This window comes from Leopardus geoffroyi, chromosome C2 (genome assembly GCF_018350155.1).
Source record: "Leopardus geoffroyi isolate Oge1 chromosome C2, O.geoffroyi_Oge1_pat1.0, whole genome shotgun sequence".
Lineage (NCBI taxonomy): Eukaryota > Metazoa > Chordata > Mammalia > Carnivora > Felidae > Leopardus > Leopardus geoffroyi.
The window spans coordinates 105121177-106274609 of NC_059333.1; the positions used below are offsets into that span (position 1 = coordinate 105121177).

Here is a 1153433-nt window from a genome sequence, read left to right on the forward strand (position 1 = left end):
CCCTTAGAAAATCAAACTGCACGAAAATATGTTTAAGAATTTATAAGAATGCTCCTGACATGGACTCTAAAACAATAAGTGAGTTTAATTGGAAACTAGTTTTATACATTTACAGGGTACATTTCTTTGGCTATTAGCCCAATAAAAAGTGAGATTTTTATTCTGAAATTGCCTTGGGCATCCAGTAAAAGTGTCTTTAATTATCACTGACTTGGATGGCTTTTGTTGCTATGCACTACACAGTAGGCCTTGATGGGCTACCTTTCATGCTGGTCATCCTCTGAATATAGCTCCTATTGTCATCCTCTGAATGTCATCCTCTGACATTGTCATCCTCTGAATATAGCTATTGTCATCCTCTGAATATAGCTCCTCATTAAGAGCAAATTCAGCTTGTCCTTTTCTATTTTAAACTATTTTTTAAGCTTATTTATTTATTTTGAGAGAGAGAGAGAGAGAGAGAGAGAGCCCACGCCAAAGCAGGCTCTTTGCTGTCAGCTCAGAGCCCGATGTGGGACTCGATCCTACAAACCGTAAGATCATGACCTGAGCTGAGATTAAGAGTCAGACACTTAACCAACTGAGTGCCCCAGGCACCCCTCAGCTTGTCCTCTGATGCCTAAACTAATACCTATCTGCCGTAAGGCCCTTTTCTGTCTGAGGGTCAATGTGTGAATCCACCATGCATATTGTCATTGTATACTAATGGCCTGGGTGTTGTTAGGACACATGTTTTATGCTCAGGAACACTGAGTCCCCCATACTGGGGTGAGATACATGGTTGTCACGCCTAGATGTAGTTTAGTCTAAGTCTGCCATCAGGACCACCATAGCCTTCGTCATCTTGCTGTGAGGCTGTTCCCGAGGGGAACTCAGCTCTAGCACGTGATGCCCACTGCTTTATTCCCCAGAAAGCCATCGTCTTTTCCTATTCTGTTTAATACCTTGCCACCCACAAAAACAAGGATAGTATGTATTTGTGCACAGTATACTGTGGCATATTGGGTATGCCACTGCTGTATTTTGACCCTTATAACTGGAGACCTTCATAAGCATTTGATCATCAAGGTTTACACAGTAATCACTTGGCCAGAAGCTGTACACTACACAATTCAGTGGCCCAGTAGAAAGTATTTCTTGGAAATTCCTAACTTAATCACATTCTTTGATAGTAGATGCAACCTGAAAAATAAGAGCCGAAAGGTGTGGGAACATTACTAGAGTCCTATCTGGTTCTTAATACTTGGTTCAGTTCATTATATATCAGGTGACTAAAATGTCACTCAGAGCAATACCACTCTGATCTGCAGATTCCACTTGTCCTTATCAGATTCCAAAAGCAGAGATGGTCTTTGGCAAATGTAAGGCTTTACCCTTTCAGTCTCCTGATATAACTATGCTAGAAGACAATATCCTTCTGTTGCTCTGAGCATCACTAGGGCATCAGTGCAATGTTGGATTTCTTCTGTTGCATAACACATTTATTCATTCCTTTACCCCTAGCTACTATTTCTCCTTCTCTCCATGTGTCAGTGATTTGTTGCCCAAACTTGCCCACCATGTGAAGGGATGTTAGGTTCAACTACTGTGCTGGTCCAGAGTGCTTCCCCCTCAATCCACTCCTGTTCTACACAGTGGGGTTACACAGGGACAGAACTACTGGATTTTGTAGAACATTGAGGAGCACAGCCGCATGCATGGTCAGTATGAATTTTGTCAGATAGACTGAAGGCACGATGCAACCCATAGGCCCTTAGTAATTGTGGCATACAGATTTAATGGTATAGTTAGAGTTTCTTAGCAAGGATCATCCGTACTTCCTCCTGCTTTTGGTACCCACGGGTGCAGTCCTGGTCCCTGAATAACCACCATCAGTTAGGAAAAAAGAAAAGTTGAGGTGATGTGGGAATAATTGTATAGTCATACTAGCATCCTCCCCATCCCTTGTCCCCCAAGTCCTCCAGAGAAGCAGAAGAATCTAATGAGTGGAGACCCCTCCTTGACTCCTCACACACTGATTGTGAGCACACACTCATGAAGGTGTGTGAATCAGCCTTTCATGCCTTTATCTCCCCAGTTTTGGACAGTACATGATCAATTGCCCCAGCTGACTCTATGAAACCACTACTCTGAGGATGATAATCAACACGACGTGTCCATTTGTGTGAAATCAGTTTGCCTACGCTTAGACGCTATGGGCTGTAAGGGGCATTCTTTGGTCTGAAGAAATGTAACTCAGAGGTCCAAATTGGTATAGTTCTTCTGATCTGACCCTTTTATGGTTTTGAGCATTTGTGTTACCATGGGTATGCAAAGCGCAGTCCAAATTATGTGTCTATTCCATCAGGACCAATTATAGCCTCCCGGCACTACTGGCAGTGACCCAGTGTAGTCTACTGGCTAGCTGTGCACGGGAGTCTTCTCCCTGGGAATATGCCCCACAGCCACCTGTAGTTTCTGTCTTCCTACCTGGCAGACAGGACAGTTCTGGTTGGCATTTTGTACCTCTGAGGGTGCCAGAGGAATATGTTGATGATCAGCCCATCTCTGTGTTGCTGCAGGTTCCCACCTTGGAACCACGTGAATGCATCAAGATAACCACTTGCTGATTCCAATCACCTTCGAATCTGAGAAAGAGATTCTTCTAATGGGCATTGACATGTCCTATTTAATGCACCCCTTAAATTTCCATAGGGCCGTGTCCCATATGGATATCCACTTAATAATCTAATTTTTCATTGTCCATGTTAATCTGCCTGACCTTATGGCCGAGCCATTGGCCACTGCCCATGAGCCAGACACACTCTGACTTTAGGGTTCTCGTTGTTGTTCAATTCTTCCAATACTGCAAGGAAAATAGATGTAATCGAGCCCACTGCACAGACTGGCTCTCACCTCCTTCAATTATAGTTTTTCATCAGCTGGTTATGGTGCACAGTCTTCCAAACAGGATGTTGCTTGTACTTTAGAACTGCCAACCTTGAACCACGCAGTTTTTCTAGGTCAGTCAAGAGACGCTCGTATGACATCACCAATGTGTCAATAGGATCTGGCAGCTCTTCAGACAATTCCAAAGCTGGCCCTCTAGAAACAGGGCTACCCATCCCTGAGGACAATGAGAACCTCCTTTCATTCCTTCTGGAGCACGTTCTTGAATTAACCATTTCCATTTTATTATGGAGCTCTTCTTGATACTGATTTCCTTATTGGAAAGTTTTCTGACATTGCCCGAGATAATATGCATGTTTCAGGTTTCAAGGTTATTTTATGTCCCTCAGTCACAGAGTCAGTTTCAATTAACGCTCGGTCATAGCAGACCAGTAATTGTCTTTCGTGTGGCATGTACTGTGCTGCTGCACCTGGAAATTTTCTGGCCCCCAATTCCAGCAGTCACCCCTGGGTGGTATTTGTGGTCTATCGCCATAAGCTCTAGTCTGTGTTAAGTGTGAGTTTGCAGATACTTCCAAAATCATATCTGAGTGTGAATCATAAGGGCCCCATATTGATCAGCCCATCACTTTTGGCTACTGTTAAGTCTCCCGTTCAAATACAGCCTTCTTTCAGGTAGTTTCACGATAGGAGCAAGCAGGGCTCCCAAACGTGGAATCTGTGCCCTCCAAACCCAAGCACTGCAACAGGCACTGTGCTCCTCACTTAGTCCCAGGGGTAGGCCATGACACTGGTGGTTTTTAGTTGTCTGTGGAATGTCAGATGTGGCTCCTTCCCACGTTACTCCTAACAATGTCACGGTTTTGGGTGGGCTCTGGGATCTCTGCTGGATTTGTCAACCAGCATCTGTTAGTGATGTATGCCACTATTGCACTTACGTGGTCTTGGCTTGTTCCTCTGTTTCTAACACTATCGTATCATCAATGTAGTGTATTATCAAACCAAATTATGGCAGTAAGCTAGTGAATTCAAATAATCCTGTGACAATGCATATGGAATCCTTCTCATATGAAAGCAAAACTGTGGTTGGCTCTTTTCTGAGATCGTGATCAAGAAAAAAGCATTTGCAAGAATAATCAAGGAGTACCAATATCTTCGGCTTGTATTTTTTGCAGTGTTGAAATCATACCGGGGATTGCTAATGCTATAGGTGATACTACTTTATTCAAGCCTTGATAATCTACTCTTTGTCTCTATGAGCATATCTCTTTCTCATGGGGCACACAGTGCTAGCATAGAAGTGTCATTAATTAAAGTGGAAATCTCTTCCGTCCACTAGGTATCCAATACTGTGTCAAATTAACAACTATTTGGGCACCAGCAAATCTATAGGCTCTCATTTAGCATGTCTAATTAATAATAGCTAAAGGGCACACTGACATGCCTTCAGTTTTACAATACAAGATATCGGAAGTGTTCCCCAGTCAGACATAATACCCATCTCAGTAATACATTCAGGTAGAGGAGTCACAGCTATCTCACACAAAATCTGTTCAATCTAATTTTCATCCAAAATTTCACCTTACTCCCATCACTGTTGCATCTCCATATGATCCCAAGCTAATTGTGGCCTCCTTCAGGACCTCACCAGTAGGTTTTGAAATTATGCATTGGGATCCTGCATCAAGGAGTCCCAGAAAAAGTTTTGTTCACCCCCTGGTCATTTTAGCCACACATGTGCACATGGCGTTGGGTCCTCAGCTAGGGATCAGGCCAAGACACCCTGGTGCTTTTATCGGTCTTCATCCTGATTAATTTCCACGAGTGATATGATGTCATGTTTTTCATTGTCATCTTTGCCTTCCAGCTTTTAAATTTCTCCCAAACTAAGGTAAATAGAGTGGATTTGTTTAGAGCCCTTTAATGTTGGGGACAGCGGGAGTTGCTATCAATCCACTCAGCCTCCCATCGTGGTGGATTGAGATCTGTGTTTCAACCTCATCAGTGTCCTCCATGTTAATTTTATTTCCTAATAACTATTTAAAGACTCTACCCTGCTGGGACTACTCCCTTGACTACCCTCTTTTTCCCCATTCCTTTGTGAATGGATCTAATTTTCTTAGACTACAGGAAAACTGAGAAAACAATTCTGATATGGTTTATTAGACTGTTGCTTGACTTTGCAACAATATGTTTATATGGGGTGTCTATGCAAAAGGGGCTCCCTTAAATCACAGCATTTGCTATGACCTGGGTAAGGGGCCTATTAAGCGGATGAACATCCTGATCATCATAAAGCTAATTTAACATGAATTGCATATGCAGCCTATGAGCTGCCTCATTTGGGCAGCTCCATCAGGCATTTAGGGATGGGAACTACCAACTTACCTTCTCAGGGTAAACAAACTTTACAGTAGCTTTTGGCCCATCTACCAGGCTAGCTGTCCCTTTTTGTCCCTGTGTGTTTGGATCACGTACCGCCATGTTTGATTATTCAATGGTTAAGTTGTGGGTGCTGCATCAACCAAACATGCTCTTGTACTCTGCCGTATTCAAAATCAAGACACTGTTCCTCAGTTAGTCATTCTTACAATCTACTGCAGTAAAAGTTCTTCAGGAAGCTGATGATATCAATCTACAAAATGAGACCACTCCTCACACTATGTCCTCTGGTTTAGTAGTTTCTTGGTTTTGCACACCCTTAACACCCCCTTCCCTCCACCATTTGGACTGCTTTCTCCATAGCTTTGACCAGCCAGATTTGAGTATGGCACAGCACTAGGATTTGCCACAATGTTCCTTTTTACTTTTACTTTAGTTATTCCAGATAAAAATAGCCAAGGGATAGTATATTAAACTTCTTTCTTGTCACTTTGCCTTTTTTTTTTTTTTTTCTGTACCCAGAGAGCCACCTCTTTGGGAATTTGGTCTATCATTTCTAAATTCCATTGGTAACTTTTACCTCCAGTAACTGACAGCAGTGTAGCTTCTATCTCATTTCCATTCTGAGGATGAGACAAAGGTCAGAGAGGTTAGGTTGCTTGCCTAAGGTCACACAGCAAAAGAATAACAGCCAGTATCTGAAACCAGCCAGTATTGAAACTTCATGGCCGTGCCCTTAACCTTTAGCAGAACTTCCTCCTGTGAAGAGATTCTAAACCTTAAAAGCTAGAAGCTTATATTCCATGGGGCATGTCTTACATTCTTCCAGAGGGATTCCCTCTTTCCAACCAATCTCTTTTTCTCCTCTTTTTGCAGTGGGCGGTCCACTCAATCTTGCGCAACTTCAGATGTGTGTTGGGGAACAGGAACATCGTCTGGGCTATCTTTGGGCCTCTTCTGTTTCCACCCCAGGGTCTCTGCTGGGCAGGAAGTGGCAGTTTAAATAGACCAGTGGTTTTTAAACTTAGCTGCAGGTTGGATTTATTTGGGGGAAATTTAAAAAATGCTAATGCCCAGTCCCACCCTGAAGAGTCTGATTCAATTGGTTGATTTCTGTCGTCGTTTATTCAGGCTGCTAAATAGAATGCCATAGACTGGGTGGCTATCTTCTGTTCTTTCTAAAGAACAGAAATCTATTTTTTACTGTTCTGAAGCCTGGGAAGTCCAAGATCAAGACACCAGAAGATTTGGTGTGTGGTGAGAGCCTGCTTCCTGATTTATAGACAGCTGTGTTTTTGCTGTGTCCTCACATGGTGGAAAGGGTACAGTAGCTCTCTGGGACCTCTTTCATTAAGGGCACTAATCCCGTTTATGAGGGCTCCAACCTTATGACTTAATCATCTCCCCAAGACCCCATTCCCATACCATCACACTGGGGACAAGGCTTCAGCATAGGAATTTGGGGGTCATACATTCATCCTCTAGCAGTTTTTTGTGGGTTGAATGATTGCTCCCAAAAGGATATGTTTACTTCCCAGAAACTGTGAATGTAACCTCATTTGGAAACGGGTCTTTGCAGATGTAACTAAGTTAAGGATATTGAGCTGAGATCATCCTAGATTATCCCAGTTGGCCCTAAATCCAATGATAAATGCCCTTACAAGAGACACCAGGGGAGAGACACATGGAGAAGAGGAGAAGGCCGTGGGAGGATGGAGTAGAGATTGCATCCATGTGCCACAAGCCAGGGAACACCTTGAGGCACCAGAAGCTGGAAAAGACAAGGAAGAATTCTCCCCTAGAGCCTTCAGAGGAAGCACAGCCCTGCTGATACTTCGATTTCAAACCTCTAGCCTCCAGCAATGTGAGAGAAGAAATTTCTGTTGTGTGAGCCACCGCGCTTGTGGTAATTTGTTTGTCGGTCACAGGAAACTAACACAGGTGGGGTGTGGCCTGGGCATTGTGTATATTTTTAAGAGTTCCCTGGGTGATTCTGATGTGCAGCCAGGGCTGGGAACCACTGGAATAGGGCGTTTCGAAAGTGTCTCTCCTGGCAGTTTTCCTCAGCTTAGGGCTTAAATGCTTTCTGCAATATAGGATGTCTTCTTAATTACATTTTATTATCTTTTAGCGAAGTATATATTTGATGCACTGTGGGAGCAACCAGGGTATATGGAATTTATAGTAAGGAAATAAAAAGATTTATGTACACATATTTTGGTATCTCTTTCTCTCTCTCTCTTTTTTTTTTTTTTTTTAAACGTATCTATTTATCTTGAGGGAGAGAGAGAGAGAGTGAGCAGGATGAGGACAGAAAGAGAGAGAATCCCAAGCAGGCTCTGCACTGTCAGTGCAGAGCCCAATGCAGGGCTTGGAGACCACCCAGGTACTCCTGTATCTTCTTTTTTTTTTTTTACAGTTTATTTATTTTGAGCGAGAGAGCGGGTGGGCACAAGTGGGTGAGGGGCAGAGAGAGAGGGGAAAGAAAGAATCCCAAGCAGGCTCTGTGCTGACAGCACAGAGCCCCACTCGGGGCTCCATCTCATGAATCGTGAGATCATGACCTGAGCTGAGATCAAGAGTTGGATGCTTAACTGACTGAGCCACCCAGGTGTCCCTTGTATTTGCATCTGAAGTACACACCCCTGTGCCCAGAATTTTTTTCCTCCGAGGCCGTTTGGGCTGTATCTGCAGTGTTTGTTGCTTCTTTGTTGTTTTCATGAGTTATCCTGCCCCTTTATTCTCCTGCCTTCCTGACCTCCTCCTGCTGCCTGTCTCTGGGCAGTTTATTCTAGGGCTCCTCAGCACCTCTGGCCTGAGGAAGAAGAAAGGACTATGCCAGGTGCGTACCTGCAGCTTCTCTGCAGGGCTGAGGAAATGTATGGGCCAGGAGGAAATGGCCACTGGGAGGTTTCTGGTGTTTTGTCCTGTCTCCATATCGCTGCACAGGGAAATACTGTTTCTGATGTAAATTCACCTTTTGATATAAACCTTGAGAAAGAAGGTCTTGGGGAATGATAGGGGTACTTGTATTCAGGTACAGAGACTTGGTTACTCTTTTAAGGACTTGGGAATAATTGAACTGACAGTTTGAGAGCTTCCAGGAGGTTGGGGTTCAATACAAGTTTAATAGTCTCCAAAGCCTATGATTTCTCCACCATACCCTGTCTCTTCAACAATATATATGTATGTGTAAAAATATATATACTGATACTGATGTACTTATATATGTACTCACGTATATATATGTATTTATAGAGATATGTATTTATATGTATATACATTCCACAATGTGGATGACCCTTAAAAACATTATGTAAATTGAAAGAAGCCAGACATAAAAGAATACATAATGTATGATTCTATTTATATAAAATGTCCAGAAAAGGCAAATTTGTAAAGACAGAAAGTAGACTGGTGGTTGCCTGGAATTGGAGGTGAGACTGGGTATTAACTGTGATTAGACAAGAGGGATCTTCTTGGAGTGTTAGAAATGTTCTAATGGATGAAAATGTGATGGTTGCACAACCTGTAAGTTTACTAAAAATCATGGAATTGTACACTTAAATCACTTTACAATATGTAAATTATAGCTCCATAAACGTGTGTGTGTGTGTATACACTTTAACCCTGTTACTATCTGAGTGCATGTTAAATTGTGTAATCCCTAGTATAACATGCTTGTGGCAAAGCCTCATTTTCTCTGAAGGGCACCTGTCTAATCCTGTGAGGTCAAGAGGGCAACACCTACTAGAGTAATCCCCGGCCCAGTGAGTTTTTCTCACTAGGTCTTCAGGTTAGTCCAGGGCCTTTCTCCTGCCAGATAGTTTGGAAAAGTGACACTGGTTTTCTCTCCTTTCAGCAACCATGCTAGGATATATACAACAGTTTTATTATAGTCATCCACAAGAAAATCATTAAAGCCATGTTACTCTATAGACTCTATGTAAGGTCTTGGTTTTACCTCCCATATCAGTCAGGATGAACTGGGTTATGCTGCAGTAACAAAAGACATCCAAATCACAATGGCTTAAAAGAACAATAGTTTTTTAAAAAATATTATTATTTTTAAATATTTATTTTTTTGGAGAGACTGACAGAGCACAAGTTGGAGAGGGGAAGAGAGAGAGGGAGACACAGAATCTGAAGCAGACTCCAGGCTCTGAGCTCTTAGCACAGGGCCCCATGCGGGGCTCGAACCCATGAATCGTGAGATCATAACCTGAGCCAAAGTCATACACAACTGACTGAGCCACCCAAGTGCCCCAAGAGCAATAGTTTATCACACACAGTACATGACTTTGAGGGTTGGTGGGGGGCTTTGCTCCATGTCATTCTTAGGGATTCAGGTTGACAAAGTTTCTACCATGTAAGACATTGCCAGTGAGGAAGAAAAGATGGAGAATTACACATACTGGTTCTTAAATGCTTTTACCCAGAAGTCACAAGCATCTTTTCCAAAGTCACATGACATCACCTCACTTCAAAAGAGCAGAGAAGCATAAACCTCCCTCCTATTGGGAAATAGAGGGGAACAGGAAGAGGGTGCTCAATAATGCCTGTCACACCCACTTTCACCAGAAGAGGCATCACACTGGTAAGCACTCACAAGCTGCCCTCTGCTGGATGAGGGTGACCATCTGTCCTGTTTTGCCTGAGGGGTTTCTTCAGAATGAGGCACATTTAGTGCTAAAACTGGGAGAGTTTCAGGCCAGTTGAGATAGTTGGTCAGCCTAGTTTGTTTTTGCCTTGGGTTGCACATCATGGGCATGGAGAATGGGGGGATCTCTTTGCCCATGAATACTCCTTTCAGAAAATTTGAAAGTGCTAGTCCAGGTCCTGGAGTAACCCGGCAAACCCTTTTGAGCCTTTTAATTAAAAATTGAGGTTACTATAGAGACTGCTTTAAAAGTTCTCACTGGTGCCTAGCTCTGAGAGAGAATCTGAGTACTTGTCTCCTCTGGCAGGTTCTGGGAATTTCCCTTGCTCACTCCAAAGCCATCACTGAGTTAGTCTATCCCATCCTGAGGGGGTTACCTACAGCTGATGAAGCTTGAGACTTAGAGCCTTTCACTTACATGAGGCCCTTTGCATGGTCAATGTGGTTTTGTAAAATTTCTGAAGTAAGATATGTTTGTATTCTTTCTCTAAAAAAGGGCTTCCCAAATTATATACCCTTCAGCCCTCACAAAACCTGAATTGATTCCAGATTGCACCAGAACATGTCCACTGTGCTCCTCATGACTCAGATTGCAAAAGGGCATGACTTTCCTCAGGGAAACCTTCCCCATCTTCCCGTGTTGCTTTTTCTCCCTATTGTGCATTTTCAGAGCACCATGTACCTCCTATTCATAATCCTGGAGTTGCAATTTTAACATTGACTTGTGCAATTATGTGATTAAAGTCTATCTCTGCTAAGTGATTGCCCACTCCAGGAAGGCAGGGCCCACTTGTCACTGTATCTCCACTGTATCTCCAGCACCTACCAGGATGTTTGGTACATAGTCAATAAATGTTTCATAAAAATAGTGTCAGAACACTGTGCATACTGCACGTATAAAATTTATCTTAGTTAAGTTTGTTTTGAAGAATTTGTTGTACGCTTACAAATAATTGGAGACAAATGCAAGTTTTATAAAACAGAGGCTGAATGTCATTGTTCTAGGCTACTATCTAGATATTGTGTCTAGATATATCTAGATAATGCAGGTTAGCACACATACAGCTCTAGTGTGGTCATCATTTCTATTGGGGGAAATTAAACCCCAGTTGTCCAAGAATCTGAAACTATCTCATTTTAATATTCCATACAGTTCCCAGCATTCCTTGAAATATAGGTAGGAAAAAGCTCAGCAACAATACAAAACCTAGCAAAATAATCCTTGTTATATGTTGACACTATAATTCAAGTTTTTCAGTCACTATACAATTCTCCTCTTTGTGGCTCCACTCTAGTATTTCAATTATATAATCCTTTTGAGTATTAGTAGTAGTTAACATTTATTGAGCACTTAATTTGTCCTGGGCCCTGAGCTAGTTACTTTACATGCACTAGCTAAATCCTAACAATATGCTTATGATACTACTATCCTAATTTTACAAAGAACAAAACTGAGGCTCAGAGAGGATAAGTAACTTGTCCAAGGTCACAGAGTGCTTAAGCTCAAGGAGGAAGAGACTACTGGTTATCCTAATAGTCCTTCATTCTTCCTTCCTTTCTTTCTTTGTCCTTCTTTCTTTCTTTATTAGTGAAATCTCTAAATTTTAGTTGAGTGCATGGCAGCCCAGTATAAAGTCTGAATTCCCCAGTTCCCTTGGATCCAGCCATAAGACTAAGTTCCGACCAATGGCACAGGGCAGAATTCATTCATGAAAGGAAGGGGCCTATGCTTTTGTTCTTTCTTCCTTCCCCACTGGATGGAAAGTAGACTTGGTGGTAGAAGTGGGAAAAACTATCTTGATGGTTATTGGCAATCTGATTCACTGGATTTGAAGCCAAGTCTGTTTGATGCTAGAGCCTGTGCTAAGTTGGGCTTTCCAATGTCTTTCAAAGGCAACTGTGTATATGAGAATTTCACAGAACTCATAGGTAACCTGCTCTTAGGAAGAAGAAAGGCTTTGGCAATGAACCTATATGGGCATGGTTATAGACTGCAATGCTTAATTATCTGTAGAATGGGAATGATGATAGTAGCTACCTCACAGGGCAGATGCAAGGTCTAAGCAAGACAATACATGTGAAAGAGCCTAACTCAAACACAATTGCCTGTAAAAAGGTAGTAAAAATTAGTGATGATGATGATGATGATGATGATTATCCAACCCTATAATCAACTGTATAATGTTGATAACATTGTTGATAGTACCAAAGGTGATTTGAGATAATATATTAAAAATGTTTAGCATAGTTATGGGACACCTGGTTGGCTTAGTGGGTAGAACATGTAACTCTTGGTCTTGGGGTTGTGAGTTTGAGCCTTACATTGGGGGTAGAGATTACTTAATAAATAAAAGTTTTGGGGGCACCTGCGTGGCTCATTCGGTTAAGCGTCTGACTTTGGCTCAGGTCATGATCTCCCGGTTCATAGGTTCGAGCCCCATGTCGGGCTCTGTGCTGAGAGCTCAGAGCCTGGAGCCTGCTTCAGATTCTGTGTCTCCCTCTCTCTCTGCCCTTCTCTTGCTTGTGCTCTGCCTCCCTCGCTCGCTCTCTCTCAAAAATAAACATTAAAAATATTTTTTTAATTTAAAAAGTTTTTTTTTTTTAATTTTTTTTTTTTAACGTTTTTATTTATTTTTGGTACAGAGAGAGACAGAGCATGAACGGGGGAGGGGCAGAGAGAGAGGGAGACACAGAATCGGAAACAGGCTCCAGGCTCTGAGCCATCAGCCCAGAGCCCGACGCGGGGCTCGAACTCCCGGACCGCGAGATCGTGACCTGGCTGAAGTCGGCCGCTCAACCGACTGCGCCACCCAGGCGCCCCTAATTTAAAAAGTTTTAAAAAAATTATTTAAAGAACGTTTAGCCCAATCTTCTGCATATAGTAGGCACACCAGAATGGCAATTATTATTGGCATATATAATTATTATATATGTATAAATACATATATATTCAGAATAGTAAAGAACCCTTCTCTCCCCAAAAAAGGCAAATAAATGAATGTGAATAAAATTATTTCAGTTTAGGTGGGATAATGATAGCATTGATTATCATATATTTGCACAGCAGGGACTTCATAATAGTTAAAAAAAAAAATAATAATAATAATCTTTTCTCCACTGCTGTAGCCAAAAACTTATTTCCTTGGGCAGGCTTTGTCAAACACATTTGACCTTGAGGCCTCACCCAATTAACAACCCTGTTGAAAAGTCTTTCCCTTGGTGTAACATCAATGACAAAGAAAGAACTGGAGTTAGTGGAATTCATAACAGACAATGAAGGAGCCATAGGGTGTGGCCTACTGTTAAAAAAGAGATAAAAGTAAACTATTGTGTCTTTCTAGAGAAAAAATAGAAAAGGCTCATTATTTGAGACACTCAAAATAAACATTGATTTTGAGAACAGAACACCTGAAATCTGGTCTAATCATTGTCCTGGTCCTTTAGCTAGCTGCCTTTGTACCTTCTAGAATTGGACACAAGACCTTGTAGAAGAACTTACAAAGTATGAGGACAAGGAACTAATAATTGAATTGGTGGTCATGTTAGTTCTTCAAAAATAGTTCAAAAGAAACATTTAACATTTTCTCAGTTACTTTTCTGCAGATGACTCTAAACGATGAAACAATTTTAGCTTAGTCTGTTCTTCTATCTGGGCTCCTATGGTATTTTTTATGGCTCATTAATATTCACACCACCACTGATGTGAATTATTAACTTTTCCTGGTAATAGTTTTAGCATACTACAGGGAGAGAAAGGGGACTGCTGATTCTGGGACCAGCAAAATCATGGTGGGTGATTCAATTCACCTAGAAGTATATTTGTGGAGTGGTACTGGAGAGATAAGGAACACCTTTAACTGGAATAACACATTGAACTTTCAATTTACTTTCACATGCATGAATTCATTTGACTGTGGTTACAGGTTACAGTACTCAAAGCTTGAAGGTTTGTGGGTCACTTTGTGTCTCTCTTTTCCAAGCTATTAAATGGAGATAACACTATTTTCCTTACCTATGACACAGAGCTGTTTTGTGGCTCAAATGAAAACATATGTGTAGGAATGCTTTGCAAACTGTAGAGCTCTGTGTAAATAGAAACCATCATACTAAAATAATATGAAAGATGAGGGAACAGAGGCTGTGAGATGTTCCTGGACTTGCTAAAGGTGACCGTGCACGTAATGGCAGAGCTGGGCTCCACCATTCCTCAAAAAAAAATATGTAGGGAGTGGAGGTCTGCCGTTCTTTGTGGCCACCTGGCAACCGAACCTCCTTGCTTATGTTTTGAAGACTCCCTCCCCTTCAGGGACACAGCCCTCCGGTCATTACTTAAACTGCAAATGCTGCTCCTTTTCCTGGCCTCCCCTAAGCTGGGGGGTAGGCTGTCACCTGGGCCCCAGCAAGCTTCTCCATCTGCCTCATGCCTGGGCTTGGAAGCTAGAAGAAAAAGGGTCTGGGCCCACATGGGCTCCAAAGGTGAATGAAGCCTGCTGCCAGTGGTAGCTTTCCAGGCTGCTGCCCTCAATGAGCCCTTTTGGGGAGTGATTTGGGTGTTGTTCCAGACAGCAATATTCCAAACATGGTTCTCTGGCCCTCCTGAAGAGTCTGTGAACTATCCAGTATCTTGAAAGCAGTGCTTCTCAAAACTGCGCATGTTTACAATCCCAAGAAGGATGTATGAAAATGTAGATTGGAACTCAGTAGGTCTGGGTGGGCCTGGGATTCTGCATTTCTAACAAGTTTCCAGGTGATGCTGATGCTGCTGGCCTCTGGATCCCACGTTGTGTGGCAAGGCTGTACTAAATTTGTTTTCAGCTCAAACTGACACCCTGACCTACACGTACAGATTCTGTAAAAAATAAAATGGGGAGGAAGGATTTATACATAAAATGATACTGAAACACACTAAAAGGAAGATTTCCAGTTTTTCTGGAATTACAATTATCCTATTGTCTTCTAAAAAAAACCCCAAGTGATATCTAATTTTAGAAATTAAGGTGAGTTATAAACTCAAAATGGATGAAAGACCTAAATGTAAGACAGGAAGCCATCAAAATCCTCAGGGAGAAAGCAGGCAAAAAGCTCTTTGACCTCAGCTGCAGCAACTTCTTACTCAACACATCTCTGGAGGCAAGAGAAACGAAAGCAAAAATGAACTATTGGGACCTCATCAAGATAAAAATCTTCTGCACAGCGAAGGAAACAATCAGCAAAACTAAAAGGCAACTGACAGAATGGGAGAAGATATTTGCAAATGACATATCAGATAAAGGGTTAGTATCCAAAATCTACAAAGAATGTATCAAACTCAACACATAAAAACCCAATGAAGAAATGGGCAGAAGACATGAATAGACACTTTTCCAAAGAAGACATCCAGATGGCTACAGACACATGAAAAAATGCTCAACATCACTCATCATCAGGGAAATACAAATCGAAACCACAATGAGATACCACCTCACACCAGTCAGAATGGCTAATATTAACTACTCAGGTGATAACAGATGTTGGCGAGGATGTGGAAAAAGAGGAACTCTTTTGCACTGCTGGTAGGAATGCAAACTGGTGCAGCCACTCTGGAAAACAGTGTGGAGATTCCTCAAAAAATTAAAAATATAACTGACTTACAACCCAGCAATTGCACTACTAGGTATTTATCCAAAGTATACAGGTGTGCTGTTTTGAAGGGGCACATGCATCCCAATGTTTATAGCAGCGCTATCGATAATAGCCAAATCATGGAAAGAGCCCAAATGTCCATCGACAGATGAATGGATAAAGAAGATGTGGTATCTATATCTATATCTATATCTATATCTATATCTATATCTATATCTGTATCTGTATCTGTATCTATGTCTATATCTATATCTACATCTATATCTATGTCTACATCTATGTGTATATACATATATATATGTATATATATATATCTGAGTATTACTCAGCAATCAAAAAGAATTAAATCTTGCCATTTGCAACAACATGGATGGAACTAGAGTGTATTATACTAAGAGAAATTAACCAGGCAGAAAAAGATAAATATTGTATGATTTCACTCATAGATGGAATTTAAGATACAAAACAGATGAACATATGGGAAGGGAAGCAAAAATAATATAAAAACAGGGCGGGGGACAAAACATAAGAGACCCTTAAATACAGAGAACAAACTGAGGGGTGCTGGAGGGTTGTGGGTGGGGGATGGGCTAAATGGGCAAGAGGCATTAAGGAGGACACTTGTTGGGATGAGCACTGGGAGTTATATGTAAGGGATGAATCACTGGAATCTACTCCTGAAATCATTACTCTACTATATGCTACCTAACTTGGATGTAAATTAAAAAAAAAAAAAAAAGAAGAAGCTCAAAGTCAATGAGAGAGGGACAAGAGCTTGTCTGTACCTCTTAAAGATATCCACAAGTACACAGTGGACCAAGTGTGCAATCTCCCTGGGCGTATCAGAGGGGTCATATTTTCCTTACTTTGAAATCCGAACTGGTTATTCTAAAAGGGAAAATCATTGCTGAGTGAGGAAGAAGCTAATACAGAGTTGTGAAGGTGTAAAAAAAAAAAAAAAGACATTAAGGTGAGTTAAAATAGTGTTGAGCAATGTTTTACTGTTCTGTAACAGCCCTAGAATTAATTGGAGACACAGTGATGTATCTGTCATAAAACTAGATCTGGAAATCACACTTTGAGTAGTTACTTCTTCAGGTGCATGATTAGAATGGGGGTGTAAGTGGTTGTAGGAGGGAAGAATGGTAACTTCCTAGCTGAAGTTAACTTTCCTTAAATCCCTTCTCACACACTTTCTGTCTCTAAGTAAATGAAACAAAGAGATAAAGGCTAACTGGATAAAGGCAGAAACAGATTAGTGCTCACCAAAATATAAGAACATTTGTTGACAATAGAAGCCTAAAGACTCGTGTCTGAGTCAGCTTGGGCGGCCATAAGAAAATACCACAGCCTGGGTGGCTTAAACAGCAGACATTTATTTCTCACAGTTCTGGAGGCTGGGAAAGTCCAAGGTAACAGCAGATTGGGTGAGAGTTCTCTTCCTAGCTTGCAGATAGTCATTTTTGCTATTTCCTCACAAGATGTAAAGGGAACTCTGGTGTCTTCCTCTTCTTATGAGGACACTTCTCTCATTCTGGGGGGGCCTCATGTAAATCTAATTACCTCCTAAAAACCCTACGTTTATTACCACCACATCAGGGGGTAGGATTTCTACATCTGAATTTTGTGTGTGGATGGGGGACACAAACATGAAGTCCATTACAACTAAATAAAGATTCTTCTAGATAAATGATTTAACTTGAATGCTGGAAGTCTGTCAGTTTTGGGGAAAGGTCCCTGTTGCGGTATGTTTCACTGGAATGAACATGTACCATGGTGAGTTCTGACTGACAGCAGAGCAGTGGCCAACACCCTTCTCCGTGGGAACCTAGAGGACTGCATGTTTTGTCATTTGGAGGAAAGATTCAAAGCAAGCCCTAAGAGGCCATGAAAGGTACCTTCAGCAAAAAATTTGATGCCCTCACTTTAGAAAACAAACATTGCGAACCCCAAGGTATCGATGGCCTTCAGAAAAAAAACCAAGAGTTGTTTGAATATATAATTAAAGATTTCCACTGGCTAATGTCAGCAGCCAAAGAACTTCTTAGTGTTGATATCTTGGCCACATCTGCTTTTCCAGGCCTGATACAGAAGACAAGAGCCTATGACACAGAGAAACCAGATATGGAGAGAAAACTGAGTAGTCTTTGCCATATTTAAATCAGGAAATGGCTGGTCTTCTCCTATTCACAGCTTCAATAAGTGATTCTCACCCCGATATTACAATATTTAAGGAATTCTCCAAGATGTCTTCAGGAAATTCTCGCTCTTCAAATCTCTCTCCACTAATACTCTATACTCCAAAAATTAAGATAAATAAACTTACTGTCTAATCTAAAAGCCTGCATGACTCACATACAAGTTTCATGTAGTATCTTTAGTATCCAAATGAGATAAACAAAATTATATAAATCAAACAAATAGAAATATAAATATATTAAAAAAATAAATATATAAATAGCAGAATTTGTTCTTCAGATGGACAGACCTTTGAGATATACTGTAGAGTAAAAACAAACTGAAAAACAGCGCACATATCACCCAATTTTTGAGACAAATGCATAAAAATGGTATTTTCTATAACATATACAAAGATTTGGGGAAAATGGTCTGGAATGAACACTGCCAACTGGGATGAGTACTTACTTGAGGAAAGGGTTAAACAACCTCCACAAAATACAGAGAATCCAAGCATGTGCTTTAACAACAGGGGTTCCCAAGGACAACTTCCATTTGGACCTCAGAGAAGACACACCTGTGTTGGGGAAAATAATAAACAAATACATTTAAATAAAAGGGGATGGAAAAGTAATCACTTCATCCCATTGCTGTCCTCTCCCATTCAAATGATGCCTTGGCCTCCACTTCCTATGGCAAAGAGAAACCAAAACTAGAGCAAATTGAAGTGAATGCAAGCGATTTAGTTCTTGGCCAGGGCTTCCTAATCATTTGCAGGACTCAGGGCTGCAGTACTAATGAATATCAATATGTAATATGTCCAAATATTTAGAAGGTATAAAGCAAGTTAGCACACTGTTAAATGTTCTGTCTTCCTGGGGTGCCTGGGTGGCTCAGTTGGTTAAGCATCCGACTTTGGCTCAGGTCATGATCTCGCGGTCCTTGAGTTCGAGCTCCGCGTTGGGCTCTGTGCTGACAGCTCGGAGCCTGGAGCCTGCTTCACATTCTGTGTCTCCCTCTCTCTCTGCCCCTCCCCCATTCATGCTCTGTCTCCCTCTCAAAAATGAATAAACATTAAAAAATTTTAAAAAGAAATATATTCTGTCTTCCTGACTTGACAGATATTCCTGTAAAATGACATTGAAGGTCAGGTAAAGTTAGCCTTCTCGGAGTCCAACACCAGTATAAGACAGCATTAGGTGAGCTGGCTCAGAGTCCATAGGCCACCCTCTTGTTTTTCCACTGCTTGCTTTGTCCACATGGTGAGGGGCTTTGTACACATAAGTGGACCACTTAGCTCCCATGTGGACCACCCAAGCTCCATCCATATCCCTTTAAGCAGCTGTCTTTGGTGTCCCCTTGCCCTGGCATGTGCATTCTGGTGGTATATTCCACCCATAGAAAGTTGGACTTGGGGAAAAGGCCTATGTAGGGCCTAGAAGTGGGCTTAATGCCGTTTGGACAGGGAACTCAGGGTCTCTCGTCCCTTGAGTTTGGTCTACAAGTTGGGGTGGGGGAGGAACAGTCTCCAGAAGGACACATCCCTTGGGCCTCACTGACTGCTCCTCCTGTGGAAGGTGCAAATAGGGGAGGGCCATGGTAGGGCCCTCTGAAGCAAGTTCCCAGGGCTGGCATTGGCCTAAGGTCAGTATTATTCTTTGCTTAGGGAACTCTTGGGTTCAGGTCCTGAGGAGTTAAGGGATTTCAGGGGTCATTTTGACTACATTATACATCCAAGTCAGTGAATTAGCCTCATTTTTCCCACTTTGTACAAAACATGGATAGTTAAAAATATGAACAACACATCAAAGACTTTCTCCTCTATAGTCAGTCAGAGAAAGACAGGTATCATATGTTTTCACTCATATGTGGAACTTGAGAAACTTAACATAAGACCATGGGGGAAGGGAAGGGGAAAAAATAGTTTTCAACAGAGAGGGAGGCAAACCATAAGAGACTCTTAAATACAGAGAACAAACTGAGGGTTGATGGGGGGAGGGGGGCAGGGGAGTGGGGAAAATGGGTGATGGGCATTGAGGAGGGCACTTGTTGGGATGAGCACTGGGTGTTGTATGTAAGCAATGAATCATGGGAATCTACCCCCAAAACCAAGAGCACAATGTATATACTGTATGTTAGGCAACTTGACAATAAATTATATTATATTAAAAAAAAAAAAAAAAGGCTTTCTCTGTGAGAGATGCCCAGGACTGGAACAGAGACTGATTGATGAAACCAGACTCACCTCTTTCATTTCGTCATCTTATTTCACTGGCATAGCAGGCAGAATTGGTCTCTGTCCCTCTTTTGCAGACCAAGGAAGGATGAACTTACCCAAGTTGAAGTGCAGATGAGTGACTCTACTGCACTAACCATAGGATCTTGTTTCCTGTTTGTATTAGTTATTGCTGGATAATAAATTCCCCCCAAATTTATCAGCTTAAAACAACAAACACTTATTATTTCATAGTTTGTGTGGGTCAGGAATTTGGAAGTGGCTTAGCAGTCATGAAAAGATTCAACTGGGGTGAAGGATCCACTTCCAAGCTCACTCACATGGTTGTTTTCAGTCTCCAGTGCCTTACAGGCTTGGATCAAGAGTTTCAGTTCTTGGGGCGCCTGGATGGCTCGGTTGGTTAAGTGTCTGACCTCGGCTCAGGTCATGATCTCACGGTTCGTGGGTTAGAGCCCTACATCCACATTTCTGCTGACAGTGCAGAGCCTGCTTTGGATCCTCTGTCTCCCTCTCTCTTTGCCCTTCCCTGGCTCTCTCTCTCAAAAACAAATAAACATTAAAAGAAGAAAAAAAGGGTTTCCGTTCTCTGGGCCTCAGTTGCTTATCATACCATGTAGGCCTCCTGGAAACCAAAGAGGGAGAATTTCAGGAAGGGGAAAATAGTCAAGTGAGTCAATGGCATATGGAAAAGGGTACCTCAGATCTAGCATCTGTAAGGTAACTGGTGACCTTAGCAAGAGTAGGGAGTGGGTCAAAAACGATGTTACAATTGGTTGAGAAGTGAACGGGAAGAAGGGAAAAGGAGATAGGGCCAGGAGATCCCAAACTAGGGTCTGGTGTTGGGTTGAGCCACCTGGGGAGCCTATAAAAAATATGCGCATTTCTTGTAGTTAATTATAATGTATTATATATTTGATTCAAATATTATATATTTGAAAACTGCTAAGAGAGTAGATCTTAAAGTGTCTTATCACAAGAAAAAAATTTGTAACTATGTGTGGTGATGGATGTTAACTAGGCTTATCGTGGTGATCATTTCACAATATATACAAATATCAAATCATTACATTGTATGCCTGAAATCAATACAATTTTATATAACAATTATATCTTAAAAAATACCAGTTCCTAGATACCGCCCCCCCCCCCCCTGCTTTTTGGGAGGTAGGCAAGGAAGCTGAGGTTGAGAAAAGTTAAATAACTTGCTCAAATTCCCATAGCTAGAAGAGGGCAGAGCTGGGGTTAGAGCTCAGGCATATCTGGAAGCCAAAGTTTGTGTGGGTAAGCAACATACTAGCCTGGTTCCCCACAAGCCCGTGTGAACATGAACAAGCTCTCCACTAACAGCTGGTAGCCCTGTGTGAGTTCCAGTTATATGATCTATAAGAAGGTAGCTTATATGTAAAGAGAGTATAATATTTACCTTGTGCTGTTACTGCAATGATTAAATAAGATAATTTGTTTTTAACATCCTTTTGCCAGAGACTACTTGGAATCTACCTATAGTTATACAAGCTGGATTACTCACTGCAGTGAGGGAAATGCACACCATGGGAAACCTTGGAGGTGTCTCAGTGAGAGGGTGTGAGAAAATATTATTAAAGGATTTGGGCTTTTATTAACTGACTAGGGGGCAGGCTTAAGAAAGCAGGGGTAGTTCTATGAATATGTATCTTCATAAATGTTATCCATAGAGAGGGCAGACTAGAGTGAGGCTAAGGCTGTGACTGGCCAAGAAGCAGCAGTCATTTTTATTAGCCAGGATAGCTACGTTTGGTATTTTGTGGCTTGGACAATGTTCACATTTTGTCTGTGTTCAGACAAGATTACATAGTGGTCTTGTTCTTGTCTTGATCCATCATGGTCACAGAGAGGCCAGACCTGATGTTGATGTTCTGTGAAATTGTTTATGTTCAACAAAGAGAACACCAAGGCCCAATAACAGTGCCCCAGGTCAGTTCTTTCTTAGAATATATAACTACCTACTATGGTGTTGGATTCATGGGTGCTCCACCTGTAGGGGCTAGGACTTTCATTGTACTCACCCACACTGCCAGCACAGGACCTTTGAGTCACAGTGAGGCAGGTGGGGGGCTGAGACTTTTGGAGGAATCTAAAAGACAGAGGTCTCTTCAAGCTGCAATGAGCCATTTCCCCCAGCTTCAGGCATTGCATGAGGCCATTTCCATGAGGTCAGGGGTATTTCAGTCTGTGGAGAATTCCAGAAACAACAAAGAGAAGGCTGCAAGTTACACGGCCCATCCTGGATTCTGCCTTTGCCGCCTTCCTGAATAACCCTGTAGTGAGCACTACTGAGAGCCAGACCTGGGCTAGAGGCTGTGACACCCACCACTTTATGTAAGACAGATGAGCAACCATGCTGAAAAATGGAATGAAAGAGAACAGTGTGGTGAGGGTCACCAACAGTCTAAGCAGTGGTTCCCACACTTTCCTGAGCTTTGGAATCACGTGGGAAATTTAAAACTATTGATGCCTGAGTCCCACTTCACCGAATTAATTGGTGCGGGATACTACTTGGGGCATTGCGATTTAAAACAAAACAAAACAAAACAACAACAACAAAAAAAAACTCCCTTGGTGATTTAATGCATTGCAAAGTTTGGGAACCGCTGATTTAATCCATACACCTTCACGGTTGGGGCGGGGGACGGGTCACGCAGCTGTTAATCGGATGAAAGCTGTGGCACCTCACTCCAGGCACCTGTACTTTGGATACAAAACTTGACCTAGAATTTCAGGGGGTTATAGATCTTAAGAAGCAAATCGGGGAACACCTTGGGCGGGTATCTCGTGGTCCCCAGTGAAAATTCCCAGATACAGGAGCAGCTAACCCTAATCATGGTGCCATGAATTCTCTTATCCCTCCAGAAAGAATGGCCCTTGTCTTTCTCCTTCACAGAAGCCTCAGCTTAGTCTCATCAAGCCGAGTTCCCTTAGGGCAAGGGCGCCGACAAGCAGCAAAGGCTAGGAGGATTTGCGCACGTGTGCGAGTGTGCACGCTGGTGTGCACGCTGGTGTGCACGCGCGGGCCGCTGGCAAGCGTGCGTTTCCGTTACCGGAGCCCCGGCAGCCTCAGACTGCGGCTGCAGCTGCGGATGCGCGCCCGGCACCCCCTCCCAGTCAGTCCCCTCCCCCGGTGGCTCTCGCTCGCCCTCTTCCCTCCCCCCGCAGCGTCGGCAGCCTCGGAGTGTGCCGGGCAGCGCTCAGCACGCGAGCCCCTCCTGCAGCCGCCCCGGCTTGCACTGAGCGCGGAGCCTGGAGCGCGCGTGGCGCCCCCTCCCAGCGGCAGAGCGACGATGAGCCGCGGCGTGGGGGTCGTGGAGAGCAGGTGAGCGCATCTGCGGAGGTCGGGGGATTCGGAAGGAGAAAGGGCAGAGCGGAATGGGGGCCGGCTGGGCCCAACAACGACGCGTTGCAACAGAAGCTCTGCCCCCTAGAGCACCCCCACCCCTCCCGGGCCGCTGTCCTTGCCCTTGCGGGGGAGGGGGCGAGGGCTCCACTCCCGTCCAGGCACCCCCGCTCCGGCCACACAAACAAAGCGCACTTCGGTGGCGCCGCCTGCCCCGCGCGGGCACAGAGCATGGGGGGAGCGTTGGCTCCCCCCATGCTCTACCCCAACCCTCTATTCCTGGCCGGGGGTCTGGGTGCACTGCACCGCACCTGCGTAAGGCAGACGGCGACGGGGTCGCGCGCAGGTGCCCGCGCGAGAGGCGGCGGCGCGCAGCTCCGGAGGCCCCGCGCTCCAGGCCCGGAGGCGGGGCCTACAGGCGGCGCTGCAGCTCCCTGCTGCCGCGTTTTCCCCGGCACCTAGCTACTCGGCGCTGCGGCGGTGTCAGGTGGGCCCGATTTATTCACATCCTCTTGGTGGAGGCAGCTGCGGGAGGCCTGCGGGTGCGGAGGAGGGCAGGTGGCGCTGCAGCGCCCCCTTGCTCCCCGCGGGCGGATTCGCGCTCTTCCCGCCTCCGCGGGTGACTCTCCGCCCCCCGAGGTTGGGTTTCTGCTGTCCTCATCTGCCCCTAGCTTCTGGGCTTCCGCTCTCGGGAGCCCCTGCACCCTCTGCACCTGGAGGAGGACTTGGGCGGTCGCTCCGGGCGCATGTCCGAGGTTTTGCTGAGCAGTCTGCGGTTGGGCTCCCTAGCTTTAAAATGGCTTGAATCGAGGGCAGGATTAGTTCCCTTAACGCCCCCCTTTGCCCTTGTATGGAAGCTCTACCCCCCGGCAGGCAGTCCATCATGCCCAATGTGGCACTAAAACAATGCCTCACGCACAGAAGGCTCAAATCAGTATAAGCCTGAAGGATTTCTATTATTGTAAAGGTAGCCAGTGCCTCTGTTTGTCACCAGCGTTCCACAGACCTTTAAAAGCAGCTGCTTTTTACATGGGAATGTTTATTAAGAGCTAGTTTTGGGACGCTCTAACGGTATTGTGGTCGTGTTCTCCAGAGTTACTGTCATCTGCAAAAGGAGGCTTTTAGCATTGGATGTAGTGTTTCAGTAAGGCATGTGATGGGCGGTTTGTGAAATATATACTTTAGGTAATCCTCTCAATTGCAGTTAAGTGCTTGCAGGAAGTGACCCCAAGTAGGCAGAAACGCTCAGCAAAGATTCAGCCTGCAGAAAATTTTCTTTTAGGACAGTCACTGCTGCACAACAAAGTTTCTGCACGAAGAGCTAGAGCAAGGAGAGACTGCCAAGGTTTAAAGTGTCCACGACTTCACTTTTTTTGTGAATCATTAAACATTAGGCCCAGTTTCTCACAGGGTGGAGAGAGGTTTGTTTTTCTGCCACTGTCCTTTCTTTAAAACACTGTTGCAATCAGCAAGGCAGCCCGGAAAAGTCTGTGTGCAGATAGGTTTTACTATTTGATTTCTTGACGTAAGGTTCATGAATAAAACCACAGTGGGACACAGACTGAGTCCACATTGAACATCAAAAACGCTTCTTTAGAGGGCTTCACCCAACAGTAAGTCTTGGGAATAATTGTTAAAGAGAACTTTTGAATTAAATTATGGCTAAAAATAAAGTCCCCCCCCCCCAAAAAAAAAAACAATAAAGAGAGGAAGTGAAATGAAATATAGTATGTGAAATTAACACAGTTATTTACACAAACAGAGCTAACTGAACTTTTCTGCTGGCCACCCAGAAATACTAGCCCTTCCTGGTATTTCTGTGAGATATGGACCCGCCCCACCTCTTTCCATGAAAACCTGTTAGTTCACCATCTCTGATCTTTCTGGCCTCTCAAAGAGATTGTTGCTAACGTGTCATTTTCATGTTTCAGTATGGCAACAAAGTCGGTATAATTCTGTATCAGACAAGGGTGAGGTGCAAATTGTCTCTGTAAACTTATGTAAAGCACCCTACAGATGATGGCTATTGTTGCTTGTAATTTTTAGTAGCTGCACAGGATTCCATTCTCACATTTTTGGCATTGTAAGCTGTTTGTTATAGATTGTTAAATACTGAGGAATAGAGAATCTCTATGTCTACCATATTCTTTCATTTCTTTGTCAGTGAACTTTTTTTTTTTCAGTGCAAATTATATGCCAAACCATGTGTTGGATGCTGGGGATGTGGAATCCTTGGCTATACACATCCCCAAACTCACACTTTTTGTTTCTTGTCAGTTCCCAGACTTGTAAATAAATTACAGCAGAGCAGTGCAATAACCCCATTAATCCAGGTGTATATCAGATGTTGTTGGCTCAGGGAGGGGAACAGAGAAGTGATTCCTTCTCCAGGGCTGACTCATGGGAATTCCCCTACCGCATACATCGTCAGCTCAGGCAAGCTGTCCTTCTTGTCCACCCCGGGCACTTACGATTTCTTTCTCTTTTCTCTTCCGCCTACCCTCCTTGTCTTCTCACTGTTAGAAATGTTCTAGCTTGGTTCCAGTCCTTTTCTCTGCTGGCCCCACTTCCCTTTGGAGTATATTATGCAAAGTTCTCATTGATAGTTATAAGAAGGAAGAAGGGAATAAACCTCAAAACTGTTCCCCCCAATTCCTGTCACCCCATAGCTGCCTTTTAGGCCATATCCCCAATGCAGTTTAGCATTGCTTTACCTTGCTCTCCCACCAGCCGGGGTCATCCTCCATTCACAACTGTGGCCTGTAAAGCTGAAGTTCTAAATACTTTACTTTTCCTTTCCGAAGATGATGAATCCTTTGTGTGTGTGTGGGTGCGTGGGTGGGTGGGTGCGTGTACACAATCATGTAGAAAACACAAGCTTCTTAAGTGACATATCACAAAGTGAACACGTCTATGTAAACACAACCCAGGTCAAGAACTAAAACATGGCACCCCAAAGCCCCTCTCACTCTCCAGTCTCTCATAGTCGTATTTCTCCTCCCTAAAGGAAAGAGAGATTAATTTTGCTTGTTTGTAAACTTTATAAACATAGAATCATACGGCATATAATCTTCATGCCTGGCTTATTTTGTGTGACACTACATTTGTGGGAGTGATCCACATTGTTGTGTGTAAGTAGTTCCTTCCTTTTCATTGTTTACAGTATTCCATTTTACGATTGTATCGTGTTTTTTGATCCATTCTACTCTTGATGAGCATGGTAGTTTCCGGTTGTTGCCTACTACAGAAAATGTGCAATCAATCCTTCAGCCTTTCGATACCCAAAGGCCTACCAGTTTCACCATTATTTTTTCCTTTTGGAGTAACCTAAAAAGGGATAGGGGTAGGTGAAGGAGCCGGCTGGGTGAGCCAGCCCTGTGGATTTTTCATCTTTGCTAGCACTAAGTACCTTTGGAGGGACTGAAGACTGTGTTCTCATTCAGTGACCTAAACATAGAAGAAAAAAAAACCCGTGGGATGGCTTCTTTCGTGAGTGAGCTGATTGGAAGTGGTGATCTTTGGAAAAAAAAGAAGAAAAGAAACTAGGTCATGATGGGAAACCAGCTTGGTTTGGGAAGTAACCCCAAAGGGATGGACAGCTGGTGGCCCAGGGTACCCACATCTCTCCTGCCCTCCTCTCTCTACCTTCCCTCTGTTGAGTCTCTCATTTACCCCAGGGCTAGTCGTGGAGGGCTTGCCTCAGAGGAGGTCTTTCTGTCCTGGCTTGTATGGAGGGGGACTGTTGGCTTCTAGAGCACAGTTCTGAATGAAGGCAGTTTCCCTGGAGTGTGCTTTAAGAATAAGTAACCCCCCTGGAAGGTTTTTGTCACCTAGTACTACAAGGCCTTGGGCTTGGCTGGCTCTTGTGGTCTGGGGGACTGAGGTTTTCTTTAGAGAGAGTCTTAGGCTTCTGGGCTCAATACAAGCAGTGTGTGAACCTGCAAGTTGTCAGGGGGTCGGTTCTGACAAGTTGAGGCAAGTCCCCATGTGAGATGCTGAGGACAGTGGGTTCGGGGACCTGTACTATTGACTTCTTCCTCTGCTTTCAAGTTTTAAATCTTCCCAGGGTGGAAATGCAGAGACTACTCAGCAGACTGAATAATTGCCATTTTGCATCCTGGCAGTTGCTATCAGTTTGGTTATAGAGTTAGGATTTGTCCACCTCCCTGACCTTCCTCATCTCCTGCTTCTCTCCCTCTGACCACACTTGCTCTCCCCCTGTTCCTGGACCTTGATCAACTCCTTCCTGTCTCAGACAGGAGCTGCCCCCACTACTCCCATTTCTTCCCTCTTGTCCATTTCTGCTTGTCCTTTGTGGCCCAGCTTATATGTCACTTCCCCAGGGAGCCCTCCCCAATTCCTCAATCTTAGAGGAGCTCTCTTGTCATTCTCTCAAAGCACTTCTTGTCTCAGATACAGGAAGTCAGGCTTCCCCATCAGGCTGATGGGTTTTGTCGCTTTGTTTACTCGTATCTGGCACATACTCCACATGTGTTAGTTGAATGAGTGAATTGATGAGAAAACCAAGACCTGAGACAAGTTGGGAGATTGTCTCTGCTTATAACTTGTTGTGTGATTTTGGTTATTTATCCACGTACCCTCTCCTAGGTTCCCATCTCCTCTTGTAAAATGATGCATTGGATTGGAAGGTCTTGTGGGTTCCTTTCATTTGCAGCTTTTTCTGAGCCTAACAACTAGAGGATTCTGTTTGTGGGGAGGCAGCACTCTTTGAAAATGCAAGATGGCCTTAGCATCACGGTTTAATTGGCTGTTTTGTTAGTCACATGCTTGTGATCTTAGCATCAGAGCTCAGTTCTTCCTGTTCTCATAGCCTGCTCTGGGCTAACCTATAGCTTATGTTTGTTTTTATTTTGCTCTTCTGGCATCATATACATATGTATTTGTTTTCTGATTAGTCTTTCTTCTCCATTAGGGTGCTCCATGGGGACAAAGTTCATGTGTCTTGTGTTACTTTTATATCCCCTCTGCCTAACACAGCACCTGTCGTACGGTAAATAGTTAGATGTTTGTTAATTTGAGTTGATGAAAAAGAGATCTGTATTACAGAGAATATTGATTACATTGGGGTTATTCCCTGGGAAATATAGTTATTTCATGATTAACTCTAGTTTGTGGCTAACATAAACTCTTTTCCACTTTCCTTAACCCATTTGCTTATAGGTTTTACTTTGCTTTTTATGGTCCGTTTTCTAGAAGGTTAATAGGGGCTGAAAGGGGTAAGATACTGGTTGGTTTCATTCTGGTGAAAAGTTAGTTAGAGGAGGATTTGGGGCTTATTATGGATTTAATTATACCAAAAAAGTCTTTCCTATATTTGAAAATTACCTTCACAGGCAGTAGGAACCTTAGTAGGAAGAGAGACTGGTGCTGTCATCTGCTTGGCAGAATTTTTTGCTTTTGGTTGTAAAAAGGTATTGATAAAAGCTTGGGCTCTGCAATCAGATGGACCCAGATTCTTGGGTAAGTTACTCAAGATCTCTGAGTGTTATTTCCTCACCTGTGAAATGGAGATAATGCTAGTCCAGTGACCGGCACTTGAAAGATTGTCGTGATGATTAAATAAGCTCTGATCGACGCATGCCAAGTCTTTGGCTGAATTTCCAGTACACGGTAAACATCTAATAAATACAGGCCATTGTCATATTAAGGTTTTATTTTTACCTTAAGGATTGTTAAAAGAAATTAAGTGGAGAATTATTACTTCTTGAGCCAGATTTGGGTGAAATCATTCCGATGCCTGATATCAACCTGTCCAGGCGGCACAGAGTCAAGCCGGGTGCTGAGGCTGGAGAACGGCCTTCCTCAGAGGTTAGGATTCTTGAATTCTAGTTGCATCTCACCCTTCACCAGCCGGTGCCGGCTCAGCCAAGTGACTCAATACCTCCCGAGCGGCAGTGTCCTCATCCGCAGGTGGGGATGGCAGTACTGGCCCTGCTTCCTGCTTCCTGGCAGAGCTGGTATGAGGAGCTGGTGCTCTCATGAGTTTGAAAGCGCTTTGGAACTTTTAAGGTAACTGCACCCATGTGAGAATTTGGTGTTGCTCTCAGGTTTCATTTCGTTGCAGCTGTGACTTAATTCCAACAATAATTGGTTTTATCCATTTGCACATATTTTACTATTTTATTTTATCTTTAAAGATTTATTTATTTTTGAGAGAGGATGAGCTGGGGAGGGGCAGAGAGTGAGGGGGACAGAAGATGCGAAGCGGGCTCTGTGCCAACAGCAGCAAGCCCAATGTGGGGCTCGAACTTAAACTCATGAAACATGAAACATGACCTGAGCCGGAGCTGGACGCTTAACTGACTGAGCCACGTGGGTGGCCACACATATTTTAATATTATCCACATTTCCCAACTAATATCATTGAATATCAGCCCTTTGAGGTTTCAAGCCTGTTCTTTCAGTCCTGTAGCAGCTCGGGGATTTTACTGTGCCAAGATGCAGGGTGTTTTTGTTTGTTTCCCACCCTCCTGTAAGGGAAAGGGGCTGTACTAATCCTGGGAAGCTCATAGGTATGAGGCAGCATTTATATTTGATGTTGATGTTGGAACTGCAATAAAATTTTACCTAATAATAATGATTAAGTCCAGATCAAAATTTAAGGAGCTTTAAATGCTAAGTAAATGTCTATGCTCCTTTCCAACTTATCTTCAGTCCCTGAATTATACTGAGAATATATGGAATGGGTGCTATCTCTCGATGGTTGCTGTGGTTTTACGTTAGAGCAATGCACATGGCAAAAGAGAGTGTGGGGGCCTAACATTCATGTAGTGGTAAGGAGCCCTGTGGGTCCACTAGGGTCTGCCTCCTCCACGTGGCTGGACTGGGCAGGTGCGCTGCCTTGTGGGCGGGTTCCTCCTCGTCGGGTCTAAGCCCTTCCCCCTGAGCTGCTCCCCCTGAGTGTCTGGCCACTAATCTCATCTCAGACACCACTCACTCTCATCCACTTCATGGAGAAAATAAAGGATTTTATACAGAGGCTTTCTGGGTTTTAGCAAAAGTTCTAATATCTAAGTAGATGTATATATGTCTGGAAACAGAGATAAGCAGCTGTAGAAAGGGGAAAATGAAAGCGCCAGTGAAGAGGAAAGCATGGTTTTGTTGAGGACACAGAAGTGGGTTTTAACCAGGCATATTTTGTGCAATATGAATGGCTAACTTTCAATCCATGTTCTCATAATTATTTTCAAATTAAAAAGCATAGCGACTGCATTATAAGAGGCATGAGTCTAGAGGAAAAAAGATGTAACTGTTGACTTGTTCTTTTATGCGTCTCACTAAAGACCATATTTTAGCCATTCTTAGTTTCTTGAAGCATTTCCCAATTACAGGATCACCACCACCGCCCGACCTTTTGAGCAGGAGTTGAGGATTAAAAAATGAGAGGATTTAAGTCTGAAAATGAGAATGTGTGTATCTCCTAGAGTCGTGGAATTTGGGAAATAGCAAATACTTGGGGAAGCTTACCAGTGTAAAATCTTGAGTCGAGGAGGTTTACAACGTCTGGGATCCCAAATAACTTGGGGGTGAAGAGGAGGGAAGGGAAAGCGGTTGGTCTGCTACTGCTTTAGCCGTTGTCACCCTCAGTTTACCACCAGGGTTGAGGGTTGGGGGTGGAGTGGTGGGCAGTGACGGAAGGCCTGGTAGCAGGCAAGTACATGGGCTTAGAAGTTCTAATGGCCTAGAGTCAAGTGCTGCTTTTCTAGCTGTTAGCTCTGTGGCCCTGAGGGAGTTAAGTAACCTGTCTGAGCCTCACTCTCTGCATTTGTAAAATGGCCTTCACAGGCTTATTGGGGTGATTAAATGAGAAAATAAAGATTTTAAACACTCTAAGTGCAAATAGCATCATTGTTTTCTTCAGAATCATCAAAGATTCTGATTCAGTGGGCCCAGAAAAACTGTTTTTGGAAGTCACCTCCCATAGTTCTAATGTTCCTCAGACCATACTTCGAGAAGTGCTCTTCTTAAAGGATGAGTAGGAGTTTTGACATCAAGGGGAGAGCAGGGTGTCATTTACATGCACTCACAACTCCAGGGGGTGACCTAACATCATAGCACATGTCCATGGAGCACCCAGAGTTGGGGTACATGACTTGGAAGGCCAGAGGCAGTGACCCTGTGTGGGGGGATAATGATAGAGTGAGATGTGTGTGTGCGTGTGTGTGTGTGTGTGTGTATGTGTGTGTGTGTTAGCCAGGGTGTGCTTGGGACACTGAAGATCTTTCACTCTGGGGGACCACTTAGGGTGGGAGACCAGGGAGCAGGGTGGAGGTCCTTGTGTGCTCTGCTAAGGAACTTAGGCTTTAGCCACAAAGCAGTGAGAAGCACAGAAGGGTGTAAACAAGGACATGATTAGACCTCACTGATGGTCACATGATGGGTAAGCCAAGAGAGTGAGACTGTAGTTATATATAATATTTATGAGGAAATTACAATCAGCTAACCAGGTGGTGAGAATCAATGAGAGAGAGAGAGAGAGAGAGTGCCCCAGTGAGTGAGTACACATGAACTGAGATAGAGACAGTGTGTGTTGAGGAGGGGGCAGATTGGAGAGATATATAGAGGGAGGCTCAGGAGGACAAGGACTAGCTGTCCGATGAGGAAAAGGGGGCAGGAGCTGGTGCTGGCTGGTTCCAGGTGGGTGATCCAGGGATGGAATTCTCTGCAAAGGCAGATCAGGAGGAGCAGGTTTTCATGAAGAGGGAAAGCAACGATTAGTTAAGTGCTGACCGTATTTAATTTAAAGTGCTGAAGTGACCACCAGGTCCCAGGCACCTAAAACTCCAAGGAGAGGCCTGGGAAGGAGGTGCAGAATTAGGATCTGAAATGTTGGCATGAAGGTGAGCCCCGAGGCAGTGTGAGGAGTGGGAAGAGGAGGGTGCACAGATGTGCTTCCGGGTTACGTCGATGCTCCAGAGGCTGGAGCAGATGGGGCCAGAGGATGAAGCACACAGAGAAGAGAGGTCACTGCAACAGGGGAGGTGGGAAGTGGTGGCAGACCAGGTAAGAAGGTACGTGGAAGCTGTGGAGAAGCCTGTCACCTTGGTCTAATGAGACAGTGGTCACTAAGGACTGAGGAGGCCCACTGGGTCTTTTGGGCAGGAGTCACTGGTAATGTGGGAGAGCAGCAGCCAGGTGGCTTTGAGTCTAGGAGAAAATAGGGAGGAGAGTGGAGATCATGTGTTTTCTTGTGAGACTGCTGCATGTAGGGCACAGAGAGTTCAGCAGTGGTGAGGACAAAGGAGAGACCTACTTACGGGGGAGCTCTGTGCACCCTCAGTACTCAGAGTGCCATATCTGAGGGAGGAGTCCAGAGAAGCAGAGCGAGATGACCTGGGAGAAGGAGGGTGACTCACCGAACTGGATGGAGGGTCTAGAGGCCAGTGCAGGATTGGAGTTAGGATTGTGTTCCTGGAGAGGTGACAGAGGAAGGCCAGATGGCTGGGCGTGGATGGGCAATACTGTGAATCTTAAAGGTGCTGTGATGTCTCCCCAGGGTGTGACAGGACAAGAAGTCCATCAGGTGCATACCTGATAAGCTCCATTGAGTGTTTGGCATGGAGTCAGGCCATAGGTGGAGAGTGAGAGGGCCAGGAAATCTATTGGGGAAGGAGAGAGTTCTTTAATTTGCAACATTTCTGGAGAAGCATAGTATAATGATCATTTTGAAGATTTTCATAATTATTTTATGTAAAATTAGTATCCTGTTTTTAAGTTTATTCATTTATTTTGAGAAAGAGAGGGCTCAAGTGCACGAGCAGGGGAGGGGCAGGAAAGAGGGAGAGAGAGAATCCCAAACAAGCTGCATGCTCAGTACAGAGCCTGACGTGGGGCTCAACCTCACAAACCATGGGATCATGACTTGAGCTGAAATCAAGAGTCAGGTGCTTAACAAACTGAGCCACCCAGGCGCTTCTAGTATCTGTTTTTAAAAGTCTTTTTCTTTTCTTGCCCTAGTGATGATCATCACAATGCCTCTTCAGAAGAAAAAGGTATGGTACTCTAAGTCATTGTTGAGTTATTAAAAAACTTAATCTATACTGTATAAAACATTTAAAGTTTTGGAAAATGATTATTTATTGACCGCAGCCACTTTGTTCCATTCAGGCGTTCACTGGCTGTTGGCCTGCAAGCCAGCCTCCTTCCGTGGGGGTCAAGAAGAAACCGAAGAAGGAGCCAAACCACTCAAGATTGGTAGGTGGCAGTTTTAATAAGCAAGAGAACTGACTTATAAGGCTTGTCTCCGTCTGCTTGGTACTTTTAAGCTGGGCATATGTGCATTCATGCATTGAGCGTCTGTGTCAGGATGGGTACTGGTGAATCAAGGTGATAAGACACAGCCGTGGTCCTCCAGGGACCTTGGAGGACCTCCAGACCTCGGTTTGCCAGTCGGATAAATGTGATAGGGTAGATCACAGAGGAGGCATGGCTAACTTGGCAGGGTGAGGGAGACTTTCAGCAGAAGTGACTTGGGGCTAGGTCTTAATGGATCCCTGGGAAAGAGACTTCCATGCAATGGGGAGGTATCTGTGAAGGCTTGGAGGAGTGGCAATCATCCTATTTGGGGAACATTCAAATTTGGGGAGCAGGGGAGTAATTAAAATAGATTGATTCTAGCCCAGTGATTCTCAACCCTGGCTACACGTTGCAGTCGTCTGGGGACTTTAAAGATCAATACTGCTGTTCAGGCCCCACGTCAGACCAGCTAAATCAGAGGGTCTAGGGAGTGTCTGAGTCCTGGGCTTGGATGTGTTGGGAACGCTCTCCAGGTGATTCCATGGTGCAGCCAAGGTTGAAAATCACTGTTCTATGCTTCCAGCCCTGGAGGACCAAGGCCATGTCCCATCACTTGATTTCCTAGCACCTGTTCCTACACAGTCAGTGCCTCACCCTCCACTCAGGCATCCTCTCATGCAGGAACCTGCCTCCTACTCCCCCTCTACACCCACATCCAGTTAGTCACCAGCTCCTGGGGGTTGATCTGCTGAAGTAATAATGAGCATGTTTGTAAGTCTAACAACATGGTTGAAAGTGCAGGTTCCCACCAGACTGCCCAAGTTGAAATCTTAACTCCAGACTTCCTGGCCTGGAGTTGGGGGGGGGTGGGTGGGTGGGTGAAGGGGAGGATAGTATGGAGGTGGTGGTCTTGCTTAAGTGAATTAACTGGCCTCAGCTTACATCACTGGACAGTTGTGAACATTAATGTGTAAATATACGTAAAGCATTTTATGTAAGTATATGTAAAGTATATATACACAAAATGAGTAAATACATGTAAATACGTGAATATATATATTGATGTGCCTGGCACATGGAACACTCAAAGCCGCTCTTAGCTACTATCATTATTGTTCTCATCATTATTCTCAAATCTTTTCTTTCCTCCATGTAACTACTGCCAATCCTTTGTTCTGGATGGAGGGAGGGAGGATTTGAGAGTGATGCTAATAACTTTCTGTGTATGTGCTTTCTGAATCCTGATCCTGCATGGGGGCTGGGGCAGTGTCTGCAAACTGGGAGGAGGAGAGAATGCGGATTGGTAGTGGGGGCTGAATCTGGCCAACAGATTAGGCCTCGGGCACTTCTGGGGTCTGCTGGGAGAGTCAGGGTGCCCCTGGAGGTGGAGGTTGGAATCCAGTTGGGAAGCAGGTGCAGTGCCCTCTGAGGCCTCTTAAGGTGGAAAGGAGGCTGGGAATGGGGAGTGGAGGCTGGGGCGTTAGTAATTGGGGGTGTGTGGCAGAGAGGAGCTGCAGGGTGGGCGGAGGGCACGCAGAGAGGTAGGAGAGCCAGGACCAACCTCACGGGAGCGCCATGCGAGAGGGGGTGGTAGGTGTCTACCTGTGGGAGTCATTTTCTGGGGGTTCATGGTCCTTTAGGGACATCATGGAGAGGATTCCTAACTAGTGGTGGGAACAGAAGCCTGATTGCAATGGGCTGAGACACTGAGTTGGGGGTGAGGAAGTGGAAGGAGACCAAGGACACAAGGTCCCCATTCTTGGGGACCACTCTTTCCAGAAGTAGTTGCATAGTGTGGACTGAGTTTGTACTGTGCTTCAGTCAGTGGCATTTACTCTCCAGAATTCTGCACTGTTGTGTCATTGAACTTGTGCATGTGAGCTGTCCAGAGGTGCAAGTACAGGAGGAAGACAGGAGCAGTAAGGGCAAGTCAAGGCTGGGTAGGACTTGAGTGACAACCAAATAAAATGATTACTGCAGGCAAAGTGTGATTTGAGCTCCCACTTAAACAATCAAAGTATATTTTATCCATTTCCAAAGGAAAATCAGCCCCCTTTTATATGAACTGTAGTTTTGGACTCAGTAAGAATTTATTAAATTAAGAAGAAATTAGTTGAGTTCGAATCTGTTTTATAATATATATAATTACGGGGCACCAGGGTGGCTCAGTCAGTTGAGTGTACAACTCTTGATTTCAGCTCTGGTCATGATCCCTGGGTCGTGGGATCAAGCCCCTTGTCGGGCTCCATGCTGAGCATGGAGCCTGCTTGAGGTTCTCTCTCTCTCTCTTTTTCTCTCTCTCTCTCTCAAATTAAAAAAAACAATATGTAGAAATTATTTTACAGAACCAGACTTTAAAAAAATAGTTCCTATTTTTTGTTCACTGTGTACTTCCCCCGGCATATGCCTCTATTCAGGAGAGGACAGCAGTTCTGAGGACAGCAGTTCTGAGGACAGCTCTGAAAGTGAATCTGGTGAGTCACATATGTCTTTTTTAAGTTCTAGAATTCTAGTTAAACATATGAACCTTTATTTGTATTTTAAACTAATGCATACATCCCTTATATGGTGTGAGGACACATTACTAGTGTGGTTTTGTGAAGTCCTGAAAAAAAATACTTACATGGTAAATACTTTCTAGCTGGCAAGCAAAGCGGCCGAACAGGATGAGCTGAAGAAAAAGACAGGAAGTGGTTGCTATTGGCGAAAGGCAAACATTTTACCTATTCTCCCATTAGCCCGGGTTTCCTCTTGGTTGTCAAGAGAATTTGATTTAGACTTTTTTTTTTTTTTTTTTGTAGATAATGAACCAGAACCAGAAAAAACAAGTAAGTATATCCTTCCTCTGACTTTTATTTTTTGTTGTTGAAAGGAAGAAAAGGAAGGATCGCCTTTGTTACCAACTGCTTGTTCTTTATCTTTTAATATGCAAAATTAAGTTAAACATTGGGAAATTTCTGTAAGCGTTTTGCAAATTTGAGCTCCCTGCACTAACAGTATGTGGCATATGTTCTTGATCTGCGTTGACCGCAATCTACAGTGCTGCCACAAGCGGGCCTGGCTTCCTTCTGTGGTGGTCGCTGCTCACAGATTACAGCAGAGTGAACTCTTTGCTGCTGCAAATGTACCATTTGTGGTTTAGAGTCTCCTGGCATGCCATTCTAGTTATTTGTGAGCAACTTGAGTATGAAACCACTTTAGGGGCATGGATTCTAAATATAAAATACGGTTTTGGTCAAAAGTTTTGTAAGTGACTAAGCTTTTATTTTAAGTGATTTTATTTTACTGTAGGATTTTTTTCCCAGTTCTTAGACTGGGATCTGCCCATGAACACTGTAGCAAGGCAGTCAGAGGGCTCCTTTGTAATACTATTAAATAAATGAAATCACTTCACTCGGAAGTCCTGTGTAGAACCTGATTCTCTCTGCAGCTTCCCAGTGGGGAACCTGTGATAGTAACTGTAAGTTTCTTGCAATCGTGTTATGCATTGATAAGAACCTGTAATAATCTGTGTATCACCCTTGCAGAGACGTCATATGCTGATACCTATAAAGAAAAAATGTGTGCCTCAGGTCTCTATACATTATGGATGATTTTCATCCTTTAAAAATGGCAGTCAAAAGTCTAGCCTCTATAGAATGGTTTAAGATAGAAATGAAATTAGAGAGCTGTGCATTGGGATCAGGTCTCTGATGTTATCCCTGGTAATAACTGGGTAAAGGGCCATAGGGATACGGAGTCTGGAGGCAGGACGCTCAGGCTGCAGAAGCTAGGCCTGGCCCAGGGCCTCACCAGGGCAGGCAACCTAGGAGGAAGGCATTTAGAGTCGGTGAGGCTCAAGATGGGCTCAAAATTGGGTGGGAGGGTGCGGTCGTTCTCAGCAGGGTGTGTGTGGAGCAAGACACAAGCCCTGGCCCTTGGCTGGATTAGACTTCTTGCTATTCTTTGGCAGTGAAAGTGGCCTCGCATCTTCTGTGGGCTGGCTGAGGATGCTTGTCCTAGGAGTGAGCCCCAGGTCATGTGAGGGGTCCTGCCTCCCCGCAAAAGTATTCTCTTTGTTAAAAGAGAGTTTTTATCCTTCCCGTTAGAGGAGAGATCAGAGAGGTACCCACCCATTCACCTCCATTCTCAGGTCAGGTGGAAAGACTAGGTAGGCCACCTTGGAGTATTTGCTCCTCTGTGGGCTAGCAGGCAGCGCAGGCCCACTCACCCTCCTCATGAGTGGATATGCTTTCTACTCATGGGCATGAACTCTGGGGCCACCCTCGTCATATGGATTGAAGGGAAGCTGCGATTTACAAGTTGGGGAGAATTACATCACTTTTCTCTGCTTTGGCTGGGAAGACCTGGTCAGAGACTCTGTATTTGCGGGCTGGTTAGGATTCTCGAATCTCTTTCCCTTTCTCTGCTCCCAAGGCAGAAAAACATGGGGTGTGGATGAGATACAATGTAGATATACAGCCCATAAATAATTTATAATTTTATGATCCTTCATAAGATAGTAGCTGAGGAAATATGATTGGAGGATTGTGTGGTGTAGGGTTTGGGTATTTCATATCTGTAGTATTCTGAGTCCAGGACTCTGAATACTTATAGTCTCTGTTTGCCACTTTGTCTTAATGCTGTTTTTTTTTTTTAATTTTTTTTTGTGTTTTTATTTATTTTCGAGAGAGAGAGAGCGCAAACGGGTAAGGGCAGAGAGAGAGAGGGAGAGAGAGAATCTCAAGCAGGCTCTGCACTGTCAGCACAAAGCCTAATGTGGGGCTTGAACTCACAAACTGTGAGATCATGACCTGAGCTAAAGTCAGACACTCAGCTGACTGAGCTACCCAGGGGCCCCTTAATGCTTTCTTTTAAAGCTGCTTCTGTCTTATAAACCCTGGTCCCTGGATACTGCCCCAGTAGGCCAGGAATCAGGCAACTTGTGTGTCTTGGGCTGGAGTGCTCTTCTGGGGAGTGTCTGTACCTTCTGGGCATTGGTGATGGCATAGGACCTTGCATATGTGTTGAGGATCACCTTACCCATGGGGTGACCCTCCCAAAGGTTGTTCAGACCTTTAAAATATGTGACAATGTTGTTGTCTAGAATTCTTGAATTTTTTAATGAGTCCCGCTTATCACCAGAGCAAAATAATAGTTGATAATAGTTATCTAACACTTACGGAGCACTTAGGGAATGGTAATTTGTGTTCCTAAGTTTTGGGGGGTGATATTATTCTAATCCCCATTTGACAGATGTGGAAGGCAAAGCATGGGGAGACTTAGTAATATAACCACAGAGTCCAAGCTCATGCAACTAGTGGCCAGTGTAAATAATAGAAGAACTTATTGCTCTTTCTTTCTTTCTTTCTTTCTCTCCTTCTTTCTCTCTCTCTCTCTTTTCTTTCTCTGTTCCCTTTCTTAATATTATTTTTGTATTATGGAATTCTAATCATTCAGAAAAAAGTCACTGAGCACTTACCAGGCCCTAGAGATACAGTCCTCATGAAGCTCACATTCCAGCAGGGAGAGAGACAGGAAGCAGGAAACACTAAACTGTACAGTGTACCTGGTTGGGGAGATGCCCTCAAGGAAAACAAAGGGCGAAGAGTGAGTATGTCAGGCAGGCCCTCTTGCAGGGGAGTGTGTGTGTGTGTGTGTGTGTGTGTGTGTGTGTGTGTGTGTTTATGTGTTTGTCAGGAAAGCCTTTCAGATACAAGGATGTTTGAGCAGAGATCACAAGGAAGTGAGGGGAGGAGTAGCATGAACCTTTGTAAGAGGAGACATATGGGCAAAGGCCCTGAGTTAGGAGTGTGCTTTGGGGATGGAGAAATGGCAAGCAGTGACGGGAGGGCAGTAGGTGTGGGGAGGCAGGCAGGAAGTGAGGTAATGGGGAGCCAGATCATATAGGGCCTTGAGCCGTATGGAAGGAGTCTGCATGCTATATCAGAGAGTCTTACAATAGTTCCAGTTTAAATATGCTTAAAATAGGATGTTGATTCCTTTCTCCCAAGCTAATCTCTAACTCTAACAGCTTGAGGGCTGACGCCAGCCAAGCATTTATCATGGGCCACGAAGGAGTCTTCAGTGGGGCTGCAGCCCTCCAGGAGAGACACCGGCCTAGGTGAGGAGTAACTAATGAAGAGATTGCTCATGCCCCTCTTGTCTCCACAGATGGGGAGCCAGGAGAGTCTTCCACTGAGGAAGCTTCTGCTCAGGGTAAGAACCAGGCAATATGCTTACCCTGCCAGTTTCCTCTGTTTCTCTCCCATGACATGTGGGTCAGGTTTGCAGGATGGGGACAGAGCCTTCACTGCTGCATAAAAAGATCACATAAAGATTTATGTGCCAAGATGGGGTGCACTGAAGTCACATTCAAGCTAATTTTCACACCTTAGACCTGCAGTGGGATTGACAAACATGATGTGTCATGTGTCATTGGATTAACTCCTGCAAGTGTTTAAATACATGTTTAAACTCCTGTCAGTTGGGAAGCTGAAGGTGGGTACTTAAGTAGTACATGACTTACCCTGTGGATGACTTGTGCCAATACACGTGTGATGATCTCTTTCACAGTGCAAGAGTGGGAGGATAAAGACTTGCCCAAGGATCATTTACATTCAGGTATAAACTTACATCTTCCAAAATATTCTTTTAGATCTTGTTATCGCTGAGGGGCATGTACTTTTGAATTTTGTGATCTGGTCATATCACATATATTTATTAAAAAATTTATCTTTGAGGGGCACCTGGGTGGTTCAGTTAGTTGAGCATCCAACTCTTGACTTCAGCTCAGGTCATGATCTCAGGGTTGTGGGATTGAGCCCTGCGTTGGGCTCTGAACTGAGCATGGAGCCTGCTTAAGATTCTCCCTCTGCCCCTCACCCCTGCTCTCTCTAAAATAACAAAAAAATTAAATAAAATTTTATTTGAAAATGCCAATCACATTCATATAAGTAAAACCTTTTTTCTATTATTTAGAACTTAATAAAATCCAACCTTCCTGTGAACACTGTAATGCTGAAAATGTAAGCATCTTTTAATTATAAAATATGATTTCCTAGTTTGCTTTAAGAAAACAACATTTACTTATATATTACTCGCTTATGTGCATATGTGTGTATACTTTTTCTTCAGAAACAGAATGAGCAAGTGACCCCCAGGCTCCTTTCCCGGGAACAGTTTTTGTAAGTAGTTGTGAATACAGAAGACTTAATATCGTTAGTAATTTAACTTTGTACATAAAAATGACCCCAAATAGGGGAAACACGAAGCAATATCACCAATTTCACACATTTTATGTAACTACTTGGATTGTTTTCTTTGATAGTGATGCTTCTTCAAAATGTGGTAGAATTTCATTAGTGCTTTTGAATGAAATTAAAAACCTAAATAATTTTAAAAAGTCCTTTGCTGACCAAATGTTAGGCCTAAACAGGCGTTCTTATCTGTCCAATGCAGGCTAAAGTTGGACGCGGAGGGAACTTACCAGTGCACAGAAACTGGCCTGATATTTGAGGTTAACAGAAAAGTTGACATCAAGTATTGCGTTTTGTCCTGGAGCAAATACGCAGACCTGGTTGTTAAGCCCTGGATTGTTGGTGGACCCTTGTTTGATGTTAAATGTGACCCAAACTGTCTTACTTCCATTCAGTTTCCACATTCCCTCTGCTTGGGTCGTAAGTACTCGTTTTCTAAAAGTCTCATTAGTGTGTGCATGTGCGTATATAAGAGTATGTGTGCCATCCGTATACTGCCTGGAACACTAATTTACCTTCATGCTTTAACAGACCATGATGCCAATATGACGTTCAAAGTCTTACATGTTAAAAGTTCTGGGGCCTCGTTAGAATCCACTGTGGATCATTCTGCAACCCATGTCAAGTGGCATGTGAGCTCTCTTTCTCCGGTGGGACCTGTTATTCAAAGTGAAGAAACAGTATACCACCATGGGGCCGTGATTCTCTACAAAGCCATTGACCATAATCCATCCTTGTCTTTTCGAGTGTACATAGCAACCAATAATGAGTCCTTCATCAAGGTAAAGTTAATGAAAATGAAAAATAAATGTTGAATACTCTGTGTTCAAACTCTATGCCATGTTTATGTGGGTCCTGTCCCTGTTCATTTAAATGTCCCCCTACTGTGGGTCTAATTTGGCATAAGGTTCTAAGGTCAGTGCCTCGGTGTGTGCCAAGTCCTCAGGTTTATGGGGTATGGTTGTCTGTACGTGTAAATAGTGTCAAGAAGATGACAGATGGGGAAGTAGCTCTCCATAGATGAGGATGGCCCAGACAAGTAGGCCTGGCTTTGGAGAGGGTTGGCTGATGTACAGTCTAGGCCATTTATTTTCTATAGCCATGCTACTCAAAATGTGATCTGGGACCTAGGGGGCCAGGAGTGTTGACATCAGCAGGGAGCTTGGTAAAATGCAAAAGCTCTAGCCCACTCCAAACCTCTAGAATCAGAGCCTGAACTGGGCAGGATTCCCAGGTGATTTTTGTGCACATTAAGAGTTTGAGGAGCACCTGTTCTGGAACACACGGGGGAGCCATCTGAGGCCTTTGGGTCAAATGTAGGATGACTTGAGGTTTCTCTTTGCCTAAAGTTCCTCACATAAGATCCACCTCCCAGGTTAACTCATTGCAGAGGAAATTTTTGGATAAAAATTGGCCTGTGGTTCACATTCTGAGTTTTGTAGAGCAGATATTCATGAACCACTTAACTGTGTTTAAGGCAGCGAGGCCTGAGGGGAGGGGGTTTGGGTGTTCATAATGGAACCAGTTTTCCAGAATCAGGATGTGATGATTATCCCGCTTTCTGAATGCTTACATAGTTAGAGCTATGGCAGTTAGATCTCCTGTTATACCTTTAGCCATTTTCTGTACAAATCGTAATGGTTTAGAGGTGGATGGAGAACTGAAATAAATAAAGTAGACAGAAAAAACCATGACTCAAAATTGTCCTTTCAGATTTGAAATGAGAGTTTGACAGAAGTTAAGAAAATAAACATAAGATCTGTGATAAAGTGTACAAAATGATGAGTTGTAGTTTGAGTTACAGAATTTACATTGACAAGGAAGAAGAATTTCCTCTGCCCTATAAGATCCTTCTGGCTGCCCTTCAAGAGTCAGGTTGACATGAGACAGATTAACAGGAGAAAATCTAATTTAATTTTGTATGTATGGGGAATCCACACAGATGTGGAAATTCCAAAGACACTCTGGCAAAATGAGGTATATATGTCATTGTGAACTAAGGAGAAGGGGGCAGCATTCTGGGACTTCAAAGGGAAGGAATACACTTTGGAAGAAAATGAAAAAGAGTAAATGCTTAGTAAACAAGTGCTTGCTGGGCCACTCAGAAGCAATGGAACATAGAGGACTTTGATGAAACAGGCCTTGCAGGGTTCCTCTCTGTCACCATACCTGGTTCATGTCATGTAATGTAGTTTTCTCTGGTGATAGTTCTCTTCCTGGAGGAGGTCCTCTACCCAACTTCTTCTAGGCAATTGTAGGGGAGGTAAAGAGTGTTTCCTGAATCTGCTGGGTTTTGATTGCTTTTTCAAAAAATTTGTTTAAATTAATTTTTTTAAAAATTCAAGTATAATTAATATACGGTATTATATTAGTTTCAGGTGTACAATACGATTCAACAATTTTGTACATTACCCAGGGCTCTTCATGATAAGTGTACTCTTTAATCCCCTTCACCTATTTCACCTACCTACCCACCCTTGATTGCTTTTTAAATCAAAATAGCCTTCATGCCAAAGTAGTCCATCTTGGGGTAGCCTTCCCTTGGCCCCCTACAACGTGAAACTACCTATTTCCAGTGTTTTTAGGTTGTAGTGTTTGCACAGCTTTAGAAACGTAAGTTATATTGATTATAATTGGCATATATATTAAAATTTTAAAATTCTATTAAGTAATAGGTTTTTAGTTTCTTCCTAAGGTAAAATAGTCTTCCTTTAATCTTACTAAAGTTAATACTTTCAGTTGGGAAGCTAGTCTTCAAAATTGTATAAAAATAACCCCATCTAAAGTAGAATTACCATGGATTTGGAATAAATAAATAAATATATATATATATATATATATATATATATATTTTTTTTTTTTTTTTTGAGAACAAGAGAGAGCCGGTGGGGGTGGGGGGTGAGGGGGTGAGGGGGACAGAGAGAGAGGAGGAGAGAATCCTAAACAGACTTCCCACTGACTTGGGACTCGAACCCATGAACCATGAGATCATGGCCTGAGCCGAAACCAAGAGTCGAGCTCTTAACCAACTGAGCTACCCAGGCACCCCGGAATAAAGTACTACTATTTAATGAAGTTCATATTTCAGGAAAGTAAATACAAGTAATTAAAAGGGTATTATCTGTACTTCCTGGGAAGCTGGGGTGAGGGGCTGATTGTATCAACAAATGTAGAAGAAGACACCACTAGAACAATAGGGAGCATAGCATGGTTAAAAGGCAGGATGTGCTTCCTGTTGATGTTTGATTTTTACACCTTCCTGGGTTGTTTTTTTCCCTACATAGGAAGAACTCCTTGAACTTTGCCCCCAGGAAACCTAAATTTCATGTTCAGCTACTCAGCTGTTTTACAAGTGAGCCTGGGCCAAAGTTTCCTTTAACCTCTTTGGGGCATTCAAGCTATACATATAAAATCAGGGACCCCTCTGGGAGAGATGTGAAAATAAGGATGGGAACATGTCAGGTGCTGGGTAGAAACAAACTTCGAGTAAAGCAGAACTGTTGACAATAAAGTAGCTGCTCTCTGTTCACATCATCGGCATATAATCAATACGAATGTGTAACACTAGCCCTAATTTAATTTTCTCAAATCCTTCAGAAGCAAATTTTAGGTGCCATGCAGGGTGGGTGCTTTGGCTGTAGTGCTTTGGCAGAAAGATGTTTGGGGACCTAGAAGCCTGAAGTGCAGATCAAAGGTGCCTTATTCGCCTCTATGGCATTTCTTTTCAGAGCATCGTGAAAGTTTCTCCCTTGCTGTCGTTTTGTACAGGGAAATGAAGATAATGCAGGGTGGCACATGCACTGCTCGGATGCTTAGAGTCCTTACAGTTGTTGCTGATGCATTTCAAAACCAAAACCTATTTCTACCTTCAGGATATTTCCAAGTCTGTAAAGCACTCCTCCAAGAAATTCATGAAAATTGACAAGCCTCCTGTTTGCCAGAAGTTATTGCAGAATGGGAAGAAATACAGACTGATCAGCGAACCAGAAGCCGAAATTACCCCAGAGGTATATATATTTTGAAAACCACTTGGAGTAGCAGCAGGGTGTATATTTTGTAGATATGTATTCTGATGGTTTTAAAATAATGTGTTTTGTTCTCATTTTTTATTTAAAAGAAAGCAATTGTTTTGCTAAACTTGAAGCTTATTCCAGAGATGCTGTTGAATTTCAGAATTAATCTGAAAAATCGACTTATCTAATCTCTTTCCCTTTAAAAAGGTTTTAAATTTTCTCGAGTTTTTTTTTTAATTAAATTCAATGTTAGCTTCAAAGGAATAAAAACCTTAAGCTTGATTTTAAGTCACAGAGCACTGAAGGTTAATGGAAAAGAGTTGCTAACAAGGATACTGGCTTTTCTTACTGGAAGACATTTGAAAAATAGTTATGAGAACAAATTGTCACTAGGTTTCAACTATTCACTGTACACATGACATTTGTAACTGATTTTGGTTTCCTGTAAATGACTAAGTTATTTTTAAAACTTATTTTCATTATGTGCTCTGATTGTGTGCCGTACCTTATCTAACTAGACATCTGTGTGGAAATTCTTTTTGTACACCTTTTTATGTTTGTTTTATAGTTTATGAAAAGTTGAGAACAACGTTTTGATTCCATTACATTAAAATATGAAGCAAGAGAGAGCTGATCGCAGTGGCCCATGTTGCATTATTTTATTGTATTATCAGGGGCCTGGTGCCCTGGAGAATATGACCTTCCTTTCCAGTTTCAAAGGGTCTCTTTCCACCTGGTGTGTTTTGAGCCTTACAGTAGCATGGCTGAAGAAACTAATGTGCAAGGTGGGCCAGTGAGCCACTGAGTCCCACGGCCAGTCCCACGGCCCATGGCCCTGAGACCCGTCTGCCCTTGGGTCCTAATTCCACAGTCTTTCCACTGGGATCTGAGAGGTTCTCAGCCCTTGCAAGCTGATCAAGCCCTGGCAGATGCTACCTCAAGATGATCACAAGAAGCCAACTGCAGTCTTGCCTGGGAGGTGAAATTAAATGTGAAGGGCTTGCTTAGAACAGTGTGATTCTTGGCCTTTGCTGCAAAATGGAATTCCCAGGGGAGCTTTAAAAAAGTCTGTGGCCTGGGTTCCATCTCCAGAGATACTGACATAATTGGTTTGGGAGTGGCTTCGGCATCGGGCTTGTTAAAGCTCCCAGGGTGACTATAATGTGCTGCCAGGATTAAGAGCTACTAGGAGAGGGAATAGTACACATTCAGTGGGTAAATCTGTCTAGGAAAGGCCTGAGATGGTCCCCAGAGCTCTCGTTTACACAAGATGATGGTGGGAGGCCTTTAAATAGTCTAATTCTGCCACCAGTTGTGTGCTCTCTCTCAACCAAGTTTCTGGGCTATAAAATGGGGGATAATCTCCTAGTATTGCCCAAAGGATCATAGAAAGGTAATGGTTTTGGGGTTCTCTGAGAGTTGTGAAACTCTGTAAATCTAAGGTATTCTTGCTGATTTTATACCATTAATGATGTGTTTAACTGTCATTTATCGAAATTGCCTATTAAAAGTCAGTCTGGGATAAGAGCTAAGAGTGTCATGATCTTTTCCTTCAAAAGATGCCAGTATAGAAAGAGACAGACTATATTCATGTGGTATTAGCATAGAGATGGGTGTGGTGAATTTCAGGAAGGGTTCCCATGTGGTGACATTTGTTCTGGGTTTGAAGGGAGAGAGATTCACCGGGGAGGCAGCTCTCCCGGAAGAGGAAACCATAAGTGCCTAAGTGAGGTGATGGGGATGTGCAGCTGGGCTCAGGGCACCAGAATAGTTCCAGGAAATGGGAATGCAGAGGGCTTTGGGAAAAGTGGGGCCACAGGAGAGAGAGAGAGAGAGAGATCTTCGCTTTGTAGGCCTTGGTGACCTATTAAAGGTTGTGAGGATAATGCTAGTGATTTGTAATGGGAAGGGAGAGGGCAGGTTAAGATCCCTGGTTTTTAAAGGTGGTGCCTAGTACATTCCAGTGATTTTTTTTTTTTTTTTTTTTTTAAGTAGACTTCTCCCTCTAGGCTTGTGAGTCAGTCTGCAGAGGAGCAGAGGAGGTCCAGGACAGGAATCAGTCTCTGTAGTAGTTAAGAGGAGTCAGAAGGTGGGGCACCTGGGTGGCTCAGTTGGTTAAGCATCTGACTCTTGGATTTTGGCCCAGGTCACGATCTCATAGTTTGTGAGTTTGAGCCTCTCATTGGGCTCTGTGCTGATGGCGCAGAACCTGCTTGGAATTTTCTCTCTCCTTCTCTGCCCCTCCCCCACTCGTGCTCGCTCTCTCTCTCTCTCTCTCAAAATAAATAAATAAACTTAAAAAAAAAAAGAGGAGTCAGAAGGTGTGGATTCAAATTCAGTTCTACCATTTCCTAGATGTGGATTTAGGCAAGTTTATTAGCTTCTCTGAGATTCTTTATCCATAAAATAGCAAAGAAAGGGTTTGTTGGGGGAAAGGTGGTATTCAGTGACAGAGTGTGGCTAAAACACTCAGTGTAGTTCTGTCAATGTTTTAAATCAATTCCAGGCTGTGGAATGATCGAAGCAAAAGATGGTGAGGAACTTTAAAAGCACCTACAAAAGGGTGATTAGTTTGGGAACGTGAAACACTGAAACCAAGAAAAGGCTGAAAAGTTACATCTTAAGAAAAATAGGGCCAACATACTGGAAGCCTCAATGAAATAGAAAAGCAGGTTGGAGTAATGAGGGTCTAGAAGCAAGAGAATAAGAGGGTCTGTGATTAAGGAGTGGCATTTCGAGCACCAGAGTTTCAGTAAGCATTCAGGTCAGCACTAACCCTTCTAGTATTCCTTATTTGACATTTGTTATTGTCAACTAATGCAACTTTTATTTTTAAAAATCCCCCCCCCCCTTTTTTTCAAGGAAATCGAATTTGTTGACGGTTCACTTTTAAAATTGAAAAGTTACATTGAAGTGTATTTGGAGCAACCAGTGGAGTTTAAATTACTTTTGGTTGAAATGGATTCTGAGGAAATTGTATGGAAAGCAAAGCTGAGAGAATGTAAGTGTTTTTGTGTCTTGAATGAAAACTCTGGTTTGTGGGTTGGTTGGGGTGGGAAGACAAATAGAGTAATTGTCTGTTTCATTACCATAACATTTAAAAATGTGATTAAGAGACACAAAAACCCCAGCTAGGCTCTGATTCTCAGGCACCAATGTCCAGACCCCTCGGTCAGTGGGTATAGTTCAGTGAGTATGTGGAAACTTCAGGCAGTGGGTGGGCATAGCCAATAGAGTGTTGTTTTTTTTCCCCCTTACCATTCTGAGGTTTGGGTCTCAGAGAGAGAGAGAGAGATTTTTTTTTTTTTTTTTTTTTTTTTTTTTTTTGAGAGAGAGAGAGAAAGAGGTGGGGAGGGGCAGAGAGTGAGGGAGACACAGAATCTGAAGCGGGCCCCAGGCTCTGAACTGTCAGCATGGAGTCCGAAGCGGGGCTCAAACTCATGAACCACAGGATCATGACCTGAGCTGAAGTCAGATGCTTAACCGACTGAGCCCCCCGGCGCCCCATGGGTCTCAGATATTTTAATGTGAATTAGGGGTACCCTGACAAAGTCTCTCTCGTGACCTGGAGGTACATCGATATTTTGTCCGACCGCCTGTCTCGTTTGCCTCACGAGCTGGCGGCTCCTGCTGGGTGTGATCACAGCTGTGCTGTGGGAATGCATTTCCCTCTTCTGATATTTTGGTGCCGGGAAGTCCTCTGACAACCACCTTTTCAACATGCTCTCCTGCTCTGGGAGGAGTTGAAGAGGACTGCTGCTGATGTGGACCACCTCTGGGAGAGGGGAGACTCCGGGGGATACCCCAGATCTGCCTCTGGCCTCCTCCTCAGGCAGGTCTGAGCTTTAACTCCAATTCTATTGAAGGGAGTTATTAAAACAGCAGAAATGTGTATAGTGAGCACATTTTGGACCCAGAAGGGAGGCAAAACAGTGGGTTGGGAGTGAGGTCCTAGGGGTTCTAGTTCCAGCCCTAGAATTGACCAGCTGTACGTGGGAGTGTGGGCAAGTCTCCCAACCCCCTTGTGGCTGTTGTATCCTCATCTGCAAATGGCACTGAGGTCCCTCCTGCCACCGCCATGTGTTTGTAGTAGAAATTATTTTTGCATCATTTGCATTTTGGATTATGATACCTTAATTCTGTCCTGGTATATGTAATACAGTGTCATTTCAAAAAAGCAGCACAAGTTGGTAAGTGCCACTAGCTGGATTTTAACCCACTCTCCTATTAATTTCATTCTCCACAATTTTAATTTTGTTGTACAAATGTAATAACAATGAGGATCTGTTAAGAATTCTGTAAATCTCTTTATCATCTGAACAACATTTGAATCAATTTTCACCTACTTTCTTTTGTATCCACTGGGTTATGTGTAGACAAAGGAATTTGGTAACTGCTAATGGTAACAGAATGAGTGCTGCGTGTGGGTCATATATTCATGTCTTTCCAAAATACAGATTTCTGTCTGTTAGAGTCTGTATTTCTTGTCATGTTTTATACTCCAGAAATGAAACCTGATTTAAGCATTTTGGAATTCTCAGTCCTAGTTTAAGCATGAACCTTTTTGGTAGATGGGATTGATTCTTACTCTCAATATTATACTCTTTGTTTGTTTGTTTCTTTTTTTATTTATATTCAAGTTAGTTACCATACAGTGTAGTCTTAGCTTTAGGAATAGAATTCAGTGATTCATCTCTTACATAGTGACACCCAGTGCTTATCCTGAAAAGTGCCCTCCTTAATGCCTGTCACCCATTTAACCCCTCCTTCCACCCACTCCCCCCTCCAGCAACCCTCAGTTTGTTCTCTGTACTTAAGAGTCTCTATGGTTTGCCTCCTTCTCTGTTTTTATCTTATTTTTCCTTCCCTTCCCCTATGTTCATCTGTTGTGTTTCTTAAATTCCACATATGAAATCATATGATATCTGTCTTACTCTGACTTATTTCACTTAGCATAATACCTTCTAGTTCCATCCATGTCATTGCAAATTGCAAGATTTCATTCTTTTTCGTTGCCAAGTAGTATTCCATTGTATATAAACACCACATCTTCTTAATTCGTTTATCAGTTGATGGACATTTAGGTTCTTTCATAATTTGGCTATTATTGATAGTGCTGCTATAAACATTGGGGTGCATGTGCCCCGTTCAAATGAGCATTTTTGTATCCTTTGGATCAATTCCTAGTAGTGCAATTGCTGGGTTGTAGGGTAGTTCTATTTTTAATTTTTTTTTTTGCTTTTTTTTTAAAATTTTATTTTTTTAAATTTACATCCAAATTAGTTAGCATATAGTGCAACAATGATTTCAGGAGTAGATTCCTTAATGCCCCTTACCCATTTAGCCCATCCCCCCTCCCACAACCCTCCAGCAACCCTCAGTTTGTTCTCCAGATTTATGAGTCTCTTCTGTTTTGTCCCCCTCCCTATTTTTATATTATTTTTGTTTCCCTTCCCTTAGGTTCATCTGTTTTGTCTCTTAAAGTCCTCATATGAGTGAAGTCATATGAGTGAAGTCATGATTTTTGTCTTTCTCTGACTGACTAATTTCACTTAGTATAACACCCTCCATTTCCATCCACGTAGGTGCAAATGGCAAGATTTCATTCTTTTTGATTGGCGAGTAATACTCCATTGTATATATATACCACATCTTCTTTATCCATTCATCCATCGATGGGCATTTGGGCTCTTTCCATACTTTGGCTATTGTTGATAGTGCTGCTATAAACATGGGGGTGCATGTGTCCCTTTGAAACAGCACACCTGTATCCCGTGGATAAATACCTAGTAGTGCAATTGCTGGGTCGTAGGGTAGTTCTATTTTTAGTTTTTTGAGAAACCTCCATACTGTTTTCCAGAGTGGCTACAGCAGCTTGATTCCCACCAACAATGCAAAAGAGATCCTCTTTCTCCGCATCCTCGCCAACATCTATTGTTGCCTGAGTTGTTATGTTAGCCGTTCCGACAGGTGTAAGGTGGTATCTCATTGTGGCTTTGATTTGTATTTCCCTGATGATGAGTGACGTGTAGCATTTTTTCATGTGTCGGTTGAAAATCTGGATGTCTTCCTTGGAGAAGTGTCTATTCATGTCTTTTGCCCATTTCTTCACTGGATTATTTGTTTTTTGGGTGTTGAGTTTGATAATTTCTTTATAGATTTTGGATACTAACCCTTTATCTGATAGATCATTTGGAAATATCTTCTCCCATTCTGTAGGTTGCCTTTTAGTTTTGCTTATTGTTTCCTTAGCTGTGCAGAAGCTTTTTATTTTGATGAGGTCCCAGTAGTTCATTTTTGCTTTTGTTTCCCTTGCCTCTGGAGACGTGTTGAGTAAGAAGTTGCTGTGGCCAAGATCAAAGAGGTTTTTACCTGCTTTCTCCTCAGGATTTTGATGGCTTCCTGTCTTACATTTAAGTCTTTCATCGATTTTGAGTTTATTTTTGTGTCTGGTGTAAGAAAGTGGTCCAGGTTCATTTTTCTGCATGTTGCTGTCCAGTTTTCCCAGCCCCACTTGCTGAAGAGACTGTCTTTATTCCATTGGATATTCTTTCCTGCTTTGTCAAAGATTAGTTGGCCATATGTTTGTGGGTCCATTTCTGGGTTCTCTATTCTGTTCCATTGATCTGAGTGTCTGTTTTTGTGCCAGTACCATACTGTCTTGATCATTACAGCTTTGTAGTATAGCTTGAAGTCCAGGATTGTGATGCCTCCTGCTTTGGTTTTCTTTTTCAAGATTGTTTTGGCTATTGGGGTCTTTCCTGGTTCCATACAAATTTTAGGATTATTTTTTTTAGCTCTGTGAAGAATGCTGGTATTACTTTGATAGGGATTGCATTGGATATGTAGATTGCTTTGGGTAGTATCGACATTTTAACAATATTTGTTCTTCCTATCCAGGAGCATGGAATCTTTTTCTATCTTTTTGTGTCTTCTTCAATTTCTTTCATAAGCTTTCTATAGTTTTCAGTGTATAGATTTTTTACCTCTTTGGTTAGGTTTATTCCTAGGTATTTTATGGTTTTTTGTGCAACTGTAAATAGGATTGATTCCTTGATTTCTCTTTCTGTTGCTTCATTGTTGGTGTATAGGAATGCAACCAATTTCTGTGCATTGATTTTATATCCTGCAACTTTGCTGAATTCATGAATCCATTCTAGAAGTTTTTTGGTGAATCTTTTGGGTTTTCCATACAGAGTATCATGTCATCTGCGAAGAGTGAAAGTTTGACCTCCTCCTGGCCAATTTGGATGTATTTTATTTCTTTGTGTTGTGTGATTGCAGAGGCTAAGACTTCCAGTACTATGTTGAATAACAGTGGCGAGAGTGGACTTCCCTGTCTTTTTCCAGACCTTAGGGGGAAAGCTCTCAGTTTTTCCCCATTGAGGATGATATTAGCATTGGGTCGTTCAATATGGCTTTTATGATCTCGAGGTGTGATCCTTCTATCCCTACTTTCTTGAGGGTTTTTTTCAAGAAAAGATGCTGTATTTTGTCAAATGCTTTCTCTGCATCTGTTGAGAGGATCATATGGTTCTTGTCCTTTCTTTTATTAATGTGATGAATCACGTTAATTGTTTTGTGGACATTGAACCAGCCCTGCATCCCAGGTATAAATCCCGCTTGGTTGTGGTGAATAGTTTTTTTAATATATTGTTGGATCTGGTTGGCTAATATCTTGTTGAGGATTTTTGCATCCATGTTCATCAGGGAAATTGGTCTATAGTTCTCCTTTTTAGTGGAGTCTCTGTCTGGTTTTGGACAAGGTAATGCTGGCTTCATACAAAGAGTTTGGAAGTTTTCCTTCCATTTCTATTTTTTGGAACAGTTTCGAGAGAATAGGTGTGAACTCTTCCTTAAATGTTTGGTAGAATTCCCCTGGAAAGCCATCTGGTCCTGGACTCTTGTTTTTTGGCAGATTTTTTATTACTAATTCGATTTCCTTACTGGTTATGGGTCTGTTCAAATTTTCTATTTCTTCCTGTTTCAGTTTTGGTAGTGTATATGTTTCTAGGAAGTTGTCCATTTCTTCCTGATTACCCATTTTATTGGCATATAATTGCTCATAATAATTTCTTATTATTTTTATTTCTGTTGTGTTGGTTGTGATCTCTCCTCTTTCATTCTTGATTTTATTTATTTGGGTCTTTTCCTTTTTCTTCTTGATCAAACTGGCTAGTGGTTTATCAATTTTGTTCATTCTTTCAAAGAGCCAGCTTCTGGTTTCATTGATCTGTTCTACTGTTTTTTTTTTTTTTGGTTTTGATAGCATTGATTTCTGCTCTAATCTTTATTATTTCCTGTCTTCTGCTGGTTTTGGGTTTTATTTGCTGTTCTTTTTCCAGCTCCTTAAGGCATAAGGTTAGGTGGTGTATCTGAGATCTTTCTTCCTTCTTTAGGAAGACCTGGATTGCTATATACTCTCCTCTTATGACTGCCTTTGCTGCATGTCAGAAGTTTTGGGTTGTGGTGTTATCATTTTCATTGACTTCCATATACTTTTTAGTTTCCTCTTGAACTGCTTGGTTAGCCTATTCATTCTTTAGTAGGATGTTCTTTAGTCTCCAAGTATTTGTTACCTTTCCAAATTTTTTCTTGTGGTTGATTTCGAGTTTCATAGTGTTGTGGTCTGAAAATATGCACGGTATGATCTCCATCTTTTTGTACTTACTTAGGATCTATTTTTAATTTTTTGAGGAACCTCCATATTGTTTTCCAGAGTGGCCACACCAATTTGCATTCAACAGTGCAAAAGGGTTCCCCTTTCTCTGCATCCTCAGCAACATCTGTTGTTTCCTGAGTTGTTAATTTTAGCCATTCTGACAGATGTGAGGTGGTATCTCATTGTGGTTTGATTTATATTTCCCTGATGATGAGTGATGTTGAGCATTTTTCATGTGTATGTTAGCCATCTGGATGTTGTCTTTGGAAAAATGTCTGTTCATGTCTTTTCCCATTTCTTCACTGGATTATTTCTTTTTTGGGTGTTGAGTTTGGTAAGTTATTTATAGATTTTAGATAATAACTGTTTATCTGATATGTCATTTGCAAATATCTTCTCCCATTCTTTCCGTTGTCTTTTAGTTTTGTTGAGTGTTTCCTTTGCTGTGTAAAGCTTTTTATCTTAATGGGGTCCCAATAGTTCATTTTTTTTAAGTTTATTTATTTCGAGAGAGACAGAGACAGCATTGAGTGGGGGGGGGGGAGCAGGGAGGGAGAGAGAGAATCCCAAGCAGGCTATACATTGCCAGTACAGAGCGTGATGTGGGGCTTGAACTCATGAAACTGTGAGATCATGACCTGAGCCAAAACCAAGAGTCAGACGCTTAACTGACTGAGCTACCCAGGCACCCTGCCCCCCTCCAATAGTTCATTTTTGTTTTTATCTCCCTTGTCTCCAGAGACATATCAAGTAAGAAGTTGCTGTGGCTGAGGTCAGAGAGGCTGCTGCCTGTTTTCTCCTGTGGGATTTTGATTCATTCTTGTCTTACATTTAGGTGTTTCATCCATTTTGAATTTATTTTTGTGTATGTTGTAAGAAAGTGGTCCAGTTTCATTTTTCTGCATATTATTGTCCAGTTCTCCCAGCACCATTTGCTAAAGAGATTGTCTTTATTCCATTGGATAGTCTTTCCTGCTTTGTCAAAGATTAGTTGCCCGTATATTTGTGGGTCCGTTCCTGGGCTCTCTATTCTATTCCATTGTTCTACATGTCTGTTTTTGTGCCAGTGCCACACTGTCTTGATGATTACAGCTTTGTAATACAGGTTAAAGTTCGGATTATGATGCTTCCAGCTTTGGTTTTCTTTTTTCAACATTGATTTGGCTATTTGGGGTCTTTTGTGTTTCCATAAAATTTTAGGATTGTTTGTTCTATCTCTGTGAAGAATGCTGGTGTTATTTTGATAGGGATTGCATTGAATGTGTAGATTGCTTTGGATAGTATCGACATTTTAACATTTGTTCTTCCAATCCATGAGCATGGAATGTTTTTCCATTTCTTTGCGTCTCCTTCAATTTCTTTTATAAGCTTTCTATAGTTTTCAGCATACAGATCTTTTATCTCTTTGGTTAGGTTTATTCCTAGATAACTTATCATTTTTGGTGCAATTGTAAATGGCATTGATTCCTTGATATCTCTTTCTGTTGCTGCATTATTGGTGTATAGAAATAACTGATTTCTGTACATTGATTTTATATCCTGGCACTTTGCCGAATTCATGTATCAGCTCTAGCAGTTTTTTGGTGGAGTCTTCATGTTTTCCATGTAGAGTATCAAATCATCTGTGAAGAGTGAAAGTTTTGACTTTTTCTTTGACAGTTTGGATGCCTTTTATTTCTTTGTGTTGTCTGATTGCTGAGGACTTCCAACACTATGTTGAGCAACAGTGGTGAGAGTGGACATCCCTCTAGCATTCCTGATCTTAGGGGGCAAGTTCTCAGTTTTTCCCCATTGAAGATGATATTAGCTGTGGGCCTTTCATATATGGCTCTTATGATGTTAAGGTATATTCCTTCTATCCTGATACTCTTGAGGGTTTTTATCAAGAAACGATTTGCTGTATTTTGTCAAATGCTTTTTCTCCATATATTGACAGGATCATATGGTTCTTATCCTTTCTTCTATTAATGTCTTGTATCACATCGATTGATTTTTGTATATTGAACCAGCCCTGCAGCCCAGGAATGAATCTCACTTGATCACGATGAATAATTCTTTTCAATTAATTTTTTTAATGTTTTTATTTTTGAGAGAGAGAGAGAGAGAGAATGAGCAGGGGAGGGGCACAGAGAGAGAGGGACAGAGGATCTAAGTAGACTCTACTGACAGCAGCAAGCCCCATGTAGGCCGTGAACTTACAGATTGTGAGATCATGACCTGAGCTGAAATCAGCCACTCAACCAACTGAGCCACCCAGGTGCCCCATGAATAATTCTTTTAATGTACTGTTGAATTCAATTTGCTAGTATCTTGTTGAGAATTTGTTTTATTAAGTTTTTATTTATTTGTTTTGAGAGAGGGAGAGAGAGCACAATTTGAGGAGGAACAGAGAGGGAGGGGGAGAGAGAGAATCCCAAGCAGCCTCCACATGTCAGTGCAGAGCCTGATGAGGGGCTCAGATTCACGAATCTTGAGATCATGACCTAAGCCGAAATCAAGAGTCAGATGCTTAACCAACTGAGCTACCCAGGCGCCCCTTGTTGAGAGTTTTTGCATCCAGCTTCATCAGGCATATTGATCTGTAATTCTCCTTTTCAGTGGGGTCTTTGTCTGTTTTGGAATCAAGGTAATGCTGGGTTCATAGGATGACTTTGGAAGCTTTCCTTCCATTTGACTTTTTGGAGCAGTTTGAAAAGAGGATGTATTAACTCTGCTTTAAATGTCTGATAGAATTCACCTGGAAGCCATATGGCCTAGGACTCTTATTTGTTGGGAGATTTCTGATAACTGTTTCAATTTCTTTTTTTTCTTCTTTTAAATTTTTTTTAATGTTTATTTATTTTTGAGAGAGAGAGAGCATGAGCAGGGGAGGGGCAGAGAGGGTGGGAGACACAGAATCTGAAGCAGGCTCCAGGCTCTGAGCTGTCAGCACAGAGCCCAACGTGGGGCTCGAACCCACCAACTGTGAGATCATGACCTGAGCCAAAGTCAGACGCTTAACCAACTAAACCACCCAGGCACCTCCTGATTCAATTTCTTTGCTGGTTATGGGTCTGTTCAAAGTTTCTATTTATTCCCGTTTGAATTTTGGTAGTGAGTGAATGTCTAGGAATTTGTCCATTTCTTCCAGATTGTCCAGTTTGTTGGCATATAATTTTTCGTATTATTCTCTTACAATTGTATTTCTGTGGTGTTAGTTGTGATCTCTTTCATTCATGATTTTATCTGTTTAGGTCCTCTTTTCTTTGTGAGGAGTCTGGCTGGGAGTTTATCAATTTTGTTTATTCTTTCAGAAATCCAGCTCTTAGTTTCATTGATCTGTTCTGGGTTTTATTTTTAGATTCTTTATTGTTTATTTCTGTTCTAATCTTTATTATTTCCCTTCTGTTAGCTTTGGACTTTATTTGGTGCTTCTTTTCTAGCTTCTTTAGGTGTAAGGCTAGGTTGTGTATTTGGGACCTTTCTTGCTTCTTGAAATAGGCCTGAGTTGAAATGTATTTTCTTCTTAGGACTGCCTTTGAGTCATCCCAAAGGGCTTGGACTGTCATGTTTTCATTTTTACTTGCTTCCATGTATTTTTTAAATTTCTTCTTTAATTTCCTGGTTAACCATTCATTCTTTAGTAGGATGTTCTTTAACCTCCATGTATTTGGGGGCTTTCCAAATTTTTTCTTGTGGTTGATTTTAAGTTTCGTAGCATTGTGATCTGAAAATATGCATGGTGTGAAATCAACCTTTTTGTACCTGTTGAGGGCTCTTTTGTGACCCAGTATGTGATCTGTTTTGGAGAATGTTCCATGTACACTCAAGAAGAATGTGTATTCTGCTGCTTTCGGATGAAATGTTCTGAATATCTGTGTTAAGTCCCTCTCATCCAGTGTGTCATTCAGAGCTGTTGTTTGCTTGTTGATTTTCTGTTTAGATGATCTGTCCTTTGCTATAAGTGGAGTGTTGAAGTCTCCTACGATCATGGTGTTGTTATCAATGAGTTTGTTTATGTTTGTGATTAATTGATTTATATGTTTGGGTGCTTTCACATTGGGGACATAAATATTTACAACTGTTAGTTCTTCTTGATGGATAGACCCCTTAGTTATGATATAGTGCCCTTTATTTCTTGTTACAATCTTTGTTTTAAAATCTAGTTTGTCTAATATAAGTATGGATACTCCAGCTTTCTTTTGATGTCCATTAGCATGATAGATTGTTCTCCATCCCCTCACTTTCAATCTGCAGGTATCTCTTTTAGGCAACATATAGATGGATCTTGGTGGTTTTTTTTTTTTTTTTTTTTATTTTATTTTTATCCATTATGATACCATTTGCCTTTTGATTGGGGCATTTAGTCCATTTACATTCAGAGTGATTATTGAAAGATACGAATTTAGCGCCATTGTGTTATCCATGGATTTCATGTTTGTTGTGATGTTCTCTGGTCCTTTGTAATCTCTGCTGCTTCCCACTCACAGAGTCCTTAGGATCTCTTGCAGGGCTGGTTTAGCGGTCATGAGCTCCTTTAGTTTTTGTTTGTCTGGGAAAGTCTTTATCTCCCCTTCTATTCTGAATGACAGCCTTACTGGATAAAGGATTCTTGCCTGCATATTTTTCCTATTCAGCACATTGAATATTTCCTGTCACTCCCTTCTGGCCTGCCAAGTTTCAGTGGACAGGTCTGCTACTACTGTTATATGTCTACCCTTTTTTGTCCCTAGCTGCTTTCAGAATTCTCTGTCTTTGTATTTTTCCAGTTTCACTATGATATGTCATGGTGTTGACCTGTTTTTGTTGACGTTGAAGGGAGTTCGCTCTGCCTCTTGGACGTAGATGCTTGTTTCCTTCCCCAGATTAGGGAAATTCTCAGCTTTAATTTGTTCAAATAAACCTTTTGCCCCTTTCTCTCACTCTTCTTCTTCTGGGACTCCTGTGGTCCGGATATTGTTTTGTTTTATGGAATCACTTAGTTCTCTAATTCTCCCTTCGTGATCTAGTAATTTCCTCTCCCTCTTTTTTTCAGCTTCATTATTTTCCATGATTTTATCTTTTATTTCACATATTCTCTCCTCTGCTTCTTCCGTCCTCACTGTCACTGTATCTAGTTTATTTTGCATCTCAGGTACAGCATTTTTAAATTCATCCTAACTAGTTAGTCTTTGATCTCTGCAGCAAGAGTTTCCCTGGTGTCCTCTATGCTTTTTTTAAGCCAAGCTATTAGTCTTATGACTGTTATTCTAAATTCTTGTTCAGGCATATTGTTTATATCTGTTTTGAGCAATCCTCTGTGATTTCTTCTTGACCTTTCTTTTGGAGAGAATTCCTCCATTTTGTCATTTTGGCTAAGCTTCTGTCTTTTGCGTGTTTTAAAGCTTGTTATGTGTCCTGCACTTGTGAGTACTACTATATTAAAGAGGGGTCAAACACTGCCCACGTCCTGGCACTTCAGGAAGTGTTTGTAGAGTGGGTTGAGCACACTCTGTTATTGCGTATTTGGCTGCTCTATCTCGCTGGTCAGTCCTCTGCAGAGCTCCTCCTTGCTTGAGGTGGTGGAGTGTTTGAACCTTCAAACACATGTGCTTTGATTTGTTTGTTGAGGTAGCCCTTGATCCTGCCAAACTGTCTCCCTCTGCTGTGGAGATCCTTCTGTTACTCTGCAGACTGATTTCCTGGGTGTTCCAAGTGATCTGACCTCCGTACAGCTGTGTTTGAGGGATGAGGAAAATCCCGGTCCCCCTACTTGTTTGCCATCTTAACTCCCTCCTCAATATTATACTCTTAAGTTAGTAGTTGAAACAGGCCCTTTTATCTGAGCAAAAACTATTTACCTGTAAATAGTCTTAGTTGGGACTGTGGGCAGGGGGGATTGTGTTGTTTTTCTTGGTATTCATTATTTGTTCAGATAAATGAACCTGAAAAATGTTACTTTTTAGTCATCGCTAATGCCACTGTAAGAGAGGTATTTAACATGTAGCAATCTGAATACCATATTCTCTGGACTAAGAATAGATTTCTTGGTAGTTTTAAAGACCACTTTAGGGGCGCCTGGGTGGCGCAGTCGGTTAAGCGTCCGACTTCGGCCAGGTCACTATCTCGCGTCCGTGAGTTCGAGCCCCGCGTCGGGCTCTGAGCTGATGGCTCAGAGCCTGGAGCCTGTTTCCGATTCTGTGTTTCCCTCTCTCTCTGCCCCTCCCCCATTCATGCTCTGTCTCTCTCTGTCCCAAAGGTAGATAAATGTTGGAAAAAAAAAAAAAAATTAAAGACCACTTTATAAGACCTCTCATGTTGGTTTTTAAAAACATATTTAATAGTGCTCTGCATTATGGGGTGTCTGGGTGACTTGGTTGAGCATCTGACCTTGGCTTAGGTCATGATCTCACGGTTTGTGGGTTCAAGCCCTGCATCAGGCTCTGCTCTGACAGCTCAGAGCCTGGAGCCTGCTTCACAGTCTGTGTGTGTGTCTCTCTCTCTGCCCCTCCCCTACTCGTGCTCTCTCTCTCTCTCTGTCAAAAATAAACATTTTTTAAAAAACCTTATAAGATACTCTTGTTGTAAGATGTTTCTGGTCTCCACTGTATTTGGGGGGGAGGAATGGCTAAACTAATGGTTAATTGAGATTGCTCGTCACTCTTAAGGCATCTTCACTAAAGGGACCCAAAGAAGGCCTGCATGAGGCATAGACTCTTCATGGAGCAGGGATTGCATTTCAAACAGGGAAGGTGGCATAAAGTCACAATGATATGTTCAGAAGGACCTCCCCATGTATGGTGTTCCCAAAGTGCAGAATGATAATATATGAGATTGTTTTCGGTGGAGTACATATAAATACATTTAAAATAAGAAATATTTATCTTTATGTCTTCATTATCCATACCACAAGTGATACCAGTGCGGTTAGAGATGTAAAGAAATACTGAGTAAGTAACATTTCACCTGGCATATGGGTTTAGCAAAAATCGGGACAGTTGCAGTGGATGACTGGAGGGTAGGAAACATTTGCCCTGTAGGACCTGTTGAAAAGAGTACTCGTTATTTATCTCAAAAAATTGACTTAAGTCAAATTTTGTACTATTTCCAGCTGATGCGTATTATACTTTAACAGGTGACTGGGTTCAGCATGATCAGAATCAGAACATTTCGAAAAGCAGCACAAGTGGTAAGTACTAGTTAACTGGACATTAAACGAGTTTTAATCTATTCCTTTATTCCTTCTACCTACTAGAATTTTTATTTTGCTGTGCAAATGTGGCTTCATTATCTGCTGGGGCTGGGGGCTCAGTCAGTTAAGTGTCCGACTCTTAATCTTGGCTCTGGTCATGATCTCACGGTTTGGTTCGTGAGTTCGAGCCCCACATCGGGTTCTTCACTGACGGTTTGGAGCCTGCTTGGGATTCTCTCTTTCTCTACCTCTCTCTCTGCCCCTCCCCTGCTTTCTCTCTCTCAAAAATAAACTATAAAAAATTTTTTTAAAAAAAGATCTAAGTGTTCTGTAATTCTCTTAATCATCTGAACAAACTTTGAATTCATTCTCGATTTGTTCGTACCTGGATGATGATTTTTTTAAAAATCCAGATTAAGGGTGGGTAGAAAATAATATAAGGAAAGCAAATTTGTTGATTTTTTTTTTTTTTAAGGTAACAGGAGGCGAAAAATGAATAGCAGCTTATCTGATGAGGAAGTCTATGACAAAAGAATGAAGCAGGTTGATACTTCAGGTTTGTAAAAATGTCATCAGTGGCTGTAAATTATTTTCCCTGCTTCCCCCCGTTAATATTTATCCAAGCCCGTGCTGTTGGGCCAGTCTTCTGGAGCCACGTTAGTTGAGCCTGCCCTCCCAGATATCTTCCCTCTGTGTCCCAACTCCTCCTCGGGCCCGGATAAGGGTCCTCCTGGGTCTGCCCCACGCTGTTTCCAGCTTGAGTCCCCACTCCACCCCTTCACTCACTCTAAATAGAAGGGGGCACCAGGGGGAGCTCCCTTGCAGTCTATAAGGATAGGGGCCGTGAACTGTCCATCTTTACATTTTCTGTAGCAGTGACCATGGAGCCTTCTATGTAGAAGATCATGGATGCTGATTGAATGAATAAAATTGTGAATGTCCGTGTATGCCTTCATTGGTGTCATGGTCACTAGCTACATCTGGGGAAAAGAGCCTCCAGCTCAATTATTGGAGGCGAGTCTCAATTTCTTCCAAATAAATGGCATAGACCAAGGTTTGATCATTGTGAAAATACAGTAGATACTGAAAATGTTTAACAACAGTACTCCAAGGCACCAGAAGATGGAGTATGTAGCTCAAAATTCAAGCCCAGGCAGAATTTACAAACCTAAGTTTAAAAACAGACTCAAATTATATGAGACTCAAGGTCTCAAGGCTTCAAGGGCCTCATATAACTCCCTAAATTAGCTGTTTCTTCAGAATACCTTTTCTTTTACTATTGTGGTAAGATATGAATCTCTGAAAGCAGATAAGCCCTCTATAAAGTGATGTAAGATTCTCTCTACTTTCTAGAGCAGGAGACTGTGAGGACGACATGTGGATGCCTTTACTGTATATCACTACAGAAACGCATATTGTTTTTGCTAAGTAAACAGCAAAATAAATGAGGTTCTAGAATTACTTTTAAAACATAACTGGAATATAATTTTTTCTAGTTTTATTGAGATATAATTGACAAATAAAATTGTTTATATAATGTGATGACTTGATCTACTTACACATTGTAAAATATTTACCAATAAAGTCAAGTGACACATCCATCCCCCCCCCCTTTTTTTTTTTTTTTTTTTTGGTGGTGATGGTACGTAAGATCTACTGTCAGCAAATTCCAAGTATACAACATAGTATTATTAACTCTAGTCACCATGCGGTACATTAGATCCTCAGACCGTATTCATCTTATAACGGGGCCACACTTTTATATTAAATTGATATATAGGAAAAGTTTCTCTTGTTACATGCAGTTACTTTTGGCTATTTAAAATGAGCTCCGGGGGCGCCTGGGTGGCGCGGTCGGTTAAGCGTCTGACTTCAGCCAGGTCATGATCTCGCGGTCCATGAGTTCGAGCCCCGCGTCGGGCTCTGGGCTGATGGCTCAGAGCCTGGAGCCTGTTTCCGATTCTGTGTCTCCCTCTCTCTCTGCTCCTCCCCCGTTCATGCTCTGTCTCTCTCTGTCCCAAAAATAAATAAACGTTGAAAAAAAAAATTAAAAAAAAAAATTAAAAAATAAAATAAAATAAAATAAAATGAGCTCCGATAGCAAGCAGCTAGAAATAGAAATAAAATTATTAAATGCCACCTAGAAAGATTAAGGATTTCCAACCTTTTTGGAATTGACACTGTGGTATCTAAATAAGTTAATAAAGGGGCACCTGGGTGGCTCATTCAGTTAAGCGTCCGACTTCGGCTCAGGTCATGATCTCGGGGTCCCTGAGTTTGAGCCCCGCGTCAGGCTCTTTGCTGACAGCTCAGAACCTGGAGCCTGTTTCAGATTCTTCTTCTCTCTCTGACCCTCCCCCGTTCATGCTGTCTGTCTCTGTCTCAAAAATAAATAAACATTAAAAATTTTTTTTAAATAAAAAAAAAAAAAGTTAATAAAGATTTACTTCTGTTAAGGTATTTTCACAACATTCTTTGAGATACTGAGTCACTGTCCTGGTAGTTTTAGACTCAGCGTATCAGTGTGATGCTTTTTAAATATAGCCAGTACTCAGTCTTAATAGAATCACCTTGTGGTCTTGTTAGAATTTAGGTTCGGGATTGGAAGCAATAAGTTTTATGATGGTCCTGACAACTGGCAGTTTTCATAGGCTGCCTGTGCAGCTTTCGTTGCTGCCGCTGTTGAGAGCTGGGAGCAGGGTACCGCATCTCAAGAAACCACTAGAGAGCGCGGGCCATTGTTTAGACCTTTTCTTCAATCTGGAAGGGATCTGTGAAGTGGGGAAGGGTTAGTACAGAGATTAGATTCATATTAGTAAATTGTTGGCTGTAGAGTTCTGTGATCCTGAAGAAGGGGCAGAAAGTATTCTGCCTGTCACTCCCTTCTAATTTTGCCTCCAGTATTTCGTAATGCCTTTATGATCCTTGACGGAATCTAGGCAACCAGTGAGCTTTGCAACACTATTGTGCAACTAACTACAAAACATAAAAGTAGCAAATCTAGATTAGTGATAGGGCTAATATTTTTCATGGGGCCAGTAGTTTACGTTGGCAAACACATGTCCCTCCAAGATTATGATTCTGTTTCATAGAGATTAATAGACATTACAGACCATCTCATGACTTTTCTGTAAGTTGTGCTTTTTTCCGTAATGCCAGGAGATGGCGTAATAGAAATTGGGATTCAGATGTCTTGCTGTGTCTTTAGTGACCACTAAGATAGCGTTTATATGTGGCACTAACATTCAGGTAAAGGCACGAGCTGGGCGAGGGCAAAACTATGTATTTTTCTTTTTGAGCCATATAAATTATTTTTGGTGTCCGATCTTTTTATTCCAACCCAATCTGTGCTGCTTTGTAAAACAGCTTCATTCCCTGAATTACTGAATTAACATTGTGAACGTTGTACCCTGGTTTAATGTTATTGTATGAAATAGTTCCCTTTAGTCCATATAATAGTTTGGAAAGGAGAGAGTTTTGACACTTAAATATATTTTGAAGTTACAAATCAAAGATATAAGGAGAATGCATTTTCATTATAAATTGCTATAAATGATGTGTTGAGAGCAACTGCAGACTTCCTTGTCTGCTTTTAGACGGAGCGAAGACCAGAAACCTGCTAACAGACACACAGCTGATTATCCTTGCTGCGAAGTTGGGGAAGGAGTGGATGAAAATGGCCATTGCCAACTTGGAGTTGGAGAGGAGCGATATTGAAGATATCCAGGAGAAGAAAGAAGATGTTACGATCTATAACTTTAGGGTGCTGAAGAAGTGGCAAGAAAAGGAGCAGAGTAATGCCACAGCCCAGAATTTATACAACTGCTTGAAAAGCATCTCCGTTGAAGTCCAAGATGTGCTGAAAGGTGAGCAAGAAATTCTCTTAGTCGTTTTACTTCGAATCAAGCTCTGTCTTTCAAAGAGCCAGTTTCTATGATAGAATGTGTTGCTTGCTTATTTGTGAGCTTGGATTCAGAGAATTATGTTAATGTAGGGTAAGCACGCGGGCTGCCACAATCTAAGTAAAGGTGAATGGTTTGTGTGTGGGATCAGAGGAACGGTTGAGATCCCATCTCAAGTGCTGGCTGGCTTTGTGACGGAGCAAATGCTCAACCTAACTTTAAGCCTCTCTGTTCCGCTTTGGCAGATGGATGCAAAAACCCCTGTGTCCTAAGTTTATTGTAAGAATGAAAAAAGATAATGCGTGGAAAGCTCCAGGCAGGTAGTAAGGCTCTCTAAGGGGTAGTTAAAAATGTCATTATGGTACTTGGGACATTCAGCTTTCTAGGCCTCCCGTGGCACTGAAGCAGTGCCGGGGGAGGCCACTGGGTGGCACCAGTGAACCTCAAGTGGCAAAAGTGGAGCCCAGAGGAGGGCTCAAGTTTCTAGTCTCAATCCAGAAAACTGCAGGTTCCTTCCTTTGTGTGTAAGGTCGTCTTTTTTTGTGTGTATGGTTTGATCTAGCACATCAGTGAAACCAACTCTAAACTTTATTATACATTCTTACCATAGTTAACAAATGTAGTGTTACTTCTCAAAAGCCTCGGTAAGTCAGAGAGAGGTTTTTATTTGGAATTCTAGTTGGACTTTTTATTCCAAAAAGAATGTAAAAATTTGTATATGCCCCACAAGTTTGTATGAAAAGTAAAATCACTCTGTGATCACTCAGAATGCTTTTGAGATCTTGTGGGCATATCTCCCCTGTAGATTTTGGGTGCAGAAGCCTCAAGTAAATAGAATATCTAGTTTTAGTGCCAAATTTTTCATTCATATTCCTGGAAATGTTGAAATTTTGTAAATTACTAAGGCTCACATGTGGAAATCTGCTTATTTGCATATAGACGCTTCTGCCTATTGACAACAATGGCCTCTGTGCTGTGATAACCAAATAATCACAGCCTCTTCCATCAAAACAACCTTGAAAAAAATGTCTCTCACAAACTCTATAGAATGGGTTATTTTGTTTTCTGTTTGTGTCTGCTCCTGATCTCACTAGACACTTGACTTGTTGGTATGTTAGAACCATAAAGGGGTTTGTGAAATTTTTTTTTTTAGCCTTGAAAAAAATCATGAAAGCTAGCTTATTAGTCCAATTCCCTCATGAAATAGGAAAACAAAATTCTTCTGTGAGTTAAAAAAAAAACAAGCAAAAAAAGCAAAATTTACCAATATTTTGTGCCGTTTGTGGCCAGAAATTGGTGGAATTTTGTATTTTTATCAGGATGTTTTAGCATCTTGCAACTAGTCTTTAAATTACAGTGGCTTATCTTCAGCTCAGGAAAACCCAGCCACTTGGAGAAGTTCCTTTTTGAAATGGGTGGGTGATTTTTCTCTAAAAGCATGCCTCTGTCTTCCCCTAACAGTGAATCCCTGAATTTGTTTGTATTCTCTCTTTTGTTAGGTTTCTTACAGGAAAGGTGAAGTTTGGAAGATGGACTGAAAAAGGAAGCCTCAGGAACTTTTACCTGTAAAGACCAACTTCAACTGGTAATTGGGTATGGACTTGATGAGATCTTGAACTTCACAGTCTGTGGAGGCAGCTCCTTTCACTGGGGGCCATTCTGCAGCTCGCATTATTCAGGGGTAGAGAAAATGTAAAATATTTGGAAAACTTAAAAAACCTCTAGATTTAAAAAAAAATTTTGCACCTCCTACTCACACCATCCTGCCCTGCTTCCCCACCCAACATCTGTCCTTAACAAAGGTGCTTAAAAGGACTCAGTCAGGTGAGAAATGTGGTAATTTTCCTTTTGGAGTCTGTGAACTATGAAATTCATATCAAGTATTTGAAACCTTTTTAGCAACTCAGTGGTAGTGTGCTTAAACTTGCACCAATGTAGTTGAGCTTTTCTCATACTGACATTAATAATGAGAGATACCTTCCTGTTCTTTTAGCCCCCACTCAGGCATACATGCCCCTGGGTACAATGTATCTTTTTATGTGGGATGATTTCCATAGATCACATTACCAACCTGTCTGGCTAGTGGTCTGTTAAACCGTTAAACCAATCATGTTACCTTGTCCTTGAGTGATGAGAAAGGAATATAATCCAGTCCCCATCCCGTGTTGAGGTGCACGCTCAGAGGTGATCTCATCTCAGTAGGGAAGTTCAACTGGATGGATGGTCAGAGAGTCCCTTCAAATTTCATTAACCTTCCAAAATCACAAGGCCAAGCACTACATTTCTTGACTCTCAGCCTGGAATCGTTTACTTTCTGGTGGGGGGAGAGATGCTACTCAGAAATAGCCAGAGCAGGACCAAGGGAAAAATGTCATGTCTTCTTGAAGAAGACTTGCCCCAGGGAATAATGGGCCACATTGGCTCTTGTTAATTGGTGAAATGGTTTTTTGGGTATGTATAGATATTGTCACTCTCCTAGAATCATGCATGTGGCGATTAACATTTCGGATATGTTTTGTTAACTTATTTGAACTAACTATAAATTACCATTGGTCTTCTGTAGGAATTAGCTGGAGAATAAAATAAATCTCAATGAATTAATCAGAGAAATACACTTTAACTATTGTTTTGCCTGTGAAGAACAAATTCACTTTATAGGGATGAACATATTTTTAATTGTCAGGGATCCTGTGGAATTCAAGTCAGTGTCACTTTATGAGTTTTTTTTTAAATTGTACTATACACTAGGAAACACATGGAGTTTTAACATTCAGGAATGTAAAATACTTAAAGGACTTGAATTTTTAAATGTTCATTATTTTTTATAAGTTTTCCGAAGAAACACATAATTCCAGAGGTGCTTTGTATGTAAGCCGGTTTCCTAACAATTTTTCATAGTATGAATGAAAGGAAGAAAAATAAATCTGCATTTGTACAGTACTAATATGTGTCCTTTGTATTGTTATTTACTTATCATTTATTTTTCAAAGCATCTTATTTCTTGATTTCTGTTACCTTGGCCATTTGGGCATTAGTTGGTTTTGTTCCCAGCTCTCCACGTCATGGACGGGGGCTGAGTGTAAAGCAGGGCAGGCTGGTTCACCCAGGAGTTGGCGGAAATTTGGAAGAACCTACCCATCCCCTTGTTCCCTTAACTGTCCTCACTCCAGGAATGACTGAGTGTATGACTACATCCCTCCGTATCTTGTTATTGGAAGGTGCATTTTTATTTAAAACTAGGTGGGTTCCTCTTAGTTCTTCACGTGTGCATCTCTCTAAAGGGGTTTTCCTGCACATTTGAGGCTTATTTTTTAATGTTATTGAATTGCTTTAGGGGCAAATTTTCCTCCCCTGCATTGTCATGTGGAAACACATTTTCACTCCATTTCCTGAAGAGGACATCATATTTGCTGATAAGATGTCCTCAGTGAGGCCGTTGGCCCAGCCCTTTACCTGTTACTGGAGGTCCTTCTTGGGGTAAAGCAGCGTACTGCTTGCTGGAGGGTGTGATCCCAACTGGGTGACCAGGGATTTACTGCCGAGATTGTGTCTTTTCCAGCCCACATCCCGAGGTTTGAGTGTTTACGATAAGGGCTCTGTAAGCTGCTGATATTTACACAGGGGCCCTGGGGTTTATTTCTGAGCATGGGGTTCTGAGGTTTTTCCTCAGGTCCTGGGGACCTCCAGCTCTGCCCTGAAGCCTGCTGGAGGATTTAGATCCAGTCTGTTCAGGTCGTGATGTAGATTCCTGGTTAGACAAGACAGCCTGGAGTTAGTCAGACATCTTTATCCTGTGGCCGTCCATTCTTGCTGTCTGCTGGAACCTCTAGCTTGCGTTCATTTTTAGATTAGGGTATGCTCTGTGCATTTATAGGACGGTTTATGTTCAAGCAAGTTGGAAAGTCTAAGAGATGGTTTTGTTACTTAATAAAAACTTAACTGCAGGCAGGACTTGGACTAGTTTGGTGAGTTTTTAACTTTCCCTGATCTATAGAGGTCATTTGTGAGATCTTATCTGTAACCTGCATCAATAAAGCATTCAGAAGTGGAGTTTCTCCAGGAGGGGTTTACCAAGGGATTTGGAGGGGGTGTTGAGGAGCCTGGCTGGACCTGTGGCTCACTCCTGTCAGGGGCAGTGTGAGAACCAGCCGATGAGATGATTGCCTGGGCCTCTTGAAACTACCATTGAGGGGTTTGTGTGGAAGTCACGTGCAAGGGGAAGTAGACCACTCTTTGGTTCACCAGTGTGAAGTGTTGGCATATGGCTTCTAATGGATAGTGACCACATCATGCCAAACCATAGATACGTGAATTGCATAAATCAACAGGCTTATGAATTTTGGATTTTTCCCCAGTCTAAGCACGTACGATTGTTTTGAACCAAGCAAACATATGCATTTTATAATTAAAAGAGAAAAAATTTTTTTTGGTAATTGGGAATGCTATGATTTTTAAAGACAGAAGACTTTCTCTTTATTCCTAGATTAGAAAAAGAAATGAGAAACATATGGGAACCCATGAAGATTGGCCATTCTCTCGCTTTCTACCACTTTTAAGTGCCTGGGCCTGAGAACACATAGACATGAGTAACATGACATTTTTCATACTTGAGGTTCGCATGGTATAGTGAGGGGAAGCGAAGATACATAAATAACCCTGGTGATGTTTGTATGGTTATGACAACAATGTCCCTTGACTCACTGGGCCCTTAATATAACCAAAGGCAAAGGGTACAACGGTTGCACAGGCTGGAACCAGGCCTCCTGGAGTTAAATCACAACGCCTGCCACTTACTCATCATGCGGGATTATATGGTTTCTTACCTTAGTTTCCTCGTCTATAAAAAGGGGAAGGTAGGGGGCGCCTGGATGGCCCAGTCGGTTAAGTGTCCGACTTCGGCTCAGGTCATGATATCGCAGTCCGTGAGTTCGAGCCCCGCGTCGGGCTCTGTGCTGACAGCTCACAGCCTGGAGCTTGTTTCAGATTCTGTGTCTCCCTCTCTCTCTGACCCTCCCCTGTTCATGCTTTGTCTCTCTCTGTCTCAAAAATAAATAAACATTAAAAAAATTTAAAAAATAAAAATAAAAAAGATAAAAAGGGGAAGGTAGGGATGCCTGGGTGTCTCAGTTAAGTGTCTGACTTCAGCTTGGGTCATGATCTCATGGTTTGTGAGTTCGAGCCTTGAGTTGGGGTCTGTGCGGGCAGCACGAAGCCTGCTAGGGATTCTCTCTCTTTTCCTCTCTCTCTCTCTCTCTCTCTGCCCCTTCCCTGCTTGCTGTCCCTCTCTCAAAATAAATAAATAAACTTAAAAAAAAAGGGTTGGGGGGGCAGATAGTAGTTTCTCCTTGTAGGATTATTGGGGGAATTTTATACATTTTGTGGTAAACACTTAGAAACACACCTGGCATTTAGTTAGCACCCAGAAAGCATTAATATTGCTTCTTAAAAAGATTACATGAATATATTGGCTCTGATGTTATACTGATGTCCTAATTCACATTCATATATTTAAGTAAGCTCTGTGCCCAAAATGGGGCTTGAACTTATGACCCTGAGATCAAGAGTTGCATGCTCTACTGACTGAACCAACCATATGCTTCTCCACATTTGTATTTTTAATACCATATTGAAAGATAACATAAATACAACTAGAGTTTTTGACTTGTTCTCACCAAATACATTTCAACCAAAAAAATGGATACAAATCAATTTTTGAAAATGTGGTTGGTTTTTGTTTTTTTTTTATTTAAAATAGATTTCTCGGTCAGCTCAGACTGTTACACCAAAATACCACAGACTGGGTGGCTTCAACAGCAGACATTCATTTCTTACAGTTCTGGAGGCTGGGAAGTTTGAGATCAGGATGCCGGCAGATTTGGTATCTGGCGAGGGCTCTCATCCTGCTTTGTACACAGCCACCCGTCACTGTGTCCTCATGTGGGGGTCAGAGGGTCTCTCCCAGTCTCTTTTTTTTCTTTAAAATTTATTATTTTTTTTATTGATTGATTCTGAGAGAGAGAGAGAGCACATGTGCATGCAAGTGGGGAAAGGGATGGGGAGAGGGAGAGACTCACAAGAAAGCTCCCTGCTGTCAGCACAGAGCCTCACACGAGGCTTGATCCCACTAACTACGAGACCATTATTACCTCTGCCAAAAGCAAGAGTCAGATGCTTAACCAACTGAGCCACCCAGGCGCTCCTCTTCCAGTCTCTTCTTACAAAGGCACTAATCCCATCATCAGGGCTCCATGCTCCTGACCTAATTCACCTCCTAATGCCTCATCTCTAAATATCATTGCATTGGGGAGCAGGGCTTCAACATAGGATTTTTAAGGGGACACAAACATTCAGTCTGTGGCGATATTGTAACGTATTTTGTCTTAAACTAGGAAGCCACATTATGCTAGCTAGAACCGTATGTTTAGTCTTCAAACAAGGACAGCACCTGAATGGTTTGTTCAGGGTGTTATGGCAGAGGACTCACCGTTTCTGTCAGTGCTGGGCCCCAGACAAAGCTGTTCTTTCTTCCCTTTCTGTTCCTATGTTTTCTTTCCTCATTAGGGTATCTAAGGTCCTTTTGCATCACTTGAGCTGTCCAAGACAACCCTTGGACGTCTGGCCAGACTGCTCCCCAGAACTGTTCCCTTTCCCTAAAGCTCTGGGCCCTCAGTGGGACAGCTGTCAGCTGTTTTAAGTGTTCATTCTCTGATTAAGTCATTCTCAGGTGTGAGAAATACTTTCACTGTTTATTTTCTTTTAAAAATAATTTGTTAATCAAATGAATCTCTAACAGACTAGGACTGGGAAATATTTTTAGTGGGGGAACCTCGGTCTTTTTCTTTTTTTCTTTTTTTTTTTAATGTTTATTTTTGAGGGGAGGGAGGGGCACAGAGAGAGGGAGACACAGAATCTGAAGCAGGCTCCAGGCTCTGAGCTGTCAGCACAGAGCCCGACACGGGGCTCGAACCCATGAACTGTGAGATCATGACCTGAGCTGAAGTTGGATGCTTAACCGACTGAGCCACCCAGTCGCCCCTTTTTAAAATTTTTTTTAATGTTTATTTATTTTTGAGAGAGGAACCTCAGTCTTATTAAGTTACTTTGCTCCCCATCCTTTGTTGTGTGAAGGCAGGGACTTGCCCCAGACACCTGGCACACGCCTGTGATAATGCTGCGCGGGGACAGGGCATCGCTGAAATCTTTAAACAACCTTCACACTTCGAAAAAATTGACAGTGAGCATTGACTAGACGCCAGCACTGTCCTGTGCCATTTAATCCTCACAACAGCACTAAAATAGGGGCTACGGTTTTCTGACTTTCACAGATAAGAAAACAGTAGCAAAAGAGAGTTTAACTGATTTGGCCCCGTCACCAAGCCCAAAGACTAATAATTTTCAAAAATGGCTCATATTTATGGTCAGGTGCAGTGCCAGTGCTTTGCATGAGCTGTTCCATTTAACCTTCACTTTGATCCTCTGAGGTAGGTCGTACCATCACCTTCACTTCATAGAAGAGGAAACAGGAGAGGTTAAAACAACTTGGTCATGTTATACAACTTGTAAATTGTAGGCCCAGGCTTAAAAGAAAAGAGGAAAACTAACCATGTAATAAAGAAAGGAATTAGTTGTGAAGGGGTTTCTTGGGTCAGTCTTGTTTTGTTTTTTTAATGTTTATTTATTTTTGAGAGAGAAAGAGCACAAGTGGGGGAGGAACAGAGAGAGGGAGGCAGACACAGAGTTCGAAGCAGGCTCCAGGCTACAAGCTGTCAGCACAGAGCCCAACACGGGGCTCGAATCACAAAATGTGAGATCATGACCTGAGCCAAAGTCGGATGCTCAACTGACCAAGCTACCCAGGTGCCCCAAGGGCCAGTCATGTTTTTGAAGCATATGTCATGGTAATTTCTAGAACCAAAGTAGGGCTCAGTTGGTTGAGCGTCTGACTTTTGATTTCAGCTCAGGTCATGATCCCACAGTCGTGGGATACAGCCCCGAGTTGGGCTCCATTAGGAGACGGCTTAAGATTTTTTTTTTCTTTCTTCCCCTCTACCTCTGCCCCTCTCCTCCATTCACACTCTCTCTCTAAAATAAATAAAATTTTAAAAAAGAACCAAAGTAACACCTGTATTCCTCTGTACTCATCCTGTCCACAGATGGACGATCTGCTTGCCTCTCCTTGTTTCTGGGCACAGACAACCGGCCAGACAACAGACAAGTCGCCATTCCAAGTAAGGGATGGCAGCAAGTCTATGGCTCCAGCCCCATCAAGCCCTCGAGCTCTTCTAACCGTAATCAAAGCTGCTGAAACCCCAAACCCAACACTTAAAGGCAAGAAATTCCTGTTTGTGAATCCCTTGAAGGTCATTCAAATTTGTGGAGGAATCCCCAAAGAAAAGAGGAGATGTATCGGGATCTAGTTTCTGATGGTTTCTATTTGTGTATCAAGGGGGGTGAGAGTCTGAACAAATGAGTCAGTTTGCCACACAAATGAGGACCTGGGGTGGCCAATACACATCCCCTCTTGGTCCACAGGGATACCAGCTAGGATGTGAACAGGAGTCACGTGAGGAAGGGGGCGGGGCACACCAAATCTTCCCTTTCCTATGGCCTTTTTATATTAAGGAGGAAGACGATTATCGGAGTACTAAAATTACATGGTATTCTGCCAGGTGAATCTTTTAAAATTCACATGGTTTAGAGAATTAAAAAGATGGAATTTAATATTTGGATCATTAAGAGCACATCTCTTAAGCCAAAGAGAGGCAATTATCCATGTGGTTCAGGCAGAAGTTCTATATAATTTAAAGCAAATGGAGAGTTTTTCTCATTGTAATTTAGAAACAGCTTCCCCTGAGGGCCCAAAGTGTCACAAAAATTAGAATAATTTAACTAGAAGGACTCTTAATGATGTTTTTCCCAGTTGGAGGATATTATTATGTATTTGTCTAATGCACAGCATGTTATGGTTAACAGGGAAAAAACATTTTTATGTATTTTACTTTCAGATGTAGATGCTGAACAAAATATACTCTCAAAAACCGTAACTCATTCGATGGCCTTAGTATTAGAGCATATCTAGTCTAATAAGTCTCCCTTTAAGAAATTGGGGGAAGAGGTGCCTGGGTGGCTTAGTCAGTTAAGTGGCTGACTCTTGGTTTTGGCTCAGGTCATGATCTCACAGTTCATGGGATCGAGACCCGCTGTTAGTGCAGAGCCTGCTTGGGATTCTCTGTCCCTCTCTCTCTCTCGAAATAAATAAACTTAGGAAAAATAAAATAAAATAAGAGATTAGAGAAACTAGGACATGGGTAAGAATATTGTGGCATTCTTTCTAAGGGAATTTTGTTCACATTTCATTGGAGTTTTCAGTTTTCCCACAACATGTATTTTAACACTTAAAATATTCCAATTACATTAGAAAAATATGAGAATTACTTTATTCAATCATTTTATTTTTAGAAAATAAGGTATTTCTCAAATCCATTGGATAATAAATATTTTAATAAATATAACATAAATAAATATAAGTTAGCCCACATGCTTTCATGAACACAAAATTATATAAATAAGTATTTTAAAATAAATTATGCTTGGGTGTTTGTGTCTACAAACACTTAGGTACAGAAATAGCTTATAAATTCTTGCTTTTCTATTAAAGGGAAAAGAAAAACATGTTCAAGGAAGGACATTTTCCCTCTTTAGCAATTTGCTCATGAAAACTTAAAAACAACTTATCCCTCCCTAGTAAATGTGAAATAGACTTGGTCAAAGGCATCATGTGGACATAACAGTCATATCTTTCAAATTTTGGGTGGCAACTAATGTAAACAAGCATGAGAATTATTGTACTAGCTTAAGAAGGACCAGGTCAAGCCACCCACTCCCTGGTTCTTAACCCACATCCTGTGAAATATATATATATATATATATATATATATATATATATATATACACACACACACACATATATATATATATATATGTTTTTTGGTTTTTTTTTTGGTTCACATTTCTGTAAAAGTGGCTTTAAGGTTGGGAGAGACTTCAGCTTTTTAGGAAGAATTCAGATAGCTCATCATTCTATTGATGGTCACTGCACGAATTCTGAAAGCATGAAGAAGTATGCAGAGCTTGATTTTAGTTTTATAAAAATCCGGTTCTTCCAGGGAGGAGTTCTGTGGCACAGTCACACTGTTGACATTCAGGGCCTAGGAGAATAAATATTAAGGATGACATATATGGTATCCCAAAATTAAAACGTTCATCCGTAAAAATGGGTGAAGCCAATACATGTCTCAGAGCCTGCAACCCACTCACTCATTACATCTCCTAAACCCGACCCAAATCTACTCCCATCCAGATGGCCAGGCAGAACCTGAGAGAAGAAATACTCATTATCCAAGCACATGGATCTTCAGTGAGCTCTGAAAAGACCCTTAAAGCTATTTAGAAAATCATCAGTGGGAGTTGCATTTTAGAAGGGAACAATTCTGTTAAGATGACATCTGCTGCAATATCTAATTAATTTTTATACGTTCTACTAAGAAGCTAAGTCCTTTTTAGAACAGAGAGGTGACGGATTGCTATTGATCAGAACTCCCTGAGTAACAGACTTGTTTGGTGCACTCATTTGTGACAGATAAATAAACCTGGCAATGGATCTCTCAGTTTTAGCCTGTTAATTTGCTAACACAATGCAAGATCTTATATTGGTACAATGATCAATGCTTTCACTTATTCCCTGCAAAAAGCCTAAGAGAAAGGCGGGGTGGGTAAAGTCATCCCATTTTACAAGGAAAAATACTGAGCCCCCAAGTTGTGAATGGTTTGTGCATGGCTGGCTGATTCCCGGGAGAATGGATTCCAGTGCCCAAATCACCTGACTCCGAGACCTGAAAATGAAATATCATCTACAACTCTCTAGATGGTAACATTCTTTGATACCTGCATGAAGTTCACTGCCTTTCCAACAGTAATTTGGCACAAAGAAGGAAAGAAAGGAGAATACTTTTTCAGACAATGATTTCTGACATCATACTTCTTTTTATCCCATGCCCTGGTCACCAAGATAGTCACACGGCTTTTGCTTAGGTGAATATTTCTATGTTTTGTATTAGCATCACATGCTATGATGATTCAGAAAATTACAAAGCAAGCTCTTGTCTCTGAGTAACATTGTGGATATTAGGGGATAGGTCATTCTTTTTATTTAATGCACATTTTAGTTCAAAATGGGTCATACCCAGGCATCAGCCTCAGTTGTTTTCTCTGACAATTATATGCAGTTACGCATGTTGGCCTCTCAATGCACATCATGGAGCTTTTTAAAAAAAAAATTTTTTTTAATGTTTATTTTTTGAGAGAGAGGGAGAGACAGAGTGTGAGCAGGAAAGGGGCAAAGAGAGAGGGAGACATAGAATTCAAAGCAGGCTCCAGGCTCTGAGCTGTCAGCACAGAGCCCAATATGGGGCTCGAACCCAAGAACCATGAGATCATGACCTGAGCTGAAGTTGGAACGCTCAATTGACTAAGTCACCCACGTGCCCTCATCATGGAGCCTTTTGAGTGACAGGATAAGTGTAGTGGAATCCCTTTGATGGGGGTTTAAATCCTGGCTCTGCCACTTATAAGCCATGTGGACAAGTGGCTAACTCTAAGCTTTGGTTTCCTCCTTTGTACATACCCTCTGTGGTGGTTGTGGAGACAACATAAGAAAATATATGAAAACATCTGCAAAGAGCCTGGTATATACCATGTCATCAACAAGTGGGAGTTTGCTTTTCTTACGGCGACCCGCTCACCACTGGCCTTTGTCAAGAGGCTCTGCGTGGTATATGGAAGGGCAATTTCAGGCCACTCCCAATCCAAGAAGGGGAGATTTTACACTTCATCAGGGACCGTGACTAGCTGTCTCAGCATGAAGAAGGTGCTCTTACTGGTAGTATGAAGGTCTTACCTGTAACAGCTCATCAATAGCTGTCAGCATGTTTTGATCCAGAAAGATTTGCCTTTTAGGATCCATTAACAGCTTTGCATTCATGGCCTTGAACTCCACCTGGTACATCTTCAAGTCCTCATAGATACTGCTAAGGCACAGGGTCTAAGTGATATGACAAAACGGGAAGGAACCATTGAGATGAGCTAAAAATGTCTCCCTCCCCGCCACCATTGCATTTGAGGAAGGGAAGAGTTTTGTATCTTACCGTCATAAAAGAGGTCTTTCTGGAGGCCAGGCAACTCCCATTCTAGAAGAAAAGATAATGAGACATCAATGATATGAATTCATCATATGAGCTAAAACCTTTGATTTTCTGACTTACAGTTATCAGAGAGATCTCTCTGGAAGCCAGGCAACTCTCATTCTAGAGGAAAAAAAACATATCAAAGATATTAATTCTCAATATACATTTTCCTTACTTTTCTTCTCAAACATATCTTTTTATTGTGGTAAAAAACATATAACATAAAATTTGCCCCCTTAACTATTCTTAAGTGTAAAGTTTAATAGTGTTAAATATATTCACATTGTTGTAGAAAACGTATTTGTTTTGTATATACATTTTTCAAGTCCAACTTCTGAAGTGGGACCTGTTAAAGTCTCACGATGATGGGGGCGCCTGGGTGGCGCAGTCGGTTAAAGCGTCCGACTTCAGCCAGGTCACGATCTCGCGGTCCGTGAGTTCGAGCCCCGCGTCGGGCTCTGGGCTGATGGCTCGGAGCCTGGAGCCTGTTTCCGATTCTGTGTCTCCCTCTCTCTCTGCCCCTCCCCCGTTCATGCTCTGTCTCTCTCTGTCCCAAAAATAAATAAACGTTGAAAAAAAAATTAAAAAAAAAAAAAAAGTCTCACGATGATGGAGACCTGAAACATGCACATTTTTAGAAGAAGATGAGGTTTGATGCACAGCTCTTCACTGTATTACATACTTGGAGAAGAAAATCAACAATACCATGGTTAATTCCAGTGGTAAGCAGGCCTCCACTGTGCTGGTTTTATCTTTTGTGATATCTTCATGATCAATCTCTTCGGAAGTGCAGGAGTAAAATTCTAGAGTTTGTGTGGCCTGTAAAAAACAAAGAGTAACCCGGTTTATAATATTAATAAGGCACCTGGATTCCTGTGAGGCTGGCACCCCACGGTGCCAGCAAGGGGAGAGCTGGCTGTCCTTGCCATCCATCTCTTTGACCTGCAGGAAATTTGGGATCTTCTTAAGACAAAAGGAAACCAGATATTTACATTCTCCCTCCCTCCCTCCTCTCTCCCTTCGCTTAGGACATGTTTCTCTGGATGCTGTGTTTTTCCATTATGTAAACACTATAAATCATTTCAACAGGCTGTGCTAATCAGCATCCACACCACGCTGTGACACTTGCTTCTGGTGAAAACAGTTTTTGGTTTTTTCCTTTTGCCAAAGGACCTGTGTTTTATGAACGTCCTTTTCAAGTAAAACTTGTAAAGGCGGAACTGGTGAGGTCACAACTTGAGGGATATAACGAACATGTAACCCTAAAGACAAGCGGAGATTTAATTTGCGGTACATACACACACACAAACGCACAGATGTCACCCTACAAGCATGTTGGAAAGCACTGTTGAATGTAACTATGAAACTTATCTAAGAAGTCAGTAAATCTGATTGAAGACTGACATCATTTTTCCATTCATCAAGCCTCACGTGTGCAAGTGGAGTCCTTCCTCTTATCGGTGCCTTTGCTTCCTTGGTTTCCGTTACCTGCCTGCCAGCAACCATGGTCCGGAAGTAGACAATCTTCCAATACACGGTCAAAAGGTTAATAGTAGCCTAACACTGTGTCACAGTGCCCGTCATTCACTTCGCTTCATCTCATCACATGGGCATTTTATCATCTCACCTCATCATAAGAAGGGTGAGTACAGTACAGTAACAGATTTAGAGAGAGACCACATTCACGTAACTTATTATAATACATTGTAATTGTTCTATTTTATTATTAGCTATTATTGTTAATCTCTTATCATAGTTATGTGTGTAGAGGAAAAAACATAGTATAGGGTTCGGTATGCTCTGCAGTTTCAGACATCCACTGGGGGGTCTTGGAACATATCCCCCTTGGATAAGGGGATACTTACTGTACTAAGGAACATGACAAAGAAGAGGACTGTGTTATGTTATGCCCCCTTAGGATCCCAAGTTCAGCTGCAGAGACAGCAAAGTGCCCAATGATTAGGAGTCATGTCAGCAGGTGAGAAGTGCTGAGAAGGGTATGAAGGCTTCACCAGTGATGGGACATCTGCATTAAGTGGATTAGAAGACTGACAGGCAAAGGAGAGAGAATTTCAGGCAGAGGGACTGCATGAACCATCATCAAGGCTTGAGATACAGAACATGTTGCCCCATCCCCCCAGGTCCCTATCCATTTCCCAACCCCTGGAACCTGAGAATATGTTACACGGTCAAGGGGAATTAAGGTTGGTGATGAAATGAAGGTTGCTAATCAGCTGACCTTAAATAGGGAGGTTATCTTGGATTATCTGGGTGAGTCTAATGGAATTGCTGCGTTGTTATAAATGGAAGGAAACAGGAGAGTCAACATCAGAGTAATGGAGCACGAGGACAACTCAACTGGCCATTACTGGTTTTGAAGATGGAAGGAAGCCATACACCAAGGAATGTGGGCTGCCTTTAGAAGCTGGAAAAGGCAAGAGAATGGAATGGACTATCTCCTGGAGTCTCCAGAAAGGGACACACACAGCTCTGCTCACACCTGGATTTTAGCCCATTTCAGAATTCTGAACTCCAGAGCCGTAAGATAATTAATGTGTGTTACCACTTAGTCTGTGGTAATCTGTTATAGCAGCAACAGGCGACTATACACTGTTCCTGGAGGTATTCACACGGACGTGGGCAGCCACTCTCCCGAGCAGGCTGTAAAGCATTAGATTTGGAAATACAGGCCCTCTGTTGTAGTTCTTCAGAGATTTTCAAGAGAAGCTGGAAATTTGGATTCTTATATGGAAGGTGCACTTTTTCAATGGCATCAAACTCAAAATCAAAACCAAATACAAAAGCTACAGGCCAAACTCTACAAATCCATGGGCTGTGAATCGCATGCACTTGCCACCTCTTTCCTCTGCGGTAGCCAGCTCGTGTGTTCTATCAAACTGGACAAAGGAACGATATTAAAAAATATCAGATTGAGTTCTGCAATCTTTTGACCTTTGGCGCTGTCCTGGGGAGTAGAAGAGTTAGCTTTTTCACGTAAAGCATCTACTGAAATTGCAGCTTCTAAATTTTATCCACAGTGAAACTTTCTTCAGGAATTAAAGCACTTTTCTCTGCTGTTTTCATCTGCTGAGTTGCCTTTTTAATTAAGATCGACTGAACTGTGAGGAGCAACTGGCAGCACATTGTGAAAGATTAGAAGAGGAAAAGAATTCTTGAAGGCCTTGTGGCATTGACCTCGTTTTAAGATATTCATAAAACAACAAGAAATTCAGGCAAGATTTACTAGAGAACAGGAAGGCAAAAGGACCGCTTTTAAAACATCAGTCTTGGGTTGCTTCAGCAAAAGCTGTAGGTATTGAAGCACTTTCGAAAGGAAGATCATTTTTTTTTGCATTAAAATATGAAACCTAAGAAATGAATGAAGCTGTCAATAATATTAGATAAGTTTCTCCCTCGAAAATGAAGGCAGGGGTGCCTGAGTGGCTCAGTTGGTTAAGTGTCCCACTTTGGATCTGGTCATGATCTCTCCGTTCCCAAGTTCAAGCCCTGCTCTGGGCTCTGGGCTGACAGCTCCGAGCCTGAAGCCTGCTTCAGATTCTGTGTCTTCCTCTCTCTCTCTGCCCCTCCCTCGCTCACACTCTGTCTCCCTCTCACTCAAGAATAAATAAACATAAAAAAATTTTTTTTTTAAAAGCCAGAAAATTGAAGGCTGGACGTGCACTGTCACAGGCCCCCTGAAAAGTTGCTCAGACAACAAACTGGGTCACTACACTGGAAGCTGGCGAGCAGTGTGAGGGGCAAGCCTAATTCATCTTTGTAGCCCCTAGAGCACAGAGGCTGCACCTAATAATGGTTTCCTGGATTGATAAGTGTGTCAGAGAAACAGTGTGGGCTTGACACAATTCCATCTCTGTTGGCAGGCTACAGGGAACACTGTAAATATCCACTTTCCTCTGCGTAGACACAGCCAAAATGAATGCCATTATAATTTATTACCACTCTTGCTTTCTCTGGAGACACAATTTCATTGAGACTCTTTAGCTAATAGTTGGGGCCTTTATAAAGTTCCCTCTCCCCTTCTTGACAGCTCCTGATTAAAGCCCACAATTTCTTTGCAGTTCTTTCGGGTGACCAGAGGTTCAGAGAAGCCCCCGTCCCTAGAGAGGCTGCAAAGTGGGAACAAGAACACTGGAAAACTCACCTTCTGAAGCGTGTTGCTGATGGCTCGCAGCAGGGTTTGGGAGTGGTTGAGGCACTGGAACATTCCTGGGCTTGGTGTGGGCGTGGGGAGGTTCCTGGCCAAACTGAGGTGGTCCAGGTGGTTTAACAGGACCAGGATGGTTACAAGGAGGAGGCCTGGAAACCAAGCGAGGAGCAGGCTGGGCTGGTCAGCTTGGTTTGGCCTCCTCTACCTTCCACCCATCTCCACCTATCCACATCTTACCAGCATCCACCTCCCTCCCCCATCTCCAATCTTCCTTCATCACCTGAGAGAGGAATCAAGTTCTTGGAAAGTAGTGCTCTATTCCGGGGCTAGAAGCCAACTCCCTGTGAAGGCCCCCTGTTGAGCTCGGGCAAAGGTGTTGGATTCATAGCTCACACAGAAAAGGCCTCTATTTCACTAGTAGGGAAACTGAGGCCAGGCAGTGAAGTGACTGGCCCAGACTCCTAGCCTAGTGTTTGGAAACAGTGGGGTGACAAAGCCTCACTTTGAAGCTGGCTGGGATCTGCCCTTTTCTAACTGTAGCTGAGGGACCCTGAGGGAGAAACGCAGCGCATGGAGCCTCAGTTTCAAATCTGTGAAGTGGGCAGATAAGGAGACAATATCCTATTTAGTGCATGGTAAGCACGCAGTCACGCTTTTTTTTCACCTTTGCATGAGGCTGCGGACAGCCTGCCAGTCTCCCCCACAGCGGGTCCCAAGTTTCTGCCTCCTCTTCCCTGGCTGCCGCCCTCCCCACCCCAGCGATGAGTCTTCAGTCGGGCTGGTTACTCACCACGCGGCGGGCACATGCTGAGCGGGCACTGGGCGGACACTGGGCTGGAGCTGGATCCGGACGGTGGACGCAGCAGGTGAGGGCGATGGTGGGAAGCCGACCCAGGGGATCACATTTTTATAATTGTCCCGAGGCGCGGCAGGACTTTCCCGGGACTCTGGTCTCTTGCTTGCTTTCTCTCTCTGTCTCTCTCTACATCAGCTTCTCGGTGACACGCGGAGTTCGGCCCGCGGGGTTTGCGGCGCTTTCGGATTAACTCCACGGGTGCCCGGCCGCAGGCGTTCAGGGGACGGCCCCGCCGCCTCCGGCTGGCCCAAAGCGAAAGCGAAATTCATGCAGAGTCGTGGCGCAGGGTCCCCGGGCAAGCCCGATCACTTGCGGGTCTCGGACGCCCCCGCCCCCAACCCTCCAGCTCTCGTCCCGCCGCCCTGCAGCGCCCCCTCCCGACCGAGCGCCTGTTGGTGCCACTCAGTTTCCATCTATACCCAGGATGTTCCCTGATCATGACATCCCACCTAGTCCTGAAAGGGCTTGAGCAAATCATTCATTCATCATTCGTCACTCAACATTTATTCATTCAGATGGTCCACAGCGTGCCAGGTTGACGTTGTGCTAGGCGTGGGACACCCACTGCTGAACAGGTCCTATACTAAAATCTGACTCAGTGTATTTTATTCATGGGTACTATCTTAAATTTTTTTTAATGCTTATTTATTTTTGAGACATGGCGAGAGACAGATTGCGAGTGGCAGAGGGGCAGAGAGAGAGAGAGAGGGCGACACAGAATCCAACTCAAGCTCCAGGCGGGGAACGGTCAGCACAGAGCCCGACCAGGGCTGGAACTCATGCACTGCAAGATCATGACCTGAGCTGAAGTCGGACACTTAAGGACTGAGCCATCCAGGCACCCCAGGGGTACTATTGTAAATATGGAAAGGGATGAAACAAGACTGGCTATGCAGTAACTACTGCCATAGAGAATCCAGTCTCTTACAGTGTCCAGGAAAGAACCGTTACAGTTTAGTGGGGCGGATGCACAGGGTCTTGGAAGAAGCCCAGAGGGAGGGCACCTCAGCAGGACAAGGAGTGTGAGGAGGGAGCAAAGGTTCCCAGGAGCAGGGGTCCCCAACATGCTCCTAGAGACATTAGACAGTTCCCAGTGGAAGGGGATGCAGGTTCTATGTAGGGGGAACAGTGATCAGAAGCACAGTCAGGGAGGGTACAGAGATGGGGATCTGGGGATCCTGCGGTCAGAGTGTGAGGTTGGAGAGGGCAAAGAGCCTGTGCTATGAGGGTAGTAGATGCCATGCTAAGGAGCATCTGCTCCGAGAGTGGTGGAGAGCCTTCAGAGGTTTTAGGCAGGAGACATGGTTACATGTGAAGGCATGATGTGAAGATTCCCTCTGGCAGTAGTATGAAGGGTGGATCCCAGGAGTCAGGGGTAATCTCGCAGAGTAGCTGGGAGGGTGTGGCCAAGGCCTCAATCGTAATGGGAAGGAGCGGGTGGTCAGGAGATATTCTCAGGGTGCTGAGTGACTCCTCAGGTGTGATGGACAGCAAGGTGCTGGGGATGGTGGAATGGAGGTTGTTCTAGGTCCTGGGCAGGGGTTATGGTGAGAAGGGAGTGCGTTTGGAGGAGACAGTGAGAAGTTCCATTTTGGATGTACTGGGTTTGAGGTTCCTGTGGGGCTTTTCAGTTCACTCATTTCTACCACAAGTATTAGTCACCCTGGGTATGTATAAAAGGGCGGGGTTGTGTTTGGTTACCTACTCAGAGCTTCTGATGTGTCTGACTGTACTCAAGCCCCAGGACTACATAACAGAGCTACCAGTGCCCACTTTTGTGCAGGTGCACCAATCTTGCATAGGGAAAAGCCTTTGGGGATACAAGAAAGAAGAGTAGGTGCTTCCTCTTTCTCTCCTCTGGGTCCCCATTGAAGTCAGGATGGATGAGGTCACTGCAAGTCTTGAGATGTTGCCGTAAACATCTGACAACCTCTACTGAAGATGGAGTGTTGAAGCCAATTAGGAGAAAGCTGTGTTAGCCCCTGGTCTGATTCAAACTCTGTCAGTTGTTAGCATCAGTCCCCCAAAAGTGGATCATCTATCTGCTCAAGGGTAATGAGGCACCCACTATAGGGACTTTTAGATGTGTGTAAAATGAGAGCAATAATTGATCTCTAAGACTCCTTCCAATGTTGCTGTCTGTGAATTCCCCCATGGGGATGGAGACCAACGTGTTGTCAAAAACAATTGCATCTAGCAGATTGTATGAAGCAAGTGACAGGTGCAGAGCTGTGTTGTTGCTATAGGGCTTTAGGATGGAATTAAATTCACTTAGAGTCAGCATGAAGTCAAGTTTGTTACAACTGAGCTATGTCTCCCCTGGAAGGGCTGTCTCCTATGGAAAAGTGATTTCTGTGGCACAGATAAGCACAGGGCCTATCTGCTTAGAATAGGTTCTCGACCACCAGGCACAATTTCTAACCTATACTTTTGTGAAACAGTTCTCTGATGTGCTACATATACTATCGCCAAGATAAAATGAAAACTTTCTTCTGGATAACATTGCTTTTTTTTAAGACACTGTCTTTGCCCATGATCATTACTACAGAAAGTCTACCATTTACTGGAAGTCTTTGGCCAATGTTATAAGGCAAGAAAAAGAAATGAGGGACTTGAAAATTGGAAAGGAAAAGACAAAATTGTCATTATTGACAGTTGATATTTTAAAAAAGCAACAGAAACAATATACCATTATAACTAATTAGAGAAGTCAGCAACTTCACTGGATGCAAATATAAACTTTTAAAAATCAACTACATTTCTGGAATTAAAATTAAAAACAAAAGAGCACTGGGTGATGTATGGAATTGTTGAATCACTATATTGTACACCTGAAATGAATATAACACTGTATGTTAACTATACTGGGATTAAAATTTTAAAAAACCAACTACATTTCTCTACATCTGCAACAATAAATTAGAACATATAATAAAAACAATATACCAGATAATAAATAAATAATACTACAAAGAAGATATCTTTCACAGTAGCAGCCAAACTAAAGTAACTGCCTGTAAACTGAGAGGCAGCACAGTGGTTAAGAGTATGAACTATAAACTCTTTGAATGTAGACTCTGTTACTTACTTGCTGTGAGTTCTTGAGCAATCACTTATTTCTTTGGGCTCAGTTTCCTCATTTGGAAAATGATGATAATAAAAGATTACAGGGCTGTTTTGATTATTACATGAGTTAGTGTAAGTATAGAGTAGTCTTTGGGAAAAAAATTAGGAATCTGATCAAGAACATAGAGTTATTTAATTTAAATGGAAACACATTCCATACCCTTGGGTGGAAGATTGTAATATATGAAGAGTCTCGTCAAATTAATTCACATATTCAATGCAATCCCAATGGAAATTACAAATAATTTTCTGATGAACTTAATAATAAGCCTATTCTAAAATGTATATATAAGAATAAAAATCCATGAAGCTTTTTACAAAGCTAAACTTGTAAAGGAGTAATAAAGAATGGGAGTAGCCCTAGATGTAAGGACATTGTCAAAACGTTAGTAATAAAATACGTGTTTGTCAAAAGAACAGCCAAATAGACCATTGAAACAAAATAGATAAATTAGAGACACAAATATTTGTATGTATTAGTATTTAGGATAAGATTTAGATGGCACCCAGGTCAGTGAGTAAAGCATAGATTGTTTAGTAGAAAATGTTCACTATATGGTGAAATATAAAACTGGACTCCAACCTAAAACAGCATACACGGGTAAATCCATGTGAAAGTGGATTAAAGACTAAACATGAAAAATAAAATTATTATAGTACTAGATGAAAACGTAAGAGGTTATCTTTGTCGCTCAAGAACGGCAAGGACTTCTTAAAAATATCAAAGCCCCAAGCCATAAGGCAAAATACTGATGAATTTGATTACATAAAAATTAAGAATTTCTGTAGTATGAATTCCTGTTAACCATGGATGGTTAACAGTTGACTTATTGGGAGAAGATATTTTGCAATGTCCAATAAGAGAGTATATCAGGAATTCCTGCAAGTCAACAAGAAAAAGACAGCAACCCCAGTGGAAATTGGCAAAGCTTATGAACAGATGATTTACAGAGAAGAAACTCCTAAGGCTAACCGTCATAATGCGATACTCAGATATATTATGATCAGAAAAATACAAATTAAAAAAAGAATGAGATATCACTTCATACCTATTAGATTGGTAAAAATTAGAACGTTGGATACTGACAAATGGTAGGGGGAAATGTAGGATTCCAGAATATGTTATGTAATGCAAGAATACTGCATTACAGTACATAGCTATATGTGTCATCTGGCTTGGTCAGATTAAATCTATGCACACCTGATGGTTCAGTGTTCTACCTTGGGTGTATATCCCAAAAAGATTTTTATGCAGGTCCATAAAGGAACGTGTATGAGGATGTTCGGCAAGTCATTCTTTGTAGTGGTGGAGAGCTGGAAGTAATCTGGGTGGGATCAGGTTCTGGATAATTCTAAATTAGAATTTTTCCCTAATACATCTCAGGAGAAATTACCCATCTTTTCTGGCCAAAACAGTTAGACAGGAAGACATCTAAGCCCAACTGTTTGTTACCATACACCTCTGTTTATTTGGTGACCTACCACATAGGAAATTTATAGGGTCTGATAACACTGATCTCAGAGTAAGGAGAAGGAAACTGGGACAGGAAAACACTGGGCGTATTTGTACTTCGGAAAGGGAAGGATTGAATCAGTTTTCTGTTCCCAAATGCCACCTTTTGGCAGTAGACCAAAGTTTTTTATTTAGATTTCCAAAGAAACCACAGGTGAAAACAGTAGCCCAGACCATTTCTGATATCCTACAATTTCATTTCCTCTGTTGTTTCTACAGCATGAAATGTCCCAGTGTTTCTCTCCTAAATAATGACACAAAGTTACCCAATGTCAAGGAACTGCAAAGAATCTAGAACACATTCTGTGTGTTTATCTCACTGGTAGTGATAAATACCCTCTTACACAACGAATACAGAACAGTTTTGAGTTGTTTCTCTCTAGAGCTGAATACTAGTGTTCTCACATCCAATAAATATCTATATAAAAAATTAAGCAAGGGCGCGCCTGCGTGGCTCAGTTGCTTAAGCATCCAGCTCTTGATTTTGGCTCAGGTTGTCACCTCACGGTTTGTGACTTCAAGCCCCGCATCTGGCTCTGTGCTGACAGCGTGGAGCCTGCTTGGGATTCTGTCTCCCTCTCTCTCTGCCCCTCCCTGCTTGCTCTCTACCTCTCTCAAAAGAAATAAAAATTAAAAAAAAATAAGCGAATGTATTCTCATAAAACAATTGAAAATGATCTATTTCGTATTTAAAGTTGAACCTATTTCATGCAACATATTAGGGCCTCCATCTGATAAACAGCTTTCCACAAGTGATTTCATTTTTCTTGGGATCATCTCAACCAAAAGTTCAGGGGACCGCCAAACAACAAACTCACTGAATTCTACACAAAGTTCCAGCAGACTCTTCAAATTAATTGGAATTCAAATCTTAGTTAAGTTGCTCAGGGACATTTTTTTAAAAACAGTGATTTCTTTTTGAAAGGCCACGCCCAAAATGTGGTAGATTGATATTTGTGAGCCCTGTATACGAATTATGCAGCTATTCATGTTGGTCTTCTCTCTTTCTGGAAAAAAAAAAATATTTTTCAAATTGAAGCCATTGCCCTTTACATAAATATGTTTCCCTTGAAATAATAAGAAAAAACACCATTGTGAAAATAATGCATAAGGGGCAGAAAACACCTTTCGGAAAGATCCTCTTTGCTTCCAGGTGGCAGCTAAGTAGGCACTGCTGTTTTCAGAATATTGAGGCTTTGGTGTGGATGCAATAATCGTGTGGCTCCAGCTATTAAAACAGTTTTATTAAACAGGGAAGCTTGGTACTTTTTCCAACTGTGTTAGGGGATTTTGTACCCAAATATTACTCTGGCTAGGAGTGATTTGGGAAGGGTGAGTTTACTGGTTACTGGTTACTGGTAGGCAATTTTATGTTATCATTTCGTTTAATCTTTATTTATTTATTTTTAAATTTTATTTTTTAATGTTTATTTATTTTTGAGAGCGGGGAGGGGCGCAGAGAGAAGGGGACAGAGGATCTGAAGCAGGCTCCATGCTGACAGCAGAGAGCCCGATGCAGGGCTTGAACTCGTGAACTGTGAGATCATGACCTGATCCAAATTCAGATGCTTGACTGACTGAGCCAACCAGGTGGCCCTCATTTCATTTAATTTTTATAACTATCCTATGAGCTTGATACCATTACTATCACCCCTGTACGGATGAGGAAAGTGGGCTTTTGTGAAGTTAAATAACTTTCCTAACATAGTGGGGCTGGGATTTGAACCCAGGATATATTTGCTAGTCTTTTAGAATATAATGGGGTGATAGGGATGGCTGAGGGCAGTAGGAAGGGAATGTCAATTAATACGACCTTTTTGGAAAGTACTTTTGGAGTACTTAACAAAAGACTTTATAAATATCATATATTTTGACCAAACAGTTACATTTCTGAGGCTGTAGTTCAGGACATTGATAAGAGATTTGGACAACAATCATGTATGAGAGTGTTCACTGCAACAGTACTTATAGGAGTTGATAATAGAGGTTGAAAACATATATTATGTGTCCATAATAGGCACATAATATAAATTATGACAAAGACATAGTTGGAACATTATGTATCTGTTACTAATAATATTAAAAACATGCTGGGAAAAGATTCAGAATTTGTTGTCAGGTGAAAAAGATATAAGACTATGCATGTATAATATGATAATTATGTTTAAAATGGAAGGAAACCCAACAAAATTTCAACAGTGACTATCACTGGAGAATGGCTTATTGAGTAATTTTTATTTTCTACCTTATTGCTTTTCAATATTGAAACATGTTTCTGCAATGAGTACAAATTACTTTTATAACCAGAAGAAAATGTTACTATTAACTTCGTTTAAACTAAAGAACAGTAAATTAATTAACATCGCAATTTCCATTGTCAGCAAATCACCTTTCCTCCTGAAGTTAATTTTCTAATGTTTATTTATTTACTTTGAGAGAGAGAGAGCACTCACACAAGTGGAGGAGGGGCAGAGAGAGGGAAAGAGAGAATCCCAAGCAGCCTCCGTGCTGTCAGTGAAGAGCCCAATGTGGGGCTCGATCTCACAAACCGAGAGATCATGACCTGAGCCAAGATCAAGAGTCAGATACTTAACCGACTGAGTCAACCAGCCACCCCTCCTGAAGCTAATGTTTTAAAAGATTTCTTTTGTTCTTACTTCATCTTATTTGTTTTCTGTGTGATTTCTAAAATATCACTGTAGAAGAAATCATCATCTCAGGCAGACATCTTAGGGCAGAGTAAAGCCCTGGGTTTACTCAAACCTGTATCCTAAATACTGTCTGTCAGTGCTCTCCTTTGTTAAATTCCCTGGGCATCCCCAGCAGATGAGAAGACATCCAAAGGCAAGACTCAGGGAACTGTCGTCAAAGAGCTTCAGAATTAGAGATCAGGGCAGAATGTATCCCCCGAAACTGTGGCTAGTCAAAATAATAGAACACCTACAAAGCAAAGGTACTTTTAGAGAAAATTTGTCTTTTGTTTATCCAGCAAGTATTTGTAGACCACCTTCCGTGTTAAAGATTCTGTGTTAGATGGCTTGGGGAAAATTAGTATAAATCAGCTGTGATGAGCCCATGTTGCTGCCTGAGTTTTTATTAAGATGACAGAGGGAACAGAATTTCTCAGTTTAGTTAGGAAGCTGACAAAAGGAGTTTTCACATCTGTTTACAGTTAGGAGGTAACTGTAACTAAACTGTAACTAAACTGTTTAACTGTAACTAAAATGAACCTAAGGGAAGTTTAAGTATCTCCCAGGTAGTATTACCTGTGATCCATCCCTTGCCAGACCCCAGGTGTAAGGGGAAAGGGTGGAGAGAAATATAGACATCCATTAAACCGTGTCTAATGAATAGAAGACCGAGAAGGGGTAAAACACAAAGGTAGATTGCTTCTATCTTTCTCCTTTCTCTTTTAATATTCTCACACTAGAATATCAGATCCCTTTGGCCAATATCCCAATGAATCCAAACACCTCTAGGAATGGCTGTGAAGCCCCTCCTGGACACACTTTCTCCCAGTGCTCTCTGGTCTGATCTGGCTACCTATCCACATGCATTTCTCACAACTCTCCAGAGACACTGCCTTTCTGGCCTTGAAACATGCCGGGCATGTTTCCGCATCAGATTTTTTGCACTTCCTGTTCCTTCTTTCTGTGCCACTGTTAACACTTGGTTGTCTTTACAGGTCCCATCGCATGCCTCGTCCTCACAGTTGCTTCCTCACCACTTTGTGTCAAATGCCTTATTCCCTCCACCCACTCTGTGACTCTCCAGCCCTCTGCTTTTTATTTTGCTTTCCTAGTAGTTACCACTCCTTGACAATATATGATACGTTTAGTTGTTTGTTTATTGTTTGTTGTTCTGAATTAGAATGTACGGTCCATGATGGCAGGGACGTTGTCCATTTTTTTCACTGTTGTATTCTCAGCACATAGAATAGTGCTTGGTACATAGTAGGTGCTCAAGAAATATTATTGAGTAAATAAATGAATGGATGTACTTTTCTGAAGGGCAGTTTGGAAATATGTATCAAAACACAATACATATTTTTGACCTAGCCAATTCAACTTCTTAGATTTTTATTAAAGAGATAATTATACAGATGGTAAATGATGTGCATAATAAGGTTAATCACAGGGTTGTTTATGGTAACACAAGGAGAGGGAGAGAGAGAGAGAGAGGGAATCTTAGTATCCATTAATAGAACATTATGATATAGGCAAATTAATTTACATTATGATATGTAGGTCAATATTTATTAACATGGAAAAATGTTTACAACATATTAGGGAATGAGAAAAATTGATTCTGGAACAGCACATATGGAACAATTGTGTTTTAATAAAATTCTATCATACTTTGTACATATCTATGCATACAAGAATGTGTGGAAAGGTATCCACCAAAATAATAACAGTAATCTTGGTGAATGGGAGTAGGATTTGGGGTAATTTTTACTTGTTTCTGAAAACTCTTGTGTATTTTTAAAAAGAAATGAACTTGAATATTTCTGAAAAAGATTTTAGGCAAAGCTAATAGAACTGTATAGAAAAAAGTGTTTTCTACCTTAGAATTTATTCTAATGCACCTTATGTCAGAGCAGCTCACAATTAACTGACTTGATTCCTGTGATTCCAGCGAAAAGCGTTGCAGGTTTATCTCACAGATCCCACAGGGGTGGTTCACCGTGCTTCCTGATGCAATTCCTTTCTGCATCACCTCTGCCACTGCCCTAATTTAGACTCTTACCTGGACATGCGGACGTGAGAGCAGTTGCCTCCCAACTGGTCTTCCTGCCCTCTCCTGGCTCTCTCCTCCACTGGAGCAAACCACGATGGCCTCTGTGACCCAAAGGAAAATCAGAGCTCCCAGCTGGCTGGCTCAGGTCTTCCACACAAAGCCCCTGCTTCTTTTTCCAACCTCATCCTCAACCACAATCTTGCTCTGCCATAATATCTGCCCAGTGTGTTCGGCTCTACCTTACGTAGTAATGCCTATCTTTCTCTTTGGAATTCCTTCCTCTTTTCTTCCCCTTCTCTTAACGCTCATCTCACCTTCAACTTTTTTGTCTAAGCCTTAGAGAACTAAATTCCAGAAAAGCTACAGTACTTACAATCAGTACTAATCCTTCGCTTCTTAGAAAATTGGGTTCTTTTTACTTATGTATTGTACATGTATGACTGGTAAACTCACTAAGGGCAGGAAATATTTCTTATGCTTCCTTGAATTGTCCATAGAATCTATTTATTTATTTATTCATTGAACAAATATTTGTTGAGCACCTCCAGTGTACCTGACCCTGTGCTAGGTTTGAATAGAGCAATGAGGGGCGCCTGGGTGGCGCAGTCGGTTAAGCGTCCGACTTCAGCCAGGTCACGATCTCGCGGTCCGTGAGTTCGAGCCCCGCGTCGGGCTCTGGGCTGATGGCTCAGAGCCTGGAGCCTGTTTCCGATTCTGTGTCTCCCTCTCTCTCTGCCCCTCCCCCATTCATGCTCTGTCTCTCTCTGTCCCAAAAAAACAAATAAATGTTGAATAGAGCAATGAATACACTTTCTAATCCAGGAAGCCATTGTAAAGGGCCTCACTCATTTGAGATCTCATGATTGATAGTCTTTCTTCCAAACTGCATATCTACTAGCAATATTTTGTCTGTTCCTTTAGCAAGAGAATTATTTGTAAAGAAAAGAGATCAGTAACTAAAAGTTGCTTCTCTCTATTATTAAGGACTAACAAAAAGGTTTTGAAAGGAAATGATCTCTTCTTTTGGTCTTTCAGGCACTGTAAACTCTAGTATCTACAGAAGGAAACCCCTCCCTCAAACCCCCCACCCCTACCCCGACCTAGATTTGTGATGAGCAAGGTCTGTTGAACCAGGCAAGCTTCCTGCTGAAGAGAGAGGATACTCATAAATCCGAATGTGAGACCTTGACATTCCCAGACCATTGTGAACCTGTCGAATGGATCATTCTAGGATATGGTTTCCTCTATGAAATGTAGCAAAGTGTAAGATTGTGTCATACTATACACATTCCAAGTTTTTTGTGGATAGAAACCATGAGGTTAAATCTAAGAATGCTGAGTCTACTGTTTCTTTTACATAAAAAATATGAAGTTATCACTTAAGTTTGAAAAGTTGCATAAATATCAGTAAGCAATCAAAGTTCTCAGCAACTAAATTAATGAAATGCATACTGTCTCAGTATTCACCCTAAGTGTTTTAGGGGGATTCCTAGCCAATAATTTCCCTTGCTTTGCTAGGCCACAAATTAAGTATTTAGTTCTTTTTGTGTTGGGGGAAGTAAATGAAAGATTCAGAACCCTGAGAGACAAACATAATTCAAAAGACTTTTTCAATAGTACCCTTTTTGCTATCCACTCAAGGTAACATTAAGTAGTAATCAGTAATGTTATGGCTGGATTTTTTTCTTTGGCCCCGAAAGTCCAAGGGGACAGACTCCTAACTCTTTACTTATAACCAAAATGATTCTCCGTAGATATTCAATTACAACTTTTCCTTTCTTATTTAGATACTGAAAGGTCAACTTTATTTTTTAATACAAATATCACAAGGTAGCAAGCATCCATAAGTTTTCAAGACATAGAGCAAGTTATAAAAATTTTGCAAAATGTCTTTTCTTAAAGCTATCAACATTTTAATTTATTTTTTTACTGAAGTATAGTTGACACACAATGTTACATTAGTTCCATGTGTATAATACAATGATTCAACAAGTCTCTACATTATGCTATGCTCACCACAAGTGTAGCTACTGTCTGTCACCGTACAACTCTATTTCAGTACCACTGACTATATTCCCTATGCTGCACCTTTCATTTCTGTGACTTATTCGTTCCATAACTGCAGGCCTGTACTCTCCACTCCCCTTTATCCATTTTGCCTATCCCCCAACCCTCCTCCCCTCTGGCAACCATCAGTTCGTTCTCTGTATTTATGGGTCTGTTTCTGCTTTTTGTTTGTTTGTTTGTTCCTCTTGCTTTTTAGATTCCACATACAAGTGAAATCATGTGGTGTTTGTCTTTGTCTGACTTATTTCACCTAGCATAATACCCTCTGGGTCCATCCATGTTGTCACAAGTGGCAAGGTATCATTCTTTTTTTATGGTTGAATAATCCATTGTGTGTGCGTGTGTTTAGCACTAGATCTTTATCCATTCATCTACTGATGGACATGTTGCTTCTTGCGAGGTGTCTTATGCTTGCATTAATTCCCTGTGGTAATATACATTTCTTTAAAGAATGAGATATCTTATATCTACAGCTTGTGCCATTCTCTTCCTGAGATAAGCTCCAGATGGAAGAAGTATTGTCACATGGTAAATAGCCAAGAACTTTGGTCTATGGGTGTAGGATTTTTCAGAAAGTAACTTCATCCTTTTTTTTTTTTTTTTATGTTGGGAAAAATGGCCATAAAAATGGCCATGCATTGTATTTTTTTTTCTCATGGACTTTATTTTATTATTTTTTTTTGTAATTTTCTAAAAATTTAAATCCAAGTTAGTTAACATATAGTGTATTAATGATTTCAGGAATAGAATTTAATGATTCCTCACTTGCATATAACACCCAGTGGTCACCCCAACAAGTGCCCTCTTTAATGCTCATCACCTGTTTAGTCCATCCTCCCACCCAACACCCCACCAGCAACCCTCAGTTTGTTCTCTGTATTTAAATGTCTTTTATGGTTTGTCTCCTCTCTGTATCTTATTTTTTCTTCCCTTCCCGTATGCTCATCTATTTTGTTTCTTAAATTCCACATATAAGTGAAATCATATGATATTTGTGTCTCTTTGACTGACTTATTTTGTTCAGCATAATACACTCTAGTTCCATCTGCATTGTTGCAAGTGACAAGATTATATTCTTTTTGATCACCGAGTAATATTCCATTGTATATATACACCACATCTTCTTCATCCATTCATCAGTCGATGGACATTTGGGCTCTTTACATACATTGGCTATTGTCAGTAGTGCTGCTATAACATTGGAGCGCATGTGCCTGCCCCTTCAAATCAGCATTATTGTATCCTTTGGATAAATACCTAGTGGTGCAATTGCTGATTATAGGGTAGTTCTATTTTTAATTTTTTGAGGAACTTCCATACTGTTTTCCAGAGTGGCTGCACCCGTCCATGCATTGTATTATTAAAGATGTAAATATTGATGTCATTTGAGAGACAAAGGTAGCAACAGCTTAAATAAAATAGGCATTTCTCTAGCTCGCTTTCTTAACAATATGGGTGGAAATAGCCAAAGTGGGTTTGGTGGTTACATGGGATTAGGGATCCAGGCTACTTTCATCTTCTTGTTCTACCCTAACATGCAGCTTCCACCTTGTGGGCCGACAGGACTACTCTAGCTCCGGCCATCACGCCTGCATTTCAACTGTTGGGAAGGGGATAAGTGGAAAGGGAGAGCATACTTCCTTCCCTCAAGGTATGACCGCAAAGTTGCATACATCATTCTATTTACATGCCACTGACCAGAACTCAGTCACATGACTACACCAAGGGGGTTAAGAAGTGCCAGCTTTACCTATGCAGCCATATGACAAGCTAAAAACTCTGTTCACATGTCAGAAGATGAGACTGAAACGAAACAATTGTCAGCCCATCCCCATGTATGAACAAAGCAGAAAAAGAAAGAATGAAAGGCTGGGGAAGTTAAGAAAGAAGGTAAAAGAGAATGGAGAGAGGAAAAGTCCAAGATTGTGTTGATTAAGGCAGACCATATTTTAAGGTGTTTTATCAGTCTCTGTTGTTCAGTTGCATCTAGACTTCTGAGTTTGTTTCTTATCAACGAAATTTGCAATGCTATATAATGGACTTAAACCTCTGTGTGGCTCTTCTCAATAGATCTTAATTATTGAACTCCATTCAAGGAATAAATATTTGTGAGTGCTTTCAGAAAACCTGAAATTGGTGTCAGACATACAGTGGAGAAAAACAACAATCAGTATCTGCCTTCAAAGAATGATATCAAAGTAAGAGGTGGGGGAATAGATACTGACCAAATAATTGAACAGTGATTAATGATATAAAATGAGAAGTATAGGGAACTATACAGTAGCAGAGAGGTGATTACTCAGACTATGCTGGGGAGAGAATAATTTCTCTTATTAAATTCCTTTCTGAGTGAGATACCCAGGGAAGCCCATTAGAAGGAGAATTATTTTTCTGGATTGCATTGACCCCAAGTATGTTACAATAGAGGCTAAAGAGTCAAGCTCATTTAATTGAATCTAATGAAACAATAATGTCTTGAGTATCTACTGTGTCTGAGGTATTGGGCCAGACACTGTGGGGGCTATAAAAGAGAATAAGAGAGGGTCTTGTATCTTGAGTAGCTGATGCCCTGGTGAAGGAAACAACAGTGGAACTCAGGGCACACATGATCAAGAGCTACAGTAGAGATGTCCACAAAACTTAAGGGGAAAGGGAGACAACTTCTACTTTGCTAAGGTCTCTGAGCCTTCGGGGAGAACATGGCATGTTAACTGAGCCTTGGCTAATGTGATTGGGTTAAAGGGCCTTTTAGGAAGACACAATTGGAACAAAAGGCAGAAAATGAAAGGTATGTTTAAGGACTGATTGTTAGTCAAATGTAGCAGATGAGGTGAAGGGGGTCAGAGAGATATCATGTGATCCTGGGGGGCATGCATAATAGACACTTCTGGAAAGGCAGAGGGTAGATGGGGGGAGGCTTGATCATAATGCTAAGGAAGCTAACTGAGGAACCTGAGGGCAAGGAGACTAGAGAGGCTTTAAAATTGGCTAGACAGAGAATATCAAAGAGAAGAAGCATTGGTGAAGCTTTGGTGAAGAAGCATCTTTAGGCTGAGCACCTGACTGGATGTTCACAGGGGTGTGGGTGGGGAGGAGAGGCACAGGAGTGAAGAAAACACGAAAGTTTTAAAAGCCTGAGTGATTAGGAGGGTGTTGGTGACATTTAGTGGTTTAAGGAAGAAAAGGAGGAAAGAAGCTGTTGTCTACTCAACAGCCATTTCCCTGTTCTTCATAGCACTTTGATTTTGTCAGATATCCAGCCCATCCTCAGCCCCTGAGGAGTGGCCTAACTGGTGCAAGCTCATCAGCTCAAGGCATCCCCCTGCTGACTGTTACTGGTCTGGGGGTAGGGAGGAGACATGGCACGAAAATTGGCCTTATCATATTGAGTGCAAGTTTCATGTTTGGGAACGCATGCACTGTGTTGTGGGAAGTACACAGTGGAGCGGGAACTAAACACCCAGACTGAAAAGGGAAGCTTCGGGAATTAAAAAGTATCAAGAAGATCGTCAAGACAGAAAAGCTGAGGAAAGCCACCCCATCAAGTTGTTTATGAACCCCTGGGCTGACCTTTGACCTGCATATGTGTGATCCTAAACAGATTATCGGACTATGAGAACTGATCTGTGGACTGACACCATGCTGGTCCCTCACTGGTCACTGGACGGCACTCACAGGGCACAGATCTGAATAGCCCTGCAAAGACACTGGCAACTGAACTCTTGTTAGAACTGTGACCCACAGAAACTGGTTGGAACTTGTGGCCTGAACCCAACCAGGTTAATTGCCTGCTAAAACTAAAATATCAAAATTTCCCTTAGGATGTAAGCATGACCCCCAAGTCTCATTGCATGCATGTAGAATGTCAAAAGTACAGTCTAAAAGTGTTAATCATACAAAGAACCAAGAAAATGTCAACTCACAGAAGAAAAGATAAGTAACAGATAATACTGCTGAGATGACACAGATTTTGGAATTATAACTTTAAAATAGGGAGTATAGAGATGCTCCAAGAAGTAAAGGCAAGCAGTCTGAAATGAATGGAAAGATAGAAAGACTCAGCAAAGAAATAGAAGATATAAAAAGAACCAATGGAAATTTTAGAACTGAAAAAGACAATAACCAAAATAGAAAGCTCTCCAGATGGACTGAATAGCAGGCCTCAGATAACAGAAGAAAGAGTCAGTACATTTGAAGACAAATCAGTAGAAATTATCCAATCTGAACAACAGAGAAAAAACATTTGGAGGGGGGTAGAAAGAGCAGAGTCCTTTTCTTCTGTGGGAGAATACCGAAAGGTCTAACGTTTGTGTCATCAGAGTCCTAGAAAGAGGATGGAAAGAGGAAACTTCAGAAAAAATATTTGAAAGAATCATGACTGAAAATTTCCCCAATTTTAAAAACAAACAACAGAGATACAGGATGAGAAGAAAGAACAAGGCTAACAAAATGTCATAAAGGACAACCGAGGATTGAAAAGGTTTTGAACATGTGAATGCCCAATACTGCCCCTTACTTACCTTGTGTGGGGAATTTTGCTTATCTTTCTAAGTCTCAGTTTCCCCATCTGTAAGATGAGTAGAAAAAGACCTACCTAAAATAAGCCTATCATGAGGACTGAACACAATAATCTAAATAAAACACTTAGCACAATTCCTGACTCACAAGAGGCACTTAATAAATAATAGCTTTTTATTTTTTGTTTTATTAAAAAACTGTTTATTTAGAGAGAGAGCAAGAGAATGCAAGCCCACAGGTGCCGTGGGGGAGGGGCAGAGAGAGAGAGAGAGAGAGTCCCAAACAAGATCCATGCTGTCAGCACAGAGCCTGACTCAGGGCTCAATTCCACAAACTGTGAGATCATGACCTGAGCTGACATCAAGAGTCAGACGCTTAACTGACAGAGCCACCCAGAAGCCCCAATAATAACTTTTTATTTTTATTTAAAAAATGCTTATTTATTTACTTATTTTTGAGAGAGAAAGACGGGGGGGGGGTTGGGAGGGGAGGGGAGGGGCAGAGATAGAGAATCTCAAACAGGCTCCACGCTGCCAGCACAGAGCCTGATGCAGGGCTCAAACCCACCAGCCATGAGATCGTGACCTGAGATGATGACCTGAACTGCAGCAAAGAACCAGGTGTTCAACCAACTGAGCCACCCAGGCCCCCCACCTCCACCCCCACCACCAATAATAGCTTTTCAGATAGGAAGAGAGTGGTCAGCAAAGATGTCAAGGATGGTGAGGACTGAAGAGAGAACAAGGAAAGATCTCCTTGCAAGAAGGAGATCTGAGAGGATTTGGGGAGTATGGTCCAGGGGAATATTGACATTGTTAATAAAAGAGTGAAAAGAATGACTTGATATATGAAAGATATGCACACACATATAAAGATAAGTATCTGAAAATTACTAGATTTTCTATATACTAACCATAACCAGTGAGGGAACATGATGGGAAAAATGCTGCATTCCCAATAGCAACAAAAGAGATGAAATATCCAGGAATAACTTAACAAGAAATATGAAAGATTTATATGAATAAATGACAAGATTTTACTACAAGATATAAAAGAAGGCTTCAATAAATAGAACCATGCCATGTTCTTGGATGGCAGGACTGAATAATATAAAGATGTCAATTCCTACCAAATTAATTTTCTGGTTATAACTCCAATCAAAATCCCAATAGGGTTATTTTTGGAATATGACAAAATCATTCTAAAGTGCATCTAGAGGACAACAGACGCTATAACTAATACGTTTTGAGGAAAAAAATAAAAAGAAGAAGAGGGGTGGTGAGGAGGGGTCAGCTTTCCCAGAAAGTAAAAGACAACAGAAAAGAACAATAATATTATCAATTTGTTTCTACTGTTAGTTTAGTGAAACAGGACAGGCCGGAAGTAGCCCACAGACACACAGAATAATGACAAAGATGGCATCACAAAACAGGACGGCAGTGAAGGGTTCTCCAATGAGTGGTGCTAGATGTTGGTTGGGGGGTGGGAGTGGGGTTGGAGGAGGAAATAGAGAGAAGCTGTTTTCCTGAGTGTGTGTTTCTATGTACAGGGTCATCAATTAGGGTCACATTGCCTGCTCTCCTCCCAAGCCCTCACTTTCTCCTTTCTAGGGGAGGAGGAGGGAAATACCTGACTGATGAGTTTAGAACCAGAAACAAGAGCGCTTGCAGCTCAAGCCCCTCCTCCCTCATTTAGCTCAGCTGGCTGGCCCACAGAGAACGATGCAGGTCTGCCCTCTGTCCTGGCATCTCTTAGTGAGGAAGTTCCTTCTCCGGCACTTCTGGCATTGGCTGGTGGTCTATCAGGACTTGGTCGGGAGGCAGCTTACTCCAGAGAGGAGGTGTATTAGCAGACTATTTGGGTGTTTATCTAAAATTACATGTTCTTATCAGCTTTAAAGAAATAAGACAACATCTGCCCACGTTGTATCTTCATCTCTCTCTTTTTTCTTTCTATAATTCATTTTTTTTTTAATAATTTACATCCAAGTTAGCACATGGTGCAACAATGATTTCAGGAGTAGATTTCTTTAGTCCTTTACCCATTTACCCCATCCCCCCCTCCCAAACCCCTCCAGCAACCCTCTGTTTGTTCTCCATATGTAAGAATTGTATCTTCATCTATTAAGTGGTTTGTAATTCACAAGGGGGAAATGGTGTTATTTGTTGGTCCAGCTCAGACTCCAAAACTAGAACATCAGTGGTTGGTTAGTTGGGGGAAACATGTATATGAGAACATGTGCCAATATGTAAAGAATAACTTTTATTAAATCTTAAACTGTTAAAAACAAACACCAGAAGACAGTATCAAATTTCTGGATCAGAGAAAACTCTTTAAGGTTAAAAGCAAATGCAAAGATCCCAAAGGCAAAGATACATAGCTCTAACAAGATTTAAAAACAGCATGTACATATGTAAAAGGCAAAAATGAATGAAAAGGCAATCATCAGACTGGAAAATTACTTCTGCTAGATGTTACACATAATTCCTACACTAAATTTATCAAGTGCACACACAAAATGATTAAGAACATGAATACCTCCAATAGATGAATGAGAAAAAAAAAAAACATTCATAGGCAATTTGTAAAAAGTAAAATATAGTTAACAAATATGTGAAAAAATGTTAAATATGATATGAATGACCAAAGAGATAGTTAAAATAAAATACCATTTTTTTTTGTCTATCCAGTTGGGAAATAATGATAAAATGAGAACACCTATTATTGGCGAGAGTATACTGAAATAATCACTGTGCCTAGGAACATATATCAGTACAGCTTTTCTGAAAACAAATCTGGCAAAATTTATCATACATCTCAAAATATTTATACAGTTTGACCCCAATAAATCTAGTTATCTACCATAAGGCATTTGAAGAAATGTAAAATAAAGATTTATGTCTCTAGGTTTTTATGATAACAAAATAAATGAAAAATACATCTATGTTGAACATCAGTATAGGTTAAGTACATTATCATATAATGGAATACAATGCAGCCATTAACATTCAGCTGCAAAGAGCTTTTAAAAATCACAGAGGAACATAAAAAAAAAAAGCTTACAACCGTCTGTTAAAACAAAATGATTTAAAGCAGCTTGTGAGTGGATTGAAAATTCAACAAGATTGCCTAAGTTAGAAGTAGGTGAGGGAATGAGGCCAACAAGAGTAGGTACAAAATAAGAGCTGGAAAAAAAAAAAAAACTATTGCAGAAATGGAAACAATTGCTCAAGTTTGAACATTGGCTACAGGTGGACCACAAATCTGGCTTTATACAAATTCGGAAGGAAAAGGTGCTCTCGAACATCACAGTGTGGAATTTGCTAGGGAGATAAATAGAAAGATGGCTAAGTATGATTAAAGGCACATATGAGCTTCAGCAGTATGATTCTATGGTGGATCCACTGGGCAGACTCTCAGCAGCCTGAAAATAGCAGAAGCCACAGCATCAGAAGCTGAAAAAAATGAGTGTTGGCTAAATTCCAGTTTGGAAATTGACACAGTGAATGTGGGAGAAAGCCAGGATGGTAAAGGCGGGTGGAGTGCTTGTTTGAGCAATCATTTTTTCATCCAACAAAATTAATAAGTTATTGATTGATACATGCTGTGTGCCTGGCATTATTCTAGTCATTTTGGGGGTACATTAGTGAACATAACAAAGAACTCTAACTTCAGGAGTGGGGTGGATAGAGAATACAGAGTAAATAATAAAAACAATAAGTTTGTGCCGTTAAGAACAAAAACTATGGAACAGAGTATAAGGAATTGGGAGTATGGCGTGAGGTGGGTGGGAGTGTGTGTGACCAGGCAGCGAAGGCTGGAAGGAGGTGCGGGAGTGAGTCGTGACAATCTCTGAGGCAATAAGGTCCAGGGGTGAGGCCACCCAGGCCACCAGGATCTAGAATGGGCAGTGAGGAAAGAAAGATGGCATGAGGACCTGAGTGCTTAGAAGGAGAGAATAGAGAGGGTCTAGGTACAGTTCTGAGAGAAAGAGAGAAATCGGAAGGATCTGCCAAGAGCGGGGAATTCCTGAGCTTGGAATCTTAAGAGATTCACAATCCTTATCTTAAACTCACTCACTTTCATCACAGAATTATTTTTTTAACGTTTTTATTTATTTTGAGAGAGAGAGCACGCATGAGCAGGGGAGGAACAGAGAGACAGAGGAAGAGAGAGAATCCCAAGCGGGCTCTGCATGTTTGCACAGAGCCCGACATGGGACTCGAACTCACAAACCAGAGATCATGATCTAAGCCGAAATCAAGAGTTGGATGCTCAACCAACTGGGCCACCCAGACCCTGTCACAGAACTATTTTTAAATTTTCCAATTACACATGTTTCCAGAGGTACAGCCCTTTCCCTGCTTTGATTTCAGAGCACGTGGGCATAGTGAAAATTAGGATTTTATAGGAGAGAACTCTTTGATAAAAAGTTTAAAAAAAGAATTGAGTGACTCACACATTTCAAAGTGTCTTCTTTAGAGGTTTAAAAATAAAAGTAGGATTGCAGAGCACAGAATTGTACAAACAGAATGATCACAACATGAGGCACCTGGGTGGCTCAGATGGCTAAGCACCTGACTTCAGCCCTGGTCACAATCTCACAGTTCGGTTGGTGAATTCAAGCCCCGCATGGGGCTCTCTGCTGTCGGTGCAGAGCTCACTTCAGATCCTCTGTTCCTCTCTCTGTCTGCCCCTCCCTCACTGACATGTGAGCATTTGAGTGCTCTCTCAAATAAAATAAACATTAAAAAAAAGAAAAAAGAATGATCACAACTTTGTCAGAAAACATCGTCCACAATCATATGCTTAGAACAAAAAGGAAAGGAAGATGGAAGAAAACACCAAATTATCTACAGTGGCTGTGCTATTTTTGGGTGGTGGGACCATACCAATTCTCTTTCTGTGTTCTTTCTTGTTCTTTATACTTTTATAATGGCTGAAGAATCATTTACCTATAAGTAGATAAAGTCCTGCTGGAAAGAAAGGGAGTGCAATAAACAAAGGGCACAAAAAGATAATTAACGTAGGAAATAAAAATAGTAGGCATAGTATGAAAATATACTCAACATCACTAGTAACCAAAGAAGTGAAAGTTGAACATTTAAAAATTTATCTTTTTTGCTCATGGCATTAGCAATTAAAAATAGTTTTATAATGTGGAACTGAAAAAAAATCAACAAAGAAATGGTTCAACCAAATTTTCTAGAACTAAAGGAAAGAGAGCCCACCGAGTGGCTGTCAACATAGATGAAAACAGACTCACATCAAGGCATAGTCTCATTAAATTTCATAACACAGGGGTCATAGATATGATCCTACAAGTTTCGAAAGAGAAAAGAAAACAGATTATGTAAAAAAGGATGATGAATCCGAACAGCTCTGGATTTTTCAACAGCAAAACTGGAAGGTAAAAGAAAGTGGAGAGATGTCCTCAAAATATCAGAAGCAAAATGTTTTGCAATCAGTAATTTTATACCCACAGAGCTATCAATCAAATGAAGATAAGAAAAAGACATTTTCAGGATCTCATAAAATTACCTCTGATTCATTCCTTTTTTTTTTTTTTAAGGGAGATTACCACAAAAACTAACTAGTACACCAAAAAAAGAGAATTGGAGAAACAAGAGATGGAAAAAGAACATCTTAGGATGATGTTAAACAAGGATCCCCAAATGGCAGCTAGCTCTGATTAGAACAGGTCAGAAGTCTCCAAGAGAAAATTCTTTAGGAATATGATTTGATGCATTTCTTATGTTTCTAAACATCTTGAGAGGAATTTAGATGATTAATGGAGACTTTTTGGTTGAATCAGTAGTTAAGTATGTTCAAAATAAGTAAACAGGGGCACCTGGGTGGCTCAGTCGGTTAAGCATCCGGCTTCAGCTCAGGTCATGATCCTATGGTTCATGGGTTCGAGCCCTGTATTGGGCTCTGTGCTGACAGCTCAGAGCCTGGAGCCTGCTTCTCATTCTGTGTCTGCCTCTCTCTCTGCCCCTCTCCTGCTCACACTCTGTCTCTCTCTGTCTCTCAAAAATAAATAAATGTAAAAAAAATAAGTAAATAGAAGTAGGTAGTTGTTAACTCTAGGGAAGACACAAAGTTGTACAAGAAAGAAACTATAACTCATAAGATAACATCTGACTCAGTCTGAATAATGTGTAAATAGTCACGAGAATGTAAACACTGAATATATCTCTGACAAAATTGTGATGTAACTACTGGGAGAATGGAGGGCTAGGAAAGGGCATGTATATGGTGGGAAAAGAAAGCAACATCCTTTTCTTCCCATAGAGGGAAGTTAGAACATAATGAGTAAGCCAGACCTCTCTTCTTCCTTTGAGCACCCTTATGTCTGGATGGGAAGTTACCAGAAAGGCAAACAGCTTGAGGATCAATGTGACCCAGTGGAGATATATAGCAGAGTAGAAATATAGAATCTTGGTCCTTGGTGATCCAGCACTGAATTAACCAATCTTGGAATCTTCTGCAATCTACTTGGTGTATAGGGACCTCAGTGAGGACACTGTGAACGTCTGTGGCTTCCACATTCAAGCCCTTTGCACAACTATCCCCAAAAGTTGGCACATCTTCTATACAAGATTTTCTATAAAACTCTAAAAACAAAGAAAGAGTCTATGTTAATGATTAGGATACATCATTATTAAACACCAACAGCGTGCCATGTCCTTAGGGCTACCTGAAGATTGACAGCCCTTTTGGACCATGAATTTTACTGCCTTAGTTTTAAATCCTTACATACATAGAGTTATTGAAAGAAAAAAAAAGACTTATTTAAAATAGCCCCTAATAATTGTATAGGAGTTTATACTTTTAAATAATAATTTCAACATGTGACAAATTATTGTTCTAAAGAAATACTATGTGCTATCTGCTTCAGAAATGCAGATCTAAAGAAAAGAATACGACCATTTAAATTCATTTAAATTTCTACAGGGGCTTTCAAATATATAAAATTACCAAAAAACCTTATCCTTTACATCACAGGACAAAAAGTAAATAAGTAAAGATGAAGACAGGTGGAATTAAAAAAATCATAATCACAAGTATTGGAACTGATCTTATCAATATATTTGCTGATATTGGTAGAGATGTAAGGAAACCGACTCCATCTCTAATCACTGATCTCAAGTATCTCAAGTAACCAAAAAGGAACTCACCTATAACCAGTGACAATAGATTATCATGACTGAGTTCCCTGGATGTGGTAGGTGCTATATTCAGTACTTTATGTACATCTTTTCATTAATTTTTTTGCAATTATCTTAGGAAGGGGATCTTATTATTATTCCCATTTGGCTAGAGAAAAGTAGAGTTCATGAAAGCAAGAGTTGAACTCAGATATGCTTGATTACAGAACCAGAGTCCTTAATTACTGTGTTACATATTCTTTCATTAAATGTGAAGAAACTTGATATTAAATATGAGAATGCTGCTTCAACCATTTTGAATATATTTCTATACTAAATATTCAGTGTGGGGGCATGTTGTTGTAGGTAACTGTTCTCTGATTGTGGGTACACACATCTGGTATTTCTCTCAGCTCCTGATCTCTTTTTATGCTCAGATGTACTTGACCTTAGACTGGATATACCATGTAAACACTGCTTCTACATTTGTTTGGGATTTTAGTATTCTGTTTGTAATCTTCCATTTACTCACCAAGTCGTGATGTCTGGGTTTGATCCTATGCTCCCATAGACCAAGGTGTGTGTCTGTCTCACCTGCTTGTGAGTTCCATCAGAGTCCTGAATTTTGCCAATCATTCATGTAATCTGCAAGTAAGAAAAATGAGTGAGCAGGAGGGCCTCAGTAAGGGGTGGGGTGATGATCAGACTTCACTCAGGCACAGCGCCTGGAAGCTGTCTGAACCAAGGGCTTAGGGGAGCATAGGCCCTTTGGACACCAAACACAGAATCACAGACTGAATTCTCCTGTTATGGCCACCGTTAGCTCGCTACCCTCCAAAGATTTTTCATTTGCTTGCCAAGGAATCAGTATAAAATGGTTTGTGAACAATGTCCCAGAATGCTCCTGACAGACCCCGAAATGGAACTGGAAAGCATTAAACAGGATTGTATTGTCAATAAATGATATGTAAGAACATCAACATAAAAAGCTTTTATGTCGGTCTCAATTATTTAATCTCTGCTGGTTCAGATGCACATCTTCCCTGCCCTGGTGTTAATAAACACTGACATCTGAAGTGGAGCGAGCTGTTTCCATATCCTTTGAAAATGGAAATGGAGGTGCCGAGGGAGTGCAGAAAATAGAAATGGGGAAATTTTGTTCATCAGAATAGCCGCTGATTAAAAATGCATGGTAATACCGCCAGGGCCATGGATTTGTACAGCGGGTCTTCTGGATGATAACAGTTTGTCAGGTTGGGCCTTTTGCTCTTATGAGCTGCGGAGGCTGACGCTGTAGATGCTTTCTGAGGTTGGATGTCCCCTCAAGTTTCACTTTTAGGGAAGTCTTAGGAAAATGGAGACCTTAGAAAGCATCAAGTGCAAAGCTCTTGTTCTACAGAAAAGGGACTATAACCCAGAGAGAGGGGCAGCTTGCTAAGGTCAAAGTGATGGCTCACATGTGTCCAGAACAGAACTCCATTAACTGTTGACAGTCAACTAACTGACAAGAGACATTCCCACACAATGCAGACAAGCACATGGTTTAGTTGAGAGGACAGATCCATCCTGTGAGAGACAGGTCGCCTTTCTCTTAGGCACCCAAACACCTAGGGGCAGACATGCACAGCCGTGCTCTGTTATTTCTGGAGGGTGGGATCATGAGTGATATTAATTTTCTTTTTGTCTCTTTCTTTAAAAAAAAGTTAATAGCATTTACATTGCTTATTTTATAGTGAGTTTGTATTGCTTTTATGCTTTAAAAATAAGATAAAATATTTAAAAAAGCATTTCCAGGTCCAGGATATGACCATGGGATGGGGTTGTTAAGATCAGAGCAATGAGTGTTGCAAGTGGGGATGGGGGTGGCATCCACAATTGAAGGGCATGTTGTGAGTTGAATTGGCTACGTAGATGTTGAAGTCACTCATGACAGCGGTGTGAGAAGGTCAGAGGGAAAGCTGGGAGTCAGGGCCAATTTCTTCAATTATTGCACCAAGGTGGGGATGTGTGTGTGCAGAAATCAAGAAGGATAGTGGGCGGCTGATCTACATGGCACGGATTTTAGTGAAAAATAATAGAGTTATGCTCTGGAAGCAGCAACAAAGGCTCTAACAGGGGAAGAGAGATGTGGATGAGAGGGCCAGATTTCTACCAAGACAAGGAGATGGGGTGACTGTTTTGTGAAGAGGTGGAAAGTATGGGAGAGTTTCTTTCTTTTCCTTATGAAACATAACACACATAAAAAATACATCAAAACCTAAATGTATGGTATAATACATGATTGTAAGGCATATGTCCATGTAACCAACCAACCTGTTGCAGAAACAGATCATCAGCAGTACTCTAGAAATACTCTATTCGGTGTTCCCTCCTCATCACGTCCCTTTCCCTCAAACCCTGGAATTAACTACTGTAGTGACTTTTGGAGTCATTTCTTCCTTTATTTCCTTTGCAGTTATTAAGTATTACTTTTTTCATTCCACTTTTCCTTTCTACTTGTTTGGATGTTAGAGATTACTTGAGATATGACAATTCATATCCGTAATGTATCAAAGTCTAACGTAACCCTCTCAGAGGACAATAAAAACAATTAGGATTCTAATCACATTTTTATAATTCTAATTCCATTTACTGCTTTCCTAACCAATTAGCTACCATTTTGAAATATTTTAAAACTATATTTAAAAAAATTTTTTTTAATGTTTATTTATTTTTTGAGAGAGAGGGAGACAGAGTGTGAGCAGGGGAGGGGAAGAGAGAGGGAGACACAGAATCCGAAGCAGGATCCAGGCTCTGAGCTGTCAGCACAGAGCCTGACATGGGGCTCAAACCCACAAACCAAGAGATCATGATCTCAGCTGAATTTGGATGCTTAACCTACTGAGCCACCCAGGTGCCCATAATTCTCTATATTTTATTTTATTTTTATTTTATTTTTTTTTTCAACGTTTATTTATTTTTGGGACAGAGAGAGACATGAACGGGGGAGGGGCAGAGAGAGAGGGAGACACAGAATCGGAAACAGGCTCCAGGCTCTGAGCCATCAGCCCAGAGCCTGACGCGGGGCTCGAACTCACAGACCGCGAGATCGTGACCTGGCTGAAGTCGGACGCTTAACCGACTGCGCCACCCAGGCGCCCCAATATATTTTAAAATATTAAGACATTGCTATTATTTTATGCTATCAGTGTTCATTTAGCTTTATATATGCACTTTACTACTTTCTTTACTTTTCTCTCTCTTGTAGCTCAGACTTTTTATTTGCAGTCGTTGTCCTCCTGTGCAAAGCATATCCTTTAGAATTTCCTCTCACGTGAATGTGATGGCAGTGGCATCTCTTGGTTTTTGTTAATCTGGAATGTTTTTATTTCATCTTCTTTCTTTTATGATATGTTTTTGGGTTGTAAAATTCAAGTGGCAAGTAATCTTTCAGCTCTTTGGAGATAGGACTACATTGTTTTCTGGTTTCCATTATTGCTGTTGAGAAATTGACAGTTTAATTGATGCTCCTCTGAAGTTAATACCTTTTTTCCTCTGGATGTTTTTAAGGTTTTATTTATCTTTGTCTCTAGTTTTCTGGACTCTCACTATAATGTGTCTACCATTTTTAGCTATATTGCTAAATATTGTGATTCTTGAATTTTTGGATTGGCATCTTTCACCGATTCTGGAACATTTTCAGCCATTATCTTTTCAGATATTATCTTGGCTCCATAATATCTAGCTTCTTCTGACACCAACTAAATACATGTTAGACCTTCTCATTATGTCCTCTATATTCCTTACCTTTTCTTCTGTGATTTCCATTGATGTGTGTGTGTGTGTGTGTGTGTGTGTTTCTATGCTGCACTGTGGATAATTTTCCTGGCCCATATTTCGACTCACTAAATGTTTAAAAACCATCCACTGAATTTTTATTTGTTACTGCCTTTTTCTTTCACAGAAATTCTACTTGGTTCTTTTCCAGATATGTTATATTACTTTTATGATTTTATTTCATCTTCAAGCATGTCTTTCATAATTTTAAACACAAACATAATTACGTTATCGTCTTTATCTGATACTTTCTATGTCTGAAGTTGTACATGTGAGTTTTTATTTATTGCTGTGCGGTTGTTAGTTATGATTGTGTGCATGTAACTGTAGTTGAAAAAAATTGTAATAACAACTCAAAGCCTACGATGGATTCTACAAAAAGAATGTTCTTTGCTTCTGCTTGGGGTCTTGGACCACTAATAATCTAGGACCATCTTATCGGATTTAAGGATTGAGGTTCCCAGGGTAAACCAGTTTAGCCTCACTCTGAGGCTGTGGTCCTTGGAAGTCTTAGCTTATATAGAACCTGCTCATGTGTCTCCTGTTAGACCCTCTGACTTGCCCAGGTTCAGGGATTGGTAAATGTTCCCTTTACCACCAGGCCATTGAAATCAAGGTTTAAACTTTTCAGAATGGACACAGGCTCTCCGTAACTTTTCTGCTTATTGAACTCACTGGGTTATCCTTTTCTCTTTAGTTTCATAATTCCTTGATGCCTTCTTAGCTCTTTGATTTTTTTCAGGAAGACTTCACTTCAGTAAATTCAGCTCTTTTTTTAGTTGTTTATAGCAGGAAGTTCTTCCAAATAACCTATGATATTATTAAAAATAAGGGGTTTGGAGATTTCTTTACATGGAACGAGGATTCCAGGGAGAATGGTAGGAAGTTTTCTTAGAAAAAAAAAAAAATCACGGTGGAAGAAGATGAGAAGGAAGCTCTAAAGGAAACGAAATTAAGAAAATGTGATATATAAGAAACCTGGAGAGGTTTGCCTTTTGTACTATGGTTTAAGGGTATGAGGAATTATGGTATCGACTGGGCTCTAGTTTCCAGAGGGGAAAGGCAAAGACCCCAATGATATCAGCCCAATAACTGGTCAGACTTGGAGACTGGGGCTGTGGGCACCAGCTTTGCTAGGAAAACAGCAAAACCCTGAAAATCCATTGTTCTGGTGATCCTGGAGTACTCTTCCTAGAAGGTTAAGAAGGGAACTCTTAGTTCTAAGAATGATCACCTCTTGAAAACATTAGCAGTGGTATTCAGTGGCTTGGAGCCTCTGTGACTTCATTGCAATCTGGGATATTGGCAGGAATTATGAGCATTATTCATTTCAAAAGACTAATTTCATTTTTTTATTAAAAACCTTTTTAAAAATTATTTAATTTTGAGAGAGAGAGAGAGCAAGCACACAAATGGGAGAGGGGGCAGAGAGAGAGGAAGGCACAGAATCCAAAGCAGGCCCCAGGCTCTGAGCTGTCAGCACAGAGCCTGACACGGAGCTCGGACTCATGAACCATGAGATCATGACCTGAGCTGAAGTTGCAGGCTTAACCGACAGCCACCCAAGTGCCCCTTAAAAGACGAATTTTAAATGGTTATAGAAGTTTGTAGTTGTAGCTCTGTTTTATAGCACATCATTTGTGGCCTCTGGGGTGAAATGTGGAAATCCAGATCAGAGGCATAGCTTTTCCGATGGGGAAATAGACCATGTTTTTAATGTTGTAAACTACAGCTGTGTTCACATATATACAGAAGAAAAAATTCCTCAAAAACACATCAAATACTGACAGGGAATTTTTAATTCTTTCTTCAGACTTTTCTTTGTTTTCTAACATTTATGCAATAAACATAAATTATTTGTATAATCAAAAAATAACAGAGGTGGGGCGCCTGGGTGGCGCAGTCGGTTAAGCGTCCGACTTCAGCCAGGTCACGATCTCGCGGTCCGTGAGTTCGAGCCCCGCGTCAGGCTCTGGGCTGATGGCTCAGAGCCTGGAGCCTGTTTCCGATTCTGTGTCTCCCTCTCTCTCTGCCCCTCCCCCGTTCATGCTCTGTCTCTCTCTGTCCCAAAAAAAATAAATAAACGTTGAAAAAAAAAAATAACAGAGGTTATTTTAGAACAGTAACAAAGTGCTGTCTACATCACAGCTGAATCAGAACAATCCACAAATTCTTTGTAATGTGGGATTAGAATGTAATTACACCATAATATTAAAATAGAATATACTGAAAAGCAAATAGTTGGGATACAGGATAAGGTAACTTTAGTTCTCAGGTGTAGGAAATAAAGGAAATAAAGCCAAGCAGCTCACAGAGAAATGTGGCTGCTGCCTTGTCACAGAGATTCTGTGACTCTAGGACCGTTTATAGAATCCAGAAAGACCTTTGATGGCTTCCCTCACTCTCTCTGGAAGATTCTCCTGGACAGGAGCCCTGACCTTATCTCAACCAGTGTGAAAGCCTGAGAGAGAGAGGTGGTGGGGGTGTGGTGGGGGGAGCAAGAGGGAGGGAGAGAGAAAGACTAACTTGCTTCTTGATTCAACCTTGCTTTCCAGCTGTGCTTGATGGAAACATCTGTTCTTCAGGTAAAAGGTAAACCTTTTAACTATTCATGTGTCAGATCCCATTACTGCTTTTGTAACCAGTTTTTGGAAATGAAAATTTTCAAAGTCTCAGTTGGCAAGTTAGAGGATCCCACTTTGTGTCCCTCTGGCAATTCAGCGAGCGGCAGCTATGTCAGGAGCTTTGTTGTGGGAATACTTGGCTGGATCTTTGCTTTGACTTGGTTCTCTATCACCCCAACGACTCTGGGAAAATCACCTCTCTTGGTCGCTGCTTCTGACATCTGGTAGCCCAGCTTCCAGCTGACTCCCAATGATTGCTGCCTTCTCCTATTCATACCCTTGTTGAGTCCCCTCCCACCCTGTACCAAGTAAATAAATAGGGACAAGTATTTTTATCTATACTGCATATGTGAGAAACAGAGTTGTTAAAATAAGTGACTTGGTTAGCTTAATGGGCTAAAGGGACAAGAATCTGGTGTCACCTAATACCAAATCCACCTTCTCGTGATGCCATTCCTTGGAGGGAGAGGAAATGAAATGAATGAAATCAGCAGTTTTGCATTCATTCCAATGGTTGCTCACAGGGTCAAGCAGTGCCCTCACACCCAGAGGAAATGCATAAACACATATTTACCCTTCAAAATTATTTTCAGTTAAAGACATCAATAAATGATGAGGAACATCAAGAGGGATGTGTACCCCTCTTTCCTCCTCTATCTTTTTAATTAATCATTCTACCCCCTTTGCTGTTGGTTCAGAGACAGATTTGCATAATATCTTGGTTGCCATGGCTGATAACATCCTTTGTTAGTTAACTCTTAATGGAGGAGTCATGAAAAAGCCTGTAAATGACCACATGAATTATGCATAAGGAACTCAACTCAAGTCATGCATATAAAATGGGCATTAAGAACTCAACTTCGACTCTCTTATTCTTTAAAAAGAGCCCCACACAGGGCTTGCTAGCCTAATCTGTAGCCTTCTTATAGCACGAAATGGAGTTTGATTTATTGGTTTGAGCTAATTTACAAAATGGAGATCACTAACCAAGAAAATCAAGTTATATAAACACAGTTGGCATCTGGTAAATGATAATACGCCTTTTACACTTTCTCTGTACCTTGTAGAACATTATGTAATATTCTGTGCACATGGTGACTCATGAAATCTCTTTCTTCTCCCACCCAGCCAAGAAGAACCAGTTTTAGACTGGTGTGTGATTTGCTGAAGAGCTTGGAAGGTACCAGAGGAGATTCATGTCGAAATCCCATCTCCTGTTCTCCAACCTTACTTTCTATGAAGACAAAACTTTGCAGACAAACTGAGCTTCCACAGGAATAATCACACAGAAGGACAGACCACTGCTAATTTAGGTAGCTGGCGATGCAGGGGTGTTGCCTCCTCTCCAGCATGTCAGCCCAACTTCCTTTCAGTCTCTGCTGTCCAAGACCCAGTCTAGCTAGTTCAAACTCATCTTCTCACCAAATTCCAAGGCTATTAAAGATTCAAGGACAGGGCTCAGTTGGTTAAGCATCCAACTCTTGATTTCAGCTCAGGTCATGATCTCACCGTTCGTGAATTCAAGCCCCATGCTGGGCTCTGCACTGACAGTGCGGAGCCTGCTTGGGATTCTCTCTCCTACCCTCTCTCTGCACCCCCATATGTTTCTCTCTAAATAAATAAATAAATAAATAAATAAAGATTTTTTTAAAAAGGGGTGTGGGGCAGCTGGGAGGCTGAGTCAGTTATTCATCCAGCCCTTGGTTTTGGCTCAGGTCATGATCTCACGGTTTGTGGGTTTGAGCCCCACATCAGGCTCCATGCTGGCAATGCGGAGCCTGCTTGGGATTGTCTTTCTATCCTTCTCTCTCTGTCCCTTCCCTGCTCACTCCCTCTCTCTCTCTCTCAAAATAAATAAATAAACTTAAAAAAAAAAGAAAGAAAGCCCATCGTCTTAAAAAAAAAAGAGGGGGGGCGGGGGTGTTTGGTCTATTCTTTTGTCTGAAACTAACTAAACTCTCACATGACCTGTTGGAAAAGAGCATTCCTACATGGTTTGATTGAATCTTATTCGGAGAATTCAGTTTTGTTTTTCAATCACATGTAACTTAAGAACAGCTTGCTGATGCTTTCCCATGAAGGCAATGGAAAAATTTGAGATTTGGGTCAGCTGGCATGCATGCCTAGCCCAAGCCATCTCCATCTCTTACCACGCTACTGCCATGGCCCCTGATGTGGTCTCCTTGCCTCCCCCTCTCACTCTGTACAGCCCATTTTCCATACAGCAGCTGAAACCACCTATGGCTTCTCATCACACTTAGACCAAAGTCCAAGCCCCTTACCCTGGCCTTCCATGATATGGACCTCCCAGCTTTCCTCACTAATTTTGTACCACCTTCCTCCTGCCCACCACTTTACAGTCCTTGTTCTCTTTTGGTTTGTTGAACACATTAAATGCTTCTACCTAGGTCCTTCACCCTTATTTTTTTTTGCCTGGAATGATCCCATGACCCTGTCTTTGCCTTTCCAGATCCTTCTCATCATTTCCATTTCTTATCAAGTGTCACTTCCCCCAGAGAATCCTTCTCTAATCACCCAATCTGAATTAGTAGTTCTAGCAAATTACTTTTTGTAATTTTATTTTCATCTTATAATTTCCTGATATTTCCTTGTTTATTCAATCTGTTTTATTGTTTGTCTTTCCTCTACCAAACAGTAAGCTCCAAAGGCAAGGACCTTTTATGTCTTATTCTCCTAGAATGTTGGCTGGCACAGCCAGCCTTCAGTGTTTGTTGAAGGAATGAATGAATGAATGAATGTCTTCATTTTAATTTTTATTGGTCATATTAAAAAAATGTGGTTGGTTTATTTCCATTTGAGTTGATTTGGTCACTCTATAAGGTCAAATCTTTTCAGTTTAAGTCAATTCATAGTTTAATAAAAATTACTACATGAGCTAGCTCAAGCTTCAGTAAGTTAGTGCACTCATGTGTACAATTCAAATTCCTGACTCAGATACCTGAAAATGTCATTTGAGTTACAGTTGTTGGTTCTGAGATTGCTTTACTTTACTTTGCTCTGGGCTCCAGGGGCCCAACACAGTCCCATGTCCTCTGTAAGTTTTCTTTGGCCCCGATGCCCCTGACTCACAGAATTGCTTTCCTTCTTGGCTCGTTCCTTTTTTATAGCACTTAGTGTTTCAGTCACTCATCAGGCCTTGGGCAGAGGTGGCTGTTAGATAGTCTGTGCTCTATGGGGTGAATCTGTAAGTAGGTCATTAACTCTCTGTGTCTCTTTATTTCTCCTGGGCTTCTCTCTTGGACTCCTTCATACTGTGTTTGTCCTATGTATAGTCTGTTGATCTGCAGATCCAATTCTTTTTCTCCAGTTTTGTTTATTTTTAAGCAAGTGTCTGCTTCTAGCAGGGGTAGTCTCCCAGGTCAGTATGGCTCGAATTTTGGCCATGGTCAGTGGCAGTGGGCAGGGCAGAGCTCAAAGCGGGGGGGGGGGGGGGGGGGGGGGGGGGGGGGGGGGCTCTTTCCAGGATGCTCAAAATGTGTAGGGTGTTTCCCCTGTTCCTTAATGTTGAGGTCATCCAGTGAAGTCATTCTTAGCCTGAAATGGCTTGTCAAAAGATAACTATATCCCTTTTCATCCCAAATGGCTTTCCGCAAAAGAAGGAGACCCTTCTAGCTGAGATAAAGCCTAATTTTAGCTGACGCTGCAGGGCAGAGCCATGGCAAGCCCACCTCTGTGGCCAGGAACCCATCAGTATCTCTTACCAGATAAATGATGATGCATTAGCAACAGACTTCTGACGTCTTCTTCCCCTGAAAAAGGGTTTGACTCTTGGGAGAAAATGTGTCCTTAGTATAAAGATATGGATTTCTTAATAGCAGGCAACCCTTCCCCTTTCCGTACAGAAACTTATTAGTATAGATGATTCTTTTGATAAAACACTTAGCATGAAGGTGGGGCATTTGAATTACATTCTTGGGTTCTGGGGCTGCCGTCTAAGGAAGGTGGAATCAGAAAATTCATCCCCCCAATCTCATCAGTAAGGAGTGTCTGCCATGAGATTAATTCCTATTTTGTCTTGAAAGCCTTTCTGTCTTTCAGTACTTTTATTAAAACATAACTCTCCCTGACAGAGGTAACTGACAGGGGTAAACTCTAAGACATTCATCAGGGGGTGGGTTATGGGTATAGATTCTCATATATACTCTGTGAAGTCTTAAAATAATATAACTATCCCACTGTATAGAATTTACTACATTGCTTTTATTTTTTTTTTTTGGTGGTTGTGACCCCACCAGGTGGACAGAGACCCCAGAGCACAGACCATTTGTCTTCTCTTTATTTTCACCCTCAGGGCCTAGTACAATGCCTGGCACATGGTAAGTCTTTCATAATATTTCTGAATGAGTGACCAACACTCAGATGCTTTCAAGTCTAGAAGCCAGCTGAGCCAGAGTAAAACACAGATGCTAGCACAAGAGTTGTGGGGAGAGGGTCTTTATGAAGAAAAGAGAGAGGTTCCCAACACTTATGAATCTTTCACCTTCAGCCACATAAAATAGGGATGGTGAGAAGGCGAGCAGCTTTGGTAAGGCGAAAGAGAAAGTTCTCAGGAGACGCCATCAGTTGTTTTTTTTTTTTAATGTTAACTTTCTCAGGGTACCTAGGTAGCTCAGTCAGTTAAGCAAGCTTCTGACTTCAGCTCAGGTCCTGAACTTGCAGTTTACCAATTCCAGCCCCGAGTCGTCAGGCTCTGTGCTGATAGCTGGGAGCCTGGAGCCTGCTTCAGATCGTGTCTCCCTCTCTCTCTGCCCCTCCCCCGCTCTCGCTTCCTCTCTCTCTCAAAAATAAACACACATTAAAAAAAATAAATAAATGCTAACTTTCTCTGTCCTGCTGGCACACCAATGCCCCTCTTTCTGTGACCACGACAGCTGTGCTAACCCGTTTCATCCCCTTACCGATCAGTAAAATTCTCTCCTTGCTAAAGCATTTGAAGTGTGAATTCTAAAGATAACCCTGGGAACCGCTCCTTCAATAAACAGAGGAAGTGAATACAGGCTTCAGGGGCAGCTGTGCCTGAGGTAATGGCAGCTTGATTTTCTCGGGTCACATCTCCTCACATCTCCCCACGCAAGAAGGCCCCGTTTCCTTGTTCACCACATGTGAGGGGGTTAAGGCTTGTGGTGGCTGCATGGCCCCAGGATGGTCCCCACAGCCTGTGCTCTGAGGGAACAGCCCCCTCATGGCTTTCCGAACAGATAGTGAGGCAGGACAGCCCCTGGCAGGAGCCTGGGGGCTTGGCCAGAATGCACCACCCTTAAAGGAAAAGGCAATCAGCTTGGCAGAATGCATTCTGAAAGAGTTTCTAGCACGCTGTCAGGAAGCATATTTGTCACTGAGTGTTGTGTGGGGTCCTCTGGCAACTTTGTTTCCAGGAGCTGTTGCTGCTTCTGACCAGGTTTAGTAACAAGAGGTGCAGCTAATCCTTACTAAGCACTTACTGTGTGCTCAGCCTAGCTCTGAGTAACTGTGCGTGTTTGAATTCACCCATTCCTCATACGGACTCTTTGAGGCAGCTCTACTGTCATCCCCATTCTGCAGGTAGGACCTGTATAAAGAAGAAGTACAGTTTAAGGGCTGTACCTTAGCAGTCCTCTTCCCATTTAAGAGTGATGTATTAGAAAAAGGTCTCAGCTTTCGAGTTTCCCATCTCAGAGGGTCTCTATTTCTTGCTGGATTTGCAAGATGGATTTGCCTTCCCCTTAGTAGCCCCCTCCCCCTTCATTTGCATTGTTTGTCTGGCCACGGATTCTGACTTCTAAGTGCCCTGGGCCCTGTACTCACAGTCCACAAACCAGCCCTGCCTCACCAGCACCCAGCTGGCCCCTGACACTCCTCACTGGGGTCAGATGGGTGGTTCCACAGGCTGCCCAGATCTGAGAGTAGAGGACCTGGTGTGTGGAAACCTTCCACACACCAGGTCCTCTTGAGAAAACAGATACTTAGCACTAGGCTGGTCTCTATATATAGGCATAGGAGCACATTTAGGTTCCATTTCATCATTGGGAGCTCCCTCCATTTTCTGAGCTTTTGGAGAATAAGATCAAGTTCATACATAGTAGAGTTAGTTCTTTGAAAATCCACGTGCAATACCCTTTCAAAACATCACTCGGAGTTCAAGTTCTCTAAGATACCTTCACTTGAATCCCCACCAAGATAGCAACTCCTCCCTCCCAATTCGGCACCTTTTATCTTTTATCTACTCTTCAGCATTCTGCATCGTCTAGCCACTCCTTCAGCCACTTAGTTCTCACAGCCCTGTCTTACTAGTCAGTCCACACCTGACTTCACCACACGTCAGCAGTCCTTATCATCCTAGGTTTTACTACTAGCTGCTCTTGCTTCTTCTTCTTCTTCTTCTTGTGTGTTGTGTTGTTTCCTTCAGTGGAGTGTAGATCTGAGAAGTCACCTATGACTTCTGTACCACCAGTGTGGAGCCCAAGGCTGGGCAGAAAACAAATAGCTCTGAAGTAGACTTTGCTGCTGATGACATGCCATCTTGACTCCTCACTGCACGGGCATCAAGGATTCTGGTGTTGGAAGTAGGCCCTCCTTCGATCTGTGGTCTCCTCCTTTGCTGTCTGCCTCTCTTCTTTTTTTTTTTAATTTTTTTTTTCAATGTTTATTTATTTTTGGGACAGAAAGAGACAGAGCATGAACGGGGGAGGGGCAGAGAGAGAGGGAGACACAGAATCAGAAACAGGCTCCAGGCTCTGAGCCATCAGCCCAGAGCCTGACGCGGGGCTCGAACTCACGGACCGCGAGATCGTGACCTGGCTGAAGTCGGACGCTTAACCGACTGCGCCACCCAGGCGCCCCTGTCTGCCTCTCTTCTATACAACCTATGGATCTAGACTAATATCCTACTTTTAAAATTTTTATTTTTTAGGTTTTTATAGACTTCTTAAAACAGTAGTTTTAGAATCATAGAAAAATTGAGTAGAAAGTATAGTGACCCCTTGTCCCCACATGTCTTTTTTCTTCCACTGTCAACATCCCACACCAGAATGGTACATTTGTTAACATCAGTGAACCTACACTGACACATTGTTATCACCCAGAGTCCATAGTTTACATTAGGATTCACTCTTGGTGTTGAACATTCAGTGGGTTTGGACAAATGCATAATGACATCTATTCATCATTACAGTGTAATACCCAGTAGTTTCACTACCCTAAACATCCGCTGTGCTCTGCCTGTTCATCTCTCCCTTGCCCCTAACCCCTGGAAACCATGGATCTTTTTATTGTCTCCAGAGCCTTGCCCTTTCCAGAATGTCACAGAGTTGGAACCATACAGTATGTACCCTTTTCTGATTTAACCTTCTACTTTTAATTTTTCAATTACTTCCTTTGTTGGACCTTTTTCAAATCCAGGATTTGGGTCACTGGAATATCTTGGTTAGTCACATAGTGAGCATAGCCTGTAGAGTGTCCACACAGAGAGAAAGACCAAGAAACACTATGAGTGTAGTTCTAGGGATCTCCAGGGGCCAGAAACCCACACCCCAACACTCTATGTTGCAGCTGTCCTTTAGCTTAAGATATTGAAGTTTACTTTTTGAATGAGCACTGGGTGTCATATGTAAGAGATGAATCACTGGGTTCTACTCCGAAGCCAAGACTACACTGTACGTTAACTAACTTGAAAATAAAAAATAAATAAAATAAAATAAAATAAAATAAAATAAAATAAAATAAAAATGAGCTAGTGACACATGCAGAAAAAAGATATTGACGTTCCCTGTTAAAATACAAACATGATATCTGGGATGATAATACATTATTAAATATTAACATGTTGACTCAAATTAGATGAGCAGAATAGCTAAAGGATATCATGAATCTGGGGAAATTTTCCTAAAAGGTGGGGCTTCTGGGAGCCAAGGAACAGCATGAGGAGTCCCCTGGGTTATTTATACTTGCACAGTCTGGACTCTGTGAAAAGTAGAGAAAGAAAATAACTCCCCCCGCCACCACCGCCAAAAGAAAAAACCACTAAATGAGAATGCAAGCTGGTGCAGCCACTCTGGAAAACAGCATGGAGTTTCCTCAAAAAACTAAAAATAGAACTACCCTACGACCCAGCAATGGCACTACCAAGCATTTATCCGCAGGATACAAGTGTGCTGTTTCGAAGAGACACATGCACCCTCATGTTTAGAGCAGCACTATCAACAATAGCCAAAGTATGGAAAGAGCCCAAATGTTCATCGATGGATGAATGGATAAAGAAGATGTGGTATATATATACAATGGAGTATTACTTGCCAATCAAAAAGAATGAAATCTTGCCATTTGCAACTACGTGGATGGAACTGGAGGGTATTATGCTAAGTGAAATTAGTCAGAGAAAGACAAAAATCATATGACTTCACTCATATGAGGACTTTAAGAGAAAAAACAGATGAACTTAAGGGAAGGGAAACAAAAATAATATAAAAACAGGGAGGGAGACAAAACAGAAGAGACTCATAATTATGGAGAACAAACTGAGGGTTACTGGAGGGGTTGTGGGAGGGGAGATGGGCTAAATGGGTAAGGGGCAGTAAGGAATCTACTCCTGAAATCATTGTTCCACTATATGCTAACTAATCTGGATGTAAATTTAAAAAAATAAAAAATAAAACAAGTTAAAAAAAAAAGCTGGCCTCACACTGCAAACAAAATGTAGATTCTTTTTTTTTTTTTTTTTAATTTTTTTTTTCAACGTTTATTTATTTTTGGGACAGAGAGAGACAGAGCATGAACGGGGGAGGGGCAGAGAGAGAGGGGGACACAGAATCGGAAACAGGCTCCAGGCTCTGAGCCATCAGCCCAGAGCCCAACGCGGGACCTCACGGACCGCGAGATCGTGACCTGGCTGAAGTCGGACGCCCAACCGACTGTGCCACCCAGGCGCCCCAAAATGTAGATTCTATAAATGAAAAGATCAATACCTCTTGCCATATAAACATTAAAAAAATATATAGTAAAATATCTTACTCAGGTCCCAACACAATGTAAAATTTAAGAAATACAATATAAATTAAAGACTAATTTCTCCAACATATCAAAAATTCCATACATCAATAAGAGTAGCAATAAGAGTAGCAATTGTTAAAAATTAAATAAAATCTCAGAAATTGACAGAAAAATAGATACATGCATAGAGAATGTGCATGACGAATCAGCTTTCTTTATTCCACAAACTCCCTTCCCTTACTTTAGCTGCTTCCTTAAGTGCAAAACCTCCTGTAGGTTCCAGCACTCAGCTGGATATACTGATACCAATTCTCACCAAAACTGGAAGGAGCCTGGGGAGGCTGAGCTTCAGTCCAGTGAGAAAGGATAATCATGAGACATAAGAATTTACATCCCATGTTTTATCAACAAGTGCTAATGGACCACCAGTTTTTGTAATAATGGCATTAGTTTAATTATATCCTTCAAAGCGCGTGTCATTTTTTTTCTCACTGATGACATAACTTAAAACTGTATAAAGGGATCAGTGGATGCTTGGGGTTAAGTGAGAGGGAGGAATGAATAGGCAGAGCACCGAGGAGTTTTAGGGCAGTAAAACTACCCTGTATGAAATCATAGTGGTGGATACATGTCATTATACGTGTGTCCAAACCCATAGACTACAACACTGAGAGCGAATCCTAACGTAAACTATGGTGATAATGATGCGTCAATGTAGGTTCATTGATTGTAACAAATGTATCACTTAGGTGGGAGATGTTGATAGTGGGGGAGACTGTGCATGTGGAAGGGCAGGGGGTCAATGGGAACTCTGTATTTTATGCTCCATTTTGCTCTGAATCTAAAATAGCCCTAAAAACTAAAATCCATGAAAGAAATGTTTACCCCTGGTACACACTAATCCCTCAATAAATGGTAGTGATTAAAAAAACAACAACAAAAAACCACTACATGGTATAGTGAAAAGAATATACTTTTGGGAGACAAGGAACAGAATGAAGAGTTCTCTAGTATATTACTTACCTATTTCTGTGCACCAAATTAACCCCCAAACTTAGTCCTTTGAAACAATGAATACTTGTTATCTCACAGTTTCTATGTGTCAGGAATTTGAGAGTGGGTTTTGGGTAGTCCTGGCTCAGACTCTCTCGTGAGGTTGCAGTCACTATGGGGCTAGACCCCCTTCCGACAGCTGGCTGTTGAAAGGGGGCCTTAGTTCTCTCCATAGAGCTGCTTGAGTGCCCTCACAGCTTGTCTGTTGACTTCCCCCAGATAAGTGAACCAGCAGACAGCAGGGAGAAGGCCGCAGTGACTTCTGTGAGCTGGTCTCTACATGGTCATTTCTCCATATTCTGTTTGTTAGAAGAGAGTCACTAAGTCCAGTGCATGTTAAAGGGAAGAAGAATTACTAGGCTCTACTTATTAAATTTTTTTTGAATTTTTTATTTTTGAGAGAGAGACAGAGAGAGAGAGAGAAAGTATGAGCAGGAGAGAAGGGCAGAGAGAGGGAGAGGGAATCTTAAGCAGGATCCATGCTCAGCATGGAGCCCAACACGGGGCTCAATCCCACAACCCTGGGATCGTGACCTGAGCTGAAATCAAGAGTTGGATGCTCAACTGACTGAGCCACCCAGACCCCACTACTTTCTTTTTAAGGAGGAGTTTTGAAGAATTTGTGGACCTATTTTAAAAACCTGTGCTGTGTGTTTTTACGCAGCAGACACCTAAAACGTGGAGAGAGGGAAAAATGTGAAGTAGCAGAAAGAATAATCTCCTTGGCACACAAGACCTGGCTGAAGTGCCAGCTGTTCCACTCACCAGTTGATGAAGCCTAGAAACTCACTAGTACTCTGAACCTTGGTTTCCACGATCAGAATTGTATGATTGGTATGTTTTCCCTACAAGTGGCAAAGAGCCTCATAGAGGTCTAAGGATGAAACTTATTTGCCTATCACGAAATGCTGTGCAGACTTATGCTACTTTTCTGTTCTGGCTGGCTTTCTGTGTCGTTGAAGGAAGCATCCATAGCAAACCTTCTCCTCACCAACACTTTTCCTCTTCCCCTGTGGGCAGAGCCCAAACTCTTGTACCTTTCTCAGCAGAAAGTACAGGTCACAGGGCACCTGGGTGTCTCAGCTCAGCTCCACAGTCAGTGTGGAGCCTGCTTGAGATTTTCTCTCTCTCTCTCTCTCTCTCTCTCTGCTTCTGCCACTCTCCCTCTTTCCTGCATGTGAGCTCTCTCTCTCTAAAATATAATAAAAGGAAAGGGAAGGGAAGAAAAGGAAGGGGGAAGGGAGATCACAGAGTTCCTACCCAGTTTTAATTCAGGATCGGGATTTTAGATTCCAGGGAAGAATTCTTGGAATTCTTGGAAACTCTTGGAAGGTTTAGGCCTTCGTGTTACACACACTTTCGCAAGCTCCCCTGGAAACCCTAGGTGGAACATTCCATACAAACTACAGTGTCATTTCTTGTAGAAACAAGTTGAAGATATCTCTAATTAAGATCAGATAGTCTCCAATTCAGAAAGCAGGTTTTGCATTTTTGTGCCAACAGAACATTTTATATACAGTCCTTTCTCCCTATTGCTAAGCCATTCTTGACTTTCTGTTTTATTCACTTCAAGGGTGGCAAATTTTCATCAAAATGATGTGAAGACAGATTTGTTTATTGGGAACTATAATTTGCCTTCCTTTAAACTTGCTTCCATTGGCGATTGCATTTTAGGTCCCTTCCTTAAAGAATTCTTTGTGATTGAATCATCAAGCACTGAAAAACGTATACCTCAGGCTTGTAATGAGAAGTTCAAGTAATGTGTTTGTTCCAAGAGACAGCTTTCCACCTCCACCCACCTAAATGGTTTCCATTTTGGGAAGAATCTTGGAAATGGGAAAGAGAGTAGACATGCCCATTTTAGGGAGAAATAAGTGATATCAGTTTCAGCATTGTAGTCATCTGAGAAAGTGTCATCCGAAATATTCTTTAGATATACATTTAAAAGAGGGGAGGGAAATACACTTGGAAAACTAGAAATGGGATCCTGCAAATTTCATTGTAACCTTTGTTTCTCAACTAGGCCAGAACAATAACTAATCCTGTGTGGCTTTCTGTGTTGTGATGCCTGAACATGACCCTATTTTTATTTATTTTTATTTATTTATTTTTTTAGTTTCTTGGTCCATTCAGCAATTCTATTCCTTTGGAGGATGATGCACCACAGTAGATTGAACCCAGATTATTTTTAGGGTAGATTTACCCTTGCAACACAGCCAAGGGATTCATGTTGTCTCAAGGCATTCAAAACTTTTACAGCAAAATCAGTTTAAATCCTTTAGAAAATATTTAATAATAGATTATAAATAATTTTTGAAGAAACAAAACATTGGAAAAAAATAGAGGAAGTGAGGGATTAGCATGGCTCCAAATTGGAAATCATTAATTTCCTACCTGATCCCCTTTCTTTTCTATGGCAAACATTCCCAGGTGTCCTGATATAAGATCTCTTCTTTTACACTCTAGAATCTACATAAATATGCTTCTAGTTTTTAGCTGGACACTAGGTCACCCAACATCACTTGCAGCTAGGTACGCCATGTGACAAAGCTCTGGACAGTGGTACGTTAAGCAGAAATAGTGTCTGCGCTTTCCAGAAAGTTTTCTTGGAAGGAGGGGTACATGTTTTTCTCTTCTTTCTGTCCTCCTAATGACTGGATTGCAGATGTGATGGCTGGAACTGGAGCACCTATCTTGGATCAGGAGATTATATTGGAAATGGAAACGACACACAACAGAGCCCCAGGATAAAAAGTGTGTGGGTTAACACCATGGAGAGTGACGGCACCCTGGCAGATCCATCCACTTTGCACATCCAACTGAAAGGTGGCCCAACTGGCATCTTCATGCTACCATGTTGCCTCTTGGTCTTGTGGCCACAGGAGCAGTGTCACCTCGTGGTTAAGAATGCTGGCTTTCAAAGTCAGGTGATTTGTGGTTGAAATCTTGGCTTCACCACTTACTAGGTGTATGACCTTGGACAAGTTGTTTAACCTCTCTATGATTATGCATTGCCATGTAACAAATTACCCACCCACCCCCATTTTGCATACTCATAAATTTTAGGGCCAGAAATTTAGATCAGGTGCCTCAGGGAAGTTTGCCTCTGTTCTCTGGTATCTTAAGCCTTACCTGTAAGATTCAAAGGCTGAGGGGTAATTTGGCAGCTGGGGGCTGCAGTCATTTGGAGGCTCATTCACTCACATGTCCAGCTGTTGATGTTGGCAGTCAGCTGGGACATCAACTGAACTTGTTGGTCAGACCACCTACCTATACATGGCCTCTTCATGTGGTTTGAGCTTTTTCTACATGGTGGTTGTATTTCGACAGTGAGTGTCCCGAGAGAGAGCCAAGTGAAAAGTGAATTGCCTTTGCTAACCTAGCCCCAGAAGTCACACAGCATCACTTCTGCCACATTCTGTTCGTTGAGAGAGCTACACAGGCCCACCTAGTTTCTAGGGGAGGAGAAACAGAGCCCATCTCTCGATGGGGAAGTGACAAGTTTCTTGAAGAGCATGCATGACTGGAAATATTGTTGTAGCCAACTTTGGAAGAGCGTCTGCCATACTCTCTAAAGCTTCCAGTTGTTCACCTGCAAATGAGGATAATCCTATCTACCTCCTCAGTCAGGGGTAACATGAGAAATATTTAACCACAAGTACAGCATGGACACTCACCAATCACGACAGTCTCTGGCGTCGATGCTTTAGTCCTGGAACAGTCCTGGACGTCCCCAGGGAAGAGGAAAGGGCAGATAGGGTGTTGTGTGCATGGAGAGAGAGGGTGTTGTCAGTGGTCTTGGGGCAGTGGACATACACTAACCAGTAAAGAATCATCTCAGTAACTTCACTGGCTGAATGTCTGCTCTTCTCATAGGATTGTTTGGAGGATTAAATAAGATACTGCATAGACAGCACATGGAAAATATGGAATAAACGACAACTATTATTGTTGTTATGGCTCTTTTGCTACTTTTCCATTCTAACATGCAGCATAGAAATTCACATCTTAAAAGCATCAGACCCCCCTAATGCTTTCTCTTTCTTTACACATGAGGACACACACTACTTTCCCAAAAGCTTATGAACCATGTGACCATTGGGGGTCTTTGCAAAACAAGTGGATGACCTTTCAATGGATAGATTATTCCTAAGAAACAAGGAGTCTGTTTTTTCCCTCTTATTGGAAACCATGAGTCAGTGAGAGTATTGCTCTGTATAAGTCTCTTCAACAGTTGTACAGAGCTTGAAAGTTTCCTAGATGTTTTGGTACATGTTGTCAGTGAATTGATGTGATAACGGAATAGAAACAAAAAAGTATTACCCAGCTGTAATTTCAGAAGGGATTTCTGTGGCTTTATAGAGAAGTGTGCTTTGCACCATGGAACCCCACATCCTAAAATTAGAATAGGCCGAGAGAGACAGAGTCCAGATCTACAGTTCCTCATAGGATAGGATCTTCTTTAATAATGAAATTATGCTCACAGGGCCTGAGTCACTAGCACATTTCCTGAATATGAATGAGCCCCTCGGGGTTGGGCCGGCGGATATGTGAATTCTCTGGAAAAATGTGATTGATGCTGAAGGATTTTCCACAATGCTGTGTAGCCCTATTTTCTGCCAAGCCACATCAGTGAGAAAGGTCAAACGAAGGGTTGGCTAATAATGGTGACAGGAATGAAAGCTAACTTTAGTGTGGAGCAGCTACCCAACCATCTGGACCAGAACACCCTCAGGGTTCTCCCCTCGGTCTTTGAGGAACTTTCTTATTCTCCGTGGTCCCTTTTAGAGCATTTCTGCAGCAGGTATAGGCTCTCTGAACAGGAGCTGTTGCAGCTGGGTTTCCTCCACTTCAGGGATCAACCCAAGGCCATCTATGCGATGCCGGTACTGTTGGGAGTTTCACCCTTGTGGACTGAGCTGAGCCACAGTCACCCTGTCCCTCAGCTACACCTCCCGAATTAGCACAGAAAGGTGCCTTGTGGCCTGATTTCTGATAGCCCTCTCACTCCAGGACTGGCACTAAATTCCCTAGGGTAAAGTTGGGGGACAGCTGGGAGATGTGTGGGTGGCCCCCAGAAATGTCTCTCCTCCCCTCTTCACTTGTTTGCCACTGTGGGACCCCAGCATCTCCTCCAGCTTCTGCGTGAGCTCCTGATGGACCCAGGGTTCTCTCTGAGGGGCCAAGCCTGCCCTCGCCCCTCCCTCCTTGTCCAGCAGTCTCCACCCAAAACATAGAATCCTTTGTCCTCTGTCAGGCATTCTTCACCTGCTCAGACAGATAACTGGCCTCCTGGCAACTCTCACTGGGCCCACCACTTACGAGATGGGAACACGTGTCTCCTAGATCTTTTCTGCAATTTGGAGACCTTCACTTAGCCCTGGTAATCAGAGGAAGATGAATTTTAATTGGGTTCAAAGCCAGACATTTATTACACTAGCAAAGCTCATTAGCCCTTGGTTAATGAAAGGCCCTATCAAAGTTAAATGTGGTCCTTCACCTAGCTGATCTTAAGTGATAGCAGAGTCACTGTGTTTTTTTGATTCACCAAATATTTATACAAAGTGCTTACTGAAAAGAAGACATTGCGCTGTGAAGGCACAGTGATAGTAAATAGTTCCAAGCACAAGGGGCTCATAATCTGGTGAGAAATGAGTGAGATGGCATCACGTTTGTGTGGTCAGGCCGAGATGGGAGCAGGGTGGGGCCAAAACTCAGGGTCCAACCCAAGAAAGGATCAGATGTTTAAGACAGTGTAAGCCTTCTGGTAAGTGTGGTTAGGGACAAGGGTAAGGGAAATTGTCACTCGTTTGTTTTCTGTGCCTCCCAGGATCTAGGATAGGGAGGGAATCTTGCCAACGGAGTAAGCAAAACTGAAAGGTTCTTGAACTTCTCCAGTGGGCTCAGTGAGGTTGGTAAGGACAACTTTGGAAATGTTTCCATTTACCTCAATAATTGTGGAGACTCAACAGTCTGTATTTTGAAGAAACTTTACTTCAAGAATCAAGGCCAGGGGTGCCTGCATGGCTCAGTCGGTTGAGCCTCTGACTTCAGCTCAGGTCACGATCTCACGGTTCCTAAGTTTGGGCTGGCCTTGGGCTCTGTGCTAACAGCTGGGAGCCTGGAGCCTGCTTCAGATTCTATGTCTGTGTCTCTGTCTCTCTCTATCAAAAATAAATAAACACTAAAAAAAAAAAAAAAATCAAGGCCAATGCTTTTCAAGTGTTTTTAGGCTATGATTTTTTCATCATGTTCCAGTAAACATATATATTTAAAAAATGACTTCCAACTGAAAACTGTTTCACAAAACAATATTGCTCATACTGTGTGGGACACACTTTATTTTCTCTCTTTTGCTTCTCCCTCTCTCATTTCCTTTCTTTTGTGCTCATTACTACCCACTAAATTGATTTAACATTGTAACAAATGTGTTTTTAAAGCACAGCTCTAGAACACCCAACCAAAAGCTTTGAATTGCCAGCCGTCCCCTCAGAGCCAGGGAGCGACTCATAATTAAATGTTATCTTTGTATCTTCAGCCTTGCCCATCATGTCCACAATAAAGGCAATTAGAGCCCAGAGGTCATGGTGGGATTACTGGCTAGGTCAAGAGGGCTCATCTGGAGCACTGTTCTGCTCTGCACAGTTGGGTGAATTTATTTTTCTTCCTGTGGTTGTTGAAGCTTGCAAGGTTAACCAGAGCAGGCAGTTGGTCTCGCTGCATCATGTAACAACTTTCTTCTGTGATCCTTAGAGCTGTCTTGACACAATAAGCCTAAACACTTGGAAATTACTTCAAATTGCGTTTGGAGCCATTTTAGAAAAATCAACTTCAGAATCAGTTCATGCTCATAAAGAATACCGGGCCCATGTTTAACACAATTTCATTTCTTGGGCTTGAGCCTCAGTAGTTGTTAGAAAAACCCACTCACTGTGGTGTAGTAGTTGTGTTTATTCTTGGAAGTCAGGCATGCTATTAAACAGTCTGAGCCTCAGTTTGCTCATCTGTTAACTAGTGGGGCAGGGGCACTTAGGTGGTTCAGTCGGTTAAACGTCTGACTTTGGCTCAAGTCATGATCTCACAGCTCATGAGTTTGAGCCCCGCATTGGGCTCTTTGCTGTCAGCATGGAGCCCGCTTTGGATCTTCTGTCCCCCTCTCTCTCTGCTCTTCCCCTGCTCTCTCTCTAAAAAATAAGCCAACATTTTTTTTTTTTTAATGGGGGTAATATTAGTCTTGCTTTCACGGGAGTGTGGTGAGGATTGAATGATAGGGTGACCGAAACTTACTTTGCAGAGTGCCTGGCTTAGGGCAGATGTGCGCTGGCAGCTGAGGCTCATTGGTGTTACCATCCTGCACCACTCCAAACTCGGTGCCGTAACCCACCTTCTCAGGTCGGCAGTCCCTGCCCATGGCTCCTGGACACAGTTTTGCTGACTCTAGATACTTGACATATCGAAACTTCCTTGTTTAGATCCTACTTGTTTCCTCCCTAGGTGACCTCCTTCACTTGTTGAAAGACAGAAGAGAACTTTTATAATAACAAGGAAGTGGAACTTTCCTGCTCTTCAGGAGGATACATAAGCAAGGTTGCCAGGCTCAAACTTCCCGTAATATCTTTATTTGAATTTTCATGGGGATGTCCTCCATGCAGGAAACTTGCCCCTAAGTGAGAGTGAGAGAAGACTTGTAAATCTGCCTGAATTTGGATTAAAGAGTGACAATACTGATCTGTGATTTGGGGAGGAGAATGGGGAAAGATGGGGTCCCATGAATAACTGAAATCTGGAGAGTGTTTAATACAAACCATTTATTGTGCATCTACTGCTCACATTACCCTATACCAAAACACACATATTTCGTCTTCCAGAAACTTGCCATCTAATTGAGGGTTAAAATATATGGTATATGTTCACATCCAAAAATAACCCAAGATGGGGCACCTGGGTGGCTCAGTCGGTTAAGCACCTGACTTTGGCTCAGGTTATGATCTCACGGTTCGTGAGTACAAATCCCACATTGGGCTCTGTGCTGACAGCTCAGAGCCTGGAGCCTACTTCAGATTCTGTGTCTCCTCTCTCTGTCCCTCCCCTGCTCACATTCTGTCTCTCTCTCTCTCAAAAAATGAATTTAAAAAAATAAAATAAAATAAAATAATAAAAATAACCCAAGAGGACTCATGGACTGCCTTGAGGGTACTCAAAACCTGGTAAAGGAGGCAGGTATGTGAGTAGGTAAGCTATAGTATGATAAAGTCAATGAGCAATTATTCACAAATAAAGTAGCCCCAAGGAGGTGATATGTGGGCTGGGTCTGTAGGAGAGGAGGAGACAAAGGATTTATGTGTTTAAAAAAAAATTTGTTTTAGGCAAATCTGGCTAAAACAGGAGGAGATTGATATATATTTGTTGAATGAACAAAGAAGTGATTAAAGAACGTGTTCCCAGGCATAGAGTATACACACTTGGGGGGTGGGCAGACATATAGTCTATCCCTCCCTGCAGCTTTAAGAACTCGAGGGGCCGGGCCTTGTAGGGCTTTCTGGGAGTTTTTACCCCTGATCTCATGACCACATTTACCATGGTGCCTAGCTGGAATCCCTACTCCACTGGTAGTAATATGGCTTGTATTTTTATAGCTCTTCTCGAAGCACTAGCATGCATATTATCTCATTTGAAACTGACAGTAGCCCTTGTTTTGTGCCTTATTTTTATAGATGAGTGAAATGCAGCCCAGATCTCCAGACTATAAAAGGCCTCTGCGCTGAACCAGCCTGTTTGACTTGGCCAGGAAGCCAGTGTTCCTCTCCCCAGAGGGAGATGCATATGCCTATGTGCATAGAAATTGACTACTTTTTTTTTTTATAAAGAAATGGGCTTCATTTTTTCTTAGTGCCATAGAAACTAAAATGCTTGGGCATGTTTTTATATGCAAAAATACCCCCACAGCAGAAAGAAAGAAAGTTAATTAAAGAAAGAAGCAAATATGTCCTCTATAGGTATATGGAACAAAGGTGGCCACATAACCCCAATTTTAAAGGGCAAGTTCAAACTTCTAATGTTTAAAAATTGTATAGATAATAGTATATACTATATTTAATATAATATACTATATTTAAATATTTATGGCAAAATGTATTGCTTTATATGGATTTGGCTTCAATAATGATAATTTGTTAAATGTGCCCATCTAAATGTGATACACAAGTCAGAAAATTATTTGTCCTCAGACTTTAGGTCCTAATTTTTGATGTTGCAAAGTGGGATTATTATACTTAAAGGAAAGAATATCAGCTTTCTTTTTTTTTTTTTTTAACGTTTATTTATTTTTGAGACAGAGAGACAGAGCATGAACGGGGGAGGGGTAGAGAGAGAGGGAGACACAGAATCGGAAGCAGGCTCCAGGCTCTGAGCCATCAGCCCAGAGCCTGACGCGGGGCTCGAACTCACGGACCGCGAGATCGTGACCTGAGCTGAAGTCGGATGCTTAACCGACTGAGCCACCCAGGTGCCCCAAGAATATCAGCTTTCAAATGAGAGTGTCCTCTGGGTAGACTGGCCCAAATTAGACTTCACAGGGGACCACGTTATGGTCTTTAGAACACAGCAGAACTCAGTGATGGACAACTGAGGTACAACTGTCAGAACAGAACTGTAAAACCAGCGTGATGCTGAGCCACTGAGGAACTGGCCCTGTCCTTCCCAAGGGGGATTGTTTCTGCAGTTGAGAGACCAGCCAGCCTTACAGGTGTAAAGACAAAGAGCCCACAGCTATTAAAGCAAACGGGGTGGATCCCAGACAGGATCAGATCATTGCAGCATGGCCCTTTCCCCGTCATGCCCAGCAGGCTGCTGTTTAAAAAAAAATTCTTAGAATTTTAAACTTGTTCTTACACTGTTAAACAAGTCCTTACACTTGTTAGAATTATGTATGCGATAATTTGGCTCTGAGTGAAAGTGTGAGGGTCACTGCAATGAGGAAGGTGTGTGCACTTCAGGGCATAAGCCATGAAATAAATGTCTCTTTTGGCTACTCTGAGACCATTTTAACGTTACATTTCTTATCTGCTTCTGATAGTGATTTCTGGACAGATATATACTATTGTATTGAATTGTGAATTCATATAAGGCATAGATGCATGAAAAGTTGTAGATTCTTTTACATCTTTTGGCTCAGGACTTTTCTTGGCATCCACAGAAGGCAAGAGAAGGCAGATGCCTCTAGTGAAACACTGGAAACTGAGACACAGCTCTGTTAAATGCTAATTGGTACTCAAACTTCTAGGATACACACCCCTCAAAGTAAAGCTACGGCATAAAAACGATACTGATATTAAAAACTGTGACCTGGGGCACCTGGGTGGCTCAGTCGGTTAAGCATCCAACTTCAGCTCAGGTCACGATCTCACAGTTCATGGGTTCGAGCCCCATGTCGGGCTCTGGGCTGATGGCTCGGAGCCTGGAGCCTGCTTCCGATTCTGTGTCTCCCTCTCTCTCTGCCCCTCCCCCGTTCATGCTCTGTCTCTCTCTGTCTCAAAAATAAATAAACGTTAAAAAAAAATTAATAAACACACACACACACAAACACAAAAAACTGTGGCTTCAGGGCACCTGGGTGGCTCAGTTGGTTAAGAATCCGACTTGGGCTCAGGTCATGATCTCATAGTTCATGGGTTTGAGCCCCACATCAGACTCTCTGCTGTCAGCAAAAAAGCCTGCTTCGGATCCCCTGTCCAACCCCCCCCTCCCCCCACTGCCTTCCCCCATTCACACTTTCTCTCTCTCTCTCAAAAAATAAATAAACATTTTTTAAAAAGCTGTGGGTGCCTAATTTTATTTGAATCAGGTATTTTTGGCTAGAAAATAAATTAGCAAATAGCCTCTACTATTTGGGACCCAGCTAATCAGGCAAGTTCTTTAATGCATATAGAACCTCTAAAAGGCCAATAATTCTCTCCTGTGGTGCTTTTGGGGGGATTACATGAAAAACTGATGGCACAGGTAGGAAACTCTTATGGTTTGAAGAAACATATGTGTTATAAAGAGTTATTTATTTTCAGATAGTTTCGATTCAAAGATATGACTGGCCCAAACATAGTAGATAAATCACATTGGAGGAAAAAAAGGAATTAGGTCAATATTTCCCAAACTTGGTATAATAGTGCTCCATGAAATGTTAATTGGTGTTCAGCGAAAAATAAGAGAGGGATCCCTTGAGCAAGTTTTGAGCAAAATTGTCATCCCCTTGGAGGTTTATAATGCACACCAGAACTGTAAAGTTTTTGAGAAGTCCTGCAGATACGTATTTAATTCATGTATTCCATTAACAGTGCTTACTGTATTGTTGTTGTGTGTCACCGGGTAGAGTCAGAAACCCAACATGTCCCCCTCTTATCTGATCATGGAATCCTGGTGTTAGTGTAATCCACTACCATGACTTGTTCCAAAGAGCACCATTTGTCCAGTGTTGGCTAGGTCTTCCTGAGCTTATGTTAGCATTCCTGCCAGCTGTACTTGGAGGCTTCTTCTCCCAGAGAATAGAAGCCTTCTTCAGGGAGCTGAATATTGGTATTGGAGCCGATTGGTAATGTTGGATGGGATTTGCCAATAGGCTGCAAGATGTGAAACCGAGGATGAGACAGCAAATGAACTGGGGCTGAAAAAAGAGAAACAAACCCAAGGTTTCAGGACAGCTGAGTCATCCATCCAGAGGCTCTGCGGAGAGTCCAGGTTTGGGGCAAAAGAATGGCATCTTAGGGAACCAGACTAGAGGGAGAAGGCTTGAACCCAAACACGGTGTGACAGAAGCCCAGAGAGTTCTTGAAATCTTTGAGTCCAGTTTATCATTACTCTTGTAAGGCGCCAGTGACCTTGGATGTAAAGAGTAAGGGGATTTTGAAGGATAGAGTGATAACTAAGACCATGTGTCTACTCACTTGAAATCTTATATTTTACTAATGATCTCATATTCTGTTAGTGGTTGATCATTGGCAGTCGTTCTAAAGAGTGATAGCTACATAGACAAAGCCATAGAATGAGTTAAGAGCATATGTGGTCTTGAAAGACAAGCTTCCAGGTTCTGTAAGTGGCTTTTGGATCAGAGCTCAGTAATTGGAGGAAGGGAGTGTTCAAAATGGGTTAGAGGACTGGGTGGCTGGTTACGTGCATTTTCTCATTCCCCCCTGTGGATTTGAAAAGATCTTGCTCACCATCTTTCACGTAGTTTTTTCTTTTTTTTTTTTCTTTAATCTGATGACTGTTACCAAGTACTCTTGTCCCCAAGGCTCCTTCAGCTTCCCCACAGTTTTCTTCTTCAACTTATTTCTTCAGACCATTTCTGTAGCCTTCCCGCACTGATGATCAATTTCCCAGCCCATTTATCATTTTCACTGATCACCAGAAGAGTCCCTTGGTTTGCAAACTTAATTTGAAAAGCCAGAATTAGTCAAAGCTGGTCCGTGCCTGTCCGTGTGGGTTTCACCTGCATCCAGAAATACTCTCCTCTCTCAGATCCCAGAACCTGGTGAACTGCAAACATGGGCATTTGAGCTGTGGTGTTAGAGATGGCAAGACATGCTTCCATGGGGTGATTTTTATTGTATATACATCTGTAAAATAACTGCCAGTTTCTTGCTTGAGAAATGCTCATCAGTCAAGACACGGTTAATATTTACATTCGTCAAGTTTTCATCAGTCTTTTCAAAGGGGCCTTTCAAGGGTAAAGACGAATGGGAACTTTTGAGCACCAGGGCCTCATTTCTTCCTGAGCCGAGCCCTGGCAGAAACAGAGCTCTGATGTAATGAATCACTGCTTTCTGTCTTGTCTGGAGACCTGCCTGATGAAACCCTCGTTCCTGAACAGCAAGAGGAAATTCCATTTGCCCGGCTCTGCTCACAGAGCCACAATTCACAGTTGTGGGATTTTTTGTTTCCCTCTTCTTTTTCTAGCTCACTCCATGTTGGTGCTTCTTTATTTTGGTTTCCAAAATGAGTGCCCAGACCTGCTCTGAGGGAGGGCACTTCTGGGTTTCCTGCAGCTCCACCCCCACCTGGGGTGAGCTCACAGGTCTCCCCTTCTCTCACTTCCCTCGTGGTTACTGCTAAGCCTTGTGGGGTTTTTAAGCCATTAGCTTGAGTAATGAGACTCTATCTGGGTGGTTTATTTGTGATAGTAATGCCGTTTCTGGTGAAATGCCTCAGTGTTTTGGCGTTGCTGTTCATACCTGCTCTGGGGTCAAGAGAAAATGAAAGTTCTTGTTTACCCTTTTATGTGAAACGCCCACGGTCTCCTCACACTTCTTCCTCAAAGGCCTGGCTTTGGTTCCCTCTGGTGTTTGCTACTGCAAGTGACCAGACAGTCCCTGACCTTGTGGGACAGTTTCGAGTGAAAAGCACCAACCTGTTGATTATAAGCTGGAAGGCTTTAGTTTTTCCAAGAGCTGTGACAGAGACCTGTTGAATCCCCGCCTTAGGATTCAGCCCAGCCAGATCCTATAACTTATCAGTCACGGCCTAGGTCAAAGTTTCCAGCTTTCATTCAAATTTAGCTCTGTGTCTCCTCCCTGTGCACGCTAAGGCACTCAGGGAAGCCTTTCTGAGAAGGTAACATGTGAGCTGAGGGCCAGGTCACTTATGGACTTGAATATGGCCTGTGGTAGGGTGAGGGGTCAGTCAGACAAACTGTCGCTTCCATAAAACCCAGTAATGGCCTCTATTTTCTTCCTAAGTCCCCTTTCTGTCTTTGTAATCTCTCCAGCCTTTCTCTATTGCGAATCCACCCATCACGTTTTCCACAACATTCATTCCTTGAAAGCCAAGGGTTTCTTCTCACCAAGGCTTCTGCACATGCTCTTTGCTACCTAGAAGACTTTCCTACCCAGTTCTCCTTCCTTTGACTTCTGCTTGGTTAAACCCCACTAATTCATCAGACCTCAGATATCTCTTCCTCTAGAAAGCTTTCCCTGACCAGCCAGACTAGGCTAGGTTCCCTAGCTCTGTACTTCTTAGTCCTGGTCATGATTGCCTGTATCTCCACTGGACCTTAAGTTCCTCAAGAGCAGGGACCATAGCTGTTTTACTCATCATTTGATCTCTGGCACTGAGCATAATGGCTGGCACATAGTAGATACTCAATAAACATGGAGCAGATGATGGCCTGAAAGCAACTGTGAGGCCCTGAAACCAGCAGCAGAGTCAAGGTTTTTTCGGACCAGATCTCTCATATTTCAAAGGTATGAAAGAGAGCTTGTGTTCTCTCTCTCTCAAAATAAATAAATAAACTTTAAAAAAACCCTGAGTGGAGAAATGTCAACAGATGGGTCGAGACAGATCTGCTGATTGGATCTGGGGGCAGCTCATGAAATGTGGTGTCAAAGCCCCTGCTGGGGGGGCGGGGGCGGCTACCAGGTGAAGCACCCCAGCTGGCCCTGGGTAAGGCAGGCCCATGGAATCTAGCTGACACAGATGGGCTCTGACAACCCCAGCACAAAAAAGACCAGAATCTGTTCTCCTGAAGTAGGAAGTAGTTGCAAAAAATGTACTGATGGGGAGACGAGAGCGTCTGGGCAGCAGACTCAGGGCTGGCAGGCTTGAGGCCTCTGTCCAGATTCCACGGGCTTGTTAGCATCTCTGCTGTCTGGCTCAAGACTGGGCCTTGTCTGGCCTGCCGGAAGGTAGAGACAGGGCATCCTGACAGGTGTTCGAGGAAAGGCTGGCAACCTGCCAGAGGGGTCCGAGGCCCACATGCTACTCTTCACTCAATAAGACAGGTTGAGGGTATGAATGTGGAAGCCCCATCGTCTGGCTTTGAATCCTAGCTCTGCCATTTATTCCTGGCTGTCCGATCTTAGGTAAGTTTCTTAGAAGTTCTTCAGCTCCATTTTTTCCTTTGTACCTATCTCACATTTTAAAAATCCCTAGAACACTGCCTGGCACCTAGTAAATACTGAAACAGCGCTGTCATTTGTAAAATGAGAATATTGGACATTGTGAACTCTGAGAACCCTTTCAGTATAAAATTCATGACCTGCCTGGCCTAAAATCCTGACGCCATCACTGACCACCTGGGAGTTGTCAAGGTCAGGGACTGGCTGTACCTGTTCAACTCTGTACCTGCAAGGGACCTGGGATAGCACCCAACATGCTGTAGGTACTTGGGAAACTGAATGTGTGCATGAGTTGCTTGATGAGGCTCCTGTGAGAAGGTGGAGAGGCTTGTTATGAAACAATGGGTGCTAGTTTCCCTCTGCTGCTAAGAGTTAGATTCGGCCAGGGGCTGAGACCTTCGGGAAGAAGGAGAAACCTCCTCTGTCTTAATAGATGGGTTTGTAGTCTTGAGGAGCACTGAAACCAAGAAGAAGAGGAAGCAACAGGAATTTGGGTGAATCAGTGTAGAGGAATACGTGGGGAAACCCACCATAGGCTATGGCCTGCTCCCCTGAGAGAGATACAGGCCCCCAGCTGACCTGGACCCCAGCTGTCCAGCAGAATGGAAAAACAAGTGGATTCAGAACCCAGAGACCAGAGTGTGAATCCAGACCTGCTTTGCTCTGTTGTGTTCCTTGGAGCAGAGCACATACCATGTCAGACAGTCAATTATTATAAAGTAAGCAATGAATTTTAAAGTACTTTCACAATATTGACAGAACGGACAACTAGCAGCAATATTCTCTCTTTCTCGGGTTGCCCAATTATGTGATGTTTTCCATAGACATTTTTAGTTTTCAAAGTGCTTTTAACAATACCTTCCCACACACAGAACACTCTTGCGGGGCAGGAACCTTCCTTGTGCTCATTTAGGAGACTTGATTCAGAGTGGTTGCTAAGATGGCCTAACTAGTTGGGCCCAGATTTGCAGTCTTTGAATCTTGCCATCTTTCTTTCCCCTCTGCCTCCCAGCACACTGCACAAATCTTCAGACTACCGTGAGATCTGCTGGGTGGTTGAATAGAGAAGAAATCTGGAGAACATATGTGTGGGGTGTGTGCGATTATGGCTCAGACTCTCAGGCTGGGGCTGCCATTGCTAGGAACTGGAGAGGAGAGGGAGAGGACCCATGAGCTGGCTGGCCCAGCTGTCAGCAACGGAGGGCATTCAGCTCGTGCATGGGTGAGGCGTCCAGGAAGGTGTATGGTTTACCTGCTTACTGAAAGGGTAGATGGCAGGCTCACTGTAGTGAAATTTTTAAGAAGGGAAAGCACTGGAGGTAAGTAAGTGCAATTGCTTCTCATTTGGGGCATTCAGCAATTTCTGATATGTATCTCTGGAGAATATCCTCTCAGTTTAGAAGGGAGATTGAAAAACTTGGTTTGGGCATTCGAAGCCTAACAAGAGCAGTAAAGAAAGTCATTTATGCTTCGTCACAAGATCTTCATCAGGCAACATTTACACACGCATTCATTCATTTCAGATTTCCTGGGTCCCTATTATGTGCCGAGCACTGTCCTGGGCACTTTAGGGGGATATAGATTCATCCCAGGTGTAGTCCCTGACCTTGAGGGACTCCCAGCTGCTGAGTGATATAGTCAGGATCTGAACACAAGCAATCTGACTCCATGTTCTGTGCTCTAAATTAATATTATGTTGCCTGGTTAGAAAACACACATAACTCAGCCCAGAGCAATCAAGGGAAGCTTCTATGAAGAGGTGTCACTTTTGCATTGAGTTGAGTTCAGGAGGTGTAAGAAGAGAGAAGGATGTTTCTAGGGAAACAAAACAATACGTTCAAAGGCTAAAAGGCATGAGGAGAGAAAGGCGTAGTATTTAAGGAACTGCAAATTACATGTAATGACAAAAATAACAATAATAATAATGAAAGAATGTGTATAGGAAGTGGAAGTAGATGAGACTGGAGAGATAAAGCTGGGCCCGTAAAGCACTTTATTTTTTTAATATATACTTTAAATGTTTATTTATTTTTGAGAGAGAGAGAGACAGAGCAAGTAGGGAGGGGCAGAGAGGGAGGGAAATAGAATCCAGAGCAGGCTGTAGGCTCTGGGCTGTCAGCCCAGAGCCTGACATGGGGCCTGAACCCATGGGCTGTGAGATCATGACCTGAGCAGAAGTTGAGTGCTTAACCAGCTGAGCCACCCAGGCGCCCCCACCATAAAGCCCTTTAAATTCCATGCTATTTTGTGTTTCATCTCAGTGCCTGGAGAAGTGATTGACATGTTTGAGGCAGGGCCATTGACATGATCAGCACTGTGATATGGGATATTATGTTTAAGGGGTTCTTCTAAAGCAGTGTTTGCAAGCCTAGTCATTTACCTACTAAAATAACCATTTTTTTCTTCTTTGAACCCACCTGCCGCAGCCTTCTCACCACAGTAAACAGTATCCACAAATGTCTGTGTTTCAGGGCAAATATCTAGGGGTCATCCTTGATTCCTCCCATTCCCACACCGCACACCGCCTACATCCAAACCATCAGTATGTTCTCTCTGTTCTGTCTCTACAAAGTATCCTGAGTCCATTCGCTGCTCTCCATAGCCAGTCTCTGGCCTGAATGATTGCATCCGTCTTCTCATGATCAGGTTTCTCCTGCTTTCCGGAAATTGAATCGCCATGCAGCAGCCAAAGGGATCTTTGCAAAAATCAGATAATCTCAACCCCCTACTTATATCCCTTTACAAACAGTTCTCCATTGCCTTTGGAGTAAAATCCAGCCTCATGATGGCTGTCGGAAAGGCAGCCACCTCTCCAGTAATCTTGGAATCCACTTACTTGCCCTCTTGTTAGCAGACTCTGGCCACCTGGCCCTTTGACAGTTTCTAGGACTTGCCAAGCTCCTTATGACTTAGTTCTTTGGACTTTCTGTTTCCTATTCTTCGAACACCCTTCCCTGAACAGTTCCTGCCACCTTCTCCTTCTCCACCTTCCAGCTTAAATATTTTTGGGGAGGCCGTCTGTACACCTCATGTTATTCTTCATCATGGCACACAGTGCCTTTCTTTCATAGCATGCATATATATAGTGGCACACACACACACACACACACACACATATATATATAGCCTATATATATATATATATATATATATATATAGCCTAGCACAGGGGCTGGAGCCAGGAGGCACTCAATAAATATTTGTTGAGTGAGTGATTGAATGAACAAATTGAGTGCAATTTACTCCTCTAAGAGCCAGACTTTTTCTTGCTTCTCTCATTTTAATAAGGGAAGGGATACTGAGTGGAAGAACAAAACAAAAGGAGATTACTCCCTTTAGTCTTGTCTTTTTCTTCTTTGCCAGATTTCACTTACTAGTTATGAAGATGAATTTCTGACATTGTTTATTCCCCCGAGATGCTGGTTCAGCGTGCTGAGTGGCTGAGGCCTCTGGCAACAGCTCTTCATCCAGTGGAAGAGATGCTGCTTGCTCCTGCCCGTCAGAAAACAACACTGTGCCATGGCAGGGGAACAGAAATGCATTCAGTGCACCATCAGTGCAAATGGGCAGAGTGGAAGGGACTGGGGAGAGCATGCTGGGCTCAGCCCCTTGGTTGCACAAAGGACGAAACAGGTCTCTGAGAGGTCAAGGGAACAGAATCTGGTCCTGTTTCTTCTGACTCCCCCCCCCCCGCCGCCCCCCAGTCCTAGTGAGAGCCTGGATCTCAGTGACATCATTGCCCTGTGGCCTCTCCTCACCAAGGGGACATGAAAGCCTGTGTTGTCAACAGCCTGCTTGTCCTTCTGGATCAGTTAGGAATGTACTTGACATCTCTGAGTGCCCTCTGCAACTCTAATTTGGGTTATGTTTCCATGAATACAGGGGAAACTTATTTTTCTTCTCAACCCAAATCATGCCCTGGGAGTTAATGAGGTTCTTAGCGTTACCGCTTATTGTGTAGCAGTAGAACTTTTCTTCATTTATGCTTAGCTTGCCTCCTGTAAGATCTAAGGTAGGAATCAGCACAGGCAACTTGAGGATTGTGTGTGGCTTGAGTGTCTCATAGCCCTGCAGGTGTGCTTTATTGAACCCCCAAAACTAATGTGAATTAGTTGCTAATGGAAAAATTGGATGGTTTTACATAAGAATCTGAGATTATGGCTTCTCTGGGAAAATAACCAATGTTTCGCAGTTCTGGGCTTAAAATTTCCTTTTTTTTTTTTTTTTTTAGAGGGAGAGAGAGAGCGCAAGAGGGGAGGGCCAAAGAGAGAGAGGGACAGAAGATCCAAAGTGGGCTCTGTGCTGATAGCCCAGTGCAGGCTCAAACTCACAAACTACAAGATTGGTCATGACCTAAGCTGAAGTCGGACGCTCAACCGACTGAGCCACCCAGGCGTCCCTAGGCTTACAATTCTTTGTGGCAACAGTTGGTTGGAACTCAGTAGAGGTGGCCCCATTTAGACCTGGGAACTCTCCCCAGCTTGATGCAGATGTCATCACTCTTCCCTTCCATGCAGCTGGCTTGTTGCTCTGCACTGGCGCGTGGTCATCAGGTGCTTTCAGCAAACAATTGTGACGTCTAAAGTGAAGTTAGTCCAGGGGCGCCTGGGTGGCGCAGTTGGTTAAGCGTCCGACTTCAGCCAGGTCACGATCTCGCGGTCCGGGAGTTCGAGCCCCGCGTCGGGCTCTGGGCTGATGGCTCAGAGCCTGGAGCCTGTTTCCGATTCTGTGTCTCCCTCTCTCTCTACCCCTCCCCCGTTCATGCTCTGTCTCTCTCTGTCCCAAAAATAAATAAACGTTGAAAAAAAAAAAAACTTTAAAAAATAAAGTGAAGTTAGTCCAGAAGGATTTGAAGGAAGGCTGCAGGAGAAACTCAAGCTAAGGTGTAAGTAACTATTTTAAGTTAGGAAAGGGATAGGTAAAAGTTCTGAGAATCTTCCACAAACATTCCTTTAATGTTATCCATTAAGGTCCTACTGTAAACCAGGCACAAAGAGCTAAAAATATGGAAGGTTACTCCCCTTCACTTTCTACCATTACTATCTGCTTCTGCTCTCCCCACTCTTCTCAAGTGGCTCTCTCAAAGTTCATTAACAGTCTCCACTATGGCCAAATTGTGTCCCCGCAAAAATTCATATTTTGAAGGCGTAACCCCCAATGTGATGGTATTTGGAGATGAAGCTTTTGGGGGTTAATTAGGTTTAGATGAGGTGGTGAGAATGGAGCTTCTCTCTCTCTCCTTCTCCCTTTCCCAGTCTCTCCCCTCCATGTGAGCGCATAGAGACAAGACAACCCTCTGCAAGTCAGCAAGAAAGCCCAGCAAGAAAACCATGATGGTACCCTGGTCTCAGACTTCTAGCTTCCAGAACTGTGGGAAAATAAATGCCTATTGTTTAAGTCACCCTGTCTATGGTATTTTGTTATGGTGGCCCGAGAAGACTAATCTAATTGTCAGTCGTGTGGTTCTTGTCGTATTTGGATTCCCTGCAGCCTATGAGAGGGTAAACACTCTCTCTGGCTTAACTCTTATCCTTTGGCGTCAGGGGACCATGTTCCTCCTACATTTGGAGCTGCTTCTGAGTTTCCTTTGCTGACTACCTCTTGAGAGTATCTACGTCTTTGAGAGTTGATGAAAACCCAGTGTGTGTGATGGGATGAGGGTGGAAGGAAGGAAGGGAAAGGGTGCAGTCTGGATCTTATCCTTTCTTGCTCTGATGCTTTTTCCTGGGAATTTCATGTATTCCAGCAGTCTCAAACTCCTGAGCTCCAGACAGAATCTCCACTTACAGGTACATAAACCAATAGGACTCAGATAAACCATTGCATTCTGCCCATGCATTGATTCCTCCTTCCATGTTTTTGCCTATTCAAGTCGCCATTGAATCTATCTTCCACTCTACAAACTGGGAGTCATACTACATTTATTCATTAGACAGTTGGTTTCAGAGTATTTTCTGTGTGCCAGGAATTGGCATAAATTCCAGGGACACAGCAGTGCACAGAAAAAATGTTTTCCCTGTTCTTATAGAGTTGCCATTCTTTACCTGCCCCTTCACTTCCATGTCCAGTTGGTCTCCATATCCTTGATGCTTAAAACCTCTCCAAGCTGTCCCCTTCCTTATACCTTCACTGCTTCTCTGGAGCTCCTACCACCTCTTACCTGGACTGCTTCATTTCTTCCTAACTGGCTTCCCCGATACCAGTCTGCTCTTAATCTCTACCAGAGTTAACTGGAAAAAAAATCAAATCTATTCCATAGCTAAAGACTTTTTCTAGCTTCTTTTTCTTCGAGGAGCTCTTTTGTTTAGCTTAAGGGGTCTTTCTTTCTTTCTTTTTTTAATTCATTTTTTATTTTTTAAAATTTACATCCAAGTTAGTTAGCATATAGTGCAACAATGATTTCAGGAGTAGATTCCTTAGTTCCCCTTCCCCATTTAGCCCATTCCCCTTCCCACAACCCCTCCAGTAACCCTCTGCTTGTTCTTCATATTTAAGAGTATCTTCTGTTTTGTTCTCCTCCCTGTTTTTATATTATTTTTGTTTCCCTTCCCTTAGGTTCATCTGTTTTGTCTCTTAAAGTCCTCATATGAGTGAAGTCATATGATTTTTGTCTTTCTCTGACTAATTTCACTTAGCATAATACCCTCCAGTTCCATCCACGTTGTTGCAAATGGCAAGATTTCATTCTTTTTGATCGCCGAGTAATACTCCATTGTGTATATATATATATATATATATATATATATATATATATAAAATACTCTATTGTGTGTGTATATATATATATATATATATATATATATACCACACCTTCTTTATCCATTCATCCATCGAGGGACATTTGGGCTCTTTCCATACTTTGGCTATTGTTGATAGTGCTGCTCTAAACATGGGGGTGCATGTGTCCCTTCGAAACAGTACACCTGTATCCCATGGATAAATGCCTAGTAGTGCAATTGCTGGGTCATAAGGTATTTCTATTTTTAGTTTTTTGAGAAACCTCCATACTGTTTTCCAGAGTGGCTGCACCAGCTTACATTCCTGTTAAGGGGTCTTTCTTTTCCCTCTCCCTCCCTATTCCTCCTCCCCCTTCACCCTTCACCCTCCTCCTCCCTCTCCCCCTCCCTCTCCCCCTCCCTCTCCTCCTCCTCCTCCTCCACCCTCTCCTCCTCCTCCTTCTTCTCTCTTACTACTTTTCCAGCTTTTTCCTTTAGAAGCTTTTTCCTTTTCCTTACTTCTAAAGGAAAATACTCTAGTATCCAGAGTGTAAACAGAATGAATTTTTACCATTCCCCAAACATGTCAGATTGTTTCCTGGTACTTCATTATTGATACACTCACTATTCCTTCTATCTGCACTGCTGTTGCTTTGCCTCTTCTTGGCCTGAAATTTGAAGAGATAGTTCAGGAGCTATCTCTTTGTGAAACTTAATTTTTCAAGATAGGGCTCTTCTTTCTGCCAAACTCCCATAGAACTGTTCATTCTACAATTGAAATACATTTTCCATTCTACTGTTATTACCTGTCTGTTTATTTTGAGGCCAGGGTCTATGTATATTTATTTTTAAATCTCTATTATCTGGTGGATGAACCAGTTCATAGGAGGCATGGGACACATTATTCATAAATAACAATGTGTTCTCAGGACACCTGGGTGGCTTAGTTGGTTAAGTGTCCGACTTCGGCTCAGGTCATGATCTTGCAGTCTGTGAGTTCAAGCCCCACGTCGGGCTCGGTGCTGACAGCTCAGAGCCTGGAGCCTGCTTCTAATTCTGTGTCTCCCTCTCTCCCTGCCCCTTCCCCACTCATGCTTTTCTCTCTCTCTCTCTCTCTCTCTCTCTCTCTCTCTCAAAAATAAACATTAGGGGCGCCTGGGTGGCGCAGTCGGTTAAGCGTCCGACTTCAGCCAGGTCACGATCTCGCGGTCCGTGAGTTCGAGCCCCGCGTCAGGCTCTGGGCTGATGGCTCAGAGCCTGGAGCCTGTTTCCGATTCTGTGTCTCCCTCTCTCTCTGCCCCTCCCCCGTTCATGCTCTGTCTCTCTCTGTCCCAAAAAAAATAATAAATAACGTTGAAAAAAAAAAATTTAAAAAAAAAAAAATAAAAAAAAAATAAACATTAAAATTAAAAAAAAAAAATAACATGTTCTCTAATCTCAAAGGGCTTTTTAGTCTGATAGGGAAGCAAGACCTGGCACCTCACCAGGAAGTCCATGATCAGTGCTGTATGATATTAGATTTGTTTCTAACTATCTTAAAGTGTTGCTATTATGAGTAGGAACGTTTGTTCATTATGTCTTCTAATTAGTTTCTTCTGGCGGGTGCTATAGGGCTGTATGTTAGTCTAGGGCTGACATTTCTAAATCTTGGTGGCCTAAAACAGAAATTTATTCTCTTGTAGTTTCAAGGCCAGGGGGAGAATTTGTTCCTCACCTCTTATAGTTGGTGGCTGTGGTGTTTCTTGGTTTGTGGCCACATCACTCCAATCTTCAAGGTCAACCTTCAGATTCCTCTCTGCTCTGTGTTTACATCGCCTTCTCTCCCCCTCTCTCGTTCTCTCTCTTCCTCCGTGTGTGTGTGTGTGTGTGTGTGTGAGGGGTGGATAGAAATTTTCCTTTTTTGAAACATATTGCATTTAAGGTCTGAAATTGTTGAGTTTTAGGAGTTCGCTATATATTCTGGATATTATTCTTATTGGATATATGACTTGCAAATATTTTATCCCATCCAGTGGGTTGTCTTTTTGCTTTCTTGATAGTATCCTTTGATGCACAAAAGTTCGTAGTCGTGTTGAAGTCCAATTTATCTATTTTTTCTTTTGTTGTCTGTGCTTTGGTTGTCATATCCAAGAAGTCATTGCCAAATCATTTCCTTTCTTTTTTTTCCAAAAAATATTCTCTGGTATAGATATGCCACATTTTATTTATCGATTCATCAGTTGATGGACATTTGGGTTGTTTCCACCTTTTGGCTATCATCAATAATGCTACTTTGAATATTCACAAATTTATGTTCTTGTGTAGACATAAGTTTCTATTTCTCTTGGGTATAAATCTAGAGTAGAATTGCTGGGTCATATGGTAACTGTTTAAAGAAGTGCCAGACTGTTTTCCAAAGTGGCTGTATCATTCGTGTCTGAGGGTTCCAATTTCTCTACATTCTCACCAGCAATTGTTGTTATCTAACTTTTGGATTATAGTCATCCTGATGGGTTTGAAGTAGTATCTTAGCATGGTTTTGATTTTCATTTCCTTGATGACTAATGATGTTGTGTATCTTTTCAAGTACTTATTGGTCACTTGTAGATAGATCTTCTTTAGAGTAATGTTTATTCAGATCCTTTGCCCATTTTAAAATCAGGTTGTCTTTTTATTATTGAGTTGTAATAGTTCTTTATATGTTTTAGATACAAGTCTCTTATCAGGCATATGATTTGCAGAAGTTTCCCATTCTGTGAGTTGTATTTTCACTTTCTTGATGGTGTTCTTTGAAGCAGAGACATTTTAAATTTTGATGATGTACACTTCATGTATTTTTCTTTTTTGTTGCTTGAGATTTCTTTTTTAAAATGTATTTACTTATTTATTTTTTAATTTACGTCCAAGTTAGTTAGCATATAGTGCAATAATGATTTCAGGAGTAGATTCCAGTGGTTCATTCCCTACGTATAACACCCAGTGCTCATACCAACAAGTGTCTCACTTAATGCCCCTTGCCCATTTAGCCCATCCTCCCACCACAACCCTCCAGCAATCCTCAGTTCTCTGTATTGAAGAGTCTCTTATTGGGGCGCCTGGGTGGCGCAGTCGTTAAGCATCCGACTTCAGCCAGGTCACGATCTTGCGGTCCGGGAGTTCGAGCCCCGCGTCGGGCTCTGGGCTGACGGCTCAGAGCCTGGAGCCTGTTTCCGATTCTGTGTCTTCCTCTCTCTCTGCCCCTCCCCCGTTCATGCTCTGTCTCTCTCTGTCCCAAAAATAAATAAACGTTGAAAAAAAAAATTAAAAAAAAAAAAGAAGTCTCTTATATTTAGTACCCCCTCCTTGTTTTTATATAATTTTTGCTTCCCTTCCCTTATGTTCATCTGTTTTGCGTCTTAAATTCCACATGTGAGTGAAGTCATATGATATTTGTCTTTCCCTAATTTCGCTTTGTTGCTTGAGATTTCAGTCTCAGAAAGCATTGCCTAATCTGAGCTTATTTATGCCTCTGTTTTCTTTTAAGCATTTTATAAGTTTAGCTCTTACATGGATGTCTTTGATCTGTTTTAAGTTCATGTTGTATAAAGTAGGGGCCCAACTTCACTCTTTTGCATGTGGCTATTTCAGTCTCTCCAGCACCATTTATTGAAAAGACAATTTTTTTCTCCATTGGAACATCTTGATACTCTTGAAAATCAACCTACTACTAATGGGAGGGAACTGGAGCTTTTCTTTATTTAATACAGAGATGATAGTGAGAATTTTGACACAATCCTGATTTTAATGGGAAACTTTTAGGCCTTCATCTTTTTTTGTGGTGCTGCTGTTAGTTTTCAATAGATAGCCGTATTAATAAAAGGATGTTTCTTTGTATTCCTAGTTTCTTAAGAGTTTTTAAATTTGTAAATGACATTCAAATGTTGTCTCTACATCATGAAGATGATCATGTTTTGTTTTTATTCATTAATCCATTAGTATATTAAGTCACACTGGTGGGTATTTTCTTTTAAAAAAAAATTTTTAATGTTTATTTATTATTGAGAGACAGAGACAGAGCATGAACATGGGAGGGGCAGAGAGAGGAGGAGACACAGAATCCGAAGCAGGTTCCAGGCTCTGAGCTGTCAGCATAGAGCCCGACGCGAGGCTTGAACTCACAAACTGTGAGATCATGACCTGAGCTGAAGTCAGACGTCCAACCAACTGAGCCACTCAGGCACCCCATGATGGGTATTTTCTAATGGCTAATTCTTATATTCCTGAGATAAGCCCTTTCTGGACTTGCTTAGGTTTTATTTGGTACTTCTGTAACCATCTGTGTGAGATTGGCCCATAGATTCCTTCTCTTATATAGTTTTGATCTGCTTTTGGTTTTTGTGTCAGACATCGCTTGAGTATTAAACATCTTTCCAGTCCTACCTCTAACTCCTGGGTGACCAGTTCCATGCTGGCTTTGTCCCAGTACAACCTACTGTACCTGGCCTAGGTTCATGCCCTGCTCCTCCAACATCCTTCCTAGAGCTTTCCCAAGGCACAAGCATGAGATACCCACAAAACCTGCTCTGCACTCACACACGTGCAGCTGGAAGTGCAGGCGGGTGAGGAGTGAACACCTGTGGGGTCACTCATGACCAAGGGCAGACCTTGACCAAAGCACTCAGGAGAGCTTATTGCACCTTCTTTTCTTTTCCCAGGCTGACAGTCCTGAGATGAAATTAAGAGGCCTCTTAGAAGGTCTCAGCCTCCCTTAGTGGAAGCCAACTCAATGATATATTCCTTTTTTTTTATGTTTATTTATTTTGAGAGAGAGAGAGAGAGCATGCATGTGCACACAAGTAGGGAGGGACAGAGAGAGGGAGAGGGAGAATCCCAAGCAGACTCTGTGCTGAGACAAGCTCTGCCCCAACGCGTGGGGCTCAATCCCACAAATTGAGAGATCATGACCTAAGCTGAAATCAAGGGTGGGATGGCTTAACCCACCCATTGAGGTGCCCCTCAATGATGTATTCCTATGTGAGCTTTTCTCCTTCCTTGTTTCAATGCTCTGTCCCTCACTTCTGCTTCCCAGGATCACAGTCTAAATAAACTACCCCTATGGAAGCCTGCGTCTCAGGCTCTGTTTTCAGGGAAGTCCCAGCTAAGACAGTTTTGTTCCAGAAAAATAAATTGATAACTTCCTTTTTTTTCTTTAAAATATATTCTGTTTTGGGGGTTCCTGGGTGGCTCAGTTAATCAGACAAATCTTGATTTCAGCTCAGGTCATGATCTCACGGTTTGTGAGTTCAAGCCCCACGTCGGGCTCTGCCGTGATGCTACAAAGCCTGCTTGAGATCTCTCTCTCCCTCTCTCTCTGTCCCTACCCTGCTCGTGCTCTATCTCTTTCTCTCAAAAGTAAATAAATAAACATTTAAAAAAATGTTCTGTAATCTGTTGAATGTTTGTTAAAACCTGCCTGTGAAACCATACTGTACCATTTGTGAGAGAAGAAAGGGAAACTTCTTCCCCCTGCAACTCATTCAAGTTTTTAAATAGTTATTGGTTTATTCAAATCTTCTATTTCTCTTTGAGTTTATTTTTATAATTTATATTTTTCAAGTTTATGTTGTTTTTCTTTTATACTTTTAAACTTTCTACTGCATGTATAGTTATATCTTCCCTTCACTTCTAATGCTCATTTGTGCCTAATTTGTGTCTTCTCTTGTTTTTGCTTGATCAGTATAACCAGGGGCTTATTTGTTGTCTTTTCAAAAACATAATTATTGATCATCATTAATTTCAGGTTTTGTACTTATTTCTTTTTTCCTACTCTCTTTGAGTTTTCTTTGAGTCAAATGCTTCCTGAGTTAACTCATTTATTTTTCTTAAAAAGTTTTAATATATAAGATATCCCAAATACCCAGAAGAGAAAAAAACCCAAAAACATATATTGGTAATAAATGCCCATGTCACTACCACACAGATTTTAAAAAACAGATTACTTTCAACCTTACTTATTTACCAAAGATTTCTTATTTACCAATAAATGCATTTAAGACAACTAACATAACATAACATAACATTCATTGCATCTTACAATTCTTGATTTGTGGTTTTGGTTATCTCTTAGTTCTGAACATTTTGAAATTTTTGTTGTAATTTCCTCTTGAATTTATTTATTACTAGAATTATATCATTAAAATTCCAAATGTATTCTCTCTTATCTTTCTATATTGATTTCTAATTTTATTGCTCTGTGGACAGAGACTGTTAAATCTATTCTTTTAGATTAGTTGATACTTCTTTATTGATTTGGAAAGATGCTCTTGACATGTTGTTAAGAGAAAGTATCATTATGATAAAAATTATTGCACTGGGGAGAAAAAGTGTATGCATGCTCGCAGGAGGGAAAGATAAAGCGGATTCAAGCCAAAATATTTATCTGACAAATAGTTATCACCAAAGTGAAAGAAGATTATGGAAGGTTTCTTTTTAAGCTTTCATTTTAATTCCAGTTAGCTAACATACAGTGTTATATTAGTTTCAGGTGTACAATGTAGTAATTCAACACTTCATGAAAGGTTTTTTTTTTTTTACTTCATTTTTCTTCTTGGCTTTTCAATAATTTTTTTTAATTAAAAATTTTTTTTCAACACTTATTCATTTTTGAGAGACAGAGAGAGACAGAGCACCAGAGGGAGAGAGGCAGAGATAGAGAGAGAGAGAGAGAGAGAGAGAGACAAAATCCAAAGCAGGCTCCAGGCTCTGAGCTGTCACCACAGAGCTTGACCCGGGGTTCAAACCCACAAACCCCAAGATCATGACCTGAGCTGAAGTCAGACACTTAATGGACTGAGCTACCCAGGTGCCCCAAATTTTTAATAATTTTTTAATGACCATGTTCTCTCTTAAAAAATTAAAAATCAGCTTACTGATTTTTAAAAATCTTTCTTTGTAAAAATAATCGATGCCCATTCAAGAAACTTTTTAAAATACAGAGATATATACTTTAGAAGTTTCTTGCTTAACTTCTAAACATACAGAGCATACAGTTATTAATTAAAAATGGCATTACATGTAAACATAGGTATTATATACATGTATGTAGATATGTGTATATGTAGATATTTCTAAAACTTGCTTTTATTCCTTTAAAGTATATTATGGAGACTTTTGCTTTGCTATAGCAGGCTGACCATATGACTTACACACTTTTGCTCCTCAAAACTTATTGAAATGACAGCACAAATGTATTCCCAAAGAGACCAAATCATGGCAATAAATTCTGAAAAGGGTAACAAAAAACAAAGCATAAGAAGAGATAGTTCCTTCTAAGCCTCAGGAACTGGTGGCACTGTTATCAGGAAGGTGGGGGTGAGGTGGGTTGTGGGTTGGGGCGTAAGGAGCAGACCACCTCCACTTTCTTCTTGGCCCCAGTCAGTTAATTCTTCAGAGAAATGGACCAGGGAAGCCCTGAACTTTGGGGATTCCAGGCATGGAAATTTCTCTGGGACGTACTGGTAAGTGAAACAAACAAACAAACATGTAGAAAGATACACATGAGCTAAACTCTTGTATATTAACAAAACAAAGCATACGTACATAAGTAAGAATCTAAAAGCATGAAACAATTTTGGAAAGATACACACAATATCTGTGGTCATGTAGTTTCCTAAGTGGTATGGGGCTCTTCTCTAAATTTTCTGCCTGAGTGAACATATTCATTTTTGTGACTTTAAATGCTGTCTTCATGCTGAAAACTCCCAATTTTTTGTCTCCATTGGGTGGGGTTCCACCACTGGCTCACACTGAGCCAGCCATGGTGCTACCTTCCATGGCCACAGTGATTGCTTTAGGGAAGCGCATAAGACTCCAGTAGAACTCATGGGACTTGATGGAATTTGGAGGCAATTTTTTCCAGCTGGCTTTGAACCTGAGAAGGAGAAAGGTCTTGTAGCATTCTTGCTATAGGCCACTGAACTGTTACTAATCCTGAGTATTATCAATGATTTATTTTTACCTTTGCCCATGTGTCAGGAGTAAATATATCTGGGTGACATTTTGTTTATTGTTAGTGAGGTTAAGCATCTCTTCATGTTGCGTAATCATTTGCATAAGCTGCCCATTTATTCTCTTTTGTCATTTATAAATTGCATTGTCAGCCTGTTCCTAATGGATAAGTAAGATGTTTTAACATATTGTGAATATTATGCCTTTCTTATATGTATCGCATGTATATTTAGCACACTGTTTTGAGTCACTATTTTCTAATTATTTTAATGTTGTTATTGACGTTGAATATGTCCTGGGACAGTCATTGGTCAACTGTGCCTACATTCACCTGGGAACTAAGGAGGGCAGCAGCTGCTTTCCAAGTGCTTCCTCTCCTAGCAACACCTCCCAACATGGGTTTATTGTGGACTGGTCAAATATGAAAATTCTCCTTCACAGCCTGCTAGAGGTGTGCGAGCACAGACTACATTCTTATGAAGATTTACAATAAAAAAGAGTAAAACATCCGAACAATCATTTTGCCCTTATTTATTGTGTCACTGAAAATACAAATCGCATCCAATGTGTAATTCACCTTGCTGATTAAGCATAGCATGAGTTTTTGTCTTACAAATTAAGTCCATTTAGTGGTAAGTTTTTGTGGCCTCTTTGAGTCCCATGGGCCAGCCATTAGGAAATGCTGATTTATCTGACCAGCACATAATATAAGAAAGACAAATGGAAGGATAGCTAAACTTTATAAACATCAACAATGTGTCAGGCACTATTCTAAATATGCTACACACATTACACCCTTCATTTCTTAAAACAAGCCCATGAGGCAGGTACTATGATTATCCCTATTTTCCGGATGGAGGAACAGGGACCGCTAGGTTAATTAGCTTGTCCAAGCCCAGCCAGCTACTTGTGGAAGACCAAGGCTTTGAACTCAGAAGGTCTGTGCTCACCAGCTGCTCTTTAAGCCACTATGCACACATCCTTCTTAGTGCTTTGTTTTATTTCATTTTGTTTTGGTTGCCTTAAACTTGATTGTGTCATTTAAACCCATAGAATGTAGATCTGAGTTTTTGTTCTATAGCATGAAAATGGGAATTCAATGTGATAAGGACTCTTAGTGTGTTTAATTCTGAGCTCTCCAGATGGGACTGGCATATATTTCTAAGAGATCAAACATTATTTTATTTTATTTTTTAATTTTTTAAATGTTTACTTATTTATTTTGAGAGAGAGCACAAGCAGAGGAGGGGCAGAAAGAGAGGGAGAGAGAGAGAATCCCAAACAGGCTCTACACTGTCAGCCCAGAGCCCGACGTGGGGCTTGAACCCACCAACCGTGAGATCATGACCTGTGCTGAAATCAAGAGTCAGACGCTTAACCAGCTGAGCCACCCGGGTGCCCCAAAGATAAAAAATTATTTTAAAACACTCTGCAGTGTCTCATGCTGCCCTAAGCAAATTTTGGAATAAGTTTGACCTATACCAAGAATATGGCATGTATATATTTTTACTGAATTTGTCTTTATCAAGCTGGTGGCTGGTTATTTCAGATGATCAGAAAGGTGGATACTTGCTGTCTTGGCAGGGTTAGTGGGGCTCCTAGGGAATGTTGGCCATTGCCTGGAGCCAGGCTGAGTTAGTAGGTTGGTCGGAGTGCAGGCTGCCAGGGACCTGGCTAAAGGAGCTGGAGGGAAGAACTAGGAAAATCTAGGTGAAGGGACCCCTGAGCCTGAGGAAAGGGGTGCTTGGTCAGTAGGCATGTGGCCCAGGCACAGTGGGGCCTGATGGCTCCGGGATTGGGTGCAGACATGGGATGGTCCCTAGGAACTCCCTGAGAAGCATGGTGGCCAGCAGGTCACTCTGAGTAGATTTGCCTATTTGGGGGGCACAATTCTGCATCTGAAATCAGCACCATTCTTAAGCTTTTGCTCTCACTCCCCTACCCCAGAGCTGGTAAGGACATTCCATGGCCAATAACCTCTCATGAGGGATACACGGGGACCCCTAGAAACAGTGTTTAAAATATTAATAAGAAATAATATTTATTGAGCTTATACCATGGGTCAGGAATGAGTCAAAGGCCTTCCACATGTACCAACCCTCTGAGGCAAGTATTGTGTACAGGTGTGGCAGGTGAGGCAAAGGGAGCTTAGGGAAATTGGCCAACATCACATAGAATGCGAATGGGGCAGGTGGAAGAGGGAGGGATCCGAGGGAGTTTGGCTCCAGACCCTGTACATCAAGCTGTCATATGGTACTGCCTTCTTGGTATGTTAGTAAAGGGTTTCACTCTCCAGATATAAGAGGAGCACTGAATTTGCTATACTGCTTAGAACAAAATATGTCAGTCTCAAGTCAGTAATTTCCTTCAGCCCTGTATCTGTCTCCCAGAGTCCTGTGCACAGTCCTGTAGGAGGTTATCTTCTGGCCAAATGTCCTTCATCTCTGGATTTTCCTGGGCTGGAAAGGGGTTCAGTTCTCAGCTTTTAAGCCACAAGAGGAAGTTTTATTTACTCTGTGGCTATTTAATACCTATATGTATGTGTGTGTATACACACACACACACACACACACACATATATATATACATATATATATATATATATATATATATATATATTTTTTTTTTTTTTTTTTTTTTTTGCTGATGCTTCCTTTGTCCTATTGGGCTCATTTTGCCCATCAGTCTCCCCTGAAGAACCAAGACAAAGTGTATATGCTGAGTGTTATCTGGCCACCTCCTGACTGACAGGTCTGGCACAGTGACATTGGGTCCTGGCTCTCCCTCCAAAGCATTCATCGCTTACAGGAATGTCCACTGATGGCCAAGGGTCAGAGCTGCTGGAACACTGAGAAGTCCAGTGGAGGAATGCTGCATTTGCTTCTGTTCTGAGATCTCTGGGGTAAGTTCTTGAAGACTGTGGCTCTTACCAAGGAAGTCCCTGGTGGCTAAGTAAAGAGGTTCCAAGTAAAAGAAAGAAAGAGTTGTTTAACTACTACATATATATTTTTAACTTTTTAAAAATGTTTTTATTTATTTTTGAGAGAGAGAGAGAGCACAAGCAGGGGACGGGCAGAGAGAGAGGGAGACATAGAATCAGAAGCAGGCTCCAGGCTGTGAGCTGTCAGCACAGAGCCCGACAAGGGGCTCGAACCTGTGAACTGCAAGATCATGACCTGAACCAAAGTCGGAGCCACCCAGGTGCCCTGAAAACCATATATTTAAAGACAAAGATGTGTGCTCTGGGACATCATGGGCCAACACTGATTGGGCATAGAGTTTGCCACAGAGGCTAGACGGCATACTATTTAAATTTGACAGCCTTTGAGGAGTTGTGAGTTAACTTACAACAGTATGTTAAAGTTAAATATATTATTATTACTGGGATGGGCTGGTAAAAAATGAGATGCTGCCAAACACATCTGATAAATTATAAAATATCTTCTTCATTCATTACTGCCTTTAATTTTTGTAACAACCCTGTGGGTGTTGCCAAAAGACAGGGAAACTGAGGCTCAGAGTGATTCAGCCACTTGTTAAAGGTCACATAACTTATGCAGAAGCTGAGATATGAAGCCATGTGGCTGATTCACAAGCAAATGTTGGTAAAGATCTGGGATAACTGGCACCCATACCCAGTTAATTGGGGGTGTAAACTGGTAAAATTTCCATGGAAGATAACTTGGCAATATCTATCAAATGAAAACCACATATATTCTTTGCCTTTGGAATTCCGCTTCTAGGGTGTTTGTGGTTCAGTGTAACTGGCCACCAGCAATGAATTAATTAAATTAACTCTGTCTAGAAATGGAATACTATGCAGCCATGAAAAGCAGGTATATGTGAACATACAAATATAGAGTGATCTGCAATGTATATTATCAAGTGAAAAAAACAAGAAGCTGTTCTCCACACTTCTTTGTGTTGTTTTAAAAGGGACTGGCTGCCTAAAGAGACAGGGAGTTGTGGATACTATCATTAAGACAGTTATACAATTTTAAACTGAGGTCTGTGGTTCATTTTTAACTAGTATCTGTGGTTTCCATATCTGCAAGTGGCAACATAGTGGGCTGTTGACAGGGATATGGGATGGCCTTATGTATACAAGTGAGTATTTTTATGGTATTAGTTAAAACAGATTCTTCCTAGCATTTTACACTATGTTCTAGAAGCTCTTCACTTTTCTGACTTCGCCTATCTAAATCTTCAGAGTTAGAAGGAAACTTAGAAACTATGCAATTCAGTATTTATCAACAGCAGGTCACAGCTTCCCAGTGAATTCTGAAATTAAATTTGTGGGTCAAAACTAGCATCACTTCATTCACTAAAAATTAAAAAAAAATATATAGACTAAAACAAAGTATCAGAGTACATTGTACATAGAAAGGCTATGTTTCATATTGGGAAACTGTGTTTTATGGTATGATTTGTTGTACTTCTGTGTATGAGTTTATGTGCATACCTGTACATGTGTGGTCTGCCTGTGCATGTATGGGCTTTTTGTGCATTTGTGTATGTACTGTGTGCTTGTGCATGTGTATGTGTGTGCTGTGGTTTTAAATGCATTTCTGTTTTTTTTTTTAAGTTTATTTTGAGACAGTGTGTGTGCATGCACACGTGTGTGGGGGAGGAGCAAAGAGGGCAAATCCCAAGCAGGCTCTGCAATGTTAGCGCAGAGCCTGATGTGGGGCTCACACTCACAAACCGTGAGACCATGACCTGGGCCAAAATCAAGAGTTGAATGCTTGGGGCGCCTGGGTGGCTCAGTCTGTTAAGCATCTGACTTCCGCTCAGGTCATGATATAACAGTTCGTGGGTTTGAGCCCTGCATCGGGCTCTGTGCTGACAGCTCAGAGCCTGGAGCCTGCTTCTGATCCTGTGTCTCCCTCTCTCTCTGTCCCTCCCTTACTCGTACTCTGTTTCTCTTTCTCTCTCAAAACTAAATAAACACTAAAAAAATAAAAGAGTTGAACACTTGACTGATTAAGCCACCCAGGCACCCCTAAATGTGTTTCTTACTATTGGTTCTAGACTAAAAAGTTTTAAATCCATTGTTCTAGTTCACAATGTCTTATTTTACGGATAAGGAAATGGAGGCTCAGACAGGCCAAGTGATGGGCAACAGGGCTGGAATTCCTACTCTTGTGTCCAGACTTATAGGTTCCTTATGTGTTTCATTATATTTTATAGATGTTTCTGTTGCCAGGGCCACTGAAGGACTTGAAGGAGTGGAAAGGTAGGTAATTGGGCTTTTATTTTGGAAGACCATGAGGAACAATGTGGAGGATGAACTGGAACGGACTAAAAGTAGGCTGGGACACCAGGTAGGAACTCTGGTGAGAACTGATGATCCCCTAAGGCACTGACACTATGCTCTCTAAGGAGGAAAAAGGTGTGAAATTTATTCACAGGGCAGCAATGACAGGACTTGGTGATGACTGAATTTGAAGTGGCACAGGAGAAAGAGTCAAGAAGAAATTCCAAGTTTCAGACTTGGGTACCTGGGTAAATGGTGGGGTGGTTTGCTGAGCAGGAGAAAACAGGAGAATGAACAGTTTTGGGGCCAAAGACAATGAGAATAGATCTGAGATGTCTTTGGAAGTTTCCAGTAGAGACTTTCAGGAGGGAATGAGAAAGCCAGCTTAGAATGCAGAAGAGAGCTCGGGGGTGGAGCTAATTATCTGGGAATCATCAGTGGAGGGTGAAGGATAGCTGTGAAAGGATTCTTTCTTTTGGGTTCCTTGGGATCCTACCCTTGAGTGTGGCTTCCAGGATTTCTTATTGGAAAGGCACGAGCAGAAACTTCTCACCGCACATCACCTCAACCAAATGCCACAGATATGCAAAATGAAACCATTGGGGGCAGACTCAGAAACCAAACCAACAAATTCTCCTCTCAGAGACTTTTTCTTTATTTACTCATTTGGTTTCCATTTGTGCCCATGTAATTAAATAATTCTTTCTTTCTTTTACTTGGAACCTCTTTATTTAGCCACTGGGGACTTCCCTATGGTAGGGGCCACAGTCTTCAAGGACTTGCCCCAGAGATCTCAGAACAGAAGCAAATGCATTTCTGCTTGAGCTATTATTTATCTGCCAAAGAGAATCTTCCTGACCAGTAATCCTGCTAACCTTTTATGGGAAATTTGACTTCTGGGCTTCAGTATAGATATTAAATTCACAGTGAAACCGTGGAAGACTCCCATTCATTAAAAATTTCATTCATACTCTCAAAGCTGGAAACAAGAAACCACAGTTTGGATTATAGGGATAGCCACTCTAAATGACCCAAGTGAACAATTGTTTCCGTCATGATATGTTTCCTGTGAATTCCAAGGGAATTCATGAAATAGAAACATTTTCTTATTTCACTTTTTATTGTAGATGCTAAGGTTTTGTTGGGAGGTTACTTGGGTACAGGGCAGGGGTGTTTCCAGAGGCTATGGAATTGGGCTGTGTTAAAGGACCCTGGATACAGAATTTGCCTGGATTGAAAGGATCTAGAGATTTTCCACTGGCCACAAATACAGGATCTATCACTGACTTGATTCATAAACTTGACAAGTCACTTTGTCTTTCCAGGCTTCATTTCTCTTCTTCAAGAAAAGGTGAAATGGCCTTTCTATGCTGAGGGTCCAAATGACATTGCTTTGGGTTCCAGTCATAACTTAAAGGGAAACTTGCACAATGTCCGGAGCCCTTGACGTCCTGAAAAGGGAGGAGGATGTCCTCTAATTCCTTGCAGCAGAACTCGCTTAGATGACACTAACATTGACTTCCAAACAGAACAGTACATCTACCGAAAAGAAAGTGATGGTGCATTACAAATCTAGAGAGATCTATGAGAAGCTTCTGCCGGCAGCTTGTTCCATTGTTGCCATCAAAAACCCGGCTAATGTCAGCATCATATTCTAGGAACACTGGCCACTGGGCTGTGCTCAACTCGACGGCTCTCACTGGAGCCCCTCCTACTGTGGGCCACTTCACTCCTGGAACCTTCACTAGCCAGGTCCAGGCTGCCTTCCGGGAACCGTGTCTTCTGCTGGTCACTGATTCAGGGCTGACCACCAGCCTCTCATAGAGGTGTCTTATATTAACCTGCCTACCGTTGCTCTGTGTAACCCAGACTCTCCACGGTGCTGTGTGGACACTGCCATCCCACACAACAGCAAGGGAGCTCACTCAGTGGGTCCGGGGTGGTGGATGCTGACCTGGGAGGTTCTGCACACACTCCCGTGCACCATCTCCCATGAACACCCGTGGGAGGCCACACCTGACCTCTCCTTCCACAGAGATCCTGAAGAGACTGAGAAGGAAGAGCAGGCTGATGCTGAAAAGGCTGTGACCAAGGAGGGATTTCCAGGTGAATGGACTGCCCCGGGTCCCGAATTTACTGCTACTCAACCTGAGGTCTCAGGTGGTCTGAGGCATGCGGGGTCCTCAGTGCCGGTCCAGCAGTTCCCTACTGAAGACTGGGGCTCTCAGCCACTGCTCAGGACTGGGCTGCAGCTCCCACTGCTCGGGCCCCTGAATGGGTGGGAACAACCCCTGAGGGATCCTAAGTTGCTCCGTCCACAGACTCTTAAACAGAAATGGAAATAAGGTTGATGGAAAACAAACAGTTCCCCCCCAAAAAGTAAAGGAGAAATGGGACCAAGTGGTCACTAAGTTTCCTTCTGAATCTAAAAATGCTGTGATTTTGTAAATGACTCTCTAGTAGCCCTCATTTAAGGGACAATTTATCAGGCACTTTGGAAGGATGAATACAATTTTTTGGCTTGTAACTTCAGTCAGTTAATTAAACAAATATGTATGGATAGCCAATTATGCACTTGGCATTCTACTTGGTGCTGGAGAAACATAGGACAAAGGTCATAATGCCCTGCCCTTGCAGGCTACGGAGAGACATGACAGCTGTGTTCCAGAATCAGCAATGGCCTGAGCTTTCTATTTCTGAGTCTATTGTGTCCTTAGTTTGCTCACTGTAAAACGGAGTCAAGTTCTGGTAATTTACTATCTCCTCTACTAGCACAGAAGACAGGAATTTTGTTTCTTTTATTGATTGTTATATCTTCAATAACTGGAAGAATGCCCACCACAATGTTGGTGATTGATGTACAAGGTGTAATAATGGAGTGCAGATGTGAAGGATATATTTAAAGGTGGTAGAAGAATGAACCAATACAATGGTCTTCAAACTCCAGTATGCATACCCCAAAAGAGTTTACAAAGACTTTCCATGAAATGGATGGGGATAGATAGCTTTAGGGGAATCAATTTCCAGATCCTCAGCTTCCACACCAACCATTTCTCAAAGGTGATCTGCCTGGGAACTGCTGAAAAGTTGTCCTGCTGACATTTCCCCCCATCTTCCCTTTTACAGGCTTCCCTTAATAAATGAATGCCTTTTCTTCCAGGCTTATTGAGATGCATTCCCTGAGGTGGTAAAAAGCACTGGAGAAGAAATGTTTAGGGGTAAATGACTCTAATGACTGGCTAATACCTTTTGCAAGTCAAGTGGTTTCCAATGCTTTTGTCAACAAAATTTAAGTAGAACCTAATGGAATTGTCATTCGATAGATTGTTAAAAATAATTTTTGATGGTAGATTAATCACAATGTGATATTTGGCATATACTTCAAAGGGAACTCAAGGAACTGATTGACATTGCTGTAACAAGACTCCTTCCATTTCCACCTACTTATTAATGAACAAGTTTTCTCAAAGGTTAACATCTATAAAAACCAAAATGGAGGGGCACCTGGGTGGCTCAGTCGGTTTAAGCATCTGACTTCGGCCCAGGTCATGATCTTGTGGTTCATGAGTTCAAGCCCCACATCTGGCTCTGTGCTGACAGTTCAGAGCCTGGAGTCTGCTTTGGATTCTGTGACTCCCTCTCTCTCTCTGCCCCTCACCTGCTCTCTCTCTCACTCTCTCTCAAAAATAAACGAACATTAAAAAAAACAAACAAAAATGGAGGTAGACACAATGGAGAACTCTAGTCTTATTCTGTTAATAAGTAATATTCATTGAATACTTGAATGAGTTGGAAATGAAAACAAGCTCCTCTCAATAAAAGGTGCATTTCCAATATAATTTTCCTTTTTATTCCACAGTTGTTCAAAGTTTATAATATATTTATATTGTTTTAATTGATTAATGATAGTGATTCTCATAGTAACAATATAGAAGAATTTTATCACTTAGAACCTTATGGTCACAGGAGACTTTCAAAATTTTAAATTGATATTTATATACTATGTTTGTGCAAAGAAATTTGATAGGGTGATCAATAAAATATGTCAAAAAATGAAATAAAATTACATTAGGACTAAATCTTCAGGGGGAAGTGGAATGGAAATATAAATTCAAGAATAAGTAAATGATATAAATATAAAATTTCCAACAGTTAAAGAAGAGCTTGCTCAGAGGGCGCCTGGGTGGCTCAGTTGGTTAAGCATCCGACTTCAGCTCAGGTCATGATCTCAGTCTGTGAGTTTGAGCCCTGCGTCGGGCTCTGTGCTGACAGCTCAGAGCCTGGAACCTGCTTCAGATTCTGTGTCTCCCTCTCTCTCTGCCCCTCCCCTGCTCATGCTCTGTCTCTCTCTGTCTCAAAAATAAGTAAAAACATTAAAAATAAAAAAAATTAAAAAAGAATTTAAAAACAGAAGAGCTTGCTCATTTATTCATTAAAAAAATAGAAGTGATAGTCAAATTGCTTTGGTATTTAAGTTTCATTTGATATATTTAAAAGATACATTCCATTGTATATATCAAATATATTTTTAAATGTTAATATTTAGAAAGTTCTGGAAATTATATTCTTTGCAATTCTTTAAACGTATGACGGATAAATTTTGAAGTGAATTTAGTAATGTAAGAGGAGTACATTGTTTTCAACATTTTTCTGGGGGCTACGCAAACAGATCTGAAGAACACTAGGCCAATAATAGAAGTGTGACGTTCTAATCCTGGCTGCGTGGTTACTATAAGCCTGGGGAAATGCCCTTCTTAATCCCTCTCTGTCCATTTCTCTTTCTGGAAAAAAAAAAAAAAAAGCACACCTGCTTACTTTACCTTATTCTCAGGAAAATTCTGAGATCATATGAAATAATGTGAAAAAGTCTAGATTATTTCCTGGGGGCAAGTTGGACACCTCTGGGAAGTTTCAATAACTTTTCAAGGCCAACAGGATACTGCTTAGTTCCCCAGAAAGCATAAATGAAAGGTATTCTTATTACTACCTTTATTTCACTGTAGCCTCTCATTTTCCCCAGTTTTGATTCAGCTGTTGGAACTTCACGAAAGCAATCAAGAAGGGACCTAGCTCTACTTCAGGGCACAGTCCAAGGTTCTCCTCTGATAGTCAGTTAGAGAAACCATAGACTCTACAACAGGAAAGCCAACAAGCCTAAAATCCCTTCCCAAATGCCCCTGAGGCACATTTATCTTAGCCCAGAGAATACTGACTGAGGTTCTGAGTATTGTCCTTTTAACATCTATTCAGGGAACTGAGGAGAGTCATTCCATACCATATGGGCCCTTTCAGCTTAGTAGATCAATCTGACATACCTTGCATTCAAGTCTTTTCCTCTTAAAGATGTTTATAATTTTATAAACAATTAATGGAAAGTTGGACCTCAAGCCTCTCCTCCCAGTTCATAAAGTTCATTAATCTGTGACACCTAGTGGGCCTAATGTGTTTCACAATTGGCTTTGGCCTCAGAAGCTTTCTGAGAACAATGAATTTCAAATGAGGACTTTTAAGACACCTGCAGTCTTGAAAAGACATGGAGTTTTCAGTTGTTGTATAAGCCCAAGAACCTGCGTGGAAATGATGGTGAGGAACCGCATGTGAAAAGAGAAGCTGGGGGTAGGATTTCTCTGTAAGGTGAGATAGCATATTCATTCATTGACTCGTTCACTGTATATTTATTCAGCTCCTATCAAGTGCCATTTGCAGAAACAGATAAATGCCCTTCCCTGTTCTCAGGGAGCTTATACGCTGGCTGCAGAAAGGCAAAAACAATGATAAAACTCTACAATTACCCGAATGAAATACTGTGGGAGCAAAGGAGAATAAACAGCAAATTTCTTCTAGGGAAGCAAAGGGAGACTTTCCAGAGGATATGGCGTTTGAGCTCAAAATAGGGAGGAGGGCATTTCAAGAAAGATGAATGCCATGTCTCCTTGGAGGCCAGGAGGATCTCCAGATCAACAAGAAGCTCAAATGTCACCTGCTCAAAATCAGATGGAGAGTGGCTTGAGTTAGGCTCAGTGGGAAGGCAAGTATAAGCAAAATGGGATATTATGTTCAGGAGACGATCTGGCTTCAGACTAAATCCAAGAGCTCATAAGTTGTCATCAATTCTTTCTCCTCCTTCATCATCTCTCAGCTCTGCTGCTCTCCTTAGCTTCTGAGATGGCTGCCGGGCCCTTGTTTTCTCAGTTTAGCAATTCCAGTATCCATATACCAATCCCAGGCAAGTTTCTGATGGGCTTTCTGGGGTCACATGCACAACAATAAACCAATTATTAATGGAGGTTGGGGGAATGGGAATTCTATTCTGGGTAAGTGCCTGGGTCATTCCTGTGACCAAGAGGTGCAGGTGCCAAGTCTGATGGCCCCAGGAGAACCACACAGAGTTGGGAAAGAGATCCCCAAAGGAACTAGAAGAAGAATGGGAACATGTACTGGGAATATAAAAACCGTAGCTTGGGCACCTGGGTAGCTCAGTCAGTTAAGCAACCAACTCTTGGTTTTTACTCAGGTCATGATCTCGTGGTTCATGAGTTCGAGTCCCGTGTTGCACTCTGCATTGCCAGTGCAAAGCCTGCTTGTGATTCTCTCTCTCCCTCTCAATCTGCTCCTCTTGTGTGCTCTCTCAAAAATAAATAAATAAACTTTTTAAAAAAACTGTAGCTACCACTGACCACAGGAATATAATTTAATTACAATATGGCAGTGGCAACATGGAAGAGATGACAGACAAAATCGGTTTTTTGGGGGTATAAATGACATCAAGACTTGGTTTTTACTCACTTTATCTTCTAGAAAAATGGATTTCTGTCTTTCGCAGCTACATGGATGCTGCCACTGGGAGAAGATTGCAGGTACTGACAGCCAGAGAGGGCTAAATGAATATATAGAGATAAATACCTAAGTAAAAATAGGTAGATAGATAGATGGATGATAGATAGATGTACAGATATTTATTTGCTTATGATACCTTTCTTGGATATCATAACTTAAAGAAACAATATAGAAAACTAAGAGTCATATTACCCCAATTTATAAGTAGGCTACAAACGTAGTTCTTCGCTTCTTGGAAACCAATGCAAGGAGGGCAACATTATCAGTCAAAAAGTTCACAGTGATCATCAGAGAAATTTGATTATTGTTCATTCTGAAACCTGAAAAGAATATCTTTCCAGGCACTCATGAAGTTGTTGTGTAAGATTGTAGTAATATCATTCTGTCAGTAAACATAAGAATACATCTTGTGGGGCTCTTAGAATGGTTTCAGTGGTGGCCAATGTCATATAGCTAAAATATTAGTTAAGGAGTACTGTACTCTGTAAGAATTCCAGGATATTTTGAAATCTTAAAAAAGTCTTGCAGAAGCCAGGTGAACCCATTTATGAACTTTTAGATGAGTATTCTCATTTATTGAACTGTGAATCCCTTTAGTCAGGGCATGTGTTCCCCACCATTCCTTAGTGTCTTACACCCAATGTATTTCAGTTACTTGTGTTACCAGTCTGGCCCCTACACGCATTTGCGTATGTCACTTCTGGGAGACAGGTACGTAACGAGTGGTCCAACTCCCCGTCCACACTTCTCAACCTCCATATCTTTTTTTCCCACTTCCCAGGTGCCTCTGATATTCGTTTATCAAATTCCTCTTCCATTCTCCGATCTTATTTGGACAAGTCATCAAGTTCACCCGCCTCCTGCTCCCTTGGCTTCAGGACTTGGAAGGTAAAGCCACCATCTTCCTAAAGATTCAGCACCCCCACTTGCAGTGTGGTGAGACCGATCCATGTTTTTGGAGGTTTGCATGACCGGCCTGGAAACTGAAGCCAAAGGAATTCCCAGTGAAAATGCTTTCATCTTGAGCCAAGAAGCCTGGGTAACTTTGAGTTGGGAATGACCACAACTGCTTGTCTCGGAAATCTGAAGTAGCCCTAAGATTTGGCTTTCATTTTCTGGCGTGATGTGAAAGCAATGCTGCTTGCCTAATTAATTGGTAGTGTAGGAAAATCCATGCACACACCTGAAACGAGAGTCATTGGTTTGTGAACTCCCTGCTTTCTTTGAAACTTCAGATTCTGAGGATAGGTGTGGGTATCTGGCTCCAGCCAGCAAGTACAGAGAGACTCCTGAGATAGGAAGGCAACTGTGATCTTTTAAAGAAGTAGTTAACTGCCTCAGATGAGAACCAACTGCTGGATGATCTTATGGTCTAAGATTCTTGACAATGAATATAATTTAGGAAGTGATACACATGTGTGTACTTTTGGAAAGAGGAAGTGGGCATTTAGAATTTTTATTTTAGTGTATTGGGGAGAGCATTGTTAGTACTATATTGGCACACCAGCTATGCAAATCAGGGGGTCTGGCTGACCATAAAAGAAACGAGAGAGAAAATAAGACTTGAAATACAATTTAGATTTCAAAACCATGGTGATTTATCTAGGACTCTTTCTGATAAGAGGCGAATGGACAACAAATTTCAAGTGTAGTCAAAGAGGGCATAATTCAAAACATTTACGTTTAATTTTTTTTATTGTTGCGTGTGCCTTTACTGCAAAACTTATTAAATTTATATTTCCTTAACGATCCTTGCCTAAGTGTTTATGGGGAGGTAGCCCCCAAATCAGCTTGGGAAGTGGAGGGAACTCAAAAGAGGCTTTTAATTGCCGACGGGTTGCCTACACAATTCATAAAACCTGTTATTCAGCCCCTCCCAGGCTGCCTTTGGCAAAAGCTTTCCAGGCCTCAGCACTCCAGGGCGTGGGCCCAGTGCTAAGCTTCATGAGGTCCCACTGTGGTGGCTGAAGAATGTCCTCCCAGGCAACGGCGCCTCCCTGACAGGCACGCTGGGTGGCTCTCCAGCTCTGACTCTCACAGAGGCAACACCCCCGGGTGACTGCTTGGCAAATGGGCTCCGGGCACCAAACTGCATGGTAGGGAGTGGCCCTGGCAAGGCCCAGAGTGGAGCTGCCCCCATCTACAGAGGCCGTCTGGGGTCCCAGGGGTCTCTTCCTGAACAGCACCCCCATTCTCCTCAGTCCTCACATTAGCCTCTCCTGCTCTTGGCCAAGGGTCCAGAAAGTGAAAGCTCTGTCTCCTTAGGGACCGGTGTCCCCACTTGCAGTGTGGGAGACCGGTGTGGGAACTCCGAGAAGCCCCGTGCTCTCTTCCACTCCCACTCTTGGTTTAGCCAGAACTGCAAGGACACAGATTTATTACTCCCATACAGAATATCCCACGCCTAATTATTCCTCCTGAGGCATTTATTACTTCCCTTAAAAATTACTTAGCCTGACAGAGTTGCCTGGTGCTTCATTCTCAATCTGATTTGCATCTGAGACAATGACATTTCTTAAAACCAGCCGCCTTAAGCAGAAGGGACAAGAGCCCTTCACAGCACTGGAAAGAGGAAACAGATGCTTTGTGATGAATTAGTAAGGTCCTTTCTCTTCACTGTCTATAAGAGTCAACACCGTTTTCATCTTAAACCCTCCTGTCTAAACTGCTCCTAAGGTGAAGTATGGGCTCCCGGCTGTCTTTGAATCGCCATTTCTAATACGTGGGGATGCTCTGTGACCTAAAAAGGCCCCTCACAAGGTGAGATGACACGTCATTACAGACTGTGATTTCTATGAGAACTAACAGACATCTGGAGCGAAGTAACTTTATGAGGCAGAAAATTAAAGAAGTCACTTCCAGCTTCATCTTTGCTCCACCAGAGTCAGGACACAGGCCACTATTTTCTGCAAAGCCAAAAAGCAAATAAGGTATTGATTGAATATAAAAGAAGAGAGACTCTAGTAGTAAATAATCACCAAGAAAGTTTGAATGCCTAGTCTGGAGGGTGAAAATAAAATCTCTTTTCCCATAAGTATTGCTTTTCTACCTTGTGCACTTACATAGTGGTGCAGGGAAGTAGATTCAATAGTTTTAAAACAAAGGCCGTGTCATAACCACAAGCAGGACATTGTTCTAAAACAGAGGAAGGTACGGAGAAAATGACACGATGGCAAGGAATTTCTTACAACCAATTAATTAGTCCTGGTGACTCATTTCCTACCAAAGTTACTAAATGAAACACCTTTGGGTCCTCAATCAGAAATCAGGAAGACACTTTCATTTTGCAAAGCCAGACCATGAATTCATAAATTATTTAATATAATATTAATTTATACCAACTACTGACTATAAACCTCAATTAAAATATTCTGAAAAACTCATTACCCATCAACCTATCTCATAATGAATGTGTCATATCTTATTTAGAAAAACTAAATGAATGTCAGTGCGAAAGGTAATTGGGTTTTCTAAGCTTCAGAATTCAGCTGGGTTGGTAATAATCAAAGTGTGGTCTTGAGGATTGTAGAAATCCAGGACTCTTCCAGATGGATACCGAAGAAGTATCCTGTAGTCACTTGATAAATATTTGTTTCTGGCACCATAATAAAATCCATATTCTTTTTTCTGGCATGAATTAATTATTTATTCACGACAAATCTCATTTTGAACCTCTCTGGTTTCTGCCCCAAAAAGAAAAGGAGAGAATGCAGGATAGGATTTCACCTAAACTGAAAAGGTCCATGAGTTGAAAAAGGGTAAGTCACTGACCTACAGAAGATCTCCTAGAGGAAAGAGGCGGGTCTCTAGCAGTCATGTGGCATGATGGTTAAGAACACAGGGTTTGTCTTCAGGAACCTGGGTTTGTGTTCCAGCTCTTTCTTTGTGTTCCAGCACTGTGACTGTTCTTGTTTAGGACTTGCATTAGCTACGGTAATGTTAGCCATTGTAACTAGGCTGCAGTGTAGTGGCTCAAATGTAATTGTAATTCATTTCTCACTCCTGTAACTGTCTAAAGCAAATCCTACTAAGCAGCAGGCAGCTGTGCTCATGCTCAGGGACCCAGACTCCTTCCATATTGTGGCTCTTCCATCCTCTAGGTCCTTGTGATTGCAACTGGTACACGGAGAAAGAGAACACATGGAGAAGGCAAACCCTCTCTTAAAAGCCTTGGCTGGGATGAAGACACTTCACGTACTCTAACATCCCATTGGCGGTAATCAATCATGGGTCACATCTTGACCCACAGGGATGGTGAGTGGGAAAGGTAGTTTTGTCTGTTGACCTGCTTGTCAGGAAAAACTCTGTAACTATGAACATGATGGGGAGGCATGCATTTTGGCTGGCTATATCTGCCATAGGGCTGTTTATCAGAGATAGAGCAGCGATGATCCATTCTGTAGAAAGGAAGTCTCTGGACTACAGATAAAAAATTTGGAGAGATGAAAGACTTAAGAAAGAGTCAACCAGTCATGGGGGATCAAGCTTGAGAACAGTAAGATTAAACCTGAATAAAAGTCAGGCCAAGGGGCTCATCCCTCAGCTAAGAGGAGAGGCATTAGACATCAGGAAGAGTACAGTGCCATCAGTTAATGGAAGGGTCAAAAGGGTGGGTCCCAATGATCAGGGACTTTCTCTTCAAGGGACACCTCTCTAGTTGGTTCTGTGCTGAGCGCTATAGTTACCACAGTGGCTGAGGTTTGCCTCTACCCTCAAACAGGAAAGGGAGGAAAGCCTGTATTCAGGAAGGCTGAATTGGAGGCTGTGTGTGTGTGTGTGTATGTCTCTCTCTCTCTCTCTCTCTCTCACACACACACACACACACACACAAACACACAGAAAAAGAGAGAGAGAAAAAAACAGTTATGTCAAGGAAGTGACAGCCATGGCCTTTAAAGATGAAAATAAGTTGGTGTTTGTCAGAAACTGTCCAATTTTGTTGTATGGAATTGAACTTCTCTGCAGTGGCCTCACCTGGTGTTTCCTACCTTCATTAGCTTTCTGTACTCTGAAGTGTCTAAACACAATACCAAGTAACAAAGAAAAATGAGGTAATCACAGAATAAAAGCACAAATAGATGTGAGTACATGCATATTTATTGCATTGCTGTTTTTAGTGGCAGAAATTTGGAAAGATCCTTAATGTCTATCGTTTAAGAGAATAGCTAAAGTATTTTTCACCATATTGGGGATTACTATACAGCTATTAAAGAGAATGGCTTAGGGGCACGTAGGGAGCTCAGTCAGCCGTCTGACTCTTGATCTCATCTCAGGTCTTGATCTCAGGGTCATTAATTCAAGCCCCAAATTGGGCCCCACACAGCATGGACCTCACTTAAAAAATAAAATGAATGGCTTAGATCTGTACACTCTGACCTAGAAGGGTATCTATGGATAAAGCAGGGTACAAAGCAGTTTTATGTGATCCCATCTTTGTATAAACAAATTGCAACACAAAACCTGTATGTATGTATTTGTATAAGCACAGAGAAAAGTGTGTAAGAATACATTCCAAGATTTAAACATTGATATTTGGAGGAAGGAGGTCTTAAAGATTGGAGCTATTAACTTTTTCCTTAAGTATCTGCTTTGTAAATTAATGATTAATAAACAAGAAAAAAACCCACAAGGATGTTTTAAATCTCGGAAACTGGTAAAATACAGAATGCTTCCTCCATCCAAACCCTGATCATTTAATTCTTTCAATAATTATTTATTGAGTACCTACCTGGTGCCAGGTACTTTCACGGCCATCATTTTATTTGAACTTTAGAATAATCCCAAGAGATCTTATTTACAAGTGACAAAACAGGATAAAAGAACTTTAGTAACTTGCTCAGGGTCAAATCACTGTGAAGCACTTTTGCCCACTCCCTCTGGCCCCATAGCCCGTGTGCTCCTGCCTGTAGTTCACTCTCCTAAAATCAGGAAGACAAGTGGCCCATTTCTTAGGTCAGGTGATCTAGCATTCTAATGAAGCCTGGCTAACTAGTGAGGGTCCTAGTTTATGAACGGAAGGGTGATCTAAAACAGGTAAGAATCTTGTTGGGAATAATCCCAGTCCTTGCTGAAAATCCTAAGTAAAAGAACTGCAAAGACCCATTCTTGAAAGAATCCCCTTGGAGATGAGTCACTTGGTGACATCTACATGGGGACAGAGAAGTACACGGAGTATAATCTTCTTTGAGGGTCTCAGGGTGGTGGGAAGAACTGCTCTACTTTTAGCTGGCTTTGACCCTGGAGGTGTTTTCAGACGCCCTTGTGCGTGTAATCTCACTCCTTTCCTTCTCACGTTAGGGGCTCTTCAGTTAGGGTTACGGGCTTCATACAACTGAAGAGTTTAGAGGCCATTGGTTTCTCCAGACCACATTTCCATCCAGAGATGGCATTGTTCAAGACAAAGAAAAACTCAATTCTAAATTTTTGATGCAACTGGCAATTCTGGCAAAGATTTAAAAAACTAGGATAGTTTCTTTTGCTGGGCTGAGCTTTAGGGTCGAGACTTCAGGCCATGGCTGACACGGGAGGTTTGGGGCATTCTACCACTGTTGCTTGGGGACAGGCATTTCTTTATAGCATTCTTCCTAGGTTGGCTCTCTCCAGAAGTTTCAAATTAATAGAAATATGTTTTAATTAGACAAGAACCTAGATATTAATTTTTTAATGTTTATTTATTTTTGAGAGAAACAGAGAGCCAGAGAGAGGAAGACACAGAATCTAAAGCAGGCTCCAGGCTCTGAGCTGTCAGCACTAAGCCCGATGCAGGGCTCAAACTCACAAACCGTGAGATCGTGATCTGAGCTGAAGTCGGACACTCAACCGACTGAGCCACCCAGGCACCCTGACAAAAGCCGCTATTGAAAAAATGGTTAAAACATAGCTAAAAAAGAACGTCTAAAGTAGTGCTTCTCAATATGAGCATCACCAAGAGACCTCTAAAAAATTGGGACGTTCAGGCCACACCCCAACCAATTAAATCAGTTATCTATGGGGCTGGGACCTAGGCCTAGCAGTTTCTACAGGTCCCCAGGCGATTCCACTGAGCAGTTAATGGTGAGACTCATTGGTTTACTGACCAATATTCTCACCCAGCTGAAGCAGCAAAGGTCCAGAAGCTGAGCCTGTTCTCAGGGCTGAAGTCACTCTGGGAGATCACTGGCAGCTGGTGTAGGACTTTGAGGCTCAGAGAGGACCTCTCTCGGGCCCCACCCTTCACTCAGTGGTGAGCAACCTAGATCCTTCTCAAGAGCCAACTCACAAAGGCCAAAATATATTTACAGGCTGCCTTGTTTTTCCATTCTAAATGAAAACTTGATTGAGGCCCATAAAAAATGACTTGGTGTTACAATTTTTGATTACCTATTTTGCTAAATAGAAGACTGAAAATTGGCAACTCTTCATTACTTAAAGTATCTATCTGGATATTTTTAAGAAAGGAAAATGTAGACAGGTGTCTAAACTTCTATCTTCATATATGTAAGTGATGAATCACTAAATTCTGCACCTGAAACTAAATAAAATAAAACCTAAAAATTTTTTTTCATGTTTACTTATTTTGAGAGAGTGAGTGAGCAAGCAAGAGCATACGAGTAGGGAGGGGCAGAGAGAGAGGGAGAGAGAGAATCCCAAGCAGGTTGTGTGCTTATAGTGCACAGCCCAACAGAGGGCCCCATCTCACAAACCATGAGATCATGACCTGAGCTGCAACCAGGAGTTGGACACTTAACTGAGCTACCCAGGCACCCAAGGAAACTTCTACCTTCTGATTACATCAATAACGCAATAATGAAACCAGGTGGTCTGTGGGTGGTTCTGGAATGTTGATTGCACATCTCTGCTTATAGTTTATGATTCTCAAATACCTGCATGGCCATTAGCTAAATTGATTAAATCAATTTTGAGGCTCTACTTATTGGTGAACAATCTGGAATCTACTGTAGACTTGGCATTTTTCTTCACGAGACCAAACAGAAGTGGTTAAAATCTGAAAAAATGGCAACAACTGGGCTTGGGAAAAGACTAAATGCAAGCATCACTTGTTCCTGTGGCAAACTTTGGTGGTACTAAGCTCTCGCAACACCAGGAGCTAATAGTAACATGCTAATGTTCCAGATGGGGAACTGAGCACTGACCGAGGTGCTAGCTCTAACACTGCTGAGGTTGTCTTCTTTGGATCACACACACACACTTGCTCACATAGTCTCTCTCTCTCTCTCTCACACACACACACACACTTGCTCACCTACTCAGTCTCTCTCTCTCTCTCTCTCTCTCTCTCACACACACACACACACACACTCACACACCCTTCACAATCTCCCCGGCGATTCTCTGCATTGCTTTCCCCTGCAGCACTTTCTCTTCTCACTGACCAAATCTTCATGGTGGGGAACTTGGCTGAGGAGGTGTGAAGAGGTGAGAACTATATAGGGCTTGCTAGTGAGCAAGAAGACATATCATATGAAACAAAGTTTTCATTTTTATTTTACATATTTATACATAAAACTTTCAAGGAACCCTCTGAATCCAACAGAATGTGAATAGCACATCTAAAAATGAACTTCAGGTAGTCAACATTCACAAAATGTTGAAAACTGATTAAAATATACATAGTACGGACAGCTATGACTTCACTACGAGGCAGGCATGTATTTTTTGACTTGTATAGCACCGTCATTTACAGTTCTTTAAAACTACAGTGAAGAATGAAAGTAGTCAATGGTAAAATACTGCTCCAACTTAAAATCTCGAAACAAATAAAAATAAAGTTAAAACTACCCTCTTTGATTAACCATGACTAGTGATGGTGTCAGTACTGTACATTTTCTGTAACAATATTTTATTAAAATGCCTGATATTTAGTGGCACAGTAAAAAAATTAAAATAAATTAGGAAGCAAAGGCCAATCACTGGACATTAAGCTTCAGACATTATCAATGACTAACACTGATATTTTGTTTGTTTCTGCGCCACCTTTAGTAACAGCATTTTTACAACCACAGAAGCAAAATAAATTCTAGCTTGTCCTCTGGTCGGATGGCTTCTTTCACTTCGCGGGCATTTTCTCTGCCATGTGCTTCTGCTGACTTTCGGCATGTCTGTAAAATTAATCATACAATTATTTAGTGCTAAGAAGAGAGATCCAAACTGCTTTCTGATCTGTAGCTAAAACAATCCCGCAAACTGAGGTTCGGAGTTACTCGTAATGAAATCAAGAGAATTAAGAAACAGAGCTTAATTCAAATGGATTTGTCCTCTTTAATTTTTATATTCTAAGTAAGAATCTTTTTATTTAATAAGTTACTAGATTACCCTGAGAATGGTAGCTGTCACAACTTTTGAGAAGAAAAAGCACTGTGTTTAAAAAAAAAAAAAAAAAAGAGTTAAGTATCTGGGGAAATTCATCCAACAAATGTTTGATATGTTTCTATGTGCCAGGCACTGTTCCTGGTGCTGTGGATTTGGTGAGTAGACAATGAGGTCTTTGTTTTCGTGGAACATATATTCCAGTGGAGAGAGACAAAAAAGCAACGGATAGCAAAGCCGAAGATAGCAGAGAGAAAATAATTAATTCTAAGCCAAAAGTCAAAAAAAGGTGTCATGGTAGAAGGTAACTACATGACTACTTTATTTGAACACATGCACACAGACACAAATATAAGCATTAAAAAGGCTACTGACAGAAATCTGAAGCCAATGATGCAGTGTCACTCTTACAAAAGCTAACGTCTTCCTAACAAACTGTAGGTCTTTGCAGATGCCAAGATTTTCCATGTTTGCATACTTCCCTCCCTGCCGCCCTCCCCCCAATTAATCCAAAGGGCATGATCATGGCAGTGAGGGTAAAAGTAGGGTGGGGTGAGTCTTCTTATTCATCAAGCCCTATTATTGCCTATAAGCCCCAAATTCAGCCAACCCAGCAGCTGGCCAGTGGAGACAGAGGGGGAAAAACGGCCAAGCTGCTTACATCACTTGAATGGCTACTAATTAAACGTTTTCCCAGAGAGTGGTAGGGTTTGACGTCTGCAAAAGACAAATGTTTTGAAGGACAATTCTAGGAATTTATAAATTTGGCAAGAGAAAGTCTCTAATGCTGTGGTTTCCAGCTGTAATCAAAGGTTTAGGGGCAGTTTTTGTGTGCTGCCTAGACTTGGGTAGTCAATGACGTCAAGTTTAACTCACTGGTTTTGTGCAGAATGTCTCCGATCTATGGTATAGGGACAAACCACAAATACTTTCAGAAATAGGGAAGTGACAACAGTGTCCTTGCCATATTCAACAGCCCGCAAATAATTGGTGATATTCATTTAACAATAAAGTAACTTGGGGAAAAGATATCAGCCCTTTATTCCTAAAACACAATGCCCTGTAGCAGACCATCTCATGGCCCTGTTTATGTGTATAAAACAGCCTTGATCATTTTTATCAAGTGGCTTATGGGTCTCATTTAAATTCAGCTCAGAAATATTTTCATGCCCATTGAGCTAAGATTCCACTGTGGCTAATTAAATTATAGTTTCTAGGGGCACCTGGGTGGCTCAGTTGGTTGAGTGTCTGACTCTTGCTTTCAGCTCAGGTCATGATCCCAGGGTCGTGGGATCAAGCCCCGCATTGGGCCCTGTTCTGAGTGTGAAGCCTGCTTGGGATTCTCTCTCTCTCTCTCTCTCTCTCTCTCTGCCCCTTTACCCCACTTGCGCACGCTCTCTCACTAAAACAAATTTTTAAAAAGATTATAGTTCCTACAGCAGTTTTAAAATATGTATCTGTGTGTATCCGTGCATGCACATGTGTGTTTTTCTGAGAGAGAAGGAAAGAACAGGAAATAGCTTCAGAAAAGCCAGAGAGCTTTGAAAAATCCTAACGCCCAGGCCACCCCACAGAATCATTAAATAAGAATCTCTAGAGGTGGGACCCAGGCACCAATGGTTTATAAAGCTCCCCAGGTGATTCCAATGTGCAGCTGAAATTGAGAACCACTGATCTAAACTGACACCGGGAATGGAAGAACGTCTCATTATCTACTGGACAGGTAAAGGGAACAGGTGATTAGAACTTCCCAGCCGATACTCTCGGCCTTCTGGGATCAGGCTGCAAAATTCTGACATTGCTACCTTTAGGTATGTTTAAGTATCCTCAGATCCCCTCACAAGCAAAGTTATATTGTGTAGCCAGGAACGGACATAGGAACTTCTCCCCACCTGCTCCACTTTAAAGGGTTCCTCTAACGCCTTTAAATTAGTAACTCCTCTCCTTTCCACCCCTTGGTTCTGCCTGCCCTGTTTCCCATGGTCACACCATCTGAAAGGTATTTAAAAAACACACTGTAAACCTAAGTACTAGCTTAACATTTGAGAGAAAGGCAGAGTCTCTCAGTGTCTTCCCTGCAATGAGGAAAGCAACATGCTTTGGGGAGTAGAGGAAAGGTCTCTGCTGTCACAGGCAAGTCACAGAATTTACAAAAGAATGTACATATTTTTTTTTTGAAGATTTAGGTTTTGATCTTATATTTCATGAATGATTTCCCATAATCTTCATACCTATTTACAAATTTCTTAGGCTAACAAAAAGGGATTTGTCTTACAGTTGTTGGAGGAGTGCTGAATACCTCTGTAGGTGGCAATAATATTATGTGAGTGTTGTTGTGATAGTTTAGATACAAGTAAATACGCTGAGGAGTATGAGGCCTTCGGCTTTTTAGTTTTTTTGGGGGGGGGGCGAGGCAATAGAATATCCAAAGCATACAACAGAGTATTGCCCATAGGTCTTTAAAAAGAAAGAAAGAAAGAAAGAAAGAAAGAAAGAAAGAAAGAAAGAAAGAAAGAAAGAAAAAGAAAAGCCTAAACATAGTTCTTTAGCATTTATTTTGCTACCAAAACTATTTTTTTTTTTGCTTTTTAAAAAAATTTTTTGGTTTGTATTTTCCAAAACTATTTTAAAACACCAACTATAGAAAAATATTTTACTCCATGCTACACATTGAGAAGAGGTCCTGTGGTAGGTGCTAAGCACATTTTCACTACATATGTTTTCAAGCTTCTCTTGGATGGTTCTGGATCATGTGGTTAATTCCTTATGTTATTGAGACAAGCAGTGTTCTTCTTCTCCCTGGGGAGCCTTCTACTCTCTGAATACCATTTCTGGGATTAAGAGTAATTATTACCTCTTGGTTTAAAGACTTCATACGTACTGTCTCAGGAAAGGCACCAAGGCAAACATGAGATCGTAGGAAATACAGTATTTCATGTACTTTATATACTTGTGGTGATAGGCTTTTCTACAAAGAAAACTACCAAGAAATGCAAGATCTGGACTGGCATTAGCCTAGTTTCCGTATCCCGCAGGAGAGGAAACATTCTTTACCTCTTTATAGAGAGGTGCTTGGAGCCAGGCCCAGCTAGAAACTCAAGTGCTGGGGTTTCCCATGGTGAGAGCAATCTGGTGGCCCTGGTGCTGTGGAAAGGTGCCAGTGTTCTTGCCTTCTGGACATGGCAGATGTGATCAAGAGCTGGGTCACATAACAGCAAATGCCGCTCTGTGGCACCTATCACCTGCCAGCAGGGAACAGCTCAGGGCTAACTCCCCAAGGGGACAGTCCTTCAGGAAAAAGTCCTCCTGGGCCAGAAATGCTGACCTGATTTGGGGGAGGTGGTGTAGGAAGTTCTACTGCACTGACAACCCATCACAAAGGGAGGGTGAAAAAGCAATGCATTTGGGAAGGAGTTTTGGCCACTTCCCCTCAGCTAAGCAGCTGACATCGGCAGAGACTAGGTGAGTTACTCATGGAAGTAAGGGGAAGAAATTCTCTGGGGCTCGCTCTCGCCCCAATTCTTCAACGTTAGGCCATCCTGGGCTTCTTTCCTTCTTTGGGAAGGGGGAGGCGTCACTGACCTGGTCAAGTCTTCGATGTCCACCAGCATGGCGTCTTGCTCTGTGTGCAGCTCATCTCGGATGAGCAGCAGCTGGACCAACTCCTCATTCAAGCCTGGAGCAAAGGAAAGAGCATTTAAAAATGGATAAAACTGCATCAAAGTCTGTATGTGCAGCTCTACAGACCATTATACAAGTTACTTTTGCTAAAATTTAGAATTCTTATGTTAGCTTTTCATAAGCCCAGGAGAAGTCATCAGTCTGCAGACATCACTAGCTTGCATAATTACAGAAGTGTTGGAAGAAAAGCAGTGAAGTATGAAGTATTTCCATTTACGTTCACGTTAAAGTGGGAAAAGAAATCGTTAGCTGCTAGGAAAATAGCTTGCTGGAAAAAGCAGGATTTTCCTTTGAAGAAACGTGAACACAAATGTCTGGGGCATGTTAAGTTTTCCACCTTCCATCCTGAGGACACTCCCACCACCCGAGAGTTGGAGGGACCCAGCGCACCCAAAGTGCTACATCAGACGCGCAGCTAGAGAAGGTGACCCATGCATGCTCCAAGGCTTCCTACGGCCCGCAGAAGGAACACCCCTCTGTGCAGGCTGTTCTAAGTCATATCTAAGTTGTAGCTACAGACACTGGAAAGCTTGATTTGTTAAGACCCGAAGAAATAACTTGAAATCTCTGGATGAGGACCAAGGAAAATATTCCTTAGGATTTATACTGGAAATAAAACACAGATGAACAGATACATTTCTAATCCTCCTGAAACCTGTGCACCGGGTTAATCTGGCTTCTGCTTCTGAAAAATATGAACAAGCAGAAGGGGCTGTCTTATTGTTTTCCCCCTTAGATCGAAGCTTTTAGGTCCAGACGCATGGGAGATAACATTCATTTAGCAGCAAAGCTCTGGGCCCAGAAACAAAAGAAAGGAAGGAGGTATTCAGTATTCAGCCAGGTCCTCCTTGGAAATGCTTTTAGAGATCCTGACTTCAAACGATGCATTGATCTGCCTTTAGTTCAGACTAGTTTCCAGTTTAAAAAAAGGGAGAAAAAAAATTATATAAAGAGGTCTAAATTCATCTACTACTGAAAAGAGCTAGATGACAATTTTAGTATTTAGAAGTCTAAGGAAGATATTTCAGTGGTAAAATATCAGAAGGCCTTTCACATCCTTGAAAGAATAATAGTCCGAGTAATTTAGTCTCAACTGAAATTACAATGTAGTAGAATTTTTAAAAAAACCTGTGAATCTACGCTTTCCTAATTAGAATGTTAAACCCTTTCTCTTGATTTTAAAACAACACTGACCATATTAGCTTAACTCTGAATACGTCCATATCTTTTTCAGTACGTTGTTAGGGAAGCTTTTTTTTTTTTATATTTAAAAAAAAAATTCCACTAGGATAGCTTTTTATACTAGCTCTCAGTAGAGGGCCCACGTAGTGCATGGAAATTTTTTCCCCCATAGGATGGTTTTAACTTTTTACCATGGAAATTTTTGAATTGATACAAAGAGACTGATTTAATGAATTTTCATGTCCCATGCATCCAACCAGCTCCCCAAATCACCAACTCATGGCCAATCTTGACTCTTCAACCTCCCCTTCTCCTACCAGATTGGCTGAAAGCAAATTTCAGACAGCATATTATTTCATCTGTAAATGTTTCAGTGTGTATCTCTAAACAGAGTTCTTTTTTTCTTTTTTAGTTAGCATAACCACAATACCTTCAGCATATGTAACAAACAAGTGCATCTTTAATAAAACATTCCATCAGTGTACAAATTCCTCCGTTGGTCTTAAATGTTTTACAGTTCGTTTGTTTGAATGCATTTGGTTGGAATGTCTCTTAGGTGGTTTTTAATCTGTAAGTCCACAGGATTTTCTAGAATCACACATTCCAGAGGCTGGAGGGCACATGGTTCAGTTGGACTAACCACACTGCCCACGCAAGCATGTTTTGTGTTCTCTCTCTCATCGGGCTCATTTGTGCTCTGCACAAGCAGCCACCTCAGGTGAGCACCTCTCATTTACCACCTACTTGGCACACTTCTGTCACAGGCCCTTCTTTATTCTGGAGGAAAGAAGGCCCATAATTTGCCGTCCTGTAATTTTCACATACAGGTCGTACATATTTCCCCCACCTCGAGTCCCACAAAATAAGCTGAATTTGATTTGAAGACCTAACATGAATGTATGTACAAGTTATGTTGAGGGAATAAGTGCCTAATCAATGATGTATAACTACGAAATTATATTCCAGGAACAGATGCTGTGAGCCACATACACACCAGGCATTGTGCCAGGCGCTGGGGATCTGAGATGAATAGAAAGGCCCTATCACCTCTATGAACCTTGAAAAGTTCTTCAAGTTTCTGACCCTTTACAGTAAAAAACCAAAAACAGAGCCTTGTGATTCTCTTCCTTCTCTTGCAGCACACAGGAGGAACCCGATGAAACAAACAAAGGAAGTGAATCAAGGAGGTCGTACTATCCCACGAGATTTCACATCTGACCCCCCATTTCCAAGCACACCATACACTTACTTTCAATCTGGGAATGGAGATCATTGACTATCACTTGTAGCTGCCCAAGAGTCATGTCCCGTAGGTCAGTGGGCTTTAAACTCCTTTTCATCAGGCATTCACTTATATGAGGCATATGTGGCAGCTGAAGGTACAAAGGGAAGAAACGGAGGTGTGAACAGAGCAGCAGGTACACGGAATGCAAACCACACTCTCACCCGCCCACTTCAGTTTAGGTTCTGGGCTCCAGAGCCTTCCCAGGCTGACTTTTCCCGTGCGAGGGCCCCCCACACTCGCACCACACTGTCTACGACACTATGGCACCAAAATGCTACACTACTCTAATCAAAAGCTTTCTGATTGGTCTAGAACACAGGCTGTGACAACCCTGAATCGATTATCATATCCACAAATGAAGGACTAGGGAGCTCAAGGAATATGAATGACACGGATAAAATTAATAATATCAGTTATTCATCAACTGGTACCGTGTTATGAGCACTGTGCTGTGTCTTTGAACGCTTTGTTCACGGAACTCCCCAGTCATGCTCTGACACAGGCGTTGTTATCCCCATTTTACAGATGACAAAACTGAGGCTTATGTAACTTGCCCAGAGCCCCACAGCAGGTCAATGGCAGGGCTGGACTCCCAAGCTCAGGGCTCTTATCCACTATGCAATCCTGTCTTCGCTGAAAGGTGGGAATGACAGCCAAACAACAGCGAGTTCTGCCACATCAGAACCAATAGGTTCTAAATGGATTGCCTTAATGGCATTAACATATGCCCATGACAGCTAATATTGCTCCTAAGAAATACAGTAGATATAAATCAAGAACAAAGTTTACTTTTGTGTAATCTGTTGCTATGTATCTTTCAGCGATACAGTAGGAAGGAAAAAGAAACGAACTCAAATATTTCTCAATGACAGTACTTTTTACAAACTGCCTTGTAGAAACCCAAGTTTGCATAACTCTGGGAAAGAACTGGGACGGCGTCAACCGTTTACAGCCACCAAACACTTGCTGGCGTTTCAGTGTTCGCTACTTACGAGATCAGCGACGGGAGACTTTTTCCTGTTCTGTTTTTCCACTTCTACTTGCATTTTGGCCATTGGTTTGGCCATGGCTAGGGCCATTTTGGCTTCAGCTTGCAATTTCTTTTGCCTTGTGAGGAAATCCATGTCATCCAGGGATTCGGATTCCTCTTCAGTAGTGTCTCTATCGGAATAGGAAGAACTCTGTTTGCTCTGTGAAGGGAAAAAGAGCAGCCCTGAGCTTTCTGAGCTTTCAGGTACCATCTTTGGAGATGGGCTTACAGTGTTCCCTGATCCCTCTCGAGTGACTGAGGGTCCCCGTCACCGATGCGACTCGCCACTTGATTTGGTCTGTACCAATCTCAAGTAACGTTAAAGATGGTTTATTTTTGGGGTGCCTTGGGTGGCTCAGTCGGTTAAGCATCCGACTTCGGCTCAGGTCATGATCTCGCGGTTCGTGAGTTCAAGCCCCGCGTCGGGCTCTGTGCTGACTGCTCAGAGCCTGGAGCCTGTTTCAGATTCTGTGTCTCCCTCTCTCTCTGACCCTCCCCCGTTCATGCTCTGTCTCTCTCTGTCTCAAAAATAAATAAACGTTAAAAAAAAATTAAAAAAAAAAAGATGGTTTATTTCTTCAGTGCCACGAATAGGCTCTGATTTTAGCAGAGTAACATGACAACAGGGAGAATCTATTTATGACAAACTTGAGACGTTTCTTTGGCTCTTGGTCTCAAAACTTTGCTGAAGTGATCAGACACAGAAAAGTAACCCAGAGCTAAGGCAGTGAGTGTGTTATTCTCTAGAGTGTTCTCTGGATGGGATGTCAGGTATCCATTGAAGTTGACGTTGCACTGCGCTCATGGACCAACACGGTTTCCTGTTGGCAGGTCTTTGGTAAGAAAAGTGATAGAGACTTCACAGAGAGGAAGGAATTCCAGCAATACAGTCCCGGGATCACTAAGCCACCTTTTGGAATATGTGTGCAAGGAATGAGTAGTAAGGAATGCTTCACACACATTATCTTGCTGGTTTCTCAGAGCAACGTCCCTGGGTGCTGGCCTTCTCATCCTCACCTGGATCCCCACCCTGCCTTTTAAAACGTGTCCTACCGCTGGTCTGTGCTTAATACTTCTAAGCCCGATGGGGAAGCATTGGTATCTAGCACAAATTATTAGGGCACATGTGATTTCTCTCATGGTTTAATATGAAAGTGGTTGCTAACTTTAACAAGCGCTTAGGTCTCCTTATTGTATCACCCTTGTGATTTTTCAATCACTGTCAAATTTTAGGAGCATGCTATGTCGAGAAATGGCAAGAGACATTTCTTTTTGAACCTCTGCCATGTTTTTTTCCTGACTAACAACAAAAAAAGAAGCTAAATGTCCAGGAAAGCACACACGCACAGCTCTGGTGGTATTGGACTCACCATGGGAGACAAGGGGGTGTCCAAGCTGGTTTCAGTCTTACTGTCATCAGCGTCGCTGTCCTTATCACTGCCGCTGTCGTTGACAAAGCATATCTGCAGGTTCATCCCACTCTGCAGGCTGGGCAGAAGCAAACAGGACACTCATTCTACCCAGCTGTTTGTTATCAGGTGGCCCTCATCAGAGCCGTCTGGTTTCATTAACAGAAAGCAGTTTCATTGTGTTCTTCGCACAGAGAAGTGAGTGACCAATATTACTCCCAACTTACAAATGGTAACTTTTACTGAAGGAGAATAATGATAACTTACTGAGTTGAGAACTTGATAAATGATAAAGTGATAACTTTTGCTAATATTATATTATTTTTTTCATACCAATTTCATGTTAAGTGAAAGAATTTAAATCCACATATAGTAGCACCTAGCACCATACCAAACACAGTTGTGCAAAATGCAATGTGTCAAGTCACCGAGTTTACATTCCTGCAGATAAAGATGAATGGGGTCCTCAGGAGAGTAAAGCTGCCTGGTGTCATCTAGTGTCCTGTCCGATGGGGACAATTCAAAGAAACTCACCAGAGCCGGCTTGCCAGGGCCACAGCTCCCTGAAGAAAGACTCCTTTTTTTTCCCCAGATACACAGACTAGGATTGTCTGAAGGAAAACTATGCTTAAAGCAAATTGCCAAAAGCCAGCCAAGGGAGCCCATTTATGTCATTAAAAAAACATATACCACAGGTTCGTGCCAGAGAAACTTAAGGAAACCCCAAACCCAGTCAGAAAGGCACAGTCTTGTAACACAGCAGGCTGCCTCGCGTACACAGAGCCTCAGAAGTGGAGACTTTTCAGGAGCTCATTATGTTTGTGGTGAATCCTGTAGCTCCATGAGTGATGTTGCTGGAGATGTAGCCACAGAGGGTCACCGGCTGTGCGTCTGCTACACGCAAGGGCAGACAGTGGATTCAACTCACTGTCCTTTCTTTTGAAACTGGACACGTTTCAATACTGTTCTCCTATAAAGAGTCTTTAAAGAAGCAATTTTTCTTTTTTTCCAAATGCTTTATTTATTTTTGAGAGAGACAGAGTGTGAGCAGGGGAGGGGCAGAGAGAGAGGGAGACACAGAATCTGAAGCAGGCTCCAGGCTCTGAGCTGTCAGCATAGAGCCTGATGTGGGGCTGGAACCCACGAACCGTGAGATCATGACCTGACCCAAGTCGGATGCTTAACTGACTGAGCCACTCAGGTGCCCCTAAAGAAGTAATTTTCCAAGCATTCCCTGTTAGTCCCAGTCTGTGCGTAAGCTTAGAAAAGACGAAGGAGCCTCCTAGGCAGCAAGGGATCATAAGGAGACCGTCTAAGCCAGGTTTAGGAAGCCAGCACTGAATTGCTCTGGCATTATTACTATCACAGGGAGAAATGTAAAGAGCAACTCATCTGGTCGTTGATATTAGTATCTTTTTTTATTCCATTGGGTAGGGATGCTTTGTATAAATTGCTCAGATGACTCATATCAAGTGATTCTTTGAAAATGACACAGAATCCAGAAAGAGAAAATCTACTGATTTAACACAGGCACCGTCATTGTTATATGTATGCACTGCCACCTATTGGTACCTTCTGTAATTACTGCAGGTCCAGGAAGGAAAGGCAGCCTTCCCCTCAGCAGGCTGGCTCTGTTCCCCGCCTGCCTTAAAAAGCCAGCCCCTGGGGCGCCTGGGTGGCGCAGTCGGTTAAGCGGCCGACTTCAGCCAGGTCACGATCTCGCGGTCCGGGAGTTCGAGCCCCGCGTCGGGCTCTGGGCTGATGGCTCAGAGCCTGGAGCCTGTTTCCAATTCTGTGTCTCCCTCTCTCTCTGCCCCTCTCCCGTTCATGCTCTGTCTCTCTGTCCCAAAAATAAATAAACGTTGAAAAAAAAAAAATTAAAAAAAAAACAAAAAAACAAAAACCCAGGCCCTTGCTGGAGGCAGAAGGCACAGGTTCTGCTATGATCAGTGCAGGGAGCTTGGAGCCGGTCAGACTTAGGTTCTGAATCCTCACTTCTTTCCCCTTACTTAACTTCTGTGAACCTCAGTTTCCTCATCAGTAAAATGGGGTGAATAATTCAGTGATTTGTAAGAAAAATGAAAACAGCTCAGAGTGAGGCACAGGGCAGGTCCTCTGTACATATTCATTAGCCTCCTTTTCCACTTTCTGAAAGCCCGGACAAAAGAATACAGAATTTTAAAGGTGATGCAACTTGGTAAAGGGACCTCTAAAGTCACTTACTCGAATACCTTGCCTGACCTTGAATACCTCTGAAAGAGTGTCCTCAAGTTGTCTTTAACTGTTAGGCAGCTTGGACTTTTACTGAGCTGGAATTTATCTCCTTTTAATTTTCTTCCTTTGGAATTTTTTTGTCCCTGGAGAAATCTAGTATGTTCACATTACCCTTCGATCCCATATAAATTAAGTTTTAAAATTAATTATCTGTAGTTTGTCAACCACCCCTCCAATCAACCCATTTCTAACATAAACCTCCAGATATATGGATTGGAAAATAGTGGGAAGTAAAACTGCAAATGAAAAAAACACATTAAAAGCATATTTTAAAATAAAAAAGACATTTTAAATGAAACCTAATTTGAATCTAGGATTATGTTGCATTTTCTATTTACTGGATAGCTAAAGTCTTGAAAAGAAGTGTCTGTCACTGGAGACCCAAATTATAAAAATATAATATAACCCACGATACCATTACCAAATAAGGTTTAAAATATCCAGGGATATATATTTTCATTCTGAAAAAGGTCTGACTGTAAATTCTGTTGTCCTGCCCCCATTTGACCTGTGTGCTTAGGATCAACTCAAATTTAAATCAACCAAACCATAAAGCATATCTAACTCAGGAAAGTCAAAGGAAAAAAAAAAAGGGGGGGGGGGGAAGATTCTGACTACTAAGTCAGAATGAAATGAAAAAACACCTCAGGTAGAAATTCAGAAAATCGCCTTAGTACCACATTATCACCGTGGGAAACTGAACAGAGCTTCTTATGGGGTGAGACTTATAATTCCTTATAGCGGTAATCACCAAGAATGTTACTCTCAGGAAAAGGAAATTATATGACATATCAGCTAATGGTTCAGAGGGGATTTTAGTAAAGACATCTTAAAATGGACTCAGGTTTCAAGAAGGATTTGTTTGCCTTTAGCCTTTAAGCAGGTTTTAAGATGAAGGCGGCTTCGGGGAAACTCCATCACTGATCTCAAGCAGCAGCCTGGCTGGGGGTGAGTGGGGCCCCTGGCGCTCTCAAAGGCCTCTGTGTCACAGTGTCAAGAAATGATAACCCCTGTTCTGGGCCCCTTCCCCCCCCCCCCCCCCCCGCCCCAGGAAGCATGGCTGCTCTAGGCTCATCCCTGCAAGCCAGAGTCCCTGGCCTCTGTCCCTCACCCTGCAGTGCATCTGGCCTCACTTACAACCAGACTACCCAGTCTTGCAAAATCCAAGCTGCCAGGGAGCGAATTTGCTTGCTTGGATCTCTCAGGCACAGTCAGAGGTGAAAACAAAACAAGATCATCATCATTTAATTAGCGATATAATTTAAGGTATCCAGTTCAAGGTTGCTTGATGTTTCGAGTGGCATTTACTAGAGCGTTGCATGCAAAAGGCTGCTTGACATCTGCCTTGCCTGTCGATAGGAGATCTGAAAGGTCTGTGTCCTGGTTTTCCTGGAAAACTCTTCTCCTTATGCACCATGAGCCAGGGAAAAAACCACACTGCAGCCCAGTTACTGACAGGGAGCCCTGGGATCTGGAAAGAGGGTGTTCTGGATGGAGAATGCTCAGAATATGAAGACACAAAGACGAAATGTGTCTTCTGGGCATCTCCGTGTGAGTGGAAGTGGCTTTCTTAGCGACAGTGCCTACTGGCCAGTATCAGGAAGGCATACAGGCGACAGGATGTTCAGCACCAACGTCTCCTTGGCTTTTAGGGTGAGGAAGACTGTTTCTTGTAAAACATTTGTGCTGACTTCCAACTACCATTGCTGGGGATATTCTTAAAATATGCACAACAATGACAGGATGGCAGAGGTGAAAAGTTTTTAACTACTAAGAGCACGTAGCCAAGTGATAATATAATCTGGTATAAAGAGAATACTTTTTTTCAAAATACAAGGACAAGACCAGTTTATTCCCTGAGAGAAACGATGTGATTGATGATCCTAAAGTCTGCCGTGACTTGAAGTTGTGTGGTAGCCACTGTGAATCTGGCCTTGGTCCTGGGCCTTGGTTTGAGGTGACTGGGTCTGGGCTGTTCTGAGGCTAGTTGTGAATCCCAGAATTACTTGCTGTTTCTGATTTTAAAGTTTCTTTCTTTATTTTGAGACAGAGAGAAAGTGCAAGTCAGGGAGGGGCAGAGAGAGAGGGAGAGAGAGAGAATCCCAACCAGGCTCAGCACTGTCAGTGCAGAGCCGGACACGGGGCTTGAACCCACAAACCATGAGATCATGACCTGAGCTGAAGTCAGACGCTTAAGTGATTGAGCCACTTGGGTGCCCCAGTGTTTCTGAAATAGCAACCTCCCAGCACCAGCTTAGATCAGCAGTGTCTACACAGAAGTATTTAAGATTCTTTGGTTTTTACCCCCTACATCATCCCTTAGTTAACTTCACTTGAACTGTTGCAATGAATTGGAGTTTAAAATGATGTTTCCTTATACTCTTTTTGGGCCTGTGCAACCACCTGTGGGTAACAGGCAAGGTAACAGTTACTCAGAGACATCAAGTAAGTTCCCCACACCTTGACCACCTGATTTATTAAAATGGTCCCAATTCTTCCCCTCTCTGCACCTGCCGCCTCTGTAATGTGACTTTGCAGCTTCTCCTGTCAAAAGATGAGGTCTATTTCCCCACCCCTGGGCTGGCCTCCTGTTGTGTCTTGCCAGCAGGATGCATAGGAAGTGCCAGTGTTCCAGTTCCAAGTCTTCCCTTCAGGGCACCCTGCCACTGCCCTCAGAACAAGTCCAGGCTGGCCTGCTGGCTAATGAGTGACTTCTTAGCACAGAGTTCAATCAGCAGTTGTCCCCACCTAAGCCCCATATGCAGTGCAAGAGAGAGTATAGCCAAGGGCAGTCAAAGGTACCTCACCAGGTACACCTGATGACTGCAGGTACATCTGAGCCCAGCTCTGATCAGCAGAACTGCTCAGCCAACTTACAGGCTCCTAAGCGGAAATCAATGTTTATCATTGTATGTCACTGATATGGTGTTTTTTTTTTTTTTTTTTTTTTTTTTTTTTTTTTTTTTTTGTTTAATTATATATAATCATTGTGGCAACAGATAACTGGTACAAGGTCACAAAGCAAGAGACAACAGGCCAAACCTCTGGTTTTTGAATCCAGGGCCCTTTTCCCCATACTACACTTAACCTCAGCTTTGGATTTATTAGATCTTGTCTGTATGTCTGGCAATTTAAAGGATTTAAAGGACTTCTACCTCCTGCAGTTGCATATAATTCTAAGCCAATTGTTTGGTTTTCCTCACGAAGCAGAGAGAGGAGGAACTTCCCATATGCTTGTGGATTTCAAACACACCTTGCTCATCTTCTGTCCACAACCAGAGATGCCGTGAGAGCCACTGGCCCTGCCCTATCATTTGTTGCTCAATATCTCCAATTAGTTTGTTACTGGGCCATTAAAATATGTTATTTCCATTTATTTTAATGGATCTTTGATGCATTATTCAAAGGCTTTATACATAATGAATAATCACTCATATTTTTATAATATATCTTTTTCTATTTCATGAAACTTTTAAAAGGGAAGGAATAGATAATGTGGGTTGTAATTACCCAAAGGTAGCTGTAAACACATTTCATTTTTTCTAAGGATTTATCATAAAGAAAGGATGTGGGAACAACTGAGGTTTCAGTAAGCTCCAGATGTCCTCAAGGTGTGACGGTGTCTCTACAGAATGTGCTGAGATGGGTTAAAATGAGGTGCTGCTAGTCCTTAATAAAAGACTTTTCCCATCCCCAAACCCTGACCCCTTCCTCTTCTGCTGCCCAATATTTGTTATTGTGAAAACACTATTCTAAAATGCTATTTTTTCTTTTACCTTAGTAGGATTGTGTTCATTTCTTTTGCTAAGTGGTGTGTAATGCATGGGATGATAACTTATTGGACTTTTAAAAAAGATTGATATTTACACAACAGGTGTGAATAGTGCTGGTCCAACATATACCATCACACTCACACAAAAGTACTGTAAATGACTTTTATATTAGAAAAGGGAGATTTAACTGTTCATTCATTCATTCATCTATTTCAGGTGATAACATCTCCACGAACCCCATGGCACAAATAGGCTAGTGCTTTCGCCAGGGCATACAGTTTCTAGTTTTCTATAGTCCCCACTACTCCCTATTGCCTTTTATCCGGGCTACTTCAATCATTTGTTTCCTGCTGACCCCTGAAGGCATTTTATAGTTAAGGGCCCCTATATTAAGTGGATGCATAGTTAGTAGCTGAGCCATGAACAAAAACCTGGTCTTTTAACAGGTACCAAGTGCTTGGATCATTAAATCATAATGTATAAACAGAAATGTGGCATATATAGAGCATCGGAAAAGAACTCAAAAAACACTCAGTAGACACTCCCTATCTTAGATATGAGAAAAGAATACTTTTACTACCTGGACATTCATTACTACATAAGGTGTTAACCAAGAAGGGTGACCGAGCAGGAACTACAGAAGAAAGGACGTCTGGGTGAAGCAGGGGTGGGGGAAATAAATGCAGGAGAGATGGGAAAGCCTACCTTCCAGCAGGCATGTGTCCTGAGAAGTAAGCGGTAGTTTCAAACTATGTGCCAAACAGAGTACTGGGGAGAAGAGAGGACATCATGTCTCTTTATGTCCCATCCTGACCCCATATCTTCTAGGACTCAGGCATTTGGCAGCTCCAAAGGTGACTGGAGTGTAAATGGGCCGCTCTGGGTTTTTTTCTTTCTCCTAATCCTGTACATAATCTCTTTTTCTGCTCCCTTTTCTAAGGCTAGATCTGGACCTTCCATCTGTACATGTCCACATGATGGCTGGTAAGCATCCAACACCACATGGCCACAGAGTCTTATTAACTGATAGAAAGGAGAACTAGCTGTCCCCCGCTTTTCTTTGGTGAAGCGTCACAGCCCCTGTATCCTAACCCAAGTCTCTTGAGAGCTATAAATACTTGCATTCCCCAGACAGCCGTTGGTTCTAATTTCACATCAGTGTCCTCCAGTTTCTTCACTAATGACCACTTAGATGTAATTCAATTTGGAGTTATAGGATCTTCATGTTGGAAAAATGCATTTCACCAGAAATATTTTCAACCATGAACCGAAGACCAGAATGAGGCTTCTTCTGATACTAGAATAATGATGGAATGAAACAGTCATCTCTCTTAGGTGCCAAATGTGGTCTACTTACATTTTAATCAAAGCCAAATGATTTCTAAGCAATTTACACTCTGAAATAAGAAGGGTTAACATTTTTGGATCATCTACTATGTGCTAAGGCACTTCATATATATTACCTCTACTCCTCAGATACACATAAAGTAAGCATTATGACCCTCATTTTGTACATGAGAAAACTAAGGCTCAGAGATTAAGCTACACAAGGTCACAGAGCTGGTATTTTACTCTGTGAGAGTCTGTTTTCAGAAGCCAGGGCACTAAGAAGGATAGAGTAAGTTCATGAATGGAAGAAAAAAAAGATGAAAAAAGAAGGCAAAACAAGAACAAAACAAAAAACTGGAAACAATTCCAGTATCTAACAAGAAGAGATTAAGTATATTACAGTAAAATATATGATGGCCATTATGCAGCCAGTAAAAATATAATGACAGAAAAACAGTTATGAACATGGGCAAATGTTCCTGATATATTGTGAAGAAAAATCAGGCTACAAAACAGTACATATAGTATGATTTCAATTTTGTAAACAAAAATGTGAAGATATATTATGCATAGAATAAATGGCAGGAAATATACCTAGATATTTTTTGGTGGAAGGAATTCAGTTGACATCGAATTGTTCTCTTTTGAGCTCCTTTGAGTTGTCATGTGTGGGCATTCAGCAGGAATTAAAAAGGGAAAAAGAGAGAGAATGGATGAGCTGATTAGCGCTTGTGTGTTGGAGAAAAGGTGAGTAGGATTAAATGTTTGACAGCTGGAAGAGGATGGTTGTGTGTCTGACTCAAATGGAGGCTACGCACAGAGCATGACTCACATATGAGTCAGGCCGGGCTTTTGTTCTTGGCAGGGGGCTGGGGGCGGGAGATCCTCTTGAAGGGCAGCAAGAAACATTTTCTTATAAGTGAACGTTTCTGGAGATGGACTCTTTGATTCAACCGTTCACATCCCTTCCCTGCCCAGTCTGGGCCCCCTTCTTCCCCCCTTGAATCTGCAGTAGATTACAGACTCGGAAGTAATTGATATACATTTAAATGTCTGTCTTTTTACAGCCAGACTGTTTAATTACTCCTCTCGGCCCAGACGGGGTTTAAACTTGCATCCATCTGACCTGCTGATGAATTTCAGCTGCTTGCTGCTTCCTGAGTTGGGTGATCATGTTCCTGTGTCTGGGGTAAAGACATGGCAGTTGGAGAGTCATGCCTGTGCATGTGTTTGAGGAGTATGACTGGATTTGGAGTCACTCTCCACAGCAAATTCTTTTACGCTCTTCAATACTGAATCACTGCTTTCACCACTTTTTATATCATGTTTAAAAACAGTTGGGGCTACTATTTATTTAGGCTTGGTTGTAGAGTAAGCTTTATCTCGAAGACATTCTCTTTCATGATTTCATGTGGGGTCACTCAAATTATATGCAGTCATTTAAAAGAATGCAGTAGATCTGCTGAATTTCATTGATTCCATGAAGCACGGTTGTTCATATTTTGGCGTCTTTAAAGTCAGCTGTCTCACGATCTCAGCCACCCAGGCGGCTCGTGGCATGACTGTTTCACTGAGCTGTAGCCCCCTCAGCCAACAAATCAGTTAAGGACCACTAATGAAGATGTGGGCTCTGGCAGTTCAGATATTCGTGCCTTCTGATAAGAACAGGAAAGCTCCAGCATCAAAACCTGCAGATGAAGGGCCAGTGGCTTGAAAGGTGATGCACAGCATCTCCCGAGGGCACAGAGGGTGATGTTGTGGGGAAAAGCAAAGACGGACAACTCTGAGGGAAAGTGGTTAAGTGAACAATTGGATTCTGAAAGTGGACTATCTTAACCAATGTATTTTACACATTTTCTTTTTTTGTTGTATGTACAAGACATAAGTGATAAAAGTGGATATCCAAATAAGTTTAGAAGGCTTCTTTCAATAACTAAAATAATAATTCTAAGTGTTAAGGAGGCATGCATCACCATTCAGTTGACAGTGGTTTTTCAAAATATCTTCCATGGGTTTTTAATACACGTAATAATCCGAACGAGAACAATCTGAAGGAGGGGCACCTGGGTGGCTCAGTCAGTTAAGCGTCTGACTCTTGATTTTGGCTCAGGTCATGATCTCAGGTTCATGAGTTTGAGCCCTGCATCAGGCTCAGCACTGACAGCACGGAGCCTGCTTGGGATTCTCTCTCTCTGCTCCTCCCTCAGGCGTGTGCACCCTCTGTCTTTTCAGAGACATGAAAAAAAATTTAAAGAACATTCTGAAGGGCACAGAAATTTTTTTTTTTAAGACTGGACAACAGGACTGTGTTAAACCTCTAGATGACACAGCTCACTTGTGGTCAGTGGGAGTTTTCTTGTGGCAGCGAATTTTCTGTAAACTCTCAAAGGAGTCTGGTCTTCATGTGAACTGCGTGTATCCAGACACATGTGTGCAAGCACCGTCCAAAGGGAGCGTAAACCGCAGTAATAAAGTAATAAAGTCATGATAACTTGTCAAAGATGATGCGCCAATGAAAAATCATTCCTAGAAGCTCTTTTAATTAAACATTTAGCTGTCCACTGGAGCCATTTTTAAATATAAAATGCAGCCCTGTGGACTTTTCCTCCCTGCCTCCCACCCTTTCGCAATAGCTCCGACAATTGAATTCTCATTGGTGATAATAAAAAAATTCATAAGGCAGGGTACAGCTGGTTCTGCCTCTAGCAAGATGTCAAATTTCGCTTGCACAAAATTAATTGCACCTAATTAAACTGGGGTCATCGGCATTATTGTAAAGTGAAGCTATTTATTAGACAAAGAAAATTTCACAAATACCAATTTGCTTTTCTTTCGGGTCTGTGAAAGAGAAGAATTGCTTACATAATTAAATTTGTTTTGCCATTTTAATCTTATTACTCCTCAAAAGACCCACTTCACATCTTGCTTCACTTTTAAAATTGGGTGATATTTTAGAAAAGTAGAGGTAATCCTTGAAGGAGGGCATAAAAAAATGGTAGGTTTTCTGTATGCAATAGTTTGTAAACTACCGTTTACTGTGACGTGTATCTTGGAATTACTTACGTGAAGGGTTTCCTAAGCAAATTATTAGTTCACATGTACGAGATTGAGATGAAGTTGAAAAGATATGCTACATGTTATAAATAGGTTGTGACCATATGCACCTATTCAAGAAAGATGCCAGTGAAAGCAAATTCCACTGTGTTGAAGTAGGACAACCTCACCCATGCTGGGTATATATGACTACACTGCTTATTTCTTCCAGGAAATAGTACAAAAATTATTACTGTTAGAGACAAAGGGATGATTCACTTTCCTGGGAAAATGATGCTTGTTCAATTTGGGATTCCATGGCAGATTATATATACAGATTCTCAGTTCCTCATATTCAAAGCTCCTGTGAGTCAATTTCTTTCAAGCCTCTCTGGATCACTGTTATCTGTCTAGCTGATACAACCCCCTGGGCTATGGTGTCCCCCTTCCCGGCCCCTATCCCCACACTAAACACAAAAGAAGGTGGTAGGTATCTGTTACTGGTCTTGTCTTAGTCGTTCACCAATAAACCTACAAGATCAGGAAAGAAATGAGTTGGGGATATTGGAATGGTTGAGATGAGTAAACAGTAATCATTATTCAAACCAGCTGCTCAAAAGCTCTCTGGGGAATTTCTGTTTTTCATAATATTTACAATGTTCGGAGAGAAGCGTATAGCCTATTTTGGCTACACCTTCCCATCGTACACTTGATGAAAAAGACTACATTAAGCTGTATTTCTATTTATATGTATGCAAAAAAAAACCTATCTTGGGGTAGGGTAAGAGGTAAGAGAGAGGTTTATTTTGTGGTTACTCTGAGAAAAGGAGAATGGAGGCCGCACATGTTTTCTCTACAATGTCAGATCAGGTTGTATGTCTGAAAAATGAAAGGTTTCCTAGAGGTCCATTACTAATGACCACTCTGTCTTCTGTTCTCATAGCAGCCAGGCCAGTTTGCATTCCTTTAATAATGCTGAGCTATATAAACTCAGAATCCAAAATATAATGATGATTCAAGATTAATGTGGTCAATGAAAAATATTTTATAGCGAAGTATAATACTAGTAGTAAGAGAAAAGGAATATTTTTTTCAAGAACATGACTACACTGAATATTTCTTAGAAACCTATTTCAAAAATATAGTTGGTAATTCACTTTCCTCATTTCCCTATAAGCCTTTGTAAAGCTTTCGCTGAAACATTTTCAAATAGGAAAAAACAAAACGTTGAAAAAAAAAAATTTTAACAGGGGCGCCTGGGTGGCGCAGTCGGTTAGGCGTCCGACTTCAGCCAGGTCACGATCTCGCGGTCCGTGAGTTCGAGCCCCGCGTCAGGCTCTGGGCTGATGGCTCAGAGCCTGGAGCCTGTTTCCGATTCTGTGTCTCCCTCTCTCTCTGCCCCTCGCCCATTCATGCTCTGTCTCTCTCTGTCCCAAAAATAAATAAACGTTGAAAAAAACAAAAACAAATAGGAAAAAACAACAAAGGTCATAAAGTCTCAGTTTGAAAAGGTTGATTATGTGTGGATTTTGACGAAAGAAAAAAATGGCATTTCCTATATTTGCTACATTTTGGTATAAGTCAAATTTAATAATTTGAGTTATGAAGCAATATAAAAAATTCCTTTGCTGCAGTATTAGGCATGAAATGTCTTTATGGAATTATTGGAAGCCTAGCCTACATTTAACAGCTTGTCATTCTTTTAAAAAGTGCTCTGGGAGACAGCACCAATTAGAAAAATTCAGTGGGGCTGAAATGCAAAAGACAATCGAGAAGGACTTACACTTGCAGGAGCAGCTCAAACATGCCTTCCCAGAAGACCCTTCTGTTACTTCATGATTTTCCACACAACGTGCATGAAGTTAATTCTTACAGGTAAATGCATGTTCTTTAAAATACATAAACAGAATTCTATTATTTTGCCAAAGGTCCCAAAACTGGGGTGGGTCTCGTCTTAAAAGTAGGCTCAGCGCTTCAGAACGTATTGCTTTTGGCCAATTAATTTTAAGCCCTTGGCCTCATTTAAAATGGAGCCCTGAGCTCTTTGGAATCACCCAGTCGAAAAGATTTACCTGGTTCTGATTAGCTAATAATTCAACACATGTACTCTGGTGCATTTTGGAGCACTGTATTAGTGGGCTTGAAAGTTCTAACATCCTTCAAGTCCTTTTGTAAGTAAGAGGTGAGGTATTTCTAGCTCAATGAAAAATTTCAGGGATTGTAATAGGTTAGAAAAACAGGGATGGGGAAGGTGGGTTATACAACTGCAACTGAACATTTCCTGAGGCTTTTCTCTTACATTACTACTGACAAGGAGGGGATGATAGTCTTTGCAGATTTCCAATTTACAGGGAAAAAGTGATATTTCTTAGAAACATTAAGTCTCATCATTAGCCATCGTCTTAAAGGGTATCCAAAAAGTCATTGTGTTCTCACAGAGTATGATCTCATTCCAGAATGTGGAGATGAAAACATCTGAAAAAAAAAAACCCAGGATATAAATAATATTCCTTATGGTAAGTCAACAAGTGTAGCTTGTTATGAGTGACTGTGAAGTACATATATGTTTAGATAGCTGTGTCTCCCACGGGGGTAGATGACTCAGTGATTTTTCCAAGCTTGCTCTGCCTGAAGAGTTTCAGGTGGGCTTTGGGGACATGTAGGGAGTGATGGAGAGAGGCAGTGAAATGGAGGCTTGGTGAGGGGCACTGGAGCTAGGACATGCAGAGTGGCACTGAAGGGAAATGAAGAGGGGAGGCATTTTCTGGGCAGGGGTATCCCAGACCCTCTTCTTCGGTTATCCAGAACCAAAGGAAGATGGCTTTGTTTTACACACGGGATTTCTGCACAGGATTTTATTTGAGAAGATACTTCAGCCATTAGAAATAATGAAAACCTGCATGATACTTCTAGTTCAACATGGCATTTTGAACATGGGCATTTGTCAACTTGTTCTTCTGAAATCCTAGTAAGATAATATTAAGAGAAGAAAGAAGGTACAAACCTCCTCAGACAAAGAAAGTGGAAAAGGAGATAATAGCACACAAGAGAGTTTGAAAAAATGTTGGAAGATAAAATGAGGATGGGTGAGAGGTACTTGAGTTAACATTTCAATTTGCTGGGTGCTTGCACAGATGGCTGGTAGAGGCAGCCCATGGATTTATTTGCACTGCAGAGTCCAGACACGCTCAGGTCCACCTGAAGGTAGGGGAGCGGGGTAGGACTACACACAAAGAAAAACTGAACAAACTGCAAGGACTATCAGACCCTCTGTTGGCCCCATCTACCTGTGGCCTGGCAGAATAAGAAAGTTTACTGTCTTGCGAGGTTGAATCAGAGGAGCTCTGCAACATGGCACACTCAGACACAGCTAACATGTCATATGGAGCACCCTTCACTGACATCAAGGGAATTAAGTAACATTCTACATGTTGAACCTTAAACCATCCCCCTGCTAGAGTCTTAAAATACTGGCAGCCAGGCTCAAAGCTCCTCAGGACAAAGTTGGAGAGTTCTCTGTGGCAACTTACAGACCATACTTTTATGTAGATGCCCCCTAATGAAATAGTTGCATTTTTATTTGAACATTCGAAGGGGAAGTTCACCATTCTTTAATTCAACAAATATTCAGTAACTATATATTAGGCACTATTTAGGCAAGAGTTATAGTGGTAAACAAAGCAGACAAAGACCTGCTCTCTTGGAGCCTATATAGACAAAGAATGGATTAAAATACATACACATATATACATACACACAATATATACCTATGTGTATATTATATATATTATATCAGGTAGTGATAAGGATCACAAAGAAAAACAAATCAGAGAAAGAGGATAAGCAAGGTAAGAGGAGAGGAAACTGTCAGGGGAAGGTCTCTCTGAGGAAACAATATATGTCACCAAGCCCAACCAGAGAGCTTGCCCACAGCATTTAGCATTTTACACTGAATTGTTGATGGAGAGAAATCAAAACAAAATATAAACTCAGAAAAAATCATGGACAATGTAGAAAACAGAAGAAAACATCTTAAACAATTTACCTAAAATTAATATCTACAGTAAAATGAGGAAGTATCATTTCAAAAATTTTTGAAAAGTTAAACAAAATGGACAAAATCTTAGAAAAATACAACCCATCAGAACTGACTCAAGAAGAAGTAAGAAGCGTGTACAATCTTAAAATCCTCCAAAAAAGGAAGCAGTTAAAGCAAATACACAAAGTAAATAGCAGGCCCAGATGGTTATACAGGTGACAAACAGCATATTATGCAGACTTTTCTTAGACACTGCAAGAAGGAACAGTAGCCAACCTATTTTTAAGCCAGCACAGTCCTGATACAGAAGTGAGGAAAAAAAAATACTATAAGAGAAGAACACAGCAGACCCATGGCACTCAAGAATATAAATGTAATAATCCTAAATGAAACATTATACAAAAAATTCAATACTATCTGAAAAAAACCCAACAAATTTTGCTTTATACTAGGTATGCAAGGATTGTTCAATATTTTAAACTATACATGTAATTGATTAATATATTAACAGAGTAAATCATTTAATGACCTCAAGAGATGCAGAAAAAGCATGTGATAAAGTTAGATACCTATTCATGAAAAAAATTCTTTGTAAATTATGAATATAAGGAAACATAATTAACTCATAAAGAGAAACATTAAAGAAAACCTAAAACTTACATCACCCTAAGTGAGGAAACATTAGAAGTGTTCCATTTAATATGAGAAATGAGGTAAAGATTCTAACTACTACCATTTTTTTTAATGATTATTTTTGAGAGAGAGAGAAAGAGAGAGAGACACAGTGCGAGCATGGGAGGGGCAGAGAGAGAGGGAGACAGAATCTGAAACACGCTCCAGGCTCCGAGCTGTCAGCACAGAGCCTGGTGTGGGGCTCGAACTGTGAGATCATGACCTGAGATAAAGTTGGATGCTTAACTGACTGAGCCAACCAGGTGCCCCTAACTACCACCATTTTTGATTCTCAATATATTAAGGTCCTAACCCATACAATAAAAGAAAAAAAAAAACAGGAATGAGCAATGGAAAGCAATAAATGATAAACGAAGCTGCTCCTTTTGGATGATATTGTTTAAAAATCCAAAAGAAGGGGCGCCTGGGTGGCGCAGTCGGTTAAGCGTCCGACTTCAGCCAGGTCACGATCTCGCGGTCCGTGAGTTCGAGCCCCGCGTCGGGCTCTGGGCTGATGGCTCAGAGCCTGGAGCCTGTTTCCGATTCTGTGTCTCCCTCTCTCTCTGCCCCTCCCCCATTCATGCTCTGTCTCTCTCTGTCCCAAAAATAAAAATAAACGTTGAAAAAAAAATTAAAAAAAAAATCCAAAAGAATCTACAGATAACTTTATGATAAGTAACGGGAGGGCAGAAAAGTAATAGAAACAATATAATGAAGTGGATGGATATAAGATTAGTATACAAAGTAAGCTGCATTTCTGCTCAGCAGCAAAACAATGAGAACTCATTATAAAAGAGAATTTAAAATATCAGAATGTCAAATATCTAGAAATAAATACTACGAAAGATGTATAACATCTCTACATGAAAAATTACAAAACCTTATCAAGAAATATTCAATAAGATCTAAATAAAGGAGAGAAAGGCCATGTTCATGGGTAGGGAGATTTAATATTCTAAAAATGCATTCTCGCCTGACTTGATCTATAGATTCAATGCAATTCTAGTCAAAATTCCAAGAGAGTATTTTGTTGAACTTGATTAGAGGATTTAAATTTATATGGAAGAATAAAAAGCAAGAAGAGTTAGCATATTTCTGAAGAAGAAGAGGAAAGAGACTTGCCTGTCCAGATATTAGGACTTATTTTGAGGTTACAATAATTAAGACTTTATGATATTGGTGCAGGGATAGAAACACTAATGAAACAGAATGTATTCCCATTAATGTATAGTATATACAGAAGTGGTCTGTCGTCTCAGTGAGTAAAAGAAAGATTTTTTTAATAAACAGGATGGAAAAAAATGGTCATGTAAATGGAAAGCGATGAAATTAGACATCTCCATAACCATATAAACTCCTGATTGATTACAGACTTTAAAAAAATCAACACTCTCAACTCTTGGAAGGAAATCTAGGTTAATGTCTTTTGAACCTTGGGGTAGATTTTTAATACAAGACACAGAAAACATGGACTATAAAAGTCTGATAAGAAAGAACTCTGGTCATTAAAGACACAATGAGGAAGCAAAAAGACAGGCCACAACCTGGGAAAAGATATTTGTAATACATACAATATATTAAGGATTAGTATCATGACTATAAAATGCTGATAAAATCAGTTTTATTTTTATTTTTAAAAATTTTTTTTAACGTTTATTTATTTTTGAGACAGAGAGAGACAGAGCATGAACGGGGGAGGGTCAGAGAGAGAGGGAGACACAGAATCTGAAACAGGCTCCAGGCTCTGAGCGGTCAGCACAGAGCCCGATGTGGGGCTCGAACTCACGGACCGCGAGATCATGACCTGAGCCGAAGTCGGACGCTTAACCGACTGAGCCACCCAGGCGTCCCATAAAATCAGTTTTAAAAAGCATAATGAATCCAACAGAAATTGGACATAAGACCCAAACAGACATTTCACAGAAGGGGAAACCCAGACGGCTAATAAACACAATGAAATAACATTTAATACCAATTCAATTAACAAAAATGTAAAAGAGATTGACAATATGGTGTTAGAAAGACTGTGGATCCATAGGATATCTGAAACATTGCTGGTCACAGTGTAACCACTTTGCAACCACTTTGGAGGACACCTTTGGCATTATCTTCTAGATATGAACATTCACGTGTTTTCCTAGTAATTCTGTTCTTAGGTGGACACCAAAGAGAAACTCTTGCACATGGACAGCAGGAGACATGTACAAGAGTGTTTATAAGCAGCACTGTTTATAAGAGCAAAACCTTTGAGACAAACTCAATGCCTATAATCAGAAGAGTGGCTGAGTAAACTGTGATATATTCACACAGTGGAATATAATATAGCAGTCAAAACCATGGACTGGCAAAGGGAAAAATGGGGGCAATTTTCATTTCGAGACAAACACTAAAGTTTCTCAAGTAATCACAGTTTACTACATGGTTCAGTATAAATAATCTATGATCTTCATCATGTAAACAGTGAACTGTTATTTGACCCCAAATTATGAGACATTTATAAAGGGAGGATGGGGGAAATACACAGATTTGTCTGTGGGAGGGCTGTAAAGGACTTGAATCACAATTTTCTATAGCTGGCAGTTGGTAGATGGTTGTTTAAAAGACTAAGAAAATAAGCATTTTACTTAGAGGTATACAGGTAAATTACCAAAAGAAACAGTCAAAGAGCTAAAAGTTATTGTTTCTGGAGAGTAGGACAAGATAGAGACAGATGGGACAGGTGACAGTTACTTTTATTTTGTGTTGTTATTATACACCTTGTATTTATTGTTAATTTTATTTTCAAAGCCATATATGCGTGTGTGTGTGTGTGTGTGTGTGTGTGTGTGTGTGTATAACTTTGATTTTTAAAAACAAAAACCTTCCATTTGGGCCAGATGAATATGACTTTGCTGAGCAGAGAGATGGGGTTTCTAGAAGCAAACTCTTTGGTGCTTTGGGGAATATTAGAGAAAAGCTATAAAAGATCTATACATATGGTCAAATCTCCCCATTTTACAAAAATGAAGAAACGGAGGCATGGTAGAATGGAATTTGTTAAAGTCTCAAAATGAGAAACTGACCAGGACTAATCCTCAGGTCTGCAGGTCCCTAAGCCAGGGTTCCTGCCACATCCTTACTAGGAGGGGAAAGACGTGCTTTCCAGCAAAGGGAAGGCTTACCTTCCGGCTCTGGAATGACACGGAAGAAAAGTGAGGGAACTCTAAGAGATCTGATAGGCACCCGGCTGAGGCTTAGAGGCTGTGACTGTGACTCTCGTCTCCATGTCTGAACCCACAGCAGTGACTCCTACATGCGTGTATGTGGGAGTGTGTGTGTGCTTTCTGATTTTTGCTGATTCAGATGAGTCCCTAAGGATCAGACTGAAGTACAAGGCTTACTGAAAGCCAAATAGAATAGATTTAAGCAGACATTAAAGTGTCTAATTCTGGACATCAGAGGAAGGAGAGTGGAAATCTGTTGGTTGAATAAATGCATGAACGTTATCATGTGTCTCCCACACCAGGCTTAACTTGGCAAATATAGCCAGTATTTATACAGGGAGCGATTCATACGCATATTAAAGTTTGGGAAGCTCTGGTCTACAGCCCTGTTTTCTAGGTACAATTAGAATTTTAATATATCCTAACTGGAATTAAAAGCTATGCAAATGACCAATGGTATCCTGAAATAAATGACAATAAATGAGCAATGATATCCTGAAATAAATTAAGATAAAGGAATAATGCCTGGAGGACAGGTTAAGCACTGCAATAAACATCAAACGATCAAAGTGGGAATTGTATTTCTCAGTTACCAGTATTCACTGCAATCAAATGTTTCAGAGAGGGGGGTGATGCTGGATGTTTCAGGACCGCTTAATGGAAAATGTGGTGGTCTGCCACACTTCTCTAAGCAACCAGCCAGCTTGATTAAGAGTGTGGCTTGATTCCCCCATCACAGAGAAAAATCAGAATTGTGTCTAGGACAAAAAATGAAATATAGAAATATGACCGCAAGTGGCTGGGCGAAAACTAAAAAGCAAAAAACAAACCCAACAGGTGGGGAGGGGTCTGTTTAGAATCCAAATAAAGGTGGTAGTATTATGGGGAAAAAAATACTCAAGGGTTTAAAAGGTATCTTTTATTAAACGTATAGTCGGATGACAAAATCCATTAGGTACATATCAGAAAATCAACTCAAAAGAACACTCACCGAGAGGAAAGGCTTGGCTTCCCACTTTTGCTACAGCTGGTATAAATTCCTGGGCCATCATCAAAGAAGCTTCCAAGTGCCAACTTCTGTCGGATAGATTCTCTCTCATTTTTCTGTGCCTAAAATTTCAGGAAAATAAAAAATGCTGATAAGTGGGCAGACACAGGACAACCATAGCCTAACTGCTAGGTTTCTTAGAACTGCAACCTTAGATGAAACAATGAATAGGCCACAGCACAAGAGCGTTTGAATTATGAGGAGCTGAAATTAAACCAATCTTTCCTGGTTTCACCTCTGCAAACAATTTCAGTTCTTCAGAGCCTTTCAGGATCACGGGTCTAGGAACTCACCACGCTGGTACAAAGTGATTCTCACCGGAACAGAACTAGATTATTTGGTGCTGTAATCCTTCTTCTTACCTGCTAGAGGAAAGTTGTGGAGGGCAAGCACTCTGTCCTAAATCAAATCACTTTTACCCCAAATGTGGCCTTTCCCCAGATCGTGTCTTCTCTTCTGTATATCGTCCCTTCGGCCCACTTTCTCTATTGCAAGAATATTAATTCATTCAGCCAATGTGCACTGAGCCTCTACAAGATGGCAGGTGCTACGTTACAACGCAGAACACAGCCCAGGATGGGTGATCGCAGCCCCTGCCTGCATCCGGCTTATAGTCTTGATGGGGACTACTGCTTCTACTGCTTCTGTTCGAGAGCTACCCTTATCTCTCCAGGTCCAGAACACGAGCAACCCTAACAAAGGGCCTGGAATAGCTGGAGGATTCTAACTGGGCCCATCTGTTTCACGTTTTGAAGAGAAGTCAAGTCGGTGTGCATAGGAAAAGGATGTGGGAAACTACACTACTGTGATAATTTGGATATGTTTACAACACTTGGCTTCCCATAAAAGTCCCATAAAAACTCACCATGCTGAACTTTTAAACCCTTTAAACAACAGGGGAGAAGATTAGAAATGATTTCCTTAGTTAAAAATAAAACAACTACAAAAACAAACATAATGAGTTAGAAATCCTGGGGTGACAATGAGAACTTGGTTTTCTGTTCTGGGGCTGGCAGCTGGGCCGTCGGATGTTCTGAGCAGCAGGCTGACGACTCTGGTGAGCCAATGATATTACCAAATGCAGCTCACGTGACTGAGTGTGGCCGTGGAAGGCAAGATGGCCCTTGAACCTCCCAATGAGAGGTTCTGGAGCCACATCTGCTGCCACTGGTACCCAGAAGTTACACGTGAAAGCTCTGAGCTGTCACCTGAGCATCACTTTGTCAGTGATGAAACGCACACCCTGTTGGAAGGGTGGGCTGAAAATTGGCCTCATTTCACCCCCAAGTGAAGGCAGGGTACTATCGGTCAAGGCTGTTCTAAAATGGTGGTTGCTAGCCACATGTGGCCGTTCACATTTCGATTAAAAATTAATTAAAAGTTCAACTCCTCAGTCACGCTAGCTGCATTTCAAGAGCTCCACCGTCACAGGTGGCTACTGGGCACCATATTAAACAGAGCAGAGTAAAATATTTGATAGCACAGTGCTGGCTAAGATAGTGGTTCTCAATTGCCAGCTTTGACAGGCTGCATCAGAATTTCCTGCAGTCTTTAAAATACACACCCCAGGCTCCAGCATCAGATATTTACTTTAAATAGGTTTGCGAACTTCTAGTTCAAGGAAAGCTCATCTCTATTCTCCTTTTCTTTCACACTTAAACATTTTTCTTTAAAGTTTATTTATTTTGAGAGAGAGAGAGAGAGACAGAGAGAGAGAGAATCCCAAGCAGGCTCTGCACTGTCAGCGCAGAGGCTGATGCAGGGCTCAAAGGCTCAAACTCATTAACCATGAGATCATGGCCTGAGCCACAGTTGGACGTTTGACCAATTGTACTGCCTAGGCATGCACCCCTCTTTCACATTTTTTAATCCATGGAAACCATAGTGTTCTATCAAGTCTCACACTTAGTGATTATATCGGTATCTATTTATGCAGACAGCCCTCCATTTTGGCATGCACCAATGGAACCGTGTCATACTTAAGAGCCATAGTGCGTGTGTGCGTGTGTGTGTGTGTGTGTGCGATACAGCCACAAAGTGTAAGAGTGCTTTTATATAGTTACAGAGGTGATGCTGATATCACATTGTCTGCTGGGCTAGCATAGAACGGGTCCCCACGAAAGTAACCATAAGGTTGTAAGGGGAAGCAAGAATGCTTTTAATTTGACTAAACGTTTGCAATTGTGCTGCCGGAAATTTTAATTAAAGCAACCTACCCTCCCGAATATGCGGGGCTGGCACTTGTGATGGTTCTGCCAAAACAGAACCATTTGATAGCATCTGACATCTTTATAAATTCATTTCAAAATCCCAGCATCTGCCACGCAGATTTAGCACAGTGAACCTATTTCTTAATTCATGTAACATACAAAAGAGATTCGCACCCAACAGTCTCTATAGTCAGAAAAGTGTTGCGTGAAATTGAGTATCCAAAAATAAAAGCAGCAGATAACATGAGCGTTAATGACTGATGTTTAACAATACACTGGTGCCCAACATTAGCCTGGAAGAGGTTTTATTTAAAGAAAATACCTATCCCAGGTGTGAATGTGTGAACACACACTTGATTCCATGTATATCTTTCCTAATGTACTTGGTACACTACAGCTATCGATATTAGAGAAGGCCTTAAAATATTTCTATTTACATTAATTACAACCCTTTATACTTGGATATTGTGATGGACAGCTTGAAGAGGACTCTTTTGTAATACACAATCTCTCACCCCTCTCCCTTCTCTGTCTCTTTCTCTGGATCCCACTGAATAGATCAAAAAAAGTATAAATAATATAAACATCACCCATAAATCGAACACTTAGATAGAGATCACAGCTAACATTTTGGGTTTTTTGGGATAGTTCTTTTTAGTTTTTTATCTTATGTGTGTATTTTTTTTTCTTTTTATAAAATTGGGATCATATTGTTTATTCATTTTGAGAGTTTCCCTCATGCCATTTAAGATTCTTTAAAAATACAATTTTTAATGGCTGTATATCATTTTGTCCTATGGAGTTACCTTCTCTTGTTAGTCATTTGGGTTGTAGCCAATTAAAACTAACACAGAAGTCTGCATTTTTACATACATCTCTGCCCACATGTCTGATTCTTTCCTCAGGATAAGTTCCTGGAAGTGGAATTACCAGATCAGCTGAGTGTGAGCATTTGTTGAGGCTCCTGACACATTTTGTCACATTGCTCTGGAGAAAAGCTGTTCCAATTTACATGCCCAACAGCAACGTAAAAGGGTGTGGCATTCACTATATCCTGGCTAACACTGAGTACTTTCACTGAAAAAAACAACAACAAAACTTCTGTTGGCTTTGATAGTCAAAAAGTGGTATTCTTTTTGTTGATTTCCTTGATTACCAGTGATATTAAATACTTAAAATTTTTTTAGTTACCATACTTGCTTTTCTCTGAATTACTTCTAGCTTTGCTTATTTTTCTATAAAGATCTGAGGAGTTTTGAAATTTTTATAGTAAGCATATCATTAGTCCTTTTGAGTTTAAATCTAAGTGTTATGTAGTTACGTCAATCACTCCCTTTCTCTGAAATGTCGTTGATGGCTTTGTGCATGGAAAGCCCTTCCCAGGCTAGAGGTAAAGGATCTCACTGGACGTTAGAGGATTAAATGAGAACATTTATGGAAACTGCTAAGCAGCAGTGGTGGTGATGTAAATGTATGATAAATGGTAGCTATTATGGCTAATCCTCCTATAATTCCTGCTTTCAAGATGAGGAACTGGAGGGTGAAGGAAGGTTACCTTATTAGTAGATGGAAGAGCTAGGATTCAAGTCCATCTTTCTGGTGCCAGATCTTTCTGCTCTTCCACACTGATGAGTGAGGTGTCTGGGCAAATAATGGTGGCCGCCATGTTTGGAGATATGATGTAGGACTGACAAGTTATGGATCTACTTCCTTCCTGAGATGGGGTGTCATGTGTTCTCAGAAAAGGAGAAAACACTTGACTGCAAAACATACACACCAAGGCCCAATCATAACTGCAGATATTTACAAACAAATACCTCTCATCAGAGCCACTCTCCTTGACACCACTGCTTAATCTTCCTTCTGGAACAAATGCCATTCCTAACATTTCAAGTAACCATGATTCAACTGACAAGTAAAACAGTTTTTCTCTTAAAATTCAACAATTGGAACTATTTTCCTTTCAGTTGCCTGCAGGTGTAGAGTGAGTGAGTGAGTGTGTGTGTGTGTGTGTGTGTGTGTGTGTAGTTTCAAAGTTCTTTTGTTCTCCAAGGAATTATACCTGCAGGGCAATTATGTCCTCCAACCTCCTGAAGCCCAGATGTGGCTCAGGGTGAGGAACAGGGAAGTGTACAGGAAAAGGAAGAGGCTTACTCAAAACTACACTGTTTGGCTGGGCTTGTGGCACGTGGAGCCATGTCCACTCCTAAAATCACCTTGGGAAATACCCTCTTAAAACAAAAGTAAAACATCAAAAATTGACAACTCTTTGCAAAAAGCAAATGGGCAACTGAGGAATAGTGGCTCATCGCTGTAAGACAGAAAGCCTATTCAAGACCAAGAGGAGAGTAAAAATGTGCTTAGAAAATCACCATTGTCCAGCCACAGGCAGTTAGTTTTTGTCCTCGCCTGTCGCTGAATTCCCTATTGCCACCCCCTGTGCCCAGGCAGATAAGACTCACAAAGGCTTTTGAGGATACCATGTGAGCCACGATCTCAGAATACAGACCACTGGGCATTTTCAGAACCCACACGCTGATGCTCAGCCTTTCCCCCTGTACCACTGTTCTGCTGCAATTCCCCAAGCTTGACAAGAACAAAGACGGGTGTTTGGTAAAAGAAATAAAAACCAAAATGTTCTGCTTGAGTAGATACTGTCCATCTCCAAATCTGGTATGTCCCGAAGTCCTTTCCATACTTTCTTCAGGATGAGGCGGGACCTGTCCTTTACACGCTGATACCATTCCCAAGTCCTCTCCTCTGGCACTGCCTTCACCCCTCTGGCCCAGAAGCATCGTGATGTCTCTGGTCTCTGAAGAGGGGGCCACCTAATCTTTCACGTTCTGACTTGCACATGAATTTATAAATGGAAGACGGGGTATCTTCTGCATTTCTAAAATTTGTTTGACACACCGTATTTTTGTGGGGTTAGCTGTGGGGTCACCAGGCCTCTCAGGAACACACTCTGGGAAATAACATCTTAACCTAAATCCAGCTGGTACTCAGGACACTGCAAACAGCTGCTTCCTTCTGACTCCTGCACAGATGATGAAACCCACGTAGCCGGAAAGGGCCTGTCTGATGAAAAGGAAGGAGTTCCTTAAACTCCCCAAAGGAGGAAGAGATTTAAAGAAGTTTGGTCTAGAAAACCAGAGGACCCGATTGATGCGAATGGCACAGCAGTCTGGGGGGGTAACGGCAGATGTGATCTTGGAGGCCTGGATTCCCTTGTAGGAATGGGGAGTTTTCCTCCAAGTTCCCTGTCTTCCATCTTTTCCCTGGATTGATCTTCCCCTCCTGCCAAGTTCCATTTGTTTTTTACTTTTGCTTGTTCACCATGGGCACAGAAATAACTTTTTACTATTAGATGTGCTTGTTACTGGTTTTAGTAATGCTAAGCGTCTCAGTACTCAATTCATTTCTAATCCTGGAAGATACCACTTCTGGCATCCTCCTTCCTGTCCTGCTAAATTGCTACCTGGTTACTGCTTTTCATATGTCAGGGTGTATATGGATCACTGCTGAGGAAAAACTTCCTAAGGACTGGGGGCTGCATTATTCCAGAAGCCGATGACGACCGTGGTCCCCCGTATGGCCCATAAAGAAACTCAGGATGCCAGGAGGTCGCTGCACCACCCGTATGCCAAGCGGAAAATTGCACCGGAAGGCACACGTACAAAGTGGCCCTCTCTCTGTCACAAATTTCTTTAAACTGGTAGTTCTCAAACTTGATTACGCATGAGAATCACTGGAGGGCTTGTAAAAACATAGACTTATTTTTCTCATTCAGAAAGTCTGGGGTGCGGCTGAGAAAATGCATTTTTTAACGAGTTCCCAGATGTTGCTGATGCTGCTGGTGCAGAGACTTGGAGAACCATGGCTTTAAGCAATTGAACAGACCAAGTAGCGAGACGGAACACAGAGTCGGTTCTCCTCTACGGGAGCACAAATCTGTTCCATGTGGAATGTCCAGGCTCTGGACCCAGGTGGATTTCATCATCTGTAGACGCCTGGCCTTGCCAAGGCCTGGCTGGGATGCCTGTTTTGAAGCAATTAATGAACCCCTTGCTTCAGTGCAATCTATTGCCTAGTGATGTCGGCATCATCCCCATTAGCATCATTCACCAGGGAATGCAGCTGGGATTCTGGAGCTCCCTGTGGAAAAGCACTTTTCCTATAGGAAAATAGTAGTCACTCTTGTTTCTCTCCTCAGCTTGTAAGGAAGGCAGCTTTACTCTAACATTTACAGGCAGCATTCCAGGGCGGAGGAGTCTGACGCTTTTAAACACTGGGAACCAGAAGTACAGAACTCATTTGTTCATTAGGCAAACTGTATTAATTTTCTTGAAAACAAAATAATCAAAAGGAAAACCCACATATGTGGATACTAATTATTTTCTTTCTGAAACAACCGTGGGTTTGCCACAAGATCAAAATATGAAAACATCATTCTATAAGAAAATAAAATGTACTCTTTTGAATGTCAAGTTCAAAAGTACTTGCAATATGCAGGGTTTTTTTTTTCTTTCAAGTTTTTGCATCTTATTTTATCCTCTGGGAAGAGCTTTTCAATTATTGGTGGAAACAGAAGTTAAATAACCTAGTATTTTTCCATTGTATCACTGAATGGATACTCTCTGGACATTTTCTTTTCAGTTTGTACTTCTGATGATTTCCATTTCAGACACTTACCTAATCAATCCAGAAAGATTTCCTGAAATGCTGTTGAAATTTCATCTTTGCATCCTTGCACTGAGCTGCCTAAACAAGTCCTCTGGACTAGATGTCAGGCCAGGCTGTTGGTGTTCAGCTTGCTGGGTTCAGCTGTTGCCTGGGTTCAGCTTGCATACCATCAATACTCATGAGAAAGTTGTCCTTGGATACCTAATGTCCAGGACGGGAACCCAAGGAGAAGGACACCTATTTTACTTGAGAACTGCCCGACATGAAAAGTGTTGGGATGCCAGTCCAGAGGAGAGAGATGTTTGTTTACAATTAGCCAACCGCGAGGATGGTTTTGCCTAGTGACTGCATTGTTTCTCATGCTACAGGGAGACAATATAAGCAGAAGAAGGCGGACACAAGTGCTGTTGTGCAGAGTCCCTAACACTTGAATACTCCTAATTGTTAAGGACCAGGGAGCAAAGGTATCTAACATTCAGTGGGTTGAAGTTTAGTAGCCAGTAACTGGCTGAATGGGAGCTCTGGAGAAGGTAAAGGAGCCCCAGGTGCAATCCACAAAGATAACAAAGCAGTGCAAGTGTTTCAACATTAGACCCTGCGGGGATACAGTTGGAAACGAAAAGTTTTCCTCCCCTATGGGCGGTATATCCAAAACAGGAACTTCTGGGAGCATCTTATCTTGAGCTCCTTCTGGTTCTCACAGGATTGGCTACAGAGACTACTTTTTTAACACAGGGGCAGTGTTGTCTGGGAACTCTTTCTAACAGGTGACATTTTAGAAGTCTGTAAAACCACCACTGGCATTCAGTATCACAGTGAGAACACAACAGTTCAAAACACCTACTGCATGGTTATGAAATAGCCCAACCTCAATCAACTGCCAGGAAGCTGATGTCCTCAATTTCCCATGTCAGGGTGGACTTAGGATCTGGGAGACCTGAATACAGGAATGAGAAGAAAGGAGGCAGGGAGTTCAGGTGATTTGGGGTCAAGAAGACCCAAGGTAACATTTTGACTCGGATATTTACTAGTGCAACTTATAGAAATTCTTTAAGCCTCAGTTTCTTTTTTTCTGAGAAAAGGGATAATAATACCTATCTTATAGGTTGTTTTAAGGATTAAATGAAGTACTGTACAGAAAGGATCCGGCACAGAGCCTAGCCCAGAGAAGAACTCGTTAAACAGTAGCTGTTGTGAACACTAAAGGGAGGGGTTGGGCAAGCTGATGAGAAGAATGGAGAAAGGGATAAAAGCCAGCAATGTCCAGAACAGGCAAATCTATAAAGACAGAAAGTAGCTTAATGGTTGTGGGGGGAGTGGAGGACTGGGAGTAACCGCTAATGAGTACAGGGCTTCTTTGGGGGGGGGGGTGATGAAAATGTTCTGGAATTAGCAGTGGTCTGCATAACCTTATACATATACTAGAAACCATCAAAATGTACCCTAGGACATGGCGAATTTTGTGGTATATGACTTATATCTCATCCATATTAAAGAATCATATCTCAAAAAAATAAACTACACCCACAAAGGTAACTCACATACGATAAATCTGGAAAATCTAGTTACCTGAAACAACCCACTCCCCGACCGGGCTGGCTAGCCGAGGTGTGCCAACAGGGTGATAGGGTGGAAAGAACCCTGAACCAGAAGCCAAGAGGCTTCGTATTTATAGCATCTAAGACCAACCAGGCCAATTCCTCCCATGAAAGAAAAGGAGACTCTGGCCCAGAAAGCTGAAAAGATTGTCCCCAGGTGGCCGAGGTGGGGCTAGGCTCCAGGGTTCAGTAACTCAACAGAGTTCTTCAAGCGCATTCAGCCCTTACAGGCAGGAAGACGTGAGGGTTAATGGAGGTCGACGGCTGCTTTTCCTCAGTAATTGTGTGGGGAGGGCAGAGCTCTTGTCTGGAATGGCAGCTGGCATTCTGTGTTCCTGTTTATTGCAGTTTATCTCAAGCAGTCATTTCCATTCACCTTTTAAAAAAAACATGAGGCGCAGCTGTGGCTTCACTTTAAATATTGTTCCTTCCAGCCTTTTAATTTTTTCACGGGCTCCTCCCTAATCTTTCACCATAATTGGATGCACAACACCAGAGACAGCACCTCGGAAAAATAAAGCAAGCAAGCTGGCTTCCCCAGCCTCTGACCACACACGGCCCTGTCGGCGGCTCCTTCTACAAGGAGTAGCCTGGGAACAGACCAGTGTGTTTGCTCTGCTCTGGGACAGAGTGGCAGCCAGTCTTCTAGGTTAAATCTTCTCGATTTCCTTTCTCTGTCTCCATCAGTGTGAGCTGGATCTTTCCCGGGGTCTGAGACGGCACGGGCTGCACGCTTCCCAGGTCCACACTGGATCTGAACATTCTTCCAGGCAGCATCAGTCCCGTGTCAGCTTATTTGTTCGTGTACCTCCCCACGTGGACTGTAAGCTCCTGGAGGCAAAGCCCAGCATCCTTCTGTGATCCTGGCTCCCCACGCAATGCCAGGAACAGACGGGGACTCTTCTGAGTGACGGTGGAGGGACCAGGATATAGATCCCATGCTGTGCGTCACTGTGGTCCTGAGGAAAATCAGCTGTGGGTCTTTGCCAGGAGGTCAGAGGTTGCTCAGAGCATGGCAGGGCAACAATGGACTGAGCATACACACCTGAGATTCTACCACCGTGCAGGCTTTCGTTCCAATATACTAAGATGTGTTTTCTGTCGAGGACAGTTTCACTACTATACTGAATAAGCCAGAGGTCCTTAATGAAACACCTTTCTTACAATCAGGACCTTCCCCAAGGAATAGGAACAGATGTGTGCTCTCTTCCTTCCTTTGCCAAGGTGGAATCTAATTTTAGTATTGGAAAGTGACCTTTCCCCCTGAAGGCTGTTTGCCTGACTTTAAAACACCCTTGTAAAATAATCCCTATACACATGTGGCATTTATTAGTGTGACTGGTATAGGAAATTCTATTGGACCTAGGCAGGAGTATACCAATTTTCCAATTGTTTTTGACAACTGACCTCAAAGTGACAGGCAGTGAAATAAGAAATTTTTAAAACTTTTATACTTATAAACATTCTATTTAAAAAAATACGTATTTGTGTATAGGTCTTATACATACAAAATATGTATTTATAGTAGTATATATGTATAACTTATGAATAAAGTAGATACATAGGAGAGGTATGGACTCAGTCACTTTACTGATGGATCCAAGGTCTAAAAAGCCTGCAGACTGCTGCTTTATGGCATCTAATTTAATCTTCTATTTAGTCAACCAAATAGCAAAAATAATAGAAAAATGGAGACAAGGAAGATTTGAATTAGGAAAAGTGATTTTTATATGAGGTAACTGTTGTCCTATCCCGTATTTGTTTATTTTGAGAGACAGCAAGAGCAAGCAATCATGAGTGAGGGAGGGGCAGAGAGAGGGAGAGAGAGAGAATTCTAAAGAGGCTCCTTGCTGTCAGCACTGAGCCTGATGTGGGGTTCAAACTCACGAACTGTGAGATCATGACCTGAGCCAAAACCAGGAGTTAGATGCTTAATCAACTGAGCCACCCAGGCGCCCAATCCTATTCTTTATATATATATTTTTAAAAAAGTAATGTTTATTTATCTTTGAGAGAGAGAGCACGCACACAAGTGGGGGAGGGGCAGAGAGAGAGGGAGACACAGAATCCGAAGCAGGATCCAGGCTCTGAGCTGTCAACACAGAGCACAGAGGGGCTTGAACTCACAAACTACGAGATCATGACCTGAGCTGAAGTCAGATACACTTAACTGACTAAGCTACCCAGGCGTCCCAATCCTAGTCTTTATATTTTAAAGAAAGCATATGCTGCCCTGCTTCACTAGAATCTCTTGATGAAATGATCAACAGTGGGTTTTTTTTTTTTTTTAGCATAATGAAGTCTTCAGAGTAACCAATATGTACATTAATTTGAAAGCCCTTTGCTTGAGAAAAGTAGTTAAAAAGCTGAAATCACAAGGGAACTACTCTCGTGTTTGGGGTCCAGAAAAATATACATTGCTCTCTGTGTATCCTACACATCTAAAAGTTTCATCTAGCAGTCTTTTGTATTAACCTTTCAGATACTATTTTTTTTTAAATCCCATGTGGCATTCTACTGCCTTAGTTAGATAACAAATTACACAATGCAACTCTGTCTTGTTGTTGATGATGTTTTAAAGCTACTTGAGCCTCACATGTTTGTCATTTTAGTCAGTGCTGTATCAGGTTGCAGGCATATCATCGCTTGCTCATTCCAGGCATGCGGGCTCTCTCAGTTGTTTCTAAGGAGGAAAAAACTACAGTGGTCATCACTCTGTTGTTACTACAATAGTCACGGTATGTCTTTCATTTTTCCCAAGTGCAAACTGACCTAGACTTTTCTACCTGAGAAATGGTTTGACTGTGACCAGTCCTCTGACACTGAAAACAGAGGAGATACGAGAAATGTGCACTTATCTTCGGGGCTGGGTAAGTGACTGACTCTGACTGCTGAGTATCCTACATCTCTTTTGCACACCCATGTCTGGCAGGAAGGGATAGTGGAGAGATGTTTGAGTTTCAGTATTCTGAACACTTACCACCTTGGGCACTCACTCCCTTCTTGGGGAAGGCGAAGGGAGAAAAACGCTGGGGGCAACGTGGCAGGTCTCTGAAACCTCTTTTACATATTTAAGTTTTAGGTTCCAGAGAATGGAGCATAAACTATTGTGACCTGCTCTAAGAAGTAAAGTACATACTTAAAACACCCCCCACACGCATACCACAATTTTGGGTATCAGATATAAAATGCCATATTGTACATTATTACACTTAAGGAAGTATCATGAGAGAACTTTCTGTATCTTAGAAAGTTATATCTATATAACTATATATATCTATATAACTTAGAAAGTTATATCTATATCTATATCTCTGGGGGAAGAAAAGTTAATGGCACATTTGATCAAATTAAAGATTGAGCAGCAAGTTTTGCTGTTCTAGGAGGCTATACTAACATTTACCTCTGAAGGAAAAGAGGTCTTACTTTCCACATCCACAATGGAAGGACCCTAATTCTTCATACTGTGCTGTGTCGTGACCCTACACTTGACTTGTGGACAATAATGAGGGGGAAGGACATACTATGTGTTCAGCCTTCTGTGGACAGACAAGCATATACTTGTAGTTTAATTTCATGACCTCACCCATGTAACTAAAGCTATTTTTACTTAGGCCTGTTATTACAATTGCCAGATAAAACATTCCAAAAATATATTTACTGCCTTTCAAAACAAAAGGTTAGCAAAGTATTAGCAGATACTATATGAATTTTTCAAAACCCCACGCTTCTCTTAGTAAAACTATATTTTTCATCGTTAAAAAAGTCAAACTTAGAAAGATAGGTTAAACATTCTAGTAATTATTTACTGCAAGTAAACTATCAACATACATCAAAAATTTTAAAAGTGATTCTTTTACATAAATAAGACGACCTAGCAACTAAATGCATGATAGAATTTTTTCAACTTCAGAGTAACATGTGCAGTTACTGTTTATGAATTAATGAATATTAATGAACACAAGCTGGGAAAGGCAGAAAGAAGCACCCTCCCAATGTAATGCATCCACTTCTGTGCATTTAGCTTTCCTGAATATATTACAGCAATGGCCACTGAGTGTGGAATTTGGCCACTCCTCAAGGGTGATCTTTCTCCCAGTTAGAAAAATGGTCTGATTGTTTACAAACAAAAGAGCTCTCCCCCCCTTACCTTTTTATAATTCCCCTCCATATCCAATGGGGATTCTTGACTGATGATGTCATCCACTCCATCACTGTCCAAATTCATCCTTTAACTCTTTAGAATTTCACTTAAGAAATAACCTCCCATGAATTCTGATAGGCTGATCTGCCAATTGCCCAGTACCCTGGTTACTGCTCATGCTGACATGGAGGGCCAGCTAAGAGTCTGTGCTTGGCTGTGCGTATCCTTGCCCCTGCTCTGTCCCAGAGACACCGCCCTGCTGGCCTCCCTGGTCTGTCCTGAGCTCTGGCACAGGGGCAGCTGCTATTTCTGAGGCTCACTCTGCCTTGACACTCAGCTTGTGGAGTGCCCAGCCTTCCCCACCGTTCACTGTCACCTTCCCCTGAATGATCCCGCCCGGATTCCTCTCCACAGCACGATGCTTACTCCCAATCAAGGAAAAGCTGCTTCAACTCCCCAGCTCCCCAGTTCAGGGCTGAGTGTGGACAGCAGCCCTGAGAGGAAACCAGCAACCTTATTCTGAACCAGGGTAGTGTGTGGGATAAAAATAGATGCAAAAACCCCAGACTCCCAGACTTCAGTAGTGAGTTAAAAGCCGGGTATCCTGTGACAAAATGAAAACAGTATAATTTAAAGGCTAACCTGTAGGACAGATGTTTGCTTCCCACCCCCACCACCCCCCTTTTTCCTATAGCCAATCATTTCTTAAAATCAGATATAAAAATCTCATCTTCTGGTAGTAGCCCCAGCACAAGGATAAAATTTATTTCCAACTCAGAGAAGGACCCCTCTGCCTCAGAATCAGCGCTTTGTTCTATCAATATAGGCAAGAGAAAAAGATCCATCAACTTTTCTTTAAAATCCAGCCAGGGGCGGGCTTTTTTCACAAAAGAGAACGTTCCTTTCTGCTGCTCTCTTTACCCTTCTCCCATGGCTTTTGGTTTTTAACTGGCTTTACGCACAGAGATGGAAAAGGCCCACAGCTGGAGGATGTTTTGCTGCAAGAAGAGGACAAACGGAAGTGCACACACAAGCACATACTCATCATTATCCAATTACTACTACCATAAACTAAAAATATACCCACTATTAAAAAAAAAAAAAAGGTTACTGTTTGCAGGAGAAAGGGGCCAAAGAAGAATTCAAAGGCCAAGCCTCCATTTAACAAACGATCTCACACTCTGACATGCTTGGACAGAAAGCAGCAACTGTCCTACTCAATACATTTTCCAATATGAATTCCTGACCAACCCCAGTGCTGTTAACAACAAAGTTCTAAAGCAAAAATGCATGCAACATAAGCCTTCACATGCTCACTCTGAGTTGTCTATTTCTCTCCACAAGTTAAAAAAAAATCAATTTGTGGAAGACTCGTGGCATAAACCTGTCTTTTTTTATTTTTTAAAAAAAAAAATTTTTTTTTTTCAACGTTTATTTATTTTTGGGACAGAGAGAGACAGAGCATGAACGGGGGAGGGGCAGAGAGAGAGGGAGACACAGAATCGGAAACAGGCTCCAGGCTCCGAGCCATCAGCCCAGAGACCGACGCGGGGCTCGAACTCACGGACCGCGAGATCGTGACCTGGCTGAAGTCGGACGCTTAACCGACTGCACCACCCAGGCGCCCCATGCATAAACCTGTCTTAATGTAATTTACTGGAGCCCTATGCCTATACGGCAAACACCTTCCTGTGCAGTCCCTGATTCAAATCCAAATCCTGCCTTTATTCCCCCCTCATCTCCCTGACCCAGTTCCCGAGAGCACGACTTGCACATTTGCCGGACAGTACGATGACAAGTTGTATCTCATGAGCCACACCTGCATTTGGGCAGAGCTTCTCCCCAGTCGAGATCTACCCTGTCTTACTCTCCTCCAGACCCCAGGACCCTCACTCTGGACAAGGGTCCTACTATGTGCATACAAGAAACTCAGAACACCTTCCAGGCCTGGGAGGCAATGCTGACCACCAAGTGCAGCCTCACTGTGGGTGTTCCCAACATTGCAGATTTCTCCAAACCTATGGCTCTGGGTAAAAATGCTCTACTTTCAAAGACCCTGGGTAGATTAAATCCTGCCAAAGGAGATTAGTTAAAGTGAAGGAAGCATGCATGCATCTTATTATATGACAGATATTAACACAGTAACAATAGCTGTCCTTTGTGGAGGGGTTGCTATGTGCCAGGCACTTTACACCTGTCTCTTACATATGTCTTTAATCCTCACAGTAAACCTCTGGACTAGATATTATTATCAACTGTGTTTTATACCTGAGTGAGGTCAGGCATCTTGTCCAAGGCGTGACGGCTTGCCAATGGCCCAGGCCACAAATGAAACCTGGGCCCTCCGCTTCTAAATGGGTGTGCTATACCACCTTCTACTGGCTGCCTCAGTAAGAAACAACTGCACACAATAAAATAGTCAGGCACAGCTTTTAAAAATTAGGGTTTAATACAGAGGATTCTGGTTGCACTCATAATATCACGTACTGAAATGTTTTCTAAATTGCATATCTGAACACCCCACATGGGTCACTGCTATCCCCTGATAATGAGACTTTCAAGAAATAAAATAAAAGCTCCCTCACTGATGGTCATGCCCTAACGTGCTGTATGGTGACTTTTCCTTTCTAGTTTACCATGGTGTTTTTAGCACTACTGTGACTTCTTTCCAACAGCTGTTACGGTTTCAAGCCTTTTTCTAAGGGGGCGGGGATTTCTGTTTATTCATCTTGTTTTCCCCACAGCATCTAGACAACTCCTTACATATGTTAAGTGGACAGTGAAAGGCTGTTGAATAAATACATGAAGAGAGGAGAAATGTATGTATTACTTAAAATGTTTCCTCTAGGGGCACCTGGGTGGCTCAGTCGGTTAAGAGTTCATGAGTTGGAGCCCCGTGTTGGGCTCTGTGCTGACAGCTGGACAGCAATCTGGAGCCTGCTTCAGATTCTGCGCCTCCTTCTTTCTCTCAGCCCCTCTCCTGCTCACACTCTGTTTCTCTCTCTCTCAAGAATAAACATTAAAAAAAAAATTTTTTTTAAATGTTTCCTCTAAATGCCCCACAGTAGGAAACATTAACAGTTCCTATTAGTGCTTTTCAACTGAAATCTTCTGTGGAAATCACACATGTTCAAAAGATAAAAGTAGGTCTTGTTGGATTGAAAGACAGGGGCTACCACAAATTTCAGGAATTTCAATCTCTTGCCTAGGTTAGTTAGCATCCCAGTCCATTTAGCTGAGTTAACAGGGGGAGCCTGCCTGGGTGGCTCAGTTGGTTAAGCATCTGACTCTTGATTCTGGCTCAGGTCATGATCTCATGGTTTTGAGACTGAGCCCCGCATCTGGCTCTGCCCTGGGTGTGGAGCCTGCTTAAGATTGTCTCTCTCCATCTCCCTTCGCCCCCATGCACACGCCACCCCCATCAAAAAAAAAAAAAGTTAACATGGATGAAATTATAAAAACCTAGAGGGCACCTGGGTGGCTCAGTTGGTTTAGCATATGACTTCAGCTCAGGTCATGACCTCATGATTTGTGAGTTCAAGCCCCGCATCGTGCTCAATGCTTGTCAGTGCAGAGCCTGCTTTAGATGCTCTGTCCTCTTCTCTCTCTGCCCGACCCCTGCTCTCTCTCTCTCTCTCAAAAATAAATCAACATTTAAAACATTAAAATTTACAAGACTGAGCAAAATACATAAAACTATAAGCCTAATTACTAATATCTTTTTAATTTTAACCGGTGGGTTTATACATTTAGTTAAAATGACTAAACTCTCACCATTAACTATCTATATTCAAATTAATATATATACACTAATATACTGACCACATAGATACATATACATGTATACATACATACTGTTACCGTACCATCTTTTGGAGAAGGCCACCTCAAAATCCAAGATGGAAATTTCCCAGCCAAACAACAGTAACAAGTATGAAAGACCACTCCCTTTCCCTAACCCCTATACCTCTTCTTGTCATAAGTAGTTCTCTAATAAGCACTACATAGAGAAAAGCGATAGAACATCTCCCCTGAAACATGGATGCAAGAGCTTGGCGGGCCCCACTGGTGAATTTACTTTGCACCCCCTCCTCAAGGAGTGCTCAGCACATAGGTTCACAACTTAGACCCTTTCCAGAAGAAGCTGTACCACCACTATCTGAATGGCTTGGGTCATCTTGAATATAAGGTATTTTCCTACCATGGGGTCTGATCTTTGGTGTTTTTGAGAGTTTTGCTACTCAACATGTGTCCTTCTGACGACAGCATTTGCATCACCTAAGAGCTGACTGGAAATGCAAGCTCTCAGATCCCACCCCAGACTCACTGAAATCAGAAATTTCATTTTTAAGAGTCTAGGAATTTTGAATGCATCTTCAATTTCAGAAGCCCAGCTTCAGACCTTGAAAACAATTCTTTATAAGCTATTATCTATTTCAGACCATATTGCCAGACATGGTGGCAAGACCCTGACTTTAGATGCTTGGGATCAAACTGTAATTAATTTTACTTCCAAGAGGTCCAAATGAGTAGAGGAAAGGAAAAACCAAAACAAAAGACCACCTTGGAAGATTTGAGCTGAGTATAATGTTTGGTGGTTTTATAGTAGCTATGCAAACAAAGGGATAATAGCCCCCAGCATCCTTCCTACAGATAATTTCCTCTGGTTCTTTCCTCTAATGCTGACCTCTCTAAAATGAACTGTGCTGACATAACATAGGCCCAGATGCTACTAATATTTTCCTTTAAAAAGTGTACACACAGCTACATATAATCCCTGAGCTTGAAAGGGTCTCTTCTCACCCAATGCCCTGAAATTCAAGGACTAGAACTTGAAGTTTCCTGTCAAGCCACATCTGAACTGGTCACGTGAGCTAATGCTTTTAAATGATCATTATCGGCCAGTGGTGGAAATGATCGATTCTGAAAACACTGACCACATTACTGGGAAATCACTCACGTGCTGTCAAAAGATTTTCCTATTCATAGATGGAAACTCTAGTTCATCCTGATTAACCCTTCAGCATCCCACTGCATTCTCTTCCACCTTAAAATCCAAACTCCATGTGCTATACAAACTGATGCCTAATTTATCATCTCTTTGCAAATTAACTATTTTTTTCTTCTGTGCAAAGTTCATCTAAATTTGCTTTGCTTTCCATTAAGGTATTCTGATAGCTAGATAAGCTATAAAAATATGCAGGCAATTTTTAAATGGACTTTTTAGTGCAGGTTAAAAAAATTAAAATGACAGCATTGGGAGTGGGGTGGAGGAGGTGAATGTGTTGGCAGAGTGTCAGGCGTTTACCCATATCTGAAAGACTGAGGGCCACAGACATAAATCTCCCTGCTCAACTGAAAACCTGAGCACAAGAAACTCAACTGCACTCACTTTGATGGTCACTGCACATTTCCAAGGAGGACCAGGACAATGCCCTCTTTTCTCCGTGTTCTTAGCATTTTTACCCCATTAATGGCTCTCTCTTAGGTTAACTGTCACAGGCCACTCTGATGTTTCCCTCTGAATTCAAGTAGTTGTGTCAAAGTACTTACTATTTCAGGAAGTTTGATAGTTTCTGATGCTTCTATATACTGCACGGGGAATAGTAAGTATATCAGGATTTCAAATTTTCCCTTGGGATGGAGGATATAACTAAATAATAGGATATGACTCTATTAATGTTGAAATTCTGCATGTGAAATTGTGATTAGTCACCCAAGATTATGTGTATTTGTGTGTGTGAGAGAATGTAAGGTCTCTACTCTCCAAAAATCATCCATGCACTGATATTTACCATAGAGACGTTTCCATTTCCTTCCCATCCTTCATTGCATCCCCTTTCCAAGAGAAAATACTAGATGTCCATCTTGAAATGTGTTGCATATTTATTTCTTAAAATTACTTGGTGTCTGAATCATGGTATTTGAAGCCCCAAGTGCTACTTTAAATAGGAATGATGTATTGTACTAAATTTCTATTTCAGATCAGGCCCATAATGAAACTCTGTTGAAATGACTTTTTTTTTTTTCTTCCATTTGGGCACTTATCACTGTGCTCCTTTTGTGGTAAAACATATAAATTAGATTTTCAGATATCTTGGCTAAAAACAAGTACAGATAAATTTATATCCAGAATTATTTTCTTAATTAAATTAAGGGGATATATATGTGACCCCATCCTCAGAAAAACACAACTATACATCAACCAGGCAAAATGATGCAGATGAAGTATTCTTCAACGCTATTAACTATGGGAAAATCTTTTTCCAATTAAAAAAAAGCTATGAACTTAAAAATTGTTTCATTGCACTTATTTTTAAAAGCCTGTATTAAATAATGCACTAAAATGCTTTGAAATTCCCCTTTCCATTAGGTCAATATATTTTTCTTCCTGGCTGTGGATGAAACCAGGCTTAAACTGGGTGGAATCTTAAATGAACTCAAATTTGATATCTTGTTTTCTCATTCACAGGAAGAAGGGATTGGGAAATGAGCCCTCACTTGGCCTGATGTCAACAGGGATAGAATATATTTCCTTTCCTTTGTTAACTATTAAATAACCCACTAGAATCTTGGCATGTTTACTACTTTCTCCAGCAAGAATTTAAAAAATATCTTGATGTACTACTTAAATTGATATACTCCCTAATTTTATCATTTGGAATCAATACAGGGCATCTTTTATCTTATGTGCTGGGTATGACACTTCAATTGGACTGAAATGTTTTGTCCAAGAAAAATTTCGTGTTTCAGGAGGCAGTAAAACTACTCCTCTATACGGTAAAATGAGTCACTGCAAAATTTGATATATTAAGAAAGGGGGCTTGGGGGATAAGTACTTGCCTCAACTGACCACACGTTATTTTGAAAAAGTGCTTGGGGATAGACCATGAAGTTCACCTTGGGAAGATTTTGGGGGTGAAAGAGAAATAGGTAGATAGGTATCTTCTTAATGCATCATCTCTGGGGAGGCTGGGATGTCTGTCTCATTTATTTTATTCTTTGCACTACCTCCCCCTTTTTTGGTACGTGGGATGTTTGACACGCTGGCAACTGTTCAAGAGGTCACAAGCCAGAGACTAGGGGTGCTGCGGTCAGCTTCGCCAACTCCCTGTTGCAATGCACAGATCTGAGCTTCTCTCTGGTATTAGCATAGGTAGTTCTCGTCCTGGGGACTCAGTACAGCACCAAATGTGGAAAATGTAATTCAATCCAACAAACATTTATTGAACACGTATGCCACGTGTACAGTAGGGAATTAAAACAAGGTCCCGGGGCACCTGGGTGGCTCAGTTGGTTAAGCAGCCGACTCTTGATTTTGGCTCAGGTCATGATCTCACGGTTCACAAGTTCAAGTCCCATGCTGGGCTCTGGGCTGACAGCTTGAGATTCTCCCTCTCTCTCTGCCCCTCCCCTGCTTATACTCTCTCTGCCTCCCTCAAAAATAAATAAATAAACTTAAAACAAATTTAAAAATGAAATAAGGTCCTTGTTTTCAAAAAGCCTGTTGCCTAATGGGGGAGACAGACTTGTATATCACTAGCTGTAAATGGGTTGGTTCTGTTAGAAGAAAAAACAAAGTGCTCTGAGAAGGAGACATTGTCAGTGGGGGAAGAGAGGGCGAAGCTTCCCAAAGGAGGTGGCATGTAAGCCTTGAAAGTTGCATCAACCTGCAGTAGGTAGAAGCAGGTGGTATGTGGGTGGGAGACATTCTGGGCTGAGGTACCACAGCAAAGCACAAGTACTAATGGCAATATGGGGGCACGAGTGTAGCATTTAGGGAGAGGAGTGTTTCTGCCAGGGGTTCAGATCACAGTGAGGTCTTGAATGCCATGCAAAGGGGTCTGGAATTATCCTAAGGAAAACGAGGGAACATTAAAGATTTCTATTGTGCTTCCTCAAGACCAGGTGTGTGTTTGAAGAAGAGTCTCTTTATGTACCCGAGGGAGGAAAGAGATGAGAGTCATTCACACGCCATTTTCCTTTCTTTCAAGCCTTCATTCCCATAGTAGCTAAGAATGTGAGGGCGTGATCTATATCTGAGGTCATAGGGAATTTAAGCAATGGGAAGAAAGGGATAAAAGCATGTCATTGTTTTTATATCCACACTAATTCCAAAAACCAACTGCAGGGAAAGAGAAGAAAATATTTAGGAGCTTTTAAGCAAAATGGACCCTTTGACCTAAACTTGTGCTTTCAAGTTAACAAAATTTCAAAGCTTCCTCTCAGAGACCATTTAGAAAAATCTGGCCTCTTGAAGGCTGCCAGGCCTGAAGCTGTGGGCAAGGTTCTTTCCTGAAGAGATTGGCTTCCTCCCAAGACTGGAAAATGGAGGTCGATAGCTCTATCTTTTAACACGGCTACAACTGAAAATGACAACACATGCCTCAGTAACCTCTTGGCGAATGTAAATCCTATGAGGGGGAAGTACACGGAGATGACGACAATGTGAGAACGTTTAAAAACGAAACAACCATAAAAAATTCTGCCTGAGAATTGCTCTCTGAGCATCTGTCCTTGGGTTAACTTGTTCAAAGCACGGTGCGTCCAAACACTTCAAACAGAGGTTTTCAAGCTCTTGGTAGCAGTGAAACTCTTTTTCAAAATAATCCTCTATTTGAAAAAGCAATCAATCACTCCTACATCCATACATTGGCAACAAATAATTGGGAAATGAAGTGACACATGGTTTTCCTCGGCTGCTTTACAATTGTCACTGGGCCCCTGGTGTGCGTCAGAAGAAGGTTGCTCTTAATTCATGGTAACTGACTTATTTATGCAGAAAGGTGGCCTCTGACAAGAACCTGCCAGCTCCCATACCAGGATAATAACTAGGGAAAAATCCCATTTCATAGATGAGAAAACTAACAAGAAACAAAAGGATTATCTGACCCACAGACAATGAAAACAGTGCAGGTTAATGGTGTGTGTGGGGTGGGGGGAGGGAAGGGTGGGTAGGGGAAGACAGAAAGTCATCCCAGTGGCTACCAAAATATAAGAAACCACGATGCCACAGTATGTTTACATGCCTTTTTTCTTAGTCAATTTTATATAGAGTAAGCATATCCATCCATATTACTTGAGGGTTTGTTCTAAGCACTGGGAAAACAGATGGATATAAATGTAAAAATCCCTGCCCTCATGGAGCTTACATAAAGTGAGGGAGACAGAAAATAGAGAACCATACAAAATATGAACTCTGATAGATGGTGATGAATGCCAAGTAAAAAAGTAAATTAGGGAAGTGTAACAGAAACACTGGGATAGAACCGGGGAGTTGGAAATTGACACAGGAAGTCCAGAGAAGGCCTTCCCAAGAAGGTGACGTTTGAGCAAAGACCTGAAGAAAGTGAGAAAGCAGTTACTGACACAGGATGCCAAGGTGAACTGGAATTTCAGATACACAGAGAACGATTTTTTAGTATAAGCATGTTCCAAACACTGCAGATCATTTGCTAAATCTGGCAACCCTACCTGGGGGAAGCACAACCAGCAGAAGGGACAGCAAGTACAAGGCAAGGCTGGCACAGTGGGAGGGGAGTGAAAGGAAGGGACAATGTGGAGAGTCCAAGAGGAATCAGAGGCAAATTGATGCAAGGCCCAGAAGGCCAAAGACCTGGGAGGATGTGGGGTTTACTGTGAGGAGGAGAATCTGAGATGACTGACATGCTTTGATTTAGGTTTTCATAGATCATTCTGGTTACTGTGTTGAAAATAAGACTATTGTGGGGTGTGGACAAGGGTAAGAGCAGTTAGGAGGCCATTATGCTCTGAGGATGATGATAATAATAATAGTAATAATAATATACACCTAGACATATGCACCAAAATGTGGATGTAATTTTGAGGGAATGGCCCCTGAAGTTCCCCATTCATAGACTCTCCATTGAGAAACTCTGGTATACATTTGTGGGAAGAAAGGAATCAGTCCTACAAATAACTTAGTCTTACTCAGTAAAAATGCTACCCTAAGGAACTTGCTTTAGTTGTTGCGTTTTTATCCTTAAAAACAAATAAAGAATCTACTCCTGAAATCATTATAGCACTATATGCTAACCAACTTGGATGTAAATTAGAAAATAAAAAAATAAATTAAAAAGATAAAAACAAATAAATAAATAAGCTTTCATCCAAAAAGGGGCAGGTTTCTGAAAAACATCCTACTGTCGGTATTATCAGTGACTATGACAATCAAGCTAAGGACTTAGAGAACCTGTCTTTTCTGAACCCAATCACATGTGGTGCCAGGTGGGTTCTAAAACTAAGATTTCCAAGTGGATCGAGACTTGGCTTCACGGTTAATGTTTTCATTTTTACTGACTTACGCATAAAGGGAGGGTGTTTCAAAAGAACATACACATGAAGGTGGTTCTACTCCAAAACCCCATGAAGATGCAGAATCTACTATTATTATCTGACTAATACACTTACTTTTATTATGAAAATAAGCAATAAATACTTCAAAACTATTAAACACACAATGACAGTGTTACATGTCATAGTTCAAGTAAAATAAAATCAATTTGTCTTCTTTCAGGAGCAGTTGGCTAACAAAATCCTTTCTCTTCAGGTGAAACTGCTGATAGTTGACCAATTTTTTGACCTATAAAACCAGGGATTTCGCGATCAACTGAATGAAAAGGTATAGGGAATAATCTTATAGTAGCTTGCCTTTCAAAAATTAAATTATATAGCTTCTCTGAAAAGAGAGAAGAAAAATGATTTTAATTATGATAGTAATTTAGTAACCTGGAGCCATGCCATAAGTAGGTTAGGCTCTCCATGGATGTTTGACATTCTCCGTTCCCAAACTCGGTATTGTGTCTAAGTGAAGTTTTGGCTGTTTCCTCAGCATCTTCCCTTGCTCCTGGGAAGAATTCCTGTTAAGCGCATATCTCGATATGTAGGGTCTGTGACTTAAATGTACTATGAAATGAAAATACAATAAAACAAGCCCATAATTACACAATTCTAATTATTAAGCAGAGAAAAAGGTGTATGAATATATTGTATAGGCACACTTAGCTGAGAAACCACCGGCTTGAGGCTTGTGAAATGTAGGAGTCTGCCTGCATACATTTACCTGTGGGAAATCTGACCTAATGAGAAACACCTGCTTGTCTCAGGTAACCTACCTCACACAAGGAAGAGGCATTGTTAAGTTAAAGAATTGGTCTCTTAGAGCTTCTGAACTCGGTCAGTTGGGTAATACCCCAACATTAACTATCCTGGACTTGGATTAGCCATGCCTGCTGCTGCAAAAAGCAGTCACTCTGAGAACATTCTCGTTGTCTGCTTACAAGGAAGACACTTTCAATGCTGCCTCGACAGGCCAAGTTGCAGGGAAGGAGTTATTAACACTCTAGGACTGGTCTTCTGAAATTGTCTTGAGTGTTTAATTCAAAACTTCACGTAGCAAGTTAGCACGAAGATGAATATGTAATCCTGAAAAATTTTCTCTGTGGAGTTTTTTATGCATGTCGGCACCTTAATTCTTATTTACTAGCCATTTAAAATAACATGCGTGGAAAAATAAGTTTGGAAAGACATAACAAGTGCAACTTTAAACATCAAGTGCATGCTGGCTGATTTTTGAAAATTTCTCAGATCATCAATTACTACTTCGTATTTACATAATTTCCTTAAAGACAATCCTAAAAACTGGATGCAAAGCAATTCACATCCTATGCAATGAGCAAAAACCGTATTTTGCAATGTTACCCTAGTGAACTGTGACCAGCTTTTCTCTCTGTGAAGCCCCTTAAATTCAATTACAGTTTACAGCAGTTCCTCTTCTTTGCACAGACATAGAGAATGTGCAAAGCACAGATCACCTCAGTGGATTTCACAATATGCTTTAAAGGCCAAGGAAGCACTGTTTTCTGCCCCATTACTCCCCAGAAAACCTAATTACAATTCAGATACTGTATGCGATGAAGGCCAGGAGTGGGGAATGGCAAAATCCCTTGAAAATCCGGAAAGAGGCAACCTGCTGCTTTGGAAGAGGAAGGCCTCCTCTCCCAAAGGATTCCGGCCTCGCAATCAGGCTTTAAATCTTACCTGATACGAACAGTTCTCCTGATGTACCATCTCAGTGCATCCTAGGGCACAGACCCCAAAGCAGGACTGCTCAGCGAGGCTGCCGAGGCAAAGCGCGGAGCATCCACTGGCGGAGAGAACGCCCTGGGAAGGCAGGGGCTCCCCGCAGATTAAAATGGATGCTGTTTCGCTGATCAACCTGCGCAGTGGCACTGCCTGTGCCGGGAAGCGCGCAGCGAGCCGAGCCGCTCTCCTCGGAAACCAGCAGTCAGGCTCACAAACATGGAGCTAGGACTGGGCTGGGGGAGGGGGCGCGCTCATCGCTGGCACAATCAGCCAATTATATTATAGGCACAAAGAAAAGGATCAGTCTGGGGCTGGTGTGACCTTCTGGTGCTTTATGAAGGCAGTTAACTGATGTGGAAACATTCTAGTCCTCATTAAAGGGAAAAAGGCCAGCGAGGGAGAGGGAGAGAGACAGACACAAATCAATGTTGCAGTTGAACATTTCTAACCTCCGGCATCATCCTTCCAGCCCTCGGATGCTGCTTGCGTGGTGCTATGAAAAAGAGGCCTTAAGGATTATTTCGGAACTTTTAACATGCAAAGGGGAAAACAATCCATTCTGCATATTGACACTGAAGGGATGTTTTCTGTGTTGAGTTTTTGAAAGTGTTTGTCAACTTTAGAACTAAAAGGAGGGTCTTCACTCATTTAAAAAATGGCATTTTGTAATTCTGTTGATTCCCCACTTCTTACTGGCTCTTAGCTGCTTTTTAAGTCAAACAGAAATCGAATGAAATATTTATGTCTAAAAAAAAATTTTAGGGAGAGGACTGATTCAAGTATCAAAGTCACTATAATTCATTCATTTTGTGAAAATGAAACTAAACTATATAACCCAATGCCGTGACTTGAATATATAGATATCCCCAATACAGGACATATGATCCTAGAAACAGGCCATTCTACCTAAGAGGCCGTAATGGAAAGAATTCTGGACTTGCAGATGGTACTCAGAGGAAATACATGTTTCTGGGGAAAAAAAGGGAGACAATTTCTGAAGTACTTCAGGGTCATCCTGGGATTTTAGGATATGTAAAAAGAAACAACCAGGCCTGTAAATTCTTGAAGCTAATTTAATTACAGAAAATTAAGAAAGTAAACAATAAAATAAAATTTCCTTATCTATATTATTCAGCTGCCATATGCAATCTGTTTTGTTGTTTCTTAATGACATGGCCCGACCACATAAATGGTACTCTATAAAACCTTCACTGAATTTAAACCAGCAAATTAAAAAAAAATTCAATAGGGTTATTATTCGTAAGCAATTTTTACCTATCTATCCACCTCCTCAAAAACTCTTACTAGTAACCGTGCAGTTTTCATTATGTTACTGACAGAGAAAAACAAGTACTTTTTGCCTGAGGAATGAAATCAACATGTTTGACAAGTTTTCACCTCAATCCCTGTCTTAAGGAAGGGTAGGAATGTGTGTTAGGAATATATGGTGATATATTTATAATTTTGTAGCAGCGCCTCTGTTGTTTGGAAAGAGAAAAAAACGTTTTTTAAAATAAATATTCTTAATTTTTGCTACTTGAGATTCACATAGGAGAAAAGTTTGCTACCTGAGTTCAACTCCAGTGAAACACTCACATGCACGGCTTCAGCATCCTACTTAGGGGAATGAGAAGGCAGCAGGGAAGGCCCAAGTGATGATCTCACAGGTTTGCATTTCAGCACAGGGCTCACTGGGTTACAATGAACCCAGTACTCTGGGTACCTCTGGAGAGGTACCCTGCAGAAGGTCACAGCCCTTCTCTGTAGAATATGGGAGAAAGACAGGCCACGTGACATGGGCAGGATTCTTTAGACCTGTTCATTGGCAGGTGGCACAACGAAAGGTTGATGAATGAAGCAGAAGCCTGAGCTAGATCATGAGTCTTCTTAAATGTAGGATGAAGAAAAGAGAATAGAAACTTTTCAGGGAAAGGAAACAATATTCAGTACATCCTCATCCCAAACTCTGTCCTTCTACTGAGCCAGAACAGAGACAGAGATGTCTGAGAGGAGCACCTTGCGATATAATTACCTAGATAAAGGTTCTGGAAGCCTATGTATGTGCAAGGAAAAGTAGGCCATAGTGAAAAGTTCCTTTTGCAAGGTAGCAAATAAGATGAAATGGAAATCCTATACCTAATATAGAAGGCATACCCCAACTTTCCAAGACAGAAGAGCTTTAACTTCAAAGGCTGTTAACACTTTACTGAAGTTACTACACGGACAATCTATGACCTAAAGACTCAGGAACATGCTTTCAAGCTGTACAAGGCCCAAAAAGCCACTTCCTGGACTCTGTTCTCTTCTGAAAACTAAAGGCTCTGGGATAGATTACATAAGCTCCTGAAGACATTTATCATGTGTTGTTTAAAAAAAAAAAAAAAAAAAAAAAAAGCCTAAACATGATCCCACTCTTCACAGTTGCTGTTCCATAAATAGTGGAAGTGACTCAGAGGTGGCTCTGGGGAGAACAAATTTCTGACAATTGTATCTCAAATCCTGTCAAAAAAACCCTCTCAAGTGGTATAAACAAGATTTAAAAAAAAGTAATATATCAAGGCAGCTTCCCTTTATAGTCATTCATTGGAGAGGACTCTGTGTTACAATTTAAATTATGATTTGCTAGTACAAAAAACTTTAAACAGAAACCAGCTGTTCCAAGAACATTTGAGCTAGAATAACTTACCAAACTACAGTAACATTTGTTATTTTTGGATCAAAAAATATTTGTGAACTGTTTAAGCATGGTCTATGTAGCATAGAGATTCTTTTTTCTTCTTAGGTCTTTACAACTTTCCTTCCCATAAAAAGTATTGGTTTTCAGATTTGGACAGGACCTCATGAGATACACTGTTATTTTCCAGATATGGAAACTGAGGCCTAAGAAAGTTGTGACATGCCCAAAAATATAAATCCTCCTCCTCAAACAACAACAAGCCATCAAAGAAAAACAAACCTCCAGATTTTCTAGGTTCATATCTTGTGAATGTGTCCTTATTAAACAATGCTAAATGAAGGCCCACGAGATTTGGAGAAATAAACCCCTTTGGGCCAATGTAGGTTGGCCTTGAAATCAAAATCTATCATAATGGGGAAATGCCTGGGTGGTTCAGTTGGTGAAGTAACCGACTCTTGAGTTTGGCCCAGGTTGTAATCTCAGTTCATGAGTTCGAGCCTCAGTAGGGCTCCATGCTGACGGTGTGAAGCATGCTTGGGATTCTCTCTCTCTGCCTCTCCCCTGCTTGCATTATCTCTCTTTCGCTCTCTCTCTGAAAATGAATAAATAAACTTAAAAAAATCTATCATAAGGTAAAAGGTTGTAGTATGGCTCTACCTAAATTTGAATCAAAGGTATGTTTAAAAGGAGGAAAAATTAGAGTATTTCCTGACTGGGCTACTTTTCTGCCATTGAGCAAATTGTGGTGTCTATAAATCCAGAAAAGTATTTTTTCAATTCGGCAGTTACTAGCAACAGAATCAAAGAGATTTTTTGGGTAGTAAATGTAGTGATAAAAAGTCACATCTACAGGTCATGGGAGCATACAGTTTCAAAAGCAAATTTCTGGGGTCAGGGACTGACTTGGAGGGGGGTATCAGGAATTTTCTGGCATAAGCTGTTTGATTTGATAAGGTCTTGGCTTACACAGGTGTGTACATTTGCCAAAACTCAGTGAATAATATATTTAAAATTTGTGCATTTCATTGTATGTGAAATTTATCTCAAAAGAACTTTAAAAATATGCTTAACAAATATTGAACTGTAGTTAATGATATGCAGGCTAAGTTTTTAGAGGGAGGCTTAGTGAAACTTTGAAATGCATCAAATAAATTAGAGGAATTGATGGCTAGGTAGAGGGATAGTTTGATGGAAAGCTGTGACAAAGCAAGTTTAGTAAAACATTAACTGTAGAATCTGGAAGGTGCATAAGCGGGTATTCACCTAAAAACTATCCAGTTGGAAAATGTTCATAATGAAATGTTAGGAAAAAAAATGAAGTTATGGAGGGTGGGGAAGATGAAAAAGAAAATCATTGTCTTAAGCACTGTCTTAAATTTTCAAGCTTTTCCTTAGGAATTTTGGGAAAGCAGGTAGACATTTTATAAAGCTTTCAGTTGCAATGGAAGGGGCAATGGAAGCAAAGGAATTATGAGGCAAATCAATTCTGTCCACATCAGGGAGAACTGATGTTCTCCTGATGCTCTCCTGATGTTCTGTGTTCACCCAAAAAACACAATCGGCAACACCTGCGACAATGAACCTTAGAAAATGGCTTCATAGTTTACAAAGTACTTTCTCCAACATCTCCCTTGATTCTTACAACCTTGCAGTTGAAACAGATGGCTATTCTGTGCCGTGTAAAGACATGTTTCTGTCCTCAAGGAGATTGGTATGAGAAATAAGGCAGCATATAGATGGCTGCATATAACAACTGATGATTTAAGTGCCTTAAAAGAGATTTTGTGTTTGCTCACTGGGAATTCAGAGACGAGGAGAACTCTTAGCTAGGGTTAACCAGGAGACTGCAATAATCTTGTTGGTTTGGTTGTTCACTTCTTGAATACCTATCTTTTCTATTTGTAGACTAATGCAAGTTTACTTAGAACTTGGATTTTGGTTGGTTTATTCAGTGCTAATATCCCCAGCATCTGAAGTAATACCTGGCATATAACAAGCTCTCATTTAATTCATTTATTCATTCATTTAAATATTTTTAAATGAATATATAAATGATCATGACCTTCAGAAAGTCACCTCATTTATCTTGGAACTCCGTTTCCTCATCTATCAATGGAGGATGTTGATTCCTTGATTATTGGGTTACTGACAGGATGAAATGAGAATAACATGTAAAATAGTTCTTAGGTACTGAGGAGAGGAGCAGAAATGGATTTTTCCCCCCTCTTAATTAAAGGCAATACAATAGCTCAAGAAAAAAAAGAGACGCCTAAAGGATGGAGGTCATAGTGGGAATGGAAAAGAAGAGACAAAGGGATGCTTGCATGAGACACTGTGAAAAATGAACCAATGCGTCCAGCCACTGATCTGACGTTGAAGTGAACAAGACAAGGAGTCATGAGGCTTTGAGACCAACCACTGGCTGGAGTAAAATTGGTGCTGTGCAAAGAAACAGGGAAGTCAGAAGGAGGAACAGATTCTGGGGGATTGGGCTGCAGTAATGAGTTCTTTTATTTTTCACCATGAAGTTCTGAGCTGAAGGTGCAGGAGGCAACTGGGGCTCAAGAGGGAAGTCAGGCAAACAGAATTTGGGATGTGTTTGCAGGGAGAGGATAGTTGAAGCTGCAGAAAATTAGATGAAGGGGGAGACTGTAGAGAAAGAACTAGTAAGAAACAAAGATGTCCCTGTGGTAAACACAATAATGACCTCCCAAAGTATTTATGTCCTAGTCTCCACCTGGGAAAGGGGAATTAAGGCTGATAATCAGCTAACCTTGAGATGGGAGATTATCCTGGTTATCTAGATGAGCTCAGTGTCACCACAAGGGTTCTTAAGGTAAAAGGAGGAAGCAGAAGAGGAAGGAACAGAGATGACAGTATGAGAAAGGCTCGGCCAGTGTTGTTGGCTTTGAGGACAGAGGAAGAGCTCACAAGTCAATGAGTGTGGGAGGCCTCTAGAAGAGGAAAAGGCAACGAAATAGATTTTCCCCTAGAGCCTCCAGAAGGAGGAGCATAGCCCGGCTGACACGTTGATTTTAATCCAGTGAGACCACTTGCGAACTTCTGACCTCCAGAACTATAGGATAATTATTTGTATTGATGAAGTTGGGATAAATTTTTATAGCAGCAATAGAAAACTAATACAATAATCTTGGGTCAAAGCCCACATTTAGAGGGCAAGAGGAAGGGAAGGGAGTGTGGTCGACAGGGTGAGAGGAAAATGAAATCCAATGTAGTGAGGGGTCACCAGGGGATTTGCTGGCAGAGCTAAATTGCTTCAAGTACTTTTTTGAGGGAAGTGGAAAAGACTGGTAGGGTGGAAGGTAAACACCACCAAAAGCCATTAGTTCTATTAGGAAGTCATCAGTTACTCTTGAGAGAATAATCTCAGTAGTAGTGTGTTGGGATAAAAGCCAAGTTATCAGTGGTTAAGAAGTTGAGGGACTGAGTAGAAAGCAGTTTGTAAGGAAGTTTGTTGGTGAATTACAGCATTAGGGCAGTAGCTTGAGTGTATAGTGGAACAGGGAGGTTGTGGTTGTGGCTGATTTTTAAGACAGGGGAGACCTGAACATCTATGTGTTCAGCAGGGAAGGAGCTAGAGGGAAGGGAGAAATTGACAAATCATCCAAAGGGCCAGGTCCTGGAGTTGGACCAGGAGCACGTGATGGTTCTTCATTCAGCTGTGGACCTGAAGATATGATGAGCAAAGTTACGAAGCAGTGTTGAGTAAGGAGATGGAGAAAGATGCAGGAGCACAGGTTGGGGGGGGGGTGGTTATCTTGGGGTCCTTAAAGGAGCAGCAGGTGGTTAAGACCTAAAAGGCAGGGAAGGCCAGAGTGGGATCAGAGAGTCTGGACCAATATGGTGGACAGCTTTTCCAAGAGATTTTGTAGAGGGTTTTGCTGTATCACTTGAGAATATTCAGTTAATGCTATAGAAGAACAAGAAAAACAAATGGGATGAATGAAACTTGTAAGAGGTGTTAAGGATAATGAGTATGGTAGTAGTTTGTCAGACATATGTGAAATGTGCAAGATGTTTAGATTTAGACAATGAGTAAGCAAGCAGACAGAGGCAGAATTCATCATATGTGTTAAGTGTCAGTGAGTAAGTAAGTATATGTAGCCTGGATGTGTCAGACATGGATCAAACACGTGTGCAGGTCATAGAAAGGAATAGAAAGACTAAAGAAGCACCTAATATTCACAACACACTAAATAACCCGAGGCATTCAATATTCATTAGATTTACGCTGACTGTGCACTGGTGACTCCCATTCTGGCCCTATGTACCCTCTGCCTAAGAAATGCAAATATAATCCATAGCAGCTCATCAGAAGAGGGGGCAAGCTACAGAGGAAGCCAGAGGGACTTGCCCCTGTGTCTCTGATAAAGCAAGTTGCATGTCATTGGCAGATACCTCGGTCTAATTGGGCCTCCTTTCTCAAATCTCAACTCAGTTTCCTAACCTTATCATCAGCAGGGAAGGTGGCCATGGCAGAAAGCCTGGACACACAAATACTGTATAACCTAAGATTCAGGTAGTGCGGTCCTACACTATATTGTATGTATGTCAGCGTGGCCCCTTTTCCTTGCTTTCTGATATGCATTTTAAACTGATTCAATGAACTGTGATTTGAGCATGTTAATTTGGTCTGTGACTTCTGGGATAGAGCATCTGTAATAGACTTGAAGGCCCCTGTTGCAGCAAGGTCATTTTTCATATATAGAGAGAACGCTTGGTATCAGGATATTCCCACATGCCCTGGGGCCCAGAAATGAGAAGTAAGAGAAGGATAAAAATGAGATGGGTTATAATTTTTTTATCCTTAAACCATAAATAAGAAACTTATCTAAGAGTCTTACAAACCACTGTAAACTAATATACTCAGAAGTTTTGACTATTCTGACCCTGGATACCTTTATTTCAGGTATTAAAAAATACTTTGCTGAGCAAATTATTAATGTGAATCAAAGATTGTCACTTTTTTTTTCTTCTTTAAGTATTAGAATCTGTTTTTAAAATGAAAACTGCTATGCAAGATAATAGAAGTGTTTTTAATCAACATAAAACTTCTAGTTCAAATTTATATTTACTTATCATATCCTTCATTGAGAACATGAGGCTTTGTTGTACATAGACATTTGAAAATAGAATTTATAGAAGTCATTTACAGTCTTATTCCAACTGTATTTTTACATTTATTTATTTTGTTGGATAGCACCACATCAAGAGAATCTGGTTTCACATAGATTAGTCGGAAATGGCAGCAGTCCTTTTTAATAGCTTATGTTGCAATCTCTGATATTCTTCATTAAATATACCTAAACGCTTGAAAGCAAAATAACAAGAAATTTATTTCCAGATTGACCTACTAACAATATATAGCAATTGCTCACATTTCTCATAATAGATAGACACGAAAAGGCAGAGTGTGCAAACTTCTCAGAAGTCATCTCTCTAGAACCAGACCTGCTCACCTGATGTATCTGCCATTCACCTGGCGCTGCATAATCTACCTATTAGGCTTGATGAGGGTATGTGCCCAACAGATATGCCTGACCCTAACCTGGCAGTGAACCGTGCTGGGCCCCTTAGGCATCTTAGATAATTTTTCCTTCTTGGAGATGCACAGGCATGACTTTTCAGTAAGACCAGTACAGAGGTACCACCCACATGGTCAATGACACATTTACAAGTACAGTTTAAGGACTGTAAAAGACTATTTAACCCAGCAGGATAAATTAATATGCTAATGTAAAAAAAAGGGGTAGGGAGAAATACTTTGCATAGATATGAGGGAAGGAATCACTACATTTGGGCTAAAAGGTTATATTCTTCTTACTGTCACTTTACAGGACCACTTTTCTCTAAAAGCCCAAGGTCTCATAGACAATCTCATTTGTATCTATATTCGGAATTATTTTCACATCTCAGAACTTTCTCATTACCAGTTTGATTCGGGGGGGGGGGGTGCTGGGAATGAGGTGTTTAGAAGCTCATAGAACAGGTGCAAGTGAACCTCTAAAAATATCTCCTGCAACTCTGGGTTTCTATGACACAGTTTGAAACCTGATGCGTCAGGCAGTGCTATAGCAGGCAGCCTCCCTCTCCTTCTAGAATAATGCGATGGTTTATATTTCAATAGAATCTGCCAAAGTGCTTGTTTATTGGACACAGTCCTAGTCCTCTCCCCATAGTATTTTCTGGCCAACGCTGACTGAAATTCGCACACTGTAGAAAAATAGTAACTGACTCAGATAAATTTGGGTGAAGTCTACATGGTTTCATCCCAAATTTATGTCAGTTTTTAAGGGTCATTTCTTTTCGTCTCCATTTCCCAGCCTTTGGAGTCACAGAGAGCAGTGGCAGAAAAGTGAAAGGTGGTATAAACCTTCCAGGGCTAACACAAGACTTTCAAATAAAAACAAGTTGGTATGTCAAGAGGACCCAAGCCAGAGCTAGCACAGAGTGTGTGTGTGTGTGTGTGTGTGTGTGTGTGTGTGTGTGTATGTAGGGGAAGCAGGGGCACAATCTCCCTTCATCCCTCCAGGTTTTTCAGTTGCCCAGTCAGCCTTCCCTACTGATACGAGTGCATGTAGCTACAGGAGTACATGGAATCCCTGATGACAGAAAAGGCTGTTCATTTCTCCAAGGTGGTGATGGTTGATTTAAAATCAGGTTAACAAAGTATTAGGGAAGGGGACTGATCCTCATCTTGAAGAAAGGTGACCTCTAGTGGACAACTGTGTTTTTTAACCAATTCCAACTGAGAATGACATTAGAAAACAAAAATAATGTCAAAAGTATGCTTCACTATTGTATTGTTCTTTCAATGATATTTTTAATATCAACTATAAACATAAGTGCATAAGTCTTCAGTTACATTAATGAAAGGGTTTCAAGTTACACAAAGCTACTACATCCAAAGTTACAATCCAAGCTGTCTTTAATGGTTCTGGAATTGACAGAGCCTTAGACCAGGAGTCACAGACCTAGGTTCTGGGCTCAATTCTCTTGGGCAACAGCTTCATATCTAAGAGCCTCCATTTCCTTTTTTTTTTTTTTTTTTAATTTTTGTAAATGTTTTTATTTATTTTTGAGACAGAGACAGACAACGCATGAGCAGGGGAGGAGCAGAGAGAGAGGGAGACACAGAATCTGAAGCACAGAATCTGAAGTTGTCAGCACAGAGCCCGACGCAGGGTTCAAACCCACGGACTGTGAGATCATGACCTGAGCCGAAGTCGGACACCCAACCGACTGAGCCACCCAGGCGCCTCTAGGAGCCTCCATTTTCTAACTTATATAATGTTTGCACTAAAAAACTGTCATCTCCCTGCACCCACTAACCCTACTACTACTTTCAGGCTGTGAAATGGCGGTCTTTTCAAATTAAGCTTATTTTGCATACTGAGGTTTACAAATGAGCAACGACAATGAAATTAATGTCACAGTACATATGAGCATTAAGCGAGTCATCAAAATCAATTACATTTCAATTCAAGGTCTTCCTTATATAAATGTAATGAAGATAAAGGCACTGATTTTTTTTTCCTTTTTTACACTGTGAAAAACAATTTTCAAAAGCTACGCACACTAGATCATTAGTTTGTGATGCAATTTTAGTTTATTATGAAAATTAGTTACTATTTTCAAAAGATTTATTTCACAGAATAAAACAAGGCAATGATAAAAAAAAAGAAACATAATTTATGTAGTATATCTCTTCTGGAAACTGCTTATCAACTGACGTATTTTCCTAGTTTGTCACTGAACACAGGAAAGAGGCATAATTTATGATTAAACTCTATTAACATAATCTCTAAGGAACTATTAAAATTCTTTAGTGGTCCTTAAATCTTATTGTTTTTTTCCCCCTCAATACAAGAGTAATGTTGAAATGCTTATTAGTTATAACGGGATTTAGTACTTAAGAGCTTCCTCAGGTATATTCTCTAACCAGCTTTTCTGGGGCCAGTTAAGTAACAGTCTGGAATTTACAGTCTTTCTTATCAATCTTACTTCTCAAAAGAGGTGTTCAAATGATTTTTACTTGCTAATGGGTAGGAAAGCAAACATTGGTCTAAAAGGTTTACTGAAGTGTAATAAAAATGCAAGAATGTCATTTAATGATTTCATACACTTACTTAAAGCTATTCAATTAAGAAAATTCCTCATCTTTTAGAAATAAATTCTGAATATAAAGGTACTGGTTAGGAAATCACGCTACTCCGAACAATGGACAGCCAGGGGACTCATGCTCAGAGAAGAGGGTTAAAATCCGTCATGGATTGTTCATAAACAGGAAAGTTAATCTGCATGTTAACCCCAACTCTTCTAAAACTCTCTCACTTAAGCCAGTTTTCCTTTGTGAACAGCAAAGAGCCTCTTTCAGAAACAAAGGCTAGGCCAACAAAATATTCACTTATTGTAAGAGGGTAGCTTTTTCATTATTTATTAAGAAAGCCAAGACAGGAATTAGCAGTGCTTTTGAGGTTCAGTGCCTACAGAATCCCTATCTACCTCACTCTAATACCTCTCCTCTCCCTTCGTCTGAGACAGTAGAGTTGGCTTGTTTTCATTCTTAACATTCAAGCAGAGCGAAAAGAGATGGAAAAAAAAAAAAAAACTAGAAAAATAAACACAATCCATTATGCCCAGATACCAATGTTTCCTCTCTTCCCCTCTTCCTCTCACGGCCTTGGACTTCCAGCAGAACTATGAGGAAAAGCAGCCAGCTAAAAAGGCTGCTTTGCACATCTGCTTTGCAGACAGCAGTGGAAAACTTACACTGATGGTTTAAGCTACTTGTGTTTTGTTTTGAGGTTTTTAAAATCAAATTCACTTTCCAAATGACAGAAGTGATCTCTTCAACGGAGCTGTCAGTATAACAGGTGATTGGACCTCTCACCCTAATTTTAAATGGCATAAATTTATAAAACATTGTTTTAAAAAAAATTAAGCCTCATTTACTCATCCAGTTGCCCTATTTGATTGTCTTGATAGCTGCGTGCTTTTTTATTTAGTTCCCAAATTGTTATAAAAAACTTGCAGCCTTAACCTCTGTGAATGAAAAATACTTCTAAAAACACAGATTATGTCCCATCTTGGTTTAAAACTCTGGGTAGGTTTCCCTTCACATTAGGATGACATATTTGGGATGAAATAATTCCCCAACACTGCTGCTCTAGGTCCTGATCTACGCTCCAGACTTCCTTTGCATCACTCACAATCTCGCTCACTTCGCTCTAGGCATACTGGCTGCCATTTAGTTTTCTCGAAAAGCCAAGCTCATCCCTGACTCAGGGCCTTCACATGAGCTATTTCTCAACTTGACCAAAATACTTCCCTCTTTGCCCAAATAACTTCTCTTGCTTCAAGTTGGAGGCCTTCCCCAAGCCCCCAGTCTAAGTAAGGTCCTACCTCAAATTTAGTTATCACACTATGTTTTCTTTCTTAGCACTTACCGCAATTTGTAACCATTAGTTAATTGGTGGGATTTGTAATGTTGATTTGCTCCCCTAGACTGTATGTTCGTGAGAAAGTAGGGGCCATATCAAGTCTACCATTATATATCTAGCATACAGCACACTGCCAGACATATATAGTAGGTGTTCAACAAATATTTGAATGAATGCATGAAATTCTTGAAGTTCTCTCCCATCAGAGCCTTGGATCCAGGGCAGGAGTGTGCCTGCAACCAGCTGGTATTAGCTCAAGTCACTATTGTCGTAAAGCTGGGCAAGTGCCCGATTCTTCATCTCGAGGCAGTGGGTGAAGCCTCACCTGGATAGCTAAGTGGCTGACTGCCAGTCTGTGAGCTAAACATGGTAAGGCCTTTTGGCTACATTTCCCTCCTTGCTGTGAGTTATAGCTTTGGCAGGCTCAACGGGGCCCCCTCACCTTGCTGATGTGTCTCAGGAGCAGGACTGACTGTGCCAGCTGAACCCGAGGGCAGATCATCATTTACAGCTCCCCATATAAGGTTAACACTTACTAAGCTGAATCCACTAGACTATTGACCCCAACTTAATTCAAAATTAGTCAGAAAAAAAAAGAAAAAACCAGCCTAATGTGTCTTTCCCCTTCCCAACCGGCTACCTTATGTAATGAATTCTTGGTTCCATAGGATAGCTTGGCAAAATACCAAATAATTTGATGTTGTCAACTTGTACACCCCAAAGAAGGACATTGATAAGAGTAAAAAGTCAGAATTCTTACACATAAAAACCTTGGATTGCAAGTAACTTGTTCTGCGAGTGTTCCACAAGACCTGGGTAAACATTTCTAATAAATTTTAACTTGGTAAACAAGTGATGTCTTGCAATACGAGTAGTGCATGACGCCAAATGTCACATGATCACAACTGAGCCAATGGTTCTTGAAATTCACTTTGATATACAAGTGCTTTGGATTACAAGCATGTTTCTGGAATGAATTATGCTGGCAAGCCAAGGTTTTACTGTACTTAAGGAATGCTAGTGTTCCAACTAGTTTTCTCATGCAAAGTGACCCGTAGGAAGGTAAACTGAGTTTGTGAAAGACTGATAATTTTAAATTCATCCACTGTGGTTTAGTGGATGCAAAGTGACCCGTAGGAAGGTAAACTGAGTTTGTGAAAGACTGATAATTTTAAATTCATCCACTGTGGTTTAGGCCAGATGAAAAAAAGGCACACACAAAAAATTATTTTAGTATGTTTACTTTCTTAGAAGACAACAAACAAAGATGACAGCTAAAAATCAAGCCATAACCTATAATTTAGGCTGCGGCTTTCCAGAAAGTGTTCTACTATTGAAGAAGAAATGCTGGATGTGGCTCGAGTCTCTCTAATCCAAATGCTCCCTCTCTGTAGAAAATACTTTCGATTCTGTATTACAGCATCATCACCGACTGCAATTTCAACATTAAAAGAACCACGAAAGTGTCAGCACTCCAGGTACCTGCTTGCCCTGTGTTGGTGACAAATTAATCTTGAATCTGTGTCAAGGGTGCATTGAGTACCGGTCTGGCACTGCTGAATCTAGAGAGCCTATGTGGACTCTTCATTTAACGCCAGTTACCATAATCCAGGTTTGACGGCTGAATCTGTGTAAGGATTTGCCTTCCCCAGATGGTGAGTGGAATGAGGCAAGTCTGCTGTCTACCCCCAGATAAATGATTATTCAGTCTGGTATGCACTCTTGTCCTGGTCTGCCCTGCGTGTGTCACCTCTATTTTTACTCAAGGCTACTGCTCTCGAATGTACACACCAGAGGAAGTGGAGGTCTCCTGTAAAGACAAGGAGAGAGCTCCTACATGCAGATATGAAATACTCTCAAGTAAGGATTCAATGTTCTCCTGACTGTGAGCAATAATAAATCAGTCATGCTCACTTGGAGTTAGGAGTAACTTTCAGATTTTCAACTTATTAATACACGGAGGTAATAATAAATGAAGAATCCTTCTGAAAGTGATGCTCGTTTCTCATGTTGAAAAAAAAGATTAAAAGTTGGGAGTTCATAGGTTTTAGATGGACTCAATTACTTCCTTATTTACAAATGATATGGTTAAGTTGTTTTCCATTATTTTCAAAAATCCCCTTCAATACCAAAATGTTGACATGTGGATGGGATAATAATTCAAATGACCTGACCCTGCCATGGTCAAGTTTTATCTGTTATTTGTTTTTAGGGGGTTGGAATAAGCACAGGGCCAGCTACATGCTTTGCAGGACCATGTGCAAAATGAAAATGGGAACCTTTTGTTCAAATATTAAGATTTTCAGGACAGCGATAACAGAGCATGAAGCCAAGAGCCTTGTGTGATTTCAGAGGTTAAATGCCCATGACATTGGTCCTGGGTGGCACATGGGGGAAGAGAAGGGAAGCAGACATATGGTCATTTCGTTTGAGAATTATGTGGGTTCTCGGCTTTGGAAGAAAAAAGAATCTTTGACTTTTGGCATGCGAATACCAATGGAAAGACATAAGTTCCTTCAGTCTGAGAGGAGATGAAATTTAAGAGGCTGTTGAGGAGGAGAGGAGAAAAATGACCTTTATGAATCACCTAACATATGCCAGCTGCTGGTTCCGAGCTGGCCTCAACACTGTCACTAATCCCTCTTGCTCTAGCACTCTTGGTTATGTCCCCTCGACTCCCAGGTCACTGTTTATCTACCTAAGTGCCTTCCTATACAGCTTTGTACAACTTCCTCAGACCGCTGCCCCCAGTCCTCCACAGCCCTTCCAGGGGGCCCTCTTCTTGGAACATTCCCTTCATTGTCTTGCTCTAACAGGAGCCTGAAAGCACTGTCTCCCCTACAGCTCTTTCTACACCACTTTCAAGTGGTAGCTGTTTTCTCTCTTGCCTTTCTCTAGCTAGGGGCCTGGGGGATGAGTAGGTGTCTTTGCTCCTCTCTTGCTTCCAGACAATTGTTGCTCCTCCCTAACACCCTGCTCTGACTCTTCTACCAACAGACTCCTGATACCACCTCTAATTAGCCCTCTTAGTTGTAGTTATCTCCCAGCTTACCTGCCTCATGCCTTGAAGAGTCAGTCTGTGATGTGAGTTCTAATTCTTGGGAATTTCCATGTCGGCTAGATAGCCCTCCAATATCTTGGCCTGTAAGTTCCTTGACTTCCTTCCTCTTCGATTCTATCTCAGTTACATCCACTCCCATGGTCCTATCCTCACCATGCCATTACCAACAACATCATGACCTCCAAAATTTCAATTTCAATCCTCTTATTCTCCAACAACCTTGTTTTCTCATTCTGGCTAACTCTAATATTCTAATTCCAATAATTCTTCAGCTGCACTAGACCCTGCACCCCACACATAGACTGTCCATCTTCCTCCCATCCCTCAGTCCCATTATGTCCTCCCTTCTCTCTCTACACATCTTAGATTCCATGGCCCATCGTTATAACCACCAACTTCAGACTCAAGTTAAATCCCAACTGTGGTTAAATTTAGTTCTTTGCTACTCTGTGCCTATTTCCAGGCTGACATATGTGGCTGGAGAAAAATATACAACCATACTCACTTTAAATTCACGACTGCTTATCCCAAGTGTGCCCTTTGTGCTGCCTGGTCTCCTCTATATTTCCCGAGTCCATTCCCTCCCACACTCTTGTAGACAACCACAACACTTCCTGAGAGAGTTGTCCAGACTTACTGTCTACAATTTCTCTCTGCCCTTTATTCTCTTTTGAACACTCTCCCATTGGTTTTGTTCTCCCATGCCACTGAAATGGCTACACCTTCCTAAATCCCAAGATTTCCCAGTCTTCCTCAAACTAGATCTATGAGCACTATTCAACTATTCTACAATCAGTTTCTGAGGCAACATTCTCTTCTGGTTCTCTTCCTGTGTTAAAACCTGTCCTCTGCTGATTTCCCCTCTCTCCCCCACTTCTAGCTACTAGAGCTGTGTTGTCCAATATGGTAGCCACTAGTTACATGTGGCTTCTTAAATTTAAATTTCAGAATAGTAAAAATTCAGTTACTTAGTTGGCACTAGTCCTATTTTAGGTGCTCAGTAGTCACCTGTGTCTAGTGGCTATCATATTAGACGGAGGAGAGAACATTCCCATCACAGAATGTTCTGTTGCACAGTGCTACACTAGAATACACAAGGCTCAGTCCTTGGGCTTGTTCTCTATCTGGAACTCACTTCCTTGGAAATGCCATCCAGATTCTTGGCTGGTGACTTCAACCCTTATACCTCTAGCCTGGACCAATCCCTAAACTCAGATTCCTGTATCTCACTGCAAACTCACCATTTCTACTTGCATGTTTAATATATGTATGTCTTAAATTTATAAGGCCTAAAACAAACTTCCATTTCCCCAACACCTGACTCCTGCAAACTCTTTACTCCCAGTCTTCCCCATTTCAGTAAATGACAGCTCCATGCTTTATGTCAATCAGGCCTAAAATCTGGGGTCATCCTTGACTCTTCCCTGCGTCTCACACCCTACAGCCCACCAGCAAATCTTCTTTGGCTGAACCTTCAAATATATCCAGAATCTGCCCACTACTCATCACCTCCACTGCCACCATTCTGAACAACCATCATCTCTCGCTTGGATTACTACAAAGGTCTTCTACCCAGATTTTCTGCTTCTGTCCTTCCAACCTCTCTTACCTTGGTAAATACTCAATACGATATCCAGGATACTTCTAAAACATAATCTGATTATATCATTTCTCAGGTTTGCTCAAAACCTTCTCATGGTCCTCATTTCATTCCCAGTAGAAGCCAAAGCCCTGCTAAGAGCTTGCAGAGATTTCTATCATCTGCCTCCTGGCACCCACAGGACCTGTTCATCCCTTCATTTGGTCCCTGCCACAAAGCCCTTTCATTAGCCCTTGATCAGGCCCAGCACCTTCTTGCCTCAGGGCCTTTGCACTTTCTGCTTCTGCTTGGAACTCTCTTGCCCTGGATAGCCTGTGACTTGCTACCATACGTTCTCCAGATCACTCCTCAAATGTTGCCTTGGCTTTGAGGTCTTCCTTGACAATCCTGTTTAACGTTATACTTCTTACTTGATGCCTCTCCCTGCCTCCACACTTTGGGGCTTTGTGTGAGAGCACACGCCTCTGCTTTGTCTTTAGCACATACCACATTTAAAATACTACATATGTTCTTGTTTGTTTATTGTTTAACTCCCAGTATCGTGTCAGCTCTATACTAGCGGGACTTTGTTTTATTTACAGTTGTCCCCAGCATTTAGAGAGTTGACTGTAGGAGTCACCTCAACAAACATTTTGTGGGTATGAATGGTCAAATAGAGGCACATATTTTTTCATTCTTAATTTTCCTAAGGTTTCAGTTACTTTGTTTTAATAACTACTTCCACCCCTTTAGTGTAAAATTCACTTCATTTCAGGCAGAATGAAAGCTAAAGGTTTTAAAATATTTCATACTAATAAACGCATTTGAAATATGTATATACACACATGTATTTTTAAGCATAACTTGTCTATAATTGTAATTTTTAGAAATTTTAATCATTTCCTCTCATAGGAAGAAATCATAATTTGAAGCGTTTAGTTAGTCTTGGTGTCTGATTTAAGTGGCAGAACTTCCTAATACTAATTCTGATTAAGGTAGGTGCGGTGGGGGAAAGGTAAAAACACCTTGATTCACTTCTTCTAAGAAAGTCGCTTTAAACTACAGAATTAACCTTAGGGCCGCCCTCCTGGAGCCATGGAAGTCTTTTTACAGAATGTCCACCAGGAGTCTGGGCAGGCAGCTGGGAATGGCCAACAAGCAGAGTTCTCCAGGTTGCCAGGTGGCCCTAGTAATTAGTAGAACTTTCATTCAAGCCTGGAAGTAACTGGCTGATCCCAACTAAGATCAACTGGCCCAGGGAGAGATGACTCCCAGGACCTAATGACCTTTGCTGTCGGTCCTGAGGCTGGGAATCCAGGGCAGCAGACTAATCCCCACCCTGAGGCCCAGGCCTCATCTAGGGAGACAGGAGGAGAGAAGGGGGCGGGGGGGAGGATCTGTGGGAGAACTCAGCCTTCTGGTGGCCCCACCTTAGGCCACTGGCCCACGTGATAAAGAGTGGGAGGCAGATTCTCAGATGGAGTGCCTGGTCCAAATCAGAGCTTAATCGAAAGGACAAGCTGTATTATATGTCCCTGTAAATTCCTTGGAAAAGTAAAGATTTCTCTGCTATGCAAATAACCATTTCCTTAGGAAGCAGTTCAGGGATGGGGAAATGTTTTCTTAATTGAAGCCACTGGGTGGCAAGAACATGCAAGTGACAGTCAAACAGAAAAAGCAAAGCAATTTACCTTTAGTGGTGGTGCTTTTCCGTTTTGTTTTGTTTTCCTCAGAAGATGTATGGATATGGGTTAGAGAGAGTGGGGTGTTATTTTTTTTAAGTTTTTAAGTTTATTTATTTATTTATTTAGAGGGCACAGGGGCGGGGCAAACAGAGATGGAGAGAGAGAGAATCCCTGTGCAGAGCCTGACACAAGGCTCAATCCCATGAACCATGAGATCATGACCTTAGTCAAAATCAAGAGTCGCCTGCTTAACTGACTGAGCCACCCAGGTGCCTCGAGAGTGGGGTGGTTTTAAAATATGTCCAAAATTCTTTGGTGCTCTTCTCTTAATGAAGTGGGACCTAATTCCCTTCTCCCTGAGTGAAGGCTGGACTTAGAAAAGAAAAGCAGAAGTGACACTAGGTTTAAAAAGACACATCTGCTTTCTCTCTCTCCCATTCTTTCTCCTCAGTCACCTGTACTGGGGGAAGTTAGCCACTCTGTTATAAGAACACTCAAGCAACCACTGGCAAGGGTCACATGGTGAGGAATGGAGGCCAGCCTCCATCCATGTGCATGAGCCAACTTGCAAGAGGACCCGCTCAAGTCTCGGGAGAACTACAGCCCCGACGAACATTCTGACCATGATCTCAGGAGAGACTCTGTGCCAGGACCACCCAGCTAAGCAGCTCCCAGATTCCTGACCATCTGAAACTGTGAGATAACAAATGTTTGTTGTTTCAAGCTGTTAAATTTTATAGTAAATGGTTACAAAACAATAGATAACTAAGACAGAGGGCAAGGACCACATAATTAGATTTTTTCATTTAAAAATTAAGAACCTGGGGCGCCTGGGTGGCTCAGTCGGTTAAGTGGCTGACTTTGGCTCAGGTCATGATCTCGCGGTCCGTGAGTTCGAGCCCCGCGTAGGGCTCTGTGCTGACAGCTCAGAGCCTGGAGCCTGTTTCAGATTCTGTGTCTCCCTCTCTCTCTGACCCTCCCCCGTTCATGCTCTGTCTCTCTCTGTCTCAAAAATAAATAAACATTTAAAAAAAAAAAAATTAAGAACCTGAAACATAGACCTTTTTTTTACCTTAACAAAATTATAATTTTCCAGAAAGGGAAAGGACTTATGCATTTCCACAGACTAGGGCAGGGCCTCTAAGCAGGTTACACCTGATCCTGCTCAGTGACCATGGCTCGGAAACTTGGCTTCTCCAAGCCTCAGTGCCTCCTCTTGGTGTGGTTATGCGGGCTGCATGAGCTCATGAGAGCAAAGCCTCTGGCACTAAGGAAGCTCATGGCAGGGATTCCTGGACCCTAGGCTGGCCTACATGCAGAGGCCTTGCAGACTCCCAGACAGTGCTCTGCCCACAGCTCAATTCTGCCCCTTCCTGGGGAAGCGGATATGAATCTGAGGTGATTAGGAGAGGAGATAGCAGAGAAAAGTTGATGGCAAATTGTTCAGGAGGTTTACAAGGGATCAGCTTTGCTACACCATTATACACTCATTTCCACTTGAGTTTTGAATCTCAGAGCGTTACTGAAGTATACCCAGCTATTGCTTCCAGCTTTTCTACTGCTTTTTATCCCTAGCACATTAGTGTTAGACACAGCACTGTGACTGGGAGCCATGTGATAGGAGCATTGCAGGTACTGCTTTGTGTAAAAAGCTTTCTTTATTTAGCACCATTTGGGGACGAGTGAAATTTCCACACAATGGTAGCTTACTCCTCCGCACACACTCGTGTCCTACTTGAGTGTAATATACGTGGACTTTATAAACACTTTTGCTGATCACTGTTGACTTCGTTGTCTGACTTTAGGGTATCTGTCTAGGTTTCACTTAGCCTCAGTTGCTGAAGGTCTTGAGAGGGGACTGCACGTTTATTTTAAATTCGGGTTCTTAGATTATAGCACATTGTAAGTATATGTGTATAAAAAAACAAAATCCAAACAATGGGGGCACTGAAGAGTCTGGAAGACCGTATTCCCAAGGCCATTCAAAACCAAGACGTAGAGGCTATGATTGGCAGAAAACACAGAGATGAAAGTACAATGAAGAATTTAACCAGGAGATGACAACTTACACTCAATTCTTCCTCTGTCGTCACTTAGTTGACAAGAAGTATTAATCTACTTGGTAATTCACCATAGGTCACTTGGGTTGACTTAAATCTGATTTAATCAGTAGTAAGGTGTTCTTTTTATAGTAATCCATGGGGGCAACTGGATGGTTCAGTCGGTTGAGTGTCCAACTTTGACTCAGGTCATGATCTCTCAGTTGACAAGTTCGAGCCCTGCGTCGGGCTCCGTGCTGACAGCTCAGAGCCTGGAGCCTGCTTCTGATTCTGTGTCTCCCTCTCTGCCCTCTCCCCCTCATGCTCTGCCTCTGCCTCAAAAACAAATATAAACATTAAAAAAAAAAATTATTGTAATCCATGAAGAAAATAAGCCAAATTATAGGCATTTTTAAAAAGACAGCTACAGAAGTACAGATATGGGCAAATACCTAGAATGGCCACACACAAAAGAGGGAAATTACTTTAAACCCAGCTAAGCACATCTCAAAGTGATTGGTTTCCAGGGAAAGAAAGATGTAACTCAGTGTCCATGTTGCTTTATATGACACTTAAGGCTAACAGAATCTGCTCAGTGCTGGTTTTACTGATGACACCCTGTTGCCTGCTTTTCCTTTTCAGACCCTACCAGCCATGCATGGCAATCATTCTTAATCCATAAAGAAAATTCTTTACCTGAGCATGGATTATGTTCTCAATATCCATGGGCTGCTGTTGGCATAATTTTATTCATGACAGATTTTTACTTCCTTCGCTTAGTCCATACATTTTTTATTGAGTACTTAAGACAAAGCAGGCATGTTAATAGGTACTAGGAATATAGAGATGAAAGAAGACATATCCCCACTATCAAGGTGCAGACAGGCATATAAACAGACAATTATACATTGCATATTTACATTATTTAGACATAGTACATATAATAGGTTAGGGCATCTAAGCAAGTCTGGGAAAGGGAGGGGTCAAGCAAGATTTTCTGGAGTAGTTGATGGCTGAGCTGAATTCCTGTGATGGGTAGGCATTAACCTGGCAGGTAAAGGACAGAGTGAACATTTCAGGCAGAAGATACAGCAAAGGCATGGAAGCTAAGAACAGCATGAATTAGGCAGTTCAGCAGAGTGGTTTTGGTAGAGCATAAGAAAATAGCAAGAATGATACCAGAGATAAGTAGGATACAGATTTGGGAGGCCTCTCATGCCAAATTTAGGAGTTTAGGCTTTACCCTGAGGAATTCATTAAAAGGTTTGAGAAGGAGACCCACCTGAACGGGTAGACAGGTGGGTAAATCGCAGGAGAGATTTAAAGAAGGCCAGAGAGAAGCTGTAGCAGTTGGGTGAGAATTCGTAGCATTTGTAGAATGGGAGTGGCATCTGTGATGGGGAGGAGGATGATTTGAGGCATCTTTAGAAGAGTTGGTGACTGAGTGGTCATGGATATCATGGATATGATGACGGAGGCCACTGCCATTAACTGATATGAAGGACACTGGCATAGACTCAACTTCTCTAAAGAAGAAGATGACGATAATGAGTTAGTTCTGAACATGCATTGGGGATGGTTTACAATTTATTTATTCCCCCACTGTCTTCAAAAGGCAAAGGAATGTATCAGTTATACTACAGCCTAAAATAAAGGTAGCAAGTGCTGTGTTAATGGAGGATATCACTCATCTATCAGAACACACTTGCTCACACAGTCCAAACACAGCTTCAGCATCCTTCTCCACACATTGCTCTGTCCCTGCAAGGCAGCCATCATATGTTTCAGCACAACAGGGTGGACACCACCCATCCAATGGAGAGTACGTGCATTGGAAACCCACGTTTCTCTCCAATCTAAAGGCTTGAGAGAGTACTGTTCTTTAAAAGATACACGTGTGGGGCACTGGGTGGCTCAGTCAGTTAAGCATCTGACTTTGGCTCAGGTCATGATCTCACAGTTTGTGAGTTCGAGCCCCGTGTTGGGCTCTGTGTTGACAGCTCAGAGCCGGGATTCTGCTTTGGATACTGTGTCTCCCTCTCTCTCTGCCCCTCCTCCACTCACATTCTGTCTCTCTCTCTCAAAAATAAATAAGCATTATAAAATTAAAAAAATAAAATTAAAAGATACACATCGTGATTTGGAGATATCCTTAAAGTGAAGTATGCCTAGCTGAATTAAATAAGCAAGACCACATTGATCTTGAGTACCAAAGTCAATGGGAAGTCTTAACATATTTCTGAGAGATTCCTAACTTAGGTGAAGGTTAAGGCAGGGCAGACCATGGTAATTGATACGATCTGATTTAACATTTGCTAACTGCCTATGTGATGGGCCAGAGTTTCTCAGTATGGCTTCAGCAGGACACAAGCCTAGGAGATGCTCCCTGGAGGGTGTCAGGAGTGGGGAAAGGTCTTCCTGATGAGTTAAGGTAAGATGATTTACATTACCATCCTCCTCCTTGAGACCACAAGGCACAGCAATATATTAAAGACTGAGAAAACCTACAGTAAAGACATACATTTAACCTAATTTAGCCTAGCATCACCAAAAGTTATATTGGCCCTGGAAGCCTTCTATCACATGATACCAATGAACTGCCACTGAAATTAGGAATATTTCAATCCTCAAAACATACCCATTTTCCCAATGAGCAACAGAAGCTCTAAAATCACACAAAAAGAAAGTTGGCAGGGGAGATCTTAAATTCAGACTTTCCCTTTCTGGCTTCAGGACAGAGTTCACAGAATCAGATGAATGGAGCAGTAAATGTTCAGGGTCTGGGTTGATATTAGGTGACACATTTGCTGTGTCAAGGGAATGTCTGGGTCGGCTCCAATATTCTCACTGGGTCAGTGAAGGCTTTTTGCGGTGTTTCTCCATCAAGGCTGATACCTCATCCTGTTTCCCAAGTCTTCCACCATTGGCCACTGTTTTCTAGCTTCTATAAAACACTATTCCATTCACTCTGCTATGGCCTCAAGAATTCTGGCCTTAAGGCCTTTGTTCATGCTGTTACCACTCCCTGGAAACCTTAGAGATCATTTGGTGCAGGCTGGTTCCCCAGGAAGCCAACTGAGATGGAGGTCACCAGGAGGAACTTCATCAAGGAGCACGCTGGGGATCTACAGCTGGGAGGGACTAGAGGAAGTAATATAGGGCAGAAGGAGAAGCCGGCTGCTAATGCAGCTGCAGAAAAGCCTAGCTCATCCTGTAAGGGAGCTCTGGGGCTGGGATGGCTCTTCAGAGTTGACCCAAGCTGAGAAGAAAGGGTCAGCCTTTAAGTCCCCCACCATCAACCAGACATTAGATATGGGCTGCCCTTGGGCAAGGCAGCTATCTTTGGCCATGGGCAATTCCCCAGAGAGGCTCCTGGAAGAGAACTGTTGACTGTTAATATTCCAAGCAGCTGGGGGGAATGAGTGCTCCAGTTCCGAAGGCAGGTAGGGTGGGGTCATGGATCTGGGCTGCCTGATAGTGCCCTCTACGTGGTTCAGGTCATGTTTTCCTACTCAGTTACTCAAGTCCATTGAGTTGTCTGCATTCTGTAGATGCCAAAAGAACTTGGTGTCTGGGCTGTGGGCTCTGTTGCACTAACCTTACTTTTAACACGTTTCATGGGTTTTACCTCCCTACATAGATTGCAAAGCCTCACAAAAGTTTTATATTTCCCTTGTGTCCTTAGTAGGGTTTAAGAAAGTGATCAAGAATCACTAATACATGTAGCAGAAAGGGTTAGGGATTTGAAGCCTGAATTCCTAATTTTATATCCCAGAACTGCCACATTAGAGATGTATAAAATTATGCACATCAGTTATGTCTATGAGTTTTATCTGCATCATTTATAATGTGGGAATACTAAAAACCCTTAGTTTACCCAAGCTCCAGGGTTGCTGTGAGAATAATAAGATGGTAAACTGAAAATGCTCTGTAAACTAATAAACTAAAATCAGTGTTTCCCCATGTTGAATACCAGACATCCATTAAGGGGAAAAATATTGGGCCAATAAATGTAAAACTAGGTATAAATTCTTTATGCTGATAATACATAAAATAAATTTACAAATATAAACAAAAATGATATACAACCAGTTAATTACAGTGAACAAATACTGAGTTATTGTGACAGATCATGTTGCTTTATTGGCTTTCACACATATGGTACTAACTATAAGGCAAAGGTTCATTTGGGTTGGATATGCCAATTTTTTTTAGTGTATTTATTTTGAGAGAGAGAGCGAGCAAGAGCTGCAGAGAGACAGAGAGAGAGGGAGACAGAGGATCCCAAGCAGGCTCTGCACTGACAGCACAGAATCCAATACAGGGCTTGAGCCCACCAACCAATGAGATCATGAACTGAGCAGAAATCAAGAGTCGGATGCTCAACTGACTGAGGCACCCAGGTGCCCAGGATATGCCAATGTTCTGTGTGCCCTGCAGTTATTTGGTTTCTTCACCACTTGTATTCATTTTCCACTGTGAAACTGATCATTTATATAATGCACCAAGAATCATTTACCCTTCACAGGAAAATATTATTTATGTATGTTAAGTCTACTTCTATTCCTTTAACTTTCTATTTTATTTGCCAATTAGAACATGAATCAGGATTTCAATTTAGCAGAAAAAAGTCCGTAAAACAGTGACTTCAGAAACTAAGGAATAAAAGATGTATGAGATTTATACACTGAAAACTATAAATTACTGCTGTGAGAAATTAAAGACCTAAAAAAATGGAGAGACATTCTATATTCATGGATTACATCACTCAGTATAATTAAGATGGCAATTATCCTCGAACTGACCTATAGATTCAACACAGTTCCTATCAAAATTCCAGTAGACTTTTGGTAGAAATTGATAAGCTGATCCTAAAGTCTATGTGGAAATATAAAGGATGCAGAAAAGTGTTTTTAAATACAACACCAAAAGCATAATATATAAAAGAAAAAACATGGGAAAAATACACTTCATTTAAATTAAAAACTTCGGTGTTTCAAAATTATCAAAAATAAAGTGAAAATATAAACCACAGTCTGGAACAAAATATGTGCTGATAGTATTTCTGATAAAGGATTTCTAACCAGAATATATAAAAATCTCTTTATAAACTAATAAGAGACAAACCCATTAAAAAATGAATAAGCACATGAAAAGATGCTCAATATCATTAGTCATTAGGGAAATGCAAATTAAAACAACAGTAAGATCCCATTTCATGACCAACAGAATGGGTATAATCAAAAAGACAAAATAATTATTAGTGAGAATACGGAAAAACTGGAACCCTCATACATTGCTGGTGAGAATGTAAGGTGGTACAGCAACTTTGAAAAACAGTTTGGCAGTTTCTTTAAAAAAAGTTAAACAGGGGCGCCTGGATGGCTCAGTTGGTTAAGAGTCTGACTCTTGATTTCAGCTCAGGTCATGATCTCACGATTCATGAGATAGAGTCCCCACTTGGGGTTCTCTCTCTCTCTCTCTCTCTCTCTCTCTCTGTCCCACCTCCACTCGCATGTACTCTCTCTCTCTCACTCCCTCTATCTCAAAAATAAATAAATTTTTAAAAAGTTAAACATAAATTTACCATATGACCCTGTAATTCCACTCCTAAGTATCCACCCAAGATCAATGAAAACACATGTCTCACAAAGACACGTATGTGTTCATAGCAACCTTACTCATATCAAAGGAGTAGAAACAATCCACATGTCCATGAACTGATGAATGGATAAACAAAATGTGGGATAGCTATATAATGGAATATGATTTAGCAATAAGAAAGAACTACTGATACATGCTACTACATGGATGAACCTGAAAACCAGCAAGCTAAGTGAAAGAAACCAGATGCAAAAGAATTACACATCGTATGATTCTGTTTATATGAAATGTCCAGAAAAGGCAAATCTATAGGAACAGAAAGCAGATGAATACTCGCCTAGGGTTGGGAGTGGGATTTGGTAAGCAGGATCTTCTTCTACATTTGAGTAGTGGCGATGTTTGCACAACTTTGAAAATTTACTAAAAATCATTGAATTATACACTTAAAACAGGTGAATTTCATGGTATATAAATTATCACACTAAAGCTATTTAAAAAAATTTTTTTTAGTTTATTTTCTGAGAGAGAGAGCAGGGAGGGGCAGAGAGAGAGAGAGAGAGAGAGAGAGAGAGAGAGAGAGAATCCCAAGCAGGCTCCATGTTGTCAGTGCAGAGCCTGATGTGGGGCTTGAACTTACAGACTGTGAGATCATGACCTGACCGAAATCAAGAGCCAGTCACTTAAACAACTGAGCCACCCAGGCACCCCATCACACTAAAGCTATTTTGAATATCAGCTTATGGTTCTCATATAATAAGTAGTGTGTAGATAGCCATATCCATCACTGTCATGATGTTGTGGGGTTTTTTTGTTTGTTTGTTTGTTTGGTTGGTTGGTTGGTTGTTTTTTGTGGGTTTTTTTTGTAGTCATCAGAGACTCAGACTCATCCCATTTGCAGCCATCCCTAGCATGTTTTCCTGCCCTCGTGGTCATAACTCAATCTCTTTCCAGCCTAGAAAAGGAGAAAGAACAGACAGTGCAAAATGCATTAGCCTCTAAGTAGCCATGTTTAAGAATCTTTCTGGGAAGCCCCACCCAATAACTCTCTTACATATCATTGGCCAGAATGATATGTGTCACATGGCCATTCTTAACTTCAAGAGAGTCTGGGTAATACAGGAATATTGCCACCTGCAGTCAAATCAGGGTTCTGTTAGTAAGGAAGTAAGAAAGAGTGGATGTTGGTAGAGCAGCTAGCAATCTCTGAGGTGGAGAAATACTTCTTGGTGTCAATGTAAACACAAATAGAACCAGAATGGCTTACATAATAGGGTAGTACTCAATTATAAAGTGACAATCCAGGTGATCCAGAATATGCTTACTATTAATGGGTTCTTATCAAAATGAAAACAAAAGCAATCAAATTCTCAGTGAAAACATAAGGGCTCCAGAGAAACTATCTGTTACTCTGTTGAGAAACACTGAACAGAATAAATGTTCAATGTTGCTTGCATTTTTATTTAAAAGACAAAAAAGACTTATTTAACCCAACATAAGTTGGGTACTGGGCCATTTGGTGTAGTAGAAAGAACAGGGTCTTTGAGTTTAGAAATGTCTGGATTCAAAAGTTGGTCAAATCCTTTAAAAAATATGCCTGGGGCAAATTTTGTAACTTAGCTAAGTCTCAACTTCCTTGTCTCTACAAGGAGAATAATAACACCTGCTTCAAAGGGTTATTTGAGGACCAAATAAGACAGCAGGTATAAAGCACGTGCCCATGCATTAGCTTCCCTCCGGTCAAATCACACTGCAGCATGGTACAACGGTGCCTCATATACCCAAACAAAGAAGAACTCCAATTTTCTTCCTTGCCAAAATTAAACAGCTGTGTCAGAGTTCTCCAGCATGGTTTCCCCATATTTCTCTGGCTGAGACTTTTTCTCAAGAGAATTCCTAATTAGTTATTATCTATTCAACACACACACACACACACACACACACACACACACACTCTCACATATGCCAATGTGGTAGGGGTGGGGGAACAAAAACAAAACAAAGCCAAAAACACATTGAAGCCAAAAGTTAACCTGTGGAGAACAAAATTCAAAAAATACTTTTACTTTTCTACCCAGTGTTGTAACCTTCCTAATGGTTAATGCTCCTTTTACAGAGTCACAGAGAGCACTTAGAAAAACACACCAACCAAATTTATGTACTTCGCACGTTTAAAAAATGTAAAACCTGTGTCAAGTGCTTGTGAAAGCAGATGTGCAGGAGAGGGGTCTACTGGCATGAACACCAGGTCATCCATTACTTGCCCATTATTCATACCTCAGTTCCATGAAACCAACATGGAGTCCCTTCCATCACTTTCTCCCTGAAGCACCAATACAGCTTAACACAGGACTGTTCACACTGGCTGATTGGGATTGGCTTGCAACTTAAGTAGTCTTCTAAGTCTTGGTTAAACACCGACTGAATAAAATTGTATTTCTGTAAGAATACTATGTACCTTAAAAGAGAGGAATGAATGCAAAGTGGAAACCTGCAATGTGTCAACCGAAAGCTAGAATATTTAGTGTCCATTGTCATTCTCTACAAAATACCAAAATTGTATTAATAACGATAAGTCTTTGAGCCCTGGCAGCTGCATCCGGTGGCTCTGCGGCCGTCACCAAGCCACAAAACGAATATATTGAGTTACGCCGGAAGCACTATGGCTATCGTTTGGATTACCATGAGAAAAAGAAAAAGAAGGAAGGTTGAGAGGCTCATGAACGTTCAAAGAAGGCAAAAAAGATGATTGGTAAGCTTTACCATAAACAGCGCCACGCTGAGAAAATACAAATGAAAAAGACCATCAAGATGCATGAAAAGAGAAACACCAAGCCAAAGAATGAAAAGGCTCCACAAGGAGCAGTACCTGCGTATCTACTGGACAGGGAGGGACGGTCCCGAGCTAAAGTACTTTCCAATATGATTAAACAAAAATGAAAAGAGAAAGCAGGAAAATGGGAAGTCCCTATGCCCAAAGTTCGTGCCCAGGGAGAAACAGCAGTATTAAAAGCTATTCGAACAGGAAAGAGAAAAAAGAAAGCATGGAAGAGGATGGTTACTAAAGTCTGCTTTGTTGGAGATGGCTTTACTCGAAAACCACCTAAATATGAAAGATTCATTAGGCCAATGGGCTTACGTTTCAAAAAGGCCCACGTAACACATCCTGAATTGAAAGCCACCTTTTGTCTGCCAATACTTGGTGTAAAAAAGAAGGCTTCATCCCCACTATATAGGTCTTTGGGTGTTATTACCAAAGATATTGTCATTGAGGTGAACGTGAGGGAGTTGGGCCTTGTGACACAAGGAGGCAAGGTTATTTGGGGAAAATGTGCCCAGGTTACCAACAATCCTGAAAACGATGCATGCATAAATGCAGTCTTGCTGGTTTGACAGCACTTTCAGACAAGTAACTCTTGACAATTACTGAAGGCTACTCACCAGTTAGGAAAACACCATTACTGTGGTGGTTCTCTGAATACAGCCAGACAGCCTTACTTACCTGCAGCCATCAAGAGAACTATGTATTCTATTGTAAGCAACATTAAAATAGGCTTATTTACAAATTGGTCTTTATTTTTTAGTCTGTTTAGCATTTAGACGTGCATAAATCTGAATAATGTTTTAAAAAGCAATTATACGGGAGCCTGGGTAGCTTAGCCAGCACTCTGTGCTGACAGTGCGGAGCCTGCTTGGGATCCTGTGTCTCTCCTTTCTCTCCCTGCCCCTCCTCCTCTCCCTTTCCCTTAAAATAAAGATTTAAAAATGCATTTAAAAAAGATTTAACAAAAATAACAGTACGTCTTGACAATAAATGGCACTTCCTTTACTTAAGAGACAAGAGGAGGCCAGCAAAACTGGTACGATACTTTTGGATGCAGGGATACAGTCTGATTTGTCCAATCACTTTGCATCAGTGGTTTCATTTTTTTCCACATCCATGACCCATCTGACCACCATGGCGCTTACCTGCCCGTTTTCCTTCTCCCTGTGAAAAGGGGAAGAGAGGGAGAGAGCGTGACTTCTCTCCTGGAAGGCATCTTACAGGCTGCATGACAGGAGGGGCCCTGGATGGAAGCCGCACAGCTCTCTTCAGCGAGCGGCAGCTTGGCCTGCCAAAACCAAACAGCTGTCGGAAGTTCTACAGCTGCGGCTGCCGCTGCCACCATTTCCCAGAACTCTCTCCCAGACCTCAGATTGAGAAATCCTAGCTGTCCTTCGGTGCCCTCCACGGCCAGTGGCAGTTCATTTCCACTGCTGGGTTTGTGCAAGATTTTTCTTATCCCGAGAAATGCCATGTGACACTTGAATTGGAAGTCAATCAAAAGCAAAGCACAGTAAGACCATACTATTATTCAATTTTCTTGAGATTCATCTAATATTAGAATGACCATTTTCCTGCCTTTCCTCTCCACACCTACCCCAAAACATGGAACACAAGCAATATCCTGTTCCCTCAAAGCCACAGACCAAGGGCACCCCATCTAACACAGCTTCGCCCACAGCTCCAAGCAGACCTCATGGTAGCAGTGCTTGTTGATTTGGTTAAAATAACGCCCTGCATAACGAGTAGCCTTCTCAGCTATCCTACCAGGTAGTGGCATTTCACATCACAAAACGTGCTTTCATATACATATGCACATATTCCGAATATAATTCGTTGCTTTGTAGTGGTTGTTTTGTGACCACAATTAGGCTGATATATTTGATGTATTTGATATTTACAAGTGAAAGCGGTGACTGGGGAAGGGGGCAGGAGAGCTGAGTAACATTTGGGTTCTTCATTTACTCACACGAGAATTCGCTAAGCATCGGTGTGCCAGTGGCTGGCGCTTTGGGCTCATTAAAGTACTTCCAGAAGTTTCATTTTGCTCACACCCTCACTGTGTGAGGGGATGGCACAAGATTTTGTGATTCTGTGATCCTTTCAAAGGTTAACCCAAATCTCTGGATTCCCTGTCCAATGCTCTACTTCAAACACTAGGGGTCAGCAGCCTTCCAAAAGTCACCGGTCAAGGGCCGAGCCCAAGTTCTGGGGTCTGGGGTCCTGGGGTGCTGGTAGAGTGCGGGTTGGGGCTGATTGAGTTCAAAAGATACTAGTGCTTTCCCAAAACCTAGTCCCAATCTTTTATAAATACAACCTTTACTTTTATTTGGGTACCCTCAGCTTCTTGTGCAAAGCCCAGGTGCTTGGGGGAAGTTAATCTGGCAGTGGGATTTGCGGCTCAAAGTTAACTTGCATTATTCCACCTCCCAGCTTCCCGTATTGGGTCAGGGACAAACATGTGACCCTATTTGGACCTATTTGGACCCTATTTGGACCAGTAAAGATTGAGGAGAAATTTGCTGCAATGACACTGAAAGTAGTTTCCCTGCTTTTCCTTCAGTAACCACCTCCCTCCCCTCCACTCCTTCCCTACCTCCCTCTCTCCTCCTCACACCCACCCCCCACCCGCCCTGATGATGAAAAAACCAAAAGCCCTAGAGATACAGTCATCTGGAAACTACAAATGTGTAGGGACAGCTATACAATGAAGGCAACTGCAAAAAAAACAAAAACAAAAACAACCCACACAGAGTGCTAAAAGCAAGACCTTGGGAAAGCAACAAACTGGGGAAAGAATAGGGCTCCAGCCCAGCTCTTTGCTACTGACCTCCCTCCCCTGGAGAGCTCTAAGCTGTCTACTCCTCTGTCTCTACAACAGTGGCAGTTCCCATAGTTCCCTGGTTCAGTAAAGAACCAAGGAGAGGGTTGAGGGAGTCCCCATACAAGTCCAGGGACCAGGACAACTGACCCCCACATCTCTGCTTTCCTTACGCTATTATACAAAAAGAAACACTGAATGGGTCCTCGCACTTTCTTGCATTTTTTAAGATGAAGGGGTATGGTGATAACGGGCATGGATTTTGGAGTCTACTGGACCCAAGTTCAAATTTCAGCAACTCTCCTTACTAGTTATGTGACTCTGAGCTTTTCTGTCTATAAAATGAGAATGAATAAAGCCTACCTTTCAGAGTTGTTTTGAAGTTTAAGCATAATAACATATGCAAAGGGTTTAGCATTCAAAAAATAGTTGCTAGGATTATTTCAATAATCCTTGAAATGAAAGAGCACTATGACAGGAGAAAGCATAAGAAAACCAAAAACAAAAACAAAAAGCAGCCAGGTCCCTAAACATTCTTCCCAATACATACATTTACTTCTCACCCATGACAAGATACCCTGAGTGTATATGTGCTAATGAGAGAAGGTTGCAAAACCTTCAAAATCCATGGGCCTCATGGACCCAGTATCCATGTCAGGGCAGCTCAGACCTGCAAATGGAAATTTCAAGCTTCTGAACGTAAGTGCAACTTTTGAGCTAGTGATTCATTAATGATGTGATTCCTCAGGTAGGGAGGTCTTATTTGTAGTGAAGCAGTATTCAAAAGAGCTACCAAAAAAGATAAAATTGTCATCCTTGCTTTTTTTTTTTTTTTTAAAGACACAGGCTCCTAAAGATTTCTATCATTCATTCAAAGGCAGATACCCGGAGCAAAAGGTTAGGACCTGCATTTGTATGTTCGTTCCAGGATTCCCATCCAAGGCAAGGCATATGCAGTAAAACCTTGGATTGCGAGTAACTTGTCCTGCAAGTGTTTTGCAAGATGAGCAAACATTTCTAATAAATTTTAACTTGATAAATGAGCAATGTCTTGCAATACGAGTAGTACGTGACGCTAAATGTCGCACGATCACAACTGAGCCGAAGGTTCTTGAAATTCACTTCGATATAAAATTGCTTTGGATTACAAGCATGTTTCCAGAATGAATTATGCTCGCAAGCCAAGGTTTTACTGTATAAGGTATCGGCCAACAGAGGACCACAGGCAATCTCTCTCTGTTACACGGTTATCTCCTTTTCATTCTTTCTGTGACAGACATCACTTATCTCCCAGTATCTGTTCTCTCCCTCTTTCTCATTGATAGAATATCTCCCCACCCCCACACCCCAGGATGACACTACATTTTCCAGCCTCCCTTGCAACCAAGTGTGTGTACTCACGCACCTGTGAGTACATTCTGGCTAAACAGATCTAAACAAAGGTGTCATGTGTGGCTTTGGAAAGTGTCCTTAAAGGAAGGGAGATGTGTCCTTCCCCCTTCCTACCAGCTGGATTACAGTGTAATAGAAGGTGTTCAAGCAGCGAGCCTGGATGATGAGGAAGAAAGCTATGTTACTGAGGATGATGGAGCAGCAAAACTGAAAAAAATCTTCATTTTGAAACTGCCTTATATTCCTGACCTCCACACTTCTTTTACATGCATGAGAAATAAAATTCCATCTTGTTTGAGGTACTGGCATTTGGGGCTTTTTTGTCACTCACAGCTAAACCTAATCTGAACTGATACTTTCCTATATCCATCGTTTATGTTTTCTCCATTCATCTGTGAGACCAGACTGCACTGTTTTTAACATGACAAGCCACTTACGAATGGGGTATGGATTCATCAGTCATTCCCATCATACTCCCCAAATCCCACTCACATCCTACAAAATGAATTCTACCCACGGTGTAACATCAGAAAGGTCACCTCCCAGACATGGAAAGAAATAGAGATTAAAAAAAAAAAACAACAAAAAACCAAGAACAAAACCTTTTTGTTTGTTTTACAGAAAACCCTATCTATTCAAGATGACTGCTTTCTCCTATTTTAGCCAGCAATTTTATGAAACGAAGACTATTTTCTTAGTGACGTAAACTCCTCAAATGCTTGCTATCAGTTACAAATAAAATACTTGCTACATGCAAGCATCAATTAGACACAATGTAGTAAAAGACACTGTACTCTGGAAGAAGGTCATGGGCCTTGGCTTCAGATCTAGGAGCACTTCTTGGCTTTGCCACTTACTTGCAATGTGACCTTGGTAAGTAATTTAACCCTTTAGTACTTCCAGTTTCTTCATCGATAAAATGAAACCTCATACAATACACCTGACCCTTGAACAACATTGTTTTGAACTGCATGCCCACTTACACACAGATTTATTTCAATAAATACAGTACAATACTGTAAATGTATTTGCTTTTCATTTTTTAAAGTTTATTTATTTTTATAGAGAGTCATTGGGGGAGGGGCAGAGAGAGGGAGAGAGAATCCCAACTCACGAACTGAACCATGAGGTCATGACCTCAGTCAAAATCAAGAGTCAGATGCTCAACTGACTAAGCCACTCAGGCACTCCTATATTTGCTTTTTAAATGATTTTCTTAATATTTTCTTTTCTTTAGCTTACTTTATTATAAGAATACAGGGGCGCCTGGGTGGCTCCGTCGGTTAAGCATCTGACTTAGGCTCAGTGTGTGATCTCAGTTTGTGGATTCGAGCCTCGTGTCAGGCTCTGGACTGAAAGTTCAGAGCCTGGAGCCTGCTTCGGATTCTGTCTGTCTCTCTCTCTCTCTCTTTCTCTCAAAAATAAACATTAAAAAAAAATTTTTTTTTAAAAGGATACAGTACTTAATACATGTAACATACAAAATATGTGTTAATCAACTGTTTACATCATCAGTAAGGCTTCTGGTCAACAGCAGGCTATTAGTAGTTAAATTTGGGGGAAGCCAAAAGTTGTATGCAGATTTTCCACTGCAGGGGGCCTGGCACTCCTAACCCCTGCACTGTTCAAGGGCAACTGTACTTGCAGAAAAATCAAATGAGCTAATATGTGCAATGCACCCAGCACACAAATAGATGGTTTAATAAGAAAAGTTTCTTTTGTTTGTTCTTTTTTGTTAGAAATGAAAGACTATGGAGTTTAGCTTGGTAGAACTGTGTCTTATAAAGTCTTTTTAGTCTCTAAAACTTACTAGTTATAGAACAATAGTGGACTTCAGTTATTTAAGACTGTTTCTTCAACTGTCAGTCAGGCTTACAACAGTGATATCATTAATCATAACAATAACAATTGCTGACACATGGCATGATCATCAAATTTCGGGCACTGCATTAAGTCCTTTATTTTCATTATTTCAATAAAACCTGTAATACCAAGAGATGTTTTTAAGGACGTAAACAAAAATGAGAAGCTGGTTTTAAGGATAGTGTATGTAAAATAAATTTATAAAACTGCATATAGTTTTATATGATTAATATAAATATTAATATAGTAGTAATATTGATTAAATAGGTTACTTCTTTTAGAAGCAAATACCCTGATTTTTATTTTACTTATTTTCAATTTTGTTTGTTTGTTTATTTATTTATCAATTTAAAGAAAGAGCATGAACAGGGGAGGAACAGAGAGGGAGAGAGGGAGACCAAGCAGGCTCTGTGCTAGACCCGGGGCTCAGTCTCACAAACTATGAGATCATGACCTGAGCCAAAATCAAGAATTGGACGCTCAACCCACTGAGCCACCCAGGCGCCCCCATACCCTAAGTTTTAGAAAATGAAAGGTTCCAATCATAAAAGAAGGTACAAAATATTTGGTTCATTCCTGAAACTTGTGTTTAAATGAAAAAGCAATCTAAAGCTGTATAATGTCAGAATAGAGGCACCTTGCTTATTGTTATTGCTTACCATAAAAGTTATAACAAAGTATCCATGCAGAATATATTAATTTTCTTTCCTTTTTACTTTAAATAGTCCTCATCATTTGATGCAGGAAAAGGTAAGTATCTGACAATTCCTAACAAAAATATATTATGTACTCATATGCCCTGTGTGTAAATATATACTGAATACATCTGCATGTACGTTTTTTTCTCTTATTTATAAATAAATGTTTGTGTTCCATAATATTTTTGTAAGTTGACTGGAATTCAAAAATTTCTCCCTTCAGGGGCTCCTGAATGGCTCAGTTGGTTGGTTAAGCATCCGACTTCAGCTCAGGTCATGATCTCGCTGTTTGTGAGTTCAAGCCGTGCTTCAGGCTCTGTGCTGACAGCTCACAGCCTGGAGCCTGCTTGGGTTTCTGTGTCTCCCTCTCTTTCTGCCCCACCCCCACTCACACTCTGTCTCAGTCTCTGTCTCTCTCTCTCAAAAATAAATAAACATTTAAAACAAATTAAAAAAAAAATTTCTCCCTTCAGAGAAACATTTACAACTGTATTTTACTTACAGTAACTGCTACCACCCCAGCTGAAAATTCTTCCTTATGTAAAAATTCTTGTATATACATAAACTGACTTTGCATGTAACTTTTCTATAAACGCAAGAACATTTTGCCCCACCATGAGTCACTTCTATTGGACATAATGAGGGACTAAAGGATTTAGTGAGGAATGAAAAGGGAAAAAAAAAAAGTAGATGCCACAAACTGAGGTTTCTGGAAAAGATAAAAGAAGAATCCAGCCCACAGATGATTACAAACTGCATGTTTTAAAAAATGCCCTTAGTTGCCAGCATTTAAAAATGGGGATTTTTGGTTCGCCTGGGTGGCTCAGTTGGTTAAGCATCCAACTCGATCTCAGCTCAGGTCTTGATCTCAGGGTTGGGAGTTCAAGTCCCTCACTGGCTGTAGAGATTATTTTTTAAAAGGGATAAAGTCCAGCTTTTTAAAGGGGACCCCAACCCATCCTTCTTAACCTGGCCAGCCTTACTGAACTTCTCTGTGTGCCCAATACTCCCCTGCATGTCCCTCCTTCCCATCTCCCACCAGACTGGGGGCAAACTCCTAGCTCACCCATCAGGTCCCAGCATGAACCTTCCATGTGTTCTCACCGCCCCTCACTCCCCATCACTGTGTTTACCAGGCTCCTCTGCAACAACCCGTGGGGCCGTCTATCTGCTGGCCAGTTAACACTGTCGGCTCGTCACCTTGGCCACCTGTGTCCCTGGCACCTGGCTCAAGGAAGGCCTAGCACAAAGGAGGTAGCGAGGCAACTTTTCCTGGATAAGTATGTTTTGTTTTGTGCCCCGTGCGGTGCCATGCTCCTTGTGATTCTCTATTTCCCGATCTCAGAGATGAGAAAGCTGAGGCCCAGAGAGGGTAAGCAGTTTGCCTGGGGTTAGGATTCCAATTCAAGTCGGTGGACTCCAGAGCCTGCTTCCTTTCCACTGTGCCATGTGCTGGCACTTAGCCTTCCCTTTCCCCGAGAGCAGCCCGGGCAGCGTACCTTTGTCTGAGTGTGTTGGATGCTGCTTGCATCTATTACCTCAGGAAGAAAGAATGCCTGAGGAGATGGAATTTAGGTGGTTACTCAAGACTGCACGCACAAATATGAATACAGCCTCTTGAACACCAGAGTAAAAGAATGTAGGTCAAACAAATTGCCCTGCCCAGAGTCTCCCTTTATTGCCCAACTTTTCTCACTGCACATGTAAGGCCACAAGTGGAAGATAGCTAAGTGGAAAATTCCAGGAGTTTTGTAACTATCATTAAAAACAAAGGCTCAAGAAATCAAGGAAAGGATTTTTAAATCACTTTCTTTTTGGGGCACCTGGGCGGCTCAGTTGGTTAAGCAGCTGACTCTTGACTTCGGCTATGGTCATGATCTCATGGTTGTGAGACCACTCTGGGCTGGGTGTGGAGTCTGCTTGGGATTCTCTCTCTCCCTCTCTCTCTTTCCCTTCCTCCCCCCTTCCCCCTCTTGCTCATGTGTGCACACACATTCTCTCTCTCTCTCTCAAAAAGAAAAAAAATCACTTTCTTTTTTTACCATCCTAACTCAGAAGTTCAGATTCATCAATTTGTTGAGAGCCAACCGGTACAGAAAACTGCAGTAGGCTTTTGGAAAAACAAGCCTTGTTTGGCTGTTATGAAAATGGAGTGAATGATCATGATGATGACACAGAAAACTAACTGACATTAATTACGGGTCAAATGTACATACACAATGCCATTTAATCCTCTAACAGCCCTGTCAAGTTAGGTACTATTAATACTCTTGTTCTATAGATGTAGAAGTCACGGTACAGAGAAGTCAAATAATTTGCTCACGATCACATAACTAGAAGGGACAGAAAGGATTAGAACCCAGCTCAGCTGGCTCCAAGCCCACTACACAGAACCAGCCTCCTAGTTTGTGTAATACTAATATAAATTACACTCTCTGGTAGGTAGAGTGACAATTTTAGAAAAATGTGGTACAGAATTGTTTTAACAACATTTCTCTATTTTTAATTTTTCTTAATATTTATTTATTTTTGAGAGAGAGAGAGAGAGAGAGAGAGAGCGTGAGCAGGGGAGGGGCAGAGAGAGACAGAATCTGAAGCAGGCTCCCAGCTCTGAGCTGTCAGCACAGAGCCCAACTTGGGGATCAAACTCACAAACTGTGAGACCATGACTTGAGCCGACGTCGGACGGATGCTCAACTGACTGAGACACCCAGGTGGCCTGGTTTAATAACATTTCAATACTAATGTGTATCTTACATATGTGCTATCCACAATAAGAAACTTGGTTAAGTTGATGAATGCTTAATTCCTTCTAAGGTAACAATGTAAAGGAAGAAAAAGAAAAATCCCTTGGAGGAAGGATCTGAAGGAAAAATTTAGGAAGTAAGTTGATGTAGAAGTGCCAGATTTTAACCTTAAGAGAGATTTAAGGACATCTAATAAAATCAAGTTTTACAGTGACCTGCTGGATGCTGTTACCAACAGAGACAAAATAAATATTCAGGTTTGAAAACATACAACAACCTTATCAACTTATCAATACCATGCTGCAGAAATAAGTGATACCATTGCCCCCTACCAATTTAGAGGAATTTAAAAAACAGTCCTTTATGTTAATAATTTTGCAGGATTTAAAGTTGAACATGTAGATGTGGATCTCCTGAGCAGCAGAAAGCCAAAGACCAAATACCAGAGAAAAAGCCAGTTAGTCATGGAAAAAAATGGATAATTCAGTAGCTGGTCGTTCACGTCCTTATTCTAACTGAATGACATCATTTAGAAGACAAACACTGTGGTGCTTGTCCAGAAAGTTTCAGTCACTTTCCTCCTTCATATACAGAGTGCACGGTTTAATTTTTATCTCCCTTTCATGATTCTGTCGCCTTGGTATGCCCTTAGAGTAATTATTCATTTCTCTATGATCAACATAAGGCTTCTTCTTCACCAGTGTTCTCAGACATCAGTACTTTGCTTTGGCATAATGACTGTGAACTCTTTGCACTGAAACTTACATTCCACATCTCCAAATCTGCTTTCACTATTGTTATCATTACCTAGCCAGTGTCACAGAAGAGGGGGAACTGTAGCTACGCAGATGGCTTTCTCACGGATACCTCCCAGTCACACTGTTTTCACCACCACTTTCCTCTAGGAGCCTGGGAAGAATGGGTGTGTGATCACTCTACCCTGGCAGATCTCCTTTGCACGTAGTAGTACATCAAAAACTCACGGGGTGCCTGAGTGGCTCAGTCAGTTAAGTATCCCACTCTTGGTTTTGGCTCAGGTCATGATCTCACAGTTTCATGAGCTTGAGCCCCACATTGGGTTCTGTGCTGACAGCACATAGCCTGCTTGGGATTCTCTCTCTCCCTCACTCATGCTGTCTCTGTCTCTCTCAAAAGTAAATAAATAAACTTAAAAAACAACAACAACAACACAAAAAACCCTTACTGGATTCCAGCCAGTGCCAATCCAATGATCCAGACTCCCCTCTAATCCCTCCCTTGCACACACATAGACCATCTCTCACTAGGTTCTGATGATTCAACATGCTTTATATGGCCTGTATTCTGCCCTTCATTCTCCTACTGCCACCCTCTGTCTTAGTTCAGGAGTGTTTGCACTGCATATCCATGGCTTTTAATATACATTCCATGTAGCACAACCCTGGAGAAACGCGGCTCCACTGCCGGCTTCCCTGCACACACCCTACCCCCTGGCCATCTGGTCCCCATGCAGTCTCTCTTCCATGTCTCCAGAATTTTACACATGCTATTCCCTCTGCCTGGAATGCCTTCTTCCACATCCTCCTTGCAATTCCAAAAGGGTTAACTATTTTTTTTTAAAAAAACTAGCTGAAGATTCTCCTCCTCTGACCTACTCAAATAAAGTGAATCCTTCCTTTGGACCACCATCATGTCTAAGTGCATACTTTTAGCACATATATTACCCAATACCAAGATGGTTTGCATGTTAAGCATCCCTGTTTGGGAGTCAAAGATATGGTTTCCAATCTCAGTTCTGCCCCCTTACCAGCTGTCTTAGTCCATTTGGGCTACCATAATAAACTACTATAGAATGGGTGACTTAAACAAGAGACACTTATTTCCCACAATCTGAAGGACTGGAAGGCCAAGATCAAGAAGCCAGCATATTTGATACCTAGTGAGAGCCTTCATCTTAAATCCTCACATGGTGGAGAAAGGAGCATTGGTCTCTCTTCCTTTTCTTATAAGGACACTATTTCCTTCATTAGGGCTTCACTCTCATGACCTCATCTAAACTAATTACAATGCCAGAGACTCCACTTCCTAGTACCATGACACGGGGGGTTAGGTCTTCAACATATGTACTGTGGTGGGGACACAAACATTCAGTCCATAACACCAGCTATGAAATTAATCTAAGTGCCATCTGTAAACAGAGCCAATAAAAGTTACCTACCCCAGTCAGCTGTTGGTACTATCCTAGGAAATACTACTATTATTGGGGAAACTGAGGCAAAAAGACTAAGCACATTTCCAAATGTCACACTGCTAGTAAGTAGAGGAATGGGGGTTTAGGCCCCAAGCAGTCTGGCTCAAGCCCACATTCTTAACTACTGGAAACCTGTCTTCCCTACTAGGAAATGAGCTGGCTAAGTTGTTGAGTTGCCAAATGTCTAAATTTGGTTCTACCCTGCTCAAAGGTCATAGAGTCTTTAGCAGACAGTGTGTGGCAGAAGAACTGGGGCAGAAGCGGGATGAACTAAGGACTTATTGTCTATGTCTAGGTCCCAGCTCCATAGTCTTCTTTACAGCTCTTCTACTGAGCCCTTGACCTCAGCCTTACTCTTGCAGGTCTTCCTATTCTACGTCCCCTCTCCAAGACCAAACCCAACATCACTTGTTTAAAGACAGATATTAGAACCCTTCCAGGAACAATCAAATCAGAATCTGTCGGTGTGTCCCGGGCACTGGTAGTTTTAAGGGGCACCACCCACTTTCTGCTCATCAACCCAGTAAGCAGCTAGCATTGAAAATCATTGCCAGGAGCTTCCCCTTTCCCTGAGCAGCTTCCTGCATCTCATGATCATCTTTTTGGTGACACATTTATGAGAATCCTCTCACTGGAGTTCTTGATCATACTAATGTCATGAGAACCCCTTTAACATTCTGGCGAATGTCTGTGGGCCCCTTCTCAGCATGATGTTTTTACACGCATATAGCAAAAAACATAGGTTTACAAGGAAACCAATTATATTGAAATACAAATATATTAACCATTAGGAGTGAGTTCTTAGACCCTAACCTTAAGGTCAGGAATCCAGTCTTCTCGTATCTAAGAATTGAACACACCCTTGGTGGTCAACAAATTCTTGTTAGGAGAATAAATCCAAGAATAAGTCACACACTGTTGTGAATTACTGTTTTAGTGATAGAGAAGTACTCTACCTGAGGAAAACTTTAGCAATGCACCATTTCAAAGCTGATGAGATTCAAATGTTATGTAATCTATTGCTGAAACAAGTTCCTAAGGCATGAGAAAATTTAAAAATTGGTAGCCTTCTAAAAAATCAATAAAATCAAATTTCTGAATATGGTATCATCACTTCCAGTCTTTGAAAATGTTCCTCTCTTGCCGATCATAAACTGTAGAAAAAAGAAGGTGTGGCTAACTCAGAGGTTTCTGTACTCAAATGAGAAAAATGGGGGGATCTGAATTTTTTCTTGCTGAAGTAGACAGAATGGCCTCTCCCAAACATGTCCATATCCTAATCCCCAAAACGTGTGATTGTATTTCCTCACCTGCCAAAAGGGACTTGGTGGATGTGATTAAATTAAGGGTCTTACAATGGGGAGATTATCTTGGATGATCCAGGGGGGTCTAATGTAATTACAAAGGTACTCATAAGATGAAAGTAGGTAAAGTCAGAGGAGGATATGTAATGACAGAAGCAGAGGTAGGAATATGGGGCCATGAATCATGGAGTGCAGGCAGACTTTAGAAGCTAGAAAAGACAAGGAAACAAATTCTTCTTTAGAGCCTCCAGAAGGAATCAGCCCTGCCAACAGCTTGATTTTAGCCCTTTAAGACCATTTCAGACCTCTGGCTTTCAGGACTATCAGAAAATAAACATGTTGTTTTAAGCCACCAGGTTTGTGGCCATTTGTTATAGGAGCAATAGAAAACTAATACATGTGCCCATATCCAACAAGCAACAAAATGGCCAATAGACACAATGTAAGAGAAAGACTCAAGCACACAGGTGGGCTGTTTCCTTTATGCCAGTGTTTTGCAACTGGTTCCATGTTAGGACAATCTGTGGAGCTTAGATAGATGACAGGTAGGCAGATAGATAGACACACAGGTGTAGATATAGATACACACACACACACACACACACACACACACATGCTAATGCTAGAGCCCCAAGTGAATCAGGTTCTCAGGGTGGGGAGTAATGCCTTGGATCTGAATATACTAAAGTCCCTCAGGGTTTGTGATACACAGGAAAGGCTAAGAACCCTACCCCATACCAACAAAAGTAGACTAAGATATAGTTAATATAGAGCCCTCTTCATCCAAGGTAAATATATGCTATTTATAAACATTCTTATAAATTCTTATAAGCTACTGTGAATCAAGGAGATGGCAAACAAAATAAAAATAAGCAAAGAATCAAAGAGTTTGCCCACAGTTACTGGCAAATCTCTGACCTCGTTAAACAAAGAACCCAACTTCTTTCTAAACAAATTCAGTTCAGTACTCTAGTCACTAGAACAGAATACATCTCCTCACTCCAGCCCATATTAAATCTCCATTTCGATTAGCAAAGTGTCAATCTGTAAGTAAGCATGAAAAACCCAAGGCCTGAGAAGTGGTTAAGGCACTTGAGTTATGTATGTGTCTGTGTGTGTGTGTGTGTGTGCGTGTGTGTACACATTTTTTTTATTTTAGAGAGAGCACACAAGTGGGAGAGAGGGGCAGAGGGGGAGAGAGAGAGAGAATCCCAAGCAAGCTCCATGCTCAGTGCAGAGCCTGCCATGGGGCTCGATCCCATGACCTTGGGATCATGACCTGAGCTGAAATCAAGAGTGGGACACAACCAACTGAGCCACGTAGGTGCCATGAGTTATTTATTTTTAATTCTCTTATTAAAACTTTAGAAATGAAAAGCCAGTCACCTAAATCCTTTCTGCAGGTAGGAAAGGGAGTTTCAATAAAATAAATCCTAAACAAACTAATAACTTTAAAGAAAAATGCCCTTCCAAGCCAATGACAACTAACATGCTGACTAACTGTGAAAATAAAACAGAAATATCTCAACAATGAAAACTTTACTGTTAACTTTACTGTCTACAGTATCTACCAAAGCTATGAATGAACATCAAAACTGTAATAATCATGGCATGTTACCATTTATGGAGCATTTCTCAGACACAGTGTCAAGTGCTTTACATACACAATACTTTAATAGCCCTGCAACATTAGTGTTTATTCTCACATCATAGACAAAGAACTGAGCTCAACAGGGTAAGTTACCAAAGTGGTAGAGCTGGGAACTCAAAGCCAAGTCTGTCCTCTGCCCAAAGCCATGGCCCTTGACAGGACTTTAATAAAGGCTTGTTGAACTGCTCTGAATATGACACAAGGAGGGCACTATCATTACCAATTCTATCAGCCCTACAAATGAACACACAAAGGAACTGTAGCAAAAAGAGATACCATGGAATTCTAATCTTTAGGAGAGAATGAGTCATTTTTTTTCTAGACACAAGACAGAAACACCAAGATAAGAACAGCTATTATGAGGACAGATTTTTACACTCAAATATGAACATGACTTCAAATAAAATCTCAAAGTGAAATGAGAATATGACACAGCATTCTATTCTCTGAGAAACTTAAATGTGACATTAAAAACAAGCTGAGATTTCTGGGGTGCCTGGGTGGCTCAGTTGGTTAAGCATCTGACTTCGGCTCAGGTCATGATCTCGTGGCTCATTTGTGAGTTCTAAGCTCTGCATTGGACTCTTTTCTGTCAGCACAAACCCTGCTTCAGATCCTCTGCTGCCCTCTCTCTCTCTGCCCCTCCCCCACTCGTGCTCTCCCTCAAAAATAAACATTAAAAAAAAAGCTGAGATTTCTGTTTCCTTCATTAATATAAAAGCATTTCCTAACAATGGCTGGAAAATAATCTGTAGGTTAATCTAAATAGTTTAGTAGATTCCCTCCCTTGTTCTTTATAAGAGGGCCCTTTGTCACAAACACTACCCTCACTTGTGATATTTTAGTAGAAATAAGTGAATGAAACTGATAGAAGAGACCAACACAGGAAGGAAGGGAAGCAAAGAAAGCCACGAGCTGCTGCTCTATGATGCTGAGGCTGACACTCGCAAACCACATTTCTCAGGCAACTTTGCCACCTGGCTCCCTGCTAGATCCTGACTGTGGGAGGCACCCGTGGGAGACCGGCCAGTGAAGGGAAAGGAAGGAGGTGTTTCATGAGATCCACCTCGTCTATGACATTCCTCTTGTGGCTGCAGAGACTACCAGTGCTAGGACAACCTTTCTGTGATCTGACTGTGGCTGCCAGATGCGCCCCAAGGATGCTTCCCAAGCACGGCTGCGTCACCCCACCCCTGCCAGCACAACCCCAGGGCACCTCCAAGGAAGGTTCTGGTTACACCATCGCTTCCCTTTTGTTCCCTCAATTCTCAAGGTGGTGGCTGCTTCTTGCAGTTACTAGTCTCTGTGTTACCTTGCCGTCTACTTTTTCTTCTTCCTTCACTTGCGTAACTAATTCCCCGCAGGATATCTACCTCGTAAAATTTATAGAATGGTTTCTATTTGCTGACTGGACGCTGGGAGGGTAGGACAATGAAACCAGAAGGTTAAACATGAGAATGCGCCTGTTTTGTGCCGTGTCACTGAGATTGGTGTGGATCGACTTCTTGTCTGCACTGAGGTCCACGCACAATAACCCACGGCCGTTCCAGGGCCATCTATCCCCATGTGCTAAGGCTATTTATTCAAGTGTCTTTCACAAGAAGTTCATGGCAGACAAGGTGTGAGGTGTTATACAGACTCAGCCCACAGTCTGATTTCTCAGAACCAGTTTTAAGGGACTGTCTTTATTTGAAAGGCCAAATTTTTGGTGCCAATGAAGGCAATTGCAAGACTCTACAATAAAAACACTAAAACAAATAGTATAAACATAACTTTTTTACAACACAATTTGGTTCAAATATCCTTATTAAGAAAGGAATCCCATTCTTAATGTAAAATCTAAAAATAGCATGATGGAGGCAGGAAGCCAAAGCTCAGGGAAAAATGACCTCTAAATGGACATGGAACATTTTGAAAATACTAAACGTGTAAATGTTTTTTCAAAGTCAAGTTCCCTTCATGCGCAAAGAAAGATGGAAATAATCTCATAAGGGGAGATGGTAACTTCACCCAAATTAACAACCAAGAAAGGAAACTCAACACATAAAGGGCACATATTAACAAATTCTAATGCTGCCCAAGATCCTCTTTCATAAAAGCAGTGTATGTTACATCTAATGAAAAGTTACTATAAAAATTAAATGTTTAATGATTCGCTAAAAGTATTTCCAATCTCTGTGGACTTTGAGCCCCACTGCTGAGTAGAGTTTGCAGGTCAGAGAGAAGCGTTCTTACAGACCAGTAAAAACTGAAGCTGTCCACGTAAAGGATCCATTCCCCAAACAATGGCCCTGTCTAATCCTCGCACAAAGTCCAGGGAGAGAGGGCCTTGGGCAGGCAGGACGTGACCATCCTTGTAGGGGGTGATGGTGCTGCAATCAATCATCCCTTTCCTTGGCTGACTCTCCATTTCCTTCGGTTCAGCGTTCCATAGTGTTGCACTAGGAGGGACTACCCCTCCCAAGCGGATAGGATTATTCTGCTCACAGAGGTGGTTTTAGTTCTTATTATAAATCAACAAATTTACACTGATATTTTTTTACACATCAGCGTGGCAATCTTGATTTACTTGAGTACATCTCTGAAAAATAAAACTACCTTTCTTATGATCACCAAATCTGTATCTGAGCCATGAGGCTAAGGGAAAGATCCTGGATTACATAGATCAGCGATTCTCAAAGTGTGGTCCTTGGATCAGCAGCATCAGAATCACCTGGGACTTGTGAGAACTGCAAATTCTTGGGCGTAACCCCAGATCTCCTGAGTCAAGGGGGTGAAGGCCAGCATTCTGTTTTAATAAGCTCTAGATGTCTCTGTGGAGGTATTTTTTTTTAGATGTGATACACACTTAAATTCATAGACCTGGAGTAAAGCAGATTACCCTCCACAGTGTGGGTGGGCTTCAACCAATCAACTGAAGGCCTTAAAGGAAAAGATTGAGGTCCCCTGAAAAAGGAACTCTTGTCTCCAGATGGACTTTGGTCTCAAGACTGCCGCATCAACTCTTATTGAAATTTCCAGCCTGCCAGCCTGCTGTGTACATTTGAGACTTGTCAGTCCTGAAAAGAGCCAATTCTTTCACATAAATCTCTCTCTCTCTCTCTCTCTCTCTCTCTCTCTCACACACACACACACACACACACACACACACACACTCACCTATTGGTTTTGTTTCTTTTTTCTCTGGAAAACCCTAATACAGGTTTAATGTATGTGTACATTAGAACTAGGATTCTGTTTTTTCCAGTAGTATAGTGCCTAGAACATAGTAAGGCTCTCTATATTTTTGATAAATGTATGAACTGTGGTAAACCTACTGAAAAAAGGAAGTGGATAATTCGGCCCTGTGAGGGGGCTCTCGGAAAACAGTCAATCTTGAGGATACCTCCACTAAATAGCTGTGAGCAATAAACCTCTCCTCAGGAATCTTCTAGAGTGTATAGATGAACCAACAGGAAATCACATTCAGGAATTGTGTTTAGTGTTTCTGAGTTTAATTTCTTACAAGTGAAAGAATGCTCGGCACTCAGCAGGCCATTCTTAAGATTCTGCTCTATCCACAGGACCCACTGTTTTAAGTGGCCTGGGCACAGTGACTGCATCCTATAATTTCTGTTATGCCTTGTATCTAGAGCATGATTTTAGAGTAGACTTTTATTGTATACTGTTTTTCTGGAAAGAGTGCAATCAAAAACTTAGTCTCAAATACTGTCGATTTTAGTGTTTGCCTCAATCTATTAACCTAAAGAATGTACTTTTCTGAGTGATGGGAACAGAACTCATGGACAAGGACACTCCCCTCCACTTCAGCAGGGGTCACCAAGAACAAAGGCTAAAAGCTTAGGCTGCAGGCTGAGGGTATTGTTTCTGAGGGTCAAGAGTCATCTTGATTAGACTATTTGAAAAGTCTGGGATGGTCATTCAACTGCCCCACGAAAGCAGAAAAAGTAAACATTCTTCAGCTAACCTTCTCCATCCCCCGCCGACTGAAGCCCAAGTCAAGTTTCTTTGAAACTATGCCAGATTTTTAGCACTAGTGGACTGACTCAGGCTGAGTGAGGGGAGCTGGTCGAAAGGTAAGCAGAGGCAGGCAGAAAGGAGGACTGAGGGCCAACAGATGCCTTTGCAACAAAGTAGTCAGTCCTGAGGTTGAATCTATGAAAGTAGTTAAACTACAAAGGTATTCTCCTGGAGGAAAAAACACTAAGAATTACTTTGTTGGATTTGCTCCCTTCACCTAAAAAAAAAAAAGCTTAGAATTTGAGGAATCGGATTCCTCATTTCACAATGTATCCATTTATCTCCCTAAACTCTCAGCAAGGCGCAGGCTCTGGGGCAGGGCCTGGGGCAGGCTGACAATCATTTAGCCTCCACAGACAGGCTTACAGGCCTGAGCCAGGTCTGTGTGCACATGCATGGGTTAAACAGGCACTTGAAAGTTGGAGGAAGGTGCCTCAGCAACTTCTAGAGTTTATAAGACAGCTCAACACACAAAGGTTTAGAGACTCCCCCCCTACATTCAACTCAGATGGGAGTTACTTTGAAACAAATTTTAGGTATTTGCTGCAAAGTGTAAAAGTCTCAGAGTAAAAATAATTAGATCTGTAATGAACCTTATTAACAGGAAAAAATGAAATGAAAGCTATTTCCTTGTAGAAAATAAGCAAAACATCTCATTTTGCGAGCCCCTCCCCCAGACAGAAACAACTAATTATGTCTTTTAAATGTTCAAACTGTTTAAAACACAACAAAAAAGTAAACCGCACATACAACAAAAATATAGACGATGTATTGAACAAGTTCCCAATCAAATGAATATCACGAAAGTAAATCTGATGATTTCAACCAGTTTGTTTCATATAACCAAGTAATCATTGTCCGTGAAAGAATAAGCCGTTCCAGTGACAGACAGCTCTTTTGTTTCTGCAAGCAGTGGTACCCTGGGTGTTTTGTTACAACTTCTGACTAACATCCTCTTTATTCAGATTGATTGGGAAAATATATTTTTCTTTTGACAGAGTTGGGTTGTTTTTCAAAGAATCACTTGTTTCAACTTACACTCTTCTACAGTAGCACTCAAATTCGACACCTGGTGCATCACTCACAACTTGCCTGCTCCCCACTTCTCAACAAAAAAACCATGGCCCCGCGGGGATGGCTCTGTATTTACATTCAGCCGCACACATCAGCATTTACCAGGGTGAGGCCGCTGGCTGTCAACTCCTGGCTCTTAGTCAATATTTAATCGCCCTGCAGTTATGTAGGGAGAAGGAAACATTCCATCTCCCAATACATGCCTTTAATATGAAAAAAGCTTTCATTACATTTACAGAAGCAGGGTTATGCTTTTCAGAAAAGCTATCAAATTGAGGAGTTGCACAATTGTTCCGCTATGGCATTTTAAGTGTATTGCCATTAATAGGTGTATAAAATGAATCATACATAATTGTGATTATTTTTTAAAGTTATTACAAAGCTTTGGGTCACTCTACAACCTTTTCTTTGATGGAGAAGGGTGTTAGAGAAAAACCAGGCAAGACCTGTCTAGTTCATAACCTCTTAGCTTTAGTTCAGTCTCCAGGTCACAAAGTAAAAAGCAACCATACTAAGAAGAAAAATCAGGTTTCTTCGGACTTTTACTTACTGTTAAAACCTTCAGTTTTGTTGCTGTTGTTTTTATTATCATTTTTTTAATGTTTATTCATTTTTTAATAGAGACAGAGCATTAGTTGGGGAAGGGCAGAGAGAGAGGGAGACACAGAATCTGAAGCAGGCTCCAGGCTCTGAGCTGTCAACACAGAGCCCGATGTGGGGGTCAAACTCATGGACTGTGAGATCACGACCTGAGCTGAAGTCGTACACTCAACCGACCGAGCCACCCAGGCATCCCACAGTTTTTTTGGGTTTTTTTGATAGAGATTTGTAAATAATTTCCTAGACCCAGCACGATGCCATTCTAAAGGATAACTAAAGGAACAGAAGCCAGCGGTTAAAGGAAAATAGTAATAGAAACTGATGGGTGCCACCCACGTTACAGGGAATCTGTAAGCTCCAACCAGACAAAAACGTTTCATGTTTCTCGTGTAGCAAATGGCTGTTCTAACAAGCTGATCACCTGAGCTGGAGACGTTTTTACCATTTAAACGAGATCTGCAATGTTCCGTAGGGAAGGCTCATGCATTACTTACGGTGTTAAGATAAAAGGAAAATGGCAGCGAAGGTGAATCAGAGTAATAAGTATTTAAAATGCCTTAGCTCAAAGGCACACAGTTCTCTTTCATTCCTTCTACTAACCAGCGACCAGGCTGAACAGGTGTGGACTTGCTCAACTGGAGGACATGTGGCAGGAAACATTTCACTTTAAAGTTGCAAACTGTATTTGACATTCAACAGTTTTTCACTGTGGGAGGATGGAAGAGAGAATTCACCTTTACCTCAGCTCCTACAATTCATTGGTCCTGCACTGATGGAAGGGGGAAAGGAGGGAGGGGTTTCCCTAACCTCCCTGCACCTGCCTGCAAAGAGGCTTCTGAAAGGAAGACCCAAGACCCAGCTCACATGGCTGACTGTTAGAATGCCTGACTCTCGGCCCCCAATCCTGTCAGCATCTGGGATTTCAACATCTCTGCCCCATCTCAGGTCAGTGTGACTACAGCTTCAGGTAAATCACAAGTGGCTCATCAGGAAAAAGGCTGGAGCTTTGTTTTCACATATTCCCAGCCCACAGCACCCAGTAGACCATATCAGGATACCCCACAAATACGCCAGCTCCTTTCAACCAAAACACTCAAGAAGTTCCTGGAGCCTGAGAAGTTTAACATTAATTCACTACTCAATTCGAATAGCTTCTTCCCACTTAATTTCCTAAAAGGGTACCCACGGTACCCCTAATTCTCTGGGTACAAGGAAAGGGCATTTCAAGCCTTGTGCCTATCATTAAACTCTTTGCAACATAAAAAAAATACTTTGAGTTTACTACAGGAAGATTGCACAGTTATTTTATTGTACAAAAGACGGCTTTTAGGAGTAGTGGTGACAAGTGCCATAGATGAGGTGCAGACTCCGATGCCTGGGGTGTGTTTATTAGGAAAGAGTGATTTTCCTCAGGCTAGTCCTGACTCCATTTCCACAAACCTTTCCAAGCTCCTTCCCAGCCCTCACCCACAGCCCTGCCCCGAGAGGCAGCTACCTGGGGCAAGGCCATCCCACCTGGCACTGGGCTCCCTCCTCTCCAGGTCGGGGTCAGCTGTCCTCCTGCAGCTGCCTCTGCAGGTGGCTGAGTGAGAGGCTTCCAGTCTCCCAGACCACCCTTCATAGCACTTACCTCAGTAAGTAACTACCCCAGAAAGTTGTTTAATGTCCATCTCCCTCACCAAAATAAACATGCCACTTGGGCAGAGCTCAGAGCCATCTCATCTCCCTAGGGTCCAGCATCATACAGCTACTGAATACATGGCTGTTAAGTAAGTACATGAATGGGCAAGAAAAAAATCCTGGAAGGCACTGGGTTCTACTGTAGCCCGAACCCCCTCTATTACATCTTACCTGACCTTGTCTCCCTTCCTGGTCCTTCAGATGTCAGTTTCTTTTGTTAGACGGCCACAGATGACACTATATCTGAATGTGGCCCCAGGACTTTCTGGGTGTGTTGCCCACCAGATGGGAAGGACTCTGAGGCATGCCCCACTGTTCACGGTTGCCTGTAACCTGGTGACCCACAGTCCTGTTCTGTATGTAAAACAATTTATGAGGAGCAGCTAGCCCAGGACTAGGTGTCAAGAGAGCAGGAATGCACCATTTTATCTCTCAGGACCTCTGCTCAACCAGAGGAGCATTAAGACTCCTTCAAACCGACATATAGGGCAAGTTTTTGACTGGTCTTAATGGACTAGACAGATTTATTAGAAGCAAGCAAAGGGGTATTGGTGGGAAAGCAAAGGGAAGAAACATAAAGCCATGCATTTATGTTCAAAAGAATTTTTAATTAATTAATTGAAAGTTTTCACTGATGAAGAATTCTCAAATAGCAGCATATGGGTACAAGCAGAATTGTATATCCAGAGATTACAGATGTTTGGATGTGGCCATGGCCATTAGCAAAGACAAGCAGTTATCATGTGATGAATGGCAGAAAGGCTAAATCCCAAGAATCTGGTGTAGCAGTTTTACTAACTGAAAGTAGCACATGGCCCTTGAAGCCAGCAAGACCTGCCCCAGCTCTGTGGGCCACAGTTTCCTTGTCTATACAGTGGGAGTACCTGCCTCACTGTGAGCATTAGGCACAATAAGTGAAAAGCAGCCAGCTCAGTACCTACCCATAGCTGGCACCCCGTAAGTAATAGCTATTGTTATTATCACGAACGCAGGTTTAACCCGCGTCTCTTCAGTACTCACAGCATCATTATGCTCTTCGGCAGCACCCGGCAAACGTGTGTGCTGACGGGATTTACGTCAACCTCTTAAGCTCCATGAGGGCGAGAATCGCCCTGACATGACGGCTCCATGTGAGCGTCTGCTCACCCTTATCCTCCATACCTAACACATAGTAGGCATTCAATATATATATTTACTGAGTGAATAAAGCCATGAAGAAAAAATAATGGCATATATTAAGAAAAGACTTGGCAGGGGTGCCTGGGTGGCTCAGTTGGTTGAGTGTCCAACTCTTGGTTTTGGCTCAGGTCGTGATTTCCTGGTTTGTGGGGTCAAGTCCCAGGTTGGCAGTGCAGAGCCTGCTTGAGATTCTCTTTCTCTCTCTCTGCCCCTCCCCCGCTTGCTCTCTCTGTCTCTCTCTCTCAAAATAAATAAACTTAAAAAAAAAAAAAAAAGGAAAGGCTTGGCAGACATTATTTTGCGGCCTATGCTTTGTGAAAATCTTCACATAAGTAATTTTAAAATCTAGCTTGTACTCCTAAATGAACTCAGAGACTTTACTCCTTCAAAACTCAGAGACTTGCTACTCTTAGATCACACAAGAGCATAGTTTCTACCAAACAAAAATGGTTAGAAGACAGTCTTTAATTCACATTAAAAAAATTACACAAGATTTGTATCATACTAGTTGTTTTTATCCCAATAATTATAAGGAGGCTACGACTACTATTCTGGGCCAGGACCATGTGATTCCAGAGCCAGCTGATAACCACTCCCTCATTAAAGTCTCAGCTGCATCATGAGCACACGTCTGGACTGGCATCACAGGGCACTGGGGTAACGCCTGCAACTGCAATTAATGTTTCAGCCCCGTGTTTGATTCTTGGTATTTGCATCATCATATAGGTTGGACCCTATATGATCCAATTAGCTTTGATCCTTTCCAAGACTGCTGAGGTCACCCTTAGATCTGCCCAGTCACCCCCTAAATGGGTACTATGTGTCACAGGGCAGGGAAGTAGAATGAGGGTGTATGGACAAGATGCCTCTGTGTAGGATGTCGATGTTCTGTTTATGACAAGTCCAAAGTCTCTCCTGCTCTGTGTGCTTATTTCCTCATCTGTAAAATGAAGAGGACTGGGCCAGATGAGCTCTAAGGTCTATTCCACCTTTGGTATTCAATGATTCCGTTTAAGACTCAAAAACCTTAAAGACTTCTACTTAGTGGTATTGGGCCTACAGATATCATATATGAACATGAGTCATAAGTCAAGAGACTGTTTGCTGTTATCAGCTAGGGTTCCTGACTGGAAAGCAATAAAGCCAACACTGGCCAACCTAAACTCACAGACTCAACAGGAGGTGGGCCCTGGAGTAGCAGCTGGAAACACAGAGAGAGCAAGGCAGGCTGGGAAGGCTGGTTAGCAGAAGCAGGACATGGTCCCTCATGGGAAGGGTTTGGCAGTCATTGCTGCAAGGCCCTCTGGCTGCTCCTAACGGTCTTGCCATGAGTGCTCTAGACCCGAAGTCCCAGAGGGGCTCTTCCACCTGCAGCAGCGCCAGGGGAGGGAGAATCTGCAACTGAGGTTTCCAGAACATGAGTCAGCCACTGGCAATTACCCTTCCACCAAAATCACACACAGCAGGGAAGGGATAACTCCCTAAAAGGAACCCGGGCCCTATTAGGAAGGGTAACTCATGCTGGGCACAAAGCCCACGAACATCCACGATGGGGGCAGGAACCCAAGAACACAGGGGTCGGTGATGCCAAAATAGCCTATCCTCCAGCACAGCATCTAGTGAATTTCAAGAGAGTATATACTCTGAAGAATCTATTCAAAACATTGTGGTCTAGAGAGCACTGTTTCCAATGTGATTTTATGGGTTTTGCTGAGAGAAACATTTACTTAGTAGTATCATAATCCACAATACATTGAACATGTAATTAGTAAAAGAATTCTGGGAAATTTAAACAAGGCTAAGAGGAAATCACTGATCCTCTCAGCCAAGCCAGGCCACCAAAGGCAGAGAATGACTAACCAGGAAACCCTCTTCATGAGAAATCACGGAATCACGGGGACATCCTACTGCTGACAAAACTATGGGTGTGCCCATTACTAGTTTAGTTTTTAAAATTCTGATGATTCAGTCAACAAATACTGAACATCATGACGTGTCCATTTCTTTTCTTTTTCCACTTCTGCAGGAGTCTCAAACCCCTTTCATAGTTATTTCTAATCTGTGAAACCTCCCAAATTGGTTTCCATGACTTGTCACTCATTTCACATCTTGAGTGGCATTTGTCCCCCAGGTCACTTATAGCTGTCTCTAGTCAACTGTAACTTATTCCTTTCTGCCTGAACTTTCATGCCGCCCACAGAGCCTTCGCAATTCCACCAGAAACTTAACTTTATTTATTTATTTTCGAAGCTCGACTTTAAAGAAGCAAACCCCCAAACTGAAAAGCTGCTTCCTAAAGAACAAACAACAAACAAAAAATGTGGATGTCGGGGAGCCAAATAATATTCCCAAGGACAGTGACAACTTGTGGCTGTTTATGGGCCACAGGAAAGTAGACGATGGGCAAGTATGCAGTTTATGCCACGTTGGGAAACTCCCAACACAGCTCCTCATGCCTGCCTTCCTGATTAGAGCTGTACCCTCCACAGGTATGCATGTGTTCCTCTCTTTCCCTGCCCTGCGTGTCTGTGTCACTGCACACGCTTTCCCCACCGGGCAGCAGTAGTCTCCACATAGGAGGGACTGAGGAAGGGGACCTGGTTGGAAGAGGGGCTAGACTTGTCTTCAAAATGCATTTACAGGGGCACCTGGGTGGCTTGGTTGGTTAAATGATCAACCTTCTGCTCAGGTCGTGATCTCACAGTTTGTGAGTTTGAGCCCCACATCAGGCTCTGTGCTGTCAGCACCAAACGCGCTTCAGATCCTCTGTCCCCAGTCTCTCTCTGCACCTCCTCTGCTTGTGCACTCACACACACACACTCTCTCTCTCTCTCTCTCTCTCAAAAATAAATAAAATAAACATTTAAAAATGGATTTACAAAAAGCAAACACACAGTGGAATATTTGTTTAGGTTTCATGTTCGCTTGGGATGACTTTGCAGGGAGGTACAGGAGACTATGGGGGGACCCAACTCTCCCCTCTCTCAAGCCACAGCCTTCAAGGATATATTACTTATTACCATTGTTGACTAGTTGTAATACCTTTTAAATTGTAAAAGCTAGTATAAATCCAAATAAGGCCTGTAGTCTAGGTAATAATATGGTGTCAATGTTCATTTCTTAGTTTTGAGAAATGTGCCACAGTTCTAGGAGGTGTCAACATCAGGAGGAGCTGGGGAAGGATGTTCATGAACTTTCTGTAGTATCTTTGTAACTTTTCTGTAAATCTAAAGTTATTCCAAAATAAAAAGTCATTTTTAAAAAGCTAAATGAACAGTGCTTCCTATTTTTCCTAAAGGAAGTGAATCAAGACCCCAAACTTCTCTCATTTGTTTGAAATCTGTAATGACTTTGTACTTAGAGCCAGTAGTTCTAAAGAAGAAAACGAACAAACAAACTTCCCAACCTCTATACTTTCAACAGTATATTATGTAGTAGCAGCTGGAATTAAATAAAATCTAAATATGATTCAGCAATATTGAAGTTTCATTACATTCCATATAATAAGAAATTTTATTAAAACTTACCCCTACCACCATCCCTTGAATTAAATGGTTTCAGAGGAGTTTCCAGCAGATAAAAGAACTGAGGCCACATATCCTGCAGTGTGTGTGTGTGTGTGTGTGTGTGTGTGTGTGTGTGTGCGCGCGCGCGCGCATCATTGTTTAAGGTAACTTGTTCTTAAAGTGTTCCTCCCTTTTCATTATTCATAAATAATGAAAAATGAATCATGGTACATTTCCCAGAATCCAAATAAAAACTCAGTTTTTGAACTGCTTTGAAGATGAAAGAGAAAAGTAAATTCTAAGTTATGGGATGTGTATAAAAATTAGGTAAAATAGAACAAGGTGTATATGTTATCTCTTACTTTTTTTCCCCCTCTGGATGTTATTGTTTCAAATTATTTTAAACATAATCAGTGTTCTTAAATTTAAGTGTTCTTAAATCAGAACACTTCATGAGTTTTCCTTCCTGGCATCTCTCATTTCTAGTATCTCACCAGACCTCTTAGCAAGCCACCCCTACCTCACCCACCTCACCCCCCACTTCAGGAAAAGTCATGTAACCTCTCTGGGTCTCTGTTTTTTCATCTATGAAATGGAAAGGTTGGGTTTGGTGTGAGGTGGGAAGCTGGTAGCCCAGAGGCCATATTTTGAAGAGCTGATGTGTTTGTTAGCCCTACAAAATTATGTGTTTTTTTTTTTTAAGTTACACGCCAACATTTCATATTCAAGATATTTCTCATAAAACCTTGGTCTTGGGCTTCTCCTGTTATGTCAGAATGCCGAGACTACATTCTGGCATGGCAGCAAATCAGCCAGTGTGGAAGAACACACCCTCCAGTTCACCTCGGTCCTGTTCCCCCCTGACCCACTGCCCTCATTAGTTACCTACATGGCCTCTGGAAGCATATGGGTTTGCATCCTTGCCATGGAATGTCTCCCAGCTCTAATATTTGGATTCCCAGTGTGACTGTTTATTAGTAACACAGAGTTCTAACTTGGCCACCAGCACACTGGAATTTCTGTAGGGGTCTTACTCATATGTTAGCACACACACCACAGCTGTACATTTGCTTTGTTGAGTGTTTCTATATGAAACACAAGAAAAATAAATCTAATATTGAAACCACATACCAGAGTAGAGCAGGTATTCAAAAAGCTTTAAAATTACTGCGGCTTCAAGTTGTTCTTCTAGAACAAGATCTGACTTTAAGGGCTATTTGGGTCAGGCTGTGGGGCCACTGTAGGCTGGGTAACAACCCTAACGGGAGATCACTGGTTACATAATTTAAGTATTCAAAAATAAAATCCCAATGGTCTTCTCTCTTACTCCTTACCAATTTTAGAGTGGAAATAAAAAGGACAGAGCACTTAAGATGCAGTTGCTCATAATAAAATGTCAGACCAGGTCAAAATGGACCAAAAAATTATGTAAGATTGCACAAAGAAAAAAAAATTGTCTGCAATTTTCATAAGTGGTATAATTTTTAGCTACTGGTACCATGAGGAGAAAAACAGAAGGCTAAATTGGTTTTGAAACTATTTGAAAACATGTTATTTTTATAGGAGTGGAGATTAGCCTTTAAGTTCTTTTCTAAGAAGACACTGTGCAGGTTCCCGGAGGTCCAGGCCCTTCTTATTTTGGAAATAAGTTTAACACTACTCTTTCTTTGCGTGGTGAAAAGGGGGTACAAGCTATCATGCTGCTGGACTTGACATTAAAAATACCCCAGCATTTTGTAACACAGCAGCTTTTCTCGTTCTGTTTTTATTTTTTAATGATCTAACCTCAAATCTAAATTTATAACACTACTGGAGATCTTAGGAATTATGAGGAAATTACCTCATTCCCTTTAAACTTTTTTAGACAGGAAAATTCTTTCCATACATGGCAAACCCAGAAGGAAGCAGAATCAAATTACATTAGTTTAGTAGTTGCCATGACTTACCTGTTGTTTTGTTCTGAGCATGCCTACAACCTATTAGTGAGTGAAGGGACCCTGGTCACAGCCAACAGGCCAGGGAGAGTGCCCGCTCTTGTCTCCTCATTACCAGGTGGTCCATGGGGGCATCTGGCCAGGAGCCCTGGTCATCAGAGGTGCTCAGTCCTAGATGAGCCACTTTCATACAGACTTTGAACTGGTTCTCTACAGACAGGTGACATGCACACGAATGAAAGGACACAGAGGCAGGCTGAGGATCACAGTGGGGGGGTGGGGGGGTGGGAAGGGGACCCTAGAGGAGAAAGCAACGGGTGTGCATCGCTAAGGGGACAACAACATGCCAGATCAGGGGACAAAAACATGTCAGATCAGCTCGCCTGTGCTCAGGGAGGTGGTGACAGGCAATCTGCTGCCTGGAGGCTTGGCCGTGAGGCTGAAGAGACCATGCTCTACTCTGCCTTTTGTCAAGCACTCTGAGAACCAGCCTCATCCACGTGGGCAAGTGGAGCAACACCAGAAAAGCCCAACCCACACATTTTCTTGATAGGTTTTTGTAATATTTTGTACCAAAAAAACCCCAACTCTGTGAATAACCCAGACATTCATTTCTACAAGAAAGAGTTCTGAAGGATCAATCATCTCTATTAAGACATAGGCAATAAAACCCTCTTGAATTGATAAATTTGCAGAAATCAGTTGCTAATGCATGGCTTCTTGTAAACCATAAAAATTGAAGCTTTTTAAAAACATATATACTATGCTAATATCCCAAGGAAGAAAGATCCACAATCACTTTCAAGAAGCGTAAATACTGAGGAGTAACTTTGAGAAATGGAAGGAAATAAAAGAAGAAAAAAGATGAACGTGATATTGCTGATGACGGATATACCAGAAAGGTCATTCAATTACAAATAAGTATTAAATGTTTGGGTGGAGGGTCAGGAGTATCAGTAGAATGTACAGGAACAAGGATTCAAGTGTCAGTAGAATGTACAGGATAATTGCCACTGTATCAGGAAATCTGGATTTATCAGGAAATCTGATATACAAGACTAGATGGAAGAAAACTGGTAACTCTTTTGCTTCCGGTAAGCTTTGCTTTAATATGACTTCATATCAGTTACACACAACTAAAAAAAAATATTTCACAAGTACTTTTAAAAAGCCATCAACCTGGAGCTGAACAAACACTGGTTGAGTTCATTCCTATCACTTGAGTATTTCCTAGCCTAAACCATCATCTTTTGAGTTATATATACTTTCTGGAGAAAATACCACCAAAGTAGGGGAAAATGGGAATAACCTAAAATGACACAAACGTTAAAAAAAAGAGGTCAGGTGGGGAGAATAAAATTAGTTTAAGCACGTGTAGGAATGAAAACCAAGAAAGACAAGTGATAAAGATTGGTGATAGAACATGCTCGACCTAAGTATGTAACAAATATATAAGGAAAATAACATCACAACAGTGAAGTAGTAGCCAAAACCAAAACGAAGCAAAGAAACAAACCAAGAGCAGCTGAAACAGTGAGGGTGCTGACAGATTTGATGAGGCTTGGTTAAGTGAAGGACAATGGTTATTATAAGTGTTCTGAACCTGACAAGAAGAATTTGTGATGGCATGGTTCTACAAATTTACATGGGAAACTGAGAAATATCATACAGGGAACATAAAAACCCAAACAGGTCTCCCTTTCCTGACGTCCATTTTTCTATTCCTTATTCTCACCCACATTCTGACGAAGCCTGATGTCCTTCCTAATGGAGACTCTTTCACGGGCTGCTACTTAACTCCACAAATGCTTAGCTTTCTAGATTTTTCTTGATTTTATTATCTTCTCCTGTGGGGGCTTATAATCAACTATTCACTTAAAAGTCTATTTCTACTTGTAGGTGAGCTGCATAGAGATCTTCTCTCTCCTATCTTTTTGAACCCGGGCTCTGCCTCATGGTCTGACAGTCAATGGAAGGACTTTGTACAAAGAAGTGACCTACAGAAGGGTGAGCCTGAACCCTAGTTGCTCCCTTCTCTGCCTCCTAGAACTCAGGTGGCTCCTTGCAAAGTTCTCAAGTGCCAGTCATCCACTGGCCCAAAGAGAGGGAAGGACTGTGCTGCCCAGTGGCGGAAAGGAGGCCAGACAGACAGAAAAAGGAGCAGTAATGGAAAATACTGTCAACCCAGGAAAAGCACTGTTTTGTTGGTAGAGATACACACAGTGATGAACCGAAGTCTGCATAGAAGGAAGCAATTTTATGATTGCCTGAAAATGTTGGTTTAAAAAAAGAAAAAGAGAAACAAACAGTAAAATAAAAACTTTTGATGAAGCGCTAAAAAGTAGAATCTACTTCCAGACTTGGTCAGGCCTGAGCTGAGGATGTTGCATGAAGTTGGGTGAAGATGTTTAATCTCCATAGACCTGTTTCTGCCTTTAAAAATGATGAGGATTTGATGAGAAGACCTCTAGGATCCTTTCTATCTTTAAAATCCTATTACTTTTCTATTAAAAATGTTCAATTTCATGATTGACACTTGAATTTCTACTAAAATTGTATGCAAAATAATCTCCCAGTCACTGACAACATAAAGTAACATCTGTCCCACCTAACAGCTCAAGGAGCATAAAGCTGCTAAGACAAGAATTTACAAAGCCTTTTTTTTTTTTTTTAATTTTTTTTTTTTCAACGTTTATTTATTTTTGGGACAGAGAGAGACAGAGCATTAACAGGGGAGGGTCAGAGAGAGAGGGAGACACAGAATCGGAAACAGGCTCCAGGCTCTGAGCCATCAGCCCAGAGCCTGACGCGGGGCCCGAACTCACGGACCGCAAGATCGTGACCTGGCTGAAGTCGGACGCTTAACCGACTGCGCCACCCAGGCGCCCCAAGCCTTTTTTGTTAAAGTTCTTGGGACTGAATTTCAAAAGTAAGAAAACAAGACCATTCATGTGTTCAGGGGTAAAGGTCTAGGAGTAAAAACAAATTTCTGTTTTTAAATCCAAATGCCATAGAGTTTAGATAAGCTTTTAAGAAAGGACCTGGAGTTATTATTATTAGCACTTGGGTAGATAAGAGACATACCCACAAAAAGATAATTGACCATAAGACAATGTCACTGAAAGAGCCTGGAATCAGAGTCAGAAATTGACAGGTCGGTCTAAGTTTTATAAGGCCTGAGACTTCAGGCAAATCCCTGAACCTTGCTGAGCCTCAGTATTATCATCTCTAAAACAGGAATCATTACTGCTTTGTTCAAATTTCAGGTGTCATGAGGATGGAATGTGATAATGAATATGAAAACACTTAAGACTGGCAAGTCTTTTTTAAAAAGCTAAGTATGAAAAAGTAGTATATAAGTGGAATAAAAAGTTCAGAAGAGTGGTTGCTCAGGGCTGAGATGATCAGCTGCAGTTTCCCAAAGAGGTGAGGCCCTGCATCAGAGTGGACCTTGGAGAAGCAAGTGCTGGGCAGGTCGGTGGACAGCAGCATGTGGACCTGCTCTGAAGCCAAGGGCTCACACTGGGCTTTCCTGAGTGAAGTAATAAGGAATGGCAGGCACAGGATCTGGACTTGAAGGCATGGCAGAGCCAGACATGGATGGAGGAAGGTGACAGGATGTCAGTGGTAAGGTGATCAAAGAGCTCAGTGAGTGTGTGATGAGAATGTCTACATCTGTTTTACAGATACGCACTATCCTGGAAATTTTCCTTAGGGTGTTTTAATGCACCACTACATGCAAACTAGTTGGTAGGCAAAGGTTTCCTTTAGTCCACCTACAACACTTTCAAAGGCTGTTCCATTACAGGATGAACCATGTGATGGTAGTTTAAGTACCCACACAGCCCCAGAACTTGTAGTTTACCTGCAACCTAAATTTTTTTTAAGTTTATTTATTTTGAAAGAGTCAGAGAGAGAATACACGCATGAGGGGCTGAGAGAAAGAGGGCAAGCGAGAAAGAATCCCAAGCAGGCTTCAAGCTCATCACAGAGTCCGCTGCAGGGCTCGAATCCATAAACCATGAGATCATGACCTGAGCCAAAATCAAGAGTCAGAAACTCAACCGACTGAGCCACCCTGGTGCCCCTGCAACCTATGTTTTTTTTTTAATCCAACCATATATTTCTTTAAAATCTTGAATACATGCTAATGGATAGAGCAGCTTTTACAGCTCTTAAACAAATATCAACATAAATTAGAAAAACAGGCAATGATGGCACTAAACATCTCAAGGTAAAATGTTGAAGCATAGAATACGATCGGCCCTGATAATTTCTGGTTATGATTAAAAAATCAAAAAGGTTTACCAATGTGATGTACTGCTCTGTAACTAACAAGGAATAAGACATAGCTGCATACCACACAGAATATTTTCACTGCTATGCCCTGCACTGCCAAATCACTTACAAACTTTACAAACTTACAAACTTTACAATATTTTGTAGGAGTAATAAAGACCTCTTGATTCAGTCCATAAAAATGGGAATTCACATAATCTAAACACAGCCCAAGTAACTACAGAAACAAACCACTCAGCCATTCAAGCTCTGTCAGTGGTGTCATTGATAGAGATGGCGTACCTGAGCTATAATTCTTACAGAATAATATATTGAAAACAACCTGTAATTACTACCGTTCTGGAAGAAACGTATCTAATTTAAAGTTTGCTACTAGTTAATGGTACAAATAAAAAGACATTATTTTCAAGTACTTTGGAAAAAACTTCATCAGGAGAATTTGCTTTCAATTAACATGTCAATTAAAATTATTCTTATCTTCTCATTAAATGAGAAAATGTACCTGTCACAGGCACTAAAAATAATAAAACCATAATTAAAACATGTTGGGTCTACAAGTAGAACTCTTTAATTTAAAAATGGGTTTTGGAACAATAGGTGTAATGATTCTGGTCGGGTGTAAGATGTGATCCTCCTACTCTCTCATTGTTGTAAAAGAGAGGGAAGCAATCCCCCCAGTCACCTGAAGAGAGAGGTTTTGTAAGTCCCCAAGGACATAGATGGAACAGAGCAACCAGTGGGAGAGGAAGCCAAGGTTATAGTGAGTGCATAAATAATCATGGTGACAGAAGCAGCTTCTTTGGAAAACAGGCAACTTCTAAAGTTGCTTACTGTATGATCCAATCATTCTACTCCTAGGTATTTACCCAACAGAAATGAAAGAATATGTTCCTATGAATGAATGTTCGCTGTACTTTCATTAGTAATAGACAGAAACTAGAAACGGGGAGCCTGGGTGGTTTTGTCAGTTGAGTGGTCTACTCTTCTGCTCAGGTCATGATCCTAGAGTCATGAGATTAAGTGCTGAGTTGGGCTCTGTGCTGAGCGTGAAGCTTAAGATTTTTTTTCTCTTCCTCCTTTCCTCCCCCATTCACGCACAGGTTCTCTCAAAATTCAACAACAACAACAACAACAACAAGGAAATTAGAAACAACTCAAATGTCCATCAACAGGGAAATAGGGTATATCCATAAAATGAAACACTACCTAGCAACAGAAAGTAGTGAGCTCTTGATATATATAATAATATGGATGAATCATAAAATATTACATGCTGAGTGAAAGAAGGCAGACAAAAACTGAGTATATATTATATGATTCTACTTACATTCATCTTAGAAAATGCAAACTAACCTGCAGTGCTAGAAATAAGACCAGTGGTTGCCAAAGGACAGGATGGGAGTATTACAAAGGGGCAGGAGGATACTTTTTGGGGTAAGAGATATGTTCATTATCTTGATTTTGATGATAGTTTCACAGGTGGACACATGTCACATGAACCCATCAGATTATACATTTCAAATATGTGCAGTTGGTTGTATGTCAATTCTACCTCAACAGTTTTTTGTTTTTTTTTTAAGAATCAAAAAAATGGGACAAGAGGGAGAACAAAGAGGATAAGTTTCTAGGCAGAATAGGCTAAACTTGGAGGACCTCAGACCCTGAGGAGAGAAAACCTCACAGAAAGACATTGAGAAAAAGAGGTATAATTATACTCCGTTTAGGAAGAGGAGTACATTGAGGCAATGGGCATCCACACCCCAAGAAGAGTGACAGGGCTACAAAGAAAGATCCAGGAGAAGCAGGAGGAAAGAGAAAGCTGACTGCTTGGGTCTGCACTGAAAAGAGGGAAACCAGGTTTCCCTAGGATTGATTGCCCACGCCAGTTCAGCAGTCATAGTAGGCAGGGAAATGAGAATTTAGGGTGAACACTAATATAAGGGGGCAGGACTCCCTTAAACTTGCCACAGCTGGTTCTAAATCTGACATCAAAAGCACCAATCCCCAGTATCTCTCTTTACTTCTTTACTGCGTGTGGCCCTACATGGGGGCCACACACCTGAGGTGATGTAAGCCCAAGGCAGGACTGTGAGAAACAGGTAGAAGCCAGATGAGCAGGGGCTGGCCAACTGGAGGAGGCACTTCTGGGGGTAGTTCTGGTTGTTGGGTTGAACAGCTCCCCTCCCCGTGGGAGCTACTGGGGATAAGACAATGGAGTAAAGAAACCTTGCTGCCCTCAAGGCTCCAACCTCAAGGTTGGGGGTTGGGCCATCAAGGAAGAGGCTGGGCCACCTGAGGCAATGCAAGTTTGTCTAGCAGGATAGCAGGAGGTAAGGTCACCAAAGCGTTTCCTTGGGGGGACTCCCTCTGGCACCTCAGAGCTCTGACCCCAAAGACAGTTCTTGGCACCATCCAAGCCCATGCTCTTTGGCTGATACCAAGCTAGAGATAAACTGCTTACATCCTACAGGAAGGAAAGGTCAACCTTAGGGTTTAAATTTGCCTCTAGGGTTTTTAAATTTGCCTCTAAATTTTCAGTAGATTAGGGAAGGCTGATGGTCAACACATTTTTGAGATCTTAGTTCTTCCTTTTGAGTGTTTTGCTGCAGCCATTATTCCATCAAAACAAATCAAAACTAAACCATGTTTGTGAGAAGAGACCCATAAATAATGGTATGTTGGTTATTTCCTAATTTATTTCTGTCCTTAATACTTACTAGGGAAGCGTAAGAGGGGCCTTGTCATTTAAGAAACCTACGGAGGTGGAAGCCTCTTTCCTTCCCTTTTACTTCAAATTGATTTTAGCATTAAAATGAGAAAAAACATAGTCTGATAGAAGAAAACCTTTCATAGATTACTTAGTGGGCCCTTAGGCAAATCACTTACTTCAATGGGCCTCAATTTTTGAAACTGTAAAATGAGAGGGTTGGTTTAGGTCTGGGTGTGTGGGTCTAATAAACCATTCATTCATTCATTCATTCATTCATTCATTCATTCAGTATTTGAGAACCTACTGCATCCCGGGGGCAGTATCACAAGCACGAGGCTACAATGATTAAAAGAGAGGCAAGACCTCTACACTACAACTTGATTCTCAAGAGACCAAAAATGAAGGGGAACCCAACAAGATGTCAGGTAGTGATAAGCACTAAGAAAACACAAGGAGTGCCTGGGTAGAGTGCCTTACTTTACTTTGGGGGGCGGGGGAGGGAGGGTGGTCAGGGATGTGAGGGCTGAGTAGTCTGGAGTGATGGGAAAGAATAAGCCACTTGATTCCCAGGAGAGGCAACCCCATGGGCAAAGCCCTCAGGTGGGAAGAGCTCATTTGGTCCTCTTCATAGGTAAAGGAGAACCTACCCCTCTTTTTCATTTTATATCCTTCCTCCAAGTAGTCTGTATTAATTCCATTTACATGTATTTATATAGAGCTTTTTAATTTTTTTTTTTCAACGTTTATTTATTTTTGGGACAGAGAGAGACAGAGCATGAACGGGGGAGGGGCAGAGAGAGAGGGAGACACAGAATCGGAAACAGGCTCTAGGCTCTGAGCCATCAGCCCAGAGCCCGACGCGGGGCTCGAACTCACAGACCGGGAGATCGCGACCTGGCTGAAGTCGGATGCTTAACCGACTGCGCCACCCAGGCGCCCCTATAGAGCTTTTTAAAGAGGAACAAAAAGGGGCGCCTGGGTGGCTCGGTCGGTTAAGCGTCTGACTCTTGGTTTTGGCTCAGGTCATGATCTCATGGTTCGTTAGTTCAAGCCCCACATCGGGCAGTGTGCTGGGGGTGTGGAGCCTGCTGGAGATTCTCTCTCCCTCCTCTCTCAAATAAATAAATAAACTTAAAAAAAAATTTTAAAGAGGAGCAAAATGTTTGATTTGAACAACTTATTCCAGATAGGCTTTCTCCTCTACATGACTCCTTTGTTATTCTCAAGTTTCTGTCCTCATAGTTATAAATTTTCCCACTTATCCCAGGCAGGAGTAAACAGCATTTAAATCAGTGTTTTTTGAATTTTATGACAATGACCCATAGTAAGAAATAAATTTTACATCATGACCCAGTGTTTACATAAAACCAAAGCAAAAGTTTTTAAAAGCAAGTTTACTGTTTTATTTCATTTCTTTTTTTAAATGTTAAGGTGATTTCATGGGTAACTTACAGTATGAAAAACACTATTCTAAACCGACACTGGCTAGTAATTTTGTTATTAACAAACCAAAAAATGGTAAAATTGATTAAACAACCTCAAAGGCTCTCCCCTCCCCCTTTTTTTCTGTGCACATACTTGCTTTAAAGAAATGGGTTTCAGGTTTTTCTGCATAACTTATGGAGGAAATGCCCAGAAGGGACATTTTCAGGGGGGGCTGGGGTGGAGAGAAGGGAACCCAAATAATGCAAATTGTTCAATAGGTGAGGAGACACCTTTGGTTTCAAAGATTGCCCAAGAAGGAAAGATTCACAAAGTCTTCATAGTAATAGGCTCTGTGTGTGTGTGTGTGTGTGTGTGTGTGTGTGTGTGTGTGTGTGTTGGGGGAAGGGATGGTGTTAAGTAATTTATTAAATTTTAAGTTCTTAGAGGGGAGTCAGTATGTACCCTACCTCCCTTCACCATAATTCAAGTCTCACATGGACAGATGTGTAACTGTAGCACAGAGAATGAGACCTTGCATTTAGCACATAGTACACAGGTGCTCAATAACATTTTGTTTAATAGTTATTACACAAAAAATATTAAATAATGGGGTTTGTTGTCATCATCAAATCCTAACTTTGCACGTACATAAATTATTATATTCTCCTGGAATGTATTAATATCATGCAATAGTAAATGAAATGTGTTTATCTTCAAGTCATTGTTTAAGTCCAAGGAGCTTAATCAGGTATTTTTCTCAGACACTAAGTGGGAAAAGGATGTTTTCCATTGCAAGGTATAATACATAGAATTGGCTGTAATGGAAAGATTCCACGTCTGCTAGTGGCCATGGTAAACAGCTGGGATTAAAATGAGTGTGTTAATTTAATAGGTAGTTTCTCAAGGGACACTAACCAGTGGGCTCTGTCAGCCAAGGGCTCTCTCTGATAGAAACCATGCCAATTTCTCTGTGAAACGTGGTTAGTGTCCTCACCCCTGAAGTCAGAAGTGCATGCACCCAATTTCCAGTAGCTCCAGGGCCCTGGAGCAGAAAAATTACACCTGCAAGCCAGCATTCTCCCACACTGCCACACAGCTGCCACACACAGAAAGCGGCTTATTGAAACCGTGTGCCCTTCAGCCCCATTTAGGGACATCATTAACGATTTCAAATTACAACTGTTGCTTTATCTCAAAACAGTGATAAATAGCGGAGCTACATTCCTGACGCTTTTAAGTCATTGATTTGCTCTCCTCTCAGGGGCAAAAAAGATGTTGAGACAAGTGCAAACCTGCCAGAGCTTCTTATTATAGATGCAGCCCTCCTTCTCTCCCTCTCTCTGTTCCACTTCAGCACCCCTCCCTCTCTGGATTTCCTGAACTGAGGCAGTGTGGCCTCCGGTAAGGAACTGCAAGTGGCTCCTTCTCAAAACAAGGAGGGCTTCCCCAGAGAGGCTGAGGCGACAGAGGCAACAACCACTCTCTCACCCTAGCAGGTCAATGCCCCCATTCCCCAAGTCAACAACAGGTCGGGTTTCAGAAAGGAACAAAGTCTCAGGGCAGGGCGGTCACCCATTCAAATTCAGGAGCATCTGCTTAAACGCGAGACGGAACAAACCCTGCTGCCATACCGGAGGTGTGGGCAGGCGAATGTGAGCGTGTGCACAGGGACAGACTATACATGGGCGAAACGTTAGTGGTAACGAAGGGAGACCCACCACGGTCGACAAAGCCACAACTATTACCACTTGAAATATCACCCGCAGGGCACTGGCTTCGGTGCCAAAATTTCCCCGGATTTATTTTCAGGCAAGTGACTCACAATCTCGTCTTCATAAGTAATTCCATTAAAATGAGTCGCCGGTTCCACTAACTCGACTTTCCGCTGCCCTCTGGCTGCCCCTCCCTCCTCTCCGCCCATCCTGCAAACCCAGACAGCTCACAGACTGAGCAACCGTACCCCAGGGTAGCAGAAGGCAGGCTCTCAAGCCCGGCCCCCACCCTCGCGGAAGGATGAATGGGGCCGCAGGCGGGTGGGAGAGCCAGGCGGACGCGTGCGGGCTGTGCGCGCGGTGGGTACGCGTGTGTGCGCGCGTGGGCACGCACCCCCGGCCAACTTACGGAGGTGGAGTTGGTCCTGGTTTGGCCCTGGTTCCGCACCTCCTGCTCCCGGAACTGCAGTCCAGCCAGATGCTTCTCCAGTGCCTCCCAGTCCATAGGGGGCACCGGGGGCTCCTCCGGGACACACGTCCCGCCGTCCGTGGGCTGAAGGCAGAGGACCCCAGTTGCCGGACCCCGGCCGCCGCGTCGGCCCCGCGCGGGCTGGGGCTTCTGGACCGCCCGGCGGGGGCCCCGAGAACCGCTGGGCCGGCCGGCCAACACCACCACGTTGCCATTGTGCCTGAAGTCCTGGGGGTCGTGCGGGTGGAGGTTGCCGTTGGGCACGGGGGGCGGCATGGCAGTGGTGGCGCCCTTGCCCCCGCCGCCGCCGCTGCGGGTCCTGGCGCTCACGTCCCCCGGCTCCCGGGCCGGACAGCGGTCATCCCGGTACCCCCGCTCGTCGCGCTCGTCCTCCTCTTCCTCCTCCTCCCCGTCCTCCTCCGGCGCCCACTCATCAATCACCTTCTTCTGGTAGACCGGGAAGGGCTCCTCATAGTCCTCCAGGGCAGACACCAAGTCCAGACTGCCCCCCGGCGACGACGAGGATTTGCACTCGGAGCAAGGGGTCACTTTGGTGGAGTTGGACTGCGAACTGGTGCGGCTGCTGCTGCTGCTGCTGCCGCCGGCGTCACTGCCTAGATCCATCCCATCCTCTCGGTAATCCTAGGGGGGAGGAGGCAGAGAGTGAGCTGCCGGGCCGAGCCTGCTCCGGCCCCCCGCCACCCGCCGCGAGCACCCCGGCCCAGTGCCCCGCGCCTGCCTGGTCGGAGGTGCACCCCCGAAGGAGGCCTGGGGACGGAGCCGGCACCAGCTTGAGGCTTCCCTTCGCCCACCGCCCCCCCCCCCCAACAACCATACTTCCTCCCAGTAACTAACCCTCAGATTAGCAAAGGGGGTGCCCAGCCACCAGCGCTCACACTTTCCATAAGAGGGGCCCCGGGGCGCGCATGGACTTTGTTGTAACCATTTTGCGCCGGGAGCACCCCTGCACCCCGCCCCAAGGATTCTCCGAGAACCAGACACTTTCCCAGAGAATTATAATTCCCTGGGGGCGGGACCGAGAAGAAGGTGGGCGGCTACTGAATTCGCACCTCGTTCCGGGCGCCGAGACCACCCCCCACTCGGCCCCGCCTCGCCCCGCCCCCGCCGGCGGCCGGGAGCCGGCTCGGTTCGCCAGCTGAGCTTTACTTTCTAAGGAACCGCAGGCAGCTCGGAGGTCTCACTCCCGCCTCCGCGCCTCCCTGACCGGCCCCTCCTCGGCCCGCCGGAAGGCTCGGGGTGGGGGTGGGGGTGCTCTCAGCTTTCGCAGGAGAGGGTGGCTCTCCCCACCCCAAAAGGTGTGCGGGGCCGGGCGCGGCGGCGGTAGCTGCAGGCGCCGCCGCCGCCGCCGCCGCCGCCGCCGCCGCCGCCGCCGCCGCCGCCGCCGCCGCCCTGGGGGAGGGAGGACGCGCCCTCCCGGCGGCGGAGCCGGTCCCGCCACCGAGCATGCCCAGAGGCTGCCGGGCGCGGCGCAGTCCGTTCTCCCGGTTTTCGCGGCTGCAGTCTCAGGCGGGAGGCGGGCGGGCTTGGGTTCAGAGAGGTCGGGAAAAGGCCGAGGGAAAGGGGCTCGGGGCGTTAGGGATGCAGACCTGGCCAATTAACAGGGGCGGCACCCTGGGGAGGGTGGCGGGTGTTAACCCACAGACACACACACAAAGATTTTCTGGGCGCGTTTCAAGCCCTCTTTTCGGGGCTCGTTATTCTGCCTTAGCCTCCCGGTACCCCAAAGCGCGGTCGCGGCGCATGCTAACCCACGCGGAAGTCCCCGAGTGATCCGGTGAAGGACCTCCCTCCCCCCACACGCGCACAGACACTAGCCCTTGTGGGAGCCCGAAGTGACGTGTGCTGGGTGGTCATGCACCATCATTTCCCTTCCACCTTCCTCGGCCACTTCCTCTCCCTCCACCGCCCTGCTCCAGTCGCCTTGCCCGCGCCCCTTCCAAGTTCAGGCTGTGGGCGGAACCTGTTGCTTTAGCTCACGCTTCCTTCCCGCTACCCGCCGCACGCTGAGGATGACCTCAGAGAGGTGTGTGTCTGGGGAATGGAGAGCTAAGTGGAAGATGGGACTGATACCTGGAACGTTGGTGAAGAATCTGTTCTAAAGGTTTAGGCGAACCTCTAAAGTCCCTTTTGGCCGCCTCCAATCAAGGAGACATTAAAGGAAGGGAAGACGTGGATATCAGGTGACCTGCTCCTGGCACTTGCACTGACTGCGTCCTTAAATTTTTCTGGAAACCGAGTCAAAGAAACCTATGCTGGGTTTTTCGGAATGCACACTGGTTCCCTGAATTTGGCAGCTCATCTCATTAGGGACAAGGTTCCTTGGAGTGAAGATACCATCACTTGGAAAGCATAGATGGGTCATAGAGCACCTTTTCAGGGTTAGAAATTTCCTGTGAACCAACCAATGCTGACTTGTAAGAACTGGGAAACAAGGAAATGCCCTCTTAAGTGTTCACAAACACACATGTGAGGTGACGGATGTGTTAACTAGGGGATCCTTACACACTGTATGCTTGTGTCAAATAACCATAGCATGCATTTTAAATATTTAACAATTTTATGTGTCAATTATACCTCAGTAAATCTGAAAAAATTCAAAAAGAAAAAAAAAACCGAAACAACCCTAGCACTTAATTTTACAATGGATTGGGGGAAAACCAGTTTCCCTGAACTTCCAGATTTGGGCTGTTACTAATTATTCCCAGTGAATTCTAGCTTGGACCAGGCCACTACCCTGGCTTTGCACCCTCCAGAGGGAGGACCAGGGGAATGCTTGGAATTCTTTAGTAGGGAGTGGCTGCCATCCCGACTTTTCTTCTAGGTCCTAATTGGGACTTGGTGCAGAGACCCTTTGTTTAAGTGATTTCAGTGAAGTGTGACTCTTTCCAGTCCTAGGTAGGCCTGAGCCAGGGAAGATAAACTAATCTTTTAACTTGCCTGGAAGCAGCAATCTTAATGAATACAGGAAAAGGGGCCTCTGGTCTGGCCCCTTTACAGCTCTTCTGTAAAACAGGACTGATTATAATTTCAAATGTCTTTTATGGTAACATCTGTAAACAGCCTGCCTTGTGCTCCAAATATGGTTTGATTTTGAGGTTGCTGTGAAGCCCTGGGTCAGCTGGCTGCCCGTCCCCCACCCCCTGCCCCGTAGGATGGATGTGGCCCTAAAAGTGTTCAGAGATGTGGGTAGGAAACACCGGGTGCTGGGAACTAGATAGCTGCTTTTCAAATCACCATGTGAATTGGCAAGGGTTAGGTCAGGAAAAGCTCACTGCTCTGGGGCAGAACACAGGTAGACAGATAAGTATTCATCAACTGGAGTGATAAAAAGTTGTGGTCTCAGTCCCAATTTTTAAACATTAGGACCTCCTCAGCCCCCCACCCAGATTCCCTCCTGGGCTCCTACTCATCTCCCCTGCTGCCCAGATGGTCTGTGTTCAGGGAATGCAAAATAAGGCCTTAGAAAAACATTTGGCAAGGTAAATCCACTGCCAAAAACGCATGGCATTTCAAAGCCAAATATCTCTGAATTATCTGTCCTTTTAAATAATTTTCTGACCAGATATTCTGGATCAGATGGGAAAGTACCAGGTTTCGTTTTTTCTTTTCTCTTCATGCAAGGTGCCTGGCTAGCCCAGTTTCCATTCTGTTTCCAGCCTTCCATCTCCTGCCAAGAACTGTCCCATTTTGGAACAGAAAGCCCTGCCAATTCCTAGGCCGGCGACAGTCTACAGATATGTCCAGCAGGATGGAGAGATGATTTGGAAAGTGATTGAAAGGTCCTGTCTTCCTGTTTATAGGACCGTGTCCTCAGGTTAGGAGCTTGTGGCTTACAGACTTAGATTTTGTCCCCTGCAACCTTTGTAAATTAGACATCAGAGATGTGAGTCAAGTGGGTGTCATCGCAAACCAGCACCTTCCCCCATCAATCACCCCAGTCTGGACCACTGTGTCCTGAAATTACTAAACAGTCTCCCTACTACCTATGCCCATTCTCTGCATGCAGCCAGAGTGCCTCTCTGCAATGCAGGTCTCTCCCAGCTCCTTTAAAGTCCCCTTGGCTCCTCATTGCCCTTAAAGGAACTGCTTCCTGCCCAACCTCCCCCCCCCATTTCTTTTGGCAAATTTCTACTTATCCTTTATGTCTAGGCTTAAATGTCACTTCCTCCGGGAAGGCTCCTGATTCTCTGTACCGCCTGCCTAAAAGGAAGCAGGTAACTTTCCCATGCTCCAGAGATATTTATTGCACTCATCATAAATGCTGCATCTACGTTGCTGTTTAATTGCATGTCTTCTCTACTAGACTCAAGAAAACCATTTTCTGCCAAGACCCAGGCCACACATACATATAAAAATATTTAAAAGTTTCATAAAACCCTTATTTGTAAATCCTATCCTAATTCATTTAGAAGAAAATTTGCTCACACTTCACCATTGACTTTATAACCCTTAAATGGATCAGTGCTCCTACTGGGAAAACATACTCTAGAGGAGTAAATACTCTAAGGGAGTAAATACTCTAAGGGAGGAGCTATTTCTCTGTTTTGTTCATGATAACTGGAATGGTATAGAAGCTTCATCAATATTTGTTGCTGCAGGGGCACTGGGGTGGCTCAGACGGTTAAGCGGTTATGAGTCCAACTTCAGCTTAGGTCATGATCTCATGGTTCTGGAGTTCAAGCCCCGCATGGGGCTCTCTGCTGTCAGTGCAGAGCCCACTTCGGATCCTCTGTCCCCCCTACCCCCCCACACCTCCCCTGCTTGTGCTCTCTCGCTCAAAAATAAAAACATTAAAAATATATATTGGATGCTGGGATTATTAATAATAACATTTAATTTTCAAAAACTCTATGAAGAAACTAGTATCCCCATGTACAGGTGAGATTGCTGAAGATAGTAAGATTAAGTAACGCGGCCTAATGTCAAAGAGCTGGGAAACTAGGTGGCATAGCCAAGATTTGGACCCAGGTAGCTTGGCTCTAGAATCTTGGCTGCTAGTCACTCAGTGAAAGGCTCACTACCCCTTGGTCTGCATGCAAATGGATAAATTCACAGAGCAAAATGTCAGAAAGGGCTCCTTGCAGCAAGTTCAAAGGAGTTCTGAGTCTCCTGCCCTGCAGGGGCTCCTTGGGCAGTATTTCTGTCTATGCAGAGGAGAAGGCAGCTGGCAAGAGCAGCTGTTCCCTGATGCACACATGTGCTCCACCTCCTCAACTGTCAACAAGTTCAGAGCTATTCGGCACGTTGGGAAACTTAATTGTGTAAAAGAAGAGTACAGACACCCTGGAAAATGAAATTTCCAATTGTATGAACTACATGCTTTTAATTTCCCCGCAAAGCAAATCCTTTCAGAAGGTAGCCACCATTAGTTGGGATTTTCATTTTTGTCATGAACGGAAAACTGGAATAATACTCCAAGGGTAGGGATGACAGCATGTTCCTAGGAGGTCAGTGCTATTTATAGGATGTTAATCTGTAAAGGCAACATTTGAGAAAAGGCATGACTGAAATATTTAAATTGTAAGGAGTATAGATAGCTGGGAAAAAGGTTTATTTGCAAAAGTCCCAAACTAATTCTGAAATTATTGCCCCTAATGCTGCACCTTCTTTCTCTAAGTTGTGGCATTTAGAGTAATAAAGAAATGGCTGGCAAAGAGGTTTGTATTTCATCTTTATTGCATGAATTACATGCAAGTCACATGCAGTATACAGATGCTCTCCTATTTCATCACCTGAATTTAACTACATGGTAATATGTAGCAGCACTGTGGGGCCAAGTGTCCTGGATATAGAACATCTGGGCTTAGTTTCCAGCCCTGTCTCTAACCAACTTTGTGACCTCAGTTTCCTCACGAAGGGGGCTAGACTGCATAGTCATGATGTTACACAAATAGTCAGAATTATGAGTAAGTGAATGAACTAAAAGGCTTCTTCCAGCTTAAAGACCCTTTGGATTTCATCCTAGACACTATGGGAAATATGGTATAAAACTGTCTCTGAATGGTTTCATCATGTTCTCTGTTGGGAGATACAAAGTTCGTTTCTCTATTAATTTAAAACGAAGGTCTCTCTCCATTGGGCAGGTTGAATGCATGGCATTTCTCCTTTATTTCTGGAGAGCCAATGGTTGATTTTTAACTTTTAGTCTATATTTATAGATATTTTGGAGATGGATCCTATATACACCTAATTTTTTTCTTTCTTTCATTTACAGAGCTATATATTTTTTAAGTTTATTTATTTTGAGAGAGAGAGAGAGAGACAGCATGAGCAGGGAAGATGCAGAGAGAGAGGGAGTGAGAGAGTATCCCTAGCAGGCTCCCCACTGTCAGCGCAGAGCCTGCTGTGGGGCTGGTACTCATAAATCGTGAGATCATGACCTGAGCAGAAACCAAGGTTCAGATGCTTAACCGACCGAGCCACCCAGGCACCCCTACATAGCTAAATTTTAATGAAAAACATCCCTTTAAAAAACATTAACATCTTAAATGTTTAGGTTCTCTAGAAAACCATGAGATTGCACTTATTTCCTGCATTTTCCGCAATAAAAATGAAATGGCAAAATTTAGACAACCTCAGCCCTTAAAAGATAGCTCCAATGACCTATTTCCTAAACCTGAAACCAGGACAGTTGGCTTGACATATACCAAAGTGCTTACAAAAACTAGGTGAATGTATGAAATGAAGATTACCCTAAAAAGTCTACAGGTATTGGTGAATAAGGCAACTCTAACTGACACTGATAGTATCTTTCTTTATCAAGGAAAAGTCACACAGAGAGTGTCAGTCAGGACCTCAACATATGGCCGCACAGATTGTACCCTGTCTGATGCCAGGAGGATTGTGATCTGCACCACAGGTGCCTGCCAAGAGGGACTGTTTGGCACCTTTGCCTAGGTGGTGGGGTAAATGGCACCCCCTAGGATTGTGCAGTGCACAATTTGCACAACAGTAATCAGAGGCTCTATTGGGAATCTCATTAGAAGGAAATTTGTTCTCTGTTGAGGAGATTGGAAGAGGAAGGCTGCTGTTCTTTTCCTAATAAAGTCATACCTCAGATCAGATGGCATTGACAAAAATTCAACTTATTTAAACACTCCTCATCTTTCTTTTTCCAGAAATTCTTTGTCATCATATTCTACCTTCCTTAAGTTCCTAGCAATTCTTGAAAATGCAAATCTGTAAGCAACTCTGAATTTATTTTTTGAGCTTCACTGAAGGGCATATATTACATAAGAGGACATTTAGGAAAAGCTACGAAAGTTTGTAGACTCATTGCATGAGCTCAGGGAAGCGTTACAAGTCATAGGCACTGAAACCACGTGCACATGACCCCAGTACAAGACGCATTGCCCCAGAAATTGTGTGCCTTGTGCCTTGATGTGTTATGCTGTCAAAGAGGAACATCCTCACAGGATGCACTAAGAAGTGAAAACTCTGTTCTGGTCACTTCTCTATATAACTTTGGAAGTGTTATCAAATCAGAAAATAACTACTGGCATTGTCAGTGCAATCCAAGCAGGAGGAATGTATCTGAACGTGAAGGAGGAGGCAGCTTGGTGGAACAGGAGGGAATTCTTCCAAAAGCCTTGGCTCTGCCTCTGAGTAGCTCTGCATTTATGGGCAAGACAGTTCCCTCAGCTCTTTGGGCCAATGGTCTTATCATGAAAGGAGAGTGGTATGAAATTGTTGGAAGTCTCCAAAGGTTAGGCAGGTAAGGTAAATGAGTGAAGTAGGCAGCATTGGTGACAGGGAGTTCTGGAGCAAGTCACTGAGCTACTGGACAGCACAGCACACAGCATCCACATGAAAATGAAGAACAAAAAGCATTTTTATCTTCAGTTTACCCCTGGATCATCACTTGGACCTCTGCTCTCAGCTTTAGATGCCCAGAGTTCTAAGACTACATGAAAATGAAAGAGTTAGGGAAACTATGCATCTTGGCTTGTATAGGATGGTCCTGCTTTTATCCTGGCATCTTGTCCTGGCATAATTATGAACAGCACCCTTCTTCACTCTCAGAAGCGTCCCAGTTTACATGATAAATCAAATGATCACTCAAGGCATGGGGGAATGTGAAAACTGTTCAACTTCACTAGTAATCAAAAAGATGCAATTTCAATAATAATGAGGTTACATATTGCCTATAAAATATTTTTAAATTATTTAAAACATAATATACAATGTCAGAATGAGTGTGATCGGGGGTGCCTGGATGGCTCAGTCAGTTGAGCGTCTGACTTCGAACTCATGAATGGTGAGATCATGACCTGAGCTGAAGTCGGACACTTAATCAACTGAGCCACCCACGCACCCTTGATAAAATGTTTTAAATGTCTTTGCAAAGTTTATACCCCATAACCTGTTAATAATTCAACAAGTATTTATGGAGCACTTACTACATGGGTGGCCCTGAGAGATACTGTGGTGAAAGAGACAGACACTATTTGCCCAAAATGAAAGTTCACTCTAGTAGAGAAACAGACATTACAGCAGAAAAAAGATACCCAACAATTTAGATTACAATTTGTCATAAGTACCCAGAGTAGACTCATACAATGCTGAGAAAGCACGTAGGTAGTGTGTGTATTGGAGGTTGCATCAGAAAAAGGGTTGGTCAGCTGAAGAAGAGGGAGGGTGTTAAAGGCAGAAGAAACACCTTAAACAAAGGGTTTGAGGCTGATAGAAGCCTAGCTTACGTGAGTAGCTGAAAGAAAACCACTAGGTTGGAACAAGAGAGTAAGGGGGAGAGTGGCAAGAGAAGGGGTTGCCATTAAGATCTTTATCCTAACAACCGCTTAAGGACTGTAAAGGCAGATTGACATTTTTAGAAATGTTCTCCTCGGTAGAGAACTACCAGAGGATAGAAGGACCGAGAAGGACAAGAGTGGATGCAGAGAGACCAATTAGGAAGCAAATATAGTAGTCCAGGGAGGAGATAAATGTGGTTTAGGTGAGGGTGGGGAGATGGAGAGAAATAGAAATATTAAAGATATATTTAGATGGGAGAATTAACAAGACCTAGTGACGGAATAGAGAGAGACGTCACTGATGGTTTCCAGCTTTGTATCATAAGCAATTTAGTGGAAAGGTGGTATCTCTTCACTGAAATGGGCAACAAGGAGGGGGTTTGGTAGCAAGCAAAAGAAGGGATGATATTGAATCATTTTTGGACATTTTCTATTTGAGATGGTATAAGACATACAAGTGAACATGCCAAGTAGGTATCTGGATATGTGTGTCTGGAGCTTAGCAGAGAGATCTGGGGCTAGAGATGTAAATATGGGAGATTGTATTTGGAAGCTTGGGTATAGGTGACATGTCTGCCGACAGAGAGAGTAGGAAGAGGTAGGTCACATTTCTATCCCCGAGGAACTCCAGGGTTGATAGATCTAGAAGAAAAATGAGTTTGTAAGAGACAAGGAACAAACTGGGGGGAGGAGACAATAGTTACTCTTTTAAAAATCTAGCCTAAGGACACAGAAATGAGGATCTATATTTATGCATAAAGACGCTCAATGTGGCATTTACAAGAGTGAAAAATTAGTTTCAACCTAAATGTCAAAAAATGGTAAGATATTTAAATAAATTGTGACACATTCATTCTGTGGAATAAATGCAGTCAAATACAATGCTTTTGAAAATCATAATATTAAATGACTAAAAGAGGATATACTATCATACATACGTTATCCACATTTTAAAAAAGTAAATGTTTATTATGCCTAGGAAAAGATGTACCACATGTTAACAGTGGCTAAAGATGGATGGTAATATTGCAGGTGACTTTGTACCTTTGTATCTATTTGTATTTTCAGTTTCTTTACAATAATCACAAAATGGGTAGTAATATTGTTATGAAACAAAGAGAAATTATGCAGATTTATTTTACTTAAAACGAATGCTTCTGAATTTGTTGAAGAATTCCATTAAAAACAACTGTTCAGATGAACTAGAATTTATTTGTATAAATTCTGCGATGAATCCTTTTATAAAACAAATCATTTTCTGGTTCCATAAATCACTTGCTAGTTTGAAGTTTTTGAATGTCAGATTTTATCTCAAAATACGGATTGGTCAGCACACTTCTGAAAGAAAGTTTGAGGTCATAATGGACTGAAGCAGGGGTCAGCAAACTTTTCTGTAAAAGGGCTAAAAATAGTAAATACTTTTGGCTTTGTGTGTCATATAGTCTGCTAAATTCTTTTTAAAGCAACCCTTTAAAAATGTAAAAATTCTTAGCTCTCAGGTCATACAAGAACAGGTTGCAGGCTGGATTTGGCTCACAAGCCATAGATCACTGACCTCTGGACTAAAGGGTGAATGCATAAGAGCAATGCATAATACTTTTTCATTAAAAGTTACCATAATATTGTAATATCAGGACTGAATCTTCAATTATTAGAGTACTAATAACTCTAACAACCCAAACTGGGCTCATTTTTGAACACAAAGCTTGGGTTCATTTTCAACACAAAGCAGAGTAAATGGAAAAGTTCTAAAAAAAAAAAACACTTTTTTAAAAAAGTTTACATATCTTTAATAGAAAATCCTATGCAAATATGCCAAAAAGTTGGCATTTTTCATCTAGAAAGTAAAAGCTAAAGGAAAATTTATTTATTTGTACAATGAGAATCTTTTCCTATTTCTTCTGCAATCTTGGATTTTTGGTATTATGAGGGGAGTGTTGTTGTTATATACAAGAATCAATTCACTTGTTCATGTCACAAATCTGGGAGCCGTCCTTGTTCCCCTCTCCCCAATCCCCATTCCCCTCCCCCTCCATCACCAAGTATACTTAGTGCTGTTAGTGCTCCAAGCAGGTCCCTGTTCCTGGCCACCATATCAACCCCCAAACTGCTGCGAGTATTGGCTATAAGGGCTCACGGCTATCCTGTGTGGTCCAATTTATCCATCCACCCGCATCGAGCCAGGCATACCATCTGATCCACATTGTGCCTGGCACTTCCTGTGTCCCTATCCTGCTTCTCTCCCTTCCTTATAGGTTTATCTCTCAGTAAACCACCTGCATCCAAGTCCCTCTCTAAGCCTTTGCTTCTAGGGAACCTGACCTAAGACACCAAGTCTTAGTGAGTCTACTTCTTAAATATATTTGACTTTCTGACCACTATTTCTGCTTGGAGAAAGGGTACTGGGCCACAATTACAACGTTATTCTAATCTATGAATAAATTTCAAAATTTAGTGTATGATGTCAGGAACTTTTATGAATATTAGGAAATCGTTTTTATAAAATTATGCAGCAGGGATCTGATAAAAACACCCATAAGGATAAAGAACTTGGAAAAGGTTTAGCTTTCAAATGACATTGCTATTAGAATTATTGTTAATATCATTAGTACCAGCGAGTGGAAACAGCTGCATCTCCAATACTATCAATTCTGCTAATTGTTACTGCTTATATTTTTAAAATTATACTAATAACTAATAGCCTATAAATAATCTTCTATTATAAGACCTTTCCCTTTTATTATACTTTAATAGGATCATTGATGCTTAGTATGATGTGACTATTTGCTGACTCCAAAGAATACCTTTATTAGGATATGCATATGTGTTCAATTTATCTTCTCAATTACACCTACATTAAAACCTTCAAAATTAGGTTTGCAAAAACAGGCTCTGTGCAAGCAGTGGAGCCTATATGACTTGTGACCTCCTGCTCCATTGCATTCTGGTTAATGATTCACACTAACCTTCAAGGATAAGCACCAAGTAAATCCAAGGGTTTTGGGTGGCTCTTGGGGAAATATTCACATAGTGCCAAACAGTTTGAGGACTAGACCTTGTGCAGGGTGGGAGCTGGAAGCGTGATGGACACATATCCACAGATAGGGAGATAGTGCGCAGAAGCACATTTTCCCAATGAAAACTTGGCAGTTTTTCCCGACTCCATCTAAAATGATTCTCTCTCCACCTCCGTTGTGGGAGTAGGAAATTAGCCACTTCTGTATTTTGTCAATGAAATGCAATTTTCGTCAACTTATTCATAATTATAACTGGTAAATTTATTATGAAAACAAAGCAGACCATTCTTCGGTTTAATAATCATTGAAATGGGTCATGTTTAGTTAGCCATTATTAGTAAATAAATTACCCAGCAAGAGAGGCTAACATGTTCTTTTCTCCTTACTTTGTGGAGAATTGGTTAAAAACAAAACAAAACAAAACAGAAACCTGTCAGTATGCTCTTATTTAAATAGAGGCGAGTCTAGATTACTTGAATATAAGGAGTCTGATTTTAGGAATTTCTTTTCACTCTCATAAAATGACTTCAGTGAGTTATAGCCACATTTTTCAACCTGAGCATAGGCATGATTGCCCAATCTCCTCCCTCATGCGTGGTGGAGGAGACAGAGACAGACTCTCCCTCAGGTAGGAGCTGGGCGCAGGGCTGGAGGGCAGTGGGTTGGCCTGAGCTGGCAGGTGGGGCCAACAGGCAGTATCTGGGCCCCTATAGGTGGCTAGGCCAAGTCACAATTGCATGGCTATCACCTCCAGGATTTTCCCATGCTACATTCCATGTCTACTCCTATTTACATATGATTTTTCTTTAACCAACTCATTTTTAAAGTCACTCAAAAAAGAAACTTTGGGGGTGCCTGGGTGGCTCAGTTGGTTGAGCATCTGACTCTTGATTTCAGCTTGGGTCATAATCCCATGGGGATTATGGGACTGAGCTCTGCATCAGGCTCTGCACTGAGTGTGGAGCCTGCTTAAGATTCTCTCTCTCTCTCTCTCTCTCTCTCTCTCTCTCCCTCCCTTTCTACTCCTCTGCCTCTCTCCCCACCTTATACATGTTCTCCCTCCCTTTTTCTCTCTAAAAAAAATTAAAAAAAAAGAAACTTTATATCACTATGATTAATGAAATATAAGTATTATTTGGTAAAAATAGAAGTGAAATATACATCTGCATTTTATCAACTTTAAGCACACTTTAAAAAATAATTTTAACCCCTCTGAAATTGGAATGTGTCTTAGAATCCATGGCAGCTTGCAATTATAATTAGCAACCTCTCTGTTGTTCTCAGCAGCACGTAAAATAATGATGTGTTTTACATATCAATGGTATATTAGATTTGATGAATATGGTAAATTCTATAAGAACAATGTTATTAAACTTGTAAAAATGAAAACTAAAAATGCCGAACAAAAAAAAAATACATCAAAATGACATATAAAATGTATGGCTGCAAATAAGCTTCTTTTTGAGAGGAATGGCACTTTTTGATCCAAATAGCTAGATACCCTAACTGATGGTTTCAGACAAAGATAAGGTTTCACACTGATGACACAAATCTGTCAGTTTCTATATCACCCCACATTAAAAATCTGAACTTGCATGAGGATATCATTGGACAGCTCACCAAATATTTAATTATTTTTTCTGTAAAATATAACATAGTTAAGTGTACCTATACATACTCTGCAACATCAGGAAGTGACATTTCAACATATCACTGAATTAAAACAGAGATGCCTGTGGAATTCAGTGTTTGGGAATCCTTCCTTATTGATGTTATTCCTGGCTGTCTATACTTCTAACGGGCATGGCCAAGGGTTCAGTTATTGAGGGCTAGAAACAATTGATGATTATATCTGAGCACCTTGCCTCTGGTTTATGAGGTCCAGGTAAGGTTGATTACCATGGCACTACCTATATTTGTTTCGTCCTAACCAATATTCTCTGTGAAATCACAGGTTTTATGTGTTCAATTCCCCTTCCTCCAATATTTATGAATATAAACACAAGACTATCAAAAGACACTTATCTGAGTATCACCTAAAAATTATTGTGTACCACACTCTGGGAAACACTCATCTAGATGAAGCACCAAATAGAAAGGACTCAGCAGAAACAGGGACTATTGGGTTACAGCTAGAACCAGATGGGACAGGTGGGTTAAGAAGGGCAGTTAGGAGGCAAAGACTGGAAAGGCTGCCCAGGACCAAGAGCATTGACCCAGACCCGTAGAGAAGGCTGTTGGGTAGGGAAGTGCTACCTTAAGAAGATAACAGCATTCATCTATGTGTTCCTCTGTTCATTCAGTTACTCATTCATTCCAATACCTACTGTGTGTCAGGCACTGGGTTGGACTCTGGACAGAAAGAGTTGAAAGAGGTCAAAGAGCTTACATTCCAGAAAGGAAACAAAGAATATCCATGATTTCAGTTGGGTTTCAAACTATTTGGGTGGACATGGTCAAGAGTGCTATGAAAAAGATGTTGGGGTGCCTGGGTGGCTCAGTCGGTTAAGCAACCGACTCTTGATTTTTGCTCAGGTCATGATCTCACAGTTCATGAGATAGAGCCCTGAGTTGGGCTACATACTATGAGCGTGGAGCCTGCTTGGGATTCATTCATTCTCTCTCTCTCTCTCTCTCTCTCTCCCTCCCTCCCTCCCTCCCTCCCTCCTCCTCCTTCTCCTCCTCCTTCTCCCCCACTCATATGCGTGTGTGCTCTCTCTCTCAAAAAAAAAGATTTTTTAAAGTTTATTTTAAGAAAATAAATACAATGAAAAAAGATATTGGAGGGAGCATTTAACTCAATGTGGACAGCTCAGGAAAGCCTTCTCAAAGGAGTGATGCTTGAATTGAGTTTTGAGGTACAAACAAAAGTTGCAGAAGTCCTCCCGGGGCCAACTGATGAAAAGACATTGCAATCTCAGGGAATAGTATGGCCAAAAGTTTGGAAGTGTAAGAAAGCATGGTCTGTTACCCACAAATAACTTGAAAAGACAGTAAGTATCAGAGGATATTAGAGAAAGAGGCAAGACATGGCAGGAAAGCAAGAGCTGGATGTGAAGGATACCGAGTTTGAACCTGAACTTGAAACTAATAGGGACCTGAAGGCTTGTAAAACAGAAATGGCTGGATTATATAAGTGTTTTATATTTAGACTGATGAAAAGTACATTCTGTAACAAAACATAACCCGAAAGCCTTAGCCAGAGTTCTGGGGGGTCAGCATATGGAGATCTGCATCATTGTAGAAATAATTTGAAGTATAATCAAGGAAGAGTGGGCTGCTGAGTAAGAGTGGAAGTATAGATGATTAGCATTGCTGATGGGAGGCACTGGACAAGCCACACACAAGCACCATGAAACCTCCCAGGTGAGACTGAGAGTTTGGAAAGAAAAGAAGAGGAGAAGCAAGTGCTAAACTTTGCAATGAAGGCAGAGGGATGGCTGAACCAACAAATAACAACGACAAGGACAGCTGGAGTCCTCAGGTAATTCATAGGATCAATTCTATGTCTTTATATCTATATTCGTTTGTTCTTTTTAAATACATTTTTATTATGTAAACACTTCAAACATTTACATAATTGAATAGTATAATAAACCCTCATGTACCTATCACCCAGCTCTGGCGACTATCAACCCTTGGCAATCTTATTTCACCTATAACTGTCCTACTCCCCCACACCCACTAGATTTTTTTTTTTTTTTTCAGTAGGCCTCGTGCCCAGCGCAAGGCTTGAACTCACGACACTGAGATCAAGACCTGAGCTCAGATCAGGAGTTATACGCTAAATCGACTGAGCCACCCAGGTGCCCCACCCACTAGATTATTTTGAAGGAAATCTCAGACATCATATTATTGAAGACAATGGTCTTTTTTCTCAACCCAAACTTATATTGGAATTATAGGATATGATGAATCTTGTACTGTGGCTAACTAGAAAAACACTGAAAATTAACAAATACAGAAGGAAAGTCTACTCTAATTTAAACAGAAATTAAATCTAAGAAAATATGAACATGATTATCAGTTAAAGAAAGGAGTAAAACAGAATAATTTATAAATAACATGGATTTGGTAAACAAGGTTATTAACAAAATCTCATGACATGAATTAAACTAATGAAGTTAAATATACGAGCAGGAAGCATACAGAAATTTAATTTAAAAATGTGGAAAGCATCAAAGAAGTAAGCTATGAAATAACTATGAGATGGGACAGAAAAACCTAAAAGCAGAAAGAGACCTAGGCCCAGGATACAATGGGGAAGCAAATTAAGTGTAAGTTAGAATATAGTGCAGCCCATTTAAATTTTTTTTTTTTCAACGTTTATTTATTTTTGAGACAGAGAGAGACAGAGCATGAACGGGGGAGGGGCAGAGAGAGAGGGAGACACAGAATCGGAAACAGGCTCCAGGCTCTGAGCCATCAGCCCAGAGCCTGATGCGGGGCTCGAACTCACGGACCGTGAGATCGTGACCTGGCTGAAGTCGGCCGCTTAACCGACTGCGCCACCCAGGCGCCCCTAGTGCAGCCCATTTAAAAGAGATCCCAGTTGGGGCGCCTGGGTGGCTCAGTCGGTTAAGCGTCTGACTTCAGCTCAGGTCACGATATCACGGTCCGTGAGTTCGAGCCCCGCGTCGGGCTCTGGGCTGATGGCTCAGACCCTGGAGCATGCTTCCGATTCTGTGTCTCCCACTCTCTCTGCCCCTCCCCCGTTCATGCTCTGTCTCTCTCTGTCTCAAAAATAAATAAACGTTAAAAAATAAAAAAATTAAAAAGTTAAAAAAAAATAAATAAAAGAGATCCCAGTTAATTTCTCCATTCTGTAATTACTTACTGAGCACCTGCCACACATAGGGCAGTGCTCACTGCTCCGGAATGTCACGTGCCTTTAGTAAACCATCTTTGCTGCTTAAAGACAAGGCAACAAGTGACCTGGGGGCAAGCAGCTGTGTCTACCTGATTCTGCCTGAACCTCATCCAGATTCTTAAACACCTGGCTTCTTGAGAAAGGGAGGCAACTGGAAGGGGTTCAAAGAAGTGGAACAGAAAATAATTAGAGGAAGAGATTGATTTAAACAGAAAGATCAAAGGAATCAAATATAGGGAACTTGGCTAAGCTAGGGCTCAAGGAAAAAAAAAGAGCTATTTGAGGCATGTAAAGAGTGAAGCAAAATAAGAAATACTGAGCTGGTGCACAGAGCATAATGGAGAGCCCTAGGCTGGAAATCAACCCAGGGAAAGGCAGGCAGAGGGCAGGGCCAGGTGCTTACCTGCACAGCACGGTACAACAGCCGGATTGAATACATTCTGATATTAAACAGGCTTCTCTTTGATGGCTACCTTGTGTTAGAACAACAGCTTCAGGAGAGCAGACATTATTTTCAACCTTTCAACTTTGGAAAAGAAAGTGTGTTAAATCACTCCTGCCCTGGCCAGCAGGATAGGGAGCACAGGAGATGTATTTTCTCTCAAATGTAATTCCTAAGTAAGTTGTAATGTTCCTCACTCCCACAAAGTTTTTTCCAGTCAGCAAAAATTTTACCAGTGAAGGCAGAGAGATAAAGAGGGAGTGAAGAGAGAGGGGAGAGGGGAGAGGGGAGGTAGTAGGGGGAAAGAGAGAGACATCTGTATTGGCTCTATGGTTTCTGTTTTAAGTTTTCACTTAAGGTCTTATTGGCTTTATTTTGGCAGCTGTTTTTAGTTACCAATCAATGTCTTTCAGACCCTGGGTCCTTGTTTTTTTGGAGGGGTCAACTTTATCTGTTTATTTTAAAATACATCACACATACAAAGCAGGATACAAACACATATATACACAGTTTAAAGAATAATGATAAAATGAACCCCATCTCTCCATTTTAAGTCAGATCATTCTGGAGTCCCTGATGCCCTGAGTATCCTACCTTGGTCACAGTTTTCTCTCTGCCTCTCTCTCCCACCTCACAACACTATCCTAAAATGTAGCTTAATCCTTTGCCTTTCCTTATAGTCTAACTACAAGGTATTTTTGAGAGTTTGGCTAAGTTACTCCATGGTTTTGCTGCCTTGTCACCCATTTTGTTGGCCAAGTGGCCTGTGGGGCCTTCAACTGACACTAGCCCCCCTGGGCAAGCACATGCCCTAGACAACAGCCCACAGAGTCACAAGCAAATGTATGCTCCTGATATGACACCTCTAATCGAACTTGTGATCACCAGTGTCCCTGCTTCCCAGGGTCTTTTCCTGAGGTGCCCCTTAGATAAGACGTTATAGAACTTCTCAAAACTCTGCCTCTTTTGGTTTGAATAAGGTTTCTTATTGTCATTAAACCTATAGTTGAATATTCATGGTGGTCCTCTCCCCTACTCCCAGGACAGGACTAGTAAGGGCCAAAGGGACTTGCTTCTTTACGCAGTGGTCAGGAAAATTAAAAACAGTTGAGTTCATGACACTGTTGCTCCAGTTGGAAACAGGACTCAGAAAAATGGATGGATGAACCATACATGGCACATCACCATGAAGAAGTGTAGGTGTTCGTTACTCTTTGTCTGGGGACAGGATCTTGGAATTCAGTATCCTTCGGGGACAGCACCATTAATTCCACGCTTTTTGGGGCAGTGTCTTCTTGCTCCAGCCCTGTGGTAGATCCAGTGGCAGCCCCCCTCCTCAGTGCCGGGTTCAAGGAAGAGGCACACTCAACTCTGTTTCCCTTTTCCTTTTGACCCCTTTCTTGAGGTTGGAATCACTCGTTCAGGGTCCGCCCTGGTTAGGCTGAACTCATCAAACACTTGGCCACTACCCAAAAGTTTTGACCATATGCCCTATCTCAATCCCCTCAAATCCAAACTTCTGGAACTGGACCAGGCTTCGATTTGTCCTATATCAGGCCACCTCCACTGTGATTCCCTGATCCCTCCCTTCTCAGCACCAACCCAGCAGAGCTTAACTGTATTGTTGATTTGGCTAGACAAGCAAGGGGTTCCATCCCACCTGGCCCTCCCTAGGTTCTTTAGCAATTCTGAGGCCTTGGAGATTACAGATTTTAAATAAGTGGAAGGATCAAGGGTGCCTGGGTAGCTCAGTCGGTTAAGGGTCCAACTCTTGACTTCAGCTCAGGTCATGATCTCACCGTTTGTGTGTTCAAGCCCCATTTTGGGCTCTGTGTTGACAGCTTGGAGCCTGCTTAGGATTCTCTATCTCCTTCTCTCTGCCCCTCTCTTGTTTGTGCTTTCTCTCTCTCTCTCAAAATGAATAAACATCAAATAAATAAATAAATAAATAAATAAATAAATAAATAAACAAACAAACAAATGGAAAGATCAAAGCTTATAAAGACAAGAGGCAGGCAGTTTTAAATTTTCTGATCCCCGCCGCCCCCCCCCCCCCCCCCCCCCGCCGCCACCCTGGAAACAGCTTAAAGATGCATGAAGTTATAGAGAGAGAAATCTGGAAATTTCTTCTCAGCTTTTTTTTTTTTAATTGGGGTAGAATTATATAGAACATTATATGTATTTCAGGTGTGCAACATTATAATTAGACATCTGTATGTACTACCTAGTGATCACCACCCAGTCTAGTTACTATCCATTGCCATATAATTGACCCCCTTTACCCACCTACTCAGCTATTTTATACTAGCTCTTTACAAATATAAGACATTCCTTAAAGACTAGGTGAAATTCGAGTACTTCTAAAATCCTGTGAAACTGGTATAGCTCAGTGGAGACATAGGGTATTAGAAGCTGTGATAATCTGAAAATTATTGCTATAATATCTAAAATTCCCTCTTCTTGCTCTCTCTCTCTCCCTCTCTCTCTTTTTATTCCAAGAAGTCCAGGATGTTATGTGCAGAATATATGGCTTTTAGCAAAAGCTGGCTCTTGAGCTTTGAATTGGCTTGGGCTCACTCTTCTCTATTTTTATATCCTCTCTTCCCATTCATTCAACAACAAACAGTTATTGAACATCTAGTAAGTGTCAGGTATAGTGCTAAGCACAGGAGATTCTATGGAAAAACAAAACTATGGCTTTGGTGCCTCCCTTCAGAGAAGCAAAAGAGGCAGTAGAGGGACAGAGGTGCCTGGTGGCTCAGTGGGTTAAGCATCAGACTCTTGATTCTGGCTCAGGCCGTGATCTCACGGTTTGTGCAATGGAGTCCCATGTCAAGCCCCTCGTCAGGCTCTGCGCTGACAGCAAGGAGCCTGCTTCGGATTCACTCTCTCCCTCTCTCTTTATGCTCCTCCACTGCTTGCGTGTGCACTCTCTCTCTCAAAACAAATAAACAAACATTTGAAAAAATTTTTTAAAAAAGAGCTAATAGAAGGACAGAGGTCTGCAAAGAAAGAAGGAAAAGCAAGAGTGTGCTAGGTGTGTTATGGGAGCGTTTCAGGAGCCAATGGGGATAGCATGAAGAGAGTTATTAATTCAGAATAAGAGAGAGAAATAGAACACCGGGAAGTGGATGGCTTGGGGTGCAAGAGGTCTTAGGGGAGAGTGAAGATCTTGAGCTGAATTATGAAGTGTAGTCGCAGGACACATTAGAGTCTGAGAGAACTTTTGATCTACCCTATTTCTGAAGTTTAAGAAGGTGACCCTTGGGGCGCCTGGGTGGCTCAGTCGGTTAAGCGTCCGACTTCGGCTCAGGTCATGATCTCGCGGTCCGTGAGTTCGAGCCCCGTGTCGGGCTCTGTGCTGACAGCTCAGAGCCTGGAACCTGTTTCAGATTCTGTGTCTTCCTCTCTCTCTGACCCTCCCCCGTTCATGCTCTGTCTCTCCCTGTCTCAAAAATAAATAAACGTTAAAAAAAATAATAAAAAAAAGAAGGTGTCCCTGTCCATATTTGCATGGGTAGTTGGTAGCCAGGACAGGACTTGTTCATGGAAACCATCTGCCCTTTCCTTCCTAATACGTGCCTTTTGCGGTAGGCAGTGGGTGTGTGCCCAGAAATGAAGGCAGAACTTCCTCTTCCTTGGCTTTTACAGGTTAAGTCAGACCACTTGATATTTTAGTTCCTGGGGGCTTGGCTTCCAGTCATTGGGTGATGGGTTTAAAGATTTAATTTCAGGGGTGGGGGTCCTATCTGGTTTCTGTTTCTTTTCAGTTTCATCTAGAAACTGGAAGGCAGGATACGCTCAGGGGGTACCTGACTTCATCAGCACCAGCTGGAGGCTGTGGTTTATCCTTCTGCCTGTCTCACAACCATTCACCTGGGTCCCTTTGGTGACCACCGTCCTCTGATCTCAGAACACAAGATTCTAGTGGCAAGACCCACCTCCTGACTTCTACATTCACTGAAACCATTCACTAGGGTGGGTATGGCCTCAAGCCAGCCACCTCCTCTCTCTTTTCCAGGCAGCCCCTTCAGGTCAGCCTGGAAGCCGGGATGATCCCACCCCCTGCCCCCCAACCAAGTATGTGAGAGGTGGGTTCTTCTGGAGATAAACCCGAGGCATTACGGGGGCCACTTGCACTGCCGTGAGAAGAGATGGCTGTGAGGAGACAGAAGAACACGGCAGTGAGGGGGATTCTCTAAAATTTCAGAAGCTGAATTGCCTTTGTGGGGGAGGAGCTGATGCACCTGAAAACTATTTGCAAGGCTTTACTGCTCAAGTAAAATTCGTACTGAAATGCCTGTAATCTTTTCAAGAGATTTTGATGTTCACTTAATGTTTCCCTTTCAGCAGAATAAATGTAGACTCGGTCCCTGTTTTTCATGCGCTTAGGCTCTGGTTTTGTAAAATGATATAGGTAGGCTAATTCCTATTGACCCTTCAGAGAAAGAAATCATATATTGTTATTCAAGAAGCACATGTAATTTTATCTCTTTTTAAAAGCCCCAATCAAATAGATTACCTTCCTGAGCTATGAACAAATTGAAATGCACACGGATCTGCAAGGTTAAAGAGCAAGAGGATAAGGACTTGCATTTGAAAGAACAAGGTCTTCTGGCTGTCATTTGGTGCTGCAAAGATTCTCTTAAATGAGTAGAGAGGAAACCAGCTGATTCTGAAACCGAAAAATCTCTCTCTCCTCTCTCAAAAGGGATGACATAGGTGTGTCAGAGCAAACAGTGTCTTGCATTTCTCCAATAGTCTTCTTGAAGGTAAAAATACTTCCCCAAAGCCTCTACTATTCTTCCCCTGCGCAGGCCACCATCACCTCTGCTCTGGACTACGGAAAGAGCTGCCTACTGACCATCCTTGCTTTTACCTTTGTCCGTACAGGATTCACTCTTCACTCAGTAGCCAAAGGGATCTTTTAAAGATCATTTTTTTTTAAATTTTTTTTTTCAACGTTTATTTATTTTTGGGACAGAGAGAGACAGAGCATGAACGGGGGAGGGGCAGAGAGAGAGTGAGACACAGAATCGGAAACAGGCTCCAGGCTCTGAGCCATCAGCCCAGAGCCTGATGCGGGGCTCGAACTCACGGACCGCGAGATCGTGACCTGGCTGAAGTCGGACGCTTAACCGACTGCGCCACCCAGGCGCCCCTAAAGATCATTTTTTAAAGCTTACAACTCTCCAATGGCTTCCCAATGTAGTTAGGATGCAATTCAAACTTATCTGGATTTCTTGATAGAGATAATATGTGCAGCATAGTATGAGCAGAACAAGTCTCATGTGAGTCCATCTCAAGCCGTGCAAGATGTTTAGCATCCCTGGTCCCTGCCCATTAAGAGTCAATTGTTCTCAGTCCTCAACTCCAGCATTTTGCATCCAAATCACTATCTGCATATCTTCAAACACCTCCAGGAAGGTGTTTCCTCCCCATCACCCCCCCCCCCCCAAACCCTCTATTAGCCTACTTGACCTGGACCCTGCTTACCTTCAACCTCAGGATCTTTGCACAGACAGTTCTCTCTGCCTGGACTGCTCTACTGCCAGACTAACTTTGTTGGGCTCTTTTTCCATATTCAAGTCTTAGCTTAAATGTCACCTCCTCAGAATGGCCTCACCTGACCACCCCATCTAAAATAGCAATACACACACACACACACACACACACACACACACACACACACAGAGTTAATTTCTCACTGTGCACATATCACTATACATGATTTTCTCCTTTATTTGTTTACTTGTTTATTGTCTGTCCCTCCTTCTAGAATGTAAGTTCTATGAGAGCAGTGTGTTTTGTTTGCTGCTACATTCCAGCACTCAGGCATAAATTTGTATAAATGTCTATTGACTGAATTAAGGAGATGCCATGAAGTTATAGATCACTTAATCACACACATAAAAATGTCAGGAAGAAGCAGAAAATCATTATGAAATTCAGTTTTCAGATAAGGCACAGAGATACTAAAAATAACAAGTCCCACACTGAATATTAATGATGGAGGGAGGAACAAAACTAGAAATGCCATTACCTCCTTATGAAGTCACAGTGGATTATCCAGTATAAGGCAATCCATTAGATAGGTCACACAAAAAGACAAATAACATACAAAGACTATAATCAACATAATTCCCTTGTCCCTACCACTTTAAGGCTAACTGCCCATGTGATCACCACTATCTATATCCCAGTTGCATTTCATTTTACTTTACGGGTTATACCTTCTCAAATCTAGGCTCAAAAACTTAGATTCACCTTCAGAGAAAGGGAGGGAGAAGGAAATAAGTTGTATTGTTCCCTATGGAACAAATTTGAATACTTATCTCTCATCTAATTCTAGTAGCTGACAAAACTGATCCATGAATGAAGTATAGTGTAGGGATGGCAAATACATGGCATCCGTGTTGCCCCTCTCCACTCTTGCACCATGGGCATGTATGGCTCACCAATTCCAGAACTCTCTCCTGCTGAGCACCCATTCTGCCAGGGACTCCTCAACTCAGTGCTCCAGGCAGCTGCTACCAGTGAATCAAAGCTGGCATACAAGTTAAACATCTATTGCCAGCCTTGGAATAGTGGAAAGAGACAATCTTTCCAAGTACATCTGAATTTGAATACCATACCTGTTGTTTGTCACTTACAAGACCTTGGTTTTTTACCCTCTTTCTGTTTGTTTCATGATACCAAACAAGGGTTGTTAGAAATTACAAATAACATTATGTAAAGTGTTTAGCACAGTGCTTGTTACAATTAGAATTCAATAATAGTACTGTTTAGCTGTGGTTAGAAGAAGGCTCCAAGAATAGAGCAGGTGTAATTTTGGAAGGTGGGAGGAGTGCAGGTCATTAGATACACTAGAGTGAGATTTAGTATTGGACCAGTGGAGTGGTTCCCAAGGTGGTTCCCAGGCCACCTGTGAACTTGTCACAAATTGCAGATACTCAAGTTCTAGCCTGGACCTACAGATCAGAAGCTCTGGGGATGGGTCCCAGAATTCTGTGTGCGAACAAACCCTCCAGGTAATTCTGATGCCCGCCGTGTCCAGTTCGGGAACCACTGTGATAGAGAGAGGGACAGGGAGGGAAAATAGAAGTGATGAAGCCAGGGGAGAAGACTGTCTGCTCACCTGGTGATGAATCAGAGAAGAAACAAGGAGAGCCACCCCTCACAGAGGCCATGTCAGCACTCCCCACCCCAGTGGCAACTCTCTCCAGGCAGGATAGCAGTTTGCCACAATATACAAAACAGACCAGAGCACACTAAGAGAAAATGGGCTTGTAGGACAAAATTAGGTAAAAGGAAAACGTCCCAAATGCAGCCCCAGTGCAGGTAGACAATAGACTAAACTTGAAAGGCTCTTTCTTTGAGTAGAGGTAGGTGGCCATTGTCCTTGGTTTTTTCAAACGCAGCTTTGACCAGGGCAAGAAGCTGGTCTAGACACTCCCTCGAGCTTCTCCAGCTTGGCAATTTCATGAACAAACTGTATCTGACAGCTCAGGGTGGATAGTGGGGGTCGGGAGGAGGTATGTCAGGAGATGCAATCCTCTACCAGGACTTCTCTGCTCTACCTGTTCAACCTAGACCACTTGCTTTCCCCCATTTCCACCTCTTCATGCCAGACACAGAAGTGCTTCCCATGCAGTTAAAAGTTACAAATATTTTTAAAGAACATAATCAATCTGAAGTCCTGTGTGACTCAGCAGGTTTTAAACCCATTTCCAAAGTTAACCCCTGCAGCCAGATCTATGATTGCCTTAGCATCTACTTATCTTTGGTTCCACCTAATTAGAAACTTAAATTCTCATTAAAAATTTAATTTACACATCCTTAGACACATACTCACTTGCAGAATGTTCTAAAGGGTGTAGACAAGATCTAAGGCCAGTATCTTATTAAAGTACAAGGATCTTGTTAGAGACTATCAGACATTCAGATCCAACATAATTATTGAGCACCTACACTGCCAAATTTCCTGCCTTTCCCACAACCATGTGCATAGGTATCATCATCAACTCTATAATGCAGAATGCAGAACAGAGGCTCAGACACAGAAAGGAACGAGCTCAGGGTCCCCACAGCTACTTTAAGTGGCCAAGTGTGGATCCTAAACACCGGTGTCCTGACAGAGGTGTTTAATCTACAACTAGAAGATCGGCTACAGGGGTGACCTTCCCTTAATTTAGTTAAAAATGACAGTTCTCCATTCCCAGCTGATGTGTGTGCTGTGATTTGTACTTCCAGTGGAATGTTTCTGCTGCTGAAATTTATCACCACCTTTCCAAACTGGTGGAGGGAATGTTTTCATTTTAAAAGTATGTTATACACAGCCCTCTTGCAAATAAGGCAAACTTGTTCTTGGCTTGAAGTGAACGATGTAAACTCTAAAATTAACACTAACCATGTTCGTAATGACAGCTATGTGCATGTTAGGAGATTTGACCAAAAAATATCATTTGGGTATTATTGAAACATTTGGAAAACGTGCCTCACAATAACCAAAAACTCACTTCAAATATGTTTTTAAACTTAGCTTTGGATAGATCCCCTCTGCTGAGATTCTAAGGTGGCTTACCATTGTTGTTCAAGCATACGGAATATTTTTATACGAAAGGAAAACTCCCAACTGTTCTTGTGTCTCTGAACACAGAAGTGGGTTTACTTTAAGAAGAACGTCCAGGGAGCCTGGTTAATAACAAGGAATGGGTTTCCTAAGAAGACTGGGCATCTTATTTTGAAGGAGGGTGAGAAGAGGGGGTGAACCGACTATGGTTCTAAAGTTGTGCTACGGAGCTGGTTTCTGTTCTCAAAACACATTTCCTCCCCCAAGGAACAATATAGTTTCCTAAGTCACAGAAAAAGAAAGAAATGAAAAATCACATTTATGGAGGCTCTTCTGGGTTCAGGTTCCTCTAGTGCTTTTCACATTGTTAATTATTTACTCTCTTCACAAATAAGGAAACCAAGGATCAGACTGGCAGTGTAACTCACCCAAGGTTATGGAATAAATGAAGGGACCGAAAATTTAACCCAGACATCTTCTAAGTCCAGGTCCAATTGATTTTTTCCACTTCAATGAAAGTCCCTCCCAATAAGGTACCACTTTAATGGTGAGGAAACTGAGACACAGATAAAATAGTTTGCCTCAAGTTGTGTCGTCAGTCTGAGACTGAGGGTCACTGTGTGAAATGTTCAGGAAGCCACATCTTTTTTCCTTTTCAATGCCTAGATTTAGCTTATGAAAGATCACAGTATGTTACTTTTAGAGATTTTCCAGCTTTGGGGATGGGATTTTGTTTTTCTTGGCAGCATTCATTTTTGAAAGCAGTATATTTGACACTGCTTTCTGGATTTAGCTTGATACAAAATGAAGCAAAGTTAGACCCACGCACTCTGCTCTCTTCCAAATTGTGAATGCGTGAGTTAACTTTTTGCTCAGGACATCAGCGTTTCTGAAGGAGTAAGGCCCAAGTAGAGTCTTGTGATTTTTAGAATCGGTGGATCTTTCTATTCAGCAAGCTATAATCACCACTTTGCCCACCCATCATAAGTGAGAAGAGAGAAACTCTTGCACTAAAGAATCCCTGTTGATAAAGCAAAATCTTTGTTTCATGAACATTCTGTCTTTAGAAAGCAAGGGATAGAACACTTGCTACTTAATAATAAGAATTCTTCAGTGAATACTCAGATGAATGAGTATTTCTTAAAGGCATGGAGTATGTAAGGAATGTTAATCCAGCCTCTGTGTTCACTCCCCCACACAACAACTGTAAAGAAATCACTGGCCTCTGAGTGATGAATGGACCCGGACTCAACCAGGAGGGAAGGCAGCCCCAAGCTCTGTAATGTGGCATCTCCCTTTGTAAACTCCTGGGTGGACTTCTTTTTTGGTTGTAGCTGATGAATGCACTCAGTTAAAGGATTTCGGATACATTGTAAAATGACCATCAAGTGTTTCTCCTCCTCTGCCATGCCCACCTCTTTTTATCCTATCAATAAAATCCCAACCCCAACTGTATACATCTCAGGCTTTCATAGACACACTTCTAGCACATCCTCAGCTGTTAAAAAGTTCTATTGGTTATTTCCAATTAATGTCTTAGGAGGCCCCAGGCCAGGGGGGGAAAATAAATCAGGAAGCTGAATTAGTAAATGACAGAGCAGTAATCAGCTTAAATGAGACTTCTTCCAGCCCTTTGCTTGCGGATGACACAGAATTTGCAAGCTTAGAAAATCTCCCTTCTCTGCAGGTGGTACTGTGGGGATACCAGAGATGTGTTTCCACAATCATCATCTTATTTATTTATTTAGTCTTCTGCTGCAGTACGCCAAGCAGGCACCGGCACCCCCATCCCCACCCCGTGCTCTGTGCAGGCAAACCCTACCTGCTAAACAGCCAGGCTGCACGAAGCATTAAGGCTGCAGCCTTCCATACCAGTAGACATTGCAAACATTCAGGTATACTTTCTCATCTGCAGTCAGCCCTGTATCTCCAGCTCTGCAAAGCCTTTAGCACTTGCAGAGGCATTATTTCCTCCCAGCTATGTTTGGTTTAAACTTGAAGTTGACCAGGTTCTACAGCTCAGGAGTCTAAACTGACCCCTGCAGGCTTTTACATAGAATCTGTCCCTCTTCCTCTGCTGAATATGTTTCCCCTGCCCTGTTCTGGAATGCCTCAGGGCCCTCTGTAACCTTGATGCCTCTTCTCCACTGGAAGTTAGAAGCATCCTCACTGGCTGCATTATTGCACATTTCCCTGGTAACCTTGTTTTTTTCTTCAACTAAAACTTCTCCATAACACCTCCCCTGTTGACCCTGAAATTCTCTAGCCCTCTGTAACAGCTTTTCCAACCCGCCTGTCACAAGAGTGATTGTAGAGGGCAAATTGGGGAAAGGAGGTTTGGAGACTCACCTGCAGAGCTGCAAGGATCAGACACAAGGATGGGGCTGCAGGCAAACTTCCCAGGGACTGTCTGCAGCCAAGTCTCCTGGCCTTAAAGGGACAGGGCACTTTTCACCATATAAGGAAGACAGTTTCACTTGGGGCCTGTTTGGGCAAAGCAGCTCCTTCTCTTGATGATTGCAGAGGCTGAAGCCTTCCAGGGAAATCTGGAGCCTGTCAGTTCTCAGGGATCTGTACCCAGTAGGCAGCTTGGATAAGGCACAAGAATGGTGTTTGGCAGGCCATTTTCAAAGGCCAGAAAACCCTCTGTCTGGGGCCTGTCTCCCTACAGAAAAGGTAGTGACTGGGAAGACTTTCTCAATTAGATGAAAGGGCTTCTGCTTCTATTTCAGGTTTGGCTTCCTCGAAGCCAATGATCCTGCTCTTCTGAACAGCTTGACCCCCTTCCTCCTGACTTTGAGACTAAAGAGAGAAGACTCAAGAGTGGTAAAGCTCGTGGTTTGAGATTTTCATTACGACACATTAGCAGCGCACCCTGACAATGACTGAAGTGGAGATGATTTTGTTATTTCAGCTGGCAGAGGCCCTTCTGAAACAGATAAACACACACAGTTCTCAACCAAGGCCATGTCCACTCCTGACAACCCTTCCTGGGCTCCTGTGGCTGAAGCCCACAGCTGAAGTTTGAGGACTGCTTTATCTTTCAAATGTCAGGGATGAGAAGGTGTTTTAGCAAAAGCAAACATTTTCTGCTGATGGTAGTCAAATGCAAGCCTGTCCTGTTGGTTTGGGGTGGATTAAAAGTAGTTATAAAATGTTAGAGTCTAAGAAAAGAAAAGTGGAACCTAATTTAGTTATCACTTGGGTATTTATATACCTCTTTCTTCACTCCCAAGTGGATATTGTCTCTTTATTGCCTGGCTCCTCCTCTACCTAATACTTAGTATCTGTACCATACACAGTAAAACCTTGGATTGCAAGTAACTTGTTCTGCGAGTGTTCTGTAAGACTAGCAAACATTTCTAATAAATTTTATCTTGATAAAACGAGCAATGTCTTGCAATGTGAATAGTATGTGACATCGAATGTCACATGATCACAATTGAGTCAATGTTCTTGAAATTCACTTTGGTATACAAGTGCTCAGGGTTACAAGCATGTTTCTGGAAGGAATTATGCTTACAAAGCAAGGTTTACTATATTTGGGATCTTTTAAAAAATTCAATTTGGCCCCCGATTACATAGTTTGGTACTATTCTCATATCTTGCCTTTTTATGTAGATTTTGATTCTTTTTCTTTAAAAAATTTTTTTTTAATGTTTATTTATTTTTGAGACACAGAGAGAGACAGAGCATGAACGGGGGAGGGGCAGAGAGAGAGAGGGAGACACAGAATCGGAAGCAGGCTCCAGACTCTGAGCCATCAGCCCAGAGCCCGACGCGGGGCTCGAACTCACAGACCGCGAGATCATGACCTGAGCTGAAGTCGGACGCTTAACCAACTGAGCCACCCAGGCGCCCCTAAAAATTTTTTTTGAACGTTTATTTATTTTTGAGAGACAGAGAGTGCAAGTGGGGGGAGGGGCTGAGAGAGAGGGAGACGGAATCCAAAGCAGGCTCCAGGCTCTGAGCTATCAGCACAGAGTCGGAAGTGGGGCTGGAACCCACAAACCACAAGTCATGACCTGAGCCTAAGTCAGATGTTCAACTGACTGAGCCACCCAGGCACCCCAGATTTTGATTCTTTAAGGACAAAGACCACTCATATTCTTCCATACTCTGCTTAACACCTAGCCTGGAACAAGCATATAGTAGACTGGGAAATATTTGCTGATAAAACCAACTGGATGGAACCCAGGGTTTTTTACAATGTTTACACAGTTTTATGAATAAAATGGGTTTTTACTAAATTATTGCTATTGTCAAATAAATCCAGTCTCTTTGCTTTATTGTCTCTTTTATTTGAACTAGTATATATTTTCCATATCATCAAATTTCCTTCAAGGGCAGAGGTTAATATTTAAAATAATTTCTCTAAAAGGTAGTCATGGTAAACTCTGATTCCTAGGATTAGGAACTTAATCTAAGGGAATAATTAAACAGAAGCAAAAAATTATATAAACAGAGATGTTCATTGTATCGCTATCTGTAATAGTAGAAATAAGAAATTACTAGGGTGCCTGAGTGGCTCAGTTGGTTAAGCATCCGACTTCAGCTCATGATCTTATGGTCCGTGAGTATGAGCCCCGCATCCGGCTCTGTGCTGACAGCTCGGAGCCTGGAGCCTGCTTCGAATTCTGTGTCTCCCTCTCTGTCTCTCTCTCTCTGTCTCTCTCTCCCCCTCCCCCACTCAACTCTATCTCTTTCAAAAATGAAAAAATTAAAAATAAGAAATTACTTAAAGGCTCTAAAGTCATTTATACATCAGTAATGATAGCTCACAGTTACTGATTGCTCCTCACGTACCAGGCACTGATCTAATCATTTTATATAGATTAACTCATTTGATCATGACAAAGCTCTGCAGTAGGAATTGTCATCATCCCCGTTTTATTGATTAGAAAACTAAGGCACAGAGGTTATGAATCTGGCATTTGAACTGAGGTATTCTGGCACCAGCACTTAACAATTCTAGCGTCATGCTAGGCTCTCATTAAGACTTACTGAGCATTATAAGAGGCACTAAGGATAGATTAATAAAATTGATAATGGTCTGTGTGCAGCCATTAAAAATAATACTCATGAAAGCTTTGTACAAACATGGAAACATGCTTATGCTACAAAGCTAACTGAAAGGGGAAGAATACAAAATATCTCGGATTGCCACTAGCTAAATATCTCTAAGAAATGGCAAGCAATATGCAAACAGAGAGTAGTTGTATAATAATGTTGAACTAATATGAATTTCTCCCAAATTATTTTAAATATTTTTTTATTGTTTAAAAACTAATAAAAAGTTAATCATTGCCACAAAAACTTTGACCTTGGCTTTCTTGTTGCTCTTAGCTTATCTATCCTGCTCTGGTCCTCTAAACGATGCTATAGGCCTCAATTAGTGAGTGTCAAGAGGTTCTATTGATGGTGCCATTATCTGCAAGGAAGCTCTCCGACAGCTGAATGATTCACTAACTGGAGGCAGGGCCCACGTGCATCACACAGTGCACATCTTACACCACCATTTGCCCTTGAATTCACTGTACATCAAAGTGCTATCTTACAATGTCCATTTTCACCTAATATTTTGTGATTTATGGACCTGATTGGAATAAAGCATTATGTTATAGTGACGTTGAGAAAACGTGTCTCACCAAATTTTTCCTTCCGTAGGAAGGCTTCCAGCAAGGGGTTCTATATCTGAAAATGTTTATCAGTAAACAAACAGATACATCTCAGAAGATAAGCTTATTCAGTGAACAAAGGAGAAAGCTTTGGTGTAAATTAACTAGCAATTAAAAAATTATATAAAATGCTCACAGCTGTTGAGGGTTGTATTAAATGAATGCATTTATACCTTATAAGGTATTGCAAACTCCAAGAAGCGAAGCTATAAAAAGCAGACTGAAAACTTGCATCAGGAGGCATTAATATTTTTATAGCCTTTGACCCAATATCATATTTTCTTTCCTAAAATTATTTCAGAGATTTTCTCTTATGAGAGAAGGAGAGGAAAGGGGAAGAAAACCATGTGATTCCAAATGAATGAATACATAAATTAAGATTTTAATAAGCTTAATAAAATGTTTAAAGTAAAGTAAATTGTTCTTTTTCCGGATCAAACGTTAATAGTGTAAACTAAAATTTACCTGTTAAAGATGTAAATTGATCTAATTTATTTAATATTCTTTAAATAAATATGCAACAGTAAATTACCCGTTTTGGAAAATGAAAAACAAGTATAAGGAAAACCAACCAAACAAAACAAACTAAACATTAGGTTTTTTACAATAGTCATTAATCCTTTTGTGGTCACAAATCCTTTGTACATTATGGAGAGAGGCGTCAGTAAATAGCGTTTCATATGTGTTATTTTTATGTTTACATTCAAGTTAAGTTTATTTTTAGGTATGTCGTAGTTTCTTTGTACATTTATGGTGACTACATAGTTTCACAAATTAAAAAAAATGCATAGATGCTGATGTTAAAAGTATAAAAAGTGAGAAGGGGAAATCCCTCCTAAAAGCACCCAGAAGTATCTATTCGGGGTTATGGTGGAGCCACAGAAACACATTAATCCTCTTATTTGCCTCTTATGCAAAATTCCCCAGAAGTCAATACACATGAGGAGCTGCAGAATGGGAACCAGGGAATAATGTTGCTAGTGGCTGTGAGTTCTGCACCCCAATGAGCAGCTGCTAAAGGCCAGCTTGGAGCCAAGGTTACTTCAGTGAGCCCGCTGATTCAAGGCCCAGATCAGAAACCGCTACTCCCTCAGCAGGTAGCGTGGAAGGAGATAGGAAGAAGCAGGTTTGGCTTGGAAGTGAGTAAAATACGGTCTTACCCAGGCATCTATTATTTATGGTTGGATATGTTTCCTTCCATGCATGCATACAAAAAATTACTACTACTACATACATCATACATTGTTCTAGAATTTGATTTTTCACTTAATAACATTATAACATGAACATCTTTTATGTTATGTATGCATTTCTTACATTCCTTTTAACATCTGCAGAATACTTACCTGTACCAAAATTTTCTCCCTGCCAATGGATATTTGTTTCTAATTTTTGTTATCATAAATATTTATTTACACTCTGAATATTAGGCCCTATAGAGAAAGATAATGTTTCAGTTGCCACCCCCTTGTCCCCATGCCACGCCTCTCTATCCTTGAATACGCTTACTTACGCACATGGGCAGCAGTTTCTTCGGGATATGAGTAGAAGCTGACCAGCCAGGTGGGTGGGAATGTTTCTTAACATGTTCATAGATACTGGAAACTGAACAAGAGCTCTTTTTTAGGTCTATGTTCTTAGTCCTTTTGCTTAAGAATGTTTTTTTTTCCCCTCTTGAAAAGTTAGACATACACATAATAAAAACACCAAATGGCATAAAAGGGATATATGGTAAAAGGTAAATCTTTTTTCACCCATTCCCATTCCACATCTCCAGTGGCAAAGTTTTCTGGGTGATCTTTGAAGTGTGCGTGCGCGTGTGTGTGTGTGTGCGTGCCTGCACACATGTATACAAATGAAATCATAATATATCTGTGTGTGTGTGTGCATGCACACACATATATTATGAAATCATAATATACCTCTGTGTGTATATACCTATATAAGTATATATATATATATATATATATATATATATATATACACACACACACACACACACACACACACAAACACACACACACACACACACATACACAGTTATGATGTCATTTTTGTGTGTGTTTCTGCAACTTGATCTTTACATTTATCTTTTTTTTTTTTTTTTTTTTTTTAATTTTTTTTTTCAACGTTTATTTATTTTTGGGACAGAGAGAGACAGAGCATGAACGGGGGAGGGGCAGAGAGAGAGGGAGACACAGAATGGGAAACGGGCTCCAGGCTCTGAGCCATCAGCCCAGAGCCTGACGCGGGGCTCGAACTCACGGACCGCGAGATCATGACCTGGCTGAAGTCGGACGCTTAACCGACTGCGCCACCCAGGCGCCCCGATCTTTACATTTATCTTAAAGATTATTCCATATCCAGGCTTGCAGATCTCCCTTATTTTTTTAAGGGATTTTTTAAATGTTTATTTATTTTTCAGGGTTGGGGGGAAGTACGAGTGGGGCAGAGACAGAGAGAGAGACAAGAGTCACAGAATGTGAAGCAGGCTCCAGGCTCCGAGCTGTCAGCACAGAGCCCGTTGCAGGGCTCCAACTCACCGATCAAGAGATCATGACCTGAGTGGAAGCCGGAGGCTTAACTGACTGAACCGCCCAGGCGCCCCACTCCCTTATTTTTTTAAATAGGAGGATGCCATAATAGTATCCTTTGGGAACATGCCATAATTTAACCCATCTCCTCTTGTACATTCAGACTGTTTCCAGGCTATTTCAACTATAATAATTGTGTAATTAAGATCTTTATTTGCCACATGTGATTTCAACAATAACCAGAAAAATCTTGTCGACATTTTTACTGGTATAACATTCACTGAGTAATTTAATTTTAAAAAAGTTGATATCTTTATAATATTTAACTTTTAATTTAAATATAGCAAAAGCCATTTTATTCTCTCAAGTTTCAGCCATGTACATCATGCATGTTTATTGTTATTTTTATTCTAAGGTATTTTGTCACTCCAAGTACTGTCTAATTTTTTTATTATTATTTATTTTTTTTAGAGAGAGAGAGAGCGAGGGAGAGGGGCAGAGGGGGAGAGACGGAACCTTAAGCAGGCTCCATGCTCAGTTGGGAGCATGATGCGGGGCTCAGTCTCACAACTGGGAGACTTGAGCTGAAATCAAGAATCTGACCCTTAACCAACTGAGTTACCTAGGTACCCCCCAAGTACTGTTTTAAATGGGAATTTTTTTCAATACATTTTCTAACTTGTGGTTCTTAAAGTTATTGGTAATTAGTTACTGCATTTAACGACTAGTTTTCCTACTGTGTTATCTTACTTTTAATAGTTTTCCATGTGGCTCTCTTTTAATAATGTGATTATATCACTTATAAATAGTGATACACCATACATCATACTATAATAATAGTGTACTTTGGCTCATCCTTTTGAATTTTTTATACATTTTTTTTTCTCATGTCTAATGAGGTAGTACTTAAACAATATTATCTAAATGTGTTAATAATATTGTCTTTTCTACACTTTACTGGGAAACTTTTTTGTACTTCACCATTAATCAAGTTGCCATCTCGGGTAAAATTAGAATAAATGGATAGCTCCTTACCACTATAAAAATAATTTATGTATAAAATTTCAATTTGACTAAGAATTTATCTGGAACAAGTTAATTTTTAATGACTAAACTTGGTAGTTCAAACACTCCCTGTCCTGACTACTAAGGATAACTCTAACTGTCCTCACCTTTTTCTTCAGGTTTCCAGGTGCTCTCCGAGGCCATGTGAAGCATACCCAAGGCAGGCAGGGCCTCCTTATTCTCCGTACCCTGTGGTCACTACCACAAATGACTTTCAGAAAAGGCTCTTCAGCCCAGCTATCCTCTGCCAGTGACCACTGTAGCTAATGCCATGCTGGGCTCACTGAGGAGACAGGGAACTCTTTCCCCTTTGGTCATCCCAACCAATGTGAGACAGATTCTCCCCTTTATCTCACAAGACAGCTGATGTCAGGATTAAACATAAGAAGACATGAGGAGAGTAGGAAGTGAATGGAAGAGAAATAGTATCACGCATCCCAGACTAGCTTTAGGGTCTCCTGTGGGGCTGGTAACCTGCCTCAATCTTCATCTGCTTCTAGAGGTCAAGGGAATCTTTTCCTCTTGGAGTTTGGACAATACTGACTTTCTACCCAGAGAGAGGAGGAAGATAATCTGTGACATAAATGTAAGGCCCACATCCAGAGTTCTTATTTCCTGTCCAGGATTGGCAACTTCTAGAATGATAGTTAGAAGATCCATTTTCTTCTAGCAAGCACTCACCACATCTCCCCACCCCCCTCAATTCACAGGCATACAGTCTGTCCCTACAGCACCAGCAAGATAATCACAGCAATATCTGACATCATGTAGATTACAAATTTTAAACATGGTTAAAGTTAGCACTAGGTGAAGGAAGTTAACAGTAGGTGAAGGCCTCCTTAAATTACTCTTAGATTATAGACTGACTTCTTTTTTAAGACTGGATTTTTAAATTCGGTGATGTCACAGGTGTGACTTGGGCTGAGTGGGCAGAACCAGGAATTGTCTGGACACCCACTTGGAGGAAAGACCAAGCAGGGCATGATGCAAGGGTACAGTAAATGTCCTGAATAAAAGCTAATTGATTTGTTGACTATCATGAAAGTTTTGGTAGCAACACTTCATTTCATATGCCATGGAACCAATAATCCCTATATGTACTCTGTAGTGTGCCCTGCCCCCTAGGCCCACAGTAGCCAGGAAATTGAGGTCCAATCTAATGATCTCTTCTGGGAAACTTAATTCTTTCCATAAGATTCTTCAATTCTTCAAGCCCTTATTACTTTGTTCGAGCTCTTTTTTTTTTTTTTTTTTGCTGCATAGATACATGAATATTATTAATATTTGGGGTTTTGTTTTTCCCTCTTTTGAGTCCACGTTCCTTCTGAGGGTTGGAATTTAGTCATCTTGTGACAAGATTGTTGAAAGTCATGCTGGGCTCTGTTCAGAACCCTGGAGATACAGCCCTCGACAAAATGGGCAAAGTCTCAGCACTCTTGGAGCCTACATTCTTGTGAGAGACAGACCAGTAAAGAAATAGAGGAGAAAATATCAGGTAGTGATACGTTCCATGATGAACACAAAATAGGAATGTGAAGGGGGGTGACTGTGTGTTGATCAGGAAAGGACTTTCTGAATTCTTGACTTGTAAGCTCATCACATTTTTCTTCTTGGTTTCTACAGCACTGCACCTTGCAAATGGCTGGAGCTCAAGGAGTATTAGAGAGTCATTTATTCATTTATTTTTTGAAACCTGACACAAGTTTTTTTTTATGGCTTTTAACTTTATTGGTTCAGAAAGTAGAATTTTGTCTTTTTTTTTTTTAATTTTTTTTTCAACGTTTTTTATTTATTTTTGGGACAGAGAGAGACAGAGCATGAACGGGGGAGGGGCAGAGAGAGAGGGTGACACAGAATCGGAAACAGGCTCTAGGCTCTGAGCCATCAGCCCAGAGCCTGACGCGGGGCTCGAACTCACGGACCGCGAGATCGTGACCTGGCTGAAGTCGGACGCTTAACCGACTGCGCCACCCAGGCGCCCCTAGAATTTTGTCTTTAACCTCCAAATCAGATGGCATTCTCAATGGCCTTTTAATGTAAGCTTTCCCTCCTGTGTTTCCAGGACACTGACAGTTGTCACTTACACCAAAAGAGTACGTGCAAAAAATAAAGTGATCTCAAATTCTGGTCAAGAAACATCTGCTAAATAGTTGGCATTATTCTTAGTCTTCTTTTTAAGCAATTATGGAAACTCCCTAGTTGTACTTCTGTAAAGGTTTGCACCAGGGAAATGGCACGGAGGCTTTTATGGGGAATGCTATTACAGGCCTCTCGCCAGCGCTGAGAGAGGAAAGGCTGTTGGGAGCTCTATTTTATGGTACAGTAAGGTTAGCCATTTACTGTTCCCATAAGCTATTTCACTTGTAATAAAGGTCAATGAGCCTTTTTAGGAAGGAGAGCTAGACCCCTGTCTAAAACTGCTGTCTTCCATAGTCAAAAAGACAGGCTTCTTTAGATTCTTCTGGAAAGTGGTAGGATGTTTATTTAGCTGGCAGAGTGGTTTAATATGACCAGCTGATGAGCAAGGCAATAAGAATTCACTGACTTCAGGGCGGAAGACTTAAATCCTAAGGATGCTTGACCACAAAGCTAAGCAGGGTGTGGCTGGCAGTGGGTCTGGTTTGTTACCTTGACATGTGAACTCTACCAAGAAATACATTTCTGTACCTGGAATTTTCTTTCCCTGGACTCTCTAGGAAGTTGGTGTTAGAATGAGTGTGGTTTGTGGCCCACTGCAGTTGCAAATCCAGTGCAGTGGAAACAGTCTTGCTACCAATTTTTCTTTCTTTCTTTCTTTCTTTCTTTCTTTCTTTCTTTCTTTCTTTCTTTCTTTCTTTCATGCTGTGTTCACCACACCCTTTTTTCTTCCTGGAGGTATACGAAGTTTATATTTCTCAGTTTCCATTGGGAGTATGAGCCAAAATGATGTATTGTTTCCTGTTGTAGGCAGTCAAGAGTGGGTTGAGTTCTACACTCTCTTTCTCTTGTCTTTCTAGGTGAAAGCTGGGAACTCTGAGATAGCAGAGATGCAAGATAGATGCAGAGTTATCTAGGTCTTCCTTGGTGGAGAGTGAGGACAGCCTCCTCGTGATGTGAATGAGCAATAAACTTTTGTTGTGTTAAGCCACTGAAGTTTTAAGTTTATTGGTTACCATAAGGTAGCTTACATTATCCTGATCAATATATGGCAGAACTGATCAAAACAACATGAACGTATCACCACTTTTGATAGGTTATTATTAAGAAAAAACATTTAATTATTGAGAATGCATCTCTTAATAAAAACATTGAGAAATCTTGCTCACGTAGATATGAATGAAGGCAGGTGTAGCAAATGTCACTTACTTCCCTTTGAGTTATGTGAATGCCTGCATGCAAATCACCATAGCACAGTTTTATAAAATGGGAAAAACATTGCTGGAAAAGAGACATAGGAAATGATTTCTCAGGCAGTAAATCTTAGGAACAAGTTAAATGAAATTTGGAGATTTGGAAATTAGTTCTCTTAAAAATATCTATGTCTATGTACACCTTTGAGAGTCTGTGAATGTCCAGTGTGACACTTGTACCCCACATTAAAAACAAATCTAGGAAGGAGGAAGGAGAGTCACAAGGTGGAGTGTCCTCTGACCTGATCCCAAATCAGGGGCCGCAGACCTTCCCTCAAATCCTTGGTCCATCTTTTCCTGACCTTCCTCGTGATTCCCACCAGCTCACAATAAAAAAGATCTTTATCAAGATTAAAGTCTGTAATATATAGTTTTATTTTGAATCAATAAGAAAAATATGACTACTTCAACAGAAAAAGATGGGCAAATGATATGAAGAGGCAATTCACAAAAGAAGTACAAATGGCCAATACCCATAGAAAATGTTAAAGCTCACTTCAGGTCATAGATATACAACCTAAAACAATGAAATACAACTTTGTAAATCAAATTGGATAAATTAACCTTTAGTGGTGGTTGGGAGAAGAATATCATTTCTAGAGAGTAATTTGGTAATATGCATCAAAAGTCTTTAAAAATGTATAAAGTTGAACTGGAATCCCACTTCTAAGAATTATTCTAAAGAAATAATATGAATAGGTAAAAAAAGATTCAGCCTTAAGCTTTTACCACAGTGTTTAGTCAAGGTTGTTTTAGTTGTAGGTATTAGGTTGCAAGGCATCTTTCATTTAAAATGCCTCCTCTTTGGGGCGCCTACGTGGCTCAGTCAGTTAAGCCTCTGACTTTGGCTCAGGTCATGATCCTGTGGTACGTGAGTGTGAGCCCCACGTTGGGCTCTGGGCTGACAGCTCAGAGCCTGGATCCTGCTTCAGATTCTGTGTCTCCTTCTCTCTCTGTGTCCCTCCCCCACTCACACTCTGTGTGTGTGTGTCTCTCTCTCAAAAATAAATAAACATTACAAAAAATAAAGAAAATGCCTCCTCTCTGTTACATTTTCTGGATCTCTTAAATAAAAATTTTTGATTGATTTTTGACTGATTGCTTGCTAAGTGCCAATAGATTGGCTTTATTCAATTGACTGTTGTTTGTCTGGGAAGAGAACTGTCCTAAAGATGCATATGGTTACTTTAACTCTGTGATGTTAGGGTTAGGTGCCCCATTCTCCATAAGAGACAAGAAATGAAATAAGCATATCTAGGATGATAAAGAATAGAAATAACTTACAAGCTCAACCAGTATATGACATATACACCTGACACCATGCAGTGAGATAGTCATTGAAAATGTTCTTGTAGAGGACTATTTAATGATGTGGAAATATAGTTGTAACATATTTTTATTTCTAGAGGAAAACAAAATGTCACCAGAGGGAATAAGTGATTGAAGCTCATTTTAGAAACATTTATATTTATGAAGAAAGAAAGTGCTGTGAAAGGACTGTGTTCCCTCCTCCTACCCCAATTCATATATTGAAGTCCTAAACCCCAGTGGGATGATATTTGGAGGCAGGGCCTTTGGGAAGTAATTGGGTTTAGATGAGGTCATGAGGGTAGAGCCCACATGATGGAATTAATGCCCTTATAAGAAGAGAAAGAAACCAGAGCCCTGTATTTCTCCACCATGTGAAGACACATTGAGAAGGAAGGGAGTTTGCAAACCGGAAAGAGGGCCCTTACTCAACATTGAATCTGCAGGAACCTTGATCTTGGACATCTCAGTCTCTGAGTTCCTCCAGAACTGTGAGAAATAAACACATATTGTTTAAGCCACTCTGTCTATGGTATTGTATTATGGCAGCCTGAACTAAGAAAAGATACATATCCAAACTTTAGTGATAGAAGTATTTGGACAGTGAGATTACTGCTGATTTTTATTTTCTTATCTTTATGAAGTGATTTTTTCTACATTAGTTACATTTAACATATAAAAGTATTTTAATTAAGAAAAATATTAAGGCTAAGGGGATAGTTCTCCAATATCCAGGAGGACTGAAGAAAACCAAATTAGAACCTAAATTCTGGATGAACTAAGGTCAAGAACTCAGACAAGAGGCTGCAAAATATTTACTAGTTCCTGGAGCACTGGACACACACAGGTTTTGGTCATGAGCAACAGCAGATTCTAGCTACTAGAACTGGAAGAGGAAGAGATGCTCTTGAGAGAAATCACCTCAACTACTCCTTGTGTTCCCCACTTTCCAGGACTAGGGATGTGAACTCTAAAGCCCTTCAGTTATATTTTTTGATTTTTATATGAATGCATATCGTTTAGGGAAAAGAGGACTGGACTCAGAGGACCCAAATCTGGTTGGATGGTTTACTAGTTGGGTTATCTTAATGAAACTACTAAACCTTTTTGAGCCTCTTTGGAGGTAATAATAGGTAACCTACTTTCCTCATATGGTTGTTGTGACAATTGAATAAGACAACATGTGAAAGTGCTTGAAAAACTGATATGCATGCAAATGTGTATGTGTGTGTGCCTATATGCACACAGGTTTCTCTATACACACAAAAAATATATATAAGTGTCTCATGTGTATATATCAAACAGTTGTGGAAATAATAATTAGAAGCTTAAACCCCTGCTTTGACCTTGGCTAAATGTAAATAAAATTAGAGATCACTGTGGATTTGACAACCTGCCTTGAGAAGGCAATGTCTGGTTGACCCAACTACTTGAGAAGTGCTGAACATGACTCTTCTCCATAAGATAAGAAAGAGAAGGTGAGAGAATATTTACTTTCTGGTGAAAACAGGGGCATGATAAACAGGGAACATTGTTGAAAGATGAGCTAGAGGAACAAAGGTCTTATTTGAACTTAAATATTTGCCTACAGTGTTTTAGAATAAATTGTTACCCCTCTTTTTAAATGTTTATTGAGAAAAGGAAGACAGTAAGATATTTAAATATCAGCAATAAAAATGACCATTAACCACAAAGTCTGAGATTACCACAAAGCTCGTAAAATATATCTGATGCAGGAAATATATTGGCCTGGCTTTAAAATATGTTGTGGGAAATTATATTTGTTCTAGGCTGACATGAACGCTATGCTTTGAATGGCAAACCCATTCCTCAGTCAATAGACTCACCAGCCCAATTAACTATCCCCTGCGATATATATTGGATAGATTCTTGTGCAAGATTCTTGCGCAAGTTCATGTGCTCCGAACACTTCTAGCTTTCTTTTGCTAGATCATCTGGTAGACCACCTGAAACAAAGAGTGCTTCTAGGATATTCAATTTCAAACACAGTGAAATCTGATTTCTTTCACAATGTTATTGAAAATTACATCTGAAGAGTTGACAGTGCGAGTGGAGAAAAATCAACTTTTACTGTATGCATGTGTGTTGTTGGGGTATTATTTCATCAAGCACTTACTACCTTTGTAGTAATAGCTGCATTTTAAGTGTTTTGACTATAGCACAGCACTATGTAAACTGTTATTCATATATTGACTGGTGGGAGGGGGCAGGGCTTGAACTACTCTTCTTCCATGTGCAGACGTGGACCAAAACCTACCCTCCAGTTAACTTGCCATGAAGCTGAATCTGTTCACAGATGTGTTTTATCAACTCCCACATTACTGGCCTGCCCATTAATTAAAAAAAAAAAAATGATTTAATCACCAGCATTTAAAAGCCATGATATCTAGATAAAAATACAATATGGTGCTAAATTAGATTATTGTTCTGCATACATGCCCCCTCACTTTCCTTCATGCCCCCAGAGGCCGAGCAGCTGAAAATGCCCTTTATATAAACTGGTCGTCCAGAAGTGACTTAGCTTCAGCTTGGAGCAGGAAGATGCATTCAAGTGAGATTTAAAAGGCAGAGATCCCAGCTGCCCCGGGTGGCAAACACGATCAAGGACACTTTGGGATTTTTTTGTAGTAGCATTCTTGTCCCCAGCTTTGTGGGGATCAACAAGTGAGGTCAGCAGCACCTTTTTAGCAGTTGTTACTTTGTCGCCAGTGTGGACCTAACAGGTGAAGCATGGCTCCAGAGCCAACAGTTAACAGCATCAGTAGCTTCCTAATCTCTACGTTGTTCCTAGAGTTAACAGTGCGAGGGGGTGGGGGGGGGGGTGGCGCGGGTGGGGACTTGCTGATTTCCCATCTTCCTGACCAGCAGAGTTGGCAGCTTCCTTGGGGGGCGGGGTTCTTCATTGTTCCTCTGGCAGTCAGTCCTGGAAGCCCAGCCCCAGCATACTGTAAGCACCTAACTCCGTTTGAAGCCCTTTTGCCCTCAGTGCTTAAAATAGCTAGAGTAGTTTGTTTTCTGTAACAGAACTCTGACTAATGCAAAGGAAAAATGAGAAATCTGGGAACATCTGGCCCTGATTTTGGTTATGGAAACGATAGGCTCATAATGAGCAGTAGGCTCCAACTTGCAGAAATCCTACCATACCTCAGCGTAGCCCCCAAATGGAGGCCATATATAATATGCTGTTTTTCATTTTATTGGTAGCATGTAGTATGTAGCATATTTGTTTTTGACATCCCACTTTTCTTAGTTATTTTACCTCCCTGCTCCCAGTCAGGATTTTAGTTTGCCACCACACTAATACTTACCTAAGACTTGTTCGAAAAACATTTTTAAAAATTTTCTCATGTAAAATGTAATTCTTCCATTCTGAATATACTCCAAAATGTCCCCAGATCAAAACTAGAAAGCTGTATACCTAAACTGCATCATTTACGTTCCCTGATAGAACCGTTTTTGCTAAACTATGAAACTAGTTGTTTTATTAATCCTAAGGATGTTGTTGAGGAAATTGTAATGTGTCCTCTATGATGACACAGCAAAGAAGCTTCTTTCAAGTCAAGTTTTACCTTATAATCACATAATAGATCACCTTTTGCTTTTGCATTGGCTTTTAGAAAGGTGGGCTAAAGGCCACCTGAGTGGCCGACTTCTCATAGTGAACATGACTTCATGCTTGTATACCGTGTACTAACCCTACTCCTGTGTCTCATGGTTACTACTGGGGTTTTCTCTTCACCCAGATTTCTTCACATATTAAAAATCATCTTGTTGTACTATGTTTGGAATCCATTTTAAATCTTTCTTATAATATAATGAAGAATAAATAAATATTTAAATTTTTTTTTCAACGTTTATTCATTTTTGGGACAGAGAGAGACAGAGCATGAACGGGGGAGGGGCAGAGAGAGAGGGAGACACAGAATCGGAAACAGGCTCCAGGCTCTGAGCCATCAGCCCAGAGCCTGATGCGGGGCTCGAACTCACGGACCGCGAGATCGTGACCTGGCTGAAGTCGGACGCCTAACCAACTGCGCCACCCAGGCGCCCCGAATAAATAAATATTTAAATAAAGTGCCTTCACTTCCCCTGCTCTATTCCTTTTATTATGCCTAATAGACACCTGTTCCTCAGTTCTCTCTGCCTTTATTCTGCCAAAGTCTTAACAGACCAAGGCTGTTCATGGGTATACTTAGGATTTTGCAATCTAACAAAAATTTTAAAGATGTAGTCAAGTTGAAGAATGAGGAAATTTTAGCAAAAACCAAACCAACTTTTTCAGTGATTTTTACTGACTAAGAATCCCAGATTTTTGTGTAAACCAAATGGAAGATAGTCTTTTTTGGGAAGCAAAGGATTACACTTCTTTTGAAATATCCAGTATCTTATCTTAAGCTAACCTGTTTTTTTCTTTCTTAATTAAACATTTTATTTTGAGATAATTATAATTCACATGCTGTTGCAAGAATAATATGAGCAATCTTATGTACCTCTTGTCCAATTTTCCCCAGTGGAAATACCTGGCAAAACTATAGAACAACATCACATCTAAGAAATTGATATCAATACAGTCAAGATACAGGACATTTCCATCACCATAAGGATTCCTCTGTTGCCCTTTTTGATTGCAGAAGGAAAGGAAGCGAACTTCCTTTCCTCCCAACCCCACCTATGACAACCATTAATCTTTTCTTCATTTCTACACTTTCATCAATCCAAGAATAGCTAATTTCTTTTGATGGCAAAAATGTTTATCACAGGTGACTACATGACATTTACCACCACTCTCTCCCAACTTTGATCTATTATCTGCCCTTCTCTAATCTACTCTGTATCCAAGAAGGCCGATTATTGAGGACTATAGCCAGACTCTCTGATTGTCTGGCTTCCAATTAGAGTCAGTCATAAGAAGCACTGGCAGAAGATGGAAGGTGTGGGAGAAAAGAGATGTAAGAATATTCATTCCCTTGTGCATACACCCTCCCCCCGTGTCTTATGAGGGGAGGTAATGGTGAAGGAGGAGGGGAAAAGGAGGAGGGGAAGAAGAAGGAGAAGATCCAGAAGAAGAAGAAGCACTACCAACGCCACCAGAGAGGACAGTGCCCAGGTGAAGAAATGGAAAGAGACTTTGGCCAGTTGAGTTAGCTGCCTTTCAAGGGGTGAAACTATCTTAGACATTGAATTAATTAATCACTAATGACCATGATGGACTGAAGATTAGAATTTGAGATTGAATTCTTTGATCTAATTCTTGATCTAGGTAAGAGTTAAGGCTTAATTAGATTCAAAGCAAAATGGAAAATCATGGGATTTCTTTTTTCTTAAAGTTTGTAGACCACAGTTCACACTCCCTCTCATTAATGGTTTGGTGCTCCTAGCCTTACTGCTGAATTACTCAATCCCAGAATCTACTAGTTTGCAGTTTAAAAGGCTTATGTTCTGCCTTCAGTGAATAAACTGTCATTGTCATGTCATGTCATGTCTACTTATGGATTATAGCCAAAGTTTAATAAACAACTATGTATCAGGCTTGGGCTAAGCATTTTACATTCATTATTTTATCTGAGCCAACAACGTTGTGAGGTAGATATTTCCTAATTTGACAGAGAGGAAACCTGAAGTTCAGAGATCCTAAATAATTTGCCCAAGGACACACAACTCATAAGTGGAGGATATGGAATTCAAGTCTATCTTTTAATAATTATGCCATATTGCCTCTCAATAAGGTGGACGTTTTCCACCTGAAAATGGAAAGAGGGGGCTGCTCCTTCCAATGATCTTGATTGTTCTTCCCTTCCCTCTTATCCTGGATAGCTCCTATACATTCTTGACTTCTAGTCAAGAGTCATATCTTCAGGGAGCCATCCCCATCTTCCTTCCCAGGAATACCCCTCATGAATGCTCTCATAGCACTCTGGATTTCTTGTTTGTAACAGATGTCACCACCGAAATTTATATTTGCTTGTGTGATTTTTTTGATCAATGTCTATCTTCTATTCTCTAGATTGTAAGCTGCATCAGAGAGGCCATTTTGCTCCATTATATCTCTAACACTTATAGTACGATGCTTAACATATAATGAGTGATCAAAAAATTTTTATTGATTGAATGAATCCTTTTATATTCATTTCATAGAATTGTAGGTTCTCAGAGTCAGAAGTCACTCCAACTGCTAACTATAGCATTCATCCATAAGAAGTCCTATGGCATCATTGTAACCAACTGGTCAACCAACTGTTCTTGAACCATCTTTAGATCACTTTGACTACTAGTGCCAGTCATTGTTCAGGAGAGCATACTAATGACCTCCAGGGCTATCTATCCCCTCCACCCCCCAAAAAGAAAGCTTCACCCAAGTCACCCAAGTCTTGTCTTCTTCAGGCTGCATGTATCCATTGCCTTAGACTATTCTCATATCATCAGTCTGTCCACATTCTTCTGAATCTGTGTTTCTCATGCTTAGTACTCTCATGCTTAGTTCAGATAGTGATCTGAACTTTAGATATGGTCTGACCAGATTTAAACTAAGATTATGCTAACTGAATCTCATCTCTGACTGATATAGAGTATGAAGGAAACCTCAATTTCCATTTAAAATATGTGTAATGGAGGTAATTATTTAATCACTACCTAGTGTTTCCCAACTACCTGTGCTGGGCCTCTCTCTTCCATGCCACTCTATTCCCCTTGCCTCACTGGAAGCCAAGGATTCTCATGCACCCTACTTAAGGGACAGGTAGAAGGCTCATGGGTATCTTGGACAATCAAAAAATTGGACTTATTTACATGAGGAAGTATAGATGGAATTCAGAAAAGTATTTGGATACAAGTGAATGTTCTTAGGCTGGACAAACCACAGGTGGCATGAAAATACCTGTTGACAGAAGGAATGGCAAACTAGCTCTTCTGCCTATGCCTCATGCAATGCTCTTTAAAGTGGTGGTTAGTGATCTCAGCTTTCTCCTGGTACTGGGCTCCAAAAGTGCTGGGTAGTCTTCTGATGTTGACCATCCTCACCTCCATCAAGCCTCTTCATGCTGTACTTTGTAGGTACCCCATGAAGGTCAGGTCTTTTTCTCTTTCAATCCCTGACCTCAAGCGTTGTCCTATCTCTGTATTTGTTGGTCTTCCTTAGGAGTGGGGGCTGGTGGCTTGGCCCTTCAGCTAATCGCTTTCTATTTTTATGTCACGATCTCTGGGCTCCTTCAAGATATCCCTTTGATTTTCCTCAAAAGTCTGCTTCAGAGTCGCAAAACTGAACATGTACTGTCCGTCTCTTTTATTCTCAATCTAATCATTCTACTCTCTTTGAGACATTGTGGTCACATAAAAGGAAGTTGGAAAAAGAAAAGCAAAATTTAATTTTCAAAAATATTATCTTGTTACAATTGTATTGCTACTAAGCCCTATCTGTACTTGCACCATTGATTCTTTTGGCCTCGAGACCAGGATCCAACTACTTTTAAATGGAGGTCTTTTTGGTGCTGAAGAAAGAGATTCTCTTCTGTAAAGGAAAACCTATTTTAATTTCCAACAGAATTGCCTAATACAAAAAGAAACCAATCTTTTATTTTAAAAATGTTTATTCATTCAAGAAATATTTATTAAGTTATTGCCGGATGCCAGGAAGTTTGCTTTTCCATTTCCATTATTTAAAGAAAGAAGAGGTAACTGGGAATCACAGGAATCAATATACTGGTTGGTCATAAATAAGATACTCTCTTTTCTAATAAACTAACATTCTAGTCTGGTTTTATGGATATTGATATGTTCATTCACTCAGTTGTTCATTTGACATGTTTTCTGAGCCCCAGCTCAACATTTGGCACTAAACACAGGAAAGACACAGCACCTGCACTCACTGTTTAGTAGACAGTTAAGCAGACAAAACAATAATTACTTTAGAGTATATTTAAAGTTATTTGAAGGCCTTGAGAGAGTCATTGACAACTTTCCAGAGGAGGAGAAGCTTGGGCTTCACTTGTAGGGATGAGTGGGAGCTTAAGAATGTAAGGAAACGTGGAAGGGACACTCTAGAACATACAAAACACAGAAGCAAGAGAAGCAGGCCTATGTTTGGAGAGTGACAAATTACACAGATTTAGGCCAAGTAGAATGGCTTTTGTCCAAATACACTTCAACACGCAAGAAAAAACTCAAGTTCTCTGAATTCCTGTGTCCCCTCTTTCTTGAGAGTAAGAGCTTGACTATGTAAGTGGAAGCCATTCAAATATTTGCTGGTATGGATGAACTATGTTATGCTGAGAGATACTGGTGCACTGATATTTCAGAGCACTGGAAAGTAGAGAAGTAGGGGTTGGCTCCAGTAAAGACTGGGGATCCCATTTCCATAAAATATTGTGGTAGGTCTTGTTGTAGGACTTCTAGTTCAATTCTGCAGGGTTTTTTGTGACTTAATTTACCCATATCTCCCTGGTGGGTCAGCTACAAATCTTGGGCAAAATCCATTTTAGGCCCTTGGCAAACACCACTTACTGTCAAGCTTTAACTCAGCTCTTCCTCTACCAGTGTTCTTAGGTTAATAAGGGAGAAATGATTTTGGAAAGAGAACATTTATAGAAGAAAATTTGAAAATAATTTTCTTCAATGCACATGGTTAATGGAATAAGATTTTTCATCCAACCTATAAGCACTCTGCTAATCTATAATCTAATAATAATTATAATCTAATCATCTAATCTTTAAGGAACTCTATTTGATATTGCAGCTCAAGTTCTTGATTCACCTGATTCTTTTTGGCTAATCCTCCTTCGCCCCTCCAGGCTGAGCAGAAAGGTACTACACTGGCTGAATTAAGATCATAGTTACGAATTCAGCTCAAGGTCCCAAACAATAGCCTCCTTTATGCCTCAAGTACTCAGAGAATGACAAACAGAGAAAGAATAAATGCATATACTCTGTCAATTATACTGACAATTGCTTAAGGAAGAATTGTCATTTCTGTAAATGGTAATGTAAGAAAAATTACATCATTGACTGCTTTTAACTGATAACTCTACTGGTTTCAAAAGGTCATCACAAACTCTTGCTACACTTTGGTTTTAAAAATAATCTTTTTATTGAAAATATGAAAAATATATGAGAATATGAAATATTTATGGAAAATACATTTTTACAGTTTTGAAATGTATAAACCATGTATAATAAAGTTTGTATAGTTGAACCTTGGAAAATTAAGTGCAAGAATGCAATTGCACTTCCAGTGTCAAATGCTGTACTCATTTTCTGAAATTTTCAATCAGAAACTAACATCAGATTCTAATTTCACCTGCCAGGAGGAATCCAAGCAAGTTATTTTCAGGGTGCATTTTTTTCCTGCCACAATTCAGTTTAGCTTTGCTTTTGGTGGCTGGCTTTTTCAGATATAGAGAGCTCTGTACCACAGATTTGAAGTTAGGGCATGACTGTTTGGGCAATAACCTTACAGATGTTCTCTGCTTAACAGCAAATATTTTTTTGCTTACTCATGTACGACACTCATAAGTTATTTGCTGAAAAGATCTCAAAACATTATAAATGTGTAGGTTTGCCATTGTGAACACACATCAGTTCAGAAGCTGCTCTTTTATAGAGTAATCTGGTCACTGCAGATTGTATAGTTAGTACCTTTTTATTTTAACCAAAGAAATCTCAAGATCACTCCTTGCTGTCCTAGGGTCTCCTGCAGCCTTATTAATGAAGGTGCATGGGCTTTTGTGTCTATTAAAATAATTATATTTAAAATGTTGTCTTGGGGTGCCTGGGTGGCTCAAGTCATGATCTCACAGCAGGTGAGCTCAAGTCCCCGCATGGGGCTCTGTGCTGATAGCTCAGAGCCTGGAGCCTGTTTTGGATTCTGTGTCTCCCTTTCTCTCTGCCCCTCCCCCCACTCATGCTCTGTCTCTCTTTGAAAAATAAACATTAAAAACAAATAAAAAAATTAAAATGTTGTCTTTAGATACAAAGAAGTATCAAGACAGTTTGTAACTGCTGTGATGGTGGTCATTGGTTATTCAGAAAACCACCTTGTTTGTGATTATTTGGTACAGGACAAGGGTCACAGGCTTCCATCCCTACAGCAGCCAGGCAGATAGCCCAAGTGTCTGAGGCAGGCTATGTATAGCCTAAGGCCACCTGAGGAACACATACTCCTTCTAAAGAGAGCAGGGTTTCCTAAAAAAAATTTTTTTTTAATGTTTACTCATTTTCTGAGTCGGGGGGAGGGAGACAGAGAGAGAGTGCATGCAAACAGGGTTGGAGCAGACAGACAGTGAGACAATGCAAAGCAGGCTCCAGGCTCAGAGCTGTCAGCACAGAGCCTTACGTGGGGCTCGACCTCACAGCCTGTGAGATCATTACCTGAACTGAAGTCAGAGGCTTAACTGAATGAGCCACCCAGGCACCCCAAGAGAGCAGGGCTTCTTAATTCTGATTGGCTGCAGCCATACAGGAGAGTGGGTCCAAAATGCTGTACTTTCTGTATTTGCTGACTCTTCCAGATAACCCCAAACTCATACTTCTATTTAACATCTCTGGATTTGGGGAACCTGGGTGGCTCAGTCAGTGAAACATCTGACTCTTAATTTTGGCTCAGGTCATGATCTCATGGTTTGTGAGTTCCAGCCCTGTGTCTGGCTTTGTGCTAACAGCACAGATCCTGCTTGGGTTTTTGTCTCTCCCTCTCTCTCTGCCCATCCCCTGCTCTCTCTCTTTCAAAAAAATAAACATTAAAAGAAATCTCTGGATTAAAGTTAAAATGCCATGTGGGCCAAATGTCTGCAGGCTACCGGTGCTCAACCTCTAGTACAAAACTATATTAATTCTTGCTTTGTTTATTAACCAGACTAGGATTCCCTTTACTATGGACCATGTCTTACCAGTTTTGGCTTCCCCAAAAGCCTAGAACAGTGCCTAGCACATAGTAGAGGCCCAAATATTTGTTATTAGACTGAACTAAGCTCTGGATAAATGAGGCCCTTTAAGAGCTGGACAAAGTTAGGAAATCTAGACATTCTGAAAAGTTAAACATTCATTATAAACTATGTCTATTCCAGGCAGAATGTTCCTATTAGTGATTTGCAGACTTTAAAGCTTATTTCTTTTTTCGTATTTTGTCAAGAGAAGATTAGGTTTGGCTGTGTGTACTTCTGTGAAAAAAAGAGATGGACAGAGAGTCTTAAGTAATTTATATAAGATAGTGAAAGGACAAAGTATTAAGTAAAATATCATTATTATTTTCACTACTATTAATTTATTTTGATATTAGAAATATTATGACTGAATTAAAAATTACTTTATTCAATATTTACTCACAAAGTGAGAACTGAGGAAAGCTCCTGTTGTGTTTCTGAAAACTGTGGTGATGAACCCATGATTCAGGAACACTGGCCAATCGCACTACAATTACCACTGCGGATTTCAGCTTAGCTAGGGAATTTTTTTTAAGACTTTATGTTTTTAAAGTAATGTCTATACCCAACATGGGGCTCGAACTCACAACTCAGAGATTGAGTCATATTCTCTACCATCTGAGTCAGCCAAGAGCCCCTAGGGAAATAATTTTTATAGTTTTCTTTTTACTACCACAAGTAGATAAACTCTCTCAAGCCTACGTATTATTCAAAGTCATAATTGATTATTCCCCAACTAAGACTTTCGGGAAATTTGTCAGAATTTTGCAGTGGTCCCGACATTTACCCCGACGCACCTCAAGGTATGGATTTGGACTGGGGTAAGTACTGTTATTGCCATCAGCCACATTATACAGATGAGTAAGTTGAGGTTGAGATATGATAAGCTTCAGAGCTAGTAATCACCACACCATTCTGACTTTCATACTGCCTGAAATCTTCCTAATTTCCCCATTACTCTTTCCCCTGTGCTACTGTATGTAGACAGTTTACATAAGAAAATAGAATTGAAGGCAAAAAAGATCGACAAGGAGTAAGATGGCCCCTACATAGCCCCGAAAATATAAGAAAAATTACAATAAAAATGGACAAAGTCACAATCATAACTGCCCATTTTTAAATATATATAAGACTTGAGTTTAAAAAAATAAATTAAAAAGAAAATGACAGGTCACATAGAAAATATCTAGAACCCTGCATGTAGAAAATATGCCTCTTTTTAAATATTTGACATGTATTAAATTACATAGGAAAATGGAAGTTTAAATTCTTATAGAATGGGAAATCTAAGACCATTTTCTCCAGTGATAGAATAATCAAGTATCAAGTTATCAGTTTAAAATCTTTTATTTAAATGTTTAAAATCACATTCAAAACACTCATGGTTCTAAAAAGATACATGGCTGATAGTGGGGGAAGGTTGCATGAGTATGGGGCCAGGGGGGAAACGGAAACTCCACTATACACAGTTTTGCATGTACCTACAACTGCTCTAAAAAGTTCTATTAATGTTTTTTTAAAAAGATACACACACACATACTCTTACAATGAAAATGACAAAAAATTTTTATAGTTTAGTGACAGTGAAAGTTTATCTACAATTAAACAGGGGAAAAATCTGTAATTTCTTCTCTAGATAGACATGACCACTCTACAAAGTCTGATTTATATCCTAGATATATCAAATGTTTATTCTGCCAGGTCTTGTGCTTAACATTACTCTATTTAATTCTTGTAGCATCTCCATGAGATATCTCTATCTCTGTGAGATAGGGACTATTTGGTACAGGACAAGGGTCACATCCTTATTTCGAATGAGGAAATTGAGTCTCAGAAAGATTAATTTGCTCAAGGTCTAACAGTGGAAAGTAGCCTTGCATTAAAATTTAGGTCTTCTGATTATCATACCATTTCATACCATACAGACTGCCTGTAACCTGCTTTTTTTCTCCCTTTTAATTTACTCTTCTGTCTCAGTACTGCACCTTTTTCAGTGAATGTCTAGTGTTTCCACCATTATAAACGAGAGCAATGGACACCCACATGCATACACTTATACTCTCTTGTTCAATTATTTGCTTGAAATGACCAGATGTTGTATTATTACAACAATTACTTCTTTTAAAATCAATATCTATTATATATTATATTCTATAATCCACATCCCCTTATTTTGTTGGAGAAACTGGATCATTTGTGGTTGGAGAAACTGGATCACTTGTCCTATAAAATATTCTATATTCAGGATTTGCCTGATTACTCTCTTGTGGTATCATTTAACTTTTTCCCTAATGCTGTCTACTTGCTATTTATTAATTAATGTAGAGTTTTGATTAGATTCAGATTAATTTTTTAAGCAAGAATACTTTATAAGAGCCAACTGCATCTTTCTGATGAATGCAAGCCACTTACTTCTGATGTTTTAATATCATCTTTCGTTAAGATTGAAAACTTTCTAAAGAGTGGCCATGGTTATGTCTGGGCTCTTCACCATGTGAAATGAGATGGCCTGGCATTATAGAACACTGGGCCAACAGCACTTGTTTTTATATACCAGGCATATGAGATTTCTCTCTGCCTAGTACATCTTATCCACCACTTCCTTTCTTCTTTGACTAACTTGGAAAGCCTCTCTAATGTGCCTTTTAGGAGCCACTGAGAGAAGCTCCAGCACAAACTGCTTGCCACCGTTTCCTGAGGACCATTTCCATTGTCTTCTAGATATTTTCACTGTATTTCCTTCTGCCACCACTAGATACCATTTGAAGGAGAATTTCCACATAACCCTGTTATACCTGGCCTTAGTGATGAAGGCCTGGAGAGAATTCTGCAAGATTCTACTGGCTACCATTGTCACTACTCGTTTTCCCACGTTCAACCTTGCCTCTCTCCCCTTGGACATGAAACTTTGTACAGTCTTACAATCACAATTAGAGCAGTACTCCAGTCTAATTTTGGTTCTCACTTCCTTGTTTATCTTTCAAGTCTGCATTTAGGTGTATAAACACCCCGATGGCTCCATTAAACTTTCCTCGACTAGTGCTACCTGCTTATATTGGGCGCATGCCAGCCCTCAGAATGGGACCTAGCCAGAAATCCAGATATAACATAGTGGTTAAGAGCCCAGGCTCTGGAGGCAGGCAGACCTGGGGTTGATATCGAGCTATAGCACTTTCTAGCTATCAAGTTACCCACATGTACAAATACAAGTTTCTGTAAAATGATGTTAATATTTGCTATATAGGGTTGTTGTGAAGATCAAATGAGACAGAGTGAAATGCCTAGGCCAATGCCTGGCCCATGGTAAATGCTCAAAGAATGGAAGCATTGTTTTTAGTGTTATCATATTCCCATATTCATGCTAGGTCTCTAGCCCTTTAGTTCCACTGGGCATGGAGACATAGTTAGGATGTCAAAAATTAGTATTTAATAGAGAACAGATACAATAAAATACTGAAACAAAGTCAAGTCTAATGAAGCCTACATAGTTTAAAGTAATACAATATTTCTGAGGATAGAATAATGCAGTTATAGAGCTGGAAGGGATTTTAGGGGTAACCAAATCCGATCCCTCACTTAACAGATGAGACAACTGAGGCCCAGACAGTTTGAACAATCTTTGGTCTTCTTCAAGTTCCTCTACCAACTGAGCAGGTGCATTGCAATACAAACCCATGTCTGACTTTGGCCAGATTGTTTTCCTCCACAATGCACTCACTTGGTAATGACATACTCCATTACCTTTTGGCTTTGTACTAGTGACTGGGATTATGATGCAAAAAAAAAAAAGAAAAAAGGAAAAAAAAATCTCTGAGGTGTATGTATCTCCTACGTTTTCCAATGAAATGAAAGAATTAAGAGAAAAAAGAGACACACTTAAAAAGTGGGGGCATATTCTTTGAGCAGTTCAGTTGATATCCATTACCATTGCTGGCAGGCACTGTTTGGTTCCAGAGAATGTATTTCCACATTTAAATGTTATATTCAGTAAAAGAACAAAAAGATTCAAAGACATCCCTTTGAAAATAATTATAAAATTACCATGACAATACACCAGAGGAGTTTTGTTGTATACCCACATTTAAGCTCTGTGAGGGGAACAAGTGGAAAATGGAAAGCAAACCACCATGACAGGCCATTGCTGAAAGCAGAATCCCGTGGTGCCAAATGTGCAGTTTAAAGGTTGCTCGTGTTTGTTTCTCTTTAACTATCTCTTTAATCTCTTTGTCTCTTGCTAATTATTATGCATAGACAAATATGATTATCAAATTTTAATTGCACTGTCATAGACACCATACAAATGATGATAATAAAATAGCATTTGCAATCTGCTTTGGACTGTAACTGTGCCTTAATTTGTTCAAATGCAATGCATTTCATTTGTCTTCAAAGTAGTTATTATTCTATCCAACTCTTTTTTGGGGGGGGATTTTCCATTCCAATAGTGTTTTTATAAAAACTTGGTGGAGGAATACCAATACCATAACAATTTGTATCTTTACTATTTTATATTCGGCGTTTTTTCAAAGTAGACTTGATTGTATTTCACACTGCTTATTCATTTGTTCAACAAAATTATCCAAGCACCTACTCTGTTCCAGACATAGTTAATATTAGATCCTGTGGATGCAGAGGTAAATAATGTATGGCTCTTGCCTTATTAGATCTACAGCCTATGGGATCATATGGACCCTCTTGGCCTTAATTACAGTCTATATATATGCTTATGACTTTAAAATCTTGGTTTCCAGACTTGTCTGTATCCTCTCCTATGATTCCTAGATCCGTATATATGCAAATACCTCCTGGGTAACTCTACTTGTTTGTTTAAAGATACCTCAAAATCAACAAGTTCTAAACTGAGTTTATCATCTTTCTCTTAAAACTGTCCCTCTAGCCAAACATTCCCAATTACAGGAATGGCACCCATAATGATCTAAATCCAGAAATTTGCAATTATCCTTGACTCCCTCCTCATATCTTTTTTCTAATAAACCAATACATTCTACCAGTTCTATCACCTAAGCAGCTTTAAAATTTGTCCACATTTCTTCATTCCCACTGGTACTATATAGTCTAGTTCACTTTCATCTCTCGCTTTGATTGAATAGTGTCCTAATTAGCACCCCTGTATCTAGCTTCTCCCTGCCCCCAGCCATTCCATTCTCACAGACAGCCACAGTGATTATTCATTATTATTATTATTATTTTAGCTCTAATTGGCTTTATGAAATGATTCACAAATCTGGCAGCATCCCATCTAGAAAGTAGAAGGGAGCTCCCTACAGTGATTATTCTACAAGGCAAGCCTGATCATGTCATTCCCTTCTTATAATCTTTTAATCACCTTCCCATTATTTGGGTGATAAAAATCTAAATTCCTTTAATAAGGCTTCCTGAGCCCTACACCAGCCAGAGACTCTATCACCTCTCCATCTTGGTGTCTTGCCAGTCCCTTGTCTGTCTCCATTTGTAATGAACTTCTTACAGTTACCTGAAAAGAGGCCCTATGCATGTGTGCTCTTATTTCTAGGCCTGCAATGGGCCTCTTTTTTCCTAGAACATGCCTCAGTGTCACCTAAAGGATAGCTTTCCTGGAAAGCCTTTTCTGACCTCCTAGGTAGTGTTAAGAGCCCTCATAACCCACAGAACCTTCTACTTTCCCTCCACTCATACTGACTCACTTTATTGTAATTCCTCAGTTGTCTTTCTTCCTTAGCAGACTCTAAAAGTGGAGAGTAAAAGACTCGTCTAAATTCCCTACTATTGTATGACACGTAATAAATAAATGTTGAATAAATGAATGAGACTTACAAAATAAATGTTATCTATAAGAGATGCTCTAATAGAGGTATTCACAAAATGCTATTGGACCTAACTGAGGGACATCTAAATTGGAGTTGGGGTTCAAGGAACAGAGGTACTACTCTTTGTACAGTGTACAACACATGGTAAATCGATCAATAAGATCAATAATTGATCAATAAGAGTTAATTTTATGTGTTGTTAATCTTCATGTGACTTGTTGGCCTTAGGACTATTTTGAGAAACAGTACACAGAGGAGAAGCTTTGAAAACAGAGTAAAAATTTCCCTTTTGCAAGGGAAGTTTATATTTATAAAGGAAATCTCTCTCCCTCTTTTTCTCTCTGTCTCTGTCTCTCTCAGAGAAGGATGTCTTTAAGTCAGTAGAAACTCTTATCAATAGAGATTTAAGAGAACTTAAATCTGCATAAAAAACTCTAATTTTCATGGTCATCTCCCCATAAGTGGCCTCCATAACACACTTTTTTTTTTTTTTTTTAAAGCTCAACATGGTATTTAAGTCTGAATTCTAAGTTGCCTCTGTGAGAGTTACTCACTTTTCCTTGGGAATCTCCCATGTACACATGAAATATACACCTTAATAAACTTCTGTTTGTTTTTCTCTTGTTCATCTGTCTTTTGTTACAGGGGCCTTGGCTGAGAAGTTAGAAAGATGGAAGGAACCTTATTTTTCCTCCCCTACAACAGAACAAAGGGCATTCCGGGTAGAGGAAACAGCCAGCACTTGTGAAATAATGGAGGTGTGAGTCAGAAGCAGAAGTTATAGGAGCTGCACACTGTTCTATATGGGTGAAATAAAGAGTGCATGGGTGGACGGTAGGTTGCTGGAAAAGGAAGCTGCGAATGTAGGCAGGACCTAATAATGAACCATTTGTCCTAAACCAAGGAATCTGAATGTTATTCTGAAAGCTATGGGGATCAGGCCAGGAAGTGACATATATTTTGGAAAAAATATGATGGCTGCATGTAGAGGGATGAATCTGATGGGTGAAAGTGGTGATGAGTGGGGGTAGATATAACTAATTAGTTGGGGGGAGGGCAATAATTCAGGCCCAAGGTGATAAGAGCCTAAATGAGGCAGTGGCAGGAAAGATAAACCCACTGGGTTTGGCGATGGAGAGAATAAGGAAGGGTTAGTGAGTGAGTAGGAAGCATCTTGCAACATTCCCAGGATTCTGTTTCAGGTGGATGTATGAATAGTGGTCTCCTCACTGAAAGTTCAGTCTGGTTGTGTGGGAGGAGATAAAGAAGGTAATGGGTTGCTGGAATATGGAGACATTTACCAAGAGAAATAATAGGACAAAAGTGCTAGATCCTCATAGCATTACTACAAAGCTTATTTAAGCAGAATATAGCTAAGGAGGCTCAAATCTGAGTCCCTGATTCCTTGAACCATTCAGAGACAAAAGCCCCATGATGCTTTGGGTCTCCTTGTCTCTTGAACACTTTGAAACTCTAGTGAGAAAAGGGATGAAAGTAGAAAAAAAAAGAACCTAGGTAGGAGATAGAGCAGCTGGGTGGTTCTAGTAATGGAAAGCAAGAAGCAAGGCTGAGGTGAGAGTGGGGATTAGGTGGAAATTTATTTGGTGACGGGAATGAACTAGGAAAAGAGGGAGGAAGGAGGACTCTGCAGGAAGGGTCAGTAGCAGGACAGGACTTTGGAATGTAAGATGAAAGCCTATGATGGAAGAAGAAAACATGGTAGTAGCCATTTTAAAGTCATTTTAAGGGTTTGGTAGCTGAGAATGGCTTAGGAGTGGAAGCCTTTCTCTAACACTATTCACCATGCTATGGGTCTTGATGAGACTCCATTCAAGGTGCTTAGTTATAGGGTCAGCATAGGGCTTCCAGTGCCCTGCACAGCCCCTTCCATGGGGCAGGAACTCTATAAATATTTGTTGGATGGGGCGCCTGGGTGGCTCAGTCGGTTAAGCGTCCGACTTTGGCTCAGGTCATGATCTCACGGTTTGTGGGTTCGAGCCCTGCGTCAGGCTCTGTGCTGACAGCTCGGAGCCTGGAGCCTGCTTCTGATTCTGTGTCTCCCTCTCTCTCTGCCGCTCCCCTGCTCACGCTGTCTCTCTCTGTCTCTCAAAAATAAATAAATGTAAAAAAAATATATTTATTGGATGTATTGATAAATGGGATAACAACGATACAAATAATGGTTTCATTTAGGAGGAAATCTTGCCATGGAAAACAGCAGAACAAGAAGCTTTGGAGTAGTTGTGATGGAGCTTGTCTTTCATGGTGGGGGCAAATCTTCTAAATAACTTGATGGCCTGTTAATTGCATTACACAGCAATCAGTCAAGCACTAGGACCTGGTGTGATAGATACATTGGGTCCAATCAACTAATCTACCAAGAATCACAAAGCAATTGAGAAGCTCAGTTGGAAGAGATGGAAGTACTGCTGTGTGAACCCCAGATACCTGGTTTCAAGGCAAATTGAGCTGAAATATCCCCTCATTCTATTAGCCTAGTTTCTGGACTTAGCAGTAGGCTCAAGAGAAGACATTTCTCTCTTGAATCAGTGACAGGGCTGCTGTTCAGAAAATTACGGGATTCGGGTTATTCCAACACGTGATCCTTTGATTTCTTTTTAACATTCAGTTGGTCATAATTTTCATTACAAAAATATTTTACTACAATGCCTGAGAACTGAAAGCCCTGCAAATGGATCTGTTGATTCCAAGCTTAAAGGTTAAGTATATCATCACATGACAGAAGGAAAACCTAGTTTTTATGAAAAAGGCACTGTCCACACACAGGTGCGTGTGTGCACCTATAATCACCAACTTGTACTCACCACGGGCCGGAGTTTACTAGCGCAGGCCGAATAAAGCACAAAGTGAGGATTCAAGTGAGACAGAGCTACAGTTGCTGTGGAAACCATGGCACTGATCTTCATGACACACGTGCCCTGAGCTCTAACATTCAGTAAATGACTTAATAATGGATGAATTCACTTTTTGGAAACAATGTTTAAAACTTATTCACTGAAATATTTAAAACATGGGAAATTTCTATAGTTTTTGTAAATTTCAGCTCTAGGTGAATTTTTCTGCATACCTAAATCTCTGAAAATTGGAGGATTTTGTTATTGTTTGCTTTAAATGCAGATGTACAGAATGGATGCTGATTCCATGGCACTGATGTATAGTCACAATCAGGAATATGCAAATAAAATCATGGGTGTCTCGTGTATTCTTATGTTTTCTCCAGTTAGTCTTTCCATTCTAACTGAAAGAGGCACTGTATCCTCTAGTCTGAAACATTAATAGCCAGCATACCAAACATGGCAGCTCAATTACATATGGATGGGGACCCAATTAATTCTTTCTGATAACTTTATCTACTTGGTCTATGCCCAAGACTGCTGGCAGGAAAATAATCTCTGAATTTCTTTTCAAATATAAAGTTGGCAGATTTCATCTACTCTCTCTTCATATGTATTCTTTTTATTCTCAACGAAAAGAAAGATCTTAGAATTTGCATTTTTTTTGGTTGCATGAAAATTGTTTCTGCTTCAATGAAATCCAAACTTTTTAATAATGTTAAATATTGTAATATTTTTAGGCAATGAGTAGAGTTATTTTTGAACTGCCAATTTGTGGCATCAATTCTCATTAAGAAAAAGATCCCTCCCTATTGACAGTTAGAGGTAATATAATCATGGTAACAGCATAGCACTCGATTTCAAGATTAAAAAAAATTGATTCTATCTCCATAAAGTAAATACAAACTTTTGCTCCAAATCTCCAGTTCTCTCAATAACATTGGTTTTGACTTGTGAGAACTGCATGGTAAATTAATACAAATTGCCAGCAGCTGCTCTTGAAACCTATGGGCTGAACAAATCCTTATATAATAAAATTCTATGGCCCCCACATTTTTGCCACAGGATACTTTTGTTATACCAAGTTCATTGTTAAATATGCTTTCATTTTGTGGAAACTGAATAAGAAAAGTTGTTGATGCATTAGAATAATATTCTGGAATATTACTGAGTGTATTTTTCTATCTTAGTAATTCCCCTTTACCCTCGGTGTGAGAAAAACACACAACTTAGAGAAGAGGGAATACAAAGAAGCTGGTGGGAAAACAGCTCTGAGTTTTTATAGAAAGTCTTCAAAGCCAGAGCTTTCAACTTTGAGTATAAAGTTCTTGATATGAGAAAACTTTCCGTTCTTTTTTTTTTTTTTAATTCCAAAAGCTTGAATGTCAAGACAAAGTATTGGAGGTCTCAGAGCACAGAATTGGTACAATAAACATAAAACAGGAAGAATTCTTTAATAAACATAGAGTATTTTCCTGCAGTGTAGAGAGGAAACAGAAGCATATCTTCCATGGATGAGAAATTTGACAAAGAGGGAGAAGAGAAAAGGAGAGCTCTCTTCTTCATTTTGCTTGAGTCTTAGTAGGGAGGGGAGTGGGATTGTGAAAGACAAAACACTCAGAGAAGTTTGCAGATCTGAGTGTAGAGGGGATTTGAGCCTCAATTCCTGTCTGGGAAAATACAGCTTCCCAAGTGACATTTTGGGCAGAGAGGACCTGAGGCAGTCCCGTGGAAATCATAGCGCCCTAGAAGGTAGCGTAGCAGGTGAGAATTTTCCATATTTTCTAGAAGGCACAGGCTAGGACTAGGTATAGGTCTGTGGACCTAAAATGACCTTACAGTTGAGATGAACAAGAGTTAGAAGAAGTGCAGAAGTGAATGTGGGTCCTCTACAGTGGATACAGTGAGAAGAGAAGCTAATCAATGCCCTAAGAATGGAAAATGTAGGTCTAGTATCCAGAAGAGGACAGATCCCATAGGCCAACCCCTCTCCAAAGCCCTGGCATTTATGTTCAGAGTTACTGAGTACTGAGTTACTAAATATTTACCCAGAGACTGAGTGTAACCTGGGGGTGACTGAGTTACCTTTAATCAATACATTTGAAATTTCCACCATTGGCAGAAATAGGGCCCAGGTGCTAGGTTCAATTATAGAAATAAACACATTTATCTTTTTTTATATTGATTATCATATTTTTAATTTCCACAGATTCTATCTGACTTTTTATAAACTGCTTTGACAATTTTTATAGACTGCTCCTTTCAGACATTTTCCCACTTCAAAAACTTCTTTAAATATGATAAGCATTTTCTTTTAATAATCTGAATGTGGTAATTCTAACATCTCAAGTTTCTGAGTGTCTGATTCTGCAGTCCATTCTTCCTGCTGCTTCTTGCTCATGGTGCTCTGTTTCTTTGTGTACTTGGTTACCTTTGCTTCCGTGTTGCTCATACCACTTGAGAAAGAAAGTATATGTGCGAATTCTCAGAAGATTAATAAGGTGACATCTTGGAGAAGGCTTGGGTATACTGTTGGTCTGATACCACTCTAAGCTGAAATTTTTGCAGTGATACAAATTTGGGACTGCATGTCAGGGCTTCAAATGTTCCTATGGCTACAGCCTCTCAGGGCAGGGTTTCCTTTTTTCTTTTCCTTCTCCCCTGCTCTGTCCTGAGCTAATGCAACTCTCTGTGGCTCTTTGAGGGGGGTGGAAGGGGATGGACTTCCCTCTGGTGTGGCCCTTTGTGCTCTACTTTAATACGAGGTTCATCTATTACATTCTCCACATTTGTGGGCCTTAGGATTTGATTTCCATCCCTCGCACCCCAGGAATCCATTGAAGCCACAGCCCAGCTTCACAGTCCAAATAGGCAAATGGCCTTGGAACAAAAGCAGCTTCTAGTGCTTGGCCTACTTTTCTGTGTTCTCATTTATTCTAGGTTTTGGCTTGTTAACGCCTTACTATGTTTTGGCTTATTGATGTTTTTAATAAAGATGAAAGTGTATTTTAGTCAGTATTTTTAGCAATGCTTAGTGAGAGAATTGTTTTGAATAAATTAGCTCATCATTCCTGGGCATCAGAAGTCATACCTAACTTAAGTGAGTGTATAATTTCAAGCTCACTGTCTCTATTGTAAGGGAAGAAAAAGAAAAGTGTTGTGGCCTCCAGAAGGGATTAAGAAAACTGATAGAGTGATATTTTTCCTTTTTTTGAGCTCCTTGTGGTTTTTGCAAGTAAAGCAAATTGGTTAGGTAAGTTTAGGAATTTAAGCAAGCTTTTTTCATAAGAATAGTAGAGCTATTTAAAAAAGTGTGAGAAAAATTGTACAATATCATGTCGATCACAGAATTAAAGAATTGTAAATAACTGTCATTTATCCCCATTCCTCAAACCCATCCCAAATTTTGGGTCTTTGATTCTAAACAATATCTGAAACACAGGAAACAGATAAAGAAACCATTATTCATAATTTTTTAAAAATAACAAGGAAAAAAACACCCTTTACTCTAGGTTTCGACATTAAGACATGAAATAGCTTTGTCCTGAATTTTGCATCATGTTTCCTATAATGAATTTAATTTTTTAGTTTGACTAAATCCTGTGGAAGGATGCAAAACTAATAGGAGACCAAATTCCTACTGTGAAACTTATAATCTCCTTGGGGAGGACATACACCCAAAAATGTAAGCTCCACAAGGAACAGGGACTTAAAAATTTTTTTTAAAAATGTTTAGTCTTTAAAAATTTTTTAAAAATGTTTATTCATTTTTGAGAGAGACAGAGACAGAGAGAGCATGAGCAGGGAAGGGGCAGAGGGAGAGGGAGATACAGAATCCAAAGCAGGCTCCAGGCTCCGAGCTGTCAGCACAGAGCTTGATGCGGGGCTCAAGCCCATGAACCATGAGATCATGACCTGAGCCAAAGTCGGATGCTTAACCAACTGAGCCACCCAGGCACTCCAAGGAGCAGTGATTTCTGAGTTTTGTTCACTAAGGAATTTTCGAGGCCAAGTACAGGTCCTGCTGCATCGTGGTGGCTCAATAAACATTTGTTGAATAAGGATTTGCTGAGATGGTTATAATTTAACAGGTTGGGAAGGAAACTGACTCCACTGGCAGTGAGTTCACATGAGCCCAGTATGATAAGAACAACCCTGAGGGTGGCAGGCTAAGCAGGACTCAGCTGCATCTTGAGGAAGGTTTTGAAGTTTGACAGATGGATCATGGATTGTTGACAAAAAAACCTCAAAGTGGGCGAGAGGAGAAGGAATTTCACACAAAGGAAATAAAGTGTTTGCAGACAGGAAAGGGATGTCTAGATTTAATCTAGCAGAGTATTTTAAAAAATTCTACCCACTGGGGTCTTGTCCTCAAATGATATTATGAGGAAGCACATGGAAATCTGATTGCAATGGAGATGGAAAGTCCTTTACCCCATCTGCCACCCTGCCTCCCCCCAGGCTAGCCCCTGTGGTCCTCTTCGGAACCTCTAGGGCTCCACCAAGCACCATTTAAAGGCAGCTTATGTTGCCCCGAGTGGACAAATGCATTAGGGATGAGTTGGGTACAAGGCCAATGAGAAGCACTGGGGAAACAGAAGGAAGGCCTTTCACCACAAAGGGGTAGGTCTAATTATAATGAAGTGATCTAAAGGAACCAGGCTAGGTTCTCACTGAAGGGATGACATGATAAATCCAGAACCTCAGGGAGAAGTATCCCCAAAATGATGGAAGGAAAACACAAGTTCAGGATACCAGATAAGAGACAGTTGCTGGGACCCAGGCATGAACTGTGAGGGTCTGAACTGTAATGTTCATGTGAATTATCCAAGTAGCTTATTTAAAATGCAGATTCCTAAATCTCACTTCCAGAAATTCTGAATCAATAGGTTTGAGATGGAGCTCCGAAATCTGACTTTTTTCCTACCCAAGTATGATCGACACACAATGTTACATTAGTTTCAGGTGTACCACCTGTATGTCAAATCACAATTGGTGATTTAACAAGTTTATACATTATGCTACGCCTACCGCAAGTGTAGCTACCAGCTGTCCCTATACAGCATTACTTACAACACCACGGATGACAATTCCCTATGCTGTACTTTTCACCCCCTTGATTTATTCATTCCATAACTGGAAGCCTGTGTCTCCCACTCCCTTTCATCCATTTTGCGCCCCTCCCCCCTCTGGCAATTATCTGTTTTTTCTCTGTACTTAATGGTTGTTTCGGCTTTTTGTTTGTTTGCTTATTCATTTGTTTTATTTTTTAGATTCCACATATAAGTGAGATCATATGGTATTTGTCTTTCTCTGTCCTACTTATTTCACTTAGCATAATACCCTAAGGTCCATCCACGTTGTTGTTTTAAAGGGCAAGATCTCATTTTGTAATGGCTGAGTTAATATTCCACTTCCACTTACAAAAATGTGTATGGGAATTTTTTTCCTCCACATTCTTGCCAATACTTATTGGGAATCTGAATTTTAACAAGCATCTTTGATAATTCTGATGCAAGATCAAACTCAAAGAAATATTGTTATAACTGAATATTTCTCATTTCTACTTTCTTCCTTTTTGTCATTTTACAGTTCAAAGAATAAGGAGGAAGGAACTACTTCAGTCAGCACTATATTAAAGGTTTATTTTTGAGCGAGGGAAAGAGTGCACAAGTGGGGGAGGGGCAGAGAGAGGGAGACAGAATTTAAAGCAGGCACCAGGCTGAGTTGTCAGCACAGAGCCTGACATCAGGCTCGAACCCACCAACTGTGAGATCATGACCTAAGCTGAAGTTCATGCTTATCTGACTGAGCCACCCAGGCGCCCCAGTCAACACTATATTAAGTTGAAGGCATCAGTGAGTATACAAATGAAACAATGGTTTGAATATCAGTTGTGAAATTTGAGCCCAAAGGACAATATAGGGAGTGTGTTGATAGAAATAACCCCAGCTGCCAAGGTGTCCAGATCAAGTAGGGTCATGGTCAGATGTTATACTTTGTTGTGCTTAAGTCACCAGGTAGTGAATCCAGTCCAGTCATAGTTGCCCTCTAAAATCTAGATTTTCAAAGACTTGGCATATACTCCAATCATCCTGTTATAAATTCATGACAAATTCATTTAAACATTTCTTGATTTTCTTTCTTTTTCTGTAGTTCACTGACATCATTGCAACCCATATGTAAATAGGCATTAAGTAATCAAGCACAAAAGATCCACCAGCCACTTTTTCATGTTACTTAGCTGGAGCTGAGGTCTTTCCTGAAGAGAAATTTTGTGCTCAACTGGCTTTTCTGGTAGCAACTATTGAACCCTGACAGTTGTCTTCTTTAGACACTTGGTATTTACTTAACATGGGAAAGGAAAAAGGAGGGAGAGAAAATGATTTATTGAGTGCTTCCTAAGTACTAGTCTTTTAAAATACATTATCTCATTAAGAGGTTGGATTATTTTTATGTTAGAGATAAGGAAACTGAGCCTCAGAAAGGGTAAATACAAGTTTAGAGAAGTGAAGTGAGTTGTTTAAGGTCCTTTACAGCAAGACAACAGAGGAAATTAAATAGGAAAGGAAATAGAGAAGACTCATGACCATGGACAATGTTCCTGGCAATTGAGAATAATGTGTATGCTCTGCTGGAGGGTTTAGGCTAGTGTGGAAGCTTCTCTGTGAGAGTTCAACATCCCCTTCTTGAAAGCCCAAGGACTGGGCTCCATGAGACACTCAGATGAGAACGCCTCAGTCTACCCCCCCGCCCCCCGTCTTTCCCATTGTCTCCCCAGGCATTTGTGCAGACTGTAGGGGCTGGGTTCAGCCTTACCTTTGTAAAATCTATCTAGTTCAGACCCTCACTTTATAGATAGAATGAACAGCAGGGCAAAGGGAGTGGCAATTTGCCTGAAGTCATACAGAAAGACTAACAAAGTTGGGAGTACAAACCAGACCTGCAGTCCCCAAGCACCTGCACTGTTTACCTACCTCTAGGCCAAAACTAAGACAATTTGCTTCCATTTGCTTCTCTGAGAGTCTAGCTATGAAATCAATGGGTGAGTTTAGAGATGCTTTTGGGCAAGAAAGGAAGCTGTGGAAAGGGTCCCTGGACTAGAAGGACTCTGGTTAGAGAGAGCCATTAAAACACTGTTTCTCCATCAGGTTCTAGGGAATTTGAACGCTCCCTCAGATTTTCACATTGTATTCCAGGAAGAGTTCTGCAGCAATCAAAGTTTGGGAAAGCTGAGAGTTAAAGTGCCTTTTCTTTTTTTAACAATCTTTTTTTTTTTTAATTTTTAACATTTATTTTTGAAAGATCATGAGCAGGAGAGGGGCAGAGAGAGAGAGAGAGCAGGAGAGGGGCAAAGAGAGAGAGAGAGAGAGAGAGAGAGAGAGAGGAGAGAGGAGCAGAGAGAGAGGGAGACACAGAATCAGAAGCAGCCTCCAGGCCCTGAGCTGTCAGCACAGAGCCCTATGCGGGGCTCAAACCCGCAAACTGTGAGATCATGACCTGAAGTCAGAAGCCTAACTGACTGAGCTACCCAGGTGCCCCTTAAAGCACCTTTTCTGAAAGACCTCTCAGGGCCTTTAATCTATTGGTGTAGAATCTTCCTTTTCTGGGAATCCAAACCTTCTGCAAGATAATAAGGAAAAGCGATGCTATGCCTGTTTCCTCTACCAAAAAAAGAAAAAGAAAAAAAAAAAGCAATTTCTGATTAAATTGTGCAAACTTCACTTGGTGCAGAGAGGAGATTAATACCTATGTGCCCAGACCACATGTGGCATATGATTAAAACTTGGCACCTGCAGATTAGCAGACACTGGGGGATCAGTAGTCATTTCTTGTACATAGTACTTTGCTGCCTTCTTTCAGATAAGTTAGAGAAGTGAATTACAGGGCCAAAATTCTGGAACTTGATATTTGGAACATATGTAGCTTTATACTGGCTTTAGGATCTTTAGTTATAATCATACAGAATAAAAATAAAATTTAAAAATACGTATTTTTAGACTGAGCATTTGGAAGAAACCCAGGATTACTATCCCTCCCAGGTTGTGCTTTTCATGCCGTACTGTGTAAAGCCCCCAAGGATATTAATCATTGTAATACATAACCTTAATAATATGTGGTGAGGCAAACATACGCTATTGTAACATATTTATTCAAAAACATTTATTCCATGCTGACTATGTGCCAGGTGCTAGGAATGCAGTGGTGCAAAATCCCTGTCCTCATGGGGTTTATATTCTAAGGGCAAGGCATATAGTAAAGTTTGCAATAAGTGAAGCATATAAGTGCTAAGGAAAAAAATAAAGATGGGAGCTAGGCAATGTGGAAGGGAAGATCTCATGAGATGGGGGGGCATTTGAGTAAAATATCTGAAGGAGGGTGGCCTGTGTATCTCTGGGATGGGGCACTGCAGGCAGAGGGAGCAGTGGGTGCAAAGGCCCTGGGGTGAGTGTGCCTTGTGTGCAGGAGAAGGAGAGCCGAGACTGGTGCCAGGTGGGCAGGTTGTGGGTACAGGGCTGCTCTGAGGGAGAAGAGATGGATAAGAAGGTGAACATTTTCACAAGTGGGTGAACAATGGTGAACTGCCCCTGCACCCTGTACTTCTGAAAAGAGTGCTGGTCAAGAAATCCTCCCCACCCCCTTCTGTGTTCTGAGAAATGGCTTACTGCAAAGAACCACCTTTCTCCACATGACAGATATGGTTCACGGATGACTCCCGTGTTTACCCAGGACAAGGCCAGACACAGATCCTTCCATTCCCATTCTTTGTATCATAAGTGATTAGCTACTGTACCTCCAAAACTAGCTAGACACAGGGGTAAACATTCCTTATTCCTGACTGACCAAAACTCCCCTTATGAAAGAAGCTTCCAATTGGAGAGTCACTTTCCCTGTAGCATGTCTGCTCCTCCCTACACAAGCCTAATGTGAAAGTATGGTGCCAAAGTGCTCTGAATTTGAATCTGGGGTACTCTCCTGATAGCAACTGGGAGCAGAAAATCAATTTCCTTCCTTGTTCTGTTTTTGTCTTTGACATGGTATTAGATATATTGTAAACCCACTTGAGGAATATTTTCCCCCTCTCAAAACATGTTTGCCAACAAGTCCTGTCTAAATTTAAAACTAACTCTCTTAGGTTGAAATCACCTTCATGTAGGCTTCAAGAGTAGACACTGCCATGATTCAAATTTAATTATGAAATTCTAAAGTCATACTCTGAGAATTAAATTGAGACTCGGAGGAAACAGTGCATCAGTAGAATCCTTTGGGCAATGTTCACTCTGAGAAAGTGAGTTTCTCCTCTGTTTTGCCAGCCAGTGTCATTGATCCAATAAATAACCAATTAACCTTAATTAGTTTATTTTCCCTTATTGGGATACTTATTGTATAGGGTATTCTACTATTTTGGTCTTCGTTATAAATGGATTAATTATAAAATTTTAAAAAATGCTTTTTCAGTGCCAATAAATTTTTGCTAATATATTTTTTTACCAATAAAAAAGCAAAAATCCTTACCTACTTTGTTCCTAAAATTTGTCTCTAATATCTGGCAGCTGAAATTATTTTGTTTAATTGAAATTTTTGAAATAGTCAATTGTACTTGACATGCTAAGGAGACTATTAATCATTCTTTAGTATGAATTAGTCACTGTAGACTACTTTGTTTTTACTTGGAGAATCATCTTTATTGAAGAAAGGGGACTTGTTTTTGTTTTTAATGTTCACTTACTTATTTTTGAGGGGGGAGGGGCAGAGAGAAAGACAGAGGGACAGAGAATCCCAAGCAGGCTCCATGCTGTCAGTGTTGTCAGTGAAGAGCCCCTGCGGATGTGGGGCTCAAACCTATGAACTGTGAGATCATGACCTGAGCCAAAATCAGGAGGCGGAGGCTTAAGTAACTGAGCCACCGAGGTGTCCCAAGAAAGGGGACTTTGAAACGGAGTCGCAGGTGGGAGGCAGAATAGGATGATTTATGGAAATGCAGGTTCAGGTGGGAATGTGGTTATATCGCTGAGATGTTGGATAGCTAGAGAACAGCACAAAGCCACGGGTCCAAAGAGGAAATGAGCTAGACACAAAAGACAGATAAGATTTATTCATTTAATGTTCCTGCCTCAATTCCTAGAGCTTGCACAGGTTTGTGAAATAACTAGAGTACTAAAAACACATCTGATAAAGGCCTTTCTTTTAAAGATGGATTTTGAGTAACTGAAGATATACACATTAAGAATTCTCTACATCGGTATAACTGACGGGCTGAGGTGTGATCAGGAAGCAGATCAGCAGGTAGTGCAGACCCAGGTGATGCTATAAAGAGGATGGATCCCCGCCAGACCAGGAGATCGGCCAAGCTCCAATGGAGGTTGCCCCAGCCACCCCCACTCTCTACCACTGGTGGGCCCCAGGTCAGGAGTGCAGATGGAGGTTCACATACCATATGCTAAAACATTTAGAAGCTATCAGTTTGTCTGGTAAACTGTTAAATAAGTGTTATCTAACATCTCTCCCATCTTAACAAACATGCCTTCATAACTACCTGGAAGATTAGGTTCAAATTTAGGATTCTGTAGTGCAGAAAGAACTGAACTGATCTTCAGCCTGCAGTCTGACTCCCCTCTCTTTCCACCCCTGCACCATGGGACTTGTGTGTATGGGTGTGGACCTTTCCCTACGCCCTTACTGTATGTCCAAATTCTGTCCACATCTCATGTCAACAGCCCCCACACCCCTGCAACTAGCTACTCCTTGGGCCCCTAAGCATGTACGCTGGTGACACAGTCTGCTCTTGAGAGAAAAGATGGAAAAGAGGCCTATGCAGGTCAAGAATGTAGGTGTGGGATCATCTGAGCAGGGAACTCTAGGGTCCTGGGTACTTGGATCATTACCTAGAAGGGAGGGCTTGGATTCCAGTAACAAAATCCCTTGGTATCTTGGAATTCCTCATTATGGAAGGTGGGGATGTGGCTGGAAATGTGGCTATAGGATGGCCAGAGAGGCATCCTCTGGAGCACGTGGCCCTTTGGAGACCTTCTAAAGACCTTCTGGCCAGGGTATAAAGTCAGTGTTGTTGGTAGGCATACCCCACTACAGTCATTGTCTTCTTCTGTAGTGTGGTCTGTTTACATCATGCCTACGAATTGTTCAATAAATGGACTTCATTCCATAATGTGGATTGAGTTCTCGAGGAATCCTTATTATTGATTGCATAAAATCTTCAGTTAAGGGGCACCTGGGTGGCTCAGTCAGTGGAACGTCCAACTTCAGCTCAGGTAATGATCTCATGGTTCGTGATTTCGAGCCTTGTATCCAGCTCTGTGCTGACAGCTCAGAGCCTGGAGCCTGCTTTGGATTCTGTGTCTCCTGTTCTCTCTGCCCCTCTCCCACTCATGCTCTGCCTCTCAGTCTCTCAAAAATAAATAAATGTTAAAAAAGTTTTTTTTTAAATCTTGAGTTAAAGATTTCCTCCAAATTGTAGGGAGGCTGGGTGGTTGAACAATTGTAGGGCTTGGAGCACATGGCCTAGGTAGCAGCTCTCCTGGAGAGTGCCCAGTCTACTCAGCTGTCAAGGCACACCTTCCCACAAGCTCTCCACTTCTCTACTCCTAATCTCTTGACACCTGCTTTTTGAGGGCCTTGCCCACAGCTAGAGATACCTGCAAGGTCCTTCTGTTTTACTCAGGAAACACCATGTGGGAAAGGAATGTCTACTTGAAGACTTGAAGTTTCAAAAATGATTTATATTGTTTGTTTGTTGGTTGGTTTTAAGGGATCCAAAGATATTTCTTTGTTGCGGGTTCAGACCAACTAGATAATATTTTATATAATGAAAAAAAGCTTCTTGCAATAAGGGCTCCCTAAAGCTTTCATTTTGACAGCGAAATAGACAATTCTGAAGTGCTCAATGAGTTTAATTTGGTAAATAGTAATTAGCTATGATTTAAATAGAAGATTATTTGAAGAACTGAATAGAATAACACTGTTTATCTTCAGCATAATAATCTGAGTAATTGACTATTCTCGAACTTCGACATAGATAAGAAGGAGCTACCATCTGTTTCCTTAGGAAGACTATTTTTGAGAGGAAGAATTGTAAAGGGTAAATCCTTCTAGATCCTGGTGCCCTTTCATATCCATAGCGGTGCTTATATTCCATATGTAAATATTAATTTTTTTAATGTTTATTTATTTTTGAGAGAGAGAGAAAGAGAGAGCGCGAGCAGGGGAGGGCACAGAGAGACAGAGATACAGACTCTGAAGTAGGCTCCAAGTTCTGAGCTGTCAGCACAGAACCTGATGCGGGGCTCAAACCCACAAACCACGAGATAATGACCTGAGCCAAAGTTGGACATTAAACTGACTGAGCCACCCAGGTGCCCCCATATGTAAATATTAATGCATACTTCTAAGTCCAGATTTGACTCCAAGTTTTCTGCCATGAACAAGAGTGGGCAGGCATCACTTCTCTTTGGATAGGTTTTAATTTCCAAGTAGGAGGGATAGGTGTGTGGGGGAGGAGTTTTATGAAAGTAAAACTGGCACTAATTCACAAGTGAAGTTGTTTAGGGCTGTCAGCATTCCTGAACTGCCCTCACCAAAGCTGCCCAAACACATAGTTCTAGCCAAACTTATGGTGTAGGGCAAGTTCATGCAGGCCCAATGGCAGTTTCCTCTTTTTGCTGGGACAGCCCCCAAAGATCTCAGAGTGATGCACATTGTGTCCCTCCTACTTAGGGTAACTATTTTTAGAGTGTGAAGAACAAAGACCATGATGTGCCACACACATACGCTATGTACTCATCATCATAGTGGGGTGGTGTCATCCTTTGACACATTCAAACTATATATTAGTGTTTTAGGGAATCATTGGAATATGTCTGTGGCTACACTTTCGCTTAACTTACAGGGACTATGTAATCCAATATATACCACTCTCCTCTTCCCCATTATTCTTGGCCATAACAAACAGGATTTTTCAGAGCATAAAGAAACTGTGCTCTATAAGCTTAACAGCCTTTTAGTCTCATACAGGACATAACACAAGCATGTCAAACTAAGAAGTTCAACATTTCTGCTTCTGCACATCTAAAGGCATACAAATCAGCTGCCTTGGTACTGTTTTCTGCATCTTGACTTCTGCCCTAAAGCACACACCCCCTGAAGCACAAACCCATCTGGTCTATAGTGTCTTCCTCTCCCCTTCGGCTGCTGTTGGAGCAAAGTTGCTCCCAAACTTGAGCTCTGCAGACCCTGTTACCACTGGCCCTGATCCCCATTCCTACCTTGTGAGCTATCATGGCTAAGGAGACTTGGGCATGTCCCAGTGGGTTCAGGTACCCAAGTCATATCCTAATTGGAACCTGCCCAGCCTATGGAATTGGGTGTTTGGGTAGGCTTCTATTCACTGGCCAGTGGTCTTGCTTAAATATATACAATTCCTCCATCTTTATCTTGCTCTCAATTCAAATTTTGTTTTTTATACAGATTTTGAAGATACTTTTGAAAGGTACTCTTTCTGAAGATTTGAATCCTGACTCTGTATTTAAGGATAGTGGCTCAGGGTCCTGGTATACATGGACAGGAAAGACCTATGAGTCTGGCCTTGACATTCAAAGACTGCCTGGATTCCCAGTTGTTGTGTCTGGCTCACCTGCTGCATATGCTAGGAATAGACACTAGGAATTAGGCCCTTGGGGGTAAGATTGCCCCTAGGTAAGAATCACTGTTCATAGAAAGTAGCTAACCTGGGCTTTGAATCCAAATATGTCTGTCTTCAAAGCCAACTCTTTTCTTAGCTAGAAAATGAATTAACGTGTAAACATCAGCACTCATGTGAAGAGACTGCCTTGCACGACAGTAGAAAGACTCAATGTATCCTGGTTGTTATAGCAATTAAAGTCATTTCAAAGTAAAGGAGCATATCATAATAACAGCTAATATTTATTGAGTGCTTACTATGTTCCAAGAAGTATGCCAAGCACTTTATACACATTGGTTCATTTAATCATCTCCACAACTCTGTGAGGAATGATATGCCTGCAGACTCAGCATATAATAAAATAGATTCAGAAAAGGAAAATTTGCCATTGCAGCAGCATGAGAGCATTCTGCAACGGCTAATAATTTTTCAAAGTTCAAGTCTGGAGTCCTTGTGAGATATTAGATTTTAGGGACATCTACGATTCCAATTATCCCCAACTATGGAATGTACCTGGTCAGGCCTGAGTTGTCAAAAAAGGATTGTTTTGAACAATTTTCACGGAGTCAACCAATTAGTTGATAGGATCACACATCCTTTTTGGTACCAGGCACTTTCTTGGTGTGGGACTGCATGTCACCCCCTCCCAGGGGAGTGCCTGGGGATTGCTAGGAAAATGGAATCAGTTAAAAACTAGCTTCTTGCATTTCTCAGCCTCTTGATTCCCTAACACTGTCTCTCCAAAAAAGTCCTGGTTTTGAAAGCATTTTCTAAATCAAAGTCGTAGTCTCAGAAGAAAAAAAAATATGATTGCAAATGCATTAGTTTGAGTTAAGACAATGACTTAATAGTAATCATTTCATGGGGAGCAATGAAAGTCCATTGCCAGCAGAAGAAAGCTTAGGCATCACTCAGCACCATGCTCCAAATAAATGAAGGCTGGCTCAGAAGTTCATCTAATAACTTGGTAATGCACCAAACCATATTATGGTTCCCACAGACAAGAATTCTGACTCGCAGATCAATTACTCAGGTGGAAAATCTTTATTGAGTGTACTGTTGAAGGCTGGTTTATGGAATAAACTGGTTTGAACACGGGATAGAGAGAAAGAAGCACCTGAGAGAATGGGACAGGGATGCTAGTTCTAAGAAGACCCTGGACTGGGGAAAAGAGAAAGAGGAACAAGAAGGGGAATCAATGAGGAGAAGAAGCCCAAACTGACCAGGGCTCAGAGTTGGGGCTATGCTACCAGATCCATGCCAGGAGGTCTTCTGAGGCTTCACTATGCCCACAAGACTCTCAGCACTCTTCCTCAAGACAGACCGGGTTAGTTGGACATATGGAGAATTAGTACGCTGCACCAGAGTGTGGGCATGAGATTGGGGAAAGCTTGAAGTGTCAGTGAGGGAGGGCTTCTGGGAAGTGTGAGAACTTGTACAGTGTTCAAAGCTCAGCACAACCTGCTCCTTTTGCCACGAGCAGGCTGGCGTCATGAACATGGGATCTGTGCAGTTGCATGGGCCCCATGCTCAGGAGGGCCCACACTTGGTTTAACACTCTCTTATCACCCTGTGGGCATTCTCAATAATTTTTAAACAATGGTTCCCATATTTTCATTCTGCACTTGGATCCACAAACTATATACTAGTTCTGGGCAGCATATGCTATCCCGAAGTGTCTTGGTGATGTGTCATCTCTGCATTACTCCAGGACCCCAGGGAGGATGGGGCTGTTTGGGAGGGGACTCAGTAGTAACTCAAGGATCGTGCACAGTACATTGTGCTGTAGGTTCTTAGAGGAAGCAGTGAAGTGTCATATTGCCTTAATTCTAAGATAACATCAAATATGGTACTCCATTGGCTTAACGGTAGCTTCTTTTTTTTCCGAAAAAACAACAACAACCCAAACACATTGGCTGTACATAAAAAATATCCAACCTATACTAATACAAGAAACATTAAATTGTGAATCAAAAAGAAAAGAGCATCTTAGAATAGCAGAAATAATAATTCATGCTGAGTTTTCATCAACCCTCCAACTGAATTCTGGATAGCAAAAGGAAGCATTCACCTTGCCCTGGGTGGTCTCTCTTTGGAGAGTTTTCTGGGCTGTTTAAATCCAACTGAAATTTGGTATATTTTGTGAAAGAGCAATGAAGGTGCTCTTTTAAGTGTGATTAGTTGAGGGGCATCTGGGTGGTTCAGTCGGTTGAGCATTCGACTCCGGCTCAGGTCATGATCTCACAGCTCCTGAGTTGTGAGATCCTGACAGAGCCGCGTCGGGCTCTGTGCTGACGGCTCAGAGCCTGCAGCCTGCTTCGGATTCTGTGTCTCCCTCTCTCTTTGCCCCTCCCCTGCTCATGCTCTGTCTCTCTCTGTCTCAAAAATAAATAAAACATTAAAAAAAAAATTAAAAAAAAGTGTGATTAGTTGAAAAATGAAAACAAAGGCACACTCAGGCTCTGAGGTCTAACTTTGAGGATGCTGAAAATTACCAAGAAGCCCCTGAGCTTCTCTTTGTCATGGGTTTATTAAGCAGACCTAAAGATTTTAATAGCTGGAATGTTTTCATTTAAGTTTGTTCATTATTTTGAGAGAGAAAGAGAGGGAGCACGAGGGGGGAGGGGCAGAGAGAGTAGAGAGAGAATCCCAAGCAGGCTCCAGACTGTCAGCACAGAGCCTGCCTGACCCGGGGCTTGATCTCACGAATCCCAAGGTCATGACCTGAGCAGAAATCAAGACTCTGATGCTCAACCAACTGAGCCACCTAGGTGCCCCTACCTGGAATGTTCTAATCCATAGAAATGCAAATAGATGCACAACCAAGATTTTGCCCACAAGTGGAGCATTGAGTCCTTTTTCCAGATACAAGCTTTCCCTATGTCAGATCATTTTCTTAAGAGTTTTGGCCGACATCCTCCCTCAAGGTGAATGCTTCTTTGGCTGTCCAGAATTTGTGGTCTGATATATCTGTCTTCCCTAGAGAGCCCCTGAGCAAAGAGTTAGTCGCCTGCAATAGACACTGATTCACAGGTTCACTTATGACAAGCTCAGGCACCACCTTCCTCCCATATGCCTCTTGCCAACACTGACTTGAAAAGATTCACCCACTGCTTCCTCCCACAGCTCGAGGACAAAACACAGTGAGTTAACTCTGAAAAGGGCCTCAGGGTTGCTCTTTACCCTCCATCATCAAGAATGTGCTAAAACAACCTGGGCATCTGATGCAGTGTTGTAGGGTGGACTAATAACTTGTAATTACCCATCTGACTAAACTTTGTAAAATTCCTGTTGTGTGTATGGAGCTGAGCATGGTGAGGGGGTAGGAAGAATTTGAAGACAAATGAAACTGAGCCTCTGACCTGGATGGGGTGAGAGGATTCTTAATCTAGTAGAACAGAGAAGATCTGTGCCTAAAATCTGTCACCACTAAGGCCAGTTGCCCTGTTCCTCCTTCCTGTGATCTCCTCACTTCCCATCATTACACAGAGTGCTATCACTTCACACCCATGTTATCCATCTTAAAGACTTTCCTATTGGATGGACACTGGCTCTAATACTCTTAATAAATGCTGTGAGCCGAAGGCCAACTCACAAACACTTAACTAGAGTGATGACAGTGATGAGTCCCAGCTCCTTTTTGGTTGTAATCAAAATGACCTTAGCTTCCTTTGGGTCCATCTAAGAACAAACGCACTATAACTCTGATAATGTTCACAACAACAAAACTACTGCTACTTCTACTACTACAACTCTGAGCATCTCCATGAGGCTCATGCTCTCCTTCGTTTTATATACATTGCTTCTTAGCATTACGACATCACTGCAAGATATTTATCATTATCCTGCTTCTCTTGAAGAAGAAAGGAAATGCCAGGAGCTGGAGTTCAGGCACAGCTTGCCCTCCCGGCACCCCACTGCAGCCCTTCCTTCAGGAAGAACTCTGGTCGGGTCAGCCTCTTCTCCCAAAGGGGGGAACCCAGGATGAAAGCTCAGGTCCTCTGGGAGCACTGAGGAAAGGGCTGAGGGAAGAAGCAGGACTGCATTGCTTGGGATGGAAGCTGCAAATGCCAGGGTAGACCCTGCTGTCTCATGAACATGTTTTTCTCTTAGGGAAGCATTAGTATTCTGGAACAGCCAGAGCACTCGCGCTTGCTTGTAAAAAAAAAAAAAAAAAAAAAGCATGGTAACTTTTTTATTGAAAAAGTCTAATGAGACGAAGGGAGGAAAAGGAAGAAAGAAGTTCTCTTCTGCAGAGAGAAGAAAGAGAGAAGGAGTCTAAGGAAAGAGTTTCTAGAAAATTCATTTAGTCACCTGAACTATTTTAAATAGCTACTTAGCCCTTTCCAGCTGATGGGAACTGCCGGGTTCTGAACATCCCAAAGACAGTATTTTAGAGAAGCCCAGTACTCCAGGCCATACCAGCACACGCAAACTTGACATCTCTGTCACCAAGGTCCTTGGGCAGGCCCAGGTGAGAACAGACAGGATGATAATGGGACACTCCATCCATTCACTCCTCCAACTGCTGAAAGTTCCATTGAGGCCACTAGAATATACTTGAGGAAGCCAATTTCAGTTTAGTTAAGACAGGTCAAGTTTCATTAAGATAAGTTTTTTTGGAATGCCAACTTTGTGCCAGGCATGCAGGATGCAAAAAAGATTTAGTCTAAAGGGGTCTCATTGATTTAATTGCCTACAGCCCAACATTTGCTGCCACATTGTAGCCTGAAGCCCTTTGCCATTACTAAGAATCTATTCAAATAAACCTTCTCTCTCACTATCTTGGACCCAAGGTACCCCCGCCTCCCACAAAAGGGCCGTATTTTCCATTAAAACAGTGTCTTTGAAACATATAAAACAGCATTGGAAAATAAAGTAGAATGGGAATAATATCAGACTGCAGCATACGTTATGAGTAAGCACCATCTTGTGAAAGTTACGTTTAGTTATATGTGTATATGTGTATACTGGGATGTGATGTAAAATAGATTTTTCACCATGGGTCATGGTTTGAAAAGTTGGAAAAGCACTGCCTTAAGGGAGTCCTCCAGCCTCTATTTTCCCAGCTCTCCTCTTCCTCAAGCCAGACTCCACTACCCCTTCCTTCTGGAGGTCATTGTGGTTTTGTGCCTGCTTCTGAGACTCAACATTTCAAATGTTCCTTCCTTCCAGGAGCTAACCAACAAACGACTAGTACTTTGGTCCCTGTGCCCCATGCTCACTACCTATGCCAGCTCATCCCTCACCCTTCCACCCACCACACATACACACACCGGTCTGCGGCCCGAAGCTCCAGCCTGGCCAGAACACTGGATGTCCTGGTCATCCATGTAGGGGTGAATCAAGAGGCTACCATATACACAGGTCCCTTTTGCATTTGCAGTAAAACTACTGTCAACCTAATAGCTATTACTTTACAATGTCTCCCCACTGGTTGCAGAGAGTAATGCTTTAAAAAAAAAAAAAAAGCAGGGGCACCTGGGTGGCTCAGTTGGTTAAACATCTGACTCTTGATTTCAGATCAGGTCATGATCTCACAGTTCGTGAGATTGAGCCCCATGTTGGGCTCTGCGCTGACAGCGTGGAGCCTGCTTGGGATTTTCTCTCTCTCCCCCTCTCCCCGCCCCTCCCCAGCTCTCTCTCTCTCAAAATAAATAAATACTTAAAAGAAAGCAAAGTCTTGCCTGAGGGGGTGGAACCTGATCCTTACAAAGGGTCAAGAGCGCAGACTGGCCATTTCTCAGGATTTCTACAGAAGGCTCCTCACCCTGGCTTCCCTGCCCTGTCTCCTAATGCATGCTTCTTTGGACATTTCAGTGTGTAACTGCAGAATTTGATCTTAGCCACAAGCTTCAGCTCCCCACCTGGGGTTCAGTAACGAGAACTAATATTTCTTGAAGGCTTACTGTGAACCAGATGCTATACGAAGCACACCATCACCACTATTCCACATATGCTCACAGCCTGATCGTGGGCGGGCAACGTTTCATCCCCATTTTACAGACAAAGAAACAAACGATTCTGTGGCTGGCCCAAATTCAGTGGGATTTGAACCTGGCCAGCTGGCTTCCATGCCTGCAAGCTCGATACTACATCAAGCAGGTCTGGGATAGCCTCAGGGACAGTTGGCAAGGCTGCCACATATGGCTGTGCAGATTATGTACTACACAACTCCAGGGGATGTCATTCACCTTGCAATGTATGGAGTTGCTCAGTGTGCAACCTGCACATCTGTGTGCAGCAGCTCAAAGAGTTTAATTGGGCTCATACAATTCTTTGCTTTTCATCAATTAACTACTGACGGGGACTCGAGTTGTTTGAAGAGGAAATGTCTGTGGAACAGGGAGGTATTTCATTGCTTCTGTTTCTCTTCCAGGCAAAATTCTTCTTCCCTGCTCTAGATTAAAGTCTTAGGAAATGTGGGCAATGAGGAGAGCCCCTGTTTGCTCCCTCTGCACAGTAGCACGGAGGCTGGGAGGCAGGGGGAGGAGGAGAATGGGCCCTGGGAGATGCTAAACTGAGCAGGCAATCAATCATCTCAGAAACTCTTTCGAGTTTCTTCTGGCTCTATTTTGGGCATTAATTGGAAATGTCTGCCCCTTCACAGAGTCTGTTTTCTCACTAGAAAGGAAAGAAGGTTCCAGTTGAGCCTGGGGATGCTGAGCAGGGATGTGATAACTTTTTAAACTATTGGCATTATCCACTGCTTCTTCCTCCAAAGCCTCACATTGGGGTGCTTGTATATGTGACCTGTCAGCCCTTTCATCCTGGGCTCCCTTCTCTGGAGACCACCAAGAAGGGGTTGGAGAGGATTTTATAAGGGTGTCCAATGTCTGGCTTATTTTTATTTTTTTTCTATTTTTTAGCTTTATTGAGATATAATTTTATATATTTGGCTAATACAAAATGAGAACACAGGCTCTTCTGAGAGCTGCTCCTGGAAAAGTGTGGGAGGGCAGGGACCGAGTTCTGCCTCGATCCCATAGCACTGGCTCAACAATCTTGCTGGGATCATAATTAATTGCTCAGAAAAGGTTTGTTGTTACTGGAAACGAGATGAGGGTAAAAAGACTGCACTAAAGAAAAATAATTTTAAAATTGGTTCTGCTATGGAGAAACCATGGATCTGAGTCCTATGGTTGTACACACTGTAACCTAACCTGGGCTCTATTACGTAGCCTGGGCTCCAAATCTCAGTTTATTTGTAAAATAGGAAAATAGGGATAATAACAACATATTAATGATAGTAGCTGCATCATGGGATTGTGATGGAGATTTAAAAAGATAACGCATGTAAAACACCAACACAAAGTGCAGGGGGCAGGCACTTCTGAGCAAGCATCTGGTCCATGGGTGACACAGAGAGAAATGCCACTCCCCTCCCTGAGCTCAGAGGAACGTGGGGTTGGAGATGTGACCAGCTGATCTCATAGGGACTTGTTTCTTATGTGCCTCTTGTATCTCAGCTATTAAAGGATGTTCAAAGGTATTTGTGACTATCTGATTTTCAATTTATATACTATCTTTAGAACCTATGCTGTCCCCCGCCAAGGTCTGATGGCACTGTAACTGCTCAATCCAAGGGAGTTTTCATTATCAAAGGTTGCCCACTTAAGAAGCGTCCAAGGATTTATAAAAAGTGAAGGTGATATCTGAAATTTAAAAGAAATAGCTGTTAGATCAAAGAGACCATGACTACTTTATTTCTTTAGTTCATAAGGCAAAGTATGAAAGTTTAGCTTTCTTAATAGATACTTATTTGTGTTCCTCCTTTCCCTACCACTTCCCCCTCTTCCCATTCTCACAGCCCTCCCCCGTAAATAATCATTTTGTAAACTCAATTTTTAAAAATCTGGTTACTTTGGATCCATTTCTCTGACTGTTCAGTTGATAATACAGTCTGCGCTAAACTGAAGTTTTCCTCATGCTATCTATGCTAAAAGGACTTTCTGTTACTAAGAGTCACGGAAAGAAACATGCTTGCCAAGGGCATGGACAATTTGGTACTGGCCTTTAGAAAATGCATGATGTTAATTACAGATCAAAGTTACTAAGGCTTAAAGTAGAAGAGAGATGGTTATCAATGAATTTTCTCCGAGAGTAAAACTTTCCCTAGGATTATCATGTTACAGATTACAAAATGTTAGTCTGAGGCAGTGATTCTCAACCCTGGCTCCATGTTAGAATTTCCCGGCAAGCTTTCAGAAAATACCAATGCCAGAACCTGACTCCCAGATTTAGTTTGGGGTGGGGATCAGATATTGTATTTAAAGCTTCCCAGCCGATTGCAATGTGTGGGCTAAACCTTTCAGTATAATCTATACTCCTGGTTCTCAAACCATTAGAATCAAAGTGCTAGAATCACCTGGATGGTCTGTTAAAACACAGACTGCTGATTCCTACCCCAAGGTTTTGATTCAGAAGATCTGAGATGGGGCAGAGAATGTGCATTTTTAACAAGTTCCTAGGGGATGCTGATGATACTAGCCACACTTTGAGGACCACTTGTACACCCAGTTGCTCACGATGCACATTCAGGTGCCCTCTGTATTGTATTAGAGTTTTCCAGAGCAACAGAGCCAACAGGATATAAATCTGTGGGGGATGTGTTCCAAGACCCCCGGTGGACGCCTGCAGCTACAGACAGCAGCAAATCACGTATATACTATGTTTTTTCCTAGACAGTTGACCCTTGAACAATGCAGAGGTAGGGGAAATGACACTCTGTGCAGTTAAAAATACACATATAACTTTAGAATCACCAAAAGTTTAACTACTAATAGCTGACTGTTGATGAGATGTGATAACATAAACAGGTGATTAACACATATTTTGTATATGTATTATATACCATATTCTTTAAAAAAATTAATTTATTTATTATTTTAAATTCAAGTATAACTAACAGTGTTATATTAGTTTCAGGTACACAATATAATGATTCAATATATACTATATTCTTGCAATAAAATAGGCTAGAGGAAAGAAAATGTTATTAAGGAAATTATGATAAAGAAAAAATACATTTACAGTACTATACTGTACTTATCAAACAAAACCCATGTACAAAAAAGCCGTGGACCTGCACATTTCAAAACTGAGTTGTTCAAGGGTCAGCTGTACATACATACCTGTGATAAAGTTTAATTTATAAATTTGGCACAGTAAGAGATTAACAACAACTAATACCAAAAATAGAACAAGAATAAAAATATACTGTAATAAAAGTTATGTGAATGTCCTCCTCCCCCCAAACATCTCATTGTACTGTATCTGCCCTTCTTATGATAATGATGTGAGATGATGAAATGCCTAGTGATGAGATGAAGTCAGGCGAATGACAGGCATTGTCACACAGTGCCAGGCTACTACTGACTTTCTGACAATATACAGCAGAAAGAGGATCATCTGCTTCTGGACCTTGGTTGACTGCTGGTAACTGAAGCTGGGGAAAGTGGAATCGCATTAAGGTGGGAAGGACTACTCAATATCAGAGGGAATTTATTATAGGAATTGGCTCACATGGTTATAGAGGCCAAGAAGTCCCACAACCTGCCGTCTACAAGCTGTAGAACCAAAAAAGCTGGTGACATGATTCAGAGCAGGGCTAGGGATAGAGAGGGAAGGCTGCTGGTGTAAGTCCTAGAGTCTGAAGGCTCGAGAACCAGAAGTTCTATTTCCCAAGGCAGGAGAAGATGAACATTTGCGCTCAAACCAGAGGGATTTGTCTGTCCTTCCTCCGCCTTTTTGTTCTAGTCAGCCCTTCTGTGAACTAGAGGGTGACGCCCACCCACATTGGTGAGGGCAATCTCTTTATTCGGTCTATTGAATCATATACTCATCTCCTCCAGAAATACCCTCAGACACACCCAAAAATAATGTTTTGCCAGCTATCTGGGCATCCCTTTGGCCAATGAAGTTGACACATAAAATTAACTATCACAAGCCTTATTTTTTCTTCTCGCAGTTTTTCCACTCTCCCCCACCCACCTAGAACTTATGTTCCTCTAATAAATACACAGTTCTCCTTCTAGTCTATAGGTCTCTGAACACCTTTCCTTTTGCCTGCAACACCTTCCCCTGTCACAAAACACACTTCTTTGACAAGAGGCTGTAATTCAATTTTCACTCATTGGCATTAGGTTTCCTCCAGTAAATGTAAATTAGGGAACTTGCACTGAATTTGTTAATGTTAATATATACACTTCTACAACATGTAGCTTTTCATTAAATGGGATTTTACCTCCTACACTAACATAAATACAAAAATAAACTATGGCTCCACTTTTTTTTCAACACTTGGGATGGTTTAGTACATTTTTTATATTACATCATTATAAGCCTTAAAAATACCCTAATTTGTAAGAAACAAATAAGGAAACAACTGCTATATTATTAACGATGGAACCACAGATGTGACATTGAGTCAGTGTATATCAGTATAAGTAAATATAAAATAGATTCTAGGTCTCTCCACTCTCCACCCACACTCAGCCAGAGACTCATTTCTCTCCTGGTGACTTTGCCTCTGGGGAAAGGGCACAGTGCTGATCAGGAAAGAGATGAATGAAATGCCCTTTCTCCTGCAGTTTCTGTGCAAGTTTTCCTGGTCAGTTAGCGCCTTATTACCCTTTTTGGCTCCCATTGCTTCTATTAAATCCCTTCATATGGGCCAAGTAAAAACAGAAAAGCAAATAAAGCTCAAATGATGGAATAGGAGACTCTGCCCAATTTAAACTTTGTTTTTTTTCACACCGAGTTAGTGATTTTAAAAGCAAGGGAAACTCTTACAAGGTCTGTCAGAATTGAGGTCTGAAGCAATTATTTTTGCACCTTATATCCCACTGTAGCTTGTTGAAGTGAATAATTTTGATGTGTTTTTTTGTGAGCAAGGGACTGCTGGAAAAATATGATTAAAGCATTCTATCTATTCTCTCTCTCTCATCTATCATATAGTATATATTCCTCCTGTTGCAATGAAACTAGCTTTAATTTTCCTGTCCCAGGATTTGTCCATCTAGAGAGAAATGATCTGAGGTGGAGAATTGATATTTGAAAGACTTTGTCCAAACAATCAAAATAGCTATAGCATACAGAAGTAATTAATTAATACAGTAAGTAATTAATGCTCTAAGTGATAGATATGTGTGTATAATATACTATACATATATTACTTTATTTAAGCCTTACAAAACAACCTTGAGATATTACATATTGTTATTGTACATATTATTATTACCATTTTACACATGAGGAAATTGAGGTACACGAAAGTTAAGCAACACACCTGAAGTCAAGCAGCTAATAAATGGCAGAGCTGAGATATGAGCTCAGTCCATCTCTAGAATCTATGTGCCATACTACCATTCCAAACTGCTTCTTTGGTTAGGTGAATCTGTGTAACTACATGGTCATCTAATAAAAAGAAAAATAGTAGAATGACCTAGACAATGGAATTTTCACTTTTCATTGAATTGTGTTGCTTTAATCTACACCTAGTGTCAGCTGGTCTCCTTTCCACCCCTAGCTAAAACAACATCAGAGCAGTGTTGTGGGGGATGGGTGTGGTGGGTAGAAAGGTTATAATAGCCTCTCAGATGAGACCCCCCTGAGATCTGTTGGAAGATGGGGATGGAGAGTGAGGGTTTTTTTTTTTTTTTTTTTTTTTTTTTTGTCATTGTGATATTCTTGGTCAGAAAAACCCTATCTGACCTCCAAGACTTCTAGGTCTCTAGGGAGATGTGCAGCTCAGGACCTAACCCAGAGACATGGCCCCCTTGGTGTGGGTCTATATTAATGCCCTTGAGGTCATTTACTTAAACTTAATCAGATCTGAGGTAGGATTTTGAAGGTGGGGAGAGAGGTAAAAGCTTGTGTCATCCTTGGGGTGTGTATGTCAGTGTGTGAGTTGGTAGGACTAGCGGGGAGAGTTCTGAGGGGAGCCCTAACAAAAAGTAGAAGACAGATGGCTGTGGGAATAGCTGAGTGAGAGAAACCCCCACCATGTGTGACCTCTGTCTCCAGCAAGTCTATTTTTCATATATTTGAAGAAAACACCTCCCACACCTGGATCATCTTTAGAATCCATTGTGTTCCAACTCCTAAACAGTCCTCAAGTTCCAGTTTAGTATCTTTTCCAGAAAGCTTCTTCTGACTACCCTCCCCTTCTCTGAACACCACTAGGGTTCCCTCACCATTGTTTCCAGGTGGCCTACACTGAACCCCCACCAGAGAGTCTCTACAAGTCCAGATTCTCTGTTCCCATCAATAGATGCTCAGATTCTGTAGGTCTGGGATTGGGCCTCACCTTTGAAAAACCCCTCTCCCCAAATGAGTGTTAATTATCTTTCTAGGAAGTGGTGTGCTGGTAAACTGGTTTGCCATAAATGAATGAATAAATAAATGCCCACATTTTCATGATATAAATGCCCCCACCATCACTGATTTCAAGTCATAAGCTTAACAACTGGCTCACAAGATGCTTGCATATTTAACAATTGGCTTTTGTGAGCTGGTACAGACTGCTGTCAGCACACTAATGTGAGGCAATTTAGAAATCTCCATCAGAAAATTTTTAAAAGTTCTATTTCCTTTGACTCAGAAATTCTAAGATGTTATCCTACCAATATATTTACACACATAGGCAAAGATATATTACAAATATATTTATAACAATGAAATACTAGAAATAACCTAAATATCTGTCGATAGGGGATTGGTTAATTATGGAATTTCCAATAAGTACTATGCAGTCTTTAGAAGAGTAAGGTAGATCTATATGTACAGCCATAGAACCCTATAATTATTCACCAGATGCAATAAGTGAAAGAATAAAAACATTGTGGGCATCATTTCTTTTCAAAGAAGTGGAGAAGACATAAAAATGTATATTTACTTTTTTATGTGTTTGAAATTTTCAGAGGGATACAAAGCAATTATTAACAGCTTTGGCCTAGAGGATAGAAGACTAGGATTTTGATTATACCCTTTTGAATGGTTTGATTCTTTTAAAACAAGTGCATTATTACTTTTTTTCCCCAGTGAAAAGCAGAGTGACCTCTTGTTTTTTTTTTAAATCAGAAAACAAATAAACAAAAGCTACTCAGATGATTCTGATGCCTGCCGGGTCAGAGCCCAATAGGGCTGCCTGGTCGCGGTGCCTGCATGCGGTTCATGTGACTTAGGTTATCTCCATATCTACATGTCAAAGTCCTCCAACAAGGGCCATTGAACCATTGAATGCTGTGACTTTGGGAAGGGAATTAACTTTCTTGGGCATTTTTTCTTCACTCATAAAAGGAAGGGCTTGTACCAGGATTCAGGGAACATTAACTCCAAGCCTTTAGGACCAGGCTGTGAGTGGGTGCCCTGGAAACTTGCAGCCATCTTGCCTCACCACCCTGCTCCTGCGTCCCCTACACACACACCAAAGAGAAACATTCAAATTCAAATTAAACTAAACAAAATACTATGCTGGCTAACAAGACACATTTCACTTGTAGGTCACCCAGAATTAAGTACTCTTTCATGTCTTCTTAGACTAACAATACTTGCCATATTTATTCTTATGTTGCAAGGTCTTAGTGACTAAAGTATGTATCTGTAATACACATTATCATATATATGACGATGGTAAGATGATAATAAGAGTAGTAGTAGAATAATAATAATAATAATAACAACAACAACAATAATAATAATAACAACTTGAAACTAGAAGCTCAGAGCTCAAGTCTTAGTCTTCCTAAAAGTATATAGGTATGTGTGTATAATTTTTTTTTTTGTATAACAGGAATAACAATGTTTTCTTACAGGATTTTTGCTGTATAGGTATGTGAAACTTCTTAGCACAAGGCTTGGCACATAATAGGTGCTTAATTTAAAAATCTGCAAATATTATTTGATTATGAGCATAGTCATTTTTTCAGCAAAACATAAGGTGTTTAACAAATTTATTCCTATAATTTGTACATAGCTGGGCATGAGCTTGAAAATTAGGTATTTATTTCAGTTCTTAATATGTGGAGAGATACTTCCTGGGAAGTGCCTCTAAAACATGTAGAAAGTATTATATAAGTTATGTAGTGTAAATAAGGAACTAAACTAGCAAATTCAGCTTTTATGTAGTTTAATCCTTACAGAAAGGAGCTGCATTCTGACTCTTGAAAGTCTGAAATCTCAGATGGCTTTTTAGTGAATAATGGTTGTCCACTCTCTATACCTAGAGCCCTCTACTCCTGCCTCGTCACAGCTCAGTGAATGGCAACCAGATTCTGTGCTTGCTTGCTTCTGCTCCCAACTGGGATGAGAGCTCAGGGAAGTGAGCAGTTCTGAGTTTTATTATAAATCCACAATATCTTGCACAGTGCCTGACATTAGTATACACTCAGTATATGGACAGATAGGTGGGTGGATGGGTGGATGGATTATCCTTTCCTAGGCTGCAGACTGCTGCCTGATCCTGTGGGCTGATTTCTCTAATTTTCCTTTTGTTTTAATCTCTCTGGGCCAATGTCTAAAAGACAACCTGCAGCAGATAATTTATGGATTGATTCAAGTACCTATTGATTTATCTTCTCTACTGAAACTCTGAAAGAAAACTTTAAATTCATGGTCTTCCTGAGGTTTAGTCTTACTCTAATCTCTTAAATCCTTATTCTTCATTAATTTCAGCCTTGAGCACACTCACAGCAATTTTCTTTTAAGGTATTTTTTTCCTGCACTGTTAAAATACATTCATTTTATGTGTGCATGTATACACTATATGTATGTGTAGATATGTGTGTGTGTGTGTGTGTGTGTGTATGGAATATATATCATATAGATCTAGCAGAAATTCAATCTCACTCAGACATATCCAGTCATAAGAATCTATGCACAGCTGAAACAGCCTTTGCTCTTCTTCAGCGCACTATAGCTATGTTTTCAAAAGTGGTTTAAGGTAAAAAGACAACGGAGAAAAGGTATTAAAGCAAAGAGGTAGCCGTGTCGGCTTTTACTCCCGGCCTACTCACAGTCATCAGCCGGACTCCGAGCTTCCTTTCAGGACATTTCATATCCGATCTCCATCGCCCCTGGCGTGGTAGAGATAAGCACAGACTGCACTAACCAATTGCCTCCAGTGCTGCTTCCTGCTTTCCTTTCTTCTCAGTGACCATTCCTTTAGGATTTGGAGATTTGAGTTCAAAAATAGACTAATTCACTGGGCATCAAACATTCAGTCTTAACTCTCCCCAGCAGCTGCCAGAGTCAGAAGGAACTAAATGTGGTGTCAGAAGATTTCAATATAATCCCCTCCAAATGACTAGATGGTGTCCTAGGTTGCCTGAACTTGCGTTAAACTGCCAAATGCAAGGAGATTGCCAGACAACACAATGTATGATTCTGTCTTTCCAGAAGGAAGCCCCCCTTCCCTGGTTTTCATGCTTCAACCTTTTGCAAGAAGGAAAAAAAAAAAAAAACACTGGTGTCTTATTTGAATTATTCATGCCACTTTCTGTTCTGCCAATTCCAGCACACGTTTGAAATCATTAATATGTCATGACTCTCCTTCATCTAGCTTTTTGAGATTTTTTAAAATTATGAAGAACTACAAAAAGGCTAATGTCTTCGTTAACAAGGATATTATCTTTTAGATTTTTAGTTCAGTATATTCAGCCTTCTTAGCACAATTTTACAAGTACTGAATGTTCGATGAGGTAGGCACTGGAAGTTGTACCCGACGGGGCTGTTGTGAACAATCCTAGCGGGCACACGGCGGCACTTTGAAATGAAGGCTTGTGGTTTGACAGTGCTTGGGGCTGTGCCATGTGGGTAAATACCTCATCTGCTTGCTACAGTCTCATAACCAGCAAAAGAAAAGATGAACCATTTTGATATGCTGAGGGTCCAGTTCCAGTGTCATCCCAAGGATCTGTTACTCATTCTCCAGCAATCTCCCTTCTCTGATGAGCTTCTTGTGTGTCTGTTCTGAGCCAGGCCTTTTGCGGCACAGTACAGAGAGCAGGTCAGACCCGGTCTCTGTCTTCATGGATCCTCATGGACATAGATCTGATCCATTAGATCACCACCACATAAGGAGCTAAACCAAGCCCAAAGGCCTGAGATAGTAGGAAATGCTAATTAGGAACGACAAGTTATTGGGCTCACGTGACTGAAATGGAATTATTTAGAGAGACAGAGGAGTCCATAGGAAGAGCAAGTTTGTAGGGAAAGATTAGCAATTCAGTTTTCTTGATATGCCAGGTCAACATCCAAATGAGGTGTTGAGTAAGCAGTTAGTGGGACACATGGATCTGAGTTTGGGTGGGATGTCCAGGGACATTGAAGATGCCCATCTGGAAGTAGTCAGCACGTGGGTAAGTTTAAAGTTGTGAGACTGGATTCGATCTCCGAGGAAGTGAATGTGGATTTATAAGAACGGAGGCTCAGGGCTTAACAGTGGCAGTCCAATCCATAAAAATTGGGAAGTGGGAAGAAGCCAGCAGCACCATTAGGAGTGGGGTGTCCTGAAATCAACTGAAGACAGGGCATCATTCCTTCCTTTAATCTGTCTCAAGCATTCTCAAAAAGTTTAATAAGCATAAAAATACCTGAACAATAAATAAATCATGGGGATGTAATGTACAGCATAGTAAATATAGTTAATAAAACTGTGTTGCATACTTGCAAGTTCCTGGGAGAGTAGATCTTAAAAGTCCTCATCACAAGAAAAAAAAAAAGAAGAAAAATTTGTAATTATGTGTGGTGATGGATGGTAACTAAACTTATTGTGGTGATCATTCCACAACGTATACAAATATTGAATTGTTACGTTGTACACCGATGACTAATATAATGTTATATAGGTCAATTATTTCTCAATAAAAAGAAGAAAAAAAATATGTGAAACGGAATCTATAAAACTGGGTGCATTGTAAGTGATTTGCAGTTTAAAGGATTTTCAACAGTTATTTTTAATGTTTGCCATTTTCCACCTTTCTCATTGACTTGAGAATCTAACTCTTGATCCTCAAGGCTCTGATTAGGACTAACTCCACAATACTGTCATCTGGACATTACAGTCATGGAAGGGGGACTGTGAATCAGCCAGATAGCATGTTTTGGTTTGTTCATTTGTTTTCCTGAATCAGAAAGAATATCAGTATCAGGAACTGCAGAGTTTTATGAAACAGTTCACACACTTCCCATTAAGACATTGGGGCTCCTGTTCATTGTTTTCACACACGTGGACAGGCACTTTGCTGCTCTTTCCAGGTAACTAACTGTGGGAGGGAGTGGGCCAGACACCATACTTGGAACATCTTTAAGAGCATTAGCCCACAAGTTGCTGGTTCTGCCAAGACAATGCTGGAAGCAAAACGGCCTTTGATGGGACCCTGGAAGCTTCATAGCTGCAGGTCAGGGTGAAGGGCTTCATGCAGACAGTGACATCCTGATTCCACACTTCCGTCCTGGGTTCCAGCTTCTGTCTTCTGGAGAACAAACCCATCACCATAGTAACTGCAGCCACACAATGGACCTCCAGGTGCCCCTCAAATCCTTTCAGTTGCTTCTCCCCCACTGATGGCACTTATTAATTTAAAATCAGATCTCACAATTCTCTTGTCTTCAGGAGGCTAATATCTCTTTTAATCCCCACTTTGACACTTATGACTGGAAGGTTCAGGACCCTTAGCACTGTTTCCTGAAGAGTTAAATGGCATTCAGGCAGCAGGAAACTTCTGCCAATAAAATCAAAATCTAAACCAGTTGTCTTTTATTATCACTTAAATTATTCTCTCCACTTGACATGGATTTATTGGTCAGTTTAGACTCTGTGACAGATTTGGCTGTAGTCACATGGAGCGTGACTAACAGCCTTAACTACAAGCCTATAAACAGAACGTGATGTACGAGTACATTATCACCACCTAATAATATCTGTGGGCTAATTAGATAAAAGCCAAAGTAAATGAACACCACAGTGACCGCCATGCACGAGTCCAGAGAGAGCCATAAATGCGCTCTGGCAGCTGACCTGGGCTCTTAGGTACAGCTAGAGGAATCGTGGAGTCACTGATCTGTGTCCCTCACTGTTTATTAGCACCATTTCTGTTTGAGGATGGTCACTTTGCATCTCTTTTTTGGTGATTCCTAATCTCAAAGTCTATTTCAGCTAACATAATTGATGTAAGTTTCTGGCTCTTTCAATATGTGTAGGCCTATAATAGCAAGTGTGGTAATAAAGGGGAAACCCATGATGTTTCTAGTCATTTATTTGGTGTGTACATTCAAGACTGGCAGTATGCTCAAGGAAGGAGCCCCCCACCCCCGTCCCGCCTACTCACACACTGTGAACACGATAGGGCAGGCCATGTGACTCAAACGTCCTCAGATGTCACTGAAAGGAAGCAGGAAGACACATGGGACACATTGCCACGTGGGCTTTGCGGAGGGATGCTCCACATGGGTGGCTCTGGTGGCCGAAGACCTGGCTTGGAATCCTGTCCCTGACACTCTGAAGCTGTGTGACTGGACAGCTTACAAACTTCTCTGAGCTTCAATCTCTTCATCTGTACTATGGAGGCAATACCTGTATTTGAGACTTGAATGAACTAATGAAAATAGTTTTATGCAAGATGTTTTGTATTCGATCTTCATAAAACCTATGGAGTCGAAGTGATTATTGTTCCCACCTTATAGATGGGGAAGCCGAGGTTCAGGGAATTGAAATGATTTGCTCAAGGTCGCATAGCAAACAAATGGTAGAGACAGGATTTAAACCCAGAATGCATCCTGTTGACTACTCTATTGCACTGCCCTGAACAGACACTGTAGGCGAGTGAAAGCACAGCCTTCCTGGTTTATGAAAGGAGGCAGTTAGTGGGCAGCAGGAACTGAGGTGATGTAATAAGATGGGTACGTGGCTGGTACCATCACTTCTGGTTGGCACTGCTCATTGTCACTGATGGGTGACAAATCAATGTATTACTTTGTGTGCAAACTGTCTTTGCATGGTTTATGAGGAATTTTTGTAACTCAAATTTTGTTCCTTCCTTTTTTAAAGTTTTACTTATTTTGAGAGAGAGAGAGAATGTGTGTGTGTGTGTGCGTGCACTGTCAGTGAAGAGCCCAATGCGGGCTTCAACTCACAAACCATGAGATACCTGAATGGAAACCAAGAGTCGGACACTTAACTGACTGAGCCACTCATGTGCCCCATGTTACCTCTTATTTTTCAAAGAGAAAGTAATTAAAATCGACGTGTCCTGTAACTCCACCCATGCCCACACCCCAAACTCCACGTGGGCCTTGCCTTCCTCCTCTGACCTCCCTGGCACTCACACTCAGCTCCTCCTTGCAACGGCTTCCATTCCCCTCCCCCCCTTCCCACAGACCCATATCCTCAGACTATGGACACACAGACACATACAGGCCTATACACTTGGAGAGTAAGGGGGCAGAGATAAGACCGATCACGTGAGTTGGGGTTTGCAGACAGTGAATCATAGACCATAAACTGCTAGGAATGAAAGAGACTTTAGAGGTAATCTGGGCCAACCACCTAGTTTTACAGATGAGGAAACTGGGATCCAAGGTGACCCAGCAAGTTCATTGGGTCTGCAGAGTCAAGTGGCAAATGAAAAGTGAGTGCTGAATCTGAGAGAGTAGGAAAGTAGGAAGTGGCAAATAGGAGAGAGGGCTAGGGAGGTTGCAGAGGAAGGGCCCACGGTGCCAGACAGTAAAAGGTGGTTCATGTTCTACTAACCTTAAAATTTCCTAACTCAGAGGCTGGAGTGGGGGAGTTTCTCTGACATCTTTATGTGATTTGCATGTGACTATCTTTCTAATTATTTATATTAACAACTTAAAGAACAAAATTCTCTGATTTGAGAATGATAAAAGCAATACCAAGTATTAAAAATAATTTCTTGAGAATATATAATGGTATGTTTTAGACTTCATTAGTAAGAGCTAAGCTTGGACTCTTAAACTGATCACTTTTATAGAGGTCAGAATTAATAATTATTAGAAGCTAACCTAAACAGTTAATTTCAAAGATCACCCTACCCTTGTTTTTACCATGACTTGTACAATGGCTCATCCTTTTTTTGGCTGCTTCATTCTTGCCCTTCAGGTTTTAGCTCAGATGTCATTTCCTTTGAAGGATCTCCTGGTGGTCATCATTGCACACTCCCCTCCCCCACACCCCGCCCCCCCCCCCCACCCCTGGGACCACTTTCCTTCATAATAACCCTTAGTATGTCCTTCCTGACACTCATCATAGGTTGCAATGGTCTTGTTTATGCTTCCTTATTTCTCTCCCATTAGCATGTAAATGCCACTGGGTCAGGGACCACCCAGGCTCATTACCTGGCAGATTTATCACTGGCTTAGGGAAAGCTAATTTTTGAAATCTGAAAATTAGCAGTGATTGGTTGGTCTTATTTCCTTTTAAGTGTCTGTAATTCTTAACAGGGCTACCGCTACATTAAATGTGTTAAAGACCACCAATAACTGCTTTAGCAAAAAATAATAAATGCAAATATAATGTTTCCTCTGATAATGCTCAATAAATATCTTGAGGATTCTAATAGAACCTAATGAAGGGGGTAGCCTGAATAATGAATAAACTGCTTTTATTATGTAAATATGGGCCAACTATATAAAGAAGTCACAAAGGCACATTTACCTAGTCTCTTCAAGTTAAATTGTAATGTGTACTTTTGTTCTACTTATGGTAATATTTTGAGTAGTTTCACAATAAAATGCTTTAGGCTTTCAAACTTACTTTATAATAAGTTTTCAATAAAATAAAAGTTTGCTTACTAAAAAGTAATAGAAAAAAGAAAAATTGGGTCTAATGCTTTCATAATTATACTACATGCCTTTTATATTGCAACTGCTCTTTACAGAGGTGCTAATGGAAATTGTTAAACCTTTAGTGCACTTGTGGAAACAAAAATGCATTTTAATGTGGTTGAGGCAGTAACCAAACAAGCATATTGTTAGTGTTAATGGTAGTGAGACTGCTTAGGGCCTTGCACTCTTACAAATGGGAGAAGGGATGGTCACGTTTTCCATGACAAAAGTCTTCCAGGAGTTTTGCTGTCCATGCTCATACCCGTAAGAGATTCAAATGTGTGCTAATATTTCTGGATTTACCTGATACACTTTACTAAAAAAAAAAATTCTCCATGTTTTTTTTTTTTTAAGTTTCAGTCATCTGAGTTCCAAAGTAAGACATACTTGTTGCAGCAGTTCAAACAAAAACGAAGTATTTATTTAAAATTGTCTTTGTGTCCTCCTCTAATTCCACTCTTCATATAACTGATGCTAAATATTTAGGTTGTCAATTCCTTATTTTGCCCTTTGCTTATATAACATAAACATTAAATATACTAATAAAAAAGAATAGCAAATAACACTCTTGTAGTGCTTAGGATATGTTTTGTATTTTTTTAAGGACTAGACATATATTATGCTGTATCCATATAGCCCTCTGAAATAAGTATTAGCTCCGTTTTATAGATTAGTAAGCTGATGCACAGAGAAGTCAAGCAATTTGTCAAAGGTCACACAGCTAGTGTGTGGCTGACATAACATTCAAATGCAGATAGTCTTAATTACTTAGCTATACTGTCTCTCATGCTTAGCTTTCTGGTTGGTTTATGTAAAGGGGATTGTACCATATGTTTCCTATAACTTTTCACATGCCTAACAAAATGTCATTGGCTTCTTTCTAGGCAATGAAGACAGAGCTAAGATATTCTTGTGCCTGGTGGCATCGCTTTCCATTTGTAGATGTATCATACTTTATACAACTACTTTCCTATGATGAACATGCAAATTGTTTCTACCTTTTTTTGCCGTAACAAATAATAAACAATAAATAATAAACAATAAACAATTACAGGATTGTAATTTTTTTAATTTTTAAAATAAAAAATGTTTATTTATTTTTGAGAGAGAGAGAGACAGACAGACAGACAGCATGAGCTGGGAGGGGCAGAGAAAGAGGGAGACACAGAATATGAAGCAGGTTCCAGGCTCTGAGCTGTCAGCACAGAGCCCTATGGGGGGGGGGCTCGAATTCACAAACCAAGAGATCATGACCTGAGCTGATGTCAGATGTTTAACTGACTCAACCACCCAGGCGCCCCCCCCCACCCCCGCCCTGTATTGCACGGCATTATCTATGCACTAGCACTTTTATTTTTCTTAGAATTGGGCTTTTGGGGGTCAAAGAACATGCATGCATTCTAAATCCTATTAAATACTACCCATTTATCTTCCCCACAGGTTGTGAAAATCTAGCTGTTCCAGAAGCGAATTAGAATACTTGCCACCCACACCATTCTAGGACTTTTCTCACTACCGAATACTTTAAATGAAAGTAATTTTGTGAATATGTAACTTTTATAACAAATCTTTATAGCTTTTGATATTTTGTCCTATTCCTGAGAAAACATTTGTGGGCCAGTCATAAAATGATTATATAGACAGAAGTAAAATAAATGGTGAAATTATGAATGGCTGTTTGGAATTTTCCCCTTTTTCCTGATTTCAAATGTACAGCTTTTGTTTTTCCCTGCCAACAGTGCTTAGTTCTTATTATTCATTTTTTCTCCATCTCTATCATGCTCCAGGGAGGATCAAGGGGGGATAGACCACCATCTGTCCTAGATAGTTTGTACCAGATGATCTCTTAAAGTCCCTTCCAGCTCAATGGTTCTTTGAGAATATGAATTTTAAAAAATCAAGTTACAAATTCCAAGATGCTGGCTTGTGATTTTACAGGGCTTGTGCATGGTTCTATAAAAAAATGTAGCCATGCTTTTAAACAAGTAGAGTGTACTCATGTCATGGGAAAATAGAATTTCTGGAGATATGGCAGCAACTAGAACTATCTAAAGGTTGTATATTCAGGGTTGTTTTAGGTAACACTGATGTAGGACCCTCTCCACTTGGGTCATTTTGATTCAAAGGACTCTTTACATTTAATATTGTAATCAGAACTATAACAACAGTGATGAATTTTCATTGAGAAGCTATTCCTGAAATGGAGCTCACTAGAGCCAATGCAAATCCCTTCATCAATTTTCTTTATAATGTAGTTACATCATATCTCTTTTGTTCAATTTTAATTTAAAAAAAATTTTTTTAAATGTTTATTTATTTTTGAGACAGAGAGAGACAGAGCATGAACAGGGGAGGGGCAGAGAGAGAGGGAGACATAGAATCCGAAGCAGGCTCCAGGCTCTGAGCTGTCAACACAGAGCCTGACGTGGGGCTCGAACTCACAGACTGTGAGATCGTGACCTGAGCTGAAGTCGGACGCCCAACCGACTGAGCCACCCAGGCGCCCCCAATTTTAATTTTAATTTTACTGAACTTATTTCTGTTGGATTCAATTCTTTTCCATTTAAATTGAACAGATTTGACTCATCAGTTTTCTGTCTATACAAAATTGCACTGATTTTGCTGTCATTTTTTTGGTGGACGTTATTTCTGCAAAATTCATTTTTGAGTCTACTTTTGCAGATCTAAATTTTGGGATGAAGATTTGGTTCTTTTGTCATTTTTATTCAATATTAAATTTTACAATATACAGTTTTAGGCATTGCCCATTTTGTGTTGACTTTTCAACCATCAACATTCATTGTTTACCATAAATTTGAATAAAAGAATGGTGGTTTGCATTTACCTCCTGGCTAATCCATGATAAAATTGTGAGTGCATTTGTAGTGGAGAGAGAGAGAGAGAGAGAGAGAGAGAGAGAGAGAGAGAGAGAGAGAAATAGAGAATGGAGACATAAAAAGAAACCATCACAGTCCTGAGGAATCACTGTGCAGCTCCTGAGTGTGTGGAGAGGCCAAAACATCCGCAGGTATGAAGGGTTGGAGGCAAATGCCCTTGGGATCAAAATGGCAGAATCAAACCTTCCTATTTTCTGGTTGCTGATGTGAATGTGGATATCTAAATCTCTAACTTCTCTCCTTGGAATTGTCTCTCTAGGGTTCTTGCCCGGATAGTCAAGTCCCTCTCTGTCTGTCTCCATCTCCAAGAAATCAGAAAGGTGGAGGTGGCGTATGTTATTTTGAGTTAATTTCAGGTCTGAGTGACAGAAAATCCAAAGCAGACTGAACTCTGTTCTCACTGATCTGTTGGCAGGTTCTGTTGGCGGTATCTTGGTGTAACTAAGCCAGAGAGCAAAGGAGCATAGCAGAAGCTATCTACTGAGGTCAGCACCTAGGGCACAGAGAAGGGCAGAAAATGGATTTGTGGGTTGTGGGTAGGTAGAGACTATCCAGCCTAAGAGAGAAGACAAACTGATTTAAGATGAGACAATGTTCTGTAAGTACCATTTGTACCAGTTTCTATAATAATCCTATTAGCTCCCCTTGAACAGTTAGTGGCCTAGCACTGTGCTAAACATGTTCCTGGCAGTAGCCCATTCAGTCCTCACGACCATCTTGTGAGGTAGGCATAATGGTTCTTTAAGAAATAGGAAAACAAGGCTGAGAGAAGTAAGGAATCTGCTGAAGATTACACAGTGAGTGATGAATATAGGGCTCTAAACAATTCTGCTTTGCCCCAGAGTCATGCTCTCAACCTCGGTGCAATTTCTTGCCCGTAGGTCAGCAGGAATACATGGCTTCCGGATGGAGGTGTGCAGTTGCCTCACTCTAACTTCCTGTCAAGGGTAAGTCCAACACTCTTTACTCATAGTTTTTCAAGAAAGAGAAATTGGGGGCCAGGAGCAGGGGGGGTGTGCCAGGAACCATATGACAATTTTGTTCTCCACCATCCATTCCTGTTCCCTTCAGGAAGCTCTTGCAGCTTCCTCCTTCAGCACTGGCTTGGCTGGCAGCCATTTTCTGAGAAACCTGAGCCATAAGCAGATCCATCTCATTGGCCTGGTGGGATTTAGGGGAAGAAGTGGCTTGCCTTTTACCTGCCTCAGGAGCTTACTTCTGGGCAGAGATCTCTGGATAAATTGGTTTCCTCATGACCCTGTAGGAAAGAAAGCCTATTTTTGGGGGGAAGAGCTCCTTGAAGATGGAGAATGTCTTTAAAATTACAAAATCTTTCCTACTCCTCAAAGAAACCAAATTGGAAGCAGTCCTGATTTAGTTTCAGTGGCTTTCCGTTTTTGTTTCTGTCAGCAACTACATAGAATTGAGTTTCTAGACAGGACATAGGAAAATGAATGGTGCTAAACAATTGTATTATCTTGGACCAGTCCAGTGGGCAAAAGTAGTAAAAAGCATCAGAACATTAGCTATAATGGCTTTCTAGGGCAAAGTGCAATGGCTATGAAGACACACAATTAGCAAAATCATTTGTTCTGACAGACACTGTTGGCCAGCATTTTGTATAGGCTAAGAGCTGTCATGGGCTTCTTCATATGAAGTTTACTGTTATCACTGAAAATTCTCACAAGCACATTGTGTGCCTCTAATCACAAAGAACCCAAGAAGGACCTATGGTTCCTTTTTTCCACAGTCCTGTCTCCTTCAATTCAATGACAATTTTGTAAATGAGCACTGGGCACTTAGGATCTCTGTCTCATTTCCCATTCAACTTTCAACTCCCTGACAGGTTGATCCTCTCCTCCTCTGGCCTCCCTATTTTCTCCATTGAACTCATTTCACCTAGGAATTTGCTTGACCTCAGGAGCGTGTGTCATTGTCCACTTCTCCCTCATTTCTGAATTTCTCTTTTCTCTTGGCTTTCTCTCACAACAACCTCTTCTCATTTTCCTCCGCCTTTGCCTTTCACCGTTTCACTAACTTCTCTTTTCTCTCTTCCTGCTCCTTAAATTCTGATTTGCTTTCTGGTTCTTTCCTTGGCTGTTATCTCTCCTCCATAACACCCTCTCTATATTCAGTTTCTGTTACCCTACTTTCTAGTCTTCACCCAGCAGCCACACTCTAAGGCATCCAATCTCTAGCCCTGGTATCTTCTGTGTTCTGGGTCTATATAGATACCCAGCTTCCTTCTGGATGTAGCAGACATTACTGGTGCTCTGCCCAGATTCCCTCGAGTCTCTTTTAGTATTTCTGTGTGTCACAGGTCTCCACCCCACTCTTCAAACTTGCACTTGTGGCTTTTTCAGTCTTAGATTACCACAGCAGCTTTGCTATATGCATGGAGAGTTGTAATTTTCCAGATGTTTATGTGTATGCCCATTCCTTTCCTCCAACGTGCTTCACTGTCGACTCTTTTTTCTTATATTAAATATAATTTCTTGTCAAATTGGTTTCCATGCAATACCCAGTGCTCATCCCAACAGGTGCCCTCCTCAATTCTTAACCAAGGACTCTGGGTACAGAGTATAAAAGCACAGCTCCTTTGTATTGAGTGGTGTGTTGGGTCTGCCAGGAAGCAGATGCCAAGGTGGTCTTAAAAGTGCAAGTAATTATTGGAAGGTAATGCCTGTGAAGGTAAAGGACAGAGGGAGTGAGAATAGGCAAACCTTCACAGGTCTGACACCTGTGAAATGAGAGAGAGAGAAGGAAAGAAGATTAGACAGAATGAGTTTCTGACTGCAGTGCAGTGCTGAGAAAGTCTGTTAGTCCAATGGTATGCTTCAGTGGAAAGATTGTAGAGGAGTCCCAGAAATGGTGAGTTGTTATAATTACACCTCTCTGCTCAGTTGGCTAGAGGCTGCTTGGGAAGCACATGCTCTCTCTGCTGGAAAGCTAAGGATGAAAGCACCAATAGCTAATTGCTAACAGCTACTTACATTCTTGAAGAGAGGACTTAGTTGCTTGCTCAACTGGCTGCCACAGGTGGGGGAGCCGTGAGATGTATCTGACCCATCAGAATTCAGATTATAGTTTGTTGCCTCCCCCAGCCCTTTATTAATCTCTCCTGGGGCACTTCCTTTATAAATAACTTGCACACGAATTCTTGACTCATAATCTGTTTGGTAGAACCCAACCTAAGACACGGACAAATCCAGTTTGAGATTCTACAGAAACATTATTTTTTTATTTTATTTTTTTAAATATTGAGATACCACCTCAAACCAGTCAGAGTGGCTAAAATTAACAACTCAGGAAACAACAGATGTTGGTGAGGATGTGGAGAAAAAGGAACCCTCTTGCACTGTTGGTGGGAAGGCAAACTTGTGCAGCCGTTCTGGAAAACAGTGTGGAGAGTCTACAGAGACTTTAAATACAACATTATCAAAACTGAACACCTTGCCTTTTCATTTAGACTTTCCTTCTCAGCAGCAAGCGGCACCTCCCCCCACCCAGTTATCCAAGCCTGAAATCTAGGCACCACCTTTTGATTCCTATCCTTGTTCTGCACATCCAATACATGACTAACTACTATTTCTTTTCACTTATTAATATTTTCAGATCCATATCTCCTCTCTAATCCTACTGACATCGATGCTACATCATGATCTTTTTGCTGGATTATGGCAATGGCTCCCTCACTGGGTTTGGCCCTACCATGCCCTAATCCATCCTTCACATTGTAACCAGAATGAGCTACCTAAAAGCACGGGGGTTGTCTGGTGGAGGCAGAATCTTTAAATTGTGGGAAAAGCACAATGGTCATTCTGGAGGTTGCAGGCAGACTTTCCAATCTACAGGGCAAAATGGAATTTACATTGAGAGCAGCTTATTCCTTGTTCTGAGAAGAACTGTTGAGTTGTTTCTTTTGCCTGTGTATATATAAGGCAAAAGTCAACCCACTGTTTTTGAAAAAGGGAATGTGGTGGGTGCTTCTTGGCTCACCAAGGTCCTATGGCATGGATACTGTCGGTGAGTATAATAGGCAGAATTCCTTGTTTCAGATAAGTCTAATCAGAGAACCAAGATGGGGTGGCAGTGTGGGTAGGGTATTAATTGAAGGGAAGGATCTTTTTCAAGTTCATTCTTGAGTCATGGCTTTTCCAACTCTGGCCTATGTGAATTGTCCTAGGCTCTTAAGAATTTTGAAAAATGAAGCAACTACTTCAGCCCTTTTTTCCTCCATTAGAATAATGATTTATTAGATAAAACAGAAAACAGTATCAAGGCAAGTTATATGTATGTGTTTGGTTAAGATGGATGTTCTCTACCTCAAATTTTGGGGGACTGCTGGACTAGCTATGCTTTGGGGATCAGTCATTCAGGGGGGCACAAAGATTAAGTTCAATAGTTTCATTACAGCCTCTTCCCAACTAGAGTGTTAGCTTCTTGGAGGCAAAATCTTTGTCTGCTTCAGTTTTTATTCCTCCAAATTCCTAGCATACAGTAGTTGTTCAATATTTTTGTCTGAATGATAATATGACTCTTACTACTCCATGTTGCAGAATGCTTATATTCCAGGTACCACAAGATAAACACTAAACTTGAAAAAGTAAGGAAAACAGGTAATCCTGTGATTTTGTAAAACAATGAAGTTAGCTTTTAATCTGAATTTAGTAAGCAGTATTCAGTCTGCAGAATTGTGTTCTACCTTGTTTATTTTGGAGCAATAAGCACCTTTACAGACTTACTTATTGATTAGTATGAGATGAGCTTATCTTGTTTCAATCCTCCTATGGTCACCAGTGAGAAAGAAAAATGGCTCATACAAAGCTCCAAATGGATAAAGAGAAAAAGATCAAGAAGGAATGTGGCTGATGACTTTATATCAAACTGGCATTACTGATAGCCCAGATAAAGTAGAGAAAATAATCATCTACAGTCTATAATCTAGTCTATAATCATAGCAGTCTATATTGTATACCCAGGTGTTTACACAGTTCCTGATCAATGACAAACCAGTTTCAACATGTTTGGTAAGCTGTGATGATGGGCCAAAGCATGAAAAATGAAATTTAATTGGAAAAAAAATGAAAAATACCATTAAAAGCTTGAGATATGTAGCTTAACTTAAAAGATAACTTAAGAGAGTTAATTTAAGAGAGCTCAAGATAAATCAACAATGCAATTTTGCTGCTGAGAAAACAAATTCTATCTTAGGGCATGTTACTAGAATATAATGCCTGAGAAAAATGAGTGGACAGACTGTAGTTTCTGGAAGCCCATCAAACCATACCAGAAATATTGTGTTTAATTCCAGGTATGGCTTTTTGATATGGCCATTGACAACCTAGAAATATTCCTATCTTGAACAGGGCAAGGGAAGAGTTCAAATTTACTGTAGCTGTTATTTGTTAAGAGGGGGCTATGATGTACCCTCTGCCCTGTTCACCTACCTCTGCCCATGGATAGATAAGTAGGGAAATATGATAGATCTCTTAGAGTCAAACCATAAAAGCCAGCACAAACTGGATGAGAAGAGAGAGATCCTAGGTTTCATGAAACAATATATAAAGTGCTACTTATATAGTATTAATATACATTAAACAAGTCTGAGGAAGCAAGCATGTATTAGAGAGGTGGGAACATGGAAAAAATGAGTCATAGAAGAAACCATGAGGTATGCCTAGCCAAGCCCAGTCCGATACAGAAGGGGTCTAAAGTTATGGAGTTTTGCAGATAGTCAAGGGCATTTCTATTGTGACTAAAGAATACAACCAGCTCTCATAGTTTGATGCCATTAAACATTCAAATAATCTATTTCCTTGTGTTCTGATTCTGTGCTTACCAAACTACCTTCTGACTACAATTTGACTTCCCATGTGGGCTTGCCTACAGAGAGGGAATGTGCCAGTGTGCCATCTGAGTATTCTGGGATGTGTGACAATAATAGCTCTCATTGTAAATGTGTCTGTTGGCATTCTGTATCTCATGGGTTTGGCTAACATGAGTCTGCCCTGGAGGGTCAGAGCCACTTTTGACGTGCTTACGGAATCTGGTTTTAGAAATTGCAAGGCCGAGCCACAGACTCTGGATCACAGTATATTCGCCAAGGTAACAAATTCCATTTCACTGAGAGTTCTTGGGAAACAAGAAAGTCTTCTGGAAACCAGAACAGTAACCTTTTTGTGAACACCTATCGCAGGTATTGTCCTTTGATTTTTAGATATTACTTCATCAAATCTTGACTTCTCTTCTTGAAGGGGCTGAATTTGATACAATAGCCAGCCCACAGAAATTTCACCATCCAATAGTACATTCCTGTCCACCCTAGATCTGACTACCCATTCATCTTCATGTTCAGTGCTTACTCACCTTTACATTCCTCTACCAAATGAAAACAACTAGGACTATCTCCTTCCCCAGGAATCTCCCCACCCCCACCCAAGAACAATTATTCTACTCAGTGTTGTAGCCACTTCTCTATTCTCCTCTTACGTTGTACTACACACCTCACATTTGCTCCTATTTTTGTTCCTGAGTTCTTGTACTCCATACTCTCCCATCTGCCAAGCACCCTTTGCTTGCTGACTCCTATAAGGTCCAAGATGCCATCTCTTTTGTTGACTCCACAATCTGCAACCTATGGGCAAGCAGTGCTCTGTCCCTATGTCCAACCTAATGTTTTATATCCTCAGATACGGTATTTCGTTTTTATTTCCAGCCTGTACCTTACAGCTCCCGAACCTCTGCTTGTCTGAGGTGATCAGGCAGTGCCATTCATAGAGCCTTGTGCAGGACATCCCTTCATCTAATGTTTGTTTGCTGACTGAATAAATTAACTATATCATCTGAGAAATCTGTAAACACGCTGGAGAAAGCTAAACAGACAAAAGGCCTTAAGGAAGATGGAGTTGAAGTCTTCATGCATTGAGTATTACATTGTGTGGATAAGGAATTATGTTTGTTATGCATAGAATCGAAGGGGAGGAATAGATAGAAATTTCAGAGAGGAGGAGGTGGGTGTATATACATAGGGGCAGGGAGGTTTGAACATGGCAATGCAAGAACTTTAGTATCAGTATTACTCGTATCCCTATTCATAGTAATATTTCTGCATTGATGTTAAAGTTTGTTTAGCAGTTCACAGTATATGAAGGGCTATTTATATGTATTGTCTAATTTAATCCTCTTAATAAGCCATGAAGTAGTTTTATTGTGCTTTGTGATGTTACATTCAGCAAACAGAAGCTCCAACATGATCATGGAGTCAGTAAATGGTAGAGATGAGATTCAAAACCAGGTCTTTGGGCCTTAAATCTCCTCTTCCACATTTCCCCTCAGCTGTACTGCTTACACAATAAAGCAGCAAAGAATGCACTCTGTTTGGAGACCCAGCTCAAGTTGAGATCATAAATGGTAAAAATCATTTAATGTAAAAGTGTAACAAAGTCATTTCCTTCTTTTGCTTTAATGTGGACTTCCTTGTGCTACAATAAAATGTCCATAAAGAATTGAGCACCAATATTTTCTTTTCTTAGAGACGGCCATTTGTTTTTCTTCCTTGGTAGTCTATCCACTGTGCAGAGTGGGCCTTTGAGTATTTCCCAGTGTGCTGCAAACTGCACACGTGCCACCCATTCGGGTGAATTACATTCACTTAGGAGCCAAGGCAAATGTCAGATGCTCATTCCGTAATCTACACATGAAATTTTTCTGAATTTCCTTTGAAACACTGCCCTATTTGGGTGTCATTTCTGCGATAGGTTATGGGTTATGGTTGCCATTTTCAAATGAAGATTTGAAAATAAAAAGCCCTATTCATATCCAGCCACAGAAAACCATTTAAACTCATCTCCATAAAATTGATGTTAAAATTTAAGAGCATAACTATATTAAGTCTTAAGCAAATGAGACAATAGAAAGCAAAGACTTTTGGAGAACATAGCTCTACGCAAATATGGGGGGGTGTTATAAGTATTAAAACTTACACAGACATTAATCTTCAAAACCTATCTTTGCAGCAGCAAAAATCATTAATGCTGAATAATTAATCATCCAAAAGAATGTGAATACAAATCAATGATACATGATTCTAAAAGCAGAAAATTTCTGTCAAAATTCTGGGTTGAAGGGATAAGACAGATCTAGGAATATCAACCAAAACATTTCATTTTCATTCATTTCATTACATGATGCAGATTCAACAACACCTATTGAATGGCTACTGTCTACACAGTTTTTACATTTGTTCTCTCAATCAGTTCTCCCAATAAATCTATAAGGTAGGCATTATTTCTTCCATTTTACATATAAGAAAATTGGGGCTTCTATCTTAGGCGTTCTTATTCAGTGTCAGATCAGTAGTAGGTGAAAAGCACCAGAATCTGATTCTAAGTCAAATGTCTGTCCACTATGACATGCCATTTTCCAAACAGAATATATACATTTAACTATTGTCTTTCTAATGTTCAAAAGAACTGCTTCAGAACTCATTAACTTTATATGTATTTCAGAGGGAGCTACCAGCTGGAGAGGCTGATCTTTCAAAAATATTTCTGTCCCCACAGAGGCATGGAGTTTGGGTCTTCCTGACCATTCAATGGTGATGCAATCAATAGCCGGGTTAGACCATGTATTTCAGGCAAACAGACTCTGTATTTCAGATTTCAAGGCTGTACTTTCTTTCTATCTGACATTTTTGAGGAATCTGCTTTCTTGTGTTGGGGCTAAAGATTAATATTCAGGCCCAGATTTCTTATACATTAAGGCAGAGAGTTGTAGATGAGTCAGTTGACTAACTCTGCTTTTTTTTTTTTTTTTCATGTATACATGCACACTCTCACACAGAATCTAATCTGGCCACATATGGATAGAAAAACACGTTCCCTGCTTCCCTGTCATGAATAAGATAAGGTTTATCCTCAAAGATGAAGGCCAGAGGATTACCCAAATCACCAAATGGAGAAGATTAGACTTGACCCCACAGATGCAGAGACCTGCATTGTGGAACTGACCTGAGAAAGGATTTGCAGGTCTATCATACACAGTCACTGGTATAATCAGATTTAGAGCACCTCAATTTCTCATTTGTACCTCAGAACTCAAGATAACTTCAGACCCTGGGAATCGATGTTCCATATGCTGAAAAAGTGGACAGGACTGCACAAACAGACTTTTTGTTGTTATTGTTATATTGTTGTCAAACAATTTTATCTTTAATCTCCAAAATATAAGAAGCATCAAAGCATCATTTACTTCTTTGAAGTTAAATAAAATTATCAAAGTGTAGGAGATTATCTGTATTAGCCAATGGAAAACTATTGAATATTTACTCCAAAGACGGTATTATGCTAGGTACTAAAAGGGAAGGGGGGAGAGACAGAAAGAAAGAGAGAGAGAGAGAGAGATGTATTATCTTTAAGGATTTAAAAGATTAGCTACTTGGCAATCAAAAAGAATGAAATCTTGCCATTTGCAACTAGGTAGATGGAACTAGAGGGTATTATGCTAAGTGAAATTAGTCAGAGAAAGACAAATATCATATGACTTCACTCATATGAGGACTTTAAGATACAAAACAGATGAACAAGGGAAGGGAAGCAAAAAATATAAAAACAGGGAGGGGGACAAAACATAAGAGGCTCTTAAATATGGAGAACAAACAGAGGGTTATTGGAGGAGTAGTGGGAGGGGAGATGGGCTAAATGGGTAAGGGCCATTAAGAAAACTACTCCTGAAATCATTGTTGCACTATATGCTAACTAACTTGGATGTAAATTAAAAAAAATAAATTAAATAAAATGGTAAAAAAAAAAAGAGTAGCAAAAACATTTGTCTTTATTGGCTATCAGCTATATTCTGGGAACTGTACTAAGAGCTTTATAAACAATCTTCACAATAAGATTAAGAGGTAGACAGTACCCTATTATGCAGAATACGAAACTGACACTTAAAGATTAAGCAAGTCAGTTGTTCAAGGTCACATAGACAGTTAATGATGGGGTGGAGACTGGAACTCTGGTTTAAAGTCCTTCGAAGGCTCTGTCCAGCACACCACACCGCCTTACAACCTAGGTGGAGAGATCTATGATGAACATCTATGATGAAATAAAACAGATTTTTAAAAACCATAAGCTTATGTTTCTTTTTAATATGTAAATTATTTATACATTGATTATAAAGATGCTGTCAATTCTCTTTGGGTTTACTGTCAGAATTCCAGGACACATCGTTTTAAGCAATCTCAGGATGGTAAGTAAATCTTTGATCTTTTGTCTCTAGGAAAAAAAAAAACCTCATTTTTTTTGTATGGGTCTGATTTTTGGAAATAGTCAAAAGTTATTAATGGCTCAACCCAGTAAATGAATTGAGTGGGTAATAAAATAGGGAAAAAAAGGAAAGAAAATAAAGTGTAATCATAAAATAATGAGGATACTCCACTTCTTGGAGTGTTTTTGAAACAGCACTACTATCTTATTATTTTACCTCATGTGCATGTAAAAAAGATTTTCCAGTAAGAAGGAGACCATATTCAGGATCCAATGAATGGTAGAGAAAAGTGAGTGATGTGGGTGGGATTTTGGAGGGCTGGGATGGGTCAAGGGTCATAATAATAACAACTTGATCTGATATTACTTGCCCGGTAAACTTTTCCCTCAGCTACCACTTTGTTTTTCACTGAAAATGGTGAACTGACCACTTCACGTAAACAGTTCAAATCTCAGATTTAAATTTCTAAAATTATTTTAAGATTTTGAATGAAAGTTACTAAGAATCACAAAAGAGAAAGGAATAGATTTAAGATGTAAATCTTCTGGGTCATTGAGAAGAGTCAGCACTTTAAAGCAATTGTCTCAAAGTAAGGCCCTCAAGATATTCCACAGGGTTCAGGAAGAATATTGGAACTTCCACTTCTATCTATTAATTTTTAAAAATCTCCTTTTAAAGTTTCTATTTTTGTACATGTTCTATGATCTATATAACCTGTTAATTCAATATTACATGAATATGGTTGATAAATAGGTACACACAATATATAAATATAAGAACATTTATATTCTTATCTATATATTAATATGTATCTATATATTAATTGAGGAGGTGGTATGTGATCAAAAATCTTTGAGGACCACCGCTCTACGTCAAGACCGCTCCAGTCAAGAAAGACTAAGTAGAACAGGGTCAATATATACAAGATAATGCTATCAAATGGCAAATGCAGCACTCCATTTAGGTGATTATTCTTTTTCTGAAATAAAGTCACAGGAGGCTGTCTGGAATAAATTTTTCAATGCTTTGGCTGTTTACCATCTTAGAGTCTTTCATATTCTCTCTGCACTATGACTTGGACTTAGGCCGATGTAGTTGAATGAGACACCCTCGCTGGGTAAAAGCCAATAAAAGAAAGTCTCAGTCTAATGTGCTCCACTTGGGGGTGGAGAAATATCATTATGACCTAAGTAAGATGAACAAGACAGGCTCCCGTTAATAAGACCCTTGATCTCCATGGCTAGACGCATGCTAAGAAGTGGTTTCACTGACTGGTGCTGGGAAGTCATTACGATGCCATGTCTGGAATATTAAGCATGAAATTAAGAAAAAAAACTTGTAAAAATGACTGTTAGACCTGAAAGAACTTAGAGGTCATCTGCTCCACTCTCTTATTTTACTACAAGGAAACTGAGATCCACAGGGTTAGATTTAGAATGTTATGTAACATTATGTTACATAAGACTTCATCTCATTAACACAGGAGGCGAGGACAGTTCAGTGTTTTCTTGGCCTGCCCAACTTTTGGCTGGGCTCAGAAGAAGGAATTGGTATTTGAGAACAGGAAAATGTCTTACTTTATAAGAAATGCAAATTTCACATGATTCATGTTAGTACGTTTTTTTTCACAATGTATGTAGGAAAACTGTTATGAAGACACAATTTTGAAGAGTCCACATTGTGATACGTGGATGGACTACATGTAACTCTTTAAAAAATAATCAAATATAGCAAACCTTGGTTTTATTCTATGGGTATAAGCCATTTAGTGTTTTATTTATCCTCTCAGGAAAGAAATATTAAATATTAAATATTATAGAAATGTTTTGTAATGGACAATGCTGGAATTTTCCCAAGCATTTTTATGGTGACTCCTTAGGAAGTTTTCCATATATTTTTTATTGAAAGCAACTGAGAACATAATGCAATGATAACTCTCAAAAGGAAAGTGTTAATTATTTTAGTCTGTATGACTTTTCTGAAAAAAGCTTTTTAGCCTCTGTGTGTCCATTAATTTAAACATTTCTTCTGATGATTTCCAGTCTGAGTTTATGCTTCTGCAATACCACATGCATTTCCCACGTTTCCACTCCCCCTGTCTAGAATGTCCTTCTTGCCTGGTTAATGTCTCTATTTCCTTTCAGATATACCTCAGGGGTTGCTGTAGAGAGTCTTTTTCTTTTGGAGTACTTCTACTATGAAACTTATCAGGCTCTGCTGAAGTTATCCATGGAATTCTCTATTCCCTATGCTCCAGTCTTGAGTTCTAGGATAAGAGCAGAGAGTATTCTATTTATTTCTATATTTTCAGTGCCTAGCAATAGTCTGTCTAGCACATGGTACCCCCTGAAACATGTTATTAGAGAAATACAAATTATTTTCAGAATCTTATTAAGGAACAACTAAAAATATCCTAAAGTCTAATGTAGACTAGTTAGAGTAATTTATTATTTACTTCAAATAGTCAACAGCTCTTGCATTACATAAACCAGTTGCTTTGAAAGAAACATCCTGCAATTGGTTCATACTAACACTGTGCTATCAGTAAGTCAGGTCTGCTTAGAGCTTTGGAGGGAGCTAAGAGAATTCTAGGTAATTATCTTTTAAGAACACGAGTTGCTAAAACTACAACTAATAAAGTACTGGAGAGGCAAGATGATACTCTGGCCTCAGTCTCTTCTTTGAAAATGGTTTATTTTGGTCTGTTTCTATCATCTTACATTAATACCTATAGTTCAAAAGGAATTATTACTTTAATATACTAGATTTTTTTTTGTCCTAGGCAGCCAGGCAACGCATGTTTTAAAAATGTAGTCCCTTGATAAAAGTATTCCATGCCAATTTCTCTATGGATGAAAAATAAGTGTTTTAACCTAGGATTCTATGTTTCTGATCCTGGCGGGCTGACATGTTATAGATGTCTATTATTTCTACATTTAAATTAAGGAAGGAAAATAGCTGTAAATTTTATGACCTAGACAAAAAATCATATTCTTTCACAATCCCTTATCCTTATAGCTTGATAATTTCTTAGGTTCTGAGAATTGATCTAAAAAAATTTAATTTTCTTCTATTTATGGATGTCTCTCTATTCTTCAATTAGCATTGGTAGGGAAAACAAAGACTTGCCAGTGTGATGCTTATGGTTTGATTTTCTTGTATTAATTTATACCTAAACTATTGCAAAATTAAAACATTGCCAATGAAGTCCCCATATTTCCAAAAGAAAAAAATTTAGCATGAAGTCTTTCCCACTGTACTCCATATCTACCTACAAAACCAACAAACTAACAAAGTATATACTTTCATCTTTCTCCCCAGAATCCATTATACCAATGATAACTGCTTTCAAGAAATAAGTCTGATCTCTGTTTCTAGGTCCCATTGTCCCCCTGAATGACTAGATTTGTGTTTATGAAAAGTACCTCCCTACCTAAATTTCAGCATGTTTAATTTCAATGGGGAACACTTTTTATGTCAAGATTAAGGAAGCCAGACTTAGAAGGCATGTACATGAGTAACTGTTACAAAGAGGAAGTGAATCATGCGGGGGTGGTATTTCAGAAAGCCTAGACACGACCCTATCAGTTGTTCAAACATTTAAATACTCCCATATTGATCAGTTATAGCTGCTTTCCAGGCTTCCCACCTACCCTACAGGTCCCCCTGCCAGAGTGCCATCCTCTCTCTCATGGTCCAAAGCTTAAGGTGGAAAGCAGGTGCCACCCAGGAGCTCCAGCTCTACTCCTGCTCTGATTAGACTTTGTCTGGGCATTTCCAGTTGTGAAATATTTGTCTTTTCACCCTTGGATAAATGATACAAAGAGGACGACAGATTCACTGGGAAACATGGAGTTTCTTACTGGATCTCTACCTGCAAAGTTAGAATTGTAAAACAGGGAGTAAGAAAAAAATAATTGAGACTCCATTTTGGAGCCCAGGTTGGGGAATGTCTTCAGAAAATTCTGGTTCTTCTTGTGATACAAAAGCCAAGGTTGTGTGCTGGGCTTATTACTAAAACATGTGTGCTTTTATACATCAGGTGGAGCCTCTCAAAACACAGGCATGGAAGTGTAGTTCCTTTGTTTGCCACCCATAATTTTCAGCTTGTGTTGTCAAATTTGCATTTGAAGCCCCTATTAAACCACAGCATCAAAATAATGATGACAGTTGCTGCAAAATATAAGAAATCAAAAGAAAAGAAAAAAAATACCCAACCTCTGAAGAGAAGAATGGTTCCAAATGCGGTAATTATGCAGAGCTGTAAAGAGCCTCATTCACATATAATGTATACTTGGCGTGAGGGAGGAAGTGCTGTACAAACAAATCTGAGCAGAACCTACAATTCCCATCCGCCAAACACTGTGCAGGGGCCCACTCTTGCAGTCTAGACAAGAGTGACTCAGAAAAATAAGTAATTTGGAGTGGAGCATAGGCACTCAGGGAAATCTGTCAAAATCAGTGTGGAGTTTGTAACAAAAGGAAGATAAATTTGGTTTGTTTGTCTTTGTTAAACCAAGGACTAAACCAAGAGAGGTGGGTCTCTGTTTCTAACTGTTCAGCATTTCCTGTTTGTCTATTCTGGCTGGAAAAACTGATTCTCACAGATTTTGATGAAATCCGATATAGTAGTTAAAAAATAGATATCTTAAATCCAAAACAATACATTTACATAGGTTTTCTTTTTTCTCCTATTTTTATTGTACCAAATGGAATAAAAAGTAAAACAATCCTCTTTCCACTCCTCATTTCTACCTCCTAGAGGTAACTCATTTCAACTCTTTTAGCATTTTTTTAAGTGTATTTATTTATTTTGAGAAAGCGTGTGAGTGGGAGAGGGGCAGAGAGAGACGGAGAGAGAGAATCCCAAGCAGGCTCCATGCTGTCAGTGCAGAGCCCGACACGGGCTTGATCTCAACCTCTAGTTCACAACCTGAGCTGATATCAAGAGTCAGTTGCTTTACTGACTGAGCCACCCACGTTCCCCACCACCTTTTCTTTTGGAATATAATCTCTCCACATTTCTACCTAGCATGCTTGGCCAATTTTAAATATTTTCTACTTCCTGTTATTAAGCAATCTAACCTACCCCACAAACCCTTGAAAAACAGATCCCTATGTTCCCCATATCCTATCTTCTTTACATGTTGCAATATTTTGTAAATCTATATTTAGTGTTTACATTTTTGTGACTAAAAATTACTCCACTACTGAGCTAAGGAGTCTCCTAATATTACAGATCTATTTTTTCAGGAGTTAAGACTTGCCCGCCCCGCCATCATCCCTCACCTGATGCTTAGGACCACTATTGTATTATTTTTCTCTCACTTGCAATTTTTCATATCTGTAAAATCACCTATCACTAATATTTTCCAAATATTTAACCATGTCACATAATCTAAATGTTCTAATCCTCTCTCTTTACTGGTAATTTTTCTTCCATAACCCTCTGTTGACATTCCAACCTTGATTGCTTTGTTATAATGTCCAGGACTTCTGTACATCTTTCTTTGACTTAGATTCCCACATTTCTTGTGCCTCATGTCCTCCTCCTTTTTGGTTTACTCATTTATGTTGTCAAGAATGAATTCTCAATATACTTCCTAATCAAGAATGCATAAGAAGTAACTTTTTTGGCCCTTGAATATGGAAAAAAAAGTCTTTTCTTGCCCTCACACTTCAGTTTGGCTATGCTTGGTTTCAAATTTCATGTTAAAATTGCTCTCCTCAGGATTCTGAAGGCATTACTCCATTCTTTTCTAGTTTTCAGGATTGCTACTAAGAAGTCTGATGATATTTTTTGAGTTTTGATCTTTTGTATCTAATTCTTTTTCCCTTTCTGAAAGCCATTAAGATTTTCTTTTCCTTCCTAGTGTTTCAGAATTTCCTGGTGGCATGCCTTATTGATGGGGGCCTTTTTTTCACTCTCTCTTCCATTTATTGTGCTGGCCATTGGCACTTGCCAATCTGAAGACTTGTGCTGTCTCAGTCGGGGACATATTCATGTGTATGTCTTAGATACATTTCCTCCCTCTATTTTTTTTCTGTTCTGTCTTTTGGGACCTTCTGTTAGCCACATGTTGGTCCTCGTCTTCTAACTTTTTTTTTTATACTTTGTCTCATGTTTTTAATTTGTTTTTGTTTTTTTTGTTCTTTTTTCTGGGAGTTACTCTCAACTTTACGTTCCAATTCTTCTATTTAACGCTTTTATTTTTGGCTTTAAATTTTCAGGATCTTTCTTGTTCTCATTGTTCCTTTTCCACAGCAATTGTAGCAGACATATCCTAATTTGACCCAAAGAGTCATCCTCTAATAAAATCTCCTTCCCTTGAATTCAGGCTTGCTTGTAGTCAATAGAATATGGCAAATGCAATGGGATAGTCACTTTCTTCATTTGGTTATGTCATATTGTAAAGGTGGAAGTTAAACTCCTAGAATTATGTTACAGTATATAAAACTCTATCTTAGAGTGAGAGGTTCTCCCTGGCCTTGAAGAAGGGAGTTGTCATTAGTGAGAGGGCCTAGGGGAGTGCCACCTGATAAGGAACTGCAATTGGCTTCTAGAAGCTGAAAACAGGCTCCTGCTGACAGCCAACAAGAGAACAGGGATGTATGTCATACATACTGACCACAATCATTTATTCCACCATTAAGGTGTTTAATAATAATAAAAGGCTAACAATTTTTTTTAAAAAGAGAGAGCAAGGACCAACAACTTCTTACAACCATAAGAAATGGAATTCTTCCAACAACCACATGAGTTTGGGTGAGAACTCCAAGCTTTAGAAAGGAACATAGCTCAGCTGACACCTTGGCTACACCTTCTGAGACCATGAACAGAGAAACCTGCTAAACCATATCTTCACTGTGAAGTAATAAATAGATGTTGTTCAAACAGATGAACATTTGGGAAGGGGAGGGAAAAAAAAAAAAAAAAGAGAGAAAAGAGAAACAGACCACAAGAAACTCTTAATGATAGACAATAGACTATGGGTTGATGGAGGGGTGTGGGTGGGAGATAGGCTAGATGGGTGATGGGTATTAAGGGGGGGCACTTGTGATGAGCACTGGGTGTTGTATTTAAGTGATCAATCACTGAATTCTACTCCTGAAACTGTAGGACTATTGCACTGTATTTATTGCAATATTGCATTGTATGTTAACTAAAATTTAAATTAAAAATATAAACACACAAAAACCAAAAATTAAATTTCCAAAAGAAAAAAATAGATGTTCTAAGTTTCTAAATTGTGGCGATTTGTTATGCAGTAATGAATAACAAATACAGTAACCTACTATTCTATCTTGCAATCTCATCTCTTATCTTTCTGAAGATTTCTTTGTTTTCCTAATTATTTGTTTCCTCTACTTAAAAAATATGTTTTTATTGCTTTCACGTTGGAGATTTTCCATAAATCACTGATAAAAATTGTATGAAAGTTCACAATCAAAGTAAGGGACTAAACAGCTACTTGAAAATCCTCTGGAACTTATTGGCCATGAGTGATACATCAGCGTTTTGTGTTTGTTTGTTAAGGAACCCCGAATTATACTAACTACAGGTATTTATCTCTGGGTTCATTTAGTTTTTCAGAGATAAACTTCTAATCCACTGCCTGGTGGTGAATGCCTTGTAGCTGCATTCTGGGGTCAAGGCAAGGGGAGGAGGTAGGTTTGAAAGTCAACATGCTGACTTTAACTTAACCATTTTATCTTTTTAGTTCTGAGCTTCACACTTGGTTTCCACAAGCAAACAAACACTCACCCAGATTTTTAGTTTTTGCTGATTTCACTGTAAATACCTTCCATTGGCTGATTTCAAGCCATCAATGTGACATGAATATGTGAACAGAGTTGGGAAGAGATGTGTACAATTGGCTCTTGAAAACCCTTATGGACTGTTTCTAGTATACTATTGGGTCCCAGAGTCCAAAGATTCTCTATTTCAATTTCTCTAGACAACAGACATTTAAATATATTGCATGTATATAGGTCACTGCAATAGAGTGCTGGATATTGCAAAGGAGAAAAATACATGGAAAATGAGGGTTTAGTGTTAAAATTTCCTGGGTGCTAACTCTTAATTCAATTTTGAAATCACAAGACCTTGGGGTCTGAAAACAAAAGAGTGAAATTCCAGGGTTGTGGCTATGAGTTTTCTCAGATCTAGGAGAAGATTTTCACATTGGTGTTTGTTTGCTGGGGTCATATTGGATGACTGAACTAAATCCAGATTCAATCTTCAGCACATAATCCCAGAAGAAAAGGCAACTTTTATCTTCAGCACCCTAATTAGAAGTCTCACATATGTGCCCTTTAACAGTTAAGGGCATTTCAAATTAAGGGTCCACATCTCCCTGACTTATGGTTTAAACCTGTCTTCCTTTGTGAGCATCATCAGCGTAAGTGACAGATTTACTAGAGCTCATCACACCTCCCACCTCCTCTAGCAGTTTAATTGACTCCCAAGTCAAAGCAGGTTAGAGCAAAATCCTGGGCAAACTAGCAGTGCCTTAGGTCCTTGGCCGATGATCCAGTTCCTAGACAGGGCCCAGTTCCAAAACTTTTGTTCCAAGTTTGAGAGACATGGCTACAATATGAAAGAATACTATTTGTGCCTTCTCTCTGACAAAGGGAAGGGCAGCGGGGGCCAGGGGCCAGTTTACTAAGAAAACAAAACTAGCTGCTCTTCTTTCCCTGGAGTAAAAGGGAGAAGCTTTGGCAGCACCCTGAGTGGGAAGGAGTCCTGGGAAGAAATTGGCTAATGTTTCCATCCCTTCTCCTCTCTACTTGAAGGTTTCTGTCTGGCGCTTCTAGTCTCCTCACAGCCCACCAGGCCAGCTGAGCAGCAGCATTCCAAGGGAGAAGTGCCTCTTTGAAGATGGGAGACTCTAGATGTCTTGCCCTATGTGGGGCTGTGGCACAGTGCTAAAGCTCTGTGGAATGATCAAAATAATTGCTTGGGCTGTCTTCCTTCCCCAAGAGGTTTCCTAGGGTGAGATGACACATAGCCACATTTTAGGAGCCCTCCAAACAAGCCGGCTGCAAGTCTGTTGCCAGGCCAAGTAAAACCCAGATGGTGTCCTCTGCATTCTCAAGGTACTCTGTACATAGAGAAAGCATAGCTTATTTTTTCTTACCATATCGGTTTTGTCTACTCCTTTTTTTTTTTGAAAAGTGGAATTGTGAGTTTTTTAATAAAAAGTAGAATATGTATGCATTAGGGAAATGTAGAGAATGGAAATAAGGGCAAAGAAAGAGAGATTATTCTATAAAGGTACACTTCTTAATCCCAAAAAACATTTTCTCATTGTAGTAAAATACATATAATATAAAATTTACCATCTTAATGATAGTTAAGTGTTATAATTCAATAACATTAAGCACATCCACAGTGGTGTGTAACCATCACCACTAGCTATTTCCAGAATTTTATCATCCTTCTAAATAGAAAATCTGCAATCATTAGTCAATGATTCCTTATCCTCTATTCCCTCCACACCCTGGAAATCTCTATTCTACTTTGTCTCCATGAATTTGCCTTTTTTAAACAGCTCATGTAAGTGGAATCATACGGTATTTATCTTTTTGTCTGGCTCATTTCACTGAGCCTATTTTCAAAGTGTATCCATGCTATAGTATGTATAAGACCTTCATTCCTTTTTATGGATGAACAATACTCCATTTTGTTTTTCAAAATATTTTGTTTATCAAAATGTTTACCACATTTTGCTTCTCCATTCACCTGCTGATCAAACTTGGATTGTTGCCACTTTTGGCTATTATAAATAATGCCACCACAAACGTTAGTCTGCAAGCATGTGTTTGAGTTCTTATTTTCAAGTCTTTTGTGTCTATACCTAGGAGGGAATTGTTGGGTCATATATTAACTGTATATTTAACTTTTTGAGAAACCACCAAACTGTTTTTCAACAGGTGCTCCATTTTATATTCCTATCAGCAAGGCACAAAGGTTCTATGAAGGTTCCAATTTCTTCACATTCTTACCAATACTTGCTATTTTTTCTTTTCCTTTTTAAAAAAAAAAAAAAACAAAAACCATTCTAGTGGGTGTGAAGTGGTATTCCACCGTGGTTTTAATTTGCACTTCCCTAATGACTAATGAGGTGGGACAACTTTTCATGCTTATTAGCCATTTGCATATTTTTTCAGAGAAATACCTATTCATGTCTCTTGCCTATTTTTTAAGTGGGTTGTTTTTCTTTTGTTTGCTTCCAGTCACTTTTATACATTTTTTAAATTCCATAGATGAGATCATACGGTATGTAATTTTGTACCCTGATTTTCACCTCAAAATCATTAAATCATTAATCATTAAAATGACTTGTTTGTATCTTTTTCTCCTTTATTACACCGAGCCCTTGTAGGGCAGTGACCGAGATTATGTCTCAAACTCATATTTTAATCAGAGAAAAATTATAACGCATTTTCATGCCTCTGGATCTTTGCACTCCCTCTGGCTGCCACGGTCCTCCCAACCTCCTTTATTTGCCTGGCGATCTCTTACTTGTCCTCCGAAACACAGACTTCCCTGACTTTTAAAGCAGAGTTGATAACTCCCCTTTTTTGGTTTCACTACTTATCACAACATATTGTACTAATTTATTTATTTGACTGTCTCCCGGTCTGTGAGGTCTTTGAGGGCAAAGTGATTGCTTTATTGATCTTTGCATCTTCAGTACCTGTCAGGGATCCTGGAACATCACAGATGTTTAACAAAAGTATGTTGAATGTTGAGTGAAGGAAAAAATGGAAATTTGTTTTAAAAGCATACCGTATTTGTCTGCAAACATAAATGAGGTTCAATTACTTCCTTCTAAATAGAGATCAGGGAACAAAAGTAGCAACAACTAACAATTTAAAAAAGCTTTGTGGCTTACAAAGGGTTTTCATATGCTCTATTTTGTTTTATCTCCATAACAACCTTATTAAGGAAATGGAAATGGCCCCACTTTACAGATACAGAGGCTCAGGGAGGTTGTGACTTGCCCAAGGTCACACAACTGGTGAGTGTTGTATAGTAGCAGATTGTTCTCATTCTGGAAATCACATTCTGCTTGCTGATTGTAAGTGCCAATGCTGCTAATGGGCAAGATTTATCCTTTAAACTAATTTCCCAACTTCTGAACAAACAAGACTTGGCAGGAATAAAATGTTAATTCAGAAGCTCAAAGATAAACTGAAAGTTTTGTAACAAAATGGGATACAGCAACCAATCTCTAAAAAAGCAAATTTCTGAAATAAGCAAATAGAAAAGATTTATCCAAAAAGGGAAATTCAAGACCGTCTTAAAGATTCAAAACCATTTGAAAAACATAAAGTCAGGTGCTGCTTTGATATCTTTAATAGTTCAAATTCTATGGCCATGTTATTAAGCATTTATGTGATTTGTTATTTTTGACCCTGTTTTATTGCTTTTGTTTTAGACATAGGAAATGCCTATTGATAGCTGTGTCCATGTGTGTTGTTGGATTTCCTACATTCTGGGTTAAATGAGTAAGTTTTGGTTCACATATCAGTTATAGTCCATTCTTGTATGTTTCCATTTCTAGAATTTTCACATTTTTACTTTTTACAGTCCAATTCTCTGGTAAGATTCTACATCTTATCTATTTTTTGAACCTAATAATATTTTTTTTTAAGTTGGTAACTGAAAAGCCCAATATCTGCATCACCAAGGCATCAGCTTTCATTGTTTGGTTTTGTTTTTCTTCTCTTCTTGGTCTTATTTCTTGGTATTCACAGTGAATTTTTTTTAATAAAAAAATTTTTTTTTTACATTTATTTATTTTTGAGAAACAGAGTGAGACAAAGCATGCGCGGGGGAGGGGCGAAGAGAGAAGGAGACACAAAATCTGAAGCAGGCTCCAGGCTCTGAGCAAACGGTCAGCACAGAGCCTGATGTGGGGCTCGAACCCACAAACTGTGAGATCATGACCTGAGCCGAAGTCGGAGGCTCAACCAACTGAGCCACCCAGGTGCCCATGCATGGTAAGTTTTGACTGAATGTTAAACATTGTCAATGAAGCACTGTAGAAGCTCTGGATGATGGTATCTTTCTTCAGAGAAGATTCTCTTTATACTCTGGCAGGCAGGAGCAAATCACCCAACATCCAATCACTTGAGCCCAGGTTTCAAAATTTGTGAATTTTGTATTATTTTGATCATTTGCACATCTTGAAAGTAGTTTTCTGTATGCTTAGAGTGTTTAACAGGGCTCCTCTTCGGTAAGACTCGAACTTCATTTTTTTTGGTCTTCTTGGTATTATGAGACTGCCAAAAACTCCACTCAATTTCTCAGTTACTTTCTGTTTGGCTTCTTAGCCTCTTATTCTGTGTAGCTTAAGAATTAACAAGTACCCTGAGATGAAAACTTACATAGAATGTTGGGCTCATTTTTATGCATTATCCTTTCTTGGGATCATGGCTCCTGAAGTTCTGGCTGCATTAGCAAGCCCTTTTTTTTTTCTAATCCCTAAGCCCTATGGACTTATCTACCTTTTAGCACCTCCATTCAGCCTTAAACTTTTAAGAATGAACAAATGCCCTAAGGACTACAGTAAAGCACACAATATTGGGATAACCTGAGCAAATTTCTCTTCTCTTCAGTATCCTGGCTCTCAAGTCCTAGCAACCCCAGGTGATTAGAGTGTTGGAACTTTCAGCCCCACCCAATTCCCCAACCTCAGGGGAGGAGAGAGGAGCTGGAGTTTGAGTTCAACTGCCAATGGCTAATGGTTTAACCAATCATGCCTATGTAATGAAGCATCCATAAAACTCCAAAAGGACTGGGTTCAGAGAGTTTCCAGGTTGGTGAACCCACGAAGGTGCTGGGAGAGTGTCTAGAGGGAGCATGGAAGCTCTGTGCCCTTTCTCCCACACTGTACCCAGTGCATGTACCCATCTGTTCCTAAGTTATATCCTTTTATAATAAACTGGTAATCTAGGAAGTAATCTGTTTTCCTGATTTCTGTGAGCCACCCTAGCATATTAATAGGGCCCAAGGAGGGGGTTATAGGACCCTTTGATGTGTAGCTGGAAGGTCAGAAGCTTAGGGGACAATTTGGACTTGCAATTGACATCTGAAGTTGGGGGAAGTCTTGCAGGACTGAGCCTTTAACCTGTGGGATCTAATGCTATCTCCAGATAGATAGGGGCAGAATTGGGGTGAATTACAGGACACCCAGACGGTGTCCAAGAATTGCATGATGTATGGAAAACCCATGCATCTGGTGTCAGAAGTGAAGTAGTGTAGACGAGTAGTGTGAGAGTAAAGGAGACACACACAGGAAATGTGTTTTTCCTTTAAAATAGTATTTTTCTCATAAGGTTGCTATAAGGATTAAGTGAGGTACTGTGTTAAGAACAGTGTCTGGGGGCACCTGAGTGGCTCAGTCGGTTAAGCGTCTGGCTTCGGCTCGGGTCATGTCATGATCTCGTGGTTCACGGGTTCGAGCCTTGCATCGGACTCTGTGCTGACAACTCAGAGCCAGGAGCCTGCTTCAGATTCTGTGTCTCCCTCTGTCTCTCTGACCCTCCCCTGCTCACACTCTTGTCTCTCTCTCTCTCAAAAATAAATACACATTAAACATTTAAAAAAAAAAAAAAAGAACATTGCTGGCATACAGTGAGTGCTTTCCTACCTTTCCTAAGGCCATTCCAATGGATTAAATATATTTGCCTCACTATATAGTTTGAGTTTACAAAAAAGATTAGAAGAACATAGGAGATTCTTTCTTTCCACAGTGGCTCTGAGAAGCCCATGATCTATAATTTCACTAGTGATTTATCAAAACTCCACTGCCAAATGGCAGCTGACTGCCAGTGCTGGCTTCCCTGGGACACTTGGCAATCTCAAGGTGTGTGCAAAAGAGAGGGCAGGAATGGACTCTAGACTAGGTTTCTCAGGTCCTATCACAGAAGAGAACCATAAAGGAGCCTGTAAAACACCAGCGTGAGGGGTGCCTGGGTGGCTCAGTCGGTTAAGTGTCCCACTTCAGCTCAGGTCATGATCTCGCAGTTTGTGAGTTCCAGCCCCGTGTTGGGCTCTATGCTGATAGCATAGAGCCTGGAGCCCGCTTGGGATTCTGTGTCTCTCTCTCTGCCCCTCCCTTGCTTGTGCTCTATCTCTCTCTCAAAAATAAATAAATAAACATTAAAGGAAAAAAATTGTATAGAATACCAGCATGAGAGGACATTTCTTGCGACTGGATGGTCTTATATGACCTGAGTATGATATGAGTTAGAAAAGGCCAACTACTCTCTATACTCTTAGGCAAATGGTTTTGCAATCGTTTTGCTTGCTAAGCTTTGTTTGGTGGAGAAATTTAATCTCTTAGATTTATTATTATATAAAATAATGGGCCATTCATGCTCTAGGGAGCCATCGATGGAAGTTGGTAAAATCATGTCTGGGTAGATCTTCCAAAGTACATAGGCAGGGACACTGATTTCAGGTCCTATTTGATGCAGTGCCTGAAAGGGCACACGACCCCTGAGGTGAATGTGAAGATGGATTCAACAGGGCTTCATTCTCAAAATAAATAAGTTGCTTCCTTTGATTTTTTTCAAAGGTAAAAAACTATGGGCTGGGATCCAGAGTGGAAAACCCCTCAGTGCTAGTTTTATTATTTATTTATTTATTTATTTATTTATTTATTTATTTACATTTATTTTGAGAGAGAGTGTGCACACGTGAGGGGGGGGGGGCGGGCAGTGAGAGAGGGAGAGAGAGAGAATTCCAGGCTCTGAGCCGAGCCATTCAGGTGCCCCTAGTGCTAGTTTTTGAAGATGCTCCGAGTTTGGTATAGAGTAACTATGATCAGTGTCGATGTCAAATCCTCTTGAGACGTAACTAATATTAACCCCAGGTGGTTTTGACAGCATTTTTGTCTTATTACACCAAAGAGAAGCACAGTGGGTCCACATGTTAATGTGCTGAGTCACACGGTGGAGAATGAAGGAAGGCAGGAAGGTATCTGTGAAGCTTGAGAGTGGAGGATGAGTTTCTTCTGGGGTGGCTGGGAGGGGGAGAGGTTGAGAGTTGAGGAGAAAGGCTTTGGAGCAGCTGTGGAGTTGAGGCTATGGTATGCTGATAAACCAGGTCTTTAGAAACAAAAAAAGGCCCTGATTTGCAGCATCTGCCAGGTTCCATGGTGTGAAGAAGTTCACCACGGCTGACTGTAGGCTACCAATGCAAAGTCAACTAGCTAGAAAAATTCAGCATACCACTGGGTGGGAGGGAAGTAAAGAGGAAGGAAAAGATTTAGTATTTTAATTGTCTTTAATGTTCTTTGAGAAATAGGATTGAAGAATCCTGTTGCCTGGGGCTCTTGAACTATGTATTTAAAATCCAATGCTATTCTAACTGGTCCAAATGAGTCTCCTGGTTGATAAGGGTGACTCTCAGAAGGAAAGAGGGAAAGAGACTGAAATTTGTTGAGTACTTGTTATGTGTCAGGTATTTCACTTACTTGATGCCATTCACACCACACATTAACACTAGGAGGCAACAACACTAGAACTGGTCTCATTTTACAGATGAGGAAATGCTGGTTCAGAGATCCAAAAATAACTTTCTAAAGGTCACACTGCTAGGAAGTGGGCAATTCAGGACCTCAACCTGGTCTTTCTTGGCTCTGGGACCCATGATTTGTTTACCACATGTGTCTGCACAAACCTCTGTTCCACTGGGACCCAGGGCAAAAGTCCAGCATCCAGGAGATTAGTGCATCATCTTCACTATCTCATTCATTGTTTCCACTCAGGGGACACACTTTCTCTGTCAAACTCTAGATCCCACAGTCTTGCCATCTCAAACTGCCTCTTCCTGTCTTGCAGCCCTCCTTTTATCCCAAAGGCCAATATACAGTGTTGGTTCAAGTGCACAGCTAACTTCCATCTTGGTGCAAGGGTTTTACATGCATAAACCTTGTTTCTAGCAATAGCTGTTAGTTTAGACTCAGGCAACTCAGGGAGCTTTGCCAAAGCCCCACATCTTGAACAAACCCCTCAAGTGCTGTGGTCCACAAGCTTTTTGCCTGATGGCTTTTCTAGCCCTTCCCTTCCTGAACCTCCGGATGGTGGTTGTTAATAGCTTAGCTCAAGGATGCTTCCTTGACCCAAACTGAGCTATTATTTGTAGCTGTCTTTTCAATCTCTGGGTAAGGAGGTGCCTGTCTTCTGCCTCCAGTCTCTATGGCCTTAGGAATCACATTTTAAGTGTGTGAGTCCATGGTCCATGAATTTTGGGTGAAACACATACCCCTGCATCCAGCTGTTGTCTGCCAGCTTCTTGTTTTCTGTATGTTTTTAAAATTATCCTGCAGGTGTTGTCCCCCCTGAATACAGATCCCCTCCATGCTGAGAGGATGCAGACCATGTTCTGCAGTGTCCCCAGTTCATGGTTCATATTACCAACATCTGCAAGTTAAAGGAAATTGCTGATTTATCTAAGGAAAGTTCTCACAAGCTTTAATGTTGTAAAAGGTTAAAAAGTACCTGGGTGAGAAAGCAGAGAGCTTAGGTTTGTTAAAGTGTGGCTTTGGAGTCACAGACTGCATAATTTTGGTTCCATTTAACAACTGAACTTCCAGTCCCGTGTTCTCGATGTATAATATGGGACTATTAATGGAGCCTATCTTAGAGGGCGGTGGTGAGGATCAAATGTGAATGCTTAGCACAATGCCTGGTCAAATAATTATTACCCAGTATTATAATTGTTTCTTAAGATGTAGCACCATACATAATTTTCACAAGTGCCTTTGACATATGAGATGCTCAATAACCGTTTGTGCTTCGATTGCCTTGTTACACATTAACTTGGAAATACCAGCTTTCTACCTCACAGGAGCATCCTGAGCCTCCTATGAGAAGTTAAGACTCAGGTCAGGGAAGGCAGTGGGGGCAGGGGAGGATTGTGCTTAGTGGCCTAGCATTCCAAAGTTGTCTGTCCTTGTGGGAGAGAGAGCACGGGTGTGAGGAGAACAGTTTCTTTTTAAATCAAGGCAGAGCTTAAACATGTCCCCAGTAGGGTTTTCTTGGAGGCATTATATTCTCTCTGCAGGATTCTTTTACCCACAACCTTCCAAATTTTACACCTTCAAGAAAACCAGAAGTTAACAGCACCCTACAGCGTGCACCTGAACATTTCCATTTTCCATTAAGGATAATGTAGGAAGCAGTTGCCACGTCAAGTGGAAAACTACTGCTTTTACTTTCTCTTTCGTTACGCGAACAATGTTATAATGACATTAAATAAATACTTGCAAGAAACATACACTTCTCAAGTTTCCCACTCCTACACGTAAAGATCCTCCTTCTGCCCAACACACACTTTTTTTCATATTTCCTTTCAGGTCTTGTCCATAAACATTTATTATTTTTGCACAACTAGTATATAATAATACTAATAATTAGTATATAATTGTGTAAAAATTGTATAAAACAAATAGTATAAAATGCTTGCATCGCATTTTTAAAAATCTATTACATCACGAGCATTTTCAAATCTACTATATAGCTTCAAATGTATTATTTGTCATGCCTGAACATGATTCAGTTGAGAGAATTTAACTGTGGTTCAATTAATGTTTTTCTAAGAGGGCATTCAGACTGTTTCTAACCTTAAGATGATACCACAAGGAACACCTTTGGATGTATATGTATTTTTATATACCCACACCTACATATTTTCTCCATTTCCACTATTCCCTTGCAAAAACTTCTTATATTTGGGATTACTGAGTCAAAGGGCAGGAACATCTACATAGAAGCCAATGTTTTACAGCATTCACTTGTGAGGATTAATGAAATTATAAAAGTCTTTAAGATCTTGGATAAAGAGAATTCTAGCTATACTGTAAGTCTAATAATATTACCTGCGAAATAAAGCTATGTCCAGCTTCCAGGAAAATCATCTGAAACAAACAGCATTTCCTTTCAGATCAAACACCTTTGGCTACAGAAGCTATTGTTTATATAATTATGTTAGTTTGGAATTGGCAGAGCCCTTTAACCTGGACTGGGACTATTCCAGACTGACAGATGTGTTGACATGGCAGGCTTGGATGTGTGCCTTGCGTGGCCCCATTAGTGTGTGGTCAGCCGTGCCCCTGCTGTGTGTTCGGGGGTGTGCGCTTGCTTAGGAAGCATGGCATCAGCTTGCTAGGCCTAAGCCTGAAGCAACGTGGGGGCCTGGGAAGGCTGACAAGACAGAGAGCTGCTTTGGAACTGCTTACTTTCTCACTTGTGTGATAAAAAGGGGTGCTGCGGCAGTGAAGGGAAGGGTCCGAGGCCACATGGGTACCTTGCAGCTGGGAGACAGATGTCCCTATTAAAATACACAGGCACACCCCTTCTGCTTCAGCTACTTTTTAAGAAAGAAGCAAATGGAGCCGTTACCTTATTAGAAAATGAAAGGATTAGAATCCTTACTGGGGAACACAATGCTTTCACTCCACCTTGGCTTTACTTTAGGTTCCAGAGATGCCAGTAAATACCATGAAAGAGGGACAGTTGGAAGTATTTGAGTTACATCAGAATGTGGAATTCCAAAGATTAAGAATCTTCAGTGCCTATGAACAGCTTTTCTGTCCCTCAGAAGCCCCAAGTCCATTCAGCCAAATTCTCAGAAAAGGGAGCAGTCTTGCATGTCTGTTTGGAATTCTCTAGTACACTCACATTATACTCATTGTGCACTGAGGATTCACACGGTTGTTGCTTCTTTGGAGCACATAAAACCCTTACTGATGCCTGTCCTGTTGTCACCCTTCTACCTGCTGTGGAAACTTCCTCCCATGAGGTTTTTAGGTGACAACGTGGAGTGCACCTGGCAGTGACAGGATGATACCGCATCAGCTAGCGTTCCTCCTCACTTCATCTGACCGTGCTTTTCTTTTGAACACAGGCGGGAGGGGCGCCTGGGTGGCGCAGTCAGTTAAGCGTCTGACTTCAGCCAGGCCACGATCTCACGGTCCATGAGTTCGAGCCCTGCGTCAGGCTCTGGGTTGATGGCTCAGAGCCTGGAGCCTGTTTCCGATTCTGTGTCTCCCTCTCTCTCTGACCCTCCCCTGTTCATGCTCTGTCTCTCTCTGTCCCAAAAATAAATAAACATTGAAAAAAAAAAATGAACACAGGCGGGAACAGAGGACTCAGTGGGGATATGTCAGAAAGGTGTTGAGCATTTGCTTACTTAAAAGGGCATATTAAAAAGTATATAGTTCTCCTGTATCTCTTGGGTTAACTCCTAGCAGTGCTATTGCTGGGTCATAGGGTAGTTCTATTTCTAATTTTGGGGGGAACCTCCACACTGTTTTCCATGCGTAGGGGAACATGTACCCCAATGTTTATAGCAGCACTTTCAACAATAGCCAAATTATGGAAAGAGCCAAAATGTCCATCAACTGATGAATGGATAAAGAAGATAATGGTTTATATATACAATGGAATACTACTTGCCAATGAGAAAGAATGAAATCTGGCCATTTGCAGCAATGTGGATGGAACTGGAGGGAATTATGCTAAATGAAATAAGTCAGTCAAAGAAAGACAGATACCATATGTTTTCAGTCATATGTGGATCTTGAGAAACTTAACAGAAGACCGTGGTGGAGGAGAATGGGGAAAAGAAAGTTATAAACAGAGAGAGAGGGAGGCAAACCATAGGAGACTCTTAAATACAGAGAACAAACTGAGGGTGGATGAGGGGTGGGGGAGAGGCAAAGTGGGTGTTGGGCATTGAGGAGGGCACTTGTTGGGATGATCACTGGGTGTTGGATGGAAACCAATTTGACAATAAATTATATTAAAAGTAAATAAATAAATAAATAAATAAATAAATAAAAGTATATAGTTTGTGTGCCTAACATAGCTGTGAAATAGCAGAAAAAACAAGCTTAGAGTTATAATCGGATTGCTGGGCTAATTCCTTGCTTAGGTAGTTTAAAGAATGCCACGAAAAGAAGGATTTTTTTTTTTTTAAACAAAACCTGGAGCTACAATCAAGGAAAGGAAAAGACTTTGCTTCCCTGGTTCTGTTACTTTCTCGACACGGCCAGCTGCTCTCTACACCCAGCAAGTTGCACACAGGCACCACACACCCACTATCAGTACAGAGCATGACAGGAGTGAGGACACAGTCCATAGCATCTGCTCTGCCTCCAATGGCTCCTTCTCACAACATCCTGCAAAGTGAATTATTTCCCAAGGATTATAGGGTCAGTTTACTTGAAAGAGTCCGGACATGAGAGGGGAGAAGGGACATGGTTGCTCTGTTACTCTTATTCTCCATCTTTCCAGCCAACACAAAATTCTGACGAGTGCCATTATCTAGTTCCTTCCCCAGCTCAAAGTGGGTTTTATGCATGGCATAGTTTCCAGTTGGATTAAATCCTCAAAGGAATATGCTATGTCATAGAAGTAAGCATGACCTATCATTGTAGTTCAGAGTGTCATTTTTTCTCCTCTCTGTTACTCGATTCCTGTTTTGGACTAAAACGAAGACATTTTGTCTATAGTGGCTTTTGCATGAAGTATTCTGCTTCAAAATTAAATTAATCTCCAATATCCTGTAAGGGTGGGAGCGAGCACAGGGGACAAGAACTCTGGGACAGTGACAGGGATACTGATCCATCTCTCGCTGATTTTGTGATCCTAAAATGTGCGGCACCTTAGAATGGATGGGTGCTAGACCCAGACAGTATACCCATCCATAAAATGGGATAAACATATCTTCCATTTACTAGATACAGTTTTGTTACAAAGATAAAGTTGATTTTATTAATGCCTTTGAAACTTGGCAAAGAACTGCTTTATACACCACGGACTGAACATTTTGGTATTCTCCCTTTTTTAAGATTTTATTTTGAAGATGATGAGGCAAATACCAAACATCAGAAACCTCTAATATATAATGTAATACAAAGCACTGCTATTTGTTTGCTTTTTCCTGGCCAAATAAAACTAGAAAGCAGAGCATAATAGTTCACTCATGCTGCAGATTTTGGACTGCAGCCTAGATTAAAAACAAAAACACTAACCACTAACAGAAAGGGTACAGTTTCCTCAGCTACAGGAATTGTCTTATGGGCTCCAATAAATTCTTGGCAAATAAAAAGTATGAAGCAATCTGCAGTCTTTGTCTGGCAGAGGCCAAAGGTCACCCATTTACAGGGATGGAAGGCAGTTTTCCTTGAAAGAGATGGGTGCTGGAGTTTAGAAGAAAGAGGAGAAAGAGCCCACTGATGCTGGCAGCTCAGCAGGGATCTGTCGCAGGCTCTGCTAATCCCTCAGTTTTCATAAGGGAGCGGGGAGGGGACCAATGGCAGTGCTTTAGATTGCTGCGGAGAGGTGAAGACTGTCAGGCACGCACGTCTGCAGCCCGAAGCACAGGGGCTTGTACGACGCAATGCTTGGCCACACTGAGGATTTCTCCATTTCCAGGCAGTATAAAAGAGGCTTATAAATCAGGCTACTGAAATCCCTCAGTCATTTGCTCTTCATGGGCATTTTTTTCTTTTCCATTAAAAGAGAGGAAAGAAAAAATGCATTCACTTTTTTTTTTTTAAGAAAGGAAAAAACAAACAGCAACAGAAAAGAAAAAAAAATGACATTTTTATCCAAAGGTAAATGTCGATGGAAACTTTACTTAGGTATTTTCTTTTTTCATTGAAGGACTTTCCATGGTTGACCTGGTGTAAATGTATATAGCTCAGCCTACCAACCCCGAAGTAAATCTGCATACATATTTATTGGAAGTCACCTTTAAAATCGCTGAAATGGCACTGTTTACTCTGCTAACGAGTGCTGCAAAGGGGGAGAGGAGGAGAACTTGCAGACATGATGTGGTTTCTTTGGCCAATCAGAGGAATGGAAGACATGTGGAATGTGGCTTCTGGGATGCCACTGATAGGCCAGAAGCATGGTAAAAATGAAAAGACTTGGGAAATAGTATATTCCATCTCCATATGAAGCATTTCTGGTGCTTCAAAGTCAGGTAGAAGCCTGCTGGTCAAGTAACCTAACCTCTCTGAACCTGTTTCTTCATTTTTAAAGTGGGAATTATAATACAGGTATGTTTTTGTTATATATATTATATCTACACAGAGTCATTGTGAAGATAAATAAGGTATATAATGCAGAGGAAGAATTCAGTGAAATATCACTGCTATAATTGTCATTCTTTTAATTTGATTCTGAACTCACAACTTACTTGTGATATCCTGTTCTCCTCACATTTGCAAATTAGTCCCACTTCTTTCCTTGTCCATATCTTGCATGATAACAAAGTAGGGGGGGAAATTGTGAGCTCTTCTGAAGCCACAAATGGTTGGTTGTTAATGCTGCCCACTGAACATTTCTGGCTCTCTGTTTTCTGAGCATGTGGTAGAATGGCAGTTTTTGGATGGGACCGCATGACATTTAGTTGTTGGTGTAAGACCCTTAAAGCCCCAATGCTCTAACTTAGCATGTCCAATACAACTATCTATAATGATGAAAATGTTCTCTATTCACATTGTCCAACAGAGTAGCTATTGGCCATACGTGGTTTTGAGCACCTGCAATATGGCAAGTGCAACTGAGGAATAAATTGTAATTAATTTTATTGAGTTTTGATTAATTTTAATTTAAATATGAGCAATCCTTGTGGCTAAGGACTACCATATTGGGTAGCATAGTTCCAGAGAGTGGCTCCATCAGCTTGAGTCTAGGAGGGAGGGCATGATGATGTAGGGCAGAGACCCAATCAACTGCCCAGGGACAGGTAGCATGAGTGAGAAACAAACTTGTGTTGTTCTAAGCCATTGAGATTTGGGGTCATTTGTTACCACAGCATAGCCTATCCTATCCTGACTGATATACTGTAATAAATGATTTCCTCAGCTACTATCTCCTCTATATGGACTGTGTCTAGTTCTGGAATTCCTAAAAGGAATCATCCATGACCTCAGACCTCACATGGCTGATCATCTCCTTGGCAATTTCTGGTGTGGTTATTACGCTCTGTGCAAAGATGAATAGGCCTCCTCTGTCCTAGTTGGAAGTGAGAGAAAGTGTCAGACATGCTACTTTGTCCCAGGGCTTGAGACCCCCAGACTCTGCTCATAATGCTCTAAGTCAGCTCTCAGAAAGGGGCGGAAGTTGTGCTGTTGGCTCAGTGGGAGGGCTTGTCCTCGCACTTTCCATGTTCCCACCACTTACCAGGGAAAAGAGAAATAAGTGAGGAGTGAGGGATGGGATACTGACCCTCTCTGGAGCTCTAGGGGCAACTGTACGTACAGAGGAAGCTTCATCTAAGTAGAATTAGGCATGGCTGATCAAGAAGTCCCTCCCAATAGACAATTACATTTGGATTCTCTAGCACATTGAAAACGCTAATTCTGACGTGGTTTTCTGTTCTTTTGAATCTATTTTTATTATGAAATTCTCTTTCTTGGTAGATACTAACATCACCCACACATTCACCCAAACTAGAAATCTGGGAGTTATCCTAGAGTTATTCCTCATCTCCCCCATTCCATCCATTCTATCATGTTCACCTCCTTCCTCCTCATCTTCACACCATTGCCAAGGCTACCTCATGTGCTGAGCGGTTTGTGCACTGCCGAAGGAGCCTGGTTGAGGGTGATGAGGGTTATCTGCCTCCCAGACAGTGGGCTTTGTGGCCCAGAGGGGAGACTTTTTCTAATAGTGTCCAGAGCGGGTATCTTTTTCTAAACCTCATAAAGGTGACAGGTAAGTCAACTGTAGCTCTCTCAATTGCTTTAGTTTCCTCTCAACATCTTTCACTCTGACTAATGAAAACACCGCCTAATCAGCTTCCCTGCCCTTAGTCTTCTTTTCCTCCTGTCCATGCTATAGCCAGAGTGATTGATCACAAACACAAATTTGATATTGGCACTCCCTTGCCTAAAAACCTAAAGGGCTGCCCTCTGCCCTTAAAAGTATGCATTTGTTAACGTGGCCTATGAGGCTTGCCGTGATGTGGGCTTCTTTACCTCTCCAGCCTCTCCCTCCCTGCACACTCCTCCCTGCCTTGCCAAACACTATCTGAGCTCCTTGGAGAACCCAGAACAGACCCTGTGATTTTGTCCTTCTCTACCTTCTGCCTAGAATGTACCCATTCCCCGATCCCAATTCCTGGGCTGCCTTGGAAACTCTCTGTTTGAGATTCAGCCAAAGCATCATACTATTGCTGTAACTTTTCCTGACCATCAACAAGGGGAATCGACCCTTCCTCTTTCACACCCTCACTGAACCTACTAACGTGGCACCTGTGCGTTTTACATTCTCATATTTGTCTGGCTGACCTTGATGACATAGTCTGTTATGCCTTATTTCACTTTGTGTCCCCTGCATTGAGCACAACCTGGCAGGGAGCAGGTTCTTCTTAAATATCTGTTTGATAAATGAACACGTGGTTAAAACACTGTTCCATTTTATTCTTAGGGGTTGAATATATAGCTTTTCAGTGAAATTTTTTTTTTTTCAACGTTTATTTATTTTTGGGACAGAGAGAGACAGAGCATGAACGGGGGAGGGGCAGAGAAAGAGGGAGACACAGAATCGGAAACAGGCTCCAGGCTCTGAGCCATCAGCCCAGAGCCCGACGCGGGGCTCGAACTCACGGACCGCGAGATCGTGACCTGGCTGAAGTCGGACGCTTAACCGACTGCGCCACCCAGGCGCCCCATGAGTTTTTCTCTTAATGGCCACTACTTCTATGAGGTGCAATTTTCTTAGGTCAATTTTTTCATAACTAAATTTTCTCACAAATATTTGATGTTCCCACTAATTTTTAGTTACCAAATTTTATTGAGTATGGTTTTAGTACTTGTAAAGTTTTGATTCTAATAGTAATACTACATTCCTACATTATTTTAGTTCATAATAAATTTTATAAATGGCCTATAGTTTTTGTTTATTTCTTAGCTAATCCATGAGCAAAATTGTTAAGGAATTTCTAATAGTAATACTACATTCCTACATTATTTTAGTTCATAATAAATTTTATAAATGGCCTATAGTTTTTGTTTATTTCTTAGCTAATCCATGAGCAAAATTGTTAAGGAATTTCTAATAGTAATACTACATTCCTACATTATTTTAGTTCATAATAAATTTTATAAATGGCCTATAGTTTTTGTTTATTTCTTAGCTAATCCATGAGCAAAATTGTTAAGGAATTTTACAAAGAGAGACAGGGAGAGAGACAGAATGATTTAGACATACACAGGGAGTCAAAGAGAAAGGCAGAGAGGAGTGGAGAGAATCACAGAGTGGGACCCAGTGACAGAGATTAGATAGAGAAGCAGAGGTTCTTCTGAATACTGACAGGTATCCTCTTCATTGCACTGTTGGGATCCAAATGTTCATATGTAAGAAATTAAAGGGGATTCATCTGTGATCCTTTGGCAAAATGCTGCCAGAAGCTCACAGTTTTCCTCAGGGATTACTTTTAATCCCCCACACATTTAATGAGCACCTGGTGTCCAAGGCACTAGAGATCCAAAGATGAAAAGATAGTGTCTGTGTCCTAGAGAGACTTAGCGTATACAGCTGTGCACTAAATGCGTCATACAACTTCCCAGTGGTCTGTTCTCTGACAAACATAAGAATTGGGGCTGTCAGCCCAGCTCCAAGAACTTGACGGTGCTGAAGGAGTTGAGAGGTTTTTCTAGTAGTTCATGAAATGGTCTATCCAGAGTTTGAAATGAGAAGAAGGATTTTGCTTTTGAATTACATTTCTGCCCAGCCTATCCAAGCTTTCTACCACATAGCCCACGGCCAGTCACTGAAGTTTCTTCTCTATAAACTGCCTTCTGAGAGAAGAAACTCCAGCCCGGAAACACTGTACAACATTTCTTATTATCTGAAAAGTGCCTTTTGTTCCCATAAGAGTGTTTCTCTAATATTACGGGTGCTTTCATTTCTTGGGAATAATGACATTTGTTTGCAAAATTATCTGAAATGTTTGAAAGAGGTCAGAGACCATCATTTAATATAGAAGTCTATATTTTTGCTTTCTCATATTACTACATATTCTTCCATATTAATGGGAGGTTGTTATGAAAGTAAAGATCACACTGAGGAGATAAGTGACCTCCGAGGTTTTTTTTTTTTTAAGTGTTTTAATCTTTATTTTTGAGAGAGAGACAGAGCACAAGTGGGGGAAGGTCAGAGAGAGAGGGAGACACAGAATCTGAAGCAGGCTCCAGGCTCTGAGCTGTCAGCATAGAGCCCGATGCAGGGCTCAAACCCATGAGACACGAGATCGTGAGATCATGTCCTGAGCCAAAGTCAGATGCTTAAACAGCTGAGCCACCCAGATGCCCCTTAGTGACCTTTGCATTCTAAGACAGCCCTAGCCAAGAGAGCTTAAGCAAGCCAGCTAAGCACTTGAGCTAATTTCTTCTTCTATAAATGCGGATAATAATTCTTACCTTGCCTGCTTCTTAGTGTTCTTAAGAGGGTGAAGTGTCATAAGAAATATGAAATTGTGTTGAAATTTGTGAAGTGCTAGATACGTCATACATGAAGATTACAGTTCAAAAGCACAAGTACACCCGCCATGAAAGGATAAGCTAGTTTCCAAACTCTTCCTCTGAATGTTTCCCCATTCTCCTTGCTGTGACCAGAATTTTATTACCTCAGTGTAACTGCATTATTTAGAACACTAATCTCAATTAAAACTACCCTCCATGCAAGCAGGGAATAGCAATGAAGACTCTGAAATGCCATTCTTACCAGACCACTGGTCAAAATAAAGGATGAAATGCCCCACTAAGGATGGCCCAGGGTAAAAGAAGCTACCCTCCAGCTTTCCAAAAGGGCTGCCAATAGATTTGGTTTCAGGCTCCACATGGTATGTGTTTGATGTGGGAGAGGAGACAGGGACACCCTAACGGAATAGAGGGAGGTGAAAAGTCTTTGGCAACACCCACACTACAAGTATCTCTGAATAATAAGAAACGAGACTCCTAGAGAAACAAAAATAAACTGAATGAGCTTTGAAGGGAATAACAACAAAAAACTGAATCCAACTTAGAAAAAAATGAAAATAGGTCATAAAATCCACAACATCTTGGATTCATTCCTGGATAATGAACAAGAGAATGGATAATTATTGTTTTCCGAGGTTCTAAGTCAGTTATCTATGTCTATCAGTTTTATTTCTGAAATGTATTTCATATCATCTGCTGCTCTCTGCTTACTCCTGTACTCTACCATCTTAGTCTGGACAATTCCATCCCCATGCCCACCCCCATGTCATCTCTTATTTAGGGGCAGACTGGTGCAGAGAGGAGAATACCAGTTTTGGACGCAGACAAAGCTGGGTGTGGATTCCAACTTTCTGCTTATGAGCTATGAGACTCTGGGTATGCCTAACTTGTCTAAATTTGGGATTCTTCATCTGTGAAGTAGAAATAATAATAATATCTTTAAAAGTTATTGTGAGGATTAAATTAGACAATCTTTAGGAAAATACCCAGGACAGTATCTGGCATAAAGCAGCCTCTCAGAGTATGGGTCCCTCCATCCCTTGTCAGTCTGTTTCCAGTCTCTCTCTGCTTCAATTCTCCCATTACATACGTGTGCTTGATCAGGTCATTTTTCTCCCCGTCTTCGATGACTTTGCCACCATTTACTGAACAAATTCTAAATTCGAGGATGTAGCTGAATTAGGGTATAGGCGTAAGAGTACAGTAGCTTAAACAGTATAGGTATTTCTGTCTCACATAACATTCAGAGGTGAGTGGTCCACGGCTAGTAGGACGACTCTACTATTTCTAGGTTTTCAGTGGCTGCTCCTGTTGTTTTCATCTTCTAATCAGTGGGAAAGGGCCAGGGCCAGGGAAACGTATACACATGCTTTTGGAAGTGGCACTTATCATTTCTTATAATCTCATTGGCTAGAACTCAGTCACATAGCCACCTCAAGCTGCCAGAAATGCCAACAGAAATACTGTCCCCAGTACCTTTGCAATTGTGTGCTCCTCCTCTGCCTACCTGGTGGTCTCCTACTCACTGAAGGACCGCTTTAAATAGCCTTCAATGTCTTTGCTAATGCCCTCACTCCTTTGGAAAATGTAATCACTGCATTTATCTTCCCTTGGGCTTTATCTATAACTTGAGTACAGAACTTTAATTATTTATGGTTCCCTCTTCTCTCTAGGCTGGAAGCTCCTCAAAAGCAAGGGTTTATTTTATTCTAATTTTGAATCCCTGAAACCTAGTATCTGCTGCACTCATATTTAGTCTAGATATGATGAATGGATAAAGTTTAAATAAAAGTAGAACAGTCAATCTAGGGACTGCACACTGTACATTAATTGCTACAGACGTTAAGTTGGCTACAAAGGTTAAGATGGTAGACCACTGGTTCTCCCATCATTGCAGGTAAGTTGACAGACAGAGCAAGTACATGGAAGAGGTAAAAGAGAAAGTAAGTTGGAGTCATTCATGGACTTATTTAGAACACCAGCTTTCTTTTGCTCACACAGTCTTAGACAATCAATCTGTTCACTTGTTGATGGGGAAGTTGAGGTCCAGAAAGGTAAGAAGAATATCCCTGGTCATCCAGGTCTTCAAAGCAGAACTAGACTCTTGCTGAGGTCTCTGGATTTTCTTTGTAAAACTATTTCTATATATATCTAGATCTAGATCTAGATCTAGATATATATATCATTGCTCTAAAAATAATTTCATATGTGACTGCAAATATTGAAGTATTCAACAGGCTGAGAGGTTAGGTGGGTTTATTTTAAAGCATTTTTAAAATCTTGAGTAAGTTACTGAAACTCTAAAACTCAACCATATCTGACACACGACAGCCTGAAATGGAGAGTAAAAGGGAACAGTGTGTTGTGTATAGCAAAATAGTAGCTGTCTTAGTTCACAGAGCGTACTAGTTTTATAGCCTAGTAAAAAGTGAAAGATCTGTCATTCTTTTTTTTTTACTTATGACTATTTCCATTTATATATGTTAGGTGCTAATTTCTAGCAAATATAAATTTTAAATGATGTGCTTATAAAATGCAGAATATTGGCACTGGAGACAGTATAAAACTTTCAATCCACAAATCTAGATTTTACATACATACCATTAAGATAGCAAATTGAATTACTCGGGTCCTGTTGACCAATAGCAGATTCATATTCTCTAATTCCTGGAATTTAATGTTTAACTCATATGGGCAGTATGATTATTCTGTCTCGCTGAGATTTAAATAGCATTGGCTTGAGCTACCACCTGACTCTGAGGGCAGTCCAAGTGGCTTCTGCAGACGTTCTGTGGATTCCTGAGGGCTCATATTCTCTTGTTCACTTAGAGCTCCTAGTGTCTGCTGCTCTGGATTCTTAATCATGCCAGGATTTCCCCTTCCACAACTGCTGTCTTTCCCTGCTTTGTGAGTGGAACTCAGCCATTTTTAGTTTTTGCTCAGACCATCCTCAGAAGACATTTATATGTATATGTGAAGTTTGAGTCAATGGAGTAAGCGCTGCATTATAAAATACAAGACAACTGAGAATTAGATAGCACTTAACCCTGTTCTTCAGAGCCCTTTGTTTCTCCCACCACTGGCAGCTACTGTTCTCCAACTTTCTGCCATGTTGTTCACATTTTCTTTCACCCAGGTTTCCTATGTCTCTGTCCTCCTCTGTCTTCCAATTCTTGACATCCCCTGAAACTCAGTTTCTTTCGCATCCTTATGCAAAGCCACTGTGCACCCATTCTCTGTGGCCCTGGGTGTCTCTTTGGAGACCCAGAACCTCATTAATGTGCTTAGAGAAAAGAAGAGCTTCCACATTTTATGAGCTAGAACAGCCTGGCAGAGGCTCTGACATTTGAGTGTTTCCTTGATCTCTCCCTCATCAGTCTCTGTGATGGTTTTGGGATTTAACTTTCTGCTGACATGAATTATGTTACCTACCTCCTGAGAAATAGCTACAATCACTTTCAGTTTTAAATAAAAATTTTCCTGAAGAACACTACATATGATTTAAGAATAAGTCAATAAGACAAAGTGAACAATTACTGGAACTGAATGCCTAATAGTTATACATCACAAACACATTTGGGACAAAAAGTTTTAGAAAACAAAGTTTATGTGTATCTAGAATTTGATTCATAGGGCACACTGAAACCTTCAATAAAAAAATGGCACTAGAAGGAAAATAGTACAAGAAAGGGAAAGCTATGAAAACACTCTCACAAATGTTTTTTTTGCTGATTAGCCCATAAAATAAGTTTTAAGTTTCTGACAATTAAAGGACCTCGAAAGTAAAGGGATGACCTATTTGTTTTATGTTCGTTCTTCTCCATTTCTCCCTTTCTCTCTACCACCAGATCAATTATTCTGCTCTCTACTTTTGGCCTAGGAGGCAGACCCCTGGGGATCATATCACCTGGCCTCCCTTGCTTCTTGGTTTCCAGAAGGCTTCAGCCAATAAAAGACTCAGCAAGAGCCTAGAGGACAGGGTAAGAAAGAGGTCAAGATATACATTTGCAGTTCCTTCTCCACTCCTTTCCTTCCATTTCCTGGAAGTGGCTGCATTACTGCATGACTATAATGTCTGCCTGGTCCCTCTCCTCTAGGGTACCAGTTCTCCTGGGTCCTGGTAACACTACTGGCAGCCCTCAGGCCTGTGCGTTATAACAGCTTTTCTTTCGTGCTTGTCATCATCTCTTGTTTCCTTAACTCTGCCCACATTTCTCTAATTAGTATCTGGTAAAATATCTCAATTCATCATATTTGGGATCTGTTCCTTTTTAAAGAGGTGAGTAGATATTATGAATAAACATAAGTGGTGGTAGAGGTATTTTCTAATGGAATAAGATCATGGTCTCCAAATGCCATCTGTGGACTGACTGGAGAGAACTGTGACAAAGTTTTCACTGGCCCAGTGTGAAACTGAAAAAAGAAAGGAAATACAGACTTTTTATAAAGTTGAACTTGTTCAAGCCAGACTAGTGTATTTTTTATTACACACTTCCTTTCTACTTTCTGGGGTTTAAAATGATCCCTTTTGCATGATATGGATGTATGTTTTTAAAATGTCCTTATTTGGCAAAGTAGAAAGTTACCAATGAGTGCCTAGGATTTATATGAAAATATACTAGCCTATTAAATCCAAAAATTGAGGGACCCCCAGACTCTATGCCATCTATAATGTTTATGAACAATACCCCCAGAAAGACATGTACAGAGACGGCCAATTCTGCAGCATTTCATGAATGGAATGAAACTACCTGGTGAAGCTCATGTAAGAATGTTCTGCCCCAGCTGTCACAATTCTAATGCTGCCCAGTGATATGAGGAGGCTGCATCGTAGCTCTGTGTTTTCCTCCTCAAAGGCTGGCACTGATATTTGAGATTCCCAGAGAAGAACTGTGTATGGTGGGATTGCATCTGAGTAGGGATGAGTAGAATCACTTTCGAGCAGAGTCACTTTTGCTATTTTTCCTGGAGAGTGAGTCTCCAGTGCCTAGGCATTCTCTCTGGGATCCTGTAGCTACCCACTCACCTGAGGAGAATCTCTTCATATGATCAGAGTGGACAAGAATGGTTTACCTCAATTAAATAATTCTTATTGGTTATTAAAACAAGTCTTAACCTTAATTCATCAGTTTGATTAAGTCTACTTCCTTAACTTTGACACGTTTTTTACTACTCATGTGATTGCATTATTGCGTCACTGTCATCTCATGTCTTGTCAAGTTTTTATACTTATCCTCAAGTGTAGACTCTGTTTTCTAGGCCTGCCACTGCATTTAACTATCTAGTGACCTTAACCCCTCACATACTCAGTTTCCTCATCTTAGAGGGTGATGGGGTTTGTCAGGAAGATCTCTAAATTTTCTTCCAATTCTAAAGTCTGTGATACAAGCCTTAATTACTTGCCAGTTCTGAGTTCATTCAGGAATTCAAAACCAGTTCAAACCCATAAATTAATTACTGGGGTTTTAATTCATTTTTGCTAACATTTTAATGCCTGTGCATGCATGTGTCATGTGAAATCTAATTTGGCAGATTAGCAGCATATCTGATTAAAATCCTTGTTAAAAGGATGGTGCTTCCTGAAGGCGTATATTCATTGTTTCCCAGCCTACCCTCTTTCTAATGCTTCATCCTTTTAAATCTTGTGTCTGACTGTGGGACTGAAGGTTTTAGCCTCATCTAAACATTGGCTTCACCAGTTTGTGCCTCCCTGCCAGTCGTTTTGGAGCAGCCCTATTTGGTGCATGTTTTTTTTTCACCCTGTGTCCCTTGATTATTTTTCTCTGGTAGAAGAAAAACACTAATTAGATCAGTGACTTTGTCATTGAATGTCATTGAAAATGTATTGGGTCAAGTAGTGGCTTGTACTTATTTCACAGTCAGATCATTTTAATGGTTTGAGGTTACTGATCATCATCTATAGGAAACTAACTTCCTTGGGTTGTGTTGATACCATGTTCAAATAGCCTTATGGAACATTTTAATGTGAAAACTCTGATGATCTGGATCTGGATCCATGTCATGCCAAATACTCTGATGGTGAGAAACATCTGGATTGTCAATAACATGTTAGCAAAACATGCCAACAAGGTCTGATATTTTTACCTTTAAATTGTGTTTAGGTGCGGAAACAACTTCAAATGGAGATGTCATTCACATGCTTGTTTCTACCCCTGTCATGGTAAGAGGAGCCTCAATTGCTGGTTTACTTTAATAACTTCCCCTACTAAGCTGTGAGTGAGCTTCTTGGGTAGGTCACTGTCATCTGTCTTTACTTACCTCAGTGTCCCCAGACACTGGTACAGTGCCTGGCATAGAAGAGGCACTCAGCAATGCTGGTTAAATAAGCCATCTCACTGTCAGTACCTGCATTATGCTGTCGTCCACTTATGACTACGTTCTTGGCATGAGGGGATATCAGGAAGAGGGAGATATGAGCCTAGCTCATCTAAATGATCTTCTCGCATCTCCAGACTACACATCTACTCAAAAAATGACGCTATAGTAGTCACCAAGGAATTCTCAGGCTGCCTAGTACTTCATTAGGAATGTGGGGTTAGGGAAAGGCACAAGGCAGAGAAAAGACAAAGACAGATCACTCAGATATATTGAGAAAATTGACAAGAAATGAGTCACAGTTATGTTTACATTTTAGGTGAATTTTTTTCTTTCAGTGGCCATAAGTATTGGGTGGAGCTAGAAATGATATAGCAATCAGGACATTTCTTTTTTTTTTTTTTTTTTTTAATTTTTTTTTCAACGTTTATTTTTTTTGGGACAGAGAGAGACAGAGCATGAACGGGGGAGGGGCAGAGAGAGAGGGAGACACAGAATCGGAAACAGGCTCCAGGCTCTGAGCCATCAGCCCAGAGCCTGACGCGGGGCTCGAACTCACGGACCACGAGATCGTGACCTGGCTGAAGTCGGACGCTTAACCGCCTGCGCCACACAGGCACCCCAGGACATTTCTTAAAACATGAAAAAGACTTCTCCCAACCCAATCCCTGGTTTTTGTTTTGGGGCTGAATATGTATATATGTATATGTATATGTATATGTATATGTATATGTATGTATATACATATATGTAGCATGTATGTGCATGTATATATGTATATGCATGTTGTATGTATACATGCGTATGTATATGTATAAATATATGTAAATGTATTTTTAAGTAAAATCTGTAGAATATAAAGACTTTTGTATTTTACAAATAGTTTACAACTATACCTCACACCATTTGATCTCCACAATAAATCTATATGGTGTGCACACTGGGCTGGTAATGCTTTCCCCTATTTTACAGAATAGAAAATAATTAATGGTGGGAGGAAGTTGAGGCAGGTTAGGAAGTGACTTGTCAAGATTTCAACCCAGGTTTTGAATTCAAGACTAGGGCTTGTTTTCACTCTGCCATGAAGCCAATTTAGTCCCTGGATCTGATGTTGTGTTGTATTTAGTTTGTCCCAAAGATAACTGAGTGCCAGGAATTTTCATGGTAGATACTGACCTTACTACAAAGATACTCATTAATATTCCTTTTTAGGTTAGGATAGTTTATCTTTCCATATATAACTTCTGGTATTCTTTCTTCAAATAGTAATGCTGTGGGGAATAATACCTAGGCTGGAAAATCTGAAATTTCACCTTAAGGAACCTTTTGACCATATATCTGATGGTGGGACTCTAACCCTTGTCTAATGCCTTGGGACTCTAATGCCTTGCATGACTCTTAAAGGGAAGTGGACCTCTTCAGGGCCAGGTTTGATACTCTGGTCTCCTCTTTTATATCCTTCCTCACCTTCTATAGCTCCTACTCACTGTACTCTGCCATTGCTCAGGATCTGCTTATCTTTCTCTTCCCCTACACTATCAGGCATTTAGAGCTTTAGCGTGAATTTATGTCTGTCCTTCATTTCACTCAGAACTTGTCCATTTTACTCCGTGGAGCAGCTGTGAGTCTGAATCCTAGTTAGTTAACTGTCGGCCTTATCCTTTATGAGTTTCAGACTCTTCATCTGTGAAACAGGGCTAATTATATACCTATGGTGTTGAGTGTCATTCATGTGCTCCTTCAGACTGATTTCTTACTTTTCTCTAGTCTGCTAGCAGTTACATCAATAGGCCTCCCTGCCCTCTGGCTTCCAGTTGGGTTTGTCCAGTGGAGAGCACCTGCAGGAGTTTGGAGGGGTAAGAGAGAGGTGGGGCATTTGTTCCCCTGCCTTGTACTCTGGCTCACTCGATTTGGCCATATCAACTGTCTGGTGGCCCTCTCAATGCATCTACTCACTGGGTTCGAGTGACCTTTCTAAACCCTTACCCTTGCAGGCCTAGGATGGAGGACACTCTTCACTTCTACTACCTCCAGGATATTATCGTTTTCAGTTTTCCAAACTCTGCTACACGTTTGCAAATAATGTCTTTATAGTCTTTTCATTACTAGCTTAAGTGTGTCAGCTCTTTTCTATCAGGAAATACAGCTAGGACAATTCAATGAGAATCTATTTGTAAGATATATCACAGAATGCCCAGGATATGTTCAATAGATGCCATTTCCTTTCTTAGCCCACCCTCCTTTGAATCTTTCACCCTTTCAAATTTTGCCTCTGATTATGTAACGGAAGTCTCCAGTCTCATGTAGATTTCAGGGATTACTGGAACAAGTTGATGGACCCCTTTGAAGAATCTGAAATGATGTTCTGAAATCACTCATGTAGGGCTACCTGCTTAGTGTATAGTTGGCTTTGCCATCAAGGAAGGAATAATGCTCACTAGATAATGAAAGAATACTCCTAGACAATTAATATATTAATTGTCTGAATTCCTTGCTTTGGGAGCCATGGATGTATGTCCCTCCATTCTAAGGACAGTTAGAGAATAGAAGGTCAGTAGGCCTGAGAATTGTTCTCAGCAGAGTCACACAGGGTCAGCAGTACAGGGACCGCCCTCCCTGGACCTACATTTACAGATGCTGTTGTATGCATGCAATTCTTATCACCAGTGACTAATCGAATCTTATTGGCTTCATTGCTCCCTGGCTGATTGTAGTACTTTTCCTTGAATTTATGACAAATTCTAGCCAAAGAGCCCTTCAGAAGTTGGTAGAGGTTTGGTATTTAAGTTCAGGGGCTCCTTAGTAGACACAGGGTTGGAGAGTGACATCCTCCCCATTTCTCATTTCTGTAGATCCAACAACACAGCAGCCAATTAAGTGAACAGCCATGCTTTGTGCTTTATCAAACACTGGTTTCCATCACTGAAGGGCTGAGCATACTGAGCAGTTTGTGTATTGGGGGTAAACATATTTCAGAAATGAATTTGCTCAGCCATCTGAGTTTATATTGAGAAATAAAATTACAGTTAAATATAGAAACAATTGGCTTCTCTTTATGCTGAAGATGTTGGTAATGAATTTTCTAGAGATGAGCACCATAGTTTTTTGTACTCCAGTGATGTTCAAGAGTCTTGGTTTACAGATTCCCACATTGGTTGTTTGTAATGGACACAGAACACTGCATGACTGATAGCTGGTTCCTTAGAAGCTAAGTTCTTTTTTTTTTTTTTTTTTGGAGGCTAAGCTTTTACAAACATTATGTGTCACTGCAAGAGTCACTTTGGCTATAACTTCAAGTGTCATATTCTACCTGGAATGGACTGAGTCCAATATTTTCATTACTAACTTTCCTTTATCTTAGCAGCCAAACATGTCTTATTGTCATTCAGTGTCAAAGGCAATTAACCCATTGACATAACATGAGAAAAAAATGTTTAAAGACAAAGCAAACATGCCTGGGAAAAATTAACTGGTGATTTTCTCTTCTTAATTTATTTTGCAGCCATCAAAGCCTGCCTTTTGTTTGGCTACTTTCCTTTTTTACAAAGTTGCCTTTTTTTTTCAACCCTGTAAACACAGGAAGCTAATGAATTAATCTGACCCATGCTTTGACAAAGAGATGGAGGCAGCTGCATCCTGGGCTTTTAGGGGTTTCTGGAAATGTGTCAGAGTTCCTTTCCCCACGCTGAGAGCAGCCAGGGGTCAGTAGAGGGCATTCCTTGAGCAACTTCAAGTAAGTAGAGAGTTCTCTATGTTGTACAGGTAGGGGATGCGGAGAGATGGCCACAGAGGCAATCAGGAGAGAATCAAATCTGACAAGTTGAGCCAGGAGCTCTAGACACAGCCCTCTGGCTCTTGCCCTCCACTATTTCAGGGAGAAACATCCTGGAAAGTAATAAACAGGGTACCCAGAAACACTATCTATGCAAATACTTTCATAACACAACTTCCTGCCTTTTCCATTCTGATTCTTGCTTACAAGGGCACAGCATTTCCAATCAGTTCCTGTTCTTCTCTTTCAGGTCTTTCTATCCAGATGGGGAGGTAGGGAAAAGAGTAAGGCTCTGTCTGTCCAGGATAACCCTAATTTATTTTTTCTTTGCATTGGGTCACCTGATCTGCTGAGGGGGACACCTTAGGGACTTCTCATTGCTCCACGACCTCTCCTGGAAAGGAACATCACAGATGAGGCCCTGGAAGCCCAGAGGCTGAGCTTTTCCACGCTCATACAGCTGATTGATGACAGAGGCAGTTTCTTCCAGAATCCTTACTCTTGTCCAAGGTCTGGGATATTCTGGGCTGTAGCAGTGGACCCCTAGAGAATAGGGTCCTAAATAAGATTAGCCCTCCAGGCAGGCTGGGTTGGAGGAAATACCGTAAAAAGGGTAGCCTGTATGTCTGCATGTCCAGGAAGGGCACTTTTTGCAGAGGCTTCTCTCAAGGGTCATGCCCTCTGGCATGTTGTCCCTCAACTCCAAAGTCAGGCCAAGTACCTCTCTGTGATTCCACTTAGGCACCTACACTGGTATGTTCAATTTGTCTATATTTTCCAACTGAATAATATTAATGGCTAATTTTTACTGAACATTTACTGTGTGTCAGGAACTCTTCTAAGGACTAAAATACCATCTACTTTCACAACAATCCTATAAGGAAACTTCTACTATTATTATCCTCATTCTGTAGATGAAGAACGCAAGGTAAGAATCTTGCTCAAGGGTATACAGCTCAAAAGTGACAGCCTTTGGACTTCTCATCCCCTCCAGGGCAGCCCTTTCAGCACAAGACTCAAAAATTATTAATTTTTTCCCTTTATTTTTAAAAAATAAGTTCAGTTAAGATCATCCACTCTGGAAGAGTAGAGGGGCCAGCAGGGACCACTTCTGCTATTTAGATGAGCATAAACACCAGCCTCCTATTACTTCTCGGTTTATTTAGTTCAGTGTGTACCGAACATCACACAGGGACAACTGGTCATGACATGCATCATGAGAGAGGTTTGGAACAAAGTGTTAAATAAACAAAGTAGAGGGAGCTATGACTGCTTGGGGGAACAGGAGAGATTTCACAGAAAAAAACAAAAGAAAAAAAACTGGCACCTCGGTCTTAAGGATAGGTAGGGTCCCCCAGGTACAGGAGGGCATAAGGCATGCATAGGGAGGAACAGCATGTGCAAAGGCATGGTTGTAGGAAAGGGCCTGATGTATTCACAGAAAGGAGAGGCTTGGTGTTTCTGCCAGGTAAAGGATACATGGTAGGGATTTTGAAGACAAGGAGGGGAAGGAAGGGGAAACCTAGGTGTGAAACGACCTTAAATTGCGTTAAGAAGCTTGAAAGGCTTGTCCAAAGTATAATTTATAGTGCAGGATAAAATTTTAATTATTTGAGAAGTTTAAACAACTTTATAACTTGACATTTGGATCTAGCACAAAACCATTGAAATCAAGATATTTTCACATTGACGATTGCATTATGTACCCTGAGGTTTCCTAGTTGTCTTTTTCTATTATACTCTGGGCTTTTATGTTACAATGCATTAGGGTAGGTCAGTTTAAAGATTTTACTAGTATCCAACAGAACACAGACAAGTATCTCTATAATCTTCGTTGACTTACATCTACTACCAAAGGAGGGTAGCTTTTATTGTTCCTGGCAATGGTTAAATTAATGTTATTCCAATCAATGAAATTTCTTTATATGAAGTTGACTACTTTAAAATAAAACAAGCTAAAATATTCTCAAAGTTCTGCTTTCAAATGGAATCAGGTTAGCTTCCTCTGATCTAAAATGTTCATGAAGACAGGAAACTCATGAAAAGATGGAAAATGATAGCATTAGTAAAGCCAGGGTTAATCAGACCAGCAGAATATAACCAAAAGACCCAGAGAACTGAACTGAAAATTCAACTGGGGTTTCACTCAGGACTTGCTCAACTGAAAGCTAAGAGGAAGGCCTTTCAACACTCTCGTATTTGAGGTCTTTGGTTTTTAGATACGAGAAATTCATTCCAATCTCTATACTAGTAACTGGGTCTTTTTATATCTGCGTTCCCAGACCTACTGAATTAGAATCTCCAGAGGTAGCATGAAGGGCAGAGACTAGGGAGTGAAAAAGATTTGGGGGGGCAAATGCATGTTGGGAGATATCTTTCCCACAAATAAGAGAGAAGGGTCCTGGGAGCACAACATGTTGGTGATTACAAATTTTTATAGATTTCTTCTCTTCAGCAACTCAAAGAAACAAGAAGTGGAGGGATGAGAAAGTCCCGTTTCAGTCCAGCAGAGCCCATAGAAGATGAAAGCTTTGCTATAGTGGGTAATGGGATAGCAGCTAGGCACATCCATCTGCTTTTGCTGTAGATGTGAGCAAGGAATTTTACCAGCGCCCAAGCAGATAGAAAGCTGGGTCAAGGGTAATCCACACTCAATTTCTATTGGCAAATACGCAGCCAGGCTCTAGGAACCAGAAGAAAGTTTTAGAATCCCCTTGGGGTCTTTGGTAGGGTACAGTAAGATATAGCCTCAAAGAAACAAGAGCAGAAACCACAGGAGAGGTAAAGGAAAAATGGGATGAGAGAAAAAGGGATATGGGTAAGATAAGTCAAGATTGCAAGGATGCTAAGAATGAAGCAATGGCAGAATGAAATCCATATTGGACATGGTAAAGTCAGAATTGAAGTTATAAAATCAAGTCCCGGGCAAATGTGGGAAGCTTCCCCAGGATGCAGAGGAAAGGAAAAAACAGACAAAAATGATGAGAGAGACGATGATAAATGTGGAGGACAATACATGGAGCTCCCACCTGAAATTTATGTTTTATTGAGAAAAACCCCAGAAGAATTAGAACTAAAGGAACAATCAAAGTAATCATTAAAAGAAACTCTCCTGAAATAAGCAATTATTTAGTCTGAGAGAGTGCCCTGGGAGAGGGAGATTTACTACCAAATGAAAAGAGATGGAGTGAGCCCAGGTAAGGATGCTGAGTGCTTTAGGAGAATGGTGGGTTCTGGTGGTTTGGTTCCTTCCATGCACTGAGCTGGGGGCATGAGGTATGTAGGTGGGTTGGATTTGACTTCTCCATGTGGCAGAGCTGTTCCAGACTCTGAGACATGTCAGAGCTAGTGAACTTTGCCATGACCTGGTTCTTGGATGTGGAGCTGGAGTCTGGCCAACTCTCTGCCCAGCTCTACATCTACCCTGGGTCAACTCTGCCCTAGCAAAGCTTGGGTGCTCTCCTGTTAGGGTTGCCAGATTTAGAAAATAAAAAATACAGAATGCCTAGTTACACTTGAATTTCAGAGAAACAAATTGGAATATACACAAAAAAACTATTTGTTTATCTGGAACTCACATTTGAAATTCTGTATTTTATCTGGCAGCAATAACTCCTTCACCTGCCCTAACTTATCCCTAACACTTCTCTTTTCTCTCTGCCCTAAGCCTCCTGAATACACATTTGAAGGTTTGTGGTTCATTCACTGATACTATGACTAGTATCAAACATTTTTACCTAAAAAATTCCCACATGGAATAGGGGAGAGTATCAGTCAGTAAATATTTACCATCTGACAGTTTTTCACAGTGTACTTTCTTTGGTCTGAGGTCCTATGCAGGCTCCTCCATTATTTCTAATTCTGCTGTAGAAGTCTTGAGAAAGCCTGTTATTAGAATATATACTTTTGGATTGTAATAGAATGGTTATTATACATGTGTACAGTTTATCTAAAAAAAACTGACATTTCTTTCAAGTTGTATATATTTTCATATTAAGCTGTTTGGGAAAATGTTCTCCAAAATCTTTACAGTAATTATCTCTGGGTAATAAAACTTTTGGGTGAGGTTTAGTTTCTTATTTATGTTTTTGTAGATTTTTGGAGTGTTAACATGAGAATGTAACATTCCATAATAAATATAAAGATATTTTCATTTTAAAAAGTCAATTATATTTTAAGATGACACAGGCCTCAAAAGTCTTACAGGTAGTTCCTAAACTTGATTGTATATTGCACTCATCGGAGGGGCTCTTAAAAAATGCAGATGGATTCCTGGGTTTCACCTCTGGCCTAATGAATCAGAATATCCAGGCTCAGAATCTATATTTTTGAAAAGCTTCCCAAGTGGTTCGGATGCAGCTGAGTGGAATTTGCCCTTGGACTGGCATTTGGAAGCCAGTGACTTAGAAACAGCACGTGCAAGCTTAGACTCCCCAGGTGTGGGGAGACACTCCCACCCTGTGCTGACTTGCGGGCGATAACTCTAATGAGGATAAATAACCACCTTTCTAAAGTTAGCTGCTGCCAGTAAATTTCCTAAATGCCGGTACCTTTAGTCGCGCCTTTCTGCTTCTTTTGAGAAGAGTTAACTGAAGTGTTTTAAAAAGGATATTTGGGAATCTGTGATGGAAGGGCTCCAAGCCTCACCATCCCCGCTGAGGGTAGCAGCCCTGTGGTGTGCAGAGGAAGGCCTTGCACCAGCCTCAGGCCTAGCCTGGAAGTGGGATCAGTCCTTGTTCCAGCCACCCCAGGAGTGGAGGCTGGAGAATGAGACCAGCAAGCTGGACCCATCCCGGGTAAGAAGGCTGAGCCTTGCAGCATCCAAAGGAATTCTGCTGCGATGCTTTCCATTTATAAGAATTTAGGTTTAAATGTTAACATATGTCTTCTGAAACAGCATTTTGTAAACAGCAAGAAGGAAGAATAGAGCTGGAGGCCTCACTAGGAGGCCAGGCAGCCCTGGTGATTTGCATTTCCTCTGCATTCTTTCAATTCTAGGCATCGTTTTTTAATTTACTTTTACCATTGGGTCCTGATTACATATGCAAACCAGGGCCCAGTCAGGGCTAAGCTGGCTCATCCCTCTAAGCCGGTCCCTCACACGGAGAGGAAAAGGGCACAGCCCAGCAACCTTTTGCTTCCCCCGCTGTTGCAGCTCCTTATCTTCTGGGGAAGGAGGCAGGTGCCTATGGGAATAGACACTCCTGTGGCCAAAAATACCTGGAGACAAATGTCCTTATCATTCAGTTTCCCTTATCAGATCACCCACACGTTTTTTCAATTACAAAACCTTAGGCTTATTTGACAGATTTAAGTTGAGGAAAAACCAAAGCTGATTAATTCATTTCTGGAGTTTCAAGGGATTGTTTATCTTAGAGCTGAATGCAGCAGCCAGCCTCAAACTTACACCCTTGTCCATTTGCCCATCTGTCATCCATCCATCCATCCTCCCAATAACATGATGCTAAGCACTGCGTAATCAGAGATAATGAATAAGAAATGGTGCCACTTTTAAGATTTTTTAAGCCTAACAGAAAAGATAGAATGATACAAATTTATAGCAATACATTTTATTGTTTATTTATTTATTTAATTTTTAGTAATTTATTTTTTGATTTGCATCCAAGTTAGCATATGGTGCAACAATGATTTCAGGAGTAGATTCCTTAATGCTCCTTACCCATTTAGCCCATCCCCACCCCACAAACCCTCCAGCAACCATCTGTTTGTTTTCCATATTTGAGAGTCTCTTATGTTTTTGTCCCCCTCCCTGTTTTTATATTATTTTTGCTTCCCTTTCCTTATGTTCATCTGTTTTGTATCTTAAAGTCTTCACATGAGTGAAGTCATATGATATTTGTCTTTCTCTGACTAATTTCGCTTTAGCATAATACCCTCCAGTTCCATCCACATAGTTGCCAATGGCAAGATTTCATTCTTTTTGATTGCCAAGTAATACTCCATTGTGTATATATATATATACCACATCTTCTTTATCTATTCATCCGTCAGTGGACATTTGGGCTCTTTCCGTACTTTGGCTATTGTCCATAGCACTGCTATGAACAATGCAGTGCATGTGCCCCTTTGAAACAGCACACCTGTATCCCTTGGATAAATACCTAGTAGTGCAATTGCTGGGTTGTAGGGTAGTTCTATTTTTAATTTTTTGAGGAACTTCCATACTGTTTTCCAGAGTGGCTGCACCAGTTTGCATTCCCACTAGCAGTGCAAAAGAGTTCCTCTTTTTCTGCTTCCTTGCCAACATCTGTCATTGCCTGAGTTGTTAATGTTAGCCATTCTGACAGGTTTGAGGTGGTATCTCATTGTGGTTTTGATTTGTATTTCCCTGATGATGAGTGATGTTGAGCATTTTTTCATGTGTCAGCCATCTGGATGTCTTCTTTGGAGAAGTGTCGATTCATGTCTTTGCCCATTTCTTCACTGGATTATTTGTTTTTTGGGTGTTGAGTTTCATAACTTCTCTATAGATTTAGGATACTAACCGTTTATCTGATATGTCGTTTGCAAATATCTTCCCCCATTCTGTCGGTTGTCTTTTAGTTTTGCTGATTGTTTCCTTTCCTGTGCAGGAGATTTTTACTTTGATGAGGTCCCATTAGTTCATTTTTGCTTTGGGTTTCCTTGCCTCCAGAGATGTGTTGAGTAAGAAGTTGCTGCGGCCAAGGTCTAAGAGGTTTTTGCCTGCTTTCTCCTCTAGGATTTTGATGGCTTTCTGTCTTATGTTTAGGTCTTTCATCCATTTTGAGTTTATGTTTGTGTACTGTGTCAGAAAGTGGTCCAGGTTCATTTTTCTGCATGTCGCTGTCCAGTTTTCCCAGCACCATTTGCTGAAGAGACTGTCTTTATTCCACTGGATATTCTTTCCTGCTTTGTCAAAGATTAGTCGGCCATACGTTTGTAGGTCCATTGCTGGGTTCTCTATTCTGTTCCATTGATCTGAGTGTCCGTTTTTGTGCCATACAATAATACATTTTAAATGCTAACACATTGGTATAACTCATGAACTTTGGAAGGCTAAGTCGATACTGTATAGCTATATGAGCTACAGTATCAAGCCAGACTGCTAGGTTCAAATCCTATCTTTCCCATATATCTTCTGTATAAACTGGGGCAAAATATTAACCTTTCTGTGTGCCAGTTTCTCATGTATAAAATGAGGATAAATAAAGTATCGATCTTCTAGGAGGATTAAATAAATTAATACATTTTATTTCAAAAACTCAGAAATGATCAATGATAACCTATAAGGCAAAAATATAACCAAACAGGGAATTTACACAAATATTTCTGACTTCTGCCCAACATAATTCTTGAACCCCCTCTACATTTTTTTCCTCCAGTCTTCCCAAGGATGGTACACCTAGATTAATGTAATAGCATGAAGACACTGGTAAACACACTGGTTTTAAGAAAGAATTCCTCTATGAAATATTACTCAATTGCCTCTGGAATAGTGTTTTTCTCCCTTTTTAGGGTCATGAATTCTTTTGAGTATCCATTCATTGACTTAATAATTACTCTGTGCTAAACATCATTCTAGGCATTCAGGAAACAATGCAAAGATTGCTGCCCTGGAAGAGATTATATTCTGGAGGTGGATGGACAATAAGCAAGAAATATAATATTCAAGTGAATAATCTTGTATGTAAGAAGTGACACTTGCCTAAGAAAAATAAAAAGAGCAGAAAAAAGGAGTTTAGGAGTGTTGGTGGGGGCAGGGAGGGACGTCATTTAAAAATAAGGTAACTGGAGTAGCCCTCACTCAGATGGTAAAATTTGAGCAAGGATGTGAAGAAGGTGCATCTCTGGCTGCAGAGATGTATGAGGGAAGCAAATTTGTAGCAGAGAGAATAATTAATGCCAAGGTCCCAACGCAGAACAGGCCTTGAGTATTGCAAGGAGGTCAGTGTGGCTAGAGTTGAGGAAGTCAGAGAGGAGCAGGAGATGAGATCAGACTACCTGAGGAAAGCTAGCCACCCTTTTTCTGGTACAGTGATTCCCAAACGTTAGCATGCATCAGGGCTGGTGAAAACACAGGCTGTGGTGGTCCACCCCTCCCTGCCCACCCCCCCCCCCCGTCCCGCCCCCGCAGAGTTTCTAACACTTCTAAAACATTCCCAGGTGATGTTGATGTTGCTGGAATGGGAAACATGCCTTGAGAACTTCTCTTCTAGAACACAGTTACCCTATTTTACAGGTTTTAATGGTGTTCCTGGACTCCTAAAGTCTGCCCAGGATCACCGTTTAGGAATCCTGGTCTTAGGGAACTTTGGACAGGATCACTCATCTACAGACCACTCTGAGTCCTGCATCAATCTCATCTTTCCAACCAGGTGAAGAACATGTTTGACCTCTAACTCAGGTTAGGGTAGAAAAACTTCTGATAATGTTTCTGATTTAACTTCTCAGCCACAGTGGTATCTCCTTAACCCTGCTATAATCACACTTTATTCTATTCACTGAACAAGAATTTATGGAGTACTTTGTTACAAACACATATTGGGGCCTCTTAAAAGATAATGTTAAGAGGCACTAAAAGCCTTTCCATAGGGTACAAAATTGGCTTGACTTAATACCTTCTAAAATAGCACACGGCTCTGTTTGTCTCCTAAGAGAGGAAGATTAAAGACCTAGAGTGCCACAGTGTATCCTCATCAGGATGGTACTCAGAAGTTAAGGAAAAGGAGGCAAGAATCCCCTAGACTTCCAAATAATAAAATATTTTTGTGATTGTTTTTTTCCCCTAATTTTTATTTAAATTCTAATTAGTTAACATACAATGTAATATTAGTTTCAGGAGTAGATTGTGAGTGTTCTTAAGGAGAAGCTAAAGTTGCACTCAAAAAACCGAAATGACCTGGCAGTATTTGTTGTGAAGAGATAATGGGGAGAATATCAAGTGGAAAACAGGAAAATGTGAAACCTAGAATCAGATAACTTAATCATTACAAGATGAGGTCTGAATTATGCGCAACCTACTTTGTATTTACTTGATTTTGCAAATTAGATTGGAGTTTGATCTATAGGCTGGGCATGGGCAATTATGCATCACTAGGGCACCTGAGAGAAGAGGTACTCAGCGAGAGAATAAAGAGGCAATTGGCATGTTAGGAATGCAAATAACGAGGACGCAGACATGCTCCAACGGGTGCGAGAGGACAACTGGGGAATGATTAAAAACATGCACACAACTAATGTAATCATTTCCTTATGACAAATACTTTCTGTTTCTACCATGGAGAAGCCTCTGCAGCTGAAAGCATTCATTGACTCAGAGATACTGATTTCCGCGTATGACTGATTAAGGAATACCAGGCCTTAGGGAGATTTAAATTATAAAGCAGTGTCTCATATTTTGGAGCAATTACCAAGTTATTTTCAGATACATGTTTCTCTTCATTTTTCTTTGCTTTGTTATACTTTGGGTTCGGAGATAGTTCCACTTTTCCAGGCAAAGGCACAGTGACAATATGCTATCTATTTCAGCTAAGCCCACATTTCCAATAAGTGCCCATAATGTTTACTGATATTATACTTACCGAAAGAAATAGTGAAGCACTACTTTTCAATAATTCATCTTTTGTGAAGGTATTGCCACAAGAGTATCAATTCCCAATGAAAGCAGTATTCACTCAATTGGACTATATTGTAGATTTGGAATATTCACCTACAGGAAGTCTGTTTGGTGACTTGGAAAAGTTGCTTGATGTGGGGCTATGACATATGGGTTAGCGTTTTCCATGGCTGTGTATCCTTAGGAAAGTCACTTACACTCCCTGGAAAGTCTGCATAATGATTCTAGGTAAGGGGTTGCTGGAAGTAAAAGCTGGCTTTTGTAAATGTGTTTTTAAATCCTTCAGTGCTGCACAAATTCTTGATATTAGTATTATCTATATACGAGAATCATCATTTACACAGTTTTGCAGAAATATTGCTGAAGCACACACAACTTTTAAATACACTGACTGTTTTCACATCAACAAGTTATTGCATGTGCTTACTGACTAAAACTATCAGAAGAGAACAATTACCAACTGTATTAATTAATGCTAATTTGCATTTAGTGAGTTATCTTGAATTAAAATTAGTTCCCATGACTTAAGAATAATGGCTGTGAATTTTGAGACTGGCCTTTTACCTTAAAAAAAAAAAAGTGTGTGCTATATATATGTATATTTTTTAATGTAGCCCTGACCATCTCAATCTTATTATTTGTTGACACAGGCTAATTCAGACTTAAATTACCATATGATTAATCTTCAGAGTACAACTATAAATAGAACCTCTATTTCTGAATTTACAGATTGTTCTTATTTTGTCATATTGCAAAATTATCTAGATAATCTAGTGTAGATGAAACTGTCTAGATAGATGACTAAATTTGGGCTTTGCATCTGGATTTTGATTTTACAAATCATGTTCACAATATTTAAAAATATAAGGCTAAGTGTTACATAAATATGATCCAGAATTCAGTTTTCATTTACATTCTAAAACACTTCTACAATTTGTGAAGATTTTGTAGAGGGAAAAACCCATCAGCTCCACAGTAGTATTTTCCAGATAAACATAAGTTCATCAAAAAAAAAAAAAAAAAAAGAATGACCCCTATATGAATAAGCTGTTCATAGCACAAATAATTTTATTTTTATTTATTTTTGAGATAGAGAGAGTGGGGCAGAGAGAGAAGGAAACAGAGAATCCCAAGCAGGTTCTGCACTATCAGCACAGAGCCTGATGTGGGGCTTGAATTCACAAACCGTGAGATCATGACTTGAGCCAAAATGAAGAGGCAGACTCTTAACTGACTGAGCCACCCAGGCACCCCAGCACAAATAATTTTTTTACAGTTAAGCCTTTTATTTTGAAATAATTGTAGATTCACATCATTGATCTGTATACGTATCTCTCTGACAATACTACAAAGTCTTGATTATTGTAGCTAGATAATAGTTCTTGAAACTGGGCAGGTTGTTGCCTTCCACTGTCTTTTTCTTTTTCAAAACTGTTTTAGATATTCAAGTTCTTTCTTCTTTCCATATTAATTTTAGAATGAATGCTATCATGAAGTTGGATAGGGAAGTCCAGGATCTAACTTGGCTTCTTGTAACATGTTGGGGTGATGGTAGCAGGACCCTCTTACAGCCTCGAGAGGATGGAAGTCTAGGCTCTTCCCTCATTCTATTCTGGTTTGGATGGGCACAGGGCTACAGTTTTTTCAATAGTGTCAGGTTATTATATCAAACTCTCGGTCTTACAAAGTTGCCCTTGTTCTTCCCTTGGCTGGACAGAGCCTGTTCCTGCCTACACCCAACTGGTGTTCTGGGTTGCCCGTTTCTCAGCTCCAAGTCTGGGACATATGAGGCAAAAAGAAAGCACAGGAAATGCAGTTTTGTTATTCCATTCTGTGGGTCCTGAGGTCCCTAGCCATTCCGCCTTCTTTGTTTCCTCCTTTCAGTGTCTTCTTATGTTTATGTATAATGTTTAGGGATTTTAGTTGTGCTTACAGAGAGGAATAGGGATAAAAGTATGTCTATTCCATACTCCCAGAAGGAGAAGTCCTCCCCAAGAAAGTGCTATCAACATTGCTCAGCCTTTACCCATGAATTGTAAAATGAAGGTAGTGAAGAGGGGTGAGGCATAATCCACAGCAGGCTTTTTCAGGACAGTAGGCTGAAGTTCTAAAATCAAACCAAATAAAAAACAAAAACCAGATTTTCAGAATGCCCTGCCACCCTTCCTATGAAATGTGGCACGGATGCTAACTTGGTTCACATTTCCAAGAAGTACCAAGGATCATGGAAAGTGTTTAAGAGGGGGTTCTGGCTTTGACTCTCTGCCACCAATTTTAATTCTGGAAAAGAAAACCATCTCTTAGGGAGGTTCAGACAACCCTGAGCCATTGATGAAGCCCTATGAAGATCACTGGGCACTTACAACTTATATCTTAGTTCCTTGATAAGGTGGCCGCATTCTGCTGTTCTCAGGAGAGTGGTAAAGAGTACCCATCTTCTGACGCTTTGACAAGACGAAACCAAATTTCCATGGAAGTGACCATCTTTTCCCTAGTCTTATTTTAGTATTATTTTTCGTTGAAAATATTTAATAACATTCATGGGACTTTATGTATTTCATCCAGTGAATATTTTATGAGACATCTCAAAAGTCTTGTAAAGAAACAGTTTTTTTTAATGTTTTTATTTATTTTTGAAGGAGAGAGAGACAGAGTATGAGCCGGGGAGGAGCAGAGAGAGAGAGGGAGACATAGAATCTGAAGCAGGCTCCAGGTTCTGAGCTGTCAGCACAGAGCCCGACACAGGGCTTGAACTCACAAGCTGTGAGATCATGACCTGAGCCAAAGTCGGACACTCAACCGACCGAGCCACCCAGGCACCCCGTAAAGAAACAGTTTTTATGCTACTCTGGGGTGTCTGAAGCAGCTCTACCTCTCTGGGTCAGCCCTCTCGATCACAGCTCAGTACAGGCACTGGCCTCATCTACTCCCTCCTCTAGTTGGGACAAATTACTGTCTAGGCATATGAGTCACTAAGGTTCAGGAAATGCCTGGCACTTATGGATGCTTAATTAGTAACCATGACAAAATAGGCCTTTGGATATTTGGGGTGTTCCACACAGGTTCTTCAAATTGGAATCCTGGCAGCGCCCTTAAGATAAAGTTGCTATTTAATAGATGGATGGATGGATGGATGAATACACAGATAGGATGATAATGTGGATCTATGCATAATTTATGAATATGGAAATTTGCTGCATTTAGACCATAGCAGAATCTTAAATGTTTTGAAATGTATAGTAAGTTAGACGATGTGTCTTCAATATCCTGAAAATCAGCCAGTTTCTGTTATTCTGACAAGTTAGTTTATGGTTGTGTTTCTCAAATCTAAGCAAAAGTTATTTTGTATAGTAGACAGGAATTATGTAGAGGAAAAAACAGCAATAATTTCCATTTTTTCTTTTTTTCCCTTGCCCTCATTTTCTGTGTCCTTCACTTCATTGATCTAACCTCCAAGGTTAATGTTTAAGAAATGGAAAAAAAAGGGGGAAACTCAATACTATCAACTCCAGTATTTAAAAACGTGCCTCTTAAACAAAATAGAAAAGTCAGAGAACTGCTTTGAATTAGTGCTTAAGGTATTCTGATTAATTTCTATTCTTAAAGACCTAGGTCAGTAGACCTAGTCTACTTTTTCCAAAGGATTTTCCCTGGTTATTTTGAGATAAGAGGACCTTCCCAGAACGCAGTTGTTCTTTCTGCTCAAATCCCTCTTGTCACCACCACACAGGGGATATTTATAATTTCTCATTTGGGATGTCTACCATTGGTGTTCATATCTCATTTCCTTGTAGGTTGTGAACTCCTAGAGTTCAAATACATAGAATCCTCCTATAACGCCTTGCATGTAGCAGTTCCCCCACCAAAAGAAAAAATATTTGTTGAATCCATTCATGAATAATTTACAAGCTAAATCAACCCCAAAAGACACTCTGTCTTTCAGACATATTACACTATCACTGGATTTTCAGTTAACTACCCAGACTTTATCCTTTACATTATCATTAATTCTTTTTTTTTTTTTTAATTTTTTTTTTCAACGTTTATTTATTTTTAGGACAGAGAGAGACAGAGCATGAACGGGGGAGGGGCAGAGAGAGAGGGAGACACAGAATCGGAAACAGGCTCCAGGCTCTGAGCCATCAGCCCAGAGCCCGACGCGGGGCTCGAACCCACAGACCGCGAGATCGTGACCTGGCTGAAGTCGGACGCCTAACCGACTGCGCCACCCAGGCGCCCCTATCATTAATTCTTTATATTCATTACCCTTTGTGTGCCAGTTAATAGGGGGATTAACTGAAGGCCATGAAAATCTCTTGAATTAGGAGAATCCAAGAATCTGGATTTTTTGGCCAAGATTTACAACCACAAAACCTGTTTATATGGTGTTGAATCCATGCTGAAATCAGAAGTACTCCACTTAAAAATAAATTTGTTTTGGGGTGCCTAGGTGGCTCAGTTGGTTGGGCAGCCGACTTCAGCTCATGTCATGATCTCATAGCTCTAAGGCTGGTGGGTTTGAGCCCCACACTGGGCTCTGTGCTGACAGCTCAGAGACTGGAGACTGCTTCGAATTCTGTGTGTGTGTGTCTCTCTCTCTGCCCCTCCCCTGCTCGTGTTCTGTCTCTCTCTTTCTCAAAAATAAACAAACATTAAAAAATTAAAAAAATTTTTATTTTAACCTAATATTTGACATTGTGATACCAAAATAATAAAAAATCCTTTATTTCACTATATTTGTATAGTGATTAAGGCGCACAACTGGCTATTGTTTAATGCATAATGAATTATGTAGATCAATGCTGTCCAGTAGAAATGTAGTAGACAAAATTATGCCCCTCCCCCACAAGATGTCCATGTCTCAATCTCTGTAACCTGTGAATAGGTTATCTTATGTGGCAAAAGGGACTTTGCAGATATGGTTAAGGATCTTGGATGGGAGATTATCCTGGCTTCTCTAGGTGTGCCCAGTGTCATCACAAGGGTCTTTATAAGAAGGAGGTAGGAAAATCAAAATAAGAGGAGATGTGATGACAGAAGCAGAAATGTGTGTGTGTGTGTGTGTGTGTGTGTGTGTGTGTGTGTGAGAGAGAGAGAGAGAGAGAGAGAGAGAGAGAGAGAGAAATACAGTGACAGAGAGACAGAGACAGAGATATTGTGCTGCTGGTAAATTTGTTTTAAACCACTTCATGATAATTTGTTCAATAACAATAGAAAATGAATACAGAAACAATGAGAGCCACAAATAGGAGCCACATGTGGAATTTTAAGTTTTCTAGTAGTCATATTAAATACAGTAAAAAATAAAAGGTATGGTTAATTTAACAAAATATTTTAGTTAACCCAATATGTCCAAAATATTATTTCAACATATAATTAAATGAAATTTTATAAACATTTTTCTTACTAAATCATCAAAATTCAGTGTACATTTTATAGTTACAGTACAACTCAGGATTAGCCACGTTTCAATCACCCATGTGGCTGGTGGCTATTGTCTCACATAGCCCAGACCCAGATTATTGGAGTATAACCTATTTTACCTCAGTCATTTAGGTCCTTGTCTCTCAAAGTGAGGTGAACTGACAAGTTTGTTAGATGAAGCTCAGGGATCCCCCTCCTACCACCCATCTATGAAAGCAAAATGTTCATTTTAACAAGAACCCCGGGTGATTCATATGCTTATTAAATTTTGATACGCAATGCTAGAGATATTGCATAAGCCTTTTTTTTTTGCTTGAATTGTACATATGAAAAGTTGCTTAAATATTGTTTTAATCACCTCTTTCTCAAATAGTCAGTATTTTCTGATCATTTGTTTGTAACAATTTTAACTTGGAAAAATCCAGATTTTCTGTGAAGAATTCTGCTGTCCATCTGGTCCTTCACTGTGAAGGACTGCTATTAAGGTAATCACCTGCAAAGGGATGAGATTTGGTTTCTCTTCTAGCTGCCTTAAGGTAGAATAGTGAATGTGTCTATTCAAAAAGTAGTATGACACAGAGTAGACCTGCAGTCCCAAGTGAGAAACATAAGAACAAATACCCCCACTGTTTCTCATAATGGCGTGGAAGGTAGTATGTGAGAAATCTGTGTAGAGTTTAATCATCCAACCCTACTGCTCATTTATAAAAAGGAATTGCCAATAATGCTGAAGGCTCAAATAGTTGTACTTTTTCTAAGTTCCTTAGAGGAGCCAACATCTTTTCTCTGGAGTTTTATGATTTTCACACTTTAAGAATGTGTGATTCAGGGGTGCCTGGGTGGATCAGTCTGTTAAGTGGCCATCTTTGGCTCATGATCTCATGGTTCATGGTTTCAAGCTCCATGTTGAGCTCTGTGCTGACAGCTCAGATCCTGGAGCCTGCTTCAGATTCTGTGTCTCCCTCTCTCTCTGCCCCTCTGCCACTTGTGCTCTGTCTCTCTCTCTCTCTCTCTCTCTCTCAAAGATAAACATTAAAAAAATAAAAAAATAAAAATAAATGAGTGATTCATCAGCAGATTGACCACAATAAATTTGGATGCTTAGAAATGTTAGTGGAATTTTTTGACAAAATAAGTGCCAATTAAAACTTCAGGTGAACTTCAGCAACTAGGCAGGAGAAGGAGCAAAATGTAATCCCACAGGATTTACCCTTCATCCTTTGTTTTGTAGAATTTTTTTTTCTTCTCTTTGGTTGAGGGGAGAGGAGTTGAGAAATAATTGATAGCTGACAGTAGGGAAGAAGTTCTATAACATTTTGTAATACCTGAAAAGTGCTTTGGAATAATGGCAATGTTATTATTTAATCATGTGACCAAGACAAGGGAAAGGGCTAAGGAATTCTAAAATTATCATTTAAAAACTAGAGTTCTATTTATGGCAATATGTAGTTTAGATTTTATATGTGTACCTTTCAACTACAAAGGATGTAGACATGCTGAATAAAATGCAAGAAATATCTCCTCAAATGCATACTTCAGGACATAGGAACATATGGGAAAACTCAGGGGCAAAACCAGAGTTGAAATGGTAACTAGAGGAAGCTGCCGCTGCTCTCAGTGTGTGTGCCTGTGGTAGCAGAGTATATGTTTAAACCAATAGATGAAGAATGTGGGGGTAGGTAGGGAGAAGGAGGCAAAACTTCAGTCCCACTTGAAATCAGAAGTTCAAAAAAAAAGTTACAGACAGGGGAGGCAAACAAACCATGAGAGACTGTTAAAAACTGAGAATAAACTGAGGGTTGATGGGGGGGTGGAAGGGAGGGGAGAGAGGGTGATGGGCATTGAGGAGGGCACCTGTTGGATGAGCACTGGGTGTTGCATGGAAACCAACTTGACAATAAATTTCATATTAAAAAAAAAAAAGAAGTTGAAACTGAGACCCTTTCATAAAGCCAGAATCGCAAGATCATGCTTCAGTGAAAGGACAGACTAAAAATTTCTGTCTACCGGCAAAAGGAGATGACAAAATCTCTCACTAGAATTACAGATGAAGACAATAAAAAGAGTGGGGGGTAATTAGCATTCAAAAAGATACTGGCTGATAATTTATAGCACTGATAAACAAACTGGATCTTCAGAAGCTGGGATTGTAACAAATCCCAGTAGATAAATAATAATGAATCCACATATAGACACATTAAAGTATAACTTTAAGAGAGGTACAAAAAGTGCATTTTTAATAAAAGAACATAAAAGACAAAAGGGGAAAGATCAAAAAAGCAGCTGGGAGAAAAGATAAATTATTTCAAAGGAATAACAATTAGATTGATAGCAGAAATTCTCTACAGTAAACATTGGACCCAGAGAAGATGGTGCTCCAAGAGTTAAGAGAAAATATCTATTAACCTATTGAATATTCATTCAGATAAAATGGTGTAATAGTCATTTTGTGATGAAAACAATCTGTGAGGCTATCACTAAAGGAACCCTCAAAGAATGTACTGTCTGAAAAATTAAACTGAATGTAGAAGGACAAATGCTGGTATAGGAGGGAAAATTGAACAGAGTAATTGGAAAACATGAGGTTAAATATAAACAAATACTAATTGTATAAAACAGCAACAAAAATTATATTAATAACTAACTTGTGGTGGAGAAACATAGTGGCAAAATACTGAAAATCAATAACGTGAAAGGGAGAAGGATGATCAAGGTTGATTCTGTTAGGTGGGGTGTAGAATTATTGACTTAGATTTTAAAAGTGAACATTCCAAGCAAGGAGAGGAAAGAAGGAAAAATAGAATAAAAATAATACAATCTAATTAGTGAGGAAAGAAGGGGAAAAAGCACAGAAAATTTCAGGGAAACTAGTACAAAATAATATGGTAGAATTCAATTTAGTGAGAACTGTAATGAATCTACATAGTCTAAACCTGCTTATGAAAAGACAGGTTGCCAGACTGGATTACAAGAAATCCACCTATAGTCTGCTTTTGAGAGACACATCTAAAATATAGGGACACAGGAATATTGAAAAGAAAAAGATACAGAAGAATACATTGGGTAAATTCTAACCAAAAATGAGCCTTTGCTGTTAAATTAATATTAGATGAAATAGTTTTTAAGGCAAAAAGCATTATCAGAGCTAAAGAGAATCACAACATAGTGATAAAAGGTTCATCTCACTAGAAAAATAGAACATCTCTAGCTTGCATATGCGTAATAAAATATTCAGGGATAAAATTTACATGTTATAAGGAGAAGCTGACAAATCCACAATTGTTGAGGCAGATCTGTATATATTATTCATAGTAACTGATAGATGAAACAGATAAAATTTGGCAAGGATATAGAAAATTTTGAGAACATAATTAACAGCCTTGATCTACTGGACACACACACACACACACACACACTCATACACAGACTGGCACTACTAATTAAAAGACACATTTCCACCCCCCCCCCAACAACATAAAGTATTAAAAAAAAATTGACCACAAAGTATTAACAAATCTATTCCAGCAATCCATGAGGAAGTCATCATAACAACTGAAAAATTCACCAGTAAAAATTACCTTATAAAATTTAGAAAGTAAAACTTAAAAAACATATGATCATCTTAATAAAAGCAGAAGAGACATTTGATAACATTCAGTATCCCTTCCTAACAAACATTCAGTATCCATTTTTTTAAATGTATTTATTTAAATTCAAGTTAGTTAACATATAGTGTAGTATTGGTTTCAGGAGTAGAACCCAGTGATTCATCACTTATATATAATACCCAGTGCTCATCCCAACAACTGCCCTCCTTAATGTCTATCACCCTTTTAGCCCATCACCCCCTCCCCACCAGCAACCCTCAGTTTGTTCTCTATATTTCAGAATCTCTTATGGTTTGCCTCCCTGTTTTTATCTTATTTTTCATAGTAAGTACACAATGATGAAATGTTAGACTCATTCCTTTTAAAATAAGCAATAGAACAAAAAAACTTCATCTTTGCTTCAGGATTTTACTAAGGGCCCAGTCAATGAATTAAAATGAGATAAAGAAATAGAATGCATATGAATCACAAAGGAAGAAATAATATTGTTTTTATTCTAAGGTTATATGATTTTCTGGGTATCATATTGACATGATATGAAATCTATGAAATCCAAGAGCATCTATAATAAAATTATTGGAATTAATGTGAGAGTTTAACAGGCGTACTGGCATTAGATCGGTGTAAAAAAATTACATTCCTTATTCACCAGGAAAAAATGATGACAAAATAGAAAAAATATATAAAGAAGCACCATTTAAAATCAACAGCAAAAATGATCCTTAAGAATAAATCTAACAATGGATGTGAATGAAGTACATGGTAAAAATTATAAAACTCTAATGAATGCATTAAGAAAACTTAAATAAACAAAAAGATATTCCAAAAAGATATGCCACATTTGTAACAAATAGACTCAGTATTATAAAGACATCCATACCCCTAAATTCAATGCAATTCCAATGAAAATGCCAAGAGGTTTTCCTATGGAACTTGACAAAGTAATTTTAAATATTTTCATAGGAGAGCAAAGGATCAAGAATAGCCAAGACAACTTTGAGGAAGAACAAGAGAAACTGTCCACTTGTTCAAATATATTATCTCAAGGTTTATTATAAAGTTGTGGCAACTAAAATAATATGCTATTATTGTAGGGAAGGAAAATTTGACCAATGGGAGAGGTTGAAGTATCCAGAAAGGAGCTCACACTTGTATAGAAACTTAATAAACAATAAAACTACCATTTCTCTAAAGAAGGAGGTGGGACTAGTACAATTGGTCAACCATGTGGCAAAAAAAAAAAAAAAAAAAAAAAAAATTTGCACACCATCCCAGAAAGACATAATTTCTTTTTTTTTTTTTAATTTTTTTTTCAACGTTTTTATTTATTTTTGGGACAGAGAGAGTCAGAGCATGAACGGGGGAGGGGCAGAGAGAGAGGGAGACACAGAATCAGAAACAGGCTCCAGGCTCTGAGCCATCAGCCCAGAGCCCGACGCGGGGCTCGAACTCACGGACCGCGAGATCGTGACCTGGCTGAAGTTGGACGCTTAACCGACTGCGCCACCCAGGCGCCCCAGAAAGACATAATTTCTAAATGTAAAAACCAAAATGTTAGATGATTGAGAGAAAGTATAGAGGCAGCAAATATCTTGTGTATAGGAAATGGTTTCTTAAACAAGACAGAAAGCATAAACCATGAGGGAAAAGATCCACAAAACTGAATATATTAAAATTTAAAACTTCTGTGCCTCAATAGATACCGTAAAAACTAAGTTACAGAAGCCACAGGCATGGAGAATACAATAGCAGCATATTTAATTGACAAAGGATTTAATACTCAGAACATATAAGGAAGCCCATGTGGCTCAGTTAGTTAAGAAGCATCCGACACTTGATATCGGCTCATGTTATGATGTCATGGTCGTGAGATCGAGCCCCATATAGGGCTCTGTGCTGAGCGTGGAGCCTGCTTGGGATTCTCTCCCTCTCTTTCTGCCCCACCCTCCCCTCTCAAAATAAATAAATATTAAAAAAACCCAAACAATTTATTAGAAAATTAGAATATGAACAAGATTTACAAAAGAAGAAATGTGGAGAAACAGAAGAAAAGATCTTCAAACTCACTAGTTGTTAAGGAAATATCCATTGAAATTACAACAGACAGTATTTCATATCTGTCAGAAAACCAAAGATTTAAGTCTGAAAAAAATCAAGAATTTGAAGGATGTAGAACAACAAGGGACCTCAAATAAAAGCACACAAAAATGTAAAATTGTATACTTAGGAGCAATTTGGCAATATGTAGCCAAGTTACACACACTCATATGTTACGACCTAGCAATACCACTTCTGGGTTATTATGTCCTAAAGAAAACTCTTGCACATGCACTCATGGAGACATGTCCCTCTGTGGTCTGCTCCTGGTTACCTCTCTGCTGCTGTTTTCTACTGGTCTTTCTCTCACTCACACAGCCTCAGCCATGCTGGCTCCCTTATTCCTAAAACACACCAGGTACGTTTCTGTCTTAGGGCCTTTACAGTTGCTGTTTCCTCTGCCTGGACTGCCCTTCCTCAAGGTATCTCCGTGTCCCCTTCTGTGTTTTCTTACAGTTTGACTTGAATGTCAACTTCTCATTGGGGTCTTTCTAGCTTCTCTCTTATCTCCTTCCCCACTTAATTTTTTTTCACCTTAGCACTTATCATGAACATAATATATGTTTTGTTCATTTACTTACTTATGGAATGGAAGTTCATAAAGGCAGGGTTTTGGTTTGTTTTTGTTTACTGCAGTGTCCCTAGTATGTAGAATAATACCTGGTCCATAGTAGCTGCTCAATAAATACTTGTTAAAGAGTAAATGTGCATAAAATGTTTATTACAGTGTTGTTTGTAACGCTTCCAACACTTTGTAAAACAGAGTAGGACAAATATCATTCCCATTCGTACACTGAAAGGAAACTGAGATACGGGGGGACAAAGGAGCTTGTCCAAAGTCACAGGGCAAGTGTCCAGAAGAGACTCAAGTATAGAAGGCTGCCCTATCTCTGACTTGAATAAATTCCACATTTCAATATATTCTAGTAAGAAAAATATTAGAATGGCAAGTGGGTTTATTCCTTTAAATTTTATGTAATCTCTAGAAAATACATTACTCTGGAGGGAAATCTTCTATTTATTTCATAAATAAGAATTACTTCAAGCAAAACAGAATGCAAAAGCCTCTAAGTCATGCTTGCCCTGATGTATATAAGGTAAGTGGTTATCCTACTGTGAATTTTACTAGTGAGAATTTTAATAGTAAGATGTTCATTATATGAGGCATGTGAGGAACGTTGGGAATATAAACGTTTTACATTACATGCATTTACTGTAAACACATAATATGGTATCATTTCATCAAACAGAACTTTCTATTCCACTTTGTTTAAAGCCTAAAATGAAGAAAAGAAAAATGCATTTTAAGGAGGATATAATTGGAGCTTCTCCTTACGAATACAAAGGCCTGCATACTCCATAAAAACACCTCATGGCTATTAGTATCAACAGAATTGATAAGCCCATATAAGATGAAGAAGACCCCTTAGTGTAAAACATTTAGCAAATACAGTCTATCTGTATCCACATATAGCTACCATGGCGGAACACAGGCAAATGGGCCGTTAGAAAGGGCATGTACAAATGCCTGAGGCAGAAGTCCATAATCAGGTAGCTGTTAATATCATATTATAAACATCTAAAGTCGTATTCTTCAAGGGGGGTGGAAGGTGGGATAGATGACTTGAGAAATTCTAAAAACTAAAATTAGTATAAAATTCCCACTCTCAATGGGTTTATGGCTGGTTATGAGCACAACACATAGACAAAAATGACTTGCCTTTTCCCTAGGTGGGTTGATGAGATGAAGTAAGCTACACTAGCACTTAGGACATGGGAATTATACACCCTGAAGAAACTCTCCCGCATGCACTCATAGAGACATGAGTGGGTGGCTACTTACCCATAGGCTGAGCACTGGGAGTTGGGTGTGATGTGGCTTTCCACCAGGCTGGATGTCAACATTGACTGCCTAATCGTGACTGACCAGTGGAGAGCTCCAGCTTGAGAGAATTTAAAAATCATCATACCATAATTCAAGAATTATTTGGAATTATCTATGAATTCTGATAAAGAAAGATTGGTTGAGGAAGGTGAATTTTGAGATTCAGCTAAGGAATGTGGACAGCTTAAAGGAGTAGTAATAAGTATATTATATATTAAGAAGTGGGGGAAGGGAGCACGCAGAGGGCAGAAAGTGTTTTGTTGAGGCAGAAATCTAACAATGACATATAAAGAGAAGCATATATGATGAGATAAAATGAGGAAGGAGTTTAGATTTTGATTTTTTTATTTGCAATAGAGAACCAGTATTCTTCTTTTCACAATTTTTAATTTTTTAAAAATAACTTTATAGGTAGCATATGCTACTTTTATTTACCTATAAATATAAGTGTAATAATTAAGCACTTCTATATAAATGTAGGTAAATATAGGTATAATTACATACATAATTATATGGGTTGCATAAGCTACCTACTTATGGAAAAATTTTTAAAAATAGGTAAGTCTAAAGAAAAAATTACTTAAAAGTCCATTCTTCTGATATAGCATTGTGGGAGCCTGAGTTTCTACACTGAAAATTGTGGAGATATAATTTGAGGATTAATATGAATCATATGGAAGTTTAATATAAAAGGAATTTAAACAATAAATTCCAAGGAATCAGGAGACCTTTAAGCTTTGCATACTTCCCAACTCTAGCTTGCTGACACAGAGCTGACATTATCTTAAGAACAGCATCTGCAGGGTGCAATCCCTTTTTTCTTTCCCCTTCCAACTAAGTTTTAATACCTCTGTTAAAACAAAATGTCTAAGGATCGCTAACCCGGTTACACATCATACTTCTCCCAAATAAAGGTAGGCATGGGAAAGGTGAAGAATGTTTGCCTTTTCCTATACATTTTATGAAATCTAGAATTTGGGATTTTGGAGATGTGGCATGGGGAACAAAGCATTTTGGCCATGGTCTAGCTACAATACCAAAGACTGGATTTTAGTCACAGAACAAGAAAGGATGAGAGAACTCCTATGAAAAATAGTAAAAATTACAGCAATTGTAGGACCAAATTCATCAATTTTGTCTCTCTTGGTATAATAGCTTCCCCCATAGCTTCTCCTATGGTTGCTTTTGGCAGGGGAGAAATTGAGAACAAACTTGTGAAGTTATTGCAAATTGAGAACTTATAAAATCTTCATGAAAGTATCTCCTGGGAATAGACTAAAACAATACTTAACTCTCAAGGCGTAGGGTACACCTCAGTATAGCCAACAAAATCTCCTAATGTCTGGACATTCAAGGTCTCTGTCTTGATACATTTTTCCATAGCAATCAGATAGCAAGGCTCTAAAAGGATCCTTAGAATTGAGACAAATTTACTCTATCTTCAGGATGTTTCTGCACACAACTGATGAATCATCAGTGGATTCCTTCTTTCCTCAAGAGCAGTTTACTCTAACATTCTTTTTAAAAATGTTTATTTATTTTTGAGAAGGAGAGAGAAAGCAAGAGAGGGACAGAGAGAGAGAGGGAGACAGAGGATCCGAAGCGGTCCCCTTGCTGACAGCAGAGAGCCGAATGCAGGGCTTGAACTCATGAACCATGAGATCATGCCCTGAGCCAAAATTGGATGCTCAACCAACGGAGCCACCCAGGTGCCCCAACATTCTTGAGGTTGGCTCCTTGGGAAGGACACTCACCTACACTGGAGATGGTCGATCCCTGTAACACAATTTGGCTACGTGCTATACTTTCTTCAGCAGTGAGCATTTTAGAAATAATTTTTACAGCAAGCATGGTGTTTGTTTATTATATAGATAAAAAATTCTTTAATGAAAGTGGAATATGGCATAAGTTGTTGAAAACAAAGAGGAAGTAAATAATCCAAGGGCATGGCAGTTGTTTGTCTGTGAACTGAAAATAGGAGCAAAGGATTGAGGGAATTTAGAGTTGATTCCAAGGTCGTAAATTAGGAAATGCAAAGCCTGCTTAAGGAGCATTCAGAGACCAGAGGTAACATTTTGAACCTCATGTTGGGAAATGCAAGGAAAGCACTTGTGTACCCTTGTATGCTTAGTTCAAGGGTATCTGATGCTCATGTGGTTTGCTAGAAAAGAATGTCTGTGCTTCTCACAAATATAAAGCTCAAGTTTACTCTAAGGAAACAATTACTGGGAAAGGTAAAACCACTGTGGGAGAGGGGAAAGGACCTCCTATTCTCATATCAACTCATATTAACAATAATGGCAGAGTTCTATTGTTCCAGAGGGACTAATTTGTCCCTTTGTTTCACTGAACAGTTGCTAGGATCCCCTGGGTGGTTCGGAAAAGTGTGTCTCAGACCACCATCTACTTAAGCCCATTAAAATTGATGTGTCCTTCACTTCATGCAAACTTATGTCTAAAGTCTTAAATTTACAAATAAAATATGGATTATTTGCATCATGAAAGATTTCTTTACACGAAGATAACCAAAGGATTTCTTTAAATGCAAATTACCATGGTGTGTTTTACAGTATGATTTCATGCACAGTAATCTGATCTACATACAATTTTTCTAGGAGAACATGTTCAGGGTCAAGAGTGGAATACCTGTATATTCATGATGGTTGGTCTATATGGCTAAACGTCCCAGCATACGATGTATTGGTGTCTGATGAATTATTGTAGTAGCAGCTTCTTGACCACTGCAGGGTGTTTAAGAAAGAGACCAGGGTTGTGGAAAGTTTTGTATTCTAAATGCTGATACAGGGGAGGAAAACCTAGAGAAGGAGCAAGGCAAATTTTGCATTAGCTTTTAAAAAGGGATATTTTCCTGGGTGGCTTCTGTACTGACTGACTAAGTGTAGTTATTCTGAGCACTCTCTCACTGTGATGCCTGCAGACACTTTTTATTTACGTAAGAAAGTGAGGGTCATGAAAATAATGGCTAAGGTTGCTGTTAGGCTCAAATGGGATAATGCATGAGAGTGCATTTACAAAGAACAATTCCATAATTACAAATATCAGTAATTACTATTATTCTATCATCCCAGTGTTAATCATAATAAAAACACTTGACTCTGGTTTGTAAAGTGAATAAACATTGGGTTTGTTTCTGATTCCAAAAGATGGCACTGAAAATAAGTCTCCAACAGAAAAATATTTTCTAAAGCATCAAGTTCCAACTTAAAAAAAAGGAAATAAAAACGGGAGGCATATAGGCTCATTAACCAAAATGCTGATGGAATGTTATAAGATTTACACATGGCTACAGAGCTGTCCTGTGATGAGCATGACCGGAGCCCTACTTCCATCTGCTCCAGAACACGCAATGAGCAATGAGCCCAGTGAACTGTCTTGCAAGAGCTTCAGGCCTCTCAGTATTTTGAGCACAGCTTATCAGCAGGAAAAATCATTAAGCAGCAGGAAAGAGAAACAAAAAGCATAGTAAGTGAAGAGGGGTGACTGCAGCAAGGAGGAGAATGAGAGGGGTGGGAATTTACAAGAAGAAGCAGTAAGTCCAATGATGGGAATAAAACATACAATGATGTGAAAGAAGGAAACATGGGGGTGGATGTGAACGTGTGGAAAGACTTGGTAAAGAGAAACTTGAAAGAAAAGTTATTCAATATGATAAAGAGGAAGAATGATATTAGCTGTCAGAAAACACAACCAACAAACACTAGAGAAAAGATCTGACCCACAGGGGTCAGAAACTTCCCATTTAATTTGCAAAACAATGGACCAGAAAGGTACTTCCTATAGGCAGTTGCCACTTTAGGAGTAGAATTCACTCTCATGAACCATCAGGGTACCATTACGGAGCACAGTACCATTACGGTACATTACGGAGCACATTACCTGCTACCCAACCTGGAGGAAGAAATGCACCTTTCATGGTTCTTAATTTGCACCCAGCAGTGGTTAACTGTTTGGCAAGATGTAATTCTTGTATTTGCATTTTTTTCTGGGGTCCCATAATATTAGTAGGTGAGTATGAGTGACCAGGCCCCAAAGACCTCATTGGTAGTATCACAATCTGTTCTCTTTCATTTTGTATTCTGAGACTAGTGATCACATGGGGACCATATTTAGAAACTGAAGAACTTCTACCTTGACCCTCCATTATGAGATATTATGAGATAGCTGACTTATCAAGCAGGGACAATGTGTGCCTTATTTCTCATCCTTGCTATTAGATGTGAATGAGCAGGAGGTGAAGATAACTTATGCAACAGAATGATTCTCCTTTCACTCATTTATCGGCAATAATCAGTCATTTAGAAATGTTAAATTTTTCTTGTGTTAAAGCCAAATGTTCCTAATGTGTGACTGACCACAAAGTTCATCTCTAAAACTAGTATTTGCATGGCTCTTTGGCAAGCATGAAAAATACTCTCATCTAAGGAAAAACAAAATCACTAGAGTTACAACTCTGGGGGAGATTGGAGGGCAGGGATCCACTGGGAAGGGCAAAAGGGAACTCTCTGGAATAATGGCAAAGCTGGACAGAATTTAATATAATATAGAATACTATATCTTGATAAGGATTAAGATCACACACATGTATATATTTGTTAAAACTCAACAGATTAAAAAACTCAGCAGATAATACACTTAGTATTTGTACATTTTATCATATGCAAATTTTACATTAAAATCTACAAACAAATATTAAATTTTAGTTAATCATATACATGCTGAAATATTTAGGGAAGAAATATTTTGATGTCTGCATCTTGAAATGTAAAAACAGTGGGTTTATTGATGGCTACACAGATGCATAGATGGATAGATATGTGACAAAGCAAACATAGTGAAGTATTAGCGGTGTAATCCAGGTGGCAAGTATCTGGGTGTTAATTCTAAAATGTTTCTGGTTGTTGTACGTTTGAAAAATTTTATAATAAGATGAGATTAAAAAAAGAAGAGTCTTCTCTTTTTGAAAATGACTCTACACTGAAGACAACTCTACTCTAATATGAAAGGATTTCGAGCTAAGACCTGGGCCCTGAATGCAAATTAGAAACCAAAACAGTAGTTCTCCATCTGAGCAAAGTTGGGTCTCCAACTCTTGGAAAGATACTTTTAGTTATGAGAGAGAAATTCCTTTTTAAAAAATGTACCAAGCACTTGCCATCCCAATTCACCCTGCCCACATCATATTCCTTTGTCCTTTTGGGACATTCTTTTGTCCGTTACTTTTGGAAAAGACATTGAACTGAAGGGGCAGCATGAGAAATATCATTACTATATTTATGAAAAATATGTCGGTGCCAGTTATAAATGATACAGAGCGGTAAAGGAAATGAATGAGCAGTTTCTGCTCTTAATGGGATTATAATAGGTCAGGAGAGGTGGATTAGAAAATGAGATTATAACCAAACTGCAATTAGAAAATGTTTTCTCCTTATAGACTCTGTTGGCATTGTTGCATTTGTGGAGTCAGGGAGCTTAGGGCAACTGATAAGATCCCTGGGTGAGGAAAGGCACTTACTTCTGGATGTTAAACTCCTGGCCTCTTCTCTTTCCCAAGTCCACAGCCTATAACTACCCTCCTTAGCACCTTTCTTCAAATCCCAAGTATTTACTACCCTTCTTTCCTCTCTTATCCTCAGATTTCTTCTCCCCTTGGGCTGGGATACCAAGTTAGATGTAGTCTCCCCTAATTCTCTTTCTTATTGTCTTAGAAACAAGAAGAAGCAGGATTTCCTTTGAAGGGGTTTGCTCTTATTATAAAAAAGTGGATGAATAAGTAATAATCACAGAAGGTTTAAATCACAAATCACAGGTTTAAGAAGTCACACAACTTCTCATAGTCAAAGTTTCTGATATATATTGCCTGTTTTTCTTACTAGCTGGTATTGAGGAACCATGGAGAATTACCTCCTAGTTTTATTCTCAAAGGAGAGTTCCTCAAACCTCCCTATGGCTTTTGATACTTGTCTTTTTCTGACCTCTGATATCTGGTTCTACAGACTCTTTCTTAGATGAGGTGCAGAGGGAGCTTACAAGGTGCTCCTATTTAGGCCCACACTATTCCCAAATGGGCGACTACCTCTTGGGGATCCCTTGGCCAGTAATTCTTTCCTCAAAGCCTTCATATTCTACTCAGGAACTGCCTCCTTAAGCCTTTACTCACTTGGAAAACTTGTTTGTATAAAAAATGTGTACTGCATTTGCCTTATTTTTTACTATACTGATTTTAATCTGGTTTTGGGAAAGGCTATTATATCTGTTCCATAGGGAAAGACTGTGTATTGTGATTTCTTTTTCTTCTAAATTCTTGGGAATATATTACTGTAGTTCAGAACAAAGAAGATACTTTTTTAAGTTTATTTATTTTGATAGAGAGAGAGCGAGCGAGCGAGCAAGCACAAGTGAGGGAGGGGCAGAGAGAGAATCCCAAGCAGGCTCCACACTGTCAGCACAGAGCCTGACGTGGGGCTTGATCCCACAAAATGTGGGATCATGACCTGAGCTGAAACCAAGAACTGAGTGCTTAACCAACTGAGCTACCCAGGCACACCATAAAGGAGCTCTTTTAAAGGATCCAATCCCCAGCTTCCAATTTAATTGCATTTGAATTTTGATTCTTAAATGCGTACTCTCCCAGTGTTTTATTGTTTTCTGGATAAACCAGTAACCATTCTATTCTTTCCTAGACCTGCAGATTACACAAGGCAAATTAAACAAATAGAACCATTCCTTGGAGCAATGAGGAAAATACATACTTTGATTCCAAATATCATAGACTCTCTGGACTACTTATTTATAAAAATTGTATTTTCTTTAAAAATTGTGAAAGGTGCATAAAATAGGGTTGAATTTTTATACTCTTATAAGAATGATTATATAAGTAAGCTTTAAGAACATTTCTAAAGGGAGTTCTTTGCCATAACATGTGTCCTAGATCTTGATTTGGAAAACACAGTTACCACAGAGATAGACACATGTGGCCCAGACCACAACATGTTCTTGGTTTTCTAATTTGAATTACAATAATTATAGTTGTTTTGTATCATAAGGATAATTATGAATTTCAGGTCAATTCATGCCCTCCAATAAAGAATGAAAGTCTAGTTAATATACCAGACATAACTCTCACTTCCAGTACATATATATACATGTACACATGCACACACACACACACACACACACACACACACACACACACAATTTGCTCAGTTATATTGGTTATAAATTACCCAGTATAGTTTGTGCCAAATGACATTTAGCTTTGTAGAGTGCCCAGTTCCCACATACTGTGACCATTAGAAAACCACTCAGTAGTTTTAAGAAGTAGATGCTTTTAGCTTTGAACCCTGTATAACAAAAGCCAAAAGTAAAAAGAAAATGCATCAAGTGCCAAACAGCAGTAGGCCTAATGACCACAAAGACCATTAGGAAATGGGCAAACAAAATTAACTCTCAGTGGGAGTTTTAGGCTCTCCAAGCACATGTCTTTGGCTTCATTAACCTCCCACAACCAAGGCCAAAGTCACTATCAATACTGAAATTCCCTTGTATCTTTTGGTAGACACAGAGGAGAATTAAATCTACTCATGGACCTAGAGGGACCTAGATGTGAAAATAGTGACACAGTAGTATTCTAAATTCAACTATCTGAGCTTTGACTTAAAATAAAGCAGAGGTCAGGAAGGACAAGTTATAAAGAACAAATTAAGTGTTTTGTTTTTTCACTTAATGTGTGTGTGTGTGTGTGTGTGTGTGTGTGTGTGTATGCGTGTGTGTGTGTAGTGCTGATAAATATTGGTTTTGCTTTTATTATCCTTTTCCTTAAAATTTTTATTGTATCCACATAAATTTGGGTCCCTTCATTTTCTTCTCCCTCTCCCAGGACTGCAAATTCCTTTTGATTTAATAAAATAAAAGTAGAGGGGGGAGCATACAGAGGGAAATAGGCCCAGTATTTGTAATACAAATTGGAAAGTAAGTAAGTGGAGATATCCTAGTTTAAAAGGTGATACTAAAAGAACAGGTGGGGAAAGGTGAGGAGCCCAGAAACAAACAGTTTCAGGATGCCAACACCACTCCTAGGGCTGGAGAGACAAAGGAGGGAAATAGTGCATTAAAGCCTGGAGCAGGGGGCCATCCAGAATGCTAGAACCACAATGGATCTGCCTAGAGGAAACTGGAAAAAGGAGCAGAAACAGCTTCTCCTAGGGTAGCATGAGAAGAGGAGAAATACTTGACTTTTCACTTTCTTTTGCATCCTCTTTGCTTCTGGTATCTCCCATTGGCTAAAGGTAGCTGGAAGACAGTTGGCAAAAGTGTCTCATCAACATAATTTTCCAGGGTCAGTACCCCTGTAATATAAGGCAAAGCAGGGGAAGATGGAAATGTATTTAAGGACAAAAAGACAAAGAAGAGTACAAAGCTTGCCTGGGTTTACTTTCTCTTTCCACTGCCATGAATCAAAGACCCTGGTTATGTAAAAGCTCTTCTATGCATAGATATGTTAGGGAAGTCAGGCACAATATATGAAAATCTATGGCTAACTCTCTTCTATGGCTTTATGACACCCAGAACAGCACAATCAGGGGACAGAAGATACTATGAATTCTAAGAAGCAAAGAGCTTTAAAAATATAACCATTGTCACCTAAGGTTGAGAGTAAGAGGAGAATTTAAATAAAAGACAAAAGATAAAAATTCTATTAATCAAAATAAAGTTCTATTTTTCAAAATTTTTATTTTCTTTTCCTGAGAAGACTATACTTAATGACCATAATGCAAAATATCAATAAAGGTCATGCATTGAACATTTGGACAACCATCAGTTCTTGCCAAGAAAAAACTCAAAAGAGTATCTCATTACTTAATCCGTGTTCAGTGTTTGTGTGAGAGATTGAAATCCAAAAGGTAATCTTTTCCTCTCATCCCTCATAAGATAAAAGGATCAATTTCCTTCTTTTCCATGTTTTTATTTTACCCTCTCTATTTGAACAAGTACTCTTTTCATAAATACCAGTTTGATTTGCTCACATTAAACCAATTGTGCTTTCAAAATTTGGCTAAAGCACATATCCAAATAACTTCTATGTGTCTAAAAAATATTTGTAATTAGAAATGTTGGTTTATGAGAAAGGAAAATTATTTTCCTTATCCACACATAATAGGTGTTGTCAACCATGCACTGTCTTTCATTTTCTAATTTGTAATGTGATATGATGACACTTTTTGACAGTAACTAAAATGATCTATGGCCATAAAGATATAGTCTCATAGTTATAAGAAAGATTTATGATTCTGGTTATGAAAGATATTTTACTCCTCAGCAACATTACAGGCATGGCTGAGAGCCCAACAAAATCGAAATAAATGTACAGAATGAGCAAGCTTGTCAGATAATAAAGGAAGTTCTTCAAATCAATGGTAAGGTTACATAAGGGGCTGGGGTTTGATTACAGGTATAATGTTAATGCTATTTTATAATTTTATCTCAACTATTTCTAGACCTGTACCTGCTTGTATTTAGGAAAGTAATTTCCTTTTAAAAAATAACAAAGGCAAGAAGGATGGATTAAGCTCCTTAAAAATACTAATCACATAATCCTATGCCCTACCGTTTGTTTTCAGGGACATGTTGACTCTATGTAAAGAATGTTTCTAGAAATTGCCTCTATTCACCCCTAGCTATTCTGTAAAATGGTCTTTTAGAATTGAATGGACTGCAATTACACATGGAAGTAATGTCCCATTTCGATTCAGGCTTGGAAACGAAAACTACTCCCTTTTGTTGATTCATTCATTACCACAGAGTGATGATTAAGAAACTCAAGGTCGGCTGAGTTATTCCACGGTCATTGTCCAAAAATGAAGGATCCTAATTAAAATGCAATGTGGCAGCCTAGAGGAACATCAGTTCACGTGAAATTACTACACCAGAAGTGAGGGCAAATTAGTAATTTCACATTTCTCTCTCTGTACTTATCACAAAATGTCTAGCCAAGAGCTAATTTTGTAAATAATTTAATGACATATTATACTAATATCAACTGGGGATAACTTGCTTCCAATCTGAATTCTGGCCTCCCTAATATGGTGGTTTCATGTATCAACACAATGAAAATCAACTGGACCTTGTGATTACTTTTTGGCCAGTTTAATGAAATCTGTTAAATCTTTTTTTTTTTTTTTAACATAAAAGAATTAGGAAACTACAAACAACATTTTAATAGCATCATAATGATAAAATCTCAATGGTAGTGAAATTCAACAAATGACCATACCTAAAAAATATATGAGCTGTAAATACTTCTGGCAAGCAATCTATAGGCTTTAAAATAAAACTATTTTATAACTCATTATTATTTTTAAAATTAGTAGTGGAAGGCAAGTTTTATAGATATTGATTCTACTGGAAGAAGTATGTTTTTCCTTAATAATAACAGTTTTCTCAATCTCGATTTTTTTCCTTTAGTGAACTAAGGCTGAGAATAAGGCAGGAAAAGAATCAAAATTTATAAAAAAAATTGCTACAACAGCAGGCTATTTGAGGTGATTGGATTTTGAAATAATAGTGCAGATGAGATTTAGTGTGGTGTATATTATCATATTCCATTGTAAAATTTGGCATTACTCTTTTAAAAGTAAACCTTGTCAAGGCAAGATTCTGTAAGGGAATTGCTTTTCCTATTTCATTCACTCTGGGAAACTGAATTCAGATACTGATGAAATAGCAGTGGTTCTTAAACTTTTGGGGGGTTATGAACTCTTTCTTTTTTTTATTTTTATTTTTTTATTTAAAAAAATTTTTTTAAATGTTTATTTATTTTTGAGACAGAGAGAGACAGAGCATGAACGGGGAGGGTCAGAGAGAGAGGAAGACACAGAAGCAGAAGCAGGCTCCAGGCTCCCAGCTGTCAGCACAGAGCCCAACGCGGGGCTCGAACTCAGAGACCGTGAGATCATGACCTGAGCCAAAGTCGAAGGCTCAACCGACTGAGTCACCCCGGTTATGAACTCTTTCAAAAAACAGATAAAAGCTTTGAATCCTTTCCCCAGGAAAATGCTTAGTCCCACATCCACACAAAATTTGGCAGAAATTTCAATTCATCCAGAGCTGCTAAAAGGGGTCTGTCGATTTCATGTTAACAATCCCTGATGTAGTAGGAAACTTGGAGTCATTCTTTAACTTGAGACTTTATGAACATAATAGAAAGATCTCATTGAGAATAAATAAATATTTTGGAATAGAAGAATACAAAGCTAACTCCCAATACTTTCTACTTGTTTTAAGTAAGTAGAAATATTATATTTGAGGGTCATATAAATTTGTAATGATTTACTGGTCTGGCTTAGTAAAGATTTCTCTTCTTTAACTACTAAGTTTTGACTTAGCTTTTGATGTGAGCCACATGTTAGTCTTGTTAAATGATGTTTGTCAGGTTGCCATTTTCTTATAGCTTTTCTTAAAATAGTTAACTAAGTCTACTTCTACAACTGTGCGTTGTACAGTTCATCCTAAGTAGAGGATTGAATTCAGTTGATTTTGCTACCTTATAATATGGTCAATTGAACACCTGTTGTTTTTTTGCTCATCAAATCATGGCTTTTCACTTGGTATGGAATCTCCTTCTCTGCTTTGGCCCCATATATCACCTACTCAGGCACTTCCATGCTATGCTTCCATGCTATGCAAAATTGAGAAGGTAGTTGTATGGTTAAGTTTTTCGGTAGCTGGTCCCAAGCTGAAACTGACTCACACAAAGAAGGGAAGGATGATTCTATTATACTTCCCTCCTTGTAACAGCCATGTCACTGCTAAAACCAAATGGGATTTACAATTCAACACATTTAGAAAATCTTAATCTGTGTAAGAGCAGGGCCTCTGTCTGTCTTGTGCATTATGGTACCCATGATTCCCAGAAGAGTTCCTGTCAGTGACTCATGACCAAAACAATATTCCTGAAGTTATTTAAAAGGTAAAGTAAAAGTCACTGCTTTCTTTTTTTTTTTTACTGGTTATATTTAAACAAATTGGGTCAAAATTCAGAGAAAGATTAACATTTGTTTCTTCAACATAAGTCAAAATTTTTAGTCTGTGATTCAGTTAAACTTAATAAAAGCTTAAGGTTTTAAAAAACATTTCTTCATTAAAATATATTGGAGACTCCAGCTATGCTAGATTAATTTTCATCAGTTGAGCCCTACCACTGAGATAAAGTAGAAAAAGCGAAAGAAATTACACATTGAAAAATTGATTTGAAAAGAAGAATTTGAGAGGCTAAGAACCCAGAGACAAGGAAGGCCTAGAGAAAGGAGTCTGGTATTTGGCAAAGCATTTGGCAATTTTTATGTAACAGCTGAGAAAGCAAGCCCAGAATTTCAGCAGTCTCAGGGGACTGAGGGTACCAAAAATTGGAGTTCAGTGCTCACCAAGAAAGAGTAGCCCTACCAAACACTCCAGACATTCAGTTGTACTCCTGAAGGGCTCTACCTCATGATTAAGAGTAAAATAGAAATTGACTAATCCTCACAAAGGCTGGAGTTCAGCTTTCAATAAGTACAATGCTTATTTGAAAAGTAAGTGATTCCTCTTCAAATGCCTGCCAGAAGAAAAGCAAATCCTCACTGAAGGACAATATTATCATCCATAGCCTTAAATGATATTAATTATCTACTAAAATTTTTCATATACAACATCCAACAATTAATAAAAATAAATAAAATATAAAAATATAAAAATAAATAAATTGGGGAAATGGTAAATGAACAATTTTATGTTAGTTTTAACAAGTCAAGAATGCAAGCATAGATTTCAGTAAAATTAAAGGAACTATTAAACAGAATGTATAAATAGCAGGCTAATAGAATTGAATATATTTTTAAAAATACTCAATTAACCCAATAAAGGTAAGAAAGGAGGAAAAAAAACCCAAATATGGAATGAGATGGACAAATAGAAAGCAATTAGATAGATTTAAGCTAAAATAGATCAGTAAAGATAATTAAATGTGAATGGTACAATATCTCAGTATTCCAATTATGAGATGAAGATAACTGGGCTGGATACAAATTTGATATAAGTACAGTCTAACCTTATGCTGCTTATTGAAAAAATTTGTTTTCTTATGCTGCTAATTTTAAAAACACTTAAATAAAAGAAAATAAAAGCTTTTAATTTCTGTATGGAAATGGAGTACAAAAATTCTATGCAATCACTAAACAAAAGGCAACTGGGTTACCTAAAAGAATATCAGACAATATCAGATATGTAGTCTTTAAAACAAGAAGTATTAGTAGCATTAAAGAAGTATATTCCAGGGGCGCCTGGGTGGCGCAGTCGGTTAAGCGTCCGACTTCAGCCAGGTCACGATCTTGCAGCCCGTGAGTTCGAGCCCCGCGTCGGGCTCTGGGCTGATGGCTCAGAGCCTGGAGCCTGTTTCCAATTCTGTGTCTCCCTCTCTCTCTGCCCCTCCCCTGTTCATGCTCTGTCTCTCTCTGTCCCAAAAATAAATAAACGTTGAAAAAAAAAATTAAAAAAAAAAAAGTATATTCCATATTATTAAAAAAGGATAATTCCCCAGAATATAGAACAATTAAAAACCAGAAAAGTTAAACCTCATAACATACCCTGAAAATATACAAAGCAAAAAAATCATAACTAAAAGAAGAAATAGGCATTTCCATAAGCATATGATTTTAATAACTTTACTTGGTAAATAATAGAACAAGCAGTCAAAAAATTTAACAAATAATATAAAAGATTAGAAATGCACAGCTAACATTATCTATGTGTTTTTTTAAAAAGAAGGCTGCAGGGACGCCTGGGTGGCGCAGTCGGTTAAGCGTCCGACTTCAGCCAGGTCACGATCTCGCGGTCTGTGAGTTCGAGCCCCGCGTCAGGCTCTGGGCTGATGGCTCAGAGCCTGGAGCCTGTTTCCGATTCTGTGTCTCCCTCTCTCTCTGCCCCTCCCCCGTTCATGCTCTGTCTCTCTCTGTCCCAAAAATAAATAAACGTTGAAAAAAAATATAAAAAAAAAAAGGCTGCAAAAATATTAATGATCTATTTTAGTACACAGGGGAAAAAAAAGTTGGTAAACTAAGCCTCCCACACAAATATTAAAAGGATAATTAAGGTAATCATCTTAAGATAATTAGGATAAAAACAGAAATTAATGAAATATAAAATAAATATATAATGGAAGGAATCAGCAAAGATATGGTTCTTTAAAAATAGAAATAAAATTGATCAACATGGGTCCTATTTCTTACACGGTCAAGTAAACTCCTACCAGACCTGACTCTTCTCCACATAATAAGTATAAACTTTGGACAAAATACAGAAACAACCTGAAGTCAACCAGGCAGATTCTGGAAGAAAATCAACATTTGGGAGAAGGGAATGACACAAAGTGATCTGCCTAGTTTTATGGCTTTCAGCCAGAAAATAGGTCAAATCAGGGCTCCCTGGGTGTATTAGTTTGCTTGGGCTGCCATAATAAAATACCATAGACTTAAACAACAGAAATTTATTTCCTCACAGTTCTGGAGACTGGAATTCCAAGATTAAGGTGCTAGCAGAATCAGTGACTAGTTGGGTTATCGAAGGCTGCCATCTCATTGAGTGTTCACATTACCTCTTCTTTGTATGTGTGAAGAGCAAGACAGCTCTCTGGTGTCTGTTTTTATAAGGATACAAATCGTATTGGCATCTTTTATTAACTTCTATTATCTCATTTAGCCTCAATTACTTCCACAGAGGACCCATATTCAAATATAGACACACTAGGGTTAGAGTTTCAACATATGAATTTGGGGACTCAAACATTCAATCTATACCAAAGGATTAGCTATACTCTAATAGAAAATCTACAGTCTTTTTTGCCCGAGAATCAGATAATAGAGCTAAGGATAGAAATTAAGAAATAGAAATTGATAGGGAATCATGTAGAAGACCTGAGAAGGAGCCTCAAATTCAACATATAATCTTTGCTCAAATCTCTCTCTGACTCGGGTCAGGCATTCATGGGACAGACTCCAGCTAAGGATAAAAGAGTTGGACTGAGCTTTGAGCTGCCACTCAAGAGATAGAGTTTGCAAGTTCAATACAACCAAGCTAAGTGCCTGCTAAAATAAAAGCATCAATACTCTTCTGAAGAGCTGAGCAGAATCAAGTCTTACAACATAATAATCACAATGTTCAGGATATAATTCAGAATCCCTCAACATATGAAGAAGCAAAAGAATGTAACCCATTCTCAAGAGAAAAGAAAATCAGTGAGGCCTAAACCTGGGAAGACTCAGATGCTGAAATTAGCAACATCTAATTTTAAAGCAACTATTATATCTGTGCTGAAGGATAAAAAGGAAATATGCTCACAATAAATGAAAATATAAGAAATCTCTTCAGAGAAAACTAAATAATCAAATGGAGTTTTAGAACTTGAAAAAATATACAACATCTGAAATTTTAAAAATGGATGTAATTAACAGCAGGAGGGAGATGACAGATGAAAGTGTAAGTTAACTTAAAGGGAGATCAATAGAAATAATCCAACATTAAGAAGCTAGAAAGAAATAGAAAAAATATAAACAGAGCTTCAGAAACCTATAAAAGAATATCAAAAGGTCTAAGATATATATCATTGAGTTTCAAAAGGATATACTAGAGACAATGGGGTAGAAAAAAAACCCTTGCTCTTTAGTAGGAAGAGAGAGAGAGAGAGAGAGGCTAATATAAGCATGAAAAGTGGGATATTAATACAGATTCTATTGTCCTAAGTAGATGTTATAAACAACTTCATGACAATAATTTTGAAAATTTAAATAAAATAGGTAAACTCTTAAGAGAAACTTATTAAAGCTAACCCAAGAAGAAATAGCAAATATGTATGGTACTCTAACTACTAAAGAAATTAAAATATAAAATATGTAGTTAAAAATCTTTAGGAAACTTCAGGCAATGATGGCTTCTCTAACATATTCTTCCAAACATTTAAGGGAGAAACAAAACCATTTTTTACAAACTCTTTTAGAGCACAGAAAAAGAGGGGATACTTCTCATTTTTTTTCAAGACCAGCATAACCTTAATATTAACACCTTATAAGAATATTACAAGGAAGGAAGGAAGGAAGGAAGGAAGGAAGGAAGGAAGGAAGGAAGGAAGGAAGGAAGGAGAGAGGAAGGAAGGAAGGAAGGAAGGAAGGAAGGAAGGAAGGAAGGAAGGAAGGGAGGGAAAAGAGAAAAGTAATTTCTGGTGATCTCACTCATGAACATAAATGTGAAAAACCTCAAACAAAATATTATGAAGCATAATAGAATGATATATAAAAAGAATAATGACACAATATGGCAAAGATGGGTTTATTCAAGGAAAACAAATTTGGTTTAACATTAAAAAACCAGTCCTGTAATTGATCACTCTAATAGAATAATTGAGAAAATCATATAATCATTTCAATAGATAGAAGAAAAGCATTTATTATATTCAGTATCCAATCATTCTAAATTTTTTTCTAGCAAGCAACAAAAAAGGGGACTTCTTTAATCTAATAAAGGGCATCTACAAAAACAAACAGAAAACATATTTAATGGAAAAAATATTATAAATTTCATCCCATTCTTCTCCTTCCCCTTCCCTGGGGATTGGATCAAGCCAAGTATGCCATCATTACACTTCTATTCAAAATTTCACTGGAGGGGGGCGCCTGGGTGGCTCAGTCGGTTAAGCGGCCGACTTCAGCTCAGGTCACGATCTCGCGGTCCGTGAGTTCGAGCCCCGCGTCCCGCTCTGGGCTGATGGCTCAGAGCCTAGAGCCTGCTTCCGATTCTGTGTCTCCCTCTCTCTCTGCCCCTCCCCCATTCATGCTCTGTCTCTCTCTGTCTCAAAAATAAATAAAACGTTAAAAAAAAATTAAAAAAAAACAAAAAACAAAATTTCACTGGAGGTAGAATGAAGCAAGAAAAATAAAATGTGTAAGGTTTGGAAAGGAAGAAATAAAACTATAGTTATTATTCATGGATTACATGGTTGTTTATGTAAAAGAAACATGGCTCAGATTAATGACTAGAATTAAAAAATGATTTTATCAAGGTTGCCATGTACATCTCTATGTAAACAACAAACATAAGATAAAACAAAATATCCTTTACAATAGCATCAAAAACATAAAATACCTATAAATAAATCTTACAAAACTATGTAAGACTTTTATAAAAAACCACAAAATACTTTTGAGATAAATAAAAAAGACCTAAAGAAATGGAGAAGCATACTCAATTCATGGATTGGAATTTCAGTATTGTAAAGATGTTAATCATTCCCAAACTGACATATAGATTTAAGGCAATTCCAGTATTCCAACAAATCTACAAATGTGTAGACATTTATGACAAAGGGGACACTGCCCGGCAGTGTGTAAAAGAAAATCTTTTTGATACTTAGCACTGAACAAATTGAATATCCATATGAAAACAATGCCTCTTGATCATCCACAAATATCAATTCCATATAGATTTCAGGTTTAAATGTGAAAATAAAATGATAAACTTCTAGAACATAACATAGGAGAGTATCTTTATGATCTTGGGGAGGCAAGGAATTTTTTTAAGGACACAATGACTCTAACAATATATGAAAGAAACATTGAATAATATAATGAAGAACTTTTCCTCATCAAAGACACATTTAAAAAGTAAAAGGGCAATCTACACAATGGAATAAGGTATTTGCAATATATATAATTAACAAAGGACACATATATAGAATATATAATGAATTCCACATGTTAGTAAGATAAAGATAATGTAATTTTAAAAATTGGCAAGAAAGTTAAATAGGGTCTACATAGAGAGAATATTCAAATTGCCAGTAAACATATGAAATGATGCTCAACTACATCAACATCAGGGAAAATAAATCAATGAAATACACTACATCCCTACAAGAATGGCTAAATCTTAAGCACAATGACTATACAAGGATTTGAGTAACAGGGATTCATATCCTGATGATGGAACTATCAGTTGGCACAACACATGCTGAAAAACTGGCATTATTTACTACATCCTATCACTTAGCAATTCTACTCCTAGGTATATGTCCAATATGTGTAAGAATGCTCTTGAAGCATTGTTAATAGTACCCTAACATTTATAACAACCCAAATATTCTTAGAATAGATAAATAAATTGTAGTATATTCATTCAATGGAACTTACACAGCAATGAAAATGAAAAATCATTGAATGGAGGCATCTCATGAACATAATGTAGAGTGGAAGAATTAACATACACATACATAAGCACACATTTATATGTATATATATCCATATGTATATTTATATGTATACATATACACAAAATATAAGGCATGACGGTAGTCTTATAAAGCTGAAAAACAAAACTAACCTACTGCGATACCTAGCTGTTTGGTACGTTTGAAAATTAGGGTGGGGTAATGATTGGGAGGTGACCTTCTGGGGCTTCTTGAATGCCAATTCTGTTCTATTTCTAGATGTATTTGATGGTTGCAAGGTTGTACTCATTTCATCCATCAAGTTGTTCACATGTTATTTCTGATTTTTCTGTATGTATTACATGTATTATTATATATATAAATTATACATTTTCTGTATTACATATTATATATATAAATTATACACTTTCTACATTATAGAATTATATGTTTTATATATATAAAATGCTCTGACTCATTTTTATTTCAAACCATTCTTTTAGTATCCTAGTTTCTAGTGCTCAGAATAATAATCTTTTAAATATTTTCAAACTAATAGAATTTGGAAAGGTCCAAAATTACCTAGGACAGTTGCTTTTATTAATTTTGTTGCAGCAACAACTACATTTGTAATCTACACTCTTTACATTAATTTTTTTATTTTCATCTCAGTACTGAAAGACCTAACAGATCACTCAGTGGGAGGCAGAACTTCATTTTCTCAATTACAGGAATCATAGCTCAATGGCATAGCTTTCAAATGGCAGGTTCAGAAATTCCTTTGTGGGAGAATTTAACTTATCATTAAGCATCCCATCATGCCTCATGCTGAACGGACCTGTGGGTGGGAGGATTCCTGCTAACAGATTCTTTTCAATAGAGGGATCAACATCACTTGGACCAAACTAAACAGCTCTTTGAAAGGCTGGATAAATGACCTTTGGATATTGACCAACAGAGGATTTCTGCATTTCATTGCTGAGGTCAGAGCTTCAGTTCACTGACACAACACTGACAGAACTTTGGTGCACGATGTTTTCACTTACAAAGGAAAATAGGAGGAAAGGAGAATTAAAGGAGAGGAGAAATGAAATCCCAATATCCTACCGCCAATACCAAAGTTTCTCTGTTCCATGCTATAGCATCATAAAAGCTCTGAACTTCCTCCATATATTGCAGCTGGGTAAAGCTTCAGCCTTGAAAATGTGTGCTCTACATATTTCAAAGCAATTTTATAGCTCCTTCTAACTTTATTATTTCTGATTTTTCTCTCTCTGAATAAACCCTGAGTTTATCAGTTTGGGTAAAAGAGAATGTTTTCCCTTATAGAAAGCAAACTGCGTAGAACATTTCAACATTTGAAGAAGTTTCAATTCTACTTTACTCCGAAGACATTTGCAATTCAAAATTCATTAAAATTTCCTTCAGAACCAGAAAGCAGACTTGTCTTAATTAATTTGGTTCAGTTAAGGAATGGCACAAGTTTCATGTATACATTTATTCCCACCTACTTCCCTTCTTCACCTTCCCCCACCAACAGTTTTCCAGGCTGAGATTTGATCTGGAGAAATATCCATAAATCTATCAGCCACAGGGGAAATTTGTCATCTTTTCACAGGATTTACCACGGTGGATCTATGACCATTTAAGTAACTTCTCTCTGGGAGAGAAGAGAAGTAACTACCTCTCTGGGAGGTAAATTAATCAAAAGAAAAAGTGAATAGTTATAACTCCTCCACTTTTAATCCATTCCAAGATCCAACAGCACATCTTCCATAAAAGTGCTTTTAAAAAAACAACATTTTAGAACGTTTATGCCCCTATAGCCATCTGCTCCAACTTTCTTTGTATCATTTTAGTTTATGATCTCCAAAACACATATTACCAGTTTTCTGAATGGGCTTGCTGATACTCTTTGCTGTCAATTTCATCTAATTCCCAAGTCCTCCATATTTGGGATTCACAAGGGCAACTGATGTGCCTATCATTTGGAACTGAATCAGCAGTTCAATCCTTAGGCTTAACCTTCTGTTGAGTGTCTTTTATTACTCAGCAACTCAAGAATCTGGCTGAGGAGTGGGTATTGCTGGTTCATCTGCAGCCCGTTACACTAATGAGTTTCTAGGCAGTATTTTGTCAAAGCGATGTGTCAGAGCCTCTCTGTTATTGCTTCTTGTTTTGATGGGTTAGTGTTCGTTATTAAAGGAGAACACACATTTTTTCCCCCCGCTCTGACAGGCAAGTTGAGGGCTCTCAGTAATAGGTGCCAGAAAAGAAACATCTGGTGTACATTTAACGATGCATTGTTGCATTGTTAACTTAAAGCTGTTACACGCCTTGATAAACACATAATGGGCCTCAAGAAATTAAGAGAAAATTAAAATGTAAATGTTTACCCAGACCATATTTCCCTTTTCTTTTCATCAAGTCATCTCCACCTGCACCTTATATGTAAGTAAAAGAAAAGGTTAGTACAAAATTCTCTTCTAACCCTCTATGGGTCATGTTGCCAGAAACCAAGAAAATCTTTATTTCCCCCTTCCAGACATGAGATATAGCTGAGGTCAAAATGGCACCACGGTGGTCTTGCCAAGTTACTTAAGTGTTGTCTATGTGTTCTGAAAATAAGCTAGGCCATTTAGAAAATCTGCTTCCCCTTGGGACAAAGGACCCATATGGGGTTAAGAATCCTGTAAATATGTTGAAAATATTTTTATCACATCACCAGTTTCAGCTCCAAATTTTGCTTATTTATACAGGTGATGGTTAAAATGCATTGGCCTCCTTTTAGCTACTCTTCTAGAAAAGTACACTATATAACAGCTGTTCCTACAGTGAAAATTCACAGGTCCAAGGAGAGAAAGTACATTTCTGGGTCATCATCAATGATTGGGCTCTTTTTATTAAAACATCATGCCTGTGCACTGTGCAAATCGTGGACCTCTTCCTTTCTCTGAAGAATGATGGGACAGAATCCCACAAATGCACTGAAATGGTCAGAGATGTAAAAGGGAGGGAAGGCAGAAGGGACATAGGGACACAGGAAGGAAGGGACATGTAAAGAAGGAGAGGAAGTAAAGGAAAAGCAGGGACAAATTTTTTTTTATGTTTATAAATCATAGCAGTTTCTACAAAATGAAATGCTATTACAGTTGTTTTATAAAATGTAAAACGAGAAGGTTGGACCTTCTCATTTTTGAATGAAAACGATATCTTCCCTGAAATGGCTGGAATTTGACATATGGACTGAACTCTGACTCAGAGCTATTTAATTTATGTAAACTGCCTTATATGGTTATTTACATATTTCCAGTTTTTTGACATATTTCAGGTCTACAGAAATAGCTTGACAGCGTGAGTTTTTTTTTTACTACTTTTCAGTTCTGTGCTTAAAGTTATTTTTAAATCTATGAATATATTTTGAAAAAGCTCAGTAGTTGGAGGTATTGATCGGCTACCCTTGTGTGATGTTATGTCGGATTATGAATTGTACAAAGCAAATAGTAAAGTTTAGAAAGGATTTTAAATTTTCCTTTTTTAAAAGTTACCAGACTGAGATAAAACAATGAAACCAGTTTGCAGATATAGACACAGCTGGAGTCACTTGCAGGAATAGGGAAAACTTTTCTCCAGAACCAAGAACAAATACAAGAGCAAATGGTTTTGCTAGTTTGTGCTTAGGGAATCTATTCAGCCGATAGCAGAAAATGACTAAATAGTTTAATGAGTCTCTTTATTCTGCTTCTATCCATCCTAAAAGATGCTCATGTATCTTGTGGCCACTCACTACATTAAAAACAAACAAACAAACAAACAAACAAACAAACAAACAAACAAATAAAACTGGATATTCAAGCCATTTACACCCAGGCAGTGTAGCAAAGACTTTTATATTCCTGGCCTCCCTCCCCTGTTAATACATTAACAAAAGCAACTCTTTAACTTGCCTTAAAGTTCTTCTTGGCAAAAATAATACAGATTTTTCTCCTGTATAATTTTCTGAAAATGGGATGCTGACCACTTCCCGTGGATATAATTTTAAGAGTGGTTCAAGATTTTGGAAACTTTACCGAAATGAACTCAATACAGCCACCCTGAGGGGGCAAAATGGAAGAGGGACTAAACTTGGTAAGTGAACATGAAACCAATTTTCAGGGAGTTTAAAAATTCTTCAACATGCTCCTATGAGAGCCTAACCCTTAATTACCTTATTTCAGGTAGCAAGTAGGGAAATTCCTGTGGGTGGGAAGACTTCTCATGCATTCCTGAGATGATGGGAAGGAAAAATGGCCAAGGCATTGACACTTGGACAGATAATGCATTATCATGTGCTGTTTTGAAAAATACCTTGTTTTGTATCACAAACACCATTAAAAATCAAGAAATGGAAAAGCTAGAGGTGACATAAGGAAAGACAGTGAATATATTGCTATTAAGAATTCCTTCTTTGAAATTGTTTTTGATTTCTATACTTCAGAAATCCTGATGGAGAAAGGACAGAAAAGAAAGGAGGAATACATACATGTACATGTATACACAGTTAATATTTACTTTAATTAGGTTTTTGAATTTAGAGAGGGGAGAGTAGTGAATTACATGTCTTTTCTAATTTTAAAGAAACTCTCATCTATTTAGCATAACATGAAATGGTACTGTCTCTGAAGAGGAACCATCCCTATAGAGTATCCATTGGTCTCACTGTAAGATTTACAGCAAACATATTTTGTAGTTCCTATCTGTTGTAATGTATGTGCTATGATAAAAGTGATTCTTTTCCCTTTTGTTATGAAGTGCAGACAGTAATGATTAGGTAAAACTGGGGGAAAGCATGCAGAAGAAAAAAGAATGTGAAAAGGAAATAGAAAAAGCCAGAATGGAGACCAAAATCTTGTTGTTGTATCATTATTGAGTCATTCTTACATTGTCCCAGGACATAGTACAGACATTCTGTAGATACCTAAGGACTGTAGATCTACCCTCAAGGATCTGCTATTGTTAAAAAGATTTATGAAGGGGGATGGGGCGGAAAATGTCCACCAAATACACGCACCATATTTTGCATATTTAGTGGTTCATTACCCACCCCTTTTCTTACTCTTCCTTCTTTAACTCCACCTCTAGTCCATTTCAGGTTATTAAACTCTAATGGACTAAACTAACTATGACATATGTATTATTTTTGTTACTTTTGTTTTACACTTTTCTTATTTTTTCACTTTGTTCTAATATTATTACTGCCTTGTACACTTGTTTGTATGCATTCTAAATCCCATTTGAAACAAAGAATGCTACAAATAAAAAGTAACACTAAGTTAATTGCTGATCTTTGAAGATTGATTAGTATTATTGACTACCCCCCAAAAAAGTAGGAAAAATAGATTTTAGAATGTAGATAGAATATAGTTGGACTCACAAATTTTAGTTTCAGTAGGCACTGTACTTTCTTATATGCCATCTTTATGGATCAATATAGCATTACAGGGCAATGGTTTTTATCTCAAAGCTTAAACCCAAGGCTATTCTTAGTATCAGGTATTTACAAGGATATATACTGTTTGGACGGAGTTTACATGTACTTGTATAAGCATCCACAGATCAGGGGGAAAAGGTATACTGATTATACCATACTGAAGGTAGATGGGGGCCTTGAACATGGGGTTACTTTGTTTGGATAAAGCATATTCTTATGGAGGCATAGACAGCATATATGCAAAACATTATTTTAAAATAAGGACGGGGCACTTGGGTGGCTCAGTGGGTTGAGTGTCCAACTCTTGATTTCGGCTTAGGACATGAACCCAGGGTTGTGGGATTGAGCCCCACATTGGGCTCCACTTTGAGCATGGAACTCGCTTAAGATTCTCTCTCTCCCTCTGCCCCTCCCCCCTGCTCATGTGCTGTCTCTCTCTGAGATAATAAAATAAAATAAAATAAAATAAAATAAAATAAAATAAAATAAAGAACAAATACACTATAAAGCATCAAATATCTGCTTATTGGAAGCCATTTCAAGTTAGGCAAAGGGAACCCAACAAAAATAAAAATAATGTTGACTTTTCAATTAATAATCTGATCAATGAATAAAATTATAGGCAGTTATATATAACCATAATGGTGGCTTTCAACATTATGGCCAGAAACAGTATTTATAGATACCAGCATCACCTGGCAGGTACAGACATACAAAACCAATGCTTTCTAAAACTTAAATACCTAAGACTACTGCAATGCTCCTTTTATCTTTTTATGACTGTGCTTCCACCATGTCAAGGTTGAAGCTATGAAATATTTCCTTAGCTTCTTGGCTAATGCAAGGTATTATATACAGTAAATTATTGCTTCTGTCATATAAAAGGAGGTTTTAAGTGTTTAGAAACAAAAAGTGTCCCTTGAAAAATTCCCAAGTACCAGTTCTATACAAAGAATTTGAAAGAGGACATAAAAATATATTTTTATTTAGTTAATTTATTATTTTATCAATAATGTATAAGTAAGAAAAATAATGGAGATAAAACCCAATTCTTTAAATCACTAGCAGGGAAAAATAATAAAACTTTTAGCCCAATATTACCCTCTCATCAACAAACTGCTACTGCAGCTGTTTTTGAATTATTTCTTATATGTGAATTATTTATAACCGTATCCTAAAATTTTCCTCCCTTTTCTCAACAATCTTGGCTAATTCTTGGATTATCTTTTTAGAATAGTGACTTTTTACATTACATGGTTTTCCTTTTTGCATCCAAGGACTTCTCATTGCAATCATTATAATTACATGTAAGTGATGTGCTCTGCTTTTGCAGTTTCCTTCACAATGAGAACATCTAAATCCTCACTGCAGCATCGTGTCTAATCTCCCTTGATCCATGAGAGTGTACAGATCAGGTCACACAAAAAGGATGATGTTTCATAATTTGTGTCAAGAGTTAAATGAGTTTGTGTCGGTTGACTTCAGTATTATGCATCACTTTCATTTGATCTTCTGTGAATTGCCTTTAACATAATCCATATGTATATTTCCATTATCTATAACCATACTTAGACTAGATTGCTTTAAAACTTATAACAGTTAATTTCTTCTAAGCTCCTTGAAAATGCTACTCTATTTTTATAAAAATACTTTTTTCAACCTTGAATGTAGCATAAAACTGCTAAGATACCATTCAGAGTTTTATATTGAGGCCAGTCTTCCTCTGTCTTCAATAGAAGCCATGTTTATGGTTTGGTATACAAACCCATTTGAGGGAAAGATACCTGGAAAGGCCTCAACAGGATCGTCCAGATCAGGAAAGGTTAGGGTCAGATAACCAGTCTGTCAGGTTAAGCTGGGGCCAGGGGTTACAGCATGACCGGTGTTTACTGGTTTAGGCACGGCAAGAATTTATGATCAGAAAGAAAATCTGAAAGGTTGAGATTAATCCAGAAGAAAAAAGACAGGAGGGAAGCAAACATTATTAACTATGACTGGAACAGGATCCATAGCCTATAATATCTAAGTAATGATGGGGTAGGGAATCAGGGCAAGTCAAAATGGCAAGTAATTGGCAGAGGCTCCATAAAACAGGTGTTTGGCAATAAGGAGGGCTGGTAACAGGTATCCTGGTTGAAAAGCACTGAGGCAGACTGGTTTAAGATGTAGGGGAAGCTCTAACTGGGGGGATGCTTCTTCAGAATTGAGTGAATTCTAATCAGCACTCAGTTTCAGGAGCAGAGGTCTGTAGTTAGAAATTTCCTAACTTCTTGGTCTGAATTCCTTTCCTCTGCCCTTCCTTGATGGTGTCACACAGTTTTCTAATACCCTGCATTTCTTTTTCTACTTTTTTTTTTTTTTTGGCTTTGTGTAGCAGCATGGTGTTCTGGTACATGTTTAACAACTCACTCTCTGGGTTAAAAACAAACAAGCAATTTTGATTGTAGTATATGCCTTCTTGTGCGCTATAAATATTCTCATGGCCAATTTCAAACTACCAACACAACATCATTGGACATGGAATTTGGAAGAGTTGTGCAACAACAAACTATTATGTAATCTTTCTATCATACATATACAATAGACATCTATAATCTCAAGAGCATAGGTGATAGTAAAATGTAGTAAACCAATTAGGAAGAGATGAGTTTATGAATTTATTACCTTTGTTTCTAATATAATTTACTTAATTATAAGTTTATATAATTTACTTCCAAATAATGGTTGTTTAACAACAGGTTTAAAGAATTCCTGAACATTTAACAATTGGATATCATGAATTGGTAGGAGCTGGCTCAAGCTCCCCTTAAACTTCTTTCCTTAGTTTGTCTGTATTCCCTCCCCCTTTGTACCCTGCATGTTGCCTCTGGGAGGGAGAGTGTCTTCTCTAATATCCTACTTTCCCTGTTTCCATTCTCTTTTGTGACTGGGGTACAGGTAGATTGTCAGAGCTAGGACTCCTGACTTTCCCTCTATTTGCTGGGGTCCAGGTGTTGGCCTTACAGATTGATACTAGAAGTTGGGAAGACTATGGAGAGCAACGAGAAGTTCAAGGCTCTGGTCTAGAAGGGAATTTTCAAAGACTGACTGTCTAATTTTTATTAAAAGTCCAGATCATGATAAAAACAAATTGTGGTAAAATTCACGTTTGCCAGATAGCTGCTTCATTTCTCCTAATTATAGCCCCCACTGCTTATGAGGAAATCATGTAGATCATTATGGTGATGGGGGGTGAGTTAACTGGGAGGAAAATGGAGTAGATGTGGAGAGGGGATTACAATGTGGAGAGGGGATTATTCTAAACAAAGCACTGTGAACAGCCTATTAATTTGAGTCAGGCTGTAGACAAGGGCTGTCCAATTGAATTTTCTATGATGATGGAAGTATTCTATATCTTTGTTTTCCAATAAAGTGGCCAATAGCTACATGTAGCTTTTGAGTACTTGAAATATGCCTATTGAACTAATACAATTAGTAGAAAATTATACAATTTTAAATCATTAATTTTATATTTAAATAGTCACACATGGCTAGATAGCACCATATTGGACAGTGACACGCTAGACCTGGGGTCAGCAAACTTTAACCTGAAGGCCAAATCCAGCCTGTTAACTGTTTCTGTATGACCTGTGAGTTAAGCATGGTTTTTACATTTTTAAATGAAGAAAAACAAACAAACAGTATAAGACAGGGGTTGTACGTGACCTGCAAAGACTAAAATGTTTACTATGTGCCTCTTTATAGAACCTGTTTGCTGACCCTTCTTCTAGACATTGCAATTAATTACTTCTTTAATGACAGTGAGCACAATGAGGTCAGTAGATTTTCCTAGGATTATACAATCCAGACTAGTCTGTGTTTTCTCTATATTACTCTGAGGTCCCCAAGGGAGTCGTAGCTAACTTAGGGGAGTCCTGGTACTGATAATGTAAGACAGGCACCAAACATAAGGAAGCTATGTACAAGATGTGAACCTTTGGGGATCAAAGGACCAAGTTAGAGCAGAAGCAAAGCAAGAAGGACCTGAGGACAGGCCCACGTGGCTACCAGCTCAGAGTCAGTTTGGGCCAGAATTGCAGGAAGGCTGAAGCTCCAGGCAGGAGTTAAGCTGGCCCAGCTTCCAAGGTTACAGTAGGAGCTTGAGAGGTCTTCCTAAAATAATGGACCTTTCTCCATGACCATATATGTCTCTGGAAGAATGAAGGGATAGTGAATGAGTTGAGAATCTGAGAGACAGAAGTGGGGAAATTACCAAGAATTATTGGATGCCATAATGCCTGCTAAGCCCTATTGTGGGTGTGTACAAATATATTATGCAATTTTGTTTGTTTCTATCATAACACTGTTGCCCTTGTCTGTCCCACAATAAGGTGCCTGCTTTAGCTCTGAATCAAGATACAAAAAGTGCTCAATAAATGTTAAATTAAATGTTATACTTGTTTTATAGTGGAGGAAACTGGAAACAGAACAATGGAGAGCAGTTTTGCTTCTGTCTATATCTGAGGGGATGTGTTGTTAACAAGCTCCTTGTTGTGGAGAATTGGGAGAAACGTGGAATGTTTATCAGATTTGGGAGATGGATGAACAAAGAAGCCTTCATAGATATATAAAACTGGCTTTAATATCAAGGTGTAGATCATATTTCCTCCTATCCCAAATCATCAGACTCAATAGAAACTTCGGAAAAGAAAGAATTCTCCTAAGTCCTTCTTGTGACTAAGCAATGACAACTTGTAGCCTGTTTTCCTTTCCTCCGTGGCACATGGCTAAAGCACATGCCCCATTCTCCAGTTAGGTGTGGCTGTGTGACCGAGTTTTGGTTAACAGAATATGGCAGACATATACCATATAACATATAACATATACCACTCCTAGGCGTGGCTGACAAAAACTCACATGATCCTTCACTTTCTTACTTTTTCGCCGACTACTAGTTGGATGGTACACCCAGGATGGCCTTGGGAATCACATGTTGAAGATGGTAGAGCCTCCATCAGTCTAAGTTTCCAAGTGGTGCATAGAACAGAGCCCAGCACCCCTGCCACTGTTCAGATTTGGCAAACAAGAAATTAACCTCTACTGAGTCAAAACACTGAGATTTCAGTTTTATCTGTTACAACAGTCAATACACATTAACAAATCCCCACCTACTTTGCTTCAATATCAACACCACAAACACATTACTTGTTTAGTTCATCTAACTGGCATGACTAAGAATAGATCTTTCATTTGGGAGAAATTTCTTAAGTAGGAACAGATCATTTTGCCCTAGAAGGAAACTGACTCTTGACTAAATCTTATAATAACTCAGAGACTTCTGAAAAAGATGAACTATTAAAAGGACAGTGTTTTTGAATAAAATAAACATAGCAGGCATTATTTTGAAAAAAAAAACCCCACACAATTATTTTAGATTGTTGTTCAGTTTTCTTTCACTATATGGGCCTTGCAGTTGGCTGTGGTCTGCAAAGTATGAAGATGACCAAATCATTTTCAGTCATAGAGAGGATCAGGGCTGGCTTTCATGCATGAAGCTACGGTTGGACTTTATCCGCATTTAGCACTATTGCAGAGTTTTGTTAAAAGTGTTCTAATCTTTTTTTCTGCCCAATTATTATTTTTTCCAGCTTTATTGATATATAATTAACAAATAAAATTATAAGATATTTAAAGTTTACATCACGGTAATTTGACGTACATATATCTCTGGTTTATATATGTCTAATTTTTGGTTTATATAAGATGCTACACACTAAAAAGTTGCATCCCTTATTCTCTGCTTAGCTAGAAAACTTCAGAATTAGTAGCACATTTTAATTGGCCTCAACTATGTCCACTGAAAACCTTAAGATTAAAACTGCAGCATTAACAACCCATACTGACCTAAAGGGATTCTCTAATGTTCCTTGAAACTATGACCATATAGTTCCACACACTACTTCAGTATTCAGGGACAGAGAACAAATGTGGGCAGGCAGATCAATAAAAAGGCTCTGGAGTCAGGCCAGCTAAGGTGTGAATTATTCCTTTGCCACATATTACTTGTGAACCTCAGGCAGGTTACACAGTTTGTTCCCTCAATACCCAAATTGGAAAAATGTCTGCCTCATTGTTTGCTGTGAGAAGAAAACAAAATGATGTATTAAAGCACCTAAGGTAGTGCCCAATCTTTAATTATTCTTATTAAAAAGCAAAGGTAATAAATATGGTGAAAATGGAATGCAGCACTATCTGAATTCTATAAAAGTAATTTTATTTGTAATGGTAATCTTTCCTATTAAAACTTAGGGGTAAAACTTTCTAGGAATACTGTCAGCCTCACAAGGCCTGGGATACTTTTGCTCCTGTCTCGCTCCCCACCTCACCTTTACCTATGCACTCATTGCCCAGAGCCATCCTCTGCTTCCTTCAATGCACTGTGTTCTCTCTCACCGGGGAGATTTTACACCTGTTGTATTCTGTCCCCTTCCTCAATCCTCTGCTTTGCCCCCACTCCATCTCACCCTGCAGTCTCAATTCAAGTTTCTTCTGACAATCCAGCTCCAGTCAGCATCCTTGGCCATGTGCTCTCACTGAACCCTGCTCTTTTCCTTTGTATCCCTTCTTTTCACGTGTAGTTTATACACTGATTTGTGCCGTTATTTGGATCTGTTCATCTTGCTCACCAGGTTATGAAGCTGTGAGACAGGCACAAAAGCAATTGCTAATTAGCTACTGAACTAACCAGTAAAGTAATTCATTCGTGGCTTATTTTTTTTACATGCTGTAGGACTACACTGTTTTTTTTTTATTTTTATTTTATTTTTTTTTTTAATTTTTTTTTTCAACGTTTATTTATTTTTGGGACAGAGAGAGACAGAGCATGAACGGGGGAGGGGCAGAGAGAGAGGGAGACACAGAATCGGAAACAGGCTCCAGGCTCTGAGCCATCAGCCCAGAGCCTGACGCGGGGCTCGAACTCACGGTCGGCGAGATCGTGACCTGGCTGAAGTCGGACGCTTAACCGACTGCGCCACCCAGGCGCCCCCGTTTTTTCTTTTAAAAAAAACCTTTAAAATGTTTATTCTGAGAGACAGAGAGAGAGAGAGAGAGAGAGAGAGAGAGAGAGAAAGTGGGGGAGGGGCAGAGAGAAGGAGACACAGGATCCTAAGCAGGCTCCACACATCAGGACAGAACCTGATGTGTGGTTCGAACTCACAAACCATGAGACCATACATACAACTGAGACCATGAGACCAACTAGCTGAGATCAAGAGTCAGGTGCTTAACTGACTGAGCCACCCAGGCACCGCTGTACTGTTTTTTTCAAATGAACTTCATAACATAATTTTTGGTCTTAAATAAAAAATTAAACATATATTGTGCGATCTGGAGTTTGTTTTGGGACTTAAAACACTCAATACACAAGCCTGCTTCCTCTTCCCTTGAAATGTAACCGCGTGACAGCTGCTTAGCAGACCACTTCTCCAGCAGTTTTAGCAATGTGATAGAGTCCAGTGGCCAGACCACAGGAGGCATTTCCTGCAGGCAGTATAGACGGAAGTAATTACCCTAGCTAGAATTTAGTCATGACACTGGAACAACACACCTCACCCCCAGAAAGCCTATAAGATTAACTTTCTAGTCTAGTCACTGGCTTGATTTTTAGATATCTTTCCTTTAGGAAGAAACTACATTACATTTACTTTCCTCCTATATATCTTTCTATGATTGAACAAAGAAAAATTAAGGACAGCAATAAAAACAAATTTTCAAATACTAAATATGTTTATAGCATAGAAAACCATGACAAGGCTCAGATAATTCACTGCTTTGCATCTGCAATGTGCACATGAGTGAGCCAAATGATGTTTAGATTTTTCTTGGTTCTTTCTCAATAATGGGTCAGATAAATCACTGTCTGATTGCCTATTACATTCTTGAGATTGCATTGGGAATGACTGGCAGTAAAAGCCCCCAATTCAGACTCACTTGTGTGCAAACAATAAACATTGTTTACCATTTTTATATTTATACCAATTGTTATAAAATAGTAAATAGCCAAAAGATACTTAGAAAAAAGCAGCATCTTGCCTACAGAAAGAAATCTTTGATAAAAAAATTATCTCTATTTCCAGTTGATTATGCTACTCCACCACAAGGACATAATGTGAGACATGTAACAATCCCCAAAGCCATTTGTAGCTTTGCTATCAATTACAAAATAATAAGCTAGAGAATACAAATATGCTGAATATTAAGGAAAAAACAATACCTTTGTTTGGTTCAAATATTATATTTCTAATAGATTTCACAGATTTTTCCTGTGCCTAATTTCCTTTTTCTTCATTTAAATAATACTGGTGATTGCTAACACTTACATCATTTATGAGATCTTTGCTCATTCGTTCTCCCATTTAATTTAGTATTGTACTTAAAAAAATCATGGAGGAAAATGATTTCTAAGACATGGAAATAACTTGTCTAGTGTTTGGTTAAATGGCCAAATACAGCTTGAACTCCTATCTCATTGCTTCCAATCTGAATCTACACTTTTTAGGCAAGGATAACCCCATCTGGTAAACTTAAAACTTCCATGTGTGACTTTCTGGATCAGGGCATCAAATTTTTGTCTTTATGCATTGACTGATTAATTGATAAAATGATTTTCTTGGTCATTTATCCAATGGCCATCAGTTTTTGTAGGTATGGTATCCTGCACTCTGTGGGGGTATTTAGTCTTTTGTATTTAAGTGGTTTTAGTAAGCTCTGCAAATATAACAAAAGAGAAGAGATAGTGTTAACCTCAAAAGAACTTAATTACGAAATGACCTCTATGTATGTATGTGTTAGTGGGGCTGGAAAGAGAAGGCTTCTTGTAAAAAGTGAGACTAGAGTTGGGTCTTGAAGGGAACATTGGACTTACATTATCAGGGAGAAAGCAGAAGGGCATCCCAGGTGGTGGAGATTGCATGAAGCATCTCTAGGAAACATTTTAAGGGCTGTAGTGACTCATTAATGTGGTTATTCCCTAGTATGTCTGTACACTTTGCATTTTAAATGATAATTTATCATTATAAGTAGTGTCTGGTTCTCATGAGTGTTAGTTAAAATTATTCCATAAAGGTTTTATTAATTAAAAATTATTCACCTTCATTATAATATAATCTTGAAATCTTTTAGGGTCTCTTGGGAAAAATCTAAGTACTATATACCACAAACCAGTATATAGGTTCAATTTTAGTGAGGCTCTGAATGAAGGCAGTGAATTGTCAGAAGTGGGGGGTTACTTCTGGGGATTTTTAGAGGCAAAAATGTGGCTGTTGTTACCATGTTAAAAATTATTGCTCCCTGGGTGACAGAGAAGGGCACTCCTGACCCTTTGCATGTGGATTTCAATGTCCTGGTCTCTGGTGAGCAGAATCTAATTATATTCTTGACAGGGCAGTGCCCATGTGGGACACGGACAGAAGGTGAACATATGGAGGGGCAATGTCAAGGTCTGTGTTTGAGAAAGCAAGAAATGGGTTTCTGTTAATGCTTACGGCCAACCCATTACTCATACTTGCATGGTGGGCCTCTAGGACAGCCCTCCAAGGACACAGCAGAATGAAACCTGAGGATGAATCTGTTCAGTACACACTATGGGGAAATGGCAGCCTGCATGGGGAAAGAAGATGAATATTTCCAGGAAACAGGAAGGCGGGTGGTGAGAGAGATTATAGGAGTAGGGAAAATGTGGGCCATCTGCTGGAGTATGGGTAAGAAGGGACTGAGCCTGATCCCCCAACGGTGAATGAGGGTGGTAGGGGAAAAGGGTGATGGTACCAGGCCCAATGCAGCAGTCAAGACAGCACAAGCTCCTTCAGCAACTCTTCCTCAGGCCTGGACTTGAAGCTACTAGTCCAAGTGTTAAGAAGAGAGAGTTTGGGAAGGCCAGGCTGTTGTGACCTAAGGTGACTTGGGAGTATGCCAAGCCTGGAAGACCAAGAGAGAAGGTGGGATCCAGAAAAGGGGGGTATCTTTTTTTTTTTTTTTTTTTTGCAAGACACATCGTCAGTGTTTATTGTTCAGGTCTCCCCAGTAGGCTAGTGCTAGGGCTGGGGGACTGGGCCTCTATGAGGAGCAGTTGGTCTGGGCGCCCCCTGTGGCCACCCTAATGTGCCCTGAGGCCTGGTGGTAACCCTAGGGCCTGTCAGTCCTCCCCTTAGGCTTTCCAGGTCCAGAAGTCCTTATGGGGCCTGGGGCTGTGTCAGACCTGGGAAACCTGCCTCTGATGAGGAGCTCAGGTATCACATCCTTACTTCCATCCTAATTTCTGATGTATGCCGTGGCCTCTACTCATGATTTGGTCTTCCTTCAACCTAATATTTATTCAATATTTGCTCAAAATTTATTTAGTTAAGGAGAGGAGGGAATGATTTTCTATTAATGAAAGTAGTGTGTATGTCATGAAGGATTGGTGTGCCTTAAAGTTACCACCATTTTCACTCATTTGGATTTCAATTTACTTCTATAGCTTTTCTATCATACATACCTGGGTAGTGTTTGGCTTTCACACTCTGTTACAATGGTAGAAATGTACATGGATGTGGGTACTAAGACTTATTACTGGTAACAGCAGTATTCAGTTTCCAAGTTTTAGTGGACTCTGACAGCTGACGTCAGAGGTTGTTGGATAACTAGTCACACATTAGTGATTTATTCTGAATATAGACATTGTCATATGCACGCAGAAAAATTATTTAACAGAGGTTGGAGTGTTCTGGAGAGGATTTTTATTTTGGTTTCTACTTTTCATTTGAGGAATCTCTCTTCTTTCGTAGGAGCAGGACCAAGTGACATTGTGCAGGATAAGGAGTCATGTGGGGACACGTGTCAGATTTATTCCCGTGGTGATATATCTCATTCCCATGATGGGCTGGTGCTCCAGGCAGCTGCCCAGCTCCCCTGCCCCTGATTCAGCTCAGGGTATGGGATATTCTGAGGCTTGTTGTGGCCCATGAAGCCAATTGTCCCCAAAAACATGGGAGGAGAACCTTGGAAGGAGATTTCAACAGAGATAATGGGGTGTGTATGTGTATGGATGAGTGTGTGGCAGAGAGAGGGGGTACAGAAAGGGACACGTCTGAGCCAGTAGTGGGTGAAAGGAGGGAAACAGAAAGAACATAGTAAAAGTAGAGTCTGTACTGCCAGCAGTTTTCTCTCCACCTTCACTAAGGGGGTGATCTGGCCCTTTTTCCTTCCACAGGGGGACAGGATCAGCACCGGCATCTTGATGATCTTTACATTCCCCTCTTTCCCTCTAATCGAAGGCTCCTGGTTGTTAGGGAATCATTGATCTAGATTTCTATATTCTCAGCAAGGCTATTTTACCACTGCTGAGCTGCCGAAGAATGTAAATGAGTACATTTAAATATCATGTTCTCAACAATTTTATGTTTTGTTCTAAGCTCAAAATAAAGCTATCCAGGTGTTCTTTTATAAATAGGACTGCATGAATTTAAACAAACCTTTGCATTATTCATTGCAACAAAGGACTTGGAGTTCCTTCTCTAGATATAACTAATTTTAACACTTTTTAAAGTAATAAACCACCTAAGGTAATTAGCACATCACTAAGCATTTTCCTTCCCAGATGTCTCAAATTTGACTTGGAAACCATTTTGTTAGATGAACAATTATTCTGAAACCCACTAAAAGTTATCTGTCATTGCTTTTTTGGCCATTATGACTTTATATTACCACAAACTGTTTTTAATTCAAGCCTTTGGCAAACAATTTAAATGAGATTTGCAATGTAACAGTGCTAATCTCATAGTTGAAATATTAAAACTTCATGTATGAAAAATTTATCCTTTTAATAAGATCAATCACACTGGACAACACTCACCCTCCCCAATTAAAACCCACTTGCTTCACAAACAATTTACAAAAAACAAAACAAAACAAAACAAAAACCTTGCTTATTCCAAATGCACATTAGCATAATAGATTTTCTGGGTCATTTAAGATGGGCAAGAACTGGCCATACCTAAACTCAAGCTCTTCTTGCCCTGTCAAAAATTCTTTATTAGTAGATGGTTGAGACTTTAAGTCCAAAACAAAACTTCTAACAGTTCTATAAAACAGATATACCAAAGAGCATGCAATAATAAACAGTTTACTGCAGTGGGAATTTTCAACATTGAATCCATATGTGTTCACAGCTAAGAGAATTTGTTTGGTCACTTAGTCACTTGTTTATTAACATCACCTTGGGGCAGAGGTCTCTGTTGGAGGAATACCTTGAGTGGACCATCTTAGTTCTGGACATGTAAGGCCAGTAATACTACACTGGGGAAGATTGTATCTGGATATTTGTTGGCCTGACAGAGGCCCTGTTTTCCCATCCATCTTGGTTGGGAAAATAAAATACTTATGGGGAGATAGCAGAGAAAAGTTGCATGGGGGACAAGGGATGTCCTTGGAGGAGTGGAATTAAGATTTTGATGCCTTCTGTTCTGAAGTTCAGCGTTTCATTTGCAAGAAGTGGCCCCGATAGAGGTCAACTGTCAAAAGAAGATACTGGAAAGTTGTGAAAGAAAATTTACCTTAAGGATGAGGGCATCTGAACAAAGGGTTGGTTCTTGGCACATGAGAATTGGAAACATAGCACAGGGAAAATATAGGTGTGTGTATGTGTGTGTGTGTGTGTGTGTGTGTGTGTGTGTGTGTATTTGCACGTGTGGTCAGTGGGGGTAGGATGTGTATTAACTGAGGAGCTATAATATTGGAACCCAGGATCATGGTGACATAGATGATCAAGGCAGAGTTTAACACTAGTAGAGAGACCTCCTCTTGCTCCTTCTTCTACTCTGAAAAATTGCAGTCCTGGGCTGTCAGTCTACATTGCAGAGCAGTGAACACAGCAGTAAGAGTGGAGAAAGAGATAGCACTGTTCAGAATGCCCATTTTTCTCCATGAGATGATTGGACAAGAGCTGGCTAACTCAGGTTTCCATATGCCACATCTTACAAAACAGGCAAGATCTCAACTGGTCTGACACCAGTTAGAAAACTATACTTTTCAAAAAACAAAAGAAGATGCTTCCCTTCTATATAACCTATGTATGCTGTGGATGTTAGAATCACAGACATGCATCTAATATCCTACAACCTACCAGGTTACAATCTCCTACTCAGAAGTTGCCATCAGCTTTCAGAGAAACTGCATAAAGCATGTACTGGTGAGGTTCCCTAGGAACAAATTATTGATTTCGTCCACTCAACTTTAAACCCTTTAATACATCTCTCAAAAAGTTCTCATTTGAAGAAATATATGTAAAAGTCAAAGAGAGAAAAGTGGGAAATATTTTGCCAACATGAAGTCCAAAAGAAAAGAAAACTTAAATATATTTTGAGCATATCTATGTAAGTGAAGTTTATTTTCAGTGAGTTAGATGACTAACACTATCTAGTTATGAGTGGTGGCAAAACTGTGATGCAAAGGGTTCTAAGTATGTTAACATACGATGGTATATCAAGGAATAAAATAATACTTCACATTGAATTTGAATACAAGGAATGCAATTTTTATGAATAAAACTTTTTTCCTACATTCTCATTAAATGAATGTTGAACAAATATTTGAAAAATAACCATTTAAGGGGGTAGCGACTAATTAGCCCATCTAGGCTGCCCACATATCCTGGTTGACCCTAGGCATGCATGCCCACAAGGAAATCTGGGTTGTCCTGCCAGATGTTGCTGCCTGATGTCCTAGCACTACTTCAGTCTAGACAGGTTGCCAGGTTTATTTTAAACCAAAGAAAATGGCAAATGTCATATAACCATGCCTCCTTCCTCTCTAGCATTTTCTTCTTGTCACTCTGAGCATACTTAGCCCAACTAAGAATTTTGGCTGATTCTTATCCCAATTTACCAACCATCTCCCCACACACCTAACATTCCCAATTCAGTCCACAGCTATATTAGATACTCTTTGCTATCACCATTAAAGTATCACTGTGTTTCCGTGTCTCAAAGACAAGCGCTATGCCTAACTCCGTGTCACACAGGAGTCTCCCTAATTCTTTGAGAGAGGAAGTCATTGACTGATTCATTTATTCATTCAATGTTTGCCAAGCACCTACTATGTGCCAGGTACTTTTAGACACTAAGAAAACAACAGTGAACAAAAAGACAAAATCCTCATTCTCATAAAGCTAACCTTCTAGTGAGGATATGGGAAACAGACAATAAACAAAGTGCAAAAGAAAAAAAAAACAGTGTATAACTAAGTGAAGAAAATTATCTAGAGAAGTTAACAGGGAGAACTGGATGGGAATGTGTGTGTGTGTGTCCATTCTCCTCTAAGAATGGAGGTTGGGGGAAGGCTTCACTAACAAAGTAACATTTGAACAAAGACCTGAAAAAGGTGAAGAATGAGCACAAAGGACACCTAGGGGAGGAACTTCAGGCAGAGGAAACTGCAAATGCAAAGGTCCAGAAGTGGGACACTGGTGTGGAAACAGGGAGACCAATTAGAAAGCCATTGCATTGATCTAGGTAAGAGATGGTGTTGGCTGGGGCTGTGGTATATAGTAAGGGTGAGAAGGAGGGGTCAGATTCTAGAAACACTCTGAAGGAGGAGCCCACAGGATTTACAATTAATTGGATGTGTAGTGTAGGAGGAAGACTGGCTCCGTGTAGTAGAGCTAATTCACTAGCCTTCCATGCTTCCCCAGCCTCTGTACCTTCCCTGACGCCTACATTTGCTTCTCCCCATTGGATCACCTGGAATCCAACCTTTCTTTTGGGTTTAGCCTTCTCCTTTTATACAATTCCCAGAGTCACATATTTCAGAAGCTTACTATAGATTCCTACCATTGCCTAAAAGGGATAACTTGGATATCAATGAGGTAGGATGCTTAAGGAAGGCAGCAACTCTGGAGGAGTATGCTATAGATCTTTGGATCCACTGGGGTAGATTAGTATGTTTAAGCAGAGGCTGACTGTAGATAGACTGGCTAGGAGTGACACAGTAATCCGGGCAAGATGAAGTCTTACCAAGTTTGAGAGGGGACCTGGCTGCAAGGCTTTCCTGACCTGACAAGGTCAAAATTTCCTGTGGGTATTGAAAAGGATTATATGAAGCTCTAAGACAGACTGAGGAGGGAGAACATGCCTTTCAGTTTTCAGTGAAGAAGTCAATATTGCAAAGCCAACTTTTTGTTCTAAGAGTGTGGAGGAATATCTGCTGAGGTCACAGATAGGTCACATAAGCACCATCCAAATATATGCCCATGCACACTCACCTTGTGCAGTAGCTGGACATTTCTATATGGTGCACAGTGAACTGGATTTCAATGGATGCTTTACAAACATCAAGTTAATTGATGAAGGTGATAATGTATGCAGGTGCATACTGAGACTGGAATCAGTGCTTTTGAGGAACAGAAGTTATGTAGTGAGAGGCTACTGATGTTCCTGAGTCAGGAAGTGCTGAGCTGGCAATAATCCCCAATGCACAGAAAGACCACATTGACCCAGATTACTGGCGGATTCAGAAATCAAACACAGATTCAGCAATCTAGCACCTTGCTATGCTGGATTCTTTCCTTGCTGTGTAACTGGGCTGCAGACACAATTGGAGCACCTATCACATTGTTTATAGTTCTGACTCTTAAATGAGCAAGTAGCTTGGGGCCAGAGAGTAGTGTCTTATTTTACTTGGTAGGCCTCACTGACTAGTGAGTCCTGGCATGTAGAATGCTCAGAGAGTGCTATTGGATGGATAGATGGACGTGTGGCTGTTGGATGGATGGATGGATGGACAGATGGATGGATGGATGGATGGATGGATGGATGGAAGGAAGAGTAAATAAATGAATGCCTGCAAGAGTAAATGTGTGATCACATTGTTGCTAAATGTTCCCAAAAAGGATGCTGAATCTCATACACTCATGTACACATTTATACTTATTTCTACCATACATTGATTCCCTTTTTCTCCATTTTAATCAGATATGAATTTTTTGAAAGACAAAAGCCAAGCTTAAAATTTATTTCCTATAGTTACGGTGACTTTAAAAGCTGAATTTATTTTGCGAAATAGATTTCAAGAAAAAAAAAGAGATGGAGGATGAACCTATCAATATAAAGCAAAATAAAAAACAAAACAATAATTACAGGGGTGCCTGAGTGGCTCAGTTGAGTGTCTGGCTTTGGCTCAGGTCATGATCTCACAGTTGGTGGATTTAAGGCTGATGTCAGGCTTTGTTCTGACAGCACAGAGCCTGCTTCAGATTCTCTGTCTCCCTCCCTTTTTGCCCCTCCCCTGCTCATGCTCTCTCTCTCAAAAATAAACCTTAAAAGAATGACTACAAAAAGACAAAACAATAATTACAATGTAAGTACCCTTTTCCAAGCCTGATTTCAAAAAATAAGTTTTAAAAATTATGACATTTATGAGACAATTCGAAGTTAGAACGCTAATAGGATATTTGACAATATTGAGAAATTATTTTATTTTTCAGGTAGGATCATGGTAGTGTGGTTATGTTTAAGGAAAAAAAAGAGTCCTTATCTTTCAAAGATACATACTGAAACATTTATAGGTAAAATGTTATGATATCTGGGATTTGCTTCAAATTAATTCAAAAGAGGTGAGGTGGTTGGGGTTGTGGATATGGTAGGATTGACCAACATTTGATTGTTGTTAAGGTTGGATGATGAGTACAATTCCTTATGCTATTTTTGTACATATTTGAAATTCTCCTTGATAAATAATTAAGAAATGAAAAAAATTAAAGTAGATATTAAGATCTAGAAAACGGGAATAGCAGACACTATTGTGTTTTAAGCTAACTGGATTAGCACACTTCTAAATTCTTTATTCATCTAATCTATTGCTTCTGTTTATGTATATTCACAGAGCAATAGATACTTTGGTGAAGAAGGCATTTATTTTTATCTCAGAAGTCACTGAAATAAAACAAACCTTTAAAACATTCTCTTTCTTACTTGTCACATAACTCATTTTATATAGGCCATCTTAAGACCCATGCCTTGTGCTTTAAAGTAACTCTATATTATTTGCAAACCCTAGCATAAATCCTCTTGATATGTTTAACTAAGATTTACTAAAATAAAACCTCAGGCCTATTTCTCTAACAAAGGTATGTGCTTATACTCCTATCATTTGTTCAGCTTTCTCCTGAGGGTTTTGCCATCTTTACTCTGCATGATTATATTTATATTGCAATTGAAAAGACTTCAGAACACCTATTTCACAGGCTTTAATTCCTGCATGGTCTTGCATAACTAACTGCCTGCAGAATTCCACCACCATGCACAGATATATGTCTAATTACACTTTTGAACTTAATGAAATGAATATAATTCTGTCCTCAGATCACAGGCTAGATATTTAAAATTTTTAATTGGCTATTATTTTTCCAAGTAAGCTTATTGCAGTTTGAGTTTGAAATTAAATTGGAAAGTATGTGTGAACAAAATTCTACTATTTCTTGTTTGAAGTCTATCGTTGCATGTATTTCTAATAATAGATTAGCAATTAGATTTGTTGCTATGCATATTTCATATAAGAATAATGTATATATTTATGTAAGCACATTATGGTAAAATCTCTTTATAATGTTGAACTGCATAGTATGTACTGACTCAGGAGCCCCACTGTTGTTGATATATTTCAGAAGTCATGGTTTGATCTCCAGTATATCTAAATCTCTGTTGTAATTCTGCTCTAAGAGAATTCTGTTATTTCTGTAAATAAGTAGTACTTAGGGTAGAGTTTCAAATCCAGATGCTGACACAGGTGAGGCAGGTAACATAAATGAGTGAAACCAGGTAGGTGGAATATTTATGTGGTCACCTGGCCATATCTGTCCTATCTGAATGGGGGAGTACTTCTTAGCTCTGGCTAGTTGTACCTGGTGGGCATACTGTTTGAGATGTCCTATTTTTCTAGAAAAGCCATAAATCTCGATTTTTATGTCTAACTTCCTGATTTTATTTACTTATTTTTATTTTAATATTTATTTATTTTTGTGTGAGAGAGAGATAGACAGAATGCGACTGGGGGAGGGGCAGAGAGAGGGGGAGACACAGAAGCTGAAACAGGCTCCAGGCTCTGAGCTGTCAGCACAGAGCCTGATGTGGGGCTCGAACTCACGGACTGAGAGATCATGACCTGAGCCAAAGTCGGATGCTCAACCGACTGAACCACCCAGCACCCCTGGATTTCCTGATTTTAAAAACAAGTCATGCCTGTTGTTTGCAGGGAGCAAACACTGATCTAGGACACACAGTAGCACTAGGACTTTGCCTCTGAATGCTTGCTACTGTGGAATTTCCACAATTTGCTTCATTTCTCAATATATGAATGTATTTCTTCTAATCAGGATAAGGAACTTCTGTATGCTCACTGTACATGCCCAAGCAAGATATGGGGCAACTTTACAGAATAACTTAGCAGTGTGGTTTGAAAATGACTAGGAAGATGGAGAAACAGGCACTTTCCTCACATGAGTGTGGGAAGGTAAACTGGAACAACTTTTATGGAGAGCAATTTGGCAGTATGCTAAAAATTAAAAAATATATACACATTCTTTTTTCTGAACAATTATACTTCTATAAATGTATTCACAGGAGAAAATCAGAGATTTTAAATGACTGTGTTTTAAATCCCAGAAGTTCAAATAAGGTTGTTTGTCTCATATAATTTATGATAGTAAATACTGAAAAATACAAAATTTTTAACAATAGCAAATCGGTTATATAAATTATGCACATCATTGCTGTAATTAAACACAAGTATTATTTTAAGTGAAAGACAACTGGTTGTGTATTAATTGTATGTTTTAAAACACCATAAGGAAAAACTAGATCTAATTCACTGGGATGGGGAATAAGTTGAAAGATGTCAATGGAACATGATGCAAGGAAGTACTAGTAAACCAAGAAAAAGAAATTAATGAGTAGGACTAATAAGGCTAATGGAAAGTACAAAAATGGCCGTAGGCAGAACATCAAGCTCTAGGTTAATCCAAAGGCCTAAATATAGTGTATATATGGAAGACAGGACTTAATCTATTTATTTAATTTTTTTAGCTTTAATTGAAGTATAGCTGACATATACTAAATTAATTTCAGTTGTATGACATAGTGATCCAGTAATTTCATACATTATGAAATGCTCACCACAAGTGTAATAAAATATTGTTGACTATATTCCCTATGATGTACTTTTCATCCCCATGACTTATTTATTTTATAGCCAGAAGTTTATACCTCTTAATCCCCTTCATTCATTTTCCCCATTCCCCCCCTTCCCCTTTGGCAACCACTACTTGGTTCTTTATATTTATGACTCTCTCTCTCTCTTTTTTTTTTGGTTGTCATTTTTTGTTCATTTGTTTTTTTTTTAATTCCACATATAAGTGAAATCATATGGTATTTGTTTTTCTCTGTCTTATTTCACTTGGCATAATACTCTTTATGTCCATCCATGTTGCAAATGACAAGATTTCATTATTTTTTATGGTTAAGTAATATTCCACTGTGTGTATATATACCACATTTTCTTTTTTGTTGTTGTTCTTTGTTTTGTTTTTATACCACATCTTCTTTATCCATTCATCAATCAATGAACGCTTAGGTTGCTTCTATATCTTGACTATTATAAATAATGCTGTAATAATCATATATATGCATGTGTCTTTCTGAATTAGTGTTTTCATTTTCTTTGGGTAAATACCCACCATTGGAATTACTGGATTATATGGTATTTCTTTAGTGTTTTTTTAGAAAACTCTATACTGTTTTTCATAGTTACTGCATCAATTTACAATCCTATCAACAGTGTATAAGGGTTCCCTTTCCTCCACATCCTCATCAACACTTACCATTTTTTAAGACAAGACTTCATGGATTTGGGCTATTCCAAGGCTATTGGTCATGTCTGTGGCTATAATGCTAAACCACAACACGTAAGTCAGATCTGGCTTTTTGAGCAGTCAGATCTTTATTGCTCAATGCTTCACCTTATAGGGTTTTGTAACACCAAACTGCTTGCAATTCCGTAGATACACTAGACTCATTCTTGTCTCTATACCTCAGTCATTACTACCCATGGGACTGGAAAGCTCCAGTCTTACCTTCTGTCTACTACCCGCTACTCTTGATTTCAGATTCAGTTGAGGCATAGTTTCTCTGTAAATCCTCAGTTGTGTAAATTTTTCTTCTTCTGTGACTATCTCTGTCTTTGCACTCCCACATTCTTTTGTAATGATCTGTTTTTGTGCCTGTTGTTGCACTGTCTTTTCTGAGCTGGGATTTTTTTTGATAAGGGAAACGATGTTTTCCTCATATTTACATCTGGCAATAACACTATCCATTACACAATATAAGAAAATAGCCATACTTACCCATTATGGTCCACATGAACTGTGCCACATGGTGTTGTGCTGTGCCTCAACTGCACAACTATATATGGTGACCCTGGACCTCAACAGTTTTTAAATTTCATGTATATATTTGTCTTTTTTACATGGTAAATATGCCTTGAGGGCTGCTCTGTGTCTTTACAGGGAGCAAATACCCATTACCCTCCTCCTAATCTCTAAAACTCAGTGTGCAAGATATTGCTTTTACAACCTTGAGGCTCAGAGCTTTTTAAAAATAATAATATATTTTTATCATATAAACTCAAATTTCTCTAAACCTAGGGCACTTAAAGGCATTTATATCTTATTTTAAAAAATGAAAGAAAAATAAAGGCATTAACAAAAACATCCTATTAGTTATTTCCCAACAAAAATTATTTTTTTCTAAAAAAATATTTTTTTTACTAGTTATCAATGTGAAGTGAGTCTTCTGTGATCTTTTTTGCTACATAATTTGGAGATGAGTGCAGCAATCTGGAAAATGACAGTGGGTTCCTGTTGGGATCTTTTGGACATGTAGGGCAAATTGACATGAAAAATAATCAAGTACTGATAGATAATAATGAAGTCACATATTTTTTCACTTGATCCTCAACATAATCTTATTATTGTCATTTTGCAAGTAAGCAAAGTGAAGTTAAGCAAAGTTGTAATGATTTGTCCAAGTCATGCATATAATTGGATATTTCTGACCGTAAATTCTCTCCTCTTTACACCATACCTGAAAGCTATCTTTAATTGTTCCTCTTCTTTTATTTAACAGGGGATAACATGGCTCTCTCAGTAGACTTTGAATCCACATTTTCTTCATTTATTTTCACCTCACTTGTGAGTTGGAGATTAGATCACAAGCTTTTAAACCTGGTATTTGTATTTTTTTTTTATTAAATATTGCTTTTTGAGTTCTAAGACATAAGTAAACAATGTTAGTGTTATAGAGTTTGGTTTCTTAAATGAAAGTAATTTATTAAATAAATTGAAAAGAAAGATTTCCCCAAGGTAAACAAATAAAAACCTTTCACTATCTTGGCTTAGACACATAGATTTTCTACCAAATTTTTACTTGGGTCTCTTGGAAAATCTAATCTGAAATCATCCTTGACATGATTTAATGAGAATGGATTATTTTACCATTACCAATGCATTTTTATTTGATTTTCTTATGAATATGGAAGACATTGTGGTACTGGAAATCTTTAGAGGCATACAGAAAGATGCTTAGAGTTCAAAGTTGGAAATACTGATCTGCTCCCACTGCCCTCCCCCATGTTTCTATCTGCTTTGAGGTTAGATTCTGAAAGGTTAATTCCCTCTAGGTTGTTTGGCTTTCTGGTACTTTATATTTAACACTCAGAAGGAAGGAATTTCCTCAATGGCTAGAAAACATGGTGATCCACACTTTCAGAAATCCACAGCAGTTTCATGCCAGCTTTCTAAAATTAATAGACCATCTCAGAATGTTTCTGCCATGGATATAAGTTTACAAATTTGTCATTGCTGTAATTTCCTCAAAGGGTATTATACAAAATCCATTTTCAATAGCAGAAAACATTTTTTTAATATGAAATGTTTCAGGTGTACATGAAAGTACAGAAAATAATAAAAGAAAAAACTTACATTTCCACTATGTAGTATGAGTAATCAAATATGAAAATAATCATCAATGACCTTTCAGTACCTTCTCCAGATCCCATTCTCCCTCCTATTCTCTGAATTTGGTGTGTCTCACTCCAAGCATTTAGTTTTGCTTTATTACATATGGACATGCCTGTAACAATAAGCTCAGCATTTGATATTATTTTATATGTTCTGAAATGACATATATGGACTCAGCATTTATATATCCTTCTACAACTTACATGTTTAGCTTGAAAATGTGTTTTTGAAAATTATCCATATGATTGCATATAGCTCTAGTTTCCTCATTTTGCAGTTGTATAGAATTACATTATATGAATAGACCACAAATTTGTTTATTTCTATAGTGATGCACATTTAGGTTAATTCATCTTTTTTGCAATTACCAACAATGCCCCATTGAACATTTGCTCAGAGATATGTAGTTTCAAATGGAAAAGTGCATTGATAGCTGCATTTACTAAGTCTTTTTTTTCAATTCCTCCCACTAGTTATGCTGAAGTTTTCTATTTTTTTTTAAAAATTGGCTACCTTCCCTGAATGTGCACTTCCATTGAATGTCAATCAGTTGCTTTTAGGAACTATTTAGAAGGTTTTGGTATGAGATACACACACACACACACACACACACACACACACACACACACACATACAGTTAGGTTAAAAAACATCAAAAGTGTTTCTTTGGAAAACTTTAAAGCAGGTTAGAAAATTATATTCCAAAGTTTTAAAGCATACAGATGAAGCATTTTAATATGAGACACATATCAAATCAGAGATAACATCATGGAACAATGAAAATATTTATACACTTTCATTCTTAACACTTTCTATTTATTTAAAAGAAAATAATGCCCACTCATCTTTAAATTTGGCAACTCTTTTTATCAAACTTTTTGTATGATAAAGAGACTTTGTGATCATTGCTCACTCAGTATCAAGTATAATAAAATTCTCCTTTTACTGATAATATAATCCATAAAACTACTTATTTGGGCACATTTAGATTAAAATTTCCCATATTATGTTGGAATATGAAAGAGCATGAGCACCACAACCCTCATTGTTTTGGGGAACGTCCTCTTGCCTTCAGAACACCTCCTGTCTGATATACCACTTGAGTGAGGCCATCAGTATCAGTTTGCATATTATATATTAGTAAGGGCAGGATAAAAAATAAGCAGAAACTGAATTTGTTTTTATGATTCTTTCCCCAGATGGATTATCTGTGCAGCCTCAGTAGTGCACAAATGCTGCTTTGGGGACCACTGGTTGATGTGAGTTGGGTCTGGACCAACTGAAGGAAGAAGTAGGGCATTTTCCAATGGTGACTACTGTAAAGTTTTCCAAATAAACACTTTCCAGCTTAGGCTGGAATGAGTGGGGCATGTGGGAGAGCCAGCACGAAGAAGAGTTTGAGCAGTGGGGAAGAATGTGCACTGGGGAGGAGAAGACAGGGTCAGCTGTGGAGGACGTTTAGTGCCAGGACTAGGTATTACAATAAAGGCAAAAGGAGAACATCTTGGGACACATGAGGCACAGTGTCAAACCTCCACTTCCTTTGTAAAGTTTATCTATTTATTTTGAGAGAGAGAGAGCATGCAAGTAGCAAGTGGTGGAGGGGCAGAGAGAGAAAAGCCCAAGCAGGCTCTGCCCTGTCAGTGCTCAATCTCACGAGCCATGAGATCATGACCTGAGCCAAAATCGAGTCAGACACTTAATCTGTTGACACCCAGGTGTCCCCAAATCTCCACTTTTAAGAAATTCAACTGTCAGTGGAGCTGAACATGGGTTCGGTTGGTAGAAACAGAGAGAAGTTTACAGAGGGCAATTTCATGTGAGAGGCAATGAGTTAGTGGACATGAAGAGATGGGAAGGAGGAAAAGGATTCAGGAGACTTTATGGAAGTTAAGTCTGACAGGCCGCATGCCTGATTCTCCAGTTAGTAAGGCAGAGGGAGGGCTGAAATCCACTAAGCTGTCAAGCTTTGGAGGCAGTGTCACAAGGAAGCTTGGGCAAAGAGAACAGAGGAATTAATTCATTCCAGACACGTGGACTTTGGACGCACATATGGAGATATCCACGAGAGAAGGCAATGAGTGTCTGCCCTTAACCAGGTGAGGATTTGGAAGCCAATCACTGGAAGGACATAAATGAAGAAACTAAAGTATGTTCTGAAATCACCCACAGAGAGTTCAGGGCACTGGAGAAGGGGTGTGGGCAGAGACTTGGGGGCTGCCAATGTTTAAGATTCCAGAAGAGGGAGGGAGAGAGCCAAAAGGGGATCCAGGAAGGGTCTGAGAGGTAGAAGGTGTGGCCACCCCTGGCTCTCCTATCCAAGATTTCACCCCAACTTTTATATCCCCCTTGCCTGCTTTATATTATTCACTTGGCACTTACCCCTAAATACCATATATTTTTCTCATTTGTGTTAATTGTTGTTTGTTACTGTGCACTAACACTTAATATTTCCATCAAAGACAAATAAATGATTATAAAAGCAACTCCCTTGTATTAACCACAAAACATATGGCAGGCAGTTTATATAATTTACGTTGTAGTCAATGTCTCCATTTTACAGATGAGGAAATCAAGAAATTAAGTAATCTGGCTAAGTAATCTATTAAGTGGCTGAACTGGATTTTAAACCTGGACCTGTGCCCTTGCCAGAGGAGGATGCTGACCTTGAAACCTAGAAATAGAACCCTGATTCATTCATTTATTGATTAGTCAAGCAGGTTCAGGAGCAGGGAGGGGGGTAGAATGGAAATAAATGAGGTGGGCTTGGTAATGGAGATCCAGATCTGGTTTGCGTCATGAATGAGATGGAAAACTATTAAAGGATTTTGAGCAGAGGAGTTCCATGATATCTTGGTTTAAGGAAACACTTTGCTGTGTTAAGAATAAACTAATGGGGAGCCAGGGCAGAATAAGGGACAGGAGTTTTAAGACTACTAAAATAATCTAGGCAAGAGATGATGGTAGATTAAAACAGGGTCACAGTGTAGGTGGTATTGAGATGTGGTCAAATTCTTAGCATGTTTTGAAGATAGATAATAAGAGGACCTCCTGAATATTAGTTATAAGGATACAGAGATGTGATGTGAGGGAAAGAAAGGAGTCGAAGAGGGCTTTCTGATGCACATGACGGCAGTTTTCTGATCCCTTATGTTTTAGGACTTCGCCTGGAGGATAATCTCTGTGGATTTTGGCCTGAGCAATGAAAAGGATACAGTTGCCACTAACCAATATGGGGAAGGCTGCTAAAGAAGCAGTTTTGGTAAAGTAGAGAGAAGATCTGTTTTGGACATGATAAAATTGAGGCATCAATTATATATCCTAATGGAGATGCTGAGTAGGCAATTGAATACCCAAGCCTAGAGTTCAGGGGCAAAGTCCAATGTTATTAGCTGTATTTGAAGCCATGGGGCAGGTTGAAATTCCAGTTGTAGTTAGAAGCAATGGACGAGTAGTCTTTAATAAAAATAATATGCAATGCAAAATATTCTGGCTACCCTCATCTTTTTTAAAATAGAAGGCCAGCAACGATGGAAACTTAGAGAAATCACATGAGAAAAGTGAGCCACAGCTTCACTGTACTTCTTTCTCAGCAAAGAAGCAGTGGCTAATCCATTCATTCAAAATGGTAGAAGTGTCAGGTATAGCCATGCTGACTCTGCTCAGTGAAGGACGGTCTCAATTTGCTAATAAACCGTGTATGCACTGAACTGAGACCTTGTTAATAATTCATTATAAATTACTTTATGAACAAATATGTAATTCCTTTCAGGAGTTCATTTGAACTAGCTGAATGCGTTATAGTGACTAATTCCACAAGCCTAATAGTTATGAAAATGTGTCAGCAAATAAGAATTTCAGTGTATCATCAATTGATATATTCTTTGCATTTCTCTTTGCTACACAAAAATGGAAAGCCCTTCCTGATGCACATTTGTAGTTTTCAATGATGGTGGCAGTTTCCTGAACTCTTATGTTCTGGGTCTGCCCCTGGGGGAAGCCAGTTTGCTTGTGAAAGGTGCTTGGGCCAGAAAAAAGAACTGCTTCCCAAATGTCCATAAGCTAATTCCACTTTGAAACCATTATCGTGTCTTTCTGCCTAATACTGGATTCATTTCACATCTTGTACCTGAATTACTACCAAGCTCACTTAATTTGTTTCTATGGGATGCTGTTGTCAAATAGACACAATATTTTACACCTAAAGAGACCAATGTTTAATCATGCCCTGAATGGGGATCTGGAACACTGCAATCTACTGACAATGACTATTAGGATTAGTGCCTTGAAACTTGAGAAGAGGGAGGGCAGTCGGGCTCCCCCAGTTTGTTGATGCATTTCTGCAGCCCCTTTAGTGGACCCCACTGACCTTCAGCATCTGCTGTGGAAGCATGCTAGCTGCTCTGCTCTGTCTAGAGAGCATTATTTGGAGCAATTTGGAGCCCCTTTCTCCCTTCAGTCAAGCCATTTCAGGCAGTCTCTGTGGCACCAGTTCTTTCCCTCACACTGAGTGGCAGCTGGGCTGGTGGAAGCCATGGCGAAGGTGAAACAGCTGGTTCCAGTCCAGGTTCTCTCATTCAATTAGTTGGCCCAGAAAAGTCACTTAATCTTAGTCCTCCATCTAGACTAATGCTACTAGGAAGGTAAAATGAAATAATAAATGTGAAAAATCCTTCTTATTTTGTGCCAGCTGCTGTGCTGATGTTACATAGGAAACTTTGTGATCTGGGCCTGGTTTATTCTGCTGTCCTCACCCCTCCACATCGCCATGTGGTTCTGCACCACAGACATCAGGATCCTCTTTCCCGTGAGCAAATGCACATCCTCTTGACCCATGCAGATGCCCTTCCCTCTGTGTGGCACACTCTTTGCTTCCTCTCTGTCTCCGTAACTTCTGCTTGGTTTTATTCTTACTCTCTTCAGAGGGTTTACTTGCCCTCTTATATGTGGCTTAGATACTGTGCTCCGAACATCCTTAGCATTTCCCTTACCTCCCCTGTCATAAGGTTCCTCAAACAATATGGAAATTTCCTGTTCGTAATGAACTGTAAATCCAGGGAGGGCAGGGATTATAATGTTTTTCTCCCAAACACTGGTGGATTCCAAGCACCTGGCACCTGGTTGGTACCCAATAAAAAATGTTGAGTATATAAATATTTAACCTCTACTAGAAGCAAGCCTCTATATCAGGCAGTTTAGGAGTATAAAAAATTGACTAAGCCCTCAGGGAGAGAGCTTATAGTCTAGTGGGCTGATTGGACTTGTACATATAAATTATAATACAAAGTAAAATGTAAGAATTATTGGATTAAAGATAAGCGTATAAAGCGCTATTGTGTTAAGCTGGCTTCCTAGACTTATTAGAATTAGTTTTCTGTTGAATGTATTTTATAAATTTTGGTGTTTTAAATTATTTTAAATGTAAATATACTTTAAACTGCTATTGATATTTCCAGCAACTACCATCATCTGTTAAGATTATAGAAACTCTCGGGGCACCTGGGTAGCTCAATCAGTTGAGTGTACAACTCTTGATTTTGGTGCAGGTCACAATCCCAGGGTCATGGGATGGAGGCCCCATTAGGCTCCATGTGGAGCCTACTTTAGATTTTCTCTCTCTCTCTCTCTCTCTCTCTTTCTGTCTGTCCCTCTCTCCCCCATCTGTCTCTCTCCCCTGCTAACACATGGTCTCTCACTCTCTCCAAAAAGGAAAAAAAAAAAAGCTTGCTCTGACCCCGGTTGAGCGGGAACCCAGCACCGATTTGGATCCTGGAATGGACCGAGGTTCCCTGACATTTCAGCATCCCTGGCAAGCCTCATGAGGCTGCTACCACTTCTGGACTCAAAATATGTAGGGGCTACTCCAAGGAACAAATCAAAGCACACCTGATGGAGGGTACAAAATATTACTATAAGTAGGGTAATAAAATAACCAAAGTCACAACAACAGAGAGCAAGTAACAATCCCCAAAAAACACCTCCTGAAGGGCCAGGCCCTGGACAGTGTATGACCCTCCTTTAATATAGCAGTGCTCATAGGTGCAGAGCACACAAGCTTTTAAAACACATAAGGGACATAAAACTAGCCAAAATGATGAAACGGAAGAATTCTCCTTAAAAGAAGCTCCAGGAAGTAGTGACAGCTAATGAATTGATCAAAACTCATTTAAGCAATATAAAGGAACAAGAATTTAGGATAATAGTCATAAAATTAATCCCTGGGCTTGAAAAAAGCAGAGAGGACAGCAGAGAATCTATTGCTACAGAGATCAAGGGACTAAGAAATAGTCATGAGGAGCTAAAAAATGCTATAAATGAGGTGCAAAATAAAATGGAAGCGGCCATAGCACAGATTGAAGAGGCAGAGGAGAGAATAGGTGAATTAGAAGATAAAATTATGGAAAAAGAGGAAGCTGAGAAAAAGAGAGATAAAAAAATCCATGAGTATGAGGGGAGAATTAGAGAACTAAGTGATGCAATCAAACAGAACAATATCCATATCATAGGAATTCCAGAAGAAGAAGAGAAAGAGAAAGGGGCTGAAGGTGTACTTCAACAAATCATAGCTGAGAACTTCCCTGATCTGGGGAAGGCAACAGGCATTGGAATCCAAGAGGCACAGAGAACTCCCTTCCGACAGAGCTTGAATCGATCTTGTGCACAACATATCATAGTGAAACTGGCAAAACACAAGGATAAAGAGAGAATTCTGAAAGCAGTTAGGGATAAACAGGCCCTAACATACAGAGGTAGACACATAAGGGTAGTAGCAGACCTATCTATTGAAACTTGGCAGGCCAGAAAGGAATGGCAGGAAATCTTCAATGTGATGAACAGAAAAAAAATATGGAGCTAAGAATCCTTTATCCAGCAAGTCTGTCATTCAGAATAGAAGGAGAGATAAATGTTTTCCCAAACAAACAAAAACTGAAGGAATTCATCGCCACTAAACCAACCCTACAAGAGATCTAAGGGGGACTCTGAGTGAAATGTTGCAAGGACCACAAAGTACCAGAGACATCACTACAAGCATGAAACCTACAGATATCACACTGACTGTAAACCCATATCTTTCAATAATAACAGTGAATGGAAATGGACTAAATGCTCTAACCAAAAGACATAGGGTATCAGAATGGATGAAAAAAAAACAAGACCCATCTATTTTCTGTCTACAAGAGACTCGTTTTAGACTTGAGAACACCTTCAGATTGAAAGTGAGGGGATGGAGAACTATCTATCATGCTACTGAAAGTCAAAAGAAAGCTGGAGTAGCCATACTTATATCAGACAAACTAGACTTTAAATTAAAGGCTGTAACTAGAGATGAAGAAGGGCATTATATAACAATTACAGGGTCTATCCATCAGGAAGAGCTAACAATTATAAATGTCTATGCACCGAATATGGAAACCCCCAAATATTTAAAACAATTAATCACAAACATAAGCAACCTTATTGATAAGAATGTGGTAATTTCAGGGGACTTTAATACTCCACTTACAACAATGGATAGATCATCTAGACACAGGATCAATAAAGAAACAAGGGCCCTGAATATTGGATCAGATGGACTTGACAGATATATTTAGAACTCTGCATCCCAAAGCAACAGAGTATACTTTCTTCTCGAGTGCACATGGAACATTCTCCAAGATAGATCACACACTGGGTCACAAAACAGCCCTTCATAAGTATACAAGAATTGAGATCATACCATGCACACTTTCAGACCACAATGCTATGAAACTTGAAATCAACTACAGGAAAAAGTCTGGAAAACCTCCAAAAGCATGGAGGTTAAAGAACACCCTACTAAAGAATGAATGGGTCAACCAGGCAATTAGAGAAGAAATTTAAAAATATATTGAAAAAAATGAAGATGAAAACACAACAATCCAAACGCTTTGGGATGTAGCAAAGGCAGTCCTGAGAGAAAAATACACTGCAATCCAGGCCTATCTCAAGAAACGAGGAAAGTCACAAATACAAAATCTAACAGCATACCTAAAGGATATAGAGGAAGAACAGCAAAGACACCCCAAACCCAGCAGAAGAAGAGAAATAATAAAGACAAGAGAAGAAATAAACAACATAGAATCTAAAAAAAACTGTAAAGCAGATCAATGAATCCAAGAGTTGGTTTTTTGAAAAAATAAACAAAATTGATAAACCTCTAGCCAGGCTTCTCAAGAAGAAAAGACAGAGGACCCAAATAGATAAAATCATGAATGAAAATTGAATTTTTACAACCAATCCCTCAGAAATACAAGCAATTATCAGGGAATACTATGAAAAATTATATGCCAACAAACTGGACAACCTGGAAGAAATGGACAAATTCCTAAGCACCCACACACTTCCAAAACTCAAACAGGAAGAAATAGAAAACTTGAACAGACCCATAACCAGCAAAGAAATTGAATAAGTTATCAAAAATCTGCCAACAAATAAGAGTCCAGGACCAGATGGCTTCCCTGGGGAATTCTACCAGACATTTAAAGCAGAGATAATACCTATCCTTCTCAAGCTGTTCCAAAAAATAGAAAGGGAAGGAAAACTTCCAGACTCTTTCTATGAAGCCAGCATTACTTTGATTCCCAAACCAGAGACCCAGCAAAAAAAGAGAACTACAGGCCAATATCCCTGATGAATATGGATGCAAAAGTTCTCAACAAGATTCTAGCAAATCAAATTCAACAGCATATAAAAAGAATTATTCACCATGATCAAGTGGGATTCATTCCTGGGCTGAAGGGATGGTTCAACATTCACAAATCAATCAACGTGATACATCACATTAATAAAAGAAAAGATAAGAACCATATGATCCTGTCAATCAATGCAGAAAAAGCATTTGACAAAATCCAGCATCCTTTCTTAATAAAAACCCTCAAGAAAGTTGGGATAGAAGAAACATACTTAAACATCATAAAAGCCAGTTATGAAAAGCCCACAGCTAATATCATCCTCAATGGGGAAAAACTGAGAGCATTCCCCCTGAGATCAGGAACACGACAGGGATGTCCATTCTCACCGCTGTTGTTTAACATAGTGTTGGAAGTGCTAACATCAGCAATCAGATAACAAGAGGAAATCAAAGGCGTCAAAATTGGCAAAGATGAAGTCAAGCTTTCACTTTTTGCAGATGACATGATATTATACATGGAAAACCTGACAGACTCCAGCAAAAGTTTGCTAGAACTGATACATGAATTCAGCAAAGTCGCAGGATACAAAATCAATGTACAGACATCAGTTGCATTCTTATACACTAACAATGAAGCAACAGAAAGACAAATAAAGAAACTGATGCCATTCACAACTGCACCAAGAATCATAAAATACCTAGGAATAAACCTAACCAAAGATGTAAAAGATCTGCATACTAAGAACTATAGAAAGCTTATGAAGGAAATTGAAGAAGATATAAAGAAATGGAAAAACATTCTGTGCTCATGGATTGGAAGAATAAATATTGTTAAAATGTCAATACTACCCAAAGCTATCTACACATTCAATGCAATCCCAATCAAAATTGCACCAGCATTCTTCTTGAAGCTAGCACAAGCAATCCTAAAATTTGTATGGAACCACAAAAGACCCCGAATAGCCAAAGTCATATTGAAGAAGTCCAAAGTGGGAGGCATCATAGTCCCAGACTTTCCTCTACTACAAAGCTGTAATCATCAAGACAGCATGGTATTGGCACAAAAACAGACACATAGACCAATGGAATAGAATAGAAATCCCACAATTAGACCCACAAAAGTATGGCCAACTCATCTTTGACAAAGCAGGAAAGAATATCTAATGGAAAAAAAGACAGTCTGTTTAACAAATGGTGCTGGGAGAGCTGGACAGCAACATGCAGAAGGATGAAACTAGACCACTTTCTTACATCATTCACAAAAATAAACTCAAAATGGATGAAGGACGTGAATGTGAGACAAGAAACCATCAAAACCCTAGAGGAGAAAGCAGGAAAAAACCTCTCTGACCTCAGCCGCAGCAATTTCTTACTTGACACATCTCTAAAGGCAAGGGAATTAAAAGAAAAATAAAATACTGCGACCTCATCAAGATAAAAAGCTTCTGCACTGTGAAGGAAACAATCAACAAAACTGAAAGGCAACCAACGGAATGAGAAAAGATATTTGCAAATGACATATTGGACAAAGTGTTAGTATCCAAAATCTATAAAGAACTCACCAAACTCCACACCCGAAAAACAAATAACCCAGTGAAGAAATGGGCAGAAAACATGAATTGACACTTCTCTAAAGAAGACATCCAGGGGCGCCTGGGTGGCTCAGTCAGTTGAGCGACTGACTTCGGCTCAGGTCATGATCTCACGGTTTGTGAGTTCAAGCCCCGCGTCGGGCTCTGTGCTGCCAGCTCAGAGCCTGGAGCCTGCTTCTGATTCTGTGTCTCCCTCTGTCTCTGACCCTTCCCCACTCATGCTCTGTCTCTCTCTGCCTCAGAAATAAACATTAAAAAAAATTAAAAAAAAAAAAAAGAAGACATCCAGATGGCCAACAGGCACATGAAAAGATGCTCAATGTCACTCCTCATCAGGGAAATACAAATCAAAACCATACTCAGATATCACCTCATGCCAGTCAGAGTGGCTAAAACAAACAAATCAGGAGACTATAGATGCTGGCGAGGATGTGGAGAAATGGGAACCCTCTTGCACTGTTGGTGGGAATGCAAACTGGTGCAGCCGCTCTGGAAAACAGTGTGGAGGTTCCTCAAAAAATTAAAAATAGATCTACCCTATGACCCAGCAATAGCATTGCTAGGAATTGACCCAAGGGATACAGGATTGCTGCTGCATAGGGGTACTTGTACCCCAATGTTAATAGCAGCACTTTCAACAATAGCCAAATTATGGAAAGAGCCTAAATGTCCATCAACTGATGAATGGATAAAGAAGTTGTGGTTTATATATACAATGGAATACTACGTGGCAATGAGAAAGAATGAAATATGGCCTTTGGTAGCAACATGGCTGGACCTGGAGAGTGTTATGCTAAATGAAATAAGTCATACAGAGAAAGACAGATATGATATGTTTTCACTCCTATGTGGATCCTGAGAAACTCAACAGAAGACCATGGGGGAGGGGAAGGGGGAAAAAGTTACAGAGAGGGAAGGAGGCAAACCATAAGAGACCCTTAAAAACAGAATAAACTGAGGGTTGATGGGGGGTGGGAGGGAGGGGAAAGTGGGTGATGGGCATTGAGGATGGCACATGTTGGGATGAGGACTGGGTGTTGTATGGAAACCAATTTGACAATAATTTTGATATTAAAAAAAATTACAGAAACTCTAATTCCACAGCAGGCAAGAACTGATTCTGGCTTCAAATGTGACTTTGCTATGGGAGAAGAATTTTGGCAAAGCAATTTCTGGTTAGCTACATTATTTCTTTATGATAGTTTTAATCTTTAGTAGAAAACTTCATGCTTTCTAAACAATTTAAAAACAATGAAAGTGACAATTTCATTCTTTTCTTTGCGTGAATTTGGGCTCTTACTACATTTCCCTCAGATTATTGCTACATTGATCCTTTATCTCTCCTCTGTCTTCCATGACTCTACACCTAAGAACCCCAAAACACAAATCTAAACACTCAGTCCTTTCTTTAACAGCTGAGGATGAATGGCTAGTGGCTAAAGGGTCAAATTTAAAGTTCTAGTTCAGCATAGAAGGCCCTTCATTTCTTGCCAACTTATCTTTCCTTCCCTATTTCCCACTTTGTGTCATAATTATTAATGTTGGCATTTCTCTCCCTGTCTAGACTGTGAGTTCCTCAAAGGTAGGAACCCTATGTTATTCCTCTTTTATCTATGATGCCTGGCACCTAATGGTTAGTCAGTAAATGTTAGATGAATTGCTTTTATGTAACTCCTCAGGAAAGTTTCTCTAAATTGTGAATGATTATTGGTGACATCAAACTGAAAATGTATTTCTTAATTGAATGTTGAAAAGTATAATTGGCGTTATTTCGTCAAAAGGAAGTTAATTTAGTAAAATTCTCAATTATTATTTTTTCTTGAGAGCCATGCCATTAACAGCCACTCCTGTGGCTAAACATTCTAAACATCACATGAAAGGGTTGGGTTGAGCCTGAGCCAGTAGGACTGAATCCAGGAGACCATCTCATGACTGCCACAGTCAGATTCCTGATTCAATGACAGTGGTCACTAAAATCTTATGATATTGCCAGAGGAATATGTACATATGCTAGAAAAACAGCATCTGTAAAATTTGAAGCCATATGTCCTTCCATGGTTTGAAAATCTATGGTTATGTTACTAAGTCTTTATTATTATTCACCATGTATAGTAATACCAATGACAGGAAAGCAAAAATTACTTCATGGATACAAATTGGGGAGAGGCCATAGTTTCATACTTTCTCATCTATTTGGGACTTGACCAAGGAGAAAAGAGAAAACAAATAAAAAATCTGTGAGCTGTCAAAAAAGACATGTCACCATGCCTCCAAAATGAGGGAAGAAGGTACTTCCAAATAGCACTAAGCCTAGGGAGCCACCTGCATGTAAAGGGATACTTATTTACCTGTCCCTGTATTTTGATAAATGTCCAGAAGAACACTTTACCTCCAGCATCACTCTATGTTTCCATGGAGCAATGGAATAGTCTACTCCTCAGGAGAGAAAAGTGTGGGGGAACACTTCCAGTATCTGCCCAGGGGGGAAGTCATAACTTCTCGGATTGGTGAGTTCGAAGAAGGAACTGGGCACACTCCACTTAGCCCCTTTCAGAATGTTTCTCCTTACATCAGTCTGTCTGCTTGTGTTTTTCTTTCTTCCATGTATAAGTTTGCAGGGGCCAGTCTCCCCTGTGCAGGGGAGCCTGTGGTTATCCAAATGCACCTGTATCTGGGCAAGTCATTCAGTCTAATTAAGAGGTAAGTGTTAGAAAGGCCATGTGGCCGCATATTTAAGGTGCACACACCTACCCAGATCTTATCAGCAATAAAACTGATTTTGATAATTTTGTGTCTGCCGTCTATAACTTGGTTAAAAATTTGGGAGGAGAATAAGGGATGTCACTTACGATTCTTCAACTCCCCACACTCCCTAATACATATTAGACACACCTATATGTAAACAACATGATAAATGCCCATTCTTCACACACACCCCCAACACATACATATACATGTTCCAAATAACATTACAGATAAACCTAAAGTCTACATCTCATCTGTTTCCCCTCTCCTCAGAAGTATCAAGTATCACTAGATTGATATAACTTCAAACCATGCAAATTTGAGACCAGGTTATAGTGGTTGGCTACATTTCTTTTTCCCTTTTGTAATTATATGCTAATTCCATTATTAACTTTATTTTCTCAAGTTCACATCTACTGACTTCTCACAAACTGAAATTTTTCCTACCAAGTTTGTTAGTGGAAATGATTAGTGGAAGAGACAGTGACATGACTTATAGGCAATGATGGACTGCTGAAGTTTGAAAAGAATTAATAATCAGGAGACCTGAGTCAAAACTTCCTATGTGACTATGAATAGAATCATTTACTTTCCACATTTCTAGAATAAGAAGCCCTGTATCCATCATACTGGCTTATAGCATTTGTGTGAGAACCACATAATCATGTACAGGAAATGCTTTACAAAACATAAAATGCTACACTAATGTGTCTAGTTTTTCAAATGAATTAATATATCAACTAGGAAAAAAAGAAAGCAAGTAGTATATTACTCATGTTATATGTGATCACTAAATTTTAGAATTGCTGTATATGAAATTGAGTAAATAGCATAACTTTAGTGAAAAAAAATGAAAGTATTACTTTGCTATACCACTTAGTAAACTTCTAAGACCTGGTCAGAAGTATATGGTATTTGTATATACTATGAGAATACCACCTAAGTAATGAATACATTAACAGAAGCCCATAGTTTTGTTCCATATTTCTGATGTTAGCACTACTTTTCTTTTTTAAAACTTCTTTAAGTTTATTTATTTTGAGATAAAGAGAGCGAGCGAGCACAAGTTGGGGAAGGGCAGAGAGAGAGAGAGGGAGAGAGTATCCCAAGCAGGCTCCCTGCTGTCAGTGAGGAGCCCAACAACAGGGATTTATCCCACAAACCTTGAAATCATGGCCTGAGCCAAAATCAAAAGTTGGACGTTTACCCACCTGAGCCACCCCGGACTCCCCTAACACTGTTTATCTTATTGTCTTAGTCAAGTGGTAATTAAGCAAGTTTCCACTGTGTTATTTATCAGCAACAAAATGTGCTTTTCAGGAAAATGATAATGTTTGGGCTGGCAGGAGTTATAGAGTATGTGAATCTGTCCTAACTTAGTGAAGCTACAGAATTCCTTTAGTTTCTAAACTTTAGGTTTTTTCTTTGCAAGTTTTTTTTTTTTTAATTCTAGTTAGTTAGTCTAGTTAGTTAACATATATGGTAAAATTGGTTTCAGGTCTAGAATTAAGTGATTCATCACTTACATATAACACTCAGTGCTCATCACAAGTGCCCTCCATGATCCCATCACCCATTTAGCCCATCCCCTACCCACCTCCCCCGCTCAACCATATGTCTAGTTAAGGGTCTCTTATGGTTTGTTTCCCTCTCTTTCTTTTTCCCCCTTCCCATATGTTCGTCTTTTTTGTTTCTTAAATTCCACATATGAGTAAAATCATATGGTAGCTATCTTTCTCTGACTTATCTCTCTTAGCATAATACACTCTAGTTCTATCCATGTCATTTTAAATGGCAAGATTTCATTCTTTTTGATGGCTGAGTAACATTCCATGTAAATATATAGCACATCTTCTTTATCCATTCATCAGTGGATAGACATTTGGGCTCTTTCCATAATATGACTAATGTTGATAGCGCTGCAATAAAACATTGGGGTGCATGTGCCCCTTTGCATCTGGTGTTTTTGTATCCTTTGAGTAAATATCTAGTAGTGTAATTGCTGCATTGTAGGGCAGTTCGATTTTGAGGAACTTCCATACTGTTTGCCAGAGTGGCTGCACCAGTTTGCATTCCCACTAACAGTGCAAGAAGGCATCTGTTGATTCCTGTGTTGTTAATTTTAGCCATTCTGACAGGTGTGAGGTGGTATCATATCACATCATGGTTTTGATTTCTATTTCCCTGATGATGAGTGATGTTGAGCATTTTTCATGTGTCTGTTAGCCATCTGGATGTCTTCTTTGGAAAAGTGTCTATTCATGTCTTCTGTCCTTTTCTTAATTGGATTATTTATTTTTTGGGCGTTGAGTTTGATACATTATTTATAGATTTTGGATACTAACACTTCATCCTATTTGCCATTTGCAAATATCTTCTCCCATTCTGTCAGTTGCCTTTTCGTTTTGTTGATTGTTTCCTTCATTGTGCAGAATCTTTTTATCTTGAAGTCCCAATAGTTCAATTTTACTTTTGTTTCCCTTGCCTCTGGAGATGTGTCTAGTAAGATGTTGCTATAGCCGGGGTCAAAGAGGCTGTTGCCTGTGTTCTCCTCTAGGATGTTGATGGTTTCCTGTCTCACATTTAGGTCTTTCATCCATTTTGAATTTATTTTTGTGTATGGTATAAGAAAGTAGTCCAGTTTCATTCTTCTGCATGTTGCTCTCCAATTTTCCCAACACAAATTTGTTGAAGAGAATGTCTTTCTTCTATTGGATATTCTTTCCTACTTTGTAAAAAATTAGTTGACCGTATAATTGTGGGTTCACCTCTGGGTTTTCTCTTCTGTTCCACTGATCTATGAATCTGTTTTTGTGCCAGTACCATATTGTCTTGATGACTACGGCTTTGTAATATAGTTTAAAGTCTGAAATTGTGAGTTTTGTTTTTCTTTTTGGGGACTGCTTTGGCTATTCAGGGTCTTTTGTGGTTCTATACAAATTAAAGGGTTATTTGTTTTAGCCCTGTGATAAATGCTGGTGTTATTTTGATAGGGATTGCACTGAATGTGTAGATTGCTTTGGGTAGTACCGACTTTTTAACAATATTTGTTCTTCCAATCCATGAGTATGGAATGTTTTCCATTTCTTTGTGTTCTCTTCAATTTCTTTCATAAGTGTTCTACGGTTCTCACAGTACACATCTTTTACCACCTTGGTTAGGTTTATTCTTAGGTACCTTCCAGTTTTTGGTGCAATTGTAAATAGGATTGATTCTTTGATTTCTTTTTCTGCTGCTTCACTATTGGTGTATAGAAATATAACAGATTTCTGTATGTTGATTTTATATCCTGAGATTTTGCTGAATTCATGTACTAGTTCTAGCAATTTTTTGGTGGAGTCTTTCAGGTTTTCTACATAGGTTTTCTACAGGTTTTCAACATTTCTTTCATGTCTGCAAATAGCGAAAGCTTGACTTCTTGCCAATTTGGATGCCTTTCTTTTTTTTAATGTTTATTTATTTTGAGGGAGAGAGGGAGGGAAGCAGGGAGAGAGAGAAAGGGGGGGGAGAGCGAGAACAAGTGGGGGAGGGGCAGAGAGAGGGATAGAGAGAATCCCAAGCAGGCTCCATACTGCCAGCACAAAGCCCCAAGTGGGGATCAATCTCACGAACCGCGAGATCATGACCTGAGCTGAAATCAAGAGTCGGACACTCAACCAAAAGAGCCACCCAGGCATCCCTAGATTGTCCAGTTTTCTGGCATAAAACTTTTCATAATATTCTCTTATAATTGGTTGTATTTCTATGGTGTTGGTTGTGATTTCTCCTCTTTCAAACATGATTTTGTTTATTTGGTAAACAAATCTTTTCTTTTGATAAATCTTTTTGATAAATCTCACTAAGGATTTATTAATTTCATTAATTCTTTCAAAGAACCAGCTCTTAGTTTCATTGATCTGTCCTTTGTTTGTTTCTATATTGCTTATTTTTGCTCTAATCTTTATTGTTTCCCTTCCTCTGCTCACTTTAGCCTTTCTTTGCTATTCGTCTTCTAGCTCCTTTTGGTGTAAGGTTAGGTTGTATTTGAGACTTTTCTTGCTTCTTGATATAGGCCTGAATTGCTATATACTTCACTCTTAGGACTGCCTTTGCTGCATCCCATAGATTTTGGACTGTCATATTTTCATGTTCATTTGATTCCATGTATTTTTTTAAATTTCTTCTTTAATTTCCTGGTTAACCCATTCATTTTTTTAGTGGGATATTCTTTAACCTCCATTTATTTGTGGTCTTTCCAAGTTTTTTCTTGTGGTTGACTTCAAGTTTCATAGTGTTATGGTCTGAATATATGCATGATATGATCTCAGTCTTTTTGTACTTCTTGAGGCCTGTTTTGTGACCTAGTATGTGATCTATTCTGAAGAATGTTCCATGTGCACTCAAAAAGAATGTGTCTGCTGCTGCTTTAGGATGAGATGTTCTGAATATATCTGTTAAGTCCATCTGGTCCAGTGTGTCATTCAGAGCCATTATTTTCTTGTTAATCTTTCACTTAGATGATCTGTCCATTGCTATAAGTGGGGTGTTAAAGTCCCCTACTATTATTGTATTATTATCAATGCATTTCTTTATGTTTGTGATTAATTGATTTCTGTATTTGGGTGCTCTAATTTGGGGGCATAAATACTTAGTTGTTAGACCTTCTTGTTGGATAGAACCCTTAATTATGATATAGTACCCTTCTTCATCTCTTGATACAGTCTTTGGTTTAAAATCCAGTTTGTCTGATATAAGTAAGGCTACTCTGGCTTTCTTTTGACATCCATTTGTATTATGGATGGTTCTCCATCCCTTCACTCCCAATCTGCAGGTGTCTTTGAGTGTAACATCAGTCTCTTGTAAGCAGCATATGGATGGGTCTTGTTTTTTATCTATTCTGATACTTGGTGTCTTTTTATTGGAGCATTTAGTCCATTTACATTCAGAGTGATTATTGATAGATATGAATTTAGTGCCATTGTGTTGCCTGTAAAGTTTGTTTCTGTGATGTTCTCTGTTCCTTCTAGTCTTTGTTGCTTTTTGGTCTTTCTCACTCAGAGTCCCTCCCTTTCTAAATGTTTATTTATTTTTGAAAGAGAGAGAGAAAGATCACAAGGTTGGCAGGAGCAAAGACGGAGACAGAGGATCCAAAGTGGGCTCTGTGCTGAGAGTAAAGAACGCCATGTGGTGCTTGAACTCATGAACCACAAGACCATGACCTGAGCCAAAGTTGCATACTTAATTGACTGAGTCACCCAGGTACCCCATGTATTTTGTAAATTTTACTATGATATGTCTTGGTGTTGGACAGCTTTTATTGATTTTGATGGGAGTTCTCTGTGCCTCTTGGATTTTGATGTCTGTTTCCTTCCCCGGATTAGGGAAACTTTCATGTATAATTTGCTGACATAAACCTTCTGACCCCTTTTCCTTCTCTTCTTATGGGACTCCTATGATACAAATGTTATTACACTTCACGGAGTTACTGAGTTCCCTAAGTCTGTATTCTTGATCCAATACTTTTCTTTGCCTCTTCTTTTCAGCTTCACTATCTTCCATAATTTTAACTTCAATAACTGATTTGTTCCTCTATTTCATTCAACCTTGTTGTCATTACGTTCAGTCAGTTTTGCATCCAGGTTATAACACTTTTAAATTTCAGCCTGATAGTTTTTAGTTGTTTTTTTTTTTTTAAATCTCTGCAGTAAGGGATTCTCTAGTGTCTTTCATGCTTTTCTCAAGCCCAACTAGTATCCTTATGATAGTTGTTTTAAACTCTGGTTCAGGCATATTACCTATATCTGTTTTGATTAAATCTCTGGCTGTGACCTCTTCTTGTTATTTTCTTTTGGGGAATTCTTCTGTCTTGTCATTTTGTCTGGATCACTGGTTTTTTGTGTGTTTGGAAAGCCTGTTATATTTCCTGCTCCTGAGAGTAATGGCTGTATTAAGGAGAGATCCCTTTACTGTCCTGGGTCTGATGCTTCAGGAAGTGTTTCAGAGTGTGCACTGTATTGTTGTGTTTTGGCTGTACTTTCTCTCAGATCAGTACTCTGCAGTGTTTCTCCTTGCCTGCAGTGGGGAGTATTTGCACCTTGTTCAGTGTGTGGCATTTTAACTAGGTGTAGTTTGGTCACCTTGTTAAAATATGCCTGATCCTATTTCCACTAGAGCTGAAGCTGTGCAGCACTCTGATTAGTAGAGCTGGTGCATGAGAGGGGTTTGTGCTGGTCTTCTAGGGGAGAGGCCAGCTGCACTGTTTCTCAGGCCTATTTCCACTCCTAAAGATGTACTTGCAGCGTATGGGAGGGCAGGGCTTGGTGTAAGTTGCTCCAGCCTCCACTAGGGGGCAGTGTTGCTCACTGAGGTCTGTTGGTACTGATGAGTGGGGAGAAATGGCATTGCCCTGCTCTCTTATCCACAGAGTGGGGAATTTGCACCCACCACCTTTCAGGAAGCCCTTACAAGAAGGGTGAACAATCTCCCCTCTTGTGTCCCCAGCTTCTGTAGGATCCCTACCTTCATCTTGTCTGTGTCTGAACTATCTGCCTGCCAGAAGATGCCACGCTGTTGTGTTTTACTTCAGACGCATGACTGGGTTTCAAAACTCAAAATTTCAAAGACCTGGTGCCGTGCACACCTGTACTGATCCTCTGGGGGAGGGTCTCACCATGCTGCAGCTGGTGCCAGTTTGTCCCAGAGTTTATGGTAAAGCATTGCAAAAAGCTGGCACCACCGTTCGCTTCCTCAGCAGGCATCTCTGTTCCTATGCTAATGAATAGGGCAGCGTGTTGGCACCCACCAGCTCTTCTGTCCCCTGAGGGGCCATCCCATTTCTCCCAAATGCACTCCAAGAAGGGGAACTATCTCTCCCAGTGTGACTCAGCGGATCCTGAAACCTGCTGTCCACTCCGGGCCTCTGCCCTCTCTCCCCATAGGAGCACTGCTATGCCTGCCACGATCCATCCACGTATTGGTGGCACTGGTTTCCAAAACTTCAGACTTTGAGCTCTGTTGCTTGTAATAACTTCCAATAATCAGCCACTGTAGTTTTCCCAATGGTTTTGGGGAAGTGTTTCTCTTGTACAATCCCAAGCATGCTGCTTTCTCTCTGTTTCTCTATCTCTCTCCTTTCTCTGAGATCAAGGCTCCCTCCCCTCTGAAGCGCCCATGATTCTTTTCTCCCTGGATTCATGTCTTACAGCTCCTACCTTCCATGATGTGGCTTATTTTCTCCCTGTAGTTCTGCAGTTTATTCTCTCAGCTTTCAAATCAATTTGTTGGGTGTTTGGAATGATTTGATATTACCTAGCTGTGTTCAAGGGACGAGGCAAGCATAGGGTCCCCCTACTGCTCCTCCGTCTTAATTCCTCCTTAGTTTCCAAACTTTAAAGTGATGCAACTGCTTACCATCCTTTCTAAGAGATGAGGAAATAAATGTCCCCAATTGGGGTTAAGTAAGCTGTGAGAAATCACAGTAATAGGTGAGAACATGGACAAAATTAGATGCCATAGTCCATGAGTTTCTGGTTTGAAAAATGAACAAACAACACAGCTTCTTCCCCAAAGTACAAAAAGTTACTTTGTCTTGGCCCCAGATTGCTGAGATTTTCCAGGAAAATACTGAATTTATAGAATCTGTTTTTCTGAAAAATTCCAAATGCTGTGATAAATAACTTCTGGTATATGTATATCTCTACCAAGAGCATCACTACTAATTAACTGATTAAAACAAATATTAGAAAAATAAAGTCCTAATTTGTGATTGAAACATGAAATACCCTATATAAGCATCTCAGCTTTGAATTTGTAAATAAAAAATTCAACATATGAGTATATGATAAAATTATGAAAAATAGGATGGAAGGGTTTCCAAATAACATTCTGCTTTTTAGGTAAATATTCTACTGCTAAAAAGGTACTGCAGTTTTCAACTTATTAGCAAACACTGGGTTCAGCAACATTTTTGTCTGTTTTTCTTTAGAGCATGAAATAATAATATTTGTTTTCAACATAACAAGAACATTCTGATACAGTCAGTAAGCTAACTACTTAAGAAATGTCAACAATAGGGGCGCCTGGGTGGCGCAGTCGGTTAAGCGTCCTACTTCAGCCAGGTCACGATCTCGCGGTCCGTGAGTTTGAGCCCCGCGTCAGGCTCTGGGCTGATGGCTCAGAGCCTGGAGCCTGTTTCCGATTCTGTGTCTCCCTCTCTCTCTGCCCCCCCCTCCCCCTCCCCCCCCCCCGTTCATACTCTGTCTCTCTCTGTCCCAAAAATAAATAAATGTTGAAAAAAAAATTAAAAAAAAAAAAAAAAGAAATGTCAACAATATAGATCTTAATACAAGTGGGCACTGGAGAGAACAGTTTGAAATGCTCTGGCAGATATTTGAGGTCCTTGAGTATTCTGGGGGCTAGGGGGGCATGGAAAAAGTTTTCTCCCCTGGAACAAAAAACATATTCTGAGATTAACATTTTATGCACATGCTTTGTTACTTTGAAATCAGAGTATCCAAACCAAATTTAAGTGCAGGGTGCTGTGATGGAAACAGCCCCAGACTAGAAGCTTCAAGATTTCAGTTCTACTTTTGACTCTTCCATTAGCTATTTGACTCCTAGCAAGTCGCTTTCTTTCTCTGGGAATCACTTTTTTTTTTTTAATGTATAAAGTGAAGTGATAAGCTAAATGACACTATTAAGCATGTGATTGACCAGGTGAGTGAATCTGTGGTTTATTACACTGATATCTCAAAACAAGAAATCTGAGTACAGAACAAATCTAAGCTCCTTATCTTCCCTGGGCCTCAATTTTCTCATTTATAAAATGTAGTGATACCTAACTGGATTGTTGTGGCAGATAAGATATATTAGGCAGGTAAAACTGTAACATAATGCTTTTCACATGCTACATATTAGAAATTGAAAGCTATGGTTATTACTATGTATTAGATGTTTTGAATACTTTATCCCAGTGGTTCACAAACTTTATCAGGATACACCAAAGTCACCTGGAGATAGAACTAGAAAATTTGCATTTCTAACAAGTCCCAGGTAATGTTGATGCTGCTGGTCCAGAGACCACACTTTGAGACGTACTGCATCATTTCACTTAATCCTCACCAAAGCCCCCTATTATAGATAATGTTACTTCAACAGAGAAGTAACTCATCCCAGGTGTAACAGCTGGTAAATGAGTACTTTCACTTATAGTTGAACATTTTTTAAACACAACTTTTTAAATGGCTAAATGAGCTTCTACTAGTAGTATTTTTATTTTCTAAGAATTTTAAAAGTTTGTTTATTTAAGTAATCTCTAAACGTAACATGGGGCTCGAACTCACAACCTTGAGATCAAGAGTTGGATACTCTTCTGACTGAGCCAGCTGGGTGCCTCTATTTTCTAAGAATTTTTTTTTAACTTTTAAAAAAATGTTTTATTTTAGAGAGAGAGAGTGAGCATGAAAGGAGGAGAGGGGGCTGAGGGGGCAGAGGGGATAGAGAGAGAATCTTAAGCAGGCTCCAAACTCAGTGTGGAGCCCAATGCTGGGCTCGAACCCACAATCCAGAGTTGGACTCTCAACTGACTGAGCTACCTGGGTGCCCCAAGTTTTCTAAGAATTTTTAAAAACATTTTAATGCTTTTGAAATTAGGAAGTGATCAATGTCAAAGGAACATGCAGGTGGCCAGACAGAAGAGTATATTGTAAAGTAGTCATTACCTGAGACTAGGTGATCCTATCTAAGAGTAGAAAGTATCTGTCCACTTGAGTAACTCTCAGTCAATTCAGCAATACCAAATACATTTTAAATTGGATTTTATATGGATTCCTAATGAATTCCTAATGACTTCAAAAATATCACAATATGATGGGGCTTTAAAAGGAAAAATTATTGTGTATGCAGAAGAAAGCCTGTCATACCCTAAATAATGGAATTAAAGGCAGTAGAAATTGCCAAATTCTTTAGAGTAGATCACAGTATTTTAAAAGCTGGGCGAATAGATGTGCATGATTTAAGCATTGTGATGGTCTATCATTCGGGCACTAAACATCTCTGTCAAAAACTTCCAAATTGCTTTGAAGAGAAGCTATTGAATAAATATATGGTGTGAGTAATTCAGGAAAGAACTACCAGTTTAAGCAAAGAGGAAATGCAGACTGAACACAAATACTTTTTCAGACACCTAGAAATTAAATGGCCAATTGCAAAGCTGTTAACAAGGTGGGGCTAAAATCAGGGCCTGAATTAGATAAGCCAATGTCCCTCCTGAGCCACAGCAGCTGCCCAGAGGCACAGGACTCAGACGAAACGTCATCCTAGGAGAGTGGTTAAAGAAGACTCCAACCTCAATTGTATAGATAAATTGCAATGTTGATTAATCAAAAATATTTGGTAAATATATAATATAGTGTGTCTTTTCCACCCAAAGGAATCTACTCTACTCATGGCACATCTACTCATGGTACTCACAAATGCTGGTTATTTTTTTGAAACCAAAACCTGTACATGCTATTTTATTTTTAAATCTGAAGAAAGTAAAATACAAGATGTTTTTAAGAATTATTTAGCAAATGCATGAAAGTATTCTCATTGTAAAAGAGTCAAATTATAAGCAAAAAAAGCAAAGAAATATGACATATATTTGCACCATAATTTATTTGGTTACACATAGTTTCCAACCGTTGCTATTAGAAATAGAACTGCTATGAGCATATTTGGTACCTTAAAATTTTTCTGTAACTGATTATGTCTTTATGCAAAGTATGACTTAATCTTGAGGAAAGGCCACTTTGAAAATATCTAGGTAGGAATGCAGCATTCATTGTTCTTTTTTCCCAGTGTTGAAAATGAACATTCCTGAATTTCTACATAAAGAATCCATCACATAGTGGACTTTTCTTCCATCCAGCTCTGTGTGTTACAGCTTTAGGAAGGCAAAACCAGAGACAAATTCTACTTCGTTTTTCTCTGACATTTATAGAGGTAAATGATTAGGTTGTTTTTAGTTAATCTCCTTAACCTTTTCCTTCTTTTGCAAACTGGAGCAATTTTCTCTCATAGTATAAGGAATTATTGGTTATTCTTCTTTTGCATCTTTTTCATATTCATGGATAGAATTGCTGCCCTTTGAATAAGACAATTATTCCTTAACAGATAGAAATGAGTTTACTTCCCCTACGGTTCTGAAGTAATTATATAAACAAAATTTTAGAATGCAAGTGAGAATAGCAAAATAGGAAGCACTGTTGGCAGAGTTAATTGGCTGATCTTCTTATGTAGATCTAATTTGGGATGTCAATTGAATTTTTGGAAATCATTGCTTATTTCCTTTGAGAATTATTTATTGCTCTCTGTAATTTGAATATATAATACATAGTTTGTTCACTTTTGGATTATAGCTTGATTGAGAAAAACTATTTCTATCAGGGAGAGATAAAAGAATATTTTTAAATCAGTTTTCTACACTTCCAGTACTGGTTTAGAGAAAATACACAGATGTAAAATGAGCACATAATGGGTTGTTAAATTTATCACGGTTTCATTATTTCCTGACACTGGAGAGACAGCAGTGACATAATGGGAAGAGTACTCTGGGTATGTGAGCTTTGTTCTGGGTTTTGCCACTTGCTAGTTGACACCCTGGCAAACTCAACTATCTCTCCAGTCCTCAATTTTAAACATGTAAAGCAATGTAATTGATAAGTGTTTTCCTCCTCCTTCCTTCTTTTTCTGTCTCTCCCTCCCCTTCACTCCCTCCTCCTTTTCTTCCATCCCTGCCCCTTTTATTAGTCTTTGTCTTCCTCTTCATCTTTTAGGAGATAGTACACTGACTTCAAAATTAGACATTGTTTGGCATCTTAATTCTGCTATGTGGTCACACCGGCAGTTTCCTCCACTGTAATCTGGTAATAATACACACTTGCAGGGTGATTCTGAAGATTAAGTGAGACAGTCTATGTAAGCAGCTAGTATGACAGTAGGCACATATTAGGCCCTCAATATATGATAACTGTTATTTCATAATGTGTCTGTAAAGGACATGTGATATAGAACATTCATGAAAGCCCTTTCTCCGTATAAAGAGTGGTATAAACCTGAAATGTGGAAGGGGTTCACCCCTGGCTTCTCTTGGTAAGTCTGACTCTCTTAAATGTGTAGGACCTGGGGCTCAGGCCCTTCACTGCTCTTTTCTGCCTTCCCATAACTTGCAAAATGTTGACTTCTAAGCTACTAGTAATTTTATTAAGTTTATAAACTTGTAAGTCAAGTGGGACTTCTTATCACTGGATGACTCCCTTAGAATTGAAATTTGAAAAATGAGATTAAAAATCAGATTCTAAACTTCTTTGTATAGCGCCATACCGAGGTACTGAACCAACTCCCCCTCCTTCTTGGCATCTCCATGTATAATTAGTCATTTTTCAGTTATCTTATAGATGAAAATCTGAAGATTAATTCCCCTCACTCTACCTTATGACACCCAAACCTTCCTCCTGTGGAGTTTGCAGTGTAAATCCTAGAGTTCATTTCCTCCTCATATACAACCTTCTATATCCACAACTCTGGTAACAGAATAGACCTTAATAGAACATCAATTAATTCTTAGGCTCATTATTTCCCCAGTGTTTATATGTTTCTGCGTATGCACCTATACATTTATTTTAGCACTGACAAGTTTAGGCAGATAAATATTGGTTGAATAAGTGCTTGAATGAAGTTGAATGAAGTAGGTGTGCATACGCGTGTGTGTGCATGCACTCATGCATGTGTGCTGTTTGGTAACACATGTAGCTATAAGAACTCATTTAATTACTCTTCTGTTTTATCTTTTTGATATTTCTCTCTTGCACATCTACTCGTGGTACTCACAAATGCTGGTTATTTTTTGAAACTAAAAACTGTACATGCTATTTTATTTTTAAATCTGAAGAAAGTAAAATACAAGATGTTTTTAAGAATTATCTAGCAAATGCATGAAAGTATTCTCATTGTAAAAGAGTCAAATTATAAAAAAAAATTATCCCAGCAAAATGCTAGTGGCCCTCTTGATACTCATTCTCCCCTCCCCCAGTGCACTCCCCAGAAGTAAGCAGAGTTGACAATCTGGTGTGCACCCTTCCAATCTCCTTTCACCCAAAATTACATACATATATAAACATATACAAATATATAGATTTTCTCCTCTCTGTGAAGGAGACCATACCATATGCTTTGTTCTACTACCACCCTATCAATGTGTCTTGGCATTCTTTCTACTACCTCTGTACACACTGACCATCTTTTCAAATGAGTATAGAATAATCTAAAGTGTGGTTGTCCTGTAGTTTATTTGACTTCTTTGTTTAGGATAACATTTAGATTTTTTCCATAAATTCTACCTGTTATAAGCCATGTTGCAGCGTTGCACATTCATTGTTGTACATATGTGCAGGCATTTCAGTAGGATAGATTCTTAGGCATGGATGCTGGTCAAAGAGCACAAATACTTACAATGTTGATATGTGCCACCACGTTGCTTTCCCCCAAAAGCTTAGCCAATTATTTATACTCTCACCAATAATTTGCCAGGATCCCAGAGCAAGGCATTTCTACTCGAAAGAGGAAGATGGTTAATTATCCCATCATAAATTGTGACCAGATAAATTCAGTGATTGGGTATACATGTGTGTGTGTAATGCAGTAAGTTAGCACAGGATATTGGCCCCTTTATATCAGACTAATATTAAAAGTATCCTAAATGTTTCTGACTCAGTGGTTTTATCTAGTAGGAACCCATATTCATAGAGACAGAGGAGTGGATATGGGCAAACACTATTCATCAAAATATGAATATCAGCACTCATTCTTAAATAAAAATTTGAAAGAATATACTCTAAAAGTATTGCATGATTAAAATAAAGGATAGAAAGGACTTTATATTGCTTAATCAAAATGTAAATTTAATCAGTGTTATGGCTTGCATTCTATCACTGCATACAGAGGAGCAAGAGCAATTAAAACATTATATTAGCTCAACACTTATGAATTTGGGCAATAAGCGTGTACTAAAAAAGGGCCCTAGAGAAACATGTAAGCGTAGAAATATCTTTTTATTCAACATGTGCTCTGTTATCTTGGGAACTCCAGAATCAGTGACAAAACTCTCACAGCTAGGCTAAGACCTGCTTTATTTAAAAATAAATCCAGAGTAGATGCCAGAACTGGACCTGGTGACAAATATTTATCCTTCTCATGGTGTTTTTTTTTTTTCCCGTGGCATTGCACAATTGGTTCCTGATCTCCATTTTGATGGTACCAAGGGGCAGCATAATGCTTGCCAAATGCATGCAAATAGAATGCCTATTTTCTATGGGGCTGCTCTGGCCTTCTTTCTGCGCCCTTTCTCCCCAGATATTTGGTTTCCTAATAGCAGCCAGTGCTTGCCCCTAGAGAGCCATCTGCCTCTTCAGTTCTGCCCTTTTCAGACTCTCCCCTCCTTCATTCCTACATCCTATCCACTCCGTTAACTTGAGCCAACATTCAGTGACGCCTGCTCTGTGCCCAAGCGCCCATATCGTGCCAGGTCCTTGGATGCAGGAAGAAAATCCAATTACCACTCCCAGGAAAATTTCAAGTTAGTAGAATTTTCTAGAGTTAATTTGATGAACTTATCTAAGATCAAGTGTTACAAAAGATAAAGTCTAATCAATAAGTCACATCCCATAGAGCATTCATAATTTAACAGGGAACTTATGAGAGTAAGTAATTTAAAAACTTTAGCCACTGGGTCAAGGTCGGTGGATCACCCTTTTTATTTTCCCTTGTGTGGAGGGCCACTTTCAAACCAAGAAGCTGACTCTACCTCCCTTTGAGATCCCCTCTAGCAAGAGTAGACACTTTTCTTAGGTGGGCTCATGTCACACAGACCTGTTGCGTATGTTAACGTTTATTTTTTGTATTTACGGCGCCAATCTCAGTTTTATGTACTTGATTTATCATCCCTTCTCAGACAGAGAATTCATAGCAATACCTATGGCCTATGTGAGTATAGCCAAGCTTATCAGAGTAGAATTTATATTTCAGTCAAGTGCTCCCCTTTTCACACTGAAGAAAGCAGGTCCAGCCGTGAAACGCACGCTACTTACTGCTGGTTGCCCTGCCTGTGCTCTGCCTGGCAGGATCTCCGGAGACTGCAACAGAGAGCCCAGAGGGGTTCAGGATGGTATGGAGAATGTCCTCAAATTACCTGGGAGAGGTGGCCCTGCAGCCATGGACCATGGGCATGGAGCTGCTGACAGAACTATGTCCATCTGGACTCTTGAGGCAGTTGCAAACCTCAGAAAAACAAAATGATCAAACCAAAGCAAACCAAAACAGTCTCCGTAGTTAAGGACTGCTTCTCTCAGATGCACCCTTGCATTCCCATTCCCCGTGAGTAAAGCAAGCAAGAACACAGTACCTTATTCCATGTGTGACAATGCCAAACTATACACTTAAAAATTTAAGAGGGTAGATCTCACGTTGTCTGTTCTTCACACACACACACACACACACACACACACACACACACACACACACACAAAGAAGACAGTCTGAATCTCCTAATTACAAGAATTTTCAGTGCAAAGTCATCTTCTGGAGCAGCCTGAGCAGCCCTCTGCTCTGCTGGAGGTGCCACCAGCTCATTCTAACCGGCACACCCGTCAGGAGGCCACACCGCTGTGGCAGACAGTGTCAGCTCCCAAACATCTACCCTCCCCTCTTCCTCGCTATTGGAATCCTGATTTCATACGGGGCAATAAGATGTCCACTTAAATATATTCCCTCCAGATTCCCTTGCAGCTAGGGGTGGCTATGTGCCCTCGCCCTGGCCTATGAAATACAAGTGGAAGTTGCTGCCCCATCCACTTTCTTCCTTGCTGGGATGTGTTTGCACAAGCAGCCATGAAGACAAAAGCTACACACTGAGGAAGAAACAGCAGGTAGACAGAGCAGCTCGAGTTGCTGATAGCACTTCTGAGTGGCTGAACCTGCTCTGGATTATTTTCCCCATGTCTTCTGTGTGAGATGAATAAATCCTCATGTGTTTAGTGTGGATTTCTGATACTTGCTGCAGAAAGCAGATCATTGACTGGGCCACGTTCCTCAGGCAATGCCTTCTTTTGTCATATTTCTGAGATTTCAAAAGTATTCAGAACTTCAGGTTCCAAAGTTCATGGTGTATATACTTGGCATTCTTAGGAAGTAGTAACTGTTAAAGGCTTCTGCAGGCTGCATATGGATGTTGAGGGAAAGAGCTTACTGACCCATCTTCCAGAAGAGGAAAAATAGCAATGAGGTTGGCAGTTCATATCTGCACAGTGCTGCATAGATTACAGAATATTTCACAAAACAACACCTGCCATTTATCAAGTCCCTACCATGCATTAGGAACTTTATAGAAATTAACTCTAAATTCATACAGCAACTCTGCACTGGAGGTGCTATGGTGCCTGTTTTATAAATAAGGAGGCAAAGAGCAACTTGCTCAAGATCACAGAGCTAGTAAGTGAAGAGCTGGGACTCAAATCCTCCACTGGATGCCAAAACCCATCCTCTCTCAAGAATGTTTCCCGTGGGGTGCCTGGGTGGCTAGGTCAGTTAAGCATCTGATTCTTGATTTTGGCTCAGGTCATGAATCCAGGGCCATGGGATTGGACTCCATGCTGAGTGTGAAGCCTGTTTAAGATTCTCACTCTCTCGGGGCGCCTGGGGGCTCAGTCAGTTAAGTGTCCAACTTTGGCTCAGGTCATGATCTCATGGTTTGTGGGTGTGAGCCCTGTGTTGGACTCCGTGCTGACAGCTCAGAGCCTGGAGCCTGCTTTGGATTCTGAGTCTCCTGTCTGTTCCTCCCCTGCTCATGCTCTGTCTCTGTCTCTCAAAAATAAACATTGAAAAAAATGTATAAAAAAAATTCTCAGGGCACCTGGGTGGCTCAGTCAGTTAAGTGTCCTACTTCGGCTCAGGTCATGATCTTGCGGTCCATGGGTTCAAGCCCCGTGTCAGGCTCTGTGCTGACAGCTCAGAACCTGGAGCCTGCTTTGGATTCTATGTCTCCCTCTCTCTCTGCCCCTCCCCTGCTCATGATCTATCTCTCTCTGTCTCTCAAAAAAAAAAAATAAATAAACGTTTAAAAAAAGTTAAAAAAAATTCTCAATCTCTCTTCCTCTGCCCCTTTCCCACTTGCACTCTCTCTCAAAAAAAAAAAAAAAAAAAAAAAGGGAGAGAGAATATTTTCCAAAAGTATATTACTTTATTTTCTCCTCATAATTGGCCCATAAGAATATTTCCCATTTTATATAGGAGAAAGTAAGTACTCAGAGATGTTTAGTTACAGGCCTCATATCACACAACCGATTATTTTAGGTTCCAAGAGCACCACATTTTCTATTCCACCACAATGGAGCCCTTCAGAGATTTCTGGAATGCCCCCTTTCCCCAGCTAATATTTATTAAGTGCTTACTAGGTGCCTGGTACCTTTTACAAATGAGGGAACTGGCACTCAGAGATGAGGCAATTATTCAAAGTCAACTAGAGGAGTAAGTGGGTGACTGGGGATCTGAACCCAGGTGGGCTGGCTCCTCAGTGTGTCATTGTCTCTGTGCCTCTTAGACACTATAATGTCATTACGAGATAATGGAGGGGTGGTGCACAGGATGGTTGCCCAGAAAATGTGAGGGAGGGGAGAAAGGATTTTCTGAAATTTCCTTGGAACCAAAGTCTGATGTTGAGATCTCTGCTTCTGTTTGGCCCAGAGGGAAGGCTGGGGTTTGTTCCTCAAGGTCAAATATGTAAAGTACTAAAGACAGAGCTGTGAAATTACTATCCATGTCCTGGATGTAAAATGTTCATTTACTCTTTAAAAACCAAAAGGGAGAAGAGAACCCAACACATTGAAAAACTAAACGTTATCATCCTTAATAACCCAGCTTGGAAATTAATGAGCTGTAGGAATCGAAAGAGTCATTTTGTTTTGGCTCAGGCAGAAAACACTGATGGAATTCTGTGCCAGTGCATTGTAGAGATTTGTAATTGTTCCCCTAAATGGTCAATAGTTTTAATTCCCATATAATACGTGATTTTAATCAGCCTTGGTGACTGTTTATGCAGGGTTATGTTTTTTTTTTTTTTAAACAGAAGCTGTAACAATGAGCGATACTTATGTAGTGCCTCTCATGTGATTTTTTCAGAGAGGGTAAATGCCTGTACTTATTTAAGAAAACAAAAACTTTTCTTTGGGTTCTATCAACAAAATATAGATGAGGTCCTTTCATACCACATGATGACACTGAATTCTGATTGTGATTTAGAAAAACTTCTTGGCATCAATTGCTATTGCCATTTTATGCCACTGAAATTTCTGTCTGCATCAGGGGGACCCCAACTACCATGAGACATTGAACTCTGGCCATCACTGTCTCTGCCGCAGGTCTAACTACATGGATTGCTTCTTTAACTGAATTTTCACTTTTCAGCCCGTTTTAATGATGTCATATTGGTATGGTATAAGGGTAAAAATTAGAATATACTTTTAATAAGATCATGGTAAATTTTTAATTTGTATCAAATGTTTGAGAAATGAGCCAAGTAGTTAGTTGAATGACCTGGTTTACTAGCTAACATATAACATATATGAACCATAATTTTTAACTAATCAGAATACAATATAAACCCCTGTGATTATGCTTGTAACATGACTGGTGATTGACTCTGGTCCTTTTCCTAAACTGAATTATATTTGGACCCAGTAAGGAAAAGGAAATCATTATGTCAAGCAATCCTTTATCTTTTAGTTGGAAATCACAAAAACAGCATCTTTGATAGGGAAGGGGAAATAACAAGAGCAATTTGAGTGCTCATAAAAGTGATTCCTCAATTTGAATTAGTTTAGGAAAAAAAAATCCCCCTAAACAGCTGCTTGGTTAATGGCTAGTGAAAAACTGTGGGAGCTATGTCAGCGATCCCCAAATTGCAGCTAAACTAATTGCTTGGGAGGCTGCTTTGAAGACAGATAAAATATCTTGGTCAAATTTTATGGAAAGTTACAAATGGTGTTGGAGTCCTGACCCACTCCTTCTTAAATCATAAGGCAGTCCAGATAACGAGGCCCCTTTTCGTCTCTCCCATTCTGTTACCCCACTCCTCTGATTCCAGTGCCTGGGCATTTGCTCATTTGCCATTGAACAAAAATGAACTACTCACCATCAGGTACAACTAGAAATATGACTGCCTGCCCTTTTCCACTGTTACTTAACGCCTGCCCTGAGGTGGGGGCTAGAGGGCAGAAGAGGCCATTTGGTCTCCATGTTGAACCACACATGAATCACTCTCACATCTTAAATTCTCCGGCATTTCAGAGGTAGGGGATAGGGAGGGCATTTGGCTGTTTTATGTCTCTTTTCTTAATCCATAGCAGCGAAAGCATACAAATACTAGAAAAACAAATTCAAAATATAAACTATTTCTATTACCAGCTAAGAAACACATATTTATGTAAACTAGTTAACAAGAAATACCTCTGCCACAATTCTCATAGTGCTTTATAATTATTACCTGTAGGTCAGGGTACTCAGTAGGATGATTAAATTCATGAGTCACATTCAGCTGAGTCTCTTGTGACTCCTACTCCATCTCCTGGAATCATTCAAGGCTTCAGTAGCCTGTTGTTAGAAGATTTCCATGCAAGGAAAACTCAGAAATTAATTTTAACCTCCTTACAGCTTAGCCTGGATTTTCTCTCTTTCAAAAAGGTATTCATTTCTTCTTGGAGGAAAGGCATGGGCAGCAAATACAGTTAGGTACATTCTTCTACATAAGTGGGCAAGACTGACATTATGGTTTCATGAAGAAGCACATGTGGCATAGTGTTAGGTGGGTAAGATTGATTAGTGCTGAACTCCCTAGTTTCCAACATTCCTTTCTCAAAGAATGTTTCTGTGATAACATCAAGATGAAATATGATTTATGTAGAGACTCATGCACAATGCCTGACACGAGTAGAGACCCGGTAAGTATTAGTTTCCTAATCTTTTGTGGATCCTTCCCCCATCTCCCATTCAAGCCTGTACCTATGTGTACACACACATACACATACACAATTGGCTAAAACCTTAGCCCTAGGTCATTCAAGGCATTATGGTTGCCAGTCAGCTTTTTTATAAATCATCCTACCCAACGCTTAGTTTGTCTCACTCTGCCTGATTTTCTGAAATCTCCTAGAGGGACTAATAGCGAGGATGACACCTTGTGCTTTCCTAAGAGCCTATTAGGTTAAAAGTGGGGGGAAAGGGCATTGCCTTCTTCTGTGATGCAAAATGAACAAGTAATGTTAAGTGTAGTAATTACTGTTCTCCCAAATCACAGCATGCAGCCAGATGTTTATAACAGGCACAGGCATGAATTACATGGTTCTTTCTTTCCACACTGACCTGCTGCAAAATCAGAACAAAGGAGGTCACTCAGTCCCACCAAACTGCAGCTACTCCTACATCTCAGAGCTCACTTGTAGAAGAATGAGTTGATGACAGGGTTGCCAGATTTAGCAAATAAAAATACAGAATGCCCAGGGGTGCCTGGGTGGCTCAGTCGGTTAAGCGTCTGACTGTGGCTCAGGTCATGATCTCATGGTTCGAGCCCCGCGTTGGGCTCCGTGCTGACAGCTCAGAGCCTGGAGCCTGCTTCAGATTCTGTGTCTCCCTCTCTCTCTGCCCCTCCTCTGCTCACGCTCTGTCTCTCTCTCTCAAAAAATAAACATTAAAAAATTAAAAAAAAAAATACAAAATGCCCAGTTAATTTTGAATTTGAGATAAACAATAATTTTTTTTTTAGAATAAGTATGTCCCATACAATCCTTGAGACAAAACTTACACTATTTTTTGTTATTTATCTGAAATTCACATTTAACTGGCAATTTTATATTTAGTTTGCTAACATTAATTATTGAATATGCAAGAATTGGATTACTAGGTTTAGTCTTAGTGAACTTTTTAGAGCTCTGGTCTATATCACCGAAAAATATTAAAAAAATAATTTATATGCAGGTAGCTTTCACACTTAGGGTACCTAAGAATCATCTGCAAGGCTTTTCAAAACATTGTTTTCTGGGATGCATCTCTAGGATTTCTGATGTAGCAGGTCTAAGGTGGAGTCTGAGAATTTGCATTTCTAGTAAAGTCCCAGATGCTGCTGATGCTGCTGGTCATAATAGACATCAAGGTGAACTTTGTTTGCCCAGGTCATCATAAGCCAATCTCACAACATGAAAGAGCCTGGTTTAGCCAAACAGGAAGATGGAAGAAAGGAAGAGGCAATGTTTGATGTAGTTCTTGCTAAATGAGAGGAGGTGGTATTCAGTATTTTATACAGAAACAAGACTAAATTCTCCCAAGGCATCATCCATCTTACCCCTTCTCAATAAGCCCTGATTTAAATTGAAGTCAGCCTAAAAACAGAAAGAAACTTATATTTATCTCTCTATGGTTTGGTAAGGAAGGAACATGTAAAACAATTAATGAGTAAACTTTTAAAAATATAATTTATTGTCAAGTTGGCTAACACACAGTGTGTAGAGTGCGCTCTTGGTTTGGGGGGTAGATTCCTGTGGTTCATCACTTACGTACAACACCCGGTGCTCATCCCAACAAGTGCCCTCCTCAGTGACCATCACCCATTTTCACCTCTCCCCCACCCTCATCCACCCTCAGCTTGTTCTCTGTATTTAAGAGTCTCTTATGGTTTGCCTCCCTCCCTCTCTGTTCGTAATTATTTTTTTCACCTTCCCTTTCCCCATGGTCCTCCATTAAATTTCTCAAGATCTACATATGAGTGAAAAAAATATGATATCTGCCCTTATCTGACTGACTTATTTCATTCAGCATAATACCTTAAGACCAAATACTACTAATGGCATTTAGTAGTATTTGCTTCTAAATATTTGCTTCTAAGTATTTGCTTCAGAAGACAGGAGAGGCAGTTTCTAGAAATTTGCAAAAACAGTGGGTAAAGAGATAACTATACATATAGACACGTACACTATACCAAACAGGGATATCTTCCATCTTACTTCTTTCAGCATGGAACATTCTTTATTCCCCACCTCAAAGAAGAATGGATTTTTCCACCTAAGCAGTACAAGCGGGGTAGGATGAATAAGGTTGAAAGTGCCATATTCAAGGGTGCTGGTTATTGGAGGCCACAAGCTTAGCCAACGGGGCCTATTGTTCCGTCTGTTCTCTCTATGGTAGGCTTCAGAGTCTGCATGGTCTACAAAGGAATTCTGGGTTGGCTAGTTTCTACTGAGTGACCTTGAGAAATTCTTATAACCTCTCTGAGCCTAATAACTGCCCCCAGTTCCAAACATCGATGGAAATAACATTTTTAAATATAGCATGGTTGTAAGTTTCTAAGAGATGGTGCAAGGAAGTCTTACAGAAAGCCTGGCATATTACAGAGGCTCAGTGAACTTTAGTCCCTACTGACCATGAAATGTAATTTATCAGGGGCACTTTGAATCGGAATCATAGCTGCTTGTGAGCATTTTTACCTCTCACACACATACCCTTATAGTTGATGAGTCTTTTCCTCCTTAGCTTTTTCTCTGACCAAATATACATGCCTCTTTTGGTAGGCATTTGTTTTAAACATCAGAATGGCAAGTTATTTCAAGCAATCTTCAATGTATAGAGAAGCTAACTTTTAAGTTACATTAATCATTTTTTGCCTGTCATCTTTTACTCTATAGTTCCCGTCAGCTGCCAAATCAGGACAGCTAGAGTCTAGTCTTCCTTCTCTCACTAATCAGACTTTTGCCCGAGAGCCAGCTAACTTCCTTGGGTCTCAGATTTCTCATCTGTAAAAATGTAGAGGGGAGCATTGAACTGACATTCAGTGAAATCCTTCTTTTAAGGTATGGCTTATATAAATCTAAATATACAGCATAAAATGTAATTTAATCAAATAAAAACAAGTTATCCAACCAGTTGTCTACTATTGCTAAAAATAAATTATTTGTTCACTTAAAAGCTAAGCAACTTGTCTAACCATATATAGATTCAATCTGATCATACGTAGGGTAAAAAAGGGACAGCCTTTTTGGAATATTGCAAAATTTATGACATAAAGGCTATTTCACATCCTGAATACAGAATCCTGCTCTCTTAGCCTTCTTGTACCTGCTTTACAACTATGCCAGTGGCACCTGGGAAATTCAGCATTCCCAGATCTAGATCTTAAATTTTTTGAACTTTATTTTTAGCAAACATTTGGGGGTCTTGGGGGTTAAAAATATAAAACATAAGAAAATTTGGAAAATTCAGAAAAATATAAAAGGGAACATAATCATTAATAATCCCACTGACTAGAGATAATCATTGTCAAAACTTTAACATTAAATTCTAGTCTCTATTCTCAATTGTTTTCTGTTAGCACAGCATAATATATAACATTTGACAATCTGTTTGGCTTAATATCATATTAATATGTGTGGATTTTGTCATGTTTTTTAAAATCTTTGTAAAATTGCTGCATAACATCTCATTATATGTATTTATCATAATTTATGACAATATTTTATATTGGGACTTTAGGAAATGTCCTTTTTTAACAAATAGATCAAATTTTTGTTTTGCTTTGTTTTATTTTTGGTGGTGTAGTCTATGCATCACAGTGCATAGGATTGCTTTAAATAAAAATTAAAACCATCGAATCTGCTCTTGAAAAACCCTGCTGCTCCCAGCTATGCAGAACCCGTGTCAACCAAAGGCAGTAGTTCCCTCCCCAACCACAAATGAAAAGCCCTCTATAAGGGAATCTTCAGTTGAAGCAGTGAAGACCTTATAGAAAAAAATAGGGCTGGAGGATTGAGATTATAGCCATTATAAATATTGGCAACAATAAACTCTACCCACCATGACCTCAGGATTATATCGATGACATGCTATATATTGTAAATTAATGCTAGTGGGCACAATACAGCCAATTTGACTTACCATCCCTTGACTGCCTTGAAACATCTTGCGTTCTCCTTGAAATCTCATTAAAATGTTTGTAAAGTCATTTTGAATGGTCACAGATGGGCTGCCCACTGAGAGGCATAGCTGTTCTTCTCTAACTGGCCCTTCAACCCGAGATGCTTTGAACTTTTCCAACTCTGAGTTGTTAACATCCAGAGGCTTCTATGTCTTATCCAGGCACCAAATAGCAGCTTTGAGGAACAGCCCCTGAGTCTCTGGCTTACACAGTTCAGCATCTGCCTACCTACAGATACAGAAGTGCAGATCCCTGCCTGGTTTACTTGTCAACAGCTTCCTTTATTTCTCCCAAGACTTCACTATAAAAGTTTCAACTCCTGCCATAACTTTTACCTTACTTCCGGTTTCTATTCCCAGAGCTCCCAAATTCTTCTTTACCTAATTACCTCCTACTGGAGTAGGAGATTCCTACTCCATTATTCCCAGATAATGTAACAACACTTTTGAAGTTGCCAAAAAGAGATGCAGAAGTGAGACCACATATGTGACAAATTAAGAACAAGAAACTCGGGGCGCCTGGGTGGCGCAGTCGGTTAAGTGTCCGACTTCAGCCAGGTCACGGTCTCGCGGTCCGTGAGTTCGAGCCCCGCGTCAGGCTCTGGGCTGATGGCTCGGAGCCTGGAGCCTGTTTCCGATTCTGTGTCTCCCTCTCTCTCTGCCCCTCCCCCGTTCATGCTCTGTCTCTCTCTGTCTCAAAAATAAATAAACGTTAAAAAAAATTTAAAAAAAAAAAAATAAATAAATAAAAAAAAAAGAACAAGAAACTCAAAGATGGGTAGTGGGTTTAAGGAGAAAGTTCTCTATGTGTCAGCATGAAGCTTTTAAGAGAAAGTAAAACCAGTAAACTCACATCAATGCTTATTTTTATTGAGATGCAATTTAAATACTATAAAATTCTCTCCTTTAAAGTAGACAATTCAGCAGTGTTTAATATAGTCACAGAGTTGTGAAATCATTCCTGCTAATTCCAGAACATTTTCTTTACTCCCTCCAAAAAATCCTGTACCCATTAACAATCATGTCCCAATGCCTTCTTTCCCTAATTCCTGATAGTCACTAATCTATTTTCTATCTCCATGGATTTATGTACTCTGGATGTTTTCTATAAATGGAATCCTATAATATGTGGCCTTCTGCATCTGATTTATTTCACTTAGCATAATGCTTTCAAGGTTCATTCATGTTGTAGCAGTACTTCATTTCCTGCTTAATTATTCCTGCTGAATAATTTTATTGTTAAACATATTTTGTTCATCCATTTATCATTTGATGGACATTTGGGTTGTTTCTGCATTTTATCTGTGTTGCCATATACAGTATACAAGATTTTGTATGGGTGTATGTTTTCTATTCTATTGGGTATATACTTAGGAGTGAAATTGCTGGGTCATACGATATCTCTATGTTTAACTTTTCAAGGAACTGCCAAAGTGTTTTCAAAAAAAGCTCTATCATTTTATATTCCACCAGCAATGTGTGAGGGTTTCAATTTTTCTGCATCCTCATCAACACTTGGCATTGTCCATCCTTTTTATTATAGCCATACTAGTAGGTATGAAATGGTATTTCATTGGGTCAAGGCTTAGTCTAAAAGGTAATAGTCAAAAGACTTCTCAGGATGAGTACAGGACACATTCAGTTTGATTATCTGCACCGGAGGTCTCTGCCTGGTGTCCTCTGGGAGCCAGATCTGGCTCGTGGATGGGTTTTGTTTGACAACTAGCTGGGGTCCGAATTCTCCACCGCTTCCTTAGAGCTTTCCTCCACCTTATCCAACATGTGTCTGGATTCACCCCTTTATGTTACCTGCCCGGCTCTTGTGGGCATGAGTTTGGGACCTCATCTATACTTCTTGTATTGGAATGTCTTTATTCCATTACTGTTAAAATACTGAATCTGGGTATAGTTTAGGAAATTTTTGAAATAATGAGTTTTGGAGATTAAGTTCCCTGAAATGCAAATTTTAAGTTAACCTACAAACTTAATTTATAGGATATACTATAGGATCAGGGCCTTAAAATTGTTTCTCCAATTGTAGCATGTTTTACTACATTATTTTTGGAATTGTGAAAGCCCACTGTCCAAAGACCACTGGGAACACACCTTGCAGATATAGTCCATCTTACCTTATTGTGTTGCTTTCAGAAACCTTGAAGTTTGCTGAAAGACTCCATGGTCTGATAGATTCTATGAAACGGTCCAAAACAAGGCAAAGCTGAAATCACATTTATAAAACCAAATCACTGAGGCATTAGAGGTCCTTTTAAACTGGGATATTTTTGTTTTGTATCTGTAATAACAGGACTCTGGGACATCAAATAGATAGTGGAGACTAAAGTTTACTGAAAAATGCTTCAAAGAGATCAATACCCTTAGTAAGAGATAAGAAATAGCCCATTTCAGAGTGAATCTGTGTCCATTAGAAACAAGACACGTTTTATTTAGAGACACTTTTAACCTGTATTTTGGAATAAGAGGCTATCTGTATTGAAGACTGAAAGACAACTGGGGTGGGAAAAAAGAGGGAATCAAATTATTCACAAAGAAGATAATCTTTTCAAAATACGTTTTGTAGTCTACTTAGCACTTGAAATATTAGCCACACCAGTTTCTTCTGGATTTCAGTGAATCTCTATTTGAAATTCAGTATGTGGAAACATCAAAAGGAAAATGTCTACAAATCCAGATGCTCTATCCATTCAACATTTATGAACTTTTAGATTTTAGATTTTGTTTATTTGTTTCTTATCTTCATATTTAAATTTTGTAGTCACATTTCATGTAGGGTAGATCTCAGGGCATTAGAAACCTCTGTTTCTCAAATAAAATAGGTTTTCAGCAGCAGATACACTGCAACAATTGTACAGGTTGTAACAAAATTTGCTATTAAGAATTAATAGGATTTCCCAAAGGATACATTTTCCTGTCAGACCTAATCCTCATGATCAACAACTATAGCTCCAAGTAATTCTTTATGATTTCTTTTATTCACATTTTTTCTAAGCTTATTCTTACATACCCTCCAGGGTAAGTTTTATTACAAGAATTGCTGGCTTTTCTGCCAAAAAAGAAACATGCTTTATATTTAGATGACAAAGTAAGAGAATCAATGTTGTTGTTTTTTTCGTTCCTAGTGGTACTTTTAGAAATATGGGCAATTTTTATAATTCTGATTTTTTCCCCAATTGCAGCCTAAGGCATTACAGCAAATTGTCTCATCTTTTCCAATAACTGGCAATAAATTACACAATTTTAGTCAATACTGTTTTGATGGACTTTAATAAGTAATTTAGCCTATAGCTATATGTATAACTAATATAACTGCTCCAAATGGACCTGGGGCAATATATTTTTTTATTGAGTTGAGAAAACAGAACCACATTCTGTTTCCAGTATTCTCTCTATTTTTTCCTATGTGATACAAAATAATGACCATGTACTGGGACTAGTAATTCAAGTTTCTTGCTACCTATGGTATTGATAGTTAAGCCCAGGTGAATCAGAGAGGACCAAACATTTGATTCAAGTGCATCACAACCCACTATGGAATTTCACAGGATATATTTTGTTCTTCCACTGAGTCCAACAGACTTTAAGGGAGAGCCAATCAAGAAACAGGATGGCCCTTCTGTCCCCCCCCCCCCCGCCCCCAGCCCTCCTCCCTCCCCATATACTCCTGCAGAGCACACACTGGCTTCTCTGCTGGTCAGGTCAGAACTGATGGAACCCTCAACCTTGTAGGAAGAGGGCAATTTCCTTTGGCTTAGTCTGGTGGTTGTGATTCCTTCATTCTCTTTCATACTTTCCACCCCTTCCCATAAAGCCTTTAATGCCTTCCACTCAAGCATTTTTAAAAGACATGTTTAATTAAGAATATTACAAAAAGACTGGAAAGTCAAAGTCACAGGTACTGTTATCACAACTACAGCCTAACACAATTACATCCATTTGTGTGTTTCAGGGAATATGGGACATTGAAGCAATACAGGATAATAGTTACCAAACAGACTGTCTGAGTTCAAACACTGGCAATTGCACTCATAGTTTTGTGACTTTGGGAAAGTTACTTAACTTCTCTGTAGCACAAATTCCTAAATGAAAGTCCTAGAATTGTAAGGATTTGATGAGATAATGCACAAAAAGATTTTAGAATACTGCCTGTGAGCTGTATAACATTTGCTCTTATCCCTCAAGCAGCATTTTCTTTTTTTCCTCTACTACATGGCTCCTTGAAAACACAGTTGAGTAGATAATATGCACACAAGGTTGTATTCTGCTTGTTTCATTTAAGATCATAACAATTACTTCCCATGCTGTTTTATAGTTTGCACAATTAAAATTGTAATGATTACATACCATTCTACCTAGCACAAGGGTTAACATTAAATTGATTTCCCTTTCTCATTATAGTAAATAATGGTATAATAAATACCTTTCTATAATATTGTTTTCCTTTATTTAAAATGTTAAAGGTAAAAAAATGACCAGAAGAGGGAATGGGGAATGTTTTTATATTTCAGACATGTCTTTCTGAATGGTATACACAAATTTCTAACGTCAAGAGCAAGAAGAGACCTCATCAATATAACTGTTCACGTAACATAGTAGCATGCTATGATCAAGATAATGTGCATTTTTATATTTACCATATTAAAGCATTTCCATAAGTTTGGTTTGGTGGTTATATTTAATTTTGTGGCTAGTGTGATTAAGTATCTATTGAACAGTTTCATATTTTCTTATCAATTACATTGTACTGTAGGATAGCAAACATATAACCCTTTTTGCTGTATTTTCTGGGAATGAATACCTTCTTCCACTTACTATTTTTCTTGTTAAAATTTTATTTATATGAGAATATAGGTTCTAGACAGTTGGCTCTATTTTGGTCATTTATTTATAATATTTCTAAATATTTAGAGTCTTGGAAAATGCTTTTATTTTTTAAGATGTGATACTGATTATGTAGAAATCCATATGAAACTTATTTTATGTGAGGTCTAAACTGAACATCTAAACTGAAAAGTGTTCACCAGTTCATATTCTACAACTATTTGCTGAAAACTCTTGTTTGTCTCCATTAGTTTGGTGAGATCTTCTTACCATATATTTAATTATCATGTAGAATGAAGTTTTGCTCGTATCTTCTCTGCTAGTGACCTGTCTTTTCTCCTGTAAATGAGCAACTGCTTTAATTCTTTTGCTTTCAAATACATTTTAATATCTTACAGGACTTAAGGCAAACAGCTGTTTTTCAGGAGGGACTTTTTAAGGTTCATCTTTTTTTTTCCTTTTAAGCATGTGTTTGTATTTTATTATTTATTTAGGTATAACTCAAATACAGTCAATTTCACCCTTTCTAGGTATACAGTACTATACATTTGTACAAATTTGCATAGTTCTGTCTCTATTACCATCTCAAGAAGTTCTCTTGTGCCCTTTTGTGGCCAGTTTCCTCTCCCTCTCTCAGGCAACCACTGGTTTGACATCGGAAACATACTCCAATAGGACAGAATCATCAAACCCAGCCTACTCTGATAAAACTATGAATTAAATTTAAAAAGTGATTTAGATTCGGACACATAAACCAAATTTAGCAAAACCACACCCTTCATAACAAGAGCCACACTTGGAAAAACTGAGGTCATGAAAATGGGAAGCTTCTTATATAAACAAGAGAGTAAGGTGACTGATGACTAAGAAGTGAGTTATTCAGTAGAGTCTTAGGAGAAATGAGAAGAGAGAATGACATAAAATGCGCTAAATTGTTATCAGCTCACAGGTTCTCTATGCAAGAGAGTTAAAATGATCAGTTTGGTTCAACATTCCACAATAACTCATCTAAAATGTCAGACAAATTGTGCCAGAAAGCCAACTGATTTAACTGTGTAGTCAGGCATTTAAATGAAAAACTTTGGTTAGCTTAATGGGCAAGACTTTCTACAACAAAACCAATTTGATCATTTTTTTCCTTCACATAATTTTTTCTATTGTTAAGACTTTGCCTTCTACAAAAGCACGCATAACTACTTCTAGTTACGTATTCTTATTTTTAAATTTTAGTTTCAAACATGAATTTTAAAAGAGCAGCTGTTTTATTTGTTATGAATGTTAAGATTGAGGCTAGTTTCTTCTTAAAAAAGTCCTCTGAAATGAAAATGTGGAGATTTTATGTGTTGTTTCTGGCTCTAAACACCAAAGTTTTAAATGTGCATACATTGATTGATTCCTCTTCCCCTCCTAAGAACTTTTCTTTAATTTTTATGTGTATTTTTGAGAGAGAGAGACAGAGAGAGAGAGAGAATGGGGGAGGGGCAGAGAGAGAGAGGGAGACACAGCATCTAAAGCAGGCTCCAGGCTCTGAGCTGTCAGCACAGAGCCCAACACAGGGCTCGAACTCACAAGCCGTGAGATCATGATCTGAGCCTGAGCTGAAGTCGGATGCTTAACTGAGCTACCCAGGCACCTGCAAGAATTTTTCTTAAAGTAATAATCTTATCAGTGGGCCAAAATGAATGTAAAAGGATTGTAACTGTAGCACTATCATACTTTTTCATAAAGAAATATTGGAAAATACTAAAATGTCCATTAATGAGTTTATTAAATTGTGTTAACATATATACAATCAAATGTGATAAACTCATTTAAATATAATAAAGTTGTATTTTGACATGGAAATATATTTATGGCATGTTGAAATTTTTTCAATGACAAAATGCATTTACATTATGACCTTATTTAGATCATATTAAATGTGTGTTTGTGTGTGTGTGTATGTGAGTGAGGGCACATGTATGCACATAGTGAGAGAGACAAACAGAAAGACAAAGAGATACAGAATGCTTTGGAAGGCACTTCATCAAATAGTAATGAAAGGTTATATATTAACTAGAAAGTGAGACTTTGGGTGATTTTCATTTTCTTGTTTTATTTTGTTTACTTATTACTTAAAGTTAGTTTTCAATTGGAGGAAATAAAACAGGCAGAAGCGGTACCAACAAAGGAGACCCAGAAGAAAGGGTTGGAAAAATATTAAAAACCTGGAAGAAATATTAATAGGATAATTAATGAAGGAGAGAAAATTAAGGAGGATGTGCTTGGGGCCATCACTGAGTAGATGACTGCTATTTCATTTGCAGTTGTACTGTTCATTACCTCTAGTTTTATCTACCAACTAAGAAAACCCTAGTCCTCCCTCAATCTCTAGTTCAAATCCTACCTCTTCCTTAAAGAGTTGACTTACCCTGCAGCTCACTCATAAGAGCTCTCTTCTCTGAAATCTAGGCAAAAATAATGTTTCATTTTAAATTCAGTAATTGTGTACCTCCTTGGATCACCTCCATAAGAATATTTTCACTGTCACTTAAGCAATGCATCATTAAAATAGCTACCACTTCTGGAGGGCTCTCCTTTTGCTAGGAACATTTTCAGTGCTTTACAGTTTTAATTTTTACTAAGATCCTATGAGGACAATTATCTTATCTCATTTTTATAGATTAGGAAACTAAGTCTCAGAAAATGTTGGAGCTCACAATGTCAGAGCTGGAATTCAAATTCATTAGGATTTCAAACCTCATATTCTTCATAACTGCAAAATATTGTATTCAGATTATAATCTTCTTGAAGGTATACCACTGTATTGTTCCTAGCCCCTAACCAAGTAACATTCAAATGTTTTATTTACTACAGTATAATTGCTTTTTAAATGAAAATAGTTTTTTTTTCAAAAATATTCTTTCTACAAATAAAGTTGTGTAACATTGCACATAGTATGGAAATGCATGAGGGAAAATAATAAGCTCAATTATTAATTAGTGTCATATTTAAACTTTTTTAAAGTTAATTATTCATTTAAGTCAGCAATGTCTACTCACTGGTCTATTTAAATAACTTGAGCTTTTCATAAATAAATTTTATTCATCTTCTATTTCACAATGAGAATTCAGGCCAAGTCAACATCTATGCCAACATCTACCATCCGATCTTGCTTAAACCAACAGTGATTTTCCTTTACAACATTAAGCATAAAACAAAAGATGCCCTAGAATTATCCTGATAATTTTATTTCTCCTGTGCATTGGATTACATCTAATCATTAACTATAACATAAAATCTTATTTCAGGGTATAGAAATATTTATTACAACTCAAAGGAAATATTGACCTTGGCTGTGCCTTAGCCAGTATTTCTCCCAGGTAAATAAATTTCAGTATTTACTTAAGCAGAAGACAAGATCTATTTACTATAAGCCTAGGACAATACTACATCACATGGTCACACATTACCTATTGACTAATACAATAATTCAATCAAAACTGTTAAAATACTTTTTACCTCCAAAATCCTATGGGTCAAAATGAATTTTCTCTCTCTCATACACACATACACACACACACACACACACACACACACACACACACACATACACACACTAAGGTAGGATTAAGAGAAAGGACAGTAAAATGTACATTTAAAGCATTTATTTCTTTATTATACATTTTTGTCCAGACTTCAGTTTGATCTTTGGCCAAAGAAACAAGAGTGTTTCTTTGAAGAGCAGCAGAATACCCAGCTTCCTGACAGTGAACAAAACTTTACATCTGGAAGAATCATCATCTTGACAACACTCCTCTCCTTGTTTTGGGCTGGAGGAAGGGAGAATCTCTGGACTGAGTCCCCTAGGGGCTGGGAGAGTGGGAGAGGGTAGCTGCCTTCATGCAGAGAGAGAGGCTGTAATATCTTGCTTTAGGCAGCATTCTTTCTGACATGGGTAAGAGATCCAGGCTCTTATATCACCCATAGAAAACTATGTTCCCAGAAAATATTCTGCAGTTCTTAGTGTTTGTCATATGCATATTCTAGTATTAAATGCTTAAGGGAAAAAAGCAACACCATGGAGAAGTTTAGCTGTGCACTATTCTCCTGAATGAGCATGCAGCAAAGCAAACAGATGAGTTTGGATAAATGAAAATCAATACACTCAAAAAGGCTTCTTTCATTCAATTGATTCAAGCTCAATGGGTAATAGCACAGCAGAATATGAAATGGTGTTAACATGGTCCTGCCATAAATTCCGTTTACAGGAAATACAGTAACTGAAGTGGATAAAAGCATGAGGGGATTTAATGAACCATAATGAACTCTTTACCATGGACTTTTATAAATGCCTTTAATATGGTCTTATCACCATACCATTTGAACTTTCAATGAGGTAAGGTAACCCTTTATGGTATATATATTATTTTCCTAAATCTAAAAGCTCAGAATGACAAAACAGTATTCTTATCTTTAGACTTAAGAAACAATGAATGTAGGGGAGAGCGAGCACCAGAGCATGATGCCACGGGAGACAAAGCCAGGTGGCCCCACTGCAGACGTGGGGAGACTGCCAGGTGGGGGTTATTCCCCACGAAGGATCCAGGGGAAGATGGCAGCATAGGAGGATGCTGGGCAAACCTCGTCCTGCTGATCACTTAGATTCCACCCACACCTGCCTAAATAATCCAGAAAACCACCAGAAGACCAGCAGAACAGATTCTCCAGAGCCAAGCATAGACAAGAGGCCCACGGAAGAGGATCCATCCCGGCTAATACACCAGATTCCATCAAAGCAGCACCACAAGCCTGGCACTGTGCAATTAGCCCGCACAGGGGCCACACCACTCAACAGTGAGTCCTGCCTGTGGGAGAGGGGAAGATAAGGTACACACCAGTCAGACTGTGGCCCCAGCGGTGGGCTGGTGACACACATCGGGTCTGACTGTGGCCCGCCCACAACACAAGTTACTCCAGACAGCACAGGGGAAGTGCCCTGCAGTTCCGTGCTACTCCAGGGACTATCCAAAATGATGAAATGGAAGAATTCTCCTCAAAAGAAACTCCAGGAAGTAACGACAACTAATGAATTGATCAAAAATGATTTAAGCAATATAATGGAACAAGAATTTAGAATAATAGTCATAAAACTAATCGCTGGGCTTGAAAAGTATAGAGGACAGCAGAGAATCTATTGCTACAGAGATCAAGGGACTAAGAAATAGTCATGAGGAGCTAAAAAATGCTATAAATGAGGTGCAAAATAAAATGGAGGTGACCACAGCTCGAATTGAAGAGGCAGAGGAGAGAATAGGTGAATTAGAAGATAAAATTTTGGAAACAGAGGAAGCTGAGAAAAAGAGATAAAAAAATCCAGGAGCATGAGGGGAGAATTAGAGAACTAAGTGATGCAATCAAATGGAACAATATCTGTATCACAGGAATTCCAGAAGAAGAGAAAGAGAAAGGGGCTGAAGGTGTACTTGAACAAATCATAGCTGAGAACTTCCCTGGTCTGGGGAAAGAAACAGGCATTGAAATCCAAGAGGCACAGAGAACTCCCTTCAGACATAACTTGAATCGATCTTCTGCATGACATATCATAGCGAAACTGGCAAAATACAAGGATAAAGAGAAAATTCTGAAAGCAGCTAGGGATAAACATGCTCTAACTTATAAAGGGAGACCCAGAAGACTAGTGGCACTGCTATCTACTGAAACTTGGCAGGTTAGAAAGGAATGGCAGGAAATCTTCAATGTGATGAACAGAAAAAATATGCAGCCGAGAATCCTTTATCCAGCAAGTCTGTCATTGAGCATAGAAGGAGAGATAAAGGTCTTCCCAAACAAAAAAAACTGAAGGACAATAAACCACACTAAACCAGCCTACAAGAGATCCTAAGGGTGATTCTGTGAGTGAAATGTTGCAAGGACCACAAAGTACCAGAGACATCACTACAAGCATGAAACCTACAGACATCACAATGACTCTAAACCCATATCTTTCAATAATAACACTGAATGGAAATGGACTAAATGCTCCTACCAAAAGACACAGGGTATCAGAATGGACAAAAAACCAAGACCCATCTATTTTCTGTCTACAAGAGACTCATTTTAGACCTGAGGACACCTTCAGATTGAAAGTGAGGGGATGGAGAACCATCGATCATGCTACTGGAAGTCAAAAGAAAGCTGGAGTAGCCATACTTATATCAGACAAACTAGACTTTAAATTAAAGGCTGTAACTAGAGATGAAGAAGGGCATTATATAATAATTACAGGGTCTATCCCTTAGGAAGAGCTAACAATTATAAATGTCTATGCGCCGAATACGGGAGCCCCCAAATAGATAAAACAATTACTCATAAACATAAGCAACCTTATTGATAAGAATGTGGTAATTGCAGGGGACTTTAACACTCCACTTACAGAAATGGATAGATCATCTAGACACACGGTCAATAAAGAAATAAGGGCCCTGAATGATACATTGGATAGAATGGACTTGACAGATATATGTAGAACTCTGCATCCCAAAGCAACAGAATATACTTTCTTCTCGAGTGCACATGGAACATTCTCCAAGACAGATCACATACTGGGTCACAAAACAGCCCTTCATAAGTATACAAGAATTGAAATTATACCATGCATACTTTCAGACCACAATGCTATGAAGCTTGAAATCAACTACAGGAAAAAGTCTGGAAAACCTCCAAAAGCATGGAGGTTAAAGAACACCCTACTAAAGAATGAATGGGTCAACCAGGCAATTAGAGAAGAAATTAAAAAAATATATGGAAACAAACGAAAATGAAAATACAACAATCCAAACGCTTTGGGATGCACCGAAGGCAGTCCTGAGAGGAAAATACATTGCAATCCAGGCCTATCTCAAGAAACAAGAAAAATCCAAAATATAAAATCTAACAGCACACCTAAAGGAAATAGAAGCACAACAGCAAAGGCAGCCTAAACCCAGCAGAAGAAGAGAAATAATAAAGATCAGAGCAGAAATAAACAATATAGAATCTAAAAAAACTGTAGAGCAGATCAACGAAACCAAGAGTTGGTTTTTTGAAAAAATAAACAAAATTGACAAACCTCTAGCCAGGCTTCTCAAGAAGAAAAGACAGAGGACCCAAATAGATAAAATCATGAATGAAAATTGAATTTTTACAACCAATCCCTCAGAAATACAAGCAATTATCAGGGAATACTATGAAAAATTATATGCCAACAAACTGGACAACCTGGAAGAAATGGACAAATTCCTAAGCACCCACACACTTCCAAAACTCAAACAGGAAGAAATAGAAAACTTGAACAGACCCATGACCAGCAAAGAAATTGAATCAGTTATCAAAAATCTCCCCTAACAAACAAGAGTCCAGGACCAGATGGCTTCCCAGGGGAATTCTACCAGACATTTAAGCAGAGATAATACCTATCCTTCTCAAGCTGTTCCAAAAAATAGAAAGGGAAGGAAAACTTCCAGACTCATTCTATGAAGCCAGCGTTACTTCGATTCCCAAACCAGACAGAGACCCAGCAAAAAAAGAGAACTACAGGCCAATATCCCTGATGAATATGGTTGCAAAAGTTCTCAACAAGATTCTAGCAAATCAAATTCAACAGCATATAAAAAGAATTATTCACCATGATCAAGTGGGATTCATTCCTGGGCTGCAGGGCTGGTTCAACATTCGCAAATCAATCAACGTGATACATCACATTAATAAAAGAAAAGATAAGAACCATATGATCCTGTCAATCAATGCAGAAAAAGTATTTGACAAAATTCAGCATCCTTTCTCAATAAAAACCCTCGAGAAAGTCAGGGTAGAAGGAACATACTTGAATATCATAAAAGCCAGTTATGAAAAGCCCACAGCTATAATATCATCCTCAATGGGGAAAAACTGAGAGCATTCCCCCTGAGATCAGGAACACGACAGGGATGTCCACTCTCACCGCTGTTGTTTAACATAGTGTTGGAAGTGCTAGCATCAGCAATCAGATAACAAGAGGAAATCAAAGGCGTCAAAATTGGCAAAGATGAAGTCAAGCTTTCACTTTTTGCAGATGACATGATATTATACATGGAAAACCCGACAGACTCCAGCAAAAGTTTGCTAGAACTGATACATGAATTCAGCAAAGTCACAGGATACAAAATCAATGTACAGACATCAGTTGCATTCTTATACACTAACAATGAAGCAACAGAAAGACAAATAAAGAAACTGATGCCATTCACAACTGCACCAAGAATCATAAAATACCTAGGAATAAACCTAACCAAAGATGTAAAAGATCTGTATAATAAAAACTACAGAAAGCTTATGAAGGAATTGAAGAAGATATAAAGAAATGGAAAAACATTCTGTGCTCATGGATTGGAAGAATAAATATTGTTAAAATGTCAGTACTACCAAAGCAATCTACACATTCAGTGCAATCCCAATCAAAATTGCACCAGCATTCTTCTCAAAGCTAGCATAAGCAATCCTAAAATTTGTATGGAACCACAGAATATCCCGAATAGCCAAAGTCATATTGAAGAAGAAGACCAAAGTGGGAGGCATCACAGTCCCAGACTTTCCTCTACTACAAAGCTGTAATCATCAAGACAGCATGGTATTGGCACAAAAACAGACACATAGACCAATGGAATAGAATAGAAACCCCACAATTAGACCCACAAAAGTATGGCCAACTAATCTTTGACAAAGCAGGAAAGAATATCTAATGGAAAAAAGACAGTCTGTTTAACAAATGGTGCTGGGAGAACTGGACAGCAACATGCAGAAGGATGAAACTAGACCACTTTCTTAACACCATTCACAAAAATAAACTCAAAATGGATGAAGGACGTGAATGTGAGACAAGAAACCACCAAAACCCTAGAGGAGAAAGCAGGAAAAATCCTCTCTGACCTCAGCCGCAACAATTTCTTAGTTGAACACCCCCAAGGCAAGGGAATTAAAAGCAAAAATGAACTATTGGGACCTCATCAAGATAAAAAGCTTCTGCACAAAAGGAAACAATCAACAAAACTAAAAGGCAACCAACAGAATGGGAAAAGATATTTGCAAATGACATATCAGACAAAGGGCTAGTATCCAAAATCTATAAAGAGCTCACCAAACTCCACACCCCAAAAAACAAATAATCCAGTGAAGAAATGAGCAGAAAACATGAATAGACACTTCTCTAAAGAAGACATCCAGATGGCCAACAGGCACATGAAAAGATGCTCAACATCGCTCATCAGGGAAATACAAATCAAAACCACACTCAGATATTACCTCATGCCAGTCAGAGTGGTCAAAATGAACAAATCAGAAGACGATAGATGCTGGAGAGGATGTGGAGAAACGGGAACCTTCTTGCACTGTTGGTGGGAATGCAAACTGGTGCAGCCACTCTGGAAAACAGTGTGGAGGTTCCTCAAAAAATTAAAAATAGATCTACCCTATGACCCAGCAATAGCACTGCTAGGAATTTACCCAAGGGATACAGGAGTACTGATGCATAGGGGCACTTGTACCCCAATGTTTATAGCAGCACTTTCAACAATAGCCAAATTATGGAAAGATCCTAAATGTCCATCAACTGATGAATGGATAAAGAAATTGTGGTTTACATACACAATGGAATACTACATGGCAATGAGAAAGAATGAAATATGGCCTTTTGTAGCAACATGGCTGGAACTGGAGAGTGTTATGCTAAATGAAATAAGTCATACAGAGAAAGACAGATACCATATTTTTCATTCCTACGTGAATCCTGAGAAACTTAACAGAAGACCATGGAGGAGGGGAAGATAAAAAAAGGTTAGGGAGGGAGAGAGCCGAAACATAAGAGACTCTTAAAAACTCAGAACAAACTGAGGGTTGATGGGGGGTGGGAGGGAGGGGAAAGTGGATGATAGGCATTGAGGAGGGCACCTATTGGGATGACCACTGGGTGTTGTATGGAAACCAATTTGACAATAAATTTCATATTAAAAAATAAATATAAAAAATAAATAAACATGAAAAAAATTAGAAAAAAAAAGAAACACTGAATGTAGAGCTGGAAGGATCTTATTTAGAAAGAAGAAATGAAAGTCACCAGAGGCATCATTTTTTGCTGAGGATCACAAAGCATCTTGGTGGTCAAGCATTCATCAGAACTCAGGCAATTCACAGCCCAGTTTGCTCTTCCTCTACAAGCCCGTTTGGAGATGATGGAATGACATGTGTGCAGAGAGTTGCCAATGCCTGGGGAGGATGTGAGGGTAAAACCAAGCCACTAGGGTCCAGCCAGCTGGTTCCTAGATCAGATTCTCTCACTAAAGCTAAAACTTTTTGAAATTCTGACACAGGAAAAGGAAAAGACCTGTATTTTGTTTTAGCCTAGGACGTGTATTTCTGGGAATCCAATATTACAAAACAGTCTCACATGTGTACAGACATAGATTCAGATGAGGATGCTCATTTTGCTTTTGTTTACAACAGCAAAATTTATGAACAACATTATTGGCCATGCACGTTAAATGATTATACACATCCATACAATAAATTACAATAAAGATGTTCACAGCACACTTTCAGGTATGCACAGTCAGATATTTTTATAAAAAATGTAATACATAGAATGATGTTATTTATATTAAAAAACAAAAACTTTTATATGTGTTTCTGATATATCTCTCATTGTGTTCTCATCTTCTTACCACATCATACTTCTGGATATAGGGACAAGAGAGGGTTTTGGGGAGTAGAGCAATTGAGTGTGACATTGTATGACTAGGAAAACATATTTTAGTAGCTTTATTCTTTTTGTAAAAATGATAATTCATTATCATGTAACATAATGAATATGGCCTATGAATATGCCTTTTGGAATTAGAAAGATGGAAACTTGAATTTTATCTCTGTTTCTTACTAATGGTATGACCCTGGGAATAACTATTCACTCTCTGGCCCTCAGTTTACTCTTCTATGAAGGTGATGATAACCATCCTCAAAGTTTGGACATAAGGACTAAATAGTTATATGCAAAACACCAAGCACAGTATTTGGCAAATAACTCTCAAAAAAATGGTAACTTCTATAGTTGTGGTTGTATTCATAAAACTTCAAATTAAATAGAAAACTACCAAGAACAAAATAAAAATCAACCAATTTAACCACCTAGAGTTTACCTCTGTTATTGGATGATGTATTTCTAGAGAGCTCTACCAATATGAGTGTTTTAAAAAAAAGTATTTATAAACTGTTATATAACCTACTCTTTTGATTGACAACATTCTGTAGACTTTCCCCATGCCTATATATAAGAATCTGTATCTGTATCATTTTAATAGCTGTAACTGTATCTCTTTGGACACTTGCATTTCTATAATTTACTTAATCAGTCTTTTATTGGTGGACATTTACATTGGCTTTAATGTTCTCCAATATAGACTTGACTACAATGAACATCCTTGTACAAACATTTTCTCACATGTGTGTATGTATCTGAAGGAGGGGAATTTTAATTAATGGAAATACCTGGGTATGATGGTATTCCTGTCCTGTCAGAGAAAACAATACGAACTAGAGTTGAGGGGAAGAAAAGTTCCCAAGGGAACAATGAAAGTCCAGATCGTGGAGTTTAGACTTTCTTTTATAGGCAATAGAAAGTCACTGAAGCTTTTTGAACAAAGTGCTAACATGATCAGAACTAGGACAGTTAATCTGGTTGCTGTGGGGAAATTGGATGCAAGGAAGTAGAGAGGAAAGAAGTGAGAGCCATTAGGATGCTACTGCTGCAGAGCAGGAGGGAGTTAATAAGAGCTCAGCAAGGGTGATGACGGTGGAAATGGAGAGTGACAGGTTCCAGAGACCTTGCAGATGCACAAGTGATAGGAGGGCTTTCTATACAACATACAGGGGTCTCAGGCAGCAGGCAGGGTGTTGAGGCAGGTGGGGGAGAGCCTCTAAGTTCAGTCTCTGTGTCTATATCAGCATTGGGCCCAGGGGGAGGTCTGGTAGGCTGTTCCCCAGAAGACTGTTTACAGTACCTCTGGTGGTAAAATTTCAGATTTCTATTGTTCTTTATGTTTATCTGCAATTAAAAATTTGTATAGTGAACACGTGTATCTTTATTTGGAAAGTAGCTATATATGCTTACTCTATACACATTCAAATAATAGAGATGTATGTAAAATAAAAAGTAAAAGGATTCCCCTCAACCCATTTCTTACCAGACATTCTCAAGATAGTAACTGTGAAGAGTTTGGTATATATACTTCTGGGCATTTTCCTACATATTTTCATATATGTAAAAATACACATACATTCTTTTTATAAATATTGGATCATTCTAAACATCCAGTGCTTGCCACTTTGTTTTCTCCAGGATCTTCTTTTCAGTGGTTGCAATGTATTCCATAGTGTGGGCTGGGTGATTGGGAGAACAGTAGCCTTCTCAACAGATGTAAGGAAGTTGGCAAAAGAGGTAATATTGGAGGGAAGGTGAGAAGTTAGTGGTAGATATTGTGAATTTGAAGCTCCAGGTGGGCAGTTTGAAATGAAGGCATGAAGTTAAAAAAAAGAGAGACAGTTGTAAGAGGCAGATACACAGAGAGGGTAATTGAAGGCAAAGAACGAATTCAAGTTATGAAGGGAGGCTTGATAACCAAGAATCAAGTAGTATTTGTAGAGACTCACAATGTCCCCAGCACTGTGCTATCCTTTAATGCCTCCTAGTCAGAAGAGTTGACCTAAAACTGTCTGCTATTCCCAAATGCGATATAATACTCAAGTTCCATGAACTTCCATGAACTTCTTGAAATACCTCAAGTTGCAAAATGTCCATGGAATTAATATTATTTACATAGAGTCTCATTATCCTCCATGGAATAATACCTTACAATTTACCTTTTCAACAAATGTTTCAGACGGACAATATAGATTTCCTCTCTAGTACAAACTTGTTTGCAACCAACCTTCCCAGTCTTATCTCCAGCCACTTTGCCCCATAAACTTTGCCCACAATTCTCCAAACATACAGTGACCGACCATTCCAGTTGGTCCAGGACTGAGGGGGTCCTGGAATGTGAGATTTCTATTTAAAAACATTTTTTATGTTTATTTACTTTTGAGAGAGAGAGAGACAAACAGAGACAGAGACAGAGACAGAGAGAGAGGTAGACACAGAAGCTGAAGCAGGCTCCAGGCTCTGAGCTGTCAGTACAGAGCCTGACACGAGGCCTGAACTCACGGACTGTGAGATCATGACCTGAGCCAAAGTTGGACACTTAACCGGCTAAGCCACCTAGGCACCCTGAGATTTCTATTTTAAATAAGATACAGTCCCAGGAAAACTGGGACAAGTTGATCACCCTATGAAACACAAAAGGCTCTTTCGTGCCTTCTCTGCCCTCTCATATGCTGTTTCCTTTGTCTGGACTATCCTTTGAGTCCTTCTCTACCTGCTGAATGTCTATTAATTTTCCAACACCCAACCCAAACCTCTTATGGTTACTTTTGCTCAGTTTTCCTAGGTGGACTTATTTGACCCCTTTCTTTGGATCTTTGTTGGTGACCTCCATAGCTGTGCCCCACCAGCATAACTTGATTTTCTTTTGAGGATTTTACCTTCTGTGGTTTGGATGGATGTGACACCCACCTATCCTCAGGGGTGGCTTAAGCCAATCCAAGGATCCCATTCCTCAAGCACAGCAACTGCTCAGACAAGGGCATAGGAAAAGAGTGAGAATCCTAAAACTTGTGGAGAGCTACTAGAAGCTTTCCGTTGTAGTACTTGGATGATATAGTGAGAAATAATAAAGTCTGGAACTGCTGATGGTATTTTGTATCCCCAACGATGATGCCAAGAGTTGATGGGAGCCACCATTAAGCTTGAGATGCTATCTTGTATTAGTTTGCTAGGGTTGCCATAGTAAAGTACCATAGACTGGGTGGTGTAAGCAACAGAAATTCACTTTATTAAAATTTGTCAGCTGGAAATACGAGGCCAAGGTGTCTGCAGCATTGCTTTCTTCTGAGGCCTTTCTCCTTGGTTTGTAGATGGTTGCCTTCTCCCTCTGTCTTCACATGGTTTTCCTTCTGTATATGTCTGTGTCTTAATCTCATCTTATACCAACCTTATGCCATTGAGACTGGATTAGGACTCAAGCATATGACCTCATTTTAACTTAATCTCCTCATTAAAGACCCTATATCCAAGCACAGTCACCTTGTAGGTACTAGGGGTTAGGACATCAACATATGAATTTTGGAACACAACTCAGCCCATAACATACCCATATTATGGAAAGCAGAACAGAAAGATAAATAGAAACCAGGACTCTTGTCATACTTTTGAGCTGTTGGATCTGTTTTTGTCATGGATCAAAAATATCTGTTTTAGTTATGGGACACCTGGGGGGCTCAGTCAGTTAAGCACCTGACTTCAGCTCAGGTCATGATCTCATGGTTCATGAGTTCGAGCCCTGTGTCAGGCTCTGTGCTGACAGCTCAGAGCCTGAAGCCTGCTTAGGATTCTGTGTCGCCTTCTCTCTCTCTCTCTGCACCTCCCCTGCTTGCACTCTGTTTCTCTGTCTCTCTCTCAAAAATAAATTAAACAAAATTTTAAAAAACAGTTGTTTTAGCTATGTAAGCTAATAAATTAGCTTTGCTGTTTGGGACACCTTGAGTTTAGTTGTACTTTGTGTCATTTGCACTGAAATATTTCTATTTGATACACACACCCTCGTCACATTTTTTTTGTTTGTTTTATAGCACATTTTATATAAAACTGTAATAGTTTGGGGCACCTGGGTGGCTCAGCCAGTTGAGCATCTAACTTTGGCTCAGGTCATGATCCTACAGTTTGTGAGTTCAAGCCCCACATTAGGCTCTCTGCTGTCAGCACAGAGCCACTTCAGATCCTCTGTCCCCCTCTCTCTCTGCCCCTACCTCACTCGTGTTCTCCCTCTCTCCCTCTCTCCTCTCTGAAATAAAATAAAAACATTAAAAAAACTAATATTTTGTTCAGATGTCTTGGTTTGTTCACAACTTGGTTGTGTGTCAAATTCTTCATGCAAGGACTCTGTTATTCACATCTCTTATCTCCAGCCCCTTAGACAGACTCTGTACATAGTAGGTACTCTGTGATGTCTGTCAAATGAATAAACACTGATTAGCATTTTGAGCAAGAAGGTTGGAAGAGCAGGACTAAGAAGTACTCCTCTCCACCTTCATTTTATTCAACTTTATTAACTTTTTGATTAGTATTTCCTGGGCCATAACCTTAAAATGGCTACAGTTAAATCACTGAGCTTTGATCCGAGCATTGTAAAACCACCATTGGGTCCTGGAGACAAAGTACCTGAGACAGCAGCAATCAGTAGCATGGGAACTTTTAAAGTGGTAGAATAATGGGCAGGGACAGCAAACATGATTGAGTACTGTGTTTATAGAAAGAGTACATGTGTTTTCACTATATTTTGCATAATAAAAAAAGCAGAGAAGGGAAACTTACAATTATCTTTTTGAACTGTCAAATACATATGTAACCTAGATGCCAAAACTTAGAACAATGGAGAATAATATGCTTACAGAAATAGCATAAAGGTATTCAGTAAAAATGCAGAAGTACACATGAAGATGTATGTCAAAGTGCACGTTTTAAAAACCTTTTTGTTTTTAATCAGAGTACAATCTCAGGGAAGTGCTTGTACTTTCCAGGGAAAATGTAACTCCCCCAGGATTTTGGTTTCTTTCATTCCAAAGTCAGATAAAAGAATAGTTTTACTCTTCTCTCTTTCACCTTTCTAGCTCATATGGAGTAGAAATTAATTCCCAAATGGCCTTTCACCATCATTTATCGTGTTAAAATGTCATGAACTGTTCTTCTTCAGTGTACAAGTTCTCTGAGCAATTACCTTCATGTGCTTTTCCACTGAAGGCAAGTTTGGCTTCAATCCACAAAACTCTTTTACTACCTCTTACAAGGAGCTATTACAACCATCCCAAACCATTAACTATTTAAAAAAAAAAGTCAGTTCATCTGTTATGAGGTTGAACTAAACATATAACTTTTTATATAAAATCACTGATGCTGAGTCCAGTGAATCCTTAACCTTTATTTTCAGTAGCCAAGAAAAGAAGCCCAAAAGCCATTCTAATGCCCTAAATACCTTCTGACACTCAGCATGCCTCATAAAATTGCCCTCCTGGGCTGTAGTCCTCTTTTTGGCTACAGGTAGGAGTATATTTGGTGGCCAGAGGGAGGCCTGGGGAAAAGGTAGACATTTTTGCAGGAGAGAGTTGTATGTGGAGCAGGCTTGGCCATCTATTCCTAACAAAAAACCACCACTAGGGAAGACGGGAGGGGTGTCAGTGGATCATTGCCACAGTGTCATATGGGTGGATGCATTTGCATGAAAATAACTCATGATGATTTCATATTATTTTTCTTTTAAGTTTCTTCTTGATGATTCCCTCAGAACTCTGCATCACTTGGAAAATATATACATGATAAAATGCTTTAAATTTCCTACATAGAAGACATCTTCAAAAGTTTTATTAATTGCTAAGCCAATTTTGAGATTTAATATATTTTTGCTAGCATACTTTAAAAACATAATTCTTCCAATGACATTTCATATTTTTCTTAACAACATTTTTCTGAACCAGTACTTGATATGTGATATTTCAAATCAGATATTAATAAAAATTAACATTTTCTTTACAGCCTCTTCCCTTTTCTTTATCAAAGAATCTCCCATTAAGATCTTCCTTTGCTTATCCAATCAACTTATACTTACTTACCAGAAAAATTTTCCCAAAGCACAGCAGCAATTTTGCAATTTTCCTACTCCCCAAATGACATTCTTTATATAAGAAAAATGGAAACACATACATAATAGAAAACAACAATTACTAAAAATGTGAAGGACAGATATTCACCATATTTGTACACCAGAATATCACTTCATATATTTACCATGCATCACTAGCATAATTCACAAATACATTCTAATTTGTTTATAATGACCTTCAATTAGATAAGCCATTATTCTTGGCAATCTCCTACATTTTAAAAGCAGCATTCCCCAAATTGGTGCAGCCGCTCTGGAAAACAGTGTGGAGGTTCCTCAGAAAATTAAAAATAGACCTACCCTATGACCCAGCAATAGCACTGCTGGGAATTTATCCAAGGGATACAGGAGTACTGATGCATAGGGGCACTTGTACCCCAATGTTCATAGCAGCACTCTCAACAATAGCCAAATTATGGAAAGAGCCTAAATGTCCATCAACTGATGAATGGATAAAGAAATTGTGGTTTATATACACAATGGAATACTACGTGGCAATGAGAAAAAATGAAATATGGCCTTTTGTATCAACGTGGATGGAACTGGAGAGTGTGATGCTAAGTGAAATAAGCCATACAGAGAAAGACAGATACCATATGGTTTCACTCTTATGTGGACCCTGAGAAACGTAACAGGAACCCGTGGTGGAGGGGGAGGAAAAAAGGAAAAAAAAAAAAAAAAAGAGGTTAGAGTGGGAGAGAGCCAAAGCATAAGAGACTGTTAAAAACTGAGAACAAACTGAGGGTTGATGGGGGGTGGGAGGGAGGAGAGGGTGGGTGATGGGTATTGAGGAGGGCACCTTTTGGGATGAGCACTGGGTGTTTTATGGAAACCAATTTGGACAATAAATTTCATATATTATAAAAAATAAATAAATAAATAAATAAAAAAAAAAAAAAAAAAAAAAAGCAGCATTCCCTAATGAGAAAGTTGAGCTAATTAAAGGCATGGTTGTCAGTACCCATGTCCCAAATTTCTCATTATTTCTTATTGTAAAAATATCATGTATATGTAAATTTACATATATACACATATACATATATCATGTATGTACATATATTTACACAGACAAGAGAAATACTTATGTTTACAAACTTATTCAACTTATGGCAGAAATTCTTATTTTAAAAATATTCCAAATTATAATTATATTGAGGGTTTATGTTATATAAAATTACATTTTATATAAAATAAATATATATTATATATTATATATATTATGCATATATTATATATTATATTATGTGTATTTTATATTAATATACAATTTTAATTATATAATTCAGGTTGATAAATACATGACATGTGAAGACAAAATTATTTTGCTTTTCAACAACTCTCCCTGGTATTGTTGTGTGCTTCTATAAAATCTTTTATTAAAAATCATGATCTTTAAAATTTTCTATTTACTTTTATGAGTATACACACTTATTCAAAATGGTTACATGTGACTTTCTCACTCTTTGATACTTTGATACTTCTAAGGCCAGGTCAGGGTGACCAATGGGTAGAAAAATACCCATTAAGATTTTAATGGATTATTTTATGAAGTGGAAGTCTGTTACCTGTTAAACTCTAATCTCATTCTGAATATCTATCAATACCTTCCCTAACATTTCATGTGCTCTTCGGCTCCCTCTTCCCCCGTCCCCTGCAATGATCTAGACAGTTTAGACAGGCATACACATATCGATTCAGTTGCCTATTATATGTGAAAATATAATACGTGAAAATGTTTCCACTTTCTTTTGTAAAAGAAACTTCTCAATGTGAATTTTTGAGTAGGGAAGTTGTGTATGTTGTTCATTGAGAAGACTGTTTAGTAACCAGATATAGATTGGGTTGGATAAGCAAGGAATTGGAAAAAGGGAGACAAAACAGAAATAAGAGAGAGGAGACCACTAAAATGATCCAGTTGAGTATTTACCATGTACTAGGCCCTCTAATGCTTTACATAAATTGACTAAATAAATGTTCTGAACCACCCTCTAGGTAATTCCCATTTTATAGATGAGAAAATTGAGGCAAAAGGAGTTTAAGTAACTTGCCCACAGGCACACAGATGGTAAGTGGCAGAATCCAACCTCAACTCATGGTCAGGCACCAGAGTCTTCACTAAAGAAATGTCCTGTTTTCACAAACACAGGGTTTATTTATTTATTTTTTCTAAATTAGAGACTTTGTATTAATTGATGTGTAAACATATCACTTGTGAAAAATGATCACAATCTTCACAGGCTGGAGAGAGTATAGTTTAGATTTCTTATAAGATCAGTTTTCCACAGAGGAGACTTTTCTGGGGCATAAGGTATTTAGTTCTTATGAGTTTGGGCTCATCTTTCCAATTCAAAGTATGAAAGCTCCCAGTACCCATACAAATGAAAAGATCAATTTATCTGATTTTCTCTAAAATGAAGTCTATTATTCTACCTTACTATTCTCTCGACATAGAGAAATGGCACAGAAATACTTTTACTGTTTATGTTAAACAATTTATGTAAGTCCCACAATATGCATCCAAGTTAAATAGAGACGCAAACCATAAGGCAACATCATTCAAATCCTGCTCTAGCCAATCCAACAAGCTCTACTGAAGGGAGGCTGAGGGAACGGCGGTGGGAATGTGATCAGTCATCCTAACTGGTCCTGAAACCATCTGATCAGAGTGAAAAATTCCATTAAGTTATTTTATTAGGTCGAGGCTATATCTAAGTGGTCTTTTCAGAGACAAACTCAGCTCAGCTGGCTGAGTTGCGTAGCTGCCTAGATGCTCCTCAGTGCAGCAGGTACAACCTGGGCATACAGACAAGTTAGAAACAGTCACTAATAATGGCATCTCTGCCTCCATCAAGTTGACTGCAGCCCCAGGCATCTGTCCTACCTTTACTCCCCTCACTACTCATGAACCCACAAAACCTCATACCAAGTCCGGCAACTGGGGCTTGCCCAACCTGCTACTTAGTGTTGTTCTTGCCAATTCTGGCCTCCTGGCCTCTCAACTCAGCCTACCATTATTTGCCATGAGGCATCTGCGGTGTGACAGTAAAACAGACTCTAAATGTGAAATAAGAAACTTGGTCACGGGGCGCCTGGGTGGCTCAGTCGGTTGAGCGTCCGACTTCAGCTTGTGTCATGATCTCACGGTTTGTGGGTTCAAGCCCCGCATCAGGCTCTGTGCTGACTGCTTGCTCAGAGCCTGGAGCCTGATTCAGATTCTGTGTCTGTCTCCTTCTCTCTCTGCCCCTCCCCTGCTCACACTTTGTCTCACTCTGTTTGTCAAAACTAAATAAATGTAAAAAAGAAAAAAGAAAGAAAACTTGGTCATTATCATTATTCTTGTGTCATTTTGACAAGTTACATTGATCTTGTTGAACTTAGTTTTGACACCTAAGAAATGGGTGTCTCCAAACCACAGAGCATTCATAAAGTGTCTTTTTCTTTTTCTCTTAAAATAGCTTGAATTGTTTCTACCTATTTTGTGACCCTTGCTTGACTTGTATACTTTTCTAAGACATGGCTACAACAGTGCCTAAAAATGTTTTATAATCTGTAAAGTGCAATGCCAAGTATTATTTGTATTGCTTTGTCTGTCTCCCTGTTTAGCCAAATCCTCCCGGGAGATGGGTCTTCTGGTGGCTCACCCTTGGCCTGATACTCACCTATATGGACATATTATACGTCTGCTGCAGTCAGTGTGAGTCTGAGACCAATATCCTGACTCTAGGTCAAAAATGCCTCCCAGCCCACTAACTGCATTCCCTCAGAAATCACAGAGCAAAGATAATGGAAATGCTCACTGAAAAAAAAAATCTGTCCCCCAAATCATCTTCTCTTCTGTTTTCCCCCTCTAATATAAGTGGCAAGCACCTGGCTCTCACCTGCTAGCCCCCCACTTTTAGTAAAGTGTTTTGATTTATATTCTCAAAATGGAAGAAGAATTTAAAACATATCTGCATTAGTCAGAAATTTTCTAAAACACAATCTACTGTAAGAGAATTTTCTACATAGTTCTTGACTTGCATTTAAATACATCATATACAAGACATTTCCATGCCCATTGTTAGAAGACCTGAACCCTAACTCTTAACTCTACCTCCAACTTTCTACGTGACTTTAGACAAGTCAGTGTCCTCTATGGGCCCATTTCCTCACGTGTAAAATGAAAAGGCTGCCCTTTGAGGCTCTTGCCATCTTCATTTCTGATTCTTTTTTTTAAATGTTTATTTATTTTTGAGAGAGAGACAGACAGTATGAGTGGGAAAGGGGCAGAGAGAAAGGGAGACATAGAACGTGAAGCAGGCTCCAGGTTCTGTGCTGACAGCACAGACATGGGCCTCGAAATCATGAACTGTGAGATCATAACCTGAGCTGAAGTCAGACGCTCAACCGAGCCACTCAGGCGCCCTATTCTTTTTTGATTCTTTATCAAAGACTTTGAATAGGGGAAGACCAAGACTTCCTGGGCCTGGAGTGAGTCCAAACTTGTAGATAAGCACAAATAAGAATAAGCTAAAAGCTGACGTTTGGGTCCATAAAAATTCAATTTTTGCCCACTATAAGGAAAACTTTGTCCATTATCTTGAACTATGAGGGTCCTAACCACTTACAACCCTAGGGGCATATAAACAATGCCTAAGATAGATGCCCAGATTTAGTCTTGCCATTACCATCCTTTTCTTTAGTGAGTTCTGCTACCTAAGACCTGGTGATCCAGTTGGAGTAAGCTACCATTTTGAATCAGTCTCCTTAGGATTTAGCTCAGGACTGGGACTGTGAGGATTGAACATGTTGCTTATTAGGAATCATCTTTGTTGTATATTTTGGCCACCACACCCAAAGCAGATGAAATGTAGGTTGTCACCATACCTCACTCCCATCTCAGGTTATAGCTTGGTTGGTAGCAACCACCTGTTCAGTTTTGCTCAATCTTGGCTACATATTAAAATCTCACAGATAGCTTTGAAAGATCTAATGCTCAAGCTACACTCCTGATCCATTATATCACAATCTTTGAAGGTGGGTCCCAGGCATTGTTATTTTTCAAGTTGCCCACATGGTTCTAATATGCAGCCAATGTTTACAATCACTGCCCTCTATCAGCCTTCTAAACATGAAGTGAGATGAAAACAGTTGGGAGTTTTGAAAGACTAAGCAACAGACAGTAATAGGCCCAGGGCAAAGAGATCTAGAATTGTCAAGACTTGACAATACTGTGGCTAGCTGGAGACCAGGGTTAGGGCCATGGCATGCAGTGGCTTGGTTCTGCAGTAGGATTCCTGAAATAAAGGGCAAGGTAGAGTGGGGCACTCCAAAGTAAAGGCATGTACTATATCAGCACTTGGTGGGCTGGGAGTCAGAGAGGCAAGCAAGGCTTGAGGATGACCAGAAGGCTTGAAGGCTTGAAAGTCAGAGCAGGTGATAAGCTACATGGTGGTAGTGTGAGAAGTGAGGATCAGATAGTCAAGGAGTCTAGGTTAGGAATGCAGGCTTGGAGCCTCTGTATGAGTATAACAATGACTATTTATGGTATGTTGTAAGTTTACAATTTGCTTTCATATCCCTTTTTCTTATTTTATTGTTATATTGAATCTCTAAGATAGGGCAGGCCTAATTTCAATGCCCATTTTGTAGGTGAGAAAAATGCAGCTCAAGGTCTAATGGCTTCTTTGAGGTTGCATAAATAAGTGTTTTGCCTCAGTAAGGGAAGTTTCTTGTTTGGGGCAGAAACCAACCGCCAATGGTGATGTTGCTGACACAGACATTCACTGATATTTAAGCAGCTCTTTACAGTTTAAAGAACACTCTCAAGGCACCTGGGTGACTCAGTCAGTTAAACATCTGACTCTTGATTTTGGTTCAGATCATGACCTCACGCTTCATGGGATCAAGCCCCAAGTCAGGCTCTGCGCTGACAGCATGGAGCCTGCTTAGGATTCTCTGTCTCCCTCTCTCTCTGGCCCTCCCCTGCTCGTATTCTCCCTCTAAACAAACAAACAAACAAACAAACAAACAAACAAACAAACAAACAAAACATTTAAGAAAAAGAGCACTCCCATGTAACTTGTCTCACTGGGAATCACAGCAACCACATCATGTTGGCATGCCATGGTGCAGATGAGAAAACTGAGGCTAGAAATAAGATGTTATTTGTTCGGGGGCACATCACTGGTTGAAAAGAAGAGACCTGACTCCAGGTCCAGGTGAGCACTTCCTTCTTGGTCTCACACTGCTTCCACTAATGGATGCCCTGAGCCCTGTGAATAGAATTGGCTGGGAGTCCCTAACTGGAATGAGTATCAAAGATTGAAGAGAGAACAGCTACTGACTGGTAGGACCTACACTGATAGGACTCAGCTGTGACTTTTGTCCCCAAGTTGATTCAGAGGCCAGCTCCATATGACAAGGTTCACAAAATTAAATAAGAGAGAAGTTTGGTTTCTTAAGAATTCTGAGCCAAATTTTAGCAATTTAACTTCTGTCATCTGATATTTTACTTTCTTTATGCATTTTTATGTTCTCTCTTGCATTGATGATAGAGCAAATCTGTTATAAGAGATGTTTCAAGTTTTTTGGAGGGGCACTTTATTGTCATGGCTAAGCGAAGTTAGGTATTTAGATGAAATAATTGTACACAATACAGACAATTTGGCCCACGCGATTCACTTTCTTGAGGACTTCTTTGTGTAACCATCTTCACAGCAAGATTATGAAAGTTGGGATTTTCTTTTCTGGAAGGGAAAGAAGTATGTTTATCTGGGGGTCAAAATCTAACCCTCTTTTAAATAGCCACCTGTTCCTTAAGCTTTCTCTGATCTACATCTTTTGACAGGCTCCAGTCAAATCCTCTTCTCAGCTCTCACAGCATTTTATTTATGTATTCCTTGTAGTGTGTTCTGCTTTATATCATGGGTCTCTGTGTGCATCTTACTTTCCTTCTAGATTCTAAAATCCCTACGGAAAGACAGTCTTACTTATCTTTGCATCTTCCATAGCACCAGACAGATTATTCAGTCAATAAACATGTGTTGACTAAGTGCTTGAACAGTTGTGTAGAGATTCAAATGTCAACTAAAAATTCTTGGAGGTGAATTTTAAAGAAAGTATTGATTTAATCTTTTCAAATGGATACAACAGGAGTGGTATAATCTAATTTACAATGAAGGTCAGTTAAAGCATAGTTCATGCTTTTCTAATTGACTGTCCATTTAGTTAAACTTAAAATTATGACAAAGTAAATATCATTATCAGGCCTTCACAGTGTAAATGTGTGTTCTTAAAGAGGTCACAGATGAATGGATGCGATTCTCATGTGGTTTATCCATCTGCTCTCCCTGTTATTTTGACCACAGTGGCTTTGTCCAACACTCTCTTGCCCATTAACATAATCAGACAAGTGCCATCAAGGTTAAGAGGGAAGTGTAAGCAATAACTTACAAACAAATGACCACTCACGTGGACTATAACATTTACCCTCCAGATAGAGACTGCTGTTCTCAATTGTATGCTTGTATCAAACTTTTAGCTTATTATAATGAATTAATCCAAGTAGTACAAAATCTCATAGCCACACTAAGAAAATACTAATTGAGCAAAGTTAGTTATTTTGTACCTTCTCAAATGTAATGATTTTGTTCCAGTAAAATTTTGTTATAGTATGGTCTTAGGGGAGGCCATTGGATTGAAGTTGCATTTGCACAGCAAGCACCATGCTTCTGCTTTGATTATGTATCTATTTGAAGAGGCTTCTGGGACAGAGGCTGAAGGAGACTATAAGAAAGAATTTCACCACCAAAGAAATCCAAAGCTCAAGCTTTGTAACAGATATGTTATCAAAACATGCTCCTTGTTCAGAATCTGAGTTGACTTCCAAAAGCCCTAGTTACCATGAGTAATATTAAAAATACTAAATGAAATAAGTTAGTCAGAGAAAGATGGATATCATATGTTTTCACTCATATGTGGATCTTGAGAAGCTTAACAGAAGACCAGGGGGGAAGGGAAGAGGGGAAAAATAGTTATAAACAGAGAGGGAGCGGGACAAACCATAAGAGACTCTGAAATACAGAGAACAACCTGAGGGTTGACAGGGGGTGTGGGGGAGAGGGGAAAATGGGTGATGGGCATTGAGGAGGGCACTTGCTGGGATGAGCACTGGGTGTTGTATGTAAGCAATGAACCACGGGAATCTACCCCAAAAACCAAGAGCACACTTTACACACTGTATGTTAGCCAATTTGACAATAAATTATATTAAAAAACATACTAGTTATGAGTGGTGTCACTGCTTGTTGGAACTGTGTATTTCAAAGCATATAACTAAAGTTTTCTATGAACATAATGAATGATTCCAAAGGCAACCTGGATTTAGAGGCACTTTGTTGATGCTTAGATGTGGGCAATAGAATTCACTGATGAAATGCTGCTCATTTCATATGCCTCATAGAGTCACTTAATTGTAAATTTATGGTATGAATCCCTTACTGTGATTTTACTGTCAATCAAAACCAGGGTCATATAAAACATTACCGAATGTGGGACAATATTTTAGCATAGGGAGGGTGAGAACACGTTTAAATTAAGTAGACCAATTCACTAAACTTAAAACCTTAAAATTTCTTAATTAAAAATGAGTCTCATCTTGACAATAAGAAAGATATAAAATCTTACTATTTAGTAACTTTGATTCCTTCAAGTCGCTAGAGATATACTATTCCCTCTCTTCTCCTTTCTCCTTCCTTTCTTTCCTCTTCCATTCCCTTTCTTTTTCTTTTCCTTTCTTTTTCCTTCTTCCCACCTTCCATTCTTCCTTCAGTCTCACTTACTTTACCATCTCCATTCCATAGACAACAGTTTATTTCACAGGCTGGGAAACTGAAGTTCAAGTCCTGTTTCTGAAATATCAGGCTGAAAATTTCATTTCTAGTTTGAAATTAACAATCTAAATGGCATTGGACAGATCATTTTATATCACGGCACTTTGAAAACTACCTGTGGATTTCAAGTTCTACATAATAAATGAAATAGTTGAGTTTAAGTTTAATTTAGTATCCATGTGTTTATTTTTTTATTTTATGATATGGAAAAATGATATACACAGGGACTTTTGTCCTCCAAATAAAGAAAATATCCTGCAGAATATTATGATATATGACTGAAAGGAATTCCTGCCCATGTTATTAAGGTATTGTTTCTCATTATTGCTAATGTCTTTGGGCCTGTTGGAATCCTAAGCCTCTTTTGCAATAGGGCACAATTAAATCACTATTGACTCCCTTTTCCATATCTCTAATAAAAAGGTAGGAAAATACACTGGTCCTTGCCAAAGAAACATCCCCTCCTCTACATATATTACTGTGTATTGCCGTCTCCTTCTTGAGTTGACTGTCTTACAAAAGGCTTTGGTTAAGCTCACAGGCTGTGTTCTTATCCAAAAACTACACGCCATTTTACAAATGGAGTCAAGGGAGGTACATTAGATTAAATATTGATTTAAGTATAAATCCATCCCTTCTAGCATTTGGGCAAAGCAGAAGAGCATCAGGTTAATTGCAAGTAAGGCTACTTCTACACAAATTACTAAGTAGGGCATGAGTATGCAAGCTAAGGGCAGCCGAAATCTGGGAGTGCAATCTCTGGCCCTAAACTGAACACATAGAGAGGAATGGCCTCGTTTTGATTTCTTTTTCTTTCCCATTCCCATAGTCCTTTGGAAACTGAGTTGTATAATATTTTTACATAGGAAAAGACAGGGAAATTGACAGAGTTATACAGGGAGTCAGAAAACCCAAATCTAACTCCTGGTTCTATTACTGACAAGGCATGAGTAACTTCCCCTCTCTGTTCTTGATTTCCTCAGCTCTCACTAAGGGTACTCATCTCTTTCTAGACCACTTCATGGTGCACTGTAAAGACCACATGGGTTCATGAGTGTGTAAGTGTTGTTAGGATGATAGTGGCTGGAGAGGAGCAAGTTTCATTATCTGTAGCACAGAATAACACTCAGTCTGGAAAATGATGGCTTATTTCTTTGTTTTACTTCTGTTCTTTGTGATTATTATCATCAAACATGATTCTCTATGGAGAAAACTCCCATGGCTTCCTGGACACCCTTTAAAACAGTATATTTAATGGTAAATCTTAAAATTATACAACTTAATCAGCACATACCAGGCTCATCCCTTGTGATTGATAAATGAGAGGAATAGACAGAAGAATAATGTTAAAAGCCTTCTTTTAACATTAATTTGCCAAACCCTTATACATACATAAGCTTTTTATTTTACATTATCCAAATCACTGCTGGATAAGGTGTTTAAGGTATTGTTTAAGGTATATGTTTTATTTTATTATTATTATAATTATTTTTACATTTACATCCAAGTTAGTTAACATGTAGTGTAATAATGATTTCAGGAATAGAATTTAGTGATTCATCACTTACATACAACACCCAGTATTGGTATCATCCCAACAAGTGTCCTCCTTAATGCTCCTTGCCCATTTAGTACATCCCCCCACCCAACACCCCTCCAGCAACCCTCAGTTTTTTCTCTGTAGTTAAGAGTCTCTTATGGTGTGTCTCCTTCCCTGTTTCTATGTTAGTTTTGCGTCCCTTCCTTTATGTTCATCTATTTTGCATCTTAAATTCCACATATGAGTGAACTCATATGATATTTGTCCTTCTCTGACTTATTTCACTTAGCATAATACACTCAGTTCCATCCATGTTGTTGCAAATGGCAAGATTTCATTTTAATCACTGAGAAATATTCCTTTGTGTATGTATACATATATATCACATCTTCTTTATCCATTCATCCATCGATGGACATTTGGGCTCTTTCCATACCTTGGCTATTGTTGATCGTGCTGCCATAAACATTGGGGTGCATGTGCCCCTTTGAAACAACACACCTGTATCCTTTGGATAAATACCTAGTAGTGCGATTGCTGGGCTGTAGGGTAGTGCTATTTTTACTTTTTTGAGGAACCTCCATACTGTTTTCCAGAGTGGCTGAACCAGTTTGCAGTCCCACCAGCAGTGCAAAAGAGATCCTCTTTTTCTGCATCCTCGCCAATATCTGTTGTTGCCTGGGTTGTTAATTTTAGCCATTCTGACTGGTGTGAGGTGATATCTCATTGTGGTTTTGATTTGTACTTCTCTGATGATGAGTGGTGTTGAGCATTTTTTCACGTGTCTGTTAGCTGTCTGCATTATACATCCATGAACTTATTTGATTCTCACAATAACATCACCAGGTGGTCAAAGAAGAGATGATTACCTTCACTGGCAGCTGAGGAAACTGAGACTGAGAGGCTAAGTTACTCATACCAGTCAGCAATGGAGCCAGGGATCTGTTTTCCAATTCCCTAAATAACCGTATTTCCCTGTCTACCCTAGCCTGGATCCCTAAATTCCTTGTTTACAGGACATAACGAGACCTTGATAAGTCTTCTGATAATACCACTTCCCTTCACTCATAAGTTAATGTATTTTTGCAAATATACAGAAAACTTGTTGGAACAGTCGTATTAAGACTGGGGAATAGGGTGGGAAAAGAATCAATAAAGAACTAATGCTCATAATTTATTATATTGAAGCAGATTCTAAGGGATCGTCTAGGCTTAGTAAGAAATAGTGATCTGTGTGTTTGATAATGTCTGCTAATCAGGTGGCATAGCAATGGGTAGTCTAGAAAATAGTCTACAGTGGTAGCTAGAAACCAGGTTCTGGCTGACAGGATTTGGCCTGGAGACATGTTTAGTTTGGAAAGCCCAAGTGTTTGAAGTATTTTTGAATTTTAAGACCTTTATACTTTCCTGAATTCCCACAGTCTCTACCACTCCCTACTTCTTACCTTGACCACCTCAAACTTTCACTGACTCCTGAAGGTATTGTGGTTTATGATCTTGATCTAGAGGCCAGATTGCTTGGTATGGCAATGAAATCTCTCTGCAGCATGAATCCTGCTACTTTCACAGCCTTATTTTCCATTGAATCCTAACATAACCCTCTTCTCTGGCTTGACTTTCTCACTGTCCAATTTATTCAGGCTCCTGTTCCCTACTAAATGATGCTATCTGAGCCATTCTTCAAAGCCATGTTAAGGCTTCTGTCCATGAACCATTCTTCACCATTTCAACTCAGATTGATCATTTCCACTTCTAAACAATTACAATATTCATGATCACATGCTTCATCTTTGTTCTTAATCGACACTGTCTGGCAGTATTACTTAACTGGCACAATTTATATTTGCACTGTATACATAATATTATATAGGGAGAGTTTGACTTTACATGTAGGCTGTAAGATCCTTAAATAAATTTCAACTTCTCTGTCACCTTCATACCTTACTTTTATAGTATATGCTCAAAAAATGGCTGTAGAATTAATTATTAAATAAACAAAGAAGTATGTGAGGTAACATAATGTGTTGAAGAGTAGATTGAAGAATTGTGTAGTAATATAATTCTCCTAACTTTCAGCCTCGTGGTTCCAGTTAAGAATATATAGAGAGATATACATCCCATTTTCTATAAGAACTACACCCAACATTAACAGATACAGTTGATTTTTTTTCACTTAACAATATATATATACATATATATATATATTTTTCAATATATGAAATTTATTGTCAAATTGGTTTCCATACAACACCCAGTGCTCATCCCAAAAGGTGCCCTCCTCACTACCCATCACCCACCCCCCCTCCCTCCCACCCCCCATCAACCCTCAGTTTGTTCTCAGTTTTTAAGAGTCTCTTATGCTTTGGCTCTCTCCCACTCTAACCTCTTTTTTTTTTTCCTTCCCCTCCCCCATGGGTTTCTGTTAAGTTTCTCAGGATCCACATAAGAGTGAAAACATATGGTATCGATACAGTTGATTTTTGAACAACATGGGTTTTAACTGTGGGGGTCCACTTACACATGAACTTTTCAATAAATACTATAGCACTGTACATGTACTATCTCTTCCTAATGATTTTCTTAATAATATTTTATTTTCTATAGCTTGCTTTATTGTAAGAATGCAGTATATAACACATATAACATACAAAATATGCGTGAGATGACTGTATTAGCAGGAAGGCTTCTAGTCAACAGTGGGCTATTAGTTGTATTAGGCTATTAGTATTAAGTTTTGGGGGAGTCAAAAGTTATACATGTATTCTTGATTATGCAGAGGTTAGCCCCTAACCCTGCACTGTCCAAGTGTTAACTGCATAAGCTTAAATGTCCTGGGAACTTCCTTTATATAGAAGACCATAGCTTCACTTAACAGATAGTCTCATCTCATCTAGAATTCCTTGGAGCTTTGCTTTGAAGGACTTTCAAGGTCTGCTCCTGAGACACCTAGTGATAAAGTATCTATGATTTCTCATTTATTAAGCTTCCACCAAGGGCCAAGAATTTTAATAAATTGTATCATTCAATCCTCACAATTTCTCTGTAAGGCAGCTCTTATTATCTCTATTTTATAGGTAAGCAAACTCAAACCAAGATGAGTAGCTTACTAAGATCATAGAGTATTAATATTAAGTCTCTTTCTGCCTCCAGACTTAAAGGGGTTCTGTGTACAGTAAAGTGTCTAGTACATAATTGTCCAAAGCATATCAATGAATACTGATGTGAGTCTAGATTCTTTCTTCTATTCCCATATCAAAGAGAGTTTTGTTTCTAGTCCCAGAATATCCTATTTAGTTTCTTTCCTTCTTTGCCATATGCATAAGCAGTATGGCAAATGGCCTCAACACCTATTCATATGCAAGAGAAACCCTTACCCATGGAGAACAACATACAACCCATGTCACTATTCATGCTCTTAACAACAGAGCCAAAGTCAGATGTGTTGCTCCCCTCTGAAAAACTTTGAAATGGTTCTACATTGTCTTCAGATGATTAACAACCTTCTTTGATTTCTCGGCACACTCCTAAATATTGAACTGGGAAAGGGGCAGATGCCAGCTGAAAGTATCAAGTGGATTACTTCTATTGTCACTGAACTCTTTACTTGGTTGCCTTTTGAACTTGAGATGGCATTTGAGATCTCTCTATTGCCCTGCCTAGGCTTCTTTATATACACACAAGGCAGCATTCTCTCATGTTGCAATATTGTTGTGTCATTCCGTTCTACCACTCTCTACTTGCTCCTTGCAAATTGTACAGCATACCTACACTATGACACATGACCCACTAGGTTTACCTAAAGTGTATCAACATAACAGTATGTGTAGAGTGGTGTGTGTGTGTGTGTGTGTGTGTGTGCGCGCGCGCGCGCACGCGCACGTATGCTGCAGCAAAAATAAAGTTTTCATTTTAATAAAACAAGTGGTAGCATGCCTTTTAAGGGTTGCTGGCACCTCCATGTGCCTGGTACGCTATTTGCAAGGGCAAAGGTCAACAACCTGAGCCTGGTATTTAAGAGTCTTCACAATGTGGGCCCAGTTGCCCTCCAACTGCTCACCTTCCTTCCCCCAAGGTCAAGTTAGATTGACCCAAGCCTTGTCCCTTGTTTCCCAAACTCTGTGTCTTTGATGATTCTGTTTCCTTTGCATGAAATGACCATCCTCCTCATCTCTGCATGTAAAAGCCAAGTGCTGATTTCTCTAAGAAGTCATTCTTCAGTCTCTCTCCTCCTACCTCTCCCCCTGTATATGACTTGCTCAGCACTTTGTCTCTTATATTATACTTACTTGTAAATACATCCTAACTCCTTTATTAAATTGTAAGTAGTTTAAAGTATGATCCATGGCTGAATAGCTACTCTGAGTGCCTCACTCAGAGAGGAAATCAATCTACCTCATTTAACATAATGGCAAGTCCTTTAAGGGCACTCATTGCCATGTTTTGTTCTGTTCTGGTTTTCCAACACAGTAGTTAATTTTTCCCAGTGCATTTTGTATCACCTGCTGTTTGTACTTTGCCCATATCCTCTGGGCCTACCCTAGCAGTCACCTGCCTGGAAGCAGACAGTTCTTGTGCATGCAAAAGGTGACTTGAGGGCGTTCTCTGAGTGCAGGGGCATGCTTGGCCTGCACTGGAGTGGGGCAGGCCCAAAGCACTAAAGATTTAGCACTCCAGGAATGACCCTCAACAAGTGACAAGATGGTGAATCAATGTCCCAGCTTCCTCAGCCCTCAGGGGAACAATTCTGAAGTGTGTCCCATATAGTTTCTGTGAGGGTCCTGGGTGGGACTGAGCTCCCCTTCTCCACAGCTGTACTACTCACAAATGCAAACTTCATTGTCTTTCCTCCTCTCCTACTCTTCACTTCACCAGTGCTTCCCAAATAAACTACTTTCTCCCAAATTCTTGTCTCAGGATCTGCAGTTGGGGAGCCTAAATGAAGACCATTTCTACCCTCTCCTTACAGCCCTCTGGTCCTCAGATCTAGGATTAGAATATGGAACACAGTGAAGCTAACTGATGAACACAGAACCGCCCTCATTATCTCCAGCAGATCCTACAAAGTACAACCTGCCCAGAGAATACAAGAGACATGGCAGGGCTGATGGAAGAAGCTCACTGAAACCACCAGAGCTGGTTGAGGCCATGATCAGAATGACCTCACCTTGAAACTACTGCTGTTTCCAGTGTTTTGAAAAGTGATTGGCTATACTGAATGACTTGAAAAAAAAAATCTATTATGGTTTGGATAGTAAAATAAAACAAGTTATCATATACTTGGAGTTCTCAAACATGCTTGCTTAATAACACTGAGAATTACAGAAGCAGAATCACAGCTCAAAATCTAATACCTGATCAGAAAGATTAATGTTCTTCACAGTAATGACATTTTTACCATTACAAAAAGAGCAATTTACTTTTTCAACTTCCTCTTCTTCCTATCCTAGCCTGTCAGGGAAAATTGCAGTCTCACACATGAAATATTTTCAAACTAGAGGTGGCAGGTTTATGGAAAATTACTCTGAATGTATTTGGGCTCAGACCAACTCTCTCAGCTCTATATTATTCATGATAAGCATGACTTCCAAGCCTTGGCTTTGTCAGATTTTCCTATTAATTGTTAATGTAACAGCTAAGTCTCCCTGGAGTGTGTGTTATTTTCTCATTTATAAAATCATAAGCCTTGGGATAATCCCTCATTGGATCAATAATATTCTCATCACATGAATGTAACACTGTCCAAGTGAGGGATGTTCTAGGTAAGCATGGCAGTGGAGCACTGTTCCTTTCACCCTGTGAATCTGTCTCCTCACCTCCATCTGTACATCCACTCTGAAGGCAGCTGTTCTCAGCTAGACCAAAGCAGCAGCCTCTTAGCGAAACCACTGGCCCTCCTACAAACTTCTCTAAACTGCCCACTATGTTGCCAGAGAGCACCCACCTCACAGATGTGACCATGTGATTGCCCTCCTCTGAAACCACAGATAGTTCCTACAGAGGAATTTGTTTTAATCTACCCTGTATCTATTCTCCCTTAACAGAAGATCCTTCTTCTTTCTTTCTGGGCAGTTACTCTTCCCTTTGTGTGAAAAACTGAAAGTGCCTCTGGATGCTCTTCCCACAGCCCTTTTCCTCAGGCCCAGGGAGGTTAAGGGACCTAAGGTCACCAGTTGTGTTTTATCCTTCCAGATTCTAAGTCATTGACACGTGATGGAGGACAGAAACATGGTCAGAGCTCTCATATCCTGACCAGATTCTTCCTACTGGGATGCTACTACTAATTTTTCTCTTTCCTGGCACTCTGGAGCTGCTATTCGCAAACAGTTCTGGTCAGTCAGCAAGGCTGGTTCTCCAGCTTCCCTATAGACTTTGTAAGCTCTCAGTGCACTCCCCCATGAGTGTACTTTGGCTTAACATAGAATCTGTTTCTCTTGCTTGCAAGCAAGGAATGCTGGCTGATATAGTTTACCATTGCCTTCAGGATAAATTTTAATCTCAGCTCTTGCCAGTTTAACCCTTGTCACACTACACTTTGGCCACACCAGCCTAATCACCACTCTCTGGACATAACACATAGCCATCTAATTGTTCATGCTATTTCTTACTAGAACATTCCTCCCTCTGCCCTCTGAGAATTTTTACCTACCATTCAAGGCCAATATCAAAGGTCTTTCTCCATGAGGCTCTCTCTGATCTCTGCCAGGCAGACTTGATCCTTCCCTAGCCCAGAACCCTGCAGTGTATCATTCCATGTAGCACTTATCACTCTGTCAGAGTTATGTATTGGTATGTACGAGATTCCCAAAGGCAGAGTTTGTCACAATTTTTTTTTAATTTTTTAAAGTTTATTTATTTTTAAGAGAGAGAGAGAGAGACAGAGAGCAGGGAGGGGCAGAGAGAGAGAGAGGGAGATAATCCCAGGCAGGCTTTGTATCATCAGCATAGAACCTGACAAGGGGCTTGAGCCCACAAACTGTGAGATCATGACCTGAGCCAAAATCAAGGGCCAGACATTTAACTAACTGAGCCACACAGGCACCCTATGTCACTTACTATTTTTAATCTTCATCACCACATGTAAGTTCTGTCAAGTGGAGGCATGTCATGTAGTAGTTTAGCATACTGGCCTGGAGTGTCACATACCTGGTTTCAAATCCCAGCTCTTCCCCTGACTAATTGCTTGGTTTTGTGCAAGTTATTTGAGCTTTCTAAGTTGACTCACCTATAAAATGGGGATAACAGTGCCCACTTTAGAGGACTGTTGTGAAGGTAAATTAGAAGCTGGAGACAGGAGTCATCACCACTCGGTAATCAATGAATGCTAAAAGAATAACGGAACATGTTCAAGCTTCTTCTACCATAATAATAAAAACAAATAATTCACAAATGAAACATGCAGGGTCATTTAAGGCTAACAGGAAGCACATATTTCAAGGAATTATAAACATGTGCACATGCGCACACATTATTTCACAGCCTCTCTTTTGGTCAGAGTCTAGGAAAACAAACTAATGGGAAAGACTAGTTTTCTGTGACCACTCCACATGATCTCACAGGTAACAATAAAGCTAGCAGAACCTACCCTACAAGCATGGTGAATATGGGTCTCTGGATCTAGACATACAAAGATAATTCTCCTGTGTCTTGAGAAAATAGCCTATGCAGCTCTCAAGTGTGCTACCTGGTCAGAGAGCTGTGCTTTAGGAAACAAAGATATATTATTTTTTCCACAAAAGTGGACTTTAGTTACTAGGAAAGGAGCCACTGAGTTGAGTGAGGATGTTAACCAGCTCCAAACATCTCTGCTGAGTCAACCAACTGACCAATAGGGACTACAGAAAAGGTTGGGTTGGTTTGAACATATGTTTATTTCTATAACATGATAAAATTTCTGATTTAGAAATTGGCATAGATGCATACAGTATGGTCATAGCCTATATGATTTGGGACAATTTGAGTGCTCAAATAATAGCAAATTAGGATTAAAAATATGCTTGGTGATGAATTAAGGATGGGGAGATTCTTAAGATATTTGGAAAAAGGAAGAAAAAATGAGTGAATTCTAGTTCTAATTTTACCAAATAGGGCAGGGATAATTGCACAGTAAAATCACATCTTCATTTGTTATCTTCATTTGTTTTCTTTCTTCAGCCTCTAAGATATAAATTTTGGAGTCTGCAGAAGCACATTCTTCCACTCTTGAAGACAAAGAGATTCAACCACATCATGGAACAAAATTTTTGAGTGGCCACTAAGAAATTACTGCAGAAGGTGGAGTGGTAACCAGCTCCCCTGTCCTAATTCTGAATCCTCTTGGGGCCTCAAGGTAGGGGAAGAGAGGCTTGGATTAAGAACCAGGTGACCTAGGCCCCAAGCTACTGCCTAGTGGGGTGTTCCTGTAGGACCTTGGACAATTCAGGCCAAGGCTGAGTCTCAATCCACCTTCTAGAAAATGAAGGGCTTTGGGGCATTATCAGAGTTTCTCAACTAGGCTCCTATAGCCCTAAAGTTAAAAAAAAAATCCCTCAGGAATAGGCAGTAAGGAGCTTTGGGCCTCATCCCAGCCACCCGCCTACCTCGCTGCCATCTCAACATGACAGCTCTACATTTATATTTTGTAATGGGCTTCCAGGTAAGATTGTGTGAAACAAACAAACAAAAAATTATAGCTAAATATTTAAGAAAAGTCCAGTCTAGAAAATTGTGAATAAGAACAAACACTTATCTAGTACTTACCACATGCAAGACTCTTTTCTAAGTATTTTACGTACATCATATCATTTCAACCACTCCTATAAGTAATATTATTATTTCCATTTTAGAGTTGGAGAAACTGAGCTATTAAGCAACTTTATAAAGTTTCTAAGTGGTAGAGCTGGGATATGAACCAAGATACTCTGGTTACATGATTGTTATTCTTAATGCCAGTGCAATATTACTTCTCACTAGTACCTTTCTTTATCAAAGATTCCATGATTCTAATATTAAAACTTGGTTTCACCTTTAAATATAAACCTTGTCTCATAAAACTAATTTTGGCATCCAAAACATTCTCCATTAGAGCTTTCTTTGAGCAAGAATTCAGGCTTATTGCCCTTTAGCTAAAGGTGGGCAAGAAAATGACTTTGGATTCCCTTTGTAGGAAGTATATTTTTGAAAGACAATGGGGATTAATTTTCCTTCTTCACTCTTTCCTTCCTTCCTTTCACATTTACTGACAATCTGCCATGGGCCAGAACCAAATTAAGCAGTGGAGATCAGGGAATTCAAGTCACAGTTCCTGACACAAAGAACTTCGGAGTCTAGAGTGAAATGAAAATTTATAATTCACAGAGTAAGTCCTGAAGCAGCCATAGGCCAGGATGACACTCCAAAAGAGAAGATACAAAAGAATCTTAGAGAAATCACCTTTACATATTTGAGGGTGGTCATAGGAGGATTTAGCCAGATAGTTAAAGGAGGAAAGGACAAATCTGGCATTTGTTGAAAGTACATATTCAAAGGCATGCAGATGAGAGATACACATTTCTAGCCTTTAAGATTGTTGGTGTGGCTAGAAGTTATCAAGTATCTGAGGTATTAATGGAGATAACTCAAGAGAAGAGTAAGGACATGGTAAGAGAATACCTTATATACTAAGGAGCTTGGATTTTGTCTTTAAGAAAGTAGGGAGTCTCATAAATTATAGTATGGACTTAGCAAAGGACAACAGGAGCTAGGAGTAGAAAGAATGAACAGTATTTCTATTCCAATAGAAATATTCTATTCCAAATAATCAACAGTAACTGAGTACCTATAAATCAAGGCTAAGAATTGGTAGGAGTCAGTCATGCTCACTAGGGTCATTTTACATAGTAGCTCTTTAGAACTGCCTAGAGGACAGATATAGGACCCTAGACATGGATGACCCCATGAAAGATAGACTACTGGAATATGTCATATGTGCTGACCAGGAGGCAAACTGACATCTAAGCTAAGAAATATCATTCCATTTTACCTGGCACTTAAGCCCTTACTGTTCACATAATAAATGTACCACTTGCCCCTTCAGTATTTAAATCCCTTTGCAAATACCTGGGTCCCAATCACTCTTTATAATCTGGTCAAAATAGAATCCACTCTCCAAGTTTAAGGTCCAATAAAAAAACTAGAATGTTCGTTAGGTTTTCCCCAAATTAATTATATTAGCCATTAGTATTTGGAAAAAAAAAATAGTGAGCACAGCCAAGAAAAGGTACAAATCTCCACTAGTCCTGGTGAAAAAGGAAAGGAAGTTAACTATTATTGATCACTCACTGCAGACATAGATTCTCTCTAGAGATTATGTCCCTTAATCCTCAGGGCAAGGTGCCGAGGTAGGTATTCTTTTCATTTTACAGTTGAGAAAACTGTGCTGCCAAGAACTAAATATCACTCAACAAGTAGGTCCTGAAGGGATCCAAGCCCAGGTCTGCTTGACTACAAAGCCTATACTACTACTCTGTGTACAGAGCTTATTTTAAAAGATAGGAAAATGTTAAAGAAATTATGTGTGAGAATGTGCATGGATGTGTAGAAAATTCCAGCACTCTTATTTGGATACCAGTACTGATTAAATCACTTATAACACTGCAGAGTTACTTTAGGTGACCACACCTATAGAGCATTTTTAGCAGCTTTCTGTTCTCCATCATTTTCTAGCTAAAGCTTTTAGGTTGGGCTGTCAGATTCCATCATGTGTCCTAAGCAGTTAAGACACATGCTTAGGATGTTCTTATCATGCAAACTGGACTAATCTGCTCTTCTTGTATTTGGCTTGGTTGTCTGTATCTTCTGCTGGGTGATATGATTCAATAAGCTTGGCTTGTAAAAAAATTGAGTTAGATTCCAGAAATCATGAGTTGATTTCAAAAAATTATACTTCCACCTTTCCTCAAATACCTCCAAGGATTTGGGCCTGGTATGAGAGAAATTCGCACCTGCATAGTGTGAGGAGCAGCACATGCTTAGTATGGGGAAAGACATCATGCAAAGTGTGGCATACCCGTGAGCACAACTGAACACAAACACAGCCTTCTTATTAGCATGTTTCAAATATTTAGCAAAATTAAGACTACATTTACATGCATACCGTCTGAAAGAAAGTACCTTCTGATATGAATGAACCTTGAAATTGTAAGAAGCCTAAGGCAAAGTTCTTCACCTGCCTTGCACAGTTTGTGTTTAATCATCTTGAAGATCTCAGAAATCCAAGGGGACACAATAAAACAAGAGCTCACATGCTAGCACCTGTAGTCGGAAAACAGGCAATTATGATGGCAATGAGCTCAAAGTTCCCCAGGAGAGCTAGCACTTGTCACTGTAGGTGTAGAAGGAAATATTTGGGGTTTGTTTTGAGTGTTCTTTTGCTTTGATATGATTGTTTTCATAGCAGAGTTGTATAAAGAGGTAATTATATCCATTCATTTGTCAATGAACATTTGGGACATTTCCATATCTTGGCTAACATGAATAGTGCTGCAATGAACACGGGGGTGCAAATGCCTCTTCAAGATCCTGATTTCAATTCCTGAAGTAGTATTCCTACATCATATGGTGGTTCTATTTTTAATTTTTTGGGAAACTTCATAGTTTTTTCCATAGTGGCTTAACCACTTTGCATTCTCCCCAACAGTTGCCCCACAACCTTGCCAACACTTAAAAAAATAACAGCCATCCTAATAGATATGAGTTGGTATCTCATAGTTTTGATTTGCATTTTCCTGATAATTAATGATGTTGAGAATCTTCTCATACACCTGTTCACCATTTATAAGTTTTCTTTGGAGAAATGTTTGTTGAAGTCCTTTGTCTAGCTTTTAATAAGGTTGTTTTTTGTTTTTTAGGGTGTTCTGCTATTGAGTTGTAAGCGTTCCATCATCAGATGAATGAATAAAGATACATACAATGGAATATTATTTATCCTTAAAAAAGAAGAAAATCTTGCTATTTAAAATAACTTGGATGATCTTGGAGAACATGGTAAATGAAATAAGCTAATCACAGAAGGATAGACAATGCATGATTCCACTTATATGAAGTATCTAAAATAGTCAAACTCATAGAAACAGAGAGCAGATTGGTGGTTGGCAGGGGCTAGTGGGTAGGGGAAATGATGATGGTATCATGGGTGTCAAACTGTACTCATTAAATATGTGTAGTTCTTTGTGTATCAATTATATCCCAATAAAGCTGATTCTTTTACAAAGAGGTAGTAATAACAATAGCTTACAAAGAATATCCAACTCAAATTCTCCTTGAAATAGCAGATTATAAATAAATAAAATGTAAAGTATACTGATTAACTCATTTAACCCTCAAAACAAACTTGCTGGGAGTAATTATCCTTATTTAAATGATAAGAACCCTAAAGTTTGGAGAAGACATGTGATTTGCCAAAAGCCAAGGCTAAGATTAGAATTTGGATCTTTCAACTGCAAATATTCCATTCTACTGTAGTCAAGTGCACATAGTACCTGGCACATAGTAATTACACACAGAAGTGTCCCTGGTTGTTATCAGGTCTTGCAGTCCATCATCATGGATTAACTGCTTCTAGAAAAGCAAAGCTGGATGAACCCTTAAGGACCATCCACACCATCTCCTCATTTTACAGGTAGAAGACAGGGTGGTGTTAGGGTACAGAGTATCAAGCAGGGCCTGTTCACACAATCTTCTCAAGGTTAAGGCAATAGAAGAGCAGGAGTAATCAGAGAGCAGTAGACACTGTTGGTTGACCAGTGAAAAGTCATTCCCAACCTCCCTCCTTTTCTTCTGGCATTTTTCCTTACAAAACCTGCACAAACCAGAAACTCAATTCCCTAGCCTCCCTTGAAGGTAGGGATGCCATGTGAGTCTATCCTGGCCAGTGATATACAGGAGAAGATCTGCTAGAGAGGTTTGGGGGAAAATATTCTCTCTGTATTAAAAGGAGAGAGGCACACTGAAACCCGTTATTTCTGACTTGGAAAATGATGGAAAAAATCATGTGAGGACATGATGCCTGGATCTTAGACAGCCATTTTGCTACCCTGAGGGAAAGGCAAATAGAATTGCTGACAACCTAACCTATCACCCTCACCTCAGGAAACTAATGAACCATTTTCAGAACCATCTAACTCCAGATTTTTTGTTACTTCAACAATATGCCTCCTTAGGTTTTAAGCCATTATTAATTGGGTTTCTCAATATCTGCAGTCTAATGCATGCTAACTGATGTAGAGTAGAAATCAGCAAACATATGCCCTCCTTTCCTTTCCTCTCTTTCAATGTCTTGGAGGGATCTAGCATTCTGGAAATAGCCCTACTAGATCATGAATTTAATTAGAGCAAGGATGGTGTCTTTTTTTGTCACTGCTGTATTCCTACACCTAGCAAAGTGCCTCATACATAGTAGTGCTTAATAATATGTGCTGATTAATTATAATTAATTAATTAATCTCTCCACAAATATTCATTGTGCACTCCTATTATATGTGAGGCACTAAGATAGATGCTGGTGATAAAGAGATAAATAAGACATGCACTCTACCTTTAATATGCTGGTAGTTCAAGTAAGGGAGGCAGATTAGACACAAAATTATGAAGCAATGTGAGAAGTGCTATAACTGTTATAGGACCATGAGAAGTAGAGTTACCAATGCTGTAATGAAGACAGGATGGGGATGGAGTCATCTCTCCTCATAGATTCTGCCCTTAATTTTCCTGGTGTTCAGTTTAAATAGAAAATACTTATTCAACACCTACTCTGTGCATGACATTATTCTTGGTAATAATTAGTAATCATTATAAAAGTAGATAAGCTTTACAGTGCTTATAATGCACCTGTTTCTGTTTTTTGGGACTTACATATATTTATTTATTTATTCTCCACAAAACATGATGAGGTAGGTACTATTATTTTTCCCATTTTACATATGGGGAGACTGAGACAGAGAAAAATGAAGTTGGGGCACTTGGCTGGCTCAGTTTGGTACAGTGTGTGACCCTTGATCTCGAGATCATGAGTTCGAGCCCCATGCTGGGTGTGGAGTCTACTTAAATTAAAAAATTAAAAAAAAAAAAAAAGAAAAATGAAGTTAATTTACACAGAGAGTAAGTGGCAGAGCCAGAACTGAATCCAGACCGTCTGGCTACAGAGATCAGGTATTAGCCAGTATATGGAAGATATGTTCACTGTTCTGTAAATATTTCCAATCATTTGAGAGAAATGGAAATAGATGCTTTCATCACTACCCTGGTTCCTGCATTTGATTTGCACACACATTTTGCTGGATTTTAATTCTAGCCAAGAACATAGCACCGACATGTTCTCTCCTCCTCAAGCAGTCACCCCTTTCGTACAGAGCATACAAATAACTTAAACCATGACAATATCAATTTCCATCTTTATTTTAAATGTAGTCAACAAAGGACCAAGCGTTGAGGATGGGCTGAGAAAGTCTTCTCTGTCTGTGGAAAATGAGTTTAAAGACACTTTCCACTAAGGACATTTTTTCCTTACAAAATTCTAGAAATGTGAAGTCTAATTACTTAGCTGTGCCAGATATGCCTTTTCAGCTTCTGCTAGACTTAGCTCAACACTAACTGTGCTTACCCTTGCATACACAATGAATCTCATTAATTCCTTCTTCCTTCCAAGCTCACAGAAGGAAAATGGAAACAAAACTGGGGGCAAATTCTCCTCTTTTTAATGTGTCTGTTTTAGAAACCTCCCTTCAAATCTGGCTCTTTCCACTCACACAAGGGACCAGCTGGACAAGTGAGGTAGGAACTTACAGAAATTCTGTGACTAACGTTGTTTCTTCTGTGACAAGTCTCAAGAAAGAGTACTCACTGAGGAGGTTTGCAAGGAAATAAAGTAGGAAACAGAGCCATGGATGCATCTACTCCCTTCCCTGACATCCATTCCATTATCAATATCAGCACTGTACTATCTTAGATGCCACAGCAGATACAATGTACTGATAATATCCTCAGAATTACACGCACCTTCTCTGGTATGTATAGCAGAATAACATGGCATATACTTCATTATTTCCCACCTAACGAATTTCAGATCATCTAAGGATATTAACTATCTCCAAGGTGAGATTCCCCAAACTTCTTTTTAAAAATTTTTTTAACATTTATTTAAAAAAATGTTAATGTTTATTCATTTTTGAGAGAGAGAGAGAGAGATAGAATGTGAGTGGGGGAGGGGCAGAGAGAGATACACACATACACACACAGAATCCAAAGCAGGCTCCTGGCTCTGAGCTGTCAGCACAGAGCCTGACGCTGGGCTCAAACCCACGAACCGCAAATTCATGACCTGAGCTGAAGTTGGATACTTAACCAACTGAGCCACACAGGCACCCAATATTTATTTTGGAGAGACACAGAGAAAGAGAGGGAGGGAAAGAGCATGGGGGAAGGGCACAGAGAGGGAGACAGATGATCTGAAGCATGTTCTGCACTGTGAGTGTGCAGAGCTGGATGCAGAGCTCCAACTTATGAACCAGGAGATCATGACCTGAGCTGAAACCAAGAGCCAGCTGCTTAACCAACTGAGCCACTCAGGAGCCCCAAGATTCCCCAAACTTTTTAACTGTATCCACCTCAACATCTAGCTGCCAGTGATAGTTTTAAAAGACGTCTATAAATTCTTTGATACTTCTCTCTTCAAAAGGTAGAGCCCAATTCCTTTCTCCCTACATGTAGGGACCATTTAAGGACTCACTTCCAATGAATAGAATGTGGTAGATGTGAAGGTATGCAACTTACAAGTCTGAAGGATTGCAAGTCTAAAGGACTAAAGGATTTGTGACTCCCTCTTTTCTCTCCCTTGCTCTCCCAATCTCTCTCTCTCTCTCTCCTGGATCATCTGCTCTGAAGAAGCCAGTTGCCATGTTGTGAGGGCACTTAAGCAGCCCTATGAAGAGGTACATGTGGAGTTCCTAAGAGTCCTGCCAATAACCAGCACTAAATCTCCAGGTTTGAGGGTGAGCCATTTGGAGCGGGGTCCTCTAGACCTAGGTAAGCCTTCAGTCCCAGCCAACACACTGACTACTATATCACGGAGACCCTGTGTCAGAACCACTCAGCCAAGCTACTCTTAGGTTCCTGATCCACAGAAACTGTGTGAGATAGCAAATGCTTATTGTTTTAAGCTACAGCCTTTTAGAATAATTTGCTTTGCAAAAACAGATAATTAACCTACTAACAGAATAGAAAGGTAGGTGACCTACAAAGGAATGACATCAGCCTGGCAGACTTCTCATTAGCAACAGTAATGCCTGAAGATAATACAGTATCTTGAAAGGCTAAAGGAAAAGTCACTGCTTTTACTTACCCTTTCCCAATGTTAACTCCTCCACCTACTTTTGAGTCCCATCTTTTCTGTCTCTTCCTGACTTTGCTCCATCTATTACTGCCATTTGCATTTCAATGTCTCTTTCTCTCTCTATGACTTCTTGCCTACAAACATACAAAGATCTCTTCTAACCTAAAACAACAAAACAACCACCAACAAATTAAACTCTTTATTTGGTCTGGCTTTCCTTTCATTTTTTTGCCTGTTCCCCTCCCCCCAACCTTTCCTCCTCTTCCGCCTCAGCTACCTCTACCTTTCATAGCCACTCCCTTTTAAACTCTACCCTGCCCACTACATGCTGACACCACTCTCCCAAGCATCACCAAAGACTTCCTAATTGTCAAATGCAAATACAATGGCCTCTCAGACTTCATCTTCCATGACCTTAGGAGGCACCAAAATTAGAAAACAGCTCCTTGGTCCAGGGCCCCTCTGCCCCTGCACGTACTATGCTCATAGTTCAGTCAAGTCAGCTCTGTCCATTCGCTCCTGGTCCTATCTCCTTAAGTGGTTCTTCTTTCTGATGCTGTTTTGCTTTGTTTTCCTCTCTCTCCTATTTCTCAAACTCATTAAAAACCTCTCCACAGGAGATGTTCAACATATACTTCAAATTAGTCTTAGAAGTCCCGGCCCTAAGGTAGACTTTTCTCCTTAGGGCTTTGGCTTCAATGCCTACTTACCTTTCTAGCTTTGAGTTCCCTCTTCATTTTTAGAATCTCAAGATATCCTTTGCTTGCCTGGAGCATTGCTCTCTATCTCTGTATTTCTTCTCTGTATTTCTCAGTAACATTTATTGTTATACATTTATTGTTATTGAACAATAAATGTGTTATTGTTTGGGGGGCATTTCTGTATATTGTGGGGGTACAGGGATAAGGACCCTCCTGAGTGGCTCCACTACAGAAGTCTACTCTATTACAGAAGACTATTCTTAGTCTATCTTGTAATTTAGACATATGTCTACTTGATTTATTCCTGCCACTCTATAGAAATTCCCTGAGGGCAGTGCTCTATTTTATTTTCTTGGTAGTTTCTGATCTGGGGCTTTCATCCCAGCAGTGCTTAAATGGATAGAAAAAAAAAATCAAATATTAAGCATCTTAATTTCCTTTTTGAACAAACTTATCAAGCCTAATAACTGTTTATTTCCCCCTTTTATTTTTATTTTTTTTCTATTCAATACCCTAAGGAGCTTACAGTGCCCTCAATGTGCACAACAATGTCCTGGGAATCCAGAGCAAGCTGTGTGCATAGAATCAGAGCGGAATGTAGCCTCAGGAAGAATTCTTTTTTGTCTGGTATAATCACTAGTTCTGATGACTTTCCTGGCTCCTGGTTTTACAAATGTAGGTTGTATCTAAAATTAAAGTAGATTACTCCATTTTTATAAATCATAAATGTGAAATGACAGAAAAATTTCCACAGGCTTAGGCTTTTTCCCATTGGAAAATAAGAACTTAAACTGAACTTGATTAGTGGTTAATATCTGGATATAGACAACTAGAACTCATATGCAGTACTGTTGTTTTAAAAAATCACAGCAAAATTCTCATTTCTAATCACACACACATGAAGGAATAGATATCACTTCTTTTTTTTATATTTAAAATTTCAGGGTCATTTCACCCATGCTCTCTCTTCTAACCAATTTCAATTGTTTTTTCTTTGAATTGAGAAACAAACAAACCCAGAGTAACCACCTTAATAGCCTTTCTTGGTACCATATTAGAAAACATTTAGTAATTTTTCCTTCTTAGGGTTCTTACACAGATCTCCCAGGAGCAATTGCATCATTGATATTCATGAGCAACCACTGTGACAGTTTAGTAAACAAACATGATGATAAATCCATCTTTCCTGTCATATGTGACAAAAAAAAAAATCGTCAGAGTCTTTATTTATGCAATTTAGATCTCCAGGCTTAAAGTATGTGGTAATTTTATTTCACAAAGGCCCCAGGCAGCAAAGTATTTATTTTACACTCCTGGACCTCATCAAGGGAATGGCATAACCTGTTCTTGTGTTTATCTTTCTGCAAATGGGCAACATAATATGGAGACGCCACCTGCTTCATGGTGGGGAGGAAGGGTGGGAAAGCAGGAGGAGAGAGGTAGAGGATTAATTAGTTAATATCTATGAAGTACTTTACAGATGGAGAGTGATATGCAACTGTGAATTTTAATTATGGTTCCCTGCCCTCCTTGGCAGATACAAATAGGATAATTTCTTAGAATGAGAAGCAATGGTCTCACTTATCACTCAGATGCTTTAATTTCGGAGAGGAAAGTTCTCTGTGGGTTTTTGTGGTGATGGGGATATTTATACCTCACTCCACCTCTCTGCGGGGGAGATAAGGACAGGTGTTGAGGACATGTAATTGCATTCTTCGTGGCCCCAGAAAGGGAGGGCCCTATGGAAGCTGCTTTATAGCCCTCTTATGAAATCATCAAGAGTTTATGACTATCGCTGGATTCTCTCACCATCATGTGTTCTCTTCTTGATGATGCTTATGTATGTTTTCCTTGCCAGAGAACAAAGTTCATTTACAGAAAAGTATTAGAACCTGAAATTCTATTCCTAGGTATATAAGTAACAAATGTCTATATATTTCCACTGTAAGCCCATGCAATAGAATTTGTTCATGGGAGCATTATTTGCAATAGCCTCATACTGGAAACTGTCCAAATTCCCATTAAGAGCTGAAATGGTACGTAAACTGTGGGATATTCACAGTGCACTACTATACAGCAGTGAGGATGAATGATGTGTAATTAAATCCAAGGAAAAAATATCTATCACCAACATAAGAAAATGAAAGAAGCCAACACAGAAGATACATACCATATGATTCCATTGATGTAAAGAGAAAAAAAAAAAAGCACAGAAATGCAGGGAGAAATAATCCATTTTACTGCTAGTCAAGATAGTGATTAACCCTTGAGGGGTGTCTAGTGATTTGATGAGATCACAAGAGGATGTTTCTGAGTTTCTGACAGTATTCTATTTCTGAATTTGGGCGTTGTTAACACAGGTGTGTTCAGGTTGTAAAAATTTATTGAGCTGTAAGCTTATATAAGTTTAAGCCCCCCTTTTAATGTTTATTTATTTATTTTGAGAGAGAGACAGAGAGTGAGCAGGGGAGGGGCAGAGAGAAGGAGACAGAGAATCCCAAGTAGGTTCCACACTGTCAGCACAGAGCCTGATGTGGGGTTTGAACTCATGAACTGTGAGATCATGACCTGAGCTGAAATCGAGTCAGAGACTTAACCAACTGAGCCACCCAAGCACCCATAAGCCCTTTTTAAAGAAAAATCTCAATACAATCTTTTTAAAAGAATAGTACTAATTAATCCCCTAGTATTAGGTTAGTTGGATTTAAAGGCACCAGGTGTTCCTTTTTTCTGGCCTATACCTTCTTAGCATAGAAAGCATTTGCTGGATGTATCTGGAAAAGCGGATAAAAACTAGGAGGTTTTTTTTGTTTTTTGTTTTTTGTTTTTGTTTTTGTTTTTTGTTTATTGTTTTGTTTTGTTTTTTGCAAAACCAATAAGAATTTTCCAAAAAAACTCTAAGTCAGAGGATAAATAGGTAACGTGCTCCCACTCTTTCCATTCCCTACCTTGCAATCCAACAACGAAATTGAGGACAGCTTAGATTTCTACTTGGCATATTACTATTTACACATGCTAAATTGAGAGCCATACCAGATGAAACCTCTATGGAGTGTTGTCCCTTATGGAGAAAATGCTGAAAATGATCCTATGGTTTAAATTCAGCAACTGAATAACAAAATATAATGCAACTCTCACCTAAATATATGGCATTGTCTCTCAGAAGAGAACTGGCATTGGAAAATTTTGTCTTCATTTAATTTACTTTCTAGCACAAGCCCTCTCCGAAGTATAGTGCTGATATAATTGCACCATGGTTTAATAGTGCCCTTGAAGGGCTTGAGAGAAACATACAGTAGGCTCAATGTGACTTTAATTACTGGTAGTAGCTGGTAGTAAGTTAAGAATTCCTTGTAAAAGCTGAATCCAATAAATGAACTAGTGTATCTAATTTATTTATTTTGCAGTTATATACCTCAATTCCAAACTCCAGTGGTTAAGAGCAATAGACAGAGTCAATTTCTGTAACTGAGAGATATAAGAATATGCTCATGTCCTTTTCTGTTGGTTCTTTTCTAGATCAAAAAGACCTGACAGGGTATCATTAGACATATCCAATAACACATTGCTTAAGCATGTGTCACATTTCAACCAATATTTTTAAAAAGAATTTGACTTCAATGGTTCTCCTTTTTTATAGTGTAAAGTCATGGATTCAGAGAATAAAGAAACAATGAAACTACAGAATCATATGAGGAACTGATCCCAGGAGTGTGTGACAGTCTTCACAATACCCCAGGATTCGTGTTGTTAGTATCACTCATCCAAGTAATAGTTCTTCAAATAGTTGAAGTTCTCAAACTTCAGGTATAGTTCTAGACCTCCATGATACAGTAATAAACAGGGCAGACTAAAATTCCCGCCGTTTTGAAGCATACATTCCGGCAGGTAAGACATACAATGAACAATAAATTCAGTAAACAAGTGTATATAGCATGCTAGAAGGTGACAAATTCTATAGGAGAAAAAACAGCAGGGAAGGGGGCAGGTTGTAATTTTCAACAGACTGTCCAGATCTCAGGGCTTACTGAAAGGTAAGGCTCGTCCTTAATGGATATTGGGGGACCTCAATAAGGTGAGACTCTTAGATTGATAGGCTCTCTTTCTCAGCATCAGGCAGGCTTGCCTTAAGAAATGGCCTGAATCTACTACATAAACAAATAATTGTTTATATATAAAAGTTGCATACCATATTGTCAGGATGATATGGCCTTGTGTGATCTTCAAAGCAGGTGTTACCAATTGCCCATCACGGCCACAGAAATGTCTCTATAAAGATTCTCAGGAACCAAAAGAATCAACTTGTTTCCTGGGGTTATCAAATTGAACCAATTACATTTAAAGGACATCTGCCAAAAATAATGATCTCCATTTCTGGGTGGTTGATAATTATGCCATTTTTTTCCAGTAATAGTGAGATAGCAGGACAAACTGTCTTTTGAGACCTCTTCTAGTTCTGAATAATCAGATCAAATCATCCATGAAGAAGAAATTTCCCTCCTATTCTCAATGGCCTAAATGGCAATCATCCACAAGTATTCACATCATTAACTTATGAATTAAAATAGGGAGGGACAGACGATGCAACTCTAAGGTCACAATCTAGCCTGTACCTAACTTTCTCACCTTTCTTCTTTGTCACACCATTTCTTCATCTAGTGCCTGATGCTTCGCCCTAAAGAGACTATTAATATTTTTTTCAGACCCTTTCATGTTTTTACACTGCTCCTTTGTTCTAGCTATCCCCATGCCAAAAAGATCTCCCTTCATCCCTAAATCCTATCCTCATTAAAAAAATAAATAATAAAGTCCCATGACAATTTTCCTCTGAACTCCCACCTTCCCAGCCATTTCTCTCTCTCTCTCTCTCTCTCTCTCTGCTTCCCAAAGCATTCATACAGTGTTTGCACTATTTCTTGGCACCGGCCACAGACTGCCTTGTACAGTTAATTATGTATTATGTTTTATGTCTGTGCCCTATTTTCCTGGTGATATTGTAAGACTCTTAGATCTTTGCATTTCTGAGTCTTAGCTCAGATTCCTTATTAGGTGCTTAATAAATGTTGGGTGTAACATAAGGTAATAAAAATGGCACTAGTAGAAATAACCAGTTTTCAGATAAGTGGGAATCCTAGTCCTTCTTCAAATGGTCTTTAAGTGGTCTGTGAACTGAGACACTGAGAGGTTCTAGTTGTCCATTCATGTCACCAACTTCCCCATTCACAGGCAATGACAATTACACTGTAACTACAGCCTGGTTGACAGCATTTATAAAGTATCACTGATATTAAGCCACAGAGCATTTTCAGAGATGTGGAAATGTGGAGAATATGCTCCTAAATTATATAAAATACTGTAGGAGAAGAGAGTGAGGGAAAGTAACAACCATTCATTTACAGTCATGAAAGTCACACATGTAAAAGTACTATCTACTGTGAGCCAGGCCCTGTGTGAGGTGCTTCACACACAGTACCTCTAATCCTCAGACCAGCCCTGCAACTCAGGTTCCATGTGTCCAGAGGAAAAAATTATAGTGAAATGAACTGACCACACTCAAGATCACTCAGCCACTAAGAGGCATGATGAGTGTTTCTACTCAGGTTTGTGGTGTTCTCTCCACGTCAGTATGTTTCCTTATCTCCACAGTATAAGTTGCTCCAGTGGTCACCTCGTGTTTTTGCTTGTTCCCAGACATATGAGAAGAGGACTAGATGTCACAAAATGGTGAATACATATGTTTCATCATCTCCTTGATGAAGCTTCCTTGGCGAGGAAACTAAGGCCCACAGATTTACATAACATGCTCAAATTCACACAGTATATAAAGGACAAAGCCCTGAGACAAACTGAATTTCAGTGAGCTCCAAAACCTTGTTCTTTCTATTGCGTAAGAGCTGCAACTCTTTTTAAAAAAATTTTTAATGTTTATTTATTTTTGAAGGAGAGAGAGACAGAGTGTGAGTGGGGGAGGGGCAGAGAGAGAGGGAGACAGAATCTGAAGCAGGCTCCAGGCTCTGAGCTGTTTGCACAGAGCCTGACGCAGGGCTCGAACTCACAAACTGCGAGATCATGACCTGAGCCGAAGTCGGACACTCAACCGACTTAGCCACCCAGGCACCCCAAAAGAGCTGCAACTCTTACGAAGAGAAATGCAGTGTTGGTGGCCATTGAGTCCTACTTCCCTTAGGCCTTTATGCTCTTACTATGTCCTGGAACCCTATATGGGCTCCCAGTCGTTCATCGAAATTTTCCAGGTCAGACATGCTGAGCAAATGAAGTCTGACTTTGAGGATATAATTTCTTACATTTAAAAATGAGAAAGAAAGAAAGAAGAAAGAAAGAAAGAAAGAAAGAAAGAAAGAAAGAAAGAAAGAAAGAAAGATAGAAAGAAAGAAGAAAGAAAGAGTGAGAGAGAGAGAAAGAAAAAGAGAAAGAAAAGAAGAAAAAGCTCTATATCTCAAAACATACATAATGATGGTAATAGTCAATACTTTGTATAATTTGAAGGCAAAACACTACAAGCCAGTTAATAAAATTTAGAAGCTAATAAATATCAAATTCCTATAATAGTCTTTCAAAAAGATGTATTACTCTAGAAGAGGCTGAAAACATTCTCATCTTTAAAATAAAATCAAGACCTGGCACAGATACTTTAGAAGCAAGTTTTTATGACAATTTCCAGCAAAATTTAAAGTGCACTGTCCTTCAGCATACCAATTCTACCTCTAGGAGTTTATTCTTTGGATCAATGTGCCAAGTATGGAAAGATATCTGTCTATATATGTTCTACGTAGTGTTGTTTGTCTTGCAAAAAAACTAGAAACAATATAAATGCTTGTCTATAGAGAATGAATTGAATAAATTGAGTACACTCACATACAATGGAATATTTTTCAGTAGTTAAAATAAAAGGAGGTAGGTCCTTATATGCCACTATGGAAAGAGCTACAAGACATAGGGATCAGTTACCTATTGTCATAATAAAATTGCATAACTAATAATCACCAATTTCAGTGGCTATGGAAAAAGTGTTCATTCCCTAAGCATTTGGTGTCAGATGGGGAGAAGAGAGGTAGCCAGAAGTCTTTACTGCTCTTAGTTGGGCATACTCACATATCTAAGGGTTGCCAGGCTGTTGGGTGGTCCAGACTGGACCTAGGCTAGGGAGTCTGGGACAACTCATCTCTGCTTCCTGTGTCCCTCATCACCCAGTAGCCAAACCAAATCACATAGATGAGTCTAGTGTCAAGACATAGGGCAGATCAACTACCTATGGCAGGAGAGCACTGCAAAGTTACAGGAAGGAGTGAAGCATTGGGGCCATCATTGCAATCTGCCACACAATATAAGTTGAGGAATCATATTTATTGACCCCATTACTACCCAGCCATCTATTTACTTAAGCATTAGCATATATAGATGTATGTTTACATTTACCTAGAACATTTTTAGAAGGATGCCAAGGAAATTACAATAGTGATTATCTTTTGGGGTGTAGGTTTGTGGATGTGGGTGGGATAGATATTTAAATCCATTTCTCAATCTCTAGAACTGTATGTAATTAGTAAGCTTATCATAAAAAATTAATTTAAAAAACTTTAAATGTCTATTTTACTGAGATATCTAAGCTTCTGTGAGACTCAGAGTGACTCTTCATAATTCGGTGACTTTGAATTCCAAATTCTTTCTGTCAAATGGTCTCCCAAGATTTGAATGTATCCTCCAGATCCTTCTGTTAATGACTTGGGCCCCAGCTTGGGGAGAGCTACTCTGCTGGAGGGATAGCTCATTAGTGAGGAGGATAAATGACCCCCGGGCTTGTCTTGAACAAATTCTGCCAAATGAAGTGGACCAAAGGGATTGAAATATGACACATGTAATAGCCAGTCCAGGAGAAGCTCTTTTGGCCTGAAATCCAATATCCAACCTCTGTTCATTTTCAGCCACATTACAGATTGAAGTTGGCTAGAATCATCACAGAATTTATATTTCTCAAACATGACTGTCTGGCTGCATCTTTCGGTCAGGAATCCACATTTGTCTTGTACAAAGCTGAAGACTGCTTTCCCTAGAGGGAGTGATGGCACTAATCATAGGTGATTAGATAGATCATTTTGTCTTATGAAACCTCAGGTGTGTTATTAGTATCCTGTGATTGTTATATAATTTAATGCCCTGCTCAGGAGCCCCATGTAGCCACACCATATGCATGTGTTGGATGCCAAGAAGTTGTGCAATTAATGGCTTCCTATTTTCATTGGATTCTTCTATAACAAAAATATTAAATCAAAATTTTAAATGTGGAAATCAATCCAAATGTAAAATTTATTCAGGTATGTTGATGAATTATTGAATGTTTGGGGGACGAGAAATTGAAAAAAAGTCCAATTGAATGAACAAATAATATTTATAGATTTTCTTCTAGTAGAGTAAAACAGTTCAAGAATTATAGGCAACAAAATGCAACTTTGCTTATTTATTCCTTCAACAAGTATTTAAAAGGCTTTTATGTGCTCGACACTGTTCTAGGCCTTGGGGATACCACAGTAGAAATATAGAGATACCTATGTCATAAAGCTGATATTTTCCTGGGTAAAAATAGACAATAAACAAGAAACTAAATAAACAGATAATTTAAATAATTTCAGATAGTGATAAATGCTGTGAATAAAATTAGGGTAATAGGATGGACAGTAATGGGTGGAGGTAGGGCCATGATTTGGGATGGGGTGATCAGAAGAAGTCTCTCTGGACAGATTACATTTGCTCTGAGACCCGAATAATGAGAAAATATTGGCCACGTGTAGATTTTGGGAAAGGGGAAAGAGCTGATGCAAAGGTACTGGGGTTAGACAATTTGGGGATCCTAAAATAGTAAATGAAGGGGCAGTGGTAGGAAATAAGGTCGGAGAGATAGGGGCTAGATCATGTGAAATCTAAAAGGCCATCAGTTTCACTGCTTGCCATTGGAAGGGTTTTAGTCCATTATAACCCCATTAGCATCTTTCACTAATGAGAATATATTCTCAAAGCAAAGCAAAACAAAAGTAGACTTTTGTTAAGTGCACTGAAAATATCACTGTTGTTCTTTCTTTTTAATAACTTTATTAGAGTACATGTTTTCTTAAATTGTAATAAAAATATTTATTAAGTATAGTACTTACTATGTGCCATGTATTTGTACTAGGGGTTTAATATATTTTAATTTCAGTATTTAATTTGTATATTTTTATTTAATCTGTAAAAATATCCTGCAATGTATTATTTGCTTTGTTTTACAGAGAATGAAACAGAAACTCGGAGAGTTGGAGTAACTCACCCAGAGTTACAAAGTTATTACATGCCCAAATTTCTATTCAAATTTTGTCCCTGAATCCACAAACTCTGTTCATTTTTCCTCACCATGCTGGTGTTAAATCAACTGCTCTTCACTAATTTGGCTTAGTTCCTTGTCTGATCTCAAAGCAAATCAATCCTCATTCATGTGATTTAACTAAATTAGATAGACATAGGTATGACAATTCAAAGAGAACATGTAGCAATATTTGAGCATCTATATGTACTGGGCACTGTGCTATGCATTTACTTGTATCTTCACAACCAGTGGCACACATGTGGGAGGACTGAGAAAAAGAAACAAACTGACATTGAAACCATAAGGCACAGAAAGCCGGTGGGAGCTTGTGGCCTGAACCTAATTGGACAGTTAACTGCTAATGTGAAAATATCAACACTCTCCATAGGATTTAAGTAACAGAGTCTCAAAACATAATGTTCAAAATATCCAGAACACAATCCAAAATTACTCAACACACACACACACACACACATACACACACACACACACACACACACATCAGAAAAAACATAATTCACAGGGGAAAAGACAATCAGTAGATGCCAATGACAACATAACAGATGCCAAAATTGTCTGACAGACCTTAAAGAAATTCTCTTTAATCAGGAGTACCACTATGTTATTTTAATATAATAATACTATGAAGTTACATGTGAAGAACCAAAAGTTAAAATTCTGAATATATAATTAAATTTGGAGTCTTTAAACTGCATTAAACATGTTGTGGGTAGCCCAGAAAGGGAAGTACCTGCAAAGAGTAGGGTTCTGGACTCAAATGGCATCTCAACTCTGACCCCTTCCTAGCTAAATCATGAAAAATTTACTTGCCCTTTCTCATACCTAGTTTCCTCATCTTAAAATGGAAAGTAACAATGCTTACCAAATAGACTTCTTATGAGGCATAGAGGTTGGATATGTAAGTCACTTCATAGTGCTGACATGGAGAATGGGAACCTTAAGACTAATTTTCTGCCTACATTAGCTTGCTAATTCCTACCACTCCTGACCTAGAAATGGTGACTTTCTTCTTATTTTGGAAAAGGGTGGCCATCTTTGGAGTCTATTTACCCATTTCGGATTCAAGAGTAAAAAAAAGGAAAATAAAATTTCTTCCTTAATTATGGTGTGATGCCACCTCTGGTTTCTCTAGAATACTGGTTTACATAAGACCCACAAAATGCAGAGTAAGATTTTTCTGGTGTAGCTGTTAGTGGAAAGATCTGTTACATATTGGGCGCATAACCGTACCTCCTGATTAATTCCTCAGTGATTTAGGTGTTTAACCTTTTTATTTGTATTCAGCATATGGAAAAACATGGAATGTGTTGCAGTCAGATGGATTTAGATTTTTAATATTAATACTGGAAAAGTTGAATAAAGAGAGGCATTGCCCTTCACACCAACCCGATGAAAATGACAACAGGGTCATAGGATTTTAGAGCTGGAAGAGGCCTGGGGAGGTATTCAGATCAGTGCCCTCATTTTGCACTTGAGGGAACTGAGGACTAGAGAGGGAATATAATTTTCATGACTTGAAAAATACTGTTTATATAAATACCTTTTTAAAGGGCCATTTTCCATAAAAGCATTTAGATACATATCTCTAGCTCCTAGAAGACTTTCTGGAACATTTAATGGACTCTCAAAAAATATTTGTTGAATGAATGTAGGAATCTTCAGCTCCCAGAGATAGGAATGTTTTGTGATGGCTTATGTTTTGTGATGATTTAAATGAATATCTATGTAGAAGAGTTTTTAAAATTCCTTTTTCAATTCACAAAAATAATTATCATAAAAGTATCAATGTCTGAAAGGAATCTGCATAACTAACATTGATCATATCTCAGCTTGCCTCTGCAGCCTTATTTTGTTCTTTCTCTCCCACCCCTCACTTGCCCCAACCTTAATGCCTCTACCTTTCTTGCCTCTGGTACTGCTCTGATATCCCAGTCAGTCTAGCCTGGACCCATCCAGACCCTGCAGCTGTGCCTGTCTCCTATTTAGCAGAAATGCCTTCCTGCTGGGCCAGGGATGTTGGGAGCTGGCTTTGTAACTAGGTCCCAGCGTTTCATCGAAATAGTTTCTTGCCTTTGTGGATTTTTGTAGTGCAACTTTGCTTTACAAAGTCACAAAGCACTATTTTGGACCCATACAATTGATTGATCCCTTTCAAACATGGAAAATAAATTTTCTCCAAGTGCATTAGAGATCTGCTAACACATCGATACATATATCATAGTGGTTACCCTGCAGGTGTTTGTGGTATACCATCTAAGTTGAGTATTCTCAACTACGGTTACAAACTGGCGTTTGAATTCTTGCTATGTATGTATCATGTCAGAATGTCAAGTGGAAATATATTTAATAGGCTGGCTATATGTCCCTGTTTCCCTGGGACCGTCCTGGTGAATGCCCAACAACCACAAAAAAGAGTGCTCCCTTTTATTGTTAAAAGTATCTCAGTTTGAGTGATAACTCTTATGTTAAGAGATGTAGTCTGATTTCTAATAGGACATTAGCTGAGAGGACATTAAACTCAGCATATAGTAATGGAATTGGTTAGTAGTTAAGAGGATGGGCTTTGGGTTCAAAATCCGACTCTACCGCTAAGTGATTTTGAAAGAAGGTGCTTATCCTTTCTAGACCTCCGTTCCTCAGCTATAAACAGGGGATTGGTAACAGTTACTACCTTATTGGTTTGTTTTGAAATTTAAACAAGGTAATATATACAAAGCAGTTAGCATAATCTCAGGCATATAATAAACACTTGATAATTATTACATAATAATAATATATTGATAGTTGTATTAAGTGATAAGTGGTTTCATTTCTTGCTTGCTCTGATTTTCCTCTTCTCTTTTATTTCAACTCTGGACTTTTCTCTATGACTACACTCTGTTTTCCCTGAAATAAAAGGTTCACAGTCTTGGTCTTCATGCCTCATGAATGGTGTCTGGTTCACTAACTTGAGCTTTAAAAGTGACTTTTGGGTCTAATGAACACAGGTCTCAATTATAATTGTTGTTACAATGTAACATGAGAGCAATTCTCAGTGTATGATCTGTGTGGCCCAGTGCCAAGCCACAAGGGTCCAGATAATGGCCTGAGAACTGGTTCATACATGTAGGTGTTTCATTTTGTTGTATGAATAAATGACATGAGATTTCATAGACTTCAGTTTAATAAGGAATTAAGGGTTTCTTATTAGCAGTTCTTAAGTATATTATTTACTTTTGTTTTGGGTTATTTTGTTAATCCTTCAATATATACTAGTGTATCAACATAATTTTGATCTATTTGCTAATCAATACCCTTCAGCAAATATGTCCTATACTTCAAGTAGGAATCATCCATACTTTTATTTGTACAGTAGATGTATATTTAAATGCTACCCAACTTTTGCTCCTACATTTCTTGGTTGTCCACACATCCTAGTTACCCACTAAAAGAATGGATAGAGTAGGTGGGCCATGGGTCACCCTTGTCAATGAGTTTCTGTCAGTTTGACAATAACTGGCCTATGGCCTTCCAGGTCTTCTCCATTAGGTACAATATTATCTACATGCTCCCCTTCATAAATGTTTGGATGTTTGGGAGATGTTTCTGTAAGTACTTCATACCGTGTGTAGAGAGAAAGCTAAAAAGAGTATGAGTTTGGGAGTCACAAAGCCCTGAGTTTGAGCACCATTTTTAGTACTTTTTAATTGAACTTGAACAAATTACTTAGCCTTTTGGAATATGTTTATTTTTCTTTTGGGTAGGGATAAAAATAGTACCTATCATGTAGGGTTAGTATGGGGATGAAATGAAATTGTTCATGTACCAGGCATGTAACAAAGGGGTAAAAAATGGTAACTATTCTTATTAGTATTATCTAAAATTATTTCGTTCAACAAATAGATGTCATTCAATACTGTTCAAATTTAACTACCATCAGTTAATCTAGATTACCCAAAGGTAGGACTTTTTTCAACTCTGCACAACTTCTCACCATAAATGCAGAGCTCAGCACATACCAGAATCCTGGATATTTACTGAATTCAGTGGAATTAGAGTATGTTCAGTTATTTATTTGTGTAACATTAAGTATGGAAATACAAAAATGAATACCCTATGCTTCAAGCCTTCAAGTTGCTTACTATTAGTGGGGGAAACAGATAAAGGGCACATAAAATACTATAGGGCAAGTGCTCTGATCGCTAGCATTTACTGAGCTCTTGCTATGTGTCATGCACAAGGGCTGGAAGTTTGCAGGCATTAATCCCTTCTGATTCTCATAACAGCTTTATTAGGCAAGTACTATTATTATGTTTATTTAATAAATAAGGCTTCTGAGCTTTGGAGAGGTTAAGTAACTGTCCAGAGTCACAGGGCAAAGAAAATGGGGAAGAATTTGAAGTCCAGAGTTTGCTCCCTTCCATTCCTAAGAGATGGGTATTAGGTGCTTATGTCTCAACTGCAGGAACATCCAAATGAAAGGGAAATTAAGAGGGAAGCAGAGATGTGATACTGTAATTTATAATAAGAAATATATATTTGGTCTTCCTCCCAGTTCCTGGCACAGAGATCCCCAAACCATTGGAATTTCCTAAGCAATAAGGAATGATGGGGACATTTTTTGTTATATGTGGTCTTTTGTTCCTGTAATAGCTCTAGAAAGCTGAAAGAAGTATTTTCTGTTATTCATAACTAGCCTCTTTCAACCACACCAGAGTTTACATTCATGAGCTGATTTTGGAAAGATCCTAGATAACAAATGGGGACTTGTTGCCAGAGGAAGCAACCATGTGATTAGGGGGAGTGGGACTAAAAGTCAGACCTCCAGGGAGAGGAGAGGTGGTAGAGGTTGAATTAATCACCAATGGCAAATAATTTAATGAATCATGACTATGTAATGAAGCCTCCATAAAAGTCCTTGAAGTATGGGGTTAGAGGGAGAGGGCTTCCAGGTTGGTGAACACAAGGAGGAGGTGCTGGGAGGGTGGTGCACCTAGAGAAGACATGAAAGTTCTGAGCCCTTTCCCACATAGCTTGACCTATGTATCTTTTACATCTGGCTGCTCCTGATTCATATATCCTTTTATTATAAACCAGTAATTTAGTAGTAAACTGTTTTCCTGAGTTCTGTGTGCTGTTCTAGCAAATTATTGAATCTGACAATGGGGTCATAGAAACTTCCAATTTACAGCTGATCAGCCATAAGCAAAGGTGACAACCTGGACTTGTGACTGGCACCTGACATTAGAGGGAAGGGGACATTTTTGTAGGACTGAACCCTTAACTTGTGGGGGTCTCTGCTAACTACAGGAAGTTAGTGTCAAAACTGAGTAAAATTGTAGAACACCCAACTGGTGTCCACTGAGAACTGGATAATTGGTTGCTGGGAGAAACCTCCACACATTTGGTGACTGGAAGTGTAAGTATGGTAGTAGTGGAGAGGAAAGGAATAGTTTTTCTCTTTCAAGAGGTGCAGTGAGGAGTAAAGGATAAAGTGGCATTCCATCAATTGCTCACTGTTCCCAGAGCCCATGATTGGATCACTTCAAGTTCTCCAGAGGCTGGAGGAATTTGAGGATTTCCAGTGGGCAGAGGATCCCACAGTCAGACCCATTCATTTCTATAAGGCATGATATTGGAGTAGAAAGAGCAGAAGCTTTGGAGTCAAACTCACACTGAATACCAAGTAGCTGCCAATCATGTACTCAGAGTCCAGTAATTTAATTCTTTTGAGATACCATGCAATACTATTATATAGGTTGATGGGAAGATTAGGATAGTATACAAAAAGTACCTAGCATATAACAGATATTGAATTTATTTTAGATACTATTTAATGAATAGTCTAACTGCTCAATACACCAGTCTGTTTTCTGATAGGAACTAAACCAAACACTTCTCAACCAAATGCCTCTCACCCATTTATCACAGGCATAGTACTCTTGTCTACCAAATGTCCTCTCCATCTTCTCTGTACCTATCCAAACTGTCTCCTTTCTTCAAGGTCCATCCCAATCCTCTCATCTCTACCTCTTCTGGCACATACGGACCTCATTCTTTCCTTGACTCCCACAGTGGTGGGGATGGGGGCTCCCACACAGAGACTCTGATGCTTCAGAGAGTCAATAGATGGGGTACTTAAGTGCTACAAAAACATTCATTTGTTCATTCATTCATTCATTCATTCATTCAACAAATACTTATTCATTGACCTAAGTGTGCCAAGCACTATCCTGGGCACTTGGATAGATCAGTGAACAGATAATGATCTTTGCTTATATGGAGCCTCCATTTTTGTAAAGGGACAGAGACAATAAACGATAGATATAGTGAATAAATACACAATACAGTATGATACAAGATGATAAGAACTATGGAATAAAGAGTAAGAAGACCAAGGAAAGAAAGAGCAGTAATGTGGGGGAGAGGGGGTTGGGATCACAATTTTAAATAGTGTGGTCTTGGTAAGGTCTCACTGAGAAGGAAAAATATGAGCAAAGCTTTTAAGGAGTTAGACATGCAGATCTGGGGAAAACATTCCAGGCAGAGAGAATAGCCACTGCAAAAATCTTCAGGCTATAGTGTGTCTGTGTGGTAGGACCACAAAAATGAAGCCGGTGTAGTTGGAATGGAGTGGAGGGTAAGGGTGGGCACTAGATTATAAGGTTAGGGTGGGAATAGATTCTCTGAGCTGTGCTGTAGACTGCTATTCACACTTGTTTGAATAATCCTCCACATGTCAAAATGCTAGGTAGTATATCTGACCATCGATTGGACATTTCCACCTGGGTGCCCTAAAATACTCATACTTGACATGAACAAAACCTCAACATATTATCCTCCGAACCTGCACTTTCTCCAGTCAACCAAACCAGAAATTTGGGAGTCATCTTTGAATCTCCTGATTCCTCACTCCTCCTTTCACCAAATTCAATTGACTATCAAGACCTGACTATCCTACTGCAAAATACCTCCCAAATTATTTCACTTCTCTGCATTTCCACTACCTCTCAGCTTGGGTCCCATACACAGACTGCCAGGATCATAGCTGCTGCCTCTCATTGTTCCTGCATCCAGTCTTGCATTCATGCTATAGCTCTATTGTCACAGTTACTCTTCCAAAGTTACTTTTTCAAAAGAGCCAATCAGATGTGTCATTCTCAAGCTTAAAACTCCTCCATGGCCACCCCTAACCTACCAGAACGTTCATCACAGCTCTTAAATCCTTCACTAACTTGTTGTAATCATAGAACACCTTGGGAGGAGTTCTTCCAAGGACACTGTCTTAAATTTCAGTCATGTTTACTGGTCTTTATTAGAATAGTACTACAGACACTGATGCAACCACATTGCCACTAATCCTGCTTTGTTGACGGTTCAGAAGTGGCACTGACTGCTATGAACTGAAATAGATAATAACTTATGACAGGCAGCCAAGGAGAAATATACCAGCTCTGGGGTGCTTCCAAAAGTCTGGACACTTAAAGAAAAAAAAAAGAAAGGTCTTTTTGGGATCTCTCTTTTCCCCCAGAAAAGGAAAAGCCAAAAGGCCTAGTTACTAGCCAGGTTACTAGTCTCGGTTTACCTTCTACCAGGATTATGGGAACACACCTGAGAAGCAAGCTGGCACAATGAGAGAACTATTGGATTCACACCTTGAACGCCTGGGTTTACCATCTGGTTGTCATGCTATCAACTTGTGTAGCTATGTATAAGCACTTCAAAATTCTAGACCTCAGTTACTCCATCTGTAAAATGTAGAAATGGGCTTTAATGGCTCATAAAGTCCAGCTATGTTATTCTAGAAGTCCACGATTCTGGGGTAAGTAGAAAAGCAAGAACAAAGGGATAGCAAAAGAGAATTTATCTTTTTCTCTCACTCTTGGAATAGCATAATATATGTTGCTTTCTATGTGCTCATTTGTTTAATAAATATTTATTATGTATCTACTAGGAGCAAGATCAGAGGCTAGAACCTTTACCTAATAAGAACTGGACTTAAACAAAAGTACATCAAGTAGCAGAAGTGGCTTTTATACAGATACACATTGTATGACCTAATTGCTTTCAGACAAATGCTGCACTGAGCCTAGATATCTAAAGGTTTTCCTTAGAGAATGTATCATATTTTTAAACTGTAAATGTCTTCAGTATTATGTATTAAAGCCCTGCAATAAAAGAAAAAGAGGCTCTGAACTGCCACCTTGAAATCTAACATTTGGATGAAATAATTTTAATTCATGAATTCATCAGGATTGCTATCAAAATGATTGAAAGCAGCAAAAAAATTCTAGGAGAACTGGACCTTTAAGAACGGATTTTTTTGTTGGCAAAGGAAACATGTCCACTATAATAGGACAATTTAAATGCATAACTGTTAAAACAAACTCTTTAAACTATTCCCTGCATGTCCCAACATTCATCATGTTGACTAGCAAGACATCAATTTTTCATAAAATACTGTATAACTGAAAAGGAGACATTTAAAAGACAGAAAAAATTGAATTCGCTGTTTCAGCTCAGGCTCTGATGATTTCGGCATTTTATAAGGTGATTAACTGATTGTATGGAGGGAAGAAGCAAGTGGTACTTCACAGAGCTATACAGATTGAATTCTCTCTTCTGTTTTATTTTTTTTTTCCTTAACCACCTTGATTTTTTCTCCTCCCTGAGGAACTGCCTACATGGCAAGAAGAATGACTTGGCTGCATGACAAAAGTCCATACTATTGTGCCTTCACATCTGCTTCAACAAATACCAGTATTGGCAGCCCACATGGCGAAATGGATTAGAACAGGGCACAGCTCTATTTTGTTGAAATTACCCATGATGCATTTTACCTTGGCAAAGGAAAACAAAGTGTTAAGTGTAAAAAAATTTTTTTTAAACTTTCAAGAACCACTGTTCTAATATTTTAATTATCAAAGGAACTGTTTTTTTTAATGACTTCTCTCTGATGCCCCAATTATTTGGTGTCTAAAATCCCCTTCTCTTTTAGCATAAATTTCACATAAAGTCTGTGTTGAAGTGCCTTGGGATAAGAGAATACAGAACCTCCAGGAAATGTTCTCTGGCTCACCTGGTTTTTGTGCCCAACAGATAAGCCTCATCCTTGTCTCAACATAGAGTATCACCAAATAAATCTTATTCTTGTCCATGGCATAGTAAAATTTATTTTTATTTTGAATAAAAACATGTCAAAAGCCATAGCAGAGACTATGCAATAAAGCGCTTCTTGTCTCATAAAAAGCAACTACTTCAATATTATGCTGATGTATAATTTTCAGAAAGGTACAATCTTGATCCTCATGCAAATGTAAAATGACCACATATCAAAGATTGTTTCCAGCTCATAAATTAATAAGGGAATCCAAAACATGTAAAGACCAGCTCAAAGGAGAACTTGAAGAACAAACATATATAGGCAATCAGAAATGGTGAAATGAATGTGCTAATAGAAGCAAAACTGGTTAATATTCTAAGGTTCAATTAAATGTAACGTTTGAGGTTATCTTTCTCTATGGGGTAGAAATCAATTACATTTCTTTGGGGCATAGTCCATTTGCATTCCTATGGACAAGAACCATTTGTATTAATGTTCCTTTTCTACAACTTCTGTCTTTTCAGAGTTGCAAAAATAGTCTAGTCAATAGAAATATGAGGTTTACACACTTATGGAATCATATAATCCATGGAGAGTCCATTAGACAACATCTAAACTCTACTGAAAGAATACCTCATAATCTCTTTTGCCCATTTCCTACTCTTCAACCATTTTTCCAAACAATTTAAGGTAAGAAAGTCATCACATTTCCCTGAATCACTCTTGGTTTGTTAGGGTAATGCAACATTTATATTGTTCCAACTTTGTTTTCCTGTGAGAAACATTTTACTAATTATCCTTATGCATATATTAAAAAAATTTTAATGTTTTATTTTTGAGACAGAGAGAGACAGATCATGAGCAGGGGAGGGGCAGAGAGAGAGGGAGACACAGAATCCAAAGCAGGCTCCAGGCTCTGAGCTGTCAGCACAGAGCCTGACGCGGGGCTCGAACTCATGGACCGTGAGATCATGACCTGAGCCGAAGTTGGACACTTAACCAACTGAGCCACCTAGGTGCCCCATTTAAAAAAATTTTTTTTAATATTTTATTTCTTTTTGAGACAAAGAGAGACAGAGCATGAGCAGGGGAGGGGCAGAGCTTATGTATATATTTTAATACATATTTGCTAGTACTTATGCAGGAGAGTTTCTTAAAGTACAATTACTACATCAAAAGATATGATCATTTTAAAGAGTAACCAAAGAGCCAAACTGCCTTCTAAAAATGCTTGACAATCTTATTCCTAATAAAAGTATTTGGGGCGACCACATCCCCAAGCACCTTGCTCACATTTAATATTACAAATTAAAAAACTTTTCACTCTGAAAGGAAAGCACTGAGATATTTGACCTAAATGTGTATGTATGTATGTATGTATGTATGTATGTATGTATGTATGTGTATGATGTGTATATATATATATAATATACATACACATATATATGTATTTATGTGTGTGTGTGTATGTGTATGTGTATAAAATGCTCTTTCTTGGGTATAGGATTTTATGATTCTCTATAAATGGTATTTCCCAATCAAAGCTTATAAAAATATTTTTCTGATTCTTTTATAAATTCTTATATATTTAGACTTTTAGTCCACATGGAATTTATTTCATATATGGTATGAAGATGTTTGTTTTCAGATGGGTAAACTAGTTATCTCGAAATAATTTAGCAAATAGTTTATGTTTTTTAAAAAATTAAAAAAAATTTAATCCCAGTATAGTTAACATATAGTGTTATATTAGTTTCAGGTGAACACTATAGTGATGCAACAATTCTATATATTCTCAGGGCTCTACGTGAGTCTACCTTTGAAGTCTACATTCTGTATCACTGATCCATTGGTTACTTCTTAAAGAAATTTTTTTTAATGCTTATTTATTTTTGAGAGACAGAGTACAAGGAGAGGAGGAACAGAGAGAGAGGGACACACAGAATCTGAAGCAGGTTCAGGCTCTGAGCTGTCAGCACAGAGCCTGATGTGGGGCTCGAACCCACAAACCGTGAGATCATGACCTAAGCTGAAGTTGGATGCTTAACTGACTGAGGCACCCAGGCGCCCCCATTGTTTAATTCTTAAAAATATACAGCACTATTTTAACTACTGTAGCTTAACAGGAGTTCTATTATTTGGAATGGCAAATGCTCTTCAATGTTTCTCTTTTTCCCATTTTGCTTAATTCTGCCTTCACATATAATTTTCATGATGAATTTTCAAATTACCTTGTCCAGGTCCACAGAAGGCCGATAGGGATTTTGAATGGGTTTACATTGATTTTATAAATATGCTTGGAAAACACTGAAAATTTTAAGTTATTGAGTCTTATATCCAGAAACCCAACCACCACTTCCTTTATTTGACTATTATTTTATGCCTTTTAGTAAAGTCTTATAGTCCTGTCACTTAGGTTTTATGTATTTCTTGTTAAGTTTATTCCTTGGCATTTTCAGTTTCTGACCTTTTATGAATGAAATCTTTTACTCTTACATTTTATAATTGTTATCGCTGGCATAGAGCAAAGAAATTTATGTTTCTAAATGTTTACCTTATGGTTGGTTTTCTAGTTCTGTATGTTTTTCAATTGATTCTCTTAAATATTCCAGGTAAAAGATCGTATCACTTATAAATACTGGTAATTCGGTCTTCTTCTCTCAAATATCTATACCACATTTATTTTGCTTTCTTATTCCATTGAATGGGATTCCCAAGACATCACTGAGTAATGGAGTGATGCCAGCTGTTCTTACCATATTCTTTACTTTGATGTTAGTGGAAATGATTCTAGTGTTTTGTCATTAATGCAATTATTTCTTATGTAATTTTAATGGCTCCTCTTTTTTGGGAATGGATCTAATGGGGGAAAAAGGCAACTCTTGAGATAATTGAGTTTCTTGTCCACTCCCTTTAAAACCTATATTTGTATGACTTGGTATCATTTCCAGTAAGCACAGCTTACCCTAGTGATGGTGAATTGCAGATTGGCAAACAGTAGATCAGAAAATCCCAGAGAAATAGTCAACACTCTAGAGATTCTAAAAGATATGCCAGACATTAGTTATTCTAGATTTACTCTACCTGGTTATTCTTTGAAACAGGTTATCATAATTCTCTATATCTGGATTATCCATCTTCTCAATGAAACTAGCTTTACAAAATTATAAATTAATCCCTTGGCCTGTTTGTCAAAGACTGATATAAGAAATGTCCATAAAGAGCTCTGTGCTGACAGCTCAGAGCCTCGAACCTGCTTCAGATTCTGTCTCCTTCTCTCTCTGCCCCTCCCCCACTCACGCTCTGTCTCTCTCTCAAAAATAAACATTAAAAAAATGTCCATAAATAAAACATAGGGTATTTTTTGGTGAAAGGGCCAAACTCCAACCCCGTAAGGAATGATGTGAGTAAAAGCTTTTCTCTCTTAATGAACTGGTGTGATCTTTTATTAGGCAAAGAGAAAAACTTTTTTTTTTTTTTTTTTTTTGGCTTTCACTGACAAGGAGCTTCGATCTAAATTGTGATATTATTAAGTATATTCACCTATATCTAGTTCTTGTCTATTTCTGATACACAGAGAGTATAATTCCCTATTCTTTTGAAGGTAGGTATGGCTATATAACTTATTCTGGTCCCCAAAAAAGAGGTGACTAGGGGCAATATGAATCACTTCTAGGCCAAAGCGTTTAATTGCTAGAGTCATCTCTCAGCTCTTTTTCTTCAGAAAAAGAAAGCTATGGATAAGGTCTAAAAGATGGTAGAGGCTGTCAGCTTGGGTCTAAAACTGATCAATTAGAGGCAGAGGGAACTCTCAAACCATACTGAATGCATAACATGAGCAAGAAATAAATTTATATTATATTATGTCATGGAAACTTTCAGATTATTTGTTATTGCAGCATAATCTAGCATCTCCTAAGTGATACCTAGATGCTATGTTAAATTGCTGAAAATATCATTTTAAAATGTATTATTTCTACATCTACCTTCTGATATTTAGTTTTCATGCTTTTTAAGAGTTTAATTACTTGGACTTTTGAAAGTAATCTGCTCCTCATTTTTTTTTTTTTAGTCTCTTTTGGAAGTAGGCAGAGTATAAGCAATATGAGTACAAATTTAAGAATATTGGGTCAATTTGGTCAAAAGCATTGGCTCAACTTGATAAAATGAAAAAATAATAACAAATGACTATATGAACTATAACATAAAGTCTATAGTAGGCTTTGTTGTTGCTATTACTGTTTTTATTGATGATATTTTAGTATAGATTTATGACTAATTTTTTTTGTTTAATCTCTTTACCTTTTTTTTTTTTTTTTTTTTTTAAATTTTTTTTTCAACGTTTATTTATTTTTGGGACAGAGAGAGAGCATGAACGGGGGAGGGGCAGAGAGAGAGGGAGACACAGAATTGGAAACAGGCTCCAGGCTCTGAGCCATCGCCCAGAGCCCAACGCGGGGCTCGAACTCACGGACCGCGAGATCGTGACCTGGCTGAAGTCGGACGCTTAACCGACTGCGCCACCCAGGCGCCCCTCTCTTTACCTTTTTGTATGCCTCTTTAATTATTTCTTTGTTGAGGAGTACCTCTAATATCTGCTGATATTGATATCCATGATTTCATGCTGCTGTTGCTTTGAAGAGCTGCTACCACAGGCAATGAAAAGTAGAACTGGAGCAAAATGTAGAAGTCAGTGTATCTCTTGAATGTCATTTAACCCTGAGAGCATGAAACCCTCCTGGTGCAGACCCAGGTCAGTCCTCTATATCCTAGAAAGCCAAAGGTTTATCATATTCCTTGAACAGTCATTTGTTTCAAAGACCAGGCAATGATGCTAATGCCACATTAGTCCAAAGTATTAGTCAAATGCCAGCTTTGTCTACTATGAAATTGTCCACTAGCAAAAATGTACGTTATGTTTAGAAAGTATCTGCCAATGTTAAAACAGAAGGTAAAACCATTATTTTTCTTTGCCCATACTGGCACCACACCTTTATTTGTCTAACATTATGAAAATATTTATTGAATATCTACTATGTGCCAGGTGCTTCTCTAGGCCCATGAGGTAGGTCAGTGAGTGAAACAAAGGTCACTGCTCTTCTGTGGCCTGCATTCTAGAGTCATAATGAGTCAGACAGTGGGCATAATAAATAAGTTGACAAGTGCTACATAAAAAGAAGTAGCAGAACAGGGTAAAGGGACAATTTGCAATATTATCTACTATGGAAGCTTAGCCTCACTGAGAAGGTGATGTCTGGGTGAAAACTTGGAAGAAGTGAGGTAACTGCCTACGCAGACATTTGGGGCCATCCTCCAGGCAGATGGAGCAACCCATATGAAGGCCTGAAGGGAACTATACTGAAAAAACAGCAAAGAGGCCAGGAGGCTGAAGTGAAGCAGTCAGAAATATGGTAGAAAAAGAGGTCAGAAAGGCAATGAGAGTAAGAAGGTCACACAAGAGGTACAGGGTTTTGCCTTGACAGGGACGGGAGCCAACGGAGGGTTACAGCAGAGGAGTGACCTGCTGACTAGGGTTTAAAGGATCACGTGCTGGCTGTTGTGTTGAGAACAGACCATGAGGACAGGTGAAGCAGAAAGACCAGTTAGAACACAGGCAAGAGATGATGGGGTCTCAGGCCAGGGTGTAACTTCAGAGATGGTGAAAATACTCATATTCTCAATGTATCTTTGAGGTAAGATATCCGGGTTTCTGGATGGATCAGGTAGGAGATGTAAGAAAAAGGTCTGAAGGATGACTCCAAGTTTTTTTGGTCTAAACTAAATATGGTAGAAAAAAGTAGGGAGAAAGAAGTCTTCTAGTAAATAAGGTTCAATTCAGATTTTTTAAAAGAAAAAGCTTTATAGTCACTAAAAAGTTGGTCTTGTGAAATGAAGACCAGTGATATCTGCATCAGGGTTACAGAGAGGCATTAGGGGTCTTTAAGTTCAAAATTCAGCTCTCTTAGCCTCATAATCTGCTGTGTCCACCTTGTTCTGAGTTTGCTTAAAATGCTTCTGTTTGTATTTTATTAATCTACCACTTGTGTTACTGTGAAAATAAATTGTCCTAAATGATTCACCTCACTCGAGAGCTCTCATAAACAACCCACAGTAAATTAGGCATCTTCTTGTAAATGTAGTTCATGAGGTAGTTAAAATTTGCCCACATGAAAGTGACACTTATTTGACACATTTATGGCATTAACAGAGACTAAAATAGCAACCGCTCCTTAAGCTCTGTTATGAACTGTGGTAGACTATGTTGTTCCATATAAGACACATCTTTTACTAGAGTGTGGTCCACTTTCCAAGAAAAAGATGGAACCGCATATGGTGAAAATTGCTTGGCTTTTATAGTCAGACCAGACTGTATTTGAATCCTAGCTTTTATAATTACTAGCCATATAGCACTGAAAATTTTGCCAAACTTCTCTGAGCCTCATTCACTTTCCTTATCTGTAACTTCAGGATAATTTCCATCTTTCTTGAATGTTGTATTTAGAATAATGTATATAAAGCCTAGCACCTGAGAACTGCTAAGCAAATAGAGATATTATCATAATATATAACATATATGTATTAATGACTGCTATTACATACTGACATATAAAGTTACTATACTTTAATATTGGTATTAATATATTAATTAGGTCTAAGTATAGATATAAGAGTAATAATATTAATATGACAATGACACCTAAGGCAGATTCAAAGCAAAATCAATTCTATATATTTTATTAGAAGAAATAAGAACTTCTACCTGACCATGTCATGTCTAGAGTTTGGTGGCCTATATATCATTAGTTATTTGGATGAAAAGAAGATATGCAATTGAAAATGTGTCACTGTTAAACACATCAACAACTGATATCAAACAAGGTGAATAACAGCTATTTCCTGATGTGATATTGAGGCTGGAAGAGAGAAAGATTGTTCTACCCAAGGCCCACCTGCAAATGGGTTTTGTGCTGTCACCACTCCCTAGGATTTTAGGACTGACTACCCTCACTTACAATCACGGTATTTTTCAATAACAGGACTTTGCAGATGTTTTCAGACACCTTCTGATGCTCAAGGAAACTTGACTCAAAATTTCAAACCAGATTATGTGTGCATTTTAAGTTTCTCTTTTTTGCCATTTTTTCCCTCTAATTGATGCTCTGGGTGTGGTTGGGATTTGGGTTGAAATTATAAATTACATCCACACTCAAAGCATCAAACTACGGTTCTGAAATGCAAAATTTCATTTGTGATTTCCTGCTAGAAAACAAAAGGATGAAATCTGGGAACTTTGAAGAGGCTACATTATTATTATTATTATTATTATTATTATTATTATCGATTTTTCATGCAGTCCTCTTGGAAGAGATAAGGAAATATCAGACCACTTGGTGGCACATGCTGCAGATGACTGAACAAATGAAGGAGTCTTCATTTACTGAGCACCTTTTACTGAATCAATAACTGTGCACAGCACTGTCATAGACATCGTCTCATTGGTCCTCTGAAAGAGACAGATGTTATAACTTCCACTTTACATATGAGGAAACTGAGGATGGGAGAGACTAGGTTATAAGTCAAAGTCCACACACCTGGTATGTGGTGCAGTAGGACGAAAATATAGTCTCTCCTGTTTTCCCAGAGAGAACTCTCTCTATATATTTCTTCTCACATTTCATTTCTTCTTCCCATCTGTTCCCCAGGAGATCAGATGGCTTTTCTTTTTGTCATCTGTTTGGGATCAACACTACCACTATGTCGGCCATATTCTGAGTTATAAGAGTAATGTAACCCCCAATAAAGGGCTGAGGAAGAAGCCTATGGAAGTTCGCAGCATGCATAGTGGGTTGTGTGACTGATAGGGGATTATCAATGCATTATTTTGAAGCCAACTTAAATCTTCCAAATCAAATAAAAGCCCTAAATATCCATTGGGGCAATTAAAACTAGTTATTTCCAGTAATTACAAATTATATCACTCCTTTTATGCACAGATAGTAAAAAACAGAACAAAACAAAACTACCACAGGCTATAAAATCATTGGCTAATGAAAAGAACATCCTAAGGTTTTGATTTATTGTCCCTGCTATCAGAGACGACCACAGCCACTGTTAGAAATGTATAAACAACCTCAATGAAGGTTTAATGTGCTTTTATCATGAGCTTCCATTGCCTGCTGCCTGTGAGATGAAGCTTTGTGCTTCTGTGCACTGTGTAATTAAAATCCTTTCACTCAAAAGAGAAGCAGAGACAGTTATCAACTAATTTATGAAAGAAACAGGAAGAATCTTACATTACCAGTAAGAGCAGTGGTAGGAATTTTTATTTAGGTGTGGACATTATTAATTGCCACTGCGACTTTGGAGGCAGACTTCTCAGATACAAAGCCTTCACAAGAGGCTGTGTCTAGGTGATAATAACAGATGATGGTGAACAGATTCGGCTTCCACAGTTGTTTTCAATTACCTGCTTTCCTGCTTGAGAGAGCTCAGAGCTTTCCTGAAAACACTGTACCCAGGGTTCAGAGTACAGTGTAAACCTGACATACAGACAAGGGTGCCCTCACAAGCCTCAGGACCTGATGCCAATCACAGCGATCACACAACAAGAAGATACCACTTCCTCCTTTGAGAGTGAGTTTGTCTTGAGATTAGATATGATCAGATATTAGATGTAATAGTTCCCAAATATTTTGAAAGTTAAAAACAAAGAACAGAAACATCCACTCTAGGAGTCAATGATCTCTTTGATGTTGTACCTCCAGAAAAGGTTTCCTGAAAGTCAATACCACCACCCAGGAAGAATTATTCTTTTTGTCCAAATACCTCTTCTTGCCTACTCATTGTGGCTGGAACTAACTGGCTGATGTGGCAAAGCTCAGCAAACCCCAGCAGTCAGTGTGAATTTCGATGACACACAAATACCGACATTAACCTTACACATCTCCCGAGCTGCTCCCCTAACTACTACAAACTAGGTAATAACAATGCAGACGTGTGGGCTGCTGAAGAAAATACTTTTGCTTTTGAAGAGTTTTCATTGTTAGGGATGGATCCTGTTTTCAAAGGGAGAAGGCCACAGTCATTGATTCTGCCTTTTTAAGCTCTTAATCATTCCTAAAATGTAGCCATTCTCTGGCTCCACATCACCCCACCTGGCAGACCCTGGCAGCAAATTCACCAAAGGCAGTACACAATTGAAAGGAACAGAAGATGCAGTATGTATTCATTGTCCTTGAGACCGGATGACATGGTTACTCCTCTCACTCCTCTCTTACACTGTCTTTGTGGTTCTTACAGCCCATCCTTTGGTTTATAAATTCTAAATCACAAGATTTCTCCCAGTAAGCTGACTTGTTAAACATACACTTTTTAAAAAGTGCTTAAATACCACAAGCTGTTGAGACTAAAAACACAAAATTAATTTTGCATTATATAGTTCCAGATGAAAAAATAAAAATCGCTCCAATGTAAATGGCTCATGATCCTTAAGAGAGGTATTATTCTTCAATTACTTAAAAAAATCAGTTGCTTCCTCCAGTTACTCAGCATCTCAAAAGACTACCAAAAAATAGATGACTGAGACAGCAGCTGACAACCCAAGTCTGAAAAAAATAATACATCTGTGATTGCCTATTCTTCCTACTTAACTTTATTTCCCCCATGCTTACAGGATATAGGTCTATAGGCCATAACAAATCATCTGCAAAACAAAAGGTAAGCAGACCCAGGCTCTGACCATGCTAAACCTGTGAACCCAGAGTGTGACCCTGAAGGAAGCACTTGAAGGAAATACTTCAGCCATGCTGTTTTTCAGGAAACGAGGACCAGGATTAGATACTGCACTTTTTGGAGGCAGGCTAAAATTGCCCAGCTCATCTTGATTGGAAATAAGGAAAATTAATAGGAGTGTATAGAAAATGGGTTATTTGTGTCAATGGGAGTGCTTCGTTTTCAGAAATATTCATTCTATGTTCCACAGTCCAGCCAAACAATTAGTAAATTCACTGCTAACCCCTAGCAATCAAGCCTACTTTTTGGTTCAAAAGAATTAAGGAACTGAAAAAGAATAAAGTAAAAATTGAAGAGTTCTGCCACCTTTGAAAATTCAACTTTGGTGTTACAATGGAGTAGTTCACCTGTGAAGAAAGTCCAAGCTCATATAATTAATCAGATACCACATCTAAACACTGCAATATTAAGGGTCAAAGAAGCCTTTTCAGTGGATGCCGGTGCATTACTGACTCCTTAAACAGTGTGCTTTTCTCAGTGAGCATTTTCAATGTGGAGTCTACAATTGGGGCTATTGCTGTAGAGGCAGAGGGTCTCCAGGTCCATCAACTGTGGTGTGCTGGCCCAGAGGTGGAACAAGGCTGACAATCATGACATGCTCACTGGCGTAGGACAGGCAAGAAGAGGAAGAAGGTCCAGCTAAGAATATGAAGTTGGATTAGATGACAGAGAATGGCAGGTACCCATTCAAAAGATGCTGAGGTTCAACTAAGTGTTTTTTCAGGGGCGCCTGGGTGGCTCAGTCAGTTGAGCGACTGACTTTGGCTCAGGTCATGATCTCACGGTTTGTGAGTTCGAGCCTCGCGTCGGGCTCTGTGCTGACAGCACAGAGCCTGGAGTCTGCTTCTGATTCTGTGTTTCCTTCTCTCTCTGTCCCTCCCTCACTCATGCTCTGCCAGTTTCTCTCTGTCTCAGAAATAAACACTAAAAAAAATTTTTTTTAAATAATAAAAAATAAGTGCTTTTTCAAAGCCTCATTATTAGACCTGGAATCCAAGGTCAGAACATATAGGAAGTGATATTTAGTCAAATAATGTGCTAAATTGGGGGCCTTAAAGTGTTCCTTTACTTAGGAATTAATTGGTTCCAGGATGAGGGGTAGAGTTGAAGCTTTTGTTGGGCAATCAAGTAGCCACAGCTATCGGCAGAAAAGGACTCTTCCAGCAGGAGCCAAGCAATGGTTACACCAGGATTATCAGTCCCTAGGTACAGAGCTGGCTCTGAAACAAGGTTTTTTTTTACAAAGTCCTTGATACTACCATCATTTGTCTCTTTTTCAAGACGACTGCATAAACATGTAGAGCTGCAGTCTCTCCTGGACAGTGGATTATTGCTTACTTTTTGCATAAAAAACTAGTGAATTACAACTGAAGGAAGTAGCCTTTGTCTGAGTAACTCTTGCATTCTCTGGAAAACTATTTTCTCTGTTACCTAACAGGGCCTTTCACTTTTCAGCACCTTTCTAAGCATTATCTATATTTTATACATATGCAATAATACTGTGGACACTCTTCTTCTGTTGGGCCATATGTTAGTTGATTCATGGATCAAATGTTAGGGAACACTCAATATCATTTCTAGAATTCACATGGGCAGTTTTGGAGAAGGTTCACTCCAAGTTTATAAGTGCTTTTTCAACATTCATGGAAGATGGCACATTTTCATAAATGAGACCAGGTCCACAATTTCCTCCAAACTCTCCTTAATGCCTGACTTTCAAAACCCTTCATTAATGGCCTGTGACTACCTTTCTAGTTTTGCTTTCCCCATTCCCACAAACTCACCCTAGTTTTAAATATACCAAACTATTAATGGTTTCTCAAAGATAAGCTATTTCAAACAGCTGTGCTGTACTCTCTACCTGGATTGTTCTGCCCTGACTAAAGGTTATCTCCTGCTCATCCTTGAAGATTCATCCCAGGCATTCTCTCTTGCTTCAGGCTCCTCTGACCTTCTTGGGCTTCCTGGGCTTGCCTGGATGTTACCAAAGCAGCCTATGCTTATAACTGTCATCTGCCATTATTTATTTCCTTATTGGTTTGCCTAAAATGTGAGCTCCCTGAGGGCACTTATAATCATTAATTTTAATAAAATTTACATAACCCAATGTATCTAAAACATTTTCTCAACATGTAACCAATATAAAAAACTACGACTGAGACTTCTGCATTCTTCTTCTTCATAGTAAATCTTCACAGTCCATTGTGTATTTTACACACACAGAATACACATCAGTTTGAACCAGCCACAATTAAAGTGCTCAATGGTCAATACGTGGCTAGTGGTTACCATGTTGAACTATATAGTTGTACTTCATTGCTCTTAGTGCAGTGTCTACAATCCTAAAGTTATTTAATAAATGTTGCTCACAAATGTGTCTCAGGCACAAGCAACATCAAGTATTGCATCTCTAATGCCATAAAGTTGACATTTCCATGTAAGGTCATTACGACAGATAATTTTGAAATTAAATCTTTCTATAATCTCTGGATTTTTAATGATTCCTTGATGCATGGATTGATTTAGTTAGTCGTGTGTCATCATAATTAACACTATGACTAATAATCTTACTGTGTTTCAGTCTGCTCTGTGATATGTGGAGTTACCTAGGAAGAGCTTCTTTCAGGCCACAGATACCCACGGGCTCAGAGATATGCTTGCTTCTTGGACTCTAATTTGCTCAGAAATCTTTAAGTGTCTTCTGTCAAATCACTTGCTTGGCCATCATTCTGTTCACCTCCTCCACTCTTTTTGCTTCTTTATGGTTGCTTTGTTTCCCAGCTCCCCTAACATCACAGAGCTGGAGGCAAGAGTACAAGTGGGGCCTCACCTATACCATATGTCTAAATACTTAACATTTATAAATCAAGTCAATAATCCATTAAATATGTTCATTTCTCCCCCACTGACAAACACATTGAAAATACCAAATTCAAATGATTCATGTAAAGCTATGTTCTGTTAATGGACCAGTGATATTTAGAAAAGTAATAAAATTAAAAAGTCTCTTTGATATATTATTCATTTAAAATATAAATAAGTTGTTTTTCTTAAGGATATAGTATGTTATTATAGTCAAGATTTCCACATAATTTGTGTTCTATTGACAATAATAATCTAAAGCAAGAGTCAGCATGCTTTTTCTGTATAAGACAAATAGTAAATATTTTCAGCATTATGGACATTATGAGTTTGTATCCACTATCCAGCTCTGCTTTTGTAATGTGAAAGCAGCCATAAGCAACATGTAAACAAATGAGTATGTCTGTATTCCAATAAAACTTTATTTATAAACAGAGGTGCCTCCATGGCTCAGTCAGTTAAGTGTCAACTCTTTATTTGGATTCAGGGCATGATTTCACAGTTCATGAGTTTGAGCCCCCCATCAGGCTCTGCGCTGACAGCATGGAGCCTGCTTTGGATTCTCTCTTTCTCTTTCTCTCTTTCTCTCTATCTCTCCCTCCCTCCCCGCGCCTCCTCCCTCCCTCCCTCCCTCTCTCTCTCTGCCTGCCCCTGCTTGCATTCTCTCTCTCTCTCAAAATAAACAAAAAAGTAAAAAACAAAAAAAAAAACAACAGTTATAAACATTAAAATTGGAATCGCATGTAGTTTTTATATGCCACAATATTACTGTTCTGTTGATTTTTTTCAACTATTTAAAAATGTAAAAAACATTCTTAGAATGCAGATTATAGAAAAACAGGTATAGATTTGGTCTGTAGGGTATAACCTGCTGACCACTTATCTAAATGATTGAAAAACAAAATGCAGTTGCTTTCAAAGTATACAAAGTTTGAGCGTATTATAAAAAATGTAAGTTAAAGTAAACGTAAAACTACAAAAATAAATAATTCTCATGTTTTCTAAAAATATACTTGTGTTCTAAAATATTCAAAATTACTAAAATAAAAAGGCAAAATGAACATTTCAATAATAAATATAAAAATTTAAAGTCAAACTTATTTAAATATTTCAGAAATTCTCAACTGTTCTTTCAGGCCTCATAATTCTTAGCTTTTATTTTTAATGCTAGTGTCAAACATGGTCCATTTTCAGTTTTAATTTGAAATCGAAGGTCTTTATTTTAAGCCCCTTCTGTTCACTTCCCGGTTCTAATTAACAATTTGTACACTTGAGAAATATAGCATGGCTTATTTTAAGCCTAATTTTTTTTTTCAGAGTGTCCTACTTAATTTGTACTCAGCCTGAAAAATTAGAGATAACAGCTTTTAATTACTGAAAAAACAGGTTTAAAAAATGCTTAGGCATGCTAAACATTTCATATACTCTTTGACACATATTCTTTGACCAATATGAGTATCTCAATTTTGATGATCTATTCCAATAAAATTCAAACGTGCATGATTGTCTTTTGCCATAATGCTGTATTATGGAATATTCTGTGAGATGATGCCAATGAGAAAAGAAAAACAAACACAGGTAAATAATGATAATATATACACTCTTTTATGCACTAGTTTGCAAAGCACTTCCATATACACTGTTTCCTTTTATTTTTTAAACTCTGTGATATAGGGAATGCCCTTAAACCCAACCTCTTTCTCCCCTCGGTACTCTGGCTTCAACCAATTGAAGGAACGCTACACATCTCAGCTTAAAGATTTCTTCCTCCATGAACCTCCCTCAGTCTCCACAAGAGTTTCACACTCCAACCTCCATGTGACCAACACTCCTTGTATCTTATTAAACTTAGACAGCTTTTTAGCAAATGTTGGCTCACATTGGCAGAATGTGACCTCTCTGAGGATTAGGGTTGCAATTTTATTCACGTTTGGATCTTAGTGGCCAACATGATGTATGGCAAGATACATGTGCTCAGGAAATAAACGACCAATTCATTTATTCATTCAACAAATGTTTGTGAAATGCCTCTTAGTTCCAACTATCATTCTAGGTGCTAGAGATGCAAAGTTGAACAAAACAGACAAAAATCTCTACTCTTGTAAAGCTTTCATTTTATGAGAAGAGTCAGACAATAAACAAGATAAACCAGGAAAACATATGGAATGTTTGATGATTATTAAGTGTCATGGAGAAAAATTAAGCAGGGAAGAGTGCAAGGAGTGTTGAGAAAGGACTGCCTCATTAAGAATGTGACATTTAGGGGCTCCTGGGTGGCTCAGTCAGTTAAGCATCCAACTTCGGTTCAGGTCATGATCTCATGGTTCCTGAGTTCTAGCCCTGTGTCGGGTTCTGTGTGGACAGCTCATAGTCTGGAGGCTGTTTGGATTCTGTGTGTGTCTCTCTCTGCTCCTCCCCTGCTCATGCTCTGTCTCTCAAAAATAAATAAACATTAAAAAAAAAAAGAATGTGACACTAAGTAAAGATTTAAGAAAGGAAGGAAGTGAACAACTTGAATAACTGGGGGAAAGCAGGTTGGAGGCCAGTATGGCTTGGAGGGAGTGAGCAAGTAAGGATCAGTAAGGACACCAAGGGAGACACGGGGAGCCACATCTACAGCCGCAAAGGCTATTGCAAAAACTGTGGTCTTTACTTCAATTAAAATCCAAACTTTCAGTTATAAAATAAATAAGTCATGGGGATGAAAAGTACAGCATAGGGAATATAGTCAATAATACTGTAATAACTTGTATGGTGACAGATGGTAACTACGTTTATCATGGCAAGCATTGTGTAATATATATAACTGTTGAATTATTATGTTGTACACCTGAAACTAATACAATATTCTATGTCAACTACACTTCAATTAAAATTTTTTTAAAAATTTAAAAATCCATTGGAGGATTTAGAGCAGGGTAGTGACATATTTAATTTCAGTTTTATCAAGATCACATTCACTAAAAGAATGTACATGTGGAGCAAATGATGCATAAAGCAAGCATGTGACTAAAGTCATACAGTTAGTATTTGGAAATATGGGACCAGAACTCAGGCTTGCTAGCCTAAAAGTTTCTTTTTCCAACACTGTTCACTGAGAGATAGTTCTCAGGAGTGTGAATACAGTTGAAAAGAATGATTTTGTTTCCCTTTAAATTGCTCATTGATTATGTCTAGGGGCAGCTGATTACTTTCAAGAAAAATAAAAAGAAGTCAATCAATCCTGATATTTTAACTGGATAACCTCAACTTTCTACATACACTGAATATTTAAAATGTGCATGTTTGTCATTGTCCAGACAATAAAATTGAATGTGAGAATGAATTGTTCACTTTTGATTTGGCTGCCTGTGGGTTATTTATGCATCAAAGTGGTCTCTTCAATTTTATTTATTCATGACAAGTAACACTTGGGGCCAGTTATTTATGAATCTGAAAGCTATATAGCTATATTGCATAATTTTATTTTAAAAATCCTACATATATTTATACATAAATAATATCAAACAAATTTGTTTTAGTCTCTCCACTCCCTGATATTTGGATCCTTAGCTACAGATGATCAACCTGATGTTTAGGTTATATGGGCATACTATTCACCACTTATTTCCCTGAACTATTATCTTTCTTCTTGAAATGACAAAGAATATCCACTTGTAAAGCTGATAACAGATACACAATATGAGGTATTACCAAGATTACAATATTGCTAAATTGCTGTCATTGAAATAAAATTTCTGAACAGCATATTTATATTATTTATCATTTTATTGGCAAAAATTATCATGGATACTGGTTAAATAAATTGTTGAAGTAAATCAAAGTGGTGCCAGACTAGGAATTTTAACCGAAGAAAAGCTGCAAATATTTAATATGTTTTCATTGAAGACAATAGGCTAAAAAACAAAAATTAATTCCCACTCATATCATTAGGTTTTAAAATTTTTCACCTTTATTAAGGTATAATTGACATATAAAATTATAAGGTATTTAAGATGTACACAATGGTGATTTGATATATGTATGCATTACGGAAGGATTCCTCCCACCTAGTTAATTAACATATCAATCACTTCACATATTTGTCTTTTATGTGCATGTGTAAGAATATTTAAAAGTTCTTCTCTCTTAGCAAATTTCAATTATACAACACAATGCTATCAGCTATAATCACCAAGTTTTATATTAGATACTTAGATGTTCACTTTATAAGTAAAAGTTTGTAGCCTTTAACAATCTCTTCCAAATTTTCCCCAATCCCAGCCCTTTAGCAACCATTTCCTACTCTCGGTTGCTGAATTTGACTTTGGCTTTGTTTTTTGGGTTTCTTTTGTTGTTGTTTGCTTGTTTGTTACATTCCATATATAAATGACACCACGTTGTATTTGTCTTTGGCTATTTTCCCTTAACATGTCCTCAAGGCCCATCTATGTTATCACAAATGGCAGGATTTCCTTATTTCTCATGACTAAATGTTACTTCATTACATATGTATACATACGCCATATCTTTTTTTTTATCTATTCATCTGTTGATGGACACTTAGATTGTTTCTATATCTTGACTATTGTGAATAATGCTACAATGAATATGTGAGTTCAGATGTTTGAGACCCTATTGTCATTTCCTTTGGATATATACCCAGAAGTGGGTTTTGCTGAATCATTTGATAGTTATTTTTTAATTTTTGAGAAACCTCCATACTGTTTTCCATAATGACTGTACCAATTTATATTCTCACCAATAGTCTAGAAGAGTTCTCTTTCTCCTAACACTTGCTATTTTCATGACTTTTTGATGCTAGCCATTCTAACAGGTGTGACATGATACTTAATTGGTTTTGATTTGCATTTCCCTAATGATTAGTAATGTTGTGTATCATTTCATGTAGCTCTTGACCATCTGTATGCCTTCTTTGGAAAATTTTCTATTCAGATCTTCTGCCATTTTTTTAACTGGATTGTTTGGGAGTTGTTTGTTTTTGTTGTTGTTGTTTGCTATTGAGTTGTAGAAGTTCTTTATATATTTTAGCTACTAATCCCTTATCAGACATATGATTTGCAAATATTTTCCTCCATTTAGTAGGCTGCATTTTCGTTTTCTTGATGGCTTCCAATGCTGTACAGTAGGTTTTTGGTTTGATGGTCCTATTTGTTTGTTTTTGCTTTTGCTGTACTCGCTTTTGGTGTCAAATCTAAAAAATCATTGCCAAGAGGAATGTCAAGGAGCTTACCCCCTATGTTTTCTTCTAGGGGTTTTATGGTTTCAGGCCTTATGTTTAAATTTTGAATCCATTTTGAATTGATTTTTATTCATGGTGTAAGATAGGGGTCAAGTTTTACTAGCACAATTTATTGAAGAGACTGTCCTTTCCTCATTGTCTATTCTTGGTTCCTTTGTTGTACGTCAATCAACCATATACACATGGATTCATTTCTGGGCTCTCTATTCTGTTCCATTGATCTATGTGTCCATTTTTGCGCCAATACCATACTGTTTTATTTTGGCTTTGTAACACAGTTTGAAATTAGTGTGATGCCTCCACAAATTTTAGGATTGTTTGTTCTATTTCTGTAAAAAATGCCATTGGAATTTTGAAAGAGATTGTACTGAATTGGTAAATTGCTTTGAGTAACATGAACATTTTTTAACACTATAAATTCTTCCAAACCATGAGCATGGAGTATCTTTCCATTTATTTATGTCTTATTCAATTTCTTCCATCAATATTGTATAGTTTTCAATGTACAGTTCTTTCACTTCTTTGATTAAATTTATTCCTAGGCATTTTATTCTTTTGATGCATTTGTAAATTGGATTATTTTATTTCTCTTTCTTTTTTAAAAATTTAAAAATTTATTTTTATTTTTTGAGAAAGGGAGAGAGAGAGAGAGAGCAAGCAGGGGCAGGGCAGAAAGAGAGGGAAGGAGAGAATCTTAAGGAGGCTCCACTCTCAGCACAGAACCCTACACAGAGCTTGATCTCACAACAGTGAAATCATGACCTGAGCTGAAATCAAGAGTTGGATGCTTAACTGACTGAGCCACTGGTGCCCCTCTTAATTTCTTTTTCTGATATTTAATTATTATTTATAGAAACACAATAGATTTCTGTACATTAATTTTGTGTTTTCAAAAAATTTACCAAATTCATTTATTAGTTCTATTTTTTGGTGGAGTTTTCAGGTGTTTTTATATATATCATGTCATGTACAAACAGAGACAGTTTTACTCTTCTTTTCCAATTTGGATGATTTATATTCCTTCTTTCTTGCTTAATTGTTCTTAATAAGACTTCTAATATTATGTTGAATAAAAGTGGTAAGAATGGGTATCCTTGTCTTATTTCTGATCTTTTCACCACTGTGATGCTAGCTGTGGACTTGTCACATACGACTCTTATTATGTGGGGGTACATATCCTCTATATACACTTTGTTGAGTTTTTATCATAAATAGATGTTTAATTTTGTCAAATGTTTTTTATGAATCTATTATTAAGATAATCATATAATTTTTATCATTCATTTTAATGTTATATATCACATTGATTGTTTTTATATGTTAAACCATCTTTACATGTCTGAAATAAATTCCCCTTGATCATGGTATATGATCCTCTTAATGTATTGTTGAATTTGGTTTGCTAATATTGTGTTGATGATTGTTGCATTTATGTTCATCAGCGATATCGGCCTATAATTTTCTTTTCTCATAGTGTTCTTGTCCAATTTTGGCATCAGGATAATGTTGACCTCATAAAATTAGTTTGGAAGAATTCCTTTCTCTTGTTTTTTGGAAGAACTCAAGAAGGATTGGCATTAATTCTTCCTTAAATATTTAGTAGAATTCACCAGTGAAGCAATCAGTCCTGGACTTATGTTTGTTGGGAGGTTTTGGTTACATATTTAATATTCTTATTAGTAACTTGTCTGTTCAGATTTTCTATTTCTTTATCACTTAGTCTTGGTAACTGGTATGTTTCTAAGAATTTATCCATTGCTTCTACATTATCCAATTTGTTGGTGTATCGCTGTTCATAGTGGATATCATTTCAATTTTATGAAACCAGGAAAAAGGGCCTCTGCTTTTTCAGAGACCAATATAAAATCCAAGAGAGGAGAAGCCCTCTAGGGGGCCGGCATTAGGCTATGACCTGGACCCAGATTCTGTAGTATATCTTCCATTGCTTGTCTAAAAGCACCAGGCACTCAAATGAAAAAGTAAGATATGATCAGCTACAGAATGGTAGTATTTTGGAATTACTTATATAAAGCTCAGAGATTACAGTCACATACATCATCTGATTTATAGATGTGTCGGTTTGGTTATACTAATAACTTAACCATTATTATAATTAGTAGTTTGTGTCTAGACTTGTCTCTCTAGGCTTAACTACTTGCTGGCTCTCCAGACCTATCTCTGACAGGCCCCTCTGGAATTAATGTTAAGCATCATTGGATAAAACCTAAGCTATACTGTCTCCCTGCCCAAATCTACTAGCATGCTCACAAATGTAGGAGGTGTCAGAGGTGTGGCTTCCATGGGTCAACAACATTTCAAAAGATGTGTTTCACTGTTACTGTTAGGGACAAAGCCTACTTGGTAGGGTTGTCAAATTTTTACTTCATCAGGTAATGAAATGTTTTAAAGTACCAAGTTTTAGAATCACCGTTTTACTCTGTGGTTAGCACTGGATCAGTGAGTGACTTGTTCAAAGTTAACCAGTATAGGGCTCTTTCAAACTTAAGCTTTGGTCTTTTGACTCTTAAGCTGGTGCTATGAATTAAAGTTTAATTCTTAAAACAAATAAACAAATAATTAACAAACAAGATATTTAGGGCTGGTAACCAAAAATCACCACAGTTAGACATCAGAATGAGAGAATAAATGTGGTAGGAGGAGGAGCTAGGAGGTGACTTTTGACTGCTGGGTGAGAAATGTTTAGTCAAGGAATAAGAGAGAGGCAATGTCCTTATGGTTGTCCCAAACCAGCTGGGAAAGGACCATTAGGTAAGTCAATAATTGAGAGTTTGTGAAAAATTAGAGAGGATATAACAAACATAAGGTGGTGTTTGATGAAAATCATTGTATCCAGCATACATAAGAAGTGGAATCTTGATCCAAGGAGTTAGAAGGATTCAAGATAGTGAAAAAGGAAAGATGCTGGAGGCGGTGGTTAGTAAACTCTTAATAAGATCAGGAATTAAACAAGAATCAGAAAGTTGGGATGAAAATAAAGAGAGATATCTAAAAAATGTAGTGAAAGGGGCGCCTGGGTGGCTCAGTCAGTTAGGCATCTGACCAGCTCAGGTCATGGTCTCACAGTCTATGAGTTCAAGCCCCATGTCGGACTCTGTGCTGACAGCTCAGAGCCTGGAGGCTGCTTCAGATTCTGTGTCTCCCTCTCTCTCTGCCTCTCTCCTGCTCATGCTCTGTCTCTGTCTCAAAAATAAATAAAAACATTAAAAAAATTTTTTTTCAAAGTAGTGAAGGTAGTAACATGCTGTTTTATGAACAAGTTAACACAGACATTCAAAGCACCAATGAGCATTCACTAATTCACGGCTACTAAAGCCTAATTTTTCAATGGCATTAACTGGGCAATTAAACATATGTTGTCTTGTATCTTTCTTCATATTGTTGTTTGAACAGTTACCACCTCTTACATTATTTAACTTCCTATCTCATTATGCCTTATCTCTTCAGGGTGTTCTGGGGTAAGGGCATTATGGGTGAAGCCAGCTGGTGGGAGCAAAGAAATTCTGCATGAAAGAAAAAAAAATCTGGTTTGTGAACAAATTTTATTTGGAATATCTAAGATAGCCTATATATCCCAACTCTCTGTAGATTATACAAATGAAGTATCTAGGACATAGGTATGTATGTATTATTTGACCAACAGTGAGAAGATACTAAAGTAAACCAAAAGAAGTTACAAGTTACTGCTTATGGATCATAAGGTTTCACATGAGATTAAAATTTCTGACAGACAGTAGAAATGACCATTATAGAGTGTTCAAAGGAGGCTACAGAAACTACCCTGGAAGATTTTAAAGAGATCAAATTGAGATCACATAGGCATGGGAGAGACAGGTTTTCAAATGCCAGACTGTGGACCAGTGCTTGTCTCTCCTAAATTTTTGCAGGTCTCCAGTGAAATGAGAAAAATAAAACAAAAGCAGTGTAATACATAAAGATATTGATTCCTAGATGACACAGTACAGATATAGTTGCTAGATATTCTTTTCTGAGAAGGACTGTTTATTCTGTTTTCCAAGATTGTATCCTTTATAGTTTTGGGGGAAGTTAAAATATTTTTTAGTGAAATCATGCTAACAGTAGAAATTGGTATTTTTAAAATGTCACTACTTACTAAATAAAAATTAGCATTCCTATGATGTAAACTACTTTTCCCTTTTCAAAAAATGTCTTTTTAAATGTTTCCCCATGCAATCTACAGGTGAGTAACCCCTAGATTAGGGGCATGATGGGACATATAGGGTGTGGGGGAAGACAATGTAGCTCAGCTTTTATCAGATGATTCTTAACTTTAAATCCAGTGGGGCCTATGAGAGATAAGTCTGGAATGTCAGCAAATGGTTAAGTCTGGAGGTATGTCTAGAATTATTAGCAATATCAGTAGGTAATCATTATTGAATGCTTCCTTTATGGCACTATTGAGGTAGATATTATCATTAAGCTATTTTTACAGGTAGGGAACTGAGTGATAGGGAGATTAAGTTGCTTGCCCAACGGCACAAACTGGCAAGTGCTAACACTAGCATTTGAACCCAGGTTTGCCTGAATTCCAAGTTCTTATTCACCATGTTACTCCAAGCTACATTAATGTTTAAGTAGTTATGAGAAACCCTGAGTACAGAAAAGACTGCCAAGAGGACCAATGTGAGAGGATAAATTAAAAACAAGAGAGAGGGGTCCTTGGCCAAGTGTAGTCTTGGGGCACAGTGATAATTCACTCTGTTTGACTAAGCACAGGAGCTTTTGGACAAACTGAAGTCACTAGAGACAAGGAAAATGAGCTATTTATGGAGTCGTTTGGCTAGAATACATATAGGAAAGAAGAGAGGGCTACTGATTCAACCAGACTTCACCACTGAATTTCAATGGATGACTTTAGTGGATGAACAACCAGATAAACCATGCAAACCATTTGAAGCAGAGCACAGAAAAGACATTAAAGCTAAGAGACCCATGCTCAACCTTAGGACTCTCACAGAGTATATTACTTATAAATTCAACAAATGTTTTAAATGTTCATAATATGCCAGACACTGTTCTAGACATCAGGGAACAATGGTGAACAGGCAGACAAGCTCCCTGCCCTTGTGAACCTTGTGCTCTAGGGTGAGGAACAAAAAACAATAAATATATGAGAAAGTGATCAAGACAAAGGAATAAGGAGAAATAGAGTGGGTGTTATTCTAGGCACTTAGTGGTAAAATGCATCATACACACCAGCACTCAACTCCTACTTTCAAGAAATTTAGTACATCTCAACATACTACCCCATAACAGAGCAACATCATGTAATAACCTGCGATACCCAGTTTCTGTTACAGAATATTCTAAAAGTAGAATATCTGTCTACAGAGCAATATCAAAAGAGACAGACCAATATGATTATACTTCATATCAGAAGACAGTCCTGTCAAGTCTGCCATCTCTTGGGCACCCGCCCCAATCCTTTGCTCTTCAGGGTATGGAGATGGTAATGAATTCAGCATGATACAGGCGTTGCTCCATGGCATCACTGTCAGGCTCAATTCTTTCTCTGAGACTAAATACCAGATATAAGAGCCAGTGTAGAGGATGCCTTAACGCCAAGCCTACTAGGTGCTTTGTTTTGCACTTAGATGGTTTCAAAACATTATCAACAAACCGAAATTATCCAAGGAAATGCACAGGCTCCCTCCCCTAATCCTGTGCACACATATGCATCAGCTATAAAAATATCTCATGACTCTAAAATTTGATAAGCACTATCTCAATTCTATTTCACTCTACAGGGAAAGGGACACATAAATCCCTGTATGATGCAGGGATTAATTAGTCAAGTGGAGGATTTATAATGATCTTTGAACTCATGAGTCACTTCCACATCGCTCTGCCCGAGTCTTTGTACTAGCCGTATCTTTCATTTCTGCTGCCCAAATTGCAGAGGTGACATTCAATTTCTTTCTATGCCAAACTGCAAAGTACCTTTAAATCTCTGGGAGTAGAATTGAGGAAATACTGCCTCTGGAAAAGCCATAGGGAGAATGTTACGAACATTCACTGCTATAGATTCACTAAAGGAATGTTTATAGAGCACCTACTATGTGCTAGACCCAAAGTCCTAAAGACACAAACTTTTCCTTTGCAATGCAAGGAACAGAAACAAAGAGTCCTTTCTCCTTGAGTCTTGATTTTATTGCCATTGATCACTTATAAGCTGTTCTAATTCCTATCCTGCTAGTTCTGAAAAATCCATTTCTTTAAGGCCACAGAGTCCTTCATAACAAATGAGAAAGTAGTTTTAGTTGGCATCTACTATGTGCTCAACTTCTGAAAGTAACATTCTCTTAGATTATGTTTTATTGGCCTTTTAGAAGGTTGCATCAAACTCTAAATCCCTGTTTCCCAGCTTGGCTAATATGCAGCTCTTATTGTGAGATCAATGGAAAGTAGAGTGATGATAGCAAGATATGCTGTCAACAGAAAATAGTACAAAGTGCTCTTCCCTTGGAAAACTCCCAAATTTTGGGTTAAACTATTATTGGAACAAAAAAAAAAACCCATGCAAAATAGGTATGCAGCACTGTGAAAAAAATGGAGGGTAAATTTGGCTATTTTAGAATTACCTTGTCCAAAGAAATTCATAGTTTTCATTATACAAAAGTTGAAGAATTTCTATACATTTTCCTATTTGGCTTTAGGTATAGTCTGTTTATAGACTTCTTTATTCTTCCCTAAGCATCTAGTAAAAATAGAACTCATTATCTATATCAAAAAGTATAGTTTTATTTTTCTGGCAGAATAGGGAGAAATATGACTTTCATTAAGACAATGTCAATTTGCAATCCCAAACATCACCTTTGACATAAGTTGGCATTACCTGGCCAAACATTAGGATCTATGGAGAAGAGATTCCAATTAATAATCCTGTTTTTAGATAAAAATAGTTGTTTGGGGGATGATTGGGCTAGTGGGTGTTTTGTTAGGGGTCTTACAGAAATTCAGATAATTAAGCATGATAATTTTATCTACCAAAGCCTGCCAGATGGCTACTCACACAGATGTGCAACTGCCTGGTAGGGAGGAGCATTCTCTATAGTATTTATTCAATATTTCATTAGTGGACAACTTTTGAGGGCCCATCATCCTTTGGGTTTATTACTATCACATTACTAGCTTTCAAACCAACTTAGCAGCTGCTGTGATCATTTATCATCTCTATCCATATTTCACTCTGCTCTTCATTAAAGAAGAAATTTTGCTTACTATCTAAATACAAGGTCCTTGATTATTTCTTACTTTCTTATATACCATGTAAAAATTATAATTTATTAAAGTGATTTACTTACCTATTAGGCCAATTTTATTTTTTTATCTTTTTATTCTACTTCTCATTCACCTTTTAATTAATTTAATTATATTGTGGCCACTTATTTTCCTTGTCAGCCTTCACTCAGACAGACCTTGGTCATCACCAACTATACACACTTAGAGTAAAAGAGTAAGCATGAGCTAATTTTCAAAAGAGCTGTAATTAGGAATATTTGGAAGTAGGAAACTGAGATAGGGGAGAGCAAAACAGGTCAGTAATAGGTGTTACAGAGGCTTGTTGGACCCTGCTCTTGTTTGTGCAATTTCCCCCTAAAGAGCCCAGTCACCCTGGTACAGGAGAAGGTGATGGGCATCACCAAGTGTGAGGGAGGGAAGCAGAAGCAGTACCAGGGAGAGTCAGTCCTATTATAGGGATCAGCCCTCAGGACCCAGTGGTGTAGAGAGTGCAGTCTTAAAAGAGGAAATGAACAGGGTGAAGGCAGAAGGGTCAAGGTTCCCCTGACTGAAGTATATGCTCAGTGTTAGGAATAACAAACTCGTGGTCAGATGTGCAAATCCTGGCCTTTAGTCTAGGAGAAGGGGCTTTGCCTGAGCCTGCCTAGTTTTCCTTTGGGCAGCCAAGATCAAGTGGAGATGGAATAGTTACTTCAGAATGGTGGACACAAGAACATTTTCCATATAATTTCCAGCCATCTATGAGGCTAGTTTTGGTTTTAGGGGGGAGAAAAAGCATTGGTTAGTTACATTGGTTAAATGTAACTAATCATATGTCACTTATAAAAAAACTGTCTTATTCTTGACTTTTGGCCCTCTTGGGCAACTTTAACAGTCCAATCACTTGAGAATTGGTATGTGAAATGAAAATAAGCAATTGTCTCCACATGCCGTGCAAAGGTTCTTCAATAAAATTCACTGGCAGCCTTCCCTTTCACAGCAAAGAATAGAAAATTCTTCACCATCTTCTTCAATAAAATTTGGAAGGGGAAAACACATTTAAAGACTGAACAAAACTTCTATTTTGTCTTACTGGCTCTTTAAATGTGAACAATTAAAAATTATCTTCATCATAAACTAAGCCTCATGTATATTTAGTGAATGGCAAGTATTTTATTGTAAAAATAGGAGAAATGGGATTATTTGATCAAATCAAAATTATACAAAAATCCTTTCCCCCTTCCTCCTTCCTCTCTCATTTTCTATTCTTCTTCCTCTCCTTTGATTGGAGGAAGTTGGTACCGATGGATAAGAAAGCATAGTGGAAGGAAGGAAGAAAGGAAGGAGGAAGGGCCACTACTGAGAAAAAACTAGGCCAAACTGTAGGAAATGTTTAATATCTGAGAGAGTGAGACTTTTCCATCTCGTTTCAGGTTTCTAGTTCAGTTTAGCTATAAAAGCCAAGATAGGAAGATGATCTGGTACCGTTTCTATGTATTCTAGTCATGACTTTATATACCATCTCTCATATTTATATCTATAGCTCATACTTATCTTCCAAACTTTAGATATAACCCAAATCTTCATGGATATCTAATATCTATCTTACATTCTACATATGCTGATCTCTCCCCAAATCTTATATTCATGCCCTCCCATAATTCATTTCATGAGAATTTGAAACTATCCATTCCTCAGGCAAAAAAAAAAACAAAAAAAAAAAAACAAAAAAACGGAATCATTTTTGAATATGCTTTTTCCCCTCTTAATCACAACCCAGATTCAAATTCCTAGAGAATCATGTTGGATCTACCTTAAAAATATATCCATAATCCAACTTTTCTAACCTCCCCTGTTAATAACGTGGTTTTTATCATATTATCTCTCTTGGATTACTACAATAGATTCTTTGTATCCCCATTGGCCCCTACTATCTATTCTCAAAACACGGGTGAAAGAGTTCCTTCTAACATGTAAGTCAGGTCAGGCAATGCTACTTCTCAAAACCCTGCAATCATTCCCATCTTCCTCAGAGTGAAAGCTAGATTGTTTATAATGATCTACATAGCCCCACATGCTCTCAGTCCCCATCATCCAATTACTTTTCAGATCTCATCTCCTACTATCGTGCTGTCTCTGTTCCAGCCAATATGTTCTTCTTGCTCTTCTTGAAACTCTGAAATGCTCCCACTTCAGGACCTTTGCATTGTCTGTGTCCTCTGCCTAAAATGCTCTTTCCTCAGATAACATGACCAATCTTCTCATCTCTACCTAATAAATGTCACCTTTTCTAAAAATAGATAATTTAAATAGCAACTCTACCCCCTCTAGCACTCCTTTATTTCACCTTACCTTTTCTTTTTTCCATAGCACTCTTTACTTTCTAACATGCCATTTACTTACTTATTATATTTATGGTTTATTATTTGTCTCCACCAGCTGGACTATAAATTCTATCGGAAGAGAAACTTTTCTTTTGTTCACTGTTTTAATCCCAAGTGTCAAGAATGGTGCCTGGTACATAGTACATGTTCGAATATTGAATAAATAAAGGTGAAAATAAGTCAGGTGTTGTCTAAGAGAATTGAGAATTCCATAGTAGACATCAGTAGTCATCAGGAAACAACTGATGGAGAACTTCTTGCTTCCCCATAGCAGAAACAAGGCCTTTTACCTCCAGATCCCTAGCATTGGGCACCATATCCCAATTAAAAATAAGTGTTAAATCACTATATTGTACACCTGAAACTAATATTACACCTTATGTTAACTAACTGGAATTGAAATAAAAACTTTTTAAAAATAAAGAGAAATCAGTAAGTGGTCAGTAAATGATTGTGGAATAAAGTCTAACTCCATAGATGATAGAAAATTACCAATGTCCTTGAGAAGAAAGGCCTAATGCAAAAAGCATTTTTGAGAACATAATCCTGTTAAGCAGGAATTGAGCAAAGAATGGAGAAAAAAAACACAAGGTTCATTAAAACTAATTCTATTTAGTTTTAATAACTAATTAGTTTTAATAACTAATTCTATTTAGTTTTAATGCGCCTGGGTGGCTCAATCGGTTAAGCGTCCGACTTCAGCTCAGGTCACGATCTCGCGGTCCGTGAGTTCGAGCCCCACGTCGGGCTCTGGGCTGATGGCTCAGAGCCTGGAGCCTGCTTCCGATTCTGTGTCTCCCTCTCTCTCTGCCCTTCCCCCGTTCATGCTCTGTCTCTCTCTGTCTCAAAAATAAATAAACTTAAAAAAAATTTATAAAAAAAACTAATTCTATTTCCAGTTGAAATTCCATCTGAGCTTAGCTTTTTTCTGATGGTCTGGTCAACATGCACTTTTATAATAATAACTTGTCATAGCTCAAAACCAAACCCAGCAAAAAAAAAAAAAAATCATACAGATTAGTTCAATTTATAGGAAATTCTGGAAATGGCAACACTACAGATAGGAACAAAGGCCAGATCAGTGATTGCCAAGGGTGAGGGATAGGAGAAAAGTCTGACTACAAGGGGTATTAGAATTAGTCTGTTTTCTATTTGTAGTGCTGGCCATAAGATCTCTGTATTTGTTAAAACTCATAGAACTATACACCAGAAAAAGTGAATATCGCTGTATGTAAATTTTTTAAATGACATTCCCCATTTACAAGATACTGCTGATGCTCTGCTAAAATCTAAGCTGTAAGGCTACACACTCATAAATCGGAAAGAAAGTGGAAGCTTAATGGTCCCTGGGCTCCTTATGATGTTTGCATTGAGCATCTTTAGACAACCAGGGAGGGCTCCTCTGGGCCCAGATATTTACATTTGTCCAGTCATGCACTATTTGGCTGTGAAAAGTTCTGGGTATGTGTTTGCTCTAAGGTGTCATTTATTAAACCCGCCCTGGCCTGTCACTTCCACATTTGTGCTGTCAGCTAACTAACAAGATACCTACACAAAAGTCACACCTATCGGTCTTTGTTTTCACAACAGGCCTGCTGTTATAGTAACTGCGTGAGACTAGATCTCCTTTCCCTTTATAAGACTTACCTACTCATGAATTAAATGATTCACTTTTTTACAGGAGGACATTTACTTGAAGTAGCATTCAGTCCTTGGATTACTGGTTCAAAAATGAGTCTCTTTCTGATTTTTACTATACCTACTCCCACCTTCCCCCTGCATTCTTGTTCTACTCAAATTCCAGGTTCATATGATACATAATTCACTTTTCAAGTAAACTCCATCTTGAAAATTTTAAGGTTATCCTATTAATTACCTTGATAATACCTTATCTTTAATGTGTATCTTATACTTTACTATATACTTTTATTTGTGTGGCATCTTTTAATTTTCATAGTAATCAATTAAGCTGACAGGCAGGAAGTATCATTTCCACCAGCTGGAAATGATTTAAAAATAAGGACATTGGGGCACCTGGGTGGCTCAGTTGGTTGAGAGTCTGACTTCAGCTCAGGTCATGATCTCTTGGTTCATGGGTTCGAGCCCTGCAGTTGGCTCTGTGCTGACAGCTCAGAGCCTGAAGCCTGCTACAGATTCTGTGTCTCCTTCTCTTTCTGCCCCTCCCCCACTCATGCTCTGCCTCTCTCAAAAATAAACATTAAATTTTCTTAATAATTAAAATAATAAAAATAAGGACAAAGACTCAAAGTGGTTAAATAACTTTCTCAAGGTCACATGATCCATTAAAGGCAGGGAAAGGACTAGATTCCTGTTATGCATAAGGGATCAGTAATCCTCATTTCTCTTATGAAAAATGAATCCTCACACCATTTTATGCCACTCTGAAACCTATCAGCATATAATCGTGTTCTTTTTCACCTTGTCCTTCAAAAGATTTATGAGTGTGAAATTATATAGACATTTGACTCAAACATCCTATGAAATTCCATGTGCAATTCAACTAACAACACTGTGCTTATATTATTTCGACTACCAAGGGACCCTCCCACAAGTTCACCTTACTATTGACTAGCCACCTGATTTCACCTATTTTCTAAGTTGCCATGTGGATTTTTTACAGATTGCATAGTTTTAAATCAATATGACGTGCCAACTATGCTTCTGTTCAATTTTTAGGTGCCTGTTTTCGGCACATGTCTTTGACACCTTATGAAGTATTCGCTTGGGAAACTTAAAAGCCAACAAAGTTCTCACTGAAGCAGTTTCATCAATAACAGGGTGGCTCTTTGTGAAAAGTGCAGACTCTGTTAGGGCCTTGGGCCTCCCACTGGCCCCTTGCAGCCCCTGCCATGCACAGAAGACAATTCCTGTCACAGGCAGGTCTTCCAGTAGGTAGAGCCATGGTACTGTACCTTGAGCCCATACTCCAAATTCAAGTCACACCTACTACTTGCCATTTCCCAATTATACTGCATTTTAGCCTTTGCATAGGCTGTTTCCTCTGCCAGATTACTTTTCTCTCCCAGTGGTCCTGAGGACTTGTCAGACACTTCCATTTACCTTTATGAGGGTCTGCAGAGGTGGGAAGTGCTACACAGGTGCTACGTATAATGACAGGCAGAGGACCAGCCAGGCATGTCCAACAGAAATTTCTAATCTGACTGCCCCCACCCCTCTAAACTCCCTCTCCCTAGTCTCTGTGTTTGCATTCAGGACAGCCATTGTTCGATCCTGGTTTCGTACTAAATGAAGCCCCCTCAAACTCTGTTTTTTTGGCTGTTATTCAAACACCAACATTCCCCAGATACCAAGTTTAATCCTTCAAAGTTGGTTCAAATACCACCACTCCCACCCTAGCAGAAGCTTTCCCTTCTGTCTGTCTTATGGGGGCAGAATCACTTGTTCTTACCTTGATCTCCTGTGATCCTCTGCACATTAGCCCTTCCTGCACTCTCACTTTACTGCTCAGTTCACTGTGTCTTGTAACCCTGCTGTAAGGGTAGATTCCAAGGTTAGAGGTTGTGTTGTATTTCTGTGCGTTTTTACTACATATCCAGGATAGTACCTGGCGCTTAGTAAATTCTCAATAACCATTTCTTGCTTCAGTAAATAAATAAATACTATTTTACTGCTTCTTAAGAGGGTTTTATGCATGTTGATATAATAGAGAGACAAACAAAAAACTAAAAACAAAAAACTCCAGTGATGTAAAAATGCTGACTCTAAAAACAGGATGACCGAAACACTTTGTTTCAGAAAATTCCCTACCAGAATTCATAACCTTTGATAAGATATTTGAGCTATTCTAGTCCACACAGTAATTTTTCCCTTGAAACAATGTGTTCAAGGGCGCCTGGGTGGCTCAGTCGGTTAAGTGTCCGACTTAGGCTCAGGTCATGATCTCACAGTCTGTGAGTTCGAGCCCCGCGTTGGGCTCTGTGCTGACAGCTTGGAACCTGGAGCCTGCTTCGGATTCTGTGTCTCCCTCTCTCTATGCCCCTCCCCTGCTCATGCTGTGTCTCTCTCTGTCTCAAAAATAAATAAAAACATTTAAAAAAAAACTTAGAAACAATGTGTTCCAAAGGGCAATAGTTCCTATCCTCTCCCTGATAAAACCCACCTGAGTCTCTCTTGACTAGTTGTCCAGTTTGTATGTGTTTCTGTATATGTCAATGTATGTGTGTGTGCAGATATTATGCCAAACCCATTATCTGAAAAATACACATTTCCCCAGAATCTCAATTATAATCAGCAATCTGGAAATATGTAACAAAAGAGAGGTTTATTCTTAGTCTATTCTGTGTTTTTACATGTGGACATCTGATAATATCTTAGCAGATTCTGTGGGGGTCTCTCTCCTGCACGTATATTTTCTTAGCTTTATTTTAATAACATACACCACCATTGCTATAGACAGTGAAAGATTATGAATACAAGTGGTATTCAATTTTAGGAAAGCTGTCTCTCTGTCCTAAAGTCTCTCTCCCTCCCTCTCCCTCTCTCTCTCTCTTTTAAAAGCTCATTCCACAAATTTGTGTTAAGGTGTTTTATCTTAAATTTGATCTAACCCAATTCAAATAATGGGAATGCAGTGAAATTATGGGAAGGGAACACATAAAACTAGGTGGGTTGTCCGGATTTATTTTCCTTTAGGTATGTAATTTGCTTTAAAAGAATTGAATTCATTCGCCACGTTCTCTTTGGGAAGCATTGTGAGAAGTATAATTTAGAGCTGCTCTCTCTTTTGCATGGTCTCTGCAAGACATAAAGGGGGCTCACAATGCATGTTTCTACTATAATGAGGGCTCTGTTCGGTCTGCCTCTATGTGAATTGCTCCTTCAGATAGAAAGTTTAAAACTATGAGTCAAAATTCTTCCAGGGCCTAAACTACTGCTAGGGAGTAAATTAGGCATCTTTGGATGTTTAACTCTTTCAGGCCCTAAGACACATTTTCTTTTGAGGTTGATAATTGCAAGAAACTTGATTCTACTGTCAAAAATGTCTAATTAGCTTACGGGGGGGGGGGTGGTTCGTCATTAAGTTTGAGATCTGTTCAGTCTAATTTTTTCCATACTAAAATGCCTAATTCAAACCCTAGTGACAAATCAAAATTTTGTCAGGTTTCTCTATCTACTGTGCGCAAGACAGAAGTAGCAACAGGGACTTGCTAAATATAGCGGCCACTGCCCTCCAAAACAAAACAAAGAATCCCCACCAAAGCCTGAACATTGACCTACCACTCTGAGGGAATTAACTAAGGTTTCATTACAGAAGAGAAGGCAGACTGGCATGGCCAAGAAGGACACATGGTACAGAAAGGATGTTGAGATTTTTTCATTGCCTACAAAAATGTATTCCAGGTGTAGCACAGGACTAGATAATAAAATACTCAACTCTAAGAGGATTTCTTTTTGAAAAACAGACTGGCCTTCACTAAAGTATTCTGAATTAAACTCTCAATTTCTAAAATAAGCAGTGAAAAAAATGACTTTGTGAAGCAGTAGCAAAACAGCAGTTAGTATGAAGTCCTAACTCACTAAGGTTTGTAATCTCTGAAGAAATTCTAATTTAAATTGCCAAGTCAAATTTATCCTCATCAGGAAAAATATAGTAAGGTGGGAAATGGCAGAGATTTGGTAACGTGGGGGTGGGTCGGGGGAGAGGTATTGGTGGGTGGGTTGGAGGGTTGCACAAAAGGGGAACCAGGAATTATTAAGAGTAGGGAATGGAGAAACTCTTTCCCCAAGAAACTGAATATAATTTTGAATGCAGGATTAATACTGAGTACCAGAAGCACAATAGATGTTTATCAAGTTTCTATTTCATGCATCTGAGAAAACTGATTTTCAGATTTCTGAGCACATAGCTATCTGATCTTATATAGCGTTACCTTTTTCTGCACTAATGACTAAGATAGATGTCCTCAGCCCTGGCTCTTTTGATCTAGTCATTTCCTTGTTTTTGATCTGACACAGTAATGGTTTTGGGGGGTTCAATGCAAGAGAGATGCTACATTGGAATGAGTGTCATTGATTTATGCCCTCTGACAGACTTCCAGAGAGTAAATTATGAGGTCCCTTTTCATCCTTTTTGAGGGCTTGTTCAGTTTCTTTAAATGCTTCCTGAGTAAATTCAGGGAGGTGTACGTGTGTGCTTGTGTGCCTGTGTATGTGTATAAAAGCATCCAGTCTATACTGTCTAGCCTGGATTGTTGTAATGTCTGCAGAGCAGGATGACTCTAGAGAGCTGATGATGTGACCCAAAGCCTCCCTTTAACCTGTAAGCTGGATGCAGCTGTAGCAGATCTAACAGATTTGGCAAAGCTTTTGTCAATAAACACAGACAAAAGCACAATCCACCTTTAGCAGGCAATGGATTCAGTCTTGCCAATCTGTTTACATTTAGCATGTTGTCAAGACAGAAAAGAAGTTCTTCCAATAGAATCCCCTTCTTTCTGTGGTTCTTGTCTTTAAATGTTGCAATGAAGAATCAAAACAGAGTCTTACTTGCATTTTCCTACCTAACATCATTCTAGTACTAGATGTGAAATAAATGCAGTAAGTTCATTCCTTATAAATAGCTGTTGTATTTAGCATGCATAAAGTTTTAAAATGCTAGCCCGGGTAGTTAGTTCTTTTAGTATAGTATTCCCCTTTACTCCCACCAGATGTGAAAGCAAGGGTCACCCTAGCAACAATAGTATTTCTTTCATTTGATCTTGAATCACTATGTTTATTTATTTTTGAGAGAGAGAGACAGTGCAAGTAGGGAAGGAGCAGAGAGAAAGGGAGACACAGAATCTGAGGCAGGCTCCAGGCTCCGAGCTGTCAGCACAGAGCCCAACGCGGGGCTCAAACTCATGGACCACAGGATGATGCTCTGAGCCGAAGTGGGATGCTTAACCCACTGAGCCACCCAGGCACCCCTAATCTTAAATCACTATTAAGCCATTTTCACATGTGCTCTTTCCTTGGGAGAATAAACACTTTATATTCTTCAAACTTTCAATAAGAAGAATGTTCTAGAAGTCAAGTTAATAAAATTTAAAGCATGAAGAAAAGCTTTCTTCTTTCCTGAAACAGCCATTGAAAAACTCCAGAAGCATCTTTCTGAAAGAGAATATCCACTGCCTCTCTTCATAATATTCAGGGGAAAACTCCTATGAATTAATGCAGTGATAAATACTGCAAATATAGCCTCTAGATATATAGTAGCATGATGTTTCTAATTAAGATGCAGCAAGATCCTCAAACACAAAATTATTTTATATTTTGTGAACCAAAATTAGAATAACTTGTATTAAAGGTTATAGTAACTGTAACACCAATCCATTGCCATTGTGTATTTTCAGTAAAAGCTGAATAAATTTATTTTTTTAGAAAGTAATGAAATTGTGGAGTGAATCTAGTTGAAATAACAGATTTGTTTTTAGTGTTGTAAGTCAGCGAGTAGCAGAATTTTTCATTCAATTTTGCTGTTGTTTAGAAGTTCATGGGAAATGAAAACAAATAAAAATTTAAAATAACTTTAGTGCTAACAGTTGGTTCTCATAAAATGCAATTTACTGGGAAATGAAACAATTTGTAACTTTTAGATTCATTGTTAAACTAGTAAAAGTTATCCTAAATTAAATCAATAAAGTGTCCAACAAATATTTATTGAATACCTACTTTGTACACAGCAGAGTAGAAGGTGGTATTTAATGGAATTGATGTTGCATTTCTTTCTGAATCAAAATTTACCTCAGCTTCTCCATTTGGTTTTGGTTTACTAGACAGAAGATAAATAAATACATGTTGGGTGGAGAATCTATTCTCATTTACTACAAAGACTGCCTTGATCAAGAAAATGTTAAAATATCTGTACTTAAGATCTGTCCCTTTTTTTTTTTTAACGTTGTATTAGTAAATTAAAATCTGTATATGCTCAGCTCTGTAGAGCTCTAAGTGCAGGAAGGTCTCGGGAACTGTTCATGGCAAAAATGGATACATCAATTCCTCCAATGGTTTTCTGAGAGTCCTTGGGACTCCAAAAAGCTGATATGTTTTTTGTACCCAGACTTACTTTTTAAATATTATACAGATATGTTTTAAAGTATTTTTATATCTTTATATTAGGCACTTTCTCTTAATCAAATGTATGGGTTTTTTAAAAAATAAAATAAAAATAACCTCAAAAATATTCATCCTTTTTTCCCCAACAACTTACAGAAAAAAAATATCAGGTTGTCTCACAATTACTTTTTGAAAACAAACATTGAAAATATTAGGCCCATTGTAAGGAAAATACTAATATTCTCTAGTTATTTTTTTCACCATCACCATTTTTATTTTTTTTTAATGTTTATTTATTTCTGAGAGAGACAGAGAGACAGAGCAGGGGAGGGGCAGGGAGAGGGGGAGACACAGAATCCGAAGCAGGCTCCAGGCTCTGAGCTGTCAGCACAGATCCTGATGTAGGGCTCAAACTCACGAACTGTGAGATCATGACCTGAGCCAAAGTCAGATGCTTAACCCACGGAGCCACCCAGCCGCCCCAACCATCACAATTTGTAATTAAAAGTGATGGAAGGAGCACCTGGGTGGCTACGTCGGTTAAGCATCTGACTTCGGCTCAGGTCATAATCTCATGGTCTGTGGGTTCGAGCCGCGCGTCAAACTCTGTGCTGACAACTCAGTCAGGCTCTGTGCTGACAGCTCAGAGCTTGGGGCCCACTTCAGATTCTGTGTCTTCCTCTCTCTCTGTCCCTCCCCTGCTTGTACTCTGTCTCTCTCTGTCAAAAATAAACATTTAAAATATGTATTTAATAAGAAAAAAAGTGAGGGGAAAAAATCAAAACAGACTGTCAGGTTTAATAGACCTAATATTACATTTTAGGATAAATAATTACAACACAATAAGATATTTTTTACTATACAATCTCTGATTTTACATGTAAAATATTTCCACCATAAGCTTCATAAATTTATTTAAAGAAAAACATATATAGCCTCTACCATATGAGATATTGTGTCATGGCAGAACAAATGTGAGCTTTGAGACTGAAAGGAGCTGGGTTTTAATCTCAACTTCTCCACATTCTTGTTCCTCTGAATTTCAATTTCCTAACTTTGTAGAGTTATTACATGAAAATGAGATGATACTAAATGCAATGATACATGTAAAGCATCGAAGAGCCAAACACAAAGTGCTTAAGCTATTAAGTGGCCATGGGTATAACGGAGAATCTGGACTTTGGAAGTCTGAGGAGCTTCAATTGTACACAATACTCATTAAGTGATTACTTTTAGACAAATCAGTTTAGCTTTCAGAACTTCCCCTTGCTTTGTTGTAAAACAGAAATAATAGTACTTGTAGAGTTTTGAAGATTATTAAGTAATAATAGCTTATAAAGCACATCTCCTGTAAATTTTATGTATGGTGTGACCTTAGTATGATTTATCCATTCTACTCTAGATGGCCATTTGGGTAGTCGCAAAATGTGCTGCTCTAAACATTCTCATATGTGTCTTTTCCTGAACATATACATGAATTTCTATCAAGTATATACCAGGAGTAGAACTGCCAGGTAGTATGGTGTGTGTAGTAGAACAGTGAAAGCCATGTAGTGAGAGATCATTAAATGATAGCTAGTAATATAGTTTGATAGTGGTGTTCAGATCTCCAGGGTTGACAAAATGGGAAAAATACCTGACACACACACACACACACACACACACACACACACACACAAAACAACAACCAAAAAACCCCCTGCAAATATTTAGTAGAGGAAGGGGACAATGACAGTGTCATACTTATGTGCATGTAATATTATAGTCCTGAAATTTACTCTATTATCAGGCTATCTAAAATAACAAACAAACAAACAAACAAGCAAACAACTACATATTATAGGGTTCCAGTCCACCAGACCGAACTCTCTCATTCGAACACACAGATGTGTCCCTTTTGTAGGACATGTGAGCTTTAGGCTATAGCGGGTCCTTTATAACAGTGACCAGTATTACATCCAGGTGTAATTTAAGTCATTTACCTTTTTCAATACATAAACTTGGAGATCTAAAGCATCTTTCAGGAAAATAGTCCTCTCTTGGTGTCTATGTGATACTAAAACACACATATAAAACCAAAATATTCAGGAAAATTGTTGGTCAACATTCTATCCAGAGATTCTACTGTTTTGTTGATTTAACATTAAAAAACAAAAACAGTGTAGTAAAAACTCAAGAGCGGCATGGAGAGACAGCTTTACCCAACATTCTTTTTTTTTTTTTTTTTTTTTTTTTGGAAAATGTTAAAATCTCCTCATTTTGCAGGCTACTATTCCCTGAAATCATTTACACATTGACAAAAGTAGGACCAGGGCTTACAGAGTCAGAAGAAAGGTTGCTGGGATGCTTTGGGAAAGTTTACCAGCTCAAGCTTCCAACACTACTGCTTAATTCTGTAAGAATTAGTCTTCTGGAAAGAACTGAATCTTTCCTTGTCCATCATCTTCTAACCTAACCCTCTGTTAAATATTAGGAAGATTGTGTTCAGAGATGTAAATTATTGACCCAAAGACCCTAGTAGGTAATGGCACTGAGACTGGAGCCCAGGTGCCCTGACTCCCAGTTTTTTTCTTTTTCTGTTAAATCACACATAACTATGAGAGAGGTCATTTAGTGACGTTTGGGCATATAGGTAATAACTCTGATAATAAAGACAAGAACAGTTTTATTTATTTTTTTTTAAGATTTTTTTTTCCAACGTTTTTATATTTATTTTTGGGACAGAGAGAGACAGAGCATGAACGGGGGAGGGGCAGAGAGAGAGGGAGACACAGAATTGGAAACAGGCTCCAGGCTCTGAGCCATCAGCCCAGAGCCTGACGCGGGGCTCGAACTCACGGACCGCGAGATCGTGACCTGGCTGAAGTCGGACGCTTAACCGACTGCGCCACCCAGGCGCCCAAGAACAGTTTTAATAATTATACCTCATTTTCTTAACCTTTACCCATGCCAGGCACTCGGAATGAGCTCTTGACATACATTATATCCCTTCATTCACAGAACAACTCCACTGATTGGCATTGTTGTTACTACTCTTTGCAAGATAAGCAAAAGGATTTTAAGGAACTTACCCAAGGTCACAGAATCAGTAAGAAGCAGAGCCAAATTGATAACCAGTTCTGTCTGACTCCACTGAGGGGCACTTAGCCACCTCCTAATGTATAATAACACTTGAAGAGTTAGATTATTAAAGTACCATATAAAGCACCTTTCTCTATCTTCACTTACTCTTGAAAATATGAACATCCCTCCACAGTATGGGTGAAAACATAGGTGCTGTCTGTTACCACTGGTGAAAAATAAATGGGCTTCTGGAAATTTGGTTAGCACACCAATCACCACCAATCTTGAGAAATATAGCTCTGAGGATGAATGTTATCTTTGCAGTAAAAAAGATGGCATTCATTTAAATAAAATAGAAGGTTCTTTCTCTATAATATCCCAATTCCACGACAGTCACCTGTCATTAACTCAGCACATAAGTCTTTCATTCAGGCTGAATAACGTTCTGGAAAAGGCAGCCAGACTACTTAAACATTCATACCTATATTGGGTAGGAATTCATTTTTTCAACCATTGAGCACTCATTCCTTATGGACAGAAAGAGTAAGATATGAATGAAATATGAATTGAGGAAGGAACTATTTCCCCAGGACAGTTCAAAATAGGTGGAAAGCACCATAGTAATTTCCTTGCAATTGCATAGTTCCTTTGCTTATTAAATTTTGAAGAGGTTATCAATTTGGAATATAACCTAAAGAGTTTATGTTTCATAATTTTACTTTATTGCTGAAATATTTATGCAAATATTCAGTGTAGGAAGATGCTGCCAGATGGAAATGCAATAGTTGTGGAATTCTTCCTGGCATTTCCGACAGAATATATAATACCGAATCGCTTTATGCTAATGTTTTGCAATGGAATACATATTTTATGGCTACTTTGAAATGCAAATTTAAAAGATCTGAACACTTTAGAAATCATGCCAATGCAAAGTAAACTAATATAAAAAGTAGGAGTTAGATAGATAAATTACAGCAGTGTCATTTTGGTAAAAGTAATGAGCCATGTCTTTATAGCCTTTGTGTAAATACACTTTAATATTTAGAAGTAAAACTGTGTTTTGGCAAGATTAATGTTAACTAACCTCAAGATATATGTGACATCTGTCAAATATCTGACTTCTAATCTGAAAGGTACACTCAAAGATACTTAACTTTCCTACTCCCCCTTCTCACACTATTTTCATTCACTGATAAATTCTATGATGTAGGGTATGTGGTATCTTTGCTGCAACCAAAATTCAATGTAAAATTTAAGGCATGTGTCACAAGTGAATTTGAGTTATGACAGGATTAAAGTTTTATTATTATTGAAAATCTTTAAATCTGAAATTTGTTAAGCTCCTATTACTTGTCAATCAATTTTATCTCACTGTGTTATAATAACTTGTAAGAATCAATGCAGTATCCTAACCCTGTCATTTCTTAAAATTGTGGTCAGAAACTCAGTGTTTAAATACTAAAACATTCTTTAAAATACACTAGAAAGCACAATCTTCTCATTGAGTCCAATAAACGATTTCCTTTTTTCAAATTGGGATAAATTTCATCACAGGATTTTAAATAAAATGACACCTTGTTTTGAAAGTTATGGTTGTTTTTGACAATGCCTACAATTTATATTCTCATTTTTACAGCTATTTTGAATATGACTCAGGAACTGAATCTGGGCAAGAAAAAGAAACTGTGAGTGTCTCATGAATGATTAAAATTATAAACTTGATTGAAATAACTACTTAGGTTCGTTTAAGATCCCAAAATACCTGGGCCATTTTCTCTTTTGCTCCATTCCTCTTTGGTCTCACAGAGGATATTAAAAAACAGACAACAACATTAATGCCACTGGACTTTTTTTTGCAGACGACAGAATATTCAAATCCAAGAAAAGCAGCATTATTGAATTCACTATTAATAAAATATATTATGCTATTTGGCCATTACAAATTACCCTAATTGTCATTCCATTCATTTCTTGCAATTATTATTGGAGGCAAGTATTATTATATGTTTTCACAGTTACGGAAATTGACTCATAGAGGTTAATGGCTCACCCAAGTCATACATCCACGGAATGCTACTGCTGGTTTCTTCTGCTACTTTAACTGATAATTTAGGCTTAGTTTAACTACATGATGCAATTGTTTTTTTTTAATTTTATTTATTTTTTATTTTTTTTAAATTTACATCCAAATTAGTTAGCATATAGTGGAACAATGATTTCAGGAGTAGATTCCTTAATGCCCCTTACCCATTTAGCCCATCCCCCCTCCCACAACCCCTCCAGCAACTCTCAGTTTGTTCTCCATATTTATGAGTCTCTTTTGTTTTGTCCCCCTCCCTGTTTTTATATCATTTTTGTTTCCCTTCCCTTAGGTTCATCTGTTTTGTCTCTTAAAGTCCTCATATGAGTGAAGTCATATGATTTTTGTCTTTCTCTAATTTCACTTAGCATAATACCCTCCAGTTCCATCCACATAGTTGCAAATGGCAAGATTTCATTCTTTTTGATTGTGGAGTAATACTCCATTGTATATATATGTACCACATTTTCTTTATCCATTCATCCATCAAGGAACATATGGGCTCTTTCCATACTTTGGCTGTTGTTGATAGTGCTGCTATAAACATGGGGGTGCATGTGTCCCTTCGAGACAGCACACCTGTATCCCGTGGATAAATGCCTAGGAGTGCAATTGCTGGGTCATAGAATAGTTCTATTTTTAGTTTTTTGAAGAACCTCTATACTGTTGTTTTCCAGAGTGGCTGCACCAGCTTGCATTGCCACCAACGATGCAAAAGAGATCCTCTTTCTCCGCATCCTCGCCAACATCTGTTGTTGCCTGAGTTGTTAACGTTAGCCATTCTGACAGGTGTGAGGTATGGTATCTCACTGTGGTTTCGATTGGTATTTCCCTGACGATGAGTGATGTGGAGCATTTTTTCATGTGTCAGTTGGCCATGTGGATGTCTTCCTTGGAGAAGTGTCTATTAGAATGCTTTGGTGTTAGTTTCTCTCTGCCCCTCTAAATAGGGAGAAATTCTTTGGAACAACTACTATCCTCTGGTCCACATTGCTTTCTCTCAGTATAGTCTATACACATAGAACTATACTTACTAATGTCGAGTATATAGCATACTAAACACAGTATATCATATAGTAATATACACACTTACTGTAGTTTACAGATGTGGAACACCTGAAACGTGAAATATTTGTATTTGTGTACCACAGAGCTTATGAGGAATTCAGATTTGGTCATGAAGCCAATGAGGTATGAAACTATAGAAGAGAGTAAGGGAGAAACAATATTATTCCTCCCAGTCTCCTTTACTGGAAGCTCTGTGAGTGAACCCCTGTCCAGCAGTATTTCTTGACTCTGAGGACTGGCATTCAAATGTGATTTTGCATTTGCAAACCTGAATCTGATATTGCAGGGGCTGTATTTATTAACAAAAGCTCTAGAACTTGCATTAAAGTTTTACACAGACATCTTACTCATGCCATTAGAATTTCTTTTTTTTTTTTAATTTTTTATTTTTTTTTCAACGTTTATTTATTTTGGGACAGAGAGAGACAGAGCATGAACAGGGGAGGGGCAGAGAGAGAGGGAGACACAGAACCGGAAACAGGCTCCAGGCTCTGAGCCATCAGCCCAGAGCCTGACGCGGGGCTCGAACTCACGCACCGCGAGATCGTGACCTGGCTGAAGTCGGACGCTTAACCAACTGCGCCACCCAGGCGCCCTAGAATTTCTGGGTAAATATCTGTAAAATATATTCACTAATGCCAATGACCATGCCCCTACACATGTACTTAGAAAGGGGTGCTATGGGTTGTTATTTTTCATAACAAAATTGCTATTCTCTACAATGCACAAACCCAAGCTAATCAAAATGAATCATGTGGCTCCCAACACATTTGAGGTAAATTAGGAATCACCATCTGGCAGAGAGCTTCTCTTCTTAAAATTGCTCTCTCCTTTTTTAATTAAAATGTGTTTTAATTAAAAATAGACATGTCAAGAAGCACTGTATATCAATTACATGACTGACAATATGCTTTCATTTTTTTTCTAAAACATATGAACCAGAAATGGCATGTCATGGTTTCTCTCAAGAGAAACTGTAAAATACAGCAGAGAGAGAGAGAGAGAGAGAGAGATGCTACTAGAAGCCATTTCACCTTTATCAAAATCCAACCAAATTTTTCTTGTGTAAAGAAATCATTGAAAAGGTGTTAGTCTTCATTTTTGATGCAACTAATAGAGTTTTTTTTTATTCACTCTGCATCATCAGGGGTTTTGGAAAATTTCTCAAATGTTTTTAGTTAGCTTCTTAGTGACCTTAGTGTTCCAAGACCTATCCTCACTTCCCAGTCCCCTTTTAGCCCTTTCCTGTCCATGTTCCTTTTCTCATTAGCTCAAAGTAATTACAGATTTCTTTTGGGTAGTCAGAAGTAAAAAGAGTGAGGGTGACAGATGGGGGTCCAGAAATAAGCAACAGGAAGAGAGAACAAGAAACCACAGCAAGGATCAATGGTACCACAGAGAGACAGAGACAGAGACAAAGACAGAATGCTATCAAATAAATTGGACTTTCAATCCATAAGACTGGCATTTGAACCTTCCTACCATTGTCTTAGGCAGTCCCAGGGCAATTCCTTCAGGACATCCAGCTCTAACTGTTTAAAGGTAAAATATTAATGATCATAATGAAACATATCTATCAATAGTCAGATGATTTTTAGTTTTGATTGGCTTTCCCAACTGCTATAATTATTTACTAACATTATAATTTTCTTTTTTTAAAAAAAACTGCTTCCAGTATTTGACTTTGTCTTTTAATTATTTTTCTTTATTTTATATCATTGCAATTTAATATTTTCCTTAAATAGATTTGTTTATTTTAGAATAGTTTATATTTACAGAAAAATTATAAAGATAGTACAGAGTTCCCATATATCTCACACCCACTTTCCTCTACTATTAACATCTTATGGTACATTTGTCACAATTAATAAATGAACATGGATACATTATTATTAGCTAAAATCTATATTTCATTCCTATTTTGTTAGTTTTTACCTAATGTACTTTTTTTTCTGCCCCAATATCTTATATAGGATGCCACATTATAGCTAGCTGTCATTTCTCTTTAGGCTCCTCTTTGCTGTGACTGCTTTTCAGATCTTCCTTATTTTTGATGATCTTGACAGTTTTGAGAAGTACTGGTCAAGTATTTTGTTAAATGTCCCTCTATTGGAATGTTACTGATGTCTTTCTTGGGTTGTATATTTTGGGAGAAATACCACAGACATAAAGTGTCACTTAGGCACATCATATCATGAGTACATACTATCAACATGGCTTATTACTATTGATGTTAATCTTGGCCACCTGGTTGAGGTAGTGTTTGTCAGGTTTCTCTACTGTAAAATTACTTTTTCCATTCCCCCCATCTTTTTCATACTTTTCCTTTTATTAGAGAATGGCATTAGAAACCAAGCTGAGTGGGGGCTGGATGGCTCAGTAGTTTAAGGGTCTGACTCTTGATTTTGGCTCAGATCATTATCTTACAATTCATGGGATCAAGCCCCATGTCCAGCTCTGTGCTGGCTGGAGCCTGCTTAGGATTCTCTCTCCTCTGCCTACACACATGCTCTCCAAACAAACAAACAAACAAACAAACAAACTTAAAAAAAGAAAAAAGAAACCAAGATGAGGCTCAACTTTTATTTATGTATATGTGTTTTTAGATAACCCACTTTTTTACAAAATAATTTTAAGGCCTTATTAGAGCTATTTTTCCAAATAGCAGCAGATCTTTTATTTAGACAACTAAAGAATTAATAAAAACATTTAAATTTTATCCATAAAAACAGAAACTCCACTTGATAATTTATTATATACTTGTTTCCATTCTACATAGGACCTGTGATATATACACATGTTCACTGCATAAATTTAGCATGCACAATGTTGATAATAACAAAGGAAAGCATTCTACCCATAGCATTGCACAAGCAATTTGTAATAGATTGAAACTGTTTTAGAACTATCCTCCCAAAACAGAATGTAGCCACTGCAGTGGGGAGGGAGCTGTGGTCACAGAGAAGGGCAGGAGATAGACTGACACACAGGGGGGCACACAGGGATAACAAATCCCCATAGCATTTGGCTTGGAAAGTGAAAGCGGCTGAATTTCATGAGTTCTTGCAACCAGTGGGGCTTAAAGCCTGGAGTTATAAAGATCAGCAGGTTTGACTCAGGGATAGCCCAGAGACATTGGAGCTGCTCTTGGAGAGAAGGCAGGGCAAACAGCCCATGGACATACAGTGTGGAAACAGCAATCTGAAGAGTGCCTGGGACACACAGTGGGGAAGTTATTTGCTCATCTCAGAGCATGTCCCAGAGAGACAATACTCACAGAGATACCCCTCCTGAAACAAAGGAACTCGCATGTGCCATTTCCCTTCCCCACCCTTCAGCATAAACACAGAGTCGCCTGCAAAAGCCAGTGCAGTGCTGACACTCACTACCTAACTTGTTACACCAAATCCTGTGCCCCTGCCCTCCTGTGGAACTATCCTTCCCAGTCACCCTTACCTCAGTCTTAGCACTGCGGGATCCTGTCCACAACATGTCTCCCAACCCAAGAGTTTTTCAGGGCCTTGGTTCTGGCAGCAGTGGTGACAGGTCTCATTCCACAAGCAGATGAGATCACACTTAGTTAAAACTTACCACATTTGGGCCAGGGACCAAACACCACCACCATAGACAACAAGAGCCTCTGCAGACAACTAGCCTGAAGCAGCCAGGATACAACAAGAGAGCATATACACCACACTTTGGAGACACTCCCTGAAACACCAGGCCCTGGAAAACAGGAGATACTACACTGCATGGTACTATAGGACCTCTTCTTCATAGGGCCATTACTTCCAAGAATAGGAGAAGTAGCTGACTTTCCTAACCTCCAGAAGCATGCACAGAAACTTAGACAAAATGAGAAGACAGAGGAATTTGTCCCAAATGAAAGAACAGAACAAGGCCATGGCCAGAGATAGAAGTGAAACAGATATAAGTAACATGCCTGATGGAGAATTTAAAGCAATGATCATAAAGATACTCAATGAATTTGAGACAACAGTGGAGGATATCAGTGACATCCTTAATACAGAGATGAGGAATAACATAGTAGATATAAAGCCTCAATAAATGATGAAAAACATGCCTGATAGAATGAACAGCAGGATGGAAGAAGCAGAGGAATGAATTAATGACCTAGAAGACAGAGTAAAGGAAAGTAATCAAGCTAAGCAAAAGAGAGAAAAAGGAATTGTGCAAAATGAGAATAGATTTAGGGAACTCAGTGACTCCATCAAATGTAATAACATTCTCATTATAGGAGTTCCAAAAGAAGAAGAGAGGTTAAAGGGGGAAGAAAATTTATTTGAAGAGATAATAGCTGAAAACTTCTCTAATCTGGGGAAGGGAACAGATATCCAGATCCAGGAAGCAGAGATAACCCCCAACAAAATCAATAAAAGCAGACCCACATCAAGACATATTACAATGAAAATGGCAAAGTACAGTGATAAAGAAAAAAAATTAAAGCAGCAAGACAAAAGAAGGCAGTCACATACAAGGGAAATTCCATAAGACTACCAGGAGAGTTTTCAGCAGAAACTTTCCAAGCCAGAAGGCAGTGGCATGATATATTCAAAGTGCTGGATGGGAAAAATCTGCAGCCAAGAATGCTCAGTCCAGAAAGACTATAATTCAGAATAGAAGGAGAGATAGAGAGTTTTCCACACAAACAAAAACTAAAGGAATTCATGACTACTAAACGACCCTGCAAGAAACATTAAAGGGCACTCTGAGTAGAAAGGACAGACCAAACATGACAATATGAAGGTAGGAAACACAAAAGCAGTAAAAATAAACATTTTTGTAAAATATCAGGCAAAGAATTCACTAAATAAAAAGATGTAAAATATGACACCATATCCCTAAATGTAAGGAGGAGAGTAGTAAAGAATGAGCTCAAACTTACATGGCCAACACCTTAATACAGACCACTATCTGCAGAAGATGTTATATATAAACCTAATGGTGATCACAAATCAAAAACCACTAATAAATATGCAAAGAATAAAGAGAAAGAAATCCAAATATATGATTAAAGAAAACTAGCAAACTGTGAAAGAGAGAAAGACACAAAAGGATCAGAGAAAATCTTCAGAAACAACCACAAAACAGTAATAAAATGGAAATAAATACATACCTATCGATAATTACTTTGAATATAAATGGACTAAGCACTTCAATGAAAACACATACGGTGGTAGAATGGATTTTTAAAAAGACCTACCCATATGCTTCTTGAAAGAGACTCATTTTAGACCTAAAAAAAACTGGAAGATTGAAATTGGGGGATGGAGAAACATTTACCATGCAAATGGATGTCAAAAGAAAGCCTGAGTAAAAATACTTATATAGGGGTACCTGGGTGGCTCAGTCAGTTAAGCATCTGACTTCAGCTCAGATCATGATCTTGCAGTTTATGGGTTTGAGCCCCACGTCAGGCTCCATGCTGACAGCCAGAGCCTGAAGCCTGCTTCAGATTCTGTGTCTCCCTCTCTCTCTGCCCCTCTCCTGCTTGCACTGTCTCTCTCTCTCTCTCAAAAATAAATAAACATTAAAAAAAAAAAAAGAAATACTTACATAAAACAAAATAAAAATTAACAGGGCTATAACAAGAGACAAAGAAGGACACTAAATAATAGTAAAGGGGACAATCCAACAAGAAGATATAACAATTGTAAATATTTATGCACCCAACATGATAGCACTCAAATACATAATACAATTAATAAAAACATAAAGGAAGAGATCAATAATAGAATTATAGTAGGGTATTTTAACAACCCTTTACATTAATGGACAGGTCATCTAAACAAAAAAATCAACAAGGAAACAAGGGCTTTCAATGGGACACTAGACCAGATGGATTTAACAGATATATTCAGAACATTCCATCCTAAAATAGCCGAATACACATTCTTTTCAAGTGCATATGGACATTTTCCAGCACAGGTAACATTTGGGCCACAAAATAAGCCTCAACAAATTAAAAAAGATCCAAGTAAAACCATGCAACTTTTCTGACTACAATGCTATGAAAGTAGAAGTCAACCACAAGAAAAAACTGGAAAGACCACAACTACATGGAAGTTAAATAACTTGCTACTAAACAATGATGAGTCAACCAGGAAATCAAAGAAGAAATTTAAGAAGTACATGGAAACAAATAAAAACACAATGTTTCAAAACCTTTTGGATGTAGCAAAAGCTGTTTTAAGAGGGAAGCATATAGCAATATAGGCTAAATCAAGAAGCAAGAAAAATCTCAAGTAAACAACCTAAATTTACCCATAAAGAAGCTAGAAAAAGAACAACAAACAAAACCTAAAACCATCAGAAAGAAGGAAATTATAATAGAGATTAGAACAGAAATAAATGATATATAAACTAAAAAAAATACAAAAAACAAAAAACAGAAAAAAAAACCCAATAGAACAGACCAATAAAACCAGGAGCTGATTCTTTGAAAAAATCAATAAAATTGATAAACTGCTAGCCAGATTTATTAAGAAAAAAGAGGAAGGACTCAAATAAATAAAGTCACAAATGAGAGGAGAAATAACAACCAACACCACAGAAATACAATAAGAGAATATTATGAAAAACTATATGCCAACAAATTTGACAATCTAGAAAAATGGATACATCCCTAAAAACATACAACCTACCAAAACTAAAGCAGGAAGAAATAGAAAGTTTGGACAGACCAATTACCAGCAAAGAAATTGAATCAATAACCAGAAAATTCCCCAAAAGTCCAGAACCAGATGGCTTCACAGGCAAATTCTACCAAACACTTAAAGGGGAGTTAATACTTCTTCTCAAACTATTACAAAAAATAGAAATGGAAGGAAAACTTACAAATTCCTTCTATGAGGCCGGCATTACCCTGATACCCAAAACAGATTAATACACTACCAAAAATGAGGACTACAGGCTAGTATCTCTGATGGACATAGATACAAAAATCCTCAACAAAATACTAGCAAACCAATCCAACAATACATTAAAAAATCATTCACCATGATCAAGGAGGATTTATTCCTCATATGCAAGTGTGGTTCAATATTTGTAAATCAACCAATATGATACATCATATCAATAAGACAGATGATAAGAACCATATGCTCATTTCAATAGATGCAGAAAAAGGATTTGACAAAATACACCATTCTGTCATGATAAACTCCCTCAGCAAAGTAGGTTTAGAGGGAACATACCTCAACATAATAAAGGCCATATATGTTAACATCATCCTTAATGGGGAAAAACTGAGAACTTATTCCTGATGGTTAGGAACAAGATGAGGATGTCTACTTTTACTACTTTTATTTATCAGAGTACTGGCAGTCCTAGCCATAGCAATCAGACAACAAAGAGAAATAAAAGGAATCTAAATCAGTAGGGAATGGGGTGCCTGGGTGGCTCAGTCGGTTAAGCGTCCGACTTCAGCTCAGGTCACGATCTCGCGATTCGTGAGTTCGAGCCCCGCATCAGGCTCTGGGTTGATGGCTCAGAGCCTGGAGCCTGCTTCCGATTCTGTGTCTTCCTCTCTCTCTGCCCCTCTCCCATTCATGCTCTGTCTCTCTCTGTCCCAAAAATAAATAAACGTTAAAAAAAAAATTAAAAAAAAATAAATAAAAAATAAATCAGTAGGGAAGAAGTAAAACTTTCATTATTTGCATATGACATGACAGTATATATAGAAAACCCAAAGGCTCTACCAATAAACTGCTAGAACTGATAAACAAATTCAGTAAAGTCAGAGGATACAAAATCAATGTATGGAAATCTGTTGCATTTCTATACACCAATGATGAAGTGGTAGAAAGAGAAATTAAGAAAACATTCCAATTACAACTGTACCAAAAGTAATATGATTATCTAGGAATATATCAAACCAGACATATTCTGAGAATTATAATACACCGATGAAAGAAACTGAAAATGGCACAAAGAAATGGGAAGACATCCCATGGTCATGGATCAGAAGAACAAATATTGTTAAAATGTGTATACTACCCCAAACATATTTAATGCAATCCCTATCAAAATACCGACATCATTTTTCACAGAACCAGAACAAACAATTATAAAATTTGTATGGAACCACAAAGAACCTGAATAACCAAAGCAATCTTGAAAAAGAAAAGAGCAAAGCTGGAGGTATCACAATTCCAGACTTCAAGTTAAATTACAAAGCTGTAGTAATCAAAAAACAGTATGGTACTGGCACAAAAATAGACATATAGATCAACAGAACAGAATAGAAAACTCAGAAATGAACCCACAACTATATGGTCAATTATCTTTGACAAAGCAGGAAAGACTATCCAGTGGAGGAAAGGAAGTCTTTTCAACAAATGGCATTGGGGAAACTGGACAGCAATATGCAAAAGAATGAAACCAGATCACTTTGTTATACCATATACAAAAATAAATTCAAAATGGATTAAAAACCTAATGTGAGACCTGAAACCATAAACTTTAGAAGAGAGCACAGGCAGTAACTTCTCTGACATTGGCCACAGCAACTTTTTTCTAGATAGACTTCTGAGACAAGGGAAACAAAAGCAAAAATAAGCTAGGACTACATCAAATAAAAAGTTTCTGAACAGCAAAGGAAACAATCAAGAAAACTAAATGGTAGCCTATGGAATGGGAGAAGATTTTGCAAATGACACGTCTGATAAAGGGTTAGTATCCAACATATATTAATAACTTACAAGACCCAACACCCAAAAAACAAATAATCCAATTAAAAATAGGAGGAAGACATGAATAGACATTTCTCCAAAGACATATGGATGGCAAACAGACACATGAAAAGATGCTCACTAATCATCAGGAAAATGCAAATCAAAACCACAATGAGATATCACCTCACACCTGTCAGAATGACTAAAATAAAAAATACAAGAAACAACAAGTGTGTTAGAGAGGATATAGAGAAAAAGGAACCCTCATGTACTGTTGATGGGAATACAACGGTATTCCCAGTATACAGAGTGGTGCAGCCACACTGGAAAACAATAAGGAGGGTCCTGAAAAATTAAAAATAGAACTACCATATGATCCAAGAATTGCCCTACTGGGTAATTACTCCAAAATAGGAAAACACTAATTTGAAAGGATATATGCACCTCTCTGTGTATTGTAGCATTATTTACAATAGCCAAATTATGGAAGCAGCTCAAGTGTCCATTGATTGATAAATGGATAACGTAGTATATATATAAAATAGAATATTATTCAGCCATGAAAAAGAATGGCATCTTTCCATCTCCAAGGACATGGATGGAACTAGAGAATATCATGCTAAGTGAAATAAGTCAGAGAAAGACAATTACCATATAATTTCACTCATCTGTGGAATTTAAGAAACAAAGGAAACAAAGGGATAAAAATAAGAGTGACAAACCAAGAAACAGATTCTTAACTATACAGAACAAACTGATGGTTACAATAGAGGGGTGCGATAGGTAAAATAGGTGATGGGGATTAAGGAATGCTGTGATAAGCACTGGGTGATGTATGGAATTGTTGAATCACTATACTGTATACCTGAAACTAATATAACACTGGATGTTAACTAACTGGAATTAAAATAAAAACTTAAAAAAAGAAATATTCTCTCCCTTGGGGAAGAAATATATATTCCCATGGAGTAGAGTATACTTTCCTGCTCTATTGACACGGGACCCGGCCCTACAATTTCCTTTAGCCAACTGACTGTGAGCAAATGTGATTCAAGGAGAAGCCTTAGGGCTTTGTTACATGGCATTATTGCAGAAATAACTAATGAAAACAAAACATATGTATATCAAGAGCAACATTTGATACTGTTATCTTAGAAAATGTTTCTTCAACACATAAAATATACTGCTGGAAGTAGTTTGGTTAGGTATATTGCAATTAGACAAATTGGTTAGGTATATTGCAATTAGACAAATCCTTACTAAGCCACTTACTTTAGGTTATGACTTGGACAAGCTGTCTTACTCCACTAAGCTTAGCCTCATTTCCATAATGAAGATGATAATAATACCTATTTCATAGGATGTTATAAGGGTCAAATGAAACCATTCTTATAAAGGGTTTGGCATAGGTGCTCCCTAAATGCTAGCTGTTATCATTAGTTGTCAAGGGGAAGTCATAAAATAATCAAGATTTATCATATTCAGAACTTTCTGAACTACAGTAAAGTATTTTTAATTGTGGGTGAGGGGCAGTCAAACAGTGACAAATGTGAGGTTTGGGGCTGTTTTTACATTCACTTTGGAGAGATAAATAAAGTAAACATGAAAACTAGGGCCCTTCAGCTGTTAATAACCTTGTTTTAGTGAAAATCTAAGACTGCTTACAGTCAGCATTTTATTTGTCTGGTACCTCTGAAGTGTTTGAGAATTTGAAACTATTTCATTTAAGTTAGTTTTTATCTCTCTAATAATTATGATATTAAACAAAGACAAACTTCATGTTATTTTGTGTCCAAATAATCACAAGTCTTGAATTGACAGTGAATGGGAAAAATGAGCATTTGCACTGTGGACTACCCATTCATTTGACACCATAAAAAGCGTTCTGAAAAAATAAAACAGTGTAGCCAAAATTTACATCCTAGTAATTCTGTTAAATTTTTCATAGCTATCAAATGCCAAAGTTAGCAACCTATCCAAAAGTTATTTCCTTCCTTCCTTCCTTTTCTTTCTCTCTCTCTTCATTTCTTTCTCTCTCTCCCTCCATCCCTCCCTCCCATCTACCTTTCCTTCCTTCCTTCCCTCCTTCTAATTACCTCTCTCACACCTCATCTTATACCATTTCTTTGTGACCTCTTGCCACTAGCCACCCAGGCTGTTCGCTGATCTTTGATGATGACTTGTAGGTTCCTGCCTCCAGTCCTATGCCCTTGTTTCCTCTGCCTGTAATGTGGTTACAGATGTATCTGCAAGGTTCACTCTCACCTCATGCAAGTTTTTACTCAAACATGACCTTCTCTTTGAAGCTTTTCCTATCCTCTCTATTTAAGATTGCAAACTCTTTCCCTGTTTTATTTTCTATAGCACTTTGCATTTACAATATTACCTATATCAACTATTTATTTTCTATTGCCTAACCCACTCTAAAAACCTAGCATTGTATGGGCAAGTTTTTCTGTCTGTATTGTTTGCAGCTGTATCCCAGTACCCAGTAAAGTTCCTAGCACAAAGAAGGAACTCAACAAATATTTGCTGAAAGCAGGTTGCTAGAGAGAAAGCAAATAAACTTCTGTTTCATCACAAATGATAACAAAAAATAAGAGCAAAGGATATGTAAAGTTTTGTTAAGTGTTCTTTGACATTTTTCAGTTTAAGCACTTAAGCTAGGACTAATATAAACAAAAATAAATGTTTATCTACATAACGGCAGAGGATGTTTAATTACTATCGATGTGAAAGCATTCTAGTTGTCATAGGATGTAGATGATTTTACAATGTATGACAGTATTTAGAAGTATCTCATGCCACTATATACTTTTTAAATTGAAAAGAGGCCAATATTTTAAATTAGAGAATGTGTCCCAAGATTTCTTGACAGACAATTTGGGCTGCCACTGGTGGGTTCCTGATGGTACAGAGAACTAGAAATAGAAATTTGATCATTAGAAGACAGGGAAGCTATTAAGAATGGCTTTAAAACAGGGGCGCCTGAGTAGCTCAGTCGGTTAAGCGTCCAACTTCGGCTCAGGTCATGATCTCACAGTCAGTGAGTTCCGGCCCCACATCGGGCTCTGTGCTGACAGCTCAGAGCCTGGAGCCTGCTTCAGATTCTGTTTCTCCCTCTCTCTCTGCCCCTCTCCAGCTTGCATTCTCTCTCTCTCTTAAAAATAAACATTAAAAACTATTTTAAAAAAGAATGGCTGAAATAAAAAAGATTAACCATACCAAGTGTTGATGAAAATGTGGAGAAGCTGGATCTCTTACACAGTGCTGGTGGAATGCAAAATGGTGCACCCACTCTGGAAAATGGTTTGGCAGGTTCTTATAAACCAGAGTATATACTATTTGGCTAAGCAATTCCACCTTGTTATTTACCCAGAGAAAAACTTACATTAACAAAAACAACTGTTCATGAATTTTTATAGCATCATTATACATAGTAGTGAAAAGCTGAAAACAATCCAAATGTCCTTAAATGGGAATAAACAAATGGAGATACATCCATACAATGGACTACTACTCAACAATATAAAGAAACAAACTATTGACACACACAACATGAATGATTCTCAAAGTATTATACTAAGTAAAAGAAGTCAGTCTCAAAAGATTACACATTGAATAATTCCATATATATGACATTGCAAAGAAAGCATAAGGATGAAGAACCTATAAGTGGTTACCAGGGATTAACGGTGATGGAAAAGTACAAACAGGCAGTATAAGAGAACTCTTCTGTATCTTCATTGTGGTGATGGTTACCTGAATGTATGTGTTAAAACTCATAGAAGTATATACTAAAAATGTGGCATCTAATTTAAAACACTCAGCAATAAAAAATAAAAAGTCAAGGCAAATCAAAACCACAATAAGATATCATCTCATACCTGTCAGAATAGCTAAAATCAAAAATGCAAAAAACAAGTATTGGCAAGGATATAGAGACTGCCCCTCACCCACCTCATGCACTGATGGTGGGAATGTAACCTGGTGCAACCACTTACAATATAAATGGAGAACAGTATTAGAGGTTCCTCAAAAACCTAAAAATAGTAATACCATATAACTCAGTAATTCCACTACTTGATATTTACTCAAAGAAAATGAAAACACGAATCCATACCCTATGTTTATTGCAGCATTATTTACAGTAGTCAAAATATGGAAGCAACCCAACAGTCCATCCACAGATAAATGGATAAAGATGTATACACACACAATTGAATGAAATCTTGCCATTTGCAACAGCATAGATGGATCTAGAGGGTATTAGGTTAAATGAAATAAGTCAATCAGAGGAAGACAAATATCATATGACTTCACTCATAGTGGAATCTAAGAAACAAAACAAATGAATAAAAAAAGAGAGAGAGAGAGAGAGACAAACCAAAAACACATACTCTGAACTGTAGAGAAAAAAACTGGTGGTTGGCAGAGGGAAGGTGAGCAGGGGGATGAGGGAAATAGGTGAAGAGGATTAAGAGTACTGAGTAATGCACAGAATTGTTGAATCATTATATTATACCTGAAACTAACATAACACTGTATGTTAATTATAATTGAATTTTAAAAATAAATTTAAAATATTTAAATAAAAAATTTTAAAAGGGCAGATTTGCTGGCACTGGTGCTGGGGCAAGGCTGAAGGCCTAGAGGGTGTCCTATCAAACCCAATATACAGTTGTCTCTTTTAGGTAAATGATCTTTATAGATTGTCTTCACTTGCCTCTCCCCTGGACCATTGCAAAAACTGGTGAGATAGTCTCACCCACAACTTCTTTATACACTTCAGATGATCTGGAAGGCCAATTTAGAATGGGCATATATTATCAAGCAATATTTCCACATGATGAAGTTGATTCTTGAATGATATGATCTGTTGTGGGTATGTAATATCGTGTTTTCTCTTCTTCTTCCACAGAACATGATCTTCGGCAATGTATTTGAGCTTACTATTGAGTGCATGTTTCAAAACTGGTAGATATGCTTTTAACACTTGCTTTCTTTTATATTGATTGTCTTTTTTAGCCCACTAGAAGGATGTCATTCATTCTGGGAATTCAGAATTAAGCATTTGGGCCATCAGTGCTGCCTATCAGGACTAAAGACCTATTAATCAATTCTTAAATTTTGATGTTTACTTGAGAAATCCCATGACTATTAGTACTTTCTGTACTTTCCAATTTAAAACTAAAAAGTTATTTTAACATTTATTTTTGAGAGAGACAGAGAGAGAGAGAGAGAGAGAGAGAGAGAGAGAATGTGAGTGGGGGAAGGGCAGAGAGAGAAAGAGACACAGACTCTGAAGCCGGCTCCAGGCTCTGAGCTGTTAGAACACAGCCCAGTGCAGGGCTCGAGCCCATGAACCGCGAGATCATGATCTGAGTTGAAGTCAGACACTGACGTCACTCAGGTGCCCCTGTACTTTCCAATTTAATATGATGTATTTTTTACAGACAGAGTGGAAGGAAAAGGGATCCTATCACATGTTGGTGATATCAGCCTATTATAAACATTCAACTTAAACGCTGAATTCAGACCAATATCTTTATTTTTTTATTATTCTTTTATTTTTTAAAAAAATTTAAATCCAAGTTAGTTAACATATAGTGTAGTAATGATTTCAGAAATAGAATTTAGTGATTCATCACTTACATATACCCAGTGCTCATCCCAACAAGTGCCCTCTTTAATTCCCCTTACCCATCTATACCATCCCCCAAACCCAACACCCCTCCAGCAACCCTCAGTTTGTTCTCTGTATTTAAGAGTCTCATATGGCTTATCTCCCTCTCTGTTTTTATATTATTTTTGCTTCCATTCCCTTATGTTCATCTGTTTTGTATCTTAAATTCCACATGAGTGAACTCACATGATATTTGTCTTTCTCTGACTGAGTTCACTTAGCTTAATACACTCTAGTTCCATCAACGTTGCAAATGGCAAGATTTCATTCTTTTTGATTGCCAATACTCCATTGTATGTATGTATGTATGTATGTAGGTATGTGTGTATGTATGTATGTGTGTATATATATATATATCTATATATATCTATACATATCCATATATATCTATATCTATCTATATATATATATATATCTATATCTATCTACCTATATATCTATATCTATATATCTATATATATCTATATCTATGTCTATATATCTATATCTATATCTATATCTATATCTATCTATCTATCTATATATATATATATATATATATATATACCACTTCTTCTTTATCCACTCATCTGACGATGGACATTTGGGTTCTTTCCATATTTTGGCTATTATTAATAGTGTTGCTATAAACATTAGGGTGCATGTGCCCATTCGAAACAGCACTCCTATTTATCCTTTGAATAAATACCTAGTAGTGAAATTGCTGGGTTACAGGGTAGTTCCATTTTTAACTTTTTTGAGGAACCTCCATAGTGTTTTCCAGAGTGGCTATACCAGTTTGCATTCCCACCAGCCGTGCAAAAGGGTTCATCTTTCTCTGCATCCTCACCAACATCTGTTGTTGTCTGAGTTGTTAATTTTAGCCATTCTGACAGGTGTGAGGTGGTATCTCATTGTGGTTTTGATTTGTATTTCTCTGGTGATGAATGATGTTGAGCATTTTTTCATGTGTCTGTTAGCCATCTGGATCAGACCAATATCTTTAAAGGTACTGTAAGGTCCATATGTGCAAGAATAGTTTTTAGTATCTTCTATGTGTCATTTGTGTCTGCTGTGTTCTTTTAGGATTGAGTTGTGAGCAGTTGATAAATTATGAATTTAATAGTCTCATAGGAAGAGTCAGTGGCGTGTGTGTGTGTGTGTGTGTGAAAGAGAGAGTGTAGTTGCTAATAGGTGGACATTGACTAATATCAGCATCACAGAAGAATAACTTTTCATTCAGCAATTGTCTTCTCTCATAATAGTATTAATAATAATTATAGCAAACACTTATTGTTTGCTATATTCCATGTACTATATTAAATGTCTTACGTTCATTTTCTCATTTATTTCCTCTCATAAATTCTCACATAATACTTGAATCTTCCAAGTGTTACATTTTGCACCAGGGATCCAACTGACTCAAAGCTTAAATGAATGTAATGAAAACATATTTTCGCAACTTTGGATTTATAGATAATTTAATACCTTTTGCAAATAAGTAAGTTTATGTTTTAAGTTACACAGTATAAAAGCAAAAACAAACTTCATGTGAGTCTGACCTAATTTTATCTTGGAAAATTATTTCCTCATAATTTCCAAGGTATGTGTTTTATTTCAAGAGTAACATTCTTTCAGTAGCATCCCTTCTTTAGTGGCTTATTTTTAAATCCAATGAGCACTCTGCTTCCAACATACACTGACACTGATGCAGACGGTCAAGCACGGGCTGTGGTGCATAAATAGCTCTTGCAAGAGACCAGGATCCATAAGTAGTGCAGTAAAAACCCAGAAAACATATCCATTTAACTGCTTTGTAATTAATGGATAATCATTTCACTTCCACAATCAGTGATGTATGAAAATTTACTGCTTATATTTCCAAATCTTCTCACCCTGCCCACCCCCAGGCCCTCGCATATATCTTCTTGACTGTCAAACTGACTGATGATTATTTAAATTTCACAAGCTCAGAGGCATCACAATTTAACCATGGATATTCATTTCTATGATCTAACCCCCATACATAAAAGTTCCACTACAAAGTCACTGTCTACTCTCAATAAGCTCTACACTGAACCTTGCAGGATTTGTATTCCTGATTGCTGAATATTTCATTTCTAGAAGAAGCTAACTGTGAATACATTCATTTCCAGAAAAAAAAAATTAAATTCAGGTGTTTTTTTAATTCATAAAGAGTGAAATAGAGAAATTTGTTTAGTGCTTTGCGATAGTGAAAATTAGCATGATTTAATGGAAAGAATATGGACCTTGGAAGCAGGTTTTAATTTAAATCTTGATTTGATCATTTATTAGCTCTGTGATCTTGAGCAAGATGTTTAATCTACCTCACTGCAAAATCTTAATCTATAAAGAAAAGATAAGGATACAATCTCATAGAACCCCTGTGAGGGGTAAAGAAGATAATTTTGGCAAAATAATTAATTCAACAACTATTGAGCACCTATTATGAGGAGATACTGCGCAAGGTGCCAGAGATTGAGACTAATAGAGAAACTCTGCCTTTGGAGTACTCAGAACTGAGTTGAGGAGATGGACAAATAAGTAGTCTGTAACACTAATGTTAAGGGACGTGAGCAAGTGCAGCCACTGCTAGGTGAAGAGTCAGGACAAGGCACCCTCTGAAGGGGATACCTCACAGAGGAGCGGGGATTGAGTAGAGCTTATGCCAAAATCCTAAAGCTGTGGCAGTTCATTGTGGCCTGGGTGCCTGGTGAAGTGAAGAAGTGACTTGGGATGAGAATGGCGATACCATGAACAGCCTCACAAGGAGAACACGGGAGTTTAAACTTCACCCTGGACAGTCATTAATAATTTTAAGCAGAGAAAAGACAAGGTCAGATGTATGTTTGGATGTCTCATTGTTGTTTACTTGTTTTGGAACATTTACATTTGGAAGGAAGAAGGCTGGCAGATGGATATGACTAGTAGAGAGACTGGTTAGAAGGCTAATACAGGTAAGCATGGGGAAAATAATCAGGGCCTAAAGTAATGTACCCAGTGCTGAGGGAAAAAACAGACAGTTAGGATCTACTGAGGTAAAACTGGTAAGATTCAGTCCCTGAGAAGGAGGTAATGGTATCAGTCCCTGCTTGGATAAAGGAGTAAATTACAGCACATTCCTCAGGGTGTGGAGGAAAAACAAGCTTAGGGAACCGGGTTGGGATGTCTAGAGTTTGATGGACTTTGTACCTGAGTTTCCTCTCTCCCCTGTGCATGGGCATACAAACCAACACGAAGGTTATTCTCTGAAGCTAGTTTTCGGCCATGACAGAGTCAGTTGAAGGACATATACCACACCTTCTTCCCTTTTTTCTCTGGGGGGGTGGGGGATAAATCTAAGACATCTTCTATACTGTCTCCCAGAGTGCCCCATCAGGAATGAAGCCAAGTTGCACACAAGTAGTATTCTGCTTCTTGATTCTTGTATCATTTCCTCACTTCCCTGCTGGAGATTTCTGGGCCGTCCTCCCAAATTAACTACTTGCACTCAAACTCTTGTCTCAGGGTCTGCTTGTAAGGGGAGATCCCATCCAAGCCATGCCCAGTGGGCACTGGGGCATATGAATCTGTAGAGCGAAAGAGATGTCTGGGTAGGAGACATAAATTTAGAAAAGATCAGCATAAATAAATTTGTTGAAGCCAGAAGAAGAAATTAACTCATCTTGAGGAAGGGAGAAGAGGTGAGATATTGGGACATAAAAGAAAAAAGAAAAAAACTCAAGCACAGTGTGTGAAACTGAATAAAATTAGTAAGTATCAGTTCATTTTCAAATAGTGATCTGTGGCAGAGAAGTTCTCAAAGTTATCTGGAAATACTGGACTAATTATTTTATAGTTATGTAATCAACTTAATTTATAGTTCTTCTGCAGTATCTTGAAAATTGAGTATTTACTGGTTCTTTATGAGCTGTAACATTTTATGACCTGTCAGGGGACTGACTGATATGGTGCACTGAAAAATAATCATATAAGATTACCTTAAAATACATATCAGTATCTGTCATTTTGACAGCGGAACTGCAATACTATAAATCTACAAAGATTAAAATTTTTAAGTGGAATGTTCTAAGTTGAATATTTATTAAAATACCTCAACTGCACCAAAAGAAGAAACAGAAACAAATTACTAATTTGACTTGAAAATTTAGCTCTGGAATTATAGGACTACAACAGATCTCATACATTTATGGATCTCAGAGTTATCTGCCATTCTCACTACATCTCTCATGACAAAAATTTCTAGACTAGTGTGCAATCTTATGGGATACCATCTCTCCGATTACATAGGTAAATAACACATAGAAATAGAAAAAGGCATTCTTGATCTATGCATACTTTGATAAAAGTCTACCCACACAATCAGCAGAAAATGTATAAAATTGTGATCATCCTTCAACAATCTCAAAGAAAAGATGATGAGTTGGATTTATCTTTCCACGCACCACAACAGTCCTGCTGTAGGCCAGTGACTGCTGGTCTGTTCACCTCCTAATATCCCTTTCAACTCTCCAGGTATTTTAAAAGATTTTATACATTAAACTGCACATATTGACAATTAATTTTCCAATGCTTCGTTAATAAGAGTTAAGCAAATCTATTCAGAACTTTCCATCAATAGGATACAACCATAGCAATCACCCTGTTTTGACAGAACTCTAGCCAGAGGATTTTTTTTTAATGTTAAGGGTCTTTGTGCCCTCACTTTTTCTTCTACTGGCATGTGAGAGTTGAGGGTCTTAAACTGGGAAACACTGTCATAGATTTACCATCAGAACTAGAGCCCTAATATACTGTCAAAATGCAATCTTCAACTGTTAAGAGAAAACAGGAAATGATGGAAAGGAAAAACATAAGGGAGATGATGGTCATAGAAAGAGGTAGGATTTGTTATAAAATTGGGGTAGAGAAGGTTTTTTATAAATAAATAGAAAATCCAACTGACTCCACAGACAGTGCTCCACATTCCAGACTTGCAACCCTCACACAGAACCCAACATGCCTTTCCTTCATCCAACCTTCTGGTGTGGAGCCCCAAAGGACAGTCTCTAGGGGAGGAAGCTCAGTAGGTGTTTTGCTATAGACTTCATCTCTTTCTACCTCATAATTGTACTAGGGACCATCTTTATTTTCTTTCTTTATGTCAACATAACCTTCTTGGCTCAATCAATCCTCTGCTTTTAAGCATGTCCAATCCCTCACTAAAACTAATCCCCAACAAACACCCTCCCACACACCCACACACATACACAGATTACCTGATGCCAATACCCCCCTGTACCTTAGAATATAACCTTGGGTATGAGAGATTGTGTTTGGAGGGGGATACAGTAGTTACTTGTGCCCTTTTCCTATTCATCTACATATTCCTACTCCCACTTAACATTAAGGGACATTGGTTAATTAGTTAATTAAAACGTTAATGTATCTCTGAAAGCACAGACAGGCTTCAGTCATTTTGTTTCCTTTGCAACAATAGGCCAAAAGAAAAGGATTTAAGAATTGTTGGACACTTACTGTGTGCCAGGGACCATACAGGCTGCTTTACTACATTATTTCATCCTCTTATCATCCCTGTGAGGTGGAGATAAGCCTCATTTTATACATGAGGAAACTGAGACTCAGAAGAGTTAAATGACTTGGCCAAAGACACAGTGAAATGTGTAGCATTTAAAACATCAAGACTTTGACAATAAACTCTGAGCTTTTTCCATTCCAATGCGTGTAAATCTGACCATATAATTCACTCTCCTGTTTAAAACTCTTCACTGTCTCCTCATTGCCCAAAAGACAAAATCCTGACCCTTTGGTATAGTGCCTAAACCCTCCCCACCCACTTCCACGAGCTTAGTTCTGGCCACACACTCCAGCCATACTAAACTATGGGCATTTTTCTGAACAGTCCACACCGGTTCACATTTCCTTGATTTGCTTATCTACCTCTTCTGCTTGTAATGCTCTCCTCCACACTTGTCTACCTGAGAAAACCCACTCACCTTTAAGACTCAGGTCATTTCTCCACCCACTACGAAGCCTTTTCTGAATAGTTGCTCTTCCTTCATCCTCTGATATTTGGCCACTATCCTTTCTAAGCCTCCTTACCCTAGCGTCAGCCCCCACAACAGTATGTTGACAAATTTCTGTCACAGCCCCATGACTTGAAATGTGGTTAGTGCAATGGAGGAACTGAATTTTTAAACCATATTAATTTTAAGTAATTTAAACTCAAATATGCATATGTGGCTAATGGCTATCATATTGGATAGTACAGCTTTAGAGTTTATAAAGGGTCTGGGACACACTAGGTATCAGTAACTATTTGCTAAATTGTATAGCCATTCAGTTTAGGTCACCCAAGGTTTCCACCTAATCAAGCCTAAGAGCCTTTGCTATATTTTTAAATTCCTCTCAGCCACCTCATTGATGGAGACTTTCTAGACCATCCTTCGTTTTTCCCATACACTTTCCAGGCCTGGCTGGAAGAGCACCCCTCTCTTTCTTGGAACTCTTTCTGACCACTAATTTGCTTCCATTGCTGTTTTTTTCTGCCTTTCATTTCTACAGAGGCTATAAAATAAGATTGTATTTCCACCAGAGTCTCATTCCACAATGTGTAACCATAAAACACAGAAGCAGAGTTATTAAAGCCTCACGGGAAAATGTATGAACAAAATATCAGCCTGATTCATTATGAACAGTTATTATAAACAGTGGGCTTGCTAGCAAATGACAGGAAAACTAATTTGCATTTGCAACAAAATTACACCACACACATCCACCATGGCTCCCATCCCTTCCCCCCCAACTCCAGTATTAACTAGGACTCTTTAAAGAAGTCCTGCCAACTTAGAAAGCTTTAGCATCTGTTACTCATGTTCATGAGGGCTTGACTTGAAATTTTTGCTAATAATCTCCGTATTGCCTCAATTTCCAAGTGGCTAGAAAGTTCACTAGATACCAAAGAAGAGTACATGAGCCAACAATTGGCTGGGTACTTCCAACATTCCAGGCAGTATGCTAAAAATCACCCCCCTACACAAGAACTCCTGAATAGGTATTAACATTTCCACTGAACCAGTGAGAAAGAGGAGGATGAGAAAGGTTACTACTTCCCCTAAGGCCATGAATACCTGCGCTGGGAATATAGCTTCAGTTGCCCAACTTCAAAGCCCATGTACTTGGAAACAACCTAAGTGTCTGTTGATGGATGAATAGATTAAAAAAATTATGAAGTATACTGAAGATATGTGCATATCTTCATACCTATCAATCTATCTATATAATATTTGCTATCTACATAATAGAATATTTTTCAGCCATAAAAAGGAAGGAAACCTTGACATTTGCAACGACATGGATGAAACTTGAAGCCACTATGTTAACTGAGATAAGCCAGACATGGAAAAGAAAACCCACATGATCTCACTTAAATGTGGAATCTAAAAAAGTGAAATTCATAAAAAAACAGAGAATAGATGGTGGTTGCCTATGGCTGGGGCGGGGAAAATATGGAGATATTGGTCAAAGGGTAAAAAGTTTGAATTATAAAGATGAGTAAGTTTTGGAGATGTAATGTGCACCATGGTGATGATAGTTAATGAATCTCTATTGTGTGCTTAAAATTTGCTAAGAGAGTGGATCTCATGTCCTGTCCTGATTCTAGGTTGAATTTTCAAGGTGATAATTTCAAATTCCAGAAACTTACTCTCTATACTCTCTCTCTATATATATACCTTGGCCTGGGAGCACTTAAAAATATGTTGATACCAAGGACATGAATAGACAACTCACAGAGAAAGAAAAACATGGCAACACGTGAAAAAGAATTCTCAACCTCAGGTACAAATTAAACTACACTGAGATAGTATTTTTTTTTTTTTACCTATCAAACTTGCAAAGATAAAAAAGTTTGGTAATCCACCCTGTTATATCCCCACAAGGCTATAAGGACCATAAATTCATGAAAACTTATGCAAAGCAACTTGACAAAATATTTATAAATTAAATGGCATATATCTTTGACTCAGAAATTCTACTTTTAGGAATTTATCTTACAGATGTATTTGCATATGTGTTGAGAGACTGAATATGCAAATGAACAGTTAGAACTTTGACCCACAGCCTGAAGCAACCTACCCAGGAAACCAACTCCTTATCTGCCATAAATAGCCCAAGAAGTCAGCTTGCTATATGTCAGACTTGCAAGAAAGCTAGATTAGCTGTCTATAGTAATAATCTAGGAAGCTAAACAATAGGTTCTGTAATAATCAGTTCAAAATTTTATTAATAATTGACAGATTCCCTAATTTTTGTCTCCACTTCCAACTTAAGACCAATCAGAAAAAGGCAAATATGCTCCCCTAACCAATTACATAGGATGCCCTACTAAACTCACCTCCAACTTCCCCATGCCAACAGCCTCCAATCAGGGCACATTTGAAGCTTTCCCTTTTCACACTATAAAGCTTCCCCACTCTTCTGCCTGCCTTTGAGTCTCTGCCAAAACGCAAGTGAGAGTGGCTGATTCCTTAGTTATAGCAAGACTGAATAAATAGTCTTTGCTTGTCTCATTTGTTTTGTTTTTATTTCAACAGTGTGCAAACACGTATGTAAAAGAATATTTATTCTGGCATTGCTTTATGGAGCAAAAGACTGAAGACAACTCAAATGTTCATCTAGAGGAGAATGATAAAACAAATTATGGCCCATCCCTAGATGGAATACTGTACAAATATTGAGAGAGTTTGAGGTGGATATATATGTGTGTACAAGGACCAATCACCAAAAAACCCCCCAAAATATCATTAAGGAAAAAATATATAAATAAAGAGATGCAAACAATGTGTATAGTATATAATCATATATGCTTAAATATATCTAAATCAGTTCACGAGAAACTGCTAACAATGGTTGGTCAGGGAGATGAATTGAAGGATTGAGAAATAAAGATGAAGTGCAAACTACTGTGTATGTATATCCTTTTGTTTCTTTTGATGTTATGACTTTTCTATTTGAGTACATAAATTAATTTTTTAAAAATCTAACTTTTGCAATACCTGGAATAACAGCAGAAGGGCCAATTTCTCATAAAGGTGTTTGAACTGATATATGATTTCCAGCCTTAAAAATACAGCGATGTATCACAAAAATAATTTTAATGTTAATCCTTTGAGTGGGGAACCAAGTTAATCAAAACCAGTATGGTTTCTCAGTCCTCCGCTGATGAGAATGTTATCTTTTCAATGGAGCAGTTACAGCTGGAGCAGTCAGTGACAATGGGGATACTGGCCAAATGAATTCTGGTAATCATGGAAGTGTCAGGAGTTATAGACAGAAGTCCCTCGTATTCCTAGGTTTTACATTCAGAACAGAGTTCCATAACCTCATATCTGTCCAATAATAACCATATTACTGCAAGGGAACTTTGGTACACTCCCAGCTTTTTTTTTTCCCCATCTCAAAAAAGAGAGCCAAAATGTTTCTCAAACATCAATTAGATGCCCTGCATCACAATTACTGGAGCAAGGGAAACACTGGGAGAGGGTGTTGTTAAAAGAAGTTATAAGTGCCCAATACAAATTAGACAATTCAGGAGCCTAGTGTCTCACACTCAGGGCTAGGAAGATGGATTTAAGTTCTACTAACTAACTGCTCAAATCTAGTCTTCTAATTCTGCCCCAAATGATATACAACTTTGATGTCTTCTGCCTGGACAAGGTGATAGGGACTAGTGGCAAATATATAGCCCAGAATAATACTTCCCACAGAGGGAAAAGGGATTTAAAGCAAAAGAAATTGATGTATTCTCTGACTAAAATACCACTTAGGGGTGCCATGGGTGCTCAGTCAGTTGAGCATCCAACTCTTGATTTCAGTTCAGGTCATGATCCCAGGGTTGTGGGATTGAGTCCCGAGTTAGACTCCATGCTGAGCGTGGAACCTGCTTAAGATTCTCTTCCTCTTTCTCTCTCCCTTTGCCCTTCTCCCCCACTCATGCTCTCTCTCTGTCTTTAAAATAAAAAAAAATATATAAAAATACTACTTAGAAAAAGTTGCTCATTAAATAATATATCTCCCTGTTATCAAAAAGTAAGTATAACATCAAAATCACACCACTGTAAATAAAGAGTTTGTTTAGGATCACAATGTTTAGGATACATGCCATTAGCTAGAAACCATAGAAATGTCCCTTTTAGTTTATTTGATTAGATGATGACTTTATCTTCTTCAAACGGTAAAGTTTTTTTTAAGAGAAAACTAAAAGTATAGTTTTTTAAAAATAAAAATCTACTTTTTCTGCTTCAATTTTTGCCTGAAAGAAGAAATCATTTGGCACAATTTCTTTATATTTAAGTATTTACCTTAACAGAATCTGCTTCATAAAAGCAGCAAAACATATCTTTATGTTTGGCTATCTCTGGAATATCATTAGTCTTCATTTCTCAGATTACCAGTTATTTATCCAATTGAAATGAAGAAATCTTCATGTCACTGAAGAGAGATGGAGAGTACTGTCACTAAGGACACAATACATGTATGAGGAAGAGGGGTGTTTCTTGCAATTAGAATAACCACCAAGGATTTGCTCACTGTGTGCCAGATACTTTACATTTATTATATTTAATCTGCAAAATCCCTCCCAGGTTTATTTATTTTCTTTTTATTCTTCAGATGGCAGAGAGAGAGATTGAAGAAATGTCCAAAGGCCACTAGGTTGCTAAATAAGGAAGCTGGAATTAGAACCACATCTATGATACTCCATGGTGTATAATTCCATGCTGCCCTCGCACATTTTTGAAAACTGTACATACTAAGAAGTATCCTATAAACAAAAAATGTACTTCCCAAATAGGAATGATCAAGATTATACTATTTCTAAAGAAAAACCAGGACTTACCACCATATTCCCAAAATAAATGGCCCTTGAGTACAAAATGCCAAGAGACTCTGACCCTGCATTAGAATGATGGTCAGAGGTGAACTACTGGAACCAGGTTGCCAAGCAAACTCAGGTCTCATTATCTGTGCCACAGGGGGATGCTATTATAGTATCAACAGAGCAAACCTGTGACATCCTAAAACACTTAATTGGCCAACATTAAGTACTGCCTGACAGATTCAAACGAAGAGTAAACCATGATTAGAAGAGGGAATGCATTTATCATTCATTACACTTGAAAACTAGAAACAAACACGTGGATGGATGCTTTCAAAAAAAAAGCAATAGATTTCAAAGCAAATTGAAAATGAGGCATTGATGTCAGAGAAGATAACTGCTTAAACAGGCACACTTTAAATATTAACATCACTGCCCAAGAAAAAGTTGCCCCCACTGACACTGTAATAGAACTTTAAAATAGTCACTGCACAAACGATCTGGCCCAGTTCTCAGCCACAATCCATGCATGGGCTTACAAGCACACCCTAAATAGACACAGAGACCTGCACAGATATTCATTAAGGCATTTAGATTACCTACAGGCAGATAAGCTTTAGTCAGGGTTTTGAAGCCCAAATAGCTATTTGTCTATCTTATGATTAGCTCTCTCCAGTCAAAACCACAACTAGGGCTTTTCATGCTCCAACTTTTAGAGCACTGACCTTTACAACTGCTCACAAGTACAAGTTTCAGCACATAGAGAAAATGAAACTTTTTCTCCAGAGAAGTGTCCATATCACCACTGCCCATATGCAAATGTGAATCAAGGAGATCCTTCCATCAAGGCACCTGTTCTCCAGGGGTTATGGGCAATGACTTGAGATTCGGGGAGCCCTCCTGACCCCACAACTGGTCTCAGGGTTTTATGTGGGTGACAAGCACACAATATGTGGATTAGAAGAGTATAAATAATATTCTTGAGGAGAAAATAAAAAAACAATAGAATGTTATAGATGGAAGGAAAAATATGGAAATCATCTATATCTATTCTTCACTTTATAGTGAGTCCAAAAAGAGTAAATGATTTGATTAAAACCCTTCTTTGCATCATGCCTTTTTATGTCTCTCCCATTGGTATGTTTCATCTCTCACATGTTATAAGTGGAAGCAATTTCTGTATTTTATTTAATCTTGCTATTCTACTTTACAAAACCAACTCTATCCTTAGAAATGGACTAGAGAGGCACCTGGGTGGCTCAGTTGGTTAAGCGTCTGACTCTTGATTTCAGCTCAGGTCATAATCTCACATTTTGTGAGATTGATCCCTGTCTCTGGCTCTGCACTGACAGGGCTGGGCCTACTTTGGATTCTGTGTCTACCTCTCTCTTTGCCCCTACTCCCTCCTCAAAATAAATAAGCAAATATTTTTTAAAAAAGGAAATGGACTAGAGCTTGTTCACTGGACAATGTACACTTAAGCTTAACATTGCTCCCTTTTCACCACCTTATTTCCAGGTACAGTATAAAGACTTTTAGTTTACATGAATATTAACTGTCTTTTGGTAGTTTCTCAACAATTTGTATCCAGGTTATGATTCTAAAATAACAAATATAGAAATTGATATAGAATGGATATGAATATAAATATTAATACATATATAAATATAATTCATCACAGTTTGATACAACTACACATATACATTCATTAAAATGCCTAAATGAGAAGACTGATAATACCAAGTATTGATAAGGATATGGAGCGATTGTAACTCTCACAAATTTTTCGCAAGAGGGTAAATTGATACAGCCTTTAATTTTTTTTTAATTTTTTTTAACGTTTATTTATTTTTGAGACAGAGAGAGACAGAGCATGAATGGGGGAGTATCAGAGAAAGAGGGAGACCATAGAATCCAAAACAGGCTCCAGGCTCTGAGCGGTCAGCACAGAGCCTGACGCGGGGCTCGAACTCAGGGACCGTGAGATCATGACCTGAGCTGAAGTCAGACGCTTAACCAACTGAGCCACCCAGGCGCCCCATTGAAACAGCCTTTAAAAAATATATTTGGTTCCAACCATGTTGCTACAAAAGGCCATATTTCATTCTTTTTCATTGCCAAGTAGTATTCCGTTGTGTATATAAACCACAATTTCTTTATCACTGCACCAGTTGATGGACATTTAGGCTCTTTCCATATTTGGCTATTGTTGAAATATATAAAGAAAGATAGATACCATATGTTTTCATTCTTATGTGGATCCTGAGAAACTTAACAGAAGACCATGGGGGAGGGGAAGAAAAAAAAAAAGTTAGAGAGGGAGAGAGCCAAACCATAGAGACTCATAAAAACTGAGAATAAACTGAGGGTTGATGGGGGGTGGGAGGGAGGGGAGTGTGGGTGATGGACATTGAGGAGGGCACCTGTTGGGATGAGCACTGGGTGTTGTATGGAAACCAATTTGACAATAAATTTCATATTAAATACACACACACACACACATTTGGTTGTATCTATTTTTAAAGTTGAACATGCACATAGTTTACTACTGAGAAATTTCATTCTAAGGCATACACTGAAAAGAAATGTGGACATATTCACCAAAAGACATGTATTAAAACATTTATAGCATCAGTGTTCCTAAAACTAAGAACTGGAAACAACCTGGATACCCACGAAGAGTAGGATGGATAGAGAGATTGTAGTATATTTGCATAAAAATCATAATTTCCTTGAAGTGGTGGTAAGTTACAAGACATTGGATCCAAGTAATTGAAAAAACAAGAATCAAATTGGGCTGGAACAATAAGGAAATTTACTATTGCACATAACTAGAACTACATAGATAAGCTCGGTTCCATGGTTAGTTAGAATAGCAGCTGAAATATGCCAGTAAGCAACCAGGTTTAGGTTCTTTTTGTTTTGGTGTCCTCAGTGTTGGCTACATTTTTGTACCAGAAACAATATGATTGTCAATCATGTGGTCAAGTTTCAGACAATATATCTGGAAATAGTTACATCCAGAGGTGAAAGGTAAACTATCTTTTATGTATTTCTTGTATTAGAAGAAAAGAACGTTTCCTTAGAAGGACCATAGCACAGTTTCCCTCAAATTTCATTGGCCAAAAGGGAGTCACAACCAATTCCAAAGTCAATCACTGGCAGGGGAAATGGGCTGATGGGATTTGACTAAGACTGATCTTATGCAATGGAATGGATATTGGACCAACATGACAACTAACAGTAACCGTTAACATTAAGAGTATTTATTTAAACCTCAAACTCTGGATTTTTGGTTTCTGCTGAGGGGTGGAAACAACAAACTCTAAAACTTACAACAAAAATGCTGAACAAGCACAAATTCACAATTTTTCTCTTACCCGTGTGCTGAGGGTACAGGGCAACTAACCATCCATAATCCAGGGGAAAGCAGATGGCTGCAATGAGAGATGAGACACAAACACTGACCACAGTATCTCCCCAAAAATACTTATTAATGAGAAGAATAGTACCTTTAAAATAGAGAAACCTGACAGGTATCACTTTCCCAAGTGATTAAAGGTAACATCACTAGTGATAAGTCCATTTGATACAATATGGCTCCCTATATCATACAATGGAGCAGGTACTTCTGTGACATTCTTCGTTAAAATCCATAACCTTAATTTAACCATGAGAAACCCTCATACAATAAAAATTGTTGAATATTCTAAAAAATACTTGAAAATATTCTTCAAAAAGTTAAGGTGATGGAAGACAGGAAGTATTGAGTAACAGACATAGATTGGAGGAGACCAAGGATACATGATAACAAAAGGTAACATGGGATCCTGGATCAGATACTTGTACACAAAAAGGACATTAGTGGAAAGAATGATGAGATCCCAATAAAGTCTGTGGTTTGGTATTATACCAAATTAATGTCTTACTTTTGGAAATTATACCATGGTTATGTTAGATGTTAACATTAGGAGAAACTAGGTGCAGTGTATACAGGAATTCTCTATACAATGGTTGCAACTCTTCTGTAAGCCTAAAATTATTTTGAAATAAAATATTTAAAAACTGTTTATTTGCTATTTTTCCATTTTTATTTTAGGATTCAAAATCTTCAATAAATATTAGCAGACTTTCACTTTTTTTCCCCAGTTCTCTACAGTGGTAATGTTTGTACCAACAAAATGAAGTGGTATCTTTATAGTTACTAGGCACTAAACATAAAAACAAATAGAAAGTACCCAAGTTTAGGCGTACACAGAAAGATATAATCCAGTTAACAATAATTTGAATGTCAGGAAACTGATAACTTTGCTTCTATATAATTTCCTCCTCTCCTGTATATCTTGGTTGAGAATTAATTTTCTCAACTCTTTTAGTGCTTATAAATCTTCTTCCATAATCCTCCTAATCACTGATAAGAAGCTCTTTCTGTTATTAACTCCATTATATACTTTAAAGAATAAGGACTGTAGATGGTTTTACTTAGCAGCTGCATAGTTTCTAATCTAAGCCACAAGAGAACAGATATAATATATTCTTAATATGACACAAATACTTGGGTGATTTCTCAAGAGGAATAACAGTAAAAAGGAAAGAAGATGACACTTGTAATTGAAGCTAAAGAATAATGCAAGGTTCTATAAAAGCAAAGGTAAGAAAAATGCCTTCTAGTTGATTATTATCTTTCCCTACAGAAATGTCAACCATGGTGTTTATCCCTATTCCACCATGGTTTACTGAATATATGAAGAAAAATTATAGGGAGTTGATAATTTGCCTTTCTAGTTCATAGGTCAGCATATTATAAGAAGCCACATAAGAAGCTGATGAGAACTGGGCACCTCCCAGGGATTCTAGAGTTTGAACTCCATGCAGAAACTACATATGAGATTTCCTTATTCTGTGTATAGGAAGAAGAGTGAAATGAGTACTTGGTAACCAGAATGCTGGAGAGTGATAGAGATGGTTATGTGTTTACCAAACCCCATTTTCACTTCCTCCTAGTGGACAGCCAGTCCACATTACCCAGTCTCCCTTGAAGCTAGTGTGGAGGGTCATACAATTGAGTTTGGGCCATGGAATGTAGGAGAAAGTGAGGCACATAACTTTCAGAATTGGCACATGCAAAAGTTCGATCCTCCACACTCTCTTTCTTCTCCTATCTCAAGGATGGGTATTTATATCCAAGGCTACCTTGCTTATCCCAAGTTCAAGAGAAGGGTGCTTCTTTCTGCCTTGGCCACTGAGCCAGGCCCACAAATCGTCACTTCCTCGTTAATCTACACTGAATGGTAATGTGAGTGAAAAGTAAACATTTATTGTCTTATGCCACCTAGATTTTGGATTTCTTTATTATAGCAGTTACCTGCCCAGACTAATATAGTATTCTTTATGATTTAGTAAATAGTGATGTAGGAGATTCCCAACTTTCAACCTGTTAAGTGATATATGTTCTGTCTAGATAGATCAAAGTCAGGCAGGCATTCCTGAAAAGACTGAATGGTTCTTCACTATCCCTTCCTTATTATTCCTTCTTTTTCCTTTTGTCTTGTCTTGTCTCGGCTATAGGTTTATTGTATTGAGCTTTTGGTAACTGGGAGGACTAACTATATGTTCCAGCTTTTCTGGGATAGGGCTAGTTTATGTCTATGCCTCAGTATGATGAATGATATTAACCCTCTCACTTTCAAAAGTTTAGATGATAAATTATATAGTCACTCTAATGATAAAGCCTCCTTATATTCTTGATGGGAGTGAATGAGACATAAAGGAATAAATAAAATGGATTTATCATGAACAACATAATATTTTATGAGTTTTTGCAGTTGCATTTCCCCCTGTTATTTTTTAGATAGCCAAAAATATGGTACTTTCTCTCCAGTGAGAGAGAAGTCAACTCTTCACAAGTTTATAATCATAATTATTAGACAAAGATTAAGTGGGAAGACTGTAGAATATAATGCTGAAATTCTTTCAGTGATTTAAACCAAACTATTTTGATGTGTGTTACATAATATTATTATAATGTATTGAGTAATGAATCCATTTATTACATACTAATAATTGTAAAACTGTGGCCATAATAGTTTGGATAGAGGCTCTACATACAAACTTAGGATTCTCAGAAGAAATATAACAAGAAAAGAGATCTGGATCATGTGTCAGACCTAGGTAGCTGGGAATTTAAGTTTGCATTAAAGGCTATGCTTAAAAATTAATTCCATGTAAAATTTTTCTATTATAAAGAATTTCAAACCAATAAAAAATATCCTTCATTGGCAGACTGGGGGTAATTCTTGATTTTCTGGATCATTAGCTGCAAACAGACATTTCTTCACACTCCTTAGAGACAGTTTTAAGAAATTACTTTAGACCATTTTTTCACAACAGGTTTAAAAAAGAAACAACAAAATGGAAGCCCTAAGGACTATGATTAAGTTAGGGTTAATTAGAAATTAACATTAAAAATAGTTTCTTTTTAAGCAATTATAGTGAAGTAACTTCTCTTTCAGGAGAGTGTGAAATGAACTACAGTGAATATGGTATTATAAACTCATAATAACTATCACGTGACATGGACGTGATTATGCACAGGCAAGTAGAAGAATCACCTGTGCTATATCTTCCATAATAATCCAAACCCTAGCCATTTTGAAGATAGATTACATCTCTATTTTAATTCTGGCATGCAAATCTTATCGATTTGATTCAGGTTGCCACCTGAACCTACATTACCGAAATCTCCCTCACCTTAGCTCTAATTTATTGTAAAAAAATGTCATTAACCTTTCATGAGAATTAATCACAAAAGATGTTGAAATTTTTGTGTTATAGCCTGTACCTGCAAACCCATTTGAAACGTGCCCTACCACATTGAGTTTCTGTCTGAAATAGCTGATTTAAGCCCTTGATATAGTAGAGCTGGTATCCCATTCATTGTGTTATCATTTTATACAGTCTGTCCATAAAAACCCCAAGAGAAGAATGCACTGTCTGTCCATGAAAAATAACCCACTGTCTGTGGCTTATGGAAACAACGATAGAATTTTAAATACCCTGGAAAAGCCAGGCATTGCCATTTACATGATTTTTGCCAGCACTCTTCTGGTTGAATGGCAATATTCAAATATAATGAACAGAGGAATACAATTAAATATGCACCCTAATGAGGAATGGAGAACTGAGACTTTTGTCATTTTTCAAAAAACAAAAGCTCCCAAAATTTAAAATAATGAAGTAACATGGCTGCTGGAGAGAAGTAAGGGATGCATTATTAGACACAGCAGTAAATGTCAAATATAATATACTACAGCAATATTCTTCAGTTTGACTATGGCTCTTTTATTTCTTGTTCCCATGTATCTCCTGCTGTTAACTGTTCATCTCCCATCAATTTTGTTCTCATCAGTAGTTGCCCTGGTCAGGCAGAGAAACTGTCTTGGTTTAATTAAATGCCCCTACTAATAAGAATAAGCTAAGCAGACTTGGACATGCCTAAAGTGCTGTTCTCACATTTGAGCAGGTGGTGACAAGCCTTGAGCTTACACCGAACTCCGGATTTCATTTCTGCTTTATTTGAAGATGCAGGAGACTATTCTTTTTAAAAATTTCTCTGAATCCTGAGGCCCTAAAGAATGCAAATAATTTATGCCAAGATAATTATTATTGATTCTTGCTACATGGAACTCTGTCATGATGCCTTCAGATACATTTTGCACCCAACAATTTTGCTTTGAGTATATTTGTAATCCAAATATTGTACTGTGGATCTGGCAAGGTGTTCAACTACATAAGGCTTATTACAACTAAAGGTTAGGTGTTGAACCATTCCAAGTTGTTTGCAGGTTGAGGGATAATGCAGGCACCTTTAATTCATCTTTACCAATTTCAGTCTGATAAGAGGAAGACAAACAAGGAGGAAGAAGAGAAATAGTAGAGTGTGAGCTGATAACCTGTAAGGTTACAAGATCCCTTCCACATGTGAACAGGAATCCAAAGGACCAGGCCACAGCATTGTCATTATCAGATGAGCATGACTCTCTCTCTCTGTATCTTTGTAGCATGAAAATGAGTCTAATTCCACATCTGTTTGGTGGAAATTGGGTGAACCAGTGAATGGTGGTGAACCAGTGAACCAGCTCATGAGCAGCAGGGAGTGGAGAAGCATCAGTCCTGCTAGTGAGGTTTCTGAAAGGAGCCTTGGAGCACAGTTGAATCAATTCACTTGTTTGGACTGAAGTTTTTCTAAATCAGAGAAAAAACTAATTGTAGGATATTTTATAGGTGACTGTATTTTTCTATTAGTTGCTATTTATTTCACATATGCCATAAAATTTAAAAATTAAAAAGACTGATCCACAATCCCCCCCCCACACACACACACCAAAAAGCATCAACTATTTTTCCTTGCCCATATTTTCTGCCAGTCCTTACCACATGCATGGTTGCCAGATCAGTGTGCCAGATGATGTCCTGGCCACTGTCCACACTTGCTCATTTAATCCCCACAATGACTCTGAGAGCATCAGCCCCATGGAACAGGGGAGACTGAGATTTACGAAAGTTAAGCAATTTGCCTTAGGTTGTGTGGCAACTTGAAAGATCCTAGAATGGAGTTCTGGTCACTCTGTAATATGGCCTGCTGTGTTATGTGATCAAGTCGTGGGTGGGCTATCCTGCTTTATTTTCCCATCTGATGTTAAATGAACTTATCTTTTTTATTGGTTGCACAAAATTCATTTTAAGAAATATATCAGAACTTTAACTGTTGCACTATTCTTGTATATTTATGTATGTCTTATTTCTCTGTTTATGTAGCCATCACTGCAACGCACATTTCCTTGCCTAATGCTTTTTCTCCTTCCTCCTTTTGAATTAGTTCCTAAGGATAAATTCCCAGGACTGGTATTATTTTGTCAAGGGATATAAACATAAAATATTTAATTATTTTAAATACATTTACATACCTTATAGAGATTTTAGAGAACTTTTAATGAAGGGCTAAGAATTACTATATTACATTATTCAATATTCCTTATGAGTTTTTGCTACATGCTGGGCACCGAGCTAAACATTAGAGATACAAAAACACCAGAAGATCAGACTCCTGTCTTCCTGGACTTAAGTCTATACTAAGGTAGAAAATTACATATTTATTTTAATGATGACAAAATTCTAACCAGATTCTTCTATGTTATTAGAAATAAAGAAGGCTCAAATAGTCACACATTTGTGTATTTTTTCATAAAGATAGCATTTTTAGGTGCCTAGTACAATTCCAGCCCCCACACTGAAATGGCATGTTATTGGGCAATTTACTTAATCTTTCGACTTCTTCATGGACATAATGTGCTATAGGATTAACAAAGATAATACCTCTGAGCACTGAGAATGGTGCACAACACTTACCAAGCACTCAATTAACCATTAGTTAAGGAGTATGGAGTAGCCCTGAGGATACAGCTTGGTGCAGGATCACATTTGTAAGATAACCATCTTCTACCTGACCCCAGAAGGTATTCGGGCCAGATGTGGGAATGAAGAAGGTGCCTAGCTGGATTAATCCAGGAATCAGAATCAGCAGGGCAGGGGCAGGCAAGAGAGGAGGGTGCTGCAAGAGAGGATGAAGTGATGGGTACGAGAGAGGAAGTCAAGAGCTGACTTCAAGTCTTGAAGAAAGGGGATGAATCAAGGAACCAGAGATTTAAATGGAGCTCAAAGAGCAACAGCCATGGAGGGATAGGGATAGGTAAGAGGCACAGTGGAACTGGGGAGGGAGATGGGCTATTTGCAGAAACTGTGAGTCAGAGGCAGGGATTTCTGAGGTTAACTCTTCTGGGTAGTAACAAGTAACTCTTCTGGTTTGGGTCCAGTCCAGTTTATTCAGAGCCAAGTCCTCTTTGAAAGCTGGGCACTTATAAGATATGTAGCTATAAATGAAATAAGAAACTATAGATAAGATACAAGATTAATTTCCAGCAGTTGGGGGGCGGAGTTGGCAATTCAGGCTATTTCTGAAGGAATTACAAAAAAAGGAAACAAATCCAAACGTTTAAGTAATTAGAAATGCCAGTGAAATAAGTCAATATTTCCCCCCAAAAAACACCACTTTTTGCTTTTTTAAGGAAAACAACGTGCACTTGGATGTGTTAGCATGTGTACACTTGTGTAAAAAATGAATCTTGTTGCTTCATAGCCTCACGGCAGCTAAAGAAAAATAAAAAAATAAAAACATGAGAACTAGTTAGACAATGGGAAGAAGATATAAGCATGAAGAATTCATTCTAGCTACATTTATGAAAGGAAAACACTGGAAACTTGAACATCAACAAAGTTAAAGTTAATTTTTAAAAAAGTTAAGATTAATTAAAATTAAGGTTAAGGGAACTGTGGAATATATCCACGACAGAATATTGTCTGGTTGTTACAATGATGGTTATAAAGACTATAGAACAACATGGGAAATACTTGTGATCATAAATTAAGGAAAATCAAATGTAGGATTCAGCTATACAGGCACACCATGATTCTAAGTGTATAAGAAACAAATAAGACAAAGACTAACGTTATAGTGGGTTTCATGATTTCTCTTTTTTCTATTTTTCAGAATTTTTTGTATGACTATTTTAAAATTAAGAATTATTAACATTCTATTTCAACTCCTTCTTACTCTTCAGGAATCCTCTTGTTGGACACCTGCAGACTTCTTAAAATAGCTCAAGAAAGGAGCTTGCAAATCTTCACTCCCTTCTCCCAGCCTCAATCCCACCTCCTCATCTAGTAGGTGACCTTGCCTTTGACCACAGAGGCTAAATCTCTCCAGGGAAACCACTTTCTTTCTGTCTTCCCCTCTCTCTCTCCCTTTACATTTAATTGTCTGCAATATCAGACAAAGGGCTCTGTCCTCTTTCCTAGGCTAACTCTGCCGTGTCTCTGGAGAGAGAACACTTAGCCTGTTCTTTACTCCAGACCATGGCTTGTGTGATTTCCTCTCTTTAATGATGCTTTCCTCCCTTATTCCTGCTCACTTTTTAGAGTCAAGGTATAGCCATTCACTCCTCTGTGATGCTTTCCCCAGTGCTCCTGGTTCTATTAATCTCCCCCCTTGGAGAGCTTTTCCATACAGTATTTAATGATAGTATGTGGTCTCAAACCAAACTTCCTGGCTTTAAATTTTGACTCCTCCACTAACTGGGTTATTTCCCCTTGCTGTGTCTCAGCAAGGTTTTATCTTTAGAGTGGAGATAATGATAGAATTTACCTTACAAACACTTGATAAATGCAAGCTTTCATTGTTTGTGCTCCTTGATTACTTGGCCGTTCAACTTGCTTTCCTAGACACATGGAAGTTTTTGGAGACGATTTTAATCTTGTTTTGTCTCCTCCTTGTATGGTGATCATTGTCTGTGTTTGCCTGGGACTTGGGGGTTTCCCAAGACATGAGATGTTCAGTGCTAAAACTGGGAAAAATCCCAAATAAATTGGGATAGTTGGTCATTCTGCCTTGATGCCTCAGAAAATGTTTTACATGTAGTCGGTGGTTAAGGATTTCTTATTGAATGGGTCTGTATGTAAAATATAAGCAAAATGATGATAAGCACACACAAATATTTCCATATAAATATAAATCTATAAATCTGCATTCACAGTGGGACAATTTCTAAAATGGTGAGGTCTCTTCTCCTGTTTTATGACAACTGATATATTTAAACAAATCCTTTTTTGGACAGACAACATATCCTGAGATTAAGAGTAGCTTTTCTTTTTTTTTATTCTACAACACTATTAGCTGTCTGTAATGATTACATCATCATTTGGGGAGAGGTAAACTTTTAAAAACTCTTGTCCAAATTCTAAATCTGTACAAACTGCCACATTTCCTTCCACACTTAGAAAATGACTAGATTATAATTAATTCTTTCTGTCCTTTAAATTAGTTCTGCAAGTTAAAACCAAGTACCTTTCTAATTGCCTGGAGTTGAGGATTCCTGATCTCAGAAAAATCCTGGCCAATGGGACGTTGGGTTGAAGCACCTTGTCATCTCAACATCACAAGCTTAACTCTCCTCACTACCCCTAGCAACCAATATGCAAGCATAGCAACAGCAGCTGGTGCACCGGAACAGCAGTGTTTAAAATAAACACTTTGCCAGTTGGCATTTGCAAGTGATCTTTTTCTTTCCATCATTTAAAATATAAGTGTGAACATATCGTAAGAAAAAGTAAAACAAATGAAAAGGAAAACTGCCTGGAAAGGTACGTAGGAGAACAAAAATCCTGAGAAAATGCTACCTGCCAAAAGGGATTTATGGTTTGACCTTTACCACCACTAGAAATTCCATTATCAGATATACTGGAGGTTTTTTTGCCAAGGCGTTCCCAAAATTTAGAATTCCTGAAAAAAGTCATTCCCATATAATTCTATTGTTCAAGCATCTGGAGAATGCCTACCATGTACTGGGAGACACAGGTATGTAGAGACAGAAGAAAAAAAGTCATAAGATATTTATACAAATAATTACAAAATATAAGGCATATAGAGCAGATATATGTAGTAATGGTTCAGAACATGGTCTCTTGAGCCAGAGTGACTAGGTTTGAACTAGGGCTTAGCCATTTAGTAGCGGGGGACTTCATCAGTCACTCATCCTGTGTTTCATTTCCTTATCTGTGAAAGGAGGGATAACAGTAGCACCAACTTCTGTAGAAGGATGTGAGGCTTAAATGAGTTATTTATATAAAATGTTTAGAATAGAGCCTGACACATAGCAGGTGCTATAAATGCATGTACTATTACGAATTTTAAGACTGAATGTGACATGGACATAGTTTAAGAAGACATGCAATTGGCAGAGAGCGGGCAAGGGGAGCACCTGGTTGGCTCAGTCGGTTAAGCGTCTGACTTTGGCTCAGGTTATGATTTCATGGTCCATGAGTTCGAGCCCAGCATCGGGCTCTGTGCTGACAGCTCAGAGCCTGGAGCCTACTTAGGATGCTGTCTGTCTGTCTGTCTCTCTCTCTCTCTCTCTCTGCCTACTCTGTCTCTTTCTCTCAGAAATACATAAAAACATTTTTTAAAAATTAAAAAAAAAGATGACATGCAATGGACATTTAAGAAAGAGAATATCTCAGGAGAGCAGGACAAACTTTAAAGAGGAGGTGAATTGGTTTTATTTAAAATTATTTTAATGTTTATTTTTTCTTTTTGAGAGAGAGAGAGAGAGAGACAGAGTGCAAGAGGGGGGAAGGGCAGAGACAGAGGGAGATGCAGAATCCAAAGCAGACTCCAGGCTCCAAGCTGTCAGCACAGAGCCTGATGCAGAGCTAGAACTCATGAACCGTGAGATCATGACCTGACCCAAGTCAGATGCTTAACCGACAGAGCCATCCAGGCACCTCAAATTGGGTTTTAAAGTAGTGTGATAAGGATGATAAGAGAAGTATAAGCAAAGTACAGAAGTGACCAAACAGAGGAGGAGATGAAGTTTTACAACTTGAGGAGGAAGAGGGCCGAGGGGGCACAAGGGGACAAGAAGGGGACCTTGAGGGAATCATCTGACAAGATGTCTCCTCACTGGCTCTCTCAGGGTAAGTACTACTCTGAGGGCTAAAGATGAGAGCAAGCCATTGCAGCCACAAAAGCTTGGAATTTTTATGTAACTCCATGTGTTTGGAAAATGTTAAGAATTCAGTTTTGGCCAAATGACAATTTCATGGAGTTGAGGGTTGGGCGAAAGAATACAGGAGAGGAGCAGAGGAGGAAGCTGAAGAGAGGGGCCAAGGGAGGCCAGGAAAGACCAGGAAGTCCACCAACATCACACCATGGAACTGGGCTTTATATTATGTAGGCCAGCATTTCTCAAAGTATCTATCTCCTCAGAGTCTTTACAATTGATTATGGTGTTGGTTAAAAATGCAGATTTCTTGGGGCACCTGGGTGGCTCAGTCAGTTAAGCGTCTGACTTTGGCTCAGGTCATGATCTCATGGTTCATGAGTTCTAGCCCCGCATCAGGCTGACAGCTTGGAGCCTGGAGCCTGCTTTGGATTCTGTGTCTGCCTCTCTCTCTGCCCCTCCCCTGCTCATGCTCTGTCTCTCTCAAAAATAAACACTAAAAAAAATTGTTTAAAAAATGCAGATTTCTTGGGGCACCTGGGTGGCTCAGTCAGTTGAAGAGCATCCAACTACAGCTCAGGTCATGATCTCACAGTTCGTGAGTCTGAGCCTCGCATTGGACTTGCTGCTGGCAGGGCAGAGCCTCTGCCCCCATCTGTCTTTCCCCTCCCCTGCTTGCACTCTCTCTCTCTCAAAAAGAAGTAACACATTTTTTAAAAATGCAGATTTCTTAGAAGAGGGGAAGGATATTAAGCGAAAGGGTTGCAGAAAAATGAGGCATGAAGGTGGCTCAGGGAAGAAGAAAATAGTCCCACAGTCATCTTCTGAAGTTCCTGCTTTTAACCCTCACCTTTGCAAGATCTTCCTTCACTGCAAGGCACAAGGGGATTGGGTAGTTAGATCAGACAATTATACCTCTCCTATCCTCTCCAATGGGTTTGCAATTATCACCCGAACCCCTGAATGTAAGTTTAAACGTTTTCTGAGGTTGAACGTATGGGAGCTCACGCCCCCAAAAGGGTAGCCAAGGTCACTTCAGGGAAGAAACTATCCTCTGGTAATTTGTGGGCATCAGAAACACATGGTGTAGATCAGGAGTGGCCTGCAGACAATTAGGGATCACGGTGAGGAACCCTCATTCTATGGTGGGACCCACTCAGCCAGAAAAAGATGACACTACACAGATCACACTACGCCGTATGAAAAACTAATACAATGGCAATAGGAACCTTAACAAAGATGTCAAGGATCTCAGCTGCCGAGCCAGGAAAATGGAAAACACACATTTTTATTAAGCTCTGACAACCAATCTAAAGAACCTCCTCATGGTGTGGGAAATGCCTATCTGAGGCCATCACCATAGTTTGATGGATGTCTCTTCAAACTTTACTCATTTGCTTTAATTTTTTATTGTATTCAAAGAGCCATGTGTACCCTTTTCCTAATTTGGGCTAACAGAGGCTGGGTCTGTTATGAATTCTATTACTCAAAGCAGTATCTGTACAAACTCCCTATTCATGTTCATGTGGGTAAAAAGAAAAACAGGCCCTACTGAAGCTCAGACTATCAGAGATAAAGGAGATAGATCATTCAGGAATGACCAAGACATAAAAGGTGTGTGTTTCTGTGTAAGTAATGGGACAGTTTTGAGAGAGCAAAGTACACACACACACACACACACACACACACACACACACAAGCAGCCAAATAATCTTGTATGTAAAATCAATGAAAAATTCACTAAACTGTGTGTTTTTATAATTAATGATTTAATGCTGTCTCTGTTACAAGGCTTGAAAAATTTCTGAGTCATAAATATTTTAGAGTTTGTATCATGGAAAAGTAGTTCCTAGAACTTTCAACAAGACAGTGGTAAGGACACTCATGGCACTGAATGTATAGGGGAAAAAGGGAGAGAAAAGAGAGGAAATTTAGATTTCACCAATGCCTGCCATATTCCATACACTGTCCTGAAATCTTCTCACATGCATCACTTCACTTAATTCTTACAACAATCCCATAAAAGCAAAAAAAAAAATATTATCCCATATAGTGGTATTTCAAAGCCTCTACAAACCAATATTTCTGATATCTAGTATGCAAAAACAGTATGAAGGTAATGATAATCATAACATCAATTATGACTGCAAGACATGTTTATATTTCATTTAAGTTTTTCCTCACAGAAATCTTATGACAAGGTAGGACAGGAACTATTACCTCTGTTTTTCTAAATATAATAAATAAAGCTCAGAGATGATACTTAACCAATGAAACCTAGTTGAATATAAATACCAAATACTGAGATTTCCAGGCCCATATTCTTTTTCCCAGAGTCAATTCTCAATTCCAAAAACCACCACCTCGGGTGCCTGGGTGGTTCAGTCAGTTAGGCATCCAACTTCAGCTGAGGTCATGATCTCAGAGGTCGTGAGTTCAAGCCCCACATTGGGCTCTGTGCTGACAGCTCAGAGCCTGGAGCCCACTGCAGATTCTGTGTCTCCCTCTCTCTCTGCCCTTCTCCAACATATGCTCTCTCTCTCTCTGTCTGTCTCTCTCTCTCTCTGTCTCTCTGTCTCTCAAAAATATACATTAAAAAAAAACAACAACACCATCTCACAGACATTGATGTGTCTTCCTGCTCCTCTGACTGTTCGGAAGGCATTCCATGGACATCAAAAGCTGTTGCCCCCATCTTAGTACACAAGTATTAACATTCATGATATAAAACAATACAGAAAGAATATATATGCTATTTAAGTGGGTGTTTAAGATAAATTAATTAAGTAGGAAAAAAGCAAATTACAAGAAGATACGTGTGATCCTTTTAGGGATTTTTAAGGCTGCATACTTTTTACAGAGACACTGATATACGCATATGCATGTACATATACAAACATGTAAATGTAGCACATTACACAAAAAAGCTAACAGCAATTACTCTCAGGGGATTGGGGAGCGCACCATGTAGTAATCAAAGGGGTTATGCCATGGTGTTTGAGTACTCAGCCTCTAGAACCACACCATGTGGTTTTGAATCCCAGCTGAGTCCCATGTGACTACAGACAAGTTACTCAGCCTTCTACACCTCAGTGTCTTCATCTGTAGAATGAAGATGATAATAGGGCTGATATAAGGACTAAATGATTTAATAACATATAAAGCACCTAGTGTCTGGCACATAAAGAAAGCTTTCAATAAATGTAAGGTTTTTTATAAGGAGAATACATTACTTGTATACTTTTTAAAAATTTAAGTAGGGGCGCCTGTGTGGCTCGGTCAGTTAAGCATCTGACTCTTGGTTTTATCTCAGGTCATAATCTCATGGTTCCTGAATTTGAGCCCTGTGTCAGGGTCTACACTAACAGTGTGGAGCCTGCTTGGGATTCTCTCTCTTTCCCCCTGTCTCTGTCCCTCCCCTGCTCGTGTTCTCTAAGTTAATTAATTAATTAATTAATTAAACTTTAAAAAAAGTTTTAAAAATTTAAGTAGAATTTGAGATAATAACAGAAGAGAAGATAGGTGATTTAGTTTCCTAAGGTGTCCACAACAAAGTACCACAGAGTGAGTGGCTTAAACAATGGAAATTTATTGAGTCCCCATTCTGGAGGCTGGAAGTCTGAGATCAAAGTATCAGGAGGATGGGTTATTTCTGAGGATATCAGGGAGGATCTATTTCATGCCTCTCTCCCTGCTTCTGGTGGTTTGCTGGCAGCCAATAACATTTCTTTGGTGGTTAGTAGGAACACCCTGATGTCTGCCGTCATCTTCGCATGGAGTTCTCCCTGTTGCGTTTGTCTCTGAGTCCAAATTTCCCCTTTTTATAAGGACATCAGTCATATTGGATTAAGTTCACCCTAATAACTTCATATTAACTTGATCTTCTGCAAAGAACCTATCTCTAAAGAATTTCACATTCACAGGTACTGGGGTTAGGACTTCAACGTCTTTTGTGTGGACACAATTCAGCCTGTAACAATGGGAGATGACCAAATTACAAGTTTTAAAAACAAGTAATCCAGGTTTTTCCTAGGGTACTGGCCAAGTAGATTTTTTTTTAATGGAAAAAAAAAGAAACACCTAAGTTTTGGTGATTGGCCATAATGCAGAGAGAGGTAGAGACACTGGAGGTTTCTGGCTAAAGCATCTGGCAGATGCTGGTGGTGACATTTACTGAAATGCAATGAGTGCCAGAGAAGATGAGCTGAGGGTAAATATAAAAAAGTCTTCAAAATTAACTTTAACAAAATGCCAATTTAGCTTAATTCCAAAAAAGATGCGGATAGGCCAATCAGGCTTATTTTAAAAGACTGAAGTTTAATTTTTAGATTTTATTTCCTATGCTTTTAGTCTCCATCACCACTTCTGGTGCTTGCCTTTCAACATTGTGGTCTTTTCCAAACACTTCCATGTTGTTCTCCATTAAGGTTTCTGCAATTCCTTGGCTTTGAGTGTCAAGTGTTCAAGTGGCTTCAGGTGCAGACCTGGTCCACAGGATTAGGACTGGTCTACTCCACAAGCAATGAGAGAGCACCCATTTCTTTCACTGTTCTATCTACATGTAACATAAAGGGCCCATAATAAATGTTTTCAGCATAAGTGACTGGAGTAGTAAAGAAAAGCTATGGGAGTAGAAATGGGGAGAAGTCTTGGCAATTAAAGTTTTTATTAATCTCTTAAGTGTGTGCTGAGTTGTATGTAGTAGTATCATTAAGACACTAGGGAGTCCCTGGGTGACACATATGATTTGATGCAAGAAATCTTGTGATAAGTATTAACACCTTTAGGTCTATGTGGGTGACTTGTGATAAAAGTTGCCTATGGCAAAAACAAGAGAAAATGAATTGTAGGAAATAATTTGGGAAATAGGATGGTGAGCATAGGCAGAAATCTTTTAGACTGTAGAAAAGTAAATTGGGGGAAAAAAAGACCCCAGATTTTCCAGTCATTGAGGAGCTATCAGTAGCACTATTTTGAATCAGGTGAAATGTAGAACCCTCTCTTCTGTGTTTATTCAACCTTTCAAGAAATATGTGCGAGAAGTCTGCCATGCCCATGTGCCAGGCAGTCTTTGGTGCTGGGGATACATTAATGAACAAACCAGAAAAAAGTCCCTGCCTTCATGGAGCGTAGGCTCTAGTAAGCAGATGACAGGCACTAAACAAGGAAACAAATGTACATAATGCGTCAGATGGAGATGAATGAAGAAGGGAATAGAGGAATTCCCCATTGTAGGGAATAGAGCTTGATGGACAGGGATGGGTTGCTAATTTATAGAGTCATCAGAAAAGTCTTTCTTACCATAAGGTTTCATGATATGAATAAGTTGATTGGAAGTAACAATCACCACACTTTTCAAATTTACAGTTTGTGGCCTGTGGAATGTGGAAGCAAACTTACAAAAGAAAGATGGGTTTTCTTTGATGGTAGTGTGCAAATTTTTCTTTTCACTGTTAATATTTTATGGTCATTATTGTTTAGGAAGTGAGTGCAGCATGATAGGAGCGCCAGGCTTTTGCTTTCTAACAGCCCTGAGTTCAGATTCTGATTTTAGGCTTTACTGACTGTGAAGGGCTGAGCAAGTGACTTAATCTCCCTTACAAGTAAGAATGGTAATAAAAAAGAATGAACTCTTGCTATTTACAGCAACATGGACAGAGCTAGAGAGTATAATGCTAAGCAAAATCAGTTAAAGAAAAACAAATGCCATATGATTTCACTCATATGTGGAATATAAGAAACAAAACAAACCAGCAAAGAGAAAAACAGAGAAAGAGACAAACCAAGAGACGGACTCTTAATTATAGAGATTACCAGAGGGGAGGGGGGGGGACGGGTTAAATAGGGGATGGGGATTAAGGAATGCACTTGTGATGAGCACCGGGTAGTGTATGGAATCATTGGTGAAACACTATACTGTACACCTGAAACAATATAACATTGTATGTTAACTAGCTGGAATGAAAATAAAAACGTTAAAAAAAATGAGAATGATAATGCCCGACTTGGAGCACCAAGAGCAGTCCCTCCCTCCACCCCCTACTGGCTCCTGTGTCAGGAAAGACATTATTTATTATTGGAAATTGAGGTTTGAGACAATGAAACATAACTGTGCAAGCCAGTATGAAAAGCAAACATTGATAATCCCTGAAGTTTCTATCCTTTTCACATTTAAACCTCATTTTTAGTGTTTTTCCCCTACCACTGACATGTATGAGAACAATATTAATGATATATTAAGAAATATTACATACTAGTTATTTCAATTCAAAAAATTTTATGGGAGGGGTACCTGGGTGGCTCAGTGGGCTAAGCAGCTAACTCTCGATCTCAGCTCAGATCTTGATCTCGGGGTCTTGAACTGAAGCCCCACATTAGGCTCTGCATTGGGTGTGAAAACCTACTTCAAAAAAAAAGGGATATCTTTTGGTATAAATATCTTGAGAAAAATACAAAGGTCAAAGCCAACGACATCTGCCACCTAGAATGAAAAACATAAGCATGTACAGTTCTGACACAGGGCAGTGGCAACATGGCAAATAGAGATCTATAAAGTAAGTGCCACAAGGGTAGGGGGTATTAAAGTGCTATTTCTTAGAGGATGAGAGGTTAGAACTAAAACTGAAAGTGGACCTTGCCTGATGAAAGGACGTATTCTCCAGGTGCACACGTCAGGCACATTGGGAAAGGATCCCTGCCGGAGGCAAAAGTAAAAATGGGAGGAGCCAAAGAAAGGAAGGGGGAAGGAGAGTACAGGGTACTGAAGATTTTATTTTTAAATAGGCAAATCTTCTTAGTTGTTCTGAAATCAGAAATGAAATTGAATGAGAAGAACAATTTGGGGACAGCTGTAAACTTCCTTATTGGATGCTTCTTTTATGTAGGGTATGACATCTATCTTGAGTCATATAGGGTAATAGAAATATGCTACAGGATACATGCCATTTCTATCTACAAAGCCTGAAACTGGGTCAACTGGCAAAAAAGACACCCTGATAAAGTAAGATAACGAGGAGAAAACTACCTTTCTCCCTCCATGAATGGTCTGCTTCTGATCCATTCTAAGATGCTTAGAAAAATTATTTCTACTTCTTATGAACAAGCAGCACAAAGGCATAAAGTACCCATGGAGACTGGGCAGTTCAAGTTGCTAAACAGAAATTTGTTGCCACTCTAGATTTTTGACAGTAGTTTAAGACTCTAAAATCTACTTCAGGTTTCTCTGGGTAAAGACAAAAACTGGCTCTTCTCATTCTTTTTTCTTTTTTTCTCTAAAAGCCCAACCTTGATTCTATATAAAGACTTCAAAATGTTTTGAAGGTGGAAATTTCAGTAGCAGAAAAAATAACTGTCAATACTTTTTGGCAGGATTTGAATAATTTTTCAGCTTTCTGCAGCATATGCAGACAATAACCAAATAAAATTATAAATCATGGTGTGCCACTTGAGAGTTTTGTTGAAAGAAAAAATGTCATCTCAAATCTCAACCAAAAGGTGGGCTATAAATAAATATAGATTATCAAGTTATAATTTTCAGAGTTATTTCAACACACAAAGGAGGATATTTTAAAGCATCTCATTAGCAGTTCCAGCTTATGAGAGTCCATTGAAAATCCCGAATCAAATTGATAAGATCAGTATTTGTCATTTACTGTTGATGGAAAGATGGGACTACATAGTCATTCTGCTAGTAGCAAGATAAAACTAAACCATATTTATCATATTCTGCTAAAACAAATGTTTGGGAGCATGCTACTTGCCCTAGTACATGAAGCCATCCTAATAGGCTAATATACTAATAAGCAACTAAATCAACCTCCTCATTGTATAAATGTGGAAACTGAGTCCGAGAGTGGTTAAATAACTTGTCCACATTGTTCAGCACCATGTGATCCATTCAAGATGTATGATCACAATGCCCCAGAGACATGGTACCCGCAGAGTACTGCCTTTGGAGTTAGGATGGACCCATGATCACTGCCTTGTAGTTTCTGACCTTGTATCTAACTCTAATATTTGTGCCCTATGGTTCTTGGAAATCCTCTGTGTTACTTTAATTTTCCTCTAAAGAAAATAATTATCTGAAAGAAGTTTCCTATTTCCCTCTCACCTCCCTCCCTCCCACAGAGTGAGAGAGAGAGTATTATTTTCCATTCAATAACTATTAAGTCAAATTGTCTAAATGATATCCTGAGAATAATAGGCTTTCACGAAAGCTCAGCAGCTAATTTGATATCCAGGACAACAAACAGAGAAAAGGAGGTATGGAGGGATAAAAGACACATGCCTCCTACTTGTCTGAGATATCTTTTGAATTAAACACCTGCTCTTTGCCTTATTTATAATTCTTCCAGACACACTACCTCTTGGTATTGTCAACAAGGACCTCTAAGAATTGCAGTGTAGTTTCAGACCATAGATTGGAACAGGTGAAAGCCAGAGCAAAAAATAACATTATGACTTATAGATCACGGTAAGGAGTTTGCATTTTATTTAATGTACAAATGGATGCTACTGATGTAAAGAGATGGTGTGATACAATTTAGGTTTTAATAAATTTAGATTTTTGTACTGGCTGCTTTGTGGGGATTGGTGAGAGCAGGAGAAAGACTCAACATTGGAAGCTATGGTGATGAAAGATGATGGCAGTTTAGGCCAAGGTGTTGGCAGCAGTGATGGAAAATTAAGAGACATTTTTGTTTTTGCTTTTGTTTGCTTTTTGGGGTTTTCTTTGACATTTTAACACTTTTATGTTTTACATTTTAATTTTTTAATGTTTATTTTTGAGAGAGAAGGAGATAGAGAGAGTGAGCATGCAAGTGGTATAGGGGCAGAGAGAGGGAGAGAGAGAATCCCAAGCAGGCTTTGCATTGCCAGTGCAGAGCCCAATGTGGGGCTCCATCTTACGAACCATGAGATCATGAACTGAGCCAAAATCAAGAGTCGGACGCTTAATGGACTGAGACATCCAGGTGTCCCTTATTTAAAATTTTTTTTATGTTTCAAGTTTTTATTTAAATTCTAGTTAACATATAGTATAATATTAATTTCAGGAGTAGAATTTTGTGAATCATCACTTACATATAACACCCAGTGCTCATCACAAGTGTCCTCCTAAATAATCATCACCCATTTAGTCCATTCCCCTGCCCACCTCCCCCCCAACAACCTTCAGTGTGTTCTCTATAGTTAAAAGCCTCTATAGTTAAAAGCCCTATAGTTAAAAGCCTCTCTATAGTTAAAAGTGCCTCCCTTTTTCTTTCTCCTATGCTCATCTCTTTTGTTTCTTAAATTCCACATATCTGACTTTTTTCACTTAGCATAATACACTCTAACTCCATCCATGTCATTGCAAATGGCAAGATACCATTCTTTTTGATGGCTGAGTAATATTCCATTGTATACCCCATGATCCAGCAATTGTACTAATAGGTATTTTCTGAAAGAATACAAAAATTCTAATTCAAAGGGCTACATGCACCTTGATGTTTATAGCAGTATTATCAACAATCGCCAAATTATAGAAAAAGCCCAAATTCCATTGACTGATAAATAGGTTAAGAGACATTTTTGAAGGTAGACTCAAAACCTGGTGGATTACATGTAGACAAGAAAGACAAGGTGGTGGTAAGGAAAGGAAGGAATCAAGGATGACTTCTGGTGTTCTCTCCTGACAATCTCAGTGACAATTTATTGACAGAGGAAGCCTGAGGGAGAAACAGGCTATTGACAGGATTACAGAAAGATAGTATGGTCTGTGTATGTGTGAGGGGTAGGGTTCAACAATGCTCCAACTACCAAGCAGAAACACCCTTCCCACAGAGATACCATTCCCTTTTTTCCTTGATAGTTCACAAGCTTTGCTTGTGAGGTGAAGCAAGTGTCAGCCTTCAACGTTGTCCACCCTCACTGATTCTATTGTTAATGCATGTTCCTCTAAGATTTCAGCAAAAAGCTGTCTATCAATGGGGTTTTCAATGTTGATGTGCATTTTCATATTTTACTGGTACTTCATAGGTATTTTAATGTAAAAAATAGAAGCAATTACATGAGAGGATACTAGTGAGGCAACATTTTAAACTGAAAGTATGTTAGACTAGAATTCATGCACAAAAGCTAAAAAAGATGTTCTTGTTATTCAAGTAAATAAAGAATCTGTTCGCCTATTTCAAAAAATTAGTATAGAATAAAAATAAAAATAAGAATGAATAAACTTCAGTATAAACAATGGTTAAAAAATTAATGAAACTATAAAATATATACTAAATCTAATTAATTAAAAGGTCTAATTGTTAAAAGGTTATAAAACTAAATGAAAATGTCAAAAGAGAACACTTTTTTAAAGTTTATTTATTTATCTTGAGTGGGGGCAGGGGCAGAGAGAGAGAGAGAAAGAGAATCCCAAGAGGGTCCATACTGTCAGCATGGAGCCCAACGCCAGGCTGGATCTCACAAACTGCTAGATCATGGCCTGAGCCAAAATCAAGACCCTAACCGACTGAACCATCCAGGCACTCCAAAAGATAACTCTTGAAAGATAAGTTTTAAAGTATATATGTAAAAAAAACACAGAAACGAGGGGGCACTTGAGTGGGTTAGTTGGTTGAACATCCAACTTTGGCTCAGGTCATGATCTCAAGGTCATGAGCTCCAACTCCATGTTAGGCTCTGTGCTGACAGCTCAGAGCCTGGAGCCTGCTTCAGATTCTGTGTCTCCTTCTCTTTTCTACCCTCCCGCCCCTGCCCCCGCTGTTTCTCTGAAAAACAAACAAACAAACAAACAAACATTCAAAAAATTAAAAACCACAGAAACCATAATCTGGGTGGTCATGGAACCCCGATTATTAATAAAGATTGAGAAGTGAGAGAGAGGATAATGAGACAGGAGAAAAACTAAAAAGAATATGAACCACTGACTATCCTGGTTTCTACTGTATTACCAATGCTAGTGCCCTAGCTCAGTGCCTAGCTCAGTACCTAGCAAGAAGTCCTCAGTGCCTAGCAAGAAGTAGGTTCTCAATAAATATTTATTGAATGACTGAACATTCATTCAATATCGTAGAAGTGCAATTTCAGTTGTTATTTTTGAATTTAAATATATAATTACACACCAACAGAATAAAAATGGAATGTGCACATCCTAATTCATTTGATGATACATACAATAAAATATAATCCATTCATACATGAGAGAGAAAACAATGAAGTATGAGAAACACAACGCAAAAAAACAAGGCAAGGGAAAATGAAACAATAATAGTTTGTAGGGCATCTGGGTAGATCAGTCGGTTAAGCATCCAACTCTTTTTTTTTTTAATTATATGAAATGTATTGTCAAATTAGTTTCCATACAACACCCAGTGCTCATCCCAAAAGATGCCCTCTTCAATGCCCATCACCTACCTTCCCCTCCCTCCCACCCCCCATCAACCCTCAGTTTGTTCTCAGTTTTTAAGAGTCTCTTATGCTTTGGCTCTCTCTCCCACTCTCTTTTTTTTCTTTTCTTTTCCTTCCCCTCCCCCACGGGTTTCTGTTAAGTTTCTCAGGATCTACATAGGAGTGAAAACATATGGTATCTGTCTTTCTCTGTATGGCTTATTTCACTTAGCATCACACTCTCCAGTTCCATCCACGTTGCTACAGAGGACCATATTTCATTCTTTCTCATTGCCACATAGTACTCCATTGTGTATATAAACCACAATTTCTTTATCCATTAATCAGTTGATGAACATTTAGGCTTTTTCCACAATTTGGCTATTGTTGAGAGTGCTGCTATAAACATTGGGGTACAAGTGCCCCTATGCATCAATACTCCTGTATCTCTTGGGTAAATTCCTAGCAGTGCTACTGCTGGGTCATAGGGTAGGTCTATTTTTAATTTTTTGAGGAACCTCCACACTGTTTTCCAGAGTGGCTGCACCAGTTTGCATTCCCACCAACAGTGCAAGAAGGTTCCCGTTTCTCCACATCCTCTCCAGCATCTATCGTCTCCTGATTTGTTCATTTTGGCCACTCTGACTGGCGTGAGGTGATATCTGAGTGTGGTTTTGATTTGTATTTCCCTGATGAGGAGCGATAAGCATCCAACTCTTGATTTCAGCTCAGATCATGATCTCACAGTCATGAGATAGAGCCCTGCATCGGGCTCCGTGCCTAGCACGGAGCCCGCTTGGGATTTCCTGTCTCCCTCTCTCTCTGCCCCTCCCCAGCTCATGCTGTCTCTCTCTCTCAAAAATAAAAATAAACATTTTAAAAAATATTTGCTATTATGGTTATTGAAATTAACGCTTCATTAAAGAAAAAGTCTGTGTTACTATTTAAAACAAAATTCAACTACATACTGCTTATAAAATGATCAATGAAATAAAAATGACTCAGAAATATTAAGAACCAGTTTGTTACTGTTATTTATCAAAGAAACATAAAAATTAAGTAGGGATAAAGAATATAAATAATTTACTAATTATTAACTAATATAGTAACTCTTTGTAGTCTAAAAATAAAGGTCACAACTTCTTTTCAAGCACTCATAGAATGTTCACATAAATTAATCATATTTCTATATGAAAACAAAAACAATCTGTAAACAAATATCCCCAAATAAAAACCAAAAAGACTATATATTATCGTTTCAATTTAACAAAATAAGAAATTACTTTTTTAATATTTAAAAATTTTAGTATTCTCACTACATTAAAAAATTTAAGATACTTTGGTAAATAATAATTGGGTCAAAGGAAAAATAGGTAACTAGAAAATCTTTAGAAGATAAAGAAAATGAAGATACTGTTAATTAGATTAAACTGAATTAGAAGCAAATTCAAAACCTTAATTTTGTTGTTAAAATATTAACCCATTAAAATAAATAAGTTAACTGCATTAAGCTCAAGAAGTAATAAATACAACAACAAAATGTCCCCAAAGCTAACAGGCAAAGTAAATACTATTTAAACAATGAAATGTATTATTAGAAAACACAGAATTGATTAATACAATTGCTGATTATTACAAAGAGAAAAATTAAGTTAACAAAATTAGAAATATGAAAACTAATAAAAGAACATATGTAGAGAAATTTCTAAAACAAAAATAACATTTATAACATGCTAATTACTCTCAAAGTATTCATTGATATGTCTTGGCAATTAAGCACCAAAATTAGCTTACAATGTAGAAAGCCTAAATATCCAACAACTAGGGAAGAAATGCAAATTTTATTTATTTTTTTTTTTAATTTTTTTTTCAACGTTTATTTATTTTTGGGACAGAGAGAGAGACAGAGCATGAACGGGGGAGGGGCAGAGAGAGAGGGAGACACAGAATCAGAAACAGGCTCCAGGCTCTGAGCCATCAGCCCAGAGCCTGACGCGGGGCTCGAACTCACGGACCGCGAGATCGTGACCTGGCTGAAGTCGGATGCTTAACCGACTGCGCCACCCAGGCGCCCCGCAAATTTTATTTTAAAAAGACTATAATAAAAGACTTCATGTACTAACAGTTTTATTAAAAAATTTTTTTCAAACTTTCAAGGAACATGTAATCACCATGCTACATAAATATTAGAGGCCAAAGGAAAATCTGAGAAGTTTCTCAGTTCATTTTATGAAGCTGGCATAGCCCTATTTGAAAACTTGAGAAAAATATCACAAACTACAGATGAATTTCATTTTCTTAGAAGAGTTGTGAAAACTTAACATACCAGAAAGTTGAAATAAAGAATAACTTATGAGGAAACCACATGATAACATAATGCAAGAATGTTTAATTTCCAAAATATAACTCATCACATCAGTAAAGATAGTAAGAAAACCTACATTGTTTGGGATGGATTATTTAGTCAACACACTATAACTACTGGAAAGGAGGCACATTTATTATTTTCTGCAGATGAAAAAATTGCATGCTTAGAAATGCTCCAAAAATCAACTAAAAACTTGTAATTGCTAATAAGAGATTTCAATAGGTGAACAGATACAAATCAACATACAAAAATTTATTCCTATATTCTAGTGATAACCATTTAGAGGTGGAAAAAGGAAAAAAGGAACCAATTTGTAATAGGAATAATTAATAAGAAAAGGAAGAAATGTTTATAGTGAAATTTCAAATCTTTCCTGATATCTGTACCTATATCTTTACCTATCTACATATGCTATATTCCTAGATAGCAAGAACAAATTTGTAAAGATATCAGTTCTTATTATATCAGTTTAAAGATTTTGTACAATTACAATTAAAGTTGCCAAAGATGTGTCTGGAAGCTAACTACACAATTTTAAAGTTTATCTGGAATGATATGGCCAACTAAGAACATGAAGAGAAATGAAGTGGATAATTTCTCTACCAGATATTAAAATCTACGATAAAGATGTAATATGTAAGACAGTCTGATACAAGTGCTAGAACTGACAAATGTAACCAGGAAAATAGTTCAGAAAGAAATTCTAATAGGTTTTTAACATGTGATAAAGATCATCTCACATACCAGCAGAGAACAAAAGATTGGTTAGTAAATGGTGCTAAGGTAATGGGTAAACTAACTTGGAAGAAAATAAAATTATTGCTTTTCTTCCTATCATCTGCCAAAATTTCAAATGACAAGACAAGCATTAAAGATAAAGCATTAAAAAAAACCCTAAAACTATATATAATGGTAAAAAGAGATACTATGTAGACTTTATTGAAACAATTATTTAAAATTGTATAGATTAAAATAGCATAAGCATAAATAAGCATACAATTAAAAAATATTTTCCACAAATATGAAGGTAAAAGATTAATATACATAATATTTAAGGAGCTTATAGAAATAATTGAAAAAAACAATAAACCTCAATATAATAGGCAAAAACCATAGCCAGACAATTCACAAAATAAATTTAAATGCCCACAAAACATGTGAAAATGTCAAACCACAAAAATTTTAAAAATAAATCTGAGTTATTTATAGATTTTGGATACTAGCCCTTTGTCTGATACGTCATTTGCAAATATCTTTTCCCATTCCATTGGTTGCCTTTTAGTTTTGTTGATTGTTTCCTTTGCAGTGCAGACGCTTTTTGTGATGCATAGGGGCACTTGTACCCCAATGTTGATAGCAGTACTCTCAACAATAGCCAAATTATGGAAAGAGCCTAAATGTCCATCAACTGATGAATAGATAAAGAAATTGTGGTTTATATACACAATGGAGTACTACGTGGCAATGAGAAAGAATGAAATATGGCCCTTTGTAGCAACACGGATGGAATTGGAGAGTGTTATGCTAAGTAAAATAAGTCAGACAGAGAAAGACAGATACCATATGTTTTCACTCTTATGTAGATCCTGAGAAACTTAACAGAAGACCATGCGAGGGGGGGAAGGAAAAAAAAAAGTTAGAGGGAGCCAAACCATGAGAGACTCTTAAAAACTGAGAATAAACTGAGGGTTGATGGGGGGTGGGAGGATGTGGAGGGTGGGTGATGGGCATTGAGGAGGGCACCTGTTGGGATGAGCACTGGGTGTTGTATGGAAACCAATGCGACAATAAATTTCATATAAATAAAAAAAAAGATACATATAAATTAAAAAAAAGAAATCTGATTTAAAACATGCTACTTTCTTTCAATCTATCATATTTATGTTATTGGCAGAACTGATATATATTGATATATATCAAGATCCTTAGAAAATCTTATAAAAATTTTACTACTTATAGTAATCTTATAGTAATCTACTACTTATTCTACTTATAGTAATCTCTTATAAGGAAACAGAAATTTAAAAATACATAAACACACACAATATTGATGTTGTTGATATCAAGAGTGGCATAGTTCAATTAATTATAGCTCATATATCTATGTGATTTAATATTAAACATTTATCAGACTTTGAGGAATTTTAATGACATATAAATTAAAACATTGAGTTTAAAAGGCAAAGCTCAAAATATTGGAAATATTTCTTAAGGTATACACATATATAAAATTTCTAGTGTATATGTAGAACTCTAAGGAAATTCACCAAAATATTAACAATGGTTAGTCTCTGTCTACTGGATATATTTTTAAACTATTTTTTCTAAAATGAGCATAGATATACGTTATAATTAGAAATAAATAAGCATTGCTGTAAAATAAGATAGAGAATTTTATAATGTAATTCAGAAACATTGTCATTGAAAATATGAAAAGCAAACAAAAAAGGTAACCTGCCTTTATTGGTAGATTTCATTTAAGTAGAAGCCTCATTTCCTGTTTTAGATAAACTAGTGGTGACTGTACTTTGTTTTAATATGCAAGTAGCACCATTCTTCCTAACAAAGTTCACATTTGTTGATCTTTATAAAAATACGAAACATATTTACAGATTTGAAGCTGAACCTTTTAGTTCTTGCTACTGAGCAATTCCTATCAACCTCTTTTACTTGAATATACAAATGGCATATTACTATTTTAAAAATATACATAAACATGTATTTTAGGTACATATGTAGAAGCCCATGTATTTGAAAATGATTCTTATTCAAATAAAGAAAACCATTTAGAACCTTTCTGTATGATTAAAATTCAGTCACATAAATACTTCCTGGATTCCAATAAGTTTTCCTGCCTTTCTCTTCCTTCCAAAGTCACTAACAGAAGTTCCAAAAGTATATAGTTCTCCCCCCTATTTTCTTTTTTTTTTTTAATTTTTTTTCTCAACGTTTATTTATTTTTGGGACAGAGAGAGAGCATGAACGGGGGAGGGGCAGAGAGGGAGGGAGACACAGAATCAGAAACAGGCTCCAGGCTCTGAGCCATCAGCCCAGAGCCTGACGCGGGGCTCGAACTCACGGACCGCGAGATCGTGACCTGGCTGCAGTCGGACGCTTAACCGACTACGCCACCCAGGCGCCCCTCTCCTCCCCATTTTCTAATTAGCCTACTTGGTTTAATTGGCAAAAGTGACATTTGCATAACCAATAGCTCTCTTTCAAAGACTGTGATGGGAGTGATTTTCAAAGGTCTAAAAAAGGTTCTGTGGGCCTTCAGTAGGGCCATGTGACCATTCAAATAGAAGCCATCCAGCCGTAAACAGCCTATGTGTCAGACGGGGAGCTTCCTTAACACATGTACATGTTCCATCCCTTTTCTACTGGCACAAGTCAGAGGTGCTGTTCCAAGTGTGAAACATGGGCATGAGCAGCAATTTACAGAGTGTGCATTGCTTTTTTGTGTGTCTGTTGGTGGGACATTGGAAAATGGGCCTGGCACAGTTCATCCCTCACAAATGCTTAATGCCATCCCTGGGGATAGAAATATCATAAGCCCAGAAAAACATAGCTTTTAGCTGCTTGGTACTGAAAATTTCAGGCAAAATTCCAAAAGCCCTCAAAGCTAATGTCGAATTGACAAAGTGCCAAAAACCTCTCTGGCATTAAACTTCCACTTTTTATTTTCTCTCTTCAGGTGAACAGCTTGTGAAAATAATAATGTGATAATGCCACCCTGTGTTCCAAATATCTCAGAGCACCATCTTGTTAAGCCTCTTGGTGTCCCTTTGAGACTAATGGGAATTGAGCCGACTTATTCATGTTATAGATGAGAAAATTCCACAGAAGGTGCGTCAAATATCTGGGCCCTGGCCACGCAGACTTATCACATAGGTCCCGGGTCTGAATTTAGTTCTCAAAACAATGCCAAAGTGTTGTAAGAAAGAACCTGAAAAGTTTAACTAACATCAAAAAGGGCTAGAGCAAGTCTTACAGAGGCTACAAGGTGGGTTGGGGTAATATCTGGTGAAAGTGATCAGAACACATCCTAGGAAGAATAACAAGGCATAGTCTAGGCATAGCAATAAGGCACAGTCTAGGCATGGGGCAAATTACAATCAGTAAGAATTGGTGAAGGCCATCAGCAGATCTAAGGTAGAATTAGTATCATCTTAAACCAGCAGGCATGGTGGATTTTTGTCTTTTTTTTTTTTTTTTTTTTTTTGGTACATCTGAGCCCCCATCCCATACTTATAGAATTTACTGTTATAGAAGTTACAATAAGGAACAGGATTCTACCACCACTTCCCCACTACAAGACAAAAGTAACTTTCTTTCCCTGAATCCTAGCAATCTGATTTTGAACATATGATGTCAGTCAAGGGGATGGCCCTGTTCAGGACTCTGAATCTGGAGGAAGTATCTCAAGGAAGCAAGGAACATTTTAAAGCTCCTTATGACCACTGTATCCAATGTCCCATGAGGCCAGCAGCACTTGAACAATGTTGTCCTGCATGTATGCCTTTGCCTGAGGTTCTGGTCAACCATGTTCCTTTAGTGTCCCCTTTTCTTCTGAGTATGATTCTCTAGACTTTCCTGTCAATTCAGTGAGATAGTTGATAATAAAATAAGTTTTCCTAATAAGTAAATTTTATTATTCTAATAAATTCATTTTTAGCTGCAATTAACTTGGGTCAGGTTCTGTAGTTTGTAACCTGGAAGACTGAAATAGGCAGTGGCCAAGGATGTAGAGAAGCATCATCAAGCAAATCCAGCAGCATATGTCAAGTTTGTGGCAGTGGTTTGGAAGACTTCCTTCCAGGTGGAGGAAGTACAGGTATGGCAGAAAGTACTAAATGATCTAAAATCTGTTCTCTTGTCTTATTTTTATGTGTCCTATAGGACTATGTTTCCCAAGTCTCCCCTGCCTGTCATCTGACTGAGTTCAGTAAAAAGAATGTAAGCTGAGTGACGTGTGTCTCATTCAGACCTGTCCCACTAAAAACTTCCACATGTGTTGCTCCATTTCTTTTTCCCTTTCTGGTTTGCTGGAATGTAGTAGAGTGACCCTGGAAGCCACCTGTTGAAGATGGTGGAACCCCCAACATCCTGTGTTCTCTAAATGACTATATGAAGAAGGATTGCCCCACTGACCTGCTCACCAGTCCAGTATGGATACCTAATCAAGAAATAAACTTCTACTGTGTTTGAGCTATTATACTTTTGGAGAGCTATTTGTTGCTGCATAACCTAAACATACTATGTATGGTAAAAACCCAGTTGGTCAAGAAAAAATTCAAAATCAGAGCAGAACCAAAGGAAAGGCTGTTATTTTATTAATTATCAAATGAGAGGTAGGATAAAAGATGTTGAGTCCTTGAACTGATGGTCTACAGATTTGGAATTTCTCTCAATTAGGAAAAAAAACAGATGACAGTTGGGATAGAATCTCTAAAGGTACATTTGCAGCTACAGCTATACAAGTTGAAAGGATGCAAGCAAAAAGGTTCATTAAAGATTTGATGATCCTGAATAGAATTGTAGAATTTATGAGATCAACAAATTTAAAATCTTTGTTTCTTTTTAATACATTGAAGTATCTCCATGCTACAGATAATTAAGAGATAAATTATAACTCTGATTCTTCTTTTTCCCTTTTAACCTAGTTTTCCCCTCCCAAATAGATTCAAATAATGCATTTTACCCTTCCTCCTGGGTGATTTTTTCCCCATCCTCTATCTTAATTCATTTCTTAATTTTCCTCTTTCTTACTCGTTCTCAAATGAAAAGTTTCTCATGGGGATCAGTCATATTTTGGTAATCATATCAGTTCTTAGAATCACACAATGCCTTGAGTATGTACCCAATAAATGTTTGTTGAATGAAGACATTATTCTCATTCTCTATTTTAAGGAGACAACATTGCACTAATGTCCTCTTTCCATGTTCAAGAGTTTGAAAGAGATCTTAGAGATCAATTAGTCCAACTACTAGATAGACAGACAGACAGACAGACAGACACACACACACACACACACACACACACACACACACACACACACACAGGGTCTCAGTCTACATCATCTCTGATGTAGAATATCTAGTCTGTGCAACATATTTCTGATAATGAGAAGCTCACTGCTTTATAAGAAAGCTTACACTACTGAAGGACAGCTCGATAGTTTATAAAGTTGTGTTTAAATATTTTTGAAATTATTTTTTAATGTTCATTTACTTTTGAGACAGAGAGCCACACAGAGTGCAAGTGGGGGAGGGGCAGAAAGAGAGTGAGACACAGAATCCGAAGCAGGCTCCAGGCTCTGAGCTGTCAGCACAGAGCCTGACACGGGCTCAAACTCACGAATGTTAAGATCATGACTTGAGCCAAAGTCCGACACTTAACCAACTGAGCCACTCAGGTGCCCCATAAGTTGTACTTATTTTAAATTAAAAAAAATTCTCCTTAAAACTGTCACTGATTGCTTAGCATTGGGGGTCCTTCGAGGCCATATACCCCATAGAAATTCCCTTGCCTGGTAATAAAAAACCTACTTTTCAGCTCTAACTTTGTAGCTGATCAACTATCTGACCTTTGACAAGCTGTTTCTCCTTCCTGAATGAAATTTCAACTATGAAATGAGAGGTAGGAAAACAAATAATGTTTAAAATTGTTGATAAAAATAACAGAAACTTATTACACACCACTGGATACTTATCTCTAGGCTAACTCTAATCATTAGTTAACACTATTTTGATAAGGCTACTTAACCAGAAAACATGTACCAATTTGTATAATTATTTCATCCACAGTTTTTTATCTTCTCAAAGGTATCAGGAAAAAAAAACTTCAAAGTCATACTGAAGTCCAGATACAATGCCTTTATTAATATTCCCAGTAATTCAAATAAAACTTAAAATTTGTAAATTTGTATGACTTGCTCTAAGGCACTGAAGTTTGATATTCTTTTCTAATTCAAATTGTTAGGCTGGGTCTATCTTTGAGCAATTATTAAAATATATAGATACCATATCATGGATTATCAATAGACCTGCTCTCTATGCCAAAACTATGATCAGCCCGGTATAGTTCCATTAGTTCCAATGCACCCAAAATGAAGACCTAGGTGGAGAAATCTTTCTTTCCTGCCACTGTGGTGCACAGGGTCAGAGACCAAGCACCAAAACAGCATCCTGGAGAAATATGCTATTGAGATCACTGCAGAATGTTGAATTCAAGATGGGTTTTCCACCAAGATGGGTCTTATTATTGATATCAGGCACCATGAAATGTAGTGTGTTGAGTGCCGAAGTGCCAATGAGATGATGCCAAAGATACAAGTAAGATGAAAATTAAGAGCACACAACAAATTAGGCAGGATTAAAATGACCTGAATTCATCCTAGGTAACTGGCTGCCCAGGTAGCCGGTTGTGTTTTCTGTGCTCTGGTTTGAGTTTACTGATGGGAGGGAGCCAGATTCATTTAGAGGTGCTGGGATTTAAAAGACTAGTTAAAATGAGAAATGCATGGTATTCAGACTTATTTCTCTTTGGAGGATATTTCTGTTCTTTCAGATACTTGGATAGCTTCCTTAGAAAGTCTCTAAGCTCTCTTCAGTTCTCTGAAACAGTTCAGATTACCCCTACAGTTTCTAGTAATATTTAATATAAATTTCACAACAGTTAGGTCATATCTACTTAGGCCCAACATGTACTATAAAGTAAGAATGTGTCTTGTGAGTAAAATTGGGAGAGTGAAGGAACACTTGATGGCAAAATATGATAACTAAAAACAAAAATCATTTGATGGAAATCCCTATGCAGAAGCATCAACTCAGAGTGATTCTCCAGGAAGCTGAAGAACTGCCCTTGGGCACCTGATATCACCCTATCCATAATGCTAGAAATTTACTAAAACCCAGAATCCATTTGGAACCAGTTAGGGTCCTGCTTCACTAAAATAATCTCAAGAATCCCTATTTCCCTCTAAGAAACTACCCTTTGGGATTTTCTTACAACACATTCCACTTTCAGTCTCTCCCCTACTGAAACTGGTCCTGTTGGGACTCTAGCTAGAAGAGGTGATTCTGATTGGAAGCTGTGATGGAAACTGAGGCAACAGAAATGAGTCTGTGACTACCTGGAATGTAAGAACAATTTCCAAAACCAACTTAACTTTCTTAGTTCCAAAAATAGGTTGAAAATAGCTGTAAGAACCACACCTGCCAATCAGCTCTCCCTATATTCAGCCACCCTGAAGAGCATCCTAACTAGGGTGGTTTTCAACAAAGTAAATATACCCTTAAATCCTTTTTAATCAAAGGTTATCAAGCCTTTGCAATGGTGGGTGGACCATGAAAAAGAGATCCATGAGCATATTTTTGCATTGGCAAGAAAACAAAAATGTCACTCAACTAAATTTAAGATTGTTCACACACATCTGCTACCACCAGAATGTTATAAACAAGAAAAAGAAGAAGAAGAAGAAGAAAGAAAGAAATGTGAATGGTTCACAGTCTAAATAGCTCTAAATATATTTCTATTGTTCAGATGACTTATGCTATTTCAACAATGATTGAAAGGCTATCAAAGCGGAAGCCAAAACATGTTTGTGGTGTATCATACAGCAACAATTTTTGGTTAAATAAATACACAGACAACCATATCTCAACTACAAAATGGATAATGCTAGATAGCTGTTATTATAAATACATCACTAAAATGTGTGCAAAACGAAATATAAAATGCTACACTTCCGACAATATCATAACTGAATGACATCCTTGAGAGACAAATACTGGGACAAAGATTGCAGAGAATAAATTTCTGAATCAGGTACATTTCCCCCCATTTGAGGATATAAAACAGATGTGTTTTGTGATATGAGCCTCAAATCCTCTAAATTAGAATGTTGCAGTATAATCAGCCAGAACGATCTGTCCAAAGTCCACTACCAGCAGAAAATGAATGCAGTTTATCATAAAGAAATAAAGTTTTAAAATCACAGAGGTGCACTCAACAGTATTTTGATAGTATGAAAGGTACTCCTTATTCATCTGTAAAAATCAAAGCAGGATTATAAAATTTGAGGAAAAGAAACTAAAAGAACTGGAATCATAAATCTACATTTCATTCCCTTCAAAAAGTGGTTTCTTTTAAATATTGACACTAATTAAAGAAATCATCAGTGGATCTATTAAGCCAAGCAGGCAAAAAAGTATAACAAGATCTCCTTAATTTAAAATTAAGTCACATCCTCCAAAATCTTACACTGTCAAAATGTAAATGTAATTTATCCAAAAATCAAATGCCAAATTACTAATGAGTTAAGAAGCAACAACAAATTCACTTGGAAATTATCTACAACAAAAGAATTAGTTATATTTGAAGTAGGGTTTTAGCTAAGTAAATTACATTTACTACTGGTTTTTACATGAGAAGAACTATTGAGGGAAATAAATTCCATATTACAATAATATAAAAAGATAGTTTCAGTAGACTTTAAAATAAATGGTTCATTATAAATAAATGTTCCAAACCTCGCTTAACTGACCTGAGAAAAGATAATTATTTGTTATATTACTTTTTTATGACACTATGTTCTCTTAGACAAATTTGAATAGTTCATCAAAATATCTATTGGGATCATTCTTGGTAGCAGTTTGAAGTATCTTTTCTTCATTGGTTATGTGATATCATACCATAGAACTAACACCTTTGACAGTTTTAAGGAGGGTATTTAAAGATGTTTGTGAATAAACCATTTTTTACATTTCTGGTTTGAACAGTTAAATTAGACTATTTGAAACTAATAAAATATTTCCAATGATGCCTAAAAGTATGTCTTTAGTGCCCTATCTTTAGTCATTTTATAAAAGCATCTGTCCTTTCCACCTACTATAGGCTTTTACTGTATATATTTTATCCTGTAAATTTAAATTTTTCATAAGTTATTAAATGTCCCCTATGTGTCCCAATATTAGAATACCTAAACATTTGCTCTTTTTGGTAACAGAAATATGAGCTCCAATTTAAAAAATTAAAACTGCCCTTCTAAACACAAATCAGAAACTACTTTTCAAAAAGAGCCTTGTTTTTACAAATGGCAACAAACTGCAAAGTTGGAATTATTTAAATGTGTATAAAGAAATGCTATTTCCAAAGCAATTGTTTTCTCCAACTGCAATGCAATTAATTTACGGTAAATTAAAACAAAAACTTAGATCCTCAAAATTCAAAGTACCATTCACATACCAACTGTTGCGATGAGAAAGTAACTTTTTCAAATTAATATATTAACACTTCCTAATACAATATCTTTAAGTGGTTAATATTGAATTTGAAATGCAATAAAGGTCACCACTTTTTACAGTAGCCTAGCTCAATTAGACTTCAGAGTTTCCTTTCTATGTATGAAAAATATAATACACATAAAATAGATGACATATTTGGGAAACTTACACTGTCAGATTGCTTGCCCTGGTCACAGTCCCACGTTGTCCCACTCTGTCCAGACCTCTCCATGGTGCTGACGAGCTACCCTTGCCCATTTGAGAGGGAAGAGTTATTTATTCGAACTGGTTTTGAAAGAAATCCATAAAGAGTCGCCTGTGTTAGCAAGTAAAGTTATCTGAAGAATTTCTGTAACACATACTACAAAGGAGATGCTTTGCCCTTCAGTTATCAATCACGATGCTCAGACAGCTCAAAGAAGATTTTGGAGCAGAAATCTTCAAGTATTGACAAAAAAGAGAGACAGCTCTTTGGGAGATGAAGTTTGCTGATTTTCTTCAGTGTTCTTCAAATTGAAAACACACACACACACACACACACACACACACACACACACACACACACACACAGAATACAAGGCTACCCAGAGAACAGAGGATTCCAAAAAGTTCTTGATCTTAATGCAGAAAACAAGCTCCCATTAGTCCAAAGCATCCAATTCACTTCATCCTATCATTGCATCTACTTTTTGATAAAAAATAGTAAAATGAAATAAAGCTCAGAATTCGACAAGGCACTGCACACACTACGTAAATAGATATGCCTCACTGTAGCCTTAGCTTCTGTCTGCTGAAGATTATCACAGCAGAAATCAGGCTCTTGTGGCTTTCACAGATTATCTCTTTCTGAGGCTGAAACATATAAAGAGCCACATGACACCCAATGATGTCATCTCTAAAGCAGGTCACAGTTGCTGCTGTATGTAGATGAAGTCCTTCTAGTGAAGTGTTTGGCATAGTGATTTTCTTGAAAATCTACTTGCATTCAATAGCATGGTCTTCTATCAATATCCGTAACCCTATCAAAATACTGGCATGAAGAGAAAATCAATTTATTGCTTACATGTGAAGCAGCATGTCTGTTTAAGGTAAAATCAGCTTCTGCTGCCACTTTAGGAAATGAATAATTGTAATTAACTCATGGCAAATATAGTGAAGAAGGAGCTGTTACGGGAGCTAGACAAACTGTAGAGACACAGAATTTACCCCTAAAACACTTTTCAGAATTTTTAGCAAGTTAAAAAAATTATTCTTCTTAAAATCAATCCATGAAAATGGCAAAATAAAAATTAATTCAACTGTCTTCAACTTCTGACACCATTTTATGCAACTAAACTTTAAAGATGTTTCAAAGACATAAAATCCTTTCACTACCTGAAAGGATCTGAGTACGTTTTCAAATGTTGGCAGGAAACTTTAACTTATTACTTTTACATCTTTTTCAACTCTGAATAAAGTAACAATTAAAATTTTAACTATAATCCGTATATGTAACTGGTGATGGTATATATACATATTATTTTTAAAAATGTGTAATAATGAGAAATGCCCATTTCCACTTTAGGTGATGTATTTCTTTTCTCTTTCTCAACTATGTAGTCACACATCACACATTTTAGGATTTTCAGTCATAGTTGACATTCCTGTCAGCTAATAGTTAAGTCATCGGATCCCCCCTTTATGCCAACTAAATAATCTTCATAATGCGAAGAGTACTCTGAAACTAATCTAATCAGTTTATTGAATGTATCGCCTTTTAATAAAAACCCAAATGGATCAAACAATAGAAACCTTCCTTGAAGAGCACAGTACAATGAGGAAGAGAAAACAGAATTTTCTACACAACTAATGCCACTGGGAAAATTCCATTAAAACAATACCGATTGTTTTGGTATCAGATCAGGAAAAATTTGCTTCAACACCTCCCCAAGTGTATTGATGCCATGCTATAATCCTCTCCATGATTGAAATAAAAATTGGAAGAAATATTAATCACCTGGATGTTCTGGTCACGTAAGTTTACTAAATAAAATGTTATTTTTTTTTTGCAATTCCTATAACATAGTGCTTTTTATACTTTAAAAAAATATTACTTGGAGGATTGCCTGGAACATTTTTTTTTTAATACAGAATCTCAGGACCCTTCTCAGATATTCTGATGCAACATATTTGCTGTGGTTCTGAAATCTATATTTTTTTAAAAGTTCCCGAAGTAATTCTTATTTGGAAAACATTGCAATAATTGATATAGTACAATGTACACAATCTTTAAAAAAAAATCACAATAGGCAAAAAAAAAATTGATATTTATCATAATAAAAGGCCAAATTGTTGCTACGTGAAGCATCCAATATTGGGAGGGGCCCTTCTCATGTCCTCAGGTTTCCATGAGGAAGCACTTTCCTAAATATTCCTAGCCTCTGACTTCCACACCACAATCCTCTCCATGAAGGTAGAAAGGTAGGCCTGATTGGAGGATTGGCCAAAGGGACTGGGTAGCCCAGGATCATTCTCTCTCCATTTTTCTATGGGATCCACCTCCCTGTGCAAGATCTGTGGGGTGAGTCTGACAGTTTTCAGTGCTTCCCATGATTGGTAAGTTTCCCTACAAAGGTCAGCTCAATGGTGCCATAAGTCAGTTACACCCTCAAATCCAAGTTTGACAGTAAGTAAAGATGAGATTTTGGTATCACTCTCCCTAAATCTCTTGCCTTTCAAAATAAGTTTCCAAATCAAGAAGGGAAAAGAAGTTATTTATTGGCTCCCTAAAACTACATCTTCTGACACTCGTCCTTTTTATTTAAACCCTGCCAGCTAGTTAATGTAACCAGTTTTACATGTGAAGTAACTTAATAATATTTGTATTTGCATAATACAATTCTATGATAAAGGCCTATAAAAAGGAGTGTAAAAATTTCATTGGAAGTTCTCAAAATGCATTGTTCAAATCATATTAATTTTATTATTGAGCCAGTTAGAAACTCCAGCTCTTGGAATTTTTCTTCAATAAGTACTAATTCAAGAACAGTGTTTATGGAGTGTTCCATGGATTAATAGTTAAATAAGATGTGACTCTTATTGGGTTTCATGGTCACAGAAGTTTGGAAAACATGAAAAACAGTACCCTACCCTCCTGCAAATTCAAAATGTGTATTAGCTTACAAAGGCTCTAAGAGGTCCTGAAGTAAATAAATGGGTTTATTTCACCCTTCCTCCAATTAACATCCATCAATATCCTATAAAACTAATATTCCAGGCACCACATCATGGCAAATTCTGCTCTAGAAGATATTTCAGCAGATTTTTATTAATAATAATACCTCAACCTTCTATACAACTAATCAATAAAATGTTATTATCTCCTATAAGTTACCAGTGCATCTGTGAGAAGAGTTGCCAACCATGACTGAGGAATTATGTAAATTCTGCAAGAGCAGGGGTTGTGTGCATTTGGGTGATTGTGTCTCCAGGGCTCGGCAAAGGCCCAGCACACAGGCACTCAGATATTTGTTGAATAAGTGAACGGATGATGTAGACCTAATCCAGGGATATGAATAACTACCCCATCCCCAATGATGTCTTACTTACAAAAAGAAAGGAAGTCTAAAAGAGCCTTAGGCCAAAGAGCTTCCAGAATAAAAGGAACACAATAATAGATCTCACTCTAGTTCTATCACATTCAACTTCTCCTTGGATCCTAAAGCATCTTTCATACTCACCCAATGAGTGAAACACTGATTTGTAATACTAAAATTGGATTTTTATAACAAAGAGTACACTCTGGGTCTAACAAGGGGATTTGACACTGTATCTCACCAAAGCTGTAGAATATGGACAGGATCTATGTGAGGACAAATGCTGAGACTGGACTTGAGGTAAAGTACAAAGGAAACAAGTTCCTTCTCAACTCTCTTTATCAAAAGTAAAATGCTTAATGCATCTAGGAGGACTTCTTATATTGCTATGGATGAGTCAGTTATCAAACAATGAACTGTCATTTTGTATATCATTTGGAACCCAGAAAATGATTGCTATTAGTAGTCCTTTAAAAAAAATTGATCCCCAAACTGAAACCACATGCTTACTTTTAAACCTATTAAGAAAAATGTCCTCAAATCATTATTAAAAGGATAATTTGTGGGACACCTGGGTGGCTTGGTAGGTTAAGCGTCCAACTCTTACTTTAGGCTCAGGTCTTGACCTTGCGGTTTATAAGATGAGCTCTGTAACTGTGCTGTAGTGCAAGGCCTGCTTGGGATTCTCTCTCTTCCTATCTCTCTGTCCCTCCCCCACTCGCACTGTCTCTCTCTCTCAGAATAAATAAATAAACATTAAAAAAAAGGATAATTTGAGAAAAAGAATCTATAATATCAACCAATATTCAAAGATATATAAAGGAGTGTTTTGGCATAAAGATAAATATCTTTACATAAAATTTATTTGGGGCACCTGAGTGGCTCAGTTGGTTAAGCGGCCAACTTCAGCTCAGGTCACATTCTTGCAGTCCGTGAGTTCGAGCTCTGTATCGGGCTCTATGCTGACAGCTCAAAACCTGAAGCCTGCTTCAGATTCTGTGTCTCCCTCTGTCTCTCTGCCCCTCTCCCACTCACACTCTGTCTCTCAAAACTGAATAAACATTTAAAAAATTTATAAAAATATATTCATTCAAACTGTCACATATGGTCATATATTATATAATGTAATTTCTAAAGCTTTGAGAAAAAAAAATTGTTCTCTAAGACTCTGGTTTGACGAAAAGAGAACCAGATCTACTTTTATGCAAGTACCAAGAAGTCTCTTTTTACATATGATTCCTATATTCACTGAACCAAAATTTTGGGATGAATAGACTTATAATTTGTGCTATTTTGGGGGTCTGAGAGGCTAGGTGGGAGATAGAGTTTGAGTACTGAACATTAAAACTCATGGGCTTAAGTTTATAACAACAGCTGGGCATAATATTGTAACTTGTCCCTGACCTGGAAAATCTAGGTTAGTAAATTATTAAGTAGCACAAGGCTTACATTCTCTATCATTTCGCAGCTTTCAAGACTATACTGGAAGACGTCCCCAGAAATCCTCCTTTAGAGTATGGGTTCCCCCCAAAACAAGTGTGACTTTCTAAGAAGACTTTATCCTTTTAGTCACAAGATTGTTCCTGATATATTTAAAGCCTGGAAGTTGTAAATCTCAAAATGGGCAATAAAGCTTGAAGGTAATAAAGCAGTTTGAATGTAGCTGTACAGGTCATGTTTGGCAGGCAGAAGCAGGACTGGCCTTTGGTAGCATACTTGGGCAGGTGTGACCGGTCACCTGGCTGCCTGTTGCTAACTCTTCCAGCTACTCTTGCTAAAATCTAGGGCAACCCCAGCAGCCCCAAACATAGGAGGGCTCCATGGACTTCTCTTCAGGACAAATGAAGTAATGGGGTCTTTAGCTGGCCCAGACCACACTAATCTTTGAACCTGCTCAGAACTGTAATTCTTCCTCACCAGGAGTGAAGTAAGGCTGTGTGGCTAGAGTTCCTTGTGGCTGGAAGAGTGCCTTTGCATTGACCTGTCTGAGAAGTGAGGCCAAGTAACCCATTCATCCCAACATCCTGCAGATTCCGTTTCTTTTTTCCCAAATCTGAAGGGAGGAGAGTGACCTAGGCTGGCTTTTATTGTGTACATGGGTGTGGTCTCTCAGGAGAGGCCTAATCACTGAGAAGCAAAACAACTTTCAACCCAGTTTTAACTTTGGACCTTGAATATTAATCTTTAAAAGAAGCAACACTGAAACAAATGCTTGAGTATTACTTCTGTAATGTACAGTTCCAATCCTAGAGGAAAAAACACATATATAATTCTCATGGATTCATTTGGTGAATCAGAAGCAGGAGCTGTGCCCCTGAATGGGAATCAAGTTAACATTTCCACTGCTGCCGTTCACAAGTTTTGCAGTGTTTTGAACACATAGAGTGTTTTCAAGAGCAGAATCAGAATCCACTGACATTTATCAAGAGATTTCAGGGTCCCAGGCTCTGTGCTATGTTTTACACAGGTGATGCCAATTAACCTTCACAGCGATACCAACCCATCTCTAAGGTGGGTGTTATTTCCAGTTTGCAGACGAAGAATTGTTTCTCAAGTGGTACATCTTAGACTCAAAAAAAACTATGGCAGAGCTGCTATTTAGTTATGTTCCCTTACTAAGCCAGGGCCTCATTCCATGAGCCACAGAGCCCCCTATAGGCCACACCATAGTAACACAGGAACCAATGGAAGTAAGCAGGCGTGGCCAGGAAGGAAGATCCAGGCAGAATGAACCAAACAGGACTGAAAATGTCTCCAAACAATCCAAAAATATTTCTGGGTTTATCCGAGGGGTATGCTAATGACTTGTGAAAAGGTTATCAAGTCATTTAGAATGTACCATTCTACAGTTTCTTTACATGATATTCTATTAGACAAATTACAGATTTTTCAAAGCTGGGAACTAAAAGAATAAGTAATATGAAATTGGTTCATAAAATACACAAATCATTTTCTACTGTTGTCTTCTATGCAATAACTAATATTTTTTATGACAAAAAGTTCTTTTTTTCTCATTTTGATACTCATCAGCTCCACTTCCCAATAACTTGCTGCTCAAAATTGCTATTTCTAAAACAATTTTTTCTGTTACCTCATGATACAGTGTGGGATAAGGACATTTAATATGCAAATTGCTAACATAACTTAATATATCTTCCCTCATGTTGCTCTTTAATTTGGCATTGAGCAGCTGAGGCTTGAGGTTTTAAGCAAAGAGCACTGAATGAGGCAATTTATAAAATGAAATGAGGATTATTTTTTCAATTATTTCCTGTTTTTAGTTTATTTATTTTTGAGAGCGAGAGACAGAGAGAAAGAGAGAGAGAGAGAGCAGACACACAAGCAGAAGAAGGGCAGAGAGAGAGAAAGAGAATCCCAAGCAAGCTTCATGCTGTCAGTGCAGAGCCAGGCACGAGCTTGATCCCATGAACCATGAGATCATGACCTGAGCCAAAATCAAGACTCGGAAGCTTAACCAAATGAGCCACCCAGGCGCTCCTCAATTATTTCATTCAGAGTTTATACCTACTAAATTGTAGAATAGTCTTAGAAATGCATTGATGCACTGATTATTTCTTCCTCTGCTTGACCATGTCTAAATTCAGGCTTATTTTCAAGTGGTACAATATTGTAGACTAGTGAAGCATGACGGCTTCAGCCCAATGAGTAACTCAAGGCAAATTAGTTATCTCTTTAGGTCTCATTTTCATCATCTGTAAAATGGAGATAATAATAGCACCTCCTTCCTATGGTCATTGAAAGGATTAAATGAAATAATCTACGGAAAGCATTAGCAAGGTGCCTGTCAAATAACAAGTGTTCAGCTCTTATTAAGATGATGATTTTGAGAGCTCATACTGAAATATTACTGTTCTTATATATTTTAGAGCAGAAATATTCTAAGAACTATATTAACCATTATGCTTAGCCAAAACAGAGCAAAAGCATACAAGAGAATCATTCTCAGCTCAGCACAGGGATTCACCCTGATCAGGTTGCTGGCTTCCCATGCAGCACCTGCCTGGGGCAGACAGCTATTGTGGGCAGTAACTGCAGTTATTATAGACATGGGGCAGGCAGAGCAGCTGGAAAGGCCCACAGGTTAGACAAGGGCAGACTGGCCTCCAATTGAGGCTGTGTTGGAGGACAGTAGAGGGTTAGCACTTGGGACAAGACAGGCAGCTGATCAAATTCACGAAGACATACAATGGTCTAGGCAGCAATAGTGAGAGATCAAGCCCAAAGAGGGCTGAGTTCAGCAAGCTGGAGGTATCTGGTAGGAGTCAGGGTCCCAGAAAATCTGTCAGGGAGATATCTCCTTGAGAGCATTCGACTTGGACTGAAGGCTTTTACCCCTAAAATTCCAAATGGACTCATTGGTTATTAGAGGAAGCTCATCTCTTTATAACAGGCTTAGCCGAAGTGGTCCAGAGCTCACTCATCCTTATCCCCTCCATAAACTTGAGGTCTACTCATTAAAGAGTAGTAAAACCAAGTCTTCCTATTTGGAACTCCCTGAGAGTATATATGAACCCAGTGGGTCTGGTAAGCTGATCAAGGTGGAGCACAGTCACTTTCCTTTCATGGGGTTATGACCATCAAAAAATGTACGAATGAATCTTCCAAAAGAGGTCCCAGCAAAGTGATGATGGTGGGAAATAAGACCCTAGCTAGACATACCAGTCCAAACAACTAAGCATGAAGTTTTAAAGAATTATGAATTGGAAATTTTATCTGCCTGACAAACTAGACACTTGGAAGTGTCCCAACAACTTATATTTGCATATTTTATTTTGCATATTTAGTGTCATGCCACCACCACTATCAATGCCACAGGTGTTATAATCAATAACCTCTACTGGAACTCTGGGCAGGGTCTGTTTGCTTTCTGAAGCTAATTCCGATAATGTTTTTTGAAAATGTTTTGATTCTCACAAAACATTTAGCCAGTCGGGAATGAACCAGACTTCCACACAATGAAGAGAGTTATCCTTGTCCCAGGAGCACAGAGATAAGACACGATGATATGGTGGTGGAACAGGATGCCACTCCCAATTCATTCTGAGACACTTTACAGGAAACAAAATTGCTGGGGACATTTGAGAGAGGAAATCTGCTCTACTAAGAAACATCAGGGGACCTGGAGGCCAGGGTAAATTAAATAAGGTAGAACTGTTAGCAAAGCTGTGCAAAAGATATTTCACATCACATTTATGTGATGACCCATGAGGGAAGAATGTGCATTTATGTGCAAAGATCCTTAAGGTGCTAGGATGTAAGTGGTGTGGCAGGGTAAATGTAAAACAAAAATAGATTATTTCAGAATTTCAATAAAGTCAAAAGGTTAACCACCCTAAAGCAATACTAAAGCCATCAGGTAACACTGGACACAGCAATGGGTGATACTCTCAGGAACTGGGACTAGCAGAAATTACAAAGGCAGTAAATGCAAACCTTTTAACTCAGAGGCAGAATGATTTCTGATATTTAGTTTTCATCATTCAGATCAAATCTTCAGTCATTTAATTTCTATTAAATTAATTCTATTGTTGTTGACAGCAAAAGCATCCTAAACACTCAATTTTCATATTATTTTTGACTTGCAAACAATGAGATAAACACACACTTTACTTAAACATTTTCCAGTGTGGTTCATCAGCGCCCTCTCGTGACAGTGACACCAGTTAAGACAATTCATTCCCTCTAAAAATTGCTTTAAAAAGGTACAGATTCACTATTTGCTTTCTACAGTCTGCTAAAAACAGATCTTCTGCCACTGTTTTTTGCACAGCTACAAACTCAACTTGCTGCTCGCCTTTAGAATCCATAACTAGATAAAACCGTATATTAAAGAACATGCAACATAATCATCTGAAAACATGTCAAAGCAACCTTTGCTTGATCCCAATGTGAATACATTATTTTGGCCGCTGGGAAGCCTTTTTACCACTGAATAAACATGATTACAAAGTAGTCAAGAAATATTTTTTTTAGTAGTACACTTGTATAGTTACTTCATTTCTCTTCCTAACTTCTTTCTGTGTATTCCAGTGGCTGTCATAATGATCACAAGGGCCATATCCACAAAACTCTGCATTACAGTTGCCCGATCAGTTATTTACTACCACATTTGGGATGTTTTTTTGGTCTGTCTGTTGTTGTTGTTGCTGTTAAGACTTTCAGCAGATGTTTCCATTCCTAAACCCTGTAACTGGGGTTCTTAAACAGCTGGCCTCTGGGACAATTGTGATCTGCAGGCAGGATCTAGTTACATTTTAAATTCTCTTACTAGTTGCCAACATTAAAAAGTTTGAGTTTCTGACATCCCTTGAAAGAAACCACATTTGGCAATGTCTGTCCAGCATCCCCACATGGCAGCACATCCAGGAGTCAAGTGGGGCTACCCCGTTAGGTGAGGCCTGTGCTCTTCAGTAGCCAGTGACAACCTCATCCACATCAGCCACCTGGCCCCTGTAGGCATTTGAATTGCAACCCCTGAGTTTGTGACCCCTTTCAATTCTTCCTGTAAAACATCTCTCTATAATCCTTATAACCAAGCTAATCTTCTATCATATTAGCACCACAAAACTCTACCAGAAGCACAGACTAAAGGGAACATACTGTTACAAAGAAAAGGAAAAAGATATTCTTGGTAACAGAGGAATGCAAACACACATATGAGTAAGTTTAGGTTGAGGTCAAATGCGACTGATTTCTCTCAGACTTGATGAAGTACACTTTGTGCTTATGAATCATGTCTTCATTCTGAGATGACAACACCCTCACCATGGGTTCAAATATAGCAAATAAACAATGTAGATCCTCCTATCAATGAACCACCTGCTCACATCTTGAGATTCCTTTCTTGGAATCAAAGACCTGGCGATCAAATGATTGGCCAGTCAGGCCATAAAAGGGAAACATGGCACTCACGGGTGTGCTGCTGTCTGAGAAGGTGTTCATGCTGACAGAGCTGCTCAGCTTCTCTGAGGACACAGAGGATGGGGACGGGCTCCTCTTCTCCAGAGGGTCCTGCCTCTGCAGGTACTCACGCCAGGCTCTCTGAATGCTGGGGAAAAAATAAATAAGTAAAAGCACATGCACTGTCATTCCCTGGTCACAGCCCACAGACTCAGAAAAGCACAAGGAGTCTGAAGGAATTGGCTTTGGAGACAGGGAAAATGTAACACATAGAATGTAACAGAAAATCAGAAGACCTGTACTGTTTCTCTATTTTACTGGTTTGACATTCACAGACTTGACTAAGCTAAAGCAGTCTCTCAGGCTTAGTCAAAAAAATCTTAGCAAAAAAAAAAGTCATCGAAGTGAAACTAGTTTGCATGTATAAATGTACTTTGATTTATGGGACCCAAAATCTTTCAATTTCTCATCCTATATTTCAAATGAGAATAATAAATAAGCTGACATATCTCTTACTCGTTCACTAACACAGCATTCTTGAGAGACTCTTCTGTGCCAAGGTCAGCCCTAGGCTCTGGACAGTGACTGCAATGTAGCCCTAGGGGGTGCCATTCACACAGACCTCAAAATGAAGGGAATCCCGTGTTATACAGTGTAGTCTACATGGCCAAAAGCAGTGGCCCGGTTCTGGGACAAGACAGTCAAAAGCCCTGGGTCATGCACTTTTACATACTGTGGAAGGAAACAGATGGTATATAATAAATAAGTAAATAAAGAAATGGATATGGGGCATCTGGGTAGCTCAGTTGGTTGAGTGTCTGACTTCGGCTCAGGTCACGATCTCACAGTTGGTGAGTTTGAGCCCCGTGTCAGGCTCTGTGCTGACAACTCAGAGCCTGGAGCCTGCTTTGGATTCTGTGTCTCCCTCTCTCTCTGCCCCTCTCCTGCTTACACTCTCTGTGTCTCTCAAAAATAAATGTTAAAAAAAAATAGAGAAGACAGAATATCTGAAAATGTTACATACTACTCAAAAAATTAACACATGATTAGGTAGCTATTTGAGATTTTACCCTTTAAGAAAGCTTTTTATTTCCTGTGATTAGTATCAAAACCAAGTCATCTTCTGCTTTGGGTAACAGAAAACTCTTCTTTATGAAAGCTAAGTAATTTGTTTCCACTTGGACTGGTTTCTAATCTTTGAGATTAACATGTAGTTTTACATAGGTGATCAGTGAACACAATCCATCCTCTTCTGGGAATTATAATGCCTAACATGAAGACTAATTGTCAAGATTCAGCCGTTTAAGATAGTTTTAAATAGATGTACTAGGGGCGCCTGGGTGGCGCAGTCGGTTAAGCGTCCGACTTCAGCCAGGTCACGATCTCGCGGTCCGTGAGTTCGAGCCCCGCGTCAGGCTCTGGGCTGATGGCTCAGAGCCTGGAGCCTGTTTCCGATTCTGTGTCTCCCTCTCTCTCTGCCCCTCCCCCATTCGTGCTTTGTCTCTCTCTGTCCCAAAATAAATAAACGTTGAAAAAAAATTTTTTTTTAAAAATAAATAGATGTACTAATTCCATTACTATCTCTTCTAGACTTCTAGAAGTATCTGATCTTCTGTAATTCTTCCCACACATAAAGCAGTTAAAGTTGTTTCTGTGTAAACAAACTGATTTATTTTCACTTGACTAGAATGGTTCAAAGACCATTAATTCTCAGTAGCCAGAGGATAGAAAGGACACAAAAATGCGACCACGCTATTGAATTTGTATATGTTCCCTAATTTATTAAGGCTCTAAATTATAATGCTCAAAGTAAAGTCCAGAAGTTGCAGTTAAACAATATCTTGAAATAAGAGGCCAAGATCCCCCAAAGCTATGAAATATAAGCTTCTGGAGCCCTCATGGGCCAGAAATTTCTTCTAAGACCCTGTGAGCATTTCTTCATGGTTTGCATAAAATTGTAAAAGTAGATATCTTTTAGGGTTTTTGTAAGTATCCTCTAAATTATGTATATACTTCAGACCCTATTAAAGCAGGATATGGTCCTGCCTTGGGTTATATGTGGTTACTGTTTTATTACACAATGCTTGCTCAAAATACTTAATTACTTACTTAGTTACTTAACTTACTTACTTATTTATTTAAGGATTTTAAACAGAATCTCAGAGAAAGTTCTGCAAGGGTTATGTAGTCCTGTTGCTTCTTCAGGGACCCATTTTATTAGGGAGTAGCATACTTTTGGAAACTGTTAATAATTTCTACATAATCTGAAGTGTTTGGGGTCTCCCAGAGTGCTGCCAACAAGTTCTGCCATTTGAAGGCACCTAAAGTCCATAAACCTACCCATTAAGGGCTTAAAAAACATGATATTTTTATAGGCTATTTTAAAAATATGAAATGATAAGCCATAGAATACCCACTAATTTATATTCGAGACATTCCTCTCTCTCTGACTCTCTCATCACCATCTTGATTATTTAGAAATATAGAAAAAAACTGTAGCAGCCATTTGAGATATTATATTGTAGTTTGTTGAACACTAGGGGGCAGTGTGACACCTTTAAGAACCAAATAATGCTGGGCAAACTGACGTGAGATCTGCAAGGTGAATTTGCACTTAAACCCTCCCCTTTCCCTTCCAAGTTCTGTGGTATCTGGAAAGTGACTTATCAGTTTTCCTTATAGTCAGACAATGTTCCTTAAGAAGACAATATTCCTTTATTCCTAGTGGATGGATATCCTCTTTTAGTTGACAGAGAATGTGTTGAGATTAAATACTTTTAAAATATGTATTAAAAACTCCTATAAGCCTCCTCACTTCCTTAATAAAAAATCTAATTTAATTTTTGAATATTTGTCTCACCATCCTTGTCCACATATATGGAAACAATTTTACTTAGTTGAAGGTATATTATACTATATTTTCTTCCTTTTTAACTCAGAAGTTAAAAATGAGAGGCCAGCCACATCACTATTATCTAAATTGTGACCCTGGATATTTTTACATGTGGAATCATGTTATTACTCCCTGAATCATAAGAAACTGTTTACATCACACACTATTTACTCCCATTTGACCACACCGATGAGACCTTTGATGATTAAATTGTTCTAATATTAGTTCTCTAAATACAATCTCCAAATGTTATTTTACCATAAGAGGGAATTAAAACAAAATGTAGAAGCCCTCATCCATCAGTCATGGGAAATCACTCTTCATCCTTCTTATTATAGCTGTACCACAATTCCTACTCACGAGTCTCCTTTAAGGCTGCAGAGTAAACCCTGAACACCACCAACTACCTTGACATTTTTACTTCTAAAACTAAGCTGTGCTATCAATATAATTCTTCAAAGGCTGGTTGCAGTAAAGGAGCACATTTTGTGTGTTTCTATATTTTGAATTATAAATATAGAGGTTTATTTCAAAGTAGATGATAAATAAATTTTTCAATAACTTTTTTGCTTGATCAATTCCTATTTATCTTCTATCTCAGGAATAATCACCTACCTCTGCCATCTCTATATAAATCCCTGTCTGTTTTACAGTGCCAGTGGCTCCCCCATGCACTCACAGCCACTTTGGGACTCACAGCCTGTGCAGTTCTGGTTGTCACTGGATGCCCTTACATAGAAGATGTCCTTATCTCAAAGACAAAGCTCTGAGAGCTGGGATGCTTAGAGGAGATTTGAGGGAGTCCTGGTACTTGAATTAGACTTGTAGGATATATGGGATCTAGATTGGTAGGAAGGAAGAGGAAAGGTCTTTGGGCAAAGCCTTGAAGTGTGGGTACCAGGCAGAAGGCAGGAGGTTCCTAGAGAAAAGTGGTAGGACATCAGCTGTGAAGACAGGAAAGGATCCCAGATGTCTCCTGGGGCTAGGCTGGGGGAAGACTGGGCAGTATCTGCTCCTTGTGAGGGGGAACCTCATCTTGACACAGTTGATCGTTGCCAGGACTTACTACTTATCAAGGATAGTCAGAAATCTGGGTTTTTACTTGAAAGTTACTAGTTCTTAAATGTTACCAAATAATTTTTACAATTTCAAAATACATTATGACTCAAGTAGGGCTGAATTTGGGGATGGGAAAAAAAGGCACCATCAAAGAGGCCACAAGTCTGAATATCTTTGGAGATAACATCTAATTACATATAGCTCTTTTACGTGTATTCTCCCATTCAATCCTAACCACAAGTGGGCTTTGAGGAAGATGCTATTATTAACATAGTGGTAGTTTTGCTTGCCCAACATTAATTTCTCCTTTTTTTTTTTATTTCAGCCTCATTTTTCTTTGGGGACCCACCAACCCATGGCCAACAATGTTGGGAGAGCCCACACAAGAATAAAGCAAAATGTGTAGAGCAAAGCTTACAGAAAAGGAGCACAGAGATATCTGACGATGCTTGACTCCCTGTATCCCCTGTATCTAGCTGTGCTTGAAGCACATCAGCCCCTGGATGTTTCTGTTAGATGATCTAATATAATCTCTTTTTCATTCGTAACTTACTTTGAGTTGAGTATCTGTTACTTGCAAACAGGAGTCCTCGACAAGTTTCAGGGAACAAATGGGAGCTAACTGACAGATACAACATTTGGACCAGATCCCCTGTCTCCCCATTACATTGTGTTACCACTTCATGGTTCAGCAAAAGGCAGAAAGCGAGAAGAGAGCAAGATGATGGGTTTGGCTTGTCACATGCTGACTTTGAGTAGGTAAGTAGAACCCCTATTTGTTTAAGCCTGTTAGTTAATTTTTTTAAAATTTATATCCAAGTTAATTAGCATATAGTACAACAATGATTTCAAGAGTAGATTCTAACTTAATGCCCCTTACCCATTTAGCCCATCCCCCCTCCCACAACCCCTTCAGCAACCCTCTGTTTGTTCTCCATATTTAAAAGTCTCTTATGTTTTTGTCCCCCTCCCTGTTTTTATATTATTTTTGCTTCCCTTATGTTCATCTGTTTTGTCTCTTAAAGCCCTCATATGAGTGAAGTTTTTTTTTTTTTTTAATTTTTTTTTCAACGTTTATTTATCTTTCTTGGGACAGAGAGAGACAGAGCATGAACAGGGGAGGGGCAGAGAGAGAGGGAGACACAGAATCGGAAACAGGCTCCAGGCTCCGAGCCATCGTCCCAGAGCCTGACGCGGGGCTCGAACTCAAGGACCGCGAGATCGTGACCTGGCTGAAGTCGGACGCTCAACCGACTGCGCCACCCAGGCGCCCCATATGAGTGAAGTTATATGATACTTGTTTTTCTCTGACTATTTTTGCTTAGCATAATACCCTCTAGTTCCATCCACATAGTTGCAAATGGCAAGATTTCATTCTTTTTGATTGCTGAGTAACACTCCATTGTATATATATATATACCACATTTTCTTTATCCATTCATCCATCAATGGACATTTGGGCTCTTTCCATACTTTGGCTATTTTTGACAGTGCTGCTATAAACATGGGGGTGCATGTGCCCCTTTGAAACAGCATATCTATATCCCTTGGATAAATACCTAGTAGTGCAATTGCTTGGTCGCAGGGTAGTTGTATTTTTAGTTTTTTGAGGAACCCCATACCGTTCTCCAGAGTGCTACACCAGTTTGCATTCCCACCAGCAATGCAAAAGAGTTCCTCTTTCTCCACATCCTCACCAACATCTGTTGTTGCCTGAGTTGTTAATGTTAGCCATTCTGACAGGTGTGAGGTGGTATCTCACTGGTTTTGATTGGTATTTCCCTGATGATGAGTGATGTTGAGCATTTTTTCATGTGTCGGTTGGCCATCTGGATGTCTTCTTCAGAGAAGTGCCTTTTCATGTCTTTTGCCCATTTCTTCACTGGAATGGTTTTTAGGTGTTGAGTTTCATAAGTTCTTTACAAATTTTGGATACTAACCCTTTATCTGATATGTTGTTTGCAAATATCTTCTCCCATTTTGTCGGTTGCCTTTTAGTTTTGCTGATTATTTCCTTCACTGTGCAGAAGCTTTTTATTTTGATGAGGTCCCAATAGTTCATTTTTGCTTTTGTTTCCCTCGCCTCTGGAGACACGTTGAGTAAGAAGTTGCTACAGCCAAGGTCAAAGAGGTTTTTGTCCACTTTCTCCTCAAGGATTTTGATGTCTTCCTGTCTTACATTTAGGTCTTTCATCCATTTTGAGTTTATTTTTGTGTATGGTGTAAGAAAATGGTTCAGGTTCATTTTTCTGCATGTAGCTGTCCAGTTTAATCTTTGACGAAGTAGGAAAGAATATCCAATGGAATAAAGACAGTCTCTTCAGCAAGTGTTAGTTAAATTTTCTATGTGTGTTTTAAAACTACCCTAACAGATGTACCATGTTTTCATTATTTGGTGTCTGCCTCAACCCTGTATCCTGATACAAACCTGCCCAAATGCCAGGAACGGGCCGCTGCACGCAATAGGCACGTTCCCCACAGCATTTGCCTGTATCTCTAGCCTGCTTCCACTCCATTCCAGTTTCTTCCTAGTTTGTAACTCCTGACTTCCTTTGATTGTTGGTACTTCCTACTTTGTTGGTACTTCCAAAGCATCATGGACCTACATTCTTCTGGATCTTTCTGCAGGTTCCTTCACCAACACCTATGACCATCTTGACAGTCAGCAACCCCTAACTCCCTCACAGATGGGAATTTGAGCAACTTGGGTCTTGCCTCTATAACACTCTTTACGAAGATTAAGAAGGCACTTTAGAAATAAAGCACACAGAGACTACGGAGTCCATGAAAGAGATTACCAGCTCTGGAAGATATTAACTGTTCAAAAAGAAGATTAGGCTAATCCAGACAACTCTTTTCCAACAAGTCTTCTTCCTCCACTAGATTGTGAATCTCTTGATGGCAGTGAATACACATGTCCACCATATCGCCACAGTTCTAGAAATACAGTAAGTAGGTGATCAACAAATATGTTTTCCTAACATTGGGTCCCAGACCTCAAAGAAGATAAAGTTTTACCTCATGAAGAGGTGTGCTTAGATACTAAACGTTTTTATTACATTCTTCAGCTCTGTGATTTTTATTTGGAACTTTCTTATATTTTCCATCTCTTCACTGAAGTTCTCACTGTGCTTATCCATTCTTCTCCCAAGTTCAGTGATTTTAAGAGCATTACTTTAAACTCTTTATTATATAAATTACTTATTTCTGTTACATTAAAGTTTTTTTTTAACGTTTTATTTATTTTTGAGACAGTGAGAGACAGAGCATGAACAGGGGAGGGTCAGAGAGAGGGAGACACAGAATATGAAACAGGCTCCAGGCTCTGAGCTGTCAGCACAGAGCCTGACAAGGGGCTCCAACTTACAGACTGCGAGATCATGACCTGAGCCGAAGTCGGCCGCTTAACCGACTGAGCCACCCAGGCGCCCCACATTAAAGGGGTTTTTTTCTGAGGTTTCATCTTGTTCTTTCATTTGGAACACATACCTCTGTTTCTTCATCTTCCTTGATACTGCCACTTTCTATGCATTAGATGAAACAGTCACCTCTTGGAGTATTAAATGGTTGGCCTTATGCAGCAGATAAAGCTTATTGTTCAACCTGCCTTAGCTGTTGGCTGTCTCTCAAACCTTTGTGATTGTCTAAGCAGCCTATTTTATTTTTAATAGCTCCCAGTAGTGGAAGCTATGCTAAAATCTCCCTAAAGGGAAGGATCTTAATCAGCACCTAAATTCAGGCCGATTGGAAGCCAGACCCTCAGGCAGAAGCTTTTAAAGTAAGCAAATGTAAACATTCCCGTGGGGCTGCAATTGTAAACTGTGTTGGCCTCCACAGCCAGTTGATCTGGGTAGCAATTGCAAAATTTGGGACTCCAGGTAAGTGTATTATCTTCTTTCTGGGAGATTTGGCTGAGCTGTAATGAGGCCTAAGGAGAGCACAAAGATGGTATCCCCCAGCCTATGTTCCCTAAGAGTATATCTGTGGCCTGTAGATGTGTGCCAAATCTGAAGTCTGCCCTCTAAGGCCCAAGCTCCACATCAAACAAGTAGGCCTCTTTTACAGAGTGGCTAAGGGTGTGTTCCATCTGCTGTCTATTCAGGGCCCTGTGGTGGAAGCCTGCTGTCTCTCCAATTGTTACATTCCCATAGGACTCAGGAATGTAAGCCCCCCTGGTCACCAGAACCAAGCGATCAAAGAGTATCTCCTGGGCAGCAGCCACAAAAATCAGGGTACCAGATCTACAGACTGGGATGTAAAGTCTGCTCTTATACCAGACACATATAAGAGCTCCCGTCCAAGACATGTTAGTACTCTGGAGTGTGGCAGAGGGAGAGTTTAAAGGTAGTACCTGGCCTCCGAGGTCTCAGAAAAGGTTTATAGTCAGTCCTTCAATGTGTGTTTAATTAAAAGCCTGCCCTTCAGGCTGCAGCTATGATGATAAGCTAATAGGCCTCTTTTACATCGTAGTGAGCTCCTGGGTCTGTAGCCTCTTGCTGTACCCTGGTAGAGGTAGCTGTTAAAGACTCTGTCTACTGGTTACTGTCCTATGGGGCCTGAAAGTCACACCAGAGCCAGGCAGTGGGGAGGTATACCCTGGCAGCAGCTGCAAAAATCAGGGCACCAGACAAGGTATAAGCTCCTTTCTCTAAGACTCCAGTGAGCTGGAGCAAGGGAGAGCACGGAGATTGCATTCACTGGCCTCCATTACCTGAGACTCCTCTGTAGGACCCGAGATATGTTTGAAACCAGAAGCCTGTCACTCAGACCAAAGCTCGTGGACCAGTAAATAGGCCTCTTTCTCAGAAAGAGTGAATGTGTGTTTCAGTCTGCTGTCTATGCAGTGTCTCAGGAATGATGATCTGCCAAGAACTGTCTAACTGCCACAGCTCCATGGAACCCAGGAATCCAAACCCCTTGGCCTCCAGAGCCAGGTGATAAGGGGTGTTCTCTGGGTGACAGTCACCAACACCAGGCCCCCAACCTGTGTAGAAGCTGTCATCTCGGAGATGGCATTCTGGAGTGCAGCAGACGGAGAGTACAGGATGGTGCTCACTGGCTGGAGTAAGAAAGACGGAGAATGCAAAGAGGCACCCACCAAAAACAGAAAAGAGAAGAAGAAAGAAAAGAGAAAGAAGGTAAAGAATAAAAAGGAAAAAAATTAAAAACATGGCACCCACCAGCTTTAGCAAGGCAGAGAGCAGGAAGATGGCTCCCACCATTCTCTGACCCCAGAGAATATCCTAGCAGGCCCCTGCCTCTCAGACTAATACTTTAAAATTAGGAAACCAGTCTTTTCACATAAAGTCTGGGTACTTTTCAAAGGGATACTTCTGCATGGGGCCCTGGGACTGGTGAATCCATGCATGCGGGCTCTTTAAGAGTCGTCTTCAGTTGGCCACAGACCTGTAGGTCTCACAGGCACTGGAACCCCTTTGGTCTTCAAAGCCGTTATGTTTTGAGGGCTCGTCTTTCAGGTGCTGGTCTTAGTAGTGGGGGTGCCTGGTGTAGAGTACAATCCTTCTTTCCTCAGGCAGGAAGGAGCTCTGTGTTTTGAATTCCCTCCTGACTGTGAGTCACTGTGCTCAGGGTGGGGTTTACTGCAAGATTATGTCCTAGCCTTTCCTACCTGTTTTGATGTGGTTTCCCTCTCATTTGCGTGATGTAAAGGTGTTGCTCCACCAGTTTTTAGGTTTTGTTTTTTTTTTCAGGGGATATTGTTCCATATGTGGCTGTAGAGTCAGTAATGCCTGTGGGAGGAGGTGAGTTCAAGATCTTCCTGCATAGCCATCCTGAACTGGAACCCCCCAGAAACTCAGTACGTTTAGAGAGATGTAGGTTCTTGCTCAGTTTTACTTCTCATTAGCTGTGGCCTTTGGGCAAAGCACTAAAGTTATTGGCCTACATTGTGCTTACCCAAAAAAACAGGAATAACAATAACCTTTGTGTAATTCTTGCAAGGAGTCAAGGATAAGGTATCTAAGTTAGCCTCAAACGTGACCAATAGAGGCCCTAGATAAATCATTATAATCACTTAAGAAAATCAAACACTTTCCAAAAAAAATTTTTTTTTTAATTTTTTTTTCTACGTTTATTTATTTTTGGGACAGAGAGAGACAGAGCATGAACGGGGGAGGGGCAGAGAGAGAGGGAGACACAGAATCGGAAACAGGCTCCAGGCTCTGAGCCATCAGCCCAGAGCCCGACGCGGGGCTCGAACTCACGGACCGCGAGATCATGACCTGGCTGAAGTTGGGCGCTTAACCGACTGCGCCACCCAGGCGCCCCAACACTTTCAAAAATTTTTAAGCAATGTGTGCTAATCACATACATTGATATGATAAGCTGGATTCCTGAGGATCTTTATGGGCAATATTTTCTTAGCCCAGTTTGGCATACAAAACATGTTTGGAACAGTGTAACTCCCATGGAAAAGATGCATTCGGTCAGAATTTTGGCAGGGAGGATTTTCTCATTGAAAGTTCACTACAATCCTTTAAGAAACGGTTAGTGTTCTCATCGTATAGAGAAGTGCAACTGTGGCCCAGACAGGTAAGCAGTGCTCCCAGGTCACACAGTGGGTAGGGAGCAGAGCTGGGATTTGCCTTATTTGCTCTAACTCCAAAGTCTATGCTTTCAACCATTCTTCTCTCATATCTTCTTTTAATTAAGCTTTTGACTAAAGTTGATAGGCATTACTCTCAAACAAGAGTAGGCATTACTTCTCTAACAAGGCTTCATTGAGAAATATCTTTGAAATTCTTTTGGGAATTGTCTTTTTCCTCCAGTGCGTCTATCTGTCTGTCTCTCTCTTTGTCTTTTATAGAATCTAAACGTTGTTTTATCACTAAATCAAATACATTAATAAAAAATAAGGAGAGAGGGGGCGCCTGGGTGGCGCAGTCGGTTAAGCGTCCGACTTCAGCCAGGTCACGATCTCGCGGTCCGTGAGTTCGAGCCCCGCATCAGGCTCGGGGCTGATGGCTCAGAGCCTGGAGCCTGTTTCCGATTCTGTGTCTCCCTCTCTCTCTGCCCCTCCCCCGTTCATGCTCTGTCTCTCTCTGTCCCAAAAATAAATAAACGTTGAAAAAAAAAAATAAGGAGAGGAATTGGGCACATTTAATGAGCAGACTTTCAAAAGATGATCTGTATTCAACAGATGTCTATGTTGTTCAATAATAAAATAAATACATGGTTAAAACATCAGGACAGGGATTGCACACACTTAACGAACAACTGTTAAGTTTGTATTTAGAAGGGGGGTTTCGGATCTTATTACATCCAAGATGTGACCCCATGTAAAGGGTAGCAGTTTTATGGAGTCTGGAGAGTCCATTTCCTTCCTTTGCAGTCAGGCCTCTGTGCTAAAGCATGTGCTCCTTGATGTGAGCCTTCTTCCTCAGGCCCTCGTTCCAGCCTTGCCTCCTAACATATTTGTCTTTAGTCTTCGAGTTGCATTGAGAGCCTTCACTGTGGTGCTTTCACTTATTACTTTTGCTTTCACCAAGTTTTCTGACTTGAGAGGCTTGCTTTTGTTCGACCCTCAGAAAACCTGCCTTTCACCTCCCCAAAATTACTTTTTATTAATAGCTGTGCAATCTTGATTGCTTTTGCCCTTTCAATGCGGTCCTTTGATCCTCCAACTCTAAAACTCAAAATTACCTGTTAATGGTCGCATTCGTGAACCAGGTAATGCACCCTTCCTGACATTTCCTCTAAATTCCATCCACATACTCACATGTGTCCTTTCCCTGGAGGTCTCTACTTCCACTGATACTTTGCACTCCACGTAGAGGTTTAGGCTTCCTTATCAAATCCTTTTCTTTTTAGTTGACCTGAGTATGAGGAAACAACTGAGTCTTTCCTGCCCCATCCAACCTCCACCTTGGGTTCCCATCAGTGCAGGTATAAAATGGAGGCAGCCCACACCTGAGAACAGTTCTCATCTGGCCTTATTATCTTTTACACTCAGAGACTGGCCTGCCAAAATGCATCCCACCTCAGGGGTTGCAGAGGTTGGACTGTCCAGAAAACCTTCAATGGAACTTAGTCTCCCTCTCTCCTCCTCATCAGAGAAGGGAGAGGAGAGTTTCCAGTAAAGCGGATTTTACAGTGTAGTAACCATCGCTTTCCCTACTTCTCTCTACCTTCCACGGGAAGACAGATGTTCAGCAGGTTCCCACCAACAAAAGAAGACCTTAACAGAAAGCCTGTGCAGTGTGACAGTGACTCTTGAACCTGGGACAAGGTCCCATCTTTCATACCCAGTGCTCTGCAGGTCTAAAGAACATCCTTTGGGAAGTGGGGAGGAGGGTATGCCAAAACTCACCCTCTTGAGGACGCCAAGGTCAGCCTGAGGGAGATGTCCCAGCAGAGCAAGGGACATAATGAGAAACACAGGCTACACCATTGGTGGAAGACTCAGGGGAGATGAAATGCGCTTCCCACAATATCCCCACCCCTATTTTTAAGGAAACAACTGCCTGGGAGTGAAATGTTTACCATTAATGAAAATCTTGGGGCAGTTGGGTTTTTGGCACATGAGGGGTGGGAGAGGGATAACAAGGAGAAGGGACAACTAGAAAGAGGAGAGACTAGAGAGGACAGCAGGCTGCACAGCTACAGGAAAAGTCTAATGTGTATAGAGGGGAGATGTTCAACCTGTCATGAGAGTTAAGAATTTAATAACCAGATTAGACAAGAGTCACTGAACTGGACTAAATTCTCTGATGGGACTCAAATTCCATTATTGGGCAAGATTAAGTTTTCTCTCCCTCATCCCCCTCCAGTGAGTGGAAATGGGGTTCAGAGTTATTAGAAGAGATAAAACCATTCTTTTTGCACCTCACTGACCTAAGATTCCTCCATCAAGCCAGCTACACATTAAGTCCCAGACTCTCTGAGCTGGCTGGAATCTCAGGCAGAGAGATTTTTTCTTTGCCTGCTCCTCCTCCTGGCACCTGCCCCTCTGCCTATACATATCAGAGATGATGAAAACCAAAAAATACCAGGGAGGATTCCTAGCTTCATTTCAGCATTCAAATTAAACACTCTAATTTTTCACACAAACAACTTTCCATTCCAGCACTTTTTCATTTAAGAGGACGTTATCTTAATGAGAAAATTCCTAAGGATAAAACAACCTATGTTTGAAAACTAACATCCTGTGTAGTGAGGCTGACACATTGCTTGCATAAATTTGGTAGCCTGATTTATTATTCATTTAGTAAGCATGACATAGGGCTTCCTACAGTGGGGGACCCAACAGGTTCAGAAGCCATGTCTGAACTTTATCTTGAAGGTATCCCACTGTTCTCATTCAGATACAAGCTTTTTACTGATATCCAGGGCTAATGTAGATTTACAAGGGTTTATGTTAATATTTGCTTTTACCCAGCAGGATATTATATATCTGCATCATTTCTGTCTCAGTTCCCAAATCCATGGCTTATTGTTCTTTAAAGCTGTACACCTGAAGTCTCCCTTCTTCAGGGTCACTTCTTTTCTAAAAGATTCCTCTTTGGGCTTTTCTGTAAATTATCAGTGATCCTAGCCAGGCTCAGACATGTTAAAATTCTTGGATACATGCTTCTCAGAGCATTAACCTGTGTGTGTGCGTGCATGTGTGTGTGATAAAAGAAATGGCATGATATAAAAATAACCAAGTTTTCCAAGGTGGAATTAACCAAGTTACTAAGACAAAACAGCAGAAAATGCACTCTGTCTAAAAGGGGAAAACCAAGAAACGATGATGGGATGACAATATAATAATTCCCCCACACCATCCAGTAGATGGTGCTGTTCGCCCAAAACGGCTTTGTTGCTGTTCAGAACAGAAATGTTTAACACATAAATGTGAAACAAGTAAATGTTTAATTCTTATACCCCCAAATTCAAGAGTAGTGTAGAAGTTCATAAAATGAGAACTGTAATGTTTTAATGTAAACTTTGAAATAACTTACATTTTCACCTTTGATTCCAGGGGCTGTAGATTGAGGTGATATTTTTCAATATTATTCTCCATATCCATGGCCATCTGGTGACTAGAAACAGAAATAATGCCTCAATATAGTTGAATACAGAGAGTTAACCTTTATAAAAATAATATTGATAATTTGTATTTATTTGAAAAAGCAGATATATATCCAATTTTGTTCATTTTAATTAATTCACAGAGTCCTAAAGTCTCCTATTGATAGATAATGGATAAATAACTACACCATAAAAAGAAAACGTTGTTTTTTTACATTTGCTATTCTTTTGATTTTTACTCCTTAGCTCAACATTCATATTTAAGGCATGAGAGTCATTTCCTTTAAGCAAAGAGAAAAGCAGAATATTGGGCCACTTTGGGGGGAGAAAAAAACGAAAGGAGGGTGTTATAAATCCCATGGAATTAACCAAGTTGTAGAGAATGTATCTCATTCATTCTCAGCCTTCAATGGTGCCACTGCCATTGAACCTTTCCTTCTTTCATTCTGTAAGCTTTGTCAAAGCATGAATCTCTGCCCTGGAAAATTCTATATCCATAGATATATGATCACTGCTTCTAATGAGTTTATTAGACAATCACTGGGTGTTACAGTGATCAAGGAAGATTTTGTGGAGATGGTGGTAGTTGATCTGGGTTTTGTAGAATGGGCAGGAATTAGGTTAAGATGTGAAAGGTAATACATATGAGACAGATATTAAAACAAAGGATTAGAGGTGAAAAAACTCAGGCTATTTTTAGATAACAAAGACCAATTTGGTGAAAGTCGAGGATAAAAGTAGGAAATAAGTTTGGATAAGCAGAAAACTAATAGTCATTGGCAGCATAATATATACAAAACACGGCCATAAACATTTTATATGTATTATCTTATTAAATTTTCACAGTAGCCTCTATCAAGTATGTATTTTCCCCATTGTACAGATGAGAAATCTGAAGCTCAAAGAGGTTATGCTCAAGTCACTGTACAGCAGAAACCAACCACAAAATACTGCTTGAAGGATTTTAATATCATACTTATTCAACTTAATGCTACTGACTGTGGTTTTCATACGTCAAATATTTGACATCCCAATCCAAGACACATGCGTGTGCTAAGGGGATGTGTGTGTGTACATATGTGTTCATTAAAACTGAAACAAAAATTTCAAGAAGTATTATTTCCCCAACTACATGTAATGTATGCTGATATCTTTTATTATATTTCAGATTTTTTATATTACATTTCAGTGGTGAACCATAAAATTGATTTAACAAACCATCAGTGGATTGTTATCTATAGTTTGAAAAACATTGCTGCAGGGAAACATAAAGTATTTAGAGCAGGAAAAGTTGAATGGGATGTTTAAGGGTGATTTTTAATAGCAGTGACAAGGAGAGGGATGGAAAATATTTAGAAGGGAAAAAAAAAGAAAATATTTAGAAGGGTATTCAAATTGGTCTGATAATGAGGACCAGGTTGTGGTTCTAGTAAAGAAAGGAAAAAGATAAGAAAAAAATTGAGCTGGAAGTATCTCTAGGACTTTCTCCTCTTTATAAAGGAATAACCAAAAAAGGTGGAGAAACATATAGATTAAATTCCTACTTGGCCAGTAGGTGGTGCCATCAGCACAATATAGCCTTGTGGTGGCCTAGCTGGGATATTAAGGGGCAAGGAAAAAAGTGCTGTACTCTTTTTGCTCTATGCCACTGGTATTCTGAGTCCATTATTAATTCATCCTTATTTATTCATTTATAAATATATTGTGTATCTTCTATGTGTCAGAAATGAGGCAAAACACAAGTGACACAATGGTGAAAACACTAGACATGTTCCGTGTTCTATGGTTTTACAATCTAAGAGATGGTGGATATTAAACAAGCAATTACAAGAGTGACAGATGTTATTAAAGGGGAAACAGAGGGACTTAATGCAGGGTCAATTGGCATGGAAAGTGTTGTTTTTGCAATTTTATGATCTTGTAGGGACAAAAGCCTTATAAGAAAGATACTTTAAGATTTTGTTAACTAACCCCCTTAATAGCATATTAGTAAATTGAGCAATAGGGATACATGTGAGGTGTTGTGGGACCTCTAGTTATACAGCAACCAAAGGCAAAACTCAAGTTTTCAAAAACAGAAAAAAAATTTTATAATAATAAATTACAATTTGCAGTTATACATCCTCAACAAACTATAAACTATGAATACCTGTAGGTTTTAATTGGATAGCTTTATCTCATTCCATCAATAATTACCTGTTGGTAATAAAATGATTATATGTGAGGTGAATGTGTGGCTTGCAATCATATATTTCGCACCAGAAACCCAGCTTGATTCAATATTTACAACAAATAGCAGTCACCCTAAGGGCTTACTTAAGTTAATAAATGATTATCAAAAACAACAGAGTCATAAGCAGGCTCTTAAATAATGGCATTACTAATTACTCTTCTGTTTATGAGCACATAGAAAGTGTTATTGAATATGTGCACGTATGTGTGTACAAATGACCTGGACTGGTCCTGCGCATAGTCTCAAGTAGAACAGAGTTGCAGCTCCCCCTCTCTTCACGCTGTCTACCACAAAACCCTGTTGAGCATTCAGAATAAATGTAATGTTCCAAGGGGGAATAACTGATCAACTGCTATGACACCACTATCACTTAACTTATGGCCATTTCAAGTAGCTGAGGTGATTTACATCAGCACCTAAGTCAGCTACAGCTATAATGAAATGCCTAACTGCTCACTCAGAGCACACCAGTTTTTCAATCAAATTTGACAGCTTTCAAGGACACAGACCTGCCCCGAAGCAAAGCAGGAAAATCTCTAGAATTACAGGCAAATGGGTATAGCCGTTAGGGCTGGCAGCCATTGTTTGTTCTCTCTCTGTCCTGGACAAACATGAAAGCGAAGCTTACCCCACAGGCTTGTGTGCTTTGAGGGGAGATTTTAATTCCCATCTCTGGAATTCCTCAATCATGATAAGGAAAAATAAGCATGCAAAGCAGATTGGCCATTTCCAGAAGCTTTTAGCTTTCCCAGGCTTCTGGACAATAAGAAGGAAAGAATAGGGAAGGAAAGAGGAGGCAGAAGCCCACATATATGCCATTAATCTTCACAAATCTTCTTGAGAGCAGAAAGCTGGGAAAGATACATGTCGGGATTAGCGAGAAGTTCAATACAGAGTTGTGATCAATTAGCAAGAAAAAAACTTCTGGAGTTCACTTTTTACATTAAAATCAATAATGAAATACCAGCACAACCTAACTTAATAGATAAAAGTGATGAGGAGAACAAAGGCAAGAGAAATATAGATAAAATTAAATTTCCTTACAACTCGCAGCCCATTGATAAATACCTGAGACATGCAGGGCGTGACACTCCTCAAGGAACTCATGGCTGCCTTAATGTTGATGTTTTGCTAGAGAGTAAAAGCAACCTTTGAGAATAGCCAGACCTCCAGGATCCTGTAGTCTTCTTTAACATATGGAAATCTCTTTAGTGACTTCCTTTATCTCTATCTGCCCCCACACCCAACCTAGAAGTATATAATCAATCATTCCTCACAATCATAGCACAGCTCCTTCTTCCCATGGGTCTTGTCTCTGTACTTTAATAAAAACACCTTTTTTGCACCAAAAACATCTCAAGAATTCATTCTTGACCATTGGCTCAGCAGCCCTATATCAAAAGGGCTGAACGTCACAGAGTAAGTGTGTCCTAAGAAAATTAAGCCACGGTGAGATTACTGAATAACCACAAGGAATCTAAAATGTACCTAGACCACTGGTTCTCACCCCAGCTCCTCATTAGAATTACATGGAGGGAACTTTGAGAAATACTAATTTCAAGATCTCATCCTCAGAGATTCAGATTCAATTCGTCTAGGGTGGAGCTTACACCAAGGCTTATGCCATCTTTATTAACTTCCAGGTGATTCTAAAGGCATCCAGGATGAAGAATCACTTATCTAATGTCATTACCACACTAATCTCCATAAAGGAAAATCTTTCTAGTTACACAAAAACTTTTTAGTTATTATTTATATACTTCTAGTGATGGTAATGGTGAGGGCACACCATAATAAGGATAAATTCAATCTGAAGATAACGCAGAAACTTCATTTGATCAAACTGCTGAAAACTGTCCTTCCAAGTGATGACACGGCAAATTCTTAGAATCACGGAGATAGAATGAACCTGAATGTGTCTAGTCCAAACAGCCACCCAGGTGGAAAGAGAAGGGGACGACGTTGCAGCCAGTGGGCTATTGTGGGTGTCTTATTTAAGGTCCTCACCAAGACCGTCAAGTCAGTGTTATTATCTGCACAGGAAACTGTGTTCAGGATGTTTAAATACTTTGTTCAGACTCACAAAGCTAGGATAAAATCAGAGAAAGGAATCTTATTCAAGATTTTCCATTTTCAGGAATGTTTTCAACAGCATCTCAGATGGGCACTTTTAGTGTCTGTCATCTCATTCCTTAATAAAGAAGTCCATTCTGTTGGGCAGGCTGAATTTTTACAATAGTTATTCTTTTTCTGAGTCACAAAGCTGTTTCTCCGTAAATCCTGCTCACTGATTCTTGTTATGCCCTTTAGACCAAGAAGAGCAATTTGGCCCCTTTTTAATGGGAAAATTCCTTCAAATCTTTAAGGAAAGTCATTATGCTCCCTCTGAGATTTCTTTTCTCCAGTACACATCTTCAACTCTCTGTAGTAGTTTCATATGGTCCCAGAAACTCACAATTTTAACTGACCTCCTCTGATGCTCTTGGGAAGGTCTACGGGCTTTTTAAATGTGATACCCAGAGCCACGGGTGACACTCACAAGGGCTTGGCATTGAGACTTAGCCAGTGTTTGAGATCAGGAGCTCTGGTGGCATCCATGAGTGGTTTTGATTCTCACCCTCACTACTCTTAGTAAATAGACAAGTGCTGAAAGCTCTCTGAGCCTCTTTCCTTATCTGTAAAATGGAAATAATCCCTATGTCAAAAGGCTATAATCAGAATTCTATGAGGAAACATCTGTAAGCATTCACTGATATGGAAGATAATTGTAAATGCTCAATGATAGTTCATTTTTTCTTTTATCTGGACAATGCATGCCTATTATCAGTCTAATATTGTGGTAATATTTTTAGAAGTCATATAAAATCATGGTCTTGTGTTAACATCAGATAAAACCTCTAAGCATCTACTCACAAACTGAAATCAGAATATATCTCTGATGTATCTGATTGTACAATTTTTTAAAAATCTAAATGAAAAATATACTCATATTGAATTTCATCTTTCTTGTTTTTTTTTTCAGCTCAATTTTGTTCCATTCTATAGTATTGTTTTTTAAAATTTATTTATTTATTTTGAGAGAGAGAGAGAGAGAGCATATGAGTGGGAGAGTAGGGGAATGGGGGAGTGGGGGAGGGGGGAGGGGCGGAGGAGGGGAGGGGAGAGGGGCAGAGAAAGTCTGAGAGAAAGAATCCCAAGCAGGCTCCATACTGCCAGTGCAGAGCCCAATGCAGGGCTCAAACCCACAAACCATGAGATCATGACCTGAGCCAAAGTTGGAGGCTTAACTGACTGAGCCACCCAGGCACCCCTCTGTAGTATTACTTTAATGTTAATTCTAGTTTTAGTGTTAGTGTTACACTTAGTCTTAGTCTTAGTGTTACACTTAAACTTTTTGCAAATTTTAGGACTACCTTCTATACACTCCATTGATTAAACAGCAAAAAGAGGGCAGGGTTGTTAAGTTTTAAGCCCTCAGACACAGCACCAAGACATCTCCATGCATCATACTAATCTGTTAATCAGTACAGCTTGTGTATCATAGCTCAACTAGCCATAAATCTATCTAACTATAGATCAAATGAGCCACATTTCTGGGTTCCTGACCACAATGATATCGCAAGAAACTGTCAAATTTATTTATTTATTTTTGTCTTGCCAGGTGTTTGATTGTTTTTTTTTTTTTTTTTCCCCATGCAAGCTTTTAAACCTCAAACACAATTAATTTCCTTTGGTATTTTTTACTTACTTTTCAAGTAAATATTTTCCATCATTAACTTGTTCTAAAGGATTCTGCAATCTTTTCATTTCTTCCTGTGAAAAAGAAAAGAATTATCTTACAAATTGACCCCATGTACTTGTGGGTAATAATATTTGACTGCAATTGTTTGCAAAATTGAGATAACACACTGTTAAGAGTTCTGGACTTTGCAATGGGTAAGTGCTTAGACATACAATTCAATTTGATCCTTGATCAAATTAGAATACAATACTGCCACTCAAATTGTGTGATTTTTTTTTATGCCACTAAAGATAATGTTTCCTGTTATTCTTCCAGAGTGGGGATGTTTTTATATGTATCCACTCACTCTCTTCCCAAATTTACTCTGTCAACAGTATTAAGTTTGCTGGTTGCTGGGTGAAGGGCTCTAATGAGTATGTGCTGGCTTTGGCCATTCAGCAACCATCCTCTCCTGTCTCCTGGGAACTCTAGGTAACCTCATCCCCGAGTCACAGTGCTCAGACATGTGCAAGTGTGCACACGCACACAAACACACACAACTTCCCTGGATTTTGGGCTTCCATAGTCTCTGTAATCCCATTCTTCAGGCCACAGTGATTCAGGGAGAGGACAGAGGCCACTACCTGCCTCATCACAAAAAATGCTGAAGCTCCATGAGGAAGTCCCAGTTAGAATTAATTATACATTTGTCCCTTTAAAAGACCAGCAGGACTAGTCTCAACACGCTTCTAAGCTACCAGACATCCAAGTCTCCTAGGTCAATCCCCATTATTCAATTTCTTTAACTTTATACTGCATCGTGCATCCCAGAATTTGACCCAGTCACTAACCTCTCCCCAGTGCCTCCAACCTTTCCACTGAGCCCTTTGGAATTCACAGTCTGTTGTTAGCAAAATCCTCTACTTCCTCAACTTCTTTGAACATATCCTTCAACTTATTCTGACTGTACTTTGCCTTGCTGTTCTGAGACAGCTAAATTTTTGTTAGAGCAAGAAAATCAAAGGATCGTTTAGAAGAGTTTTAGGATATAGAGGATTTTGCTGATGACAAACTTGGCTGAGTCCCCAAACACACCATCTCCCCTGCAGCGTGCTTAAGAGGTGGCCATTTATGTCTCACAGGCTATATCCAGCATGGTCTGAAGGAGGTATGGGACCGTTTCTTCTCCTCCTTGCTTCTTCCAGGTCCTCCTCACTCCTATAAAATCTTAGCTCCTCTGGAAACATGCCAGTAGTTCATCCTACGCCTCTGTCCTCTTCCCTATCAATCCTTATTCCTTAGGATCCATTCCTTAAAACCCATCCCATGGTTTTAAATTTATATTTGTACCTGATCTCTCCTCTAACCTCCACTCTTCTACATCCACTTGCCTACTTGATGCACTTATAATGGGCATCTCAAGTTCAAAATCAAAGTCTTGATTTCCTTGCCTCTACCCTCCCACCCAAACTTCCTTCTTTACCACTTCTTCCACATTTTAGCCAATGGTATCACTATTCACCTAGATACACAGAGTTAAAACCTAGGAGTCAGCTTTTATACCTTTGTTCTTCTCACAAAACACAATCAATCAGCTAATCTTATTGATCCCAACTTCAAAATACATCCAGGACCTGACCACTGCTTTGCAGTGTGGTCTAAGCCAACTGTGAGGCTCCTGTCTCTGTTTCCCATATTAGCCTACTTTAGTCAATTGTCCTTATATCAGCCAGCATGATCTTTTAGTACCTAGGCTTTCATTTTTAAGTGTGTGAAATACACATATTATAAATATACAGTATGACTTTTGACAAAAATATTTTGACATATATTGGTAGAACCACCACCCAAAATGAAATAAAGAACATATCTCTCTCTAGAAAGTTCCTCTCTCAAAGGCACCTTGGTTCTGATTTATATCACCATAGATTAGTTTGGTTTGTTCTAGAACTGCATACAAAATTATTCTTTCATGTCTGGTTTAATTCACTCAGCATTATATTTTGAAATTAGTTGCTCAACCAATATTAATTGTTTAAAGTTCACTTTGGTACCTGGGGAATAACTTCTGTTTGTTTGTTTTTTTCTCCCTCTGAATTCTAAGAATGTAAAGATTTTGAAGTGAAGAACCCTGGAACTGCAATGTAAGTGTCTGCTATGGGGTAAGAACTACTAACTGGAGAAAAAAGATAACATAGCAGAACGGAGAGAGGCCAAGGAAACAGACAAGGAGCCAGTGCCCTAATGATACTGTGAACTTCTGGATCAAACTGGAACTTGAAACCAGCATATTGATGGACTTTTCAGTTTCATGAGCCAATAGATTCTCCCATTTGCTTAAGGCACTTTTGGCTGAGTTTCTATTTTCCTTCAGTTGAAAGAATTCAAACTCAGAAGTGACAGTCTAAGCAATTACCTAGGGCTACTGTATACAAAACCCTAACTAGATGAAGTATGGGACTATAAAACTTCAGAACTGGGCAGTTGTTGTTTATTTTGTTTTGTCAGTCTCTTTAAAAAAAAGTGCTATTCAGGAGAATAATGGATGAAGCAGGTCATGGTCTTCAGTTCCTTTTTATTAAAGGCTGCTGCTTTTATATCCAATGTTCGTATAACAAACCTCATATGAAGAATACTTCTGCATCTTCTGCAAAACTGCTGTATAAGACATTGTACATTTTGCTACATGTTCTTACATACAAAAGAATAACATTTTAGGATTTACTACTAAGGGATATTTTCCCCTTCTGATATAATAGTATACTTCTTTTCATCAACAACAACTTTTTAAGTCTTACAGAGGTTGTTTATTTTTCCTTGAAGCTTAAGCTAAATTAAATATTCAGTTGTCAGAACTACTTTTTCCATGTTGTTGGCACAATTATATCCCCCTCTTTCACTACATGTACATGATGTGTGAAATTCTTAATTTTTATTTTAACTCTTATATGTGTGCTTTTCACAGTAAGTGGCAGCCAGTACGATATAGGCAGAGTGTATACATGGTAAGTGGGTAGGAAGATAAAGATGATCGATAGGTAGGTAGGTAGATAGACTGATAAAGCATCCTTTTCACTCTTATACATAGCTTTTTATTTTCAAGGTAAAACTAACTCTTCACTATAGAGGCTGGTTTCTAATTCTAAGAACAAGTCTCTGCATTTATCCTCTATTTTCCCCCAAACCTCCAACCTTCCCACCTAATCCTTCATCATATCCCATTCCACCTCCAGTGACATAGGCAATAGATGCAGCTGCTATACAGAGAGAAAATAGGTTGAATAAGATCCATAGTTATTCTTGAAAATCAGAGGATGATTGGAGGATTTTTAGGTCATAAACTTGGTCTTTTTCACCCCCTGCATTATGATTAGGAAAGAGACTGAGCTGTTGGTAGTCCCAGCACTTTCTTCTCTAAGATGTGCCTGTGGCGTGCTTTCTTCTTTTCTTTTTCCCGGGGGATTTGGGGGGCAGGAAATAAAGGGCTTTTGCACTCTGTGCCAGCCACTCTCCTTTCCTTGGTTCTTTCAATGCAGAGAGCTTGCTGTGTGGGGAGGGCTTTGATGCAGTACTTTATTCAATCTGACTATCCACGTTCTAGGAAATCATATTAAACATAAGGTCAATGACTAACAAGAGCTTTCTGAACAGCTGCTCTGCTGACAATTTGGAGGATTGATTTCATCATTTGGTTATTTAAGCTAACTATACAAAAACACTTCAATTCAATGGGCCTGGAAGTTCCAAACCATGTCCTCATTTTCCTGGAAATCGATAAGGAAGTTGCTTGCTCAACAGATCTTCACTTGGAGTTTTACTTTCCAAGAAAGTTTTGCTTCAATTTACCATTAAAAACATATACAAATTGGCCTTTTCCATCATTGGTTTCTCCCACTAGTCCTTTTTGTCTCTGATTTCAGATCTGGCAGTGCCATTTCCCTATTAGAAACCAACAGTAGCTCCCCAGTGCTTTGAGGACAGATTCCCAACTCCTCAGCCAAGGTCTGATGCAACAGGGCCCATCTGTCTCTCCCCACTCCACCTCACAGGCTGTGGCCCACACACCTCCTCCCTAAGTCTGGTCATATGAAACTTCACACAATCCTGGAACTCACACTCTGTCTTAACGGACATTCAATGACAGTGTGTCCTCAATTATTCTTCTGGCTCACTCTACTCTTCCTTCAGGAAGCCCCCAACATTATCCTCCACCATAAAAGCTTTCCAAACTCAACAGGAAGGTCAGGTACCTCACCTTGCTTCCTTAGCAACCCATGGTGATCCCTATTTTAGCACTACCTCTCTACCTGACACCCCTGATACCCTACCACTAAGATCATTGAAGTCAGGGATGGTGACCTGCTCACATCAAGACGCCTATTCCCCAATGAGGCATTCAGCAGATACTTAATACATAATTATTGAATAAATGAATTACAATGAATTGAATGCATTATTCTGATTGAGGTGAAGGACATCTTAGTAGCTTAATGGCCCAAAAAAAATCCCAAGAAATTGTATGTCCTCTGCTGATTCTTCTCTACCTCTCCCAACACACTTTTCTTTCATCATTCAGTAGCTTTCTTTTTTGACATTTTATTTTTTACAGCTTTACTGAGGTATAACTGACAGTTTAAAATTGTGCATATTTAAGGTGTATGACCTGATGATTTGATACATGTAAACATTGTGAAATAATCACCACAATCAAGCTAATTAACATATCCATCACCTTACATAGTTACCACTTTCTTTCTCCTTTCTTTCTCCCTCTCCTTTCCTCTTCCCTCCCTCCCTCCCTCTCTTCCTCCCTTCCTTTCTTTTATTTTTTTTGGTTTTGTTTTTGGTGTGGTAAAAATATTTAAAATCTACCCTCTTAACAAGTTTTAATTATGCACTAAAGTATTGTTAACTGTACACTGTTGTACATCAGATCTCTAAAAGTTACTCATCTTGCATAACTGAAACTTTGTTCCGCTTAACCAACATCTCTCTATTCATACTCTTGACTCATCTCCACTCTCTTCTGTGTTCTGGGAGGCTCAAGATGTTGGGCTTTATCAACCAGGCCCCTCTATCCTATGGCTTTGGATAAGAATTGAGCACTGGGAGGCATTGCATAAGATCAGAGGTTAGCAGAAGAGAGAAGTTGGAGTATTCTCTTTTCTCCTGGTACTGAAGCACACACTGGTGTAACTAGAGGCCATAGCTCCCATGGGGTGGCCTCACCCTCAAGGTGATTCTTGCCATAGTCCCATAACTGCTCCCTTTTCTCACCCCTCCAAGGTCTTTCTTTCCTTTTATTCCTTTCCCTCACTTCCCTCCCCTTCCTTATTGTTGCCTTTCCAGCCATTGATGGCCTCAGATACTTCACCATCCCTTGTGATTTTCCCTATACCCTACCCATATCTATGCACTCACTTCATTAACTCTGTCAATCACCCTTTTAAATGAGTCATCTGTCTTCTCACTGGACTTTGGCTGACATGCCTCAAGAATCCTAAATTTGTTTTTGCTTGCCCCATCCTTGCAATTCCTTTTCTGTAATCCAACAAATTCAACTAATCAATTAATTGATCATATTAATTAACAAAAGAATATGTCTGTTTGATGGCTGACCCTATAGAAGTTGTCCCAACTGAAAGGTCTAGCTCCAATTTTCTGGCTCAGTTTGACTCACTAGATAAGGAGATAATTTCTACCATGCTCTATTTAATTTCTGGCTTTTTGAAATTTTGGCTAAGCCCCTTTGCAAAATACAAATTGAATATTCAAGCATAACCCAGACAATTGCATATCCTTAATCCCATTTTCCTAAGTAAAGCTTGTGTTATAAGTAGCTATGAAATATAGGCTGTACTGTTAGGGGGAATGATTGATTGACTATTTGCCAAAGCCCATGCTTCCCACTGTCATAAGACTTGTTTTGAAGTGACTTGGGTGTGAACATGTGGCCTGGAGGGCACATGCTGATTTTTTTTCTTTTGTGTCTGGCCCTCCCTCTTACCTTACTCCAGCAGGTTTGTCTCCTGTCACAAACAGAGGGATATAGCTAAAAACTAAGACAGCTCATCCCTGTGGCCACTTAGTTAGACCCTTAACTTGCCCAATAATAAAACATTGTTCTTTTTTTTTTTTTTTTTTCTGTCCCTGCCACTTCTACTATCTCAAGAATCAGGGTATGTTCCCTGAACAAGTGTAAAATAAGAAATCCACTCAAAACTAATTTTTCTCTAAAGTGCACCTGTGCCTAAACACCAACCTTTTAACTTTTCTGACTTATGCCATGGACATTTTATTCCCAGCATATCCCTGAGTATTTAAAGTAACTTAAAACATGGAAACAATCTGTAATTTACTCCACTGTGTGACAAAGCCTGTGCCACTTACATACATCATTTTTTTGCGTTGGAAATAATTTTATGTTAACCTAAAGGTAACTATTTAACAAAAATTAAGAGTCAAAATCACTTTGACAGTTCAATCATTCAATTAAACATCATCAAGCTTCCTCACTGCCCAACCCCCCAACCTGGTCTTTTTTTAATGGAAATGTAATAAGGGCACTAAAAAAGGAGTTACTAATGTTTGCATAATTTGGAAAAGTAGAAGACATAAAATCTATACTAATTTTAGCTCTGCATCATTAAACATGAAATATTGATTATTGCTCTTTACAACAGAATTTATGAAGCTAGCTAGGCTGCTGTGTCCACATAAAGTGATTCTGATGCTTTGCCCTCGGACCTCAGTGGCTGTAAATGATGCTCTTTGGTGACAGCTGGGAGGCTGGCATTCTGATCCACAGCCTTAAGAGATACATTTCCCAGATTAGACCAGGAATGACCCAGCTGCACAGCCCAACTTCAGAAAATTAAATTGGAGGGAGTCCAAACCTCTGTTGAAATAACTGTGTGAATTACAATGCTTCCATGGGCCTTGTTATAATGTAAATGTGCTTTACAATTTACTGTCATTTCCCTTCTACTCCTGCTGTGAATATGGGCATTAATAGTAATCTCATATATTTAAAGGCAAACGGCATCAAAAATAAAAATGCAAGATTCATGTTTTCTCCCTTTGGAAAGCAGAGACTAAATTCCTTTTTTTTTTCCTTTTGCCATTTTTTTTTTTTTGCAAAAAGAGCATACGTTTTGTTTATGTATTATGCATTAATGTTTTTTATGGCTGACAGACCTGTAAATTTCACACAGGAAGTTATCTTGCAGCTGAACATGAATTTCTTTGGGAGGAAAAAATGGCTAATAGGACATCAACAGCTCATTTAAAGGATTCATTCAGGTAAGTTATGGGCACACGAGGCATATATGAGGTAGTGGACTTAAAAAGAGATTTGCCTCTTTCTAGCACTTTTTAAGGACATTCTGAATGTCCAATGAGATGCAGAGGGGCTGTGATTTTATAGTGACAATCACTGAGTGAGGTCATTCTAGGCTTCACTGTGCCAGTTCTCAGTGGCATTATTATTTGCTACCTCATACATAGTAAACTTACAAACTTTCCAACATGAGATATGGCAATGGGAATTGTTGTGACAGCTCATTCTTTATTCTTGTTTGACCAACCAGGCTATACTCATAAGCATTAGGACATTAAAAAATCCCTTTGAATGCCAACTCTGAGAGTGCCAAACACCTGAGCTCATTTGAACAGATGCCAAATAGAAACACATTAAGTAAAAACCCACTTATGACTGTATAAGTCATTGGTCACCTTGGATCTGAGATGATTTCAGACCTTGAGATTCTCCTGGGGTGGATGTGTGGAAGGATACTCATCTGGAAGGGGATATAGACAACCAGACCACCCAAGTCAGCCCTTGCCCTAATCTGAATAAGCACCTATAATTTCATCGGGCTACACTGCATGGCCCCAGTGGATCCAGGATTGTCAGACAGGTATGTTGAAAAAATACCACTTAGGTTCTAAATGTTGCCCTTCTCCTTTCCCTGAGATTATGCATGGTCTCAATAACTTTTGCTAGTTTTAGATCACAGACATTGTAAAGTTATTATTATAAAATGAATACTCAGCTCATTAAAAGAAGTCTAATCCACTGCTACTCACTCTAGGATATGAGAAATTAAAACACTATTAGTAATAATTTTAAAGTAATCATGCTACTGAAAGTTAATTCAGCTAAATAGCTAGACAATAGTGAAAACTGAGACTGAAATACTAAGTACAACCACTACGGTAGAGATATTTTTGCATCTTATACATTTCTGTATTCTGGAAAAACAAAATCCTAGATACCATGCTTCAAGCTGAAAATCACATATACATAAGCATACAAGCCATCAGACAAACACCTCTCAGAATGCAGACAACAACAAAGGTAGATTAGTGAATCCATACACCAACTCCTGGTTTCCTGTGTCAAAGGATGAAAGCAAAGTGCAGGCAATCAGAACATCATGTTAACTCCCAAATTGTTAATGCTTGATTCTGGAATGCATTTCATTATAGTTAGCAAATACTATCCAGATTAGGTTTTTTCTTAGTCCAACTAGAAAATGAATCTGCATTTCTTATGTAGCCACCAAGTGATACTGGGGGGAAGCAACCCAAATACATACTGGGAAGAGCTTTCCTTAGAGCTATACCTTAGACCTGTCCTTCTCTTCCCTTCCATTTCTTCTACTGTCACCTGTGTCCAGGACCTTAGTGACTCTCACCAGAACCAAACATAGGTTACCTAATTGTTTTTCTTCATATACATTTCCAATAATTTAACTCTCCTACTCATAAACTCTAAACAAAAATAATATTCAGTATTAAAAATACTCTTAATCCTGTAACCCCACTATTGCTTCTTCTATCCCTTCTGAAATCCTTTAAAGTTCACCTCAAATGCAATTTTATACATTTTAACATTTCCTTCTACAGCTAATGTCATGTTATTTCTTTGAACTACTGTTATTACTACTAATGTTTATTGAATTTTACTAGGTCCCAAGCACTTTGTATAAATTATCTTTTTAAAATTATGACTGCAGCCCCATAAAAATAGCAAAAGATGCAATTATTATTTCCATTACCTGGATAAGAAAACAGACTGAGAAAGATTTTTTAACTTGACCAAGGTCTTATAAGGAAAGTGGCATTTCAACCTAAGCAGTCCAATTCCAGAATCTAAACTTTATCCTCTCCACTCTTTGCCCATGAATGACATGGAACATGCAACGGCATGAGCAGTGGCAGTAACTTACCCATGAGGCCCATGAAGAAGTTTTGGTGTTCTGCAAAGTACTGAGATTTCGTATCTGAACCAGGCTTGTCATCTACTTGCTGTGTCATCTTAAACAATTAACTCCCTTCTAGGCTGCAGTTTCAACATTTGTGAAATGGTGATGACCATGCCTACTCCATGGTGTTATGTGAGGATCAACTAAAATAACATATTTAAAAGTGCTTTTTTTGTACAATAAAGTACTGGCCACCCACTAGGAGATTCCTTAAGTGCCTGTCTTACTGAGGACAGCAATTACGTCTCACTTGTTTCTGTGGTACCCAGCTTTGTTCCATTCTAGCTGTGTGATCTTGGGCTGGGAAACCCCTTGGAGTTCCAGTTTCATCATCTTTAAGATGGGGACACTATACAAAATTCCAAGGATTGCCAAGCTGTTTGATGATTAAAAATTCCTGTTAATCATTCAGTCTTGCACCAGGCACATAGTAGGTACTCAATAACCTTCATTATTTTCATTATTATTAATTTTTTATTATCATCTCTCTCTAGCCCCTCCAAAACATGGATGTACACCCAGACATCTTCTCCCAGCTTACTCTAAACTCATTTCCATTACTCACCGAGTTCTGTCAACTCTATTTTCTAATTGTCTCCAGAGCATACCCTCCCTGTTTGCACTGTCCTTAGTTAAGAATTTATTGCCTGCCAGAGTGAGCAACCTAAAATGCCCACCTCATCATCAGGTCAGTCACTTGCTTGAAACCCTTCTTGCCTCCCTTCACCTAGAAGTTAGAGCCTAAACCCCTGCGTCTGGCAGGACCCCATACGATGTATGTATGTAATGATTCTATGTAACCTGTCCCATCTGTCCCTCCAGCCCTTTTCTCTGACAGACCTATCCCCACTCCACTTAATTCTCTTGGAACATGAACATGTCAGAAAAACCCTGAGTTAAGATCAGGTGCTCAAATACTTGGAATGAATCAGTCCATGTATGAATTTAAATCAAACAGAGATAACGAGAATTTTTTGAAACAGAAACAATTAATAATGCATTACAGTGTATATGTTATCATTAAATAATAAAGACAGCATTGTCTCAATTATCTGGAGAATGGTTTATCAGAAAACTCTATACATTGGAACATGTCTCCATATCTGGATATTTAGTTCTCTGTATCCCAAATACCTCTCACACAGTCCCTAAAACTCGCCCAAGGATCAAGGATCTTAGTGGTAGGGTATCAGGGGTGTCAGGGTAAGATCTTACAGGGTAAGATCCTTAGATTTACATACGGTTATTTCTTCCCACACCCCTCCAACAATAATGTACATGCTATTCTCTGCCTTCAAGATTTCTGGGTGGAGAATTTGATAAGCCCTACCCTAGTCAGGATGGAAAGTGAATATCAGGTATTTTTGAAGTTAAGATTGCTCGAAAGTATGTAATAGAGGGGCACCTGGGTGGCTCAGTTGGTTAAGCACCGGACTTCAGCTCAGGTCATGATATCACAGTTCATGAGTTCAAGCCCTGCGTTGGGCTCTGTGCTGACAGCTCAGAGCCTAGAACCTGCTTCAGTTTCTGTGTCTCCCTCTCTCTCTCTGCCCCTCCCCCACCTGTGCTCCCTATCCCTCTCTCTCTCAAAAATAAATATTTTTTAGAAAAAGAAAGTATGTAATAGTATGATTTCTATCAACAGTGCATAAAGTAAAAAACATTTTATACTTGTAAGAGTAACATTCTTTTTTTCAATGCCACAGTTTATTTCTGTCTCTTTTATGGAACTCATTGGTTGTGGAGGAAGAAGGTGGAATCCATATATGCCTATCCACATAATAGCAAATGAAGTAGACATCACTAATTAGGGAAGGGAAAACTCACTTCCTTTTTTTAATTAAGTTATTTTATTTTATTTTATGTTATTTAAAAAAGTTTTTTAATATTTATTTATTTTTGAGACAGAGAAAGACAGAGCATGAACGGGGGAGGGTGAGAGAGAGGGAGACACAGAATCTGAAGCAGGCTCCAGGCTCTGAGCTGTCAGCACAGAGCCCGATGCGGGGCTCGAACTCACGGACTATGAGATCATGACCTGAGCCAAAGTCGGATGCTTACCCAACTGAGCCACCCAGGCACCCCTTATTTTATTTTTTAAAGTTTATTTATTTATATTTTGAGAGAAAGAACACGAGAAGGAGAAGGGCAGAGGGAGAGAAGAAGAGAGAGAAAACCCCGAGCGGATTCTGCACTGCCACTGCCGAGCCCAATGTGGAGCCCAAATCCACAAACCATGAGATCATGATCTGAGCCGAGATCATGATCTGAGCCGAAATCAAGAGTCGGACGCTTAACCGACTGAGCCACCCAGGTGCCCCAAGTTTTTTTTTAATTACAGTATAGTTAACATATAATATTATATTAGTTTCAGGTGTACAATATAGTGATTCAACAATTCTGTACATTCTCCGTGCTCATCATAAGTGTACTCTTAATCCCTTTCACCTATTTCATCCATCCCCCACCCTTCTTCCCTCTGATATGCTTTATTTTAAACAAGTACCCTCAGTTAAAGTTATTGTTTCAACAAGAACGGTTTTTACTCAAAGGATACTTCAGAATACATGGTTCTAGAAGATATATATAAAACATTCTAAGGAAAATAGAATACACATTTTCTTCAAGTACACACGGAAGAATCCCCTAGTTAAATCACATAAAAAGAGACATAACAAATGTTACAAATTTAAGAAGGCTGAAATCAATCATACTAAGTATATTTTCTAACCACAATGGTATAAAGCTAGGAAAACTCACTACTACACCTAATTACATACCAGACCTAGTGGATGCTGAGCTTTCTGAGCTTGGATTACGATCTCATGGGCACATCAAGTATGATAAATTTTAGCATCCAGCATAATTCTGGACACACAGCAATAACGTGGCTGTTAAGAAGAAATATCAATAACATTCATTAAAAAAAGAAAGAGACACTTAGAGGTTAAATGGAGGCCATAACACAGAAGTATGAAATTGAAAGAACTTGAGAAAACATGAAAAAAAAAGCGCTGCAAGTCAGCAAACTTTTCTTTCATCATTATTCATTGTTCCATTCATTCATTAACAAAAATATAGTCATACATGTTAAGCACTGTCCTATGAGTATATAATGGGGACAGAGGCAAGAATAAGCAGGCATAGCCCTGTCCTTCTGCAGCTTGAAAAGCCCAATACAACCAGATGAGGAAAGATGAGTTTTAAGCAGCCAAGGAGTTATCAATGACTGTTTTCATTCAATAACTGGCTTAAACATTTTGCCATTCAGGAAAGAATGCAGATCACTCAAATTAGCTGGACTCTTGTGTGGGTTTGAAAGATGATATTCTAGAGAGGGCCAAGAAAAAATTTGTCAATCCATGTGCTCATGGTGGGACAATTGCTAGAATTGACTAGAATGGTTTGCCTGTGTGCAGAATGTGAAAAGGTGATGGAAACACCAGCAAACTGAAATGCAAAAAAATCCCAAGTATGGATTAGAGGCTTATTCAATAAGAATGACATTTATTGAGGAAGACAGAACAAGGCAGGCAGACAGACAAGAGAACAAAAGACAGTGTGTCCACATCTGCTTTGTCCTGTGATGAGCCATGACATCACTACACATAAGAATACCTACTTACCCCCTGCATACTATTATCTATTAAAAATTGACTACCAGATGTGTCTGGTAACATCAAAGGCAGATAATGCAGAAGAGTAAGTCTTTCTCGTGTGTGTGTGTGTGTGTGTGTGTGTGTGTGTGTGTGTGTACTGGAGGGCAATGTTTCTTTTTATCTTAGAAATGAGTGACCACATATGAAAAATACTGCTTAGCATTAGATGGAAAAACGCACATAAAAATCATTCCCCAGCCCTCACTCCTTGGTACTCATTGCCACATTTCTCACCAAGGTAAGGACAATCTATTCTAAACCAAGGGTTAATTTTCATGAATAGAAAAACCTACAGGGAAGGGAAAATGCTAGGTTTACATAAACAGGGCATCACTTTTCAAAACCAACAAGAATTCTCAATGAGATGACTTTATTCTGTTCATATGTGAAATTCCCCATTAGATTTGTATCATTAGATTTCACGATTTTAGTGATTGCTCAAATTGCTTCATAACAAGTAGGTGAACAATCTTGATAAGAAGTACTTTATTCTAAACCAAGGTATGTTAAATTTGATATTTTTCCCTCAGATAGCTATAGCAGAATGTTCAAAAAGAATGCTGAAGTTACAAAGAGGAAATTAAACCCCAGTTGAGCTCTCTGTTATTAAAACTACTACTGTATCTTTTAGACATGCAATCTCTGTGTACTCAAGATATAGTGACACAACTGTTATCTAAAAGCCAAGTAGAAATATACAAGGGGAAAAATAGGTGGTTTTCTAAAGGTAGAGGATGAGTAAAAAGAGAAAGGGGAGGATAATAAGTTATTGGAACAAAACATGGAATAGCATTCTCTACTATTCAGGATTGCTAAATTCATGAGTGCTATTAACTCCCCTGTGCTCAGTTCATTGAAGCTCTTATCCCCAGGCTGGTGACTAGACTACTCTTTTCTATTCACATCTATTCACATCTCTATTCACATCAAGTTGCCTTACCACCTATTACTTACTCCTCTATTCAATATGAAATTGTCACTCTCAACATCTGTAAAATCTCCAAATTGAGGATTTCATCCTGAATTCTCCAAGACTGTGTTCTTAAACTGTGTTCTTATACCTGCTCTGTAACATCCATGTTCTCACCTATATTGGAAAGCTCTTGTGAAAATGCATTCCTTCTTTGATAAAACATTTGGGTAAATGTTTCTCCTTTGCCATGTGGATATCTGGCAGAATCCCCTTTGGGTAACCTTGCCAGCAAGAATCTTCCAAAAAAAAAAAAAAGTGATGCATACAATAGACTCCAACCAGCTAACATTTGTTTAGAGTCTACTCTGGACCTGGCAATTTTCTGCTACCAGAAGCTTTGAAGTGCTAAGGCAGGGAGATAGCCATCAAATCCACAATGCCACATTTAAAGGTCATTATTACCCCAGCATTTACCCAGATGCAAGGTGAAAAAGATCAAATGCATTCTGGGACATTTCCTTAAAGAAAAGAGTCCTGATATTTCATCCTCTCAGCAGCCCACACACAAAATAATAAAGATGCTCACTTTATGTAAGAGGGTCTCGAAAATATCAATATAAGTGGTTATAAGCTTTAATAGACCTCGGAATCCAATTAGCTACAATTTTGTGGTGGCTTAATAATTTATGATAATTACAAATTCATTAGATTATAATTCATTACAGCCAAACCTATGGATTTCCTGATATCTTTAAAAGCATGCATTCTCAAGGTGAAGCATGGCATTGTCTATGTTCATTGCTACCAAAATAGCCTAATTTTAACAATTCAGAATGCATTCCATTACTTAAACCTGGATCATTTGGAGATTTTCCCTGTTAATGCAAAGACATAAACCTAAGAGCATTGCACCAGCTCATTAAGCCTCCTGATTTCAGCAGCTGTCTAGTATTAGCTGAAAGCAATCTACTGTGTGTGCTTAAACGGGCCCTGTTCACCTTTTCTTCTCCACAAACAAAAGCAAATCTAGAAAATGTACACATACATGTACTTACACAACACACACATAACACACAACACTTGCATGAAAAAAAAATGTGTGGTTTGGTGAATTATTATAAGGTAATCTCCTATAACCATTTCCTAAATCAAGAAATAGAACTTCGCCAAATATGTGAGATGCCCCTTCACATGCCCCATTCTGATTACAACTCTCTCCCTTCCTCCCTCCAGAATTAACCCCCATTACTACAACTTACACAGTAACCAGTTCCTTATATTTTGCTATAGTATTCTCACCCAATTGTGCATTCTTAACTACTATTGTTTAGCCTTGCCCACTTTTAAATTTCTTAAAAAATAATTATAAATTCAGAGAAAGTTGTGGAAAATGTATACCGTGGTTCCACTCATCCTTCACTCCTCATCCCCCAATATTAGCAATTGGCATAACTATTATACTGTAAGCTCCATGAAACGGCCATTGACACAATTCACTTACTGGAATTTCATCAATTATATATTCACTCATTTGTGTGTGTGTGTGTGTGTGTTTATAGTACCAGGCAATTTTACCACATGTGTACGTTTGTGTAACCACGATCAAGATGCAGAACTGTTACATCACTACAAGGCTCCCCATGCTACCTACCTCTTTATAGCCACAAGCCTCTTCTCCCAAATCCTAATGCTGGCAACTATTAATCTATTTTCTATCTCTATAGGATTTCTTCCAATAATATTCTAGAATGGATCCATACATGATGTATTTTTCACATAACATAATTTCCTTGAGGTCCACTGACACTGCTGTCTGTAATAATAGTATCATTCCTTTTTATTGTTGATTAGTATTTCACTTATGGATGTATCAGTTTATTTAATCAGACATCAATTGAAGAATGTTAGGTTGTTGCCAGTTTCTGGCTATTATGAATAAAACTGTTATGAACATTTATATACAAATGATTGTGTAAACATAACTTTTTACTTCTTATTTCTTTGGGATAAATGCCAAAGAATGCAATTTCTGAGTCACATGGTTAGTGAGTTTTTAATTTTAGAAGAAGTTGTTAACCTATTTCCCAGAATGACTATACCATTTTACATTCCCACCTGCAATACATGAGTTAACCTGTTTCTCTGCACCCTTACTAGTATTTTGTGTTTCCCATTTTTCACCATTTTGATATGTACTTAAATTTCTTTTAATTTACACATTCCCCTTCAATCTTTTTCTTTTTCTTAAAATAAATTTGTTGAAAAACCCAGACAAATTGAACTATAGAATTTCCTAGTCTGGATTTTACTGATTTATAGGTCCATGGTGAAGTTCATGCTCAAGTTCTCTAGCTTCTAGGCTCTAGAAGCTTGATCAGATTTTAGCTTGACTCCTTTGGTAAGACGGAGGCATGTTCTTTCAAAGACTCATAATAGTCAGGTGGTCTCTGTATCTTTGATGACAGACCATTGAAGCTCAATGATTACATCCATTAATTGAGGGTGGGAGGTGCAAGATGGTCTGTGCTAATTATATAATTTTATTGTATTTATTATATGAAATAATTTCATAAAAAACTTTATTTACTGTTGGCTTACCCAGTAGTACATTGATTTAAAAGAGACAGGATAAACCTTGATTATTTTCTTTTAGCAGTTTACAAGATAAAGTAGTTCTCTGTCATCCTGCAAAGGTGGCCAATTTTTTTTTAACATCACTAAGAATTTATGCATATAAACAAATTTGATTGGTTTTTCTCCTTATTAAATAGTAGGTATTCCTATTATTTTTCTTATCACTGAAACTCAAATCATTCTTTTTTGGGGCAGTAAGAGTATCTTTAAGATGGCTTTTGAGTCCTTTTGATACAAGCCCTGTAGTCTCTGATAACTTCCTGGCTATTATTTGCTCTGACAAAATGATCCAAACTTATATATTTTCTGCCACAAATGAGGAATCAGCCATTATTTTAAAAAGCCCTCATTTCTTTTAGTGGGCAATGGTATTTTCATAGCATAATCTGGGCAGTAGGAATGCTCATTATCACTGCACTGGTCATTGTTTCTAAGGTTTCTCAGTGATAAGAGTTAGGATACAAAATAAAATACTTCATGGGCTCATAGTGAGATTTCCAATTCCATTTCATGACTGCAGAGTTTTAACTTAACCTTTTTAATAGTATGTCTATATCTCCATCTTTCACGTTAAAGTCCTGGTTCTCAAGGACATATGAGGTAAGAGAATTAGAATATTATATAATCATTCATTCCAAAATTATATTATACACACAAGAACACACATGTAACATTGCTAATACTACTGCCACCCACTGAAGTTATTCAAAATAGTTAATTAATTTTTTTTACATATACTATCCTCAGTTTTTATTCCTCACTTCTTTAAACAATTTTATTACTTCTACATTGCCGCATATAGCCATTATATGCTATATTCTCTCTCTTTTGACCCTTATTTAATCTTAATGTTTCAGTAAGCACATATTTAACAGGTACCACCAATACATCAGCTCATGTCTCTCAGGTCAGTTTGGTTGCCTGAGGCTTATTCTCTAGTAAATTACTCTTAGAAGAAAAATTCCCTAAGTTCTTAGATGTCTATAAGAGTTTGCATGGAAGGAGTTCAGGATATGCCACCCCAAAACATGTTGCTTTGGTATTTTGGTTTTTTTGAGCTGAAAGCACTTGAAAAACAGCACACGCAGCGATAGACTTTCTCTGAACTCCTCTTATCTGTCAAAAGATATACCTTCCCAAAAGGAACCCATAAATGCCCTCCCCAGGAGTTTCATCAACCAAGGAAGATGGATTCTTACTATAGGACAGACGACTAGAGGTCCATACCCCTCCCAAACATACTTTGTCACAAACAATCATAACTCCTATCTATTCTTCTAAGGGCTCATTCACCTTTCCTAAAAATCATTTGCTCTCCCATAAGTTGCCTGCATCCTCTCCTTCCCCTACTATGATGATACACAAACTCTCAAATCTCACAGCCTTTTTGGCTATTCATTTTCCCCTCTATGATGCCCTCATGCATGTAATATTAAAATTTAATAAAATTTTATTTATCATATTAATTTTGTCATTAATCTACTTGTTGTCAGTTTACTTCACAGCCCAGGTATCAAACCTAGGTGTGTAAGGTCTTTCCTCCCCTACACTGCTCTTTTGGAAGTTTTGCTTTCAAGTATATAAGATCTTTGGTATATGTTTTCTTTCCTCAAGTATTTTAAATATGTTACTCCATTTTATTTGTGTCTAATGAAAAATCTGAAGGTAATCTAACTTTTTTTTCCCTTATAAGTCACATGTTCTTCTTGCCTAGATATCCAATGGCTATTTTTATTTTTCTTTTTAGTTGAAAAGCTACTAGAGTATGTCTCGGTATTTGTCATTATGGGTTGATCAGTCTTGGATACACAGGGTCCTCCTTCAATATGTAGTTTCAAATCAGAAAGTTTTCCTGATGAATTGTAATTACACTATTTGGTTCCTTTGCATTCGTTTTCTTCTTTAGGGACTGAATATGTTGCATGTCTTCTTTCAAATCTCTATTCATTTCTTTTTTATTTTAAGTATTGTCCTCCTTTTCACCATCTATATCTCTGAAGGCACTGTGTGTTTATGCACTCTTGTGTGTCTTCTAGTTCAGTGTTCAATTCTAAAATTCTTTCTTTCTTTCATTCTTAATTCTTTCTTGGCTTCTGTCACTTCCCTGGCAGAGAGGCTGACTCTAGGATAAGCCCACCAGATTGGAAGAGAGGATGCAGTTGAAACTTCTTTTAAAAGCTAGTTTGGTCTGTCTTAAGGGACTAAGACAGCAGGGGCTTTTGCCACTTGGAAGAATTTGGACTAAGCACAAAGCTGACAGGCATTCTATATTCAAATCTCCATGAAATCTTTGAAATGTTGAGCAGGACATTATGTGCCTTTTAAAGCCACAGTGTTTGCCCCTACTTAAAGAAAATTGTTGTAATTTATAATGACTTCATTCTCTGCAGGAAAACACTCAGGGACAATCACCTTCAGGCCCTTTCCTCCAGAAATCTAGGACTGCAGCAGAGATCATTTTAAGAACAGCTTTTCAGAAAAGCATTACTTAACCCTTGAAGGTCTCTTGTCAGCATCCGCAGTGTTATGGAAGGGGCCTGGAAATGATAGAGCATCTACTCTGAATCAGAAACCTTACATTTATTGTACAATTAAATTCTCCCCCATAAGCCCATGAGACTATTTTAATCAATACCATTTTAAAGAAGAAATTAAAAATCTGAGAGTTTAAGTACTTGTCTAGCATTACAGAAGAGTAAGCATTTGAATATAGGCTTGTTCTAACATAAATAATGTTACCTTCTGTTTGAAATTTGAAAAAAAAAAAAAAAAAGCAAAAACCAAGGTTTTGTTCTTTCCCCACTGACTTCTTGATTTGTTTGCTCTCTGATGTCTTATTCTAAGTTATCTTTCAAATGCTGGCAACCTGACTTATCCTTTCCATAACAGATTTTTCCTTCATATCATTAAGCTTCTCAGATTCTGAAAGAACTTGAAGGGTAGCAGAATATGCCATCCAAAAATATGCTACTTTGGTATATTGATTATTTTGAGCTGAAGGCAGTGCAGATGAAGGAAATATAAGAAAAACTCTCTGTCCTTCCCCTATTCCCCTAAAAGCAAGACATAAATATACAAAGGTGCCTACCCTTCCCTCTCTACCAGAAAGGACAGCAATTAAGATCCCTATCACTTCATTGACTACCAGAGGAATCTATTTAACCCATCTTACTAAAACTAGCCCTTATCTACCACTAATTTTCCCATATACTTACCTTCCTAAAACTTGCTGCCCTAGGAACTCAAATTTCTTTTCCACTGTCTTATCACTTCTCTAAAAACATATTACTCTTTTGTTAAGATGCTATATAAGCCCAAGTTCTAACCACCCCTTTGAGTTACTCACCACAGACCACTCCCATGTGTATATGCCATACACATAGTTAATCAATTTGTTTGTTTTTCTCTTATTAGTCTTTCTTTTGTCAGGCTAATATACAGGGCCCCAACCTGAGAACCTAAGATGAATAGAGGCAAAATGTTTTTCCCTCCCCCCTCCAAAACATGTAAATGACAACTGGTGTGTAAATAGCGTGATCACAGTAATGGAAGCTTTAGGAGACAGAAGACCTTAGGCAAATCACCTTGAACTATCAACTTGGTTTCTAATATTTAAGATGAAAATAACAACAATCATAGTCAGCAATCAGGATATGCAGCCCCCAAGTCTTAGTGTTCTAAAACTACAAAGTTAATGTTTGCTCATGTTCCATGTTCATCAAGATCCACTGTTGGGGTGCTGTAGCTTAACTATGCTGATGTGGGGCCTCTGGCCAATGAAGCAGCCACCATTTGGAGTGTTTCCAGTCCCCGTGGCTATAAAGAAGAGGATTTCTAGGGCTGCCATACAAAATACCACAGACTGGGTGGCTTAACTAACAAACATTTATGGAACCTGGAAGTCTAAGATCAAAGTACTGGCAGGACTGGTTTCTCCTAAAACTTTTCCCCTTTGTCTGCAGATGGCTGCATTCTTGCTGTGTCCTCATGTGGCCTTTCTTCTATATATACACTTCCCTGGTATCTCTGCCTCTTCTTATAAGGACATGAATCCCATTGGATTAGGGCCCCCAACCTTATGACCTCTTTTAATCTCAATCATCTCTTTAAAAGATCCTATCTCCAAATGCAGTCACATTGCTGCAGGGACTGCCTTCAGTAGGCTGACAATGTGAGAATAAAAAAAGGAATTATCAAGGAGCACATGTCATGGAAACCGGAGATCTAGGAACAATGGAAACATATCCATTGTAGACTCATCCCTTGTCCATTAGGTTTCATTCATGTCTCAACAGAGAAAAGTTTCAAGAATATAAAGAGCAAAGAGAAACCTGTCAAACTTCTCCAGAGATACTGCTATGTGCAGAAGATAGCATCCCATTTAAGTAGGCTTTCTCCTTCACTCACCCAGGGATTTGTCCAGTGGGATGGACAACAGGAGAATACTGCAGACTTCAACATGAAGTGGAAGTTATGAAGAAGTCTTTTTAGCCTGGACCAGAAATCACTTCTTAAATACAGCAAAATGAGCCAGTTTACATGTGTCTCCTAATGAGACCAGCCACTTCATAAGAAGGCATGGATACAAGTCAATACACTTAGAAGGAAAACATTAAAATATATAGCAAAGGTGAGGCCTAATCTTTTATTGAGAAAATATTGTGATCATTTTGAAAGATCTGGAGTTGGTGGGGTTTTTTTTCATATAACCTTTTTGAAGTTTGCTAATTTATGACTACAAAATTTATCTTTACCTCCTTTGCTGAGCATCAAATGGTCATGTGTCTCCTGGGTATCAAGAGGTTGTCCTCTTTCCTGACTATTGGTCACTACTGGTGGGGGTTGCAGTGGCGGGGGGAAGGAGGTGGTTCCTACACTACACTCATGCATAAAGGAAAGCCAGTAATTTTAATATGTACAGAACTGAGATGTGGTAGTTCCAAGCTTCTGGCTGAAGAAGACTCCATTCTATCCTTCCTGCAACTAAATTCTTATAAAGAGCAGTTTCCTTTTAAATTACAAGACTGAAAAAAATTCTGAATCTTTGGGGTTTTTTTTCTACAGACTTTTCAACTAGATACAACATATGGGAGTGTCCTTTGACTAGACATGTTTTCTTGGAGATTATTAATGGCTGTAGAACAGAATAATATCCTCTACCTCCAAAGATGTTCCTGAAACCAGTCAATATGTTTCCTTACATGGCAAAAGCTACACTGCAAATGTGGTTAAATTAAGGATATCAAGATGAGATTACCTGAGATTACCCAAAACAGCTTAATGGAATCACAAGAGTCCTTATATGAGGGAGAGAGGAGAGTCAGAGTAAGAGAGAGATCTGCTGATGATACACTGCTGGCTTGGAAGATGGAGTAAGAGGCCAGGAACCAAGGAATGTAGGCACTCTCTAGAAGATGGAAGTAGATTCTCCCCTAAAGTTTTCAGAAGGAATGCAGCCTTCCATACAGTTACTTTTAGCCTGCTGAAACCCACTGACCATTAGGTCTGTAAGAAAATAAACTTGTGTTGTTTTAAGCCACTAAGTTTATAATTTATTACAGCAGCAACAGAAAACTAATAGAAAGGTTCAATCTATATAGTCTCCAAAGAGGGTTTAAAATAGACAATTCTTTTTTATGGCTGAGTAATGTGTGCATGTGTGTGTGTGTGTGTGTGTGTGTGTGTATGTACCCTTTCTTCTTTATCAGTTGATGAACATTTGGGCTCTTTCCATAACCTGGCTATCGTTGATAATGCTGCTACAAATATCGGGTGGAGGTATCCCTTTGAATTATTATTTTTATATTTGGGGAAATACTGAGAAGTGCAATTGCTGGATCATTTGGTATACAGTGGAATATCACTCAGCCATAAAAATGAATGAAATCTTGCCACTTGCAATAATGTGGATAGAGCTGGAGTGTATTATGCTAAGTGAAGTAAGTCGGTCAGAGAAAGACAAATACCATATGATTTCACTCATATTTAACTTAACTATAGAGAACAAACTGATGGTTACCAGAAGAGAGGTGGTGGGGGGGATGGTTTAAAATAGGTAATAGGAGGGGCGCCTGGGTGGCGCAGTCGGTTAAGCGTCCGACTTCAGCCAGGTCACGATCGCGCGGTCCGGGAGTTCGAGCCCCGCGTCAGGCTCTGGGCTGATGGCTCAGAGCCTGGAGCCTGTTTCCGATTCTGTGTCTCCCTCTCTCTCTGCCCCTCCCCCGTTCATGCTCTGTCTCTCTCTGTCCCAAAAATAAATAAACGTTGAAAAAAAATAAAATAAAATAAAATAAAAATAGGTAATGGGGATTGAGGAGTGCACTTGTCATGATAAGCACTGGGTATTATATGGAACTGTTGAATCACTAAATTCTACACCTGAAACTAATATTACACTGTATGTTAACTAACTGTAATTTAAATAAAAACTTGAAGAAAAAAATAAAAATGCCTGCTTTATATTTACCCCACTGATGATATAAACCATTCTGAGCCTTGTTCTCAAATCTTTTTTCTCATGCCAGGTCACCTAGGGAGTTTCAAATGGTCCAATTAAGTCACAGGTAGATTATGACACTACTTTATGTTCTCTCTTCTTATATAGAAGACAAAGACAAACTGGTTCAAAAAGCTTTGACACAGTATTGCATTTTTATGTTTCTGACTTGACCCCTGGCCCCATCCCAGACATATCACTGACTGACTTGTCATAATCTTGCATCTTTCTTGTGTGTTTGAACTTTTGACAATATGTTCTCCTACTCTCTCTTACTCCCCATCCCCTACCCCACCCCACTTACATTTCTCTTTTGAGAAATGTGTTAATTACAGTCCCAATCTTTCAGCATAATCCCTTAAGGCACACCTAAATGGGAGTTAACACTCATCATTCCCCTAGGCCCCTGTGACTGTACTCATTCACATACACTTAATCATTCAGCATGTTTATTGAACTCAGACTCTGGAGCCAGACTTCATGGGTTCAAGTCTATCTAACTCTTTTTCCTAAATTGTATGAATTTGAATATTCAAATTAATTTCCTTTTTTTTTTTACCTTATTTCATCATGTTTAATATGAGAATAATAGCAATAACTATCAGAAAGGGTTGTTTATGAGACTTATATGAAGAGATTATACAAAGTAGTTGGAACAGCAACTGTTACCAATACTGCAATAGTGAAGACAACACAGCTCCTGTCATCAAGGAGCTTTCTAGTGGGAGAGTCATAGAAGAAAAGAGTTCAGTGTGACTCAGGGTGGATGCCTCAATGGACAGGCTCTGGGAGCACATAGGGGGATGCAGAACCTGGGGGTAGATACAATTAGGGAAGGCCACTTAGGAAGGTAATTCCTCACTTGAGACCTAGAAAACAGAAGGAGTTGGACGGGTAAATGAAGGAATTGAGGAGGAGGTTGTGATGTGGAATCACCATAAAAAGAAGAAAACAAGAGATTCTGAGCAGTGGGAATTAATAAAAGGATGTTCCCTATAGGATGGACAGGATGTGCAGGAAGGACCATATATTTTGGGTTGGAAGTGACTCTCTTGATTTACCAGAACCCTGCAAATTGAATCCGGTTTTCAGTACAATATGCAAATTCAAGATTATTATTCCCAAATCATAGAGATTGAGTGGGAATCCACACTTCTGATTCTTACATAACAGGAATTATACAAACTCACAAACTCAGGCCACCATGATTAAACCCAGCCAAGCATGTCATACATGCTCAGCTAATACAAAAGATTTTTTTTTCTAAAGAAAAATGTCTTGACGGACCACCTTGAAATCTAGATGACAACTCAGTCATCCAAAAATAAGAAAATCACAATTTAACATTATTTATAAGAGTTCTACAGAGCAAAATATCTAGAGGTTTTTCAACGCTAGTTAGAGATTAGAATTACCTAGGGAGTTTCTGAAAACTACCTTTTCCTAGGCCTCATCTCAAACCAACTGAAACAGAATATCTAAGAATAGGACCAATTTATTGGCAGGTTTTTAAACTTTCCTAGGTGATGATAATGTGCAGTCAGTAATGAAAATTACTGACTTAGCACTATCTGTAAAATTTTTAAAAGTTTTGAAATATCCTAAACTTTTATATTAAGTGATATATTCCAATTTAGATTACTGTTTCAACCCAAATTTGTAAGGCAAAAAAGGTAGAGATGACTGAATTCTTAAACTGGTAAAATGGGAGCTATTATTTTAATGATTAAATTGATTTTGTGGTTTGGATTGTCTTTGTACCTTCATGTATACTCACAGTCAGGTTATTGACTTCTATTTTTTTTTATCACTTTATTTTGTTTTTAAAGATGACATTAGGGGTTGTTTCAATAATATCCCTCTGACATTTTATTTATTGTATTGCCAAACTGAACACACCATTAATAGGAAATGGACTGTGTGCATTTACGCACTCATTTATTGTGAAGAAAAAAATACATGTATGTCAGTCAAGAAACAAGTCGCAGGCTGCAGAAAAAAATGTCCTGCTGAACAGAAAATTAGGCAATGGGCAGGAAACAAAGGGCAACATAATGGAAATCTATCAAGCTTGAATTAGGTTACTGACTAATGAGGATCCTGCAGGGAACAGTGATAAGGGGGCTAGATGTTTATTAAAGAACTATTCATGTAAATTACCTGACTGATGGTGTTGCTGGCAAGGCCCCTAAGATCCCCCTGATAAGGTAGGACCTAAGGGGCAGCACCATTAAGCAATTTAGATACAGAAGCATCTGAAAAGAAAATTAAGAATTTTATGTACATGTATTCCAGGAGAAGGGCTGGCATTATTCATCAAAATAAAGATACTTCGGCAAAATGCCTTAAGAAATTAGACCTGATGACAGATAATTTAAAAAGAGAGATCTTTTATTTGGAGTTCACCTACAACAGTGTGATGCATCAATGATGCAGTGACACCGTGCAATCAGTAGCAAGCCTCTCCAATGCCTGGGTTGGCAAGAGAGAAAAGTGGAGGACAAAAGTGTCTCAGTTCCTCTTCTGAGGTGCGTGTGTGTGTGCCTGTGTGTGTGTGTGTGTGTGTACACACACATGAGGTTTTTTTTTCCCCCTCTCTTTTTTTCTTCCCAAATTCTCCCTCTTTAAGGGAGGTAAGATAATCTTCCAGTTTCTACAAGGGACACTTAGCTTTCATTCATTCCATTTGCAGTTAGTGAGGCATTTCCAAGTAACATAAGAGGTTCTAGGCCCTGGGTATGTAGCAATGACTTGAACACAGCTCCTATTCCTGACAGAAATTGAAACAGACATGAAACAAATAATTACAGCATAGTATAGGGAGGAAATTGTGCTTCAGTGGAAAACTGTATATTATCTAAATCCAGCACATCCTCTGAGTCATCTGGTCTAGCTATTCATTGCCTCTGAGCTATTTTACAACTCTGTAAATTGTAGATAATGGTAACAATGCAAAATAATCCTTGCCTACAGACATGCAAACTTTGTCATGTCCAGTGGGGGTTCAACTGACTTCTTTCTCTCCTCTATGGAAGAGATTAGTTTTACCTCTCTTTGCACCTTCCTTTCAATATTCCTGACCTATAAATGGGTCTGGCTTTCAATTTTTTCCTTAATTTGGTGTAGCATCTTTGCCGGCTTTCTCATTAATGAGTTAAACAAAATCCTTAACATAGATCTGCAGATCTATAGGAGAATTGTGATTTTATCCTCTTTTGAAATTATTTTTTAACAGGAGACTTCCCCTCAGTGTGGCAGACTGAGAATGGATAGCAATAACCCCTCTGTCTCCAAACACATGGACTTGCTGGATAAACTTTTTAAAAACAAGCGTACATACACAGCCATGCTCAAAACTAAGAAAGGAAAATCTCCAGCTGCCAGAAACAAAGAAGTCACCAAAAACCACAGTTATGAGCCGGAGCTGAAATCCTGCAGCTTACAGAAACACTGAGTTAGTGCATACCTCACTGAGTTAGTGCAAACCACAGGTGGGTTTTTATGTTTGTGCATGACCAGTACCTGGTGGTAAGGTAGAAAGGGTCTTTCCTATAGGGCTGGAAGCCAGAAAGAAGTTGTGATATATGTGTATGGGTGAGGGGAAATCATGGAATAATTGAACCATCATGAACAGGTAGGGACTGAAGCCTGCTATGCAGATAAGAGGCCTGAACTTGAAGCATTCATTTGATTAGAGACCTCAAGCCAAGAAACTAAGCTTAAAAACCATGCAGCACCAGTGAACCCTGTGAAGACCCTAATGGAAGTATCTGGGAATAGTTCAAGCAAGATCTGTTGAAAGGTGAACTTGGACAATGACAAAATGAGGATCTAGAGAAGACAGGATGGAGCCAAGAGATCTTTGAGAGGTCAAACAGCTAGGACTAGCCCCTGATAAAATCAGGGAAAGGGGAAGAGTTGTCTATAATAATTCCTCAGTTTTTAACTCTAGTAACAGATGTCATTAATAAGAACCGATAGAGAAAGAGAGTGAAAAAACAGGTTGGGTGGGGATAGAGGTGATGATAGGTCTGGTTTTGTGTTTCTGTTTGTTGCATTTGAGGTCCAAGTGGATATGTCCAGAAGTCAGGTTTGCAACTCAAGGGATGGTACAGGAGAGAGAAAGAAATTTGGGTATCAACAGGTAGTAATAGGAAGAATGGAATTTTCCAGGGAAAGTGTGTCGAGTAAGAATAAGTGAGAAATAAAGATAATTCTGAGGGACATGAACATTTAAGGGATGACCTGATGAAGGGAAGCCCACAGAGTAGGTTGAAAATCAGCAGCCAGTGAATAGGAGGAGAAAATGGGGTCATAAAAGTTAGGAGTTTCCAATAAGAAGCCACCAATGATCAAGTAGATCAAACCTATCTACTGGTTTTGACAAGTAGGAGGTTGTCTGTGGTGACAGTAAGGTTCACTTCTGTGATCTAGTCAAGTATCCAGAGGACAAGCCAGATTTCAGTGGTTAAGAAGTAAATTCCTCTTTCCAGAGCCCTGTTGCTAGAGTTGGCTTAGTTTCTTCCTAACAGTATCATCCCTTTCAAAAACTCAGAGAGGCGAATTGAAAGCAAGCTTTCGTTCCTCCATTCAATGAATATTTATCAAGCACCTACTACTACAAGCACTGCTAGGCAGTGGCATGTAGGAATCTATAATATCCAATCTTTAGTACAAGGGGTTTAAAACGAGTACTCAAATAAAATAGTTACAGCGCAAGACAGGCTGTCCATGGGGCCTTATGTAAGAGCCTGGAAGTGGAATCAGGAAGTACTCCCAAGTACTTCATTGATTTCATGAACTGAGTTTTAAATAACAATAGTTAATTTATGTAGCACTTATTAGGAGCCAGCTTCCATTCCAGACACTAAACATTTAACTCATTTCACCATCACAGCATCCCCACTGACCCACATTTTACACATGAGAAGGAAGTACAGAGATTGACTTGTCTAGGAACACACAGCTGGAAAGTGATAATGCTGGGATTTGAACCCAGGAACTCTGCTTGAAAAATTAGTGCTTAAAACCACCGTTATACACTGCCTTTTAAAAGACAGCTTGGAATTTGTTCCTTGAATGAGATGGGAATGACTATTCCTATTCCAAGAAAGGGCAAGCAGTAAGACAAAGAAATGTGGAGGCACATGCACAGTTATCCTGGGTTTCAGTTACAACTACCCTGGGGAAAAAATCCTCTCATGGTTTATGTCATCCTAATCTTATCTGCTATCTAATTCAGATTATGCCTTTTATTTCAAATACAGTTTGTAGATTATGCTCAACATCACTCATCATCAGGGAAATACAAATTAAAACCACAATGAGATACCACCTTACACCTGTCAAAATGGCTAACGTTAACAACTCAGGCAACAACAGATGTTGGCGAGGATGTGGAGAAAGAGGATCTCTTTTGCATTGTTGGTGCAATGCAAGCTTGTGCAGGCACTCTGGAAAACAGTATGGAGGTTCCTCAAAAAACTAAAAATAGAAATACCCCACAACCAAGCAATTGCATTACTAGGTATTTATCCAAGGGATACAGGTATGCTGTTTCGAAGGGACACATGCACCCCAGTGTTTATAGCAGCACTATCACCAATAGCCAAAGTATGGAAAGAGCCCAAATGTCCATCGACGGATGAATGGAAAAAGAAGATGTGGTATGTATATACAATGGAGTATTACTCAGCAATCAAAAGGAATGAAATCTTGCCATTTGCAACTATGTGGATGGAACTGGAGTGAAATTAGAGAAAGACAAATATCATATGACTTCACTCATATGAGGACTTTAAGAGACAAAACAGATGAACATAAGGGAAGGGAAACCAAAATAATATAAATACAGGGAGGAGGATAAAGCATAAAAGACTCATAAATATGGAGAACAAACAGAGGGTTGCTGGAGGGGTTGTGGGAGGGGGGCTGGGCTAAATGGGTAAGGGGCATTAAGGAATCTACTCCTGAAATCATTGTTGCACTATATGCTAACTAATTTGGATGTAAATTTAAAAAAATAAAATTAAAAAAAATAAATGGTTTGTAGATTTATTCTCTCAGTAGTCAGACATTTTTCTATTGAACTCCAGCTGCCAATACCCACATGGTCCACCACGGAACATCTTTGCCTTTTTTTAACAACTTCTATTGTCTTTTCTCTTCTTTTTTGCCTGACTTGACTCCAATCTGACAATTTTCAAATTTTACCCCTAAACTCTTCTGTCTAGATTGTGTTTCACCACTCTGGCATCCTTCCAAAACTGTTAAGTGAAGAAACAGAAATTTGATGATGCACTGGTACCAGTGCATCTGAAAGTCCAACCAAAGAAAGGAGTTGGGTTGATTGCCATTTAAATGGACTCATAATTCATTATTCACCATTCAATATTTATCACCCACCATTGACAGTAAAATTGTCAAATGTCATTCTTTTTTTTAATGATGGTACTTTTAAAGTTTATTTTATTTTATTAATTTTTTTTAGTTATCTCTACACCCAACATGGGCTCTAATTCATGACCCTGAGATCAAGAGCTTCATGCTCTTCTGATTGAGCCAGTTAGGTGCCCCAACTGCCACTCTTATTAGTAGATGGTTCTTTTTTTTTTTTTTTTTTTTTTTTTTTTTAAATTTTTTTTCAACGTTTATTCATTTTTGGGACAGAGAGAGACAGAGCATGAACGGGGGAGGGGCAGAGAGAGAGGGAGACACAGAATCGGAAACAGGCTCCAGGCTCTGAGCCATCAGCCCAGAGCCTGACGCGGGGCTCGAACTCACGGACCGCGAGATCGTGACCTGGCTGAAGTCGGACGCTTAACCGACTGCGCCACCCAGGCGCCCCAGTAGATGGTTCTTAATGTCCATTTATGTAGAAATACAAATAATACTTCCAATACTAAACTTTGTTCTGTGTGAGCACAACTTGCCCCTCATCAAAGGGATAACCAATAGGAAGACTTTGGAGAGTGGAAAGAAGCTTTATTCACTATGATGCTGGGTAATGGGCTTAAACCAGAGGTGTGCTAGGCAAACCAGGACATATGGTCATATGGTTAATTATTTACATAATCCCATTCTTTGCTGTAAAATATTTGTTAAAATAATGTTCCAGTTGACCAGGATAATTTTAAGCAACAAATTTAAATTCAGAAGAATGACTTAAAAACCACCATTCCTTAAATTTACAACTCCCTTTCTCATTTCACACAGTGATGTTCCTTACCTATCTGACACCCAAAATGCATTATTTGTCAATACCTTGCCAATACAATAAAATTTATTTTCAGAAATAACCATTTGATAATCAGTAATAACCATGTTTTCTAGATTTATTTTTAACTTTTAAACAATAATTAAAAAACATTCATTTCAATTTTAAAGATCTTCAAATTCAGTAAAATATTTCATGTAGGAACTACAATTTGTACTTACCAAACAAAAGTAGTACACCTTATAATTTCACTGTTTTAAACTCAATCACAAGTAAAAATTCAAAGTAGTTGCACAGAGTAATAGAATTGAAGTAAGTCAAATTGTACCTTTGCCTTTAGAATCCACGTGCTATCACTGCTTCTTATGAATTTAGTACTTACATGCAAGAATATGTAGTACCAGGTGTTGGAGACATGAACTGTGCCCAAAGTGACCTCAAACAATTCCTCACCATATACACTGACTCTCAAAACAAGTATATACAGTTGACCCTGTATGTTGGGTCAACTGCATAACTTGAATTAACTTCAATGTAAAATACAGTGTTTATTAAAGGATAAGTAATAAAAATGTGCTATTTTGAAACATACATATATAATATTAAGACATCAGTACTGTAGCAATTATTTAAAACTTATACCAATGAAAGGTTTGTGGGGAGGAGCACTGTGTCACTGACATAATTTCTAATTGTTGTCCCATGGTGATAATAAAAAGCAGACTGACTTTTAGTTGGTTTTATATTATTTTTTAATTCCATACAGACTATGCACTCATTGTCTGCACTGGGTAGACTGCTCCCACTGGCCCACTCTTGGTCAGGCACTGCTTCCATAGGACCATAGCAGCCCTTTCAGTCCATTCTCTAAGCTCTGGCCCGCTTTTCCTTAGGTTCTTCAGTTTATATTGGTGTGTCTTGTGTCTGTCTTTACAGTTAAGATAGCTCACAATGTAATAACGTGAAATTTTAAAAAGCACGTTTAGATATAATGCTAAAAACTAGAACATAAACTCCCCAAGGAGGGGGCAGATTCATCCCTCTCAACCTCAGAGTAGGAATTCACTAGTCTTCAATTGTTTCATTTGTTTTATGGTCATCACTAAGGCCCACTTCCAGCTATTATGGTATAGTTCCAAGTTAGCTTTGACTAGTTTTATCCAAGCCCATCCCGGGCTGAAGCAGAAAATGTATTAGTTTCCTAGGGCTGCCGTATGAATTATCACAAACTCAGTGGCTTAAAACAACAAAAATTTATTCTTTCACAGTTATGGAGGCTAAAAATCCAAAATCAAGGTGTCAGCAGGGCCACACTCCCTTCATATGCTCTAGTGGAGAATCCTTCCTTGCTTCTTCTAGCTTCTGATGGCTCCAGACATTCCTTGGCTTGTATCTGCTAACTCCAATCTCTTTCTCTGTCTACACACGGCCTTCTTTCTGTGTTTCTCTTCTTCATGTCTGTGTCTTCTAAGGACCTCTGTCTTTGGACTTAGGGCCCTCCCTAATCAAGGATGGCCTCATCTCAAGAGATCTCCAAATCCTTAATTATATCTGTAAAGACTCCTCTTCCAAATAAGGTTACATTCACAGGTTCCTGGGGTTAGGATATGAACATAATCTTTTGGGGGGCCATTATTCAACATACTTACAGGTAGTGACAGTGTTGGTAAGCTTAGAACCTCCCACAAATAAGATGTTGGAGAAAAGAGAAGTCCTTTTTGTAAAATGAGGATTGTTAAATATTGAGTAGATCTCAGCCCACTGCCAAGAATTCTGCCCTGGGGCCAAGTGCCTTGGAAAGAGACCGAAAAATACCAAGAACCAAAGAGGCCAAGAAAAAGAGGCTTAGGTTTGTGCTTGGTGTTCCCACAAAGAACAGTAATGGGAGCCAGAAGTATCACAGAGAATACTATGAGTGGGCAGGACAATTTGTGACCCTTGCTAGTGCATGAGCTGGTCTCTTTTATAAGGGCAGTGGGTAAAGCAGCATGGAAACCACAAGGCATTCAGTATGAGTAGCTGGACAAGGTGAGATTGGGAGCAAAGGCTGAGCATGGCATGGTTGTTCTGGGGTGGCCTTTCCTTGAAGAATAGTCTGGGACCTTTCCTATCATCTGTCAGGAGCTCCCCAGAAGCATTTAACAAAGGGCTTTTTCACACTGAAAGGTCTCTGGACTTGATGGTCCATGAACACTCAATGAGCTCATTTTTCCTTCCTTCTAAGTTGCTCCATTCCCACAGTAGCAAATGCACATTCATTATCTTGTCACAACTGTGCTAAAGGGTAAATTTTAAAATAATGCTGCTCTGCACCACAGCCCTAATTGCCTCCAAACTACTGTATGCTTGCTTTCTTAGCACGTGTACAAATGAAGTCAAAAGATCTGGCTGTATTTGTTTTTCAGCTTGTTCATCTGGGGATGCATACTGGAAAAATCAGTGCAATTTTCAAAGTGCCCCAAAGGTTCAAGATGAAGTTAGTTATTATCCCTCCCAACACCAACCAGATGGAGCTAGATTTCTAATAACTACCACAAATTTTCCCAAAAAGATACATTTTTTCAAAAACAACTTCCTAGCCTTGTTTGCTATATTCCCCAAACACTGAACTTCCTTTCTTATCAACTTTTGATGAATGATCAGGAATCTTATTTACAACTTCTGTGAGTGAGAATATGACTCCTTTAGGCCTGTTTACCCCCATGACACCAGAGCAGCAATATTCTGAAACCCATCAATGCAACAGTGATTTTCAAAGTCATCTTTTTATTTATTTTTCAAAAACAGTGTACTGGACATTTATTTTTCTCTTTGATCATTTTATAAAATCCTGAATTTCCCCACAGCTCTTCATTTTGAAGTGCCATAGCTTTTAACAATCATATTTTATTAATAAGGGAAAAAGTTGATGGAAAATAAAACAACAAAGCCTTTATCTACTGTTTTTCATGACTATGCACAGCTGAATGCTATATCCACTTGTGTTTTGAAGTAAGGTTCTGAAACAAGAAGAAAATAACAGAATACTAACCATGAACTTAACCTTTTAGGTTTATGACATGAAAGCAAAAAGGAATTACAAAATAGGGCATATAAATAGATTGTGTATCATGTCTTCTAGAATGGCATCTAGAACACAGTTGCTGGGCTCAAAGGCTTTGTACAGTAATTATAGAGTTACAGAAGTCTATTATGAAGTTGGGCATTGAGTAATAGTATCTTGGTGTCTTTTAGGAGAGCAAAATAGAGAAACGAAATTATTAGGGCTCAAGAATTGAGAGGGGAGTAGATAGAGAAGTAGCAAAACAGATGTCTCAAGAAATTGGGGAGTGCTAAAACTATATGGACTTTTGACAAGGTACGTAATCTTTCCAAATTTAAATTTACTTAAATTATCACTATGTTGTACACCACAAACTAATGTAACATTGAATGGCAACCATACTCAAATTTTAAACAATTAAAACAAATAAATTTACTTAAATTAGCTAAACTAGAAAATTTTTTCAGTAAATATTAGCTTCCCTTCTCTTTGTACTTTATAAGATTAATGGAGAATCAAAATGTGCCATCAGGATACTTTGGTTGCTAGAAGCAGAAACTGACAGCCTAACTTAGGGGAAAAGGAAAATTTTATCAAAAAAGATAACAGAATTAAAAGAAAAGCTGAAGAACTCAGTCTTGGGAAAAGACGTGAACCAATGTAAGTTTAGAGGATGCAGGTAGCAGAATCTAATGGTCTGCATCAGTCTCCATCAGTCTCAGGGCTGAACGAATGCTAACCACTTTCAATCTTGTACTACTCAGGTAAGATTCCTATTCAGAGCACCGGACTTACTCGCCAGGATCACAAAACAACTCCTTAGCAAGAACAGAGAGGGAATCTTGATTGACAATCCTAGCAGATTGCTAGCCCTTAATGGGGAAGACATTGTTCTGCAAAATTGGGGTGTCATTACCTAACAAAAGGGAAACAGCTAACTAGGCATACAAAACAAGGGATCCCACTATGGTATGCAACAGTGTTAGGTAAACTACACAGCACCACATAAAGGCCAGGTGCAATCATTATGACCCTACCAGTGGAGAGAATTAGGCAGGGAGGGGGATGCGGGGAAGGAAAAGTAGGAAAATACTTAAACTGGAAGTTTAAACTGGAATTTAGAAAAATATAGAAAACTTTAGTGGCTAGAGGAGTTGATGGGTATGAGCACACTCCACTGAAGAGGGAGAAACTGCAACTGAAAATAGGTGATAAACAGGTAATAAATGAGGGCTGAGAATCCAGAGGAGTAGTTGGGGGACAGACTCTCAAGGTTGGAGGAACTGGCCCAGGCCAACACTCCCATCTCTGAATTAGGAAGGAGGGAACAGAGGAAATAAGGGGAGAAGAAAAATCTTGTGGCAGAGAGAAGTTGAGGCACTGCCTACCCAGTTCATTTCCTTAATATTTCTAATAAGTAAAAGGTGGCGCCCAGGGTTGACAAGTGCTGCAGAGAACATTGGGGAACAAAAGAAACGAAAACCTGAAATATTTTATAATTTTGTAGCAGAAAACATTACAGTTGCCAGAATTCACATACTACAGAGTAAAATGTCATCCTAATTCTTGGATTTTACTTAGAGTATTTCTCTGATGTATTCTCAGAGTATTCTGTAGGAGACAGGTGCCCATCCACACTGCTGGCTGCCTTCTCTACATGAGATTGTGTAGTAAAGAATTTAATCTTATTGAAAAAGAGGTCTAGCCTTTTTTCTCAGCTCCTGTAAGATCATCCTTAGTTGTGGTCCTTGAGCTAGCCAAATTATTAACAATATGAATAAGCGTGGAGGCTAGCTATTCCAGAAAGATCATCAGTGTGATTTAGGGTGGGGACTTTGGATCATATAATATTAGCTGACTTAGAGATTGAGATTAACCACACAGAAAATTAATCAATCATACCAACATAACAGAATCCCAATAAAAACTCTGAATACCAAGGCTTAGACGGGCTTTCTTGGTTGACAATACTCTCTGTGTATTGCCACACATTAATGATGGGAACATAACATGGCCCGAACTCCACAGGGAGAAAACAGTAGAAGCTCTGTATTTGACACTTCCCTTTCTCTGCCCTGTGTGCTTCTTTCCTTGGTTTATTTTAACCTGTATGCTTTCCCTGTAATAAACAATAACCATGAGTGTAAGAGCTTTCAGTAAGTTCTGTGAGTCCTTCTAACAAACTATTAAAATTGGGGTTGGCAAAACTCCCTACAGAGGCTTACTGCAAATTGCAGAAGCGCTTCCTGCTTGTCAACCTGGAGACAAACATATGAGACCAGGGTAGCAGGACCAGAGTGGAAGCTAAGGAAGATTTGCCATCTGGTGATTTTTAGTTTGAGATCCATAGCAGGCCCTGCCTGGCAAGCCACCCTTTACAACATCAGTTTGCCACCCAAGACTGCCAGAAATGACAGGTGCAACCTATAATGTGCAGAATGCAGAGGCAAGGCCTTCACTCAGTACTTTTCAGAAACCTTGTTCTGCCAGATTCTCCTACTTCCAACACACCTACATTGGTCACTTATCTCTAGAGTCTACCCAACAGAAACCCTCTCTCCACACACATAAAGATCCTGCCCTCCCACATACCCGAGGATCCAGCCTTTGTACACACACAGAAACTCATCCATAATTACAGCAGATTGAAATGGGCATAAATTTTCTGACATTTGTCCCAGTGAAAGATGGGATGTTCCATCTCTTTGAATCTGGGCAGGCTTTGTGACTGCTTTAATCAAAAGAACATGGCAGGGGTGCCTGGGTGGCTCAGTTGGTTAAGTGTCCGACTTTGGCTCAGGTCATGATCTTCCAGTTTGTGAGTTCGAGCCCTGCATCAGGCTCTGTGCTGGAAGCTCGGAGCCTGGAGGCTATTTCAGATTCTGTGTCTCCCTGTCTCTCTGCCCCTCCCCGCTCACACTCTCTCTCTCTCAAAAAAAAAAAAAACATTTTTTAAAAATTAAAAAAAAAAAAAGAACATGGCAGAAGTGACACTGCCATTTCTGGGGCTCAGGCCTTGAGAAACACAGCTTCAACTTCTTATCTTTTAGAGCACTAGATCTGGGGAAGCCAGTCCCCTCCATAAGAAGCTCAAGCTAACCCCCTTGTAAAGATGACTGGGCAGTCTCAACTATTCCAGCCAGCTGAGCCCAGGTGCCAAACATGAGCATGAAGAAGCCCTCTTGAACATTCCAGCATCGCAAAATGCAATCTAAAGAAGCAACAAACTGCTGGAACTGAGAGGGCACACACAGGACTGCGTAAAGGCATTCTAGTCATCTAGTCACTTCAGCCAACCCAGCTGAGGCCACAGTCATGCAGGAGCAGAGACAAATTATCCCTGCTATGTCCTGTAAAGATTTCTGACCCACAATTTCAGACTCCTTAGGAGGAAAGAAAGGGTGGTGATGGGTTAGATTGTTGGGCAAATGAGTCAGGGTTGAGAGTGATGTCTGTGGCCATGTTGTAACAAAAGGAACACACATCAAACCAGAAAATCAACACCTAGAAGGTCCATTCTTTGCTCCTGTGAACTTGACCAGTGGCCTTTCCACACAGAAGTGCAGTTGTTTTTTGTTTTTTTTTTTTAATTAAAGTGGGCAAAATCGCTGCACAGACTGTACCCTCCATGACTGTTGTTAAAATGCTTAATCTAGTGTCTTGTGTACCTTCAGTAACAACCCTATACTAAATAACCAGTGAAAAGGAAGCAAAAACACCCTCTTCAACTCACTCAGTGATGCTGGGAGTTTAAGGAGGAAAAGTCTTCATAAGTTATTTAATTTCTGCATAAGAATAAATAGCCAGCAGAAAGGGATTTAGTTAATGATACATTTCCTAGAATCCTAGACCCACTAACAACTATCAGGTATGGGTCAAAAAGCAGTTAGAAATGTAAGAGTCAATTAAAAACCCATTGTACCTTATCAAAAAGAATCTGTGTTACTTGTCTGTGAGCTCAGCTGTGATTATTGAGCTAAAAAGAAAGCTGACTGAGGCAGCTCCCTCCTTCTCCAAATACCATACACAGCAATCTGCACAATTATGCTCTACTGCTGCTTAGACAGCCCCAGAACAAGCGTGGTGATTGGGCATTTACAATTTGCTTAGCTCGCCACCATACAGCCTCCCTTTGCTTTGGCAGTTGGGATACTTAGTGCGGAGAGCCAACAGGAGCAAGAAAAACCACGAAGAACAGCAACTGTTTTATCCTTATCTGTTTCGAGAAAAAATCACGTTGGACCTGTCAGAAAGACTGTGAAGGGATCTGCATGAGGCGTCCAGGAAATAAAGTCAAGTGAATGGAAATACCTCAGGGAACATAAACTGAGAAACCTGCTGTTAAAATCAAATCTTTATATTTCGATTTGCTTCTGTTTTGATAAACCATCTGGCCCTTAGTTTTCATGTTTAGAAAATGAAGTTGATCCATCAAATGATGTTATCCTCCCTTCTAGTTCTCAGACTGGGAACTATTCTTGGCTTGGAACATCCTAAAAGGAAAACTAGGGTTTATAGATGAGAATTAGTTTTAACCATTAGAATCTTAAAGGGTCTTTCAAGTTGCAAATGGATCTTTGAGAAGCTAATGAAGCTATGGACATTCTCCCCCCCAAAATATGAACATGAACTTACACAAATATTTTACATACAATTTTAGGAAACCTAGGAGTGAATAGGAAGTCTTAGAAGTAAAGTGATTTTCCCAAGGCCACTCAAAAAGAACTAGTATAGAACCTACATTTCCCAGCTTCCAATGCATTCTATGCATTGGAAAAACAGTCTTCCAGCTGAGTCAGTCAAACTATAAGCCCCATGAGGGCAGGGACCATGGTGGTTCTACTTTCAACCTAGACCATAATTGACTCATTCACTCACTAGTGGAGTAAAAAAAAAAAAAAATCAGATTTAGAACCACTGTCAACAGTTTTGTTTTTTAAAATGGCATTTTACACTTGTAACTCTTGGCAGGTTTGGTCTTCTATTTCACTTGTTCCAAAATAAATGATTTTTCACACATATGTACATACATCCATAAAGTACTACCCAGCATACTTACATAAATGCAGTGGCATAAAATATATCTTAGAATCATATTCTAATGATGTTGTTTTTTCTAGATATTTTTCCCCATTGGCATGCTTAATTGTTCACAAAATACCTTTGGTTAGGTTTTTCTAGATCTTACTACTATAAAATCCAAAGTTCCACTTTTCAAAAGTTAACAGAGTGGTCTCTGTAGAATTACTAAATCAGGCTAAAATTAATTTTAATTTTAATACACACACACATAATAAGCACCGGCCCTCATACAATTATTAAATGTAATCAAGCTATTACTCTTCAGTTTCTATACTAATGCTTTTTCTTCTTGCAAAAACATGTGTGCTCCACCTCTTTCACTTCATAGCAACTCAAACAGGTCATTTTCAGACCTCCTTAATGATGAATTTCTTTTTATTTCATTTCCTTCTTCACCTCTTTATTACACTTATCTTTCTCTTCACTCACAGATTTCACATTGCTGTTAAACCGTGGCAACTCCTTGTCAGAACAAAGAACTCCCTACACTTGCTTCTTTAACAACCTCCCCAAAGCATATTTCTATATCACCCAACTCAGCCTAGACAGGATCCTCTCATCCAGCTTTCTCCCTTTATCTGTCCATGAAGCTTTTTAGAAGTCAGTAAAGATGTGGTGTAGTCCTGAATATAGTCTTGATACGATGAGGAGGCCAGAAGCCAGATCCTTTTCCTCTTTGCCACAGTATAGCCAGGGGAAGGGCATGTAGCTAGAGCTCAAAAAATCAGATATTCTCTTCCAGGACTTTGCACCTTGAGCAACGGACACAAGGACAAAAGATTCAGACTTATTTACTGGCCCCACCCTAACCTGGACCTTCCTGCTAGAAGACTATGTATGGCTAGGACTTTGTTTCTGGGGTCTCTAGCATTCCCATCAATCCTGAGAGCCCCCTAACCACCATCAATCCTGCCAATCAGCTCCCTTTCACTTAAGTCGGCCAAAGCAGTTTTCTGTGGCTGCAACCAAAGAACCTTCATTGATTTATAAAGAAATCTAGGGAGCAGGCTAAAACAGACCACTTCACTTCCTCTCTGATACCACAGCCACATCATACCACTAAGAGATGCTTAAATGCTTCTTTTCTACCAACTATTTCAGAAAGTCACTCTGTCCAATGAGGGGGGGGGGGGGTGGAATTCCCTCAACCAGGAGCCAAGATATCTGGATACTGACCCTGACTGTGCCAATAACAATTATGAGTCTCAGTGATATTTATTCATCCTCTAGGTAGCAAGTAGTAGTGCTTATACTCATTGAGCACTTACTGTGTACCTGTCATTGTTCTAAGTGCTTTAGATATACAATCATTTCCTCTTCACAATAATTTTATGAAAATACTACAGCTATCCCCTTTTTTCAGATGGAAAAGTGAGTCACGGAGAGGTTAAATACCTTTCTCAAAGTCACACAGACAAGAAGTAGCTTCATCCTAGAAAATCTGAAGAATATGTGCTCTCAGTTATTTCACTATGCTGTCTTTCTGGGTCTTGGAGTCTTTTTCTCTCAGTTATAATTGGCCTATGTTAAGGATACTTAGTTTCTGGGGCACCTGGGTGGCTCAGTTAAGTTAAGCATCTTGATATTGGCTCAGGTTGTGATCTCATGATCATGAGATCAAGTCCTGCATCGGGCTCTCTGTTGTCAGTGCGAGCCCACTCAGATCCTCGGTCTCCCTCTCTCTCTGTCCTTCCCCACCCACTCTCAAAAATAAAAATAAACATTTTGGGGAAAAAAAGGATACTTAGTTTCTGCTTTGAAGAGATATATACTCTAATTGTAGACTATTGTGAAGGGTCCAGGACTGCTCCACATGTGATTGTTTTAAACTTTAGCCCTATCCGAAAGATCTTTGTCACTCCCTTCAGCTCCCAATGAATGTTCTGAGTGATGCCCTCATAGCCTATCCAATCAAGAGAGAGAAAAGCTCTCTTCTTGCCATATCTGTGATCTTCACCTTAACTGTCTGTTCCCATTGTTGCTGTAACAAACTGCCACAAACTTAGTGGTTTACAACAACATACGTATGTTATCTTATGGTTTCAGAGGTCAGAAGTATGACACAGGTCTCACTAGACTAAAGCCAAGGTGTTGCAGGGTTGTGTTTCTTCTGGAGGTGCTGGGGCGGGGCGGGGGGGGGGGCAATTTGTTTCCTTGCCTTTTCCAGCTTGCAGAGTTTTCCTGCACTTCTGGCTCATGACCCCTTCCTCCAACTTTAAAGCCAACAGTAAGGCATCTTCAAATCTTTCTCTGAATATGATGTTCTGCTTTGCTTATCATACCTTCACTGACTCTTTTAAGGACAATTGTTATTACATTTAAGGCCAACCTAGATAATCTCTTGATCTCAAAGTTCTTAATCACATCTTTAAAGTCTTTTTGTCACGTAAAATAACATTCTCACAGGTTCCAGAGATTAAGAGGTAGAAAACTTTGGTTGACATTATTATGCCTCCCATAATCATAGTCTGAATAGAAAACAGCCAAATCTACTACAGCAATGGAAAATACTTGAGATATCTAAGTCCAGAAATAGTGAAGGGGATTCTGCATTTCTTGGACTATTTTAAATAGATAATTATTAAAGGAGCTAATTCTCCCTCTGACTGCAGCACAAACATGGAGGAGGCAGACACCCAGAGAAAGGGGAAATCACAAGTTGGGATTCCCTCTGATTAACTACAAAAATTGTATGAGTTTTTATTGTTCAATGAGTTCTTTAGTTTATCTTTTAGTGTTTAAATTCAAAAGCAGTTGGCTTTTCAAGCCCAGTGAAGCCCCAGATTTCTGGATTCTCCGTATTACCTTCCATTTTTAATCTCAAACTAGCCAATTTTTACTTGAATATCTTATCTAATGAAGCAAGAAAAACCATTACCAAATGTTCTGCCACTGGGTTTCCAACTTCTCCGCCTGAAATATCCATTGCTTTACTGCCTGACTGCAAATTTAGAACCACATATTTTAGGTTTTTATACAGCAGTACTCACTTCATGGTACCAATTTCTATATCAGGGTAATATAAAATGTTGTAACAAATAGATCTCAAAGGGTATAAGGTCTCCTACACAATTAAAGTTAATTTCTTGCTGACACAGGCCAATGTGAGTGTTCCATGTTGGTGAATGGTTTTCTTTTATGAGATAATTCAGTGGCCTGGGTTCTTTCCATCTTGTGGCCCTGCCATCATTTCCCAGGTCCTAGTTGCTATCAACTTACATCCATCTCACATAAAGGGAAAAAAAGTACGTAAGAAGCACTGACACATCTTTAAGTTTTTTGGCCCAGAAATAGCACAGTCCTCTTCATCTCAAACTCTATTGGTCAGAACTTAGTCATATTTCCATACAGATCTGCAAGAGAGGCTAGGGAATGTAGTTTATTTCTGTTTTCAGAAAGGAGAGGAGAATATTCACTTTGTTTGGCTTATCAGCTCATCAAAGTGAGAGTGAGTACTAGGGCAACTGCTCCATTTGCTCTGATCTGTATTAGAAGGTAGTAGAAAGTACCTTGGAGCTATGCCTCTTTTCATAGATTATAAGATCCCATGATTTTCCATTTATAATATTCTTCAGATCACTTATTTCAGAACAGTGCCACCCAACTTTAAGACTCCTTTTGTAAAAAGGATAGAAATGGTGGAGTGCAATGGAAAGGACACAGATTTTAGTATTAAATAGAGTTGTGTTTGAATCCTGGGTTTATCCCCTTACTAGCTATTTAATCTCTGGTGGGTTACTTTATTTCTTTGAACACACCCCTACCTTTTTTTTTTTTTTTCAAGAAAAAAAGAAAACTTTACCCATGGTTATCTTTTCCACGTATCTCACAGTCTAACCGCTGATATCTTACTGGCAAAGCTAATAGCTTTTCATCATTGTTTTAACATCTTCATGTCAAATATTACTCTCATGGAGAGTGTGCCCAGGGAAAGCAAGTGTTCACCTAGCTGTGTTTCTAAGGTTATATGGAGAATTAATACTATAGTTATCATACCTAGCAGCATGCTTTGTATATTGAAGATGCTCAGTAATGTTAGATTCCATTTTTTTCTTTCCATTTTCCATTTGTTTAGAATCAGGGAAACATGACTGTGTGAGGAAATGTTGGTGCAGTGAAGTACATATGCTTTTCTACTTGATTAAAATTTCACAGTCCATCTAGTTACCCTATAACCATTGCGGAGATGTCTCCATTTCTGCCACACATTCTTTGTTTAATAGGATAAAGCTCATTTCAGAGATTGCTGGAGAGTACTTTTCATTAGGATTTACAGGACCTACTTTTAAAATTCAAGGCCTTAGCGTATTTACAATTCAACTACAGAGTCAGAGTACATGGAGGAGAAAACAACTTTCCCTAGACCACTAATTGCAAACTAGAGGCCACAGAACACATCAGCCCATAGGCATGGTTTGTTTGTCTATACTATGCTAGCAAAAAATTTTATTTGCTTCCAACATTTAAAAGCCAAGAGATATCATATTAAATTTGAATTTCTGGCTTATGGAGAGAACTGGGAAAGGCTGGACAGACCAGGCCCATAGCACCCAAGGTAAAGATGTGTTCAGTTGAGAGTAGCTACTCTTTTAGCACAGAGCAGAAACTCTTGTGTGTCTCAGCTCCCCACCTCATCTACCCAGATGCTTACCTATATTCTCTGCCTAGCTATTGTAGGCAAATGACTTTATGCCTCTTTTCTGAGTTCTATGGTCTGTAAGGCATAACTACGTTTTTTTTACTTGCATAGTTCCTGTTCCTTCAGGAGAAAATCTGTGGGATCAAGTCACATTATTTTCTCAGCCTTATAATATTCTATGAAAATCATGCCCACATTTGAGAATGTACCTCTGACCAGTGGGCTTAGATACCATGACCGAACCTGTGTTTCAGCCAGTTTTGTCTGGATCAAAGATGTATTGTAGTGGGGAGAAAAGAGTTAGAAAATAAAGGCAATGGTTTAGAAGAGATGAAGTGGTGGTTTGAACTACAGCAATGGAGAACAGCCAGATGTGGGGGATTTGGGTGGAGGCAGAATCAATAGGAGCTTATAGTTGATTGGATTTGGGTATTTATTTACCCTTCACCTCCTCCATGAATCTCACTGGACTTTCCATACCCACACTCCCCAGGTTAGTCAGACTCTTCTGGTCATCTTCTAATTCCTGGCTAGTTCTCTAATAGGTTTCTTAACTAAAAGGGCCAAAGGAAAGGGAGGCATCAAAGTTGAATCTTAAATGGTAGGTGCCTTTAATGAAGACAAACAATGCAAGAGAATGGGCACTGTTGGTTTTCTTTTTTGGAGGGTAGGACACGGGAAAAGGCTGGAGGTAGGGGAAGTTAAAGAGTTTAGTTTGGCAGGCAAGATTCAAATAATGGATAGAGATGACCAGTGGTATAGTATAATATTCAATCACGTGAACTCTAGAACCAGAAGGGCTGGGTTTGGATCCTAGCTGTACTACTTCCTACCTGGTAGGGTAAGTAAGTTATTTAACCTCTCAGTGTCTTGATTTCCTATGAAAAATGGGAATTGGCAATGCCTACTTCATAATGGCAATACAGGAGTGAGTCTGGGACCTTAGAAAGAGATATGAGCCATAAAAGGCATGAACAAAGGATGTGTTTCCTCGGGAACACAATGGAGAGGGAAGATAGCCAAATGCAGAGCCCTTCTAGAGGCAGAGAGACAAATGGAGCCCTAGGGACGCAGTTCTCAAATGTAGCTGCATATTGTAAAACCTGGAGCAATTCCAAAAAAATACTAATGTCTGGATCTCACCACCAGAGATGCTGATTGAGTTGTTCTGGTATATGGCCTGAGTGTTGGGAGTTTTAAAATTTTTACTCAAGTGATTGTAATCTATAGCCAATTCTGAGAACTACATTCCTATTGGAAGACACAAAAGATGTAGGATTTCTCATTTTAAAATGGACTACATCCACCAAAATGTACATTTAAATGTAAATTCCAATAATTCTTTTCTTATAACGCTACTGTATGTTCATGACTTACAAAGATATAATAAAAATAGTATCTAAATACCATTTACCAGAAATCAGAGTAAAAATAATGTACTGATTAAGAGCAAGGGCTCTGAAATTAGTCCTTCATTCAAATCACAGCTCTACCATTCACTTGGCTGTGTGAATTTAAGAAAGTTACGTATCTTTCTGTGCTTTAATTTCCTCATCTGTAAAATAAGAATTATCTCACTATCACACAGAGTTATCACACACAGGTAAATGCATTATTATACAGACCTTTAAATTATGAGTCTGATGCTTATTTTCAGTTTGGAGGTGACAAATTTTGTGTCTCAGGCCTAACTAGGAAGCTTTAAGCTGGTCTATACCCGGTGCACTGGATGCTGTAGTACATTCCTGGGAGTTTCTTTCAGGATCAAGCCACTCATTACCCTAATGCCAGAAGTGCTGGCTCACAACTAGGAACTGTCCTTGGCAAGAGGAACTGCCTTCACCAAGATCACACATCCTTTCAGGGAGCCATCCACATCCAATGGCTGATCAACATAGAGATACAAAACCCTAATTCCTTTGCATCAATTTAAGATATCTCCGATGGTACAGCAGCACTCCAGAGTTCTCAGTGGGATCAGTTGAAACCTCTGTGCCAATTATTTCACTGCTCCCCTCTCCCTTCTTCCCATGATTCCTTCACGGGCATTATACCTGAAAACATACCCAGATACATTATCTGCACAAGGACCTTCATTTCAGAGTTGTTTCCCGGAATGTGAGCTAAGACAGTAAACATGAAGACCAAGGGTGACTGACTACTAATTTAAGGAGAAGTATAAAATTCAGAGGGCCTCCTGGGCAAAACATAAAAAAAGAATTCTCTCTCCAGGGTAGTTGATAGTGGGAAAGAGGAGGGAGGTCAGAATAAGCTGAAGATCAGGCTGGGGACTTAATCATAATGGTAGCAGAGTTCCAGAGAAGGCTGAATTCACTACCCTATCAAGTCTGCTAAGAAAGGTTAATGCCCAATTTGAGACAGAATAGGACCTTGAGACTTGGATTAGGGACTTCCAATTTGACATACTTAAAAATACTTGAAACACCTCATCCCATTGAACCACTTGGGCTTACAGAAGAGGCCCAACCCTCCCTGTTGAAAGCTATCATTCCCCCATTGCCTAATGATAATACTACAAAGAACTTTGACTTGAAAGACAATATGTGCTTCCTCAGAGTGGACCCCTACCTCCCCTATTGGCCAACAAGCCAAAAACTAGGATCGAGCTATAACTAACCAGCTGAGGAAGTACTGGGCCTCCTAATGGAGGAAAGAACCTAGCAATATGTACCAGCAGGATTCAAGAGAGGATGCACAGCCTGGGTCTTAAGGATGCTGGCTCAAGGAGAAAATAAAATTGGATAAAGGAGAGTTTATAGAGTTTACATAGGAACATACTCCAAGGACATAAGATTTGAAACCCTGACAAGGACTTTAACAGATGGCATTAGCTTGCTAATAGAATGGCTCAAGGAAGCTTTCATGGCTCATACTAAGTCATGCCATAATTGTTAGATGAAAGGAAAGATCAAAGGGCTGAGAACAGTGGCATGCTAAAAAGGGTATAGTATATAAAGCTAGAAAACCCTTCAGTCAACTGTATTCAGGTAGACTCAGAGAACTCACAGGTTACTTTGAATGTCAAAAATGATAAGGAATGTACTGCTGATAAGGATACCAACATCACTGAGAAGTTCAATAGTGGACATCCTTTGCAGTCCAGGGCTATTGGTAGGAGATGTTGTTACAGAATTGGGTTCCTTTATTGTAACTTGATAACACTTGATAAGACTTGATAGGTTTCCAAAAAAAGTAGAGGCCAGGTAGTGACACTCAGCCATCAGAAACAAAGTAGGTACAATTATTACAGTAAATGGAAAGTCAGAGTGGCTTCCAGAGACATTTAACCCACAGACAGCTATGGAAATGGTTAATAGGACACAAACTCTCCAGGGGCAAGATAGTTGGGCATCTCACCAGGGTATTGCATAGCTTACACAATCAAATTAAGGATGGATTATCAGGAAGCCTAGGGTTTTTCTTCAATAATTTTTTTTAATTCCTCATACATTTTTCATATCTGAGCAAGTTTTCAGACCTTTAGCCCATAGGCTACAGGAGAGATTAAGTTACCAGGAGAAAAGATCTTGGAACACCATGGCAAGTGCTCCCCAATGGGATCTATGACCATTTACTCAGGTAACCATACACTGAGTAAAGTGAAAAATTAACATATTTTGAGGACTGTGGACATTAATAACCTTTGACAGCTAAGTAGACAGAATGACTCAGGCACTTGATGACAACCAGCCTCTGTCACTGGACATGCCAGTTTGGGCACGATGACCATATGAACAAAGTAGCCATGATGGCAGGAATGGAAGGTATACATGGGCCTGACATCATGGGAAACCTCACACCAAGTCTTACCTAGATTTCATTGCCGACAAATGTCTCATCTTCCAGTAAACAAGACCAATGGCCTCCATACTGGAAACAGGAGGGAGTGAAGTGATCTTTATTGAAAAGATCAAATATCTACTTTGTGGCAAGTTGATTACATTAAATTCCTTCTGCTTAAAAGTGATTGATCTTGACTATAACTGACATGTATTCTGGGTATGGATTTGCTTTCTCTATCCATAGGGTCTCATCCTACATTATTATCCAAGGGTTTACAGAATGTTTGATCCACCAATACAGAATCACACATAACATCACACTGAACCAAAGAACCCACTTTAGAGCAAAGAGGGTAGAGCAGAGGGCATATGAGCATTGCCATCTAGCACTCTTTATCACATGCTATACAACTCACAGGATTCCAGACTCAGCTGGCATTTGGGAGGCTCGCTGAGATATCAGTTTGGAGATGACACCTTTCAAGGGAAATATGATACCAGTAGTTAAAATACACGCATCTGGAATCAAGGGGTGAAAGTAGGAGTGGCCCCACTATCCTTATTCCTAGTGCTTACTTGGGGAAGTTGTGTCTCTCATCTTCACAGCTCTAGGTGATTCAGGTCTACAGATCTTGGCTTGCAGAGAGGTAGTATTTCCCTCTGACCAGGTACCTGTTAGGGTATCTCTTGGTACTCTCTTGCCCAATTTTGAAGGTCAAGTATAGAAGTCACACACATAGAAGGACATGATGACCAGAGACCCCTTAGGGATGAGACTCTGGATTGCCTCACAAGATAAGCTACTTTGACTGCAAGAATTTTGAGGGTGAGGGGTGGGTAGCAGAAAAGGGAAACAATAAATATCAATGTGGCCCTGAGACCAACTGCAGTAATTGGAGCTGAGGTTTATCTTCTAAATTTCCTCTTATAAGTTCTCCCAGGAAAGAGGCTAGCCAGAATTCTTGAGGACCTGTTCCCAAATAGAATGAACTTAGTATTCGAAGGCAGTGGATCTGAGCACACAAGAGGTGAACTATAGTAGATGCTACGGTATACTGCCCAGGCTGCCTTTCAGAAACAAGACACACATTCCCCTGGATGTGAGGAGTGCTGGCCAGTGGTGGTGCACAGAAGAATTCCTCCCAGGAATTGTTCTTGGCTGAGAGGGCTTCCTTGCTCAAAGTTATACTGCCTCCCAAAAGCAGTCCACATCCAATGGCTGGTCAATGCAGGGATATAAAAGCTAGGCTGCTTTTGGGATGGCTCAGTTGGTTGAGCATTCGACTTCAGTTCAGGTCATGATCTCACAGTTCATGGGTTCGAGCCCGGTGTCAGGCTCTGAGAGCCTGAAGCCTGCTTCAGATTCTGTGTCTCCCTCTCTCTCTTCTCCTCCTCTGCTCGCACTCTGTCTCTCTCTCTCTCAAAAATGAACATCAAAAAAATTAAAAAAAAAAAAAAACACTAGGCTCCTTTTACCTCATCTCTGGACAACTCCGATGGACCACTCTATTTCCCAAGTTCCCAGTGGTACTGGCTGAGGCTTTGCTACAATGCTTCACAGCTGAACTTCTCCTTGTGCCCAGTCTTACTTCCTTCACTTCCTCATAAAAGTGATTCATGAGAGTACTCTCCCATAAATGTCTTACATGCAACTATCCATCTCAGAGTCTGAACACTGGATCTACAGCATCAGAATAAAGGTTCTGTACTTAATGGATAAAAAAGAAACTCTCTCCACCCCAAATTTGCCCTCAATAAGAATGGCAATACCAGGATTCTAAAGGATGTTTGTTTCCAAAGCATGTAATTATTAATAAAAATTATTAAAGAGAGATCTCAGAAAGAGTATGCCTATAGCAGCCAAAATTCTGATTTTCCCAAAAAAGAGCGTCTACCAAGATACCTTAAACAGTAAAGTCCTCCTAATGCTTTCAGCATAAATTCACATGTGAGCTTAGTTAGGAGGAAAGATTTTTGCTCTCGCCCCTTTGGACTCATAGAACAGTGTCACTCCTCTAGGGAGGAAATTTTAGCTTCTTAAGGGAAATAATTTTCTCCTAAAATGTCTGAAAGAGTTTCGATGGCACCATTGGTCTCCTGTATGGAGAACTGTACCAGAGATATAGGCAAGAAAATCATCATAATAATAAAATATAGACCTCTACACAGTCCCTAATGGGAAGAATGGAAAACAGAGCTTGTGTCCAACTGCTTCTTTTTCCTGAATAGAATTTTTAACCTTGGCCAAAGTGTTTTCAGAACAGCTTTATACCAACTTGTAATAGAGATAAAATCTCCCTGTTAAAATAGCTATAATATTAGTCACCTCAGGGGGATGCTGTCAGGCTTTGTAAAGTGCTTTGTAGCTCCTCAGATAAAAGCAGAGATAAAGCTGCAGTGTTATTATTTTTCAACTTGGAGGGCTATTTGGCTAACCCTCTGCATGAACTCGCTCTAATAAACGAACTCAAAAGCCTTATATAAACCATAAATCCCATCGCCCACTTCATTTCGGTGATGACAGGGAAAACAAGACGACCACTTGCTCCCTGAGCCTCAGAAGTGTAAGGCTCCTACCTGAGGGAACATGAGAAACTGAGCAAAGAATTTCAGATGTATGATGGGGTATCACTGCTGCTTCCTCCAAACCATGATGTGTTTGGGCAAAATCTTGATCCTCAATCTAGAGCCAAGATGCTCCTTGATTAGACCCCAGCCTCCTCCTCTTCTTCATCATCTAACTAACAGAGGCAGGGGAAGCTAATTGTACACTAAAATCCAGGTTCCTCTTCCTGGGCATAGAATTGTTCTGTGAAGCAGCTGCCAGCCAGGTAGGGCTATGGGACCCGTTCTCACTAGGTGATATGTGTTGCCTTCAGGCCTGGGTAAGGGTTAAGAAGAGTTGTGTTTTTCTCACCTCTATATGCTGACTAAATGCCAAGGGCTCTTAGATCCCAAAGGATGATAAAATCACTGAATTGAAGAGCCCCTGAGAATAGGAGCATCCCCATAGGATCATTATATGAGTGAAAAATAGACTTCTGTTGTATTAAGAACTGAAATTTGGAGGTTTATTTGATACAACGTCTAATGGTACTTTAACCATACTATAACATTTTCTGAGCCATTGCCATGTATCAGAAACCATTCTAAGAATATATCCTAGATATCTCTTTTAAACCTGACATCAAGCTTATAAGCTAGTTACTACCATTATTCCCATTTTTACAAATAAGAAAATGAGGCACAGAAAAGTTTAGCAAAATGTCCAAAATTATATTGGTAGTAAACAGTGAAGCCACACCTGGGACCCAGGTCTGTCTGAGTTCAGTTCTGGAACCTAACTGGCCCCAAGATTTTGCTGATAATTATTTCCCTTTCTTTCTTTTCTGTGCTTCTCAGGCTATAGCCTCACCAGGTTATCCACCATATGACTAGTCTTTGTGTTGGGAATGACTTTCCTTTTCTCCATCTTTTCCTGCCAAATCCAACAAGGTACTCCTAAACTTCCAGCTGCTTCTGAAGCAGCCCTTCCAAGTTAGGATTCACCCCTCATCTCCCAGCTTCCCTTTGTCCTTCTATAACCAGAGAAGAATGAACTCCCTAATGGACCTCCTGACAGAATGACATGCTCCTGTATAGGCGTCCCAGATGAGACCATAACCCTGGGAAGTCAATGCCACCTGACCTAGCTCAGAGCTTCATACATCACCTGGAATAAGTAGGTGCTCAAGAAATGTTTATTGAACAAAACACATTCACCTGAAACACAGAGCAGTGAGACAAATGGTTGTTTTCTTCAATAATACAATGAAAGGATTGCAAGACTCTTGTATCAAACAGAAAAATCTCACTTGGGAAAAGAGAGCCTTTCTCCAACTCACTGCAGCTAAGCAGGGTGCTTGCTACGCCTGACCTCACTTCCCAGCTCTGGTCTTACACAGGGTAGGATCTGGGTACTTAAGGCCACATTTCAGGAGCACTGGGCTAGCAGGGATCCTACCTGAAACTGTATCCACCCTCCACACCCTACGCATACTATATGATGCCTGAAATTCCACAATTAAGTGTTCATTCCTTGACAAAGGTTGAGCATTTACAGATATTCACATTCCGATATAAATGGGTTTGTTAATGCCTTTTCCTAAGAGTGGGTTTTTAAAGGGAAATACGAGAGTGTGAGAACCTTAGCATAAAGGCCGTACAGCTTGAGGAGGGTGGGATCAGAATCAGCATTGAGGAAAGGGCTAGGAAAAGAACAGCTGGGACATGGAACACCAGTTTGCCTGCTTCATCAGATTACTTACTCAGTGTTGGTCTGTCTGAGCCTGAGATTGGCCGATTATAAGATTCCATACCTGTTTATGGAAGTGGGAAGCCACTGACACCCTCCCTGTCTTACTCCAACCTGAGTCTTCTTGTAGGAGACTAAAAAACTCCTACCCTTGACCAAGACTAAACACTCACTGACCTAGGGCAGCAAATTCCACACAATTAGTATTTAGAGCTTCACTCAGGTTCTCTGTTAGTTCTAGGAACTGCCTGTCACTATCACCCTCTACAGCCAGAGGATGAATATGGGCAGCATTAAATGATGAAAAGAGCCATGATTTGCTAGAACCATCCTGGTCTTAGATGTCTCACAGCTAAAGGTTATAGATGGCTGTTAGCAGACTCTGAAGGACTAAACATTAACTTGTTAATTACAGATAGATAAACTAGGCTAAAAAAATTATCAACACTTCTCCCTAGCCTCAGGGTATGAAGGTTGTATAAATAAATAATAATAAAGTAAATAAATAATCACCTCTTATCATCTTCTAGAGCCCCAGCCTCCCTTTCCAAATTTACCTTTCCTTAGATACAATAAAGCAAATAACCTGTAGTAGTTATTTCTTTGACTAATAATTTTCCCTCCCAAACATCCTACAAATTGCTATTTTTTTTAATATTTATTTATTTTTGAGAGAGGGGGAGGAGGGGTAGAGAGAGGGAGACACAGAATCTGAAGCAGGCTCCACACCCTGAGCTGTCAGTACAGAGCCTGACACAGGCCTTGATCAAATTCACAAACTGGGATCGTGACTTGAGCCAAAGTCCAACACTTAACCAGCTGAGCCACCCAGGAGCCCCAAGTTGTTATCTTCTGAATCCCATCCTCTATTATGTCAAAGTTCTACCCATGACATGAGACTTTACATACACCTAATTCAGATGTGCCATGAAATCCTCAATGGCTAAATAACATATTCCTTCTCCCCCAATCCCATCATCACCACCTCCCCCAACTGAACTTGTAATTTCATATTTAGAGCATCATCTACTCTGATTTAAACTAAATTCCAGTTTAGAATGCAAATCCCCCTAGAAGGAAAATTTCTAAAGCCATAAAAAGGAACTGGGACTATACAAGTCAGCTTTTCTTAATTCAACTATCCAACAAGTAATTTCTTCAACTCCTACTATGAGCTGGACACATTGATTTGATAAAGGTAACACTTGATTTAAGTTACAAGGTGAAGGAGTGGGATTCCAAGGAAAGTCTGAGAAACTGCCACAGCCAAGAGGAGCCTAAGAAGACATGACAGCTAATTGTAATGTTGTATCCAGAATGGGATCCAGAAACAGAAGGAAGTTAGGTGAAAATTAGAAAATCTGAATAAATTATGGACCTTAATAATACTGTACCAAATATTGGTTTATTAGTTACAACAAATGTAGCATCTAACGTAAGGTGTTAATTATAGGGGAAATTGGATGTGCAGTATGTTGGAAACCCTCTGCGCTGGCTTACAATTTTTCTATAAACTTAAAACTGTTCTAAAAAATAAAGACTATTTCTAAAAAGAAATTAGGGGCGCCTGGGTGGCGCAGTCGGTTAAGCGTCCGACTTCAGCCAGGTCACGATCTCACGGTCCGTGAGTTCCAGCCCCGCGTCGGGCTCTGGGCTGATGGCTCAGAGCCTGGAGCCTGTTTCCGAGTCTGCGTCTCCCTCTCTCTCTGCCCCTCCCCCATTCATGCTCTGTCTCTCTCTGTCCCAAAAATAAATAAACGTTGAAAAAAAAAATTAAAAAAAAAAAAGAAATTAAAATAAGGCTGAGAACATCAAAGACAGTGGCAAAGGCATGCATAGACCCTCTTTTTCCTATTGATGCCTGAATATCATTTAAAAAAATCACCTGTCCCTTACCCTCAGTGGGCAGCTTGGGGGGCACTGATCACATTCCAGCTTCAGTGAAGAGTTCTGACTGGTTTTAAGCCAATTAGCATATCCCACCCACAGTGACTGGTTCAACAATAGGCATGTAACCAATCAGAGCAGTAGGATTCCAGGAACTGCTCACTGAGGTCTTTGGAAAGAAAAGCTTTTACTCTTCCTCTGGAGCAGGGTGTGAGAATATGATGCTTCTGAGGCTGCAGCTATCTTGTTACCATGAAGAGAATAAAACCAAGGGATGCAATGAGACAGCTCATATCCAAAGGAAGTAGAGCCGAGAAACCTGTCCTGGTGCCATTGTTTGAACTTCCCTAAGACTGCTCCTGAGGACAGCACAGTGTTTGAGCTTCTGCCTTTTGCAATATGAAAAGTTCAAACTAAAATTATAGATGTATACAGTTCACAGTATTGCCCATGGTGGCCACCTGACTAAGCAGAAAAGGGTACACCCTTCTAGAGAGAAGTTCCTTCCATGCTGAAGTCACTGGGCCTGTGGTAGAACCAAGTTCATCTAATAGCTGGAGGTTCCTCACCATGTGGGCTTCTCCACTGAGCTCCTTGAATTGCCCTTACAACATGATAACTCCCTTAGAGGAAGTGTTTCAAAAAGTCTAACACAATCAAGTTCTCCTCCACTTTTGGGCAAGACAATGAAAATGTCAAAAGTTCAGGCCTTACTGGAGTTTGATACTGAGTTTTCATTCAGGAATAAAAAGCTGGAACTTAATGGCTATGAAGGGAGGCACCCTTTGTCTCTTGTTCACCCTGTATTCCCAGGGCTTGGCACACCAGCAAGTGTCTAATAAGATCTCATTAAATGTATGCTGAATAAATTGCTACAAATTGCCTTTATTTACTTGTAGAATAACTTCCTTAGATTAAAAAAAAATTCTAACAGCATGTCTAATCCAGGGTCTTCAAAACAGAAACTTTAAGGCAAGTCCCAAGATTGGATACTCAATAACAACATTAAAGAGGAGTTCAATGGATTTTTCATAACTTTTTGGCTGAACAATAGAACACTGTCACCCTGAGGCTTATTTTTCACTCTTCAGAAAACTAGCCATGTGCTTCATGAAAACCTTTCGAAGATAACTAATCTGATGACATTCCGTTTTCTCTCAACAGCTCTCTCAAAAGTGCTATGCTGGTTTAGACCTGCTAGTTCAGATTGATGAGTGAGAAATTTGCTGCTCTGCCATTAACTGCATCTTGCTAGACAGGAAGTAACTTTTCAAAAATAGCAAGTGATTCAAGCTGGTGAAAAAGGAAAGTAATATAGAACAGTAACAGTCACCTTTCTTCCCATCTGAATTTGCTAAGCCTAGAGGGTGAGAACATTTTCTTCTGCTCAAAAACAATGGCTGTCTCCTTAATAATATCGGAGCATGTGGGGCTATTGACTTGCTCTTGACTGTAGGTTCTATTTTCTGATTAGAAATCCTGAATAACATACACATGAGAGTTTCAACCTGGTTTTCCACAACATTTGGCTTATGTGAACTGTTTTGAGATAAGTTGTCTTATTGTTAAAGAAGTAATTCTGAACCAAATGCAACCAGATTGGCCACTGAATTACCGTATTTGAAGGATTAGTTTAATTATGGCTGGGGATCCTAAAAGTTGAGATTCTTTCATCCAGCCATCATCTACCCATATCTAATCAATCTTTCCTTCCTTTATCCATTCAACATTCATAATGTGTCTACCATGTATTATAGTGTTTACACGGTGTAAGGTGCTGGGGATATGTAATTACTTAGGCTGACCTAGATCCATCAGATTTATTCTAGACCCTAAAAGTTTAGCCCTCACTGAATCAACATTTACTGTAGAATTATTTCCATCCTGACAATCCCCCTGATCTGTGACCTCTTGATGAGCAAAGGTAATTGTGGTGATTTTTAAATATGCGCACAAATTCTATGATACTTTTCTCTTCAAAGGCAGAACCTAATTCCTTTCCCTTTGAGAAGGAACTAGACTTAGGGATTTTACTGATGTGAGAAAATGCTTGGGTTACAGTGCTAAATGAAAAACAGCATATTGTAGAGCTGTACATACAACTTGATGATAAAATTATGCAAAAAGGTCCATACATCTAGAAAAAGACTGAAACAGAATTCATTCTGTTAATGTGTTAATGTGGCTATATCAGACTGGGGGGTTATGGGTGGTTTTTATTTGCTTCTTTTGCTATTTTTATATGTTCCCTGTTCGCTCCTAACTTTTAATGAAAAATATGAAACAAAGAAGAGTTACGGTATAATGAACACCCACATACTCTTCACTTAGAACCCATATGTACTAATTGTTAACCTATTTCAGATATTTCTTCTTTCTTTCTATCTCTGTCTCTCTTCCTCTCTTTCTTCCCTTCCCTCTCTCCCTCACCCCTTTTTATATCTATACATACATACATACATACATACATACACTCTACTTTATTCTTCCTTAAGAATGGTCCATATATAAACGAATAATACACATATAATATATATAATACATATATACACTCTTTTTTGTTGGATCACTTTAAGTGGCAGACATCATGTTATTTCACCTTTAAATATTCCCCCTGAGAACCAGGACATTTTGAGGAGGATAACTTTTTAAATCATACTAATTATACTAAGTGTATATGTATACACACAATCACTATTATTCTGTGTGTGTGTGTGTGTGTGTGAGAGAGAGAGAGAGAGAGAGAGAGAGCGCGAACTAGTGAGGGCACTAGTTCTGAGTTTTGACCCATGGGTGAATAAAGGATTTCAAATAAAACTTCAGGAGCCAGAATTTTCATGTTTTGTTCTCCACTGATAATGCAGAATCAACATGTCTACTTAAGCATATTTACAGTCTACAGGTAAACATCCCTATATGCCACTATCTTTCCTTCCAAGCCCATCTCAGATGACGCATCCTCCATGATCCCTCTTCTGCTTTTAGCCCAGGTGAGAGTTTTGCTCCTTTTTGAAATTTGCTCATTTTCCTCTTACAGATCCCATCATATCTGCCATGAACTGCTCTCTCTCCACTTGCTTAGCCTTTTCTCAGGATCCCTTATACACTTGCATCTACTTGAGTACAAGGGTTATGTCTTGCTCACAAAATCACAGCTAAGGAAAATCTGGGTTGGAATCCAGCTCTTCCATTTTTTAGTTGAACATGTCATTTAACCTATAAGTCTCATTTCCTCATTCAAAGTTTCCTCATACGGTTGTTGTGGGAATAAAGAAAATAATATATTAAGGGTTAATCTTTACTAATCACTTAATAAGAGGTAGTTATAGCAATTATAATAGTCTCTTTTCATAGAAGTATATACAAAACACTTGTTTAATTAACACTGACTCATTAATAATGGACACTGGCCAAATATCTCACATCTTTCCCCCCATACCTACAGCAGACATTTTAAGCCAAGAAGAAAAAAATGTGAGAATTTTAAGAACAGGTATATATTCCAGTGACATGACAGTTCAAGCCTACAAGAGCCTTTCCATTTTCCCCTCAAATAACAGCATCATGGTAACTATGACTTGCACTGGTTAAAATCAGTATTTCTACAAGCCTACCAGCAAGGCAATTGTTATACATTATTTGGATCAAAGAAGGAAGTCAAATTCCCTCATTTAACATATATCATATATATATGACATATATATATATGATATATATATATACCATATTCATGGGCATTGTGCCAGAGATAATTTGGGCATTGTGGGATCTATTTTCTGTAGTCCAGAGTATCAATTAAAACAAAACAAAACTACATCACTGCCCATAGCTGCTGCTTTTTTTTTTTTTACATTTTTATTTATTTTTGAGAGACAGAGACAGAACACGGTGGGGGAGGGGCAGAGAGAGAATGAGACACAGAATCCAAGCAGGCTCCAGGCTCTGAGCTGTCAGCACAGAGGCCAATGCAGGGCTCAAACTGACAAACTGTGAGGTCATAACCTGAGCTGAAGTCGGACACTTAACCAACTGAGCCACCCAGGTGCCCCCATCTGCCCATAGCTTCTTAAACCAAAAGCCAGCACAATTAGTAACGAGATATCATGATAGAGGTGTAAGTGCACTGAGCTAGGGATCAGAAGATTCAGACTTGAGAACTGATTCCATCCCACTCTTGTTGGGCAACTTGGACAACTTACAACCCCACTGGACTCCTGTTTCTTCCTGCAACTGAAATATTAATATTGCCTTTATTTACCATACAGAGCTGTTTGAGTTAAATTAAAAGTGCTCTATAGCCATTAAACACTATGCAAACATAGAAGTTATTTTCTTCCTGGATGTCCAACAGGTCTACTCCCTTCAGAGCAGAACACAATGGAAAGATGAGACAGCATACAACTGAGGAGTGGAACATGAGGAGCAGATAAAGAAAAATGGTGTTGATGTAAAGCACATGTAGGTATAACCTTAAGCCACCCAAAAGGTGTTATACTGTGAGATAATGCTTTTGTCGCTCTCTGAATATTCACTGTGCCAAGACTCCTACTTCATTCCCATCAGGAATGATTTTATTAGGCTGACTGCAGGATTGCAATGGCTTCCATCATCAGAGTGAGTGGTTTCATTACTACGCAAAAAGTCACTCACCCACGACTAAGTGGTTGTCACTCAACTTGAGTCTTGTATAGAGTCATCAGCACTAGAAATGTATGATATATCTTAGCATATATCTTCCCATGATGGGCCTTTTTCTATTACTGCTAGTAGCAAGATACACTTCTACTTAATATTACCTACTTTCCAGTGAATTAATTTAAAGGGTACTGACATCCCAAACATGATAAGGAATAGAAATGAACATATATTTCAAAAGCTGCTATCCCTTCTTTCTTTATTTCTTTTAATTTGAGAGAGAGAGAGAGAGAGAATGATGGGGGAAGAGGGGCGGGGGGGGAGAGAGAGAGAGAGAGAGAGAGAGAGAGAGAGAGAGAGAGAGAATCTTAAGCAGGCTCCATGCTCAGGGCAAAGCCTGATACAGGATTTGATCCCATGACCCCGGGATCATGATGACCTGAGTGGAAATCAAGAGTCGGCTGCCCAACCAACTGAACCACCCAGGCACCCCCTGCCTAGCATCCTTTCTGAACAGCTTCCTTGTGTTTGCTTTACAGCAAACATGCTTAAACTGTATTTACTTAACTTTGGAGGAAAACAAATTATAAAAATGTCCATCATATGTCTGCATACGTCATAGAAAAAAGAACACTGCTTCTTGAAGTCAGCAGATGTCTTACTATCTATCTGTGGACCAAGAACAGTATCTGACACAGGGTAGGCAAAAAATATTTACTGAGTTGAATTAACCTAAAGCAATACTGGTTGCCAGGTCAAATTCCATTACTTTGCATGAATTGGTATTGTATCATATTTATACTCTCTTAACCTTTGTCCCTCCTTTGGACCTAGCATTTACTAGCGCCCCAATACATTTTTCTTTTAGCAACATCTATAGTAAAAGTCACTCTTTTTTATGTATGACTCTATGAGTCTGGCAAATGCCTACAATTATGTAACTACCAATGCAATCAAGATAAAGAAATGTTCAGTCATGTCAAAAAATTCTCCTGTGCTTTTTCATAGTCATTGCCTTCCCTCCATCTCTAGTTTCTAGAAATCCTTGACTTGCGCAAACTCAAATTTTCCTTCACTTCAGTAAATACCTCAGAGTGGGATTGCTGGGTGAGGTGGTAATTATATGTTTAACTTTATAAGAAAGTGTTTTCCAGAGTGACCGTGCCATTTTCTATTCTCACCAACAGTGCAGGAGAGTTTCAGTTGCTCTACGTCCCTTCTAGCACTTGGTATTTTTAATTGTTGTTTTTCACCAGGCATTCTAATAGGAATGTAGTGACCTTGTAAATTGTTATGTGTGTATTGCTGAACAGGGGGAGGAAAGAAGAGCACACACCCAGATTCTTATATAGTGTGGGAATTCTGTGATAATTAAACCAATGAAGACCATTCAGAGGCAGCCCCATTGATATGGGTCATTGAACAATAACATTGATAAACTATTAATTCCTTTGCCTGCAGGAAGAAACTTGTGCAGTGAGTGTGCAGTCTAACCAAAGCCTCCCTACTGTTTTCTGTTTAATGGTAAAAGTATTCTTGTCACTAACGGGATTTTTGAGACCTACATCCACTTTCCAGGATGTAATAAACATATAGAGCTTTAATAAACTACCCAGTGGTGTTTCCACAAGATCGTCAAAGCTGAAATTGCTTTTTTATATTCTCCTGGCTACCCAGCTGAATCTCATATATTTTATCAACACATTGTACAGCACTGTGTACACTGTAGGAGATTATTCAATTGAAATAAATTTTGCCTTTCCTTTAGAATTGTAATGACCAATAAATATGACATACCCTGGTCACATGTGCCACATTTTAATATGTTAAACTAAAGTAGTGTATGAAAGAATCTAAAATATCTTATTATGTTTCATTTTGATTATATGTTTAAATGATAGCATTTTGGGATGTATTGGGGTTAAGTAAAATATATTACTAAAATTAATGTCACCTTTTTAAGTTTAATTTGTTAATGTAGTTACTAGGAAGTATAAGTTACATATGCAATTACATATGTGACTTGTATTACATTTCTGTTAGGCAATACTGCTATAGAAGAAAAGACTATTGCTATTAATAAATAGAATTAAAATTTAGTTACATTTTCAACATCTATAAGGCATTTCAATATCTAGTGTTACTTTTATTTTTTAAGGTTTATTTATTTATTTTGAATGAGAGAGAGACAGAGAGAGAGAGAGGGAGAATACGCACGAGTGAGTGAGAGGCAGAGAGAAAGTGACAGAGAAAATCCCAAGCTGACAGCAGAGAGCCCTACATGGGGCCTGAATTCAAAACTGTGAGATCACGACCTGAGCTAAAGTCATGAGTCCAACAGTTAACCAACTGATCCACCCAAGCATCCCTCTAGTGTTACTTTAAAATAAATTTATACCGTTATTAAGTGTAGTAAGAGAAGTTAGATATTTACTAACAAAATATTAGATTTTTAAAACTCATTCATTCTATATATTCTTCTAAAAAAGATACAGCAACATAAAATGTATAAAGAAAAATATTTTTAAAAAGAAATTTACAACAAAAACCAGAACAGTAAAAATAAAATTAAAAGTTAAAAATAGAAAAATTTAGGGGCACCTGGGTGGCTCAGTCGGTTAGGGCTCTGAATTTAGCCTAGGTCATGATCTCGCCATTCCCGAGTTCGAGCCCTGTGTCCAGGCTCTGTGCTGACAACTTGGAGCCTGCTTTAAATTCTTTGTCTCCCTTTCTCTCTGCCCTGCCCCTCCCTCCCTCCCTTCCTCCCTCCCTCTCTCTCTCTCTCTCTCTCAAAAATAAATAAACATTAAAAAAAGATAATTTGGTTGGAGGGGCCAACACAGCGGAGCAGCATGGAATTTCTCTGCTTTTCTCCTTTCTGAAATGCAGCTAGATCAGCACCAAACCATTTTGCACGCCTAGAAAATTGATCTGAAGATTAACACAACAATCTGCATAACTTGAGCAACAGAACTTGGCAGGTACACATCACAGACAGGTGAACTGGGGTAGAGAGAAGCCACAGAGGGCAGGGAGCTGTTTTCACTTGTGGAGAGAGGACAGAGCAGGGGGAGTACAGGAAAAGCACCCTCTGTTGAAAGCAGCTGGAGAGAAAGAGAAAGCGAGGAAACTCTCACAAGTGACTGAACAAGAAAGGGAGAAAGAAGAAAGGAGAGGATAGAGCAGCACTGGAAATTCTGCAGCTCTATACCTTGTAGTGCTCTGGTGGGAAGGGTGAATCCCTGGGAGCAGGCAACAAGGTCTGAGGGGTCTGTGGGACACACAGGGAGAATGCCTACTAGGAGGGCATTTGGTAGAGGCCATACAGCCTCCCTACAGGCAAAGGTCCCAGCAAATCCAGGAGAATACGATTGCTGGTTCTGGAACAAAAACACCAGGGTGTGGTGGAACCTGGCACTGATTCTGTACTGTGATTTACCATAATCCCTGAACTGCTGTGGCTATGTGATCACAGGAACTTATTCTGGGGCAACCTGGCATCTGGCCACATCCTCTGAGCCTCTGTAGGAGTGCGATTGCAGGAACATTCCTGGGGATAAGCTGGCACCCAGCCATTGCTTGGCAAGACCCTCCTACAGAGGGTCAGGGAGGGTCCAAGCCACAGGGCCCTCAGAAGCAAGGGGTTTGGAAACACAGCCCCATCTGAGATAAAATTCGGGAGGGAAGTACTGCCTGGCAGACTGACAGCTTGGATGTGGACAGTGTAGAAGCAGGATGTGGATGGAAGCTGGAGACAAAGGAGGGGAGTTGACTGTCCCTTGGTCAGAGCACAGAATTCTGGTGCTAGAGACTGGGAAGATGGGTGATACCATTTTTACCTCTCCCACACATGCACATACAATCACCAGAACTATCCACCCCAGTAAGCTAAGTAGTGCTATTCAGTAGAGAATGGAGCCATTACACCAAGCCCCATCCAATTGCTCCAACCAAGCCCTAAGGGATCACAAGTCTCTCTGCCTTCTTAGTGTACGAACTATAAAGTGCTTCATAGTTTGACTTCTAAGGGAAACTATATGTCATTTCATTCAGATTTCATTCAGATTTCATTCTGTTCACTGGTCCATCTATTCAGTTTCTTTTCTTTTTTTATTCTTAGATACAGAAAGAGAAAATTTTATTTTTATTTTCTGTTTATATAAAGAATTTTTTTCGTAATTTTATATAATATTTTCTATTTTTTGTAAACTTATTTTTTTATTCTATTTTACCTTCTTCAATTCATTTTATTCTATTTTACTGTACACATGTTTTAAAATTTTTAAACGTTTCCTTACTTTTCTTTCTTTTCTTTCCCTTTTTTCTCTATTCAATCAAGCTTCTTTCAACAATCAGATCAAAACATATGTAGGATCTAGCTTCTTTTCTTGTGCTGTTTTTAATTTTATTTTTTATTTTTTATTTTATTCTTTTTCTTCTTCCAAAATGGCAAAATGAAGGAATTCACCCCAAAAGAAAGAACAAAAAGAAATGACAGCCAGGGACTTAATCAACACAGATATAAGCAAGATGTCTGAACTAGAATTTAGAATCACGATAATAAGAATACTAGCTGGGGTTGAAAAAAAGCATAGAATCCCTTTCTCAAAGATAAAAGAAAAAAAATCTAGTTAGGACAAAATTTAAAATGCTATAACTGAGATGCAATCTCAAAAGAATGCCACAGCAACAAGGATGGATGAAGTAGACCATCTAATCAGTGATATAGAAGACAAAACTATGGAGAATAATGAAGCAGAAAAAAAGAGAGAGACTAAGGCAAAAGAGCATGATATAAGAATTAGAGAACTCAGTGATTCACTAAAAAGGAAAAACATCTAAATCATAGGGGTCACAGAAGATGAAGAGAGAGAAAAAAGGGGATACAAGGTTTATGTGAGTAATTCACAGTGTAAAACTTTCCTAACCTGGGGAAGACACAGACATCAAAATCCAAGAAGCACAGAGAACTACCATTAGATTCAACAATAAACAAATATCAACAAGGCATATTATAGTCAAATTCACAAAATACACAAAGAAAGAATTATGAAAGCAGCAAAGGAAAAAAAAAGCCCTTAACCTACAAGGGAAAACAGGTGAGGTTTGCATCTAATCTATCCACAGAAACTTGGCAGTCCAGAGAGGAGTGTTAAGATATAGTCAATGTACTGAATCAGAAAAAAATATGAAGCCAAGAATACTTTATCCAGCAAGGCAGTCATTCAAAATAGGAGGAGAGGTAAAGAGTTTCCCAAACAAGCAAAAACTAAAGGAATTTATGACCACTAAGCCAGCAGTGCAAGAAATTTTAAGGGGGATTCTCTGAGGGGAAAAAAGATAAAACAAAACGAAAAAAGACCAAAAGCAACAAAGACAAGAAAGGACCAGAGAACACCACCAGAAACTCCAACTCAATGGTGATAAATTCATATCTTTCAGTACTCACTCTAAATGTCAATGGACTTAATGCTCTAATCAAAAGATACAGGGTAACAGAATGGAAAACAAAACAAAATCCATCTATATGCTGTTTACAAGAGACCCCTTTTATACCTAAAGACACCTTCAGATTGAAAGTAAGGAGATGGAGAACGATCTATCATGCTAATGGTTACCAAAAGAAAGCCAGAGTAGCCATACTTATATCAGACAATCTAGATTTTAAAATAAAGACTGCCACAAGATTGAAGAAGGGAATTATATCATAATTAAGGGGTCTATCCACCAATAAGACCTAACAAATGTAAACATTTATGTTCCAAACATGAAGGAACCCAAATATACAAATCAATTAATCACAAACGCAAAGAAACTCAATAATAATAATACCATAATAGTAGGGACTTCAATAACCCACTTATAGCAATTGACAGATCACCTAAACAACAAATCAACAGGGAAACACTGCCATGGAATGACACACTGGACAGCATAAACTTAACAGATACATTCAGAACATTTCATCCTAAAGCAGGGGAATACACATTCTTCTTGAGTGTACATGGAACATTCTCCAGAAAAGATCAGATAGGGGACACAAATCAGCCCTCAAAAAGTTTAAAAAGATCAATATCATACTGTGCATATTTTCAGACCACAATGCTATGTAACTTGAAATCAACCACAAGAAAAAATTTGGAAAGACAACAAACACTTGAAGATTGAAGAGTATCCTACTGGGGCGCCTAGCTGGCTCAGTCGGTTGAGTGTACAACTTCAACTCAGGTCATGATCTCACAGTTTGTGAGTTCAAGCCCCACGTTGGGCTCTGTGCTGACAGTGCAGAGCCTGGAGTCCACTTTGGGTTCTGTGTCTCCCTCTCTTTCTGTTTCTCCCCCACTCATACTCTGTATCTCTCTCTCTCAAAAATAAATGAACATTAAAAATTTTTTAAAAAGACCATCCTACTAAAGAATGAGTGGGTTAACCAAGAAATTAAAGAAGAAATTAAAAATTTCCCAGTACCTGGAAGTCAATGAAAATGATAATACGACAGCTCAAAACCTCTGGGATGCAGCAAAGGCAGTTGTAAGAGGGAAGCATATATAGCAATCTAGGCCTTCCTAAAGAAGGAAGAAAGTTCTCAGATACACAACCTAACCTTACATCTTAAAGAGCTGGAAAAAGAATAGTAAATAAAGCCCCAAACCAGCAGAAGATGGGAAATAATAAAGATTACAGCAGAAATCAATGCTATAGAAACCAAAAAAAAAAAAAAAAAAAGTAGAACAGGTCTATGGAACCAGGAGCTAGTTCTTTGAAAGAATTAACAAAATTGATATGCCCCTAGCCAGTTTGATCAAAAAGAAAAAGGAAAGAACCCAAAAAATAAAATTAAGAATGAAAGAGGAGAGATCACAACCAACACTGCAGAAATACAAACAATAATAAGAGAATATTATGAGCAATTATTTGTCAATACATTGAACAGTCTGGAAGAAATGGACAAATTCCTAGAAACATATAAACTACTGAAACAGGAAGAAATAGAAAATTTGAACAGACCCATAACCAGTAAAGAAATTGAAATAGTGATAAAAAATCTCCCAAAAAACAAGAGTCCAGGGCCGGATGGCTTTCCAGGGGAATTCTACCAAATATTAAGTAAGAGTTAATACCTCTTCTTTTGAAGGTGTTCCAAAAAATAGAAATGGAAGTAAAACTTCCAAACTCATTCTCTGAGGTCAGCATTACCTTAATTCCAAAACCAGACAAAAACCCCACATGAAGGAGACTATAGACCAATTTCCCTGATGAACATGGATGCAAAAATTCTCAACAAGATCCAACCAGATCCAACAATACATTAAATGAATTATTCACCACAACTAAGTGGGATTTATACCTGGTATGCAGGGCTGGTTCAATATCCCCAAGTCAATCATTGTGATACATCACATTAACAAAAGAAAGGACAAGAACCACATGATGCTCTCAATAGATGCAGAGAAAGCATTTGACAAAATACAGCATCCTTTCTTGATAAAATACCTCAAGAAAGTAGGAACAGAAGGATCATACCCCAAGATCACAAAAGCCATATATGAAAGACCCACCACTAATATCATCCTCAATGGGGAAAAACTGAGAGCTTTCCCCATAAGGTCAGGAACATGACAAAGATGTCCATTCTCAGAAGTCCCAGCCTCAGCAATCAGACAACACAAAGAAATAAAAGTCATCCAAATTGATAAGGAGGAAGTCAAACTTTCACTCTTGCAGATGGCATGATATTCTATGTGGAAAACCCAAAAGATTCCACCAAAAAACTGCTAGAACTGATCCATGAATTCAGCAAAGTCGCAGGATATAAAATCAATGCACAGAAATTGGTTGCATTTCTATACACTAATAATATAATGAAGCAACAGAAAGAGAAATCAAGGAATCAATTCCATTCGCAATTGCACCGAAAACCATAAAACACATAGGAATAAACCTAACCAAAGAGGTGAAAAATCTATACACTGAAAACTACAGGAAGCTTAGGAAAGAAACTGATGAAGACACAAAAAAAGGAAAAATATTCCATGCTCATGGATTGGAAGAACAAATGTTAAAATGTTGATACTACCCAAAGCAATCTACATATTCAATGTAATCCCTATCAAAAGAACATCAGCATTCTTCACAGAGCTAGAACAAACAATCCCAACATTTGTATGGAACCAGAAAAGACCCCAAATAGCCAAAACAATCTTGAAAAAGAAAACCAAGTATGGAGGCATCATAATTTCGGACCTCAATATGTATTACAAAGCTGTAATGATCAAGACAATATGGTACTGGCACAAAAACAGACACTTAGATCAACAGAACATAATACAGAACACATAAATGGACCCACACACATATGGCCAACTAATCTTTGACAAAGCAGAAAAGAATATCCAATGTAATAAAGACAGTCTCTTCAGCAAATGGTGCTGGGAAAACTGGACAGCGACATGCAGAAGAATAAACCTGGACCACTTTCTGGCACCATACACAAAAATAAACTCAAAATGTATGGAAGACTTAAATGTATGACAGGAAGCCATCAAAATCTTAGAGGATGAAGCAGGGAAAAACCTCTCTGACCTTGGCCACAGCAACTTCTTAGTCAACATGTCTCTGAAGGCAAGGGAAACCAAAGAAAAAATGTATTTGGATTTCATCAAGATAAAAAGCTTCCTATACAGAGAAGGAAACAATTAACAAAACTAAAAGGCAACCCACCGAAAGGCAGAAGATATTTGCAAATGATATATCTGATAAAGGGTTAGTTTGTATCCAAAATTTATAAAGAACTTACCAAACTCAACACCCAAAAACAAATAATCCAGTGAAGAAATGGGCAAAAGACATGAATAGACACTTTTCCAAAGAAGACAGCCAGATGGCTAACAGACACGTGAAAAAAATGCTCATTACTCATCATTAGGGAAATACAAATCAAAACCACAATAAGATACCACCTCACACCAGTCAGAATGGCTAAAATTAACAACTCAGGCAACCACAGATGTTGGTGAGGATGCAGAGAAAAAGGAACCCTTTTGCACTGCTGGTGGGACTGCAAACTGGTAAAGCCACTCTAGAAAACAGCATAGAGGTTCCTCAAAAAATTAAAAATAGAACTACCCTACGATCCAGCAATTCCACTACTAGGTATTTACCCAAAGGATACTCGAAGGGGCACATGCACCCCAAAGTTTATAGCAGTGCTATCCACAATAGCCAAAGAATGGAAAGGGCCCAAATGTCCATCGACAGATGAATGGATAAAGAAGATGTGTTGTGTGTATGTATGTGTGTGTGTGTGTATATATATATTCTTATATATAATATAAAATATATAATATAAAAGTATATATACACATACATACACACACACTACACACACACACACACACACACACACACACACTACATACAATGGAGTATTACTTAGCAATCAAAAAGAATGAAATCTTGCCATTTGCAACAATGTGGATGGAACTAGAATGTACTATGCTAAGCAAAATTAGGCAGTCTAAAAAAGACAAAAATCATGACTTCACTTATATGTGGAATTTAAGATACAAAACAGATGAACATAGGGAAGGAAAGCAAAATAATATAAAAACAGGGAGGGGGACAAAACATAAGAGACTCTTAAATATAGAGAACAAACTGAGGGGTGCTGATGGGGGGGATGGGCTAAATTTGCAAGGGGCATTATGGGATGAGCAGTGCGTGTTATATGTAGGGGATAAATCACTGCATTGTATTCCTGAAATCATATTGCACTGTATGCTAACTAACTTGGATGTAAATTAAAAAAGAGATAATTTGGTTCAAAACAGGCAAAAAGTTTGAACAAAAAGTTTACTAAAGAGCCTACATGAATGGAAAATGAGCACATGAAACATGCTCAACATCATTACTCATTAGGGCAATGCATACACCTACTTAAATGACTCAAATTTCTTAATTTCAAGTGTTGACAAAGATGTAGAGCAATTGGAACTCTTATGTATTAGCAGTAGGAATGCAAAATGGTGTAGCCACTTTGGGAAACAGTTTAACAGTTTCTTACACAGTTAAACATGTACTTCCCATACAACTCAGAAATTCTAGTCCTAGGTATTTACCCAACCTTCACAACAATTTATAGATGAATATTACTTCTATTCATAATAGCTCCAAACAGGAACTAGCCTACATTTCCATCAATCTTCCATCAATAGTTTATCTATATGGAACACTACCCAACAACAAAAAGTAACAAACTAGTGATACACGTAACAACCTAGATGAATCTCAAAACACATTATACTAAGCAAAATTCTAGGAAAAGGAATGCTAATGATTTAAATCCGACCAGGGGCTGTGGGTAGGAACATGGGGTGATCAAAAGGGGCAAGAAATGACATTTGGGCACGATGGAAATGTCTCTGTCTTAATTGTAGTAGGATGTATATCTCTATTAAAACTCACTGAAAATAAAGCTGATTTTTTTTTAAAGTTAAATCACAAAAAAAAATTATCAATGACAATGTGAAGAAATGGGAATTCTCATACATCCCTGGTGAATGAGAGTATAGATTTGTACAATGACTTAAATAACAATTTTACACTATCTAGTAAAGTTGACAATGAACCATAAGACCATAGAACCATAGCACCACCTTAGGACCTAGGTAATCCACTTTAACTACATTTAACTACACAGTGAGATATGTACACGAATCTGTGCCCCATATACATCAATACAGATCTCAAAAACATGACTAAAACTAATAAAAAAAGAATATTGAAATATAGCAAAATAAATTATTTTTTTAAATTTTGAGAAATATCAAACAATATTAAATATTACTGTGGAAACATTATTGTGTAAAATATATTCATAAATATGTGTAAGTAATATAACTCACAACTTTAGGACAGAAGTTAGCCTTTATAAGGCAGAAGAAGGAAACTGAGGATAAATGTATATTTTAAGCATATTTAAACATAAAATTTAAGTATCTATAATGCTTATTACTTTTAGAATTATCTGAAACATTTACAACCAAATTTTAGCATTTTTTATTTCTGGAGTATAAATATGTACTAATCTCTGTTTACATATACATTGGAAATAGATTCCTGTTTAAAAAATAATTTTTTTAATATATGAAATTTATTGTCAAATTGGTTTCCATACAACACCCAGTGCTCATCCCAAAAGATGCCCTCTTCAATACCCATCACCCACCCTCCATTCCCTCCCACCCCCCATCAACCCTCAGTTTGTTCTCAGTTTTTAAGAGTGTCTTATGCTTTGGCTCCCTCCCACTCTAACCTCTTTTAAAAAATAATTTTGAAAATGACCTTTAACCACAAAACATAGGTAAAAAACTATAACCAAAGGAGATTTTATACTCAAGGAAAGAGAAATACTTGAGGAATCAGAAAATTTTGTTCTTTAAAATCTTTAAAGAAATCAAGAAGATAGTACCCATAAAATACAAATAGGAGCTTATGAAACAAAAACAAGAGAATATAAAACTAGAACAAGGAGATACAAAAAAAAGAAGCAATTAAAATTTTTATAAATGAAAAATGCAGTGATTGAAATTTTTAAAACTCAGTAGATGAGTAGATTTAAAAAGAGGTACAAAGAGATTTAATGAATTAGAAGTTAGAAATGAGTAGATACCAGATAAGGCAGCAGAGAAATATAAAGGAAGGAAAATTATAGAAGAGAATTAAGATATATGGAGGATTTATTGAGAAGTTTTAAGATATGTCTATTGGAACTTCCAGAAGGAGGCAATTGCTAAGAATTTTCCAGAACTGGAGAAAAAACATGAGTTGTCAAATTGAAAAGATCACACAATACACAAGCAGAATAAATACAGTCAGATTTGTATCCATACATACCTGTAGTAAAATGGCAAAAAAAAAAAAAAAAAATCAATGAAAAAGAGCTATGGACAGAAAAGAAAGGTTGTTCAGAAGAAATGACAATCAATTGGCAGCAAACTCATCAGCAACAAAAGAAGCCCAAGACAACGGAGAATATCTCCAAAGTATGGGTAGGAAAACTTAGAATTTTTTTTACCCTAATTAAGCAGAGAGAGTGGAAATAATGATATTTTTAGGTGCATAAGTGAGAATTATTACCCACAGATATCTGAAAGAAGGGATACATTTGAGCAAGAAGAGAAATTATCATGGAATGTAAATATGAAATAAAAGGGACAACAGTAAGTGAAGAAATTGGTAAAATTTACTTACAAATTGAAATGTTTCTATTATAAATAATAATATAATAGAAAATGTATCCTCCAAAAATAGATAAAGCACTTAGGTTAAAGATATAAAAATCATGTTGAGTTCCAAGGACATCTCATTTCTGAACACTGTGTCAATGTCAATAGCTTAGAAAAGAAACTATAATAAAAACAGCAAGTACAATTAAAAAAGAAAAACTTAGAATTAAGAAATGATTAAAGACTAGGGGCACTTGGGTGTCTCAGTCTGTTGAGCATCCAACTCTTTATTTCAGTTCAGGTCATGATCTTTGGGTCCTGGGATTGAGCTCCGAGTTGGGCTCTACACTAAACGTGGAGCCTCCTTAAGATTCTCTCTCTGTCTCCCTCTGCCCCTCTCCCCCTCTCATGCTCTTTTTCTCTCTAAAATTAAAAGAAAAAGAAAGAAAGAAAAAAGAAAAAAAGAGAAATGCTTAAAGACTAAACATGGAATATAATCATTTTGCCAATTTGAGATGTGTGCCATCCTAAGGGCTATCCACAGTCTGGTCCTCAAGGTGGTAAAGGTGTTTATGGCAGGTGATTTAGTCTTAATAAGGTCTGCAAAGCAAGATTGCCCTAAGCCATGTACGTCTTAAATCTATTTTAATGATAGTGAGAAATCTCCTGAAATTATATTCCCAGTCATAGGATTTGATGTGTTATATATTGTCTTATACAGTGACTTAGAAAAATAACTCTCAACTTCTCCGGTGAACCAGCACAGTACCAAAGACTATAATTGGAGTTTCTTATAAATCCTTTAGATATTGCAGGCATAATGAATAGAGATGAGTCTCATATGAATGCTTTATCAATTATCATAAAAAGGAAACATCAACATGCCCCCTGCCTCTTTCTTTGGCTGCTCTCTGCCTAATAAGAACCTTTAAGCTTTCTGTGTCACCTCTGAGGTTAATTAACATCACTCAAAAAATATCTGAACAGAAGCTGTAGAAGACAGACCATGTGTTGTCACTTAGGAAAAGTTGCAATTAGGATCTGCAGACAAATGCAAAATTCTTAGAAATTTTACTTCAAACCAAGATAAAACCACATTATCATGAAGGAAGTGGTAATGAGTAATTTGATGCCAAATATAAAAATGTATATATGTATAACTGTGGTTATATTTATAAAATTGATAAACACAGTCATAGAAAATTTGGAAATGAAAGAAAGAAAAAAATCCCATCATCTTGACATGACATTTATTGTTTCAGTTTATTTCCTTCTGATATTTTCTTCCTATGTGTACTTTTTCATGGCTGTAATCATAAGCATTTATACATTTTTATGAGGATTTAAATCACGACACTTTCCAGCTATCATTTTTAATAACTGTTCCATTATGGGAATGTACCATGATTTATTAAACCAATCACCTACTTTTGGACATTTTTAGCTACAGTATTTTGACCATTACAAAAATCAGTTCTGTGATCTTCAAGCTTATAGCTGTTTTCCATATCTAGTCTATTTTCTTAGGATAGATTTCCCCAAAGTAGAATTACCAGACCAACAGGCATGAAGGTACTTATGATTCTTAACATCTATTGCTACATTCCAAAAATGTTACAATTTTCAGTGACACCAAGTGGGAGTGTTACGTTTCAGTTGACCAGCACAGATCTTGAGACTCTAAACTTTGAAGCAGTATCTCTCAATGGATGGTCCCTGGACTAACAGCATCAGCATCACCTGGGAATTTGTTAGAAATGGAAGTTCCCTGGCCAGCTAGAGACTTACTCAATCAGAAACCCTGGGGGTGGGGGCAGAAATCTGTTTCAAAAAGCCCTCCAGGCAACTCTGATGCACACCCACGTCTGAGAACCAGTGGTTTAAAACCACTAGCCTCCAACTTTAGTTGCACATAAGAATCACCTGTGGAACTTTTAAAACCTACTGAAGCCTGAGGCACATTCCCAGAAGTTCTGATTTAATTGTCCAGTATATACATACATACATATAAATCATCAGGCCTCACCCCAGAATCCTTGGGATGGGGTCCAGAACCTGTGTTTAACAAGCCCTCCAGATGATGCAAATAGACATTAAAGTTTGAGAACCACTTATCTAATGGTCTGCTTGGAAAAGAACAGTCCAGTGGCTCTGGTGCACAAATGCCTATACAGTTATGTGTGCATGTGTGTATAATATTCAGATATTCGTTGTTGGAATCATAGCACTTATGTATTTTCTATTTGGATTTAAATCACAACAGTTTTCCACATTGCCACTTTTCACAGCTATCATTTTTAATGACTATTCCATTATGAGGATGTAAAATTAACTTATTAAATCAATTACCTTCTCTTGGAGAAGTATACACACACACACACACACACACACACATTCATGTATGTAATCAAACCAAAAAGTATATAAATATATAAATACATGAGTATGGAAAAAGACCAAGATAGAGAAATATAAGTATTGGTTAATTTTATGGTGGAGGGAGATGTTGAATGGTAACTTATTGCTAGTTTTATCATATTTCTTTAATTAGTTAAACTAATCATGGTTCATATTTGCTCACCTACTGATTCCTAAGAATAATGACTTTAAATATAAAGTTGGGGTGTTCTGAGCTATAGAATCTGTTTTTAAAAAAGAATTGGCTGATTACTACATGACTAACTTATAAAGAAAAGGGAGGCAAAACTTTCCACAAGCATAAGGAAAGATCAGTAAAGTTATTTAAATACAAGCATGCCTTGAGAATGAGGAAGACATTGCACCTTTATTAACTGAGAATGGAAAGCTAATATTAGATGATACTAAAATGACATGTGACTTTGCTTTCACTGCTCTTTTTTTTTTAACTTGGGCTTTAAGAGAAGGCTGATGAGGCATCCACAGCTAAGGCTTTTGGGCCAAGCTGCCAATGGGCACAGGACATCCAAGGTTCACTGCCTCCCTCGTCTGTAGTGGCAAGAAGAGTCGCAGCACCTTATCCCAGTTGGAATGATCTCTGACTCAGACCACCACAGACAAGCTAAAATACAAAAGGAAAGAAAAAGCAAAAGGGAAGAAACAGGAAAGGGAGAGTGAAAGAGCATTCAGGCTAGGAGTCAGGAGGGACGCCTGGCTTTTCATTTTCTGAAGATCATCTTGTTACTTACTAAATTTTTGTTTAATCCATTAAAAAATATAAAGGGCTCATTGGCTGTAGTCTCATATCAAAATAGCAAACTGGCCAAAATTGTTCATGTCGCTCCTAGTCATTAGAACTACCCCAATTAGACAAGTCCTCAAGTTATTTACATAAGTGACCATTCTAGCTGCAGGGGCAGGGAGAAGAGGCATCATATTGTTTCTCATTGTTCCTTCCTTCCTTCCTTCCTTCCTTCCTTCCTTCCTTCCTTCCTTCCTCCTTCCTTCCTCTCTTCCTTCCTTCTTCCCTTCCTCCCTCCATCCCTTTGTTTTTTTTTCCTTTCTTTCTAACTTACCTAGTAATCTTCAAAAATACTGTGAAAAAAATCCATCTTTGACACTGGACATACCTGAAGATTTCTTAACTTGGGTTTCTGGACCTCTCAGTGGAAGTATGGACAGGCTGTACATGGTCTCTGAATGCCCTAACATTATAAATAATAAGTTGTGTGTAAGCGTGTTATGGATCTTTTTCTGAGGTGGAAGATCACAGGGTATATCAGATGATCAAAGATATCCGGGCACCAAGAAATGTTGCTAACCACTTGTTGACATAAAGCAACCTTTCTTCTAGAATTGAGTCTCCAAAGTACATTCAGAAAGTCAGTTCTGGAAATGGTGGAAAACTATCTACTTGTAAATACTGAACCAGATGGTGAGCTGCTGAGGTGTGCTGGCCTGACAATGGATGATCTCAAACAGGTTGGAATTTTCATATCTTACCCTCTCTAAACCACATTTGAAGATAGATAAACACCTCAGGGCTACTCCCTTCTTTGCTCTATATATCCACTGAATCTAACTCCCTAAATAACCATCAAGTTCAAGGAGTACAATTGGGCCCCAGTAATCTAAGCTAGACTCAGGACCTTAAAAGGCAACGGGGCAACAAGCCAAAGCTCCCAATCAATGCCTGTCTTTATTCCTGTTCATTCTAGCAACTTGCTAGAGCTATGATGTGATTAAAAACATGGGCATTAGGGTTATTTAGACTCACATTCAACATTTATTTCTAAATTATATGTTCTTTGACAAGTTGCAACGAGGTGTTTTGTTTTTTTTTTTTTTTAACCATCTGAGCCTTGGTTTCTCAATCATAAGACAGGAATACCAAAAGTATCTCTGCTATATAGCCAAAATGAGGACTGAATGAAGTAATGCATGAAAAGAGATCAGTACAGTGCCACAGTGTCCTTGAAAAATGTTATATGAGTATTTGTTAAAGTAAAAGTTAGATATTATACCATAATTACTATCAGGATCATTGTGAGAGCTTGGCCAGCCTGGCACTGAGAATAATCCTCATGCAAGAGTAACTTCAGCTATTTGGATCCACTGACTCTGTTAAACTAAAATTTTTTGGCAGGGGTTGGGGGGGGGCAGTGTTTGGATTTTGTTTTTAACATAAGGCTCCAAAATATTTTAAGAGTAGTAATAACCAACAGGTTATTTGAAGATAAATCAAACTAATAGTTCAGCCAGCAACTGTCTGTAATGTTAGAAATAAGCTATTTCATGCAACAATGAGAGGTAGATGTGCAGAGTGTGCTATTACTAATCTCATGGATGAAATAACAAATGCACTTAGAGGCTGTGAAAAAGTCAGTCATTTATATGTCTGCTCAAAATATGATGGTTTTGTTAAAACATATGTACAGTCAGCTATGACCAATGAAACCATTTCTAAGATCACTTTGTACTGGTGGTTGTGGTAGGTGGGGAACCACAGTTATATTTCACTGAGTTTTTATTATAAAATTTTACATCACAAGTGTAACTGACAAAAGGTTTTAAAACCATTAATCACTTGTAAATCACTTGCAAATGAAATAGTGTGTACACTATAGGAAGACTATATGTGGGAGTCTGCTCTTTGCTGGTTCATGTTTTAGAAGGACTTCCTTCAAAAAGCTTCTTCAAGTTCATTCTCATTCTAATCCTCCTCTCTGAAGCATCCCCACTCAAGCTCACAGTACACAGTGAAAGGAGATGAGTAAGCCGGGATTCAAAACAGTAGGCATCTTCTACAGATGGGCCTCAAGCAGGACTGGTTGGTCTCACAACCTGTTCCCTCAACAAGATCGACATCCTCTAGCTTGCACTGCATCCTCTTCTCTGAGGCCATGCACATTTCCAGAATGAAAAAAATAAAATGAAATAAAAAGCTATTCTCTCTCTATGCCTAAGGATTTTACTGATAGCATCCACCAGTCTTCCTTATCTGTCTTGCCTGCTCTATTCCATCCAGGTAATGCAAAACTTCTCTGAAAACAATAATGATCCCCAAATAGTTTAGAGCCCTGTATAATAAAGTTTTATCTCTTGTCTTTTCTCCTCTTCTTCTCTGTCATAACCAGGATCCAATCATCTTACCCAGGCCTTCATATCAGAGATAGCTTTGGATGAAGACAAAATATATTTGTTTTGTGAACACAAATGAGCTTCCTGGGATATAAGATTCATGAAAGTAGGGATCATGTCTGTTTTGTTTGCTATTGTAATGCCAGGGCCTGTCACATGAAGGAAACTCAATTAATATTGACTGATTAATGAATTCAAGAATTCTGCTTGAAAATACCATCTTTGTTCTTCTAAAGAATTCATGACACCTGAAATTCTCACCTTTATTGGCTTTTTTAAAGCATGGCATTACATTGCAAGATTGAGATTCAAATGTTACCTGTAAGGACAATGCTTTAAGTTATGACCCACTGAAAACTTAACTCAATTTTTAAAATAAGCTTTAATGTATTAATTAACCTAATATATTTATTTTAATGCATTAATTAATTCAGAGCCCACTGAGAAAGAGACAAAAGACAGAGAAATTGTGAATTACAATGCTGTGGCAAAAACTCTAAACTGAAAGTGGGGAATTCAAGCTCCATCAAATAGATGATCTGTTTTCCTTGTTGGAAAATGTAAAGAAAGTATTCTGGCTTGCCTTGTTGACAGGATTGCTATTGAAGCAAACGACATAAGGAATGTAAAAACTCATTTTATAAAGAGCTATAGATATACAAGAATTTCTCACTAGCTGAATCCAGTGGACTTTTAAGTTTAGATGGTAAGAGATACCTGTGCAAGGATTTTAGGCAACCAGAATGTCCTCACCTGATAAAATAGAGGAAAAAAACAGGGGTCAAAGATGAACTCTGCCACTTCCCAGTTTGACCAAAGGCTGCCTGTATGTGCAAGACCATCAGCCAGACTAGGAAATACAGTAAAACTTTGGATTGTGAGTAACTTGTTCTGCAAGTGTTCTGCAAGATGAGCAAACATTTCTAATACGTTTTAACTGGATAAATGAGCAATGTCTTGCAATGCGAGTAGTACATGATGCCCAATGTCAAATGATCAAAATTGACCCAATGTTTCTTGAAATTTGCTTTGATGTACAAGTGATTTGGATTACAAGCATGTTTCTGGAACGAATTATGCTCACAAACCTAGGTTTTACCGTATTGTGGTTGCCTCCTACGGAATTTGATTTTATGATATGGTTAGGGGTAAGTTCCCATCATTTCCACATGTATCATACACATGTCTCTTGGCACCAGGATCCGCCCCAACTTTCCAGGAGACATTTCCAATGACCTCTAGGAAGTCATGCCAGGGGAGCATATCTTGAGTATCAAAATATTCTTCCATCTTCTAGGAAGAATGCTGAGCCTCTGTGCATCTTAAAATCAACTACAGACTGGTTAGATGGAGTCATTCAGTCTCCCTTTGCATAAAGTATTCCTGGAAACCTAAGAAACCATCCACCTGCCATCACACAGCAGCAGAACTAATAAATACATATATAAATGCCCCCAATTATGTGTTGCACTTGGTGCTAAGAAGAGTAATATTTCCAAATTCCTGAACTAATTCTCTCACATTAGACCACTTGATTTATTTTGGGAAGTGAGGGAGCTAACATTAAAGTTTAACTACAATCCAGTGCCAGCAAAGAATCCGCTTTTCAGAAGCACCAAAGACTTGTGCTAACATAATTTTAACTCAAAGAACACAGAAAATGGATTACAAGAATCCTTGTGCCGATGGATGTCAGATTGGCAAAGCCATAGCTAAGGAATTCTAACTGTATTTTCTGTGTTCCATGGTTAGTTTGACCCAGGTCTAAAACTGCACCTTTGAAGATTGTGGCATTGTTGATGAAAGTTACAAGCGTAGGAAACAGAAAAGGATGATGTAATTTTTATAAGTTGTGTGAGTTCATTTAAAGTTGGATGGAAAGTTGTCTAATTTTTTACATGCTGTAGACATTTAAAAGAAAGGTTTATTTGGATTTTTTTTTAACACTGAAAATGGTTGCTTAGCAACTCCTTCCTGCATTGCATGATGCTGTTTTGATATCCACCTGCTGGAGTAAAGCATCAATAAAATTATTTCTTTGCAAATCAGAAAAGTGGGAAAATGAGCCAATGACTCAAATGAATGCATGAGACACTTGGAAAACTCCAAAGACTTCCAAAGACACGTATGCAAAATATAACAAAGCAAATAGATGTTATATTTTACAAAATGTACTTTAACAAAATTTAACAATAGCCCACTCTTCCCAAAATGAGGCTGTTTCAGTATAGTTTCTGTTGTAACTGAAAATGTGTTCAGACAGAATATGTAATTGCCTGTGTGATAAAATCTGAGGGATAACCCAGAAAGTTCTGCCATCCCCAAACCTCCCATTGACACACAGTACCCAGAGTTACCACCCTTGGAGGCAGTCCCTGAGTTGAGAGTTTATATTCAGAAGACCTTGTCAACATGATGTGCCACCTGGAGGGCTAATACCTTAACACTGTGATATGTGCTATAATCACACTATATATTTGGGCTTGCACATGTATGTCCAGAAGATTTATTTTCCTCACAAGGCAATTGAGCTTAGGGTATGCTGCCCTAGATGCTTCAATCATAATGAAGACATCCAAATAGTATATATGGCAAAGACTGCTAATCGCATACCTATATCCATTTCCCCTTCTTCTATAGCTGTAGAACCCTTAATTTTCAGCTTGGTACATTTCTCAGTCTCCCTTGATGAGAAGTGAACTTGAGCTAAATTTTTCCCAAAAAGATGTAAGCACCAGTATTATGTGGCAATAGATTTCATTTAAAACACTGCTTGCAGACACTCGTTGCTTTCTTTGTCTCCATCCAGCTCCCTGGAAGAAAGATGTCATTGCTGGAGCTTTAGCAGCCACTGTAGACCCTAAATTCAAGGGCCAAATGTAAGGATAGTGGAACCAAAATCTGAGAAATACATAAACAGTGTACACTCCAAAACCTCTTTGGAATGACTAGAGAAAAATAAGGCTCCATTGTATTTAACACACTATTATTTTGAGTTTTCTGACTCATGTAGCTGAATCCCAGCCTAATTATAGTAGGCTGATACAATAAGGCAAAGCTCGATTGAAAAGAGTATGAACATACTTTCCCCTTACACTTTCAAAACAATAATACAATGTACCTGAACCTCAGTAGCAAAGAATAAATGGACACTGCCTACTTTACAAATATCTGATTTATACAAATCAAATACTGTAAAAGGCAGGTCAGTAAGGAAGCAAAAAGTCTGACTAGAGACTGGGGTTTCTTTCTTTTTGTAGCAAAAAAGCCAGAAGTGATCATGACTCTGATAGAGCAATCAGGGACAAGCTTTTGATAGGACTCAGTTACTATGAACTTTTATGGCCCTTGTAAGTTATATGGAGTAAATTTCAAAGAGGTTCAAAGGGTGAATCTAGCTTGCCAATTGATTCACTGAGAAACATAGTTTAATCACACCTTAAATTCATTTCCATATTTTCTTTTTCTAAATCACCTTGAATATTTATCATAGACTTAAAGCCTCCTGGACCCAACAATTAACTACTTCCATACTGGCACTCATATTGGCTTCCAAGCTTTTGTAAGTTCCAATAGTTAACCAGTATGATGTTGTGGCAAGAGAAAACACTCTTTCTGGTACACATATTTAGAGCATGGATCACAATCTTGCTTGTATCTGAAGCATAATGTATTCAGTGTACAAGATGTGGGAACTGCAGCCACACTCTCCAACTTCAATATGGCTCTGTCACTGATGTGTGACCTTGGGCAGGTTATATGTACACCATGCCTAAGTTTCTTCACCTGTAAAATGATGGCAATAACCATATCTACTTCATAGAATGGCCATGAGAAGCAGAGGAGATAATACATAAAAATGTATAGAATTGTGTTGGGCATGTGTCAAGTGTTCAATAAATCACAGCCATAATGAATTTCTCTTCCATTTAGCACAAGGTCAGGTAGGGGAGGGTTAAGAGCAGGTGAAGGTATGGGTCTTGGTGGTAGGGCCAAGGCAGCATCTCTTTCAATAACTTGTTCCAGTCCTAAGTTTGGACAAACTTAAAACCACAAGAAAGAAAAATAGAACATGCAGGAGAATCAGTAAGTTAAGAACCCAATCTCTCTTTGGAGCCTAACATCTTTGAGCTGTGGACAATTTAACAGTCTGGTGAAGACTATGATCTCCTGAGAACAGTGTTCATAGATACAGAGTATAAAGTACAGAGGGTACTCAGAAGCTAATTAGAATGATATATAATCACTAAAATATTTTTAAAAGCACAACTGTAATTATGTAGTACCTGTGCTTCATTATTACCACATTAAATAATAAATATCTACCTGTATTGAGTGTAATTATTTTCTGTATTTTTGATGCTCTGGCATTTGGGAACTTAATCCTGGAGAGCCCCTTCCAGGGCTAGGTAATTCCTAGAGATAGCAAAGGACTCCCCTAAAAGCACAACTTTGATATGCAAGCCAACCAATCCAGAGCCAACGCCCTCAACCATCTCCTTTATCAAGGAGCCATCACACACCAAGCCAATATTCTCCCTACCCAAAATAACCCCAGGCCACGTACAAGACAACTAGGGACTGCTTCTATTGCCCAGAGCCTGCTAAAATTATTCAAACTATCCAATCCTAAATTTACTCAGTATACCTATCCCTGCCTTGCCCATCCTTTCCCTTAAAAACCCCAATAAAGGCTTTGGGCCATGCTCTCCCCTCTCTCCTTCTGCCTCCTAACCAATCCAGATGTTCCACATGTGGCCCTGCATGGTGTGGCATGCCTTCTATTACTAAAGATTGGTGAGCATAAACTTATTCCTTTAGGACAGCCATTTCGACGTCTGTGTGTCTTACCATACTGGATTAAAATAAATCCTGGACACAAATTTTAGAACACTAGCAGTAGATATAATTAACTTCATCATTTCAATATAACGATGAGTATAAATGATGTTTTGGAATATTTGCAATGGTTATAATGTGACATGGATATATTTATGTTTTTTTAAGTGACAAAGACACAGGTACTGCCAATTCTACTATGGTTTTGCTTACATTCACAATTAAAGAGAATGTTTAATTTCAGACAGAAGTTAGTAAAAATAAAATTGTGTATTTCCCATCTAAGTTCAAAGATCCCTGAATTCTATGATCTGTGGATCCTAAAGTAAGAACTCATGTAAACAAATATAACTGTTTTTTTGTTTTATTTGTTTGTTTTTTGTTTTACTCATTATGAGTATAAAACTCAGGTCAGATGTGGGTTCTAAGAGTTCCTGAAACTTCCCTTATAGACAATCACCAAGGAAGGAAGGCTAATGACATCACTAGGGAAGCTTCACTACTCTGAATATACAAGACTTCTTGTAATTGTTTAGAATCAGAAGAATACACAAAAACCTAGTGACAGTGGTTATTTGTATGAGGCGCCACAGGGATCATGCACATGGTAGACAAGGACAGGAGAGAAATTGTTATCTTTTACCTTTATACGTACTTATATCTATATAAATTCATATATATATATATATATATATATATATATATATATATATATTTAAACTAAGATTATATGGCTATAACACCTATTTTTAAAAAATCTTTCAGAGAATGCCTGCATGGTTTTACCTCATGCCTACTAATAGGTTAGAATGAGTTCATTACTCACATTGTATAAAGATAAATATTTGCTTACACAATAATATTGCCTAAGGCTTCCTGTGACCAGAGACATTATAAAATGTGTGTTTTTACTGAAGAAAATAAAGACAATCATCAGAAATAAGCATATACAAGACAGAGGCAAAAGACATGAAACTTAGACTCACAAATTTTGAAGAAAGCCACTTATAAACAAGTGATTTTGAACAGACTACCACAACTTGTAAAACAATTCTGGTCAGTTGATTGTAATTACCTGTGAGAGGATGGTCCACTGTGTAAACGATGTGTGACAAACTCCAAATTCTGAGCCAGCTTCCCTGAACAACAACCCTTCTCCCTTCACTTCTTCTCCTCAATCTCATCCTCCTCTCTGGAACTGTCCAGCCTTTGTGTGTTCAGGGAATACAAATTAAGTTCAACATTAGACTAAGCAAAACAAATTAGGAAGGTAAATCTGCCACTGCAAAGATCTGGCAGCACAGTACAAAGCCAAATTTTCACTGACTTTTGGATTATCTGCTAGTTTGAACACTGAGTCCATTGGTAGAAAGTATCTATTAGTTTAAAAAATGTTTTTGCTATTTAGACAAAAGAAAATGGGAAATAGCCACTTGCTGGCTTCCATTTGGTAGCCAGGTTGGGAGGTGAGTCTTTATAAGTTACCAACTCCTGGATGGGCTCAAAATCCTTGCACATCTTTTTGTTGAGCATGGCACTGGTTTTTGCACTTTTATTTTAGCACTGGAATCTTCAATACCTTCTAACCCCAGCCCAGGGCCTCTGTCAATGCCCACTTCTTTCAAGAAATCTTCACGGCTATCTCTTACTTCTTCACACCTCTGTGACATTCACTTGAACTGGCCATTTTATTCATTTCTTGCAAACACATTCAATATTCCCAATAATATTAGAAGCTCCTCCAAGGCAGAATCCAGTTTTGTCTTAGATCTCTCTCATTTCTAAGATCTAGCACATAGCAGGGCTTAAGAAATATTTGATGAAAACATGTAGGGAATTAGATAAAATCAGGAGGCTGTTAAAATGCATAAAGAGTGCTAAATATATGTATATATTTAGAAATGAGATGGCATGTGTTCAGTGTCTCTGGCATTCCTTTCAGGTATATGTATGGCTACAGCTCAATTTTCAAAATAGGTTGGGTAATTTTAACACTAGCCAGAAAAGGCAAATTTCACTACCTCAGAGATGATCTACAATCATTTAGTAGATGCTCATTGAGTACCAGTGTGGTGTCTGTACTGTTGTTAGTTTGGCTAAATGTGTAATAATGTTACTTTAAAAAACTATAAATTAATTATTATTTTATTTTACCTAAAATATTAGCTGTTTTATAGAATTTCAAGTGATTTGTGTATTTTAAAGCCTTAAGATATTCAGTTTCTACAGTAATCCTTTAAAATGGCAAAATAAAATTAGCACATTAAAATTTGCCTGAGTGACTGGAAATTCATCCACAGAATTTATTTTCTCATGTCAAAAGTTTAGATAAAAACCATCTAGTTTAAAAATTCAAATCTTTTCTTCTGTGATACCATCAAAGACTACACAAAGACAGTGTTAATATTTTAGAAGGAGTACATGTGGTCTTCTGTAAAGTTCATGGAGGTGTAAGGTGGGACTTACATTATCTAAATGTTTGGCAAGAAGAAATGATGGATTAGTTGCTGTCCTTCATTGAACAGCAGACAGAAGCATCATTCAGCAAAGATTACCACAGAAACTGTACCCTCGTGTTCAGTGAAGGGAATTTCTGCTTCATTTCCTACCAGGATCTCAGGTGCACTGGCTTGGGAAGGGGGGAAGTGTGGAAACAAGGAGGCAAAGGCTGAAATGAGAGTGAGGGAGACAAATGTGAAGGAGAAAGTCAAATGAAAGAGAGGGAGATAAAGGAAAAGGAGAGAAGACAGAGAAAGAACAATAGAAGGAAAAGATGTGAGGAAATAAGAAATCTATTTATGTATTAGAGGACAGTGAGTGCTTAACATGGCCACTGGCTACACCTATGACACCACAATGCTAAATGACACCCTGTCCAGAGACAACCTGACCTCATTATAGCTTCAGAGAGATTTTCAACCAAAGGAGCTACCAGAGGTATCAGTCCTGAAAGGGCATCTTGGAGTTTAAGGAAGCCTTGCTGAAAGACATAGGCCAAGCCCTTAGAACTGCCTGAGAGTTAGAGGCCCAAAGAAGCCAACAGTGGGGCGTAAGGAGGAGGCTCCTCCTTGGACATGATGTCCAAGCTCACATGCCTCAAAGTGTATAGAAGTCTCTGTACCTGACAAAAGGTTGGTGGATCAAAGTGATCAAAAGTTGAAAATTATCAAAAGTGATTCATGAATAATTTAAATATTTTATTTAAATAAAAACTTATCAATGTACATCAATATTCTACCCCTTGATGGTGAGTAAAGGCCTTTCTTTGAGCATGGATGCACTGACTAGAGTCCCACACTCACAATGCCAGAGCACTGATTTCCAATTTAGATTTCTTTAAAGTGGGACCAAAACTAATAAGAAAAAAACTGTGAAGCAATCTGAGAGTGAAATATTTCTAATGATTTTTATCATCCCCTTAATGTTGCACATTGTTTTGCCTACAACCAATTTGACAGTGTGTTTGTGTGTGTGTGTATGTTTTGAAGCTTAGTTTTTAAAAATCTTTCCAAAGGATTTGTAATGATTAAAGTTCTTAGTTGCAAACAACAGGATTCATTATGACCGATTCATTAAGAAAAGGAATTTATTAAGAGATATTTGGAGACGCAGAATTTGGAGAGGGAGAAGATATACAAGTAGGTATAAACCAAATTTTCAGGAATTACACTACAGAACTGAGCTGAGGAAACTGCCACCACAGCTAACTCTGGAACCTCAACACAAAATAGATGCTCCACACCCAATCTCATGTCCATTAGTTACAGGGGCACCTGACTGACACATCCAAAGTCACAAGAGAAATGGAAACATCAGAAGGAATTTAGGGGCACCTGGGTGGTTCAGTTGGCTAAGTGTCTGACTTTGGCTCAGATCATGATCTCATGGTTTGCGAGTTCAAGCCCCACGTTGGGCTCTGGGCTGACAGCTCAGAGCCTGTAGTCTGCTTCAAATTCTCTGTCTCCCTCTCTCTGCTCCTCACACCCACTCACACTGTCTTTCTCTCTCTCTTTCAAAAATAAATAAACATTAAAAACTTTTTTTTAAGTTTAAGAAGGAATTTAAAAGATCTTGGATAGTAGGACAGATGCCCATTATAACTTTTTAACTGAATATTCATAAAAATCAGCAATTCTTTCACACTTATTTTTCATTAGTTAGTTGATGAAATATTTTAACTAAATTACATAATTATAATATTAAATACAACTAGAATACAGTGGACACTGGTCATTGCCACATCTCTAGTACCTGAAACAATACCCAGTCTGGAGTAGATGATCAACAAGTATCTCCTGAATAAAAGAATGAACTGGAATGAATAGACATGGTAACCAGGACTCTTGCGAGCACACAACTCAAACGGTTGTAGCAGACATTCATAGGCATTATAACCCTGAAATCTTCACTGTGCTGTTGGCATCTGTTAGGTTATTTTATAGAGGAAGTAGAGAGTTTCAGTTATTTGGGGAGTTGATTAAAGAAAAGTTAATTAAGAGATATTCTACAGAAAATTTCTATACTCTGCCATTAAGGGATAGACTTTTAGGATGCATGGTAAGATTTTTATTTTCTTTTCCTTAAAGTTTATATCCAATTATGCATAATTTTCATAACTCTATCAAACCATTATTGTACTGACCTACATTACAGTACTATGAAAAAAAGAACAGACATCCTATTTTACATTTGATGTGGCTCATTGTCAGGAAATGACTTACAATATTTATACAGCTGAAATCTGGCAAAGCCAAAACTAACTCCCAGACCTGCGTGTTCCTAGTTTGGTGTCTCTTCCACCTCATTACCTACCTTTACGCCTTTGCACAAAATGGCCCTGACAGCTCTCCAAAAATGAGTAACCTACAACATGCTGCCTTATCTCATCTCTTTGCAATAGATTCTTTTCTACAAGGTAGGAGATAAAGAAATATTGAAATTTCCATATGCTGTTTGTAAGCAAATTATTAATTCATTGAAGCTATTGTTGGATTTACCAGACTATGATGTAATTATTTGCTTCTATTTCTATCTTCCTTACTATAATGGAAATTGGGGTTGGGGAGAGATTATTCCTATTTATTCTTTGCACTCCTCCCCCCAGGCTTCTGGAGTCCCCTCAGAACTCCCCCCAGTTCTCAGGAATACAAAGAAGATAGAGAGACAAAGATAGGCTGGACATCACAGTGGGGGAAAGTGCTTTGAGAAAACACAGGTGGGTGGCTACAGAAATTCTGAAGACAGAACCAAGCCAATCAGACCAAACTAAAAGGCATAGGCCAAGTAGGCTGGATCCAGGACTCACGGCAGGAGACCCTCCACCCAAAACACAAAGTGGACTGGCATTCAGGAAGGACACATACAGAGGATGGGTGTGGGCTTCCCATACCACTAGGCTAAGATTACTGTTTTCAGGAAAGGGACCTCTTCTCTTTGCCCTGAATTTGAGCAAACCTCCTAACGGAAGAGAGATTCTGCTCCTTTAAAAAGAGCAGGGCTCTGGGGGTGTCTGCCACCCAACTTTGGTGTGTGAGAGGAAGAAAGTGGAAGGCAATACAGGAACTAAAACCCTGGCACCAATTCTACTCCCCAGCATCTTCCCATAGAGCTCCCCCACCACTTCACTACCTCATTTGAAAAGGCCTGACAGAGGGGGTGCCTGGGTAGCTCAGTCAGTTGGGCATCTGCGTCTTGATTTCAGCTCAGGTCATGATCCCAGGGTCATGGGAACCAGCCCCATGTCAGGCTCCGCACTGTGTGTGGAGCCTCCTTAAGATTTTCATTCCCTCTTTCCCTCTCCCTCCTTCTTTCTCTCTGTCTCTCTCTTTCTCTGTCTCTCTCTCTCTCTCTCTCCCCCTCTCTCCTCCACATTCTCTCATATAAAAAAGAGTAAAGGCCTTAACAGAGTAAGCACATCTCAGAGTAGGGGATGGAACATTCCTCTAAAAGCAGGACTATAAAAGCACCAAGGTAGTTGTTTGATATATGGAGTGACTCTCTCTGAGAACTGAGTAGGTAGGCAGGAGAGGAAGGTGCCTTAATGATGGGTAGAGTGTGCTTATAAGGAGGCATCAGAAATAAAAACTGAGGGTGGGTCTGCCTAATAGACTCACTCGATCATTCCACACTTGCTGCTTCAACAAATGTTCACTGCATAGTTATGGTGTGCTGGGCATTATACTAGGATACGGAAAGCACAGAGATGAATAAGAAGCAGTTCCTTACCCTCAACATACAGAAACACAGCACGTGTGTGTGTGTGTGTGTGTGTGTGTGTGTGTGTGTGTGTAGCAAGGGCAATGCAATAGATGTACTGGTTCCTAACACATATCCCCTTGGTTCTCACTGCTCTAGCACATATCTATGCATTCTACTGAATGCATCTGCAATTCTCCACCAGTCTTCTTTTCACAGCCAGGCACAGGCCAGAATTGACAAGGATTCAGTACCTCCAGGAGCAGTCCTCTGTCCTCAGCCAGTGACAGATGGGAACAAGAGGATATCATTCAGCTGGCTTCTCCTTGTGTGGCCTAACTCTGCACTGGCTCCCAGAGTCCCGAAGCAGGCTCCAGTCTCAACTGCCCACAGTAAACTGCTTATAATATAGCTTCCATTGGCTTCCTTCACTTCCTTCTCACGCACTTTCCTACCAGTACTTCTTGGAATCACTTCCCAAAATACTACTTGCACTCAAATTGCTGACTCAGAGTTTATTTCTGGGGACATTCTCTAATCCAGGCAATCAGTTACCAGTTCTGGGGAGGAAATGAGCACTTTAACCTAAGTTTAAAGGATGAGGACATACGTAATAGTAGAGAGAATCAAGGTGTCAGTGGGTAAGACATGCTGGCATTTTAGGCAAATATAGCAAGTGCAAAGAAAAGATACCAAAAGAACTTTCATGGTGAGTGGAGAACTTAAGGGACTTTGGAATTGCTGGGGTATAAAGTGAAGGGTGGGGAGAAGTGACAGGAGAAGTAGGAGAAACAGCATCTCCCTGCCCTGTGAGACCTCCCTAAAGAGGCTTGTTTTCTCCTGCAAAACACAGACTCAAAGCTTGGGGTCAAATGGGGCATAAGAACAATAGGATCAGCGGAATAAATCCCTTCAATCCAATTTATTTAAGAGTGCAGTGAATGAGAATAAATGGTAACTCCACTCTCCTGAACAATGCTTACAACAGGACTGTGCTAGGGTTTTCAAAAGCCCAGTTAAAATGAATAACACTTTCTCAGAAATATCACATTCTCATTATAGTTCTCTGTTCTCTTCCTCTTTCACCTGGAGAAGTCTTAGAATTAGCCCCCAAACAGCCTCTTAATGTTTTGCTAATAATACAACCCCGCCTGGAAGCACCCAAGAGCAATCTGGAATAGGAAAAAAAAAGTTCTATTTTTAAAATGCCAGCAAAAAAAGACGCTGCCTGTGAAACTGTACCATAGAAACTGTTCACATCTAATATTTGAAAGAGCTACTGTTGGTATGAATAATTCAAAAACAGCTCCAGACAAATGATCCTGGGATTATATGGAAATAGAAAAAACCTCCGGAGTCTGCCGCTCCTTTTATTAAAGCCTGGTTCACATTGAACACTGTTTTCTCTGGGGTTATTTCTACTACAAATGAGCAGTCAATAAGGCAGAATCTCTCCACCATCATGCCGACATGGGAGCTGGAAGGGAAGTCATTTTGATCTTCTATTCATTTTTACCTTGTAAATTATTAACTAAAGTAGATTGGGTAAAAATTAAAAGTAAGCAAATTAGTCTTCATTTGTTTATTTTAATTATTTAGCAGGCTCACAAGCTTCATTACAAAATATACAGGAGGATGAATCTTCCCCTAAATATTTGTTGTTTGCTGCACAGATCTGACACAATTAAGAACTGCTAGAGGTGAGTGACACCTATACGTTAAATAAAAAGGGGTGGCTTTGGTGATCCATATTATATGGTTGACATCAGGCTCCATTCTGACTTTGTTAATTATAGCATTGCTGCCAAAATGTGTCAGAGCCATCCCAAGCAGTGGGTGCTGTATGTGTGAATGTCCCTGAAAGCTGAAATTTTATAAAACCTTTAACATTACCCATCTTAAGTAAAAGCACTTGTAAGAAAAATCCCTCTTTTACAATCACATTTTGGCTCTCAATGTGTTAATAAAGCCATTAGGTAGAGGTGATTTTGCAATGTCAAAAAAAATGACTTTGATGGCGAGAGAATCCTTGATGAAAAATTTCACTACCATTAGTGCCTCTAAGAAGTAAATAGGACTTCTCGGTTTCAACGTATTTAAGTTAATGGATCACTTCATACTAGAAAGATGTCAATATGTAGGAGCTATCAGATAAAATGAGTCTGGATATTTAAGCTTGCATCTTACAGATTCTCTCAAGAATATCCCAAATGAAGTTTTCAGTTTGTACATAAAATAAACACACTGAGAACTGACACCAGGGGATCATATCAGATATATACATTTATTACTCCTGTCACCTAATAAATTTGCTTATTTAATCATGATCTTTCAAAATACTCAACATGTAACATAATAGTGTGGGGAAATTGGGGCAAAGGAACAATAAGGTTAGAAAATAAAAAGAGAACTAGGAAGGAGGCCGTGAGATCTTGTACAAGGCCTCAAATTTGGCTCTGAGCTTCCTAGCAGCCAAAGATAAAGAGGAAATATTATTTTCAGGAGGAAACATTTATTTTAAGAGGAAACATTCATTTTAAGATTAGTTATAAGAGTCATAGAACCCATGAGAAAAAAGACCAGTAAATGAAGAACAAAGTAAATGTAACAATATAGCCAAGTCAGATGTTATTCAGCTTAGTTCAACAAAAGAACATACCAGAATATGTAGAATGCTATAAATTAATGGTTCTCAAACTATAGCTTGTTAAGTATCACCTGGAAAACTTAGAGAAGCACAACTGTTGGATCCCACCTCTAGAGATTCTGATTTAGTAGGTTTAGACTGGGGCCAAAAATATGCATTTTGGACAAGTTCCCAGGTGCTCCAGATGCTGCTGGCTCAGAGGCCACACTCTGAGAACCATAGCATAAATGGATTTGCCATTTTATAGTTCTTTCACTATAGTTAGCATCCTTAGAGACTTTATGCCATGCCCTTTCTTGTACGTTTCAGAGAGAGATCCAGTTGTAAAAATTGTGTAGACAAGAATTCATATATTGGTTATCTTGGAATAAACCAAGACACTTGATAAAAAATTCAATCACAGTAATTATTTCATAACATTAATTCTTACATCACATCCCTCTTCTTAATAACCCACCCCCAATCTAACCAATCTAACTTTTCTAAAAGACAAGTTGTAGAAGGACTGACTGAGATTTGTGTAAGGTCACCAAGTCTGTTTGCAGGATGTTCAGAACCTAGGTCAAGTTCAATCCCTAACAAGAGCATAACGTTCTGAGAAGGAGAACAGATAAAGTCAATGAAATTGATACTTGTTACTCGGAGGTCTTGGATTTTCTGCCCTGATGTGAAAACATCACCTATTATTCTGTCTCAAGATACCATGAAGAAGGGGAGAAGCAAAGGTAGCAGATGCAAAGTAAAGTGCAGGGCTTCAGCTGAGCACATGCTTTACATCCTGCTGCAAATGACAGCCCTTATGCTATAATGAATATTTTAAGAAAAGTCCAAATTCCAGAAACAAATAAATAATGCCCCTTTCCACTAAATAACTGCTTCCGTGCATTCTCCCATTATTAAATTAAAAGAGCTCAAAAAGAGCTCATTTTGCTATGAACACTTAACTCCAGTAAAAATTAGCATAAATTCTACATTGACATATTAAAGGGAAATTACACACTTGAACAATGAATAGAATTTACTCAAGGCTAAATCCCAGCATTGAATGAGGAATGTTATTTAATTCACAGATGCTGAAAACTCTGTGTGCAAAAACAGGAATATAGTCTTTGCTCATTTATTTTAAAAAAATTTTTAATGTTTATTTATTTTTGAGAGAGAGAGAGAGAGAGAGAGAGAGAGAGAGAGAGAGACAGAGCATGAGCAGGGGAGGGGCAGAGAGATAAGGAGACACAAAATCCAAAGCAGGCTCCAGGCTCTCAGCTGTCTGCACAGAGCCCACGTGGGGCCCGAACCCTCGAACCTTACCATCATGACCTGAGCTGAAGTCACACTCTCAACCAACTGAGCCACCCAGACACCCCTGTTCATTTATTTAAATAACTGACATTTATTTTAATTATTTATGATAATTCCTCAAAGTGTATTTTTAATAATAATGAAGTCTTAGGAAGCTGAGCCCACCTGACAGCCCTTGACTAATCTTGGCTGAAAGATGTGATGGAATCACAAAGTTCTTAGGAAGAATTACACAGCTTATGAATTAATGAAGTTAAGAATTAACATATTTCTTTTCCATCTCAGGCTTTTATTTATACAGCTGAAAATATATTTTAAACCACTATGGCCCTTTCTGATTCTAATATTATGCTCTTATGAACTACTTGGCTGAGAGGTTGTTTTGTTCTGACATGAGAAATCTAAAGTCCCAGGAAGTTAAAGGATTTGTCCAAGGTTAAACACAGTGTACGTGTCAGAGCCAGGTTCAAAACTTGTATGTTCATACTCTTGACTTTGACTCCTCACTGTGGCACCAATCCTGTGTGGGAGCAGGATTGGAAGGCTGTATTATAAAGAGTAGAATTCACCTCTCTTCATTTTTTCATATGACTGAAATTTTTTTAATGTTTTATTTTTTGAGAGAGCACAAGCAGGGGAGGGGCAGAGAAAGAGGGAGAGAGGATCTGAAGCAGGCTCTGTGCTGATAGCAGCACCTGATGTGGGGCTTGAACTCATGAACCACGAGATCATAACCTGAGCCAAAGTTGGATGCTCAATAGACTGTGCCACCCAGGAACCCCTTATGACTGAAATCTAAAACCTGAAGGGTCACAACAGGCAAGGAGGCCCTGTGTCACCTGTTGTGAAAAAAGTGGTTGTACCCTGCTTGGTATTTGATTCTACCGCATTTATACTGCTTCCTCCTTTTTTTCACATTCTGATTTTGAGCAGCTACAAGTGTTTATTTCCAAAGCCTTCCCAACATCACCTACACCCAAACCCAGGTGTCTAAGCTATGTCAAGTTGAGCTCCTGCCTTCCAAAGGTCAATAATGTAAGTGAAGAGTGAAGAGCATTTCTACATATGGTATCAATCTCTAAGACTGTAAATGGCCAATGTAATCAACTCTTTTTAATCACAATTGTATACATTTCCCTCACATTTTTCTTCCCTCTATCCTACCTCCACACACCTATCAAGATCCTTCTTGCCCTTATTTTTCTCCCAAATATCTCCTTCATCAAACCTTGAGGCAGAAACAGCTATTCAATGGCCCTGATGATTATACAACTCACATCAACCTGTAGGTTGTCTTGTGTGTAGTTAATGCCTCATAAATATAGTAGAGTTTATTGATATTTATTGAATTTACTAAAATATCTGGAGCCTGGTATAAAGGATCAATAAAAATTTGTTGAATTAAAGAATGGATAAACAGTTGGAAAAATGAATGAACAGATGAATAAATACATAAAAATGAATTGATATATCTACTTTTTCTCCAGATAAGTCTTTTTCCTATCATTTCAAAAATATGTTTAATAAAGCACAACGCTGAGAACTATTTCAAGATTCACAATGTTCCCTGTCACAAAAATTTCTCTTACAATTTATATTCACTGTCCTGTTCCTAGAGAGGGAAAAGAAAATCTCTGGGGAATTTTAAGTCTGGGACATTTTTTGCTACCCATGTAACAAAAACATTTCACTGCTTCTTCTCAAATGCAAATGACTTATTTGTGATCACGGTGGATGACTTAACAGCAAACTTATGACTCTACCTCTGAGTAGATCAATCATAAATGCCCTCCTCAGCCCTGCATGCCTTTTCCTCAGTCTGACCAGCTTCTCCATCACTCTCTTCAACATATTCATTTCCCTTCTTCATTTTCTACCTATATTGGTAGGGAATCACCATAGCAACAATCTGAAATAAATCAATTCAGCTACTATTTTCCAGATGTTACAGCCTTGTTCAGAGGTCAGATTTCAAAGAAAGCACAAGACTGAAGATCTTGACAGATGAAGGAAGAAGAATTTTCTACTAACCTGAATAACACCAATGAAAGGAACCAGAAGTTTCTCATTGCTTCCAGCTCAGAGTAAGTCAGCTGGAAAGAAAGGTGGGGGGGAGGAGGAGTGGGAGAATGGAGAAAGAAATGAAGAAGGAAAGAAAAGAAAAGAATATGATCATTAAGATTTGCTTCTACAGAGGGGCACCTGGGTGGCTCAGTCAGTTAAATATCTGACTTTGGCTCAGGTCATGATCCCACAGTTCATGAGTTCGACTCCCATGTTAGGCTCTGGACTGACAGCCTGGAGCCTGCTTCGGATTCTGTGTCTCCCTCTCTCTGTCCCTCCCCTGCTCACACTCTCTCTCTCTCAAAAATAAAATAAAAGAGAAACATTAAAAAAATTTTTTAAAAGATTTCTACACTTTTTTTAATGTTTATTTTTGAGAGAAAGAGAGAGCAAGGGAGGGGCAGAGAGAGAAAGGGAGATACAGAATCTGAAGCTAGCTCCAGGCTCTGAGCTGTCAGCACAGAGCCCAACACGGGGCTCCAACTCACATACTGTGAGATCATGACCTGAGCCAAAGTCGGACACTTAACCGAATGAGCCACTCAGGCATCCCTCCTTCTACAGAAACTTTTAATCATTTGTGAGCAATGCTGGAAGAAAAGGTAGAAATAATTTGAAAAAATTAAAAGCGGATAAATGGGGCACCTGGGTGACTCAGTCAGTTAAGCATCTGACTTCAGTTCAGGTCATGATCTCGTGGTTTGTGGCTTTGAGCCCTGCATCAGGTTCTGTGCTGACAGCTCAGAGCCTAGATTCTGTGTCTCCCTCTCTCTCTATCCCTCCCCTGCTTGTGCTCTGCTTCTCTCTCAAAAATAAATAAATGTTAAAAATTTTAAAAAAGAGGATAAACATTTTCATTATTTGACATGAAGCCATTCATTTCTTCATATCCAATTCTTTAAAGATAAAGAAATTTCCTTTAATGATAAGTCATTGATTTATTTCCTCTTATAGGTAGTGAGGTTATCTTTTCTGCCAAGATCCTGCTAAGATCTACCCATTGTACAATAGGAACTGTATGTGTGTGTGTGTGTGTGTGTGTGTGTGTGTGTGTGTGTGTGTGTATGTCCATAGATAGAGTTTAGCAGAAAGACTGAAAATAGACCAGAAGTCAATAGATCTGGGAATTAGTTGTGGCTCAATCGCTTACCCAGCAATGTGACCAGGAAGAGGTCATGTAGCATCTCGGATCCTCAATATTTCATCAATGAATAAGACTCATATTATCTGTCAGCTTATAAGATTGTTGTGAGGACTAGTGAGATAATGTGCATGAAAGTATTTGCCCACCAAAACATTGTTCCACCTATGGCTGGTATCAGAATTCCTTATGATTCCTAAATCATGCCAAAAGTTTGCTGGCTGTTCTATACTTTACATCCACAAAACCTTCAAATCTAGAATGCTTGCACACCACTGAAGACTCCAGATAAGTATTTTTTCATAATCATAGTAAAAGTGAAGTATCAAGAGGCTTCGGTTCTACTGTTGGATCTGCAAGTGAATAAATATGCAAGCCTGCATGGGTCACCTCAACTATGACAGCATCAATGTCCTCTCTGATTTCTAGTATACTTCCCAGCTCCACTATTGCTGTAGAGCACAGTAAGAATTAACTGGTTAGAATTTCGAACAAAATGCTTTCTCCTACTTATTTTAGAGATAATTATTTACATTTCATACTCTTCTTCCTCCAACCTATAAAGACCACTTAGGCAACTACTGTTTAGCTTCTCTTCCCCAACCTTTATCCTGTATCTCTGAGGAGAAAAAGTGTCCATGGAGCAGAACACTTGTTCTGCAGGAAAGTACAATAAAAGAAAGAATAATTAAATGATAAAAACAAAAATCAGCATACATGAGAAAGGAGGTTCTTCTGGGATGGGGGGTAGGATCAGAAGGTTGAGCTACTGCATAGTAGAAATAACACTAAGAATCTGTGTGGACTTCTTTAAATGAGAGAAATACAAATGAAGAAGTTACTTAGGAGCCGATTCTTTAAATGTAGCCCTGTTCTTGACCATGTGAGTCACAGCTTTACAAGCATTACATACCAAATGCTATGAGTTACTTCTTCAAACCTCACCATTTGGCTATGTGACATTGAGATGGTGACTTCAGTGCTTTGTTCTAAAAACATAAATTTCCTTTCTCAAGAGCTGGTGTATGGGTATGCTGCATAAGTCTAATAGTTGATGTGTGCAATAATATACCCAAAATAATATACCCAGTTTGTCCAAATGCGATTGCCTCTTACATTTTCATGGAAATAATTTTGAGCACAATGATGACAAACACAAGGCCACTTAAACTAACAAAACCTAATATATATCATTATAGAAATATATATCAAAGGCTTGTATACAACAATTATAGTAGCCCCAGATACTGCGTGTCTGTAACTTAAGAAATGAGTTATAGTAATCAAAATATTAAGACTATTAAAAGACTCAATGGGATATAAGAAAGCCAGTATTACAGACATGGAGCCATCATTTGGCACTACGTCCTTTTTTTATTATTATTATTTTTAACATCTATTCATTTTTGAGAGTGAAAGAGACAGAGCATGAGTGGGGGGAGGGGTAGAGTGAGTGGGAGACACAGAATCAGAATCAGGCTCCAGGCTGAGCTGTCAGCACAGAGCTCTACACAGGGCTCGAACTCACGGACCGCAAGATCATGACTTGAGCTGAAGTCGGACACTTAACTGACTGGCCACACAGGCACCCCGGCACTACGTTCTAAAAACAAAATAAAATAAAAGTCCTGTCTCTGAGTCAGTGCATGGCCTTTGGGTGATAGCTTCCTTCTTAGCACCTACCATCATCAATACCGAAACAATACACTCCTCTCACTGATTGCCCTTAGGGCCCTGGATATCTACTGTAAAGAACACAAGATCCCACGTTCTCCTGGGGTGCTAACAACAAGCAGTTGTCACCTCTGAACAACCCTCAGGAGCCTTTAGGAAATTAGACTAAACCATGATAAGCTTAACTGAAAGTCATAGGCTTTTGACTAAAACTATGAATTAAAAAAACAAAATTGAATCAAATATTAATCCTCCATTTCAAGGAATTGTGACAATCAGTTATTCAAATGGAGGAAACAATAATAATGTAGTCAGACTTTACAGAGGCAGGACTGGTAAGTCCTGCAAAATGCAAGGTAAGTGATTACTCCATACCTCAAGTTACTCAAACCAACTGAGGAATAAACACTTAAAGGACACTGATCCTTTATTTTTTTTTTTTAGCAATAACAAAGAGGTACAACTAGAACTGATTAAAATCGTACACACTCAAAGTAATCAGTGGGCAATGGGACATGTTCTAATATGTCATCATAATTTATTCTATAAAAAGTAGACACATTCATGACTTCATATAATTAAAGCCTGAGTGTATGGGATGTCTTTAAGGACTTCTAGCAGGGTCTATCATAGGGAAGAAATGTCAAGAATTTCCAGCAAACCATAAGGAACTGGGAAGATAAAGGAAGGATTTTCTCCTATAGGTTTGAAATGGAGCATAGCCTTACCAATACCTTGATTTCAGACTTGTAGTCTCCAGAACTGTGAGGTAATAAATTTCTGTTGTTTTAAGCCACTTAGTTTGTGCTATTTTGTTATAGCAATCTTGGGGAACTGACAGAGATAGGCATCATAATTCTCTTTTTACAGATGAGAAAACTGAGGCACTGGGCAGTAGACAATATGCCTAATGTTTCACTTTTAGTGTGTGGTAGAGGCAAGAGAGAAACTCAAGTACTTTCATTCTGGAGCCTGCACTTGGAAACCCTATATATTCCTGCCCCTGTGTTGAACTCTTTTTTTCACATTTAATGCTTTGCTCTTAGATGTCTCTATGGAAACAATCTAATGATTTAGCATTATGGACATGTGCCAAAAATTTTAAAGTATAGTACTATTCAAAAAACTAAAGATTCTTGAGGTCCGTAACAAGCTCAGCATGTAATCCACAGACCTTTGCACACAATCTGTATAGCAGTCCATCCACAATTGTCCATTTCCAGGCCTTCCCTTTCTACTCCTGGGGTTGCTGATCAATGGGAGTCAGACTGGGAGTCAGAATATATTTTTTGTTGCCCTTTTAAAACTTTGTGAAACTATTCTGTATAATACAATAGATGAATGTCAAAATCTACAGAATGTACAACACCTAGTATAATGTAAACCCAGGACTCTGGGTAATAATGATATGTCGATGTAGTCTCATCATCTGTAACAAAAGTACCACTCTGGTGGGGGATGTTCATAATGAAGCTTTGTGTGTGCAGACAGGGGCAGGGGAAACTATACTCAATTTTGTTGTGAACGTAAAATTGCCTAAAAAATAAAGTTTATTTACAAAATGTTTAACTTTATCCTACCATTTTCAAAAAATATGGCTTTTGGGTGCTCATCACTGCATGTGAAACTTTAAGCAACATGTGTTTGATTGTGATATAACTTCATTAGTAAAATGGCCCTAATACAGCATCTTAATTCTAATCCTCACATGATCTGTGATACAGCTTTAGGAAAGCACTGAGTGCAAGCTCAAGTAGAGACTGTAAGTTCTCAGTAAATATTTTTTCAAGGCCTGCCTCATTGGCAGTTGCTTCAAGTAGGGGTAAGTACATGAGGAGGATCTTTCTGTTGAGTTGCCTCTCAGTGGGTGTTCCTGACCATTGCTGCTGGACTCCTGGGATCCTTAGCAAGTCCATCAGGCATTTCCCCTACTTTTCTCCACAGCAATTACTCCAACAGTTGCCAACCTGTTATCCCCAGCTATCGAGCAGGGTCAGGCAGCCAAGCAAGACTCTGGCAAGTAGACTTTAGCCTTCAGGGAAGAATGGTGGAACCAGGCCTCATGGAGGGGATCATTTATCAGCCTGACCATAAAGATATGTATAAATAATACCAGAAAAAAGGAAACTCCATGACACAGGTGTGAGAATTTGAGATGCATCCAAGTCGCAGTCTCACAGTAAAGGGGCTAATAATATGCTTTTATATAAAATGTATTTTTTCCAACTACACTATTTTCAAATATAGTTCTATAAAAAGTAAATACATGCAAAAATAGCTAATTGATTTATTTTTTTAATTGTTACTTCAGGGCCAAAGTGTTGACAGAACTTAGGATTCACTTTTTCATAATATGCCAATGCCAGTGTACAGATATAAATAAAAATGTTAAATAAAAATCCAACATGCTTACAAAGCAGAGCTCAAGGAAGAAAAAACATGTTCCTTGATTTCATATCCTTTCCTTATTCAGGAAAAACCTATTTTGTATATAAAGATATGAATGCAAATGTATAGAGTTACTTAAATGTTAGTTAGGTTTCTTAAGAAAAGAAAGGCATTGTTTCAAGGCATTAGAGAAAAGATAATTGTTTGATTCTAGGCCAAGTGACAAACAGATCCTAGATCTTATTTTCAGGATCTTGCCCTTGGAAGTAAATAACTGCTCTTCATATAAGAATCAATAGCTGTTTTATGAATAAATTCCCAAATTACTTCTTATTAAAGAGTACTACCAACAAATATGGATACTGTCAAAAATGAAATATCAAGTCTATAGTATCAATCTCAAATATAAAAGAAGATAGTCTCACCTAAAAGCATTGAAACATACCTACCAGGTAAACTTAGATGCTAGGAGGAATATAAGGTGAACATAAACATACTCAATCATATAATGCACACATACAACTTTGACATGGGCCTGTACTAACGACCAACTTGTCAATCAAGTATTGGTTTAGACTCCAGCCAGTACCAGAGCCCAGTTATCTAATTTGCTGTTAAATTCAATACTAATAGGTCTAAGCACACACAGAGTATTCAGAACAAGGTTTTATTTTGGAAGAAATATAGGTAAGCACAGAATATCTTGAGCTATATGACCACAGGCTTCAATTATGATTTCGCTGTGATTAACTGTGAACACTTGGGTAAATCAGGTACTTTTTCTAAATTTTAGGAGTTTTCACCTTTAAAAAAGAAAACAAACAATAGTAACATTGACTCCAAAGTGCTATTATGAGGATGAAATTCTTTATGATCAGGGTGGAATGCCTGGCAGATTTTTGGGAACATGCAGAAGGCCCTTACCTCCTAGCCTACCTTCAGCTAATGACATTTCCAAGAAAACATTCACATTAATTCTCTTCCCTCAGAGAGAGGCAGGAAAATCCAGATTCTAAATCCTTGTGAAGAAACTGGGCCTCACATTGCCAGTTGTGTTTGTGGGACATGGCAAGTCCCCAGCATCTCAGACCTCTGCCTTTTTATGTGTAAACTGAGGACTATAATTATATTTACTTCCCACAACTGTGATGAAAATATTGAATGAGTGCTGTTTATGAAATTAATCTCCAAATTTCAAAGTACTGTACTCTGAAGATATTGTGATTTTTGGTATATATAAAAACAAAAGGAAGATACATAGAAACACCAGGAGTTAAGTTGGAATGATAAAAATCTTGTGCCATCTGTTTTGCTTTTAAAGTTTGCCTTTAAAAAATATTGTTAAGGTTAACACTTGATCTTAGCCAAAAGGCCGAGAAGTGATATTGTTAAGGTTAAGAAAACTTTGTTTTTGTTAATTTTAACATTTATTTATTTTTGAGAGACAGAGAGAGACAGAGCACAAGTTGGGGAGGGGCAGAGAGAGAGGGAGACACAGAATCAGAAGCCGCTCCAGGCTCTGAGTTGTCAGCATAGAGGCCCGCCGTGGGGCTCAAACTCACAAACTTCGAAATCATGACCTGAGCCAAAGTCGCACTCTTAACCAACTGAGCCACCCAGGCGCCCCAAAACTTTGTTGTTTTTTTAAAGACACTCATTATACTTTTTACATTGAAAACATGAGAGACTAAAAAAAAAAAGACTCCCTAAAACAGAGTCATTTCTTATTGATGTTAGAATCATGTCATTTATAAAAAAGGTACTAATAAACTCACAACTTAATCCAAAGAGATTAGGCATGTGGTCTTGAAACTTAAAATGAAAAGGTCTGAATGTTGTGTCCACCCAAAATTTTAAAACCTAACCCCTAATATGATGGTATTAAGAGGTGAGGTCTTTGGGAGGTGATTAGTTTATGAGGATGGAGTCCTCATGAATGGGATTAGTGCCCTTATAAAAGAGGTCTGACAGAACTCCCTTGCCCCTTCTGCCATGGGAGTACAGAAGGAAGGGAGCCATCAATAAAGAATTGAGTCCCCATGAGGCATAGAATCTGTCAGCACCCTGATTCTGGACTTCCAAGGCTCCAGAAATGTAAGTAATAAATGTCTGTGCTTGAGAAGCTACCAGTCACTGTTATTTTATTGTAGAAGCCTGTGTGGACTAACAGTCAATAAGTCAAAAATAAATAATGGCAAAATTCTAGAATTCAAAAGTGTCATTAAAAGATAAATCAGAGATACTGTCCCAAATTTTTTGCTAATAAAAAAATTGATAAAAATATGAAATATTTTTGATAAAAATATGAAAATTCAAGGGAAAAATGTTTAAAAAACAAATCCTTAGGTATTATTCATAGATTGCTATATGAAGTACAAAGGTCAGATCAGTTGCTGTGGAATATTCATTAACACTCTTGGTAACCTTCACTCACAAAGAAGTATGAAGATCACATCATTAGCTCTAGGTATTATTTTTCAACAATAAGTAAACTTGAGTCAAAGGATTTTCTAAAGCTTTAATGCAGTCCTTAATACTGCACTTGCTAGCATCACCTGACACAGAAACATTCGTGATATTCGTGCTGTTAATTTCTACGATGCTGAAGAACACAAAACAGCTTGGAGGTGACAAGATCTGAAGTTAATTCATAATCCTGTCTTTACCCTACCCTGGTTGGATTAAGTGAGTCTTTTACCTCAGAGGAAGCTTTCCCATTTTTGCTTATAACGTAGCACCAAAATGCTCTCTGAAGGGAGCACACTTACAGCTCCACCAACAAAAACCAGATGTGGCCATGAGAAATGTCAAACTTAATTCAAAATGGAATTATTCCCACAGAGACATGGCAATTTACTCTCTGTGTGATTTGAGGAGGTTCCTCAACTTTTGTGGACCGTATTACATTATCAGTTTAATGGGAGTAATACTTCCTTTCCTCACGGGGCTGTACTAAAATACCCAATTTCTTTATGAAGAAAAAGATTTCACTGTGATGAAAGAGTCACAGTACTGGTGAAGTTGGAGAATCCATATAGCCTATTGGTAAAAACATGGACTCTGAAGCCAGGATAGTTGGGTTCAAATCCTCATTCCTGACACTTACTGGTGCTACTACCTTAAGCAATCTACCAAACTACTCTGTGCCTTAGTTTTCCCATCCCCATGTAAATGAGGATAATAATAGGACCTACTCCACAGGGTTGTATAAGAACTAAATGACTTATTACTTAAAAAAATACTTAGAGCAGTATCTGAAACATATGAAGTTCTCCATAAATGTTCAATAAATAAACCACTGGTTATTGTCCTTTCCCTCAAAGACACTGCCCAGCTATGTTTTCCCAACATGTATATGGGCATAAGTTCATGGCTGCCAAAATAATCTATGTAACAGCAACTGCTAGCTAAATATCCCCTTCTTTCTGGCCATATATATCACATTTCCCAGACTCCTTTGCATTGGGTGTGGCCAGTGAAAGTGAGAACTGATTGGCATTACTGCAACATTATCCCATAAATCCTATACACAACCTTCCATAATCCTTCCTTTTCCATGGCTTAATTCAGATAAACAAAGTAATGGAGGAAGCTGTGTGTTTAAGATGGTAGAGCCACAAGATGGAAGGAGCCTGGGTCCCAGCATCATTGTATCTATGGAAGAGTTGCCTGATCAAGAATGCCTGCATTATCCTGCTCTGTCAATGAGAAATACATCCTTATTGTATTATGCTCCTGAGATTTTGTTTGGGCAGCGAGCACTGCTATCCTAATCACATACTCCAATATTTTCTGCATGGGGCTGCATACTGGGGTAAAGTCATTATAACATTCAGAGGGGATGGTTCAGTCAAAACCGGGATTCAGCTGAGATCAGATGCCAGGAAAGCATGGGTGATACAGAAAAACCTTATCTGGAAAGGAAAACAGTTATGGAGAAACCAGGGACCAATACTAAGTAAGCCCTGCAAGAAATGTCAAATCCAAAGGATAAGCACAAAAATCAGGACACAGTATAAGTTGAAAGATGGCTGCAGTCAGCAAAGCTGCTCAAAGGCATGACAAGTGTTGGTCCAACTGGCTTCTGATAATTCCTTAGAAGACATTCGTTTTCCTTTTTCCTTTTTTCCAGAGTTCCTGTTCCCATGAGCACAAGCCAACTGTCCTAGAAGTATAATTTTCTAGGCCTGCATTTGTCATAATATGCCCAAATATCTTCCCAGCTGGGCTTGCCTCAATGACTAAAATCCTTTCAATTCTCACAACCCTGGGCTGACACAGTGTTGCCCCCTATTAGCATGCAAATGCAATCTGTGTTGGATAATAAATAAGGTCATAATCAACTCTGAATACCTGAGTTTTGCTACTTTATAAGAACAGTTTCCCAATTGCTTATAGGGACCCAACGGAATGGAGTGAGGTGTGAGTAATTTTTGCTGATGGGACTGTGGCTCATCTCCTGCTTAGACACATATAGAGAATGGCAAGTTTGGGTACGCCACTTTTGGGGGAAATGTTAACCATTTGGGGGCTAGCAAGCCCTCTGCCGAAAGTGCCAGGAAGGACAGAAGAGGCCAATACTGAACAAGGGATGTATAAGCTTTTGGTAGAAACGTGGTTCTGGGTGTTCTAAAGTTTGTTCTATGACTGTTCACAAGCAGAACTGTTGTAAATACCTAATCAAAGAGACCGAACCAATTCATGCAAATGAATAGATTCTTAGCATTCTCTGTTGTTGGACAGCCTGTAAGGTGGCTGCCCCATGATCCCTACCTCTGTGTGTTCACACTTTATTTTTTAATGTGTATTTATTTCAAGACAGCGTTAAAAATTGTGCCTGAGGGGGGAGGGCAGCGAGGGGGGTGGGGGGAGATAGTATGCCAAGCAGTCTCCAGGCTGTCAGCACAGAGCCCAAATTCATTATAATGTGAGCTGAGATCAAAAGTCAGCTGCTTTACCGACTGAGCACCCCCCCTTTTTTTTCTTAATTTTTTAATGTTTATTTTTGAGAGAGAGACAGAGTGTGAGTGGGGAAGGGCAGAGAGAGAGGGAGACACAGAATCTGAAACAGGCTCCAGGCTCTGAGCTGTCAGCACAGAGCCTGACAAGGGCTCCAACTTGGGAATCGCAAGATCATGACCTAGGCCAAAGTCAGACGCTTAACCAGCTGAGCCACCCAGGCGCCCCACCCCACCATACTCTTTTTTTAATTGATGGATAGTTGACATGCAATGTTACATTAGTTTCAGGTGTACAACATAGTGATTCAACAATTCTGTACATTATTCAATACTCACAAGTGTAGCTACCATCTGTCACCATACAATGCTATTACAATACCACTGACTATATTCCCTATACTGTGCCTTTAATCCTCATGACGTATTCATTCCATAACTGGAAGCCTGTAGAAGGTGTTCACACTTTTGTGCAATCATCTCCCTTTGAATGTAGAAGGGACTTATGACTTGCTTCTAATGGCAAAGGTTAATGGGATGCCATTCTTACAATTACATTATGGTATATGTCTTGCTATCGTATCAGACTTACACTAGAGACTCTCCTTGTTGACTTTAATCAAGTAAACAGCTGTACTGGGAAAACCAGCATGACAAGGAACAGAAGGCAGTCTCTAGGAACGGTGGGCAACCTCCAAAAGCAAAGGGCAGCCTCCACCTGACATCTAGCAAGAAGGTGGTCCCTCCAACCCATCCAACCACAAGAAAAATTCTACAAACTACCTGAATGAGCTCAGAAGCAGATTTTATCCCAGTCAAGGCTCTAGATGAGAACATAACGTGGTTGACACTTTGCAGCTTGTAAGACCCTAAGCAGAGGACCTGTTCAAATGATGCCTTGAATCTTGACTCACAAAAATTGTGAGATAATTAATGTGTTGTTTTAAGATACTAAGTATGTGGCAATTTATTGTTACATAGCAAGAGATAACTAATACAGTCTGTTAACAGAAACAGTGACCACAACTGCCTTCTACTATGCTAATGCTACATTAGCAGGGCACTGCTAACAAACTATATTCTATATTCTAACAAATTATAAAATGTTTCTCCCATTTGTCATCCCTGGCCATATTTTAAGTCCCTTAAAGGTCCCACGTATTTTGATAGTCTAGGAAGCTAAAGTCCACATCACATAAATATCATAATGCACCCACATGACACATTAAATATAATTTTCTCTGCAGGAAAATGAATAAGAACATTTTTAATTTACAATTTTACCTTGAAAATTATTTAGCTCAAAAACTCATTTAAGGGGCGCCTGGGTGGCGCAGTCGGTTAAGCGTCCGACTTCAGCCAGGTCACGATCTCGCGGTCCGTGAGTTCGAGCCCCGCGTCGGGCTCTGGGCTGATGGCTCAGAGCCTGGAGCCTGTTTCCGATTCTGTGTCTCCCTCTCTCTCTGCCCCTCCCCCGTTCATGCTCTGTCTCTCTCTGTCCCAAAAATAAATAAACTTAAAAAAAAAAAAAAACTCATTTAATTTAGAATGTCAATGATTTTGTGGTAATTATCATGCATACCTGGGAACTTGTGAAAGGAGAACATCTCACCTTCAAATGTTTTACAATATAATGAAATTTTTATACATACTAAATTGAACACTTAATGAAGCTCACATAATGTTATTTTAGGAGATGTTTAATTAAATATTTATTAATTTCATTTTTGAAGGGTTCCCTAAGAATTTTAGAGTCAACTATTTCTTGCTCAAGTCTCAATCTGTTCTGTTGTTCCCTGAGAACCTCATGTGACCTGGACCTTGTGACAGGACTAAATGATGAGTAAAAGTGCCCTGCTTTGCTTGCATACTTCGTTTCTTTTTTATTACATTTATAAATTTTCACACAAGCAAATGCCATGGATAGGTCAAACATAATGCTATTAAAAGATAAGAAGAAAAGAATGTGCACATACAAATTCCAGAAAAACTGGAACCAAAGATTACTGTTCTTAGAGGTTGTTAGAGAAAAACAAAAACAAGGAAAGCAAGCACGCATATATGAGCAGACACACATACACACAGGCATCTGATTTTCTTAATTTAATAGTGGGTCAGCATTCTCAAATTTCTATGACTCTTTCCAAAAGAGTCGGTGGAAATGGAAACATCTCTCTATACTCAAGGGGCTGAGGTCAACAGCAATACTTAGATTATGCTTTTGAGTTAACTACCCCTAAAAAAACTATAAATGATGTCTTTCCAAATGAGCAAGTCAGTTTCTAACTTTAAGCCCCAGGTGCTTTATCTGTAAGAAGTAGAAATTGATTGGTGACCAGTAAGGCTCCTTCCCTCTCTAAAATCCCAGGAATCTAAACATCCAAAGGCAGGAAACATACTTGAATTAGACTCTGAATACTGGCAATCATATTATTTGTCTCTGGTCATGAAACTTCATTATCTGCATATCTTTTTCTTCCTAGAAATCCTATAATTAAAAAAAATCACTTGCAAGTACCAAAAGAGATTTGTAAAAGTAATTGTTCTCACTCAATCATTTAAGGAAAGAAGAAAAATCTAACCAGAAAGATATTCAAATGGTAGCATCTTAATCTATGCCTAGATATCATGGGGGAAGGGGTTGAGTTTTTAAATTTGTTTCCCTCATATCATATTCCTTTATTACCTTAATTACCTTGAAAAGACTGGGTGCCCATCTGCCATGAGTGTTGTTGAGACTGTGTATAGAAGGGAAGCTGAAGGAGATGACCCCCAGGTAGCTTCCAGTTCTGAGCCTAAATCTTAAAATCAACAACAACAAAATTTTCTCTATCAAAATACAGGCTATAAAAACTCCAGAAGAAGCTTGGATAACTAGCCCACTTAGTACAAAAAATTATAGTGTACAACAAACCAGGATTGGGGATGAGGGCCTGGGAATTTGCTGGAAGGGCTGGCAGAAAAGGATCCATGAGAACATAATTTCTGTATGAAAAATCAGGTTTACTTTATTTTACGTGTTTAGCATGAAAAAGTAGATTTGACGTAAGCCATGAGAATTAAAAAGAAGTTACTCTCTGCACAATAATGAAGCAAAACAGTGTAGACAAATGAGAGCCCAAGAACCATGTTTATTATTATGTGCCAGATCCAAGGCTAAATAATGTTCATTCGTGTTTAAATTTAATCCCTTCCCACATATACAGATTGGGATCCCAACAAGAATAATAATCAGCACAGCTGGTTCAAAGGAACAGAACTTAATGAAGGGTACAGAGGTGCATATGGGGTTAATAGCACTAATAAGGGGTGGCAAGGTATCCAGGGACTAATAACACTAGGAAGCTGTTACCATACCCCAGAAAAAGATGGCATTCCTGGAGCACAGAGAGAACTGGAACTGTTAGGGGAGAGGTTGTCCAGAGTGTTGAGTTCAAGGAAGGATACAATCTTTGCCAGAGACTCGGCACGGAAGCTGGAGAGAGCAAAGAACTGCCCAGCTTCACTTTCCTATCACCATCTGATCCGCCAGTGCCTCCCACTGGCCAAACTTAAGGCAAGTGAGTCTACATGATTCATTCACAAGTAACAGATGTTCAGGCATAGAGAAAAGCAGAGAAAAGATTGGGGCTGTGAGGAAGAGGGTATGGAGAGTAACAAGACACAACCTTAAGAAAGACATATTTAAGTAATGGCATTCCTGTTTGACATGTCAGGAAACTAAGGCTCAGAGCAGTTATTTGTTCCAAGTTACACAATCTATACAAGATGGCAGGGCTGGTATTTGGACCCAGATCTCTGGTTCCAAGGATGTGCTCATTCCTCTTTGCTACTCTCATGATACCCCACATCTGCAAGCCTTTTGCTACTTACCAATTCTTTTACATACTTTACCATATCTATTCCCTAAATCCTGAGGGGTAAGAAAGTTAGACTTCAGTTTTATTGCACAGATGAAACAGCTAAAGATCAAAGAAGCAATTAACACTTTTCTTCTAAAAAGTAGGTGATAATTAATGTCCTTGATCAAACAAAAGAAGGGAATAAGCAATACAGTGTGGGGGCTTCCTGGTACATAAGTTAGCCAAATAGAAAAGATTAAGCACTGACAGATAATATGTGAAATCTAAAATGAGAAAGGCACTAACAGGTATTTGTTATGCTAATTCTTATTAAGTTTGTATATATCTGTAATTGCTAGTCTAAATTTTATTTTTCCCTAAGAATTTATAAACAGAGTTAAGAATTAACATCTAGCTACTTGAGTGCTATTTGAATGGCATACCTTCTAAAAAAAGGTCACCCAGTAAAGCTGTAGACTACATAAAGTTAAAGGTGTGATACAAAACTATTTCTAATTCTCTAGCATTTTACAAGCAAAGGATTGCAATCTTTGTCAATTTACAACATGAAAGGGATTGCTAAATGGTAACAAAGGAAGGATACTTTTCATAAAAAAGATCTTAACCAGGAGAAGTATGATTCTACTTAAAACCTCTACTTTTGTAGAAAAGTAGATCAGACTAGATTATGCTCTAGTCCTGCTTCCATATGTCATCTGAAAACACATTCCACTTAACTAAAAGTGGATATTCTATAGAGGTCCATCCAGCCTTGCTCACCATTTTACCTGACATGGCACTTCCTGGCATACCAGAGATGTTCTATAACACCTGAAGAGCTATTATGTTTCAAACTTGATGTGCCAGAAAAGGTATGCAATGTATATATTTCATCCCCGTCTCAACCCTAAGAAGTTGACATTATTATCACCTGCATTTTACAGATGAGGAAGCTCATCATACAAAGCTAGCAAGTGCTGTGACCAAAATGCACTCCGTGTCAAATGTGGGCTATGTATGCCCTTCTTGCCCCTCAGAGACCTAGGTATGAGGGGCTCAAAGATCCACCAAATCTGTGGTCTTTGAAAATCAAAGCTCTCCCTAAAACATCTGCCAATTTCCAGGAATTTGCATTCCATCACATCCTGTCTCTGCATGGCCTCGGTTGTAAAGGCAACAGTATGCAGCACAGCCTGTCTTGAAGATGGCATAAGGAAAATGGAAGTTCTTACATAACAAAACTTCTCAGCAAATGACTGAAAAAGTCCTATCAAAGGTTTCTGTTTACCTTATTATTCCCCTTGTATAGCATTCTCAAAATAACAATTATAGAGCTGGAGAACAGCTTAGTGGTTCCCAGAGGTTATGGAGAGGCAGGGGAAGGAGGTGGCTGTGGCTACAGAAGAGCAACACGAGGGATCTTAATGATGGACCTGTTCTGGGTCTTGAATGTGGCGGTGGTCACACTAATCTACACATTTGAAAACATTGCATAGAACTAAATACACCCATGGGTACATACACACAAAGCACACACGTATACACAAAGAGTCAAATGAGGGCATGTAAAATTGGTGAAACCCAAATAAGGTCAGTAGATTGTAGCAACACCGATTTCCTGTTTGCGCTGTAGGTATGCAAGATGTTACCATTGGGGAAAAGTGCAGGAAAAGTATATGGTATCTCTCTGTATTGCTTTTTAGAAGTGCATGAGAATCTACTATTATCTCAAATTTTTAATGGAAATGTTAATAATTACATCATAGACTTTGTCGTAATTTTTTCTTCTCTATTTTCCAAATTAGCATAATATGGTTTTAGTGATTTTTCTAATTAAAGTAAAAAAAAATGTGTTGTCATTGAATGTATTATGGGTTGGCACTTCCAGTTATTTTTGCCAATAAATAGGATATTAGCAGATGAAGATGGGGATAAGAAAGAAGGCATTTCAGGTCTGATGGATTAGGAGGAACAAAAACACAGAGGCAAGAGCGCAAAGGGCACGTATGTTCAGGAAACAAGGTGAACCTCATTTAGATAGAACATGGAGGAATATGTGTGAGAGGTGGGTAGAAAAAGGTGAGTCAGTCTGTATCATAAAGAAGAAGAAATCCATTCATAAGACATTGTGGGAAGAAGTGTTCCGTGTATTGAGAGAGAGAAGGGGGAATGATGTATTCAGAGTGGAGCTTTGGGGAAGCTGATTTGACTACACAGGATGGACTAAAACATTTGTAGACTGGAAGATGAGAATGGCAGTGAAAGATCTCTCTCCCACCAGAGTCCAGGCAAGACATAACAAGGAGGGAGGGAAGCCTAAAAACAAGGGACAATGTGCCAACACTGAAAAAAAATGTGAAATGTGCAGATGCAACTCATACTTTAGAAGGAAAATCCCCACAGGCATTACTAGAAAAATATTTGTGGACTCTGCTTGTGTATTCCCAGATAACAAGAGAAGAAAAAAACATATTTCTAACATCCATTCTGTTATGAGATGGATAAGAATATTCTTGTCTATACTAGGTGAAATGACATAGGCAGTCTGAAATTAGTTCTTGATGTCTAGATTTCTATCCATTCCTCTGGCTCATATATAGATATATCCACAGCCAATTCTAATCTCAGTTATTACTAATTTTCAGTCCTAGAATGTACTTAAAATTCACAGCCTCCAAAATTTTTCTTATGAATGTCTTCTTTGGTAATCTCAACTTATTATCCAATGAATTTTAACATGTACCTTTGCCTGATAATAAAACAGAACCATCTCACTAGACTATGGTTTATTCAGCCAAAATGAAATGAAAAAAAAAAAAATTCCAAGTCACTTTATAGGTTTATGAAGATGGTAACCAGAAAGCAATGATTTCCAATATTTCCCTCTACAGCCTTTCAAATACACTATAATAAAAGTGACCGAGGTCTCTTTTTAAATAGACAGCAGTAATAACTTATGAGAGATCAATGATAACCATTTATCACATAAATAAGCACTGTGGAGTTGCAGAACTCCCAGATTAAATGAGAAGCATTTATTACACTTCTGCATTGCAGCAAAATCTTTGGTACACAGTGTACAGAAAACCCACAGGCAACCCCCTACTGGTTTTTAATTAAGTGTCATTCCCACTGAGTTAATAAGCATGCTATCAATAATGTGACTTTCCTTTACAGTTTTGATAATAATAGTTCAAGCTATATTTTGTAATTACTGATAATAGATTTGATAAAATTCTCTAATTGCCACCCTCTTCTCAACTAACACAACTAGATTTATTACGCCTCGTGTGTCCAAGAACAACCAGTCTTTCCACTTCTAGAGTTTAATAAATGCAAACCATGCGAAATTGATGTTCACCCTGAGAATAACACACAACTGGGAAGTTCAGTCTTGAAATGCAAACAGATTACCTTATGATTAAAAGAATAAGTACTGCCAAGACTTAAAACAACTATAGTTTCCTAAGTGCTTCTTTTGTACTAGGCACTATGCTAGGAGCCTTTATAACCATTGTCATGATGACTCATTGGAAATAAGAATCAAGATAATATATAGATGCATAAATAGATAGAGGGATTAGCTACCTGGTCCAAGTTCCACAGCTGGTCAGTAGAACCAGAATCCTAAAGCCTGTGCCCTTACAACTCCTTCTGTAGGGTAGAAACTTTGCCTATTCACTATATAAATGAAGAAGGCAGTAACTTGTTCCCAGATGAACCATGGCTTGAATAATATCACATTCTCTTGTTGATGATGATACTCTGCCAACAACAGGCCCTCAAAACATGCTTACTAATTGCATGGAATTCCTTGTTACCAAATTAACGTAAGTATGTCAGCATCATGTCCATTTGCCACACCTTGGTGCCCCCTAATCTGTGCCACACAGAGGTCAAAGACACAGCACCAGTGCCCAGAGTGGACAGTGGCCAAGTGAATATGCCCAGATCTTCCCACTAGGGTTCATCAACGAAAGCCTGACCCCCCCTATCATTGGTATTTGGCTTTCCTTAGTTTTCTGCCCTCCAAGTAGGATCAGCCTAGGCTGAAACAGGTACATTAAGCAGTGGTGAGCTGATTTCTGTTAACTTGGAACCATTTTATTAACAATTGATGACCAAAGTCCTTTGTCAACCAATGAAAAATAAACATCAGTATGTTGGCTAAGACAATACCTACTTAGATTGACAGAAAGTCTTAGGTAGCTCCCAGGGTCATTGGGTGGGTTTATCTACTTGTGTCTAATTCCCTAACAGTAAGAATCACTTGAAAAACATCCAGCCTTTTCAATCAGCTTAATTCAATTCAATTCAATTCAATTCAGTTTAGTTAAACTGATCATTTGTTCAGAACATACACTGCTCTGTTTCAGGCATTAGAGACACAAAGAAATTAAACATGATTCTGTTGCAGAGTTAAGATGGCTGAATAGTAGGAGGACCCTATACTTGCCTCGTTCCTTGAACACAGCTAGATAGATATCAAATCATTCTTAACACTGAAGAAACCCATCTGAGGACTAACAGAACAGACTACACAAAAGACGGAAAGAAGAGGCCACATCATGGAAGGTAGGAGGTGCAGAGATGTGATCTGTGGGAGAAAAGGAACTCAGATGCCGCAGAGGGGAGGGAGACCTGATCACAGAGAGGCAGGGTGGGAGAGGAAGGTAGGAGAGAGAGCAGCGCACAGAGGATTGCACAAGGAAAACACTTCATCAAAGCCATTGGGAAAATGAGAGGAGCTGATTATCATGAGTTTTTACAATCAGCAGAGCTCAAAGAATGGAGTTTTACTTTATTTTTTTTTTTACTTTAATGGGGCAAGAGAGAGGGAGATACAGAATCTGAAGCAGGCTCCAGGCTTCAAGCTGTCAGCACAGAGCCTGACACAGGGCTTTAACTTACAAACTGTAAGATCATGACCTGAGCCAAAGTGGGACGCTTAACTGACTGAGCCACCCAGGCACCCCTCAAAGAACGGAGTTTTAGAAGTCCACACCTTGGCTGGTGTTGAGCCTGGTGGGCACAGAGGCACTCCTGTGGAGAAGGAGGGGAGAGGCCCAGAAGTAGACAGCATGATGTGAGGATCCCCTGGGATGCACTGGGAGAGATGCTTCCCCCTTCTTGGGGTGCATCTGGGAGAGGTGGCATGGCCTCTCAGGGGACAAAAGAGCCAATGGGTACCACTGTGCTCCCCCATCCCTTAAGCATAGGGGCAGAGACATCTACTGAGGGTGGCTAACCTGGACCCAGGCTTTTTGCTGCACTTTAAACTCAAAGCTCCTGCACAATGGTGCAACTGCCTTTCTGGAACAAACTGCACTAGCCCCAGTGTGGGAGACCCTCCACCACAAGGACCAGCATGGGTTTGTGCCACACCAGGTATCTAGTTTGGAGTTTTGAAATTCATCCGGTATGTCTGAGATAAAATGCAGGTGCACTGTGTGCTGCAGGTGGGGAGAAAGCCAGGACACAGGGTGAAGGAAGAGAACTGAGGGATGACTGGGACACATGATGGGAGATTGTTTGCTCTTCTGTGAGGGCTTCTCAGACAGCGGCAGGTGTGAACTCCCCTCTCTAGGGACAAGGGAAAGGTTTGGCACCATTTTCCCCCCACCTATTAGCATGGACTGACTTCAGTGAGAAGCACAGTGCCAACAGTGGAGGTCTTAGCCACATACACCAATCCCCATGCCCATGCTCTCTGCAGGTGCTTCTTTACTAGGTCAAGTGTGCCTGAGAACCAGGGCAACGGGCCCCTCCCCCAGAAGACCAGCACAAACCCTCTACCCATACCAAGTCTACTGACCACAGACTTCTGCAGAACTTCAGCTCTAGTGAAAACAGCATCGGGCCTTGTAAAAAGGAGACCAGAACACACCTAGTTAAAACTCACCACTTGCGGGGCACCTGGGTGGCTCAGTCGGTTAAGCGGCCGACTTCGGCTCAGGTCACGATCTCGCAGTCTGTGAGTTCGAGCCCCCCGTCGGGCTCTGTGCTGACAGCTCAGAGCCTGGAGCCTATTTCAGATTCTGTGTCTCCCTCTCTCTCTGACCCTCCCCCGTTCATGCTCTGTCTCTCTCTGTCTCAAAAAAATAAATAAACGTTAAAAAAAATCAATTAAAAAAAATAAAACTCACCACTTTCTGGACAAGGTCCAGACACTCCCCTGCAGAGAACTGACTGGAGGGGAAAAGTAGCCAAAACACAGCAGCAGAGTGCACACAGCAAACACCAGAAACACTTCCTAAAGCACTAGACCCTGGACAGTATATGACCTCTTCTTCGTATAGCCATTATTCTCAGGAGCAGGAAACATAACAGGCTTTCCTAACACAGAGAAGACAGAGACCTAGACAAAATGCCAAGATGGAGGAATTCATTCAAGAAAAATTCACAGCCAGGGACCTAATCAAAACAGATATAAGTAATATGCCTGATCCAGAATTTAAAACAACAACCATAAGGATACTAGCTGGGCTTGAGAAAAGCATGGAGGAGACCAGGGAGTTCCTTACCACCAAGGTAAAAGACCTAAAAACTAGTGAGGCTGAAATAAAAAATGCTATAACTAAGACGCAAAACCAACTGGATATACTGACCACAGAATGAAAAAAGCAGAGGAATGAATAGGTTATAATAGAAGATAAAATTGTATTTTTTACAATTTTCAGCTTCATTATTTTTTATGAAGCTGAAAAGAAGAGGGAAAGAAAAATATTGAATCATGAATGTAGGCTGAAGGAACTCAGCGATTCTATAAAGCAGATAACATTTGTATTATAGGAGTCCCAGAATAAGAAGAAAGGGAAAGAGAACCAGAAGGTTTATTTGAGGAAATTATAACTGAAAACTTCCTTAATCTGGGGAAGGAAACAGACATCAAAATCCAGGAGGCACAAAGAACTCTCATCAAAATCAACAAAAGCCAGCCAACATTAAGACATCTAGTAGTAACATTTGCAAAATAGAGTTGAGAAAAAAAATCCTGGAATCTTCAAGGGAAAAGAAATCCCTAACCTACAAGGGAAGACAAGTAAGGTTAGCAGCAGATCTGTCTACAGAAACTTACAGGCCAGAAGGGAGTAGCATGGTATATTCAACATTCTGAATGGGAAAAATATGCATCTAAAAATAATCTATCCAGCAAGGCTATAATTCAGAATAGAAGGAGAGATAAAGAGTCTCCCAGACAAAAACGAAGTTAAAGGAGTTCATGACCACTAAAGCAGCCCTTCAAGAAATATTAAAGGAGACTCTTTGAGTGAAAAAGAAAGACCAAAGACTAGAAAGGAAGAGAAAAAATCTCCAGAAATGACAACAAGTAATACAATGGCACTAAATTTCTATCTACCTATAATCACTCTGAATGTAGAAGGACTAACTGTTCCAGTCAAAATACAAAATACAAAGGGTATCTGAAAAGATTTAAAAAAAAAAAAAGATCCTTCAAAATGCTGCTTATAAGAGACTCATTTTAGACCTAAAGACACCTGCAGATTGAAAGTGAAGGGATGGAGTACCATCTATCATGCTAATGGATGTCAAAAGAAAGCCGAAGCAGCAATACTTGTATCAGACAAACTAGATTTTAAACCAAAGACTGTATCAAGAGATGAAGAAGGGCACTATATCATAATTAAGAGGTCTATCCAACAAAAAGATCTAACAGCTGTAAATACTTGTGCACCCAACTTGGAAGACCCCAAATATATAAAACAATTAGTAATAAACATAAAGAAACTCATTGATAATAATACAATAATAGTAAGGGACTTTAACACTCCACTTACAAGAATGGACAAATAATCTAAGCAGAAGATCAACAATGAAACAATGGCTTTGAATAACACACTGGACCAGATGGACTTAACAGATACATTCAGAACACTTCATCCTGAAGCAGAATACACATTTTTTTTGAGTACACATGGGACATTCTCCAAAAGAGTTCACATATGGGGTCACAAATCAGGTCTCAACAAGTACAAAAAACTGAAATCATACCATGCATATTTTCTGACCACAACACTAAGAAACTTGAAGTCTACAAGAAAATATTGGGAAACACCACAAATATGTGAAGGTTAAAGAACATCCTACTAAAGAATGAATGGGTTAACCAGGAAATTAAAGAAGAAATTTAAAAAATACATGGAAACAAATGAAAACACAATGGTCCAAAACCTATGGGATGCAACAAAAGCAATCCTAAGAATGAAGTATATAGCAATACAGGCCTACCTCAACAAGCAAGAAAAATCTGAAATATACAACCTAACCTTATACCTAAAGGAGCTAGAAAAAGAACAACAAATGAAGCCTAAAACCAGCAGAAGGGAAATAATAAAGATTAGAGCAGAAAGAATTTATATAGAAACAATGACAAACACACAGTAGAATAGATCAATGAAATTAGAAGCTGGTTCTTACAAAGAATTAAAAAATTAGTAAACCCCAAGATATACTTATCAAAATGAAAGAGAAAGGGCTCAAATAAATAAAATCATGAATGAGAGAGGAGAATTCACAACATATACCACAGAAATACAAATAATTATAAGAGACTATTAGGAAAAATTATATGCCAATAAATTGGGTAATCTAGAAGAAATGGATAAATTCCTAGAAACATATAAACTACTAAAACTGAAACAGGAAGAAATAGAAAATTTGAACAAACTGATAGCCAGCAAAGAAACTCAATCAGTAATCAACAATCTCCCAACAGACAAAAGTCCAGGACCTTCCCAGGGGTCCTAGAAGATGACTTCCCGGGGGAATTCTAACAGACATTTAATGAATATTGAATACATATTATTTTCAAATTGTTCCAAAAAATAGAAATGAAAGGAAAACTTCCAAACTCATTTTACAAAGCCAACATTACCTTGATTCCCAAACCAAAGACCCCACTAAAATGATGAACATGGATATATAAATTCTCAACAAAATACTAGCAAATCCAATGGTACGTTAAAAGAATCATTCATCACAATCAAATGGGATTTATTCCTGGGCTGCAAGAGTGGCTCGATATTCACAGATCAATCAACATGATATGCCACATTAATAAAAGAAAGAATAAGAACCATATGATCCTCTCAATAGATGCAAAAAAAGCACTTGACAAAATATAGCATCCATCCTTGATAAAAACCCTCAACAACAGAGGAATAGAGGGAACATACTTCAACATCATAAAGGGCATATATGAAAGACCCACAGCTAATGTCATCTTCAATGGCTAAAAACCGACTGCTTTTCCTCTTCAGTCAAGAACAAGACAGCGATATCCACTCTCACCACTGTTATTTGACATAGTATTGTAAGTCCTAGACTCAGCATTCAGACAGCAAAAAGAAATAAAAGTATACAAATTGGCAAGGAAGAAGTCAAACTTTCACTATTTACAGATGACATGATACTCTGTGTAGAAAACCTGAAAGACTCCTCCAAAAGAATTTGCTAGAACTTACACATGAATTAAGCAAAGTCACAGGATACAAAATTAACATAATTTTAACAATTTAACATAATTTACAAATTTAACATAATTAACAGAAATCTGTTGCATTTGTATACACCAATAATGAAGTAGCAGAAAGAGAAATCAAGGAATCGAACCTATTTACAATTGAGCCAAAAACCATAAGATATCTAGGAATAAATCTAACCAAAGAGGTAACAGATCTACACTCTGAAAACTATAGAACACTTATGAATAAAATTAAAGATGACCCAGAGAAATGGAAAAACATTCCATGCTCATGGATTGGATGAACAAATATTGTTAAAATATACATACTACCCAAAGCAATCTATAATCTTTTTAAAAAGTTTATTTATTTATTTATTTATTTATTTATTTAGAGAGGAAAAGAGAGAGAGAGGAGGAGGAGAAAAGAAAGGGAGAGAGAGAATCCTAAGCAGGTTCTGCACTGTCAGCACAGAGTCCAATGTGGGGCTTGAACTCACGAACTGTGAGATCATGACCAGAGCCAAAAACCAAGGGTAGGGATGCTTAACTGACTGACCCACCCAGGTGCCCCTTAATGCAATCCAAATAAAAATACCACCAACATTTTTCATAGACCTAGAACAAACAATCCAAAATTTGTATGGAATTACAAAAGGTCCCAAAGAGCCAAAGTAATCTTGCAAAAGCAAAGCAAAGCTGGAGGAACCACAATTCCAGACTTCAAGGTATATTACAAAGTTGTAGTTATCAAGACAATATGATACTGGCACAAAACAGACACATAGATCAATGGAACAGAATAGAGAACCCTGGAAAGGAACCACAACTATATGGTCAACTGATCTTCAACAAAGTGGAAAAGAATACCCATTTTTTTTCCATTGAAAAAAGACAGTCTCTTCAACAAATAGTGTTGGGAAAACTGGGCACAGACATACAGAAGAATGAAACTGGACCACTTAACCATACACAAAAATACATTCAAAATAGATGAAAGACCTAAATGTGAGAAGGAAACCATCATAATCTTAAACGAGAACACAGGCAGTGACCTCTTTGACCTCAGCCATAGCAACTTCTTACTAGACACATCCCTGGAGGCAAGGGAAACAAAAGCAAAAAATGTATTCGGACTTCATCAAGATAAAAAGCTTCCCGTACAGAAAAGGAAACAATCAGCAAAACTAAAAGGCAACCTACCAAAAGGCAGAAAATATTTGCAAATGACATATCTGATAAAGGGTTAGTTTGTATCCAAAATTTATAAAGAACTTACCAAACTCAACTCCCGAGAAACAAATAATCCAGTGAAGAAATGGGCAAAAGACATGAATAGACACTTTTCCAAAGAAGACATCCAGATGGCTAACAGACCCATGAAGAAATGTACATCAATCATCAGGGAAATACAAATCAAAACCACAATGAGATACCACCTCACACCAGTCAGAATGGTTAAAATGAACAACTCAGGCAATGACAGATGTTGGCAAGGATGCAGAGAAAGAGGATCTTTCTTGCACTGCTGGTGGGAATGCAAACTGGTGCAGCCACTCTGGAAAACAGTATGGAGGTTTCTAAAAAAATTAAAAATAGAACTATCCTATGATTCAGCAATTGTACTACTAGGTATTTACCCAAAGGACACAAAAATACTGATTCGAAGAGGCACATGCACCCTGATGTTTACAGCAACATTATCAACAATAACCAAATTATGACAAAAGCCCAAATGTCCATCAACTAATGAATGGACAAAGAAGAAGTAGTGTGTGTGTGTGTGTGTGTGTGTATATATAATGTAATTAGTTAGCCATCAAAAAGAATGAAATCTTGCCATTTGCAATGACATGGCTGGAGCTAGAGTGTATTATGTTAAGCAAAATAGGCCTTCCAGAGAAAGACAAATACCATATGATTTCGCTCATATGTAGAATTTAAGAAACAAAACAGGGGCACCTGGGTGGCTCAGTCGGTTAAGTGTCCAACTTCAGCTCAGGTCATGATCTCACAGTCTGTGAGTTCCAGCCCTGCATCGGGCTCTGTGCTGACAGCTTGGAGCCTGGAGCCTACTTCAGAGTCTGTGTCTCCCCCTCTCTCTACCCCTCCCCTGCTCATGCTCTGTGTCTCTCTGTCTCTCAATAAGAAATAGAAGTTAAAAAAAATTTTTTTTAATTAAAAAAAAAAGAAACAAAACAGATGAACAAAGACGGGAAAAAAGAGAGAGGGAGGAAAACCATAAAAGAGACTCTTAACTATAAAGAACACACTGAAGGTTGCTGGAAGGGAGGTGGGCAGGGGGATGGGTGATAGAGATTAAGGATGGCACTTGTAATGAGTGCTGGGTGTTGTAAGTGATGAATCACTAAATTTTACTACTGAAACTAATATTGCACTATGTATTAACTAACTAGAATTTAAATAAAAACTTGAAACATAAAAAAAAAAAAATTAAACTTGATTCTGCCCTTCAAGGAGTTTGTGGTCCTGTAGTGACAGAGTCATTTTTAGAACTAATAGGAGACATTAAAACCAGGACTTAAGGGGCGCCTGGGTGGCGCAGTCGGTTAAGCGTCCTACTTCAGCCAGGTCACGATCTCACGGTCCGTGAGTTCGAGCCCCGCGTCAGGCTCCGGGCTGATGGCTCAGAGCCTGGAGCCTGTTTCCGATTCTGTGTGTCCCTCTCTCTCTGCCCCTCCCCCATTCATGCTCTGTCTCTCTCTGTCTGAAAAATAAATAAACGTTGAAAAAAAAAAAAATTAAAAAAAAAAAAAAAAAAACAAAAAAACCAGGACTTAATAATGACATCAGAACTGTGCTTTGACCCCATAAAGAGGACAATGGGAAGGAAATAGAGGAATTAAGTCCTACTTAACATTTATTATGTGCCAGGTACTGAACTAGGGGCTTTCACATCCCCCCCTTTTTTTTTTGTTCACAATAATCCTAAAATGTAAGAATTTCTATCCCTATTTTAGAGGAAAAAATTGAGCCTCTAAAAGATTGAATACCTGGCCTAGGGTCACATGACCATGGCCAACAGAGCCAGGATGCCCACCCACCCATTCTAAAGCCCGTGCTCTTTCACTGTTGATGTCACACTGCCAAGGCGTTAATTTTTTATGAGAGGATCAGAATAGCTTTATGGATGACAGGGGTATTAGAGATTAAATGTAGGATTTCAAAAGAAGGAGACTGAGGAACATTCTTTCCAGGTATCAGCAATAAGCCCATCCTTTCTCTTAGCTAAGTTGTTGGGGAAGTTACCTTAACTTGCAGCCTGATACAAACCCAGTCTGAGTATAGAGAGTGCCTCCACTCCCCATTAATCACTGCCTCTAATCCTGCTTCAACCTGGTTAAAATATTGTTCTTACAGCACACCTATGGACCTGCTACAACTGAAGGTGCCCCAAATTGTTCCTCTGTGGATGTCAAACTGCCATGAATCACATACAGATTTGTATTGAGTGGGCCAAATTTAAACACTGGAATTTTGAATGTAGAGGTTAAAACAGGGTATATGGTCAGTAACAGGGGACTGAATTTTGGCTATGTTCATTACCAGCTCTGTGACTCTGACTTTTAAAAAAATAGAATAAACTTTACTTTTAAACATTTTTAATTTTTATTTATTTTTGAGAGAGAGACAGAGACAGAGCATGAGTGGCAGAAGGGCAGAGAGAGAGAGAGAGAGAGAGAGAGAGAGAGAGAGACAGAATCTGAAGCGAGCTCCAGGCTCCAAGCTGTCAGCACAGAACCCAAAGCAGGGCTGAAAGTCACAAACTGTGAGATCATGACCTCAGCCGAAGTCGGACACTTAACCGACGGAGCCACCCAGGCGCACCATAAACTTTATTTTTTAGAGTAGTTTTAGGTCCAGCAAAAAAAAAAAAAAAAAAAAAAAAAAAAAACATTTAAGATAGAACAGAGTTCCCTTATACCCTATACCCCTATTATTAACATCTTATGTAATATGAATCATTTGTTGCAGCTAATAAACTTGTATTGATACATTCGTATTAACCAAAGCCCATACTTTATTGAGATTATCTTAGTTTCTAACTAATGTCCTGTTTCTATTCCAGGATCCCATCTAGCATGCCATACTACATTTAGTCTTTATGTCTCCTTAGGCTCCTCTTAGCTTTTACAGTTTCTCAGACTTTTTTGTTGTTATTGTTTTAAATGACCTTGACAGTTTTGAGGAGGACTAATCAGGTATTTTGTAGAATGTCCTTCAGCTGGGATTTGTCTGATGTTTTTTCATGATTAGTCTTGTGTTTCAAACAGGAAGATCACAGAAGTAAAGCACCATTTTCATCACATCATGTCAAGGGAACATACTATCAATATGACTTATTCATGTTGATGACTGTTGATGCTCAGCTTGATCACCTGTGTGAGGTAGTGTTTGTCAGGCTTCTCGACTGCAAAGGTACTTCTTTGTTCTCCCTTCTCCATACTGTAGTCTTTGAAAGAAAGTCACTACATGTAGCCCACACTACAAGAGTGGGCCCTTTGCCTTGCTGTGCCTCAGTTTCCTCAATTGTAAAACTGTGGGTAATAAAAGGACATATTTTATAGATATGTTGTACATATTGAATTAATAGGTGTAAGACATTTAGAATAGTGCCTGGCACAGAATAAACAGTAAATATTAAAAACTACCATGGCACCTGGGTGGCTCAGACGATTAAGCATCCAACTTTGGCTCAGGTCATGATCTCACAGTTCATGAGTTTGAGCCCCTCATCAGGCTCTGACAGCTCAGAACCTGAAGCCTCCTTCTGATTCTGTGTCTCCCTCTCTCACTGCCTCTATCTCTCTCTCTCACTCACTCATTCAAAAATAAATAAACATTAAAAAATTAATTTAAAAAGCTGTCAACAACAGAAAAAGTCTCCAGACTTAGGTAGTTTCACTGGAGATTTCTACCAGACATTTAAAGATGAATTAATTGGAACACCTGGGTGGCTCAGTCCACTGAGCGTCTGACTTTGGATCAGGTCATAATCTCACAGTACAGTTCATGAATTCAAGCCCCACATTGGGCTCTGTGCTGACAGTTCAGAGCCTGGAGCCTGCTTCAGATTCTGTGTCTCCCTCTCTCTCTGCTCCTCCCCTGCTTACTCGCTCTCTCTCAAAAATAAATAAGCATTAAAAAAATTAAAAAGAAAACTCTCATTGTTACTTTCCGTTTATACCAGCTTCCCTGTGGAAAAGCACACTGAAATAGTTATTCATACATTTATTCCTTCATCCATTCAACAAAGATGCTTTGAGCATCTACTATATGTCAGGCACTGTCCTGACCCTAGGGTTACAATAAGCAAAACAAATACAACCCCTGACCTATAGAATGTAGTGCAATCTAGCAGAGAGAAAGACTAGTAATCACACAAATGAATATATAGTTCTAAATAATGGCAAGTACAATGATGAAAAGTCACATTGTACTATAAGGGTATGTTCCAGGGGAACCTACTTATTTCTTCTCTGAAAGACAGTTGAACAGGCAGCTAAAAGATGGAGCCCTGTGATACACATGACTAAGGAAGCAACCGTGAGAAAAGCAGTATGACTAGGGTATAGAGAATGAAGAGCAGAGTAATATGATGGAAGGCTGGACAGGAAGGCAGAGCCAGACCAGATGGAGCTTGTAGACCAAACTTTGTGTATTTGTCTACAGTAGCCTTTGCAGACTTTCAAACAAAGAGTGACCTGATTTAATATCAAATATCAAAGAAATTACTCTAGTGACAGAGTGGAGTCAGGATTGGATGAGGTCAGAGTAGATGTGGGGTGGCCACGCTTCTGCAGTAATCCAAGTGAAAATGATAGCAATTCATACCAGACAGATGGCTACAAAGAAATGAGAGGTAGGACTCCAGATCAGGAATGAGAATGAGGGAACTAGAACTATGGAGCATGACTCTACTTCTCTGTCTTGGGGAATCAGATGGCAGTGATATTTAGGGAAAGTGCACACTGAAGGAAGACAAGTAGGAAACACAGGGTGCATGAAAGGATGATGCAAGCATATAAAAGAGAATGGGGGCCAGGTGGAGTAGGACCCTAAAAACCACCCGAAGGAGTCCGGACATCGTACAGTAGAACCTAGGAAAGACAGGAATATTTTAGGCAGGCCTGCCCTAACATTCTCATGGCCCAGGCAAGAGTCTAGATGGAGTTCCTAATTCTACACGTCCTAAAGCTTTTCTTTACCATAACTCAAAAACAGGCAACTTCTACCCTCAAGAGGTCTCTAGCATTGCCCTTTAGGTTCTTTAAAAGAACCTGAGGCTGGAAGGTTAAAATTTAGACTTCTCAGACTCTCCAGAGTTTGGTACTTGAATGTAGACATGTGGGGAAAGTCAGCCTTTAGCTCCTGGTCCTCAGCCTCTGACTTGCCCACCCCTTCTATTTCCACCCCCAAACCTACCCTGTGCCATGATGGACTGCCACTCATTCAAGCTCCAAACCACCCCCCCATCGTGACCCCCCAAGAAAAGCAGCTGTCCCTTGGCCACTCCCACACAGATTCCGGAAGCCAATTGGGCAGGAGTGTCCAGGGTCCTGGACATCTACAGTAAGGTCTATAACAGGAACATATATTCCAGGTGGGTGGTGAGAACTCTTCTCCTACCTGGTGCTTGCTTTATGTCAGTTACATTCCCCATTAACAACAATACACTGTTGTATTGCTTTGAGCAGAACTTACTGCTTGTCACATTTAAAATTTACTATTTTGAAAGAAGGGAAAATTTAATGCCCCTATCTTCCCAAACTCAAGGACTGACTGAGATAAATGCTACTTCCCTCTCAAAGTTCAAATAAAAGAAAAATCATCATAATAATAAACATCATCACCATTCATCTTGGTGGTAATTACCCATTCATGCCAACCCCCCTCAAGATTTAAACTCTAGTTAAAATGCAGAAAGAAGAACAGATTGAAGAATGTAGCTTATTTATTTACTTCCAAAGTCAAAGTGCCATACTACACTCCAAAGACTTTAAGACAAATCTGACAGCCTAAATTACTCCCTACCAAAGGAAATTGTTTTCATACAATAAGACATTAATAAACAATCTGGATTTTCCTCATTTATTTTTACTTTATTTTTCATTTCTATTCTATATTTCAAAAGGCAGTTTGTGTTAAAAATTCACACACAATAACAGATAGTTAAAAGTGAAGTTAAGAAAAAGATATCAGAAGCTGTTTAGAGAAAAAATGGGAATAATTTTATCAGGAATACGAAATAATACTTTATTCATGAGTAATAAATTAGCTCTGAGTGTCCCAGTAGCCAAGGGAAAGAAAGAAAGAAAGAAAGAAAGAAAGAAAGAAAGAAAGAAAGAAAGAAAGAAAGAAAGAAAGAAAGAAAGAAAGAAAAAACTGTGAGGAGGCTTATATATCTTTCAAAGCTTGCAAGGAGCATATTCTTAATTCTTTAAAAGAGACACAATTCCACCTGCCACCAAAGTCATATCAAACAGTGCCTCCAAGCAGCAATGTTAAGGACTGCAAAAATTTCTTCATTTCATTACTAGCCCCTGCATATAATCTAAATGTGTACCAAGAAGATGTGTTTGTGAAGAATAATCTAATGCCAAGCATATGCTTCCTGAAGAACAGGACTGTTGCAAGGATCAACATCAAAGTCCCTTATGCTCTCTGTCTCATATCAGTTGTCCCAGGAGCATTTGGAAACAATACAACACTTTAAATACTTGCACTCCTGTTAACTAGAAAATGTTTTTCAAAAGGTTTATATTATAGCTCGCTAAAAAGAAATACACATGTAAAAAATTTAAACCTCAAAGAAAATATGGCTTACTTTATAATGCCATTTATAAGTGATCTCAGCAGCCAACTTGAACTCAGACAAAAAGTTGGCAAAGCATAAGTTATGCCTTGGTATATACTCAGCTTGGTAGCATACCAACCTCTTTTCAACCATGATGGACTTACACAGAACTGAGATTTCTGAATTATCAAATGGTTACAGATAGTAATTCTTCTCTTCTTTCTAAGTAAGGGAACCCCTAATTTGTTCAGGTTAGCAATATGTCCAGCTTAAAATAATTAATTTCCAGACTCCCTTGCATCAATGGCTGGATATGTTGGTCTGGGAACACAGTTATGGACAAGGAGATTTGCACAAACTCTACCAGAAGGGCCTCTAGGAAACTTGCTAAATGGGACAAACTGGACTCACATTTGCACTTTTTTTTCTCCATCCTTTATCTTGTTAGAAAACAAACTAGATATCTGGAGAAAGACCAGCACCATCTGGGAATGAGTATAAAAACCAGAGAGAAGAACACTGAAAAGGGAGCTGGAAAGAGCTTGGTAATTGACAACTCCCTGAAGCAGTTCCACCAGCTCTGGACTGCCCACCCCCATGCTTTTTATGACATGAGGAAAAAAAAATCCTTTTTAGTTAGCCAGTATAAATAGGTTTTTGTTATACTCAGCAGAACATAATCCCTAACTGAAAAATAGGCACATACCCCTCTCTCTAAAGGCCTCATTCAACAAACTAAAAGTAAAATTGAGACTTCAAATCCAGGAAGAATGGGCAGAAGATAACGAATTTCCCCTTCAGGGTAGTATTCATTATGGTGACAGAAGCATTGCAGATGTCCACCAAACCCTGTTTTCCTCCTGGTCCCACTCCTGAGTGCATTTCACAGTTTTCCCCAGATGTGGCCATGTGGCTGAGTTCTGCCCCGTGAAACAGGCAAGGAAGTGATGTAGCCATTTGCAGATTTGGTGCATTAAAACCTTCCTCTGCAATTTACCACACTTGCTTCATTCCCATACTCCAGCTGAATGTGAAGGAGTAACGGCTTCTGGAAAATGACAGAGCCACACAAAGGAAGAGGCCCAGGTCCCTGACCCAGAAGGCAGAGCCCTGCGCTCCCAAAGCTGGACAAGGACACATATAAAAAGTAACATTTATGGTGCAAGTCACCAAGATTTTGAGGTTGCTGTTACAGAAGTCAGCCTACTATGAATATAACTTTAGGAATGGTTTCCAAAGAGGAGGGCAAGCACTACAGGAGGTATGCAAGATCATCTGCTGGTGTGCAGGGTGAAAATATTACAACCCCATTTTTAATTAACCAATTTGGGGCCATTTTTAAATGCACATAATGTTGATAAAGTGCTATATAAATATACTTATATTGAAAGTATGCTCAAAAAAACTTTTCACTAAATGGGAACACAAATCTGAAAAATCTGAATGTCATTGTTCTAGAGCACTGGTTTTAAAGCATTTTTAAAACACAAAACTCATTCTTCAAATGACAGCTTCTATGTGAGCCAACAGAAGAAAAGAGTTGATGGCATTGCTACTGTGATTAATGAGGGTAGGAACCCCAAATCTCATCCCTCTCAGCCCCACCCCAGAAGAAATGAAGCTACATAGGGGAAGGAACAGAAGTGTTAGCATTGAAATTTTACACAAGACTTTGATTAGAAAGAGGATCACATTGCTTAATTTTTTAAGCAATCATGTTATATAAAATCTATGGAACAGCATTTAAAGACCCTTCTGGTTGATATATCTCTAGTCTGCTGTTTCTTGATTTCAATTGGTTTGAATTAGTCACTTATACACTGGCTCTTACTCCAGGGTGAAGCATGTTGGGAGACATGACCATTTAGCTTTGTTTGGTTCTACTGTGAAATTTCTTCTTCTTCATCTACACTGCAAGAACAGAGCAGGAGTATGGGGGAAAGAGAGGAAACGGCAAAACTAAGAAAAGGGGATGGTGTTTCTTGGGCAGCTTGAGAAACCAGCAGCTGCCATAACATCTCAGGCTTCTCCTTGCAGATGCGCAAATGGGCCAAGCAGAGGCCAAGGCCCATCCCAGCTCCTCTTTCACTAGGTTAAGGGTGCACAGGCATTCAGAATGTGAACTACCCAAAGAAACTACTCAAAACCATTTAGAAACAAGAAGTCTTGCGTGAAATTAAACCTATGTTACTGATAAGTGTGAAATATAAAAGAATTATTCACACAACAAAGAACCCCAGAAGATACAGTTTACTGTTTCTTTGGCAAGACTACCCAAGAAACCCAATGCACTCAGGGAACTCGGAGCCTGTTTCAATGACTCTTCACCTCATAAAAATGAGGTCAGCGAATTAACAAGTACCAATTTCAAGTACACAGACCTCTGACTAATTTCTTCTTTTTCTTCAGGGTGGAGAGAAGGAGAAGGAGATAACAAAATTACCCTCAGCAGCCAAGTATGAACTGAAAGGAATAATCAGCCAGAACTGTTATTTGACCTTCTATTGTCTCTAGCATGCTTACGCTGTCAAATATTTACATCTGTTTTTAAGATATCACTCTCTTAATTTTTCAATGCATAAAAATAAATGTTTTTCGACTTTCCCCCCATTATGGCACCATCCATCTTATACACCACTTCAGGCTCCATCAAGTCCATACAACTTACGTTGTCAGAGATCACTGAGTAAGCAGTAAGTAGTTAATTAGAGCTGCGAGTCTTCCATCTCTAAGTGCTTTCCCCATCCAGCACCTCCACTTGGGTGCCCAGCTTCTGACAGGTACCAATGATGTAATTACTATCTCAGCCTACCGTATCGAGGTGCCAAGGATCGTCACATCGCCAGCGTCGTAAGGTCAGAGCTATCTTTGAACTGAGTGTTGCTTATTAAATGAACATAAAGCAATTCGGAGGACAATAAAAAGCAATGCTTTAAATGGAATGTCCCTATAAGAATATTCATTTGCTTCTCTGTGACAGATGCTGTCAAAAAGCTTATATGTAACTTCTCTTTCTTTTACTCCCCTTGAATATGTTAGCTGTCCCGATGATAAATCTACAGTCTATGCTGAGCTGAAGAAAAATAGCTGGGGCTTTTCTGTACGCTAAGGCTGTGGGCCACATCTATCATCCTCTTGCTTTGTTTTCCTTTTAATTATCTCACTTCAGTCAGAAACTTGACTTCAAATCATAAGCCTAAGGAGAAACTAGATTTTAATTTACAGAAGTGCAGCTAAATATTTTTGTTCTAAGACTATATTTCATAATAAAGATGGGAGCCCCAGGGCTCTTTAAACCAAATGGCAACTATAAACATTTTTCTTCATGGCATGTTTTTTTGCTTCAAAACAAACCTGACTTCACCTATAGCCCATCAACCAAAAAGTTATTATAAGATTAGCTTCCCCTTCTTCCAATCTGCCACACAGCACACAATAGTGTGAATTAATCACACATTAGAGATAAATTTTCTTAAGTGGGCCATTTCTTCAGGAACTTCTGAAGGTTGATTGAGGCCTCTAGTTGGGACGAGGTGAACTCTTCAGAGGAGGAGGGCACACTCTCTTCCACCTGCTCCACTGGGAAAGTGCTCCCTTACTTTCCCTCCAGCCCTGCAGGTCCCACCCCAGAGAGACTAAGGAAGCTAATAATCTGGGTCTCTATTAAGACTGCTCAAAGAAGCTTAGCCCATTCATTAAGCATAAGATCTGTCCAAGGCACCACAACTGTGCTGCCCATGGCTGAGTTGTTCTAGCCACGCCCTACCCCCCAGAGCCCCATTGCAAGGGTGAGTAGAATTATGGACCAGGTCCCATGTCTGTCATATTGCTGGAGAGATTTCATACCAATTAAGAGAATCAATGGCCCCAGGATCCACGGGAGGAGAGGGAACAGTTAACATTCCCATTCTGTTTAGCAGCCTTTGTCAGAGATATTAAAGTCCTTTCAAAGGGGATATATTGGTTCCATATGTCCAAAGGTCTGGGTTAAGTGCTTTCCTTTTATATTTCTTTTCTTTCAAGGAAAAAAAAAAAGACTTTACAACTTCCAGTAAGAAAAGTGAGTTCATGTTTCAAGAAAACTGATTGAATGAACTGAAACATGTCAGTGTTTTCAGTGATGTCTAAGAAATTGGAAAAAAAAATCCAATTTTATAGGTCAGGTTGGGTGATGGGGTAGAAAAGTAAACAAATGGCAGAAACCTGTGGGGTAGGCTCAAATGTTAGAGGTGGAAGGAGCTAAAAAGATCTTTAAATCCAAGCACCAACTCAGATAAGGAAACTGATTCTGTAACTTGTTCACAGTTGCCCACAGAGCAGGCGGCAGAAGGAGAGCAAGAACCCAGGACTCTCCTCAGGTAATCAGGAACTGTTGAGCACCTCCGGCATGTGGTATGCCATATAACAAGGGGCTCTTACATCACTGACAAACTTCCCAAAAAATCAGCAAAATAAGTCGGACCCATTATAGTATTTCTCAAAATGGACTAATTATATGGTTTCCTTTCAAAGAATCAGAAGAAAAAAAAAACTCAAGATACAATGTGGCATTACATTAAAAAAATTAAAATGTTATTTTTTAATGTTTATTATTTATTTTTGAGAGAGAGAGAGAACACGAGCAGAGGAAGGGCAGAGAGAGAGGGAGACAGAGATCCCAGGCAGGATCCGCACTGTCAGCGCACAGCCCAACGTGGGGCTCAAACTCTTGAACTGTGAGATCATGACCTCAGCCAAAATCAAGAGTCGGATGCTCAACCGACTGAGCCACCCAGGTACCCCAAAATTTTATTTAAATGTGTGTAAATGTAAGGGTGTCTGGGTGGCTCAGTCAGTTGAGTGCCCGACTCTTGATTTCAGCTCAGATCATGATCCTAGGGTTGTAGGATTGAGCCTCTGCACTAAGCATGGAGCCTGCTTATGATTCTCTCTCTCTCTCTCTCTCTCTCTCTCCCTCTCTCTGTCTCCCCTTCTGCCCCTCTCCCCCACTTGCACTTTCTCTCTAAAATAATATATATATATATGTATCAATGTAAAACTAAATCCCTTATGCTTACTGTTCTTTTAACCAACTATCAAACGAGAAGAAATTTGAAAATTAAATGCTAATAAAACTACAAAACCAATACAATCCAATTAATAGCATTACTTTAATGTGACAAATTTATATGCTTTTGCAAAACCAAATAACCTTTGGGAATGTGAATGTGGTGCTGACTGCTAAGGCACAAGTTTATTTGCCTGAGCAGGCCCGTTTCCCTGTGTACAAGGGACGTCATTTGGCCAATTGCTGGTCTTCCTCCTTAGTCACAGGAAGTTGGGGTCATTTGGCACCAACGTTAGCACGTAGGCAAGCCCAGTGTTCAGTTATAGGATGGCTCAGAAGATGTTTGGACTAATTTTCAGACTATCATCAAAACAAAAGCCCTAATTTTAAAGATTGTCATAGAATATGCATTGCAGCCTCAAGAATATAGCCCCAGACCAAAGATACTGGTCAATTTATCATTTTAAATTATTTTTTCACTGTTTTCCATTTAAAATCATAGAGTAGTGGGGCACCTGGATGGCTCAGTCAGTTAAGTGTCTGACTTCAGCTCAGGTCATGACCTCACAGTTTGTGGGTTCAAGCCCCATGTCAGGCTCTGTGCTGACAGCTCAGGGCCTGGAGCCTGCTTCAGATTCTGTGTGTGTCTCTCTCTCTCTATCTCTCTCTCTGCCCCTCCCCCATTCATGCTCTGTCTCTGTCTCAAAAATAAGTAAACATTTTTTAAAAATGTTTAAAATCCTGGGGTAGAAGGCTGGCTTAAAGAGAAATATTTTCAATATCATGTGATTAAGACATATTTACTAGATAGTTCTATATAATTTTAAGTTAGAACATTATTGTAATACCTGAACTCTACCCACTACCATGAATGTACTCCATTAATTTTCTAGTAAGAGATTAGAGAACAAAGGTTTGTCTTAGAGCTTACTGGAAATATGAAAATCATAAATGTAAATCAAAACTATGTGGCAGTTACACATAAGTCCCTAGTAAGGCTAAACCACAAGGTGTGAATATCAGCAGCATGGAGGCCTACAGCAAGAGCAGTGAGGTCCTGGGCAAAGCATTTGAATTATGATTTACAAAACCACATAAATAAGGTTTGCTGTAAGCCTCTTCTATTATCATAAAGGACGTAGTCATTTTCTTATGCATGTCATTTTCTTTTAAACTTCATTGTGTACAATGTTGCACTAAAATTCCTTTAACCACAGTTTCAGGTTGGACATTACTGGATGTGAAAACAGATTTCAACTTGATGCAACAGGTGGAGAGAAGAATATTTATTGTTACGCACCCTCAATTCTCAGATTCACAGTCCTTGAACTCTTTTATACCAATGCAGCACAGCCTGTATCTGTTAGAAATTCAACTGAATAATCATCCATGGGACATCCACTGTCTGCCAGGTACTGCACTGGGTGCTGGGAATACATAATGAATAAGAAAGAATAGTTCCTTGTAATGGTCACAGTCTAGACAAGGAGAGGACATCAACTCAGTAACCATCATGACAGGGCATCTAATGTTACAGCAGAATCAAGCACGAGGTAGAAAGGTGCACTGAAAAGGAAGAAATCACTGTGCCTAGGCTGGAGCTGAGGAAAGGCTTCCTAGAAGAAATGACTCTAGCCAGTCTTTGAAAAAATAAAAAAAAGAGTTCATTAGAAAGAAGAACAAATGGGAGAAGATGCAGAGGAAACACAGATGCAAAGGCACGTAAAGATAAAACAGTATAATGTGATGACGCTGAGGAGAATCACATAGCTAGCCTTCACTGAGTGGCTCTGTGCATCAGGCACTATGTTAAACACTTTAAGTGCACTATTTCATTTAATCTTCACAACAGTTTTATCTCCATTCTATTGATATAAATCTGAGCCTTAGAGAGATTCATCTGCCAAAGATCCTACAGCTAATAAGTAGCAAAGTTGAGGTCAAACCTGGAACAAAGTCTTCTCGGCCTACATTTTCCACCTCTATGCTCTACTCTTCAGAAAGCTATAAATAGTCTGATATTGCTAAAGCATGAATTAGAAGGCAGAGGAAAAAAAAACATATCTGATTGCTAGAATACTACATTGCTATCAACATTTACATGCATGACAATAAAATGTTGTAAATTCCTCTCAAATGTTGTGGCAAAAGACAGGAGTGATGCTTGTATACAAACTATGTCATTAATGTTTATACGTATTAGAGATCTTGGTTACACAAAGGTGGATTTTTATTTGTTTACTTATTATTTTTAATACTTAAGTGGGTATGATGAACATCTTCATAAGATAGTCATATGTAAATAAATGAAAAATTAGACAAAATCCTTTATTAGTCCGCATGTCCCAATTCCATGTTTAGAAATCAACACACACATACACCAGCTATACCAAATACAGAACCTGAGGTTTATCTCTAGAAACCAGTAAAATAACAGGGAATATGATTACTTGGAACTGGAAAAGTAGAGCTTTTAATTGGCAAACAACACAAAAGTACAACTGGCATGTTTTTTGTTTAATACAATTAGAAAGCCTATGGCACTATGTGCTTTCTTAGCCTTTGATAAATTGTGTTTGCTGTTTTAATTTGGCTATTTGAGAGTTAAAGTGAGGCTTTCTCCCTAGTTGAAAGAAAGTAAATATCATTAACATAAGTCTCCTTGGTAAACCAAGAGTTAACAGTTGTGGGTTGTACGATCATTTCCTTAAATGTCCTGCTCTCCTCAAGTGAGTCTGATAGAAAGGGTGGATTTACGTATTTAAATTACACAGTTGGAGAAAGGCCTTGTAGGGGACCTAATCCCTTCTACCCTCCAAAAGGGAAAAATCATAACAAAAACAGCAGGCATGGAAACCACTTTCCATCAACCTACTCAGTAAGTGCCAGGTGCTAGATTCATTCTACCCAGTTTCTACCCAGCTCAAGGCTGCCTTAAGACTGGAGACAGGCAGAAACACCCATGTCTGAGGATTTCTGATTGAGCTCAGTATTTGTTGCTGATAAATTAAGAGTGATTATAACCACCTTGCAGGGTTGTTGGGAGAATTCAACTAGATAACGTTTCAAAGTGTCTAGTAGTCCTGGGACCCAGGAGGCATCCAGTATTTGTTGATCCCAACCCTCTTCCCATATGAACTCAATTTGCTTCCTACCATCTCGTGGGGATTTCCAAACGACACCATTTTTCATTACAGTAGTTTCTTAGAAATCTGAAGACAAAAATAAAAAACAATAAAACACAAGTTTATAGCATAATTATTTGATGTTTTGTGACTTCAAATAGTTGCTTCCGTGAATGAGTGGTAGGCGTGAGAGGGTATCAAGATGATGGGATTTATGGCTGAGCTCCATCTTGGGGCATAAAATTCACCAATAAATTATTGCAGCACAGTTTCACAACTAATACAGCTATGTAAATCACTGTTTGAGATTATTTTTTTTTTAAGAAAGACTCAATGTAAATAACCAAATAGAATATAAGGTATTTTTACAAACAAATCCACCACCTACCCCGAATCTCTTTGTTGTTTTCTTTATCACCTATTTTATGTAGGGAAGAAGAAATTCCTCTTTGACCCCAAAAAATTAAACACCTAAGAGGACAAAGAATTGCCTTAACTTTTGAATCAGTGAACACTATTATAAATGTAAGTTTCTATCTCTTCTAGTCTTGTTGCCATATTTAATTATTTTATTTTATTCTACAAGACTAGAACATACTCAGATTTGTAGGCAATGAACGATTAACAAAATGCATACCAATCAAGTAATTAATTTTAACCAGATCTTCAGTGTCATTATTGCTGACAGAAAAGGGGAGCTGGGAAATTTAATCTCAATTTGTCAATATTTACAGTCTCTAAATAAAACAGCAATCAAAATGGCAGCTTCTCTGGGCTTGTAGAAGGCACTTACATTATGCAAGTTTTCAATTCACTTACTTGAACTAGAGATGAATTTCATCTTCACCAACCCAATATTGAAGTTCTTTTCATGCCCATTAAGTTATTTTCTAATTTTTTTTTTAAACCACAGATGGAACATGCACAGTCTCAGTTCACAGCTATTCTGGGACAACCCTTATAAGCAGGAGTTGAGGATGACAGTGAGTTCTTAGTGTGTAGAAACCTTTCATCCCTGTCTGTCGCGAGTGCCCAACACTCAAGAACACCCAATGAAAGAGCGAATAAATGAAGATAACCTACATTGGTGGTTAGAAAGCTCAAGCTTTGGCTCCTCAGGACCTCCACTTACTAGATGCCTGACCTTTGGCAATTTGCTTATCCTCTCTATGCCTCAGTTTACTCATCCACAGAAGAAAGTAATAACAGTACCTAGGTTGTTGTGAGAATTAAATAACTAGATAAATAGAAAGCATTTAGAATATTGCCTGGCATATGGTAAATGCTTAATATATTATTATTATTATTATTATTATTATTATTACTTTCAGACTTATTACTGTAACTTATCAGTTTATAAATATTACTATCAGACTCAATCTCCACTGTTCTTAAGCAAACTGGACAGAAGCTTCATTAGCTGGTAGATGGTCATTGTTCAGAAAGCAAGTTTAAAGGCTTTAAGGATTTCAAGCAGTTAGGTATATCAGGTAAAATAATGAGAGTTTTACTTGAGAAAGAAAAAAGAAAAGACATCTCTATATGAATCACAGCTCTTAGAAAAATTAGGGGGGTGATAATTTGCAGTACAACAGGATGGCTGACTTCACAAAAGGACTCCCTTCTGTAAAGTCATTTTGGTAATAGGATCCTCTGATACCTATAAAGCAGAACTTGATTTATAAAAACATGAACAACAAGCAAAAAGCACGTACATTTGCTTTTCAGCCACACTGTGGGAAGTGGGTCATAGGAAAGTCATCGATGAGCCTGGTTTTTGCCAATTCCAGTGACCATTGTCCTTTCAACCGCCTATCATATTCTCCTTCTTGAACATTTCCTCTACTTTCTCTCTCTTCCCTCCCACCTCACTGGTCACTCTTTCTCAGTCTGTTTTTCTGGGCATTCTTCCTCATCCTGACTTCTACATGTTGAGGTACTAAGGAGCTACAATCATTCACCCTCTTCTCTTCCTTTACTCCCTGAGCCTAGATTTAAAACTTTCTATACACAGACACATTTATTCTCTTGGCCTAAACTTTCCTCCAAGCTCTGGGCTGTAGCCCTACTTGATAAGGCCTCTGGATGTCCAGCAAGTACCTCAAACCAAGCATGTCCAGGACAGAGCTCCTGGCTTTTCACTTGGGAATCTGCTCCATCCTTAGTATTTCCCTTCTCAGTCAGTGGCTCCATCATCTCCTACAGGCAACCCACTTTGGTCCCTTCCTTTCCCTCATATCCATGACCCTAATCACCACTCTTCCCCCATACACACATTCGATGAATTAGCAAATCTTATCTGTAATACTTTGAAATATATTTCAGATCTGACCACTTCTTACCATTCCTACAGACTATAGTAATAGTCTCCTAACTGGTATCTCACTTTTCACTTTTTTTGCCCCTATAATAACCCAAAGTGATCTTTTTAAAACATAAGTCAGATCACATAACTTCTTGGATTAAAACCTTCCAATGGGTACCTGACACACAATGCCCTCATCATGGCCTATACGACCTGTGTAAAGTGTCACCTGCCTAACAATCTGCTATAGTTTGAACATTTTTGTCCTTCCCCCACCCAAATTCATATGCTGAAATCCTAACCCCTAAGGTGATGATATAAAAAAGTGAAACCCCAGAGGTTATTAGATCAAGAGGGCTTTACCTTCACAAAAGGAATTTGTGTCCTTATAAAAGAGATCTAAAACAGCTCTCTCACCTGTTCACGTGAGAATAAAATGAAAGTTAGCAGCTGGCAACCCAGAAGAGAGTCCTCACCAGAACCCAACAATGCTGGCACCCTAATCTTAGACTTCTAGTGTCCACAACTGTGAGTAACAAATTTCTACTGTTTATAAGCCACCCAGCAAATGGACTAAGACACCATTCACCTCATCTCCACCACTCGTTCACCAAGCTGCAACCTCAGGGGCCGCCTACTTGTTCCTCAAATCACCAAGCTTGTTCTCCGCTCCCAGCATTCATACTTCCTCTTCCTTCTGCATGAAATATTCTTGCCCTGGATTTTTCTGTGACTGGACTGTTCTCATTCTCATTTATTTAAATGTCCTGACCAACCAATCTAAAGTACCTATTACCAACACAAGGTCTCTTTCAAACCCCTTAATACTACCTGGAAGTATATGCTCATGTATTCATTGTCTCTCCTAGAAGAATATAAACTTGAATGCAAGAGAGATTTTGCTTGTTATCTCCACCACTGTATTCTTAGCTCCTAAGACAGTGCCTGGAAGACAGCAGAAGTTCAATAGAGATGTCCTAATGAATCAATGTGCTATCTTCCCCTTCAGCTGATAGCTCTAAAAGAAGTGGATTAGGTATCTGGAGTTAGGAGAGTATTCAACGTAATAAAATCACCAGAGATAAAAAGTCATAGACTAGTCCCCAAAGGTCTCTGAATCTAAAACACCACAATACACAAAGATAATAGGTGTTGAATCTCATCTCCATGACTCATCTGCATATAACTTTAACAATTTATTTAATCTTGGAGTGCATGTGCCCCTTTGAATCAGCATTTTTGTATCCTTTGGCTAAATAACTGGTAGTGCAATTGCTTCAGTATTAAGGTAGTCCTATTTTTAATTTTTTGAGGAAGCTCCTGCTGTACCCCAATGTTCATAGCAGCATTATCAACAATAGCCAAATTATAGAAACAGCCCAAACATCCATCAACTGATGAATGGATAAAGAAGATGTGAGGTATATATCCATATATATATATATATATATATATATATATATATATATATCCATATACACACACATACACACACACGATGGAGTATTATTCAGCAACGAAAAAGAATGAAATCTTGCCATTTGCAACAACGTGGATGGAACTAGAGTGTATTATGCTAAGCAAAATAAGTCAGTCAGAGAAAGACAAATACCATATGATTTCACTCATATGTAGAATTTAAAAAACAAAAAAGAAGAACATAGGGGAAAGGAAGGAAAAATAAGATAAAAACAGAGAGGGAGGAAAACTATAAGAGACTCTTAAATACAGAGAACAAACTGAGGGTTGCTGGAAGGGAGGCAGGTGGGTAGTTGGGCTAAATAGGTTATGGGCATTAAGGACGGCACTTGTTGGCATGAGCTATGTTATATGTAAGTGCTATAGGTAATTAATGAATCACTGGGTTCTAATCCTGAAACCAATATTACACAGTATGTTAACTACCTTGAATTTAAGTAAGTGAATAAATAAATAATAAATAATCAATTTATTTAATCTTCAGTTTCCAATAAAATGGAGATACTATTACTAACTGGCTGTGTCATTAGCAGCATTCAGAGTTCTTGGATTCAGTGGTCATGTCTTCATTTTATTCATGCATTTGTTCATTCAATCAACATTTTTATAGAGTATCTAACATGTTCTAGACATTGACCTAGTTACTGAGAAGTTAATTATCCAACAGTGAACACAGCAGACATGATCCAGCCCCTTATGAGCTTACTGAATAGTAGAGCATTATAATAAAGTGCCATTTTGGTTTCAAAAAGGGAAATGCAATCAACATGGAATGGGTACCTCAGCATATTCTGGAAAGGAGACCAAGATTGACTTCTTGAATCAAATTACATTTTTTAAAAGTTTATTATTAAGAGAGAGAGAGAGAGCACTTGTGTAGGTGAAGGGTACCGAGAGAGGGAGAGAGAGAATCCCAAGCAGACTCCATGCTCAGTGCAAAGCCCAAAACAGAGCTCAATCTCACAACTGTGAGATCCTGACCCGAGCTGAAATCAAGAGTCAGATGCTTAACTGACTGAGCCACCCAGGTGCCCCAAATTAAATTACATTTAAGGAGAAATATACAGAATGTATAATAATAGGTATTATCTAGGTGGTGGGCATGGGAACCAAACAGGAGTATAAGGACTTCTGCTACTTTAGAGGAATATAAAGAAATTAATCTGACTAAACTTCAGAATATTGAGAAATGATGGAAGGCCACTGAGGTGAGCAGGAGCTCTAGGAGAATAGGCAAGTAAAATACGATAAATTTATACCATAAATACCTATGCAGAATTAGAAGCAGTAAACTAGCTATATGTACATGAACACATTGCAAAATGTATTGAGGAGAAAAGGTAAGAAAAAATCAGAACTATGACACAATAATACTTATACAAATTTAAAAACACACAAAGACAGCATATTTTATAAGGAATCACACACCAAACACATTTAAGTGAATGTCTTAGGGAGAATGAAGTGTGATGATCAGGGATTAAATGGAAAATAAATTCATAAAACAAAAAGTGATCTTGCATAGACTGCTGACGGTAGTGTCTGATGAACTGAGAAGTGGGATTAACTCAATTCTGAATCCAATCCAAAGGGAAAGAATCAAAGGAGGGATGGAATGGGAGAAGGCCAGAAACTAGCTCTCCAGGATACCAAAGAGAGAATGCTTAAGGCATGCTTGGGGAAGAGCAAATGGTCCTGTGTGGGTTGACATCCTCCTGAGATGACCGGCAGCATTTGCTTAGTTCATTTCTAAACTATCAACTCCCCACTAACTAGCCCTGCTGAGTCCTACTGGCCAAGAAACACAGAGACTGGACAGGCTCTCTCTGTCTTACCAGCTTGTCCTTGAAATGAAACAAAGAAACCCATGTAGGTACGTGCAAATTTAATATATGTGAAATTGAATCACTGCAGGGCTTCCATTTCAAAAATGGGAAACTGAATCTATTTCTTCTCAAAAAAAAAAAAAAAAAAATTCCACATTTAAGCGTAAGCAGTTACCAAAAATTTAAAGTGTCCCTGTCTGATGTAAAGAGAAATGAGGGATGCATTTGTCCAACTTAGATATAAAACACTGCAGACAAGTGGGTGATTAAATGTCAAATCTCGGAAGATCCCTCACAAACTTCTATAAGAAATACCAGCATTATGGAATTTTAGACTTAGCCCAAAAAAGGGAAATACAAAACATGTTTCATAAATATTTCATTTCAAAATGGCAAGTTTTAATTTGGACTTTTTGCCCTAAATTACTCTATAAAACATATTTGCTCTTCTTTTTATTTTTTTTATTCAAGTTTAATTAACATACAGCATAACATTAGTTTCAAGAAGACAATATAATGATTCATCAATTCTACACACATTTCTCAGTGCTCATCAAGATAAGTACTCTTAATCTGCTTTAACTATTTCACACATCACCCTGCCTACCACCCCTCTGACAACCACCAGTATTTTAAGAAAATTTATTTAATTTTCTATTTAAGAGTCTGGGTTTTTGTCTCTTTTTATTCTTTGTTTTGTTTCTTATATTCCATTTGAGTGAAATCATATGGTATTTGTCTTTCTCTGACATATTTCACTTACATTATATCCTCTCGGTTCACCCATGTTGTTGCAAATGGCAAGATTTCTTTACTTTTTTACTTTTTTAATGTTTAATTCATTTTTGAGAGAGAGAGAGCACATGCACACAATTGGGGGAGGGGCAGAGAGAGACACAGAATCCAAAGCAGGCTCCAGGCTCTGAGCTATCAACACAGAGCCGCACGTGGGGCTCGAACTCATGAACCCTGAGATCATGACCTGAGCCAAAGTTGGACACTTAACCTACTGAGCTGCCCCAAAATTTCTTTATCCTTTCATTTATGAATGGATACTTGGGCTGCTTCCATAATTTCACTACTGTAAATAATGCTGCAATAAATGTAGCGGTGCATATAGCTTTTTGAATTAGTGTTTTCATTTTATCTGGATAAATACCCAGTAGTAGAATTTTTGGATTATATGGTAATCCTATTTTTAATTTTTTGAGGAACCTTCATACTGGTTTCCACAGTGGCTGCACCAGTTTCCATTCCCACCAACAGTGCATGAAGATTCCTTCTTTTCCACATCTTGGCCAACACTTGTTGGTTCTTGTGTTTTTTATTTTAGCCATCATTACAAGGGTATGGTGATATCTCATGGCGATTTAATTTGCGTTTCCCTGATGATTAGTGACTTGGAGGATCTTTTCATGTGTTTGCCGGCCACCTGTATGCCTTCTTTGAAATAACATCTATTCATGTCTTCTGCCCATTTTTTAATTGGATTTTTTGGTTTATTTTGGTGTTGAGTAGCTTAAGTTCTTTACATATTTTGGAAATTAATCCCTTATTGAATATATCATTTGCAAATATCTTCTCTCATTAAGTAGGTTATCTTTTTCTTTTGTTGATGGTTTCCTTTGTTGTGCAAAGGAAGTTATTTTGGTATAGTCCCAACAGTTTAATTTTGATTTTGTTTCCCTTGCCTCAGGAGACCTATCTAGAAAAATGTTTCTATGGCAGATATAAAAAAATTACTGCCTATGTTTTCTTCTAGGAACTTTATAGTTTCAGGTTTCACATTTAGGTCTTTAATCCCTTTTGAGTTTATTTTACAGTATGGTGTAATAAGGTGGTCCAGTTTCACTCTTCTGCATATAGCTGTCTAGTTTTCCAACACCATTTGTTAAAAAGACTATCTTTTCTCCATTGTATATTCTTGACTCCCTTTTAAAGATTAATTAACCACAAAAGCATGGATTTATTCCTGGACTCTATTCTTTTCTATTGATCTATGTGTCTGTTTTTCTGCCAATACCATATTGTTTGATTATCAAATCTTCAGCTTTTTTTTCCCCCCTTAAGATTGCTTTGGCTATTTGGGGTCTTTTGTGGTTCCATACAAATTTTAGGATTGTTTTAATTCTGTGAAAAATGTTGTTGTTATTTGATAGGCATATCATTAAATCTTTGCTTTGGGTTGTATCAACATTTTAACCTTATTGTTTCTTCTAATAAATCAGCATGCACTATCCTTCCATTTGTTTCTATAATTTCAATTTATTTCATCAATGTTTTATAGTTTTTGGAATACAGATCTTTCACTTCCTGGTTAAGTTTCTTCCTATATATTCTATTATTTTTGGTGCAATTGTCAAAGGGGTTTTCTTAATTTCTCTTTCTGCTACCTCATTATTAGTGTATAGTAGTTTTGTATATAAGGGCATATTAATTTTGTATCCTTGAATTTACTGAATTCATTTATCAGTTCTAGTAGTTTTTTTATGCAGTCGTTACAGTTTTCTATATATAGTATCATGTCATCTGCAAATAGTGAAAGTCTTACTTCTTCCTTACCAATTCAGATGCCTTTTATTTCTTTTTATTGTCTGATTGCTATGCCTACAACTTCCAGTACTATGTTGCATAAAAGTGGTAAGAGTGGACATCCTTGTCTTTTTCCTAAACTTAAGGGAAAAGTTCTGTTCTTCACCATTGAGTATGATGTTAGCTGTGGTTTTCCACATATGGCCTTTATTACGTTGAAATATGTTCAGTCTACACCTACTTGGTTGAGATTTTTATCATGAATGGATGTTGTATTTTGTCAAATGCTTTTTCTGCATCTATTGAAATGATCGTATGGTTTTTATCCTTTCTCTTATTGATATGATAGACTGTGTTGATTCACTAGCAAATATTGAACTATCCTTGCATCCCAGGAATAAATCCCACTTGACCATGGTGAATAATTTTTTAAATGTATTGTTGGATTCCATTTGCTAATATTTTGTTGAGGATTTTTGTACCTTTGTTAATCAGCAGTTATTGGCCTACAGTTCTCTTTTCTCATAGTGTCTTTTCTGATTTTGGTATCATGGTAATTCTGGCCTTGTAGAATGAATGTAGAAGCTTCCTTCTTTTATTTTCTGGAATAGTTTGAGAAGAATAAGTATTAACTTCTCTTAATGTTTGGTAGAATTCACCTGTGAAGGCTTCTGGTGCTAGACTTTTGTTTTTTGGGAGTTTTTTGATTACTGATTCAATTTAGTGGCTAGTAATCAGTCTGTTCAAAATTTCTTTATCTTTCTGATTCATTTTTTAAGTGTTTATTTATTTTTACAGCATGCAATCAGGCAAAGGGCAGAGAGAGGGAGACAGACAGACAGAGAGAATCCCAAGAAAGCTCTATGCTGTCAGCATAGAGCTCAATGTGGGGCTCAATCTTACAAACTGTGAGACCATGACCTGAGCTAAAATCAAGAGTCAGACACTAATCACTGAGCCACTCAGACATCCCCTGATTCATTTTGGAAGGTGATATGTTTCTAGGAATTTGTCCATTTCTTCCAGGTTGTCTAATTTGTTGGCATGTAGCTTTTTATAATATTTTCATACAGTTCTTTTTATGTCTGTGGTATATAGGTTGTTATATCTCCTCTTTCATTTCTGATTTTGTTGGAGTCTTCCTGCTTTTTTTTTGATGAGTCTGACTATAATCAATTTAGTTGATCTTTTCAAAGAACCAGCTCCTGTCTTCATTAATGTGTTGTACTGCATTTTGTTCTTGTTGTTATTGTTTTTAGTCTCTATTTCATTTATTTCTGCTCTAATCTTTATTATTTCCTTCATTCTTCTGGTTTTGGGCTTTGTTTTTTCTTTTCTAGCTCCTTTAGGTGTAATGCTAGGTTGTTTGAGACTTTTCTTCTTCAGGAAGACCTGTATTGCTATAATCTTCTCTCTTAGAACAGCTTTTGCTGTATTCCAAAGGTTTTGGAACATTATGTTTTCAATCTCATTCTTCCCCATGTATCTTTTTATTTTGTCTTTGATTTCTTGGTTGACTGTTTCATTTCTTAGCAGCATGTTATTTAACGTCCACGTATATGTGTTCTTTCCAGATTTCTTGTGACCGATTTCTAGTTTCATAGCATTATGGTTGGAAAAGATGGATGATATGATTTCAATCTACTTAAATTTACTGGGACTTGTTTTATGGCCTAAAATGTTATCTAACATGCAATCTCCATGTGCAATTGAAAATAATGTCTATTCTGCTCTTTGGGGATGGAATGTTCTGAATGTATCTGTTAAGTCCACCTGGTCCAATGTGTCATTCAAAGCCACAATGTGTTTCATTGATGATTTTCTGTCTAGGTGATCTAGCCACTGATGTAAGTGGGATGTCAAAGTCCTCTACTAATATTGTATCATTGTCAATTTCTTCCTTAATGTTTGATAATAGTTGCTTTATATGTCTGCTCCTTAGTCAAGAAAAATATAAATCCTGAAACACCCTTAAATCAATCCATAAGCTATTATGTCTCCATTTTTTAAATTTAATCACCAAATTCCTCAAGAGTGAAACATGGCATATTTCAGGAAGCTTTATAAATGTCAATCAAATCATGTCAGTGCCTAAGAATGGAAAGAATTAGTCAAGTCAATTTACCTACAAAAGAAGTAACTCTCCAGGTTTTAAAAATATAAAATGGTTGACGGACATTTAGGCTCTTTCCATAATCTGGCTATTGTTGAAAGTGTTGCTATAAACATTAGGGTACATGTGCCCCTATGCACCAGCACTCCTGTATCCCTTGGGTAAATTCCTAGCAGTGTTATTGCTGGGTCATAGGGTAGTTCTATTTTTAATTTTTTGAGGAACCTTCACACTGTTTATGAATGGATAAAGAAGATGTGGTTTATATATACAATGGAATACTATTTGGCAATGAGAAAGAATGAAATCCAGCCATTTGCAGCAACATGCATGGAACTGGATGGTATTATAAATGAAATCAGTCAGAGAAAGACAGATACCATATGTTTTCACTTATATGTGGATCTTGAGAAACTTAACTGAAGACCATGGGGGAAGGGAAGGGGGGAAAAAAAGTTACAGAGAGGGAGGGAGGCAAACCATAAGAGACTCTTAAATACAGAGAACAAACTGAGGGTTAATGGGGGGTGGGGGAGAGGGGAAAGTGGGTGATGGACACTGCTGGGATGAGCACTGGGTGTTGTATGGAAGCCAATTTGACAATAAATTATATTAAATATATATATATATATATATATATATATATACACACACACACACACACATATATATATACATATATATACATATATATATAGTGGACACTATAAATTTTCTGCAAATTTATAATTATGTACATTTTAACTGAGAGGGAATTTAATAATATTAAACATTAAGTTTATACTAACTTGTTAGTAACTTCCAGGTGGAACCTTTGTGAACAAAAGTGGATATTTTCTCAATTTTCTGACCACAGATATATCTGAATTATATCACTAATACAAAATAGCTTAAACTCTGGTATGAAAATAAATGAAAAGCTTAGTGCTAGATGTAAACTACATACATGCTTAGAAATGCACTTTGATTTGAAACAAAATTCATAGGTTTTTAGAGAAAAACCTATGGAAATGGCAAATCATTTTATGTACTGTTTACATAAATGAAGTTGGAGTAATACAAGATGATCATATCAGGAATAGACAACTAAACTTTACTACTATTGGATCCTCTAAAAAAAGTGGGGGGGGGGGGGAGGAAAGACCTCCTCACTGTAGGCATAAATGTCAGAAGTCACCAGAAATTTAAACTGCTCCCATACAAAATCAAGAAAAGAGCACAATAACTGTATCAACTATAGAGACAGTACCAGTTAATGTTCTTAGCAGAACCAATTCACTAATTATAGCTCTGTTTGCACATCTCCTGTCAAAGTTAGTCATTTGTTTATTTTTTGAAATGGTGTTAGGAACTTTAAAGCCATCAGTGTCTATAAAGGGTGATGTATTAGAAATGCCATAGGTGATGACTGGTGTCTAGTTCAGTGCTCGGGAAATTCAGTTTATCTAACATAAACTGTGCCTGTGTGGACATATATGGTCAGTATAGGGCATTTCAATTGGAAAATTACTATCTTTCTCAATTACAGGCTAAATAGAAACTTAATTCATAAATTAATGATTGCTCTTCCTGTGATGGATATTAGTTACTACTTATTTCTAAGCTTTTAACATACCTGCCCTCCCTCTGAAACTAGTTTTCCTTGAAATTTTGGATAGATTTGTCTTATCACTCTTCTTCCTAGGTGCTTAGAGGAATTAAATACTATTATCAAGGTGTATTGCAAAAGTGAATACATTTTAATAGGATTACGATAACAGAATCTTTATCCAGTGACCGTTGCAAAGAGAAAAGGAGACTTCTGTTTTAAGATTAGAGTATAGACTTTGAAATGAAAAGAGGATTATCTTATTAGCTTGGCAACTGATGTACAGCACTCAAAGTCATGTTTCCGGTTTGGAAAAAGAACCATTTCAGGTAAACATGCTTTTAACTGGCTATGGGTATGACACTCATCATAGCAAAAGAGCTAGAGAAACTATAGTCAAAGACAGCCATTGTGCAGATCTCATGTCAGCTGCAGTTACTTTTTCTGAATCTGAAAGGCAATCTAACATCCCAGTAGCTAAATATGTGCAGCTGCTATGTATAAATAGTAGATAAATGAAACCGTATACAGAAACGTACTCTCATAGAGATCTGGATAGAAATATTTTCACTTGAACTATAAAATATGTTAATGAATTTAGCTTTTCCTACACCTTTAAAAAAAAAAATGTTTAACTGAACATGAGCTAGGGACAGAAGTATTGGCATTAGGGAAGTGTTGATCCCAGAAAGATTTGAGCTGTATCTGGTGAAACCAGAAGACAAGAGAGTCCAGGTCTAGGACTCTCAAACCAATGGGTTTGAGGCCATGGTCCAAGAGAAAGCATCATGGGGGATAGCTAAGGCCAGCTCCTGGAGATCACTACAAGGAGTTTTGTGGACAAAGATGGAATCAAGGAGAATCAATAACTGGGGAAGGCTGCCTTTATAACAAAACACACTGATATGATAGCTGATATCCATTGACTAGCTCTCTCTTCTCCACAGAATAGCCTCATTCCCTATAGGATGACCTACCAACATGCATATGATACCTCCGGTATATAAAGCTACATCGTGCTTGGCTCCATCTTAATTTTCCTCTTGGCTGATGTTCTCTATACTCCAAAAAGACACATCTTCTCTATCAAGCATTCAGGAATATGAACACTGTCTATACACAATTATTTTTACTATTTTAACTAGAAAACTACTAAGGCTCCAAGTTTTCACTTAATGTCATGATTTTGAAATAGTTTTAAAAGTTCTCCCATTCTAAAGTATGAGAATATAAGATTTTTACACTTTATTTATTTCGAGAGACAGAGACAGAGACAGAGAGAGAGACAGAGAATCCCAAGCAGGCTCCACGCTCAGCGTGGAGCCTGACTGACACAGGGCTCTGTCTTACCACTGTGAGATCATGACCTGAGCCTGTATGAAGAGTCAGATGCTAAATGACTGAGCCACCCAGGCACCCCAAGTACAAGAATGTCTTAAAGGAAAAACTGAATGACTGATGGGCATGAAATAAACAAACTATAATTACCAGGAAAACGAAGATATTCAAAATATGTAACAACCAGTTTACTTGCTGTGCTAAGCACTGATCCTTTGGTTGATGTATTTTGGAGGTGGAGATGGTTGAGTCAGTTTTGAAGAAGCTGCTGGGAGAGCAGAGGTGAGAGTTCTCACACAGAAATAATTATTACCAAGTGATGTGGAAGTATGTCAATACTGTAAAAACTGGCCCTGCTATACAGGTGCATATTAGATAAATACCAACCTGGTTACAATTAAAATGAGTAACATCAGCAAGCAGTTGATAATAAGGAAAACGTCTTTAAAATATCATTATGAGTTGATCCATCCAAGATCAAATCCTATCTCTTAAAACACAATTCTAAAAACTTAAATTATTAGATCTCTTTTAGCTACTTGAATGTCATCCTCTTATTCTAAGGGTTCACAAGAGGTTCCTCTTTCACTCTCTGCTCCTCAGTGAACCCATCCAGTGGTGACACATTTGGCTCTCTCCATTTTGCAGATGTGCAAAGAAAGGTAACAGTGAAGGAAGGGATGGTGTGAGGTGTGGTATGGTATCTGTTCTTTTGACACTTCTCCAGGCCTGAGCTTGATTCTAGAATCAAAAGAATAATCAGAAATGCATGTTTAGGGGCACCTGGGTGGCTCAGTTGGTTGAGCATCTGACTTTGGCTTAGGTCATGATCTCACACTCATGAGTTTGAGCCCTGCATCAGACTCTGGGCTGACAGCTCAGAGCGTGGAGTCTACTTTGGATTATGTCTCCATCTCTCTCTGCCTCTGCTCTGTTCTCTCTCTCTCTCTCTCAAATATAAATAAACATTAAAAAAATAAGTTAATGTTTAGCCACAATTCCCAATAGTGAATAGAAACACCCATTAGTTCAAAGGAATAGTAGATTCCCTCTAGAAAACTCCAGAGACTTATAAATAAAATCCTGAAACTGCAGAGGTGCCTCAAACCAACTTCTCCACCCTCATTTTCTATAATATCTAATCTATATTTAATATAATATCTAATTTCTACATATTATATCTAATATCTAGTTCTTTTCATCATATAATAGCATTTTGAGGCCTGAGGTCATATTTGTCTTTGTCCCTAATGTCCAGTCCTGGTTTGGACATACAGTAGATTCTCAGTCAACAATTGTGAGGAAAAGAAATACTATTGCAAGAATGGCTAAAAGCACAGGATTGGGACGTTGTGGAGAAGTGTGTAAAGAAGAAAAAGCCTCAGCCAAAGTACCAGGAGGTTCAGACCCAGTTCCCATAACTCAACCACAAATTACCTGTGTCGCATAGCTCATCTATAGCCTCCACCTCCCCATCATGAAAAGAAGGATGGTGAGAGCGTCGAATCCTAAGCACTAGACCACCAGGGTAAAAAAAAAAAAAAAAAAAAAAAAAAAAAAAAAAAAAAAAAGGTTAGAGAGGGAGGGAGCCAAAACATAAGAGACCCTTAAAAACTGAGAACAAACTGAAGGTTGATGGGGGGTGGGAGGGACGGGAGGGTGGGTGAGGGGTATTGAGGAGGGCACCTGTTGGGATGAGCACTGGGTGTTGTATGGAAACCAATTTGACAATAAATTTCATATTAAAAAAATAAATAAATACCTACTATGTAAAAAAAAAAAAAAAGGAAGAAGAAGAAGGAGGAGGAGGAGGAGGGTGGCCCCTGTCCTTCCAGCCTCACCAGGTTTTGGTGAAGGTCCATTGGGAAGGCGGTATGCAGTGCAGTTGACTGTGGCTGCCATATGAAGGTGAGGCATTTTATGAAAAATGGGAGAGCCAAATCTTGATTTAAAAAATACGTAAAATTTTCCTATGTATCTTTTATCATCAAATAATTAGTCAACAAAAGGCACTGGAAGTGGAAATATAAAAGTCCCTGGCTTTTCTCTAAATGATTATTCTCTAGGAAACTAATGAGCTAGATTCATTTTCAAACAAAGGCTAACTGGAAACAGGGAAAAGACCTAAATGCATTTTGCAAAATTGTTGCAAGAATCTAATAAAATGGTAAGGATCATGCAAGCTTACTATGCCAATGTATAACTGCTGACTGAGAGGTGGGGAAAAGATTCTAAAGGACATAGGAGATTAATACAAATCCAGGCATTTGCTCCATCATTGCTGAGAAGCTAGGAAAGTGAAAAGAAACCAAAAAGCTAATGAAACGGGAGACAGAGTATGAACTACTATAGAGGGATTTTAACCTGTCATAACTTTGAGAAATGAGAAAAATCCAAATTAATAACTATAAATTAAAGGCCTAAACAAATCACATCAGGTTTTAAGTCCATAAAAATTTAGTTCTTTGAAAGTAGATCTTGATATGTATGATAGGATATTGAAGACCATGACACTTCAACCCTAAATACTTCAGCATATATATCTTAAGAGTATTCTCTTACATGACCTCAATACAAAATCCCAGCTAAGAAAAATCACATTTATTCAATATTCTCTTATATTCAGTCCATATTTAAATTTCCTCTGTTTTCTCTAAAACATTTTCTACAGCCTTTGCACAAAGTGGGGGTTTGAGATACAGCATAAAAGCAGCAGTTTGAAAAATGCCTGGGATATACAAGAGAGAGATTTATTTACTCATCTCAGAGTATGTGCTGGAGGGGCAAGGATCTTTGGGAGACTTCTCTAGGAACAAGGAAGCTGGCAGAGCAAGTTCCCTCCTATCCCCTGCCCCCAGCCTAGACGCACAGACACCTGCAGGAATTAGCACAGCACCAAAAATGCTACCTAACAGGGTGCCTAACCCCATGTTCTCCTGCTGACACATCTGCTCCAGCCAGGCCTATTTCCAGGTCCAGTCCCATAGCAGACACTTGCTAACATCTGGTACCCTATCCCTGTGCATTTCTGAAGATCTACCCCTTCCAACCCAGCCTTCTTCAGACCCTGGGCATGGGTCCCCTCCTGCAGTAGACCAGTGCAGACTTGTTGGCACAGCACACCATGACCTGTGTTCTCCTATGGACCTTCCCCCTCACATATGCCCTTGACCAGAGCCCATCCAGGTGCCACAGCCTAGCAATGTGCAAGTAGCATACACAGGGACCAGTACCACACCAAAGTGACTCTTGTTACAGAGAAAGGGGAAGATAACCCCACATACCAGTCCAATTGTGGCCCCAGCAGTGGGCTGACAGAAGACATCTAGATGGACTGCAAGCCTCGCCTACCAACAAAAGCTTCTCAGGGGACAACACAGGGAAAGTGCCCTACAGTTTGGTGCTACTGAATAGTAATTAAAATGGCAATAAGTAGTGATAAGTCAATTTAAAGCAACAAGAAGAAAGAAAACAGTTATATACAAGGAAAACCCCATAAGGCTATTAGCAGATTTTTCAGCAGAAATTCTGCAGGCCAGAAAAGAGTGGCATGATATATTCAGAGTGCTGAAAGAAAAAAACCTGCAGCCAAGGATACTCTATCCAGCAAGGCTATCATTCAGAATGCAAAGAGAGATAAAGAGTTTACCACACAAACAAAAGTTAAAATAAGTCATGACCACTAAACCAGCCTTATAGGAAATGTTAAAGGAGACCCTTCAATGGGACTCTTGAGTGGAAAGAAAAGATCGTAAGTAGAAGTAAAAAAGTAGGAAGCATAAAAGCAGTAGAAATAAGTATATCTATAAAAATCAGTCAAGGGATTCACGAAATAAAAGCATATGAAGAATGGCACCACTTACCTAAAATGTGGGGGAGGGGAAGAGGAAAATGGGTTAAAACTCTTTATACAGATTTGTATATGCATAAGGTATTATATATAAAGCTAATGGTAGCCACAAATCAAAAACCAGTAATAGATACGCAAAAAAATAATCCAAGTATATCACTAAAGAAAGCCAACAAACTGTGAGAGAAGACAGCAAGAGAAGAAAGGAACAGAGAAGAACTACCAAAACAACCATAAAACAAATAACAATGTGTCAAAAAGTCAGTATCTGTCAATAATTAATTTGAATGTAAATGGAATAAGGATTCCATTCCCCCCCCCCAAAAAAAAGACATAGGGTGGCAGGATAGATAAAGAAGTGAGATCCATCTATATCTAACTACAAGAGACTCAATTCAGATCTAAGGACACCTGAAGATTGAAAATGAAGGTACTGAAAAGCATTTATCATGCAAATGGAAGTGAAAAGAAAACTGGGGCAGCAATACTTATATCCAACAAAATAAATTTTAAACAAAAGGACTGTAAAAAGAGACAAAGAAAAACACTACATAATCCTAAAGGGACCAATCTAACAAGAAGATATAACAATTGTAAATATCTATGCACCCTACCTGGGAGCACCCCATATATACATTAAAAAGTAATCTATAGTAATATAATGACAAACATAAAGAAAGTAATCAATAGTAATACAGTAATAGTAGAGGACTTTAACACCCCACTTACATCAATGAATAGATCATATAAACAGAAAATCAACAAGGAAATGGTGTCTTTGAATGACACACTGGATCAGATAGATCTAACAGACATATTCAGAATATTTCATACTAAAACAACAGAATACACACTCTTTTCAAGTGCACATGAAACATTATCTGGATCACATATTAGGCCAAAAAACAAGGCTCAACAAATTCAAAAAGAATGAAGTCATACCATGCATCTTTTTCAACCCAACACTATGAAAACTAGAAATAAATCACAAGAAAAAATATGGAAAGACCACAAATGCATGGAAGGTAAATAACAAGTTACTAAACAATGAATGTGTCAGCCAAGAAATCAAAGAGGAAATAAATAAATGGAAACAAATGAAAATGAAAACACAACATCCAAAATCTTTAGGATGCTACAAAAGCTGCTGTATAAGGGAAGATTATAGCAATAAAGGCATACTTCAAGAAGCAAGAAGTCTCAAATAAAGAATCTCAGCGTACACCTAGCAGAGTTAGAAAAAAAAGAAGAAACAAAACCCAAAACCAGTAGAAGGAAGGAAATAATAAAGTTTAGAGTAGAAATAAACAAAATAGAAAACAACAACAACAATAGAACAGAGCTATGAAACCAGGAGCTGCTTATTTGAAAAAAAAATAAACAAAATTGTTAAATCTTTGGCCAGACTCATCAAAAGAGAGAGAGAGAGAGAGAACTCAAATTCAGAAATAAAAGAGGAAAAATAGTAATTGACAGTACAGAAATACAAAGGATTGTAAGAGAATATTATAAAAAAGTTATACGTCAACATATTGCACAACCTAGAAGAAATGGATAAATTCCTAGACACACAACCTCCCATAACTGAATCAGGACAAAGTAGAAATTTGAACAGACCAATTACCAGGAATGAAATTGAATCAGTAATCAAAAACTCCCAGCAAACAAAAGTCCAGGACTAGAAAGCTTTATAGGTGAACTCTATCAAACATTTAGAGAAGAGTTACTACCTATTTCTCTCAAACTATTCCAAAAATAGAAGAGGAAAGGAAGATTCCAAATTCATTTTATGAAGCCAGCATTACCCTGATACCAAAACCAGATAAAAACAGTACAAAAGGAGAGAAGTAAAGGTCAATATCTCTAATGAATATAAATGCAAAAATCCTTAACAAAATATTAGTAAGCTGAATCCAACAATACATTAAAAAATTATTCATCATCATCAAGTGAAATTTATTCCTGGGATGCAAAAGTGGTTCAATGTTCACACGTTAATATGATATACCACATCAACAAGAGAAAGAATAAAAACCATATAATCATTTCAATAGAAGCAGAAAAAGCATTTGAAAAAGTAGATATATTCATGATCAAAACTCTAAACAAAGTAAGCTTAGAGGGAACCTTTCTCAATAAAGGCCATATATGAAGAACCCATAGCTAATATCATACTCAATGGTGAAAAACTGAGAGCTTTTCCCCAAGATCTTGAACAAGACAAAGATGACACTCTCAACACTTTTATTTGACATAGTACTGAAAGTCATAGCCACAGCAATCAGACAAGAAAAAATATATAAATAAAAGGCATCCAAATTGGTAAGGAAGAGAACTTTCACGATAGTATATATAAAAAACCCTAAAAACTCTACCAAAAAACGACTAAAACTGATCAATGAATTCAGTAAGGGTGCAGAATACAATACCAATATAAAGAAATCCATTGCATTTCTATACACTAATAATGAGGTAGCAGAAAGAGAAATTAAGAAAATAATCCTGTTGAAATTGCGCCAAAAATAATAAAATATCTAGGAATACACTTAATACAGGAGGTGAGAGACCTATACTCTAAAAACTATAAAACACTAATGAAAGAAATTGAAGATGACACAAACATATGGAAAGATATTTCAGCTAATGGATTCAAAGAACAAATATGGTTAAAATGTCCTTACCACCCAAAGCAATCCATAGATTTAATGCAATCCCTATCAAAATACCAACAGCATTTTTCACAGAAATAGAACAAATAATACCAAAATTTGAATGGAACCACAAAAGACCCTGATAGCCACGGCAATCTTGAAAAAGAGTAACACACTGGAGGTATCAAAATTCCAGATTTCAAGATATGCTACAAAGCTATAGTAATCAAAGCAGTATGGCACTGGCACAGAAACACACACACACAGATCAACAGGACAGGAAAGAAAATTCGCATACACACCCACAATTATATGGTCAATTAATCTTTAACAAAGATACAAGAATATGCAATGGCAAAAAGACACTCTCTTCAACAAATGGTGTTGTGAAAACTGGACAGCTACATGAAAAGAATAAAACTAGACCACTTTCTTTCACCATATACAAAAATAAACTCAAGATGAATTAAGGACTTAAATGTGAAACCTGAAACCCTGAAAATTCTAGAAGAGAGCACAGGCAATAATTTCTCTGATATTAGTTATAGCAACATTTTCCTAGATGTCTCGTGAGGCAAGCAAAACAAAAGCAAAAGTAAACTATTGGGAATGCATAAAAATAAAAAGCTCTTGCACAATAAGGAAACAATAAAACTATAACTACTGAATAGAAGATATTTGCAAATGACATATATTATAAAGGGTTAGTATTAAAAAACAAATAATCCAATTTAAAAATGGGCACAAGACATAGACATTTCTCAAAGAAGACATATGAATGGCAAACAGACACATGAAAAGATGCTTGACATCACTCATCATCAGGGAAATGTACATCAAAACCACAATAAGATATCACCTCACACCTGTCAGATGGCTAAAATAAAAACACAAGAAACAACAAGTGTTGGAGAGCATGTGGAGAAAAAGGAACCCTCATGCACAGTTGGTGGGAATGCCAACTGGTATAGCCACTATGGAAAACAATATTGAACTTCCTCAACAATTAAAAATAGAACTTATCTTATCCAGTTATTGCACTACAAGGTATTTACCCAAAGAATACAAAAACATTAATTTGAAAGGATATATGCACCCCTATGTATACTGAAATGTTATTTACAATCACCAAATTATGGAATAAGCCCAAGTGTCCACTGATAGATGAATGGATAAAGAAGACATGCTATATACATATGATAGAATATTACTCATAGAAAATAATTAAATCTTGCCATTTGCAGCAACATAAATGAAGCTAGAGAGTATCATGCTAAACAAAATTAAGTCAGTAAGAGAAGGACAAGTACCATATAATTTCACTCATATGTGCAATTTAAGAAACAAAGAAAACAAAGAGAGGCAAACCAAGAAACAGACTGTTAACTATAGAGAAAATAATGGTTACCAGAGGGGGGTGGAGTGAGATGAGTGAAATCAGTAGAGGGGATTAAATGTATATTCATCACGATGAGCACTGAGTAATGTATAGAATGTTTGAATCACTTTATTGTACATCTGAAGCTAATATAACATTGTATTTTAACTACACTGGAATTTTTTTTAATATGAAATTTATTGTCAAATTGGTTTCCATACAACACCCAGTGATCATCCCAACAGATGTGCTCCTCAATACCCATCACCCACCCTTCTCTCCCTCCCACCCCCCCATCAACCCTCAGATTGTTCTCAGTTTTTAAGAGTCTTTTATGGTTTGTACTGGAATTTTTTTTTTAATGTTTAGTCATTTTTTTAGAGAGAGATCTAGAGAAAGAGGAGCAAGCAAGGGAGGGGCAGAGAGAGAGAAAGAGAGAGAAAGAGAGAGAGAGAGAGAGGGAGACACAGAATCTGAAGCAGGCTCCAGGCTCTGATCCATCAGCACAAAGCCCAATGTGGGGCTTGAACCCACGAACTGTGAGATCATGACCTGAGCCGAAGTCAGACGCTTAACTGACTGAGACACCCAGGCACCCCTGGAATTTTTTTTTTTTTTTTAAATACCAGCCACTTGTCTTACAAAATGGATTCTGGACTTGTCAGATTATTTTTATGATTATATTCTGATTTAACATTTTTATCAAGAGTACTATGTAGGTGATATTGTATTCTTCCTATGCGTGGTAATGTTAGCTTATCTCACTATCAGCAATGCTAATTTGGATAAGGTTGTGCCCTCTGGATCTCTCCACTAAAAAGGCACATTTTTCCTTCAGTAATCATTTAAGTTATCTATGGGGTGATGTGTTAAGATTATGAAAATGCCCTGGATCCCCAAAATTACTTTCACATCCACTGATTATTCACTGATAATCTTTGACTACTTTATTAGAAATTTAAAAACTAGTGGTTGTCTAATTCCATCATTGCTTCTTCATTTATTAGCTGAAATTCTATGAAGAACAGCTTTCCTCACTCCTCTTTCCTGCTTTCTCCATCTTCTTAGTATCACTATGAACCCATGGATCTTTTAAATTTTTTATTTAATGAGTTATAATCCTTCAGTGTTATTATTATTTTGATGTTCAAATTGTCCCAAAATATGCCAAAGGGAACTCCTTCAAGTCAACTTGTGTGTCTCTGTATGTGTGTGTCTATTAATGACACTTTTAGGTTTTCAGAACTTCCTTGATTTCTTTTTTTCCAGTTGTACTGAGATATAATTGGCAAAGAAAATTGTAATATATTTTGCTTATTTGATATATGCATACATTGTGAAATGATTTGCACAATCAAGATAACACATCCATCACTTTACACATTTAATTTTCTTTGTGGTAAGAATGTTAAGATCTCTCTTGGGCAAATTTCAAATAAACAATACAGTATTATTACTTATAGTTACTATGCTGTCCAATAGCTCCTCAGAAGTTATTCATCATATAACTAAAAATGTGTGCCCTTTGACCAATCTCTCTCTATTTTACCTTCCCCTACCCTCAGCCCCTGGCAACCATCCTTCTACTCTTCATTTCTATGAGTTCACATATAATGATACCATACAGTATTTATCCTTTTGTGTCTGGCTTACTATATTTCTAGGTTCATCCATATTGTCAAAAGTGACAGAATTTCCTTCTTTTTAAAGATGGAATAATATTCCATTGTATAAATATGCCACATTTCCTTCATCCATTCATCAGTCAATAGTCACTTAGGTTGTTTCTATATCTTGGTTATTGTGAATAATCCTGAAATAAAAATGGGAAGGCACAGATACCTCTTTGAGACAGTGATTTTTGTTTCCTTTAGACATATACCTAGTAGTGGGATTTCTGGATCATATAGTTCTATTTTTAATTTTTTTTAACGTTTATTTATTTTTGAGACAGAGAGAAACAGAGCATGAACGGGGAAGGTCAGAGAGAGGGAGACACAGAATCTGAAACAGGCTCCAGGCTCTGAGCTGTCAGCACAGAGCCCGACACGGGGCTCGAACTCACGGACCGCGAGATCATGACCTGAGCCGAAGTCGGCCACCCAACCGACTGAGCCACCCAGGCGCCCCAACTATTTTTAATTTTGTAAAGAACTTCCCTATTTTTCATGACTGTACCAATTTACATTCATACCAACAATATACAAAGGTTCTCTGTTACATATATCCTCACCAATGTTTATCTCTTGTTTTTTTGATAGTAGACTTCTTAAGAGGCATGAAGTGATATCTCACTGTGGTTTTGATTTACATTTCCCTGATTATTAGTGATGTTGAGCAATTTTTCATATACCTATTGGCCATTTGGATGTCTTCTTTGGAAAAATTTTCTATTCAGGTCCTTTGCCCTTTTTTCAGTTGAGTTATTTGGATTTCTGCCCCTGAGTTGCAGGAGTTCCATATATATAATAGAGTAGAATAGAATAATTTAATCTCATTAAATAATATAATTTTATATGAATATTAACCTTTTATTGTATACATGGTTTGCAAATATTTTCTCCCAATCCACAAATTGCCTTTTCATTTTGTTGGTTGTTTCCTTTGCCGTGAAGATTTAGTTTGATCTAATCTTATGCATTTATTTTTTATTTTTTGCCTTTGTTTTTGGTATCAGTGCTAACTCCAAAAAAACCATTGCCAATACCAATGTCCAGGAGCTTTTAACTGTTTTCTTCCAGGAATTTTATATGCTTAAGTCTTACATTTATGTCTTTAATCCACTTTGAATTTATTTGTGTGTATAGTGTAAGATAGGGATTCAATTTCATTCTTTTCAATATGGATATCCACTTTTCCCAGGAACATTTATTGAAGAGATTATCCCTTCCCCATTGTGGATTCTTGGTGTCTTTGTGAAGATTAATTAGCCTTAAATGCTTGGGTTTATTTCTGGGCTTTCCATTGTGTTCAATTGATATGTATGTCTGTTTTTATACCAAAATCATACTGCTTTCATTATTATATCTTTGTAATACATTTTGAAACCAGGAAGAGAACTGCCTTGATTTCTGGATCACCTGTATTTCACTCCTCTCCTCCTATAATCATCCATTTATCATAGGAGTATTCTTTTTAGTCAATGTTATTATAGTAAAAACTGGTGAACTGATGACCTATAAAATGATAGTGCTGAAGTACTCAGAAATACACTAGGAAAAATTCAAATTAGGGTTACTGTGTGTGAAAATTATTAATATAATTTTGAAAGTTCCTCAATTAGTTCTTTTCAGTATACTTTAGGGATTTTATTTATTTTTAAGCTACATCTTTAGGAATTAAGATACAAATCAACTGGTGAAATCAGAGCACACAAGAAACTAAGACATTCCTTTTCCCTAAAAGCTAGTGGGGCTTTATGTTATACCCACATGAAACCACATAATTGATCAATTTGATTGATTCCTTCCAATTGGTCAATTTAGTGAAAAGAAAAGATAGGAAGCCTGAGACTAAGTCAGACAAATGGGTTATGTCAGACCCAGCTCTGTCTCTTCAAGGGAAGAGCCCTGGCTATCTGAGATCTTGTGGAAAAGAAGGTCACTACGGGTTCTCTGCAGCCCTGGACTGAGCTCCAGAATCATCTCATTTCATCCACTTGCACGTTGGTTTCCTCTGACCCTTACTGACCAGCTGACCTTTACTTCCCCTCATTCCTTTCTTCCCAGTTCCTCCATTATGATATTGCCACTGTATGTTTCCTAATTTTCAGCCTGGGCCAAGTCTGCTGATCACTAGTCTTACTTCCCTCCCTTGGGGGTCCACTGACTACAGTAAGAGACTCAGTACCATCCCTACCCATCAGCTCTGTGGACCACATGCTTTTAAGAACCAATCTGCCTATCTACCAATCTCATGCACCCAGCATCTATCCATTCCCCCTTGGTAACACACTAGGATTAACTGAAAGCTGAGGGACAGGACTAGAATAAAACCTCATTAAAGCTCAGGACACAGAAACTAGGTTGAAATGGGGTTACCATCTCTGTAATTTTCATGAGCTTCTCTTTTCCTGCCAAGACTTGCAATGATCATGTTTCTTATGCTTTCACCCAGGACTCTTCTATACTGCAGGAGGCAGGGTAACCTCTGAAGTCATATAGACTATTTCCTCTGGTTACCAGTCATGTGACCCTGGTAAAGTTACTTAACCTTTCTAAACCTTAATTTCCTCATCTGGAAATGTATATATTACTAGTAGCTACATTATAGGTCTAAAGCAGTTGCACAAATATCTGGCATTTAGTAGTTCATCAATTATATGTGCTCTCATTACAATCATTGCTTTATTCTCACTCCAGAATCTCATCAAAGACTTCCCTAACCATTTTCATGCAAACAACCCTCAGATTTATTAACCCCTGTCACCCCTAACATTGTCCTTAAACTCTGGAATTGTCCTATAAACATCATACTAGGCTTCTTTAGACTCCCAAACTCAACATTTCCAAATGAATCTTTTCTAGTATACTCATTTTTTCTCACATTTTTTTACTTTATATTTTTAGATAATTATAAAGATTTGCATGTAGTTGTTAGAAAAAATACACAGAGATATTGTATACCTGTTACCTAGTTTTCTACTACAGAAAGGTGATGGAAATTGGAAGGTTTTGGTGGACTACACTGAAAGAATGACATGCTCATTTGCAGATGGTAGTTATATAAAAATAAAACTCCAGAAAATTAACAATACAGTTTTCTTCCATTGAAGAACCTCAGTGTATACATGCAATTACTTAAGGAAAAAAAGTCCCCAAATCTCCCCCAAACAGTGTCAGTAACATTTTCACTTGTTTCTTTCTCCAACCACGACTACCTCTGGTTTCTGGGATCACCCTTTCCAGTCCTGGGGGTGAATCTTGATTGGCTTAAGCCATTCTCCATGCCAATGTTTGGTTTAGGAAGGGGCTCATGACACAGTTGTGGGTCATGAGGCACAAGAGAAAATCTGCTGGGCAGTTTGTCTTGTTCTTTCAAAAAAAAAAGTGTGGGAGAAGGAGCCATTCCATTTTTCTGTCTCTGAATATTATATTATGAAGATGTACTCGGAGCTCCTGAAATTACCACACAACTACAAAAGGCAAATATGAGCCAGCACTAAATGTGGCAGAGCAGCAAGAAGAAAAGAACCTAGGTCCCTAATGAAATCACCAAGCCTCTGAAAACACCTGACACCCCTCTGTCTCAGGATATCTTGTTAAGCAAGATAGTGGGTTTTCTGTTTAGGGCCTACAAAAGTATCCTGATACCTCATTTATAAGTGGATCCAGTCTCTAAGCCTGCCTGTCATGATGATTTTTATGAGTTTAGTTGGCTAACAGTATATTCATACTTAAAATGAATATTCTAGAAGAGAAAACAGGTTTGCTATATCACTGGTAAGAAGGAGCAGTATAAACAGTACAGACTCCAGAAGCAGGCAACCTGGGTTCAAATCCCACCTTTGCAGCTCACCAGCTGTACGTCCTTAGGCAAGACAATTTATTCAGTTGCTTCATTATGCCCACAGTAATACCTACCTTATAGTTTTATAGGGAGTAGTAAACACAGTAATGTAATAATAAAGGGCTTGTCAAATAAGAACCCAAATAAATGTTACATGCTTTCCCCCTAATTAATCCTTTGCCAAGATGAAACACTAACTCAGTTTATTAGACCATTAATTAAAACACCCTCTTTCTAGTAGGAGTTACTCTGACAGCAGAGCTGGTGTCATCAAGAGTAATTTCTACTGAAAAGGTTCCAATCTTAACATTTCTACTATGAAACTTAGTGTGGTGCAGAAGGGATCAGACAGGATTACTTTCAACCCTAGAGAAAACTGATGTGACAATAACCACAGTGGAAGGGTTTATACGCCCTTGATTGTTTTATTCTCACACCTAAAAAAGGGTATGTGAGTGGAATTAACAGGCTACAGTGAAAGTGTGCTTGCAGTAATTTTTCCTCCAAATTATTACCAAATTTTGTTTCATTCCATCAAAAGCTAATCATGTTATGCTGATATCATTACCAACCTCCCCAGAAAAATGAACACACTATTTTATGGATATATTGTGTTTGTTGTATGAAAACAAAAATGCAAGTTGGCATTAACAAGAAATACTCTTTATTCTTGGCAGAGCAATATAGGCTATTATAAAAGTACTGTAACCTTTTACAATAAATGAACGGAAGTTATGTTTACTTAAATATTCATTGATCTAGTTGCACTTGTGTACTAATTAGGATAAAATTGGTGAAATTTAACTGGAACACAATTTGAAACTAAAATCCTTAAAAATACATTTATGCTTTGACCTAGAAATTCCACTTCTAGGAATTTATTTTAAAGAAAAAATTAAGAATCTGTACAATTATTTTTCAAGAAGAATTTTTCTTTCATGAATAAAACAACATAAGCACTAAATTATGAAATATGCATACAAAGAAATACTACACTATCATTAAGATTATGTTCTAGAAAAGCATTTATTGACATGAAAAGATGTGCATGATATAGTGCTGGGATTCGAAAGGCCATAAACTATATACTAGGTGCTTTACCATCTTGCTTTAAAAATATATTTATAAAAGTATGAAAAGCTGCATACCAAAATAAATATGAACAATGTTTCCTTCTAAGAACTTTTATTTCTTCTGTTTTGGTTTTGTGTATTTTGGCAGTATGTATTAATAATTGTATAGTAAAGAAAACTAAGTTTTTAAAAAAAACTCAAAAGAATTAGTAAAGTACTTTCAAGCTAAATAGCAAATAAAACCCTTCTCTATTCCTTACATGGATTCTGAGTTCTGGCTTCTCAGATTTCCCCCCAAATCTGATTTAAGAAGTTGACATTTAAGAGACTCACTTACCTTACCTTACTATTGACCATAAACTGGAAAATTGGTGAGCTATATTTCTGGATGGGGTGGTCTCTTAGGTCAAAGATTCCTAAGCCCCTGCAATAAGGTTCAGTGAAGTTTTAAGCAACCTTTCTGCCTGTACTTAGTTCTTTGTGGTTCCAGGGAAGCTTTCTCCAAAAAGAAAGAAACTGATTGGTGCCCACCCTGGGATGAAGCTCTTGGATATCATCTCCAAGTGCACAAAAGCTCTGGTCTCTACCACAGTCATGTGTGCTGTACTGACCTAGACTCTCACTTATTTATAATATTATTCATTACTGTTATTTTTGTAGCTGGTGTTTATTAACCCTTGCTATACATTCCATGCATCCTGGAAAACACTGTTCAAGCATTACTTTGTGTAAACTCTTAAGAGAATCTCTGGAAGATTGATGCTATCATTATTCCCATTTTATAGATGAGAGAACAATTTGCCCAAGATTACCTGGCTAGTAAGGAGTACAAAATGGGAACCAGGATTCATCTAAATTTCATTAGATGTCCCTTAGCTATTTAAATGAGCTTGTTTATAATTCACACTGGGGAGAAAGTTCAATTGGTCATGGCTGGGTCTTTCTAAATCAGAATCAGTGTGATTCCAAGAAAATACTAGATCAACATTACCACTGTAGAAATGACTCTGTTATGCAGTCATGCCCTTGGCTACCAATGGCAAGGACAGCCAAGACATAACCAAGAGTCCTTGTGTGTTCAGCTTCACATTGACTTGCTTAAGCTTGTCACTTAACCTCTCCAAACCTCAAGTCCTTATGTAGAAAATGAGCTTTATAATACTTCTCCTAAATACCTCATTTGTGAGTATCAAATGAGACAATGTATGTGTAAGCACTTTTAAAAGTACAAAGGGCAAAAAACCTTGATTAACCTCTCCATGCAAATTACTTCCGTGCTCAAAACCCAAAAGCAATGTAACTTTTATATAGCATTTTGCAAAAGACTGAATGAGGGGCTTTAGAAATACAGAGAAACCTTAATGTAAGAAAAGTCCCATGTGTAATGTTTCCCCATGTTTAGCATTCAATTAAGTAGGTCCTGAGGAAAAGTCACTGAATAGATATTACTTTCTCCCACCTAATGCTGTTTGATTTAATATTTCTCTCTAAGTGCATGAACTTTAGAACAACAGGAATTTTTGCCACAGGACTTAAGACTCTCTTGTGACTTGATGTTAAGAAATCTCCTTAGTAATTTTGGTTTCTGCTCCCTGGGAACAAATTGGAGCTTTGGCACTGAGCTGCTACACATTGTGTTTTAACTTAGGATAATACTTGGCTCAATAATTCAAAAATATTATACCAAGGCTTAGGATTATACTTACACGATGGAATAATTTTTTTCAAAAACTAACATCCATGGGTAGGGGAAATAAAGGTATTTTTCTTGACCATTTTTTAAATTATAAAAGCAATATATGCCCATGTTAAGCAATTCAAACAGTACATGTATAGTGGAAGGTAAAAGTACTTTATTCAATGCACATTTCCATTTCTCTTTTATAAACACTACCGACAGTTTCTCATATATATTTTGAGAGTATTTTTTTGCTTAAATAAGCAAATGGATATTAATATATCTATTTTTTAACACAAACAGTATCACTGTACTGTAGAGATTGCTCTAAAAAATGCTTTTTTTTTCTCCTAAAAGTTTGTACAGTTTTTCATATTCACTATGGCTCTAAGTTTTTCAATCTCCTCTGCAGTATTCTTATTGCATGGATATACCATAAATTATTTAAATGTTTCTTTCTGGACATATATTTAGTTGTTAATAGACTTCTATTATCACAAATAAAGTTGCAAGCAAATACTCCACCACATCTTTACTCAATTATGTTAGTACATTTATAGGAAAATTCTTAGAAGTAAAATTGATAGGTCAAAAGAGATGTGCATTTAAAATGGTGATAGATAATGCCAATAGCATTTTTCACAGAACTCGAATAAACAATCCTAAAATTTGCATGGAATCCCAAAAGATCCCAAATAGCCAAAGTAATCTTGAAAAAGAAAAACAAAGCTGGAGGTATCACAATCCCAGATTTCAAGCTGTAGTAATCAAAACAATATGGTATTGGCACAGAAACAGACACACAGATCAACAGAACAGAACAGAAAGTCCACATATAAACCCACAATTATATAGGCAATTAATCTTTGACAAAGAAGGCAAGAATACGCAACGAGAAAGATGGTCTCTTCAACAAATGGTGTTGGGAAAACTGAACAGCTACATGCAAAAGAATACACTTTCTTTCACCATACATAAAAATAAATGCAAAATGGATTAAGGACCTAAATGTGACACCTGAAACCATAAAAATGCTAGAAGAGAGTACAAGAGTTGGCTGTAGCAACATTTTTCTAGCTATGTCACTCATATGTGGAATTTAAGAAACAAAAGAAACAAAGGTGGGGGTGGGTGGGAAGAGAAATACCAAAAGACAGACTTTTCACTATAGAGAACTGATGGTTACCAGAAGAGAGGTAGGTGGAGGGATGGATGAAATAGGTGAAAAGGATTAAGAATGCACTTATCTTGATGAGCAATGAGTAATATACAGAATTGTTGAATCACTATATTGTACACCTAAAACTAACGTAACACTTCATTTTGACTACATGGGAATTGAAATAAAATAAAAATATTAAAATAAAATGGTGAGAGAGATTGCAAATTGTCATCTAAAAGTAAAAGAAAACAATTGGTATCTAGGGGCCCAACCTTCACCAACAATGAGTATAGAGTATACAAGAAACTGTTAGACTTAGGTATATAATATCAATGACTCAGTGGACATTAGATTAAAATAAATAGTTTTAGGTGTCAAATACCAAGAAACTATAAATTCTTGCCTTCGGTGTATTGTGAATCACCAGGCTCCTCACTCTGAAAAGAAACAAGATTTCAGTGAACTCAATCTCACAAAGAGGGGCTTAACACTCATTCTTACTATGTGCCAGGCACTATTCCTAGTGCCTTACTTACATTAAGCCAATCCTATAAGGGAGGTATCATTCTCATTTTACATACAAGAAAACTATGCACAAAGAAGTTAAGTAAGTTTCTCAATGTCATTCAGGTGATAAATGATAGAGCTCAGATTTGAACCTAGGAAGTTTGAATCCAGAGTCAGGTGCTTTTAACCACTTATGTCTCTGTGCTCCTACTGATGTACTAAACATATTTAGTGAATACCTATTCCATGCCTAGAACAACACATGAACCGGGGCGCCTGGGTGGCGCAGTTGGTTAAGAGTCCAACTTCAGCCAGGTCACGATCTCGCGGTCCGTGAGTTGGAGCCCCGCGTCGGACTCTGGGCTGATGGCTCAGAGCCTGGAGCCTGTTTCCGATTCTGTGTCTCCCTCTCTCTCTGCCCCTCCCCCATTCATGCTCTGTCTCTCTCTGTCCCAAAAATAAATAAACGTTGAAAAAAAAAAAAAAAAAAGAACAACACATGAACCATCTTATCCTGAAAGCAATGCAAATATTCTCCCTATTCGTCAGGGACAGTAAAGCAGCTTCCCAAAGTGACAGGAGGGAGAATTAGTACCCAGGCATATCTAATTCATTTTATTTATTTATTTATTTATTTATTTATTTATTTATTATAATTTTTTTTGAGAGAGAGAGTGTGTGTGTGTGTGTGTGTGTGCAAGAGGGGAAGAGGGACAGAGGGTGAAAACAAGAGAATCTTAAGCAGATGCCACATTCAGTGCATAGCCCAACATGGGGCTTGATCCATGACCCTGGGATCATGACCTGAGCATAAATCAAGAGTTGAAAGCTCAACCAGCTGAGCCACCCGGGCACCCCAGGCACATCTAATTCTGAAACTTCTATTTATTCTACTGCACCATACTTCTATATAGAAGCTAGTTGTTGTAACACCCATTTTACAGTTAAGGGAATCATGTCTTCAGAATGAGATATATAAGGAAGTCTAAATAAGAGCTGTCCCTGTCAACAAACAGAACTTACCAGGAGTTTTATCACACCTGATTCTTCCTTCACCAAAGTTCTATAAAGTTAAAATGCTTAGGTATTTTTAATCACATGCATGTGGTTATACAGTTGCAGACAGTGGCAATTTGCACTCTCCCATAAAGTGTGGGTTCAAACTGTCTAAAGTGAACCAAAATTAAAGGCAGAATTATTGTCTAATTCTAAACATCAACAAAAGCCCTTTAAGAACAGCGACACAGCTAGGTGAGGATGAGCAGGTAGACTCCCGCACAGCAGAGATACAAATCACAAGAAATGGTAGCAACATATTTTTAATCTCACTGAGCAAATAATTTTCAGTGCTTCAAAAAAACAGCTTTGGTGCTGGCTCCTGAATTTATAACAATATTTCCTTATTGTACACAGAAAAGATGGAGGGCCCAAGGAAGATAAGAGCAGCAAGAGGAAGGAGGGTATCAGAGAAGAGGCTTTTAGGTAGGAAAGCCCTCTTTCGGCTCTGCTTACATCCAGTGTCCAGCACGGTGCATGAGAGTTTTTCAGGCCCTTGGTTCAAATTTGCTCCGCTACTTACCTGCTGTGTGGCCTTGGGCAAGTTACTAAACCTCTCTAGCCAATTTCCTCATCTATAAAAGTAGTAATAACAGTATCAACAACATTAGTCTATAATAAAGATTAAATATTTTCTACTGTAGTACAGATCATTTCCCTGAAGGTTGAGGGTGAGGCACAGCATCATCCAAGCCCACCTAGATGGATACTTTGCCTTCATATTTCAATGTTTCATGTTTTTTTGTTTTAATGCAATCAGAAAAACATACTGTCCTATGCTTAGGTCTGGGACTGCAAAGGAGATTTCTACTCATCTTCTTATGATAGATCTATACCCTGAAGGTCAGAGGGTGCAACTCCCGTATTTCTGTGTCTGGCAGCCCTAGTTGTAACGGGGCATCGGATCTATGTTATCATTGTCAACAATGTGTGGTTGCTTAGTAGGCTTTGGAGATTTGATCATCTCTTAAAAGTTTACTTTTTTTGTACACCATGGATGCTAATGTTATATTATTACAAGTGTCTTCTTGTACTATACAGTAAAACAAGTCAGTCTGGAAGAACGTGCAAATTTTACCATTGTGTTGTTCGGTTTTGAGAGTAATTAAATATTTGCTTTGAGCTTCTCACATTGCATTGCAAATCCGTAAAAAACTTACTATTCATTTCTGTACCTAAAGCTCAGGTAGCATTAAGTCTTTGTCATTCACCGAAAATTGTGTTTTCAATTATACATCACAATCCTATATTATATGGATCTTTGCTTGCCAAGAAATTTAGTCTTTTTGTACATTTTAAATCTGTCCCTTTGTTAGTTGGGCAGTGGGAAGCAGTTTCTTCAGGTTTTCTGCATCTCATGATAACAATGTTAACTTTTCTACCTACTTCATGAGATAAGCCTTCAATGAAATAGGCCACTCCTGCCAAGCTCTGCTAGCCAGGATTGGGTCTCTATGAAGCAAAAGTATCTTCTTGAAAATTAATCATAATAATAATTCACTCACACTGGCAGTTAGAAATTGTGTGATCCAAAAAAAGGTATAGTTTTGAATTTAGAAAAAAGAACCTAAGCTCTGCCAGAATGGCTGGTGTCTATAAACATAATTTTTGTCTTCTTTGCCTTAACATTTACTCAAGAGATTAAGACAGTGAGTTAAAATCAGGCAAAACTTGAGGAGTTGAATAAGCAGTGCCTGGCATGAGAGAAAAATGAGAAGATCTGTATGTCATTCCTTTGGGGAAATAAATGAGATGGCCCATCTGCAGATACCTCTTGGACTCTTGTTATCTTCCCTGAAAAGAATCTCTTTCTGTCCCTTTCTGGTTCTCATATACCAGCCTCCTGTTACCTAATTCAAACTTTTAAGTCCTGAGTACTCTCCTTCCTCACCTCCTTCCTTTAATCAGTCCTGAAATCCTATTCACACTTAAAGCATATTTTCTTACATCTTTTTTATTCTTTACACACCTAGTTCAAGATCTCATTTCCTCTTGCTTAAAATAGCAACCCAGTCTTCTAATTTCCCTGACTCCTAAGTGCTCTCCATTCAGTGCAGCCTCTACATCTTGACCATAACAAGAAGAGTGATCATATCACTCCTCTGCTCCCAAACCTTCAGATGAAAACTTACACAGTCCCGAGCTACAGTCTTGTGATCAATTCTGATCTACTTTTCCAGGCATATACATTAACCTCCTATGAATTTTCCAAATTCCAGATAAACTGCCCATTCCCTCTATTCTCTCACAAATTACTTCAGGCTACTTCCTCCATGTGAAGGAACTCCATGAGTTCTTCCCAACTCTACAAATTCCTGTCTCTCATTCAAACCCCAAATTAAATATAACTTATTCTACCTATAAAATTAAGCACTTAGCTGTAGTATTAAAACTCCTCTACCCCTGGGTCCAGATTGTCAGACAATCAGATCATGCAGGGTCCTTCTATGCCCATAGAAAGAAGCTTGCGATTTATTCTCTAGGATGTATGGAAACAATGAAGAGTATTAAGCATTAAAATTATAAATCAGAGTTGCATTTAACTCAGATGATGCTGTAGCAGTGGAGACTGAACTGGATGGGAGCAAAGAAACTAGAGATGGAAAGACCCAGGCTATTGGGTCTGCCTGAGGGAAGACTGAAAAGACATGTGTTAGGAGAAAGAAAATGATGAACAAAACTCTAAGTGTGTTGAATTTGAGGGTCTGAGGATTAGAGTGAGGCAGTGCAAAATTAACTTCCCAAGTGTCCAGTCAGCACTTGGTGTACTGTGAGTGCCTTCTTAAATTCTTTACCCTAAGTGCTTACCTTACCTCACCCTGAGTTTTTGTAGATTTTGTAGAGATATCACCTTGGCAGCTAAGGAGGTACACCACTCAGAACACCCTTCAAGAAAGGACTTGCTGGGGTGCCTGGGTGGCGCAGTCGGTTAAGCGTCCGACTTCAGCCAGGTCACGATCTCGCGGTCCATGAGTTTGAGCCCCGCGTCAGGCTCTGGGCTGATGGCTCAGAGCCTGGAGCCTGTTTCCGATTCTGTGTCTCCCTCTCTCTCTGCCCCTCCCCCGTTCATGCTCTCTCTCTGTCCCAAAAATAAATAAACGTTGAAAAAAAAAAAAAGAAGAAGAAAGGACTTGCTATTCAGCTGCAAAAAGTGTGTTAGCTAAGAGCCTCCAGTTACAGAACATTCAGGATCTGTCTCAGCTTTTGAGTCACAGCCATGTCTTTCCTAGGAACCCCTAGTCAGAAACTGAGTAGGTTAGGGATACTCAGCCTGGCAATTTCTGTCCAAGTGGGGCTGCTTTAATAGACAATCCTCCCTCTGAAGGTCACCACTGAGTTGGCTGAGACTGTCACATCTGCCTTGTGGTCCAAAGTCTTTCTCTGTCCAATTCTGCTTCCTCCCCTTTTATCTTTACCCCATTCCCATCCACCCCCAATAAACTCCTTGCTCAGTAATTCTCTCTCAACATCTGTTCCCAAAGGGAACAAATGACATGTATATGTATAGTAAGCAATTGATCACACCAATCTGGACCTGGAGCTAGAGATAAAGGCACAAAATTCAATGGCCTTGTCACATAGTGGTTAGAAGGCTGGGCTCCAGAGTCTAGGTTCAAATCCCAGCTCAGCCACTTCTGATTTTGTACAATCTTAGACTAGTTATATAGCTTCTCAGTACCTCACTTTCTTCATCTGTAGAATGAGGATTTTAATAGTAAATGAGGACTATACAAGATAATGCACTGAAAGTATTTAGCACAGTGCCTAACCCATAGCAAATGCTCATGAAATATTAAGTAATGTTATTGAATAGAATTTGAAATGCTGTTTAGAGAGGTAAATGGTTATGACAAAATGGAAGAAATTTTTACTTTTGCAAATTTTTCCACAAGATATGATAAAGCTAATGAAGATTAATTTAATCTTCAAATTATTCAATCTTCAAATATTTCAAACCCAACTCTGTGATTTTTTTCAATTACACTTCCTGTTACTCCCAATATGGTACCTCTTCTCCATGCAATGTCATCACCTTGTTGTTTCCTGACCTGAATTTCTTCTCCCCATCTTTCTTTCCCATTCACCCCAAATGCTTATTCCTCCCCTTTCCATCAGTGCCTGCTAATAATCTCCTCCAAATCTTGGTTGAGAACTCATCCTCTCCAGAATTTCCTTATTCAGCCTGCCTGCTCTACTCACCCCAACTGTGATCATCTCTTTCTACAGGCAAACCCTAGAATGGTATCATTTTGAAACTAAGTAGAACAAACAAACAAACTACACACGCACGTGTGCGCACACACACACACACACAACCCACACCACACCACATCACACCAATGTACGTAAAATTCTCAAGCTATGTTAAAAGTGTCTGTACCATAAACAATTGTTAACGATGAAACAGCAGAAATAGCATCTCGTGTTTCTTTAGATAAGAACTCCTTTCCTCTACCGACCCTTTTGCTCAAGGATAGAGGATGGCTTGGCAAAGCCATGCTCAATAAATGCTTACTTTAAGCATGAATGTTTTCCATTGTAGATGCATGGTCAGTCTACAAATTATATATTTATATCCTCTTTCTACATGTGAGCCTTAAAAAATTAAATGCTTCATAAAACAATCTCAGTCATATAATGGGGAAACTAATGTATGGGGGAAGTGTTTTACAATCATTTCAGGTATTGTCGGTAACACAAATCTGTTTTATAAAATAAAGGCCTGGTCTATACTGCATCTAAAAGGCAGTATGAAATCATAATTAGAAAGAGAAACATGGCATTTTTCCTCTCACTATTTAGTGTATGCTATATTCCCTACAAAATGGCACTGAATGTTATCCTGCTAGTACACAGTACCATATAGGCTCAGAAAAATAAAACCTCTTTTTACACCTGTGAAACTGACTTCAAACAAAACAACCAACTTCAAAAGTAAGGTGAAAGTATTTTGTGATACAGTTGAATATAAGCAATGTTTTTACATAGCCCAATATTTGTACATATGCAATAACGCGTATTGTAAAACACATATTTTAAAAAGTGCTACTAAATCTCCAATCATCCTATACTTTCAATTTGAAATCCTCATCAAGATATTCACGTCAAATCCAAGGCTCCTACATCAAATAGGTCACAATTTTAGGTGTATTTAGACACTGGACATGAATGGTACCTAAAACAAAAATCCTTTACACACAGAGCAATACACGAGTATAACATTAATAGCCTACATGGGTTTTTTAATGGCTCCTAATATAATATGCCCTTTCAAGGAACCATTCATACATATTGAAATGCATTTTTACTGTGATTGTTTGAGTAATCATAAATTGAACATAAAGGTTGATAAAAATCAGCATTAAAAGCTGGGAATTTTCTTGAAATATACACAATCTTCTGTAAGTACCCAGCTCTATAAGTGATAAAATATTAGCTCTTAAGAGCTAAAAAGTAACAATAGTTTTCACACTGATTTTCAAGAATATACATTTTATTGTTATAATTCAGTAAACTATTTTACCAAAGTTTACAACATCTCAAATTCAAAGCCAGTAAAAACTCGTTTGTCTTATAATCAATATCATGAAGCAAAAGTAATTAATAGCCAATGTAAAATAACCTATTTACTACCTTGTTTTAAATATAGTGAGGAAGTGTAACAAGATGGCATAAATATTATTCTAGTCTGTTCCACTTAACAAGTTTACATTTGAGATATTTCCATTTTCAAATATCAATACTCACTGTACATTTAGAAAACTTACTTGTAAAAATCTATTATTATTTGATTTCTCAGAAAACTGCTAGTTCAACCTACTTTTCTTTGAATACTGAGTTGCTACATTATTCTCATCTTTACAATAATTATTGATCTCTCAAGAACAAGAACATCATGCAAAGTGAAAGAATTATTATACTATGAAGACAAGAAATAAAATTTCTATTATCAGGTAATACTCAAGTTGTATATCTTAAACATACAACACATTATAGTCATAATTAGCTCACCACCACAGTTAGAAATATACATACACATTTTCCAAAATAAGTCTTTTAAATAAAGTATTGCAACCATCTTTCTAGCTTAAAGATTTGAAATAGCAATTAAGTCTGAACCTTAAATCATTCGTCTCTATAACTAGAAGAGCAAGTTCCAAAGATGTAAATCTCACCCAATGAGACAAGGGATGCTGAATGTATTATTAATTGCTAAGTAATTTCTTAATTTTAGAATCTAGCACCCAACACTGACAAATAAATAATGTGATTTATGAGCCCAGACTCTCATGCTGCTTTCCTAGAGTTCAATAAACACATGCACATCCTAAATGTACAATGTGATTGTGATTTCTATAAGCCAGGAAACATAGCAGGACTCGGCGATAGCAAATCTACTCCATCTACTTATTATTCAAGCAGTAGTATTTAGAATACCTATAATGCCTGCTGAACACTGCGGCTCACTGTCCCCCTGGGGTTATTCCTAAGCGGAACCACATCTCTTCTCCTCAGTGATTAGTGAGTTTTAAGAAGGCAGGTGACATGGGGTAGAAATTCTCATGCAGCAGCAAGGTAACTCTTTTCTCCAAATTCTCAAAAACCAACACTCCCACACCCTACACACACACACACACACACACACACACACACACACACACACACACACTCACCCTTTTTTAAGAAAGAAAGGAGGGTTTTTCAAATAGGTACCTAAAACAAGCCATTTGCAAGGGGATGAAAAACGTATTTTCCTCTACTTGCTGCTGTGTAAGATGTTTACAGATCTGATTAGAAAACCTGTATGTACATAAAAAGTAGTGCCTTCAATGAGATTCTTTTAGTGAAATCTGCCTGTCCAGACATATATGTGTACATAAATCATACATATTTATGCAAACATGCCTACATTAACAAGGACACACACATGCAGACCTAGACCAATAATTGAGCCCACACTGTTCTATAAGCCCCCTTTGACATTTTTTAGCATGCATGTTATTCAGAAGACAGATTTTTAAAAAAACAATAATAAGCAGCTGCATAAAATACATGCCAAAGTGGCATGTTTAGAGGAGCAAATACATTACCAGACGCATTTTGAAGTTTCTGGAACACCTGCAGGTAAAAGGAGACTGTGAATCGGATGCTGGCACACGGTATTCCTCAGAATCACAGAGCTCGGTGTGACTGTGGGGGAATGTGAGGCGAGTGTGAGGCTGGAAACCTTTGAGTTGAGCTCACTCTAAGCATCAGAAAGCCTCAAAGAGGGGAAAGAAAAAGGCAGCCCACAGACAGTAGATGAGAAACTTCTGGCACCTCTCCAGCTCAGGAATGAATTCTCCGTAATTTGGAGACGTATAGTGATGGAAATGAAGAGAAACTTGGATTTACGGGTGAATTTGCTCAGCCATGCAGAAATGGGCAGGTAACAGTCTCTCTCGGCTCATTTTAAAACAGTCATTCATGAACAAGACTGAATCAAAAAATTAACAGGCATCGTTTTTTGAAAAAATAAAAAAGCTACTCCAGCCAGCTTCCCAAGATGCCTTTACAAACTTCAAATGGATCATTCCATCAGCTATTTGTTGCACATTTTATTAATCCCAGAGCAGAGGTAAACTGGAAAATCTAATTCCTTTTATGTAGAAAACTGGATTTACTGCTTCTTTTTATAATGCACTTTAGTCATATAAATACACAGATTTACTTACAGAGTTCTCGTTTCTTGTGTAAGACCACTACTGTTTGGTCCAGATAAAATGTTAAAAGGCTTGTTTGCAGCTTTTCAAGGAAGTAAAGAAAAAATGTTTTAATACTCTGAAGCTGAGCTGAGTACAGATATTTAAATGTTGAGTTGAAGCAAAGAGGGTATAAAGGAAAAGCCCTGAGCCACTAAGTGGTACATAAGAGATACGGTTATACACGAGCACCGAGCAGGCAGGTGGCTCAAGTCTATAAATATATACATAATTAAAGGTAGGAAGAAAAGAGCTTTGGCAAATTAAGTTCCTAGAGACAATAGCTGTGATTTTATTTAGGCTTACAAATAAGTCAATAATGTCTGGGGAGCACATGTGGACTTCACCTTGTCTGAAAAATTCCACAGCTCAAGAATCGAGTGTGAGGTTGGAAGCATCACACACTGGCAATCTATATTCAAATGTAATGAGGAGAAAGACGGTATTACCATGAAGAATGTTGTCATATTACATTGTGCCTGTGTGGCTTAACTACTCATCCAGCCTTGCAAATGGCCATTTGCCTGGACTCAATAGCAAATGTGCTGTCGATGGGAGGGTAGTGGTGGGAGGCCGATTTTATTTGTTTTACTACACACACACCTTTGGGAGGCTCAAGGATAAAACGCATGGGCTGAATGTGGGAGTGATTCTTTTCAAGGCCACATTTATCTATAATAAATTCAAAGTGGAATTAATAATGACCAATTAAGCTATTTATTATTTTAACTCTTGAGGTCAAGGGCAAAACAGTGTTTATGTTTATTGATAGAAGGTCGATAGCGAGACAGCTGAAGATGGCTGGGCTCACCTTTAAGTGCGCTCAATAAACATGTATTGACTAAATAGCCTCCAGGCTTCCTCACATTCCAGTGCCTAGTCTTTTTTGTCTAGGAGATTTTTTCTTATCTCTCCACTGCCACCTGCTTCATCTATTCAGCAAAAATCCAGTGAATTAGACACTCCACCCAATTCTGTGGAGAACACAAAGACACCTACCACGAGATCATCCCTCAGGGGCGCTTACCATTGCCAGTAACACAGTGGGTCTCACTAAGGGATAGGCACATCAGAATTACTTACAAATACCCATGCTCACCTCCATTTCTTCTATTTTTGGAATGAGGCAAGCAGAGTCTGTATGTGTGTTTTAAAAATCTGTTTGGACACCTGGGTGGCTCAGTCCGTTAAGTGTCCAACTCTTAATGGCAGCTCAGGTCATGATTTCATGGTTTGTGAGACTGAGCTCCATGTCGGGCTCTGTGCTGACAGTACAGAGCCTGCTTAGGATTCTCTCTCCTTCTTTCTGTCCTTCCTTCTCTTTCTCTCTCTCTCAAAATAAATAAACATTCATTTAAAAAAAAATCTCCCCAGGTGATTCTGATTTAAATCCTCTCCTCCACTCTATAAGACTAGCAGCAATTCAAGACGATTGTTAATTAGCCCTCTAGTGGAGGAGACAAACTCTCAGAGGAGTGTATCCCATCCACTGCTGCATGTAGACTCAAACTATACAACTACTCCAGCTGACCCACACTTCTATTTCTTTGCTCATCACTCTACCTTGGGGAAGGCCCATACTTGATCAATGTGACCCAGAGCCTGAGTCTGCAAGGTTCTCCCTGGATTTGGAAGCCAAAGCTAAAGGCAAAGAAAAATAAAGCTCAAATCTTTTGGTACATTCAGAGAACTTCTCTGGGCTGTTTCCTTATCTGAAAATGAGAGTTCAGGACTGGCTTTGAGTCTCTAATTTCTCTGCCAAAATATATGAGTACCATACTTGAGAAAGCCATTTATTTCCATGCCACACTGACACCTACACATGAGCACACCTGAGGTTAAAACTCAGAATTCCTAACTTCTACTATCTTACTGCTCAATAATGTACTTAGTAGCAGATCAAATCTCATGAGGGTGAACCTTCAGCCTAAGGAGCTGGGGACAAGCATTATAGGATACTCCTTCTCCATTTCCCCATGGCAGGGATCACTGAGGAATTCAGAGTGTGAAAGCAAGCATATTATCTGCCAACTCCACCCTTTGCTTCAGCAACTGCCTCAGCTTCAGCCTGGAGGACCCCCTGGTGAATGACAGATCCTGGAACCTTCAAGCAAATGGTCACACAACAGAGGCCAGGCTACCACCTGACCCCACTCCTCATGGCAATCCCCTTCAAATGAATGTGAGGGCCTGAGATGGTGAGTTTGGGGCTTATGAGAGCAGCTCCTCCAGGCTCTACTTCTAATCTGTGGTTGTGAAGGAGTATTCCATGCCACTCCTCAAAGATGTAAGAGAATATGGCCACAACACCCTCAGACCAGTCTGCCTGACCACACCACCTTCTGACTTTCATCACAGCTCACTCTGTGCCCCACAAGCCCACCTACAGTGACAATAAGAATGGCTCAGAGGGGAAGGTTCACTCAGCCTCTTTCCTCAACTGACTACCCTGTGCTCAGCACCACCTTCATTCACTCAAGAAGAAACCAAACCAACCTTAGCAGCTATTTTTCAGACAAAGCTCAAGTGACCATCTAAAATATAAACCTCTTCTTGTAGTAATTCTACCAAAAAGTAAATGTTTTCTATATCTTCTAGTCCTCAGTTAAGAAAATGAGAAAAGCTTGATCTTGAAGCACAAAGAGAAAGAATACCACAAATGTCCAAAGATGATAGCATTGCAGAGATATTGAAGACACGCAGAGCTGAGTTTGAAGACAGGATTCTCTACCTAGGGGCTATGTGTCTTTGAGTAGGCCATTTAAATTCCCTCATCCTGCTTCTTCCTCTGTAAAAGAAAATGCATCTGCCATATCAAGTTATTTTGAGAGTTAAAATATGAAAAGTTCCTGATGCATCATAAGTTGCCTAAGAAATAGTAACTCATGTTATAATAATCAAAATTATCCAATTGTCTTCAGTACACCATTAGCCTGTAAAGACAGGGACTATGTTTTAGTCATTTTCATATTCCTCTTACTTAGTATGCCATGTGCCTCCATATTCATTCTATAAGTTTTTTTGAGCTTCTGTCATTCCCACATTCCCAAGTAGGTGCCAGAGACACAGCAGTGGGCAAGACAGAGGTGGTTCCTGCTCTCATGGGACTCACAGTCTATTGAAGGAGACAAAAGTTAAACAAGCATCATGAATAACTAAATTATATGTCTTAGTCTTCTCAGGCTGCCACAACAAATACCATAGAGCAGGTGGCTTAAACAACAGACATTTATTGCTCACAGTTCTGGAGGCTGGAAAGTCTGACATCAAGGTGCCGGCAGATTTGGTTCCTGTAAGAGCCCTCTTCCTGACTTGCAGATAGCCACCTTGTATTCTCACATGGCAGAGAGAGAAAGTTCTGGTGTTTTTTCCTCTTCTTACAAGGACACTAATCTCATCTTGGGATCTCCAAACTCACGACCTCATCTACACCTAATCACCTTCCAAAGGTCCCCCCTCCAATAACAGTCACATTGAGTGTTAAGGCTACAATGTATGAATTTTGAAAGGACACAAATATTCAGTCCATAACACTATATAAATGAATTAACTAATTAGTTAATGATAATCTTCTTAGTTTTTTATATGTAACAGCCCAGACAATGTCAAGGACACAAATGAAGGAAAATTTGTGACTGCTTCCAATAATTACCTTCAAACCTAGGGACTTGGGCTAATGGGCTGGTCCTCATTAAGTGGCAGGTTTCAGCCCAAGAGCCATCCCCTGAGACCCGTCAGGCTAGCTAGCCCAGGCAACACTTTGATCTGTCCTCATGGTCCCTTCCATCCCACTGGCAAAAACGTTCTGGTTCCTGGACTCCCTGTTTTACATCCAAGCTGTCTGAAATGCAATAACGTTTTTTTAAAGAGCAACCGGGATTTTAATTAAAGTTCCAGGGATCCAGCCAAAGATATTTTTCTAAAAGAGAAGAAATATCTGTTTTTGGAGACAGAACATTTCATAACAGAAATCTCATATATTTTGATGAATGATAAATAGCAACATGGCTGTACTCTCACAAGAACCTGACTACAGAATCTATGTGTATACACGTGTGCATGTACGCACACACATGTGTGTTTAATGCTCAACCTGTCTAATGAAGACAGAGTCAGGGAGACCAATGTACTCTAGTTGGTTAAATAATTCAGATATTTAGGGCAGTTAATAGAACAACAGAAGGACCTGTCTCTTAAAGGCAGAAGATTACCTTTTGTTCTCCCCGATGATTTCCTTTGATTTCAAGGCTTTGGCTACAAGACTCCATGCAAACAGCACTAGATAAGAATTCAACTTCTGCAAGTGGTGTTTAGCAGAAGTCTACCATATACCTAATGCAGGGTGAGACCATGTGGGATAGTGCACTTCCATGCCACTCATACTCATAGGTAAAGGAATTTAAAATAAAACAAGACGACAGTATCCTAGGTGACAGTTTGGCAAATTATTCTACCTATGAGTTATGTTTTTGTAAACTCATGCTTACTGCTTGGAAAATCCCTGATAATTCCCACACATCAAGCCAGTCAGAAGCTAAAGAAAGGGAGCTTCAAAGCCACCCAGCTGTCTCCACAAACCTGCCTACGCCCACTACAGTGCAGGCAACAATGCACCCATATTCATTTTGGGCCCACCTAGGGGTCCCTAGAGCCTATAAAATTGAGGCATTAGTGGAAGAGTTGGTAGGAGCTGGAAGACCATCTCAACAGAAGGGCCAGAGGCTTGGAAGCTTCAAGCCTGGAGCTTCTGGTGTCTACCCATCTCCAGAGGCATAGCACTGCCATGGGGCCAGCAACCACAGATGGTGCCCTGCACAGACAACTGAGAGGCAGACCGCCATGGGTCTGTGTGAAGCATCAGCCAAGGTGATGGCTGGTTGCCATTACTGGACTGGAACAGAAAGCTTGGGTGGTGATATTAGCCACTTTTCCCTGACATTATGGGTGTTACTTCTCTGGGCCCAAATGGCAAAGGACAGGAAGTGATTTTATGAGAGGATATAGACATTGCCACACTAGATACACAGATCAACCCTAAAAATTAATTTACCTAAGGGAAAATTGACATGATTTCCCCCTCTGGTAAAGCATCAATGATTAGGCTAAATTAGCCCCAACCAAGCTTTTTACATTGATTCCATCTGGTGATAGTAGATATAAAATCATGAGATAATATAATACACACACATATAATTCTATATTTATTGTTATATTGTTATATATTTGTTATCATATTCTTTAAGTGAAAACAGCAGATGACAATCTTTCAAGCCCTGAAAGGCCAGCCAGTGGAACAAAATGAGAACAGTGTGTAAGCATCACCCACAGAAATCCAAAAATGGAAAGTGAGTGACGAGGAGTCAATTGCCAACTCAAAATCAAGAGGTGACATCTATGCACTGATTCTCAAAATGTACAGAGTATGAAGGGCTTCCACAGCAAGCACAATTGATCATCACTTCAAATTAAATGGGCCCATGTGCCATGTGGTACAGGGGACAAGCACTGGACCAGGAGTCAGAAGATCCAGAATCTCACTTGCTGCTCCATCACTGAGCACTGTGACCTGAGCCGCAGATCTCCCATCAGTATAGCTGGGATTATGTCTGCCCAGGCTACTTGATAGTGTTGAGGTATGGAACACAACACCAAGTAGACCCATTTGTATACCAATCCAAACGAGCATACAGATGTATTGTGGTCTTACTGCCCTACTTCAGCCCAAGGCATCAGAGTATCACTAATAAATAATTACTGTTCTAGCTACATAATGTCTTAGCAAAGGGAGCAAGCACCTATAAAAACCCTAAGAGGGGGTCAGTGTATAGAGGATTAAGCCATAAGAAAGAGATAAGAGAATCAAACTCACCCCCCCTCCCCCGGCCACCCATGCCTAACAATTCAGCCCAGTCAGGGGTAATGCACTTCAATTAAGTGCTAGGCTTCCAGAGAGCCTTGTAGATTGACTATCAAAATTCTTGCTCAACTGAACTGAAACCTCACAAAGTGACCACCACTAAGATTCACCAAGGAATTCCTCATATAAACAGTAGTCGATGTCAATTAACCTTTGTGAACATGAAAAATAAATGGAAAGGTTGAGGAATTAACAGGGAGACAAACACAGATGCCAGACACAAGCATGATGTTACAGTAAATGCTACAATCACATGGTAGTTAATTTTAGTATAGTAGGAATGGCTCTCAGGATAAAAGATCTTTTCTAAAAATGGAAGTGCATTACTAATAGGGGCTGAATCCAATCTATATTTTCCCCTATAGCACTCTGATTAGTCCCACATCTGCACTGAGAGTGGAATTATTTATTGAAGTCACCATATTGATGCCTTCTGAATGTCTGAAGAATCAGTAAATATAACTGCATTCAGCTGCGTATCACTCAACTCCCTTAATTGATGATTCAATCAAAATTAATTAAATTTCTAAATTATGAAGGCATCTTTTCTCCTACAGGGAAAAGAGGATTCATGGAGTACAGAACTGAGTGAAAGCTTCACTCGAATCCAACACCAACCTGGGGCAATAATGCAGTTGAAAACTACCACCCCCACCCCTTGCCTTAGACCCTTTCTGTTCACATCCCCACCTCCATTAAGCAATATGTGGGACCTCATAGGCATGTGTATGGACAACCCAGAAGACAAGTGCAAGCTCTGTTCAGATCACTCCCAACCCATGGCTACAAACACCCCCACTGCATAGCCCTTGTTGGATATTTGCACGTTAGTTAGGCAGTCTGCCCTCAAGATTTTAGACCAAAGAAAGAGGTATTCAAGCGTCCTGGAAATGACTCTGGAGTCATTTAGGTAGGCACTTCTGGAATCTGAGACCACGCTCTCAAATGGAGGCAAGAGAAACCAGGGGAGCGGTTTCCTGGGTTCCTTGATCCTTGACCTAATAGGAAAGGGCAAGCTAGAGAAGGATACAAGCTAGGCTAAGATACAGGGCTCAGCACAGGGACCCTGATTGTCCAGGCCTCAGGAGGTAATTCTTGAACCCATCACCCTTCCATCTAAACTCTCTTCTTTCTAGCTCACCAAACTCCACACCCAAAAAACAAATAATCCAGTGAAGAAATGGGCAGAAAACATGAATAGACACTTCTCTAAAGAAGACATCCAGATGGCCAACAGGCACATGAAAAGATGCTCAACATCGCTCCTCATCAGGGAAATACAAATCAAAACCACACTCAGATATTACCTCATGCCAGTCAGGGTGGCCAAAATGAACAAATCAGGAGACTATAGATGCTGGCGAGGATGTGGAGAAACAGGAACCCTCTTGCGCTGTTGGTGGGAATGCAAATTGGTGCAGCCACTCTGGAAAACAGTGTGGAGGTTCCTCAAAAAATTAAAAATAGACCTACCCTATGACCCAGCAACAGCACTGCTAGGAATCTACTCAAGGGATACAGGAGTACTGATGCATAGGGGCACTTGTACCCCAATGTTTATAGCAGCACTCTCAACAATAGCCAAATTATGGAAAGAGCCTAAATGTCCATCAAGTGATGAATGGATAAAGAAATTGTGGTTTATATACACAATGGAGTACTACGTGGCAATGAGAAAGAATGAAATATGGCCCTTTGTAGCAATGTGGATGGAACTGGAGTGTGTGATGCTAAGTGAAATAAGCCATACAAAGAAAGACAGATACCATACTGTTTCACTCTTATGTGGATCCTGAGAAACTTAACAGGAACCCATGGGGGAGGGGAAGGAGAAAAAAAAAAAAAAGAGGTTAACGTGGGAGAGAGCCAAAGCATAAGAGACTCTTAAAAACTGAGAACAAACTGAGGGTTGATGGGGGGTGGGAGGGAGGGGAGGGTGGGTGATGGATATTGAGGAGGGCACCTTTTGGGATGAGCACTGGGTGTTGTATGGAAACCAATTTGGCAATAAACTTCAAAAATAAAAAATAAAAAAAAATAAACTCTCTTCTTTCTGTGATTCCTTAAATGGTAAATTTGATAAATAAATGATCTATATTCATGGTTCACTTTTTCATCAGCCTCTTTTTTATTAAAGCCTTTGATTTTGCAACTTCTCACATTATAACCTTTGTCCTCACTACCTAGTGTAATTATTTTTTGTAAGAACACTCATAATTTTCATCTTACCAAATTTAATTCTCCCTGGCAGTTTTTTTCTCTCCTCTTGCTTTTAGCTGCTAACATCATCCTTCACCTAGACCCTATCTAGCCTTGTTCTATCCTTGTGCCCTTTTAATGCTACTTTCATCTGTTTCTTCTGCCACTACTTTAATTTCCCTTCATTCTATATCCATTCATTAAAGGTAAGTACTGCTCTAGACCAAGTATCCTTCCAATTCTGTACATAGATGTTTACCTATTGCCATAGTGAACTGATCCCAAAAGTACTTGTTCAATTTCCTGTGATCCAGAATGCATCTCTCCCTGTTTTAGCAAACCAAATACCTTTTTTATTTTTAAACACCTGAAGATCATCTTTTCAAAATATTTCCACATCATTTCCACTCAGCCCTACCCATTCTAGATAATATATAATAATGCCAAAGTTAGGGTTCTAGCTCTAGATGAATATAACAGAGAAGTACAGAGATGGTAAAGAGGGTTCTTATTATTTGCCAAGGCTAATTGATTGGTATTATCTATATTCCTAAAGTCAGGTTTCTCATACTTTGATATGTACAGGAATCATCTGGGGATCTTGTTAAAATGCAAGTTCTGGTACAGTAGGCCTGGGTGGGGCTTGAAAAGCCTTTCCACTGAGGTGATGGCTGGGCAGAGGCCTGACAAATGGAAACAACTCAGACATGTGGTTACTAAGGGAACAGTCTTTCATGAGAGGAAACAGAAAAAGCTGCAGCCCAGAGTCAGGAATTAGATCAGAGTGAAACATAACTGCCATCCTAGGAGTGTGAAAAAAAGCAGGGACTTTATTTTTAGGCAAATACCTGTTCTAATCTCAACTGATCCACCATGGACAAGTTATGCAACCCATTTTCTGTTAAAAAAAAAAATATTTCTTGCTATCTGTTAGAAGCTTTGCTAAATGCCAGAGAATAAGACAGATGTGATCCTACTCTTACGAAGCTCCCATTCCAACCCTCTTACCCTGTTTCCTCATCTATGAGATGGGTAAAATAATGCTAATTTTGCAGAATCACCAAAGGAAATAATGTCTTTAAAATTTCAGTAAGTACTTAATAATTTTTATAATTCCTATCTTCCCTTACATATTTGGCAATATAATGAAGAAAAGTGTACATGCCTTTTGTGTATTTAAAATTGACTTTTTAAAAAACATTTTTTTAAGTTTATTTCTTTATTTTGAGAGAGGGAGGGAGAGCACAAGTGGAGAAGAAACAGAGAGAAAGATAGAGATAATCCCAAGAAGTGTCTGTGCCATCAGCACAGAACCTGATGTGGGGCGGGGCTTGAACTCACAAACCGTGAGATCATGACCTGAGCCGAAACCAAGAGTCAAATGCTTAACCAACTGGGCCGCTCAGGCGCCCCTAAAATTGATTTTTAATTACATTTTATTTCCCCCCTTAGATCACAAATTCTTTAATATAGAAAACATAATCTTTTATAGTTCTTTGGCACCTTGGAGAGCACGTCACACAATTCTTCAACAAATATTTTACTAGGTGCCAAATAAATAAATAATTCTTTGGTGCTTGTGTTATAAGGAAAACTGGAGCAAGAGAAGAAAAGAGTAATGGAGAAGGAGAAATGTTATAACACTTGGAGTGCCCAGGGGGCCTCACTGATAAGGTCACATTTAGGCTGAACTGAGGATTGAAGGTGCAAGCAGTGTGAATTTCTGAGAAGAGTTTTCAGGCAGAGGAAACAGCAAGTGCAGAAGTCCCAAATGTTCTGTGTGTTTGGGGAAAGGCAAGAAGGTCAGTCTAGCAAATCCTTCATTTTATAAAAAAGGAGACTGAGGCCTAGAGAAATAACTTTGGAAAACCAAAGTATATCAGTTAAGTTAATTTTAGCTGCTGTAACAAAATGAACATATACTCAAATGAAAGAGAAGTATACGTCTTGTTTACAATACCAGTATACCAGAGTGTGGTAGGGTACCCTCCCTAAGGAAAGAAAAAAACAAAACAAAAACCTCAAGGCAACCTGGTTATAGGAGTACATGACAACATCCCTCACGACCTTGTAACATAAGACCACTTAATCAGACTACATGTTTGTATGTTACCATACATGGGAGACAAAGAAGTGGAAAATATATAAAAAGTATGCCACATGGTGTTCGGGGCTCAGTTCTTCAGATACGAACCCAACTGAGCCACGCTGGCAGGAATAAAGTTGCTTTCTGGAAAGAAAAGCCTTGTGTCACAACTGTGTGTGTGAGAATCCTGTTACAAGAGTAGCAGGGCACTGTCTGAGCAGTGACTCAGGGACCCAGGCTCCTTCCATATTGTGTCTTTGCCATCTTCAAAATCTTCAGTGTATCTGACAGGGAGACATTATGGAGGATCACATTTAAGAAGCTTATAATAAATTAGGCCAAGCCTGGAAGTGGCACACATGAATTCTGCTCACACTCACTGACTACAGTTTAGTCACCTATCACCTACTACACAAGAGAATGAGAAATGTAGTTCAGCAGGAATATGAGGACAAGGGATGTGGTGAGCAGCTAGCGAGGCTCTACCAAGCCAAGTCACCTTCCTTTTAGACCTATGTTTTCTTCCTTTGCATATGTGTACATGAAAATAATGCTGTCTATAAAGTGGTCTTTATATTAGTCAGAGTTGGCACTAACAATATAAGACAGGAGATAGAATTCCTAGTTATCTGCTGCCAGCCAAAACACATTCTACTGTCAAGTAGTTTAATCTTACTGAGATGGGAATACAAGAGAAAGAAAGATACCTACAATGGAGTGAAGGATCAAATAGAGATGTGTTATGAGGAGGAAGGAAGATTGCATTGATAGAAAAATCATATCATAACCACACTTCATCTGCCTCCACTGGTTCACAAGCTCCAGCTGCAAGCCAGGAACCAGTTGCTCTCTGAATTTTCTCACTCCAGCATCTCACATCAGCAAGATCATTGTGAGGATCATGTGGAGATTATATATGCAAAAATAAAATTTAGGTATTACTGTTGTTATAAAATGCAATTATATAACTAGATAGAGGTCTTTTTAATGTACTCTGGATAGACAGATAGCACATAATGCTGTTAATTTATTGAAGCCAATTGTTTAACTTGGACACATTGTTGATATATACATCTCTCAGGGCTATCTATTAATATAATCCATAGCAATTGTGATAGATTAAATTATTGGCTCCAATACTTCCCCATTCCTGTATCCACATCCTTGTCATGGCCCCCATCTCCCTCTCCCCCTCCCCCCCTATATATAATGCAATTACAAATAACAGAAAGAAAATATCAGTGTTAGGGAGGCTAGAAATTAGAGTCATACAATAGAATTGGATTACTCTGGAAAAAATCTTTTTCAATAGCAAAAACAGTCCAATCAAAATGTTCAAAAGTAATATGTATCTATGACAACCATGATTACCAGAGAATCAGTATGTAAATAATCACTAATGAAAAAAATCTATGGTGTGAAAACTCTACCCTTATCTTGAATTAACAAGGCAAAAATGCTTTTTAGAAATGCCTTTTTTATAGAAATATTCTTCTATAGTTTTAAATTTCTTAGGATAGGACTGAATTATATGATTAACATAAAATGCAACCATCCCATACAAATATCTGCAATAATATCAAAAGCATGGAAAAACATAACATGGATAATATCTCAAGATTTGAGATGAACAAAAGTGGTCCTTTGACAGAAAATATTACTTAAAATGATATTAGGCTGGATTTTAATACTCATTAATGACCAGAAAATACCATGTAAATTAAATTCACCATGGATTTTTAATTGAGTAATGTAGATAATAACTGAAAAATCCTCCCAAAATAAATGTTAAATGAAAGTCATGAAAAGATTAAAATAATACAAAGCAAAAATTCAGTAAAGTGTCTATCAACTTGAAAAAATAATAAGATCTGACTCATATAATTTTATTTTAATAAATATTTGCTGAGCATTCACCATGAGTACTTTATTCTGAAAACCTCCTGCAAATAACCCTATGAACCCCAGATATCTGAAAATAGTCACAATTTCTGCACATCTGGGCATGAGCTTTACAACTTGCACACAGTACCAAGATTTTTCCTTTTACAAGGACAGGTTAATGACAATATGGAGAATTGCTGTGACTTCAGGGCAAGCTTGATGTAGTTAATTAATTGGTAATGGGTAATATATGGGCATGGGGTACACACAATACGAAGAGAGTTATCTTTCTCAGAACTCATTATATTTATTTCCTGTCCACTGATTTGCCAATTAATCATTGATCATGTGCTGCCTGTAACATTTCTTGTCAATCTGAATGAATATATTATTCTTATTCTAGTTTAATTTCTTCACCTTGCACTCTGAGAACAGAAAACATATATATGTTTTAATTTTTTTAAAAGCACTTTGCACACTTTTGTAGGTGCCAAATTATAATATTATATTATAATAACAAATAAATTCAGAATCCTTGAATCTTTTTTAGATTAGGCCAAAACAAATTAAAAGTAAATCCACAGTAGAACATAGTCTTCTCTCTATAACTGAGGATCTGAAGTTGGAAGTGTTGAGGTTGATTTTTATCAGTAATTATTGGACTAGCTTTCAGTAGAAGGAAATACAGGGATAATGTGGAGAGAATGGACTAAGGGAGAGAAAGAAACACCAGTGGGTTGAAAAGCACATCACAACCAAACTTCAAAAAATCTATCTACCAAAGAGTTGACTAATATCTCTGTAAACTTCACATCCAAATGCCAAAAACATATAAAAGTTTAAGATTGAATGGTCAGGGGTGCCTAGGTGGCTCTTTGCTTAAGCTTCCGACTTCAGCTCAGGTTATGATCTCATGGTTCATGCATTCAAGCCCCACGTAGGGCTCTGTGCTGACAGCACCACAGAACCTACTTTGGATTCTCTGTCTCCCTCTCTTTCTCTGTTTCTCCCCCAACTTGCACTCTCTCTCTAAAAAATAAACACATACACACACACACACACACACACACACACACACACACACACACAAATATTGAATGGTTATTATGGGGCACCCGTGTGGCTCAGTAGGTTGAGTATCTGACTCGATTTCAGCTCAGGTCATGATTCCAGGGTCTTAGGGATTGTCCCACGTCAGGCTCTGTGTTGAGCATGGAGCTCGCTTAAGATTCTTTGTCTCGCTCCCTCTGCCCTTCTTCCTCACTCTCTAATAAAAACAAAAAACAAAAAGATTGAATGGTCATTTGGGACTTTTAAACTTTTAATGATACTATGCTAATGCAAAAAACTAAAGATCTCATGATGAATTTAAACCTTTATTTATTTATTTTGAGAGAGAGAGAGAGAGATTGTGAGCAGGGGAGGGGCAGAGGGGGAGAGAGAGGGAGAGAGAGAGAGAGAGAGAGAGAGGGAGAGAGAGAATCCCAAGTAGGCTCCATGCTGTCAGCATAGAGCCCAGTGAGGGGTCAGGAACTGTGAGATCATGACCTGAGCAAAAACCAAGAATTGAGAGCTTAACCAACTGAGCCACCCAGGTGCCCCTAATTTAAACCTTTAAAATATGTCTCCAGGAAATGTTAATCTATGTGATGAGGTATATTTGATTTTAAAATGAATTAATAATCAACTTATAAGAGATTCATATTTTGCTCAAGATATATTTTTATTTTTTAAAGTATAAGGAGGAGCACCTGGGTGGCTCAGTCAGTTGAGCGACTCACTTTGGCTCAGGTCATGATCTCACAGTTTGTGAGTTCGAGCCCCGCATCAGGCTCTGTGCTGACAGCTCAGAGCCTGGAGCCTGCTTCTGATTCTGTGTCTCCCTCTCTCTCTCTCCCCCTCCTCCACTCAAGCTCTGTCTCTCTCTGTCTCAGAAATAAACATTAAAAAAACTATAAGGAAAGAAAGAAAGGAAAGAAAGAAAGAAAGAAAGAAAGAAAGAAAGAAAGAAAGAAAGAAAGAAAGTAAGTATAAGGAGATAACTTGCAAGAAAAGACTGCATGAATGGTCTCCCAAAGATGTCTACATTCTTGAAACTGCAACTAAATGACAAAGGAGAATTAAGGTTGCTGATGCATTTAAATTTGTTTATCAATTGACTTTAAGATAGGGAGTGTTTCCTGGATTATCCAGGTGGGTCCAATGCAATCACAAAGGTCCTTAAAAGTGGAAGATGGAGGAAGAATTAGTGTCAACATGATACAATGTGAGAAAGATGTCACCAGCCAGTGCTGGCTTTGAAGATGGAGACGAGGGCCATGAGCCAAGGAATGCAAGCAGTCTCTAGAAGCTGTCAAAGCTAGAAAATGGATTCTTCCCTACAGCTTCAAAAAGAAATGTGGGTCTGCTGACATCTAGATTTTAGCCAGTGAGATCTGTGTCAGACTTCTGACCTCCAGAAATGTAAGGTAATAAATTTGTGTTGTTTTAACACATCAAGATTGTGATAACTTTTTGTAGCAGCAATATCTCAATATACAAAGGCCAAACATTTAAAATGTCTATACTATTTATTTGATATTAATCTCAAGTTCACTTAAAAAAGGAAACAAAATATATGCTTTTAAAAAATTAGTTTCAGCATCAATAAAACAAGTGAACTAAAACCAAGAACGACAAAAGTAATAATAAGAAGAAGACCTGAATAGGATAGTATTCATTTTAGGGGGAAAAAAACCCTAAAACTTAAAAACATTTATGTGATTTTAACATTTATTTATTTTTGGGACAGAGAGAGAGCATGAACGGGGGAGGGGCAGAGAGAGAGGGAGACACAGAATCGGAAACAGGCTCCAGGCTCTGAGCCATCAGCCCAGAGCCTGACGGGGGGCTCGAACCCACGGACCGCGAGATCGTGACCTGGCTGAAGTCGGACGCTTAACCGACTGCGCCACCCAGGCGCCCCAAAAACATTTATGTGATTTTAAATCTGCCCTTTTTGGACAGCTTAGGAGTTCATTTTCTTTCACAGTGAGGTGTAAAGTGTAAAATATATTAAGGAAAATGTGACGAAATGTGTCTTAGAGAAAATAATGTGCCTTAGCACCACCCGCCCCCAAGTGTATTGCTTCGGTGTTTTCCTAAGCCCTACTTCAGCCTGAATTTTAAAAAGCATAATACAATGTTTGTTTCCAGTTCTCTAATGAGAAGAGGTACTATACTAGGAATAGCAAGCAGGTAGACTGTGACAAGGTCAAAATAAACTGTTCCCAGGGTAATAGCAAAATTCCAGCTGTTCATCACTTCATCACAGGCAATATAGTGGGGCAGCAGGGGAGGAGAGGATCTTGCTGAGGTTGAATTTAATCCAGTTTCTTAATTTCGAGAAACTCCAAAATTCAAATTCCACATATACATGTGTTTAAATATAAATAAGTATGTACAAACAAGCAAGCAGATATGTAAAGGGAATAGTACATCTACTTAAAGAAGGCAGAAAAACAATTATCACTTCATTACTAAAAGCAGCAACCATAACTAGTTACAAGAGACTTCATGCCCAAAGTTGACAGGTCACCTCTAAAACCCAAACCATTTTTTTTTTTAATTGCAGGGAGATGGGGCAGGGAAAAGATTGTGGATCAGGAGACCCAGGTTCCAGTGTTGACTTGGCCTACAATTTCTCTTTGTGAATCTACACTTTCTGGTTTGAAAATTAAGAAGATGCAACTAAATTAATGTGTCCCAAAGTTTGGGATCTACATTAGTGGAAATAATAGATGAGTTAGTTAAAAGTATTAAATACTTTTGAATCCCAAAGTAAGAAAGTTATTTTCCTTTCAATTCTCCAACTTTTCTAACAAGGTCAAGGAGAAAGTCTTAGCTTCATGCTAGTATAGCTTTGACACTTCCCTAAAACAAGCAAATCTCCTTTTTTAACAAAGGGTACACCTTAAATTTAGAGTCTTGCAAAGGCAGTTTTTAGTTAGAATTAAAATGTTGTTTTGCCCTTACTGCATTAAAATATATGGCATATAAAACTGATTTCATTTACAATATATTTAAATAAAAACAGGAAGTTGATTTAAGGAAAAATATTAACTAAATAATATATAGGTACTAATTACACAGAATGGAGAAATGGTGAATTAAATTATTTCTAGGATCCTTTCCCATTCTAACTATAAGCCAATGATCAGAAACCTTGCCTCCACTATCAAGGCAAACTTTGAAACACTATCTATTCCATTTAGTTGCTAAGTTAAGTCTTGGAATTGTTCTATTATTGAATTAATGTATATATGTCTTGTTTCCCCAAAAGAAATAATAAATTGCTCAAAGCCAGGAAAAATTATCTCATTAATGTATACAGAATGAATAAATGGATTCTTCTTTCTCTTATATAAGGATTTTCTGGACCTAAAGAGAACCTTAAATTTAAATCAGCATAAATGGTTGTTTCCCCATTTATAGATTACTCTTGGGAATGTTAGAAACATAAATCTTTCAGTCACTGTCTCAGATCTCAAGTTCCTCCAAAACCATGCATTCCAATACTATTTGAAAGCTCAAACCTGTAACTCAAAGTGATATTACTGGCATGAATTCTCTTCATCCAATAGAGAAGGTATAAAAGGTAGATATCCATATTTCTAATCTGCCAACCTGGTTCTTATGATACAAAATCAGTTGAAAGGAAAAAGGGATGGGGACATCCAAAAGCCAGGCCATACAAGAAAAGTCATGAAAGTATAGGAACTACACACTCCTATGGGTCTTACAGAGTGATGGCTTGTTGCATGTGTTGGGGTGGGGAGTAGGGAGAAGCTGAAGCACCAAAAATTATGGGGTTCAAAATGGGGGCATTGTCATCCTGAGCAGAAATAAAGTAATTCATGTGCCAGGCTTCCTGGGTCAGCTACTTACTGAGTGTGTGACATTGGTTCAGTTGGTTAGCCTCTTTTCCTTCACTTTCCTCAGCTATAAAATGGGGTTAATAATAGTACCTGACTCACTGGGCTTTTCTGGGGACTATACTAACATTAATACATATAAGTGCCTATAGTAGTCTGTTTAGCATAATACATGTCCTTTCCTGTCTATCATTTGTAGCACTCCTACATTGGATTGTCTTCATCTATTTTCAGGTCTCGCCCTGACTCACTGTTCCCTTAAAATGCACTGTCTGTTATTCACTCTTATTTCCAGAACCTTGAACAATTCATAACACATAGTAGGACCTTAACACTGTCCTTGAATGAATTCATTAGCAGACCAATACTACTACAATGATTCTCATCAATATACAGCCCAACTACTTTAAAGGACACGCTACCACATGTGGTCATTAAAATTATAAGAGGAAGGAAAAGGCTTAACTCATCCCAATAGGGTTTGAGTCTTATTTTATGGAACTCAAGGAAACTTAAAAGCACATACTATTTCGGGGTGCCTGGGTGGCTCAGTCAGTTAAGGAGCCAACTTCAGCTCAGGTCATGATCTCGTGGCTCATGGTTTCAAGCCCTGCGTCAGGCTCTGTGCTACAGCTCAGAGCCTGGAGCCTGCTTCTGATTCTGTGTCTCCCCCTCTCTGCCCCTTCTTCACTCATACTCTCTCAAAAATAAATAAAACATTTTTAAAAGTTTAATAAATTAAGAAAAATAAAACACATTCTGTGTATCAAGAAAAAACAAAACCAAAAAGAAAGAGGGATTGCATAGAACATTATCGATTTGTGCCAAGAATTTTAAAGCCCTGAATCTGATCTTTCATACACACACTGTAGAAGATAAATAATTTCTTCAATAGCTCTTTATTTTTCTCAACACTACTAATTAACCTGAGGAGAAGGACTTAGCCAAGCTGGCTAGGACAATACAGAATTTGGATAAGGACTTGATGAGGAACATTGTTCTCCAACAGCCAGCTGAGACATTCTCTATCAACATATTTAATAGTCTCTTCAGCCTTCATAATGCCTTACCTCAGATTCACATAGGTTGTTTCCCAAAACATGGTGCAACTTAAAATTACCCCTTACTGAAAGTATTTTGAAAGGCCCCATCAGACTTAAAAATATATACATTATTTAACTTCATGATTCTGAAAATGAGATGATGATTTTAAGAAGATGCTATAATAAACACAGTATTTTTAAAGTACATTTTGTAAACCAAAGTTAGTTTATCTCCTATATAACATTCTCTCTTTTGGAGGGATGAGAAGGTATGGTATTTCAAACAATACTTTAAGTGCCTGTGGGTGGCTAACTTTGCTGGGTCACTTTGCTTAAAGCTGAACCTAGAAAAACAACAAAAACTCTCATTCACCTCCTGGGAGCTAATTAGTGGAGAACTTGCATACTAAAAAAGTCATCTCCAAACACCACATGTACTTCATTTAAATCTGTAATTCACCTCTCACATTTAAATTAGCAGACAGTTCTAAAAATCTTCCAATTTAAGGTTTTTAGAAACTAATATGGCTAACTATTTTCTGAACTTGGTTTTAAAATTTAGTTTTCAGAAACTTTAGCGACCTGTTAATGTGATAGCAACAGAAAATGGATGTTTTCTCTTTGCTTGCTACTATTTCCTTCTAAAAAACAGGGATGTAAACAAAGACTCCCCACCATCAAAACAGACCGACTGTCATTTGGAACATGTAATCTCTCTTTACGTTGTTTCTGCTTATCAATTAATAAGTCCCTTTATTAAACAGTACTAACTAACAAGTAGTAATGATGTCTACAAACCTAACTTTGGCCCACTAAAACAGCCTTAACAGATTCAACTGCAACCTTGCTGACAGTCTTATTGCTAAACCTACTTGATCTTTAAAATGTGGTAGTATTGAACATAGCAAGCTTAGAAGTAAATTGCAAGTAGCCTTGAGTATATTAATATAAAGTACATGTGACTATTACATTATGTAATTTGCTAATAAGATTAACACTTGAGTTGGTTGGTTCCCCAGAAATTCCTAACTGGCTCACTTACAAAGTGTGAAGTTTCAGATATATAAATAGCCCTTATGAGAAGAACATTTGATGACTGTGATTCAGTTCTAGGCACCTCGGTGTCACAAAATAAAAGAGCATTTGATGAGTCCCAAAGTTTAGTGTATTGTTATATTAGTTTTCCAAATGGAAAAAAAACTCAAAACCTTTTTTCAGTAAAATTTAGGTATTTCTAAAAAGCATTCCCGTAAAATGAATATCATGGCATAAGTAATAACAAGCATAACTGGAAGGGAAAAGCACTTTTATTTTTCTAATCAACTTCATAACCAAGACTGATGTCTTTCCCTAGGATATTCGACTCCCTTTGTTTTGCTTCTAATATCTATTGCTTCAAACATGTAACTCTTTCACCTAGCAGGGGATGATTTCAATTGCATTTCAAAATGTGAATTTTCCTCTCCTGGGCTCTAAACCCTAGAGCATTTCCTATTTCTGCATTTTTCAAAGGGAGTATTTGGGAAATGCCAAATGTCTCCCTCCATGCTGTATCTCACAGTCTCATATATTTGCTAGTAAGATGGTTGGAAATAATTAAGATCCTCTAAACCATTTTGCTGGGTACCCAGAGTTCTGCCACTCAAACTTTTAATTATAAGCTGACATCTAATAAAGCAGAATGTTAGAGAGCTACTGCAGCCACACTCACCTTGCAGTTTTACTCTGGACAGTACTATATCAAAAGCCTGCCTTGCCGATCATTTTTAATTAAATAAAAGGCAAGCCCTCCCAGAGCAAGAATTACAATGAAAGTCAGCTTTTCAGTGGAGCAGCTGTGTAAACGGGTTCTAAAATTAGTCTAGTCATTTCTAAGCTGTGTTTTACAGCTTCAATGTGTCTTCTGCAGTCCATGTCAGGATGAGAAAATGAGTTTTCTCAAGAACAGCCCCGTCATTTTGGGTTCAGTCCATTTTAATGGTGTCATAGCTAACTCAAAGCTCTCAGTCCTCAGCAGTCTGAGACATAGGGAGACATGATCAAAAAGCACCATTTGAGTAGAGTGTTTGCTTTAATTTAGATGGTGTTGACAGACCGATGGGTACTGTAATAAAACCACCCGGCCTCTTGCCCAGGGGATGTATAATCTAAACAAGACAAACAAGAATATAATGAACAACTTAGCCTGACAGGCAGTAGCTGGCTTCAGATTTCAGACTTCCTGTCCTTCACTAGGATAGTAAGAAGGAACTTTTTCAATTCCTATTTCTAATAATTGTTTTTGCAAGGAAACAATGGGGGTGGATCATAGGAAAAAAATTATGTAAGACGAGACAGCCATTACCTCTCCCCTCATCGCAAAAAAGAAAAAAAAAAAAAAACAACTGAAATAGGTTTTCTTTCTTTCCTAACCCAAATTTCCACACTGGCTATCTTAGAAGATTAAGGGACAATGGGTAAAGGAGAGAACAGATAAAGGAGGAGAAGATGAAAAGAATGAGAATGGAGGTGGCGCCACATATAACATAAATAAGAATTTATATCTGAGAGCATTTAAATCTATACATGACTACAAATAAATGAGTACTTGCCTTTCTTATCCTTTATTACTGATAATCTAATGTTGCTAACGTATATGGCACTATGAGATTTCTAGATATAAGGGGCACCAGACCTTGCAGAATCACTCAAGTTTTCTTTACAGAATGGGTATTCTAAGGCTGGAAACTCAAGATTATGAAGTCATCCCTGACCCGGGAGACAGGGTCAAAGATATCAATAGAGAGAGGGAGATGGGAGGTCAAGTCAAAATAATACACTGGCTACCCTGAACCCATACCAGAAACTCTTAACCAGTAGCTTAACCCATTCACCAAAAGTCACCCCACTACCTGCCTAGGCAGGAACTGTTCTCCTAGGTTCCAGAGGATCTAAATGGTGCATTATTGGGATCATGTAACTATAAAGTGGCCACTCTGACATGTCTGTGATCACTCTTGGACGTGTATTTTAAAATACTATTTTATCTTACCAAGTTGTAAGCACCACAAACATTCTAGGTGCCCAACTTATTTTCTAAGTGACCTGAAAATGGTGACCAGAGACAGACCTACCATGAACCTAATGCAGAAGTCTGATTTGTACTATCCCCATGAAATCTGGAAGTTGTAGAATGTTCGAGGCAGGGAGGGAAGCCAAGTTGAAATCAAGAGCTTCTGGTAAATTTTTCAAACAGATCTCAGAAGAAAGAGACCTGAATCCCCAAGATTCCACTGATTTGCTGTGATTTCCTTCTCATTAAAAAAAATTCACTTTGATATCTAATGTATTCATAGCCATCATGTTTTTTTTTTTTTGAAGGAGGATGCTCAAAATTGCATAACATCCAGGCTCCAGAAAACTTGGATATGCCCCTCATGGTTATTTTGAAAGCTTTCAATATGTTCTTAGACTGTCAATGGAAAGCAGTATAGCTGTGGTGTTGTCTAGGAGTAGTTATTATTAGTGCCCTCTTTCACTCTCAGAAGTGTCTTGATTTGAAGGATAAATTATATAGTCTAAGTGTAGCATAATAAGACAAACTGCATCAAAGTGGTTAACAACCAATCACTGTCATTTATAACTTGGGAAATCTAACTACTTTATGTCTCAGTTTCCTCATCTGTAAAATGGAGATGACACTACATACCTCATAGATGGCTGTAAAGATTCAATAAATATGTAAATAAATATGTAAAGTACTTAAGAGTATTGCCTGGCACGGAAGAAACACTATGTGCTAAATGTTTGTTGTTGTTACCATTATTAAGTCTTAACTAGTTTTTTTTTAAATAAACCAAGTAAGTATTTATTTATGATAAAGTACTGTGCTTGTAAACAGCTAACAAACCGCTGGTGGTTATTACTATGTTGTGATCACCGATTTAAAGATATCTTTATTGACTTTTGATCTTTTTCCCCTACGGTGTTTCACATATAACACTGTATTAGTTTCAACCATACAAAATAGCTATTGGATACTGTTTATATTGTGAAATGGTTATAATAAATTTAGTTAACATCCATCACCTCATAGTTATAACGGTTTTTCTTGCGATGAAAACTTTTAAGATCTACTCTCTTAGCAACTTTCACATACACATTATTAACTAGTCACCATTACATCCCTAGAATTATTTATCTTATAACTGGAAGTATGTACACTTTGACCACCTTTATCCATTGCCCCCACACTCCCACACCCATATGCCTTTGACAACCACAGATCTGTCTCTATTTCTATGAGTTCTATTTTTTTTAATTCCACATATAATGAGATTATAAAGTACTTGTCTTTCTCTATTTCACTTAGCATAATGCCCTCAATGCCCACCCATGTTGTTGCAAATGGCAGGGTTTCCTTCTTTTTAAGGCTGAACAATATTCCATTGTGCATATATACCACATTTTCTTTATCCATTCATCCATTGATGGTTGTGGCCATGTCTAGACTATCGTGAATAATGCTGCTGTGAACATGAGGATACAGAGATCTCTTCAAGACAGTAATTTCATTTCCTTTGGATATACACCCAGAAGTAGAATTGCTGAGTCATATGGCAGTTCAATTTTTAATTGCTTGAGGAAGCTCTATACTGTTTTCTGCAGTTGTTGTACCAATTTACATTTCCAACAACAGTGTACAAAGATTCCCTTTTCTCCACATCCTCTCCAGCACTTGTTAACTCTTTGTCTTTTTGATAATGATATGATTTACAAATATTCTCTCCCAGTTGGTTGCCTTTTTACTTTGTTGATGGTTTCCTTTGCTCTGCAGAAGGTTTTAAGTTTGTTGTAGTCCCATCTGTTTATTTTTGCTTTTGTTGTCTTTGCTTTGGGTGCAAAATCTAAAAGATCACCTGATTTGTTCTTGAGTTCAATTTCCTCAGTGAATAATTGACAAATCATCCCTTTTTGTGAAACTTATTCTTAATCATTATTAAGAACAGTGAACATGCTTGCAGAATATTATCTTGTACAAAATCACTTTAGGGAATTACCTAATCACATGTAATTGCTCTAGAGGAATAAACTAAAATCAGTAGCTCATTTAGAGGTAGAATTAAACTCAAATAAGTGATTTCCCAAACACTGTCCAATTATATTATAAGACAGGGCTGGGCTGTGAGGTGATGAGCTCCCAAACACAGAAGATGTATATTCAAGAAGTAACTAGCTGACCAACCACCTGGAGATGTGGTACATGGATTCTGCATTAGATAGATTATTCAACTTGATGACTTCTAAGGTCATGTGCAATATTAAGAATCAATGTTTCTATCTTTTTAGGCAGAACATCTTATTATGAGATAATTTCCTTCCCCTTCACACAGTCAGCTCTCACTGCTGCATTTAGCATAATAGTTTAACACTCTCTACCCTGAGGGATTCTTAGCCTGTTAATTTACCTTTGTTCTTGTAGAGGAAAAACTTCACAAGTAGAGATTCTGACAATAAATGCATAAAAAAATAAGATTCTCCAAACTTACAAATAATACAGAAAAGTGAAAATGTTCAAGGGGTTCCAGAACTTTGTATTACGGAAAAGTTTTAAATATTTAATGCGCCTGGCAAGGTCTTTTTTGGAAAGATTAATATTCAAATGCAGTTTGTTTGTATTAAAGTATTTAAATGCTATGCATTTAATATATAATACATATTCTCACTTTCCCTGATGCAAAATCACATTGGGAATTATGTGATCATGTGTAATTTGTTAAATGCAAATCACATTTTAAATATTCATATACCATATTTGCATTCTTTTTTTTTATTATTGAAATTTTCAAAACTGGAAAGGGAAGCAGAGGAGGAACAAAATTTAAAATACATTCTACTGAGGACACCAAAGTAAAGAAAATAATATGGATGGTGGACAGACAGATCCCTGCAGCAACTGACAAGACAACCAGAAAAATTTGCACAGATTTGAAATTAGAAGTTCACACCAAGAGGTGGATCAGAATCTTGAACCCAAGTGGGATCTTGGAGGTAGCTGGCCCCACCCCTTTATTTCATGAATGAAAAAACAGAGGTTGAAAGAAAAGAAGTAACCTGAATTTTGGTAGACCAAGAGGAAACAGATATGGTTAGATTCTATGATGAATGTCCAAACAACTGGGATGCCCTCTGTCCTACATCTCTTCACTCATCACTCAGCCCAACCCTTTCTGAAGACTCATTAAGTAGACTCCATGGACTCCAACAGCTGAAAATTAAAAATCAATAAGAACACTAATTGCCTAATAGATAAATGATAATGTCCAATGCTGGCCAGAGTGCTACGAAATATATTCTTACATTGCCAGCAGCAGTTAGAACTGGTATAACCTTTTGGAAAGCAGTTTGGCAATCCTCACCAAGAGTCTTAAGTGTGTTAATGTTTTTACTTCCAGTAATTCCAAATCTAAATATCTAAGTGCAAAGAAATAAGGCTTTAAAAAGGTCTTTGCACTTCAAGTTTTATTACAATATTAAATATTATAGCCAAAAGTTGGAAATGGATTAAATGTACAACATAAGTAAATTATTATTTATTTCCCTTGTTATATCATTTTGTAACTACAGATGACACTTAAATGAAAATTATAACACTTAATAATGTATCAAGCAATGTTTTTAAGGATGGCTGAACCCACAATCTGAAATGAGAATTATATAATGTCTACCCCATATTAACTTGAGCATAGATAATTAGAACAACCAAAAGCTGTCAGGAGTCTAATGTCAACATCTAATTTCTTCTTGCTAAAAAATCGGTGGGAAGCTTTAGGCCACTGATTCTAAAATTTAATTGTAAACAATTTGTCATTCTGAGAGTTTGTCAGAAATTCAGATCTTGGTTGGTGGAGTCTGGGACAGGATTCGGGAATAGACATTCTGACATTCTTGGTCCCCATGGGTCAAGGGAAAGGTTTTCCTTTGTTCCCTTCTGGCTCTGTCTTCTACCTGGCTTCATGGATTCTCTCATACACTTGCCCCAGCAGACTTATCTGTGATCAGGGGAATCCTTGTTTCAGGGCTTATTAGCTCATCTCTACCTGTGCTTTATGGATTTCTCAGCTGAAAGCTGAAGAGGCAGAGTTGCAGTGGTTTTCCCCAAACTTTCTGTCATGTATTATTGCTTTGATGAATTTGAAAATACATTTTCAAAAAATTTAGAAAATAGATGCTTTTATAAAATGATGCCCAGATGTAACACCAAAAGAAGTTTATTTAATAAACTACACAGAAACTATAATTTATAGCTAATTGAAAATTATATCTTACTATATATTATTACATATTTATATTATTATTAGCATCCATGGAAGAATACTGGAAGAGAGGACCAAATAATGTTATGAGCTGATTTGTAGGGTTTCTTTTGAAGACCTAACATTAGGTCTTTGTTTATTAATAGAAAAGATCATATCTTTGCCCTCGAAGTTTTACATATTTAAAGTACTACATATAGGAGAAATCATTTGCTTTGGAGAAAAGTGAGTGATCAGTAATCCTGACATCCAGTTCCAAAAGTAGATATTCCAAAGAAATATAACAAAATCACAGATTAACTTAAATATATTTTATAAAGCATTTTGAGGCTTAGGAGATATCCTCAAGAACCAAGAGGGAAAAAAAAGAAAAATGAAGAGCTGAATCTTGCACAATGCCCGTCAGTTAACACTAATGAAGAAGCAAAGCCATAGGACTTTCCTAGAGCCAATGATGATAAGATCGTAGGAATCTGTCCTTCACAATGTGAAAGAGCTGAACCTGAATGCCCACATTAAGCAAGAACTCTTAAAAGGAGCTAAATCTTTCCAAGTTGGCAACACCTCCTAGATATTACCAGATGCAATTGGAAATATTCTCTGCAGAAAAATAACTAAAATTTAGGCCCTCAAAATTTCCACAGTATAAGTTCAGTACCGTATGAGTTCACAATCAAAACTCACCAAACACACAAGAAAACAAGCCTTCATCAGTCAGAGTCAAGAGATTGAAAAAAAAAAAAAATAGATCTCTAAGAACATCTGAAGTTGAAATTATTAGATACCATATATAAAATAAATATTTGAGTATATAATGCTTTAAAATTTTGAATAACAAAACTAGCAAGGAATAAGAGAGCACCAAAATGACTAAGGAAATTTAAAAAAACTTCTGAGTAATAACTGATTTTGAAATTAAAAACTTAATAGATAAGTTATATAGTAGATAAGATAAGCTAAAGAGAGAAGTATAATTGATAAGCAGACAGTATAGAATACAGCTTGAATATTTAATGGTCAAAAATATAAAGAAGACATTTGGACAGATAAAGATCATATAAGATGCATTTAATTGGAGTCCCAAAGAAGAAGAATATAGAGAATGTAAAATAAATATTTAAAGAAATAATGGTTGAGAGTTTCCATAACTGATAAAAAATACTGTGAAGTTATCTATTGCTGCATAACAAAACAATCTGAGTAGAAGGTCTAAGTCACAAGAAGGAATGGTAAATGAAGAAAGTAGAAACATAAATGATACAATGATAGTTATCAACAGCTATGAAACTAACAAAAACATATGAAGGTAAAGTCCAGTTTAACAGCAAAAAATTAAAAATAACATAATGGGCAATGTTAGCATGGGAATCAGTCAGGAGAGGAATGACCAGATTCTATCTTTGTGCATATGTAGTTTTTTATCTTGGGAGGGGGTCTGACATACTAATGATCTTTAGACTTCGTTGGATTGTTAAATATACATGATAAGATTTCAAACAAAAAAAATACTGAAAATATACAGTATATAAATTCAAACCTGTGGAGGGGGAAATTTGTAAAAGGAAAATAAAACATAAAAAGAAACAGGAGGGGAAAAAGTAAAAATTGTACATATATAAATACCAAGTAAGACAGTTGAAACAGTTCCAGACATTATCAGTAATAAAATAATGTAAATAAAATTAATTTGGCAATTACAAAAACAAGTTGTCTAACTGGAAAAAAAAAAAAGGAACTATATCCTGTTTATAAGATACTTACGTAAAAGAGAAGGCTACAGAAAGGTTGAAATAAAAGTACATCAGTCCTTCCTTCATCCCCAGTTTCACTTTTGAGGTTTCAGTTACCCTTGGTCAACTGGGATCTAGAAGCAGATGCTTCTCCTTCTGTGTGTCTTACCAACAGTAGGACTAGTAGCCTAACACTGCGTCACAATGCCCATGTCATTCACTTTTCTTCATCTCATCATACAGGCATTTTATCATCTCATGTCATCACAAGAAGGGTAAATATAATGCAACAAGATATTCTAAGAGATACAGACTACATTCACATAACTTTTATCACAATATATATAGTTTTTATTTCTCATTGTTAAAATCTCACTGTGCTTAATTTATAACTTAAACTTTATCATAGATATGTATATATAGGGAAGAAAACAATATATAAAGAGTTCAGTTCTATCCATGGTTGTGAGCATCCACTGGGGGTCTTGGAACATATCCCTGTGGATAAGGATGAATAGAGTATAAAATAAGATATATCATGGAAGTACTAACCAAGAAAAAGCTCAGGTACCTATATAAATACCAGTTTAAAAAGAGAGAGAGACTTTTAAGACAAAAGGTATTCTCTCTCTCTCTCTCTCTCTCTCTCTCTCTCTCTCTCTATATATATATATATATATATATATATATATATATATATGAAATGCTCTCCTAGAAAGACAGAGTCTCATCCAAGAAAAAAATTGGTGGAAATGAAAAAAAAAATGTTAGCAAGATAGGATCCTGAAGGCCATGGAGGAAGATTATTTCAAGTACTATATAGTGAGGAAGAGTCCAGGGGAAGCAGAACTCAAGAAATAGTGAAGAGCAAAATACCCCATCTAAAGGTTAGAGCCCTTCCTTTGAAGACAAGGTATTTAAAGCTCAGGAAAATCAGGGCTAGGAGCAGAAAACCTTCCTGAACTAGATTTTGTCCTGCAATGGTTGTGCAGAAAAAGCCAATACTTAAATCTCTTATAGTAACAATATAAAAGAAAGCCTTTAAGCTATAAAGTTCTGAAGGCTACTTTGGACAATCCCCACATCACTCTGAAGCCTTCTCCTCATAGCCCAAGAAAACCCATCTCACTGAAGTATGAAAGGAATATACTCTCTAATTCCATACTAAATTACTGCCAGAAAAACAGAATAAAATTAATTATAAAGTATCCCAACACACAATGACAACAAACAAGAGAAATTTAGACTCAAAACAGATGAAAACTATTATATGTCCAAATGAGCTAAAAGAAATACAGAAAACATAATTTAAAAAATACAGCATATATCAGAAACAAAATGGCTAGCAAAGAAGAGAATGAAATGTGAAAATCATCCGAAATCAGAACAGAAATGTTACAAGACACAAAGTGAATACACAATAATCTGCTTCTTTTTTTTTTAAGTTTATTTATTTTGAGAGAGAGAGTGTGCACACGCAAGTGTGCACAGACAGGGAGGGGCAGAGAGGAAGGGAGAGAGAGAATCCCAAGCAGGCTCCACACTGTCAGCACAGAGCCTGATGTGGGGTCCTGTCTCACAAACCGTGAAATCATGACCTGAGCTGAAATCAAGAGTCAGACACTCAACCGACTGAGCTCCCCAGGTGCTCCCAAAATCTCTTGCTTTCCTATACACTAATAACAAACTATTAGAAAGAGAAATTAAGAAAACCATCCAATTTACAATTGCATCAAAAGTGATAAGGGGCACCTGGGTGGCTCAGTCAGTTGAGCATCCAAATCTTGATTTTGGCTCAGGTCATAATCCCAGGTTCATGGGATCAAGCCCATGTGGGGCTCTACACTCCGCACAGAGTCTGCTTGGGATCCTCATTCTCTCTCTCCCTCTGCCCCTCTCCCCCACTTGTGGTCTCTCTCATTAATTAATTAATTAATAAGTAAATAAATAAATAAATAACAACAATAATAAAATACCTAGGAATACATTTAACCAAGGAGGAGAAAGACTGTATGTCAGAAACTATAAGACATTAAGGAAAAGACTAAAGAATACAAAAATAAATGAAAAGATATTCTGTGCTCATGTATTGGAAGAATTAATATTGTTAAAATGTCCATACTACCCAAAGCAATCTACAGATTGCTTTGTATTTCCTATCAAAATTCCAACGGCATTTCTCACAGAAGTACAACAAGCTATCTTAAAATTTGTATGGAACCACAAAAGACCCTGAACAACCAAATCAATCTTGAGAAAGAATAAAAAACCTGGATGTGTCACATTTTCTGATTTCAAACTCTATAACCAAGCTACAGTAATTAAAACAGGATGGTATCAGCAGAAAATCAGACATATAGATCAATGAAACAGAATAGAGAGCCTAGAAATAAACCACACATATATGATCAATTAATTTATGACACAGAAGGCAAGAATACACAATAGGAAAAGGACAGTCTCTTCAATAAATAATATTAGGAAAACTGGACACCCACATGCTAAAGAATGAAACTGGACCACTATCGTACCTCATACAGCAAATATCAATTCAAAATGGATTAAAGACATGAACGTAAGACCTGAAACCATAAAATTTCCAGAAGAAAACATGGATGGTGAGATCTGTGACATAGGTCTTGGCAAACATTTTTTTTAATCTGACACCAAGAGTAAAAGCAACAAAAGCAAAATAAACAAGTGGGACTACAACAAACTAAAAAGCTTCAGCACAGCAAAGGAAACCAAAATGAAAAGGCAACCTACTGCATAGGAGAAAATATTTGCAAATCATATATCTGATTAAGAGTTATTACTCAAAATATATTAAGAATTCAAAATGTATAAAGAACTCAATGGTAAAAACACAAACAATTCCATTAAAAAATGGGCAGAAGATCTGAATAGATATCTTTCCAAAGATGACACACAGATGGTCAACAGTACATGAAAAGATGCTCAACATCATTAATCATCAGGAAAATGCGAATCAAAACCACAATGAAATATCACCTCATACTTGTCAAAATGGTTAGCACCAAAAAGATAAGAAATAACAAGTGTTGAAAAAGATCTGGAGAGAAGGAAACCCTGTGCACTGGAAGTGGGAATGTAAAGTGGTTCAGCCACTATGGAAAACCTCTAGTATGGCAGTTCCTCAAAAAATTAAAAATATAAATACCACATGACCGGGGTGCCTGGGTGGCGCAGTCGGTTAAGCGTCCGACTTCAGCCAGGTCACGATCTCGCGGTCCGTGAGTTCGAGCCCCGCGTCGGGCTCTGGGCTGATGGCTCAGAGCCTGGAGCCTGTTTCCGATTCTGTGTCTCCCTCTCTCTCTGCCCCTCCCCCATTCATGCTCTGTCTCTCTCTGTCCCAAAAATAAATAAATGTTGAAAAAAAAAATTTTTTTAAATAAATAAATAAATAAATACCACATGACCAGCAATTCCACTCCCGGGAACTTATCCAAAAACAAAAACACTAACTCAAAAGGATAACTACACCCCTATGTTCATTAAAGCACTATATACAGAGACAAGATATGGAAACAACCTAAGTGCCCATTAATGGATAAATGGGTAAGGAAACTCTGATACATATATACAATGGGCTGTTATTCAGCCATAAAAAAGAATGAAAAATTTTTAAAAAAAGAATGGAATCTTGCCATTTGTGACAACATGGATGAACCTCAAGGGCATTATGCTAAGTGAAATAAGACAGAGAGAAACAAATACCATATGATCTCTTATATGTGGAATCTAAAAACATATATATGTGTATATATAAAAACATACGTGTGTGTGTGTGTATACATACATATAGAGACAGATCTCAAAACCAAACTCTAAGGTACAGAACAAGATTATGCGTTGCTAGAGGCAAGGGGTGTGGGTAGAAAACACGAGTGAAGGGGGTCAAAAGCTAAAATGCAATAGATTGGGAATCTGTGCTTTTTTGATCCATCCCTTACTTTGGAAAGAAATAGTTTGGCAAATTTTATACAGTTTTATAGACATAAACCATACTTCCATGGTTGAATTACCCAAAGTCTTTACAGATTCCATATTGTACCCAAGGTTTTAGAGGTTGAGGGAACAAAACAAAAGAAGATGAAGAAGAAGGAGAGGGGAGGAAAGGGGGAAGGGGAAAGGGAAGAAGAAGGAAGAGGAAGAGGAGGAGAAGAGGAGGAAGAAGAAGAAAAAAAAGAACTCTCTAGCACAGCTTAACATAAAGTGGTGTAAAAACTAAATCTCCCCAGCAACCTAACTTTTGTCTTGTCTACCAACCCTACCAACAGAACAAATGACTCAATAAAATTTTTTCCTAATTTCTGACTTACACAAAAAAATACTTACAAAGAACTAAAAATCAAATTATATCTTATTGTATAATTGACAAATTATCTTTAAAACAATAACATTATGGGGCACCTGGGTGGCTTAGTCTGTTAAGTGGCCAACTTCAGCTCAGGTCATGATCTCACAGTTTGTGAGTTTGAACCTCACATCGAGCTCTGTGCTGACAGCTCAGAGCTTGGAGCCTGCTTCGGATTCTGTGTCTCCCTCTTTCTCTGACCCTCCCCCACTCACACTCTGTCTCTCTCCCTCTCTCAAAAATAAACATTTTTGAAAAAGTAAAAAAAAAAAAGGCAATAGCATTCCATAAAAATACAAAATTCAAGAATATTTGTTATTTAGAAATGTAAAAAAAAAGAAATCAGATAGGTTTAGAAAAAAATTAATCAAAAGGAACACAAAAGAAGATAGACCCCATAGAAAATATAAATAAAATCACATGAAAATAGAGAAAGCAGTGTAACAAAGATCCAAGAAAGTAATGATAGGCAAAAAAATGCTCAAACTTGCAGCTTGCATATAATTTGAGCCCCCACAAAGAAAACTAAATAAAAAAAATTGAAATAATAATTTAAGAAAATATGCCTGAAATAAAAGACTTAAATATTCATTCAAAGAAAGGCCCACCATGTGCCCAAGGAAATTACCCCACAGTAGTTAACACCAAGATATATTCTAGTGAAACTACTAAACTTAAAGAAAAGGAAAAAATTATTTGGGTATCCAAACAAAACACCAGGTCACATATGAGGAGAGAAAATAAAACTGACATCAGACTTCTCAAAAGCAACATTTTCTGGTGAGAACAATGGAACAACATTTTAAAAGCTATTCTGAGAAAGAAACTATAAGCCAGATTTTACATCCATCTCTAAAGCAGGAATGCCTCAACCAATTATGAATATGTAAGTACTCAGAGATACTAATTCTATAAGTTTTCCTGAGTATTCTACTGGAAAATGAGCTTCAGACAAATAAATTACTGAGAAAACTTCAGCATATAAAAAATGAATCGAACACTGAATACATTTAACTGTAGACTAAGGTTAAAAGATGATGATAGAGCAAAAGAATAGTATGAAAGTGTTGTGTGCTCTGACAATATAAAGATGACACAGCTATCAAAACAAGATTAAAAGGGGAAAACCAGCTTTAGTGAAGCTCCCCTTTTAGAACAGGGAATGGGTCTATAATATATATTTTATACATACACATACACATATATAATATATATATATGTGATACATTTTTTTAAAAAGTTTTTAAGGTGTTATCTCCTCATTCTAGATGTAAATAAATACTGCAATATCCAGCAAATTTTGTAAAATGGGATAAACCTGATCAATGATCAGCCTTCACAAATGGGTCACAAAGATAAACGTGGGTTTTTTGTTTGTTTGTTTTATCAATGTAAAGATTCCAAAGAAAATATGCACTGAATAAAATCAGTAAGCAACCACTGTTTTGGGATATGTATTGGGAGAGGGGAGAATTCTTAGAGAAATTAAAATTCTTTAATCTCTGTGGAATAAGAAAGATTCTTTTTTTTTTTATTAAAATGAGCCTGACATTTGGAAAACCAAGCCAATTGCTAAAGCATTCGATTTGAAACCATGCTTTAAACACTGCTGGAAATGGAAGGAAGTCTGAAGCAGTGGAAGTTCTCACTTGTGGGTTAAGATAAGTACCAATGCTCTCCAAGTATGTCTTAGTAATTAGTGGCTGGCATGGCTCCCTTTAAGTCTGTTGCTTACCATCTGTGATGTCTTTTGTTAGCCAATCTCTAACTCCTTATTAAGCAAGAGGACTATTCAACTAAATGATATTTTGAGCTATTGATTACTGAATCAAGCACCATTGCTACATATGGAGGCCATATTTCTTGATCCTTGTCTTCTGTGAAGAAAGGGGCTAAAGTGGTGTATGAAAAGAAGTTGGTCTGCCTGGTGATGAACAAATACAAGCATGTCTTGTCTTTTATATATGTGACTTTTGGCAGAAAAATGCATTTGCAGATAATATATAAGCACCCAAAAAACTACCTTCATATGCATATTTTCATACCTCAGCTGAGTAGTAAATATTTAAATCTATCACACTATGGCACTGTCTGCTTGCAACCAGTTCCATTTTGGCAGTCACCATCTTCATACAGCAATTTGTGCAACTATGTGAATACTTTATTACATTTTGTCTTTTTTGTTTTATGAAATGAGTGTGAAATATAGAAATGAAAGTGTTGATGCTAGTGACAGGAAGTACAATTCTTATAAAGTTAATATAATTGATACAAACTTGGAAATCACTACGTGCTTAACACAGTGAATCTTTAGGCTCAATTGGAAGCTCACTGGACTCAAGCCAGTTGCCTGTGTCTTCAACTGTGAAGGCAAATAAGAAAATTAAAGAACATGCATGAAATGCTGGCACTGTATAATCGAAGATAATGTCTACAAGGAAAAGTGAAATTAGAGAGTTTATATACTTAAGCTCTATAAAAGCAGTGGCAGTAGTAGTGGTTGAAATAGTACCTACCATTACTACATGCCAAGATGTGGATTAAGCACTTGATTTACCTCTCCAGCTGCGTGTTCTTAATTTTCTTCTCTTCTGCTTCACCTCTAGATTGCTGGAGCTCAGATCTCAGCCCTCTTTTCTTCCTACAAGACCACATCCATTTCTGAGGCTTTAAATTCCACCTATATACCAATGACTCACAAATATCTACCATCAATCTTGATATCATCACTGAGCACAAAATCCTATATCCAACTGCCTACATGACATTTCCACATAGGTGTTTAATGTCACATATTTATTATTAAAGCAGCACTCCTTATTTCCATAGACTGTACCTATAGTCTCCTCTCCCCTCCAAAATTTTGTTTTCTCTATCTTAACTAGCACCCACCCAGTTGTTGCTCAAGCCAAAACATTAGAGTTTCCATTGATTCCTCCTTTTCCATCTTCTCCCACATTCCATCTATGAACAACCTTGGGGACCCACATCCAAAATATATCCAAACTGTTCTACTTCACTCCATTTCTACCACACTACTCTGGTCTAAGACACCCTCTAATCTTAGACTATTACAATGAGTTTTAACTAATCTCCCTGCTTCTACTCATTCATCCTTAACCCATTCACCATACAATAATCAGAATGATCTTTTAAAATACCCAAATCAAATTACATCTGTTCCCTGCTTAAAACTCTCCAGGAATCTTTCACTGCATTTAGAGTAAGATTCAGGGCACCTGGGTGGCTCAGTCAGTTAAGCATCTGACTTCAGGTCATGATCTTGAGGTTCTTGGGCTCAAGCCCCACGTCGGGCTCTGTGCTAAAAGCATAGAGCCTGGAGCCTGCTTCAGATTCTGTGTCTCCCTAAAGAGCAAGATTTGAGGTGCTCATGTTCCATAATCAAGCAAGAAGAGTGCTGAGGAGGTTGAATAGCCCCTTCTCTTTCCTCTCACATGCAGTATGAGACACTAGGCTGTCTGACACCTTTCTGAGGTATCCTTTACCCCTTCCAGTTCACATTTGGTTTTTTGTTTGTTTTTGTTTCCTTTACGTTTAGTTTTAATATGCTCTCACGAAAATAAAACTGTGAAAGGAGATGAGTGGAAGGGGGAGAAGAGTAAGCAGGGATGTATTCTGAATTTTCCTAACTCTTCTTTTCAGCCAAGGATAGTCATAGCTACAGTTCAACTGTCCCAAAATGTCCAGTGATATGAGCCAGAAAAGAGGGACATTTCTCTACATACCATAAGACAAAACGTAGATCAGAAAGAGTACTAAGGCATCCTCTATAAATAGGGTAGATCCATTTAGCTGAAGAGCAAAACAAGTCATCTCAAATCACTTCACTGTGTGTCAGAAACACCCCAACCATCTCCCCATCCCAGTAGTTCTGACAGATGCTGTGGATAGAAGCATCACAAGTCACCAGCCACAATCTTCATGGTCATGATTAGTAGTGTTGAGTCATTTCAACCCTGAGTAGCTGAGCACAGGAGCCTTGGGCATTGGACGGATCATGAGGCTACTCTGACATCAAAAACAGAAGGAGCTTGGTGCCTAAGGAGAGACAGGGAGGCAAGATCATGAGGAGGGTGGCCTGTGGCAGCATCCTCAGAGATGGAAGCCAAGGAGGCCTGACTGGGGGGAGGGGCGGCCCATGATCAGCTATTGACGAGCTTCACTCTCAACTTCTCTCCTCTTTCTGAAACACTTCCCTTCCAGATTGCCCTTGCTAAACACCCAACTTTCCCTCACTTCTTCACTATCAAAGCCTGTTGACTGGCTTCTCTAAAAGACAGAATCTGAAGAGGCTGCTTTATACTAATAATCTGATACCACTACCCTCCAGACACAACTCACTCAGTTGAAAGAAGGAAACTTCATTGCAGTGATACCAGGCATCAAATAATGAAAGGCAGGAAAACTCCAAGGCTGAAGCAACCCCCTAAACTCTCTAAACATAAACACTACCTGCCTTTGCCTTCCAGCTAGACTGAGTGAACAGGGGAAGTTGGGATGGAAATAGAAGCTATCATATGGACATCTTAAAGAACCATGAACATAGTCAACCAAGGAGTGCATGAAAACTTGGTTGTTTTTTGGTATTATTTTTTTATTTGATATCCTTAAACCAAAAACTTGTGTCCTCTTTTTCCTTTGTTACCCTGGCTAGAGGCTTATTGATTTTATTAATCTTTTCAAGGAACCAACTTTTGGTTTTGTTGATTTTCTGTATTAATTTCCTGGTTTCAATTAAATTGGTTTCTGTTCTAGTTCTCTTTTTTTTTTTTTCTTTTCCTTACCTTGTGGGGTTACTTTTGTTCTTGTTTTTAAATTTTTACTTGAATTCCAGTTAGTTAATATACAGTATAATATTAGTTTCCAGTGTACAATATAGTGATTCAACACTTCCATACAAAACCTGGTGCTCATCTTAATCCCCATCAACTATTTAACCCATCCCTCCATGCACTTTCTCTCTGGTAACCACCAGTTTGTTCTCTATAGTTGAGTCTGTTTCTTGGTTTGCCTCTCTCTCTCTCTCTTTTTGCCCTTTGCTCATTGGTTCTGTTTCTTAAATTTCACATATGAGTGAAGTCATATGGTATTTATCTTTCTCTGACTTATTTCACTTAACATAATATTCTCTAGCTCTATCCATGTTGTTGCAAATGTCAAGATTCCATTCTTTTTATGGCTGAGTAATATTCCATTGTGTATACATACCACATCTTCTTCATCCGTTCATGAGTCATTGGACACTTGGACTGTTTCCATAATTTGGCTATCATAGATAATGCTGCATGTATCCATTTGAATTAGTATTTTTTTTTGTGTATTCTTTGGGTAAATGCCTAGTAGTGCAATTACTGGGTCATAGGGTATTCTATTTTTAACTTTTTCAGAGCGGCTGTACCAGTTCACATTCCCACCAACAGGCAAGAGGGTTCCCCTTTATCCACATCCTTGCCAACATCTGTTGTTTCTTGTGTTGTTCATTTTATCCATTCTGACAAGTGTGACTTAATATCTCACTGTAGTTTTGACTTGTGTTTCCCTGATGTTTAGTGATGTTGATCATCTTTTCATGTGTCTGTTGGCCATCTGTGTGTCTTCTTTGGAAAAAAATGTCCATTCATGTCTTCTGCTCATTTTTAATTGGATTATTTGGGTTTGGGTGTTGAGTTTCATAAGTTCTTTATACACTTTGGATACTAACCCTTTATCAGATATGTCATTTGCAAATATCTTCTCCTATTGAGTAGGCTTTTTTTTATTGTTTCCTTCATTTTTTTTTTTTTTTGCTTACTTTGGATTTAATTTACTTTTTTCTAGTTTCCCAAGGTTTCTAAAGAAACTTAGATTATTGATTTTAAATCTTACTTCTTTTCTAATATATGCACTGGATGCTATAAATTTCCTCTAACACTGCTTTTGCTGCATCACACAAAGTCTGATGAATTGTGTCTTCATTTTCATTTAATTCAAAATTTTTTTTTTATTTTTCTTGAGATTTCTTCTTTGACCCATGTGTTATTTAGAAATGTATCATTTAATCTCCACTTATTTGGGTATTTTCCAGTAATGCTTCTGTTACTGATTTCTAGTGTAATTCCATTGTGGCCTGAGAGCAGACATTGCATTATTTCTGTTCTTTTAAATGTGTTAAGATGTGTTCAATGGCCCAGAATGTGGTCTATCTTGGTGAATGTTCCATGTGAAATTGAGAAGAGTGTGTATCCTGCCATTGTTAAAGGAAGTAGTCTATTGATGTCAATTATACCCAGTTGATTGATGGTGTTGTTGAATTCAACTATGTCCTTACTGATCACCTGGATCTGTCCCAATGTGTCTTTCCATTTCTATTACAGAGGTGTTGAAGTCTCCAGCTGTGATAGAGAATATGAATTCATCTATTACTCCCTGCAGTTACTTACTATCAGTTTTTGCCTCATGTAGTTTGATGCTGTTAAGTGCATACACATTAAGGATTTTTATGTCTTCTCAGAGACTCGACTCCATTATCGTTATGTAATGTCATTCTTTATTCCTGGTAAGTTTCCTTGCTTTGAAGTCTGCTTTGTCTGACATTAATAATTACTCCTAGTTGTTTTTTTTAAATTAATGTTTGCATGATATATTTATCCATTTACTTTTAATCTACAGGTGTCTTATATTTAAGGTGGGGTTTTGTAGACAACATACATTTGGGGCTCGTTTTTTGATCCACTTTAACAATCTCTTTTAATTGGTACATTTAGACCATTGATGTTCAAAGTGATTACTGACTAGGTGGATTAATATATACCCTATTTGTTACTTTTTTGATAGACTGCCCTTGTTCTTTGTTTTGATTTTTGTCTTCTACTCTTTTTCTGCTTTTTGTGGTTTTACTTTTTTGAACATAAACATGAGAGTGCCATTTATTTGTTTTTATGAAAATAATTCAGTTGGTAGCTGGTGTATCTGTTCTGTCTGTTTTTTCCTGGAGAGGGACATCAAGCCCAGGTTGTCCAGGGCTCTGCTGGTACTAGGCCATATGCTATTGGCTCCTGGTCAGGTTAGAGGGTGATGTCTTTATAGAGATATGTGCTCTCCCTTTTGCTTCCTTCCTTGGGCTGAGAGACATTTTGTGTATAGGAACAGAAGAATTATTTATTTTCTGAGCTAATTTCTGAATAGTTGCAGTACTTAGCTTTTAAAAAAAATTTTAAATGAGAATTTTATATGATTTCATTTTCTCTTCTTTCTTAGCATATCAGTTCTACCTCTTCTTTTAATTTTTTTAGTGGTTCTCAGAGTTTGTAATATACACTTATAACTAATCCAAGTCCAAGTAATACCCTACCACTTCACAGGTAGTGTATATTATAATAAAAATACTTTTAATTCCTCCCTCCCTTTCTGTTTCATTATCACTCATTTCACCTATATATAAGCATACACATGCATTTATAAATACATAAGATATATAGATAAGAGTATATAATCAAAAATATTGTTGCTATTATTATTCCCAAAGGTTACCTTGTTACCTGTTAGATGAATTAAGAAAAATAGAGGCACCTGGCTGGCTCAGTGAGTTAAGCATCTGAACTTCTAGAATACCAGAAGGAGAAGAAAGAGAAAAAGGAATAGAAGAAATACTTGAAAAAATGACTGAGAATTTCTCCAAATTAATGTAAGACATCAAACCACAGATTCAGGACATTCAGAGAGCACCAAGCAGTATAAATTCCCCCAAAAAACTGTACCTAAGAATATTATTTTCAACTATAGAAAACTAAAGATAAAAACTCCTGAAAGAAGCCAAAAGGGAGAAAAAAAATCCCTTACCTATAGAGGAAAAAATATGAGAATTACATCCAACTTCTCAGAAAACATGCAAGAAAGAAGAGAGTGGGTGAAATGTTTAAAATATTAAGAGAAAAAAAATCACCAATCTAGAGCTCTGTACTCTGCAAGATTATGCTTCAAAAGTGAAGAAGAGGGGTGCGTGGGTGGCTCAGTCGGTTAAGCATCTGACTTCGGCTCAGGTCATGATCTCGCAGTCCGTGAGTTCAAGCCTCATGTCAGACTCTGTGATGACAGCTTGGAGTCAGGAGCCTGCTTCAGATTCTGTGTCTGTCTGTCTGTCTGTCTCTCTCTCTCTCTCTCTCTCTCTCTGTCCTTCCCCTGCTTGCTAGCTCTCTCTCTCTCTCTGAAAAATAAACATTAAAAAAAAAACAAAAATTAAAAAATTAAAAAATAGAGAAGTGAAGAAGAAATACTTTCTTAGTCAAACAAAAATTGGTAATTTGTTGCCAGTAGACCTGCCTTGTAAAAAATTAAAAGAAATTATGCAGAGGGAAGAAAAATGATAAAGTTTAGAAATGCTGATCTACATAAAGGAAGAGCTTTGAAGAAGGAATAACTGAAAGTAAAATTGAAAAATTTATTTTTCTTATTCTTTTTTTCAAATAAATGTTTATTTATTTTTGAGAGAGCGAGAGAGCGCACAAGTGGGAGAGGGGCAGAGAGAGAGGCAGAGAGAGAGTCCAAAGCAGGCTCTGCACTGTCAGTAAAGAGCCCAACATGGGGCTCAATCTCACAAACCATGATATCATGACCTGAGCTGAAATTGACTGAGCCACCCAGGCACCCCAATCGTAATTGTTTTAAATTCTCAGTCTGATAATTCCAATATTCCTTCCATGTCTGGTTCTGATGCTTGCTCTGTCTCTTTAAATTGTGCTTTTTGGTATGCCTTGTAATTCTTTTCTTAATAAGCAGATATAATGTACTGGGCAAAAGGAACCACTACAAATAGCTTCAGTAATGTGGTGGTGAGGCGCTGGGAGGCAAGAATTGTACAGCCATATAATTAGGTCTCAGTCTCTTAGCAAGCCTATACCTCTGGACTGTAAACTTCACAAATGTTCCTCAGATATTTTTCTTCCCCTTTAGGTGGGACAGGATGAGCATAACGGGCTAGCATTCAGTATTTCCCTACTCCCAGGTCAATTAGGCTCTGATAACAATCCAGAAAGTTAGGTTCTGGTAAAATAGTTTGTCTTAAGGTCAAGTCTTGTTAACAATAGAATACTCTATAAAAAACTCACCAAACTCCACACCCGAAAAACAAATAGTCCAGTGAAGAAATGGGCAGAATACATGAATAGACACTTCTCTCAAGAAGACATCCAGATGGCCAACAGGCACATCAAAAGATGCTCAACATCACTCCTCATCAGGGAAATACAAATCAAAACCACACTCAGATATCACCTCATGCCAGTCAGAGTAGCTAAAATGAAAAAATCAGGAGACTAGATGCTGGGGAGGATGTGAAGAAACAGGAACCCTCTTGCACTGTTGGTGGGAATGCAAACTGGTGCAGCCACTCTGGAAAACAGTGTGGAGGTTCCTCAAAAAATTAAAAATAGATCTACCCTATGACCCAGCAATACCACTGCTAGGAATTGACCCAAGGGATACAGGAGTGCTGATGCATAGGGGCACTTGTACCCCAATGTTTATAGCAGCACTTTCAACAATAGCCAAATTATGGAAAGAGCCTAAATGTCAATCAACTGATAAATTGATAAAGTTGTGGTTTATACACACAATGGAATACTATGTGGCAATGAGAAAGAATGAAATATGGCCTTTTGTAGCAACATGGATGGAACTGGAGAGTGTTATGCTAAGCGAAGTCATACAGAGAAAGACAGATACTATATGTTTTCACTCCTATGTGGATCCTGAGAAACTTAATAGAAGACCATGGGGGAGGGGAAGGGGAAAAAAAGAGAGGGAGGAAGGCAAACCATAAGAGGTTCTTAAAAACTGAGAATAAACTGAGGGTTGGTGGGGGGGTGGGAGGGAGGGGAAAGTGGGTGATGGGCATTGAGAAGGGCACCTGTTGGGATGAGCACTGGGTGTTGTATGGAAATCAATTTGACAATAAATTTCATATTTAAAAATTAATTAGCTGATCAAAAAGGATTTAAATAATATAACAGAAAGTGAATTTAGAATAATAGTCATAAAATTAATCGCCGGGCTTGAAAACAGTATACAGGACAGCAGAGAATCCCTTGCTACAGAGATCAAGGGACTAAGGAACAGTCACGAGGAGCTGAAAAACGCTTTAAATGAAATGCAAAACAAAATGGAGACCACCACAGCTCGGATTGAAGAGGCAGAGGAGAGAATAGGTGAACTAGAAGATAAAGTTATGGAAAAAGAGGAAGCTGAGAGAAAGAGAGATAAAAAAATCCAGGAGTATGAGGGGAAAATTAGAGAACTAAGTGATACACTAAAAAGAAATAATATACGCATAATTCGTATCCCAGAGGAGGAAGAGAGAGGGAAAGGTGCTGAAGGGGTACTTGAAGAAATAATAGCTGAGAACTTCCCTGAACTGGGGAAGGAAAAAGCCATTGAAATCCAAGAGGCACAGAGAACTCCCTTCAGACGGAACTTGAATCGATCTTCTGCACGACATATCATAGTGAAACTGGCAAAATACAAGGATAAAGAGAAAATTCTGAAAGCAGCAAGGGGTAAACGTGCCCTCACATATAAAGGGAGACCTATAAGACTCGTGACTGATCTCTCTTTTGAAACTTGGCAGGCCAGAAAGAATTGGCACGAGATTTTCAGTGTGCTAGACAGAAAAAATATGCAGCCGAGAATCCTTTATCCAGCAAGTCTGTCATTTAGAATAGAAGGAGAGATAAAGGTCTTCCCAAACAAACAAAAACTGAAGGAATTTGTCACCACTAAACCAGCCCTACAAGAGATCCTAAGGGGGACCCTGTGAGACAAAATACCAGAGACATCACTACAAACATAAAACATACAGACATCACAATGACTCTAAACCCATATCTTTCTATAATAACACTGAATGTAAATGGATTAAATGCGCCAACCAAAAGACATAGGGTATCAGAATGGATAAAAAAACAAGACCCATCTATTTGCTGTCTACAAGAGACTCATTTTAGACCTGAGGACACCTTTAGATTGAGAGTGAGGGGATGGAGAACTATTTATCATGCTACTGGAAGCCAAAAGAAAGCTGGAGTAGCCATACTTATATCAGACAAACTAGACTTTAAATTAAAGGCTGTAACAAGAGATGAAGAAGGACATTATATAATAGTTACAGGGTCTATCCATTAGGAAGAGCTAACAATTATAAATGTCTATGCGCCGAATACCGGAGCCCCCAAATATATAAAACAACTACTCATAAACATAAGCAACCTTATTGATAAGAATGTGGTAATTGCAGGGGACTTTAACACCCCACTTACAGAAATGGATAGATCATCTAGACACACGGTCAGTAAAGAAACAAGGGCCCTGAATGAGACATTGGATCAGATGGACTTAACAGATATATTTAGAACTCTGCATCCCAAAGCAACAGAATATACTTTCTTCTCGAGTGCACATGGAACATTCTCCAAGATAGATCATATACTGGGTCACAAAACAGCCCTCCATAAGTTTACCAGAATTGAAATTATACCATGCATACTTTCAGACCACAATGCTATGAAGCTTGAAATCAACCACAGAAAAAAGTCTGGAAAACCTCCAAAAGCATGGAGGTTAAAGAGCACCCTACTAACGAATGAGTGGGTCAACCAGGCAATTAGAGAAGAAATAAAAAAATATATGGAAACAAACGAAAATGAAAATACAACAATCCAAACGCTTTGGGACGCAGCGAAGGCAGTCCTGAGAGGAAAATACATTGCAATCCAGGCCTATCTCAAGAAACAAGAAAAATCCCAAATACAAAATCTAACAGCACACCTAAAGGAAATGGAAGCAGAACAGCAAAGGCAGCCTAAACCCAGCAGAAGAAGAGAAATAATAAAGATCAGAGCAGAAATAAACAATATAGAGTCTAAAAAAACTGTAGAGCAGATCAACGAAACCAAGAGTTGGTTTTTTGAAAAAATAAACAAAATTGACAAACCTCTAGCCAGGCTTCTCAAAAAGAAAAGGGAGATGACCCAAATAGATAAAATCATGAATGAAAATGGAATTATTACAACCAATCCCTCAGAGATACAAACAATTATCAGGGAATACTATGAAAAATTATATGCCAACAAATTGGACAACCTGGAAGAAATGGACAAATTCCTGAACACCCACACTCTTCCAAAACTCAACCAGAAGGAAATAGAAAGCTTGAACAGACCCATAACCAGCGAAGAAATTGAATCGGTTATTAAAAATCTCCCAACAAATAAGAGTCCAGGACCAGATGGCTTCCCAGGGGAGTTCTACCAGACGTTTAAAGCAGAGATAATACCTATCCTTCTCAAGCTATTCCAAGAAATAGAAAGGGAAGGAAAACTTCCAGACTCATTCTATGAAGCCAGTATTACTTTGATTCCTAAACCAGATAGAGACCCAGTAAAAAAAGAGAACTACCGGCCAATATCCCTGATGAATACGGATGCAAAAATTCTCAATAAGATACTAGCAAATCGAATTCAACGGCATATAAAAAGAATTATTCACCATGATCAAGTGGGATTCATTCCTGGGATGCAGGGATGGTTCAACATTCGCAAATCAATCAACGTGATACACCACATTAACAAAAAAAAAGAGAAGAACCATATGATCCTGTCAATCGATGCAGAAAAGGCCTTTGACAAAATCCAGCACCCTTTCTTAATAAAAACCCTTGAGAAAGTCGGGATAGAAGGAACATACTTAAAGATCATAAAAGCCATTTATGAAAAGCCCACAGCTAACATCATCCTCAACGGGGAAAAACTGAGAGCTTTTTCCCTGAGATCAGGAACACGACAGGGATGCCCACTCTCACCGCTGTTGTTTAACATAGTGCTGGAAGTTCTAGCATCAGCAATCAGACAACAAAAGGAAATCAAAGGCATCAAAATTGGCAAAGATGAAGTCAAGCTTTCGCTCTTTGCAGATGACATGATATTATACATGGAAAATCCGATAGACTCCACCAAAAGTCTGCTAGAATTGATACATGAATTCAGCAAAGTTGCAGGATACAAAATCAATGTACAGAAATCAGTTGCATTCTTATACACTAACAATGAAGCAACAGAAAGACAAATAAAGAAACTGATCCCATTCACAATTGCACCAAGAAGCATAAAATACCTAGGAATAAATCTAACCAAAGATGTAAAGGATCTGTATGCTGAAAACTATAGAAAGCTTACGAAGGAAATTGAAGAAGATTTAAAGAAATTAAAAGACATTCCCTGCTCATGGATTGGAAAAATAAATATTGTCAAAATGTCAATACTACCCAAAGCTATCTACACATTCAATGCAATCCCAATCAAAATTGCACCAGCATTCTTCTCGAAACTAGAACAAGCAATCCTAAAATTCATATGGAACCACAAAAGGCCCCGAATAGCCAAAGGAATTTTGAAGAAGAAGACCAAAGCAGGAGGCATCACAATCCCAGACTTTAGCCTCTACTACAAAGCTGTCATCATCAAGACAGCATGGTATTGGCACAAAAACAGACACATAGACCAATGGAATAGAATAGAAACCCCAGAACTAGACCCACAAACGTATGGTCAACTCATCTTTGACAAAGCAGGAAAGAACATCCAATGGAAAAAAGACAGCCTCTTTAACAAATGGTGCTGGGAGAACTGGACAGCAACATGCAGAAGGTTGAAACTAGACCACTTTCTCACACCATTCACAAAAATAAACTCAAAATGGATAAAGGACCTGAATGTGAGACAGGAAACCATCAAAACCTTAGAGGAGAAAGCAGGAAAAGACCTCTCTGACCTCAGCCGTAGCAATCTCTTACTCGACACATCCCCAAAGGCAAGGGAATTAAAAGCAAAAGTGAATTACTGGGACCTTATGAAGATAAAAAGCTTCTGCACAGCAAAGGAAACAACCAACAAAACTAAAAGGCAACCAACGGAATGGGAAAAGATATTTGCAAATGACATATCGGACAAAGGGCTAGTATCCAGAATCTATAAAGAGCTCACCAAACTCCACACCCGAAAAACAAATAACCCAGTGAAGAAATGGGCAGAAAACATGAATAGACACTTCTCTAAAGAAGACATCCGGATGGCCAACAGGCACATGAAAAGATGTTCAGCGTCGCTCCTTATCAGGGAAATACAAATCAAAACCACACTCAGGTATCACCTCACGCCAGTCAGAGTGGCCAAAATGAACAAATCAGGAGACTATAGATGCTGGCGAGGATGTGGAGAAACGGGAACCCTCTTGCACTGTTGGTGGGAATGCAAATTGGTGCAGCCGCTCTGGAAAACAGTGTGGAGGTTCCTCAGAAAATTAAAAATAGACCTACCCTATGACCCAGCAATAGCACTGCTGGGAATTTATCCAAGGGATACAGGAGTACTGATGCATAGGGGCACTTGTACCCCAATGTTCATAGCAGCACTCTCAACAATAGCCAAATTATGGAAAGAGCCTAAATGTCCACCAACTGATGAATGGATAAAGAAATTGTGGTTTATATACACAATGGAATACTACGTGGCAATGAGAAAAAATGAAATATGGCCTTTTGTATCAACGTGGATGGAACTGGAGAGTGTGATGCTAAGTGAAATAAGCCATACAGAGAAAGACAGATACCATATGGTTTCACTCTTATGTGGACCCTGAGAAACGTAACAGGAACCCGTGGTGGAGGGGGAGGAAAAAAGGAAAAAAAAAAAAAAAAGAGGTTAGAGTGGGAGAGAGCCAAAGCATAAGAGACTGTTAAAAACTGAGAACAAACTGAGGGTTGATGGGGGGTGGGAGGGAGGAGAGGGTGGGTGATGGGTATTGAGGAGGGCACCTTTTGGGATGAGCACTGGGTGTTTTATGGAAACCAATTTGGACAATAAATTTCATATATTATAAAAAAATAAAAAATAAAAAAAAATAAAAATTAATTAAAGTTTTGTATTCAATAAAAAAAAAAAAGAATAGAATACTCTGGAATATTTCAAAATAGTTACTCTTCCCCTCCCCTGCAAAAAGCGTAAGGGGATTTTCTCTGATATTTACTACCAGAATCTGGTGGAGCTAGAGATAAAATTCACAATATTATGGCAGCCCCCTTTATCTGGCCCCCTCTGGAGTAAACTCTCAGAGATGTCCATACTGTGTGTCCCCTAATTTGTCCATTACACCTTAGGTTTTTCTACTCCAGCACTGGTCCCACTACAGTCTCCACTCATGAGTCTCTGTTCTGATAAACGATGATTTCCTGTATTCCTCTGTTTATCTCTCCAATCTTAGGGCAGCAGTTTGCCTGTGACCTCACTTCTCTTACAAATCCTATAAAAATTGTTAGTTTTTCAGTCTGTTCAGCTTTTTACATAATGTTAGGATGCAGTGGCAACTTTCAACCCCTTTACATACAATACTGGAAACCACAGTATCCTTAAATTTATATAGCCACAATTAACCTGTGGTGGTAAAAATCAGAATAGTAATTACTCTGTGGGGAGTCTTCTGGGGTGCCAAAAATGTTCTATAACTTGATCTTATGTGGTTACGTATGTATTTGCATATGAATAAATTGTCAGCTATGTATAAGGTTTGTGTCATTTGCTATATGTAAGTTATACCTAAATTAAAAAGTAAAGTTTGATAAATCTTTAACAAATATTAGCTATACAAATGTCATTGTATAGAAAAGACTATGAAAAAACTATATGCTAAACTTTTCATGTGATGAAGAAATCAAAATCTTGGGCTTAGCTTACAAAAATTAGCATGTCTTCCTGAGTCTAAATATAACTTAGAAAATGGCTAAAAGTAATTCAGAACCTCTATGTAGGAAGAGTGCCAAATATGAATAAGGTATGCTATTTTAATTTCATTTTTAAGAGTATATTTAAGGTAATGCTAAACAGCTTCCCTTGAAAGCCAGAGAGACGTTCTTACAGGATAGGTGTTTAGGAGTATAAACCATCTCCCCAGACTCCTCGCTTTGAAAATCTGCAACCCAGAATTGGAGATTTGGCCATTTCCACAGTCCTCAATGTCACTGACTGTCTTAGCATAAGCAAATTCTTGTATGTAACAATGTTTGAATTCAATGCTACCTCACAGTCTCATCCTTTTCAAAGACATTTTAATCCACAAATATAGGAATTTAAGTCAAAATTCAGTAGACTGTGGTGCTGATGGAAGGCAGAGCTCAGTTGAGATGATAATTAGTTGAAAAGGTTCTGCCAAGGCTGTGTCCACACATGCCCTTGACAAGTCTTCCCAGCCCATTCCTCCACCTGGCTGATGGCAGCCATCCTTGAGAGCCATTATAAGATATCTCCTAAAATATCTAAGTGTTGGAAAGGAAGGGGGGTCACCCTCTTCTACTCCAACCTCCCCAGTAGCCTCTACCCCTGTCACTTTGGTATACTGAAAGGACAAGGACTAACCATTCTCTTCCTTTAGAAGTTGAACTACTAATTTTGAGATTATGTGAATTTCAGCACAGAAGACGACTAGGAAGAAGGAAGTTCATATGAAAAGGAGAGAAAAAGGAGGGGAAAGCAGATGAAAAGAGGTTTGGGCTGAATAGGAAGAAAATGAAATATGCTTGATGAGTACAAAATGATAAATTTGAGAGAAAAGAAGACCTCTTTGCCTACTCAAGCCACATGGCTGAGCCATACAACATCACCTCAAATCTTTTCTAAGAACTACTAGTCTAGTCTTATTTCCAAAATGAATAGTGTATGAAATGATACCCAAAAGATAACATTTTGATATAACATTAGAAAAACTAATGACATAAAGAATTAATTAATTTCCAGATGGTGAGCATTTTAGTTCTTGTTCAGCAATAGGATTAAGTCCACTGCCTTTATTTTATTTTTTTTTCAATGTTTATTTATTTTTGGGACAGAGAGAGACAGAGCATGAACGGGGGAGGGGAAGAGAGAGGGAGACACAGAATCGGAAACAGGCTCCAGGCTCTGAGCCATCAGCCCAGAGCCTGATGCAGGGCTCGAACTCACGGACCGCGAGATCGTGACCTGGCTGAAGTCGGATGCTTAACCGACTGCGCCACCCAGGTGCCCTGAGTCCACTGCCTTTAATATGAGGAAATGATATTTGTTTATCAGTAGTTTAGCAAGTTCATACAAATTAAATTCTTTCACCTAACTTTTTTTTAGGGGTAGGTATAGATCCTTAGGAATTCTTAGAGTAGTGAGGAATAAGACTGAAATGATGAGCACTCAGTTAATGCTTCTGTTTAAAGAACCAATGACTATTTCAACACAGAGTGATAAGTTATTAATGCTTCACTATTGAGTTCTAATGTCTCTCAGAAGAAACACAAGATAAAGATTGGGAAGATTTCTTAATGCAACGTCAAAAACAAGAATACCTTAACATTCTAGAAAGAAGATTGAGGAAGAAGAGTTTGAAAAGGTAGGAGGTTATAGTTTTAAAGCCAAATGTATTATCCTACTCAAGCTCCTGAAAGAGAGAAAAGGGTGTAGAAGCCCAGAAATCAAATAGGTAACAACCTGAAGAGTAATCTTTTACAACCAAACCTTGTTGTACTCTGCCTATCGTAACAGCAGGGCCACCCACAGTTACCACTACCAGGACTGTACTGACCCACTCACACCTCAAGAGCAGATGTTTCCTTCAGAGCCCACAACGACCCCACTTCTTCCTTCATTTAGTCTCCAGTGAGTAATCATAAAAGACGGCAAGTCCAGGAACCAGTTCATAACTGCCAAAGCCTTTGCTCAGGTTTGTATGTTTATAAAATACATTTTCTGGGAGGTACCTGAGTGGGTCAGTCAGTTAAGCATCCGACTCTTTATTTCAGTTCAGGTCATGATGTTCCAGTCCCACATGGCGCTCTGCGCTGGGCATAGAGCCTATTTAAATTCTCTCTCTCCCTCTCCGTTTGACCCTCCCTGCTCACACTCACGCAAGGGCGCACGCTCTCTATCTCTCAAAAAAAAATTTTTATTAAAAATAAATTAAAAATTTAAAAATAAAAATACAATTTTGGGTGCTATTGGCAGATGAAACAGTAGGAGTAACTCCTCTCACAAAACCATCCACCAAATTAGCCTAAATCTGAGTTTCAGAATGATATGTGGGCCACATTTTACTATGTTATATAAAGGAGTTTAAGTCTTTTGTATTGGCTACTAGGCTGTTTCTTTTTTTTTTTTTTTTTTTTTTAATTTTTTTTTTCGACGTTTATTTATTTTTGGGACAGAGAGAGACAGAGCATGAACGGGGGAGGGGCAGAGAGAGAGGGAGACACAGAATCGGAAACAGGCTCCAGGCTCTGAGCCATCAGCCCAGAGCCCGACGCGGGGCTCGAACTCACGGACCGCGAGATCGTGACCTGGCTGAAGTCGGACGCTTAACCGACTGCGCCACCCAGGCGCCCCTAGGCTGTTTATTTCTTCCCTGCCATCTGAGACCCATTAGCTCAAAAGCCCACCAGTGCCAAGCTCAAATTTTAACACTTTCAGTTATTTTGAAAATAGCCCAAACTAGCAAGTTTTTAGCATTCAGAGCCTGTCTGATTTGCACACCCCACAAAACCTCACTGAATAAATGTTACCTTGTGATAGGACAGGGCCTTCTATATATAGTACCCCAAACAATCGCTCTCTGACCTACAGAGCTCTCTGACCCAGAAATTTCCCAAACTGTACTGCTGATGGACATCATGTAGATGTTCAAGCCCTCTTTCTGATTCCCCTCTCCCTGAGAATTTACTTTTTCCTCCTCCCTCACCATAAGCCTCTGGATACGAGGACTTTCCTTCTCCTGCAACCCTATCCAAGGACTAATAAAGCTTGTGTTCTATCTTTTTCTAAATCAGCCCCTAAATCCCTTTTGTGGTCGTATCTTTTTGCTAGATTACCCCCTAAATCCCTCAAGCTGCTATACACTATTATTTCATTTCATGATTTAATTCAGTCAAGTAGCCAGTTGGTCACTGAGATCTTATTAGTAAGGCAGTGTGTTAAGCAAGGTACAAGGTGAAGTTCCTGTATTCAAACTTTATACTCTTTAGTTGAGGGAATTAAGAAACTAACCTACGAGAATAACAAACAGGTACACATGCTTTGAAAAGCAATAGTCAAGTTTCAGTTCCACTATTTATTAGCAAGATGACAGTCCTGTATTTGGCTAGCCCCTGACTCCTCTTCTGAAAAATGGTAACATGGTCTCATGCATAAGGCTACTGGGGGGATGGGATGACATAATATGTGCCTAGTGCCTATCTTCTTTCCCTAAAGATAGTATCAAATAAGTGCCAAATGAGTAGGATCTTATGTCCAGTTTTTATCCTTTTCAGAGTTATGACAAAAATAATTATTTCCATATTTATTTTTTTAAGAGTCCATCTTTCCCACTAGAAAATAAACTCCATAAAAGAAATAGAACTAGCATCTGTCTTATTCCCTAGATACAACAGACTCAAAATACTTGTGGAATGAATGAATGAGTGAATAAAGTAGTAAAGACAATAGATGCTTTTGGATTTAAGAAAAGGGAATGTGAATAAAAGAAGGTTTATAAAGGATCAGGAATTCGCTGGGCTTTATTAGAATTACCTCCATAAAGGAGGGGAAGGAAAAGTTATGGATGAAGCTGTGAAGGTGGGAATGACCGACTCTTTGTAGCCAGAGAATAGACAGCCTGGCTGAGCAAATCCTTCCACTGGAAATAATGAACTTATATAAGGCTGGGAAAGAAGGTTACGACTAGAGCTTAATAGCAATTTTTTTAAGTTTATTTATTTATTTTGAGAGAGAGAGGTGGGGGGAGGGACCGGGAGGGAGAGGGAGAGAATCCCAAGCAGGTTCAATGCTATCAGTGCAAAGCCCTATATGGGGCTAGATCTCTCCAACTGTGAGATCATGACCTGAGCTGAAACCAAGAGCCAGACACTCAATTGACTAAGCCACCCAGGTGCCCTGAATAGCAATTTTGTTTAATGATTCCCAGTCAAACTCATGGATATCCCCAGGCCTGAAATCACACCTCCCAAGCCCCACCCAAACCCACATGATCCCCAAAATTCACATTGTGAAATAAGAAACACTGCAATTCATACCTTCAGACCAAGTCACAATATACTATATTAATTATATTAATTGGACACCCAGGATGGAAATTAGTAATCCTAATTACTAGTAATTAGTAATCCTAATTACTAGATGTCCTAGTAGAGCTTCCTAAATATATACAGGCTTTACTTTCAAGGTTTTAAAACTTACTGTGGCTGGCAGAGCCAATCCTGGTAACAAAGGTGCAAACATCAAATACCTTTCCATGCCTCTGAGCTAATTACAAAGGTGTTTATTCTCCAAATTAGATGCCATCTAAAGTCATAAAAGGAGCAGTTAGCCTAAAATGTAAAATACCCAGGTCTCCTCTGAGACTTAATGATCTGGTATCCTGTTAAGTAGTAACCTAATCACTGATTCTCCCCAAGTGAGGCCTGAAATAGGCCCCTAAAGTCTGCAGGAGGCCCAAAATCTGATACATAGCACATTCTTTTTTAACAAGGAAAGAACTTGCCCAGTTTTATTTGCATTCACTGATGTTTAGGAAAGCTGTCCTTCAAAACTGATAGCTGTTTTGAAAAGCAGCAACTACATTTTAACAATACTTTTTTTTTAAGGGATAGCTCTACCAGGGCTAAAATTTTATTAGGGTAGGGAAAATTCTACTAGGAGAGAATATGTGTGAAGGTGTACAGAGACGGAGGGGTGGGGAGGAGTAAGGCATAGTTTTAAGAGACACCCGTGGTGTGCAAACCAAGAGTTGCCTGATTTTTATAGATGACACCCACCTGGGCCTCTCTGTGTCATAAGACTGCAGGGACAAGGAAAACTGACATGAACATTAAGCTCATGCTTCTTTCTGTGCCATAAGTAAAAGTCTGTGCCAAAGTCCTTTGCCTCTGATCCAGGTATCTTGTACCTTCTAGCAGCATCCATGAAGCTGTAGGAGGCTAATTCACCAGCTTGCAGGTAGGATCAAATCTCAGACACTTTCTAAATCCTGACGAATGGCAAGTAGGTAAGGGTTACAGATCCTGTAATGTCCATTCCCCCATTTTGTGTATGAGTCTTCATGCAAATGTCCCAGTCCTGCTTTGTGACTTCTGAACATGCACAACCAGGATTTTCTGTTTTCATTTTAACTAAAGGCTTCACTGAGGCAGCTTTCACATGGTATTGCTCTCTCTCCTGAAGACTCTGTTTCCATATACTCTACCAATTCATCTCAAATCAGTCAATTGAGAAGCTGGTGACTGAGGGTGGTGGCCACATTATTCTTCTTTTTGTAAACACTATGTGTATTATGTGGCACATGGCAAGGGTTATTTAACAAGCAGTAGATAAAGGGTATAGATTTTTATTTGAGAACACTTCACTAACACTTTACTAACTAATCACAAGATCCCGTTTTTGTGGTTAAAACATAAAAGACAAACAAACATTTTTAAAAAGCATAAAAAGGATATACACAACATTTTAACAGTAGTTATTTCTGGATGGAAAGATTATGAATGATCTTTTTTCTCAGTTTTGTTGATTTGTATTATCTGTAGTTCTAATATGAATGTGAATTACACTGTGTAATGTTTAAAAATCTACTCTAATTTCTCACCTAGCAGGGTAATACCCCACTCATGGCTTCCCACAGCTTCTATGCCCCAATGCCAATATGTAAAGAACCCTGCCAGTAGTCTCCTTACTGGGGGTAAGGATAAAGCAACCTCAAAGAACTAAGCATTAAAGTAATATTTGGTTATTCAAATTAGCTTAGCCAACATAACCTTTACAGGACTCTTGTTAAAATGTACATGAAGAGTTTTATCAATCCTGAACACAAATACAAGATCTAATTTAAAACATCTTGTGTTTCAGCTGAAGCCAAAGCAATGACAAGCCCTGTAAATTCCCTAAGGTAAGACCAGAAATGCACTGAGTGATATATAATAGCTATCTCCCAAGAAAAGAATAAGAAGCCATTTATGAAATCTTACCATGTAGGAAGACTAATGTGTCTATTAAAAGCAAAAATGTGAACTCCAGGTCCTCTCATCGGGGACTAATTTAAATGCAGTTTTGCTAAATTAGCTATAGAAGAAATCTGAAGGAGAAGGCTAACAATGAAGTCATATAAAACAGCACATCCTTGGTAGGAATAATTTATATGCTACTATTCCAATACAGAGCAAGTGAGTAAACAGGTCAAAGGTTTTTTTTAGGGAGTTAGTAAATTGTCTACAGAAACAATGCCTTTTTCATGAAATCCACATCATATTAGTGAGAAACTGTTTCCAATATTCACTTTATTGTTAAGAAAAATCACCCATTTTGAGAAAGTTAAGCATTCATGGAAATTAAGTATACTTTATAAATAGAATGTTTTTACAAACTAAAGCTTACTTTAACCCTAGAAAGCCAGTACTAAAGGCCAGCATAATAAGAAGAGCAGTCAGTGCATGACTCCTAATTCTATCAAACTCATTATAGAGAAACAGTTTACAATATAAACATTTTCTTTTTCCTAATCTATTCTCTTACTCGCCTAATGTTTAGAAATTTTTATCAAACTTTAAGGAGCAGCATGGGTCAATCACTTTGGGCTAAATTCAAGTTCATCTGTACCTGCCACACAGACAAACATTAGTTTACTAGAAGAATGAAGAAAAGTGTTTATATTTTTAGAAGCCAGGAAGTCTTTCCTTTGGAAATGATTTCAATTGGGGGCACCTGAATGCCTCAGTCATTTGAGGGTCCAACTCTTTGATTTCAGCTCAGGTCATGATCTCACAGTCATGAGATCAAGCCCCGCATCGGACTCTGTGCTGAGCATGGAGCCTGCTTAAGATTCTCTCTCTCTCTCTCTCTCTCTCTCTCCTTCTGCCCCTCTCTCCTACACATACTCGTGCTCTGTCTCTCCCTCTCTCTCAAAAAAAGAAAAATCATTTCAGAAGTTCCACTGCCCCTGTCCCCACCCTAACACCTCTGTCCTGCACGCATACACACACACACACACACACACACACACACACACACACACACACATTCAGTTTTAAAGCATAATTAAGCAAGATATTTAGCAGTATGAAAATGGCCTTTATTGAAAGGAAGTTATTAATTCTCTATACAGCAAAACAAAAACATCTGTTATTCCAATTCCTCTTTTGGCTTTTGCTATAAGAAAGCTCAGAGGTTCTGTAGATAACAACAAAAAACATACACCCAAAGGCACAAAGAAAGAAAAAAGCAACCATCAAATAGGCAGCAGTAACAGCAGGCAGGGCACCTTGGGTACTGTGCTTGAAGCCACTAGGAGCCTTGAGTGTTTTGCAAGACATCAGGCTTAGTTAGGGCAGATGTTTCCCATTCACCAGAGAGGCGTGGGTACCACGCATGCCTGCCTGCCTAGTGAAGGAAACATTATTCGATTGAGGAGTTAGTATACTCTGTTCAAGTCTCTTGTTCTCTTTCTTTTCACAGTTCTGAAAATTTTTAAATAAAGGCAAAGAGGTTAAAGCAAGTTAAGGATAAAACGGTCTATTCTGAACTGTCACTGAAGAACATGGCTTCTGCTCTGGGCCTCATAGGGGACATGACAAAAATACGTCAAGAGCATGTTGGCTTGTCAGCAGGGAGAAGAATAGTACCTGGTAACAGCCTGGGACACTGCAAGGCAGAGGTTTCTAACTGATATAGAACTAGAGGGAGTCCTTATCATTTGAATAGGCTACAGACAGTAAGTCATTTTTCATTTATTTAGCCAACACACATTTATTAAAAGCCTACTATGTGCTGGCACTACTCCAGGTGCTGAAGATACAACCTTGAATAAGGTGAAGATGGTCCTGGCCCTCACAAATCTTACATTACAGTAGAAGAGACAGATAATAAAGCTAGGAATACATAAATTCAGGTAGTATCCAGTGCTAGAAATGAAATAAGGTAGGATAAAAGAAAGGAGAAAGTCCAAGGGTGGGTGGGATGGAGAAAAGCTGGTGACTACTTTAGATAGGAGCTCAGGATGGACCTACATAAACAAACAAGGATTTCAATAAGGTCCACCTTAAGCTGCCTGCTAAATGCAATTTAAGATGTGCTGCCTCAACAGGACCCATTCATTTATTCACACAAATATATACTGAACCACAACTGTGTACCACACATTGTGCTGGGCACTAGGGATACAGGGCCAGAGCAAGCTAAAGACGCATGCTGTCTGCCTGCATGAGGCCTACTATCTATGAGGGAGGTGAGCAGTAATTAAGTACACAGTCACAAAAACAGAGGATTACAGTTGGTGGCCATGGCAAAAACTGCAATGAAGGAAAATGAAATAGGTAAGTACTAATACTATAAGGAGTCATCCACATTCAGATGCTTTCTGGCTTCTGTAGCCAACTGAGATCAGGTGGGAAGGGAGGGGATAGAGAACAGAAAAAACTATGGAGGTGGGAAGGGCAGGGGTCTGTGCAGCCTCCAAGCCTAAGGTTACTGAATGTCCGGAAAGATAAAAAGGCACCTCAGAGGGTGGAGAAGTTCATAGAAAGGGGAAGTGGGGAATGTGCATGGATCCCAAGGTTCTTAGGGCTAGTAGGCATCTTGGAGTAAGTTCACTAAAACCCATGTCCATTTCTCAGCTGAGGCAACTGAAGCCCACAGAGATAAGTGGCTTGCTCAAGGTCACAGAGCTAGATAATGGGAAATCCGCAAATAGAATCTCAGTCAATTTATCAATGAAGAGCTCACTTTAATATATATGTATATATATTAAGTAATAACATTATATTATACTATGTATAGTATAATATATTTCTGTTTTAACTCAGGGTGAGAGGGGAGATAGGTGCTTTTCCTCTATTTCAAGAATTTGATTAAAAATAAGAAAAAGAGAGTAAGGAACCAGAATTTGCCACCAGACTCAGAAATATCACGCATATTATACATATCTCTAAGCCCTTCTAAAAATGAATCCGAATTTTATTTTAAAACAAAATAGACCTCTAGACACAGAAGACATGAAAATTTCCTGTTAGTAAAGGGATTTTCTGGGGCTCATTAATTCCAAGCCAGGGTTGTTTTCTGCCCAACTTTCTTCAGTGTGTATTTTCATTTTTCATGCTTGTACTTTTTTGGGCACTGAGCCCAGCTCTCAGAGACTCCTGGGTACAGGCATTTGGAGAGCAGCTGCTGTTGGGCCTGTGTGCCGGGACCATCCCACAGCAGAAAAAAATGAAGATAAACCACATTTATTTCTAAGTGTAAACCTTTTAGTTACTCAGAATGGTGATGCTCTAAATAGCTGGAATGTTCTAAGTGGTGACTTATCTTCATTCCCCTGACATGGAGCAATGTCAGTGCAGCCTGCTGTGGGAGAGTAGACGGGGAGGAGTCCTGGTTAAGGGCAGCTATCCTCAGGACAAACTGAAACTGAGAAAAAGGATTAGTAGTCCCAATGTTTTGGAATCACTACTGCACACCCCATCCCACCCCATCCCAAAGGATAAAAGAAAGCACTTCATCCATATCTCTTTGATAATCCTTTTAATCATAGGTAAAGAGCCTTGACCATCATTATTAAGGACTGGAGGGTTGCTGTTTCTTTCTGAAATCTCACATCAGTGGTCAGTTACCCAAGTTCAGCTTCATTTGGCCACAGGGCACAATGCTTTTAGATAAGAATGATAGCATCAAATTCTGTTTACTTTCACTAAGGCATTCTTTAAAAACAAAACAAAACAAAGCAAAACTTCAGTTATTTTCATCCTGTTTGCTGAAACCATGTAGCATTTGAAGATGAGCTATCAAAGTGATGTGTTCTCACCCAGGTGCATGAGGGCATGGCCCACAGTAAATCTCTCTAGATCCTACCTTTCCTTTCACCTCAGTGTTAAACTCCCTTATAGAATGTCCCACTCCCCATCTGCAAAAATCAGGAAGGGCGAACATTGGGATGCATATCTTCTAATCCACTGACTTCCTTCCCTTCTCTCTTCTTCCCTAAATATCCCAGGGTAGAAAATGGCCAGGATTTTCTCAATTTCCCTTGTTCCTTCCACCATTAAAGATATGGAAAAGAGCCCTATCACTTTGCTGTCATAGGCAGGTGGATCATCTCTGGTTGCTTCCATGTCAAAGGAGAGAAAATGATATTTGCAAAATCCTCTCTTAAGACAATTGCCTGGCTTTCCAGGCTATCACCTTGCTGTATGATCTTACTTTGCATGTCAGAAACTGATTATTCTCCCTTTCCAGGCTGAAACGCTTCTCAGAATAACTGTGATGCTCATGGGCTCAAAAAGAAGAAAGAGAAAGAAACACAGTAATAATTTTCTCAACATTACCCTTTTACTCGGATGGACACTTACATGTTTCTTTCTTGTGCTATTACAGGTAATGCTGCAAGGTTAGACATACATGTTTGCCTGTATGTGCTAGTTTGTCAATACATAAAATCCTAGAAAATTAATTGCTAAAACTTTTATATTTATCGATAATGCTTGCAAAACTTAAAAGTCACACTGGAAGGATAGCAGAGGAGGAGTGAGAAGTAAAACTCTTTGAAACTGTGGGAGAACAGAACTCAAAACCATTACCCAAACAACTTATCCAGACAACATACACATTTCTCATGCCAAATTTTAAACCTCTCAAGAAAAACAGATGAGGTACCTGCTTTTTCATTTCAACAGGTCAGATTTCTCATTCAGTTTCCCAGTCAGATCATCGTTCCAGGCTATTGTGGATCATGTTCATTTGCACTTCAGGTTTTCTTTAAGATGACTAAAAAACTGTTAATTGGATACAATGGCATTAGACTCTAGGTCACTAGTTTTCACATCAACCAGGTCCACAGCAGTGTTTCCAATAAAAAAATAAATAAATAACTAGACTATCACTATGGCGACTTATTCTCCTCTAGCTGACTTCCTTCTCAAGCTCATTCCTTTTTCATACCTTTTTGTTAAATTAATGTTTTAATTACAAACACTGAACTGAAATTTTCATTATAATCATTGTGGGGTATTTTTCCCTTATGTTTTAGGCTCAAGCTTCTCATATTAACCTCTCCTCACTTTCACTCTGCTCCCTGTCTTTTCCTTAGTCACCTAACCCTCCACGTTACTTCTCCTTTATCCAGGTCTGTCCACTGTGATTCATTCGTCACCTCAGCACACATACACGCATTTGTCTCTTTTCTTTTAGTCATAATTCACTAAATGCCTGAATTGCAAACCCCCTTACCTTCTTCTAGCCTTTCCCTATCACCACACTCGTCTATACATTTTTTTTTTTACCTATGATCATTTTACCTATGGTCAATAATTACCACTTTGCATTTCTGCTATGCCCTAGTAAAATTTTCTGAAGGATTATAATTAGGGAAGGGAAGGGACAACAAAAACAAAAGAAATCCCCCTTAGCTCCACTTAAAAAGTTAAGCAAGAAAAATACTATATTCAATCTCTTTTGTGAACATTCTTTGATAAGGTTACATTGCTCCAGTCCTTTAATCGAAAGTAAAGATCAAATCAAAATATTTTCAACAATTGTGAGATGACTCAGTTAGCTAAGGAGGATATCACTGCTGATGTATAGATAATACAATTATCTCAAGACAAGGACATAAACCCCTGAACCAGATGGCCTCACAATTGGATTTCTCAAGAAATTTAGAAACATATTACAGGAACCACCCTGCACTCCCAAATAGAGACTATTCTTTTTTACCAGAGCATAATATCTCAGAAATGTCTAAGTGATTGAGTTTTATGCAAATCAAATCACTATAGAACAAGGCCTCTGCATCCCCATTTCCTAAGATAACAATGTAAAACCTCCTAGAAGGAGAAAAGGAATAATATGATTTTTATAAGACATGGTCTACATGTGTTTTTAAGTGCTTCCTGAATACAGGCACACAAAATTCTGGGAGGGGCACAGAGGGTCGGGTGGCATGGGAGTACCCAGGAAGCAAGGATAAGAAATAATGAAAAATAAACACTTCCAAGACCAGGGGACTGAAGCTAGATTGACTTCGGATGAAACTACAGCAATTCTTGCCTCTTTTCACCACCTCTTCATCACCCCCACCCCATATGGACCCTGTTCCAATCCCAAACCTCTGTCTTATTAGGCTGTGCATATGTACATGTTTGGATTTTACAAGAATTTGTCCTCTCTGGCTCTCTGGCCTGGCCATCTTTGTGCTGAAGGTTAACGTTAATAGAGACAGAAGAGCCATATGTTGACCCCCACTGTATTGGCAGCCAGAAAATGAAGCTAAAATGGTTAATCATCACAACACTTAAATAACCGCACACTCACTTTTGGCCTTGGAGTGTCATTCACAGCAGCAGAAAAAGAATACACTCAACCTAAAAGCACATGGATTTCAAGTTTGGGGTTAGTATTTATAAAGCTTGAGTGTGGTGAAAACTTTTTATCTACAATACGCGTTTTTAGATTTCTTGCTGATTCCTGGAATACTTTTCTTTCACGTAAGCCAGGACTAAGTCACTCCAGGACTAGCTGGCTTCCTTACCTGGCAGTAGCAGCAGCTCTGACACCAACCAAGTCACAAGGGCTCTGCGGGGAGAGGGTCTGCAGATACTGCCGTGATGGCATCGCATCTCAGCCTAACTAATCAACACTTTCCTGGCTTCTCTCTCACCTCTGGAAATGAGATCTGACACAGGCCATGCAGCTTTTCTCACAGAGGTTCAACATGACACTCACTTGCAATGAAGCCCTCAAGACTAGAAGCTGTTGAAAGGTGGCTGCATTTGTTTTTCCACCATTGTCCAGCTAATGTGAAGCCCTCAACATCCGTTTAAAAATGAATAAATTATCCAAATAAGTGAAAATATTTCCAATATTCACACATACAAAAATGAAACAGTCTGCTTCTTGTGCCAATCGCCCATCAGTACCTGCCTACTATGAAGACAAAACAGATAAGGGTAATATTTTAATATTAGTTGTAATGTTATTGTTATTACTATGTATTATTATATAAATAATGTTAATTTATGTAAATTAAATGAATGCACTTAAAATATGCATACTTAAGAAGACATACGAACAAAAACTTACACATTAAATAGGGTGAAATGGTTGTCCATAAGTAAGGAGGAGAGAGAACAGGTCATGAGGATAAAAGAAAATTATTCATTAAGTAATTTAGTAAGTAGGTAGTTGACAATTAATACTTAAGTAAGAATTAAACTGAGTTAAACAGGGGTGACTGGGTGGCTCAGTCAGTTGTGCGTTGGATTTCAGCTCAGGTCATGATCTCACAGTTTGTGGGTTTGAACCCCACCTCAGGCTTTGCGCTGACACCACAGAGCCTGCTTGGGTTCTCTGTCTTCCTCTCTCTCTGACCCTCCCCAGCTCATATGCTTTCTCTCTCAAAATTAAATAAACATTAAAAATAAATAAATAAACAAACAGAGTTAAACATTCAAGGAAATCACATATGAAAAAATAAATCCTTGGAATGAAGAATGGAATAGAGAGTCTTAGGGATGCAAGATAGATGGCTAATGGTGAGTGTTCCTTGGAAAACACCCCTGTACACTGCTCACCCCCAGACATGGCCTATAGTGGAAACAGGGGAGGAAATACTAGGTAAGGCAACACTTTTTCCAAACACAGCTTAGAAAGGCGCAAGCCTTGTAGAGAAGCTCCCTTGCATTGCAGAGCTGGTGAACAGTTGCATAGCCATGTCTGCAGAGAGCATACAGGGGTTCACAGCCTTTGAGCAGGATCTAAGGAGCAGAAGACCTTTGCCCATTATGGCGAAGAGCCAGGAAGATACAGCACTGAAGGCAAGCAGATCTGAAGAACCTTGTTATAAGAATAAGAAGGACATCACAGTAGATGCCAAAGGAGGCTGATTACCAGAGGCCAGCTGGGAATTCAGACATTTCAGCAGATGCTCGCAGAAAGAGATGATGCTCAGGGACCAGATGGGCCAATGTACCGTTTAGCAGATGCCAACCTGGACAAATGAAACCCATAGATCTAATGCTTCCCCCACTTGCCCTAGATGCCCTGACTCTGCAAAGTCTGTGGGAAGTCTCTGGGAATTAGAAGCAGGCTTCATAAGAACGATGATGGTGGAAGAAAATCTTGAATTGACTGAGAAAACAAAGTAATAAATTATCCTGATTGAGTTTTACCCATTAGAAAACATTAGGCAATGTGTGACTATGAACTAGAAATTAAATAATTCAGCTGGTGAATTAAGATTTCATTCCTTCTACAATAATAACCAAATTTCTCCTATGAGTAACATGGTTCAACCTCTTCATATGAGACATCTTTGAAGGCTCTCACAAGGGATTTCAGTAGTGGCTCCTGAAAACTTTGAAGAAAAGCAAACTCATGAACCAAAAGAGATGAGAGGAGATGTGGAAACTGATGGAAAGGGAACACAATCTGTATTTAGCAGGCTTGGGTTTGAGCCAAGCTCTTGTCCAGTAACCTTGAGCAAGCTGCTTAAATTCTCCCTGCCTTTATTTCCTCACTTATAATGTAGAAGTGCTGACAATAACACCTATTTCACAAACCTTCTATGAGGATAAAATGAGAAAATATATGCAAAAGCACTTTATAAACTATAAAAAACATGTAACTGTTAGTCATCATTTTTATTATCATCTATGAATAATAAGCAGCCTTACAGAAAGTATTTGTATAGATTCTGAGCATCTAATATATTCATAGGAAAGCACTTATGCACTGAAAAAATCTGACTTATCTAGTCTGTTTTGTTCTCTTTGGAAGAATAATGCTATCCAAAATCAATTATTAAATGGATGAGCAAAATGAACGTTCAATGAATAAATAAAATTAAAGATAAGATTAAAAATTTAGTGTAGCTTTAGAATGGAGTTACATATGTTGTTTTCTTTCTGATCAACAGCTCTTGCCACCTTTTAAAATACTGAAATATTTACTCTATCAAAATCTTTCTAGAATATTAAAAGCGATCACTTGAAGTTGTAGAAAATTTATACTAACCTTCTTGCTGAAATACTAAATATCATGTATGAATAATGTTTTACATTCAATCAAACTTTTAAAATATGACAGTGACAAAGTGAACTGAAAATTACTTCTTTTTATGTATTCTGTATTATCTAAGCATCATGTTGGTACAAAAATGACCTTGAAAGTGAAAAATTCAGTGATTTTTTTAAAGAAAATAAATTCAGTCAGAATTTGATGAAAAGGTGAATCATTATACTTTGTGATAAAACAAAATTCACTGGCCAGAACAAGATTATGACATACTTGCAAGATATCTAGGAAAAGATGTTCAGTCTAGAAAAGGAAATTGGGTTTTCATCTTCCTAATAGGCCATCCATATGGTATCAACAAACACCCTGGGTTAGATGAGAAATCAAGTGCCGGTCTTTGGGGTAACATCTTTAATGAATAACTTCACACTTAATGTAGCAGAGTTCTTTTCTTTGTGCTCTTTTAGCCCTTGGTGTTCCCTATTACATTGCTTTCTAATTATGTTTATTAGTTTCCTCCTCCAACTTGATTATGAGAACTTGCAAGGCAAAAGCTTCCTTTATCCTGCCTCTGTGTCTCTACGAATGTCGCATACTTCTATGTAAATACATGCCTCTAAGCTGTATTAAAGATTCTTGAAAGATGTGCAAATGAAATGGCAACCTACAGAATGCAGGAAAATATTTTCAAATCATATCTTATAAGAGATTCATATCTAGAATAAAAAACTTCTACAACTCAACAACAAAAAACTAAACAACCTAATTTAAAAGTGAACAAAGGGGGACGCCTGGATGGCTAAATCGGTTGAGCGTCCGACTTCAGCTCAGGTCATGATCTTGTGGTCCGTGAGTTTGAGCCCCGCGTCGGGCTCTGTGCTGACAGCTCAGAGCCTAGAGCCTGCTTTGGATCCTGTGTCTCCCTCTCTCTCTGCCCCTCCCCCGCTCATGCTCGCTCTCTCTCTCTCTCTCTCTCTCGTTCTAACATAAATAAACATTAAAATAAATAAATAAATAAATAAATAAATAAATAAATAAAGTGAACAAAGGACTTGAATAGATGTTTCTCCAAAGAAAATATATAAATGGCCAATAAGTACACAAAAAGATGTTCAATATCACTAATCATTAGGAAAGTACAAATCAAAACTACAATAAAATACCATTGCATACTCATTAAAATAGCTATTATCAAAAATACCAACAAAAAAGTTAAAAATAAAAAAATAATACTAACAACAAGTGTCGGCAAGGAGAAATTAGAACGTTTGTGCATTGCTGATAGGAATGTAAAAATGATACAGCCACTGTGAAAAAACAGTATGGTGGTTTCTGAAAAAATTAAACATAGAATTACCATATGATCCAGCAATTCCACTTCTGGGTATATACCCAAAAGAACAGAAAGCAGGCACTCAAACAGATATTTGAATACCCATGTTCATAGCAACATTATTCACAATAGCCAAAAGGTGGAAGCAATTAAATGTCCATCAATAGATGAATGAATAAATAAATGAATAAAATGTATATACATACAACAAAATGTTAAGTGAAATGCTAAGTGAAATAAACCAGTCACAGAGACAAATGTTATGATCCCATTTATGTAAAGTACCTAGTTATGTTAGTCTCTTCAGGCTACTATAACAAAATACCATAGACTAGGTCACTTATAAACAACAAATATTTATTTTTCACAGCTTTGGAGGCTAGAAAGTCCAAGATCAAGGCATTAGCAGATCTGGCAGCTGGTGAGATCCCACTTCCTGGTTCACAGACAACTGTCTTTTTATCATGTCCTCACAGGGCTCCTTCTCTGGGGTCTCTTTTATAAGGGCCTCAATCCCATTCATGGAGGTTCCACCTTCTTGATCTAATTCACCTCCCAAAGCCCTCAATTCCAAATCCCATCACAATGGGGATTAAGTCTCAATATACGAATTTTGGAGAGACAAAAGCTTCAGTCTGTAGCACTGGGATAACCAAAACCATAGAGACAAAAAGTAGCGTAATGATTGCCAGGGATTAGGGGGAGGGAGGAATGGAAAGATTTTATTTAATGAATATGAAATGTATTTAGGAAGATGAAAAAGCTCTAGACATAGAGGATGATCATAATGGTTATGGACGGTCAACAATGTCAACGCACTTAATGCTACTGAACTATATACTTGAAAAAGGTTAAAATAATAATTTTCATGTTACGCATATTTTCACACAGCAAAAAACATAATAAAAGGACACATAAAAATGTCCTTAAGTAGTTTTAAACATTCCCTCACAATCTTGTATACAGGGCAATTTTTTCTCACATAAATTTTTCTTCAGAATTGGACCAAAGCTGAAAGTCTACATAGACTTCTTAAGGGAATTCTTATGGCCCACCTATAGACTGAAGTGTTTTAGGATTCAGAAGGTTACTACTGCACCAGAAAAGATGCCCTCCTGGCAAAAGACTTGTTTAATATTTACTTTACTCAAAAATACTTTATCTTTACAAATTGCAAGTTACCTTAAAAATTGCAAGTTAAGGGTCTATACACCTGGCAATCACACAGTAAATACTTAGAAAGAATCAACCGATTACAGGATTGTTAATCCTCTCCTATTTCCCTCTACTAGGTCAGTACTTGGTACATAGTTGGCTCTCAATAACCAACTGTAGAATTAACTGTTTCAATTAATAAATTCAGTGCTTAATAACCATGTGCTAAATGAATGGCCTTCCTTTATTTTTTCATACATGGAATTAGGAAAAAAAAAATTTTAAGATTTTATTTTTAAGTAATCTCTGCACCCAACGTGGGACTTGAACTCACAACCCCGAGATCAAGAATTTCATGCTCCACCAACTGGAGATTCATATCTAGAATAAAAAACTTCTACAACTCAACAACAAAAAACTATTATTATTATTATTATTATGAAAGTATAATTAACATACACTGTTGTATTAGCTTCAGGCATACATCTGGTCCAAGATGGAGATGTAGAAAGACCCTGGAAGATCCTCCCTGGAACACACCAAATTATACCCATATTTAGAACAATTTCTCCTGAAGAAGAACTTAAGGCTGACTAAACAGCTTCTGCACAACCAAAGACAGAGAGAATGGGCAAAAGAGAACAGCAAGAGAGACAAAGACATGGTAACAAAGGGAACTCCCACCCCTCAATGCTGCAATCTACAATGGGGAAGGACAATACTGAGAGACCAGAAATAGATTCTTCTGTCCTTCAGCACAGAAAAAGAGCCACAGTTTAAAGAGCAACTAGAATATAAAAGAGACCACACTAGAATTCCACCAAATAGCAGTGGCAACAGGAGGAGCAGCAGAACCTTCTCCAGGTCAGAGGGACTGGAGAGCCCAGTTTACATTCCCCTCTATACCTTAAAAGCCCAGACCAGAACAGGGTTTGGGCATCCATCATAAGTGGCTTGATACCTCAGAAAACCCTGGGTCCACAAGCCCACACCAGCTCTGGCTGCACTGAGGCACAGAAAGATGCGGTTTAAAAGGGCCAAGGAACTACAGGAATGCTTTCTGGGACAGAGAGGTTAAAGAGTGACATGGTTTCTGCTTCCTCTACACCTTAAAAGCAGATAGGAGCAGGGCTGGGTCTCTATAATTAGCTTGCTGCCTTAGCAAGCCCTAGGTTCCCAAGTTCACACCAGCCCCAGTCACTCTGGGACACAGAAAATAAGCCTTGGATTTTTTTTCCCCTCTTTCTTTCTTCCTTTTTTCTTTCCTCTTTTTTCTTTTCTTTTTTTCTTCTTTTATGCTTTTCTTTTTTTGTTTTTTGTTTTTCATCAAAAAGCCACAGTTTAAAAGAGCAACTCATATAAAAGATCCCAAGAACTACACCAAACAATAAGGGGAGCTGCCAGAACACTCTCAGGATGGCAAGGGCTGACATCCACCTCCCCCTCCACCTTGAAATCACAGACCAATGCATATTCTGGGTGCCCTAACTGGCCTGCTGACTTAGTAAGCCCTGGGCCCCTACCCTACACCAGCTGCAGCTACCCCATCAAGATGACCAGAGGGTGATACACACCAGGACATCCCTGGCCACTGCTCACTATAGCCCCAGCCTTCATGCTAAGGTGACATAGGTGCAAAGAACCCCAGAACACTCCAGGCCCACACTATTTTGGCTTCAGATGGCTTACTAGGGCACCTGCAGTGCAGAGTGCTCCAGAAACTTGTGGATGACATCTGCTTCAGATCCAGCCACCCTTCCAGGATGCCCCTGTGTGGAGCACCCCAAGAACCCAAGAACTGTGTTCTGCATCAGTTTCAGACACAGCATCAGGGCACCACCTGTGTGGAGCACCCCAGAACACTCCCCCTAGCACTGGCCTAGGCTCCAATTGTCTGACCAGGGCACCCCTTGCACTGAACACTTTTGAGACACCCTGGATTGCACCCAATTCAGCTTCAGCTGTCCCACCACATTGCTCTCAGTGTGGAGAACCCTAAGACAATCCGGCTTATAATCACTTCAGCTCAGCTATCCTGTAGGGCACATTTTGTGTACAGAGCCCAAGGACCACACCACCCCATGCCCATTTAGCTTTAGCTGTCCTACCAGGGAGCACCCTGCCCAAAGCACCCCAAGACCTCCTACCCTGAACCCCACTTCTGTGCCAGCTGCTCCTTCAGAGCACCCTCTGTGTAGAGAGTCCTAAAATACCCTGGCTTACATACTTCATCTTCAGCTATTCTGCCAAGATGACCTCTTTGTATAGAGCCCCAGGTTATACTGGCATGTACCTACTTTAGTTTCAGCTATCCTGCCTGGGCACCCTCTGCACAGAGAGCTCAGGGTCCTCTTGGTCCACACATCACATCAGCTCCAGCTTCCCTGCCAAGGGACTCCTTGCTCAGAGTGCCCTAGGACACCTCAGTTTTCACCTATTTCATCTTTATCTGTCCTGCTAGGGTAGGGTACCCTCAGTGCATATTCAGTCTTAGCTGTCCTGCTAGAGCACCCTCAGTGCATAGAACCCCAGTACATGCCAGCCTGTATCCACTTCAGCTTTAGCTGTCCTAATAGGATAACAGCTACATGGAAAGTCCCAGGACCCCCAGTCCACATCAGCCACAGCTCCAGGCAGCCAGCAAAAAGTCACCAACCACACAGTCTACATAAGGGATGACCACACACAAGACCATTCCTTCAGGTTTAGGAGAAGTAGCTGTCCTGCCTAATCCACACAAAAACAGAAAGTAAAGCAAAACGGGGACATAGAGGAACATGCCCCAAAAGAAATGAAAAAAAAAAAAAAAACTCAGAAAAAGAACAAAATGAAATAGAGATAAGCAATATGCCTCATAATTAATTTAAAGTAATGATCATAAAGATACTCACCAGGCTGGAGAGAAGAGTGGAAGAACTCAGTAAGCCCTTCAATTAAAAGATAGAAAACATAAGAAAGAACCAATCAGTGCAGTTCCTGGGTGGCTCAGTTAAGTGTCTGATTCCTGGTTTCAGTTAAAGTCATGATGGGGCGCCTGGGTGGCGCAGTCGGTTAAGCGTCCAACTTCAACCAGGTCACGATCTCACGGTCCGTGAGTTCGAGCCCCACGTCGGGCTCTGGGCTGATGGCTCAGAGCCTGGAGCCTGTTTCCGATTCTGTGTCTCCCTCTCTCTCTGCCCCTCCCCCGTTCATGCTCTGTCTCTCTCTGTCCCAAAAATAAATAAACGTTGAAAAAAAAATTTTAAAGTCATGATCTCACAGTTTCGTGAGTTTGAGCCCCATGTCTGGCTTTGTACTAGAAGTACAGAGCCTGCTTGGGATTCTCTCTCGCCCTCTCTCCCCATCCCTTTCCTGCTTGCACTGTCTCTCTCAAAACAAATAAATAAACTTAAAAAAACAATTAATGAATACAATAACAAAAATTAAAAATACACTAGAGGAAGTCAACAGTAGAAAAGATACAGAAGAACAAATCACCAATCTAGAAGACAGCGTAATGGAAAGCATCAAAGCTGAACAGCAAAAAGAGAAAAGAATTTTTAAAATGAGTATAGATTAAGGGATCTCTTGGACAACACCAAGCAAAAATATCTGAATTAGGGGTGTCAGAAGAAGAGAGGTGGGGGTTAGAAAACTTATTTAAAGAAAGAATAGCCGAAAACTTCCCTAACCTAGGGAAGGAAATAGACATCTAGGTTCAAGAAACACAGAGAGTTCCAAACAAGATGAATTAAAGGAGGCACACACCAATACACAGAATAATTAAAATGTCAAAGGTTAAAGATAAAGAGAGAATTTTAAAAGCAGCAAGAGAGACGGGGCGCCTGGGTGGCTCAGTCGGTTAAGTGTCCGACTTCGGCTCAGGTCACGGTCTCGCGGTCCGTGAGTTCGAGCCCCGCGTCGGGCTCTGGGCTGATGGCTCAGAGCCTGGAGCCTGCTTCCGATTCTGTGTCTCCCTCTCTCTCTCTGCCCCTCCCCCGTTCATGCTCTGTCTCTCTCTGTCTCAAAAATAAATAAACGTTAAAAAAAAAATTTAAAAAAAAAAAATAAAAAAAAAAAAAGCAGCAAGAGAGAAACAAAAGTTACCCACAAGGGGAAAACTATAAGGCAATCAGCTAATTTTTCAGAAGAAACTTTGTGGGCCAGAACGGAGTGGCATGATATATTCAAAGTCCTGAAAAGAAAAAACACACAACCAAGAATATTCTACTCAGCAAGGCTATCATTCAGATTTGAAGGAGAGATAGAGTTTCCCAGACAAACAAAAGATAAAGGAATTTATCACCACTAAATCAGCTTTACAAGAAATGTTAAAGGGACTTCTTTAAGTGGAAAAGAAATGGCCATAATAAGACATAAGAAAATTCTGGATAAAAATATGTAAAATATGACAGCCTATACATAAAACATGGAGGAGGGAGCAAAAAAAAGAAGAGGAAAGGGGCACCTGGGTGGCTCAGTCGGTTAAGCATTTAACTTTGGCTCAGGTCATGGTCTCAAGTTTGAGTTCAAGCCCCACGTCAAGCTCTGTGCTGACAGCTCAGAGCCTGGAGCCTACCTTCAGATATCCCTCTCTGTCCCTCCCCTGCTCACACTCTGTCCCTCTCTCTCTCTAATATTAAAATTTTTTGAAAAAAAAGAGGAAAAAGAAAAAGAAAAAAAGTTACTTTATAACTTATTAAATAAATGTTTTTTTTTTCTTTTTTTCTTTAGAATGTGTTTAAACTTAAATGATCATAAAATTAATATGGACTGCAATTTACTTAGAATGTTATTATGAACCTCCTGGTAACCAAAAACCCGAAACTGAAATAGACACACAAAAAATAAATAAATAAAGAGAAAGAAAGCCAAACATGACAGAAATTCATCAATCACAAAGAAAAAGCAAGAGACGAAGAAAGGAAAAGAGCAACAAAAACAAGCAGAAAACAAATAACAAAATGGCAATAAGTGTATACCTCTCAAAATTACCTTAAATGTAAATAGACTAAATGCTTAAATCAATAGAGACAAGGCAGTAGAACTGATTAAAGAGAAAAGAACTATCTATATGCTGCCTATAAGAGACTCACTTCAGCCCCTAAGGCACATACAGGAATGGAAAAGGAATGGAAAAAACATTTACCATGCAAATGGAAGTGGAAAAAAATGCCAAAATACACTTTTTTTTAATTTTTTTTTCAACGTTTATTTATTTTTGGGACAGAGAGAGACAGAGCATGAACGGGGGAGGGGCAGAGAGAGAGGGAGACACAGAATCGGAAACAGGCTCCAGGCTCTGAGCCATCAGACCAGAGCCCGACGCGGGGCTCGAACTCACGGACCGTGAGATCGTGACCTGGCTGAAGTCGGACGCTTAACTGACTGCGCCACCCAGGCGCCCCCAAAATACACTTTAAAACAAAGGCGTAAAAAGAGACAAAAAAAGGGAATTACATAATGAGAAAGGGTCCAATTAAATAAGAGGAGATAACAACTGTAAATATCCATTCACTCAACAATGAAGCAATTGATGGCAATACAGTAATAGTAGGGATGTTAATACCCTCACTTACATCAATGGATAGATCATCCAGCAGAAAATTAACAGTCTCTTTGAACACTGTCTTTGAATGACACATTGGACCAGATGGACCTAATAAACATATAGAATATTCCATCCTAAAACAACAGGATACACATTCTTTTCAAGTGCACATGGAACATTCTCCAGAAAAGATCACATATTAGGCCACAAATTTCAGAAAACTGAAATCTACCATGCATTTTTTCTGATTGCAATGGAATAAAACTAAAAATAAGTCACAAAAAAAAAAATTGGAAAAAACACAAACACGTGGAGGCTAAACAAATAATTCTAAACCAATGGACCAATGAAGCAACCAAAAAAAAGAAATCAAAAAGTACATGGAGCCAGATGAAAATAAAAACACAATGGTCCAAAATCTTTGAGAAGTAAAAGCAGTTCTAGAAGGAAATATACAGCAATATAGGCCTATATCAATAATAAAAAGCTCAAATAAACAATCTAACCTTACCCCTAAAGAATCTAGAAGAAAAAACAAACAAAGCCCAAGATGAACAGAAAGAAGGAATAATAAAGACCAGAGCAGAAATAAATGACAGAGACCAAAAACAGAAAAAAAAAAAAAAAAAAATCAATGACATGACACCAAGATTTGGTTCTTTGAAAAGATAAACTAAATTCCTAAATCTATAGCCAGATTCATCAAAGAAAAAAGGAGAAAAAACGTCAAATAAAATCAGAAATGAGAGAGAAGTAATAACTGACACCACAGAAATACAAAGGATTATAGGATAACACTGAAAAATTGTATGCCAAAAAAATGAGAAAACTAGAAGAAATGGACAAATTCCTAGAAACATACAATCTTACAAAACTGAATCAGGAAGAAATAGAAAATCCTAACAGACCAATTACAAGTAATAAAATGGAATTGGTAATCAAAAAACTACCAAAAAATAAAAGTCCCAGACCAAATTCATAAGTGAATTCTACCAAACACTAAGAGATAATACCTCTTCTTCTCAAACTATTCCAAAAAAATAGAAGAAAAGCTTCAAATACATTCTATGAGGCCAGTATCATCCTGATACTAAAACCAAAAATACCACACACAAAAAAAGAATATTACAGGCAGATATCCCTGATGAACATAGAAGCAAATGCCCTTGACAAAATATTAGCAAACCATATTCAACAATATGTTTAAAGGGTCCTTCTCCATGATCAAGTGGGATTTATTCCAGAGACGCAAGGATGGTTCAATATTCACAAATCAATCAACATCATACACTGCAACAACAAAAAGGATAGGGACACCTGGGTGGCTCAGCCGGTTGAGCGTCCAACTTCAGTTCAGGTCATGATATCATGGTTCATGGGTTTGAGTCCCATGTCAGGCTCTGTGCTGACAGCTCAGAGCCTGGATCCTGCTTCAGATTCTGTGTCTCCCTTTCTCTTTGTCCCTTCCACTGCTTGTGCTCTCTCTCTCAAAAATAAATAAACAAAAAAAAATTTTTTAAAGGAAGGATAAAAAATCATATCTCAACAGATGCAGAAAAAGCAGTTGACAAAATTCAGCATCCATTCATGATAAAAACTCTCAATGAACTAGACTTAAAAGGAACATACCTCAACATAATAAAACCCACATACAAAAACTTCACAGCTAAGTCTCACTCAATGGAGGAAAAAATGAGACAAAATCGTGAACAAGACAAGGAAGTCCCCTCTGGCCACTTTCATTCAACACAGTATTGGAAGTCCCAGCCACAGCAGACAAGAAAAAGAAACTAGGCATCCATATTTGTAAAGAAGTTAAACTGTCACTAGTTGCAAAAGACATGACACTAAAGCCTTCACCAAAAAAACTACCAGAAGTAATGAATGAATTCAGTAAAGTGGCAAGATACAAAATTATACCAGAAATCAGTAGCATTTCTACACAGCAATAACAAAGTAGCAGAATGATAATTTTAAAACATCATTTAAAATTGCACCAAAAAGAATAAACTACCTAGGAATAAACTTAACCAAAGAGGTGAAAGACCAGTACTCTAACAAACATTAACACTGATGGAAGTAATTAAAGATGACACAAACAAATGGGAAGATATTCAACGCTCATGGACTGGAAGATTTAGTACTGTTAAAATGTCTATATTACCCAAAGCAATCTACAGATTTCAAGCAATCCCTATCAAAATACCAACAGCATTGTTCACAAACCTACAACAAATAATCCTAAAATGTATATGGGACCACAAGAGATCTGAAATACTCAAAGCAATCTTGAGAAAGAAAAACAAAGCTGAAGGTATCACAATCCCAGATTTCAAGATAAACTACAAAACTAAGCAATTCAAAACAGTATGGTACTGGTACAAAAACAGATACATAGATCAATGGAACAGAATAGACCAGCCCAGAAATATACCCACAATTATATGGTCAATTAATCTACGACAAAGGAGGAAAGAATATACAATGGAGAAAGAACAATTATTTTAATAAATGGTATTAGGAAAACTGTACAGCTACAAGTAAAAGAATGAAACTGAACAACTTTTTTTTTTTTTTTTTCAACGTTTATTTATTTTTGGGACAGAGAGAGACAGAGCATGAACGGGGGAGGGGCAGAGAGAGAGGGAGACACAGAATCGGAAACAGGCTCCAGGCTCTGAGCCATCAGCCCAGAGCCCGACGCGGGGCTCGAACTCGCGGACCGCGAGATCGTGACCTGGCTGAAGTCGGACGCTTAACCGACTGCGCCACCCAGGCGCCCCCTGAACAACTTTTTAACACTGTACACAAAAATAAACTCAAAATGGATTAAATACTTAAATATTAGAACTGAAACATAAAATTCCTGTAAGTGAACACAGAAGTAATCTCTGACATCAACTGTAGCAACATTTTTCTAGATATGCCTCCCAAGGCAAGAGAATTAACTATTGGAATACAAAGCTTTTGTCCAGTGAAGGAAACCATCAACAAACAACAATGTAACCTACTGATAGAAGATAATTGCAAATAATATATATGACAAGGATTAATACCCAAAATATATAAAGAACTTATGCAATTTGGCACCAAAAAAAAAAAAATCCAGTTAAAAATGGGCAGAGAACCTGAATACACCTGAATACACTTCTTTTTCCAAAGAAGACATATAGATGGCCAACACATACATGGAAAAGATGCTCAACATCACTAATCATCAGAAAAATGCAAATCAAAGCCACAATGAGATATCACCTCACACCGGTCAGATAGCTAAAATCAAAACCACAAGAAATAACAAGCGTTGGCTAGGATGTGGGGAAAAAGGAACCCTTGAACACTGCTGGTGGCAATTTAAATTAGTGCAGCTGCTGTGGAAAACAGCATGAGGTTCCTCAATATTTAAAAAGAGAAATGTCACATGATCCAGTAATTCCACTATTGGGTATCTACCCAAAGATATGAAAATGCTAATTCAAAAGAAATATGGACCCCTATGTTTACTGCAGCATTATTTACAATAGCCAAGATATGAAACCAGCCTAAGTGTCCATCAATAGATGAATGGATAAAAAAGTGGTATATGTCTGTGTGTGTGTGTGTGTGTGTGTGTGTGTGTGTGTGTGTACATGCAAAATGGGTAAAAGGGAGTAGGATACATAGGCTTCCAGTTATGAATGAATACTTCACGGAATATAAGGCACAGCATAAGGAATATAGTCAATGATGTTGTAATAGCAATGTATGGTGACAGACTCTAGCTACACTTATGGTGAACTTAGCATAATGTATAAATTAGCCGAATCACTATGTTATATACCTGAAACTAAGGTTATATTGTATGTCAACTATACTCAAAAACAAATAAAATAAAATCATTCTATCCATTACTCAGTGTTCACCAAGGTAAGTATAGTCACCATCTGTTACCAAATAACATTATTACAATCTTACTGACTATATTCCATATGCTATACTTTCCATCTCCATGACTTATTTATCTTATAACTGGAAGTCTGTACCTCTTAATCACCTTTATCTATTTCACCCATCCTCCCACCCACCTCCCCTCTGGCAACTGTCAGTTTGTTATCTGTATTTAGGAGTCTGGTTTTGTTTGTTTGTTTGTTTGTTTACTTTGTTTTCTTTGGGGTTTTGTTTTGTTTGTTTCTTAAATTCTACATATGAGTGAACTCCTGGTATTTGTCTTTCTCTGACAAATGAATGGCATTTAAAAGCTGATACCACCCACATCATTATCATCACCCAGGCCCTTCCCTTGAGTTCTGTACCATATTTCCAACCATTCATTAAAATTTCTGAATGAAGACACAAAAGGGAAAATGGTAAATTAGGAAGGGATGAAGACAGGTAATACAGTAAAGCATCTTGTATGTGTTACCTGAAAACAGGTAATAGAATGAAGCACAAATTTCAAATTGCCATGAACAAGTCTATTATCTTTTTGTCCTTCAGAAAACCATATAAAAAGCCTTAAAGAATTTTGTCTTTAAAAAAATTAGAAGGCTATAAATGGATAGATTAAAATGCCAATGCCAATTCTCTTTATAGAGCAGAATTAATGAATATGTTTTTATTTACCTTTTATAGTATTTATTATGAGAAGGGAGATGATTCATTTTCAGACATACTAAGTAAAAACTATGCTATCTAGTTAACAGTAGGTTTACAACTATTGGAAATATGTATGATCCACACCCCCCTCCCCAATCACACTGGAGTCCCAAACCCTTAGACAATTCACTCCCTGGTTTTTTTCCCCCTCTCCATTTCAACGGCTTATTTTCAATGGCTTTGCAATGAGCATGCACCAGACAACAAAGGGAGGAGTGACTGAAAGTCTCTGTATCACCTCAGGGAACATACATTTGTTCCAATCAGACTACTTTTTCCCCTACATGGGCATAGGTGACATCTGGGTAAGGCTGTAACCTCTGTAGTACTCAGTCAATGAGGAACCAGGGAAGGGACTTGCATGCTAGGACATCAACTGTCTGCTGTAACTGCCCCAAGTGTGCCTGCCTGTCAAACACCCACTCTTGCAAGAACATTGATTAAGCCTCACTTCATTGTGTTCTGAGTCACCCCGTCCCTCTTTTGATTGGGTATGTGGGCTTTCTTCTCACATTTATTACTTAATTTTTTTTATTAGTCCATTATTTGTCCTTACAAGGCCTCTCTTTGCTTGTTTTTTAAACTTTTACTCCCATTCCTTTCCCACAGGAAACCATGCTTCTGTGCAGTAAAATATGCACTGTTGCTTTGAGCTGTGTATTTTTAATTACATAACTAGTATTATGATATTACTTTCATTAAATTTTTACTGTTTTTCACTCAGAACTATATTAAGATCTATCTATAATATTATGTGCAAATCTTGTCTGTTGCTTCTAACAGCTTCATAGTGTTCCACATTTGTGACTTTTATCATTTAAAAAAAAACTTAAAAATGACTTTTAAAAGCTTCCTTTTAAAGCCAATTTGGGGAGATGAGGGTAAAGTAAGCAAGGACAGATGACAATTGAAGCCCATTGAAAAGTTCTTTAAGTTTTGCCCTATATTATGAATCACTTCTCCACCCAAAAATTTAGAGACCCATTGATAATTTTGCTTTATTTTAACAAATTATTTGGGTTGTGCTCTACTTTTATACAGATCTGGTAGTAACTTGGTCATTGATGCCAACATATCAAATGTTCCTCCTGGGTAAAATCCACAAATTTCAAGCATTAAATCTTGGGGGAGGGAGGGAGATAAAAATAAACACCACACGGGCCAATTCTGTTAAACACTCAGTCCAACTGTTTTGACTAAACCAACCAACTGAAGGATGGTCCTATCAATTGTGATGCTGCGCTGATAGATGAATTCTTAAATCGCAGTATTTTCACTACTCTATTGGTCACATAAGATTATTTCCTAATAGAAATACCAAGCCTGCCATTCTCTTAGATTGAAAGCTCAATTTAGTTAAGCAACTAGAAAAGGAGTTTGTTCCTCCTCTGAACTGACCAAATGTGCTCTTTGTTTCAGCAGGACTGGATCCTAGGTTGAAACACCCACTCTGGGGTGCATGCCCAAGGTGTTATGTCAGAGTAAATCAGACTCAGAAGCAGTTCAGCACCATGAAGGTGGAAAAGGGAGACATGAAGGAGTCATCAGATCACAAAACTAGGATCAGAAAATAAGAGATTCTTAAATACAGAGAACAAACAGGGTTGATGGGGGGGTGGGGGGTCAAATGAGTGATGGGCATCGAGGAGGATACTTCTTGGGATGAGCACTGAGTGTTGTATGTAAGTGATGAATCACAGGAATATACTCCCGAAGTCAAGTGCAAGTGCATACTCTATACACTGTATGTTCACTAACTTGACAATAAATACTGTTAAACAAAAAAAAAAAGAATCTGGGGTGACAAAAACCAAGCAGCATAGATTTCACCAGGCACCAAATTGGCATGCTATAGTCTCTCCTCCCCTTTTTCCTCCTCCACCTCTTCCCCCTTGAGAGTAATTATTTATATGAGGTTTACAACATGTATACCTTCAAATGTTTTGTATCTTAAATATATTTATTAATTTGTTTCTCCAACTGCTTATGTGTTTAAATGCCTAGGTATTTACTTTTGTCAATAATGAAGAATTAACTGCTTTTTTAAAAACAATTTTTATAGTTACTTTATTTTTCTCTTTTTCATGGTAACTACAACCATTTAGTTAGAAGTTGGGATTTGCTTCACTTAAAACTTAATCCCAGCATGGAATTTTTTTATAAAGAATGGGGTAAGAGGGGTGCCTGGGTGGCTCAGTCAGTTCAGAATCACTCTTGGTTTCAGCTCATGTCATGATCTCATGGTTTGTGAGTTCAAGCCCTGCATTGGGCTCCGCATTGACAGTGCAGCCTGCTTAGGAGTCTCTTTCTCCCTCTCTGTCTGCCCCTCCACTATTCACTCTGTCTCTCACAAAATAGATAAATAAACTTTAAAAAGTTATTTTAAAAATGATTTAAGATATATTTAGTTTGCAAATCTCAAACCAGCAGTTCCTACATTTAATTTGCACATAAAATTATCAAAGAGATGTGTGAAAGGAATTAACAAGTCAGGTCATCTCCATCTAAAAGGTTAGAATAATTAATATCTATTGAATCCTAACAATGTGCCAGACACTGTTTTAAAGTCTTTACATGCATTCACTTATTTAATCCTCATCCAACACAAAGAGAAAGGTTCCCATCTTATCCCATTTTACAAATGAGGCTAAGTAATTGCCCAAGGTCACCCAGCTCATTCAGGTTTGACCAGAGTCCACTTTATTAATACTAAACTTAAGAATGTAAAAGATTCTGTCACAGAGGAATCCTGTAGAGTTTTTATTCCTAGTGAAATTTTCTCAGTATAAAGGTAAACTTTGTTTCACAACTAGTTGTCTTTCACTATAACAAGCAGTGAATAATCTTATACCAGACATAAAATAATGAAAGACATAATGAACTGTGAATATGACATTATACATCTCATGAACAAATTGAGAAGTTTAGATATGAAGAGAAGCACAATATGCCATCTCAAAATACGCCACTTTAGCAGGTTGATCATTTTGAATTAAAGTTACTTAAAACAGCTGGTGCAAGAAGGAAACCCCGACCCACCTTTGCCTCCCAAAAGCAGGAAATAAATTCCCCATGTGAAGGGTGCTGTCCTTGAACCTGGAGTATAGAAGGCATCCTTACTGGTGAAGATAGGGAATTCAGATCCTAGAAGGCTGCATAAACAAATCTTGTTACTTTTTCATTAATTTGCTATCCCAAATTGAAATCCCTTTGTTAACTCTTCACAAATAATTGTTTCTTTAAAAAGTATAAAAGTTGCCTTCCCTAGCCACTTCTTTGAGTCTCATATTTTTATGAATTCCCATACACTTGAAATTAAATTTTTCTCCTGTCTCATGTCAATTTAATTATCAGATAAGCCAAAGACCCTAGAAAGGAGGAAGCAAAAAGTTTTCCTTCCCTATAGATATATTAGAGTAAAACAGAAGTTTATAATAGAAATCCTAAAGAGCTTCAGCCTATGTGGCACTAATAAGAAGCGACGTTAATCCTATTTTGCAAATTCTTTCATGATTCCTAAATCAGGTCAAATAAAGGATGTTACTCCTGAGAACTGGATTTTTTTTTTTTTTTTTTTTTTTTACTTCCTGTACTGACTGGTTGATAAAGTGAATGAGAAAGAAGTAGATCCAATTCTCATCCTCTCTTGGCTATTTATTAGAATCTAAAACCTTCAGAGGCGCCTGGGTGGCTTGGTCGGTTGAGTGTCCGACTTCGGCTCAGGTCATGATCTCACGGCCCATGAGTTGGAGCCCCGCGTCGGGCTCTGTGCTGAGCGCTCAGAGCCTGCAGCCTGTTTCAGATTCTGTGTCTTTCTGTCTCTCTGCCCCTCCCCTGTTCATGCTCTGTCTCTCTCTGTCTCAAAAATAAATAAATGTGGGAAAAAAAAATTAAAAAAAAAAAAAAAAGAATCTAAAACCTTCAATTTTCACTTTTAACCAAGAGACTTTCATATACCTTCTGCTGTGGATAGTTTTAAGTTCTGTCTACCAGCAGCTATTTCTCCCTTTTCTGGTTAAGAATATTCTGATTTTCCTTTGGGTAACCACTCTGATCCTTGTCTCCTTTCATATGATTCAGGTGAAATTTACCCTATCTTCAATTTTCTGGGGTGGGTACATAGCTAAGACCTGGCCAATTAGCATAGTCTACCTGAACATTTAACAGTAACTGATTCAAGGATGGACAGGACTCAAGACAGGCCAATCAGAGCTAACAGACATCAACCCAAGAACTTCTGCTAGAATTCCAGAGAAATTGGTACTCTCCTTCCACTGATTCAGCTAATCTAGAAGAAGAGAATATTTACCATCTCTTAAGAACAATATGAGAAAAACAACTAAGAAGAAAGCAGGACTGAGGAAAGTGTACATTCATCAACACTGTGTAAGTATGTAACTCTAGTCATACTGAACTCAGATACTCCTGGACTCTTCGGATATATGACATTTAGACAGGCATGCACACACAGCATATATGTGCACTCATATTTTTTTCTTGCATATACTAGGTCAGTTTGGATTCCTCTCTCTTGCAACAAAAATTTTCCTTCTAAATTACATGAGTTAAAAATCTTTAAAATTATGGCATGAAAAAAATAGGACATAGGGTTTTAGGGGAGGGGAAAAAACCCACTTTACATTCTCCAGCTGGGGCCCCATAAGGAATGGCAAAAGATACATTAACAAGAAAAAAATAAACATATGTTTATTAACATGTGCACTGTTCATAATACACAGGAGCACTCAGTGATGAGTAACTCAAAGGGGTGGTTAGAACTTGAGCCTATAGGGCATCTTAGCAAAGGCCAATAATTTTTTAGAAAAGTGAAAAGACAAAGACTTTGAGCCTCTGGAGTGGCAAATTATGGGAAGGCAAATATATGCAGAAACTGACAGAAGATAAGGGACAGTTAGTAAAGTTTGTGTTGATATTTTTTAATATCACCTCATCTCCAGTGATAAGGCTATTACCCCCTTTCTGGTATGGGAAGTGAGGGTGAAGGCGATACCCTCACAAGGGGAATTTATGTTCCACTTTAAGGCAAATGGAGGAGGGCAGAGCATTTATCTTGTGTCTGCTTTTTCTCAACTGCCTTCAGCTCAAAAAATCCTAGGCCAAAGGATTTGGGGTGACATACTCTGAACTCCTTCAGGTTGGAGGGGATGTAGGGTAAAAGACCCAGGCCAAAATTCAGTATGGAACTCAAGCAAATCCTGCTGCCCACTGCTTCTACTCCCTATCCTCAGATGCTTAGACAAATAAAATGTCTTTATAAGGGACAGCAAAGGCCACCGTACAGGGGAAAAGAAATCACTCAAGGACAGACTGAGTAGCATATCAGTAATGGTGGGCACAGGTGGATAGTTGTATGATTTGCCTTGAAGACAGTAGGAAAAGAGAAGATTAATTGCTCAGTGTGTAAGACCATGACTTCAGGACACTTCAAATATTGGCTGGCAGAACCACCTCCAGTTTTGCTAGGCTGTCTCCTTGGTTAAAAGCCCCAGATGGGTACTGCCTCCTGCTTCCCTCTAAGCTAACCCTGATAAGCTCCTCCCTCTCTATTTCTTATGGATGGCTCTGCTATGGGTGGTTGGTTCTTCTCTAGACACATATTTCTGAAGTAGACTCCACAGGTTCAAATGTACTCATCTCCCAAAAACAACATGCTGCTGACTCCACAGCTACTTTTATTAGTTGTAAGTAGTCACTCACAACCCATGATAAACTACAAGAGGAAGGAATCCCTAAATGATTCTATCCCACCAAAAGCAGAACTCATGGAATTTGTGCCATGCTACTAAATTTATACATCTACAAACAATAGTAGGTATGAGAAATGATAGATCGTTGGAGGCAGGTATCAAAAATATCTGTTTTTGTAATTTAAATTCAAGTTAGTTAATATACCCTGTAGTCTTGGCTTCAGGAGTAGAATCCAGTGATTTATCTCATACATATGACCCAGTGCTCATCCTGAAAAGTACCCTCCTTAATGCCCATCACCCGTTTAAACCCACCCTCCCTCCCACCTTCCCTCCAACAACCCTCAGTTTATTCTCTAAGAGTCTCTTATGATTTGCCTTCCTCTCTGTTTTATCTTATTTTTCTTTCCCTTCCCCTATGTTCATCTGTTGTGTTTCTTAAATTCCAATATAAGTGAAATAATATGTGATCTGTCTTTCTCCTACTGACTCATTTCACTTAGCATAATACACTCTAGTGTAGAGTAGAACTCTAGTTCTATCCATATTACTGCAAATGGTAAGATTTCATTTTTTCATTGTCAAGTAGTATTCCATTGTGTGTGCGTGTGCGTGTGTGTGTGTGTGTGTGTATACATATATATACCACATACCACATCTTCTTTATCCATTCATCAGTCAGTGGACATTTGGGCTCTTTCCACAATTTGCCTATTGTTGATAGTGCTGCTATAAACATTGGGGTGTGTGTGCCCCTTTGAATCAGTATTTTTGTATCCTTTGGATAAATACCTAGTAGTGCAATTGCTGGGCCATAGGGTAGTGCTATTTTTAGTTTTTTGAGGAACCTCCATACTGTTTTCTAGATTGGCTGCACCATTTTGTATTCCCACCAACAGTGCAAAGGGTTCCCCTTTCTCCGCATCCTTGCCAATATCTGTTGTTGCCTGGGTTGTTAATTTTAGCCATTGTGACAGGTGTGAAGTGATATATCATTGTGGTTTTGATTTGTATTTCCCTGATGGTGAGTGATGTTGAGCATCTTTTCATATGTCTGTTAGCTATGTGGATGTCTTCTTTGGAAAAGTGTCTATTCATGTCTTCTGCTCATTTCTTCACTGGATTATTTGGTTTTTGAGTTTTGAGGTTGGATACTAGCTCTTTATAGATTCTGGATACTAGTCCTTTATCTGATCATTTGCAAATATATTCTCCCATTCTGTCTGTTGCCTTTTATTCTTGTTGATTGTTTCCTTTGCTGTGCAGAAGCGTTTTATTTTAATGAGGTCTCTCAACAGTTCATTGTTGTTTCTATTTCCCTTTCCTCCAGAGACATGTCAAGTAAAAAGTTGCTGCAGCCTAGGTCAAAGAGGTTACTGCCTGTTTAATTTAGAATTTTAGAGGAGCAAGGGCACCTGGGGGGCTCAGTCAGTTAAGCGTCCGACTTCAGCTCAGGGCATGATCTCACAGTTCACAAGTTCGAGCGCCACATCAGGCTCTGTGCTGACAGCTCGGAGCCTGAAGCCTGCTTCAGATACTGTGTCTCCATCTCTCTCTACCCCTCCCCTGTTTGCACTCTGTCTCTCCTCAAAAACAAATAAACATTAAAAATATTAAAAAAAAAATTTAAAGAAGCAAATTCCTTCTGTGAACTCAGCAAAACTCACCTCCAGAGGGCCCCAAAACACTTCCTTAGATCGAGAGAAAAACTACAACTATAAATGGTAGTACTGTATCAAGGCATTGAGTTAACCTCAGAATTCTAGATATAGCACAAAGCCCAGAAGTGGAGCTAAACACAATTTCTGCCTTCTCTGGCCCTTTGACAGAGTCTAACATCCTCCAGCTCCTGCTCTCCACCTCCCTCCCAAATCAACTATGAGGGAATTATCTCAATGTTTTCTACTTTCCCTTCTTCAAATCCATTTCTTACTTGAGATTTCTTAATTTTAACTTGTTTCCCAGATCATCGTTTCAATCTTCAAATGATTTATAATCTTTAAAATTCTCATTTAGAAAGTAGTTGGGTCTATTAATCACTACTTCTGTGTCTTCACTTTATCATTGTTTCATGCAACCTTGAAAGACAGTTGGTGAACTTTATATTCATTACACTAACTCCTGCCCTAAATGCCTGTAACTGTTTACTAATATCTGAACATGCCTGACTAGGAGAACCTAAGAAATAACATCCAGAGTCTTTATAGTATGATACATATTTACAACATTTCTTGAAATGTGGTCTTTCCTCCTGAAATCGGAGTCATTTAAAAGCCTTATGTTTGTTCGTTTGTTTGTTTGTTTTTTAAAAGAAGATTCCTGGAAATAACACTAGACATATCAGCTCTGACCCTATAGAAGGCCTAGGAACCTGCAAACTGAACAAAAAGGATGTGATTCTGATGCATTCTAAAGGCCTTTGGTGGGAACCAAAGGCCTGTGTGTTGAAAAAGGATTAAATTGAAAAAAAAAAGAAAAAAAAAAAAAAAAAAGAAAAAGGATTAAAAAACTAATGAAGTAATCATTTAGTTGAAGAATCAAGCAAGGAGCACTTATCAGTCAGAATAAGTTATGCTGTGGTGACAGAGACTTGAAACAAAATTTTCTTCTTTGCTCACATTATATGTCCAGCTGGTACCAATGGTGGTGCAGGTGATGGTGGAAGGTAGCTCTGCTCCACAGCTTCTCACTAGTACCCAGGCTTATGGAAGCTCCATCTGGAACATTCCTGGTTGCAGCAACACAGGCAAAAGAATATTGGAGGTCTTCCACTAGCAATGAATTTCTCTGGTTGTAAATGACACACACTACTTCTACCCTGCCTCATTGGCCAATATTGGTCTCATGGACTTACCGAACTGTAAAACAAGTTGGGAAATGCAACCCTTTCACATACCCAAAAGGTGAAAAGATCTAGACATGGGTGAGCTGAGCATTGGAAATATCTCCCAGAGGAACGTATCTAATTTTCAAAGATGAGAAATGAGTAACAGAGAAGTTAAGATACTTTCACAAATCCATACCAAAGTCAATAATGGGAACCCTGCTCTCGAAATTCTCTCCAGCAGTTTTAAGGAGGTGAATATACTTACAACCCTTCCTATTTCAGCAGAGTTTTGCTCAAGTGCCAGTTATCATAAAGGACAGACAGTACTGGAATTTAAACATCATCATTTCTTCCTGAAGTAGACTGCCTACTGTATAGAGAAAAGAAACCAGTTTGTAGTCTTTTCTTTCAATTAATCATCAGAGAAATATATTACATGTATGTGTCTCACTCAGTTGTACCATCTGAGGACTTCAATCAAACTGTTACCTAAGCACCTAAGGTGTGCCCAAAAGGATTCTAGGAATCTTTTAATTGCATCAATAGAGGTTTGTCTGCCCACAGATCTACTCACCCAGTCCTTGAGAGAAAAGGTGTTACTGCTTCTCTCACTACTCATTCCCCCTTGCCTTTTTGATGGACCTCTGTCTGGATGCCTGCTCCCAGACATAGTATCAGTGCACATATCTGCCATAGTACCACAGAACCACAGAACCACTTCCCAGCTCTGTGAAAGTATCAGCCAGAGTTGTAGTGTCTCTAGTTCAAGAGTGCTGTGTGGGGCCAGAGGTGGGAACATATTTGCTCAGTATGAAAAGAAGGACCCATGTATTTGTGCATTTGTGATCCTGTGCCATGTTAGGACTCTTTCCATATACTTTCTGGGTAGATGAGAGACTTAGGCAGATAACAGCTTTGATAAGGAAACAAATTTCAAGTGGCTGACTTCTAGTTCCATATAGGACATAATTATTGCAGGCTGAAAATGGCAACAAATCAGTTTGTCTCCTTCATATCGATATATTTTCTAAAAAGATGAAAAAAATTACTCACTTTTTCAGTGATTACAAGTAAAAGAGTTCTTAATCTATCTGATTATAGCTATTATCCTTTTCTTTTGAGCCCAAACACATTCCTCTTTCTCAGAAGTGGTTTGCTTGTTCAATCTGAGCTCAGTATGAGCAAGACCTCATGCTTTCCATTATTGCATCAAACAGCTTTTGATGGAAAAGTTGACATCAAGCACCACTCGAGTAATATCAGTAGTATCAAAATTACCAATATGATTTCATATCTGGTAAATAATTCTATCTATAATTATAAAGTTGCTATCTGGATAGCCATGTTTAAGCATATGATTTTAGCGTTATTCCATTATGTTTGTCATCATGATATTATTTCTTGCTATCAATATAAGTTTCTGTGATTTGGATTCTAGCACATTTTCACACCAAATTCAAGCCATACTATTGTACTGTCCTTGAGAGCCATGACAAGCAATAATGCTTCAGCTGTGGTGTTCTTAAGATTTCCTCAAAGAATCCTCTTCCAATAAAGTCCTTATATGCAAATCTTCATGCTTTCCCACAGGGTTCTTGTAACAAGGCTCCAGTAAATTTAAACTAAGCACTTTGCAACACGTGCTGCACTTCCTATTACTTCTGAGACCATTTGTCTTATTTCCTTTCTAATATGCTTTGTGGCTGCTTTTCATTGTATTAGAGACGACTACTTAAGTGAAAATGTAGAAAAAAAAATAAACCAAAGCATTTATATTGATTTCTTTTGATCTGGGTCCTCTATCAAACTGCAGGACTAACATTTGCCTTTCAATATGCTTTTTCATACCTGTTATTTCTCCTCTATCCCGTCTCCATGAATCCGAGGTCCTTACTTTCCTTTTCCATTTAAAAGGCTATTACCTACTCTGTGTATTTTGTAAACTGAGGAGTCAGCAATATTTTTTAAACATAGTTTCATTTACCTTTCAATTAAATTTAGACATGAGATAAACCTTATTATGACTCTGACCTGAAACTACCATGGGATCTGGAAACAAACTTTTAAATTTCTTTTTGCTCTGATACCTATATTGGCTCCAATTGGAAGGGCTAAATTTAATTTTTCCCAAGGAAACAATTTTTTTCACCAAGTTTTAGTCTTAAAACCTTTGAAAGTTTTTAATAGATTTATGGGGGGGGCATACATGGAAGGGTGGTTAATTACCAAAAACCGCAGAAAAATAAGTGCTTGTCTTAGAATTGTATATACCTTCCCCCTACTACCCATGCCTAATGTAGGAAAAGAAGACTTTGGGGCAAAATCACAGAATGTTAGAGCTGGGTAAGACTTTCAGGACCATCTAGACAGGTCTCATTTGGTAGATGAGGAAACTGAGGTTGAAAATGGATTGGCACCTTGATAATAATAAGAACCAAAGAAACAAAGCTAATATTGAGCACTTATTATTAGCTAAACACTTTGCCTGCATTATCTCACTAAGCCTCACAAAAGCCATTAGAGGCAGATCCTATTATGAACTCCATCTTAAAGATGGAAAAACTGAGGCATAAATAACATTTCCAAGCTTGCACAGCTAGTAAGTGGTAGAAGTAGGGCTCTAATTGTAGAACCGTGGCCCTACTTCCAGTTCCTGACACTACCTGCCAGCTTTCCCATGGTCCCCAAACTATAAGGTGATAATCCCCTTCTTCCTGCATTTAAAATTAACTTAAGGAGTGTGTTTCCAGCCTTTATCATGGAGGTCTGTGAGGTCAAAACTATTTTTAAGGGTCACCTGCATGGCTCAGTCGGTTAAGTGTTCAACTCAGCTTTGGCTCAGGTCATGATCTCATGGTTTCATGAGTTCAAGCCCTGCATTGGGCTCTGCGCTAGCAGCATGGAGCCTGCTTGGGATTCTCTGTCTCCCTCTCTCTCTGCCCCTCCTGCACTCATGCTGTCTCTGCCTCTCTCAAAAAAATAAACAAACTTAAAAAAATATTTTTAAATAAAAACTAAGATGTTATTTGCTTTTTGTACTCATCTCACAAGTGTACAGTAGAGCTTTCTAGAACTAACTTAATGTGTGAAATTGCAATCTGAGTTTGGAAGCCAATCTGAGAATCCAGCTGTCTCCTATTAAACCAAACATTAAAGAAAGTTGGAGGGAAAAAAAAAGTAGAACAATGCTACTCTTCTCAATTGGTTTTGAAAAATGTAATTACTTTTGTTAAAAATTTATTTACATAATAAGTAATGAGCTTATTCGTGCTATTTTAAGTTAATTAATAAATATTTTAATTTCTAGGATGGTAAATGTCAATATTTACAAGACATAAACAAAATCTCTTTAGGGCTTTCATAAATTTTAAAACTTTAAATGGGTCCTGAGGATAAAAAGTTTGAGAACCACTATTTCAGAAGATCTGCTACTAACATTAGCTCAGTGGAGTCTCAGGTCTCTCTTAGCACCAGCCCAAGACCAACAAGTCAGGGCCTCAACAATCCTGGTTCCAAAGGACAAGGAAAAGACAAGGAACACAAAGAAATCCAGATGGGTGTGAATAGTGTCACAACCTTCCCCATACATAGGTAGGTCATTCCATCTGTGTGGGGGGCGGGAAATGTTCATGCTTCTGGAATCCGAGAACCTCTACCCATTAGGTGGTAAGATCCACAAGAAAAGAGATCCATGATTTTTTCCCCCATCTTTGAGTTTTCTCCTATATTGGCGATTAATAGAGTAAACACTCTTCATAGATTTGATTCTTGAAGATGCTTAATGAACTCACCATCCTAATATTGACATAGAGTACTGAGCCTAATTTGTTCCCTCTTTCTCTTTACCCCTACACCCATAATACGTATCTATATACCACTGTCCTCAAAAGGGATGTACTGCCTGTCTTCCTGGCTTCTGACTTCCATGACAGAAAAGAGAATAACTGTAGCTAAGGAGGACTTCCCCTTCTCCTGTGTACTGAGCTCTATAATGTCAAGGGAAGAAACTGAGTTCCCTGATACAGGCCAGAGTATATAAAAAAAGTGTGCCTGCAGCTCCTTTCTACAACTCAAAAACAACTGAAATTAGCCAACTAGTTTCTATGTACATTAGGTTTAGGCCTCATATCCTTATGTTTACTTGGAGAGCTCCATTTGCATATACTGGCATTGTGGGGATAAAGTCACCAATTCTATAGTCCCTCCTTAATTCTTTCCCTAATGTCTTTTATAATGTATCCTTTCACTTTTTGTCAAAATAATTGTGGGCAGGTATCTGCAGAAGGTGAATAGTGATAACAGCAATATCAAGTGATCACTGTGTGCCAAACCCTGTGCCAGGTGCTTGACATGAATTATCTCATTTACTCATATTAATTCTATGAGGTAGCTATGAATATAATGGAAACAGAAGCTTAGACAGTGAAGCCAAGTCCAAGTTCAACTCCCTGGCTAATGACAGAGCCAGAGGGACTCTAATTCACTCATTAATAAGCACCCCCCTGGAGTAGATTCTAACGCATGTCTTCAGTGGAGTACCAATGCAAAAGAGAATTAAGATGGCATCAACCTTGAAAAGCAACTCTATCTAGTGATGACCATGATTTCTTGAAACTTTGCCAAAAATATCACTGATTAATTTCTGATTTCATTTTCTCCTTAGTGGATTTTCATGTGTTTATGCCCATTTTTCACTAGCACTACTACATACTTCTTGATTAGAACAGCACCAGATACTATAATATCACTTTAAGTTCCACTCAATGTTCCCTCCTTGGCCTTAATTCAATGAAAGAATGATTTACTAGCACATGAAGCATGTGCTCCTGTATATCAATGCCACCCTCTCCAGCTCCCAAAAAGATTTAGTAGACACTATATATTAGAATAGCAATTATCACATAATGTCAGAACATTAAGCATTTTACATTTCCAAATGATACATGAATAATTTGAGTCCTGTGTGCACACAAGCCCTTATAAATCAAACATTTAATTTTCAAACAGTTTTGAAAGCTATAAAAGCATCCCTTCTTAACTTTAAAATAGCCCATGGGCTTTCCTTCCATGCCTTGATTTATCCCTCCATGGAAACACTAATTCCTGATTCACAAACAACTGTGCAAGCACCCTAAATTTTTAATAAATTAGATTTATTTTAAATCACACCCTAAAACCAGAAGTACCAAACATTATTAAAGCACAGAAATTATTAATGAACACAAAAAATGAATCAGTTTTCCAGGCAAACAGAAGAGGTGCTGGGATGGTTTGTAGTCAACTGCATAAAATTGGATAATGACAACTAGTAATCAACTTCATTTCATGGACATAATTCCTTAAGTTAAAATGTAATTAAAACAAAATGAAACAAACAAAACATGATTCTTAATAGTGCCAAATTTAAGAAATGTATAATTAACTTTGTACTTTTTAATACCAAGAAAGCCATGTGAGTTAGAGTTTTTAATTTTATCTGCTTATTCTGATGATACTCAGCAGAGAAGCACCTCATCAGGTGACCTGCATAATTAGTGTTGATGCTACTGTGGTCATTAATCCTTCTCCAAATGACACATATGTCCAGAAAGGAACCCATTAAGAATAAAAAATAAAAAATAAATAAAAAAAAAAAAACAAGAGAAGTTCATTCTGATAATTTCTATCTTATAACCAAAAGCCAGATTAATCAAAACATTTGTCTGACCAAAAAGAAAGTAAAAGATATTCTGGAAATCTCCATTCCAAACACTGACACCTGACTAAATGTCTGATTTTTGTTTTTTACTAAAACTCACATTCAGGTGAGCAAAGCTAAGAATCAAGTAGGAGTTACCTGTTCAGCAACTACATTAAATATGTGAGAGCCTAGGAGAAACTTAAGAAACCAAACTTTGAAAGTTCAGCATAAGAAAGCAGTATTATGGAGAAATTAAACTCTGACAAAAGGGAAGCCTTGGGCTGCCTGGGGGGAAAGATGGAAACCAGTCACATAGTTTAACAAAGTAACCTCCACTTTACCATGAAATACTGAAGCGTAAACAATCACATATGTTGTCTTAAAAGAAGACTACTAAATACAAATGTAAAGAAGTTTTTCCCTAAATCTTTAAGTTCATATAAGGACAATGTCACAAATGTCAAAGTAAAAATCACCCGCATCCACTTCACTAGTCCACATTTAAATAGTTTAATTTACTTAAACAAGTTCACTTTTCACAACATAGGTAAGGTGTGTACTGAAGACAAGCTACTTTCAAAACTAACCTGAACAAATAAAACGTGGGACTTCAGTACCTAGGACTCCATCAACAAGAATTGTCTCAACTTGAAGGGAAAATTACTTCAAATTTTCAAATACTGGTTTAAAGGAATTAGCTAACACAGGCTGTGACCTCCCAAACTAACCCTGGGGTAAGCGTCCTGTAACTGTGTCCCATCCACTATCAGCTCACAATTAATGACACCTCAGTAGCAAAACATCACCATCTCCATGAGCAATCAGTTCTGTTGCCCTGACCATTCAGGAAGGATTTGAATTTTACATCTGCTATCCTTGATTGCCAAATCCACTAAAAAAATTGATAAAACATTTATTACAGGAATAATAAGTACAAAATACCTTATAAAGTGTTATGCAAAACATAAAGAAGCATGGTCTCTTATCTCAAGGAGTTTAAAATATAAAGTGGAAAAGCAAGAACAATATGGGAAAATAGTAATTAAAATGTAAGCAACAGCTCAGGGCAGCTATAGAACATGTCACAAAGCAGTAAACAATTATCAAATGAGGATTATGCATGGTAAACCAGTCAGGGTCCAGTCAGGCACAGAGAGAACTCTATGTATTTCAACAGAGAGAATTTAATATAAGAGATTGGTGCTGGAGGATGGTGAAAACAAAAAGGGAATACTGATGTAACACAGAGCTAATAATAACTGCAGGAAGCAACTACCATCCTTAGGACTAGGAAACAAAAGGAAGCAGTTAGGATATCAGATTATCAGACCTAGAAACTTGGCGGAGAGGACCTATGTATCTGAGACCCAGACCTCCAGGAGAGGTGGCACTATCTGCCAATGCTGGTAACAGGAACTTGGAGGGATGGCCTGGTGGAGCTAGATTACAGATTCCCAAGGAGACCATACTGTCGAACTGGAACTGGTACCTCTGAGGGGTCACAGTGTAGGTAATTGAGTTGGAAATTAGAACTAGCTACTGCTGCCACGGTGAACAACCATTGCTGAGGACCAGGCAAGGAAGAGCAAGCAAACAAGAAGAACCAAGTCTATAACATTCCACTCTTATCTTCCAGTCTCCTTCTATTACGTTCTATTGCTGGAACCTTATAGGAATACAGCTAAAAAAGAGAAATCTGGTTTGTAGGACGCCAGCCTCAGTATCACAAAGCAGGATACAGAAGAGTGGGTTGGGAGCTAAGAGAAGATATCTTCATAATCAGAACAAATGTCTAGAATAGAGAAAATGAACAGAACACAGCAGGCTGAGTTAGTTGAAGAAGACCTTCAGGAGGAGATGGCTATGAGCCTTGAAGGATGATTTAGAAAGGTGGAAAGTAATGAGAAGAACAGGTACAGTAAGAAAAAAAAGCACAAAATATATTTGCACAACTAAGTAAACCATCTGGCTAAAACTAGTTTCCATTAAGGTATAACTAGGTACTTATATTTTTTCCTAAAATTTCAACTACTAATTTATTTTTGGATGCTTTATCAGAAAATCAACATTAATTAGTATTTATTATGAGATTGTTGTCCTCTATAGAAAACAGAGGGGGCATCTGGGTGGTTCAGTTGGTTAAGCATCCGACTCTGGGTCTCAGTTCAGGTCTTGATATCAGGGTTGTGAGTTCAAGCCCCACATTGGGCTCTGAGCTGGGCATGAAGCCTACTTTAAAATTAATTAATTGATTAATTAATTAAAATTTTTAAAAGGAAAAAAGAGAGAAGTTATAAAAAAAGATGCCTATACTCTCAATGACAAAAAAGATAGGACACAAACGGACATCATCAAAAATGGCATATAACTGGCAGATTGTACTTTCCAAAATGACTACAACAATATATATCATTCCACATATTCTTACACAGTACAACCTTAACATATCTTCACGAATAGGTGAAATCTATTTTCTACACCCTCATATCTGGTTGGGCCTGCTGACAGCGTTGACCAATAGTATGGCAGAAATGATACAATGCCAGTTCCAAGTATAACCCTTAACTTCCTGGCATCTTCTGCTTCCTACCTCTTAAAAGCCAGTCACCACGTAAGAACAGCAATCACTACAAGACCACTCCTCTGTGAATATCCAGCTATGTTGGAGAAACCCTGGAGAATGAGATACAATGTACAAAAATAAAAGTACCAGATGTGTAAGTGAAGAAGCGCTCTTGCAAGTATATCTTTCCCCAATCATGAGATGAAATGCCCAGTTAAGCCCTTCTAAGGTTCCATGATTCCCCCAAAATCATGAATTAAATACTGCAAATGTTCCAGGCCTCAAATTCTGGGGTTGTTTCACAACAATAGAAAGCTGAACAATGACCAAGTAATAAATAGTAGAAAGAGTAAATTATTTCTCATATCTGCAAAATATTATCACTAATTTATAACAGATCAAAAAAAAAAAAAAAAAAAGATTCTCCCTTTTCAAAAGCAGCCTTTGTAAAAAACTAAAGTATTGTATCCAGGGTTGTAATAGTTGATAAGGAACTATTTAGTTTAAATACAGAAATGATAGAACTCTAAATTCAAAGTGAAAGGAAAAGACTTCTTTCTGATGGAAGAGGCACTCAATGAGGCAACTGTGTAGTTTTCTTCTCCTTCCAGTTTGATCATAATATACAGCAAATAACCACAGAGCCAAGAAGAACCCAGCAGGGACCCAGTGGTCAGGACCAGGAAGGACGAAGGCCATGTTTTCCTTTTCTTCTAACAGTCTAAGCACTATGAACAGATCATTTTTACCATTTGTACTTATCACAGAAAGAAACTGTGCCTGAGGCATCTCCTTAGAAGAACTTTAACAACAAGCTGACCTAAAGTCTGGATCAAGCAGCAAGCCCCAAAGAGGCTGACTCCAAGAAGAAATTCAGCAGAAGTCTTTAATTTTTTAATTCCTTATATATGCCCTGAAGTATAGCTTATTAAAAAACAACATTCATGTGATTAAGACGACAATTCTAGAACCAAGTGGCCCAGAAGTGAATTCTAGGTCTGCCGCTTGCTAACTCAGGACTTTGGGCCAATCAGCCATCCTAAGTTCTAGAGCTCTGTCGGGCAATATGGTAGCCAGCAGCTATGTGTGGCTACTGAGCACTAGAAATGTGGCTACTCTGAGTGGAGATACACTGTAATTATGAAATATACACTGAGTTTCAAAGATTTAGTACAAAAAAGGTGTTAAATATCTTACTAATATTTTTATATTGATTGCATGTTAAAATTATAATATTTTAGATACATTAAGTTAAATAGCATATACTATAAAAATAACTTTACCTTGCTTTTTTTTTTTTTTTTTACTTTTTTTTAATGTAGCTATAAAATTTGACCTTTTATACATGGTTCACATTATATTTCTGTTGGACACTGCCTGCTTTACAGAATAATAATAACTTCTAGGGTTAAGGATTAAGTGACATTATCCAAGTTAAGCACCTAGAATAGTGTTTGACATGTACCAAGTTTTCTATTCACCCAATCATCTATTCATTCATTCATTCATCATCCACCCATTCATCCAACAAACATCTACTGAGCAACTACAATATGCCAGGCACTTTTCTAGGCTTTTGGATTATAGCATTAAGAACAGACCAAGGGATGCCTGGGTGGCTTGGGCAGTTAAAAGTGTCTGACTTCTGCTTAGGTCATAATCTCACAGTTTGCAAATTTGAGCCCTGCGTGAGGCTCTGTGCTGACAGCTCAGAGCCTGGACCCTGCATCAGATTCTGTCTCCATCTCTCTCTGTCCCTCCCCTGTTCGTGCTGTCCCTCTCTATCCGAAAAATAAACATTAAAAAAGTTGAAGAAGAAGAAGAAGAAGAAGAAGAAGAAGAAGAAGAAGAAAGAGAGAGAGAGAGAGAGAGAGAGAGAGAGAGAAAGAAAGAAAGAAAGAAAGAAAAGAAAAGAGAAAAGAAAAAAGAAAAGAAAAGAAAAGAAAAGAGAAAAGAAAAGAAAAGAAAAGAAAAGAAAAGAAAAGAAAAGAAAAGAAAAGAAAAGAAAAGAAAAGAAAAGAAAAGAAAAGAAAAAAGAAAGAACAGACCGGTTGAGTGTCTGACTCTTGATTTCAGCTCAGGTCATGATCCCAGGGTTGTGGGATTGACCCCACATCAGACTTCATGCTGAGTGTGAAGCCTGCTTAAGATTCATTCATTCATTCATTCATTCATTCTCATTTTCTCTCTCTCTCTCTCTCCCCCTCTGCCCCTATCCCCCACTCCCATTCTCTCGCTCTCTAAAAAAATTAAAAAGAAAAAAAAAAAGAAAAGACCAAAAAAAAAGCATCTCCCTCAATGGTAGTAGTAACTGCCTATTTAAATTCAATGATTATTCATATAAGCTAATATATATGTGCAGTAATGCTAATAAAAGTAATTTTAGGGGCACCTGGGTGGCTCAGTCAGTTAAGCATCTGACTCAGCTCAAGTCATGATCTCATAGTTCATATGGGTTCAAGCCCCATGTTGAGCTCTGTGCTGACAGCTCAGAGCCTGGAGTCTGCTTCAAATTCTGTGTTTCCCTCTCTCTCTCTCTGTCTCTCCCCTGCTTGTGCTTTCTTCTCTCACACTCACAAATAGATAAACATTTTTTAAAAAGTAATTTTAATGCCTATTGTTCTGGGTATCATTTAGGGGAGATGGATACTGCTATCCCCTTTGCTGTTAATCTTCCCTGTGGAGAATCCAGCTGTTGGAAACATGAGGTCATAAGAAGGTATACTCACCTGGGTACAGCAGGAGGTCCAACCACAGTAAAGACGCTAAGCTCTGACCTTGCAAAGCCCAAACTAGAAAGAGATTACAAAACCCAAGAGAAATTCAGAGGAGTGCTGGGAAAAGAAATCAAGAGGGACTTAAAGTTAAGTCCTACAGGATGCCTAGGGCTAACATGGCACTGGAGGAGGAGCTGTATTTCAGGCATTCTAAGATTTATAACAGAACAGCATCTACTATGGGCTCAGTATCTCCAGGTTCTATCTGTGGATCATATGCAGATGTGTTTGTGAAATTGATTTTTCCTGACTGGCACCTGGAAGACAGCCTGCAGCATGACTGGGAAGACAAATACCCAAGCCTTACAAAAATGACTCAGGCCAGCAGAGTCATCCACCTTATTAACTTCAACCTCTCCAATTTGCTCACTTAAGTCTTTGTCTATACTGGTGTCCCCAATCTCCTCAGGCCCCTCCCTTTTGTTTCCTACACTGTAGCCACAGTAACAGAAATCTGGTCATGTTATCCCCCAAATTATAATCTTTTAATAATTTCCTATTGTTCTCAAAATAAAGACCAAAATCCTTCTTGAGGCTTACAGAGCTCCTGCCCACCTCACTGCAATTACCCGCTTACTTGCTGTCTTCCATCCACCCTGATCTTTCAGTTTCTCAACCTCACCTTGCTTCCTCCTGTCAGTACACTGGCTCATGCTATTCCCTCTGGCATCTCACTCCTCTACTTCAACCAAAGCACTCCTTTAACCTCTCAGTTCAGTTATTATTTCCCCAGAAAAGCAATTCCCCTCCAGCATACATCTGCATGGCACCATGACCATTCTCCCATGGTTTCTATCCCAGTGTAATTTACATTCATTGGTGGGATTATTTGAGCAATGTCACTTCCCTCTCTACAATGCAGGCCCTAAAGGTAGAAATTTGTCCTTTTGGCTCACCACTTGGCTCACCAGCATATAACACAGAACCTGGAACATGGTAGGCACTCAGTATTTGTTAATTTCATTTATTCCATATTTTGTGTGCATATTAAATAAGTATATGTAGAGAGAGCTTATAACAAGGCATGGCATATAGTAACTGCTATGCAAGTGATTGTTCTTATTATTACAAGAGTTAGCTGAGTTAGGCACTGTTTTTTCATCCAGAACTATGACCATGGATTTTGTTCTACTTAACTCTTAAGCTTTCTTGGTATGGTATTCTAGTAACAGGCCTTTAACAATATCCTTGTACCCTATAGAATCTGATGTTTACACACTGTTCCTCCAAATGAATTCCCAGGATATCCTTAATTTCATTCTCGTTAATGCTTCAGGTTGGGAAGGGTCAGTCTCAAATATCAAGATCATAGTTGGCAGAAATTAAATACTTTTTTTCATTAGGATGTGGCACAGAACATGGTTTAATATTAAATACTAGGGATTACTTTTATAATTTTGGTATATTAGGAAAAAAATTTCAGAACTTCAGGACAATAGAGATGAAGAAACAGAGGTTCAGGGATGTGAATGATGACAATAATTAGAATCATTAATTGAGAGCCAGACACAAGCTAAATGTTTATGTGTACCATTCCATTTAATCCTATTAACAACTAGGCATTACAACCTCCTCTTACAGATGAAGCTTAAGAAGAACCAAATATTAAAAATAAAAAACCACAGATATCTCCACAAGGAAGATATACAAATGAGATACCTGATTTCATTAGTCATTAGGGAAATGCAAATCAAAACCACAATGAGAGTCTGGAAAATGGAAGAGTGGAGGATCCTGAGCTCACCTCATCCCATGAATGTATCAGGCAACAGATACGTCTATACAAAAAACTCTGAAAACTTATCTGAAGACAGGCAGAAGAGATCATTCACATCTAGTCATAGAGAGAAGACCACATATAAAGGGGAAGGAGGGCCAGAGATGCAGTTGGGAACCAAACTCTTGATATGGCTAACCACAAATAGGACAGGCATCACAAGCACAGAGAAGCAAGAGAATCAGACCCCACACCAGGCACCCTAATACTGGGGACCCATGCTGGGAAGATGAGTCCCCATAGTGTCTGGCTTTGAAAACCAGCAGGGCTTAATTCCAGAAGAGCTAGAAGGCCATAAAAAACCAAGTCCCTGTACATGAAGAACCAGCTTCTTGGCCCAAGATACAGCATGGAAGCAGCAGTTTTGAAAAGCACCTAGGGTATACATGGAGATTCACTGATTAATCTTAGAACATGTGCTGGAGGCACAGAGATCTGCAGGAGTTTTCTCCATGAACAAAAGTGCTGATGGGTACTATTTTTCCTCCTCTCCCCCAGCCTAGATAGCCTGACTTGAAGGATCCAGTTCTAATATTCTCCACCTACCTTCCTAGCAGTGCATTCCCACTCAGACATTCCCCTTTGGACCTGCCACACCCAATCCAAAGCCTCAGCAGGCATCCTGTCAAAGCACCTTCTGCCCCACCACACCTGGCAGGAAACCCCAGACAGGACTAACACCAATTCCAAAGTGAGTTCCTGTTCTGGGGAGTAGGGCAGATAACCCACATACCAGTGTGCCCACTGTTCCTGCAGCTGGGCCTCTCAGCTGACTGCACAAGAAGCAAGTCCTACAGCTGAGGCAGAGAGGCTACTTGCAGACAGCTAAGCTGAATACTGGCCCTACCCACCATCAAACCATGGGCTGCAGCCAGGCCTCTCAACAGCATGAAAGCAAACCCTGCCCAGCGTACCACAGAAGGAAAAGTGGGTCATTGCAGCCAGCTGAGCTGAAGGCTACCCCAACCCACTAGTGTACCCACAGCAAAAGCAGCTCAGCCATAACAGAAGGATACAGAGACCACAGAAGTGATATCCCAGAGCACCTGGTTCTGGTGACCTGGGAGATACTATAGTGCACCAAAGAATTTCCTCTCCACAAGAACACTACTTTCAAGACCAGGAGACATACCTGGCCTATCGAATACATAGACACAAACAGAAAGAGTTACACAAAGTGAAAAGACAGAGGAATATGTCCAAAATGAAAGAACAAGACAAAATCTCAGTAAAAGGGTTAAATGAAACAGATAAGCAATATGCCTGATAAAGAAAGAGTTCAAAGTAATGATCATAAAGATGCTTACTTATTAGCCTTAAGAATGAATTAACTCAATGAGAACTTCAACAAAGATATGGAAAATATTTTTTAAAAAGTCAGAGCTCAATAATTCAATAACTGAAATGAAAAATACACTAGAGTGAACAACAGTAGATTAAACAGTGTAGAAGAATGCATCAGCAATCTGGAAAATAGGGTAATGGAAAGCAACCAAGCTAAATATCAAAAAGAATAAAGAGTAATAAAAAAAATAATAGGTTAAGAGAACTAAGCTACATCATCAAGTGTAATAACACTTGCATTACAGATATCCTGTAAAGAGGAAAGAGGGAAAAGGGCAAAAACTTATTTGAAGAAATAATACCTGAAAACTCCCCTAAACCAGGGAAAGAAACAGATATCCAAGTCCAGGAAGCACAGACAGCCCTAACAAGATGAACCCAAAGAGGTCCACACCAAGACATAATAATTAAAATGGAAAAAAAGTAATGCTAAGGAGAGAAGTTTTAAAGCAGCAAAAGAAAAGAAAAGAAAAAAGAAAAAACACTTATATACAGGGGAAGCCCCATAAGGCTATCAGCTGATGTTTCAGCAGAAACTTTGCAGGCCAGAAGACAGTGGTAAGATATATTCTAAGTGCTGAAAGGAAAAAGCCTATAACCAAGAATACCCAGAAAGGTTATCATTCAGAAGAAAAAGAGAGATAAAGGCTCTTCTAGACAAACAAAAGTTAAAGAAGTTCATCACCACTAAACAAGCCTTACAAAAAATGTTAAAGGGGATTCTTTATGTAGAATGAAAAGGCCATAACTAGAATTAAGAAAATTCTGAAAGGAAAAAATTTCACAGATAAAGGTAAATATACAGTAAAGGTAGTAGGTTAATCAGTTATACAGCCAATGTGTAGATTAAAACACAAAAGTAGTAGAATCAAGTATATCTACAAAAATTAGTCAGGGGATACACAAAATAAAAAGATGTAAAATATGACATCATATACAAAAAAAATGTGGAGGCGGGAGTAAAAATTTAGTGCTTTTAGGATGTGCTAAAACTTAAGTGCCCATCAACTTAATACAGACTGCTATACACAGAGGATGTTCTATATGAACACAATAGTAACCACAAACCAAAAACCTGTAATAGATACACTAAAAATAAATAAAAAGAAATCCAAGTACAATACTAAAGAAAACGTCAAGCCACAAAATGAGCAAGAAGAACAAAGAACTATAAAACAACTTGAAAACAATGAACAAACAGCAAGTCCATACCCATCAATAATTACTTTAAATGTAAATAGACTAAATGCTCCTACCAAAAGACGTAGGGTGAGCGAATGGATTAAAAAAAAAATCATCTATATGGTACCTACAAGAGACTCGCTTCAGCCCTAAGGACACATACATATTAAAAGTTAAGGGATGGAAAAACATATGCTATTCAAATGGAAGGGGGAAAAAAGCTGGGTAGCAATACTTATATCAGACAAAATACAAAGGCCATAGCAAGACAAAGAACAGCATTACATAATGAGAAAGGGATCAATCCAACAAAAGGAGAGAACAATTGTAAATATCTTAAGTACCTAACACACAAGCACCTAAATGCATAAAGCAAGTATTAACAGACATAAAGAAATTGACTGTAAAATAATAAAATAATAGTAAATATATTATTTATTATATAATACTAATAAAATAATTATAATGATTAAAATAATAAAATAATAATAGTAGGGAACTTTAATACCCCCACTTAAGTCAATATCAGACAGAAAGTCAACAAGGAAACATTGACTTTGAATGACAACATGACCTGATGTCCTAACAGATACATACAGAACATTCCATCCAAAAAGAGCAGAACACATATTCTTTTCAAGTGAACATGGAACACTCTCTAGGTCAGAACACATATTAGGCCACAAAATAAATGTCAATAAATTTAAAAAGATTGAAATCATATTATCTTTTCCAACCACAATGGTATGAAATTAGAAATAAATTACAAGGAAAAAATGGAAAAAAAAAACACTAACACATAGAGGCTAAACAACATCCACTAGAAAACTAACAGCTCAACAAAGAAATCAAAAGGAAATCAAAAATATATGGAGACAAATGAAAATGAAAACACAATGGTCCAAAATCTTTGGAACTCAGCAAAAAGAGTTCTCAGAGGCAAGTTTGTAGTGATATAGGCCTATATCAAGAATAAAAAAAAGAAAACAAAAATCTCAAACAACTTGACCTTATACAAAAAGGAGCTAGAAAAAGAACAAAGAAAACCCAAACCTAGTAGAAGGAAGGAAATATAAAGATCACAGTGGAAAGAAATGAAAGAGAGACAATAAAAATAGAAAAGATCAATAAAACCAAGACCTGGTTCTTTGAAAAGACAAAATTCCTAAACCTTTAGCCAGACTCATCAAGAAAAAAGAAGAGGACTCAAATAAATAAAATCAGAAATAAAGGAGGACAAATCACAACCAACACCACAGAAATACAAAGCATTATAAAAGAATATTATGAAAAATTATTAGGTGACCTAGAAAAAAATAGATAAATTCCTATAAACACAATCCTCCAAAACTGAATCAGAAAGATATAGAAAACCTAAACAATTACTAGTAACAACATTGAATTGATAATCAAAAAACTTCCAACAAACCAAAGTCCAGGACCAGATAACTTCACGGGCAAATTTTACCAAACGTTTAAAGTTAAAAATTCGTCTCCAGCTATTCCAAAAATAGAAGAGGAAGGAAAACTTTCAAATTCATTCTAGGAGGCAAGCATTATCCTGATACCAAAACCAGACAAACACACTACAAAAAAACCCACAAACTACATGCCAATGTCTTTTATGAACATAGATGCAAAAATCTTCAACAAAATATGATCAAACCAAATCAAACAATACATTAAACAGATCATTCACCATGATCAGGTGAGATTTATTCCAGGGACACAGCGTGGTTCAATACTCATAAATTAGTCAATATGATACATCACATTAACAAGAGAAAGGACAAAACCATATAATTATCTCAATAGATGCAGAAAAAGCATTTGACAAAATACACCATCCATTCATGATAAAAACTCTCAACAATGTGTCATTAGAGGGAACACACTCCATGACAAAAAAAAGGCCATATATGGAAAAACCCACAGCTAACATCATACTAATGATAAAAAAGTGAATTCTTGGGACATCTGGGTGGCTCAGTTGGTTGGGGATCTGACTTCGGCTCAGGTCATGATCTCACTGTTTGTGAGTTCGAGCCCCACATCAGGCTCTGTGCTGATAGCTCGGAGCCTGGAGCCTGCTTTCATATTCTGTGTCTCCCTCTCTCTGCCCCTCCCCTGCTCATGCCTCTGTCTCTGTCTCTCTCAAAAATAAATAAACATTAAAAAAAAATTTTAAGAGGTGCCTGGGTGGCTCAGTGGGTTAAGCATCCAACTTTGGCTCCGGTTATTATCTCACAGTTCATGGGTTCGAGCCCCATGTAGGGCTCTGTGCTTACAGCTCACAGCCTACAGCCTGCTTTGATTCTGTGTCTCCCTCTCTCTCTCAGCCCCTCCCCTGCTCACACTCTGTCTGTCTCTGTCTCTCAAAAATAAATAGTGAAAAAAATGTGTCTTAATTTTTAAACAAAAAAATTTTTAAAAATAAAAGTGAAATCTTTTCCGCTAAGGAAGAAGACAAGGATGTCCTCTCTCACCCCTTTATTCAACATAGCATTAGTTCTAGCTAGTTCTAACCAGACTACTTTCTCACACCATACACAAAAATAAACTCAAAATGGATTTAAGACCTAAATGTCAGACCTCAAACCATATAACTCCTAAAAGAAAACACAGGCAGTAATCTCTTGGACATCAACTTTAATAACATATTTATGGATATAGGTTCTGAGGCAAGAGAAACAAAAGCAAAAATAAACTATTTGGGACTACATCAAAACAAAAAGCTGTTGCACAGCGAAGAAAACCATCAACAAAACAAAAGGGCAACTTGATAAATGAAAGAAGATATTTGCACATGATATATCCAATAAGGGGTTAACACTCAAAATATATAAGGAACTTACACAACTTGACACCAAAAAACAAACAATCCAATTAATAAATGGGCAGAGGACATGAATAGACATTTTTCCAAAGAAGACACACAGATGGCCAACACATACATGAAAAGATGTGCAACATCACTACTCCTCAGGGAAATGCAAATCAAAAATACAATGAGATACTGCCTCACATCTGTCAGAAGGCTAAAATCAAAAACACAAGAAACAAGTGTTAACAAGGATGGAAAGACAAAGGAACCATCGTGCACTGCTAGTGGAAATGTAAATCGGGACAGCCACTGTGAAAACCAGTATGGAGATTCCTCAAAAAGTTAAAAATAGAACTACCATATGATTCAGTAATTCTACTACTAGGTATTTACTCAAAGAAAAAGAAACACTAATTCAAAAAGATATATGCAGTCCTATGTTTATTGTAACATTATTTACAGTAGCTATGATATGGAAGCAACCCAAGTATTCATGGATAAATGGATTAAGATGTGGTATAGATATGCATTGTAATGTTATTTAACCATAAAAAAAGATAAGATCTTGCTGTTTGTGATAACATGAATAGACCCACCAGATATTATGCTATATGAAATACGCCAGACAGGGGCGCCTGGGTGGCTTGGTCGGTTAAGCGTCCGACTTCGGGTCAGGTCATGATCTCACGGCCCGTGAGTTCGAGCCCCGCGTCGGGCTCTGTGCTGACCACTCAGAGCCTGCAGCCTGTTTCAGATTCTGTGTCTCCCTCTCTCTCTGCCCCTCCTCTGTTCATGCTCTCTCTCTCTGTCTCAAAAATAAATAAACTTTGAAAAAAAAATTTTTTTTAAATAAAAAAAATACGTCAGACAGAGAAAGACAAATACCTTATGATTTCACTCATATGTGGAATCTAAAAAACAAAAACAGGGGTGCTTGGGTGGCTCAGTCCGTTAAGCTGACTCTTGATTTTGGCTCAGGTCATGATCTCATAGTGCAAAATACTGAGCTGAGTTGGGCTTTGCACTGATAGCACGGAGCTTGTCTGGGATTCTCTCTCCCCTCAACCTCTGCCCCTCCCCCACTTATGCTCTTTCTCTTTCTGTCTCAAAATTAAAAAAATAAATTAAAAAAAAAACACTAAACAAGCAAGCAAAAAATAAACATAGTCTTAAAGAGACTTAATTAAAGAGAACATGATGGTTGCCAGAGAGGAGGTGGGATATTGTAATGATATTACATGGTGACAGATGGTAACCATACTTATGGTGAGCACTGAGTAATGTATAGAACTGTCAAATCAATATGTTATACACCTGAAACTAAAGTAACACTGTATGCCAATGATACTTCAATAATAAGTAACAATGTTTTAAAAAGTAAATGAAAAAACTACAATGAGAGACCATTTCACATCCATTTAGATGGCTATAATAAAAAAAGTTTACTGGAAATTAAGTTTTGGCAAGGATGTAGAGAAATCAGAATCCTCATACATGCTGGCAGAAATAAAAATGGGGTAGCCATTCTGGAAAAAAGTGTGGCAGTCCTCAAATGATTAAACATGGGGTTAATATATGAGTTACCAGCAATTCCACTCTTAGGTATTTACCTAAGATAAATGAAAACCCATGTCCACACAAAAACTTGTACAAGATTGTTTTTAGCAGTGTTATTCATAATAGCCAAGAGATGAAAACAACCTAAATATCCATCAATTGATGATGATATAGAAAAATAAAAAGCATCATACAAATGTGCTATAATGGAATAGTAGGCAGCCAGAAAAATGAAATACTGATACATGCTACAACACAGATAAACCTTGAAAACATTATTCTAAGTGAAAGAAGCCAACACAAAAGACCACATATTATATCACTCCAGTCATACGGAATGTCTAAAACAAGGAAATCTATAGAGACAGAAAGTAGATTGGTGGTTGCTTGGGACTGGATAAAAGATGAACAGATAAGGGGATGATAACAAAAGTGTATAGAGCTTCTGTTTGAGGTGATGAAAATATTCTAAAGCTGATTCATGTGATTCATATGTACATTAAAGCTAGATAAGGTCTGATCTCTCTACAAATCAATGTCATAAAGAAAATGGAGACCAGTAAAAAATAAAGAGATTTATGACACAGAGTATCCAACTGTAATGTATAACCCGTGTTTGGATAGATTTAAATAAACAAATCATAGAAAGGCATCTTTGAGATAATCAGGGAAATTTAAAAATGAACTGATGGGTGTCTGGGTGGCTCAGCCGATTAATCACCTGACTTTGGCTCAGGGCATGATCTCACAGTTCATGAGTTCGAGTCCCTCATCAGGTGAGCATGAGCCCTGCATCAGGTGAGCCCCATTTCTCTCTCTCTCCCTCCCCCCACCTCTGTCCCTCATGGGATTCCCTCTCTCTCTCTCTGTTCCCATTCACTTGCACCCTCTCTCTCTCTCAAAAAACATAAATAGAAACAAAAATAAAAATGAACTGAATATTGATATATAGAATTATTGATTTGTTGGTTGTGACATGCCAGAATGGTATACAAAAACAAAAAAGTTATTGGAGATGCATACTTAAATACTTACTCATGAAATAACCTGATGTCTGGATTTACTTTAAAGTATACAGGAGAAAAATTTTAATGGGGACATAGATGAAATGAAACAAATGTATAACTGCTGGAACTAGATGATGAGTGCATAAAGGCTCATGCCTCAATTTTATTCATTTTTGTAGCTACTTAAAATTTTCTTAAATAACATTCCATTTTTAAAACTACCTGGAATATTTAAAAATCAGATTTCTACCCCAGCCTTTGCCAAACTCTTACCTCTGTGGCTCCATGCATTCCACTCAAAATTACTGAATCCAAATCTCAAGCATGAGTCCAGGCATGTGAGATTTTAAGATGCTAGGATTCTAAATGCATTGCCTGAAATGACACCCCACTTCCTACTCTGTTTAGGAAGAGATCCGTGCAGTCTATGAACCTTGGCTTTCCAGGCCAACAAAAACCATCATCAATTCACAAGAATAATGAACCAGGTCTCTGTTAACTCAGTTTGATGAATGTTATTACTGAAGTAGAAGAGGAACAAGAAAAAAGGAAGGAAGGAAGGAAGGAAGGAAGGAAGGAAGGAAGGAAGGAAGGAAGGAAGGAAGGAAGAAAAAGGAAAAAGGGATAGAGGTAAAAAAAAAAAAAAAAAAAAAAAAAACAGCAATACCTCTTTCTTTACCCCTAGACTTAATACCCACCACCATCAAAGATGGCAATTAGCCAATTACCTGTTTGGCTGCACCCTAATGCTGATATCATCAGTCCCCTAGTCCCTAAGAAAAGAAGTCAGCAGGAGAAAGTAGGCTGGGGAGAAGTTTAAAAGTTAATACAATGGGAGTGGATGAATTGTTGTCCTTAAAAAGAGAGTCCAGCAGCATCTCTCACCTCACCCAGATTCAAATGTCCAGGTAAATGAAATTTGAAGGAGAATTCCAAATGCAACTCCAAGTATATGATTTGCAACTTTAATGTGATTTCTACTGCTTTTAATTAGAGGAGATGTGCTTTTTGAAATCAGTTACAGACACTTGCTATTTTCAAAATGCCCTTAGGTAACTCCCAACATTTGTGCCCTTCAAGTGAGCAGTTAATTTTCACTCTCACATACATAATTCACCCAGGCCATTGCTGGCTGTACTTATCATCAGAACAGATTTACAGAAGCTTCACTAGAGTAAATATACCAGGACAGCCCTGCAAGGTTCCAGGATAGTTTCAAAACAAAAACTGTGTAGATAAAGTGGAAACCTGAAAGGAGAAATATGCCCCGGGTGATACCCAAAAAGGTAAAACTTGAGTGTTTGTATGTTTTTCCTGGTAAATTTTAATCATTTTGGCTTTACTTCTAAGTGGATTATTTAAATCCTAACACCACTTTTGTATTTAAACTTACTCTTTTGATTACCACAGCATGATAAATGATAACTCTTTACTTCATTTTTTAATGGATTTTTATATTTTGACAGTAAGAACAAAAACAAAGGAAAAAGTGAAGGCAACTCCTCATTTTCCAGGAAAGTGAGTGGACAAATGTGGAAGGGGTTCATCACTCTGGGAGCATCAGGCTTTGTCACTTGTGTCCATGAATCCATTTTCATTCATCACCTGAGCCCAAACCAGGAAGATAAGAAATGCCGATTAGACCTTGCTTTTCCCTGGAAGGCCTCCATGAATCTGAAGGCTCCGTTTTACTCAACAACTATAATTTATCTTCCTTTCTTTTTTTTCAGCTCTCTGTTGATATACAAGTATTGATTAACTAGACAGGATGGGAGGAATGAGAGGAAGCAGTGCCTTTCCTGCTAAACATGTGGTTCATTTACTAGATGACAACTGCTCTCTAGCTTCTTGGGGTGAGCCCAAGTTGGCAGGATGACCCCATATTTATTGTGAGGCTGAGGAATGCTATTAACATCTAGACTGATTTAGAGGGAGGGTTGGAAAAGGTGCCTTTGTGAGTTTTAGGTAATAGTTTCCCATTGCCTGGAAGGTCAAGATCAACTCGTTAGCATATCTTACACAGCTGATCACAATCTGGCTCCTTCATATCTAGCTTCCCTGCCTTAGCCCACCATTCCCCCACCAAATCTATCCCAGCCTTTCCAAAATGTTTACCTCTGTGTCTCCTTGCATTCCTTTTTTCGACCTGAATTCTCCGTCAGATATACCACACAACTTTCAAGGCCTAGCTCCAACATCATTTCCTCACATAAAACCGCACTCACCTCCTGCTCCCTTCTCTTTGTTCTCACAGACTTTTTTATATGCCTCTACTGAAGCTCACGAAACTATTTATGTGAGTGTAAATATTAATATGCTAACCTGTTTTAATATGTAAATGTTATGTTTTCTTCCCCTCTTTTGCTGCAATTGTAGAATGAAAGGAAATATATTCCCTCACTACCTGGGGGCACTGGAAGATTTTACTCCTGACCTCCAGAAACATTAGGTAAAAATTGGGGGTAGATAATATCTTTCCAATAAGTTCATGTATGAGAGAAGAAAATGCAGGAAAATTGATGCAGAATACAGAGGGAAACATGGGACTCAAAGGACTAGAGGAAAAGGAAAGCAAGTTCAGGGAAGGAGATGGAAAATGATGGGAGTCCCTAGGCCTGAGAACCAACGGAAGCCATGTTGAAATGGATTTCTTACCCGAGGACAGCTCAGCTTTCATCTTCAAGGAGAATTTCCCATCTTCTTCACCTAGGCCACCTGATCCCTCTTCTGTACCAGAGAGGATGCCCTTCTTCACTTCCCTCCTTCCCCTCACCTCTGTTCTGAGTGAACTTAGTGCCAACTGCCAATACACTCCACACCAGAAGATATTACTTGGTTCTCATCCCATCAAACCTCCTCACACTCTAGGAAATCCATAAAGGGCAAGGAGTCCTGAACACTCAAGGATGGGAGAAATCCACATTTACCCTAGGGAGTGGGGAGAGTGCACTTACTGAGCAAACTAAACACCTATAAATAGGATCATAGTTGGTGATAGCCTTGCATTTATGTTTATCTCCCTAACTTGACCGTAAGCTCAAGGCTCATGTTCCATTCATCATTGATTCCCTAGAATATCTAGAATGTAACAAATTTATAGTAAATGTTAGTTCAGTGAACACCTAAAATTTCTAAAAAGAAAATTGCTTGCTTTCCCCCTAAAAATATGCCTTGTATATTTGTAGTAGGTAAAAGTTCTGAAAACGTTTTCTGTTATCACTTTTTAAATTAAACATCTATTTACTGAGTGCCTACTATGTGCAGGTTACTGTGACAGGTAGAGAAGAGGGGAGGTGTGCTATAGGAATAGATAAATAGAAGAGTAACATTTAATGTGAGGTGATTCAAAATATGAGTTACCATTTTTATAGAAGCCAACATTCAGAGTCAAAATGTAACATGTTAACATGATTTAATTTTAATCATTAGTACACATCATCACTTCTTGATGGGCATGAAAATGTTAAGTTTTTTTTTAAGTTTATTTATTTACTTTGAGAGAGACAGTGAGAATTGGGGAGGGGCAAAGAGAGAGGGAGAGAGAGAGAATCCCAGGCAGGCAGTACAGTGCCTGACAGGGGCTCGAACCCATAAAACTGTGAGATCATGCATGACCTGGGCCAAAACCAAGAGTTGGACACTTAACAGACTGAGCTACCCAGGCACCCTGAAAAAGTTAAGTTTTTAACATACCCCCATAAATCTCCCAATAGGATTCTAGGCTTTGTGTTGTGGAATAAGACTTCAACAACCACTAACTCTGGGCTCACAGAGGAAAGGGTATGCTCAACTTCAGCGTATTCTGTGTGAGTAAAATACTCTGTTACTTGTAATCCGTGTTGTGTTGCAGAGTTCATGATTAGAATTTAAGTTCCATAAGGATAATTATGAAGCCTTTTGCTTATTTTCTTCAAACACAGGATTGAACTCTGTTATCTGGCAATTTAAAACAACTAATAAGTGGGACGCCTGGGTAGCTCAGTCAGTTGAGTGTCCAACTTCGGCTCAGGTCATGATCTCACAGTTCATGAGTTCGAGCCCCGCATCAGGCTCTGTGCTGTGCTTGCTCAGAGCCTGGAGCCTGCTTCAGATTCTGTGTCTCCCTCTCTCTCTGCCCCTAACCCACTCACATTCTGTCTCTGTCTCTCTCAAAAATAAAAATAAGCATTAAAAAAATTTTAAAACAACAAGTCAAGCTGTGATCTTAGGAGTGATAAAATAGATCAAATATATAGGTAACTAATGAACCTCTGGCTGAAATTTAAAAGCAGGGTCCAAATATTTATACAGCTGAAGGTATTGAGCTTGCCACACAGTAGGACTACACGGGCCAACTTAGAAGGTTCATCTTCTCCCTGCTTTCTTTCACCCTCAATTCTCTCTCTACTCTCCTTCTTTCTACCAAACCCTCTTTCATCTTTATTGTTCTAACTTCAAACATTCTCCTCAATTATAAGGCTAGCTGTGAACTAAATTCATGCTCCAAGAAGTAAATGCATCCACACATCTGTACACAGGCAAAGTTCTTTTATTCTTTCCTCTCACTTTATCCCTTGATGTGGTACTGGAAGCATATTAATATTTATATACTTTCTCTGGCCAATTTCCCACATCAGCCCATACATATGCAGAGGCTCACTCAGATTTGGGAAGAGCTTCACTGAGTAACCATGAACATACCTCTTATGCTATGTGTTCTTCCAGAAAAAGTCTTCTTAAAGCAGTTGAAAAGGGGCAAGGGGGACTTAAATGGTCAACACCAGAGTAGACTAAGGCTTAGCTTATAGACACCAAAACTACTATCACTTGTCACAAAGAAAAAAAAACTGAAGAAATTCAGTTATTCAAATGAAAACTTCAGTTAATCTACCATGTTGATGTCAAGTCCACAAAATAGCTTACTGAATTTTAAAATCACTTTCCAACTAGTAACTTTGCAGGGCAGTCATTGCAGTAATTACTGAATCAGGTTGTTGAAAGGACTAAGTACCACACAGCCTACAATGCAAAGCATTTAAGCTGAAAAACTTACCATTTGGGAACTAGAGGAAAACAGAATTACCCTTCTCTCTATATTGGTTGGAACTCTACCTTAAAAACAATCAGTCAATGGTCATTACATAGAACAAAGTAAACGTAAGTCACTGTATGAGAGATTATGAAGTAAATTCCAGCACTGCCAAAATAATAAAAACTTACAAGGAGTTAAGTTCAAATATGTTTCAGTCAAGAAATTTCTTGAAATCCAGAGCCACCACAAAAAGTCTGGTGGGTGTATCATCCACTTTTATCCATAAAAACCATATACTTGTGACTTAGTGCAACTATAAAATCTTATTACAACTATCAAAACCAGAAAATTAACATTTACACGATGCTTTAATTAACTGTCGTGGGTTGAGTTGCAGCCCCAAAAAGATATATCCAAGTCTGAAACCTCAGAATATGTGATGTAACCTTGTTTTTTTTTTTAAGTGGTCTTTCCAGCTATAATTAAGTAAAGGATCTGAAGATGAGATAATCTTAGATTAGCCTGGTGAACTCTAAATTCAAAGACAAGTATTCTATAAGAAAAGATGACCCAGGAAGAAGGGGAACAAGGAAGAAACTATACACAGAGGCAGAGATTTGACTTCCAATTGCCACAAGCCAAAGAACACCTGTATTGACCAAAGCTAGAAGATGCAAGGAAGGATCCTCCAGTAGTCTTTAAGAAGGAACCAACCCTGCCAACACCTTGATTTAGGACTTCTGACCTCGAAAACCATGAAAGAATAAATTTCTGTTGTTTTAAGACAACTAGGTTTCTGGGGCTCTGTTACAGCAACCCCAAGAAAGCAATACATCCAGGTAACAATGATAAATAAAATAAATATTATCTATCATTTCTGAGTATAATTACCTCTGCTTACTCTCATTAAGGGACTGGTTAATTGCATAATTATTTTTTACTTTGGCTTATGTCCTACAACCACACTCTCTTTCCCATGTTCTAACTTTACTATTTCTTAAACAGCTTTTCAGAAATCTGAAATTTCTAAAGGAGGGTTTCAAAGATAATTAGTTGATCAAAGAAGACTCAGTATTCTGCATAAGTAAATTTACTGAGTATATACATCATATTTTGTGATTATTAAGTTTTGACAAGGAAAATAAAGCTTAACTGTTAGTGCCAAGGAACTAGGAAAAGCTTTTTTACATAAACAGTAACACAGATGGATTTTCGTATGTTAAATACCTTGAAGACATTTTAAATGTGTGTGGCATTCTCAACTGGATATCAAATTAATGTAATATTTTTAACGATGATTTAACTTTTGCATTGCATAAATAGTAGGTGAAGAGTAGATCTTAAGCTTGATATTTTTTAACTACATGTTTTGATGTATAACCCATAAACAGAAAACCTGGACTATATTAAATGATCCAAAATATGTTGACACAGGAATTTCTGGTGATTGGTATCCAATTCTGACATTTCATTGCATTACTAGCAATGTGTTTCAATGTCATTTGACACAGATAATCAAGTAGGGCAAATAAATGAAGGTACATGATTCTTATTAAGATACTGTTTGAATCTACCACTTTGCCTGCAACTATAAAAAGATAGATGGGTTTTGTTCAAGTAAAATCTTCTAAACTTTAATGCGAAATATAAGAACATGCATTTTATCCCTACCAAGTAAGTAAGCACTGATCTATAAAAGACTAAGAATTAAAATAAACCATTCTTCATCCAAGTAGACATTTTAGTGGGAAGGCGCTTACAGCCCTTTTCGAGGCTAAGGAATAATTCCCTATATAAATGGAACCCACTGCCATTTGCCTAATGCTGTCAAGTATGAAAAGGTTCTGGTGAAATCTCAACAGAGACCTTAAAAAACATGGCAGGTTTGAACACTTCAACTGCCTTTAACCTTTCCTCTGACTGTGAAATATATTCCAATATGATTGACTCTTAATAATCTTCCTTATATTCTGAAGAGGTAATTAAAAATTTTCACTTTAATTGCCCTTTATATCCCATAACCTGAGAAATCTAACCAGCATCCCTGTCATGTAATGCCAAGTAGACTTTCTCTCATTATGAAGTATTAACTGATTTCCCACTTCTCCTGACATAGCTCAAAAGAATGAATGTGTGGTGATTAACATATTCCTATCTGCCTAAAGATCTGCATCAAAGGTACTAAGAAATATAACGCAACTAATGACAAGTTTGTTTATAAAAACCAAAACATGATGATTACAAATGTAAATCTCATTTACCTTTTCAATAAATATATTCTTCAGCTGCTTCAAAAATATAGAAAGTTGAATATAAAAAATCCAAATATGTTTCTAAATATTAAAGAAAGGATATCCTTCAATGCTCAAGAACAGGAAGACTCAACATTGTCAAGATGTCAGTTCTTCCCAACTTGATCTATAGATTCAATACAATTCCAAATAAATCCCAGGAAATTATCTTGTGAATACTGACAAACTGACTCTAAACTTTATATGGCAAGGCAAAAGACCCAAAATAACCAAGACAATACTGAAGGAGAAGAACAAATATGGATGACTGACACTACCTGATTTCAAGATTCACTGTAAAGAAAGCTACAGTAACCACAACACTGTGGAACTGATGAAAGAACAGGAAAATAGATAAATGGAACAGAATATAGAGCCCAAATATAGATCCCCATAAATATAATCAACAGATCTTTGACAAAGGAGCACAGGCAATACAATGGAGCAAAAACAGTCTTTTAAACAAATGGTGCTAACACAATGAGACATCCATATGCGAAAAAATTAGTCTAGACACAGACTCTATACCCTTCACAAAACTGACTCAAAATGGATCACACTGTAATCCTAACCTGGACCTAACTGTAAAATGCAAAACTATAAAATTCCTAAAAAAAAAGGGGGGGGGGAGGGAAAAAACCTAGATGATCTTGGGTGTGGTGATAACTTTTTAGATACAAAAACAAAGGCAGAATCCATGAAATAAATAACTGATAAGCTGTATTTCATTAAAAGTAAAAACTTCTAATCAGCAAATAACAATGTCAAGATGATGAGAAGACAAGCCACAGACTAAGATAATATATTTGCAAATATCTATCTCATAAGGGACTATAAGTTATACAAAATATACAAAGAACTCTTAAAACTCAATAAGAAAACAAACTACCTGATTAAAAACTTGGTCAAAAACTACAAAAAACACCTCATCAAAGAACATATACAGATGGCAAATAAGCATAGAAAGGGATGCTCCACATCATAGTTCATCAGGGAAATGCAAATTAAAACAAGATACCATTATACACCTATTAGAATGATAAAAATCCAGAATACTGAACAACGGGAACTCTCATTCATTGCTGGTAAGAATGTAAAATGCTATAGCCAATTTGGAAGACAGTTTGGTGGTTTCTGACAAAATTAAACATACTCTTATCATATAATCCAGCAATCATGCTCCTTGGTATCTACCCAAAGAAGCTAAAAACATGTCTACACAAAAATCTGCACACAGATATTTATAGCAGCTTTAGTTATAATTGGCAAAACCTGGGAGGTAACCAGGATGTCCCTCAATAGATGAATATATCAATAAACTGAGGCACATCCAGACAATGGAATATTATTCAGTGCTAAAAAGAAATGAGCCATCAATTCATGAAAAAATATAGAGGAATCTTAAATGCACATTACGAAGTGAAAGAAACCAATCTGAAAAGCTATCTACTGTATGATTCCAACTATATGACATTCATAAGGCAAAACTTTGGGAGACAATAAAAAGATCAGTGGTTGTCAAGAGTTGGTGGGATGGGGGACAAGAACGAATAGGTAGAACACAGAGGAATTTTAGGGCAATGAAAATACTCTGTATGTTAATGATAGATATATGTTATTATACATTTGTCTAAACCCACAGAATGTAGAACACCAAAGATGAACTCTAAGGTAAATATGCACTGGGTGATTAAGATGTGTCAATGTAGGTCCACCAATGCAAAACATCTATCACTCTGGTGGGGGATGTTGATAATGGAGGAGGCTACTATATATTTGTGACAGTGGGGTTATATGAGAATCTCTGTAATGTCCCCTCAATTTTACTGCAAAGCTAAAATTTCTCTTAAAGAAATAATAAAGTTTGGGGCACCTGGGTGGCTCAGTCAGTTGAACATCTGACTTCAGCTCAGGTCATGATCTCACTCAGTTCATGAGTTCGGGCCCTGCATTCGGCTCCGTGCTGTCAGCTCAGAGCCTGGAGCCTGCTTCGGATTCTGTGTCTCCCTCTCTCTCTGCCCCTCTCTCACTCATGCTCTCTCTCTGCCTCTCAAAAATAAAGAAAATAATAAACAAATAAAGTAAGTAAGTAAGTAAGTAAGTAAGTAAGTAAGTTTGGGTACCTGGGTGGCTCAGTCGGTTAAGCATCCTACTCCAGCTCAGGTCATGATCCTGCAGTTCAGGAGTTCAATCCCTTCATCAGGCTCTGCACTGACAGCTCAGAGCCTGGAGCCTGCTTCAGATTCTGTGTCTCCCTCTCTCTCTGCCCCTCCCCTCCTCACACTCTGTCTCTCTCTCTTGAAAATAAACATTAAAAAAATATTTTTAAATAATCAAGTCCTAATAAAAAATAAAAGAAAAAATCCTGAGTTCATATTTCTTCATTTTTCATCCAAGTTTTATTTAAATTCAAGGTAGTTAACATATAGTGTAGTATTGGTTTCAGGAGTAGAATTTAGTGATTCACCACTTACATATAACACCCAGTGCTTATCACAACTAGTGCCCTCCTTAATATCCATCATGCATTTAGCCAATCCCTCCACCATCTTCCCCCCCCTCCAGCAACTCTCAGTTTGTTCTCTAAGAGTCTCTCATGGTTTGCCTCCCTCTCTGTTTTTATCTTTATTTTTCCTTCCCTTTCTCTATGTTCATCCGTTGTGTTCCTTAAATTCCACAAGAGTGAAATCATATGATATTTGTTTCTCTCTGACTTATTGTGCTTAGCATAATACATTCTAGTTTCATCCACATTGTTGCAAATGGCAAGATTTCATTCTTTTTGATGGCCAAGTAATATTCCATTATACGTATATACCACTTCTTTATCCATTCATCAGTTAATGGACAATTGGGCTCTTTCCATAATGTGGCTATTGTTGACAGTGCTGCTATAAACCTTGGGGTGTATATGCCCCTTCGAATCAGTATTTTTGTATTCTTTGGATAAATACCTAGTAGTGCAATTGCTGGGTAGTAGGGTACCTCTATGTTTAACTTGAGGAACCTCCATACTGTTTGCCAGAGCGGGTGCATCAGTTTGCATTCCCACCAACAGTGTAAGAGGGTTTCCTTTCTCCACATCCTTGACAACATCTCTTGTTTCCTGAGTGGTTAATTTTAGCCACTCTGACAGGTGTAAGGTGGTATCTCATGGCAATTTTGATTTATATTTCCCTGATAATGAGTGATGTTGAGCATTTTTTCATTTGTATGTCTATTCTGGAGAAGTGTCAGTTCGTATCTTCTGCCCATTTCTTAACTGAATTATTTACTTTTAGGGTGTTGAATTTCATAAGTTCTTTATAGATTTTGAATACCAGCCCTTTATCTGATGTAATTTGCAAATATATTCTCGCATTGCACAGGTTGCCTTTTAGTTTTGGTGATTGTTTCCTTTGCTGTGCAGAAGCTTTTTACCTTGATGAAGTCAAAATAGTACATTTTTGCTTTTGTCTTCCTTATCTCCAGAGATGTGTCTAGTAAGAAGTTGCTATGGCTGAGGTCAAAGAGTTTGCTACCTGTGTTTGTCTCTAGGATTTTGATGGTTTCCTGTCTCACATTTAGGTCTTTCATCTATTTTGAATTTATTTTTGTCTATGGTGTAAGAAAGTGGTACATGTCCATTCTTCTCCATGCCACTGTCCAGTTTTCCCAACACCATTTGTTGAAGAGACTGTCTTTATTCCATTGGATATTCTTTCCTGCTTTGTTGAACATTAGTTGACCATATAGTTGTGGGTCCATTTCTGGGTTCTCTATTCTGTTCCATTGATCTATGTGTCTGTTTTTGTGAAAGTACCATACTGTCTTGATGATTACAGCTTTGTAATATAGCTTAAGTCCAGAATTGTGATGCCTCCCACTTTGCTTTTGTTTCTCAACATTACTTTGGCTATTTGGGGTCTTTTCTGGTTCCATATAAATTTTAGAATTGCTTGTTTTAGCTCTGCGAAAAATGCTGGTGTTATTTTGATAGGGGTAGCATCTAATGTATAGATTGCTTTGGGTAGTATAGACATTATAACAACATTTGCTCTTCAAATCTATGAGCATGGAATGCTTTTTCCTTTTATTTGTGTCTTCTTCAATTTCTTTCATAAGTGTTATATAGTTTTCAGAGGTTTATTCCTAGATATCTTATGGTTTGGGGTACAACTGTGAATGGGCTTGATTCCTTGATTTCTTTTTCTGTTGCTTCATTATTTGTGCATAAAAATGAAATAGATTTTTGTACACTGATTTTATATCTTGTAACTTTGCTGAATTTATCAGTTCTAGCAATTTTTTAATACAGTCTTTCAGGTTTTCTACATAGAGTATTATGTCGTCTGTGAATAGTGAAAGCTTGACTTCTTACCTGCCAATTCAGATACCTTTTATTTCTTTTTGCTGTCTGATTGCTGAGGCTAGGACTTCCAGTACTGTGTTGAACTACAGTGGTGAGACAGGACATCCCTGTCATGTTCGTGTCCTTAAGGTAAAAGCTCTCAGTTTTTCCCCATTGAGGATATTAGCTGTGGGTCTTTATGATGTTGAGGTATGTTCCTTCTACCCCTACTTTCTTGAGGATGTTTATCAAGAATGGATGATGTATTTTGTCAAATGTTTTTTTCTGTATCTACTCAGAGGATCATATGGTCTTTATCCTTTCTTTTATTAATGTGGTGTATTACTTTGACTATTTGTAGATATTGAATCAGCCCTGCAGCCCAGGAATAAACCCCATTTGATCACTGTGAATAATTCTTTTAATGTACTGTTTGATTCAATATGCTAGTATCTTTTTGAAAATTTTTGCATCCATGTTCATCAGGGATATTGGTCTGTAATTCTTTTCAGTTGGGTCTTTGTCTGGCTTTGGAATCAAGGTAATGCTGGTCTCATATGAGTTTGGAAGTTTTCCTTCCGTTTTTATTTTTTGGAACAGTTTCAGAAGAATAGGTAGTAAGTTTTCTTTAAATGTTTGATAGAATTTCCCTGAAAATCCATCCAGCCCTGGACTCTTGTTTTTTGGGAGACTTTTGATTACTGATTCCATTTCTTTACTGGTTATGGGATTGTTCAAATTTCCTATTTCTTCCTGTTTCAGTTTTGGTAGTTTATCTGTTTCTAGGAATTTATCCATTTCTTCCAGATTGCCCAATTTGTGAATATATCATTGCTCACAATATTCTCTTATAATTGTGTTTCTGCAGTGTTTGTGATCTCTCCTCCTTCATTCATGATTTTATTTATCTGGGCCCTTACTCTTTTCTTTTCTTTTTTTTTTTTTTTTTAATTTTTTTTTCAACGTTTATTTATTTTTGGGACAGAGAGAGACAGAGCATGAACGGGGGAGGGGCAGAGAGAGAGGGAGACACAGAATCGGAAACAGGCTCCAGGCTCTGAGCCATCAGCCCAGAGCCCGATGCGGGGCTCGAACTCACGGACCGCGAGATCGTGACCTGGCTGAAGTCGGACGCTTAACCGACTGCGCCACCCAGGCGCCCTCTTTTCTTTTTGATAAGTATGGCTTGGAGTTTATCCATTTTGTCAATTCTTTCAAAGAACCAGCTCCTAGTTTCATTGATCTGTTCTACTGGGTTTTTTGGTTCCTATTTCATTTACTTCTGCTCTAATCTCTATTATTTCCCATCCTTTGCTTGTTTTGGGCTTAATTTGCTATTCTTTTTCTAGTTCCTTTAGGTGTAAGGTTAGGTTCTGTATTTGAGACTTCTCTGGCTTCTTGAGGTAGGCCTGTATTGCTATATACTTCCCTCTTATGACCTCTTTCACTGCATCCCAAACATTTTAGACAGTTGTGTTTTCATTTTCATTGGATTCCAAGTATTTTTTAACTTCTTTAATTTCCTGGTTAACCCATTCATTCTTTAGAAGTATGTTTCTTAACTAACCTTCACATTTTTCCTTGTGGTTGACTTCAAGTTTTATAGTATTGTGGTTGAAAAATGTGCATGGTACGATCTTAATCTCTTGTACTGGTTGAGGCCTGATTTGTCACCCAGTATGGGATCTATTCTGGAGACTATTCATGTGCACTCAAAAAGAATGTGCATTCTGCTGCTTTAGGATGAAACGTTCTGAACATATCTGTTAAGTCCATTTGGCCCAGTGTGTCATTCAAAGCCATTGTTTCCTTGTTGATTTTCTGCTTAGATGATTTGTCCATTGTTGTAAGTAGGTTGTTAAAGCCCCCTACTATTATTGTATTATTACCAACGAGTTTCTTTATGTTTGTTATTAATTGATTTATATATTTGGGTCCTTTCAAGTTGGGGACATAAATATTTACAACTGTTAGTTTTTCTATTCAGATCAATCCCTTTATTGTGATATATTGCCCTTCTTCATCTCTTGATACAGTCTTTGGTTTAAAATATAGTTTGTCTGGTATAAGAATGGCTACTCCAGATTTCTTTTTATGTCTATTAGCATGATAAATGATTCTCTACCCCTTAACTTTCAATCTGGAGGTGTCTTTAAGTCTAAAGTAAGTCTCTTACAAGCAGCGTTTCGATGGGTTCTTTTTTTAATCTATTGTGATACCCTACGCCTTTTTATTGGAGCATTTAGTCCATTTACATTCAGAGTAATAATCGATAGATACGAATTTAGTGCCATTGTATTACCTGTAATGTTGCTGTTCCTGTAGATTGTTCCTTTCTAGTCATTGTTTGTTTTTGGTCTCTCTTTCCCACTTAAAGGGTCCCCTTGATAATTCTGGCAGAGCTGGTTTAGTGTTCACAAACTCCTTTAGTCTTTTGCTTGTCTTGGAAACTCTTTATCTCTCCTTCTAGTCTGAATGACAGCCTTGCTGGATAAAGGATTCTTGACTGCATATTTTTCCCATTTAGCACATTGAATATATCATGCCACTCCCTCTGGCCTGCCAAGTTTCTGTAGACAGGTCTGCTGCTAACCTTATATATCTATCCTTGTAGGTTAAGGACCTTTTGTCCCTAGCTACTTTCATAATTCTCTCTTTATATTTGTATTTTTCAAGTTTCACTATGATATGTCATAGTGTTGACCGTTTTTGTTGATTTTGACAGGAGTTCTCTATGCCTCTTGGACTTGTGTGTCTTTCTTCCCCAGATTAGGGAAGTTCTTAGTTATAATTTGTTCAAATAAACCTTCTCCCCCTTTTTCCCACTCATCTTCTTCTGGGAGAGTCCTATCATACGGATATATTATTGTGCTTTCTGGAATTGCTGAGTTCGCTAAGTCTATATTCATGCCCTAACAGTTTTCTTTCCCTTTTCTTTTCTACATCTTTATTTTCCATAATTTTATCTTCTGTATCACCTATTTGTTCCTCTGCTTCTTCCATCCTCATTGTAATTACATCCAGTCAGTTTTGCATCTCGTTATAGCATTTTTTATATAATTTCGGTCTGACTAGTTTTTAGGTCTTTTATCTCTGCATCAAGGGTTTCTCTGGTGTCTTCTATGCTTTTAGCAAGTCCAACAAGTATTCTTATTACTGTTGTTCTAAATTTTTGTTCAGGTATATAGCTTATATTTGTTTTGAACAAATCCCTGGCTGTAGTTTCTTCTTGATCTTTCTTTTGGGGAGAATTCCTCTTGTCATTTTGTCTACTTTTCTGTCTTTTGCATGTTATGTAAGCTTGTTATGTTTCCTGCTCCTGAGAGTAATGCTATATTAAGAAGGGGTCAGACACTGTCCAGGGTCTGGTGCTTCAAGAAGTGTTTCTAATGTATGCTGTATTCACTCTGCTGTTGTGATTTGGCTACTCTTTTCCCCAAGTCAGTCCTCTGCTGCATTCCTCCTTACTTGTAGTGGGGAGTATTGGGACCTTTAATTAGGTGTGCTTTGATTTGTTAAAATATGACTGATTTAAAAAAAAAAGAGCCCGATTCAAAAACTGAGAAAAGGAAAAGGAACACAAAAACTTGGTCCTATTTCCACCAGAACTAAGGCTGACACTTTGGATCACTCTATGATTAGTAGACTTGATGTAAGCGGGGTGCCTGTGTTTGTCCTCTGGGGAAGAGGCCCGATGCTCTGGTTCACAGTCAGACCTGCCCTAGTAAAGATGCCCTTGCAGGGTGCAGTGAAGTAGGGTTTGGTGTAAGCATCTCCAGCCTCCACTGGGGGCACTGTGTTACTCACTGAAGTCCAACTGTGCCAGTGGGCAGAGGGGAGACAGAGTCACCCTGCTGTCTTGTCCCCAGAGAGGGAGCTCCCACTGGATAAGCAGTCTCCCCTCCTCTGTCCCTGGCTCCTGTCAGATCCCTGCCCTCATCCCTTCCATGCCCAGGTCATCACCATGCCTGGTACCTCTCCTGGGTTTTATCTCTGGTGCACAGTTGGGATTCAAAACTCCAAATTTTAAAAGATCCAGCAAGGCATGTATTGCTCCCCTCCTCCAAAAGAGAGCTTTGCAGTACTGTTCCTGGTGCCATTCTGTCCCAGAAAATCATCCACACAGCCATGCCAATGCCTGAGTTTATGGTAAAGCACAGCAAAAAGCTGTAACCAGGTTATTTGCCCTCTGTGAACATTTCTTTCCCCTGTGATGAACAGCCATTCAAAGGCACCATCCAGGTCTTTTGTCCTTGGAGAGGCAATATACCCTCTTCCAAATGCGCTCCAGGAAGGGGAACTTTCTCTCCCAGTGTGACCCAGAGGATCCCCACACCATGCTGTCCGCTGTCCACTTCTGGGCCTCTGAACTTCCTTCTCCCCAGGAGTGCTGCCACCCACCAAGATTAACTCCAGTGAATGGTGCAAACTTTGAACACTTCAGAATTTGAGCTCCACTTTTGCAAAAACTTGTGATAGTCAGTTCCTCCCAATTGCCCAGTCAATGGTTTTGGCAGAGTGCTTTTCTTATGCCAACTTAACACTCTGCTCTCAATCTCCCTCTCTCCTTCTCCTGTCTGCAAAAAGGACTCCTGAGTTCACATTTCTAAATCTTCTCAAAAAATTGCTTCTCTTCCAACTGTCTTCATTTCAGTAAACAGCTCCTTGATCCAACTAACTTATCAGGCCCAAATTCTGCAGTCTTCCATGATCTACCATCTCCTCCAATCACCAAATGCCCAATACATCAACCAGTCTTAGAGTTTCTCCAAAATACATTCTGAATTCCTTCATTTTTCTCTACCCTCACCTGTCTCATCCAAAACACCAACATTCCTTGTCTAATTTATATAAATACCCTCTTAATTGGTTACTCTTACTTGACCCCAATTCATTATCCATGCATCCATCAATACAATCCTTTTAAAATGTAAATTTTACTCCCTGTTGAAAACTGTTCAATAGCTTCTCAATTGCAGTTAAGGTAAACTCACAATAAGCTATCACTTCACACCAGTTAGAATGGCTATTTTCAAAAATGCAAGAGATAACAAGTATTGGCAAGGAGGTGGAGAGAAGAGAACCCTTGTGCACTACTGATGGGAATGTAAATTGGTACAGGCATTATGGAAAAGAGTAAGGAGGTTCTTCAAAAACTTAAAAATGGAACTACTATATGATCCAATAATCCACTTCTAGGCATAGATCCAAAAGAAATAAAATCGGCATTTCAAAGAGATTTCTATACTCCCATGTTCATTGTAGCATTATTCACAATAGGCAAGACATGGAAACTGCCTAAGTGCCCATCAACAGATAAGTGGATAAAGAAAATGTGGTATGTATATATAAAATGGAATATTACTCAAACATAAAAATAAGAGAAAAATCCTGCCATTTGTGACAGTATGGAATGGACAATGAGGGAATTATACTAAGTGAAGTCAGACAAAGAAAGACAAATACTTTATGATCTCACTTATAAGCAAAATCTGAAAAAAAAAGCCTCATAGAAACAGAGAGTATAATGATGGTTACCAGGTTCTGGGATGTGGGAAAAATGGAGGATGTTGGTCAAAATATACAAAATTCCAGATACAAAACAAGCAAGTTCTAGGTCTCTAATGAATAGCATGGTTACTATAGTTAAAACTACTGTATTATATACTTAAAAGTTGCTAAGAAAGTAGATCTTAAATGTTACCACCACACACACACACACACACACACACACACAACTAATTATGGATATGTTAATCATCTTTATTGTAGTCATCATTTTGTGCTATATACATGTATCATGTTGTAAACAGTAAACAATGTTAAATGTCCATTTTATCTCAATAAAGCTGGGAAAATTTATTTTAAAAAATCTTAAATCTTTTATTTTGCCTATGAAGCTCTGCATCACCTGTCCTGTTTACCTCTCCAACTTACTTCTACCACCTATAACCTGCTGCATGTCCCTGGGGCCACCTTGGGGCTTTTGCCACTTCCTTCTACCTAGAATGCTCTTATCCCTCCTCTTTACCTGTCTAATATATTGATCCTATAAGCCTCCGTTTATTCTAGTCTCTTACAGAAACCCTCCAGCACTCTCTGTCCCCTAATCTAAATCTCTCTTTCCATTGTAATTTTTAACTGCAGTGTTTAAATTTCCTTCTTAGCATATATTTGTATATTGGATATAATATAATTGTGTATATTATATCCACATAATTTATACATATAGACTTATTTGTGCAAATATGTGCTTAATATTTATCCTCCCACTGGACTCTGCTGTTGGTTTTGGGGTTTTGGTTTTTTGGTTTTTTTGCAAAGAGTGAGTTGTATTTCCACACACTTTTTAAGTTGCTTTTCAGAAGTAAACTCTATACTTTATGGAGGCAAGAGTGTCTGTATTGTTTATCATTCTGTTCTCAGTATCTGGCATAGTGCCTACCATAGAAGGTGCTTGGTGAATTTCTTAATATATAAATAGCAAGAACCTTCACCTTCATGTCAATAAGAAATATTGCCACTCCTTTCTTCCCATGTTACCCAAAAGTATTAAGTTGTGTATCCTAAAAGTTACTCTGCTATCCCTACTATCTTCTAATCTAAACTTGGGAAGCTTTTATATACCCTGTAACTTTCATATACTGAATAGTAAACACAAAACAGTGAGTGTGATATGAGAAGAAAGAAGGCATGAATTAGTGTGATATTATGACAACCAACTGACTAAAACGTGGGAGGAAGAATCTAGAATCTTTTAACTTCCATTTTAATTATCTAGATTCTAGATAATAAAAACAGTATTATATTTGTATACCTTTTTATAGTTAAGCAAATGTCAAAACAAAATATTATACAAATAATTTCACAAACCAAACAACTACATCTATAATTAAAAACTTCTATGCACGCTAGGAATAACATTTACAAGTGTGGTGGGAAACAGTAACCTTTATTTGTTCATTCATTCTCTTACTCAACATACATTTACTGAATATTGCTTACATGCCAGGGAACAAGCCAAAAGCTAAAGACTGCTTCCTCAATGGGATCCATACAACGCTATGAAGTAGTCAAGGCAGATTCTGTCATTCCCAATTTACAAACAAGGAACACAGAGGTTTAGAGAACTCAAGTCACTTCCTTAAAAGTCACATGTAAGCAAACTTCTGGAAAAGATGGTGAAGGAGGAAGATCCTAAGCTCACCTCATCCCACAGATATAACTAGATGACACCAACATCAGTGTGTATAATCTAGAAAAAAGACCCAAAGACTGGCAGAATAGACTCTCCACAGCTAAATGTAGAAAAGAAGCCACATCAAATTGGGTAGGAAGGGCAGAGATGCAGTCAAGAGCTAAAGCAGCCTGGGACTGTTCACAGGAGGAAGGGCTGCCCTGGGCCCAAAGAATGGAGAGAAACAAACCCTCACACCAAGCACCCCAGGCAGGGGGAACCCACACAAGGAAGACAAATTCCCCATAACATTAGGCTTTGAAGATCAGAAGGATCGAGTTTCAAGAATTCTAAAATCAATGGGGCTTGACACCTGGAACTTTACAAATCAGTGGGCTCAGCTTTGGGAAAGCCTGGAAGATGACAGGAAACTGAGCCCCTACCCTTAAAGAGACAGCACAACAAGCAGCTACATGGAGATAAAGCACAGAAGCATCAGTTTGAAAAATGTCTGAGGTTATACAGGAAGGAGATTTTTTTACTAATCTCAGAGCATGTGCTAGGGGCAGAGATCTTTAGGAAACTTCTCCAGGAACAAAGGAGATGGCAAATGCCATTTCCCTCCCCTGTCCCGTAGCCTAAATACACAAATATCTGCAAGAACCAGCGCAGTGCCTACACTCTCCACCTCAACCACTGCATTCTCCTGCTGACATGCCCTCTCTCAAGATAGGCCTCAGCTCCAGGTCTACTCCTGGGGCAGACCTTCCAAACTTTTCTTATATCATAGGTGATATCCCTGCACTCTCCTATGGACTCGCTCTCCCCAGTCCTGCAGAGAAGTTTTCTAAAGTGGCTCCAGGTCCCCTCCCACAGCAGAACTACCCAAGCCCTGCTAACACCTTGAGGCCAGTCCCCACCTTCTTGTGCAGACCTGCTCCTTCCAATATGCCCTTGGCGAGAGTCCATCCAAAGCAGTGCTACAAACCTGGAACTGTGCAAGCAGCACCAACAGGGGACTGCACCACTCCAAAGTACCTTTTGCCCCAAGGAGAAAGGAAGATAACCACACACACCAGTCCAAATAAGGCACCAGCAGTGACCTAGGGGCAGACATATAATCTGACCACAGACCCCACCCAGCCAAAAAAAGCTTCTCAGGGGACAACACAGGGAAATCACTCTGCAGTTTGGTGCTATTGCATCTCTGGTAAATGCCTGGGCTGACTCAAATGAAGTCCAAGGCAGCTCTAGGCTGGCCCACTAACAACAGGAACAAAACCCTGCCCACAACAGCAAAGAGAGCCTTTGTATACAATTGGACTGAAGCCAAAAAAGGCACAGACACAACACTAGGGTGCACTCAACACACATAGGAGATACCCCTGCAGTGCCAGGTTCTAATGGACAGAGGACACTGCACTACAGGGCACTACAGAACCTCTTCTTCATAAGGCCACTACTTTCAAAAGTAGAAGACATCAATGACTTTCCTAACACATAAAAACAGACACAGAGAGTTAGAAAAAATGAGGAGAGAGAGGAATATGTCCCAAATGAAAGGACAAAATCACACCAAGAAAGCTTAATGAAAAAAGAGAAAAGCAATATGCCAGATAGAGAATTTAAAGTAAAAACCATAAAGATCTGAACTGGAATGAGAAAAGTGTGGAGGACCTCAATGAGACTCTCAACAAAGAGAGAGAAAACATAAAAAAACAATCAGAGGTGAAAAACTCAACAACTAAAATTAAAATACACTAGAGGGAATAAACAGTAGACTAGAGGAAGCAGGAGAACAGATTAGTGACCTAGAGGGCAGAGTAATAGAAAGCAATCAAGCTAAACAGGAGAGAGAAAAAATAATGCTAAAACATGAAAACAGATTTAGAGAACTCAGCAACACCATCAAGCATAATAAATTTCACATTATAGGGATCCCAGAAGAAGAGACAGAGAAAAGAGGGTAGAAAATTCATTTGAAGAAATAATATAACTTTGATAACTTGCCAAATCTAAGGAAAGAAACAGAACTCCAGATCCAGGAGACACAGAGATCCCCCAACAAAATTAACCCAAGGAGGTCCACACCAAGACACATAGGAATTAAAATGGCAATAAGTAGTGACAAATAGAGAATTACAAAAGCAACAAGAGAAAAGAAAACAGTTACATATGGGGAAAACCCCACAAGGCTATCAGCTGATTTTTCAGCAGAAACTTTGCGGGCCAGAAAGGAGTGGCATGATATATGCAAAGTGCTGAAAGGAAAAATATGAAGTGAAGAGTACTGTATCCAGCAAAGCTACCATTCAGTATGAAAGGAGAGGTAAAGAGTTTGCCTGACAAACAAAAATTAAGAGAATTCATGACCACTAAATCAGCCCTACAGTAAATGTTAAAAGGGACTCTATGAGTGGAAAGGAAAGACCATAAGTAGAGTAATAAAAGTAAGGAGTACAAAAGTAATAAAATTAAGCATACTTATAAAAATCAATCAAGAGATTCACAAAATAAAAGCACGTAAAGTGTGACACCACTTACATAAAACATGGAGGAGAGAAGAGTAAAGAATGGGTTCAAACTTAAGCAACCAACAACTTACATAGACTGCTATAAGCAAAAGATGTTATATACAAATCTAATGGTAACTATAAATCAAAAACAAGTAATAGATATACAAAAAATAAAGAGAAAGAAATCCAAGTATATCGCTAAAGAAAGTCAATAAATGGTGAGAAAAGAGAGCAAGAGAAGGAAAGAACAGAGAGGAACTACAAAAACAACCATAAAACAAGTAACAAAATGGCAATAAGTACATATCTATCAGTAATTACTCTGCATGTAAGTGGACTAAACACTCCAAACAAAAGACACACAGTGACAGAATAGATAAAAAAAAAAAAAAGCAAGACCCATTTATATGTTGCCTATAAGAGACTCATTTCAGAATTAGAGACAGATGCAGATTGAAAGTGAAGGGAAGGAAAAGCATTTATTATGCAAATGGAAGTGAACAGAAAGCCAGGGGAGCAATACTTGTATCAGACAAAAGAGATTTTAAAACAAGCAAAGACATATAACAGGAGACAAATGAAGACACTATGTGATCATAAAGGGAATAATCCAACAAGAAGACATAACAATTGTAAATATTTATACACCCAACATGGAAACACACATGTACATAAAGCAGCTAATAACAAACATGAAGGAAGTAATCAATAGTAATACAATAATAGAAGACCTTAACATCCCACTTACATCAATGTATAGATCATCTACACAGTATATCAATAAAGTAACAGTGGCTTTGAAGGATACATTGGACTAAATGGATGTAACAGATATATTCAGGGCATTCCATCCTAAAACAGTAGAACACACTTCTTTTCTACACGTGAAGCATTCTTCAGAACAGATCACATATTAGGCCACAAAACAAGTCTCAATAAATTCAAATGATCAAAATCATACCATGCATCATTTCCAATCAAAATGCTAGGAAACTGAAAACCAATCACAAGAAAAAATCTGGAAAGAATATAAATGAGTGGAGGGTAAATAAAATGCTACTAAACAATGAATGGGTCAACCAAGAGGTCAAAGAGGAAATCAAGAAATACATGGAGATAAATGAAAATGAGAACACAACAGTCCCAAATCTTTGGGAGGTAGCAAAAGCTAAGAGGGAAGTTTATAGCAATATAGGCCTAAATCAAGAAGCAAAAAAAAAAAAAAAATCTCAAACAACCTCACCTTATACCTCAAGGAGCTAGAGAAAGAAAAACAAACAAAACCTAAAACTAAGAGAAGGAAGGAAATAATAAAGAGTAGAGCAGAAATAAATGAAAAAGGAAAAAAGAAAAGAAAGAAAAGACAAGAAAAGAACATACCAATGAAACCAGGAGCTAGTTTTTGAAAAGATCAACAAAGTTGATAAACCTTTAGGCAGACTCATGAAAGGGGGGGGAGGGGGGAAGCAGGGTGAGAGAGAAAGAGTAAGAACTCAAACAAAATGAGAAATGAAAGAGGAGAAATAACAACCAACACCACAGAAATACAAAGGATTGTAAGAGATTATTATGCAAAACTATATGCGAACAACCAGAACAACCTAGAAGAAGAAATAAATAAATTCCTAGAAAGATATAACATCACAAAATTGGATCAGGAAGAAATACAAAATTTGAACAGACTCAATACCAGCAATGAAATTAAATCAGTAATCAAAAACTCTCAACAACAACAACAAAAAGTCCAGGACCAGGTGGCTTCGCAGGTGAATTCCACAAAATATTCAAATAAGAGTTAACATCTATTCTTCTCAAACATTTCCAACAATTAGAAGAGGAAGGAAAACTTCCTTATGATGCCAGCATTACTCTTATACCAAAACCAGAAAAAGACACCACTAAAAAAAGAGAACTACAAGCCATTATCTCTAATGAACACAGATACAGAAATCTTCAACAAAATATTAGCAAACAAAATCCAAGAATACATTTTAAAAAATCATTCACCACAATCAACTGGGATTTATTCCTGGGATGCAAGGGTGGTTCAATATTTGCAAATCAATCAATGTGATACATCACATCAACAAGAGAAAGGATAAAAACCATATTATTGTTTATTTATTTATTTATTTATTTATTTATTTAACAATTATTTATTTTTGAGACAGAGACAGAGCACGAACGGGGGAGGGTCAGAGAGAGAGGGAGACACAGAATCCGAAACAGGCTCCAGGCTCTGAGCTGTCAGCACAGAGCCCGACACGGGGCTCGAACTCACAGACCACGAGATCATGACCTGAGCTGAAGTTGGCGGCTTAACCGACTGAGCCACCCAGGTGCCCCTATTATTGTTTAAATAGATGCAGAAAAAGCATTTAACAAAGCACCATATACACTTATGAAAAAAAAAAAAAACTCAGGTTTAGAGAGAACATTCCTCAACATAATAAAGGCCATATACAGAAAACCCACAGCTAACATCACATTCAATGGGGAAAAACTAAGAGCTTTTTCCCTAAGATCATAAACAAGACAAGGATGTCCCCCCTCACTATTTTTATTCAACATAGTACTGTAAGTCCCAGACACAGCAATTAGACAACAAAAAGAAATAAAAGGCACCCAAATTGGTTAAGGAAGAAGTAAACCTTTCATTATTTGCAGATGACATGATACTATGTACAGAAAATCCTAGGATAAGGTCACAGGATACAAAATCAATATACAGAAATCCATTACATTTCTATACTCTAATAAAGATAGAGCAGAAAGAAAAATTAACAATCCCATTTATAATTGCATCAGCAATCACAAAATACCTAGGAATAAACTTAACCAAGGAGGTGAAAGACCTGTACTCTGAAAACCATAAAACACTGATAAAAGAAACTGAAGACAGTATAAACAAATGGAAGCATATTCCATCCTCATGGACTGGAAGAATTAGTATTGTTAAATGTCCATATTACTCAAAGCAATCTACAGAAATAAGGCAATCCCTATCAAAATACCAACAGAACTTTTCACGGTATTAGAAGAAACACTCCTAAAATTTGTATGGAACCACAAAAGAACCCAAATGGCCAAAAAAGCAATCTTAAAAAATAAGAGCAAAACTGGAGGCTCACGATCCCAGGTTTCAAGATATACTACAAAGCTATAGTAATCAAAGCAATATAGTACTGCCACAAAACAGACACATAGATCCACAGGACAGAAGAGAAAACCTGGAAATAAGCCCACAATTATATGGTCAATTAATCTTCAACAAAGGAGGAAAACAAGGGGAAAAAGACAGTCTCTTCAACAAACGGTGTTGGGGAAACTTGGCAGCTACACATAAAGGAATGAAACTGGGCCACTTTCTTACACAATACACATAATACACAAAAATAAATTCAAACTGGATTAAAGATCTAAATGTGAGACCTAAAAGCCATAAAAGTCCTAGAAGAGAACACAGGCCATAATTTTCTCTGACATTGGACACAGCAAAACTTTCTCAATATGTCTCCTTAGGCAAGGGAAACAAAAGCAAAACTAAAAATAAAAATCTTCTGCACAGAAAAGGAATCAATCAACAAAACTAAAACACAAACCTACTGAATGAGAGAAGAAATACGCAAATGACATATGGAATAAAATCTTAGTATCCAAAATATATAAGGAATTTATACAACTCAATACTGAAAAATGAATAATCTAAAAATGGGCAGAAGACATGAACAGTCACTTCTCCAAAGATGACATACAGGTGGCCAAAGGACACATGAAAAGATGTTCAGCATTACTCATCATCAGGAAAATGCAAATCAAACCCACAATGAGGTATCACCTCACACCTGTTCAGAACAGCCAAAATCTAAAACACAAGAAACAAGTGTTGGCAAGTATGTGGAGAAAAACAAATCCTCATGTACTGTTGGTGGGAATGCAAACTGATACCATTATGGAAAGCAATATGGAGGTGCCTTAAAAAATTAAAAATAGAATTACCATGATTCAGTAATTCTACTCCTGGGTGTTTACCCAAGGAATACAAAAACACTAACTTGAAAAGATATAGGCACTCCTATGATTACTGTAGCATTATTTACAATAGCGAAATTATGAAAGCATCCCAAGTGTCCATTAATAAATTAATGGGTAAACATGTGGTGTATATATATGTGGTAGATATATAAGGCATGTGTGTGTACACACACACACGCAAACACACACATATGATATGTATATATGTAGTGTGTATATAGTAGTGAAATATTGTTCAGCCATAAAAAAGAATGAAATCTTGCCATGTGCAACAACATGGGTGGATCTAAGGAGTATAATGCGAAGCAAAATAAGTCAGAGAAAGACAAATAATATATGATCTCACTCATACGTGGAATTTAAAAACAAAAACAAAGAAAAAAGAGACAAACCAAAAAACAGACTCTTAACTATAGAGAACAAATTGATGGTTACCAGATAGGAGGTGGGTGGGCGGATGGTTGAAATAGGTGAAGGGGATTAAGACATCATGAGCACTGAGTAATGTATATAATTGTTGAATCACTATACACCTAAAACTACAACAACACTTTGTGTTTACTACAGTGGAATTTAAATAAAATTTGAAAATCACATATTAGAGGCCCGGCATCCATGCCTGGTTGGTCTAATTACAAATTAAGAATCGCTATCCATTACTCAGTGTAGCCTCACTGCGTTTGATGTGAACTTCATTCTGAGATTGTTGGGATGTGGCTTTATAAAGGTACCCCTCTAAAAAAACTAAAAAAACTCAAAAGACACAAATTCTAATCTTGGTAGTCTTAAAGGTTAAAAAAAAAAGGTACATTTTCCTCTCCATAATGAGGGGATAGCAAAGAGAATTCCCCATGGGGAGCAGATAAAAATAGCTTCATATACATGGAATGTAAAACAAATATAAAGCAGAATAAGCTAGCTTCACTCTCCATCTTGCCAGGTCAGAAATGATAAAACATAAGATAGGAAATTAGGGTGGGGGTTGTCAACAAGAAATTAAGTCCCCCTAGAAGCTGCCAGTGGTTTTCACCAAAGCTGCTTCTTTGTAGTTGTTTTAGCTGATGCTAATGAAACTCCTTTCTGGCTAATAGGCCATCTGTTCCATTCTGTCTCCTGGAGAGGGAGCACATACATTCTCCCTGAATTTAGTCTCTGCTAGCTCCAGGGAGACAATGGCTCTTCGGGAGCTGACAGTTTAAGCACAGCCTCTGGCTCCAACATTTTTCCGCTTGTCTCTGAGAGAAGCACAGTGAGATAGCGAAGGAGCTGTTGAGAGGTCCCTGCATCATCTAGGAAGATCACTCAAGGGGCACGAGGAGTGCCACAATAGAGTCAGCCATCTTCTCCGAGTTAGGGGGCAACATGTACAGCCACATTCCTTCAGGCACAGTGGCATGCAAGGTAGTGAGGTGTCTGTTCTTGGAAGAAGGATGTGCTGGAGGTGGTATTTTACAGTGGTGGTTTGGATGGCAGTAAAAGTCAGAAACTTTGGCTGCAGCAAAGAGTTTGAGCATATCTGATGCCATATGTTTAATGTTTTCCAAAATGAGTTTCACCAAGAGATGTTATACTAAAAAAGACAATGGTAACATCAATAGATGCCATTGGAGGTAGGGGGGAAGGAGGGAGAGGGAGAGAGAGAGAGAGAAGCCTTCACAGTTAAAAATATTTGGGAAACACTGAGTTAATAGAATGCCTTTAAAGCCTTTGAGTTGCTTTTATGCACTAACATGCTTTAAGAGAAATTGTAATATTCAACTTTTCCCTAATCTATTTAACCACTTCTTGCATAACTTCTATAGAAGTTGGCATGCTTTTGGTTGTGAATGGCAATACCCAGCCAACAATGTCTTACACAATATAAATACTTACAAAGTTCACATATCACGATGTGCAGACAAAGGTTTTCCTTATTTGGTCCAGGGGCTCAGGGAGGTCACAGGGCTGGGTTTGTGAAGCTCTGTGATTGTTGGCCTTTCCCTCATGGTGGCAGAAAACTAGAGCAGCATCAAGCATCAGTTTCACAGAGCAACATTCCAAGAGAAAAAAAAAATCTCTCCCCACTGGCCTCTCCCTGCTTTCACTTGGGAAGAGAATCTTCTTCAGACACAACCAGATGATATCCCCTTCCACAGCACTAGCCAGACTAGATCATACAGATACCCCTAACTGTAAGGGAAGCTAAGAATTCGGATAATATATAATTTTCCCAGCCTCTAGTGGGAAGTCAGCAAGAAAAGGGAAATTGGAAGTAACTGTTGGGCATACAACCAACAGCCACAGCCCTTCTTGGGGTTACTGTCCTAAGTGTTATAGAGATATGTTTCACCATTTAAGCAGCTGAGGAAAAAGAAAAACTGGTTTCTTTCAGTTCTTCTATGGGTTGAACTGTGCCCCCCCCCCAAATTCATACATTAAGGCCATAGCACAAAACACCTTGAAACATGACTATATTGGGGCGCCTGGGTGGCGCAGTCGGTTAAGCGTCCGACTTCAGCCAGGCACGATCGCGCCGTCCGTGAGTTCGAGCCCCGCGTCAGGCTCCGGGCTGATGGCTCAGAGCCTGGAGCCTGTTTCCGATTCTGTGTCTCCCTCTCTCTCTGCCCCTCCCCCGTTCATGCTCTGTCTCTCTCTGTCCCAAAAATAAATAAACGTTGAAAAAAAAAATTAAAAAAAAAAAGATGAGGTCCTACTGGAGTAGGCTAAGCCCCTATTCCAATATGACTCGTATCCTTAGAAGAGAGAAATTTACACAGCCATGCACACAGGGAGAACATCATGCAAAGGTGAAGGCAGAGATGGGGGTGATGCAGCAGAAGCTAAGGAACGCCGAAACTGCCAGCAAACCACCAGAAGCTGGGTGAGAGGCATGGAACAGATTCTTCCTCAGAGCCCTTAGAAGGAAACAACGCTGCTAATGCCTTGATCTTGGGCTTCTGGCCTCCAGAACTCTGAGACAATAAATTTCTGTTATTCAAGCCATCCAGTCTGTGGTACTTTGTTGCAGCCATCCTGACAAACTAATACAAGCCTCACCCTTCCAGACATAGGCACCACTCTTCTGGGTGACCAGGGCACCTCCTGCATCTCAGGGCTCACTAGCATCTGGGAATGCTAAAGGGGTTGTTGCCAACAAGTGGTAAGTGAGAGGACCAAGCCACTCCTCTGTCTCACGTGGGCCTCTCTCCTGCATAGCCAAGGCCAATGGCAACATGCTGGCTACTATAAAAGAGAAGTCTACACCTGATACGAACAGGAACTGCACCTCGCACAGCTCAGCCACATAGGCAAAGCATGGGGTTCACTCAAGTGGAGGCTGGTTTCCAGAGCACTGACTCAGGCTCTACTCATGGACTTCCCAAGAGGAACCTGGGAGAGATCAGAGAACTTGAAACAATCTGACTTACACATTGTTCTATGTCCATACCCTTCATCTCCTCCTCTCTCACCTCACATCCTCTCCTATCACTTCCTCCTCACAGTTTGGCAAGTTTTTATATAACTCACTATGTCTCCAAACAGGGCTGGCTTAATATATGTGAGACCTGTGCAGTCACACAGGGCCTGCTGCTTGGAAGGGCCCCACAACTGGTTTAATGCTCTGCTGCTGCCATCTTGAAATTCTTAATTTTTTAACAAAGGATCTCATTATTTCATTCTGTACTCAGCCCTGCAAAGCATTTTCTTCATCAGATTCTATCTCCAAAATCTACATTCAATTAGATTGTATATCAAAAGCCAAGAATTGATTCTTTTCTCATAGCACATCAGTACAGCATTCCTTCCCTAAGGAAATGAATTCAGAATACCTAGATGATAGGTGAGAAAAGGGCCTAGTAGTAGGCACAAATAGAATGTGCTGACAGGCCTATGCCCATTCCTGGACTCTCCAGTGGGGTCAACCCTATCAGGGCACTGTCTTTCAAATTGGTGGGTTGTGACCTTTAATGAGTCATGAAATCAAATTAGTAAGTCAGAATTGACACGTTTTAAATATGAGAGACAATGGAATGGAATAAATTGGAAAGGAATGGAAGAGAATAGATCAGAGTTTATCAAAAATGAAAGACAGGCAGAGTTTCATAAACTTTTATTTCAATCATATATGTGTTTATACTAGGTAGTGAGGTAGAATATGTATTTTCTGTAAGTCACACTCAAAAAATTTTGAAAGCCATTGCTTTGGACCCTAGATTCTAAAAGGATCATCAAACTATTGTCCAAAGGCCAAATCTGGTCTGTTTTTGTAAATAAATTTTATTAGAAGACAGCCACACCCATTTACGTATGTGTCTATGGCTGCTTTCACCCCACAATGACAGAGTTGAGTATTGAAACAAAAACCATATAACCCACAAAGCCAAAACTATTATCTGGCCCTTTACAGAACAAGTCTGCTGAACACTGCTCTGGCAACATGGACTGAGAGTTGGAGAAGACAGCTGGTTACTTAAAGGGAAATGGAGGTGCGGTTATAAGAATAAGATCATCAAGGGGCACCTGGGTGGCGCAGTCGGTTGGGCGTCCGACTTCAGCCAGGTCACGATCTCGCGGTCCGTGAGTTCGAGCCCCGCGTCGGGCTCTGGGCTGATGGCTCAGAGCCTGGAGCCTGTTTCCGATTCTGTGTCTCCCCCTCTCGCTGCCCCTCCCCCGTTCATGCTCTGTCTCTCTCTGTCCCAAAAAATAAATAAACGTTGAAAAAAAAATTAAAAAAAAAAAAAGAATAAGATCATCAAGACAGTATGGTACTGGCACAAAAACAGACAGATTATGATGAGTCATAGCCGTGCGAACAATAATAGCATCACTACCTTTTCCTGAGTGTGGGAGATATGAAATTAGCCAGGAAGAGTGCATTAACAATAAAGAACACAAAGAGATGGTTTCTGGATGTGAATAGGAAGAGATGGTGAATGGACACCACAAAGGGTCTTCACCGGCACAGAGTAGACAATAAAGCAATACATAAGTTAATACTGCCTCTCTATCCTCTATTTTTAATCTTCATTGATAAGTCACTTAGCTCACATGCACTCGTGAATTTTGTGAGACATTTTTAATAGACTTGTTTATATAGTAAAGGCCCTGCAAAATACATTTGCCCAGGGTTCCATACACTCTGGCATGGCCCTGCCCTCTGCAAAATGGCTGTCAAAGTGGTAGATCTAATGTCTCTGCCTTTGGGAGGCCTGCAGGCCCAACCATTCTGAAATAAAATCTACCCACTAAGAGCCTTGTTGAGGTAAATATTTATCCAACACTCCAGTTTTTAAGGACCACTGTCCCTGGCAGCTTTGAAGTGGGGAAAGTTTCCATTATCACCTCATTGTCTATATCCTGAGCCATCCTACTACTTGGGTCTTTGAAAAAAACTCCTATGCTAAAACAAATTTATGGTTTATCCTAGGTCAGGTCACAAATGAATTGAAAATGCTGAATCCATTCTAAGGAGTAGCGTGCTTTATATATATATGCCGGATGCTGAAGCAAAGTTATGCACTTAAACTGTATTTTTATATCAACTCATAAATGTTTTTTCATTATACAAAAATAACCTCTCCCATTTTATTCTGTCAAAATGTCTCTTTATTAGGTTATGGTTAATGGTTTAAGAAGTAATTTGCAGTGAAACATGTCAGTGCATTTAATAGCTATCAAAGAGAAGCACAAAGACACCATTTTCAGGGTGTCGATGTCATTTTCCTGGGGCCTGCCTTCCTTGTGGAACTGATAGGTGCAAGAAAGTAATTAAATATCCCTTTTTCCTTTTGGTATTGTCGCCAAGTTCTCAACTTCCCAGATGTCAGATCTGAGCTTCTGGCCTTTAAATAAGAGAAACAGTTACAAGGAACCAGGCACAAAGGAAGGTGACTCCACTTAGCACTTAATAATGAAGCTCTCCATGTCCTTTTGCAACTCTCAGAAGTAAAACTCTGACTGCCTGGCTTCAGAAGAGTGGCCAAATTGAGCTCATGTTTATTAATTAGCTCATTATATTTGTTGGGCAGGAAATAAGCTTGTTAAAGAAAAGATTTGGTCACTTTAGGACCCAGAATTAACCTTTCTTGAAGTCAATTTTTATGGAGATTAGGCAAACAGTATTTCCATCAGACCACCAGAATTACGAAGGTGTTTTGTAAATTCAATTGTTGAAGGAAATTTGAACATCAGGAGTACAAACCATGTATAGTATTAATCTCTATTTCCAAATTGTTCATGAAATTTGCATCAAATCTGAGATGATTCAAGACCACACTCAGATCTCTTACACAGCTGCAAAACCATAGCAGAATTAGAACTTTGCCTCCAATATACACCATGTTGTTGTTCTTGAATTGTGTTTGCTTGGAGCCATTAGAGGAATTCATATCACAACATACAGAGATTCTTACACCTTTATTGTGGGGTACAAGTTTCCCATGAGTTCTTCCCCCTGCACACAGTCAGACACATCTTATAAATTTGCAAATAAATGAAAGATCTTAAGATGTACAACTCCCCAGCCATGTTCTCTGTGGTGTGATCCCTTGCACATCTAAAGCACATACTCTCTGAGAGCCCACCTAAGCTCAGGACCAGAGGGAAGATGGCAAGTGGAATCAGAAAGTCCCAAGTTCAAATCCTTCCCTAACAAAGACAAGGTGGCCTGAGCAGGTTACATAAGCTCCCAGTGAAATGGGAATAAAAATATCTACCTTACAGGGTAGGCATGAGGACTGAATGACATATTTGTATGTGAAAAGCACAAAACTTGGTAGGCATTTAATAAATAAAAGTGCCCTTAAAATGCAAACTCTTCTGTCTTTGCGACTGTTAATCATCAGAAAATGAGAGGAAAGGAGTTGTCTCTTGTATCCTTGAATTTGGCTGCCCTGAGATTCATAGCCTCTGTGGAAGCAATAAACCACCAGCTCCAAAATGGGCCAGGTTATAAGAGTACCTATTCCTCTTCCCCCTCTCTCCTCCCTTCGACCTTTGGCTCTTTACTCAATTAACACTATATGAAGCACTTTTGCTGTACCAAGTACTGAGAGGTATATAATTTAGTAAGAAAGGTATATTATATTCTCATTAAAATAATACCACTTTCGTTTAGTGCTTACTATGCAAAGCTTTATTTTTATTATGCCATTTATTATGATGATGAGATAATTATGGGATAACAATTAATTCTATAAGGTAGTTACTATTTTTATTCTAGATTTTACACATAACTAAACTGACACTCAGAGACACCAGATAATTGGCGAAAACTTTATAAAAGGCAAATGACAGTTGAAAAGGCTCTAAGTTTTTCAAATGTGTGTTATTTTGGCCTCCCAAGTTACCATACCATAATGAAAAGGTGGCAAACTCTTCAATAATCAGAGAAATGTAAATTAAAACAACAACGATTCTCATTTTACACATCTTAGAGGCAAAAATGTAAAAGCTGGGTGACGCCAGCATTGGTTGGGATGTGGGGTATGAGAGCTTGCACTGCAGTGGGAGCCCACCCTGGTGCAGCCACACTGGGCAGCAGTCTGCTGCTACTTGCTACTTGAAATAAATGCATATACACTGTGACCCAGCAAGCCTGCTCCCAAGAACCTGCCTTAAGAAGTCTTCCCGCGTGTCCATAAGGCAGAGTTTTTCAACATTGGGCCTACTAACATTTAAGACTGAATAATTCCTGGTTTCGGGGACTGTCCTGTGCATTGCAGGATGTTCACTGGCACCCCTGGCCTGTACCCACTAGATGCCAATAGCATCTTCTCCTAGCTGTGACAACCAAACATGCTCCAGACATTGCCAAGTGTCCCTCGAAGTGCAAAATCCTCCCCAGCTGAGAACCACTGGCACAAGGGGACATGCTTGAGGATTTTCATTGGTGAAAAGGGGAGTTGGCCACCCTGGTGTCTGTCATCAGGAAAATGCATAAGTAAAATGTGAGGGATGTCCAGCCTGGAATAGTAGGCAGCTATCAAATATAATGAATTAGATGTACACCATAGCAACATGAATGGAGCTTTAAATTTCAGTCCTGAGGAAAGGAAAGAAAATGAGACACAGAGCACAGTATCGCTTGTACAAATTAAAAATACTGTAAATGTTCACAGCACAATAGACATTTTGCAAGAATACATTTGAACAAAAAGATATACACTAAAACACACTGGAATAGTTGCTGACGGGGTAGTGACAGGACATGGAGAGGCAGAGGATTAAAAGAAATAAAGCAAGAGAATGTCTCAGTTGGACCAAAAATATCAGATATGAGGACTAAGATAAAATTCTGCTCTTGAACACAAAGCAAAGCAAAGCGAAACAAAACAGGCATCCTGAGTCAGGTACAGCTAACACTCTAGAGATTGAGGTAGGAATCGCTTTGGGTGGGAGTGGTCAGGGAAGAGGTGACAATTTCAGCTGAGTCATGAAGGATAAGTAGACTTTTAATAGACACAAACAGGTATGTGTGTGTGTGGAGGGGTGTGATATTTCAGAATGTTCAATGGCAGTCACCACCCACTGATCACATTTACGTATCTGTCTCATTTTATTTTGAAGGACATTTTGATTTCCTCATTGTGCATTCTGAAATTCAGAGAAGTTAAGTAACTTATCTATAACTCCAAAGGCCATTCTGTTTACACGTAAGAATTGTCCTCTTTAGGTCACAGATTTCTGCACTGGGCTTCTTATTTTTAAATAGAACCCAAAATGCCTCAAGCAGGCAGGACTCCACATCCCTATCCAAAAGTCACCAAGTTCTAGTAATTCTTTCACTATTTCTAGAATCTTTCATCCCCTCTCATCTCCCACCACCATTACCCTGGTCTAAGCCAACAGGACCTCTTAGCAGAACGACAGCTTCTCATAGATATCCCTCATATTCACCCTTGCACATCCATTTAGAGTGTTCTATCTAGAACACTCATGGGAGCATGCTGATCCCCTCTTAAAATGACAGTGACTCCCCACTGCCCCCACATGAGAATCTGAATTTCTGAATATGACCACACAGGATTTTCATGATCTGGCCTAAGGCCCTGGTTCTTGCCAAAAAATAATGGGATTTGGATAGCTGAACTTTCATGCCATACCCAGCACTGAACATTCTATTATTCTTTGTCAAAGAGATGTCGCAAGTTATTTAAAAATTGTTAGTCAGCCTCATTATCCAAGTCTTATTTAATAACTGGGGTAAGGGGGAATAAAGACATTATTCAAAGTAAATAAAATAAGGTAAAAGCATTAGAGCAGAGTGTCACAAATAGTAGCATTTGTGGCTTCTGAAGCCATGAGTAGAAAGCATTATAATTAGTCAATCAGTAAACAAATACCTCCTAGGTGTTTACTATATCCTACATGCTATGATGCATGGTGGTGAAAGGCAGAGCTTAGCTCCTGACTTCAGGGAACTCACAGTACACGGGGAGATAGGTAACTGTAATGAAGGGGTTGACTATTACATTAGAGAGAAGTGCAAAGCACAATGGGAGAAGATGGGAAGAGCACAAATCAAGGCTGACTTGTCAAAGGAGTGAAACTTTAAGCTGAGATCAAAAGCTGAATACTAAGTAGGGTGTTAGGTTTCCCTAAACCTAGGTTGGTAAGAATCAGGGAAAGCCACTACAAGGGGAAATAGCCAGTACAAAGACCTGGGATGAGGGAACAGGATATTTGGGGAAATGAAGCAGTTCAGAATGGCTTAAAATACTTACAAGCCTCTTAAAACATTTAAATAGAATGTTTTTATGCCCTATTAACATAAAGTAACTACATCTGAGAAATCCTAGTGCTACAGAAAGAACACTAGACAAAGAGTGAAAAAAACCTTCCTTGTAGTTCCAACTCTACCAGAAACCAGTCATCTGATAGTGAGAATCTCATTCAACCAATCTGAGCCTCTCTTTCTTCCTCCGAAAAAGAAAAAAAAAATTTTTTTCCTATCTTCATAAGATTGTAGGGAGAAGAGAATGAGCTAGTACACACGAGGGTACTTTAAATAAAAATAAAAAGACAAATTTTGGTACTTTTGATTATTGTTCAGAAAATATTCACTTCCCACTGATGTTGGACTTAGCTATGTGACTGGCTTTGGCCAAGAGATACTAATGAATGTGACACAAGTATAAGCCTTAGATGTATTTGTACATTTTGTCTTGGTTCTTGAGTGCCAGTGAGTCACCATGAGAATAAGCTGCTGCCCTTCAACCTGTGCCCTCGGACCAACATATATGGAGCAGACTTCAACATAATCTACATTCAGCAACTAGCGCAGACTCCATTAGCCATGCCACAGTATACCTGCAGACCTAAGAGCATAAGAATAAATGCTTATCATTATAAACTTTCATTGAATTTTGTGGTGGTTTGTTATGCGGCATTGTTTCATCAACTTCTGACTATACCGCATAACAACTTACTATAAACTTAGTGCCTAAAACAACACATATTTATTATCCCAGTTTCTGTGGATCAGAAATCCAGACATGGCTTAGATGAGTTCTCAGCTTAGAGTCTTACAAAGCTGTAAAATTAAGTTGTCAGACAAAATTAAGGCTGGGTTCTCATCAGAGCTACTTCCAAGCTCCCTCAACTTATTCACAAAATTCATTTCCTTGTAGCTACAGGATTCATTGTAGCTTACACTTCTTCAAAGCTGGCAACAGGAAGAGAAAGACTCTAGAGCATGTCTTCTAGCAGGATGTAATCTTACAACAAGTGGTTTAAAAGCCATTTAAGTATTTTAATGTAACATCATCACCGGAGTGACATCCCATCATCTTTACATAGTCTGCTGGTTAGAAGCAAGTCACACTTACAAAGAGAAGATTATGCAAGGGAATGAACACCAAAAAGCAGAGATCATGAGAGTCAAATTAACGTTTGTCTGTAACAGACCAATGTAAGGCATTATCATGCTCCTTTCTCCCAGGCCAATGATTGTACCACAATTTAGTGGATAAGCTATTAGGTGCCTTGTATCTATAAGCCTCACCTCACATTTATATTTCCATTGCTTCAACCCAAAGGAAAGGAGGGTGGGAATGGGAGAAGACATATATACATATATGTTTATGGAAGGTCCATCGGAGGTTTTAGAAGTGGGGACTGTCAGAGCTGGAAAGCACTTCAAAGGTTATTTAATCCACATCTCTGTTTACAGATGAGGAGATGAAGGCTGAGAAAGCTGGTTGTTGCAAGGCCCAGAGCACACAAAGATAGATAGTGAAAGATATTCAGATACCCAGGCTAATGTTCCTTCTGTTCTCTCTGTTCCTCTTCAAGGGTCTCCAGAAGTCTTCCAAGTTAGTTTGACCACAAAGATCAGAAGGCATTCTTATTAAATACACACACTTCTTGGGGCAGCTGGATGGCTTAGTCAGTTAAGCGTCTGACTTCGACTGAGGTCATGATCTCACCATTCATGAGTTCAAGCCCTGCATCAGGCTCTGTGCTGACAGTGCAGAGCCTGAAGCCTGCTTCAAATTCTGTGTCTCCCTCTCTCTCTGCACCTCCCCTGCTTGTGCTCTCTCTGTCTCTGTCTCTCTCTGTCAAAAATAAACATTAAAAAAAATATTATTTTAACACACACTTTTGGACCCTGAGACTTACTATCAGAATCTCTAAGGTGGAAGAGTCCAAGGCTTCTATTTCAACCAAGCTTCTGAAGGTGATTCCGATTAAGCAAGTGTGGGAAACCCTGTTCTCACTTCATTCCATTATTTGACAACTTATTTATTAAGCATATCCTCTATGCCAAGTTCTAGGCAAGATAGTGGGGATGTAGCAGATGGAGAGAGACACAGTCCCTACCCTTATGAAGACTGCTACCTAGCAAGGCAAAGAGACACTGACCAAAAAATTCCAAGTGTGAAGAGTGTTAGGTGAAATTCAAAATACTGTAAGGGGAGGGAGGACAAGAAAGGCAGCTGACTTGATTTGGAAAACCTGAGGAAATTACATTAAGCTGGGCCCTGTAAAAAAAGGTATGCAAGTAGGGGATAGGGACAGCAGGATAAGGGCATTCCAGGGAATACACAGCAGGTTCAAAGGACCTATGGCAAAAACACAGACCCCCACCATAAGACATCACCAGGATGTAGGCAGTGAGTTGAAACAGGACAGAAGCCCAGATAAACCAAACATGAGCTTCCATAAAGGCCTCAGGAACAGTGCTAGGAATCTATAAAATGTATAGAATCAGTAAAGAAGTCTGCACCCTAGTATGGGGGCAGCCCCTGACAAGTGTCAGCCATGGTTTGTAAACCTTGCCAATGCACTGATTTACAGCCAGCATCAACACCGTGACGGATGCTGTTTTTATTTCAGATGTTCCTGATGCTCTATTTGACATGGCCTTGGGAGCTTAGCAAAGAAAAGCATTTGCTAAGACACTTTGACTGAGAGGGCACTATCAAACAAACAAACAAAAAGAAAGAAAAAAAAGGAAGAAAGAAAAAACAGCCATAAAAACAGCTGTCGCTTAACCAAATGAATGACAGTGGGGAAAAGCAATTTCTGTGTGGTCAGGAGAGGGCAACAAAGACTTAAGGGATTTCCTTATGTGATGCTCTGAGTTCACATATTCCGAACTCTGGACCTACTCACACAGATGGTTTCCTGCAAGTGAGATACAAGCGGTCTTTCAAGTGTGACAGAAGAAGCAATTATATTTTCTGGTCAAATTGGGTGAAGAAATTCTATGGCTGTCACTAGTCACACTTCATATACTTCAAGAAGAGATTTTTTTTTCTTCTCCAAATCTGTAGGGCTTTGTCCACTGAAAGACGAATACTGTACAAAGAAGTTTGGTGAGACAAATCCTCATTATTTACAGAGGTAGTTACTTGGATAGGAAGAGAAGAAGAGGAGATGAAGGGAAAGAGACATTTTATTTTTTGTATTACTTACTTCATCATTGCTTAAATTATATGAAAATACTATGTTCTATAACTAAGTTTTTTAAATTAAAAAAATGCAAAACATTTACTAAAGCTAACCCAATCAATTTGCTCAATCGTTTAATATTTATTCTGCTCTTAAATGATATGTGTTATTCAATGAGATACCACCTTATGCCTGTCAGAATGGCTAACATTAACAACTCAGGCAACAACAGATGTTGGCGAGGATGCGAAGAAAGAGGATCTCTTTTGCAATGTTGGTGGCAATGCAAGCTTGTGCAGCCACTCTGGAAAACAGTATGGAGTTTCCTCAAAAAACTAAAAATAGAACTACCCTACGACCCAGCAACTGCACTACTAGGCATTTATGCAAGGGATACAGGTGTGCTGTTTCGAAGGGACACATGCACCCCCATGTTTATAGCAGCACTCTCAACAATAGCCAAAGTATGCAAAGAGCCCAAATGTCCATCGATGGATGAATGGATCAAGAAGATGTGGTATGTATATACAATGGAGTATTACTCGGCAATCAAAAAGAATGAAATCTTGCCATTTGCAACTATTTGGATGGAACTGGAGTGAAATTAGTCAGTCAGAGAAAGACAAATATCATATGACTTCACTCATATGAGGACTTTAAGAGACAAAAAAGATAAACATAAGGGAAGGGAAACAAAAATAATATAAAAACAGGGAGGGGGACAAAACAGAAGAGACTCATAAATATGGAGAACAAACTGAGGGTGGCTGGAGGGGTGGTGGGAGGGGGGATGGGCTAAATGGGTAAGGGGCACTAAGGAATCTACTCCTGAAATCATTGTTGCACTATGTGCTAATTTGAATGTAAATTTAAAAAAGTAATAAAACTAATAAAAAACAAAGATATGTGTAATTAACTTAAATCTGTATGTCCCCCATCAGGATGAGCCTAGCTACACACTTAAATATAACAAGAAACCTAGCCCCAAAAGCCTTGAAAATCCATGAAATTCTGAAAGTTACATAGAAGCATGGGGGTGGGAGATGGGAGGATGCATAAGTCTCTGCTGTATCTCTCCTCAGAGCCCCCTTGCCACAGCACCTCCCATCTCCACACTCTACTTTCAAGCCTCCAGCCCACACTGACTCAGTGCTGCATTGCTTCATGCCCTACCCCTTTCTTCCAGCATCCTGGTTGTTTCCATTTTTTCCACAGGGAGCTGAAGTTGATCTGCTACCCCACCAATGTTGTTCTGCACCTCCTGCCCATTGCCACATCTATGCCACAAAGGCCAGGAGCCACAGCAGCAACAAAGAGGACTCCACACTAAGTAGGACCTGGAGAGAAAGACTGCTGTGAATCTGATACTTTAGTGTTTTTTTTCTCCCTGTCACACATGATCCTGGGCATTCGGGGAACCCTAAGATAAACAAAATGTGGTGCCTGCTTTTAGAATCCTTCTAATTTGAATGGGGAGAGGAAGCATGAGCATAATCATTTTAAGGCAACATGGTATGTGAAAAACATCTTCAAGAGACAAACAAATGAAAAGCTATAGGAAATAAGATGGATTTTTGTTTGCATAGTCGTATACATTCAAATGGATGCCCAATGTTGAGGACAGCACAATGACTGGGATCTCTTAGAAACCCAGGGAGCAAAAAATGTTGCAAGGGTCATTATTAGTTTCAATCTGCAGCTAACAGATTTTACTGCAGCCTTCAACTTGTTGAGAGGAAGTGTAGGGCAGAGAGAAACCCTATTTCCAAAGGTACTGCATGCTGTCAGATGTTTTCATATAGACATCAATGCTTAATTAACACCCAATATCACTGACTGCAATGGCTGATACATGGTTAGGGTTTGGTAGGGCTGTGTGGTCATTCAGGAGGGATTTTGGTGTAGTTCTGAGGTGTATAACACTAGAAAGGATCAACAAGCTCCTTGAATGTTACATGAAATCCATGGACCTTCTGCTTGTAACAATGAACACACAGGCCAATAAAACTTTGCCTGTAATTTTAGGGGTAGTGAACCCAATCCCACCTATTAACTTCCCAGGAGTCCATGAGCCCCTAGATGAAACATAGGTTTTGTAACCATACATAAATCTGAATCCTGACCCTCCCATCTTTGGTGTAGGGCCTTGGACTTCATCTCTCTAATTGTGGGAAGTCTCTTCTACAAATTCAGGGTGGTGACAGACCCCAGAGTTGTTATAAGGTCTAAATTAAAATAAAACTAATATATAAAGCACTGACACACACATAATAAGAAATCAACAAATGTGAGTTCCTATTAATGACTATTTCTTTGAGAAATATATTCTTGAATTTTAAGCAACTGGCTTAAAAATCTCATTTATAATCTGTAAAAATAAAAAAGAAATTCCACTAGGACTAAGTTTCAAACTCCCATCTTAAATGTGCATCTTAAATGTGCACACTACTTGAATCATGGGGAAAGTACAAAGTACAAAGTAAAATACAGGGGAATGTATTTTATGTTAAGGATAAATTACTGAAGACCTTGTATAAATCAAAACTTGCATAATTCACAACTAATTTTCCCACTGGAATAAATACAAAGTATGAAGATGCTGGCACATAAATCTACAACACTGTAGCAATATTTTGCTGTAATGCAGCCTTTTATTTCCTCAGCACTGTCTATACTATTTCATAAAGTATTATCTCTGAAATTAACAACACAGTATACTGAAGCATTAGTTTGTTTCAACAGTGCTTTATCGTATCTACATTCCTTTTCAGTTACTGGTTTTCAGGCATATTTTTACAACTAGCACCAATACCAATACTGCCCTTAATGAAAACATGTTATGTGATTATTTCATGATTACAAAAAAACAATTAATTATACTAATAGTGAATATTCAGATAAAGGCACACAGTAACCAATATCATCTACAGAAGTTCCTGTTCTGACAAACCATGGTAGGTTTGACCATTTACAGGGCTGAAGTGGGACTCCTGTGAAGCAAAAGTTAAACACAGCTACCATTTCACTCAGACTAGTCTGAGATTACCCAATTCTTGATATTTTCCTTTGAAATACTTGTGTTTATTTCATTTGTGCATAAGGTAAAATTCTGTTAATATTTAATAGGCACACCTTCATATGCACATAAAATGTGACTCTACAAACTGAAGAACAAAGGAAATGTAACCTTACCGTCTGGCTCACAGTTTTAATTAGTGAATCTGATCAGCAGCAGACTTTATCTATTATGCCTGCCGGCTCTGATACCCTGCATGCTATCTGCATTGGTATTAAAGAGTAGAAACCAACAGATGGCTACAGTTTCATAGGAGAAGAAACACTCTCTGACCTTATCTCACAGGGACTCTGGAGAACATTAGTGCTTGGAATTCTGTGAATCTAGAACTCACACACCTGTGCAAAGACCACTGGAATACTGCCAACCGGGTAGGCTAACTAGTAGACACAGCTCAGCTCAGGAAGGGGAAAAGCAGAGGAGGGTGCTGATCGAAGAAGAAAAAACATGCTTGAAAATGCAAAACTAGACCTTCCCCAAAGCATGTCTACAACATCTGACCAAAGCAAACTAAAAACCTAAAAATAGGCATTGAAGGGTTGTATCAGTGGCAATTTCCTGATTATGATATTGTCCCACAGTTATGCAATATGTTATCTGACCATTGGTAGATACTGGTAAAGGGTTTGAGGAATCTCTCTGTATTATTTCTTACAACTACATGCAAATCTACAATTATCTCAAAATACTGAGTAAAAGAAAATTGGTATTCAAATGGAGAAGTTAATCTGTTATTTGATCAAGGATTTAGCTACATGGAAGTTCATCACAAGGCTGCTTGTATCATCAAAATACTGCACAAACTATCTACATGTCTAAAGGCAAGGGGATTAGTTCATTACAAAAAATGTGGCATATATATATATATATATATATATATACACACACACATACACAAAAAATACTATGCAGCCATTAAAAACATTTTATAGGAAAACCATTCATAATATATTTTCACAAAGCAGACTGTATGGCCACAGTTTTACAAATTATAAATGTACATTGTAATTTAACAAATGGGACTGAAAGGATGGGTGATTAGGTTAGGGGTGATTTTTCTTTTTTGCAATTTGTATTTGCTAGAATTTCTTTCATAAACACTAATTCACTCATGTACAGAGAGGTATTAAGTCCCCGTGGCATGTGAAGTGCCATAAGACACCATGGCAAGTAAGAGACATCCAGGCCCCAGTCTTTTTGGAGCTTCCTGGCTATGACAGTTAGACACAACTGAGCTAGCAATACACGGAGATGTTGGGAAATGCTGAGTTTCCCTGAAACAGGGTCTTTAGCTCGAGAAGCCTTGCTCTGGATCCAGTCTCTCAGAAACTAGCTTTTAGGCCACATAGCCCTATTTCTCAATGACCAAACCATGATTCTTGACTTTCATCCTTTTGGCTCCAATCTCTGTAGCATGGTTTCTGATACACCTAGTGGCCCTGCTCTTAGGAAGGAGAAATGGGGACTGGGCATTTGTAAAGCATCTGCCAATGCCAGGTACTGTCGTGGGCTTTGTTAATACGGTGTTATGGAGCCCTACCACAGCCACAGGAAGGAGGGGTTTTTGTCAGTATTTTTAAAGAAGAGTAAAATATCACAGAGTGATTAAATGATTTGCCCACATACACACAACCGTTTAAACCCAGGCCTGACTCTGAAGTCCGTGCTCTTTCCACACGTACCAGGCTGCTCTCCCCATTTATCTGTCAGAACATCTTCCAGGAGAGCTACCTCTTTAGGTTTCCATCTACTGCCCTCGCCTCTTGTATCTGACCACATATATAATAACCTCTGGGATATCAGACTCCAGACCAAAAGATTCAAATTCCCTGGGAAGAACTGCTGAGGTTGGAGACAGAACCCAGGGAAAAGGGGTTTAAACTGATTGGCTTCTAGCATAGCTGGACATATTGAGGAGAGGGCTTCAGACCCAAGATCAGAAAACAGCCCTCCTCTCCAGCTGCTCCCAAGGTTATATGCACTAAATGGCATCATGAGCAGTCTGTGAATCCATCCTTTCTCTGCTAAAGAGAACAGTTTTGAATATTTTTATTTCTCCCAACACTGCTCATCTAAAGGTCCCCTTTTACCTCTTAGGACTCAAGAGGTCCTTGCCAGAGTGCTCTTTGCAAGCCTATGTGGGGAAAAAATGTGCTGGTCTGTCCCCGATCTTTTTTTTTTTTTTTTTAATTTTTTTTTTAACATTTATTTATTTTTGAGACAGAGAGAGACAGAGCATGAACGGGGGAGGGTCAGAGAGAGGGAGACACAGAATCTGAAACAGGTTCCAGGCTCTGAGCTGTCAGCACAGAGCCCGACTCGGGGCTCGAACTCACAGACCGTGAGATCATGACCTGAGCTGAAGTCGGCCTCTTAACCGACTGGGCCACCCAGGTGCCCCCTGTCCCTGATCTTTTGATCTCCTATACTCACTGCCAGTCTTGATAAGTAAAAACCCTCAGCAAAGCCGCTTTTATGAAAGTCTAGAAGCCAGTCGTCAAGCAATACTGAACCCAAAAAGTCAATTCAGTGTATAAAAGCAAAATGTAGAGTGGTATTATTGAGTATAATCCTATTTGTAGTTAAATTAAAAAAATATTTTTATGTATGTGTAAACATTTTGTCTTTTATAAACACATTAAGAAAAGTGTCAAACATCATAAAAATAAAATATACTGAACCCTCTACACCTATCACCTAGCGTTAGACCTCGAGCAATGCTGAAATGGACTAATCAGTGGATTCTGGTATTGCCAGCCCCATCTATCCACCATGAAGTTCTACACCTGCCTTTCACTCAATGTTTTTACCACACATTGATACACATGGCCTAGATCCTACATTTATTTTATGATTGTATAATTCCTTCTGCATTTTAGCTGAAATTCTTCTAAAAGAAACTGTCCCTACTTAACATGTGGTTAACTTCAAACACAGTCATTATAAGGAAGGCAGAATTTTTTAAAATGCTGATTCTTTTTCTTTACCATTTTATTGTTTTCAGAATGAGCTGGTGCCTAGCAACCTTCAATGGTGACCAATGAGATTTATTTTTATATCATTTTTAGTGTCACTATGAGCCCATAGGTTTATATTTTGTTAATTTATTCAACTGCAGTCTTATGGCTATTCTTTCTATGATATACACATGCAAAAAATATAGAAATAAATCATTTAAAGAAAATCTCACCCCAACCCCTCTCCCTATAAAACCCTTACAATGAATTTCTCATCACTAAGTATAACATTGAGTAGATCTGTTTCTTACAACTTAGGAAGCTGGGTAGGACCACTCTAAAAAGGCAACGACTTGAGAGAAATTACCTCAAGAGCGGGGAGAGGGGGTAGGGGGGGGATTGCCTCAGCTCCTTAGAAGCAGGAACTTTGAAAATAAAGATGAAATGAGACATAAAGGAGAGTGCCAAATTAGGGGCTAAGAAATTAATCATACAGGGTATAGAGAAAATGTGACAAACAAGAGTTTTCTTTTTAAAGAATAAAAGTAGATCAAAAAATTTTGGGGGAGTTTCTTAACTATTTTCCCACACAAAGATAAGCAACAAAGGCTGTCATTTGACCTAAGCTAGTGAGGTGACAAGAAGCATTAAGACCTTAGAGTCAGCAACTCTGTGCAATCTCAGGTGCTGCAATGGAACCAACACTTGTTATAATTTTATAAACTGATCTAAAACAAATCCCTCAACTTCTGGCACTGTCCCTGCCCTGCTTCCCCAAGATCTTCCCCATCCCAGTTAACTGCCACTCCGTCTCTTCAGTAGCTCAGGTCAGAAACCCACCTCATCCTTGACTCTTCTACTTCTCACAGACAGCCCATACCCAGCAAATCTTGCTTGCTCTACCTCTAAAATATATTGAGAAGCTGATCCCTTCTCACCACCTCCGCTTCTGCTACCCTCATCTAAGCCACTTCTACCATTCACTTGGAATATTGCAACAGCTTCCTAAAGGGTATTCTTGCTTCACTTTTGTTCCTATATAGTTTCCATTTACCACCAGGATGATCTTTTTGACTGTGTCTCGTATACTTCAGCTCAAAAGTCAATAGTGGCTGTTTGTCTCACTCAGAGGAAAAGCAAAACTCTTGTCGTAACCTCCCCTTGCCCTCTCAGGCCCCTTGTTACCTCCTGGCCTCATCCTACCATGCTTTCCCTCTCCACTCCATGCTACCCTCACTGATCCATGATTCCACAGAAACTTCAAACATGCTCCTGCCTGCCTCAGGGCCTTTGCACTTACTGTTTCATGCAGAACACTTTACCTTCAGATACTTGAATGGTTCAACCCCTTCTTTCCTTCAGGTCTGTGCTGAAATATTACCACCACCACTCCTGCCCATCACCACTCCAAACACAATAATGCTTTATTTTTTCCCCACAGCAATTACAACATCTGTGGTACTATATAATTTAAATATTTATTTTACTTATTTTTGTCTCTTCCACTAAAATGTACACCATAGGGAAGGGTTCAGATTTTTTTTCACTGCTAGAAAGAGGATCTGGCACATCACTGGCCCTCAATACATACCTACTGAATAAATATAAAATACTGTAATAGCCAGGACTGTGTGTCTCCCCCAAACCCTGCCCCAAAGATACGGGCATTACTTTTTATCCTTAGCTCCACAGCCTCATGGCCAACAGAAGATAAAATATAAGATTTTACTATGTTAACTTGCTTATCAACAGGCATTTGAATGTGCTTTAAGAACAATTTTTAATAAACTGTTCCATCTCTTAACAGATATTGTAAACAATAAATGCAAAGTATCATAACATACCAGACTTTTATTTGCATTGTAAAATTGAATTGGCAACTATGTAATAATAAAAAGTTAAGATTATAAACTGCACAGGAACAAATAAAGCCTGATCACTTGGGTTTGGAAATCTCTTGGCTTTCATACTGGCTGCCCATTTCTGCCCTGGCTAACAGTTCTCCAGATTGTGCTGAGAGTCAGAAATACCAGCACCCTTAGGGCGACTAAGTGCCTCATTAAAGAAGCACCTATCATAATAATCTGCAATGGCTCTGGTTTTAGACTATTTTGCCTTTTTCTTATCCTAGCCCAGTGATTCTTCACCAGAGATGAAACATCAGAGTTGGCTGAGAAGCCTATTCACCGTTGGCCCCACCCCAAGAGATTCTGATTCATAGGTCTGTAGGTGAATTGGGGGAGGATGGATACTGGACAACGTACTTTAGGAAAACTCCCTAATGATTCTGAAATGCTCCTCTGGTTCAGAACCACTGTTCTAATTGACACGTACACTAAATATAATTACTATGCAAGTCATTTTAATTGAAGACGGGGAGCACCTGGGAAAAACTCTCAATATTCAAGGACCAACAAGTCACAAGTTTTCCAATAACCAACATCTCCTAAATGTGGAAAGGACACAGTGACTGTCTGATCTCAACTAGAATAAGCCCCTGATCATGGACAGAAGGGTCCTTGATGGAAGTGATGAAAGGGAAGGTATTATCAAGTGTTATCATGAGGAAAAGGATTTCTGCAATTTATTTAAGCCTTATCCATAATGCACATTTTATTTTTTTTTTATTTTTTTATTTTTTTAAATTTTTTTTTTCAACATTTATTTATTTTTGGGACAGAGAGGGACAGAGCATGAACGGGGGAGGGGCAGAGAGAGAGGGAGACACAGAATCGGAAACAGGCTCCAGGCTCTGAGCCATCAGCCCAGAGCCTGACGCGGGGCTCGAACTCCCGGACCGCGAGATCGTGACCTGGCTGAAGTCGGACGCTCAACCGACTGCGCCACCCAGGCGCCCCATAATGCACATTTTAAAATCAGGTAGGATGTGTTCTGTTCCTTTTCTCCTAATACTCTTGGCCACACTTTGTGACAATAAAATCTGCCAGGCTTCCGTGATCCAAATTGGTCCTTTTCCTCCCTACGTTGTCCCAGGTCTCAAAGGATAGGGCGCATAGCTCCCAAAAAGGGGGATCTGGTGTGAGATATGAGAGTGAAAAATATTCAACGAGTGCAGTGCACAGCATCAGGAATCAGAAGCCAAACAGTGCACGCAGTTCAAGGGGAGCTTCCTTAAGGAAGTGACACATTAACCCGGACCTGATGGATATGTAGGAGTTATCCAGGAAATGGGAGGGGATGAAGAGTGGAGAAAGGACTGTCACAGGCATAGGAAGTGGCATGTACAAAGACACAAATGTGAAGGCAGCTTGCCATGTGTAAGGATTGAAACAAGCTCAGTGTGGCTGGGGCAGAGAGTTCAAGGAGGACAGTGGGAGAGAACACCCTGAGAGAAAGGCTAGGCCCAAGGGCCTATAATCTGTGCTAAGGAACTTGGACTTTATTTTAATGTTGAAGAGGAACCACCAGAGGGCTTTTAAGTAAGGGGGTGACTTGAGTAGCTCTGTATTTTAGGAAAAAGCACTCTGGCTATCCTGAGGTGAACAATTACAGGAGCAAGGCCGGACACAGGGAAACCAGGTAGGAGAATACTATATTCATTCAAGTGAGAGGTAAAGAGCTTAGGGCCCCTTCTTCTTCTGCTTCCCCCCACTGTAATGTAAGAGGAAGCACCAGAATTCCTCAAAACGGTATCCTGAGGGTCTAAAAGCTCTTTTTTAAGTCATCCAGCAATCTTCTTTTTAAAACATGTTTACTGAATGACTCTTATCTTCTATACCTGCACTGCCCAATACAGTAGCCGCTAATTACATGTGACTATTGAGCACTTGAAATGTAGCCAGTCTGAATTTAAGATGTGCTTTAAATGTAAAATAGACACCAAATTTTGTAGACTTAGCACAAAAACAAAAACATAAAATCTCACATTAATAATTTCTATATTGATCACATGTTGAAATATTTTTAATATACTGGGTTAAATAAAATATATTATTAAAGTTAATTTCACCTGTTCCTTTTTCAGTTTTTTTAAATGTAGGTACCAGAAAATATTAAATTACATATGTGGCTCATATTTATGGGTTATATTATATTTCTACTGGACAGAGCCATTGTTGGCACTATTCTTTTTTTCTTTTCTTTTTTTAATACGAAATTTATTGTCAAATTGGTTTCCATACAACATCCAGTCCTCATCCCAAGAGGTGCCCTCCTCAATGCCCATGACCTACTTTCCCTTCCCTCCCAACCCCCATCACTATCCTTAGCACCAAGAAATAGCACAGTACAAAACAAAGCCCCTGCTCTCATGAGAGCTTACATTCCACTGGAATGCAATCCCCAATCAATATCAAAAATATCAAAATAAGTACACATTTTATCATCTGTATAATCAATCTCTTTAACACCAAAAGTGCCATCCAGTGTTGGTACTCAAGCTTGGTTTTGTGATCACTTTGGCCCCAGGGAATTGTGCACAGGCCAACCTAATTCACTGATAACATCTTTGCACATAGTGGAAACCAAAGGACATCAAGGCCCCTACAGAAACAAAGGCCTGACAGATGTGCCTCCAGACATACTTGGCAGGATGACAGGTAACTGAGACAGGAAGTAGAGGCCACAATGTCCAAAGAACCTGTAGTATCAATACCACATACACGTGGTAAGTTGTGGCTGTTTCAGCAAAACAGCATCCATCACAAATCAATGCCATTAAATGGAATATTATTCTACTGTAATTTTGTTTCTACTTGGTTCTACTAAATTGTTTTGGTTTTATAGCTGTACAACAACTAAAAATATAAGGAATAAGTAACTAGTTTTCTGTTTGGACATATTTAAGTAATACCATAATGTGGTTAATGTCACTTAACCCAAAAAATATGCTACAATATCTTTCTCTGAAAAGAAACCCTTAGGTTACTCAAATTTTAGAAATCCTGCCCTGGATCATGTTACCTATCCTATTCATCACACCTCCCCTGCCTTTGGCCCATTTCCTCCTGGTAACCCAGGGGTTTCCCAGGTATCAGGAGCAACTGAAAAGCCCCAGTAAACAACTGGCCTTCTCCTCCTGACCTAGAAGAAGGTCCATGATAATTCAGGAGCCTATCACCAAGCCAGTTAAAGCTCTCCAAGGGAGGTACATACATCCAAGAGCAATATTTAAAACATTCAATGGCAGGTATGCCATGGAACTGCCCAATCAGAATGGATGCTGCCTGAAAGGAGAAATTTCAGACTTTCCCTTGAATACCACCTACATGCTCCCCACCACCACCCCATCCGCCCCCAGTCCTGGTTGCTCAGGTGAAGGAAGGATCCTAGGAGATCTCTGTTGTCTTGCCTGTCACCAGATTCCTCAATTATATTCAGGGCTTCACCTGAAGTATCTCATCTCTGTGTCACCCCCATTTATGATTCCTAGGCCAGTATAATGGAAGGGGGAGCGTAAGTCCCAATAGATTGGGAGATAGCAGAGCACAATAGCTAAAATGATAAACTCTGGAGCCAGACAGCCTAGGTTGAATCTTAGTTCCCACAACTAGCTGGGGTGGCCATGGGCAAGTTCTCTGTATCTCCATTTCCTTTTCTGTAATATGGGGATAATAAACTGTCAGTAGGATTTGTGATTAATTATTACATATTAATTTATGATTAATCATTACATATGAAGCACTTGAAACAGTGCTTAGTACTCATTAATAGTTACTATTACTAGGAAAACCAAGAGTATCTTTCTCTCCTACAACAGAAATAAGATGTGGCCCTAAAAGTGCCAAACCCTGCAGAAACCCTATCCTTCCGGACCATAGGTTAGCAACCCTTGCTGCCTTTGGTTTGAGAAGTCTCTATCCCTGGATGGTCCACACAAGCTTCTCCCACCTACAGCCACCGCTGGTCCTTGACAGAAAAATAGACTTAGGAGCTGCCACATCAGGAGATACACTTGGCAGGGAAATAAGAGAACTGCCTTTGCACAAGCCAATATATCACCTGGAAATCCACACATTTGCAGTCTTATTAATGGAACTCCAGAATTCCACAGCTCCACTTTAAAGGGTGCATGAGGTGTTCCTAGGCATGAAGTTTTTGAGGCCCCTGATGATTTTAGTTACTTTGTAAACAATATACTCACACTCTTGGAATGCTGGGAGTAAAGTATCATACCTAAAGCGGTGAACAATACATTTGCCTCCTAGTTTATCATATCCAGAATCAACCTGAAACTACTATAACACCTTAATGCTCTAAAGCAGTGCTTCTCACACTTTGGTGGGTAAGAATCATGTGGGAAAATTAATAAAAATACAAAAGGCTCAATCCTTACTCCAATGAGCCTAGGCCTTTGTGTTCTTTGTTAGTTCTTCAGGTGTCTCCCTGTAGCCACCAGAACTTTGAGAACCACAGCTCTAAAGCAAAGTTGGCTACAAAAGGGTCAACAGCTCACTCCGATGCTATAACCCAACACCTCAAGAATGCCTTAACTGAATACCCCTAATCACAGGCTCACTCTCTTAATACTTTGATTAATAAAATTAAGAAAGACATAAAAGTACTAATCATGTTTAAGTAATGCTGTCTACACATATAGCAGCATTTTGAAGAGGTATTTGCATAAGTTTATTTTAGACCTGGGGATTCTTACAGCTCTCCTACTATCTCACTATTACTGAAAGAATACTTTAAAATTATGATGTGAAGACATTTAATTAACTTTTAATTGAAATGGCTCCAGGAAGAAAATTATAAATAGCACTGTGCTATTGTCTTCACTGTGCTTTCACTATAAGACACAGAGAGTAATCAATGGACAAGAAAGCACAGTGAAACTCAGGGCGCAGAGAATACGGTCGCCAAAAGCAGAAACACAAGACTCCAGAATAATGATCTAGTGCAGCCATTCCCAACAAGGGAGTCCAGAGTTCTAGAAATGAATTAGCTGGATTCTAATAAGCATCTTTTAAATATGAGAAATGACCAATATTACATATTCTCAGACACTATAATGGAAAGGACTTATTTTATACTCTTTCATATAGTTTTTGATATTTTTATAGTAAAATAATAAATGGAAGCTAATAATATGATAATGCGGAGTTGGCAGATAACCAGGTCAGGTCACAGGAACCCAGGTAGCCCTATTAGTTCTGGAATATTATAGTTCATATGCTGTATATGCCTAATAGGTTTTTTTTTTTTAACTTTATTTATTTATTTTTGAGACAAAGAGAAAGCAAGCATCAGAGAGAAGGAGAGAGAGAGAATCCCAAGCAGGAATCATGCTGCCAGCGCAGTGCCCGACACAGGGCTCAAATTCACAAACTGTGAGATCATGACCTGAGCTTAAATCAAGAGTTGGATGCTTAACCAACTGAGCCATCCAGGCGCCCTTGTGCTAAATGGGATTTTTAATTTAGATATAAATGGCATATAACATCATATTGGCTTCGGGTATACAACATAAGGATTTGACATTTGTATATATTGAAAAGTGATCACCACAGTAACTCTAGTTAACATCCATCACCACACATAAGTCACAAATTTGTGTGTATGATGAGTATCTTTAAGATCTACTCCCTTAACAATTTTCAAATACACAATATGGTATTTACTAACTACAGTCACCATGCTGTACATTATATCTCTAGGACTTATTTATTTTATAATTGGAAGTTTGTACCTTTTGACCACCTTCACCTATTTCCCTCACCCCCTACCCCTGCTTCTGGCAACCATAAATCTGTTTTTTGTATCTGTGAGTTCAGGGTATTTTAGTTTTAGGGTTTTTTCAGATTCCACATATAATTGAGATCATACAGTATTTGTCTAATTTATTTCACTTAGCATAATGTCCTCAAGGTCCATCCATGTTGTCATAAATAATGTTTCCTTCTTTTTATGGCAGAATAATATTCCATTGTATATAATATTCAATTGTGTATATACACTACATTTCTTTATCCATTCATCTATTGATGGGCACTTAGGTTGCTTCCATGTCTTGGCTATTATAAATAAACAATGCTTCAATGAACATGGGGGTACAGACATCTTTTGGAGTTAGCATTTTTGTTTCCTTTGGATAAATACCCAGAATAGGAAGTGCTGTATAATGTTTAGTGGGATTTTTATGGGTCTACCTGGAAATGAATCTAGACACCAGGTATAATAATGTTGTCTTGAGGGGGAAAAAAAAAGTTGCTTGCTCCAGTCTATGGCAAGTGCTCTTGTCATTCTCTTCCCTTCTGTTGCCACCACTTCTCTCCTCCCTGACATGTTGCCACTCATCTGAGCTGCCTCAGGTGGCTCCTTTGTACACCCTACCAAGCCCTAGCCAGACCCACTCTAGACAGATGTGTTATAAGAAGGCAGCTCTTAACTATAGAGAACAAACTGGAAGTTTCTGGGGGGAGGTGGCTGGAGGGATGGACAAAATGGGTGATGGGCATTAAGGAGGGCACTTATGATGAGCAATGAATCACTAAATTCTACTCCTGAAACCAGTACTACACTATATATTTTAATGTTTATTTGTTTACAGTTGAGAGAGAGAGAGAGAGAGAGAGAGCAAGTGAACGCACAAGTGGGGGAGGGACAGAGAGAAACACAGAATGTGAAGCAGGCTCTAGGCTCTGAGCTGTCAGAGCAGAGCCCGATACGGGTCTTGAACTCATGAACAGTGAGATCTTGACCTATGCCAAAGTCAGACACTTAACTGACTGAGCCACCCAAGTGCCCCTATATATTATTTTAAGTTTATTTCTTTATTTTGAGAGAGAGAGCATATGCCCAGGGGAGGAGCAGAGAATCTCAAGTAGGGGGAAAATCCCAAGTAGGCTCCATGCTGCCAGCGCAGAGCCCAACACAGGGCCCAATCTCACAAACAGTGAGATCATGACCTTCGCCAAAATCAAGAGTCAGAAGTTTTACTAACTGAGCCACCTAGGCACCCCACACTATATATTAACTAACTTGAATTAAAATAAAATCTTGGAATTAAAAAAAGAGAGAGAAGAAGAAAGCAACTGGTTCAAAGGAATTTCACCTTCCCCAAGGCCTGATGCAAAGCCAGGCCACCCACTCATGTCTGAGGCATCTGTAAGCCTGGAGTTCCCGAGTCCTAACATGGCAATGTGAGAGGCACTAGCTGGAGAGATGTATTCCTTCTGGAAGGCAATGTTCTCTCAGCTTTGTGCTTAAAAAGTCACAATGTACAACTCATGCACACTAGAGGCCAGACACCCATCCTTTAAGTCTCAAAGCAGAGTCAGGATTTTCAAGGGATATGCAAGGTTAGAATCAGGATTTTCCCATCAGCAGTTAATGGATGACTGGAGAGAGAAATGTGCTACACAGAGCATTAAACTAGGACTAAGGAAACCTGTGCTCTCTCACTAACTGTGCCATACTAACCAAGTCTCCTAATCTGTAGAATGAGGGAACTGTATAGGGTAATGATTGATGATGCTTCCCATCCTTAATAATCTCTTAATTATGGCTGTGCTTCATTGAGTTCTTGCCATATACCAGATTCTTGAAAGCTTTCACATCTATTCCTTTATGCAGCCTCATCATCACATAAATGCAGCAACATAGATATCACTGCTCCATTTTACAAAAAAAAGTAGCACTCGAGAGGTAAAGAACTTGATCAAAGTGACGCCCTGCTTAATTGGTAGGTCTGGAACTCAAACCTATTCCTGTTCAACTTTTCTGTCCTGTCTTCTCTTATATATAGAATCCTGTGCACAAAGATTGTCTAGAACCCCTATACTGCACAGTCCCTGCCCATCAGGACACAACTGTCTGGGGATAAACAGCATTTATTCACCCACTCATTCATTCAACCAATGTCTATGCCTCAGATGTTGAACACCTGCTGATAAAGCCCTCTTGATGAGCACGAGCCTATACATTCCATGTGACTCACTGACCACTGCCAAAGGCTAGTGCCAAAACCTACCCAGGAGGTTCATGAAAATAAATGGTGGTTATTAATATTGAAATGGTGGTACTTGACATAAAGGTAGGTAGAAGTCAGGTACAGGCCTGGCCTGCAAAACACAGGCTGAACTATAAGTTGCTGTCATTGGTTGTAGCTGTCCTACAGAGAAACTCAAGGGAGCATACTAAGCTGGACAGTGTTCTGTTAAGAGTTATCCAAAATAAACCAGGCAAGAGAAGGCAGATGACTGGTTCAAATCCCTCACCACAACCAGGCAAAGCAATTTCAAATGTTCTACATTGTCTAAAGATCTATATATCCTCATCCTGAGGCTGCTCTGCTCCAACTGGCATACAATATGGAGCCTTAAAAAGGAATATTTCTCAGGATTGGAAGAAATAAGCATTGTTTCAGCCTGAGTAGCTCCCCCATTTGCTGCAAAGTTGGTCCACCAGAAGGGAAAGACTACATAATTTGAAATAAATATAGACTTCCTTAACATTACAGGCAGGCAACTTGAAATTAAGAGTGCATTCCTAGAACACACAGAAATGTGTGCGAGGGAACCTGCTCATGACCAGTATTCAAAATTCAACCAAGGGTTGTTACCTAATAAAAGGTCTGACTTCAAACACATTTGGAAACACTGGGTTAAACAAAGTGACCCAGGTTTGTTTCTTCATTTGACTATGGCCACGAATTGGTTTATTTCTTACTTTAGGACTTGTCAGGGTCTTTATTTGACCATGGAAATCTCTTCTCCATTAAGTATCTGGCAGGAATGGGGTTTCAGGGATCTCATTCCAGGAAACACTCTGGTCCACAGTATCCTAGCCTTAAAATATGAATCAGCCTGAGAGTAAATATTTCAGTCTTCACAGGTCATGACCCCAAACCAAGGATATGAAATACTTACATATGAGAGAGAAAAACTTTCTAAAATACATTAACGAAACTTGAAACACAATAATCATAACTGAGTACAATTTTTACAGTGTAAGTCTACTAATAAAATGAAATTCTTTTGAATGGATAACATTTTGCTTTAATGGAGTTCAAAATTAGTCTTCTGGATTATCCTGGCAAAAACAGAGCTTAAAATGAATGATCAAGACAAAGCAACCTCTGAGGTACAGAAACAGAGCTGGAGGAGACTTTATAGAGCAATTGTTTCAGCTCTTACAGATGAAGCGAAGCCCAGAGTCCTGGTAACGTCTGCTCCCATCTCACAGCCACATAGTGAAGAGAACCCAGTCTTGTGACTTGTGGTTCCACTGGGCCTCTTCTTGGAATACTTGCACTTCCCATGGGAGAGGTGACCTAGGGGCATATCCATTGCCTGAAATGTAGTAGGTGCCTTTTCATATTAAAAAACTAACATGCAGAGAGCCTCTTTTAAGAAGCCATATTCTGTCTGTTAATAAACAGAAGTGACTGCACAAGACTTTGTCCACTAAGGCATCACTGTACATTACTGCCATGTTGTTGTTGTTTTCACTGAAGAATAGTTTGACATACAATGTTGTATTAGTTTCAGGTATACAACATAGTGATTTGACAACTCTATATATTAACTCTGCTCACCATGGTAAGTGTAGTAACCATACAATGTTATTACAATATCATTGCCTATATTCCCTATGCTGTACTTCTCATCTCCAGGACTTAATTATACAACTGCAAGTTTATACCTCTTAATCTCCTTCACCTAATTTCATCCATCTCCACTACCTACCTCCCCTATGACAACCACCGTTTTGTTCACTGTATTTATGAACCTGTTTCTATTTCTTCGCTCATTTGTTCTGGTTTTTAGATTCCACATATAAGTGAAATCATACAGTATTTTTTTTCTCTGTCTTATTTCACTTAACATAATACCTTCTAGGTCCACCATGTTGTCACAAATGGCAAGATCTCTGTATGCTGAATACTATAGAAAGCTTGTGAAGGAAATTGAAGAAGATATAAAGAAATGGAAAAACATTCTGTGCTCATGGGTTGGAAGAATAAATATTGTTAAAATGTCAATACTACCCAAAGCTATCTACACATTCAATGCAATCCCAATCAAAATTGGATCAGCATTCTTCTCGAAGCTAGAACAAGCAATCCTAAAATTCATATGGAACCACAAAAGGCCCCGAATAGCCAAAGGAATTTTGAAGAAGAAGACCAAAGCAGGAGGCATCACAATCCCAGACTTTAGCCTCTACTACAAAGCTGTCATCATCAAGACAGCATGGTATTGGCACAAAAACAGACACATAGACCAATGGAATAGAATAGAAACCCCAGAACTATACCCACAAAAGTATGGCCAAGTCATCTTTGACAAAGCAGGAAAGAATATCCAATGGAAAAAAGACAGCCTCTTTAACAAATGGTGCTGGGAGAACTGGACAGCAACATGCAGAAGAATGAAACTAGACCACTTTCTTACACCATTCAGAAAAATAACCTCAAAATGGATAAAGGACCTGAATGTGAGACAGGAAACCATCAGAACACTAGAGGAGAAAGCAGGAAAAGACCTCTCTGACCTCAGCCGTAGCAATTTCTTACTTGACACATCCCCAAAGGCAAGGGAATTAAAAGCAAAAATGAACTATTGGGACCTCATGAAGATAAAAAGCTTCTGCACAGCAAAGGAAACAATCAACAAAACTAAAAGGCAACCAATGGAATGGGAAAAGATATTTGCAAATGACATATCGGACAAAGGGCTAGTATCCAAAATCTATAAAGAGCTCACCAAACTCCACACCCGAAAAACAAATAATCCAGTGAAGAAATGGGCAGAAAACATGAATAGACACTTCTCTAAAGAAGACATCCAGATGGCCAACAGGCACATGAAAAGATGCTCAACGTCGCTCCTCATCAGGGAAATACAAATCAAAACCACACTCAGATATCACCTCACGCCAGTCAGAGTGGCCAAAATGAACAAATCAAGAGACTGTAAATGTTGGAGAGGATGTGGAGAAATGGGAACCCTCTTGCACTGTTTGTGGGAATGCAAACTGGTGCAGCCACTCTGGAAAACAGTGTGGAGGTTCCTCAAAAAATTAAAAATAGACCTACCCTATGACCCAGCAATAGCACTGCTAGGAATTGACCCAAGGGATACAGGAGTACTGATGCATAGGGGCACTTGTACCCCAATGTTTATAGCAGCACTCTCAACAATAGCCAAATTATGGAAAGAGCCTAAATGTCCACCAACTGATGAATGGATAAAGAAATTGTGGTTTATATACACAATGGAGTACTATGTGGCAATGAGAAAGAATGAAATATGGCCCTTTGTAGCAACGTGGATGGAACTGGAGAGTGTGATGCTAAGTGAAATAAGCCATACAGAGAAAGACAGATACCATATGTTTTCACTCTTATGTGGATCCTGAGAAACTTAACAGAAACCCATGGGGGAGGGGAAGGAAAAAAAAAAGAGGTTAGAGTGGGAAAGAGACAAAGCATAAGAGACTGTTAAAAACCGAGAACAAACTGAGGATTGATGGGGGGTGGGAGGGAGGGGAGATGGGTATTGAAGAGGGCGTTTTTTGGGATGAGCACTGGGTGTTGTATGGAAACCAATTTGACAATAAATTTCATATATTAAAAAATAATAAAAAAATAAAAAATAAAAAAATGGCAAGATCTCATTCTTTTTTATGGCTGAGTAATATTCCGTGTGCGTGCGTGCGTGTGTGGTGTTTTATATCTTCTTTACTAATTCATCTACCAAAGACAATAAATAAGAACTATTGGCAAGTATATGGAAAAAAGGGAACCCTTATACACTATTAGTGGGAATGTAAATTGGTACAGCCACTGTGGAAAATAGTATGGAAGTTGCTCCAAAAAAATACATATAGAAATACTATACAATCCGGTAATTCCACTACTGGGTATTTACCTGCCAAAAAATGAAAATACTGATTCAAAAAGATATATACACCCCTATGTTTACTGCAGCATTATTTACAATATCCAAGATATGGAAGCAACCCAAATGTCCACTGCCATGTTCTTATTCATGCCCATGACTATCACCAATAGACTGTAAGCATCTTGAGGACAAGGGGTGTCTTACTAGTTTTTCTGTCATCAGCACCTGGCACATAGGGAAATTCATAAATGTGTATTTAATTACTCAACTAGTAAGTAATTGATGCCTCTTTTTTTTTGTAAAATTCTTTTCTACTCCTTCATTTTCAATGAAGTATGGTCACATCATTGCTTCCTGCTTAAAACTCTCCAATGGCCCACACTATACTTAGAATAAAATCCACACTCCTCATATTGGCTCACAAGGCCCTCAAGGCCCTTTCTGATCTGGCCCCTACCTACTTCTATAATCTTCTCTGTTTCTACTCTTTCCCACTCTAGTCACACTGACCTTCCCCCCCCCACCCCCACCCCCACATTCAAGTTTATTCCTGGGTCAGATGAGCCAAGTTTATTCCTGCTCTAGACCTTTTGTAAAGGATTGCTCCGTTCACTTTGAACTCTCTATTCCCCAATCTTCACGTTTCTTCTTGCATCTTTTATTCTTCCCCCAATCACTATCATTTGTCACTGCCCATATTTCCTCATTTATTTATATGTGTTCTCATTTATACATATGGGAGCTCTATGAGAGAAGAAGTCTTTACTGTCTTGTTCACCACCACCATGCTTAGCCCCTCAGCCAATGTCTGGCATATAGTAGGCACTCAATAAATGTTTGTTAAATAAAAGAATTAATTTCTCCAGGACTCCTCAGTCTTCTTTTCAACTAGACTTATTAAATATAATAAGTAGTTGTTGAGTAAGTGAATCAAAACTGAGTGCCATCCTTTTGGCTACAGGGTAGGATCTTGGCTGGAATGAAATGTTGTAAGTGACTAGAAACATGGGTGCAATCGCATGGTAGAAAAATCAGGAAGAACCAGAAAAACTGATGGGAGATATTGTGCATATATACAGTTGTTTAATTCTCTAATCTGTTTTCATTTTAGTTTATGTCTCTTTAAGCCAATGCCCCGAAAATTACAGCCCCTGACTGGCTGGAACATAAATTTCTGACTTTAAAACCACTTTATTTCAAGCTTGATAAATAGCTTTTGTCACTAGGTAGAGTAATTAAGGTGCGGTATTGGCCATAGCTAGGCAGGGCTGACATTACTTTCTTTTCAGTGTTTTGTTACCTGCCTGTCGGATTTGGCAGAGTTCATAGAAAGGCTCAGGGCTGAGTTATGTACATTCTCTTCTGGCAGGAGCTTTGTCAAGAAGATATATCTCCCCCATCTACTGAACAGCCTCTGTTTTCCAAGACCCATGGCAGGCATGCTTTGCACATACCACCAAGCCCCTCTCATCATCTCTAGTGGCCACTCTGTCACTGGAAGAGAAAAGGATGGACTATTCCCTATTTGAGATTTCCATGCTTTGTGGCCTCTCCCCTGTGTTCTAGCCTTGCTCTCCACAAAAGGTATTTTATTAATAATTCAATATAGATTCTGAAACCAATGCTTCAGAGTGCTAGAACTGCTATGTCGTAGAAAGATTTAAACACAGGAGCTTAACACACCTTGCAATGCACAATCTCCATGATGTATCCAAGAAATATACATACATACAGAGAATCAAAGGAAATCACAGGCTACTACAGCTAAACATTAACTTAAAACTTCAACCACATCACTTTATGGATGATGAAGGTGAGTTCCAGAAATGAATTAACTTTGCTACTTCGCACGGCTAACCACTGGTGGAATAACTGTGTATATACTTACTTGTTCACCTGAATGTTAAGAAGACTAAGGTTTAGAAACTTGTATTGACTGACTGAGTCCCACCTATCTCCATTTCTCTGTTGGGTCCACAGATTCAAATCATTCCTTAGGTTCTACCTAATTGCATCATGGCCCAAGACGGGAATAACAGCAGTAAAATAAACTGTATTAACAATTATCTTTAGGTGGGAGGTCTTTCTTTGTGCAGCATTATAGCTAGCATCTCTTTCAAGACATTATGAAAGGGCTCTTACCAATATGAGAATATCCTAGCACAAAGGTACCTTATAGGTGGGTCATCCTGCTAGAAATCACTCAAGGAGATTTCACCTACATCAGGATTCTGTGCATCTCAGAAGTCCCTGAATTGTGGGAAGGGGAGTATAACGTGTACATGAGTATCTGCCTCAGAGAAGGTACCACCAGATTACAACCTAATCAGTTAATGACAGACTCCACCCTTAGTCTTTCATGCTTCACTGGACTCTGGATAGAATAGGAGCAGTATAGTGAGGAGAAGGATAAAAAATGAAAACGCAAACCACACACTTTTCTCCACTCTAGGTCCCTCAGCCTGTCTTTGGCAGGGAAAGGGAAGGAAACTTGACAGTGGATGAGATCATAAATTTTGGGTTTAAATTGGCCTGAACTTGTTCACATCTGAATGTAACATTGTTCTAATGACTAAAAGTGACCATAAAGGATTTGGTGCTGTCTGAGATGTTGCCAAGAAATGTAAGAGAGCCCATATTGGTTAGGAATTACTAGTTACGTTTGAGTGCACTTGGGTAGCTCAGTCGGTTAAGTGTCCAACTCTTGATTTTAGTTTAGGTCATTACCTCACCATTCATGAAATGAAGAACTAGGGAGACACTGAAGGATTAACATATGCAGAGGGGAGACATGGAGGAGTATCTTGATCTCAATTAGGTTTTAAAAGGATCATTCTATAATGAAGTAGCAGAAAGATAAAATTGAGAAAACAATCCCATTTACAAATGCACCAAAAATAATAAAATATTTAGGAACACACTTAAACAAGGAAGTGAAAGTTCTGTACTCCAAAACTATAAAACATCGATGAAAGAAACTGAAAACGACACAAGCAAATGGAAAGATATTCAATGCTCATGGAGTGGAAGAACAATATTATTAAAATGTCCATATTACCCAAAGCAATATATAGATTTAACGCAACCCCATCAAAATACCAACACCATTTTTCACAGAACTAGAAAAAATAATCTTAAAATTTGCATGAAACCACAAAAGCCAAGTAAACAATCTTAAAATAGACCCCCAGATTTTGAGATGTACTACAAAGCTGTAGTAAACAAAACAGTATGGTACTGGCACAAAAAAAGACAACAAATCAATAGAACAGAACAGACAGTCCAGACATAAACCCACAATTATATGGTCAATTAATTTTCTTTTTTTTTTTTTTTAACTAGGCTCCACGCCCAGCATGGAGCCCAACATGGGGCTTGAATTCACTATCCCAAGAGCAAGACCTGAGCTGAGATCAAGAACCAGCACCGAAATGACTAAGCCACCCAGGCACCCCATATGGTCAATTAATTTTCAACAAACGAGGCAAGAATATGCAATGGGAAAAAGATAGTCACAAATGGTGCTAGGAAAACTGAACAGCTACGTGCAAAAGAATGAAATTGGAGCACTTTCTTACATCATACACAAAAATAAACTAAAAATGGATTAGAAACCTAAATGAGAGACCTGAAACCATAAAAATCCTAGAAGAGAGCACAGGCAGTAATTTCTCTAACATCAGCCACAGCAACACTTTTGTAGATATCTCTCCTGAACCAAGGGAAACAAAAGCAAAAACTGAAACTACATCAAAATAAAAAGCTTCTGCATAGTGAAGGAAACAATCAACAAAACAAAAAGACAACCTACTGAATGGGAGAAGATATTTACAAATAACACATCTAGGAAAGGGTTAGTATTCAAAATACATAAAGAACAGGGAGAGGGTTAAGATGGCAGAGGAGTAGAGCAACCCTAAGCCTGTCTCCTCTCTCAAAACACAGCTAAATATCAAATCATTCTGAACACCCAAGAAATCGATTGGAGGTCTTAGAGAACAAAGCTGCAACCCTACAGGCAAAAAAAGTGACCCATGCAAGGTAGGAGCTGTGGAGAGTTGATTTGGGGGAGAAAAGAGCAGTGATTGTGGCAGATAGGAGGGAACCCTGATCACAAAGAGAGAAACAAGAACAAGAGAAAGAGTGAAAAGAGAAAAAAAAATGAAAACACATGCAGAGGAATGCACAAGAAAACTATTCCCCAAAACCACTGACAGAGAAAAAAGAGAAGATTTAAATACCAACAGTTTTTTATAAACAGCAGAGCGCAGAGCATATAAAGTTCCAGAGGTCATTGCCACCACCAGGATCATCCCTGGTAGTGCTCTGGTGGGGAAGGAGGGTGGGTCCCTGGGACCAGGCAGCATGGTCTGAGAATTCCCTAGGTCACAAGGGGAGAAACAGTTCCCAGGCCAGGTGTGCATCTGGTATAGGTGAAATTCCCTCTCTGGGAGCAAAGGACCTGCAGGAGCCACTGAGCTGTTCCCTTCACCATCAGAAGGAAAGACACTGACTGTGGACAGCAACCCCTGGCTATGTGTTGCGATTTACCATAAATTTCCAACCACTGTGCAGTCACGTGACTGTTTTTCTGAGCCAAGCTTAAAACAGGGTGAAGGCAGGGATCTGACAGAGGCCAGGGACACAGGAGGGACAATTGCCTGCCCATCTGTGAGGTCTTCCTGAAGAGTGGAGGGCACGAGCTCCCCTCTGGGAGACAAAAGAGTGGGGTGAAAATGGGCTCACCACCAGCAGTGACCCACCTCAGTGAGAGAAAAACAGCACTACCAAGTGGAGACCTAACCAGCTTACATCAAGCCCCACCCACCTGTGCCCTGTAGGCACATCTCCACTAGAGGAAGTTTACCTGAGAATCAGCAGGCCACTCCCCTAGAAGACCAACACAGACCATTCACAAGTACCAAATCTACTGTTCACAGAATGCTGCAAAGCTTCATCTTTAGGAGAAACAGGATCTAGCTTCCTTTGGTTTTTTTTGTTTTGTTTTTAGTTTTAATTTTTGTTTTGGATAGAGAAAAAGGAATCTTTTATTTTATTTATTTAATTGTGGACTTTTTAAATATTTATTTATTTTGGGTGAGGGGCAGAGAGAGAGAGAGAGAAAGAGAGAGAAAGAGAGAGAAAGAGAGAGAGAGAGAGAGAGAGAGAGAGAATCCCAAGCAGGTTGGGATGCCAGCACAAAGCCCAATGCAGGGCTCAAACCCATGAACCATAAGATCATTATCTGAGATGAAATCAAGATTTGGAAGCTTAATTGACTTAGCCACCCAGGTGCCCCTAGTAATTTTTTATCTCTACTTTTTTTAAACAAGCTTCTCTTAACAAGCAAACCAAAACACACCCAGAATCTAGCTTCCTTTATTTTTTTTTTATTTTTCAGTTTTTTTGACCTCCAAGATGACAAGACAGAGGAATTCACCCCAAAAGAAAGAACAGGAAGAAATGATGGCCAGGGATTTACTCAATACAGATATAAGAGGGACGCCTGGGTGGCGCAGTCGGTTAAGCGTCCGACTTCAGCCAGGTCACGATCTCGCGGTCCGGGAGTTCGAGCCCCGCGTCGGGCTCTGGGCTGATGGCTCGGAGCCTGGAGCCTGTTTCCGATTCTGTGTCTCCCTCTCTCTCTGCCCCTCCCCCGTTCATGCTCTGTCTCTCTCTGTCCCAAAAATAAATAAACGTTGAAAAAAAAAAAAATACAGATATAAGTAAGATGCCTGAACTAGAACTGAAAACAGCTATAAGTATACTAGCTGGGCTTGAAAAAAAGCATAGAAGACACTAGAGTTCCCCTACTACAGAAATAAAAGAACTAAAATCTAGTCAGGCCGAAATTTAAAATTCTATAACTAAGATGCAAACCTGAATGGATGCCATGACAATGAGGATGGACAAAGCAGAGGAACAAGTCAATGATACAGAACATAAAACTACAGAAAATGATGAAGCTGAAGAGGAAAACAAAGGTAATAGATCATGAAGGTAGACTTATGCAACTCAATAACTTATTAAAACAGAATAACATTCCTATCATGGGAGACCCAGAAAATGATGAGACAGAAAAAAAGGCAGAAGGTTTATTTTCCCTAATTATAGCTGAAAACTTCCCTAATCTGAGGAAGGACACAAACATCAAAATCCAAGAATCACAGCGAACTCTCGTTAAATTCAACAAAAGCCAGTCATCAACAAAGTATATCATAGTCAAATTCACAAAATACACAGACAAGGAAAGAATCCTGAAAGCAGCAACGGAAAAAAATGTCCCTAACCTACAAGATCAAGTTTGCAGCACAACTGTCCACAGAAACTTGGCAGGCCAGAAGGGAATGGCAGGATATATTCAACATGCTGAATGAGAAAAATATGGAGCCAAGAATACTTTATCTACCAAAGCTGTCATTCAAAATAGAAGGAGATAGTTTCCTAGAAAACAAAAACTAAAGGAGATCGTGACCACTAAACCAACCCTAAAAGAAATATTAAGGGAGACTCTTTGGGGGAAAAAGAGAACAAAAGCAACAAAGACTGGAAAGGACAGAGAACATCACCAGAAACACCAATTCCACAGGTAACACAATGGCACTAAATTTCTATCTTTTAATAATCACTCTGAATGTGAATGTACTAAACATTCCAATCAAAAGACATAGGACAATAAAATGGATAGATTAAAAAAAAAACCAAGACCCTTCAATAAGCTGCTTAAAAGAGATTCATTTTAGACTACAGACACCTGTAGATGGAAAGTGAAGAGATGGAGAACCATCTAGTATGGTAATGGACATCCAAAGAAAGGTGGAGTAGCCATACTTACATCAGACACACTAGATTTGAAATTTTTTAACATATTTTACTTTTTTATTTTTTTAAGAGACAGCAAGTGGGGTAGGGGCAGAGAGGGAGACCCATAATCCAAAGCAGGCTCCAGGTTACAAGCGGCCAGCACAGAGCCTGATACGGGACTCGAACCTAGGAACCACGAGATCATGACCTCAGCCAAAGTCGGACACTCAACCGACTGAGCCACCCAGCCACCCAAGACACACTAGATTTTTTTTTATTTTCAAATTTTTATTTAAATTCTAGTTACTTAACATATAGTGTGATAGTGGTTTATGGAGAATTCAGTGATTCATCACTTACATATAACACACAGAGCTCATCCCAAGTGCCCTCCTTAATGCCCATCACCCATTTAGTTCATCCCCCTACTCCTATCCCTCCATCAACCCTCAGTTTGTTCTCTCTACTTAAGAGTCTTTTATGATTTGTTTCCCTCTCTCTTTTTTCTTTTTTCACCCTCCCATGTTCTTCTGTTTTCTTCACAAGAAAGAATATGTTTTCTTACCATACAATATAGTCTTGGCTTCAGGAGTGAAATCATATGGTATTTGTCTTTTACTGACTGATTTATTTTGCTTAGCATAATATACTCTAGCTACATCCACATAATGACATGGCAAAGATGGCAAGTGGCAAGATTTCATTTTTTTTGATGGCTGAGTAATATTCCATTATACACACACACCCAAACCCCACATCTTTTTTATAAATTCATTAGTCAATGGACATTTAGGCTCTTTCCATAATTTGGCTATTGTTGATAATACTGTTATAAACGTAGGGGTGCACTAGATTTTAAACAAAAGACTGTAACAAGAGATGAAAAAGGGCATTCATCAAAATTAAGGGATCTACCCATCAAGTTAACAATTGTAAATATTTATGCCCCCAACTTGGAGGAACCCAAATATATAAATAAATTCATAACAACTATAAAGAAACTCATTAATAATAATACAAAAATAGTAGGTAACTTTAATACCCCACTTAGAGCAATGGACAGATTTTCTAAGCAGAAAATCAACAAGGAAAAAGTGGCTTTGAATGACACACTAGGCTGCATAAATATAACAGATATATTCAGAACATTTCATCCAAAAACAGGAGAATACACATTCTTTTCAAGTGCACATGGAACATTCTCCAGAATAAATCACATACTAGGTCACAAGTCAGGCCTCAGTAAGTACAAAAAGAATGATATCATACCATGCATATTTTCAGACTACAATGCTATGAAACTTGAACTCAACCATAAGAAAATTTTGGAAAGACCATAAATACATTGAGGTAAGAACATTCTACTACAGGATGAATTGGTTAACCATAAAATTAAAAGACGAAATAAAAAAGTGCATGGAAGCAAATGAAAATGAAAACACAATAGTCCAAAAACTTTGGAATGTAGCAAAGGCAGTCCTAAGAGTAAAATATATTGTAATACAGGTCTAAATCAAGAAGCAAGAAAAGTCTCAAATACACAACCTAACATTACACCTAAAGGAGCTAGAAAAGGAACAGCAAATAAAACCTAAAGCCAGCAGAAGAAGGGAAATAATAAATATTAGAGCAGAAATCAATGATACAGAAACAAACAAAACAGTAGAACAGATCAACAAAATTAAGAGCTGGTTCTTCAAAAGAATTAATAAAATTGGAGAAGCCTGGGTGGCTCAGTAGGTTGAACACCCAACTCTTGATTTCACCTCAGGTCATAATCTTACAGTTCATGGGATTGGGCCCCACTGCTAGCACAGAGCTGCTTGAGGTTCTCTGCTCTCACTCTGCCCCTCTCCTGCTCATGCTTGTGCTCTCTCTCTCTCTCTCTCTCGATCTCTCAAAATAAACTTTAAAAAAAGAATTAATAAAATTGATAAAACACTAGCCAAACTTATCAAAAGAGAAAAAACCCAAATAAAATTACAAATGAAAGAGGAGAGATCACTACCAACACCACAGAAATACAAACAATTATAAGAGAATATTATGAAAAATCATATGCCAACAAACTAGGCAATCTAAGGAAATACACAAATTCCCAGAAACATACGAACTTCCAAACTGAAACAGGAAGAAATAGAAAATTATAATAGACGCACAGCCAGCAAATAAATTGAATCAGTAATCAAAAATCTCCCAACAAACAAAAGTCCAGGGCCAGATGGCTTCCCAGGGGAATTCTGCCAAACATTGATATTTTATATAAGTTTATTTATTTATTTTGAGTGAATGAGAGAGAGAGAGAGAGAGAGAGAGAGAGAACATGCATGAGCAGGAAAGACGCAGAGATAGAGAATCCCAAGCATGCCCCATGCTCAGTGCAGAGCCAAACACAGGGCTCAATTTCATGACTGTCAGATCGTGACCTGAGCCAAAATCAAGAGTTGGATGTTTAACTGACTGAGCCACCCAGGTGCCCCTATCAAACATTTAAAGAAGAATTAATACCTATTCTGAAACTGTTCCGAAAAACAGAAATGGAAAGAAAGCTTCCCAAGGCCATTATTACCTTGATTTCACAAACAAAGAATCCACTATAAAGGAGAATTGCAAGCAATACCCTTTATGAACATGGATGCAAAAATTCTCAGTTAGATACCAACAAATCGAATTCAATAGTACTTTAAAAGAATTATTCACCATGATCAAGTGGGATTTATTCCTGGGCTACAGGACTGGTTCAGTATTTACAAGTCATTCAACATGATATACGTATTAATAAAAGGATAAGAAGCATATAATCCTCTCAATACATGCAGAAGAAGAATCTGACAAAATAGAGCATCAATTCTTGATAAAAACCCTCAACAAAGTAGGGACTGATGGAACATACCTCAATATTATAAATGCCATATATGAAAAACCCACAGCTAACATCATGCTCAATGGGGAAAAACTGTGAGCTTTCTCCTACAGTCAGGAATAAGACAAGGAATCAGATATGCAAACGACATATCTGATAAAAGGTTAGTATCCAAAATCTATAAAGTACTTATCAAACTCAACACCCCCCCGAATAACAATAATAATAATAATAATAATAATAATAATAATAATCCAGTGAAGAAATGGGCAGAAAACATGAATAGACACTTTTCCAAAGAAGATATCCAAATGGCTAACAGGCACAGGAAAAGATGCTCAACATCACTCATCAACAAGGAAATACAAATCAAAACCACCATGAGATACCATCTCACATATGTCAGAATGGCTAAAATTAACCATTCAGGAAATAATAGGTGTTGGCAAGGATGCAGAGAAAGGGGAACCCTGTCACACTGCTGGTGGGAATGCAAACTGGTGTGGCAACCCTGGAAAACAGTATGGAGGTTTCTCAAAGGTTAAAAATAGAACTACCCTATGATCTAGCAATTGCACTGCTAGGTTATTTACCCAAAGGATTTACCTAAAGGATACTAGGTTATTTACCCAAAAATACAGATTCAAAGGGGTGCAGGCACCCTGATGTTTATAACAGCAATATCAACGATAGCCAAACTATGCAAAGAGCCCAAATATCCACTGATTGATGAATGAATAAAGAAGATGTGGTGTGTATATACAACGGAATGTTACTCAGCCATCAAAAAGAATGAAATCTTGCCATTTGCAATAACATGGATGGAACTAGATTGTATTATGCTAAGCGAAAAAAGTCAGAGAAAGACAAAATAACATCTGATTTCACTCATATGTGGAATTCAAGAAACAAATGATGGGACACCTGGGTGGCTCAGTCCATTGAGCATCCAATTTGAGCTCAGGTCATGATCTCACAGTTTGTGAGTTCAAACCCCACATCAGTTCTCTTGGCTGTCATCACATAGCCCACTTCAGATTCTCTGTCCCCTTCTCTCTCTGTACCTCTCCAACTCATGCACATGTGCTCTCTCTCTCTCTCACTCACTCCTTCTCTGTCTCTCAAAAATAAAAAATAAACATATTTTAAGAAACAGATGAACATATGGAAAAGTGGGGGAGAAAAAAAAGAGGAAAACAAACCATAAGAAACTCTTAAAATAGAGAACAAACTGAGGGTTGATGGAAGTAGATAGGTGGAAGATGGGCTAGATGGATGATGGGTCCTAAGGAGGGCACTTGTGATGAGCTTTCGGTATTGTATGTAAGTGATGAATCACTGAATTCTCCAGAAACCAATATTGCACTGTATGTTAACTAGAAATCAAATAAAAATTTAAAAAGTAAAATAAGCTTCTACAATTCAACATGAAAAAAACAAATAATCCGATTAAAAATGGACAGAAAACATGAACATTTTTCCAAAGAAGACATACAGATGGCCAACAGACACATGAAATGATGATCAACATCACTCATCATGAGAGAAATGCAAATCAAAACGACAGTAAGATACATTTCACACTTGTCAGAATAGCTAAAAACAAGAAACAAGTGTTGGCGAGCAGGTGGAAAAAAATGAATCCTAGTGCATACTGATGGCAATGTGTGGAAAAAAGTACAGAGGTTCCCACAAAATTTCAAATAGAATTATTCTGCACTGATGGGTTAACAAGCCATAAAGAATTACAAAGCCATAGGATGGTCACACCCGAGTTTGGTAAACAAGATTAGGTAAATTAGTATAGAGAGGCAGGGCAAAGGTCCCAATACAAAGGTTTTGAGATCAATAAGATTAGGTATTCAGGGCGGATATGTCCCCCAATTTAGTACTACAGCAGAAATCTGCTTTCACAGGAACTAAGAACCAAATTAGGTAAATAGGGCTATAGACTGCTGAAGGGTGAAGCTGTCCAGAGCAGAGCTAATTAGCAAAAGAAAGGTGCCTTGCTGACCCTGAGGTAGCATGCTCTGTCTTATCCCCTAGGCTAGCTAAGATAAACAGGAGCCTCATGTCTGCCATCAACAACTATCTGCCCAGCACCAGGATCTTGGTTCACATTGACCCAAACCCCTAACAATGTATATCTTCAAAACCCTCTTTCACCTCACACCCATGAGTTAATGTTCACAGATTTATTGTCTCTTTGTGCACGTCCATCACCATGTTTGTAAGCCTTCTGATCCTAATAAAAACAGAGCAAGGACCCTTAATCGGGGCTGTTGTTCCCTACTGGACATTAGCCATCTCTTGCATTTTAATCCTGTGTCCTGCTTTCTTGCTGGAAAAGAAGGAACTTTAGACCCAGAGTCTACAACAAATTACCATAGGATTCAGTAATTCTACTACTGGGTATTTGCCCAAGAATATGAGAAAACTAATTTAAAAATATATTTGTAGAGGTGGGGCCAAAATGACAGAGCAGCATGGAAGTTCTCAGCTTCTCTCTTTCCTGAAATGCAGCTAGATCAGCACCAAATCATTTTGCACACCTAGGAAACTGATCTGAGGATTAACACAACAATATGCATAACTTGAGCCACAGAACTCAGCAATGCAAAGAACCACACAGTGCAGAGAGGTGAACTGGGGGACAGAGAAGCTGCAGAGGGTAGGGAGCTGTTTTTGCAGAGAGAGTACAGAGGGGAGGAGGGAGAGTGTGGCACATCAAGAGGGTAAAGGAAAAGCACTCCCCCCAAAGGTAGCTGGAGAGAAAAAAGACTGGAAACACTCACAAGGAACTAAACAAGAAATCTGTTCCCCAAAAACACTGACAGGGAGAAAGGAGAGGTTTTTGATACCATGAGGACTCTACAAACAGAGCAGCGCAGAGTCGGAAATTTCGGAGCTCTATAGCTGGTGTGCTCTGCTGCGGAGGAAGGACAAATCCCCAGGAGCAGGCAGCTAGGTCCAAGGAGTCCGTGGGCCACACGGGGAGAAGCAGCTGCCCTGGCTGAAGGGCATGTGGTAGAGGCCATATAGCCTCCCCACAGGCAAAGGCCTCAGGGGTCCCCAGAGAACAGCCATATTTGCTGGTACTGGAACAAAGACACCAGAGTGCAGTGAAACATGGCGCTAACGCTGTGTTCTGATTTGCCATAATTTCTGATTGCCACTGCACAATCGCACACATATTCTCTGGGGCAAGCTGGCACCCAGCAATTGCTCACTGAGACCCTCCTCAAGAGAGTCAGACAGGGTCCAAGCTGTAGTGTTCTCACAAGTGAGGGATTTGGAAACAGCCCCATCTGAGATAAAACTTGGGAAGGAGGTGCCATCTAGCAGGCTGACAGCTTGATCACGGACAACGGAGAAGCAGGAAGTGGACAGAAGCCTGAGACAAAGGAGGGGCACTTGAATGCAGATCAGTGAGAGTGCAGAGTTCCTGTGCCAGAAAATAGTAAGCAAGGTAATGCCATTTTCACCTCTCTCACTCGTCTGCATGTCACAGGTGCCACACCCATCCACCCCAGTAAGCTCCTAGTGGAGAATGGAACCATTACATCAAGCCCCACCCAACTATGCCCTCAAAGCACACGCCCTAAAAGCCCGGCACGAGTCTCTCTGTCTGCTTAATGAACAGACTACAGAGTGCTTCACAGTTTGAGTTCCAGGGAAAACTGGATGTAACTTCATTCAGGTTTCATTCTGTTAGCTGGTTCATCTATTTTTTTTTTTTTTTGCCATTGTTTAAATTGTTGTTTTTTTTTTTTTTTCTTTTTCTTCTTTCTTTTTTCTTGGATTCAAAAAGAGAAAAAATTATTTTTATTTCCCTTTTGTAAAAATATTTATTTTAATTCTTTTAACTATGTTTTTTATTTTTTTGTAAATGTTTTATTCTATTTCACTTTCTTCATCTCATTTTATCCTATTTCATTGTATACATTTTTTAAATTTTTAAACTTTTTCTTACCTTTTTTTTTCTTTCCTTTCTGTTTTTTCCTCTATTCTATCAAGCTTCTTTCAACAACTAGATGAAAACACACCCAGGATCTAGCTTCCTTTATCTGACTTTTTGTGTTATTGTTAATATTTTTATTTAAATTTTTTATTTTATTAATCTTTTTCTTCCTCCAAAATGATAAAATGAAAGAATTAACCCCAAAACAAAGTACAGGAAGAAATGACAGCCAGGGGCTTAATCAGCAGAGATATAAGCAAGATGTCTGAACTAGAATTTAGAATCACGATAATAAGAATACCAGCTGGGGATGAAAAAAGCACAGAATCCCTTCCTGCAGAGATAAAAGAAGTAAAATCCAGTCGGGATGAAATTAAAAATGCTATAACCAAGAAGCAATCTCAAATGAATGCCATGGCAGCAAGGATGGACAAAGCAGAGCAGCAAATCAGCAATACAGAAGACAAAATTATGGAAAATAATGAAGCAGAACAAAAGAGGGAAAATAAAGCAAAAGAGCAAGATACAAGAACTAGAGAACTCAGTGATTTATTAAAAAGGAATAACATCTAAGTCATAGGAATCCCAGAAGATGAAGAGAGAGAAAAAAGGAGGTAGAGGGTTTATGTGATCAAATTATAGTGGAAAACTTTCCTAATCTGAAGAAGGGAAAATACACCAAAATCCAAGAAGTACAGAGAACTCCCAACAGAGTCAACAAAAAACAACCACTGACAAGGCATATAAAAGTCAAATTCACAAAATACACAGACAAGGAAAGAATTATGAAAGCAGCAACGAAAAAAGCCCTTAACCTACAAGGTAAGACAGATCAAGTTCACAGCTGATCTGTCCACAGAAACTTGGCAGGCCAGAAAGGAGTAGGAGGATATATTCAATGTGCTGATAGGAAATATATGCAGCCAAGGATTCTTTATCCTGCACAGCTGTCATTCAAAATAGAAGTAGAGATAAAAAGTTTCCCATTCAAACAAAAACTAAACAAGTTTGTGACTACTAAACCAGTCCTGTAAGAAATTGTAAGGAGGATTCTCTGAAGGAAGAAAAGACGAATCAAAACAAAAAAGACCAAAAGTAACAAAAACTAGAAAGGACTAGAGAAAACCACCAGAAACTCCAACTCTACAGTCAACACAATGATAAGAAGTTCATACCTTTCAGTATTCACTCTAAATGTCAGTGGACTAAATGCTCCAATCAAAAGACACGGAGTAACACAATGGATAAGAAAATAAGATCCACATATATGCTGTTTACAAGAGACCCACTTTAGACCTAAAGACACCTTCAGATTGAAACTAAGAGGATGGAGAACCATCTATCATGCTAATGATCACCAAAAGAAAGCTGGAGTAACTACACGTATATAAGACAAATTAGATTTTACAATAAAGACTGTAGGGGCGCCTGGGTGGCTCAGTAGGTTGAGCATCTGACTTCAGCTCAGGTCATGATCTCACAGCTTGTGGGTTCGAGCCCCGCGTCAGGCTCTGTGCTGACAGCTTGGAGCCTGGAGCCTGCTTCAGATTCTATGTCTCCCTCTCTCTGCCCCTAACCCACTCTCATTCTGTCTCTTTCTCTCTCAAAAATAAACATTAAAAATTTTTAATAAAAATAAAAAACAAAGACTGTAACAAGAGATTAACAAGGGCATTATATCATAATTAAGGGGTCTATCCAAAAGATCTAACAGTTGTAAACATTTATGTCCCCAATGTGAGAGCACCCAAGTATATAAATCAATTAATAACAAATATACAGAAATTCATTTATAATAATACCATAATAGTAGGGGACTTCAACACCCCACTTACAGCAATGGACAGATCATTTATACAGAAAATCAACAAGAAAACAAAGGCTTTAAATGACACATTGGACCAGATGGACTTAACAGATATATTCAAAACATATCCTAAAGTAGCAGAATACACATTCTTCTTGAGTATACATGGAACATCTCCAGAACAGATCAAATATTGGGACACAAATCAGTCTTCAACAAGTATAAAAAGATCAAGATCATACTGTGCATACTTTCAGAACACAACATTATATTAACTCAACATCAATCACAAGAAAAAAATTTGAAAAGACCACAAATACTTGTAAAGAACATCCTACTAAAGAATGAATGGGTTAACCAAGAAGTTAAAGAGGAAATTAAAAAGTACATGGAAGCCAATGAAAATGACAACAAGACAGCTCAAAAACTCTGGGATGCAGCAAAGGTGGTCATAAGAGGGAAGTATACAGCAAACCAGGTCTTCCTAAAGAAGGAAGAAAGGTCTCATATATAACCTAACCATACACTTTAAAGAACTGGAAAAAGAACACCAAATAAAAGCCAAAAACAGAAGATGGGAAATATTAAAAATGAGAGCAGAAATCACTGCTATGGAAATAAATTTAAAAAAAAACAACAACAGTAGAACACATCAGTGAAACCAGGAGCTGGTTCTATGAAAGAATTAACAAAATTGATAAACCTCTACCCAGTTTGATCAAAAAGGAAAAGGTAAGGACTCAAATAAATAAAATCAAGAATGAAAGAGAAGAGATCACAACCAACATTGCAGAAATACAAACAATAATAAGGGCATATTATGAGCGGTTATACGCCAATAAATTGGGCAATCTGGAAGAAATAGACAAGTTCCTAGAAACATATAAACTCCCAAAACTGAAACAGGAAGAAATAGAAAATTTGAGCAAACTCATAACCAGTAAAAAAATTGAATCAGTAACCAAAATCTCCAAAAAACAAGAGTCCAGGGCTGGATGGTTCTCCAGGGGAATTCTACCAAACATTTAAAGATGAGTTAACACCTATTAGTTTGAAGCTGTTCCAAAAAGTAGAAATGGAAGGAAAGCTTCCAAACTCCTTCTATGAAACCAGAATTACCTTGCTTCCAAACCAGACAAAGACCCCACTAAAAAGGAGAACGATATACCAGTTCCCTGATGAACATGGATGCAAAAATTCTCAACAAGATACTAGCCAACCTGATCCAACAATACATTAAAGAATTATTCAGCACAATCAAGTGGATTTATACCTGGCATGCAAGGTTAGTTCAATATTGGCAAAACAATCAAGGTGATACATCACATCAATAAAAGGACAAAAACCACAAGATCCTCTCAATAGATAGAAAGCATTTGACAAAACACAGCATCCTTTCTTGATAAAAACCCTCAAGAAAGCAGGAATAGAAGGATCATACCTCAAGATCATAAAAGCCATATACGAAAGACCCAACACTGGGGAATGACTGAGAGCTTTCCCCCTAACATCAGGAACATGACCAGGATGTCCATTCTCACCATGTTTTCAACACAGTGTTGCAAGTCCTAGCCTCAGCAATCAGACAACACAAAGGAATAAAAGGCATCCAAATCAGCAAGGAGGAAGTCAAACTTTTAGTGTTCACAGACGACATGATACTCTATGTGGAAAACCCGAAAAATTCCACCATAAAACTGCTAGAACTAGTCCATGAATTCAGCAAAGTCGCAAAATATCAAATCAATGCACAGAAATTGGTGGCATTTCTATACACCAATAACGAAGCAGCAGAAAGAGAAATCAAGGAATCTATCTCATTTACACTTGCACTGAAAACCATAAAATACCTAGGGATAAACCTAACTGTAGAGATGAAAAATTTATACAATGAAAATGATAGAAAGCTTAAGAAATAAATTCAAAAAAACACACAAAAAAATGGAAATATGTTCCATGCCCATGAATTGGAAGAATATTTTTAAAATGTCAATACTACCCAAAGCAATCTACATATTCAATGCAATCCCCATCAAAAGAACACCAGCATTCTTCACAGAGCTAGAACAAACAATCCTAATATTTGTATGGAAACAGAAAAGGCCCCAAACAGCCAAAGCAATCCTTAAAAAGAAAACCAAGGCTGAAGTCACCACAATTCTGGACTTCAAGATATATTACAAAGCTGTAATCATCAAGACAGTATGGTATTGGTGCAAAAACAGACACTCAGATCAGTGGAACAGAACAGAGAACCCAGAAATGGACCCACAAACATATGACCAACTAATCTTTGACAAAGCAGGAAAGAATATCCAATGGAATAAAGACAGTCTCTTCAGCAACTGGTGCTGGGAAAACTGGACAGCGACATGCAGAAAAATGAACCTGGACCACTTTCTGACACCATACACAAAAACAAACTCAAAATGGATGAAAGACCTAAATGTAAGACAGGAAGCCATTAAAATCCTAGAGAGGAAAGCAGGCAAAAACCTCTTTGACCTTGGCCGCAGAAACTTCTGACTCAACTCGTCTCTGGAGGCAAGGGAAACAAGAACAAAAATCAACTATTGGGATGTCATAAAGATAAAACCTTCTGCATGGCAAAGGAAACAATCAGCAAAACTAAAAGGCAACAAATGGAATGGGAGAAGATATTTGCAAATGACATGTCACATAAAGGGTCAGTATCCAGAATCTATAAAGAACTTACCAAACTGAACACCCAAAAAAATAATCCAGTGAAGAAATGGGCAAAAGACATGAACAGACACTTTTCCAAAGAAGACATTCAAATGCCAACAGACACATGAAAACATGCTCAACATCACTCAACATCAGGGAAATACAAATCAAAAACTACAATGATATACCACCTCACACCTGTCAGAATGGCTAGAATGAATAACTCAGGAAACAACAGTTGTTGGTGAGGATGCAGAGAAAGAGGAACCCTTTTGCACTGCTTGTGGGAATGCAAACTGGCCAGCCACTCTGGAAAATAGTAGAGAGGTTCAAAAAATTAAAAATACGACTACCCTACCTACACAATTAGGTATTTATCCAAATGATACAGGTGTGTTGTTTCAAAGGGGCACATACACCCCAATGTTTATAGCAGCACTATTGACAATAGCCAAAGTATGGAAAGAAACAAAATGTCCATTAACTGATGAATGGATAAAGAAGATGTGACACACACACACACACACACACACACACACACACACACAATGGAATATTACTCAACAATCAAAAAGAATGGAATCTTGCCATTTGTAGTAACATGGATGGAACTAAAGTGTATTATGCTAAGCGAAATTAGTCACAGAAAGACAAGTATCATAACTTATGTGGAATTTAAGAAACAAAACAGATGAACATAAGCGAAGAGAAGCAAAAATGACATAAAAAGAGAGATGGGAGCAAAACATAAGAGACTCTTAAATACAGGGAACAAACTGAGGGTTGCTGGAGGGGTTTTGGGTGGGGGAATGGGTTAAATGGGCAAGGGGCATTAAGGAGGACACTTGTTGGGATGAGCACTGGGTGTTATATGTAGAGGTTGAATCACTGGATTCTACTCCTGAAATCATTACTACACTATATGCTAACTAATTGGATGTAAATTAAAATTAATTAATCTTTTAAAAAAAGATTGAAAAAAAGATATATGAATCCCTATGTCTACTGTAGCATTATCTACAAGAGCCAAAATATGGAAGCAGCCCAAGTGTTCATTGATTGATGAGTGGATAAAGGAAATGTGGTATGTATATACATTACTTTCATTACTTTCATTAAAAAGTATGAAATCTTGCCATTTGCAAGAACATTGATGGATCTAGAGAGTATAATGCTAAGCAGAGTAAGTCAGTCAGAGAAAGACCAATTCCATATGATTTCACTCCTATGTTTAATTTAAGAAACAAAACAAATGAGCAAAGGAAAAAGAAAAGAGAGAATGACAAAACAAGAAACAGACTCTTAACTACAGAAAACAAATTGATGGTTACCAGAAGGGAGGCGGATGTGGGTAATTGGTGAATAGGGGAAAGGGATTAAGGGTACATTTCCCATGATGAACACAGAGTAATGGGTAGAATTGTTGCACTATACAGTACACCTGAAACTAATATACTGCTGTATGTTAACTATACTGGATTTAAATTAAAAAAAAAATACTAAGTGGGAATAAAATGAATTTTGTATATTTGGGAAAAAAATAAGCCTACCATTCTTATGCAACATGATAGATATGTTTCTATAATTTGCATGTGTGCACAAAATCAATTTTCTGTGAATTGTATTTAATTTGTTACTATTAAACAGGGAATTCTTCCTTAAAAATTTCAAACCCAAGTTTCCACTAATAAATGAATTGTTAAGGAAGATGTAGCATATATGTATATATGTATACATACGTATATATATACATATATATACATATATATACATATATGTATATACATATGTATGTATATGTATATATATGTATATATATACACACACACACATACACACAGACTATGAAATACTAGTTAACCATAAAAAAAATGAAATCTTGCCATCTGCAACAACACGGATGGATCCAGAGGGTATAACGCTAAGTCAAATAAGTCAGTCAAAGAAAGACAAATACCATATGATTTAAGTCATATGTGGAATTTAAGAAACAAAGCAAACAAACAAGGAAATTGAGAAACAGAAAATCAGACTCTTAACCATACAGAACAGAACCAGAGGGGAGGTGGGTGGGTGGTGATGGGTGGAGTAGGTAAAGGGATTAAAGTACACTTATTGTAATGACTTGATGTACAGAATTATTGAATTACTATATTGTACACCTGAAATTAATGTAACACTATATGTTAATTATACTGGAATTAACATTTTTAAAAAATAAAATAAATTTAAAAATAAAAAATAGAAGGATCATTCTGGCTGCTACATTGAAAACAGACTGTGGTGGAAGGAGAGGGCAAGGTAGAAGCAAAAGGGGAGACTGTAGGTGTTTGTAATTATCCAAATTACATATTTTAAAAATCACTATATAGACAATGAGAAGACAGGAGTAGAAAAGAGCGAGACTGAAAAAACCAGGATCAGTCAGGACTGCAATACTGCCTTATTGCAATAGTCCAGCCATGAAATAACGAAGACTTTCAATAGTTCCGACCTACAACCACAGTCATTTATACTAAAACACAATTTTACAGAAAGAATGAACAAATTGAAAGTATCAAAAATGGAAGCCCAGGGAAAAGGAAATATACAGATAACATATCAGAGGGTATGTCTCAACTTGGCATGCATTCAAATACAATAATGTATGTGTTTAACCTATAACTAACTCAGTGCCCTGTATGTAAAAGATGCTCAAAAGTCTCCTTTCGGACTTTAACTTCTGCATAAAGGATTAATTGCTACAGGGATTGCTGTAGAATAAACAATTTGAAACTTGGGAAAAATATATAAAACAACTTTTCAGATATTAGGCAACAGATAGCTCAGGACTGTGATCTTTCAGAGAAGGGAAATGATGAGGTAAGTGCTATGACTGCCTGGAGACATTTTCAAGGCTGCAGCTCAGAGAGCAGGAACTCAAAGACAATCTGGCAGACTCATTTAGTTGAAGAGACAAAGATCAGACTTCAAATCACTCACAGTAAGTAGAATTTGTAGGTCAGAATACTCAAGAGAGCTAAAGAGAAAGAGAGCTCCAGGTATCTTCAAAGGAGTCCCCTCAAGTCTGCAGGCAAGTACTGATGTGCATATGCCTGGGAAAGCACTCCATGAGACTGGAGTGACCAGTCTGAAAGCAATAGGCTGAAAATGTCCCTGAAATCACCCAGTAATGGGAATAGTTCACATTCCCATCACTCAGAATCGACAAACTTCATAAAATACACAGCATTAGAATATTCAAAAGAGTCATGCCGTAGTAGCAGGGCCTGGAGTAAAGACTGCTCTGGACCTGCCACAAGAAAACTTAAACACAAGTTTCAAAGGGATCAAATTAATTTGCAAGCACAAGAACAAAGCCCAACACTTTTTAAAGGAATAAAACAAAATCTGGCATTAAACAATATAAAATTCAGTGTCTGGAATCTAATAAAAAATTACCAGGCATGTGGTAAAGAAGATAAATATGACCTTGAACCACAAGATTCTACCAATAAATAGAATCAGAAATGACAGAGATCATTAAATTTGCAGACGAATATAGTAAATAAAGTAGCTGCTATAAATCTCATGAATATGTTCAGTGATATGGGAAAAAACACGAGCACAATTAGCAGTGAAACAAAAGATATAAAAATGCTCAAATGAGCCATACAGACAAAGACAGATACCATATGGTTTCACTCTTATGTGGATCCTGAGAAACGTAACAGGAACCCATGGGGGAGGGGGAGGAAAAAAGAAAAAAGAAAAAAAAAAAAAAAAAAAAAAGAGGTTAGAGTGGGAGAGAGCCAAAGCGTAAGAGACTCTTAAAAACTGAGAACAAACTGAGGGTTGATGGGGGTGGGAGGGAGGGGAGGGTGGGTGATGGGTATTGAGGAGGGCACCTTTGGGGATGAGCACTGGGTGTTGTATGGAAACCAATTTGACAATAAACTTCATATATAGAAAAAATAAATAAATAAATAATAAAAATAAAAATGCTCAAATGGAAACGGGATAAAAAATACAATATCTGAAATGAAAAATGCAGTGAATAAGATTAGCAGCCAATGAGACACTGCATAAAAAAATATTAGTGACAGGGGCGCCTGGGTGGCGCAGTCGGTTAAGCATCCGACTTCAGCCAGGTCACGATCTTGCGGTCCGTGAGTTCGAGCCCCGCGTCAGGCTCTGGGCTGATGGCTCAGAGCCTGTAGCCTGTTTCCGATTCTGTTGTCTCCCTCTTTCTGCCCCTCCCCCATTCATGCTCTGTCTCTCTCTGTCCCAAAAATAAATAAAAACGTTGAAAAAAAAATTTTTTTTTAAATATTAGTGACATAGTGAAAATATCAGAGGCACAGCAATAGAAACTACCCAACATAAAGCACATAGATCAAAAAGGACTACAAAACAAAAAGGAACAGACTTCCAGTCTGGGAAGTATATACTAACTTACAGATCTAGGAAACTCAGAGAACTTCAAGCAAGATAAACTCAAGAAATCAAGCTCGGATACTTCATAATCAAACTGCACCCAAAGAAAACAATGACACATCACATATGGGGAGGACTAATGATTTGAATGACTAGAAATTTTCATCAGAAACCATGAAAGCCAGAAGGGAACAGAACAACATCTCTAAGGTGCTGAAAGAATATAACTGTTAGCCCAAAATTCTATCAGAAATACCCTTTAGGAATAAGGGCAAAATAAAATCATTCTAAGATGAAAGAAAACTAAGAGAATTTGTTGCCAGCACATCTGCTAAAAAACAAACGTTGAAGAAATTTCTTCAGGATGAAGAAAAAATCATACCAAAGGAAAACACAGAACTTCAAGAATTAAAGAGCAACAAAAATGGCAAGTATCTGGGCACCTGAAACAGACCATTTTTATCCTTTAAGTTCTTAAAAAAATACGTGTGACTGTTGAAAAAAATTGAAATTTTTTGTAAGCAAAAATTATGTGGAAAATCCTAAAGACTCTACCAAAAGCTGCTAGAATAAATGAATTCAACAAAGTTATAAGATTCAAGATCAGTACACAAAATTCAATTTTTTTCTATATACTATCAATGAATAACTGAAAATTATGATTTTAAAAGAGTAACATTTACAATAGCATCAAGAAACATGAAATACTTAGAAATACATTTAACAAAATATGTGTATGATCTGTACACATAAAACTATAAAATATTACCGAAAGAATCAATCATGACAAATAGAGAGGTAAGCCATGTCATGGCTTGTTAAGACATCAAATTTTTCCAAACTGATCTATAGATTCAATGCAATCCATATCAAAATACCAGCAGGAATTTTTTTAATTGACAACCCAATTCTAAAACTCATATGAAACTGAAGACATACAATAGCAAAACAATTTTGAAAAAGAAGAACAAAGCTGAAGGATCCACACAGACTGACTACGAATTTTACATATTGATCAGTGGAAGAGAGTAGAAAATCTAGGAATAGATGTGTCGATTCACTTTCGACAACACTATCAAGGTAATTCATAGGAGAAAAGACACTTTTCAACAAATGATACTAGAACAATTGGATATCCATATGGAAAGATGTAAACATCAAACCTTATTCATACCATAAATAAAAATCCACTTATAATGGATCATGACCATAATGTTAATAAATTATAAAATATATAGAAGAAGATAAAAGAAAATATTTGTGACTTTTGATTTAGCAAAGATGTCCTAGATACAGGCCCCAAAAGGAAAAACTATAAAAGAAAAAAATTTTAAATTGAGCTTCCTCAAAATTTAAAACTTTTTTATTTGTAATACACCATTAAGGAAATTAAAAGGCAAGTCACACACAGACTGAATAAAATACCTGCAAAATGCATATCTGAAAAAGGCTTGTGTCCAGCATACATAAAGAACTCTCAAAACTTAATAATAACAAAATATCCAAGGAAACCAAATTTGAAGAAATATTTCAAGAATATATCTGCATGACAGAGGAATACATGCTAAATTCCTCAAAATCATTATTCTATTTTGAAAATGCAAATTAAGACTACCATGAGACTACAACCCAGTACTTTAAAACTTAATCAATTAAAACAAAAACCATATAATTGTGTTTTATGTTTTTGTGGGTAATGAATTCAGACAAAGCTTAGACACTTGTCTGCTCTATGCAGCACTGACTGAGGTCACTCACTAGTACTCAAGTTGGCAATTGGACTCGACTTGAGGGACCATAACAGTTTCACTCACTACACATATTGTTTCAGGGAAGAGAACAGAATAAAAAGAGAAAGAGAATAGAAAACAGATTAGTATAACCTCTATATCAAAACATCATAAGAACATTTCAAAAAGGGCAAAACTACAGTCTAATCTCTGTCATGAAAATACACACCAGTGAAACAGCAATATAGATATTAATGGATAATACATAATTACTGATTAGAGTTTATCCCAAGAATTCAAGGTTACTTTAACATTTGAAACTAAAATATAACTTTAAAAGTATAACTTACCACATTAATAAATAAGAAAAATCATATAACCATCAAAATAGATGCAGAAAAAAGCAACTGATAAAATTCAATGCTCGCTAACAATTTAAAAATAACTCTTAGCAAACTAGGAGTAGAGGGGATCATGTTTAATCTTCCAAAAGGTATCTATACAAAAATCCTATAGCTACTATTGTACTTAAACATAACATTTAAATGCCTTCTTGAAAAGATAAGTATGTTCACAGTCATCACGATATTCAACCTTATATTGGAAGTCCTAGCCGTACAATAATATAAGAAAATGAATAAATGCTAAGAAGTTTGGAAAGCAAGATAAAGAACTCTATAGTCAGCACACGGCATTATTTATATTCAGAAACTCCAAAAGAATCTCAAATAAACTATCATAAATAATTAACCTAGTAAAATCACTGGACAGAAAGTAAATATATAAAAATAGATTTTAATTTTAAACACAAGCAACAAACAATTGGAAAAATAAATTAAAAAAATATATACTTTATAGGAGAAGTTGGAAGATGGCAGCAGAGTAGAATGACCATAGGTTCACCTTATCCCACAATAGAACTAGATAACTATCAAATAATCCTAAATATCCCAGAAATTAACCTGAAGACTGGTAGAACAAACTCCACAACTAAAGGTAGAGTAGAGGCCACATAGAAGAAGGTAGAAAGTATGCAGATGCAGTTTGAGACACAAAATCAATGTACAGAAATTTGTTGCATTTCTCTACACCAATAGTGAAGCAGCAGAAAGAGAAATTAGGAAAACAATCCCATTTACAATTGCACTAAAAACAATAAGATACCTAGGAATAAATCTAGCCAAAGAAGTCTAAGACCTGTACTCAAAAAACTGTAAAATATTTATGAAAAAAATTGAAGACAACACAAAGAAATGGAAAGACATTCCATGCTCATATATTAGAATAACAAATATTGTGAAAATGTCTATACTACCCCCAAAAATCTAGACATTTAATGCAATCTCTATCAACATACCAACACCATTTTTCACAGAACTAGAACAAACAATTGTAAAATTTGTATGGAACCACAAATGGCCCCAAATAGCCAGAGCAATCTTGAAAAAGAAAAGCAAAGCTAGAGGCATCACAATTCCAGACTTCAAGCTATATTACAAAGCTGCAGTAATCAAAACAGTATGGTACTTGTGCAAGACAGACACATAGATCAAAAGAACAAAATAGAAAATCCAGAAATAAACTCACAACTATATGGTCAATTAATCTTAGACAAAGCAGGAAAGAATCTCCATTTAAAGTAGACAGTTTTTTCAACAGTGTTGGAAAAACTGAACAGCAACATGTGAAAGGAAAAAATTGGACCACTTACTTACACTATACACAAAAATAAATTCAAAATGGATGAAAGACCCATATGTGAGACTTGAAACCATTAAAATCCTAGAAGAAAACACAGGCAGTAACTTCTTTGACATTAGCCATAGCAACACTTTTGTAGATATGTCCCCTGAGACAAGGGAAACAAAAGCAAAAATAAGCTACTGTAACTACATCAAAATAAAAATCTTCTGCACAGCAAAGGAAACAATCAACAAAACTAAAAGGCTATTGAATGGGAGAAGATATTTGCAAATGATATATCTGGTAAAGGGTTAGTATCCAAAATACATAAAGACCTGATACAACTCAACACCCCAAAACTAAATGATCCAACTAAAAAATAAGCAGAAAACATGAACAGACATTTCTCCAAAGACATCTTGATGGCCAACAGACACATGAAAAGATTCTCATCATCACTTATTATCAGGGAAATGTAAATCAAAACTACAATGCAATATCACCTCACACCTGGCAAAAGGGCTAAAATCAACAACTTGAGAAACAACAGGTATTAGTGAGGATGTGGAGAAGAAGGAACCCTTGTGCATTGATAGTGGTAAGGGTAACTGGTGCAACCAGCGTGGAAAACCTTATGGAGATTCCTCAGAAAGTTAAAAAGAGAACTACTCTATGATCCAGCAATTGCATTACTGGGTATTTACCCAAAGAATACAAAAACACCAATTTAAAGGGATACATGTACCCCTATGTTTACAGCAGCATTATTTATAATAGTCAAGATATGGAAGCAGCCCAAGTGTGCACTGATTGATGAATGGATAAACTAGACACACACACACACACACACACACACACACACACACACACTCTGCATACAATGGAATATTATTCAGCCATTAAAAAGAATGAAATCTTGCCATCTCAATGACATGGATGGAGCTAGAGAGTATAATACTAAGCAAAATAAGTCAATCAGAGAAAGACAAATACCATATGATTTCACTCATATGTAGAATTTAAGAAACAAATGAGCAAAGGGAAAGAGAGAGAGAATGCAAATCAAGAAACAGACTTTTAATTATAGAAAACAAACTGATGGTTACCAGAGGGGAGGTGAATTGGGATGGGTTAAATATGTGATGGGGACTAAGGAGTATACTTGTGATGAGCCCCGGGTGATACATGGAATTGTTGAATTTCTATATTATACATCTGAAACTAATATAACACTATACGTTAACTGGAACTAAAATAAACACTTAAAAAGCCAAAAGTAAAGAAATAAGTAGATAATTTTTAAAAATTTTAAATACTCTTTATAATAGTATCAAAAATCACCAAATATCTAAAAGTAAACACAATGAAAGGCATTTAAGGACTCTACATTATACAGCGTTATTAAGATATATTAAACAAAATCTAAATAATAAGAGCAAGGATGGGTAAACTGCAGCCTATAGCCTATTTTTCTATTGCCCAGAAAATAGGAAGGCTTTTCACATTTTTTAAAGGTTGTAAAACAAAAAAAAAGAATAATATTATGTGCAGAGACTGTACGTAGCCCAGAAAGTCGAATATTTACTATCTGACTTTTCACAGAAAATGTCACTAATCCTTGAAATAGAGGAATACATCATTTATATGATATAGAAGACAATATTATAAAGATGTCAATTCTCTTCAAATTAATCCATACCCTCAATAACTCCAAATCAAACTCCTAATAAGTATTTTCTTTGTAAATTCACAAGCTGATTCAAAAATTTTTTCTGAAATGCAAAAAAGCCAAGAATAGCCAAAATAATCTTCAAAAAGAACAGTAAACTTGAAGATCTACTATAACTAGGTATGAAGACTTACTATAAAGCTATAGTAATGAAAATAAAATACTATTAGCTCAAAAGTTAAGCAAATAAAACAGAGTAGAAAGTCAAGTAACTAACCCACACATACACAATCTTATTATCAATAAAAAGTAGAAAACCATAGTCTTTTCAATAAATGGTGCTCAATCAATTCTATCCATAAGGGACACACACACACAAAAATTTGATTTCTATTTCACACAAACATAAACCAATTCTAAATGGATCATGGGTCTAAATGTAAAAGGTAAAAACAAATATTCTATTAGGTAACATATGATAATATCTTCCTGAGCCTGAGGCAAAGATTTCTTCAACAAGATATAAAAAGCTCTCACCATAAACGAAAAGTTAAACTGACGTGATTTAAGAACTTACATTCATCAAAAGACACCATTAAGAGATAAGAAACAAACTACAGCTTGGGAGATTTTCAAACTACATATATCTGACAAGAATTCATATCTGGAATATGTAAAATACTATTATAAGTTAATAATAAAATGATAGCTAAATCCAATTAAATGAAGGGCAAAAGACTTAAAAAATCAATACACTAAAGATGACATCCAAATGGCAAATTAACATATAAAAAGATACTCAACATCACCAGTCATTAAGGAAATGCAAATTAAAACCACAATGAGATCTCACAATATATTCAACAAAAGGCTATTTTTTCCTTAAATATTCAAGTATGGCAAAGATACAGAGCAAGTGAAACTCTTATACACTGCTGGTACGACTGTAAACCGGTGCAACCACTTTGGAAAATTGAGAGTATCTGCTAATACTAAATAAATACATAGTCTATGACATAAAAATTCTACTTATAAGCATTTACCTAACACAGCCACATATGTATGTGCATCCAAAGACATGCAAAGAAACATTCACAAAGTATTATTCATAATTGCAAAAACTGTAAGTAGCTCAAATGTCTACCAGCAATAGCATGGAAAAATAATTACAACATTTTCACAGAATGGAATACTATGTCAAAGAGAATGAACTACTTCAAAACAAATGAAGTTAACCTATGCTCAGAGAAGTTATAAAAGAAATTATTCTAGAGAGGTAATAACTAGAAAAGGCATGATGAAGTCTTCTGGGGTGCTGGTAGCATTCTATTTCTTAATATAAGTGGTAGTTACATGACTTTGTTCACTCTGTAAAAACTCAATCAATTATAATTTATGAACTTTTCTGAATGTATGTTAAATCTCAATAAAAAGTTGACAAAAAGAAAAAAGAAGAGAATTATCCTATGTATTTGAAACATTTACCAAAAGACACGCCTCAGACTAGAATTGATTATATTTGGCCATGTTCAAGCTCTGGGCAAGAACAGTTCTGGGCATGTGTACTGAGTTGAATGAATAATGTCCCCCAAAAGTCATGCCATCCTAGAACATCAGAATGGAACCTCATCTGGAAATAGGGTCTTTGTAGATGTAATCAAGTGAAGACAAGGTCTTCACTGGATTAGAGTGGGCCCTAACCCAATGACTGTTGAACTTAAAAAAGAGACAGAAATTTGGACAGAGACACAAAGAAAAGAACATCATGTGAAAACAGAGATACACAATGACAGAGGCAGAAACTGGAGTGACACATCTGCAACACAAGAAACCCCAAGGGTAGCTGGAAACTAACAGAAGCTAGAAGACACGAGGAAAGATGCTTTCTTAGAGCCTTGTCAAAGAGCATGACCCTGCCAGCACCTTGAGTTTGAGCGTTTTTTAAAACAAAGAGTATGGTCTGGTACACCTGTAAATTAAAGATGAAGTATTTTGCCTATAAATTACCATTCCACCATGAAGAGACAAAAATGTTTTTACATATTAAAAGTAACAGCTGTGTTATTTAACTCAACAGAGAAAATACATGCAAAAACGCCATCTCAGGTAACCCCTAAGAAAGATGCCTATGAATTGTAAACTTGTGATAGCAAGAGCATAGTAATCCGGTTAATTCACTGAGAGTTCTTCTGTGGTGGGGAAGGGAGGGAAATGACTACGTCATACAAGCACTCCCCCAGAAACGTCCCATCCTGACACTGGTCATAAATGCTAAAAGGATAGATCTGATTCTAACTCCTCCTCAGCATCTGACGTTTACTGTACTTACTGAAAGGGAATAAAGGGAAATTTGCAGGGAGTGAAGGGGATGAGGAACTGTATTTCTTATATTGACTGCTCACTTTCACAACAGTTGCACTCTTCTACAAATTAACAACCACCTTAATGTTCTAAAATAGCAACTGCAATCAAAGCTCATATTCCCTGAGGTCTTAATTTCATCAGATCATGCAATTTTTGTTATAAAGCCAGAGTGATGTGTAAGGGTTACTTTAAAGAGAGGTGATGATAAGTTTGGACTCACTGTATTCTGTTAACAGTTTTATTTCAAAGCAATCAGTGAATATAGGAAGGGTGCACCTAAAGGGCAAAGCATAGTCTTACAGGTTTAAACACCTTTCTTCGGAAATTGTGATAACCTGCCCAAGGCCTTAGTTATGTCTGAATTATCTCTGAAAAATGTGTATTTCTAGTGCATCCTCAGGGGACAGAGAAGTACAAAGAGAATGCTAACCCGGCTATAGAAATCATTTTTTTAAGAGCTTTCAGATATTTTGAAAGCATTTATGTGACTTGCATACACTAATAACAAAGCATTCTGATTACTAATTCAAAAAGGTAATGTAAGAGCCTCAACCATGCAACATTATTGATTTGCTTATAACTATAGTTTAAAATAATAAGTTTTTTAAAATATATACACCCAAGACTTTTCATTCATTCAAACTGTTCTTCTTGTCCATTATTCCTCTATAACATCCTAATCTAAACAAGGGTAACCTGCTTAAAATGAATTCAATATGAGGAAACTTGTACTTATAATGCAGACTACCTTTACAGCATAATTATTCATTTAATCAGTGGGATCTTCATTTTAGAGACAGATTCACTTTTAAAAAGTTTTAAGAGACATTCCCGTAATATGCTTAAAATAAAACTTAATTCACATACCACTTGTCAGGAATGTAGCTGAGTAAAATGAGATATAAATCCAACTTGCCACTCTACCAGCAGACACTTTACATGGCCATTCCTTCAGTTCACTCAGGACTTTCAAATGCCCCCAGTCAGCAAGCATTGCCCTGATCACCCTTATGAAATAGTATTCCATGCTCATAATTATCTCTCCTTACTCTGGTTTATTATTTTCAGAGCATTTATCACCATATGACATATTATATAGTTATTTGTTTTTGTTGTTGGTACTTAATTTCTGTCTTCTCCCGTTAGAATCCAACCACCTTGAGGGCAGAGTCTGCTGAGCTCCAGCTCCAACAATAATCCCTGACAAAGAACAGGCAATCAATAAATAACTGTTAAATAAAAGAATAAGTACCATAAAGTAATATAAAATAAAGTCTTATGATCTGTAATGAAAAGAAGTTGAATGTTTTCTTAGATGTACTAGATTAGGAAGAAATTATCCCACTTGCAGTAGCAAAATAATTTCCTAGAATCATTTTTCATTGAGTAAAAAAGCTTCAGGGCAGACCTTTTAGGAGCTCACCATCAATCTTCCATTTTTAAGTCAATAGGGATAATTAACTTAGTACAGTTTTTAAAAAAAAAACAATAAAATTTTTAAAAACTGAAACTGCTTAATTAGGTAAACATAGTTAAGAAGAGGGGATGGAGGTGGAGAGTAAGTCAAATTTCTCCAAAGACAGAACAGCTCTTTGATTCCAGTGCAGTTCATTCTGACTAAAGTACGAGGTTTTGCAGTGTCTCCCTTATGGGAGTTCTGACCTCTAGCTGTCAAACAGGAGGTGATGAAGCACTTGTCCTTATTATTATGCACTTTGTGTGGATAATGGATGGCTTTTTTATTTTCTTGAAGGTAGTACTTTGTTTATGAGTCACCTCTGAAATCTGTTTTCTTTCTTGGGTGGCCTTTCATTGAGCTCTATTGTGGTAACACCTATTCTTCATCCTTGTCATGCCTGGAGTAAGGGAGCATTTTAGAAAATTAATCTGCACTATACGTCACACCACAAATGATATGCACCCCATAATGTTTCAATATGTTCATATCTACTGTGTTAGGTGGTTTGCATTATGCTTCAGAGAGCTACTCCGGACCTCAGACACTCCTAGTATCAGTAATTCTTTCCTGGGACACACTAACCACAGGGCAGGTGAAATAAACAGACCCAGAGTAGCTCCCTTCTTCCAGAAAGAAGGATTTTGACTGCACAGAATGGGCTCTCTGACCCTTAAAAGACTAATCCTACAGAACTAAGGTCTTCTTTCTGACTCCATGGGGAAAACCTGAAGGAGCACATACAATCCATAGGAAAACTGTGTCACTTCTAAACGCATCAAACTTGAGGAAGTTCATTATACAAGGAAGGGATTTCCAGTGTGCCTTGTTAGATTCTGAATGTATCTCAGGCTTCTACCTGTTGGAGAAGTCAGCTCAGACTAAGTTACGCTGCCAGCAACAAAGACTATCCAAATCTTAGTGACTTACAACAATATGGTCTATTTCTCACTTACATAACATGTTCAAAAGTTAACCTCTGCTCTACTATCTTCATTCCCAGCCCAGGCAGTATGCACAACCCTTCTCTGAAACATGTCAGTCTTACACAGGGGTAAAAGAGTAATGGTGGAATCACACAATGGCTCTTAAAGCTTTTGCTAAGGAGTGGAATGTGTCACCTCCACTCACATCTCATTGGCCAAAGCAAATCCATGGCCAACTCATGTATCTGTGGGGTGGGACTCAAAACTTCCTGCAGGAAGGGGTCACAGGGAGGTGTAGAAAAAAGTTCCGAACTTTTTTACAATACAATCTACCATTCCTATGTTATAATACCTGGAATGGTTTAGGACACTGTTGTTTCACAAGTGTTGGAGTGTTCACACACCACTTTGAGAATCTGATAAAAAGTACAGAATTTATCCCCAGAAAAATGTACCCACATACAAAACTATCCCCAGAAATATGCACAAATACAAATACCTACAAAAGTTTGCATAAAATTTCAAGAGTCAGAGATACCTAGTTCCATACATGAACTCCAAACCTAGAATAACTGGTTTTAGAGAGAAATTGTCTCCATCAATCATTAAAACAAATTGCCATTTGTCAACAAGAGGTTAGCTTTCTCATTCTACCTAAATTTAGAGAAAGACCTCATCCAGGAAGGACAATCTAGGTTCTCTGCAAACTGTCTGCTAGGCTTGTTCTGAGGGGCAAGGGCCCTAAATCACTAACCTCCATGCCCCCTGGGAAAGTCCAGTGGAAGGGGAACATGTTGCTTTTATGATGTATTTTCTTCCAGTTTAAATTGTCCAGCATTTTATCATATTGCTTTTTTACCTTTTACTGTTTTATAAATCATACATATGTACATATATTCCCAAGTAATACTGAAACTTAGTATTACAGAGTAATATCACTAAGTAGTAATAGTAAATAAATCATATTGCCTTATCCTAAGGCAACCAAACATTCATTATGAGTTTACACACACATAATACCTTTGTGTATCTTTGGCTCTTTCACCTCCATGGGGCTGAGGATCACACACACAAATCAGCATTTTTTCTACACTCTAGCAAAATCCTCAAATGTGGCCACAGTGAAAGTTGGATAAGGGAACTCAGAGAGAGGGGGCAAGGCCATTCAGAAAGCAACTCTAGGGGCGCCTGGGTGGCGCAGTCGGTTAAGCGTCCGACTTCAGCCAGGTCACGATCTCGCGGTCCGTGAGTTCGAGCCCCGCGTCGGGCTCTGGGCTGATGGCTCAGAGCCTGGAGCCTGTTTCCGATTCTGTGTCTCCCTCTCTCTCTGCCCCTCCCCCATTCATGCTCTGTCTCTCTCTGTCCCAAAAATAAATAAACGTTGAAAAAAAAAAATTAAAAAAAAAAGAAAGCAACTCTACTAATGGGGCCTGATGAGGGGATGTGGTCTGCCATAAATGCAATGACATTTTAGTAAATGTCAAATAAGGTGACATCAGCCACCTACTAAAGCAACAAAACCCTGACAGAACTGTCAGCTGGCTCCTTATGAGAGACATTTGTGTTCACACTATAATTTGAGTTCCCTTATTTTTTTTAACTGTTCAAAGCAGCATCTTGAGTGAAGTTGGATGTGGTTCTGGCTTTCTGACGTGCACATCTCTCTGTGGGGTTAGGTAAAACCTGGAGCAAACATTTTAACTTGAGAAAAGAAAATATCCTGAACATTTTATGACTTCAAATTTCAACTTAAAGCAGCCACAACTAGAAGTGCTGCTCCTGGATGCAGAGGGAAAGGCCCAGCAAGTCACAGGCCCACATCCAAACTGGTTTCTTTCTGCTCAAGCTTTGTGGCACAGGCAGTGCAGTTGTGTGTGCCAAGGGACATGCTGCCTGGGCCTCAAGGGCTAAAGGCCACACAATGTTCTCAGAGGAGAATTTGCTTCCCATATTCTCATCTAAAGAGACTCTCAACTTCAGATTTATTTTATATTGGCGGGGGGGGGGGGGGAACACTTGGAATGTGCTATAAAGTCTTACTGAGAATTAAAGCAACTTTACCTTGGAATTTATCCACAATTCAAAAATGCTTTCTGTTGGATTCTAAAACTCTATTTGAATTTTACATATAACTGCATGCCTTGCTTTAAGGAAACCCAACACATAATAAACATCCTGATTAGGGAGAATTTGCTTTATAAAAAATCTCACTAAGGATTCCTTTAACAACTTTCTCTGAATGCATTTAAAAATAAATTACTTAAATATAATACGCAATCTGGCACACAGCTAAGATATTAGGTGAGTACACCATCCGCCCACTATGTAGCTGTAATAATGTTCCTTAAGACTTTACTAAAACATAGGTATCAAAACAACAAAACCCTCCAAGTATAAAGAATAGTCACATTCTGATCTGCCAAATAACTAGCAGTTTAAGATAATAATAAAAGGATATTATACAAAAAGGCAAAATATACAAAAGTATAAATGTTACTGTGCTCTGGGAAATACGATTAACTATTATTAATTTCATTTTAATGGATTTAAGTATCAAATTACACAAATCTCAATTTTTATTTTTTAATAATAATGATTGAAATAACTGAGTAACATACATGTGACATTTTTCCTATATGGTCCCACTCTAAATCCCATTTCAGATGTCCCCCCTCCTCTATATTCCTCAATTCCGTGGAAATATCCCATACCAGTTATCAGTCATAAATGCCATGTCAGCTTCCACCACAGTACCATACCAACCAGTGCTACCCTGCTAAAGGATGGCTATGGAATAGGCATGATAACATACCTTTCAAGCTTTTATAGACCAATGAGAAAAAAGGTCTCCAGATAATGGGCCATTTCAGTACTCCAATGCCTCAGATTCAGACATTCCCCATTACAGAGATGTCATGATTAAAAAACACAAAGGAAAATCACTTTATATGATTTACAACTATTCCCTAATATTTAAAAATATCACATAACCCTCCCTAATGTTTTATTACTTATGGCAAGACATGCTACATGCTGATATCAGCTGAAAATTGGGATAAAATATGAAGAGTGGGAGGGGTGCCAAGACTTATCAGGGACAGAAGGGAGCCCAGAAATCTTGATTAGCAATCACCTCCACCATGTAATGAGTTTCTGGACCAACAGGGGTGAAATTGCATGCCAAAAATCACAATAAATTATTCTCTATTTGAACACAGACTAGCCATATCATCACCTAGTTCCAGGTTTCGAAGATTGAACTTATCAAATGCATTGCTGAACAAAAGCTGGCCTTCATTTCCTAATGCACTTGACTGTGCTGGATGATTGATTGAGTGTGGATGAAGGCTCAGTAATATGGAACAATGATCAAAGACTGTATATCAACCACTGGGCATGCAGTACTATTATTATAGCGTCAATCAATAAACATAGTCTTTTAAGAGACTCTACTAGTAACACATTAATTCAAGAGCTGGGCCAGTATACAAAATAATTGCTCCACAGAGAAACTCACAGATACCACAATTGCTATGTCCCTTCCTTCACATAATATCACCTGTTACTGGAGTAAGCTATCTATGCCTTCCGGATGTTTAAAAAAGCTGATTGACTAAGGCATATGGTTGGCTCAGTCAGAAGAGCATGTGACTCTTGATTTCAGGGTAGTGAGTTCAAGCTCCATATGGGGTACAGAGATTACTTAAATAAAAAAATAAAAAATAAATAAAAAATTTTAAAAAACCTGAGGGGCACCTGAATGGCTCAGTTGGTTAAGCATCCAACTTTAGCTCAGATCACATGGTTTGTGGGTTTGAGCCCTGCACTGGGCTCTGTGCTGACAGCTCAGATTCTGGAGCCTGCTTCGGATTCTGTGTCTCCCTCCTTCCTTCCCTCCCTCTCTCTTTCCCTGAAAAAACAAATTAGCATTAAAATACGTAGACATTTTTTTAAAAGCTTTAAAAAAAGATGGTTAACTTTTCAGTCAAAATGGTCTAGAACAGCCTTGAAAGCAGATTGTAAAGAAACCATTTCATTGTCCCCACCTACATTTGCCGATATCTCCATTCCCCTCAATCTATATCTTTCAGTAGCATCACAATAAAAGGATACAAGTATACCTAACAGTTCCCAACAAACACCAACTACAAAGAAAATTAGGCCAATGAAAAAATGGAATGGCAGAGAAATGTATTTCTAAGGCTTTAAGGTTCTCTGTTTCAGATTCTTGATAAATATGAGCAAAATTGTGCATTTGTATTTATATGTGCTTTAATAGAAAATTCTTCCTGAGATATTTTCTGAGTCAACAATGTGATGCTTATCTGTATACAAATAGTTGCTGAATTTCAATCACTCAGTCATTCGATCATCTATTCATTCAAGATTAAGTCAACAACATGTTAAAGCAAGTGGTAAGCTCTGAGTTCAGCACAGGAGATACAAAATGAAAACATTTATCTTTGCCCTATGCTTAAATACTAATTATTCAGAAGGGAAAAAAAGTAGGATAAATGCAATGATAGAGATAGGTGCTAACTATTTTGAATCTCCTATAAAGACTACCTAAACAAAATGAGAAGTCCTCAAGAGGACACTTTCCCGGGGGGTGACACCTGAGCCATCCTAAGGGAGAACAAACATCGCTTCACTCAAAGATAGAGTATAGTGTACTAAGAATACAGCCTAAACAAACAGAGACCAGAGGAGAAGAGAGCTATTCCACATTGTGGAATGTGAAAGCAGTGCCAGGCAAGGAGTAGCAAGAGCTTTGTGGAGAATTGGGCAGCGCAGATCAGAGGGTCTTGTGATAATAGCCCAAAAATGGGTTTAACCAAAAGCAGTATGAAGCCACAGAAGAAGAGTAGCCTAATAAGATATGCATTTTTAAGAGACCCCTGTGGGAACTGTATGAAAAATGGTCTGACCAGAATCAAAGTGCCCAATTAAAAATAGTCCAGAAGAACATGAAGAACCTGAACTATGGCAGAGGAGAGAAAAGATTAAAAGCATGGGAGGCATAACTGCCAAAGGCTGCTGCTCCAATGGATGTAAGGGTGAGAGAGAGAGAGAAGAGGCAACAAGGCCTCTGGTTTGGGGTTCCTGGCAATTGAGTGAAGGATGATGCTGCTGAATCAGATGGACAAGAGAGGAGGAGGGGGAGAAGCTAATGTAGAATGAAAATAAGGAGTCCAGTCATCATCTGTGTCTGAGGACCTATGTGAACCACCAGCATGGTTGTATTTTTTAATCTAGGTCTTACAGTAGAAGTCTGCTGGTATATAGAGAAGGTTTTTTTTCCCCAACTGTATAACAGTTGGTACCCAAACATGCATGATATCACCCACAAAGAGCATGTGAAGCAGTAAGAACCACAGCTGAGGCCAGAACCTTGGGACTCCTTGATATTTAAGAAGTGTGAAGAAGAAAAGAAGCCCAACTTTGAAAGACAAAGACCAAACACAGAAAGAGAGGAACATGTCATAATTGAAAGGACAGAGGTAATGAGCAATGCCAAATATACAAATCCAGCAGAGAATGTTCCATGAGGATAGAGACTGGAAAATATCCACTGGATCTGGCAATTAGAGGATGTAATCACTGACAAGAGTCATATCAATGGTATGAAAGTGGTAAACCTGGACAACAGTGGGTTGAGAAAAGAGTAATTGAAAGTAACAAGAGTAGGGGTGCCTGGGTGGCTCAGTCAGCTAAGTATCCAATGGCTCAGGTCATGATCTCACAGTTTGTGAGTTTGAGTCCCACATTGGGCTCTGTACTGACAGCTCAGAGTCTGAAGCCTGCTTAGGATTCTGTGTCTCCCTCTCTCTGCCCTTCCCCCACTCATGCTCTGTCTCTCTCAAATATAAATAAACATTAAAAAAAATTTTTTTAAGTAACAAGAGTATGGGGTGCCTGGGTGGCTCAGTCGGTTGGGGGTCCAACTTCAGCCCAGGTCATGATCTCACGGTTCGTGGGTTCAAGCCCCGCATCAGGCTCTGTGCTGACAGCTCAGAGCCTGGAGCCTGCTTTGAATTCTGTATCTCCCTCTCTCTCTCTGCCCCTTCCCTACTCACACTGTCTCTCTCGGTCTCTCAAAAATAAATAAACACTGAAAAAAAATTTTTTTTAATAAATAAATAAATAAAGTAACAAGAGTAGACTATTCTTTCAAGAAATTTGAATAACAAGGGGGATAAGAGACTATGCTCTAGTTCAAAGGGGAACTGGAAAGACTGAAAGCGGCTGTTTTACATCTTTGTTTTATAAACATTAGGGGCTTGAAGTGTGTTTATAAATGAAGGGTAGAAGCTATGAAGATGAGGAGGGTTGAAGGTTCCAGATTCAGGGGAATGAGAGATTGTGCATGGGGTCATAAAGGAGGTGGGAGGTGCTGTGCCAAGAGAAAAAAAGGGTGAACTAAGTCTGGTGCCAGCTTCAGCTTTCTAGATACCATGCTTTATGCCATGCTTTCTTCCAAATTATTGTTTTAAAATGTTTTTTTAATGTTTATTTCTGAGAGAAAGAGAGAGAGAGAGAGAGAGAGAGAGAGAGAGAGAGAAAGTGTGAGCAGGGGAGGGGCAGAGAGAGAAGGAGACACAGAATCTGAAGAAGGCTCGAGGCTCTGAGCTGTCAGCACAGAGCCCAATGCAGGGCTTGAACTCATGAACCATGAGATCATGACCTGAGCTGAAGTCAGACGTTTAACCGACTGAGCCACCCAGGTGGTCCCCAAATTATTGTTGTAAGTCATCTGTGCCTTCCTAGGAAAGTTGCTGCCACAAGAGAAATAAGGTCAATCTCAGCACTGACTTCAAGTCCCTACTGACTAAAAACTATGCAAAGAATTTAAAAATCCAAAAAACAAGTTACTTGTAGTGATAAACAGTATATGCACATAGAAATAATACAAATACATTCATTAAATATAGGATATACCAACTTTTAAACCATGTCCTATAATAAATAACTATTTAGGTCAATAGCAAAATGATCTGAAAAATACATGGAGTCTTCGATCTCAAGAGCATCTCTGTGATCTCCTCAGGAAGTCAGCCTCTACTCAAAAGCCCAAGAAGCTTGAATGTCAAACAGTAGGTACTATTTACTCAAATGCAGCTTAGGTTTAGTCTCAGCTTTGTCAAGCCTCACCACGTAAACATATGTGTATTCTGCACCTGCTTGCTCCTTTTTTCCAAAAGGAAGCAGAAAGGCTACTTCGATTCACCCTCAGGGTAGGAGACCCTTGTAGAAATATTCAGAAATCAGATTAGAGCAACAAAAATCAAGAGTAACCCAAGTGGGAACAGGAGGAAAAAGAAGAAACAGTCCAGGCAAAAGAAAAAAAGTGTCGGAATTCATCACATGGATCCTCCAGAGTGTCTTTCCACTTGCTCTCACTGCCATAAAAATTTCTTATACCATTCTAAAACCATCTTACAAAGTACTGCATGGTGACACCACTGGCTAGCCAGACAGTGGAAAAAATACGAACATAGGGGCATTACACTTTCTAATTAAACTTAATTTTCTAATTAAATTAATTATAATAAAATTTTATATACTCTCTAATAACATTAATTATAAATAGATGAAAGATATAAATCTGCAATAGCAAACCATAACAGCATAAGAAAACCCAGGTAATTTTTTTTTTTTGTCTCAGAATGGGAATGATCTTTCTAAACATGATACAAAATCCAGAAAAAAAAAAGCAATAAATTTGACCAATACTAAAATTTATGAGTTGTTAAACAACATTTTTCAAAAATGACAAACTAGAGAAAAGTATTTGCAACTCATATTCCAAAGAATATGATTTCTTTAATAAAGAAGTCTTATAAACAATAAAAAAAGTCAGCAAACCAAGAGAAAAAGAAGCAAAGAATATGAACAGATACCTCACTTAAAAAGAAATATGATCTTGAGCATATGAAAAGATATTCAACCTCACTTATATTAAAAGAAATATAAGTTAAAACTATAATGAGACCCCATTTAATCTGTTAGAGAGGCAAAAATCAAAATATTTGAAAACACAAAGGATTAAAGACAGTGTGGGTAAAATGGAATTCCATACATTTTTAGTTAAATTGGAAATTGAAACAACATATTTGGAAGATGATGTAGCAATGTGTAATAAAATTTAAAGTATACACACCCTTTGACTCTATTTCTAGGCAGTTATATGCAGGATATTTATACAGGGATCTTTAATGAAACATCTTTTTTGTAGAAGCAAAAAATGTAACTCTAAACATCCATCAATAATAGGTAACTAGTAGGGGTACCTGGGTGGCTCAGTCGGTTAAGCGTCCGACTTCGGCTCAGGTCATGATCTCACAGTTTGTGAGTTCAAGCCCTGCTTCAGGCTCTGTGCTGACAGCTGGGAGCCTGGAGCCTGCTTCGGATTCTGTGTCTCCTTCTCTCTCTGCCCCTCCCCAACCTGTTCTACGTCTCTCAAAAAATAAATAAGTGTAAAAATTTTAAAAAATAATAGGTAACTAGTAAATAAATTCTAGTTTATCTTTAAAATGAAATACGATGAAGCCATGTAAAAAAAAATTGGATAGCATGACGTATTAGGGAATGGTCTGCAAAATATATTAAACAAACAAAACAATAAGGTGCAAAACAGTATAAAGTGTGCTATCACTGATGTATGTAAGGACTAATACATACACCCACGCACCTATGTTTGTAAACTGCAAAAATTATCTCAGGAAGAACAGACACACACACACTCACACACACACAAACACACACACAAAGTGATTGCCATTAAGCAAGCCATTAAGCAGGCAACTGGGAGACAGAAGGTAGGAAACTCGCTTTTTATTATATGCCATTATATACCTAGAATTGTGTGGCATGCACCTGCATTACCCATTCAAAAGTAAATTTAAAAATATATATCACAATTATATAGATTTTTATTCTATAGTCATATGATATCATCTGTACTGGGAAACATTGTCAGAACAAAGACTTCTGTGAATTTTAAAGATCCTGTATCTTTTTTCATTATTTATCACCACTAGATGACAAGCATATGTGCCTGGAAGTTTAGAACAGCAGTCTGCATTGCTTCTGATAAATGGAGCTTAAATAATTCACATACAGTCCACATCTGAAGCTAATTATAATAATTTCTGAGCCTTCTTAAATCCCTTTTGGAACAGTGTAGGGTCTGCATAGATTTAAGTAAACTCCTTTTAGCAGACTATAATTTTATAGCTTTTGTATTCAAATTAGACAAAAAAGATCTAAAAATTCGTAACTGTTATAATCCCAGGATCTACATAGCATCTAGCATAAAGTATAGGCTTAACAAAAACTTGTTGAGTGGACAAAAATTTTAATTAACTATAAAATGTTTCAGTTGAAAACAGTCCTAAAAAGAGTGTAAGATCTACTTACGGTCTTCCCAACTTCAATGAATGTTTTGTTTTTGGTTTTTTTGAGGTTTGTTTTTGTTTTTACAAAACTCTAAATATCAAACCTAATTACAATTCTTACTCTGCCCCCACTTCATTCATAGTCAACTACCCCACCTGCTTCCTGGGTTGTACACCTTTACTTCAAAATTTAAAGTAAAAACTGTTAATTTTGGCCCACGACACTTTAGCAATCAGTGATCTGACTGTAAATATACACTTTCAGCTTTATTGCCACCTTTCTGGAAAGTCTTCACTTTTCTACCTGCTCTGGGAAGGCCTCAAACATGCAACTGGGATTTGGGTAGGACATCGTTGATCTTATTTATTTCACAATTTAAACACTGAATACTCATGTTTCTTCCTCCAGCCCTTCTTAGTAGAAATTAACCTTACAGGTAGCAATGCTTTCCCTACCTAATCCCCCAAATTTTCCCCAGTATCAGGAAGGAGCTGACCACTCTGTGGGTCTATGTTGGATATAGTGTACATGTGATGCCCTCCTTTCCCTTTAATGAGAAACCCTACATGCAACAGGAGTCTTCTGAAATTATAAACCATAGAACAGTATTATAACACTAATGTCTTAAAGTCAGATTTTCTCAGATACTATTGAGGACAGGTAGCAAAACTCAACAGTCTTCACTGTTTGCAACAGGCACACCCTGTTTTCCTCACAATTCAGACTACTAAGAGACTATTTTAGTTTTGTTTTCACAATCAGCAGACTTACTACTGCATTCTGACTGGCAGCCCTGTGACACGTGGCACGCCCTCACTCAGGGACAAAAGCAGACTTTCAAATAGAAATGGAAATTGCTGCCTTGAACCTTCCTCAGAACATTAACATTGGCAGAAGGGCTAGACTGCAGCACTTGCTATGGGCGGCCTTAACAGTCCAAAGATTTTTGGTTTCGACTAACAGAAACCCTTTCAAACCATCTTAGGGGGACGGGGGGAGGGGAGGAGGATTAACTACAATACACATGTGTCTCACAGAATCCTAGAAATTCAAGACCAATCAGAAAGCAGCAGCCTCTCCTTCAGATTCTTTCTCTCTTCTCCCTCTCTCTCTTTGCTCCGTCTCTTTCCTTTTCTCCCTCCTTCTCCCTCTCTCCCTCTCTCCTTCCTCCCTCTCAGAGTCTCTTGGCCTGTTGCTCTCTGCACAAGTACTTCAAGAGGCTTTCTCTGAAACCACTGCCCTCTGCTGCTCTGCATACAAGGGTCCAGCAGACCCCTGGTCAATGTCACTTGTTCCTCCATGCACCCAAACCGAGGACTGCACTTCTCTCAGTGTCCGCTCTAAATTCTGGGAAAGATAATTTGATTGGCCCGGCTTTGGGTGAGGTATCCTATCAACTATAGCCAAAAAGTTGAGGTCGAACAAATAGTAAAAATTTGGCTGTTAGGTGCTCATCCCTATGGGGATCAGAATGAGGAAAAGTGTGTCATAATGAACTTGAAAGAAACCTAAATATGTACCTATTGCCTTGCAAAGCTTCCCAACACTAATAAGAGGCTTGTGTCTAGAAAGATAAGCTAGGCTATGCTGTAATAACAACCTCCAAATCTTAAAAGTCTTCAAACAACAAAGGTTTCATTTCCATTCACACTCCTTGCCCACTTCAGGTCAGTATGGGGCTCTTCCCCATGCCAACCTCACTCCGGGAACCAGGCTGACAGTGCCTCCAACCTCAGAAACATCTCTGGTCAAATGGAGGACAGGGATATGGTGGCCACACAGTTCTCACTTGCTTAGCCCAGAAGTAAACATGTCACTTCTATTCATAGTTCATTGCTGAAAGCAAGTCACATAGTAACACCTAATTTCACAGAGCCAGAGAAGATGATCCTGGTATGCATCCAGCAGGAGGAGAGGTAGGCTGTCTATAAGTAGCAGTAACAATGATTACCATAAGGGCTCATGACAAGGATGCAGGGGTAAGAAAACACCTTTATTCAGAAAAACCACTGAACATCACACCAGGAGAAAAGCTAGAATTCAGCTACACCCATTTACATGTACTGCAAGGATGTGGAGAAAAAGGAACATTTATGAATTAATGGTGGGACTACAAACTAGTACAGCCACTATGAAAAATAGTATGGAAAGTTCTCAAAAAATTAAAAATAGAACTGCCATATGATCCAGTAATTCTGTTACTAGGTACTTATCGAAAGAAAACCTTAATTTGAAAAGATATATGCACTCCTATGTTTATCACAGCATTAAGTACAACAGCTAAGATATGGAAGCAACCCAAGGATCCACCAAGAGATGAATAAAGAAAGATGTGGTGTGTGTGTGTATACACACACACACACACACACACACACACACACACACACAGGAATATTTCTCAGCCATAAATAGGAATGAGATCTTGCTACCTGCAACAACATGGATGTCCTAGAGTGTGTTATACTATGTCAAGTAAGAAAGACATAGAATAACAATACTGTATGATTTCACCTACATGTGGAATCTAAAAAACAAAGAAACAAACAAACAGACTTTTAAAAACAGAGAACAAACTGGTGGTTGCCAGAGGGGAGGTGGTAGGGGGAAGCATGAAATAGATAAATGGATTAAAAGGTACAAACTTCCAGTTATAAAATAAATAAGTCACAAGGATGAAAAGTACAGCATAAAGAATATGGTCAATAATACTGTGTTTATGTTGATCAGTGACAGTGACAACGCTTGTGGTGAACACTGAGTAATACATAAAACTGTTGAATCGTATTGTACACTAATATACTAATACGTAATAAATATAAAAACTAACATAACACTATATGTTAATTATACTTCAATAAGAAAACTTTTAAAAAGAGTTCCAGTCCTTTCTTTTCATCTCACTTATTCCTCAGTTATTGGGGATAAAATAAACAACTAAAAATCATTTAATTATACTTTTTTATATTACCTATCTTCAAAATTAAAATAGATAAAATTAAGATTTTTAAGTTATAGTAAAAAATCCTATATATGCCTACTTAATTTCTAGAAATATTTCTTTAAGGACTTGTTCTAACCCAGTCACATGGGTAATATATAAATCTGTGGGACAACAGTCCATTAAATCAATTGCTACAGTGGTGTAAATAATAATCTCAAGTCAATTTACCCTCTGAAATGAGATCAAGAATATTACAGTAAATAAGAATTCTGCCATTTATAAACCTCTATAAGTTTATAAAATCTCATGACTTTTGGTTATATTTATGTCTAGAAATATTGTCAATACAACTTCATTTACTTGAAGCACTATATATCACAAAATAGCATTAAATCAAAAGCAAATTGTATACAATATATCTGATGAACTTGGATAAAGCTAAATTAAGGAAATACATAAGCAATAAAAAAGACACTAATTCCCTTCTTTAAGGTGCTTAGGTGATGGATTTTGTTGTTTAAAATTCATATAGTGTCAACAAAAATTTATGATTGAAATACTACATGGGCTACTATGCCCAAAAATGTCCAGTAGTTAAAAAAAAAAAAAAAAATTTCTGGACGAGCTATAATTCAGAAAGTTCAGGATTAAAAACTAGTGAGCCAGGTTCATTAGTGAACAATGTGCATTATATAAATTTCAAGAGCAACTGGTAAAAGAGAGTGCTAGTGTTATATTGGGAGAATGTGTCTATATGCAGGCATGTTTATCTCATTTACCATTAAATTGCATTAGTCAACTGGATGGAAAAAAAATACATATTTCAGAGCCTGAGCTTTAATTATTTCTTTTTTTTTAAATATGAAATTTATACATTGGTCAAATTGGTTTCCATAGAACACCCAGCGCTCATCCCAACAGGTGTTATCTCTTCTAGTATGCATTAGCCCTTGAGGAATAATAAAGATAGTATCTAAATTTAAATTTTTTAAAAAGTGATTTATTTATAAATGATGCTGGCACACAACTGGTTATGCATTTGGAAAAAAAGAAAGTGGAATTTTACCTCACCCCACTTAAAAATATAAATTCCCAATGAATTAAATGTTTATATATATAATTAACAGATTACTCTAAAATATAGAAAATACATAAGAAAATATTTTTATAAACTGGGAGTTGAGGAGACCTTCTCAGCTAGACAGGAAATCTAAAAGCCGTAAAGGAAAATACTTGATGACAGAAAAATTAAACTATTTGTTTTAGTAAACATACCATTAAAAGACCCAAACAATATGCAGTGAAAAAGACTACAATCCAGATAGCCAACAAGAGATTATTGTTCATAAAATACATAAGGCTACTACATATTGGTGAGAAGAAAATGTAATCAAAAACTGGGCAAAAACTATGTATGACTTGGTAAATGGCAGAAGAACAAAATAAATGGCCACAAAAATGACCTGACCACTATTCAAAAAATGCAAGTTAGGTAAAAGTGAGATGTTCTTGTTCAGTGAAGAAATTGGCACAAACCTGTAAGAGGAGTAATACCTAGCATGGCAAATCAGAGAAACACTCTCTCGGATTGTGCTATGAGAACACAAACAACCACAACTACTGCCCAGTAAGCCCATGATTTGACCCAGTAATCCTACTTCTGGCTACTTATGCTTAAAAGTAGTAAAGTTCTGGCATATGAATAAGAATAAACTAACTGCATCTTTGCTTGAAGAAGTAAAACAACTCTCCTTCAATAGGAAGCAGATATAACCTTCATCAAATCCTTCTCCAAAGTTAAGCAGAATATGAATAAATTATAAAGGAAGTTTTTCAATATGTGTACTTATACATATCTGTATAAAATTTGGCAGAATCTTGCCTAAGCTAGAATAACACTTTCACTGTTTTTTTTTTAATTCAGAGACTACACAAACATCTGTGTTAACAGTGAGCTAAAAGTTCTTTTAAAACAGTTTTTTAAAACTAAGTTAATGCTATTAACTTGCTTAAAAGTCATATTTCTTAACAAAATGAAAAGCCTCCCACTTTTTCAATTTTTCTCTATCGGTGTGTTGTAAAATTCTAAATCACTCTTCCTTGGTGCTGCCTCTGGGGGTGGCAGCGATCTCCTACTCCCCATCATGGCCACCCTCAGACCTCTGATGAAGCCCAAAATCATTAAAAAGAGGACCAAGAACTTCATCTGGCACCAGTCAGACCAATATGTCAAAATTTTCTGGAGGAAACCCAGAAGCAGTGATAACAGGTCTGCAGATTATTCAAGGGCCAGATCTTGATGCCTTGGTTACAGGGGCAACAAGAAAACAAAGCATATATTGCCCAGTAGATTCCAGAAGTTCCTAGTCCACAAAGTCAAGGAGCTTAAAGCGCTCCTAATGTGCAACAATCGTACTGTGTAGAGATTGCTCACAATGTTTACTCCAAAAATAGTAAAACCATTGTGAAAAGAGCAGCCCAGATGGCCATCAGAGTCACCAATTCCAATGCCAGGCTGTGCAGCAAAGAAAATGAATACACAGCTTATGTGCACATCATATTTGTATTAATAAAACCATAAAACTATAAAAAATAAATAAATAAAATTCTAAATCCAAGTGTCAGTGAGGTGGTCTTTTACAAATGGGCCAGGTTTCTAATACAAATTATAAAACATGTTTGTTTGATATAATCCTACATGGTAAGTAAATTACCCCTGCAGTAAATTAAGCATTTGATAATTTAACAGTTTCAGCCCTTTAGGGAAGCAATTAGAGTAGTGGAGAGGGATTTGACACATTTATGAAGACTGTAACTCTGTCTTCCCACTAGTCCAATTTGTGCAAAGGAAGCAGCTTCCTTGGCTTGCAGAACTAGATTAAACATGTTCATGTTGAGATCAAACCACTCTGTTACTATTACAGCTTTTATTTTACAGACTACAAAAGTAATTAATGTTCATGACAAAATCTGGAAAATGGAGAAAAACAAAAACAAAGACAATAAAAATCACCCATAATGCTTCTATCCAAAGGTAACCACTGCAAACCTTCTGGTGCATTTCCCTCTGGTGTCTATACTAGGCACATAATTAACAATAACAGGAGTCTGGAGAAAAGGAAAAGAAGTAATGGTCCATCCCAAATCACAGAGAAAAAAAAGTCAACAAGAGGTACAATTATTTAATAATGGGAACATTTTTTAATACATACTATTCTGTGGTTGCTTTTCTATAAAATTGTATTGTTGCTCAATTTCACAGCTGATCTGTCCTTATTTCAGATGAAGCCTGTTCAGCATCCATTTATCAGTAAGCAAATTACCTTTTCATCTTTCTCAAGAACCCAGCAAGATAGTCCAGACAATAAAAGCCAAAATTAGGCATGACCCTGTTTCTACTCACTGGCCACCATTGAGTACCATTCTCATGAATGCTGTATTCACCTCCAACCCCCATCAAGAGCCCACCATGGCATCATTCGCTTCCATCCACTTCAGGCCAGGACCACTCCAGGCCAGAGATAACATCATCATTATCCCTCAATGCCTCAAACCTCAACTCACAGCCATCTCTCTCAAGCCACAAATTAATATTATTTCCATAACTGTTCTCTACTAGAAAATTGATTTACTGTCATAGAATGACTGGGCTACTATGTATGTCTGAAAGACAGAGGTCTCTGATATGTATATGCTTTTATATATTATTTTAGAAATGCTACTCTTTAACTAGTATACAGTGTATTATTATTTCTATCACTGTTCATCCAAAGCTCAATCTATCTCATATCATTAAGAAGTTTTCTTTTATTCGCAAAAAAAGGGAAAAAAGAAAAAAGGGGGACCAATCTGTTCTAATATGCAGTATTTGTTAACCTACTTTATTATTATTTTTGCAACACTGGGATTATTCTGGTTTTGTATTCCTTCTGTTTTGAAACAGAAGGAATTAGAAAACATGAGAAAGACAATATTTCTGGAAAAAAATCTTTCACACATCAAAGTTGACCATTAGCAAAACTTCTGAAGTACCCTGAATTTACCTTCAGCAAAACTCTTTCTATATACTTTTTTTTTCACGTCAGAGTCCTAAAATAACATGTGTTCCCATAATATAAAACAAATACAACTGGGAGAAATTAATTCCTACTAAGTTTTTAGTTTTAAAGGATTAGCCAAAGAAGACAATGTTTAACCCAAAGTAGCAAATAATGTAAAGTGGAATTTCAGATATCCTAGAAATGGGAGAGATTTCTAGGCAGAACTTTCCTACTGCCCTCATATAATATCTGCAAGGGACCATCTACAATGTCTATACATAAATCAACTTCTGTCAACCAGGACTAAACTGGGTGAAATTCTAAGAAGTGCACATTAATCTCTCTGGCCACAATATAGTGACAATCAATATTAATACATTCTGGAAAGCATGTCTTCCTTCTAAAAGATGCACAGGCACCCAAATTATGCAAAACCCATCCGGTTGACATCAGAAAGCCACAAATGAATACAAGTTACTAAGCAAGAGGAATGCTAAAGAATATTGACTAAATTTTCATTGTTTAGCACAATTTAGCAGGAGATCAGTGAAGCTTCAAATAGTAATGTGTTGGTTTTAGTCTATATGAGAAAGGTGGGTATCTGAATGATTCAAAAATTAAACTAGCAGTGTTTTGTATTTACTAAAATTCACCATGATGCATCTAATGCTCAGAATTACAATAAAAATCCTCAGAGAGAGGCAACTGTAAAAAACAAATGCTCAAGTTTATAAAATGTTCCGTTTGCCCTTTTCCACCTATTGCACCGATAGCTTAAAATCCAGCTAGAAAAGTATTTGAATGCCCAAGTGGCTATTGTAGAGATTCTGAAGGCACTAAGCTAAGATTTTCTCAAGTGGAAAGTGTCGTTTGACAGCCCTTCCAAAATGCTACAAGCATAAAAGTGGAAGCTTTGAACAAGCAATCCGCTCAGTCAATCTCCTAGACAGGCTTCTCTGCTCCTTAAGGTAAGATTATTTGTCAAACCAATAGGGAGTCACTAGTCATGCCTTTAACCTGTTCAGTTCTTTTGGTAGTAGTGGTTCTGATGTTCTTTAGATAGTTAGACTTTTGAATAGAAAATTATAAGATACTTAGACCTGTTAACCAGACTTTTCCATCTAGCTATAAAATACAGTTATTTGCGCGTGCGTGTGCGCGCACACACACACACACACAACACAGATACAGTATTTGCAAGTGGTTAATTATAGATAGATAGATAGATAGATAGATATAGGTATGTGTTCCACCACAAATGTCATCTGACTTAATAGGTGAGAATAATGATAACATCTGTTACCATCATACAAATAAAGAATACAAATGAAACAATATTCATAAAATTCTCCCAACATGTTCTAGCTATACTGCAGTATAATATTATCCACATTTTCATTCTCTCCCAACAGTTATCTGATCTCAATTATGAGAAGCTGACAAAGACAAGATTTAACAAAAGATAAATATATACACAAGTAAAATGATGTTTAATATCCGTTCATTTTGAATGCTAGAGTTATATATATATCAATGTAGTCTCTGTTGATTCTCAGACACTCTAATACTAGGTCTGCCTATAAAATAATGGCAGGCCTGTTCTCATTAGAGGTGTCAGTCTCATGGGTTTTTTTTTTAATCATCATATATCTTATAGTATCAGAAGAGAATGCTATAATAATGACAAGGGAAGAACATAATTAAAAAACTAAAAAGAGATCAGGTAGGATAAATACACTGCAAATACACTTAATTTCCACCACACATGAGTATATTTCAGTTTCTGTTAAATTAGACCAGAAGGAAAAAGAATCCATACAGATTGTGGTTCTGTTATATCACAGCAAAGCCATTTCAAATATAAAATGGAAGGATTCTCGAAGGGAAAAAGAATCATTTCCTTTTGCTGTTAGAAAAAGATAGTCCCTGAATGCTGTATCAAGATATTTTCCATCATATCCCTGCCAGACCAAATCACTGAAACATTCCAGTGTTTCAGAAAAATCAGCTCCCCACAGGTTTAAAAAGAAGAGCTCACTGACTCCACTATTCCAGCTGCTGGGCAAGGTGGCCTGAGGCCAGGGTGGCTGCCTCCACAAAACATTTAAAAACAATCCTACTGGGGCGCCTGGGTGGCGCAGTCGGTTAAGCATCCGACTTCAGCCAGGTCACGATCTCGCGGTCCGGGAGTTCGAGCCCCACGTCAGGCTCTGGGCTGATGGCTCAGAGCCTGGAGCCTGTTTCAGATTCTGTGTCTCCCTCTCTCTCTGCCCCTCCCCCGTTCATGCTCTGTCTCTCTCTGTCCCAAAAATAAATAAATGTTGAAAAAAAAAATTTTTTTAATAAAAACAATCCTACTTGTAAAGTATTCTTTATCTGCTCAAGTTCATTTTCTGTACCATTTTCTTGTATCCATACAGTCCAGCCCTATTCCTGGTGAACAAGGCAGCACCACCCTTGGCGGCAGGTCCTGACTAGAGGAGCTAAAAATTATGTGAAAGAATATAAAAAATAACTCATTCCTTAATTTTGTTCCAGGGGCAGAAGTCAGATACCCTTGATGGAAAGATAAGCTTTTCCAGGAAAATTATTCCTCTTGCAGGAATATTCACTCAATTTTAGTCTTTTAATTGCACACACAAAAAAAAAAAAAAAGGCTGAAAGGATAACTTTCTGTGGTGAGTGGAATGAATTCAGAATTCCTATTTACCACTTATATTCATGCACATGAAAATTATCTGGAAGCAATACATTAAATTCTGAATTCATTCAAATCTTTTGTTGCACCTTTTCCAAAAAAGGTGCCACAATTCAGTTATTTCAGTACCTTTGCTTATTAAGAGCCATTCTGGGTTAGAGGAAAAGCATAAACACTTGCTGACTAAAAACGATGCACTTAGTACTAGTCTCTATGGGGATATAAGAAAAGTATGAGGGCCTTCCCTCTCCCCTTAATGAGCCTACAGAAGATGGAGAATAAAATGCAAACAGATATTGCTAACTCCCAGGCCTAGTCAGTCTAGCCTAATGGCCTAATTAATCAGTGTGTTCCATCCTCCCCAACTCTAGTGATTGGCTTAAAGTCAAGCACATGACCAAAGTATGGCCAAATTGAAGCCCATCTGGAACTCTGGCTATGAGGCTTTTAATTAGGGTTGCCAAGATGGCAGACTCATTCATGTATGCATTCAGCAAATCTTTGTTAGATACCTACCCTGTCAGGTACCCTAGTAGATGGCAGATGTAAGCCACACAGGAATGCAAAAGAGAGGGAACAGGAAGACAGATGGTTGGAGCATCTGCATTCAGTCATGCCTAAAGTCAGATCAACCCCTGTACTTTTTAGCTATATGAGTCAATCAACCTCTTTTTAGTTTAAGGCAATTTGAGTTGGGTTTCTGTCTATTGCAACCAACAGTCCTAACCAGAATCCCACTCTCAACCCCAGAGTCTAGGACTGGTAACTAGAGTAAAATCTCACCTTTTTATACTGGGGCCTTGCCTGCTCCCAGTTATGATCATAGACACAAGCTAGTTGGCTTGTGGCCAACAGCCATGTGGCCCATTCTTCACCCATTCCTAGCATTTCTATACCTAATTTGTAGTGACTCTCCAACTCTAACTTAGACTGGTCCCAAAAACTTGGAGGTAATCTACTTCCAACTCCAACTTAAACTGATCTTTGTTCCTATACACTGCCAGGGCATCTCCTCCTGGAGATGGAGATGGAGATTGCATATCCAATGCAAGAATGCTAAGTTATTGCCCCTGACCAAGAATCAACCAGCCTCTGGTTAAATACTTCCAGAGACAAGAAGCTCACTACCTCAAGCACCATGTGTCCCAATGAAGGACAGCTTCTATATCTGAGAAGTGTCATTATAATATCAAATAAAAATTTCTCTTCCTGAAACTTCCTTTGCTTCATGCTATTTCTGCTAAGCAGAGCAACAAAGAATAAGCTCCTTCCCTGTCTACTTGTCAGTTCTTCAAATATTTGAAGATAATTACCATGTCTCCCTTTAGTGTGTGTTTTTCTATAGTTCCTTCAGCTATTTCTTAAAATACATGACTTCCAGATCCACTGATATCCTGATTCCCCTTGTCTAGGTACACTCTGGTTTGTCAACATTCCTTTTAAAATGTTATCCCTCCCACCTATCCCACCCCTGAATGACCCTTGTGGTGGTCTGAAAGGCCCAGAAAACCATGGTCAAATCACTTCAAAAGGGCTGAACATTGCATTTATGACATCGAATCCTATTTCACTGGCTCTTTTTCTTCTAGCAAATATACCACATGCTTAACAATTTTAGTACCATTCCTAACACATCCAGAAAGTCTGTGGCCCTGAAGTTCCTGATAATCAAAAGCCTCCAGAATTTTTGCATAAGAACCTGCTGCATTGAAGATCTTTCTTTTCCTTTACTGTTTTGGGTAAGGGATAGTTTGGTCTTTGTCTATTTTTTTTAGCCCACCCTCCAAAGCAGGACCCTAGCAGAGTTGTTCATCACTATGAGGCCAGTACCTGGAACCGTGGCTAGCACGTGGTAGGGATTCAATAAGAGCCAGTGAACTAAACAAATCTCAATTTAGGAATCTCCATCCATTGCTGTTTACTTAATTTTTGAATCAGCCTTGAAATTCAGTTAGTTGAGGTCATTTGCAGTCTAAACTCAGCATTAGTTATACTTCTTAATTCATGTTCCCTCTAAATTTAATAAGTCTGCTTTGTTTAGCTTTACCTAAGATACTGATGAAAACACTGGACAGGCTGGAGCCAAAGTCAGAGCACTTTATTTTAGAACTCAGCAAGAGACACCAGTCAAGGGGACACTGAGCCATTAGCCATACCTAGTGCTGAAAGAGCTAACCCAGGTGAGATTCCATCATCTCACTCTTGGAAAACTTTTAAAAAATGCTTTAATAACAAAACACAGTAGTTAGTAGGTTGCATCTTATGAAATTACTATTTTTTCTAAGACAAATATCTCCCAGCATCACCAATTTCAAGCAATCCAACCTAACTGAAAGCACCTCTAATAGCTAGGTAATGTTTTGTTTAAGTCATCAAGACTTTCCTTAGAAAATCTATACTGGTTCTATTCTACCATGTCCAGAATCTACCATTTTCCACCTCAGAAACCAAGGTATTTGCCCAAGTCTTCTCCAACTAAGAGTTTACCTATGCAGGTTCCTTCTTCACTTAGGATGCCACTTTCTTGAACCTAGAGACCACACCCTATTTAATGTAACTGAGAGGTGATCTATGAGTGCACATGTGTATCTTGGGCTCTCCTTGTGCTAGTGTTTTACCATTTATCGCCTGAAGATGATTATCTCTACAGAGACCTGTATACACACATAAGCGTTCCCCAAAGTATCCCTATTCCTCCTGAAGTAGGAAATGGCATTTTACAGTGCCTCATATTATGAATATTAAGGCATTTCTATAACTGAGTAGCAAGTTGATCATTTATTTATATTATTATGATATGCCTCCCTCTACCCTATAAGAGTCAAATGACCACAACGCTACTAAGCCAAAAGAAAGAAATTTCTTAAGAATTATATGTGACAAATATTATTAAGCACAGGTCCAAAGCTACTGAATATATGATTCTGAAATCAATGCACCAACACATGGAATTATTTGAAAGTTATAATATACATTATGGCCAGAGATTATATAGACATTTACCTGGAAAATATTAGGAGAAAAATTAAGTGTAGAAAACTGTCTCTATATGATTATCATTTTCAAAATCAATAGAGGCTGATTACTAAAGCTATATGCCATAGTATTCTAATGTGATCCTGGTTCTTAAAAATATAAATGGGTTTCTAAAGTGTAACATCCTGTGCATGACATGTCATAGAATTCATTTTCCTAATCTTCTTTTTTGGTCATTTCATATTTTGTAATTAGTGAGAGTGGTGAGAGATGAAGAGTGAAGGGGAATAAATTCCAGTAATGCAACATCACCAATGTTTGCTATTTTTAAATACATGGAAGTATCTTAGAAAGCAAGCCAGACCTAAGCTTTAATCAGGTAAAATATCAAATAAGTATTAGTATCTATTATTAAATTAGAGGAAAGAAGAGAAACCAATGATTTTAAAATTATCTCAAACTAGAAACAAGTTTATTCTTAAAAAAGACCTTAGGCCGGGGTGCCTGGGTGGCTCCCCTGGAGCCAGCTTAACCAGCTGACTCTTGGTTTCAGCTCAGGTCATGATCTCATGGTTCATGAGTTCCGGCCCCATATTGGAGTATGTGCTGACAGTGAGGAGCCTGTTTGGGATTCTCTCTCTCTCCTCTCTCTCTGCCCTCCCATGCATGCTCTCTCTCTCTCTTTCTCTCAAAAAAAATAAATATTTAAAAAAAGACCTTGGGCACATAAACCTTAGCAAAAAATATTTCAAATGAACCATTTTAAGTAAGCTATCCCCTCAAATGGGGAGCCTGTCTGAACTGTAAAAGCTTCTAGCACATAATTTTAAAGGTTGCTTTTCCTCCCAGGAAAGTAATGCTGTGCCCCCTGTACCTGCAGAAACAGGCTTCTGGACAATGCTTGCACAGGCTGCTAAACTGTCAATTATTTGTCAGGTTTTCTAGTTTGTGGTTTCTCCAAAGCTCTTTGCTTCTTGCCCACTTTGAGCCATGTCCTTATGTCCTTGCTCATTAGCAGTAACAGTGTACATTCAGAAAGGGAAGGATCACCCTCAAGCCAAGCTATCTAGGTGTAATTTGTAGAACTAGTAAAATGGGCAATGGGGCAGTTTTCAACTGGACTGAGGGATCAAGTGTGGATTTGAGGTTTTCCTTAACTCGGCAACATTTTGGAGCATCTTGCTCACCTTAAATTGGTCAGATTTTATGTTTGAAGTGTCTACACTCACTATTGCTTTGTCTTTTCAGATAGTCAGGAAACACGTTTGGTCTATTGTCCTAAGTAACTTTTCAAAGGCAACTTGTTGACAGGATTTGCAGTTAGAGCAAAGGTGACGACAAGTCGACCTTTGCTGGCTACAAAGACCTTTGTCATAATAATCAGATGCTTTCTGGTCTGTAAAAGAATGATTCTTTTGGCTTTCATTTTATTGTTTCTAATATCAGGTCTAGGTCATTATAAATATTATTCTGTAAGTCTGCAAAGAACGAGGGTTTGAGCAATGATGCCCTTGAAATGGCCCAGACCTTCATTTCAGCTAGAAAAGTCAGGCAAATGTCTTCTCCTGTTGCTGTATCTTTTAGAGTAAATGTTTACCACGCTATTGATAAATTAAACAATAAAACCTAGTTTCAGATAAAAATGTTAATCCTTATATACTTCCTAGCTATTTAAGTTTGTGATGGAATTTGCCTCAAAAGAGACCATGAGTTCTCACTATAAAAACTCCCCTAAGTTTTCTCCAAGAGACTGTGGCCATTTATTAGAATGTCTGTACACTGGGGAAAAAAGGAAATACCCAAATATTTCAAAGATTACTAAACACTGGCTCTGAGCTGACACTAATTTCTAAAAAAACAACAATATCACTATGAGCTATGGAGGGGTTCACAGTGCTCACATGATAGATGGAGTCTTACATTATTTGCACATTACAGTGGGCCCATCTGGTCTATGGACCTAGCTTGCAGTTATTCCCCAATTTCTGAATGTGTAATTGGAATAGACACATTTGGCAACTGAAGTATATCTCTATGGATTGAAAGCTATTGGAACTTCCCCTCCCTACCAAGGCAGTAAACCTGGGGAAATTTCAGAAATTAATGCCACCACCAAAGCTGTGAAAGAAGCAAGGATGGTTGTACCTACCACATGTGCATTTAACTCACCAATTTGGCCTGTGCAGAAATCAGATCGATTCTGAAAAATGACTGTGGAGTATCACAATCTTAATCAAGTAGTGACGATAAATGCAGATGCTGACCTTGATGTACTATCTTTACTAAGCAAATAGCCTTTGTCTTGTGGTATGTAACAAATGCCTTTCTTTCCATAGTAATGTGCAAAGACCATCAGAAATAGTTTGTTTTGGGGCACCTGGGTGGCTCAGTTGGTTAACTGACTCTTGGTTTCAGCTCAGGTCATGATCTCTCGGTTCAGGAGTTCAAGCCCCACACTAGGCTCTGTACTGACCGCATGCAGCCTGTTTGGGATTCTCTCTCCCCCTCTCTCTCTCTGCCCCTCCCCCCACTCACTCTCTCTTTCAAAATAAATAAATAAATAAACTTAAAAAAAAAAAGAAATTGTTTTTCTTCAAAGGAAAGATAAGTATATCTTCACTGTCTTGCTTCAGAGCAACTATAGATTTCTTATCTATTTAAATTTGTGATGGAATTTGCCTCAAAAGAGACCCTAAATTCTCACTATAAATACCTCTCCAAGTCTTCCCCTGAAGACATGTGGCCATTGACTACAGTGAGTGTCCGCACACTAGAAAAAAGGAAATACCCAATCAATTTTCTTGCTCTCTTCATAATGTATCCAGATATCTTAATTGTCTTGATGTTCCACTAACTTCACACTTTACTGACAAGATTATACTGATGGGATCTAATGAGCAGGAAGGAAAAAGTACTTAATGTCTTGGTATAACATATGGACAATAAAACCCTAAAAATTTTAAAACTCCTCCCCACCATCTCAGTGAAGGTTTTAGGGGTTTAATAGTCCGGAACAAGTTGAGATATATACTCCAAGATTAAAAATAAGATCTTGCACTTCATACCACCTACCACCAAATAAAAGTCACAATGACTGGAGGCCTTTTTTTAATTTTGGAAGCAACACACTTGTGAGTGTGCTACTTCAGCTCCTCTAGAGAGCCACGCACAAGTTTACCAATTTCAAGTGGGGACCAGAGCAAGAAAAGACACTGCAGTAAGTTCAGGCTGCAGTACAAGCCTCTCTACCACTTGACCTTTATTATCCAGCCAATTCAATGACACTTGAAATCTCCGAGGCAAACAGGGATGCTGTTTAGAACTTCTGACAAGTACCAACAGGGACTCAAAATGCAGACCACTAGGATTATGGAGAAAATGTATACCCTTTTCTGTGGATAACTATTATCCTTTTGAGAAAGGTCTTCTGGTTTGCTACTGGGCCTTGACAGAGACTAAACTCCCAACCATGGGAAAGCAGGTGACCATGAGGCCTGAGCTTCCCATGATGAACTTAGTGCTAGCTAGTCACAGGTTAAGCACGTGCAGTAGACAATCTACCTGTCATAAAACAAAAATGAAGCAACTTTGGAAGATCTGAAAAAGTTGTGCTGAGAAAGGCAGTCTCATGTGCACAATCTTTTGACCCCACCTTAGCCAAGTCAGAATAGGCCTTGGGTCCAGAACATGTCCTTCTCAAGAGATAAAGAGCTCATGCAGCCTGTGCTGGGCTTATTGCCTTATATGGTAATATCTTTTCCTGTTTTAGGCTCAATGTGTGTTCCTTTGTTCTCCTTAAGTGTGTGCATCAACTGCCCAAAGGCATGGTCCTAGCTTTCAGTATTTCAGATTCCATGGTGACTGGGGAGAAGTCCTTGTGCTAAGGCATGACAGAGGTGCGCATAAGCCAACTGCCCTTCATTGGCTGCCAGAGGGCACCCATTAGTGATGAGAGACCAAAGCACATTACTAGAATTGATCTTGCTCTGTCTCTTCTTTATGTAAGAAAAGCACTGTTTCATCCAGTATGTGACAATGTCATGTCTTCCTTGGTGATTCCAATGCTAAGATATACTGGGGTAGAACTATTTGAGTTCCATTCCTGGTGGCTAGAGTTTGTGATGATCTTTGCTATCATCCATGTGGTTGGAGTTTTCTCCTGGCATTGGTTAACACTGCAGTGTTCTACTCCACAAGCTGTATTAACAAGTCACTCAGACTCCTTCAACACGTTTCTAGTTGCGATGCCTCCAATCCATGGCTCAATCCATGGCTTCTCAATCCATGGCTTCCTATGACCAGTGACTGAGAAAGATACTTGTGTTCCACAAGAGTCCCCATATTTATCTGCTGCAGAGGAAATGCTTAGTAATCAGATGGCAAAATAATGCCAATCATTCTCTTTCCTCAGTCACCCAGTGCTTTCTCACTGGGCCCGTCAATAAAGTGACTCTGGAGGCTGTGCTTGTGCTCAACAACATAGACCTTACCTAGAAATGACCAGGCTAAGTGTAACTAATCTGTCAATAGTTGAGATCAGCACTGATCCCCAGTTAAGGCACCATTTCCAGGAGTACAGACCCCCACCACGTGGCAAGTTGATTATATGGAACTCCACCCAACATGGATGGAACACAGATTCATTATCACTGCAATAGACACCTATTCTGGATATGTAAGGATTTGCCTGCCCTGCTGAAGGGGAAGTGGAGATCACCATCCATAAACCCAAAGAATGTGTTATACATAGTCATAGCAATCTCCGTACCGTTGCTTCTGATCAATGAACTTATTCCACAGGGAAGTATAGCAATGGGTTTTTCCCATAAAATATACTGGCTAGTTGAAAGGTGGAATGATTTACTGAAGACTCAGTTATGACACCAGTTAGGACCCTGCACATGGAAGTGTCTCCACCTATTATTATAGCTAATCAATCACTCTCAGAATTGTTGCTTCCTGTCCTGGCAACCTGAGCTCTGCTAGTTTAGAGGTCTTAGTTCACAAGGGGGCAATGCTTCAATCAGGGGGCACAACAATGGTTCCACTGGATTGGAAAATGAAATTGGCCATTTTAGACCTATGCCCTGAACCAACAAGCAGGGAGAAGAAGAAAAAAAAAAAGACTATGCTTCTGTCTGGAGTAATTGATCCCAATTACCAAGGGGAAATTAGGCTGTTGGTACAAATGAGAGCAAAAAGAACTATTTCTGGAACACAGGAGATTCTTTGCAGTGTCTCTCAGTATTTCCAAAAACAACAGTAAAAGTTTAATGTAAAATCATAGCAACCAAAAAAAAAAAAAAATGAAGGAGAACTAAGGAGCCAGACCCTTGGGGAGATGTGGGTTACTCTATCAGATAAGGAACCCCAACCAGTTGAGGTTCCAACAGAAAGTAACAGGAAAGGTAGTAGAAAAAAGAAACCACTGATATCAAATACAAGCCTTCTGACCATTTAGAGAAACAAGGTCTATAGTATATTTGCATATTTTCTCTTTGCTTGCTATATGTATGTGTATATCTACATATGCTAACAATTTTCTCCTTCTACCTCCTTCTCGTCTTTATTTTATATAGAAGTTGTTAGAGGTTAACTTTACAATTTCATTTGGAAGTAACAAAATATGCTGTGGGTCTTTGACAGAATGATGACTAATTAATATAGCCAACAATAGATACAATGACTGTTGGGACTGTGTGTCCCCTCATTTTGGGAAAAGGATAAAATCTTCTTCCCTTGCAAGAAGGATTTGTTCATTGTTGTACAGAAATTCAACGTTTATTTATTTTTGGGACAGAGAGAGACAGAGCATGAATGGGGGAGGGGCAGAGAGAGAGGGAGACACAGAATCGGAAACAGGCTCCAGGCTCTGAGCCATCAGCCCAGAGCCTGACGCGGGGCTCGAACTCACGGACCGCGAGATCGTGACCTGGCTGAAGTCGGACGCTTAACCGACTGCACCACCCAGGCGCCCCAGTTGTACAGAAATTCAAATGTGTGTAGAAGAGTGTATATGGAAGCTAAGTAACCAAAGGCCTACACTGTGGCAATTATCAACGTATTGCCTGAGGGGCAGATCCACCCTTTATTGCCTCCTCTATGGTACTGAGATGTGTAAATATTTCTCCTTTGCCAGCTGGAATGATAGGCTAAGTCACCTGATGGTGCTGGAGGTACACTGCAGAAGGAAGGAATTCCTATTCTAGCCTGGTGTGCTCCTCTCATGAAGGTCCTGCAGCATACATAGTCTCACCAGCATCCACTCCTGCACCATAAGCAGCTTCTCCAGCACCCAGCTCCTGGAACATACAGCATCTGGCAGTTCCCAGTGGCCAAAAGCTTCCCTCAACAGTATCCCTACAGGCAGCTTCACAGTGGCAAGGCATCTGTCCATGAATGGCTTTCCCCAACCTCCTCTTGGGTGACCTAAGGCAAGTTCCAAGATATGGTCCCTTCCTATGGATGCTTTCTTGAACCCCCGAGGGCAGATTTCCAGTGAATTCTGCCAGCACAGCACCTCAGTGACTTTAGTATCCATTAGCCATGGTCATTCCCTCTCCAACGAAGTCTGTATCTCAGCTCTTGGGCTAGATGGGCACCTTCCTTGGGTATTCTACCTCAATCCTAGATATAGTGATTACCCCTAGAACTGCTATTCCCAAATTTTTCAGAGTTCTATTTACTTATTAACCAATTCCTCACTGCTCCAATCCTCTGTTTTAGTTGTTAATTCTTTATATGAAACTTGTCCTTTTCAAATTACTGTATGGTTTCTGACTCCTGGGTTGACCCTGCAAATCCAGCCAGGCACACACAAATGCCTTATCTTTGGAGGACATGTTCATCATACTTTTTAGTATGTTAAAGAATACAACCTATTTTTGGATTAAAAATGTGCTAATCCTTATATTTTTCCAAACTATTTGATTCTGCTCATAGAATATCAGTATTTGTAACATTTCATTCATACACGAAAGCTATAGATGGAAAACTAAGGGGCTATAATTGATATTTCTGTTCTCACCCCTAGTCATTTCTCTTTCTTAGGGGTTAAAATACTATACTTCTTCTTCAACTTCCAACTACCAAGCCTTTTTTTTTTTTCTTCAAAAGGCTTTGTCCCTTTTCTGTATAGTGAGTTTATGAAGCTTAATTAGAGAAATCTTAATTAGTTCCATTATCTAGGCCGCAGTTCATTGTAGGAATTACCAGAAAATAATATTTGAAATACTGTGCATTTTATTTTTTCTTTATACATGTTTAGTAAATTTGTAAAACTTTCCAAATTAATCCTTGAGTTAGCTGTCAAAAGGCTTGTGACTTCTAACCTCATGGAGTGCCTGGGTGGCTCAGTTGATTAAGCCTCCAACTCTTGATTTCAGCTCAGGTTATGATCTCATGATTGTGAGATCCAGCCGTGAAAGGGTCTCTCCCTCTCCCTCTCCCTCTGCCCCTTCCCAGCTCATGTGCACGTGTGCACACAAGGCCTCTCTCTCTCTCTCTCTCTCTCTCTCAAAATAAATAAACATTTAAAAAAACACAATGAGTGTCTACTCTGAAAGAATGAGATCATTCAGAAGTCAGAGTTACCATTTTTTCTTTTTTGTTAATGCATTACTATCAGTTTTATAATTTTCTATTATAATTCATTAAAATGAGACTTGTCATAAAGATGGCCTCACAGCCCAAAGAACAGGATACTGATTAGATACTCATTTAATTTTGCTTCTCATCACTTCCAGAGACTCAACTTCCCTCTGAAAGAAGTCAAGCAGTGTGGAGTAAACTGGTGTGTTTATCAGTAGGTTGAATTTTCTAATTATTTAGTTCCTTGGAGTGGGGTTATCAAATTGAATGATATATGGTTTTGATCCCTGTCTACTGTAAATTTTCACATTAGAGTAAATTTTAAATGGTATAAGGCAAATATCTCAAAATACTACTCTGCAAGCATTTTTGGTGCCCTCATCCTCCAACTGATGTTCACATCTTTATCAGCTCCATATACTCCTTTAAAAGGGAACAAGCATTCCATGAGCCTCTAGCAAGAAACAGGCACTTAATCCTCACAGAGAACCTATTACTGACCCCATTTGATAGATGAGAACACTAGACAGGGGAGCTAAGTCATTTAATCAGCATCAATTAGCTAATAAGCAGTTGAGCTAGAATTTGAATCTTGGCCTTCATGGTAAAGTCCCAATAACTCTAGCACCATGAAAAACAAATCAGGACAGAAAAAAAGGAGCAATAACCCAAAAATAATACCCTGACTCTAAAAATGAGATCTGCTTCAATTCAACTGCTCAACATTTGTCTGTTTGTACTAAAGTAACCTCTTGTGATGACATCAAACCTTTTGTCCCAGAAATTCTGCTTTAAAGAATCCATGTAGGGGCGCCTGGGTGGCGCAGTCGGTTAAGCGTCCGACTTCAGCCAGGTCACAATCTAGTGGTCCGTGAGTTCGAGGCCCGCGTCAGGCTCTGGGCTGATGGCTCAGAGCCTGGAGCCTGTTTCTGATTCTGTGTCTCCCTCTCTCTCTGCCCCTCCCCCGTTCATGCTCTGTCTCTCTCTGTCCCAAAAATAAATAAACGTTGAAAAAAAAAAAATTTAAAGAATCCATGTAAGAGAAGTCCATAAGGTTGCAGTCAAATGTTTGTGCATCAAAAACATGGGCAAACCCCACGTCTATATAGGTTGAATAAGTCACAGCCCAGACCCAAAATCAGTTATTACATAATCATTAAAAACACATTTTTCTACAAGTTTCAATAAAATGGAAAGAAAAATCATGATACAAAACACTGTAGAACATAATTATGTAAACATACAAACACACATATACACATTATCTTTTAAAAAATAAAAAGACCAGAAGATTTACAGAGATTATTAATTTAGCCTAATGGGAATGCAAAGAAATGTTTTTCTGTACAGTTCTGTTTCCTAAAATATCTGTAACAAGCATTGTTATATTTGTAATAATAAATATAAGCTATTTGTAATAAAGCACATTTCAAACTTTCCAAATAGGCAAATATTTGATTTCCCAAAAATTTTGCCTATCGGAAACAATTTCCAAGATGTATAGTTGTATTTATAAGGAATATTTACATTGTCATGAGCACTGGGTATTATATGTAAGTAATGAATCACTAATTTTACCATTTATGTTAACTAATTAGAATTTAAATAAAAACTTGACAAAAGTAAAAAGGAATATTTACAAGACCAACATTCCAATATTACTTCAATAAGAGCCAAAATTTCCATGGCCATAGGATAATCATGTATAAATTCAATCATAGCCCTCCTAATCAGTTTATATACATGGATAACACCCTAGAAAATTTGATCTTAACCAATAAATATAATTATTATTCCAACTTCCAAGAACTATCAAGTTAAGCTCCAAGTCTCTCTTCAGTCCATTTCCTGGAGTTGAATTTTTGTTATAAAGACAAGCCCAGAAACTATTAGTCTTCTATGCCTGAATGCAGCCCTTTTCCCCCTGATAATGGCATTCAGCTCAGGGCAATATATTATTATAATTTAAGCCACACACTTATTTTAATTACTTCCCACATTTTCCATTTGCCATCTTGTCAGAACGATGTATGAATCACAATGAACAATTAGTGCACTGGAAGAAGCGATGTGCAAGGCTAAATGAAAGCCTAGTTCGCTTTGTTGCTCAGACCAATGTCATGATTCTGACAGTCCCATTCCCTTAAGACCAAAGCCACCAAATTACATTTGACTTGCTCTTCATGCAAAGAGAAGATCTACTGATTCAACTTCCAAGACCTTCCTCTCACTTTTCCCAGGTTCGTAAGGAACCACACAAAGCAAAGCCATGTACTAAGAAAACTTCTTCAGGACTCACAGGGGACTCACCTTCACATCTTCACATTGCCCACTGCAGCCTCTGCACAAATCTGGTATTCATAAATGCTCACCAGATTAACCTACATGACATGCTTATCTGGTGAGGGAGAAAACTTTTCAGCAGTCTAGGCTTTCTTCCTTGTTTTCAACAATAAAAGATAAATGTGTTTGTTTCTAGTTGGAATATGCTGTTGCCAGATTGACTGGTGGTTTAGTTCTAAGAAAAGAAAGGCTTTGTTCCTTAGGTTTTCTAACCGATATAACTTCTATTTTTGTAGAGCCACAGAACCATTGGGGTTTTTCCAGTGGCTTTCTCTCATTTGATTCAGGAACCATGAACAATAGCATTTTCACTCTGTTAACATTTGGGATTCTAAATAAGACCTGGATATGAGTAAATAACAACCCACAGTGGCAACTGAAGGGCAACAAAATCCTTCCTACGGAAACCTTCTTTATAATCCTTCCAGATTCCAGAAAATCACCCCACCGTTTATTGCTTTGAACTCAATCCCTGACAGCTTCGGATAAAAAAGTAAAGTATAATCTGGGATAAATAACAATATATTGGGGTGAAACCTCTTTATAGTTTTGTTATTATAAAATTTTAAACTCCTTCTGAATGTGTTTTGGAAATATACATGCTGGTTAAGCTTGGATTTGTTACTAGGAAGATATATGGCCCCCTATAACAGAAAGTTGTTTGTGTTCTGAACATTTATGAGTTTTGAGCTTCAGTGAAGTGGTTAATGGGTACACTTAACCATTGTATTTAAATTATCTGCAAATTTCAACTAGCACCTGGCAAGATGGAAGGGAGAAGAAAATTTTCTCTCAGTTGCTAAAAGATTATAAAGTTATCCCACTGACTGGGAAAAAGAGTACCTGGGGAAGACAGAGACCAGGAAGCTACCACTGCTATGTCACCTTTCCTTCTGGCTTCTGTTAGAAGTGAAAAGGAGGGATTCTCAGGTGGCTTAGTCGATTAAGTGTATGACGCTGGCTCAGGTCATGATCTCATGGTTCGTGGGTTCTAGCTCCACATCGGGCTCTGCACTGAGAGCTCAAAGCCTGGAGCCTGCTTTGGATTCTGCATCTCTCTCTCTCCCTCTGCCCCTCCCCCTCTAGTGTTCTGTCTCAGTCTCTCAAAAATAAATAAACATCAAAAACAATTTTTTTTTAAGAAGTGGAAAGGAAATTCTAAAGGGAATTATGTTAGAATTATTAGATAATGGCTTCAGTAGCAGGCTTATAAAAATACAGTTAATGAAATGATTCGCTAATTTGACACAGTTACAGCAGGTACTACAACATCGAATTTCAAGAAATTTTGGAGCCGTACTGGTCTACCATGGCCAAGAATAGCACCCAACTCTGCACCAACAGTCGACTCAAGGACAGGCTATAGCATCACCCTCAGATCATTTTTTCAGATACCACTCTGGAGCCCTCTCTGGATATCTGCCTACTGAAATGAAGAATTTCTGAACTCCTACTTCACCACAGTAATACCACTTCCTGGCCTTATACTTCATAGACTTTTGCTGACTTCCATATCCAAGCTGACTAGAACATGGAGTATACAGAATCAAACCTTTACGTAATACTGAAAAGGCAAATTTAACAAAATTATAGAGAGATAGATGCAGAGATAGAGAATAAGAAGGCTAGAGCATGAAAAAAAGAGAAAAGAGAGGGAGAGGGCCATGGCCTTCTCCGAATTTTCATCATATCATTAAGATCCAACTCAACTGCTCCCATCTTTTGAAGACTGATCTAATCACCATTAATTGATTTCTCTCCATGTTTCCATAGCATTTTGAGTATGATTCCTAACAACAATTTTGCTCTATATCACGGGTCAGCAGACTTTCAGTAAAGGGTTAGGGAGTTTCTGTTGCAACTATTCAACTCTTCCATTTTATCATGAAAACAGCCATAGACAGTATATAAATCAATGGGCATGACTGTGTTCCAGTAAAACTTTATTTCCAAAAACAGATGGCATGACGGATTTGGTTCATGGACCATAGTTTGCCAACCCCTGTTTGATATCGCATTTATTTATATATTAACTCTCTCAGCTACATCTACGAGCAGAATAATTCCTCAGCAATTGTGAACATCAGTTTGAAAAATTCACAGGGAAGTTCTTCTAAGACCCTAAGTATAACAGAACCACTTTCAAAAAGCCAGAAGTATTCTTGAAACACCACCTCCCATCTCAAGCCCTCCACATCTTTTAACACTGTGTATTCTACCTTTCAATGTCCAAAGAGCATTCTTCACAACACATAAGAAAAAACAAATGTGGATTGAGAAGATCAATTTTTTCGCTAAACAATCAACATTATGCCAACCATCTTTTAAACTGTTTTCCCGTCTATTTTCTTCCACTACTGCATAGATAGGCAAAAACAAACTGCACTAGAAACTTATTTAAACCACTGTAGAATGATGTTTTAAATACAGTTTCAATAAACTGTAGGAGTCAATACTATACAGACTTGAAATATAGTGACTCATTAAAAAAACACTCCTACTTAGAACCTTCTCTAGTGGCCAATCACAACTTTGGGCTGCTTTGATTTATGACACTGGCCACTGTGGCCCAGCCATTTAATCTTATAATCAACATCAATCATCAATTTTTATTACAACATTTTGCAGGCTGAGCAAAAAGATATTTCTCCTGAGGACAAATTAGGCACCCCAAAGTGACTCTTGCAAATAAATACTATTAGCCATACCTTGCTGTGCTACTGTTCACTCACAGCAATTCATTCTATAAGTGCCACAAAAGCCAAAAGCAATTGTGTAATTTTAAGAAATAAAATAAATGTCCAAAGAGATTCAGATAATATAATGGCTATCTAGTGACTGAATAAAGATTTTTAGTGGTTCAATGACAACATGTACTTTCACTTATGCTTCCAATGGTTGTCATCCAGAAGATATTAAGTGTGTCCAAATATCCTTCAAGACAGATCATAACTCACCATTAAGATGATGCAAGGCCCTATTAGGTTGACAGGCAGACTTCCCCATTGGTTCAAGGTGCTCGCTCATCTCTGAGCTTGCACTCAATAGAGAAAAAGTAATGGCCAAACAAAAGACACTATGCAGAATGGCTAATTGCCAGATATACCACCAATAAATCAGCTAGACCCCATTAATAAGTAATGGTACTCAATTTTCTGTTAATTCAGATGCTCCCTGCAAACCCAGGGAGCTCTTTAAAAGTAACTGCAGTAATAATTCCCCTTTATGTAAGTCAAATAAAATTATCATTTAATCCTGCAGTTGTATCCTGTAGAAATAATCATTACAATGAATTATTTAAATATTTCTCAACACAGATTCTAGGATTCCAGAGTCCTAGGTTCACTATTCCAGCCTGGCTGTCAATACATATGCAGCTTGTTGTCTCTGAGTCCCCATGTTGCTGTTGGTAAAACAGGAAAGCCCAAAATATCACATAAATAATACATAAGTCCAGATTTAATCACTATTGACTATAATACCAAAATAGTCTGTTTCCTCTGACAATCTCTGCACACTTGATTCTCCAGATTTTACCACGCATGGCACAAGAGGGATATAGAAAAGTGTTTTTAAACAAGAAGAATATCCAGAAGTGCTCAACAGGGAATCCAAGGGTTTGCTGTTAATTGCTGTGAAATGGAAGTGAATCCCTTACTCTTGCAGTTTTTCCTCCAAGAAAGCACTCATATTTTGCTCACTTTTTTCTTCCTACCAGGCAGAAGAAATGATGAGATATGGTCTCTCCCTAAGGACTAACATGTCCGAAACCAATCTAAGCAACTGCTATGACATTGGTCAAAAATATAGTAATAAGAATGCTTGTGTTTCTATAGCATCTTCTTTTCGCTCACATTACTAGAACTTTATCTCCAGCAAAGGATTTCAGTGTCAACATTTAAAAACATCCCAACTTCCTTCCCAGGCTTGCTGCAAGGAACAAGTGAGACAATGTATGCAATAGCACTCAGTAGAACAGTAAAATGTCATACACATGCTGGACATGTGTAAGACATTATTAATTCAGTTTAGCAATAATAATAATAATATGCACTTAAACTCTCAATAAAAATAGCCCTCCATGGTCTATTAATCCAAGCCCTGTCTGCAGCCTGGTACTTATGTGCAGTATATCCTCTGAGAGCTATTCTGGACTGGATGCATACATTTAAAAAACATAATCACTCCAAAAATCACAAATTATGAATTATTTTTCAGAAGATTACAAGGGCTACTATAGTGGGTAAACATATTTAAAGAACAATATAAGCTTTTTAAAAACTGTATTAAGAAATGTTATACAGTGATTCCTTTGTTGGTTTTCAAAAGGCTAAGCTGGTATATACAAAGGTTGAGCTATCAGAGCCTTCTTTTTTACAAGCAGCCCAAAGGGCATCTCCCAAACTCTTATTTTTCCTGGATCTTGTAAGATGGCCCCATCTTTGCCTACCAATAAGAACCATACAGATAACTCAATAAAGTAAGTGCTTAGGAAGACACTGGGATCCAGGCAATGTGAATTTCTGGCACATAAGCCACAAGAGTTCCTGTTGGTTTTAGTGTTGCCTTCAGTATTTTTAAATAAATACATACAAATTTCCTCACTTGATCTTCAGTACTTGAAATCTATTAAAAAAAGATCAGGACCTTTTGTTCAAATTAATAACTAGCTTATGATGTGCATAAATTTGCTTAATTGAGTTCAAAAGGCTCTAAGTCTAAATATATAAAATAAAATAAATGAATTACTGCTACAATTCTAAAGTACATTTAAATTCAATATTCAAGACATGAGGAATATTTTCCTACCATCTCTTGAATCAATCAAATTAACATTTGGATTAGAGAAAATAAATATTCATATGACAGTTCCTATTATGAGTTCTTATAGAGGTTACCAACCAGGGATAAACTCAGATTTCTCCACAAAACCAGGTGAAGAATGCAGGTCCCCACCCGTGAGGCAGGATCACCATAAGGATATAGGTCATTATAGGTGCCTAGCACATCCTATATCCACCAAAGCACCAGCTTTGCCCATCACCACACAAAATCCTAGGAAGACGTGACAGATGGTAAGAACTACACAGATGTTGCCAAGTCCCCCAATGATTTTGTTCCATGCCTCTTGTATTATACATTATATATTTCCAACACTGAGCCAGGGAAACTCAGTGGTTACACAAATATAAAGAGCTACAATTTGCATGATTTTTTTTCCATCAAAAGCAGAGTTTCCCAAAGGGTGGTAAAGGTGCCATAATTTTAGATAATACACAAATGAACCTTAAAATGAAATAGTTATATATTTATTTTCATGGACATTTAAAAAATATAACTAGCAAACTAACTTCAATTTTTATTGAGATGTGACTATTCTTAATTTTTTTAACTCAAATTTAAAATGACACATTTTTAACTTTTGAGGTGTCAATTTTAACTTAAAAATTTTAAGACTATAACAGTATGTGGATATGGTTAAAGGAATGATGGTGATTTGCAAATTTCTGAATACTTAGAAGTGCCAAAGCCTTTGTTACTAAAAGTGCATTTGTTTTTGATATTTAGTAGTTCAGGATACCAAAAGTTTAAATTGAGAAATTTATAGGTATTAGTCCTGGGGATTTTTCCTCCTTAGGGTCCCTTAATGACCTATTCATTGACAGGTGAATGTGAGTAATAATTCTGATAATTTCTGTGCACTGAACTGTGGCTATATATACATATATATACACGTATATATGTAAATACGTAGAAATTACACACATTTCTCTATACAGAAACATTTAAGGTTAAAATTGTGACCCTGCAAGATACAGATAAGAGATTTTAGTTTTAAATTTTTAAAAAATGTTAAAAGGCTTCTGATGCCCTGCTGGGCTGAGTGACTGAGACCTGGGGCAGGTGCTCTGACCCTTCTCTAGGGCTCATCTGCAAAACAGGGGCAACAATAATCCTCATTTAAGTAGGTCACAATCAGGTGTAAAGAAATGATTTATAAAAAGCTTTTTAAATATATATATATATAATAATTCTATTGTTATTATTACAACCTTTATAGAGGGAAGGTCCACAGTTCTCCAAGAGGATTAAAAAACAAACAAAACAAAACAAAACAAAAAAACATACTTCTCTGCCCCTGATTTTAGGTTGTAACTGAGCTCACCCCTGGGGAGTTCAGAAGTAGAACAAACAACTGCAGGGCCACATCCATTTCACCACAGCACTCAGAACCAGAACCTGCCCTCAGCAACAGTTACCCCAATAGTTACGTGGGGTCATCATTTGGCTTCCCAAATCGTACACCTGCAACAAAGTCTGCAGCGCAATGAAGCATGGAGCTTTTCCCCAGGATGGGAACAGAGGGCTGCAGTACAGGATCTATTATAGAGGGACATGTGGGCCAAGCTCATTGAGGGAGCTCCTGAGATAGCAGGGGTAGTAGCAAAGGGGACGCTGAAAAGTGTGGACGCTGAGGAGCAGTCTGTGTCAAGGGTCTCAAACCCAAACGCCTTCTGGGACTGAATGGACAATGAACAAAACTGGACAAATGGGGGCCGTGCTGAAGTGGTGAGCAAATGCCTGAGCTAACAAAGGCAGCCATCACCCAGTGCTAGCTGACTGTCATCAAATGAGAACTGACTTTGCAGGAAAAGTTGGAAATCATTTTTTATGTGAAATCTCCCACTTATTATTTAGGAACTAATTCCCCCCAAAATGTTAAATCCTCTGCAAGCCAAATAAAAACCAAGCCTGTGGGCCACATGCCATTCTACAGCTGCCATTTTGTTACTTTAGCACTATTATACCAACCCATGAGACAGGTGGAGAGAAAGCGAATCACAGGGAGAAGGCTATTTCTCAGCCATTTTCTACTGTCATGTCAAAACAACAAAAAAAAAAGATAGCCAGCCTGTAAACAACAGCTAACAACACTCTGGCAGGGGTGTTGCAAAGACTGACCAAAATGCCAGTTTTCACGATCCTCTGAGAAAGCAGTTTCCCAGTGTTTGTCTTTGGCCCCGATCAGGGTAGTACCATTACCTCTTGCCTACAAGTCCCTGTATTTTGACGCAGGACGACAAAACTACGACCGCTGCAAACACAGCCCCCAGCCACCTGGCTTCCTAACAAAGAACTAAGATTTTCTGCATTTCCCAGCCTTCCCCTCAATCTCTGAGATTCAGGTCTCATTAAAGACCAGGTCTGAAGGGCAGTGCACTGGCAGTGCCAACGAAGTCACCTTCGAGGGTCACTCCCGTCAGGCAAGGTTAACCCAGGCGGGTTCAACTCTTGCTGGCCTCACTTCACTGCAAGTACGGAGGACTTCGAAATCCAACAAGGGACAGTTTCTAAGAATACCATGTTCATTCCACCTCTGACCCCGACACCACACCTGCTCCGGGAGGATCCTTTATTCCCGAACAGGAACTCGAGAGCCAAAGCATAAGAGACTCTTAAAAACTGAGAACAAACTGAGAGTTGATGGGGGGTGGGAGGGAGGAGAGGGTGGGTGATGGGTATTGAGGAGCGCACCTTTTGGGATGAGCACTGGGTGTTGTATGGAAACCAATTTGACAATAAATTTCATATATTGGGGGAAAAAAGAGGAACTCGATTACCTGCCTTTCCGTCCTGGAGGAGGCCTTCCAGAGAAACAGGCACCCCGCAAGTGCTAAAGCCATGAACTCCGGCCGAGTCACAGAGTTTTGAGGTGGTGGTGCTCTCCGCCCAGTCCGCACGCGCTTGTTGCTCCTCGAAGTGGGGCGTGGGCCCCGCCCCCCCCCACGGGCTGCTGCCTCGTTACTCCCACAATGCCCCGCACCGGGCACAGCATCCAGTTCCAACTGCGCGGAGGGGGAGCCTTTCCTCGGAAACGGAAATGATTAGTTTCTCTAATCTTAGGTAGTTCGCTAAGTAACAAACGCAGAGATTTTCTGTGTGTTATCTGTCCTGATGAACCAGGAGAGCTGTTTATTTAGATCATGTGGTTTCTGTGCAAGGTTGTAAGATCTAAGCAGTGAAACTCAAAAGTATTTCCCAAGTATTTGGAGGCCAGATTTGCCCCCGGCTCTGTAAACCCTACTTAATCCAGGTTTAAAAAAAAAAAACATATAAGAATACATCAGATATCCTTAGTTTGCATTTCAGCTGAAAGGGTTCTATTCAAAGCCCCCCTCACCAGTCGAGCTCGCAGACAAAACTCACAGGTGTCTGTACTTGGCCCTCTTTTGTTTTTCCAGGTCACGGTGCCCCCCTCATTATCAGAAAATAGACCACAACAACAAAACACATGCTCCTCTGACCAGACCACAACCCACAGGCAGAGCCCCTCAAGAAACCTGCCACCTCCTGCTCTACCTGGCCAAGAATCAACCCCCTCCCTTCACCCCTCATGGGCAGCTGCAACCCTCTCACAACCTTGAGAAAAAAAAAAAAAAAACTTTAAAAGGCCCTACCCAACAGAAGCTGGGGCCAACATCTCTTTTGACGTCTGGCCCCTCTCTTCCTTTGGAGAGTGAATTAACTGTCCTGCTTGTTGCGCTACTCTCTGTGCAACTCTTTGCCACCTATGTCACTGGTCACCCTAACATCAGCTATTAGGTGGTTCCTTATACACTATATGCTCAGGATTTTTTAGGGCATATTTTCTAATTTAACAATTCCAGAAACACTTTCCATTCCACTTTTCAAATGACATTGTTTACTAAGTGCAAGTTATGCCATATTGATATATATTATATATATATCATGGACTAACTGTATTTTAAAAATATGCCCTTAACTCTTAATGTAGACTCAAAAAGCAATAGTGCTAAAAGAAATGTTAGAACTTAATGTTCCCAGCCTCTTTATTTAAAAAAAAAAAAAGTAGCCAATATTCACCTGGAGACTTTGCTTTTTGGGAAACACAGGTGGATATGCTTAGATTAAGAACGTATTATAATCGGGGCACCTGGGTGGCTCACTCAGTGAAGAGTCCAACTTCAGCTCATGGCTGGTGATTTCGAGCCCCACATCCCCGCGTCCAGCTCTGTGCTGACAGCTCAGAGCCTAAAGCCTGCTTCAGACTCTGTGTCTCCCTCTCTCTCTGCCCCTCCCCCGTTTGCGCTCTGTCTCTCTTCCTCTCAAAAATAAACATTACAAAAAAATTAAAAAATAAAAGAACATATTATAATCACCTATTATCAGAAGATAGCTTTTAAATAAAGTAAGAATTTGCCCTACTGGGTAAAGCAAGTAAGATTAAAAAGCCCTCAATGAAATAGGCCATTACAATGAAATACAGTCCTGTGTTGCTGGCCTCAGGGATGTGAGACATGCCAGTGTGGAACATGGTACAAAAAGTAGCCAGCATAGGTATGTCAGCACCAATGGGGGGAAGCTGAACAGATATCTTCCTTCACTCAGTTCTCTAAACAGAGACAAGACCAAGAAAGGGGGGGAGGGACTGTGGAAATGATTCTCAAAATCAGCCCTTCTTTTTCAATGACTGAAAACCTCAAATCTGACAGTACTAGTTTCTTTTTCTAAAGACCATGATCTGGAGTGAAATCCACCTCATCCTGTGAATGTTAAGGCCCTCATCGATGGGAAGATTTTTTTTTTTTTAGTGTGTTTGAACTCCCAAAGACTAACCAAGAAATCTCTGTGCCAGCCCAACCAAGACCTCAGAATAGTGCCTGCTCAGCTGTACCGACCCCAATGTGACCATGCCCCACCCTGCAGGACAGCAACAGGACAGGCTGGAAGGAGGAAAGTACAAGGTGGACACCTGAGTAGAGCTGACAGTGGCGTGTCTGAGAGTA

The 1153433-nt window shown here is 39.1% G+C and overlaps 3 protein-coding genes, 1 long non-coding RNA gene and 2 pseudogenes across 14 annotated transcripts; 4 read left to right on the top strand and 2 right to left on the bottom strand.

The window, feature by feature from the left end:
• The first annotated feature begins 22819 nt into the window (after window positions 1-22819).
• LOC123611310 lies at window positions 22820-67499 on the top strand. 3 transcript variants are annotated; one of them, XM_045503107.1, is made up of 17 exons: window positions 22820-23316; window positions 33316-33350; window positions 33466-33552; window positions 36012-36068; window positions 36396-36422; window positions 39748-39792; window positions 40150-40197; window positions 40555-40601; window positions 40711-40760; window positions 41035-41252; window positions 41364-41614; window positions 44705-44839; window positions 47708-47846; window positions 60577-60654; window positions 61133-61213; window positions 64254-64523; window positions 66059-67499. In XM_045503107.1, exons 1-17 carry the CDS (start codon window positions 22835-22837, stop codon window positions 66076-66078), a joined length of 2070 nt encoding a protein of 689 aa, XP_045359063.1. In that variant the 5' UTR covers window positions 22820-22834; the 3' UTR covers window positions 66079-67499. The 3 variants fall into 3 exon arrangements, with proteins under 3 accessions (XP_045359063.1, XP_045359064.1, XP_045359065.1); XM_045503108.1 differs by having other exon boundaries at window positions 60601-60654; XM_045503109.1 differs by lacking the exon at window positions 22820-23316 and adding an exon at window positions 31898-31995.
• IL12A (interleukin 12A) lies at window positions 60182-94919 on the bottom strand. Of its 3 annotated transcripts, none has more exons than XM_045503128.1 (8): window positions 94809-94919; window positions 81760-81835; window positions 80964-81118; window positions 77507-77620; window positions 76880-76921; window positions 76763-76804; window positions 76516-76659; window positions 60182-60508 (listed from the first exon to the last, which is right to left on the bottom strand). In XM_045503128.1, the coding sequence occupies exons 2-8, from the start codon at window positions 81773-81775 to the stop codon at window positions 60428-60430; spliced, it is 594 nt and encodes a 197-aa protein (XP_045359084.1). In that variant the 5' UTR covers window positions 81776-81835; window positions 94809-94919; the 3' UTR covers window positions 60182-60427. The 3 variants fall into 3 exon arrangements, with proteins under 3 accessions (XP_045359084.1, XP_045359083.1, XP_045359082.1); XM_045503126.1 differs by lacking the exon at window positions 60182-60508 and adding an exon at window positions 74065-74767; XM_045503127.1 differs by lacking the exons at window positions 60182-60508; window positions 94809-94919 and adding an exon at window positions 74064-74767 and having other exon boundaries at window positions 81760-82220.
• A 62749-nt stretch (window positions 94920-157668) lies between these two features.
• LOC123611316 lies at window positions 157669-158975 on the top strand (annotated as a pseudogene).
• Window positions 158976-171536: 12561 nt separating this feature from the next.
• Window positions 171537-745151, bottom strand: LOC123611318 (schwannomin-interacting protein 1). Of its 7 annotated transcripts, XM_045503129.1 has the most exons (10): window positions 745113-745151; window positions 739062-739142; window positions 725160-725295; window positions 293264-293965; window positions 200283-200401; window positions 180930-181047; window positions 179522-179719; window positions 178494-178617; window positions 175964-176057; window positions 171537-172173 (listed from the first exon to the last, which is right to left on the bottom strand). In XM_045503129.1, exons 2-10 carry the CDS (start codon window positions 739133-739135, stop codon window positions 172122-172124), a joined length of 1617 nt encoding a protein of 538 aa, XP_045359085.1. In that variant the 5' UTR covers window positions 739136-739142; window positions 745113-745151; the 3' UTR covers window positions 171537-172121. The 7 variants fall into 7 exon arrangements, with proteins under 7 accessions (XP_045359085.1, XP_045359088.1, XP_045359086.1 ...); XM_045503132.1 differs by lacking the exons at window positions 725160-725295; window positions 739062-739142; window positions 745113-745151 and adding an exon at window positions 321345-321400; XM_045503130.1 differs by lacking the exons at window positions 725160-725295; window positions 739062-739142; window positions 745113-745151 and adding an exon at window positions 294220-294540.
• LOC123611319 lies at window positions 253769-254633 on the top strand (annotated as a pseudogene).
• Window positions 745152-827752: 82601 nt separating the features above from the next.
• LOC123611320 lies at window positions 827753-834211 on the top strand. Its single transcript, XR_006718584.1, has 3 exons — window positions 827753-828411; window positions 830385-830495; window positions 833075-834211. It is a non-coding gene; the product is annotated as an uncharacterized LOC123611320 (long non-coding RNA).
• Window positions 834212-1153433: the final 319222 nt, after the last annotated feature.

Excerpts from the sequence above, each read along its gene's own strand:
- LOC123611310 (XM_045503107.1), top strand. The coding sequence starts at position 22,835 with ATGAATTCTCTTATCCCTCCAGAAAGAATGGCCCTTGTCTTTCTCCTT. Across the intron at positions 40,198-40,554 it reads CAAGGATCATTTACATTCAG|AACTTAATAAAATCCAACCT; the intron begins GTATAAACTTAC and ends TCTATTATTTAG. Across the intron at positions 40,761-41,034 it reads CTTTCCCGGGAACAGTTTTT|GCTAAAGTTGGACGCGGAGG; the intron begins GTAAGTAGTTGT and ends TGTCCAATGCAG.
- IL12A (XM_045503127.1), bottom strand. Across the intron at positions 76,922-77,506 it reads TACCACTGGAATTAACCATG|AATGAGAGTTGCCTGGCTTC; the intron begins GTATTGTTGATT and ends TTTTTCCTCTAG. Across the intron at positions 74,768-76,515 it reads CTATTGATGAGCTGTTACAG|GCCCTGAATGTCAACAGTGT; the intron begins GTAAGACCTTCA and ends TTATTCTCCTAG.
- LOC123611318 (XM_045503129.1), bottom strand. The coding sequence starts at position 739,135 with ATGGCCATGGATATGGAGAATAATATTGAAAAATATCACCTCAATCTA. Across the intron at positions 200,402-293,263 it reads CCAGGACCAACTCCACCTCC|GCACAGAAAAATGAGAGAGA; the intron begins GTAAGTTGGCCG and ends CTGAAATTTTAG. Across the intron at positions 179,720-180,929 it reads ACACCCCCTTGTCTCCCATG|AGCAAACAGAGTTCTTCCTA; the intron begins GTGAGTCCAATA and ends TTCCCTTCACAG.